Source organism: Homo sapiens, chromosome 8, assembly GCF_000001405.40.
Source record: "Homo sapiens chromosome 8, GRCh38.p14 Primary Assembly".
In the NCBI taxonomy this organism is placed as follows: Eukaryota; Metazoa; Chordata; class Mammalia; order Primates; family Hominidae; genus Homo; species Homo sapiens.
Window position 1 is genome coordinate 49,839,837 of NC_000008.11, and position 1,153,433 is coordinate 50,993,269.

Sequence of the window (1,153,433 nt, forward strand, 5' to 3'; positions counted from 1 at the left end):
CCCTCAGGTCCTGTGTTATCTTGGGAACTGCATCGCTTCTTGAGCTCTCTTTTCTGAGATCACAAATGTCGATTTTCGAAGCAGCTATTTTAATGCTTCACAAATTTACATCTTATACAAAAATGTGTGTGTACAGTAGTGTTGCGGTAAGGAAGACATGAATTACATGGAAACATATCTCCCCAGGCTAATAAAACAACAGTGTCACTAGCTCACGTTTCTGAACATCTTCAAATTTTTTCTCAAGCAAATGATGCAATCATTATTTTTAAATATTTGCATTGAATATTGACGTCGTTTCTCTAGTCTTATCTGTTCTTGAGGCTCGGGATCTGTGCTCTGCTTTTTGCTGAGCTGGTTCTAGGTTTGTATTGATTTATTCATTCCCTTCAGAGTTTCCTTGGAATTTTGTCTTTCACCCTTGGACTCCTATTAACTCTCTTTTCCCAATTATCATGAATGATGTTCCTGTCTACCTATGATCCTTCAGGGATCTGAATTCAAGGGAAACTGGTATAACTTAATGTTGTCCATTAGTTTCTTTGAATTTCTTCATCTTCTCTCATCTTTCTTCAGAAGAATTCAGACTAATATGTATTTTTAATTTATTCTAATGAAATATCTCTTATAGAATTTACTTAGCATTAACCATGATTCAAGCACTGCAATAAATTCTTTGGTAGATATAATTATTCTCCCTTTTGTATGAAGAAACCAAGACTTAGAAATTGAATAATATTTCAAAGTTCATGTAGGTATTAAGGGTTGGAAATAATATGTAAACCTAGGCGTGTGTAATTTTACAACTCAGCTCAAACCACTTATTATATGGCTTCTCATTTTTAGAGATTCTTAATGTTGGAATCGAGAATACTCTAAAAGTGTGATATGTAGCTCTTCCCTGGGAAAATATATTATTTTTTATCATATAAACCATAGTAATTTAATAATACAAACCACAGTAACTTTTATCAAATGAGTAAAAAGAGAATTATACTTTTCTATAATTAAATATTTAGTTAAATATGTATATACTAGTAGGGATATAGCTTCTACATACTGCTTGTCTCCTATCCTCTGGTTTTTGTTTTTCTTTTTAACTTAGGGAGGAGCTGGGCTTATGGTGGATATTGGATATTTGATACAGATACAATCATACTTTTAAAAAATTTTCTTATTGCTTTGTTAGATATTTTAATATAACTATTTTCTATTTTTTACATAAGCATTTTAAAGTTATTCATAATAGCTGTATAACATTCAACCATGTGGATAAACCAAATTCAATTAAAAATTGTTCATATCCTATGTTTAATACGATTCTAATTTTTATATGTTAAAAGATTCCTGTGTTTTTCCTTATAAGTAATGAATTCATTAAGTATCCTTTTTAGAAACTTTTAATTTTATAAGATTTTTTAATAGAAAAGTTGAGAAGGTTCGATATATATCTAGTATATCTAGTATCTCTATCTAGTATATAGAGATATACCTAGTATATCTATACTAGATATACAGAAAGTTTCTGTATGTCTAACATTCAAATCAATTTTGATACATTGTTATTAAGTAAAGTCCATAATCTATTAAGATTTCCTTAGTTTGTACTCAGTGTCTTTTCTTGTTCTAGGGCCCCATCCAGGATTCTGCATTTGATTTAGTTACCGTGACTTCCAGGTTCCTCTTGGTGGCACCACTTTCTCACATATCCCTTATTTTTAATGACCTTGACAGTTTTGAGGAATACTGATCAAGAAATTTGTAAAGTGTTCCTCTGTTAGGATTTATCTGTTTTTCCATTTCAGACTGGGGTTATGGGTTATGGGTTTTTGAATAGGTGAAGCTTGATTTTCATCCATCCTACGAAGGGTATACACCATCAACATGACTGATCTCTGTTGATACTGACCTTGACCACCTGGCTGAGGTAATGTTTGCTAAGATTCTGTGCTGCAAAGTTACTCTTTCCTCTCCTTTTCTATATTGTATTCTTTGACAGAGGTCACTATGTGCAGCCTACACTTCAGGAGTGGGAAGTCATGCTATACCTATGATAGCAACAGGAGACAGAGAAATTCTAGGTAGACAGTGGCAGGTCCCTGGCAAAGCCCCACCTTCAAGCTGAAAAGCCTCACACCATGGCCCAAAGTGAGAACTGACATCCCTGTTTTCCTGCTTGAATGTTGCCTTTTCCAAAACCACTCATGGCCCTGTCTCACCACTCCCATCCTGTGCCTATAAAAACCCCATATTCAACTGGCAGGGAGGAGAAACAGCTGGCAGTAAGAGAGAAGCAGCTTGATTTCAGAGGGACAGCTTGACGGTGTAACTTCAAGGAAGAATGTGGCTGGAGACGACCAGACTTCAGGAGAAGATTACCTTCCCGTCCTGTCCCCTTTTCAGCTCTCCTTGCTGCTGAGAGCCACTTTTATTGGCAATAAAATCACTGCATTTACCATTTTTCAATTCATTCATGTGAACTCGTTTCTCCTGGATGCCAGACAAGAGCTTGGGAGCCACGAGTACAGATGCAAAAGGCTGTCACACTTGCCTTTTGCCCTTGCTGGCAGAAGGCAACCGCTCGCTGCACATGAAAAGGTAGAAGGCCCACTGAGTTGTTAATATTTAAGCCATCTTCAGATGGCCGAGCTAAAAGAGTACTTTAACATGCCCTATGGCACTTCAGGGATCATGGGCACCCCCCAAGTTGCTGCCGCAAGGCCCACACGGAGTTTGCTCCTACCAGCACCCAGAAGTTCTCGCCCTGGCTCCTGCACCTGTTCATGTGTGTGCTCCCCCTTACAAGGGGTGGAATGCAGCGGGTCTGAGTGAGTGGAGTTTGCCCCTGCCTCACCAAAGCAATCAGCTGGTTCCAGCATGCATGCACTCTAGTTCCCACCTCATTTGCTTACATGCTCCCTCCCAAGAGGAGTTGAAAGCTGTGGGCTGGGTAAACGAGGCACCCCTGTTGTGAGTCCTGTGAAGAGGTCAGGGAAATATCCTGCTTCACCTATTTGAGGGCAGAATATATACATAAATTGTTTTGAATCCTCTGCACTGGAGATGTGCCTCTTCTCCCCCACTTCTGTATTTATTCAATCATTATTTATATCACTATGTACTCACAGCCTTTTATGTTATAGTTTTAGTTATGATCTAAACGTATTTTATTTATGTTGTTTGATCAGATTGTCCCAGGTTTGTCCATTGGGAGCTCTTCCAGTTGATTCCTGCGTCTCTTTGGCATAGTTCCATCGTGTGTGTGTGTGTGTGTGTGTGTGTGTGTGTGTGTATTTTGTGTGTGCACATGCAGGCATGTGTTTGAGCATTTTCTTTTCTTTCTGTCACTGTGGGATGCTTCAAGCTTATCTTGTATATTCCCTGAAACAGAAAGTAATGTCATAAAGAAGAGATTGTAAAGAGCCCCTGCAGCTCAGGGCAGACTTTTCTGAAAATTGAAATTATCCCAGATAGCCACAGCTTTAGAAACTCTTCTAAAATGTTGCCTCTACTCTGTCCTCTGATAGGTCTGATGAACATAGGAGATTTTCACCTCCACTCTTACATTCTCACATTATACAGATTCTGGACTCTGCTGACAATGCCTTGAAAGTCAAAGACTTGTGGCAATAGAAGTATATTGAGGTGTGTTCTAATTTTAGGTGAATCAATACCCATTCTCTATTAATATGCCGCAGCAACCATTTGCTGAGTGATTCTCACATAATTCATAGACTGCTGGGCTTCTAAGCTCCTTCTAGAAACAGGGTTTATGGCATCCCTATAGGCTGAGCAAGCACTTTGCTTCCTGTGTCTTTTACAGACCAAACCACTGGCTGTTGGGCATTTAAGTGCAGGAAATTTACACCAAGTACAGAGCAAAGTGGGTAATGAATGCTGTCTTTTAGCTCCCTTTGCCCACACCTTAACAGAAAAGGACAGTGAGAATTTTGCAAAATAAGAAGCTAGGCATGTCTCCAAGCAGGGGGCTGATGACCTGTGTTGTGTCTTCAGGCCAAGTGGCTATGGGCAGTCCCTCTTTGGGTTTCTCCTACTCATGAAAGGGTTTGAAAAATGAACTGATGGATGTCAATTAATGAGTACTCAAAAGAAAGTAACATAATTCTTGAAGATAAAAGAACCATAATTTTGCCATTTCTTATATTGAAGGCATAAGGCAGGAAATTTATTTTCTTCTATTTTCTCCTCTCTACATTCCTTCTGATATCCTGGGAAAGAATAGATTTTGGAAAAGAAAAGAAGCTCTTTCACAAATGCTTTGGCTTCATTGCAATTCACATGTTTTGTCTTTGGGAAAAAGTTTTGAACCGAATGACTATTAATATCACTTCAAACTCTAAGATTGGCAGTGCCCTCAAACATTTTTAAGAACGTAAGATATGTACAGTAAAATATATTAATAACTTAAACTTCAAATAGGAAACATGTAAAATAATCCATCAGTTGAAGCGTTAAAATTGCATTGCCTCTCCAACTTTAATAATTCTTCTCTCTCCTTCCCATTCTGCTTCTCTCCAGAGAGAGAGCTGTCATGCGGAGAATGAAAGAGAGCACCATGGGGTACAGCCAGACCTGTTGCATGCAGAACTAAGCCAGCTGAGGACAAGGAAAGGGGCACAGAGGCGCATCTTCCTGAAACAATTGGTGTCCTCTTCTCTGCTGGATCTCTAACTGGAGAGGAGACAGGCAGAAAAGCCCTGTTTCTGGCTCCTGCTGAGACACTGACTGCCAGAGTAAGTCTGCTGTCTTCAGGAGCAAGGTAGCACCACACACTGTGTCTACTTATTTCCTCAAATGCGTGAGTATTAGCACTATTCCCAATTGATACAGAAACTCAATTCTTAAGTTATTTACACATGAAAGTGAAAACTACCTGTTACATAAAATAATGAATCACAAATAAATTCTATTTATTGTAAATTATCTAACTTAAAGACTACCTATAACATTTTAGTTTTAAGCTTGGTCATGAAGAATGCAGGCCTCATAAACCATTTAATGGGGGAATATTAATGGTTAAATCAAATTATTAGATATTTGAAGATTGCATTTTTTCTAATGAATAGACAAAAGTTTCATTTTTTATTTTATGTTAGTCAATGAAATATTTGACGTGCTTTTATGGCAGTGTCTTGGCAATCACTAAAGCCACTTAGCACAAGCCATCACCCCAATGCTCAGACTTCGAATTCTCTGGTGTGTTTCATTGACATTATACATATTCTGTATCAATCAGGACAACTGAACCATGCTGAGTACCTGGGCAAGTTGTTTGTGCCTTTGCTGACAAGATTGATTACCCGTGCAAAGCTTGAAATATTTAATTATCCATGATTAAATATAGCTCCCTTCTTTGGAATTTGCATGTTTATACCTTTTCAGAATTAAAAGAATGTGTACGTGTATATATAGCAACATCACAGAGTAGCATACTAACACAAGGAAACCCTATGGAATCCATATGAGTTATACATTTGACAGCAAACATTGAGTCCTCTATTTAGAAAAATTAATGTACAAATTATTCTATATTAAAAATGACACCTCTGTTTCAAAATATGGCTACTCCAATGACTGTATTTTTAGATGTTAATGTGGAAATACCAAATTAAATCTATTATCTACTATTATCTATCTATTCTTCTAAAGTGGAAATACCAACTTCAATTTATTATCTATTATCATGCTAACCACAACTTAGAATGTGGTTAGATAGCTATCATTTCATGATAGTTCCGTCAGTTTTATCAATAACAGAATGTTTTCTGCAAAAATTCAGCCACTTTAGTAATTCTAAAATTCTGGAAAGGTGCTAGAAACAAAATTTAAAATTATTATCAACTGGTAATATCATATGCTAATAATGGCATGAAAGACAAAAAAGTGCTCAGAGAAATGCAGGATAAAATGTCGACTCTCCCTTAAAGTAGAACTTTAAATCAAACAAATTGACTTGTGTCTAATGCAATTCAGGGAACAACTCTGTTTAGAAATGTATAGTATGTAGACAGAAGGCAGACTACCAAAGAGAAACAAATATTTGCTGTGTGTAGTGTGTGTGTGGGAGTGTGTGTGTGTGTGTGTGTGTGTGTGTATACACACACTGCCTAACTTTGGCTTCTGCTTTCAAAATGTGTGCTTTGTAGCACTTCTCATAACATAGCAGGAAGGCACCATGAGGCAAAGGACAGAGCTGACCAACAGAGATTATTGCTCCAGCTCTGACTTTCCCTAGGTCTCAGACTTTCTGTCACTCAGATAATATCATTGCACCTCGTCTTACCCACGTATCTAAGGGGAGTGTGTCATGGCCGACTTATGCTCAGCTCATAGGATGTGGTGAAGATCAAAGTGCATTTAACTTCTTTTTACTCATACATGTTTACTGTGCTCAGAGGTTATAAAAAATTGGGTTGCAGGAGAGGGTTCACACTCCTATATATAATCTGAACCTGTACTTAGGAGTGTAATCATCAAATTAGAAGAAATACTGTGTTTGCCAGGACTGGTGGAGGGGATCATTATTACTAGTTAGGTAAAGAGGGAAGGTGAGTTTTCTCAGTGATGGGCGTGGAATGAGAATACACACCTGGAGATAAAGCTGTGCTGTATTATACCCAAACCTGGGTCTTCAAGCATCAGTCAGATTTGTTTTTAGTGGGATAAACTATTTATCACACTACAGATGTTATAATGATCATTAAGTTAGGTTCTTAATGCGGGGTCATCTGTGAACTTGGATAAGAAAAAAATATGTATGCCTTCAGCTTTAGTAACTTCTAATTGAAATTTAGTACTTTTTTCAAATATGAATATAATTTTAAAACACAGTAGCTTTGGACATACCAAGAAAACTCATAAAATTTTAAATACTTTAACATTTATATACAGTTATTATGGATACATCAAATTTTTGTTTTGCTTATCACTATAATTATGGTATCTTAAAAAGTAAGTAGTCCTTATTAAATCATGGTACTTATTAATCCTTCATTGTTAGATCTCAATGTGGTTAATAAAAGAAGCACTTTTGAAATTGAATTTCAATATAATTTGTTTCCTTTGTGATTATATATATTTTAATCGTTCTTCTGAGACAGGGATCATAGGTACACACTGCCAAAGGAACATTGGCAAAGTTTAAGAGCCTTTGTCCGTCCAGCATTTTCAGTGGCAGAGCAGAAAGTAGAGGCTGCCTTCCTATTTCAGCTTCTTGAAACTATGAGACTCCTGAGGAGATTATCCTAAAGTAGAGATGGTAACAGGATGGGAAAAGAAACGGCTGTACACAGCAGGGAGAAGACCTTGCTAACCGACTCTCCAGGTGGTGGGAAGGGCCTCTGGGGGCTCTGGCTCATGAGGTGCATGGAGAAGGGAGTCACCTGGGCAGTGGGGCTCTCAGGATCAGTAAGGCTGATGAATACAGCTTGACATGCCACAAAGTAGCCTGCAACTTCAAAGAACTGTGTGGACTTGGCCGTAAACAATGCCAGTGGTGACCATAATGGATTAGAACCCATACCCTTGTGTTCTGAGCTCCTGCAAAACCCCCTAACTCCCCACTCAGATAAACTGTGCAACATTTACGAGGGACAGGTTGTTTAAAAATGATTGCATCTGAAATTACAGAAATCTGTTGGCATGAAATCTGATTTATTTTGATGTAGAGAAAATGAAGTCATTTCTCCTACATTCAAGTTTCTGAAGAATACATCATGTTGGTTACCTTACTTATTATTTTATTAGAACATTAACATTTTTATTATAATCACTTTATGAAACGTAGTGAATATTATTTCAAATCCTGAATATTGGGAGGAATGTTGAAGCTTAATTTTTTAATAGCTTTTGTAAACTATACTCTGATTTGGAAGACATATTTTGGACTATTTCATACCAGATGCAGACATTTTTAAATGAATAATAATAACCTTTAAATATGATTATATGAAAATCAACTTTAATCTTTCATTAACGAATATTTATAATGTGTGTACTATGGAATGTACTGGACATTGTTAGAGGCATCAAAATTACAGCCATGGACAAGAGGCACAGGTACTAATTATAATTTGAAGAAGATAGGCAGATGAATGATCACAATAATTTTAGTTGAAGATGATGAATGTTATGAAGGGAGATGATGAGTACCATATAATAGAGAGTGGTGAGTGGCTGGTGGGCTATTTTTGCTGAGCAGTGAGGAAAGTCTCTCTGAAGAACTGGCATTTCTTCTAAGACATCAATGTTGAGTAGAAGCTAGTCACACAGAAGCCAGAGACTCTGGGATGCAGAGGCTCCTGGGAATTAGTGAAAATTAACTGGGGCAGAAAGAATGCATGGGTTCCTGAACCTATGGCTAAGAACAAACTGAGTGGAGATGCAGCCTTAGCCAAAAGCTTAGCCTTCCCATGTGGAATAGAATGCTTTAAGGGAAGTGGTTCCATTTTATAAAGACCATTTTAGATGCTACTTTCCAGAATGGGTGACGGAAACAAGATTGGATGCAGAGAGAATGGTAGGTGGAAGTGCTTCAAGTTCAAGACAACAAAGGCTTGAGCCATGGTAGTGACAAATGGAGAAGGAAGACTGGATTATTTAGATCTATATTTTGTAGTTTGCTCTTATAGGGTTTGATGAAAACAATGACTTAGGAGACAGAAAGAGCCATCATATAATTTAGTTCCAAACCACAATCCTTTTAAAGTAAAATGAGGTAATTATTACTGAGCCAGGACTAGAAGTATAAATCAGGGGATGTATTTAGAATAGATTTAAGGAAAGAGAAGAACCAAGACTGAGGTAGAGGTTTTGGCTTCATTAACTACGCAGATGTTGGTGTGTTCCTGGGGAGAACCACAAAAGGCCACAGTAGGACAAGTTTGGGAGAAGAAATCAACTGCTCCCTAGTAGATGTTAGATCTGAGAAACCTATAGATTTGTAGTTGTTGTTTTGTTGTTTTTAAATCGCTGGGACCTAAGTAAGGAGTTACAGTTTAAATGCATTTAAGAGAAAAACATGTATTGCCAAATTTTTCAATAATTTTGCTGATTGATTTTCTAGAATAATTTGGTAGTATTTTATAATTTTGCATTCCAAATTTGCTGAAAAATCAGTGAACCAATTTATTTTATAAGAAGTTTTGTTAAGAAGCTGAAGTTCTCATTAAATATGTCAAAACATATTGCCTTTACACTATTGTATATTACACAGAATTACTGTATAATTTTGCTTACATAGACTTGGCTCACCATTTGAAAATTACAATAACGGAAAGGTTTCAATTCAACAAGAAGACTTAACTATCCTAAATATATATGTACCCAACATCAGAGCATGCACACTCATAAAACATGTACTTCAAGACCTACAAAAAGACTTAGACAGTCATATAATAATAGTAGGGTACTTGAACACCCCTCTGACAGTATTAGACAGATAGGGGAAAAAAAAAAAAAAACAACTAACTATGATATTCTGGACTTAAATTTGACACTTGACCAGTTAGATCTAATGGGCATACTCTACCCATCAACTACAGAATATATATTCTTCTCATCTACACATGAAACATCTAAGATTGACTCATGCTTAGCCATAAAGCAAGTCTCAAAAATTCAAAATATCAAAATCATACCAACGTACACCCAAGTAAAATAAAAATATAAATCAATACCAAGAATATCTCTCAAAACCACGTAATTATAGGAAAATTAAACAACTGGCTTCTGAATGACTTTAGGATAAACAAGTAAATTAAGGTAGAAATAAAAAATTATTTGAAATAAATGAAAACAGATACAGAGCATACCAAAATATGTGGGATACAGCAAAAACAGTGTTAAGAGGAAAATTTATTTCATGAAATGCCTACATGAAGTAGGTAGAAAGATCTCAAATCAACAACCTACCATCATACCTAAAAAACACAGAAAAACAAGAACAAACTAACTTCAAAGCTATCAGAAGAAAAAAATAGCCAACATCAAAGCAGAACTGAATGAGACTGAGACCCAGGAATCCATACAAAAGATCAGTGTACCAAAAGTTAGTTTTTGGAATGGTAAACAAGATCAACAGACCACTAGCTAGATTAACAAATAAAAAATGAAAGATGATCAAAATAAGCACAATCAGAAATGACAATGGTGACATTACAATTGATCCCACAGAAATATTAAAGATCCTCAGAGACTAGTATGAACATCTGTATGCACACAAAGTAGAAAATCTAGAGGAAATAAATAAATTTTTGCAAAGACAGAACCTCCCAAGATTGAATCGGGAAGAAACAAATATCAAATACCATAATTGAATCTGTAAAAAAACGCCAACAAAAAAGGCCCTGGAACAGATGAATTCACAGACAAATTCCACCAAATGTACAAAGAACTGATACCAATTCTACTGAAACTCTTCAAAAAACTGAGAAGGAAGGACTCCTCCCTAACTCATTTTATTAAGCCAACATCACCCTGATACCCAAATCTGGCAAGAACACAACAGAAAAAGAAAACTACAGGCTAATATCCCTACTGAACATAGACACAAAAATCCTCAACCATTATTAGCTAACTGAATTCAGTAGCTAATTAGTTAACTAATTAACTAATTAATTTAAAAGTTAATTAAAAAATTAATTCACTACGATAAAGTAAACTTTATTTCTGGATGCAAGGTTGGTTCAATATATGCAAATTAATAAATATGATTCACCACAACAGAATTCAAAAGAAAAACCATATGATCATCTCAATAAATGAAGAAAAGTTATTTAATAAAATACAGTATTTCTTTGTGATAAAAACTCTCAACAAACCAGACGTCGAAGGCACATACCTCAAAATAATAAGAGTCATCTATGGCAGACACACAGTCAACATCATACTGAATAGGCAAAATTTGAAATGATTCTTCTTGAAAACTGAAACAAGATAAGGATGCCCACTTTCTCTGCTACTATTCAACATGGTACTTGAAATTCTAGCCAGAGAAATTAGGCAAAAGAAAGAAATAAAAGGCATCCAGATAGGAAAATAGGAAGTCAAAGTAACTCTCTTTGTAGACAATAAGATTCCATACCTCGAAAATCCTAAAAACTACACCAAAACCTCCCAGAAATGATAAATGATTTCAGTCATGTTTCAGAATACAAAATCACTGTACAAAAATACCAATATAGAAATGCACCAACAACATGCAATCTGAGAGCCAAATCAAGAATAAAATCTCATTTACAATAGCCTCATACACACAAAAATAAAATACGTAGGAATACCGTTAATCAAGGATGTAAAAAATCTCTACAAGAAGAATTAAAAAACACTGTGGAAAAAATCAGAGATAACACAAACAAATGGAAAAAATATTCCATGCTTTTGGATTGGAAGAATTAATATTATTAAAATGGCTATACTGCCAAAAGGCATCTATAGACTCAACACTATTCCAGTCAAACTGCCAACTACATTTTTCATAGAATTAGAAAGTTATTGTAAAATTAATATAGAACCAAAAAAGAGCCCAAATAGCCAAAGAAATCCTAAGCAAAAGAACAAAGCTACAGATTCAACAATATTCCTATCAAACTATGAATATCATTTATCATAGAATTAGTAAAAAGTATTCTGGCTGGGTGCGGTGGCTCATGCCTGTAATCCCAGCACTTCAGGAGGCTGAGGCGGCCAGATCATCTGAGGTCAGGAATTTGAGACCAGCCTGGCCAACATGGTGAAACCCCATCTCTAATAAAAATACAAAAATTAGCTGGGCATGGTGGCATGTGCCCGTAGTTCCCGCTGCTCAGGAAGCTGAGGCAGGAGAATCACTTGAACTCGGGAGGTGGAGGTTGCAGTGAGTCGAGATGGTGCCGTTGCACTGCGGCCTGGGCGACAGAGCAAGACTCCATCTCAAAAAAAAAGGTATTCTAAAATTAATATAAAAAAGAAAAAAGAGCCTGAATAGCCAAAGAAATCCTAATCAAAAAGAACAAAGCTGGAGGCATCACGTTACCTGACTTCAAACTATACCCCAAGGCTATGGTAGACAAAGCAGCATGGTATTGGTACAAAAACAGACACATAGATTAATGGAACAGAATAGAGAACCCAGAAATAAAGCCAAACACCTGAAACCATCTGATCTTCAACAAAGTTAATAAAAAAAAAAGCAATGGAGAAAGGACTCCCTATTCAATAAATGATGCCAGGATAACAAGCTAGCCATACATAGAAGAATGAAAATGGGCCCCTACCTATCACCATATACAAAAATTAACTCAATATGGATTAAAGATTTAAATGTAAAACCTCAAACTATAAAAATGCTAGAAGAAATCTAGCAAATATTCTCAGTATTGGCCTTGGCAAAGGATAGATGGCTAACTCCTCAAAAACAATTGCAATAAAAACAAAAATTAGCACAGAAAAAGAAACCATAAAAAGAGTAAATAGACAAACAATAGAATGGAGAAAATGTTTGCAAAATATGCATCTGGCAAAGGTCTAATAGCTAGAATCAATAAGGAATGTAAACAATTTAATGAATAATAATAATCCTTATAAAAAATGGGCAAGGTACATGAACAGACACTTCTCAAAAGAAGACATACAAGTGGCTAACAAACATATGAAAAATGCTAACATCACTAATAATTAGAGAAATGCAAATCAAAACCACAATGAGATACCATTTCATATCAATCAGCAGTCAGAATGGCTGTTACTAAAAAGTCGAAAGACAACAAATGCTGGTAAAACTGTGGAGAAAAGGGAATGCGTATACACTGTTGGTGAGAGCGTTTATTAGTGCAGCCATGTGGGAAGCAGTTTGGAGATTTCTCAAAAAACTTAGAACTATCATCAACCCAGTAATTCCATTACTGGATATATACACAAAGGAAAACAAATCACTCTCCCATAAAGATATGTATACTTGTATGTTCATCATAACACTATGCACAATAGCAAAGACTTAGAGTCAACCTAGGTGCCTATCAAGGAAGCACTGGACAAAGACAATGTGGTACATATACACAAGGGAATAAAAAAGAACAAAGTCATGTCCTTTGCAGCAACATGAATGCAGCTGTAGCCCATTATCCAAGAAAATTAACACAGGAACAGAAAACCAAATACTGTATGTTCTCACTTATAAGTGATAGCTAAATATTGGATATGCATGGACATAAAGATGGGAACAATAAACACTGGGGAGTACTAGAGAAGGAGGAGAGAGACAGAGAGAGAGAGGGGTGGGCAAGAGTTGAAAACCTACGGACTGGGTCCTACACTCACCACCTGGGTGAAGGGAGCATTCAGACCCTACACTTCAGTATTAAGTAATATACTTATGCAGCAAACTTGCACATGTACCCATGAATCTAAAATAAAAGTTGAAATTATAAAAACAAAACACAACATTACAAGAATTAGAGCATAGTTTGATGATTCTTACCATTGAATTTTCTTTTTTTCTGAGACTGTTGTGATCATTGTAAACCTTGTCAACAGGAATGCTTTAATTATCTTTTGAAGATAATTAGGCACATTTACTCTTCAAGACACAGGCAGAGAATTGAAAAAAATTATGTGCTATCAAAATAACAAATTATTATTTGCTCAGTACACTGTACTATACATTGAGTGCACAAATTCTATATAAATACCTCATCATATCCTATGGTAATAGTTTCCACATTAGGGATGCACCCCTCAAATATACACAAAATGATTCATTCTATATACACAAAATGATTCATTCTATATAATCCTTTAAAATTGTATTTCTGTGGATATTTCAATATTAACATAATATACAGTTGTATTACTATTAACATAACATACAGTTGAGTGTATATATATATATACACTCTCCTATAGTGCTAATGATGATAGAGCATATTTTCAACTTCTTTGATTTTTTTTACTTCATGGAATGAGCTTTAAGCCTGGCAAGACGGTAACCTAATATTTGGCTCCATGCTCATCCTGGAAAGCTCTAGGCTTCCTATTTATTTAAGGAAAAGTCACAAACCCTTGTCACAAGGCCTTCAGCAAATCACTTCATCTTTTAAAATCTCAATCTCCTTATGTACACAATCGGAAAATTTGAATAAATGGCTGGTTCGGTAAAATTATAAATGAGTAAATAATGACTGGAGGAATGAAAGGTCTTATTGGGATACTCTGGCATTCTTAGATACTCATTTCATTCTCAGATATTCTTTTTTAGTTTCTAAACTAGAAGGAAGAAATATTAATTCCATGTTTAAGATATCACAATGTAAGATTGAACTTTTCATGCCTTTTTTGAAATATGTATATACATATGTGTATACATTTTAACAGTAAATTGTAAGCACCGCCACTAAACATAGAGTAATATGTAAACATGGGAAAAAGTAAGTCATCATAGGTCACAATGTGGTAAAATTATCTTCTTTTTACAGTATTTATGGAAGATGAGTGGCAAAGAAAAATTTAGATAATTTATTAGATGTTCAGTTTTACAGAGAGGATAATATTTTTTAAAACACTGGAAAATTTTACTCAATGGATTTACAGTTTAATGTTGGAGAAATGTCAGAAACTAGTTATCTGCATACCTGCTGGTATTCCCCCTAAATTAAAAGATTTTGAAAAATAATTAGAAATGTAATATATGCAACCTTATCTTGTCTTATAGCAATAGCATCCAAACTAATATATCAAGTAGATGAGTAAAGCTCTGGAACCACAGATTTTAATAGAGTAGAATAATTCTTCACAAAAACAATAAGGTCTACTAAAAATGTATGTATTATATAAGGCATGGTTTCAACTATATTTCCATAATATAATTTATGAAATCATAATGAAGTACATACTTCATAACAAGGTTATAAAACTAACTTGGGAAACATTATTCTGTTTTATGGAAAATAAAGTCATTTAGGTGAACTTCAATTTTCATTTCAAATGTCATAACTCTATATGTAATTTATTAAAAATGCCATCTTCCTGTCTCTGTAAGTTATTGAAAATGCCATCTTCCTGTCTCTAGTAAATCTGCATACCTATAATTCATTGCCAAGTATCATCATTTGAAAAAATTATCTAAGGACCATTTTCTATTGAAAAATCTCCGCATATTTACTATATAGTATTTGCAACATGTAACTATTACTTGGTAAGAATCATCACGTTTCCACATGGCATCCATAGAACAACTAATCTTGTTAAAATGTGTACATTGCTTTCTATTGCTCAATGCCATCATCATCATCATCATCATCATCATTATCACCATCTATTGGGCAAATACTATGGATGTTTCTCTGTATACCTATGTACTTGAAATATTTATATGCTGGAAGACATATCCTCTTCACCTAGATCTTTGATTGACTTTGTTCTGTCAGGTCATTCAGAACCCTACCAGTAGACAAAAGTTTTCTAGAATACCAGAAGAGAGAACTCTGGACACTCTACAATAACATTGCTAGAATGTGATGGGCTGGAAAAATTGGTTACAGGGAATGACTATTTGTTAGGCCATGGTTAGCTTGGGAGGAAATGTTGAGAAAACTTAAAACAAATTCTTCTTGATAGTGTTTTTCACGTTTTAGTCAGGCAAGGAATCATTTCATATGGAAAGCAAGTTAAGAAGTTCATTAGTAAGTACACTGTGCAGAGAAGCAAGCAGACATCACAAGTTCTGCTCAGACTTCATAAACCGTGCACTGCCAGTTAGTATTAGGGTGCATAAAGCCCTCCAAATCCTTCCTCATTGCTGCAGTTACTGCTGGTAGAAGAGCAGAGATCTAAGGCTATGATGAAGTATAAGAAATTGGCATCTCTTGGAAGCAAGCTCAAGTCTTTGCATTTCTAGAAAATGTTTCTTATTTTTGCCAAGTGCCTACAGGCCGGTAGAATCAATTGGATGACTTCCACAGTGTGGTCCTAACAGAACAGCTCCTAGATTTGATTTTCAGGCCCTTTTGAAAATTGTGTGAGCTATCTAATATCCTTTAATAAGTACCCTTTTCTGCTTAGATCAGTTAGTTTTATTGATTTGTAGAATAACTGTGACTGACAAGAGGCCTATGCCAACAGAGATGTGGAGAAGCTGAAAGCTTTCCTCAAGACAACTGAAACCAAGTCACCAAACGTCTTTGCTGGGACGCAGCAGAATGAGAGAATGAAGCCCTTACAAGCCCCTTATATTATTATCACTGTGGGAAAGTGAGGTATAGAAAATGAAGTTCAAGCCCCTACTGTGGAAGAAGCAGAGAGAAGCACAGGGGCACGAGGACGCTGCTGAGATGCAGCTGCCAGCTGGTTAGGGCCCAGGCAGCACTGGGGTCCCCAGTGGTTAATCTGTCCCCTCTCCATGGCAAAGCCAGCCTCACCTATCTTGGAGCTATTATTGACCGACAGGGACAGTCTGTAGCTCACTTCCATTTACACTGGATGTGCTAGATGCTGTGGTCACATGGTGCCAACAGTGTAGGAAGATAGTTCTGTCCATGTCATCACCTCCAATATCTGCATCACACTTCCTGAGGGGAGGAATGAGAGCCATGCTCAGGCTATGAACCTAAGCTGCAGAGAATGGGAAGGCATTCAAAAGGGAAACTGCATTTAGCAGGATTAAAACCATCCCTTGACAACTGTTGAATTTGTGGGACACATGGTTCTAAATAGAAAGGTCATCACAGATAAAAAAAATAGTTCTACCCTTTATTGCAATGCTCTCTTAAAACTGTAAAGACATAGAGGGATAAAGAGCAGTTGAAAGCAATCCAGAGTTCAGTTATTCACCATAAACAGATGCCATGACTCACTGGCCTGCATAGGACCCTATCCACAGGAGAGTTCCTGGGATGGCCCAGGTCCTGAAAGAGACTAGAAACCTCTGGCTGCTGTATTCACTTGGGGTGAGGTGGAGCCAGGCAAGGAGTGGTCATTCTCAATGCAGGAGATTGACTAGTCAGTGCTGTGATGCAGAAATTTGCTGAGTCCAACGTTGCTTTCACTGTGTAAACTGGTGCCAGTTTAGAACTGCAGGTATTATGTAGTTAGTTTTTCTGACCATAGAGTTCTTTTTTTTTAAAGTTATATTCATAAAATGAGGTATTAGTGCTGAAGCAAGCTAGCAGGGACAGTATTCAGTTCGTATTTTGAGTACATTTTCAAATGAAGAGTAAAGCCCGCAGCTTATTAAGCAAGGATTTCATTCTCCATGTGCACCAGACTGGACCCTGAGAGGCACAGACTTGGTGTTGCGCCCTCATCTCAGAAAACTGACACCAAGTCTAGCAGAGAGCATGGCCATCTGGGACAGAAAGGAGGATGGGTTCCAAATGTGGTTGAACCTGTGACAGAGTTAACAGCCAGGAGCTTCCCCAGGAGAGAGTGCCCCTGTGGATCTCCTCTAATCTGGGCTCATCTCTCCCACCTGGAAAGGGGGGTGGTGTGAGGATCCACAGGGAAACTCTAACCTGGGAAGAGTGGAGGCAGGAAGAGGAAGGACGCATTGATAGATACACCAGCCCCTGCCCAAGAAGTAAGAGGAGTAATTGTCACACATGAGTTATAGAAACAGTTGATTTTGCCACATTATTATTTCATTTTGTGCATGAAGGGAAAACACACACTACAGCTAATTCATGATTACAAATCTGTTCCCCCTCTGGCTCTAATCTTACACTTAAAACAGTACTTCTTCCTCAATTATTTATATATTATTTAACTAACCTCACCACTTTTAGAGAATCTTTATAATGTTCATTCATGGTCATGTAGTATTCATGTATATTTCGTTATCAAGGTTATGAATAATAAATAATAATATAAAAGAATGAAATGAAATCATGTCTGTTACCCTTTACCTTTGGTGAGCAAGTCAACACAGAGTTATCTGTGATTCAAAAACACCAGGTGGAATGGACATTTTGTATGAATTGGTTTGCCATTTGACAATGGTATTGACAGTCTTCACTGTACCACTCTTTGGAGAATGGATAGCTGTATAAATCATGATTTGGGCATAGGTTTCATAATACCCCAACAATTATTAGATTTTAAAACATGTAGGATTTGAATAATTGGAAAATAAAAAGGAAATCTTGTCTACTGACCGGGACCTGTAGAAGAACCATCTCTCATATTTTAGTGTCTCAAAATTCTCAGCAGTTAATTTTTGCTGAGGAAAATTCTGAATCACATCACTCTTTATCTTTGCTTCTTCTCATTGACTACTACAAGACCAAAATATTGGTCAATTGTAGTATTTTCAGAAATACCTGGCTTTTTTGGGGTATTATTTTTATCCCTGTGTCCTAATTTTGTCTACCTTTGTTTTCCCTTTAAGGTCATGTCTTTAAATTTTTTCAGTGTTATATAACATGAATTTTAAAATTCTCCCAATTTTTTGGAAGAAATTGAGGGAATAAGTTGAGAATGAACAAAAAAACCAAAAGAATAAAAAAATTCAGTTTAAAAAGCAAATCTAATTTATTTCAAAGGATTTTCTTTCTTGTGCTTTTAAACCATTATGGTTTGCCAATTGCTTATTCAAAATAGCTCTGAGCATCCCTGAGATCCTGAATGCATCTCAGAGCAATATAGCCTCCCAGACTTAGTTCTGCAGCCTCACACTGGTCCACTGTGGTGTCTTCATTTTTGGAAGCATTCAGTGAAATTGCTCCTGTAGTTCTTGACTTAGCTACTCTTCAGTTTGATGACCTGGCTACCTTTCAGTTCAGTTCTCTGGTCTTGGCTATAGAGCTTTTCTGATTCACTACAGTAGGTCTAAACACCACCTCTGCCTTTTACGTGGCCCCTTCAATGAAAATAAGATTTGCAGAGAGCCAAGCACAGCACAGTTATCATACTGCAAGGTAAAGCAGACTCAAAGAACTATTTCACACCAGTGTCTTGTTTTCATTCTTTCTTTCCATAAAGCTGTTCTATAAAGCTATTCCCTTTCCCTTAGGCACTGTGTGGATACCTCATATAGCAAAAGAATGATTCTGTTTTTTAAATAAATACATATTTATTTAAAGCTCTCATAGTTTAATTTGTGAGATTATTAAATAAACTTAAGTGATACAATTAGTATCAGCAACTTTTATACATATTTATATTATCCCTTGCTGAATATTAACATATCTACTTTGATAACATCATAACAAACATATTATAGGAGATTTCCACAAACCAGAATGCTCATTGATAATCCTCTAGAGGAGTAGTCAGTTTTATTTTGAAGTAATTGTTGGCAAGCTGTCAACTTAGAAGATGTGTACCAATAGAGAATCCTCACTCCACAAGGGGCAGAACTATTTTTTAAGATAAGAAGTTGGGGGGATAAAACAATATTTCCAAGTACTTTTCTTTTTTTTTTTGTGAGACAGATATCATGTCAGGACGAACACTTTAGTCCATAAACCAAATATCTAAGGTCCCTGTAGTTTCCGCTGCCCATGCCCAGACTTCAAATTTTCCTCTGGGAATAAGGTACAAAATGTAAGATTTGTATGACAATAAGATATTAGGAACAAGAAACAAGAAGCAAGAAAACACGATTTGCTATAATAGCTATTTACTGTCTAGGCCAGACTCCTGTAGGACCACTCCTAGGCCAGAAAAGCAAGAGGATTTGATCAAGCAGGCTGATTCAAGCCAGATAAGTAATGCGCTTTTTGAACAGGTGTTTGGAGAGCTAACAAATCTGTGCACCGCCAGGAAAGGCCTTTACAGTGCAGAAATAAAGAGAACTTCAGATTTGTCCCAAATTACAGGGCTTCTAGGTGTCCTTGTTTGAATTTCAGACTGATATGCACTTTCTAGCCTCAATCAAATACCAGCCTCTTAAGTGAGGGACCTGCTTCTCCTCCAATGAACAAGAGATTCTTGGAGACAGCATGGAACCTCAAAAGCACTGCTATTTATGTAGCTAACGTTGAGGGAAACTCACAGTCTCTGAGGATGACCTGGAGACTGGCATGAGGTGTCTGTGAGTCTCAATGACCTATGATGATTGTCTCAAATGAGATTCCCATTCGGTTCTTTATATACTGAACCAAATTTTAAGGCCAGATGAAGAAATTGGTGGGAGTAGATGCTATTTATGTCCTGAAGAATATTCTGGAACGACACCCTCTTGGGTGGAGAAGGAGCTACCCACAGGGAAGGGCATGGAAGATGTTTGGAGACAGTCATCATTTTATAAGTACTTGCTACAGTCTTTCTAAGATTAGTGGGGACGAATGAAGTATGTAAAGGTAGATTGTAAGGATCTGAAGGAATATTATAAGGTTATTTCTTGTAAAACACAAAAATGGATAGTTAAATAGAAAAGCAACCAAAAGACAGAGGAATTCAGGAGATCACCTGCATTCTTAACCTAAGGCTTTCACCCTAAAATAGGAAAGGAGAAGGAGTTACCAGAAGATGGCAAGCAGTTTGGGGTGACTCATCATGGTAGATATTCCACCCAATATGTGGCACCAACTGCCACTTGGAATGCATATGGAATATTTCCATGGGAACCTGAAATGAAAGTTGATTAGTGGATAATGCCACAGAGAGGTGTAGGAAGGATGAGGAAAGCCCTGCCCTGTGGACAAGCTGCATAGAGAGAACTTCAGTTATGTCTCCTTTTACCCATTGGACAAGGGAAAAACTGCAGGAGAATCCTCAGAAGAGTCCTCAAAAATAGAGAAAAAAAAAATCATGATGGTTCAACTCCAGAAAGTCATTCTGCTCAGTAAGCATAGAATCCCTGGCACTGTCCTTCCCCAGCACAAAACCCTGCAGCACAAATGCCAGCATGCCAAATTGTTTGAGGCATTGAAAAATTTTGTTTTTGCTGTGTTCTGCTCTATAAAATAGTACGACAAGGGTATAACTAGAAAATCTGTAATGAAAGATTCTGGAAGTTCTCCAAATGGTGATTATCTGGTGGTGTAGAAAAGGCCTAGGAGAGAGAGATCGTGAAGACTTTCAATCCAAATAGCACAATAAGCTCTTGCTTCAAGGGGGAAGAAAAAAACAACAAAAAACAAGATTTACAAACAGCCCCATTCAGCAGAAGTTAAATCAAAATGCCAAATACTGAATGCAGATGAAGCTGAAAGATGCTGGGCTAGGGAGCTGGATGTGGGTAGTGAGGGAATCCAGGAAAGAAAAAGGCACTCCATACAAAAAGCTGGATGGAATCCATCCATGTATATTGAAGCCAGTTATTTGCAGAGCTTCCCAGCTCCTGAGCTGAGAACATAACCGCAGCGCAGCCAGAGACTAACACCTACTATGAGCTCAGAAGGCTGGATGCCCAAGACTCATCCCTGCCTACAGGGGCTGAACCAAGTGCAGTGATTGGATGGCTACTTTCTTGAAGCTTCAAGCCACACTGAAGTGATTAAGATGAGCTTTTGGAAAAGAAAGTCTGTGTTAAAATCCTGACTCCAGAACTTACCATCTTTTGACATTTGGGAGATTACTTATACTTTTCTCTTTTCTTTTCTTTTCTTTTCCTTCTTTTCTTTTCTTTTTTCTTTTCTTTTCTCTTTTCCTTCTCTTCTCTTTCTTTTTTGCTTTTCTCTTCTTTTTTTCTCTTCTTTTCTTTTCTTTTCAGACAGGGTCTCACTCTGTGACCCAGACTGGAGTACAGTGGTATAATCATAGGTCACTGTAACTCTGGGGCCCAGTGATCCTCCTCCTGCCTCAGCCTTCCAAGTAGCTGGGACTACAGATGCATGCCATCATGCCCATTTCATTTTTAAATTTTTTTTGTACAGGTGGGGTCTCACTATGTTGCCTAGGCTGGTTTCAAACTCCTGGCCTTAAGCAATCCTTCTGCCTTGGCCTTCCAAAGTGCTGGGATTAAAGTGCACTTTTCGTTTCTTATCTGTAAAATGGAAATAAAATTCCTGCCTATCTCAGAGAGTTACATGTAAGACTGGAATGTGTTAATACAGATAAATCACTTACAAGGTAACCTGGCCCTCTGAAGCACTCAATTACTGTTAGTTATTGTTTTTATTTCCATGGAAACCCAGCATATCATTCTAAGAATTGATTCTAGACTAGGAACAGTGAAACAGGAAGCTGCTAAAGAGGTATGCATAAACACAGAGGGTAATTGAGCAAAAGAAAAAATGTCCACCCAATTGCCAGCAGTCTGAAAACACTGGCCTCAGAACACAGGCAAATAAAAATTACTACCAAAACAAGTAGTTGACAAAATCAGCATCAGGTACATGACAACATTCCAGATGAAACAATTTAATGGAATAGTTTGAGAAAGACTTATAAAATAAGCATATCTAAGACATCAAAAAGATTAATTCAAGAATAATATCAAGAAAACCTCAAGAGATTGTGACCCTAAAAAAGGCAGAAATAAAACAACCAAAAATGTCTTCATAAGAAATAATTAGAAATCTTTGAACTAAAAAAACATAGTTCTGAGAACTAAAAAAAATTACTACATAAGCCAAATATCTGTACTTGTCATAGTTAAGGTAATAAATTGAAATACTGCAACAGATACATGAGACATTCCCAGAATGCAACAAAGAAATGCAAACGTAAACACATTACAGGGCAGTTCAAGACATAGAAGGTAAGTTGAGACACTTCAGTTTGTATCTATTTAGAGTTCCATGTTAAAAAAAATGAGAGAGACATAGCTGAGATTTTCCTGGAAATAAAGATGTCTTTCAACAAAGAACAACTAACCGAACGACTTCTGATTTCCAAGAAATATAGGTAAGTAATAATTCAAATTTAGCAACACTGTAGTGAAAATGCAGAATATAGAAAATGAAGAGAAAAATTAAAAGCTAGCAGAGGGAACATTTAGAGTATAAAAGGCTGAAAGCAGGTTACTCACCAGTTATGCAGATGCCAGAAGACAAAGGATTATCTATCTTCCAAGGGTGCCCAGAGAAACAATAAATCTGGACATTTATCACAAACAAACCACAGCACAAGACTAAGGGGAAAATAGCGATAGTTATAAACAAACAATGGCAGAGATATTTCACCACCCTCAAGCACTAAATAATTCAGTAGTATACCCAAGCAAGAAAGAAGGTAATCCATAGGAAAGCTATGAGAGAAAAGAAACCCTGAAAAACTCAATACTGATAAAATGTCAATGCACATTTACCACAGACTCTGAAAAAGTTACACTAATTAATATTAAAAAAATTAAGTCCAAGGCCCGGTGCTGTGGCTCATGCTTGTAATCCCAGCATTTGGGAGACCGAGGCGGGCGGATCAGGAGGTCAGGAGATCGAGACCATCGTGGCTAACACGCTGAAACCCCATCTCTACTAAAAATACAAAAAAAATTAGCCGGGCATAGTGGCAAGGCGCCTGTAGTCCCAGCTACTCAGGAGGCTGAGGCAGGAGAATGGCGTGAACCTGGGAGGCGGGGCTTGCAGTGAGCCAAGATTGCGCCACTGCACTCCAGCCTGGGCGACAGAGCCAGCCTCCGACAAAAAAAAAAAAAAAAATTAAGTCCAGATAAAGTTGCCAGAAATATTAAGATGGAGGGAGTTAGTACTTGATGAATACCTTAAGTAGGTTGTTAAATCACTCTATTTTTATTTATTTTATTATTTTTTAATTTAATTTAATTTAATTTTTAATTTGTATGCATTTAGGGGGTACAAGCGCAGGTTTGTTACATGGATATATTGCATAGCGCTGAAGTCTAGGCATCTAGTGTAACCATCACTCATATTGTGTACATTGTACTCATTGCATAATTTCTCTTTCCTCACCCTCTTCTACCATCCCACCCTTCTGAGTCCCCTGTGTCTATTAATCCACACTCTGTGTCCATGTGTACACATTATTTAGCTCCCACTTATGAGTGAGAACACACAGTATTTGACTTAAGTACCATATGTTCTGCAGAAACATAGAATACTTCATACCTGCAACTCGTTTGGAAAAAACATATAAGGTATATGTAAAATTCAGATGTAACTATTAGAGGACAGAAATATATCCCATAGCTTAGTAGCATTGTGCCACAAAGATCTAGGCATAGCATTAACCCCTAGTGTCTGAATAATGCTTCTTTCATGTGCAATATGAAAATAAATCCCAGGACCTTCAAATCACTAAACCAAGGGAAAGGTCAAGCTGAGAATTATGTCAGGCAAACCTGCCTCCCGTTTATTCCTAAATAAGATAGCTATGAAGATAAAAAAACTATATATCTCCCTAACAATTTTCCCACAGGAAAATTCCTTGTGGACAAAGGAGAGAAAGAACTCAAAGTCATCGCTCTACTCGTAGGAGACAAACACATATCTGATGGCTTCCCCTGCCCTATTGTTTCACTAAGCCACACTAAGGCATAAGTGATGATTCCTCTACCCTTCTCTCACATGTAAATTGTGTATTCAGTGAAAGGCTCATCACAAACTCAGAAGAATGCAACTGCTTGTCTCCTATCTACCTATAACCTGAAAGCCCCCTCTCCAGCCTCGAGTTGTCCTGCCTTTCAGAATTGAACCAATGGACATCTTACACATTTTAACTGATGCCTGTCTGCCTGAAATGCATAACACCAAACTGCGCCCTGAAAACCTTGGGCACATGTCGTCAGGACTTCCTGAGGCTGTGTCATCGGCCTGTCATTAACCATGGCAAAACAAACTTTCTGAATAGATTGAGAATTGTATCACATGTTTTGGGTTCACACATGTGCTAGTTTGATGAAAAAGGGGAAGTTTCTGGAGCTTTCTGTGCCTCAGTTACCTCATCTTTAAAATGAGGATTATATTAGTACTCTCCTCATATAGTTAATATGAGGATGAATTAATGCCTGTGAAGCTTTCCTTGTCATGCTGTGCACTGAAGAATTTCCCTTTGTGTTTCTTCCAGTTCCGTTATTTTCTCTTCAGGTGTGTCTGCCCTTCTGTAATAGACTACAGTGGCTAGGACCCACCCATTGGGTCTTATATATTAATGTCTGTGGTTTTCATTTTAGAAAGTTAGAGTTTGTTTTTGGAGTCTGCTTTGCATTCTAATATTGAGTCTTTCTCTTTCTTTAAGGATTGTTTAACTTCATCTTTGTAACCACATTAAACACTTATTTACATCTGTGTTTACATTGTTGTTTAAGCAGCTTAGGTCAAGTGTATTATTTCCCCCAAGAGTCTGTAATGCTTCAGGGCAAACTCATCTTAAATATGTGTGTGGTGGAGGGAACATTTTTTCTATGAGGATCCCCCGAGGCATCACTGACATGAGACCATATTTTATGTTAACTTCTTAAACTGAAGTTTCTCACACAATGTAGAATTTGCATTCCAACAAAAATTAAGCCCAAGTTTTAGATTTTTATGTAATAATTCTCCACACATAGTGTCCAGCAGAAACAAGCCACTTTGTTGTCTTCCTGGGCCAGTGGCTGATGATTTTTAGTCCTTAGAGTTGCAGCTTAATGCAAAAGTTTGAATTCCAATCCTCCACTTTTCTCAAGCCATGGACCTTAACTCCTAAGTTTCTCTGCAGGCACTAAAGCCAAATTCCTTGAAACTACAGGTCAGGCAGCAGCCCCATCCCAGCCTGTAATAGCGTTGGCACACGTGCTCACTGCTGTAGCCCTCAGCTCCTTCCTGGCTCCTGGCTGTGGCCATTGCCTAGCTCTCTTGTGTCCTCCATCATACATCTCAAGCATCTCTCCATGTTTGGAAGAGAAGCTTTCCTGCTCATTGCTAGAATCATGACTTCGTCACCTACATTTTATTAAGCAAAATAATATAAATATTTACATTAATTTTAATATAATTTTTGTAATGTATTTTTGTTAACTTCCTGAGTGAGACTGCCAATGTTGTCCGCTTATACACCTTTCTCTAACAACACTTAATATGAAATCGATTGCTGCATATCATGAGGGCTTCTTGCTAACTGAAGTTAAAGTTTTGTCAGAACAACTTCAGTATCATCAATACCTCTGTTGCTGATATAGTTGGAACTTTTTAATTGCCTTAAGAAGCAAAAAGAAAAAGATCAGTTTCTTGAAATAACTCTGGCTGTTTGGATCTGTACTTCTACAGTTAGAATTTCAGAGGAAAAACGTTCTGGTTCTGTTTACTTATGCTCTAATTGGAAACAATGGCAAGTGCATGATCAAGTGGAAAAGAGGAAAAGAGACAAAGGGAAGGGAGGATACAGAATTATGACATTATTAATATAGAAATATTCCGTTTTTAAAATGTGTCAGCTCTCCAAAAAATTAATATGGGTCACAATACAGGATTAATGACCATACACATTAAATATGGAAACATCTGAAATTCTCTATCTTTAATTTGGTCATGTCATTTGGTGTGCAGTGATATGGTTTCAATGTGTCTGTCAATGTAGAGCTTGAGTGATTTTTTTCATGAGATTTAATATCCTTAAAGTATATGCTATATTTTCATAGTATTTTTATATAGAGTTATTAGAATAATTTTTATCCAACTTCAAGTAGTCTCTACAAAAACAAGCAAATATTCTAAATGTAATTCAAAAAATCATTCAAATTTAGCAACTTTTGGTAGGTGACCATGTGTTGCTTGAACTGCGTTTCTATTATACAGACAGCATCAATTTTCAAATGAGTCCATATATTTTGGATGGAGAATATGTGACAGATTGAATTATTGGCCTGGTTCTTTACCACACTGAATACATATCCTTTACATCTAACTTTGAAGTTCTTCTCACTAGAGGTGGAAAATTCTTCCAACTTCACAAGGCTTGCTTTGGCCAAATGGATGTTGACAGAAGTAGCACAAGCAGAAACTGAAATGTGTCTGAAATGTTCTGCCATTGCCATAAGAATAATTTTCCCACTAACTTACTGTTCCTACAGGTCCATGGAGGATGAAGACACAGAGAGCTTTCTAGACAATCCCTGTAGCTCAAAGTTGGCCATAGACAGACTCATCTCCAGACATATGGTTCAGAGTAAATAATTATCATTTTAAGACAAAGTTATGGATTGGTTCCTTAATCCAAATAATTGCATCAATAGTTAAAATGCATTCTTTTAAAATGCCTAAATAATTATTTTGACAGTTAATCAAATATATGTACCTAACATATTATTATTGATTTTTCAACAACAAAGAAGTTGACATTTTTGAGATTCTTTTTACTATTCAATTAATATGAGATAGGGCACTAAACCTAACATACCCTGAAATTAGAGAGACCACATAATATTTAATTTAAAAAGATTTCAATATAAAACTTGAAGCAGTTGAGTAGAAATTTATTCTGGCAATGGTAGCTGAAATAATTCAGATCTATCCTCTCGTTAAACACGATGAAAAATGCTGCATAAAATCACAGATAAAACCTTATACAAGAAAAAAATCTCATTAAAACCTGGGCAAAGGCCATGAAGAGACACTTTTCAAAAGAAGACATACATGCAACCAACAATCATATGAAAAAAAGCTCAACATCACTGATCATTAGAGAAATGCAAATCAAAACCACAATGAGATAATATCTAACACCAAGTAGAATGGCTATTATTAAAAAGTCAAAAAATAGCAGATGTTGGCAAGGTTGTGGAGGAAAAGGAACATTTATACAATGTTGGTGAGAGTATAAATTAGTTCAGCCACTGTGGAAGACAGTGTGGCAACTCCTCAAAGATCTAAAGACAGAAATATCATTTGACCCAGCAATCCCATTACTGGGTATTTAACCAAAGGAATAGAAATCATTCTGTTATAAATACACATGCACACTTATGTTTATTGCAGCACTATTTACAATAGCAAAGACATGGAATCAGCCTAAATCCCAATCAATGATGGATTGGATAAAGAAAGTCTGGTACATATATACCATGGAATACTATGCAGCCATAAAAAAGAATGAAATCATATCCTTGGCAGGGACATGGATGGAACTGGAGGCCATTATGCTTAGCAAACTAACACAGGGACAAATACCTCATGTTCTCACTTATAAGTGGAAGCTAAATGATGAGAACACATGGACACATAGAGGGGAATAACACACACTGGGGCCTTTTAAAAGGTAGATGGTATAGGGTGACAGAAGGGAGAGGATCAAGAAAAACAACGAATGGGTACTAGGCTTAATACTTGTCCGATGAAATAATCTGTACAATACACCTCCATGGCACAAGTATACCTAAACCAGCACAAGTAACAAACCTGCACTTGTAGCCAGAACTTAAAATAAAAATTAAAAATAAATAAATAACTTAAAAAAACGCTTATTAAATGTTTCTTAAAACTTCTAAAAAGCTACCAAGCTAATGAGAAATTATGAGACCAAAATCTGTAGAAAGACAGGTCCCTGAGTTTTAAGACCAGGTTCAAAAGTGCTGTGATCCAAAGCCATTTGCTAATCCAAAAGAAACAGATGAAATATATCAATAAATGGGTGTCCACATGGAGAAAAAAGAAAATCCATACCTTATATTGTATGCATAAATCACTTGCATATAGATTAAAAACCTAAAAAACACAGTCCAAAAGTTAAAATTAATGTAGAAGCATATCTTTATATATTGAGGGGTAGATAAGTGACCGAGAGACTCGAGGAATTGCTTAACCAAAGAGGGAAGCCAAATGGTAACTAAAAGTAGTGAAAAGTGTATCATCTCATTACTATTCAGAGAAATAAATGCACATTAGGCCACACTGAGACATGATTACATGGTCACTAGATGGTCTAAAATTTAGTCTGGCAATACTAACGCTCAGTAATGATGATGGTATGGAGTAAAGGATTATCATATATACCTACTGAAAACCCAATTTTTCATTACCTAACAAGCTTAAGATACACAAACCTATGGTCCCTAAATTTCAATCTTGGGAATATGTTAGAGAGAAACAAATGTAGTTGTAGTTATGTATTGCTGCATAAAATGTATCTCCTAAGCTAGAAGCTTAAAAGAACACACAGTGATTATCTCACACAGTTTCTTATGGTGAAAGACTCTGGGAAAAATTTAGTTGCATTGTTCTGGCTCCAGATTTTCCATGAGTTACAGTCCAGCTTTCAGGCCAGGACTGCACTCATGTCAAGGGGTGAATGAAAAAATCTGCTTCCAAGCCTATTAGTGTATTTATTGGGTTGAGTTGGGAGGGGCTTGGCTCCTCAGTAGCTGTTGCCCAGAGGCCTCTGTTCTCTGCCACATGGGTCTCTCCATAGGTTTGCTTACAACACGGCAGCTGCTTTCCGCAGAATAAGATATTTGACAGGAAAAGAAAGAAAGAAGGAGGAGAGAGAAAAATAAAGGCAGAGAAACAGACAGAGACAGACAGAGAGGCAGAGCAGGTGAGCTGGTGAGTGAGGAAGCAAATGCCCAAAACGGAACTGCAGACTTTTATACCTAATCTTTGAAGTGCCGTCCCATCACTTGTATCACCTGCTCATGCAGACCAACTTTGATATGATACATGGTGAGAGAGAACTACAGACTACACAAAGATGTGAAGACTGAGAGGCTGGGGTCTTTGGAGACTAAGCAATGAGCCCCAGGCAATATATACATGGATCTTCCAAAAACACGTTGTTTACAATAGCCCCAAACAGAAAAAAGCCCAGATGTTCATCAACGCTAGGAAGAAAAAATAACCTTTGGTGTATTCATAAACTGGAATATTATATTGCTATAAGGAAAAATAAGTGATAGCCACAACATAGGGGTAACTCTTGCATATATAATGTAAAGTGAAAAGAATAAGACAGTAAAGAATAATTATACTGCCATACTTTGGAAATATTGTGGGTTCAGTCCCAGGCCACTTCAATAAAGCAAATATTGCAACAAAATTAGTCCACATTTTTAAATTTCCCAGTGCAGATAAAAGTTATGTTTACGCTATACTGTTAAGTGTAAAATAATATCATATTTGATACATGCACATACCATGATTAAATACTTTGTTGCTAAAAATGCTAATGATCCCCTGAGCCTTCAGCAAGTTGTAATCTTTTCGCTGGTGGAGAGTCTTCCTTCAATGTTGATGGCCACTGATTGATCAGGATGGTGACTGCTGAAGCTTGGGGTGGCTGTGGCAAATTCTCAGAATAAGATAATAATGAAGTTTGTTGTATCAATTAACTCTTCCTTTTATGAAAGATTACTCCATAGGATGAAATGATATTTGATAGCATTTTAACCACAGTAGAACTTATTTCAAAGTTGGAATCAGTCCTCTCAAACACTGCTGCTGCATTATCAACTAAGTTTATGTCATAGCCTAAATCCTTTGTTGTCATTTTAACAATATTCACAGTATCTTCCCCAGGAGTAGATTTCCTCTCAAAAACCACTTCCTTTGCTGATTCATAAGAAGCAACTTCTCATCTGTTCAAGTTTATTATGAGATTGCAGCAATTCAGCAATGTCTTCAGGTTCCATTTCTAATTCTAGTTTTCTTGTTATTTCTACCACTTGTGCAAGTACTTCCTCCACTGAAGTCTTGAACCTCTCAAAGTCATTCATAAATGTTGAAGTCAACTTCTTCCAAACTCCTGTTAATGTTGATATTTTTACCTCATTTGATGAATCATAAATGTTCTTAATCACATTGAGAATAGTGAATCATCTCTAGAAGATTTTCAACTTACTTTGCTCAGATCCATCAGAGGAATCACTATGTCTGGCAGTTATTGCCTTATAAAATGTGTTTCTGAAATAATAAGACTTAAAATTACCCCTTGATCTCTGAACTGCAGAAAGGTTGTTGTGTTAGCAAACATGAAAACATTAACCTCCTTGTACATCTCCATCAGAGGTCTTGGGTGACCAGGAGCATTGTTAATGAGCAGTTATCTTTTGAAAAGAATATTTTTTTTCTAAGGAGTGGGTCTCAACGGTGAACTGAAAATACTCATTAAGCCATCCAGTAAACAGATGTGCTGTCATCAGGCTTTGTTATTCCATTTCTAGAGCACAGGCATAGTAGATTTAGCATAATACTTTAAGGCGCTGGGATTTTCAGAATGGTAAATGAGCACTGATTTCAATGTAAAGTCAGCAACTGCATTAGTCCCTAACAAGAAAGTCATCATCTCCTTCCAAGTTTTAAAGTCAGGCATTGACTTCTCCTTCTTAGCCATGGATGTTCTATTTGGCATCTTCTTTCAACAGAAGGCCGTTTTGTTTACACCGAAAATCTGTTGTTGAGTGTAGCTACCTTCATCGATGATCTTAGCTAGATTCTCCGGGTAACTTGCTGCTGCTTCCACATCAGCACTTGCGATTTCACATCACACTTTCGTTTTATGGAGATGGCTTCTTTCCTTAATCCTCATAATCAACCTCTGCTAGGTTCGAACATTTCTTCTACAGCTTCCTCACTTCTCTCCGCCTTCATAGAACTGAAAAGAGTGAGGGCCTTGCTCTGGATTAGGCTTTGATTTACTGGAATGTTGTGGCTGATTTGATCTTTGATCTAGACCACTAAAACTTTCTCCATATCAGCAATAAGCCTGCTTTACTTTCTTATCATTCATGTGTTCAATGGAGTAGCACTTTTAATTTCCTTCAAGAACTCTCCTTTGTGAAGTTTCCTTGACTACTTTGTTAACTGACACAAGTCAGCCTATCTCAGCTTTCGACATGCCTTCCTCACTAGGCATACACATTTCTAGCTTTTGATTTAAAGTGAGAAACATTCAGCTCTTCCTTTCACTTGAACACTTGGAGGCCACGGGCGGGTTATTATAAGTTGGCCTAATTTCATTATTTTTCTTCAGGGATTGTCTCAGGGCATAGGAAGATCTGAGGAGAAGGAGAGATGGGGGAATAGCTGGTAGGTAGAGCAGTCAGAACACACACAATATATATAATTTTGTCATAATTAACACCATTATATATGCATTGGAGAGAAAATAAGTAAAGCTAGAAGTTAATTATAACAAAATTCAAGGTATAAGTTATATCTAGTGGGGTGGAGGAGAATGTGTTTGAACAAGAAACTGGAGGTTTCTGGAGTACTGGAAATGTCTTTTCTTAACCTGGGTGAGTCCTCCATTGAATGTTTCCTGTGTAACTACTCACTATACTCTGTATTTATATTTTTGCATTTTTCTTTATGTATTTATAATCATGTCGAAACATTTAAAGGTTATAAAAAGTTTAACTAGCTTAAGTGAAAATCCATCCTATATGCATTACCATATTCTTAAATCTGACTTAATAATTGCTTAGAAATAAGCTCCTTAAATATTATAACATAAATGTAAAAATTCCCAGTGAAACCAAAATGTCTCATTGTCAAAGTTGATGACCACTGCCCCTGTTCTATGCCAATGTTCTTTAAGTTCAAAGGCATTGTCAAATATTTCTTAAATGTTGCACAATGGTCTCAGGGCTTCCATACACGATATGGATATTCAGAAAGTATTAGAACAGAAAATGGGAGCAGGAAAAGAAAGAAGAGAGTGGAAGATGAAAGAGAGGGATCCGAGATCAAGGCTTTTTCTATGTCGACAAATAGACTTAAGTATCATCTTGCTAGTTTAACCAGTGTTAGTTATCCAGAAATATAATCGAGTGCTTCCAAAAATACATGGGAAAATGCTTGGCAAGTTATGTTTCCATACAAATATTATAGTCATTGGTCCAATATTTTTAGTAATGTATTTTGAATGAACAAATACCAAGTCATTTGAAAGAATTTTTATAATAATTTCTAAAAAAAATAAGACTATCATTTATACGTTACATTTTCCAATACATTCCACATTTTCCAGTACTATGTAATTTTATAGATAATGTTAATGTATGAACATTTGAAAAAGTGGAAATCAACATTTTCATCAACTAATGCTGAATTCAAAGGACATTGTTGTATTTCATCAGACTCAAAAGTCTAGGTCAGTGATTCATCAGATCCACTCTCCTGAATTGCTCTCCCCAGTTGACATCCCCAACACTGAAGGTCATTGTGCAGGCCGAAATCTGAGCATTAACACAGCACCAAGTCTGGGCCACCGGGCTTCCAGAAAAAAGCAGCATGTTCACCTGAAACCTTCGAATGGCTTTGTTTTGAAATAATACAATACAGTTTCAATAGTGTTTGGAACAACTTCATGCATACAGATCTGAAATAAACACCTAGCCATTAAGATTTTGAAAGTTATGATCTGAAATGTCATGGAGGGCATTACCATCACATCATCTGGGGGCTCCTGATCACTGCACCCTCCTCCCTTCTAACACCATCTCTGGAAGGGATGAACTTCTTTACAGTCTTCATTATTTGTAGGTAAATACACAAATTTTTTGTACAGCATGTTAAATGCAGTCAATTATATGTAGCACAAAATGCAACTCATACAAGCACTCCTTCTGAGGCAATGTATATTATTACATGCATTGAATATAAACTTTAAGTAATAGTTCTAAGAAGGCAATAGCTAAAACAAAGTAAGTCACTTTCACTAACCCTCTCTGTGGCCCTCTGACCTGTTTCCCATGCAAATTCTTTGTGAACTCTCCTTTGTGAAGTTACCTTGACTACTTGGTTAACTGACACAAGTCAGCCTATCTCAGCTCTCGACATGCCTTCCTCACTAAAGGAACATTCTGTAACACCAATGCTTGCATTGGTTTTGGCAATTTATATGCAGCCATGCCTGTCCTCTGCTGCTTTTGAAGTTTGTTTTTGCATCATTTTTTTTTTCCTTCAGTTCTAAATTGAGCATGAATGAAAAACATATCTAGTGTAAATGCAACAGAAAATATACTGCTCTTCACACCCTCCTGAGTCCTAAGTTTCCAGCTTGCTGAAAAATATCAATATATACCTCATTTGCAGCTCTCTCTGCCCTGGCTCCACAAGCCTTACTGTGCATCCCTCTCTATTCCAAGTAGCTACTCTAAAACCCCAATGTGCATCACCAGCCTGATAATGGAAAAACATAGACACATATTTTGAAAGAGATTTTTATTTCATTGTTCACTTTCCACACTGTGCACAGTTTTCGCTTGTAATTTCTACTTCCTGCTTAAAAAGGACTTTCTCTGAGGTAGGGTAATGGTTGTTATCCAGCTCCACATAGGCAGATCCATGGGGAGATTCTTGGCAAATTATTCTTTTTCAGGGTATGAATGATCCACTTCAGAGCGTTAGAGGAATAACACTTGCGTAATTGCAACCTCACTTCTTAAAATCTAGATCTTGCTGCAAGTGAGCATATCAAAGAACTGTGTTCCCTATGAAAATTTTGATCTATATAAAAATCATGCCATCGTTAAAATTGAGATGGAGCAGTGTTATCATTCATCTCTTGAGATTTAAATATAACAAAAGTCACCTTTACCTTTTTTGGAATTACGACCTATAGGGACACATCACATAGTTATTGCATTGTTTCTGTCTAACTCAATATTAACTGTGAATTTTGTGGAAATTAAAATTAGAACAGGGTGAACTAGTTGAAGTCCTAAAAGACTATATTGACAGTTTGGCTTCCATAGAATGTGCACATTTACCTTCCAGAAAACAGCAGGATGCTCCTCTACTACATTTCCTCTTCTTTACTTTGCTCAGCTTTCCAGGAAGTTGAAGGTTCAAAGTGGATCTAAAGGTAGACAAAGATGTATGTGAAAGTAGCAAATAGAGTGAGACAGTTGAGTGAGATGGAGCAGACGTCAGCAGCCAGACACACATTTGAGGATGAGCCTAGAGCTCTTCCACCACCCCTTTCCCAAAACAAGATACTGAAAACAGAAACACTTTGCAGCTGTGCTCATCATGGTCAGACAGACTCTCCAGGAATATCATGAATATGGTGGCAGCGCTGGTGGGAGGATCCCACAGTAGGGGCCTCACATAGACAAACAACATGACTTGAAATTGGGATCTGCAGGTCACAGGCACCCCATAGCCACCCTCACAGTATCTTAGCTTCTTGGACAAAACCTCAATCAGTCATTGAATTTTCCTGAAGTAAGAGGCTCCTCTGATGTATATTCCAGAGCCTGCAGAGGTCAGTCAGGCAGGCAGGAGGTTGAGGGCGTTTTAGAGCAGGGCAGGGTGGAGCACACACTCATAAGACCAGACAATATGTCAGAGAGAAGCAGAACCAGATGCCAGCTAAAGGCGGTAAGGCAGGTTTCATTCAGTGTGGCTGCATCAGGGGAAAGAAACCAGTGTGACATAAGCATTACTCACAAAACAAAAACCGCAGGCCATGTGACCCAGCAGTGTGCCAAAAGAAAAAACAGAAGGACATTAAGGGGTGAGGCTGGGCCAGCTGTGTCAGTTAGCTGGCCTTAGGGAAGTCAGGCCCCCACCACCCTCAGACACAGGGAGACCCCGGCCCTAGCCTTCCCACAAGAAAGACATTCCTGGCTTGCGGAAGACACACGGATGTCTCAAAATGACAGAGAAAAACCCCACAACAGGCCCCTGTGTGTGATGTTCCCCTTCCTGCGTTCATGTGTTCTCATTGTTCAATTCCCACCTATGAGTGAGAACATGACGTGTTTGGTTTTTTGTCCTTGCAATAGTTTGCTGAGAATGATGGTTTCCAGATTCATCCATGTACCTACAAAGGACATGAACTCATCATTTTTTATGGCTGCATAGTATTCCATGGTGCATATGTGCTACATTTTCTTAATCCAGTCTATCATTGGTGGACATTTGGCTTGTTCCAAGTCTTTGCTATTGTGAATAGTGCCCCAATAAACATAGGTGTGCATGTGTCTTTATAGCAGCATGATTTATAATCCTTTGGGTATATACCCAGTAATGGGATGGCTGGGTCAAATGGTATTTCTAGTTCTAGATCCCTGAGGAATCACCACACCAACTTCCACGATGGTTGAATTAGTTTACAGTCCCACCAACAGTGTAAAAGTGTCCCTATTTCTCCACATCCTCTCCAGCACCTGTTGTTTCCTGACTTTTTAATGATCACTATTCTAACTGGTGTGAGATGGTATCTCATTGTGGTTTTGATTTGCATTTCTCTGATGGCCAGTGATGGTGAGCATTTTTTCATGTGATTTTTGGCTGCATAAATGTCTTCTTTTGAGAAGTGTCTGCTCATATCCTTTGCCCACTTTTTGATGGGGTTGTTTGTTTTTTTCTTGTAAATTTGTTTGAGTTCATTGTAGATTCCGGATATTAGCCCTTTGTCAGATGAGGAGGTTGAAAAAATTTTCTCCCATTCTGTAGGTTGCCTGTTCATTCTGATGGTGGTTTCTTTTGCTGTGCAGAAGCTCTTTAGTTTGATTAGATCCCATTTGTCAATTTTGGCTTTTGTTGCCATTGCTTTTTGTGTTTTAGACATGAAGTCCTTGCCCATGCCTATGTCCTGAATGGTATTGCCTAGGTTTTCTTCTAGGGTTTTTATGGTTTTAGGTCTAACATTTAAGTCTTTAATCCATCTTGAATTAACCTTTGTATAAGGTGTAAGGAAGGGATCCAGTTTCAGCTTTCTACATATGGCTAGCCAGTTTTCCCAGCACCGTTTATTAGATAGGGAATCCTTTCCCCATTTCTTGTTTTTGTCAGGTTTGTCAAAGATCAGATAGTTGTAGATATGTGGTGTTATTTCTGAGGGCTCTGTTCTGTTCCATTGATCTATATCTCTGTTTTGGTACAAGTACCATGCTGTTTTGGTTACTGTAGCTTTGTAGTATAGTTTGAAGTCAGGTAGTGTGATGCCTCCGGCTTTGTTCTTTTGGCTTAGGATTGACTTGGCAATGTGGGCTCCTTTTTGGTTTCATATGAACTTCAAAGTAGTTTTTTCCAATTCTGTGAAGAAAGTCATTGGTAGCTTGATGGGGATGGCATTGAATCTATAAATTACCTTGAGCAGTATGGCCATTTTCACGATGTTCATTCTTCCTACCCATGAGCATGGAATGTTCTTCCATTTCTTTGTATCCTCTTTTATTTCCTTGAGCAGTGGTTTGTAGTTCTTCTTGAAGAGGTCCTTCACGTCCCTTGTAAGTTGGATTCCTAGGTATTTTATTCTCTTTGAAGCAATTGTGAATGGGAGTTCACTTATGATTTGGCTCTCTGTTTGTCTGTTATTGGTGTATAAGAATGCTTGTAATTTTTGCACATTGATTTTGTATCCTGAGTCTTTGCTGAAGTTGCTTATCAGCTTAAGGAGATTTTGGGCTGAGATGATGGGGTTTTCAAGATATAGAATCATGTCATCTGCAAACAGGGACAATTTGACTTCCTCTTTTCCTAATTGAATGCCCTTTATTTCCTTCTCCTGCCTAATTTTCCTGGCCAGAACTTCCAACACTATGTTGAATAAGAGTGGTGAGAGAGGGCATCCCTGTCTTGTGCCAGTTTTCAAAGGGAATGCTTCCAGTTTTTGCCCATTCAGTATGATATTGGCTGTGGGTTTGTCATAGATACCTCTTATTATTTTGAGATATGTTCCATCAATACCTAATTTATTGAGAGTTTTTAGCATGAAGGGTTGTTTAATTTTGTCAAAGGCCTTTTCTGCGTCTATTGAGATGATCATGTGGTTTTTGTCTTTGGTTCTGTTTATATGCTGGATTATGTTTATTGATTTTCATATGCTGAACCAGCCTTGCATCCCAGGGATGAAGCCCACTTGATCATGGTGGTTAAGCTTTTTGATGTGTTACTGGATTCGTTTTGCCAGTATTTTATTGAGGATTTTTGCATCAATGTTCATCAAGGATATTGGTCTAAAATTCTCTTTTTTTGTTTTGTCTCTGCCAGGCTTTGGTATCAGGATGATGCTGGCCTCATAAAATGAGTTAGGGAGGATTCCCTCTTTTTCTATTGATTGGAATAGTTTCAGAAGGAATGGTACCAGCTCCTCCTTATACCTCTGGTAGAATTTGGCTGTGAATCCATCCAGTCCTGGACTTTTTTTTGGTTGGCAAGCTATTAATTATTTCCTCAATTTCAGAGCCTGTTATTGGTCTATTCAGAGATTCAACTTCTTCCTGGTTTAGTCTTGCGTGAGTGTATGTGCCGAGGAATTTATCCATTTCTTCTAGATGTTCTAGTTTATTTGCGTAGAGGTGTTTATAGTATTCTCTGATGGTAGTTTATATTTCTGTGGGATCGGTGATGATATCCCCTTTGTCATTTTTTATTGCGTCTATTTGATTCTTCTCTCTTTTCTTCTTTGTTAGTCTGGCTAGTGGTCTATCAATTTTGTTGATCTTTTCAAAAAACCACCTCCTGGATTCATTGATTTTTTTGAAGGTCTTTTTGTGTCTCTATTTCCTTCAGTTCTGCTCTGATCTTAGTTATTTCTTGCCTTCTGCTAGCTTTTGAATGTATTTGCTCTTGCTTCTCTAGTTCTTTTAATTGTGATGTTAGGGTGTCAATTTTAGATCTTTCCTGCTTTCTCTTGTGGGCATGTAGTGCTATAAATTTCCCTCTACACACTGCTTTGAATGTGTCCCAGAGATTCTGATATGTTGTGTCTTTGTTCTCATTGGTTTCAAAGAACATCTTTATTTCTGCCTTCATTTAGTTATGTACCCAGTAGTCATTCAGGAGCAGGTTGTTCAGTTTCCATGTAGTTGAGTGGTTTTGAGTGATTTTCTTAATCCTGAGTTCTAGTTTGATTGCTCTGTCATCTGAGAGAGAGCTTGTTGTAATTTCTATTCTTTTACTTTTGCTGAGGAGTGTTTTACTTCCAACTGTGTGATCAATTTTGGAATAGGGGTGTTGTGATGCTGAAAAGAATGTATATTCTGTTGATTTGGGGTGGAGAGTTCTGTAGATGTCTATTAGGTCCACTTGGTGCAGAGCTGAGTTCAATTCCTGGATATCCTTGTTAGCTTTCTGTCTCGTTGATCTGTCTAATGTTGACAGTGGGGTGTTAAAGTCTCCCATTATTATTGTGTGGGAGTCTAAGTCTCTTTGTAGGTCACTAAGGACTTGCTTTATGAGTCTGTGTGCTCCTGTATTGGGTGCATATATATTTAGGATAGTTAGTTCTTCTTGTTGGATTGATCCCTTTACCATTATGTAATGGCCTTCTTTGTCTCTTTTGATCTTTGTTGGTTTAAAGTCCATTTTATCCGAGACTAAGATTGCAACCCCTACCTTTTTTTTGTTTTCCTTTTGCTTGGTAGATGTTCCTCCATCCCTTTATTTTGAGCCTATTTGTGTCTCTGCATGTGAGATGGGTTTCCTGAATACAGCACACTGATGGGTCTTGGGTGTTTATCCAATTTGCCAGTCTGTGCCTTTTAATTGGAGCATTTAGCCCATTTACATTTAAGGTTAATATTTATATGTGTGTATTTGATCCTGTCATTATGATGTTAGCTGGTTATTTTGGTCGTTAGTTGATGCAGTTTCTTCCTAGCCTTGATGGTCTTTACAATTTGCCATGATTTTGCAGTGGCTTGTACCAGTTGTTCCTTTCCATGTTTAGTGCTTCCTTCAGGAGCTCTTTTAGGGCAGGCATGGTGGTGACAAAATCTCTCAGCATTTGCTTGTCTGTAAAGTATTTTATTTCTCCTTCACTTATGAAGCTTAGTTTGGCTGGATATGAAATTCTGGGTTGAAAATTCTTTTCTTTAAGAATGTCGAATATTGGCCCCCACTCTCTTCTGGCTTGTAGAGTTTCTGCCGAGAGATCAGCTGTTAGTCTGATTGGCTTCCCTTTGTGGGTAACCCGACCTTTCTCTCTGGCTGCCCTTAAAATTTTTTCCTTCATTTCAACTTTGGTGAATCTGACAATTATGTGTCTTGGAGTTGCTCTTCTCGAGGAGTATCTTTGTGGCATTCTCTGTTTTTCCTGAATTTGAATGTTGGCCTGCCTTGCTAGATTGGGGAAGTTCTCCTGGATAATATCCTGCAGAGTGTTTTCCAACTTGTCTCCATTTTCCCCGTCACTTTCAGGTAAACCAAGTAGATGTAGATTTGATCTTTTCATGTAGTCCCATATTTCTTGGAGGCTTTGTTTGTTTTTATTCTTTTTTCTCTAATCTTCTCTTCTCACTTCATTTCTTTCATTTCGTCTTCCATTGCTGATACGCTTTCTTCCAGTTGATCGCATTGATTACTGAGGCTTGTGCATGCATCCTGTAGTTGTCGTGCCTTGGTTTTCAGCTCCATCAGTTCCTTTAAGGGCTTCTCTGCGTTGGTTATTCTAGTTATCCATTCATCTAATTTGTTTTCAAAATTTTTAACTTCTTTGCCATTGGTTCGAACTTCCTCCTTTAGCTCACAGTAGTTTGATCTTCTGAAGCCTTCCTCTCTCAACTCGTCAAAGCCATTTTCCGTCCAACTTTGTTCCATTGCTGGTGAGGAGATGCATTCCTTTGGAGGAGGAGAGGCACTCTGATTTTTAGAGTTTCCGGTTTTTCTGCTTTGTTTTTTCCCCATCTTTGTGGTTTTATCTACCTCTGTTCTTTGATGATGGTGACGTACAGATGGGTTTTTGGTGTGGATGTCCTTTCTGTTTTTTAGTTTTCCTTCTAACAGTCTGAACCCTTAGCTGCAGGTCTGTTGGAGTTTACTGAAGGTCCACTCCAGACCCTGTTTGCCTGGGTAACAGCAGCGGTGGCTGCAGAACAGTGGATATTGGTGAATGGCAAATACTGCTGCCTGATCATTCCTCTGGAAGTTTTGTCTCAGAGGAGTACCTGGCCCTGTGAGGTGTCAGTCCATCCCTACTTGGGGGTGCCTCCCAGTTAGGCTACTCGGGGGTCAGGGACCCACTTGAGGAGGCAGTCTGCCCGTTCTCAGATCTCAAATTGTGTGCTGGGAGAACCACTACTCTCTTCAAAACTGTCAGACAGGGACATTTAAGACTGCAGAGGTTATTGCGGTCTTTTGTTTGTCTGTGCCCTGGCCCCAGAGGTGGAGCCTACAGAGGCAGGCAGGCCTCTTTGAGCTGTAGTGGGCTTCACCCAGTTCGAGCTTCCCGGCCACTTTGTTTACCTATTCAAGCCTCAGCAATGGTGGGCGTCCCTCCCCCAGCCTCGCTGAAGCCTTGCAGTTTGATCTCAGACTGCTGTGCTAGCAATGAGCGAGGCTCTGTGGGCATAGGACCCTCTGAGCCAGGTGTGGGATATAGTCTCCTAGTGTGCGGTTTGTTAAGCCCGTTGGAATAGCATAGTATTAGGGTGGGAGTGACCCAATTTTCCAGGTGCTGACTGTCACCCCTTTCTTTGACTAGGAAAGATAATTCCCCGACCCCTTGCACTTCCCGGGTGAGGTGATGCCTCATCCTGCTTTGGCTCATGCATGGTGCACTGCACCCACTGTCCTGCACCCACTGTCCGGCACTCGCCTATGAGATGAAACTGGTACCTCAGTTAGAAATGCAGAAATGACCCATCTTTTGCGTCACTGATGCTGGGAGCTGTAGACTGGAGCTGTTCCTATTCGGCCATCTTGGCTCCATCCCTGGTGTGGGTTTTAATGATGAATCAATGCTGAGTTTTTAAATACTTTTTCTGTGACTATTGAGATCATCATTTTATCTTTATTTTTTATTCTGTCAATATGGTAGGTTACATTAAATGATCTTTGGATATTATATCAGTTTTGCATTTCTTTAATAAATCTCACTTGATTTATAGTGACGTAGTTTTCCATTGTTGTGACATCTATGTGTGGTTTTACTATCAGGATAATATTGGCCTCATGGAATGAGCTGAGAAACGTTCTTTCTCTATTTTCTGGAAGAATTTGCTGAATACCAGTATTAATTTCTTCTTAACATTTTTTATTGAATTTACAGTGAGCCCATCTGAACCTGGGCTTCCCTTTCTGAGAAGATTTTAAAAAACCTTTTTTTAAACTGCAATAATGTCTTATTCTGTCACTTAGGCTAGAGAGCAGTGGCTCATAGTAATGTAGAAGTCCTGGGCTCAAGAGATTCCCTGCCTCAGCCTCCTGAGTAGCTGGAACCATAGATGCACAGCACCAAGCCTACTTCTGAGAAGATTTTCAATTACTAATTCAATTTCTTGTTATAGGTCTATTCAGATTTTCTATTTATTTTTTATTCAGTTTCAGTAAATTAATTTTCTCTTCCAATGAATATCTCCAGTTCTTAAGTTTAAGTTGCCTAATTTTTTTTGGCAAAAGATTTCATGATTCTCTGCTACTCTTTTTAGTTTCTCTAAAGTGGAAATTTATGATTTGTTATCTTTCTATATTTCAGTAGTTTGTGTCTCCTCCATTTTTTCTTTGTCAGTATTGCTAATGATTTATGAATTTTTTTGATAGTTAAAAAAACAGCTTTTGTTTTGATGTTTCTGTTTCAATTTCATCACTTTACACTGTGATCATTTTATTTGCTTCCTTCTGCTTGCCTTGGGTTTAATTTATTCTTTTAATTTTAGTTTCTTAGCAAGGAAGTTGTTTCATATTTTTTAGATGAAAAACTTTTGCTTTCATAATATAAGTGAATAAATTCATGAAATTTTCTCTAATGACCACTTTCAATGAAGTCCAAAAATTTATATGTTGTGTTTATTGTGTATGTTAAGTAATATGGTCTAATTTTGCAACATTTGAATATTTGCTAAATATATTTGTTATTACTTCTTAATTTAATCTCCTTTTTTAGAGAATAGACTGTTATTTTTTCTTTTAGCACTTTGAATGTCATTCTACTGTGTTCTTTTTCTGATAAGCAGTTGAATGTTAATTACATTGCTGTTCTTCTATACACAATAAGGTGTTTTTCTTTCCCTGCTTTTAAGATTCTGTTTTTATTTCACTTCAAATCATTTGATTATGACGTATCTAAGGGTAAATTTCTTAATGTTACCCACTTGGAATTTGTTAAGACACACTCATTTGGATTTATAATGTCATTTTTTTTCATAAAATTTGGAAATTTTTTATCCATTTTTTTTTTTACATATTTTTTATTCCCCTCTTTGTCTTTTCCTCCTGGAACACTCATTACATAGACATTTATATGCTTATTAATTCCCACAGGACTTTTTGATTTTTTTCATTTTTCTTTATTCTCTTTTCTGTTCTTCATATTATGTAATATTTATTGACATGATTTCAAACTCACTGTTTCTTTATTATTTCAAATCTTGTCTTTATCATGTTTAGTAAGTTTTTCCATCTGGTTCTATTTGCAGTTTATATTTCTTTGTTGAAATCCTTTTTTTGAGGTGTTTTAATCATATTTTACTCTACAATTTTCATCATGTTGTGCTTATATAGTTGTATGAGATATACATCACATACCACAAAGTTTCCCTTTTAAAATGTAAAATTCAGCAGCTTTTGGTATACTTATGGTATATGGCGACCAATACTGCCATATAATTTTAAAAGATTTTCATCACGCCAATATAAAATTTATACTGACTAGCAGAAATCAAACCATTGATCTACTTTCTTTAGCTTTGTATTTGCCCATCACATTTCATATAATAAATCGAACCATATGATACTTGTACTTTTGTACCTGCTTTCTTTCACATAGCATGACCTTGTCAAGATTCATGCATGGTGTGATATGTCACAGTGCTTTATTCTTTTCTTACGGTTGGATAATATTGTATTATATGGATAAGTCACCATTTGTTTATTTATTCACCAGTTGATGAATATTAGTTTTATTTATTTTTTTGGTTATTTGGAATAATGTTGCTATGAACATTCACTATGAACATTCATGTACCAGATTATGTGTAAAAATATTTTTTCAAATCTCTTGGGTTTATACTTAAAATGGACTTGCTAAGTCTTATATAAATTCTGTACTTGACATTTTGCGGAACTGTTAAACTGTTTTCCAAAGTGACTGTATCTTTCTGCATTCCCAGGAGCAATATATGATGGTACCAATTTCTTCACAACCTGGCCAACACTTGTAAATGTCTAGTCATCCTAGTTGGTATGAAGTAGTATCTGATTGCTGTTTTGATTTACATCTACCTAACAATCAATGATGTTGAGCGTATTTATATTGTATTGACCATTTATATATCTTCTTTAGGGAAATGTTTATTCGAATAATTTATCTATTTTCAAGTTGGGTTGTCATTTTATTGTTGATTTGCAAGATGTTTTTAAATACCTATTCTTGATTATAGAGCCTCATCCGATATATAACTTGCAAATTTTTTCTCCCATTCTATGGGTTTGCCTTTTCACTCACTTTGATGTGTCCTTTGATGTACAAAAATATTCATTTTGATGAAATGTGATTTATCCATATTTTGTTATATTTTTGTACTTTGGGTTTTATACCTAAAAACCCATTGCCTAATCCATGTTCATGAAGAACCACATGTATGTTTTCTTCTACAAGTTTCAGTGATTCAGCTCTTATATTTAGGTTTTTGATTCATTTTGAGTTAATTTTTCTATTTCCTGTAACACATAATGAAAAAGTCATTCTATTGTATTTGAATATTAAGTTGTCACAGCACCATTTGTTGAAGAGACTTTTATTTCTTTATTAAATGACATTTGCACACAAGTTGAAACTCAATTGACCATAGATATATTGGTTTATTGCTAGAATTTAAATTCCATTTTATTGATTTATATGTGTCTTTTCATACAGTGTAGCTTACTATTAAATTTTTAAATTGAAAAGTATGAATTCTCAAACTTTGTTCTTTTAAAGATTTTTTTTTTTTTTTTGGCTGTTCTGAGTTGCTTGTATTTCTGTATAAATTTTAGGATCAGCTTGCCAATTTTTGTAAAAATGCAGCCACAAATTTGAAAGAGAGTTTATTGAATCTATAGAAAAATTTGGAGAGTATTGCCATTCTTTTTTTTTTTCTTTTTTATTCTCTTTCTTTCTTTTGTTTTTTTTTTTTTTTGAGTTGGAGTCTTACTCTGTTGCCCAGACTGGAGTGCAGTGTCACTATCTCAGTTCACCACAACCCCCGCCTCCTGGATTCAAGCTATTCTCCTGCCTCAGCCTCCGGAGTAGCTTGGATTACAGGCACCTGCCACCATGCCCAGATAATTTTTGTGTTTTTAGTAGAGACGAGGTTTCACCATGTTGGCCAGGCTGGTCTCAAACTCCTGATCTCAAGTGATCCACCGGCCTCAGTCTCCCAAAGTGCTGGGATTACAGGCGTGAGTGACCATGCCCAGCCAAGTATTGCTATTGTAATATTATGTTTTCCAACCAAAATGTCTTTCCATTTACTTATATCCTCTTAATTTACTTAATGAGATCAGTGTAAAAGGCTGATCTCATTGGTGGAATTGTTTTCTTTTGGATTATGCATTGCGAGTGTTGAGAAAAAAACTGATTTGGTATATATTGTTCTTGTACCTTATAATTTAATTAGCTCTAATAAAATTTTTTGTTGTTGATTCCTTAGGAGTTTTTAAAAATATATAATTGTCTACATAAAGAAATAGTGTTAGTTCTTACTTTTTAATCTGAATAGCTTTTATTTCATTGTTTTGCTTTTTTTCCCTGAATACAACCTTTAGCATAACGTGAATACAGAATGTGAGAGTGGGTCATCTTGTCTTCTAGATTTTGGGAGGAAAGCTTAAAGTTATTAATCATTAAAGTTATTAAACCTTAAAGTATAATGTTTCCTGTGGGGTTTTCATAGATGTCCTTTATCAGATGAGGAAGTTCCTTTTCATGAGTGTATTTATTATGAAGAAGTGATAGATTTTGTCAAATAGTTTTTGTGTTTATTGATCACATGCTTTATTGTTCTTTATTCCACTGATATGGTGCATTGCATTGATTGACTTTTGTATGTTGAACCTACATTGTGTTGCTGGGAAGAATCCTGCTCTGTCATGGTATACAACTTCTTGTGTGTTGTTAAACTAGCTATTCTGCTTGAGGATATTGACATCTATATTCATAAAAGATATTGGTCTGTATTTTACTTTTCATGTAATTTCTTTGTCTGGCTTTGCTATTTAGACAATATTGACCTAAAAAAAAAATAAGCTGTGAAGTGTTTCCTTCTCGTCTCTACTTTGGAAGATTTTGTGAAATATTGTTGTCAATTAATTAAACATTTGATGAAATTAAATTAAACATGCTGGACATGGTGACATGTGCCTGTAGTCCTAGCTACTTGGCAGACTGATGTAGGACCATCCCTTGAGCCCAGGGTTTTGATGCCAGCCTGAGCAACATAGTGAGACCCCCATCTCTAAAATAATTAATTAACTAATTAAACAGTGAAAACATCTGTTCATGTGCTTTCTGTTTAATTTTTTTTTGCTTATTAATTATTTTTAGTTGTTTTGGGTCTGTTGGATTTTATATTCTTCTCTAATTAGTTTCCGATATGGTTTGGCTCTGTTTCCCCACTCAAATCTCATGTTGAGTTTTAATCCCCAGTGTTGGAGGAGGTGCCCAGTGGGAGGTCACTGAATCATGGGAGTGGAATTCCTCCTTGCTGTTTTTGTGATAGTGAGTGAGTTATCATGAGATCTGGTTGATTAAAAGTGTGTAGCACTTCCCCCTTCACTCTCTCTCTCTCCTCCTCCACCACATGAAGACGTGCCTGCTTCCCCTTTGCCTTCCACCATAATTGTAAGTTTCCTGAGGCCTCTCCAGCCATGCTTCCTGTACAGCCTGAAGAACTGTTAGTCAATTAAACCTCTTTTCTTTATAAATTACCCAGTCTTAGGTAGTTCATTTAAGCAATGAAAATGGACTAATATTGTTTCTACTTTTCTAGGATATATTTTTATGTCATCTAGGCTCTCTGATATGTTGGCATACAATTATTCACTGTATTTGTTATAGCACCACAAGTTTATATGCCCACTGTGTGGTAACAGATCAGTATACTGAGACAGTGGAATGTGCAGCAGAGAAAGGGTTTAAGGATGTCTGGGTGGTTGAGTGAAGGGATGGGAAGAGACCCTCAAATCCATCTCCCTGAGCAGTTCTGGGCTGGGATTCTTGAGGAGATTGTGGAGGACAAAATGCTAGAAAATTTGGGTCTTTGATAGGTTGAAGTAAGGGGGATAAAATCATCAGGATGTGGAAACTGCATTCTTTAGTGAGTCTGTTTCTCAGGGAGTCCTTCAGACCATCTGACTTTGAAACATCCCACTGATATGCAGGACCTGAATAAATATCTCAAATGGAAAACATAATGTTTCCTAATGTTTACATCATTATCTGTAAAGAAGTTAAGGGGGTGAGAGGGGCAGTAGGCAGTGAACAACCATGAGGAAGCAGATCTGAGAGCAGGCTAATTAATGATTAATGTGGAATGTGCTGCAAGCTTGGTTTAATTTTATTTATCACTCTTCTTCCTTGTTTAATTGTATAAAGTATATAGGGATGGTTCTATAGTCTCCTGTAATCTGTTTTTATTTTTGTAAGGTCAGTGTTGATGTGCTTGTTTCATTCCTCATATTAGTATTGAATATTCTCTATTTTACTTAGTTGGTATAGTTAGTTGTTTGCTCTGTCAAAGAAAGTTCTCTGATTTAAATGACATTCTCTTTACTGTTTATTTTAATTTATTTACAACGTAACATTCATCCTTTCTTTTCTTCTGTTTGCTTTAGGTCTAGTTTGCTGTTTTTATAGCTTTAAGCTGGAAGTTTATGTTACCAATGTAAGATGTTTCTAGTTTTCAGTACATATGTTTACAGCAATAAACTGCTTTCTAAATACTGTTTTAGCTGAATTTCATAAGTTTTAATATGACATTTTTCTTTAAATTTATCTCAAATTGTTTTCTAATTTCCCTTGCGATTTCCTCTTCTTTTTTTTTTTTTTTTTTTTGGTTATTTAGGGGTGTGTTAATTATGACATATTTGTAAATTTTTTCTACTTTTATTTCATTGTGGTTAGAGAAGATAGTTTGTATCATTTTAGTTTTTTTACATGTAGTGATACTTGTTTTACGGCTGAACATATAGTTCTTATTGGAAAATATTCTATGTACACTTGAGAAGAATGTGACTTCTGCTGTTGTTAAGTGCTTGGTGGATTCATTTAAATACATTGGTTAAATTTACTTCATATGTTATGTTTCAGGTCTTTTAGTTCTTTCTTGATCTGCTGCATCATTTTCTATCATTATTGAAAGAAATATTGAAGTCACCAAATGTTATTGCTTAATTTCATATTTCTCTCTTTAATTATGTCAGTTTTTACTTTCTGTATTTGGGGTTGTGTTGGTAGTTGCATGTAAGTTTGCATCAGTTATATCTTGATTGATTGACATTATAATCACAATAAAATTATCCTCATCTCTAGTAACAATTTATATTGTAAAGTATATTTTTCTTAAATTAGTACAGCCCTTCCAGCTCTCTTCTGTTTACTGTTTGCATGTTATGTATTTTCTCTCAACTTATTTACAATCTACTTGTGATTTTGAACATGAATATGACTCTTTTAAACACCTAATATTTGGGTGAGGCTTTTTATTCATTCCTCCAATTTCTATCTTTTTAATTGGAGTGTTTAAGTTATTTATTGATAATGAAATAGTGATAAAATAAGATTCATGTCTGTCATTTTATTACTTGTTTTCTGGTCTTAGGACATTTTTTATTATTACATTCTTCTATTACTGCCTCATTTTGTATGCCAGCGAAATTTTATCAGAAGTGACACCAACAAAATGCTAGAGCAGATAGCTCCAAGATTCTGTTCTTCCACAAAGGGGCTTTGAAAAACTTGCAGCTACTTTTAGAGCTAACTTTGTCAGAATCTGGAACACAGTCAGATGTTTAGAGCAACCAAACAAATGTTGCATCAAGAAAATGACATTTCAGAAATTTAGGTAAAACTTTGTGGCATTTTTACTTGCCCTTCTTCTACATCCTTTCCAGCTCAGTGGCATTGCTGAAGATTCCAACCTATCCTCTCAGTGTGAAAATCCTTGTCCCTGATTAAGGAGAAAGCAAAGTCCAACTTATTTACAAGGTATTATATATATATAATATATATAAATATATATATAATAAATATATATATAATATTTATATATATAAATAAATATATATATAATATATTTATATATATAAATAAATATATATATATATATATTTTCTAACTTGCATAGGAGCTACCAGAAGGACTGATGTAAAGTGAACATGTCCATTTTGCCTAAGTCATGGATCACACAGTTCAGCAACATGTTAGACATTGCTTAAAAATATTGTAAGGTGAACAAATACCCCCAAAATGCATGACACAAATGATTATAGTTGAGGAAGGATACAGTTTCTAAGGCCCAGGGAGAAAAGCTGGACAGAGTTTATTTGGGAAATTAGGGAATACATAAACACTTAGAAAATTATATACATGCCAAGGTTATGATGTGTAATCATAAAAGACCAAAGAAGACCCTATGCTTTCAACTCCAGTTAATGATTAAGTTCAGTGCAAGCTTGGCTAAGTCAGCACAGAATCGATCTTCAAAGAGTGTGAGAAGTGGCTTACTTTGTTTTGCTTTGCTTTTTATTTGTTTAAACTCTTTCAGCTCTTGGCATTCAAGGATAACTGTCAAAACATCAGCTGAACACTAAATAAGCAACCTTACTGACCAGAAACAACAAGAAACACAGTCTCTGCAAAAGTAGTTATGAAAAGCCACTATACAAGTGGACTACTACAGCCTCCAACAACCAAAACTCTGCAAAGCCTGGGGAAGGAGCAGATTCTGACTTTAACAGTAATCCCAATACATTATTCAAATGTCTCATTTTCAACAACAACAACAAAAATGACAAGCACATAATGAAATGAGAAAGTACAAAATGCTATAAAAGACAGCTCCAAGATTCTATTCTTCCAAAAATGGGCTTTGAAAAACTAGCAGCTACTTTTAGGGCCACTCAGAACCACTAAGTAAATTGGCAGAAACCATTACTAAAGAAATATAGATGTTGGACTTGCTAGAAAAAGGACTTATGATAATTGTCTTAAATATGCACAAAGAGCTGAAGAAAAACATAGGCAAAGAATGGAAGGAAATTAGGTAAACAATGTATGAACAAAATGACAGTATCACTAAGGAGATGGAAATTATAAATAGGGAACAAACAAAATTCTGTAGCAGAAAAGTATAATTGAAATGATATGTTCATTAGAGAGGTGTATCAACAGATGTGAGCAGGCAGGAGACAGAATCAGCAAAATTGAAGATAGGAGAATTGAAGATGTACATTTGGGGGAACAGAAAGAGAAAAAAATGAACAGAATGGGAGACACCAGGGAATTACTATCAGGCAGGCCAAAATACACATTATGGTAATCTCAAAATATTTGAAAAAAAAAAAAAAGGCTGGAAGCAGCATAAAGTTGATGAAAGACATTGATATACACATCCAAACAACTAAACCTAAATTTAAAAAAAACTCAAAAAATAAATCACACTTCATCACATTATAATCACAGTTGAAAGGCAAAGACAGGCTGGGCATGGAGCCTCATACCTATAACCCCAGCCCTTTGGGAGGCCGAGGTGGGTGTATAACTTGAGGTCAGGAGTTTGAGATCGGCCTGGCCAACATAGTTAAACCCCATTTCTACTAAAAATACAAAAGTTAGCCAAGTGTGGTAGCAGGCACCTGTAATCCCAGACTACTTGGGAGGGTGAGGCAGGAGAATTGCTTGAACCTGGGAGGCAGAGGTTGCAGTGAACCAAGATCATACTACTGCACTCCATCCCTCCAGCCTAGGTGACAAAGTGAGACTCTGTCTCAAAAAAAAAAAAAAAAGAAAAGAAAAGAAAAGACAAAAAGAATCTTGAAAGTATCACAAAGAAGCAATTCATCACATATGTGGCATCCTCAATGAGATTAATAACTGATTTTTTATCAGAAACCAAGGAATGACATATTTAAAGTGTTTGAAGAATAAAAAAGGCCTGTCAATCAATAATTCTATATCTAACAAAACTGGCTTTCATAATGAAAAAGAGTTTGGGTTTCTGGCCACCATGTAAGGATTCAGGAAATCATCACTTTCATTAACATATCAGGCAAAATATTGAATAAATGGAAAATCAAAAACTCCCCATGGATTAATTTGATAATTCTCAGGGCAAAGTGATGCTCCCCAGATTGGAGGGACAGAAGACAGGAAGACAGGGAGAATCACTTGGTGGAGGAGATACCCACTTTGTGGGATGCAGCACTAGGGCAGGAAAACCTAAACTGTAATTGATAAATTTCTGAAGGTTCAGGGCGAAAAAGTTGGGGAGTTAAAAACTCCAGAAAAATCCAATCTTAGGACAACTCTTAAATTTTGGGAGTTTTAGCTCAAGGACCCCTACATGATTCTCAAACAGAATATAACAAAAACAGAAGCTCTTATGCTTCCAGAAGGGGGAAGGCGGGGGGATTAACCATTTAAAATACGCTCTGAGTATTCTCTTATTTTTAACCAAGTCTTCCCTCAAGGCAAATTGTTTGACCAGAGCCTTAGGATAACCCTTAAAGAGCTTAATCCACTGTAGTTCTAACACAGATTGACAGACCTGGATGAAGAGAAATACTCAAGTCCAGCTGCTGCTAGCTTTCCATGTGGGGAATGGCCCAGATCCAAATCTCTTTAGCCTTCCCATCTTGCCTAAGACAGTGGGGGAAACCCAAGGAGTACTTGTGATGATCATAGCCTAAAAGGAGAGGCTCACTAAAAGACTAAAACATAATCATAGGACCATGGAGTGCTTCCCCTCCCCTCCAATGTTACCTGGAGACTCTTGTATAATGACAGGGAATTAGAACTAAAAGAACTGCATATCTCAGACCTTATTAATAAGTATCTAGCAAACCCCCCAAATCAGAGGAGAGACAAATCAAAGGATATCAAACAAAGAACACCATTAGCTATAGGATACAGTAAAGAAGCTTAATTGCTAGAACTGTAAATGACAATACAGGTCATTTACCTTAGTTCCTTTATCTAGTGCATTATGTCTGGCTTTCAAAAAAATCAAACACAATAAAAGACACAGACAGACAGACAAACACACAGAAACACACACAGAGTTTGATGAGACCATATAAACATCAGAACCAAACTGGAATATGGAAGAGATGATGGAAATATTAGATTAGAACTTTAAAATATCTATAATCATCATGCTAAGAATTTTAATGGAAAAAGTGGACAAAATGTAAAAAAAGATGTGTAGTATAAGCAAAGAGACAGAGCATCTAAGAAAAAAATCAAATATAATGTATGTTAGAAATTAGAAACATTGTAACATAAATGTATTTGATGGACTCATTGCTTGATGAGATAGCAATACAAACTTCCAAAATTAAAATGAAAACAGAAAAAGCAATGAAAGAGACAGTACAGGTATCTGAAAACTATGGGACCATTAACATATGTGTAATGGGAATATCAGAAGGACAAAAATTGTTTGAAGCTATAATAACTGAGAATTATCAAAATTAATGATAGACACCTAACCCCAGAACTAGGAAGCTCAGAGAACACCATCAGGCTCAATACTAAAAAATATACACCTGTGAATACCGTATTAAATCTAAGAAAAATAGAAAGGAGAAATAAAAGAGCTTGAAAGACATCTGAGGGGTAACAAAAAACTTTGCCTGTAGAGGAGCAAGAATAAAAATCGCATGAAACTTCTCCTCAAAAATATGCAAGCAAAAATAGAGTGAAAAGAATAGGCTCACTAAAAGACTAAAGTATTTAAAGTGTTGAAGAAAAACTCATCAAGCTACAATTCTGTGTCCAGGGAAATTATCTTTCAAAAACTCTTATTTCAAAGAAATAAAAACCAAAAAAAAAAAATGAGAGAGGAAAGACTCAAGTAACTAAAATAAAAAATGAATGTGGGATGTTATGATAGAGCTTACAGAAATACAAATGATTAGAACAGAATACTATGAACAGTAGTGCCACAACAAACATAACACCCTAAACAAAAAAGACTTATCTCTACAAGCACAAATTTTCTAAACAAATTCAATAAGAAATAGAAATTTTTAACAGAACTATAACAAATAAAGAGTTCCAATGGTTAGAGAAGTCCAGAACCAAATGACTTCATTCATGAGTTCTAACAAGCATTTAAAAAAAGAATTAACACCAATCCTTCTCACATCCTTCCATAAAATAGGAAAGAAACATATACATCCTCATTAATTATATGGTATTAGCATTACATTGATTCTAAAGCCAGTTTAAAAAATAACAGAAATTACAGACCAATATCATTTATGGTATAAATTCCAATCATATGAATATGAATTATGAATATAAATGCCCATGTCCTTGACAATGTATTAGCAAATCAAGTTCAACAGCATATAATTGAATTATGCATCATGGCCAAGTGGGATTTATACCATCAATAGAAGAGTGGTTTAACATAAGAAAATCCATGTAATATACCTCATTGATAGAATTTAGGAATAAAAACACACAGGGTTATCTCAATTGAATTAGGAAAGGTGTTTGGTGAAATACAACCACTTCTCATGATAAAAATCCTCAGAAAACTGGAATAGAAGGAAACTTCCTCACGCAAAAGAAGATACTTTCTGAAAAACACAGAGGCAACATAATGCTCACTGAGGAAAGACTGCAATCTTTCCCTTTAAGGTTAGGAAAAAACAAGGATGTATACCTCCCCTACTACTAATAAACCTTGTACTGGAGGTTCTGACCAAGGCAATTAATCAAAAAAAAAGAAATAAAGATTACTGAAAATGGAAAGAAAAATTTACAGTTAACATGACCCTGTATGTGTTAAAACTCCCAAAATCTGTAGGAAATCTATTAGAGCTAATATTAATACATGCAGAAAAGTCATAGGGTACGTTATCAACACAGGAAAATATACTGTGCCTCTATCTACCAGTAAATAAAAATATAAAGAACAAATGAAGAAAAAATTATATTTACAACAGCACCCAGAAGAATAAAATATCTTGGAATAAATTTAACCATCGAGGTAAGACTTGTGCACTGAATGCTACAAAGCATTGATGAGAGAGTTGAAATGAGACATGAATAAATGTAAGCCCACTTGTGTTCATGGGTAGCAATGGTAGACACCAAGGATATTATTAAGATGTCAATACTACCCATGGTGAGCCACAGATTTACTACAATCCTAGTCAAAATTCCAACAGCCTTTTATGCAGAAATGGAAAAGTCCATCTTCAAATTCATGTGTAATTGCAGGAGGCCTTGAATACCCAAAATAATCTTATTTAAACTTTCCAATTTCAAAACTTACTACAAAACTACAATAACCAAAACAGTGTGGTAATGGTATAAAGATAGACAAACAGATGAATGGAATGAAATTAAGAGTTGAGAAATAAACCCATACATCTATGACCAATTGATTTTTTTTGTTGTTTCCATAAGTTATTAGGAAACAGGTGGTGTTTGGTTACATAAGTAAGTTTTTTAGTGGTGATTTGTGAGATTTTCATGCATCCACTGACCAAGCAGTATACGCTGCACCGTATTTGTAGACTTTTATCCCTCATCCCCTTCCCACCCTTTCCCCCTGAGTTCCAAAAGTCCATTGTGTCATTCTTATGCCTTTGCATCCTCATAGCTCCCACTTATGAATGAGAACATACAATGTTTGTTTTCCATTCCTGAGCTTCACTTAGAATAATAGTCTCCAATCTCATCCAGATTGCTATGAATGCCATTAATTCATTCCTTTTTATGGCTGAATTGTATTGCATTACCACAGTTTCTTTATCCTTTCATTAATTGATAGACATTTAGGTTGGTTCCACATTTTTGCAATTGCAAGTTGTGCTGCTATAAACATGCATGTCCAAGTATCTTTTTCGTATAATGAGTTCTTTTCATCTGGGTAGATAGCCAGTAGTGGGATTGCTAGGTCAAATGGTAGTTCTACTCTTAGTTATTTAAGGAATCTCCACACTGTTTTCCATAGTGATTATACCAGTTTACATTCCCACTAGCAGTGTAGAAGTGTTCCGTGTTCACTGCATCCGTGCCAACATCTACTATTTTTTTTATTATGGCCACTCTTGCAGGGGTGGTATCACATTGTAGTTTTGATTTGCATTTCCCTGATCATTAGTGATGTTGAGCATTTTTTCATATGTCTGTTGGCCATTTGCATATCTTCTTTTGAGAATTGTCTATTCATATCCTTAGCCCACTTTTTGATGGGATTGTTTGTTCTTTATTGTGTTGATTTGTTTGAGTTCATTGTATATTCTGGATATTAATCCTTTGTCAGATGTATAGATTGCGAAGATTTTCTCCCACTCTGTGGGTTGTCTTTAATCTGCTGACTGTTCCAAGTAGCTGACTGTGACCAAGTAGCTAGAAAGTGAGAGTGTTTTAATTCAGGACGACTTATAACGATTTAGCCATTTCCAGGCAAGGATTCTCGTGCATCCCAAAAATAGACTGCTTCTCTTTAAGCTAAATGAATTCAGGTATGCCAATCCAATAAAAGTACTGAGCATAACGCTAAAGACAATAAACACATATCTGAAAAGCAATAAACGTTTTCAATTCAGTGACTTTAAATGTTAGTTAAATTACTACACAGTGTACCTTTCACAGAGGCATGCTGCCTATAAGATAATTAAGTCTTTTCAAATGGATGAAGTAGTTTCTCCTTCCCTGAGTAATTTACGCTGTACTAACTTGCGTATCAGCAAATAGCATAAACATGGTATACTCTTATCCTCTGAAGTCTGAAGATCCCATAGTAGATTGTCTTTAGTCTCCCCTTCCCTTTTCCCTCCCTCTCTGCTCTCTGTATTTCTCTCTTTCTCCCTTTCATGGGAATGTGTTCTCTGGCAGCATTATGCTTATGCTGAAGAGAGGGCAGCAGCTTACTATCAGGCCACCAGTTCCATGTGGAACCTCGGGGCTCCAGGGGATCACCAGCTCTGCTCTGACGGCTGTTACCTGAGCTGTGGGAAGTGCTTCTTAGGAGCAATGCCAAGGCTGCTCTGCCTTTTAAGCGCTCTTCCATTATTCTCAGAACTGCCCCTCTTAATGGATGTGCTGTTTCAGAAGATGGAAACAAAGGGAAAGACAAAAATCTATTCCTCAAAAGCTATTTAGCAAAGATGTTCAGTGTGTTGGGGAGGAGATCATAACAGCTCTTTTCTCCCCACAGAAGTTCTTGGTCTAAAAATGACACTACCACCACCACAAAGAAATGACGTGTTCTCATAAAATTCCTATCTTCCACACATGAACACTTGTCTATTTCCCATGTTCTAAATAAATTACTGGACATATTCGACAGCTATTCTTCAGAACACAGGCTTCCTTTTCTCCCAAGCTGAATAACATATTTTGTTACCTTGTGTGGCATGGGTACTTTAGAAACTCATAAGAATTGTGAACACTTTCACGGAGAATGATGCATGCATTTTATCCAGCAATTCAACATGCAATTCATGTGGTTCGTAGGACTTCCTGAAGTCCAAACATTTGAAAAACATAGGTGGCATATGTGTTTGTGTGCAGCAGATAAATATGCTCATATTTAATTGTAATGAAAGCTGAGCAAATTAGAAAAAATATTGCAGGGCAATCTGAACATCAAAGCCAATTGCCAAATAGAAAAAAAAGAGGCAGGTTAAAGTGTAACTTTAAGTTAATAAATAGCCCTCGATCACTTGTTTCACTTGATGTCCAAATTAGATAATTTCTGGTGACCACTATGCTTGTTGATAAGCAAGATACACATATTCTGAACTTTTACAAAGATAACAGTTGCACACAACCTCTTAATAGCTAAATGTAGTCTCCTTGAAAATGTCAGGCAATTACAAGTCTGTATCTTTCTTTTCCATCTCTATTCTCCATGTTATGCCTTTTACATTGTTTTTCCGTGAAAATATTGCAGCTAAAAAAGTTGAAATTTTAGCCAAGGTTGTTGGTGTGGTATAATAAGAAAAAGGAAGCAAGAATGTTTTTGTAAATACACTGATATGAGTATACATTTTAGAAATAAAAGATAAATTGGGCTGGGACTTACAAAATGAAACACTGTAAATGATTAAAAATAGTTTTTCTTTCTCTCCCAAGTTTATTCAGAGACACAATAGTACCTTATAGTGTTAAGGGAGCTAGAAAATGTAGAAGCTTATGAGAACTGTGCAGCATTTTACAGAAGGAGACCAACTTGGGGAAAAATGAATTTGTTTAAGAAATTCAATGTCCTTTTTTCATTGTGGTAAAATACATATAATATAGAATTTACCATTTTAACCATCTTTAAATGTACAGGAAAGTGACATTAACTACAGTTACCTTGTGCAATTATCACTACCATGCATATCCGGAAGGTTTTCATCATCTCAAACTAAAATTCTGCCTCCATTAGGCAATAAGTCTCATTCTCCCCTCCTCCAATCCCTGGCAGCCACTATTATATTTTCTATCAGTCTGACTATTCCAGGTATCCCATATAATAAATAAAATTGTATTATACCCTTTTACAAAGACTTCTTCCTGGATAATATGGCTTTAGAATTGATAACAGGATTCCCTATTTGCCTCAGGACCATATTGAACAGACAGACAATGGACCTTTTACATGAAAAAGGAAATAATTAATGTAAGCTATCTAAATTTTATGGCAGTAGAAAATAAAATAAAACAACTAAATAATTACAGCAAAATTGTTCTTGTGCTGTTGTAGACAAGGCAGGATTCCTCAGTGTCCTGTAGAGTATTTTCAAAGTCTGAAGTTTCACAGAAGCCAGATATATTCTTCTCAGAATTCTTCATTTAATTTTAATAGCATCTCGGTTTCGCCATTGCTAGGATCCCTTAATGGAAATTTTCTACTTCCCTCTATACTTTCCACTGTCTCTTAAAAGAGATATTAAATGGCAATCAAGGAAAAGGACTGAGAGAGCCATAAGCGGCCACAGAGGGGCCATTTCTCATCACACAGGCAAGATCTCTCTCTTGGGGCCTTTCCGGGGGGATCTCTCAGAGACAGGGAGAGTAACCTATTTGGATGAAATACTAAATAAGATGTAAATCCAGGAGAATCTTATGAATGTGCTGCCTTGCAGAGGATGGAGACAAATGAAACCTTCAAAGAAGCTATGAAATATGAATGCAATAAGCAAAAGATTGAATGTGATGAGATTCCCTTTCCTCTTCATTATTTTATTGTACTTGAGCAATAATGAAGAACTAGCAATGTAAGGTATTTTCATTAGTTACTGGATACTTAGGTTGAGGAGCTGGAATATCTTCCTAAGCACACATTTATAATTAATGTTAGATTACATTGCTGGATACAGTTACAATGAGGCTCAATTTACTATCATGCTTCTCCACATACAATCATACATTTTCTATTCATCATTTTCACAAGTAGAATGTTCAGTCTGGCTTACATAATTCCATATTTTGAGAGAGAACGTTCAGGTTTATAATGTAAAATTCATTCATTTTTTTCAAAAAGTTTATTTAAATAACTAGAAGACAAGGTCAGGAGGTGAATAAATACATTATCAAAATTGTTTTGCTATGAAATGTATAAACATTTTTGTAAAAGGAAGAATGCTAAGATGGCTAGGTAAATATTTTTATTCCCCTTTCAGCAAAGACAGAATAAATTTGTCTTAGCTATAAATGCCAATATTATAACCCAAAATCTGTTAATCTAGTCAATTCACGGAAGTTGTGTTGTTTCAGTCCCCCGTAGCGTCCTCATATTTAAAGACTATGCTGCCACATTTAAGAATCATTTAGTACTGATTATTTAGCCAAATTTTCAAGGTTTTGCAAGTAAGAACACATTGGCAAAGATCAGATCCTTGAAAAGTAACTTAGCATCAATTGCTATCACCAATTGACTTGCCTCTGGATTTGTCTTCATGATTTGAGTAACATCATACATAAAATTTAAAAACATTCTAATTTATTTCTAGCATGGGTTGTGAAGCATGTTAGATATGTTTTCATTTCTCTCCCTCACTGAGGTTAAAATAAACTGGCAGCTGAAGATCTGGCTTCACAGACCTGCCTGTTTTAGCACCATCATTTGGGTAAATTCACATTCTCTCCAGTCACACTATGGGTTTTTTCTGTCCTCTAGGGTCAAGAACTGTGAAGGGGCTGAGATTTTGCCCTACTACAAGCTGACAAGTTAGCTTGCCACAGTTAAAACAGGAATCCAGGATCAGAGATAAAAGACTTTATTACTTGTGATGCAGCAAGCAGAATGAGCTTCATGTTCACCCTGGGGATGATGCAGAGATGAACCTAGATGGATACTGTATTCACAGTGAGGTTGTGTCACAGTTGAGCAACACCAAGCTTAGGAAACCCTCAATTTTATAAGGGGGCTGCAAGTAGACCTGTTCAATCTTTATCCCAAAGGGAAGGATTATCTTTATTATCCTCGTCAGAAGAAGTCTTCCCTCTGCCCTGGAGGAAGACACTACACTACCTCTATCTTCCAAGGCTGGTTGCTACACAAACATCCTTGAAAAGATAGTATAGAAGAAAGGCTGCTACAAGACGTATAGAAACTCTGTAAAGAATCCCGCACTCCAACATCTGTCTCCTCCCATTATTCACTAGAATGAAACATACTTTCCTTTTGACATTATCTTAAAACAATGATGGGGGAGGATGGGGAAGAGTTAAAGTAAGACTTCTAAAACTGAAAGTCGTGGTCTATCTTATAATCTTCAAACACAAAAATTCATACTTGTAAATATTTCTACATCACTTCTGATCCAAAAGGTTTAGCATTCTAAAGTTGTTGAATTTAATATAAGGTCCTGAAGCAAATTAAATGTTTATGTCCTGTCTTTTCTATTTTATACCATTACTTATTCAATGCATAAAAAATAAAAAATAAAGAATATGCATTTATTTGTCTCAAAAATTGAGAGAGTACCAACCATATTTTAAATGTAAAATAACAAACATAATTGTGGATATGGAATGTGTTGTTCTGTACTCTCTGTGGATGAATTTTAAAGTTTTCCACTGAATTCTTTGATTGCATTTGTTGAAACGTTAAAGACATTAAAAATATCTATGAAAAATTTTCTCTAAATAGAATTTATGCAGACAAAGCAATAAGTATTTACTACACTAAACAAAATTTTCTTTAACCTACATAAACTGCTAAAGGATTTCACATAAAAAATTGATATATCAAACTCAAAATTCTCAGTTCTTCCACAGCATTCTTTTAAAATGCTTCTGACATTAAGAATTGTTTGTTCACTGTTAACATTACATTAGCTGAACCATATCATGATCATTAGAAATAAAATTTTTAATGTCCAAAAATAGATTATTTATAATACTGCACAGTTGTCCCAAATGTTCTCTGTAATTTGACACCTGTACAATTAGAGACAGTAAACCTTCAAAGTTTCAGCAACTGTATTGCAATCAAGACTTCAAGAGCCTGAGCTGGAGGAGAATAGCCCGATGCTATGTTATATTGGCAGCACTCTTCCTGTACCCTTTGGTGTTCTGGTGTGGGGCAGTGTGTAATCTGCTATCCCCAAGTCCTTCCTGCAGTTGCAATGGAGACTCCTCATGATGATCTTCTTTGCCAACCCATAAGACTTAGATGTTTTCATAAAAATGAGAGCCCTAGGGACCTGCAATGAATTGTGATCTAAAACTAAGCCATTATTACCATAACTTCAGAGGACATCAGAAGACATCAAACAGTTTTGCTGCATGTGTATACATCTCCAATGGTTATGAAATGTTTGTGTCACGTCTATATTTTCTGTATACAGGATAAGATAGAAAGGAGGAAAAAGAGTAATAAGAGAAAGAGTAAGTGAGGAAACAGGAGAAGCAAAAAGCATCAACAGAGCATGAGAAAAAAGAGGAGAAAAAAGCAGAAGCAGAAATGAAAGAAGAAAGTAAAAATAAGAATAAGGTTAAAGAGTAAAGCTTTGGATACTACAAATGGTAAGCAAACATGGTCAGAGATTTAAACCAGCATTCTTAGCACAATTTTAAACATTCAGGACTATGGAAATATGAAACTTCCTTAAAGGCAGACATAATTGCTTTGCATGAAAGTATTTCTCTATGACACCATATACAAATATTATATATGTACATATATAGTTTATATAAAGAAACAGTAATATGTAAATTATACTCACAGAATAAAATAAATTTTATTCCAAGATTAAAACATATGTCTGGCCTTTATTTGTGAGGTTCTGCAATGTGTGTAAGAAACTACTTGTGAAGGGAACCATTCAGTTTCCTTCTAGGATGAGGGGCTTATTTGCATGTCAGAGTATGTGTGTTGTTTTCATACTTCCTAACTCAGAAACAAGGAAGGTTTGAAAAGAGATGAAAACACGATTAGCTAGGAGCAGCATGTGGTCTCTCGGGCTAAAGATCAGACATATTTGCAATGTAGTTGAGGGAGAAGAAAGTTACTGGGTATAAGAATTTTCCACAGACCTGTGCATGCATTCCAGAGACCTTCACTGAGCCACTGTTAGAAACCAGTTCATGTGTTCACTACTTGAAGTACAAAGATCATAAGATTCTAGCCCCTTTCATTGCTTATTTCCTAGAGAGACAAGTGGATAAACAATACATTTTTCCCAACGGATTTGTTGGAGGATAGGAATCTGGAGCTATGTCTGTACTACAGGTTCAAGATCTAGGATCCAAAGGTCAATCTACTTTTCTAGGATTTGATTTATAAAAGTCAGTACATTTCCCCATTTTGCCTTGAAATCTCTAAAACGATAGCTAAAGGAATTGTAACTCAGTGTGAATGTGCTATAGAATTAAGTATTGATTGATGTTTGGTTTTTTATTTCTTACTTCATTTGCTTTCACTACAGGAAAAAAAAAAAAAACACTTATCAAGTGCTGTATGAGCAGAGGCTGGGCGAGGGGGCTCACTCCTGTAATCCTAGCACTTGTTTGGGAGGCCAAGGTGGGAGGAGCACTTAAACCAAGTTGAAGATCAGCCTGGGAAACATAGTGAGATCTCTTCTTTACACACACACACAAATAGGTATATAAAGAGAGAGGAGACTGTGACTAATTAACTTGGTTGTTTGGAAAAGGAATCATGGAAATGCGATATTTGAATTCTGCATAAGATATTGTGTTAGTTAGTTATTGCAATGAAACAAATTACCCCAAAACTTAGTGTCATGAATGTTGGTCATCTACTCTCAGACAGGCTTGCACATATATCCTTGTAAGCTGGAGGGATTGCTGAGGAATGGCTGGGCTAGGATAGAGTCAGCTGAGAAGACTCAGCTGTTCTCTGTATCATTTCTCATCCTCTAGCAGTCATGACCTTTTCATCGTGATGGGGAAAAAGGCCCACATGATAGCTAAAGCGTTCAAGAGTTCTCAAGGCCCAGACTTGGGACTAACATCACATCACTCCTGCCACATCCTATTACTAAATGCAACTCTTCAGGCTACTCTGACTCAAGGGGTGAGAAAATAGATTCCAACTCTTTATGAAAACTGCCTAGACTCATCGCACTGTGTGGCTTGACAGAGGTAATTAATTAAATGTGTTATTTCAATCAATCCATTTGATAAGTAGGTAAATATTTAAGTAGGTAGATAGGAGCACAGACAGGCAGACTGGTAGATATGTGTCTGAACAACAGACTGTTACATAATCTATTGCATGGATAGATTATAACATAATATATATTTACATTTCTTCCGAAGGTTGGGTTTTCCCCCTAAGGAATATTACAAGGCTATAAATCAGTATAAAAAGAAAGCAATGATCATGTTATGTAAAATCTATAGTTATTGGAGTGTATCACCACTTTTTATTTTTATACATTGCCTTTGGTATTGTTTGGTTGTGATGTTTTCAAAAAATAAACAAATGTAAGTTTAAAAAAGAAAAGGGATGAAAAGTTTTGTTTACTTGTCTTTTATTATAACTTGTCCCTTATCAAAATCTGTATGAGCTTGTTTTTTGGATGATCTTTTTTGAAGTATTTATGCTATCTGAAATCTACCCAGGAGGACCCCAGAGAGAACTTCAAAGAGGTGAAATGGTTCTCACTTCCAAAAAGTTGACTGAGAATGTTTTCACCACACTTGAGTGGCATTTTTATTTAGTCTGACAAAAGTGCAAGTTTTATGGTATTTACAAAAGTGCAAAAATTTGCTCTTGGGGAGCTGGGGAGTATGCCTCTAAAAAGCAGATAGTCACCCTCCTGAGAGGCTGAAAATTTAATATTACAAGAGGTTTGTGATGCTGACACACACATATTAAGATACTGTGGATAGAGGAAATGAATAGTGGTTGTAAATATAAGCCCATAGGGAGAGTCACCAGTAAAAGTTGCACGTATGGATTTGAAATCAGGCTATCTCTCACTTAGGAAACTCTATGTAATGGATCACGGAGAGAATAACAGTATAATAGCATTCACCCATCACAATAAGTGGTTAATAGTTAATGATTCTTCCTAGCAGAGTAGGCTAGCAAAATTCCTCTTTGACTACAGGCCATCTTATTCTCTCTCTCTCTCTCTCTCTCTGTGTTTCTCTCTCTCTCTCTCTCTCTCTTTCATACACCTCTCTCCATACACAAAGGCCATATATTTAGAAGCATAAAAGTAAGCGGTACTTTAGGCTGATATTTGCATTGATTTGACTCTTCTTCCACCAAAAATAATTCAAATGATGGAAAAAGTATATCCATGAAGCTAGTCATATAACATAAAAATTAAAAATACACTAAATGTCATAAAATAAAGATATGACAAATTATGTTACCTCCACATGATGGAGTTATATGCAGCTTTTACAAGTGATTATAAAGACTATATAACACATAGAAAATCTTACAGATTGTGTTAAATTGCAAAGGCTTGGTAAAAATTGTAAGTATACTGTGTTAATCAGTGGGGAGATGGCACATTGTAAAAAGTTAAGAGAAAATACAATAAAATTATAATGTAATTGGTAAGAATGTGTCAGATTGTTTTCTTCATTCCATTCCATTTTTCTTCATAGTTATCTTATTGGTTTTTATGATAAAATGCATTTATAAATAAAAATAATCACATACTATTCTTTCTGCAAAAGAAAGTGAAGATGATGAAAAGTGAAGATAGTAAAAATAATGAAGTGAAGGTAATGAAAGCATAAGAAATGCAGATCAGAGTGCATGGGGGAATGTTTACAATGAAATCTGGTTCTATGCCTTTACTTTTGTTTTTGCCAGACTATGAATAGTTTTAGTAATTTTACACATTAATAGCTATCCCATTAATTACACTAAAAAGTTAGAATTGTGAAGGCATACAAGGTGCACCTCTGTAAAAATAAATTCTTTATTGCAACATTGAAAACGTGGAAATATATATTTTTTAAAAGCCACTCTTAAGGGAAATAACTACAATATTAAGGCTCTCATGCCTATAAATAACAAATATTTCTGAAATCTGAAGAGCAAAGACACTATTTGGTTTAGTTTTGTATGTGCAGCAATTATCATACAGCTTTATTCTTTGGTTGTTCAATTCTGAACTATTTACTAAGCATCTACAATCTTCTGGTGCATTGTTCTAGTACAGGAGACACTCAAGGCACAGAAGGTCTTTGGTTTCATGCAGCTTGTATTATACAGGGAGATGATTTTATTGAATGCTTTTTCTGTGTCTATTGAGATGATCATATGATTTTTGTTTTTAATTTTGTTTATGTAGTGACTCACATGTATTGATTTGTGTATGCTGATCCAACCTTGCACCCCAGGAATGAAACCCACTAAATTGTGATGAATTATCTTTTTGAGGTGCTGCTAGATTCAGTTTGCTAGTGTTTTGTTGAGGATTTTTGTGTCTGTATTCATCAGGGATATTGGCCTATAGTTTCTTTTTATTGTTATGTCCTTGCCAGCTTTTGGTATCAGGATGCTATAGTGGTTTTGTAGACTGAGTTAGGATTGAATTGCTCCTCCTCAGTTTTTTTGAAGTTTCAGTAAGATTTGTACCAGCTCTTCTTTGTACATCTGGTAGAATTTGGCTGTGAATTCAACCAGTCCTGGGGTTTTTCTAGTTGGTAGATTTTTTTTTATTACTGATTTCCAAGCTGTTCCACAAACTACTATGTTTTCTAAGATTTGTACACTGTGTAGAGTGGACTAGAGGGGAATTTTATCCTAATTTTTTTAAAGAGGGATTGAATGAGCCAGTTTAGGATTCACAGTAATGATGCTAGGTTACTATATTTTCTTGTGCACGTAACCCTTCATATATTGTTTTGATTATTTATGTTCACATTTTACTGTGTTTACATTTTTAAAATCATGGCAATTTAAATTAAGAATTTAAAAAATACATTTAATTTTGTAACTTCTTATTGGTCTGCTCAGGTTTTCAATTTCTTCCTGGTTCAGTCTTGGGAGGTTGTTTTTCCAGGCATTTATCCATTTCCTCTGGGTTTTCTAGTTTGTGCACATAGAGGTGTTCATAGTCATCTCTGAGGATCTTTTATATTTCTGTGGTATCAGTTGTAGTGTCACTTTTGTCATTTTTTATTGTGTTTAGTTTAATTTTCTTTCCTTTTGCCTTAGCTAATCTAGCTAAGAGTCTATCAATTTTGTTTACACTTTCAAATAACCAATTTTTAGTTTTGTTGAATCTTTGAATGGTTTTGGGGTCTAGTTTTATTTAGTTCTGCTCTGATCTTTGTTATTTCTTTTTTCCTATTAGTTTTATTCTTGTTTTTCTAGTTCCTTTGGATGTGACATTAGGTTGTTGAGAAATAACAAAAAAATCATACACCAATAATTTCTGATTGTGATGATGCTTTCTTTAAAGATATTAAAACAAATTGGTGGACAGATAGAGACTGCAGACCCATTAAATTAGCTAGTCAGAAGAACCCTCTTTGAAAATGAGATGTTTGACCTGAGATCACAAGGGAAAACGAGGGGGTAGCCATGTAAAGATCTAGGAATAATATTTCAGATTATGGGAATGGGAATGGCACAGGCAGAGTCCAGTGTGAAAACCCAGAATGCCAGTGATCAAGAAGGAAAGAGTAATAAAATAAGAATCAGACAGGCAAAGCTAGACATGGCCCCAAGTGCATTAGAAAACCTTGGAGGGTTAGGCTATAGCATGATAGGGCATGGTTCATGTTGTCATAAATTCATTCCTACAGCTGTGCAGGGAAAGGATTCCACAGGGAAAACATGCCACAATGAAATAAATTAGTAAACTGCATTAGTACTGACAAGAAACTCTAGCAGCCTGAACTAAAATGAAAAAGTTATATTGGAAGAAGTCCATGGATTTGGAACCTACGTTAGTAACAGGAGCAACAGTCTTTGTTGACTCTGTGGAGATGGTGGGTAATGAGAGAATATAAATATTGAGATAACTAGTTGGTTGTGATCTTTAAGCAGGTGTGTAATGATGCAATATTTGATACAGACATGGTCAAAGAAAGTTTTTCTGTGATGGTGATCAAGAATGTTGTTTTGGATATGTTAAGTTTGAGATCTCTAGTAAGTATTCAGGTAGAGATGTCAAATATATAACTTGTGTCCCTTTCTCTCCATATGAGTATCTTTAGCTCAATGGATAGGTAAGGACTCCCTACAGATTTGGATGTCAATGTCATATAAATGATATTTAAAGCAACGGGAATGAATGAAATTATATAAGCATATAATACAGATAAGTTCTGCGGAAATAATTTCTGTGGAATTCCAATAATGAGAAGTAGGAGCAAATAAGCTGTTATCAAGAAAGGCTGAAGAAAAATGGCCATTTGTGTGAATGAGTCACAGTGGCCAAAAGAAGAGTGTTTCAAAAAATAGAAAGTCATTGAATGCGTCAAAGGCAGCCTGCAAGTCAGGTAAGATGAGTTAAATATAGTGAGGGCCAAATTATGACTGATGATGGTTTTGGAGATAGAGAACGCATTGGTATCTTAATAGAGAAGCTAATTAGATGTCTCTAAAGAAAAAATGGTATACTAGAAGGTGAAAAAAACAGCTCTCTGAAGACCACTTTAGATAATTTTTCCAAGAATTTTCTTCTGCTAATATTGAACACCAACTGGAAGTATCAAAGTAATATTTATTTCTTTTTAGAAATACATACACACACATTTATAGGCACACATGCACAGACACACATACTTGCGCACACACACATACACAGACACACACACGTATATTTTAAGAAGGAGGCTACTGAAATATATATGTATACTTATTAGAAAGGGGTATAGCTACTAGGCAATTAAAAACTATTTTATACCCTAGGCCAAATTGGCAGCATATCCTATGAGGATTTTTTTTCCCAGTGGTTAGCAACTTGCTTCTATGAATGATTTGTTGAGCTGTGAAGGGATTTCCATAGCAGTGAAATCTTGTGTGTGGAATTTCCACATATATGTATACAAATTTTATCTACACCACACTTCAAATACAGCCATATTTACTGCTTGATGTTAATGAACAATAAAAATTCTCTGCAGCACTGTTCCTGTCAGAGAGGCATGGAGAGATCTTCTAGAGAGTGTGCCATCTGTCACATATGGACAAAACCTTGATCCAGGTGCTATTTATTAACTCTACTAAATAAGTTGCATTATTTTCATTTTAAAGTGAATAGACTCAAAAAGATTAAGTAATTTATCCAAGTGGCAGAAAGTAGCACTCTTTGTCAAGTAAGTCGGTATTCAACTTCAGAATTTTTGTGAATAGAAAAAACAGAAATACAGAAGAAAATGCTTAGGGAACTACTCTCTAAAATGAAATGTCTCTCCTAGGCAGTTGCAGTTAACAGTATCCAATTTTCTAAGCTTCTCTGGCAGCCACTTGTTACCTCCCGCAAAAGAAAAATTAAACTAATCTGAGGGACAGATTTTTGTACCTCAGTCATTTGAGTACAAATTTCCATCTACTTTTGCCTGCTACTGAGGTTAACTAAGTTCAACTTATACAAGTGCAAACACCCATGAAGTCCTCAAGATTTATCTGACCACAATTCAGCAAAATAGAACTCCTTAGCTGAGTAGAGGTATGATTGAGTAAGGGATCTTATATTCAAAGGGGGCAAAAGAAAATACAACTCAGTAACATTTCATCTGAAAACCCATAGAAGGAGATTTTAAAATAGGATCACTGTTCCAATTCAGAAATAATTGGTAATAGATATGTAATATTTATTTGTACTTGGACACAATTTAAAAAAGCAGCTCAAAATTATACTGAAGATGTTAAAACTGTTAATTGAAAAGGGTTCAGATATGGGTATAGGCCTATTACAGCTCTATATCTATTAGGAAACATGAAGTAAACACAGAAATAATTAGAAATATATATTAACAAAAAATAGAACCTTTAAATGGAACCACCAGTTTTTCAATTGAGGTCTAAAAATTGTGAGCAAATGATACTCCACAGATGATAGGTGCTACTACCTATTTTTGTAGAAATATACAAGATATACAAAGTTTTTACATATGTTGATTTTTGCATATGACAGTTTATGAGGCTGGCAAAAATTATGATTATTATCACCATTTTACATATAGTAATGAGATGTGAAAATAGGAGGCTTCCGGAAGTGACACAGCCAACGTTTCACATAGTGTATAATGACGATTCATTTAGATCATATTGTATGGCGGTTTCAACTTACATTTCAAACTTCCTGACCCAAAGGACTTCCAATTGTTTACAAAATGTTCCACAAACTATTATGTTTTCTAAGATTTTTGCACTGTGTAGAGTGGACTAGAGGGGAATTATATCCTAGTTTTATAGAGAGGGATTGAATGAGCCAGTTTAGAATTCACAGTAATGATGCTAGGTTACTACATTTTCTTGTGCATATAATGCTTCATGTATTGTTTTGATTATTTATATTCACATTTTACTATATTTACATTTTTAAAATCATGGCAACTTAAATTAAGAATTTTTTTAAAAAATCATTTAAAATAGACTTTGGAAAATCTGCTCCCGGGGTGAAATTTCTTAACATAATTCTTTAATTCACCTCAGCTTATTTGTCCCTTGGTTTTTTTATGTTGTACTTCATTTATATTCATTTGTAGCATCAGATGTTAGGCGGTATTTAATTTTCATCATCTTGATTTCCATAACTGGTTATACAACTTGATGAGAAAAAATATAAAGTGGATTTTGCTTCTTGAAGAAAAGACATCAAACTATCATAATCATACTGGGACTGTCAGTTCACATTAATCAACTGTTTCTGTTTTCTTTTACTGGCAGGACAGAGGGAGGGGGATAGAAAGATTGAGAGAGACCGCATAAAACTCAATCAGTGCTCAGGAAGAAAAGAATCTGTTCTTCTAGGTCTGAATAATCAAGTGCATATGTTTTTAATTAGCAACATCTTTGTACTCTGTGCTTCATTTAAATGCTCTTATTTGGTGTGTTGATTTTCTGTGGTTATTCATGTTTCCGTATGTCCTGATAAAATAATTTAAACAATCAATTAAATCAACCTTAGTAAGCATAGAATTAAATACAGCAGAGAAAAGCTTCTTTGCTGACAAGGACGGATAGCCCCTGATTAGCATAACCCTCACACGGGGGGTTTGTTTTAATCATCTAACAAAAAGGGGGCATTTTCTGAAACACACACGACAGGTATTGTTTCTGCAGAAAAAAGAAGCACGTGTTTCACCACATTTGTCTAAGGAAAAGGGAAACTTCATTTACCATAACCTTAAGCAACGTTTTCACATGGACTGAAAAGCAAAAGACCCCCTTAAAAATTAGCCTCAAGCAGCAGATACTCTCTTTTTAGGTTTGTGTGTCTCCGTGAGGTCAGATGGATTCCCCAAACACGGTTTTAGAGAGAATCACAACCTTTAATAGATCCTCTGTTAAAAAAGACTGTTAGAGAAAGTTGACCAAGGGCTTCGTTCCACGGCGACCGTTTCCTGCGTGTGCAGCTCCACACAGCGACCGCGGCCTGCAATGTGCGGAGCACAGCGCGGCCCCTTCCAGCCGGAGCTCGCGAGCCGCGGTGGCGGCTGGTGGCCACCCCAGGGAAATAAAGCCGTTGCTGCTGCAGCAAAATGGCTCAAAGTCCAACCAAAGTCTGGCCTTTTCCTGTGAGTAAATACGCGGCCTGTTTGGTTTTCCGTCCCGAGTGATTCCCGGCTCAGTAACGTTTCTCCTCCAGGGAGCCCACTGGAACTCCACTGGCTGTGCCGCCTCCTCGCCCGTCCCCCGCGCGCGCCGCAGGCCGGTGCTTGGAGAGCGCAATGTCCCCGGGAGGGAAGATCCCCTACCTGGAATGGATGGTTCCAGACCAGCGGGAACGCGCTCTAATCCTTGATGGAAGCAAGCGTGGGAGGAAAGCACAACGTCTAGGACTTCCCTGTAGTGTCAGAACAGGAAGAAGAACCTGAGAAGTCGCCGGGGAAGGGAGGCCAGGAGCAGGCGTCCGGCCCCTTCCCACAGCCCGGGAGAAATTAGTGTTGCGCCCCGCCCCTCCCGGACCCCCGTCCCCACCACACACACCAGCGCCCCTCACCAGTCTTTCTCGAATTTCCTCTCATGTCTATCAATAACCTCCTTGTGCAGAAATCTACACTGCACAAGTTAGGAGTCTGCAAGGGCGGGCGGTGTTACAGTCTCGCTCTTTCCATTTTCCCCTTTTACTCCACATAGTTTCAAAGGTCCACATGGCCCTGGTTTTGACCAGTTTTCCAACAGTTTCAACGTTATGTATTTCAACTTCCCGTCTCAGTTCACTGGCGTCTGCACCCGTTGCCGAGTGTGGGTGGCTGAGCCCTGGGTGACAGCACTCGGGACCACGCACCCATACCCTTCTTTATGCTCGTTGTCAGCCAGTTGCCAAGAGCGGGAGTGAAGAGCCTGCAAGGCCCGGGAGAGCGCGGATTCCGGAGTAGGGAGGCGAGGGGGCAGCGTGGGAGACCAGAGGGAAAATGGGCTGAAAAGCCAACAAAAAAAACAACGTAAATTGGGCTTTGCTCTGGCTTTACAAAGGCAGAGATTGTCGAGCCCTCTGACTGTCTTTGTGCCTTCTTTATCCCGTCCTTTGTGAAATAAGCCGTTTTCTGCCCCCACTGCAGGAGCCTAGGCTGTGGGCGACTCGCTAGCACTGCCCTGGGCCTCCAAGCTGCCTGCTCGCTGAGCTCAGCGCTGACACTCACAGGAGCTGCGTTCGCCGGATCCTCTGAGAGGCTCTGCAACGATCCCGATCCAATTCAGCAGCGTTTTAAAAGGTAGCCGAGTGCAGATGCTTTTTCCTGTCTTTTTCATTCTTTCATTCTCTGTCTTTTAAAATTTTAACAATAACCTATCGTTTCCGCGTGGAGGGTCTAAGAATCTTCACTGGGTTTAATTTAGGAATTTCAAATTGGGTTTCTCAAAATTTGAATGTGGTCCCCTTAATTGGTAATCAAGATTGCGGAGTTTTCCAAAATATTCCTTTTCATCTTATGTAATTAAAGATCCACGAGCTTTCCAAAGAAGCTCTGGATTTTCCACGGTACAAATCTATATATTTTTTCTCTCTCTTCCTCTCTCTCTCTCTCTGCCTCTCTCGTGCGTGTATGTGCGCGCCCCTGTGCGTGCGTTTTCTTTCATTTCTGGCATTAGGAAACTCGTGCAGGGCCACTGAAAAGTCAGGGGAGGCTCAGATGTTATTTCCCAGGGATTCCTGTTTTTCCAGAAACGTTGTCACCAAATAAGTATGAGACTGTTAATTTGGAGAAACAATTAGCCCCTACAAAAAAAAAAAAGAAAGAAAAAAGAAAAAAAAAAGAACCGGAGGGGAGAAGGCTAGGGCGGAAGACAAGGAAGCTGCTGCTTGGATTCGCTGGTGGAGGAAAGTGCGACCTGGACCTGCGCTTAGGGGCTCCCGTCCCCTTACTTCAGCACCAGAGGGGATGGACAGCGTCTCCGGACTGAGCTGCAGCCACAGGGACGGAACTACGCTGCCGCCGCCGCTGTCCTTGCCGCCACTGTCGTCGCCACGGGCAGCTGGGCTACTTGCTCCTCGCAGCTAAAAGGCGGTGCCTCCTATTACCCCCTCGCCTCCCGGCCCCCTTCCTTAATGGATGAAAAGTACCCCTCCCTCTACACCTGCTGTACCTAAGGACAGGACTCTGAGGAGTACTCTTGCTCCACAGATTAAACTCTCAGCAGCAACTTCAAGAATCATTTTTCTATAGGGGTCTGGGAGGAATTCTGGAGGAGAGTAAAGTCGAAGTTCTTAGAAGCTCTGAGAAATCATGGGCCGTGCGGTAGGGGTTGAAATGCTCAAAGGTCCACACTTCTTGAAATAAACAGAATGGTCTTGAGTGGATTGCAACTGTTTTGGAAATAGCTTTGTGAAAAGAGGGTGGAGAGCTACTCAAAATTCTACGTTAGAGAGACTGAAAAGACATCTAATTTCATTGCTCGGCAGGTAAGTGATAGCGCTATTATTTTTGTTTTTTAAAATTCTAATGACTTGTCTTATGGTTTAACAGAAAGATCATAAGCAGTGTAATTTTTTCTGGGGTTAACGAGGAGACAAGCAATTTTGTTTTAAAATAATTGTTTCTGGATCATTGTGTGACAAGAAGAATCAAAATAACATACATGTTGCCTTACATAATTACAGTAAACTTTTAGCTGGCCATTTTTCTTATTGCTTATCTAATATCTTTTTGGATCTGGCATATCTTGTTTATTTTTTCCCAAAACTAATGCAATCGTTTGGCAAGATAATTTTGTTGTCTTATGTATGCCATAAAAAGTGATCCTGTCTGTGTTACATAGTATGCAAGACTAAAAAAGTTAAAATAGAGAGGGTTTAACCATGCCCTCTAACATATTTTATATTGTTATAATATACTAAACTATGCATGGGAACAAATACATGTATACATATACACCAGATTTCTCACTCCATGCCAACCTCCAAGTATACCTACACCTGTAGGATCTTACGTAAGGAGACACTCATATTTTTACTTAGCACCCTCTTTCCAGCCTTTGAAAGCTCAAGATTGCTTTCTCAAACCTGATCTGCCAGAAAGCAGAAAATGAGAAGCTTTAGTGTGCCTCTTTAGGAGAGCTGGATTTCAAAATCATTCTAACTTATTAGTTCTGCAAAATACATTTGTCAGTGAAATCCAGAAAGTGATAGGGACCAGTAGGTTCCCGAAAAACCATAAACTTTAAAATGCTAATTAAATCTGTTTTCTGTTGATTCTTATTTCTAGTTTTCCCCTGGAGCTTTAAAATTACAATCTTTCACAGTGACCTTGATAAGCATTCTGCTTTAATAAAAAGGGTTCACTGGGCAAAAGCAGTTACACAAATTTGTAACCCGTGCCTGACATTTCACTAAGAATCCGATCAATTCCAATGAGTACATTCAGTTCAGTGAAGAGTTTTGACTTGCAAGGATGGAATTTTACAGTCATGTAAATACATGTGATGAGATATTCATAATCAACTCTGTGAAAAGAGTCTACCCCTTTGAAAAATTACAGGAGATCTTTAGGTTTTACTTTTAATTTCACTGGTTGTGTGTAACGATAGTAAAATGGCTCTAATGCATATCTATACGTACCTTCCTTCTCAATTTTAACACAAAAATCATTGGAGGCCGTTACAGTGGCATTCATTGGTGGGGTGATGTCCTCTTGTTTTATGTTGGCTGAGTGTAGCAATTACTCTGAGGAAAAATCATTCTTAACTGTCACCACTTACCATGAACCTGCTTGCTTAGCAGAAAAGGAGCAGAGGCATCTATGTCACTGAGCTCCTTGGGGGCTCCGTTGCCCTATATAGGTCAAGAATGATTATCTGAGGAGGAGAAACATGTATTATTGATTTGGATTCCTTCCCAGAAAACCTACAATGTGCTCTTAACACAATCCTTTTTTTCCTCAGTGGGAGAGGTATGGAAGTGAAATTATCACATGGAAGACTTAATCATATTTTAAGAGAGTTACAGCATGTCTTTAGACAATTATTTTGGCTGTCAATTAATTAACACAGAGGGACTCCCCTAGTCAGTAGGGCATAAAATGTAAGCAGAGAATGTGTTTCAAGAAGCACTCCTCTGTGTATATGGCCGCAGTTCCCTCCTCAGGGGCAGAGGGGGCAGGCTTTCTCTATGTGTAACTGAAATCTCACAAAGTGAAAGTTACCTTTGCCTAATCCCTTAGGAGATTTAGTCACAGAAATATGTAACTCTAATTCACCCCAAACTCATGAAACTGCATGGAAACCCTTGTCAATCCTTATCTGTAGGGAAATGTCCTTACATTGAGATAGAGTTTGGGAAAGCAACTTAATGCCTACCAATGCTAATCTCTAATTGTAAAGTAGATAGTCAAACAAACAAACAAAAAGGGGGTAGTGGAAACCAATCTTCATTATTGCACAGAATCACTTGTCTTTAAAGAAAAATCAACATTTTATTAAGGGATATCTGTACCCCACTAAGGGCATCTATTTGCTTTGATAGTTATTTTGTTTTGCTAAAGAAAAAGGATGCATGAGGTCTTGGGAGTACCAAACACACTATCTTTTCCCCATTAAAAAAAAAAAAAAAGTTTTATTGGATAAGACTAAGTGTTGTTGGCTGTTGCTTACATTTGAGACTCAAAAGAGAAAGGTGAGATGGGATTACATAATCTAGAAAATGTAAAGTATATATAGGACCAGAGGATAATTTAAAATGAGCCCTGGAATCCATTCAATTGCCTTCTTCCAAAATGTTATAAAAACACTTCTTGATTAATTTTTGCATAGACTATATAAATATTACTTGTATATTCTAATGTAATTATTCATACCATGAAATCGTATTGGATTTTAATGCTCACAGTTTGCCTTTGGAGTTATTTACTTGGGTTTCAATCAAGTTCAAACATTTATCAAAAAATATAAAAGTAAAAAATGACTATTGCTAATATTTAGTAATTGGCTGTTTTTGACCACTTAAAGATTTATAAATTCCAAGCAGCTAGCCTGCTTACTCACCTAGTTCTGTTAAGCAACACAAAAGCCACTAGGAAAGAAAAAAGCATATTGTAAGCTAGAAATTATTTCCATAGTAATCTCACCTTCCCAGAAATCTGTACAGTGTGTTATAGAATAGAATTCAAATGGAGAGAGATCTCTTATTTGGTGTTTTCTTCCTATTTAGCTTAGCAGAGTGAGCACATAGCATGTGTTGGAAGAGACAACATCCTGTGGTAAGAAACATGTTACACATCATGTTGTAGGGAAACAAGTACTACTTGACAGTCAAAAGATCAGAATTTTTTAACTGCTGGCCATAAGATCTTCTACAAGTCACTCAATCCACTGCAGCTGAATTTTTCTTCCTTAAATTTGGGGATTCTTTACTTTTCAATGAAGACACAATAATTTACATACAGCTGATACCTGAACACTCATGAGATAAGTGAATGATGCCTACTTTGTGGGATACTGGAAAGTCGAAATTCAATGATTTTGAGAGTGTTTTGGAAACAAGTGTTATATCTGTGAGTTATTATAAATAATTTCCAATAGCATTCATTCATTCGTCAAAAAAAATCCCACTAATTACTAAATAACAGGCACATCCCTTATACTTAACAACTCTCAGCATAGGGAATATAATACTTCCCTGATACTTCAGCAGTCATTTCCTTTACATCTCTTAATGGTATAAATATAAGTGATATTCAATGAAGGTGGACTTGGTTTCAAAAATATTTTATTACTCAGAACTGACACCACATTCTATATCAATTGGACAAACTTAGTTGACCTGAGTCTATTTCAACAACTTTCATTTTGACCTTCAAAGAATCTATCATGTCGTGTCATAATTTTCTAGTTTATAAAGGAGGATTAATGTTTGTCATTAGTGATATTGATAAGGAAACTCATACGATGAAATACACTTCAAAACTCCATATCCTAAAACATACAGAAAGCATTGTGATTTGACTGCTGGCTTGTGAGCATGGAGTGAAATGTGGACAACATGCGGGCTGATCTAAGGGGCTAGCCTGGAAATGCTGTTAAGATGTTGTTTTGATTTAGTCGAAAGCCTAGATTTTATTCATAGGCCTCTTTAGGACATCTCTTTAGAAAATCGAATAAGCAGTATTTCATTGCTTATTTGCTTTTCTTAGTCGGGTTTTAAACGTCACTATGATTTTTTCAATGTAATTTATCAACATTTGGTCTGTATAGATTTCTAGACTATCACTAAAAATATACTGACAGTATTCTTAGGAAATATAAGTCAATGTTTGGTGTTACAGTTATTTCCAGCATTGTTTTGTGGTTAAATTATATAATTGCACCAGCGATAAAAAATTATATCATCACTTACTTAGTAATATAATTCAGATTTTTTTTTGTCAAATACACACACACACACACAAAAACCCAGAAACAGTCAAAAACATAAAATGAAAAAGAACTGAGAGTAAGAGGTCATTAAAATAATGTCTTGAGGCCAGAGAATTTATCTTTGAATTATCCTTAAATTTTCACCGTGAAGTTTCTTCAGCACATTCTACACACTGAAAGAGTCAGAAAATCATTTTGGGTCTCCTGAATTTGGTCTTCAATTTGTCAGCAAAGATAAAGTGATCATGTTATATTTTTTTTCAAAAAGAGTGTCATTAAATCAATTCATTTGAATACTTGCTTATTATCACTTCATCATATGTAATGTACATACTTGAAGATATTTTTAAAATTAAAAATTGTGAAGTAATTATATGCTCTATGTTTAACAAATTTACTCACAATTTCGGTCTAAGATTTAGTTTTTTAAAAGAATAAGTGCTTGCCTGGTAAATTCACTAAATAAGCTAATAGAAAATAGAAATCTTTTAGAAATGGTGCCAAAATTTGAACAATAATGTGTTACTTATATAAAACTATGAAAAGGCCAAGTACAGTGGCTCATGCCTATAATCCCAACACTTTGGGATACCGAGGCAAGAGGATCACTTGAAGCCAGGAGTTCAAGACCAGCCTGGGCACCACAGTGAGACCTCGTTTCTTCAATAGAAAAAAAAAACATAAAAAATAAAAAAATAATATCTGGGTGTGGTGAATGTGCCTGTAGTCTCAGCTACTCAGGAGGCTGAGGTAGGAGGATCACTTGAGCCCAGCAGTTTGAGGCTGCAGTGAGATATAATCACATCACTGCACTCCAGCCTGAATGAGATTCTATCTCAAAAAAATATATATATTAAAAATAATAAATTTTATTTGAATCTTTTCAAGGGGTGAGAAATAAGTATGTGAGATTAAGAAATTTAGATCATAGATGAGAAAAGAGTATTTTATGGTTAAAAATGCATCCAGTACACACAAAATCTGAGGTTCAACATGGTTTGTCATCAATTGGTTGTGTGGACTTGGGTAAATCACTTTATCTTAATTTAACTGCTCAGCTATATCCTTGGTCCTATTGGTAAATCATTATTATGTCCATGAGAAAATAAACAATGTCTATGTTTAGTTGAACTCATAAACTTTCCTTCCACATCTGTCATGCCATTCTTCTTGAAAATGTTTCCGTGCTCTCATGGTGGAACATACATGGGATTTAGAATCAGACTTAAGTTCGAATCCTGTTATAGAAATGGCATTAATGACAAAAACTTGGGCAAGGAATGTGAAGTCTCTAAGTCTGATGTCCACTGCAGTGTGTTGCTGGGAACAGTTAATGAGCAAATTGTATACAATGGCTAGTACATTGACCGGGATTTGTTGAAGCTGGTGAGTGTTATGACTTAGCCTGTTAGACTAGTCTATGCACATGGCTCTGATCAACTACCGCTCTCTCATTTCTCCAGATAAATCCCCCATGCTTTATATTCTCTTCCAAACATACTATCCTCATCACCACATAGTTCTTTTGTTAATGCTTTGTTCTAGACTTTCCCTTTTCTGTTTTCTTATTCAAACCTATATCTCTTTGCATAGATTGTAAATTCAAATGCCCTCAGGGTGCAGGCAGTTCATGTAAGGAGGGAGGCTAGCCAGTGAGATCTGCATCACACTGCAGAAAGTGAGCCCGTCAAGAGTCCTCGACTCAGCTCTGCTCAGTTAGAACAAAACGTGAGAACTGAAAATAGAGAATTTTGTGTGAAATCTACTTTTTGCTTTACCTAATTTCATTGTTAAAATTTTGCATGTAGCGAAACAGACTACATGCTAGATTCCACACATAGCTGCCGAACCTTTTCGTTTCCCATTTCAATGACATTTAATAGAAACCCTAAACTGAGATATTCAGTCAGATTTTTTCCAGACCTTTTTGTTTTTATCTAGAAATGAGACAATGAACCACGACTTGATGAAAAGGTTCATCTTAATATGTTTTTACAATTTTAAAATAAATAAACCTAAAAAATAATGAGTGGCTGAGATAAAATAGATACTTCATGTTTTTGAATGGGCAAAAGTTTTGTGGGGAAAAATTAACTCATAGAACAAATAGGAATGAAGATAGGTCAATAATATTACATAATATGTTTTATTCCAGCATCTTTTCCAGCTACTGTTTTTGCCCCTCATACACATGCAACAGCTACAATAACCCAGATAATAACCTTGATTAACAGTGAGACTAAGAAAAGATTATTAGTTATTGACTAATATCTGCAAATATCCCTTCTTCCCAGAATACAAATTTTCTACTTTTGTGCCTACTCATATGTGTAAAAACAGATAATTTCTTTAGAAAGTTATTTTTTACATTTCATCAGCAAATTATAACACACTCTATAGAATATTCTGTTGGATTTCACAAATTGGAGGCAGATGTCTTATTGTATGTTCGGTGATGTAAGTCCACACACCCACACAACCGCACAAACACAGGGATGGATAAGATTATGCTTTGGTTTGATATATGGCAATTTTTTTTTGTAATTTCTTCTTTTCTAATCCTTGTTAATAGTGACTGTGCCAAAGGGAAAAACAATTCTGCAGTTATTGATGGAAAAAAAGGAGCTTATTTTGCCTAATTGGTATTTGTATATTTTAATTTCTTTTTTTGCTAGAAGTGACAAAATCCCAGCTTAAAGTGGCTTAATCCAAATAAGCAACTAAATAAAAAATATATTTGCAAAAGAGAATTACTGGCTTATGCAGTAGCAGATTATAGCAGGTATGGCTTGATTAAAGTGTTCAAATACTATCCGCATTCTTCAGTGTTGTCTTCATTCCAAAGTACGGTTTGCCTACGTGATAACATTTGCCTCTTTCTCTGTTCTCACTGTCTTTCTCCCTCACTCCTGTCTATGTTTCTGTTTCTGTCTGTCTCTTTTCTCCCCCTCTCTTCTTCATCTCTTTCTCTGTCTTACTCACCTCCTTACCAGTTATAGTTCTACAGTGTTTCCTTCCCAAATCCAGTTCACTTCCTCAATAGTTCCAGTAGATGTACTGGGATTGACCAAGGGAATATTACATATTGGGCTGGATCTTGAAGTAGGATGGGCTTTACAAAACCACACTGATTGAGGGGTATTAGTTATTGACTAATATCTGCAAATATTCCCTCTTCCCAGAACACAAATGACTAGCATAGTGCAGTTTTCAGTGAAAGGGGAGACTACATTAAAGGATAGAAAAGAACAACACTTGTCCTCTACAATGCTAGTGAAGAATCTACCCAAGATTTCTAAGTCACTGAATTTATCTACTGCTGAGGGAATACTCAGCAAAAGTGGGCTCATTGGCTTGTTGTTTCTCTAAAAGCTTTTTTTTCCTAAGGAAAGAATGTCTTAAGATGAAATGTTTGACTTTAAATGTAATTAACATATCAAAGTTTTGTGGGTGTCCTTTTACTATATTATTAACAAATGAATAATATGAAAAGGACACACAAGTGGATTAAAAAATCATTGGGGATAAAAAAATAGTTATTCCAGAACAGTTATTTTTTCTATATTTGGTGACTTTTTTCAGTAGTTTTAAATGATATTTCCTTATTTAACACATGGTGGAGCCTGTTCCAGCTTAGCTAGACTATTTCCCTTTTGTTTTCCTGGTCTGGTTTTAATCTTGAAGAAGTAAAACTCCCGAAAGTAGATTAATCTACTTGTGTACATTTTACACCATTATTATAGATGAGCCAATCAAGAGTAATACAATAGCGCACACTTAGAGTCAAAGTAAGTCAGATTGTGGTAGTTTGTCCAATTCATTAACTTCATAAATTAACTTTATTTTTCTCTTCAAACACATCTTTTTCTCAACTTAAGAATCCTTTTAAGCGATTAGAGAAAACTAAAATATGTCCATTATCTACCTAAGTCATTTGCTTTTATTTTCCATATTGTGTTCTTTTCCAAGAAATCTCCTTGAAGTTGGAACTAGAAGTTTCAGTATAAAGTCTTCATAGGGCATAATAAATGCATTTGGGAAAATGTAACCCTACACTTTAGTTTCCGTTCGTAATACTATTTTCTCACATTCTATGTGTTATACATGATTGTTAGAGTCCTGTTTTAGGGAATCTCATGTGATTCTCACAGCAGGACTAGGAAGCTGACTTTTTCATTCCTGTTTTGCAAATGGGACAATCAAGCTCCAGGAAAGTTAAATGCTTCTCTATAGATTAAGTCAAAATTGAGATTTAGGATCAATATTTAATGCTTTTCTATTCATAAGTGGTTTAGGAAGAAAAACTGCCTCTCTTCTTATAACACCTATTATAGGCTTGACTTGCTTTAGATTGCAGTAAATAAATAAAAAAACAAATAAACAACAACAACAACAACAAACAGAACAGCTGAATTTCATTGACTTTAGTTTTACTAACTAAGTAACTGGAGGCGTTTAGATTCTCAAGAATCTTGAAGGGTTCATGTGTTATCTTGATCTTAATCTTATACAAACAGAGAGGTTTTTGGACAGCATAATCACATGTTGAAAGTCATATTTTACAAGCTTCAGGGAACCATGGTGGACCAGAGTTGATTCTATTGCAGAATTCAGACTTGAGATGATGAGAGCTGGACCTAATTGGGTGAAGGTTAGAAATTAGCCTATTAAAACTAAATGACTAGATGTTAGTGATGCCGCTATCAAATAAAACAAGAATCAGGAGGAGGCCAAATGAGATAGTGTTTTTGTGTACTAGGTAAATGCTCACATATGTAAGTGTGAAATACGCTTCTTTGGAAGGAAAGATGTGATATCTGACATGGGACATGTCAAATGGATAATGAGAGGACATAACAACCAAATGCAGGTGAAGAACCCATTAATTTTAGAAAGAGGGTAAAACCTGACCTATCTAACTCAGAGCTACCGAAGTGGAGATTACTGCTAAAGCTATGAAAATTTATTAGCTATTTGAGAGAATAAAAGAAAAACAATTGTTTACAGACATAAATATCTTTCAAAAGTAAGAAAAAAATAAGAGAAAAGAAGGTCATAAAAGAGTCGTAGAAAGTGTAGGGGAAAGGTATAAAGGAAAATGCATGGAGTTCTAACAAACATACCATGGTTAACAGTGTTGATACTGCACAGAAGTGAAAGGAATGGATGTTTGAGGTTCCTTTGGGTTTGCTCAAAAGCAGATCACAGGGCATCCTGGAGAGAACGATTTCTGAAAAACGATTAACATAATGTTTGGACTGTCAGATCCTCAAGATCAAATCAAGGATAGACAGTAGAAAGATCACGTTCATTCTAGGAAGATAGTAGGGATCAGAAGGGATTTTGTGACAAGGAAAAAGCACTGCAGAATTATTGCTGACAATGTGTGTTATCTCCCTTATTGCTTCCGGTTTACAGCCTGCTTTAGAATTAGGTGATGCTGCATTTCTGGGAATATGAGTGCTTTGTTGCATTTGATCAGATCAGGTCTGTCTGTGGTGATTAAGGTCTAGTGATTGGAATTATAAATGAGAGTATAGTCAACCAAAAAGATACACATACTACCTGGGAAGACATCTGTTTAAAGTTTTCTTTTCTCCACCTCATTATATATTCAATTTTAAGTGATCATGTAAAATATGCATAAAATATACACATAAAATAGTCAATAGTTGCTCATTTGTTTTAGCCACTGAGAATTGACTGAGTTCTCCACTTGGAACATGTAAGGTAGTGTTGACTTTACTTGAAAGGCTGACATCCATTTCAGATAACGGTGTCTCTTTTTATTTTATCATCCTATTATATTCTCTTCTACGTGATTTGCCTTCTCTGCTTTTCATGTTGTGTAAAATTTTCATATTTTTCTAAAAGAAATTTTGGAGCATGAAGAATGCATACAAGGGGTCTGCAGACCCATCTAAACTTTGTTAGTAGACTTTATATCTCACTGCGGCTCAATGACCTGGAAGATAAACTGGCCCTGTCTGTTCCATCAGAACAACAGGAATTTCCCGAGTTCAGGCAAACAGAAGTTTGCTTTTGTCTGATACTCAAATTTCTCTCTCAATCACTCAGATTCTCCAGATAATTGCCTGGCTTTTTTCTTGGTACTAGAGGAGTGAATTATCTACTTTCTGGAGGCCAATTAAGTTTTCTAAACCACTAGTGGGCATTTCAGCAAATTACCTTTTCAGTGCACTAAAAAGCTCCTCAGTAACCCAAAAGAATTAATGTACCACCAAACAGTGGGCAATTTATTCCCTCACCACTGATGAGGGCAGACAGTTTAGAGCATTAATGGGAGCATTTACATTGAGTCACAGTGAAGTATGGAGTCACTGAGCCTTTGTGAAGCTAACCCATGGAGGGTGAGGAGGTGTTTATCACTGTGGAGAAGGGAGGAGGGACAAAGGAGATGATCCCTACCCTTAAAAGCTGTAGATAATGCTGTCAGCCATTATCTGGATGGAATTCCTATATCATCATCTGTATATTTGGCAATAATAGGCAAGTTAACAACCCATGGTCATGAATAATTATCTGGTTTTAGAGTTGTATAAAAGTATTCTTTGTGAAATAATCAAATCTTTTATTTTTTCATGTACTGACCATTGCTATTTTTATCCTGGTCCTGTTTGTGAAATGGGATAATTTATTTCTGTCAACTAAAAAAATCAATGACTTGGATGTAAATGAACCTACTACATGTAACTGGTTTTGGTTTTAACTCTTCTCCTGTTTTTCTCCATAAATGTACTGATAAATGTAATGATTCGTGTCTACTTTATTAATTACTGCTATTTCCTGCTGTGGTAGATATTCCACCTGAAATATCTGGAAATTCAACTGAAAGAATTGTTTAAGGCCCTTTTTCTTAGGTCTCATGAATCATATTTCAAGCAATATATGCATATTACTACATACCATTCTACCGAATAACTCAAAGATATCCCACCTTGTTTTTAGGAGATATTGTCAAAAACACTGACAAATACCAAAGATTTCCTAGTCATGCTTACGAATGGATAAAATTGTTTGGAGAACTAAACAATTCTACTATGTATAATTCAATGTTGGGATTTTGTTAAAAAATAAAATTCCTTCAAATCTTACCCAATCTTTATTTCTGTGAAACATTTTTGGGAGGGGAAAATATGGATAAAATAGGCCTAATAGTAGAATAATCAATTAAATGAAGCCTAGAAATTATTTACATTATTTTTATAAGCATATAAAGTCTTCAATAGCCTATTTTCTTCTGAGGAGAATTAACAAAATTCCAAATGAAATACAGTCTCTTCCTTCAATGTGTACTTCCAGAACATTTGCATAAGATCTTCACTGTAATGAAGCCAAATTACTCAGCCTTTTCACGTTTATAAAGGATACATGTTAAGACATTGAGTCCTAGGAGGAAGATGGCACTTAAATACATGAAAGTTTTGAGCATCAATCTCAGACTATATTATAACTGCTCCTAATGAACATGGAATTTAAACAACTGGAACAAATCCAATAAGGAGAAAAAAAAAAGGCTTGGCATCTGATGAGTTACTTAGCATATCTTTTTGTAAAGAATAAAAGCTCTCTGGCTTCCAACAAAGAGTTTGTGAGCTGTATGGCAGTGTTTTGAACAAGGAGATCATTTATAAATGCTGTCTTTATTTGGGAAATAATTATGGGATGCAGCTGCAAGTTTTAATGACTTTTAATAAAGTATGTTATAAAGTGAATTAGCAATAAATATCTAACAGATGATACTGAATCAAGACATTAAAGAACATCATTAGACCTATATCTTGGATTGCTAAAGCAATAAATGTGTTTTTGTTAATACCAGTGGTTTTTTAATTTTCTAGGACATTCTGAAGGAAATTTTAAGGCAGGTTAATTTTTAATGAATAGGGTTAGTCTATCAACTAGCTCTGCTAGCCCAGTACAATTTTAGATATGTAACTAATAGGGTATCAAAGCTGAAAACTCTTAAATTTCAACAATATATAGAATTATAAAATAAGTTTCACCGGTAGTATCTGAAAATACAGTATTTCAGCCACTTAAATTATTATGACTTTCATAAAGAAAGGTATATGTACTTTATAGAGGAAAAAAAGTTTGTTAGAAAATCTGTGTTCAACACTTGCTTTGCTGGCATTACCACAACTAAATTTCAATGTCAGGTGGTCAGAATACCAATGATCAGGGGCAAATACAGATAATAACCCACACTTCCTGTTTGTACAAGTATTACTATGCCACCTCAGTATGCAGAATAATGCAGTAAAAATTTGTTTTAAAAACCAAGTTTAGTTACCAACCTCCAGAAGTGAGCAGAGCCGGGCTAACATAGCATTGTGATATCACTATAAGCTGGCTTTGGAAATGTACTCACAGATGATCAGGTTAGGAAGCTGACCCTCAGAATGTCTGCAATTTGTTTCAAGTTTCAAATTTAGTTTATGAGGGAGTTTAGACATTAATTATGTTTTATTTCATGATGATACTCCAAAAAGGCTAAAGAAAAGTTGAATAATGTTTAATGGGTACCTCTGTATGTAACCATAGTTCAGGGCAAATGAGCAATCTAGGATGCTGAGAAACAAGAGAAGAGGCAAGTTGTAAGTCTTGCTTGACTTCTCAAATGATATTCAATCATGGTTGAATTCCCTTCGTAGATGCAGCTATTGGCCAGGTGTAGTGGCTAATACCTGTAATCCCAACTCTCAGAAAGTCTGAGGCAGGAGGATCGCTTGAGGCCAGGAGTTCGAGATCAGCCTGGACAACAAAGTGAGACCCCCCCATCACTACAAAAAGTAAAGTAATTATCCGGATGTGGTGGTGTGTGCTGGCAGTTACAGCTACTCAGGAGGCAGAGGCAGGAGAATTGCTTGAGCCCAGGAGTTCAAGGCTGCAGTGAGCCATAATCATACCACTGCATTCCAGTCTAAGCAACAGAACCAGTACCTGTCTCTAAAAAAGTAAATAAATAAAATAAACAAATTACAGATGCAGCTATGCACAGTTATGTTATATTTAAATAATTACTTGTCTTTTAACTTTTTACTTTAATTATAAACTGAAAGAAGGTTGCAGACATAAATTTCTCATGAAAACTTCTCCAACTTCCTTCATGATAACATCTTACATAATTGTAATACAATACCCAAACCAGGAATTGATATTATACAGTATTGACAAATACACTATAGCCTTATTTAGATTTCACCAGTTTTTACCTGAACTAATTTGCCTGTGTGTGTGTATCTGTCTGTCTGTCTGTCTGTCTGTCTGTCGCTGTGTGTGTGGAGTTCTGTGTGGTTTATCCCATACATAGATTTGTATAACCACTCTCACAATCAAGATATACAACTGTTTTAGCACCACAAATAAACTTCCTTGGTTTATCTGGTACAGTGTGATTCACACCCAGCTACCCTGGAAACCACTGTTCTGCTCTCTATCTCTACAATTTTGTCATTTTGAGAATGTTACATAAATGGAATCATATGGTATGTAGCATTTGAGATCCATTTTTTGCACTCAGAGTAAACTATCCAAGTTGTTGCCTGTGCCAGTAGTTTATTCATTTTAATTGCTAAATAGTATTTTGTGGTATTCCAGCTTTTCCAATCTGTTTGCTCATTTAGTGATTGAAGGACATTTAGGTTGCTTTCAGTTTGGGGCTACTGTGAATAAAGGTGCTATGAATATTCATGTACAAGTAATTGTTATTCAGTAATAGAGAACTGGAATATCTCCCTATGAGCACACTTGATCACTTAATAGGACGTAATAACAATATATTTTGAGAAGGTAGGTAGACCAGGTACTAGAGAATGACTTGAATCGGTCATCCTAAGTTTTAAACTCTGGTTTTCATGGGTGGGTGATGGTTTTTTACTGGTTGCCTTTTCTCTATTAGTTTCAGATATATAATACTGTAAAACAATAATAAGGTTCTAGAAATTAATGTAAAATTTAAACAAATCAATAAACTTCCCACACAAGTATCGATTTTCTAAGAAGAGGTTCTAGGTAATGTCATATTTACTTGATTTTATAATTACCCATATGTTCTATTACGAAAAAATAAATAGGTTTGTGAAAGGTAACAAAAAATCTACACACAATTTGTACAAGTATAATTTTTTTACAATTTATATTTTTTAGAAGTTCACAAATATATTTATAAAAACTGGAGCATATATTGTGCCATAAAGAAAACTATGCTGAACTTCAAATGATTAAATTTCAAACACCATGATGTTATATCAATACAATTTAATTAAACATAAATTAATTAAAAATAACTAGAGTTTTTCAACAAATAAATATGAAACAACTGAACATTCACATGCAAAGAAAATGAGTCTAGACATAGACCTTAACAGTATTGACAAAAATTAACTTAAAGTGAATCATTCATCCAAATGTAAAATTCAAAACCACTAAACTCCTTGAAGATATCATAAGAGAAAATATAGATGACCTTTGGTATGGCAATGACTTTTTGGATGTAACATCAAAGGCATAATCTTTCAAAGAAATAATTGATAAGCTAAATTCATTAAAATTAAAAATATCTCCTCTGTGAAAGGCAATGTCAAGAGAATAAGAAGACAAGCTATGGAAAAGGAGAAAATACTTGCAAAGGATATATTTAATAAAAGACTGTTATTTAAAATATACAAAGAGCACTTCAAGCCCAACAATAGGAAAATAAACCAACCAATTAAAAAATCGGTAAAGGACCTTAACAAACATCTCACCAAAGAAGACATGCAGGTGGCAAATAAGCATATGAAAAGATGCTCAACACCTTATGTCATTAATAAATTGCAAATTAAAACAACATTGAGATGCCACTGCACAACAAAAAAATTAGAAAATTAGAATGGCCAAAATCTAAAACACTGACAATACAAAATGTTGACAAGAATGTGGGGAAACAGAAACTTATCCATTGCTGGTAGAAATGCAAAATGGTAGAGCCACGTGGAATACAGTTGGGGACTTTTTTACAAGACTAAACATACTCTTAGCATACAATCTAGCAATCACACTTGTTGTTATTTACTCAAATTATTTGAAAACTTACGTCCAGCAAAACTGGCTCAGGAATATTTATAGCAACTTTATTCATAATACCAAGCTTGGAAGTAATCAAAATATTCTGCAGTAAATGAATGAATACATAAACTCTGGTACTTCCAGGTAAGGGAATACTAAAATAAATGAGTTAAAATAAATGAGTTATTAAGCCATGTAAAGACATGGACTATATGTGAAATATATGTTAATATTAACTTACTTAAGAAGTTGAGAATATATTTTAAATATTAAGTTACTTAAATATTATGGTACTAAGTGAAAGAAGCTAACCTAGAAAGGCTACATATTATATTATTCCAACTATATGACATTCTGGAAAAGGCAGAATTATGGAGACAGTAAAAAATATAAAAATCATAATAAATTATTGATTGCCAGAAATTAGGGGGAGGGAGGGATAAGTAGGCAGAGCATAGATTTTTATCACAGTAAAACTAAACTGTATGACACTATAATAGTGGACAAAAGTCATTATATGTTTGTCCAGACCCACAGAATGTACAGTACCTAGAGAGAACCATAATGTAAATGATGGACTTTGGGGCTGGGAGTGGTGGCTCAAGCCTGTAATCCCAGCACTTTGGGAGGCTGAGGGGTCAGATCACAAGGTCAGGAGTTCAAGATCAGCCTAGCCAACATAGTAAAACCCCTTGACTACTAAAAATATAAAATAATAGTAACAAAAATTAGCTGGGCATGGTGGCGTGCACCTGTAGTCCCAGCTACTCGGGGGGCTGAGGCAGGAGAATCGCTTGAATCCGGGAGGCGGAGGTTGTAGTGAGCCGAGATCACACCACTGCACTCCAGCCTGGGCAACAGAGTGAGACTCTGTGAAACTCTGTCTCAAAAAATAATAAATAAATAAATAAATAAATAAATAAATAAATAAAAATAAAAAAGATGGACTTTGGGTGAAGATGTGTCCATGCAGTTTTTTTGTTTCTTTTTTTTTGAGACAGAGTCTAGCTCTGTCCCCCAGACTGGAGTGCAGTGGTGTGATATCAGCCGCTCATTGCAACCTCTGCCTCCTGGGTTCAAGCGATTCTCCAGCCTCAGCCTCCCAGGTAGCTGGAACTACAGGCACTCACCACCGTGCCCAGCCAATTTTTTTATTTTTAGTAGAGACAGGGTTTTGCCATATTGGCCAGGCTGCTCTCGAACTCCTAACCTCAGGTGATCCTCCCACCTGGGCCTCCCAAAGTGCTGGGATTATAAGTGTGAGCCACCGCGACCGGCCAGAGATTCTTAGACTGTAATAAATACACTACTCTGCTGGTGTGCAACAAATGTTGATAGTAGGCTAGGTTGTGGGTGTGGCAGCGCAGGAGCTATACAGGAACTCTCTGCACATTTTGCCCAATTTTGCTGTCAATGTAAAACTGCTTTAAAAAATAGTATATTTAATTTTTTAAAAATTAGAAAATTTTCTTGTTTGTAAAATTAAGAAATACTTTTCCCCAGTGCAAGAAAAAAAATAATATTTTTTAAATCAGAAAATATTTTAAACAAAAAAGTAATAAAATGTTATACATATGATTGTTTAGGACATGCATAATTTATAAGTAATTCTCTAGCCTTAAATATATTTTTGGAAAGAAACAAAGAATAAAGATGACTAAGCATCCATGTCAAAAATTTTAAATAAATCTAAAAATAATCACAGTGGAATTGGACAAGAGGCTATAATTAATATAAGAATGTAATTAATGAAAACAAACACAAACGTAGTATAGGAAAACAAAGAAAAAGCTGGCTTTTCAATAGATTTATATGTGAACAAATTATGGTAGGACATCAAGAAAAAGGGAGGACTTAAATAACTAATAAAGAAAATAAAATCAAGATAACATTTATTTAAAAGTTAGTAGTATATTGACAACCACTTCCCATCAATATTTTAGAAATTTTATTTTCAACTTATAAATTCCTAGAAAAATATAATTCATTGGAGAGGAAAGGATGAAAGCAGGGGGCATGGGATTCATTCCTCTCCTGAGGACATGATAAAGGCCAGTGACTCATCTGAATCTCTTCCTAAATATGCAGCCACTGGCCTCTTACTCAATGGTACTTGCTAGGCGGAGAAGGCAAGCCCGCATCTATGTAGAGCTTGTGCAGGCCATCCCTGATTTAGGATTGATTATGGGTTCCCCGAAGAATGTCATAGCAACGATGCAACTTTCTGGGCTGTGAAATGGAGGTCTTTTGTGAGGTAATCTGTGCATCCCACTCAGGGACATCCTCTGACCCAGTGAGTGAGGCCGGAAGGACGCACCTGGGGGGCTGCCCCCCTCCCATCCCAGCCTGTGCTGCTGGGTGACAGGTGTCAGTAGCTTTATCAGGGAGGCCTGACACTGGATGAGATCCCTGAATCACGGATTTATGGTTGAGCAACTCAGCCCTTTGTTTTAGCTTATTTTTTTTTAATTTTTTTTATTATACTTTAAGTTTTAGGGTACATGTGCACATTGTGCAGGTTAGTTACATATGTATACATGTGCCATGCTGGTGCGCTGCACCCACTAACTCGTCATCTAGCATTAGGTATATCTCCCAATGCTATCCCTCCCCCCTCCCCCCACCCCACCACAGTCCCCAGAGGGTGATATTCCCCTTCCTGTGTCCATGTGATCTCATTGTTCAATTCCCACCTATGAGTGAGTGTTTCCTCAAGAGGCAGAAAACCAAAATAACAAAACAAGTAAACAACTAAAACAAAACAAAACCAAAAAAGCCTTATAGGCATTGAAGTAATAATTTAATTGTTAGAAAAACATAAATAAACTACAAGTCCAGACTGCTTCGAAAACAATTTATACTAAATAGCCAAGAAAAAAATATCTTGGAGATGAGGACAAAAAGAAGTCTCCCATGAACTTTATAAGGTTATCAAATTTTGAATTTAAAACATAACAAGAGATAGTATGAGAAAGACAATACATAAAATAGAAAACCACATCCAGGAATAGTAAAAAAAATCATTCTTGGTGCCTTTTTTACATTTATATCAGTGAGGCAAGGTTATTCTATTCAAAAAGTAATAAAGCAATTAGCACTATTAATAGATTGTGAGAATCATACTATAACCTCAATATATAGATTTTTATTAACTAATTAAAAATTATTCAAATTCCTGATAACATCTAATAATCTAGCAATCTAGAAATAAAAGAGGACTTTCTTAATCTGATGAAGGAGATATATAATATATATGTGTGTATATATATATGTGTGTGTAGCATATGTACATATTATACATATGTGTGTGTATATATATATATATGTTACAGAAACCATCATTCTTTATTTATATATGTTGGAAATTTTCTATTTGAAACCAGGAACACAGTAAGAACACCAGTAAAACCACTTCCTTTCCATATTGCATTGAAAGTCTTTTCCACCACAGTAAGCACATTAACGACAATAACTGACAAACATTTTAATTGTTAGAAAGGAATACAAAGACACCTGCCATACTTTCCAATATTTGCACACAGCGATGCTCCCAAAATTTATAAATAAGATATTAGTAAGAACACTTGAAAAAATGCTGCATGAAATATGAAAATTAAAAAATAAACTTTGTTTAGATACCAGCAATATATACATTAACACATCTATAGCAAATGATACATATAAAATAGACACCTTTTAATGTCACACAACAATTAAGAATGATCAAAAAGTAAGCCTACCTAAAGCAATAAGAAAAAGATACATTTCAAAGGCAAAAACTATTAAAAGACTTTGCAATTCCCCAAAGAGGAAACCCAAATGTTGCATAAAGAAAAGGTGTTCAACCTTACTGATTCTCATGGAAATGCAAATTAAAGCCATAAAAACAGATAGACCAAACAAAATTACTAAATGTAACAAGCTCTGATATACATGCAGAGCAACAGGAACTCTCATATTGCAGGTGGCAGAGTAACATTTACAATGTGGCCGACCAACAGTTTGGCCTTATTTATTAAATTGGAATATCCACATATCCTATAAACCAGGGACTGTACCCTGAAGAAACCCTTGCACATATACACCTAAATACATGTGAGATTCATAGCAGCATATTTCATAAACAAGGGAATCATAGACACTGTAGACTACTAGAGGGAAGAGAGAAGTGGGGGCACAGGTGGAAAAACTACCTATTGGGTACAATGCTCACTATCTGGGTGATGGGATCCGTAACCCAAACCTCAGCATCGCACAATATACCCATGCAGCAAACCTGCACATGTAACCCTAAATCTAAAATAAAAGTTGAAATATTTTTAAAGTGTGAAAATAACCTAGAAGTCTATGAAAAAACTAACCAAAAAAGCAAAAATAACCTAGAAGTTTATAAACAAACTAACAAACAAAATCAATATCGGTATGTATTCACACACTAGAATTCCATCAGCAATGGAAATGAGAGGATGATGGCTACTTGCTCAATATGAATGAATGTCGCAATCACAATACTGAGTGAATACAACAAGATACAAAAGGAAAAGAACACATTATGATTCCATTCAAATGAAGTTTCAAAACTGGCAAGAAATATTGTTTTTAGATGTATAGATATTAAGTAGCACCATGGTTGGAATAAGATGGCTTCTGGCTGAATGAGGGAGGTTATGAGATTCTGGCGATATTCACTATCTTCATTTGGACAGTCATTAGTAGTTACTAGCTTTAAACACATAAAAGTATACATATATATTTTATGCATTGTGTGTGCTTAATTTTTTATAATTAAAGGAAAAAAGTTATACAATTGAAGCATTAAAACAGGACAGTAAGTCCTCTGCTCACCCTTCCCCATTTCATGAAGCTTCAAATCCCTTTTGTGGAAGAGACACAGATCACTAAAACAGGTCAGTTTTACTTCAACCACTGGTGCTTACTCAGTTTTCTGTTTTAGTTCCTATTACAGCTTCTAAAACATAGTAAGTGCTCAAACACATTTGTTGAGTGAGTGAAGGTCTAACATTTTAAAGAAAATTAATAACTTTTGCTCTGTTGTTTAATCCTAATGCAATTCTATTTACTTTTCTTCTAACTTTTTATTTGAAAAATGTCAATCTTAGAAAAAAATTGAAAGAACCCACAAAGTGAACACATATAATATCTTCACTGAGATTTATTAATATTAAATAATATTGAACATTATTATTGAATAATATATAACTTTCATTATTAATGTCCAGTGTCGTATTATTACACATGGTTTCTATCCATCTCAAACTAGTCATTATGTCTTTAAAAAAAAAATAGTCAGAACGTATTTAATGACAATTTATTTGATCCCTGTTGTTTTTTTAAAATACATTGAGATATAATTCCCATAACATAATACTTACCCTCTTAAAGTGTATAATTTAGTGGCTTTTAGTCTATTTACAAGGTTGTGCAACCATCACCACTATTTAATTTCAGAATGTTTCCATCATCTCCAAAACAAACTCTGAAACATTAGCTGTCACTCCTCATTCTCCTTTCCTCCCAGACCTTGGCAACCACTAATATATTTTCCATCCCTATGGACTTTCCTATTCTGGACATTTAATATAAATGAAGTCATAAAATCTGTGGTCTTATGTGATTGACTTCTTTCACTTGGCATACTGTTGCCAAGGTTCATCCATATTGCAGCATACCTGAGTGCTTCATGCTTTTTCATAGATGTATAATATTCCATTGTATGATTTTTTTACCACGTTGTATTTATCCATTTATTACTTGGTGAACATTTTGATGTTCCCACTTTTTTATTATTATGACTAAAGCTGCTGTTAACATTCATGTGCAAGTTTTTATGTGAACGTATGTTTTCAATTTTTTTGGATATATATCTAGCGGTGCAGTTGCTGGGTCATATGGACTAACATCATGAGGAACCACAAAACTGTTTTCCAAAGTAGCTGTACATTCCCACCAACAATTCATGAAGTTTCCGATTTTTCCTCATCCTCGCCAATGCTTGTTAGTGTCTGTCTTTTTTATTATAGCCATCCGAGTGGATGTGAAGGGGTAACTGACTCTAGTTTTAATTTGCATATAATTAGCGACTTTTTGATGCTTATGATTTTGGTGTCACATCTAAGAAACTATTGCCTAACTTAAGAGCTCAAGATTCATTCCTAAATTTTCTTCTGAGAATTTAACAGTTTAGCTTTTCCATTTTTGTCTTTGGTCCGTTTTGAGCAAACTTTTTTATATGCCATGTTGTAGAGGCCAACTGTATTTATTTACTTATTTATTTAGTTAGTTATTTTTGCTTGTGGATTTCCAGTTGTTCCAGCACCATTTGTTTAAGAAGCTGTTCTTTTCTCATTGGATGATCTTAGCACATTATTGGAAATCAATTTGCTATAAATGTAAGTTTTTGTTTTTTGAACTCTCAATTTTATTCCATTGATGTTGATGTCCAGTCTCATCCAAATATTACACAATTTTATTATTGTACCTTTGTACTAAATTTTGAAAGAGATGGGTGTGAGCCCATTCACTTTTATTCAACCTGTTTGATGCTTATTAATTCATGTGATGCATATTTATTGGTAACCTCCTGGACTTGGTTGTGGAGGTTTGGCAGGGATATCGCTACATATTTATGGTCTCTGCTTAGGTTAGGAATAACGTGGGAAAGGGAAAAGGCATAAATGTGAAAAGATAAGTAAACCTATAATTTATATCCAAGATGTTTCTTTCTTTCTGTCTCTCAACAAATTCATAACAGAAATTAAATACTCTGAGAAGGAAAAGTGAATAAATAGTACAATCTGTGAGATGAGTGTGTGGACGTAAGTCTCTTATCTAGTTAGGATGTCTGGGCTGCTATTCAAAACATAAACCTAAATTTGACTGGGTTATTCTCTAGTCTTTATAAGGTATACCTTACTTAAATTGATACCTTCCCTGATTACACATACCTTTCCTTGCAGCAAGCATCTTTCCTGGCCATGATCACCTCTCCTGGTCATATATACTATATAGATCTATCTATCTATCTATCTATCTATCTATCTATCTATCTATCTATCTATCTATCTACTCAACCCACCTATCTACCTATCTATTTATCATATCATTTTTGTAATATTATCATGTAGACTTTCTTTGAGAGAAAATATAATAGAATGGTATTTTCAAATTAGGCAATTCACAAAGATTTCAGCCAATTTTCAATTCAATATAAAATAACTGATGCAAGGTGAAAATGCTATGATAAAGACTAATGCGAAAGTGGAAGAGACCTCAGAGAGAAGGTGGGACTAAATTACTCACTGGAAATTATACCCCTGAAGAGTATGTGTTTAATGATAGAGTTTGCTCTGGAATGTGAAATAATTGCAAAATAAAGGTAATAATTGCCATTGTCATGATTATGTCGACAAGTCCTATGACATTTCATCAAAAATACAGATGCAAATATAAGAGCAACATGTTTGTGTATGCATGTGAAAACAGTACCATGTGTGAACAAGTAAATAAGTTGGTTTAAAATCTAATCTCCATAAGAAAATATGGGTTTCTTCATGAAACTTCCATCAGCAAAATAGCTCAAATGGGATAGGATTAGATGAGCAACCTGGAGAAAAAAAAATGCTGAAACAAAGGAATTGTTTCTCTTTGAATTTGTGAGGGAAAAATGTTAAACATATTTTCAAAAGAAACTATTATTTATCTTCATGAGAAAGCATAATAAATCAATGCCAATGCTGATTTAGCACCAGTAAGTTTAAGCCATCCCGTACCATAAAGGTTGAAGAAGGCAGAAAAGGTGTTGTCTAGATCATTGGTTAATAAAACTGACCAAACAGTTGTAGGAAGCATTTGAAAGTATGAATTTAAGAACTTATTCCAGACTTGCTAAATTTTAATCTTATCTGTGGAATGAGACAGCAGCCAAGCAGAAGTGTGTGTGTGTGTGTGTGTGTGTGTGTGTGTGTGTGTTTGTGTGTGTTAAAGCGCTTCTGAATGTTCCGATGACATCTTCTTAGAAGAAATGTTTGGAGAGCAACCTACTCCGATGAGGACTTTGATGCATGTCTTAGGGGATTCCCATACTATTTCACTCACAAAGGGCCCCCAAAGCCATTAATTCCTTTTTTTTTTTTTTTTGGTGTCAAGCACAGGCCTTCAATGACTGCAGAGATGCTTAGGAAGAATTTTACAAATGGGAAATGCTGGGTCACTGGAAAAAAAGTGGCTTCATGTGAGGAAGGAGATGTAAACCAAAAAAAAAAAAAAAAGAAAAAGAAAAAAAAATCATGCAGCCCAGGTGACTCTATCCAAATGCACACCGGCTCCCATTTTCCCAGCCCTGGTTAAGACAGACAGGAGAAATCAAACAAAGGTTTGTAGAACCCAACTGATGTATGCTCAGCCAGGACATCTCTCCTGTGCTCTTGGCACAATCCTTTGTCACCAGCCTGCAGCTCTGGCCCAGTGTTGGAAGCCAGATTTCCCCAAACCTTGGCAACTGCAAAACCCAACACTGCAATTCACCTGATAGCCTGGCAGATGTACTCACTTACAGTCTTTCAAATTTGTATCCTAACTTCATTCTCCCTTCATCTTCCCTATTGGACTATGAGGTATAACTGTGCCTTTTCTATTTTTTAAATGCTCGGCTGCAATATCTGCGATCTTCCCTCTGACATGGATAGCAGTGAACTCTGGCATTTACATTTTAAAGGGACGAATTGATTATGTGAAAGTGAATCCAATTAAAACTAATTAAAGTTGAAACTAAAAATGTTTATGAACACTGAAAAAAATCCTAATTGGAATGGTTCACAGAGAGACTTATTCAGCAATTGTTGAGTTTCCAATATGCAAAGAACTAGGGGTCATTGCAAACTAGTGGATATAATTTAAAGGGCTTAGTGCAGGCATAAGGACCCTTAACAGAGTTAACCAAAATGTTGTCAGCTGACTTAACGCCTTTTAAAAAATAAATTTTATAATTGATTTAGATACAAAGAACATTTTCCTTTTTTTTAATGTGGCTCCTCTATCTGCTTTGAAAATTCAGTGTGCTGAAAGTGTCGAGGTCCCTTTTGCTACAGTTTCCCTGTTTATTAATATGAGTTCATTTTATAGGGAATCTGAATATAAACAACTCGAAATTTTAGAGAATTATGGTGGAAGTATCACTCACGTTTGGTAACTAAAATACAAATTGTCAAATTGGTTCAAATAAAGTAATAAATATATCAAGTACTTTTGAGAATGAAAAATATAAAAAATGATTTCCTCCAGAAAATTCACTTTGGCACTATTTATGCTTTTTTACAATATGCTCTGTTTTCTGCAATTTGAAAAATGTGTCACTATTATGTAAAATTCTTCCTGCCACTTACTCATTCCACTTCCTGACTTTTCTTTTTGTACCCAAATGTTCATAGCACCCTTATCTAGTCAAAATTAGAAATAACCCAACAGTCCATCAACAAGTGAAGAGCAAACATGGTACATCCACACAAGGGAACTTTTTCAAGCAAAAAACAGCAATTATGTATTGAAATACTTATTGATACATGCATCAACCTAGATGAACTTCAAAACAGTTATCCTGGCTGGGTATGGTGGCTCATGTCTGTAATCCCAGCACTTTGGGAGGCCGAGGTGGGCAGATCATCTGAGGTCAGGAGTTCCAGACCAGCCTGGTCAACATGGTAAAACCCCGTCTGTAGTAAAAATACAAAAATTCGCCGGACGTGGTGGCACTCGCCTGTAATTCCAGCTACTCAGGAGGCTGAGGCAGGAGAACCGCTTGAACCCGGGAGGCGGAGGTTGCAGTGAGCCAAGATAGCGCCACTGCACTCCAGCCTGGGGGACAGAGCTAGACTCCGTCTCAAAACAAACAAACAAACAAATAAACAAACCCAGTTAGGCTGATAAAAGAAGTCAGACCAAACAAAGGGAAAAAAGAGTACACATTATATGATTCCAATTACATAAAATTCTAGAAAATACAAGCTAAACTATAGTGGAGTGGATCAGGAGCTGCCTGGGACAGGAAGAAGCAGGAACGTCAGGAGAAAGGGATGACATAGAGGCCTGCGGGGACTTTTAGGGGTGGGGTTCAGCGTGCTGATAATGGCAATGGTTTCGAACTATACACTTTAAATATGTGCAGTTTGTTATATGTGAATTATCTCCATAAAGCTGTTACAAAATTAATTCTGGCTTTTTATTTGTACTGTTTCAAGGTGAACTAGAACATTTAAAATTCTCTATGTAGCTCACATTACATTTCTATTGGAGAGTACTGATGGAGATCTAACTATGGTTTTTCAGGAAATATGAAGGACAATGAAACATGCTAACCACACCACTGGGATCTAGTCAGCTACACTCAAAATGTGGAAACCATAGTGAACAAATGATTAGGCTTTTTTCAACAACTAATGACAAGGGAAACCAGAGGTAAAAAGGGTCATGTGAAAAATACCAACCAAATGCAATGTGTAGCTTTTCAGACTGTGATTTTACATTTCCTTTTAGAGTTATTCAGCTGTCTTGGAGGCAGACAGTTTTCTTTTCTTTCTCCTTTCCTCTCTTCTTTCCTGCCTTCCTCCCTCCTCCTTCTGAGTTCCTTTTTGAAACATTATTCCTGTCAGATCCACAAGCTAATATTTTTGGCATAGTCATTGACTTGTCCCTCCCTTCTTTTCTTTATCCTATCAGTGATCAGTCTTAAATTCGGCCTTGTCCTTATCTTTGAACCTGCCTCTCCCTTCCCTGGCTACAAAAGTAGCCTCATTATTGGTTCCCTGACTCCTTTCAAATCCATGCCATGCCACTCTGTCTTATTTTCTGAAACCCAAATTCTAATCATTCCATGACCTTGACTATTAACCTCCATTGGCTACCCACAACTGACCATGTAATTCCTTGGTGTAATTTGTAAAGCTATTCTCAAGCTGAGCCCAATTGTCTCTCGAATCTCATATATGATCATTGCCCATGATGTGTTCCCAAATAACAGGATCAGCTCAGTGTGTGCCAAGCATTTTGCATGCCTTAGCTAATTTAATCCACATAATAATCCTAGAAGGTAGATAATAATTATAATCCCCACTATTTTGTAGACAAAGGAGCATGTGCATGTTTATTAAATTGGATACTCAGGATGAAAATCATCACTACATAGACAGGATTCAAATTAATTGCAGGGCTATACTATTCTTCCAGTGCCAAAAGGTGCATTTGTGGAATTTCTCTTTGTCCCTCCCTATCTTACCATGCCTTCTTTTCTTTTGTTTTCTTTTCTTTTCTTTTCTTTTCTTTTCTTTTCTTTTCTTTTCTTTTCTTTCTTTCTTTCTTTCTTTCTTTCTTTCTTTCTTTCCTTCCTCTCTCTCTCTCTTCCTTCCTTCCTTCCTTCCCTCCTTCTTTCTTTTTCTTCCTTTCTCCCATTGTTTCTTGGACTTCATAACAAGAGTTTATTTTTTTCCTATGAAAATATAAATTTAAACTAGATAACATATTTTGACTGTGTAATAAATTTGTACAAATTGTATTAAATTTCAAATCTTGTTCTAGATGTTGCTCTTTTCCTTCAGCATTATGTTTGTTGGAAATCTCACCATGTTGTTTCTGAAGCTTTAGTTCAGTATGTGTAAGTGTTTCATAGTATTCCACAGTGGTGCCCTATCACGTTTTACCAGTCTGTCTCCTAGAGATGGATTCTTAGGTTATTTTCAATTATCAGATACTATGCATAGTAGTGAAATAAGACTTTAGGATATTTCACTGATTAACTTATGAGTGTGCCGATTCAAAATGTTTTCACATTTTAAATTTTATTTAGTACTGCAGACTGTTTTTAGAATGGCCATTTCAATTTATACTTACTCTTTCCACTAGCGTGTTAAAATTTCTGTTCTCTAACATTCTGTATAAACTTTGGCATTAGCCACCCTTTAACTTTACCGTTCTAATGGGTATAAATTCATATGTTGGCAACTAAATTTGTATCTGTATTACTACTAGTGAATGTGAGAATCTCTTTAATTTTCTTTCAACCATTAGGCCCTCATCTATAGCTTGTCTATTTATAGTCAGTTGCCAATAAATAGTTTAATTGAATAAGACCCTTGTCATTGACCACTTAGTATACACACCACAAATGCTCACTTAATAAAAAGCAATGTACTACACTTTGTTTGTTGTTGTTGTTGGTTTTTTCTGAAACAGACTCCCACTATGTAAACCATGCTGGTCTTGAACTCCTGGGCTCAAACAATCTTTTCCACTTTAGCCTCCCGAGTAACTACAATTACAGGTTTAGGCCACCGTGCCTGGCCTGCTTATTTTGTATGTCAAATTCCTGCTATGTCTTTTGAGTTGGCTCAGTTAACCATGGGTAACAAGGCATAAAATGACCTTTTCAAACTATTAGTCATTAAGCCTTTTAAAATAACCAAAATGAACAACTTGTTCTCTGTGGTATATTCTATGTTTAGCAAAGGCCCACCCTCAATTTCTCTATTCTGCTAGAAAGCATTGGGTTTCAGAAGTTCTAACCATGGGCTTCTTGGAAAGTCAGCAGCTCCTGAGAGGTCTAGGGTCTAGCAGGCCGAGAGCATCTCTTTTCTGCCTTTTACTTAAAAACGAAAAATGAGGAACAATAAAATATGTGGAGTAAAATATAAGCAAAACTGAAAAAGTCTTATGATACACAGTAATAAGATAATACATGAGAGGATATTTGAATTCGACATAGCATGAGATGATTTCTTGGCTTCTGGGAGTTGACTCCATCAGGCTTTGGTCTGTATAATCTGGAGTCTGTGAAATTTGAGGTGCTTGGGTTGAACAAAACCAATACAGAGAAATTGCACACTGAGTCCTTGAGGTGGCAGGATGGCACAAACCAAATGCCCTGAAAGACCTGGGAAACTGCACCAAAAGGTAGTCAGCTAGGTAACATGCACCAAATACATTGAGCAGGGATGTGCAAAATGCCTCGAAAGACAGAGGATCCCAGCACCCAGGCGGTATTGTAATCACATATCTGAGGAATGGCTGTGCCCACTCTTGGGGTGGGTGGTGGTTGGTTAGCTTAGCGAAAAAGTAGATTTTCCTGGGAAATACTGTCTCAGTGAAAAGGGGAATGGCTAATTCAGTCACAGTGGCAGGTGTATCTTTATTTCTACCTGCTTTATCTCTTAACTTGATTATATACAATATGAAATTCATGTAAAAAAATCCTTTATTTTGACTCTGTTTTTTATGAAGCAAACTTTCATAACATTTGGCTTCCTCTCAGGTTTGCTCAAGGAGAGACAATGTGTTCAACAGATGACATTTCTGTACAGTCTCTTTCACCAAATGACGTTTTGTAAATACTTATTGAGGACCTAACATGTGCCCAATATTGTACTAACAACAGAGAACTCAAAACAGTTATGACCCTGTCCTCACAGAACTTGTAGTCAGATGGTAGAGAGAGATACCAAATATTAAACACAGAAATATTGAATATTTTAAGTATGTAATCATACATGTGAAAATAGAACACATGTTGCAAAAACATCATGAGACAGGATACTGCTTATGTGAATACTTTAGTCTCAGGGGTCAGGAATGACTGCTCTGAGGAAATGATCTCTTAGCTGATATTCTAAGTTTAAAAAACTTTAACTGATAAAATCAACATATGTTTGATGGAGCAACGTTTAAGGCACTGTTGGAACAGCCCTTGCCATTTAGAGATGGGAACGTGGACTGGACTGAATTCATCAATAAAATGCCCCTTTGTGGGATGCATCTGAGTGGGGCACCCCCTCTTCTCAGGACAAACTCTTCAGTCCTGTAGCACTCTGCATTCAAGCTCTGACAACGCAAGAGTGGGTGGTTTCACAAAGGGGGGTTTCCCTTTGACCCTTTCCCTGCTTTCTGTCCAAAAAATATGAATATAACAACTCCAGCCTCCGTGCAGTTCCTTTTGAGGAGACTTAACATTGCTGAAGAGGTTGAACAGCTCCCTTCTAGAAGAGCCACCCTCTTCCCAGAAGAAGTTGTCTTTATGGAACTCCTACACCTTTAAGGCTCACCAGAATGGTCACCTCACTTATAACTGATATTCAGAATCTGATATCACTTTCTTCTGACTTTTCCTCTGAAATTCATTAAACAAATGTTTATATATTATATATTATATTAATATATATTTACATTAATTTATATACATTATATATTTATATTTATATATTATATATTTACATTAACTTTTATATATATATATATATGCATATTTGAAATGGCTCTGAAGCTGGTCATGGAGGCCTTTGCACCTGCTTCAGGTTCATGGGCAGCCTGGCCTGCGGCCTGAGTGAGCCCCTCTGGGCTCTGGCTGCCTGCCTGCCTTGAAGTCTGGCTGATGTTCCAGCTGGAAGCCTGTGTCACATTCCACTAGCAGATGTCCTGAACTCTGGGATAAGTCTCTAATTGAAGGGTAGGAAGCTTTCTGGATAGAGGTTGGATTTGTCATTCTAATATATGTTAATCTGTCTAGAAGGATATAAATGACCTTTTCTCTCTCGCTTTTACCATTTTGTGTTTATTTACTTGTTTTTAGATTAATAGATTTTATTAGTATGCAAGACCTACTGTGAACATTGCACTGGAGTAAAAATTTCGAGAAGTGTTCAGACATATGTTGGTCATATGTTTGACATGAAAAGGTATACAATCTAGTGGCATATATGAGAATGTACACAAATAATTAGAGATAAATATAGCTCAAAAAGACAAAAGGGAGGAAGGGTACGCTAAATATAGACTAGGACAGACCTGCCTTTTCAATCTGAACATTAGTAGAGAGGAGTAAAGGTAATATTGTAAACCTTGCCCACAAAATCTGATAAGAAGTTTTCTGAATTGATGCCCTATTTGTCTTGACTGAGACCTACCCAGGACTGAAGACAAGGAAAAATTTACTAACAAGTAACACAACTTTCATTTGCATATCACTTTCCAGCTTACAAAGCTCTTTATAGACAACATATTTCTTTTTCAAAATAAATTTTATTTTTTGAGTAGTTTTTAATATACAGAAAATTTGCAAATGTGGCACACAGAGTTCTCAAACACCCCATATGAAGTTTCTTTTATTATTAACATCTTACACTAGTATGGTATATTTTCTAAAATTAATAAACCAATATCAATGCCATTTTTTTTACTACAGTTCCTACTTAATTTAAGTTTTCTTAGTTTTTATCTGCTGTTCTTTTTTCTGCTTCAAGATCCCACCCAGGACACCACAGGACATTTTGTCCTCATGTCTCCTCAGCCTCCTCTTAGTTATGATCATTTCCCAGACTTCTTTTATTTTCGGTGACCTTGAGAGTTTTGAGGCATAATTGTCAGATATTCTATGGGATGTCCCTATATTGGGGTTTCTTTGATGTTTCAAGTATGACTAGATTGAGTTTATGTGATTTGAGGTGGAAGACCACAGAGGTAAATTGCCATTTCATTGCATCCTGTCAACACAACGTATCACCGTTGATGTGGACTTCAGTCACTTGGCTGGGGTAATGTTTGTCCGGTTTCTCCTCTGTAAAGTTACTTTCCCTTGCACTCCACCCACCTCCATACTGTGCTCTTTGGAAAATAGTCACTATGAGGATTTAGGCTTCATCTCTTGAGGGTTTATTATCTACAAAAAATATTTGCAATTTCTCTTCATAAGAGATTTGCCTCCTCTCCACCATTTGATGTTCAAATCTAATCATTCATTGTATCAGTATGAACTCATGGATGTTTATTTTGTAATTTCAGTCATAATGCAATACTCCTTTATTTTGTTGCTCAATATGTTTCTTTAAAAAGTATTTAAATCCACCCTGTTCAAAAAGAAGTTGGGAGTGAAAGAACGTTTCAGAAAGGTGAGGTGATTTGCCAAAGGACACACACCCAGGGATTACATCCAAATTATGGTACTCAAAGGCTGTATTCCTTGCTTACAAAAAGGGATCCTTCGATCTAGTGGAGAAACTGGCCAATTAAAGAAAGAATTGCAAAGTGGGTGCTTGCAGTATAAAGATGAAATGTATGTTCTAGTAACTATTGGTAAATACTAAGCACTAAGTACAAGTGCTAATATTTTAGGATAATGTTAATGGCTTCACATCTCTGAAACTGCTATTGTTCTTCCTGAAACAGAACAAAGAGGAACAGAATACTTGTTCAGGCTAGGAGAATGGATTTAGGATACAAGGTATGAGTGTGGAAGGATCTTTTTGTCTGAAGGCTTGAGAAAACATCCTGTATTTCCAAATGACTTCTCTTTTGTCCAATTTGCAGAATTTTAATCCTTGCCCTTCTGGCCCTATAATCCATGCATTTAAAATTTCACTGTGAGCCCCACATTAATATAAAACTTATTTGGATGAAAATATTTCTGTACTTCTAGTACTTTCAGATTACATTGCATTTCCTCTTCTTTTAAAATGAGTCTTTCTTGGAAAAGCAAACTTTTATATCACAATGTATTGTATTTGCATTTTATTTCCATTTTAATTTTGGTTCAATAAATATATTTTAGTACCCACTTAAGTTTAAATGATTAGTTTTTGTTATCCCATTAATTTGAGTAATGCATTTATTTTTTTAAAAGCTTTTAAATATTAAAGCAGGAAAATTTAATCTCATTATAGTTCAAAAGCAAATAAAGTGGTTACAATATGAATGTAGAATTAAGGAATTTTATCTCACTATATTATCACTGAAGTATTTGTTGTATAATAATTTTAAAAAATATGTTTAAATGTCCCCTTCCAAATTATTTCAGCAGTTACTATATCCTTATGTTGTGTACCTCTTGATTCTGGTGTGATAGGATCCAAGTACCAAGTCTTTGAAAGGTCCCAATTCTAACACCCATTTCACAACTCTCACTGAGAAAAGGGCAGCTCCTAGGAGAGTTAAACAGTATATCAGGTTTGACTTTGACTTTATAGAGCTCTGTAGGCTGTAGGGTGTGAGTCTAGAATTCTATTTCAGGGATTAATGGAATTTGCTACATCCTTCATTCTACAGATCAGTAGATGCTGTGCTAAGAAGAAATATTTGGAAAAAAAGATATTTGCATAATTTCATAACATACATTCTTTCTTTCTTTCTTTCTTTTTTAAGATGGAAATCATCATTCTCAGTAAACTATCGCAAGGACAAAAAAACCAAACACTGCATGTTCTCACTCATAGGTGGGAATTGAACAATGAGAACACATGGACACAGGAAGGGGAACATCACCCTCTGGGGACTGTTGTGGGGTGGGGGGAGGGGGGAGGGATAGCATTAGGAGATATACCTAATGCTAAATGACGAGTTAATGGGTGCAGCACACTAGCATGGCACATGTATACATGTGTAACTAACCTGCACATTGTGCACATGTACCCTAAAACAAAGTATAATAATAAAAAAAATCCATGTAACGTCTACTTCACCTTTAGTTAATAAATGAATTCATCACCTGCAAGAAAAAAAAAAAAAAAAGATGGAGTTTCCCTCTGTTGCCCAGGCTGGAGTGCAGTGGCGCAATCTCGGCTCACTGAAACCTTCATCTCCCGGGCTCAAGCGATTCTCTTGCCTCAGCCTCCTGAGTAGCTGGGACTACATGCGCCCACCACAATGCCTGGCTAATTTTTTTGTATTTTTAGTAGAGACCAGGTTTCACCAGTTGGGCAGGCTATATATTCTTACTTCTTTAATCTGAGTACTAACTACTGATTTTTTAATGTATTTGGTATTGTTTTCCATTAAAATATTAAGCGCCATGTAATTTTCTCCTGTGGTGTGATGAGTATTCTGAATAGGTATCTAATAATCATAGATTTAGTACCCTACTTAAGATACCTGGTCATTTATTTCATCTTTAGTCTTTGGATTTACATTGTTCAAAACAGTGTTGGAAGTCTGGTAGGTTAACTTCAATACTTGAATACACAAACTCACAGACTGTTAGAATCTATGGCTACAGGATTGCCCTCCTTGCAATGTGGAACTTTTGGGAGCAGCATCCCAGCAGGCCTTGTATCCTCTGCTAAAGCTTACAGGATACAAATGCTTTATTTTTAAAGGTAGTGTGGTCCATCGTAGGGCAGCTCCAAATAATTAGAAAGCTGAGGTCTGCATTCATTTAACCTTTCGTCATGGGTCTTATGTTAAGCAGCAGTTGCCCCAGTAATGCTGCCTTATAAACAAAATGACTTACAATAAGCTTGAAACAAGCCTTTGTTTTCACATTCACCAGCCAGCAGATGACCCGTGTTCAGCTGATCTATGCAGGACTCAGTCTTCCTGCAGATTCGCTGGGTTCATGCACTTTGCCTGCCAGGGCCCAGGCTAAAGGGGCAGCAGTTGTGAGTGTCCTTTTCCCTGTGTGGATGACTAGAGCATGACAGGCAAGCCTCAGCACACAGGCACTGAAGGCCTCTGCCTGTGTCAGTTAACTCAAGGTCTACCTGTCAAAGCACATGGCCAATCACATGGCCAAGCAGGAAAGGAGCAGGCCCGGACCCTTTGTGCACAGTGGGACCAAGAACAAGGGGATATTTGCTGGACAATAATTCACAATATCCTTCTCCTTAAACGTCATCGCTGTATGAAAGCAGGTCATTATAAGCATCTTCTGTTTGCAAATAAAGTAACTGACAATCAGAAAGATTAAATACCTTGCTCTCTAGGTTTTACTAACTAGGAAAACCAGGAAGCAAACTTGGATCTAAGTGACTCAAAAGCCCCTATTTTTTGCCAATGACCTCTCTAGTCCAGCATCTCTATCTATCATCTATGTATCTATATCATCTATCTATTATGTATTTATAAATGTAGGAAGTACTTTCCTAAAGGTTTATCTTTTCCAGCTGTACCGTTTTTGAGTTACTGTCAGCATTCTTTTTCTGTTGTTGTTCATGTAAATCTGACTCCTGGCTACTTTTGTCAAAATTATTTCATACTCTTAAGCATATAAAAGTCCGTTACTATAACTGGATAAAATATTGTAAATAACTTTGTAGACATAATAGTTCAATATACATTCTCTCTAATTTAGGCTACAATGAGACCGTGAATAAAATCTTGAAAACTCTGGGAGATACGTGTATGGTGGTGGGATATATACACATACCAAGGATTTCAATCCTCCCTAAATTTTACCTGGGCTTTTGAACATTTTAAATATTTGAAAGGCACTGGTTTTAACATGGCTTGCAGTAGCTTTTATATTATAGAATCAAAAAGGAAGTGATTTCAGAATATTCTTTTCTTTACTCCAGAAATAAAAAGCTGATTTTTTTTTCTGTTCTTTGGAAAAGCAGGGAAGTGTATTAATATTGAATTAAGTCTCACAATATTTTTTTGTAGTCAAAGTGGGCCGTCTGATGTAATCTGAATCTGGTTAATTTTATGAAAATCAACCATTACACGATATTCTTGTTCCTTTTACCTAGACAAAATCTAAATCATGAAAAGATGAATGTTGTATCTCCATGAAATAATTAATAGGACATGTAACTTCTAGTTGGATTCAAATTCCACTTCAATTACATTGCATGTTCTTTCTTCTTAAAATTAATGTCCCCAAATATTCATATTTTCAATGATTATATTAGCATATTCAACATATACGTTTAACACATTCACAACAAATTTAGCAATTCGTAATAGCTACGAGAGGTATAAACAAGAGTAAAAAGAGCAATTTTGGCCAAGTGTGGTGGCTCATGCCTGTAATCCCAGCACTTTGGGAGGCTGAGGTGGGCAGATCACTTGAGGCCAAGAGTTTGAGACCAGCCTGGCCCACATGGTGAAACCCTGTCTCTACTAAAAATACAAAAAATTAGACAGGCATGGCGGCACATGCTTGTAATCCCAGCTACTTGGGAGGCTAAGGCAGGAGAATTCTCAAACCTGGGAGGCAGAGGTTGCAGTGAGTCAAGATCCCACCATTGCACTCCAGTCTGGATGATAAGAGCAAAACTCCGTCTCAAAAAAAAAGAGTAATTTCTGTCCTCAATCCGTTTACAACTTTTTCCCAGTGATAAGATAAACATGACCAATGTTTAACCATTTTATGTTTCAAGGCCATAAAGAGCTGTCCTGGTGAATACATTCTTTTTGTTGTCACCACTATCTTTATGAGGGTCCAAAGCAACCAGAGGGCTTTTACCCCATTTCCACTGATACACACGTACACAGTATAAATGGCATCTTCCAGGAAGGATACTTCTTCTTAAACTTAAATGTATTCTAATATCACAAAGATGTTGTCTATGTAGATGAACATATTTGTGTTTCCCAACAAGGAGTGACAATTGGTAACAAGTTGTACATTGCTAGAAGACTTTTTAATCTCCTTGAGAGTTGCCTGAGGAGTGACTTTGTGTAATTGTAATGACCAGTTTCTAACTTTTCTGGAGATCAAATCACAGGAGCTTAACATTTTATAGGAAAATGCTCAAAGATACTTAAACATCATCCAAAAAATATGTTTTGACTCTATTAAGGCTCTGTGTTGATATTAAAAGTTGATATCAGGCCTGGCGCGGTGGCTCATGCCTATAATCTCATCACTTTGGGAGGCCGAGGTTGGCAGATCACATGAGGTAAGGAGTTCGAGAACAGCCTGGCCAACATGGTGAAACCCCCTCTCTACTAAAAATACAAAAATTAGCTGGTTATGGTGTCAGGAGCCTATAATCCCAGTTACTCAGGAAACTGAGGCAGGAGACTTGCTTGAGCCTGGGAAGCAGAGGTTGCAGTGAGCTGAGATCTTGCCACTGCACTCAAGCCTGGGTGACAGAGCATGACTCTGTCTCAAACAAACAAATGAAAAAAATAAGAAAAAACACAGAACCTCTTAATTATTCTCTCCCTTTTAATCTCATAAAACCTCTGTAAATTAAACTCCACAGAGACTGATATTTTAATTATTTTAAAAATCTAACATTAACTCAATTCATGTTCTAAGCTGGGCCTCCAAAAACTGTTTTATGTATATCATCTTATTATTCATTAATTATCATGGGTTATTTTACTGTGGTGAGGAAGTTGAACCTTAAAATTGTTTCGATTTTCTCTACCAGACATGAAGATTGTAGATCTATTGTTGTGAGGAACACAATGTCTTCCCCAAATCTGCTGATTTTTCTCTCATGACCCTTGTTTGGTGCATTTTTTACTATGTAATTTAAGATATTTCTTCAATTTGAATGTTGTAGTCACTGAACAATTACTATCCTCTTCTTAAATCATCTACTGAATAGTTTAGTTTGAAAATTATGTTCCTGGACTTTTGAATGTTGTACTCGAATCTTCTTAAGTACTCTTGTTATTTTCTTTGGTGCAAAATATCCTCTGTCTCCTCTAGAGGCTGTATTTTGGTACAGTGTTCTTGGCTCATTCATGATTGATGCCTAAAGCTCAGTTTCGGCAAAATTAGTGAGAAGGATGCAGTGTCTCTGCTCCTCGGGCTGGAAGGCTGTCAGTCTTTTGCTGAGGCACTGGAAAGAAGCGGTTCTCCCCTGAGCTGCCTTACCTACAAATTCCTAAGAGCCCCCGGGCTCACGGCATGGAGAGGCCCAGTCCACCTTTTGGTCTTTCCTGCTACTTCTTCCCTGATCTTTGCCACCCTTCTCTTTAAGTGCTGCAGAGCTTCTGAGATCACGCCTTCCACAGGAGAGGTGCACCGATCCTCACCCACTGGATTTCAATTCTGGACCCAAAGCTCCCTCAGGTTAAGTAGGAAAGTTCTTTCCTTGTTCTCACACTACACACCTTTAGTGTTTGAAGTCATATTCGTTCTGTCCAGGCCTGATGGTTCTAAAAGTTGCTCTTCTTAGGAAAGGCACTGGTCATTGGTTTGTGGTTGGTGAAGAGACCAGTGGGGATGTTGTCTAACAAATACTTACCAATGAATCATTTGAAATGGCACCACACATTTACATGAACACAAGAATCGATGTCATCATGTGAAAAATGGTGCTAGCAAACTATTCTATTTTATTTTAAAAAAATAATTTACAGCTTAATTGAAAATCAAGATGAATACTGAATCCTTAGGTGTTGGACTACATGTATCTCAGTCCTTATGTTTTATCTATAATTCACTGATCTTCTTGAGACCACTCTCTTTTTTTTCTTATAGACATGAAGCTCACTTCCTGGTATTATAGTTGCTATTTTGAATTGCATAAATCCATGTGAAATTATTTGGAGTGAACTTTATTAATTCCTGGCCTTCATGTAGCTCATTGTAAGAAACAGCATTACTTCATAGATGGACTCAGTAATGTCTACGATTTTTATATTTTTCCGTTAAATATGGAATATTTAGATCTTTCTTGTGATAAAAGAGACATCTAAATTCCATGTGCTCATAGGTAGGTTGTTTGCCTAAGATTGCCATACTTCCAGAAGCACAAGGGAATACCTGTTAACCCACGTTTGGCTTCATTGAGCTATCCTTCTCTAGTTATGTTTTTGTGGTCAATTGTTAGTGGTTGAAATTCTTAAGTATATTTCAGTTACTATTAAAGTATTCCTTGGCCAGGCGCAGTGGCCCAGGCCTACGATCCCAGCACTTTGGGAGGATTGCTTGAGCCTGGGAGTTCGAGACCAGCCTGGGCAACATGGTGAAACCTCATCTCTAATAAAGATACAAAAATTAGCCAGGTGTAGTGGTGCACACCTATAATCCCAGCTACTTGGGATGCTGAAGCAGGAGAATTGTTTGAACCTGTGAGGCAGAGGTTTCAGTGAGCTGAGATCATGCCACCACACTCCAGTCTGAGATACAGAGTGAGATGCTGCCTCAAAAATCAATCAATAAAAAAAAATAATTATTTAAAAACGCATTCCTTAAAGGAAAGTTCAAAGGACAACTTATGTCATTATATCTTTACAGACTCTTCTCTGAGTAAATTTTAAATGTTGCTTGCTTAATTTCTATTAAAATGAATGTTAAACATGTTATCATCTCAAAGTCCCATGGCACATGATAAATGCAATGAAATTGTATTAATATAATTTATTTCCCAGTTAATTACAATTGGAATGATTTTGAAAAACTGCTCAACATTTTATATGCTATTCCTCTAGTAGTTCTTATTTGTACTAATATTTATGCTATTTTTAAAATTTTTAAATGGAATTGGAAATCCAGGGGAGATTTTTTTGCCAATTAAGTAAAATACACCTTATTAATATGCCAGTATTTTGTCATACTAATGTAACTAATTTTCATACCATTATACTATACTAATTACTGTGCTAATTCATCTTTTTATTAGGCTATGGCAAATACTTAAAGTTGAAGGCAGAGATATTTCATCTGTGAAAAGGGAAATAATCAGTGGACTAAGAAATAAAAGTAATATGTTGTGTATTTTGCTTAAGAAAAAGGGTATGTTTGATCATGTATAAAACGTCTAGGCAGCTGGCTTTGATTTGGCATGCAAAAAGGCTGTGGACTCCTACCTTCACATCTGCTAAATGTGGCTATACCAAATGCTCCCCAGCTCTCCTCTACTTCTCACAGCTCTGAGACATGTGAAGTTCTCCTGAAATTCCAGAAAATATTGTCACTATTGTGATGCTGTGCAATTCTTTACTTGCAAAGAGCTCACTTTATTTTTTAAAAATAATTTTTAAATGTTATAAATCTGCTGTCCGAACAATACCTAAAACGTCTTTTGTTCATTGGTTATTCATAAAACCCTTACAATCTTAGGGTTGGCAGAGAATTTTGAATTAATCTATTCTAACACTTGCATTTGGGGGGATAGTAAAATTGAGACTAAGAAAGATTATATCTTTACTCTGACTTTATGCAGATAGTGGTCAAAGTAAAGCTAGAAATTAGGTTTGCTGACATCTAATTCATCATACTCTTATGCTACGGAAAATACTTAAAGGTGAAGACAGCAATATTTTATCTGTGAAAAGGGAAATAATCAGTGGACTGAAAAATAAAAGTAAAAATAATCAGTGTTATTAAGACAATGCCTAGTGGCATTTGGTTACAATATCTAAATAAATCCTCACAAATCTTGAGAGACAAATGAAATTAGTCCATTTTACTGCTGAAACCACTGAGACACAGAGAATGTAGACACTGAGACGCTGGCCCCATCAGATAACCAGGAAATGGCAGTGCTGTTAATGGGAAACCTGATTCCTTAGAAGTATCGCAAGAACAAAAAACCAAACACCGCATATTCTCACTCATAGGTGGGAATTGAACAATGAGATCACATGGACACATGAAGGGGAATATCACACTCTGGGGACTGTGGTGGGGTGGGGGGAGCGGGGAGGGATAGCATTGGGAGATATACCTAAGGCTAGATGACGAGTTAGTGGGTGCAGCGCACCAGCATGGCACATGTATACATATGTAACTAACCTGCACAATGTGCACATGTACCCTAAAACTTAAAGTATAATAATAAAAAAAAAGCTTAACAACCTTAAAAGAATTAAAAATTATATGATGTATAGTCTCTGACCATCAAGGACTTAAACTAGAAATCGACAACAGAAGGAAATCTGGAAAATTCACAAAAAAAAAAAAAAAAAAAAAAAAAAAAAAAGAAGTATCCATTGAACTCCTTGAGGCAATTTCTGAGTGAAGGGAGTAGTAAGGGTAGGTACTGGGAAATATATCACCCAGAACTACTCTTTTGTTTGTTGTTATGAGCATAGTTGGAACTGGATTGATCTCAAGAAGATTTTGGAGCCTGGGGAAAGCTTTCTGCAAGAAATGTTATTTTAGATCTAAATGTTTTTATCATCAACAGACTGTTCTTATAGTGCTTTTATTGTTTACTGCTTTTACTGTTTGTCTTCATTCACATAACTTCCATGTGCTATATACTGTATCATGCCATGAAAAATAAAACAATAAAGCAAGCCCCTGTCCTCAGAGAGCATCTGAGGAAAGACAGTAGACAGATTATGAGAAGTGTTGTAAAGACTTTTTTGTGCTGTTGTGTTAAACAACGCAAAATCCTGATGAGAATATGGGGAGAGAAGACCTCCCTCTAAGGGTGAGAACCGAAGAGAGGCATAAACCATGGTGAGAGGCATAAAACCATGGTGAGAGGCATTCCACAGAAGAGAAACAACTCACAAACGAGCATGGAAATGGGAAAGATCTTGGCCTGTCTGACAAATTAGAGGCTGCTGTGGCTGGAGCTCAGGAATGAAGAAGATGCTAGCATAGAATAGGTTAGAGAAATAGGCAGTAGGCTGAGGGTTTAAGGAGGTACGTGGTAATCCACCCATTATTGCTACTGTTATTGTTGTTCTTATCAACAGCCACCAAAAAGTATCTGACTTGGGATGAGGCAGTGATAGGATTGTGCAGAGGCTGATGCCACACCAGTGGACTAGGCCACACATGACAGTAATGTAGATGTACAGATAGATGCTGGCAGATTTGGAATGTGTTACCAGAGTTAAATATATAGGACTTTTTAATAGCTTTGACTTAATAGGTAATCATAAGAAGAAACCAAGGTGGACCTTCTAGATGTTTGACTTGGCTAACTAGTTGAGTAGGATACAAATTACTGAAATGGAAATAACTTGAGATAGAACAAGTATTGACTGGTGGCATAGGCAGAAATCAATTGTTCAGTATCATGTACGTTCATGTAGATAAATTTGTTGCCTTCCATGCAGAGATGCAAATCAATAGGTAGATACATGAGTATAGGGCTCTGAGGAGTCTGAAATTGACATATAAATTTAGAAATTATTAGCTTATAGGTGAGATTTATATTTATAAGAATTAATGAGATCATCAAGAGTGACAAGAAGATTAAAGTCCAGGAATGACTTTGAAGAACTCCAACATTTAGAAGAACAAAGTAAGGAGAAACCAGCAGAATAGACTGTGACAGACAGGGCTCTAACAGGAAACAATGAAGTCAAAGCCCCTCCTCCTCTTGTCCATAGATAGAGTAGACCAACTCACAGAACTTCAGTCTTCTCTCCAGGGATCCAGCCAGTCTGAGAGGACCCTTGGGGGGAAACAGAGGATAAATTTCCTGTCCTCATTGTCCTCTGTCCTTCCTTGGTTCTCTGTTGATGCTGCCCATTGGCCATATTTCCCTGGGAACTAGAGATTACAAGTGCCCTTACCATACAGGTCAGGGTCCCAGGTGCTAAAGAGGGTAGACAAGCTGGGGAGTCATCTGAAGATGCCCACAGAAGGTGCCTGGCACAGAGAGTAAAATATTTTAATTTAAGATTATGAAGATTATATGCTCTTTTCTTAATTTTGATGATATGTAAATGCAAAGGAAATGTAGAAGATATCTATTTGTTATCTCATCAGGGTATGTTCAGAATTAAGTTACCTGAGACACTGGAAATTTGCTGGAAAAGTTCATAACCCTATTCAGGCATTGGTATTGTTATTGCTGATGTCGGGTCGCCCATTGAGTAAAGGAAGACACATCCTGTCAGAAAAATAAAACCAGTTTTGTGCAGATTCCGTTTGCTTATTGGAAAATCCTGTCTGTGAAAAAGGTACTATTTCAGCTCTGCAGAGGCAACTTGAAATTATTTTATGTAGTAATTGCATAACTACAACTTGCTGCTTTTTCCTTCATGCACTTCTATTATATTCATAGCAAAAATGTTCTAGATTGAAAACCAAAAGATGGAAATTCCTTTATTTCTTTAGTGAAAAAAGTTAAGGATTGAGATCATTTAATAATATTTTCTGTTACAATCAAATTGTAGAAGACAAGATTAGCACCGTTATGAGAATGATTTGTATAAAAAGATTTGTAGTCACTTAGCATCTATTTTAATTCCATCTTTATCTTTCTGATAATTGTAAACTAACTGGGTAATTTTTAAAGGAAATACTACCAGAGAGAGAATCACATATGGTTAGAAAGTAAAACTTAAATGAATGTTATTGTCTTAAAGTGTAGTAATTAAATTAGTAGGCCACATTCAGAGAGATGTCAAGTAGCTAAATGGTTCAAGCACTTGATTAGTAACTATGTATCAAACATAAAAGTCACCAACAGCTCTCCTTTATAAAAATTATGTTAGGCTGTAAGATCTAATAAGTACTGCAAGTGAAAGTGAATTTGTAAATGCTGCTATTTAGAGGAGAAAGGTGATTTGTTTATAAGTCTTATTCTGTGGCAATTTTTCACCAAGAAATACGTACTCAAAAGCAATACTTGAAAGAACCAGAAACTGTATTTTCTCTGCAGTTTCTTTCAGTCTTTAATTTTTTATTCTAATACAATTTGTATTTCTAAATTGTCATGCTAAATTGAAATTTTACATGACAGAAGCCCTTAGTTAAATCTTCCCCTCTCATAAAATACTGAGCCAGAGACTGATGACAAAGCTTATTTTCATTATTATAAGTCCAGAGTTTTTCTTTTCCAATGTTAATGTTTCCTATTTCTTTTTTAAAGCATATCGACTTACTTATTGTTCTGCAATATTACTGTAAGTAATATGTCTTATTGTATTACTCCAAAGAAGAAACTTTGTATTCTAGAAATATTGTAGAAAACTACAACAATTTTTAATTATTTGAGATCAATATATGCTAAATGTTTATTTTCCAGTATTCCAGTAAGCAGAATGTTTAACTGGCATCTATTTAATTGGTCTGTTATCAATGACTCAAAAAATGTGATCAAATCTGAAGTGTTTCCATGAACATCCAAAGAAAGATTATGCTTGGCACAATTTTAATATTAGGTATCTTTAGTGTTATGTTTATAAAAGGTTCATAATTTATACATGTTATAAGTGAGAACACTCTTAGTCAGAATATTTGGCACACTTCATTTCCTTTCAAGACCAAAGACCAAAGACTTTGTGTAATCTATTTCAATATACATTCAGTTATCTCCTAAATCTGTTGTGTGTACTGACTGGACAATTCACTCTTTGTTTTTTGCTAGCTAAAATAATTTTAAACCTAAAATGATCTCATTAGATTGCATTCATGCGGTAAAGTGATGTTGTCTTCCAATAGAGTTCCAGTCCCTGCTGGCTCGATGGCAGGCTGTCTTCATAAGGAGCTCAGCACGCACATTGCCCTGGCACCTCAGGTGAGGCAGAGCCTTGCACTATGGCAGGGTCCAGTGAATGCTTCAAGCCTCTTTAGCCCATTCACATGCACAGGCAAGAGGTAAAGCTCTTACAGTTACAAATCCACTGGGAGTACCTTTTCATCACTTACTTGTCTTTAATGGGAAATGAATTAACATGATTGGCTCTTACCAGGAACTTAGTAGTATTCTTTTGATTTTAATTGACTTGCTGCTTACAAATGTTGTTAACTCACCAGAAAGGGAGGAGTTCCCAATATTCGCATTGGCAGTACTCTCCTCAGTAAAAGACAAAGGCTAAATCTTTGTCCAACATTACTAGAGATGCTGCCAAACCACTGTGGTGGCCCACGCTGCAAAACTGCATTGTCACACATGAAAAGGGCTCTGTATTCCCTCGCTGTGTCATCATGGAGATTAATATCATTTATAAGCTTTTCTCAGGCTTGTCGATTTATGGGCAGTAAGCTCTGAGAAGCCCTTGACATTGACTTCTGAGCCCTTGGCAAAATAATTCTAGGACCCAAGTATGTCATCTCATTTTCTATGCCATGTTTCTTCTGCTTTCTTTTCATTGCCATATATTGTTTTCTCTGCCAGAATACGTTTCTCTCCAGCTAGACAGATTTGCTGATCAAAGAAGTCTCCTGAAGTGTTACATACATCAATTGCTATTTATTTAACAGGTTTCACCGATACTAAGATCATAGGGATTTAAAATTCTGATCTGGGTTACTTTCATTTTGCAGAAAGATGTTTAACTTATTTTTGCAAATATAGTAATTTTAGGTTCTGCAAAGACATAATTTAAGCATTTGAGCAAAACACATTGTACAACTTGTTTGAGAACCTTACAAAGCCAATATAGTACAACTGAGGCAAAACCTAAAACAAACAACCCAAACAGTGTCCTTTGACTGAAGTATCCAAATTGACAAAATCTAATCTTTTCAGATAACTGGCAATCTTCAACTTTATTTTGCTATTTTATACAGTGGTTCTAGCATATCTCCTCAGTGTGTGTTAAAACTAATGTGGGTGGTAAGTAAGTTTGGTTCAGCTGTGAAATTGGATGGGTCATGTACAGCCAGGCAGTTCATAGCGTAGGGTAGCTCTGACCAGACACAGGTTTGTCTCCAGATCCACATTTAAAAATTGTACTTTTGTTGATTAGTGTTTCCCAATTTCATTTATTTTACTGAGGGTTGCAAAATAGCAGTTTTCTACCTGGATTATATTCTCTGCATGTATTTGTTTTCATTTCTCTTTTTTTTTAATTTTATTTTGCTAAACAGCTATATGAAAGGATCAGACAGACATATCCTGGACCCACTGATCATCCTTCATATAAATAAAAGTAGGAAAACAAAGAAAAAAAATGGGACTTTAAGAACCATGGTAAATAATATATTAACTTAGATAAGCATGGGTAATTCAGTCTCTCTCTTTTTTAAAGATTTTCTTTCCCCTCCTCCAGCTTTATTTCAGCCAGATATAGAAAGACAAATACTGCATGTTATTGTTTATATGTGGAATGTAAGAACTCATAGAAACAGAGAGCAGAAAGGTGTTTTGCCAGGGGATAGGAGGGTGAGGGAAATGGAGGGACTTTGGTTAAAGGGTATGAAATTTTAGTTACAAGATGAGTAAGTTAATTCAGTCTTTTAAGACAGCATGCTAAAAAGCTCTAACAAAAGTAGCATAGTCAGTAACCTAACCCAGTTCTAGAAGCACATCATTAAGATGGTGCTTCTGCACCCCTAACTGGTGTTCATGTGGGGATCCTGAAGAACTGTATGGGTCTTGTCTCATTCTCACAGTTTCCAGCAGACAGCCATGTTTTGTAAAAAAGATTGGGAAGAGCAACATCAGCAAAATGCCATTCCCCTGAGCTAATTTTAGCTATGACAGTCCTACATAGAGTATATTTCTTCTCATTCCAATGAAATGAATTCATTTTCTAAATGTATTATTAACTACAGTTGTTGTTTATCTTTATGTTCCTTTACTTCATTATTGCTGTACTTTGTGTGAAGTAGTTTAAGCACTTGAAGTTGGTCTAGCCTCATGTAGGGGGGTAAGTGTGTCATGATTAGTGTGTCTCCACACACCAGATGAGTGACAAGCAGGCAGAATGTTTGGGAAGGATAGTCCAGCAGGAAAGAAACATGTTCCAGAATGCAGAGAACCCTCGATTACTTGATTTTACAGTTATGCAGATAAATGTAAAAACTGGAATGTCATTCAGTCTGAGCCAGGTTACTTACTCAGATGCTTACCTTCCCCTTTGCCCTTTGGTTGGGTTTTGGAGAGTTGACCGAAAGGGGTGATGGCTTTAAAACTACACAGATGAAGCAGACTGCACAACATGGGGAGACCCTATCTCCACACAAATTTTTTTTTTAAAAGCCAGGCATGGTGGTGTGTGCCTGTAGTCCCAGCTACTCAGGAGGCTGAGACTAGAGGATGGTTTGAACCGGGAGTTGAAGTCCAGCCTGGGCAACAGAGTGAGATTGCATCTTAAAAAATAAACAAATAAATAAACATTATTCAAATGACATAGGACTTGTGGATCATGAGATTAGAGTCTAGCTCTTAAAAAAAAAATTCTGCTGTCCAAGTTTAATGCTTGAACTTCCACAGTTAAAGATTTAACTCTTCAGTGTTGGTAAGAGGTTGGGGATTCAAATAAATGTGGAGACCACGAAATGAAGGTAGGTGAGAGAGAAGCCATTTACTAGGGCTCCAAGGAAGATGCAGAGGCCCACAAAAGGACAAAGGCCCAGCCTATGGGGATCACAGATCAGCACTTTAGGTTCACTGTAGGGCTGAACACAAGGCACACATCCAGCAGGGAGGCACATACCTGCGGACAGAATGGTGGAAAAATGATGTCCATTTTGACAAAATAGGGAGTGAAAGGACATCCATTATGGAGAGATGAACAGCTAACAGGGGGCAGTGTCCTACAATTCCAGGAGTGAGTGGCTTGTCAACATTTTCTTTGTTTTCTTTCTTTTTTTTTTTTTGGAGACAGTCTCGCTCTGTAGCCCAGGCCGGAACCCAGTGGTGTGATCTCGGCTCACTGCAACCTCCACCTCCAGGGTTCAAGCAGTTCTCTGCCTCAGCCTCCCAAGTAGCTGGGACTACAGGCGCCTGCCACCACGCCTGGCTAATTTTGGTAATTTTAGTAGAGACAAGGTTTCACCATGTTGGCCAGGCTGGTCTTGAACTGCTGACCTCGTGATCCACCCGCCTTGGCCTCCCAAAGTGCTGGGATTACAGGCGTGAGCCACTACGCCCAGCCAACATTTTCCTTCTAATCCAAGAATTTACTACTATGAAATGTAGTTAGGATCACTCTTAGGCAAAAACAGTATAGCACATAATTACAGATAAATCATTACTGGTCATAGAGTAGAAAGATAATTCTTATTATCAGAGAAATTTCTCCATTTGGGTCCCCAAAGCAAAGATTATGGCCTTCATAACAGTGTAAATGTAGCTTCAAACAAAGCCTAAAGTATCTTGTGTTTGAAAGTGTGCTTTTAAGCATAAAATTACATGCTTTTTGATCTGTTAGTTAATGTGCAAAATATGATTCTCCTTGCAATATACACGTTAAATTCATCTAATTAGCTCTTTTGAATTTTTTTGTTTGCTTCATTATTTCTCAACTACTCAAAATAAGTAGCTGATATGAAATTCTCGATATTTTCATTAGTAATTGTTAAATCATATTGCAAGCATTTTCTGATTTATGGAAATTAGGCTCAGAGGAAAATGTACGGGTGCCAAGGGCTTTCTCCTCCCTCCTTGCTGTCCCTGGGAAAGAGCATGCTGGTGAAAAGCAAGAAGGCAGGACAAAAGGGGGAGACAAGTCTTTTCTGTTATTCTTGATTAAATGTCATTGATAAATAGGACTCCACTGACTTGGAGCCCTCAGTTTATGGGATTCCAAATGCTCTGGCATCACACTCATTGGCCCTTGACTTGTTTTCCACAGAGGTGTTGTTAGCACGCTAGCAGTCACTCCCCACTGCCCCATCTCAGCTCTACACAGACACTAATCTGCTTTCTGTCTGTATAGATTTGCCTATTTTGGACATTTCATATAAATGGAATCATACAATATATGTGTTTTTTGCAACTGACATTTTTACTTGGGACAATGTTTTCAAGGTCCATCCATGTTGTGTAGCACGTGTCAATACTTCATTTAATTTTATGGCTAAATAACATTCCATTATATGGAAATGCCACATTTTGTTCATCCGTTTAGCAGTTGATGAATATTTCACCTGTTTCTACTTTTGGGCTATTATGAATAATGCTTTTGTGAACAGCTGTATCCAAGTTTTTGTGTAGAGAAGTATGCTATAATTTACAGTTAGTTTTTAGAATACAAATGGTAACCTTTCCCTATCTGCATGGCACACTTGCTTATCCATGAATGTTACTGAAGTCCATTTGAATCCTTTAAGGTAAAATGGATGAGGATTTCTAGTTTAACCCTTATGCTTTTGAGATTTAAAAAACTGGATCCCATGAAATTAATAAATTACCCAAGGTGTTACAGCTAATTAGCGTCAACAGTATAACTCAAAATTTGCTTGAGATTCAGTTCAGCATTCTTTTACCGTGCATTGTAAACCCACACAGGGTGCAACTGAACTAAGCTGAGATCATATGAGCTGACCTGAGAAGCTTCCTTTTGTAACTGTTTTTCTTTGGAGAATAGATTTGGTTTCCAAACAGACCTATATCTAATTACCATATTTGATGCTTCATAAGAATGTGTGTGTATGCAGTGATTTGTTTTCTTGACTCTCAATTTGTATCGATTTAATGTAACAACAAATATCTATTGAGCATAAATAATGCTGTTAACATTGAATATTTTGGAATGCAAAGGCAATTACAACTGTATTAATAAATCAAGAGTCAAGATAATACAACAGTTAATAATAAAGTAGGTAATGAAGGGTTAAATTGTATGTTTTTGGGCCACTTACAGCATAATATACAGAATTGATTGCTAAAAGATGGATTTTGATCCCACCTTTAGTAATAATTAGAAATCTGATTTTGAAAAAAGAAATCTATTTCTTTGAGTGAAAGTTACATTACCTTTGAAAGGACGATATGTTGATATCTAGGGTGCCTTATAGCCATAAGATGCTACAGTTCAAATGGCACCATGTGTTAGAGTAATACACACATATATGCAGAGACATATAATGGGCAGATGCTCACATATATCACATGTAAGTGAGTCAGAAAACAAGGTCATCATGAGGAAAGAGCTCTAAAAAGATCTGGGTCTTGTTCCAACTCTGTGGTGCCACTCAAAGCCCATGTGACTCTCTGAGTCTGTATTTACCTCAGATAGAGACAATAGATGCATCCTGCCCTCCTCCTCCTCTCTTTGGGATGCAATGAGATAATGGCCCCTCTATTCTTGGGTAGAGTATTGAATATCTTACGTGGATTAAGGAAATGTGGAGGACTCCCTAGGGCCCTACACAGGAAGAGCATTATCAGGAGCGGAAAGTTACCTGTATAGGAAAATGTGCTTTTATTGAAATACTATCTTGAAAACTTTCTATTTGATAGGACTGTCATCTTCCAGAATCCTAGATGCTGGCTTGGGCAAGAATAAAACATATGGACAGTTGTCAGTGGATCTACAGGTTTAGCTAAGCTTGGTTATGCAGGGTCACCCTGTTCTCTGTGGAGTCTACTTCATAAACATAGCTGGACTATTTTTATCCCCCCTCAGAGCTGTTTCCACTTTAAAATAAATTTCTATTCATTGTTGTTTGCCAGGCAAAAATCATATGCAGCAATGCTACTAACATTGATATTTTATTTAAACATGTTGATAAGAATGTGGCACCTAATAAGAAATCCATATCCCACCATCAGCCATAGGCCCAGAATCCACTGTGGATGAGAAACTTTTGATTATAGGAAAAAGAATAATTGGTGCTTTCTAACCTGTAGAAACTTGGATGCCTGTTGGAGCCACTTGCTATTCCTTAAACATAATCATTCTTGCATCCTGACCCACATTCTTCCTGAAACAAAATTTTCAATATTGTCTTTTTTGTTGCTGTTGAAGGTCTGTGTTTGCAATGATTACCTTGCTAAATAAAAACTTCTGAGTATTTCTACATCACTGCTAAGAATAATATTTTAGTGGAATTCCTTAGAATAAGACTTTCTACTATACATTATTGCACGAGAATATGCCTGATATACTTAAAAGAGAACAATGGTAGCTAACATTGATTGAAAGCATCTGCGGAGGCAGCTATTTGTTGAAATGCCCTCTCTACATCAGATCACATGGCTCACATTTACCTCGTAAATTTGGAACTCCTGTCACCCTTTTCTAATGGAGAAGGACACAGACTTGGGAGAATTCAATGACTTGTTGAAACCACACAATTAAGTACTATCAAGTCACCTCTTGAGTGTCCATCCAAGTATAGAAAAAATAGCGTCTTTTCTACTGGCTTTACAAAAGGGATTTGTAATTGACTTTCAGGGAGTTTGAGAATGGCAAGAAAAGCCATGTCAATGGCAGCCGGACAAACATTCTCCAGCTTCCCCTCTGCTCCCAGGGCCTCCCTGGGGCTCAGATTAGTAGGTTGCCCTTGAGCGGACATTGAGAAACAAATGCAAAGCCCTGTGGAAGGCAGCTAAGGTCAGAGGTGGAGAGGAAGAGGTGTAGGGTGGGGAGAGCACAGGTGACTGTCTGACCATAAGATGAGCTTCATAATCAGATGAGGCGGCTAGTTGGAATGTGAGGTCAGCAAGGATGAGAAGCAGATGAGACTAGCCCTGGGGCATGCAGGAAGCTGAGAGACTTGAGAGAGTGGTTCTTTTTTGGGGGGCGGGTGATATCTAGGGTGCCTTATAGCCATAAGATGCTGCAGTTCAAATGGCACAATGTGTTATTTTGAGTAACACACACATACATGCAGACACATGTAATGGGCAGATGCTCACATATATCACATATAAATGAGTCAGGAAACAAGGTCATCATGAGGAAAGAGCTCTAAAAAGAGCCGGGTCTTGTTCCAACTCTGTGCTGCCACTCAAGGCCCATGTGAGTCTCTGAGTCTGTATTTACCTCAGATAGAGACAGTAGATGCATCCTGCCCTTCTTCTCCTCTCGTTGGGATGCAATGAGATAATGGCCTTGCTCTGTCACCCAGGCTGGGGTGCAGTGATGTGACCTCAACTCACTGCAACCTCTTCCTCCCAGTTCAAGAGATGCTTCTGCCTCAGCCTCCTGAGTAGCTGGGATTACAGGTGCATGCCCCACGCCCAGCTAATTTTGTATTTTTAGTAGAAATGGAATTTCACCATGCTGGCCAGGCTGGTCTTGAACTCTTGACCTCAAGTTGTTCCACCTGCCTTGGCATCCCAAGTTCTGGGATTATAGGCATGAGCCACTGCGCCCAACAAAGAGTGGTTCTAACCACAGATTCCCGGGCTGTTTGTAGCAGGGAGGCAGGCAGTATCTGGCAGGAGCAGGGGTACAGCCAGGGATCCACGACTCCTGAGTAGGTGCTTCTCAAGCCAGAGGCGGGAAGCGCAATCCAAGAAGTGACCGTCTCCTTGCAGTTTCATGACAGCACCTCCTGTAGTTGTAGCAGATGAAAGCTAAACAGATTAGTTAAAGGAATACATGAGTGGATGCATGAATAAAGTATAAGGGAATGAATCCAACCCTAAGTTAGAAAACCCTCTTCATCCTTAATCATACCACCTCCATAGTTTTCCCTTCCTCAGGAAGCAAAGCGCCAAGACATCTACCCACAGCATGTGCTGTATGAACGGTTTGCTGCAAACACTCTGCCAGGATTCAAATAAACAGGAGATCAGAAACTAGTGTTGGAAAATGTCTTTTGGCACATTGCCCAACTGTGATCTTGGCACGGCTGATTTTGTTTTGGTTTATGTCTTGGGCTTTCAATGTTCATTTTCATACTGCTGTTTCACAATTTTATTTTCTTTTTTGAGTCATAGTTTGTAAGAACTTGGTTTATATTACTATTCCAATGCAATAGTGTTTTTCTTTTGGTATGTAGTATGCTCTCCAATAAATTAGAAGTCACTAGTCTTGCCTCTTTACCATGCAGAAAACTTTCCTGATCAAGCAAGCATTGCCCCTATATCTTGCTCCTCTCCATTCTGTCAGCTGGGTGGAATTCAGTCCAGTGCTAACAGGTTGAGGTTTCCTTTACTACAAGCTACTGGTCTTTGCACTGTACCTTCTGATGATTGTTTAATCTCAAATGCATGTAGCAATGCTATGAATAGCTCCCACTTTATTTCAGTGAGTTTTAAAACTTCATGAAAATAGAACTTCACAGAGACTTCATTTTCTTCTCTGTTTTCCATAGCCAATATGATAAAACGTGTTTGTAAATCTTTTCAATTTAGAAAGACTTTTTCTTCAGCTTCTCATCAATGTCTGATATTTAAGAACTTATACATAAAGCTCAAAATGAGAAAAATAGCTTGCATCAAATCCATTAAATTCCCAGAAGTTATTTTCAACTCCACCCAAGTTAAATTAAATAACATGTATGCCTCACAAAAGTCACAGCACCTTGTTTATAGTAGGCACTCAGTGTGATTGATGTGTCAACTTGTCTAGGCCACAGTACCTAGATATTTGGTTAAACATTATTCTAGATGTTCCTGTAAAGGTATTTTTTAGATGAGGTTAATATTTGAATCAGTAGACTTGGAGCAAAGTAGATTACTCTTCAAGTGGATGACCACATCTAATCAGTTGAAGACCTTGGAAGGATAAGACTGGCTCCCCACAAGGAGGAGGGAGTCTTGCCACATACTGCCTTCAGGCTTGAGCTGCAGTGTCATCTCTGCCCTGGGTCTGCAACTAGCAGCTGACCCTGCAGATTTTAGACTTGTCATTCTCCACAGTTGCATGATCACATGAGCCAATACCTTCAAATCAATCCCAATGTTTCTCTAGTTCTCTCTCTCTCTACATAGATAGCTAGGTAGATTGATAGACAGGTAGATGATAACTAGGCAGATAGGTAGAGATTATATACATAGGTGAATAATAGGTAAACAGGCACAGGCATATACTCTATCTGTTCTGTTTCTTTAGAGGACTCTGGCAAATACTTACTGACAGTTGGATTAGTCCTTCTTTCTTCCCATGTGGGAAACCTCTGGAACAGGTGCGTTCTACTCACTTTCACCTTGTTTAGGCATATTTGTTGAAACAAAGTTTCCCCTTTTCTCATTTCTACATTTTTATTCTATTTTCCATTTTTAGCCAACATTTTGATATTTATCCAGTTCCATGATAGTAGGTATTCATTAGTGATCTCTTCCAAAAATTGTCTTTGTTACCTCCAAGATAGATGGAATTATTCTCAGTATAATTTTGAAGTTTAGTGTATTTCATTTTTTCTATAATTGATAGCCATGTATGGCACATTAAGTATTATCAAACCACATTAGAAATAGAATTTAATATAAATTAGAGTTTATTTATACAGTAGTTATTAAGGCAAGTTAAAATTAATGGCATACCGAACAGGATAGAGCATGGGATCTCTGACCTTTATTTTCAGTTAAAATAGAAAACATTGAAATGATACCACTGTTTCATGAAATGTCTAGTATGACGCTCTGGCACTGACCACACTCGTCTATTAAATTGGCATGATTTAGCTATCACTGATATTTGCCATTAATTCTGCTTATACCTATGAGGGTGATAAAAGTCAACTGTGACAATCTACACATCAATTTAGCAGTAAGGATACAGTTCTCCTGTGGATTCTAACAAATCTAGTACAGAAGGAGGCACTCAGTAGGTGATGACGATGATGTTAATGGAATGTAATACTCCTTTTTATATGAGTTTCTTTATGAACTTCTGGATATGTATACAGTGACTGAGGCCTGGATATATTTGCTAATGCAACAACTCACTGTCTAATCAGTCTGTTCTCCTCTCAAGGACATTTCACTTTGATTCTCATGCTTACTCACCTTAACAAACAGAAAATGAATTCAGAAATGAATAATTGGGCTTATGAGTGGAAGCTCAAGAGAATCCTGCTCTGGACACCAGGACAATAGTCTCTAGGGAAATGTGAAATCTCCATAAGCAGACACTGGGTTGCTTTTAGCTGCTTAATGTGGTTGTTGTCATGCGCCTTGATTGCTCCAACCTCTCTAGCCCCATCAGAAATGTTCCATTTTTAGATAACCGAATGTTTTTCATGAAAATAACACAAATAGGGCCCACTCTGGCTTTTGCAATTTCAAAGATATTTAAAACCAAATGGCATATTACAAATTTTAGTTATCATCCTCCTCTTTTATCTATTTTTTCCCAAATGTCATTTCTACTAATTCAGTGTTTTTCTAACTTCCTCCTGTGATCTTTCATCTCCTTTCATTTTACCTTTTCTTTCAGTCTATATGGAAATTAAAGGGAGTCCATTTTTGAGTTCCTGCTGTTTCAGTGTTTTATGCTGGACTTTCTTATGCCTCCCCTTCATCTACCCAACTAAGCTCTGTGCATCTTCCTTGTTATGACTTTTTGCTGCAAGTATACTCAGCATGTAATGTTCATCTCTAGAATATATCTGGTTTCTATTTCTGATTCAATTTCTACTTGCTCAAGTCTCTCTTGGACTATTTTTCTTGTCTCTATTGGGAAAATCTGAGAAAAAAATAGAGTTTGGAGCCTGTCTAATTAGGTTTGAAGCTTTGGTAAAGTTGCTTCTTTCAAGCCTCAGTTTCTGTCTTTGTAAAAAGGTATATTTATAGTTATTAGTCCATAAAATCATTGTAAATTTGTTGATTTGTACGGGAAATACAGTCAGTACTTTAAGTGTTTAGTTACCATTTTTGTTTTTCCTGTTTAAAAAAAGTCTATAGCTTATTCCAGTCTTTTTTTAAATTAATTAATTAATTTTTTTTTTTTTGACAGAGTCTCGGTCTGTTCCTCAGGCTTGAGTGCAGTGGTGCAATCTCTGCTCACTGCAACCTCAGCCTCCCAACTTCAAGCTATTCTCTTGCCTTAGCCTCCCTAGTAGCTGGGACTACAGGCACCCGCTACCACATCTGGCTAATTTTTGTATTTTTAGTAGAGGCGGGGTTTCACCATGTTGGCCAGGCTGGTCTCAAACTCCTGACCTCAAATGATCCATCCACCTTGGCCTCCCAAAGTGCTGAGATTACAGGTGTCAGCCACCACGCCCAGCCTATTCCAGTCTTTTTGACTAAAACACATATTTAACCTATGGAAATAATTTATTTTTATTTTACTTTTATTCCATTGGTAGTGAATTTGTAACCAAGAATGGGTATGATGACGTGTGAAATTATTTCCTTTACTATATAGGCATATTTTTATGTGCTACTTTGTGTATATCTAGCATATATTAAATAATAAATAATTGTTCGATGGTTATATTGCAATGCAAATAGATGTTTATGTAAATTTAGTGCCATATCACAAATTTGCTAGCAAGATTTTTTTCAATAATCTATAAACAATGTCAAGAAAATATTTTTGTGCTTTCTTTACTATTTGGAGAGCACTCTATTAGAAAAAATGCCAGGAATAATAACAATAGCTTATACTCACTATTGGCCAGGCATTGTCCCAAGGGCGTAAGTATTTTATCATCCTCATAACAGTCCTTCGAAGCTGGGCCAGTTGTGATTTTTATTTCACAAATGAAAAAACAGATGTACAGTATAGGTTATTTCTTCCCCAAAGTCACATGTTTAATGGCAAGAAAAAGGGGCTTGAAGAATGCCTGTCTGGCTTTGGAGTCTGTCCTCTTAGCATGCAGAAAGCCTGTTCTCAGGGAGCTTACAGTCTGTTCTCAGGATGGTGTTTTGTCACATGTGACACAGCCATTTGTTTCATCTTGTTTTATCTATTATAAAATCTACTTCTGTAGACATGAGACTGTGAACTTTTCTGTATTGTTTACTTTCTGCTTTGGTAGATACATTTGCTCATTGCACATACGTGGTGATGCAAGTTTTTCATCTGATAAAATCTTCACTTTTCATTGATTTTTGTTCTCAATTTTTATTAATTTATTATAATATATAAACTTTGTTTTAATTCGAATTGGTTAATTTGGACAGGAAAAAAAGTTCAGTAAATATAATTTTTAGCCTTTTCTCAACCTGCCTTCACCATAAGAGTGCCAGGTGTCTGAGTTCAACCCTTTCTCTGAAATAGCTTTTTCATTTGTAGTGAGAATTGATAAGTGTTAATTATCACTGAAAGTGAGATTAAAGCAGTGAAAAGTTCCATTAAGAAGAATTAATTACTAGGCTGGCATTTAATGGAAAGGTCTTAAGCAAATAATAAGATGCCATCAGCATCTTATTACATCTCGCTACTGACATTTGTAGTTTAAGATCATGATTATCAAATTAATCTGGCTTTACAGCAGCTTCCTCCCTGTCCCCAGGACTGTGCACTTTTCTACACAGATACAAGAGCGAGGGTATTCTCCTCAGTCTTGGTCCTATCCTTCAGTGTCTTGCAGTACTTCAGAGAATCACCCTATTCATCTTCCAAGTCCAGTTATGCTTACTCTATACCTGGTGAACAGTCTTTGTTTTTTTTTCTGCAAGTAAATACAATGGTCTTTTCACCATATGTCAATATATACCATTGGAAGGAAAGATTTTGGGCAGAGCAGAAGGAAAAATGTATTTTGTTCTTCCAATTTCTTTGTGTCCAAAGCCATTGCCCACATCCTTCATTGAATCTGATGATTTAAAATGTGCCCCCAAAGTCTCCAGTACTTACCAAAACACAATATATTTGCTTATGAAATTTCAGCACCTTCTCTTCCCCCCCAATTATGGTGTATTTTGTCTCATGTAAAGATCATTAAACTTTTTTGACTTTTGATTCTTGTGACTTGAGAATTACCAATAAAGAACACAAGCAAAAATATTTTACCCATTAGGTTGGCACAATGTCTTGACATTGCATTAATTTTTCAGTTCCAAAATTTTCATAAGATCTAAAGTGGAAAGATCCAGATCACTAGATGCAATACTGAAAGGATAAGGGCAAGAACTTGTAATAAAGTTTAAAGTTTCCAGGTTTCTACATGCAAAAGACATCTCCTTATTCAGAGGAAATAATATCAATTTGGGAGGATCAGATGTAGCTTCAGGATGCAGGTTATACCAAAGAGATAGACCCTTATTCTTCCAGATAGACCAAAGCTATAGCTGGAAGAATAATGAAGACTTCTCCATGAAAGAGAGGACCTCCCAGGCAAGCAAGAAGCCATTTATCTCCTGCAATCCAATCATAATTATTTACAGGCGCTGTGTTCCAGAGTTCCAGAAAACCAAAAGGCAGACACATTCCGGATAGAACTGGGGATGACAGATCTTTCCCTTGGACTGATGAGCACTACAGGCAAAGGGCGATACTGAGGCAGAATAATATATTTCAGGCTGCATTTAAAACTCCAGAGACTTGAGTGCCAAGTAAAGGAGTCTGGATAAAGTCTGGAGGAAGGGGACAGAGAGAGAATATTTTTGAGCTTTGGAAATATTAACTGGGAATTAGTGTGTAAAATGAATTGGAGGCAGAATGATAGACAGATTAGGTGACAGCAAAGTAACTAATGGATTGGTGGCTTGTATGTGTGCTGCTTAACTCAAAATCTTCTGCATTGATTATTTTTCTTTTTAATAACGTGGTGAATAATTTTTTAAGAGGCTTGGTTTACTTTTTAAATTTTTTTCTTTTAATTATTTATGAGTCTTTAATAATTCAGAGAGAGGCATTAATGCGAGGAAACCTTGGATTTGCTTCACCACAGGATGCCATAAACTACTTTATGGGAAGTTGTAGAATTTACAAAAATTCTCAAAAGCAAATACACATTTTAATTCATTTAATCTTTTTTTTTTTTTTTTTTTTTTTTTTTGAAATGGACTCTCTCTCTGTCGCCCAGGCAGGAGTGCAATGGTGCAATCTCGGCTCACTGCAACCTCTGCCTCCCATGTTCAAGCAATTCTCCTGCCTCAGCCTCCCAAGTAACTGGGATTACAGGTGCCCACCACCATGCCCAGCTAATTTTGGTATTTTTAGTAGAGACGGGGTTTCACCATGTTGGTCAGGCTGGTGTCAACCTCCTGACCTCAGGTGATCCACCGGCCTCGTTCTCCCAAAGTGCTCAGATTACAGGAGTGAGTCACCATGCCTCGCCATTCACTTAGTTTTTCAAGTTACATCCATTACATATGATCATGTAGGGTGGGGTCAGGTTAAAGAAGAGAGATACCCTCACTGTCAAAACAACAATGACATCATGGTGTATGTTCCAAGTTACAGAATTTGAAAAGTTGCTATTTCTTCTTCACTCTTCCTCAGCCACACTCAAAATGCTGTTATAGATTCATGCTGCTTTTTGATGGTGGAATAAAAAACCTGTGTGTGTGTGTGTGTGTGTGTGTGTGTTTTCAGGCTGGTGTGCTATTGAATCCTTATAAAACAAGACTGTCTCATGTTTTTATTTCTTATTTTACTCAAATTGCCAATACAAATACTTATTAAGGAAACAGTTAGACCAATCTCAGGGTGACTTGAGAATAGGATTGGCGTAAAGAATGCAACTTTTACTCTGGTTGGCCTCTTACTGCTAAAGGGTTTCAGTGATTTGACAACTCCAGTAATATCTCTGTATCTCACCATCTGGCAAAATTTCACAGTGCCTATTTGATGAGTAAGAGGTGCTACGAGATCATCACGAGGAAATTTCAGCACCAACAAACAGCTTCAAGAATTGTTTATGCCCACTGGGTAGTGCTGCAAACAGACACATACACTGAAATATGTTGCTTTGTTTTAGAAACACATGTACTTCCTGTTGTAGTTTTTAATTTTTTCAGTAATGCATGTGTGTTTAGCCGCACTCTTTTTAATTCATTCAACATCTAGCATTTAGTGACCCTGTCTGATGTGAACAGTGCTTCTCTTCCAGGGACTAATGCAGTTGTTTTAGATTATTGTTTCTTCCCTGCAGCTTCCAAAATAATTAATAGCAAATCACTCATTTCATTTAAGAAATAGGTATTTCCTCCCTTGGAATCCAAATTATATTTAGATGTTTTTATTTGTCCTCTATTCCATAAGATCACTGACCACGTAGAGGGTCAGAGAAGGTTATAACTTACGTAGCTCTAATTCGCATGTCTCTAGAGAAGAACATTCTGTCGTCCTAAATTCTGCAGCTAGTGAGACTGGCAAACCACTTATTTTTAATGCTAGAGACTCCTTTCTCCCACCTTGAAGAGTTGGCAGCTCTGGTTAGGGAATGATGCCAGATCTAAGCAAAGCTGACTTAAAGTATGGGTAATCTGGGACACCAGTGGTGCTATGAATGCACACAGGACTCAACTCCCAGCTGGGTTCAGATGAAAAGAGTCTGGCTGATGAATTCTACCACAGGTACAAGGAGGAGCTGGTACCATTCATTCTGAAACTATTCCAATCAATAGAAAAAGAGGGAATCCTCCCTAACTCATTTTATGAGGCCAGCATCATCCTGATACCAAAGCCTGGCAGAGACACAACCAAAAAAGAGAATTTTAGACCAATATCCCTGATGAACATCGATGCAAAAATCCTCAATAAAATACTGGCAAACTGAATCCAGCAGCACATCAAAAAGCTTATTCACCATGATCAAGAGGGCTTCATCCCTGGTTTGCAAGGCTGGTTCAACATATGCCAATCAATAAACAATCCAGCATATAAACAGAACCAAGACAAAAACCACATGATTATCTCAGTAGATGCAGAAAAGGCCTTTGAAAAATTTCAACAACCCTTCATGCTGAAAACTCTCAATAAATTAGGTATTGACGGGACGTATCTCAAAATAATAAGAGCTATCTATGACAAACCCACAGCCAATATCATACTGAATGGGCAAAAACTGGGAGCACTCCCTTTCAAAACTGGCACAAGACAGATGCCCTCCCTCACCACTCCTATTCAACATAGTGTTGGAAGTTCTGGCCAGGGCAAATAGGCAGAAGAAGGAAATAAAGGGTATTCAATTAGGAAAAGAGGAAGTCAAATTGTCCCTGTTTGCGGATGAAATGATTGTATATCTGGAAAACCCCATTGTCTCAGTCCAAAATCTCCTTAAGCTGACAGGCAACTTCAGCAAAGTCTCAGGATACAAAATCAATGTGCAAAAATCACAAGCATTCTTATACACCAATAACAGACAAACAGAGAGCCAAATCATGAGTGAACTCCCATTCACAATTGCTTCAAAGAGAATAAAATACCTAGGAATCCAGCTTACAAGGGAAGTGAAGGACCTCTTCAAGGAGAACTACAAACCACTGCTCAAGGAAATAAAAGAGGATACAAAGAAATGGAAGAACATTCCATGCTCATGGGTAGGAAGAATCAATATCATGAAAATGGCCATTCTGCCCAGGGTAATTTATAGATTCAATGCCATCCCCATCAAGCTACCAATGACTTTCTTCACAGAATTGGAAAAAACTACTTTCAAGTTCATGTGGAACCAAAAAGGAGCCTGCATTGCTAAGTCAATCCTAAGCCAAAAGAACAAAGCTGGAGGCATCATGCTACCTGACTTCAAACTATACTACAAGGCCACAGTAACCAAAACAGCATGGTACTGGTACCAAAACAGAGGTATTGACCAATGTAACAGAACAGAGCCCTCAGAAATAATGCCGCATATCTACAACCACCTGATCTTTGACAAACCTGACAAAAACAAGAAATGAGGAAAGGATTCTCTATTTAATAAATGGTGCTGGGAAAACTGGCTAGCCATATGTAGAAAGCTGAAACTGGATCCCTTCCTTACATCTTATACAAAAATTAATTCAAGATGGATTAAAGACTTCAATGTTAGACCTAAAACCATAAAAACCCTAGAAGAAAACCTAGGCAATACCATTCAGGATATAGGCATGGGCGAGGACTTCATGTCTAAAACATCAAAAGCAATGGCAACAAAAGCCAAAATTGACAAATGGGATCTAATTAAACTAAAGAGCTTCTGCACAGCAAAAGAAACTACCATCAGAGTGAACAGGCAACCTACAGAGTGGAAGAAAATTTTTGCAACCTACTCATCTGACAAAGGGCTAATATCCAGAATCTACAATGAACTCTAACAAATTTACAAGAAAAAAAAACAACCCCATCAACAAGTGGGTGAAGGGTATGAACAGACACTTCTCAAAAGAAGACATCTATGCAGCCAAAATACAGTGAAAAAATGCTCATCATCACTGGCCATCAGAGAAACGCAAATCAGAACCACAATGAGATATCATCTCAGACCAGTTAGAATGGTGATCATTAAAAAGTCAGGAAACAACAGGTGCTGGAGAGGATGTGGAGAAATAGGGACGCTTTTACACTGTTGGTGGGACTGTAAACTAATTCAACCATTGTGGAAGTTGGTGTGGCGATTCCTCAGGGATCTAGAACTAGAAATGCCATTTGACCCAGCCATCCCATTACTGGGTATATACCCAAAGGATTATAAATCATACTGCTATAAAGACACAAGCACACGTATGTTTATTGCGGCACTATTCACAATAGCAAAGACTTGGAACCAAGCCAAATGTCCAACAATGATAGACTGGATTAAGAAAATGTGGCACATATACACCATGGAATACTATGCAGCCATAAAAAAGATGAGTTCATGTCCTTTGTAGGGACATGGATGAAGCTGGAAACCGTCATTCTCAGCAAACTATCACAAGGACAAAAAACCAAACACCGCATGTTCTCACTCATAGGTGGGAATTGAACAATGAGAACACATGGAGACAGGAAGGGGAACATCACACACCAGGGCCTGTTGTGGGGTGGGGGGAAGGGGGAGGGGTAGCATTAGAAGATATACCTAATGTTAAATGACGAGTTAATGGGTGCAGCACACCAACATGGCACATGTATACATATGTAACTAACCTGCACGTTGTGCACATGTACCCTAAAAGTTAAAGCATAATAATAAAAAAAAAAAAAGAAAAGAGTCTGGCTGAGGTCCAGATGAGATGAAATTTACTGCTTCACTTTGGTGAGTCTTGGCTTTCATTAATATGCATCAGTGTATCTTATAGAATTAGAAATATTTGAAGCAAGGAATAAAAATGAAAACACAGTATATACTGAAGAAAAGAGTATTCCTGTTCATTTGGCATAGATCAAATCAGTTGAACTTAAAACTGTAGAATAAAATTACAGATACAGAGGTCAAGAAAGGAATATTTGGAGAAAATAAAAATGAAAACAACAATGATAAATTTGGATACCATTTGATAACATATAGAATTTCATTTCAACAAAACATACTTCTACAATGCTATAGTAACGACATTAAGTTCTGTGTTTTCATTCAAATTAAGTAATAGAAGATTCTTGATGCTAAGAATTCTACCTTCTTAGTGGAAATCATATAAATATTTTACCATAAGCCCCAATTTTTTATGTCGTTAGAATGTTAGGCTGTTTCCTCTTTGAATTCATTAAGAGTATTCATCATTTCAAGTTTTCACTTTTTTATACTAGGAAGTATGCTGTTTTCCAAAGAGAATGAATGTAAGTTACAAAATTTCAAATCATCCAGCTTCCTTATTTTCCTATCTGGAAGCACATGCCACAACTCCATTAGCAAAACATAGTAACGATAGCCCGATAAAATTAATTCCCAAAAATTACCTTAGAGTTTTAATCTTTTCCAAATGGAGGCCAATAAAATACCACAGCCACAATAATATTCCATTGATGAGCGCCAATACCTTCCTAGCCCTCCATGTTGTAGCGGGTGCCTTCATATATTTTATTTGCTTCTTTGGACTTCTCAAATATTCCATGAGATAAAGAGTTAAAGCATGAATAAAACATCTGTTTTCCAGAAAAGGAATCTATATGCCCAAGGGCACATAGTTAACATATGATGAAATCATCTTCAGGTCTTTCACTTCAAGTTCCTTGCTCTTTCAACTATTTCTCAAGATGAATGCAAAAGGGATTATTTTTCTTTTGGTGTCATAAGAGAGCCCTGGCCTGGCCTAGGAATTGGAAGAACATAGTCCTCACGTGCCAGATCAGTGATTTGTATAGGCTGTGTGACTTTGTGGTTCCCTACATCAACTGTAAAATGAAGGCCCTGAACTAGATCATTTTAAGTACTTACAGCTATAAAATCCAACGACTCTATTTAAAATAATGTAAGAAGCTTAAGAAAAATTGCATCTATAATAAGTTTTATTGCTGAAAGTTTCCCAGAATGTATCCTGCAAACTACAGTGCCACATATGTTAATATATATATTATGGCATAAAAGAATCTTGTGGGTAATTGGTTTTGGGAAATGTAGAGTAAAACAAAATTAGGCATAATCCCTTTATGGCAGAACTTCTCTGTGACTAACATTCCAATTGCGGAGTGAAACTAGAGAAAGAACATGGAGAGTGCACAGGTCCAGGCAGGGTCCATGGACACGTCCATGGAAATGATAGTCCAGGAAAGGTTCTCTGAGAAAAGCTGTCATGTCCAAACTGTCAGTGATGGTTCTCAATGGGCGAATCATGGCTCTCTTCCAAATGGACCTAGAGGTGGCTATGGGCTGTGTACTTAAAGACATATTTGGCGGAATAAAATTAAAAGAAATTTCTTAATAAATATAACTGCAAACTAAACTTTTAGACTGCCTTAATTCATAATCACCTCAACTGCCGAGATTATTTAGCAATATTCAAGAGATTTTTTCATTCTTCTTTACCTATAGTAGTGCTGGATAAAAGGATTTCTGGAATTTCTTAGAATTTCATATTAAGAATACCCGATTATCTTTGCCTTAGTATGCTTGTTGATGTTGGTGATATGATACAAAGCTATTCAAGGAAGCTTCCTAAGGTTCATGTTTCGATTAATCGCCACAACATGCACAGCAGCGCTTGCCTTCAAGATCATTGGAGCTGTGCAGGGTTGTCAAATTGACATGCAGTCTCCACAATCTGATAATTTTTTTTTCTTATTACTGTTTTCAGGATGAGAATATGAAGCTGATCTGAATGCTTTTGACATCCATAGGACTTGCAAGATAGCTCTCCAATAACTATAACAGACAGGTTCTCTATACACATAAATCATAGGTAGTCCACAAGAAGGGGACTCTTATTTTCAGTCCGAGGAAAGATTTCTCCTGTTTTAAAACAATATGACTGTGTGCCTGCAAGACTCACAAAACATATATATATATATGTGTGTGTGTGTGTGTGTGTGTAAAGGCTCCATTCTTGATATATAATTTTAACAGTTTTTGTCTTAGAGATAAATTAATGGGATTGAGAATTTGTTAAATTGACTTTTCTTCAACATTTTTTCCTACTTATTTGTTTATTTTCATGTTGGTGGTGAATTACATGAAATTGTCTTTCATTTATTTTTTCAGTGAACAGCTAGTTTTACAAACTACATTTGCTCCCTGAGTTAGTTATTCTTATTTTTATTTCAAAAACTGTGATAGAGAAAGAATTGGAAAGAAGACCTACTGTCATTCTTGGCAACTATTACTAATTTTGAGATGCATGTCTCAATTTACCCCAGAAGCAATATTCATCCAGAGGTACCTTGCAATCAGTGATACATTTAATTAGATCCTATATCTTCTTTGAGAAAAGCAAGGCCTGATGTGAAGGCTCAGTGTGTGTATATTTGTGTGGAAAATGGAAAGAAATAGGAAAATAAGTTTTTTTTGTTTCATAAAGTGATATTTATATGAAATTATATTAGTTAAGTGCCTCAGACACAAACAGAAAGGATTGGATGGCAAGTCATCCACTTATTCTCTGTGTTTTTGCATTTTTGTATTTCTTCTAAAAATGTACATATTGCCTGATTTCTGCCAGGTTGTGGGGCTGAATAAGCAGATAGTTCCCTAGTTTCATGAAACTTTCATTGGAGTGTTTGTGTTTGGGAGGATAGGAGGAACAGGAAATAAGAAACAGAAATAGCCTGTGGAGTGTTCCTGAGTGTTTGGCACAGAATATTTAAATGTCATGCCAAAAGAAAAGTGTCTTAAATTTGTCCAGGGAAGCCTACTCTGAGGAGTGAATTTTAAACTGAGATGTAATTGACAGAGCAAAACCAACCATACCAGGATTAGAAGAGTTAACAGCAGAGCGGAGGCGCCCAGGTAGGAGTGAGCCCACAGGTTAGAGGAAGCAAGAGAAGGGAGCTCTGAGTCCTGATCATGCAGGATACTGTAAAGCCAAGGAGAGAAATTTTGCTTAAATTCTGGGTACAATGGGAAGCCACCACCATATTTTAAGCAAGACTAAATGGCATGCTTTCTTTGATTTTGAAGAGATCATTCTGGCTACTATGTGCAGAAACGAATCATAGAGGAAAGCAGCTCAGAGACTGGAGGTGGGCTTGTCTCAGTGACCATGGGCAGAGGCTGACAATTTGCAGCAGGAAGTGCTTGTGAGAAAAAAATGGATATATTTTAGACTTTGATTCCATGTTTTAATAATGAGGTGTGGGAAGGCACAGTCATTGCAACTCAATTCAAAGAGAAGAGCAACCAGTCTGAGAGGGAAGGTGGGTGGGAAGTGGAGAGCTTAGAGAAGTGTCTGCAAGATGAAGTAAGGATGAATGACAAGTCCTCTCAGCAAGCCAAAGCAGACTCAATAGATAAAAATGGGCATATGACTGCAAAGCATGTTTAACTTCTTGTGCTAGACCCATAAATAATTTAGACTGTTTTTTTTTCAGAAATTAAAAAAACAACAGACAAAGCAATTCAGAAAATGTAGGGACTGTGCTTTTTTTCATTCCCATTTTGAACGCAGTGCTTTGTTTGAAACTAGGAAGGATATGAAAGGTTGTTTTGAGAGTGCTCCATCCCAGAGACCTGTGCAAGGTCACCTCCATCTCTGAAACCCAGCCCAGTGCTCTTACTAGTTAGATCTCATCTTTATATACTGAATTCATTATTTTTATCTTCCAAGATCAGAACATTTTCAAAAGAAAAGTTAAGTAGGAAAACAGAGCAGCAAACAGAAACATCCGAGGGTAAGAGGCTAGGCATGTGGCCTGGGCAAGGATCCCTGAGGGGAAAGATGCTGATGAAGATCCTATTTGTGTTCACTTATCTTTACTCAAAGGAGACAATAAATAAATAAATAAATAAAGACCAGATGCCCTTTTCACCCTATCTTACATTCATTCCTCTTTTCCATTGTCAATCCTGTCATAGGCAGAAGATGGAAAGGCGAAGGCTTCATAGCAAGAGCTGATCAAAGATAAAGTTAGAAGGTCAGAAGACATGCAGACTCTGTAGTGGAGATGTGGCACCACAAACACTGCTTGGGCGTTAGACGGTCTTCAGTTGGCTTCCCAAGAAAGCTGTTTACTAGATTTGTGACCAGGGGGATATCCTTGGAGCCTCAGTTTTCATATCTTCATAAGGGGAAATAATAATAATACAGATGCCTGGAGGATCATTTGTGAATACCTGCAAAATATTTCCCACGGGGCCTGTTGCCAACCCAGCTCACAACGGTCCACTCAACCTAATGGACGTTGGGATGTTGAAATGTAGGTCACTCTTTTCTTCAAAGCCCTTTCTGCCTTTCTACAGTAAAGAGATGCTGGGATATGAAAGAGATTTGAAACAACTAATTCCCCAACTTAGACTAGAATGCACTGAAATAGAGAGAGCGGGGGAGAGAGGGAGAGAGAGAGAGAGAGACAGAAGGAGACAGAAGAAAGGGGGAAGAGGAGAGGAGAGGGAAGAAGAGAACAGGGCTAGAATGGAATGAGTTAGTCAGGAGCTAATTAATGACCAAAGATGAAGAAAAGAAAGCAATGCAAAAAAATGAAAATGCAGCCAAGGCAGAGCACATTGGATAGGACTATACTTAACAGAGAAATGTCTTGCTGTTGTGCAGGCTTCCTCAATCTAAAATAGCATGGGTGGCCTTCATTCATGGCCACGATCACTGAAGTGGCTCTGAAGTGTCTTTGTACCTGTAAAAATGGGCTTGTTTTGATTTTTTGAACATACAATTAAAATTGTTGTCTTTATTGTAAAGGCCCATGTTTCATTTAATAGTCTACCAGAAGTATGAGGACATCACTTAAAAACACTTAAATTAGAATGAAATAGTAATACAAATAAAAATAAGAAAAACAGCCATTTTATTGAGAGTTTAGCTGAGTTGGGCAGTTACTTGTTTCCCTCATTATCTAATGTTGAATTCCAGGTAGCAGGTTCTATATTTCTGTTCATTTTAGAAATGAGGAAATGGATGTTTAAGAAGTTGAGTAACATCCGAAATATCCTCCAATTATTAGCTGACTTCGGGATTCAGTCCTGGGTCTGCCTGACCCTAGACGTCAGTGTCACTAACCACTATGTTAGGAAGAAAATATAGGAGATATGGATGAATAAAGGTAATCTTCTTCCACACTTGGGTAAAATCACAAGCTTGGGAGAATTGACACCATAATGTAGGAATTCTTCCTTGGACAAGCTGAAAATCATTCTATTTCGGTACATTAAAAGCCTTCACGCTGTTAAGATTTTGGAGAAGAATGAGCGAATTTGGTAGTGTAACTAGCAGGCGGGGAAGGACTGTCCCTTATGGCTTAGCAATGAGCAGCAGGGCAGTTCACAATGGCGAGACGCAGACGCCTTTGGGGCGGTGCAGCCAGAGCGGAGTGCGCCTGGGACTGAGTGTCCTCCTCGGGGACTGCATGGGCCCCGCACCGCCGCCTGCCCCGCGCCACGACAGCCCAGAGCACGGATGGGCCCAGACTGTCCTACAGCCGTTTCAGCAGGCGAGGGTCTGTCCAGCAGCACCTAAACAGCTTTTGTATGTCCTGTCTCCAAAGTGTGTGGCTTTAAGTCAGGTTCTGTGCTTTTGATGACAATATTTTCTTTGGGTCGGGATCATTTTCATCTGTTGCCCCTTCTGCCCAACCTTTGCACTTCCCCCCGATCCTCCTCACCCCTTCCCTTCCTCTGCCTGTCTGCACACCAACGTCCTTGGGCTCCCTCATTCTCCAGTTCTTGGCTTGGTCTGACTGGGGACTTCTCACACCTAGCTTGTCGTCGCGCTCTAGGGCCATTGCATCTTGGTTAAAAGGCCTGTCTCTGCAGACTGAAGGCTCTCTGCGGGCAGGACCAGGCCAGTTTGGCTTCTCCCTGCCCGCCCTCGGAGCCTGCTCCAGGTATACTGGCTGAATGTTCTGAGAGACCCGCAGCCCAGGATTGCTGAGTCGCTTGTGTGTCCGCTGTTTACAGCTGTGCGTGCGTGTGTGTGCAGGGAAACAGCCAGGCAGATGCACATGGTTATTTATATCTTCAGATTATTTCTGTGAGGAAAATTCTATCCTGGTGAAAGAGCTTGCTGTTGAAAAACAGTAACTGTACCCATATAGACACCACAGTATTCGCTCAATGTATTTGACAGACACACTCATATTGTCAGGGTAAAAGGAGGCAGCAGCTTCTTTGAAATGCAGGGACAGAGCAAGTGACAAGGAAAAAACCACACAGCAGGTATGTCCACATTGTTGTGCAACCAATCTCCAGAGCTCTTTGATCTTGCAAAACTGAGACAGCGTACCTATTACACATCAAACTCCTCGTTCCCAGTTCTCCTCCAGCGCCTGGCAGCCACTATTCTACTTTCTTTCTCTATGAATTACATTACTCTGGATATCTCTTCCAATTTTTATTATAGCCTGCTTGACGTTGTAAAGAAATCAAATGTTTGGCCCAGTAGCCATTCTCCTCTCTGCTTGCTCCATCACGCTGAAAATCAACTGGTAGCTTCAGCTGTAGCAGACGGAGCCCTGAGCTCTCCTGACTTGTACATGCGCTTGTAAGTACACAAAATGCCCTGCTCCCTAGTTTCTGCCTGCACGAGTTCCTCCATATCCCTGCCCCAGGGCTTCCTGCTTTACTTTCTCCTCACATCCCTTCCTGTAGACTCCTTCGCAAAAAAAAAAAAAAAAAAAAAAAAAAAAAATTATGTTTGCCTCATGAGCTCCCAGGGCACAGCTTTGCTGCCTCTCAGCTGCCCAGCCGACTCCACTCGCAAGAACAGTGTGTTCCTGAATTTTTTTAATAAAATAAAATAAATTGTACTTTTATATTATACATTATAATTGAGTGTGGTAGAAATAAAATTTAATTTCAGGTACTTTTGATAATGTGGCTCTGGGGTTTTTACTGAAAAAGTAAAAATTCAATAAAAAGTATTCTTTAGGGAAATGTGTTTTTAAGCCTTTTAGACACTTAAAGCTAACTTTTATTAGGGGTTCATTCACAGACTGTACACTTTTATGATTTCTATTCATATTTTTCTCACTTTTGCTTAAAAAAATCTTTTCTTAGAGAAGAACTGTTTTTCCAATAAAAATGGAATGAATTCCCATACATTAGTCTCTTCTCTGTAAGTGCCCTTCTGAGCCCCATGCACACAGAAGAGAGTGAAGACCAGTGAAGCTCTTTAGGGAGCTAAATAATAGATGCAGATGAGTGTCTAACATCTATACAGACTAGGTTCCTGATAAACATTGAATTGAATCTCCTGGCAGGCCAGGGTATTAATCTGGGGAGAAGGAAAGCCATGTGAGTTAAAAGGGGAAGTATCACAGAACAGAAGCAAACAATAGTACCTGAAGTAACCTTAGCAATAATAGCCTAATAGCAAATGAAGAAAAGGAGAGACGGGAAAAAATAAACTGGCACCAGAGACCCCTGGGAAAGACTCATAATCAGAGGTACCAATAAAGGCAAATGTAAATACAGAGCCTCAGTCTTCTAAGGCCTCAGGCTCAGAAATTTTACCCATGGTTGCTAGACCATGGAAGTCACTGTTTCCTTTATCTTGGAGGCAGGCTAGACTGAAATGATAAAGAAAGAATCTGGACTCTGACATTTAGATTTACAGTAGTGCACTATTGTTTGTAAGGGCATTATTGATTAGAGTAGGGCAAAAAGATGGGCCAACATAATTTGTTTTAGTCTATCCTGTATTATGGTTACTTGTTTGTCTGCCACCAACTATGAAATGTGACTTTAGGAAAGCAAATATGGCTATCATTACATCTTGTTATAATAAATGAATAAAAGTGAATCATTTTATCATTTTCAGGTGGTCAATAATTGTTGAAATACTATAATCTTTTATGCATTTTTTAATTTTTATGAAATATTTTCCTGTTCCTCCCCAAAGGCATATAAAATATTTTGCTTTCAATTAAAAAATTAAAAATATTACAAACAAAACAATCCTTGCCCTCTTTGGGCTTTCAGAGTATGTAGACTTTCTAAAAAGTCTTTGTAGTGAAATAAAAAATATTTTAAAAGTTAAATGATGTCTTTAGAATATCTTAATTTTATTTTTTGTTGTTGTGGGTGTGAATATTATTAATTTTTTACCGCAGGTCCTTCTTAAAAAAATAACTAATAGATAATAAAATCTATGGAGAAAACAATAGCTTTAAAAATAAAAGTCTTTGAAAAAAATGAGCATGGTTTTCAAATTGACTTGATCCAATCAAACTCTTATGTCTCCTTTAAGTTAAAGATGCTTTCCTAGTTCCACATGAAATCACTTATAAAAAGAAAAAGTACATCTATGCCCTGGAGAATTACTCAGTGAGTATGTCAGATCCTTCAGTTATAATATGTATGGGCACATAAAAATTTATAAGTCTCAGTGGTATGCAACTGCTCAGGTAGTTGGCATCTGAATCCTTCATTTTGAGAGCTCAAAATATTTTGTGAGTTCAGGTGACTTTGACTTCTTCAGTAAATGTTTTTGGCATTTTGGGCCCATCTGCTCCTTGGTAGACACAGTTCTAAACTCTGGAAATACAAAAGAATTCTGATAGCTAATTTTGAATCTTTTCTAATTTTGAATCCATAACTATATATATTCATTATATATAGTGCAAAATATCACATATATGTATACATGTATACATACATAATGTGTGTGAGTTTATAAATATGAAATTCATCAGGTGCTGTGGCTCGTGTTTGTAATCCCAGCTACTCAGGAGGCTGAAGCAAAAAAAAAAAAAAAAGTTTGAGCCCAAAACAGTGTGTGTGTGTGTGTGTGTGTGTAATTATATTTACTTGACCAAGGACCAAGGATGCTACCTTAACTTGCATTTATCTTTACAAAAAAATAGATGGCTTAACCTAGTATAGTTTAGATCATTCCTAGTTTTATTTTTAGAAAACTAATCAAGTGGATATTTGTCTATTAACACTTATGTCCATGTTTCCTACAATACTCATAGAAGATGTCAGAATACTTCAGAATTAGTATTAAATTGTGAGAGATGGGAACTACAGTAAAATTGATGTAATCCAATTCAATTGAGTTGTAAAGTTATTGATTTTTAAAAAGCATTAAACATTATGCACTGTGTATACTTTTAATACAGTTTTTCAAAGGCTACAGTGCTTGTCTAAAGTTATACCAATGAACCTTTATAAATGCAGTTTCCTCTCATCCCTACCCAAAGGATGCTTCAGGAAGAGGGGGATTTATACCACAGTCATTTCATGGACCGTAAAACCTCAAGTGTTATGCCATAGTTATGCAATCATTTTGATGCTTGACAACTTGTCTTTGTTACATAATTATATTATTTGAAACTCAGCTATAACTGAAAAAGGAAAAACATTAACATAGGAACTTTCTGATTAATCATTGTAAACAGCGAGTTGTCTATTCATCAAGTAAAAGTTTAGAGAATTTGAAGCAAAAATAAAATATTTGCACATTTTTCAAAATTCAGGTAACATCTTTATAAAATTGTGCATTTAATGTGCTTTATGTGTATATATCATTTATACTGCATTCAATAAGAATATCAAATTCAGTCTTTAAACATAAATAATGTGAATTTTATATATTTAAATAATCCTTTTGTTTTTTGGATTTCTAAATACAAATAATCTCGTTTGCTTTTTATTATTGAGAAATTTATGAGATCACAGCTTACATAACCAAATGAGATAATATGTATAAGAGCACTGAGTGTGGTGCCTAAACACCCAATAATTCACTGCTCTTGCCCTGGATAGCCCTGACTTACCAGCTGAAGGCCAACATGGGTCCTTGTCAGTCACAGCAACCAACAGAGGCCCCCAGAGAGGGCTGGGATGGTGCTGTCTACTTCACTGCCCTGATGCTTTTAAAAGGTTTGCAGAACAGTGGTATAGAATAATCACAGTTATTGAATTCTTGTCTTGCCCCCGTTTAAAGTAAGAAGATAATGTTGCTCTACTGAAAATTTGAAACTACGTTTCATTTTATTCATGAGAAAATTCATTCCCAGTGAGATGAATGGGGGGTACTGTTATCCTGTGGCCTTGGTAGGATTTAACTTTCATGGATGTGCCAGTTCAGTTTATTACTCTGAGGCACAATTCTGCCTTGTTCTCTTCTATAGCCACTGTATTTCTTACTATCCATTATACTAGTTTTCTTTTGTGACATTTTATCTTTCAAATATTAGATTAAAAATCCTGTTTGGAATGAAGCTCAAACATTTGGCATTATAGTTCATGTTGTGAGAATTTCTTGTTTTTACTATTTCTAAACAATATATTTCTCTTGGATTGGATAGGGTCAAATATAATTTTTTTATTTTTATTTATTTATTTTTTTTTGGTGAGACAGAGATTTACTCTTGTTGCCCAGGCTGGAGTGCAATGACATGATCTCGGCTCACTGCATCTTCCGCCTCCCAGATTCAAGCGATTCTCCTGCCTCAGTCTCCCGAGTAGCTGGGATTACAGGCATGTGTTACCACTCCCGGATAATTTTGTATTTTTAGTAGAGACGGGGTTTCACCATGTTGCCCAGGCTGATCTCAAACTCCTGACCTCAGGTAATCCGCCCACCTCGGCCTCCCAAAGTGCTGGGATTATAGGCGTGAGCCACTGCGCCCAGCCTAGATAGGGTCAAATATAAATTATTTCCAGTATCAAATGAATGACTTGAGATATAAAATTTTCCTTAATGTTTTACACCTAAATGTATAACTTATATGGTTCAATTACTTGTATTGTTTGTTGTAAAATCTTATTTAAAAAATAAATGTTGTTTTTAAATTTTATTTAAAAAATAAGATCACTACATTTCATGCAAAGTAAGTTGAAGAATCGATACTTTATAGTAGGAAGAGAATCAGCATGCTAAGTACAGCATGCTAAGTATAGTTTAAGGAATTCTTACATGGCTGATTTCATTAAAAGGTTGCCCATTCCCCAATAATAGCATTAAAAATGTTTGGCTGGAGGTGTGTCATGGAAAGTAAGTTGTCTCGGTAATCTTAAAATTGTAAGCATCTGTATCATAAAGCAATCTGTTCTTCTGTTGGAGTATGTTTTTTTTACCTCTGCCTTACCAATTTCCAGAAGGAAAATTGTCTGAAAGTTGTTTTTGGTTGAATTCTAATTAATCAGCTTTCCCTCTGGTGGCCAGGATTAGATTCCTAAGGTACTAAAATGTCATAATAATGAATTGAGAATGAAAGTTTCAGAGGCACAAAGTGATGGTTGAAATATACTGAACATGTTTTAAAAGTGGAAGCAGCCACAATGTTTTTTTGTTTGTTTGTTTAATTTTTATTGTTTTGAGACAGGGTCTCACTCTGTCGCCCAGGCTGGAGTGTAGTGGCACGATCTCCACTCACTGCCACCTCTGCCTCCTGAGTAGCTGGGACTACAGGTGCGCATCGCCATGCCTGGCTATTTTTAAGAGAGATGGAGTTTCACCGTGTTGGCTAGGCTGGTCCCAAACTCCTGACCTAAAATGATCTGCCCGTCTCGGCTTCCTAAGTGCTGGGATTACAGGCATGAGCCACCGCACCGAGCCTACAATGTTTTAAATCTATTAAAATCAATATTGAAATCACATTTCTTATTATCTCTGGAGAGGATATTAACAATATTAAGTTGTGATACCATTTTGTTAATATAGATTAGGCTTTTAGTTATAGATGACAATAGAAATTTTTTTATCATTACAATATGAGGGGTTAATGACTAAAAATAGTTCATATAAATTATATTACATAAAATAAATACAGTTAAATAAGGCGCATAAACAATGGCAATGCAAGTTTTGATAATCAAATTCACTACTGCAAATAACTCAGCAGAAGGGATGGTTTTCTTCAGTTATTTGGTGGCATATTCTCTCATGATAGGTAATACCAAATTCATGTGATTGTTTTTTAAACTTTGATTATATTTATAGACACCTGTTTGGCATTCATTCCATGATGATAATGATAATGATCTCTATTTGACTTAGTAAATCTGATATGACCTTTATATTTTATAAGTACATATTTTTCATGTATCAAAGGTTTCATAGAAGTCTACTTATTAAAAATCCAAATAATTTCTTTTTATAACAAAGACCTAGTGAGATAGGCTTTATAGAAAAGTGTTAGAGTTCTACAAATAAAAGAATTAGGTTCATTTGAATTTATTGAAGTGAACAATATTTTAGTATTAGTTCTATTATAAAACATCCTAAAAACTTTCAAAGCAAAAGTTGTGCTGATCAGACCTATCGAGGTAAGTTTCTGGCATTAGGGTAATGTATAAAATAAAAAAGGGGAAAAATATGCCCAGATCAACAGAAAAACTGCAATAATCTGAATTTCTTGTGCCAAGCAGAACTGTATATATTTTACTTCCACTTTCCTGATAAAGGATCTAATTGGGTCACTGTTCTTCAGATAATGAAGAGTGTTCTACAGTGTGGGTGGAGCACTCATTATGACCCCCTCTCATATGACTGGCCTGAATTGGAGTAAGATTCTAATTATCGATTAAGTCAATTGTGGTTAAGCTGGAGGTATCACACCAGGCAAATCATTGGGATTGTGCAATATTAATGACTTTTCCAATTTCTTGTGTTGCCAATTTTATCAGAATATGTGTACATGATACTCAGTATAGCCCAGATTAAATAATAAACATCTGAGTGGCCATGCCTGTAATCCCAGCACTTTTGGAGTGGTTCATGCCTGTAATGTGGTTCATGCCTGTAATCCCAGCACTTTTGGAGGCCAAGGAGGGCAGATTGCTTGAGCTCAGGAGTTGGAGACCAGCCTGGGAAACACCATAAGACCTCATCTCTACAAAAAGTACAAAAAAAAAAAAAATAGCCAGGTGTTGTGGTGCATGCCTGTAGTCCCAGCTGCTCGGGAGGCAGAGGTGGGAGGGTCACATGAACCCAGGAAGTCAAGGCCATGATCGTGCCACTGCACTCCACTTGGGCGTCAGAGTGAGCCACGGTCTCAAAATAGATAAACAAATAAATAAATAAATATGTAAATATAAATAAATATCTGGGTATGGAGAAGAAAAGTCTTCTGTAATAGATGCTGAGATTAAAATGCAAGAGTATCCCAAAATTCCTAGCTAGAATGAGCAATTCCATTTGCCCTTAGCTTATGTTGGGAAATGAAAAGTAGGTTATGTTTGGAAAAGTATGACAAATTACATTTTGGAAATTCTGAGTTTGAATAACATGTTGGTTTCCATGAGGAGATACTTCCAATTAAGTTGAAGTGTCATACTGGACCCCAGGAGGGGGGAGTCATATCTAAGCAGATGGTGAATATGTAGTGAAAACAATATATATAAGAGTGTCAAATACAAAATCATAGGATGCCTGAAAAATTAAGAGTATAAATAAAACATACAAGAATAAGAATGAGTTAGAAGAATAATTTCCAGAATGGCAATGTGAAACAACCATAAAAATTAAAATTATAAAACAAAAGTAAATAAACAATTATTTAAAGTCTCTGGAAATTATCTCAAAGGCATACTGCAGGATAAGATACACCTAAAAAGAGTCTTCTTGGGGTCACAACAACCTCAAAATCTGTTTCCAAAATCTATTCTTGAAATAGGGCCCAAATTTAATTGGATCAGACAGTGGAACAATTTATGCCCAGAGCATTTTTGAATATAGTTGTGAAATTATCCTGAAATTAGTGGACGCTAACAGCCTGCTATAATATTAGGTCGGTGCAAAAGTAATTGTGGATTTTTTCCTTTAATTAAATTAACCTTTTTTTTTTTTTTTTTGAAACGGAGTCTGGCACTGCCACCCAGGCTGGAGTGTGGTGGCGTGATCTCGGCTTACTGCAACCTCTGCCTCCCGGGTTCAAGCCATTCTCCTGCCCCAGCCTCCTGGGTAGCTGGGACTACAGGCGCCCGCCACCATGCCCAGCTAATTTTTTGTAATTTCGGTAGAGCCGGGGTTTCACCGTGTTAGCCAGGATGGTCAAAATCTCCTGACCTCGCGATCTGCCCACCTCAGCCTCCCAAAGTTAAATTAACCTTTTATTAAAGGTTATGCCACTACCTTTAATGGCAAAAACTGCAATTACCTTTGCACGAACCTAATATTAGCAATGAAGGAAAGAAAGAGTCAAAAGAGTTCTATTAAAACCATTGATAACCCAGGGTGACTGTACACAGGCTCAAGGCTGTGACTTGTGAGGAGTGACACCAGAGACTGTACATGGCAGGAAAAGAGACTCCAGAGAAATAATCTAACCAAGTAGCTAGAGAAACAGACACAAAACAACAAAATGCCTTGGGATAAAGGGGATAAAAATGGGCGTGCAGAGTTGTTACAATATATTATCTAAAATGTTCAATTTTCAACAAAAAAATTAGGACACAAAAACAAACAGAAACTGTGTCCCATACATATGAAATAAACCAAGTTACAGTAACTTCTAGATGCCAGATTTAGCAGAAGACTTCAAAGCAGCTATTATCAATATGTTAGAAGAATTAGTGCAAATGATACACAGAGTAAAGAAGTGTAGGATGACAATGTCTCATCAGGTAGGCAATATAGGTAAATAGAGAAAATTATTTTGAAAAGAATCAAATGAAAATTTTGGAGTTAAAAAGCACAATCAATAATTGAAATGAAAAATACACTACATGAATTCATCAGTAGGTTTGAGCTGGCAGAATAAATAATCAGAAAATTTGAATGTATGTTGCTAGAGATTATGCAATCTGAAGAACAGAGAAAAAGAAACAAAGAAAATTTAATAGAACTTTAGAGAATAACCAATGTATGAATAATGAGAATGCTTTGCACAAAATACTTTGATATAAGTGAAAATGAAGTCACAACACACAAAAGCTTATTAATGCATAGAACTTAAGCACTACATAGAGATAAATTTATAGATTATATGCCTATATTTAAAGAACATTTCAAATGAGTAACCTAGTCTTTTTCATTAAAAAATGAAAAAGCAGCAAAATAAACAGAAAAAAGGAATAAAAAAGATGAGAGAAAAAATATAGTAACAGTAATTTACTGTATATTTAAATACAACTGAAAGAGTTATTGGAATGTTTCTAACACAAAAATGTCATAAATTCTTGAGGTGATGCATACAATTACCCTAATTTGATCATTATAGAGAGCATGCCTATGTGAAAACATCACCTGTACCCTATAAATATATATAACTATTATGTATCCAGAGTCACTAAAAATAAATTTTAAAAAATGTAAAGTAGAAGATATAGAAAATTGGGGAAACCAAAAGTTGGTTCTCTGAAATCATTTTCTAAAATCGACAAACTTTTAGCTGGAATGACCATTTAAAAGAGTGAAGATTCAAATTACTAAAATCAAGAATGAAAGAAAGATCTTAATAATGACCTTACAAAATTAAAGAGAATGATAAATTAGTACCCTGGAAAACTGTATACAAATAAATTCAATAACTTAAATGCAACGAATTAACTCTTAAAAATGATATAAACTATAGAAATTGACTCAAAAAACAGAAAATCTGAATAGATATATAAGCAGTTAACAGATTGAATTATTATTTTGAAAACTTCCAACAAATTAAAGTCCAGGTTTTACTATACCTTTCCCTTCTGGTGAATTTTACCAAACATGCAATAAATAGTCAATATAATTTTTAGCAAAATCTTTCTAAAAACATGGTAAGATGAAACACTTCCCAACTTACATTATGAGGCGAGTGTTACCCTAATGCCAAAAACCAGGCAAAAACATTAAAAGAAAACTACATCCCCCTGTCTCTAGAAATATAGACACAAAACTCCTTGGTTAAATACTAATGAATCTAAATCAGCAACCTATTAAAAGGAATATGCATCATGAACATGTTTGATTTATCTCATGAATACAAGGTAGTTTTAACATCTAAAAACCAAACAATGTAATATATTGATACAGTAATAAAGAAAATCTGTGTAATTATAGTAATATGGAAGTAATATAAAAGAAAAGCATATCACAAAAGTCAATATCCTTTCATGGTAGAAACACTAAATAAATTAAAAACAAAAGTAAACTTTCTCAATTTGATAAAAAGTATCCATGAAAAACCTATAGCTAACATAACTTATTGTGTAAAACAGAGTATCTTTCCTGTAAGATCAAGAACAAAACAAGGATCTGTGCTCTTGCCACTTCTATGCAACATTATTAGAAGTTCTAGCAAGGGTAATTAAGGGGAAGAAAAAAGAAATGAAAGAAAGAAATACAACTGTCTCTATTTAGAAATCATATGATCTTGTACATAGAAAATCATAAATTCACCAACATTTATTAAAACTTATAAATGAATTCAGTAAATTATATTTCTATATACTATAATGAACAATCTGAAAATGGAACTAAGAAAAACAATTACAACACCAACAAAAGGAATGTAAGACTGAAACTGTAAATAATTGGATGGCAACACGTCCCATATTGATCAAAAGATTTTATACAATCTTTATTAGATTCTAGCTTGGTTACTTATACAATTTTGCAGAAATTGACAATGTGATTTGAACATTCATATGAAATGCAATGGATCCAGAATAACCAAAAAAATCCCCTAAAAGAACAATGTTAGAGGCCTCACAATTTCTTACTTCTTGTATATATGTATTACAAAACTACATAAAATACATAATGTATTACAAAACTACAAAAATCAAAATGGTGTAATATTGGCGTAATGATAGACATAGAGGTTAATGGAATAGACTTGAGATTCCATAAATAAACACCTATATTTATGGTAAATCTATTTTCAATTTGTGCACAGGCATTTTAATGGAGAAAGAAGTGTCTTGTAAATAAGCAGTGCCAAGACACATGTAACATGATTAAGTTTGACTCCTTCCCCACATAACAAACATAACTCAAAATGGATCATAAGCATAAATAAGGCCTAAAACTACAAATATTATTCTTAGAAGAAAACATAGAAGGAAGTCTTCATGATGGTGTGTTATGGGAAGACTTCTTAGATATGGCCAATAAGCTTGAGTAGCAATAGAAAAAATGGACAAATTGAACTTATCAAAATAAAAATCTTGTATTCTTCAAAAGACACCATTAAGAGAATCAAAGGGCAGCCTAGAAAACTGGAAAAAGTGTTGGCAAATTATGTATCTGATGATAGACTTGTATACAGAATACATGAAGAGCTTTTACAACTCAATAATAAAAAGACAATAATTTAACTTAAAATGGACAAAGAGTCTGAACAGGCTCTCCTCCACAGGAGGTATGCAAATCAACAATAAACACATGAAAAAGATGATCAACATCTTTTTACCTGCCAGTTGCAAATCAAAACCACACAATTAAATGGCATTTCATATACACTAGGATGCCTGTGATCAAAAAGAAAGGTAATAGAAAGTGTTGATGGGGATATGAAAAAATTGGAGCCCCGATGCAAGGCTGGTGGGATTGTAAAATGGTGCAGCCATCTGTGAAAACACTCTGGCCGTTCATTAAAGTGTTAAACTGTGACCACACAACCTAGGAATTCTACTCCTAGGGTTATACCCAAGAGAAATGATAACATAACATTTATCCACACAAAAACGTGTACAATATTATTCATAATAGCCAGAGGGTGAAAATAACCTAAATATCCATCAACTGATAAAGAGATAAACAAAATATGGTACATCTCTATAATGGAAGAATATTTGAGAATAAGAATAAGAAATAAGAATAAGAAAAAGAAAGAAGAAAGTAATGATACATGCTGTATAACTGAGATGAGCTTTGAAAACATTACGCTATTGAAATAATCCAGTTACAAAAGAGCACATATGTTGTGATTCCATTTATATATAATGTCCAGAATAGGCAAATCCATAGAGACAGAAAATAGGTTCGTGGTTGCCAGCATATGGGGTAGAGAAGAATGGGGTGTGAATGCTTGTGAGTACTTCTCTTTGGTATGGTGGCATGTTCTAAAATTAGATAGCTGTGATGTTTGCACAACTGTATAAATACTACAAACCAATGAATTATGGCATTTAAATTGGTGAATATTAGGGTGTATAAATTCTATCCCATTAAAGCTGTTAAAAAATAATGTCTGAAAGGAGAATTCTTAATGATTTCTCCTCCTGAGCTATCATTATACTGTACTGTTTCCACGCCTCCCTTACAACATGTCTTCCTTTGCGGGAACAGAACTGGAACACACTGGAAACTTATACATATCTGACCCATATTTTTGGAGCTATGTAACATAGATTTGTAAATAGAAAGAGACTTTCCAAATTACATTATTGTATTGTAATAGTTTTCAGAATAAGAATGTAAGAAGATAAAAAATATTCAGAAATGGTACCACGTTGTATAATAGGTCAAGGTGTGTGGGAGAAAAAAGTAAGAGAGTTGTGAATAAGCAAGTTCTACAGGGACTAACTGTACCTCCATTTGTAGCAGGTCCACCACCGGGCACTAACTTGGCAATTTTGCATATTAAGAGTCCATTTTACATATTAGGATTTGATATATTTCTTAAATTTGGGGAAAATTTTTTATTTCAAATGTACAGAAATTTGCACACTTGATTTGAAGCAAGTTAACTTTTCTATTATTAGAGACACTTCATAGTTAACTAAACCTTGGTGGGTATAAGCCTTAAGTGCATACAGGGAGCCTCAGCAACCTTGTTACCTGGAAACAAACTCCCACACATCTGCATTGACAAATGGGTGGTGTTGGAAGAAACTTAAATTGCCTTTCATGATAGTGCCTACCATCAGCAGAAAGGGGGAATTCTAAGCAGCATGCTTGTCCTGATTAAATGCTTTGCCATCGCTGTATGGGTGGAAGTGGGTTTTATTTAGTAATGGACCTCTTGAGAACAATTATGTTTTATGTATTGCTTTAAGTATTAATTTATAAAAATAGTTCAAAATATAATGCTGAAAGCTTATTCTTAGTAAAGTGCTCACACATACTAAAATCACCTTTATTAGAATAACACTAGTGATAATTATATTTTGATTTTGCATTTGTTCACTTTCTTGGCTAGAGATTAAATACATATAGATAGAGGAAGTTGAAAGCAAAGTATTATTTCTGCAGAAATGTGTAATTAATAAATACCATTTACATGTTTTAAATCTTTTTTTTGTGGAAAAAACACTAGTCATTGCATGCATGCTTATATGTATACTTAAAATTATCATATCTTTAAGAAGTTCAAGGAGAATGATACATAAGGGTTTTATTCACCCAAAAGGTGGGAATAAGACTTTTCTCTGGGCTTATTTTTCCCACCACATGCATGGGAGTACTGGCAGGTGCAAAGCCCAGAGTGAGGTCAGGGCCAAAGCGGGAGGGGGGCACTTTACAAGGTTCTCTAAGTATGATTCTTTGACACTCACTCTATTTATTTCTTTATTTTCAGTAATAGCTTTTATTTAAAAATTTTTCTTCCTCTGTTGTAAATTTTTCTGAGGTTTTTTTTTTGTCGTCGTTGTTGTTTTATTTTCATTTTACTCTAAGTTCTGGGATACATGTGCAGAAAGTGCAGGTTTGTTACGTAGGTATACATGTGCCATGGTGGTTTGCTGCACCTATCAACCCATCATCTAGGTTTTAAACCTCACACACATTAGGTATTTGTACTAATGCTCTCCTCTCCTTCCCTCCCACACCCCGAAAGGCCAAGTGTGTGTGATATTCCCCTCCCTGTGTCCATGTGTTCTCATTTTTCAACTCCCACTTATGAGTGAGAACATATAGTGTTTGGTTTTCTGTTCCTGTGTTAGTATGCCAAGAATGATGGCTTCCAGCTTCATCCATGTCCTTGCAAAAGACATGAACTCATTCTTTTTTATGGCTGCATAATATTCCATGTGTATATGTGCCACATTTTCTTTATGCAGTCTATCATTGATGGGATTTTGGGTTGGTCCCAAGTCTTTGTTATTGTGTTCTCTGGGATTTATGTTGAAGAGTGGTGTTGATTATTGAACGAATGAAACATTAGAACCATTATATTCCTGTTGAAAATACCTTTGAATTCTTAAGCATGTAAACATATGGGGAAAGTTCTCTTCCTCTCAAATCCTTTCTACCCTCTACCTTTAACCTTCTAGTCCCTCAGGATATCCATTATATAGTCTGTAGTTTATTGAATTTTACTACAAGCCTTTTCAGTGTTTTTAAATTGTGATGGGTGTATATGTGTACATACAAGTATATGGATATACCTATAAAACTTATTTCCTGTAGTATAATATGCTTCGTCTTAGTATAATTGAGACATGAAAAAATAAATTCTTCTTTCCTATTATCCACATGATATTGGGTATAATATTCAAGATTATTATTTTTATTCTTCTTTTTTTTTTTTTTTTTGAGATGGAGTCTCACTCTGTCACCCAGGCTAGAGTGCAATGGCCCAATCTCGGCTCACTGCAACCTCTGCCTCTTGGATTCAAGTGATTCTCCAGTCTCAGCTTCCATAGTAGCTGGGGTTACAGGCACCCGCCACCATGCCCGGCTATTTTTTTTTTTTTTTGTATTTTTAGTAGAGACGGGGTTTCACCATGTTGGCCAGGCTGGTCTCAAACTCTTGACCTCAGGTGATCCACCTGCCTTGGCCTCCCAAAGTGTTGGGATTACAGGAGTGAGCCACCGTGCCTGGCCAAGATCATTATTCTTATAATGGAACTTTATAAAGAGCTATGTGCTGAATTGTAGTAACCCAAGAAATACGGATTCATGGCTAAAAAAAACTGTTAAATATTATGTAATATAATCTCCTCACTTTGACTATAGCTACTCATTTTTTTTTTCTCTGAACCTAAGAAACATCCTCATATAATGAGATGAAAGATGACAATGTTTTATGGAGGAAAAGTCAGGAACTTAGTAAGACACTGAATGGGCTAAAGGGTACCTCAAAGGTAGAGAATTAAAGATAATGGCTACTTTTTCATTTCATTTAGAATCATCCCAGATCTTAAAATGTAGTAAAGGACACTTTATTATTTCAATGCCCTCATGGGTCTTATAATTAACAGAATGTAAGTGCTAGGAAAAAGGTGTAGTAATTGCATAGCCAAATCACCTCATAATTTAAATAAGAATGTTGAGTCCAATGGTAAGATGATGTGAACTTGGCCTTTTCTTTTAACATGTGAGAATCGAGAGATTGTGAAAGACTAATGGAAATGAAGATAATAATGAAATAAGAGAAGAAGAAATAATCAGTGAACAGAGGTTTCAAAAATTCTGGAGTGAATAAAATCCTGAACTCTGGTGAAGAGTTCAACATTAAGATTGGCAAGGCCACTCAATGGAGTGTGAAACAGAAAATGAAAAAAAGAAAGGACAGTTGCAGCTATATGAATATTTGTGGGAGTTTAGATTAATGTTGATGTTATTTTTAGGTGGCTTTTTAAAAGAAAAATACAAAATAAGGCTATTTGCTGAAAATAAATCAGGTGGCCAGAAGGTTATGTTTGAGAATAGAGAAATTGTTCTGAATTCTTGTCTACTGAGAACTGGAGAGAGTATTGACATAGAAGGATTAGTGGGAAGAGCTAAGAACCCAGTGGAGTCTGGCATCCACAAGACAATGGTAGCACTGATGTGTGCATTTGTTTAATTTTTCTCCAATAGCATTCAGCAGTTCAGGGTTTTTGCAGAGCTGGCAGAGAATTCGGATTTATTCAGGTGAGGTCCCCTCACACACAAAGTAGCAGGTCAGTGTAAAAGAATACTGCAGTGAAAATGTTCAGGATATTGACAGAGTAGGCATTGGAATCTCTGCTCATTAGAGAGAGAATGAGAAGTCAGCTCTAGAGGAGCACACCCTCTGCGGTGTCTGTGTGGGTCACCCTCCATGCCTTATGCTCAGGCAGGGCTCATTGCCTTGTCAATAAATCCTCATTTTACTCTGTCACTTACATACCATTTATTCAGCTTTGTATTAGCTGATCGCAAGATACTCTTATGCCCTAAAGTTTTTTCTCATTTGATGCCTATGCATCCATATCTTTAAGCATAAAAACTGGGTATGTTTTAATGAATCTATAACTTCATGCTGATAGCCAGGGAGTAGAACTAGAAGGAAAAACTGCAAGTAGAACTCTCAATTTTACAGAAAAAGATGAAACCTTAGAAATTAGTTACTGTAAACTAGAAAATATATGATATTTACTTTTATTATTAAAATTGAATTTTTTGGTTTGTCTTTTTTATTGCCATTTTAGAAAACTTTCTTCATCCTTCCATTTTCTCAGATTTATATATAAAGCTAAATAAGATAGAAGGTTTAACTAATAATACTGCTTGTTTTCTTCTGAGATGATATGATTTTTGTAAGAGAGGAGAAAAGGCCAAATCACCAAATAACTTGCATTACAATTCTTGGAAATAAGGATTGTACCACTCCTTATTATTCAATAAGTGTATCAAGGTAAAAAATTAAAGAAGAAACAGTAAGAAGCTTTTTTTTTTTACCTCCACAATGTTTGTTGAAACATTCTTTAAAGAAAGAGCACTTCATTCTCCATGTCCTTGCCTTCTCCTTTTCCTTCAGTTCTAATTTTATCCAAAAGCCTCATACTGCATCTTGGAGAGAAATATTTTGTCACCATAAAGCTTGGAATAAGGACAAGCTTAAAATACAGAATATACTTTCTAATAGGACTTCTTAAAATACTACACATTAAAATAAATTTTATTTGAATAAATGACCAATTGCCAGTCCAAATGTTTATTTACATTATCTAGATTGTCTGGCAATTATCTAGATAGATATGCCAACACTTTTCACTACTTTGTCCCATCAAAAGGGTTATTGTTCTAATATCTATCATTTCACAGACCTTGAATTTTTAACATCCCGGACCTTCATATTAACAAGGAACTAAGAAAGTTTCTTGCTTTCTGATATAAATTCCAAGATAGAAGCTCATAATTACATAGTTTTTAGATTGTGGCAATCCTGGAATAATTATAATTGCATAGCCAAATCACTTCATAACTTAAAGAAGAATCTTGAGGTCCAATAGTAAGACGATTTGAACTTGTTTTATGCTATTTAATAGACTTATTTTATCCAATGTCTGTGTAATGAGTGGCACACCTAGAATATAATTAGCTTTTTAAAAGGGAGCCTTCTGTGAGCTACTTACTTACTTTGTCCTTTGAGAATATAAAATTTAAGCTGTATTTACCTAAACTAGGCAACTCTGTGACTCCACGAAGCTGTTCTCTGTCTAAATGAACACTGAGGAATCAGAATTGTACACATTTTATTGTGATAATTATATGCATACAATTGTCTTGGGTCTATCCAAAGCTGCACCATCCACTTTTGTATCTCACCCCATTCCCTCTGGCCTATTCAAGAGCATCGCTTTCCATAAATTCTTTCCTTTTTCTATTATATCTTTAGTCCCCATGCCTTCATAGATTATTCCCATAAGTATATAAATATATTGTTATTTTTTCAATCAAAAAAGCTAAAAATTAATTTTCTGTAATTACCACCTTATTTCTCTGCTCCCTTAACTCAGAGGAGTCATGTACTTCCTGTATCTAAATCCTTCCCTCCTTTATTTCACTATGAATTCCTTCAAGTCCTATTTCTCCCACCTGGATCACTGAAAATTTTTAAGGTTACCACCAAGCCTTATGTTGCTAAAACAATAAACACTCATCTTAGTGAGACCTAGTGGATTAGCAATGAGTATATTTGTCACAACTGATCATTCCCATACCCTAGAAATATTTTATCACTTGACTTCCAGAAAAAACTTGTGTCCTGGTTTTCCTACAATCTCACAAGTTACTCCTTCTTAGACTTTTTTTCTGTTATTGTTGTTTTTTTAGCATCTTGATCTTGAGATCTTGTAGTGTCTCAGTCATTAGAAATCTATTGTTTCATCTGGTTTCATGTCTTTAGAGATTATGCTAAGAATACAATTTCCTAGTCAACCAAGACTTCTCACCTGAAGTCTAGACGCATATACAGTCATCACTTTTCACTAAATAATGGGAATACTTTCTGAGAAATGTGTTGTTAGGCAATTTTGTCATGTGAACATAATAGAGGATACTTATACAAATTGAGATGGTAGAGCCTACTGTACACCTGGTCTATATGGTATAGCCTATTGCTCTTAGGCTACAAACCCATACAGCATGTTTCTGTCCTTGGCAATTGTAACAGCATGGTAAGCATTTGTGTATCTACACATACATAAACATACACATACATAACATAGGTAAAGTACAGCAAAAATACAGTATATAAGATCAATAACGGTATGCTTATATTGGGAACTTACCACAAATGGAACTTGCAGGACTTGCCGTGGCTCTGGATAAGTGAGTGAGTGAGTGGTGACTGAATGTGAAGGCCTATGACTTTACTTACTATACATTGTTGTAGACTTTATAAACACTGGACAGCCAGGCTAGACTAAGTTTATAAAACATATTTTTCTTTCTTCAATAATAAACCTTAGCCTGCTGTAACTTTTTTACTTTATAAACTTAATTTTTTTAACTTTTTGACTCTGTAAGAACAAAGCTTAACACACAGACACATTATAAAACTGTACAAAATATTTTTTAATATCTTTACTATACTATATGTTTTATTTTATTTTTAATTTTTTTCTTTACTACTTAAGCATTTTGTTAAAAATTAAGACACACACACACACACACACACACACACACACACACACAGTATCCTAGGCCTACATAGGTTCAGGATCATCAATGTCACTGTCTTCTGCCTCCACATCTTGTCCCCCTGGAAGGTCTTCAGGGACAATAACAGGCATGGAGCTGTCATCTCCTGTGATAATGATGCCTTCATCTGGATACTTCCTGAAGGACCTAACTGGGGCCATTTTTTAGTTAACTATTTTTTGTATATGTAGAAGTAATAATGATAGATAATGATAAAAATTGTAGTATAGTAAATATATAAACCAGTAGCATAGTCATTTATTATCATTATCCAGTATTATGTACTGGATAACTGTGTGTGCAGACTTCTATAGACTGGCAACACAGTCTATAAAATGGATTTGTTGACATTCACTTGTGTAATGCATTGCTTGACACTGTGATGGCTACCATGTCACCAGGCGAATGGAAGTGTTCAACTCCTTTATAATCTTACAGAACTGCTTTCATATATGGTGTTTCTTTAACCGAACCATCATTGTGGGATGCATGACTGTACATGTAGTTCAACGTAGATCCTCAGAGGTCTAAAAAGAATATGAAGTTAAGATATCCAAACCTAATACTTGATTTTTCCTCTCAAACTTTTCTACTTTTCTTTAACGGTGCCCAGTTTCACAGTTGCTGAAGTCAAAATTTTTCTTCTCTTTTTCTCCCTCTACATTTACATCATTAAGAGTGTAGCAGCTCATTGTCTCACTGCCTCTCTGCTGCAATCTCCTCTGAGCAGCCTGGGTGAGTACGGTCTTCTGCCTGGAAGCAGAGTGTTTCCTCATCTGTCATTATTCACTCTCCTCCAGTCTATTCTTGACACAACAGCCACAGTGATCTTGTTATAATAAAGTCAATTCAAGTCTGATTAGTATCTCTCAGTGACTTACATCTCACTCTCCATGGCCTATGATGAGTCTGACCATTCGTCCCTATTCTTTTTGAACATTCTCTAGGCCTACATGGGCCTCTTTATACAGTGCTTTGCACCTGCGATTCCATGTGCCAGAACACTCTTCCCCCAATGTCTGCATGGCTCTCCCCATTTCTTCCTGGGGCTTAGCTCTGATGTCACCTTCACTGCCAGGGCTTTTTGCCCGTTTCCTGAATCCAGGGCTCGGCTCTCCCACCGAGCCAGTGCTTCCTGTTTCCACCTTCTGCTTTATTTTCCTCTGTGGTACTTGATATTGGCTGGTATAATAATTACACTGAATATTTCACCTAACTTCATTTGCCTCTGTCCACTAGAATGGAACCTCTTTTTAGGAACTTGAATGATTTTTTGTCCCCTCTATTTTGTTTCCTGTTGTATTCCCAGGGCCTCGATCAGTTCCTGGCTTAATACATATTGTTGAATTGAATAATTGTATCTGGTATTGACTTGCAATCCTTCTTCACTACAAGAGAAATAAATCATTAGTTTGGTAAGGCCAAGAGAAAGTCTGTTCATTCATTTAACTTTTGTTTTTCATTTAGTGCTGACCATGATGACTGGCACCGTGCCACACTGGTCCAGATGTCATCTTTTCATACTGCAAGTTCCTGCCATATGATCTGCTTCTGTTTTTCCTGCTTGTCATTGTGTTGAAATGATTGATTGCTTACTTCCGGGCTTTTAATATCCATAGCAAAGACATTTCCATCTCTTTCTGACTGACATTATTCCAGTTCAGATTTTAAGCAGAAGTATCATCTAGTATATTTCTAAAAATCTATCAAGCTCTATTCCTCCGAGTTTTAAAATCACAGAATGCTAGAAGTGCCTGTGTGTATTTTGCAAACTGCTGCTCCTCCGAGTTGTTCTGGAATGGGTCTTATTTTTTTATGTTGTGCTTTAGTTATGTTTTTCTCCTTCTCTACTCCCCTTTCAGATTCTTTGTACAATGTAAAGGGTGTTTAAAGACTTACATTTTTGTGAAAAGAATTAAACTTCAGTGCATAACCTGACTTAAGAAAAGCTTGCCTGTAGTGCAAATATCACAGACTCTGTGCTACTTCTCATAAGCAATATAAAATAGTCTCCTTGGCTGCAATAATTGAAGCTTTTACGCTCTCGTGCCCCTAAATGTCACATAAATGTATAAGAAATGTATCTGTGCTTTACAAATGTAGTCAAAAATAACTGCTCCCTGCTAGTTACTTAATGTACTTCCTTTTATTCTTGCTAGAGTCCTATAGATCTGGACAAGAGGTTATCCTTCCTGTCAGTAGCAGACAAATTTGTTTATTTTAGGAGAACAAGTGAAACTGTTTCACCATATCTGAACTCTTGGCCCTCTGAAAACATCAGAGCACATTTGCCAAGAGATAGAGTTGTCAAAGCCTTTCTTTTGCCTTCAATTTTCTTTCCAGAAACTTATGTTAAAGATAAACAAAGCAGGACAATAGTTGACATGGTAAGGACAGATTTTAATCAGTCATACGCCACTGCATTAGGGAAAAGAGTCCAGGGTGAGCTGAGCTCAACTGTGACTTGTGCAGAAATGACTGTGTGTTACACAAGAAGAACAAGTGAGTGGGGAGTGGGTGTGCAGGGGCTTAGTATTCAGAGAAATGGAAAATTACAGAAAGTAGAAATGAGGGTTCGGTCTGTGTGAAACCTATCTGGGTTTTTTAATTGGTGCTTATTGAAGTTGGATTCCCACCCTCCCACAGAGACTGAGAGATGAGGATCCTGTCTTCAGGTGTCGGCTGAAACAAACAGTAAACTCTTTGGGCAGCCTTGAGTTTTCTCAGGACAGCACTTTTAGGGGGCTTATGGTGAGCCTAGGAAGGTGGCCTTGAACTGCTAGAAACTATATTAGTGTTTACTGAAGTCTTTATAGGACAAGAGTGAGGCCTTGTCAAAAGAGGGCCCAGAGGAGCCTGGCTAGAGTTCAGTCAAGGAGAGAACACTCATCATCTATTGTCTTACATACCTCTGGCTCATTGGAACTGTGGAGGCACCAACAACTTTCAGAGTTTCGTGGATTTTCAACTCCTCTGTATACATCAGACTGTATATTGTTGTGAAATTAAAGCATTAAGTTATCTTGCAGTTCTAAACTTCTGTGAATTGGTTACTGCTTGGTGAAGTGCACCAATAACTTCCCTCTGAGAATCAGGAAGTAGCACTCTGCTAAAGTGTGCCATGTCATACCCAGAGACCTCATAGCTTGTTCAAGGTTAAACAGCGAGTTTGCAGCAAAACTTATGGTTTGTAGAGTAATTCCACAAATATCAGTGTATTTGATTTATACAACCTTCTTAGGAAGAAGACAGGGAACTGAGCTATGTTTTGTAGATAAGAACAATAAGCTTAGAGAAAGAAAGTGCTTGTGGAAGGTGACCCAGACAGTAAAGCTGACGAATCAGGCTGGGAAGGAGGTTTTGGGGCTTGTAGACTACCGCTGTTTCTGAGCGGCACTTCACCTAATCAGGTTTGTCATGCACTTAGCACCACCAACACTAGACATATTTCATAATATTTAAAAGTCTTATTACTGAATCTCTAGAAACTATGAAGAAACAAAGGTAAATTGAAATGATGAGAATAAGATGTTGCAGGAAGGTAATATATCACAAAGTGGGTATTTTTTTAAAAGGCCCAACTCCAAATGTTTTCCTCCTTCTTCAGATACAGGACCTCGTGCTTTTGTTTAGCCATCGGCATAGTCCACTGTATTTTTTTCTTTCTGATTTTCCTTAATCCATGTTGTCTTCCCAAGTACCTTGTGATCTTCTAGAAGATAAGAGTGGTATCTCTTATTCATATGTATGTAGAAAAAAAGATTTCAAAAACTCAATATTGCCTGTTTTTCTGTGAGTTGGTTTATATATTTTCAGTAATAAAAGTGCAATATTTTATAATATGAACAGTCATTTAAGGTCAACAATAAAAACAATAAGCACAATTTTAATATTTTATTACTTTTTTCTTTATTTTAGAAAGAAATATAAAACTATATTGGGTGGATTACTTGATTTTTCTGTTTGTTTCCAGTGAGTTTTGCTCAGGTTTCAATTCTTAAATTTATTTAAGAGATTACACATAACACCTCCTCCAAATCAGGTTGATATGAATGTTGCATAATAACAGAATAAAAGTTACCCTATGATGATATGACCCAGCAATTTTGTTACAAATATATACCCAAGAAAAATAAAAACATATGCCCATACAAAAACGTGGAAAAATGTGAATAGCAACAGAATTTGTAATAGCCAAAAAACAGAACAAACAAATGTCCATCCACAGATACAGGGATAAACAAACAGTGGTATTTCCATACAGTGGAATATTATACAGCTGTGAGAAGGGAAAGGTACTGATACATGCTACAACATAGAAATGAACTCTGACAACATTATGCTAAGTGAAAGAAGCAAGTCACAAAGTCCCACATATTATATGATTCCACTTATATGAAGTGTGAAGAATAGGCAAATCTATAGAGACAGAATGTAGATTAGTGGTTGTGAGGAGCTTAAGAGATAATAGGCAGTCATATCTACTGGGCACAAGCATTTCTTTTGGGGTGATAAAAATGTTCTGGAATTAGATTGTGGCAATCATTGTACAACTTATGACTGTATTAAAAACCACTGAGTTGTACACTTAAAAGGTGAAGCTGATGATATAAAAATTGTCTCACTATAACTGTTATAAAAATATAATGGCATTTTATATTTGTTCAAAGTAAAGGGCAAGGAAGATATTTATTCTTATCACTTAAAATAAAAATGAAATTTGTAACTGTCAGTGCTTTTTTTGCCAAACAATTACAGTGGTCTTATGTGAAAAACAGATGCTTTAGAAAAATCTTCACGGAAACTGGCAACAATGATCACTTTTAATTAAATTCTTGAACTGAAAACATTCTACTTTATTTAATTTAAAAGATAAATTTAAATTTAAGAATAGAAGGCAATGCATTTTAAATGTTGATGTAATTATGGAATTTTTTGTCTTACTTTAATTAAAAAGCAAGATTACAGTGCGAAATTTACTTTTTCCCTGAAGAACCTTTTAGAAGGAAACTCTATTTAGAAGATAGACATTTTTTCTGTTGTAATTACTTGGTATTTACTTTTTGTTCTCTCAAGAGGATCTGCTCTCGTATATATTAAAATAATGTGTTAATGCCTCTAGGGGGAATAAAAATGATTTGGTCATTTTCTTTCTGGAAAACACCCAAATGAAAACTGTTTGCTCACTTGGCATGATCAGTTAGAATTAAGTAACTTCCAGGTGTCTCTCTCCTGTTTTCTGGAGTCTGTTACTGGCCCAAAACAATCTGGGGGAAGTGAATTTCATTGTAGCTGACCTAGGTTTATTATTCTAGTTAAAAGAATTTGCCAATGATCCAAAGTTTTGTTAGGGCTTTTACTCCTGTTTTGATCGTCAGGACTTGCAAAGGGTGCAGAGTATGGCAGTATGAGTAGCATGTATATACGGGGATCAGGAAAAGCTAATACCCTGAGGCCATCATCTAGTGTCCTTGTGCCTGAGTTATATGAACCTACCATTAATGATTTTTGTAAGGAGTCAGTATGAAAACGTACACAAACCTTTAGCATAACTACCTCACATAGTTGTAATAATGAAAATAAAACTACTTAAATTCCATCCTCTCTTCCGGCCCAGGGATGTTTAACATACATTATTCCAACTCACTTCACATAAATTGAGGATCACTGAGTTTTAAAATATGTTTATTCCTAGTTAATTTGGAAAACATGATCACTTTAAGCTTTTATAACAAAAGCTGGTGGTTTCCCAAATCTAAGTAGGAGAGAGAGGACAATGGTAAGTCCTAGTTGCTGGGAATTAAATATTTTCCAGAATCTAGAGGATCCTCACTTACTGCAACTCTGCACCCAGCGTTGTGCTTGCTCACTCCAAACCTCATTCTCCTCTTAGTAACTCCCCAACACGTCCTTTGCCATTTTACTTTTGGTAAGGCTGACTCCATCTTCTCATCTTTTTCTCCATAGAAAAAGAAAAATTGCTTCAGTAGCACTCCACCCACTGACAATATTTGCTATTGTAGTGATTGGCACGTGAACCAATGTGGTCCAACAATTTCTATGCGGAGATTTCTGGAGCCTTTAGAGAAAGAAGTAAACTTCCTTTGTCTCCTGAAATAACTTCCAGAAGAAATCTTCTACCCTTTGAGAGAGAAGAAGCACCAGGTAGCCCTATGGCTACTTAGAACTAAAAGGGCAACCAGCATTAGAATGAACCCGACACACAAACCAAACCAAAAGCACACAAACCAAAGCAGAGAAAATGAACAAAGTTGGTGTTTGTAAGATTATTGCACTGCTGAATTAAACTGCGCATGAAACCTCCCTGACTGTTGATTTCCATTAGTTAAACCAATAAATGGCCTTTTCCGCGAGCCAGATACATTTTATTTTTGTTGTTTCTATAAATATAATAAAATACCAGAAAAAGTCATGTATGTTTTTGTATTATTTCTGTTACTAATATTTATAAAAAGATACAGACTAATAAAGATCTAAAATCTATTTCTTGATACTGTAAATGATAATTTACATAAATTTACATAAAAGCATACCTAAAGAAGAAAAATATACATTCTAAACTAGAAAACAAGGAAAACAGAGCATAACAGACATATCATCAAGAGTGTTATACAAATAAAAACTATTATTTTATTTTTCAAAATGCAGGAATTTTTTAAGGTAATAAATATAAATTATCTTTACAGAAAGATTATTTACCTTTAATTGAACATATACATCTTAAATAAACCCAAAAATTTCCTTTTATGTTTCTCATATTGTAAAAAGGAACAGTGGAGATTATTTCAATACAATGACATAGTCTACAGGTATTACTGCAAAAAAAAAATAATTGATCATTTAGTTGCGTATTTCAATATGGTATATATTTGTTAAATAGAATTTAAATAGAATTTTATTGAAAATAAACTAAAAATATGCAATAAGGGTTACTATATACATACAAATACATAATTACATTTACCTTATTGCATTATTTTGAAGTACAATGAAAATGTTGATTTACATATACAGATCCTTAGTTCAGGTAGTGTAGGATGAATAGTTGAAATTCAGATATAAAACCCTCCATGTGATAAAATTAGATTTGCTGATGTGAATATTGCCTATTTTGTGACTGTAAAAGGTCCCCTAGGCTATACTATTTTTTTTCAGTATTTTTCTCTCTACTGTTTCCAATGGGTCAGTTCTGTGGACCTGTCATCTAGCTCACCGTCTCTGTCATCTCAGCTCCAAAACTGAGCCCATGTAGCTTGCTGTATTTATTTCTGTTACTTTACTTTTCATTTCCATTACTTGCACTTTTTTTTTTTTTTTTTTTTTTTTTTTTGAGATGGAGTCTCGCTCTGTTGCCAAGCTGGAGTGCAGTGGCCATCTGGGCTCACTGCAACCTCCGACTCCTGGGTTCAAGCGATTCTCCTGCCTCAGCCTCCAAAGTAGCTGGGATTACAGGTGCATGCCACCATGCCCAGCTAATTTTTGTATTTTCAGTAATGACGGGGTTTCATCGTGTTGGCCAGGATGGTCTCAATCTCCTGACCTTGTGATCCACCGGCCTCAGCCTCCCAAAGTGCTGGGATTACAGGCGTGAGCCACCGTGCCCGGCCTAGTAGCACTTTTTGATAACTTCTATTCCTTTGTTAAAATTTTCTATATTTTCATTTGTTTCCAGAGAATTTGAAATTGCTGTTGAAACTTTTTTTTATGATGACTGCTTTAAAATTCTTGTCAGATAATTGTAATTTGTGATTTGTTTAATTATTGGTGTTCTGTGATTGTCTTTTATCTTTCAAGTTGTGATCTTCCTAGTTCTCAGTATAACACATACTTTTTAATTGTGTTCTGCCTTTTGGCTTATTATGTTTCAAGGCTGGGTACTATTTAAGATTTTTTTTAAAAGAGGGCATTTACCTTGTTTGGATTTAGCACATAGGTCCTGGCCTAGTTTTAGAGACTGATTGTCTGGCTCTATTAGCTGTCTCACTTTTGAGCCTGTGAGGTGCTATTTATTCTGAATGGTTTATCTTGTGCCAATGGGGCTTCCTCTGGTCCCTACTGATGCTGCTTTGGGTGAGCAGACGAAACTATGCAGGCCAGGTTGCTGGTGCCACTAATTAGGAAAGGGATCCTTTCTCACAAGGTGACTAAGAACATTTCCAGCCTCGTGCTTGTCAAGCTACGTCTGCCAGTTGAAAAAGTGGAATGATGAGGAGAACCTCTCAGGCTGCTCATGGGCTCAAGGTCACCTTTGCAGGTGTTTCCCACAGTGTGATATCCCTGCCTAGGGTAGGGGAGTCTTAGGCCCTAGGGGACTAAGTGGCTTCCCAGGTTGAGCATTTTGTTTGTAGCAGTTGCCCCTGCTGCTGTCTCTGGTAAATGGAATCACTCAGTGGGAGGAGGAGTCCCAGGACAGGGAAGGAGAGCACCACTTATTGCCACAGGGCTTCTGATCAGTCCCCTCTACTGGTTTGCCTCAACTTGCTTGGTATGGTGGGACTCTATTTCCACACACATGTGGTATGAGACTAGCTGATCTTCCCTCTTTGAGGCTGCGGGTCAGGAAATGTTAGGCTTGGATGTCCTTCCACTGTTGCATGGGATAATATGACATCCTACTTCTGGGCTGCTCCTCCAGTTCTGGCCCCTACCTGGCCTGCTTTCTCTTTGAACATTTCAGAACTCTCCTTGGGTCGTCTTTCATTTTTCTCCAACATGTCTATAGTTGAGCTTGTGGGGAGGAGGAGGGAGAGATAGTTTTCACCATATTGTCTGGACTGGAAATCTCTTTCATTTTAAAACGTAGGCATTTTTCTTACCCTTCAGTGATATTTCATTAACTGGAGGGGAAAATAAAGATTAGCAAGATTTAGGGATTCAATGTGCTGAGAGTTGATTAGACAAATTTTAAAGGTCAGAAAGGTAAAAACCATATAATGTAGTTGTATGCGTTGGTTTCAGATATGCTACATGGCAGGTCATGAGTGATTCCTGAATGATAAGAGATTCCATAGGATTTCAGAGAAGAGTCACAGTGAGCTAAGAGGGTGGGGAGATTTCTTTGAAGAGAGTTGCAGCTTTCTTGGGAATGAATTTAGAGGAAAGAGAATGTGTTAGTCAATTTTCACACCGCTATAAAGAACTACTTGAGATTGGGTAATTTATTTAAAAAAAAGGTTTAATTGACTCACAATTCCTCATGGCTAGAGAGACCTCAGGAAACTTACAATCATGGTGGGAGGCAAAGGAGAAGTAAGCACCTACTTCACAAGGTGGCAGGAGAGAGAGATAGCAAAGGGGGAACTGCAACACACTTTTAAAACCATCAGATTTTGAACTCACTATCATGAGAGCGGCATGGGGGATACTGCCCCCATGATCCAATCACCCCCTCACCGGGTCCCTCCCTCAACACATGGTAATTACAATTCAAGATGAGATTTGAGTGGGGACACAGAGCCAAATCATATCAGAGAATTTAAAAGAATTTATGGAAAAAAACCCACATGTTTCTATGTAGGAAGCAATACTTAGTTATTAAGAGCTCTAGAGTGACAAATTTTGGACAGGAATATTCACTCTTTCCGGTAGCTGACATCACAAACATTATCAGACCCTCTGTACTGCACTTTTCTTGTATGAAAATGAGCCAGTATTAGTACCTGCCTCAAAGGGCTGTTTCCAGGACTAAATGAGCTAATATGTACACATTTCTTAGTGCAGTGTCTGGATAAGCACCTGATTATTGTTGTTCTATTATTAAACACATCCTGTGGAAATTATTGCTCTTCTTAGAAATTGGGTCTAGTCTTCCTTATTATGTAAAGTTTATTACGGAGATTTTTTTAATCATTAGGAATGTGATATGTGGGCACATGGATGGATAGATGGATGGATGGATCAATGGACAAGTGGATGAATGAATGAACGGATGATAGATGTATGATGGATAGACAAATGGATGGATAGGAAACTGGGTGGATAAGAAACAAAGAAAAATTCCATCAACCTGATAGTGGATAATACCAGATAATGTTATGCTGATTTAATCCTTCCTACAGCTTGTCTCAGTTAATCAAATTATATGTCAGCCACCTGTTTTGTCATATTGCTGATTTATTAGAACAAGTAAATTAGATTCCTCATAAGATTTTTAAATGATTATATTAAGATTTGTATAGATGCATTACTTAAATGCATGCTATATCTAGCTTGTTCATAGTTGCAAAATCAAATCAATATATTAAAGAGGCATCTTGACATTTTTGCCCAACATGTAAGTAGCTATCTTGAGTAATTTTCAAGTAATTTTAGTTTTCATTCTTCAATCCCACAGTTTGCCTCTTATAGGGAATCAATATCCCAGTCAGTGCTTTATTTATTTATTTATGAGAAGTTAATTTATTTTTTATTGAATTTTGGATTCCCATGCTTATTTGTAAGGATAATATCTATAACTATTTCAGACTTTGCTAAAGTACCAGATTGTCATTTCTGGAGTCCTCTGCATCCTTATTCTATATGGCCTGCATGCTATTTGACTGGGGACTGATTTTTATATAGCATGTTGATCTCACTTAGATTGTATAATTTAATTTTAGTTGTCATGCTTTTGTCAACTTTAATTTAAATTTTGGATATTTGTGGAGTTTAATGTTCTTATTGTGCATGATATAGGGATTGTTATATAAGTACTACTCTTACGGGAATTATTTGGGTAGACTGGACTACCTTTTCTCTGGGTCTAAAGGGCATGGAAATGTAATTTGGTCTATGTTTTTCACCTTTCGTGTAAATGTATCCTAAAGGAAGTTTGTCTATCATCTAAGCATTAGGCTAAGCATTTTTGCATGGGGGTTTTGTGGTGCCGTTTAGTTTCATACATTCTAGGGTCTGAGAACAAGTTCTTGTCATAGCCATTGTTTCTATATTTGTCTGTAGCAAATTATCTGAAACCTTTTTCATTGTTGCCAATCTTCCAAAATCAAGAGGTTCTTTTGCGGTATTATAAAGAAAAATGTTGCAAAGTGTCAAGTATTATTTAGTCAAATAATAGTATGTACAAGGCTGCCTGTGGTGGCTCACGCCTATAATCCAAGCACTGTGGAAGGCCGAGGTGGGTGGATCATCTGAGATCAGGAGTTTGAGACCAGCCTGGGAAACATGGCAAAACCCCATCTCTACTAAAAATACAGAAAATTCTCTGGGCACGGTGATGCATGCCTGTAGCCCCAGCTACTCAGGAGGCTGACGCAGAATTCCTTGAAACCAGGAGGTGGAGGTTTTAGTAAGCCGAGATCGTGCCATTGCACTCTAGCTTGGGTGACAGAGTGAGACTCTGTCTAAAAAAACCCAATTATTTATTTCTTGATTCTCCTTTTTGTTTTTCCTTTTTATCAAGTCTCAAGTCTTCTTAATTAACTTTACTTTCTTAATGATTTTCTTGTAATCAGTTTGTTTTAAAAGAAAGCCACTAACATGTATACAATTAAGGATTTTGCTCTTAGTAGTCTCCTCTAATACTAGTTTGGGATTGTGTCCACTCAATATCAACATCTAATAATAATTGTGTTCAATTATACCAGGCAGTATTCAAGGTGTATTACTCAGAGTAACTCACTTAATCCTCACAAACTCCAATGAGACCTTTCCTTGTCTCATTTTACAGATTTGGAAACTGAAGCACAGAGAGCTTCAGGAACTTGCCTATAATTACACAGTTAGGAAGGAGTGCTCTTTGACAATTTAATAATTTTAACAATGAGATGCAATTAATTCTTGTCATAGCCATTTTTCATTCACTAATGTTTAGAATGAATTAATCAAATGTCTGACTTCATAAAACAAAATCTGAATGTATGATAGGATTACTAACACATATGGATGAAAAAAAATCATATACCCTAAAGAATCACCAGTATAGTCATTTTCTAAAGAATGACAAATTCACTAGGTGCACCTGACAAATACCAATGCAGTTATCTTAAATTTTGATAAACTCTCTTAAATGGTAGATTAAAAAAAAATTCTTACTAAAAACATCCCCGTAGGTATACTCAGAATATTTAAGAGGAATTCTGATGTTTCTGAACTGGGTGACTATTTACCTGACATATCCAAGGACACAGGCCTCTCTTTTTTTTTTTTTTTTTTTTTTTGGTGAGGTGGAGGGGGAAGAGGAGGAAGTTAGTTACTGTTGTTTCAGATTCCTTTGTTTACTTCAACAAATAGAGTTGTGTTATTTTCTCTATATTTTACGTCTTCATATCATCACACCATTGCTCATTCATTTTAATGGTAGTGAAATAATTTCCCTAAATTGAAAATATATATACCACTTGACTTACTGTGAATGAATAAAATGAGACTGATTTAAATGATTTATTTCATATATCTGGGTTTTCCATTAAATGCAAGACTACATATATGCTTGTGACTTCACATGGCCCTGCTTTGAAATGACACAAGCTCTGTAATAAATATTGAGGATGACAGAATCCATCTCCTCATCTCATTGAGAAATCTTTTAAAGAACTAGAACATGACAAACATTATTCTGAATTTCAGCTCTGACTCTTACTAGCTTCTAACCTTAAAGAAGTTAGGAAATGTACCTGAAATCTCTATTAGCAAATAAAATTTTAAAATACCCCGTTAAAGATTCTTGAAGGATGAAAATAATGTTTGTAAGAGCTAGACACTTAGTGCATGATACTTATTGTTAGCCCAATGCAGGGAGGTGCCATGAACTCTTCCATATTTTTAAGCACAAATATTTTTAACTTTTATCAAGATGTGTGACAACTCAGAATTTGAGGGAGTTTGATGAAGTTATTTATCATTACATGGTGTTTTTAACCTCTTAAGTATTTCTTTATTACTAGCTAAATATTAAATTGATGGGTTGCAATCCAGTGCTGCCAAATTCTAATAATTTTTATACGTGATTCCAGGTCACTATCCCAAGGTGAAATTAAAAAAAAAAAAAGATCTTTTGAGCCTTCCTGGTTCCTTCTGTTTCCTTTGGGGATTATGGAATTATTTCAATTTTATTCAAAGATTATCACTGTTTTAATGTCAATGGGGAGGAATATATTTTGTTAAACCATCCTTTATTTCTCATAGTGAACACTGGACACGTTGGTGGGAGTTGTTCTGTGCTGAGAGCATAGCAATGAATACAGAGACAGCAGACCTGCCTTCACAGGTTGTATGTTCTGATGCAAGTGGCAACAACTTGAATGTCAATGAACTTTAGTGCTTTCTTTGATGGGCAAAGGGCAGAGCTATAAATGCTATCACCTTTTTTTCCTTTATATTTGGAAACATCCCATGGCCCACAAAACATTCCTCAAGTTTGTCTTTGGGTAGAGTGAATTCAGCTTTTTGCACATTTAGAAGCCACATTAAATATGTCTGTGGCAAAAAGTTTGGTGAAGTTGGCAAGAGATGAGTAATTATTTTCACACACATGTTAATTTCAATTTTAAAAAGTGTTTTATTTCTTTAAATTTAAAAAAAATGAGCACTTACACCACATGAGCACATTGGCTTTTTTTGTGGACGTTGCCTGCATCTTCTTTCCTGTTTTTCTATCTTCATGAAGTCAAGTGCAACTGAGGTGGTTTATTTTACTACTTGCATGTCAATGGAATGTGGATATCGGGGCTGTTGTATGTTCTGGATGGAAATGTGGTCCTGCTGCAATACAATAAATCTCATCATTACCCTATGTGACCACAAAAAGGGTGAACCAGAAAAATGCTAGGAAGTATGGAGTCTTCATAATACTAATCACTTACATTTGTACAAACTTAAAAATTTCAGAGGTTAGATATTGGCTGTAATTTCCAAAGGCTCTGAGGTTAGGAATTCAGGTTTTTAAATTCACTGGAGAGTTAGGCCTTGTTTTAAAATGTAGTTTTATTATTCAGATGTAGTGAGGCTGACAGATCAGGAGATTACTGCCATTGAAAAGACAGTTTGTTACTCACAGTTCCCTAGAAGAGGTGCCTGCTATGCCATGGGGGTCACATGGGGGAGCACTTGGGTGAGTCTGGAGACAGAGACAAAAGGGGAGCTGTGGGCAAGAGTCTTTATTGTGGTTTGTCTGTGAAGGAATGGGTGAGGCAAAGTAAATGGGTTTAGGATGGACTAGATTGAGTAATTTCATTGGGTTTTGAGACAGCAGCTGCAGCTGTCCCTACTTGTCTGGTACCTCATCCTGGGGTAACTAGGGAAAGTAAATGGTGTCCCAGAGCATAAAAGCCCAGTAAGGAATATGGTTGGAATGTGGGCTCTGGATTTGTTGGTTTGCAAATGGAAGGCTGCACACTCACAGCTGAATCCTACTTCTAAGAGTTGGTGAAAACTAGAAAGAGAAGGGAAGTCCCTACTGTGTTAGCAAAGCCCTGGATATGAAAGCATTAGAATAAAAGGACACATTTAACACAGGCCCAGGCACTTTATTCAATAAATATTTGTTAAATGAATCAATAAATAACGGATTTGCAAATCTTTATACTGTAGTCTTGCTAGTGTTTAATCTTCATAGAAACAGTACTATTCTTTGAGTGACAGAGTGATAAAAAGTTTATTAAATGTGTAGAAGACTGCAAAGATTAAGAAGGATATCTTAAAAAATAGCAACTGGCAAAATAGCACCTCGTCATAGACTTTTATTTGCATTTGAATTTCTGAAATTCAATTCTCTGTGAAAGATTTGCTTGACAACTTTCTTTAATTATTGATTCCTCCTTTATTTTGTAAAACTTTCTTTTCATTAAATCTATAACCTCCAGAATGGGGATAGAGAGATAGATAGATAGATAGATAGATAGATAGATAGATAGATAGAGATATATATGTATGTGCACATATATACATATATATATACATATATATGGCTCTCTGTGACAGTAACTATCTGGAAAAGTAGGAAAAAGTACTGTGTTTAAAATTTTTTAAACTAACACATAATAATTTTACATATCTGTGGGATACATAGTGATGTGGTGATGCATATAATTACGGTAATGAGATCAGAATAATTAGCATGTTGTGCTTTTTTAAAATGGCAATTTTATATAATTGTATAAAACTTCACATATATTTAACATTTTTCCTGGGGGAAATAATAAAGGAATATATAAGCATAATCATGGGCTCAGGGATTTTATAAATACCCATGTTAAGGGAGGACTTGGAACCTGAAAAGTTTACATTGGAGAAAACATTGCAGAATGGCAGAGTGAAGATCTTGGTTAACTCAGTTTTCCTCTAACTCAATGTTAATGTGAAACATCAAAAATACAACAAGACAACTAAATAACCCATTTTTGATCTCAGAAAAATAACCAAAGCCACAGAATGTACTGAGGAGAACCTATTCAAAAGAAAGTACTAAACTACAGTATGACAGCAGGCCCGGTGATGTTTTAAGTTGGTGCTATCCCCATCCTTTCCACCACACACAGCAGCTCAGTGGCACAGTAGCCAAAGGCTAAGAGCATTGCAGACAGCAGACAGATGTGACCATTTTTGGAGCTTCACTAAAAATACTATCCCCAGAGCACAGTCAATATTTTGTCCAAATCTGTAGCTCCCTGTGAAATCTCTGAGTGTGTTAGCTATTTGATTTGACCCACAGCTCAACTCAGGCAGGACAAATACAAAATGTGCACCCCACATTATTACAGAAACAATAGAAAACTGCTGATAACATTTTAGTCACCTAGGGCTGTGATTTTAGTTGGGAAAACGGAGCCTGGCTGAGAATTTAAAAGGAAATTCTAAGATCTACACAATGATAAGGACTACCAAAAAGCTCTGAAATACTCTTGGGTATCTAAACTGATGCAAAGCCATGTGCATGACTAAGAAAGATCTTAGAAGAAGCCACCAGCTACTCACTGACCTTACGGTCCTCCCTAAGCAGGAAGTGAAGGCTAGTCTGTCTTGTAATACGCTGCCTGAAGTTGGAAGACATGGACTCACATACAGATCCCCACGGCAAAGGATAGAGGATCTATAGGCAAGCAATGTAGGGAAAACTTCTAAACAATAGTTATACACTAAATTATAATGTTTAAGGTGTGACTCCTAGGAAAGCAGACTTTAAAATAGTAAAAAGAACTTTAAAAAAATGTCAGAAGAGATCTCAGTGGCCACACACAGCAGGAAATACGTAATCTATAGAATTATTCCAGTAAAGCTTCTAAACAAATAAGGAATATAAAAGAAAAAACAGCTACAAGACACGTTAAGGGGAAAGGTATGGAAGAAATTATATTATCTAAATTGTCCAGTTTTCAACAAAAACTCATGAGCATGCAAAGAAGTAGAAAAGTATACCACATGCACAGAAAAAAAAAAAGCCAACAAAAAATGTCCTACAGAAGCCCAGATTTTGAATTTAGTAGGGGAACAATTTAAGTCAGTGAACCTACATGCATACAAAACTGAGGGAAACCATGTTGAAATAATTAAAGCAAAATATAAAAACAATGTCTCACACAACAGAGAATATCAAGAAAGAGATCAAAATAATAATTTTGGAAAGATCACAGAAATTTTGGTGATGTAAAGCAAAATATTTGGAATAAGAAATCCACCAGAGGATTTAAACAACAGATTTGAATAGGAGGAAGAGAGAATCAGGTAACTTGATGATAGGTCAATAGAGATTATGTAGTTTCAGAAAGAGAGTGGAAAAACAATGAAGAAACATGAACAAAGCCTCAGAGAAAAGTGAGACACTATCAAGCATAATAGGTGTATACAGACATTCACAGAAGGAGAAGAGAAAGAGAAACAGACAAATTATTTGAGGAAATAATGGCTAACAATTTTCCAAATTTGTGTAAAAAAATGTTAATGTACACATTCAAGATACTCAACAATCTCCAAGTAGAATAAGCTCAAAGAGATCCAGCCCTAGACACATCAAAAGTGACTTACGCACAAGGGAGCCTTAATATCAGTTTAGTGCAAAAGTAATTGTGGTTTCAGATGGTGAATTTTAAATTACTATAACTAGGCTCAAACACATCTTTATTAATCAAAATAGGAACCATTACAATCAACACATTGTTGCCAATGACAAGTCAGTTTGTTTATTCCTGTAGCATAAAAATCTGTGCTTTGGAATTTGATGAACTCTTGGAAAACATTCTCTGCAAAAAAATGGTTGGGCTGCTTGAAGAAGTTGTAGTCGGTTGGCAAGAGGTCAGGTGAATATGGCAGATGAAGCAAAACTTCATAGCCTAATTCATTCAACTTTTGAAGCATTGGTTGTGCGACATGCAGTTGGGTGTTGTTGTGGAGAAGAATTGGGCCCTTTCTGTTGATGAATGTCAGCTGCAGGCCTTGCAGTTTTCAGTGCATCACATTGATTTGCTGGGCATACTACTCAGATGTAATGGTTTCACAGGGATTCAGAAAGCTGTAGTGGATCAGACCGTCAGCAGACTACCAAACAGTGACCATGATCTTCTTTTCGTGCAAGTTTGGCCTTGGGGAGTGCTTTGAAGCTTCTTCTCAATGCAACCACTGAGCTGGTAGTCACCAGTTTTCATATAAAATCCACTTTTCATCACATGTCACAATCTGATAGAGAAATGGTTTGTTGTTGTTGCATAGAATAAGACAAGATGCCATTTCAAAATGATATTTTTTAAAATTTTTCACTCAGCTCATGAGGCACCCACTTATCAAGCTTTTTCACCTTTCCAATTTGCTTCAAATGCCAAAGGACCATAGAGTGGTCAACGTTGAGTTCCTTGGCAACTTCTTGTATAGTTGTAAGGGGACAACTTAGATGATTGCTCTCATTTAGTCATTGTCAACTTCTGATGGCCAGCCACTATGTTCATCACCTTCAAGGCTCTTGTCTCCTTTGCAAAGCTTCTTGAACCACCACTGCACTGTATGTTCATTAGCAGTTTCTCAGCCAAATGCATTGTTGATGATGCAAGTTGTCTCTCCTGATTTATAACCCATTTTGAACTTGAATAAGAAAATTGCTTGAATTTGCTTTTTGTCTAACATAATTTCTGTAGTCTAAAATAAACATAAAATAAACAGAAAGTAATAAGTCATTAGCAAAATAACATAAAGTGAGAAATGTCCATTAAAATGATGTATAACAAACCACATTTATTTAAGAATGTATTCCAATATCAAACAGCAAATTCCACCAATACAAAAAAAATGCAATGAGTTTGCACCAACTAATAAGACTAACAACTGACTTCACGTCAGAAACCAAGGAAGCTGGAAAGCAGTGAGATGACATAGTTAAAGTTGTGGCAGAAAAGGGCTGTCAACTGAGAACTCCATCTACCTCAACTCATATTCAACAACAAAAAGAAAATTAAACATTCCAGAAAACAAAAACTGAGAGACTAATACAATTAATATTAAAGTGAATCTTTCAAACTGAAATGCAAGGACAGTATATGGTTTCTCAAATACAAACTAAGAAATAAAGAACACCAGGAAATGTTACTACATTGTCCTTAGGTCAATATCTTTCTGTTTGTTACTCATTTCTTGTTCTATCTCTTTTAAATACAATTGTATAAGCAATAATTATAAAATTATTTGATAGCTTAACAAAAAATATAGAAAGAGAAAAAGGGAATTTTAAAACTATGTTAGAAAATAATCTATTTAACAATCACAAAAGACAGGAATGGATGAATAAAGAAATTTTTAAAAATAAGGCACATAGAAAACAAATAGCAAATAACAGATGCAAATCCTACTTCATCTGTAAATAAACTAAATTGAATAATTAAACATCCCAAATTGAAGGTGGATATTGAAAGAATGGATAAAAAATAAATATGATCCAATAATATGCTGTTTACAAGGACACATTTTTCATGGAAAGACACAAATAAGTTGAAAATAAACAAATGGAAAAGATATACAAGGCAAGATTGAATCAAGATGGAGATGGAATAGCAATATCAGGCAACATAGACTTTAAGATAAAATGTTATAAGAGTCAAAAAAAGCATACGTTATAATGATGAGTCAAAAAATGGAAGATATATGATTATAAACATATATGCACCTACAAATAAGGCCTCAAATTTAATGAAGCAAAAACTGACAGAATTAAAGACAGAGAGAAAGACAGAGAGAACTAAACAATTTATTTGACGATTCAATACCCACTTTCAATAATGGATAAAACATCTACGCAGAAGATAAAAAAGAAAACAGAAGACTTGAACAACACTATGAAAAAAGGTCTAGCAGATATCTAAATAACTCAGCACTTAATCACAGCAGAATGTAGCATTTTCTCAAGTGCACATGGAACAATAAAAAATACAAAAATTTGAAAGAAATTAAATGATTTCTAAATAAATAGACAGAAAATCCATGTCCATCAATCATAAGACTTAACATTACTAAGCTGGCAATATACCTTGCATTAATCTACAGATCCTACATAATCCCTGTAAAAATCCTAGCAAGTGTTTTGCATAAATTTTTATGATGCTTATAAAATTTGTATGGAAAGATAATGATTCAGAATAGTAAAAACAAGCTTGAGGAAGAATATTTATGGAGGTCTCACCTTTCCCAATGTCAAAACCTATTTTAAGCTTCAGTAATAAAGACACTGAGGTATTGGCATATGGATAGAAGTATAGATCACTTCAGAAGTAAGACTTTACATTTACACTCAACTAATTTATGACAACAGTGCCAAGATCATTCAATGGAGAGGGAAAATTCTTGTTAACAAATGTTCCTGGGACAACTGGATATGCAAAGAATGAGTTTTGACCTCTACCTCACACCTTACTCAAAAATCCACACAAAATGGACTGTAGACATGAATGTAAGATCTAAAGTAATAAAACTAGAAAAAGACATAAGAGTAAACGTTCTTGACTATGTGTTAGGCAATGTTTTTGCTGTTGTTGTTTCGCTTTTTACTTATGATATCAAAAGCAAAAAAGATAGATAAAATGGACATTATCAAATTAAAAACTTGTGTATCAAAGAGCACCAAGAAAGTGAGAAAACAATGCATAGAACATAAGAATATGTTAATACATCATATATATGGATCTAGATAAATTAGATAAATGCAAATTAAAGCCACAGTTTTGCTTCACACTCACTAAGATGGTTATAAACAAAGAAACAAAAAATAACAAGTGTTGGCCAAGATGTGGAGACATTGGATCCTTTGTACATTGCTGCTGAAAACTGGTGCAAGCCACTGTGAAAACAATTTGGCAGTTCCTCAAAAAATTAAACATAGAATTGTTATATGATCCAGCAAATCTACTCCTAGGTATATACCCAAGGGAAATAAAATAATATCCTAGCAAAAATAGAGATAGAAAGTAGACTAGAAGTTGACAAAGCTGGGTCTGGGGAAGGGTCAAGGAAAAGAAGAGAAGATGAATGATTGCTAATACGTGTGGGAATTATTTTGTAATTGATGAGAAAGGTCCCAAAATTCTATTACAATAAAGGCTGAACAACACTGTAAATATACTAAGATGGAAGTGAATATTTTAAATGGATGGATTTTATAGTATGTGAAATGTGTCTCAGTAAAGCTGCAGAAAAATTTTCATTGTCTTTCTGATAGATTTGAAGAAAATGATGTAAGTTCTTTTACTTGGTAAGACGTTCAGTCTTGAGAGTGGTTTTCAGGGACAGACTTATAAACAGAAAATACAAACGAGTGTGCATAGGTTCCTGCAATGTATTAAATTACCTTAAGATGGATAAAGAACAGTGTATTAGTTGAGTGAAATCCAAAGAAGCTCTTTTTACACTTCCCCCTTGTTCTTAATAAAGTCTCTTAGTTTATCTTGCTTTCTGTATCTATCTATGAAAAATTTATCTGAACTATTAATGCATCTGTTCATCATACACTCATGTGCCCATTCATTCATGTATCCATGCATGGGTTCTTTCAATTCACTTTAAGAACCTCTTAATTCAAAGAAAGAGACCTGATAAAACTGATTCATACATTCTGTGAAAACATAAACAAAATCAAATAACCCCCCAAAGACACAAGGAAATGTTAAGAGTAGAGAGTAATATGATAATGAGGAAATGACTGTAGGCATATGAGATTGAAATACAATTGTACAAACTAGTGTTTGCATAGCTGTTGTCTATGCTGAGGTCCTGCTGGGTGTGAAACATCATAAGCAGTGCTATCATGCATGTCAAGAGACATAAGAGTGTCCTCTAAACAGAGGTGTTATTTTATCCCACTTGTCAAACTGAGAGGCTGTGAAAATATTGTAATCTTTCCAAAGTTATTAAGACACTAAAACAGATGGCAATTTGACAGCAGAATCCATGACCACTTCTATTGTTAACCTTTAGAAAAAAAATCAGGAACTAATTGAGCCTTTTGTGCCACTATACTCTATCTTCAGCATGGGATTCCCCATTTACATTGTGTATTAAACAGCACCTGGAATGGTTATTTCTTACTGAGCATTGACAAATCTGGAATCCTAAAGGAAAATGTTTTGCTTTGATGTAAAGCTCTTCCCCTCCTCCTCTTTTATCTTGTATTACTTGTTTTTTCATTTAATTAGAGAAGATAACGCTTCCCTCAGTACAGAGTGAATAATAAGCCTTTACTTTCTTGGGATTGGTTTTGACATATTTACACAAGGTCTTAGATGGGAGACACAGACAAGGCTTCCTACACAGCTGCCAGGCTGCTATTCATCTCTCTTTAAAATCATTGGTTTTAATGCAAGCACAGCCAAGCCAAGTTTATTAATTACCTTTGTGAATAGTAAACTTTATATGTACAATGCAATCATTTAGGAGATAATAAAGTTTCAATTGCATTCTCTTTGAAATATATTTTATCTGTAAAATATTTTCTTCTTATAATAATGATTGTCTAATTCATTTAGGCACATCATTAATCTGCATGGATTTTATTGTTGTTTGATTGGTTTTGATACACACACATCTTTTTACAAAGGGGCTATTTATTGGAGAGCAGATGGTGAAAATGCATAGACTACACCCCTGCATAGATTGATGATTTGTAATCTGAGAAGCTATGATAGGGAGGAGAGTGAAAATGCTTTTATTCTCAGGTTATAAATGGACGATCCAATGCACCTTGGATTTTTTACTTTATGTAGGACAAAAAGGCATTATTTACTTATGTAGTTGATATGCCCATGGATTCTAAGAAATCTGATGGGAAAATGAAAAACTCCATTATAAATGGATTCTTCATCCTAATCTAACATTTTAGATATGGGCAATCTAGAGTTTCTCAAATTGCAATCTACAGGCCTGCTACCTCAGAATCCTTTTAGCCATTGATATGACTAGGGGCTACTCTTAATCTACTGTGATGAATATCTTTGGTTGGGCAGAGGAGGTGGCATTTGAACCACAGTTCCAGGTATTGCTTTTGCCCACAAAAGCCTGAGTACTCCTAAGGTTTTTCTGTGGGTGTTCACCAGAGCTAATCCCACTCAATAAAACTGGCTCTGGCAAATTTCCATGATTCCAGAGTTGATTTTCAAATGAAAGAGCTATAAGTTATATCTATAATCTTCCAACATGACTTCCTCAATTGTATCTACATTGTCATTGTTTCTCACCACCTTTATTTGAATCCTGTCAATTTTACTCTTGTTTGTTTTGCTGTCTGTTGTCACAGCTGGTACAGATTCTAGTTTATCCTTTCCAGATTTGAAACTTCTCTTACTTTCTCCCACTAATACCATATATATGGTCAATGGCTCATTTCCTCAAATCCTTGTTAGATTATAATATTTAATTTGATGAATTCATTTCTCCCATGAGTTAATTAAGCTAATGAAATTTTCTGTATGTATTAACTAACATGAGAACTCTGGGAACTCTAGTGGGTCTGGAGGGTCAATCCTGTATCATGGTGCTGATCAGTTATGTGGTTTCATGATCACAAATAACCCTTATCAAGCATCTTCTGCTGGACACTGTATGTGGGGCATGGTGCCCCAAGCCCAAAATCCCAGCATGTTGGGAGCCCAAAGTGGGAGGATCACTTGATCCCCAAGAGTTTGAGACCAGCCTGGGCAACACAGGGAATCCCCATCTCTACAGAAAATATCTTATAAAAATTAGCCAGGCATGGTGGCTTGTGCTTGTAGCCCCAGCTAATTGCAATACTGAGGCAGGAGGCTTGCTTGAGCCTGGGAGATTGAGGCTGCTGTGAGCCAGGATCACACCACTGCACTCCAGCCTGGGTGACACAGTGAGACCCTCTCAAAAAAAAAATAAAAATAAAAATAAAAATAAAAAGAAGAAGAAGAAGAAAAAGAAGGAAAAATGCATAGTTATTTCTTTAAAGACATTTCATTCTAAATAGCAACACAGTAATTCAAAAATTCAGCATACACCTAAGAATACATCATAATGTAAAGAACACATTGGTATAGCAAGTATATGAGACCAAGCTCCATCACTTTCTTGTTGTGTCATTTTTAACAAGACATAGAATGAATGGGATTCAGAAATGGGGGAAATAACATCCCTGTGATGGAGACAATAACAATGTCTCGAGACTGCTCTGTAGATAAATGAGATAATAATGCCTATAAATGCTGTAATAGATATTTGTGCAAAATGCTTTGTGTTATGGGGGTAAAATGATCACTGATGCCTTGAGATGGAGTGGAGAAGGATCCAGCAAGGCTTGAGAAGGCAGCTAGACTGGAGTCCGATGCTGCCAGTGAAGTAATGTCAACACACTAGTAGGACAGATGATGGAAAGCAAGTGCTATCTAATCCTGGGATTCCAGGGAAAGTAGAAGAGGCAGATTATTAAACCAATGAGAGCTTCAGATCCTCCCTAGCACTGATAAATTTCCTTGAAGGAGACCTGAACCTTGGTCAATGTCTTAAATTTGTAATAAATTAAATTGGATGAAAGTGGATTTAATTAAGTGGAATACAGTGGTAGCCTAGCAGTTTGTTTGTTTTGTTCTTTCGTTCATCTGCCTGCTCAGGACTGCTTACTGTCTGTGTTTTCAGGAGGCACTGAGCTGCCAGAGCATACATGGATTAGGAAATAGTGTCCATGTTGCCTCTGTTCCCACTGGGCTCAAACCCAAAATGCACAGTTCTTGGTTAAGTGAAGGGTTGAGGGTGTGGACCTTGACTTTTTATTTAATCTCATACAGTACACATGTTGGTTTGGGGCAAAGAAGTTTCTGGTTCTCCATGTTAGGAGAGTGTTTCAAAATTATCCTAATAGGAGTTAAATAGACAATTAGAGTTATTTCAGTGGCAAACAAACAAAAACAAAAACAAAAAATGTACAAACAACTAAGTTAGTTAATGTTTTCTGTGAATATACGATAGGAAAACTATGTCAACACCAGTCTGAGAAATCCGGTCCCCAAGGGGAGATCAACAAGGTTGGCAGTGGATGGATGGTGAAGTGGAAGTCCTTTCAGGCTCTGGAAGAACAGAGTTTGTTTGATATCCATCGACAGGGAGCCTGTGGAGAGGGACAGATGGAAGAGACGGGAAGGAAGCAGTGCATGTTTTGAGTTAAAGCGGTGATATTAACAATCAGAATTGGAGTAAGCTAGTATTCCATTACCTCATCATTTTCTCCAGAAGAGCACATTGGTTACATGGCCCAAGTTTGGGGAGACTCATAGCTATGGATTTGAATAAAGAGGCATGCAGAGAAGAGATATTTTAATCCTCATCAAGAAGGGCAGATTTATAAATTTAAAAGAAGTCAACTGGCACTTAAAATGGCATTATTTTATTGATAACTTTCCAATCACAGTAGAACTTATTCTCCTTAAGGCGATCAGTATGAGGTTCAGAGGGTAAAAGCTAAAGCCTGTTGTCCTTAAAAAGTTTATTCATGTATGCAAATATGAGTTTCTGAAAATTTCATGCCATTCCTGAAATTTTAGTAGGCTGCTAAGGATGATTTTCTTAGCTTTTTGACAGTAAAACACTTGGGAACCTCTTTCCTGGTCTTTTACAACAACCACCACATCTTTCAAAGACTCCTGCTGCCCCAGTATGAAGCAAATGCAGTTTCCCTTTTTTCCAATATATTTAGTAAGTCAATCTTCACTAAAAGAAAGGAATGAATGGCAATTATAATAACAAAAATGTCTCAGGTTTCATGAAATGTAAATAATGATTGACATGAAACAGGAGCCTCCATCAAGGGTCTTTGTGCCTGAGGCCTTCTGACCATCAACCATGAGCATTGTTGTGAGTCCATAGGGTTTTGGCCTCATAACCATGGGATTTCAGGCTCTGGGCCCAGAATCACATGGAGAGTTCACTAAAATAAACCATTGCTAGGCTTTACTGTCAGAGTTTCTGATTCAGTAGCTCCAGGATGGGAACCAAATTTGATTTTCTAGTAAGTTCCCAGGTGATGGCAATGCAGTTGGTTGAGGGATCATACACAGAGAACAGGTGGGATAAAAAATGAGAATGCCCTTCTTTTTGCCAATGTCTACTCTATATCCCAACTATTAAGAGAAACCTTATCATGGAATCAGTTTGGAATTTAAGTACATTCTCTCACCATACACATTGACCTGTCCATGACTTAACTCTCCAGGTGATTCTGATGCACAATCAAGTTTGAGAACCAGAGTTTTAGGCAAACAGAATCCAGAACTACAAAAAGGAATAATTATATAACTTCAGAGCAAGACGGCATTAGTCACTTACTAAAGGAAACCTGCAAAATCATGCAGACTGGATTTCTTTTAGGAAACTTATTTTTAAACAAATGAAAATAACTTATTTCATGTCAGTTGTGTTTCATTACTCTCAATACATTTTCTGTCCAAAAGCCAGTCAAGCAGTTCCCTTTATCAAAGGGAAACACGTTCCAGGACTTCCAGTGGGTGCCTGAAACCTTGGACACTGCCAAATGCTCTACATGCCATATTTTTCCCTTCTACATGTATATCTGTGATAAAGTTTAATTCATAAATTAGGCACAGTCAGAGATTAACAATAACAAAATGAAATGATTAAAACAGTATACTATAATAAAAGTTAGTGAACGTTGTCTCTCTCTCGAGATATTTTATTGTACCGTACTCACCCTCCTCCTACTTGCGATGATGGAAGAGTATGAAAAAGATGGCTACTAAGGGATTAGTGGGTGGGCAAGTAGTGTAGACAGCACAGATATGCTGGACAAATGAATGATTCATGTCCCGTGGCAAGACGGACTGGATGGCATGAGATCTCATCACGTTACTCAGTATGCATGCAATTTAAAATTCTACAAGTCGTTTATTTCTGAAATTTCCTATTTAATATTATTTTACCTCAGGTAACTAAAACCTTAGCAAGTGAAACTGTGGATAAGGGCAGGCAAGGGGCTGAAGGCTACCAGTTGTATTTACTGAAATGTAGTCTTTTACACCTTATTCTTGCTAATATTTCTTCACAGCAAACACCCTGAAAGATATACAAAACCAAGAAAATACTTCTAAAATAAACATTTTTAAATATTATAAAAACGTTAACTCTGGAACTTCTCTGGCACAAAATACCATATAATTTCACATTTGAAAAGTATATATTCATTAATTTTAGATATCTATAATAACCCACTTTCTCATTAATCTTAATCTTAATTCATCCACCATTCTAATTATTAGGTGTATTTTCCTCTACCAATTTTAACATGCATTCAATTGTGTCTGCCAAATTATTAATTAACTTAGAATGTTAAATTCACCCTTCCAAAAATTAATGGAAGCTAAGAAGTCTAGTACTATGAGATGATGTGATAGCCACCAGGCAAAAAGTATATTTTCTTTTTATAATTATACTCAGAGACATATAATAAATCAAAGAGAAGAGCTAATAAATGAGAACATTTGAAGAAGATAGATAGGGAAAGAAATGGCCATGGTAACTCCTGTAGTTGGAAAACCTATGTCGGTATTTTTAAGCCTTTCGATGGCAATTCAAGATTTCAAATGTTGAGGAAAATCTCATATTTTTATAAACATTTCTGTCTCAGAAAAAAGTGTGGATATCTCAGTAAGGTAAAAACAGTAGAACCACTCTGAAACTATTATTTTACTTTGTTATTGCTTTAGAAAATAACTTTCCTAATTGATACATTGTAACTCTTTTCTTCTCTCATGGTTATGTGTTGGTATGCAGAATGCATCCTACTGATTGTAGTGAAGAAAATACTTCTGTTTCTCACATTGATAAAATGCTAGACTATGGTTACATAAATGAGCTTGCATGCAGCCAGCAATCCTCCCTGGAGCTCTGTATTTAGGTCTGTGGCCCAGATTTTCTTAAACTTTTAGGCTGCTATATATTTAGAGTAGAATACAAATGAGTTTCAGAGGAACATAAATTATCTAAAATTGTTCCATACTGCAAAACGTTCAAATGTTTGTCTATAAAGATTTTCTTTGATCACTTGTATGCCATTTTCAATCAACACGCATTCTGTTTATGTATAAAAGCTATATTGTTACCAAGCTCAGTTTCTAGATTGAGTCCATGTATACCTTGCCAATAATGATTTTACTGTATTTGTATGGTTTTTAAAAATGTCTTTAGAAATGTGCAGAGGGTAGTGGTTGACTATTTAGTTCAGGGTTCTTGTTCTGAAAAATCTTTGCTTTTTGAATTCTATGTTGTTTTGAACTAGTTAAGTGAATGTGCACAAGAGCCTAATGTATTTTTCCTGTTCTAATTGTAATACATGTCCAGCGAGTTGGCTCATTTGGCTAAAGGGAGTTGATAATGAGATAAGGGTTGAAGGTTCAAACTCCCTGTTGACCAATTAAATTCATAAGAGTTTTCCATACTCCTGTCCCTAAGACTACCACATCACAAATACAAAATGTTGCACGAGAGACATTTATGAGTTTAAGGATGGTTCAACAGAAACCCAAAACCAACCATACATTTAAAAATAGACCATATTTAGAACTCTCAAACAGAAGGGTATTAATATCTTCATTCAAAAGTTATATTTATGGCATTTGTGTGTACGTGTGTGTGTGTGTGTGTATCCTAAAAATTATCTTGCCCCCTTGAAAGGAACAAATTTTAAATAAAAACATCAGGAAGAGATGGGTTGTAGATTTTTAAATTTATAGATTTTGCATTGTTTAAAACCTATATTTTTTCACTATTAAGAAAATGTGTTTTAAGTGTTGATGGTAAAAGAACAATTAAACATGTAGATAAGTCAAGGTCAAATGCACAAGCCCCAAATGTGCTTGCTTGACAGTGCTGCTTGTTCCTGCCTCTGGTTTCCATTCCCTCTGGGCAAAGCCCATGTCACTCATTTGCAGGATTGCTATGTCCTTCCTTCTAGCTGGCCACCCACTTCTAGCCTCCTTTCTTTTGAGTACATCCTACACACCATTAGGGATTGACCATTCGACACATTATTTCTAACCATGTTATTTCTGTGTTTAAAACAAGCAAAAGTGGGGGTGAAAGCGGGTGCTTTGATGGTCAAAGGGGGAATTAAGTTCATTTTTAGAGCAAAATGTAGCATTACCTCTCAAGGCTGCTTGCTCTCTATGCCTCACTGTTTGCCCAAGGTTTTGTTATATTTCTCTGGCCTTGGCTTCTCTGATCTCTCATCAGCTGGTAACCAGGTGTTGTTGACACCAGCCTTATCCAGACACGTCCTATGCCATTTTGGTGTCCATCTGTACTGCGTTGAACAATGTCTTCCAAAAATCTCTGTCTACCCAGAACATCAGAATGTAAGGATATTTGGGTAAAGGGTCTTTGTAGACATAGTTAAGATGAGATTATATGGATTAGGGTGGCTCCTATGGACCTGTGGAGACAGACATACAGAGGAAGGGTGCCATATGACGACAGAGGCAGAAACAGGAGTGATGCTGCTGCCAGCCAGGGGCTGCTGACCACAGGAAGCTAGAAAAGGCAAGGGGGCATTCTTCGTTAGGAGAGCATAGGCCTGCTGATGCCTTGATTCTAGACTTTTAGCCTTCCTTACTGTGGAAGAATAACTTTCTGTCATTTTAATCTACTCAGTTTGTGGAACTTTGTACCAACACCCAAGGACACTAATGCTTCATCCAACACAATTCATTGTAAATAGCACCTGTTCAGACTATATAAGAAGTACATTGATTTTTGTTCACCTTCTCTACTCTCTCAATTCATCCCATCCCTTAAATGATTAATCATTTTTAATCTTTTCATTTTGGACTAACTCACAGAAAGCTGCAGAAATAGTACAGAATATCCAGCATACCCTTCACCCAATTTTTCCCAGTGGTTACATTTTAGAGTACAAAAAGTAGGAAACTGACATTGTTACATTGTGTGTGTGTAGTTCTATGTCACATTACCACATGTTCTTGAAACCACCACTGGCATCAATATATGGGACTATTCCATTACTAACAAAGAGTGTATATACACAGTCACACCCACCCACATACCCTAGCAACCACTAATGTGTTCTCCATCTCTATAATTCTGTCATTCCAAGAATGTTGTATGAATGGAATCATACAGAATGTGACTTTTGAGGTTGACTTTCCATATTCAGCTTAATGACCTTGAGATGGTAAAAACTATTGTGCATATCAATATTCAGTTTGTTTTTATTTTTGAGTAATATTTCATGGTATGGATGGTTAAACAGTCTGTTTAACCACTGTTTTTTTCCCAAATATATTAGTTTACAGGTTTTGGTTATTGAAAATAAAGCTATTATGAATAATTGTGTATAGATATTTGTGTGGACATGTTTCCATTTCCATGAAATAAATGGCCAGCTGTGCCATTGCTAGGTGATATGGCCGTTGCAGGTGTATCTTTAAAAAAAAACTGCCAATGTATTTTCAGACTGAATGCACCGTTTTACTCCTCTACCAACAACGTTTAAGAGATACAGTTTTGGGAGGGGGGAGGGATAGCATTGGGAGATATACCTAATGCTAGATGACGAGTTAGTGGGTGCAGCGCACCAGCATGGCACATGTATACATATGTAATTAACCTGCATATTGTGCACATGTACCCTAAAACTTAAAGTATAAAAAAAAAGAGATATAGTTTTTCTAACTTATTGCCAGAATTTAACATTTTCAATATATTTTTAATTGTTTAGCTCTTCCAATACATTGCGTCATAAGATTCCATTATTGTCTTAATTTGTATTTCCCTAATGGCTAGAGATGTCAAGCAACATTTTTGTGTGCTTATTTTCCATCTGTATATTCTCTTCATAAAATGTCAGATCATGTCTTTTGTCCATTTTCAAATTGGATATTTTGGTTTTTAATGTTGAGTTTTAATAATTCTTTATGTGTTGTAGGTACAAACACTGTGGCAGATATAAGATTTGAATTTTTTTCCAAATCTTTTGTTTGTATTTTCATCTTATTAACAAGATTTATTGAAAAAAAAAGATGGAGTCCATTTTTCAATGTTTTTCTTGTGTTGTGCATGTGGTTTCATATCTAAGAAGTCTTTTTACATTTGTTTTATATTTTTAATTATTATAGGCTCATAATAGGTGTATAAATTTACAGGGTTACATGTGATGTTTTGATACAGGCATACAATGTGTAATAATCTCAATGGGTAATAATCACAGTGGAGTATCCATCACTTCAAACATTTATCATTTCTTTGTGTTAGAATCATTTCAATTCCATCCTCTTTGTTATTTTAAAATATGCAACTAATTATTATCAACTAAAGTCACTCTGCTGTGCTATTAGATACTAGATCTTACTCATTCTATCTAACTGTATTTTTGCATACATTAACCATCCCCACATTATCCTCCACCTCCCCACTTCTCTTCCTGCCCTCTGGTAACCATCATTCTATTCTTTATGTTCATGAGTTCAACTGTTTTAATTTTCAGCTCCCACATATGAGTGAGAACATGTGAAACTTGTCTTTCTGTGCCTTGCTCATTTCACCTAACATAACATCTAGTTCCCTACATGTTGCAAATGACATGATTCCATTCTTTTATTATGGCTGAATATGACTCCATTGTGTATATGTACCACATTTCCTTTATTCATTAGTCTGTTGATGGAAACTTAGGTTGATTCCAGATCTTGACTATTGTCAATAGTGCTGCAATAAACACAGGAGCGTAGATATCTCTATGATATGCTGATTTTTTTCTTTTGTGTATATACCCAGCAGTGGGATTGCTGGCTCATATGGTAGTTCTATGTTCCATTTTCTGAGGAATCTCCAAACTATTCTCCATAGTGGCTGTACTAATCTACATTCCCATCAACAGTGTATGAGGGTTCCCCATTCTTGACATCCTCACCAGCATTTTTTATTGCTTACCGTTTAGATAAAAGCCATTTTTACTGGTGTGAGATGATATCTCACTGTAGTTTTCTTTTGCATTTCTCTAATAACCAATGATGTTGAACAATTTTTCATATATCTGCTGGCCAGTTGTATGTCTTCTTTTGAGAAATGTCTATTCACATCTTTTGCCCAATTTTTAACTGGATTATTTGATTTTTTTGTCTGATAGAGTTTTTTGAGCTCCGTATATATTCTACTAGTCTCTTGTTAGATGCATAGTTTGCAAATATTTTGTCCCATTCTGTAGGTTGTCTCTTCACTTTATTGTTTCCTTTGTTGGCAGAAGCTTTTTAGCTTTATGTGATCCTATTTGTCCATTTTTGCCTTGGTCGCTGTGCTTTTGAGGTATTACTCTCTAAGAACTCTATACCTAGCTATAGGTCCCAAAGATTTCCTGTGTTTTATTCCAAAATAATGTATAGTTGAAAATTTTACATTTTAATTTATAATCCATTTTGAGTGGTTTTTTAATATATGGTATAAGGTTTAATTATAAATTTATATTTTTGTCTATGGATAGCCAATTGTTCTAACACCATTTATGGAACAGACTATCATTTCTCCACTTATTATTGTTTTTCCTCTCTTGCTAGGCATTAGATGTCAGTACTTATGTGTGTCTATTTCAAGATTCCCCATTTTGTTTCATTGATCTATTGTCAATGCCTCCACCAACACCACAAAATCCTGATTAGTGCATAATATTTTTTTAATTGAATGAAATGTTTTCTTCCACCTTATTCTTCTTTTCAAAATTGCTTTAGCTATTCTTAAATCATTGCCTGTCCATATATATTTTAGAATAATTCTGATTATATCTACTAAAAATGTGGTAGGATTTTGGTAAGAATTATGTTAAACCTGTATACACATTTGTAGAGAATTGACATATTTACTATGTTGAGTATTCTAATCCATGGATGTGGCATTTTTTAATTTAGTTCTTATTTGATTTTGGTGTCAGCAGTCCTTTATGATTTCAACATGAAACTCTTATAGAATTTTATTAGATGTATACTTAAATATTATTTTACTCATTGTAATATTATACTTTAAATTTCTACTTCCATGTGCTTCTTACTAATACATATAAATACAATTGAGTTTTTTTCTTACAGATTTTTTAATTATACAGTTGATTTTTGTGTGTTGATCTTGTTGGATTCTGTGATCATTTTAGGTCCTTAAGCATACAATTCTCAGGGTTATTTCTATAGATCACCATGTCATCTACAAATAAGTTCTATTTTATTTTTTCTTTCCAGATTTGTATGTCTTTTATTTCCATTACTTGCCTTACTGGACTGTCTATAACTTGCAGTATTATGTTGAAAAGTAGTTGTAAGAGTGGATATCCTTGCCTTGGTCTAAAGCTTAAGGGGAAAACATTTAGTCTTTTACCATATGAACTGTATGTTTTCGTAGATTCTCTTTATCACATTGAGAAAGTTTTCTCTCAATTCCTAGTTTACCAAAGTTTTTATTATGAATGGTGCTGAATTTTGGCAAATACTTTTTTCCACATAAATGTATATGATTATTTGATATTCCTTCTTTAGGTTGTGAAGTTGTATATCATATAGATTTGTTTTCAAATGTTAAACTAGACTTGCGACACTAGAATAAACTACCCTTGGATGTAGTGTATAATTCCCTTTATGTATTGGTAAATCCTTTACATTAATATTTTGTTAACAATTTTTTATCTATATTTATGAATAATATTGTCCGAAGTTTGTATGTACTTTCTTCGGTTTTGGTACAAGAGTAATACTGGCTGTATACAATGAATAGGGAAGTGTTGCTGCCTCCATTTTCTAGAAAAGAATGTGTAGAATTTACGTCTTATACAATTCCCCAATAAACCACTAAGCTTATAGATTTCATTTTTGAGAAGGTTTTAATTATAAATTTAATTTCCTTAACAGTTGTGAGGTTAAAGTTATCTTTTTCATTTCAGTTGAATTTTGTTAGTGTACTTTTCCAAGAATGTATCCATTTTGTCTAGTTTATAAAATTTGTGTGTAGAGTTGTTTATAGTAATTCTTTTTATCCTTTTGATGGCTATGGTGACTGTAGTGATGTTCCTTCCTTCATTTCTATTTTTTAGTAAATTGTATCTTCTCAATTCGTTTTTTCTTTTTCAGTCTTGCTACAGATGTGTCCATTCTATTGATATTTCTGGAAGAATCAACTTTTGTTTTATTGCTTTTTTCTTTTCTTTCTATTCTTCAATTCATTATTTTATGCTTATTATTGTTTATTTCTTTTTTCTTTACTTGGGAGTTAATTTTGCTCTTTTATTCTAATTTTTTGAGATGGCAGATTAGATTTTTAGTTTGAAATTTTTCTTTTTCTTTTAATATAAACATTTAGAGTGCTATAGTTTAGAAAACAGCACTCATGGTCTAAAGTTTTCTGTCTTGCTAGGCTGCTTTTTTTGTGGTTCTTTGGCTAGAAAGTGCAAATTTCTCTAGGGACCATTGTTGCTTTTGTTTTTGTTTGTCTGCACCCGTAGGCATTTCCAAGTCACTGACTTCTCCAGTAACCAATGTTCCAGTCGTGCCCAGGCCCATAGCTGCTCTGCTGTCTTCTTTCCAGTTTGCTGTGTCTTCTTAGTTTGTTTCGTAGATACAATGTCGACACTTTTCAGTTGTACTTTGAAGACAATAGAGAAGTAACTCTCCTTCACTTCCAGGAAGCAGAAGTCAAAATTTGGCTAATCTTTTAACACTATACATATATTTTTTTTCATGTTGCTCACCTGCTAAAAGTCCCAGGAACCATCAAATTAGCCAATTAGCTAAAGGATATAATCAAATTTTTTATCCTGGTTTCTAAACTCACAATAATCTGGTCCCATCCCCAATAATCATGCATCAGATTTGTCCATTCTTCTTTAGATAACTACTCAAAATTTCCTACATAGACATTTTATTGGACCTCATTTTCCTCTTTCAGTTTTTTTTTTAAATCTTGGGTTTGTTTTAGAAAACAAAATAAGATGTTATAGATAATACTGCTTTGAAAACTGCCTTGCACAGTGCTAAGGAACTATGCAATAAAAAGTGTTTTTTTTTTTTTGAGACGGAGTTTCGCTCTTGTTGCCCGGGTTGGAGTGCAATGGTGCAATGGCACTATGTCAGCTCACCACAACCTCTGCCTCCTGAGTTCAAGCGATTCTCCTGCCTCAGCCTCCTGAGTAGCTGGGATTACAGGCATGCGCCACCACACCTGGCTAAATTTTGTACTTTTACTAGAGACGGGGTTTCTCCATGTTGGTCAGGCTGGTCTCGAACTCGCAACCTCAGGTGATCTGCCTGCCTTGGCCTCCGAAAGTTCTGGGATTACAGGGGTGAGCCACTGCGCCCAGCCAATTTATTATTCTTAATAATAATAATTGATATATACCTAATGTCTTTGTATTAGTTTGCTAGGGCTGCCATAACAAACACCACGGACTGAGCAGATTAAACAATGGAAATTTATTTTCTCTCACTTCTGGAGGCTACAAATCCAAGACTAAGGTAGCAGGATGGATTTCCTCTGAAGCCTTTCTTCTTGGATTGTAGATGGCTGCTTTCTCCCTGTATTCTCATGTGATTTTTTTTCTCTGTGAATGTAGCTCCCTGGTATCTCTGTGTGTCCTAGTGTCATCTTATTATTGTAAGAACGCCAGTCAGATTGAATTAGGACCACAACAACGACCTCATTTTAACTCCATCACCTTTTTAATGGCCCCATCTTCAATACAGCCACATTCTGAGGTATTGGGGGTTAGGGATTTAACATATAAATTGCAGGGTAAGACTTATTTCATAAATGTTCCTATTATTTGGAATAAGAAGGTGTTCTGTAATCTCTTGAACTGATTTGTTAAAAGTCACAGATGGGAAAAGATAAGCAGTAAGAGAAGAGATTGTACTTTTAGCAGTCACTCTTCTGATTGTGATACAAAGATTATTTAATTAATTGCTTTTTTGATGGCAGAAGGTCACAACTCAATGAAAAAGAAGGTAGCAGAAATGAAATATTTTCTTCTAACTGTTAAGTAGCTAACATAAAAGTCTGGAACAATCAGGCACATTTCTCTCAGGATCTGGACTTTGGAAAAAATGAGGGTGCTCTTCCTTCTCAATCCAAATAAATTCAGCAATTGGATCATCAAATTTTTTGCCAGAATGGTTACAAAGCATTAGAAGAAAGCTTTAAAACATGCAAGAAGGATAATACAAATCACACTCCTATATTCATTTTATTGAAAGAAATAAGAGATGATGCAACATTGGTGAAACTTTTCTTAGACTTGTTAACTGGTGTAGTTAGAAAACAAGCAAGGTTGTCTGAGCTCCTAGAAATGCTAATTGTTTTCACTGTTTAAGAAGTTTATATACAAGGCTAATGCCAGCATTTAAAAATCAAAGCTAATTCCTTTGTTTGAAATTCCTACAGCAGTGAGAGCAGAGGTTGCTCACCAGGGTGGGATTGGGGTGGGGGAGTCTCAGCTTTCACTTGGTGTGAGCCCCTGCCCCAAACCTGGGATTTCATGTCAACCTGGAGAGTCTAGTGCAAGGGTGTCCAATATTTTGGCTTCCCTGGGCCACACTGGAGAAAGAATTGTCTTGGGCCACACATAAAATACACTAACACTAATGACAGCTGATGAGCTAAAGAAAAAAATCACAAAATTATCTCATAATTTTTAAATAAAGTTTACAAATTTGTGTTGGGCTACATTGAAAGCTGTCCTGGGCCACATGCAGCCTGTGGGCCACAGGTTTGAGAAGCTTCGTCTAGTGTTTTAGCAATTCACCTCATTTTCTGAAAGCAGTATTTGTTAGTCCTGGATTGTCATGATGCAGATTGAGACCAATTACCCACCAGTGCCTAGCACTCCTCAACCCAATTTCCAGCAGCGGGATGAACAGAGGTTCCTTGCACAGAACAATCTGCACTCCAAGTTGTCTTTCTGGCTGGGTGATGCCCCACATAGTTCCCACTAGATGTCACTTTGTTCTTTCCTACTTAGCTAATGTGGGATTTCCTTCTGGTTGGTTCTTTTCTTAGCATGCAGTGCACCAAACTTCTTCCTGAAATCACCCTCATTGGAAGCCTCACTCACTCTTCTAAGGAGGCTGAGCTTTTTGCAGTGTTTCCTCCTGGGTGTCTCTCTTAGAGTTGATGGTATTTCTTGAATAAAAGAATCCAAGTGCCCCCACTCCATGTCTGCACTTATCTGCGAACAATCTTTTACTCACACATCTCACCTCTGTGGGGGCTCCCTCTGTTCTTTTCCAACTTCTCATGCCATGTCCTCTCCAAGTCAAAGCTACTTACCTCTCCCCTCATCTGGCTTGTGAACACTCCCTGTGTTTCAGGAAGTAAGGTTTGAGCCCACATATCCTTATTTTCTGGGTGTACATTTTTTCCCAGAGATGGCACATGAGCAAAAATGTGAAGATTTTAGAAACATAGAAGTCAAATATTTTGTGCGTTGTTAAACTTCTCACCTTAGTGTGAAAATGAGGACTGTGCCTTCAGGAAATGTTTCAGTGTGTCCTCTGTGGTCAGTTCAATCCAACTTTCAATCCCATTTATCAGTTGAGATTCCAAATTCAGGCAAAGAAAAGACTCCCCAAAACTCCCAGCATCACAGTTCTTCGCTGAGGACTAACACAGACCATCACGAAGGACCCAGACAAGACTGTTTAAGGAACAGAGAGACTTGAAGAGAGCATCTGGGACTGGACCGGAACACACAAATCCGACAGCATGGAGGGCCAGATGGTGTTCCTCTGAACAAGATCTGGGTTAAGCTCTCGGACAGATGTCCAAGCACAGACTGCACCTGCCATCACCAGACTGAAGGACAGCTTGGTGAAGGCCAGGTTTGGGTTCATTTCTCAGATCATGTGAGAAAAAAAGCAAGGGAAAATATAGGCCATAAGGAATCAATCCTGCAAAATTAAAAAAAAATTGGTCTCTTTATGCATCACTTTCTCTTCACAACTCCATTTGGGATGGTTTAGGATGGTCGAAATTGGTGTAAAATGTGCAACTATAAGAATATAAATTAATTAGACTTGTTTCATGTGAATGCACAAGAATATGCATTGAATGTGTTTCATTTCACAGATAGGCTTTGACATACATTATCTCTCTTAAACACACACAAAAAAAGCTACAAAACAGTTCAACACCATTTTATTGATAAGAAAATGACAACTATGACGTCTCTATGCAGCTCCTGCATAGTCTTTCTGTTCTTTAATGTACTGTGCCCAGTGTCAACCACAATTCTGGGTATGCTCTCTTTTCTCTGCTTAAAACATATTATCTTTCCCACCCAACTTTCACTCAGTTCCTGCTTGGTTATTCACTAAGCTTCAGCATAGATAGCCTTCTTCCAGGAAGCCACCACAGTCTGGAATAAGTTATCCTCAGAAATAGTTTTTCTATCATCATGCTTACTGCACTCTATCATCCCAGCTGTTTTCTTGTTCATCTCCTCACTAGACGAGACCTCCTGATGGACAGGCAGAAAGTCTCATTGTTAAGGCATTCCCAGCTCTTAGAACGGTGTCTAGTCCATGTAAACAGACAATAATACGTGTCAAATGAATGGGTGGCATAGCTGAAGATTTATTATGTATAAATGTATATTTATTTCTTATGCATAAACAGGCTAAAAACCAAACTCCTCTTCTTCGGCTGAAGTAAGCATTCTCTGTAAGTTTAGAACTATGATTTCATTTTCTAAGAAATATTATACCATCTTTTATTTTCCCTTAAATTGTATTCTAACAGTAGGCATTGTTCACTAGCTGACACTCTTTTGGGATTACACACTTAAGAAATATACAAGACCTTATGTAAGAATTAAAAAGTTAAGGTTATATAATCTGCAATCTCTGGAAGTGAATGTCTCTGTAAATTTCAATAATATGAGTTCATCATATTTAATGCTTCTTCATTTACACCATAGATACATAACTTTCCAAGCTCTTGCTTTTCAGCACTGGGTGGTCCTTCCTCCCTTCCTAATTAAGTTTGTGTGACAACTGGCTTGCACAGTCAGTGAATTTATTCTCTAAGTTTAGAAAATCATAAACATTGTATGTATTTTCACAATTTAATTAGTTGGCAGTTTTGTTAAAGTGCAGATCATTAAAAAATATTATTTTAATGTAGGTTATCTTAAAGGTTTTTTGCTGAGTCTATAGTAAACCAGTGCTTCTCAACCTTTATCAGGAATGATCTGAAGATTTTCTTAAAATGGTGATTCAGGTCCAGCAGGTCTAACGTGGGGCCTGAGATTCTGCATTCTAACCAGCTCTGTGAGATGGCCAATGATGCCAGCCTGTGAACCAGGACCTCAAAATAAGAGTTGTCATCTGGTTCACTCGTGCTCCCTAATGCTGAAAATGAAATTTATAGTAAGGTTGCTAATAAAATGCAATAGATAATAGATAAATAGTTAGAAGGTAAATGCTTCAGATTATTTTGTTAATGTGAATTTAAAATTATCCTGCTTCTCCTAATATATGTTGTGTATTTTAAAAGAAGCAATGATGTAACATAAGTTTTAAAGCCAGATTTGACTTCTGGATTGTCCCTTTAGTAGCCAGTTGTCCTTGGACAAATTCATTAATTATCTTGTCAAGTTACAAACATTGGGCTAGTTATCAAATCTCAGGTCTCTTGGTTTGAATAAAATGGGTAAATTTATATAATAGCAATAAGCCAGGGATATGGTAAATACGTAATAAATCATAATTAAAGTAATAATAACAATCTCCCTTTAGAAACTGATGAGAGAGTGTGGAAGAATTACTCAATGTTAGCCATGAAAGGGACTTTGTGGGTGCTCTAACCCAAACCTTCCTCTGACACTGAAATCCCTTCTGGCATGCCATCTTGCCTGAAAAGCTGAGCCTCCTTGCCCTCGCTTTTAATTAAATCATCAGAAACTCCTTCCACACTCCAACTACGATACGCTTTCCTAAGACTTCCACCTCAGCCTTGTTCTTTCTTATGAATTCATACAGGAATGGCTCCATCATTTTGTCCTGTTCTGGTCCTCCTGTGCTTGACAATTGCCCATAGGTGGTCTCCTTGCCTTCTGTACACGTGGAAAACAATCACTCTTTTCCACCCTTCCCTCTGGCTGATCTATGTACCCCTGAAAATAGAGCATCCAGACAAAAGGCAAGAATCGGGTGGACTAATCGTAGATGTGTACTGCAGAATGGGCTCCTCCAAGTTTCTGGTTCTGGGAACTGTAGTTCTCTTAGTGCAATCCAAGATCACATTGGCACTGTGGTCACATCACAGTAAGGACCCAGTGGAAATTATGACTGAGTGTCGTCACAAGCAACTCTATCACTCCTCTCTCCAACCCTCCTGTGCAGTGGGTTTAAGGGATGCACAGACCTTATCACTATTCCTGTCAAAGGTATTACTATATTGCATTCCTTTTATATTACTCTCATGGCAGGCCACATTGATTTAGATCATTTTTCTTTCCATCAATGAATTTGCTGTTCCTCCCCATTTGATGTGAAGGGTAAAAGAAAAAAAATTCATCACTCTGATTTCAAAGTTCTTGTCTAAGTCATGAATAAAAATCCTAAAAAGGATAATTCTAGACACAAAAATCCTAATGACCAAAAGAAGTGTCTCCCACCTGTGAGTCAGATCTACTGACACAGATATAAAGACAGTGCTGATCGCACATTTGATGCTCTCTTATAATAGTGAATGACATACCAGGACTCTATGGACTCTTGGTTTGGCTCACACTGAGTAAGCAGAGTGTCTTCCGTACATTTCACTTTGGTTAATCAGGTGTTGGTGTGTGTTTCACATCAGCTGATCATGCCCCATCAGGTTGCATATAAGACTTCATCCGTGGTGGTGTACCCTGCAGGAGCCCTTTGGGGAACTCCGATGACACATAAGGATGCCTTGTGCTTCTCATAGCTTCCCATTATCCCTGGTTTCAGAAATTAAAATGGGGTCGTTTGCTTAAGATGGCCATAGTAGGTCCTTGCATTTATCTTAGTCTCCACCTGGGTGTGATGATTGTATCTGATAAGTAACTTGTGGAATAAGAGTTCAAATTAGGCTGGGCGTGGTGGCTCATGCCTGTAATCCCAGCACTTTAGGAGGCCGAGGAGGGCAGATCACAAGGTCAGGAGATCGAGACCATCCTGGCTAACACGGTGAAATACTGTGTCTACTAAAAATGCAAAAAAGTAGCGGGGCATGGTGGCGGGCGCCTGTAGTCCCAGCTACTCAGGAGGCTGAGGCAGGAGAATGGCATGAACCTGGGAGGCGGAGCTTGCAGTGAGCCGAGATCGCGCCACGGCACTCCAGCCTGGGTGACAGAGCAAGACTCCGTCTCAAAAAAAAAAAAAAAAAAAAAAAAAAAAACTCAAGTTAATTCCTAGGCCATGTCTTTATCTAAAATGGGTATCAGCACAGGCGAGGCCTCTCATTGGGATGCATCAACTGATCCATTTTATTTTAATCAGAATCACCATATTATCTTCCTTTAATCTTTCCCTATACATTTCTCTAATTAATGATTTACATTTTTTTTGCCTATAGAGTATATTCCCTATTTCCCATATCAAATCTTGCCATTATTAGATTCCTCTGAGTGCTTTAATGGATGTGAATTTTACTAGTTTGTATGCTTTCGTTTTATTTCTAATTGGTCAAATCGGTGTTATATTTTTTCTAGTAATTTGGGAGGCAGAAACTTAAACCTCAGACCCGTAAGTCATGATTCAGAAGACACTGAACTTGCTAATGATTGACTGCCCGGGGTGTGGAGGGTGAAGGAGGCCTTTGCCTGCTACGGAAGCTGCACGGACCACAGCCCTAGTGCACATGATGTCGAGCTCTCTGTGTGCCTTCGAGGAAGGTGTCCAAGGGGCAGTGCACACACTGACTCTTGGACGCCACAGAGTTGATGAAATGAGAACTAAGATGAGTCATGTTGAATCCAAGACTTGTGCAATTTATAAAACAGAGAAGTGGACAGGCAAGCTAAGAGCAGGAGTTTAGAACACCACTGACTAAGCACCTGAAGCCCACCTGTGCTGCTCTGGCGGTCGCTGGTTGTTGGCACTGATGTCTCTGCCTTGCCTGATGATTAAGAAAACACCTCACTTTTTGCTTCAGGTAGAAATATTTGCACCACACACTAAAACCTACTGCATTTAACTCCATATCTTTTTATAAAAATTATATATGTAAAAAAAATTTAGAAATAAATGAGACACAGACTTTTTGTTATAAAACTTATAGCGTGCTTATTTTTTCTATCTCATTTTGAGGCATTTGTTATCTTTCTTTTTAAGCATTTCTAGTCATTGTAAGTTACTTAAACTGTATATCTTAATTTGTTAGTGGCCACTTGGAATGTGTGCAAACTACACCATTAAAAACTTATTGGAGAAGAGTGACATGATTAAGCCAATGCAGGGATTATTAAGTATTGCAGGTAAATTCACAAGTAAGATATTCTGTAGGACAAGCAATCCTATTTCTTCAACTAATAAATGGCAAGAAAGACAAAGGGAAGGAGATGCTTATAAATGTAAGACATTTAAAACCAAAGCAAAGAAAGACGTTATGTGAACCTCATTTAGACCTGGGTTTAAAAAATACATTGATGAGAAATCTATGAGAATTTTAGGAGAAATTTAAAAATGACTTGGGTATTAGATGGTATTAAATAATAGTTATTAATTTCATTAGGGATTTTCATGACATTTTTGTTGTTTAAAAGTGCCCTTATCTGCTAGAGAAGCACAAAGGGGCATTTTTTAAATTAATTATTATTATTATTTTTTGAGACGGAGTTTTGCTCTTGTTACCCAGGCTGGAGTGTAATGGCATGATCTTGGCTTACTGCAACCCCCGCCTCCCAGGTTCAAGTGATTCTCCTGCCTCAGCCTCCCAAGTAACTGGGATTACAGGCATGTTCCACCATGCCCGGCTAATTTTGTATTTTTAGTAGAGACAGGGTTTCTCCATGTTGCCCAGTCTGGTCTCGAGCTCCCGACCTCAGATGATCCATCTGCCTCGGCCTCCCAAAGTGCTGGGATTACAGGCGTGAGCCACCACACCTGGCCAAGGAGCATTTGTAGTTAAAATAAAATAGTATTATTGAGTCGCTTTGAAATTCAACAAACAAAAGCAGAAGACATGTTCAAATGTCAATTGCTGTTGGAGATGAATGGTGGGTACAGGCAGAGTCACTACACCATTCTCTCCCAGTTGATGAGTTTTTGAAATTTTTCATAATAAAACATATTTAATAAATTAACTAAAATAACACTAATAAAGACTCTAAACATTTAATGTTGCAACATTAATGACAGTGTAAATCACTGTGAAGCTGGAGAGATTATTGACAACACTAAGCATTGTATTCAATGTAAAAATAAGTCTTGGGATTAAACGGAATTGAGCTCAGTAGAACTTACGATTGTAAATATTTTTTTTCTTCTAAATCATCCTCTTTTATCCAGTTTGTACAACTTTCACAATTTATACCTTCTTTTATTCAGGCATCACAGCTGCAGGAAATCTGTTAAGGGACTGTGGAACCATATTTGTGTCCCAGTTGAAAAGCGACAACATCCCCTTTTGATTCATGCCTCTCTGTTGTGGAACTAGTTTCTAGATGTGGTATTTCATAATCATTCTAATCTAGACTCTATGAATTGATCTTTCCTCTTAATGAGTTTGTTCAAGAGCAAAGGAAAAATATTGGTTACTGTTCTTTCCTGTAGACATGGCCTTTGCTCCTAGCAGAGGTGGCTACAAAATTCACAGCTGCACCTGGATCCCATCCTTTCATACTCCACACTTTTGAATATCTCTATCTTGTCTTATATAGATGTTCCTCAACTTACAATGGGGTTACATCCTTATAAAACCATCATAATTTGAAAATGCATTCAACACCCTGATAAACCAATTATAAAGCTAAAAAACTGTGAGTGAAACCGTGGTATATTGGGGACTGTTTGTATTTCTAACCTTTTCTTCTCATTTTTTTGGTCATCAGCCTTTATACATGAGACAATTTACTCAATCTTTGATTTTCTTTGCTTTCAATAAGCAACAATTAAATATAATTTTACCACCATCTCTCTCTGGGATCTGTTCCCATCTCTTCATTCCTACAGCAATCTATCTAGTCCCCTCCACCAATTCCCATCCCCACAGCCCACCCCCAGGGTGCTGCTGATGTGTTGTAGGTCCTACCCCTAATCCATTCTTCACAGAGGAGGTTGAAGAAACTTTTAAAAATGCAAATCTTAAAATAATTCTCATGAACTGAAAACTTCCGCGGGCTGGGAGCTCCTGTAGTCTCAGCTACAGTTGAGACTGAGGTAGGAGGAAAGCTTTGGCCTAGGAATTTGAGGTTGCAGTGAACCATGATAGCATCATTGCTTTCCAGCCAGGGTGACAGACAGAGACGGTCTTTAAAAAAGAAAAAGATAAAGAAAAAAACCTGGTGGAACCCATTGATGAAGTGCAGTGGTGTGATCATAGCTCTTTGCAGCCTCAAACTCCTGGGCTCAAGTGATCCTCCTAGCCCAGCCTCTCAAGTAGCTGGGACTACAGGCACATGCTGACATGCCTGGCTAATTGACTTTTTTTTTTTTTTGGTAGAGGTAAGGTCTTGCATTGTTCCCCAGACTAGTCTAAATTCTTGGATTCCAGTGTTGCCCAGGCTAATCTAAATTATTGGATTCTAGTGATCCTCCCACCTTAGCCTCTCAAAGCAGTGGGATTATAGCCATGAGCTATGGCTCGTTGCCAATTTTACCAATAATTGTCTATTTAGCAATTAAAGCAATGTAAAGATTTTGGCTTGTGTCCACACAGGCATGAGCCATTGAGTAATAAAAAACTAAAAGTTATGATTTTTTAAAATTATGTGTATTTAAATTTATGATTACTAGTTTTATTTATTTCCCTTCCTTTCTTCCCTTCCCTCTGTTATTTTCCTTCTACTCTGAAAGAATGAAGATAACACAATTTTATGCACTTTCTCAAACTTTAAGATGCAAAATAATCATTTAGGGAGAACATGTAAAAATACAAATTTTCTTTATCAGTAGAGAATCTATATTAGCGAGTCTATATTAGCAAGTCTAAATTGAAGCCAGGAATATGACTTTTTATAAGTAAAGCAAATGATTTTGATAGATGATGTCCACATACAGAGAACCCAAATGCTTCTGGAATTATTTCTTGCATAGCAGGAAATTAAATTAGGATTTTTTGACTAAGGCACAAATGTATGCTATATATGGCATACCAGCAGGAACAAGATGAAAATTTTAAAAAGAAGTAACTGGAAACCATTTACATGACCTTTCATTCCTTATTCACATTGAATTTATGAAAGCAGTCTGCTTTATAAAATAATTTGTGAAGGGGATGTCTTTGCACAGAGTTGCAGGAGTAAACTGTGAGTTCCTTCACACTCCTGGCCTCACACTCTTGAAGCTGACTATGCGTTCCTGCAATTAAGGGACCCAGTGGACAGATGTTTGACTCGCACCCAGGCCATCCAGAAGTTGAGAGAGTGGGTGGCTCCAGCTTTAACAGTAAAATTAAAGATGCTTTGGTATTCAACAGTATTCCTAATTTGTCAGAAAGTGTTGCTTGTGGAACAGTGAGATTACAACATAGGGAGATAAGCACTCTTGTGCGTGCACACACATACACACACACACCAAAAACAGCAATGTAGGCTGAGGTGGGAAACTGCCACCTGAGGAAAATGCATTACGCATGTCATAGCAGCCTAGGGAGATGTCCTTAGTGAGGACATTTAAGAACCAACAGAAAATCAAGAAGCTTTAAACATCTCTCTGGTTTAGGGAAAAATAAATCATCTATGATAACACTAATCACATAAAACTTTATTATCATTCTGACATCTCTCTGAATAGTCACCTTTATGTAATACTAAAAAAAATTTCTGAAAAACTACAAGTTGCAAAGAAGAGAAGGGCCATATCCCCCTCTTTTTCGCCAGGGGTTAAACTCACAGAAGTCCCTAGTTATGGAAGAAAGAAGATACAATTTTAAGCAAGTTAAATGCTTTGAATGTAACATAAGTCAGACATATTTTACCAGTAAGTTAAGAATGTGTTTCTAAGTTGCCATCACATTTTTTAACCAAGAATTATCAGATAAGTAAGGGGACGACCAACCTTTTTACCTAAGAGCAGGAGAGAAATTTACATTTTAGAGGGAATCACAAGACCTGCTTGTAAGAATCCTGAGTGTCTTTTAAATTTCTTTCTTTTGGGCCAAAATTAAACCGGATTTCAAAAGCACATTAAAATAACATAGTTGTGATATTAATGTCTTCTAATGGTGAAATTAGCTTAAAAATGGCTTTTCATTTGATCATTCTCTACTGGGGCATATGAGGGTCACCATTACTTTGAACATGATATTTTGTGTCCTTACTTCAGGAGGTGTGGCATGGAGCCTAGAACCTGGACTTCTTAATCGCTCTGTAAAATAATCTGGAATAAACTCTGCAAGAGAACTATAGGTTCATATAAAGGTCTAAAGCTATAGCCTTGGAATTTCTTCTTGTTTTCTCATAAAATAACATCTATAAACTGCTGTATATAAAATTTGTAACAGAATTACCACATTGTTTCATCATATTTGCCATTGAAAACTTTTGATCTCACAAGGACAGAAAAATGTATTGATTCTTCAAGAACTTCCAGATATAAGGACTTAAGAGATGATTTTATGGTTATAAGGAAATTTTCAATTTGTTCAGTGAATTAAAATAGATGATATTTGCGAACCATTTAAAATAGTGTCTAAAATATAGGAAGGACTCTGTTGGTTTAGATAGATAGATGATAGCTAGATAGATAAAGAGATTGAGACAGACTGAGAGAGCAAGTCTACATGATGTAGAGCCTTTTCCTATGGCAGTGGTGAGAAACAGCTCCCAGTGTTAGGAGACAGTAGGGTGCAGGGCCAGAGCACATGTGCTGGAAGTCAGAAAACGTGGGTTGACATCCGAGCCCAGTCCCTTAACTCGCTTGGTGTATTAGGCTGTTCTTTGCCTTACTATAAAGAAATACTTGTGGCTGGGTAATATATATAAAGAAAGGAGGTTTAATTGGCTCATTTTTTCTGCAGGTTGTACAAGCATGGCTCCAGCATCTGCTTCTAGTGAGAGCCTCAGGAAACTTACAATCATGGCAGAAAGTAGAGCATGAGCAGGCACATCACGTGCTCAGAGTAGCAGCAAGAGCCAGAAGGAAAGATGCAACACATTTTTAAACAACCAATCTCATGAAGACTTAGACATTATTGTGAGGACAGCTAAGCCATTAATGACAATTTCACCCCCATGATCCAATCACCTCCCACCAGACCGCATCTCCAACATTGGAGATTACAATTCAACATAAGATTTAGGGGGGACAACATCTAAACTTTATTACTTAGGATTTACTTCTTTTGGGGAGGGGGTCCTCAGTTTCTTCATTTCTAAATCAGAGATAATAAAAACTATCAAAAATATGTGTTGTTGTAATCAAAATAGTAAACCAACATACCCCACAAAAATGATTACATATAGTAAGACAAATAGTGGGTAATTTTCTAACTTTCAAACTCTTCTAGCACCAGATCCTATGGATATGTGATTCTGTTAGGATAAAAGAGACACAAAGATGTAGTGTATTCAGCCCATCTGGGTTCTGATTTTAGTTCTGTTGAGAACAATTTGTAAGACATTGTTCAGTTGTACTGGCCACCAAAGCTCTAAGAACTTCCTAGCTGTGTGAAGAAGCTCAACGAGATCAGGGGTTAGCAAATTTTTCTTTAAATGGCCAAAGAGTAGAGTTCAGGCTTTGAAGAGCCACAGGGTGTGTGTAGCAAATACTCAACTCCATGATTTTAGTGAGGAAGCAGTCTTAGACAATACATAAACAAATTATCTTGTGCTTGTGATCTAATAAAATTGTATTTATGGGCACTGAAATTTGAGTTTCACATTTCAACTTGTCATTAAATAATATCCTTCTTTCGACATTTTTCAACCTTTAAATATGTAAAGGTCATTCTTAGCTACAGGCCATAAGTAATAGGTGACAGACTAGATTTGGTGCCAGGACTGGAGTTTTCTGATCTCCAAACTAGATTGTTTCCAAGAGCTAGCATACTCTCAAAACCTTGATTCTGTTGTTGTAATTGGTGCTCTTTGATCTATTTTCTCATTCTCATCCCCACACTCCCATTTCTGCATATCTACTTGGTATTCTTTCTGAAAATTACCTCATGGTTGCAAGCTCATAATTTGTAAAGGGCTGTTATCAAGAAAGATAACATATTATTTTAAATATTTAAATGTTTAACTCACTATCATTCATCAAATGGTAAGTTAATTCTACTCTTTTTTAAATATTCTGAAATCAAGAATCATAACCACCCCATTCTAGCGTGAATTTATATTACCAAGACTTGGGCCAAGAGTAATCATTCATTAACCTGAATTCAATTAAATGAACCTAAAACAAAGGAGTTCATAGAAAAAACAAAGAGAATCCCAGCATTTCTCTGTTATTTGTATGTGTTTGTTTATTTAAACAAAAGAAGTGATTTTCCTCTGCCACAAATGCTGACTGTTCAATTTTTGCATCTTGTCAAATTTTCCCAGGTATCTGATTTTTTGATATGTTATGTCTTAGCCTCCTTTACTTTTACCTACTAGAAGTTGATGTTTCTTCATAACCAAATTATTAGCCTTTATACAAATAAGTTTTTGCATTATTTACAAATATTAGTTTTGTTCCAGTTACACTTTACTGTTCCAAAGATATTTAAAATGTCATTTATGTTATTAAGTTAGTTTCTTTGAGTTTTCTACATTCCAAAATTCTTACTCTCCTTTTCATTTTTAGGAGTATTAAATTTTCTTAGAATATACGGTGAAGGTCTAAAAGAAATTTATTTTTAAATTCCAGCACTTTGGGAGGCTGAGTAGGGCAGATCACTTGAGCTCAGGAGACCAACCTGGACAACATGGTAAAACCCCATGTCTACAAAAAACACAAATGTTAGCCAGGTATGGTGGTGCATGCCTGTGGTCTCAGCTGCTTGGGAGGCTGAGGTGAAAGGAATGCTTGAGCCCAGGCAGTCAATGCTGCAGTGAGCCATGATGGTGCCACCATGCTCTAGCCTTGGTGACACAGAGATGCTGCCAAAAAAAAAAATTTTTAGTTCAACATACAATCAATCATTAATATTATCATTTACCTATATGCAGACCTACTTAACATTTATAAACTTATATTTTTTCATATAAAAGAAGGCTCTATGTAAAATGTGAGAGATAAAAGTTAGATCCAAGGAAGGACTCAAAATTAAGAGATACTAGGTAATCATAAAAAGCTATTTTAATTACATGAACAGAATACATTCATGACCAGAATGTTTCATGGAACAAATTGATGGGGGAAATAGTTGCCATTTTAGAAAACTTTCTAGTTGTAAGACTTAAACAAAATAACTGTCATTAAGTAAGTATATGTAATAGGATAAACATAAAATGTCCTCCCAGTCACCTTCTGCAAAGTAAGGTGAAGGGAAAGCTTATCCTGTGTTTCTCAAACTTGACTGTCATAACAACCTGGGGGTGTCACATGCTAAGTTAAATATTCTCCATGCCTTAGAGATTCTAGATGAAGATGCGCCAAAGAATCTGTATTTTACCAAGTTGCTAAGATGATTTTTGAAAATTATGCAAATTTGGTGAATCCTGAGTTAGTGGTTAAGACTTAAGGATCAAAATTTTAAGTTTTTTCTGCTTTAAAATTCGATAATCATACTAATTTCAAGGTATTTTTCAGAGTATTAAATGAGAGGGCATATGGAATGGACTTATTTGAGAACCTGGCACAAATAAAACAATTAATAAATCATCCTTGCAGGTGTAATACATTGTAAATACATTTTTTGTGTTGGCATCCATGAAAAAAAATAAAGTAATTTAAATTTATTTATCAGATTAAATAACTTCCTTTAAACAATCAGGCAAATTTATTAAATCTTCTGAATTTTAGTTTATCCTCCTCAAAAATAAGGGGTTAAAGTGGGTTTTAAAAATATTGGGATTGAGGGAAATTTGAATTCTTGAAGATAAACCAAGAGAAAAAAAGAGAAAGAAAAAAATAAAGTCATGCCCAGCATTCACAGTAAAATAGTTGTATATATGAAATAAGAAATCTGACAACTTGTCTTTACATTTACTGCTGCTAGCCCTGAAAAATGGCAGAGTGTGGGGTGAATGCATGATCCTCATGTGCAGCATTACCTGCACCTCCAAATGTGCTCCTTCACTTTAGTATTATCTCTTTGTTTTCTTTCCATCTTTTACAATAGTCATTAACTTAAATACTTTGATTTTTAATTACATTCTTTCATTTTCAGCACTATATTTATCAAAACATAGAAAAGGTGTCAGCTCCTAATGAACAAAACAAATATTAAATGAAGGTGAGAAAACTCTAGTTTTTTCACTTAATTTATTAGTTCTGTTTTGTAGAATGTCGCTCATATTTTTTAATACTAATTAGTAAATTATGGCAATATCATAAACCTATTTTTTATGTGTTTGACCTTATCATTAATATTTTGGCTGATTTCTTAATATTTTACCTCTGACCTGAAATTAGTTTAGCATTGATGTGAATAATGGCAGTTGCCAAGTAAGTTTTGCCTAATAGGACTGGGGTTTGGTTTTTAATTTTGTAATTCTTTACATTGAAATTTGCTACCTAATTTTAACAGTATGTCATTTACGATTGATGCAGGCAAGAACTCTGTTATATTAATAAATAGTGCATCAATATTCTAAACCACTCAAAAAAGTTAAAAAAACTATAATTGGTTGCTGAGAGAATTAAAAATAAAATTATATAAAATGCTCAATTAAAGCTAAAGAAGGCAGGATAGAGTGAAAACAAAAAAAAAGAAAAATGGAAAAGAGCCATGAATTGTAAAGATTAGCAAATACGCTATACATTAAGTCAACTATGTCAATAATCACTTTAATTTAAAATGTTCTAAATACGTCATTTAAAAGACAGGCTAACAGAATGCGCAAGGAAACAAGATCCAACTGCATTATCTACAAGAAACTTACCTTAAATATAAAGAAACAGATAGACAACTTGTAAATATATAGAGAAATATATGCCATGTTAACACTAACCAAAAGAAAGCTAAAGTAGCTAAATTATATCAAATAGGTCATTATATATAAAGGAGGTCATTATTATATTTATGCATGGATTGATTCATCAGAAGTCATAATAGTCATTAACATGTTTGCACTTAAAAACAGACGATCTTTATTTGTGAGAGGAAAAGCTGACAGAATTGTTAGGATAACTGGATGAATTAACCATTATATTTGAGCACTCATCTCCCCTCCATCAGAAACAGATAGATCCAGCAGGTAGAAAATGAGTGCATAGTGGAACTAAGCAGCACCTCAATCAACTAAATCTAGTTGGCACATATAGAATACTTTATCCAACAATGGCAGAATCCACAATAGACTACATTCGGGGCCATAAAGTACATCTTAACAAATTTAAAATAATAGAAACATACAAAGTATAATTTTAGACCATAGTGGGATTAAAATAGAAATCAATAATAGAAAGATAGCTGGAAAACTCTAAAATGCTTACAGGTTAATCAACTTTTCAATAACACATGGATCAAAGGAGAAGTCTCAGGAGAAATTTAAAAATATTTTGAATGAAATGAAAATGAGAATACTATAATACATGTCAAAATTCGTGGAATTCAGCAAAAGCAATGTTTAGAGGAAAATTTATAGCACAGAATGTATATATTATAAAATAAATATTGAAATCAACAATCTAATCTTTCACCTTAGGAAACGAGAAAAATAAGAGTAAAGAAAATCCCAAATAAACAGAAGAAAAAATAATAAAGTTAAAGCAGAAATCAATAAAATTAAATACAGGAAATCAACAGAATCAGTGAAAGCAAAGGCTGGCTCTTTGAAAAAAAATCAATAAAATCAAAACACCCTTAGCGAGTTAATTATGTAAAAAAGAGAGAAGACACAAATTATTAATATCAGAAATGAAAGAGAGGCCATCATTATTGATCTCATGGACATTCATAGAGTAGTAAGGGAATATTATGAACAAGCCTGTGCTTACAAATTTGATAACCTAGACAAAATGGACCATCTTCTTGAAAGACATGATCTGCCAAAACTCATACAAGCAGAAACAGAGAACCTGAATAGGTTCTATATCTATTAATGAAATTTAATCAATAATTAATAACCTTCCAAAACAAAAAGCACCAGGCTAGATGTGTTTACTTGTGTATTCTTCCCCAAATTCAAGGAGTAAACAGATTGAATTATAAGTAAAAACTTCCCAAATAAAATCCTAAGTACAGATGCTTAATTGATAAATACAACCAACAGCTTATTGAAGAAATAATACAAATTCTTCACAAAATCTTTGAAAATACAAGAGGAGGGAGCACATAAAAACTCATTCTATGAGGACAATATTACCTTGCTATAAAAACCAGGCAAATATATCACATGAAAAGAAAACTACAGGTCAACATCCCATATCAATGTAAACACACAAATCTTCAAAGTAATACAAGGAATCCAGAAACTTATTTATCCCAGTATTGTAAATTGTATTTATCCAGGAGTGTAATATTGGAAAATAAATTAATTTAATTTTCCATATTAATAGAAAAAATAAACCTTAATATAAGCATAAATTATAGCTGATGAAATCCAACCCCTTTCATGATAAAAATACCCAACAAACTAAAAGTAGAAGAGAAATTCTTCAACTTGATAAAAGGCATCTATGAAAAATCCACATCTAATTCATCCTTATTGGTGAAAGATTGAATACTTTCCCCCTAAGACTGGGAACAAGACAAGGATATGTGCTCTTGCCACTTATATTAAACATTGTAATAGAAGGTCTAGCCAGGTTAGTACGGCAAGAAAAAGAAATAAAACATACTTATTTTGGAAAGTAAAAAATAAAATTACACCAGAGGACATTATCTTTAGATAGAAAATCTTGACACACACACACACACACACACACACACACAAACAAACAAGAAGAAAACATTTAAATTAAAAACGTAGCAAGATAACAGCATATAAGATCGAAGTTTAAATATAAATTGTATTTTGTACACTAGCAATATGCAATCCAAATAAAATTGAGAACTGTTCCATTGACAGCAGCATAAAAATAATAAAATGCTTATGAATAAATTTAATGAAAAAGTGCAAACATGTATGCATTGTTTCCTAGGGCTGCCATATTAAAGTGCCACAAATGAGGTGGCTTAAAATAACCAAAATTTATTGTCTCACAGTTGTGTAAGTTTGAAGTCTGAAATGAAGTTGTCAAGAGAGCCATGCTCTGAAACACATACAAAGATCCTTCCTTACCTCTTCCTAGCTGTCAGTGGTTTCCCAGCAATCTTCAGCATTCCTCGGCTTATAGCTACGTAACTCCATCCTCTGCCGTTCTGCCACCCAGTATTCTTGTGTGCCTCTGTCTTCACATGGCTGTCTTCCTATAGAAACACCAGTCATATTGGACTAGGAAGTGACCCTACCTTTAAATATGTTCACATTCAGAAGTACTAGAGATTAGGACTTCAACCTACTTTTTTGGGGGCAGACATAATCCAAACCATAACAATTTGTATTCTGGGAACCACAAGATACTTTTGAACAAAATTAAAGATGATCTAAATTTTTAAAAATATTTCATGGTGATGGATTTTAATATTGTTAAGATGTTTATACCTCCAAAACTGACCTAAAGAAACAATGCTTTCCTTATCAAAATTTCAGCTTTTTTGCAGAAATTGAGAATCAGATGATAAAATTCATATGCAAGAGACCTAGAATAATTGAAACAATTCCAAAAAGATAGAACAAAGTTGGAGGATTCATACTATATTTCCTGATTTCAAAACTGACTAAAAGGATAGAGTAATCAGATAATATAATATAATCTGATTACTGTAATGTAATATAAAGATACACATGTAAATTAATAGAGTAAACTTGGGAGTTTAGAAATACAGTTTTACACTAAAATTCATTGTTACAACATTTTATCAATGTGGCCAAGACAATTCATTAAGTAATAGTATTTTTATCCAACGGCACAAGGACTTCTGGATATCCACATGCAAAAAGAATTAAGTTGGATGCCTAATTTACACCATATAATAATTAACTTAAAATGCATTATGCACTTAAATGGAAGAGCTAAAATTACAACACTCTTATAGGAAAATGTAAGAATAAATTCTTGTGCCCTAAAGTTAGGCAATTGTTTCTTGGCTATGCCAACAAAATCACAAGGAAAAAATTTAAAAGTAGATAAGTTGGATTTCATTAAAATTAAAAAAGAGTTTTTACCCCAGTGGACACTATTAATAGATCAATTTACAAAATTAGATAAACTATTTGTCAATTACATTTCTAATAAGGGCCTAGTATCCGGAAAACATAAACATTTCTTTTAACTGACAGTAAAAAGACAACCCAAATTTAAATATTTAAGGAATTAAAGAGATATTTCTCCAAAAGAAGAAACACATATGCACCATATGCAAATGAAAGTATGCTTAATATCATTAATCATCATTGAAATTAAAATCAAAACCACATTGAGCTATCACTTTATGTCCACTAGGATGGCCATTGCCAGAAAACAGACAGTAATAAATGCTGGCCCAGATGCAGAGGAATTGGAACACTCTTATATTGCTGGGGCATCTGAAATGGCACAGCTGCCTTACAAAACCTTTGCTAATACCTTAAAATATTTAGCCTAGAGTTCTCATGTGACCCAGTAACTCCACTGCCATGATAAATGAAACCACGTCCCATATTCACCCAAGATAAATGAACACACATTAACAGAAATGCTTTTACAAAAAGGGTCATAGTGGAATTACGCACCATAGTTACAAAGTGGAAATGATCCAAATGACCATTAACTGATGAATGGATGAACAAAATGTGGAATGCTTTTACAAGGGAATAGTCTTTGTCAATAAAAAGAAGGAAATGCAGATACATGCTATAACATGGTGAAACCTCATTGAAAACATGAAAACATTAAGCTAAGTGAAATAAGTAAAAAAGATCACATATTGTATGATTTCATTTATATGTAATGTCCAGAATAAGCTAACCCATAGAAATATAAATAGACTGGTGGTTTCCAGGGATTAGGGAGAGGAATGATTAGGGAATGATATTTTTCTTTGTGTAAGTAAAATATTTTAAAAGTAGACAGTAGTGATGATTTTGCTATCCTGGAATATAATAAACGTCACTGAATTATAGACTTCAAAAGTGAACTTCATGGTTTACAATGAATGAATTATATTTTGATTATAAATATGCATATATATAAATATATATAATTGTGTGTGTGTGTGTGTGTGTGTGTGTGTGTGTGTATAATCCAGGATAGTATCCTGGATAGAATCCTGGATTGTTTAAGCTGCCAAAACTTCCAAATTAGTAACACATGAACTTGTTCAATGACTCCTCTGTCACCTCTTGAAATTAATTCCAGCCATTTATTTATCTACAACACAAACCCCACCACAACACATACACATTGTGAGCTAAACTTCATTTTTCTGATGACTTCTCTCATATTCTAAATCCATATTTCCTTTTTCAAGCAATTTTTGAAACACCAAAACTATTGATTGAGCTCCCATCAGGTGGAGAACAAGATACTTCTCATTACTAGCAGGGACTGTGTCAGGCATCTCAAGCAATCCAGAAAAATTTATGCATCATATTCCTGCCTGTAAGAAGTGGCATTTAAATTCTGGCTTTGATCCTCTTACTTACTATAATATTGATTCTCAATAAAGAAGACAAAGTTACTATCACCCTTATGTGAATATTCCCAAATCTCCAATTTCAGCATTGGGTCTCTGATGAGTTGATGATTATTATTTAATGGACTCCAACTGTGACAACACGACTCATCTTTCCCAAATGGGCTCCCTTCTGGGCAGCTCCCTTCTCAGCAAATGATGTCATCATTTACCCACTTGCCCTTGCCAGAAACCTGGGCATTGTTTGTAAATGTTTCTTCTCACTTACTTATATTCTATATTCAACCAATCACCAAGTTCTATGTACTTTACCTTCTAAAGAGATTTTACTTCTCTCCAATTATCTCCTTACCCACTACTTATTTCCTTAACCATTACTTATCTCCTTATCTGTTACTGCTATCCTTGGCCAAGGTATCATCTTTTCATACTTATATTACTGAACAAACCATAAACTCTTTCCATCTTTGTTCCATATCATTTTTCATACTGTTGCCAAAATGTTCCTTCTCATGAGAGCATTTCTCAGTGGCTTCCATTGTTCAAGGTAAGGTATACAATTTTTAACCTGGTGATCGAATAACCTGCTCCTTGCCTACTGTTCCAGCCTCAGTTCTTATTATTTATTTATTTTTGAGTTGGGGTTTTACTCCGTTCCCCAAGCTAGAGTGCAGTGGTGCAATCATGGCTCACCGCAACCTTGAACTCTTGGGTCCAAGCCATTTTCTGACCTCAGCCTCTAGAGAAACTAAGAATCCAGGTGTGCACCACCATGCCCAGCTAATTTCTTATTGTTATTTATTGTAGAAATGGGGTCTTGCTATGTTGCTCAGGCTAGTCTCAAACTGCTGGGCTCAAGTGTTCCTCTGACCTCGGCCTCTCAAGGTACATCCCACCTTGGCCTCTCAAGGCATAAGCCAGTGAACTAGGCCTTCAATTTTTTTTAAACTTCTCTCACTCATATGGCTGAACCACCCTGCCCTTTCTTAAATTCTTCAAATGGACTGCAATTGTCTCATCATTCCGACTTGCCTGTAATTCAGACTCACTCTTTCCCACACTAACCTCAACTGCTTCAATGGCTCCACCTAGCTAACATCTGCTGAATGTTCGGAACTCACTAAGCTGATACTGCTTCTAGGACTTTTTCCCTGATCACCCCCAAGTTGGTGAGAGAATACTTGGTATTAACCTCCCTTAAGACTTTATAGTATTTATATGTTCCATTTTCTCTACTCCTGTATACATTGCTACCTCTGGGAAAGCAAGAAGCACTCCCATTTTATTATATCTTGCTTTGAAAAAAATCCGGTGATCAGTAAATATTTTTGAATGAAGAAATATGATTTGAAAGGTGTTTACCAGGTTTTCAATGAACTTTAAAAAACATGTTAATGCTCCTGTTTCTTTAAATTGAAGAAGTCCCTCTCATGAGGCTCCATGGTGCTGGAATGCGTGGGGCAGGGAGGAAAACAGATGTCTTCTTATTCCTGTGTGGGCGAGTTTATTAACATCCCTGAATCTCAATTTCCTCATTTGTAAAAGGCATTAGAACACATGAGGACTGTTTGTGGGTAAAAAGAAATGTTGTCTGTAAAGCATGCCAATTGAGGAAGCAGCGCTTGTCTTTCCCATCTTTTCTCAGTACCTCTCCCCTCGCCAGTCAGTCCTGAGAAAAGGTACCTCGAAGTTGGTCCTAACTCATAACCCATTCTTTTTTTCTCTCATTAGAAAACAAGTCATTTGCATTACTTCTAAGCAAGAGTTGGAAAAACAAACACATTAATGTATTTTATAATTTTAAAAAATTGTTTGATAGACTTAATAGGCCCTGTTTTTCTTAAGAAAATATATGTTGCTGTCTTTTTATTGGAAACAATGGATAATGTACCAGGCCAGGTAATTCTATTTGACCCCATTTTTCTATCCTTTCTGTTTTGAAGGGCTTGGAAGCAGTTCCAAACGGAGGGAAAAATGAATCATCACCTTTCCGTACATGCATTTTGGATTGTCAGATTGGATTTGAAAATAGCCTCATATTGTTTCACTCCACAATAGATAAAACATGAATTTCTATCAGCCTCATGACCTTCTTGTTTCCCCGGTACTCCTGCTTTAATCTAAGGATTCTCTGTTCTTGAGCTTGCATAGTTGAGTTAGAGCAAATTAATGAAAGACAATATGTCCTACTATGTTCCACAGATAAAATACCAGGATCATCCATAAAGGTCAAAACTGAGTGAGCCCAGAGGAGATTTTGGACCTAGGATTGGCCTTAGGCACTTTGTCTGAAAGAGAAGAGCCTGAACCTTACTCAAGGCTACAATATCTTCCTCCTCCGATTGCTATGGAAACATTTCTTTTATTTTTTAAAGCAAACATCCATGCCAGACATATGACACAGCAGAAAAGCTGTGGAGAAGGATGAAGTCAGGAGTTTGGAATCATCTTTCAAGATATATAGCCCAGTGGTTAAATTTTCAGGCCCTGGAGTGTGTCCAACTTCTTGGGTTCCAATCTGTTCACAAACCACACAAAGCAGGTTTCTTAATCACTTCATGCAAGCAGTCACATCATTAGTAAAGTAAGAAAGATGACGACATTTCCTTCCTGTGGTGCCGTGTGGTTTACTGTATGTAAAGTCTTTTAGAACATTGTCTGGTGCAAAGCACCATCAGTGTTAGCTGTAATTATCAAGTTTCAGCTTCCAACAATGTCAAGCAAGATAGATGAGTGAATAGGCCCCATGGAGGCAATTGGGGATTGCTGGAACAGCAGGACACTGGGCTGCATTTGTTAGGATCAAGGGCAGGCATGTTTTATTTCAAAATAAACAAGCAAGCCAGCAAATCCTCACTGAGCCTCCAGGTTTAGGTTTATAGAGTGTAACCATGTCATCTACCCTGTGTTTTGAGATTTAACTTATAATTTATTATATCAAACCTAAGTATATTGTTGCAAGAGATAAGACAATGAGTCATATTTCATCATGCACTTCTTTAGTGATTCAGCAAAACACAATTTCGAGGAAATATTTAAAATTGTTATAGTTACTAAGAAATAAATTACGTGGACAGCCTCTCTCTATCATTTCTTTCATTTTTAAGGGAAGAATTGTTTTACTCAGAACGTGGTGTTCTCCTAGCCAGAGAAACAGTCAGTTTGTCATATGCGTTCATCTTTTGTCATATTTGTTAAAGGGCTATGCTGAGTGGAAATGCAGCTGCACAGGTAACTTAAGCTCACAGGTGGAAGCCAGATGCATGAAGACACAATGGGTTAGGGTGATTATACCTTATCGGGAGCAATGCCTTGGCTGAGCCTGTACATTCTTTTTTTTCTTCTTTAGAAGCTTTACACTTTTTTGTTTTTGTTTTTCATCTTTCTAACTTTATTTGAAATGCCACAGTGGAGCAGAAAGTGTGTAGGCTGTAAAATGAAAGAGAACAAGGTCAAAGTCAAATCCAAGATCTGGTACTAACCTGGGAAAATTACATAATCTCCCCAAGCACTGGTGTCAAAATCTGTAAAATGGAGGTGATATGTCATGGTTAAGGACTGCTTTAAGGATTAAATTCATAAGATATATAGTAAGGCCTATAGCACTATGTACACAGAATGAAGTGTCATCGGAAGCTTCTTCCTCCTCTGTCTTTAGAGTCTACAAGACCTGCAACCTGGGACTGTGTCCATCCCTGTTTGAGTTGCTCAACAGGACTTGGTTAGGCCCTTTCATGTCAGCACTTGGATGTCGTTATAGGAATGAACCTATTTTAGGGTTGTTAATGATCCCAGGACCCATGATCATTTCAGTTTAGGGAATAATATGCACACAGTTTTTGAATGATATGTTTTTCAGACAGTGATAGTCTATGTGCACTTTTTAATTTATTGAATATTATTTGCATGTAATTTGATAAAGCATTTACACATGTTGGAAAATATGACTCATACACAGTCAGTGGTTGATGGTAAGTCAAAAACTTTTGTAAATTTCTATGGGTGAAAAATCTAAAGCTCCACCTCAAAATCCCAAGTCTGAAAGAGATCTTTGAGATTTCTAAAGCCACTTTTTAAAATTTGCACACTATCAACTGCAGACTCTGAGAGGTTGGGGGGTTACCACCAGAGGCACTTGTACCACACAGGCTGCAAGCATGATCTATGGAATAGATAAATAATATTTTCAAAACAAATACTATGCTTTTTCAAATGTATATAGATGTTTATATGATTAATAAGAGCAGAAACAGACAGATGAGATTGTTTTTAATGTAGAAATCCCGATCAGTGGTTTCTAAATACACTCATATAGTAAATATTTTCTTCAGGCTAGAAACCACACACCTTATCTAAGTCTCTATTTCCTATAAGGAAGCTGAAACTTAGAAAGGCCAAGTGATTTTTGGAGTGGCACAGCTGAAAGTGGTAGAGCAGAATTTAGAAAACATACCTTCAAACAATGTCCAACTTTCCACAACTATCTTGAATCTTTTAATTAAAGTTTTAACTTTGAGGATTGACATGCAGTTGTGAAGTTATATGCGATGATCCTGAGTACACTTTAAACAATTTCCCTCAATAGTTTACATTTTCAAATGATGGCACAATAAAGCAACGAGGATACTGACATTGATAAAATAAACTGATGTTTTTCAGATCCACAATTTTACTTACATTTGTGTGTGTGTGTGTGTGTGTGTGTGTGTATGTGTGTTTAGTGCCATGCAATTTTATCACAGGTAAAATGTCTTAAGTACATCACCTGCATCAAGATACAAGCAGTCATCGCCACAAGAATTCCTGCTGTTGTGCTTTAATAACAATAACCTCTCTCTCTTACCCTCTCCACCTGACTTCCTTAACCCCTAGTAAGCAATAAATTGTTCTCCATTTTCCAAACTTTGTCATTTCAAGAATGTTGTATAAATTCAATCATACAGTGTGCAGGCATTTGGGATTGCCTTTTTTCACTCAGTAATATTCCTTCAAGATTCATCCAAGTTGTTGCTCATATCAACAGTTCATTCATTTTTTATTTCTGAGTAGTATTCCATAGTACCCATGTGCCAGTTTATTTAGCCATTCTTCCATTGAAGGACATTTGGGTTGTTTCTACTTTTTGGCTTTTATGAATAAAGCTGATATAAACATGCATTTCAATTTTTTATATAAAATAAGTTTTCATTTCACTGAGATAAATGTTCATCATTAAGATTGCCAGATTGCATAGCAGTTGCATGTTTAACTTAGGTCAATTTTGTTGTTGTTTTAACAGATTTATTGAGCTATAATTCACACAGCTTATAACTCACTCGTTTGAAGCATACAATTTAATGGCTTTTAGTATATCTACAGAGGTGTACACCCATCAACATAATCAATATTAGAATATTTTCATTACCCTTAAAAGAAACACTATACCTCTAAACATTACCCTCCCATTTATCCAATTCCTCAAGCCTTGGTATACCACTAACCTACTTTCTGTTCCTATAGATGTGCCTATTGTAAACAATTCATATAAATGGAATCATGCAATATGCGACTTTTGTGATTCACTTCTTTCACTTAGCATAATGTTTCCCAGGTTCATCCATTTCGTAGTGTGTATCACCTAGATTTTCAAATTGTTGAATAGGATTTCACTATATGACTATATCATATTTTACTTATACATTTATCAGTGAATGGACAATTGGATTAACTATACCTTTTGGGTATCATGAATAATGCTTTTCTTAATATTTGTGTATAATTTTTTGTGTGGACATAGTGTTGTCATTTCTCTTAAGTATATACCTAGAAGTAAAATTGCTGGACCATATGGTAACTCTATCTTTAACTACTTGAAGAACTACCAGCCCGTTTTTCAAAGCAGGTGCATTATTTCATTTTACATTCCTACCTGCAGTAGATGAGTGTTCCAGTTTCTCACCATGTTTGCCAACACTTGCTATTTTCTGTCTTGATACAGATATCATAGTGGGTGTGAAGTGGTAACTTACAGTAAAGGTGGTTTTGATTGGCATTTTCCTGATGGCTAATGATGGGAAGCATCTTTGTATGTGCTTTTTTGGTCATTTGTATAGATTCTTTGGAGACATATCTATTCAGATCATTTGACCATTTTAAAAAATTGGGTCGTTTGTCTGCTTATCACCAAGTAGTAATTAACTATTCTTTATATATTCTAGATACAAGTGCCTTATCAGATAAAGCACCATATCAGATTTGCATTTTTTTCTCATTCTATGGCTTGTCTTTCACTCCCTTGATGGTGTGTTTTGAAGAGCAAAAGTTTTTAACTTTTGATGAAGTCCAGCTTTTTTGTCATTTGTTGCTTATGCTTCTTGAGTCACATCTAAGCTTTATTCCAAATCACAAACACTTGTACCTATGTTTTCTTCTAGTATTTTTATTACATTACCTCTTACATTTAGGTCTTAACTAATTCTGAGGTTTTTTAGATGGTGTGATTTATGGGGATTTCTTCCCTTTTTTTTTCTTATCCAGAGGCTTAACTTGGAACTTCTTGCACTATGTTGAATCAAAGCGGTGACAGCAGACATCTCTCCCTGCCTCTGATCTTAGGGTTTCTCACTATTAGGCCTTTCACTTGTTAAAACACCTACAGCTTTTTAAAATGCTATTTCTCTAGTTGAGGTATTTTTCCATTATTTTCGGCTTGCCTGGAGTCTACCCTACCCCTATGGATATGTTTTGAGATTTGTTTAATGCTTTTTTTATGTCAGTTTATCTGATCATATTTTTCTTCTGTAGCCTGTTGATATGGTATATTACATTGATCGATTTTTGCATGTCAAACCAGCAATCCCTGGAATAAATCCCACTTAGTCAGTGTAAATATCTCTTTATATACTGTTGGATTCAGTTGGCTAATATTTTGTTGAGACTTTTAATGTTTAAGCTCAAGAGGAAGATTTGAATATAGTTTATTTGTTTTTGTTCTGTCTTTGGTGTTGCTACCTGGGTACTGGCCTTAAAAATGAGTTGGAAAATGATCTCTTCTTTAATTTTATGAAAGGGGCTGTGTAAAATTATTGTTAAAAGCCTTATTCAAATGTTGTGTAGAATTCAAAAGCAAAACCATTTAAGCCTAAAGACTTTACTGGGGGAAAGATTTTAAATTATGACTTCAATCTATTTAATGATTATAGAATAATTTAGATTAATTATCCTTTTTGATTGAGTTTTTACAGTTTGTAGTTTTCTGTCGAACTTCTGAACATAAAGTTGTTTATAGTGTTCCACAATTACCTTTTTAATGGTTTCAGGATTTGTATTAATACAGCCTCTTTTATTCCTAATATTGGTCATTCGTGTCTTCTAATTTTTTTGTCATTTGTGCTAACAGTTTAATTTTATTGATTCTTTTAGAAAACCAGTTTCTTTCATTTTTAATTGTTTTCCTGCTTTTACTTTTACTTATTTCTTCTCCTCTTCTGTTTTATTTCTTCTACTTGATTTGGTTTCCCTCCCCACTACTTTTTAGGTAGGAATTTAGATTATTGATTTGAGATTGTTCTGTTTCTAATGTAAACATTTAGTGTTATACATTTCTGTCTTATTACTGTTTAGCTGCATCCCACATGTTTAATATTCTATATCTTCATATTAATTGAGTTTTATATATTTTTAGATTTCCTTTATCATCTTGCATTATTTTGCAGTATATGGCTTAATTTTTAAGGTTTCAGTTATTTTCTTATTGTCTTGTTATTGATATCTAGCTTGATGCACTTATTGTCAGAGAATTTCAATTCTTTCAAATTTGTTGAGATTTATTTCACGGCTGTGGATGTGGTCATTCTTGGTGAATGCTTCTTGTCTATTTTTTTAAAATATGTATTCTGCTACTAATGGGTAAAATATGGTTGGTTGATTGTGTTCTTCACATCTTCCATATCCTTGCTGATTTTCTCTTTATCAATTATATCAGATATTGAAAGTAAGATGATGGAATTTTTGTGTTTTTTTGTTTTTGAGACAGGGTCTCGTTCTGTTACCCAGACTGGAGTACAGTGGTGCTATCTCGCCTCATTGCAACCTGCACTTCCTGGGTTCAAGCGATTCTCCTGCCTCAGCCTCCTGAGTAGCTGGGAGTATAGGTGCATGTCACCACTCCTGGCTAATTTTTGTATTTTTTTAAATAGAGACAAGGTTTCGCCATGTTGGCCAGGCTGATCTCTAACTCCTGACCTCAGGTGATATGCCTGCCTCGGCCTCCCAAAGTGCTGGGATTACAAGCATGAGCCATGGCGCCAGACCAGATGTTGGAATTTCTAACTCCAATTATGGATTTGTCTATTTTTTTTTCAACTCTTATCAGTTTTTGCTTCTTTAGGGTTCTGTTGTTTGGTGAATACACATTTAAGATTGTTATGTCTTTCTGCTAAATTGATGCTTTCATCATTACACACTGTTGCTTTCTGTTTCTAGCAATTTTCTTTGTTTTGAAACTATTTTTTCTATCACTAATGCTGCCAATTCTGCCATATTTTATTAATGTTCACAAGCTAAATATTTTTTATTTTTTTTACTCACAACCTACTTGTGTCTTTGAATAGAAATAAGTTTCTTACAGTCAGCAAAATCTGATTTATCTCAGTAGAATTTACTTTTTCTTGGTCAGCATTGAATTTTGAGAACTTTGAAAGATAATTTGCCCACAAACAATGGTTTAATGTATACATTTACATATTGTAAGACTGAGTGAATTTTCCAAATATTTTAAGCATTTCATATATTTTGTATTTTATTTCCATACATAATATGTGCATATTTACCCAAAATTTTATATCCTTGCATTGTGAATCTAGTCAAATTAAGGAAAGTGATGATTAAATACATACAGAGACTTGATTGACCACAGACATATTAAAGAGCTAATGACTGCAGACTTAGATTTAATCCTCCTATCAAACTAGTTAAATTTACAAGATGTTTAAGATATATTCAGACCCATAATGACACAAGTGCATATTTTTGTTTCTTTAGGGAAAGGATTGTCACATTGCCTTGCAAGAGGCATTAAGGTGAAACACCACTAATACTGTGAATTTATTCAAGTCTGGAGTTCTTGCATCAGATACGTAATCTCAGATATCCAATTTTATTAGCAAAATAAAAGTGGATACACTTTTTAGAAGTTGGAACACAATAACAAAACTTCAGAGATGAATTCATAGAAACAGGAATTGAAAAGACTGAGAATTTCCAGAGTATCAAGAATTCTCACGTTTGCATCACCATGCATTTGTATATGTCACAATGGCAATTTACTGTCATGTATCTTCTATCAAAAGACACATGCTTATGAGGACAATTATGAAGAGAATAAAACACAAAGAAATGAGATGACTCAAGTGTTAAATGTCATCAGGCCATGAAATGAGAACAGCATTGCCAGTAGGATCAGGATACTTTGGCTATCTTGTCACTGACCACTGAAATCAAAGCATTGGCTTATCCCCCTGAGGAAGCACTGACAGTTCATTGTCATCTCTTCTTTTGTCCCTACATTTATGACCAAACCACTTCTGATCAATGCATTCTTTGTAAATAGAAATAGTTTCCATCAGGTCATACTATTGTTGTATCACCCTTTTCTCCTGGAAACCATTGCTTTTTTTTTTTAAATATAAAATGACTTAATAGCTTTTTTTTAAAAATATAAAATGACTTAATAGCTTAACACTAACTAAAGCAATTTAACTTTCACAAAGTAAAGGTAAACTTAACTGTAGATTCAAAATGCTGAAAATATATGCCAAAGTTGTTATAGATGTCAGTGATGCCCACATTTACATATCTCAAGCTCTAATCTCCTGCAGAACGTGTGTTATAGGATGAGGATTCACAACACAAACTCTAGCCAGACTACTTGAGTTCATTTTCCATCTATAGCAACTTACTAATTGCATAACTCTGGGAAATTTAGTAACCTTGTCATGACTCTGTCTTCTCATATGTAAAATGGTGACAATCGTGGTACCAGCTAACTCTGGGGCTATTATAAGATTAAATATGGAAATACACATAAAGTAACCTACACAGTGCTTGGCACCAATTAAGAACTCAATACATGTTAGCTATTTGTAGAAATTGTCAGCATCATCACGTGTAAGATGACTAAAACAGAAGCTTTGATTCCCATATTCATACTTAAAGATAGTTTTGCCTCATCTTTGGAAATGGCATCAGCTCAGTTTCTCAGGACCATGAATTTGACATTGATGTATCTTTCTATACTTCACTCCTCCTTTCCAGCAGAAAGCTCTTCATTCTCTCTCTCCAGATCATAACTAAACCCATCTCCTTCTGCTTACCTTGATGGCTCCCACCATCACTCCTACATAGATTTGTACATTCATCTCCTAATGAACTTTCCCGTTTGCACTTTTTACCTTTGCACTTCCACCACACCACAATCCTTCATCTGAAAGTTAGAAAAAGTCATCTTTTTAGACCCAAATATTTGCTGTCACCCTCAATGCTGATCACTGAAAACTTCCACTGTGGCCTGTGTGGTCATCCACAATCTGGCCCTGCCTACACCTCCAACCTCATTTCTCCTGAATATGGGTTCCTGTGGCTCTTGAACACATCCAGCTCTTTCCTATCTCAGGGCCACTGCTTGCTCTGTTTTTTCTGCCTACGGGCTCTGACCGGACGTTTACCTCCTGGCTCCTTCTTATAATTCTGGTTGCAGCTCCCCTGCTAGCTTCTCAAGGAGCTGACTCTTTACAACCATGTCTGAAATACCCTGCAACCCTTGATGCTCTTGTCCACATCACCATGTTTTATTGTCTTCAGAGCAGTTGTAAATTTCATACAGTATCTTACATTTATTATTTACTTCCCTCTCACTGGCATGTTAAAATATGGATTCCCTTGTAATGTTAAGTGCTTAGGACCGTGATTGGCATACAGTGATTCCTCAGTAAATGTAGAAGAAAAAATTTAAGAAATATAAAGCCATAAAGTGAGTAATTAAATATGATTGAGAGAATTCCATAAGATTTAGGTTTTACATCACCAGCTTAAAATAGTTATTCAAATATCATGAGTCAATAAAATAATCAATTTACTTATTGGCAGGTGATTTTCAAATGAATGAATTGGATTATGTTGCATAGTTAATAAAATGTGATACATTGAATTTACTGTAATTAGGAAATGTCTTTCACTAATGCCTGGAAAAAGATAACGTAAAGCATCATGTTTTTTATCTTATTTTTGTTTAGCTGTTTGCAGAATAAAAACAATTTTAATTTTACATAACAAATATCCTGAGGCAAGCAAATGAACAAATAAAAAGATGCATAAATAAATAGAATAAATAAAATCGCATTTTAATTTCAAATCCAATTTAGTGATACTGAGTTGCTAGGCATTTCTTTGGTTATAACCTATCAAAAACATTAAATTCTAATTACATACTACCCTTAAGAAAAATATTTGACTCTATTATATTTTGCTTTTATTGCATCTTATAGAATACTATAAAATTCTTATTAAACAACTTGTTTCAGGAAATATTATAGACGTTTTCAGGATCATTTCAGAACATTTAACCACTGATCCAACAGAATGTTATGCATTTTGTTATAAGTACTCTGGTAGTTTAATAAAAATATAGGAGCTTAAGTTCTTAAATATGCTGTTTAACCAATATGGAGGGTATTTGCCAAGGAGGGAGTACATTTGATGAAGTATATACATACAACATAAATCCACTACCTTCCTAATTTACTCAAGGTGTAGATATCTTCCTAGGATGTTTTGTCTAGAAGACTAAGTCTATGGCACCTCCTTTCCCGTGATAGTTTCTCAGCTTAAAATAAACCCCACATCAGCTGGGCACTGTGGCTCACGCCTGTAATCCCACCACTTTGGGAGGCCGAGGCAGGCGGATCACAAGGTCAGGAGTTCGAGACCAGCCTGGCCAACATGGTGAAACCCCGTCTCTACTAAAAATACAAAAATTAGCTGGCCATGGTGGCACACGCCTTTAATCCCAGCTACTCAGGAGGCTGAGGCAGGAGAATCGCTTGAACCTGGGAGGCGGAGGTTGCGGTGAGCTCAGATTGTGCCATTGTACTCCAGCCTGGGTAACAAAAGCAAAAGCTCCATCTCAAAAAAAAAAAATTAAGTAAACCCCACATCATAATAGCTTTTTCATTTTCTTGGCTCTTCCTCCCAACTTTACTGCGGTATACTTGACAAATAAAAATTATATACATTTAAGATGTACTGTGTGGTATTTTGATATATATATATATAAACAATTACCATAGTCAAGCTAATTAACATACTCATCATCTCACATAGTTTTTAAAATTTGCTTTATTTTTGTAGTGAGAACTGGAGTAGCAACTTTCTGGAAATACTGTCAATAGTAATACTTAGGATAACAACACGATGTCAAGTTTAAAAATAATTAATTAAATTCCTTTCCTTTTCTCCCCCCTCCATTTTTGTGCGTTTGTATATCTATGCTATAGCAATGAAAATGTTTCCAGGCAGAAATGAACGCAGACATTGAAGTAAAAACATGTGAGCTCATAATTCCTTTTCCATGTTCCATGTTGTAAATCTGCAGTGAAGAATAAATAGAAACTATTTTCACTTCAGTGTTTAAAATAATACAGGATTTAATGGGAATATTCTAATTGCATGATCTTCATTTATCTTCACAGACAATTCCCTCTGCACGTTGACTTTGTACCGTTATATCTGTCGAACTAGCTAGTCACCAGTGGTTTCTAACACCTACTAAATGATTTATTGAAAAATCCTCAAATGGAAATAAAAAACAGTAAAGAAAATATTGTAGTCTTATGTGGAAAACTCCACTGGAAAAAAGAAGGACGATGAATTTGATTATAGCAATAAATGCACACCATGAATATCATTAACCATCACTTATTCTTTCGTCAGTTCTTTTCTTTTCTTTTTTTTTGAAAGACATATAAAGCCATTCTGCTGTCACCAACAGTCATCTTACATTTGTCTTAAATGTGCCTTCTCTTATGAAAGACATCAAAGGTCTATGTGATTTTGCATTTAGTATTGCTGCTGTCTCTCTTTCATTTGTTTGTTACTTTTCTGTGCAAGCAATTCCAATGAACTTTTACAAACTTGAAAACATTCTTATTTCCTACATATGTGGCTTTTTTTTTACCAGTTTATTTCAAAATCCAAACTAATACCATTACTTTAAAAATTGAACTATTAATTTACACACCATTTAACTTTCAATTGCATTCTGAACCTAATTTAACTTTAGATTTACCTTTAAGCCATTAAGAAGATAAGATTAGTCGAAATACAATTGTAGGCCATATGGTTGTTTCAGGTCTCTCCATTTCTGATGTGGGATTTTATTTTGAATGGGCTTGTTTACTTAGCTCAGTGTGAAATTAATCGGTTTCTCAAACTACCCTTCTAGCTCTTACATTTTGTTAAACCTTTTTTAGTCTTCCCTTTGACAATCTGTAAGTTGCTTTCTTTTGAATTCTTTTCAAAATATAGTTAGGTAGTTATGACTCATGTATTATTTTTGTTAGGTACAAACCCACAGTTGACCAACTTTCTCTTTTTGTTGGAGTTTGAGGATCCACACCCTGATTTTGGTTGCCTTGGCTGATGTCTTCAGCATGAGCTCTTGTAGATGCTGCTTCCAGATTCATGGATTGCTTAGGGTCACCCACAGATGACCTGGAATGATGCAGTGCACACAGACCCCTGTGTCTGCAGTACTCGGGCACACAGCCTGCTGGGGCCTGTTGCAGGGTCTCCATCAACCGTTGCTGCATGAATGATTGCAGATATCTTTCATGCAAATTCAGATTTTTTTCTTCCCTAAAGATTCCTCTACGTGTATTTCATCATCTTTTCACGTCCAGGCACACCCAAACATTCCAGTAACAACAAAAATCAGACAAAATACCTAGGAAAGCTTTCAAAATAAATCTGAGGGTCTCCTATGAAGAAAAGTACAAATCTTTGTTGAAGGACATAATAGATGTAAAGGAACAGAACGCAATCAGTTTTGGTCCTTGATCAATGATCTACATGAGAATATTTCCATCTTCTCACATTGCAGGTTTGATGCAATCCTAATTACAACCTCTGTGGGATTAGCGGGCCGGACTGAGAGAGGCTCTGGGAATGTTACTGTCACATTCATCAGGCATTATCCTCAGGCAGATTACCCGTGCGTGGTATCCTTGTTAATTGTAGCTTTTCTTGCCACCGGACTTGTACTTTCTTCTCTTCCTCAGTGAGGAGTCAAACCACAGTAGTCACTTTCCTGAGTGAAAAATCATTTCCAAGGTGTTTGACACAAAGAGATCCTGAGGACATTTGCTGTCGTCTTTGTTTGAGTACTCCAGACTCAGGGAGCTGGGCTTGCGCTGCGGGAGGTAAAGCTGGGGCCACACCCCCACCCCTGCCAGCCAGGACAGTTCCTAGACCCTTCCCCTGAGCTAGGTTTTCCAGTCGCATGGAGCACTTTCTCACATATTCCACGCTACTGATTTATCTCGCTTATTTTCTACCTCTTCTACACAAATGGATGCCCAATTGTGGTAGGATTCTTTTTCTTTCTTTCTTTCTTTTTTTTCTGTTGATTCACTACAGTATCTGTAGTGCCTGAAACAATCCATGATATACTCTGTGGCTGCTGTTGAATGTTGAGTAGATGGCTTTGATTTTGCTTTTGCTCAGCTGATGTTAACAGTCCTTTTCCCCTGCTGCTGCTGTCTTGTCAGTCAGCTCCCTGTGCGTCTTCCTAATCTATTCACAGTTACAATTACTTAAAACATTATTTTTAAATTGCAGGTTTTATAAAGCTATCATGTCTGATCTCTTCATTGCAGTACATTGTTCTTGACAAAATTGAAAACAAGCAAAAAATCATATCTTATTTATGATTTACAATTTATCTGTTTTCTCCAGACAGTTGATAATTGTCACTACCACTTATAAACTTGTATCCAGTACCTTCCTTTCAAAGCTAGATGCTAGGGTGACAGAAAAGGTTTATAAAGGAAAATGTATATAAATTAAGTATCCAAGAACAGAAAAAGGGAAATGAAGTTTGGGCTACTTATAGGAGTGAAAATAAACTCTGTGATGTGCCAGCACCAGCACAGGCTCTTGTAGTTTCCTCCCAACTTTGGGCTCAGTGGTATCATGTTGGTGGCCAGTTTAGGAGTATTTATATCACAAAATCCACAAGTGCTGCAAATCAAGGCTTTTCTATTCTAGAATGCTGGTTGATAAATAATAGCCTCAACATTTACCAGAACACTATAAAACAATTCAGTGATCATAAAGTTATTATCCACAGAATATTTACTGGCATGGAAAAATGTTCACAATAAAAATTGGTGTTTAAAATTGTTTATTGCAAAAAATTGTGTAATGAAATCATCTTGAAAATACTTGCATTACTAAGATATAAATGGTTCTCTCTGGGCAGTGAGATTGGGAGGAATTTTTTTTTTTTTTTTTTTTTTTTTTTTTTTTTTTTTTTGCTTTCTCTCCAGCAGCTTGACAATACAGCTTCACAAGAAGATACCTTTTCCTTTTAAAACCCCCACTGTGTTCTCCTTCCTCCTGACTTCTCCCCAGAGTACCCATGTTGAATCCCTGGTGTGGATCCCATGCTTCATTCCTGCCCTGCTACTTGCTCTGCTCTCAGCTTGCTGCACAATCCCCCACCCTTCCTGCTGGGTTCACTAAGGGCTCTCTAGGCAAAGCTTGCCCAAGCTGCTCTCCTCCTGCAGGTCTGTGCTAAGGCCATCGGACTCCCCTGGGGCTGGTTCTGCATCTGCAGCCTGTGGGTGCTTCTGTGAGCGCAAGTCAGGCTGTGCAGCAGGTGGTCTGTTCTTGTCAGTTTCTTGTCTTCTGACCGTTTGTGGGGCTGTATTGGCAGTAAAACACCCACGACACAGAGAACATTCAATGTATGTTTGGTAAAGTAGTAAAGAATGGATGCATGTGATACTAAAAATATAATCATTACAATAGTTAATAAGGTATTTTAATGCAAATCAATCTTTTTATAATATTTTGAGAAGAAGAACATGTTCACTGGGGAATATTAAAAACAGATCTTAGCTCAGACGTGTTATTCAAATATTGAGGAAAAAATAAACATTATGTGAGTTCTTTCCGTCTTTTTGAAAATCGAGATTAAAAAAATTGTTCATTATTGTGGCTCCCATAATTTAAAAAAATAGCTTTTCTTTTGTTATTTTAACTTTTAAAAAACGTTTTGGAAAATGTAGTGAAAACGTATCATCCACTAAAAACTAAAAGCATTTTGTTTATTCTTGTGAACAGATGCAATCATAAATTCAATCTGATTTTTTTTCCTCTTAGAAATAAAACCATTAAATCAGATGACATAAATACCCATGCACCTGTGAATTACTGGTCAGGCCAAATGACTAGTTTCAGCATCCAAATTCCATAAAAGCAAGCTGAATAGGGCTTCTGTGTTAGAGATTTGAAATTGAAATGAAAAATCAAAGCAAAAACAAAAACAAAAAGAAATGATTTCAATTCCATTCTGCAAAGCAAAATTGAGTTTCCTGGTCAGGTTCTCTATTGCTGCATAACACAGTACCCACGAAAGTGAGTGGTTTAAAACAGCCATCATTTTATTTTATCCAATCAATGTGTGGGTTAAGAACTCAGGCAAGGCATTCTCAGTCAGGTTTCTACCCCATGGGTTGCCATTCTTGGTCAAAATGTGTCCAGTTAGTATTCTCACTTGCAAGGTGCCCTGTTGGGGACGGCTGGAGGCTGAGCCCTTCTCGTCTCCTTCTTCATGGAGGGTCGGACTTGCCACAGTCATTTAGCTGCATGGTTGTTATTCTTACCTGGAAAGTTAGGGCTCCAAAGGAGAGTGTTCCAGGAGGCAGAAAGTGGAAACTATCCGTGTTCTAAGGCCTGGACCCATAAGCAGGTACAATCTATTTACTCTGCACTCTGTTGGCCAAGGTGGTCACAGAGATTGGTCAGATTCAAGTGGAGATCCCAACTCCTAAGGGAAGAATACAAAAGAATCTGTGGACCTCATTAGTCCATCACATATACATGAACTTATTTTTCCTGTTTTTGAGACAGAGTCTTGCTCTGTCACCCAGGTCGGAGTTCAGTGGCATGATCATAGCTCACTGCTGCCTTGAAAGCCTAGGCTCAAGCTATTCTCTTGCTTCAACCTCCTAAAGTAGCTAAGACTAAGTCTTTTTAATTTTGTTCAGAGATGGGGTCTTGTTATTTTTCCCAGACTCACAAACTTGTTCTAAGATATAACAAGATTAAATATATATATGCATATATATGTGTGTGTGTGTATTATATACGTATACATATACATATACATATTTATTTATTTTTGAGTGGAATTTTGCTTTTTTTGCCCAGGCTGGAGTGCAATGGCGCAATCTTGGCTCACTGAAACCTCCACTTCCCAGGTTCAAGAGATTCTCCTGCCTCGGCCTCACGAGTAGCTGGGATTATAGGCTCACACCACCATGCCCAGCTAATTTTGTATTTTTAGTAGAGACAGGGTTTCACCATGTTGGCCAGGCTGATCTCAAATTCCTGACCTCAGATGATCCGCCTGCCTCGGCCTCCCAAAGTGCTGGGGTTACAGGCATGAGCCACCACTCCCAGCTTAAAATATGTATATTTTGATAGAGAACATACTAGTACTAAAAAAAAAAAAACCTAAGATTAATTATGCAACAATAAAAAGTTTCAGTTGATACATTTTTGCCATCCAATAGAGATAAGCATCAGGAATAAAATATAAAAATGTTAAGAGCTGATTCATATTTTGTTCTTTTCCATTAAAGAATACTATTTTCTTGCTATTATATTGTTCCTAGAAATTTAAATTATCAAAATACAGCAAAATGAACCCCCCAGTGTGATTGGTACCAACTCATTCTTGAATGCATTTTTGAAAGTCAAATATCAGAAAATTAAATAGCAGATTACAATTTAGTATTATGGCTAAGACCTTGAGCTTTTAATTCAGACAGACATGGATCTATTTGCCTTGGACAAGTAATATGTTTCTTGGACAAGTAATATATGAAGTATGATGGTTCACTGTGATAGCTAGAGGAAAAATAGTAACTGCTATAGAGAGTTGTTTATTATTAAATGAGAATACATATGAATGACTTAACATAGTGCTGAGACATATAGGTATCCAATAAGTAATATTATTTTTATGAGTGATACAGAGTGGTTCTATTCCATTTTACACGTTATAAAATTGAATATGAGTTATTCTTTAGGAGGAAGACACTAAATAAACATTAAAAAATTCTAAATTATGGCTTATACAGTTAATACTTGCCTGAGCTCAGGCGTTTTAACCAGAAACATAATAATAGAAATCCAAGCATCTTCCCTTTCATGAGTTAACTGCCTACATTAGTTTTGTAGAGCTGCTGTAACAAAGTAAATATAATACTTTATTGTTAATAAAGTTAATTCAGTGAGAAACATCATACTTTTATCTTGAAGTACTTGAAGATGATGTACACTCTTAGAAGAGTTATGTGGGAGGAAATCTGATCATCTCTAAAACTAAAATAGCAAAGCTAACATTAATACAGGCATACCTCAGGGATATCATGGGTTCAGTTCTAGACCACAGCAATAAGGTGAATATTGTAATAAAGTGAATCACACAAATATTTTAGTTTCCTAGTGCATATTCCGGTTTAACTGCAGTGTACTAAGTGTACAATAAAATTATGTCTAAAAACAATGTACATAATTTAAAATTATTTATAACTAAAAAATGCTCACAGTCATTTGAGCCTTCAGTGAGTTATAACATTTATACCAGTGGAGGGTCAGGCCTCCATATTGATGGCTGCTGACTAGTCAGGATGGTGGTTCCTAAAGGCTGGGGTGGGTGGGGCAATTTTCTAAAATGAGACAACACTGAAGCTTGCTGCATCAGTTGATTGTTCCTTTCATGAAAGATTACTCTGTAGCATGCAATTCTGTTTGATGGCACTTTACCATCAGCAGAACTTTTAAAGTTGGAAACACCCTCTCAAACCCTGTCACTAATTATCAAACAAGTTGATACAATATTCTAAACCACTTGTTGTCATTTTAACCATGTTCTATTCACCAGGAATAGATTCCATCTTGAGAAACCACACTTTTTTGCTCATCCATAAGAAGCAACTCCTCATACATTCAAGTTTTATCATGAGCTCAATAATTCAGCAATTCATACATCTTCATGCTCTACTTCTAATTCTAGTTCTCTTGTTATTTCCATCACATTTACACTTACTTCCTCCATTGAAGTCTTTAACCCCTCAAAGTCATCATGAGGCTTGGAATCTACTTCTTCCAAACTCCTGACATTGTTGAAATTTTGACCTCCTCTCATGAGTTCTGAATGTTATTAATGACATTTGGAATGATGCATTTTTCCAGGTTTTCAATTTACTTTGCCAAAATCCAGCAGAAGAATCACTATAGCCTTAGAAATTGTATTTTGGAAATTATAATACCAGCAACTCAAAATTACTCTTTGATCCATGAGCTGAGAAATGGATGTTGTGTTAACAGGTATGGAAAAAACATTAATCTCCTTGTATGTCTGCCTCACAGCTCTTGGGTATTCACGTGCATTATCAATAGCAGTCTGCTTTTGAAAGAAATTTTTTGAAAGAGATTTTTTAATTTTAATTTTTTTCTGAGAAGCAGGTCTTAACAGTGGGCTTAAAATATTTAGTGGACCATACTGTCAACTGATATGGTGTTGTCCGGCTTTGTTGTTCCATTTCTAGAGCACAAGCATACTAGATTTCGCATCCTTCTTAAGGGCCCTAGGATTTTCAGAATGGTAAGTGAACGTTAGCTTCAACTTAAAGTCATTAGCTGAATGAGCCCCTAACAATAGAGTCAGTTAGAGACTACTCATCTCTAGTTATGAAAGTCCTAGATGACTTCTTCTTCCAATATAAGGCTGTTTTGTCTACATCAAAAATCTGTTGTTTAGTGTAACCACCTTCATCACTTACCTTAGCTAGATCTTCTAGATAACTTGTTACTTTTTCTCCATCAGTACTTTTATGTTATGATGATGACTTCTTTTCTTAAACCTCATGAATCAGCACCTGCTAGCTTCAAATTTTCTTCTGTAGCTTCCTCACCTCACTCAGCCTTCATAGAATTGAGAGTTATGGCCTTGCTGTGGATTAGGCATTGGTTTAAGAAGAGTTGTGGCTGGTTTGATCTTCTAACTATCTAGATCACTAAAACTTTCTTCATATCAGCAACTGTAGAGTTACTAACTTACCTAATTTCAATATTGTTGTGGCTTTGGATCAGGGAGGTCCGAGTAGAGTGAGAGAGATAGAGAAACAGCTAGTTGTTGGAACAGTCAAAACATACACATTTATCAATTAAGTTTGAAGTTGTATATGGTCGTGATTTGTGCCACCCCAAAATAATTATTATAGTAACATTAAAGATAACTGGTAACAGATCACCACAACATAATAATAATGAAAAAGTTAATATTGCTAGAATTACCAAAATACTGAGAGGTGACCGTGCTGGCAGCCCTTGCTCACTCTCAGTGCCTCCTTGGCCTAGGTGCCCACTCTGGCCGCACTTGAGGAGCCCTTCAGCCCACTGCTGCACTGTGGGAGCCACTCTCTGGGCTGGCCAAAGCCAGAGCCAACTCCCTCTGCTTGCGAGGGAGTGGGGAAGGACAGGTACCTGAGGGAACCGGGGCTGTGCCCCGGCCGCACTCGCGGCGCACGCGAGTTCGGGGTGGGCATCCTCTCCACAGACCCCACACTTGGAGCGGCCTGCCGGCGCCACTGGCCCCAGGCAGTGAGGGGCTTAGCACCTAGGCCAGCAGCTGCAGAGGGTACACTGGGTCCCCCAGCACTGCCGGCCGCCCACACTGCCCCCATATTTTCACCAGGCCTCAGCCGCCTCCCTGAAAAGTAGGACTCAGGGCCTGCAGCCTGCCATGCCCGAGCCTCTCCGCCTCCCCCCTGTGGGCTCCTGGGCAGCCGGAGCCTCCCCAATGGGAGCTGTCCCCTGCTCTGTGGTGCCCAGTCCCATCGACCGCCCAGGGGCTGAGCAGTGCAGGCCTGCCCGTGGGACTGACTGACTGGCGGCCCCTGGGTGGGATCCACTAGGCAAAGCCAGCAAGGCTCCTGAGTCGGGAGGAGACTTGGAGAACTTTTATGTCTGGCTGGAGGATTGTATATGCACCAATCAGCACTCTGTGTCTAGCTCTGGGTTCATGTATGCACCAATCAGCACTCTGTGTCTAGCTAATCTGGTGGAGACTTGGAGAACTTTTGTGTCTAACTCAGGGATTGTAAACGCATTAATCAGCACCCCGTCAAAACGGACCAATCAGCTTTCTGTAAAATGGACCAATCAGCAGGATGTGGGTGGGGCCAGATAAGGGAATAAAAGCAGGCTGCCAGAGCCAGCAGTGGCAACACGTTGGGGCCTGCTTCCTACGCTGTGGAGCTTTGTTCTTTCAGTAAATCTTGCTGCTGCTCACTCTTTGGGTCCGTACTGCCTTTATGAGCTGTAACACTCACTGGGAAGGTCTGCAGCTTTTCTCCTGAGGCCAGCAAGACCACGAACCCCCTGGGAGGAATGAACAACTCCAGACGCGCCGCCTTAAGAGCTATAACACTCAACACGAAGGTCTGCAACTTCATTCTTGAAGCCAGCGAGACCAGGAACCCACCAGAAGGAAGAAACTCCGAACACGTCAGAACATCAGAAGGAACAAACTCCGGACATGCCACCTTTAAGAACTGTAACACTCACCACAAGGGTCTGCAGCTTCATTCTTGAAGTCAGTGAGACCAAGAAACCACCCCTTCCAGACACAACATAACAGATCATACAAGGTGCAAATTGACCACAAATCTTCAATTTGTAAAAAATCCAATATCTGTAAAGTGCAATCAAGCGAAGTGTAGTAAAATGAGGTAAACCTGTGGAAGCTTGATGGATAGAGCCTTAGAAATTTTCCATTAAGCCAAAAGGTTGGCATTGATGTGAGCTTGAGCCAGCAAATTCCACATGCTAATTTAGTTGAGGTCAAGCCCTTTTTCTCAGTCATACATCTGGCAAGGATTGTTCTTTAGGTAACATACTGAAAGAAACAAAAACAAAAAAAAACCTGAATTCTTTTGTGAGTTGGTTTATGAGTATTAATAGTATGTTAGTATACTATTAATGTTTAAGGTTGGACAATGTAGGTTCTATAAAAATGTATGAATTCCAATGCAATGAATTGGTCCAGAATAAAATTGTTTCTTTCCAAGAAGAACCATTTTGAGTGGACTATAAAATATGACCACAAAATTATATTACCTTGATTACTATTAAAATGAAAAACTGCTTAGGATAAATACAAATCAAGAGATAGAAGCTAATATATATTTAGGCCTAAATATTCCGTCGTAAAAATATGAAAATTCTCAGGTGTCTAAATAGGTATTTCAGATCTTTCTCTTGGTTTTTATCTTATATATGTAGGCACCTTATTTTTCTATGTAAATTATAGTAATTAAGCTTTCATATACTCCTAAGGTACAAAATGTTGAGTTCCTTGGAAAAAAATAACTTTGCAATAATCATTATAAATTATACCACTGCATTATTTATAATGTATACCGTATTTAGAAGTTTAAATGAGTGGTAACTCAGGAGATATCCAGAACTTTATTTTAGTGTGTTTTTAAAAAACATTTAAGTAGATTTAAGTTAAAATTATGACTAGCCAAAGCCAATCTAAATGGGTAAAATACAAAACAGGAAGTATAGTTGTCAGTGACACAAACTTTTCAATTTCAGTACAATGGATACTATTTTTCAAAGTGCAAAGAAACATCAAAATTAGGTGACTGTCTTTTCTGCCTCTGGCTTAACGTTCTATATTTACTCCTGGATGTTTGGTTTGGTGGCTTTTGTAGATTGACAGACTGCAAATGCACAACACAACATCCAACTGCATATTTTGGCTACAAAGTAGTTAGATACAGAAATGATGAATTCGATATTCAATTTGGCAGTTTTGTGTAGAATTATTCTTACATTTTTTCTTTATTCCTTCCAAATCTGGTTGGCAGATATTTTGACTATCATGAAGGGCAGGATAACTAAAGAAACATTTTCTGGCACATATCTGGCATGTAGATCATTTTACCCCTTCATAATTTTCTAGTATTATTATACAGGATATTACTAAGAGCTAAATACTTTATCTTCTTCAGAGCAATAATTTTTTCTGTTTTTCTCTTTGAGGATAACACTGAATTCAAATCAGTTTAGTTTTCTGACACATAATCACTCATATTATGGTTATTAAGCATTATTTAATAGAACATTCTGAGATATATATAGTCAATATTTGTCTAATTTGTGCATTTTAAAAGCTTTAAGCTATAATTTGTGTAAGATAAAATTCACCCATTGCAACAGATAAGTTGTAATTTTTTAGCAATTTATACTATTGTCCAACCATCATCAACCATCATTAGAACTAAATTTTAGATCACTTCCATCATCCTAAAGTGCTTGCTTGTACCCCTTTGGAGACAATTACTGCTTCCAACACCAGTTATTTTGGTGTGTGTCCAAGAATCTTTGCCTAAATGAATATCATAAAGACTTTCTTGTGTGTGTAAGCACATGTATGCATGTGTGTCTGTGTGTGTATGCATATGTTTTAAAGTTTTATAGTTCCAACTCTTACCTTTAGGTCTTTGATTAAATTGAGTTGGTATTTTTATGGTGTGAAATAATGGCCTAAATGTGTGATGTGTGTATTTATGTATGTGTGTGTGTGCATTTGTAATTACATCTATATGTACATATATGGATATAGATATAGTATCCAATTAAGGGACTTTCCCAATTTAATTGTCATGTCATGTTTGTTGAAAATCACCTAAAAATAAATGTGAAACCTTACTGCTGAACTACCAGTTCAGTTCCATTGGTTTATATGTTGTCTTTAGAGAATACAACACTATCTTGATTTCTGTAAGATAATAAGTTTCAACACTGTATAAGGTACATCTTCCACCTTTTCTTTTCATTTCAAAATTATTTTGGCAATTCTAGTTCCTTTGCATTTACACTTTATGTTCAGTTTGTCAATTTCTATGATAAATGACAGTTAGGCTTTTATAGAGATTCCATTGAATCTATATATACATTTGCAGAGAATTGCCTTCTTCCCGGCATTCCATGACCATGGAATATTTCTGTATTTCTTTTGATCTTCTGTACTCCTTCTTAGCAATGTTTGGTACATTTCAGTATATAAGTTTGCATCCATTTTGTTAATTTTATTCTTAGATACATTATAATTTTGTTTGCTGTTGTGAATGAGATTTTTTTCTTTTTTTACATTTATTTTTATTTTACTTTAAGTTCTGGGATACACCTGCTGAGCATGCAGGTTTATTACATAGGTAAACATGTGCCATGGTGGTTTGCTGCACTTATCAATCTGTCATCTTGGTTTTAAGCCCTGCGTGCATTAGGTATTTGTCCTAATGCTCTCCTTTCTCTAGCCCCCCAACCCTCGACAGGCCCCAGCGTGTGATATTCCCTTCCCTGTGTCCATGTGTTCTCATTGCTCAACTCCCACTTGGGAGTGAGAAAATGCAGTTTTTGGTTTTCTGTTCCTGTGTTAGTTTGCTAAGGATGATGGTTTCCAGCTTCTTCCATGTCCCTGCAAAGGACATGAACTCATTTTTTATGGCTGCATAGTATTCCATGGTGTATATGTGCCACATTTCTTTATCCCATCTATCATTGATGAGCATTTGGGTTGGTTCCAAGTCTTTGCTATTGTAAATAGTGCTGCAATAAACATACATGTGCATGTGTCTTTATAGTAGATTGATTTATAATCCTTTGGGTATACACCCAGTAATGGGATTGGTGGGTCTAATAGTATTTCTGGTTTTAGAACCTTGAGGAATCGCCACACTATGTTCCACAATGGTTGAACTAATTTACACTCCCACCAACAATGTAAAAGCATTCCTGTTCCTGCACAGCCTCACCAGCATCTGTTGTTTCCAGACTTTTTAACGATCGCCATTCTAACTGGTGTGAGACAGTATCTCATTGCGGTCTTGATTTGCATTTCTCTAATGACCAGTGATAATCAGCTTTTTTTCAAATGTTTGTTGGCCACATAAATATCTTCTTTTGGGAAATGTCTGTTCATATCCTTTGCCCACTTTTTGATGGGGTTGTTTGTTTTTTTTTTTCTTGTAAATTTGTTTAAGTTCCTTGTAGATTCTGGATATTAGACCTTTGTCAGATGGGTAGATTGCAAACATTTTCTCTCCTTCTGTAGGTTGCCTGTTCACTCTGATGCTAGTTTCTTTTGCTGAGCAGAAGCTCTTTAGTTTAATTAGATCCCATTTGTCAATTTTGGCTTTTGTTCCAATTGCTTTTGAGATTTTAGTCCTGAAGTCTTTGCTCATGCCTATGTCCTAAGTGGTATTGCCTAGGTTTTCTTCTACAGTTTTTATGGTTTTAGGTTTTGCATTTCAGTCTTTAATCAATCTTGGGTTAATTTTTGTATAAGTATAAGAAAGGGGTCCAGTTTCTGTTTTCTCCATATGGCTAGCCAGTTTTCCCAGCATGATTTATTAAATAGGGAATCCTTTTCCCATTGCTTGTTGAAGATCAGATGGTTGTAGATGTGTGGTGTTATTTCTGAGGCTTCTGTTCTATTCCATTGGTCTATATATCTGTTTTGGTATTAGTACTATGCTGTTTTGGTTACTGTAGCCTTGTAGTATAGTTTGAAGTCAGGTAGTGTGATACCTCCAACTTTGTTCTTTTTGCTTAGGATTGTCTTGGCCACATGGGCTTGTTTTTCTAATTTCATTTTCTAATGGCCTTTGCTGTAATATAAAAACACAATGTATATTTATGGTGATCTTTAACTTGTGACTTTACAAAACTTGTTTATGAATTATAAAAGTTTTATTGTGGTTCCATACTATTTTCTATGTTTTTATGATATACAGACACATTTATCATTATGAGATGTCCTTCTCATCGCTGTACTATTTCTTGTCTTAAAATCTATTTTGTCTGTTATTGATAAAACTAGGCAAATTCTCTGATGGATACAGTTTTAGAGTATACCATATGCTATCCTTTTAATTTCAATCTTTTTATGTCCTTGAGTATAAGATGTGTTTTTTGTTGATGATATAAAATTGTATCTTACATTTTTATCAAGACTGATGATATATGCCCCATTAATAGAAGGTTTAGCACATTCACATTTAAACTTGTTATTATTATGTGTTGTCTGTCATTTGCTACTTTTTAAACAGTTGTGTCTTTTCAGTTCCTGTTTCTCCTTTACTGGCTCCTTTTGTACCAAATAAGTATTTTCAGTGTGCCATTTTAATTTCTGTTTATTTTTGCTGTATTATTTTGAGTTATTTTATTAGTGTTGGTTTATGTTAGGGGTTGGCAAACATTTTTGTAAAGATAGCAAATATTTTAAACTTTTTGGGTTACATGATCTTTGCTGCAACTGATCAATTTGTTATTGTAGTATGAAAGCTGACACAGCCAATATGCAAATGAGGAACTAAGTCTGTTTTTCAATAAAAATGTACCTGCAATCAGTTAGCAGCCCAGTTTTATCTATGAGTGATAGCTTATCCACTCAAGTTCTGGGCATTACATTGGGTATATTAACTTGTTCAATTTACTTCAGAATTATAATTGCTTATTCTAATAAAATATATCAATTTTGCTCCAACTTATTTTCTTTTCTTCCTACCTCTTTTGTGCTAATATTGTCATATATATCTATATGTTATAAACTCCAATTACAGTGTCATGATTATCTATGTATAATATCTATATTTAATAAGTTAATAAAAGATAGAGAAAACATTTATAGAATCTTTCATGTATGCCCACATATTTACCATTTGTGACACTTTTAATTTTTTCTGTCAACTTGAATTCAGGGCTGCTAGCAACAGTTTTTTTCCAAAAATATTTATATTTTGCCTTCATTTTTAAGTTTTGCTGGTTATAAAATTCTTTGTTGACAAATATTTTCTGCCATAATTTTTTTGTCTGTTATTTCTAATAAGTCAAGCAATAATCATGTTGTATATGATTGGTCATTTATCTCTAGCCTTTACCAAGTTTACTCACTTTTTGGCTTTCAGTAGTTAGACTACTATGTGTAGATGTGTTATCTCTTTGTCTTTATTCCGTTTGGCATTTATCAGGTCTCTTAAATCTATAGGTTAAAATTTTCCATAAAATTGAGACATTTTCAATTATTATTTTTTCCTGTACTATTTTTCTGTCCCTTTCACTTTCTCCTCTTCTTCCTGTGGTGTCATTTCATGTATGTTGCTATGCATCATATATGGTGTCTTCCCACAGGTGTCTGAAGGCCTGTTCACTTCGTTTTTTTTGTTTTTGTTTTTGTTTTTGTTTGGTATTTTTTAGATGGAGTCTCTCTCTGTCACCCAGGCTGGAGTGCAGTGGTGCTATCTTGGCTCACTGCAACCTCTGCCTCCCGAGTTCAAGTGATTCTTCTGCCTCAGCCTTCTGAATAGCTGGGACTACAGGCTCATGCCACCACATCCGACTAATTTTGTATTTTTAGTAGAGAGGAGGTTTCACCATGTTGGCCAGGATGGTCTCAATCTCTTGACCTCGAGATCCACTCACCTCAGCCTGCCAAAGTGCTAGGATTACAGGCGTGAGCCATTGCACCCAGCCTATTCACTTTGATTTAATCTTCTTTCTCCCTGTGCATTAGACTGGAAAATTAATTTTGTTATATCATCAAGTTCATTGATTCTTTCTTCTCCTATCTCAAATCTTATGCTAAACTCCTCTAAATAATTCATTTTTGTTATTGTCCATTTTAACTCCAGAATTTAAATTTGATTTATTTTTTCTTAATAATGCCTATGAATATTGAGTTCCTCTATGTGGTGAGAAATTTTCATTGTACTTTCCATTAATTATTTAGCTATGATTTTCTTTAGTTATTTGAATATATTTATAATAGCTGCCTTGAAGTCTTTGCTGAATTCCACATTTGTTGACAGAGACAAAAATCTATAGACTTTAAAAATTTTTGCTAAATATTGGTTACACTCTTGTTTCTTTTTACTTTTATGCACAATAATGAGCATTTTGATAATGTATGTTGTAATTCTAGATTCTGACTTTTCCACAGTATGTTTTTGTTGTCTTGTTTGGTTGTTTATATAACTTGCCTGGACAAAGTTTGTGAAGTCTTTCTTCCTGAAATATGTGCCTGTTTATTTATCTGCTCCTATTTTTTCTTCTTGTTTTTATTTTTAAGTCTGGCTTCCTACGTAACTGGTCATCTTAAGAGTGGGTTCATCTTAAGAGCGGTAAAAGAATGTGCTCAAAGACTTTGAGCCAGTAAACTTCCTATTCCCTGATGATGAATTTATGAATGTCCTGGAGAAAGTTTTTAAATCTCAGGCCATTTTAAAGCTTCCCTGGCTTTTACCTCCAATAGGCCCTTTCATGCCTCCTCCACACATGCATTTAGGCTTCTTTTGCCAAGAATGTTTGGATGCCTTAGCACCCCTCTACTCTCTGCTGGACACACACAGTGACTCCCATCAATCAGGGATATGTGGCTAGCTTAAGTCTTCCTTTGACTATCTGACTTCTACAGCTCCCTATTACATCCCGTGCTACTCCTACAGTTCATTGTTTGCCCCAACTACGACCTCAATCTCAGGCTAATGGAGCCACTGACCTCTTTTTTCAATTGCCACTGAGATTTCCAGTTTAATGTATAATACTCCCAATGAAGTGAGTCCTTTCTGACAATAGGTGTAAAGCTGCTGGTTTTCATATCCTTCCAATTTGGGTTAAACTACTATGCCAACAGAACTGAGGGAGTCCTGGGACTAGTGTGGATGAAGCAATCACAGACTGTTAGGCAAGATTTTTAACTATTCTTAGCTGAAATTCAGTAGTCTCAATAAATTAATGTTTCTTAGTTGGTTTTATGACTTTTGTTAAATCCCAGAGCTCTAAAACTGCTGATTTGACCGTTTGTTCAATTTTGCAGTTGATTTTTGAGGGGAAGATTTGTCAAGCTCCTCAAGCCAAGAGTCAGAACAACATTTTTATATAAATGCTTATATAAAAAGCTAAAGAGACTTAGATAATTCTTTACAAATACATTGCTCAATAATTGAAGTCAATTTTGCACCCATAAATTATCTTGTGATGGATACATTTAATCAAATGCAGAAAATATAAGCAAAGCCTTTTAATTAAAGAAAGGGCTTCTAGTAAAACAGAAAGCAACTGGAAATCTGTGAACTTCATTATTTACATGCACATTCAGTTTTTAAGCTTGTGAATTTTATATAAAGCAAAATATTTTTTCACTAACAGAATTCTGTTAATCAGAAATAGTGTATGATACATATAAGCTATAAGATAATGCAAGCAACTACTTCAAGCATTCATTTTTTTGGAATGTTAATATCCCTTGTGGTGGTGTGCTAACACAGATATGTATCTGTGTTGTGATATAGTCCTGTTTCCTGAGAAAATATTAACTGCTAAAGTGGTGGGATTATGTTTGCTTATACTTTTCATTTGTTCATTTCATCATGCCTTCTGACTATCCAGTCAGTAATTTTGCAACATTTGAGTATTATTCAAAATTATGAATCTTCAGTTATACAAATAATATCAAATGGTTTTCTTATTCTGCAATTTCTAGGAAAACCAGAAAAGCCTTAATTTGTTGATGTAACTTTAATTTAGAACCTCTTTCAATTCTGAGTTCTTCATTCTTTTAGCATTAAACACACAAATTATTTTATTGCTATAGCCATTCTAAATGTAATAGATACTCCAAAAGCCATCTCTAAAAGACACCTCTCACACTAAGTGGTTCATGTCGGGGGAAATGTTGTGCTAAATAGTGTATGCTAGAAAATATTTAAGTAAACTGTAAAACTGGCCAGGCGCAGTGGCTCACGCCTGTAATCCCAGCTCCTTGGGAAGCCGAGGCAGGAAGATCACGAGGTCAAGAGATCAAGGCCTTCCTGGCCAACATGGTGAAACCCCATCTCTAAAAAAAAACACAAAGATTAGCCTGGCATGGTAGTGGGCACCTGTAGTCCCAGCTACTGGGGAAGCTGAGGCAGAGAATTGCTTGAATCCTGAAGGCGGAGGTTGCAGTGAGCCTAGGTCACACCACTGCACTCCAGCCTGGTGACAGAGTGAGACTCCATCTCAAAAAAAATAAAATAAAAAAAAGTAGACTGTAAAACTAATTTTTTGACTAAAATTTAGATGACCAAAATCTATATGACCTCAGATAAGTCATTTGCAGGTCCTTGGTTTATTTCATGACTTAGATGAGAGTAAACTATTGTGCTATAACATCTAAAATCACAAACTGTAAACATCTCTCTCATTGCAATATGTTACATGTGCTATGGCTTAAATGTCTCTGAAAAAACTCATGTTGAAATTTAATTGCCATTGTAACACCATAAAGAGGTGGGGTCTTTAAGATGTGATTAGGTCACAAGGGCTCTGCCCACATGAATGGATTAATGCTGTTATTGTGGGAGTGTGTTAGTTATTGCAGGAGTTCAGCCTCTTTTTTCTATCTCTAGGGCTTGCTTGCCCTTCTGACATTTTATGACACAGCAAGAAGGCCTTCACCAGATGTGGCCACTTGATCTTGGGCTTTCCAGACTTCAGAACTTCTGTTTTTCATAAATTATCCAGTCTATGGTATTCTGTTATAGCAGCAGACAAGAAACAAAAACAACATGTTTGTAACTACAATTAATGATGAACATGTTTGTAGTTTAAGTGCACTCTTAAGTTAGATGATGCAAGAGCAGGAAGCTGGTATGCTTTGTCTTCTCCAGGTAATCCTATCTGTCCATGTTAGAAAGTAATTATGGAAGAATTTAGATAAAGCCTCTTTTATTTACTTTTATTTTAAATTCTAGGATATTAAGAATATAGAGAAAATGTGTGCAAGTCAGAACAAACAATTTAGAGCACCAAGTCTTTATAGAAAAATTCATCAGTAACTGACAACTCCATAGCAGCATCTACACTCTCCTTTTTAAATGTCACAATTCACAAAACTGACTTCCTTCTTTCTTCTCTTCCTTCTATACTATATAGTTAGTACCAGAATGCCTTTATAGGCATGGGTAGGCAGTCCTGGATAATGCAAACAAAATATTTTTCTCATGTACTTTACATTCTTCTGAGCAAGTCAAGAGCTTAAGGATTTGAAGATCAAAGATAAGGCTCTATGCACAGTGTAACCAGCATCCTCATAGTATCATCAAGCCCTCAGGTTCTTTCTGTCTCTACTCCTCTAGTGTTAATTTCATTCTTAGGCTGGTCTCCTCATTGTCACATTTAGTAGACAATCTGTGCTGCAGTCTGCACTGCATGCCTGTTCATATTCAGCAGGATATAAAGTAATCCTGACCTGGAGCCTAGAATGTAAATCATTATTTTTCATCTGATTAGCTCATTAATTCATCCACCAAACCCTGGAACAGTAAACATCTTTGGGAACTCCACATGCTCTCACAATTTCTCTCATCCATGGCTGTACTTTAGGGTTTGGAAAACTCTTATAACACACACTGATGCCCAAGCCTTGTGTTGGACCACTGAAATCGGAATCTCTGACACTGGGGCCTTGTCAATGGTATCTTTTATAGGTTCCACATTTTCTGCCGGCCTGAGGACTGCTGGCGTAGCACAATGAGGATTTACTTTTTTGTCTTATGATGAGTTCATACCCAGATTAAACTGGAATTCTCTGAGAGAAAGAAAAAAAAAAGGATCGATTTGGGGTAGCAACCAACTATGTCCATACAAGCTTTCATGATTTTCTTGAGGGTTAAAACAAATGTGGAACACTGTGCAGCAGAAGAAAAATTCAGAGAGACAATTGGGCCACATAGGGGACTACAGAGAGCTGCATCTGATGTTTGAGTTATATCTTAAGGAATTAACAGGAATTCCCTACATGACTGTTAGGCATCATCACAATTTTAGTGTTGTTTTTTCTCTCTGATGGAAGTGTGGAGACAACCATGGGTACAGAGGAAGAAGTTGGAGGCAGGGAGACCATTTGGAAGCTATAATTGAGTAAACTTCATTAGGAAGGATTATGGACTGAATTAATTTAGAAAAATGGAATCTAGGCACAAGGCCACAGAAGGGATATGTAGAAAAAGGGTCAATATGATGTAATAATCAATTAGTGTTGCCCTGCATGATGAGGGAGATAATTTTTTAGGCTGATGGCCAGTTTTCTGCTTGAAAGGTCAGATGAATGTCTGTATCATTTATAGAGATAGGAAATACCAGGGGAAGGACAGGCTTGGGAGATAATGTCATGGGTTATGTTTGAAGGGCCTGAGGCATGGGAGGCTGTGCCTAAGATACAAGAGAATGGCAATTTTGGGAATCAACTGAATGTTCATAACTAGAGACATGGATTTCTGTGTTGTTTGCAAGAGGTGGTTGAAAATATGGTCTTAGTGACCATCAGTGGAAGGAAACAAACCAAAAACTCACCTTATTTTAAAAAGATTATAAGCCTATTATATATTGTGTAAAGTACTGAAGGGTTAGAATATCTGCTTAAAAAGCACCAATAGCAAACTTGTAGGCAGCTGCAGCAGTGAAATAAAGGTTTTTTAAACATTGGAAACGGACATTGTTTTCAGAACATTCTTTTTGAAGATCAGCATGTATTGTGGTATTCACACTTCTAAGGCAAGGTCATTGTTCTTTTATTTGTTTCACACAGAAGTCAGCTTCAAGGTCTTGTCAGGATTAAGAGTACCTTCAGCTTGAGGTATTACACCATTATGTTCCAGATAGTTTTTGTGAAATAAGTGAGAGATTATCATGTCTATTTTTTAACAGCCCTCTGTGATTGATCTTTTCTGAATAAGACATGGTTTAGAAAGACTCAAGAATCTCTGGTTTGTTTTCAGCTTCTTCTTTTAGAGATATAATAAGGTCTCTCAGTTGTAATGTCGTCGGGATTTGAACTTCCCCTGAAAGGGTCAAGTTTGTCTTCGATTGTAACAAGACTAGTGCTCAATTACCCCTCGGCTTTGGTATCTCAAATAGAGAGCTTCCACAGTTCCAGAGCAGCTGAAACTCTTAGTCATGTGGTTTACTATTTTATGATGCCATGTATAAATATTTGTTTCAATAATGTCAAGCCTCTTTACACAGTGTCAAAATCATGCTAAAATGTTCCACCTTTTCTTGCATACCTCTTCCTACATTTCTCTTTTGTTTCTAAAATATTTTAGGTGCTTTCATGGGAAAAATATCCTTACATAGCCAAACCATATAATAGTCTATAAATATATTCTACTTAGTTCTGTGTGTATGCTTAATCAAAGCATAAACTTAATAACTTTCCTTATTTCAAAGTATATGAGGATAATAGTGTTATTAACCTTTAAATGTAAACAATTAGACAGACAACTATGGGCAGTCCTGTTATACTTTTAAAAGTATTTAGAATTTATTTTATTTATTTTTTATTTATTTATTTTTTATTATACTTTAAGTTTTAGGGTACATGTGCACATTGTGCAGGTTAGTTACATATGTATACATGTGCCATGCTGGTGCGCTGCACCCACTAACTCGTCATCTAGCATTAGGTATATCTCCCAATGTTATCCCTCCCCCCTCCCCCCACCCCACCACAGTCCCCAGAGTGTGATATTCCCCTTCCTGTGTCCATGTGATCTCATTGTTCAATTCCCACCTATGAGTGAGAATATGCGGTGTTTGGTTTTTTGTTCTTGTGATAGTTTACTGAGAATGATGATTTCCAATTTCATCCATGTCCCTACAAAGGACACGAACTCATCATTTTTTATGGCTGCATAGTATTCCATGGCGTATATGTGCCACATTTTCTTAATCCAGTGTATCATTGTTGGACATTTGGGTTGGTTCCAAGTCTTTGCTAAAAACTCTCAATAAATTAGGTATTGATGGGACGTATTTCAAAATAATAAGAGCTATCTATGACAAACCCACAGCCAATATCATACTGAATGGGCAAAAACTGGAAGCATTCCCTTTGAAAACTGGCACAAGACAGGGATGCCCTCTCTCACCACTCCTATTCAACATAGTGTTGGAAGTTCTGGCCAGGGCAATTAGGCAGGAGAAGGAAATAAAGGGTATTCAATTAGGAAAAGAGGAAGTCAAATTGTCCCTGTTTGCAGACGACATGATTGTATATCTAGAAAACCCCATTGTCTCAGCCCAAAATCTCCTTAAGCTGATAAGCAACTTCAGCAAAGTCTCAGGATACAAAATCAATGCACAAAAATCACAAGCATTCTTATACACCAACAACAGAGAAACAGAGAGCCAAATCATGAGTGAACTCCCATTCACAATTGCTTCAAAGAGAATAAAATACCTAGGAATCCAACTTACAAGGGATGTGAAGGACCTCTTCAAGGAGAACTACAAACCACTGCTCAAGGAAATAACAGAGGATACAAACAAATGGAAGAACATTCCATGCTCATGGGTAGGAAGAATCAATATCGTGAAAATGGCCATACTGCCCAAGGTAATTTACAGATTCAATGCTATCCCCATCAGGCTACCAATGACTTTCTTCACAGAATTGGAAAAAACTACTTTAAAGTTCATATGGAACCAAAAAAGAGCCCGCATGGCCAAGTCAATCCTAAGCCAAAAGAACAAAGCTGGAGGCATCACACTACCTGACTTCAAACTATACTACAAGGCTACAGTAACCAAAACAGCATGGTACTGGTACCAAAACAGAGATGTAGATCAATGGAACAGAACAGAGCCCTCAGAAATAACGCCGCATATCTACAACTATCTGATCTTTGACAAACCTGACAAAAACAAGCAATGGGGAAAGGATTCCCTATTTAATAAATGGGGCTGGGAAAACTGGCTAGCCATATGTAGAAAGCTGAAACTGGATCCCTTCCTTACACCTTATACAAGAATTAATTCAAGATGGATTAAAGATTTAAACGTTAGACCTAAAACCATAAAAACCCTAGAAGAAAACCTAGGCATTACCATTCAGGACATAGGCATGGGCAAGGACTTCATGTCTAAAACACCAAAAGCAATGGCAACAAAAGCCAAAATTGACAAATGGGATCTAATTAAACTAAAGAGCTTCTGCATAGCAAAAGAAACTACCATCAGAGTGAACAGGCAACCTACAAAATGGGAGAAAATTTTTGCAACCTACTCACCTGACAAAGGGCTAATATCCAGAATCTACAATGAACTCAAACAAATTTACAAGAAAAAAACAAACAACCCCATCAAAAAGTGGGCGAAAGACATGAACAGACACTTCTCAAAAGAAGACATTTATGCAGCCAAAAAACACATGAAAAGATGCTCATCATCACTGGCCATCAGAGAAATACAAATCAAAACCACAATGAGATACCATCTCACACCAGTTAGAATGGCAATCATTAAAAAGTCAGGAAACAACAGGTGCTGGAGAGGATGTGGAGAAATAGGAACACTTTTACACTGTCGGTGGGACTGTAAACTAGTTCAACCATTGTGGAAGTCAGTGTGGCGATTCCTCAGGGATCTAGAACTAGAAATACCATTTGACCCAGCCATCCCATTACTGGGTATATACCCAAATGACTATAAATCATGCTGCTATAAAGACACATGCACACGAATGTTTATTGCGGCATTATTCACAATATAATTTATTTTAGAAGAGAAAATTTCTATAGGATCACTCCCAGGGCTAGGGCCGTAAGAGTGTCGTCTTCAAGTAACACATAGAAATTAAACACAGCATTTCAGAGCCAAATAAATTAAGTAAACATCAATTAATTGTATACCAGTCCTCTGCTTTTTCTTCTTAAATATTATAAAATCTTTGAGCAAAGTTTCAAATTTCATTAGTTTTCTATATTACTCAGGCTGTTTCACTTGCAAGTGACAAAATCCAGTTGTAAATTGGCTTAAATAAAAGGGGAATTGGTTGGCTCACGACTTGTAACCGAAGAGGTAAGGATAGAGCTGGGTCTATGCCCATCTTAAGTGGGGGACTCAGAAGACATCCCTGGATGCAGTTTCTCTCACTTTGTTTCTCTTCTCTTTCTCTGGATTGGTTTTCATGCAAGACAGGCTTTCCCTTCATGGTGGTAAGATAGCTTCAGTCCTGTGTTCTCACAAAATCAAAGAGCAGCAGATTTAGAAAGATTCATCTGCAGAAGGTTCTCTAGAAGTCTTGATACTCATTCTGGAATCACCAGCTCAGGTCAAGGTCTATATAACTCTTTAAGTTATTAGCTTGGCCGGGTGAAGACAATGAGCTAATTGGGTCCTGTACACTAACTTTGGAACCCAGTGCTCCCCTTCTCTCAGATTATACTGAATGGGAATCAAAAACGAGTGTGTGATCCAAAAATATCAAGGGCTGCTGACAAAAGCAGGGAAGATGGGTACTTGGGCAGACAATACAATCAGGAAGAGCCATTATATCTCTGCACATGTTGTACTAGTTAGAACCTGAGACACAAAGAAACAGACAGCATATGAATAAAATGCATTGAAGGTAGGAAAAGAAATAGAAGAATGAAAAGATAGCTTTTCTGAAATTAAGGCCACAATGGGGCCCTTGTTAAAATTATGCTTTTGGAAAATTTATATAGAAAGGACTAGTTTACTACTTTTAAAAATGCTGGAAGATGGTAAAGAGATGAGGAGTGCTCACAAGAATCTTAATGGACCAAAAATATGTTTTCAAGATGAATTCTTACTTTCCCATGAATAGGAATAAACATAGTGGCATAGATAATTAAAATATTTGGTAATAAAAATATATTTTTTCTTAATTTGGAGCAAGAGAAAATGAGATTATCTATTTTTCTTTTTTCTTATTTATATTTAAGGTGTAAAGCATGATGTTTTGATATACTTACACGTGGTAAAATGATTACTACAGTCAAGGAAATTTACATAACGGTCTCGAATTTCTCTTCCTTTTTTTTTCTTTTTAATGTTTGTGCGTGTGGTAAGAGCACCTGAAATCTACTCTTTTAGCAAACTTCCAGTATATAATACAGTATTACTAATCATAGTCACCATTCTGTACATTAAGTCTCTAGATTATTCACCCTACATAACTTCATTGAGAAACATCTTCTCATGATCTGCAACTCCCAATCCCTGGTTATCATCATTCCACTACTCTGTTTTTATGTCATTAACTTTTTTAGTTCCATGCATAAGTGAGATCATGCAGCATTGTCTTTCTGTGCCTGGTTTATTTCAGTAAATAATGTCCTCCAGGTTCATCTGTGTTGTCTAAAATGGTAAGATTTTCTTATTTTTAAAATTTGAATAATATTTCACTGTGTGTGTGTGTATGTATCATGATTCTATATTTCATAAGTATATTTCACCTAAGGTGTTGTTTATGTTTTTCTTGAGAATAACCTGCCTGATGATATCCCTGAAGAATGGTCAATGAGAAGTTTTGTGTAATCCATAAGCAGGATAATAAACAGATAAAAAACTTTTTAAATTTAATTTTTTTTTCTCCTATTTGATGGTCTGTAGAAGTCCCACATAATTTTAATTAAAATGTCAGATTTAATCTGAGTAAACTACAGTATGTTAGGACTTCTGCTGAGTGAGATAGCAATGACAAAATATAAAATCTGTCACCTGGGAACGCCCAGTCTAAAAAAAACAAAAACCAAAAACTCAAACCAATAAAACCCTTCTTTTCCCACTTCGTATTCTAAGGAAAATATAATGCCTTTATTTATTGTATGCCACTGAATGAGATTATAATTAATAATTGACTTGCATCAGGTTTGCTGTTTTGTGTCCTTTAGTTTTCTGATGGCAGAAGCCTGGCCCATCTGGTTAAGCTCCCCGTTCCTGGAAGGAGGACATAGCAGGGACTTCATACGTGGGGATGAATCAATGTCAAATGAGGAAAAATACAAAGACCTTAATTAGATGGTCATTGCTATCAGTGGACATGTTGTGAAAAACCTAAATACATCAGATTTGGGAGGTTTTTGAGAGCCACTGAGGCAGCTATCAAAATGCTCTTCCAGTCTCTTCCTTTAGGAAGGCCGTGTTTCCGTACTCTGAAGTCTACAGATGTGTTTGCTCAAAAACCACATTTCCCATGGGCCACACCCAACCTGACTGACCGGCAGGAATGATAACAGGCAGATCCATTTCTGGAAAACTTGGGTGGGATTTGGCGCACACCTGATTTTGGCTTCAGGACTCCCTGATATCCTTGCTGAACTTTCTTCAGCTTAAATAGCTACTTAGGACACTTCCACCCCATTTTCCCTCTCTTCTTCACTCAGAGTCAGCCTTGCATCATGGATTTTCTAGACTTCTTAGGCTTCTTCTTCATTTTCTTTCACAGGTATTTCCCTAATATAATTCTTGCACATTGAATCACATCTTAGCATTTGCTTCTCAGGAGACTATGACTATCACAACCATGTTACACTGACAAACAGTTTTAATATTATTCGACAGTCTCTGTGGAGTACAATGTTGCTGTGCTAGATTCTAGTAATGCAAAGATAAGAAAGACAACACTCCCAATAAAACATACTGTATTGGGAGAGAGTGTAATTCAATACAGTAAAAGTATTATAATTTACATTCTATGGATTTATCCCAAAAGGAAAGCACTGTGGCTGGTGGTAAGACACCAGTGGATCTCGTTGAAGGAGAATTCTCAAGAGCAAATAATATTAACACCCATCTGTGTAGAGCTAGCCATGAGAAGCATTGATTCTAGTTGTGGAGCACATATACCCAATGATGAGATTCATATGTGGGTGGACAGTCATTGTTAATGATTCCACCTAAGGAAGGGTTTGCCAAACCCTACCATACTCTAAAGTAATTCTCAAACATTAATATACATATCCAAATGACCTGGAGGTCTCATTAAAACTCAGTAAGTTTAATATAAGGCCTGGGACCATATATTTTCTTTCAATTACAATCTTACTGAGATATAATTGATATACTGTAACAATCATCCATTAAAGTGTACAATTCAGTGGTTTTTAGCATGTTCACAATCACATAGACATCATCATTACCTAATATTATAATATATTTATCACACAGACCACATTTTTTATATCAAGGTGCAAAAGGGCTGGCATACTCACCAGTAATTAGCACCAAATAACACTAGCCACTCCTGAGTGGTTTCTGTGAAGCCAAGTGAAATAGCAACCAAAATTCCATGTGGATTTCATTTTAGGGCTGGACTAGAACTTCATTCCTGCCTGAAGTTCTTTCCTACAGAGTCCCTGGAGAAAACATCAGGCACAAAGATGTTATGCCATGAAAGAATATGGTCCCTTGTAAGACCTACGAGATGCTAAGTATTATAAAATTTAGTTATAAAGTATAGGGGCAGTTGGCTAAGGTAAAGAAGTAGACTGTTAAAAAATTGTGAAAAGTCCACATCCATGGAGGAGTTTGGGATTTTATCTGAAGGTAGTGAAAAGCCATCAAGCAAGATTAAACCATAAAGAGACATGGGATAGGAAGATGAATACAGTGTTGTGAGGTTTCAGAAGAAAGATGTGAAAGAAATAGCAGATTCAAATAAAACTGAAGATTCTAGTGTGGTTAACTTGAGAAGATAATGAGGACATTACTTGAGATAGACAGAACAAAGAAAAAGGAAAAGCCATCTGTCTATGTGTTTGGTTTTCATTTATGTATATATTTTAGGATGCAGTTGGAGTATGAGGCAGTATGCGGCTTGAAGATACTGATGTCTGAGTCTTGTGGAGGTGTTTGCTGAAATTATATGTGTGTTTGGGAGTGTGCAGGGAGGGTAGGAAGAAGTAGATAAGTAGCACTGAGGACACATCAACACTTCAAGAGTGAACAGAGGTAGAAAAGTGTGTAAAGAAATGAGAGATTATTGTGCTAAGGGAAAGAAGATGGAACTGAACTGTCAAACCAATTCAGGGAAAAAAGTTAACAGGAAGGCTTACTTATTTACAAATAAGCAAATTTACTGTTTATAAATTTAGTAATGTATGCAAAGGGCTTCTGTGCAGCAAAAGAAACTATCAAGAGAGGAAACACACAGTCTTCAAAATGGAGGAAAATACTTGCAAGTTATATGTCTGACAAAGGTCTAATATCCAAAATCTATAAGGAACCTAAAGAAATCAACAAGCAAAAAACAAACAACCCTATTAAAAAATGAGCAATGGATATGAACAGATACTTCTCAAAAGAAGACATACATGTGGCCAATAAGCATATGAAAAAAAATGCTCCACATCACTAATCATAGAGAAATGCAAATCAAATCAACAGTGAGATGCCTTCACACCAAATCAGAATGGCTATGAAAGAGTCAAAAAAATAACAGATACATGTTGCAGAGACAAGGGAACACTTATAATGTTGGTAGGAGTAGTGGAAAGCAGTTTGGAGATTTCTCAAAGGATTTAAAACAGAACTGCTATTGGACCCAGCAATCTCATTACTGGGTATATACGCAGAGGAATATAAATCTTTCTACCAAAAAGGACACATGCACTCCTATGTTCATTGCAGCACTATTCATGATAGCAAAGACATGGAATCAGCCTATCTGCCCATCAATGGTAAACTGGATAAAGAAAATGTGGCACATATACACCATAGACTATTACATAGCCATAGAAAAGAAGAAAATCTTGTCCTTTGCAACATGGTTGCAGCTGGAGGACATTATCCTAAGCAAGCTAATGCAGAAACAGAAAACCAAATACCGCATATTCTCACTTACAAATGACAGTTAAACGTTGAATACACATAGACAAAAAGACGGGAGCAATAAACGTCAGGGTCTACTTCAGGGTGGAAAGTGGGAGGACAGTGAGGGTTGAAAAACTGCTTGTTGGGTACTATGCTCACTACCTGGGTGATGTGATCATTTGCACACCAAACCCCAGCAATGCATAATTTACCCACATAACAAACCTGCACACATACCCCCAAACCTACAATAAAAGTTGAGAAAGAAGAAAAAAGAAATCTAGTAGTTTAAGGACTGAAACCTTTCTGTGGATGTGATCTCTGCAAGCATTTAGATATGTGAATGACAGAAACAGTCTCAGCGTTGCTCAAAATGAAGAAAGTCATTCTGGACAGTACTGAGGTCAGGTGGCCTATTGAGGAAAAGGTAAAAGTCTGCCAGTTATACAGTGGATTTTATATACAATAGATTTTTATACAAGCACATTTCATAATGAAATCCACATAAGATATGATCCTGTTTTTTTTTCTGTGTGCAAAACCAGAAGGCAGAAAGTTGTAGCTATGCAGGTTACTACTGTGTACAATTGTGACATGCCCTTAATATTCAGAAAAGAATGTACAGAAATGTTGTACTAGAATATGTTTGTTTGCTTTGTTTATTTCTTTTAAAGTGCCTTTAAATACAGGTAAAAAAATGTGGAAAAAAACTGAAGAAAGATGTGGATTTTGTTTGTTTTTTTAGAATCTCTCCTTTGTGGTCAGTTTTTCTTTACTGGTGCTTTTTTTCAAATTCTCCAAAGTGAGCACAAGCCTATTTCTAACATTTTTGTTGATAAACAAAATACCTAAAATATGAAATTATTTTGAAATGTGAAAATTATCAGAACATTTTAAATTATTATCTTAATTATTATTACCTGAATCTAAAAAAAAAATTCCATGAATGACAAACATTTTTAAGGTCAATAGAGCCCCAATCTAGTAAATGCTAAAACCTGGAAATTGCACTGTAATATATTTTACCATTTTAAATCTTTATAATGATGTGCAATTTGGTTTTGTTTCCTCTCCAAGGTCAGATGGCTAAAAACTGGCAAATCCCAAGACTAGGATTCAATTTCCATCAATGTCAATATCCATTCCACACAACCACCCTTCTTGACAGTATTGAATTTGAGGATTAGGTGAAAGGGGATAGATAAACAATAACGTAATACAATTGTGGAAGAGTTCAGCACTTTTTAAATTACAATAGTTCAAATTTGTTTCATTGATTTTTTTGGCTAAGGTGTAACTCTGGAAATCTTGGAGCTTCTGCAAAACATAAAGAAACTTATTGGATAGAAGTGGCGAGTATAATTGTGAAGGAGGCGATGGGGAATTTGTCAGTGTAAACGATGACATCCAAATGAATCTACCCTTGAAGTAAATAAAGGCTTTCCTTGAGTTCACAATACAATTATTGTAATCTTGCTGAAAACTGAATTGTGGAGTAATATGTTTTCAAGTGAAGGGGCAGTTTATATATTTCTCTGTTCATAATATTACCTACTGTCAATGGGAATCATAAAATGTGCACCAAAAGGTGGCAAGATATAACATATTTCTGAACTAAAATAGGAGATACATATTGCAAAGTAGGGACTTTTTCCAGAAAGAATAGCTTCATGTAAGTTTGTCTTTGTTTTTAGAACAGCTCACAAAAATTTGGTAAGATTATCCACAAAAGTTATGAATGAGCTATCTTAATGTTTTTATGCCAAAGTAGTCATTCAGGATATAAGTGAATTAATACATTCTGCAAGTATTTGGATCTGAGTATGAAAAAAATAGTAGTAGTGTTACTCAAAAAGTAGCATAATCACTGCAGGAAAATACAAAACACTGAATTCTTACTAAAACTTTTTATTATTATTATTATTATTTTTTGAGATGGAGTCTAAATCTGTGGCCCAGGCTGGGGTGCAGTGGCGTGATCTCTGCTTACTGTAAGCTCCACCTCCTGGGTTCACACCATTCTCCTGCCTCAGCCTCCCAAGTAGCTGGGACTACAGGTGCCCACCACCACACCCGGCTAATTTTTTTGTGTTTTTAGTAGAGACGCAGTTTCGTCGTGTTGGCCAGGATGGTCTCAATCTCCTGACCTCGTGATCCGCTTGCCTTGGCCTCCCAAAGACTAAAACTTTTTAAAATTGCTGACATAATATTCAATTAATAATTATGTGTAGATGCTTAGTTGTGAATTTGATATAGTCCATGTTGAAGAATTTGTTTTTGCTAGGAACTAATAGTTTTAAACAAATGTAGCTTTAAAAAAAATTAAAATGAAATTATTTCTTTCTTGTAGTTTTTAGAGTAGTGTCAACCACACTCACAATCACAAAATTCCTTATATGTCAGAGAAATATTCTTTTCTAACTTAGTCAATTTTGAAACTAAGGAGAGAGGCCGGGCGCAGTGGCGGGCGCCTGTAGTCCCAGCTACTCGGGAGGCTGAGGCAGGAGAATGGTGTGAACCCGGAAGGCGGAGCTTGCAGTGAGCGGAGATCGCGCCACAGCACTCCAGCCTGGGCGACAAAATGAGACTCCGTCTCAAAAAAAAAAACAAAAAACGAAACTAAGGAGAGTTACAAGTATAGTGTATACTTTATGTACTTTAAGATTATGAAGAAAATACAGTTTTGTTGACTCTGATTGAGAGTGAAAAAACTTAAGAGAACTTCATCATGAAATTCACCCATCATGAGTCTTGGCAGTACCAGATACAAAAGAACTTTTTATGTAAGAGAGGTGTTGCTTGTTAAGTATGCTGTATTTCATTCAAATTTGTTTATGCAACAGCTTTTGTTTCAATGGTTATACTTGGCATGCTTAGTTTACATATGTCTTTTTAAAATATTAATATGTCTAAAGTTGTAAATATTTAGTTTTGGTGTGTGAAAAGCAATTGAATTTTTTCTACTTCCTACTTCTCCAAAATCTTATAATTGTCATTATTATTTTTCTTACAGGGAGTAGAAATTTCAGATTAATTAAAACATAGCTCAACTCCAGGAAAAACAGAGACATAAAAATATTTATCTTCATTCTCTCCTGACATTGTTTTTAATTATTTTCATGGTTTCAAATCTTTCCAGGATATTGCTACTGATTTCATCTTGCTGGTCAAGAAAAGACCATATGCCAACTAATTTATCCCAATTTCATGAATAAAATATTCTTCCAGTCAGTATTTCATTTCAAGATAGGGTAATATACAGTGGGCCCTTTGTATCGCTAGGTTACTCATTTGTAGATTGAAAATATTGAAAAACTAAATTGCATCTATACTGAAGATATACTGACTTTTTCCTTGTCATTATTCCCTAAATAATACCATCTAACAACTATTTACATAGGATTTTCATTGCATTTGGTATACGTAATCTAGAGATAAGTATGCAGGAGGATGTGCATAGGTTAAACACAAATAGTAGGCCATTTTAGATCAATGGCTTGAACATCCGTGGATTTTGTTTTCTGTGGAGATCCTGGAGCCAGTTCCCCATGGATATTGAGGGATCACTGTAATGATTCTTAATATAGTGGAGAAAGCATGGGTTTAGAATTTAGACAAGCTCATTTCATAATGAGATCCATATAAGATGTGATCTTGAACAAGTTATGTGTTTGAATATCAGTCCTTATTTATAAGCCATATAATTTTGCAAGTGATTTAACATGAATATATACAGTCATTTATTCCTTAGGCAGGCAATGTTCTAGGTTTTGAAGATTTTGTGGAACATAAGTGCACTTTCATTGGAGTTCATAACCTAGCAAAGAAGACAGGTACTCATTACAGCTTTACACAAAATAGTGAACAAATCACACTATTGTTCTTCTGTAGGAGGTAAACAATGTTACATGTACACATAGAACAACGGGCCACAATCCATCTAGAGGTTACAGAAGGCATTTTGAAATTTTTGAGGTTTTATACTGAAATTTAAAACTATTTAAAAGCACCTCACAAAAAATAAGTGAGTCAACCATTAGGGATATGTGTCTAATGGTAAAATTTCAGACTCTGTGTTACTTGAACTGGAGAGCTATTTGGGAACAGGTAGAATTCCACTCTGAGTCCACTGATGATGATATTCTCTACATAACAAGTAGATTTTCTGCTGCTGGTCTTTGAGAATTTAGATAGTATTTTAATTGTTTTTAAACAGAACCCAGATATTCTTTATATTTTACATAGTGTCTGTGGCTAAAATGCATACAGCCACACATGGATACACAAACAAGACAGAAACCAAATTTGTGATTATTCAAGAACATTGATTAGAAAGGAGGATCTTCAAAATTGACATATTCCCATTATCTTAGCAATTTTCAATAGTGCTGCAGTAAACGTGGGGATGCAAGTGTCTCTTTGATAAAATTTCCTTTCTTTTGGATAGATATCCAGAGGTAGGATTCCTGTGCCAAATGGTAGATCTATATGCAGCTTCTTGAGGAAACTTCATGCTGCTCTCCACAGTAACTGTACTAGTTTGAATTCCCTTCAACAGTGTATGAGTTCCCATTCTCCACATTCTCACTAGCATTTGCTATCTTTTATCTTTGTGATAATAGGCATTCTAATCGGGATGAGATGATATCCTGTGGTTTTGATTGCATTTCCCTGATGAATAGTGATGTTGAACATTTTCTCATAAATCTGTTGGTTATTTGTAGCTTTTTTGAGAAATGGCTAATCAGAGCATTTGCACATTTTTAATTGAATTATTTGCAGTTTTTTTGCTATTGTATTGAGTTCCTTGTATATTTTGGATATTAATTCCTTGTTGGATGAAAGATTTGCAAATATTTTCTCCCATTTTGTAGGTGGTCTTTTCACTGTGTTGTTGATTCCTTGGCTTTTTTTAGTTTGACAGAATCCCATTTGTCTGTTTTTGCTTTTGGTGCCTAAGTGTTCATCAATAGATGACGGACAATGCAAATGTGGTGTACATACACATTGGAATACTATTCAGCCACAGAAAAAAATGAAATCCTGTCATTCGAGACAACATGGATGAGCTGGGAAGACATTAAAGTAAGTGAAATAAGCCAGGAAAAGAAAAGTTAATACCACATGTTCTCACTCATATGCAGAAGCTAAAAAAAGTTGATTTCATAGAAGTAGAGTAAAATAGAGTAGAATAGTGGTTACTAGAGGTTGTGAAGGACAGAGGGAGGGAAGGAAAAGGACAGTTTTATTAAAGGATGCAAAATTACAACTAAATAGAAAGAACAAGTTCTAGTGTTCTATATTACTATAGGATGACTATAGTTAACAATAATTTATTATATACTTTCAAACTGCTAAAGGAGAGGGTTTTGAATATTCGCAACACAAAGAAACTGTAAGTGAGGTGATGGACATGCTGATTACCCTGATTTGATCACTATGCACTGTATGTATCAAAACATCACTATGTATCTGATAAATTTGTACAGTTTATTACCTGTCAATTAAAAAAGGACATATTCCTTCAAATATATTAACACAATATTATAATTGAATATTTACTTGACAAACTTTTGAGGTAAGGCTAAGTTACTTTCTTTGAAGAGAAGCTTGTTAATTAGAGTTTTATCTAGATTTTTCTTCATAAACAGTACTTGGTATGCATTTTCTATGTCATATTTCCATTTTCAGGTTTTTAAAAGTACAATAATACTTAACATTCCTTTTTTTAAAAAATTATTTTAGGTTCAGGGATCCATGTGCAGGTTTGTTTTATAGGTAAATTGTATGTCATTGGGGTTTGGTGTATAGATTATTTCATCACCCAAGTGAGACGCATAGTACCCAATAGTCAGTTTTTTCATCCTCACCCTCCTCCCACTGTCCACCTTCAAATATTCCCTGGTGTCTGTTATTTTCTTTGTGTCCACGTGTATTCAATGTTTATCTCCAACTTATAAACAAGAACATATGGTATTTGGTTTTCTGTTCCTACGTTACTTTGCTTAGGATAATGGCCTCCAGTTCCATCTATGTTGCTGTGAAAAACATGATCTCACTCTTTTTTATGGCTGCATAGTATTCCATGGTATATATGTACCACATTTTCCTTACGCAATCCATCATTGGTGGGCATCTAGGTTTATGCTATGTCTTTGCTAATGATAATAGGGCTGCAATGAACATACACATGCGTCTGTTTTTATGGTAGAAAATTAATATTCCTTTGAGTATATAGTCAGTAATAGGATTGTTGGGTGAAATGGTAGTCCTGTTTTAAGTTATTTGAGAAATCTCCAAACTACTTTCCACAGAGGCTGAACTAATTTGCATTCCCACCAGCAGTGTATAAGCATTCCCTTTTCTTCACAACTTCTTCAGCATCGTTATTCTTTGAGTTTTTAATAATAACCATCTGGCTGATGTGAGAGAATATCTCATGGTGGTTTTGATATGCATTTCCTAATGATTAGTGATGGGGAGTATATTTTCTTATTTTATTTTATTTTATTATTATTATACTTTAAGTTTTAGGGTACATGTGCACAATGTGCAGGTTAGTTACATATGTATACATGTGCCATGCTGGTGTGCTGCACACATTAACTCGTCATTTAGCATTAGGTATATCTCCTAATGCTATCCCTCCCCCCTCCTCCCACCCCACAACAGTCCCCAGAGTGTAATGTTCCCCTTCCTGTGTCCATGTGTTCTCATTGTTCAATTCCCACCTATGAGTGAGAACATGCGGTGTTTGGTTTTTTGTCCTTGCGATAGTTTACTGAGAATGAAGATTTCCAATTTCATCCATGTCCCTACAAAGGACACGAACTCATCATTTTTTATGGCTGCATAGTATTCCATGGTGTATATGTGCCACATTTTCTTAATCCAGTCTATCATTGTTGGATATTTGGGTTGGTTCCAAGTCTTTGCTATTGTGAATAGTGCCGCAATAAACATACGTGTGCATGTGTCTTTATAGCAGCATGATTTATAATCCTTTGGGTATATAACCAGTAATGGAATGGCTGGGTCAAATGGTATTTCTAGTTCTAGATCCCTGAGGAATCGCCACACTGACTTCCACAATGGTTGAACTAGTTTACAGTCCCACCAACAGTGTAAAAGTGTTCCTATTTCTCCACATCCTCTCCAGCACCTGTTGTTTCCTGACTTTTTAATGATTGCCATTCTAACTGGTGTGAGATGATATCTCATTGTGGTTTTGATTTGCATTTCTCTGATGGCCAGTGATGATGAGCATTTTTTCATGTGTTTTTTGGCTGCACAAATGTCTTCTTTTGAGAAGTGTCTGTTCATGTCCTTCACCCACTTTTTGATGGGGTTGTTTGTTTTTTTCTTGTAAATTTGTTTGAGTTCATTGTAGATTCTGGATATTAGCCCTTTGTCAGATGAGTAGGTTGCAAAAATTTTCTCCCATTTTGTAGGTTGCCTGTTCACTCTGATGGTAGTTTCTTTTGCTGTGCAGAAGCTCTTTAGTTTAATTAGATCCCATTTGTCAATTTTGGCTTTTGTTGCCATTGCTTTTGGTGTTTTAGACATGAAGTCCTTGCCCATGCCTATGTCCTGAATGGTAATGCCTAGGTTTTTTTCTAGGGTTTTTATGGTTTTAGGTCTAACGTTTAAATCTTTAATCCATCTTGAATTAATTTTTGTATAAGGTGTAAGGAAGGGATCCAGTTTCAGCTTTCTACATATGGCTAGCCAGTTTTCCCAGCCCCATTTATTAAATAGGGAATCCTTTCCCCATTGCTTGTTTTTGTCAGGTTTGTCAAAGATCAGATAGTTGTAGATATGCGGCGTTATTTCTGAGGGCTCTGTTCTGTTCCATTGATCTATATCTTTGTTTTGGTACCAGTACCATGCTGTTTTGGTTACTGTAGCCTTGTAGTATAGTTTGAAGTCAGGTAGTGTGATGCCTCCAGCTTTGTTCTTTTGGCTTAGGATTGACTTGGCGATGCGGGCTCTTTTTTGGTTCCATATGAACTTGAAAGTAGTTTTTTCCAATTCTGTGAAGAAAGTCATTGGTAGCTTGATGGGGATGGCATTGAATCTATAAATTACCTTGGGCCGTATGGCCATTTTCACGATATTGATTCTTCCTACCCATGAGCATGGAATGTTCTTCCATTTCTTTGTATCCTCTTTTATTTCATTGAGCAGTGGTTTGTAGTTCTTCTTGAAGAGGTCCTTCACGTCCTTAGTAAGTTGGATTCTTAGGTATTTTATTCTCTTTGAAGCAATTGTGAATAGGAGTTCACTCATGATTTGGCTCTCTGTTTGTCTGTTGTTGGTGTATAAGAATGCTTGTGATTTTTGTACATTGATTTTGTATCCTGAGATTTTGCTGAAGTTGCTTATCAGCTTAAGGAGATTTTGGGCTGAGATGATGGGGTTTTCTAGATATACAATCATGTCATCTGCAAACAGGGACAATTTGACTTCCTCTTTTCGTAATCGAATACCCTTTATTTCCTTCTCCTGCCTAATTGCCCTGGCCAGAACTTCCAACACTATGTTGAATAGGAGTGGTGAGAGAGGGCATCCCTGTCTTGTGCCAGTTTTCAAAGGGAATGCTTCCAGTTTTTCCCCATTCAGAATGATATTGGCTGTGGGTTTGTCATAGATAGCTCTTATTATTTTGAGATACGTCCCATCAATACCTAATTTATTGAGAGTTTTTAGCATGAAGAGTTGTTGAATTTTGTCAAAGGCTTTTCCTGCATCTATTGAGATAGTCATGTGGTTTTTGTCTTTGGTTCTGTTTATATGCTGGATTACATTTATTGATTTGCAAATATTGAACCAGCCTTGCATCCCAGGGATGAAGCCCACTTGATCATGCTGGATAAGCTTTTTGATGTGCTGCTGGATTTGGTTTGCCAGTATTTTATTGAGGATTTTTGCATCAATGTTCATCAGGGATATCAGTCTAAAATTCTCTTTTTTGGTTGTGTCTCTGCCCAGCTTTGGCATCAGGATGATGCTGGCCTCATAAAATGAGTTAGGGAGGAGTCCCCCTTTTTCTATTGATTGGAATAGTTTCAGAAGGAATGGTACCAGTTCCTCCTTGTACCTCTGGTAGAATTCAGCTGTGAATCCATCTGGTCTTGGACTCTTTTTGGTTGGTAAGCTGTTGATTATTGCCACAATTTCAGAGCCTGTTATTAGTCTATTCAGAGATTCAACTTCTTCCTGGTTTAGTCTTGGGAGGGTGTATGTGTCGAGGAGTTTATCCATTTCTTCTAGATTTTCTAGTTTATTTGCATAGAGGTGTTTGAAGTATTCTCTGATGGTAGTTTGTATTTCTGTGGGATCGGTGCTGATATCCCCTTTATCATTTTTTATTGCGTCTATTTTATTCTTCTCTCTTTTCTTCTTTATTAGTCTTGCTAGCGGTCTATCAATTTTGTTGATCCTTTCAAAAAACCAGCTCCTGGATTCATTAATTTTTTGAAGCGTTTTTTTGTGTCTCTATTTCCTTCAGTTCTGCTCTGATTTTAGTTATTTTTCGCCGTCTGCTAGCTTTTGAATGTGTTTGCTCTTGCTTTTCTAATTCTTTTCATTGTGATGTTACGGTGTCAATTTTGGATCTTTCCTGCTTTCTGTTGTGGGCATTTAGTGCTATAAATTTCCCTCTACACACTGCTTTGAATGTGTCCCACAGATTCTGGTATGTTGTGTCTTTGTTCTTGTTGGTTTCAAAGAACATCTTTATTTCTGCCTTCATTTTGCTTCTGGCCATGTGTATGTCTTGTTTTGAGAAGTGTCTGTTCATGCCCTCTGTCCACTTTTCAATGGGGTTGTTTGTTTTTCACTTGTTGTTGTGATTAGTTTCCTTATAGATTATGCATATTAGACTGTTGTAGGATGCAGAATTTGCAAATATTTTCTTCCATTCTGTAGGTTGTCTATTTACTCTGTTGATGGTTTCTTTTGCTCTGCAGAAGCCTTTTAATTTAATTAGGTCATATTTGTCAATTTTTGTTTTTGTTGTAGTTACTTTTGGCATCTGCATCTTGAAATCTTTGCCATATCCTACATCCATTCCTAGGTTACTTTCCAGGGCTTTTATAGTTTTAAGTTTTACATTGAAGTCTTTAGTCCCTCTTGAGTTGATTTATGTATATGGCGTAAGGAAGGAGTCCAGCTCCTATCTTCTGCATATGGGCAGCCAGTTATTTCAGCATCATTTATTGAATAGGAAGTTCTTTTCCCATTGCTTGTTTTCTTGACTTTGTTGAAATCAGATGGTTGTAGGTGTGTAGTTTTATTTCTGCACTCTCCATTCTATTCCATTGGTTTGTGTTTCTATTTTGTACCAGTACCATGCTCTTTTGGTTATTGTAGCCTTGAAGTATAGTTTGAATTTGAGTAACATGATGTCTTCAGCTTTTTTGTTTTGTTTTGTTTTGTTTTTTTTGCTTATTATTGTTTTGGCTCTTTGGGCTCTTTTTTGTCTTCAAATAATTTTTTTCTAATTCTGTGAAGAAAGTTATTGGAATTTTAGTAGGAATAGTATTTAATCTGTAAATTGCTTTGTGCAGTATGGCCATTTTGACAGCATCAATTCTTCCTATTCATGAGCATGGGATATTTTTCTAGTTGTGATGTCTCTGATTTCTTTCAGCAGTGTTTTGTAAATCTCATTGTAGAGAAATTTCGCTTTCCTGGTTAGCTGTATTCCTAGGTATTTTATTATTTTTGTGACTATTGTGAGTGAGATCGCATTCTGAATTTGGCTTTCAGCTTGGACATTACTGGCATATAGAAATCCTACTGATTTTTATACATTGATTTTGTATCCTGAAACTTTGACAAAGTTGTTTATCAGATCTGGAAGCTTTTGGGTAATTACTGTGGGGTTTTCTAGGTATAGAATCATATCATCTGCAAACAAAAATAGTTTGACTTACTCTCTTCCTATTTGGATGCCTTTTATTTCTTTCTCTTGCCTGATTGCTTTAGCTAGGACTTCCAGTATGTATTAGTCTATTCGTACACTGCTATAAATAACTACCTGGGACTGGTTAATCTATGAAGAAAAGAATTTAATTGACTAACAGTTCTGCAGGCTTAACAGGAAGCATGAATGGGAGGCCTAAGGAAACTTACAATCATGGTGGAAGGAGAAGGGGAAGTAAGAATCTTCTTCACATAGAGGGAGGAGAGCAAGGAGAGGAATTGTCACACAGTTTTAAATAATCAGATCTCATGAGAACTCACTCACTATCATGAGAATAACATGGGGGGAATCCACCTCCATGATCCAATCACTTCCCACCAAGTCCCTCTCCCAAAATTGGGAATTATAATTCAACATGAGATTTGGGTGGGGACACAGAACTAACCATTTCACAGTACTATGTTGAATAGGAATAGTGAGGGTTGGCCATCCTCATCTTGTTCCAGTTCTCAAGAGCAGTGACTCCAGCTTTTGCTCATTCAATGATGTTGACTGCAGATTTGTCAGAGATGGCTCTTCTCATTTTGAGGTACTTTCCTTCAATGCCTAGTTTGTTGAGGATTTTTAACATGAAGGATGTTGAATTCTATCAAAAGTATTTTCTGCATCTCTTGAGATGATCGTGTGTTTCTGTTTTTAGTTTTCTTTATGTGATATGAATGCAGAATCCTTCTTGCATTCTCATGAGTTTTGCAAACTTTTCTGATTGACTTACTTTAACTTTGATAACATTGTGTTTGACAACTCACCTTTATTATGTCCACCCAAATATTCACAGATTGTATAGACTCAATTCTATATTTTAGCAAGGAATTTCAATAATATGTATATCTGAAAATCATTATATAATCACAATAGCAATTCATACTGCCATAAACAGGTTTGGAGACAAACAGAGCTGATTAACTCTTGTTCCTAAATTAAAGTTTTATGATTGGCAAGAGCAGAACACATAGGAAATATGTTGCCTGCTGGTAATGAGCAACTGAAGCTCCAGGGTGCCCAGCAAGACAATTAAGAGACTTTCCAGTCTAAATTAAAAGAATTACAGAATGTAAAATTTTATTCTCAAGGAAGGGAATGCAGTTAATGTCCACTAAAGTAAGTTTTCTTGAATGCCCTTTTATATTTTCATCTTCTAAATATCTTTACCTTTTATAAATTCTCAAGACTATCCTAAGTTGCCAAAACAAAGTGTAACTTGGGCAACATGAAAGAATAAGGTATGGACCTTTTCCCCATCCTTTATTAGCATTCTGGAAGGAATATTGGCAACATAGACAGATAGATATGTAGATAGATAGATAAAAGAAAATAGATTGAAAGATTCTCACACATGTATGATATTTAAAGGTCAATTTTATAAAGTAAGGTGTCTTTAAATACTTCTTTAATTATGTTATATTTAATAACTAGAATTAATTGCTTTCACTTTTTTTAAAAGTTTAGGAGTAACTTATCTCAAACATTATTTTAAAGGTTAAAATAACATAAATGCGGAATCAAGGTTTTTTGTTTTTTTGTTTTTTTTGTTTTGTTTTGTTGGCTGGGCTGGAGTGGAGTGGCATGATCTTGGCTCACTGAAACCTCTGCTTCCTAGGTTCAAGCAATTCTCCTGCCTTAGCCTCCTAAGTAGCTGGGATTACAGGCACCTGCAAACATGCCCAGCTAATTTTCATATTTTTAGTAGAGACGGGGTTTTACCATGTTGGCCAGGTTGGTCTCGAACTCCTGACCTCAAGTGATCTGCCCACCTAAGCCGCCCAAAGTGCTGGGATTACAGGCATGAACCACCATGCCTGGCTAGAAATCAAGATTTTTAACAAGAGCGAATCACTAAGTGTTGTAAGAATGAAATGAGAAAATGTGTAAAATATTTTGTGTTAACATCACATAATTTTTTGGTAAGCGTTAGTTTCCTTGCCTTTGCCGTGAGCATTTCCCCAAGCTATATTTTGAATGATGAGTCAGTGTCCATTTCATTGATCACATTCTACCTGTGTAGGTCTTTTGCTGGCAACAAGAGATATTCCAAGTTTTGATGAGGTAGCCACCAACGTGGGTCACACAAATTCTACCTTGCATAGTTTTCTCTCTTTAAATAATTAGGCCAGCATCATTTACTAACTAAATAGAACTCTGTTCAAGAGGCATTGAAGAAAGATAGAGCAATTATTTTATTTTGAAAATAACAGCAACAAATGAACAGAATACTGTTATTTATTAGACTTGACATGCTGAGTAAAATCAAGTTGCTGTTAGGGGAATGAAGAGATATTACAAAGTACAAGACAGTTTATGTTCTGGTATTTCAGAAGGCAGGTCAAAGGTTGATGTTGTAAGAATAATTTATATTTGCCATTCTTTGCAATAATTTCACATGGAACTGGGATTGAATTTGATGTTGTGTAAAAAACAATATTGAGAGTGAAGAAGGTGGTAAACGTATTTTCAATGCTATAAAGATGATACTGTACAAAAAGCAAGATTTATTTTGTAACAAAACATTCATGAAGGGAAAAACCCCCACAAAACTTTCGGTAAAATTTACAACTGAATAAAACAATAACAACAAAAATGATTTAGTATCTTCTTTCTTTGTGATTTTCTTGAACCTAAAATATTTTATATGCTTTTGTTCCATTTATAGAAGCTTTGTTAAAATCCTACTATGTCCAGCTCCTTTGCTGAGTTATTTGTGGGGGGATTTTAGTCATACAGTGGCCTGAACAAATTTGCTTGATTTTGAGTATATCCAATACATTGCTCAAGGAACCTTACACTAAAACAACTGTGGTTTACTTTTGGAGTCTGAAGGAAACTTTGAAGAGGCCAGAGACCCAGGAATTTGCAGATGTGAGATGACCCTGTCTGGAGCAATCTTAGCATCACTTCTGTGTATGTATATAGTCTAGGTGGAAAAGGCGGGTAGGCAGGGAGTAGGAAGCATAATTGACTTAAGGAAATTCCATTATTGAATATAAAGGGACTCTACTCTGATTTCTGGGTCCAGCCCTGTGGGGCACCACCATTTCCATTGACAACAGAGACACTTTCCACTCCTGGGTATGGAGCATCCCACATTCCTTTTCTGGAAGTTCATAGGAAGCCAATTCATGGCATACCACAGGAATCAAAAGAAAGATCTCTCCCTTGAACTTTGACTATCTTTCTTACCAAAAGACAGGACAGCCTGACTCTCTTGTCCACTGACATAAATAGGCAAATATTTAAATGTACAAGGATACAATTAATACCTAATTCATGAGAATTTTTTAGCAGATGCAATTCATATTCACTTTCAAGTTTCTTCAATCTTAAGTTCTGTCATCCTGCAGAAAATCACATTACCAAAAACATGCCAGGAGTCTAAGTCCAGCACCTCAATGGAGAGTATAAAACATGGAGGAATCATAGTGGGGAAAATTGGTAAAACTGCACCAATTTTCTAGTTAGATCAAGAGTTCTCAAATTATGTTCTGCAGCATTTAGCAAATGTTCATATGATATTAGTTAGAATTGTTCTCAAACTTAATGAATAGAATACCCTACTATAATTCCTTAAATAACTGAGCCATTGAGTGGTCTCATTCAACAGGAAGTCCAGGTGTTATCAGGAAGGGGGAGATCCTCGGTTCTTGGTCTTACTTGGGAGACAGATTTCTACTAAGTGACAATTCAAAGATATCAGTGAGCCCTATTGAAGGGAAATTGAGAACAGAGAGTTTACATAGAGAGACAGGATACTCTGAAAGGTGAGGCAGAGTGGGCTACTGAAAGCCAGTGTGCCGGCAACAGCCCTGAGAGTCTGCATGGGCTTTTTATAATGTTGGATTGTTCTGGAAGTTCCCACCTTTGTCTTAAGTCACCACCTTTTTCTTTCTCTAGTTTTCCCACTTCTGTCTTAAGTACCCACCTTTCCCCATCTAGTTTCTGCCCAGGCTTGTGGAATTCTCTCTTACTCTCTGTTGATACGCATGTGCAAACCAGGAATTGGATATGAATTCTATCTAATGGCTGTGTTTTTCACTCCAGGAAGGTTGTGTAGTGGTTAAACCTGTACTTACTGCTCCTGCGTATCTCTTAGGGATTTCTCCTCTGCCCTCTTCCCTTATCATCATGCATCTAGTGACATTCTGGCAGGTTAACTGCAGAGTGAGGGATTACTGCAAGTCATAAGGGACATTGCTTTCCATCTAGGTGTTTTCCCTCCTCTCTCCTCATATCTAGCATGGATGCTTTGAGTGGTCTCTGGGGTGTGAGATTTTCCAGCCCTCCCTTTTCTCAGGGGCTTCCCCTTCTGCTCATGTCTGGCTATCAGCCTACTCTAACACAGGTGCAGGCAGGACTCTCATCAGTGACCATCATCAGCCTTCCTGGAAGGCTCAGGCATCCTTGGTGAGCAACACTTGTGATTTCATTTGCAACTGTAGTAGTTAGTCTTTCTGAGCTCAGACAAGCCATTTGTCTTTCAGCTTTTGGTCTCTATAACCCTGAACCCTCTTAGCACTCCTGCAGATGCACAAAGCCTGGAAGAGCAAGGGGCTAAAGCTTTAGGAACCAACACCAACTGCTCGAGATGAAGCTTTTTGTCCTTTAAATCCAGGTAAACATATTTAGTATATTTTTTGGTAAATATATTTAGTACACATTGTAACATTTTCTGGTCACACTGTCTTGCAGTTACTACTCATTAATACTACTGTAGTGCAAAAACAGCCATAGACAATACAAAAGTGAATGAATGTGGTCATGTTCCAATTAAAATTTTATGTACAAAAATTGGCCCCTGGCTAAATTGGGCCAATGGGGAGGGTTGCCATATTTAGCATATAAAAATATAGGATGCTTACATTGGAATTTCAAATAACAATTAACTTCTTTAATCTAGGTATGTCCTAAACAATTATTTGTTATTTCTATGAAATTCAAACTTAACCAGGTATCATTTATTTAACTTTCAACTCTACCTGCAAGTTGTAATGTGATGACTTCTGGTTTAGACAGATTTTCTGAGGAGGAATTCATTATGATTATCCAGATCCCAGGAAGATTTACAACTCTACTCATTGCAACATCAATGCCTATGAGTGTTAGTGTATTTTTGTTGTCATCGCCTTACTCTCCTAGCTCCCTCACACTTGCTTCCTGAGGTCACCTACTGTACTTTCCTGCTATGGACTAAATTGTCTCTCCCCAAAACTCATATGTTGAAGCTCTACCCCCCCAATATAATGGTATTTGGAGATGGAGGACTCTAAGGAGGTAGTTTACGTTGAAGGACGTCATAAGGTGGGGGTCTTAATTGAATATGAATAGTGTCCTTATACGAAGAGGCACCAGAAAGTATATCCTCTCTCTGTCTCTTTCTCTCTCTCTCTCTTTCCCTCTTCTTCTCATTCTTCTTGCACCTACAGAAGAAAACCATGTGAGGTCACAGTGAGAAGGGAGGAAGAGAGCCCTCACCAGAAATCCAACTGCTAGAAACGAGGTTAGGCTTCCAGCCTCCAGAAATATGAGAAAATAAGTTTCTGTTGTTTAAGCCACCAAGTCTATGATATTTTATTATGGCAGCGCAAGAAGAGCAATATACCCCTCCATTAAAACTCTTATTAAAGAGAGAAAATGATTACTACAAGTGGAACTGCATCAGTATTTACCAAGGCCCAGTGGAGGGCATATATCTCAGCTCCAAGCAAAATCCTAGGAAACTGAAATTATGAGTGACAAATGGGACATGGAGAATAACTCTGTGGCCAAATAACAGGAGTTGAAATGGAAAGTAAGGAAAAGAAAGTATCAGAAGAAAAAAGGGACTATGGAAAAAAGAAAGTTTCCACTTTCAGAGTTAAAAAACTCACAAAGGAAGATATAACAAAAATAATACTTTAGGCCAAAAAAATAGCCACAATATAAGTAACTTTATGGCATAAATCTGAAAAGGTGAATGAATTATTTTAAGAAAATTATATTTTATCAAACTTGAAAATTTAGTAGTACTGGAAAAATGGTCTGATAGAAAAGACAAGTGTTAATCTTCAGAAAACACATGATTTTTTTCATCATCCAAAGAATTTGAGATGACAGAAAAGATAGTTGGCATATATTTTATTTCAGAATATTATTAAGATATGACTAAAACTAAATTTGCATTAAGAACATAGATGTAATCACCCTAATTATAATTTTAGTTAATTAAATCTAAAGTCATACCAAAAGAATAATGTAGGAAACCAGGTAGGTATGATTTCAGGCATACGTGGATGACTTTACACTAAACATATTAAAATAGAGAAAAAAGAATAAAGATAACCTTCTGATTTGAAGGTTCATATGGTAGCATAAACTGAAGCAATACAGCAATTGGATCTAAGAATGCAGGTGTAAAAACCTTAATTAAAAAACTAGTTAATAAAATCAAGAGGTATATCAAAACAGTTATGCAGCATACACAAGTATTTAGTTCTTTCTTTTTTTTTTTTTTTTTTTTTTTTTGAGACAGATTCTTGCTCTGTCACCCAGGCTGGAGTGCAGTGGCACAATCTCAGCTCACTGCAACCTCTATCTCCCAGGTTCAAGAGAGTCTTCTGCCTCAGGCTTCCGAGTAGCTGGGATTACAGGCCCCTGCCACCACACTTGGCTAATTTTTGTATTTTTAGTAGAGATGGGGTTTCGCCATGTTGGCCAGGCTGGTCTCAAGTGATCCACCTGCTTCGGCCTCCTAAAGTGCTGGGATTACAGGCATGAGCCACTGCATCTGGCCCAAATATTTAATTCTAAATATGCATGGATGTTAAATAGGGAATCCTTTCCCCATTTCTTGTTTTTGTCAGGTTTGTCAAAAATCAGATAGTTGTAAATGTGGGGTATTATTTCTGAGGGCTCTATTCTGTTCCATTGGTCTATATCTCTGTTTCGGTACCAGTACCATGCTGTTTTGGTTACTGTAGCCCTGTAGTATAGTTTGAAGTCAGGTAGCATGATGCCTCCAGCTTTGTTCTTTTGGCTTAGGATTGATTTTGACTTGGCAATGTGGGCTCTTTTTTGGTTCCATATGAATTTTAAAGTAGTTTTTTTCCAATTCTGTGAAGAAAGTCATTGCTAGCTTGATGGGGATGGCATTGAATCTATAAATTACCTTGGGCAGTATGGCCATTTTCAGGATATTGATTCTTCCTATCCATGAGCATGGAAAATTCTTCCATTTGTTTGTGTCTGCTTTTATTTTGTTGAGCAGTGGTCTGTAGTTCTCCTTGAAGAGGTCCTTCACATCCCTTGTAAGTTGGATTCCTAGGTATTTTATTCTCTTTGAAGCAATTGTGAATGGGAGTTCACTCATGTCTTTTATTGGTTTATAAGAATGCTTGTGATTTTTGCACATTGATTTTGTATCCTGAGACTTTGCTGAAGTTGCTTATCAGCTTAAGGAGATTTTGGGCTGAGACGATGGGGTTTTCTAGATATACAATCATGTCATCTGCAAACAGGGACAATTTGACTTCCTTTTTTCCTAATTGAATACCCTTTATTTCTTTCTCCTGCCTGATTGCCCTGGCCAGAACTTCCAACACTATGTTGAATAGGAGTGGTGAGAGAGGGCATCCCTGTCTTGTGCCAGTTTTCAAAGGGAATGCTTCCAGTTTTTGCCCATTCAGTATGCAATTGGCTGTGGGTTTGTCATAAATAGCTTTTATTATTTTGAGATATGTTCCATCAATACCTAATTTATTTAGAGTTTTTAGCCTGAAGGACTGTTGAATTTTAAATGATTAGTTAATGGGTGCAGCACACCAACATGGCACATGTATATACATATGTAACAAACCTGCACGTTGTGCACATGTACCCTAGAACTTAAAGTATAATAAAAATATACAAATAAATAAATAAATAAATAAATAAATAAATATGCATGGATGTCTCAACTTCACATAAATTATCATAGAAAAAATCTAATCACAAAACGACGTTTGACAAGATTATGTGATCTTTACTGCTTTTAAAGACTAATAATCTAGGAATAGATTGAGAATATTCGACATAATAACTAACAATTCACCCACAAATAATGTGAATAATACTATATCACATAAGAGACACTCATTTACTTTGATTTATATTATTGCATGCCTAGAAAATCAAAGGTGCAACTAAAAAGCAGTTGGAATTATTTTAGACAATTTGATATGGTAATTATCTAAAAAATAAATACTTAAAACCAGTAGATTTTCTTTATATTAGTAATAAGCAGTAAAAGAATGTATCTCATTGCTAATAGTGACAAACATGCAATAACTTCTTAAAAAGAAGGAAATCCTGCTATCTGTGACAATATGGATGAACCTGGAGGACATTGTGCTAAATGAAATAAACCTGATTGAGAAAAACAAATGCTGTACAATATCACTTATTTGAGAAATTTTAAAAAGTCAAACCCATAGAAGCAGCATGTCAGAAGGTAGTTGGCCTGAGACTGAGGGAAAGGAAACTGGGGAAATGTTGGCCAAAGGGTATAAAGTTTCAGTTTTAAGATGAACAAAGCCGGGCGCAGTGGCTCACACCTGTAATCCTAGCACTTTGGGAGGCCCAGGCAGGTGGATCACGAGGTCAAGAGACTGAGACCATCCTGGCCAGCATGGTGAAACCCCGTCTCTACTAAAAATATAAAAATTAGCTGGGCGTAGATGTGCACGCCTGTAGTCCCAGCTACTCTGGAGGCTGAGGCAGGAGAATCACTTGAACCCAGGAGGCAGAGGTTGCAATGAGCCGAGATCGTGCCAATGCACTACAGCCTGGTGACAGAGTGAGACTCCATCTCTAAAAAAGAAAAAAAATATATGAACAAGTTCTGGGGGATATAATGTACAGCAGGAGTGGTGTAGCAATTAGTTTGATTGTGATTATTATAACACAATGTTTGCATATATCAAATCATCATGTTGGACACCTTGAATATATATGACATGTACTTGTCAATTAAATATGTTAAAATTCAAGAATAGATTTGCCATGAAAAATGAAAACATGAAAAAATAAATACTTTAGAAAGTGAATTTAATTGGAAATATATTGGGTTTATAATGAAAGTCCATGTCTGAGGTCATGGATTTAAAGTGCAACCAGTCAGCTTACTTTCTGATATTGTCTTGCAAAATTCAGGTGTTAAGACTGGAGAGAATGGTGATTAAATTCTACTAAGGATGTGGTTTTACAGTGTGAGTGAGAGGGTTAAGATGCTTGGCCGGGTGCCATGGCTCATGCCTGTAATCCCAGCACTTTGGGAGGCCGAGGTGGGTGGATCACCTGAGGTCAGGAGTTCAAGATCAGCCTGGCTAACATGGTGAAACCCCGTCTCTACAAAAATACAAAAATTAGCCGAGCATCATGTCTGGTGCCTGTAATCTCAGCTACTGGGGTGGCTAGGTGGGAGAATTGCTGGAGGAACCCTGGAGGCAGAGTTTGCAATGAGCCAAGATCTTGCCATTGCACTCCAGCCTGGGTGACAGAGCGAGACTCTGTCTCAAAAAAAAAAAAAAAAAAAACGAGATGGTTGAAGGCCTTTGTAGGAAAGTTGCTATGATACTCTGCAGTTAAGGAGACAAGTGATGACAAATGAGTGCTGAGAGGTGGAAGGAAATTGTCGTGCTCTGTGTGTGTGTCTAGAACTTTATTGTTTACATTGCATTTTATTGTTTACATTACATTAAGTCAATGACCCATTTAGAGATCATTTTTTTGCAAGGTATGACGTTTAGCTTAAGACTTATTTTATTTTGCTTATAAATGTCCAACTACTCCTTCATCATTCATTGAAAAGTACCACCCACCGCCCCCCAACCCCCAGTGGAGAGAATTTTGTTTTAAAGTAAATAAAATGTCAGTCATACACTACAGCAGTCCCAAGGTCATGTCAGGTTTGCCACTGTGCAGCTGAAGCAGCCCTCCCCAGCATCATACACACAGTCACAGCACCATGAGCGTAACTTGAGTGTTTGTTATGCTCAAGGCACTTTTTGAAGATCTTTCATATGTCTTTCTTTTTATTTAATTCTTTATAAAATGTGCACCATTTTTATTTCCAGGTTACATAAAAGAAAATACGCTATAGGCAGACATCAGTGACTTCCAACAGTTAAATTGTTATTAAGTGGTCAAATTTAGGGTGTCGGATTCCAGACCCCATGCCCTGAAACATAACTAACACCATCTAACATTAAACACTTTCCAAATGCCTTTTTTTCTACTTAATGTAATACTTACAATGATTCTGTGAAGTAGGATTTTACTCCAAAATCAATTTCAGCATAAAATTTGTCTTTCTTGATTTTTCTCAGCACTGGCTTTTCCCCAACTCCACTCTTAGGTCTTTTATTTCTATGATTTTTACCCACCCTTTGATTTACGTTGCTTATAATTTTTAGGAATCCTTGACTCTGTGTTGGAATGGACTTTAAAACCACATAAGATAAAATTCTCACCCACTTCTCCATCCTCAGTCATTGCGTACCTAATTCGTATTCGTTCATTTATAAGAATTTTGAATATACACCTTCTTCATATGCACAAAGCATGCCCATTGGATGCAGGCCTACGTGAAGTTTTATAATTTTAAAACCTGGCCTATTTCTTTCTCTTGTTAGTCAGGTTAGGTTGTTGGTGTGCCAGAAATGTCTATTTTAGACTCATTTTCCATGAGCATTTTGCTTGAGGAGTGCAGGGGCTGCTGCTCCTATTTGCCTGTTGATGCAGAAGCCATATTCCAATAACTTCTGAGCTCTATGCTATTCACTCTGCAAATTTACTTATGACTCTACCTGACCATGGCATCAGCAGAATGACCTTCAGAACTGCAAAGGAGTCAAAAAACATCCTGGCATTTTAAGTTAAGTGGAAAACTTTATATTTAACTTACAGAATACCAAAGCTTCTGAGTACTTAGATTTTTTAATGCTAGGACTCATTTTCTCAGTGGAGAATGAGGCATGAAACAACATGACGAAGATTATATTTGATAATTTTAACATCACGGTTTACATTTTAAGACAATTTTAATAATACTGGAACTAACATATTCCGTTCTTTCTGCTTGAAAAAGTTCTAATCACTCAGCTGAATGTGAATCATCATTTGTCTTTGTTTTACATATGCCTGAAAATATTCAAATGCCTTTTAGACATCTTTTCCAGAGTGTGTGCACACAATTTGGACTTGTCATGCTGTAAAAAAGCACTTAAGAACAGATGTAATTTACTATAATTTTAGAGTCCAGCATATCAAAAAATAAACAGGCTATGCTTGTTTATCCGGTATGATCAAAATGCGTGTGATTCTTCACATTCTGGAAAAATAAACAAGAAAGAATTGTCCTTATCTAAGATTGATTCCTGACATCAGTATACAATATGTTTTTCTTTTTCTTATAAAGAACATAAAATGTTTAGGGTCTAATTCACACACAGGGAAATGCCAATATTTCAGATAAAGCTGATCAATAATCATGGAGGAGGAAGGTAGGGCATGGCACCAGTCCTCATGCCTCTCAGCAAAATTGTTTTCGCTCCATTGCTGTCTGAGTCTTACAATTTAGTTATTTTTAAGTGATTTTTTAATCACAGAATTAGCTCTCACTATATTTCAGTGAGTAGCGAAGTCTCTCTCCTGGTCACTGAGTTTACTTATTCTCTCTGTTACCACTAGACTGTAGATAAGCATGTACTAGCAACTGAAAAGTCCCAGGAACTAGGAGGAAGCCAACATTTCCTCTATTCATTTATATTTTCTTCTTTAATATTAATATTAGGTCTGAAGTTAGGTTATGTTTGGTTTTGCTTCACAATCTAATTAGTGTGGTGAGATTTGTGACTAGCAGAGCTGAAGTGTGCTGAGTTCCCTGTAACCTGGTAAAAGCTATGTGAAGTTGGCCCTGGGGAAGGGAAAGATGCTGACCACTGCAGAAGACTGAGCACCCTCCTGTTCTTAGGTTGCATTTTACAGAAAGCACCTACTTGCTTCTCTATTTTCCAAATGTATGATTTATGAACAATCTATTTGATAATAAAAAATAAGGCTGCATACCAGCCACTTGGGAATATGATTTGTTTATTAACCTTAAATTTCCTAGTTGTTAAGGCATTGGAAGTGTTTGACCCACTAAGAGTCCATTCTCAACAGGCTTCAACCCAAAGAGTAGAAACCATGCTTCATGACTGGAGAAGACACTACAACTCCAAGAAGCAACAGTTCATTTTTCCCCTTCAGGTTTTAAAAAAAAATTACATGTACCATGATTTTCAATATTTTATTTCAAATAAATATGTTGGAAATGATAAGAAAATGAACTAAGATTTATTAACTGCTAAGTGTTGTTCTCAGTGCTTTACACATTTTACATATGTAGATTACTCACACAATCTTTGAGTGTCCCTATGAGGTAGATAATATCATCAGCTCTACTTTACATATAAGGAAATAGAAGCAAAGAGGATGTTAGTTATTGACTCTGGACACATAGCTAACACGTGGCCAAGCCAATCATGTGAGGAGTTCACCGAAAGGCTCAGCTCTTCTCTCCATTCCCTGTGGACCCCAAAGAATCCTGAGAATTTTGAAAGAAAAATCAAGAGCCTATGAGTTGAAAACAAAGTATTATTTTCTTTTATTTTTCCTTTATAGTTTATAAAATTAAAGTGTATTCTTAAATTCCACATTGTTTTTCAAATAACAAAATTACCAGCTTTTTATCATTCTAAAGAATTATATATAGATTAATATTAAAACCATGCTCAGTCAGAATCCAAAAATTAATTTCTTTAAATTAAAAGACTTGGAGGTAGAGTAATGGGATCTAGAACTTCTTTGTATTAGACTTAGCAGAGACAGATGCCTGTTTTCTGCTTGAGTGATGAAATTCTACTTCTAACTACCTCAAGAAAATACGGCAGGATGCACTGGCTCACAGAAACTAATGAAGCTTTGGCCCTCCAAACTGCTGTGGTGGAGGCACACAGCTGGTGCTCAGAAACTACATGGAAGCAAAACAAACAAACAAACAAACAAAACACCTCTGGAAGTAATTTTATGTTAACTATTTCTGATTTTCTTTTTTCAGTGTGCCCTCTTCTTTCTCTCACTGCCTTTCTCTATATGGTAAAAAATTATATAGCCAGCGAAGTGCCCACTTTTATATTTTATCACTGATCACTGCCACCACAGAGAGAAGGCTAATTCTCTTTTCAGTGGCCATTTAAACAATTTCAGGAACACACTCTGGTTGACATGGCCGGGAAATGGCCTCCTTGGATTAATCAAGTACCTTCAGAGGCAACTTGTGCTCAGAGGAGTCCTATGGCTGAGGCTTGTTCCCAGGATTCCTATAGGGGAGTGAGGCTGGCATGCAGCTGAACACACTTGACCCAAGAAAAGTTATGTTGCAATTCACCAAGAAACAAAATGATGTGATGGCAAGGACATGGAATTTAAGTGTTAAAGAAATAGTAATTCAACAAATCCTGGTTCAACTAATTACAACTAATTAATTAATTTATATAAATTGTGATAATTTTTACATTATTATGAAAATTAGATGAGATAATAGGTAAACAGATAATAGCTAGCATTGAGCTAGCTAGCTATTATTTTTTATCAAAACCCTTGTATTGATTCAGTTTGTAATTTTACAATGTAAGGACAATTACTATACCCCTATCAGATGAGAAACTGAGGCATAGGGAAATTAAAGAAGTTGTTCAAAAACTCATATCTAGTAAATTTAGGAGCCAGAATTAATACGCTAGAATAATACAAGCATGCTTGCTGTTACAGGAAAGTGCAATACTCAGGATATGCATTACATACTTCTTTGAATTGGATTCAGAATTGCTAAGATTATAAAAATATCCCTCATTCTTTATTAACAATTACTTATCATCAGTTTTGTTCATGATAATTTAGTTTCTTGCCTTGAGAAGCACAGTAGAAGATGAAGATGAAACCAGTCTTCCTGAGTTAAAAATGTAGCTTTGCCATTTACCTTGGACACATTGCATAACATCTGTCTTGTTATTTTTGTTTTCTCCCCCTCTAGCAAAAATGTTAATAGTAGTAGTAACTACCTTTTTGGGTTATTGTAAGGAAACAATTAATGAATTAATACTTGTAAGCACTCTGAATAATGCCTGACCCTTAGAAAACACTTAAGAAAAAGTTAGATCTTAGTATACTAGCTATTACTAGCTATTACTGTCACTACTATCATCACTACCACCACCACTACTGAAACTACCAGTGTTACTACGATCACGACTACTGCCACTAATACTACCAATATTACTACCATCACCACCACCACCACTACCATAACTACTACTATCCCTACTAGTACTACTACTACCACCACCACCCTACTGAAACTATTAACTATTACTACCATTACTACTGCCACTAACACTATCCAACATTACTGCAATCACCAATACTGCCATCACCAATACTGCTACCATGATAACTACTACTACTACCACTACTAGTACCACTACTACCACCACAAACTACTACTCATTATTACTGCCATCTTTATACTACCATCACCTCTGTCACTACCAACCTCACCACCACTATTACCGCTGTTATCACCACCAACGCTACTAATAGTATTGCAATGAGGTTTCTTCTCCTGAACCCACAATTTTTAGGTGATCACATTTTAATGTCCACATTCTGTTTTTATTTTTGGGCCTCATATTTCACTTAATCAAAAATTATGTACCAAGTTCTTAATTTGTAAGAAACTGGTAGAGAAATTATATGGTAGATATTAAATGAACAAGTCATGTAGCCGTGGAATGAGTGCAGTTTTGCAGGACAACTGATCCTCTCTACATGTCTGGTTGCCATAACTTCGCATAAACGTATCGTAGGACAATCTGACTTATAGGAAACACTGAGCTGCTTTTGCTCCCCATATTTCATTATCATATCAAGACACTGAAAGGAAAATATTTATTTATTAGATTTATTTTTATTTAAGAATATTAAAATGTCTTCATTAGTATTGAAAATAAATGCACACTTGCCATACACAAAAAACTAGTCTCTCAAGACCATTATTTTTTATACGTAAGTGCCTCTGAATATAACAACAGCATTGTCAGAGTTAAAATTTATTGAACTGGATGCTTGAAGACTAATTTTGGCCTCTGACTTGGCTATTTCTGTGAACTTAGACAAGTTAAAATTTCTGAGTTTTGGTTTCCATATCTGTAAAACAAAGCACTTTTAACTAGATGGGCTCAAAGGCCTCTTGGAGTTCTGGTGTTCCTACCTAGTTCTATGTGCACTGCTCAGAAACCCTGTACATTCTGGAATGTTTAACCTCAGATATTTATCAGTGCATACAAAATTTTATGTACAAAAATAAAAATAATGTTACAGGTACCTGCTAGAAAAAAAATGTTGATGTGCTTTGGAAGATTATAGAGTCTGTTAGGTGAGAAGTAACATGATTCACTCAAATAAGTATTAATACAAACTAACTTTAGTGGTATTGTGCCAGTATTTTAGAATAATTAGAAACTGAAACTAGTGACAGAGAAGGAGAATTTGTTGAGGATTTAAACCAATGTGTTACAACTGTACCAAAAAAATAGAATGAATTTTAAATCATGAAAATAAGCCAAACTTGGTGGCTCACACCTGCAGTCCCAGTTACTCGGGAGGCTAAGGTTGGAGGATTGTTGGAGCCCAGGACTTCAAGGCCTCATTGAGTTATGATAGCACCACTGCACTCCAGCCTGGGTGAAATAACGCAATGTTTAAGCTTGAAACTAAATTGGAGAAGAGAATAAATGCAATAAGGCAATAATATACACTTTAAATACAAATCTTAAGTTTTCTGGATAGGAAAATTTTTAGTAATAGTGCATTTTGGTGGTAAAAATTCTGGGACTGGGAAAAAACCCAAGTGAAATTGTTTTTAGGCTGGCTTGCCTGTGCTGGCCTCTCACCTGCTCCTCAGCACCATGTCCAACCCTCGATGCCCCCTGCCTTGGTTTAGGGACCCCCAGTGTCCTCTGCCATACAGATACACACACACCTTGTAAGTTGTGCCCATGGTTGTGTGGGATAGTGTTTCTCAGCCTCTGTAGGCCACGCTGCCTTTGAATAAATGTAAAAATATTCAAGGCATCCTTGGTAACTTGTGCCTTACCTCGTTTTGCAAAGCAAATAGTAAAATGGGTAAATAACTACTCCCTTATTCCCAGCAGAAGACTTCACTTTTCTTATGCACTTGGAGAGGGGATGCAGCTGGGAGAAGTAGTGAAAGTGAGGGAGTGAGGTCCCTTTCAGGAGTTACAGTAGATTTGCGAGGCCTGGAATGCAGGAAGAGGGCAGGCTGAGCACTGCACAAGAAGTAGGTCAAAAAAAAGCTGTGACTGCACTCAGCCCTTTGGACCTCATCTTCAAGGCTATTAGAGCCTGAAGAATGTTGAGGAGGAGGATGACATTGAGGCTCGTAGCTCATATTTTAGAAAGAGCATTTGGGCTGCAATGTCAATAACTAATTAAAGGAGGTGAGGCGGTAGCTCAGGAGCAGTGGGAAGATGGTTGGCAGCATAAGGAGGCACTGTGACTTCAATAGAGGCAGGAGGATAGTAATGGGGACAAGAGGATGCATTTAAAATAACTGATGATGAGTTGAAGGAGGATAGGAGTAGCACAGAGAAGAAATTCAAGAGATATACCAGCTAAAATACCCTAACAGTAGTTCTCCTCATAGAAAACCAAATTGTATGAGCTCTCACAGGAAGAATGCACCAAACCAATAGAGAGAAAAACCTGATTGCTTTGCATATAAAATGGGAATGGAAATACATTTATTTAACAAATATTTACATAGAGGCTTTTATGTGCTAAACACAAACACTCTGTGGATTCAGGGGGCTCATAACTTCTAGCATACTGTGACAGATTCAGAAACTAAGCGGAAGCCCGTGGCAGACCAGGTCATCAATACTGCAGGTGAGAGTAGGTCACCAGAGTACAAAATCTTAGATGCATTTGAGACATCTAAGATTTCATACTCCACATGCCTTTGCAAAGTCCTAAGACTCACTTCAAACCTGATTTGTCAGTTTTTATTGAAGCATTGCAGAATGTACATAAATACAGACTAGTGGCTGATGGTAATTATTGTACCGCTCAGTGCTCCAACACACAATTACATCGGTGCATAAAAGCATAGATATTTAAACTGCCAGACAGTTAATTTGAGAAAATGAATGCTTTTGCTGGTTTCAGTGTTCCTGAAAGGAGAATGGAGAATACTGCACAGGTCTTATGTGAATTCCTAATGATCGGTAGATAAACCAGTTGCACAAGAGCAAGCAAATGATTCAGTTACACTCAGCTAAAATTATAGTTTTATTCACTGCTGCCAAAAATATAAAGAGATCAGGCATTTAGAACATCTTTACATTAAGAAAGCAAGAGTATGGTTTTTTTCTTATATGCATTATAAAAGATGAAATATCAATTTGCTAAGAGATGCCTATTATATGTCATTAATTCTCATAATTTCCAAACAAAAACCCTCTTTCAGAATAAAATCTGGTCTTCATGTATATGCAAAGCACAGATTCTTTTATTTTGTTTTTCCTACTGGGAAAGGGTGACATTGTAGAGGCCAAAAGAAGGGACATCTTCAAGCAAACCAGTCCTGTGTGACAAATAGCTGTGTAACCTACAGGTAGCAGCTAAAAATGCACACAAGCCAACACATCTTTGCTTTCTTAAGTGATGTGCCCAAGTCCATACAGGTAGTAAGTAGCAGGGCTTGGAGTCAAACGTAGACATCCCATTTCCCAAGGTGACTTTGCTTTTAACAAAATTGAATATAAATAATATAGGGTTTTCAGTGTCTTTTTCTTATTATTAGAACAACAACTAAAACAACAAAATCCTTCAGTCAGGATCTGAACTGTGTCTCCCTCAGATTAATATGTTAAATTCTTAACTTCCGGTACCTCAGAATCTGTACTTGGAGATGGTGTCTTGGAAGAGCTAACTAAATTAAAACGAGGCCATTAGGATGGTCCCTAATCCAATATGCCTTGTGTCCTTATTAAAAGAGGAGGTTAGGACAGAGACAGATTCACAGAGAAGACCATGTGAAGACACAGGGAGAAAATGGCCATTTGCAAGCCCGTGAGAAAGGCTTTGGGAGAAACCAACCCGCTGACACATCAGCCTCAGAGTTCCAGCCTCTAGAATGTCGAGAAAACAAATTTCAGTTGTTTAAGTCACCCAGTATCTGCTACTGTTTTATGGCAGGCCTAGCAAACTAAAACACCTTCTTAGCATGTGAATAGTATTGCTGCTAAAGGATAGATGTAATGAATCATTGTTCAGAAATTTTTTAATAGACTGTGTAAAATAGTATTTGTCTGATACTTCTAAATTATAAATGTTATCTTTCAAAAGATTAACGTTGCATATTAATAAAGCTGACCTCTAAATATAAGATGCTGAATAGCAATACGGTCCTAATTGCATGATTGAAATGGACTTTGAAGCTTTACTTTTAATCCTCTGCTTATAAATTATTGATATAGCTTCAAATTATTGGTGAATAAGACAGAAAATGATCCTGTTCCCATGCCAAATTACCTCCAAGGGCTTTCCCTGCTTCTGCTTGTGCTAGGCAGTGAGGAAGAAAATTGTTGCCAAATTCCTAAAGAAATTGGCCCTAGTAATTGAAGCTTGTTGCTAAAATTCGAGTGTTAAGCAAAAGACAGTATGAGAGTGGGATTAAATACTCCATAGAATTTTTGAAATATTTGTTGTGTTAAAGGGTTTGTAACTGGATTACAAATTCTTGTGGGCAGGCAGTTACTTGCACTGAACATATGTTATCTTATTTTCATGGCATACCCTCTCATAAATGTTACTATAAGATAGTTACTTATCTATGGATAAAGCCATACCTGAAAGCACTGAGATTTCTGCCATCACTATACAAGAGTCCAGCTGCTGATTATTGAAAGGCACATTTGGCTTTAGTCCAGAGTTCTGTAAAAAGATTATGTGAATACAAAGCAATTACAGAGGTTGGTTTGGGTAGCAGGTGGACTAGGAAAGTGAGCATATGCATTTTTAACATCAGGAACTCAGTAATCAATGGCTCCTCTAAATGTGAAATTAAATCCCAGCTAAGAATATAAGCCATTATTTAAAGCAATTACAGGTGAAATTCTAAATATAACTATAATCAACACTTGTTTTTCTTTCCTATAAACAGTATCAAGATAATGTAGTAGTTATTATTTTTAAAATGCATTAGCTAAATTGAAGAAGATGGTTAATTTTGTCCAATACCATTTTTGTTTGTTTCTTTAAATAGACATTAGGTTTTCTTTATTTATGAGTGTGTCACATGGAAATCTCTCAAATATATGTTTAAGTAATGCCTAGTAAGTTTAAATATGTAGTATTAGAACATGATTTTTTTAATAAGCACATAAAATGTAATTTTTATATACTAAGGCAACCATTGTAATAAATACTCTACTACTGAATTCACACTATGTCCTAAGAACGGTGCGAGCTCTGTGGATAGAAGGAAAAGATGCACACTTGCTTTCCTGGGGCTCAGGTCTGCTGTGATACAAAGGTGTCATTGTACAGTGACTTGTTTCCTAAGTGCTTAGTATATGGTGTGTTACGTTGCTGTATTAAGATGTGCTGGGTGGCAATCATATGCTGTGCTAAAGAAAATGCTGATCGTATGGCATGCTATGTGCCCATCATACAGTGTGCTCAGTGCTCCTCAGAGGGCATGCTAAGTGCCTGCATATGGAATGCTATGTGTAGAGTCTGTGCAAGGTCAGAGGCATATTACTGTTGGTGGAATTCTGGAATATTTCATAGAGAAAGCAACATAAGAAGAGCTGTCTCTGGTTGTGTAGGTGAACTTTTCCTGCCATGCTTTGAACTTTATGCATGAGTACACAATGGCTGGTTCTGCGGCACCCTTCTTGGGTCATCACACCTGAGGACAAGTGGCCGCACACTGAGAAAGGTGAAGTGAAAAAGAGTCATAGAGGCCAGGGAAATTCAGGGACTCCATTTATCTGCATGACTCAGTAATGAAAACAGTGATGTTAAGTTTTGAAAGGGCCACGTGACTAAATTTCTAAGAATCTCAAACCAGGCCTTTGGACTCAGACTGGCTATTTTTAATTGGTTGTGCCAGGCTGTGTAGGTTGTGCCAGGCTGTATAGTTTTATGAGACTATTCACATCCATAACTGATACAGGAGAAGAAATAGGTTTGAATGCAAGGAAAAGAAGCTTTTTCAGAATGTTTTATTGTAATGTACATAAAATTGATTAAAATAACTTAGTAAATAATGGAACAATTGTAAGAAATTAGTGTGCATTTTTTTCAAAAGTTTAGTATTGATGAAAAAAAGATATGCATAAACTTGAGAAGATAGAGATTTACAATCACCAACATTGGGACATGTGTTTTATATATAAAGCATATATACATTTACATATGTGTTTTAAATATAAATTCATATATGTTTATATGTTTCATATATTATATATTATATATAACACAGATCCCAATGTTGGTGATTTGTCAAGATCATATTGTAGAGGAAGGTGTGTGAGTCAGCATTACCAGTGGAGAAACTTCTGGAACAGGTGACAATAGTATCCAGGTTAGACAGAAAGGCAGACAAAACAAAAGAAAGCCCATGAGCTATATGGGCCAGTAAAGGTCCAAGTCTGTATTGAAGGTGAGTACCAGGCTCCACAAAGTGGTAGTGAAGGTGAGTACCAGGTTCCACAAAGTGGAGAGGTACGAGCTTTTTCCTCAGGAGCATACAATCTTGGAGGCAGCATGCTTTTACATACATCACAGTTATATCTGGGGTCATGGAAGTTAAAATGGTTAAGAACCTCCCCAGTCAGGGATAAAAATATAAAGTCTCCTGGTAAATAAGGACAATGGAACGGTGAAGACAGAAAAATGTTAGGTATAATATCAGAAATTGTGATGTGTCCTACTGATTCTTTAAAACAGAAAGTAAAGGATTCCTGAGTGAAGGGGGAGGAGAAATTTGCTGACGCAGAGCTAGGAGCTGAGGCTGAGGTCCACTCTTCAGACCGACACATGAGGCCTATATGATAGAGGCACTTTGGAAGCCATTTACTGTGACTTTTAGTAGTAATTAAGTGGTACCAACATTGCATTAAAATACATCTTAGGAATACTAGAGGGAATATGAGGTCATAATGAAGGTATGGACTTACTTAGCAATAGTAAAAACAGTGCATCAGATTTAATCATCTTGAATGACTTAAGCATTGGGTTCAGTTACAACAGGTGCTCTTTTTCGGTCCTTTTCATCAAAATGGTTATTCTGGCCCACCGCCCAGTGGGTAGAGGGACTGGAACAGAAGTCTCAAGGGCTTTCTTGGAGCTGGAATCCTTTTAGAGCCAACTGCCTCAAGGCCTGGCAATTTTCCTGTAATAACTGCAGGGAAGCCTCCTGGTCTAGACCGGGTTTGCACAGATAGAAACATTCAAGACATTTAGTCAGTTTTCTGCCACTCTTGTTGCTAGAATAATTTTTAATAATGCTTCATTTCAGAATTTCCAAACAGGATATATTTCCAAAGTTATCTCAACCTACAAACTCTCTGACCAAAAGTAAACAATTAGGACATATTTCCTTCAGTAAAATAAATGTTATCTTCATTTATTTTCATTGGTTTACAATTCAGTCTGCTTTGCAAGTCCAATTGTTTTGTTTTTCTGACTGTGTCTGCCTCTGAGCAGCCACACACCACTGCATTAAACATGCCTTTTAATATCACTTCTGTATTCAATAGGTGGCTTTTAAATGTATGTATATCGTTATCATGCAAAACTGGTTATTAGATTGGGGAGAGAGTCTAAAAAATGTCTTTTACTGCAAACAAATGGGAAGAATCAAACTTTAAATCACTGAAACTTAGTAGCACTGCATATTAAGTTTCTAATGTAGCACTCTAATTACTCTCCACTGAGGAATCACAATTCACAAATATATTGGAAAAAGAAAGATTCTGTACAGAGAAACTACTTGCTTATCCCAAGATCGGTACTTATGTTTTAATTCTATCTCCCTCCATTACTGATGGTGAACAGGAATGAAAATAGAGACATAGTCCAAGCATAAACTAAATAAAATGATGGTTGTGATTAAGAGATAAGCAGAGAAATATTTTGCTCTTTTTGAGTGTCTCACTTGTAACAATGGTTCTTGTCTTTAGCTAGACAGAGCGTATAGAAAGAGCCTGTAGAAATTTAAAAGCAATATTACTTTATACGGTAAAAGCAATTTAAAAAGCATTCATGCCCATAGCAAAGATGCTAAAATTTGTAGGTTCTAAAAGCAGTAATAAGTACTTACATTCTTTCAAAAATTCCTACACACATGTCCAGATAAATAAACCATATATTGTTCCCAATACTTCATCCTAGGTTCAAATTCCAATACCGTGACTTAAAAGTGGGATGACTTTGAACAAGTTGAGCTTTTTGTTGGTTATTGTTTCTCCCACTTTAGAATAAAAAAAAATAATTGAACCAGCTTCATGGAGTGTTGAAAAGTAAGTTAACTTAAGTTCTTACCCCAATTCTCAGCTTGCAGTTAGTTTCATAAATGTTAGTTCTAATTATAATTACAAAAATGTTTGAATAGAAAATTATCTATATGCTCACCCCATTATTTAAATAACACACAATTTGAACTTTATATCAATATATACTCATAATTTGGACATACAAATTGCATTTAAGTGTCATTTTAGTGATTTTGGGCTATACATTCATGGCTATGTCAGTCAGAAATGAAATTTCAGATCATGAAATTACTTTGAAATCCAGCATGACTTAGAATTGACATGACCAGTAGCGAGAGTCAGAACATCATTTGATGAAGATAAAATTGATGACAGACAACTGTATTCTCTAAAATTGCATATATCTTAACTGATAGCATTAAACTGATTTATTTAGGCAACAAATATTTACTGAGTGCCTACTATGTGCCAAGCACTACACTAGATACTAAAGACATAAGAATGAATAAATTATATTAAAGGTCTTTTGTATTATTGTTTATACTTTAAAAGTTAGTTTAGCACACACGCTGCCCGATCATTCAGAGCATCGCATATGGCATAGAAGAGAAAAGAGTGGTTGAGGGTTTTGTTTCAAGGCTTCATAGCATCCAGAAGGAAACCTTAGTGTCTACTGTCCAGGTGGAATGCAGAAGGAGAGGCCCTCAATAAATGGGAACTGAAACTTTTTGGTTTAAAGCCAGCACCCTCAGAGGACCCCAAATATAATTCATAAAAAACATCAGTCTTCCTACAAAAGTTGAAAACTTGATTCTCACTGTCTTGGCCTGAGTTGTCAGCAAAGCACAAGCTACTATGGGTAACAATTTTACCTACAGAGTTGCCCTCACAGGATCTGTGGGTTTGGATTCATACCGTCTTGGTGGAGAAATGGCTCAGACTTGAAACTTCTCCCAATTGTGTTATGGAGAAACCATCCTCATATCACACATTATAGGTTCCTCAAGATTAAGAACAACCAAACATGACTTCAATCTCATAGTCAACAATTGCAAATACAGCAGGAAAAAGCCTTCTGTTTTCAAAGCTCATAATAAAACTAAATACAGAGTAATTTCATTTTATTATTTTGTTGTTGTTGTTGTTGAGGATCTTGCTGTGCTTCCCAGACTAGTCTCCAACCCCTGATCTCAAGCAATCCTCTTGCCTCCACCTCCCAAAGTACTGGATCCACAGGCGTGAGCCACTGCACCTTGAGCAAAGTAATTTTAGGTGACCAGAAATTCATATAAAGAGTTAATATACTTAAGGACATAAAATTCAAGTGGAAATTCTGTACAATATCACTATGGAAAAAATGTTCATGTGAATGTGAAAAAGAAACAAGTGGAATGCTTTGTAAATAGCCTCTAAGTTAAAACTATAAGTTTAAAACTCTGAGGAGAATTATTAGATTGTCATAGCCCAAAAAAGACATATCTTTAGTTACAGCTATAAAATATAACAAAATAAGTTATCCTGAATGTAGAACTGAAAAGACAGAAATTGAAACCAAGATAAGTTAAGGGTCAAAGAAAGCAAAATGGGAGGTTCTCACACAAAGCTAATTGGAGTTTCAGAAAGAGAATAGTGAGAGTGAGAGACAACTATTTTACAGATTTTTCATAAGTGAGGAAACACAAAAATCTTCAAATCTAGGAGGCACAAATATCAAGAAAGAGAAATACGAAGAAATGTAATATATAGCTGATTTTGTAGTGGATTCCAAAATGCCAAAGGGAAATTGAAAAGTGTTTAAGTAGTCAGAGAGAAAAGGTTATATATTTTACTATCATGATAATGGAAACCAGGAGCAAAATATAACACTTTCACAATGCTAAAAGAATGCAAATACCAGCTTGCCTTTCCTGCGTTCACACTTTTACTTATAAAAATTAGAAAGAATTTTTGTTTTACAAAACCTTTGAAATTTGCGTTAAAAGATGCTCAATAAATGCATTTCTGAAAGAGGTACTTGAGGAAGAAGATAAAGGATCTTGCAAGGGAAGTCTGAGAATCAAAAATTAATACTGAGCAAAAAATTATTAAACATTTGGGTAAACATAAATAAACACTGACTACATAAAACAGAAGCAAATTTGAAGAGTAAAAAAGTATGGGAGCTCCACATTATTGGACAACAGTATCATTTAGGATGGGAAATAATGGTTTCAAGTAACATTTGAGCTCTTTGTTCTGTTTAGAAAGATTACAAAGATATTCATTGACTGTAAACTTGAAATTTTAGAATGTCTTCTTAATTTAACAACAGCAAGGTATAAAAATAATATAGACCATAGGAAGGAGCAAATTAGAATAAAAACAGCATGTTTAATTTCAAAAAGAGAGCATGAAAAACACAGAGAAAAAGCAGAACATATAAAATAAGCTTCCAGTGGATATAGACAGTGAAAGTTTCAAATAATGTAAAATATGTGTATTATAAATCAACACATTTATGACAGTGTTTGCTTTCAGTGTGAAGGCTAGCAAATGCAATCAGGAAAGCATTCACAAAGAACTGTTTCAGTAAGCATTATATTTTGACCTGGAATAATCAAAGTGGGCACTCGATTATTTCTTGAATTTTTTTGCAGCTTTTTTGGAGGTATAATTGAAAAATAAAAATTGTATATATTCAAGGTGTACAACATTAAGTTTTGTTATATGTATGCATTCCACACATATGTGAAATCATGCAGTATTTTTTTTCTGTGTCTGGTTTATTTCACTCAGCAGAATGTCCTTCAGGTTCATGGATGTTGCTGCAAGTGACAGGATTTACTTGTGTATTAAGGCTGAATAATATTCCATTGTACATATGTGTACACACACACACAGACATTTTCTTTGTCTATTTATTTGTTGTTAGATGTCTAGGTTGTTTTCATATCTTGGCTATTGTGAATAATGCCTCAATGAACATGGGAGTATGATTATCTCCTCAAAATAGTGATTTCATTTTATTTTGTGGATATATACTCAGAAGTGGGATTGCTGGATCATATGGTAGTTCCATATTTAATTTTTTGAGGAACCTCCATTCTGTTTAATTTAAATGATTGTACCAATTTACGTTTCCCACCAACAAGGATGTCCCTCTCTTCACATCCTTCCCAACACTTGTTACCTTTATATATATACAATATATATAAAATAGCCATTCAAACATATGAGATGATATCTTACTGTGGTTTTGATTTGCATTTCTCTGATAATTAGTGATGTTGAGCACCTTGTTATATACCTGTTGGAGATTAGTTGACCACATATGCATGTGCTTATTTCTGGGTTTTCTATTTCATTCCATCAGTCTATTTTTCTGTTTCTATGCTGGTACTATACTGTTTTGATTACTGCAGCTTTGTAATATAATTTGAAATCAAAATGTGATGCCTCTAGCTTTGTTATTCTTGCTCAAAATTGCTTTTGCTATTTATGGGTCTATTGTCATTCCATGAAAGTCTTAGAATTACTTTCTCTATTTCTGTGAAAAAGTCATATAATTTTTTAATCATCATTAAAATATATTCACCATATCCCAACATCCCTCAAGTAACCATTGCAGCATCAACTCTAAGTCTGAAATCTTATCTATATATCATCAAATTGAAACATCCTAAATTTTATCATTTAAATTATTTATGGGTGAGATTCAGGGTACAGTAGATCCTGTGACAAAACCTCTCCACCTGTGGACCTGTGAAAACACCAAACAAGTTATCTGCTTCCAAGTTACAATAATTAGACTGAGACAGGCAGAATATAGACATTCTCATTCCAAAGGGAGAAACTGGAAGAAAAAAAGAATTACAGGTCCCAGGCAAGTCTGAAATCCAACAGGGAAAATTCTATTAGGTTTCAAGGACTACTAATAATTCTTTGTATCTTGAAAATCTGTCCTCTGGGCCTTCTGTGGCAAAAGTCCTCACTCTCTTGGCCCAAGTAGGTCCCATTGGACAGTGACTCTGCACCCATTTTTATACCCTAGAATTTTTCCTTTATTTTGTCCCATCTCTGTCTCTTTCAGTCTAAACTGACAGTGTCTCTGCTGGTATAAAATTCTCAAAAGCCTTATCAGTTTCCTGTATAATTCACAGGGATCCAAGCCATAAGACAAGAATTGTCCCCCACAGATCATTCCTGGATAACTGTGTCTCTATCCCTGGCTTCTGCTGAGAGGTTTGTGGACTGGATCCATGAGTTACACATAAAATCTCATTAAAAACACCTGTCCAGTTTCATCCTTGACACCGTCTCCAGGACATAGTATCTTAGTACCCTAGAGATTTTCCATATCAACAAGTACTGATTCCTTTTTGCTTCACTGTTAATTCCTCACTTTATCTCTTTTTCTCACATTTTACTATAAGAAGCAAGGACGAGCCAGTCTGCACCTTCTGTGCTTTGCTTGGAAATAACCTCAGCTAAATGTTCACATTTATGACTTACAAGTTCTACTTTTCACTCAATTCTAGAACACGATTCACCCACATTCTCTGACACTTTATACCAAGTATTGCCTTTCCTTCCTTTCCTCCACTGACCAATAATATGCTTGTCATTTCTCCATAAGGCCTCAACAGGAGCACTGTTAATGTCCATATTTCTAACATCAGTCTTGTCAAGACAATCTAGGTTTTTCTATTAAGCATCTAAAAATTCTCTCAGCTTCTGTCTCTTACCCAATTCCAAAGCCACTTCCACATTTTTAGCTATCTGTATGTCAGCTCCCTTCCTTTGGTACTAACATCTGTATTGGCTCCCTAGGGCTGCCATAAACTGAGTGGCTTAAGAGACATTTATTTTCTCAAAGTTCTTAAGGCTAGAAATCTAACATCAGGGAGTCAACATAGCCATGCCCCCTCTGACATTCTGGGTAGAAGCTGCCTCCTGGCCCCTTCCCAGCTTCCTCTGGTGGCCATCCATCTTTGACAGGTCTAAGCTTACAGCTGTGTCACCCCAGTCTCTGCCTCCACTGGCACATGGCATCCTCATTGTGTGTCTCTTCTCTTCTTTAAAGAATATAAGTCATGTTGGATTCAGGGCCCACCCTACTCCAGTATGACTTTATTTTAACCATTTATACCTGCAATGGCTCCCTTTTCCAAATGAGTTTACATTCTGTGGTACTATGGGTTAAAACTTCAATATGTCTTTTTGAAAGACACAGTCTAATTCATAATAAGAAACTTCAATGTAATTAACAAAAGAAGTCATGGAAGCAGAGAAAAGGACAGCTAGTCCAGCCTGGGATGCTTAGCAAGACAGCCCTTAGGAGGCTGTGCTTAAATTTTCTATATTGTTGAGTATATTAGTTAAGGCCAATACATAAAAAGGGCTATTGGGGCAGGGGCTGCCAAGATTCAGTACATAATATGCCATTCATGGAACTCAATCTATGGTGGTGGGTTAGTATCAGTGTTGGTGGTGGTGGGTTAATATCAGTGTTGCTGTCAGAAAGGAAGAGATCCTTGAATTGATGAGAACATGTGAGGCAATTCCAGCCATTATCATGGCATAGGTTATAGCAAGAGCACTGAAAGTGAAAAAGTCACCCAGGTGAACAAATCTGCGTGGTTAATAAGTGTAAAGGAGAATGAAAGCTGGAGATCGCCAATGCCTATGAAAAGAGCACAGGGAGAGGAGCTTTCCAAATGAGGCTTACAATCAATGTAAGATAAAATAAAAAGAGAGGGAATGTAATTGCTGAACCAAGTTGTCACAGAGCTGTTAGGCAAGGGAAGCACTGACATAAGTACACTGGATTTGGCAAGCAGGCTTTTCCTGGCTTATGGGAAAGCTTTTTTTTAAATAGAATATGGTAGAAATGTAATCAGCAAGTATAAACAACAATTTTAAGAATCTTTTCTGTGATGACAGGGAAAGATAGAATAGTAATTAGAGGGAATGTATGGTTAGTAGGGTACATTCCTTTTTCTTAACTTTTAAAAATGAGAGACGCTGAGGTGTGAGTATGTACTTTAGGAGAAAAAATAGTTGAGCGGTTATAGATAGAAGAAGGGGCATACTTGAATCACTCATGGAATGTGATCTCAGGAAGAATTGAGATTCAGAGCACAGATGGAAGTGTTCACTTTGAACAGGAGACTAGAATGATCCCAACTTACTATCAAAAACGATCCAGCTTTGATGATATTCTTCCAGTGGTTATAAAGTAATTTTCAGTCCTCTTTTATGTATTTACAATGAAAAAAAGGGTCAAATAAATAGAAACTGTAGCATAGAACTGATCCTGGATTGGGTTGTTTTCTGTGATCCCAGTAGGAAATAGCTCCACAGGTTCAATTATGTCAACCCGGTAGTTGGCCTGGAAATGAACATCTCTGTGAGACTCAGATTCCCTTTTCTGCACAGCTGCGTGCTGCAGTCTGAGGAGAGCCAAGCTCTTTCAAAGCCCTACCCCCTGTCAACAAGAAAAGGCATGAAAAGTCAATTGATCTTCACGGCTATTCATCCCCTTACCAATACTGTTCTCAAAGCTTTCTGAATGAAGTTCGGCTTTGTTTTATCCTATGTGAATACTTGAATCGGACTCTAAATCAAAATCCTGAACATTCTTAACATTCCATCATGTGGTAATAAATACAAAGACAAATCAAAAAGTAAAATATTACATAAGGAATGAAACTGAAGAATTGTAGTCTTCTTTCATACTTAGGTTTATTCTGGTAAGCATTTGTCATTATTTGAATTGTTATTATTTCTATTTGTGTGTTTAGCAGCAGATAATATTGTTGATAGCTACCATTAATATGTAGTGGATATTAAAGTGATCAGTAGGAAGCAAGAACTATTTAATTCTTGTTTATATCAGCTTGTGGATACATGATAATTTCTCCTTAACCTTTACAAGGTCTTTCATGATTTTGGGGGACTTTCGTTTTTAAAAAAAAAATTCAATGAATTTTATTTCTCTGCTTTTAAAAACTTTATTTTTCAGTAGTAGTGGAATATTTATGCTGCATCTCTTCTGTCCTTGTTATCTCTCAGTTTATCTGAAATTTTTGTTTGTATGTTTAATTTTTTAAATTTAGTTTTTAGTTTAGTTTACTACATTTAGGTAAACTGCATGTTGCAGGGGTTTGGTGTGCCGATTGTTTTGTCTCCCAGGTAACGAACATAGTAGCTGATAGATAGTTTTTTGATCCTCACCCTCCTTCCAACCTCCTCCCTCAAGTAGGTCCCACTGTCTGTTGTTCTCTTCTTTGTGTCCATGTGTACTCAATGTTTAGCTCCCAGTTATAAGTGAAAACATGTTGTATTTGGTTTCCTGCCCCTGTGTTAGTTTGATTAGGATAATGGCCTCCAGCTTCACCCATGTTGCTGCAAAGGACATGATCTTGTTCCTTTTTTATGGCTGCATTGTATTTCATGGTCTATATGTACCACATTTTCTTTAACAAGACCAACTATTCATGGATATTTAGGTTGATTTCATGGCTTTTCTATTGTAAATAGTACTGCGATGAACTTATGTGTGCATGTGTCTCTATGGTAGAGTAATTTATATTTTGGGGGGGAATATGCCCAGTATTGGAATGCTGGGCCAAATGGTAGTTCTGCTTTGAGTTCTTCGAGAAATTGCCAAACTGCTTTCCATGGTGGATGAATTAGTTTCCCACAACAATGAAAGCATATAAGCTTTCTCTTTTGTCTTCAGCCACACCAGCATCTGTTATGTTTTGACCTTTCAGTAATAGCCATTCTGACTGGTGTGAGATGGTATCCCTTTGTGGTTTTGATTTGTATTTCTCTAGTGATCAGTGATGTTGAGCATTTAGTGGTCTTGCTTTTGTGTGAATTCAGCTAAAGGGCACAGACTCCTTTTGTCCTGAGAAACACCTGAATAGCAGGGCACGTGACCCCACCCACACCTGCTACTGATAGCCAGGTGGGCAATGCCTGCTATAACTTCCAGCCCAGCCTTCCTGAAGCATCAATTTAATACCTGGTGAATGTTATTTTATGCCTGAGCTGCAGGGGGCACAGAGATGACTATGACTTACCTTGTGTAAAAGGACATCATGTGAAACAGACCTACAGGCCTATTAGCCCCATGGCAACTCACAGGGACTCTGACAGAGTACATACAGGGGTCAGGGTTGGGACCCATGGTAACTTGTGGTCCATGCTACCAAAATGAGGAAGAGGTCAGGAGACTCTTTAAAACCAACACATTTTAACTCTCTGTTGAAAAACAGTAGGTTTTCATCAAGCAGAAGAGAGCCTAAAGCATTTGTGGCCCTGTGGTACTCTCTGGAAAAGATATACAGAGAGCATCCCAAAACACCACAACACATTTAGGGGAAAAATACCTGCTTCAGAATGACTTCATTTTCAGCAGAGTAGTTGCCACAAAGACACTCTAAGAAATACAAACATTATCTCATGTCCGGTGTTAACATACTGTATTTAAACATCCTCCCATGCAGTGTGAAAGATGGAGTGTATTTGGTGAGATTTGAAAGTGAGAAGATGAGCTAGAAGGCTCCTGAATTAGTATAGTGAGAAATTTAAAAGGGTGCATAACACAGAACAGTGCTTTTAATCTGCCCATTCATCTTCATCGTCCTGCTGATGGGACGCTCTGAGTCCCCCATCTCATTGGACCAATCTCATCTCCTGACCACAGCTCTCACTGCCTGTAGTCAACTTTCCATCTTTCATTTAGCAATGGTTTATATGGTGCTTGCTGTGTTTCAGTAGGTGTGGGAACCTGGCAGCAAACAAAACCAAGACTTTGCTTGAAGAGTTTATCTTTCAGTGGAGGAGGACAGTCACTCATTAAGTAAATGCGTACGTAGATAGTATGTTAGAAGGCAATAAGTATTCCCGAGAATAAATAAGCAAAGCAGCAAGAAGGCGACAGAATGACAGTGTGCTATTTCACCTAGAGTGGATGGGGAGGCTTCCATTCTAAGGTCAGACCTGGCAAGGGCATGAGGAAGTGACATGGAGTAAACCACCAGATCTGTGGGGAAGATTCCAGGAGACGTCCAGGCAGGAGGCAGCTTCCTGTTCTGAGGCAGCATCAACACAGAGATTGCACTGGACACTGAGGATGGACGAGCTGAGCTTGGAGGCGACTGTCCAGAGATGCAGCAGCTGGGGCCACAGTGAGTGACCAATGGTGACTCCTCTTGGAGTGACTCCTCAAGACAGGATTCCCATGTTAGCATGTCAGCCATGCCTCATCTCCTGGGCTAGTCTCTGTGTCCTGAGTCCAATTCTTCAGCCTTTCCATTAATTATGGGATCAAGCCAATATCTTTCTTATCAATAAATTTTCTGCTTGAATTCCATTCTGTTGTCTAAAGCTAAGAAACCTATCTAGTGGAGGAATAAGTTTTTTTTACAGATGCTGGTAATTGTGACTTCATAATAACCTTAAAAATGACATTAGTGTGAGGACTTTAACAGTCTGGAATAACGACGTCACGGCAAGACACTGCCTCCCAACCCCTGAAATTCACACATATGTTTTCCACGGATGACGAAAGCACTGAAAATGTCTGTTCAGAAAAAAAAACAGCAATTGAAATAATTCAGCATGATGCCACTGGAAATATACCAACCTTAATAATAAGAGTTCTGGCTGGACGTGGTGGCTCACACCTATAATCCCAGCACTTTTGGGAGGCCGAGGTGGGTGGGTCAACCGAGGTCAGGAGTTCAATACCAGCCTGGCCAATATGGTGAAACTCCATCTCTACTAATAAAAAAAAAATAAAAAATTAGCCAGGCATGGTGGCACACCCCTGTAATCCCAGCTACTCAGGAGGCTGAGGCAGGAGAATTGCTTGAACCTGGGAGGTGGAGGTTGCACTGAGCTGAGATGGTTCCATTGCACTCCAGCCTGGGCAACAAGAGTGAAACTCTGTCTCAACAATAATAATAATAATAATAATAATAATAATAATAATAATAATTCCTTGAAAGACTCATGCACCTTCAAAGCACTGAAGGACATGCAGTTCATACTGGCTGGTGAGTGCCATTTGCAGGCAGTTGTGTTTTTTCCCAATAAAATAGTTATCTATTTTAAACAGAAAAATCCTTGGGTAAGATATTGAAATTCATAAAAGTGGGTAGGATTATTGCATATTTTCCTAAGCAAATAAAAACTATAAGTTATGTTTATATGATATACAGTGTATCATACTGACTTTATAAAATTTAAATTTTATGTTTATTTGACAATAAAATTACTGAACTAAAGTCTAAAAGTTTAGAAATAACAGAAAAACAGTGGGAAATAAAAGCCACCTGTGATCCTGCTACACACAAATGCTGTTACCATTTTGATGTATGAATCCATTTGTAATGTGTATATTTGCTTACATTTGTGTAGATTTTTGTGTACATATATTTGCATATATTTATGTACATTTGTGTATATCTGTGGGTATTTATGTTCCTATAGTTCAGATTACAATGAATTCTGACTTTTGGCATATAGCAGGGGAAATTATGTTATCAACATTTTAAAAAACATTTTTAATTGCAGCAAAATATTGTACTGAATGTACACATCACAATTTATGTAACCAATCATTTATATTTGAACATGCAATTTTTTACTCTAAAATTGCTGTGGATATTTGTATGCATAATTTCTAAATATGACTTATTTGCCTAGGTAAACCCTAAATATGGATGTAGTCTAAGAGTGTAAGCTTTTAGGCTTTAACCCATGTTGACTAGCACTCCCAGAAGAGCTGCAATATGTAAGACGGTGTCATTAACCTAGAAAACAGAATGCCTGTGTCATGTCTGCCAACATTCAACTTAGTTAAAATCCCCAAATATATGCTAAAATAACTCCAACTATTTTATTAAAAGTCCATCAGTGAAAACTTAAAAGACTAGAAAGACACATCATTTGATGTGTTATAGTATGCCCTACTCTGGGAGATTGAGCAAGGAAAAGAAGAAAGAGCCCTCTACATTTATGGGACTCTAGAATTATCTTAATGCACTCCACGGTTGGGCCATTTGAAGAAACAGCTAATTATCTTTCATGTGCCCACTGTGCACATTCCCCAGATACCTGGCAAGATTGCAAAGCACCAGAGCCAAGAGTGAGTCACTGGAATTTAAAGGAGATGAGAACATTTGCAGAAAGATTCACAGTGACTCTTAGTGATGAGTAAACTCAGATAGCTCAGTAATGTAGTTCAGTTTAGAATAGTCTTGCCAAATTCAGTTGATGTCTGAAGCTTTTCACATGTCACTAGCGAGCTTTGTGTTTCTGTTTTATATTGCAAAGAAAACAATGCAAAAATTAAAATAAGTGCTGGAGTAAATGGCCGCGAAACTTGCAATGTCATGAAGATAATATATTGTTCTGTAAGGTCCCAGTTTATTTGATAAAAAATAATCAATCAACCAATAAGCACTGATGAGGCAAATCTTTGTTCTGTGTGATGCTGGAAATCAAGAAGTGTGAGACAGAAATCTAACATTTAAAGAGGGGTCAACTGATTCCACTATTGTTATTGTAGTTGAGAAGGGTTTCTGGAAGGATCCCACATTGTCACACATGGCATTGCATCTTTCCAGTTGTATCCATGTTCAGTCTTCTTCTGAGCCTAATGAACTGCTAAAGGTGATGCTTCCTTTCTCAGCCAGATTTCCCATTCTGGTTCATCTTGAACATGTGTGTGTCTGAAAGAGAGTGTGTATGTACGGTGTGTATATGCCTTATGTATGTGTATGTGGGTGTAAGAGTGTGTGTGTTTGCGAGAATGTGTGTGTATTTTATGTGGTGTGGTCAGTGTGGGTATGAGTGTTAGAAACTGTGTATGAGAATGTTCATGTTAGTGTGTATGTGTGAATGTTTATAGTATGTGGATGTAAGTCTGAATGTGGATGGGTGGGTGTGAGTGTGTTTTTGAGTGTGTGTGCACATACATAATACAAACTCCCCCTTGGCCTGCAGAGACCAAGTGCCAACCTCACTTGTCTTTCATTTTAAATGCTTAAAGCATTAAGTTCATATTTTGACATATCTATCTTCATTCCTTCTTTATGGGAGGATCTTTCTGGATCATCTTTAAAACATGGTCATTTTGGAAACAGGGAGATTGTTTTCATCTCACCTCACACATCATTGTACAAATACTTGTATACATTGGTTCCATTATAAAGAAGTAGGTTGAGGGAGCAACCATCTAAGCTCTTTACTAATTATATTCTAAATCAGTGTGCTCATTGTCTGGTTTCCAAAGCAACGGCTTTAACATCCCCTGGAAACTTGATAGAAATTCAAATTATTTGGCCCACACCAGACCCACTGGAACAGAAACTCTGTAAGAATGCATGAAAATGTGTTTCTTCAGTGATCACTTGAAAGATACATGGAGTCTCCAGGTTTCGCTGATTATGAATTAGCCTGCTGTTCACGTTTTAGGCAGGTCTTCCTATGAATGTCTCTTTTCAACTTTCTTACTTAAATATATGGGAATAGGATTGCCAGATCAGATAGTAAGTGCAGGATTGCTACATCAGATGGTAAGTGCATGTTGAACTTCATAAGATACCTCTGAATGCCCACCAGCAACCTGTAAGAGCTTCAGCTCTTCATCCTTGCCAACCCTTAGTCTGCATTTTTTCATTTGTTTCACTTTTGTTTTTAATTTCCAGAATTCTAGTAGGTGTGCAATTGTTCCACATCTTGGGTTTAATTAGCATTTTCCTAATGATTAATAAACAAAAATTGTGACTACTAATGGTTCAAACCTACCTAAACGCTTGCAATGAGAGATATGAATATGTGCAAAAATGGACATGTGCTAGGAAGGTTAGCTAATTAAGCTTCCATATAATTATTTATCCATTTAAAATGGAACATTTTGAGTATCTGAAACACATTAGTTACTATGTGATCATTAAGATACACAGCAATGACAACAACAAAATGACATGAAATCCACCTTAGAGAATTCTTAATTTAGTGGAGGGTGAAAATGTAAGTTTAATGCCTTACAACATGTTGTATAAATGTTCTACTAGATAGATCTACAGAGAAAGAATTAGAGGACCACAAGGAACCAATAACATATCTCATGATAAAGATTCAGTTAAGGTTTCATAATGCATAATTATGTATATTTATAATTTAATAATATTGAAAATAAAAGAAAATAAAAGCTGGGCATATATATGTGTGTTTCATTATTTGTCATCCTTTACAATGGCATATAACTATTACACACACACTCACACATAGATACAAATTATTTATATTGACACCTATTATTGCAAAATCAGCTCACACTCTATTTTTCTATAACTTACTTTTTATCTTTAAATGTTATGACATTTCTTTCTGGGTCACTATAATTGTGTATGTTTGTAGGTTTACCTAATTGTTTCTTATGGCTTCATGATATTTTATAGTATAGCTGTAATATTGTTATCTAAACATTTTTAAAGTTATTTAGCCAGAAAACATACATTTCTTAAACACTTCCCACGACAGGCATTTTACAAGATCTGGGAACACAAGAATGAATTCCTCTGTGTGTTTTCTACAGAAACCCAGACTACAGTTAAGATGAAGGATATAATATGATTTATAATACAAGGACATAAAGTTTATAACAGAGGAGCTATAAACAAAGAAAAGTGAGGAAGAGAGTAGGAGCTTGAAGAAGAATTCACAAGGAATTTCATAGCAAACATAAAAATTTTGCTTTTTACTTTTTAACACAAACCTGCAATTAAAAAGATTATATATATATATATATATATTTGGGTTGAATGAATCAAGCAGTTGGTTAAGTGAGAGAATTTATTTATTTTTTAAGAAAAGGTAACCAGAAGTAAAATGAATGTTGATAACATTGTAGTTAGGTTTATTCAGGAAGAGATAAGGTTTTGTTAAAGAAGCTGATGGTAAATGAAGTAAAATTTTCTAATGGCTTGCATTTTTACTTTATACAAGTGTTACAAGCATATGAATACAGGTTGATGGATGTATTTCATCATGTTAAAACCTCTCACTGAAATTTTGCAAAAGCAAGACAAATTAAAAATAAAGTCCATGACCAGTGTGGTGGCTTACACCTGTAATCCCAACACTTTGGGAGGCCAAGGCGGGTGGATCACCTGAGGTCAGGAGTTTGAAACCAGCCTGGCCAACATAGTGAAACCCCATCTTTACTAAAAATACAAAAAAATTAGCTGGGTCTGGTGGCGGGCACCTGTAGACCCAGCTACTCGGGAGGCTGAGACATGAGAATCGCCTGAACCCAGGAGATGGATGTTGCAATAAGTCGAGATCACTCCACTGCACTCCAGCCTGGGGGCCAGAGCAAGACTCCATCTCAAAATAAATAAATAAATAAATAAATAAAAATAAAAAATAAATAAAGTCCATAGTGTCTCCCATTACCCAGAACAATTACATTATATGGCCATGCTGTGTCGACCTGACAGAATGTTCCATGTGGGAAATGTTCTAGTGGGACATTTGTTTACATGTTTCTGATTTCCAATACTCACAATAATATCACTTTCTGTCTGAGGTGAAATTTCCTGTCTAGTTTTCAAGTTTTGCCTTGCTATATTTTGTACTACTAAATTTTTATTGAGAAAAACGTTGTGTTTGTTCCTTATCCTCCCTTGGCATTAAAATACTGAATGGAAATGGGGAATACAATTATATTTTAGCAGTGGAAGGGATGACTCTAGAAAATATTTCCTAACTAGGGTGACAAATAGTAACTGGTGTAGCAGAAATTGCTTCTGTGTATTAAAGACTTATTCATATTAGAAACATCACTTTTCAAGTGTCTATGGATACTCTTTTCCACCAAACTGTGCCAGATAGTCTCGTACTTTTAAACATACATATGCATAACATTTGCTCAGATGCAAGTTTGATAAGAATCACTTAGCAAGCAGTCTGTAAAAGCAATTTAGAAAGAACCAATATGTTACTGTTTGGGCGCATAACTCTGTTGGTCTGGTTTAATTTTAGAGTGTATTTTAGTATAATGGATATGTCACATATTCCTGAGTACAACCTCCATTGAAAATGCCTTGTATTTAGTTGATAATGGGGAGTAACATATTAAGACTGACTTCCTAGGTCAAAACTTGGAATACAGCTACACTCTGCTGCTTATTAAAAGTTACATCATATACCTTAATCAGTATTAAAAATTAGAATTCCTTTTAACATGAGGTAGCTGAGAAGCATAACAAGAACATGTCACCAGAAGCCTTCCATCAACCTCGGTATGGATTTGAGTCCATGAATCCTGGAGAGCAGGACCAGAGTGATGACACATTTCATCAGAAGCACTGACACACAGATGCAGTCACACACATTCACTTCCAACATCCTGGCTAGAATCTTTAGCCTAGAAAATTTCATCCGATTGAATGAAATGCCTACTTAAAAAAATAACTTTGAAAAACACTACTTCAAGATATGCTATACGAAACCATCTTAATGATTAAATGACCTACTTTTTAGACAAATTACTTAGAATGCATTGTATGTTCGGGCCACAGATGGAAGGCAGATGGAGAAATCAATCAGGAAGGAAACATAAAAATGGAGACAATAGTTCCAGATAGTGTTGATTTTGATAGGACAGAATAACCTAAGGGTGAAATGATAGTGGTGAGTATGAGGTCCAGCATACCTAGGTGAGGTCATCAAGGATGGGCTCCTCTGAGCAGGAGATATTACAATGAGGAGGAGCCAGCTGCATACAGATTTTCAGGAAGAATTTCCATGGGTTATACAGGGACCTAGTCCTTTAAGGTGCTGTAAGTGAAGGGTGAGAATTTTATATGTTTCATGCCTTTAGCACTGTAGGGTGAATTGGAGGGCTCAAAAATAGGACTGGGGATCATTTAGGAAGCTTCTTCAGGAATGGGGATGGAGTGAATCATATGCTTCCATTTGCACTGCAGGGACCAGCAGGTAAGAATGAGTGGCAGGCGACTGAGTGGGCAGGAGGAGCGGCTGTAGATTGGGAGTTGAGCAGTGGGTGGATAAACGTTCTACTCACATATATAGGTACACAGAGCATTTTTTATATAAAGGAAAGGGATCAATAGTTGTAAAAGAAAGGGATCAATAGTTGTATTTTTATTCTGGGTTTGAGACACTTATGAAAACTTCTAGTAGCATTGTCAGGTCAGCAGTCTTGGTAATCTTGAATAAAGATCAGGAAAGAGAGCAGGACTTGAGCTGCCTGCAGTGCTCTGGGCTTTGGGGGTCAGGATGACAGAAAACAATGACAAAAGGAGATGAGAAGGAACACCAAATGAGGTAGGAACACCAGTCACATGTGGTGCCCTCCACGCCGAGAGGACTCAGTGCTTCAGGAATGATGGCAATGCCAACCATAGGGAGGATGCCAGGAGTGACAGTGGCAGAGCCCTGGCCACCTGGAGGACAGCAGTGTTAGGAGAAAAGGGGGAGCCTCATTGGAATGGATTGAGGGATTGAGGAGACTCTTCATCGAGTGCTAGTGGAGACAATGACTATAGACACATTTTAAAATAAGTCTTGAAACAGATAAATATGAAAAATCTATATACAAATATATATAGCTAGATGGAATTATAGACTCAGTTTTATTTGCTTGCTTCTTTGCAGAGGAAATAGCTCTGTATTTTTGATATTTTAATATTTACTTTTAGACTAATTCATACATAACTATTTATTATTCAAAAAAAATTGATGTGAAACTAATGAAGTAACTCCTGGTTGCAGATCATAGTCAAAGAAGAAGCCTACTAATGTGAATTTTGGGCCCTTTTGTAGACTTACTCAAGATGAAACTCTAGGGATGAAGCCTGACTGCATTTACTGTCTTACAGAAAAAGTCATGGCAGTTGGGGCGGTGTTGAGAAACTCATGCTGACATACTCTGCTTCAGGGATTAATAACACAAACTGAAATATTTTTCTCACCCGACAAAGTTTAGGGAAAGCAGAACTGATTGTTCCAAAATAACAAATTTCCTTATTGTCAAAAGCACTTTTTATTTTTATGTTCATCTATTTTAGAAAGTAGCAGTTTACATATTTAAATAATTTAAAATTAGATATATATTTTTGAATAATTAGATATCTATGAATAATAAAATTCAAATACATTTAAAGGGGAAATAATATAGCATATTCAAATTCTAATAAAAATATATAGATGACTTGAACTATCTTTGTATCATGTACCCTAGAACTTAAAGTATAATAATAATAAAAAAAAAAAGAATGTTAGGTGGAAACTTGTAGAAATATAGCTAAATATAGATAAATGATTTTGTTAAACTTATTAAGGCACTTTGGAAAGAAAATTAGAAAAATAAAATGCCTATACTTAATGTTATTTTGTATGAGGATAAGGAAATATTTCAACTAAAGAGTATCCAATTTGTGTGTGTGTGTGTGTTTTGTGTGTGTTTGTATGTGTGTGAACATGCTTTCAAGTTACTTGGATAAATGCTTAAAAGTGGGAATGCTTGGCCAGGTGTGGTGGCTCATGCCTGTAATCCCAGCACTTTGGGAGGCCGAGGCGGGTGGATCACCTGAGGTCAGGAGTTCGCGACCAGCCTGACTAACATGGTGAAACCCCGTCTGTACTAAATACAAAAAAATTAGCCAGGCGTGGTGGCGCATGCCTTTAATCCAAGCTACTTGGGAGGCTGAGACAGGAGAATCGCTGGTACCTGGGAGGGGGAGGTTGCAGTGAGCCAAGATCACGCCATTGCACTCCAGCCTGGGCAACAAAAGTGAAACTCAGTCTAAAAACAAAAACAAAAACACAAAAACAAACAAACAAACAAACAAAACAAAGTGGGAATTCTAGGTTGAAAGGTAAGGCAGGCTTACTTATCTAAAAAACTGCCAAACTGTCATCCAGAGTGGCTATGTCGTATTGCAACCAATTGTCAATGTGTGAGGATTCCTGTGCCTGCCGATCCTCACCAGCCATTGATATTGTAAGAGTTTTGTTTAATTTTAGATATTCTAAAAATTATGTAGTGGCCTTTCAATGTAGTTTAAATTTAGATTTATTTATATTATTATTTGCCATTAATATGTCTTCTATGGTTAAGTGTCTGTTAAAAGTCTTGTGATGATTTTTTGTTCTTTTTTTTTCTTGTTGAGTTTTAAGATTTTTTTATACATTCTGGATATAAATTCTTTATCACATATATGATTTGCAAATATTTTCTCTCACTATATGGCTGTCTTCTTATTCTCTTAACAATGTGTTTCACAGAGCAAAAGTTTACATTTTAATTAAGTCCAATTTTTAATTTTTTTTTTACCATATATCCTGTTGATGTTGTATTTAAAACCAAAGGCAGGAGTGTTTGAATGTGACAAGGATACAGGGAACTTTGAAAGTGATAAAATTCTTCTGCATGATACTTGGGTGGTAGATACATGACTCTACGCATTTGTCAAGAGTCATCTAGTAAATTTGAAAACAGGTCATTTAAGAAAAATCAACCAGGACATCAGGGAATGTCAGAATGGAACGCAGACTGTGAAAAATGAATCAAACTATATTATAAATGTATAACAAACTTCACTGAAGGTGGTAAGGGAAAAATTGGAGCTGACTTGAGAAACATCAGAAAAATAACTGTTTTGACTGGTAACTGTAAAGTAAGCTAAAGACAAAAGAATTATAGAATTAAAGAATTAATCACTGTACCTTATTTGGAAAACTTGTTTTTTACAGAAATGGAGGTTAGAAATTTTGAAACCACTTTACAAATACACTAGGGTTTGACAAATAAGTAATAAAATATAAGTAATGGGTTACTCTAAAGAGTGACTTTGGAGTAGATAAACCTTGCAGATGCCACCTTGACCAAATTGATTCAGCATTTTTTCTGTCAGAGGAATAAGCCAGGAGGGATGGTGGGGATTGACTTTGAAGCTCATAGTTCTGGATTACATCTGGAGGTATTATGAATTTATTTAATTCAATAACAGATACAGACAGATACATAAATTATATGAGATGCAGGTTAGGATACATGCATGTATTGCCTAGCTGTGCACATGCATGGGATCTAGAAGCACTGTAATTCCAGTAACCATAAACACACTGCATGTGCCATGCCTCAGTTTCTAAATATTACTCTCTAATGAAATGAACCAGGATTTCCTGGAAAAATGGCTGATTCTCTACTTGAGACAGGGAAAATAGAGGATAAGCATAATGCATATTATAATGCTAGAAAGTAGAATACTGGCAAAAATAGAAGTTAAATAAAGATCAGGTTATATCAGAAGGACATGGGACCCAATCTGAAAGAACTCACAACAGCCAAAGTTTGTACAATTTGAGCAAAAATATGCGTAACATAGCGTGTGTGTGTATACATAGATATATATCCTATATAAGGTATATGTATATATCTATAGACACTATATTAAATATAAAATAAACATACATGAATATGAATTCATACTGGTATAAAAATGATTATGAATATAAATATATGGCACAGGGGGATCTTCCTTGCAGAGGAATTCAGAATAATATATGTTGATATACCTCCTTTCAAGAAGTGGAGCTTAATATCACTACTTTTGAGTGTAGGTTGGACTTAGAGACTCACTTTCAAAGAATAAAGTACATAAAGTGAGAAATAGTAACTTTATTTTTTATTTGTTTATTAATTTTTTTATTACTTTAACTTCTAGGGTACATGTGCACAACGTGCAGGTTTGTTACATATGTATACATATGCCATGTTGGTGTGCTGCACCCATTAACTCATCATTTACATTACATATATCTCCTAATGATTTCCCTCCCCCCAACCCAGAACAGGCCCCAGTGTGTGATGTTCCCCTTCCTGTGTCCAAGTGTTCTCATTGTTCAATTCCCACCTATGAGTGAGAACATGCGGTGTTTGGTTTTTTGTTCTTGTGATAGTTGGCTGAGAATGATGGTTTGCAGCTTCATCCATGTCCATACAAAGGACATGAACTCATCATTTTTATGGATGCATAGTATTCCATGGTCTATATGTGCCACATTTTCTTAATCCAGTCTATCATTGATGCACATTTGGGTTGGTTCCAATCTTTGCTATTGTGAATAGTGCTGCAATAAACATACGTGTGCATGTGCCTTGATAGCAGCATGATTTATAATCCTTTGGGTATATACCCAGTAATGGGATGGCTGGGTGAAATGGTATTTCTAGTTCTAGATCCCTGAGGAATCGCCACACCAACTTCCACAATGGTTGAATTAGTTTACAGTCCCACCAACAGTGTAAAAGCGTCCCTATTTCTCCACATCCTCTCCAGCACCTGTAGTTTCCTGACTCTTTATGATCACCATTCTAACTGGTGTGAGATGGTATCTCATTGGAGATTTGATTTCTCTGATGCCAGTGATGATGAGCATTTTTTCATGTGTCTGTTGGCTGCATAAATGTCTTCTTTTGAGAAGTGTCTGTTCATATCCTTCACCCACTTTTTGATGGGGTTGTTTGTTTTTTTCTCGTAAATTTGTTTGAGTTCTTTGTAGATTCTGGATATTAGCACTTTGCAAGATGAGTAGATTGCAAAAATTTTCTCCCATTCTGTAGGTTGCCTGTTCACCCTGATGGCAGTTTCTTTTGCTGTGCAGAAGCTCTTTAGTTTGATTAGATCCCATTTGTCAATTTTGGCTTTTGTTGCCATTGCTTTTGTTGTTTTAGACATGAAGTCCTTGCCCATGCCTATGTCCTGAATAGTATTGGCTAGGTTTTCTTCTAGGGTTTTTATGGTTTCAGGTCTAACATTTAAGTCTTCAATCCATCTTGAATTAATTTTTGTATAAGGTGTAAGGAAGGGATCCAGTTTCAGCTTTCTTCATATGGCTAGCCAGTTTTCCCAGCACCATTTGTTAAATAGGGAATCCTTTCCCCATTTCTTGTTTTTGTCAGGGTTGTCAAAGATCAGATGGTTGTAGATGTGTGGCATTATTTCTGAGGGCTCTGTTCTGTTCCATTGGTCTATATCTCTGTTTTGGTACCAGTACCATTGCTGTTTTGGTCACTGTAGCCTTGCAGTATAGTTTGAAGTCAGGTATCGTGATGCTTCCAGCTTTGTTCTTTTGGCTTAGGATTGTCTTGGCAATGCGGGTTCTTTTTTGGTTCCATATGAACTTTAAAGTAGTTTTTTTCCAATTCTGTGAAGAAAGTCATTGGTAGCTTGATGGGGATGGCATTGAATCTATAAATTACCTTGGGCAGTATGGCCATTTTCACGATATTGATTTTTCCTATCCATGACCATGGAATGTTCTTCCGTTTGTTTGTATCCTCTTTTTTTCATTAAGCAGTGGTTTGTAGTTCTCCTTGAAGAGGTCCTTCACATCCCTTGTAAGTTGGATTCCTAGGTATTTTATTCTCTTTGAAGCAATTGTGAAGGGGTGTTCACTCAGGATTTGGTTCTCTGTTTGTCTGTTATTGGTGTATAAGAATGCTTGTTATTTTTGCACATTGATTTTGTATCCTGAGACTTTGCTGAATTTGCTTATCAGCTTAAGGAGATTTTGGGCTGAGACGGTGGGGTTTTCTAAATATACAATCATGTCATCTGCAAACAGGGACAATTTGACTACCTCTTTTCCTAATTGAATACCCTTTATTTCTTTCTCCTTCCTGATTGCCCTGGCCAGAACTTCCAACACTATGTTGAATAGGAGTGGTGAGAGAGGGCATCCCTGTCTTGTGCCAGTTTTCAAAGGGAATGCTTCCAGTTTTTGCCCTTTCAGTATGATATTGGCTGTGGGTTTGTCATAAATAGCTCTTATTATTTTGAGATACGTCCCATTAATACCTAATTTATTGAGAGTTTTTAGCATGAAGGGTTGTTGAATTTTGTCAAAGGCCTTTTCTGCATCTGTTAAGATAATCATGTGGTTTTTGTCTTTGGTTCTGTTTATATGATGGATTACATTTATTGATTTGTGTATGTTGAACCAGCCTGTATGTTGAACCAGACTTGCATCCCAGGGATGAAGCCCACTTGATCATGGTGGATAACCTTTTTGATGTGCTGCTGGATTCGGTTTGTCAGTATTTTATTGAGGATTTTTGCATCGATGTTCATCAGGGATGTTGGTCTAAAATTCTCTTTTTTGTTGTGTCTCTGCCAGGCTTTGGTATCAGGATGATGCTGGCCTCATAAAATGAGTTAGGGAGGATTCCCTCTTTTTCTATTGATTGGGATAGTTTCAGAAGGAATGGTACCAGCTCCTCCTTGTTATCTCTGGTAGAATTCGGCTGTGAATCTGCCTGGTCCTGGACTTTTTATGGTTGGTAGACTATTAATTATTTCCTCAATTTCAGAGCCTGTTATTGGTCTATTCAGGGATTCAACTTCTTCCTGGCTTAGTCTTGGGATGGTGTATGTGTCCAGGAATTTATCCATTTCTTCTAGATTTTCTAGTTTATTTGTGTAGAGGTGTTTATAGTGTTCTCTGATGGTAGTTTGTATTTCTGTGGAATTGGTGGTGATATCCCCTTTATCATTTTTTATTGGGTTTATTTTATTCTTCTTTCATTTATTCTTTATTAGTCTTGCTAGTGGTCTATCAATTTTGTTGATCTTTTCAAAAAACCAGCTCCCGGTTTCACTGATTTTTTTAAAGGCTTTTTTGTGTCTCTATCTTCTTCAGTTCTCTGATCTTAGTCATTCCTTGCCTTCTGCTAGCTTTTGAATGTGTTTCCTCTTGCTTCTCTAGTTCTTTTAATTGTGATGTTAGGGTGTCAATTTTAGATCTTTCCTGCTTTCTCCTGTGGGCATTTAGTGCTGTAAATTTCCCTCTACATACTGGTTTAAATGTGTCCCAGAGATTCTGGTATGTTTTGTCTTTGTTCTCATTGGTTTCAAAGAACATCTTTATTTCTGCCTTCATTTCATTGTGTACCCAGTAGTCATTCATGAGCAGGTTGTTCAGTTTCCATGTAGTTGATTGGTTTTGAGTGAGTTTCTTAATCCTGAGTTCTAGTTTGATTGCACTGTGGTCTGAGGGAGAGCTTGTTGTAATTTCTGTTCTTTTACATTTGCTAAGGAGTGCTTTACTTCCAACTATGTTGTCAATTTTGGAATAAGTGCGATGCAGTGCTGAGAAGAATGTATATTCTGTTGATTTGGGGTGGAGAGTTCCATAGATATCTATTAGGTCAGCTTGGTGCCGAGCTGAGTTCAATTCCTGGATATCCTTGTTAACTTTCTGTCTCATTGATCTGTCTAATGTTGACAGTGGGGTGTTAAAGTCTCCCATTATTATTGTGTGGGAGTCTAAGTCTCTTTGTAGGTCTCTAAGGACTTGCTTTATGAAACTGGGTGCTCCTGTATTGGGTGCATATATATTTAAGATAACTCTTCTTGTCGAATTTCTCCCTTTACCATTATGTAATGGCCTTCTTTGTCTCTTTTGATCTTTGTTGGTTTAAAGTCTGTTTTATCAGAGACTGGGATTGCAAACCCCTGCCATTTTTTGTTTTCCATTTGCTTGGTAGATCTTCCTCCATCTCTTTATTTTGAGCCTATGTGTGTCTCTGCACATGAGATGGGTCTCCTGAATACAGCACACTGATGGGTCTTGACTCTTTATCCAATTTGCCAGTCTGTGTCTTTTAATTGTAGCATTTAGCCCATTTACATTTAAGGTTAATATTGTTATGTGTGAATTTGATCCTGTCATTATATGTTATCTGGTTATTTTGCTTGTTAATTGATGCAGTTTCTTCCTAGCATCAATGGTCTTTACAATTTGGAATGGTTTTGCAGTGGCTGGTACCGGTTGTTCCTTTCTATGTTTAGTGCTTCCTTCAGGAGCTCTTTTAGGGCAGGCCTGGTGGTGAGAAAATCTCTCAGCATTTGCTTGTCTGTAAAGGATTTTATTTCTCCTTCACTTATGAAACTTAATTTGACTGGATATGAAATTCTGGGTTGAAAATTATTTTCTTTAAGAATGTTGAATATTGGCCCCCACTCTCTTCTGGCTTGTAGTTTCTGCCGAGAGATCAGCTGTTAGTCTGATGGGTTTCCCTTTGTGAGTAACCAGACTTTTCTCTCTGGCTGCCCTTAACATTTTTTCCTCCATTTCAACTTTGGTGAATCTGCCAATTATGTGTCTTGGAGTTGCTCTTCTCGAGGAGTATCTTTGTGGTGTTCTCTGTATTTCCTGAATTTGAATGTTGGCCTGCCTTGCTAGGTTGGGGAAGTTCTCCTGGATAATATCATGAGGAGTGTTTTCCAACTTGGTTCTATTCTCCCCGTCACTTTCAGGTACACCAATCAGACGTAGATTTGGTCTTTTCACATAGTACCATATTTCTTGGAGGCCTTGTTCGTTTCTTTTTACTCTTTTTTCTCTAAACTTCTCTTCTCACTTCATTTTATTCATTCGATCTTCAATCACTGATACCCTTTCTTCCACTTGATCGAATTGGCTACTGAAGCTTGTGCATGCATCAAATAGTTCTTGTGCCACGGTTTTCAGCTCCATCAGGTCATTTAAGGACTTCTCTACACTGGTTATTCTAGTTAGCCATTTGTCTATTCTTTTTTCAAGGTTTTTAGCTTCTTTGCATTGGGTTCAAACTTCCTCCGTTAGCTCAGAGAAGTTTGATTGTCTGAAGTATTCTCTCAACTCGTCAGCATCATTCTCTCTCCAGTTTTGTTCCACTGCTGGCGAGGAGCTGTGTTCCTTTGGAGGGGGAGAGGTACTCTGATTTTTAGAATTTTCAGCTTTTCTGCTCTGTTTTTTCCCCATCTTTGTGGTTTTATTTACCTTTGGTCTTTGATGATGGTGATGTACAGATGGGGGTTTTGGTGCGGATGTCCTTTCTGTTTGTTAGTTTTCCTTCTACCAGTCAGGACCCTCAGCTGCAGGTCTGCTGGAGTTTGCTGGAGGTCCACTCCAGACCCTGTTTGCCTGGGTATCAGCAGCGGAGGCTGCAGAACAGCGAATATTGCTGAACAGCAAATGTTGCTGCCAGATCGTTCCTCTGGAAGCTTCGTCTCAGATGGGTACCCAGCTGTATGAGGTGTCAGTCTGCCCCCTACTGGGGGGTGCCTCCCAGTTAGGCTACTCGGGAGTCAGGGACCCACTTGAGGAGGCAGTCTGTCTGTTCTCAGATATCGAACTCCTGCTGGGAGAACCACTACTCTCTTTGAAGCTGTCAGACATGAACATTTAAGTCTGCAGAGGTTTTTGCTGCCTTTTGTTAGGCTATGCCCTGCCTCCAGAGGTGGAGTCTACAGAGGCATGCAGGCCTCCTTGAGCTGAGGTGGGCTCCACCCAGTTTGAGCTTCCAGGCTGCTTTATTTACCTACTCAAGCCTCAGCAATGGTGGGCACCCCTCCCCCAGCCTCGCTGCTGCCTTGCACTTTGATGTCAGACTGCTGTGCTACCAGTAGGGGCAGACTGACACCTCATACAGCCCGGTACCCCTCTGTGGGTGTGGGACCCCCCAAGCCAGGCATGGGATATAATCTCCTGGTGTGCCGTTTGCTAAGACCCTTGGAAAAGTGCAGTATTAGGGTGGGAGTGACCCAATTTTCCAGGTACTGTCTGTCACCGCTTCCCTTGGCTAGGAAAGGGAATTCCCTGACCCCTTGCACTTCCTGGGTAAGGCGATGCCTCACCCTGCTTCGGCTCACACTCGGTGGGCTACATCCACTGTCCTACCCCCACTGTCCAACGTGCCCCAGTGAGATGAACCGGGTACCTCAGTTGGAAGTGCAGAAATCACCTGTCTTAGTAACTTTAGAATAGAGAAACCCAGCAGACGCCACTGTAACCAAGAGGGCAAGGTATATGTTACCAGAAATAAGTCCTGTCGTTCCTCAAATAATGAAATAAGAAAGATGCTCATCTCTGTGATATTCTTCACAAAAATCTTTAAACCTAGTCTAACCATGGGGAAGCATTGAACTAACCAAAATTGCAACCATCTATAAATCACCTGGCCTATACTGATCACAACTATCAAGGTCATAGAAAACAAAACACCTGAACAAAATGCCATCGATTGGAAGTGACCAAGAAAACATGATGACTAAATGAAATGTGGCGTGTTGGATGAAATCTTGCAGTGAAAGAAGACATTAGTGGAAAAAAGGTAAAGTCTGAATATAAAGCCTATAGTTCAGTTCATGGCAATGTGGCAATGTTAACCTGTTAATGGTTATGTAATTTGTTACACTTAGAATAAAATGGGTGTAGGTTATAGAGTAATTCTGTGTACTATACTTACAACTTTTTTCTATGAAATTATTTCAAAGTAAAAATTCAATTGAAATAATTTTAAAATAGCTTGTGAAAGAATTAGATTTTTCTTTTACTTGAGATCAATTAATAGAGACCAAATTTGCCACCATGCTTGAAACAAAGTTGTAGTGCTGCTGCATTTGAAAGCTCAAAATAAAACTACCTTGATTACAGGCAGTATGGTCCTGTTGTAAAAATACACAGAGAGATCATAAGAAAAGGATAGAGAGTACAAAATTAGACCCAGGTTCACATGATCAGTTGGTTTTCATCTAAGTTGCAAAGGCAATTCATTAAGAAAAGGATTATCTAAAAACAACTGGTAGTAGAACAATTTGATATCCACAGTAAACAAAAATAATCTCAATCAACAATTCAAAAATTAGCTAAAAGTGTATTAGAGAACTAATGTAAAAGTTAAAACCACAACAGTTATAGAAAAAAAAATGGAAGAAAATATTTGTGACCTTTGGCTAGGCAAAAAATTTTAAGTTATGACACTACAGAATTAAATAAGAGATAAAATATTCTATAATGTTTAGAAATTCCCAAATATTTGTAAATTAAGCTATGCACAGGAAACCACAAAATAAATGAGAAATTATAGATAATTTAAAGATAATAAACATTTGTAAGATGAAGCTTAGAGGGAAATGTATAGCCTTAATTTTTTATATTAGAAAGAATAAAAGGTTTATGATAAAAACATCACCTTTCACTCTATAGGGCCATCTGAAGAAAGATTTAATGTAATTCAAGGTAAGTTGAAGAAAACAAATAATAAAGGTAACAGAAAACAAACATAAGATAGAAATAATAAAGACAAAAGTTGTTTGAAATGATGAATAAAACAAATACATCTCTAGTTAGAATTGTAAAAGAAAATAAACAGAAAAATCACAATTTGTCAGAGCAACACCATGAATACTACATATATAGAAGTGTAAAAAGGAAAAAAAATAAACACTATTCAGTAAAGAAAAAAAGGGCAAATGAAATGAAATGAAAACTTTTATTGAAAAATAGAATCTGCTAAGACTAATACAAAAAGAGGAAATCTGAATAGCCTTATTTTGTTTAAATAAATGAAATTGAGACTTAAGACTTCATCCTTTGCCCCTATACACAAAACACCCCCAGGTACAGTTGGCTTCATTAGTCAACTCTACTAAAACTCAGGAAACAATTATACAAAACTTACACAAACTCTTTCAAAAAATACAAGGAGAGGAAACATTCCCAATTTGTTGTACGAAATCAGTATGGCCCTGAATCCAGTATTGTCAAGTGCTATAGCAGAATGAAAATGTATTAAAATTACGGATCTATAACGCTTATGATCACGGATGCTAAAATCTTTTATGAAATATTGTCAGATCTCATTGAGCAATACATAAAAGGATAACACATGTTGGCCACATAGATTTAGTCTAGAAATCTAAGATTACTTCAAAATACAAAAATCAATATATGCACTGATCAATATATGGCTGATATATATAATGTGAATCTGTATGTATATATAGTTATATATGTATTACTGTATACAGTTTAATATATAACCTAAAATATAGGTTGGGATATGTGCATGTATTTCCTAGTTGTGCCCATGGACAAAATGTATCAAGAATAATAAAAATCATTGCTAAAAAGACAAATCAGCCCATTAAAAATGGGCAAGTGTTCTGATCAAGGACCCAGGCATGCCACTAAAGAAGATGTACAAATTGTGAATAAGTACATGAAAAGGCGCTGACATCATTATTAATCAAGTAAGTGGAAATTAAACCATCTTGGGCTACCACGTCACACCCACTAGAATAACTAAAAGGAGAAAGACTGGCAATACCAAGTGTTGTTAAGGATGTTGAGCAACTGAACTCACAAGCACTGTGTGAAATGTAAAATGGTACAGTGCTTCCATTTCCAAGAGGAATAAAATCAAGTGTTCATAGCAGTTTTTCATATCTAAATTGAAACTGCACAAAATTCTCATGATCAAATGAATAGATAAGCAAATGGTTTTATATTTATGCAATGATTGCTACTCAGCAATACAAAGAATGGAATACTGATAGATGCAAAAACAGAGCTGAATCTCAAACAAGGAAGACTAGACAAAAATAGATATCAATATCTATAGATGTATGGACACTTCCATATGTCTGAATATAGATATTTAGATGCATAGCTGTGGTAGTATTTCATTTGTTTGCTTTCTAGGTAAATTAATCTATGATGATGAAAATCAGAAGAGTGACTGTGCCTGAGTGCTATAGAAATGTTCTGTATCTTGATCAGAGGAGTAGTTACAAAGCTATATAGGTTTGCTAAAACTCATCAAACTGTGTCTTTCATATATGAGTATTTTATTTTGTTTAAATTGTCCCCCCAATAAACACTTATATTTAATGATTACTTGATAATTCTTTAAGGTAAATCTGATTATAAAAATACATATTAGTATACACAAAATACATATTATTCAACACACAATTAAAAACTTATTCTTCGCATAATTATTATTGTCTTATCAAAAAAGGAAGGTTAAATAGAGCAGCAAAAGCCTTTAAGAAAATTTTAAATTATGGAATTTCCCCGAGCTTGCAGATAAGGTATTATTGGATGACAAAATAAAATGTGATATTTAGGACTTTTCATTATAAATCATTAAAACGGAGGTAAAATTCAAGAATTCAGCCAAGGAAACAAAACAATGTGCAGCTTCTTGAGATTGCTACTGGTGCTTTGTTTACAGCACTGAGACCTTTCCTGTCTTGCACATTCATAGAAATGAAAATAAAGAAATCCATAGAATCGAGAATGTTATAAAAGTAGTTACCAAACCTAGATGGAAGTTAACTTTTTCAAAAATTTCTAAAGAAATGTTCATTGACAGATAAAAGCAATAAGTGGTTGTTAGTTTTGGATAAGTTAAATGTATATTTTCTTTTCCCAGGGCATTCCTGGCTTATGTCAACTGTCCTGGCAAATTGTAAATACCTCTTCCTATCACTCTCCCAAGTGACATTGTTTGGGTGGCAAATTCCATGATCATCTTAGTTTGGGAGACCTGGTCCATTTAGACATCAAGATAGGCACTTTTGGTTCATTTCTTCTACTAAGCAGTAAAGGGTTCTCTTCCCATTATCAGGTTCAGATTATGGTAGATCCATGATATCCAAAGCTTTCTTGATATTTTAATGTCACATGGCTGGAATTTTAGAAAATTCTTGAATTTATATGAAATCTATTCATCTTTCACATATGTAGTCTTATTTTTAGCCTGTCTCTTAGGAAATAAAAAACAATTGTACCCATGTGCAAAGTAGCTTCTTGGGTGGGTTCTCAAAACTTTTTAAGTATAGGAAGATGACCATCAGAGAGCACTGGGCAGAGTCCCCAGGGATTGACAATACTCAGTGAATGCTATGCCTATGATCATGGAGCACACACAGGACTTCTATTTAGAATAACAGGGTAATAGTATTAGCTTCAATTTAATAAAAACAATTTTAAATGCAAAATAGGAAGTCAAAGTTTGTTAATTTTCAACTATGCAATTATTGAATACCTACAGACATTTTCCTATTTTTCCACGTTGATTTATGTAGCTGGAGTTCATTGTTTTTTTCTGTTGTAATCAACCTTCCATTGCAGTAATACTGCATAATTTGTTTCTCTATTCCTTATTACATTAACATAACTTTTAATTGATTCAATTTTTTGCTATGATAAAGATGCTTTGGTGAACAGACATTCTGGTAGGCCTTGATGCACATGTGTAAGAGGATTTTTGTTTTTTAAGGGTATATATCTGGTGATAGAATCGCTGAGACCTTGGATATGGACACCTTTAACTTTAATAAATAATACTAGACTATTTTCCACAATTATTTTACAAATTTATGTTCTTACTAGAGTTTACAAACCAGTTGCTCCTCTTAGTCTCAAGCATTTATTGTCTGTGTTTGCTTCTAATTTGATGGTTGAATAACGTGTTGTGAACGGAATGTGCCTTTGCCTGATAACTAGTGGGCGTTGAGTGCTTTTTGATGACCGGCCGTTTGGGTTTTTTCTCTTCTAAAATGCTTGTTCCTGTCTTGGCTCCATGTTTATATTGGATTATTTGACTTTTTTCTTTATTGACTTTTAGAAGATTTTTGACTATTTTAAATATTCCTTTTTTTTCACTTGCAATTTGTTGCAGTTATGTTCTATGAGTTTGTTACTAAACTCTTTAGGTATGCTATAAACCAGTCTTATTTTCTGTCCACTTGAGGCAATACTTTCAAACATCTAGATTTTACGTTTCCTGGTTATACCAAATTTCTGCAGTATAAATTATCTTATTCCTATTATTTGCCTACTGTTGGCTTAGGACAGGTTTAGGCATTAGGCTTCTAAGCAAGTTACTCATCATCCATCTGGTTTTAAACTTCCAAAACATTGTTGTGTCCTCCGCTGTTCTTTGTAATTATTAATTTGTGTTTTTCTAGTCTCTTTACTATAATCTCAATGAGATTTTGGTCAAAGGAAAAAGCAAAATGTGAGTCTTTACTATTTTATCATGTTTATATAGAGAATATTTTCACTATTTGACATGTATATCAAAAAAGGAAATAAAATAGTAGTCATTGTTTTGCAGCTTCAATGAAACTAAAAGCCATACGTGTGTACTTGAGTATTTGACTCTCTCAGCAATTTTATTCAGTACCTGAGCCTAGTGTTTCTATGGAGTGTTCACAGGCATCCTCTCATTCTACCCTTATTCATTTGGTCCCATTGGTCTTACAGGTTCCATTATATATGACAAGGAATCACAGTTCAAAAACCTTAATTATCTTGTTCTGGAGTACCACCAGCAGCAGTTGAAGAAATTAAACCAAGTTCTTCAGAATCCACCTGCAGCTCCCTCTCCTACTGAAAAATATACCCAATTACCTAAGTTGGGCCCTTACCTGGTAGACTTAAACTGGGAGAAATTTTAATTCAGAACAATAAAACAGTAGCAAACTCTGCATGTTTGATATTTATGCAGGACAACATATTGAGTAATGTGTTTGTTGGTTTTTCTAATAAAAGGAGGACATGCTCTTGGGCATTGCACTTAATTTTCTATGCAGTTTGTGTCTCATCTTCTGAGAAAAATTTACTAATCTTTAGGGTTGGAAGAACTATTTCTAGATAATACTCACCTGGAGCCTTATGGAATTGAATTCAATTTCTGACACATAAACGTTGTTACAGCAAATTGACTTTCAATAATATCTGAAATTTTTGTGTTAAAGGGATGATATAAACAATATCTCTTCTAATGGTAACTGGTAACCTTTTGTTGACTTTTGAGATGAATTTGAAAGGGAAAATGCTATTGCTTTGAAACAGTTACCTCTTTCCAAGAAGAAAACCTCTCAGTTTTCTTAAAGGGTCATATGGATTGCTTAAGATTAGTCCTCATCACTTAGAAGCATGGACATTCTTTTGCTTTTCTGTGCTTTCATTTTATATCACAACTAGGATAGTTTCTAGGATTTACATTTCATTGTGAATGAAATGTAAATAAAATAACATAGTGTATTAGTAAATATCCCTGAATAACAAGGCATGTGATTTGTGATCTGAGTCATAATATATTTCTGAAATCTCCCTTAGAAATACTATGCATAGCTAATTATTGCCTTATAATGTATCCTATGGATTTTGAACCTGAAGTCATACTCATACTTGTATCAGCTTATTTGATACTCATAGGGATCTTGCAGAAGCACGGAATAGCTGTAGTACTTTTTTGGGAGCACAGAACTTGGGCATAGAACATAGACTGTAGAGAATATTTTTTGAAGGAGTTTTGAAAACAACTGGACACAAGCCTGGAAGAAGGATAGGAGTCTGAGAAGTGTGGGGAAAGGGGAGTTCAGGCAGACACAGCCACCAATGAGAGGGACCACTGCTGCAAAGAGAGGATTTCATATTTAGAGAATGGCAATGACTTTGGAATAGTAAAATAGAGAAGATGATATTTTAATGTCAAGACTTATAGATAGATCATTAAGGACAGTGAATATTATTCTAAATGATACTGATTGTGTCCTGAAGATGATGATGATCCATGAAAGAACTTATTGTTGAAGAATCACATGATCACATAAGTTGAAATTTTATGTTTCAAAAAGATGACTTCAGCAGCAGCGCATAGAACAAATCAGGGATTTTATATGGAACACTATATGATCAGTTTTTCATGATTATGGAAATCTAAGCAAGGAAAAGTAACAGGATAAGCTAAATGAGGTAGAAAGACTTAAGGAAAGTACACAGTTGGGAAATTATCTGGAGATTTTAGTAGAACTTGACCCATTGATTGTATAGGGCCAAAGTGAAGGAAGAAATCAAATACGAAGTTCAGTTTCATGGCTTGGGGCATAAGAGTTGTGATGACACTATTAATAGATTACATGGAAAGACAGGCATGTTTTCGTAGGGAAAGGCTAACTTTCAGTGTCCATGTGCTGATTCTAGGGACTTTCCAAGAGGACCTGATAGTGTGTGGTGCATGTGTTGTGTGTGGTGTATCTGTTGTGTGTTCTGTATGTGTATCTGGAGTTCAGAGAAATCTCTGGCCTAGAGATAGAATCAGTGATTGGCCCTTGAGTGCATGAGGTAAGTATAGATTTGAAAGCCCTTGTCTAGTGAGGGAAGCATTCCCACAAAAAAGGTATGGAAGAAACAGAAAAGAAAAAGAAAAAGAAAAAAAAAGTCACCCAATCAAAACATCCTGGATAGCAGCAATATTTAAGGGGCAAAAGGAAAGACCACAAATTAGGTTAAGAGATAATTGTCTTTAAAAAAACACAATTCATTCCCTATTTTGCATTAATAAAGCATATAATCTTAGACAAGCATTCAAAATCCTTCACAACCTGGCCGAAACTGCTTTTAGAAGAATGAAAGAGAGGGGAATGATATTTAGGGAAGGAGAAAGAGAAGAGGAAGGAGGAAGAGCAAGAGGGAGAAGAAATGCTGTGTGATTTGTGGTTGAATTGAATTGTACAGCGTCAGGGAAGGTGGAGAGCTTGACTTGACTGCCACTTGCTTGGCAGGACAAAATAAGGAATTGAGATAGAATTAGTCACCCTGGTTCTTGTCAGAGCAGCTCTGTGAATAACCTGAGAGCAGGAAAATAGTGTCACAAAGCCAATGGGAAGTGAGGCTGCCCAGAGTGAACCCTGCGGCCTGCTGGCTATAAGAAAGCACCGGCCGTGCGCGGTGGCTCATGCCTGTAATCCCAGCACTTTGGGAGGTCGAGGCGGGCGTATCACGAGGTCAGGAGATGGAGACCACCCTGGCTAACACGGTGAAACCCCGTCTCTACTAAAAATACAAAAAATTAGCCGGACGTGGAGGCGGGTGCCTGTAGTCCCGGCTACTTGGGAGGCTGAGGCAGGAGAACGGCATGAACCCGGGAGGTGGAGCTTGCAGTGAGCCGAGTTCACGCCACTGCACTCCAGCCTGGGCGACAGCAAGACTCTGTCTCAAAAAAAAAAAAAAAAAAGAAAAAAAAAGAAAGAAAACACCAGTCCCTAGCAGAACTTCATCCTCCATCATGCTTCCCTTCGTTAGCCCGCTGGATCTCCAGTTGAGGTGCTATCTAATCTAGGACATCAGGATAGGAAGGGGTATTTACGTCACATGTGTGAAGCTGAGTCCTCTGTCCTGATTGACATCAGCCTGGCCATTCCTCATGATTATGCAGTGACGTGTTCTGCTCCTGCCATCTGCTCCCACTGCTGTTCCTGGAGGTAAACATGCCCCGGCTATCCCAGCTTCAGAGCATGATCCTCTTACTGCCTCATGGGAGCCTGGACCCAGAAACTTTCTCGCATATTCTATAGCAAGGCACAGCCGAGATCACCATGAAATCCTTAGGAAGCCTTTCTAATGGCTCAGGGCAAACAGAAGGGGATGGCATCTGGTGCCATGTGGCTGCTTCCAGGATTCATGGTTCCAGTCTTTTCCCATAGAGTTGCTAACTACCTGCTTCCATAAGCAACTGGCTAGGTCCCAGTTCACTCTTCAGAAGAGAGGCCTCTCCCTTCACCCTCCAGGGAGGCCCTTTCTGGTCTCTCTGTAGATTCTATCAACTGGGAAGAAAGCAACTCTCCTCAACTCAGCCAGTTATTCCACCGCCCTTTAGTGAGACAGACTCGTTTCACCCACAGAAACTAAATCCCATATTCTCTAGTTTTAAATTTTGAAAACTGTCTTCTCAACCATAACCTATATAACCTATTGATTAGAAGACGACTTTTCTGTGTCGCTTTTACTGTTGCTTCCGAGTATTCCAAAATATAATTTTTCCAAAATTTATGTCTTCCAGTTATAATTCCAAGTTTTTTTTTTTTTAATAAACAAACTAAGTATTACAAATTTCTCTTCAGGAATTTTCTTCTTTTTTCTTTTTTTTTTTTTTTAGACGGAGTCTTGCTCTGGCGCCAGGTGGGAGTGCAGTGGCGAGATCTCGGGTCACTGCAACCTCCACCTCCTGGGTTCAAGTGATTCTCCTGCCACAGCCTCCCAAGTAGCTGGGACTATGGGACTACAGGCGCCCGCCACCACGCCCGGCCAATTTGTGTATTTTAATACACAACAGGATTTCGCCATGTTGGCCAGGATTGTCTCGATCTCCTGACCTCAGGGTCTGCCGCCTCCACCTCCCAAAGTGCTGGGATTACAGGCGTGAGCCACCACACTCGGCCCATGAATTTTTTTAGTAAAATTGATTTGCTTTTATAATAGAAGATTATTTAGACTGTAGTTTAAGATTCTAAATGGAACATGACAAGTTTAAGAATTCAAAAATCTTCATCAATATCACTTGTTGGATCCTACCTTTTCAAGATAATGACTACATCTTTACAATTGCTGCCTTTAGCACTGCAAATTATTGAACTGACAGACTGAAATCTATGGGTTTGATCTACCTCTTGTATTTGCTTTTTCCTCTTATCTCTCTTCCATTTTAATGTTCCCATTGATCTCAGAGACTTTGATAGAAAGACACAATTTCTTTTTTTTTTTTTTTTTTTTTTTTTGCTATCTATCATCATGGGCTTGCTGAATATGCTTAAACTATGGTCAGAAGTAAAAATGAACAGAAAGCTAATTTTTCACAATGCTTGTCTGAATTGGTCAAGGAGAATAGAACATTACTCTGCTGCTATTCAGATGCTTTGCCATGGCTGGTACAGCGTGATGCACAGTTACAAAGAACTTTGCGTATGAACATGTTCTGTTCCAGTATCAAATTCTGAAAGGGGACTGCTTTTTTCCAGAGAACTGGCAATTCTCCATTGACAAGCATGAACAGTGGATAACAAAGCAAACCTTGTTTACTGGTACTTATTCATTTAAAGCTCTATCAGGCAATCTGACTGAAATGATAGTTTTGTTCTGCAAAATCAAAAGATATTTAAAATTAGATAGGTTGTTAAGTAGATAATTTTTAGTGAACACATTTTAAATTACTAGGGGATATTTGGTTGCAACTCTTTTTGTGCATACAACATATTACATGTCATAATATAAATTTCACTTATTTATTTGTCCCTTGTTTTCTTTCCCTGCTACATTCACAGACCCTAGAAGAGCGCAAGGTCCCTAATATGCACTCAAATATGTAGTGAATGTGTAAATAGAAGTAACTCTTCAAAATATGCAACTCTTATGTTAACAGTTGGGAAACTCTTTGGAAAAAATATTATCTCCAACTATGAATTCTACTGTTAAATACTTATTATGCTCCTTGGCTTTATTAAATGGTATGGCTATACAACATCAGAAGATAAAGTTCATTCTTCTGAATATTACTCTAACATTTTGGTCAAAGAATGAGTCATCCCTTATTTATAGGTTTTTAAATTTGCTTTCAGCTTATTTTATGTATGTCATAAATTAAGACAATAGTGACTCTAACTCATAGAAACTATGCTTCCCCCTCCCCAGCAGGAAAAATAATCTTTCATCTCCCACACACACACACAAAAAATGTTGAATTAGGTGTCAGGTGTTTATACTATTTTGGATAGAACAGTGTTGAGTTCTGCTTTGATGAGCTTCACAGGCATAGCTTTGCTTACTGAAAAGAGAGCAATTAGCTTCATATTGCTCGATTTAATTAAGTGAGGTCAATTTAACTTAACATTTAGTCTCCATCCCCAGCCAGAGATTCCCATTCACCTTGCTCCAGCAAGTTGTCAGAGTGAGAAAAGATTAATTTTCTATATCACAGTGCAGTCAGTGACAGAGATGAGGCTTTAGCAAACTGATGTTTGGATGTACAGAAATCATTTTTGCAGGTAGTGATTTATTCAAGCAAGAATCAGGAAAATGTCAAAACGTATCCAAAAATTATTTTGTGTCCTGTATACTGATGTTTGCTGTAGAGTTTGTTCATCCTTGTACTCATCTCCAGATAGAGCTTTTGTATCTGGAAAGAGTACAATTGACTTAATATTGCTTAATTTAAGTGAAGCAATTAAATTTACGTCATCTTCAGCCACGGACACTCATCGACCATGTTCTGCATATTATCTGCTTGAAAATTGCTGCCACTATGGCCATGCCATTTTTATTTTCCTTCTTCAGTGATTTGCAACTATAATTTTCAGATAGTAACAGAAACCCTGGATTGGAAAACCTTAGTGGTTCCTAAAAAGATCGAGATATATGTTGATACATACATTTGTCATATAACCAATGGGCATTACTAGTTGAACCTAAAGTCGCATTGTAACTTAAATGTCATCCAATTATGCTGGAGGCATCACACTACCTGACTTCAAACTATACTACAAGGCTACAGTAACCAAAACAGCATGGTACTGGTACCAAAACAGAGATATAGATCAATGGAACAGACCAGAGCCCTCAGAAATAATGCCGCATATCTACAACTATCTGATCTTTGACAAACCTGAGAAAAACAAGCAATGGGGAAAGGATTCCCTATTTAATAAATGGTGCTGGGAAAACTGGCTAGCCATATGTAGAAAGCTGAAACTGGATCCCTTCCTTACACCTTATACAAAAATCAATTCAAGATGGATTAAAGATTTAAACGTTAGACCTAAAACCATAAAAACCCTAGAAGAAAACCTAGGCATTACCATTCAGGACATAGGCGTGGGCAAGGACTTCATGTCCAAAACACCAAAAGCAATGGCAACAAAAGCCAAAATTGACAAATGGGATCTAATTAAACTAAAGAGCTTCTGCACAGCAAAAGAAACTACCATCAGAGTGAACAGGCAACCTACAACATGGGAGAAAATTTTCGCAACCTACTCATCTGACAAAGGGCTAATATCCAGAATCTACAATGAACTCAAACAAATTTACAAGAAAAAAACAAACAACCCCATCAAAAAGTGGGCGAAGGACATGAACAGACACTTCTCAAAAGAAGACATTTATGCAGCCAAAAAACACATGAAAAAATGCTCATCATCACTGGCCATCAGAGAAATGCAAATCAAAACCACTATGAGATATCATCTCACACCAGTTAGAATGGCAATCATTAAAAAGTCAGGAAACAACAGGTGCTGGAGAGGATGTGGAGAAATAGGAACACTTTTACACTGTTGGTGGGACTGTAAACTAGTTCAACCATTGTGGAAGTCAGTGTGGCGATTCCTCAGGGATCTAGAACTAGAAATACCATTTGACCCAGCCATCCCATTACTGGGTATATACCCAAAGGACTATAAATCATGCTGCTATAAAGACACATGCACACGTATGTTTATTGCGGCATTATTCACAATAGCAGCGACTTGGAACCAACCCAAATGTCCAACATTGATAGACTGGATTAAGAAAATGTGGCAAATATACACCATGGAATACTATGCAGCCATAAAAAATGATGAGTTCATGTCCTTTGTAGGGACATGGATAAAATTGGAAACCATCATTCTCAGTAAACTATCGCAAGAACAAAAAACCAAACACTGCATATTCTCACTCATAGGTGGGAATTGAACAATGCGATCACATGGACACAGGAAGGGGAATATCACACTCTGGGGACTGTGGTGGGGTCGGGGGAGGGGGGAGGGATAGCATTGGGAGATATACCTAATGCTAGATGACACGTTAGTGGGTGCAGCACACCAGCATGGCACATGTATACATATGTAACTAACCTGCACAATGTGCACATGTACCCTAAAACTTAAAGTATAATAATAATAATAAAAAAAGAAAAAAAAAAGATTAAAAATAAAAAAAATAAAATAAAATAAAATAAAAAAAAAAATCTTTGAAATTAGGAAAGCAAAAGAGTCTGTTTCTAAACCAACTTTTCCTATATGTCACTCAGGTATTGAATCTTGTGTATGTAAAACCTTTCATATCACATTCCTTCAAATCACATTGACCTCTCTGGACCGTGATTATATGTAATGGTCCTGATAAGAAAATATATTTGGCCAAGTGCGGTAGCTCATGCCTATAATCCCAGCACTTTGTGAGGCCTTGGCAGGCAGATTGCTTGAGCCCACGAGTTTGAGGCCAGCCTGAGCAACAGAACAAAACCTCATCGCTACGAAAAAAAAAAAAAATACAAAATACAAAAATTGGCCAGACATGGTGGCATGCGCCTGTAGTCCCAGCTATTCAGGAAGCTGAGATGGGAGGATCCTGTCAGCCTGGCAATTCGAGGTTGCAGTGAGTCATGATCACACCAGTGGACCCCAGGCTGGGCAAGTTTGCAAGATTCTATCTCAAAAAAAAAAAAAAAAGGTAAAGAAAAAAAGAAAGAATAAAGTAAATTTGTTTCACTCAAGTATTATTTTGAGAGAGATTTAGAAAGCCATTAATTAGTTTGCATATCATTATGATTTTTTCTAATAATTTAAAAATTACCTTAGATAAGTATTATTTTAAAATACATGATTACTTAATGAAGGAATCTAAATTTTAACTTATAATTTGATGTTATGTGGCTACTTCTTGTGCTTTATTTCTCTTATTGAAATGTAAAAATATAATTTAATTACAATTCCTTTAATTTGTATGATAACACTTAAGCAAGTTAAATCATTAATAATCTTTTTCTAAAATGTTTAATATTTCCCAACTTCCTGAAAAAAATCTACACATCTTTAGGAAGGACCATATTTGTGAAAAATTATAATTCCTGACTATTAATTTTATTGCTACATACTTCATACAAACACAAACCAGTTTACATTGTTAACATAAAGACAATCAAATGTAAATAAGGCCACAAATTGTAGATTTACTATTAAGACCAAGTCATTCCATTCCTTATATTACTGCCATTAAGTAACAATTTGTTTTTTTCTCTAATAGTAAAGGAAAGAAAATATGTACCTCTCATCTGAAGATATGCACACACAAACACATAAACAGAGTATACATTATAAGATGCATTTTTCTTGTTTTACTTTAGTGTGATAGTTGACAAAGACAAAACCTTAACACATCCGTGTGTGTATACATGTATATGCATGTGTATATATATATGTATATATGTATGTTATAAAGCATATTAATACCAAAAGAATCTGTGAATCTATTACCCAATATAAGAAGTGGAGCATGACAACTGTAGTACACATGGTTTTTACTATATTTGTATTTTATTCTATTTTCCTTTAAGAGATAATACGAGTTGGAGTTATATTCAATATTTCCTTTACTTTTTAAGAAACTTTTAAGATTTTAATTAGTCATAATTTCTAGGAAGTTGCAAAGAAATCTACAGAGAGATCCAGTGTACACTTCACCCAACTTCTCCCAAATTTAACATCTTGCATAACTGCAGTACCTGATTATGAAAAGCAGGAAACTGACCTTGGTACAACCCACAGAGTTATTCGGTTACACGTGCACTCGTTTTTATGTATAAGTCATTTTATCATATGTATATTTCTGTGAAACTTCCATCACAACTAAGATATTTAACTTATTAAATAATACGCCAGGCAGAGTGATTGTTTCACATTTTTATATAGATGAGGAGTATTTTAAAACACTTATTTTCTTTCTGTAACTTTTCCATCTTTGTCATTTGTGGTTGATTTCTTTTCCTCAGTGATATTTGTGTTTCAGGGTTTTCAATGAACAATAATTTCAATGAATAATTTCAGTGAATAATAATTTATTTCACAAAAAGACATCATAGGGCACACAGATGGTATGGTTGTATCTATATTAAAAGACTTTGAATAACTGACATCAATAGTGTATTTTTAAAACTCACATGTATACTCATATTTCACACTTAAATTTTCCAGTTAAATTCCTAAGTCAAAAATGAAGTTCGACTTCTGCTTCTGAGAAAACTGGAGTAGGAGCAATTCTGCTTCTTCCTCCCACTTAAATGCAACTTAATATCTTGGACATCACATAGAGAAAAATGTATAAAGACCTAGAAAGGGAGGGAGAAGACAGCCCACTCTTAGGGAGCTCAGAACTGGGAAGGACATGGTGGCAAGAGCCCTGGTATTTCTTATTTGCCTCACATATTCCAGTTGGATAGAAACTTAAAATCCCTCCGTTATTCTAGTTCCTTGTTAAGTAATACATTGATTAACCTACCATTTTTAGATTTTTATTTACTTCATTAGCTGTAGTGAACTCTTCTTTGGACTGTCTGTGTTTTGGTTTGTAGTTTTTATTTGATTTCTTCATTTCCCTCACAGTGTTAAGTTAAAGCCTTTGCAGAGGTCCCAACTAGGAGCTGAGTGTAGTGGCTTGCACTTGTAATCCCAGCTACTTGGGTGGTTAAGGCAGGAGGATCACTGGAGCCGAGGAGTTAGAGGCTGCAGTGAGTTATGCACTGAGTGTTCACCCACTGCACTCTAGTCTTGATGACAGAGTGGGACCCCATGTGTAAAATAATAATAATGAAGTAAAAATAAATAGGTAATCGTGGAAATGAGGGTGGTAAATATGTAAACAGAAGACTCATCTAGCCATTGAACTTCCTTTCCCTTTTTGCTCTTCATATTTGCACCTGGGGCTGTGAGAGTGGTACTTTGGACATTGTGTTCTAGTTCTAATGTCTGCTCACCTCTGTGGCTATAGAGACCAGGAGCGGACCAGCCTCAGTGACGACAGCATGTTGTTCTTTAAGTAATGTTCCTACTTTCACACCTCAACATTGGTCCTTTGGAACAAGGTTACATTTTTTTTAATTCAAGAGGCTTAATGTATATTTATTATTTCATAAATAAAACCCACAAATACATCTATATAAAATAAATAAATGGAGAAAATCAGATTAGTCTAAAATTATTTCACATAAAATAACTAAGGAAACAACCTATGAAAAAACTTAAAAGATATGATAATGATTCTAGTGCAATTAACATTATTTTGACACAACATCTAATTCTGAACTCCTTATCATGTAAATTAAAAAAAAATCTGGAATCACATGTATGACATATGTGGGGATACAGTAATAATAGAGTGAGGCATAAGATTTATCTCGTGTATTGGTTATCTATTGCTGCATAAAAACATGTAGCAAACTTAGTCATTTAAAATAGTACTCTTTTGTTTCCTCATAGTTTCCATAGCCAGAAGTGCAGGCATGACATATCCAGATTGATTCTATGCAGTCTCACAATGCTACAATTGTAGTGTCATCCAGGCTGTGTTTGCATCTGGAACTTGGGGGTTCTACCAAGCTTGTGTAGGTTTGTGGCAAAATCCAGTTCTTTGCATTTCTAGGACTGAGGTCCCCACATTCTTGCCGCTTGCTGGCCAAGGGCTGCTCTGGGTTCCTAATGGGCACCTCCTGGAGGACTTGGGCATGCAACCATCTCCACAGGGCAGCCTCCCTCTTCCAAAGGCACAGGAGGATCTGTCCCAGCTTGATCCTCTGACCCTTTGTAGGAGCTCCCACCTGATCGATCAAGTATGGCCACCCAGTTAATCTCCTTCAAACTGATTAATTCAAAATTGACTGATTTGGGAGATGACAGCTACAAAATCCTTCCACCTTTGTCATCTGATGGAATCTTAGAACAGGAGTGAAATCCACAACTGCCACAAGTCCAGTCCACAGCCAAGAGGCATTTCAGGGGCAAGAATCTGGGGGCCATCTGTATTAGTCAGGGTTCTCTAGAGGGACAGGACTAATAGGAAATATACATACATATATATATATTTCCTTTTACATATATATAATGGGAGTTTATTAAGTATTATTAACTCACACAATCACAGTGTCCCACAATAGGCTGCCTGTCAACTGAGGAGCAAAGAAACCAGTTTGAGTCCCAAAGCTGAAGAACTTGGAGTCTGATGTTCAAGCGCAGGAAGCATCCAGCACAGGAGAAATATGTAGGCTGGGCCGCTAAGCCAGTCTAGTCTTTTCATGGTTTTCTGCCTGCTTTATATCCTGGCAAAGCTGGCAGCTGATTAGATTGTGCCCATCCAGATTAAGGGTGGGTCTGCCTTCCCCAGCCCACTGACTCAAATGTTAATCTACTTTGGCAACACTCTCACAGACACACCCAGGTTCAATACTTTGCATCCTTCAATCCAATTAAGTTGACACTGAGTGTTAACCATCACACCATCCAAGAATTATTCCTAGCACATCTCACAAGCTTTATTCTGGTTAAGGGTTCTCGACTTAGCTGTGCTTCAGATTTTGAGGGAGCTTCTTAAAAATGCATATTTATAGGCCTCTATATGAATCTGATTCAGATTCAGAATTGAACTCTATCTCCTCAGTTATAAATATTATTTTCAATAAGCTACAGAAGCAATGCTTATGGAGCCAGCTTCATCCCCTTGAGACTTCTGATAACCACTGCTCTATTAAATATAGGCATCTCACCTGCCTATCATTGATTAAAGTATGGTATTTTCAAAACTACAGTTGAGTTCATGAGGGGCCAAGTAACATAAACGGGATCTTTAAAAACTAAATGACAAAGGCAGAAGCACCACTCTAGCCTCTAAAATTAGCAATCTGTTGCTCAAGTCTTCAATTACAGTATGTTTTAAGAGGTCAGCCTGCCCCCCACCACCATAAAACTGAGTTAACAGCTAAGTCTCATAAAAAAGTAATCACTTCTTGGCATTAAATCAATAGACCATTCCTCACAATGAATGCTTTTAAATATTATCACTAATTTAAACTTGGAGTCTGATTCTAAATTTAGATCCAAGTGCTACCTACTGGCAAATGAAATATCCTCTGGTACTCCTTTTGAAGTCAATTTCCCCAAAGTGTGTTCTACAGAACTTAATCTTGTGGCATTAGTCATTTGGAAAATATTACCTCATTTGGTCTCTAGATAATTTACAGGGATTTGAGCTATTCCTAGAAATTGACAAGAAAGTGTGGAAAATTGTGTATGATTTGAGTGTAAATAGCAGTCTTGTCTTCCTCATGGGTAAAGTAGATACATTTCGGTGTGTAGATTTCATCACTTCTATTTTTGAATGCTCATAGGACTTATTTTTTTTTATTTCTGCATCTAGACTGCTCTCCAGAATGTTGAGATTGCCCGAGAAGTGACCCCAGCAAAAGAAAAATATTGCTGTACCTAAATTCAAGTAAGACCATTACTTTGCAATAACGTATCATGTGTAAATTAGTGGAAAAAATCAACTGTATTAGTCTACACTTCTAAGAGACAATTGTTTTCTTTGATATTAATCTTTTTGAAGCTTCTTTCTCTGTTCTTGAAAAATGACAAAAAAAAAAAACAAAACCTCTTGTTATGGAAGCAGTAGAAATATTCAGAACGTATCTCCATGTTTAGTTGTAGTTACACAGCATTTTGATGTGTCTTTCCACAATGTTTATTTAAACAGCTATGTTGAATTTGTGTTGTTTCTTTAATAAGCACTATTTATAGGAATGAGAAAAATCATTTAGTTTTTCAAAAACACCCTTTATTAGGTGAGGGATCTGTGTCTCTTCATGAAGATGGTAACTGGAGTTACACATTTCAGTGAGCTGCGATTTTCTGAGAAGGGCAGACACTCAACAATGGGGAGTGGGTTGCGATGCTTGGCAGGGTGACTATAAACTGTCACGTTCTCTTTTGTTTGTTCAGAGGAAGGAGTGAATGAGGTGAAATTAGTACAATGAATCAAATTCCTTCAGGAAGGGAGTGTGAGTCAGCATGGGTGATGCAGGTGGATCAATGACCTTGTAGTAGAATAAGTGTTACTTTAGGAAGGAATCATACACTATTTGTTGGAAGGAGGTGAACGTGGCTAGAAAAGGTTAGGATTGAAGTCACTAAATCTATTTTTATAATAAGCTGTCACAGTATTTTTGATAGCTTATGTCCTTACAGTCCAAGGACTTGTAGTATGGCTTTAGTAAGATTCATCAAACTCACTGATATATGTTGGGTTTCAATGAGTGCCAGTACTGAAAAGTATACTGTGTGCATATTTATGTACTCAATTATACTTAAATGTAGTGTAGAAGTGGCAAGAATCTTTGAGTGTATCATGTGTTATAAAAACCATGAAACTTTATAACTTTATGTAGCCATGCAGATTGCCTATTAAAGAGATTTCTAGGCTGGGTTTTCAAGGACTATGGCAAGTTCTGAGGCACTGAGGATTAAGCAATTAGGCCTCAAAGTTGTCCTGTTTGCTACCTATTCTGTTAGACATGGAAGCCACATTGTGCTGTTTCTTGTCATGGATGGGTTGCTAATAGATTGATTTCCCTCACCCAATCTGATCCTTAAATTATTCAGGTAGATTTTTTAAACAATTATCTTTTTAAAAAATTTTACTTTAAGTTCTGGGATACATGTGCAGAACATGCAGGTTTGTTACATAGGTATACATGTGCCATGGTGGTTTGTTGCACCTATCAACCCATCATCTAGGTTTTAAGCCCTGCATGCAGTAGGTATTTGTCCTAATGCTCTCCGTCCCCTTGGCCCCAACTCCCAAAAGGCCCTGGTGTGTGATGTTCCCCTCCCTGTGTCCATGTGTTCTTGTTATTGAGCTCCCACTTACACATGAGAACATGCGGTGTTTGGTTTTCTGTTCTTGTGTTAGAGTGTTGCGAATGATGGCTTCCAGCTTCATCCACGTCCCTGCAAAGGACATGAACTCATTCTTTTTTATGCCTGCATAGTATTCCATGATGTACATGTACCACATTTTCTTTATGCAGTCTACCACTGATGGATATTTGGGTTGGTTCCAAGTCTTTGCTATTGTGAATAGTGCTGCAGTAGACATACGTGGGCATGTGTCTTTATAGCAGAATGATTCCTAATCCTTTGGGTATATACCCAGTAATGGGATTGCTGGGTCAAATGGTATTTCTGGTTCTAGATCCTTGAGGAATCACCACACTGTTTTCCACAATGGTTGAACTAATTTACACTTCCACCAACAGTGTAAAAGCGTTAAACAGTTACCTTTAAATTAAACAGTGTATTTTCATCATTCATGTAAACTCAGAAATTTCCAAAGCACATTTTCCCCAAAGCAAAAATAACCCTTTCTAACGCATTATAAATGCCATTATATACCCAATGTTTTCAAGTTATTTTTCATTGCTAGACCTTTTTTCATAGTTAAATATGTACTTCAAATAAAATCTCATAGGGGAGTCCAACAGATAAAAGAGGAAAAAAGAAGCATTTTTTAAATTTTTTTATTTTTATACTTTAAGTTTTAGGGTACATGTGCACAACGTGCAGGTTTGTTACATATGTATACATGTGCCATGTTGGTGTGCTGCACCCATTAACTCATCATTTAGCATTAGGTATATCTCGTAATGCTATCCCTCCCCCCTCCCCCCACCCCACAACAGTCCCCGGTGTGTGATGTTCCCCTTCCTGTGTCCATGTGTTCTCATTGTTCAGTTTCCACCTATGAGTGAGAACATGCGGTGTTTGGTTTTTTTGTCCTTGCGATAGTTTGCTGAGAATGATGGTTTCCATCTTCATCCATGTCCCTACAAAGGACATGAACTCATCATTTTTTATGGCTGCATAGTATTCCATGGTGTATATTTGCCACATTTTCTTAATCCAGTCTATCATTGTTGGACATTTGGGTTGGTTCCAAGTCGTTGCTATCGTGAATAGTGCCGCAATAAACATACGTGTGCATGTGTCTTTATAGCAGCATGATTTATAGTCCTTTGGGTATATACCCAGTAATGGGATGGCTGGGTCAAATGGTATTTCTAGTTCTAGATCCCTGAGGAATCGCCACACCGAAGCAGCAGCGAGTGATCTAGAACTTGGCTGCTCTGTCACTGCCTTCATTTCTTCTAAATCCATTCCCATTCCCCAAACCTCCAGACTAAATGGATATTCATATTTCTCCTGTGATTCCTTGGTTTCTCAATCCTTAATTTGGAAGCACTTGTGGAAGAATCAATTGAAGGGGACAGAGAGCAAAGGATGGAAGCTGAAACTTCCAGAATTATTCTGGGCTAGCCATCAGTGGCCAAGCTGTTGCTGTGTAAGAGGGGGTCATTTATTCCCTTCTTAGAATTTCCCAGTGTCAGGGGCTGCTCTGCATGCTTTCACACTACCATTGTGCAAAGGTTTCAAAGTATCATGCACAGTAAATCCTGACTAAAGCCCAATAAGAGTACAGGTTATACATGAAGAAATGGAGAAAGGCAGTTGTAAGGAAAATAATGGAAATTCACTTGAGGGCGGCTATTCTCATCCTCAAGCCACCTTCTTCTGACAATCCTGAAAAGTAGTTAATATTTTGTTATTTTTTAAAAAATATGGCTGGATGCATTTCAAGCCGTCCTCTTTCTTAAATATATCTCTTTGCCTCTTCATGTTTAATTCATGCTCATATTTGCCCACATTTAAAGCTAGGCTGGCTTCACATTGGAATTGAAAATAGCCCTAGGAGCATGAGGAACCCTGAGAGCCTGGGTGTCCTCAGCTGTCACAACTGGGTACCTGCCCCTTTGTGTTTGCTGCCCTCTCTGCCTGGCTAGAGGCGGCCCCAGGCTTCCTGGGCATTTTTAAATTACTGAAACAAGAGTATTATAATAAAACACTTAACATTTTAATACATAGTTTTTTTTTGCTATTGTTGCTTTTGTGTGTTTTGGGGATGTCTGAGGCCTCTGCCCTTGACTGCAATTGGTCCTTCTGCTGTGGCCTGCCCCTCTCTGTGTCACAAGTTGCAGCTGCTGACAGGACGCAACTTCTATTGCCCCATGTGCCACCAGAATCATTGTTCAAGCTCCCAGTACTCTCAGACAGATTTGTGATTGAAGAATCATTGACTTCACTTGGAAATCATCTCTATTTCTAGTGTTGTCTGTCACAGATAAAATGACAAATTGATCAAATGCAAGCAAGCTTAGCATTCAGCCCAGTACTGACTTCATATCCTGGGCAACTTTCTGAATTCATTCTGACTGGGACCCACTGCCTATTTCTCTTGTTTCCTGGATCTGACTGCAAAAGCTTCATGTAGGGAAGGCAGGTAAAGTCCTCAGCTAGGGCACTAATAGCAGTGAGGTTCCCCTAGACTGGAAAAAAAAGAGTGACTTGCATTTGTTTGCTTGTTTTATGTTTCCAGGAAAGTTATATGACAGGGAAGAAACGGTAGTTTCTCCTTGTGATCTCAGGATTAACTGGTGTACCACAATGTATAAGGTCCAAATGAACATTTCAGAAAAATTGATCAACTGAAGGGAACATTTCTGTAGCTCCATTTTGTTCATTTCAAAGACTCTCTTAGTTGAGAAAAGTCTAGCTACACTTAAAAATAGTCCCTTTTATTGTTCGTATTGTCTACCCTAGTAGGTATGAAGGGACTTCTGGAAGTTCTCAAGTTCTTGGTATTGCTTTCCCTCATGGGCAGATTAATCTAGGCTGCTTCAGTCTTGGTGATTCCATCTCCCCCTGTTCAGTCAAGAGAAGGTGGGACTGTGCCGTGCAGGTAAAGGCCATTGGCAGCCTCTCAGGACTAAAAGTGTGGGCCTGTATTTGTGTTTGTCTGTGAAGTAGAGTCACAAGAAAATCTTTAGGTCACCATCAGACAACTTTGGTAATACAGGGAAAAGCAAAAAAGTCTCAAAAATTATTCTCATAAATCTTGTTGTGTTAAATGCTGCTTATAGTATCAAAGCTGCAGAACAGAATTACAGAAACTCTGGAGCATGGCAGCTGAAATGGTGGAGAGAGGTAGTGTCTCCCTGAGAGTGTGGGGCCCTCTTGTTCATATGACTTTCCACATCTGCTCAGTCCTGCCTTCTTTCCAAATTTCAGGTGTCTTCCTTGCCTTCAGGCTGGATTACTCCTAGTGATGGCTCTCACTACCCCATGGTTATCTTGTGTCAGCTGCAGTCAGTGCCTCATTCCCGAACATCCCTGCTTGCCTCCCTCTGTCCTGGATGCAAAAGCCAATCTTCACTTCAACCTCAACTATTCCCACGGAGGAGGAGTTACAGCTGTACAGTGTCTGCTCCAACCCGTGGGACACACAGAGACCCTGGTTTGCTCAGAGAGGCTGGTTACAGCCAGCAAAAAGCACAGAGGCAAATGTTAAGAGGCAAACGTTGACAAGTGAAACAGGAGTGGGCTGGCTTCATGGAAACAAAGACTTACTTAGCCTTATAAGGCCCCTGCATACACAGCCCCACACTTAATTGAACGCTTTGACCTCTTTAACACTTGTTTAATTTGCCTACATTCAAATGAGTGCTTTGTGTTGCAGTGTTCTATGGGTCTGACAAATGCATATCATGGAACCATCATTACAGTGTCATGCAGAGGAGTTTCACCACCCAAAAATATCCCCTACGCTTCTCTTATTTAACTCTCCTCATTCCTGAACCCCTGGAAACCAATGATCTTTTCACTGTCTCTACCGTTTTGCATTTTCTCAATTGTCACATAATTGGAATCCTACAGTAGATAGCCTTTCAGAATGGCTTCCTTCACTTAACAAAATGCATTTTAGATTCATCTATGTCTCTTGGAGGTTTGATAGCTGATTTTTTTCCTAAAAATATGGCATTCTGTGGTATACTCCGATTTATTTATTCATTCGTCTTCTGAAGGCAGTTACAAATACAGCTGCAATAAAAATATTCAGACCTTACATAAGCTTTCAAATCCATTGGTAATGCTTAGTAGCATAACTGCTGCATCAAGTGGTAAGCTCTGTAGGGAATTGCAAAGCTGTTTTCCAATGTGGCAAAACCATTTGGCATTCTCTTTTTTGCCACTGCTGTCTTCTCCTTCCTCTACCTCTCCCTCTTTCCATTCCTCTTTTTCTTCTTCTGGTCTCTTCCTCCTCTCTTTTTTTTTTTTCTGTCACTTTCTGTCTCTCTCTTCACACACGTGCGCGCGCACACACACACACACACAGGGATAGTTTAGGAAATTGTTGGAGGTTATCTAACATGTTAGTTTTGAAATTAACAAGTTGGGAAAGGCCATTATAGACAATACTAATTAATACAAATGAATTATAAAGAGAAGATACAATATGAAGCCTCTTCCTCAGGTCCCAGTATTAGTCAATATCTTCCTCTATTTATCTGCAAAATCAAACCTATAGTTGTCCATTTCTTTCTTCTTGAACTTCCAGGTGTCCATGAATTCTATAACCATCAGCTCTATCAGCCTTCTTATGCATGTTCTGTTCATTATTTTTGTTCTTTATCATATCGAGATATATATTTGCCTCATCCTATAATCTCACCTTTCTCCCTGATGTTATCTCTGTGTGACACTCTGCCAAAAAGACACACTTTCCCTTACTAAAACGTTTCCTATTTTGATGTAGTCATGCTTGCTTATTTTTACTTTTGCTGCCTGAGCTTTCAATGTCATATTCAAAATAATTATTGCTAAGACCAATATCAAGAAGGTTTTCCCCATGTTTTCTTCTACAAATTTTACTGCTTCAGATCTCATATTGAAATCATCAATTTATTTTGAGTTGATTTTTGTGTGTTGTATAAGAGTCCAGTTTCACTCTTTTGAGTACTGATTCCCAGTTATCCTAATGTCATTGTGTCTTCTTTGTGGCCTTCCCAAAATTAGTTGACCATGTATGCTTGGGTTGATTTTTGGGCTCTCTACTCTGTTCCATTGGTCTATGTATCTGTTTTTATGCCAGTACCATATTGTTCTTACTACTGTAGCTTTGTCATGTAATTTGAAGTCAGGAAATATGATACCCCAAACTCTGTTTTCAGCTTTCAAGATCTCATTGGTTATTTGAGTCTTTCAGGGTCCCATATAACTTTAGAATGTTTTTCTGTTCCTGTGAAAATGCCATTGAAATTTTGACTGAGATTGCATTCAATCTGTATATGGCTTTAGGCAGTATTTGACATTTTAAAAATATTAAAACTTTCAAGCCATAAACATTAGTTATTAAACTAAAAAACATTTGCATGGAAAAGGAAATAATCAACACAATAAAAAGGTAATCTATGGACTGGGAGAGAATATTTGCAAGCTATACATCTGATAAGAAATTAATACTCAAAATACATAAGCAGTTCCCACAACTTGAAAGGAAAAAAGTAATCTAATTAAAAAAGGGCAAAATATATGAATAGACGTTTTTCGAAGAAAGACATACAAATAGCCAAACATATGCAAAGGCATTCAACATCACTAATTATCAGGAAAATGCAAATCAAAATCACAGTAAGATATCACTTTACATCTGTTAAGATGGCTATAATAAAAATGACAAGAGATAAGAGGTGTCAGCAAGGGTGTGGAGGGAAGGAAACCCTTGTGCACTGCTGCTGAGAATGTAAATTGGAACAGCTATTGTGAAAAACTGCATGGAGTTTTCTCAAAAAATTAAAAACAGAACTACTGTATGATCCAGCTATCCTACTGCTGGTTATATACCCAAAGAAGGTGAAATCAGCATCTGGTAGAAATATCTGCATTTGTCTTTTCTTTGTAGCATTATTCACAATAGCCAAGATATTAAAACAACCCTAACTGTTCATAGATGGATGAATGGATAAATAAATTATGGTATATGTACATAATATAATACTATTCAGTCTTAAAAAAGGACATGCTGACATTTGCAACAACATTGTTGAGCCTGGAGGATATTACACTAAGTGAAATAAGCCATAAACAGTAAGACAGATACTGTATTATTTCACTTATATGTGGAATCTTAAGTCAAATACACACAAACACAGAGTGCAATGGTAGTTACTTGGGAGGAGAGGGTGTGGAAATAAAGAGATGGGAATCAAAGAGTACAAACTTGAAGTTATATAGGATGAATTAGTCTAGAGATCTATGGTACAGCATGAGGACTCTAGTTCATAATACTGTTCTGTATACTGGAAATTTCTGAAGAGAGTAGACTTTAGGTGTGCTTACCATACATACAAAAAAGAAAGTAATAAAACGTCTTGAAACTAGATAGAAGTAATATTTGCACAATGTTGTGAATTTACTAAATGCCACTGAGCTATATACTTTAATCAATTTTATTCTATGTGAATTTTACCTCAATGAAAAGAAATGCAAGAGAAAATGGGAGAAAACAGACTTCCTATTATACAAAACCCAAACATAAATCCCACCACCTTCAACACATTTTTTTTAGGTGGCCCATCCTAATTATTCCTTTTCTATCTTTCTATATAATAGCATTTTAGATTAATTTTGCTTGCGTTTCCCACCAGATTGTGAAGCCTTTTTTTTTTTTTTTTTTTTTTTTTTTTTAACAAAGTTTTGCTCTTGTTGCCCAAGCTGGAGTGCAATGGCACAAGCTCGGCTCACTGCAACCTCCACCTCCCAGGTTCAAGCGACTCTCCGGCCTCAGCCTCCCGAGTAGCTGGGCTAACAGATGCACGCCACCATGCCTGGCTAAATTTTTTTGTATTTTTAGTAGAGATGGGGTTTCACCATGTTGGCCAGTCTGGTCTCGAACTCCTGGCCTCAGGTGATCTGCCTGTTTCAGCCTCCCTAAGTGCTAGGATTACAGGCGTGAGCCACTGCACCCGGCCTGTGAACTCTTGAAGAGAAGTCTTGCATTACTCCATTGCCAAGAGTACTTCTCCCTCCTAGTCACTTCACACAGCCCTGTCTGAACTGTGCTCTCCAGGCCAGCATTGTTGGTGGTGATTGCTCTGGACCTCACTTTTAGTTAACTTAATCTGACTCATGTCCTATGCTTTTACACATGCCCCATCCTTAAAACTCATTTCTTTGTACCTTGTGTGTCTCAGATCCTGCATCTGGATATTTGGACTTGATCTTTGTTTTTATTTTCCTAATGGAGTTTATCATAAACTTGACTGTAGTTTTATTAATTGCTTTAATATAATTTCAGCCTTCTTGCCTTTCCAAAAACTTATTCTCCAAAAACAACCATTTGGTTAGCACGTGCATCAGTCCTACCTCCATGAATAGGTGGGGAAGGGCAGTCAGCAGAGTTTTTCAGGTGCTATTTCTGGGCTATACATTCTCATTTTATAAATTTAATTGGGTTTAACTGGTACTTACAATATTTATGTTTTCAACAAGTTATTTTGAGTATTTAAGGAAGAAAATAACACTAGTATAATGTATACTGTGATAATATTTAAGGGATTTCATTTTTATTTTTAACTGTGTAATTGCTAGTATGCATAGAAAAATGATGAGAAAATGAAGCAAAATTTAATCTGTTAACATTTCTCAGTGATGGATAGTAACATGTACAAAGTTATATGCTTTTGAAATGTGATATTATCTTTTATTCTTTAAAAAGTTCAATTTGGGCTTTGCTGCATATTATTTCTTAATATGTAGAAAAAATAAGAAGGAAAGCTATTGATTTTCCTCCAGTATGAAAGAAAATCAATAGTGCAAGAAGGGCCAATTGACCAAGCAAAGAAACAGTTCCCTTGAAATAAATGTTGTGACAGAATACAATAATTATTCTGCTATTTAAAAACCAAGCCAGATTTTCAAAATTATTCTACACTTCTTTGTTACAGTATATAATGTATGAACTCAATGGAGCAAGTGGTGATATCATATTAAGAATATAATATTATTTTCTAAAGCAAGATCAATACGAAGATCTATTTTAGAAGAGTGTCATTTGCAGCATGAGCACCCCAGTCTAAATGCCTAAGGGTTGAAGAGGCAAAGAATAACACATATATAATAATAACACCAGTCAAGTTTATGCCTTTTTAAAAATGAGAATGCACCATTCAGCTTTGATATAGATATGGTGGGTTCTTTTATTGCCGATTGCCCTTCTCCAAAGTTAGGTGGTGAGATAATGGCAGATCAACAACTGTCTCTTCAGGTTTTTGTCAACTAATCCAAATATTTTTATGACATGACATTAAACCATTTTTATATTGCAGGGTATAAACACTATAAGAAATAAATCTTTAGTTGAGTAACATGTAATTAGTAAGCTGAAAGAGATAAATAGGTACAAGATGCATGTTACTAAATAAAATATATTTTATGTTTATGAGTACAGATATCCTAATATATTAGTTATAAAAGTAGCCCTATTTGCAACAGGAAGCATTTTTTCAAGAAAAAAATGTGATTTGGCACGTGCGTGTCTGTGTGTGTGCGTGTGTGTGTACACCAGACATCTCTTAAAAGCTACTTCAGATTCTCTTAATTTCATCTTTTTTGGTCACTTCTTCCAGCTTCAGCCACTACTGCAGTGGTCAAGTTTCTGGAGTTTGAAAAAAATTTATGCAAGCACAAGTGACCAGCTCTTCATCTTAAACCTGCATCCCATATCACTCCTCTTTTTTCTTCTGCCTGGAAATTTTCTATTGAGATGAGGCACAAACAAATGCTATGGAATTAATTGTCCATGAGGCAAATCTCTGACAACCTGGAGACTAGAGCCAATAAATATATTATTCTCCCCTTTATCCTCAGAGACACCATCCCAAGATGATGTCACTGATGCCGCATACCAAGTGGTGGCCAACTTTACATTACATCCTCTCACGGTTTGCCCCAACTGACTGTAACGCCTAATCTGACCCATTCTGTTACCTTGCTCCTCCTTGCTTTTCCTGATCTCCACTCTCTTATAAACCACTACTCCTTTGCTAGGCATTTCATCAGAATGCATTGCTTATTTTCATACTGATGACATCAACCTGGTCACTCCTGCTCATTTACTCAAGGTTTTAGTGTTTGACTAACAGTGTTTCTCTGCGCTATTTCTGTAAGTCTTACGCTTCCGCATTCACACAGAAGATTAATTCCACACCCTGGCTTTCAGTGCTATGCTGCTTCCCTCTCAGCTATTTGTGCATTTGTCTGCAGGTGCCCATTCCCTAAACTGTATGATTGCCTGTGACTGTACCGTCTCCAGAGTCTCCGTTTTATAACTCTATATCCCATTTTTTCAGCCCACTTACCTTAGTTATCCTATTCCAGACTAAGCTGAAGACTTCCAGTCCTCAACCCTTTACCTTCAAGTGCCCATAGCACGTTATGGCTTCATTCCATCCTTATACAACTTATATTCCATAATACATCAGTATAATCACCATTTACATACCTTCCCAGCGTTTTTGCCTTTCTCTCCTTCCCACAGCACATCTGGAAAAATCTTAACCATAATTAAACTAAATTTCTATCTGCTTCCCCAAGTAGCAAAATATGACTCAAAGAAAACATACAACTATGCTGATGAGTTCGCCTTCAACTTGTGACCCCCAAACCTCAGCCCAGTCATGACTCTTACTTATGAGTCATCATTTGTCTGAATTTGCTATTTATATCTATTTTCTCTCCAAACTTTCAGCAAATGTCTTTTATCGCTGTATTTAATAACCTTGCCTTAACTTTACTACTATAGCAGCATTAATAAAAAAATTACTTATCTATTAAGAAAATCTACCAAACTAGCTGCATTTATTCCCGTATCCCTTCTTACTATGAAGGAAATGTATATGCTCCCATCTTAGCCAAAAATCCTTCACTTTTACATTGGATTCCATTTTTTTTCCACCCGCTTAAGGACTCTGCTTCTGAAATTGTATCTTACTTATTCAAGTATCAACAGTTTGTCTCTCTCTGCTTCATTTGTCTATTTCCATTAGAATACAAATATGGTTACATCTTTTTTATTATTATTATTATTTTTTGAGATGGAGTCTTGCTCTGTCGCCCAGGCTGGACTTCAGTGGTGTGATCTCGGCTCACTGCAACCTCCGCTGCCCAGATTCAAGCAATTCTCCTGCCTCAGCCTCCTGAATAGCTGGGATTACAGGTGCCCACCACCACACCTGGCTAGTTTTTGTATTTTTAGTAGAGACAGGGTTTCACCATGTTGGTCAGGCTGGTCTCCAACTCCTGACCTCATGATCTGCCTCCCTTGGCCTCCCAAAGTGCTGGGATTACAGGTGTGAGCCACCGTGCCCGGCCTACATCTTAAAATTAAAAATAAAATTCCTCCTTTAACTCCACTTATTTTGGTAGCTTCAGCCTGAAATGTCTGTTTCCTGCAATCTCAATCTCTTTTAAATGGTTGTAATTATGGTATGTTTTCAAATCTTCACATTTTAGTCACCTTTGAAACTATTACAAATAGGTCTTAACTCAGCATTCCACTGAAACCATTCTTATCAAACGAGCCAAGGGAAATTTAATATGTGTCCCAGTGAGTTTACCCCTGACTTGAAATATCTCCGTCATTCAGATTCCTTTTTAATGGTTAAACAATAGATATTAGTGCCCCAAATGTAAAAACATAAGGATTGGTATATTTTTGAGGAAAAAAAATTAAAATGTTCCTAGTTCAGTATTAAATATCCTTTTTGTGGTATTTAAGTATTATTGACTTTGTAAATGACAGTTATTTATTACTGTGAAGATTCTCAATATTTTTATAATATAAAATTATGATTGTTCTTTTTTAACAAAACAAAGAAAAATTTGAGATTCTTCTTATTCAAGGTTATACTTTCTGACATTGATTCCTCTGAAGATGACAAATGTCTTCACAAGGTAACAGTGTTTTATAATATGCTTAGAAAATAGAATCAGGTTCATATGGTTTGCATCTATGTCCCCACCCAAATCTCACATTGAATTGTAGTAATCCCCACATGTCAAGGGCAGGACCAGGTGAAGATAATTGAATCAAAGGGGCAGTTTCCCCATTCTGCTCTCATGATAATGACTGAGTCTCTTGAGATCTGATGGTTTTATAAGCATATCACATAACCCCTGCTGGCACTCATTCTCTTTCCTGTTGCCCTGTGAAGAGGTGCCTTCTGCCATGACTGTAAGTTTCCTGAGGCTTCCGCAGCCATATGGAACTGTGAGTCGATTAAACCTTTTTCTTTATAAGGTATCCAGTCTCAGGCAGTTATTTACAGCAGTGAGTGTGATAATGGACTAATATACATGTTGTGTTAAAAGTTGTCCAAAGAAATACTGCTTAGGTCAAAACCTGATGCTGCCATTTACTAGTTGTGACTCATTTGACAGTTTCTTAAACTCTCTGAGTAAGTTCCCACATAGACCATACTGCTATGATAAATATAAATGTATATGTGAAAACTGCTTAAGGTCATATTTATCAGACAATATAAGCAAATAATATATGTTAATTGGTTAAGAGAAATCACACCTTTTTTTACTTTAAAGTTCACTAATAATTGTGGAAAATATTCTTTTTTCTTTTTCCTCATCAAACTTTTATCTATTAATGTACATTTCTATGAATTCATTTTTTTCTATATTATACAATGGAAGATAATATAACACTATTGTTTTTTATTTTATTTATTTTTTTTTAATTTTACTTTAACTTCCAAGATACATGTGCAGAAAGTGCAGGTTTGTTACATAGGTATACATGTGCCATGGTGGTTTGTTTGCTGCACCTATCAACACGTCATCTAGGTTTTAAGCCCTGCATTCATTAAGTATTTGCCCTAATGCTCTCCATACCCTAGACTCCCACCCCCGACAGGTCTGTGTGTGTTGTTCCTCTCCCTGTGTGCATGTGTTCTCATTGTTGAACTCCCACTTAGGAGTGAGAACATGCAGTGTTTGGTTTTCTGTTCCTGTGTTAGTTTGCTGAGGATGATGGCTGCCAGCTTCTTGAACCATGTCCCTGCAAAGGACATGATCTCATTCTTTTTTATGGCTGCATAGTATTCCATGGTGTATATGTGCCACATTTTCTTTATTCAATATATCATTGATGTGCATTTAGGTAGGCTCCATGTCTTTGCTATTGTAAATAGTGCTGCAGTAAATATATGTGTGCATGTATCTTTATAGTAGAATGATTTATATTCCTTTGGGTATATACTCAATAATGGGATTTCCTATGGTCAAAGGGTATTTCTTATTCTAGAAATCACCTTAATTCAAATCAATCAAAGTCCTTGAGGAACACTGTCTTCCACAATGTTTGAACTAATTTACATTCACACCAACAGTGTAAAAACATTCCTATTTCTCCACAGCCTCGACAGCAAATATTGTTTCTTGACTTTTTAATAATTGTTATTCTGACTGGTGTGAGATGGTATCTCATTATGGTTTTGATTTACATGTCTCTAATGATCAGTGATAATGAGCTTTTTTTCATATGTTTGTTGGCGGCATAAATGTCTTTTTTTTTGAGAAGTGTCTGTTCATATCCTTTTAACACTTTTTGATGGGGTTGTTTTGTTTTTGTTTTGTTTTGCTTTGTTTGTAAATTTAAGTTCCTTGTAGATTGTGGATATTAGACCTTTGTCAGATGGGTAGATTGCAAAGATTTTCTCCCATTCTGTAGGTTGCCTGTTCACTCTGATGCTGGTTTCTTTTGCTGTGCAGAAGCTCTTTAATTATATCCCATTTGTCAATTTTGGCTTTTGTTGCAATTACTTTTGGCATTTTTGTCATGAAGTCTTTGCCCACGCCTATTTCCTGAATGGTATTGCCTGCATTTTCTTCCAGGTTTTTTATGGTTTGGGGTTTTACATTTAAGTCTTTAATCCATCTTGAGTTAATTTTTGTATAAGGTGTAAGGAAGGGGTCCAGTTTCAGCCCAAAGTAATTTATAGGTTCAATGCTATTTCCGTCAAACTGCCACTGACTTTCTTCACAGAATTAGAAAAAAACTATTTTAAATTTCATATGGAACCAAAAAAGAGATCATATAGCCAAGACAATCCCATGTCAAAAGAACAAAGCTGGAGGCACCCTGCTACCTGACTTCAAAGTCTGCTACAAGGCTACAGCAATGAAAACAGCAAGGTACTGGTACCAAAACAGACATATAGACCAATGGAACAGAACAGAGACCTCAGAAATAACACCACACATCTACAACGATCTGGTCTTTGACAAACCTGACAAAAACGAGCTATGGGGAAAGGATTCCCTATTTAAGAAATGGTTCTGGGTAAACTGACTAGCCATACGCAGAAAGCTGAAACAAGAAAATGTTATACTTACATTTTTGTTTAACTTTTACAGTATCTTTGTTAAATAGATTATGTGCTTGGGCCCATTTTATAGCTTATAGAATTAAAAAAATAAGCAATATCAAACTGCACAAACCCATACATATATAAACTCAGGATGCTATTGTTTTAGAGTTTTCATGAGCATAAACCAATGGTCACATTTCTTTTGCTCTGAGATGAGGTCCATGGTCAGAAACAATACTACGTACAATGCCATGATATTTGAAAGGGCATTTTATTAGTTCATGGATGGTAATTTTGCAAAAGCACTGTAATCAGGGAAAGCAAATCAATACCTGTAGTAAGTATTCCACTATGAACAAAGCTCTGCCCTTCCATGATGGAAGTGGCCCAGTGAAAACAACCAGGCAGCTGGCTGATCACCCAGGAAGTGGTTCCATGTTAGCAGGGACTATATCCAAATCAGCCCAGGTGAGTGGAAGACAGTGTTTTTCAGCACATACATATTATCCATCACTGCCACCTTAGCCACTTTGTCACCAGCCAATACTTGGATATGATAGTAATGGCTGGTGAAAGAGCCTGGCTGACATCAACAGAACAGGCCATTCTATTTTCATTATTAAAATATTGGTCTACTGAATCCACTTATTGACAATCATTCTCAAAGAACACGAATATCTTTATGGTGTTCCATTCAGTGACCATTCAGTGAGGTCTACCCACATGCTCCTTCCCTAGACTTCCTTGCCACCAATATTCCAATCACGTTTCTTCAAATAGTGAACCATACAGGCAAGCCATTGGCTTCAGCTCATGAATCATTGTAGTCCCCCATCTTTAGCCCTCTCTGCTTCCAGGCAAAATGAACAACCAGGTGCACTCATCCACGTTCTGCCCACTGGGAGGATTTTCCTTTGCGATTGTCTTCAGGAAGACCCTGTAGGTGTGGGGCTGCAGTATTGCAGCTGCCCATCTCAGACAGTACGTGCACATCATTCAGATCCATTTGTAAACTACACAAGAGTTTTTTCACCCTCAGATAGTCATAGGGTACTCTCATGTGGGTTCAGGTACAAGCTGAGAGAGAAAAAGCAGTGTAGCAAGAGTAAGAGCCATGCACATTTGGGACACCTCTTCATGTAACTTTCCTATTCCTTCAAGGTGTGCCTGAGTCCACTCTGGTAAACACCACTTCCATTTGATAATGGAGTACTGCAGTGCACACCCAACTGTGACTTTTGGGGGCAAACAATACACAGTTCACAATGGACTATCTATTAAGTCCCTGTAGCAGACCAAAATCTGTTTCTCAAAAGCAGAGTAGACGTTCACTGAGGATAGTAAGGCCTTGATCCCAAATCCTAAAGGCCTGCACTGTGACTCACCTGTAGCAACCCTCTCTGCCACTGACATTTCAAGTTCCCTGAGGTGTACTCTATCATGAAACCCAAGAGGCAGAGCAGATTGCATAGCAGCCTGGATCTGTTCAGAGCCCTTTTGTGTTCTGGGCCTCACCCAGCATTAGCAACTTTTGAGTCACTATGTAAATGGGCCAGAGAAGCATATCTTAATGAGGTACACACTTCCTCCATAATCCATGGAGGTCTCACAGGAATAGCACAAAGGTGGAAAAACAACAACTTATCCTTTACCTAGACAAGGATATTTTGACAATCTCCAGGCCACTGGGCCGTGGAAACTTTGAAAGACACATAATTAAGCCATCAGAGGTATTATGAATTTAAGGATGAAATTAATGGGATAGAAATATAGTACTTTTTATTGTTATCCTATGTCATTGTTTATTTTTTTTTCAGTAGTCTTTGACATCATAAAGCAGTGGTTCTCAAAAGTGAGCATACAATGGAATCACCTGGATATCTTGTTAAAACTCTGGTTGCTAGGCCCTAACCCCAGAGTTTCTGATTCGGTAGATGTGGGAAGGAGCCTAGGAATTTGCAATTCTAAGTTCCCAGGTGCTGCTGATGCAGGGACCACACTGTGCAAACCACTAGATGGAGAAAGAAGTGGATGATTTATGGTAGAAAGCAAGTTATAAGTTGACTGTAATATGATTTGTCCCTGATAACTCTCTGTTTTGTTTCTGAATTTGTTCTGTGGGTAAAGGATACTCTGTGTAAAAGGAAAGTTAACAACATTCAAACTCCAGGTACCAAGTCTGCTGTAAGACCACACAGACCTCTGTGTCAAGCCTCCTTGTGTCTAGGTGCTGCATGGCATTTACACAGCAGAACAGAACATTTAATACATTTCAGAAGAGATAAACATTTTAGTATAAATATTTAGTATTTTAGGCATAAAATATAGTGTTTTTCAAAAAACTATAAAAATAGAGATAGGATTTTAACTTGATTTCAGTAGCACATCTAATAATTGAACTTTTTTGAATCCCAATTCTAAATTCTAATCTAAGTTAAATTCTGATCTAAGTTAATTCTTCTCTAGAACACGTTTGAGTGAAGATTATTTTGTGAACAATGGGAAGACAATTGCTTGTGTTATAGATATTCCCTATTTTCTGTTTGAATGTTGATTACTCATAAGTCATTTGGTAGCTTTCATTCATTTATTAATCCATTAAACAAGCATGTACTGAATACCTGCTATATACTAGGTTATCTACTAGGCACTGGAATTCAAAGATGGATACGGTATAATTCAGCCTTTAAGGAGCTCACAGTCTACTGTAACTGAGTCTTCTCAGAGAAAGGCCAGCATTCTGCTTCTGATTCTTTCTAGAACAATATTATATTTCATAGAATATGATATTTCATGCAAAATACAGCTGTTAACCATATTTTTATAGTTATTACCTCCCTGGATTGAGGAGAACAGTCAGAACAAAAGGTGGTAATATTTATATTTCATATTTTCTGCTTTTAAGATTATATTTCAGATTTATTTTCACTCAATGTGCCCAATTTAAGTCTATTGTTGATAACATTGATAACATCAGTAAGGTTATGACTTTGCAATCAGTTTGAAATGCATAGCTCCAGTTGATTTAAATGATTTCTCTTTGAGAAAAAAAGGTAATGAATTGGCCGTAACTAATTAGCATGCCATAAATCATCACACTGGTGTTCTTTTCTACTTGAATACCTGAGAAAGGTATACTAACAGAAAATACTCTCTTTCTCTTTTTTTAAGTGTTTGCTAGTGCCTTTTAGAGGTAAATTGTTTCAATAAAGCTTCTTGCACACACTTGCAGAACCTTTGAAAGCCATTTTACTACCTCCTGTTGACAAACAGCAAGATCCTCCGCACATCACAGAGGTGACATGCTTGGTCATTTGGGGGTGGATAGTGGAACTGGTTCCCTGTGAGGAAGCAGCCACCTGTTCACTCTTTCAGTAGGTGAAGCAAAACAGCTAGAGCATATGAAGAAACAAGGTGGAATGACACGACAATAAGAATAAATTGGGCTTAGATAGAATGGTGCAATTATGCTACAAACAGCTTGCCTTTCATTGCCATAAATTATGCCGGGTTATAGTATTATTTTCTGGATAAGCACTTCGCTATTTTTTCTTTCACTGGTCTTCTTTTTACATTTTACCATTCAGAATTCTCTATTTTCATCAGTCTTGCCATATATCATACTTACGTAGCCTTCTGAAAGCTCCAAAGTTTATGAGACTTTTATGTCAAATATGTTAGGCTGGGTTTTGTTTATTTGTTATTTATATTATGCTGTGGTGTTTCTGGGATAAAATCCTCTCTGTCCTCACTATAAGCATTACATACAGCCATTTGGTAATGGTAAGAAAACTAAGATTTTATTGTAACAGATATTTTATCCTTTTTTTGGTTCATCAGAAGCAGTATTGAAGGGCAAAAGGAGAAAAATGCTTGGCAAATCGTTGCTAATTTTGAAATATTGGGTTATCAGCATAGGATGCTCTAATATGCCAGGTGAATCAGTAAGTAGTGTTCCATTGATTCACAAGAGCACTACTGGAAATAGTTCGGCAAATCATTTGCCTCACTATCTTTGGTTAATCAGCTGTAATTTATGTTGAGAAACAATCCTCTAATACAGAATTATGAGGGGAAACTGTTCTTGTTTTTTAAAAAAATAAACTTTAAATTCTGGGATACATATGCAGAACATACAGGTTTGTTACATAGGTATACACGTGCCATGCTGGTTTGCTGAACCTGTCAACCCATCACCTAGGTTTTAAGCCCTGCATGCAGTAGGTATTTGTGCTAATGCTCTACCTCCCCTTTCTCCTCACCCCACAACAGGCCCCGGTGTGTGCTGTTCCCCTCCCTGTATCCATGCAAGGAACGTGTTCTTGAGATGAGACTGGTGATACCAATCACCATTGAATATTTGTCCTCTCAGTATATTGTCTCAGTTAGCCTATGTATGATGGGACAATAAAAGGGAGAATTTCATGGTCAATAACTCAAAAGCAAATGTAATAAAAACAAAGAAAAATAGCTGGGGCCTAATTAAACTAAAGAGCTTTTGCACAGCAAAAGAGGATTTCCAAATATCACCATATTGTTTTTACCTTTCCGTGTTTACTGGACTTCATGGAGTCAGAGAAGCCACAGAGAAGGCTTCCGTGTGGCCTGATTTATTGAGAGCCCTGGTGTGCCCAGTGGGCATCCCACCCTGAGTGCAGCACAAGAAAGCCAAATCTCCAAAAAGCTTTTGTTGTTGTTTTGTTGTTTGTTTTGTTTGTCATATCTTTTTAAAAAGAACAAAACCAGAAGCAGCTTGGTATTATCAGATTCCACTGGCCTGGGATGTTGGAGTCTCTGGCTCAACAACTCATCTGCTTTTTAGGTTTGAGAAATTTACTTGCTTTCTTTGGTCCTTAGTTTTTTCATCTGTGAAATAAGGAAGTTAGGCCCATTTTGTTGTTACACCATCATGTAACATTTCCCTGATCATTATTGATGTTGAGCATTTTTTTCATATGTTTGTTGGCCATCTGTATATCTTCTTTTAAGAATTGTCTATTCATATCCTTAGCCCACATTTTGATGGGATTGTTTGTTTTACTGATTTGTTTGAGTTTGTTGTAGATTGTGGATATTAGTCCTTTGTCAGATGTATAGGTTGTGATGATTTTCTCCCACTCTGTGGGTTGTCTGTTTATTCTGCTGACATTCCTTTTGCTGCATAAAAGCTCTTCAGTTTAAATAGGTCCCAGCTATTTTTTTTTTTTAATTGCATTTGCTTTTGGGTTCTTGGTCATGAAATCCTTGCCTAAGCCAATGTCTAGAAGGGTTTTTCCAATGTTAATTTCTACAATTTTTATAGTTTTAGGTCTTAGGTTTAAGTCCTTAATCCATCTTGAGTTGATTTTTGTATAAGGTGAGAGATGAGGATCCAGTTTCCTTCTCCTACATGTGGCCAGCCAATTATCCCAGCACTATTTGTTGAAAAGGATGTCCTTTCCCTGTTTTATGTTTTTGTTTGCTTTGTCGAAGATCAGTTGACTGTAAGTATTTGGGTTTATTTCTGGATTCTCTATTCTGTTTCATTGGTCTGTGTGCCTTTTTTTATACCAGTACCATGCTGTTTGGGTGACTATGGCCTTATAGTATAGTTTGAAATCAGGTAGTGTGATGCCTCCAGATTTGTTCTTTTTGCTTAGTCTGCTTTGGCTGTGTGGGCTTGTTTTTGGATCCATATGAATTTTATAATTATTTTTTCTAATTCTGTGTAGAATGATGGTGGTATTTTGATGGGGATTGCATTCAATTTGTAAATTACTTTTGGCAGTATGGTCATTTTCACAACATTGTTTCTACCTATCCATGAGCATGGGATGTGTTTCCATTTGTTTGTGTCATCTACAATTTATTTCAGCAGTGTTTTGTAGTTTTCCTCATAGAAGTCTTTAGGCTCCTTAGGTATATTCCCAAGTTGTTTTTTTGTTTTCTTATTTGTTTGTTTGTTTGTTTTTGCAGCTATAGTAAAAAGGGTTGAGTTCTTGATTTGATTCTCCACTTGGTCGCTGTTGGTATATAGAAGAGCTACTGATTTGTATACATTAATCTTGTATCTGGAAACTTTGCTGAATCCTTTTATCAATTCTAGGAGCTTTCTGGAGGAGTCCTTAGGGTTTTCAAGGTAAAGGATCATATCATCAGCAAACAGTGACAGTTTGACTTCCTCTTTGCCAATGTGGATGCCCTTTATTTCTTCCTTTTGTATGATTGCTCTGACTAGGACTTCTAGTACTTTGTTGAAGAAGAGTAGTGAGAGAGTGCATCCTTGTTTTGTTCCAGTTCTCAGAGGGAATGCTTTCAACATTTCCCCATTCAGTATTATGTTGGCTGTGGGTTTGTCCTAGATGACCTTCATTACCTTAAGGTATGTCCCTTGTATGCTGATTTTGCTGAGAGTTTTAATCATAAAGAGATGCTGGATTTTGTCAAATGCTTTTTCTGCATCTATTGAGATGATCATGTGATTTTTGTTTTTAATTCTGTTTTTGTGGCGTACCACATTTATTGACTTGTGTATATTAAACCATCCCTGCATCTCTGGTATGAAAACCACTTGATCATGGTGGATCATCTTTTTGATATGTTGTTGGATTCTGTAGCTAGTATTTTGTTTAGGATACTAGCAAATACATTCATCAAGGATATCAATCTATAGTTTTCTTTTCAGTTATGTCCTTTCCTGGTTTAGGTATTAGGGTGATGCTGGCTCCATAAATTGAATTAGGGAGGTTTCCTTCTTCCTCTATCTTGTGGAATAGTGTTCAATAAGATTGGTACCAATTCTTATTTGAATGTCTGGTAGAATTCTGCTGTGAATCCATCTGGTCCTGGACATGTTTTGTTGGCAATTTTCAAATTAGCATTTCCATCTCCCTGCTTGATATTGTTCTGTTCAGGGTATCTAATTCTTCTTGATTTAAGCCAGGAAGTTGTATTTTTCCAGGAATTACTCATCTCTTCTAGATTTTCTAGTTTATGTGTGTATAGGTGTTCATAGTAGCCTTGAATGATCTTTTGCATTCCAGTGGTGTCAGTTGTAATATCTCCTGTTTCATTTCTCAGTGAGGTTATTTGGATTTTCTCTCTTCTTTTCTTGGTTAATCTTGCTAATGGTCTATTAATTTTATTTATCTTTTCAAAGAACCAGCTTTTTGTTTCATTTATTTTTTGTACTTCTTTTGGTTTCAATTTCATTTAGTTCTGCTCTGATCTTGGTAATTTCCTTTCTTCTGCTGGGTTTGGGTTTGGATTATTCTTGTTTTTCTATTTCCTTGAGATGTGACCTTAGAATGTCAGTTTGTGCTCTTTCATTTTTTTTGATGTAGGCACTTAGGGCTATGAACTTTCCTCTTGGCACCGCCTTTGCATTAGCCCAGAGATTTTGATAGATTGTGTCATTATTGTCATTCAGTTCGAAGAATTTTTTTACTTCAATCTTGATTTTGTTTTTGACCCAGAAGATGACTCTTTCTAGAAAGCATCAGCTGTAGTAGTGTACAGAGAGACAGGCGGTGGGCAGGGCCCTAGAACTCACAAGATTATATGCCCCTTGTCTTCTGCTACCAGGATGGATAGGGAAGGACCATCTGGTGGGGACAGGGCTAGGCATCACTGACCTCAGTCTCTACTTGGGCAGTTCTTGCTGTGGCTGCTGTGGAGAATGCAAGTGAGGTTCCCATGTCACTGGAGTTGTGTACCTGGAGGACTATGGCTGCCTCTGCTGAGTCATGCAGGTCATCAGGGAAGTGGGGGAAAGCCAGCAGTCACAGGCCTCACACAGCTCCCATGCAAACCTAAGGGCTGGTCTCACTCCCACCGTGACCCCCACAAGAACCCTGAGTCTGTTTCCAAGGAGAGGGCATGATGGGCTTGAAAACTTGCCCCGGGATACCTGCCTTCCAGCTGTGAAAGAAAAGGGCTTGGTTCTTCCCCCATCTGTAAAGTCTGCACACCAGATTTCCATCCTCCCTGGATTTCTGGCCAGGAGGTTTCTCGCCCCGTTCAAATTGTTACAAAATTCAGCTAGAGATTTCCTTCTCCCTGTGGAGTTATACCTCCTGCTCCTCTGGTCACCCTCCCAATGGATCCCTGTTATGCCAGGCAAGAATGGCCTGCTAGGGGATGCGGCAAGCTCCCAGGGCCTTTCTGCTTCTTCCTCTACCCCTGTATTTCACTTAGCTCTCTAAATTGACTCAGCTCCAGGTAAAGTCAGAAAGGTCTCCCGCAAACAGACCTTCAGCTTTTCCACTGGGGGTGTGTGTTCTGGAGAGAAGGGTCTCCCTTTCCCACTTCTGCAGTTGTATTTGGGGTGTCTTCTGGGTCCTACAGGAGCAGTTCACTTCCTTCAGAGGGTCTGTGGGTCCTCTCAGGGCTGTTGGTTTGTTCTTGCAGTCGGCCTGGAGCTAAAATTCACAATGAGAGTTTGCGCAAGCTGCTCTGTCTGGAATTGCAACTAGTCCTGCCTCCGGTCCTCCATGATGATGATTCTTGAGATGAGATTTTAATATCAATAATTTTCATGGGGATCTTTATCCATCCAAACATATGAAAGTGGCTTAACTGGAGTAAATTTCAGGAATTATTTGGGCTTAATATAAAAACTATCCTTTTATGTAATGTCCTTAGTCTGTTTCACACTGCTGAAGTTGATGGAATTGTCCCAGGAAATCACTGTTGTATAAAGTCTAATGATTCTCTATCTGAGTTGACCAGTATCCATTAGAGTTTTTGACCTAGTGTCAAGGCAAAAGCACTTAAATAATTGTCAGAAGGCCTGGACAGAAGACCCTGATTTGCCATTTTATGGCTAGCAACTGGTATCTCGTAATCCATGCAACTGTCTCAGAATTAACAAGTACATGAGATTCTTATGAAAGCCTAATGAAATGATTTGTGAAAACTGCAATGCACAATGAATAATCATGATTATTAAAGATAAATTTAGAATATTTGTAGAAGCTGCCTTTAAACTCTCTTTTTCTCTTCTTTAAGCCGTGTCTACTTTTACAGCAAGTGTGGATGGTTGAAGGATCTCTCTCTCTCATTTGTTTTGGATTATTTGGATCAAAGCATTGTCTGCTTTCTTTTTTAATTTCATTCTATGTAGAAAAGTACTCTTCATAGAAGAGCAAGGAGAAAAGTTGTTTGGGGCCAGACTTGGCAAGTAGATGTGAACATTCTTGATGTTTTAAAAGTAGCATATAGGCTGGGAGTGGTGGCTCATGCTTGTAATCCCAGGACTTCGAGAAGCTGAGGCCGGTGGATCACTTGAGGTCAGGTGTTTGAGATTAGCCTGGCCAACAAGCTGAAACTCCATCTCTACTAAAAATACAAAAAAAAAAAAACAAAAAAAACCCAAAACCTAGTCAGGCATAGTGATGTGCACCTGTAATCCCAGCTACTCAGGAGGCTGAGGCAGGAAAATCACTTGAACCTGGTAGGTGGAAGTTGCAGTGAGCTGAGATCATGCCACGGCACTCCAGCCTGAGTGACAGAGCCAGATTCTGTCTCAAAATAAAGAAAGAAAGAAAAATTGAAAGTAGCATACAGAGAGAGAAAGAAAACAGGAATTTTTAAAATAAAAGATACCACTTTGCTACTACTTGGTTTATTTTCTTGAAAAGTAGGAACTGGAAGAGTACCGAAATTTAGCAAAAATGATTGTTATTTATTTCCATATTTATTTTTCTTTGTGGTCTTCACTTGCAAATAGTTGAATTAATCATATTATTTGGTCTATGGAAAACATCACCACTGGCCTATGCAAGGCCCGCCTGATTATACATTTATGTGTATGTGTGAATATGTAATATGTACATAAAGATATATACATTCAAATACATTCCTGTAAGCAGTATTTCTGTTGTCTGTTTACATACATTTTAGGATTGCATAGTTTATTGTGCTCTAATGCTTTCTCATTCTATTGTACTTTTGCTCAGCATTTTTTTAAAAACTTGTCTCTGTTAATAGGTGCACCTTTTCTCTATCTTTTAGTTTCTCAGTATTGTTCTCCAGAGATTGACTTTGAGATTGCATCCAGGGCCTTGTCATCACAGGATAACACCAGAATGAATATCCTTGCATACTTTCCCTTGTGTGAGAATATCTTTGGAATATTTATCTGTGATCTGACTTTCTAAGATTTTCACATGCTTAAATTTTGTATTGCCAGATTACTGTCCAGAGTGGCAAGCTACATATCACTAAAAATAAGGATATTCTACTTTATCATTTTACCTTCCACATTGAGGTTTCTGATGCATCTCGTTTCAAACTTGGAACATGGTGTTATGCAGGTACACAGTTTTATCATTTTTCCCTAGTAGTAAACATGTCCTAGTACCGTCTTCTAAACCATCTATTTTTCCCGTTGGTTTTACTGGCATATTTATTATATTTTCTTTTTTTATTTTAAAAATTATCAGTCTTTATTCTCATATGCAGTTCAAACAATACAATTTAACAATTCTAAGACATTATTTTCAATTGTCACTTATAAATTGACCATTCTTAAATCTCTCTCTTGTGTTCTGTTGGTGTCCACTTCCCTACCAATGTCATTATATTTATTTCCGTACTTTGCAGTTTATCTGCACATTTGTCTTCTTTTCAGAATGAGCCCCATATCAGATAGCAGCCTGTGCCCAGAGCGCAGGTGAAGTCTCCCATTTGCCGCCCCTCAGCAGGTGCATCCTAGGCCAGTGACTTGACTTTAGACTCAGAAAAAAACAGCATCTGATTGGGAGGGATCCAGCTGGGAGAAAGCAGTCTCCCGGGTTGAATCCGCCGGCTCTGAAGGTGGCAGTGGGGAGAAGGGAAATAAATGCCCTTTGGCGACTTGTCCTGCTAATAGCGTTTTTCCTTTCCTGGTTTTATCATGCCACACCATCAGTTTGAGTTGCTGATTATTTCTCTGGAAATAGGATAGGCAATCATTTTACAAGGCAATATGGGGCAAGTAAATCCTGAAGCAGAAGATTTTTCTCCAGCCTTGACACAGTCCTCAGGCAGCTACAGAGCCCAAATCTGTTCCTCAAATCTACAGGGCTCTGCAAGCCCTGATGATTTACCTTTGTGACAGGTGACAGACACTCAGGAAGTTCATAATAGGGAAGGAGGCAGAGTGATTAACATCAGCAGCAAAGTACAGTAAAGCATCCATTTCTTTTTTAAAATGTCATACTTTCTTTTAATTAACAACTTGATGCCTTGTAGAATTTTTAGGTTCAGAAGCTAGCAAGTACAGCTATGAATGCTACAATTCAAGGAATCACAGTGTGTTTCCACAATCATTTTTCCATACCAGCCAATACACTATGATCTTGGACTTTTTTGGCATCACAATCATTAGGAGGTTCAAGTCTTTTCGTAGAGTATCAACAGTATGAAAGAAAGGGACCTCAAAGCTAAAATCCCTGAATTAAAGTCCTACTTCCAGTGCTTGTTAAATGTGATCCTGGTCACACTGTTTTTATTTTTGGTGGAAGTTGTAAATGAAATGCTTACACAGGGAATTAGTACTGAATATGGTTAGCATTATCTCACCTGGGAAGTCAGGAGCAAAAGTAATGTCATCAGGCTCAGATTTGGAATGCATTCTCTGGGATGAAGACGGTGGAAGATAGTTTCTTCTATTCTGTAAAAGTTTTTATTTTTCTTTGCAGTGTTTTTTTTTAAAATCACAGTTTCTTGTGATTAGACAAAACTGTTGAATGTTGAAACACAACGATTAGGACTTAATTTCCTTTTTTTTTTTTTTTTGAGACCAAGTTTCACTCTTGTTGCCCAGGCTACAGTGCAATGGTTCAATCTCGGCTCACTGCAACCTCTGTCTCCCCAGTTCAAGTGATTCTCCTGCCTCAGCCCCCCAAGTAGCTGGCATTACAGGTGCCCACCACTACACCTGGCTAATTTTTGTATTTTTATTAAAGACAGTGTTTCACCATGTTGGCCAGGCTGGTCTCGAACTCTTGACCTCAGGTGATCCACCTCCTCAGCCTCCCAAAGTGCTGGGATTATAAGTGTGAGCCACTGCGCCTGGCAGGACTTAACTTCTGATGTGCTCATAGTAAAGCAAATCAACCAACGTGGAGTTGAGCCCAAAATTGTGTTGAAGCAATTCTGAGAAATATGTGGCAGGACAAGCAGACCCTCCTTGTGAGTACAGATTCTAGGAAATTATGACGACGCTGAGTGCAGGTCGTCAGCTGCCCTGTTTTGGTGCATGACTGCCTTATCTACAGGATAGTATGGAACCTGGTGGATGTAGGGTGCGAGTCAGCCAACAGCTGTTCCAATCTTCCAGTGGGCCTTATCTTAGCAGAGAGTGCAAAATACTTCTTGCACGTGGTTTCAGTTTCATCAGTGATTTGATCTGTAGGGAATATTGATTCTGAAGTGAATGACATGGATAAAGAAACAAAATTAGGGAACCTGTATTGTGGGTGTGGATTTTAGCAAGCATTTGGGCGCTAATAGGATGATAGGCAAGGAGTGCAATTAGCTATTTGTATCATTCCCCCAACAAATTGGTTTTTCTTTTGAGAGTCTGAATAATATAAATGCTTACCTTCATGTGCCTACCTGGTTGTTTTAGAAAGGTGTATGTGACATAATAACAGCAAATATTTTCTTAGCCCCTGCTTCCTGCCAGACATTGTACTAAGCACTTTGCATATAATGACTCACTGAGTCCTCAAACAACTCTGTGAATTAATTCCCGTTAGTATCTCCACTTTACACTGAAAAAACAAGGCATCAAAATGAAAATAATTTTCCAAGGGTCGCATTGAGCAAGTGCTGGAAGTGGAAGTGGGACTTTATCTCAGGCAGTTTAGCTCTGAAGTCTCCTCACTTAAGCTCCTGAAGACTATGACATCAGAAAATCCAAGGTCACAATGACTTGAGCTGTGGAGAAAGTAAATGATCATAGAAACAGACGTTGATTCCTTGGGTTGTAGCATTAATACTCGAAACTCAATCCCCAGACTTGGGCTAAAATGAAAAGTGTAGCAAGCAGAAATCTTCTCTGTGTGGAAAGATGTGTACTTGTAATTCTCTGCTCTCTCTTAAAATCTGGCCTGTTCCATCCAGGCGCTTACTGAACAAAATGCCATCTACACCAGGGATGCCCTTCCTCAACTCTAGTCAATTTAGTCACCAGAAGCACAAGAGGAGCAAGGATTGGAAGCATTTGAGCAAGGATACCTCAACTGATGACAGACACTAGAAAGGCAATTTCAGAATGAATCACGATAAATGAAAACCAAATAGGCCTCTGTGAAGGGAAGGGGAATGATCCATGCAATATTTATACATGTGTCAGTGATATTTACAGCAAACTAGGGCTAAAAAAAGTAAAACAAACCAAAAAAAACCTCTAAGTATAAAAAGAATAAATTTGATGTAAATAAATTGTTGACTTTGTTCTTCACAGTGGCTACCACTATGAATCCAGTGTACAAATCTTAATTTATTCCCCTAAATCAGAGAAGGGGCTTATGTTATAAATCAAAGGAGGGGCTCATTCATTGTCTTTTGATTTTTTATTTTAAGCATTAAAACTTTCTCTAACATCATGGCTTGCTTTGAGGTATACTGATGGAATACTTCATGAAAAAAACAATATGTTATCAAGTCCTTCTCAAGATTAAAAACTAGAAGTTTAAAGGAGGTAACATACATCTTATAGCCATGTGCCCAGGATCAGACAATTAATAATGAAGTTTAGAGTTTTCTCATTTATCTGTAATTCCCAGAAATTTAAGTGATATTTTGCTATAATAATGTGGCTGAAATCTCTCTTTTTCCTAAGAAAACTGAATTCCTTTCACTGTGATTTTTAAACATAATTTAATATTTAAAACTGTTTTAGATTTAAAGAAAAATTGAAAAGATAACACAAAGAGTTTCCACACATTCCACACAAAGTTTTCTGTATTATTAACACCTTCTACTAGTACTGGGTATTTGTTACAACTAATGAACCAATATTAGTATGTCATTATTAACTAAAGTCCATGGCACATTTTTAAAATTTATTTTACTTTTATGGAGCACTTTCTTCCTTTCTAGCGCTGCGTGACACTCCATGATCATCTTGTTTACTTTCTGAGTTCTAGAATTAGCCATTTCTCTAAGGAGCCTTGGTTTATTTTACTGAACACTGATACTAGAAATCAGGAACTGGGTGTTATGTGTCCTTGTAGCTCTTGATGTGCTTTTCTTTTAGACAATCTCAGCAAACATAAGTGTGTATATTCATTGGCTTTTAAACAGATATTTATAAATATTTTTGTATATATCCATTTGTATCTATATTCAGCTAAACATGAATTGATACCAATGACCTCAACTCTCTAATCTATCACCACCTGAATCATTTAGCTTCTTCTTGTCTATAAATTTTCACTTCAATAGTTAGAAACATGGCTCCCACCATCAAACAGCCATTTACTGATGTATTCAATTCTAGAATACAAGTATAGCAATATGAGGATTTTTAACCCACGTCTCCATGGGCAACACCTTTATCAAATACAGCACCGTTCTTATGTGCCGTTCTTTTTGCATTTAGCCTTATAGACAATCCTTCTTTCCAGAGTTACTTAGGTCAGCACCTTTTCTTCCCAACCCCATCAATGAGGTTGTTTCATATATTTGTAATACAGTTAGATTTTCTTATCATGGTCTGAATTCCTTCCTGGGATACCCAATCCTCCTTTTTTTAAATTTGCATGTATTAATTTTCACTTTATGTTCTGTAAGTTCTATGGTTTTTGACAAATGGGTAGGGCCATGTATCCACAATTACATATCATACAGCACAGTGTTAATGTTCTAAATAATCTCCTGTGCTTCCTTCCTCTACTCTCCTGTCCTCCCCTCCTTCCCCTGATCTCTCTTGGAATTACTGCTCTTTGTATCATCTTTATATCTTTGCTTTTCCAGGGTGTGATATAATTGAAAGCATACAGTATGTAGTCTTTTTCCACCGATTCTTTCACTTAGCAATGTACAGTGTTTCCTCAGTGCCCTTTTACGGCTTGATAGTGCATTTCTTTTTACTACTGAATACTGTTCTATTGCACAGATGACCCACAGTTTTTTTATCCATTTGCTTATTAAAGGACATTTTGATACTTTCCAATTTTTGGCAGCAGAGAATAAGTTGATATAAAGTTATGTGCAGTATTATCTATGGAAATAAGTTTTCATTTAATTTGTAAGGAGAGTTAAAGTAAATTTACCCTTTTTCTTCTAAAGGTAAGCATTCCCTCACCTCCCATTCATGGCTTCTTTCAAGACTTTCTCTTTGTTTTGTTTTTTTTTTTTTACAGTTTGAAAATGTTATGTGTAGGTGAATGTATTTATTTATTATTTTACTATTTATACTGCTCTGTGTTCTCTGTGTATTCTGTTTTTTTGTTTTGAGTAGCATTAATTTTGGAAAGATCTCAATGACTATTACTTCAAATATTTCTTGGTTTTGTCTCCTTTTTCTTTTGATATTGTCATTACACATATATGACAGCTTTGAAACTGTCCCAAAGTTCTTGGGTACTTCTTCTTTCTCCTCCTTATCCTCTTATTTTTCTCCTTCTTCCTCTTCATTATATATTTTTTGCTTTTTCCATTTCAGTTGGGAAGTTCCTGTTAACATGCCTTCAAGCTCACTCATTCTTTTCTTTGCCACGTCTAGGATTCTGATGAATCCATCAAAGGCATGTTTCTGTTTCAGAGTTTTTCAGTTCTAGCATTTTCCTTGAATTTTTCTGAGAGTTTTTATTTACATTACCCATCTGTTCTTCCATGCTGACCACTTTTTCCAGAAGTGTTAACTTTAGGGCTCCAGCAGCCCATCCTCCAGGTAAGACAATCTCAGCTGTTTCTCTGTGTTCACCTGTCTCTGCAGATTTCAGGTGACAGTTTGGCATGAGACTTCAGTTCTTTAATGGGCCCAAGAAAAGCCATTAACTTTCAGTGCATTCATATTTTTTCTTGTTGTAAGGAGTGGAGTAGCTATTTCTAAGATTTTTTATACATCAGACGTGAAAGAAACATATTGTATTTTTTTTAATAGCAGCATTTCGGCTCCTTACTTAGTGGTTGTTCTTTGTGTGCAGAAAACCAAGCGAAAAAAATGTGAAACATATACCTTTTATTTGGGCATTTGTAATGGTTCTGAGGAGCTGAAATTGAAGCTTAGTTTCGTATTAATACAAAATTTCATCCATTGTACTATTATTGTCATTGCTATGTGGCAGAATTAAATATGTGTGTGTGTGTTTCTGTGTGTGTGTGTTTCTGTGTGTGTGTGTGTGTTCGTAATAAAATCTTGTTATATTTGTACTGAAGAATAATGTAAGACTTTTAGTATAAAAATAACAATGTAGGATGACTAGAAATAACTGCAACGTCAATGCATTTTTTGTAGCAAATCTATATTTTTTCAACCTAAAAGTTATGTTGTTATTGATGAGCTCTGTAAAGGGCAACTCTGCTTTTGTGACCTGTCAGTTTTATAAGGTGATGAAAAATGCATAATGATACCCCCTGGAAAAATTTAGTAGATACATTTTGTATACAGACATAGAATTTAGTGTAAATTAAACAATTTACTAATGGACTGAAAAAGGGAATGGGAATGTTTGATTTCCTCAAGTTTTGGTGGCTAAGAGACTAGCCATCTACCTTACAGCCCTCCGAAGATATGTGCCAAGTAAGATTTATTTTCTTCAAGTGAAGAACTTTTCATTATTTTTCTATTTCATAATATCTCCACTCTACCTAGGTCTGTACTAGATGTATAGTACATATCTTTTTTTTGTCCAGTAAATATGGCACTGAAATGAATTGTAGTCAACACTCAGTATCTGGGCATGAATTATGTTCCAAGTAGATTATCTTGATCATGATTTTCTGTCTTTTCCTTGCCAATGTGTCTGTACCTTGCCAGACAATATTTGTCTGGACTAGATATCTTCCAAATAAACTGCAAGTTCATTTTGTATAGCATATTAATCTAGGAATTGCATAAATGTAAATTTGTTGAAAATACATCTTTGAAAATAAATTTATTTAATCTTAAAATAAGATATAAATTTTTTATTATACTTCAAGTTCTAGGGTACATGTGCACAACATGCAGGTTTGTTACATATGTATACATGTGCCATATTGGTGTGCTGCACCTGTTAACTCGTCATTTACATTAGTTATATCTCCTAATGCTATCCCTCCCCACTCCCCCAACCCCATGACAGGCCCCGGTGTGTGATGTTCCCCACTCTGTGTCCAGGTGTTCTCATTGTTCAATTCCCACCTATGAGTGACAACATGCGGTGTTTGGTTTTCTGTCCTTGTGAGAGTTTGCTGAGAATGATGGTTCCCAGCTTCATCCATGTCCCTACAAAGGACGTGAACTCATCCTTTTTTATGGCTGCATAGTATTCCATGGTATATATGTGCCACATTTTCTTAATCCAGTCTATCATTGATGGACATTTGGGTTGGTTCCAAGTCTTTGCTATTGTGAATAGTGCCGCAATAAACATACGTGTGCATGTGTCTTTATAACAGCATGATTTATAATCTTTTGGGTATACACCCAGTAATGAGATGGCTGGGTCAAATGGTATTTCTAGTTCTAGATCCTTGAGGAATCACCACACTGTCTTCCACAATGGTTGAACAAGTTTACAGTCCCAACAGCAGTGTAAAACTGTTCCTATTTCTCCACATCCTCTCCAGCACCTGTTGTTTCCTGACTTTTTAATGATCACCATTCTAACTGGTGTGTGATGGTATCTCATTGTGGTTTTGATCTGCATTTCTCTGATGGCCAATGATGATGAACATTTTTTCATGTGTCTGTTGGCTGCACAAAATGTCTTCTTTTGAGAAGTGTCTGTTCATATCCTTTGCCCACTTTTTGATGGGGTTGTTTGATTTTTTTCTTGTAAATCTGTTTAAGTTCTTTGTAGATTCCAGATATTAGACCTTTGTCAGATGGGTAGATTGCAAAAATTTTCTCCCATTCTGTAGGGTGCCTGTTCACGCTGATGGTAGTTTCTTTTGCTGTGCAGAAGCTCTTTAATTAGATCCCATTTGTCCATTTTGGCTTTTGTTGCAATTGCTTTTGGTGTTTTAGTCATGAAGTCCTTGCCCATGCCTATGTCCTGAATGGTATTCCCTAGGTTTTCTTCTAGGGTTTTTATGGTTTTAGGTCTAACATGTAAGTCTTTAATCCATCTTGAATTAATTTTTGTGTAAGATGTAAGGAAGGGATCCACTTACAGCTTTCTACATATGGCTAGCCAGTTTTCCCAGCACCATTTGTTAAGTAGGGAATCCTTTCCCCATTTCTTGTTTTTGTCAGGTTTGTCAAAGATCAGAGAGTTGTAGATGTGTGGTATTATTCCTGAGGGCTCTGTTCTGTTCCATTGGTCTATATATCTGTTTTGGTACCAGTACCATGCTGTTTTGGTTACTGTAGACTTGTAGTATAGTTTGAAGTCAGGTAGTGTGATGCCTCCAGCTTTGTTCTTTTGGCTTAGGGTTGACTTGGCAATGAGGGCTCTTTTTTGGTTCCATATGAACTTTAAAGTAGTTTTTTCCGATTCTGTGAAGAAAGTCATTGGTAGCTTGATTGGGATGGCATTGAATCTATAAATTACCTTGGGCAGTATGGCCATTTTCATGATATTGATTCTTCCTATCCATGACCATGGAATGTTCTTCCGTTTGTTTGTGTCCTCTTTTATTTTGTTGAGCAGTGTTTTGTAGTTCTCCTTGAAGAGGTCCTTCACATCCCTTGTCAGTTGGATTCCTAGGTATTTTATTCTCTTTGAAGCAATTGTGAATGGGAGTTCACTCTTTATTTGGCTCTCTGTTTGTCTGTTATTGGTGTGTAAGAATGCTTGTGATTTTTGAACATTGATTTTGTATCCTGAGACTGCTGAAGTTTCTTATCAGCTTAAGGAGATTTTAGGCTGAGACGATGGGGTTTTCTAAATACACAATCATGTCATCTGCAAACAGGGACAGTTTGACTTCCTCTTTTCCTAACTGAATACCCTTTATTTCTTTCTCCTTCCTGATTGCCCTGGCCAGAACTTCCAACACTATTTTGACTAGGAGTGGTGAGAGAGGGCATCCCTGTCTTGTGCCAGTTTTCAAAGGGGATGCTTCCAGTTTTTGCCCATTCAGTATGATATTGGCTGTGGGTTTGTCATAAATAGCTCTTATATTTTGAAATATGTCCCATCAATACCTAGTTTATTGAGAGTTTTTAGCATGAAGGGTTGTTGAATTTTGTCAAAGGCCTTTTCTGCATCTATTGAGACAATCATGTGGTTTTTGTCTTTGGTTCTGTTTATATGATGGATTACGTTTATTGATTTTCATATGTTGAACCAGACTTTCATCCTAGGGATGAAGCCAACTTGATTGTGATGGATAACCTTTTTGACGTGCTGCTGGTTTTGGTTTGCCAGTATTTTATTGAGGATTTTTGCATTAATGTTCATCAGGGATATTGGTCTAAAATTGTCTTTTTTTGTTGTGTCTCTGCCAGCCTTTGTTATCAGGATGATGCTGGCCTCATAAAATGAGTTAGGGAGGATTCCCTCTTTTTCTATTGATTGGATTAGTTTCAGAAGGAATGGTACCAGCTCCTCTTTGTACCTCTGGTAGAATTCGACTGTGAATCCCTCTGGTCCTGGACTTTTTTTGGTTGGTAAGCTATTAATTATTGCCTCAATTTCAGAGCCTGTTATTGGTCTATTCATGGATTCAACTTCTTCCTGGTTTAGTCTTGGGAGGGTGTATATGTCCAGGAATTTATCCATTTCTTCTAGATTTTGTAGTTTATTTGCATAGAGGTGTTTATAGTATACTCTGATGTAGATTGTATTTCTATGGGATTGGAGGGGATATCCCCTTTATCATTTTTTATTGTGTCTATTTGATTCTTCTCTCTTTTCTTCTTTATTAGTCTTGCTAGTGGTTTATCGATGTTCTTGATCTCTTCAAAAAACTAGCTCCTAGATTCATTGATTTTTTGAAGGGTTTTTTTGTGTCTCTATCTCCTTCAATTCTGCTCTGATCTTAGTTATTTCTTGCCTTCTGGAACTTTTGAATGTGTTTGCTCTTGCTTCTCTAGTTCTTTTAGTTGTGATATTATGGTGTCAATTTTACATCTTTCCTGCTTTCTCTTGTGGGCATTTAGTGCTATACATTTCCCTCTACACACTGCTTTAAATGTGTCCCAGAGATTCTGGTATGTTGTGTCTTTGTTCTCATTGGTTTCAAAGAACATCTTTATTTCTGCCTTCCTTTCTTTATGTACCCAGTAGTCATTCAAGAGCAGGTTATTCAGTTTCCATGTAGTTGAGAAATTTTGAGTGAGTTTCTTAATCCTGAGTTCTAGTTTGATTGCACTGTGATCTCAGAGACAGTTTGTTATAATTTCTGTTCTTTTACATTTGATGAGGAGTGCTTTACTTCCAACTATGTGGTCAATTTTGAAATAAGTGAAATATGGTGTTGAGAAGAATGTATATTCTATTGGTTTGGGGTGGAGAGTTCTCTAGATGTCTATTAAGTCCACTTGGTGCAGAGCTGAGTTCAATTCCTGGATATCCTTCTTAACTTTCTGTCTCGTCGATCTGTGTAATGTGGACAGTGGGATGTTAAAGTCTCCCATTATTATTGAGTGGGAGTCTAAGTCTCTTTGTAGGTCTCTAAGAGCTTGCTTTATGAATCTGTGTGCTCCTATATTGGGTGCATATATATTTAGGATAGTTAGCTCTTCTTGTTGAATTGATCCCATTCTGTAATGGCCTTCTTTGTCTCTTTTGATCTTTGTTGGTTTAAAGTCTGTTTTATCAGAGACTGGGATTGTAACCCTTGCTTTTTTTTGTTTTCCATTTGCTGGGTAGATCTTCTTCCATCCCTTTATTTTGAGCTTTTATGTGTCTCTCCACGTGAGATGGTTCTTCTGAATACAGCACACTGACGGGTCTTGACTGTTTATCCAATTTACCATTCTGTGTCTTTTAATTGGAGCAACTATCCCATTTACATTTAAGGTTAATATTTGTTATCTGTGAATTTGATCCTGTCATTATGATGTTAGCTGGTTATGTTGCTTGTTAGTTGATACAGTTTCTTCCTAGCCTTGATGGTCTTTACAATTTGTCATGTTTTTGCAGTGGCTGGTACCAGTCTTTCCTTTCCATGTTTAGCGCTTCCTTCAGGAGCTTTTGTAAGGCAGGCCTGGTGGTGACAAAATCTCTCAGCATTTCCAAGATGGCCAGATAGGAACAGCTCCAGTCTGCAGTTCCCAGCGTGAGCGAAGCAGAAGATGGGTGATTTCTGCATTTCCAAGTGAGGTACCAGGTTCATCTCACTGGGGCTTGTCGGACAGTGGGTTCAGCCCACGGAGCAGGGCAGGGCATCGCCTCACCTGGGAAGTGCAAGGGGTCTGGGAATTCCCTTTCCTAGCCAAGGGAAGCTGTGACAGATGGTGCCTGGAAAATCGGTACATTCCCACCACTTTTCCAACAGTCTTAGAAAATGGCACATCAGGAGATTATATCCTGCACATGGCTTGGAGGGTCCCACACCCATGGAGCCTCACTCACTGCTAGCACAGCAGTATGAGATCGAACTGCAAGGTGGCAGTGAGGCTGGGGGAGGGGTGCCCGCCATTGCTGAGGCTTGAGTAGATAAACAAAGTGGCCAGGAAGTTCGAACTGGATGGAGCCCACTGCAGCTCAAGAATGCCTGCCTGCCTCTGTAGACTCCACCTCTGGGGGCAGGGCATAGCTGAACAAAAGGCAACAGAAACTTCTGCAGATGAAACGTCTCTGTCTGACAGCTTTAAAGAAAGTAGTGGTTCTCCGAGCATGGAGTTTGAGATCTGAGAATGGACAGACTGCCTCCTCAAGTGGGTCCCTGACCTCTGAGTAGCCTAACTGGGAGACACCTCCCAGTAGGGGCCGACTGACACCTCATACAGCCAGGTGCCCCCCTGAGATGAAGCCTCCAGGGGAAGAATCAGGCAGCAACATTTGCCGTTCTGCAAGATTTGCTGCTCTGCAGCCTCCGCTGGTGATACCCAGGCAAACAGAGTCTGGAGTGGACCTCCAGCAAACTCCAACAGACCTGCAGCTGAGGGTCCTGACTGTTAGAAGGAAAAATAAGAAACAGAAAGGACATCCACACCAAAACCCCATCTGTACGTCACCATCATCAAAGACCAAAGGTAAATAAAACCACAAAGATGGGGAGAAACCAGAGCAGAGAAGCTGAAATTCTAAAAATCAGAATGCCTCTTCTCCTCCAAAGGAACGTAGCTCCTCACCAGCAACGGAACAAAGCTGGATGGAGAATGACTTTGTTGAGTTGAGAGAAGAAGACTTTAGATGACTGGTAATAAGAAACTTCTCTGAACTAAAGGAGGATGTACGAATCCATTGCAAAGAAGCTAAAAACCTTGAAAAAATATTAGACGAATGGCTAACTAGAATAAACAGTGTAGAGAAGACCTTAAATGAACTCATGGAGCTGAAAACCATGGCACGAGAACTACGTGAAGCATGCACAAGCTTTAGTAGCTGATTTGATCAAGTGGAAGAAGGAGTATCAGTGATTGAAGATCAAATGAATGAAATGAAGTGAGAAGAGAAGTTTAGAGAAAAAAGAGTAAAAAGAAACAAACAAAGCCTCCAAGAAATATGGGACTATGTGAAAAGACCAAATCTATGTCTGATTGATGTACCTGAAAGTAACGGGGAGAATGGAACCAAGTTGGAAAACACTCTTCAGGATATTATCCAGGAGAACTTCCCCAACCTAGCAAGGCAGGCCAACATTCAAATACAGGAAGTACAGAGAACTCCACAAAGATATTCCTCGAGAAGAGCAACTCCAAGACACATAATTGTCAGATTCACCAAAGTTGAAATGACGGAAAAAATGTTAAGGGCAGCCAGAGAGAAAGGTAGGGTTACCCACAAAGGGAAGGCCAGCAGACTAACAGTGGATCTCTCAGCAGAAACTGTACAAGCCAGAAGAGAGTGGGAGCCAATATTCAACATTCTTAAAGACAAGAATTTTCAACCCAGAATTTCATATCCAGCCAAACTAAGCTTCATAAGTGAAGGAGAAGTAAATTCCTTTACAGACAAAATATAAATATTTTAATGACAATCCCCTCCTCATTGGTACATAGTTAGATAATGATTAAAACTTAAAGGATTTTCACTGTTGAGTTTGTACCACTCAAGGATTTTGCAGTAGACCAGTAAATTTAAAAACAAAAACAAAAACAAAAAACATAATTCATGTTATGATACTTTAGTTCTTAGAAATGACAGGTTAAAAAATGTACCATATTAGAAGCTAGACCTAATTGTACATAGTCACTAATTAGCTTTTCTCTTAGCTAAGTCATGTATCTTTCTAGATATTATTTGTAGTGCAAAATACCCCTGCAATGAGTGTAATTTATGCATTGGTAATGTATGATTGCTTCTTTCAAGTCTAATATTTTAGAATCCATGTTGTTAAACAATATTAAGTTGGAATATGGGTGTTACAAATTCAGATCAGAAATATGTAATGTAGTATAATCATCCCAAAATATGTTGACTCTAGAGGCTGTGCACAATGGATTTTTTAAAATTACAAATGGTAATATTGAGGTAAAGTACATAACTTAGTGTAAAGAAACATGGAAATTTATTGTTTAGTACTATCAAGAGTATATTAAAAGGTCTGCTTAACTTAATGAAAATTATTTTTAATATCTTAAATGCACCCTTAGAAACAATAGCTATTATCTGGCTTTTGAAGTGATTTGGTAAGATCTTTGTTATCAGAGAAATATTACATTTCATTTTCTCCATATAATTATATTCATTTAATAATAATTGACTAACATTGTTTATGTACTTGGTGCCATGCATTGTGCTAGTTCTTTAATGCATTATCTTTCTTAATCCTGAGAGCAACACTGTAAAGTCAATAATTTTATACTCAGTTGCACCAATGAGATTGCAAGACTATTAGGATCAGTATAAGAATTCTAAGCCAACATGGATTTGATTCAGAACTGCTATGTATTGCTACTTCTCAATTAAAACAATTCTAAGAGAAATGAAACAATTATCAATGAACTGAGCCATAAGATTCCACGTCTTATTTTTTTAAAAGAGAGATATCAAACATTTTTAAAAAATGTTTTATTTTCATAAGAAACATTGCAATTACAAATACAAAATCATTTTGCTTCAGTGAGATCAAAGAAGGTTTACATTTGACAGTATCTGACACTCAAGTTTCAAAAGTTATTTTCCTGTTATTCTGTGTTTTCTGAATCTCTAGTATCTGAGTAGACAGTTGTGAGAGAGATCAATAGAATTTTTCTCTCAAGGTGTTATTATTTTCTAAAGGAGAAATAGAAAATAAATAAAATAAAAAGACAGGCTGTTATATGTGTTCTGCAGTAATTCTTGAATTTATTCAGAAATTTCCATAATAATTTTAATGAATTAAATAAATATACTATCACGCATTTTGGCAACATTGAGAATAGCCCCCAAATTTTACATCTTTCTCTCAAAACTGGTTTTTTTTTCTCTCATTTTCTTCATCAGCGGACTTAATACAAACTCAGCAATTTCTTGTACAGTATCTGTTTTAACTTTCACTGTGATAATGAGGGAAGTCATTCAAACAAATCAGCTCTGTTGCCTGGGCAACACGTTTCTTTCCTGTGTTCATCCAGTTCCAGATAGGGGTCCATTTTAACCATAAGTAAAGCTATGTAGATTATATCCCCTAATGAATGATAGAGATTTTATCAAATGTGAGTAATGAAAATTGCCTCTAGGAGAAATTGCTCTTTATAGAGCAATTGAGTTTAGGGTTGAGATGCAGGATTACATGAACATAATCTCTCCATACCTATTGAACATTCATTAGGAAACATTCTCTGAGCACATAAGTAATGTGTGATGTATACAGAAAGATACAGATCCATGCTCTCCAAGAATTCATGGTAAGAGGGGGAGATGAGCAAGAAAATAAAAAGGGGAAAGCTGATAATACTTTCTCATAAGAAAATGATAAGTATTCTGTTTTCCTATTACAACGGGCCACAGTGGTATGAGACAGTTAATTCTCATCTCTAGCATGTGGTCTACTCACCAAAGCCATGTCTATATATACTCTGTGGCAGAAAAATTCAAATTCTGAAAGTGCTGTTGAATGGAACAGATCAGACACAGTTTTGTCCATGAGGCAGCAAAATTGGCTGAAATTCAAAAGTGCCATTCAGTTTCTTCCAGCAGCTGTGTTGTAAGATCAGACTGACCAATTTGAATAGAAGTTTTGGCTGGAAGTTCTCAGAACTATTCTGTGAGAGAACGTGTGGAAGCAACCCCAGAGCAATTGAGACCTGCCTATGCGATGGCAAACAGCATTTTAATGATGCCTCTCCCAATAAACTCCATTTGGAAATAACATTTCTTCTGCCTCTAAACTACTCATATTTTATTGCCTGCTATGCATTCCCTTGAGTCTTTGCAGTGTTCACATATATCATCTTCCCTATGAAAGAGTAGACACACATCATCACTTATCGAAAATTCTCAGACAGGCTTGCTTGTGCATAGGCGGTGTGCCAATAGATATTTCTAGAAGGAAATAAATCATCATATATGTGTGGAGGTGGCAAAATCTTAACATCTGAACAGGAATTTCTCAGTGAAGTATTCTGTATAGGAATTTCTTTCATATGGCTCCAGCAAACCAAATTATATTCTTGTGAATAATTACTGAGTGATAAAAGCAAACCCAAAAGGAATGAAAGTAGTACTGATAAAATTGACTTAAAAAGTATGTAGGCTATGTCATACCACATACCAATTGCTGTGAGGGGGATGTTTTCTGGCATATGAATAAATTCATGTGAGTTGATTTGAAAATAAACTATTTTGTCATCAAAATTTTGGGAAAAATAAATATGTACTTTATTTTCAATCACAGCATTAGAAAAAAATCAAAATTTTCTGTTCCTATTTCTCCACATCCTCTCCAGCACCTGTTGTTTCCTGACTTTTTAATGATTGCCATTCTAACTGGTGTGAGATGGTATCTCATTGTGGTTTTGATTTGCATTTCTCTGATGGCCAGTGATGGTGAGCATTTTTTCATGTGTTTTTTGGCTGCATAAATGTCTTCTTTTGAGAAGTGTCTGTTCATGTCCTTCGCCCACCTTTTGACGGGGTTGTCTGTTTTTTTCTTGTAAATTTGTTTGAGTTCATTGTAGATTCTGGATATTAGCCCTTTGTCAGATGAGTAGGTTGTGAAAATTTTCTCCCATTTTGTAGGTTGCCTGTTCACTCTGATGGTAGTTTCTTTTGCTGTGCAGAAGCTCTTTAGTTTAATTAGATCCCATTTGTCAATTTTGGCTTTTGTTGCCATTGCCTTTGGTGTTTTAGCCATGAAGTCCTTCCCCATGCCTATGTCCTGAATGGTAATGCCTAGGTTTTCTTCTAGGGTTTTTATGGTTTAAGGTCTAATTTGCAGCCATAAAAAATGATGAGTTCATGTCCTTTGTAGGGACATGGATGAAATTGGAAATCATCATTCTCAGTAAACTATCACAAGAACAAAAAACCAAACACCGCATATTCTCACTCATAGGTGGGAATTGAACAATGAGAACACATGGACACAGGAAGGGGAACATCACACTCTGGGGACTGTTGTGGGGTGGGGGGAGGGGGGAGGGATAACATTAGGAGATATACCTAATGCTAAATGACGAGTTAATGGGTGCAGCACACCAGCATGGCACATGTATACATATGTAACTAACCTGCACATTATGCACATGTACCCTAAAACCTAAAGTATAATAATAATAAAATAAAAATAAAAATAAAAAATGAAAAAAATCAAAATTTTATATTCTCTTTATGTTTATGTGGACCAGTAAAATAGTCAGAAAACCACTTTGGACTGGATGATACAACAGTTTTCACCTACAGGGACACAAGTGTTTGAATTTTCTATGTACTTGGAAAATTGGGGTCAAGAAAATACATTTCGTGCACTCATCTACTGTGTTTTATTTTCTGCTCCTGGTAATTTCCTTGGTGTTCTTTGTGTAATGTAATTGGCTTGACTTGATTCAATACTAAGCCTATATCTCTAATAACAGTGTTATTTGGGATCTGGCAAGGCCTTTTCAATTGTCCACCCTAGGGTTGGACACTTAAAATAAAAATAAAAGGGACCTGGCAAATAGAGAATAGCCAAGTCAAAAAATTGCAAGTGAGATGGGCTTAACTCCAGTACCCTGACAAAGCTGAGGATACTATAGAATAGTAACATGCTAGAAGCAAGGGGAAACTGTCTCGCAACTCAGCTACCTGGATGTCTCAAAGAGACCTCATTTGACTTCATTTAGTGGCACGTCCAGTGGCGTTGAAGGCAAAGGCAAAGAAATCTGTTTTCCTCTTCCAATTCTGAGAATCAAAATGCTGTAGACTGAGTTTGCTTTGCAGGGTGGGTTCTCATCTTGGGCTGACCACCAGATGGCCACATGTGCACCAGTCCCGGAAGATCATTCTCCTGGGGCCCTGTCTCCTAGGGCAGGAACCACTCCTTTAATTACAATCGAGTGGAAGTCACAAGACAAAAACAGAACAATCAGCTGAGACTTTTAGAAGATTACATTCTTCAGGAGATTTTGATGTTTTTATTTTTTTATAATAAAAGTTAAAATATCCATCTGGGAAAAGTTGTATGAGGAAGAACAAGACATTTTAATATTGGATACCTCAGTTTGAAGTGTGAACAAGGGGCATAGAGAAATGTGTATATAAATATATATATGTGTATATATACTATATATATATACTATATATATTTTATATATATAGTCTATATATATGTAGTCTCTCTATATAATATATATATATAGACTATATATATATAGACTATAGGCATAGATGAAAGGTTGAGATTAGTTTAAGATATCCTGACATTTTATTATAATTGTTATTTCAAGTGACAATAATAAGGATCAATTAGGTTTATAACAAAGGTGATAAATTATAGCTTAATTTAAAAAATAATTTTAAAAGTATTATCAATCCAGAGAAACTGTTGAACTCTAGGTACTCATCGAATCCAAGCTCTCTCCTTTCAAAAAGATTATAGGCAGAGACATATCTTCTGAGACTAAAATCCAATCACTTTCAAACTTTCTAGAAAGTTTTCAGAAGGAGATTATGAATTTAATTAAATTTAATCTCAGCTAACTCTTCACATGGCATCTGCCACATGGATAACAAGGATCAATGCAAAAAACTTCTTATGAGTAATATGCAGTTTAATTGCAAAACTGAATTAGTGATAACTTTCACTAGAATAGGCTTATTTATGGTAAAATGTATTAACAAATCTATCAAGATTTATTGTAAAATCAAGGAATTTTTTTACAGAAAGCCAGAGAGTGTCTATCTCACTCAGGAGCATGGCTCAGGTGGGTCTTCCCTCCTGAAAAATGTCTGATTCTTTGGTACTGACAGATGGCTTGGACACCTGTCATTCCAAGGACTGTTTTCAATGGGTCAGCTGATTTGGCTGGCTAGATTGATTTGCTCCTTCTGTATCTTTCCATGTAAGCATCTTTAAAAGCCACAAAAGGATAGGAACATTTGTAAATGACCTTTTTACATATTGCTGATCTCTTTTCATGTTTTAGTTTTACCTTCCCTCTCATTAATCACTTCTAGTTCCATGTGTTTTTATCTCTTTGTTTCACATGTTGTCTTTTACTCAACTTCTTTTGAAATGTAGAACTATCTTTTCAGTAAGATAATACATTGCTGAAGGAAAGAAGTGTCCCACTTATTTTTTCAATAATCACATATTAGGTTGTTATAAGAGTCTGGCATGAGGGAAATAAGTAGACTCCATAAATTTATACTGTTAAGAGTAGCAACAGACTTAGGGGATGAAAGCAGGTTGCTTCGAATCTATCACATCCTTTTGTTATAAATTACTTAGACAAATTTGCTTTAGATTTTATCTGAAGGGGTGTATACTAGACAGTATAATTAAAGGAACATTTTTTCTGGGTCTAGAATATGGTAATTACAACTTTGTTGGCAATTAAGAAAAATAACCATGGATCGTGCTATTTGAATGTTGAATTAGAAATTAAAATTCTTAATGTCTGAGAATTATTTTCATAAGAAGAGGAAAGTTGCTAAAATTTTATGTCAACAATTGCCCAAAAAGTGTAACTTAGTGAATGATTTTAGAGATTACTGGATGCATTTATTCCAGAATGCATGCCAGAATAGCATTTGGAGAACCATCACTAAGAGGTTTGTTACATCAGAGACTAGTCAACATACCAGATAGTATCCTGTTAATATTTAACAGAAGTAGAAAACTTATTTATTGAGTTTGGGAGAAAAGCAATTCAAGGGTAAATTTATAAAATATATATATATTTATAAGTTTATTAGTATTGAAAATTAATGAAACAAATGGGCTGACAAACAAATGAAACAAATGGGCTGACACCAAAAGAAGTTGATTTTTAAGCCGATGATTCAACTTAGTGTAGACATATTAATTAATAAAAGTAAAACTTCATCATGATATGACTACATATTTAAATATTACTCATTTATGAATGGTTAATATACTGGTACACACCATAATTTGTTTCATATTGATGATGTAAAATCTCATGTAGGAAAAGTGTAATAAAACCACCTTGGCCTATGATGAAAGAAGTATTAATGAAGGGGAGTCATTTTTTTCAATCACTGGGAAGACAGCCCAAAGGGATAAAGCACTATATATATATTATATGTCAGAATCAATCTTAAAAACTCTATTTCCTGACCTTTGCAATAAAACCCAGTCACCTATTTGTACTCTTACTTAGCACCTTCATAATATGTGCTGTCATGTAATGTTCTTACCTTAAGTCTGTATACTGAAAATAGGCCAATAGCAGATTTAATAGAAAAAAGTCGAGTGGGTGCACACAAGGCCAAATCTATTTACAATTTAATTACAGGATCTAGAATCAACTTATGATATTAAAAACCTATTATATTAAAGGTTCCATGGTTCCATTACATTCTACAAACCACTGTTTTCTCATTTAGCAGAATATACTCTTCATAACAACTCTTCAAATTATGAGGCTAAGAAAGCCTACCATATTTTCTAGTAGGCCAGAGAGTGATGGAGAAGTTATTCAAAATCTGTTGTTCTGATCTCCAGCTCTGTGCTGTTTCCACACCACTGAGCAAAAGCAGAGTCTGTGGATGTGAGGATGAGGAGGAAAGACTGTAGACTGCATTCATTCTGAGCCATGTAAAAGAAGAAGGCATATCAGCTCAGTTCAAAGACTTTCATTCCTGGTTCTTAATGTTGTTAAGTTCTGCTCTGTGAATAAAATCAAATATAACAAAAATACCAAGTCACCTCAGACCTTGAAATGAAATTTCATGGCTTCAAAAATACTAAGCCATTATTTCAGCACGAGCTAATTCCTTGCCATGACATTAGGGCATAAGGCTTTTTCATAATAGTTAAAATTTTCACTCTCAATGTAAATGTTATTTTTGAAAATGAGACTAATGTTTTATGTTGCCTAACACTGGCAATATACTTACCAACTATCTCTGAGGAATGCACTGAGCATAGGGATGGTTGTAGAAAATTACACAATTGAGGCCTGAATGCACGTTTAGCACTGTGGGTTACGCTTTGCTTCCAACAACTCCTCAATCATTGTAAAAATTTAAGAAAAAAAATTTAAATGCTCACAAAGAAAAGAATTCATTCACATATCCACTATATCAGAGTTCAGCATTTATACTCATTGTGTGGTTGTTATATATTTAAGTTTATTTAGTATTCATAAATGCCTGCATTATATGTTCTTAGAGAAATAAAAATAACTATTTTTCTTAAAGGCATACAAACTTATAAAGTGCTTAATAATCAGTATTACATTTTTTCTATGTTTTTTTTTCAGTATAGTGAATGGTTTTATTTAAAAAATAATGTTATGTTTAAAGTAATACTTTCTCATGATAATATGTTATGGTTATTGAAATTTTTAAAATACAGGACCACAGATACTAATATAAAGTATTAGTAATATAAAGTGCAGCTATAATCAGACATCTAATTCCAGCAATGTAGAAGACTACTTGCCCAAATAGCCTTTGTAATACATTACAAATTAAAGAATAAAAAACTGGATACAAATATCCTCTTTATGTAGAGTTGAGTTGACAACAAAGTAAGAGGAATCCAGAGAGGCAGAAACAATGAATTGGACAGGCACTGAAGCCACAGAGCCAAGGGCTCACAGCCTCCTTGATCCTCCATAGCCCAAGTATCTGCATTTAAATGGGCTTCACGAGGAAAAGAAGAGAAAGTCTAGGTCCTGAGAAGGTGGGAAATCAGTATGGGAATCTCCCACAGAAACAATTTCCAAAAGGTGATTTTCTCTAGGAAAGAACTAACTATGAAGAGAAGAAAGTAACCAAAGAATGAGACAGTGGGGAAACTTTGATGTTTTGGCTTATATGGAAGGAGGAAAACAGCTTTAATAAAGCATTTCCAATGACAGGCTGGTTACAAGGCATCTTTTAGACTAGAATCCACTCTACTTCTAATGCCAAAAGACCTAAGCCCAGCATTAACTTTAAGAAGCTCCCACTGGTGACCCTTCCTAGTTATCTGACAGAAAGAAGGCCTAAATCAAAACCTCAAAAATCCCACAGATCAAATTTTATTGATTGTGATATCACAATTTTCAAAGTCACATGAAATAAGAAGATATAAGCCATTGTGAGCAAATTTTAGAAGAAACAATAAACACCAGTGTTTTTGTCTGTTCTCATATCGCTACAGAGAACTACCTGAGACTGGGTAACTTATAATGAAAAGAGGTTTAATTGGCTCATGGTTCCACAGGTTGTACAGGAAGCATGGCTGGGGAGGCCTCAGGAAACTTACAATCATATGGGAAGTCAAAGGGGAATCAGACATGTGCTATATAGCTGGAGCAGGAGGAAGAGAGAGAAACGGGATGTGCTACACAGTTTTAAACAACAAAATCTCATGAGAACTCACTCACTATCATGAGAACAGCAAGCAGAAAATCTGTCGCCATGATCCAATTACCTCCCACCACTCATCCTCCAACATTGGGGGTTGCAATTTGGCATGAGATTTGGGTGGGGACACAAATCCAAACCACATCAACCAATAACAAAGTAGCAAAGATTCCAGATGGAATAACAGATTTTAAAAGGCAAATGATAGAAAAGTAGTGAACTTTTATTAGTCTAAGACGAAACAGACTTTAAGACCAAAAGCTTTTCTTGAGATCAAACATGAAAGTTTAATTCACCAGGAGGGGAGAACAATCCTAAACTTACCTAAACATAGTAACATAACTTTAAAATATATAAAGTCAAAAATGAAAGAACTACAAGGAGAAATTGACATATCTGGAATTAACTTTAAGAAGGTCCCATTGGTGACCCTTCTCAGGTGTATGACAAAAAGAAGGGCCAAATCAAAGCCTCAAAAAATCCCACAGATAAAATTTTATTGATCATGATACCACAATCCTCAACATCACATGAAATATGAAGATAGAAGCCATCTTTGGGGTAATTTCAATGCAGCTGTCTTTAATGTCGATAGGAAGTGTGTGAAAGATTTGAACCACACAAACTGCAAGGTGAAACTGCAGGTTATATAGATATATCTGCACTGAAGCACTGTCTACTTCCTGAAAAATATATTGTTCTGAAAAATATATTCAAAAGATAACAGGGATTATGAGAACAAAGAGTTGTGGAAGACAGTACAAAACTATGCAGCTTTGTAACAAGAGGACCAAACAGAAAGGAATACATGAGACTGGAGGGGATAATCTGTCTGCCCATCCAGATATATTCATGTGAGCACATGCTGCCACAGTGGTTGCTAAAAATGCTCCAGAACAATAGAGTGGAAATGTATTGAAGTTTTGTTGGAGCAGAGCTGGTGGGTACAAACTGGCAGTTGGGAGGAGCATGAGCCAGCGTGCTCCTTTAGGGTGTCTGTGGAGGCAGGGCAATGGAGCAAGAGTGCAGCACAGTAGGAAGAGGGTTGTGGCCCTGAGAAGGACCCTGGCACTTGTTTCTAGTTTTCTTAAGATACATGCAGTAGTGCTTTTCCTGCCAGCATGGCAGCAACATTGAAGACTTCTATTTCCCAATAAAGATATGATCCTACCATCATTCTCTCCCCTCTTGTCTAAAATATTTGTGGATGAACCAACACAGTGTTTACTCCATTCTAAACTAACTCCCTTATTAACAAATCACCCATGAGTGAATTCACCTTACAGAAACTCACACTGTGGCTGCAGATAGAACACTGCACTAAGCAGGTGGAGAAAATGTCTTCCTTTCAAATCCAGTCCATAAAACCAGTACTGGTATTACATATATTATATTATCTGATGACAGCACAATTGAGTTAATAATTGGTAACAAAAGAAATCATTAAAACTCCTATATATTTGGAAATTAAAGGAAATCTTCTAAGTAACTCATGGTTTAAAGAGGAAATCATAATGGGAAGACATATAAATGTACACAATATGGTAATATAGAAAATATTAAATATAAAAATTTGTATGACAGAGAGAAATGTATAGCCTTTAATGTAATGTGGGAAATGCAAGACTTAAAATTAGTTTGAATGTTAAGGAATGTGCAGTAGAGGGAAAAAATAGTTACAATGGGGAATTAAAATGGAAAACAAAGGCACAAGGGAGGGTTCAACAAAGCTGAAGTGTTAAAAAATATAAGATCAACGTGGCAAAATATTAATAAAAAATAGAATATTAATAAAAAATAGAGATGATAATGCAAGGACTTTTACATCTGCTACCCCTCCCAACACACACATACACACACACACACACACACACACACACACACACACACAAGACTGACAGATAATAAAACCAAATACTTAAAGGCAATGAGAGAGTTAGTAATATAGGATGGATCTGGTAGAAGATTGCAGTATATCCGTGTATGCTGTATGTGTGACCCATTTAAAAAATATATTTTTTATTGGACACATAATAGTTGCATTTATTTATGGAGTACATAGTCATGTTTTGATATGTACAATGTATAGTGGGCATATCAGGGAAATTAGCATATCCATTTAACAATGCAACAGGTTCCTTTTGCCAGCTGCCCAGATAGAGCCAATTTATCAAGACAGGGGAATTGCAATAGAGACAGTGTTTAATACATGTATAGCCAGCTAAATGGGAGACCAGAGTTTTATTATTACACAAATCAGCCTTCCCAGAAATTCAGAAGCTAGGGTTTTTCAAAGATAGTTTGGTAGGTAGGGTGCTAGGATATGGATGTTTCTAATTGGTAGGAGATGCAATCTTAGGGGTGCAGAAAATGGCCTTCATGCACTGAGGCCACTTCTGGGTGAGGGTCACAGGAGTGGTTGAGTGGAGAGTTGCAGGCAAAAGCCTGCAAAAGCCAGAAAAGACATATCAAAAGGCCAGTCTTGGGTTCTAGACTAGTAAATTGGAGAAGTTGCAAACCTTGTGACCTCTGGAATAATGGCTGGTAATCATTTAACTACACCTACAACTTATAGAAACTCATCCTCCTAACCTGGTGGTCTTTCATTAGATTTATAAAGGCAGTATAGCCTGAGGGAGGGGCTACTATCATTTAAACTATAAACTAAATTTCTCCTAGTTAGATTGGCCCAAGTCCAGGAATGACCAAGGGTAGTTTGGAGGTTAAAGGCACATCTCTTTCACTGTCATAATTTTCTGACTATTATAATTTTTTACAAAGATGGTTTCCCCATCATGTCAAACATATCATTTTTTGGTGTGTTGGGAATCATTGAATTCTTCTTTTCTAACTCTCTGAAAATATATGATAAAGTGTTTTCAACTAGAGTCATCCTCCAGTGCTACAGAATACTAGAACATATACCTCCTTTTTCCTTAATTGTCCAGTTTGGGAGGATTTTGACCACTGACTTCAAGGCATTGTGGGGACATTAGTTTGCCGCTAGGGATTGCCAAGGTAGTGACCAGCCACTGGCTAAGAGTAAGGATTCACTTGATGCAGACAGACCCTCAGCGGGGATTGCTTCTCAGCCTCACAGCATCTCCAGCACCAAAATTAATTTAGAATGGCCCGGGGAACTAGTGACCACAGTTGCAGACAGAAGCAAATGTAGATGCTCTCTAGAGACATATAACACCATCTGAGGCTTTAATTTATTTCTGTAAAAACTCTTTTCAAATGCACTCTTCAACCCACAATAAAAATAAATCACTCATAGGAGAAGGGGCAAGAAAACATGCCTGAAAATCAGAGAAAGAATAGTCAATAGAAATAGACCAACAGAGGCTTCAGGAATTGGAGTTATTAGAAAGACCCTGAAAACCTTGGTACCAATAAATTTGAAAATTTATATAAATTTAAAATTTTCCAGGACCAACTCAAAATAAAACAAGCAATCTAAGTATTAAAGAATTCAAAGATATATCAAGGGGAGGGTGATGAGGAATGACTGCTAATGGGTATAGGTTTATTTCTGGGGTAACAGAACTGTTCTGGAATTAGATATCGAGGAAAAGTACACAACCTTGTAAATACATTAAAAACAATGAATTCTACACTAAAAGAACAAAAATACTGGACTTTTCTCCACAAGCAGAATAGCTTAGTATGCTCATTTTATATGGCTAGTACAACTGATCTCCTAATAGAAAAGGAATATAAAAATATGCAATTTTAATCAAATACACAGATGCAAAGTAATTAAATTAAAAATTAGCAACAGGAATCAATGATATATAAAAATATCATAGGAAATAACTAGTATTGGAAATAACTATTTATCCTTATTGAGTTTATTATGCAAAAGGAAGGTATTTTCAACATTAGAAAAATATGTCCTTAAGAAATTTAAGGAGAAATACGACCATCTCATTAAATGCAAAAGATAATAATTTGATGAAATGCATCACTTAGGAAACAAAAAGAAAAGAGCAATAAAATACAGAAAATATATTTTTTCAAAAGGCTGTCTCTACATCAATGGGAACTCTTCAAATCAATAAAGTGCATTTTCAAAAGAGCTACAGCAAATTTATTGAATAGAGAAGAATAATTTTTTTAAATCCCTGTAAATTCAGGAACATGACAAAAATGTTTAATTTCTTTTCAGTGTAGAACAGATGCATTAGCTACACAAAAATAGTGATAACCCTAAAGTATAAGGAATATAAGAAAGGAATAAAATACTGTCACTCTTTAAATGAGACATTCATCTATGTAGAAAATCCAGAAGAATCCCAAACTGATAGATTTAATAAAAAAATAGTAAAATTGCCAGATACAAATCTATTCAATTTAGTGAGTGACACTTTTATACAGCAGCATTATCAAAAAAACAAAAAATATTTAAAATGCCTAAATATTATATAATATGCATAATAATGAATAATGTAAGACATATAAGACCTACATATAAAAACATATAAAGTGAATAATGTACATTACAGAAAACTTAAATAAGTTGGGAGACATATCACATTAGTGGAAATATTACTATGCTAAAGATATAAATTCTGCTTACATTGTTTTAAATATTTAAAACAAGGGAAAAGTGACATAGATTACACACACAGATTTTTCAAGCACTATCATACTTAGACCTAATCAGGGGACATCCCTCCATGGGTCCCAGGCTTTGTAGATCCCACAGATCACAAACAAACAGACATGCTTTTACTAAAGAGCATATGGCTAATCTGTCATGCAGGATCCAGAACTCAGTTTTCAAAGGAAGACTCAGGACCCTAGGCCTCAAGGATGTGACTAACACCATTCACACCTAAGTAAACCTTTCTTCATATCTATTCTCCTCTATCCGTAAAACAAGATATGTTTTTCCTGAATGCAGTTGTAAACCAAAAGTAAAATTCTAAGCACCCCCCAACCAACTGACTGGACTCCTCTCAGCTAAGGGCATTTTAAGGTAAAGCTGAAGTTCTAGTTCAGGCCAAGATGGGAATGGATGGTTGAACATGCCTTGTTATACTTTCCTCCCTTTGGAATCCAGGCATAGCTGACCAGCATTAACATTGAAACAGAGACCTTAAGACTAACAAAGCAGACTCTGTAGCAATAAAATGCCAACATGACAGATAGCAGGCCCAAAATATATTGCCCTGATGTATTTTAAAATGTTCCTGCAAGGCTGTCTCTTCTGGGGAAAATCTACATTCTAGAGAGAATCCCCTTCTCTTTTCAGGCTTTTTCCTGATAAAGGAAAGAATTAACTAAAGAGTCTGGTGTATTTTTTTATTTTTATTTTTTTTTGAGATGGAGTCTCACTCTGTTGCCCAGGCTGGAGTGCAGTGGCGTGATCTCCACTCACTGCAAGCTCTGCCTCCTGGGTTCACGCCATTCCCCTGCCTCAGCCTCCTGAGTAGCTGGGACTACAGGCGCCCACCACCACGTCCAGCTAATTTTTTGTATTTTTTTAGTAGAGACGGGGTTTCACCATGTTAGACAGGATGGTCTTGATCTCCTGACCTCGTGATCCACCCACCTCAGCCTCCCAAAGTGCGTATTTTTAAGTCTGATAAGAAACATTTTAAATCTGTTCTCTCTGAAGCAGGCTACCTGGAGGCATCATCTGCATAATAAGAACCTTGGTCTCCACAACCCCTTATCTTAACCCAGACACTTATTTCGGTTGGTTCCAGGTCTTTAGATAAACTATAAATGCTTTCAACCATTGTCAGTCAGAAAATGTTTGAATTCACCTATGACCTGGAAGTGCCACACACCCCACCACCTTGAGTTGTCCCCTGCCTTTTCAGACAGAACCAATGCTCATCTTACATGTATTGATTGGTGTTTTTTGTCTCCCTAAAATGTATAGAACCAAGCTATTGCCCAATCACCTTGGGCACATGTTCACAGGATCTCCTAACTCATATTTGGCTCAGAATAAATCTCTTCAAATATTTTACAGAGCTTGAGTCTTTTGCCAACGCCATTAATATTTCTTCTTTTAACTATATTAAAAATAGGGAGGATTTTGAATATTTAAGTGCTTGAGTAAGAGAAAAGACAAATTAAGTAACACATTAGACACTTGCCAATTCATGAATGGAATACGTTTTTAGATAACAAAGTATTCTTAATCAGTAGAGCCAAATATCCATTTTGTTTACTTTATGTTGTAGCTTGTGGTTCAAGAAGTATTGACAATTGGCATAGTATTTGCAACAGTTATCACTGGCAGCTGAAAATATTTTGCAGTATTAAAAATTTACACTATTGTTAATTATGTACACATATAGGACTAGATATGCATACATACAACATGATACCGATTCTTTATATTGACAACAAAATGAACACAATAGAATTGCAAATAGTGTTATTTTTATTAAAAATACTATAAAAGTTTATTTTCAAAAAGTTAAATTCTGGTTTTTATTTTTATTGAAGTAATTTTATGCAAATGTTATATATATTGAGGACTAAGCTCTGATTTTTTTATCTTACCCAAATTCCTATCTAAGGGGTCTGGGGAGTCATCCCCTACAAACCATAAATTCTCATCAGATGGGTTTTATTTAACCCTATATATCATGACTCACTTTCCAATCTGACTCTGGCATAACACTATGAGACAAGGAAGAAAATCAAAATATTTGATTTTTGCATTTCCCTGATGTCCTTTGTGGGGGAAACTCTGTATCTGTAAAGAATCTCTATTAAGATAGCTAGTTTTTTTTCTTCCAGGCCCTCCCAGTCCTAAAGAGATTAACTAAAAGTCTAGAAACTTTTAAAGATCTGAATAGGAAACATTTGCCATCTGTTGTCTCTAAGGGCAGCCACTATAAGACTTCAAAAGATCCGTGGTCTCCACAATCTTTTATCTTAACCTGAACATTTCCTTTCTATCAATCCCAGGTCTTTAGACAAACTCAACCAATTGTCAACCAGAAAACGTTTAAATTTACCTATAATCTGGAAGCCCCCCCACCCACTTTGGGTTGTCACCTTTCTGAACCAAATCAATGTGTTTCTTAAGTGTATTTGGTTGATGTCTCATGCCTCTCTGAAATATATGAAACCAAGTTGTAACCCGACCACCCTGGGCACATTGTAGTCAGGCCCTCCTGAGTGTTGTGTCATGGACCATGGTCACTCTTATTTGGCTCAAAATAAATATTTTCAAATATTTTACAGAGTTTGACTCTTTTCATCAACAGTATATTCACTATAACACTTCATTTAATTTGAATAGATGGTTCTGAATATTTACCAAAAAAATTTTAAAAACAGATTTGAGGGGAAAGTTTGATTTCAGCACTAATGGGTAAAGAATTTGGATGTTGTTACTCTAGTTTTTACAACAAAATACATCTGGACACACTGAAAATCAATGATTTTTTTTGTACTTACCAATAACCGAAGCTGCCAGTTTTATCATCAATATAAAACTCTGGGGAGACAGGCCAATTTGGAGATCGACAGTCAAGATTGCTTCTGTGGAGAAGAAGGCCCTGAACTACAGACCTATAGAAAAAATGAATTGTTGATGTTCTCAAATTGGTGAAGGCAAAGTGTAGAATAGCATAAGAATGAGAAACTCATGGTGCTGCAGTTTTAGAGGGGGTTTCACTTCCAGGAACTGACCAGATTCTGATGGTAAAATCCAAGAAAGAGAAGAGGGAGGGGAAGAGTAATCATTGTGAAACAGGTCTTGAGAAATCTTCATTAGAAAACCTACTCTACAAGGCAAAAGACCACTACAGTTTTGTATCAAATGCAGAATGGTATTTCTCTCACTCTAGTTCCCTTTAGCTTTCCTGCATCACCTAAGAGAATATCTCTGGAGAAAAACTTGTGAAGGTCCCAGACCACACACAGAGGCCCATTTGGAAGAAAAAAATTTCATCATCAGGTTGTAGAATGATTCTCCTCTCTGACCCTTCCCACTGCATCAACGCAGCTCCAGTAAAATATCAGTAGCTAGAGTTGAAAGAGCTATAAGACACAGATTTTCCCTGAAGACAAGTCATCGGAGAAGCCAAAAGTCAAGGGAACAAGGATAAGAAAAAAAAAAGGAAACTATGAGAGCCTTTGACAACCATAACTGAGAAAGTATTTATAAAGCCCAATTCCTAGCCAAATTAACATATATCCCAAAAGGTAAGGTCTATTTCATCTTTAGTTTATACTCAATGCAATACGTCCAGCCTCCAAAAAAAATGACATAAACAACAACCAAAAAAAAAAAAAAGAAACACCAACACCATTATAAGCAAAACACAGTCTGAAGAGACAAATCAAAAATTAAAATAAGAATCAGATTATGACACAGATTTTGATATTATCAAATGGAGAATTTAAAAATAGTTATGTTTAATATGGAACATAACAGAAAAATATAGACAGAAGGTTAATGAAAGAAGAGTGATAGAAACTCTAAAAATGAATTAAAAGAAAATGTAAGAATCAAGAACATTGTAAGAGAAATGAAGAATATCTTTGCTGTTCTAATAAGTAGACTTGACATAGCCAAGGAAAAAAATATTACGAAACTAAAATATAAAAAGCAAAAGGAATAAAAGAAACAAAACATCTAAGAAATGTGAGACCATTTCAAAACTATTACATACAGGTATGTGGACTACCTTACAAAGAAAAAAAGATGATCAGAAGGAATATTTGAAATTATGATAGCTAAGAACTTTCCCAAATTAGTGACAGATACCAAACCACAGATCCAAAATGAACAATCAATGCCAAACAAAATACTAAAATTACCTATCTATTCCTAGGAATATTTAAATTGTTGAAAACAATGGTGAAGAGAAAATCTTGAAATAAACCAGAGGAAAAAACTTCTTAAATATGGAAGAACAAGAATAAAAATTACAAGAGACTTCTCATCAAAAACCAACCCAGCCAGAAAAGAGTGGAGTGAAATGTTTAAAATATTAAAGGAAAAAAATTACACTGACTTACCGTTCTCTATGTTCTGCAAAACTATCCTTTGAACATGTAGAATAAATAAAGACCTTCTTAGACAAAAACTGAGGGAATTCATCACTAGAAAATATGACTTGTGAGAAATGTTAAAAGTTCTTCAGGGAGAAGGAAAAGAATATAACTCACAAATGCATACCTGTAGAAAGAAAGGGAGAGCACAGGAGGGGGAATACATTAAGATATATTTAATGTGTTATTTGTTTAATTCTTGGCTGAAAATATAGCTGTTTAAAATAATAATAGTAACAATTATAAAGTGATTATATCATATAGATAAGTTAAATGAATGATTTCAATGTCATAAGAGGTGAGAGAGTAATTGGGAGTACTCTGTTGCAAGGTCCCTATACAAGTAAAGTGGTTTATTGTTATTTGATTGTGGATTTAGATCAGCTAAAATGATATATTATGAACTCTAGGGCAATTACTATTTCTAAAAATGTATGGTGGATATGCTTGGAAAGGAGATAAAATGCTCAATTAAAACCCACTAAGACAGAAAAAGAGGGGAAAATAAACAAAAGCAAATGCAACACATTGAAAATGCTTAAGTATGGTAAATATTAATTCAATAATTATTTCAAGTGGACATAATCTTAAACATACCAATTAAAAGACAGTGAGCTTCAGAGTATACCCAAGTGTATGCTGATACACTATCAGAAATCCACTTTAAATATAAAGAATTAAATAGTTTAACTAAAAGGATAGAGAAAGATATACTTTACTAACACAAATTAAAAAAATAAAAATAAAAAGACTGGGTTAGCTATATAAATTTCAAGGAAAAAAACCCAGACTTCCAAACAAGGAAGATTATCAGGAATAATGATCCGTTTTACAAAGCAATTTAACAATCCTTAACATGTACACAATTAAAAAGAGAGTCAAAATTTGTGAGGCAAAACTTGATAGTTGTTAAAGATAAAAATATGCAAATGTAAGAGTGTAGTTTGAGACTTTATCACCCTTTTTTTTAAGTAACATTGATTAAGCAGGCAAAAATTTCATTTAGTTGACTGAATAGCACTGTAAATCAGTTAGTTCTAATGGCTTTTTATAGAATTATCCATCCAGTGGCAAGAGAATTCAAATTCTCCTCCAGCTTATGTCGAACATTCATGAAGAAAAATTACGTTTTGGGCAACAAATACACATTAACATATTTAAAATAACAGAAATCATGCAAAGTCTATTCTCAGACTTCAATAGAGTTATGCCAAAACTCAATAACACAGTGAGATGTGGGACATCCTCCAATATTTGACGATTAAACAACACACTTCTAAATAACACATAAGCCAAAGTAGATGACTCAAGACTAACTTAAAAATATTTTGACTTAAATGAAAATGACAATGCAACTTATCAAAATGTGAGATGTGGCAAATGCAATGTCTAGAGGGTGATTTACAGCATTAACAACAAAATTAGAGAAGAAGATCTGAAACAATAATGTCAGCTTCCAACTTAAAAACTAGAGAAAAAGCAATTTTAGCCTAAAGCAACAGAAGAAAAGTAAAGCAGAAATCAATGAAACTGAAAACAGAAAATAATAGAGGAAATCAATGAAACAAAAATCTGTTTCTTGGAAAAGATTAATGAAACTGACAAATCTCTAAAAAGATTGAGAAAGAAAACAGAGAAGACATAAATTACCAATATTACTATGAAAGAAGGGACGTCACTACAGACCCTGGAAAAACCAAAAGTACATTAAGGGAGTAATACTATATGTATAGCTTTACACATAAATGAACAAGTTAGATAATATGGATCAATTACATTAAAAGGACAAACTACCTCAACTTGTCCAATATCAAATACATAATTTCGGAGCTTTATTACTATTAAGGAAATAGAAAGTATAACATAAAAACTTCTCAAAAAAGCAATCTATAGGACAAGATCGTTTCATTTGCAAATTCTACCCAACATTTAAGAGCAAAAATACAATGGGAAAATGACAGTCTCTTTAATAAACGTTGTAGAGAAAACAGGATATCCACATGCAAAAAATCAGCCTGGACCCTTATCTCAGACCATGTATACAATCCAACTCAAAAGTATTAGAGACTCAAACATAAGACTGGACACTGTAAAACTACTAGAAGAAAATAGGGGGAAAACTATCTAACATTGGTTTGGGTAACTTTTTTTTTTTTAATTTGACTCAAAAACCACAGTCAACAAAAGCAAAAATAGATAAGTAATGTTACATCACAGTAAAAAGCTTCTGCACATCAAAGGAAACAAGAGTGAACAGTCAACCTTCAGACTGAGAGAAAATATTTGCAAGCCATACATCTGATAAGGGATTAATATCCAAAATACATAAGGAACTCAACTAACTCTAAAGAAATAAAACAAATAATCTGATTAAGAAATGGGCAAGGAAACTGAATTTCTCCAAAGATACAAATAGCTAACAGATACATCAAAAAAATTCAACATCACTAACCACTGGGGAGATGCAAACTAAAACCACTATGAGATATGGCCTTATTTGTATTAGAATGGTTGTTATTAAAGAAAAGACAAAAGACAAGCATTGGCACAGATATGAGAAAAGGGAACCCTCATACACTAATGGTGGGAATGTAAATTAGTACAACTATTATGGAAACCAATATGGTGGTTCCTCAAAAAACTAAAAAGAGAGTTACCATATGATCCAGCAATCCCACTTCTGGGTATTTATCAAAAAGATTTGAAATCAATATGTCAAATAGATGTCTGAACTCATATGTTCATTCCAGCACTGTTCAAAATAACCAAGTGATTGAATAAACCTAAGTGTCTATGAAGGGATGAATGAATAAAGAAAATGTAATATATATGGAAAATGCAACACTATTTAGCCTTAAAAATGAAGTTCTGTTGTTTGTGACAATATAGATGGAGAATATTATGCTAAATTAAATAAGCCAGAAACAAGAAAGACTGATTCCAAATGTTCTCACTTATATATGAAATCTAAAAAGAAACGTTTAGAATAGAATAGAAAGGTGGTTACAAAGGCTGGGGACTGGGGAGAATGGGAAGATGATAATCAAAGGGTACAAAGCCTCAGTTAGAAGGAATACATTTGCTTTATTTTTTAAATCAGTAGCACAATATGCTGAATATTGTTAATAACTGAGTACTGTACATTTCAGTTTTGCTGAGAGTAAATTTCTCATGGTCTCACCATCAAAATAGTTGCATATTTGAAGTGATAAATATGTTATTTAGCTTAATTTAGTCATTTTACATTATATTGAACTGTCATGCCACTTTGTACTCCATAAATATATTCAACTATAATTTATCAAAATATTAAAAAATGAAATGAACACCAATTCTATGCAACGTCTTCCTGAAAATGAAAGAAGATAAAACACTTACCAATTCATTTTAATGAAGCTAGCACTACTGTTCCCAAATTAGCAAAGGCAGAATCAAAACAAGAAAAGGCAAAAATAAATAAACTACAGAGCAATATGTCTTAAAAATATAGATGTAAAACTGTTTTTAAAAATTTTGTAAAGTAGAATTAAGCAACATATATAGGAAATATACACTGTGACCAAGGGGTCTTATTCCAGGCAAGCAGGCTGTTTCAACATTTTAAAAGCAATTAGTAAAATCCATTATTTTATCAGGCTAAAAGGAAAAATCACCTGAATAATAATTTGACAATTCAGCACACATTTATGATTAATAAATACTCTCAGAAAATTAATAGTAGGAAAGAACATTCTGAACTTAATAAAGAGGATCTATAAAGAAAAATAGAAAAACTACAGCTAACTTCATACATAATGGTGAAAGAGTGAATCTTTACCCTTGAGTTTAGACACAAGGCAAGATGTTTACTCTTTTCAATTTTTGTGAACATAGTCCTGACATTTTTAAACAGTGCGAGATGACTTGGAAACATATGCAAAAGAGTCTGAAGGAAGAAATAATATTGTCCCTATTTGTAGATCACATGATCACCTACATAGAAAATCTTAAGGAATATAAAAACTAACTTCCTAGAACTAATAAGTAAGTTCAGCAAAAACCACAAAAATACAGATCAACATTCAAAAATTGCTTTGTATTTCTATATACTAGCAATACATTGAAACTAAAAATAAAATTCCAATATTACTTACAATTGCTCAAAAAATGATAAAATGCTGTGATATAAACTTAAAACACCTACAGGACTTTAACCCGAAAACTCAATGATTCTGGTGAAATAAATAAAAATGTAAATAAAGTCATACTGTGTTCATGGATTATAACACTCAAAATAGTGAAGATGTCATTGTCAAATTGATACATAAGTTTAATGAAATTCCTGCCAAAATTTCAACTTGATATGTTGTGGATATAGACGTTATTGTTGTAAAATTTATAGAATCAAGCCAAAAAAATGTAATAGCAAAAACAATTTTGAAAAGAAAGAATAAAGCAGGATGGATCATTATACCTGATTTTCAAGATAACAGTACACAGTTATCAAACTGTGTGGTATCAGCAGAGGGATAGATACATAGATCAATGGACCGGAAGAGATGGCCCTAAAATAGTCACATACAAAAATGACCAAGTGATTTTTGGCAAATATTCAAAAGCAATTAAATGGAGGAAGGATAGTCTTTTCAAAAAATGGTGCTGGTAACAATTGGATATCAACAGGTAAAAGTAAACCTTGATTTAAACTTCACTCCTCATGTAAAAGAAAAAAATAAAGAAAACTTCAAAATGGAACATAAATTTAATTTCAGCCTTTAACTCTATAAAACTTTGAGAATAAAATATAGGAGAAAATACTAGGACCTAGAGTTTGGTTAAGACTTCTTAGACATGAACACCAGAAGCATGGTCCATCCAAAAACATCAATCAAAAATCAATTAAACACTAGCTTTGAAAATTCTGTTAAGAAGATGAAAGACAAGCCACAAGCTGGCAAAAAATAGCTTCAAACCACAAACCTGATAAAGAGCCCATATCTAGAATTTATAAAGAATTCTCAAAACTTCACTTTAAAAAAACCCACTAATTAGAAAATGGAAAAAAAAATGAAGACACATTTCACTAAAGAGGCTATATGGATGGCAAATAAGCACCTGATAGAATGTTAAACATCATTAAACTTTAAGGAAATGAAAATCATCCTAGCAATGTAATGTCCTACAATGTTAGGAGAGCTAAAGTAAAAGTTACTGATAACTCCAAATGCTGGTAAAGAGAAAGAGAAAACGGATCGCTCATATATTTTTGTAAGGAATATAAAGTCATAAAGCCACTCTGAAAAAAATGCTTTGGCATTTTTTAAAAATCAAACCAAACAGAAATTGACCATGTTAACCAGTGGTTGTATTCCTGGGCATTTATTCTAGAGACATAAAAATTCATGCTTACACAAGATCCATACACAATTATTCATACCAAATTCATTTGTAATAGCCAAAGACTGGAAATAATCAAATGTTTCTAAATAGTTGAATGATTAAGCAAACTTTTGTACCTCCATATCATGATATACTTTCATCAGTAAAAAGGAATGAACTAATGATATATACCAAAGCTTGAACTGATATGAAGAACATTACACTGAAGGAAAAAGGCTGTGTCAAAAATTGCATACTGAGTGATGCCACTGAATGACAAAAGGATTAAAATGGCAAGCAGATTAGTGGATTGCGTGGGTTAGGGGTGTGTGTGTAACTATAAAGGAGTAGTACGAGGGAGTTGTGGTCATGGAATAGTTTTTCAAAATAGTTCTGTACCTTCATTTGGTGTTGGTAACCAGAATCTAAACATGCAATAAAATGGCATCACACTATACACACACTTTGTACCAATGTCAATTTTCTGCAATGATATTTTACCATACTTACATCAAGTGTAACCAATGGAAAAAACTGGGTGAAGGGTACAAGCAGCCTCTCTAGGCTGTCTTTAAAACTCCCTGTGAATGTATAAAAAGTCAAAATAACAAATTAAAATGTGTTACATCTATAAAACCATATCCTAAATATTGCTACTATTAGTATTTCTAAATATTATAAAAACCCAACAAGATAAATTTATATCACAAAGTGACTAAAAATGGCATCAAGCAATCACTTCAACTTTTAAAAATGGTCCTTTGGATCTCTTTTTCTGATAGATCATATCAGAATCTTTTTGCTAGAATAAGAAAAGGAGGACAACAGCTAACAGATAGAAGCTGTTGTTAGTAGATGTGGAAAAATTGATAAGATTGGCAGAAATAGTCATAGGATATTAGACAAAATCAGTGTGAGGAAAGATGCAGGTGCATTTGGAAATTTCAGTGAAAAGTTAAAACTGAAAGAATCAAGGTTAGCTTGGTTAGTTGACAAAAATTTAAGAAATGCTGACAAAATGTATACTGTTCTCTACTGGACATATATCAAAAGGAGTTGAAATCAGCATGCTGAACAGATATCAGCACTCTCATGTTCATTGCAGCTGTATCATAATAGCCAAGACATGGAAGTAACATACGTGACCACCAACAAATGAATGGATAAAGAAAATGTGGAATATGTGTATAGTGGAATACTACTCTGTCATAAAAGGAAGGGAATTCTGGCACTTGTGACAACAGGGATGAATGTGGAGGGCATTATGTTAAGTGAAATGAGCCAGGCACAGAAAGACAAACATAGCAAGATTTCACTCTTGTGGGACCCCAAAACCTTGTTCTCATAAATAGAATTAATCATTCTGTATATATCCTGCAAAACATCATGTTGTACATGACAAATACATACAATTTTATCTGTCAATTTAAAATAAAAACAAAAATTATGACATAAAAACAACAGGTTTTCTAAGAAAAAAATGTACAGTGATCTGTGAGTGAGTGGAAATCAATCAACACATTTTTGTTGGAAAAAATAAATATCAAGGTCAACTATGCTTATTATTGGAATAAACTTGCTGGTTTATGGGGAATGTGTTGGCTAGTGGATTACGTGTGAAGGAAAAAGCTCATTAGATAAGAAGTAAGTCAAAGATTTGAAAAACAATTATGATTCTCTTCTTTTTACTTTGTAGGTGTTCTTTCCCTAAATGCATGGGAAGACAATGGTATAAAAGTATTCAAAATAAATGTACTTCGGTTTTCTTATTTTCCTCCAAGTAAAATATGTTAGCAGTTTCTCACAAAAACTTCAGCCAAAAAAAAAGAAAAAAGAAAAAAATGTTTCTAGCATTATTTAAATTTAAAGTAGATAATATTCTACCCATAAAGAAATTCCCATAGTTAAATAATCTCTTCTTAGTGAGTTTATAAACCAACCTAAGATACTAAAGCCCAGTCATCTAAAAGAGCCGTGTAGTTGTCTCTGTCCCACAGTGTGAGAGATTTTTGAATGGCATTGGGAGTATGGAGGAGAGGTTGTGCCACTTTAAGATGGTACAATTTTATCTGGATGGTTTTTCCACATTACACAAATTTCCTTTTCCTAGTCTAACAAAGAGTGCCACTATAGATTATTATAATATGCTATATCTTGCTCAGGTGTACTGAATACAAAAGTAACACATTAAGAAGATAAAATTTTTTGAATAGAAAATAGACTATAACTGAACGTAGACAGACATTCCATAATATTTATTTCTAATTAGTGTCTTAGTGACTAAGTTCTTAAACCTTCTCCTTCCAAGGTATGATTCCGGTGCATCATTTTTATACATTTAAATTTTACAGGTGATAAAAAGCTCTGAATGTTTACAGAAACTTTTTAATTGTAAATTTTTTTTTTTTTTTTTTGAGACGCAGTCTCGCTCTTTAGGCCAGGCTGGAGTGCAGTGGCGCTATCCCGGCTCACTGCAAGCTCCACCTCCTGGGTTCACACCATTCTCCTGCCTCAGCCTCCCGAGTAGCTGGGACTACAGGCGCCCGCCACTGCGCCCGGCTAATTTTTTGTGTTTTTAGTAGAGACGGGGTTTCACCGTGTTAGCCAGGATGGTCTCGATCTCCTGACCTTGTGATCCGCCCGCCTTGGCCTCCAAAAGTGCTGGGATTACAGGTGTGAGCCACCGCGCCCGGCCAAAAATTTTTAAAACATATATTTATATATACAGATATAAAATAACCTAATGAACTGAAATGTAGACATTACACAGCTTCAAGAAATGTCAACATGTTGTCAGTTTTGTTTCTTCCTCCTGTACTTTCTCTGGGTTATTTGGAAGCAAATCCTAGATATCATAAAAACTTCCTTTAAGTAGTTCAGTGTGTGTATCTAAAAAATAACTTTTTGATTTACAGCAATACCACTATCACAAATATTGCTTGAATACAAACAAGTACTTAGTATTTGAATTTCCCCAATTGTTACAGAATATCTTGTAATAATTTATTAAAATCAGAAATCTAGTAAAGATTATAAATTAAGAATCACACATTAAATCTTTTTTTCCTCACTCTATTTTTTTACCTTTTTTTTTCTTGCAGTTCATTTCTTGAAAGAACCAGAAACTTTGTCTGATAGTGTTTCTCACAGTCAGGATTTGTTTGCAATTGCTTTTCTATGGAGTAGGTTAACATGATGCTCTACTCTCTACTGTCTATATATTTCCTGCTTATTTGTAATTGGAGCTCTAAGGTTGATAAAATTCGGGTTCCATTATTTTTGGCAAGAATACTTTATTGGTGATGTCATGTACATCTATCAGATGCCGTGTGTTAACTTTCTCTCTTTTCATGAATTTGGCCATCATTGCTGATCATTCATTAGATTTCTTATTTCATTGGCATTTTGAGATGACATTCACTTATTCCCTAGAATATATTTAATGGAAAACATCATCTTATCAACTATTCATGTAACTTGAAAAACAGACCTTATAGAAAAGACAGGAAAAATGCTCAATTATTTATCTCTACTTTCAATATAATGATTTTTTTCCTGAACTCTCCTTCAAAGAAGGCAAAAGGGGATTTTATTTTAGTATCCATTTAAATTCATAGTTTTAAACATATTTAATCCATCACTGTTAAGATTCTCACTGATGCTAAAATAATCTCAAATTTGGCCAATAAGAACTTCTTCATATTGTCTCCTGAGTCTATATAATATATCCTAATAGTGTAAGGTAGTGTTTTGTCTTCTTTTATAAGAGATTTTAAGGGTTATACATTACTTGTCCTGAAATTACCTATTTCTATAAAAAAAGATATTTAGATATGAAACTCTGGGCACTCTGGCTACTCATTACTACTCAAACAGTCTTCGTTTCTTTGCCTATTACTAGAATGATACAACTTTTTGTTTTTAAGATAAGACACATCATGAGATCATATCCTGATTAAAATTGTTGAGCCATATGCATAGGAGGAATCAATATTATTAAAATGGCCCTACTGCCCAAAGCAGTTTCTAGATTCAATGCTATTCCTATCACACTACCAATGACATTTTTCACAGAATTAGAAAAATTTCTAAAATTCATATGAAACTCAAAATGAACCCAAATAACCAAAGCAACCCTAAGCAAAAGGAACAAAACTGGAGGGATCACACTACTTGACTTATAACTATACTACAAGGCTATTGTAAGCAAAATAACATGGTACTGATACAAAAGTAGATACATAGGCTAACGGAACAGATTAAAGAACCCAGAGATTAAGTCACACAGCAACAGCCATCTCATCTTTGTCAAAGCTGACAATAAAAAGAAATGGGAAAATAATTCACTATTCAATAAACGATGTTGGGATGACTTGCTAGTCATATGCATGAGATTAAAACTGGACCCCTTCCTTACACCATATACAAAAATCAACTTAAGATGGATTAAAGACTTAAATGTAAAACCTAATACTATAAAAATCCTAGAGGAAGACCTAGGATATATCATTCTGGACATTATTTCTGGCAAAGATATCATGACAAAGACTCAAAAAGCAACCGCAACATAAACAAACATTGACAAGTGGGACCTAATTAAGCTAAAGAGCTTTGCACAGCTAATGAAACTGTCAACAGAGTAAACAGACAACCTACAGAACGGAAAAAACATATTTGCAAAGTATGCTTCTGACAAAAGTCTGATATCCAAAATGTACAAGGAACTCAAACAAATTTGCAAGAAGAAAACAAACAACCCCATTAAAAGATGAGCAATGTTCATAGACAGACACTTCCCAAAAGAAGAAATACACATGAACAACAAGCATATAAAAAATGCTCAACATTATTAATCATTAGAAAAATGCAAATCAAAACCACAATGAGATACCATCTCACACCAGTGAGAATGGCGATTATTAAAAAGTCAAAAAATAACAGATGCTGGAGAAGTTGTGAGAAAGGGGAACGCTATACACAGCTTGTAGGAATGTAAATTAGTTCAGTCACACGAAAACCAGCTTGGAGATTTCTCAAGGAGCTTAAAACAAAACTGCCATTCAACCCTGCAATCACATTACTGAGTACATAAGCAAAGGAATGTAAATTGTTCTACCATAAAAACATTTGCACATCTATGTTCATCACAGCACTATTCAGAATAGCAAAGACAGGGAATCAACCTAGATGCCCATCAGTGGAAGACTGGATGATTTAGTTCATTCGCACACTGCTATAAAGATAGTACCCAAGACTGGGTAATTTATAAACAAAGGAGTTTTAATTGTCTCACAGTTCTGCATGGCTGGAGAAGTCTCAGGAAACTTACAATCATGGTGGAAGGGGAAGCAGGCACCTTGTTCACAAAGTGGCAGGAGAGAAAGTGAGTGCAAACGCTGGAAAAACTACCATTTATAAAACCATCAACTCTTGTGAGAATTCATTTACTGTCCATGAGAACAGCATGGGGAAACTGCCCCCATAATCCAATTACTCAGTTGTAAATGAGGACCAGTTGGCAATGGAATTTCTCCTAATATCAAGGGTATCAGAATAATATCTGATTTCCCTGCTCCACTTTCTCCTGGAATCACTGCTGACTTCACCAGGGATTGTTGCAGTGTGTGGTTCAGGCTTCCAAATCTTTTAGGTTTGTGAGGATACTTCGTCAATATTGTTACAGATGTTCTTCATAGTTTTGTTTGTTCCTTTAATTATTCACTAGGTTTACACTGCTTATGCTATTGTTTCATTTATTTCAGGGATCAGGGGAGAGTTAAAGATTTTGGGGTGGGTAAATCTACTATTATCTTTCCAGACCTCGGTCTCAATTTGATAGTATGCTCAACAGTTAGAACAGCATCAATTTAAAAATCCCAATTCTCCTTTCTGATATAAGAACAACCTTTGACTTCCATCACTTCTGAAAATTCACTAAGTAACTATAATCTTTTGACTGCTGCAATGGGCAGGAAGTTGTAGGTATATTTGTAAAAACAGTTAATGCTAAAGATATTGGGGTTAATGGAAAGACAAACTAAAGACTCTCTTGGTATTTGCAGAGAGAGCTCATTAATATGCCTGTTAGACTTTTGCAATGAGACATGCCTAGATATTTCCATTTGAAGAAAGTAAATTAACAGAAAAGGAAATAAGCCATTTTTGCTCCTGAAATGCAGGCAAGGCTTTGCGTATTGTTTGCTTTCACAAGGATTCCAAGCACTTTTCTTTTATGAAGTTGGTTTTGTATTTTTAATTTCAGCAGAAGGTGACAACAGGCTGAATTGCTTTTCTCAATACCAGAATTCATAATTTCTCCTTAATAATGATTGTGGAATAAATGACATTTACTTAGCTAAAAAATTTAAAATTCCAGTAAGTCTCTTTAGTTACATTTGAAATAATTTAAATTTTACGAACCATCATGAATCCTGAACTCTACTTTTGCTTTGTGACTTCTTAGAACAAACTAAACCTATCACAAGATTTTATATATTATGTAAAAAACAATTTTGTACCAAGAGAGCTCTCCTCTACGATTAGCAGGAGAGGCGGGAAACAAGCGGCACAGAGGATCCTGGAGCTCAGTCAAGCTCCATCCTCCCCGACATTGTCTCAGCCCATAGTTAAGCAACACTTCGGTTCTTCATGTTGGCCTCTGACTCATTCCCTCACCCATAAGTACTTTATAGCATAATGCTTAAACAAAGAAAATAAGTTTATATAAACTAATGCTTAAACAAAGAAAACAAATTTATGCTTAAATAATTTTGATTTACCAGTTTCTAAAATAGAGGTATTTCCCGTGAAAGATTCATATTCCAATTTCATATTTTTTAATCTCAAGGTGATGATTTATATTTTTCTGGATTTTTTTTCCCTAACAACGAAGGGTGATAAATAGAAGAAAGGTAGCCTTAATGTAATTAAACCTTGATAAATTCAAACAATGTCCACTATAAAAAGTCTTTAGGGAGTTTATGAGGTCATAGGATAGTCTTCTCTTTCCTTAGGAAGTTAGAGTAAGTAGAAAGACAATTTCCTCTCAGTCTGGGTTAAGGCTAGTGGTAGAGTAAAAAGTTCTGATACACTTATACTTCCAGAGTTAATGTATACATTTGTTTTGTGTTTTTAATTTTACAAAGTGTTTTGAAATATTGTGGTTCTTTAAAAATGTTTTTACTCTCTAGCTACTGATTTATGTGAACCTACATTATATTTAAAGTCAAATATATAGAAAGAAGAGCAGAGAGTGTGAATGGCAATGGCTTGCCATCAGAGAGATACTTTGAGAAAGACAAGTTCAGACTGAATGTTACTAGATGAGGTGACAGAATGGTTCCAGGTAAATGGAAGAAAAACAATATTTTTTAATGTGTGGCAATATTCTGTTGAATTTTAGTCTCTAGGCTGCCACAGTGACAAAGATGAAGCTATGCAATATTTCTATGAATCTGTTTAGGGGCTGGAGTAAAGAGCAGTTATTTAGGTGGGTGGTGTCTGATGTCCCAGTGGGCAGACATTCTGCATCTATGAAGCTTCTTCAAGGCCTTAAGTACTGCTTTTAGGTTTACGTGAACAGACTTTACTTTTGGCGAAGAGAAGAGTAAGGTGATGTCTCAATGTGAAGAGGAAGTTGCAAAAACAGTTTTCATAGTGTGCCAACATGAACTAAGGTAGAACTATATTGATGAGCAGGGTTAATGATTCATGCCAGATGGGATGATAATGAACTTTACAATTATGCAGTAATTCCTCTTCTCAGCTCGGAAGTGCCTCAGAGTACGCAGGTAGAACTTGGGAAGCAATAGGGATCCCACTGCCCAGCACTAACATATCAGTCTCAGGTCATCTGCCCATGGTCTTGAGGTTCTCACTGCAAACACTAAACCTCACTTCTGGAGTGATGGGGGATTTAGGCTGATACTTGCTTCAAAATGCTCCCTCTTAACTGGAGCCCTCCTTCCTCTCGATGGATCACTAGATAGATACATAGATAGATAGACACACAGATACACACACACATATCTACGTATATATACGTATACATATCTACATATATATGTATACATATATACATACATATACATATGTGTATATATGTATATTAATATTTATATTTGGTTTATCATAAAGAAAATGTCTTCTATAAGTCTTTGAATAAAGCTGATGCTCTAAGAAGATGTATCCTAGGCCAGGTGTGGTGGCTTACACCTGTAATCCCAGGACTTTGGGAGGCAGAGGTGAGTGAATCGCTTGAAGTCAGGAGTTCAAGATCAGCCTGGTCAACATGGCGAAACCCCATCTCTACTAACATAGAAAAATTAGCTGGGCATGGTGGTGTGTGCCTGTAATCCCAGCTACTTAGGAGGCTGAAGCAGGAGAATCACTTGAACCTGGCAGGTGGAGGTTGCAGTGAGCCAAAATCATGCCACTGCTCTCCAGCCTGGGTGAAAGAGTGAGAATCCATCTCAAAAAAAAAAAAAAAAAACACACCAGGAAATGTATTGTATTTATTCTGTAGGTTTTTATGGAAGCTTGTATATTGATGTGAAGCCCCCAAATATGTACACATTCCAACTTGTGAGGTGTGGGAGTGGTTAGTCATTATCTACTCTGTATCTTTCCATTAATTTGTTTGTATAGCCATATCCATATCACGTATGTATTATGATATTATTACTATAATAATTACTATATAATTATCTATTATCATATATTATCTATTTATATTACCATATTATCTATTTAAAGAAAATATAAGCATGTAAATAAACATAGAAAATATAAGCACATATACTACCTTTTATTTATTTATGTGCTTATAGAAAATAAATAATGTATGTTTTTAGAATAGCATTGCATAGAAATCATGAAATTTTCTTTGATTCATGCAGGACTTACAGAGCATGTCTGTTGAGATCTATGAGTTTGTCTGTTATTTCTACTAAGGTTTTGAAATAGTTTTTTGAATATTGACACAAAATAAATAAATTTGACTTCTGAGAGTTAATTACATGTGAGAATTAGTAAACTGTTGAACAAAAAACATGTATCTATGAAATATTTAAGAATAAATTGACCGCTAATGGTATATGTTCAGATAAATGAGTCCTGAATTATCTTATATATTTGAAAGACCTCTGTGAAAATTAATTATATTGTAACATTTTAACAGTCTGACCCAAAACTATGTGACAGTATTATCTGACATTTCAGGTTCATAAAAGAATTGCAATTATATATGCTTAGTTAGGGTTTGATGCAAGTGTAGGTTTTCTGAATTTATAGATATTTTTGAATAATTCAATTATGGAGTAACTTTTCCCTATTTTACTAAAATTTATCTAGATCAATTTGATTTTTAAAGATCCTCTCATCTTTCTTTCCATCTCTACTGTATCCATCTTAGAAATAAAAACTCTCCGGATTTGAAGGGATTTTAAAATGCAAATGTCTGTTTGCTGCATCAAGCAATTCTACTCTATTCCTGGATACCACTGATTAACCATTTTTAAACATCTTCAGGGACACAGAACTCACTAGTTTTAACACAACACTTTTTGGGCCTACTGTAAGAGCAAATGTGATGCATTTTAAGGCGTTTGGGCCAGGTCTCAGGGTAATTAATTAATTTTTTTTTTACTGTTCCATGGACATACACACAGATTACATGTTCTAGAATGTTAGATTAGAGTTTAAAACTCTAATAAGTTTCCTCTTTTCATTTTATGAAAAAAACAAATACATGATTCAAGAATGAACATATGATTGAGGATAGGAATAACTGATATATTCCCTAATATCTCCTTTTTCTTCATTGAGATAACCTTAGAAGACTGAGGAATCGACCTTTCTGTCATTGAGCTGGGGTTTTGGGGGAAGGAGAATATATTAGACCATTCTTGCATTGCTGTAAAGAAATACCTGAGACTGGGTGATTTATAAAGAAAAGAGGTTTAATTGGCTCCTGGTTCTTCAGGCTATATGAGCATGTTGCTGGCATCTGCTTGGCTTCTGGGGAGGACTCAGGGAGCTTTTACTCATAGCAGAAAGTGAAGTGGGAGCAGACATGCAGGAGCAAGAGACAAGAGAGTAGTGGGAAGGGGAGTACCATAATTTACAACACGCAGATCTTGGGAGTACCCACTCGCTATCATGAGGACAGCACCAAGCCATGAGAAATCCACTCCCGTGACCCAAATACCTCCCACCAGGTCCCACTGCCAACAATGGGGATTACAATTCAACATGAGATTTAAGAGGTGACAAATATCCAAATCATGTCTGAGAAGGCTTTTAGTAAGTGGGGAGATTCTTTTTTTCACTGTGTCAACAGGCTCAAAGTATCAAGGGAGGCCTACAAAATCCAACCTTAGATCCTCTTGTTATTCATATTTGTGTTTCATGACACTCTAAAATACAAGTCATGAGCTTCAAAACCATATCCATCTGATTCCAAAAGTCTGTGAATGTCCTACCTCAAGCATATATATTTTTAAATTCTAGGTTGAGCATGTTTAATTTTCTGTTTCCCTCAGGAGGACTCTGGTTACTTTAAATTTCAATATAAAATTTAGCTGTTCTGAACATAGGGAGCTCTATTAGCACAGCAGACATTCTCATGGGCTCCAACCTGAATATCTACCGCATCCACAAATATATGAATATTTACCAACTCTTTGCCAATGTAAGACCACATAATGGTTAGTCAAGTGTCAAGATATTCAGGTTAAGAAAAACTTGCAGTCTCAAATATGCTTGGCGATCACAGAATAGATGCTAGATACTTATTTCAAGTGTATTATCCTATAAACCTAATTCAAAGAGAGAAAAGGATAGATAGACATTCTACAAAGCTAGGATTAATTTTCATTTGAAAAATTTTATTGTACAGTTTAAAGTATGATTCATGTTAATATAAGTAAATGCCATTTTTACATTTTTTTTCCATTATCATTCTTGCAACAAAAGTTTTATTATGTTTTCTTGGTTGGATCAGAGCAATTACAACTCTCAAAGTGTCTAGGAATCATCTCAGTGCATGTGTACGCAGCAATAAACATGCTTCATTCTCTGGGTCAGTCAGATTGTTCTCTCTCTTCCAAATGGCCTAAGAAGTTAACAGACTAAATGAAGGTGACTTGAAAATCATGCTTGGGGCTTCTCTCACACTCCTGAAAGCACACTGATCTGGAGTTTTCAGTGTCTCACAATTCCTTGATTTGAGACAGATCACCAGACTATAGATTCTTTGGTTTCTTCTGCTTTTTTAAGTTTGATAGTTAAATAAGTAGCAGCATGGTATGGAGGGAGGAGCAGAAACTGTAAAGTGAATGTAAAATAGCCTGAGTGTGGTGGCTCACACCTGTAATCTCAGCACTTTGGAAGGCTGAGGCGTGCGGATCACCTGAGATCAAAAGATCGAGACCATCCTGGCCGACATGATGAAACCCCATCTCTACTAAAAATACAAAAATTAGCTGGGCATGGTGGTGCATGCCTGTAATCTCAGCTACTTGGGAGGCTGAGGCAGGAGAATCCCTTGAACCCAGGAGGCGGAGGTTGCCATGAGCCGAGATTGCACCACTGCACTTCAGCCTAAGTGGCAGAGTAAGAGTCCATCTCAAACAAACAAACAGACAAAAGAAAACAAAACAAAAAAAGGATGTAAAATAGATGTAAAGTCCTCTTCTCATTGTGACCTGGGGCTTGTCAGCCATCCCTGTGAGCTCAACTTTCTTATATGTCAGTCGTAACACTATAGTGATGAGAATATTCTTGTCTTGTGGTAGTCATTATGCGTGATAGAACGTGTAAGTACAACTTTGCAAACTATGAAAACTTTGTCGATTATTAAGAATTACATCAATGCCTATCCCTTTTGTCCTCAAATTAGGGTAACCGCTAAACAATTATAATTTCAAAAGCCATGGTCAATATAATAGCCAGATGAAGGCTTTATCTATTTTGTAATTAAAGAAAAACAGTGGAAAACATTAAATAATCCTTATTAAAATGTATTAAAATCTCTCATGCACAGAAGTAATACAGACCTGATACTAGATGCATAAAATGTGAAACTATTAATAATGGGTAAGTAGATATTGTCTGATCATTTAAAACTGGAGTAGAAATATAACATCCTTAATCTGCTTATTCTTTGGTAAGTTCCTAGGGCTATGGTAACAATGATCCACAAACTAGATAGCTTAAGGAGCAGATACAAGGGGACATCAAAAAGTGTGTGGAAAAATGGAATTAAAAGACAACAATAAAAATATCAATCAGCTCTACTTCTCAACATAAGTTCCATCAAGTTTAACACACTTTTGTAAATGATGATACCAGCCATTTAGTTTATCCATAAAGACCTGAGGATCCTGGGAATAGAACCAAGTCAATCCACTCTTCTTAACATTACTAAGTGAAGAAACATTAGTGTCTTTCTTTTTTTTTTTTTTTGCTTAATTAGAAAAGAAAGAAAGTCAGAAGGAGCCAAATCAGGGTCGTAAGGTGGATGCCTAATGATTTCCCTCGAAATTGCTCACAAAATTGCCCTTGTTTGATGAGAGGAATGAATAGGAGCATTATCGTGGTGAAGAAGGGCTCTTTGGTGAAGCTTTCTTGGGTATTTTTCTTCTAAAGCTTTGGGTAACTTTCTCAAATCACTCTCATGGTAGGAAGATATCATGATTTGACCCTCCAGAGAGTCAACAAATAAAATGCCTTGAGCACCCCAAAAGACCAATGTCATCCTCTTGACTGGTCCACTTTGGCATTGACTAAACTACTTCAACCTCTTTTTAGCCATTGCTTCAATTGTGCTTTGTCTTCTGGATTGAAACACTGAAGCCACTGTTACAATTCTTTAAGCAAATGCTTCAGGATCTTGAACTCACTTGTTAAAGATTTCCATTGAAAGTTCGGCTCTTGTCTGTAGCTGATCTGGACACAAAGGGCTTGTCACCCACTGAATGGAAAGTTTGCTTACCTTTAATTTTTCCATCAGGATTTAGTAAGCTGAACCTATTAAGGTGTTGGCTATTGTTTCTGATCTTAGTCATTGGTCCTTTTCCATTAGGGAACGAACAAGATGAATATTTTCTGCACGATTTGTGTATGGTCTATTACTGCAGGCTTCATCATGAACATTGTCTCATCCCTTCTTATAATGAGTTATCCACTCACAAACTGCTTATTTCTTTGGGGCATTGTCCCCATAAACTGTTCATAAAGCATCAGTGATGTTACCATTCTTCCACCCAAGTTTCACCATAAATTTGGTGTTTGTTCTTGCTTCAGATTTAGCAGAATTCATATTGCTTTGATAGGGGCCATTTTCAAGCTGAAGAAAGCATCATCCTTCTTAGTGCCTCAAACTAGATTTTGTTCTGTCATGTTATCTTAAGTTAGTGCAACTTACTTTGGTGCAAAAAAATTGAAATCTATGAATAGATTAAAAAAATTTTAGAGACAAATACTCTGTCACCCAGGCTGCAGTATAGTGGCATGATCATAGTTTAATGTAACCTCAAACTCCTGGGTTCTGGTAGTCCTCCTGCCTCAGCCTCCTGAGTAGCCAGGACTAACGGTGCATTCCACCAGTCCCAGCTAAAGTTTTTAGTTTTTTTTTTTAATTTTTATTTTGTAGAGACTGGGTCTTGTCACGTTGCCCAGACTGGTCTTGAAGTCCTGGGCTTAAGTGATCCTCCCACCTCAGCTTCCCAAAGTGTTGGAATTACAGCCGTGAGCCACTGTGCTTGGTCCCATGGGTTTTTCATAATACTAATTTTCCATGAGCTTTTTGAAGACCCTTTGTATTTATTGTCTCATAATTTTGTAGGCAAGAAGTCTGAGATCAAGTTGTTGGCAGGGTTGGTTTCTTCTGAGAGCTATGAAGGAAAGATCAGTTCTGGGACTCTTTCCTTGGCTTATATATGGTTATGGTCGTCTTCTCCCTGTGTCTCTTCACATCTTCTTCCCTCCATTTGTGTCTTTCTCTGTACCCAAATTTCCCCTATTTATAAAGACATCTGTCATATTGAATTAGGGTCCACACATATGGCTTCATTTTAAGTTGATTAGTTCTGCAAACACCTTATCTCCATATAAGCTCAGATTCTAAGGAACGAGGAGTTAGGACTTCAACATTTGCATAATGGTGGGGGAGGGAAATTGTCAACCCATAAAATAGTCTATGTTTAAAAGCATAGCCCCCAAATCAAACCTCCTTATTTGATAACTATAAAGCCTTCTTGACTTGTCAAATAAAAGTGACAAGTCTCTCCATATTTGACTTTCAATTTCTCTTCAGCCATATTATTTTAAACTCAATTCCCCCAAGGACAAACATGTTCTTATACATCTTTGCATTTCCAAAAGTTGATTTACTTGTCCCAAAGATTTTTTCTTTGCTTGACATCTTCATAAATCTCTCTGCATACCACTTTCCTCAGTCAGACTATTAATTCTCCAGTGAAGCCTTTTTCTAACACCTACTTCAGCCTTAATGATAAATTCTCCAGATTACAAGGCCTCTCTGGTCTTTGTAACAAGTTTATGCTCTTTGAAATGAGTAACTCTATCTCTATCTAGATATATCCAGAGACCACCACAAAAATAAGGTACAGAATACACGGCAATCACTAAATATATGTTAAAAGAACAAATAAAAAGAGAACAAAGTAATTAGAGAGATAGAAATAAAGATGGTGGTGCTGCTGATTATGATATTAGCAATAATTCATATTTCTTGAGTACTTACCATATGCCAGGTATGTGCTAATTGGTTTATAAATTCTATTCTCACTTTACAAATAAAATGTTATAATTTGGCTAAATATCCTGCCTCAGCTTACAAAGTGACTAGAAAGAGATGCCAAAAGAGAATGACATCAGCATGGTGGCCATCAAGGTAACATCAAAATTCCTGTGGAGCATGGGAGCCCAGTATAACACCATATAGAGTGGAGCATGGTACCCTGTATCTGTCACACTGTATCTCCTACTAGATCAGATCACAGACAGGAGAAACCTCTTCCTACAAGGAAAATACAAGCTGGAGACACTCATTGGTCTTCATCACTGCCAGATACGAATGGTAACTGATAGAGGAGGATCTTCTAGTCCTTACAGGCCCTGAGTTCAGTGTGAAAATTGCTGGAAATCTGCACAGTTGCAACCCATCCCCAGGGCAGGAGTCCTCATGGCATTTGCAACCCGTATGACCTAAGAAGCTATGGCACAGTCTTGGACATTGGAGCAGAGTTCTGCATAGCAGCAAAACTGCATGCACCTGTCCCCACCAACAGCCAGGCCAGAGGCAGTCCTGCCCCATAAGCTGGCCTCACCTCAGCAGAGAGGTTTGGGGGCAGCCCCTGGACTCACATGTACCTGCCCCTAGCTTGACAGCTTCCTAGAGGTAAACCCATTTCTCTAGAGGAACTCTTGCTCAGTTGCTTAACACATGCACACCCACCCCTGCCCCTTACAGACCAGGCAGTGACCCTGACAATTCAGAAGAGCCTACCACAAAATTTGACTTCCATGCCTGCATGTGTCCTACCAATGACTAGTCCACCACCCTTGCCACTACAACACCACAGTCACAAACTGCTGTAGCCTAGGCCTATAATAATCTCACACATCACAATCAAGGGTTGTAACTGAAGCATCTGCACAGAGAACATGCTACTGAGTTCACCCAGAACCAAAGCCAATGCTACATTCTCAACCAACATCCTAGGATCCATTTACAGGAAAAAGCTTTTTCCTATGAAAGTTATTCCATAAATTGGAAAAAGAAATTGTTCTACTAGATACACAGATATCAAGGTAGGGACACAAGAAACAAAAAAGCAAAAAATATAACAACCACAAAATAACAGGGTTCTTTGTCTCTAGCAACAGATCATAAATGAAAGGGTATTTATAAAATGCTTGAAAAAGAATTACTAATAATGATTTCAAGAAAACTCAGGGAGATATAAGAGGATCTAGAAAAAAAAATTCAATGAAATCAGGAAAACAATTATGATATGAACGAAAAATGTAATAAAGAGATAGATACTATAAAAAACAGAATTGTTGGAGCTGAAGAATTTAACAAATGAAATAAAAATACAATAGAGAGTTTTGACAACACTAGATCAAGCAGAAGAAAGAATCTCTGAGCTTAAAAGTAGGCATTTTGAAATAACCCTATCAGAAAAAAATTTAAAAAAAGGAAAGAAGAATGAAAAAGAATAAAGAAAGCCTATGTGATATATGGGACTTCATTAAGCAAACAAGTATTCACATTATACAAGTGCCACAGAAAAAGAAAATAACCAAGTATAGTAAACATACTTATAGCTGAAAAGTTCCCAAGTCTTAGGGGAGATATGGACATCCATGTCTAAGAAGCTCAAAAGTTTTCAATGATTTTTAACCCAAAAATATTCTTTCCAAAGCACATTATAATCAAAATGTCAAAGGTTAAAGACAAAGAATTCTAAAAGCTGCAAGAGATAAATGTCAAGTTACATATAGGGGAATTTCCATTAGACTATCAGCATATCTCTCAGCAGAATCTCTGCATGCCAGGAAAAAAATTGATGACATACTACAAACACTGAAAGATAATAAACAAACAAAAAGAAAGCAAACAAACAAAAATAAAAAATTTCTCACAGCCAAGAATATTATATCCAGCAAAGCTATTCTTCAGAAACAGCAAAATAAAGACCTTCGCAGACAAGCAAAAACTGAGGCAATCCATCACAATTAAAATGACCTTATTAGAAATGCTAAAAAAGGAAACAAAAGGATAATAATTAATATTATGAAAATACAAAACTCAGCAGTATAGGTAAATGCATAACCATACCCAGAATTCCCTGGTGCTGTAATAGTGCTATGAAATTCTTCAATATTACAGTATGTAGGTTTAAAGTCAAAAAGGTAAAAACACCAACAGCTGCAATTAATGACTAAGGAACACATAGAAGATAAATATACAAATTACAGTAACCAAAATGCAAATGAAAAGGGAGAGGGAAAAAAAGTCTATAGTATTTTTATGTGACCAAAGTTAAGTTGTTATCAGCTTAAAATAGGCCACTATACCTATAAGACTTTTCATGTTAACCTTATGGTAACCAAACACACACACAGACAAAATTATAGTAAATGTGCAAATGAGAAAGAGAAAAGAAACAAAATTTAGCATTACAGAAAACCACCAAACCAGAGAGGTAAACAACGAGAGAAGGAAAAAGAAACAAAATATCTACAAAACAACCAAGAAATCGTTAACAAACTTGCAGGAGTAATTATTTGCCTATAAATAATAACATGAATGTAAGTGGATTAAATTTTCCAATTTAGGTTTAGAGTAGTTAAAAGGATAAAAAACAAAATCCCACTATATGTTGCCTATAACAGATGCACTTCACTGTTAAACACAGACAGACTGAAAGTAAAAGGATGGAAAAATATATTTCATACAAATGGAAACCAAAACCAAGCAGAGATACGCATACTTATATCAGATAAAATACATATTAAGTGAAAAACTCAGAAAAGACAAAGGATATTATTATATAATAATTACATAACTAACTCAACAAGAATTTACAACAATTATGAATATGTATGCACCCAAAACAGGTCTAGCAAGTATTACTAGACCTAAAAGGAGAGTTAGATAGAAATATAATAATGGTAAGAGACTTCAGCTTCACATTTTCAGCAATAAACAGATACTTTTAGACAGAACATTAATAAAGAAACAACAGACTCAAACTATACGATAGATCAAATGTACCTAACACATATTTACAGAACATTCCATCTACAGCTGCAGAATTCCAAGTTTTCTTAACTGCATATGGAACATTCTCGAGGGTAGATTACATATTAGGCCACAAAACAAGTCTAAACAGATTTAAGAAGATGGAGATAATATCAAGTATCTTTTATGACCACAGAAGTATAAAACTAGAAATTAACAAGGAAGACTTCAAAAACCTTACAAATACATGAAAATTAAACAGCATCCTCCACATTAACCAATAGATCACTGAGAAAATTAAAGGAGAAATTTAAAAATTTCTTGAAACAAATGATAATAAAAACACATCATACTGAACTGTATAGAAAATAACAAAAGCAGTTCTATAAGAAAAGTTTATAGCAATAAACATCTACATCAAAACAAGAAAAATATTTATAATCAACAACCTAATTGTATAACTCAAGGAACTAGAAAAACAAGAATAAGTTAAGCCCAACATTAGTAGTGGAAGGGAACTAATAAAGCTCAGACCTAAATAAACAAAATAGAGACTAAAATAATTCATAAGATCAACTAAACAAAGAGTTGGGTTTTGGAAAAAATAAACAAAATTAACAAACTCTTGGTTAGATTAACTGAGAAAAAAAGAGAAAAAACCCAAATAAATAAAATCAGAGATAAAATTGAAACATGATTATTAAGATCACAGATACAAAGGTTGCACACAAAGCAGAATGCCAGCATCTGCTTCTGGTGAGGGCCTCAGGATGCTTCCATGGTGGAAGTTGAAGGAAGAGACCACAAATCACATGGCAAGGCTGAGAACAAGAGAGAGGGAGTGGGGAAATGCCACGTTCTTTTAAACAAACGGATCTTGAGTGAAGTCATTACCACTCATTACTGTGGGGAAGACACAAAGGCAGTCACAAGGGATTCACCCCCATGACTCAAACACCTCCCACCAGGCCCTACGTCCAACATTGACAGTCACATTTCAACATGAGATTTGAAGGGGACAAAACATTGAACCATATCAGACAGTAAAAGACATTTCTCAATAGAAGAAATACACATGGCTAACAAGTACATTAAAAAGTGCTCATCAGTAATAATGAGGGAAATGAAAATGAAAACCACAATAAGATACACCCTCAATCCAAGTAGAATGTCTATTATATAAAACCCAAAAGAAAACAAGTGGTGGTGATGATGTAGAGACAGGGGAACATTTACACACCGTTGGTGGGACTGTAAATCCGTACAGCCACTGTGAAAAGCAGCACGGAGATTACTTTAAGAATTAAAAATAGAGGCCATGCTCAATGGCTCACTGTTATTCCAGCACTTTGGGAGGCTGAGGTGGGTGGATCACCTGAGGCCAGGAGTTCAAGACCATCCTGACCAACATGGAGAAACCCTGTGTCTACTAACAATACAAAATTAGCCAGGCGTGGTGGCGGGCACCTGTAATCCCAGCTACTCAGGAGGCTGAGACAGGGGAATCATTTGAACCTGGGAGGCAGAGGTGACTGTGAGTGGAGATCACACGATTGCATTTCAGCCTGTGCAACAAGAGTAAAACTCCGTCTTAAATAAATAAATAAATAAATAAAAATAAAGGTAGAGCTACCATATGAGCCATTGGGTATAAATCCAAGGGAAATGAAATTGGTATGTCAAAGAGATTTCTGCTCTCCCATGTTAATTGTAGCACTATTTCCAAAAGCCAATTTATGGAATTAACCCATGTATACAACCATGGATGAATGGAGAAAGAAAATGTGGTGTGTGTGTGTGTGTTCCATATATACACACATATATATGTATACACACATATATGTATACACACACACATATATAAATACACATATATGTATATATGGAATGGAATACTATTCAGCTGTAGAAAAGAATGAAATCTTACCATTTGCAACAACATGGATGGACCTGAAGAACATTATGTTAAGTGAAATAAGCCAGACACAGAAAGGTCACAAGATCTCATTCCATGTAGAATCTAAAAAAAAAAAAAGTTCATCTCATAGAAGCAGGGAGTAAAGCGAGGGGAGTAGGGAGGGAAAGATGGAGAGAGGTTGGTGAATGAATAACCATTGATAATTACAAGGAATAGGTTGTGGTATTTTACTGCACAATGTGATGAAAATAGTTAACAGTAAGGTATTATATATTGGAAAACAGAAACGAGAGGATTTTGAATATTCTCACCTCAATGAAATGATCAATGCATGAGGTGATGGATACACTCGATACCTTGATTTCATCATTATACAATGTATATATGTATTAAAATATTACATTGTATGCCATAAATATGTATAATTACAAGATTTCAACAATAAATTTAAAATAAATGCACAAGTATGATGTCAGAATTGGAACCATGAAGATGAAACTCAAAGACTATATTCTCGATCAATACAAATTTTTAACTACTAAAGAATAAAACCCATGTAAGATGTTTTGGTTAGATGGTACAGTTTATTTTGCAGAACTCACCTTCATCCGTGTACCTTTTTTGAAAACTCAAAGATTACTAAAAGAGCTTTGAAATATCATCCTTATGGTTTGTTTTATAGCCTGAGTTTTACAATTCACATTTAAACTCCTTGGTAATTTTTTAAGGATTTTTCTTCTACTTGAGTCTCAAATTTCTTATGAACTATGACAAGACTAAAAGATACTGAGTGAGAATAGAAAATAGAAACAAACAGGGCCAGGTGTGGTGACTCACACGTGAATCCCAGCACTTTGGAGACTGAGGCCAGTGAATTACTTGAGGTCAGGAGCTTGAGGCCAGGCTGGCCAACATGGGGAAACCCTGTCTCTACTAAAAATACAAAAATTAGCCGGGCGTGGTGATGCGTGCCTGTAGTCCCAGCTACTCAGGAGGCTGAGGCAGGAGAATCACTTGAACCTGGGAGGTGGAGGTTGCAGTGATCTGAGATTGAGCCACGAGCCACTGCACTCCAGCCTGGGCGACAGAGCGAGACTCCTCAAAGAAAAAAAAAAAAAAGAAAGAAAGAAAGGACAAGCTGCTGAGTCTCTTGCGCAAGACTTCTGCTGCTGGAGGCTTGATAATCTCTTTTATTGCCACTTTTTTTTTTTTTTTTTTTTTTTTGCTCCAGACATTTTTATCACCTTCTGGTAATTTTTCTTCACTTCACTTCAATCTGAATTGTAGCCTTTCTGAAAGTATTTATCACTGTGATTTTGTTTGCTGTAGCTTATTAAATGCCCTTTTGGTCCTTTTTAATTGACCTTTTTAAATATGAGCTCATCTTAGAGAACTATCTTTATATCTAAAATTAGTCCTTAGAAGTTCCTAGTTGTATTTCTTATCAGGGTCACTTGTAATTATAATGTCAGACTTTTAGAATGAAACATAAGCATTTGTCACATTTAGCCATGATTGGTATTCTTAGCACTGAACTGGTTTCCTTAACTCTAGTAAGTTCCTTTCTAATTTATAAATTATGTCAAGTTTCTAATGTTTTGGATTAAATTCTAAAGGATATTATCACACTTTCCAACCATGTCTGTCATCATGCACATTAGTTTACTAGGGCTACCATAACAAAGTGGCACTCAGTAGGTGGCTTAAGGACACAGAAATTTATGTCCTCATAGTTCTAGAGACTAGAGGTCCAAAATCAAGTTGCTGGCCATGTTGTTTCCTTCTGAGACTTGTGAGCAAGAATCTGCTCTGTGCCCCTCTCATAGCTTCCGGTGGTTTGCTGGCAGTTCTTAGTGTTCTGACTAGTAAAAGCATCACTCTGATCTCTGTATTCATCTTTACATCAAGCTCTCCTTGTCTGCATGTTTATGTCTAAATGTCTCCTTTTTATCAGAACATCATTTGCATTGAATTAGTGGCCCACCTTACTCCAGTATGACTTCATCTTCACTAATGACACTGCACTGATCCTATTTCCCCCCAAAATGTCACATTCTGAAGCACTGAGGGCTAGAAGTTCAACATAAGAATTTGGGGGGTGGGGAGACACCATGCAGTCTGTAACATCATGTCACTTGACACAGCAAAACCACTAATGTTTTCCATTACCCCGTAGGACAGGCAAACCCTACCTTGCCTATAAGACCTATCACAAGGTGTCTGTAAACAGTGTTATGATAGACCACCTCTTCCATTAGCCCTTATCCTCAAATACTTGTCTATTCACCAAAAACAAAGCATGTTGTCTGCTTTCTGACACTGCCTTGTTGCTCTATACTTTGCCTGCTTGTATGTATGTCATTAGGATTTCTCTTCACCGACATAGCAGTTAAGTATGTTCCATGTGTCTTTTTGTTTATACATTCCCATTTTGCTATATATTGTGAGTATAAAAAAAACAGCAGCCAAGCCTTTCATGTCTTTGTAACACCCACAGGGCCCATAAAAGTGTATACCACATAGCAGGTACTATATATTGTTTTCTTTAAGAGATGAAAAATAAAGAATAAAAAGTGAAAGACTAGTCATTATACTAAACTAATCTACAATAAAATGTTTAAAATTTTAACATTTTGATTTAAAAATAATATTAAAATATATTAAATATTTAAGCCTAAACACCTTATTAATCATAACACCATTTATTAATGTATTTTTAACTAATATGTTCTAAAACTACATGAATGTGAGTATGGATAAAACATGTCTTCAAAAATTTGCAGACTGGTAGGGGAGATGGACAATATATAAGGAAATAGCAGAATTGAGGGAAATCCATTCCAAAAGCATTGTTTTGGAAAAAAAATTATATTTAACATGTTTAATAAATATTTTGTAAGAAAATTTTAAAAAGAAAGTTATTGTAACTTAGAAAATTAAGGGATCTTCACTCCCAGAACTGCATTTTTAAGAAATCAATGGACAGACCCACTCCACAACCATTTAACTGCTTAACTGGAAAAAAGGGTGTGTGTGCGTGTGTGTGTGTGTGTGTCTGTGTGTGTGTAGTTTCTAAAAATTGTCCTAAGAGCATACGTCAAATGGAGAATCATTTATTCAAGGAAAGCTACTAAATCTTAATCAGAATAACAATAATCTGTGACATTTGAGCCAGCTGCCTGCTACCACCTCTGTGTTCAGTTCCATGTGATGGAAGAGCTATTCTGAATAAGTATGGCCAAGAAGGCATGGCTTTGTAGCCCCCCTGCTCCCCTCTTAGGAGTTCAGTTTAAACCCCAGAAGAGGCACACCCACCAGCATGAAGCACCCCCACCAGCAGAAGCACACCCACCAGCAGAAGAGGCACACCCAAAACCCTTCGGCTTGTGCAGCAGGAGCTCTTTCTGAGGCAGGCATGGTTAAAATTGAGGCTCCCTTCTCCCACTGAACATACACTCGTTAAGAAAAGCTTTATCCAAGGAATTGCAGATGAAAAATACTGGACCCTATTGTCCAAACCTAGCCCACTTATAGGGTGTAGTTTTCTTGCCAGGAGGAGAAAACTAAAAAGGACAAATGCTGCCATTTACATCTAGCACCCTCCTCGTAGAGTAGGGGTGCCCCTCCGTGAAAAGCAGAAAATTTTCCCTGTCCCCATGTGTGGTGCAGAGTTTCTGCCAAGAGTGAGGCATGCCATAAGGACAAAGAGCCTCACAGCTCTCCCTAAGTGAAGTAGTGTTCTTTGAACTAATTTCGAAGGGTGTTTCAGAAAACAATGTAGATTTGGTTGGTGAGCAGTTAAGAGGGGGTAAAATGGTAGACCAGCTACAAGTTTAACACATTTGTGCCTGAGATTCAATCTTTTTGAATTTTTGCAATCAGTCCTTGGCGATGGCCTTGAGCAGTATGATATAAATAACTCTCACATGCTTAGTGTTTCAATAATGGAACACTAGACATAAGTGGGAAGAGAGATAACCAGGAAAGAGGACAGCTAAGGAGCCCTCTTCAGTTAAGAGCAAGCTCAAAGAAGGACAAAATAACCCTACTGCCGCAAATGGAGCTCCAAACTTAATTGAATCAGACTGTAGAACAATTATGCCCCTGGGTCTTGTCAAAAATAATAAAGCAATCAGCTAGCAATTAATGGAAGCCGACAGCTAGGTGTGAAACCAATAGAGGCAGAGCAGCCAGAAAGTTAACATGAAATCAAGGAAAGAAACAGTCAAAGGAAATCTGGAAAAGCCACATCCATTACTTTGTCCAAGGAATCTGTGCACATGAGCAGTAATATGTCCTCTGAGTCTGCACATGCAAGAAAACAGACTTCGCTGAACAAATCTAGCCTAGCTAGTAACAAATGAAACAACAGCAGCAGCAAGCTTGGAGTGCAGAATCAATATGCAGAGTTGCTACAATATATTATTTAAAATGCTGAGTTTTCACTGCTAGATGATCCGAAAGCAGTTTCACTGATGAGGATGCTAATACTGTATATTTTGAGTGTTTAAATAACACTATGAAATGTGAGAGTAGGAAATATTATATTACTAATTTTTCTGAAATATGCTATTTTAATGTGTATACAAATAAAATATATTTTTGATGAAACATAAAATGTTCACTTTTCAGAAAAGCACTGTAAAACATGCAAAGAGACAAGAAGGTGTCATCCATACACAAAAGAAAATCAAGTGATAGAATTTGTTTTTGAGGGGTCATAGATGTAGACTTCAAAGCAATTATTGTAAAAATATTCAAACATTTAAAAAATTACATAATTAAAAGATGGTATGATGATAATATCTAATTAACTAGAGAATATCAACAAAAATAAATTTTATAAAAGAACTAAGTGAAAATTCTAGAGTTGAAAGTAGAATAATTAAAACGAACTATTCACTCATGGGGCTCAATAGTATATCAAAACTTGAAGAATAAACAATCTATGAACTTGAAGAGACAAGGATAGAGATTATATCATCTGAATAACACAGGAAAAAAAGAAGAAAGAAAATGAGCAGAGTCTAAGAGAAATGTATGATGCCATTAAATACATAAACTTACACATAATGAGATTACCGCCTGATGAGATTACCAGAAGAGAGGACAAAGAAAAAGGAGCAAAAAATTATTTTAAAACATAGTAGTTGAAAATGCTCTAAATCTGATTAAAAACATTAATTTACACACCAAAAAGTTCAACAAGGTCTAAACAGGAAAAATGAAAAGAGACCTAAATCTATACATATCACAGTAAAAATGTTGAAAGGCAAAGAAGAAAATCGTAAAAAGATTAAGATACAAAGGGATCACCATAGGATTAATAGATGACTTCTCATTATTTACAAGGACATTGCCATGGAATACTGAAGTCAGCGTAATGACATATTCAAAATTCTGAAAGAATTATGAACCAAGAATCTTATATCAGGCAAAACTAGCTTTTTTCAAACATTAAAGGAGAAAATCAGTCACAGTGGCTCACACCTGTAATCCCAGCAGTTTGAGAGGCTGAGGCATGTGGATCACCTGAGGTCAGGAGTTTGAGACCAGCCCGGCCAACATGGCAAAATTCTGTCTTTCCTAAAAATACAAAAATTAGCCAGGCATGTTGGTGTGCACCTGTAATCCTAGCTACCCAGGAGGCTGAGGCAGGAGAATCACTTGAACCTGGGAGGTGGAGGTGGCAGGGAGCCAATGTCACACCACGGCATTCCAGCCTGGGCGACAGAGAGAGACGCTGTCTCAAAAAAAAAAAAAGAAAGAAAGAAAGAAAGAAAGAAAGAAAGAAAGAAAGAAAGAAAGAAAGAAAGAAAGAAAGAGAAAATAAAGAAGAAAAGCACATTTCCAAATAAACAAAAACTGAATTTGTTCCTAGACAATCCATCTTAAAAGAACGACTAAAGATGTATGGTTTTCCATATGATATATATGGATCTTGGAAGTTGTCAATTTCATTCACACTATAAGAAAAAGCTGAACAAACTGAAAATCAAAAACTCTTAGATCCTTCAGAAAACTGAGACAATAGGAGAAATTGCTGCCACATAAATTGAAGAAGCAGGAAGGTAAATGCAGATGAATCACAATTTTTTTGGAATATAAACCTAGGAGAAGAAATTTTCATGAGACACAGTCTGGGGTTGGGAAACCGAAGCTGTAATTGATAAACTGGTGGATGAGTATTAATAGTTCCAAGGAGTACCTGTCTTAGAAGGGTTTCCCACACTTTTATGTAAGTTTTGCCACTGAGAGCCCTACCAGGTTTTCACCAAAAAGATTGGAGAAAAAATCCCTTATGCTTCTGGCAGAGGGAGAAAAAAGCAACTGTTTTGAAATACACCTGGGACATTCTGTTCTTAACAAGAATTACCCTCAAAACCAAATAGTTTACTAGAGTCTAACAAATGGTTTTTACCAGAGTTTAAGCAACTGAGAGGAAGGAAAATATCCAACTTCAGCCTCTCTCTAGATTTCAATGTGGCAGGGGGAAGAACAATACTCAACTGCAACCCACTCCAAACTTCCACATTGTATTAAGGACATACCTAGCTCTAGTCCCTTGTAGCATTTCTGTCTCACCAAAGCAGAGGAGACTGAAAAGGATTTGTTAAGTCACAACACAGAGGCACAAGCTCACTAAAAAACAGAACTAAGCACGGGACTATAGTACACTTCTCCACACACAACTTACAAATGCATCACTAAAGTACTGTTGAATGCAGGTTTTTTCACCCAGTACATCACATCCAGCTTTTAACACACACACACACACAGACACACACACACACTACACAGTATTCTAAAAAGCAAAAGAGAGTTTGAAACAACAAGAAAAAATAAGCATAAGAACCAGAATCAAATATGGGAGGAATGGTGAAATTATCAGACCAGAAATGTAAAATAAATATGACTATCGTGTTAAGAGCTAATGGAAAAAAAACCAGACAATATTCAAGAGTAGATAGGTAATGTAAGTAGAGAAATAGCAATTCTAAAAAAAAAAAAACAATTAAAAAGAAAAGCAAGAAATTAAAAGTATTGCAAAAGAATGAAGAATACTTTTGATGGGCTTATTAGGAGAATGAACATGATTGAAGAAAGGAGATCATGGAACATGAAAGTTTTTCTGTAGAAACTTCCATACTGTGGGATAAATACAATAGCTATAACACATGCATAATGGGAATACTAGAAAGAGAGAGAAAAAAAGGAGCAAAATATTTAAAGCAACAGTTACTGATAGTGACAACTCTTTTACAAGATTAATTTCACAGAGCAGACTACATACCCAGGAAGTTCAGAAAACACCAAGCACAATACATTGCAAAAGAACTACATCTAAGCATATTATATTCAAACTGCAGAAATTCAAACACAGATCAAAAAAACATGAAAAAGTGAGGTAGGGGTGACAACCTTATCTGCAGATGAGCAAGGATAATAATTGTATCACTCTTGTCATCAGAAACTATGCAAGCAAGAAGAAAATCAAGTAAAATATTTAAAGTTTTGAAAAATGAATTCTCATCGATTTAGAATTCCATTCAAGTGAAATTATTCTTCAAAAGTAAAGGAGAAATAAAACTTTTCCAGATAAATAAAAATTGTGGATATTGTTGTTAGTAGCCCTATCTTACAATGAATGTTAGTTCTTCGAAAAATAGGAAAATGGTATAGGTTAGAAACCTTAATATAGTTTTCAAAATGAAAAGCACTAGAGAAAAAATAAGTAAAGGTAAAAATTTTTTTTATTCTTAGTTGATCAAATAGACAACAGATTACTACTAATCTGTTAGTTGCTACTAATTATTAGCAACAATGTACCCAGTGGATATAATTTATGGATAAGTGAAATGAAAGTAATGACAGAAGAAATGGTAAGGCAAAATTGGGAATATTTTCTATTAAGGTACTTGCACTCTCTGAAAAGCAGTACATTATAATTTGAGAGTAGACTTGCATTAGACGTAAATGTAAATTGCAAATTCTAGAACAGCCAATAAAAAAGTGAAAAAAATTATAACTGACATGCTAAGGAAGGAAAGAAAACAGAATCACATAAAACATTCAATTAAAACCATAGAAGGCTGAAAAAGAGTGGAGGATAAAAAGACAAACAAGGAACAGAGGAGAATAGATTATAAATATATCATATATGAATGTAAATTTATTAATAATCACTTTAAATGTCAATGGTCTCTATGCACCTATTAAAATATAGAGAATTTGGCAGGGGTCCCTAACCCCAGTGTATGTGCTCAGATCACAGTAAAATTAAACTGGAAATCAATAACATAAAGGTAGCTGGAAAAATCACCAAATACTAGAAGATTAAATAACATATTTCTAAATAACACATGGGTCAAAGAAGAAATCTCAAGAGATGTGGAAGATATTTTGAACTAAATGAAAAATAGCATACTAAGATTTGTAGAATGCCATGAAAGCAGTGATTAAATGTAAATGTATAACATTGAGTGACCATATTGAAAAGAAGAAAGATCAAATCAATAATCTAAGTTTCCAGCAGAGGAAACTATAGAAATAAGAGCAAATTAAATCCAAAGTAAGCAATAATAATTAAAATTAGAACAAAAATCAATACAATTATAAACAGTAAATCAAGAGAAAATCAGCAAACCAACATCTGTTTTTTTGTTTTTGTGTTTGTTTTGAGACGGAGTGTCGCTCTGTCACCCAGGCTGGAGTGAAGTGGTGCGATCTCTGCTCACTGCAGGCTCCGCCTCCTGGGTTCACGCCATTCTCCTGCTCAGCCTCAGAGTAGCTGGGACTACAGGCACCCACCACCACGCCCAGCTAATTTTTTTATATTTTTAGTAGAGACGGGGTTTCACCATGTTAGCCAGGATGGTCTCGATCTCCTGACTTTGTGATCCACTCGCCTCGGCCTCCCAAAGTGCTGGGATTACAGACGTGAGCCACCGCGCCCGGCCCGAAATCTTTTTTTTTAAAAGATCAATGAAATCAATAAGCCCAGGCTATCTAAAAAGAAAGAAACTATCAAGCTGTGAAAAGACATGGTAAAACTTTAAATCCAAATTACTAAGTGAAAGAAGAAAACTGGAAAAACAACATACAATGCTACTCCAAATATATGGCATTCTGGAGAAGACAGAACTGTAGAGAGAATTTAAATCACTTGTTTTCAGGGATTAGAGGAAAGAGAGAGATGCATTATCACAGAAGGGAGAATTTTTAGTGCAGTTAAAATACTCTGTTTAATATTAAAATACTCCGTTTAGCAGTCTATTTTATAATGGTGGATACATGTCATTATACTCTTGTCCAAATGTATGTACACAAGAGTGAAACCTAATGTAACTATGAACTTTTCGTGATAATGATGTGTCAGTGTGGGTTATCAATTTTAAGAAATGTACCACCGTGGTGGGAGATATTGATAAGGGGATAGGCTATGCGTGTGTGGATATGGTACATTTCTGTAACTTCTTTTTAATTTTGCTGTGAACCTAAAATTACTTGAAAAATAAAGTCTTTAAAGAAGATATATATTTGAGGTAAAGACATGGAGTACAAAAGGAAGAAGACAAGATGATAAGACATATAGAAAGAAAAGCAAAATGACAAACGTAAATCTAACCATATTAGTAATGTTATTAAATATAAATGGATTAAATAAGGTAATAAAAAAGCAGATATTATGAAAATTAATTGAAATGGAAAGTGTCTCTAGGAGACACAACTTAGATTCAAAGACACACGTAAATTGAAACTAAAATGACAGAAAAAGACATATAATGCAAATGATGATCTTAAGATAGCTGGTGTGGCTATACTAATAGCATAAAATAGATTTAAAGGTTAAAAAATTTACTACTAAAAAAGTAACTTCATTTTTAATGAATTTAAAATTCATGGGGAGGAAATAACAATTATAAAAATTATAGGCATCTTACAGAGGAAACACATAAAGTGAAAACACAAGTTTGAATGAAGAACTAGACAATTTCACAATAGTAGCTGGAGACTTCAATACAGGTAGAGCAAGCAGAAAAAGCACAATAATGCAGAAGACTTGAACAGCTCTATGAATCCTTGCTAACCCCAACAGACATGTGTAGAACACTTCACTCAGTGATTGCGGCATACACATTCAAGAACACATGAAACATCTGTAGGACAAATCATATGCTAAGCCATAAAACAAGCTTCAATACATGTAAGAAAATTAAAACCATCAATTGTTTTCTCTGAATGCAATGGATGAAAAGCAGAAATTAATAACAAAGAAGATGTGGATAACCCACACATATATGAAAATTAAACATTAAGCATTCTCGAATAAACAAGATATCAAAATGAGAATTACAACGGAAATTAGAAAATACTTGAAGATGAGTTAAATTAAAACACTGCATACCAAAACTTACGGGATCCAGATAATGTAGCGTTTACAAAAACACTACATTATAGCTGTAGTCTATTATATTAAAAAGCAGAAGAATCTCAAATTAATAACCATAATTTTATCTTAAGAAACCAGAAAATGCACTGGGTGCAGTGGCTGATGTCTGTAATCTCAGTACTTTGGGAGGCTGAGGCGGGAAGATCGTTTGAGGTCAGGAGTTCGAGACCAGCCTGACCAACATGGTGAAACCCCGTCTCTAATAAAAATACAAAAAAATTAATTGCATGTGGTGGTGCATGCCTGTACTCCCAGCTACTCAGGGGGTGGAGGTAGGAGAATCACTTGAATCCAGGAGGCAGAAGTTGCAGTGAGCAGAGATCGCACCACTGCACTCCAGCCTGAGCAACAGAGCAAGCCTCCGTCTCAAAATAAAAAAAAAAAGAAGAAAGAAACCAGAAAAATGAAAGTAAACTAAACCCAAAACAAGCAGAATAAGGAAATAATAAAATGGAAACACATAAAAATATAGAAGAGAAAAATAATTAAAAAAAATTAATGGTACCAAAAGTTGATACTTTGAAAACACCTGCGAAATTATAAAACATTTAAATAGAGAGAAGACTTGAATTATTCGAATCAGGAATGAAAAGGAGAACATCATTACTGAGCTTGCAGAATTAATGAAGAAGGTAAGAGAATACTATAAAAAACTCTATGTCAACAAATTAGATAATTTAGATAAAGTGGACACATTACCAGAAAGAAAAATATACCAAAGTAACTCATTAAGAAATACAAAACTAGAATAGACCTATAAATAATAAAGAGTTGAACCAATAATTTTAAAAACTTCTTCCAAGGTTAAAAGCTCAGGTCAAATAATGTTACTGGTAAATCCTTCCAAATATTTAAAGAAAAATTTACATAAATGTTTTACATATGATTCTAAATATTTAAAAAAGAGTGAACACTCCTAACTCATTCTGTGAGGTTATTAATACCACAATATCATAACCATAAAAAGACAACACAAAGAAATAAAATTACCACCAAATAATTTTTATGAATATATAGCAAATATTTGCAAAACAGCACCAGAAAATCAATCCCAGCAACACATAGCATTATATTCCACAACCCGGTATCACATATTACTAGAATAAAAAGTTGGTTTAACATTTTAAAATCAATAATCTAATACATCATATTATTGGAATAACTGGAAACCACCGGATTTTCTTAATAGATGTAGAAACATTATTTGTCAAAATATAACACCATTTTATAGTGCATACACTCAGGAGACTGGACATAGAAAACAATCTGATCAACCTTATAAAGGGCATCTATAAAAAACCTATAGCTGGCAATATTCTTAATAATGAAAAACCAAAGCATTTCTTGGTAAGTTCTGGAGCAAGAAAAGAGTATTTGCTTTTGTCACTTCTATTCGAATTTGACAGGAAGTTCTAGTAAGGCAATTCACCAAGAATATGGAATAATAGGCATCCATATTGGAAATAAGTAATAAAGCTATTTTTATTTTCAGATGGCATGATATTATAGGTAGAAAATCCTAGGATCTACAAAAATTTAGAGTTAATTAAAAGTTCAGAGAGACATTAAATCAATTGTATTTTTATAAAGTAGTGATGAAAAACCTTTAAATGAAATAAAAAAACAATTACATTTACAATGATATCAAAAAAATGAAATACTTTGGAATAAATTTCATGAAAGTGGTATAAAACATATACAGTGAAAACTAGAAAAAAATTAAAAGAAATTTTTTAAGAAACCTAAATGAATAGAAAGACATACCATATTCATAGATAGTAAGAACACTGTTAAAAAAGCTATACTTTACACATTGATCTACAGATTAAACACAATTTATATCAAAATCCTAGCTTTTTTTTTTTGCAGGAATTGATGAGCTAATGCTAATATTCATGTGGAAATGCAAAGGACCTAGAATACCCAAAACAATCTTGAGTTAACAGAACAAAGTTGGAGGACTCACATTTCTAGATTTTAATACTCACTTCAAAGCCACAGTGAGCAAGAAGTATAAGACTGGTATAAGGAAAGACATATATAAATCAATAGAATAGAATTAAAATTCCGAAAAATAAGTCTCACATTTATGCCAAATTGATTTTCAACAAAGATGGTGAGAGAATTCAGTAGAAAAATATTCTTTTCAGCAACTTATCCTGAAACAACTAGTTATACGTAAGCAAATGAATGAAGTTGGATCATGTCCTCAAATCATAAACAAAAGTTAACTTAAAATAGATTATAGGTTTCAATGTAAGACCTAATACTATAAAAATCTTACAGAGAAAATAGAAGTAAATTTTCCTGAAATTTGATTATGCAATGACTTCTTATGACATGAAAACAAAAATACATGTGATGAATAAATATAAATAAATTAATAAAATTAATAATTTTGGTGGGGCATATGGTACCACAACAGAAGTGAAAGACACAGAATTATGTGTGTGTGTGTGTGTGTGTGTGTGTGTGTGTGTGTGTATATATATATATATGAATGATACAAATGTTAATAAGAAATTAAATAAAGCAGTAAACTTTCTCCTTAAGCTAACCAAAAAAAGCGAAAGAGAAGTAGAAATCATTGTGTGATTCTTGCCCCCCGGTTTTGAGCCACAGTGCTACTCTTCACTTTGGAAACTCCACTTTAAGCATCAGTGACTGGAAAAATCCCCTGAAGCCACTCCCCTTGGGTATTTTCCACTTGCTCAGACATCTCTGTGTAGGAACGTTAACAAGATCACCACGCCCCAGAGAAGCTGTCTGTAAAGAACATTTATATTTAAGACACCCTTTTTTTTTCATAGTTACTAAAGATTTTCATTCTGCTATCCTTAGGACATACTTTAAATTCTTAAAAATGATAACCATTTCTCATTTGTCACCATATCTAAGCAAATAGTATACAGTGTAATGAAGTTCTAAATTTTCTTTCAGATGTTTACAGGTTTTTCTTTTATGCCTTTACTGTGTTATTAAAGTTTAAATGTATGAAGGTTTTTTTAGGGTTAACCTAAATAATTTTATATAGCAGAAAAAGTATTTTTAAATCATATGTCTGATAAGGGATTTGTAGCCAGAATATATAAAAACTTCTGCATCTCAGTAATAAGATGAAAAATGACCTAGTTAATAAGTGGGTGAAGCATTTGAATAGATATTTCTCCAACAATAGTGTACAACTGGCAAATATACACATGAGAAGATATTCAACATCGCCAGTAATCAGAGAAATTCAAGTCAATCTATGAGCTATACTTTACATACACAAAGCCGGCTATAATAATAAAGTGATAGGCAATACCTACAGTTGGTGAGGTTGAGAAAAAATTAGAATGCTCATCTATTACAGATGAGAAGGTAAAGTGCTGCAGCCATATGAAAAATAACTTAGCAGTTCCTCAAAATATCAAGTTCCCACATGAAGACAGCAAGGCTTATTCAAAATTCAAAAGTCAATCTATGTAATCCACCATATTAATGGGCTAAAGAAAAAATATATAGTAGTATCATTTGATGCAGAAAGCACATTTGACAAAAAAATTCAACACTTGTTCATGATAAACATCTCATCAATTTAAGAATTAATGAGAACTAACTCAATAGAGAGAATCTACAGGAAAAATAGATACTGCTAATGTATTCAGTGATATTGTGAGTTCTTTCCCTAGAAATCATGAACAAAGCAAGGGTATACATGCTCACCACTTTTATTCAATACAGTACTAGAAGGTAAAGTCACACACATTGGAAAGGAATAAATAAAACTATTCCTGTTTACCAATGACGTTTTTGACTATATAGAATATTTCAGTGCATCTGCAGGAAACTTCCAGAAACACTATATGAGTTTAGCAAGGTTACATGACGCAAGACCCACATAAATTGATTTGCATTTCCATGTACTAATAATAAACATGAGGAAACAAAAATTGAAAATACAATACCATTTAAAATGTATCCACAGGAAAATTATTTGGTAAAAATTTAACAAAACATGTATAAGATCTGTATGCTAGAAGTCACAAAATGTTGCTAAAATGAAATCAACCTATATTTAAATAAATGGAGAGACATATTATGTTCATGGATCCAGAAGTAATGGAAGATTCAGCACAGTAAAGGTGCCAATTCATTCTCAAATTAATCTATAGATTTAATATCCATCAACATCTAGCAAGTTTTTAAAATAGACATAAGAAAGACATATTTTTTAAATAGACATAAAATAAACATATATGGAAATGCTCTGGTCCTAGAGTAGCCAAGACAATCATGAACAAAAAAAGAGAATAAAGTGAGAAGAATCACTCTAACCAGTACTGACCTTTAATAAATAGCTACAGCAAACAAGACAGCATGGCACTGGAGGAGGGAGAGATACACAGATCAATGGAACACAATTCAGTAGAGAACCTAAGAATACGTATACATACTCATACATATTCAATTTTTTTTTTTTTTAATTTTTAGGCAGAGGCTCCCTCTGTTGCCCAGGCTAGAATGCCGTGGCAGGATCTTGGTTCACTACGACCTCCGCCTCCTGAGTTCAAGCAATTCTCATGCCTCAGCCTCCCGAGTAGCTGGAATTACAGGCACACACCACCACACCCAGCTAATTTTTTTGTATTTATAGTAGAGAAGAGGTTTTGCTATGTCACCCTGGCTGGCCTCAAACTCCTGGCCTCAAGTGATATGTCTGCCTCGGCCTCCTAAAGTGCTGAGGTTACAGGTGTGAGCCATCGCACCCAGCCTCAACCAGTTTTTGAAAGGTACAAAAGCATTTTATGGAAGGTAGGGTGGCCTTTTCACCAAATGATATTTGAGCAGTTAGATTTAGTGGGCCAAGTAAAAGGGGCTAAACCTTACATCTTATACAAAATTTAACTCAAAATGAATTACTGGTTTAAACATGAAATGTAAAACTATTCAACTTAAAGAAAATATCTTTGATATCTAAAACTGGGCTAAGAATTCTTAGTCCTAACATTGAAAGTATGATTCATAAAAGGAAGAATTCATAAATTGGGCTTTATAAAAATTAAAAATATTCACCATATAAAATACCTGTTTAGGAAAAGACAAACTACAGGTTGAAAGTAAATATTTGCAAACAAATAATATAATATCTAGAATACATAAAGAACACTTAAATTTAACATGGATAACTGAGAAAATTTGAGCAAAATTTGTTGATTTTATTACTGTCATAATTATGGTCATGATAGTGTATAAGTTTGCCCAGGTGTTACCACTCGGGGAAATGCTATAAAGTGTAAACTACGTCTCTCTATATTCATTCTTACAACTGCTTGCCAATCTAAAATTAATGCAAAATAAAAAGTTAAGGAAAAAAAATTATGTGCCAGCAAAATTGCGTTTTAACATCCTCCACAGCAACCTCAAAGTATGGTACTCACATTGGTACATACAACCCAGCAGTCCAAATATGTATATTTATGTGTAAACTTTTAGTACTGACCACGTACAACAGCTTGCATTTGGCAAAAAGATAATTTGAAATAGAAAATAAAGAGAAAAAAAACAGAGTTTTTTCCTTCAAGGATTCTGTAAGGTAGTCAGAAAATAAGACACATACAAATGACTGTGGTACAGGCAGTATGTGGGGAGTTACATAAAAGACGTATACACATTTACTCTATGAGCTTAGGAGGAAGATAGCAATGCTTTTTGGAAAAGTTCATGGAACACAGGACTTCTGCAGTAAACTTTAAGGACAAAAAGATTTTTTCTTCTTTCTCCATGTGTTTTTAATTCTTGTTTAATCCTTTCTTTATCATTCCTTATGATTGAAAATAATTTTTAAAAAGATTTTTCCAAGTATAAGTTAGTAATGGGGTAACTTCAGGGTAAATCCAGCATGAACAAGAATATCAAAGCAGAAAACATGAGCTAGCAGAATACAATCAGCCTATTTCTTCCAAAGCAAGAGCTATAATATATGATGACAGCAGAAAAAGATGCAGGCCAGATTTTAGGTTTTGAATGCCAGGTTAAGAATTTTATTTTTGTCCTATAGAGTGACAGACGCTATTAAAAGTGTTTCAGTGGGGCCACACAGAGATGAAACAGGCTATCCAATGAAAATGTGTATGTGAAAACTTTCAGTCCTATCATAGATATAGAAAGAAAAAGAAACAAGAACTATAAAAAGAGAAAGCTGTACTGTGGATAGTTCTCTAACAAAATTTAACCAATAACTCTCTTATCATCTTGCTGGATCTTCAAAAAAGTTTATGAATTCAACACGAAAAATCTGTTATGATTGGAGATCAGAGAGGTATCTCATAATTTTGCTGTCATAATCTTCCAAGTCAGAGGAATTGAGATCTGCATGGCCTTTGAAGGAACTAGGTTGATAAGCTAGATTTGAGAACTTTTCCTCCCTGTGAAGTCAATGAGGGAAGGAAACTCACTCCTATTCAGGTCTCTGTTGTCATTGCTTTGCATAGTACTTGGAACATAATAACAGATCAACATGTATTTTGAGTGCATTATGAATGAAGACAAACATGAGATAAAATCAAAAGGCTTAGCACATATTGATTCTGAGTGTAAAAGAGAAAGAAAGACCTAAAAACAAAGAGCTGTTCAAGCCCTGTTTCTGGTAAGAATAGAGTTTCAATAAAGAATCAGGAAAGTCACAGCCACACCGTGTGAATTATGAGCCAATCACTGCTCAGCTGTTTGCGATGCCTTTGGGTATAGTTGGAAGACGATAAAAGTTACTCTAAATATGTGCTTGCTGCCTCTGTTTTTGCCATTTACAAATACTCAGAGACAGAAAAATAGATGAATCTGATTATTTTTTCTAAAGGAGAACATGAGATACTCTGTACCAAATTCAAATAAAAAATGAGTGCTTTGAGATTGCATGATTAAATAGAATAACAACATCCCTGGCAAACGTGATTAAGGGAGAAGATTATAGAAGCATGTGAGAAATGGAAAGTGTTATTAAAAATATGTCAGCTTTTGGTATATCATCCCTAACCCTTTCAGAAGATCCATTATTATGCCAACAAATTTCGTGTAAGAATAATGATAGTGACATTTACTGAAGAACTACAAACAATATAACTTTCCATTTTAATGTTTCATATTTCTCATGTTTATCTAAGACTCAGAAAGGTTTTAGGTTTGTATTCAAATTCAAGGTGTTTTTATTCACTTCTTTTTAAAATTAGTAAATATTTTATTTTGGCATCTGCATAAAGTCTGAAATTTTATGAAATGTTCTGAAAATGAATAGGCAGTAAGTTTTAATGGGCTGTAGCTTTTTAAGCTGTTTTTGTGGCTGATTAAATTTATAAGGTTTTATTTCATATCTATATAGATTTCTTATAACTATTGGCTTTCCAAAAACTAAATTATCAGGCAAAAAATTAAGGTATAATTCAGTTTTCTTTCATCGGGATGGTTCAACTGAGCTTTTTAGAGAGGTAGAGAGTACATTCGTATGACAGTTGACCTCCTAAATATTTCATCCTGAAAATTCCATTACTAAGATTCTCTGGGAATCTCTGGGAATTCTCTGGGAATGCTTTTGTTTAAGACATAAAATATACATACCTGGTGTTATGATATGAATGCCTGTGTTCCCATGAAATGAATACATTGAAATCCTAGCTCCAATGAAGGATTAGGAGGTGGAGCCTTTTGAAAGGTGATTAGGCAATGAAGGCAAAACCCTCATGGGTGAGATTAATCCCCTCATAAAAGAGACCCCAGGGAGCTCTTTTGTTTTTTTGACCAGGTGAGAGTACAGCTAGAAGGTATCATCTATGAGCCAGAAAGCAGCCCTCACCAGATATCGAATCTGCCTGTATTTTTTATTGGACTTCCCAGCCTTCAGTACTGTGAGAAATAAATTTCAATTGTTTATCAGCCACACAGTCTAAGGTGTTTTGCTATAGCAGCCAAAAGGAACTGAAACATTTAGTTATATATATCATCAATTTGGTAATTATTTGCAAACTGTTGAGGTTTTCTCAAATGTTTATTTGGCTAGTCTGCATTGTATTTCCAAGAATTACCCTTTCTGTGTGTTTCTGGTTACAGTGGGCCACAGGAGATATTCTTCTGGGACAGTTCAAGTGTCAAAGTGAAGCAGCAGCTTTTTTGTAGCTCACATATACATTTGCTTTCATGCCTGCAACTTTCTGTCTTTCCCTGGATCCTCTGTCAGCTTCTTTGATTCCTGGGCCAGGTGTGCACAGAACTTTGTGCCATAACAAAGAGACCTGGTGCTGTAAGGCACCAGGACATGAAGATTGTTCACAGCAAAAATTGGCACTGGCTTCAGCCTTCCCTGAGGACTTCAGCTCTTGCTTGACGGGTATAGATGGTTCTTGTTCTCTTTGGCTTTCTATGCATAGTTCCCTCCCAATGGCCACAGGATACCCGTGGACTTTAAGCACTAGTATCAGACTAGAAGAAAAGAGCCATGAACCTTGATTTGTATCATGTACATGTGTACGATGTATCATTTATATCATACAACTTGTAATTCTACACTTTCTTTTTTTATAGACAGAGTCTTTCTCTGTTGCCCAGGCTGGAGAACAGTGGCACAATCATAGCTCATGGTAACCTCAAACTCCTGGGATTAAGCAATCCTCCTGCCTCAGCCTCCTAAGTAGCTGTGACTGCAGGTGTGTGCCACCATGCCTGGATACTTAAAAAAAAAAAAAAAAATTCTAGAGACAGAGTCTCGCTATATTACCCAGGCTGGTCTAGAACTCCTGGCCTCAAGCAGTCCTCCCATGTCAGCCACCCAAAGTGCTGGGATTACAAGCACGAGCATATTTTTAAATATTAGTGTTTATTCAAATTTTTTATAATTACAAATAAGAAATAGTTATCTGAAATTGTCTTGGGAGAATGATGAAATTTGAATCAACATGGTAAATGGTTAGGATGCTGATGTTTAGAACAGTTTTAAGATATTTTTAACAAATCTTAGGATGTTATATTATAAGGGCTTTGAGGGAAATAAAAGCAGCCTTCAGAATACAATTGTGAAGTTTCATACTAAGAGCCTCATACAAACACTTAATCCAAAATGGTTCAAAATGTTTTGAAAAACACAAGTTCTGACAGAAGTCTGCACAAAATCCACATACTTTGTCATTCCTTCATTTGACACATTGATGTGGCATCTATAACCTGTGCCAGGCACTGTTCTAGGTCTCGGGTTATATAAATAACCAAAAGAGAAAAATAATTCTGCCCTCTTGAGCTTATACTCAGGAAAGAAATAAAACATATGATAACTGCAATAGTAAGATGCTGTGTGTAGGTTAAGTCATTTTAAGCATTATGAATAAAATTGAAAGTTGTTCGGTGTCATGGGTATTGGAAGGATTGGAAGCACTAAATAGGAGCAGATGCATGATGCAGTTTCAAACAGAATGATCAGTGTAGGCCTCCTGGGGCTGGCATTTAAACAACAATTTAAAGAAAGAGATAAGAGGGTTAACAATGGTGGTGACGAATATCTTAAATTCTGGGAATAATCATGCCAAGGTCCTAAAATGAGTTTTGGACTGGTATGTTTGGTAAGGAAGGAAGCATGTTTGACTGAAGCCAAAGAGGGAGAAGAGTGATGAGAGAAAAGTCAGATATTTAATGGAGGATGTCCTGGAATGGCAGTATGAAAAGACTTAGGAATCATCTTATTTATTTAGACCCTTTTTGATTCATTTCATCAAAACTTTACAGTTTTTTACATATAGATTGTGCACCTACTTAATTAAATATTTATCTAATTATTTCCTTTTTTGGTTCTATTTCAAATTTCAATTGTTAAATGCTGGTATATAAGAGCACAACTGAATTTTGTGTGTCAGTTTTTGTTGTTGTTGTTGTTGTTGCTTTTGAGATGGAGTCTCGCTCTGTTACCCAGGCTGGAGTGCAATGGCGAGATCTTGGCTCACTGCACCCTCGCCTCCCAGGTTCAAGCGATTCTCCCACCTCAGCCCCCCTAGTAGCTGGGATTACAGATGCAGGCCACCATGCCAGGCTAATTTTTGTGTTTTTAGTAGAGACAGGGTTTCACCATGTTGGCCAGGCTGGTCTCAAACTCCTGACCTCAAGTGATCCACTCACCTACGCTTCCCAAAGTGCTGGGATTGCAGGTGTGAGCCACAGCACCCGGCAATATATAAATCATGTACCCTGCAACCCTCTTATAATTACTTATAAGAGTATTTTTTGTCTATTATTGGGATTTTTTACATATATAATTATACTATCTGTGGAAAAATAAAAAAAAAGTTTTTACATTTCTTTTCAATTTGTATATTTTAAAATTTCCTTTTCTTGACTTATTGCATTAGATGAGACTTCCAGTACAATGGCTAATAGCAGTGGGGAGAGAGGACATTCTTCCCTTCTTCCCCATCTTAGGATAAAGACACCTCATCTCTCTGACTCGTGAAGTATGATGTTAGTTGTAGGTACTTTTGGAGATGCTCTTTATTAAATTGAAGAAATCTCTCTATATTCCTAATTTGCTGAAAGGTTTTAATCATTGATGGGTGTTATTTTCTCAACCAAATTTCTGCATGTATTGATATGATCATACGATTTTATCTTTAGCTTGCTGATGTGATTGATTGATTACATAATTGATTTTCTAGTGTTGAACTAGCGTCAAATATGTGGGATAAATTCCACTCGGTAGTACTATGTAATTCTTTTGATTATTTCGATTACAATTCTATAATCCTGTTGAATTTGATTTGCCAATATTTTTGAAGACTTCTCACCTATATTTATAAATTATGCTGCAGTTTTCCTTTTTTTTATAATTCTTTATCTGGTTTTGGCATTACGGTAATGCTGGCCTTCTAGAGTGAATTAGACTTCTATATTTTGGAAGGGATTTTAAAGAATTGGTGACTTTTCTTCCTTGACTATATAGTAGATTTTACTAGTGAAATCATCCAGGTCTGGTATTTTAAAAAATTATTAGTTATTGATTTATTTTCTTAAATGAATCAACACTCTAATAGTGTTTGTCTTTTAATTGATATTTAGACAACTGATATTTAAAGTGATTACTTATATAGTTAGATTACCTACAATATGTGTAATTGTTTTTATTTGTTATATTTGTTCTTTGTTATTTTTTAAATCTTTGTCTTTTTTCTGCCTTCTCTGATGTTAGTGAATATCTTATTACATGATATTTCTTTTCCTCTTCTAGCATATTAGTTTATATCTTTAAAAAATATTTTTGTGTTTCTTCTAGAGTTTGCAATACGCATTTACAGTAATCTAAGTCCGGCTTCAAATAACATTATAACACTTCACAAGTAGTGCAGGTAACTTAAACCCCTGTGTAAAACATGAGGTGATTTTTCTCTATTCTTCACCATTAGAAATTGCGGTGCTGGAGGTAGAACCCATGAATTTGTGGAGCTCCTACCCCACCTAAGTCCGGGCCCCCAGGCACCTTTACCTTCAAGCTTCACCACATTCAGCCCCCAGCAATTCATTAGTTACTGTGGAAATTTTCCTGCAAGATATGGACTCCAGCGACTACTGCTCTAAGTTGATCTTGACTGTAAGATTCCCTGCATTTGCTTGTCTTTTCAGATTTTAGGGTGGCATTTTGCCCCATGACCACCATTCTTACTTGGATCTAAGAAAAGATAACTTGTTTCTCTTTGCTCTGGTTTCTCTTGAGGAGGATGGAGTGATGCTTTCAGATCCCCAGTGCTGAAATCAGAAGTCCTCCAACTAACAAATATTTAATGTGTTTATTTGGTAACCAATGTCTATTTTATTTTTTAACTTATTTTACTTCTGCTAAATTTTGAATCTCTACATATTTTATTTCAATATATAACAATACCTACGTACCAGAGACATCTAGAAGCATAACTCATTTAAAGAGCAAGAACTAGGGAGACAGCTGTGATTTGCCACAGTACAGGCCCACGGCATTCTGCTTGTTTGTTAATTGGTAGATGATGGAACAGTTCAGTGAGTCATTGCCACACTACAGACCTACAAGCTCTCAACACTCACAACTGTGATACAGCTAGAAAATGTTCTTAGCAGTATGCTGTGACTTATTCTAAATTCGTCATCAGCATTCAACTTAGGTTTTAGCACACATATATGTGCAAGTAAATTTTATATATATATATATATATATATATATATATATATAAATCATATATTAACTAACTAAACAAAAAAATACAGGTTCTTGTACTTTAATCTTCCTTTTGTAATATACCTAGAAGGCAATGATTTTAACATTCTGGAAGGAAACTGTCATTGCTTTTTTCCTCTTCATTTTTTGTAAATTAAAAGCACCAGGACTCATTTGGGCAAGACACTGATTAAACCCTAAGCCTAAATCTATGTTGAGTTTTTAATCATTTCATGCTATGGAATAAATGTAACAAGCACTGGTGTATTCATCTGCCTCTCTACCTGAAGTATTAAATATCAAAAATAACATTTTTATACATAAAGCTCTAGAATATACAAATTATTCTAAATTAAAATAAGTTTGTCTTAGCCAGGAAACACAGTGAGACCTCACCTGTATAAAAAAGTAAAAAATTAGTTGAGCATGGTGGTGCATTCTTTTTTTCTTTTCTTTTTTTTGAGATGGAGTCTTGCTCCGTTGCCCAGGCTGGAGTGTAGTGGCATGATCTTGGCTCACTGCAAGCTCCGCCTCCCACCATTCTCCTGCCTCAGCCTCCCAAGTAGCTGAGACTACAGGCACCCACCACCACGCCTGGCTAATTTTTTGATTTGTAGTAGAGATAGGGTTTCACTGAATTAGCCAGGATGGTCTCGATCTCCTGACCTTATGATCCACCTGCCTCGGCCTCCCAGAGTGCTGGGATTACAGGCGTGAGCCACAGCACCTGGCCAAAGTGGTGCATTTTTGTAGTTCCAGCTACTCGGGAGCCTGAGATGGAAGACTCTCTTGAACTTAGGAAATCAAGGATACAGTGAGCTATGATTGCACCTTTGCACTCCCGCTTAGGCAACTGAGCAAGACCCTGCCAAAAAAAAAAAAAAAAAAAATGAGTTTGTCTTTCACAGAACATCTAAACTGGAAACACATTATAATAATATAATGAATAAATCTAATTATGGTTTAATATTCTTTTATACTCAATTAACTACTGTGGCTTTATTAGATTACAGAAACTTTTTCAGACACAGACAAATTATATGTATTTTTGAAATATTTGGTAAATCATTAAATGAAATAATTTCTTATCGAAAGTAAGGGAGACCTATGTGATTTCAATCTATTTTGAACAGAGTTGAAAATAATACTATTTGGCTGATAGTTGTTATAAAATGGAATCCAAAGCAACATTAAACAATTGTGTGATATGATCTTACATTGGTATAAATAGATATTCATTCTTTGTGCAGAGGTGTAGGTATTCTACAAACTTTTCCCAAGCTCCATTTCCAAGTTGTATACTTAATGCATCAAAAAATCATAACCTTTTCTGAGATATTATTCTCTTCTGTCTTATTAGGAAGACACCTAATCAGGATTTGTATAAATTAAGTTTTTATTAATTTTATTTACATGTACTCATTATTTTAATTAATTATACCGTATTAATTTTATCGATGGTTATGAAAGGTACCTAATCAGGATTTACATTAACTAGGAAGAGCACGCTGGCTCACACCTGTAATCCCAGCACTTTGGGAAGCCTAGGCAAGTGGATCACTTGAGGTCAGGAGTTTCAGGCCAGCCTGGACAACATGGTGAAACCCAGCTGTACTAAAAATACAAAAATTAGCCATGCTTGGTGGCGTATGCCTGTAATCTCAGCTGCTAAGGAGGCTGAGGTGGGAGAATCACTTGAACCCAGGAGGCAGAGGTTGCAATGAGCCAAGATCGCACCATTGCACTCTAGTCTGGCCACAGAGTGAGACTCCATCTCAAAAAGAAAAAGAAAAAAAAGGACTTATATTAATTAATAAAAATTAATTCCATGAATTTTTCTTTCTCTATAATTTTAAGGAAAGGTGTAATTTTCTCTCATTGTTGAATATAATATTTTTCAAAGACAAAGAGTTGCTTAGTTATTTATAGGTCTTTAATCCTTGTAACTGCAGAGATTGTTTTCAACTGGCTTTGTACTTTATGTCTGTCTGTTGGCTTTGGCCTTGTTCTTTCTGCCTCAGTAAAAGTATAATAATGATGCCTGCCTAATTGAAATGGAAATCTCTTCAGAAATCCCTGTGATTGAATTTATTGTGAATCATAAACAAGGACTCTTTATGACATACAAAACTTTGCATATGGATTCATAGTTAAATGTTTAGGCTGTTATAGGTGGCTTATTTATCAAATTTAGTGACCCCTTTTAGTATTCTCTCAATCATATGTTTAGGGGAAATATAAATGGACCCTAAATCAGTAATCTCAAACATGAACTAAAGGAGTCTATATGAAAAAATGCTAAAAAAAAATTTGGAAAAATGTAGAATTTTTTTAAACCTTAAATTGAATCAAGTACAGTTACATATCTAAAGAAACAAACATCAGACATCTTTCAATTAGCCACAGTGTTTCAGATAAGGCCAATATTTATACCTTTAACTTAACTTAAAAAATTCATGTCTAAGAGAGCAGTTTACAGTTATTAGACTGGCATTTACTGCTATATAAATTTCAGAAATGTTTATAACATTATCGAAGTCCTTTGAGGGATCATTTTGATATTGTCATTGTTACAAAGTTATAGAAATAAAGGCTAACACAGTTCACATCATAATTTAGAAGAAGATGAGTACAAGATACGAGAGTATGCTTTCAAATATTTTCTCACATCTATTCTTTATGCAATCAATTAATGAATATTTATCAAAAGCTTAAATGATGCATAAAAAATGCAGAAAACCATGGTCGACACCTAAATAATTTACAATCTAATTGAGAAAAATAAGTTGATTTCACTTATGAAGCATGGGTATTTGACAAAAGCAATAAGAGTATTGGTAAATCCAAAAAAATGCTCATAAGAAATCAATAAACATGTGGAAAATGGCCTTGAGAAAACTCTTTTAAAGATGTTTTTGATTTTTGGTTCTTGCTTCTTGGTACTAAATGAAAAACAAAATCTGAGTAAAGCATTATGAAAATTTGAATTAATATATTTGAATATCATCTTGATTAACTTTACCAGTGTGTTTGTATAGTTATTAATTGTATAACAGACTGAATAAGTAGAACAAAGTTTTTTCAACTAAGGCTATCTTGTCATTATAATCATTTTATGAAATACATTTATCATATATGTGTTTATGTGCATTTTTAAAGTATATCATGTAAATTTAAAAAAATATTTGTTTCTCTGCCCTTTTTGAGTTACTAGTTGGGACAGATGCTTGTATCAAAAAATAGATTAACAAGAGAAAATCAAACAAGTTTATTAAAATGTGTATATCATGCATACAAGAGAGATGACCCAGATAAATTACTATATTGCCAGAGTAGATCTCAAAGAGGTCACTTTGACTTTGGGATTAAGTACCATCCCTTGCTGAAACAAAGAAAGAAGGGTATGAGGAAAGGGTAATTATTGGGAAATAGCCAGGAAAAGTACAGTGAAAAAGAACAAAGTCTGTTATGTGGACTTCAATCAATGCCTTCCCCACTGATAACACATTTTAGAGATGTAGTCATCCTTCTCTTCCTGGAGCAGAGAGGGAGACACCCTTACAAATGGATATTTCCTTATAGATGTAAACTTCTCTTACAAAAGGGTAACTTCTACTCTGTTTTCAAAGCTTCTCCCTTGTCTGATGTTTCTCAAAATAGTTTGTTCCAAATTATTTATATATACTAAAGAGACATATTTGGGGTAGCATATTCTGGCCTCCTACAGTCATATTTTGGCTGGTGAGTGATAGGCGTGAGCCCTCTCATTTTTCCATTTGAAAATTCTGCCAGAAGTTTCACAGTCCAGGACATGAGTTGGTGGATTATCTCATAATTTGTTGAAGAGGCATTTCTATGGAAATAAAAGAAAAACAAATGTTAATAGTTAGAGCAAAGTAAAAACCAATTTCTGCATTTGGAGGACAGTCAGTTGAAAAAATTTCTAGATGTGGGTTGGGCTTAAAACATCTTTTGCAATTTAAATGTCTCAATGTTCCAGTGAACTTTCTGAATGACCTACATAGCTGTAAACAAAAACAGAATTAAACTCTGTAAAATATTTAAAGAGGTTTATTCTGAGCCAAGTAAGTGACCATGGCCCAAGGCATAGTCTCAAGAAGTTATAAATTGGTTTTGTATGTTTTAGGGAGACAGAAGACATCAATCAATATATATGAGGTACACAAGCGTTCAGTCTGAAAAGGTGGGACAACTTGAAGAGGGGGTGCTTATAAGTCATAGGTGGATACAAGGATTTTCTGACTGGCAATTGGTTGAAAGAGTTAAGTTATTATCTAAAGACCTGAAATCAGTAGAAAGGAGTGTCTCAGTTAATATAAGGGGTTGTGGAGATAAATTGTAGATGAAGTCTCATAGGTGGCCACCTTTAGAGATAACAGATGGCAAATTTTTCCTGTCTGACCTTTAACAGGTGCTAGACTCTTGCTAATCCATTCAGGATAAGAAAAGGACTTAAGGCCCAGCAAGGTGGCTCACGCCTGTAATCCCAGCACTCTGGGAGGCCGAGGCGGGTGGATCATGAGGTCAGGAGATCGAGACCATCCTGGCTAACATGGTGAAACCCAGTCTCAAAAAAAAAAAAAAAAAAAAAGAAAGAAAGAAAGAAAAATAAAAGGACCTAGAAAAGGGACGAGGATTCTCTACAGAATTTTAATTTCCCCATTAGAAGACAGAACTGCAAGACTATTTCAAAATATGTCAAAGAAATATGTTTTGGGGTAAAACCTCCTACATGTTATGTGGTGCTACACTAGAGTCAGGTTGGAATTTGGTATCCTACTGCAACAAAGAGTCTGTTTTGTCAGTCTTAAGATCTCTGTTTTAATGTTAATGCTGGTCAGTTGTGCCTGAACACCAAAGGGAGGAGAGTACAGTGAGGCCTGTCTAACCCTCACTTCCCATCATGGCCTGAGCTAACGTTTCAGGTTTCTTTGGAATCCCCTTGGTTCATAGGGGGGTTCATTCAGTTAGTAGGAGGACTTAGAATTATATTTTTGGTTTACATAACAATACATTCAAGTCTATCCACACATGAGCTGTTGTAGCGATTTCTCTGAAGTTTTTATCAATCTCTTCACCTTCAGCTTGCAGGGCTTCAGGAAAAAGACAGTTTTGTTTTTAGTGATTTGAAGTCAGAAGAGTGAGAGCAAATGAGAAATGCTAGTTTGGAAAGTCATAGTGAGATATTGGAGAAAAACTGGAAGAATTCCGAATCCAGTTTACTTTATGGATAGGTAACAGTAGTTCAAGGACAATGAAAAGGACTAGAATCTAATAGGTATACTATAATTTTTCTCTCTACATTCACCTCCATTTTTACCAAAAATAATCATAGTAACATTGGTTTCTTTGCAAATTAAAAGTAGTCTCACTAAACTTCGAGTATTTATATAAGTGAGCAAGAGTAGCAATTGAACGTATAGGATCTGTTAAAGTCCACTTTGCTGGAACTTATGAGATATAGCAAATACAAGTTTTAAACCCTCTTAAGTTTAGAAAGCCAAGCCAAGGAATTGACATTGGACTTCATCTACAATACTTATTGACAGAGCAGGAGCATCGCCATCTTGGACAAGCACTGCCATTTTAAAGTTCACCTTGATCAAAAACTGCCCAAATCCAAAGGGCATCAGCCTAATGGCTAAGGTCAGCCTGACCATAAACGACAAATAACATCTCTGACCAGAAACAGTCTAACCATAAGATAAACCCCTTCCCCAACCAGAGACATACCAGCTCCCCTCTGGCCAGAGAAATGTCAGCCCCAAGATAACCTCCCCTCCAACCGGAGACATTCCAACCCCACAGTAAACTTCTCCCTCACACAGAAAATTTCTGAGCCTGTAATAAGCTCTCTCACCCTAAAACCAATAAATACTGTCAGTTTGTAAGAGAGAGTGCTCATGACAAAAATCGGCCAGAAGCCCCTCTCACGTTTATTCTCCAAAATAAACATGTCTTTCACTGTTGAGCCATTTTTCATGTTTCTTTCTTCTTTCTTTAACTCTTACACCTATAGATATGGGTAAATTCCTTACCTGAAAGTTACTCAACAAATTTACTCAATTTATAAGGCCAGGAAAACTTTTTAGCCAGGTGCTAGACCATGTTTTTCCCCCAAGGGTCTCTGTTAGCTATATAAAGTCAACCTTATTTCCTTAAAACTGTCTGCCCCGTCCCTACTGAAAATACAAAAAAAAATTAGTCAGGCATGGTGGCACACGCTTGTAGTCCCAGCTACTCTGGAGGCTGAGGCAGGAGAATCACTTGAACCCAGGAGGCGGAGGTTGCAGTGAGCTGAGATCGTGCCACTGCACTCCAGCCTGGGTGACAGAAGAGACTCTGTCCATCTCAAAAAAAAAGGAAAAATAAATAAATAAATAAAAGCTGTCTGACAATATCTGTTTCTATGTACATTCCTAGTATGACATTCCATCCAATCCTTGGTAATGCAACCAATGTTACCAATTGTGTCCTGTTACAAAGAGAACAGATTATTATTGAACTCATGCAAATAACCATATTGCCATGAAAATAAAAGTATTCACTAAGAGTTTCTAAATTCTGGATGAATTGGGTAGTAAACAAATGGTAAATGCTTCAACAATCGTTTTTACAAATGTGTATTTTACCGTATTGCTCCAAGCTGTAGTTTAAGGAAAAAGAAAGGGAAAAATGTTTCCTTGAAGCCAAAAAATAAAACATTAAGTAATCAACAGTGTTTGAAACAAAAAAGCGACAAAAATTACAATCATCCTCATCAGTTATTTCAGTCTCATATAATTAATTTCTGTTGTGCTTAATCTTGGGTTAGCAATTTTATGAATCCTGCTTTTCCATGAGAGTTCAGGAAATTCTTACCTAGTTCAACGGGATGGTTTTAAAGTTATCAGAAACATGTAATTGTTAGTCTTTTCCAAGAATTTCCTTAAAGACAAAGCACATTTGTATTATAGTTGCTCACAAAATATTTCAGGAAAGAATCAGAGAAAAATGATTGTCTGCAGATGGCAAAAGATTTTACATGGCCATTGTTGAAGGTCTGATGAATGTACATTATAATGCAATTGACACTCATCAGTATAGGAAATATAGGAATATGGAACAAAACTGATTTTTGTGTAAATTCACATTTTATTTTATATCCGTCAATTCCAGCATCCTTTAGTATTAGTTCTCCATTTATATATTTTCAGTGCTCACCCTATTTACTTTTAAAAGTTTCTCATTCCTGAGAAGTTCATCTTGAATCAACTCTTAACTGAGTACATTACCTGGCCAAATCATTTCTTCAAAAGGGCACATAGTTCTGTATTTCCCAAGCTGTTCTGGTTGAGAAAGTTGTGGTTTTCTTGATGTAGGCATAATATGATACTCTGGGATCACACATTATTTTGTTTTTAATCAACTTTATATTTTATAAGATTTTCAGATTTGTGGAAAAACTTAAAATATATTATGGAGAATTTCTAAATGCCCCTGCACACAGTATCGTTTATGATTAACATAGTATATGAATATGGTGCACTTGTTAAAATTACTATAAATTGTTGGTACATTAGTATAAAGTAGAGTGCATACTTATTCAGATTTCAGATTTTAACTTAATGTTCTTGTCCCAGTCCACGATGCCTTCCAGGATAACACATAGTATTTATTCATCTTGTCTGTAACGGTGTCACAGACATTCTTTGGTTTTGATGACCTTAACATTTGAGGAATACTGACCAGGAATTTTGCTTTTATTGTTTTATTAGAATTTGTTAGATGTTTTTCTTATGAATAGATAAACATATTCTTATGAAATGATAAACATTTTCTATTCTTATGAATAGAAAAACATAAGATGTTTTTCTTATGAATAGATTGAGATTATAGATTTTTCTTATGAATAGATTGAGATTATAAATTTCAGAGAGCAAGATCACAGAGGTAAATTACCATTTTCATCCCATCATCTCAAGCAGACATACCCTGAACATGCCCCATCATTGTTGAGGCTCATGATGCATCTCTACTGTCTTATTTCATTGTTCAAATGTTCTGACTTTGGCCATTGGTTGTCCTTTCAGATGGGTCCTTTAACATCCACCTGTCAATGTGTGCTTTGGTTTTGCTGTTGTTGTTACTGTTTTTAAGCACTTCCTTACTTCCTGGAACCACAAAATGCTCCAATTTCATCTTGCATATTTCCTGTCCTCTGAAATCAGCCATTTCTCCAAGGAGTCATTGTTCTTTTTACAGGAAAATGGGTATAAGCTTCTTGATCATTTGCTACTTGGTGTTATTTCATTGTGGCTCACTGACAGAGTAAAGAACATAAATGTATTTATTACCACTGAACTGTACACTAAAAGATGGTAAAGATGTTAATTACATATATACTTATTTATATCTATCTAGATATATTATCTCAATAAAAATAAACTCTCCTATATCCTTAAAAAAGGAAATATATGTGTATATATTCACATTTTTGCAAAAAGCAACTTATCAATGTTTATTTTTTTTACTTTTAAAAGTATTTGTTTGCTTGGAAATGTTATTTTGAGCCTCAGTGTATTCCTTCAGATGGGCAAGTTCTCCTTTCATTTCATTCTGTTTTTTATTATTTCATTTGTGTGCTTTTATTACATTGAATTAAGAAGTAGATGAGAAGGTATCTAGAAGATAAAGAACAGCAAATGTTTCTCTCCAGGCACCCTTGGTCTATGCAATCTTACTTATTTCATGACACTTCCTAGTCCAGTTTCAGGCCAGCCGCCCTACCTCTCAGAACATTTGTCATTTTTCTCACTATCACCATTGCTAAGCTCAACAGCAGCCAATCCTGTATCTGCCCATATCCACACACTGCCAATGGTTTCCTACTACACTATTTTCTCCTCACTAATTAAGAATTAAATACATTATTTGCTAGGACCAATCAGCAAGTATATGGTGTTTTGTTTTGTGTGCTCTAGGTATGATGTTAGAGCCATGATCATGCAACTGCACTCCAGCCTGTGAGACAGAGTGAGACACGGTCTTAAGAAATAAAAAGGAAAAATTATTGTGGTAACAAAAAAGAGCAACTCCTTTGTAGGAAATACAAACAAAAGAGGGTATCTTCTTTCTTAGGAAATACACACTTAAAATTTGAAAGTAAGCTGCATATATCATGCACCAACCTCTCTCATCTCATTATTTCTGTCATTCATGTCTGTTTATCCATCCATCCATTCATTTTTATATATGCACAGATAAATGACTAAATTGAGTTCATCAATAAAAATGGCGACTTCTGGACAGAAATAACAGGTAATTTAAAACTTTTTCTCCAATGGAATTTACAAAAACCATAAGGGCGTCATTCTTTTTTAAAATGTATTATATCCAACAATAAAACAATATATTTCCAAAAAAAAAAAAACAAAGGTGCTTATTAACGTGACAATGAACAATATAATTATAGCAAGTATAAAACATTTTCCTCAGTAACTTGAGTTATGTTGTTTTCTAAGTAAATTTGTTTCATCAATAACATGCTACTTTATTTCTTTTTCTATTTCAATATTATGTTTTCACAATTGCCATTTTGTTTTTACCTCACACTTGAACCCTTCTATTCTACCATTTATTTTATTCTAACATTATATACACATGTTTTGGCGTTTTTTCTCACTATATGTATAACTTCTCTTTTTCCTATATGACCATTCTGTTCTGTTTTCTGTTCTATCCATTTTTATGTGTGCCTTATGATTGAGGTGAGGGCAGTAGTGTTCAGAGAATGGGAAAATCTGAGCAGAGGAGACCAACAAAAAGCATACCCTCTTTGCTAGAATGGCAGATCTTTACTTGCCTTCTCATGATGTATTCTCTAACTGCTTTCTACTGCTGTTTGTTTCAACCTATGTGGGGGCTGTATCTGTCCCAATGTGACAAACACCTGGGTTTTGAATGTGTTTTCTTTGCCTGAAGTCAGTGTATGCTACAAGTGTGCTCTAGTCTGCAGTCACTTGTGCCATTTATGATCCCTGATTCACTCATTTCTCCCCACCAGTCACTTCGTTTCTACTTCTATCCAAATGGGGAAACATAATGATAGTAACCACATTTTTCTCTTGATATTTGTATTAGGAGGAATTCCACAAATTGTTACCACATACCTGTGTGGCTTCACCATTGTGAAGGAAGAATGAAGACCTAAGCTGAGCCGGGTTGTCGGCTTCAACCCAACATTATTGTCGTTGTTGTTGTTTCCTCTTCCTTAATAGTTTTAAATGTTAATTGCACTATGTTAAAATTCTGTTGTCTGGGTTAAGGTTGGGGAATTTGTTGCTGTGTTTTATAAATTTTTGTTAAGTTCATAATTGGTGAAGAAATACTGCGATGCAGGTTTAACCTGTTATTTCAATACAGAAGGCACCAGAATATTTTTCAAGCCATACATTGAGGCTTCTGCCCCATGACTCAGCTGAAGCAGCTCTGATTGAGGTCATCAGTGCCTTCATTACCAGTCCTGTTGCTTGTTTTAGACCTAATTTTACCATATTGCACTCCAGTACCTAGCATCATTAATTTCTTTTTCTGTCTAAAAATTATTTTTTCCTTTCTTATCAATGGCCTTGTTCTCTCCTTGCCATGTGCTGACCAACCTGACTGTTACTCCAGTCCTATTTGCTTGTCTTTTTTCCTTTGACTCCTAATAAAATACTGGGTTCCCCTAGAGAACCATCCTTATCCTGGCTTTCTTTCTCTCCCTGAGCTATTACGTCCATCTGTATGTTTTCAACATCTAACTTTTTACTTACTGCCCCAACCATAAATCAGGTTAAGCTCTATCTCTCAAAATCTAGGCCTACTGAATACTTACTAGTGAAACTTACCAAAAGCTGTAGTTGTCATATTTTTCTTCCAATGTTGTTCTTCTCCTAGTTCCCTTGTCTTTATGAATAAAAACACTCAGATGAGCAGTCTGAAAGTTAACGTCGTTGCCATCTGGCCCTTGATTCCTGAGCTTTCATGCAAAGTTATGCAAGTCACTGACTGCAAAACAGCACCAGGCCAGGGGACTGTCTGAGGCTCAGGTTTCCCAACAAGCACAAAGGTGCCCTGGGGTCAAGCAGCAGACCATCCCCACTTACAAAATGATGCCCAAATCCTTTAGCAGTAGCCTGAATTGCAGTTCTGTGGTCGGTTATCTCCTTTCTGCTTCAGTCATAGTTTAGGAGCTCTTCCTCTTATACCCAACCTGTCTTCCTGCTTCCACAATTACCACCACTGGATCCATCTTCCACATTGTCTGAGCAATGATTTTAATCCATACTCCTGAGTAGGCTCTCTACCAGTTCACTTGCTCCCCAAGAACCCTCATAACTCATCTATCTCCTCATGGTAGACTCTGGTGACAACATTCCATACCATGTTTTAAAAAAATACTTTATACAACTTTACTTATGCTCACGGCATTCCCAGTATTTACTGTGTCCTTTCCACCCCTCTGTGTCCATCCAGCTCATCATATTGTGTTTTCCAGGCTCATTGCAAACGTCATCTCTATGAAGCAATTCTGACTTTCTGCTATTCCTCTGTTTCTCCCTTGCTCCCCTCCAAATATGGCATTTATATTATAGACCTTTGGGGACTGTAAGTTATTTACAAAAATACCAGGATGCACTCACTTATTCATATTTGTATTTCTAGTATTGAGAAAAATGCCTGCTCCATACATTAGTACAGGGGAGAATGGCATTGATTGAGGAAGCAATTGTTATTAGTTCTGAATAAGCACGCTTAAAAAAATAATTTGGTCTTCTCAAAAGGATTAAGATTGCACACATCTACAACTCTCATATTTTTTAAATACAAAGATTTCCCTCCATATTTTTAATTGTTTTACAAAAAGAGAAATACAACTAACCTACTCAAGTAACAAAAAAAAATTAAATATTTCTAAATGGCAGGACGTTGATTTACTGGTCTAATTGGTTTATTTGTTCTAGAGAATGTGTAATGTAATGTAAATTATTTCCCTGTAGGTAAAGACATCTACTATATTGAGAAATTCCACCTATTTTATACTGCCTGTGAGAGCAGAAATAGCCTTTGCTTGTCATTTTTTAAATTTACTGACAAACCCAGCACTCTACTCTTGCCGACATTAGATGAACAATGAATTAAACAGCTTACTTTTGACAACTCAACTCTCTGAGGACATGCAGACTCAGAAACATCAAAGATTTCATGGGATCAGTTTTGTGTGTAGAGCTATGAAATGTGTTGATTAAGGTCATCTGGAAAAAAAAAGGATAGGATAAACAGAATGATTTTTAGTTATATGATTAAAGGATGTTGACATGTGAGGCTATTTTTGTCATTTCAGAGGTTAATGTACTTAAAGCTTTATTCTTACTCCACCTAGGAATTGCATGTTATAGGTTGCTAGCATTAATTTTCAGTGTCTCTTCTCCTTAAAATAAACACTACAATTTTATCCTTTTCTTGGTGAAGGCACAGAGCTGTGTCCTAAGGTTAAATGTGTTTACTAGGAAAAATATTAATTCCAAAAATATTATTTCCAAATATTAGTTCCATTTAGTTCCAACATGTGACCAGTTTAACCAAGAGGAATTTGATTCTGTTGCAACATGTTTTACATTTTGCTTTGCAAAGTTCCTCTAAGAGGAGCAAAATGGTAATGTTCAACCTTTAGACTTAAGATAAATAGTATATAATAAGCCTGGGTAGAAGACTACTATATAAATATTTCAATCCTTGGTTGTATGCGGTATGGAAAACACAGTAACATAAAATTCACTAATCTGCTATGTAATGTTTATGTGGATCCAGATGAAGCTGTGTCTTCACTAGATAATTTATCAAGTTTACTGATCTTACAGTATCATTTACTAAGTTATCACCGAATAGAATGCACAGACTTAGGACAAATCTCCAGGGTGCAACTGCATCAGTGCCCATGATTCTTTTGTAGCACAATCATGCATAACAGCCTCAGAAAGTGGAAGCGTGGGGTCAGTGACTGAAGTTGTACTTCCTCTTGCTTATACCTTAGTTATAGTGAGACAGTGCTGTGCACCATTAAAGAGTTTGCACACATCATTGTATCACTAACACCATTGAAGTTCTTGCATTTTTAATTATTCATACTTAAAGAAATATTACAGAATCCTGAGCCGTTTCCACAAATGTAGAAGCTAGAATGTAAATGACACTGGACTGGAAATTTTGTCTGTTTTGCGCTTTGCTGTATTCCCAGTGCCTACAATAAGGACTGATATCATAAATGAACAAATAATAAATGTATTATTATTTATGCTCAGCAAACAGTTTTGAAATGAATATTGAAAGAGAGGAGAAGTCAGATGTGTTTGCTGGTGGTTACAGTCAGGATTGGTACCAGGAAAAACTGCAGAGTTGCTTAAGGTCCTCCACCTTCCTTTGGGATGTCTGTTTTTCCCCTTTTATAGCAAGGGAATGCACGGAATGTACACATAGTAGGCTTTGGATTCCGCAGAATGTCATCACAGAATTTGATTGGGCATCTGTTGAAGAACATGAGGAATGGGTTCCTACTGAGTATTGCAGGGGATAGGGGTACAATTACGTTATTTTCAACTTGAAGGATTCTTCAGTTCCTTCAGTGCCAGCAGGATTCCTGGATGACTGCTATCCAGTTTTATCTTCCAGGAACCATAGCTCTCTATCCCACACAGGGCTGGGGTCTCTTTCAGAAACATTCCTTCAGCCTCATGTTTCTCAGACCCTCTTCTGTACCTAGGTTCCTCCAAATCCTGCCTATTTTAGGTATCTGGAGTTAATGTAAAAAACAAGCCACTTGATGTGCTTCGTGAGTCATTACATTATTTCTCCCTAAGATACTCAATACAACTCTATAAAAAATGGCTTAGCTACAATTTCAGAATGCCATTTGCAATGCCTAAAGGTCCTTGAAAGAGGATTCTTTCTTCTTTTTAATCTCAAGAATCGTAGGGTGAATAATGCCATTTTTCACTGCTGTGTTCTCTACAGAATGTGAGGCCTTTGCCGGGAAACATCACTGTTTAGGTTCCTGGGGTTTAAGGAAAGTCCAGTCTTTGGCAAATACCTAATACTTTTAGTTTGCAGTTTCCGAAGAGTTTTAGGTTTTTCCAGTTGTAATATCCTTGATTCCTAAATATAGTCATTAGTATAGCACATATATTACTTTATTGTCCTTATTTATTTACATTTGCTTATTCCTATTCATTCTTCTTGAGGACAAAATCTAGTCAGTTATCATATTAATAATAACTGTACTCATTTAAACATTTTTAAATTTTTTGGGATTTATTTATTTTGTTTTGTTTTGCTTTTTTTGAGACAGGGTCTCTGTTTGTCCCCCAGGCTGGAGTGCAATGGCGTGATCTCAGGGCTCACTGCAGCCTTGACTTCCCAGGTTCAAGCAATTCTGCTTCAGCCCCCCAAGTAGCTGGGACTACAAGTGCACACTAACACACCTGGCTAATTTTGGTATTCTTTATAAAGATGAGGTTTTGCCATGTTACCCAGGCTGGTCTCGATCTCCTGAACTCAAGCGATGCCTATCTCGGCCTCCCAAAGTGCTGGGACTGCAGACATTGACCACCCTATACATTTATGTATTTATTCATTCTTGCATATGTGGATTTCATTAAAGTAATAATCAGTGAGCATTTGCAGTGCAATCTTGTCGGCCTTGAAGTTTCAGCAGAGAACAAAAGACATAAGGTCTCTCCTCAAACATCTTGCCTATTCGAAAGAGACAGACTTATGTGTTTATATATAAGAGAGAGAGACAGACATATGTGTGTGTGTGTGTGTGTGTGTGTGTAGAATGCAATGTCAGATAATGAAAAGGACTGTGAAGAAAAACAAAACAGGGTAGAAGGAAAGAGTGTGAGGTACTATTTTTTTAAAGAGTGATAGGGAAAACTTCTCCAAGGAGGGTTATTTGAGCAAAGACCTGAATCAAGTGGGGTAACTATTCTGGGAAAAACTTTTTCAGGTGGAGGAAAAAGCTTGTGCACGTGCCATGTAATGGAAACCTTCATAGTGTGTTTGAAGGCCAGTGACATAATAAATGAGACAGCCAGGTAAGAAATGACCTCAGGAAAGTTGCAGGGCTAGATCGAGGAAGACTTTCTAGGATGTACTAGGGATTTGGAATTTTATTGTTTGTATGATAGAGAATCAATGCAGGCTTTGAAAAGGAGTAATATGATAAAATGACTGTCTTTAAAAAATTACTCTGGCAACTGAGTGAAGAATAGGCTACAAGAAAGAAAATGAGATCGTAGAGACCAATTGGAGGGGTGACATAGCAATCTGACTGTTGCTTGTGTCCTAGACCAAGGTGTCATGAATAAAGCTAAGTAGAAGGCATAGTTAGGATACAATTTTAAGACAGAAAAGACCGGACATGTTGATGGATCTGATCTATGTGAGAGAAAGGGAGACATCAAGATGCTCTCCGTTGTTTTGGAGTGTCCAATGGTAGAGGCATTTATTGAAATGGAGGGAAGTTCATGGTAGGAAGCAGAATGAGGAAAGGTGTGTGTGTGTGTGTGTGCTCTAATGTTTGGTTTGAAATGTCTATGACACATACATGTATAATGAAGTAGTCAGTGGGTTTGAATCTGGAATTCAGGGAATAGGTTAATCCTACAGCTGAAAATACGGTATCCATCAGTATATAGAGACAGCATTTAAAACCATGGGGCTGGATGACATGTCAGAGAGTCATGTGGACAGAAGTGCAGAGGGAGGAAACAAGCCAGATGAGTAAGGAAGACAGGGTGTTCCAGGTTGGTGCAACATTTAACTGTAGTTGAGAGCATAATCTACTTGAATCCAGGACAGGTCAGTTTGGGTAAGATATGGAAAGAATGAAGGGTGTAATGTGGTATGAGCCAAAAGGAGAAACCAGGCAATATGTTAGAAAATGGATGGTCAATGATGCTGCGGTCCTGAGGAACAACTGAAGGATTTTCAACTGGGAAATTACTGACATATTCAGTTATTTTTTTTAAATCTCTCTGATTGAAGTGTGAAGACTGGTTCAGAAAGGAAAAGAGGAGAGGCAGATAGACTGTTCAGAATACTTATAGAAATACCTGTGAGGGATGACTGTGTCTGGCGCCCAGATGGTCACTATGGAAAGAGACAAGCAAAGGCATGTGAAAGACAATGAGAAGATGTGGGTTAGGTTTCTAGGTTGAGTGCTTGGAAGAGGTATTACTGTCAGTTGAGATGAAGATGACCAGGGCATGGGAGAGGCTCCGTGAGTTTAATGTGCTCCTTGTGAAAGGAATGTTTTGATATTTGGCAACAGAACTGGGATGTATATTTTAATATTTAGTTATCCATAACCTACAGGTGGCATTTAAAACTAAAATAATGAATGAGCTCTCTCTGTAAGTTTATAACATAAGAAGAGGGAGCAAGGGGCACCTGAGGAAAAGCAGTATGCAACAGCATTGAAGGAGACCCTAGCAGAGGAGGTGGAGAAGGAGGATCCAAGGACCTGAGGGAAGACACAGTGGGTTCTGGCCTTGGAAGTCAACTAAAAAGTGAGAGCTTCATCACAGGACCCCTCAGGAGGGTCCAGAATTGTGTTCATACAAAGTGTTTCCTTGGAACAACCTGCGTGTAGCCTTTGGAATTCATTATAGAATTGGGACATCCAGGTTGTCTTGTCACGTGATTGTCTGCTAGGGTTATCATAGCCGAGTACTAAACACTGATTGGTTTAAACAACAGAAATTTGTGTCCCTGTGATTCTGAAGGCTAGAAGTCCAAGACCAAAGTGTTGGCAGGGTTGGTTCCTCCTGAGGCCTCTCTCCTTGCTTGAAGATTGTCATCTCCTACCTATGTCTTCACATGGTTTTCCTTCTACGTGTCTGTGTCCTAATCTCTTCTTATATAGAACCAGTCATATTGGATTAGGGCCCACCTTAGTAGGCTTCTTTTTTTTTTTTTCTTTTTTTTTTTAGACTGAGTCTTGCTCTGCCACCCAGGCTGGAGTGCAGTGGCATGATCTCAGCTCACTGCAACCTCTGCCTCCTGGGTTCAAGAGATTCTCATGCCTCAGCCTCCCGAGTGGCTGGGATTACAGGCATGCACCAAAACGCCCAGCTAATTTTTGTAATTTTAGTAGAGATGGGGTTTCACCATTTTGGTCAGTTTGGTCTTGAACTCCTGACCTGAAGCGATCCACCTGCCTCGGCCTCCCAAAGTGCTGGGATTACAGGCGTGAGCCACTGTGCCCTGCAGTAAGCTCCTTTTAACTTAATTACCTCTTTAAAGACCTTATCTCCAAACACAGTCATATCTGTAGTACAGGGGTTAAGATTTCAGTATATAAAACTGTGTAGTATACAATTCAGCCCATAGCACTTAGACCACACAAATCCTACATTTATGGGAGCTGTGACTTGAAAAAAAATAAAAATATCTTCAGAAATAATTCAATATTTGACATCATATAACTTTTGCTATCTCTAGAGAAAAACAATTTATGCTGTGACATTACTGGAAAGAACGTCTTATCAAGAAAAAATTATGACCTAAACAATGATGATAAATTAATTTACGATCTGTTATTAGGAAATGTGGAAGATTGAATCAAGTTGTGCAAATAGGTACACATGTCTACTTTCTCTTCTATCAAAACTGTAGAAAATAATAAAATAAAAATAATCAAATAAATACACAGAATAAAAAAGTTAAGATAACCTAATATTATTACACTTAAGATTAAGTAATTCCTAAAACTGCGACAAGTAAAAATGTCAAATAGACCAGTAAGAACCTCTATATCAATTTAATTCTGAATGTGTAGTTCTAATCCACATTAAATAGCTACAAGAAGCAAAAAAGGCTCAGGAGTCATCCAACAGCTTCAAAGTATTCTTAAGCTTTCTATGCCTTTTAAAGAGAAACAGAACTATAGGACATGTGTATATATTAAGAGAGATCTATTTTAAGGAATTGGTTCATATAATTATGGATACTGGCAAGCCCCAAAATTTGCAGTTGAAGTTCAAAGACCATCAGGCTAGAGACCTGGGAAACAGCTGATGTTGCACTTCAAGTTCAAAGGTTGCATGCTGGCAGAATTCCTATTTATGAGGCAGGAGGAAAAGAAGGAGTCAGTCTTTAGTTCTTTAGTTCTAGTGAGGCCTTCAACAGATTGAGTGAGGCCCACCCATGTTATGGCAAATCTGCTTTCCCCAGAGTCCACAGATTTAAAAGTTAGTCTCATCAAAAACACTTGCATAAAAATATTCAAAATTACATTCCACCAAGTATCTGAGAGCCATGGCTCAGCCAAATTGACAATAAAATTAAGCATCATAATACTCTACTTCTCCTCTACATTTTCTTATCAGTGCCAGCAGGAAAAATTAGTAAGGAGGTCAGTGGAGCAGATGTGCAGGTGAGTGGTTCAGATGGCCACTGTCCTGCCAATGGCTCACCAGAGCCGGACAACGAGCACTAAAAAAACTCCATCCAACACCACATCACATCTCTCTCTCAGTCAACAGATACAGGCTGAAGTCACCAGATCAGTTAGGTAAGTAGAATATTCAACAGACAAACCACTTTGTACATAGTATATACCTATGGAGGTACTGTAGTCTGAGAAGGAAACAATTTAAGACAATACCTACCTCCAAGACATTTTGCAAATTTAGGGAAGAAACAAAGAAATTAAAATCAAACCTAAGGACAAAGTACATTCTTAAGGATACGTTTTAAACAAGAAATAATAATCATGTTTTCTAATAATGATAATCCAGGTCACTGTAAACAGATAGAACTACAAATAATGGCAACGTTGATAGGAGGTTGAACATAGAAAATGCTTTTGGTTGCCAAACTCCATCATCTCAAACATTCATAATACTTCTATATCTCTACTTATTCCAGAAAAATCCATATATGTCTTTAATCATTTTGAAGTTTACCTTAAAGGATATTTTTCTCCTTTAAAAAGATAGGTAAATTATTTCTTTGAAATACGATTTTTTATCCAAACAGAGCAGTGTTTCATTGAACATATTGCAGCTGCTTTGATTTAGTAGTGAGTTTCCAGTTGCCATCACAGATATGTTGACTGGAGTCACCTGCATTGTCAAGTCATAGTTTCTTCTTTGTGCCATAAGTTAAAAAGAGATAGACATGACTGCCAAAGGTTGTTTGCATGTAAACAAACAACCTTCCAGAAATTTAACTATTCTCATTGTTTTAGTTGTTCTTTAACTGCCAGAGTCAGCATTTGCTTGGCTATTCAAATGACAATTTAAGGACAATTTGGAATCTGCCAAGAGTTTGCCAAGATACATATGATGTGTACTGAACATATCATGCATAGAAAATAAAGTGCTAAAGACAAGGATATCTTTGGACAAAATGTTCCTCATTTGAGCCTAATTTCATTCTAGAGGCTTCAACACCTAATGATTGATAACAAAACTCTTAATGTAAAAAAGTGCACCTAAAGCATTTAAATCCTATGATGGCATTTGAGTGTGTGCATAGCTCATTAATGTGATGCTAGGCTGGGACTCTATGTTAAAGTGTTTAGGAAGATTTTTAGATTTTAAAATATTTAATATTCAATTTGTCTTTCAGTAGACCACTCACAGCTCCCCAGGAGAGATGGAGAACACCATGTTCTGCATTTTAATGAGAAACACTAGGTAATGGAAAGACTGTGTTGCAGGCTACAATTGAAAAAACAAAACAGTGAAAGACAGTGTGGTGATTCCTCAAGGATATAGAACCAGAAATACTATTTGACCCAGCAATCCCATTACTGGGAATATACCCAAAGGAATATAAATTATTCTACTATAAAGACACATGCACATATACTTTTATTGCAGCACAATTTACAATTGCAAAGACTTGGAACCAACCCAAATGCCCATTAATGATAGACTGTATAAAGAAAATGTGGCACATATACACCATGGAATACTATGCAGCCATAAGAAAGAATGAGTTCATGTCCTTTGCAATGACATGGATGAAGCTGGAGACCATCATTCTCAGCAAGCTAACACAGAAACTGAAAACTAAACACCTCATGTTCTCACCCATAAGTGGGAGTTGAAAATGAAAACACAGGGACACAGGGAGGGAACAACACACACTGGGGCCTGTCAGGAGGATGGAGGGCAAGGGGAGGGAAAGCATTAGGACAAATACCTAATGTATGCAGGGCTTAAAACCTAGATGACAAGTTGATAAGTGCAGCGAACCACCATGGCACATGTAAACCTATGTAACAAACCTGAATGTTCTGCACATGTATCCCAGAATTTAAGTAAAATAAAAAATAAAAAGACAGAGAAAGAGAAAGAAAAAGCAAAACGAAAACAAAAAACAGTTTATTCCATGGGCATTACATCACATTTGAGGAAATTAGTTATCCTGCTTATTAAGTAGTAAGCGCAAGAAGTACTCCCTAAATATTTGTCCCACATAGCTCATAAATCCATCTGGAGATTTGTTGTTCATCAGTTCAACTCTAGATTTCTTAAAAATGGGGTCCACCTTATCCATCCCTAAATTTGTAGTTTTTGGCACAGATTAGAATACATGGCAGTGCCCGGTATATTTTCATGGTCTTTAATTTCATGGACGTAAATATTTTGTGGAATTAATTATTTTTCGAATGGGAAACATTTGACCAATGAGTCATGATTGCACATGACAGTATGGTTGTCCTCCTTATCTGCAGAAGATACGTTTTACAAACCCTAGTGGATGCCAGAAAGCATAGATAGTATCAAATCCCAAATATGTTATGATTTTTCTTATACATGCATGCCTGTGATACAAGTTAAATTAGGCAGAATAAGAGATTACCAACAATCATAATAAAGTAGGACAATTATAACAACATACTATTTACAATTTCACAGATAGATGGCTCATTCCTACCATAGATCTTAGCAACCCCAGCACACAATTTTTTTTCTTTTCCTTATTGAGTCAAGAAGTCACAACTTTTCACTTGGAAGCACTTTATGGGTTGTCTTTGGCATATCTGGCCTCTCTACTTTTGCACTTTGGGGCATTACACAGTAAAATAAGGGTGACTTGGACACAAGCAATGTGATACTTCAACAGTCCAGATGGCCCCTAAGTGCCTCAGAGGTGGGGAGGCTACACAGTGTGGAGACGCTGGAGAAAAGGAGTGTTCACATCCTGGGCAGAACAGTTGGAGATTTTGTTATGCTACTCAGAATGGCATGCAACCTAAAACCTATTCACTGTTATTTCTGGAGTTTTCCATTGAATATTTTCAGATTGTAGTTACTGCAGGTATCTGAAACCAGGAAAAGCAAAACCAGAGAGAAGAGGGGATTATTGTGGTGTGGTAGCAAGAGAACTGAGTTGCAGGAGGAAGATTTGGTTGAAATATGTGGCTTTTTTTTTTTTTTACAACAATTTGGTTCGTTTATGAGGACACTATTACATAGAGAAAAATAGAAGTAAAATATTGTTTTTGTTGTCAAAAACAGGGTAATGGGGGAAGGAAGAAGACAGAAACACATTATGTCACAATCCTGTTGAAAAGCTAAAAAAAAAAATCCATATTAAGGGCCGAATCATCTTGTCACTGGCCAGCTTTACACCTGCTCATCCCTCTCCGCAAGATAAAGGCCTGATCCAACGGCAATGAAACTTTTCTTATCTCCCAGAGATGGACAAATGATCACATCTCAGATTAGATCCTAGGTTTTGTCTCCAAATATCAGGAAGAGTAGAGTAGTTATCTGCCTAAGTATTTATATTTCAAGAAGTAATAATACCTGGAAATTTGGAAACATCTCTAGGTTGGAAAGATTCAGATACATGAGACTATTTGGCTTCTGGAGAGTATATTTATATTCCAATGGGGTGGAGTTAGGGCTCAGATTCATGATGTTTCCAAAGATGCACTCTCAAGAAGAGTGAGGGAAGCTGCCTTATTCCCTTTGTAAGCAGAGAAAACTCATTTTCTTCACCCCCTGCCCATGCAATGTACAGCTAGTTATGTTGGAAAAATTTCCCTCAGCTCTCATGGCATAAGATAAGGATGAAGGCAAGGGGCTGATGCACTTATTATTTACTTTGAAGTAATAAGTGGTCTGTCTCTGATCCAGAACACTTCATGTGTGCAATCAAGATACATTTAATAAAGATGAATATTAAAAACCTAACAAGCTTCAATTCAATTTTATTACCCTTTGGATCAGAGAAACAGAACAAATGGCCATAGATCTACTCCTTATTGTATGTGAAGAGTGAAATGTTTCTAGAGGAAGTGACGGCAAACATTTCCTATTTTTGTGCTGTATACACTTCTGTGTTTCAGGCTAGGGTTTCTAGCATGAGCTCTGAGAAATACAAGCAAGTTTACTTCATGGACACTTTATTCTTTGGTTGGTATTTCATATTCCTTCAAAATTGATCTTGTAGCAACAAAATCAACCATAAGAAATAATAGGAAGGTTTAATTTTTTATAAAGTATTGAAGTTCACGTTGTTTTTAAATGCCTTTGTTTGAAAGTGAAATACATATATTGAACTTGAACACTCAAAATTCCCATGGAAACAAATCAAATAAAGTAATTACAAAGTAATTGCTAATGTTAAGTATGATCAAATTTAAGTTGTCTCTTCTAGGACCAGTTTACACCTTGATAGTTTTAGCATGGCAGGTGTAGATTTAAGGGTACCATGAGAAAGAGAAATACCAAAAGTTTTCCGAAGAGACAGGGTTTTGTTGGTCAACCAGGCTGGAATGCAGTGATGTGATCATAGCTCACTGCAGCCTTGAACTCTTGGACTCAAAATACCCTCCTGTCTCCTCTTTCTCCTTCTTCAACTTCACCTTCTCTTCCTCCTCATTATTGTTATTGTTGCCATTGTTTTAGTGAAAAAGAAAGAAGGGGGAAAAAGACATCATATATTGAACATGTATCATAAGAGGGGCATTCAAGTAAACTCTTTGGAATCTTACAAAGTTTTCAAATAGTCTTTTGGGGAACAAAGAGACATCATAGGGTAATGGAATCCTAAGTTAGTGCCAAATTGAAATATTTGAGTCACATGTGCAACTTTAAGTTTTCTAGGAATCACATTAAAAAAGTAAAAGAAATTGATCAAATTAATTATAATAGTGTTTTAATTTAACTAAATTGATCCAAAATATTGAAATTTCAGCTTATAATCAATATGAACATTATTAGAGAGGGATTTTACATTTTTGTACTAAACCTTGTCTGTACCATATTTATTTTTATTGGGATCTCCGTTAGAACTAGCCCTATTTCAAGGGCTCAGTAGATACGTGTCACTAGGAGTTGCCATATAGGACAGAATAGGCCTATGGAGTAAGATCTTACGTCTACAACCAACTTGCCTGTTCTTTAACCCATTTACTAAACTTTGGTGATATTACCTAAATGCTTTCAACTTTATCTTTCATAGCAGTATCTGATATAGGGTAGTTGTAAAGACTAAATTAATTCATATAGAACAGTTAGACCAAAGCCTGTCACATATTTTCAATTATTATAGCACTTATAATTGCTGAATAAATTTATTTTTAAAACACTTTTTTTGAGATTAGTTTTAGTATCTCATTCACAAAAGAGGAACTAAATGCAGAGAAGTCCAATAATCTGCCCAAGTTTGCTCAGTTAGTAGCTAACTTTTGTCAAATTTATTGTAATTTTCCCTAATGCACTTATCTTTTCGACCAAAAGAGTATTACGAAACAGTTGTAGTATGCAAGCACCAGTTTGTATACTTATTTGTTTGCATCCTTCATGAAGACTTTTGTTAGTTGTTAATTAAACACATGCACATACATATCTACATAGTATACATTTTTGTGTGTGTGAATACACAAATTCGTTTGATTCATGTTGGACTGTCCCAGAGTCCTGGAAGAGGGTTTCCTGAAAAACATATCTTAAATCTGTGCCCAGCCAATAAGTTTTCAAGATTATTCTTGGTTTTTCTTTGCAGCATCAAAATATAAGAATGGGAAAAAAAGTATTTCAAAGTACTTAAGTTAAAATTGGTATTCTTCTAATAAATTTCAATAGTTTGAAATTTCTTCTTTTAGTGATAGATTAAGTAAAGCAAATAAATTTTTCCCATGGAAGAAAAAATTAAAAAACAGGAGACTGATTAAAAAAATTCTGATATAATTTTTATCAGTATTCATTGTTTCTCTGTGTGGATTCAAGTTACCATCTGGTACCATTTCCTTTTAGCCTGAAGTAATTATTTTAGCATTGGTTGTAAAGCAGGTGCTAGCAACAAATTTTATCTTTCTTTATCTTGGAATGTATTTAATTTGCCTGTATTCTGAAAGATAGTTTTGTTAGATATAGACTTTTCAGTTGACGTTTTTATTTTCTTTTAACACTTTAAAAACATCCTTCTGCTGCCTTCTGACTTCATTTTAGTAATGAGTAGTAAGAGAGCTATATTGTGGTCCCCTTGACTAGAAGGAGTAATTTTTGCCTTGCTGCTTATAGGATGTTTCCTTTGTCTTTTTCAATAGTTTGAAAAGCCTGTGTAGAATTATCTAGGTGTGTGTTTTTGTATGTGCTTATCCTATTTGGAGTTTATGGAGCTACCTAGATGTACAGGATAATATTTTTCATCAACTGTGGAAAGTTTTTATTCATTATTTTTCCATTTTCTTCCTTCATCACTCTCTCCTGCCTCTGCATCTCAGACTCACATTACACTCATGTCATTATGCTTGATGGTGTTCTAATGGACTATGGGGCGCTTTATTTTTCTTTTTACATTGTGTGCTTTCAACTGAGTGATCTTTACTGATTTAACTTTAGGTTCACTGATTCTCTATTCTAGCAGCTCATATATACTATAACCCTATAGCAAAAAATGTTATTTCAATATCATATTTTTGAATTCCAGAATTTCAACTTCTTTTTTATATGATGTCTATCTCTTTATTGACATTCTATATTTCATAATTTATCATCATCATACTGTCATTTAATTCTTTAAAAATGGTTTATTTTAGTTCTTCAAATATACTTACAATAATTGATTTGGAGTCTTTGTCTAGTAAGTTCAACAGCTGTAAATTCTCAGGAACATTGATTACTGACACCTTTCTATTTTTAAGCTTATCTTATTTTTTTCTGGAAACTGGATATTTTATATACTGTTTTATATAATATATTGTTGCAATTTTAGATTCTCACATCCCCTGGGATTGCCATTTTTGTTGTTTTTCTGTTCATTTATTTTGGTCATTCATTTTTACATAATTTGTCTATACTAGTTCTCTAGAGCTGGTCTGCCCTGAAACATGTATTTATTGAAGTTTCTGCTCTGTTTTGTTTTTGTTTTTGTTTTCTGTTTTTGTTTTTTGTTTTTTTTTTTTGAGACAGAGTCTCGCTCTGTTGCCCAGGCTGGAGTGCAGTGGCTCAATCTCAGTTCACTGCAACCTCCGCCTCCTGGCTTCAAGCCATTCTCCTGCCTCAGCCTCCTAAATAGCTGGGATTACAAATGCCTGCCACCACGCCCAGCTACTTTTTGTACTTTTGGTAGAGACAGAGTTTCACCATGTTGGTCAGGCTGGTCTGCTTTTTTTATTATTCTTATTTTTTAAGCATGCTTTCCAGGGATTACCTGCTTAAACATATATTGAGTGACACTTTGCTGACAGACCGGTGTGTGGATTGGGGAACACATTTAATGTGGAAGCAGTTTATAGGTCTATCCAGCTTTTAATTTCTGCATGTGTAAGGCATCCTGCCCCACTAAGGGTTCAGTTAGCTGGGCCCTTTCCTGTTGCCTATTAGGTGTGCAGACTTCCAGACAACCAACAGCGTTGTTTCATCAATGTTGTGACATCAGCTGTGATGTGTTTCCCCGATTATTTGCCACTGGGATCACTATAATTTTGACAATGCTCTGGTTAAAGGTTTTTTTTTCATACTTCACTCAGAATCAAGACTGCCACCTTCTGTAGTGAGTCTGCCAGTATCCATGATCATCCCTCCCTGGTTAAACTACCAAGCAAAACACCATAAACTCCAAATGTTCTTACTGAGATTTAGTGAATTTTCTTGAATAAATGACTTTTAGTTTATTAATGGATTTAATTTAAAAAGGAATGAATTACTGTCATTTTAATGGGAGTATGTTACATATCTTGGGTGTGAACTCCTGAGAAGCGATTAAGTTTTGCCTCCATTTTCTCTCTGTCTTTCATACTCTCATAAATGATGCCTTTCAGCATGTTATAACATAACACGGGGGCCCTCACCAAATGCTGAGCAGATACAAGCACTCTGCCCTTGGATTTCCAGTCTCCACAGCTGTGAGCCAAAGAAACTTCTTTTCTTTATAAATCACCCTATATGCTTTTGGTCAATTTCTAGTGTTCTGAAATAATTGCTTTTGACGATTGTGTCCAGTTTTATCATTGCTGCTGTAGAAAAGCTTTGCTGAGATGCTTACTTAGCATTTCCAGAATAATGAATACAAGTTTGATGGATAAAATAACTAATGAATGTATTCATATCAAACCATATGCCAAAATGTCTTAAAATTTCTCATTTTAAAAAACATTTAAATTAATTATATAGTAAGCACATAAACACATATTTATGTTACTACTTTGAAAATCTGTAAATACGTTAGTAGCATTTCTATGGTCTCTAAGACGAGGACTTTTTTCACAATGGACTCCCTGATTATTTATTAAGTTAGTTAATTAGATATTAACCTCCTTGATTCAAATAGTTCTTGTTTATAAAAGTGACTGACTTTTAATCACAACATTAAATTAGTTTCTGAGAGTAAGGGTGTTTTTAAATTATGATTTTAGAATGTCCTCAGTACATATAGCAAAATTAATATGCTAAAATTTCTCAATTTATTATTTGAATGTTAGATAGTAAATAAAGGTAATAAATATATTTTATGACATATTCATAGATACTTAATATACAATGGAATATGCTTAAAAATAATATAAAACTTATGATTAGGCCTCAAATTATTTTGCATTGGAATACATAAAAATAAAACTACCTAACCTATATAATATGTATAATTTCATAGAACATATTACATCTTCTAGAAATAAGAAATATGTATTTGTAGCATTTTCAAATAGTAGGTGAATTTACAATGCATATGCTTTGGTCTTCTGCAAAAGTCTTTTTGGTCTTTTGTTTTTATTATTAAATATATAATTTTTAAAAAACGATTTGTATGTCTTAATGTTTTAGCTTGTGAGATTCATTTTATGCCTGATTGTAGACCCTAGAACATCCTCTTCTGTGAGCTGGACATGGCAAATGTAGTCATTTCAGAGTCAAGAATTACAATTTCAATATTAACAACTCCATTTGATGTTTTTATTTTATTTTTTAACTTTAAAAAAGAATCATATTGAATTGCCAAGCTGCTTTCTTCTATTTCTGCTACGTACAGTAGAATGCTGCAAATCACACAATAGTTATGCCAAAACAGATATGTTTGCACTTTGCTTTAAAATCCCACACTGGCTCTGTGCTATTGTTTCAATGTCCACTCCAAAACTCATGTTGAAATTTAATTACCATATGATGGAATTAAGAGGTGGGGCCTTTAAGAGGCGATTAGACCCTGAGGGTTGTGCCCTCATGAATGGATTGATGTCATTATCATGGGAGTGTGTTGCATATCTTGGGTGTGAGTTCCGGAGAAGAGAATAGGTTTTGCCTCTATTTTCTGTCTGTCTCTCCCACTTTCATCATGTGATGCCTTGGCCCTCACCAAATGCTGAGCATATGACAGCACTCTGACCTTGGACTTCCCAGCCTCCAGAGCTGTGAGCCAAACAAACTTCTTTTCTTTATAAATCACCCTGTTTGTAGCATTCTGTTATAGAAGTAGAAAATGGACAAAGACATCTAATCTCCACCATGACATTACAGCTTCTTTTGAATTAATAATTTTTTGGATTAACTATAATACTGCACATTGTATCAACTGATTTTTTTCTGTAGTTAAATAGACTGACACATTAAAACAAAGATAGAAAAGTTAAAACTAAAGTGGAGGCAAAGATATGACAGGCAATACCAAATAGAAAGAAAGCAGGGGTCACAAACATGATATTTGACAAAATACATTACAGAACAAAAAAAAGTATTTAAAAAAAACTAAAAAGTTTATTTTATCCTGCTCCCACCCACTTCTAGTTCTTGACTTATATCTTTATTGTCTGAGCAGATAGCTTTTTCATACTATACTCTGTCTAATATAGCCATCATTTCATGATGATCCACCATCGGATAGAATTTGTGTGACCACTATTTCTTATGTCGCAATCTCTCTTGTCATTTTGGTTATTTGAACCTTATTCTCTGTTAGATTCCTCGAGTTGCTCACAGGAACTTTTATTTTTATTTTTTATTTCTTTTGTTTTTGAGATGGAGACTCACTCTCTTTTTGCCCATGCTGGAGTGCAATGGCATGATCTCGGCTCACTGCAACCTCCACCTCCCAGGTTCAAGCGATTCTCCTACCTCAGCCTCCCAGGTAGCTGGGATTACAGGTGCGGACCACTACAGCTGGCTAATTTTTGTATTTTTTGGAGATGGGGTTTCACCATGTTGGCCAGGCTGGTCTCAAACTCCTGACCTCAGGTGCTCACAGGAACATTTTATTGAGCTCTTGTATGTTGAAAGGAGTTGGTCATAGTCTTTATATTTCTCACATTGTCTTTTTATTAGTATCTTAAGTATATTACTGCATTTTCTCTTGGCATAAACTATAGCAATGAAAAAAATCTAAGGACAGTCTAATTTTCTTTCTCTTATGGTGTACCTGCTCAATTTTTGCTCGGGTGATAAAACAGTTTTTTTAATGTTTGTTTTTAAAGTCTGGTATTTTTTACTAGAATGTGTCTTCTTGGTGTTGGTCATTTGGATTTGGTTTTTCCAGGTTTGATGTATTATTCAAATACAAATTTTAAGTTTTGTTTACATTTTAATTTGTGGAAAGTTCTGTGGATGTTTGGTTTGTTTGTGCTTATGTGTGTGTGTGTGTGTGTGTGTGTGTGTGTCTGTATGTCTTCCATTCCATTATTTTCCCATTATTTTGGTTTTTACTTTGTTTTTGTATTTTTTCCAATGTGGAATTTCACTATATATGTGTTAGATCACTTTGTCTGTTACTTTTTTTAATAATACCTTTTTATTTAGTTTATCTAAAAAATTGATGTAAGTAAAACATATAAACCAAAAATTACTCATAATAAAGTTTAAGGTTCAATGAATTGGATGTTGAATAAGTAATATCTGGATTAAGAAATCTAAATTTCAGAGTCTCAGTAACCCAGTAGCTCCAATTTACATTTATCCAATCACCAACATTGCCAAAAGTTATACAGCATCCTGTGTTATATTTATTTAAAAAAAAAAAAACTGTTTCAATAGCTTTGGGGGTACAAAGGGTTTTCGGTTACATGGATAAATTTTGTAATGAATTCTGTGATTTTAGTGTACCCATAGTATACATTTTATCCAATATATAATTTTTTATCCCTACCCCCCTCCCACCCTCCCCCTTCTGAGTCTCTAAAGTCCATTGTATCACTTTGTATGCCTTTGTGTACCCATAGGTTAGCTCTCACTTATAAGTAAGAATATACAGTATTTGATTTTCCATTTTTGAATACTTTCCTTAGAATAATGGCCTCCAGCTTCATCCAAGTTGCTGCAAAGGACGTTATTTCATTCCATTTTATTACTGAGTAGTATTCTGTGGTATATATATACCACATTTTCTTTATTCATTCATTGATTGATGGACACTGGGGTTGGTTCTATATCTTTGAAATTGTAAACTGGGCTGCAATAAACATATGTGTGCATGTGTCTTTTTCATATAATAACTCCTTTTTCTTTGGGTAGATAGCCAAGTAGCAAGATTACTGGATTAAATGGTAGATCTACTTTTAGTTATTTAAATAATTTCCATACTATTTTCCATAGAGGTTGTACTAATTTACACTCTCAAAAGCAGTGTATAAGTGTTCCTTTTTTACCACATCCACACCAACATCTATTGCTTTTTGACTTTTTCATATTAGCCATTCTGGTACGAGTAAGGTGGTATCTCATTGTGGTTTTAATTTGCATTTCCCTGATGATTAGTGATGTTGGCCATTTTTTCTTGTTTGTTAGCCATTTTTATATCTTTTTTGAGAAATGTCTATTTATGTCATTTGCCTACTTTTTGATGGATTTTTTTTTCTGATTTCTTTGAGTTCCATGTAGATTTCAGATACTAGTCCTTTGTTGGATGCATAGTTTGCAAATATTATCTCCCATTCTGTGGGTTATCTCTTTATTCTTATGATTATTTCTTTTGCCATGCGGAAGCTTTCTAATGTAATGAAATCACATTTACTTTTTTTTTGTATTTACTTTTGAGGTTTTAAAATTATATCTGTTTTTAAATTTTACATAAGGGATATTTACAGTATGTGCTCTTTTGTGTCTGGTCTCATTCTCTCAACATCATGTATATGAGCTCATCAATATTCCTGTATATAGTTATTCATTACTTTTCATTTATATATGGTGTTTCTTTGACTGAATATACCATGATTTAATTCTTTGTTGTTCCGCTAATTAAAATTTGAACTTTTTAAAGCTCTTGGCTATTATGAATAGTTCTGACGACCAAGGTGTCAATCTCTTGATTAACCTATATATGCATTCTCTTGTACATAAATGTATGCAGGAGACTAATGGGTCTTAGGATATGAATATGTCCAATTTTAGCTACTGCCATTTTTCCAAAGTGATTGTACCTAGGGTTATATGAGATATTTAAGCACTGTTCAACACAATTAGAATTGTATATATTTCATTATTATTATTATTTAGCTGATTGGACTATATGTAGTGGTATTGCATTATAATTTTAATTCATATTTTCTCCATTTATTTTTTATTTCAAAAAAATTTCCTCTCTTCCATCTTTCTGTTTCAAGGAATTTTCTATTTTTTTATTTTCCTCTTAGCCTTTATGTCTGAAAAAAGTATTTTATTTATGAAATAAAAAATATTCCTGTGTTTTATTACTTGATTTTTGTTTTTAATCCTAATTTATATCTTCATTTTACTTTTCATCATCTTCTTAGCTCATTTTGAAACATTAGGTCATAATTTTCATCAATTTATGGGCATGTCCTATGCTAATGTTGCCTCTAAGTACATTATTCTGTCTTCGATGTTTTTCTTGTATCAGCTTTATATGTAATTCAATTATAACTTCTTTCTGTTCTTCATTTTTGTAGACATCATTTATTTATAGCTGAACTTTTAGGAAAGAGGTTACAAAAGGCTTGTTTTTCTAGCTTCATGGCATTAGAGATCTTTCTGTTGCCCTGTGAATTGTTTTAAAAGGCACTGTCCCACATTCTGAGATGTCCTGGATCTGTTCTAACATTTCAGCTTTCCCTTTGCCCATATTTTTCTTACTCCTTCAATGAAAATATATGTTGCTAGAGGTTTCTCTCAGCTCAGGGCTTTGTTCTGAAGAAAGCTTTGACTGGACAGTAAGTTCACTCACTCCAGTGATGCTGCAATTGCTTCCATTGTCTGTTTTGTTTTATCGTTGTCCTGCAAGGAATCTTTGGAAGCGCTCACAGGACTCAGATGGTCCCAGCACCTTCAGACTTTATCAGAGACCCCTTTCACTCTGGTATTAATTTGAAACAAAAACACTTCAAGTTTCATCTTTTGTTCTCAAATCAGTCCATTGTACACTCCAGAGAGTTCCTATTAGTGGGATTAGTTTTTCTTTATTTAGTTCTTCCATAGTCGTGAGAGGCTTCTCTGCTTCTCTCTGCTTCCTCCACTCAGACGCTAATGCCATGCAAGGCCTATAGAGTTCACTTGTATTTTCTTCTTGACCAAGCAAGCACATTGGGGTGTGTATAGCTATCTTACCTCCTTTTGTGTGGTCATTGTTGTAGATGTTGCCCATATTTTAATATTTTATGTATAAACCACTCTTCTCATTTTCAGAGGGATTTAAGAATGTTAAAAAATCTACATTGTCACCACCTCCATCTTCCTTCTGTTTTCTTTTAAGATTTGTAATATTCCAAGTTATATTAAATATATAGTCAGCTGGGTAGAGCACACTACCATTAATTTAATGTCATTGTTTCTAATGGATTATATGTCATACCTACTCATTTATGTGTTATTAAATGCTTAATAAAATAAAAGTTGCTATCATTTCCCAATTGTCCATAGATATTGGTGTCTTCTAACAACTGGCTCTTAAAGTCAGAAACGCTATTTAGACATTTTTGTTCTTGCTAACTTTCTGCCCTCGTTTTCCTGGCAAATGATTTCCAGAGCTAGATAGTTATACAAATGATGTTTTGTTTTTTTTTAAATGTTTCTATTCATAAACTAGATTTTTGTGTGTTATAACTAGGAAGCAATAGTTTTGATCTACACATCAAAGATGACTTTGAAAGGCTTTCCTGATAGAACACAAATGTGTCTTCCCAAATTCTAGGCATTTATAGTCATCTGGAAAGAGCTAATACTTAGAAGAAATAAAAAAAAAATTTTCTAAAGCTATTTTACAACATTCATAGCCCTTTACTGAATTTAATCAAGCTTAAAGTTCAGAAGATGAAGAAAGCCACAAGCTTTTGGTTATTGTTATATATTTGAAAGGGCACCTAGGTTTAAGTTTCTTTCGAAATCTGTGTATCATTTTCTAAAGCAAAAATGACAGGATTTCATGATAAGAGGGAAGCCGCGTATTTACTCTTTTCTCTCAGGTTTTTGAGTTCCTAAATATTAAATAGACTTTGCCTCTTTCTTTTTTAAGACAAAAAAAAAAAAATCACTGTTCTGTAAAAATGTACTGATTATTTCAAGAAGAGAAAGTCAGATGGTTTTGATTCCTTCGGCCCACATAGTTAAATGCAAAGCTAATGCTGGGAAAACAAATGAATTTCGTATCAGATGTTATTTTACTGTGCTCATACTTCAACGAGATGAGTGGGGGATTTTGACATGCAAGCTGCATTCATTAATTTAGGGCAAATTGATTGTATCTTTCTTGGTAATAAAACTTCAAAAAGCTACAGAAGAGGCAGGTAACATTGAGGGCTGGAACAAATATACCATATCTTAGTAGCGGTTTAGGTATGCAGCTATTTTAAAGAAGAGTGACATTGGCTTCTGAGAGACGAAGTGGAGATTAAAGGAAAATGTGTATCTAATTTAGCTTTAACCAGTTATCTTCCAAAAGTTTTTAAGACCTTAGAAGCTAAGAATTTTAATACTTAGTATCAAAAAAAACCTTTTTATTGCAACAACAAATTAATTCGCTGTCCGCAAACTCCATTGGTCAGTGTCCAAAAAATATTGGACTGAGACAATTAACTGGAAAACATTGTGTTTTAACTTCTGTGGTATTAATATCAAAAGTAAAAAAATTCAGTGTCTATGTGCGTAAAAATAGTCAAACAGCCCATTTTATTTAATCAATATTAATTGAAACTCAATCTGTGTTTGAGCACATCCACTTGCATATGCATCTATCTAGAAGATCCTCGTACATCTAAGCTTACAGTTTAAAATGACCATTGTCCTTCAAGTTGGTCGCCTGGGGAAGGAGTTTACCTACTCGAACCATGTGGCATTGTTTGAAATATCTGCTTTGTTTTATCTCAAACTTGTTACCTGGATTATTCTCTAGTTTTATTAAATAAAATAATTATTGATTCCTTGGAGTGTTATAAAATTTCAATTTCAAAGAATAAAGATTTTAATTGCTAACAAAAATTGCAGAAATGCATCCTGAATGCAGTTCTAAGAGTAGAATTTCAAGAAGCTTAAACAGTCGCAATTTTATTTAATATAAGTATCCTGGCTGGGCTTGGTGGCTCACGCATGTAATCCCAGCACTTTGGGAGGTCAAGGTGGATGGGTCACCTGAGGTCAGAAGTTCAAGACCAGTCTGACCAACATGGAGAAACCCTGTCTCTACTAAAAATACAAAATTAGCCAGGTGTGGTGGCGCATGCCTGTAATCCCAGCCACTCGGGAGGCTGAGGCAGGAGAATCGCTTGAACCTGGGAGGCAGAGGTTGCAATGAGCCGAGACCATGCCATTGCACTCCAACCTGGACAACAAGAGTGAAACTCCATCCCAAAATGAGTAAGTAAACAAATAAATAAATAAATAAATGTAAGTATCCTTTGAAAGTGAGTCTGTGAAGCTATTAAAGTGTTTTTACATAAGATTTGATATATTGGTTAAACAATTAGTATTGTGAGATAAGATATACATACCAGTATAAAATACACATTTCCCATATATAAAGAATGTATGTGTATAATTGAATCATGAAATGTCATAGCTAAATGGGGTCTTACAGTTAATCTATTTCAGCGTTCAATTGCCACCTCCTGCCTTTAGACAAATGAGGACAAAAGTCCAGAAAATTTTATTTCAAGATCACACAGCTACTTAAGGCCTGAGCCAAAATTAGGTCCTGACTTCTGATTCATTGCTTATTTCACTGAGGCATGATTCTTTCTAAAAATATTATGAGCCTTCCTATCAACTTAAAATTACTGTTTTTAAGTTCTGTTTTTGAAAATGTATTTCTTTCATTTTATACTTGGCTATCTAAGGTTTGTGTTCCCTCTGTGTGTTCTCCATCATCCCATTCATCTCACATAGTTAAGGGACTGTGGCTGCAGCCAAGCCTGAATAATTGGATACCTCTGTCAGCATTCATTATCAGGGCCTGCAGAACCCACACAGTGTGCCACTTTAGGAAAGGTTATGTTCCGTTGTAGACAGCAATATGTGTGCTGATCAACCACCAACTTCACATTTTAAATGCAGAGCCTAAGTGCTTTTATAATCATGTTTTGATGAGGTGTGTGTTTATGTATGGCTTTTGACAGAAAGCCTTTTCTTAACAGGATCCCTTGAGTGGATACATTGAGTAGGTTGTGTGCCTAGGGTTACGAATCATCTTTTACATACAAACGTCTTATTCTTAAAATATGTATTTTTGATATGCATAATGTGACTGAAAATATAAATGCTTTGGGCCTATGTACCTTGAAATTCTGAAAATATATTTCAAAATCTTAAATTGTTATCCACTACAACTTGTTCAATTCTCTTTATATGTATATTTCTTATGAACTCAACAAAGAAAACACTTAAGAATGTAGGTAAGCGTTGGAAAACTCTATATCTTGAGATTATTCTCAAAAATATTCTGTAGAAAATACATGGAAATACACTTTGTATAGTTTTTGACTGACCCAAGAGTAATGTGAAATATTCAATTAAGTTGCCAGGGTAACCAAGTACTAGTCTTTGCATTTAATTTCTCTAGTTCAGTTATTTGATATTTGTGCATTGTCTGTTCTCCTGGGATCACTGCAGACTCTTAATTATCCCCATTAATGGAGAGGACTGGAAGAATAGATTCTCCTTAATAACAGTAAAGAAAGGTAGTATGCATATGATTTTGGAATGTATTTTGTGAAGAATATGTTTTTGTATGTTTTTAAAATAGAAAAAAATCCAGCTGTATGACAATGGACAAGTTACATAGTCTGCTCTGGGTTTCACTGTGGGTTCAGTGTTCCTATTTTGAAAATATAAAAATTTAATAGTAAATCCAAAGCTATTAGAGTGAATATTATCTGGGATTTCAGTGATATTGTAAAATATTAAACCAACAAATGCTTTTAGTTCCCCCCATCTATCTTTTCTGGTCAATTCCCCGCTAGTCTTATTTCCAAGGAGAGGGATGCTTAGTGATTGTCTCAAAATAACACAGATAGATGGCCCCAACGAAAGATAGCTTATTTCTCCAATAATCTTGATATGAAATTTTGGTATAATTTTTTAAAATTCTAGATAAAACATAATATTTTTATGCATAATGAATTCAGAAATATGTAAGGTGAGTAACAGAGTAAAATTGAAAATCCAAGCAGTAGCTGTAAGCTGGCACTTCAGCTGCCTCAAGGAGGAAAGAGATTGTGGAAAAAGTCAGTCTTTCACTCAGTAGCCAAGGGTTTGGGTTAAAAAGTTCTACGATTATGAAAAATTTCAAGCCTATACAAAAACAATGAAAATAGCATAATAGGCCACCTCATACCCATTACTAAACTTCCACATGGCAAAATATGTTCATCTCTACGTTTTCTCAATTCCTAACATGCCTTCCAGGATTATTGTGAAACAAAAACCAGGGAACAATACAATTTCAACTATAAGGTTCTTCACTGGGCGTATGTTAACTATGAGGGCTTTAAAACATAAATATAATAAAATATAACTATCTTACCCAAAATTACTAACATCCAGTTAGGTTTCAGATTTGAGGAATTTAAAGTTTAACAATCATGTGCAGTCAGATGCCCTATGTTTGTGGATTGGGAGAATTAATATTGTTAAAATGTCCATACTACCCAAAGCAATCTACAGATTCAATACAATCCCCATCAAAATTCCATGGTAATCTTTCACAAAAATAGAGCACACATGGGGAAAGGACAGTCTCTGCAATAGATGCTGTTAGGAAAACCAGCTATTCACTGCAAAAGAATGGCACTGGACCCTTATCTCACCCCATATACAAGAATCGACTAAAAATGGAGTATAGTCTGAAATGTAAGATCTGAAACTATAAAATAATTCAAAGAAAAACTTAGAGGAAAAGCTGCATGATATTGGCTGAACAATGATTTTTTTGAATATGACACCAAAAAGCACAGGAAACCAAAGCAAAAATACACAAATGGGGTTTCATCAAACTAGAAAGCTTCCGCACTGCAAAGGAAACAATTTAACAGGGCAGAAAGACAACCATAGATAGAGAAAAATATTTGCAAATTGTATGCTGATAAGGGGTTAATATTCAAAATATGGCAGGAATTCAACTCCATAGCAGGAAAACAATCCTGTGAAAAAATGGGCAAATGATCTGAGTAGACATATCTAAAAAGAAGACATACAAATGGCCAAAAATAAAAGAAAAAATGTGCAACATCGTTAATCATCAGAGAAATGCAAATAGAAACCAAAATGAGCTATACCTCACACAAGTTAAAATGGCTATTATATTTTCAGTTTATTTTATAATGCCAAAATTATATTAAACGTATTTTTAAAAACTGGTTTTTGAAATATTTATCTTTTATATACTTGCAGCTACTGTAAATTATTTTATTCTGGAGAACCTAAACAGACATAAAAAACAATGTAAAGAATTGACAGTGATCAATATCTTCTTTTACCTCCCTTTATCATAATTTGTTTTCCAGAAATATTTAAAAGTAAGTTTTGACATCCTCTTACTTCTGCCTCAAATACTTCAGTGTGCATATCTGAAATACAAGGATTGTTTTTCTACATAACTAGCTTGGCATTATCATGCTTTAAAAAATTATTGATAAAAGATTTATCAGTATTTAATACCCAATCTTATATATATCTTTTAATTTTCCCCATGCTATCTTTTCAATCTTAGTTTCTCCATTTAAAACACAAACAAGCCCTTACATTGTTAGGTACACCCACAGCCATGAGCTCATCCAGTCATCCCCTCTAGGCCCCTTCAGTGGACAGTTACTTATTAAAACTGAGGTGAGCATTCTGATTCGAATCTGGTTTCAGTGTTTTTATTTAATTTTCTTGAGTTGATTCTTTCATCTTTACTCCCTCATACTATATGTCTTGTTTTTTTTTAATTCCCTGGCTCATTTAAAGTTTTCCTTTTTATCTCTTGTTTTGATCAACTTGATTGGGACATGCTTCAGTGTAGCTATTTTCATTTTTCTTGTGCTTAAGCTTTATTGAGATTCTTGGATCTATGAATTTAAAGGTTTCACCAAATCAAACATTTCTTAGCCTTTAAAAAAAGTCCCTGTTCCCTCTTTTACTCTAGGCATTCCAATTAAGTGCATAGTGACTGGAGTGCCTGACGGAGATGATTTTCAGTGAAAGACTTTGAGAGCCTTATTAGGCACACCAACCAGTCATCCATTTGAATAAAGTATATTGGGAGGTATAGATGGAGATCTGAATCTCATGAAAGAGTTTCACACTTTTTGCTATTTCCTGAAAGTGTCTTATCATTTCTAAAATCATGCTCTTCTTTATGTTATTTCATGAATCTGAAATGATCTATATCACCCCTTCCTTTACCCCATGTCGAAATGTAAATGATAATTATAGGACAATTTCAAATTTTATTTCTTTTAAAAGATTTGTGTAATCTCCCCAGTTAAATGTGACCTCTTCCAACTCTGCATTTGGCTTATGCCTCTTTTGAGCACTTTTACTTTACCTAGTGTTGTAAGCACTGGTGAACTTTTCTGTCTACTAGGTGATCATTACCTTGAGAGCAAGACAATGTGTTACAGTTTTTACGCCCCTTATGGTACTGGTTCTAACTATAGTGTTTTGATAGATTGACAGCATTAAACTCATTGATTATAATTTATTTATTAAATAATTCATCAAAAAATTAATTACTAAATATTGCGAATGGATTGCCTTATTTTAAAAAATGAATTTAAAAAGTCATTTAACTCTGTTATAATATTCTTGTATATATATTATTTATAATTTCTGAAATGCAAGATAAGGGATAGAGCTGCAGTGGTCACTGAGGAATGTTAATTTATCTTCAGTTTGTTATGTCTATGGTGCAGCGTTCAATGCAATTCAATTTTATTTCCCATATGTTGGCTACGGAAAAGGAACAATATCATTGCTTTACTGGAGCTAATGGGAGATAATTTATATGTTGATATGAGTAACTACTTTTAAATTTACTTCATAAATACCTTAGTAGCATTCAAATTTTGTATGAACTTTATTGGCATTCCCCACAAATTATATAGTGTATAGTAAAAGAAATAAAAAATAACTGTATTGATCATATTATGCAACATTGTTGAGAACTATTTAAGAGTAGATAAAAAATAAAATGTTAGATATAATGAACTAATACTATAGGTAGTGAAAATGATAGTGGAGAATCATATTGAAATGTTGAGTGGAATGACAAAATGCAGATTGCTTCAATAAAGCAGAAAACCTGCAGTGTAGAACTAAAATGAAGCATACTTCAAGTATGTAGTGATTCTAAGAATGTTTTCTTTCTCTTGGACACTTATAGTGAATATGCCTTCCTAACAATCTTTCATTCAAAACCATTGAAAAGAAAAACATACTAATACTAAGGATGCAAACCATCAAAGCTCTGCTATTGTTATTCCCACCATGAACACCTGCACTGCAATCAAGCACAATTCACAGATGTGAGCTGAAAGTGTGCTGATAAGCACATGTCTACCTTTCAGATTTTCATTGAATAAATACTACCTGGAAGTTCAGAAAAGTGGAAATTGAATGTGAGAAGACTTCACTCAAAAAAGAAAAATCTCTCAAATGTTTTTCCCCATTTTTTGATTCATATCACATTTCAGTTGCTTTTCAAGAAACCAACTTTTAAAATTCTACTTTTTTCTACAGACATCATGTGACATGGTAATTTAATTAACATCATTATTCTTTCATTTATATTTAATCTTATCTCTCAGTCTTGTCACTGCAAGTGATCAATTCAAAACATTTAAAAACAATGAGGTAAAATACAATAAACTTGTACAGATTTTCCTAGCTTACAGAATTTGGTAAACACGGTAGAATCCATGATGATGCCAGAGCACATTTGTTAGAAAAAAAAGTTTCAGTTTGATCATGAAAGTTGGGTGCATATTCTCCATCTCCTATGATGTCATACCGTGTGACCACAATCATGTCTACTTAATTCATTTTGGATGTTTTGATGTACTTGAATTTAGAACACGTCTGTCGGAAAGAGGAATTAGTGCCTTTACTAATGTTACCATTTTAAAATATGACAAAACCTAATTAAGAGTACTGCAAGTTATTGAAACATTCTTTATGTGGCTTTTTGTTTGGTCACTCTATTATATAGCAAATCTGTCCAAAGAATGGAACTTATAAAGAAATTTTAAAATAATTTCATTTTCTGCTGATGGCAACCTTTTTATGACCTAGGCCATATGACAAAGAATACACTTAATAATTCAGCAAATGATGAGAAACTAATATGTTCCAAGCAGTCCAGTTAGTACTAAGGATGTAATTCTAATCTAGATAAGTATACAGTTGATTGCAGAGAGATATGTACATAGATAATACAATGAGAACTTGTAAACACAATAAGAGTATGCAATCAACAAATACATATTGAACAACCACTATGTCCCAAGCACTGTGCTGAAATTTACATACGCCAAAATTCCAGTAATAGTGGAACAATATTTCTACTGGAAAATGTTTAAAAAAATTTATAGAGATAGTACTTAATCTGCATTTTGAAGATAAATATGTTTTTAAATGAAGATGAGTTCAAGATTTCACTGCTAAAGAAGCAATGATTATAAAGGTCTAAGCTGAATCTAGATTTAAAAAGTAGTGAGTGATTGTCACTGAAGCCCAAGATAAATGGGGAGGAGAAGGAAAAGCTATTGGAGGTGCTTTTGATAAATATCTGGTAGATTCCTTAGGGGGATTATTTCCTTTAAGAGAAATTTGGTAATCTCATTAGCCTTTTCTGTTCTGGGAGGGTAAGCTTCAACCCAGCCCATAGAGGTCTCTACTAGTATTAGCAAAAACTTGTATCCTTTGCAAGCTGGCATGTAGGTGAAGTCTAATTGCCAGGTGACATAGTTTGTCCAGAACAATACTGATTATATGACTATTTCTGAAATCATGATTAACAGTGTCCCTTTTCACTCCCAAAAGTTTCTTTGGTCTGAAGATAAAGTGCAAGGTTATTTTCTATAGAAAAGTTAACTTACAGAGTTCTACACATCAGCCCTTTAGCAACAGTAAACAGCAGAAGACTCTAAGTGGAAAAGTAATGCACATGCCTATCCTTAAAGATAATCCTGGCAGCAATGTGAAGAATAGTCAGGAATGAGACTGAAACAGGATGATGGTGTATGAAACGTGTTAGCACAAACAGAAACAAAGGAGTTTGAATTAGAGCAATGCAAGTGGGAAGGAGAGGAATCCTACCATAGGAAGAATTTGGTCTTTTTCATGTCTTCTCTGGAAAAGAGCTAGAACACATTCTTACTTTCCTTTTCTTCTCTGTGTCCTTATGACATCGTTTGCCTATTCATGACATCTTGAACTCATCTTCATTTAACAACATATTTACCTTTCAAAATGCAGATTAAGTACTATCTCTATGACATCACTTATTGTCTGAGTTGTTTTTTTGTTTGTTTGTTTTGAGACAGAGTCTCGCTCTGTCGCCCAGGCTTGAGTGCAGTGGCGCAATCTCTGCTCACTGCAAGCTCCGCCTCCCGGGTTCACGCCATTCTCCTGCCTCAGCATCCCCAGTAGCTGGGACTACAGGCGCTCGCCACCACGCCCGGCTAATTTTTTGTATTTTTAGTAGACACGGGGTTTCACCATGTTAGCCAGGAAGGTCTCGATCTCCTGACCTCGTGATCCGCCCGCCTTGACCTCCCAAAGTGCTGGGATTACAGGCGTGAGCCACCGAGCCCAGCCACTTATTGTCTGAGTTGTAATTACTACAGGCTTGTCTTGCTCCCTGGACTTGAGAGTAGGAACTGTCTCATGTCACTTTTGCTAGTCTGTTCTTGCAGCTGTTCTCAACATGTGCACGGCAATCTACAAGTATGTGTAAAAGAATGTTTGAAGGTAATTATACAATTGTGCCATTGTGGAAAGCATTGGATACAATGCCTAACTGCATAAAAAGCATCGGTATTTCTTTAACTTGAGAACACATACTGACATGCTCCTCGTGGCCTGAATCTTGTTTACCTCCCTAAAGCTCCATCTGTTGAATTTTCCAACTCATTTTCTCCAGGGAAAGAAAGATAATGCCTGATTCATTGCCCTCCATCACTTCACAGCAGAGAACTAATCTCTCAATTACTCACAATACAAATGGCGCTGTGTGACTCCCACGGTAAGACTCTGCCCTATTTTTCTCCAAAGGATCTTAATGGGGGACAAAGATCTGTGCTTCCAATACCACTGGGAAAATTTCCTTAAGTAGATTTGAGAAACTGAAGCTTTTCTGTCAATTCCTGAATTGTGTTATCTGTGGAAATTTAGACTATAGAGCCATGTATATCAGTTCTAAAGTGTTGAAATACACATTCTATATATGTATATGCAACAATGTGTTTACATAAAAAATAATACATGCACATCCATCCTATCATCAACCTTCTATTTTAATATACCTCTCTTTTTGAGGACTTTTCAAGGTGGTATTACATATATTTTCTATTTCAATTCTATAATTCTTACGTTTTATCAATAGAATACATATATGTGTTCTACCTGTGTATATATCTACGTATGTATATTTATATATATATGTATGTATATGTATATGTGTGTATATACACACAGAACACATATACACATATATGTGAGTATATATATCTATGTATACAGATATATATACATATAATGTATTTCTTCTATTTGTTTACCTAGTGTTATAGCTCCTATAGGAAAGCCAAGACAAAGGCTCGATTCTATTTATTTAACGATTTTTGGAAATGATTTCATATTTATAGTAGAAATACATACTTACAAAAGTACAAAAATTAGCTGGACATGGTGGTGCATGTCTGTAATCCCAGCTACTCAGGAGGCTGAGGCAGGAGAATCGCTTGAACCTGGGAGGTGGAGATTTCAGTGAGCTGAGATCATGCTACTGCACTCCAGCCTGGGGGACAAAGCAAGACTCCTTCTCAAAAATAAATAAATAAATAAACAAAAAGGAATGCTACTGATTTTTGTATGTTGATGTTTTATACTACAACTTTACTGAATTTATCAGTTCTAATAGTTTTTTAGGGAAGTCTTTAGGTTGTTCCAAATATAAGATTACATCCTCTGCAAACAAGGATAATTAGACATCTTCCTTTTCAATTTGTATGGCCTTTATATCTTTATCTTGTCTGATTAATCTAGCTAATACTTCCAGTACTACGTTGAATAATAGCGGTGAAAGTGGGCATCCTTGTCATGTTCCAAATCTAAGAGAAAAGACTTTTTTCAGTTTTTCCCCATTCAGTATGATACCATCTCTGGGCCTGTCATATATTACCTTTATTATGTTGAAGTATGTTGAATTTTATCAAATGCTTTTTCACCATCAGTTGAAATGATTATATGGTTTTTGTCCTTCATTCTGTTGATACAATGCTTCATATTAATTGATTTGCATATGTGGAACCATTCTTGAATCCCACATGGTTATGATGAATGATCTCTTTAAGATATTGTTGAATTTGGTTTGCTAGTATTTTGTTGAGGATATTTGCATCAATATTCATCAGCAATATTGGCCTGAAGTTTTCTGTTTTTGATGTGTCTTTGTCTGTTTTGGTGTCAGGGTAATACTGACCTGTAGAATAAGTTTGGAAGTATTTGCTCTTCCTCTGTGTTTCAGAACAGTTTGAGTAGGATTGGTGTTAGTCGTTCTTTCAATGTTTGATAGGGTTTAGCAGTGAAGACATTGGGTTCTGGACTTTTCTTTACTGGGAGACTTTTTATTAAGGCTTCAATCTCATTCTTCGTTATTGGTCTGTTCAGGGATTGTATTTCTTCATGTTTCAATCACGATAGGTTGTATGTGTCTAGGAATCTGTTCATTTCTTTTAGATTTCCCAATTTATTGGCACAAAGTTGCTTATAGAAGCCACAAATGATCTTTTGAATTTCTGCCATATCAATTGTAATGTTTCATTTTTCATCTGTGATTTTATTTATTTGGATTTTTTTCTCTTTTTTTCATAGTTAGTCTGACTACAGATTTGACAATTTTGTTTATCTTTCAAAAAACCAACTTTTTGTTGAATTGATCTTTTGTATTGTTTTCTTCATTTCAATTTCATTTAATTCTTCTCTGATCTTTATTATTGTTTTTTTTTACTACTTTTGTGTTTGGTGTTCTGTTGACATTTCTAGTTCTTTAGGATGCATCACTGGGCTGTTTATTTAAAGCTCTTCTTCTTTTTTAATGTAGGCACTTGTAGCTATAAATTTTTATCTTTGAACTGTATTTGCTGTATCCCACAGGTTTTGGTATGTTGTGTTTCCAATACCATTTGTTTCGAGAAATTTTCCAATTTTCTTCTCAATTTCTTCATTGACCCACTCATCATTCAGGATCATATCGTTTCATTTTCGTGTGTTTGTATAGTTTCCAAAATTCTACTTGTTACTTATTTCTAATTTTATTCCACTGTGCTCAGAGAACATACATGACATTATTTCATTTTGTTAAATGTTTTAAGACCTGTTTTGTGGCTTAATATGTGATCTATCTTTAAGAATGATCCACATGCTGAGGAAAAAAATATGTATTTTGTGGCTGTTGGGTGAAACGTTCTGTAACATTACACGAAATATACCTGATATACATATAGGTCCTTTTGATTTATAGCACAGATTAAGTCTGAAGTTTCTTTGCTGACTTTCTGTCTGAATAATCAGTCCAATGTTGAAAGTGAGGTGTTGAAGTATCCAGCTATTATTGTGTCCAGGTCTATCTCTCTCCTTAGCTCTAATAATATTTGCTATATATATCTGGGTGCTCCAATGTTGGGTGCATATATATGAACAATTGTGGTATCCTCTTGCTGAATTGACTCCTTTATCATTATATTACCTTATTTGTCTCTTTCTATAGTTTTATCTTGAAATCTATTTTGTCTGATATAAGTGTAGCAACTCCTCCTCTTTTTTTGGTTTTAATTTGCATGGAACATATTTTTCCATCCCTTTATTATCAGTCTATGTGTGTCTTTATATGTGAAGTGTGTTTCTTGTAGGCAACAGATTATTGGGTCTTCCCTTTTTATTCATTTAGCCACTCTATGTCTTTTGACTGGAGAGTTTAGTCCATTTAAATTCAATGTTATTATTGATAAGTAAGGACTTACTTCTGCCATTTGTTGTTTTCTTGTTTTGTGGTCTTCCTTCCTTCTTTCTTTCCTGTCTTCTTTTACTGAAGCTGACTTTCTCTGGTAGCTTGATTTAATTTCTTGCTTTTCAATATTTGTATACTTGTTGTGTGCTTGTAGATTTGAGGTTAAAATGAGGCTTGCAAATAATATCTTATAACTTATTATTTTAAACTAATGCCAGCTTAACAGTGATTGTGTAAACATATAAGCAAAAAGAAAACTAATATAAACTGTACACTTTAACTTTGTTCCCCCAATTTTTAAGTTTTTGTTGTTTCTATTTACATCTTATTTTACTTTTTACTGTCTATGTCTTAAAAATGTGTTGTAGTTATTATTTTTGATCAGTTCATCTTTTAGTCTTTCTACTTAAGAGTAGTTTATACATCAAAATTACAGTGTTATAATATTCTTTATTTTCTGTGTACTTACTTTTACCAGTGAGTTTTGTGCTTTCAGATTCAGATGATTTTTTATTGCTTATTAACATCTTTTTTTTCAGATTGGAGAATTGCCTTTAGCATTTCTTCTTTTTTTTATTATTATACTTTAAGTTTTAGGGTACATGTGCCTTTAGCATTTCTTATAGGTCAGGTCTGGTGTTGATAAAATCCCTCAGGTTTGTTTGTCTGGGAAGGTCTTTATTTCTCTTTCATGCTTGAAAGATATTTTCACTGGATATACTATTCTAGGAAAAAAGGTGTTTTTTTCTTTGTTTGTTTTGGTTTGCTTTGTTTTGTTCTTCTTCAGCACTTTAAGTATACCATGTCAGTCTCTCCTGATCTAAAAGGCTTCCACTGGGAAGTCTGCTGCCAGCTATATTGGAGCTCCATTGTATGCTATTTGTTTCTTTTCTCTTGCTGCTTTTAGGATCTTCTCTGTGTCCTTGATCTTTGAGAGTTTGATTGTTAAATGTCTTAAGGCAGTCTTTTTTGGGTTAAACCTGCTGGTGTTCTATAATCTTCTTGTATTTGAATATTGATATATTTCTCTAGGTTTGGAAAGTTCTCTGCTCTTATTCCTTTGAATAATTGTTCTATTCCTATCTCTCTTTCTACTCCCTCCTTAATGGCAGTAACTCTTAGACTTGCCCTTTTGGGGTTATTTTCTAGATCTTGTAGGCATGCTTCATTGTTTTTTATTCTTATTTCTTTTGTCTCTTCTAACTATATATTTTCAAATAGCCTGTCTTCAAGCTCACTAATTCTTTCTTCTGCTTGATCAATTCTGCTATTAAGATACTTTGCTGTGACCAGGCAAAGTGACTCATGCCTGTAATCCCAGCATTTTGGGAGGCCAAGGAAGCAGATTGCCTGAGGTCAGGAGTTTGAGACCAGCCTGGCTAACATGGTAAAATCCCATCTCTACTTAAAATACAAAAATAAGCCAGGGGTGGTGGCACATGCCTGCACTTCCAGCCACTCGGGGGGCTGAGGCAGGAGAATTGCTTGAACCTGGGAAACGGAGGTTGCAAGATTGCACCACTGCACTCCAGCCTGGGCAACAGAGCAAGACTTGTCTGGAAAAAAAAAAAAAAAAGATACTCTGATACATTCTTCAATATGTCATTTGCATTTTTCAACTCCAAAATTTCCACTAGATTCTTTCACTTATTTCAATCTCTTTGTTAAATATATATAATGGGATTCTGAATTCCTTCTCTGTGTTTTGTTGAATTTCCTCAGGTTCCCTCAAAACAGCTATTTTGAATTCTCTGTCTGAAAGGTCGTATATCTCTGTTTCTCCAGGATTGCTCCCTGGTGACTTATTTACTTCATTTGGTGAAGTCTTGTTTTCTTGGATGCTGTGGATGATTGTAAATGTTCTTTGGTGTCTGGGCATTAAAGAATTAGGTATTTATTATAGTCTTCTCAGATTGGGCTTGTTTGTGCCTGTCCTTCTTGGGAAGACTTACTTGTACCCTAAGCCAAATAATGCTGTTGATTTTACAGACTCATAGAGGTACTATGTTGGAGGTCTTGGAAAAGATCCAGAAAAATTCTCTCAATTACCAGCCAGTGTCTTGGTGTTTTCCTTTATTTTCTCAGAAACAAGCAGAGTCTCTTTCTCCCTGTGTTGAGCCACCAGGAACTAGGGATGTGGTGATGCAAGCACCTCTGTGGCCACCACCACTGGGACTGTGCTGGGTCAGACCTGAAGCCAGCACAGTACTTAGCCTTACCCAAAGCCCTTATCTTCAGGGTGGCAAGATCCCCAGTCCCTGAACATGTCCAGAGATGCTATCTGGGAGCCAGGGATTGGACTCAAAACTCAAAAACTTTAACAATTTACCAGGTGTTCTATTCTACTACAGCTAAGCTGGTGCTTAAATCGAATACTGGGGTTTGAAGAGGAAAGGCACAAGTCTTCCCTTAGCTATTCCAGCTAGTGTCTCCTTAGGTAACATGTCACCCTAACCCACCTGCTCTAAGCCCAGCCTAGCACTAGGATTTGCCTAGCAATTGCAGTCTTTGTATCCTATACTGCCTTTCAAGTTTACCTAGGACCCCAGAGCCCTTCAGCCTATGATGGCAAGGCTTGCAGAGAAACTTCCAACTGCTGGGATGGGCCATTCCTCTCCAGCTAGGGCTGGTAAATATTTTCCCTCCTTGTGCCGGCCCTGGCTAATCCCAATATGGTTTTATTCTCTGCTGTAGCAGGGCAGCACTGAGTTTGATGTAAAGTCCCTCAGTTGCTGTGCTCTTCCTCCCCAAGATGCACAGATTCTGTCTCCACAGTGCATGGCATTGGCAATTTATGCCACAGTTGTTGGCATTGGCAATTTATGACTGTCTCTTCGGCCCTCCTCAATACTCTTTCCATAATATAAAGTTTAAACCAGGTACTGTGATTGTTCACATGATTTTCGGTTCTTGTAATGGTGCTTTTCTGCATGTGGTTGGTTGTTAAAATTTGGTATTCCAGCATGTGGTCGGGGTAGGAGGGATGAACAGTACTGTGAGCTTCTATTCTGCCCTCTTGCTCTGCCCCCAAATCTCCTTGTTTTGGCTTGCATTTCCCTCTTTAGTTCCTGGTATATTTTGAACAACATTCCCTTGTAGGATATGCCTTTTGAAAATATTTTTTGGCAATATTTTTCCCCAATATATGGCTTCTCTTCTCATTTCCTTGAGAGTGTCAATTGTAGAGCAGATATGTTTAATTTTGCTGAACTCTAGCTTATCAATAATTTCTTTCATGAACTATGCCTCTGGTTATATATCTAAAAAGTCATCACCAAATGTAAGGTCATTTAGATTGTCTTCTGTTATTCCTAGAATTTTTGTAAACTTGTGATTTACATTTAGGTGTATGATCCCTTTTGCATTAATTGTGTGTGTGTGCATTTTATACATATATATATATATATATATATATATATATATAGACAGAGAGAGAGAGAATACTGTGTGTGTAATACACACACACACACAGACACAGATAGATCAATAGAACAGAATAAATAACCCAGAAATAGACCCACCAAATATATGCATATATACATATATAAATATATATATGTATATCTTGATTACTGTAGTTATATGGCAAGTCATAAAGTTAGGCAGTGTCAGTCAATCCTTCAACTTTGTTCTACAATATTGTATTGCCCATTGTGTATCTTCTGTTTTCCAATCTTAACTTTAGAATCAGTGTGGTAATATTCAAAATATAACTCTCTAAGGCTTCTACTGGAATTGTAATAAATCTATAAATAAAATAGCAAAGAATTGACATCTTGACAATTGAGTCTATCCATAAATAGAAAACAATACTTTATTAATTTAGTTGTTTTTAAATTAATTTCATTCAAGTTTCATAGTTTTTCTAATATAGATCTTGAACATTTTTAAAAAGATTTATGCTGAAATATTTCATCTTTGGGGTGCTAATGTAAATGATATTGCATCTTTAATTTCAAACTGCACTAGGTCATTCATGGTATATAGAAAAGTGATTAAAATTTATATATTAACTTCATATCCTGCAAGCTTGCTATATTACTTATTAGTTCTAGGAGTTATTTTGTCAATTATAGTATTTTCTATGTACACTATCAAGCTTGCAAACAAAGAAAACTTGTTAAAACTTGCTTAAAAAGCTTGCAAACAAAACATTCTTCAAATCAGTACACCTTTTATTTCCTTTTCACATAGTATTACATTAGCTAGGACTTCCTGTATGATTTTTAAAAGGAATGGTGATAGGAAACATCTTTGCCTTGTTCCTGATCTCAGTGGAAAAGCTTTTGGTTTTCTACCATTATGTGTGATGTCAGTTATTCTGTAAATGTTCTTTTTCAAGTTCAGGAGGTTTTCCTCTATTTCTAGCTTGCTGAGAGTTTTCTTCATGAACAGATGTTAAATTTTATCATACTTTTTTTTGTGTACACATAGATAAGATCATGTGATTTTTTATTAGCTTGTGAATATGATAAATTACAATAATTAATTTTAAAATGATGAAACAGCTTTGGAGCCTGAAATGAATTCCAAGTGGCTGTAGTGTATAGTTGTATACACTGTTGGATTTTATTTGCTGTCATTTTGTTCACTGTCTTTGCCTGTAATTTTCTATTCTTGTAATGTCTTTATATTGTTTTTATATTAGTGTAATACCTGCCTCAAATGAGTTGGAAAATATTTTCTCCAATTCTGCCTTCTGGAAATGCTTGTAGAAAATTGGTATAATTTCTTCCTAAAATGTTTGGTAGAATTCATTTGGTAGAAGCGTTTTGCTTCCTGCTTGGAAAGGTTATTAATTATTGCTTCAATTTCTTTTATAGATATAGGACTATTCAGAATGACTGTTTCTTCTTGTGTGAGTTCTGGCAAATTGTATCTTTCAAGAAATCAGCCCGTTTCACCAACATTGTCAAATTTGTGGGCAGAGAGTTGTTATTTTATAGTATTTTTTGTTATTCCTTTAATTTCCATGTGATCTATACTTATGTCTCCTCTTTCATGTCTGATATTAGTAATTTGTGTCTTGTCTCTTTTTTTTTATTCCTAGTTAGCCTAGCTACTGTTTTACTAATTTTATTGATCTTTTCCAAGAATCAGCTCTTTAAAAAAATTTTCTCTATTGATTTTTTTTTTCATTTTCACAGGCTTTTGCTCTAAGTTTATTATTTTCTTCCAGTTACATTGAATTTCATTTACTCTTATTTTTCTAATTTTCTAAAGTGGATACTAATATTATTGATTTTGAGCTCACTTTTGTTCTGCAAATGCAGTATATGTCCTAAATTTCCTTCTAAGCACTGCTATCTCTACATCCCACACACTTTGAAAAGTGGCGTTTTTATTTTTATTTACTTTGTTTGAAATATTTTTAATATCTTTTGATCTTTCTTTTTTGAGCCATGTTTTCTTTAGAAGAGTGTTGTTTAATCCTCAAGTGTTTTGTGATTTTCTAGATATCTTTCTGTTATTGATTTCTAGTTTAGTTCCATTGTAGTGTGAGAGCATATATTGTATGATTTCTGTTCTTTTAAATATTTTAAGTTGTGTTTTATGGCCCAGAATCTGGTCTAACTTTGTTAATGTCCCATGTGAGCTTGAGAAGAATGTTGTGAATACCAATTAGATCCACTTGATTGATGGTTAATATTGAGTTCAACTATAAGCTTACTGCCTTTATGTTTCCTGGGTCTGTCCATCTCTGGTAGAGGGGTGTTTAAGTTGCAAAGATAATAGCGAATTCACCCTTTTCTCCTTGCAGGTCTATCCATTTTGCCTTACATATTTTGATACTTTGCTGTTAGACACATACACACTAAAGACTATTAAATCTTTTTAGAGAGCTAATCCCTTTACTATGGTTCAGTACTTTACTCCTGTTACTTTTTCTTGCTTTTTAGTCTGCTGTCTCTGAAATAAGTCTTTCTACCCCAGCTTTCTTTTGATTTGTATAAACATTGTATGTCTTTCTGTATCCTCTTACTTTGAATTGTGTGTATCTTCATATTTAAGTGGGTCTATTATAAAAAACATATAGTTGATTTTTATATTTTTATCCACTCTGACAACCTGTGTTTTAATTGGTATGTTTAGACCATTGACATTATACTGGTTATTGATACCATTAGATAAATGTCTATAATATTTATTGTTATTTCTATTCATTGCCCTTCTTCTTTGTTTCATTTTTGTCTTCCATTCTGTTTCTGCATTTTTTATTTCAATTGCACATTTTATATGCTTCCATTTACTCTCCATTCTTAACATGTCAGCTCCTTATTTTTTCACTTATTTTTAAAGTGGTTTTAGAGTTTGCAATATACATTTACACTGAATCTAAAGCAACTTCAAATAACTACTTCTCTTCACAGATAGTTCAAATACCTTCTAATAACAAAATATTCCTAATTCCTCTATCTCATTTCTTTTATCTTTGTTGTCATTCATTTCACTTATATATAACCTATTATTATGAAACACATTGTTGCTATTATTATTTTAACAAACGTTTTGCTGTTAGATTGATTAATAATAATAAAAATAAAAGTTTTATTCTACCTTCACTTATACCTTTTGTAATTATTTTTCTTTATGCAGATCCGAGTTTCTGATCTATATCATTTTACTTCACTCTTAAGAACTTCTTTTAGCATATTTTGCAAGACAGGGCTATTGGCAACAAATTCTCTGAACTTTTGTTAGACTGAGAAAATTTTAGCTTTCACTTTTGAAGGATAATTTTGCAAGATTCAGAGTACTAACTTCATGCTTTTGTCTGTCAACTTTAAATATTTCACTCCACTCTTCTTGCTTACATGGTGTATTAGTTTTTTTTGATGCTGCTGTAAAGTAATACCCGAGACTGGGTAAAGGATAAAGGTTTAATTGACCTACAGTTCTGCATGGCTGGGAGGCCTCAGGAAACTTACAATGGTGGAAGGGGAAAGAGAAGCAAACACTTTCTTCACAAGGCAGCAGGACAGAGAGAGCATGTGTGAAGGAGGTACTGTCAAACACTTATAAAACCATCAGATCTCATGAGAATTCACTCACTATCATGAGAACAGCATAGGAGAAACCACCTCATGATCCATTCACCTCCCTCCCTCAGCATGTGGGGATTACAGGTCCTTCCCTAGATGTGTGGATTTTATAATGTGAGGTGAGATTTGGGTTGGGACACAGAACCAAACGATATCATTCTGCCCATGGCCCCTCCCAAATCTCATGTATTTTCACATTTCAAAACACAATCATACCTTCCCAACAGTCCCAAAAAGTCTTAACTTATTTCATCATTAATTCAGAAATCCAAGTTCAAATTATCATCTCAGACAAGGCAAGTCCCTTCTACCTGTGAACCTGTAAAGTCAAAAACAAGTTAGGTACTTCCAAGACACAATGTGGGTGTAAGCATTGGATAAATACTTCCATTCCAAATGGGAGAAATTGGCCAAAACAAAAGAGCTATAAGTCCCATGTGAGTCTGAAATCCAGCAGAGCAGTCATTAAGTCTTAAAGCTCCAAAATAATCTTTTACTCCATGTCTCACATCCAGGTCACACTGATGTAAAAGTTGGGCTCCCACCCTGTGGCACTGCAGGGTTCAACCTCCCCGATACCCTCCCCTGGCTGCTTTCACAGCTGGCATTGTCTGTCTATGGCTTTTCCAGGTACACAGTGCAAGCTGTCATTCTGGGGTATGGAGGACAGTGGCCCCCTTCTTACAGCTCCATTAGGCAGGATTTCAGTGGAAACTATGTGTGGGGGCTCCAACTCCACATTTTTCTTCTGTATTGCCCTAGTAGAGGCTTTCCATGAGGGCTCCACCCCTGCAGCAGACTTCTGCCTGGACATCCGCGCATTCCCAAACATCCTCTGAAATCTAGGTGGAGGTTCCCAAACCTCAATTCTTGACTTCTGTGTACCTGCAGGCAAAACACCACGTAGAAGCTTCCAAGATTTGGCCCTTGCACCCTCTAAAGCAACAGCCCAAGTTGTACCCTGACCCCTTTTAGCCACACTAGAGCTGTAGTGGCTCAAATGCAGGGCACGAGATCCCAAGGCTACACACAGCAGCCAGGTCCTGGGCCTGGTCCACAAAATCATTTTTCCTCCTAGACTTCCATGCCTGCAATGTGAGAGGCTGCCACCAAGATCTCTGACAAGCCCTCGAGACATTTTTCCCATTGTCTTAGTGATTAGCATATGGCTCCTCCTTACTTATGCAAATTTCTGCAGCTGGCTTGAATTTCTCCCTAGAAATTTTTTTTTTCTATTGCATCGTCAGGTTGCAAATTTTCCAAACTTTTATGCTCTGCTTCCTTTTTAAACATAAGTTCCAATTTCAGATCATCTCTTTCCAGTAAAATTTCCACAGATCTCTAAGGCAGGGGCAATTTGCCACCAGTCTGTTTGCTACAGCACAGCAAGAGTGACATTTGCTCCAGTTCCCAAGAAGTTCCGCGTATCCATTTGAGACCACCTCAGCCTGGACTTCATTGTCCACATCTAATATGGTTTGGCTGTGTCCCCACACAAATTTCATCCCATAATCCCCAAATGTGGTGGGACTCAGTTGGAAGTAATTGAATCATGGGGGTGGTTACCCTCATGCTGTTCCTGTGATAGTGAGTGAGTTCACATGAGATCTGATGTTTTTATAAGGGGGTTTTTCCCCTTTTGCTTGGCACTTCTCCTTCCTGCTGCCACATGAGAAAGGATCTGTTTGTTTCCCCTTCCACTGTGATTATACATTTTCTGAGGCCTCCCCAGCCTTGCTGAACTGTGAGTCAATTAAAGCTCTTTTCTTTATAAATTAACCAGTGTCAGGTTTGTCTTTATTTGCAGCATGAGAACAGACTAATACAACATCATCATCCGCATTTTGGTCAACACCATTCAAAAAATCTCTAGAAAGTTTCAAACTTTCTCACATCTTCCTACCTTCTTCTCACCCTCCAAACTGTTTCAACCTCTTCCTGTTACCCAGTTCCAAAGTTGCTTCTACAATTTCAGGTTATCTTTACAGCAGTACCCCACTATCCCAGTACCAATTTACTATATTAATCTGTTTTCACAGTGCTATAAAGAAATACCTGAGACTGGGTAATTGATAAAGGAAAGAGGTTTCATTGACTCACAGTTCCACATGGCTGGGGAGGCCTCAGGAAACTTACAATCATGGAAGAAGGGGAAGGGGGCACAGTAAACTTCTTCACGAGGTGGCAGGACAGACAGCATGTGGGGAGGAGGAACTGACAAACACTTATAAAACCATTCGATCTTGTAAGAACTCACTCACTATCACAAGAACAGAATAGGAAAAACTGCCTCCATGATCCAACCACCTCCCTCCCTTGACATGTGAGGATTAACAATTCGAGATAAGATTTGGGTGGGGACATAGAGCTAAACCATATCATGTGATTTCTGAGGAGAAACAGGATATAATTCTTTTTTTTGCTTCTCTACAGGTAATATTTTTCTAGCTATTTTCCAAAATGTGTTTCTATATTTTTTATTTTCTAAAATATAAATATGGTGCACTAGGTATTTATCATGTGTGTGTGTATGTGCACATTTGTACGTACATGCTATATAACTGTCAGGGAAATCATCGGCTAGTAGAAATTGAAATAGCACACAGACAGGTGGGCAGACACATGTGGTACGCTTGTTGTATTTTTTACTAAGTGTGTCTTTACAGCAGCACACCTTGTGGGGCTGGTGTACCCTCTAAAGTAAAGTGAAGTGTGTCTAGGACATCTGATTTTGACTGAGGGAATCAGAAGAAAAATCTCTGATACAGTTTGCATGAACTTGAGACCAAAACGATCTTTAATTAGTGTTCCAAGCTAGAGAAACAGCCCTGAGTGAGGAAAAGGCATGGTATTTTTGGAAATTTAAGGAGAGCTAGCAAGTCTGGAAGAATCAAACAAGAGAAGAAATCCTGCAGCTGAGAATCAGATGATACAGTGTCCATGGTCAGAATTTTTCCATTTCAGTCTAAATTTACCGAGAAGCCATTGGCAATATTCAAGCATAGTCTTGGCAGGTGAGTGCTTCATCTGGGTACTTATGGACAATAGACTGAATGATGTGGTTAAGAGAAGTATCTGCATGAGAGATAGCAGTAGCTTGAATCACATGGTGCTTGCTGGTATAGAGAAGGATACTGAATCAAGGTATAGTTTGAAGGTACAATGGACAGATTTGCCAGGAGATTCTGTGAGTGAGAGGGAAGATTTCTCAATTTCTTTACGTCAGAACTTATAATGAGAACAACTGGGTAGCTGAAGATGCTATAATCTAAAGTGGAGAAGACAGCAGAAAAAAGTGTTCATTTAAAATATTTTAATTTTCAGAATTTTTCAGAAGTCAGTCATGCCTGAGCTAAGGAAAAAGATGCAGATGGCAAATTTTTGTTTTTTAAAATTATAGTATCAGCAAATGGAATCACAAAGGTGAATGTAGAATTCTGAGGCCATGCTGTTAAGTAGTTGCAGATCCATAATTTAATTCTAAGCTTCTCTGACTCTCAAATGCATGTTCTTGACTATTGAGCTGTGGAGCTAGACAACCCCAAAATTTTTATGAAATATGAAAAATGTTCTGATCTTTCCATCTATTCAAATGAGCTACCATGTTGTAAGCACCACATAGTCTGTTTATGACATACATATTATTCCTATTCTTTTCCCCAATCCTGCATGTGATTGTCATTATTATTCATTTTTTCCAGAAGAAAAAATTGAGTTTTGGAGAGTTAAAAACTTATTGGGTCCTCATTTCTTGAATGGCTTTCCTCTACAGTGTGCCCTCGTGTACATCCATGGCCCCCACCAGGCAAGAAAACAGAGTCCCCACTTAGGAGAAAATTATTACTTAAGCCTTGTTTTTTTTTTTAAAATGTGTTTTATAATTAATACTAAAATAAATTTCACTGAGGTGTGAATCAAGTTTGTTTGGGAAATAAAATATTAAAATACATGGAATCGTGTATAATGTTTGACAACATCTGCATGCTTACTTAATCACATGATCTCCCTGATGGAATCAGCTCTTAAGTTGAGATCTGACACCATCTTATATAGATAATGTATGTCATAGGCATACATGGCTCAGCTACTGAGGCAATCTTCTCTCTGTAAAATTAAAATAAAAGTTTTGCCAGCAATTAATCTCCTTAGCCGTTAGAATAGATTATACACCAGTCCTTGGAGTGCAAGGAAGTGAGCATGTGAGAGTGTTTGAAGACCTGGCACTAAATGATTACAATGTCACCAGGAGAGAGCTCAGTTACAAAATAGTACAGTTGGAGCAGCTTATTTCTTCTCAAGTACAATTACTTTGTTCTCAGAACCAATGTAATCATTGGAGCACGTTTATTTCTTCTTTGTTCTCACATTGTGAGTATGTGTTAGCATGTAGCCTAATGCAAATATGGTAAAATATATTATATTTGAAGCTAGCTAGCAATAGTTTGATATATTTTCAGATATGAAGATATAAAAAACAAATAAAAAACTTTTAAAAAGTCATTGCTAACTTTGTAAAAACGTAATATATACTCAAGACTCAGCCTGCTGGGCTCAGGTTCTGGCCCTGGCCCCATCACAGAACAGCTGTGTGACTTCGATACAATAACTTAACCTCTCTGAGACTATGTATCATAATTTATAAAATGGGAAGAGTGAAAGTGTCTACCTCACAGGTTTGCCATAGAGATTAAATGAATTAACCATTATTGATAAATGTTAATAATGGTGTCTAATACATATTGAATGTTTAAGTGTTTGTTTGCAAGTATTTTCCTGACATTTTTGAAATATATGTGTTTTATATGTTCCCTAAACTTTTGTATATCTTCTTACCTCATTTATTAGCCACAATTTGATCATCTGAATTCCTAGCTGAATAACTGGTACCATGTTTATAATACTTCAGCTTCTCCTAGTGTTTCAAAGCTACCTCCTGCCATATTTTGCTATGAATGTACTTTCTTATTTCTTATTATGCTGGAAACAGCATTACCTAGCAGTAGCAAAACATTTCTTATGGAAGAGGAACAAATATATTTCTTGTTGAGATTGTAGCTGCAAAACTTCTCTCGCTTGAGTTCCCATCATGAGAATGGCGTTATCAGAGAAATACAGAACCAAAATCTTTATGAGGCCAACGTTGTTTCCAAACATTTCTTAACGTTCCCTTGATTGACCAAAATAAACTAACTAATAATAAGGAATCAAATCCTCCAGAAAAAAATAAAAATCAAATTAAAGAAGGAATTAAGACTACTAAGGTAATTCTTAGGACAAATGAAATCAAATTGAGCTCTCATTATCTCCATTAAAGTGCCACATGGATGCATACAATCTTACATGGATAATGTACATAATTTAGATTCTTGTCAAAAAAGACACTGCAGCCTCTGCCTCCCGGGTTCAAGCGATTCTCCTGCTTCAGCCTCCCAAGTAGCTGGGATTACAGGCACCCATCATCACGCCTGGCTAATTTTTGTATTTTTAGTAGAGATGGGGTTTTGCCATGTTGGCCAGGCTGGTCTAGAACTCCTGACCTCAGGTATTCTGCCCTCCTCGGCCTCCCAAAGTGCCGGGATTACAGGCCTGAGCCACCGCGCCTGGCCAGGAGCACATTTTTCTAAATCAAGCATGAAGACAAAAGTGCACATGGCAGCCCCCTTGAATTCAGCCTCTTGCCATGAGCCAAGAATCTATGTATACCATGCTGGACTCTTGAGTTACAGAACTGAAAGCAAATAAAGCAAAGTTGTTTTAAGCCAGTAACTTTGTGGTGATTTGTTATGGCAGCAAAAAACTAACAAAAACCATAACAAAAGCAAGCTGCCTTCAGCTTTCTCTGATGAGTTTCTCCCCTGTAATTGTCCTGTTCTGCATTGTTTGCCTGGGATTTTGTCCTCATTTATATCTCTGCTAAAAAAAAAAAAAAGGAAATAGCAGCCCTCATTGCTCAAACCAGTGTATGGTTTTCACTACTCATTTTACCTTATTTCTGTAGCAATTGAAGACTAACCTGGGAGAACATGCTGAAAGGTAGGAAATAAAAACAGCAACATAGTGTCAAAGTCCAGAAATGCCCATTGCTGTGCTATCTGGGCAAATTACTCAACCTCTTTCAATCAAATTTCTTTATAAAATAATAAAGAAAAATGAGCTTTCCTTATAAGATTGTGTGGATTAAATGGGATAATAGACTGAACAATATTTCTCCAAGCAGCTTAAAAGCCATTTTTCAAGGGTGTTTTTCTAACCTCTAAATCTTCGAGGCTATGCTCACTCAATGCACCTCTTCTCCTGCACTTATTGTAACTTGAAAATATAGTTAATTGTGGGAATGTGTTCATGCCCAACTCTTCTGCTAGATTATACTTACAAAGGAGACTATTTTTGTTCACTGTAATATTCCTGTGTGTGGTGCAGGACCTAAAAAATATTAGGTAGTCAATATATATCCGTTAAATAATTGAACATTAAGAATGTGTCTAGGATATATTAAGTGTTCAAACAATGTTGATTTCCTTCCTTACTTGACCTTGTCTTGTTTATCAGCATTTAGGGCTGCATTTTGTGTTGTTTCTTCTCCTTGTTCTATTCCTTCTGGTTTCATGTGCTTTCTCTTTTTATTAGTTTCATATTGCAGTCATAACAGATAACCACAAACTTGGTGGTTTAGAACACCCACATATCATCTCACCACTCTGGTGGTCAGAAGTCTGAGCATACAACATGGCTCAACAGCATCCACTGCTTTGCTTATCGGAAAACTGAAATCACACGTCAGCAGAGCACTGTTTCCTGTTCAAGGCTCCGGAGAAATATCTGCTTCCTAGTTCAATCAACATTTTGGCAGTTGTTTGTGGTAGGAATACACATTGGTTATAGGAATGAAGTTCCCATGTTCTTGGTGGCTATCGCCAGGGCACTGATCATTGTACTTAGAAGTCTCTTTCTGTCTGTGTTCATGGCCCCTATATCTCAAAACCAGTATGGTTGAATCAAATCCTTCTCACACTTGGAAACCATCAGACTGCTCTCTCTCATATCCTTAACTCCAATGGGAGGGAGTTCCTACTTTTAAGGGCTCCTGTGATTAGACTGTGTCCACTTGGATACTCCAGGGTAACACCAAGAACACTCTTACACCACCGCATGGCAAGGCCTCTAGCTTTCTGACCTCTAATGCCAGCTAAGTCATAGCCACTGCCAATTCTATGCTTTTATGTTTTATTATTTTATTTTATTTTATTTTATTTTATTTTATTTTATTTTATTTATGTTACCCTTATGGGATCACATCACTTGGGGGAAACAATTTCTACATTAGTCAAGGTAAGTCATGTTATATAGGTATATAACAATCACAAAATTCCAGTGCCTTAAAACACAAAGGTCTTTCAGATGTTCTATTCTTCCTGTGTCTTCCGAATCCACCATCTTTGATGTACACCTGTACTTTAACTTCAGGAAGGGTGAGATGAATTAAGTATTATGTGTTGGGTATAGAATTGGGAATATGAATTTTATCCACATTCCATTGGCTAAAACTCAGGCCATGGTCCCTGCAAACTGCAAAGAGGACTGGGAAATGTAATTTCTCTTAATGTTCCAGGGGAAATAAAAAAGAATTTGGAGACCATAGAGCATTCTCTTCATCCTGTAGACTCTTTCCAATTGAAAAGATTTCTAAACATATTCCCTTCTATACTCTGAATCTGTATTCATAGATTTTCTCTCAACATCTAGTCAATTCCCCATGTTTCTGTGCACTGCCTGCTGTTTCTTCTTTCCATAATGCTCTATCCCTGTTTATGTGAATTGAGAGGTATTATTCAATTATCAGTGCCAATTGTTTTGAGGCACTGGTAGAAGATTTATGAGGTTCTTCTAGATTGTCTAAACCAGAGGTGGTCTTTTTTTTCCTTATATTTTTAACAAAAACCTATTTATTTACATGCTGCATATCAAATGAAACATAGTTATAGTTTGTCTTTTCAAAATGTAGTTTTCTTAGGGCAGAAATTATGTCTGTGAATGCCCAGCATTAGCGAAGTTCCTTACATATGGTAAACCCACACTATGTTTGTTTGTTTGAAGGCTTAATATGTAAATGAATGTCCTAATAAATAACAGATTTATTGAATGTATTTGTCTTAGTAATAATAACTCATGCTTATCTTGACCTTGCTGTGTGCTAGGCATGAGTTTTCCAAAATGTAGAAACTAAGGCACTGAACAGTGAAATAACTCCATAAAATCATGGCCTAAGGAGTAGTAGAGATGACTTTGAACCCATAGATTGTGGCCATTGAGTTTGTGTTCTTTACTACTATATGTCTGTTAATTTCAGCATTATTAAAGAAAATAACTTTTTATTTCTATATATTATGTGTCAGACATTATAATCATTGCTGTTGCTCTTTTTATCTTCAAAAGTTCCGTACAGAAAATGTATTGATAGTCCCCCTGGCTTTTTTCCCTGCATTGCATCAGATTAGAAAAATGAGGAATCAGGCTGCTTGTTTCTGCTCTTACATGTAAATGACTTGGCAGTTGTCACTGTCTTCTCTGCATCAAGAACAAGTGAACAAACTGTATAGTGACAACTCTTCTTCTAATCACAGAGAAAACCACCACGCCTAAAACTGGAGAAACAAGTGAATACAGGGAACCACAGCTTACTAGGAGCAGAAACCATCATTGGTGCCAATAAATTACAGAGAAACTTAAACTATAACTGATGAATTGGTGGTTGCTCAATGTGGACTAGTTGGAAGTTAAATCTCCTAGAGGTCAAGCCTCAAGGGGAACACTGCTCTTTCATGAGTTTTACCTCCAGGAGACTCACCAGGTTATCACTGTAACAATCTGAGAAAAATTTCTACCCGTTTCCTGCAAGGAAAGGAGAAAAGCAACCATGTTTAAATATACCCAGAGCATTCTGTTCTGTTTAACAAAGGTCTCCCCTCAAGAAAAACCTAGTTTATTAGAACCCACCTAACATGGAAGAAGGGAAATAACCCCTTGAAGACCCCTCAAACTTTCCTGTCTCACCTATGGGAGATGAAAGAAAAGCTGAGATGTATTTGTTAGGGTCGCAACCCATGGGCACAGGTTCACTGAAAGACTGAGACCTAGTCAGAAGGTTATGGAATACTTCCTCCTTTCTCACATTTTATCCCACATCAACAAGGCTGTAGCATAATAATAGTGAAATATAGTTGAAAAATTTATGAGGATATAACTTTATTTAAGAAGTGTCTTTTAGGCCGGGCGCAGTGGCTCACGCCTGTAATCCCAGCACTTTGGGAGGCCAAGGCGGGCGGATCATGAGGTCAGGAGATCGAGACCATCCTAGCTAACACGGTGAAACCCCGTCTCTACTAAAAATGCAAAAAGTTAGCCGGGCTTGGTGGCGGGCGCCTGTAGTCCCAGCTACTCAGGAGGCTGAGGCAGGAGAATGGCGTGAACCTGGGAGGCGGAGCTTGCAGTGAGCCGAGATTGCGCCTGCACTCCAGACTGGGCGACAGAGCAAGACTCTGTCTCAAAAAAAATAAATAAATAAAAATAAATAAATAAAAATAAGTATTTTTTGAGTTTGCATACAAACTCAAATGCAAAAAGGGAGACAAAAACAAGGACACTGGAGGAAATGGAAACTTCCGGCATCTACAGCTGCAGCAAGCAGTAAACACAGCCTAACTCCTGGCAAGACAAATGCAATAGCTCACACTAATGATCTACTCACATCAGTTTCTTTTACCAGGGCATCATGTCTGGCTTTCAATAAAAACCCAGAAGGCACGGTAAAAGGCACATAATACAGTGTGAAGAGAAAAAACTAGCAACAGAACCAGAATCAGATATGGCAGAGATTTTTGAATTAATGAATTGGTAGTTTAAACTAACTATATTATGCTAAGAAGTATAATGGAATAAAGTTGACAGCATGCAAGAAAAGATAGGTGATGTAAGCAGACAGCTGAAAACTTTAAGAAGATAACCAAAAGAAAATGCTAAAAATCAAAACCATTGTAATAGAAATGAAAAAGTTACAGTCTTTCATGAAATTATTAAACTGGATACAGCTAAGGAAAAAAATAGTGAGCTTGAAGATACGTCTATGGAAGCTATCTAAACTAAAAATTAAAAATAAAGACTGAAAAAGGAAACAGAACCGTATACCCAAGAAATGTGGAACAATTTAAAAAGGGGTAACTTATGTGTAATGGGAATACCAGAAGAAGAAGAAAGAAAACATGTAGGAACAGAATAAATATTTAAAATGATAATGGCTGAGAATTTTCCAAAACTAATGACAGGTACCAAACTTCAGATACTGGAATTTCAGAGAAATCAAACAGAATATACAGAAACTAAAAGCAAAACAACACAAAATACTATGCCTAAGAAATATTTTATAGAAGCTGCAGAAAATCAAAGAAGAAAATAAGCCAGAGAAAAAAAATCACCTTACTTAGAGAGGTATAAGTATAGGAATTACATTGGACTTCTCTTAGAAACCATGCAAAGAAGAAACAAGTGGAGTGAAATAATTAAAATGTTGAAAATTTCATTAAAAAACACACCCAACTGGAATTCTGTATCAAGTTAAATTATCCTTCAAATGTAAAGAAGGAATGAAACTCCTCAGTCAAACAAAAATTGGGGAACATATTTTCAGTTCATCCTCCTTGCTAGAGCTATAAAAGAAATTCTTCAGAGAGAAGAAAAATGATATGGGTCAGTAACTTATGTATACATTAAAAAAGAGAATTAAAAAATAAATAAAAACAAGATCTTGTTTATATTTAATTTAGCTAACAGCTCTTCTGTGAAATAATAATAACAATGGTCTATATGCTGATTATGCCTTATGGATAAGTAAAATGAATTACAGCCATGTTATAAGAGATAAGGAAGGTGAGGTTTTGAATATTCTACTATAAACCACATGCATTATCCATGAAGTGTTTTAGTATAGTAGTCTTATATTAGTTTTAAATGTATATTTCTAATATTAGGGAAATCACTAAAGTAAATTGAAAATATAAATAAAATTGATATACTAAGAGGGAAGTAAAAATGGAGTCATAAAAAGCTCAATTACAACCTGAGAAGGCAGAAAAAGAGGGGAAAATAATAAAGAAACAAATAAAAAGGGCAACAAACGAAAAGCAAGTACATATGTAGTAGTTATTCATCCTACTATGTCAACAATGACTTCAAATATGACTGCTCTAAATATACTCATTAAAATGCTCTAAATATATCCATTAAAAGACAGACTTTCTGTGTAGATAAAAATAAACAAGAGTAAACTATGTATTGTGTACAAGAAATCCACTTTAAATATAAGGACACAGATAGGTTAAAAGTAACAAAAGAAACACAGAAAAAGAGAAGTATTTAGATACAAATCCATAAAAATACATAAAGGATCTACACTGTGAAATCCACAAAGCTCTGAAGAAAGACATTAAAGAAGATATAAATAAATTGAGAGATATTCCATATTTATGGGTGGGAAGAAATATTGTTAAGATGTTGATTTTTCCTAAATTTATATATAGTTTCAACACAATCTCAGTCAAAATTCCAGCAAGGTATTTTGTAGATACTAATAAACTGATTCTAAATTCCACATGGAAAGCAAAAGCCCAGAATGGCTAACACAATAGTGAAGAAGAGCAAAACAGAAGAGCTGAAGAACTGACACTATCTTATCTTAAGAGTTTCTATAAAGCTACATTAACCAAAACAGTGTGGTGTTAGCAAAAGAATAGACAAATTGATCAAGATAACAGAATAGAGAAGTCAGAAATAGCCCTGCACAAATGTAGTCAATTGATCTTGACAAAGGAGCAAAGACCACAAAGAAAGGATAATCTTTTCAGCAAGTAGTGCTGTTAACAACTGGACATCCACATGAAAGAAATGAATATAAATACATTTCTTACAATCCTCACAAAAATAAATTCAAACTGAATCACAGAACTAAAAGCAAAACACAGAATGATCAGTTTTGATAAATTCCTAAGACAACATGGCAGAATATCTAGATGAACTTAAGTTTGGCAATGAGTTTATGGATACAATACCAAAGCATGATCTATGAAAGAAAGAAGAAAACTGAAAAATTGGACTTCCTTAAAATTAAAAACTTAATTTTCCCTCACTAATCTATTGATTAAAAGTAGATTAAAAATGATGCACTCTGTAAGTCTAGGACTTTGTTTTTGTCTGTACATTATCTCTAAAATGTAAAAAATACTTCTTGGTGCAAAATAGGTACTAAAATTGTTTAATGACAATTTGCAGAGTTCAAAGTAAAGCACAAATTGCTTCACTTGTTCACACACAAAAAAATTTTACTTTTCAATTGAGACTTAATTCATCTAATCCAAACCTCCAAATGTGAGATAGTTACAAATGAAAACAAAGAGGTTAAGATTGTTTGAGTTTTACTTAATTCAGCTGCTTTTGTTGTTGTTTGGTTGTATTTTTCTGGCTACATAGTAGTTTGGCCAACTGTAGGCAATGCAGCCTTAAATAGAGAGGTTTAGTACCAAGCCTCCTTAAAGGGATTTATCTCTTTCCATATATATTTTTTCCTATAGAAATATTTAACCCAGTACTCCTTTTGGAACATTGATACATAGTCAGTACTATTAAAATAGGCAATTAATATTGTGGAGTTCAAACATGGGACAAATAAGAGTTGGAGGAATGGTGACTAACATATTTTTTCTCTGCTTGTTCCACAAATGGTACTTTTTCCCCCATCTGCATAATCAGATTTCAAATTTAATGAATATTTGCTACAGTCATTTCTATGTATAATAGTGAGCTAATATGATAATATTTATTAATTTATTCAACAAATATTTATGAAAGTGTCCTACTGTTTGCTACTCCTTTGAATACCTAATGATGATAGATGAAGGAAATGAAATTAGGGGAAGATTGACATGAGTCATAAGACGTGTGGCTGAAAATAAATTTTAATAGGAGGAAAGAAAAAATTACCCAACTGGGGAGAAAACATTGTAGTAAAAAATGTAATCATTTAATTCTGTTTCCCAAATGAAATGGACTTTAATTCACTACAGGGCAACTAATATTAGTAGGGTTAAGGGGAACCATTAGTGGTGCCAGTTTGTAGGTGACAGTAGTCACCTTTGCCTTGTAAACTTAACTGATATTGAGAGTCTTAATAGCCATAGGAACATGACAAGATAATTATCACTGAAGAATAATAACAAGCTAAATGCAGATAAAGTTAACTTTTTATTCATTTTGAACTATGCCAGAAAATAGTTAAATAGATGACCATTTTCCAAAACCAAATTTTGTATGATTGCCTATTTCCATATTTTCAGATTAAATTTCTATTCCAAATATTGTGCTTTTCATCATCATTTCATCCAAGCCACTCTTATAGTCTGGATGGCTGTAAAAATGGCATAATCACTATGTGTACAGTAGCAATTTTGTCATTACTTGCAGAATGACAATAAATATGTAACTTGTTTTTGCTTCAAAGAAAAAATAGACCTGTATAAAAGGCAATTTTTTTCCTTCTGCTCATTTTAGTTCGGCATGAAGTAGTTTAAAAGTTTCCAGGATAATATCATGCACCCTTTTAACATTACAGATGCCACCTTCTGGAAGTTACAATAAATACTTAAGCACAGTTGTGAAAACATGCCCTCTTTAGCTTATAAAATACTTATAGGTAGATATAGGCAAATTCACCTGACATCATCATTGTGTTTTGCATGAACAATAATTGACTCCTTACTTCTATACTACGTTTTAAAGACAAGAAATGTTCGTGGTGAACCACAGACTAATTATACTCTTTGCATTGCAAAAATAGTTCTTTAAACATAAATCAATAGATTAAAAAAATGTTTTGCTAAGTAAGGCAAGCAAGAAATATATTTAGAAAGAAGTATTTTGGCTTCAAGTATTTAAAACACATCTATTGTGTTAACCTGCCAATGACTCAATCATGTTACATTCTAGGTTTTTAAAAATCTGTCATTCACATTCCCCCCAGCAAAACTGAAGCCATGTAGGTAAGAACAGAAAACTAAGAAGCTTGTTAATAGAGAGGACTACTCTTCAAATAAGTTAAAAATAACTTTGCAAGAAAAAAAGGATCACCATAGTAGTATTTATATAAATTTATTTAATGCTTTTGTTTTGCCTGTGAGTCTGGGCATTTAGAAGTCCTAACATGTTAAAGTGGAAAGGGAGAGCAGTCTCATCTGGTCTAATTCCTTCTTTCCAAACCTGAAGCAAAGGAGTTCTAGAGATATGGGGCCATCTGCCTGGAGCTCACTGACAAATCCACCAGTATCATAATTCTGTTTCAAGTCAAAATCCTCTTTTAAAGAAACCACCTGGGATTTTACTCCCAGGAAACAAAATTGGGATCAAAACCAGAAAACAAACAGAGATACACAAATCAAAACAAAATTTTGTCACTGAAATTTTTCCTGCTTCACTGTTTAATCCCCAGTACTTCGTGATGGATTTATGTCGCTCATAGGAATTGCACCCGGTCAGACCTGAACAAGCTTAACCTCCCAGTGAGTATACAGCTTTCAAACCCACACTAAAAAGTGGGGAAAATAGGTAAGAACGACCATCAGCATTGATTCAATAGATTACATGGCATTAATTACAAAGTAGTTTATAAACCAAACACTAAATGGAAGACGTTTATATCCTTACCATTAGTGATTTCTGTGTCAGAGGACTCACTTGAGTTTATAAAACTGTATTTTAAGGCTGGAATCCTAAAGTAAGATATTTCTGTAAGAACAATCAGTTAGTGTCATAGATATTAGTGTGGTTGAAAGCAATTAGCAATTGATTTATTTTAATTATAAAAAAATTAAAAGATCACAAATACAAACAAAACAAAGCCAAGCAAATCAATCTTAACATAAATATTAATGATGTATTGGATTTTTAATAAAGAAATGTAAATAGTGAACAAATAGCAAGCTATTAGATTTGGAAAGATAAGATTTGGGAAATGATTTATTGTAGTGTATTTTATTTGTAGTTGCATCAGAAATTACATTAATCATTGATTAAATTACATTTATGATTCTTACGTGATCACCATATCCATTTAAGAGTGAGCCTATTAGATAAAAGCCAAAGCAATTATCTTACTGATTTTTTGAAATAAAAAAATAGTAATAACTCAGAAAAAATGAGATGCACATGTTCTTCCAGCATATTTTCCAGGCTTAATAGAGTTAAAATACAGGCCTTAATATTATCACAATAGTGATGAATGTGCCTGCTTCCCAGGCTAGACAATTTAGGAATAAGATGGCTGGTGTTAGTCATCTGATCAGGTAGTTAACTCCATCCTCAGCTGGCTTTTCTCTTTACTGACAGACTGTCACAATGTCCATTAACAATTTCCCAAAAGCAGCATGGAAATTGATACCAAGAACACTGCACCTTCAGCCTAAGAAGGTTTAGATTTGAGGGTATTGTTTTATTAGTAATCCATTATTCAACTGAGTTATAGTCAATTCATTTTTTTCTCTGAATCCTGATATATACCATTTTTATATATACCTTATATATACACCATTTTTGAAAGAAAGCAAAGCAACTTACTATCCCAGTTAAAATGGCTTTGTTAAAAATTACACAAAAAAATAGCGGCTTAAAACAACGAGAAGATTTATTTAGCTCAGAGATCTCCAGCTGGAGCAAGGCTCATAGAAGATAGCTTGTTTCTGCTCCATGGTTGGTAGCTGGGGCTGGTGCAAGGCTGCCCTGGGAGGCAGGCAGCCTCACATCTGCCTCACTGTTTTTCAGGGATTCCACACACTCCATCCAGTTTCAAGAGGAATAGAAATAAACTCCATGTCTTGATGGGGAATGGAAAGGCACTGGAAGAGCACATGGAAACAGAAATATTACTGTGGTCATTTCTGGATGATATAATTTACCACATCTGCCCTCTGGCCACTACAACTTAATGGCAGTCTTCCCACTTGCAACACTCACTCATCTGCTCTTCAAAATTTCATCTCATTATTGCTCAAGGCGAAGATCCAGCACAGATGCAGGTGTGGCCAAGGCTTCTCAAAAGGCTTCTCACATTGGAATTCTTGAGTACTGCCCCTCTGGTGCTGAAAGAAGCTATGAGCTGAATTGCATTTCACCAAAATTCATACATCACAGCCCTAACCCCTAGTACCTCAGACTGTGACTGTATTACAAGATACGGCCTTTCAAGGTGTGATTAAGATTAAATGAGGTTCTTAAAGTGGGCCCTAATCCAATCAGAGTGGTGTCTGACCTGAGGAAATTTGGACATACAAAAGAATAGCAGGGGTGCACAAACCCAGGGACAGGCCATGTGAGGACACAGGGAGAAGCAAGCCAAGGGGAGGCCTTGATAGAAACCAGACCTGCTGATACCTTAATCTTGGACTTCTAGCCTCCAGAACTCTGAGACAATCAATTTCTGTTGGTTGAGCCACCCAGCCTGTGTTACTTTTCTAATGACAGCCCAGAAAAAGAATACAGATTTGAATCAAAGAGATAAGTTATCCCCTTCTCTTCTGTACCTTTTATACAATGGTGGAACAGGCACAGAATAGACATGACAGGCCCTCCTGTTCAGTAACAGGGAATGCTGGAGACTCACAGCAATTACTAGCCCATAGATATTCTGAAAGCTGGCAAGGTGCATGTCTATTCCTTGCCTGAGGCTCTGTTTTAGTGCCTGCGAGTGGTCCACCTGCTTCCTGGCTCTGCCCTCTAGGATCCTGGCTCTGCCTTCTAGAACCCTACTCTGCCCTCTTGAATCTTTACTCTGTCTTCTGCATTTATGGCCCTGCCCCATAAGGTCTTGGCTCTGCACTCTGAATCATATTTCCACTGTGCCTTACCTGGGAAGATAAAACATGTAAAACATATGTTCCTGGTTCATAGGGAGGTGGGTGTATTATGCATATGTTAAATCAACTGCCATAATTGCATTAATCTCCACTTTATGCTCATGATTTTCTAATTGATTTATCAAGATCAAACAAAAAATAAGCAATGACTATAGACGTTTATCAATTTTTCAGTATATTTTATACCAGTTTTCTTTTTAAAATTTCAGTGTTACATTGTGATATTCTTTTATCTATAAAAGTCTAAAATTCAAATTCTGAAATAATGCTTTTCCTCCAAGTATTCTTTTTGGTTAATATTCTCAACCTCTCTTTCATTTTGACTGCATTTATCTGATATCATTTTCAATGCAGTTAATTTTAACCATCCTTGCTTTAGTTTGACAGTATTATTTTACCAAATCTAATAGTGTTTAATTTCATTAACTGGGTTTAGTTATCTCTATCGGTATTATGTGAATATTTGATCTTCTTTCATTCATGTCTTAATTTATTAACATATTATCTGGCAGGATGACGGGCCATAATGAAGCAAAATGGTATTCCAACTGCCCAAATACCTATGACTTACAGGCATACGTCATTTTATTGTGTTTCACTTTATTGCATTTCAAAGATGTTTCCTTATTTATAAATCAAAGGTTTGTGACAACAGTGCATCAAGCAAGTTAATCAACACCATTTTCCCAACAGCATGTGCTCATTTCCTGTCTTTGTAATTGTCATGATATTTCAAACTATTTCGTTATTATTATATCTGTTATGGGGATCTGGAATCCGTGATCTTTGATGTTACTGGTGGGATTTTTTCAAGTGCCACAAACTGTGCCCGTATCAGATGGCAAACTTAATTGATTCATGTAGTGTGTCTGCTCCACCAACCAGCCATTCCTCTGTCTTGCTTTCTCTCCTGGGGCCTCCGTATTCCCTGAGACCCAACAATATTAAAATTAAGCCAATTAATAACTCCACAATGGCCTCCTAGTGTTCACGTTAAAGGAAGCCACGTTTCTCCCTTTAAATCAAAAGCTAGAAATAATTAAGCTTAATGAGAAAGGCATGTGAAAAGCTGAAATAAGCTGAAAGCTAGGCCTCTTGTGCCAAACAACAAAGTTGTGAATGCAAAGAGAAAGATTTTGAAGGAAATTAAAAATACTTCTCCAGTGAACACACAAGAATCTTAAGAAAATGGAAGAACCTTATTGTGGATATGGAGAAAGCATTAGTGATCTGTGTAGAAGATCAAAACAGCTACAACATTCCCTTAAGCCAAAACCTAATTCACAGCAAGGCCCTAACTCTCTTCAGTAAAGAGAAGGTATGGCTGAAGGCCGAGAGAGGTATGGAAGCTGCAGAAGAGAAGGTTGAAGTGAGCAGAAGCTGGTCATGAGGTTTAAGGAAAGAAGTCATCTTCACAACATAAAAGTGCAGGGTAAAGCAGCAAATGCTGATGTAGAAGCTGCAGCAAGTTATCCAGAAGATCTAAATAAGATCATTGATGAAGGTGGGTACAATAAATAACAGATTTTCAATGTAGGCAAAACAGCCTTAAATTAGAAGATGCCATTTAGGACTTTCTCAAATAGAGAGGAGAAGCTAATATCTGGCTTCAAAGCTTCAAAAGACACAGGCTGACTCTCTTGTTAGGAGCTAATGCAGCTTGTGACTTCAGTTAAAACCAATGCTTGTTTACCATTTTTTAAATCCTAGGGCTCTTAAGAATCATGCTAAGTCAACTCTGCCTGTGCTCAAGAAATGAAAAAACAAATCCTGAGTAGCAGCACATTTGTTTGTAGCATTATTTACTGAATATCGGAAGCCCACTATTTAGACCCATTGCTCAAAAATAAAACAAAACAAAACATTACTTTCAAAATATTACTGCTCATTGACAATGAACTTGATCACCCAAAAGCTCTGATGGAAACCTGCAACAGGATTAGCATTGTTTTCATGCCTGCTAACACAGTATCTATTCCGCAGTCCATTAGACCAATGAGTAGTTTTATCTTTCAAGTCCAATTATTTATGAAATACATTTATTAATGCTACAGCTGCCAAGATAATGATTCCTCCAATGGATCTGGGAAAAGTAAGTTGAAAACCTTCTGAAAAGGATTCACCATTCTAGATGCCATTAAGAACATTTATCTTTTTATCTCCTGAGCTATTCTAGTGGTTGATCCATAGTAGGTGTTCAACTAATATTTACTCCTCATTCATTCATTGCAAGAAAGTATGACGTTATGAGTCTTTCAAGGAACTTTCAATTCAATTGCATGGGTAAGACATACGTACTTAAATATTCACATATATACTTTAAATAGAGTTGTGGGGAAATAACAAATTTCCGGGTTTCCCAGTGGGCCTGTTAAGAGCCCAGCCCTCATGAGTCATGAAAATATATATGATATAATGTTACAGGATGTTTGCTTTCACTTCCCCAAGAAACATTTTTACATACTGTAAGGTTGAGATCTATAGCCAATGTTTCTTTAATGATGCAGTTAATTGCTCTGATTGAAAAGGATGATAAAACTTCCTTCATCTCCCCAAAAGCCAACTGAGTACATCCTGGGATAGGTACCTAGGTTAGTTACCAAGGAGGCAGTGAGACTGGAGTCTTATCTCTCTAAGTATTTGCATTTCCAAAAGAAATAGCAACTCAGAGAACCCAGAGACATCTCCATGCCTTACAGGTCAGAAATGGGAATGAGGGGTGGTTGAGTGGTTATCTGGCCCTTGGAAGGCATATTTTCATTCCAGAATGTGAAGGTAGGATCCCAGGATGCTCCTCATCCCATCTCAACAGTGCAACTGGATTCTGTCCCTGCACCCACCCCCACTACCCGCTCCTTTCTGGAGTTGGAGGGAAATGACTAATGTATGTTATATGTCTCTCTCTTACATGTGAATAGAGAAAATCCATTTTCTCCATGACTTGTGTATAGCTTTCCAGCTACTCATATAAGTCATTTGACCTGGCTTTAATTTGGTCACCGCAAGGAGTAAGGTCTGAGGAAAGCAGGACCAATGCACTTAATATTTAATGTAGGATGATAAATCAGAAATCCCTTCCTTGATTCAGAATACTTTCTATGTTCATTCAGAATAAAACTAATAAAGATGACTATTTAAAACCTTGCAAGCATATGACCCATAATGAATGTGACAAGTAAAGTATAATAACACTGTATAGACTTAAGACAAGCTGTTCTTACACTGATTTTTCCCCTTCTAGGGAAGGAATGTAAACAGAAAAGGCAAATGCTTTGTATTTCCATCATCATGTCTATTTTATGGACACAAGGTCTAGTTTAAGTTTTGCCTTTCAATAACCCTGCTGGGCTGGGACTTTGTAAGAAGACATTTCAGTATATACTCATACATGCATATGATTACAACAGCCTACCCTGTAGATTTTATTCTAATTTAAATCTCATAATAAGGATTGCTTAACTGTTATAAGTATGACGTGAAAGAAGACATTTTGTATCTTCAAGAATATGAAGAATCCCCAACATTAAGAGGTTTACTGGCCACTAAGTCAATGGACGTACTATTTGTCTTAACCAGCCAAATATCTTACTATATGATGAATACATTGTCCCTAGGTTTCATATGTGAAAAGTTCACTTTTGTTAGAAGAATAAGAAAATATTTTATGTATTCAACACTTAACAAATTGTCTGTGGGGACCTATCATGTTTTGGGAATTGTGCTAGGTGCTAAGTGATGGGAGTCTACACAGGGGTAAGACATAATTCTGCTTCAAAGATTCCATAGTCTAGTAGGACAAATTTGCAAGGAAAGTTAGTTTTTTAATCTATATATTTTCTTTTTTTAATTATACTTTAAGTTCTAGGGTACATGTGCACAATGTGCAGGTTTGTTACAGAGGTATACATGATCTATATATTTTCTATGTTTTTTTAATCTCTCCTTATTTTTTCAGTGAAATTAATTTTGTTGAAACCAGACCTGTTTGGCAGAGTTTCTCAGTTTGGATTTTGCTAGCTGCACCTCTATGTTATTCTTTTTTTTACATATTTACATTGTCTTTGTATGTTGTGTAAATGAGTATTCAGTTCTAGAGGTCCAGTGAGATTCAGGTCTAGTGTATGCTTGAGTTTTGGAAAGGCACTTTGCTGTGATGCTATGGGATTCTTTCATAAGGCATGCCATGTTCCCTTGTCCCCTTGAGAAGTGACAGTGTGCTGGCAGCCCTCGCAGCCCTCACTTGCTCTCAGCACCTCCTCTGCCTGGGCTCCCACTTTGGCGGCACTTGAGGAGCCCTTCAGCCAACTGCTGCACTGTGGGAGCCCCTTTCTGGGCTGGCCAAGGTAGGAGCCGGCTCCCTCAGTTTGCAGGGAGGTGTGGAGTGAGAGGCGCGAGCCGGAACCAGGGCTGCACCGCGTGCTTATGGGCCAGCTGGAGTTCTGGGTGGGCGTGGGCTTGGCGGCCCCACACTCAGAGCGGCCAGCCAGGCCTGCCGGCCGGGCAATGAGGGGCTTAGCACCCTGGCCAGCGGCTGCAGAGGGTGCATTGGGTCCCCCAGCAGCGCCGGCTCACGGGCGCTGTGCTCGATTTCTCGCTGGTCCTTAGCTGCCTCCTCAGGGTCAGGGCTCTGGACCTGCAGCCCGCCATGCCTGAGCCTCCCTGCCCCCACCCCGTGGGCTCCTGTGCAGCCCGAGCCTCCCTGACGAGTGCCGCCCCCTGCTCCACCGGAGCCCAGTCCCACCGACCACCCAAGGGCTGAGGAGTGTGGGCGCACTGCAGGGGACTGGCAGGCAGCTCCACCTGTGGCCCTGGTGCGGGATCCACTGGGTGAAGCCAGCTGGGCTCCTGAGTCTGGTGGGGACTTCAAGAACCTTTATGTCTAGCTAAGGGATTGTAAATACACCAATGGGCACTCTGTATCTAGTTCAAAGTTTGCAAACACACCAATCAGCACCCTGTGTCTAGCTCAGGGTTTGTGAATGCACCAATCCACACTCTATATCTAGCTACTCTGGTGGGGACTTGGAGAACCTTTATGTCTAGCTAAGGGATTGTAAATACACCAATCGGCACTCTGTATCTAGCTCAAGGTTTGTAAACACACCAATCAGCACCCTGTGTCTAGCTCAGGGTTTGTGAATGCACCAATCCACACTCTGTATCTAGCTACTCTGGTGGGGACTTGGAGAACCTTTATGTCAACACTCTGTATCTAGCTAATCTAGCAGGGATGTGAAGAACTTTTGTGTCTAGCTCAGGGATTGTAAACGCACCAATCAGCACCCTGTCAAAACGGACCAATCAGCTCTCTGTAAAATGGACCAATCAGCAGGATGTGGGTGGGGCCAGATAAGAGAATGAAAGCAGGCCGCCCAAACCAGCAGTGGCAACCCGTAGGTCCCCTTGGAGGCTGTGGAAGCTTTGTTCTTTCGCTCTTTGCAATAAATCTTGTTGGTGCTCACTCTTTGGGTCCACACTGCCTTTAAGAACTGTAACACTCACTGCGAGGGTCTGCAGCTTCATTCTTGAAGTCAGTGAGACCAAGAACCCACCAATTCCGGACACACCCTTACATGGTGTTGGCAGGTATTGGTGATGACTACCTAGACCCATTTCTTATTAAGGATGCCTGTGTTGCTCTTCTGATTTTGTCAGTTGTTCTCGTGTATTCAGTAGAATTAGGGTGTTGGAGTTTCTTCTCAAGTTGTGGGAGTTTCAGTGCAAAACTGGCAAAGTCCCGAAAAACCAGGACAAGTTGGGTACTTTGATGGAACACTTCTACACACAGAACGTCCCTTCACTCACCATTTGGCTACACAGGTGTACAGTTTATACAGGAAAGGCGCTCAAGTAGTTTTGACAGAAATGATGAATGCTACCCTTGGAGCTTTCTAGATAATTTGCCTTTAGAAACATTGTGTTTATCTCATTTGATTAATGTACTTTCTTTTTATTTTTACATTTTTGCTTTTGATCATGTATAATTTCCTAATGGACTTTAGTCAAGCATTCATTGAGATGTTCTTGAAATAAATAGGCTACTACATGGAAATATCACAGTAAAACACACATGCTGGAGTAAAAAACTGAAGAGAAAATAGTAAAAATAAGAAAAATATCAACAATTCTAAAACTGCATTACAATTTTAAAACTGAGGAGTTACAAAGAGCAGAGAACAGCTGAAAGTTTCCTTTTCAATATCAGGATATGCCTGGTCTGAAAACTCTGGAAAATAAATTCTGGAGTAATTGGCTGATTAAGGAGATTCTTAAAAAGTTGTGGCTAAAGTTTGGGAAGTTACTTGATGATCTTTGGTAACTGGGAAATAAAACTGAATTTCTGCTGAATTGGGAAAAAATATTGGTTCATATGAATTAAAAATAAATATTGAGAACCTACAAGTTAAAAGTACTGTGGTCCTTGAGGGAGGAGAGGAAAAGGAGGAACATATCCTGCCATAGAGATTTTACTGCTTGTAATTCAGTTGAATATTAAAAAGATGGCACATGAAGCATAACCATGCTTTTCTTTGCAAGTGAGAGTCATGTACTCGGAGAACTTTGATCTGAAACAGACTTCAGTGATCTTATTTCTAGAGATCTCATTTTAGGTATTGTGAATCCTATACCCAGAAAGGTAGACCTACCGAAATTAACTGTTAAGGGTAAGTAAAATTAGATAATTAGCTTAAGACTGGAAAGCAATTTTCAGAACAGAGTTGAACTAATGTGTCCCTGTTTTAATTGATTCTTGAGGAAGGGAACTTTAAGTGCTTTCTTTGAACTCCTGGGATCCCCCAGGAAGCACAGTTATTCAAAACATCTGACATCCTCCTTATGGTTTTTGGTTCGTTCTTTCTCTTTTTTTTTTTGGACGTAGTTTCACTCTTGTTGCCCAGGCTGGAGTGCAATGAAGCAGTCTCGGCTCACTGCAACCTCCACCTCCCAGGTACAAGAGATTCTCCTGTCTTAGCCTCCCAAGTAGATCAGATTACAGGCATGCGCCACCACACCTGGCTAATTTTTTTATATTTAGTAGAGGCGGGTTTTCACCATGTTAGTCAGGCTGGTCATGAACTCCTGACCTCAGGTGATCCACCCGCCTCAGCTTTCCAAAGTGCCAGGATTACAGGTGTATACCAGGCTTTTGGTCCTTTCTGTTCTGGTAATTATTCAGTATAGAAGTTAAGACAGCTATTAAACATTTTCAGAAGCAGTTGAAATTCTCTTGCCTTGTCCTACAATATTTAGGCTTCTCAGAATGCCTTTATTAAAAGAACATTTTTCAACCATTTTGGAAGACAGTGTGTCAATTCCTTAGGGATCTAGAACTAGAAATACCATTTGACCCAGCCATCCCATTACTGGGTATATACCCAAAGGATTATAAATCATGCTGCTATAGAGACACACACACACGTATGTTTATTGCAGCACTATTCACAATAGCAAAGACTTGGAACCAACCCTAATGTCCCTCAATGATAGACTGGATTAAGAAAATGTGGCACATATACACCATGGAATACTATGCAGCCATAAAAAGTGATGAGTTCATGTCCTTTGTAGGGACATGGATAAAGCTGGAAACCATCATTCTGAGCAAACTATCGCAAGGACAAAAAACCAAACGCCAGATGTTCTCACTCATGGGTGGGAATTGATCAATGAGAACACATGGACACAGGAAGGGGAACATCACACACTGGGGCCTGTCATGAGGTGGGGGGAGGGGGGAGGGATAGCATTAGGAGATATACCTATTGTAAATGACGAGTTAATGGGTGCAGCACACCAACATGGCGCATGTATACATGTGTAACAAACCTGAACGTAGTGCACATGTACCCTAGAACTTAAAGTATAATAATAAAAAAAAGAACACTTTTAGCATTATCCTACTCACTAAAATTAGCATTGCAAATGTGCAGGAATATTTTAGTCTTTTTTTTCACAAATGCAGAACTCACCAATATCATGAAAAATAAGCATGCCACCTTGATGATACCTTGATTCAAGTCAATATTCCACTTTTATGAGATATGACAAGTGAGTTTGGGCTTTGCTCCATACAATTCATAAGTCACATACGTAATGAGCATTTATTTGAGCTACGTTGAGCCTGTCCTGTGTGTGGTGTGCTTTTATGTTGTTTCCCCACAATGGGCCAAGGCCAGAAACCATTTCTTTTCATTCATACAAGGTCAAGTTCAACCACAAAACCCACACTCATTATGGTAGCAGGAATGGTGCTTTAAATAAAAATGTGAAAGAGTGAAGAATTGATCAACGAAGACTGCAGGCCATCCAGGAAGGCAAGGGTGAAGGATTTATTCTTCAGCAACAAATCACATGCTTCTAAGTGTTCAGTATTTTAACTGGTCTCAAAAGAATCTCATGGTGTTTCAAAAGGACTAATTGATAGTTTGTACCTGGCTCTCAGGTGAGGAAGAGACATGAGCCCTCAGCAGGGAGTTTCCCTATCTAGAAAGGGCAGACCAGTGAACTATTCACTTGATTATCTCCAAAGCAGGACTTTCCATTTCAGAGAGCTCTGTGCCTTCTTGTCCATATCCAGAAAGCTCAGCCAGCCTGTTCTTTCTGCATTCCTGCTGATGGAAACCCCAGTTGTTCTTTATTAGCTGTTACTAAAAGTCTTGACTTTCCCTTCATCACAAAGGTGTAAAAGTTACAAACAATTCTTTATGTCTGGAGCAAATAGTCACAGATCTACCTTTTTATTAAAAGGTGCTATTGACTCTGTGCAAACTAAAGCATGGTCAATCTTTCTTTAAATTAGAGTCTATCAAAAATCTTTGCAACATCATCACATAGAGTTGGAAATACTCTATGTAAAGTATTTTTTTCCATTTTTTGTACTAGATTTTAGGCCTTTTTTGGTATGGGATAACATTTTCTATATATTGTATTATCATTGAATCTTGCGTGTAGTAGTTAAAATTAATTAGCTACAATTATGTATTGTTTCATGTTGCCCTAAAAGCAGGAAAATCTTACATCCTGAGAGCTGACATTATTGTCTCTTCTGTTATATTAGTTTTTTTTATTGTCTTATAACAAATTACCACAAATGTAATGGCTTAAAACAGCATGTGTTATTCTCTCTCAGTTTCCACGTGTAAGGAGTCCAAGCACAGCTCAGGTGGGTCTGCAGGTCAGGATCTCACACGGCTGCAGTCAAGATGTCAGCCAGGCTGTGCTTCTTTCTGGAGCCTGGGTCTTCTTCCAGGCTCACGTAGCTAAGGCAGAACTCAGCTGCTTGCAGTGGCTGGACTGAATTCCCCATTTTCTTTCTAACTAAAAGTAATAAAATTAAAGGTGAAATAGGCATACAGAACTGTGTCATCTGACTGTCTTAAATTAGAGCACAAATTTGATACTACTAAATTTCCTGAAAGCTGAAGGATATAGGGAAATGTAGTTAGATTTGAGATGCACGTGTCTTTTAAGAAAAGAAAACTCACCATCCTTGAGAAGCGTGCATTGTTTCAGTCAAGGAAGCCTGAGTTCGGGGAGGTGTGGAAGGCTATTTTAAATGCAAGTCTGTTTACTTTTCACTCCTACACTATTTCCTTAAAACATTCTGCCTGTCAGAGAATTGTAGTTCAAATATTTTATTTTACAAATAAAGCAACTGAGAAAAAATTAAGCCAAGCAGCTATGTAGTGAAACACTTGGAAATTAAATAATTAATTAATTAAATAAATTAAATAGTCATTCACTGATTTTTTCATTAATTAAATTGCCACCTCCAATCGAAATGACAGGCATATATTTCTAATTTATGATATACTATGACCAGATGTTATTTACTGAAAAATAGAAAATTGAGATTTGTAAGATCTCCTAATGTTCTCCTACCACCCCTGCCTAAATTTGATAATTATGTTAGTATTTTTGGGTGAAATGGCACTTTTAAGTTGTGAACTTCTTTATATATTCAACATGCTTTACTATAGAAAGGATACATGAAAGGCGAAATTGATGAACCTTTTCAGGTTCAAAAAATATTTTTGTTCTGCCTTAACATTTGAATGATTGGTTGAAAATGTTTTGCTCCAGAACTTTGAAGATGTTGTCTCAGTATCTTCTGTCATCAGTTGCTGCTGCTGAGAAATGTGATGCTCAAAATTTTAAAATTTATGCAAGAATCAGCTGTGGGATTTGACCTAAGTCTGTGAGATTCCTATGGTATAAGAGGAAAGAGGATTTCATTTTAAGACAATAAAACCCTCATTTTTAGCTTCAACTATCCCAACAGTACATTTAATCTGTTCATTGAGAAAGCTTCTGATTCTTTGCTGTGAGCTTACCGTGGCTTTTAGACTGAGCTGATTCCAGTCTCTGTGTGTGACTGATTGTTCTGAGCACCAGATCCTTCTGAGTGGCAGGGAGTTCGTTCACAACACCCCATGTAATATTGTCACAGCTCATAGTAGGCTCTGGCTTTTTCTGCTGCCCAAATCCTGTACTTCCTTTTTTTGTTTGTTTTTGTTTTTTGTCTGTCTTTCAGCATTTTGGGGATGGCCCTTGCAATTCTGATTTTCCATCCATGTGCAGTTTTAACTCGGTGGGTTTGTTTTTTTCAATACATTTATGTCAGTGGGGTCTATAGAGGGATAGAAGTCAAATATGTACTGAGTTCACCATCTTGACAGGAGCCATTCAAGTCATTTTTGCCAAACGACTTGATTCAGCTTCCCAGGGAAGGGGTTCAAGCCTCTCTTAACCTGGGTTTCCCATCTCCCTTCAGGATTCCTAATAGAGAAGTATGAGTCAGGGTGCCTCACAGTACTGTTGTGGACAGAACCAGGGATTTAGGGCCCAAAGGCAAGGTTCAATGTTGCCATAGAAATAAATGGCAGTGTTCTATTGAGCAAATGCTCTATACTCTTTGTCTTAGTCCATTTGTGCTGCTATAACAAAATATCTGAAACTAGGTAAATTGTAAAGGACAGAAATTTATTTCATACAGTTCTGGAGTCTGGGAAGCCCAAGATCAAGATGCCGGCATCCGCTGTCTGGTAAGGAAGGGCCTTCTTGCTCTGTCCTCCCATGGCAGAAAGTGGAAAGGCAAAAAGGGACAATCTCTCTTTTTCAAGTCCTTTTTTTAAGGGCCTCTAATCCCATTCATGAAGGAGGAAGGAGGAACCCTCATGACCTAATTACCTCTTAAAGGCCCCACCTCCCATTATATGGGCCATTCAGTTTCAACACCTGAATTTCAGAGGGTACCCATTCAAACCATAGCATTTTTTAGTCTGATTCTTTATCTTCATAATGTAGAAATAACTCATTGGGATTCATGGAGACAGATTGTACAGTGCTGGACTCACTGCTGCTTCTCAAAAATCCAACAACCTCAGCGTGACTTTTGGGCCTCAATGAGCTGGACATGGGTTCTGTTTTTCCAGTCTTAGGGAATGCGTAACTGGAAGGGCTTCACACTTGTGTTATATCCAAAATTGCCTTTGGGCCTTAGCACATGAACTTTTTTTCTCTCCCTGGTTGGCCTTCCCTCCGTGGTTTGCCTGAGAAACTGCCCTTCCTTCAGGAGCTGGCTTCACCTCCCTCCTGCTCATTTCCCACGTCAGCCATACTCCTTGGTGTGGAGTTGCTCCTTCCCCTCAGTCACCAGGGCTCTGCAAATGAGGTTGTGCTTCTCCCTGGGGTCTCCCCCTCCACGACTCTCAGAGGGCAGCAGTCCAGTCTTCTACATCCCTGTATTCCCACAGTGGGGACTATCCTGCCATGTAGAAGTTAATCAACAATTGCCAAGTCCAACTGGATGGAAACAAAAGAACAGGTTTACACATTGTTTCTGCGACGTGCTTTACAGTATGGTTTTATTATGCCACTGAGGTGATATGAATTATAAAAGCAGCAGACACAGTTCCAAATTAAGTTCAAAATCACATTCTAAAATCAATACAAGTGTCCTTGGCATGTGGGAATTATTATCACTACTCTTCCTGTTACCAAGATGAATAGATTTTATATTATATTAACATCATTCTCTGTGCAGTAAGACTGGACTTCAAAGGAAATGGACCAGCCTTGATACTGAAGCAGGTTTAATGTTGTCAGCTTTTGATTATCCTTGTCAGCACATTCATGTTTATCTGTTTTCCAGAATGACTTTCTCATGTCACCTAGAATATTTCTCAGTAGACTGATAACTGCTTAGTGGTGTGCCTTTAAAGAATATAAAGTAATTTTATCTTGTGTTACTTTACAAATGATGAAATAAGCTTCATAAGAAAAAAATACTCATGGGAGGAAATCTAATGTCACCTGTAAATAACTGCTAGATGATCCTGGCCAGCATTTCTTGTCAATAATCCAGATGACAGATATTTGATTGTGTCTCCGTTGAGTGCATATGTAATTAGAAGTTTTATTTGTTTTCCCTTTTTGTGTTTTTTTTTACTATTTCCTTCTTATTTTTTAAAAATCCAAGTCCCAGCTTATCCATAAAGTCCCTTTCCAGCCACTCTGACATAATGTGAATCTCTTCCAAATATTGATTGTGTCCCACCATGTGGCAGGCTCTGTGCTGGGTGCTAGGAATACTGTGCTGAACAGCTGGGAGCAAGGTTTCTCTCGGGAACCCATAGGCTCTTTTCAGAAGCACCTTGAACTTTATCGGAGTGAAAGGTAAAGAAACATCAAATAGTTTTGCCATACAAATGTACTCCTGGATAGTTTTCAGTTTGTTTGCAAGAACGCTCACACTCCTACATCTGCTCAGTATTCATTAGAGTAAGTTTTTGTTTTTAACTTCATTAACTAATGGAGGATACAAGCAAAGGTCAGGACCAATGAGTTCCATGTGTCCTCAGGAAACCCTGAAGGACAGCATATGGGAACCAGTTTGATATTTGGCCTTGACACACTAAAGGAGAAAATCACATAAAGTGGGATGGATGGCCTTGGACACAATTAGTCCAGGACCGCAGTTATATTTCAATATTTCAGATAAGTTTGCAATGGTTTAGACCTTGAACAATTTTGACTCAATAACACTATGCACAACTTTCATAACAATTTCATTTCAAGAAGTGTCTAATGATTATCTGGATAATTTTCATAACTATAAATTACCAAATGACTGATGAAAGTATTAAAAAAATTTACTTTTAACAGTACAGGGATTAATGCTGTAATTTTTTTACAGATTTCAAATGTAGCCAATAAATTAGAATCTTGTACTAAGAAAAATTACCACTTTCAATGCAGATATGGTAATGTTTTAAGGCTTGATGAACTATTCAAGTTCAGACCATCATCAAGTGTGACAATAAAACACTTTCATACTTGAAATTGTCATTTCTTATTGTTCCATGTAAGTTAACGCACGGTTTGATACTCCTTTGTTTCTCAATGTTATGGGAGACATGCATACTGGTATTCTGTGCCTGAAAATATGGCCTTGCTGGCACCTAGTTGCTGATCATCTAAAGACAAATCATACTGTGTGGCAATGACAGGCGACAGCAAATGTTTCTGCCTTCCAGAACCAGAATATTCTCTGTCTCCTTGTGCCTTTGCTGTCATAACTGAAGCTGTCAACCAGTTCTTTCCTTAGGTAGATGCACATAAAAATTTCCCAAAATAGGCATGCCATTTATTCTGCTTTGTGCTCAGTCTTCCTCTGAGTTCAGCTCCTTAGTCCACAAAACCACTCCCCATGTGACAGGGTCTCCACATTTACCACATTTATGCCTTATAGACTTCTCAGCCCACAGGCTTCACTCTGTACCCTGCTGTATTCACCAGCATGTATTTGACATCTGAACCAAGGCTGGAATTTATCTTGCTCTATACAGTCTACTTTCTGGGACTGCCCATTGTAAACCGCTGGCATTTAAGTGTCCTGAATTTGCTGGCCTTGCACTATAAAACAATATAACCCTGGCTTAGCTCCAATTTTTGCATCTCTGTTTTCCTTGTTGTTCCCAATGTGATAATATTTTTCAATAAAATTTGCTTTGAGCAAGTTTTGTATCAGTGATAGCAGTAACAGTTTGAATCTTAAGGAGATTTTGGAAATCTGTCTAAAATATGCCACTGACTTGACAGTGAAAATAAATGAAAGATACTTTAAATGCGTGAAAGAAATTCTAGTTGTCTATCAGCTTCTCTCAATCTCAACTCTTTAAAAATCATCTTTCAGCACAATGTGGATAAATTTTAAGGTAGAAAACTTTAAGGATAAAGATTAATACTATTTCAAAGTATTTTTCTGGTTCTGCTTTCTGTTTGCATCTTTCAATACTTATTTCACATTTAAGCTTCTAGTTTTCCATTCTCTTTTTATTTTTTCACTGTGATGCCTTTCTTTCTTTTTTCCACATGAGTGTGTTACAGATTTTTCTAACCACATTAGTGCACAACTAACTTACTAAAATCTTCATGTTAAAAAGAAAAGAACAAGTTTCTTAGAAATGCAGGCCTTTCTGTAGAAGAGTGAGGATAAATTAATGAGTGACTCAATTCTAATTTTCAGTGAATGGGATAATCAACACCTCTTATTAACTGGTCTAACAGTTCATGCAGACCCACACGAGATCAGATAGATCATCATCACTACAAATCATTGTGTTCCTATGATCAAACTAAATAGTGCTTCCTAGGATCAAACTAAATTAGGCAACAAACTTCGCAGTGAATTACATGTACAAATGGGAGTGACAATGAAACCCACCCCCATTTCCAAAATATTTTCTTGATGACTAGTAGTCATGTGGATTGCTCAGCATGTATTGATAATCCAGTTCTCTATCAACATCTGGCAGATCATGTGTTTTAAAAATGTTTTTCTTTTTGGGTTTTCTTTTGTCTTGGGGAACTGTAGTTATAAGTCTTGCCATTGTGACCTCCTAGAAAGTGTGGGTGGGTTATCACTAATATCTTCTAACACATTTAAATACAACCATGCATCACTTAAGGACAGGGATACATTCTGAGAAATGTGTCATTAGGGGATCTTGCTGTTGTGCCAATATCAGTGTATTTACCACATACTTGGGAGTTATAAACTATGACACACCTACACTACATGGGATAGCCTATTGGTCTTAGGCTACATGCCTCCACAGCACATTACTATATTAAAACTTGCAGGCAATTGTAACAGCACAGTATTTATATCTCCAAACATATCTAAACATGGAAAAGGTACAGTAAAAGTATGGCATAAAAGATAAAAAATGGTACACCTATATAGAGCACTTATGATGAATGGAGCTTGCAGGACTATAATTTCAGTATAGAAGTTGCTGTGCACGAGTCAGTGAGTGAGTGGTAAGTGAATATGAAGGCCTAGGACATTACTATACACTACTGTAGACTTTTAAATGCTGGACACAGGCTACACAAATTTATTTTTAAAATTTCTTTAATAAAAACCTTATCTTACTGTAATTTTTCACTTAAACTTTTAATGATTTGCTGTTTTTTAACTCTTTTGTAATAGCTTTTAGCTTAAAACACAAACATTTACAACTGTACAAAAATATTTTCTTTCATATATCCTTGTTCTATAAGCTTTTTTCTATTTTATTTTTTGAATTTTAACTTTTTTGCTTTTTAAAATAGTTTGTTGGAAACTAATACCCAAAGACACATGCTAGCCTAGGCCTGCACAGGGTCAGAATCATCAATATCACTGTCTTCCACCTCCTCTTGTCCCACTGGAAAGTCTTCAGGGGCATTAACAGCCATGGAACTCTCATCTCCCATGGTAATGATGCCTTCTTCTGAATACCTCTGGAAGGATGTGCCTGAAGCTCTTCTTGAGGAGGAGTCACATTTTTAGAAATATGTCCATGATGGTTTGCTTCTTTTTTTCATTATAGACTTGTTTATAAACAGGTAAAGCATCATAAGCATTCCTCTGTATTAATGAAAACCTTTAGATGTTGGGATCTATGGTTTCAAACCTTTTGTTTGCTTGTTTGTTTAGAGATAGGATCTCTCTAGGCTGCCCAGACGGGACTCAAAGTCGCTGGGATTACAGGTGCATGCCACAACACCCAGCTCAAACATTCTAAGGAGCATCTTGAGGTCTGCAGAATCTTCTGCTAAACCCTTCATTGTGAATTTTTTTTGGGGGAGGTCACTGGGCAATAGAAATTTTTCAGTTCCTTTATAATCTTACGGGACCACTTAACATGAACCTAGGAGTTATAAGCTATTACACATCTAGGCTACATGAGATAGTCTATTGTTCTTAGGCTACACACCTGTACAGCACATTACTATACTAAAACTTGAAGGTAATTGCAACACTATAGTAAGTATTTGTATCTCCAAACATATTTCAGCATAGAAAAATACAGTAAAAGTGTAGTAAAAATATGATACAAAAGATTAAAAATGGCACACCTATATAGAGCACTCATGCTGAGCAGAGTTTGCAGGACTAGAAGTGGCAATGGATGAGTCAGTGAGTGAACATCTCTATGTAGCACCTGTCTGTGATACTTTCTTGTTTTCTTATTTACCCCCAAATGTGCTTCCTGCCCTATGTTTCCAGTGTCTTTCCAATTATATTTGTATAGAAAATCACCTCAGGACTATGGATTTTGTAAGCCAGGGAAGGGCTTGCTACATTTTATTGTCCCCTCATTGAGTTCACTTCTCATTCTGACCAATGCTGGATGTCACAGTCTTGACTAATTAGACCCTTGACTGAGAATGAAGATAACCAGTATATCTTCCAGTGCGGTACCAAAGAAGGGGACAGTAGCAGTAAACATATACACAAAACAAAACAGTGAAATTATGTTCAATAAACTAACGCTGTAGCTTTGACCTGGAAAATGAATTTTTTGAGGAGTAAGTCTTCTAATGAGGGAAGGGAGAAGTATTGGACACTTCAAAGAATACTTCTTTAATATCTAAAGTTGATTTTCCTCTCATCCACTTGTAACATGCTTCATTATAAAGATAGTCTTTTTTTTTTACTAAAAATATATAGGAATGATTTAGCACTCTAATTTTCTTCAGATGAGCAAACTAAATCCCTTTAAAATTATTCCACCAAGATCACATAGATATTAAGTAGTCACTGTAAGGCTAGAATTTAGTATTCTCTTTCCCTGGTTATTTTTACTATATGGAAGCTACTTATGTTTATTAGGATTTTAGGTTAGAGTCTTATGTATAGCAGGTGATAATTTATATCAGGTGCTATGCTTTGTTATATATGGTGAGTTTTATGGGAAGTATACTTTACTCTGGGTGTTAAATAAGGCTTCACAAAGACACATAAGATTGATATAAATTTAAAATGTGAAAGCAAAACATGAATGGGCCATATAACTATCACTGAAATCTACTGAAGATCTCATCTTCCTTAGTAAACACAGACAACTGAATTGCCAATAGATGATTGCCCTGTGGGAAGAGAAAGGATGGAAAATGAAACTCATGGCCTCTTCCTTTCTTTAGCCCTATCAGGACATAGCAGAACTTAAAAAAAAGAAAGAAATTCTTATTTTGTTTGTTTTATATTTATTTTTAAGGCTAAATAATGGTCTTTTTTTCAACCCCAGTGGTAAAGCCTAGAGAAACTTCTAACCAGATTTAGCGACTAAATCATCGACACTTTAGTCAATCTTTTACCTAGTCACTCAACCAATATTTATGAAGAAACTATCAAGTGCCAAGCATTTTTCCAGGAGCGGAAAATAAACAAGTATGATCCCTGCCTTACCTGAATTTACATCCCCTCTCCATAACTCTTTTTTTGATAGTGCAAAGGTGGTGAATCTGGGAGGTAACAGTTGTGGCCTATGTGCAGGTAGTGGCAGTGGTGGCCGAAGGTGCAGAGCGGGGTTAGAGCCTGCAAGCTGATCTAGGGAACTGCTGGTCATTGCAATCAGGCTTTTGCCTTTACAATTGGACTTTGTCCCTGAAGCTTGTGTTGGGGAAAATCACTTCAGGGTGTGTGTATGTGTGTGTGTGTGTAATAACTTTTAGATCCTCAGTTGTGAAGTGACTAGTGAGGAAACGAGAAATTCACAGAATTGTAAGACATATTGGATTTTGATTATGCATAAATATTAAGCATGTGACATCTTTTTTTATTAGATTGAATACAAACACTTTTTTTTCTGTAAGAGGACTTGCAAGTTATATGCTATTATATGTTTAAGAAGATGCAGCCATTTTAAGAGTTTTTGTAGGTCTAAATAAACTCAACTGTCTCTGGATACAATTCCTTTGGTAAGAGAGATTTGGAGAATCTCTCATAGGCATTTGAATACTGGTCTACCCAAGGATAGCCTTCTCTCTAAAGGTTCACAGGACTCAGAAAAACAGTTTACCTATTAGATTACTGGCTTAACATAAAAGGGTGCAACTCAGAAAAGCCAGATGGCAGAGATACACGCCTCAGGCATGGAGGAAGGGGTTTGGAGCTTCATGCCCTGCCCATATGCACCAATCCCTGAGGCCCTCCCTATGACACCAACCTGGAAGCTCTCAGAATCCCTTTGATTAGGGATTTTTAGGGAAGTTCCATTACATAGACAATAGATCATATCATCGGCCATTGGTGATTAATTCAGTCTCCAGTCCCTCTTGCCTTCCTAGAGGTTGGGGAATTGGGGTTGAAAGTTCCAGTCCCTTAATCCATAGTTCCCCTGGCAAGCCACACCCGCTGCTTAGAGGTTTTCTGAAAGCCACTGCAATAACATAAACTCAGGTGTGGTTGAAAGGCACTTGTCATGAATGATGAAAGACACTCCTTTCACCTTTATCACTCTTATCACTTAGCAAATTACAAGGGTTTTAGGCAGTCTACCCAGGAACCTGGGACTAAGACCAAATACGGATTTCTATGACATCGTAATTTCACACACTTACTGTCATGGGCTCTTTTTCTTTCTTTTTCTTTCATGACGGTTTATGTATATTCTGGGAATAAATAGAGAAATGGGTGAGAACAACTTTAGTTTATGTGTTTTTCTTTAGGATTCTATATCGTATATCTTAAAATGCTTATATCATAGCATTTTCTCTGAGACATAACACCATTGCATTAATTACAGCACCTCTCATTATTATATTGGCTGTAAAAAGGGTTAATATGAATAATTCATTCATATTCAAGATCAATACCTCCATCTGCTTTCCTATAGGCCTTGAATTTTCATAAAAAATATTTAAAAATACATTATATTCAATTATATTTTACTCAGCATTTTTAGGTCAGCAAACTATTTCTTGTTCTTTTTTATTGCAGTAATCATTTAAATCAGTTTTTGACTTCTTACAAATCACAAAAATTAATAGTAATTATGTGTTTTGGAAAAAGCTGAGTTTAAAATAATATAATTTTATTTTTTCAAACAGAAAAAATCATTTAAGGCTTTTTGCAAAACCATAACAAATGTTCTTTTTACTACTGCTACTATTACAAATGCTTCCACTATCCATTCTCATAATTTCTATTTATTAAGCAGTTATTTTGTCCTTGTGCTGAGTACCTTACATATACTACAAATCTACTTGATTTCTCAAATTTTAGAGTTCATGTGAGAGTCAATTAATTTCCATAAGTTTAATTGCTTCTATATGAGTAGTCAGAGAAAAATTCGAGTGGAAAAACAAGAGATCAAAAAGACATCTAAAACTAGATTTCTAGAAGTTGTATTCATTGATTTTTCTCTTCAATGTCTTTAATTTTTGATGGTGTCATTGTAGCTTGTGTACAAAGAGACATGGTGAGATAATTACTGAAATAGACCTCTAAGGCAAAAGCAAACCAAATGCAGAGTGAAAACATGGTTAGATGAATTTACTTTTATGTTTGTCATTTATTAATATAGCTTTTAACTCCACGTAATATACAAATATGTTTATTTGAATTTGAATATATATACATTGACTATATGTATTTATAAACTTTCCCTTTGAAATTTGCTAGTCAAATAATAAGAAAATTTCTGATATATCTGATCTAAAGTATTTAGGAAAGAATTGTATAAAATCAAAGATTTTTTTTAAATCTTGCAGAAATAAATGTATAAATGTTTTTGTTTTAATTATATCTAGACTATGAGCTTAGGAGAATGGATACAGCAAATTGAAATTCAGTTCTTTGGCCAATTTCCTTTAAAATTTATTGTGTTCTTATTACAATAGACTGATTATTTTATGGTATCTTCTTAATTATAAGTGTTGATTAAGAACTCTTATAACCACAAATTACGAGTGGTAAAGACAATTGTTCTTGCTTATTCATTTTAAAATGCATAAAATATTTTAAAAGCTTATTAGTCTGTAATTGCTAACATAAATTATTTTGAAAGCTTTATTTTGCAAAATGTTGCAAAACTGCATCTAGATTGGATTCTGGGCAGCTGACATAAAAGCAATTTTCTAACCATTTCCTACTTTTCTAAAATAACCAGTTGACTGTATTTTAAACACCCAAATTAATTGGCATGCCTATTATTTTCTAACAAACAATTTATCACCTGAGTATTTGAGGAATATAGAACTTTTATCATGCTATATTGAAAATATCCAGTGAACAAGAGAATGAGAACTAGAGTCCATCCAAAGCATGAAACATTGGGATCTGTGTAATAAAGTCAACGCACAACTATAACATTGCCAAGACATGCTTGTAGGACCTCTGCATGTTAGAGCCAGAAAGGAACATAGCTCAATGCTTGCAGATGACTAAATCAATCAGTATCAGGAACTACTACATGGTTGCGCCCAAGATCACAGAGTGAGTCAGCACAGAACTGCATCTTTACCCAATAGCCTTTTTACTACGCTGTGCAGTTACGTTTAAATTGGTATTTTTCAAAGTGTAGTCCTTGACTATCTTTATCAGAAATCATAACCATGTCCATGACCATCTTAATCAGAAATTCATAACAAGCCCCTTTCAACCATAACCATGTTCATGAAAAATTCATAATCCTGAGTTTTTCCCTAAATTTACTGAATCAGATTGAGGTTTGGGAATGTATAATAGGGATCTACATTGAAAATAAGCACTATGTAATTGATTCTTCCGTACTGGTTTTTAAATAATAATATATGTCTATATGATTTTATATATATATTATTTTGTAATAATATAGGCCTATATTATTTTATATATATTTTATATAATATATAATATACTTACTATTTGCATATATATGTGAATACATATATTTTATATATAATATAGTATTATTTAAGAACCAATATGGAAGATATAATACTATAATAAAATATATTATATATAATATATATACCATTATATAGTATAGGCCTATATTATATATATTATAGTATTTTATCTTCCATATTGGTTCTTAAATAATACTATATAATATAGTATAGGTCTATACTATATAATATATAATATAGTATACTATAAGGACGCAAATAGTAAGGAGTAGTAAAATACAGATTTAAGGAATCATCTGTTTTGTCTGCATCATTGGTAAGACTAACACCATCAAAGAGATCTCAACAGCAATAGCATGGAGTCCTAGAACCCACCCCAGAGTTGATGATAATTGTTCTGATGTGAGCATAGGTGATTCTAAGAGAATATTTGGAAAACATTCATTTATATAATAGAGTGTTGTTTCCTTTACCAAGTAGATCAGCTTGGTATTTAAAATTCATAGTTCATTTCTTACATGTATTCTTTAAATGTTAGAAATTTGAAACTTTGATTTTAGTCTCTTGACCACCAAGAAGTCTACCAAAGTCTATGACATTTCCTAGTTCACAATATTAGAAAGAAAATAGTCATATAATTCATTAAATTCCCACAGTAAAATTAGCTAACACCAGATTAATTTTATTTAATTCTATGTTAGAATGCTGAATTGCAGCCACTAACAAAATATATACATTAGATTTTAACCCTGCATATAAAATTTATTATTTTTTATTTTTTATGTTAGTGAGAGAAATATGTGTTTACTTACATAGTCTTTCAGAATATTACTATTTTTGATAATGACTCAGTTGAAAATACAGCAAAATGTACTTACTTTAACAACTGATTATACTAATGTAGAATCATTTCCAATTCTTATTTGTTACATTTTGCTAAAGTATAAACTCATTCAATCATGAAACTGTATCAGGATATAATATCTAGTAATTACCTGTGATTGTTAATTTTTTGTGTCCACTTGAATGTGCCACTGGGTGCTCAAATATACTTGGTCAACCATTGTATTGTATACACACACACACACACGCACACATGCACCCTACTGGTTTTGCTTCTCTGGAAACTCCTGAGCAACACTGCACTGATTTTGGTACCAGGAAGTGGACTGCTGCTATAACTAATACCTAAAAATGTGGACCTGGCTTGGCCTTGGCTTGGGAACTGGGCAATAGGGTAGAGGTTGGCTGAGTTTTGAGGTACAGACTAGAAAAAGCCCGAATTTCTACGAAGGGACTATTGGTAGAAACGTGGACATTAAAGGCAATTCTGGTAAGGGATCGGGAGGAAAAGAGGAGAGCTGTAGAGAGGGCTTCACTCTTCTTAGAAAATAAATAATCATGAATAATCAAAATAGAATGTTTGTGGAAATATAGACGTTAAATATTCTGAGAAGGTCTCAGATGGAAATGAGAACAGGCCACTGTAAGCTGGAGGAAAAATGGTTCTTGTTATATAGTGGCAAATATCTTGGTTGCATTTTGTTCCAATGTTTTGAGAAAAATAGCACTTATAAGTGATACACTTGGCTATTTACCAGATACAATTTTTAAGCAAAGTGTTGAAAGTATGGCTTGGGTCCTCCTTAAGGCAATACAATAGGAAAAATATGGATTAAAGAAGGATTTGTTAAGCAAAAAGACCCAGGACAAGGAGATTTAGAAATTTCTCAGCTTATCTATAATGCAAAAACTGGAGAAGTCTGTTCTGGAGACAACACTAAGAGTGCAACTGAATCACCCTTTGCTAAAGAGATAATGGGGGTGACCCATCAGCTTAATCAGCCATATCAGCAGAAGCCAGGAACAGCAAATGGATTACACCATCAAAGATCCGGCCCGTTTGAACTGAAGAGGATAGGGGGAGCAGGACAGATTAAGGAAAAGCTGTCAGACTTCTTGGATTCTATAGGACCGTCTGGTCCTATAGAATCCATAGAGCTGTTAACCAAATGGTTGGGGTTGTCCTACACCCTCCTTAACAGGATATGGAAACAAAGAGGTTCTTCTTCAGACTTCAGATTTAATGAAATTGCCCTTGCTAGGTTTTCTGCTTTCATGGGAATCATCACTTCCTTTTTTAATTTAGATTTTTCCATTTTGAAAAGAAAATATCTATCCTATGCCTCTCCCATTATTGTATTTTGGAGACACATAACTTGTCCGTTTCACAGGCTCAGCGCTGGAGGGGAATTTTGGCTCATGATGAATTGTACCTCAAGTCTCATTCATATCTTAGTTAGATGATTTTAGTATGAGACTTTGGCCTTTAACCTTTAGAGTTAATGCTGGAATAAGTTAAGAATTTGGGGGCTACTGGAATGGGATGAATGTATTTTGCATGTGATAAGAACATGGATTTGGGGGAACCAAGGGAAGAATTCTATGAGCTGAACTGTGATGTCCTTCCAAAATGCATATATTGAAGCCCTAACCCCTAATGTGACTGTATTTCATGGTAGGGACTTTGGGAGGTATCAAAGTGAAATGATGCCATAAGAATAGCATCTTCATTTCATAATATTGGTGTCCTTTAAGAAAAGAAAAAGAGGCTGGGCACGGTGGCTAACGCCTGTAATCCCAGCAACTTGGGAGGCCAAGGCAGGTGGATCACATGAGGTTGAGAGTTCGAGACGAGCCTGACCAACATGGGGAAACCCCATCTCTACTGAAAATACAAAATTAGCCAGGGGTGGTAGTGCATGCCTGTAATCCCAGCTACTTGGGAGGCTGAGGCAGGAAAATCGCTTGAACCCAGGAGGCAGAGGTTGCAGTGAGCTAAGATTGCATCATTGCACCCCAGCCTGGGCAACAAGAGCAAAACTCCGTCCCAAAAAGAAAAAAAAAAAAGAAAAGAAACAGAAACCAGAGCTAGCTCATTATCTACCAAGTGAGGACACAGCCAGAAGGTTGCTGTCTGCAAGCCAGGAAGAGAGACCACACCAGAAACCAAAGCCCACTGGAACTTGATCTTGGACTTCCAGCCTCCAGAACTGTGAGTGATACATTTTTGTTGTTTTCTTCACCCAGTTTATGGTATTTATTATGGCAGCCCAAACTGACTCGATGCCAAGTGTCATTCTAGGGAAAGAGACTTTTAAGAATGAATTTTCTGAGTTGGTTCTGAAGTATCTGGAATTGGCTCTTTAATCTGATTGGGTTTAAAGATGCCAATGACTCTATTTCTAATATTCCATGGTGTCTATATTCCATGGTGTGATCTGGCCATAGAGATATGCAGAATATCACCATTGGACACTCCTAATCAACCATTTATAAGAAGCAAGGATCTGAGTACTATGTATATACATTTGAGCATTTTTGGCAAACTAATGAATATAATGAGATTGGCTGGCAGCTCCTAACTCACTGCACAAAGTGAGAAAATAAAAGGATGAGTTCAGGAATTCAAATTCCAAGCTCAAGGGCTACATAAATGACATGAAAGATTCTGGGCGTGCTATGAAGGAGCTCTTTTTTCCTGTAGCCATAAGGCTGAGATTGTTAAAAATCAGGTGCAGAATACCACTCTGCGACTGGCTGAATCAAAATGCAACTTGAACTCCCAGCCTGTTGAACTATCTGCTACAGTGAGGGCATTGATTGGTAAGGAATGGGATCTTGAAAGTCAGAATGGGAACGACCCTGTGGGAAGACCCTGATGAGTATGGGCACAATGAGCCAGTAAATTGGAATGACTCATTTTTGCCAGTAGAGGAGGCTTCTCCATTTTCAGTGGAGAGTAGGAGCAGCGCTCCATTTTCAGGGCTTCAGTGGGAGCAGCCTCCCCACCTGCAATGATAGTAGTCTCCTCGCCCTTTCACCCCTGTCTGAAGGACTTAACCTTACATTGCCTGAAAAACCTATAATGGCCTCCCCAAAGGCAGTTACTAGGCAAGGTAATGCCATTTCTCTCCAGAGCCATCCCCACCTCCGCTCCTTTCTTCCAGACCTATAACTAGACCCAAGTCCCAGAAGTCCCCTGAAGGTGAAGTACAAAGTATGACCCATGAGGAGGTGCACTACACTCCACAAGCACTTGAATTTTCTAATTTATACAAGCAGAATTCCGAGGAATATATATGTGAATGGATACTAAGAGTATGGATTAAGAATGAAAGGAAAATAAAAGTTGGATCAGGCCGAATTTATTGCTATGATCTCCCTAAGCTGAGATTCTATTAGGGAGGATTTTAATAATTTGTTTAATAGGATAATAATTTTTTGATAGGATAATTGAAACATGAACTTAAATGTGGCCTAATGTGACCAAGTTAGAAATGCTAGACTGGCCTTTGGAGGCTTCTATAGGTGAACCACAGCATGGGTCTTTATGATTTTGGAGAAAAGCCCAGCCATTCACTCAAGATAACTATTTTCTTTTGAGAATCAGCTATTGGCCTACTACTGGATCTCAGAAAAGACTGAATGCTTAACCATTGGTCACCACGTTATTATGTGGCGTGAGCTGCCCATCATTAACTGGATGTTATCTGACTCACTAAGCCATAAAGTCGGGTGTGCACAGCAGTACTCCATCATCCAATAAATAAGTCATCAGGCCTCAGCAAGCCCTGAAGGCAAAAATAAGTCACATGAACTAGTGGCCCAAATTCCCATGGACCCCATTCCAGCTACCATGGCTTCTCCCTCCCAGCATATTCATATGGCTCCTGCCAAGTTCACTGTGATCAGTTGGCAGGGAAAGAGAAGTCTCTAACCTGGTGTGCAGATGATTCTGATGTTGTTGGGTGAAGTGTTCAGTATATGTTTATTAAGTCACATTGGTGTAGAGTGTTGTTCAGCCCCTTTGTTTTCTTATTGATTCTCTGTCTCACTGACCTACCACTACTAAAAAGGCAATTTTTTAGGTCTTTTACTATTATTGTGTTAATATCTATTTCTAACATAAATTCTGTCAAGGTTTTATTCATATATTTGAGTGCTCTAATGTTAGCTGCCTATATATTTATAATTATTACATCACATCTTCCTGGTGAATTGACCCTTTTATCGTTACATCATGTCCTACTTCGTGTCTTCTGACCATTTTTAACTTAAAATCAATTTTGTGTAAGTATAGCTACCCCTGCTCCCTTTGGCTACCATTTGTCTAGAGTATCTTTTCCTATTTTTTTACTGTCAGGCTTATATCAAAAAATAAATCTCCTGTAGACGGCATGTAGTTGGATCTTGTTTTTTAATCCATTCAGCCACTCTGTCTTTTGATTAGGGAGTTTAATCCACTTACATTTACAGTAATTACTAATAGGAAAGAACTTACCATTGCCATTTCGTTATTGTTTTTGTGTGTCTTATAGTTATTTCATTACTTTTTATTTCTCAACTCTTTTCATTTTTCATCCTTTTTTATTTTTCATTTATAGTTATCTTATCCCATGTCAACTTTTCCTCTCTAGCTGCTTTCATTTGTGTTTCATTGATCTTTCTCTGTGTGTGTGTGTGTGTGGTGGCATGCTTTGATTCCTTTGCCATTTTATTTTATGCATCTTCTATAGTTATTTTTTTTCGGGTTACCATGGATCTAACATAAAATATCTTATATAATATATTTTAAATTGATAACAACTTAACTTCAATTACTTACAAAACCTACTCCTTTACATCTCTTCCTGTTTCTTGTCCCCATGTACATACCATATATTGTTACGCTAGTGTCTCTGTGGTAGAAGAAGTTCTGGTATTTCCTATTCTGCCATCTTCCTGATACTTTGCATCTTTCTTTATTTAAAATGGGCAAATATGCATTTTAATTATTACTTCCTATTATGTATAAGTCACATACTCAAGAGATGGTCATAATTTAACTTTATATAATTTTATTAAATGTCTGCTGTGTGTCAAGCTCATTGAGAAGCTCTGGGGATTCCAAGAAATGAAAGATACAGCTCTGACATTATGTAACAGGATGGGATGACAAATAGGAAGAAAAAATCATTAAAATCCAGTGTAAGGATTTCAATAATGAAACTCAGTACGCAGTGCAGTCTGAATAGTTGTTTGTCTCTGTGGAGTCAGATAGTATATCCCAAGAAACTGCATGCCGGGTTGAATTTTAGGAAGTAGACTGGATTTCGTATACAAAAAATAACCTCACCATTTTGAACTGAAGAGTTTCCAAGAGACAGTTGGTAAACAAAACACCTGCTTTAGAAGTTATCTGTGTTATACTGAAAAATATTTTCTGTGTCTCTCCATCTGTCCAAGCAGTATAACTATATTTAAACATTTAGCTATTCTGCATGTATATAACTGCATTTTACCCACTGACTAAAGAAATTATCTACAGAGAACAGAGGGAGGCAAAAATCACCAATGTAAGTAAAAATTTTTCCATGTGTTAATTACAAATCATTCCAATGTAGCACTTGGTAAATTCTGTTTTGTAAAGTTTTAATTTTTGTTTATTTGCTTCATAAAGATAAACAAATTGTAATTCTTTTTGGTTAGTGATTATTAAACTCCCAGATCCTCTTATTTAAGGAATGCAAATATGTTTTCACGAAATACAGAAGTTAATTTAATGTTATGAGCTCAAATATGGTAGGTCACTGTTTAAATTGTTGAGTAAATCTCACTTGTTAAGTCTAGTGATCAGGATTTTTTCAAACAGCTCTCCATATTAATTTTTCAAGTGTGACAAGAGAATTCTAAATTAATTCTTGGTGATGTGTAAGATTGTATAATGTTACCATGTGATTAAATGGATATACATACCTTTGTAAAAGTTTATTAAGTAGTAAAAAATGTACAATATGTGCCTCAGTTTCCTCAACCTCACAATAGATAACTATTTTTCAGGATTGTTCTGATGACAGGGAAACAGTAGATGGGAAACTCATTTAAGAAGTGCAGAGTTTAATCTCACATGACAGCTTATACTTTTCATTATGGTTAAATGTATATTGGAAGATATATTTGAAGATATCAATATACTTGCAGCTAAATATTATTTTTTCTCTAAAGTGAGATGTTCTTAATTCCATATCTGTTCATGGTGACAATAACTGTGAAGTCACCTGGGCTATGTTAAGGCTGACTCCACACCTGTTCGCATGCCTTAGCATTGTTTGATCACCAGGCCCTTTTGTCCAAGGCTCCCACCAACACCTTTACTCCACTGTGAATCCTCGTTCCTGGGCCATTACAGGAATCATCTCACTCCTCTTACAGATTCTAGTCCTGGGATCTCTGATGTAGCCTACACAATTTTTTTTTATGGATTTAAATTTATCTTCCCCAAAATTCATATGTTGAAGCTATGTATTAGTGTTGAAATGCTTAGCTTGTTAGAAGACCTATTTTGATGGTGAAGGACCCTGAACAAAACACATAGCCAATGGCATTCTGCCACAATTTTCACTGTCTTTTAGGTGTTTGTGACCTCTCTGTTTGCTGTTAAAATCTTAAATTCCCTTTAGGCAAATCTTCCTGGTGAATTGACCCTTTTAGCCTTGCTAATAGTGTGATCAATTGTAGTTTCCTTAATATGTAAACATCCAATTAGTTAAAATATCAAGGTTGCTATTTTTGGAGTCCTGGAAGAAAGAGCATAATAACTAAGTAAATTCTGTTTAATAAAACTATATAGGCACTTTCGAATTTAGTCAATATCATTCCTGTTACTATTTTGTGAGGTCCAGAGACTAATCTCCCTTGCAGGTTGTAATGCATGGTACATTTTTATATGGGCAGCTCAACTGTTGTAAGGCGCACAAAAGATCTTCATTTTCTGTCCTTTCTGTTTTCAGCCTCTTCCCAGACCAGGTACCCAGTTCATAGGGACAATTGGGACTGTAGTAATTAGTTAGCTTGGTGGTCTTTAAACTTTGCTCCGCAGAGCTCCAGGCTTCAAGAAGAGTGGCCTAATTTTCACTGGAAAATAAAGTGAACTTAAGAAACCTCAGCCTTTTTTCATGCCCAAATCAATGTGAACTGCTCAGCATTTATGTGTTTTTCATATTTGGCTTCTACACAGCATTTAGATGAAACAAGGCATCTCATAGCTAAATAAATAAATAAAATTCCCTAGGCAATTTGATCCTTTTTTTTAGATCAAATTGGAAGTTGGAAAACTGTTTTAAGTTGGAAACTTGTTTTCACATAAATAAAAATGTTTTCATCGTGAAGAAAGAAAGTCACAAACTCACTACCTCAGGCACTGGGAAGTAAAATTAAAAAGTGAAGGTGTAATGTGTCCTGGATAAGGAAGAACTTGCTATCCATTAATTGCAGAGTGAATGTCTGCCAGAGTAACATTTAAACAACATGTGTCTGCAGGCTAGATTTGGTCCTTGGTTTGCTGTTGGGGATCTCTCCTGTAGAAGATTCTTGAACATGCAGGGCAAAATAGTGTGTTTTTAAACAACATCATTTCTGAAACTCTATGCATGCTCCTTATAAAATGAGATGTTTGCATTACTGACTTTTGTGGACATAGAGCCTTGAATCTATACTCTAATGTCATCAGATGGCCTTCAGGCACATGGTTGGGCACATTAGATTCTGGTGGATCTGGCTGGTGTGCTGGGGCAATGGGACATGCACAGGAGGACCTGGGGGACAAGCTCCAGAACTCTACAGAGAGCCAAGAGTTTGTACATGGAACAGATACGACTTACAGAGGAGCCAAGCAGAAGAGACAGTGATTCAGAAGGGCTAAGGTAAAGAATCAAGGGCATGGCAGCTGTGGGAGGGGTGCTGAGCAATTGTGAGCATGAGTGTGAATGAGGTGAGAGTAGATACTCCAGGCAGAGGGAAATGTTTAGGCTGAATCACTTAAAAAACATGTAGTGTCAACTTTACAATCCTAGCCTGTGCTTGTTTGGGGATATTATTCCCATGTAAAAGGAGTCAGGATAAGATAAGTCACAAAATCCTCTGATAATACGATGAACATTTGGAATTTTATATTACTATGTGGGGAAAAATAGTAACCCTATAGGTCCTTGGTTGGAATTGACCCCCATAACAAAAGACAGATTAACAAGAGAAAAACAAACAGAAGTTTATTACATGTATGTTTTATATATGCATGGGAGGCACCCAGGGAAGGAGTAGCTCTGCAAGGGGAGACTTTGAGCTCCAGGTTATATAGCAACTTTACGAAGAACAGTACATTTTTAGAGAAGTGACAAGAAAAAGGAAAAGGACTTTGAATCTCTATAGATGGCAATTCAGGGGAAAGGCAAATAAATGGTGAAGGCCGGTTAGTAAAGGTGTTATCTCCAGGCTGAAAGTCTAAAGATATTTCCAGTGGGTAAACTTTGTTCTCACTGGTAGAAGGAGAAGGCAGGGTATCTTTTGTCTTTGTAAATTTACATCCTACTTTTAGGCAAATAGAGGGAGAAAAAAGAGCTTTCCTGCGTCTGCTGCACCATAATTGTCTTCAGCTCAACAAACCTTCCTATTTGGGGGCAACATATTCTGATTTCCAACAACTGTAACTATACAGATTATACACATCCTCCACTTCATATTTATAACAAAATTGGCAATTACTAAAACTTGAACCAGACTCTTGCTATTCAGATTTGAGGTTTACATGTCCCAGAATGGGTAAAATATTTTCATATCATCTTACTGAGGTTTTCTTTGCAGCAGTAGTATTTTTCACTTGCATAATGATAATAATTTTGTGAAAAAAAATATTACATCTGCCTATTACCTCATCCTTGAGGAAAAGTCAGTGATGTATCATTGGATAGGAAAAGGGTATTGAGACTCAGATCGTTTAAGCAAATGATTCAGCAAGTAAGTAACCCAGCCAATGGTGAAGCCTCCTGACTTGCAGCCTGACACTTACCATACTGTGTCGTCCACTTTCAGAGTCTTCATCAAATTGTATATATTTTTTGCCTGCTTCCATGAATCCCAGGACTTCATTTTAATCTATTTCAGAAGTAGATTAAATATATAATATTATATATTTAATATTAATAAATTATATATATATATATATATATATATATAGAGAGAGAGAGAGAGAGAGAGAGAGAGAATAGTGCTTCCCCAAGGGTTTGAAAACAATATTACCTTGCCCTGAAGCTCTCCTCATCTTCACCTTCTTTTGTCAGTTACACACTTTGATCAGTTGTCTTGTGCTCTTTACATGCTGCATTTAGAACTTCTTTTATCCTCAAGCCTGAAAGCTAAAACTTCTGGAAGGTCAAAAGGAAGCAGTGAAGGATTCAACCTGGCCTGAGTGTTCCCAGACTCCGGCTCCTGCCTGGGCATCATGAGCCCAGGCTCACAATGGGTCGGCTTTCTGAGTCAGCTTCATAAAATAATAAGCACATAGAAAGGAGGCTGCTCTTGGGGAATTCGGGAGGTGTGTATTTGAGGAGGGTGAGAAGGACAATTGAGGTGAAATTTTGATGTAAGTGAGTTTGGCTGAATTTTTGAAATGGTAAAATCTAGGCACTCAAAAGCCTGCACCTTCATAAATTAAACTTTAGGAAAGGAAGAAAAAAAATGGAATGTGTAGGGACATGAATATTTATACCCATTTATATATCCTTTGTTGGCTTATTTCTGTGCACATGGGAAAGTTTAACAACTTCGTACATAATTTCAAGTTCTTTATTCATTTTTTAGATTTGAAGGAGGAGAACAATTTTGCAAAATAGGGTATTCTTCAGTTTTTTGGAAAACGTTTTATGTTTCTTAAAACATCTCATTTGTTTTTTTTCTAATTCACTCTTCACTGTGTTTGCAGTACTTTTCTGGAAATGTATTCATGAATTTTCAGAATTTTTTCTCCTCTAAGTGAAGAATCAATGGTTGAAAAGACTTTTTTTATAGCATATTATCAAATTTGCATAATTAAAAATAAATATACACACAAAAATGTCAAAAATCTAGCTAAATTGATTGGTTAAAAGCAATTTTATCATATAAAGCAAAATCACCTAAAGAATTGACATAATTGCCTAATATTAATTTAAGAATTATAAAATCAACTTAGACATTTGAAGCCCACATAAAATATCAAAATGTCCATGAGACTGCAGTTATTTTGATTTTTAAAAAAATTGATTTTGGAATGTTCCTCAGGGGTGAACAGAAAATTTCAAAACTTCATGACAACTTTGTGAAAAAGCAGAGTAGGTATAACTGGTCAAAACTGAGTTAATATCAATAATAATGCTATGGGATGCTTGAGGTGTCGCTTTTCCGGATGGAAACCTCTGTGGCTGGTGGCACCTTTGCCCGAGTTTTGCTCAGGTCCACTGGGCTCGTTCCGCCCACTCGGCCTGGCAGGCTGTGCTTGGCTCATGCTACCAGCCTGGATCTCATGCCTGCCAGGGCAAGTCATGCATGAAGTGGCAAGGGGTGTGTGAGTGAGCACGGGGTTCGGCCACTGCACGATCAGACACACCAACTGCTGCAGTGGGGAGGGTGGCTCCAGGTGCTGGCATGAGCAACAGCTCTCTGTGAGGCTGTGTCTTGTCCAGGTGCACTTCAAGCAGCTCCCACAGGTGGCATTGCAGAACACAGTGGCACCCAGAAGTTTGGAGATGCCAGGAACCACAGGGCCCCAAAGATGGTGTCACAGCCCTGGCTCAGGGAGTTCACAGATCTGGGAATACTGAAGGGCCACAGCTCTTCCCTCCTTCTCTTCGCCTGCAACATGATGAGCAAGGGGCATGTTTCAGCCCTGCTGGTGTTACAGCTGTTTTAGCCCTGCCAGTTGATAGATCCTGAGTTCTTGTGCTGTGACCAGGAAAAATGAGGTGTGCAGACAAGTGGAGGGTGAGCAAGACAAAGAGGAGCTTTATTGATAGATAGGACAGCTCAGAGGAAAGCCACAGCAGGTAGCTCCTTTCTTCAGGCAGGATATCCCAATGAGTGTTCAGCTCTTAGCAGAGAAGGTAGCTCCTCTCTGCTAGGCAAATCATCCTGATGAGTGCTCAGCTCTCAGCAGAGAGGGTAGCTCCTCTCTGCAGACAGGTTGTCCCAAGAAGTGTTCAGTTCTCAGCAGAGAGGGTAGCTCCTCTCTGCAGCTGGTCATCCTGGCACCTGCTCAGCTTTGGCTGATCCTAGGGCTTTTACGGGCCTCAGAGGGGAGAAAGGGCATGTGATTAGTCCATGGGAGCCATAGGTAGGCCCAGAAAAGGCACCACAAGCTCCCACTCTGGTCAGCAGGACTGACAGCCTGTCCCCCAGCCTTCAGGCCCTCCCTGCCCTGAAGGTGGAGCCTTACCAGGGTCTTGCCCCCTTTCACCCAGGAACCTGTCTGCATTCTGCAGCTGTTCATGGAGCCCAGGCTGTAGGTACCAAGGGGCACCTGCAGGCTAGTGAAGAACTGCCCTCAACCCCACCTCAGCTTCCCTTCTGTGCTAGTTGGTGCCCCAAGTCTGGAGGCAGCTGAAGTGGCAAAGGGCTGGTGTGGCAGCATTGCCTTGAGCATGTGAACAGCTGGGTGGGCTTCGACGGCATCTGGGCTTGGCCCCGACTTTGCTCCGAGATCAGAGTAAGTGCTCACAGCAGGGAGTAGCCAGGCAGCAGGAGTAGGCACTTCCTAGCCTATGAAAGCAGGGGGGGCCTTCATGGGCCCCCAGAGATGCCTTGGTTTACAGCCACAGCCATGGCTTCACAGCTGCAGTTGGGCAGCTGCAGTTGTGCCGATGGGGGGTCAGGGGCAGGGCTCCCTCCTGCTCCAGGGCCCAGGAGCACAGGGATGTCTGGATCCACAGCTATGCATTGGGTGACTGCAGCAGCATGTGGGGAGCTCCCACCCCAACTTTGAAGGGGCAGAGCTCCCACTTTTTCCTGGCTCCCACCACTCCATGGAGCATGCAGCCATGGCTGCACCTCTCTTCTGCAGCTGACCTGATGGCAACTGCCGCTCCAGACAGCCTGCTGCTGCCAACAGTAATAATAATAAATGTTAAAAGTGCATAAAACATCTCAGTAATCCCAAGGACTACAGAAACTCTCTTAAAAGGACTCTTTCACACAGGTGAAAGTTACAAGGTGCAAGAGCAACTTCGGAAAATGCCTGGCGGCCATCCCTGTTCTCCAGCATGTGTTAGCTGGTCACAGGGCTGCCCCCTTAAACACCACATTTCCCAGTCCCAGCATGGCTAGATGTGATCTTGTAATGAGAGAATGGAATGTGAATGGGCTTGATGTGTCCAGCTCCCATTTTCTGCCTGGCAGGAGCTTGGACATGAGGGCAGCAATGAACTCTTGTCAGAGCACACATGCTGAGGATGGCAGAGAAATTGGAGGGATGGAGAGTGGGTCCCACAGATTTTGAAATCACCTCGGGACGTTTACGTTTGGACTCTTACAAGAGAAGCAAACTGCTCTCTGAGTTATGCCACTATTATATTGATTTTTTAAAAGAAACCAGTATCCTAACTAACATAAAAAGGTTAAAGATGCTTAAATAGTTGACTCCAAGGTACATATTGTTAAATGAACAAAAAATTCACACAAAATGAAACTCAAGTGACTGTAACCATTGTTTTAAATCCTATTGTTGTAACTGAGTTTGGAGAGAGGACCAATTAATATTTTTCCAACAGTCAAGGCATAACCTGAAGATGTGAATGTGTGTGGAGAGGGTACACACTGGGTTTCAGTTTGGGACACACAAAGAGATAGGAGATAAATTTTGCATATTTCATTATTTTGCCTAGAGCAAACTCTATAAATAGATAACATTTTTCTCTTCAGTAAACTGAACTGTCAGAGTAAGCAGAACATTATAGAGACTTTTTAACACTCATCAAGTAAAGCATTATGGAAATTATCAAAATCATTTAAATCCAAAATATTTTTGCACCAATACTTCCTATTCTGTTTTACATAACTACTTAGCTCTCCATGGGTGCAGCTGGAGAGGTGCATATCTTTATCAGTCTCCTGGGCAATGGAGCATTTGAAGGGAAGCAGTCTTATGTTTTATATTCAGCATGCATAAATTTGGCTGTGTTTGTCTCATTTTATTTTCCAGGTTTTGGTTGCAAAGATGAAGTTTAATCAACAGCTATTGTTGCTGTTCTTATCATAATTGATGATAATAATTCTTTTTAATTTCTGAGTGTTAGATTTAATCATAATAGGCAAGATCTCTAGACAGAGGCCACATCTGATGATGTGACAGTCAGGAAATGTTCAGCTTCACTTTCACTTTTCTTGGTCAGGAACCAGGCTGTTACCATTGTTTGTTAGGTCAGTGACGTAATAATAGTCTAGACAGGCTTCCTTAGGCTAGAGCTTTCCATGCTTTGTGGCTTATCACTGAGCTGTCCATGGAGATTCTACATGGATCAAAGATGAGGTAGGGGACATTCATATATTGTCATTTTTTAAACATTAAAGATGATTTCATCACATTATATGCATTGCAGTTCTCATCTCCATATTTTAGGTAATAAAGTTTACTGATGAAATTTTAAAAATTATTTTCATAGGGGCTTTTTTTTTGCCCCTAGAAAAACTTATGCTAGATAATGATTAACCAATAAACTTATTTTTCTTTTATCCATGGATACAGAAAAGAAGACATTTATAAACTATGTAATTGTTCCTGCATCATATTTTAGTACAAATCAATTACTTTTAAAAAATCATATACAGAAAGCATTAAAAATTTCATATCTGAATAAGAAAAAAAGTAATATGGGAAGATGAATGTGTCTCCAGAGAAAAATAAGTTTTGTTGTTGGAAAAAAAATCTAAAGTTTACATTTTAAATAACAGAATTAGTTAACCTATTGTATTAGTCAGGGTTCTCTAGAGGGACAGAACTAATAGGATATGTGTGTGTGTGTGTGTGTGTGTGTGTGTGTGTGTATATATATATATATCTCCTATTAGTTATATATATATATCCTATTAGTTATATATATATATATATATCCTATTAGTTATATATATATAGGATATATATATCCTATTAGTTATATATATATATAGGATATATATATCCTATTAGTTATATATATATAGGATATATATATCCTATTAGTTATATATATAGGATATATATATATATCCTATTAGTTCTGTAGCTATATATATAACATATATATATATTATATATATATATATATGAAGGGGAGTTTATTAAGTATTAACTCACACAATCATAACGTCCCACAATAGGCTGTCTGCAAACTGAGGATTAAAGAAACCAGTCTGAGTCCCAAAAACTGAAGAACCTGGAGTCTGATGTCTGAGGGCAGGAAGCATCCAGCACAGGAGAAAGATGTAAGCTGGGAGGCTAGGCCGGCCTCGTCTTTTCACATTTCTCTGCCTCCTTTTTATATTCTAGCCATGCTGGCAGCTGATCAGATGGTGCCCACCCAGATTAAGGGTGGTTCTGACTTTCCCAGCCCAGTGATTCAAATGTTAATCTTGGCAAAATCCTCACAGATGCACCCAGGATCAATACTTTGTATCCCTCAATCCAATAAAGTTGATACTGAGTATTAACCATCATATCTATGTTACTAATAAACCAGCTACAAATGAAGTGTTTTCCTTATAGTTTTTATAGTATAACATAGAAATATCTAGTATATATTATATTCTGGAACTTATCATGTTATTAAATGGCTGGCACTTGTTAGTTGTGTTTAAAGGATTTTCAGGAATATCTAGAAATATGCGCTACTAGAGTTATTTGGATACAAGAGACGAAATCCAAATATGACTAGCTCAAACTATAAAATAATTTTTTGGAAAAATATGGACTGTTTCACCAAAGTGAAGAAGCAACTGACCAACTAGGCTTTGGAAAGAGCAGGAAGTAGGGTAGCTCACGGAATCCAGATAATGGGACTGATTGACAGTATTTTTTTCTAGATAATATCATCAAAATAAACTACTTTCAATATTTCAATTTTTTTAAAAAAGAAATATGCTCTTTTAGTCAATTATTATCACAAAATATTACACAATAAAACAATAAAATCTCAGTGGCATACACAACTGTATCAGTCAGGATTCTCCGGACCAGCTGAAGCAGTAGAATATCTATGTATGTGTACACATATTTTAAGAGACCCATTTAAAGAAATTGGCTCATGCAATTGTGTGGGCTGGCAAGTCCAAATTCTGTAGGGTAGGCTGGCAGAATGGAAACTCTTGGGCAGGAGTTGGTGCTGCCTACTCGAAACAGAATTTCTTTATCAGAGAAACCTCAATGTTTGCTTTTAGGGCCTTTCAGTGATTGCATGAGGACCACCCACATTATTGGGAATAATCTCCTGTACTTAAAGCCAACTGATTTCAGATGTTAACCACATTAAAATACCTCCACAGCAACACTTAGATTAATGCGCAATTAAATAATTGGGCACCATAACCTATTCAAGTTGACACATAAAAGTAACCATCACAGCTCACCCTTTGTCAACGTAACATTCATATATATCCCCTTAAACCTACTTTAGCTCCAAATAAAAACCATCACAAAGTCATCCTTCTAACGAATATGATACAACAGTCCTTTGTATAATCAAAAACACACTAATTATTTCCCTAGAAGGGGATACAAAGGCCTTGAGTAATCTCCTTGATATGCTGTAATTTAAATGCTGTGATGTAAAATTAACTATTATTAATAAATCTTATGTTAGATGATAAGGGAATAAAGAAGGGAAGAAAACAAAGATAATTGACATATATTATACATATGTGTATACACACATATATATGTTTGTAAGTGTACATGCACATACAGTCAAGTTTATAACAAAATGAGAAAGAAATAACAATTACAGTCCTCATTTTTGCAGCTGATCATGTGGTGGTAGTTGGTAGTAATAACCGCCTTTTTCCACTACCCATTCCTTATTCCTTGTGTCCTCAGCAAACACCTCAGCTGGTCATAGTTCTTCACCTGGTAAGGTAACCCAAATCTTCATTCCTGAAGTGTCTGGGCCATTAATAGTCCCTGCCTGAACGGGGTTATTGCAGTTTTCCATTGGCATGAATCACAAGCATGGTAAGACACACCTAAGGAACCTCCTGTGCATACTCTTCCTGACCTCCAAGCTGGAGCAGCCCAATTTCCCTCTGGAAGTCAGTATCAATCACCCCAGTCAGAGGAGTAACTCATTTCTTTGCATGTTGATTCAGAGGCAATGGAGTCCAAAGTGGCTGGGAGTATCTCAACTTCCAATTCAATGAAATCATTGTTGGATCTCCTAATAGAAACATTCTTCACTGTGGAATGAAGACCTCTAAACCAGAAGAGAATAAGGTCGCAGGTACAGGAAACAAAAGTTTTGCTAGTAAGTAGAGAGTAATACTGAGAGGCACTACCCTCATTTCCTAAACTCATGAATTCTGGTAATGGGAGAGACAGCACCATATATTGAACATATACAGCTTCCTGGAGAACTTTGACTCAGCCCTGCAAGAAAATGCCACCTGGCTGATGCCATAACTGTTTTCAAAAGGCCATTGCACTGCTCTATCAAGCCAACTTCAAGATGGTGGGAAAATGGTAAGACCAGCCCAGTGAAATTTATGAGCATGGACTCACTGCTTCACTTCATTTTCTGTGAGGTGAGTGCCTTGATCAGAAGAAATGGTGTATGGAATATGATGACAGTTAATAAGGCATTCTGTAAATCCACAAATGGCAATTTTAGCAAGAACGCTGTGTATAGGAAAGGCAAATTCATATCCAAAATAAATGTCTATTTCAATAAGCACAACATGCTGACCTTTCCATGATGTAAGTGTGGCCCAATACAATAAACCTGCCATCAGGTACCTGGCTTATCACTCTGGGGAATTATGCCATACTGGGCTCAGTGTTGGTCTATGCTGCTGACAAATTGGGCACTCAGCAGTGGCTGTAACCATGTTGGCCTTGGTGAGTGGAAGTCCATGTTGCACCTGCATATTGTGCAGAACCATCTCTAACCCAAGTCAACTTTTCTCTTCCTCCAGTGAATTGTGGTTAGGAAACTCCCCATGAGACCATAGGTGTGGGCTAAGAGAAAGAAGGTAATGGAGCAAGAGTGGAAACCATAGATAATTGAAGTTCTTTCTCTTGTAAACTATTTGTGCCTTAGGGTCTGCTTGAGCCCGATCACTTCCATTTGATGATGTGTACCCCTAATTTTATGGCTTGGTCTATTGGATGATACCCAGTTCATGATGAACATCTCAGGTGACTTGGTGTCCCATGGTTAATCATTCTGTATCTACTAATAGCCAATAGCAGAAAAAGAGCTGTCTCTTAAAAGGGAGTTGTTATCCAGAGAAGAAAGCAGGGATTAGCTCCCAAATTCTGAGGACTTGTCCTGTGATTCACCTACAGGGACATGCCAAAGGCTCTAAACAGCATCCCTGTCTGCCACTGCCACTTCACATGACAGATATTCTGCGTCATATGTTCCAAGTGGTAGAGCGGCTTGCACAGTAGCCTGGACCTGACGCAGAATCTTCTCCTGTTCTGGACCCCACTTGAAATCAGCAGCTTTTTGAGTCACTTCTCTAAAGAGGCCATAGTAGTCCACCCAAATGAGGAATATGTTGCCTCCAAAACTCAAATAGGCCTCCTAGGCATTGTCCCTCTTTTCTGGTCATAAGCAAGGCCAACTGCAACAACCTATTCTTTACCTTAGAAGGGTATCTCAACTGACATCACACCACTGGACCCCCAGAAACTTTGCTGAGGTAGAAGGTCCTTGAATTTTTGTCAGATTTATTTCCCACTTTCTGACACACAAATGTCTTGTTAATAAGCCTAGAATAGTTCCTAATTCTCACTTACTAGGTCCAATTAACTTAATGCCATCACTGTAATGAGCCACTGTGGAATCTTGTGGAAAGGGGAAGTGATTCAAAATCCTTGTGAGCTATTGACATAGGGCTGAAGATTGATACATCTCTGAGGTAGGACAGTGAGGGTATATTGCTGTCCTGGCCAGCTGAAAGCAAACTGCTTCTGATGGGCCTTATGGACAGGAATGGAGAAAAAGGGATTTGGCAGGTCAATAGCTGCATGCCAGGTACCAAGGGATATGTTCATTTGCTCAAGCAATAAAACCACATCTGCTACAGAGCTTCAATTAGAGTCACCACCTGGCTAAGCTTGTGGTAATCCATTGTCAGTCTCCAAAATCCATCTGTCTTCTGCATAGGCCAAGTAGGTCAGTTGAATTGGGATATAGTGGGAATCACTTCTCCTGAAACTTTTGAGTCCTCGATGATAGTAATAAAGTCTACAATATCTCGAGGAAAGTGGTATTGTTCTTGGTTTGCTATTTTACTTGCAAAGGTAAGTTAAAGGTAGTTCTAATGGCATCCATTTGGCCTTTCCCATAGCAACAGCTCTCACTCCACATGTCAGAAAACCAATGTGGTGATTCTGCTAGTTACTGAGCAAGTCAATTCTAATTACACACTCAGAACCAGGGGAAAAACATACAATGTGTTCACAGACTACCTTGGCCTTACCCTGAGATGGACTTGAGCTAAAACTCCGCTGGTTACTTCCACAGCCCCTCTTCTGATTGGTGGACCACAGTGGTGTTTTGTGTCTCCAGGAATTAGTGTCATTTCAGAACCAGTGTCTGGTAGTTGCTGAAAGATATGGTTTTTTCCCTTCTTTAATTCATATTTAGTTCACATTTATTTGCCCTGGTAAAAGATTCTGCAATTCTTTGGGGGAGGCTGGGAGCAAGATTAACAACATACACCTGTGGTAGGGTATCAGCGTCCTTCTTTATGTGGCCCGACTTCCTTTCTTTATTAGTTCATTTGTATTGCTATAAAGGAATACCTCAAGCAGGCTAATTTATAAAGAAAAGGGGCTTACTTTGACTCATGGTTCTGCAGGCTGTGCAAGAAGCATGACACCAGAGTCTACATATGCTGAGGTCCCAGGAAGCTTTTAGTCACAGCAGATGGAAGGGGAGCCAGCATGTCATGTGGTAAGAGAGGAAGCAAGAGAGAAAGAAGGGAGGTTCCAGACTCTTTTAAACAGCCAGGTCTGGCATGAACTTATTACTACAGGGAGGACACCAAGGCATTCATGAGTGATCTGCCTCCATAACACAAACACTCTCCACCGGGCCCACCTTCCACACTAGGGATCCCATTTCAACATGAGATTTGGAGTGGACGAACATTCAAACCTTCATGCAAGGGGCTCTGGTTCTACAAACCATTTCAATTCTGGGAACTGAGTGAGAGTCTATGACTCTATTCTGGTGATTCATACTAGAATTTTCACTCAACCTAGAATTCATTTGCTTGTACTGATCAAATAAAAATTTAGTAGGCTTCCTGTCTATTTTGCTTCTAGGGACACATGATCAACTTGCCAACACCATAGGCCTCTCCGAGTTAAGCTACTCTGATTACTGCCTTGGCCCTGATTTCCATTCTCATAACCATGGCCTCTTTGTCTTTGCCACTTGGGCCCTGTCATCCCAGGATCCAATTACTGCCATTGCATGTAAGGATTCCAGTTCAGTGGCAATAGTTCCTATGGTAATTTCTGCCCTACAGAGAAGAGTGCCCGAAGAGCTCTTTAACAGAGCCACCACACAAATTTCTTCCTCAGAGTCAAGTCGAAAGGTGCATTCTCTGGGCCCTCCCAGGGTCAGTGAGGGGCTCTTGTATGATAAATCCACTCTAACATTCCAGTACTCTTAAGTCATCTGTTAACTTCCTCTGCAGTGTACCAAGGCGATCCTGGCATTTTAATGTAATTTATTATAAGTCATTTTTTTTTGGTCCATGTTTAAACCCAAGTCAACTAAACAAACTGTCAGAATCCTTTCTAACACCCCAAATTTACATCCAGAATTTATGCTTAGTGGGGCAATATCAATCAATTTGACCTAGTCCAAATTTATGTGCCTTCCAACATTATCCAAAATCATGAGTATCCATTCCACACGTATTTCCCAGAAGTCTGTCTGTATAAATTGAAAAAATATGCAATGATTTTGAAGTGGAACACACGTTTAATGGGTTAAACTTTGTATCTCACCTTTTTTCACCTGTTGCCACTTGAGTGTACTTATACCTATAAAAGAAAAGAGGGTTGGTGGGGTTGGATCCTCAGGAGAATCAGCATTGTTTTTAGGACAACCACCTCAGTGAAGGCTATCACTCTACCACCAAAGAAGACTCAGCAGAACTTAGGGGTTCACTGAGCTCAGCTTCATCACAGACTTCATATATGTCTTCCTTCCAATATTCAGGGTCCTGTTTTTCCCAATCAACGTCTGTGTTTAACAGAAGAAACTTTGCTAAGCTGGGGTTTAATTTGTAATGTAATTCAGTGACTAGCAGGATGAGACTCTGGGTTTAGTGTTCAGAAATCTCAGGCTCATGGCTATAGGAGATAAGGGTATAATCTAAGACAGGCATATGCATTTTCAGGTCATATATGCAGGGCATAGGCTAGTAATTTGAAATCCTAGGCTCACCCTTTTTCTCTCTACTTTCTATACCATGGTTAAGAGCAAACAACCAATCTTATTGCACTCATTATTTGACAGAACTGTTCTAAGTTATCAAATACTTGGTCACTGAGAACCTTGCCTTATCAATACTTGAGTAGTAGTATTCAGTGGTGATATTGTGTGTATCTCTATTGCCTCTTTGTGCCATGGACTACCAGTGTTCTTGTTAATACTGGAAATAGAGTCTTTACTGCCTTTAAATCTAATTAGATTACAGAATCAATTCCTGAAACCCCAAAACCAAGTCAAAAAACTCATTCTTAGAATTCTGTGCCTTTAAAACCACTGTTGGTACCCAAATCTATATCAGTCATGGTTCTACAGAGGAATGGAATCACTGTGTATATGACTAACATGAATGGGATTCAGCAAGTCTAAAATCTACATCAGCCCAGCAGGCTGGAAACTCTCATGCAGAAGCTGATGATGCAGTCTGGAGGCAGAATTTCTTCTACAGAGGAAACTCATGCTTGCTTCTGAGGCTGTTCAACTTATTTGATGAGACCCACCCACATTATTGAAAATAGTCTCCATTATTTAAAGTGAGTTGATTATATATATCATCTGCAAAGAAACTTCACAGCACCACCTAGATTAGTGTTTGATTAAATGGCTGGGCTCTGTAGCAGCTAAAGCTCACCACCACAAATATCAAGCACTTATTTGACGCAGGAGTCTTCAATGTGATTGTGGCAGCTCTGTCCTGGGCAGGGATGTAAGGGTGGTTGGGATGAATCTTGCATTCTGTGGGTCATATAAGAAGTTTGGCTCTGTGTGTGTCACTTTAAGGCCAGGCCAACAGGGCAGCAGCTTCTTGGGGAAACTGTTCTCGTGCAATTGCAGAAGTGCTAGAGGGCACGGGAAGCATGTGAGGCCTGTAGAGAAACTAGCATATGGTCATTTCTCCCCACCCATAGCTGGAGTAGACATAAGTAATTTTGATAATAAGTGCAGTCTATATGAATGAACGTAAAATAAACTATGCTGTAGTGGATACAGTTGTTTCCCACAGGCCTGTGGGTTAGCATTTCTTATGGCTATACATGTATACTGGGATTGCACAACTGAGCACATGAATGATTGGTTATTGGAAACTATGTTTCTCACTGTCAGAGACTTATCCAGTGGAAATACTTAATCGATTGTATGACATGTTCAGTTTCTACTAAAAATGAACAATCTATTTCCTTTCACAGCCAACAGGCCCTGGTGTGTGACGTTCCCCTTCCTGTGTCCAAGTGTTCTCATTGTTGGCTTGGTTCGAAGTCTTTGCTATTGTAAATAATGCCACAATAAACATACGTGTGCATGTGTCTTTATAGCAGCATGATTTATAATCCTTTGGGTATATACCCAGTAATGGGATGGCTGGGTCAAATGGTATTTCTAGTTCTAGATCCCTGAGGAATTGACACACTGTCTTCCACAATGGTTGAACTAGTTTACAGTCCCACCAACACTGTAAAAGTGTTCCTATTTCTCCACATCCTCTCCAGCACCTGTTGTTTCCTGACTTTTTAATGATCGCCATTCTAACTGGTTCAAGATGATATCTCATTGTGGTTTTGATTTTCATTTCTCTGATGGCCAGTGATGATGAGCATTTTTTCATGTGCCTTTTGGCTGCATAAATGTCTTCTTTTGAGAAGCATCTGTTCATATCCTTCGCCCACTTGTTGATGGGGTTGTTTGTATTTTCTTGTAAATTTGTTTGAGTTCTTTGTAGGTTCTGGATATTAGCCCTTTGTCAGATGAGTAGATTGCAAAAATTTTCTCCCATTCTCTAGGTTGTCTGTTCACTCTGATGGTAGTTTCTTTTGCTGTGCAGAAGCTCTTTACTTTAATTAGATCCCATTTGTCAATTTTGGCTTTTGTTGCCATTGCTTTTGGTGTTTTAGATATGAAGTCCTTGTCCATGCCTATGTCCTGAATGGTATTGCCTAGGTTTTCTTCTAGGGTTTTTATAGTTTTAGGTCTAACATTTAAGTCTTTAATCCATCTTGAATTAATTTTTGTATAAGGTATAAGGAAGGGATCCATTTTCAGCTTTCTACATATAGCTAGCCAGTTTTCCCAACACCATTTATTAAATAGGGAATCGTTTCCCCATTTTTTGTCAAAGATCAGATAGTTGTAGATGTGTGGTATTATTTCTGAGGGCTCTGTTCTGATCCATTGGTCTATATCTCTGTTTTGGTACCAGTACCATGCTGTTTTAGTTACTGTAACTTTGTAGTATAGTTTGAAGTCAGGTAGCTTGATGCCTCCAGCTTTGTTCTTTTGGCTTAGGATTGACTTGGCAATGCTGGCTCTTGTTTGCTTCCATATGAACTTCAAAGTAGTTTTTCCCAAATTCTGTGAAGAAATTCATTGGTAGCTTGATAGGGATGGCATTGAATCTATAAATTACCTTGGGCAGAATGGCCATTTTCATGATATTGATTCTTCCTACCCATGAACATGGAATGTTTTTCCATTTGTTTGTGTCCTCTTTTATTTCATTGAGCAGTGGTTTGTAGTTCTCCTTGAAAAGGTCCTCCACATCCCTTGTAAGTTGGATTCCTAGGTATTTTATTCTCTTTGAAGCAATTGTGAATGGGAATTCACTCTTTATTTGGCTCTCTGTTTGTCTGTTATTGGTGTATAAGAATGCTTGTGATTTTTGCACATTGATTTTGTATCCTGAAACTTTGCTAAAGTTGCTTATCAGCTTCAGGAGATTTTGGGCCAAGATGATGGGGTTTTCTAAATATACAATCATGTCATCTGCAAACAGGGACAATTTGACTTCCTCTTTTCCAAATTGAGTACCCTTTATTTCTTTCTTCTGTCTGATTGCCCTGGCCAGAACTTCCAACACTGTGTTGAATAGGAGTGGTGAGAGAGGACATCCCTGTCTTGTGCCAGTTTTCAAAGGGAATGCTTCCAGTTTTTGCCCATTCAGTATGATATTGGCTGTGGTTTTGTCATACATAACTCTTATTATTTTGAGATATGTCCCATCGATACCTAATGTATTGAGAGTCTTTAGCGTGAAGGACTGTTGAATTTTGTCGAAGGTCTTTGCTGCATTTATTGAGATAATCACGTGGCTTTTGTCTTTGGTTCTGTTTATATGCTGGATTACGTTTATTGATTTGTGTATGTTGAACCAGCCTTGCCTACCAGGGATGAAGCCCACTTGATCATGGTGGATAAGCTTTTCGATGTGCTGCTGGATTCAATTTGCCAGCATTTTATTGAGGATTTTTGCATCAATGTTCATCAGGAGTATTGGTCTAAAATTCTCTTTTTTTGTTGTGTCTCTGCCAGACTTTGTTATCAGGATGATGCTGGCCTCATAAAATGAGTTAGGGAGGATTCCCTCTTTTTCTATTGATTGGAATAGTTTCAGAAGGAATGGTACCAGCTCCTCTTTGTACCTCTGGTAGAATTCGGCTGTGAATCCATCTGCTCCTGGATTTTTTTGGTTGGTAGACTATTAATTATTGCCTCAATTTCAGAGCCTGTTATTGGTCTATTCAGAGACTCAACTTCTTTCTGGTTTAGTCTTGGGAGTGTGTATGTGTTGAGTAAAATGGCATTTTACTTCTGAGATCGTCCCCCTCCAAAACCCCATAACCACACTATAATAGTTAAAAAGAACATCAGAATAATCCCAATGGAAGAATATCTTACAAATTCCTTACCAGCATGCTTCAACACTGCTAAGGTCTTTAAAAATAAGCAAAGTCTGAGAAACAGTCACAGCCAAAAGAAGCCCAAGGGAAAAAGGGGACTACATGTAATGACGTGCCTTGGAAGCAATCCTAGAACTGAAAACAGACAGTAAGGAAAACTAGGAAAACACAGATGAAGTTTAAACTTTAGATAGTACTAATGTATCAGCAATGGTTCATTAACTGTAATCAATGTGACATAATCATATAAGATGCTAACAGTAGAGAATAATGGAAGTGGAGAACTGTCAGAAGAAAAAATTACAACAATTGTAGCAAAATGATTGGATTGGCTTTGATTGTGATTTATGAATCATGGCAGCATCTCCTTTAAACATTTAGACAAGGTGTTCTGATGAGCTGAGCCCTGGAGGTGGGATTTATATGCAGAAAGGACTGAAGAAAGAATAAAAGCCAAAACATCGATTATTCATTACAAAGTTACTTTCCTTTTAGGGTTAAAGCAGAGGGGACTTATTTAATGCCAGCTAAAATTGGCCTCTTTGGCTCTTTGGCTATTATTCCCTCTCCCAATGTTTTAGAAAAGTCAAATAATCATCTTGCTTTCAGTTTGGTGATGTGAAGCTTTAGCAAGAGTAACTTCATTTTGATATGGTCTAGTAGAACCTGAGGAACTCAATCCAAATAAGTTATCTCCTATATATTTTATCTAACTGTATGTAGAAATTCTTTGTGCTTATATATGAATTACTTTTCTGAACAAACAACTGATATTATCACCTAATGTTTTGATGAAAAAGAATAGAAGATTAGAATTGAAAAAAGGAAGATGTGCTAAAAATGGTAGAAAGTATAGATATAGCACCTGCTCAAATGTGCCATGTTATGAAATAATTAAAATTTTAAGATGTATGCATTAAAATTAAATACAGCATATGAAACAAATATGAGGTTATATTTAGATGGTTCAGTATCCTCATGTCTATTTCTCTGGTTGCTTTTTAGTAGCAAGAAATTGATTCCAGACATCTCTTGTTTTTATATAATCAATACATATCAAAATTTTCCTTCTTTTGTAGTAAAAGAATAACTTTACATCACAGTTAGAGACAAGAAGATATTTACAGGTTCTTCAAATAAAATGTTTAAGAGCAATTTTGAAAAATAATTAAGTTAGTAATAAAAATTTCATTAATATTAATGAGGCTCACAATCCACAAGATTTATCTAGGGGAAATATTTAATAGATTATATGATGCATTTGGTTACTACTGATGATGGCTAATCTCTTTCTTTCAAAGTCAATAGTAATAATCTATCAGTTCAGTGACAGCATGGTGATACCTCCTACTCTGTTTTGCCACACTTACCTGATAAAGCATTAATTAATCTTGTATAATTAAAAAGAAATGCCAAAGAAAGATATAATAGTTTACTCTTCCAAAGGCTGAGATGAGTAATTTTGAGGAGTACAAAGTCTTCTATTTTGGAATTAATCATTCATCTTACTTTGACGTCTCATTTACTTATCCATTATATTTTGGCTCTGCATTGCTTTGTTTTATAGTGTCTGGGTGTCAACTTTCCGTGACATATCTTAGTTTGGTTAGGTGTATCACGTAATGAAAACAAAACACTCCAGAATAATTTTACAAAAACATCTATATGTATTTAAATCTACATTCATCATTTAGGTATTATAGTGACCATAGATGAATCTATTTTAGATATTTTATACATTGATTTTTCTTAATATTATTCACTCTGACAAATAGCTTGCTTCCTTACATCATATTGTGAATAAAATTTTAAGTTCCAGAGAGAATTATTCATGCATGTAGCTTTTTAATTAAAAAGAGAGAGATTAGTCAATCTTTTTTCATGAGGTAACCATATGAAAGGCAACTTTTAATTGCTCTTTTTGAAGTTTCTTTCTCAATTGCAAACTCAGGTTTCACAATGCATGTTGGGAATGAGCGAGAAGAGGTTGATCTGATGATACATGGAGTCTGAATGCCTGCTGGCGGGGTGGAAAGGTGCCTGGAAATGCACACTCAATCACACTGAATGATGGCAGGATATTTATACTTCCTAAAAGCTGGGGATTAAGACTTTTTTCATCTGTTCATTTTCCTCTCTTCAGTATACCCTGGAGCTCTTGTTCCTTACAAGTGGTTGTAAACACAGTTTTCCCACAAGTTCTGCTTCACGATTTCCTCCACTATATTAGTGTTCTCTCTTACATGCCATGCTGTGCCTAATGGCTTACCATTTCTGTGTCTTTTCAGACGACATCCTTTGTGGTGCCACAGCACATGGATTTCAGAACCGCCTGTGAGGAGGTGAGTACAGAGCTTTCTGCTTTTCAAACAGGGAAAACAGAATATAAGCGGGAAACACTTGGCTCCAATTTATATAGGGAAATTCTGCTTTTGGCAGAAAATGGAGAGAGGAGGATGGGCTCTTTTTCCTTCCAGATTACGTTCTCCTTCTGCAAAGATAGAAAACCTAACTGTGCATGGAAAGCCTTGGACTTTAACTCTTTCTTTAGGAAGACTGGAGCATATTGAATATAATTGAGTTGCTCCTCTTCACCAACTCTGCACATTTCAGGTAGTGGAAGTGTTGGAAAGAATTCTTTTCACATAAATGGTAATAAATTAGAAGACATCTAAGGTTCCTTTCAGCCCTAAAATTCTATGATTTTATGATTCTGATAGTATTTAAGTAATTCAATATTATTTAAGTATTAATACACAAGAATTTAGATTCTCTGTAGAGCTGTCATCACATTTCAGCACGAGTTAAAGTGGCACATTAGTATTTCAAGGATGATAAACAGTGTTCAAGTTTACAGTTCAATAGTGCATGGATGTGGGCCCCCAGGGAATACAACCATTCCATCTTAGGAAGAAAAACTAACTTTTTTTTTTTTTTTTACTAAATATGTAACATTCAAAGTATTGTGTTTTCATTCTTCAGGCAAAATACAAATACTTGCAGCTTAAAAATGTTTTATATTTGTTTAAAAGGTTTAAAGCATTTTTTTATTGTATATAAACAACTCAACAAAAACCAACCATAACTGCTTACCTCTGGTAGTGTTAAAATCAAACTAGGGAAAGACTTCAGTTCTTAACCTTGTGAAGACTGTTACTTTAGTGAAATGTCATGTGTTTACAGTTCTTGCATGAATTTGTGGAAAGTAACTCCTTATTTTCTTCTAAAGCAATTGAAAAAATATATATTTAAAAATACTTGTCACTGTTGGTAAGAAGTTCAGAATATAAATATAAGGTTTTTCAGAAAACTAATAAATTGCTTTTATATTTCTATTCTTATGTTTCTACTTTTAATGCTTTAAGCATAACATTTTAAACATATCTCTATGCTAATACTCATCAAATTACAAGGCAGTTTTTTTGTTTACAAACCTTTCTCATGTGCTACACTGAATACTATAAGGTCAGAGTGTGTACATTATTCATCTTTTTAACTTAGCACTTATTGGTTCATATATTTTTAAAAACTGAATTAATGTTCTAGAAGCTTTGTATTTTAAATTTTAATTGTCTAATTTCTGTTTTTTTTTTTTTTTTTAATGGAGTCTCACTCTGTCGCCCAGGCTGGAGTGCAGTGGCGCGATCTCGGCTCACTGCAAGCTCTGCCTCCTGGGTTCATGCCATTCTCCAGCCTCAGCCTCCGAAGTAGCTGGGACTACAGGTGCCTGCCACCACGCCAGGCTAATTTTTTTATTTTGTATTTTTGTATTAGAGACGAGGTTTCACCGTGTTAGCCAGGAAGATCTCGATCTCCTGACCTCGTGATCCACCCGACTCGGCCTCCCAAAGTGCTGGGATTACAGGCGTGAGCCACTGTGCCCGGCCCATTTCTGGTTTTAATTGCATACTTAATTTTAAAAGTAGCAAGTCTTCTATTTCCATTAATGTGCAACCTTATGTCTTGAGTAGTAAGGCATTCATTGAAACCCAGTGGATATTTGTGTGAATGAGATACTTATGGGACACATGACATTCATATGGTACAGATTGGACAGTGGTCAAATACTATTTAACAAATGGTTTATTTTGGATTTCAGAGGCTGGAAAGATTTACAAGAGCTTTTTGTAAACAAAATTGTTTTGATGTACTAATTTGGGATATTTCTCAAATTCTATTAAGATACAGAAGATTTATTTAATTGGTAATACTGTTATTACCATACTAGCTCTTGTAAATTAGTAATCCTTAGTACTGAAAAGAGTGACAACCTGTTACTGAGATAACAATATAGAAGAGGAAATTAAATCACTCATGTGAGATATAGCTAAATATTGCTGAAGTCACTATATGTGATGCCAAAAGACAATAGTGATCAATTTTGGGGTAAATATTTACTTAATGGAATCCAAGTGTTCAGGAAAGTGAGGACTCATCTTTGAATAGAATGATTTCAGAAGGCTTCAAAGAGAAGGGAGTCTGGTGCCAGGACTCGAATAATGGCTAGAATTTAGTTAAGGAAAAGGCCATGATCAAAAGTAATCCAGGAATGGGAACGTAAATGATAAGATGCAGTTTGAAGCACTTTGCATAAAAGAACATTTAGTACACTACTGCTACAATGCAGTACAGTATAAGACAAAACAAATTAAATCGTATTTGGCACTTGAAACATGGAAATACTGTGGATACTTGCAAGAAAATTTGCAGTCCATTTTATTATCTCTGCCTACTTTTTGTAGTTTGTCATTTCTTATATCTGATATTGTGAGTATATTTCAAAATTAATAGACCTTAAATTTTAAAGTTTCATGAAAATACATTTTGTACATTTTGAAAGACTAGAATATAAATTAAAAAGGCCTTAACTTTTAAGTAGAAAATGGATGATATTCTACTTTTATAAAGATCCAACCTAGGTCCTATGTTTAAGAAACTACAAATTCTTAATAAGTTTAAATGTGAGAGAAGTTAAATGTGAGATTTGTTTAAAGAGTAAACCCATGCAAATTCATAAACATTTTCTTGATTTGCAGAAAGCATAGCTAATTAATAATTTAAATATGTTGCCTTTTAGGCAATTAGGAAGTATTGCTTTTCAATAATTCCTTTAAGCAAATAGTCTCCAATGTGGATTTTGTAAAAAGTTCCATCTAGAATCGTCCATCAGTCAGAGAAGAAGAATATTTTACTTATATCATTTTTAAATGAATCATCCCTTTAAAATTATGTTTGGTGTATATTTTATAAAGTACAAAATACATTCATACAGTATCTATATCACATGCATTCCTTTATTTATGTGCAATGGTATGCAAAGTCAACGAAGTTTGGAGACAAATGATGTTACATTAATAAAAAGAAAGAAGAAGATTCATGTCTTTAGTTTATATTAAAATTTGAGACCAATAATTATGTAGGTGATTTTCGATATCTAAACAATTTGGGTCCACAGATCTGTAAAGACTTTGCAGGTGGGGCTGTTTTAGGTTTGCAGCACCAACCTGCAGCTGCTCCCATGATTCGGTCTCTCATTTTTAGCTCTTAAAGCACTTCAGGAAGGAGTGGAGATCAAACTTCTTCCTCTATCAGACAGTCTCCTAGTAGCGTGGCTTTGGGGAAGATCATCCTGTAAGTTCCAGAGTAGTCTCTTACTCGTTTTTTCTCTCTAGTGGTCATTGCTTCAATACAAGAAGAATAGCTGCTTCAAGATTATGTTGTTCTTTTCAAAATTATCCACACCCCATTAGGAGATTATTGATAACCATAATGCTCTCCAGTGAAAGATGCCAATAGCCATGTCATTGTATACAGGACAACTGGGGGTGGCATTCTTAAATAATCTGTGTATGCGGGATAGCAGAGTGTGTGGTGAAGAGCCTAGCTGCCTGTGTTGAATTCTAGCCTTTTCTTCCTCTAGGTCCCTCTGCACTTGTCTAATCTGTAAAGGCAGATGGTTGCGTTAATTTTTGTTAAGGGAGAAAAATAAATTAATACTTCTTGTCACACAGTGAGCACTATATAAATAATTATTATTAAACAACAAATAAATGAAATATATGACCACATTTCATGAGTGAGGATCTCAGTCCAGCAATGCTGATTCTAATCAAGACAGTGCCCTGAAATGGAGTTTATCCTTCTTCTTGCATCTCTCAGAGGAGCTCTGAATCTAATGCACCTGTTTATTAGTTCCCAACTTCCCTGCTCAGTGCCTGTTTCTGTCAACAATAAGTGTATTTTAACTTTCCCATTTATTCTCCATCTTCTACTCTGCTACAAGAAATACATTTAGAACACATAACAGTGAACATATTATCTCCTTGCTCACATTTATGTATGGCGTCTCCCTTACCGTCCACCATCTGCCCATCATACAGGGCGTTAGCACGCCTGGTCCTCTCCAGACATCTCTCCTGCAGCGGCCCCTGCTGGACCACACAGGCTCAGCGGCGAGCGCACCTTCATTTTCTTGCATCATCACGTGGCATGCATTTTCACACTTCCATATCTTTACTCATGTGTTCCCTCTTGATTAAAATGACATTTGTTCCTCTAATGATTGTTTCCTCAATTAATTTTTTTCAAGACAAACCACACATATTTCCTATCCTCCATAAACTCCCTTCCCTCATGAATATTAAATTCCCTTCCCCATGTTGCTCCCATATCAGATGTCATATTGTGTTTTATTACATATGTACTTTCGAAGTAAATACGAGGCCGAGCGCGGTGGCTCACGCCTGTAATCCCAGCACTTTGGGAGGCCGAGGCGGGTGGATCACCTGAGGTCAGGCGTTCGAGACCAGCCTGGCCACCATGGTGGTGAAACCCCGTCTCTACTAAAAATACAAAAAATTAGCTGGGTGTCATGGCAGGCACCTGTAATCCCAGCTACTTGGGAGGTGAGGCAGGAGAATCGCTCGAACCCAGGAGGCAGAGATTGTAGTGAGCCAAGATCGCTCCACTGCACTCCAGCCTGGGGCAACAAGAGCGAAACTCTGTCTCAAGAAAAAAATAAAATAACATAAGGTAAAATAGTTACGAATACTATGAGGCCAGGGAATGTTATCTAATTAATGTCTGATTCTCTGTTAATGCTGCACAGTATTTGCAAAATTAATAAATGTGTGGGATTTTAAATGTATTTCCATGTGCACCAGCTGAATTTTCATGGTAGAACATGTGTAATATCTGTAACCTCTGGAAATGTATTTTAACTGATCTGTTTTAGCACTTCGTGTACTGTTTTCTCCAGCAGCTATTTATTGGAATGTGTGTTTGTGAGTGTGTGTGTGTGTGTGTGCTTCTGTGATTTATTCTAAAAAAAATCCTTCTCATTCTTTATTTTCTGCAACTCTTGTCCTTTCAGAACCCAAAAGCGAGCTCAAAGACTGTATTCTGTTTTCCAGACAACTATCTAATAATTTGTGAACATTTTACATAGTATTTAAGTGAATGATAGCTTTGGCCATATAGAAATTAAATGAGAACACCCTGATAGCTTTGTTTTAGCTCCTCAAACTTTCCCTGGATGATCTTTAGTATCTCTTTGATGTGCACCAAAAGTATATCTCTGGGCTTTCAGGGAAAACCCTTCTAACATCCTGAAGTTCAAACAGAGCATTATTTGTGATTATCAGCTATTCCATTACACTTCTGGGTGAAAAAATGTCCTGGAATATACTGTACTGAAAAATCAGGAAATGTGCTCATTTATGATCACTTGGCTTTGATGTATCATTTCATATTTCCACTCCTCAGAGTGGCTTCCCCCCTCAAAAAGGATGCATGTCGGCCCCTCTCCAATATCCTATTGTAAGCATGAGTGACTTTGTGTAAAAACATAGAAAAAATATGTTCTATATTAGGGAAAGTACAATCTGCTTGTGCTGAAAGATTTTTGTCCTCTAGATATATTCACTTAAAGTATTCTCTAGATTAGTCAGCCTGGTTTCATGAGCACTTGTGTGCTAATGCCATGGATGAAGAAAACTTGCTTTCCTTCCTCATGAAAAAGCTTCTGTTTTTCCTAAAAAAGACATCATACCTTTTACAAAATAATTCTAGAATAATATAAGAGTGTATATGATAGAGGGCAAAAGAGTGTGCATCAGCACACGAGAACAAAAGCAGTTTAGAGAAAGAGTTATCTTTGGAGGCTGCAGTATATAAATATATTCCCATCAATATTACAGCGGATTCTTTTAAAGTAGCAGACTCCCAGCAATAGCCATGGAAATGTATATTCCAAGAGAAAGTCTGGTATTATTTGCCTGGGATAGCATGCTCCTTAAATCTAAGGATAGATTTCACATGTAAGTGATATAATATGATATTTGTCTTTCTATGCCTGGCAATTTTTACTTTGCAAAGTATCCTCCATCCTTATCTATGTTGTTGCAAGTTAAATAATTTTATTCCTTTTTTATGGCTGAATAGTGTTCCACTGTGTATAAGTACCATATTTTCCTTATCCATTCATGTGTTGATGGGCATTTAGGTTGATTTCATATCTTGGCTGTTGTGAATAGTGCTACAATAAACATGGGAGTGCAGATGTCCCTTTGACATACTCATTTCATTTCCTTTGGATATATACCTAGTAATGGAATTGCTGGATCAGTTTTTAATTTTTTAAGGAATCTTCATACTGTTTTCTTTAAGGGATATACTAATTTACATTTCCACTAACAGTGTGTAAGGGTTCACTTTTCTCCACATCTTCACCAGCATTTGTTATTTTTTGTCTTTTTGTTAGTCACCATTCTAACTTGGGTGAGGTGGTATTACATTGTGGTTTTGAATTGCATTTTCCTTATAGTAAGTGATGTTGGAGTTGAGAGTAGAATAGTGGTTACCACACACTGGGGTGCATGGAAGGGTCAGAATCGGGAGATGTTGGAGAACAGGTACAATGTTACAGTCAGATGGGAGGAATAAGCTCTGTTACTCTAGTGCACGCTAGGATGATCACAGCTAACAGTAATGCATTATATGTCACAAATAGCTGGAAGAGAGGGTTTTGAATGTTCTCACAACACATATATTATTAGTGTTTAAAGTGATGTATATGCTAATTATCATGATTTGATAATTACACAATATATACATACATCAAAACCTCACATTGTTTGCCATGAATACTTACTATGTGCTAAATTTTTAATTTGAAATTAATTAATTAATTAACTCTGAGGATAAATGTATATCCCCATATATATATTCCACTATCTTAAGAATGACTCAATAATTATTACAAGAAAATGTCATTTCCAAAGTGGTCATTATTCCTATGGACTTTTTGGTGCCGAATAAGAGCTAAAGATTATATTCTATCTCAAAGGAATTACCTTTTGTGTCTGTGACAAGTGGGAATGTTAAGTGCACTTTCTAGGGAGAATATTTATATTAATCCAGGTTAATATATGTATTCTGGATAAATGACAAGACTCATGGACTTCTTTGGTGATTACTAAGATAATAGCACAAGTTCAGAAATCTTTACAGTCTGTTTTCACAATTACCCAAAGTATATAAAGCAAACACATTGGATTAGGCATCAAAAATCTTGGGTCTTAAACTAGGCTCCAATTTTAATTAACTGTGTTAATCTGGGTAGTTTATTTCACCTTGTTACCCTTATTTCCTTCTAGGTATAAACTGTGTGTGTGTGTGTGTATGTGAGTGCGTGTTCATGCAAGTCTGTGCATGTGTGTATGCATGCATGCATGTGTTTGTTGGTGACTAGGAATGCTGACATAGTGGAGTTTAGAGTAGGCTGGGGCAGTGGGAGGGGAAATGGAGAAATAGGAGTGTGTTCCTTCTTTTTGAAGTAATGGAAATGTTCTAAAATTGATTACAGTGATGGTTGCACACCATTGAGTATATTAAAAATACATGAATTGTACATTTTAAAGGGTTGAATTGTATGGAATTTGAATTATATCTCAATAAAGCAATTATTTTTTATTTTTAGATTATAAGTATTACAAAAATCCTCATTATTTTAAAAATGTAGTACATGTACCATAATCCTTACTCCCCACTTCTTTGTGTGAATTTTGTGACATTGTTTTCATTATCCGAGTGTTCACTCTACTTGAGATCATTCTCCTTTTTTTCCCTTGCACCCACGTTAAGTATTCAATTTCAGGCTCATCAGAGTGTGTTTTCACCACCTCTTAAATGTTATTCACCATGTTTTGCTGTAAACTGGCCACAAAATTACAACCTATAAACTAAGTATAATTTTTCCTCTGTTTGTTTTTTTTTTTAATCTGAAGACAAAGACAGGAATTTGTTTGCTGCAGGATGGTAACCAGGAGCCTTTCAAAGTGCGGCTGCACCTAGCCAAAGACATTTTGATGATCCAGGAACAGGATGTGATATGTGTGTCTGGTGAGCCTTTCTATTCTGGTGTAAGTAGCTTTTTCTTCTGTTGAAATTTTTTGTGTTTGTTTTTTGTTAATAAAAATGTTTATTCACAGGGCATTTTAAATATGTTTTTCTTTCAGTGTCTAGTCAATGGTTCTGCATGGAATTTTTGCTTACATCATTAAGTAATCAGCGGCCCTGTACGAGAACCTTGCCTGGGGTCCATGAACACATATTTCGGGCCCATCTCCAGCCTGTTGTCTATGACTCCTAGCTGTCATCATATGATGGGAGTGACACTGTATTTTCTGATTATTCTACCATTTTACATAGAGAATTAATTGAGAACTGTGCATGGTGATGGCTTTTGCTCTGGTCTTATCTTTCATGACCTGGGACTACTGAGAGTGGTGCCAGGGTGGGGCCCAACCTTCAGCATCACTGAATCAGGAGACGTTAGGCAGCGGTCACTGAACTCAGCGTGAGTGGTGTTCCCCTAGGATAGTGTCTAAATGATTCTGTGGGCCTCCCTAATAGAATTATGCCCAAGTGCTGTAGCAAATTCTTTTCTCCAATGCTCCAACCCATTGACACATTACACTGCTCCTAATCTAACTTCAGAAAGAGCCATAAATTACAGTGCAAAACTGATTGCTGTACCTACTCATGTCGAGGCAGCATAGCTATGGAAGACATCCTTAGATGAGATTAGATTTTATTCTGCTAAAAGACATTATCATAAGACGAGTTCTGGAGTTTATCATTCATTGTATAATAATGCTATTAAAGGCTTCTTTTTAGCAATGTTGCCGTATGTGATCTCAGAAGAAAATTACAGACAGTAGCATGTAGTCTGCTCCCTGCTTTCCCCAAACATCTGCAACTATTTAGCATGGAGATTTAATTTGTACCTTATTAACAGACTTACCTTGGAGTGTTTAGTTGGTGGTGAATAATGCTGAACTTGAGCTCTCACATCACTTCTTACTAACACCCTATGGGAGTCACACAAGGCCCTAAATCAATAGGCCTTTGCCAACTAAAGATAATGGACATTTTGCAGACTGTTAACTATTCTTTTGTCACAGACCATTTAAATCATTCTGAATCATGGGCCTGGATGTCAAGGCTGATTAAACTGTTCCCATGGGGTTGTCCTTTCTTCCCTTTGGTTAATAATAGAGAAGTGACATGAGTCATATAACCCTCTAGAATAAATATATCACACTGGTCCCAGATCAAAAAATAAAATCAGTAAAATTTACTACTTTGATACTGAAATAATATTATTGATTTTAAACTTCACAGTCAATAATAGCTGATACACATAGACCTATTCTCTTCTTAAAAGATAATTGTGCATATAAATAAAGCTCAGAGTGCTAGGAATAATGAAGAGAATTAAGGAGAAATATCCTATGGCATTTTCAACAAATTCAAAAAAGCATTTGACAAAATTCAACACCCATTTTTACAAAACACTTTAGCAAGATATGAATAGACAAGAATTTTCTTAATCTGACAACTGTCATCTAATTAAAGCCTCTCCCTAATATGTTAGTTAACATTGAACATTTTCTCTGAGATTGAAAGCAAGTCAAGGATAATACCTTGCTTAATAATCAATGTTGTTCACCATGCTCCTACAGCAAGTCACAAACGATATATAAAGAACAAAAATTATACAGGAAGAGGCAAAATGGCTTTACTTGTAGATTTCATGATGATATGCATAGAAAACCTTAAGAATTCTACAAAAGATAGAATAACACTAAAATTAAGCAAGGTTGCTGAGAATAAGGACAATAGCCCAAGTTAATTGTGTTTCTAAAACTACCTACAAGCAACTAGAAATGAAATGAAAATGCAATCCACAATAAGTCAGAAAGACAATACACTCAGGAACATATTTAACAAAAGATGTATATGATCTCTACCCTGAAAACTACAAAAACTATGTTGAAGGAAATTAAAAGATATAAACAAATAAATGGAGAAATACAACATGATCATAAATTAAAAGCTAAGTATTGATAAACTGTCACATCTTTCTAAATATTCCAAACCAGTCAAAACCCCAAAATATTTGTGTGGATATGTACAAGTTGATTCCAAAATTTACATGGAAATATAAAGGACTTACAATAACCAGAATAATCTTGAATAAAAAGAACAAAGTTGGAGTGTTTATTCTACCTGATTTCAGCGCTTACTATAAGATTCTAATAATAAATACAATGTAATGCTGTAATAAATTCAGGCATAGCAATCAGTGGAACATTCTAAAGAGTCCAAAAATAGACCCACTCTTATATGGTCAGTTAAGTTTTTTTTTTTAACTGTGGTAAAATATACATAATATAAAATGTACCATCTTAACTATTTTTAAGTATAAAGTTCAGTAGCATTTCGTGCATTCATTTTGTTGTGTAACTATCACCACTATTCATTGCCAGAATTTTCATCATGCCATACTGAAACTCTGTACGCATTAAACAGTAACTCTCCATGCTCTCCTCCTCTTAACCCCTGGTAACCACTGTTCTACTTTCTGCCTCTACATTTGACTATTCTGGGTAGATCTTGTAGGTGGAATCATACAATATCTGACCATTTGTGGATGACTTATTTCAATTATCATAATGACTTTAAGGATCATCCATGTTGAAGCATATATCAGAATTTCATTCCCTTCAAAGGCTGAATAATATTCCATTGTGTATTTATACCACCTTTTGTTTATCTTCTCACTCGGTAGTAAACATTGAGGTTGTTTCCACCTTGGCTTTTTGAAAAATGCCTCTAGGAACATGGGTGTACAAATATGTTTGAGTCACCACTTTCAATTATTTGGTGTATATACCCAGAAGTGAAATTGCTGGATAAAATAGTAATACTTTGTTCAACTTTTTAAGAAACTGCCGTACTCTTTTCCACAGTAGTTGTACCATTTTCCATTTCAACAAGCAAAATACAAGGGTTCCAAGTTCTCCACATTCATGCCAAGCCTGTTGTTTTCTGTGTTTTTGATAATAGCTATCCAAATAAGTGTGAGGTTGAATCTCACCGTGGTTTTCATTTGCATTCTCCTGTCAATTAATAATGTAGAGCATCATTTTATGTGCTTATTGTCTACTTGTGCGTCCTCTTTGGGTAAGTGTCTATTCATATCCTTTGTCTATTTTTGAATTGGATTGTTTGTTTTTTGGAGCTTAGTTGCAGGAATTCTTAATGTATTTTAGATACTAGTCCCTTATCAGATATGTGATTTGCAATATTTTCTCCCAAATTGTGGATTGCCTTTTTACTCTATTAGTATTTTTGATGCACAAAAGTTTTTAATTTTAATAAAATCCATGTCAATTTTTTCTTCTATTGGTCGTACCTTTTATACCATCTCCAATAAATAATTGCCAAATTCAGTGTCATGAATCTTTTCCACTATATTTTCTTCTAAGAGTTTACAATTTTTGCTCTTACTTGTGCGTTTGGTTATATTTTAAGTTAACTTCTGTACATAGCATTAGGTAAAGATCCAACTTCATTCTTTAGCATTTGGATATCCAGTTCAAAATCATGTGCCGTATATATAAGGGGGTATTTGTGGCCTCTCTATTCTAGTTTATTAGTCTATATATTTGTCTTTATGCCAGTAACGCACAGTTATGCCTTTTGTTTGTTTGTTTTTACTGTAGCTTTATAGCAAATTTTGAAATCAGCTAATTTGGGTTCCTTAAGATCTCAAATAAATTTTGGAATGAATTTTTCTATTTCTTGAAAAAATATCATTGCAGTTTTTATAAGGATCATGTTGAATCTGTAGATCACTTTTAGTAGTATGGACATCTTAATAATAGTAAGTTTTCTGATAGATGAACATAACATCTTTCCATTTATTTATGGGTACTTTGAGTTCTTTTAGCAATGTTTTGTTGTTTTCATGTACAAGTCTTTCAACCCCTTGCTTAAGTTAAAACCTTAGTACTTGATAATTTTTGATAGTATTGTTAAAAATTATTTTCTTAGTTTACTTTTGGATTATTTATTGTTAGTGCACGGAAATGTAATGGATTTTTACATTTTGATTTTGTATTCTGCTACTTTGCTGAATTTATTAGTTCTAATAGTTTATTGCGGAATGTTTATGGTTTTCTACATATAAGATTATGTCATCTGTGATTCAAGATAAGTTTACTTATTCCTTTCAAATTTGGATGACTATTATTTCTTTCTCCTGCCTTATTACTCTCGTTAAGATTTCCAATACTATGCTGAATAAAAGTGGTAAAAGCAGGCATTTTTTTTCTTATTCCAGATCTTAAAGGAAAAGCTTCATTTTTGAGTATGATATTTGCTGTGGGTTTTTCATATACTGCCTTTGTTATGATGAGGTAGTTGTCTACTATTCCTAGGTGGCTGAGTATTGAGGCAGTTTTGAATGTTATCATCGAAAGGTATTGAAGTTTGTCAAATGCTTTTTCTGAATCAATTGAGATGATCATGTGTGCTTTTTAATTTTTTTTCTTCTGCTCTATAACTCGCTTTTCTTACCTGAAAGTACTTCCTGGGACCCCTGTCCCGGGAAGGAATTCTATCTTCTAGGTCTGCATCTGAGGAAAGCCAATCTACAACAGAGAAAGTAGCACACTGTACTTTCAGATAACCAGATATTCTTTGAGAAAAACTCCCTTTGTCTGTTTTTTAAAACCTCCCACTGGTAAAGGCCCGCAGACGCCTCTGTATTAAAAGATACCCTCTTTAAACTTGACCTTTCACAGTGCACTGTTTGTGTTGTATTGCCACAATACATAGTCCATGTGCTCGCTGGACAGGGATCACCTCTCTTATCAGCTAATTATGAGATGAATTTGAGACAGTAGGGCAGAGATAAACATCCAACTTTGGAGAGCAGAAAGTCTCATCTGAGTATTACAACAAATAGAGTGTTAACTCTCAGTCTGCTTAAGTGAGTGGAAAGGTTAGGAGAATGTTCTAAGGAAAGGCAGATGTTAGTCTGAAGAACCATAGGCAAGGATGCTATTTTGTTATCTAGAAGCAATGCTCTGAAGTCCTGGGTGGAAAATAGAACAGTCAGGGGCAGGGGACTGAAAACAAGATTGCTATCAGGCAGTTTACTCATGAGGGAGAAAAATGAAGCTCCACTCTGCTGAAAAATCCTGAGGATTATAGAATGTTGTAGTTTTTTCTCCAACCCCACAATAGGGAGGAAGTTGTTTATATTTTCAGGTCTATCACATTAGCTGAAAGCTGCTTCTAGGATTGTCTTTGCCTGACACTTTTGACCTGCCTTGCTCAGGCTGAAAGAAAGTGTTACAGTTCAGTCAAGCTCCTCTTGCCCACTTCACAGAAAAAGCCAATACAATGAGACAGCCAGTATTGCATTAGATGAAGAGTTTAATACTTGCAAGGCAGTGAAGCAAAGAGGACAGGAGATATTTCTCAAATCTCTCTGCCTGGAAATTTGAAGACTAGCGTTTTAAGGATAGTTTGGTGGGCAGGCAGCTATGGAGTGGGTTGTACTGACTGGTTGGATCAGGGCCTAAATCACAGTGCTGCCAAAACTGTCCTCAGGCATTTAGTTAGCTCCTGGGTGGAGTCACTGGTCTGGGTGGCATTAGCTGGTCTACTAGAATGCAAAGTCTGAAAAATATCTCAAAGACCAGGCTGAGGTTTCACAATAGCAGTGTTACCTAGAGGGGCAACTGGGGAAGTTACAAATCTTCAGACCACTGGCTATGTGAATCCTGAGCAGCAAGCAATTATAAAAAGCAAGCTAGGAAACAATGCCTAGGTGCTGTTTATGCCTATGTCTTAGCAGAAATCAGGTCCCTAGCATAATTATAATCTTATGGCCTTTCATTAGTTTTACAAAGGCAGTTTCAGTCCCCAGTATGGAAAAGCTTAACTTTGGGAAGCGACTATTATCATCCTTGCTTTAAAGTTCCTTGCTTTAAAGTTAAACTATAAACTACATTTTTCCATTAAATTGTAAAGTAAATCCCTCCCATAGTTATTTTGGCTTTTGCACAGAAATAAGCAAAGGTAGTTAGCTTGTGAGGTTAGACGCACTAGGGAGTCAGTTATGCCAGATTTCTCTCATTGTTATAATTGTGCAAAAGTGGTTCCAAAAGCCCTTGTGGACTGGGACTCAGGGATGGCAGTGGGACAAGGTCTGGGATAGGGAGTTAGTGGTAGGCCTGACAATTTCTCTGTATCTGCACCAAGGCAGGAGAGGGTGCCATCAGCCCCAACATTAACCCACTGACCATGAAGGATAAACAGTGAGATGTGAGCCCAGGTAAAAGGCTCACTCTGAGGGAGAGGGCACAGAACTGAGCATTTGGAGAAGCTCCAGTCAGGCAAAATGTTGGTATCTGAAAATCAAGGATTGGCAGATGGGTCAAAACCCAGGCGTCATGCCAAGTAACCCTCTTAGCTCCTTGCTCTGAATTCCTGGACATATTGTAGGGCATAGCTCAGTTGCAGAAACAAGAATTGAGAATTCGTGGTAAGTATGTAAGGGCAGCCTCTGTGAGAGGGCAGGATATAGGATTTGGATAGCAAAGGGACCCCTGGGAAAAGGCTTTGCTTCACAAAATCTCTAGAATTAAGAGAGGAAACAGGTAATACAGGGTCAGCGCCAGAAAACCACAGGCTGATGAACCTGTAGCTGAGCTCCAGGGCTTTATCAGGGTGAGCTTCTAAAGAAGGTGACTTAACAATAACCCCTATCAAATGGGGCTTAAACCTGCTCATCACTCCCTGATTAGTGGGTCTGGGAGTTTATAGTAGAAGTCAAGTAGCTCCTCAGAGGCTTCAGGAGGTGACGCAGAGAAAAAACACTCTTGACATATTTAGCACATCTGACTCTAATTTTAGTTATGCAGAAAGTCCTATAAAATATTGATCATTTAGAAACTTGTGTCAACATTTTCACCTACAAGAGACAGCTAGAGAGTTAAAACTGAAATATCCAACGCATTTACTGTGACTTCTATCAGCAAAATACTGCTTTCCCCCAGTGCCTTTTATTAACTACTTTTGAGGAACATTCTGTGATTTCTTCAGAGATTACACAGTTGAAGTTTTAGCATTGAGTTCATATCAGATAAAACCTGTTTCATCTGTGATCATTTAAAAATAGTATCAAAACGTAGGCAGCAATTATTCAGGATCTTTAGATGCAGATAGTAAAGTGACTGTTGATCAGAATGATGCATGGCCGTTGTCAGATAGATGTGTTAAAGCTTCAGTTAACATACAAGAAAGCAATCATCTTCCCCTGGTGCTCCAGGGGAGCTGAAATCCAACATTCAGTTCCTGTCATCCTTCTGAATGGTTTACCACTCTAAGTCAGAGATATCTGTGGCTGTTCTCATGGTAGTATACCCTTCAATGGGCCCTGAAGGAAAATTAAATTTAGCCTGTGCTAGTTTTAAATATTGACGAAATATTTTTAAAAGGTAAATGAGGGTAAAATCAATACAAGATGGCTATCTATTTCCCCATAGAGACACCAGTTTCAAAGGTGTTGCTAGTAAAAAGATACGAAAACCATGAAGAATCATGGAGCTTAAATTCCAAACATGACAGAACTGTCAGATAAATAGCATCAATACAATCAGTACCTCAGTGTAATGGGCACCATTAGACTTTAAAATCAACAGAACAACTTCTTCCAGTTTCCTTGTGGAATAAAACACACAATTAGCAATCCCACGAGTGAAACCACAATTTCCTGAAGATGACTTTAAGAGAACTAATATCTACTATTAACCTTGGAATTTGTACTGGCTTTCACATGGGTGTGACATGATGTAGGATGTGGCTTTTTGAGGTTCATTATCTGTGAAAATGTGATCCAGAGAGAGAATGTATCTAGACTAGTGCACCTATTATGGATAGATTCTTAATAGGTCATCTGGGAGGCATGGTGTGTGCAGGCCTAGATAGGAACATTGTTTTTTCTTTTTCCCACATCACAGAGCTACTCACTGAAATCTGTCAACATGGAGATTGGAGTCTGTGTACACACACATGCACAAAATACACGTTGTCTATATTTTTTAAACTTTTAAAAAAAACTCTTGTATGCCAATGTTATCATTTATTTGCTGATTTTAATGAGATTGCATTCTTCTTTTATTTAAAAATATTGAATTTACAAAGAATATATATATTCAAGGTGTATAATATGATGACTTGATAGATATATATACATACACATTGTGTAATGATTTTTACAGTAATGTAACACATCTATCACCTCCCCTGCTATATATTAGACCCTGAGATCTTGTTCATTTTATAACTGAAAGTTTGTACCTTTTTATCAGCACCTTCTATTCTTCCATTCCTCAGCCCCTGGAAGCCACCATTCTACTTTCTGTTTCTGTGGATTGGACTTTTTTTTAGATTATGCATGTGCGAGGTCATACAACATTTGTCTTTCTGTGCCTGACTTATTTCACTAAGCATAATGTCCTCTGTTCATTTATGTTATCACAAACGGAAGGGTTCCCTTCTTTCCTCTGGCTGCATTATAGTCAACTGTGTATATATATGCTTTATCCATTCATCTGTTGATAGACACTTAGGTTGTATTCTATAAAATTTGACCCATTCTAAGTAAATACAACTGATTTTTCAAAATGTTTTAGAGGTAAAAGTGGTCACTGATTACTAACATTGATAAAGAAGCTATCAGTTTAATCCCGTTTTTACATTTGATTGTATGTTTATAAACTTTTCAATCAGAAGTATTTTATGTTTGCGCTTCTCCTTGTTTGGCCTTTTTGGGTAGACTGACATTCCAAATGTGTGCAAATAAGACTAAGAAAAGGAAGGCCGGGTGCGGTGGCTCACATCTGTAATCCCAGCACTTTGGGAGGCCGAGATGGCCAAATCACGAGGTCAGGAGATCGAGGCTATCCTGGCTAACACGGTGAAACCCCTTCTCTACTAAAAATACAAAAAATTAGCCAGGCATGGTGGCGGGCGCCTGTAGTGCCCGCTACTCAGGAGGCTGAGGCAGGAGAATGGCATGAACCTGGGAGGCAGAGCTTGCAGTGAGCCGAGATCTCTCCACTGCACTCCAGCCTGGGTGACAGAGCAAGACTCCATCTCAAAAAAAAAAAATAAAAAGACTCCATCTCAAAAAAAAAATAAAATAAAAACAGAAGGAGGAAGGGAAACATTTTTCAGGAGTAGAAAAATACTTGCAGATGGGCAAGTACTGTTTAGAGAGTTGTGATTTTATAACAGAAAGATAATACAAAGGCCTACTCTTGAAACCTAGAGTGTCCCTGTCTTTTATTATTAGAGATTGTTAAATTGAAAAGACAGTGCTGGAAACCCCTTCTCTCTATTTCTTATGTGATGTTTCTTTTTTGCCAGTCAGTAGTCACCACTAGGGACATTTACGTTCCTAATTTCCCAGGGCTTATGCGGTTCCAGATATGGCAGCCCTGGAAGAAAAGATTATGGCTCCAGTGAAAACATTGTCACCGGATCCCCTGGTGGTGGCCGCAGTGGGATTAGCCCGAGTTGGTCACAGTTGTAGTCAGCCTGTGGCAACACCATCTCAGGTTCCATAGTCTGGGCAGCAGTCCCCAGGGACTACTGCCTGTGTCTCCTTTGATTAGGATAGACAGAACAGATGCAGTTGGAGGTGTTGGTGTTGTTATTTGAAGGCTCCTCCAAACGTAGAAGCAAATGAATGATAATATTTACCACAAGAACAATGGCACCCACAGAAGGATACCTTATTAACAGAGTTAATTTTTTTGTGAAATACATTGCTAGGTATAAGATTCATATTAAGGATATTTATCTTAACGTGTTTTGTTAAACCTAGCATTGTTAAATCCACTTGTTATTGTGCATCTTGTTTTATTTTACCTTTAAAATAATTTTAATATGAGATTTTCTTTATACATATAAAGCAAATTTATTGACAACTCTTTAATACTTAGTTTTTTCTTACATTTTGTACCTATTTGTCTTTCTGTGGGGCACTAAAGGTGACTCCTTCTTTCTTCTTTTCAGTTCATAACTCTTTCTTTGACAGATTGAGTCCATTATTTAAACTATTGAATTTCTGATTCTTATTATTATGTTTTTCACTTCTAAATGAATATAATACTATCTGTCTTATCGGGTAATTGTGAAGATGAAACAAGTGAATGCAAGTAAAAGAGAATATGGTCTCTGGCACATAGTAGGAGCTCAACAAATAATATCTTTATTAACATGACACATGATACAATGTGGGTGTGTATAGACATGGTGATACACAGAGTACAGAGGTCTAGGTCAGGAACTGCTTTCCAGAGGATGTGATTAAGGTCCCACCTCTTAAATAGCAGGTAGAATTTTGCGGGATATATGTAATTTTGCAAGACATATGTAAGTAGCATTTAAAGCAGACAAAAAGTGTATGCAAAATTACCAATTACCAAACTGTTAAAAAGCATGCCATAATCAAGGATGGTTTAGTCATGGGACATGTTTCCTGCAGGATACAGTTGGGAAGGATGTAAGGTGGGGTGCAAAGTGTATTGGTGGGTTGTGGTGCCATCAATAAAGGGAGCAATTTAAGTAGGAAAATCAGGTTTTAGAGCGGTGTACAATGGAAGTTGAATTGAGACCAAAAAAGCTTAGACCATTTAGAACCAATGCAATTTTGTCATAGACTGATATCAAGATGGAAACTAAAATCAGTTAATTAAAGCAATGGTGCCTGGTTCCACTGGCTTATCAGTTACATTGCTCACGTTTGTGATTTTACAGATTTGTCATACTTACAAAAAGATATGTCATTATTTACACAAATGAATTTTTATAACATTAAATGTGAGTGTAAAGTTCAAGAGGGTTATGATCAATCATGTGCCCATCAGCAGCTTAATGATAGATAGAGATGGATGATAGATGCATAGAGGCATAGATGGATGACAGATATAGACAGATGATTGATTCATAGGTATCAATAGATTAATTTAACACTGTTCATTTGTTTTTTTCTTCTTCCTTAAAATGGTTGACAGTTTGATGTATTTTGTAATATTTTCATCCCTTAGCTCTCATACTGAGTTTTGGAGTTTGAGAAAGTCTGCCATCTATCTATTTTTTCTTTGTAGGAAAACTGTCTCTTCTTTCTGAGTGTTGAAGATTTCAGAATCCATGCCCATCCACGCCCCATGGTAATCTGCTGTGTCACTCTGACATATCTATCTGAAGATGTATTTTCTTTGCTTGAGAGTCACAAGACCGGAATATGAAAATTTATGTATTTCTTCAATTCTGAAGAATTTTTAGCCATTATCTTTGAAGAGCCTCCTCTCTATTATCTGTGTTCTTTCCTTCAGTAACATTTGGATGGATGTTAGATCAGCTCCCTGGATTCTCCATTTTCTTACGTTTTTTCATATTTTGAACTTGTCTGCCCTCTGTGGACTCTAAAGGCAACTCCTCCCATCTTCCTTTCAGTTCACTATCTCTCTCTTTGGTTACATTGAGTCTATCATTTAAACTATTTATTGAATTTCTGATTCTGGCTATTATGATTTTCACTTCTGGAAGTTCTATTCTATCCTATTTTATATTTGCCTCATAGTATTTTACATCACGATTATACATTTGATATCTCCTTTCTATCAATATTAATCTTGTTAGACAATCCTATTTATATGCCGTATCTGTAATTGCAAGATCTGCAGTCTGTATAGATCTGACTCTGTTATCTGTTCTTTGTTCTGCTGCTGATGCACTCACTAAATTCCATTTCCTCCTGGGATTTCTCACTGTGGGCTCATGGTCTTGGCACTCTATAAGTATCCCTCAGTTTGGCTCTATAATGTGTTATGAAGATAGAATTTACAATTAGTTCTTTCAGGTGAAGGGGCTATTAGCAACCCAGATATTCTTTAAACTAAATTCTCAGTTGGGGATATGAGGCCACACAGGTAGAGACAATTCATCACACACCCACCTGTGGGCCAATTCACAAAATCTCAGAAATGGTTTTTAATTCCTTCATCCAGATCTGAGGTCAAGATTGGCAAGTTTCTTTACTATAATCCTTTGGGTGATAGGAATGGTTTTTCATACTGACACACTAAGAGAGTTTTCTATGCAGGTGACGGTGCCTCTCCTGTCCTGCTTGGGTCCTTCCAGTGATGGCCCTGAATGTTTGCCTTTGGGTCTCTGCTCGTACAGACTTCTTACCTGTGAATCTTTATACTTCGTCATCATTCCTGACAACCGAGACATTTTTCTTCTTTCCTTATTACTCTGACTGCACGTTTGACATTATTTTTATTTATTTTATTCATCATTTTATTGTGTGTTGTCTTGGAAAGGGATTTTAAGTATATCTGACTCAAAGGAGTGTTAGACTCAAGATTAGTTGTGTGTGTGTGCATGTGTGTGCGTGTGTGGGTGTGTTTGTGGAAAAGCTATCAGATCTGAAGTGTACAGGCCTGGCTTCTAATATCAGTCTCCCCATTTGCCAACTTTGTGAACCTGTGTGACTTCTTGCTTTCTCTGAATCGTTGTTCGTATGAGGGAAAAACAGAGACCACCTACTATACATAGTTCACTGTGGCAAAATTAAATGAGATTGCATTGCCTAGGTGACCACTAGAGGTGAACAATAAAGATGGCTGTCTTCTTCCTTTCATCTGGATAATTGTTTCTTTCTCTAATTCACTTTGTCTAAAACTTTAAATTATTATCCTGGATGAGTAATTTGAGCTGCATAAATAATCTTTCTGTGTAAAATTAGAAAACAAAACTTCTCACCTTAAAAGAAATTTTTCGTGAGTGAACAAATGTTGTTTAAATGCAAAGGAGTTTCATTATTATTGCTTTAAACCAAGGAGTTCTGAAAATGGCAGTAATGTAAAGCAGCCTAGAGGTATTCCAAAGACTACAGTCTTATGAAGTTTATATTGTTTCTGCAGAAAAGCATTTACATTAAGAAGGTAATATTTAAATGAGATTGAATATAAACTAATAGGCTGAAATCTATATTGTTCTGGAAATCAGTAATCAGGACACACTAGAAAGTGAAATGGAATAGGTAATAACGTAAATATAAGGTTAATGTAATTGATGTAAATGTTTACTTATACCTATACATGTTAACATAATATATCAAGGAGTAAGATTTTTGGTTAAAATTTCTCATTTTTGTCAACAATATATTTGAAATATACTCTTCCCATGAAACAGTTCCTCAGTTGTTTTAGTAGCACAAGTAGTTTTAGTTTAAAAAAATATATTTTTCTCCTCTCCAAGCCAGTAAAAGTTCCTCTTTCAGTATATTATATAAAACTTAAATTATTTTTGTATTTAATCCACATAATTTTGCATGATGCTTGCTATCATACATATTGTTAATTTTTACTACATATGTGGAAACGGTAAGATAGCCACCTTTTTAAAAAAATTAATAATAAATTTATAAGTGGAATGTGGGTAACCAAAGCCCAGAGTTTAAATAAGCCTTTTAATTTTCAGAGCATTAAGAAGGTAGTGATTGAAATTTATATTTGATAAATGGATTGCTGTTAATGTATCTAGGCATTGAAGAGACTTAATACATGATAACGATGGGTGATTATGATGAGAGAGTAAAATGGAGAATGTTCTGAGTGTTCAAATATTGAGCCACATAGGCCATCCACTTTTCTTTGTAGCTTAATATTTTTATTTTTACAATGTCAATGCTTTTATCTTCATGTTAATTATTTTAGATTGTATCTTTTCTCTCTTCATCTGTGACAGCAGTCTGTGCAATCTTAAACAAAATGTCCCAAGTACAATTAAACTTGTATAATCATCAGTATGGATATTGGTTTTTGCACTGGGCATTCACTCAGTGATAATCTGTGGTTTGTGGGATCATTTGCTCGCACACTAAATATTCCTGGATTGCCATGGAGGTTATAAGCATAGTCACACATGTGCACATGCATGGAATGGTTCTATAGTTCCTCCTGCTTCATTCCATTCTAAAACACTAAGTCTGTTACTTTCCTATACAGTGGGCTTGGATCCACATAGCCAATATGTCAAATGTGTAGTACAAAAAGTGAGAATCTGAGTGAGAATTTAAGGCCTTCTTACTTAAGAGCATAAATTTTGAAATATGTATTAAACAATAGTGGTGATTTATTTTTCTTCTTTATGGTTTTCAAGACTATTATTAATATATGAGTTTGCAGATTAGCTAAATATTGGAAATTTGAGGTGTTACTGTGGCTTGTATTTTATTATACTTAGTTCTTGGTAATTTACAGAATATTTTAGATAGATTACTTAAAATGTTTGAAGTGTATTTGAGACATTTTGTTTATGACTACTTATATTCATATCACATCATTATTTTGCTAATTTGTCTGTATCATTGCCTTTTTCCATAAATGAAGACTTTGACATCCATGTGATTTAATGCTAAGATCTGTCCATAATAGAGTGATAGCCGTGCTGAACTCTATGTCATGGATCCCATTACCCTGCATTAGAGCAATGGAGTCAAGCAGATAGATACTTGTTCTGTTCTATCCATAGCTTAACACCTGAGTGACTGTGACGATGATTCACTGTCTTTGCTTCAAATGTCACATAAAGTAATACATTCAAGTGCACTTTGGACACTATAAATTGCTATAGTATAGGAGGACTTATTTTTACTTGTACTTGAAAAAGTGTTTTAAAGAAGAAATTCTAGGTGGTTTTAAACCCACTGGAAAATTTGGTAAAACAATTGTAACTTATAAAAAATTTATCTTCAAAGATATGTATAACTTCAGTTTGAACCGCCATGATATACACTTTTCTAAGTGACATCAATAAAATCAAAGCAATTGCTTATATACACAAGTTGGAACATCTCTGCGATAAGGAGCATATGCAGAATTTTGACACTCCTTGAATTTTCTACTAGTTATGAAGCACGTGCCACATTATCTTACTCTGTAGACTGTATATTCTGAGACTTAGCGATTTATAGGAGAGAACTGACTTCTATTTCAGAGTCTATCAAAAGGCACCTATGTGATCCTCACACTTTACTTTCTCTAGACGCAATATTTGCTTTCTTAGCATGTAGAATTATACTTATGAAATGTCGCCCAGTTATAATATTCCATGGCTTGCTTCTCTTTTTTCTTCTAAATCTCCTCTAACAGTGGAGATGTTATATAATTGCCTGCAAGTGGCTCACGTAAGATATAAATAAGAGTGTGCTTTTCTCACCTTTCATGAACTACTACATCACACTTCATTTTCTTGTCCATTCAGTCCCTTGCTCCCTTAGATGACAATGTCGTATCAACTTCTCTCTCCAAGTGTATCCAATAACATCTCTCCCATTCTCACTCCAAGGTGATGCCCTTGCTTCCTCCTTCACTGAGAAAATGAAGCCGAGAAAACAATGCCCCACTGCCATTTATATCTACCTTCCTGGACTTGTGACCTTATGTGTTTTCTCCCTTTCCATTACCACAGATGATCTGTCTTTCCTCCTATCTAAGGTCACCATCTAGTCATACACTAAATTCCACCCTTGCATGCATCTTCAAAGACATCGTTCCAGCAATTTCCCACTGCATTTGATGATTCCCACTGTATTTGATTGCATCATCAAATGCTCATTTTCCACTAGATCATTCTGACCAGTGATCATTCTGATCATTCCAACCAAGCAACTATAATTTCCCCTTCTTCAAAAGCAAAATAAAACCAAACTCTCTCTTGGCCCGAAATTCTCCTCCAGCATCCACTGCATTTCTCTGCTTCCTCTTCCAGAGCAAAGCCATTGAAGTGATTGTTTCTTTGCCATCATCCCCCAAATTCAGTAATTCATCCCCACTACTCCACTGACATTTCTCTCTTCAACTTCACTAGTTATTTCAACATTGCTCAATTTAATGGATATTTCTCATTCCTAATTTTACTTGTGTTTTCAACACCACTGACACTCCTTTCTCCTACAAATATTTTCTTACGGGCTTCTTGGGTACCCTGCATTCCTCTTTTCCTCCAATCTCTAAGCAACTTAGAGATCTCTAAGTCTCAGTCTTCACTGCTGAGTCTTTTCTTCATTTCCATCTATAGGCACTTTAATGGTGCAAAGCTTAGTTCTTTACGTTATTCTTTTTCTTTTACTTTTTGCACTTGCTCTTTCAGATGTCATCCATTCTCATGGCTTTAAAAGTGACTAAGCTCCAGCTTATATCTTACCCTGTCCTGTTCCCTGCACTCCAGATTGAGATAGTGCAACAATTTGTACAATATCTGCAGTTGGAGGTCCAGTAGGCATTTTCAACTTAAACATGAAGTTTTAGTTAAACTTCATGTTTAACTAAAACATAAGCTTAAACATGTTAGGCAAACTAAACTCTTGATTATTCCCCAAATTAATTCCCTTCACAACGTTTCCTATCCCAATAGAGTAAATGGATATGTCATCTTTCCAGCTGCATTAGGCAGAATCCCTGGAATCTCTCATTACTCTACTCTTTCATTGAAGCCACATCCAATCAGTTTAAAAAATCATGTTAGCTTTCTGTCAAAAATATATCCAGGATATATCCAGTCTTTCTTCTGGAAAGTAGGGATAGAACTGTTTTTCTCTATTATTTGTACTAGGTAAAAATTAAAAACTATGACTATTATCTTTTAAAAAAAATACCATAAGGCTCTGAAAGGAACAGGGAGAAAGACAGGTTGGCTTGGGATTTTAGGATTTGAGGAAGTCATAGAACCATGTTCTCTGATGGATTTTTGGCCTCAAATATCCCAGATTGGTTACAGGAGAAGCCAGTAACCTGGAAATGACAATAAGCCCAACCAAAACCTTTCTTTCTAGAAAAAAAAATGGGCAGCTTAACAAGAAAATAAATTCTTCCAAAATAAATGCTCTACTCTACCAAAATACCACACACACACACAAAAGTGCCCTCTTTCTATCTCCAATGGCAATGGCCAAGTGGAAAACTTAGACTTATACCCTCACCAGGCTGCACTGATGTTCTCCAGCTCTGTCTGCCAAGGTGGTATTAGGGAAATCATAAATGGGAACAAGGACTTTCATCTTTATGGAGCAAGGCCAACAACAATCCCCCACAAACTCCACCTCACTGTGGTATCAGAGAAGATTATCTGGTTGTCTGAAATTCAAATCTGTGCAGCCCAGTGATAAAGAAGCCATCGCAAACAATGGAGTCGGTTGAGACCTCTCAGAGAGCAGTAATAAGGCTCTCCTCCTCCCCTCAACAAGGGTTGTATCAGTGGAGGCTTAGTAGGGAGCTAAAATTCCCACCTATCACCAGCAGAAACAAGAAAATTCTCACCTTGAATGAGAAGCAATAATTAACAGATATCAAATCTGAAATGATACAGATATTAGAATTATATAATATGAATGTTAAAATAGCAGTCATAAAATTGCTATATATTAGTTACAAACACCATTGAAACAAATGAGAAAATAGAATATCTCAGCCAAAAAAAATTCAAAATTATTGAACTAAACAATACAATAATTGAAATAAAAACTCAATGGTTGGGCACAACAGCACAATGGACGGGACAGAGAAAATAAACAGTTAACTTGAGACAGAGAGAACAATAAAAATTACTCATTCTGAAAAAAAAACAGGGAAATTGGACTGAAAAAAATAAGAAGTGTCTCAGGGACCCATGAAAATGTGACAGAAGTTCTAACATGTATTTGAGCAGAGTCCCCTGAGAAGAAAAAGAGTTCAGACTCAGAGTATTTAAAAAACATAAAGGCTGAAATTTTTCAAAATTGTGCAAAAAGTATGAATTTATGTATTCTGGAAATGGAGCAAACCTCAAAAAGCATAAAGTCAAACAAATTCATGTCAATCACTTCACAAGCAAATTCTGAGGACTAAAGACAAAGAAGAATACTTCAAAAGCAACAAAAAAGGAATAACAGCAATAGGAAGAAAACAATCCAAATGACAGTGTAGTTTTCACCAGAAACAATGAAGGCCAGAAGGAAGTGAAACAATAGTTTTAATTGCTGAAAGGAAAAAAATTGTCAATCCAAAATTCTATATCTGTGAAACACATCCTCCAGGAATCAAGAGAAAATCAAGACATCATAAGATATAAGAAATATAAGAAAAGTATTTCATTAAAGGAATGGCTACAAAGATCTCTCTCAACAGAGAGGAAATGGTTAAAGAAGGAATCCTGAAACATCACAAAGGAAGAAAACTAATAAAAATAATTAAAATATATGTAAATATAATACATTTTCCTTTTCCCCTTAAGTTTTTTAAAGTAAGGGTGATGGTTCAAGCCAAAATTTTAACATTGCCTAATGTGCTTCTCAATGTATATAGAGAAAATATTTGTAACAACTAAAAATAGGGGAAGATAGGCCAGGTGCAGTAGTTCATGCCTGTAATCCCAGCACTTTGGGAGGCTGAGGCGGGTGGATCATGAGGCCAAGAGATCAAGACCATCTTGGCCAACATGGTGAAACCTCATCTCTACTAAAAATACAAAAATTAGCTTTGTGTGGTGGCACGTGCCTGTGGTCCCAGCTACTTGGGAGGCTGAGGCAGGAGAATTGTTTGAACCAAGGAGGTGGAGGTTATGGTGACCCAAGACTATACCACTGCACTCCAGCCTGGCAACAGAGTGAGACTCCACTTAAAAAAAAAAAAAAGGCGGTGGGCGGGGGAGGGGGGGGCGAAGATAAAGGGACATTTAAATGAAAGTAAGGTTTCTATTACTTCCCTTGAACTGGTAAAATGCTAACACTGTTACCAGAAAAGGGTACCAATCCATACCCCAAGAGAGGGCTCTTAGATCTCCACAAGAAAGAATTCAGTGTGAATCCACAGAGTAAAATGAAAGCAAGTTTATTAAGATAGTAAAGGAATAAAAGAATGGTTACTTCATAGGCAGAGAAGCGTTCGGGGCTGCTAGTGGCCCATATTTATGGTTATTTCTTGATTGTATGCTAAACAAGAGGCAAATTATTCATGCTTCCCCTTTTAAACAATACAGCATAACTTCCTCACATTGCCATGACATTTGTAAACTTTCATGGTGCTGGTGGGAGTGTAGCAGTGAGGAACACCAGAGGCCACTCGTCACCATTTTGTTTTTGGTGAGATTTAGCTGGCTTTTTTTATTGCAACCTATTCCATCAGCAAGACCTTTATGACCTGTATCTTGTGCCAACCTCTTATCTCATCCTGTGACTAAGAATGCCTTAACCTCCTAGTAGTGCAGCCCAATAGGTTTCAGCTTTATTTTACCCAACCCTTTTTCAAGATTGAGTTGCTCTGTTTCAAACTCCTCTGACAACACCAATAGTCAGTGTGAGGACCATAGGCTCTTGGCCCCCTAAAGGTCTGCTGAAAGATCACTGACATGAGACATATTCATTAATAGGAAAAAAGGCATACAGACTTACTTAATTAATGTGTATACCTGGGAGCCTTCAGAATGAAGACTCAACTTTTCAGTAAGTAATAAAAGCTTATACACCATCTTGAAATTACAGACATAATGCAGATCCAGAGTATCTCCAAAAACAGGTTTTAATGGCAAGAGAGGTTATGGGAGGGAGAAAGGAGGAAGATTGACTCTCAAAGTGGCCTTGTTGTGCAGACCAAGCCTCTATAGAGTAAATGTTTCTTTTCAGACTTTTAAAAATGTCACACACTCAATCTCTCCTAGACCTGGAAACGGCATGGAAAGGAGAGGCCTGATTGCATTAATGGAGATTCTCTACAGATGCAAATTTTCTTCACAAAAGACAGGCTAATAAGACCACTTCTGTTTGCTGGCCAGAAGGCAGCCATTTCAAATATGTCAACATATATATTTTGGGGTAAAATATTTGAATTTCCTTCAACAGCGATCTATCTATCTATCTATCTATCTATCTACTATCTATCTATCTATGTAGATAGGTAGATCACATAAAATTGATTGACCAAGTAGACAAAAAGATATATAGAAGGACTCAGAAACATTATCAACCAACCAGATCTAATGAGCAAATGTATAGAACGTACAGCAGATTACACATTATTTTAAAATACCAAAGAACATTTACTGTAACTGTATGAGGGGTACTTTCTGCCTGCTGCACAAGTAAAGACCACAGTATTGCAGTAAATAAAGAAAGAGTTTAATTGACATGAGTCCAGCCACTCCATGCAGGAGACAGAATTATTGCTCAAATCAATCTCTCCAAAAGCTCATAGGTTAGGAGTTTTTCAAAGGTAGGTTGGGGGGAAGGGGTGAGGTTGATCAGGTAATGTGTGAGAGATTAAATCCTGGGTGGAACCACAGGAGTGGGGTTGGTGGGGCCAGATGGAGCCAGGTGTTAGACATGCAGAAACCTGAAAAGATATCTCAAAAGACCAATCTTAGGTTTGACAATAGTGATGTTATTTGCAGGAATGGCTAGCAGTTGTGTATGTCTACACTTTACTAGAATGCAGGCTCCTCTACTCTTCCCTAGTCAGGTGATCTCTCATTAGCTTTAAAAGGTGGCTGAGTTTTGGCAAAGGGCTATTACCATTTAAACTATAACCTAAATAGCTTCCAAAATTAGCTCTGGCCTAAGCCCAGATGTAATTCAGGCATGTTGAAAGTTAAAGGCAGGAGGTGGGTTTGGGGGGGTTAGCTCAGATCTTTTTAGCTGTCAAACTTTTCTCACTGATACAGTTTTTGCAAAGCTGGCTTTATTATGATGATATAACATATTTTTGACCAAAAATGAGTAAATATCAATATTTTAAAAGAATGGAAATCCATACAGTGTGTGTTCTCTGACTATAGTGGAATCAAAGTAGAAACCAATAACAGGGAGATACAAGGAAAATCTTCAAACACTTCACTAGAGTGTGAGCACCTAACAGAAATTTTTAAATCAGTTTGTTCTCTGTTATGTTTATAGCATGTAAAACAGTGCTTAGTATATAGTAGCCACACAACAATTATTTGAAATATTCAATATTGCAAAAAACAATCATAAAAATCCTCTCATTTCTCCTGGTTCTGAATTCTGCATTTAAGTTTCATTGACTTTTTATAATTTAATTATCCCTTTCCAAAAGTTCATTTATTCACTTATGTTTTTGCACTCAACATGACTATAAAACCTTTAATTTTTAACTCAAGTTAACTTCTTTATCTTTTCTCCTATGTTCTTGCCAAAGGATGACCAAAACTATTCATTCAAAGGCCATAGCAGAATGCTATCTGACAGAGAGATATTGTGGATATATTCACAAAGGCAGTATTTTCAAGCCAACTATGAAGAAGGGTAGCTTTCAAATAAATCAGTAAATTAAAGCTCAGTACATGAAATGACTCTCAGCTTGAGAAAATCTACAAAGAAAATGGAAAAGAAGCATAAAGCAAATGAGAGATGTAAAAAATATAATAAAACCTATGGAAATTGGCCAAAAAATGTGATGAGATGAGACTTAACTGACTAGTAGTTAGAGAAAGGTAAAGTCTGAGTGCCTGACATCGCGTTAGGGAGCCGACATAAAGTGGTCAAGTCCTTAACTTCAAATGATGAAAGGCTCAAGTATTGGAGACCCAAAGTTCTTCTAAAGTCTTGGATATGGGGATGATCTAAAGATGGAGAGACTGATGGAACCTGTGTTTAAGGTTTTAGACAAGAACATCTCTTGTCATAGACCAAAGACCCTTCTTCCCCAGTATCTAGCCCTAACAACAAATAAACATGATGTTTGCTTTTGGAATGGGTGAATCAAAGGTTCCGGGAATGTGCTCCAGGTGAAACTGTGATGAGGCATTGCACTGCAAATGAAGGGATTAAACATGGAGAGATAGCGATATGTGCCAGGTACCCTCCCTCAGCATCACTCCTCTCCCAGAATACAGAACCTAGGTCTGTAAGTCCTTGGCAAGTAAATGGAAGATTCTTTTCAGACAAAACAAACAAACAAACAAAAACAAAAAAAGGTAATCTCAAGAGAAAGCCTCAACAACAGATGTTGACATTTGGAAGCTCCTCAGCATCTGTAAGGTGTACCAATCAAAAATCTAGCCACATATATACAGTTTCCACTATCATTTTTATACCATGCATGGATGAGTGACGAAAGTCACTAGTAAACACACTGAAGAAGTCAATTTTAAAAAGGAAGACATGGAGTTAGGAAACAGATCCTACATAGAAATATGATACAAGTTTCCAGGAATGGGATGAATAGAGGACTCAGGGCAACAGCTGTGTAGCACACAACAAACTTAATTAGCTGACATGGGAACAGGAGGATGTATGAGTCCAGGAGAGAGATAGATTTTTAAAAAATTAAAAATCACACTATCTTATGATTGAAAACATTAAAATATGTGACTTTGTTAAGAGGAGTTTTACTGTTCTTTAAATTTGGGAATCAATTTCATGACAGACAAGTATATAGAAAACTAGGAAAATTTCAAAAGCCATTTAGGAGCTTCAGGAAATGCTAAGAATTGCACAAGATGGAAACATAATTATGCTCTGCTCATTGTATTCAGTGGGAATAATATTTCAAAGTAATTACATAAACATTGACTACTGACTCACTAGAAAATTATAATTATATTTACAGGTGAAACTGGAATATAAAAAGTGTATGTGTGTAGCATTGTTTATGAGAAATCAATAGTTTTTTTCCATAGTAGAGATAGCATTTTTTAAAATGGAAGACAATAAATCACAAGTATATTATTTAGAAATATGGAATGAGTCATAAGAAGAAATGGCACAAGATTTGCGTCCGGGCAGGTGAAAGCTAAGTGGAGATAAGGGCAAAAAGGGATTTTTTTTGTGGTTAATACAATTCATGTAGAATATTAGACTTTTAACACAGGGGTCCCAACTGGTACCAGTCAGCAGGAGGTGACTGCTGCTGGTCACACAGCAGGAGGTGAGCGGCAGGTGATCATGCTTTACGGTCTGAGCTCTGCCTCCCATCAGATCATCAGCAGCATCACATTCTCATAGAAGCACATACCCTATTATGAATTGCACACGCCAGGGATCTAGGTTGTGCACTCCTTATGAGAATCTAATACCTGATGATCTGTCACTGTCTCTCATCACCCCCAGATGGGACCACCTAGTTGCAGGAAAACAAGCTGAGGGCTCTCACTGATTCTACATTATGGTGAGTTGTATAATTATCTCATTATATATTACAGTATAATAATAATAATAGAAATAAAGTGCACCATAAATGTAATGAGCTTGAATCATTCCTAGTCCAATCCCCACCACTTGGTCTGTGGAAAAATCGTTTTCCATGAAACCAGTCCCTCATGCCAAAAAGGTTAGGGACTGCTATTTTAACATACATACCTTACTTTGATACAGATAAAAATTAAGCATTAAACTGAATTATATGAAAGAAAGGTCAATCTGATATTATTGGTAAAAAATATTGGAGGGTGACGTTTGAATCAAGGAAAACACTTAGGAGATGCAATGAGGTGCTGAAATAAGCTTGCAGTGAAGAAGCAAACTGGACGAATTCCTAAATCCCAGTTGTTTTATATTCTTCTGTAAATCAAGTGCAAAGTAGAGTGTCTGGCATTCTGGAAGTCTTCATTAAATTTAATTTCCTCCATTAAAAATGTGCTTTATTATTTAGGACAGTTTTAGATTGACAGAAAAAATTGCAAAAATAATATAGAGATATACCACACACCGAGGCTCCCCTATTAACATCTTACATAGTATGGTAAGTTGGTTACAGTGAATGAATACATTTTGATAGGTAAATTGTAACACAAGTCCATAGTGTATTTAGATTTTCTTAGTTTTCATCGATAGTCCAGGATCGCATCCAGGACACCTCTGTATGTAGTCCTCAGATCTCCTCAGGCACCTCTTGTCTGTGACACTGTATAAGAATTCATTTGTTATTGCTTTCAGCAATAATGATATTTGGTCAATGAAGGGCCACATATATTACAGCGTATCATAAGATTATAATAGAGCTGAAAAATTTCTAGTTACATCTTAATGATCCTGACCCTGTGTAGGCCTAGGCTAATATGTGTGTATATGTCTTAGTTTTTAACAAAAACATTTTAAAAATAAAATAATAATAATAAATAAAAAGGCTTATAGAGTAAGAATATAAAGAAAATATTTTCACACAGCTATACAATGTGTTTGTGTTTTAAGCTAAGTGTTATTAAAAGTCAAAAAAATAAAAAGTTTTATAAACTTTTTACTTTATAAGTAAAAAATGTTACAATAGGCTAAAGTTAATTTATTACTGAAGAAAGAAAAGTATTTTAAAATAAATTTAGTATAACCTAAGCATCGAGTGTTTACAAATTCTACAGTATTATAAAGTAGTGTGCTATCATTCACAATCACTCACCACTTACTCACTGCCTCACCTAGAGCAACTTCCATTCTTGTAAAATGAAAAATATTTGGGAAAAAAATACAACAATAAGAAGTAACACAAATTTAAAAAGCAATAACGTATAATAACTATTTACTATATAGGCTATAATACAGCAATATGGTATAACAGCTTTTTAATAACTATTTATATAGAACTTACATTGTATTAGGTATTTTAAGTAAAGATGAGTTAAAGTATACCTGGAGATGTATGTAGATCACATGTAAATACTATGCCATCTTATATGAGGGACTTGAGCATCTGAAGATTTTGGTATTCCAAGGAGATCATGGAGTCAATCCCCCACAGATACTGAGGAATGGTTATGTATACTTCTACCTATATAGATATAAAATTTCTTACTCACAGTAAAGGTTTCATGAAAAGCAAAAATCAATGTTATTTCTTAGTTTTGTGGTAATTCACCCCTAAATTACCATTATGATAAAAGTTACAGTCAAAAATATTATTTAACAACAATCTAAAATTACAAGCCAATTTTACTAAGTAAGCTTTGCAGAAATGTAAACATAATGATTATTATTAATATCAATATTTACAAATGGTATGAATCTGTTTAAAAACTGTATTGAAGACACTGTTAAAGAAAACAGACACTAATGCAAATATTCAAATATGTATATATACACTTTTTTTATTTTTAATTTTTTGAGTCGGGGTCTCCCTCTGTTACCAAGCTTGGGTGCAGTGGCATGATCATAGCTCACCACAGCCTCAAACTATTTGGTTCAAGCTGTCCTGCCTCAGCCTCCCAAGTAGCTTGGCCTACAGGTGCATACCACCATGCTTAGCTAAGCTTTTTTATCTTTTGTAGAGACAGGGTCTCACAATGTTGCTTAGCCTGTTCTCAAAGGCTCAACCTCATGCAACCCTCCCACTCTGGCCTCCCAAAGCACTGGGATTAAAGGCATGAGTCACTGCACCCAGCCTCAAATACATTTTTACTAATAATTTAAAAATATTCTCAGAACAAATTTACTCAATTGTTCTTTCTATATTATGCCAAGAGGCACTGTTGGGACTATATGTTCAAATACAATTCATTAGATGATTTGAATTAGTGAATCTTTGTCTCACACAGCCTTTTAAATATATATTTGTCTAACTCAATTAGAAGTCCCATGCCAGAGTTTTCAGTTAGAGAAACAGTAGATTAGACAAAAGGAAATAATGATGTTTAATACAGGGCTCCTCAGAGACATTACCATCTAAATAAGTGTTAAGAAATAGGAGACAGGAAGAGGTGCAGTGGCTTGCACCTGTAAACCCAGTGCTTTGGGAGGCAAAGGTGAGATCACTTGAGGCCAGGAGTTGGAGACCAGCCTAGACAACATAAACTACATTTCTACAAAAAATTAAAAAATTAGTTGAGCATGGTGGCATATGCCTGTAGTCCTAGATACTGGAGAGGCTGATGCAGAAGGATCTCTTTAGCCCAAGAATTCAAGGTTACAATGAGTTATAATGAAGCCACTGCATTCCAGCCTCGGCAACAGAGTAAGACTGTGTCTCTTAAAAGAAAAGAAAAACAATAAAAGAATAGAACAGGGGATGAATATATGGGCAGTGGCTCCTAGTTCCTGCATTTCAATCCAGAGAATTCACCACTAACTGACCTTGGTAAAGTTACTTAACATCACTGTGGTTCTGTTTATATTACAGATGCATATTTGCAGAAACAAAAGTGGAATTGTGCAATTTTCAATTCTTTGCAAAGCTAACAAGGAATATTTAAATTTTAAATAGTCTGCATTATCTAATGACCTTAAGTCACATATGAAGGACCTGCTACAAACTACAATTTTCAGTGGGCTTTAGGGAATGTTAATCTCCTTTTTCACCACTACACCTGTAGCAAGAGAGAAAAACCCAAAACCCTGAGAGCTTGCCTGGGGAATGAATCAAAGGGAATGAAGCAAGAAACCTCAGAAGTGCTGTAAATGTGATCTGTAAAAGAATTTATAGGAAAGGGCCTTTTTTTGTAATTTATTCTCTTTAATTAGATTTTTGTAAAATTATCTAGGGAGGTAAGTTCTGTGCCTAAGTCTTCTAAGATGGAATGCTATTACTTCCTTGGGACCAAGGACCCCATTGTTCATTTAAAGTAGCATCAAAAATACTTAGGAATAAATTTAACAAAATTATAAAATACCTATTCTGAAAACTAAAAATCATGAGTAAAAGAAATTAAACAGAGCCTAAATAAATGAAAAGACATACCATTTTCATGTATTAGAAAACTCAATATTATTGTTTATATTATCATAATAATCCCAAAATTGATCTACATTATAAATCCCTATAAAAAAATCCCAGCTAATTTCCTTGCAGGAATAGACAAGCTGATCCTAAAATTCATAAGGAGATGAAAGAGATTTCAAATAGCTAAAACAATCTTGAAAAAAACAAAAGAGTTTGAGGGTTCATATTTCCTGATTTCAAAGCTTACTATGAATAGACAGTAATCTAAGGTGGTACTGGCATAACGATAGACATAATAGATCAGTGGAATAGAATTGAGAGTTCAGAAATAAACAAATTCATAGTCGACTTATTTTTAGTAAGAGTACCCAAACCAATGAAGAAAGAACTGTCTTTTCAACAAATGGTTCTGGGACAACTGAATATTTACACATATAATAATGAATTTTGAACCCTACCTCACACCACATACAAAAGTTAATTCAAACTGCATGAAAAATCTAAATTTAAGAACTAAAACTATTAAAACTCAGAAGGAAACATACATGTAAATAATTTTGACATTGGTTCAGGCAATGGTTTTGTAAATTTGCCATCAAGGTGCAAATTACACAAAACACAGAAAAAACAGATAAATGGCACATCATAAAAATTTAAAACTTTTGTGCTTCAAATAACACTATCAATACAGTGAAAAGACAATACACAAAATGGGAGAACATTTTTGTAAATCACAAATCTAGTGTGGTATTTATATCCAGAAAGTGTAAAAAGTTCTCGCAACTCAATTAAACGGGCAATCAAAAAATGGGCAAATAATTTGACTAGATGTTTCACTAAAGAAGGTATATAAATGGTAAGCAAATGAACAAAGTGCCATCAGGGAAATTTACATCAAAACCATTATATACAACTTTATATCAATTAGGGTGGCTATAATCACAAAGATAGATAATAAGGTTTATTGAGAATATGGAGAAATTGAAATTCTCATACATTGTTGATGAGAATATAAAGTGACATGGCCACATTGAAAAACAGTCTGACAATTCCCATTTTCAATACTTGGTATATATGCAAGAGAAATTTTTACAAATGTGCCATAAAATGCTTGCACATGAATGTTACAGCAGCTTTATTCACAGTAGCCAAATAAATTAATTGTGGTGAATGCACAACTGTGACTATGCTAAAAGTCATTGAATTGCACGCTTTAAATGGGTTAATTTCATGGCATATGAATTATATCTCAAAAAATATATTCTTAGAAAGATAAAAACTGTGTATATTCACATATCTATAAATATTTTTATGCATAAACATCAGTATCAATATTAAGCTAAACATGAGTTTATACTGATGTCCCCAACTAGTTTCCACAACCTCGTGAAATTTTTAGCCTCCTCATCTTGCTTATCTGTTAGTTCTTCTCTAACACAGAGAAACCTGGATTCCCTTCATCCACCACCCGTTTACTTGTTAAATTTCAATATACATGTATAATAGTATTAGGATTGTTAACCTGTATGTACTGTGAAAGGGCCATTTATGCAAAGTAGCCCCCACATGCTGAAGAAGCCAAGGAACCAAAGAATGAGACAGACAAATCGACTTTGTTCTAAGGGGTGTTTTATTGGCAGAACTTGCAGACAGAAATGTGGTCTTGGTTGGCTGCAAGGCAAGTAGATCTCTGCACTGTTACTCCTCAGATCCAGGGCTTGTATACCATAAGGAAGGGTGTATATGCTCCAGCAAGACATTTAAATGCAACCATCCAGAAAAGGCAAGAATGACATGTTCTTACAACAGAGATGGTAAATCAGGATGGTAAAGCAGAAATCAAAATACATTCATGGGACTGGGATAGTTAGGAATCGACATGGAATTCCGAGATGGAATCACTCTTGTCTTCACACCATACCCTGATGTGAAACAACTTTATCAACCAGAATACAGTTCCATGTGCAGTTCCTTTAGCCTTTCATCTTTAGCCTTTGTCTTACAGATGCTTGTGCCTTACTTCATTTCCACAGTGACTTAGGTCACATCATCCCCCTGCCCCATCGCTGAGGTTGTAACATACATTCGTAATGTAGTTCAAGTGTCACAGACTGCATTCCTTCTTTAGTCCTGAATAATTTTTAGACATTTGCATACATTAAGGTTACTCTTGGTGCTCTAAAGTTCTATGGGCTTTGACAATGTATAATGGTATGCAATTTCTATTGTAATATCATATAGAATAGTTTCCTTAACATGGAGATTCTGTGTCAATGTGGGTTTGTCAGTTGTAACAAATGTTCCCCTCTGATAGGAGATATTGATAACATGGGAGGCTATGCATGCAGAATCTCCATGTCTTTTTGCAGCTTGATTGCTCATTTTTAAAATTATTCAATACTTCACTGTATAGATGTACCACAGTTTGTTTATTCATTCACTTATTGAAGGACATCTTATTTGGCTATTTATACTTATTGGTGATAATGGATACAGGTAGTATAAATATCTGCATGCAGATTTTTGTATAAACATAAACTTTCAAATTATTTGGGTAAAGACCTAGGAGTATCATTCCCAGATCATATGTTAAGACTAGGGTTAGCTTTGTAAGAAACTGCAAAAATCTCTTTTGCATTCACACCAATAAGAAATGAAAATTAACCATGAACAGTATTCTTGAAAGCATTTGGTATTGTCAGTGTTTTGGATTTTAGCCGTTTTAATAAGTGTATAATATTATCTCATTGTTATTTTAATTTGCAATTCCCCCTGACAAATGATGTTGAACATGTCTTCATAGGCTTGCTTGCTATTTGCATATCTTTTTTGATTAAGTGTTTGCTCAAATACTTCAGCCACTTTTTAATTGGGTTGTTTGTGTTCTTACTGAGTGTTATGAGTTATTTGTATATTTTGGATACAAGTCTTCTATCAGATATGTGATTTACAAATATTTTCCTCTAGTCCATAGCTTGTCTTTTTATTCTCTTAGCAGTATCTTTCACAAAGCAAAGTTATTAATTTTAATGTATTCTCATTTATCAACATTTTTATAAATCATACTTTTGGTGTTGTATCTAAAAACTCATCACTAAACCAAAAATCACATGGGTTTTCTCCTGTATTCTCTTCTAGTACTACTGTGTTTTTAATATTTAAGCCTATCTATGATACACTGTGTTAATTTTTGTGAAGAGCATAGTATACATGCCTTTTCTTCTTATGGATGTCCAATTCCTCCAGCACTGTTTGTTGGAAAAAAATATCTTTGCTTTTCTCTATTGAATTGTTTTTATTCTTTTGTCAAATATTAGTTGATTCTACTTTTTTGTTTCCTTTTTTTTTTGGCCACCTGTTCTGTACCAGTGGTCTAAATGCTTTTTCTGTCAAAAATGCCATGTTGTGTTGTGTACTAAAACTTTATAGTAAGTCCTAGGTCAAGCATCCTGAGTCCTCCAACTTTATTCTTCTTCAGTATTGTACTGGTTATTATAGGTCTTTTGGCTGTCCATCTAAACCTAAAAATTAGTTTGCTAGTATCCACAAATAGCTTGCTGGGATTTTTATTGGAATTGCATAGATTTTAAAAATCAAGTTGGAAAGGAATGACATCTTAAAAATATTGAGTCTTTCAATTCATGAATACGGTTATCTCTTCATATGTTTTGAACATATTTGTTTTTTCTCTAGATTTTTTAGTTTCATATATAAATCCTATTAGTATTATGTTAGATTTATACCAAAATATTTTTCTTTTATTTTTTATTTACATTTTATTTTTTATTTTATTTATTTATTCATTTTTTTGAGACTCTGTCTCACTCTATTGCCCAGGCTGGAGTGCAGTGGCACAGTCTCGGCTACTGCAACCTCCACCTCCCTGGTTCAAACGATTCTCCTGTCTCAGCTTCCCAAGTAGCTGGGATTACAGCGCACATCTCCATGCTCGGCTAATTTTTTCTATTTAGTAGAGATGGGGGTTTCACCATGTCGGCCAGGCTGGTCTCGAACTCCTGACCTCCAGTGATCCACCTGCCTCGGCCTCCCAAAGTGCTGGGATTACAGGCATGAGCCACTGCGCCAGGCCACAAAATATTTCCCTTTTAGTATGTGTTATTTTAAATGGCATTATGCTTTTAATTTTCAATTCCAATTTCTCATTGCTGATATGTAAGAAAGCAATTTAATTTTTATAATAATTCCATATTCTATGAACTTGCTATAATTACTTACCACTTCTAGAAGAATTTTTTTTCAATTCTTTGGGATTTTATACGTTGACAAAAAACAAAGATAGTCCTCTATTTTTGTTCATTTCATAAGCCTTTATTTCATAGTATTTCATCACTGCGCTAGCTAGAACATCAAGATATTGAATGGCAATGGTGAACAGGGATATCCTGGCCTTATTCCCAATCTTGCAGGGAAAATATTACATTTCTCCCCCTTTTTACTACATTGCACCATGAGTTTTCTGTTTTTTTTTTTTTTCATTCTAATTCTTCATTTTATCTCAGGCCTGTTGGGATAGAAAGAACAGCAGAGATCAGAGAAAACTTGGTTTCAATCACAACTTGGATCTTGGTCAAGTTAATTTCACTCTTTTACATTTTGATTTTCTCATCTGTTAATTAGAAAAACAATTTCCTACACCAGTGGGTTGCTGTGATAATTACTTAGAATAATGTTTGAATGAATATTTATTCATTTAACATTTTAATACCTAACTTTGTTTCATGACCTGTGCTAAGTGCTTGTGAGATAACTTTGTGTAAGACATAGGTCCAGCTCTCAGAAAACTTGGAGGAAAAAAGTCGAGGGCATAGTTCTCTTCAATAAACAATTCTAAGTGCTATGAGAGCTATAAGTACACATAGTAGATTTTTATTTATTTTTTATTATTATACGTTAAGTTCTAGGGTACATGTGCACAACGTGCAGGTTTGTTACATATGTATACATGTGCCATGCTGGTGTGCTGCACTGATTAACTCATCATTTACATTAGGTATATCTCCTAATGCTATCCCTCCCCCCTCCCCCTACCCCATGACAGTCCCCAGTGTGTGATGTTCCCCTTCCTGTGTCCAAGTGTTCTCATTGTTCAATTCCCACCTATGAGTGAGAACATGCGGTGTTTGGTTCTTTGTCCTTGCCATAGTTTGCTCAGAATGATGGTTTCCAGCTTTATCCATTTCCCTACAAAGGACATGAACTCATCCTTTTTTATGGCTGCATAGTATTCCATGGTATATGTGTGCCACATTTTCTTAATCCAGTCTATCATTGATGGACATTTGGGTTAGTTCCAAGTCTTTGCTATTGTGAATAGTGCCACAATAAATATACGTGTGCATGTGTCTTTATAGCAGCATGATTTATAATCCTTTGGGTAGATACTCAGTAATAGGATGGCTGAGTCAAATGGTATTTCTAGTTCTAGATCCTTGAGGAATCGCCACACTGTCTTCCACAATGTTTGAACAGTTTACAGTCCCACCAACAGTGTAAAAGTGGTCCTATTTCTCCACATCCTCTCCAGCACCTGTTGTTTCCTGACTTTTGAATGATCGCCATTCTAACTGGTGTGAGATGGTATATCATTGTGGTTTTGATTTTCATCTCTCTGATGGCCAGTGATGATGAGCATTTATTCATGTGTCTGTTGGCTGCATAAATGTCATCTTTTGAGAAATGTCTGTTCATATGTACACATAGTAGATTTTTAATAATTAGAGGCCATCATCCTCATTATTCCTTTTCCAACTTCAGCTACTCTTCCTCAGTTGTCAAAAAGAACTATTAACATTCTCTATTTTCTTTCCATTATTGTTCTACAAACAATAATGTATTGGTTTCTGTAACACAAAATTAATACAAACAATTTTCCAATGATAATCTCTTTAGTTTCTGCATGATTTCCACTTCTTCCTAACTTTTTTCCATACAAATCTCAAAATTTCAATACCTGAGATATGTGATGCCAACTTTTTTTTGGTGTCATGTATATTTTTCTTCCAATATAGTTCATACAATCTTTCTCTATATGCAACTTATAATATAATATTCCAAAAAGCAGGGATGATAGTTATATTTTTCTACAAAGCATACTAAGTATTTAATACAAGGCTTTTTTTGTAACATTGATGTTGATTATTTAAGTGTGCAGCAAGTCTTTATACAGTCCGATATTAATCTTGGGCTCAATCCTTTGCATTTTTGTAACGAAAAAGAAGATTAAATAAAGGCATTATATATATATGAAACTGTATAGGAGCATCAGCCTGGATTTTGTGTTTTACAAAATAAAATCACTGACAATACTTTGGTCTCCCAAAGGACGGTGCTTTGTTACCTGGCAACAGTCTTTACGACACTCATGATGTGTTAACTAAATATACTTTCAGATCAGCTTCCAGATATTGTCTGATTTATGAGCTGAGTATTTGAAATGGTTCATTTCTTCTTTTTATTACGTCTATTTTGGGAGGAGGAAAGAAGCAGAGGTGTAAGGGGATAAAGTGGCAGAGCTACCGCAAACACAAACAACTGGGAATATATTAGCAGAGGCCACACCAAGAACAGTTATTTCCCTTTTCATGCTTCCTGCTGCCTGCAGTGACCAATGTGCAATCTTGGTTTTAAAACACTAAGTAACTTGTTTTGCCTTGTCTCTCCTAACTTTCTTAAAAGTAAGCTAATGAAGAAGCAGCATCTGGAGACACTGGCTATAATTTGCATGTTGTGTGTGTGCCCAGGTGTTTAATAAAACATTAAGATAAGTGCTGTTTTTGAGATTCTTTTGGTGGTTTCTGCTGACTCTTTAGTCTCTCCAAAATCTTTTCTGCATCAGCAGTTTTGTATTTGATTTGGAACATGTTCTAAATATTCTCCACCAGAGATTAGAGAGTGGGCTTGTAGAGCATGAGTAAAGAAGTTCAAAGAAACGGTTTTTGAGGACCCTGCGATGCTTGTTGTTTCTGTCAAAGGAAAGCAGCACTTCAGTATGCATTTAGCTATTGAGCAGCAATTACTGACCGAGTTTTCCTCATGGCCAATTATTGCTAGGCAAAACGCTCTACAAAATTTAGGGGATGGCATTTGCTGCTTAAAATGCATTTGCTCTGACTGAAATTTGTATTTTAAGACAACTGATATGGGTTGTCTGGATGACTGCACCACTGATTTTGATACTGTTTTAAGGAATCACATATTTACTTTTTACAGAAAAGGAAAAAAGAAATAGTTCCTGTCATACAAGAATTTTAGTTTAGTTGGGTTGTCAGTTTTATAAAAGCAGTTTACCTATCTATTTTGTAGGAAAAATAGTCACGATTTAATTCACCTATTCCTGAATCTTAGTCTTCCAGTATTTGAGTTATTCTATGATGTAAATATATTAAAATGACTATTACATAAGAATCCCTATATAGGATATCAGATTGTGTGTGTGTGCGTGCATGTGTGTGTGTAAATACTAAATTTCTACTCTATGCCAGGGTCTTTTACAAATGTTAATTCTCAAGACAAAGCTTTTAATTGCTATGTATTATTTATAAGCATTTTCCAAATTTGAAAACAGAGGCTTATAAGTAATTTGCTGAATGGATGAAGTTGTATGAAGCTGTAGCTATTAGCATCATTGGCACATTGTCTAACTTCAATTCCAGTATTGTTTGCAATATTCAACTTCTCTTTAATGAACCATTTAATGAGAAATAACAAATATTAATTAATTATTCGACAGATTGCATTTCTCCTTTTCAATAAAAAGACATTTCTAATACATAGTTTATTTTAAATTATTAATAGATTTTGTGTACTTATAATGCACATGTTTAACCTTCCTTTTTGCTTTTGTATATGCAGCCCTGTTTATATGTGTAGGTTTTGCGATATAAATTCTAAAATATATCTTCCCGTATTTGTGGTTGCATTCCTGGGGTAATGCAACAAACAGTATGCTGAAAAATAAAAACAGACTTTGTGGTAGTATTTAATACAAATAGTTCATCTTATATTTCAAGTTGCTTTGCATAAATTGTTATACACATAGAAACTTATTTGTACAATTATAATTTTAATGTTGGTTTGAAAGTATGATTGGATGACAGATTATAAGAGTAACATAAGTATTTTTGAAATAGATGAAATTACTCAGCACATTGTCAAAATAAAGAAAATTTATTTTATCGAATGCTACTCATTTGCATTCAATAGTAATAATAATAATTTCTAAGTAAATATGCACCATCTTCATCAAAAAGTCTTATTTTCAAAATTCAAAATAAATCAATAATAGTATACCTCAAATTCTGGTATGGCAATCTTGTTCTTTAAGTATTATTTTGTTCTATTTATAGAAACCAAACTTTTGGCTAAACAAGGAAGTTTTTAACCTTGCCAAAATGAAGAGTCTTATGCTATCTTAAAATATTTAGCAAGAGCCACCAGAAGCACACATTTTTCCAATTTTCACTAGTTCTTTTAAAATAATATTATCTGTTCCACACAGTTTCCGCAGAACAAGAGAATGAGGGAAGCAATTCATCTGTAAGAAAGAGGGCAGTATTTACATTTGGAAATGGATAATGTGGGCAAAAGGTATTTGTAGAGATATAGGGACCAGATAACAAATATCTACCCCAGATGCAGGGGAAAAGGGTCAGTGTCTCAAATGATTCTGCATAGGGGAATGTTCAAAAAGATTGATGTAATGGAGCAAGCTATAAGTTAAAGCGTTCAGCCCTATAGCATGCCTCCGCAGTAAGCACTATGTAAAGATGACTGCCCAAAATCAGAGCAGTATCGATTTTTCAAATTGAAAATTACAGGATTTGTCTAAATGTAGCTCTTTGTTCTCATGCCATCATCTTTGTGATTTTGAAGTTTTATAGGCCAGTGATTGAATTACTTCTATTGTGGAGAGAAAAAGAAACTGATTGTTAAAGTTGATAATTCAATTATCATTATTACTTAGATGTGTAATTTATTCATTTTATGAACAAGCAATTAGTTTATTTTGGACTTGGTTTATTCACTTTCAATCTAAAACACACACATGTAGCATTTCTGTGCTGGCCACGGCAGCCTCCCAGCTTAGCTCCCGAATTCCAGGCAGGGATGGAGACAGGGCCATGGTTTACCAGGATCATATTTACCATTGCCTCTGAGTTACTTTTATATAACCTAAAACTTATCATTTCTTAGAAAATAAGAATACGTAATGTGGAAATAAGAAGAGGTATAAAAGTTAAGATTCCAAAATATGTCCAAAATAATCATTGAGAAGAACTTATTTTTAAGAGTTTAGGAGTTTATAACGCTTCAGTCCCTGTTATTTTAACAAGTAACCCTTTGATTTAAAAGTCAAAGACTATTTATTACAAGATGTGGAGGCACTATCCCAGCACAGAAGAGTTCTCTTTTGTTTTAAAGAGCAAAAGCAAAACCCAGAAGAAAACCAAAAAAACAACAAAAAATGGTGTGTAAGTATAGTATTAGGAAACACTAACCATTCTTAAAAATCCTGTCTTTCAGGAAAGAACGGTGACCATCAGAAGACAAACAGTAGGAGGATTTGGATTAAGCATAAAGGTAGCCTGCCTTTCTAGTCTATCCTTACAAAGGCCATGCCATAAGAGCTGAACTTTGGTGCATTTCAATGTTTGCTGATTAATAATTAGACAAGGATGGCTATAGCAAACTCCTTAATATTTGGACGGGGATGTAAATTAGGTAGGTTCTCACAGAATTCCTGCAAACTCTTACCATTTGATTTAGAAAGTTTAGCAAAGAATATGGGAATTTACCTTATGATTGAATTTAACTCATTAACTTTCTTTGTCTGGTTTTTCTGAAATGTTAAATATGATGTCGTGTGCATATCTTTCTTTAACCAACTGGAGTAGGAAATGATGATCTGCAGTAAATAGAACAATAACAAGTTTCACACTAATAAAGCCCAATAGTAAGTGAGATATTGTATTCTGTTCATCTTGTTTATTTTTCATTTTTAAAAAAGAAATCAGTAAATTTAATTGTATAGTGCTAATCATATAGGATAGACTTAAAGTCTTTGCATATGCTTTATTTTAAAAGTGAACATATGTGTTCATTTAAATTTATTATCAAATTTTAAAGGCCTTTATTTTGTATATTATTGACTATTAGAGATGTACCATATCTGCAATTTATTATCATTGAAATAAAGGATAAATTTTTAAAGCATAGGAAATTATGTAAATATTGAAGAGTTAATCTCATGACTGCAATGCCTTTGTCAAACCTACATCTCTTCATAGATAAATGAAGTTTAACTTTATAATTATTGGGTTAGTTATTTGACTTATATAGGGTGAAAATAATTTATATATTTCAAGTACACATTGCTTGAAATTTCAACACAACTCATGTCATATATTTATGGAAAGCAGAACTCTAAATTTTGTGAACATCAGCTCTAGTTGACTTTGTGAAAATGACTCAGAGTAGAAATCAGTATGCAATAGCGTTGTATTGTCAGTGATAAGAAAAGAATATTGCTATAAAGAGCACTAGCTTCAAAACATATTTTGTACATTCAGTTTATCAAAGTGAAACTTTATCTTATCACCAACTAAGACCAGGGAGGCATGCAGAACAGATTATAGGATGTGCAATGTATTCTATGAGAATTTAATCACTCAATAAATGAGATTTTTTTTTGTTTTGCTTTTTTTTTTTTTTTTTTGGCCAGGCTGTTTATTGAGATTGCTGTAAAGAATTTAAAAGTACCACTAAAGATACTAGAAAATCCATGAATAAAATCCAATAGTGAGAGCTGATTTCATCTGAAATCATCATTTTTACTGAACCAGGCACTAACTCTATTTCTGGTAGTAGAGCTTCCATTAATTTTGTGTCACCTAGAAATGTTCTTTTCCTTTTTTTGTTGTTTTTCGTATTTTAAATTTAAACCCAATAATGCAATGCTATCTATTTTTACTAAAATGCCACATTTTAACCTAGTTTTTAAAGCATCAATAATTTTTCTAAATAAAGCTTTTCATTTTAATATTTTCATTATTTCAATCCAATCAAAACTATTGTATATATAATAAATAGAATATTTTTTGAATTAAATAAGTATGAATTTTCCATTCAATTATTGACCAAAAAGTGGTATTTGAGCTATGATCAATATCTTATATTAGAGTTAACAAAAAAGAACTTTTTGCAAAATTCTTATGACACACTCTGACAAGAAATACAAACATCAAGACTTTTATTTAGAATATTACTCATTCATCCTAAAGAAATTCCTTTTATGGTTTTTTATTTTTACTTTCTCATACTTACCTCTGAACTTCATTTTTCTATTTTTTAAACTATCTTTTATTGTGATTATTTAGATCAAAATATGATTCTTTCTTTTAACTAGCAGTGTTATTACAAAAATCTCTTTCCCTGTCATATATGAGTTGAATAAACTACTGTGTTTATTTGTTAGCACTATTTTCCTTAGATCTGAGAATTTAAAAAAATGTATAAACTTTTTTAAAAATATCATTCTAGGCTAGAAGCAGAATTAGTATTTTAATGTTGAACTATTTATTTACAGTTTTCAGGAGCAATTTGAGCCACTAATAAAAGTATGCATATAAATACATAAACGCATATCTTACCACTATTTGCTTCAGTTAAGTAATCCTCAGCGGCACACACCGGAAAGACTCGTGGTGAGAATTATTAATTAAAACCTTTATGGTCTTGACTTAAGATGACAGAAGGAAGATGGTATGTTAGACAACTGAAAAGCCATTTACCAATGTAGTTAAGACTCCTACAGGTGCTTGTGAATTCCGCTGGACTCAGAACACATGGTATTTTAGTTTTATGTTAAAAACACATTCTTTAAAAAAGAAAAAAACTTGGTTAAAGGGTAATGAATGTCCTTTTTAGACAGAATTCAGTCAAATGCTCTAACATGTGCTGCTAGAAGTCAAAGCCAGCTGGCCATGCCCTACACTCTTGACAGATCTTGGCTTGGGGACTTTCCTGTCACAGTCACCACTGTGCAGCATGGTAATTCCTCACATCTCCCCACAAACTGGACAAGGACAGTGTGGTGGGGCTTCTTATGTAGGTCTGAGTCCATTGTTTTGTTGATTAATATGTCTCAGCGGCTGTGGGCTGTGGGCAACATGAAGTCTCTGTAGCTACCAGTGTCCACAAATCCTTGATGTCTGCTGCTCATGTGCAATATTGCTGTCTCTCTCAAGCCCTGTCTCCAGCCAGGGTACCTTGTAGGGTACAAGTTGGTGGGAAAATAAAAGTTAGCCTTTACCTTCATTTTTCTTCTTTACCTTATATAAGACATTGTACAAACTTCTGGGACAAAACGTGCAGGTGGCTTGGAGGTTGAGGCAGTTCAGTGTCCCTACGGCTTAATTCTAGGACTTTAACTCTTCCCTTGATGTACTAATGCTAGATATGATGCAGACCACATTGAGGAGGGTTCCTATGTCAAAAATTCCTGAAATCCCAAAGAATAAGAGAAAAATATATATTTAGTAGAAATGAAAGGAATATTGAAACAGCTTTACATTTTAAAAATATGACTTAAGTAAGTCCGAATCCTTTTTCTTTTCAAATTTTGTCTAGTTTTCTTTCCATTATTCCTTAATTTTTCTCTTTAAATTTTTTGAAGCACATTCTTTGGAGTTTCTTACCAAATCTGAGCCTGTCCTTGGAAAGTCATACTTACCATTTCTTCAAATCATCTCCAAAAATGCTAGACACTCAGTTTGAAACAAAGCCACCCAAAAAGAGTTCTGACATCAATTACATTGAGATTTAGGGTAGGAATTACTGATTTATCTTCATGGACTTATTTGTCCTTTAGATTCCTAAACTCCTATTGTTTTATAACAGGAATGTTTTACCATTAAAAGGTAAAGACCAAAATTGCCTGTTTCTCCATGTTAATTCTAAATAATAAGAAAAAAAAAGCAAAAGTAAAGCCCGAAATGACGTATGAGCACAATGTCCAGCTTTAGCGCATGCTGCACATGGAAAAGCAGATGCCTTGACCAGGGAGGTGCCACACACAGGCTGACACTCTCGCATCCCCATCTCCCAGTTTTGATGAACTATTTGCACTCAGCTCCTAAAGTGAAAAGAAATCCTTTTTAACCTCTGGGGAGAATGTCCCTTCCTGGTTGTGCTACTTTCTCTGCTTTCTTGTCTCATTCTACAGTTATTCTTTCATTGCTGTTTAGCAACTGTAGAAGGATCAAATGAGTAACTGAGCCATAATATAATGAGATGAAATTTGGAGTCATGACACACATTTGCACCGGTCCCTCCACTGTCTTTAAGTGAAGCAAATCCCTACTTTAGAGCCTGGAAGGAGACAGCCATGCCTCCTTCCTCTCTTATTAGAACCCTTCTAGGGCTTTATGCACCTGGCTCACTCCTGCTCCCAGCCCTCCAGGCATCCTTGCTTATCCAAGATATTCTTTCTCTCAGGTTGCCTTTCAGAGGCATCCTCACTCCTGCTGTAACTTTTGGGATTTTTTGACAGTGATTTAGATTTCTTCCTGCCTGTTATTATTTAATTTTCCTTTGTTAAAACATCTCTCAGAAATCACATACTTGTGTGCCTTTTTTTCTTTGTATTAATTTGTCTATCAGTAAAAAAAAAAAAAAAAAAAAAAAAAAATCAAGCTCTTCAGTTTACTTTTCACAAAAATTTCAACAAAAAGCCCTATCTGGGCTTCCCCCAAAGCTGGACAAAAGAACCACTAAACTTTCAACTCATAATCACATAGTCTGCTGCCTGTTCTCAGGCAGAAACTGCTCCTTTGAAGCGGGCAGATTCAGCAGGCTAGTGGCATCCTGCACATGGCCTCGGGCCTGGCTGCTTTTCCCTGCTTGCAGCACCATTTCTACTGGCATTTCCTGGTTCTTCTCCCAGCCCCACCAACTCTTGTCTCCTTCCCCTCTCAAGTGCCCATCCTCTGGGCTGGACCATGCAGAGACTTGGCATTTATATAAATAACTTTAATAGTTTCCTCAACTACATCTGCAGAAATCACCAAATTTCTGCATCGTAGGATCCAATATTATTGTATTTTGCCTTATTCTTCCTATCGGGATTACCATAGGGATAGTCATGTTAAAGCAAGCCATCGTCTTGCCCTTGTGAGGCTTTATTTATCTCTCATATCTTTTAAAATTCAATACTATCTAGCTGCACATTATTAAATTATACTTCTGTTCATTGTCATTTAAAAATTTACCTTTGAGGGAAAGGATGTTTTAAATGTTATTACTATAAATATATTTTATGCAGTATTTTCCAACAGACACAATTTTCTTATGAAAATAATAAATTATCTATGTCCATTAAATAAATGTATGCAATCAAAGGTGATTTCTATTTGGAAGATTTAACACTACAGCAGTAAAAAATAGAATTATAATCATTATTACTCTTAATCATCTTCTCATTTCTAAATAATTGCTAATATTTATGCCCCACTTATTAAGTGCCAGTTTCTGAGCTAAATACTTCATATTTAGTTCAATTTGCCTTTATTATCCAGTGGAGTAGATAACTATTGTTATACCTTCCACAGACAATGAGATTAAGTGTCAAGAGGTTAAGTAATTCATCAATTGTTATAAGCAGTAGAGTTGGACCTCAGTCCCCCTAGAAGCCGATGACAAAGTCCTTACTCTTAATAACTATGCTTAGAACTATAAAACCTGAAATAAATTACCTCAAAACTCTCTACTCAGGGACATAGATCATGTTTCCTCTCTATGCTGTTTACTTTCTGGTTTATTTAAAACTGAAATAAGACCAGGCACGGTGGCTCATGCCTGTAATCCCAGGACTTTAGGAGGCCAAGGCAGGCGGATCATTTGAGGTCAGGAGCTTGAGACCAGCTTGACCAACATGGTGAAACTCTGTCTCTACTAAAAATAAAAAAAAAAATTATCTGGGCATGGTGGCACATGCCTGTAGTCTCAGCTACTTGGGAGGCTGAGACAGGAGAATCACTTGAACCGGGGAGGCAGAGGTCGCAGTGAGCTGAGATCACGCCTCTGCATTCCAGCCTGGGTGACACAGTGAGTCTCTGTTTCAAAAAAAATTACAATAAAATAAAATAAAACAAAACTGAAATAAATGTGTAGCTCAAGTAAGCAATTTTGTAAGATAAAGGGTTGAGTACTAGTCGTTTCAAATTTTCCAAATAAAATATATATATTAGTTGTAATAAATGTATGCCTTTTAACTTATTAGTGGTATCTGGGCAAAAATATTTAAATAACAACCATTGCTATAAGTGCATGGACGTGCTTGCATACATTTTTCTGCATTCTGCTTCCCCTGCCATTTTTACTCAAGTCTGATTCACTTGTTTTCACTCTAGACAAAATGAATATGTCCATTTCCATCATAAAAGTAGATAACAGGGACAGGCACAGGGCTCACACTTGTAATCCCAACATTTTGGGAAGCCAAGGCGGGTGGATCACAAGGTCAAGAGATTAAGACCATCCTGGCCAACATGGTGAAACTCCAACTCTACTAAAAATACAAAAATTATCCAGGCGTGGTGGCACACACCTGTAGTCCCAGCTATTCTGGAGGCTGAGGCAGGAAAATCGCTTGAACCTGGGAGGCAGAGGTTGCAGTGAGCCAAGATTGTGCCACTGCACTCCAGCCTGGGCGACAGAGCAAGACTCCATCTCAGAAAAAAAAAAAAAAAAGAAAGAGATAACAAGCATACAGTAAAGCTTAAATTGAGGGTTATGGATTAGTCCCAAAAATGAGTTGAAACCACTGGTCAATTATCATTTCAAAGACCATTACATTTTTTTTCATTACATAGCTTTATTGAGGTATAATTCCAATACCATACAATTTACCCATTTAAAGTGTACAATTAAATTGTTTTTAGTATATCCGCAGATCTTTGCAAGTATCACGGCAGTCAATTTTAGAACATTCTATCACTTCCAGAAGAAATCTCATATTTATTCATCACCCTTTTATCCCCTATCTCCCCTCTTTCAAACCTGAGCAATGACCATTTCCCTATTTTAGACTTTCATATGAAGGTAATCATATAGCATGTGAGAAAGACAATTATTTTTTGCCAAAATCAAACGAAGTATGTTGGCAGGTAACGATAGCATCCAGAAGGATGATGGCACATGCCCGTATTCCTCCAGGTGATATTCCTTTACTTGCCTCTTCTGTAGTTGTCCATTGCAGCTCTTAACTCTAATTACTGTTATTCTGTTTACAAGTAGTTTCCTTTCTCTAAAAGGAAAAATAGTGGTTAGCTCTATGCATCTTCCCTGCACCCCCATGCCCATAATATGATTGATTGATTAATTGATTGGAGTAATAATAATATTGAACTGAAAAGATTACTTGGCAAGACTCCTGATGCTCTAAAAGCATTCCAGGTTTTATTTGGTGGTATTTCACAGTAATGCTAGTAAAACCGTTGTGTAGAGTCATTCTCAAAATGCTTTAGATGGAATTATACATCCTTCTTCCTACAGAGCTAGCTATAAAATCCACTATGCTTTGTAAAAAGATTATCACAAAGCTGAACGATGTATGTGCGAACATTACCTGGGCTGTGCTTTAGAACACTGCCTTCCTTTTCCTAATCTTGTATTTCTCCATAAACTACAATAACAATGCTCAGTTAATTCAAGCATTCTCTAAACCACAGTCATGAGCCACAGTCCCGCCCAGGAGTGCCTTGGGGAGAAGATGGTGATGAAAGCCTTGCCTGGACCTCAGGCCATTTATACTTCAGTAGGAAAGTAGACTTTGATCAAATTGTTACCAGAATAAATGTAAATCACAGGCATGATCCAGTGCTACATAAGTGTATTATTTCAAGTAAGGAGACACTAAAGGAGGGGGCTTTAAGCCAAAATTTCAAAAATGAACAGTTTCCAGGTTAGGAGGGAAGGAGGAGCATAACTGGCCAGACAACAGTGCATGCTGACATCCTTCAGGTTCAGGGCGATGGAGGTCCAGGAGCTACACTGGAAGAGAGGCAGTTTAAAGGTTCTCATTATTATTCAACTGTCATGGAAGCCTATCACCTGTTTTAAACAAGCCACATGATTTGATTATTGACTGGAAAACCTTACATTTCCCCATTTAGGCCCTGCACTAAATCTAATTAACTGTAGCAGCTGAGCTGCTCACATTTTCTCCAGTAATGAAGGCAGCGTGATTTTGAGTTCCAATTTTATCTTCTGAGTTTTGTCTTAAAATTCAGTAATTACTGAAGTCATTTTCAGAAATTAGTTTAAAAAGTACATCAGAGCTCCAAATGTCTAATTTAAAAGCAAAAAAAAAAAACAGGCCAGGTGCAGTGGCTCGTGCCTGTAATCCCAGCATTTTGGGAGGTCAAGGTGGGCGGATCACCTGAGGTCAGGGAGGGGTTCAAGACCAGCCTGGCCAACGTGTTGAAATCCCATCTCTACAAAAATACCAAAATTAGCTGGGCATGATGGTGAGTGGCTGTAATCCCAGCTACTTAGGAGGCTGAGACAGGAGAATCACCTGAACTGGGAAGTGGAGGTTGCAATGAGTCAAGATCATGCCATTGCACTCCAGCCTGTGAACAGAGCGAGACTCCCTCTCAAAAAAATAAAATAAAAACAGAAAACCAAAAACCATGTTTGGATTCAAACCATTCAAATTTCAGGATAAATTTTACATATAAGAGAAAAACTGTGGTAAAATAAGTGTTACATTTTGCATTTCAAAGATGGTTACAATAGTCTCCACTTAACCTTGGGAGATGCATTCCAAGACCCCAGTAGTTGCCCGAAACTGCAGACAGTATTGAATCTTACACTGCATATAACATATTTGCTTACATATGCAAATTCATGATAAAGTTTAATTTATAAATTAGCATAGTAAAATATTAACAATAACTAATAATAAAATGGAATTATAATAATACACTGTAATAAAAGTTATGTGAATGTGCTTCCTTTCTCTCACAAAATGTTGTATTGTACTGTACCCTGGATAACTGAAACCACAGAAAGTGAAACACAAATAAGCAGGGGATTGCTGTACAAGTCTGGGTGTTGAGGAAAGAATGGGATTATTGAGTCAACCCTCAGAAAAACTCTATCTCAAAAGCCTTTTCTCTGGACACCAAGAATAGGTTTCCCAATGTCTTGCCATGGTAATTTGCATTAATAGTCTATGCATTTAAAAAAAATGGGTTCAGTAGCAGAATAAGAGAAAAGGGTGAAATGCAAAAACAGCTGAAGGAAAATACTCTGATAACAGCCTCACTGAGGAGACCAGCAAAATCATTGTTGTTCCCTGTCCCAAAATATCTGAATCACAATATCTGGATGATTGTTTCATGGTTTAATTCTACCTAAAAGTTCATCAGTTAATGATTCATTTGAGTTAACCAGCTTTTTCCTTCTAAGAAACATAGATGCATCCTTAACATCCTTTCTAATTTCCAAGTGTCTCTAGAGGCTATCAGTGACCTTACGCTGGGCCTGGAAAAGCCGTAGACTTCATTCATTCATTCATTCATTCAACTCAACAAACATGTCAAAGATAGACCAGACATTATTCCAGGCACTGGGTTTACATCGATGCACAAAACAAACTACCAAAAAATGTCTGCACCCTGAAGAAATGTGCATTTTAGTTAGGAATGGGAAGAAGAAAGAAAACAATAAGTGTGAGAAATGAAAAAATAACATGTTAGACACTGATAACTGTAATGGGACAAAATAGAACAGATAAAAGGGGATTGGGAATTTGGAGTTCTAACTCATAAATATTAAGGGTCTTAGAAGGGATTAGTCCTAATCTTATTTACCACTTTAATGCTATGTGAGTTTCCTCATAAATCTTAATACATGGGCTGTGTTAGCATAATAGCCTTCCTTTATTCAGTGTTTACTGTGTGCTAAATAAGCACTTGATTTCCACCACACTGTCAGCCACAAATCACTATCTCTGTTCAGGTCAGAGGCAGGGTCATCTTAGACACAGTCTGTGTTTGTTAGGGACACACAGACCAAAAAGCAGAACAAGTGGGAGCCATTGTAACCTACGCCAGTAACTTCCCCCACAGAGCTGAGGGGTGCGGTGCATGAATATTAGGTTGCTGTGAAATAGTGAGGAAAAGGGAACTGAGCAGTGGGTTTGAAATTCAGTGAGTAGGACAGTTTTCATTACCTTAATTATCATATTTCTTCTTAATATTCTGGAATTAGAAAGGACTCTACTTGCCAAAAAAAAAAATTCAATATTCCTGCTTTTCTAAAAAACTATTGACTATTTTATATTTAAGTATACTGGCAATTCAGTGTTAAAAATGGGCATGCAAGGGAAAAAAGAATATCTCTTCCAAAATAATTTTTTATACTTGAAACAAAAGCTTAGGTGGTTTACATATTCTGAAGATAGAACAACCTCAATGGAATTCAGATTGTCTTTTCAACTAGGCTGTGTTACAAGTTCTATGCTTCTTTTTATATATGACATTTTATTCTTTTATGTACTGATTTCATTTCTCTACTACTGCTTTTAACCTTCTCAACTCTGTAATACAGAAATGGGATTCTTTTTCCGTTTTTAAGGATTTATTTTATTTTCTTTCACATAAGTTTAGCTTACTTGTCTTTCTTTTTTCATATCTCATTTAGTCAACTAATAAATAGTACTACTGCAGGCCGGGTGCGGTGACTCACCCCTGTAATCCCAGCACTTTGGGATGCCGAGGCAGTTGGATCACGAGGTCAGGAGATGGAAACTATCCTGGCTAACATGGTGAAACCCCGTCTCTACTAAAAATACAAAAATTAGCTGGGCATGGCGCACCTGTAGTCCCAGCTACTCGGGAGGCTGAGGCAGGAGGATGGCGTGAACCCGGCAGGTGGAGGTTGCAGTGAGCCAAGATCGCGCCATGGCACTCCAGCCTGGGCAACAGAGCGAGTCTCCTCCGTCTCAAAAAATAAAATAAATAAATACATAAATAAATAAATAATAAAAATAGTACTACTTCAATATTCTTGGCAGTATGTTTTACTCTGCAAATTGTTTAGTATGTGCTTTCACACAAGGAGGAATTCAATACTAAGGAAGGAAATGCAGATGAATCCCTCATTTTTCATGCATATGTGCATTCTGATTTTGTTTATCCATTTGTTCTGGTAAAGGTCTCTCTACTTCCTTGGTATCCCAACGGGTCACTGCACCACCAAAAGCCCTTAGCTGCCAGCACAGAATAACTTAGCAGGATAACAGTAATATATAATTATCTGGTGTTTGGAATCCTAAATAAGAATTTCTATTGGATAGCATTGCTACACATTGAGGAGAATGCCTATCTAAATACATAATCAATATTTGTTGATAAATGAAAACTTTCAAAGCCAATTGTTATTATTGGATGTCTCAGCAAAATTCTAAACAGGTAGATAATTTTCATGGGAGCACTATCTACTTAGAGGAGAAATTCCACAAGTTTATTTAAATTCTGCCTAATATCCACTTAACATTCCCTTCAGAGCCTGTATGGTTTCTTAGCTAAAAGCAGCATTTTTTTTAGATTAAAAAGTACAATATATGATTTTCTCTTTTCAGGGAGGAGCAGAACATAACATTCCAGTTGTCGTTTCAAAAATCTCCAAGGAACAAAGAGGTAATATGTTTAGAGAATTGTGTACCAGCCATTTCTTTAAGGCATTGTTTTTGAAGTGTGAGATGATATTCAAGAATCCTAAATTACAATGTGATTGACTGGCTCCAGCTTCCCCACCTTCAGGCATTAGTGGCTGAGTCTGCTTCCTGGGTCCTTGCCCTTTATCCTCCTGTGGGAGAGGACTTCTCTCACAGAAGGGGAACAAGGCTGAAAGATAGGAACCCTTGAAAGCAGGTATGAGTTAGGGACTACACAGCTTTTCAGTTGTTTCATTAAACCAACAAAGATACAAAACTAATGATAACAAGTCCCATCAAGTAAAGACAATTTCAAGTGTCTGTTTTTCAGTTCTCATTTGCAATTTTACTCAGCTAACCATTCATAAGAAACTGTAGGAAAAATAATGGAGATATAAAGCAGATGTTGCAAGAACTGAAATTAGTAAAACAATGTAATGTTTAAAAATGAACTTGGAGCCAATTCCATAGCTGACGGATTGAATGTCTATGTCTTAAACATTTTCACAGAGACCTAATAATCTTAAGTGCGTGAGAAAATGTGGTCTTTTACCCTTAGAAGAGTGGCTCATTTTTAGCAACTGTTAGGTCTGCAATAGTAAAAGTAAATGGAAATATGTCTGCATGTGCTTCAGTAATTAGACTGAGTCATATTGTTTCGAATTTCCATTTTTTGTGGATCTTTTAAGATGCTAACCATATAAGACACTTAATTTTTATATTTGTAAATTTTACCTTTATTTAATTAAAAGTCCTTTCATCTGCATAACAAAAACAGTCAATGCATTATCAATTGTGCTTTTTCATTCACAGCGGAACTTTCAGGACTACTTTTTATTGGAGATGCAATTCTACAGGTATACATTTTATCACTATATGTGTGGTCAAAACATTAACTCAATTTACAATATGCCATGGGAAACTATGCTTTTCTTTTCATTGCAGATAAATGGCATTAATGTGAGAAAATGTAGACATGAAGAAGTGGTGAGTTTACTTTTTCCTAATGTCATAGTTTTCCCCATGTGCAAATAAGAATTTAGTGCATTGCTAAAGACTGTCACTTCATTCATTAGGCAGATATGACATTTATCCAGTTTGATATCAAATTTTCAAATGTTCTCTTAATTTTTTTTTAAATTAGAAATAGATTAACGAGTCCTATCAAGGATGAAATGTGTTCTGAAGAATTCTTACTTAAAGATGGTCATTTTCTATGTTTTTCCAGTTTTTCTATCTACCCCTACCAGTCAATGTCCATTAAATACACCACTGGGCGAAATACATCTCTAAATCTCTGTAAATGTTTAAAAGCTTATAAACCATACATTTATGCCTGTAGAATCTCACACAGTACAGTCATCCCTCCCTATTCATGGGATTTCACATCGGCAGATTCAACCAACCATCTGTAGAAAATATGTGGGGAAGAACAATAAGAAATAACAATCAATAATAAAAATAATACAAAAAATAATGACTATTACATAGTATTTGCATTATATTAGATATTGCAAGTATCTAAAGATTATTTTAGGCATACAGGAGGATGTGCATAGTTTATATGCAAATACTACAACTTGTTATATAAGGGACTTGAGCATCCACGGGTGTTGGTATCCTCTGGGGTCCTTCCTGGAACCAGTCCCCCACAGACAGATTACCTAGGAACAAATGGAAGGGCATATAAAGACTGCGTGTGTGTGTAGTCTGTGTGTGTGAGTTTGTGTGTTTCTGTGTGTGGGGTGGTGGGGAGAAAGAGAGAGACAGAGAGAGAGAACCTTAACCTCAAGGCAGACAGGTTTAGCAATAGACAGAGTAGTCATCCAGTTTTTCGGCAGTATTTTCTTAGATTTGTGAATGTACAGATTCCCAAGCCCTGGAATTAGATATTCTAATTCAGCCAGTTTGGGAGGGCCCAGGGATGTGGATTTTAGCAACCGGCCTAAGTGTTTCCATCATAAGTGGCCTCTAAATTAAACTTTTAGAGAAGCTGAAAGGTTAAGGAACTTCTGTTGGGGGTGGTGAAATGACATTAAAAAAATACAGAAAGGAACAGGACTGTGGTAGGCATTCTAGGACATGTCTGTCGTGGTTGAATAAATATCATTCAAAAACCTCACTGATTTCTGTATCAGCTCCTATGGGAAAGAGTAGAGGATAAATCGTATTTAAAAGTTTATACTCAAAGGTGAAAGAAAATAAGAAATACTGTAGTCCTTTTGCTTGTCACAGCTCTAGTTTATTTGGTTTTTGAATAGATTGCTCCTCTGTTAAAAGCTATTTAGAGAAAACTATGTTGATACATTTCACATCTAAGAGAGGCAACCTCAAGTGTCTGTGAAAAGCCACGGCTGCACAAGAACCGAGACGAAGGAGGGTTTTTAATTAGGAACACTTGGCATAACTAATCAAGGTTTTTTAGTATTTGTCACTTGTCTTTGTCTTCTTAAAATCTTATTGGAGTCATGCTCTTGCCACTCTGTGCTCAAGTTCATGTAAAATATACATATTTCAATTCCCAAGTTTCCTACAAATATGTGCAAAAAAACTAATATTTTAGAACAAGTTTGTAAACAAGTGAGAAACCAGCACAGCACAGAGCCTTCTATCTTGCAGATTCCTATGTAAATTTTAAATATAGTCACATAAGCAAAGCTGCTTGTAACTTGACTCTTTTTTCAAAAGTACAAAGTGATTTTAAACTCATTACCCAGGGAGTAAAACCAAGTGCATTCTCTTTTAAAACCACATGCTGTTAGACGGAATGCAATTTGCCCTTCAGAGGCAGGCAGCATGCTTAGACAAACTGAGATGGAGCTTTGATTAAACAGATTAGTGCAGCATGAAAGATTAGAACGCACCAATAATTCCACTTCTGAATGGTTCTCATTCTGTTATAAAGGAAAGAAATTTGGGATTGTATTGCAAATTATATGTGGTCCTTCACAATAAGCTTTTATTTTTTTCTGAGAAGCTTAACTCTACCAGCTTTGAAATATGAGTACTAATATTTTTATTTATTTCTAATATTTCACTTTCCAACAGCTATTAGATGCTTTGTCCTCACTGCTTATTAGCTAAGCCAGTAGACTTACACCTCAGTAGAACAGAGATATTAATTAAATGTTTAATAATCAACCTACAAGGGCAGAAAAAGGTATAACAAGCTGAGAGAATGTAGGTGGTTTTGAGCTAGCATGCTGATGTACCACATTTCTTATTCCAAATAGCATGCTGATATGCCACATTCCTTGTAAAACACCAAATTCAGAAACAAATTGGGCAGGTATGGAAGCATGTTGTTTGTGCATGTAACTTTTATTTTATATACCTACTCTATTCCTTGATGTTAGAAATTCTGCATTCAGTCTATGATCAGCTTTACTGTCAAACAGTCTTCAAAAGTGTAAATGTTACTTTTGTGTTGGAGTTATCAGGTTTGATTTATATAGAAGGGGGATTTTACATTGTTCAGGTAGTGGACAGTACCTGGTGCTGTGAGCAGTAGGTGCTCAGTAGATTTGTGGATGGGATTCTGTAACCAAATGCCTAGAATTAGATCATGGAAGCATTTACATCTACTGTATATATTTCTCATGGGACCAGTACGGGAGTGTAAGTGAAGTCCTGGCTTCACCACATCACCCACTGTATTCTTGCTGGAAGATTGTTAAGGAAGAGAAGCTCACAGTTTCCTCATGAAAGGAAACTAGAACCAGTGCCCAGCACCGCTTGGCATGCAGCATGGTGCACACATAGGGCTTCAATGCTCAGAAACAACTCTGCAAATCATAGCTCAACCACTTACAAACATTGTAATTTAAGGTGAACGGAATGAACTAAACTTTTCTATCACTCTATTATGTATTCATAAAAATGAACCATTAATAAATGTTATGGGAATGAATGAGAGTACCATATGTGAAACTCCAAGCATATACCTGGCAATTAATTGGTAATACATTATTTTGATGGCACCAAATGCCACCGCTCACATGCTGCTGCTCTTCTCCCTATTCCCCCTCCGTGGGCACTGCTGTGTCAAGGTGGGACAGGGTCTGCTTAGGAGCCATGATGGGCCCTGGGGGGTCACACACAGACAGAGCCAATGCTGCTGCTCAGCATCCCATGCTTCCTCCAACAATTCCAGTGAGGAGTTGACATGGTCAAGAGTGGCACAGCAAGAGTGGCAAGACTGTGTGAAAAATGGGGATTCCTTGTTCATTCTAGCAGTGTGTGTTTTTATTTTCCATGTGAACACGTTTTGGAGCTTATGAGTTGTACCTCCAAGAGACCAAAGCCCATCAAGGAAAATGATCTATTGCCACTACTGATGTTAATTAACACTGATGCTATTCTCCTTACCACTGAACCCTAGACATATTAAGCTGATGGCCATCTCTATATCTTGTCATCTGTATTTTTCTTTTGCTTAACAAGTAAACTGATCACATATCAAGAATTATCTGGGCCAGGTGCGGTGGCTCATGCCTGTAATCCCAGCACTTTGGGAGGCCGAGGTGGGCAGATCACGAGGTCAGGAGTTCAAGACCAGCCTGACCAACATGGTGAAATCCCATCTCTACTAAAAATACAAAAACATTAGCTGGGTGTGGTGGCATGCACCTGTAACCCCAGCTAATCAAGAGGCTGAGGCAGGAGAATTGCTTGAACCCGGGAGGCGGAGATTGCAGTGAGCTGAGATCACACCACTGCACTCCAGCCTGGGTGACAGAGCAAGACTCAGTCTGAAAATAAACAAACAAACAAAACAAAACAAAACAACAACAACAAAATTGTCTGAGTGGCTGGGTGGCAGGGCGTGGTGGCTCACGCCTGTAATCCCAGCACTTTGGGAGGCCCAGGAGGGCAGATCACTTGAGGCCAAGGGTTCCAGACCAGCCTGGCCAACATGGTGAAACCCTATCTCTACTAAAAATACAAAAATTAGTCAGGCGTGGTGGCGCACGCCTGTAATCCCAGCTACTCAGGAGGTTGACGCAGCAGAATTGTTTGAACCCAGGAGGCAAAGGTTGCAGTGAACTGAGATCGTGCCACTGCACTCCAGCCTGTCAGACAGAGCTAAAAAAAAAAAAAAAAAAAAAAGAATTATCTGAGTGCCATCTATGTGAAAAGCACTGAGACTGAGTACTTTCTGAGGCTGAGTACTTTGTGTGATAAGAAAGAATATATAAATAACTGTATATCGCTGTAACCTTATTGGTATGTAGACATCATTTCTTTAGATTTTAATAATTGAGTATACAAAAATTTTAAGAAAACTATTAGAAAGGGGCAATATGAAAACAATGTTTATTTACAATGGTCTTTAACATATAACAATGGTGATCTTCCTCTCTTCACTAGAAATAATAGTAAATAAGATTTAACTATAGCAGAAAAGTATTTGTTGAGTAAAAAGCATCCTGGTTCTAATAGGATAATCTATTCGTATAACTGAAATTTCCATCTAATGAGACTTTTGAAAGAGATCATCATTAGGCAAAGCAAGATGGATGCATAGCTGATTCCAGAGGTTTCCTTTTAAAGTAGCATTTCTGCTTTCAGACTTGAGATTTATGGGTTTCAAAAAAAATATGTTCATCTGCTTTTTGTTTCTATGATTCTCATGAATAGAATTTATTAGGTAATTTGAATTGCAAAAATTAACACCTAATTCTGAAGTCATGATTTTGAACTAAACTCTAAAAACATTCATAATTCTACATAATTCTAAAAGAACAGACTGAGTAACTAAAAGTATGTAATTTAAAATGACACCTTCATACAGTGAAAACAAATGCTGATAAAACCTAATGCAAAAATCCTGGCTAATAGCATTTTGCTTGTTATGATATATGCCTAAGTCAATTTAAAATTTCCACTGGAGTAGGAACATATTCTTTTTTACTTTAGATTAATCAGACAGAAACAATACAAGAGTTATAACAAATTATCTGGAAAAAGGCATAAATTTATATATTGGAACAGTCTAGGAGGTTTTATATGTCACCAAGGAACATATTTAGCATGTGAGTTGAGCACAAAGATCATTTTAGATTAAAATATCATGAGGCACAAATCATGTTTTACCTAACTGCTAACGATTACATTGTTTACAATCTGGAAATAGGTTTTGAGCTCTAAGTGATTAATACTGCCTTAAGAATTCTAACCATACTGGATAGTTTTTCTTTGAATTAACTTCCACCAAGGAAAGCTATATACAATGTAATTTAACTTTGAATATTTCTCAGTGCTCTGGGAAATGTTTAGCGCAAAGACAAAAGGCCAGAAATGCTGTCTACACTATGTCTGCTTTTGAAAAGAAATAAAATATCCTTGCCTTATTTTCATACTTAGCTTTGCATTAATACTTTTAGGGATGCCTTTTTTGCTAGACCCACATGTCCGTCCCCTGTATAAGCTATACATCCAGACAGCACAGGTGACATTTTAATGACTGCATGCTTGTACTCCTGACTGCTGATTCTTATCAAATCTTTATTTGTCCTCTTATTTTTTGAGTGAAGTTGAACAACTTAGAGAACTGAAAGACCCAATTTTGCAAAGCTCCATCTAGTCCATCCCCTCAGCTGTAACAAAATACTTGTAACTGGGTACCTTATAACTAATAGAGGCTTTTTTTTTTCCCTCACAGTCATGGAGACTGGGAAGTCCAAGATTAAGGCACCAACAGGCTTGGAGTGCACTGAGGGCTGCTCTCTGCTTTAAAGATAGTGTCTTTTTGCAGCCTCCTCTGGAAGGGATGAAAGCTGGGTGGGTGCTCACATGGCAGAAAAAATTTGAAGGGCCAAGTAGCTCTCTGAAGATCTTTTATGAGAGCATTAATTCTGTTCATGAGAGTGAAACACTCCTGATTTAATAACTTCCCAAAAGACACCACCACTTGCTACCACCACAATGGGGGTCAAGTTTCAATATAAAATTTAGAGGGACACAAACATTCAAACCTTAGCACCTTCTAATAATGAGACAAAACCAGGCCTGAAAAACCAATTACTTAGGAGGGCCCCAGCCGATTTCCTTGGAGAGGAGTCTAAAAACAGGATACATCTCAGAAGGCACACCTAAACCAGGTCAAATTGGGAGGAGAAAGCTGGCAGGGCAGGCATGGGTGAGCCTGCAATCCCTTCACACATTCTGCAAGGATCTTCTCAGACACTCTCCTGTCTGGGGGGTTGGAATGAGGAATGCGTGTTATACAAATTCCAAAATTTTCACATAGCTGACATTTTATTTTCACAATAACCAGCTGATCAAACTGAAAGCCAAGGAGAAGAAACCGTATGACAACGGAGATTTTAACTCAAGGTAAAAGTTTTGTCACACTTTCCACTGTTTGATGTTGATAAAGGGCCTCATTCTGTCTTGCCCTCGTTTTTCTCATCTGAAGGATTAAGAGGTCGCAGTAGATTATTGCTTAGGTCTTTTTCAGGTAAAATCTTCAGTTCTTTCATTGTCAAAGAACACAAACATTTGTTAAAGCCCACAGAGCTGCAGCACACAAAGAGGAACCTCTAATGGGGCTAACTATGGGCCTCAGTGGATGACAACGCATCCACACTGGCTCAGCGATGGTCACAAATGCACCATGCTGATGCAAGATCTTAATAAGAGGGGAACTCTTTGTATTCCTGACTCTTTCCGAATTCTCTATCAAAAGACAATTTTAAGGCCTTCCCAAGGAGCAAATGTACAATTTTAAGCAAATGAATACAGAGATGTGAGATTAGGCAAAATGTTTTTACTTCTCTCCCCTTTTGAAACACTTTTTATATGACAATGAATAACTCTTTAAAGGTAAAAATCATACAGATAAAAGAGGAGGAGAAGAGAAGACAGGGGGCAAGGGTTGTTGGTAACTTTATTTAAGAATAGAGAGCAGATAGACAAGACGGGGGGAATCCTGAAGGGCCAAGGGGCTGTAGCCAAAGCCGCCATCCAGCAAACATCCCCACTGCAGGCCTCAGACAGCAATCGCGAATGGGAGTGTTGAAAGGAAGGGTTGAAGAGGTGTAGCCAAGAACAGGCAATCGAATTAGAGTTCAAGAGGCTCTGAGTATTCAGCCCCAGGCACTGCCATAAGTACAGCGAAAGGTACATTCTGGGCAGTAAGTGGTCTGCGTTTGTCCTTCTTTCAGCTCTCAGAACACTGGCAGCCGGTTTCACCACTCAGAGAAGAGGTGAGAGGATTCTTTTTTAGTGAAATTGATCTAACAGAAATAATCCACAAATAGTACATTTGGACTCTCCTGTTGCAAACAGGGTTCACCCTAAACCACACAGTGGAGCCCAGTGGATAAACCATGAATCCTGTACCCAACGCTGTCAATTTGCTTTTCAGTGTCTCACTCTCAAATATTTTGTAATACCAAAGGATCATTAAGATTTGAAGAAAATCAACCACATCAAAGGCAGAAGCTAAAACAGGAAAAAAAAAACTGAGGAAACAGACAAAGCAAGGTTTATTGAACAAAAGGATTTTATATTGTAATATTTTCAGATAGATGGTGAAAATTAATTTGTAAATGAATTAATGCTACCATTATATATAAAAGGAACATGCAGAAAAAGAAGAGCTCTTGGATATTAACACTTTGATATCTATCTTCAAAAATTAGATTACAAAAATGTTGGGAAACATCTCAAAATGGAATAAAGTAGCAAACAAGAAGGTGATATGACAGACAAAGAATATGAGAGATACTACATTCAATAATTTTTACACTGAACCAATGGAATTCAGAAATAAAATATTACATGAAATAAAAGGAGCATCCATTATCAAAAGAATAATACAAGAAAAATATCCAGACTTCTTGTATATATTTTCCAATAGAAACACACTACCAATTAAAAAAAAATAAAAGCATTTTACATGTCTACACTTGCCATGAAGTAGCATCACATTTTGATATTACTTTGCATTTTCCTAATGACTAAAAGTATTGAACATTTTTTCTTGTGTTTGTTATATATGCCATATCACTTTTATTAATTGGGTTCACTTCTTACTGATTTCTAAGAGTTTGTTTACATAATCTGGCCACAAGTCAGATATACAATTCGCAAATATTTTTTCCTAGTCTGTGGCTTAGTCTCTTCAATTACTTAATGGTATTTTTTGAAGCTTAAAGGTTTTGACTGTTAATAAGTCTACTTTATCAATATTTTAATTTTGTCAGTTGTGCTTTTGGTGTCTTAGTTAATAAATCTTTTCCTAATCTAAGGCCATACAGACTTACTGCCATGTCTTATTCTAACGGTTTTATAGTTTTAACTCTTGTATTTATGTCTAGGTTCAATTTTGAGTTAACTTTCGTATACAGTAAGGTAAGGTGTCCCATTTATTGAGAAGACTATTCTTTCCTATTCTATTGCCTTGACACTTCTGTTGAAAATGAGTTGCCCTAAATGTTAGAGTTTATTTCCAAATTCTTAATGCTGTTCCATTAATTTATTCACATATACCAGTATTACATTCTTGATTCTTGTAACTTTGTACTATGTTTTGAAATTAAACGTTGGTAAGCCATCAAACTTTGTTCTGTTTATATCTGATTGTTAAGCAAACTATTTGTATTAGAATGGTTTTAGTTTTTATTTTTATTTTTTATTTGAGCATTTTATTTGAATCATCATAAGAGAGGAGGTAATTAAAATAAAATATTCGAATATATATTTATTTTGAATTTTCATGTATTTTTCTCCAAATGAAATATACCCTTTTTATGCAAAATGATATACATTTTTTCTTTTTCAACTTTTATTTTAGATTGTGGAGGTACATGTGCAGGTTTTTTACCTGGGTATACTGCATGTTGCTGAGGTTTTGGGTATGAAAGACCCGTCGCTCAGGTAGTGAGCATATTACTCAACAATAAGTTGTTCAGACCTTGTACCCCTCCTTCCCTCCTGCCTCAGTGTCTATTGCTGCCATCTTTGTGTCCATGAGTACCCGATGTTTAGCTCCCACTTACAAAAGAACATGTAGTATTTGGTTTTCTGTTCCTGTATTATTTCACTTAGGATAATAGCCTCCAACTCTATCCATGTTGCTACAACAGACACGATTTTTTTCTTTTTTACTGCCATATAACATTTCATGGTATACATGCACCACATTTTCTTTAATCTTCCCTTGGTGGGGACTTAGGTTGATTCTGTGACCTTGCTACTGTGAGTGGTGCTGCAATGAACAAGTGAATGCGTGTGTCTTTTCTGTAAAATGATTTGTTTTATTTTGGATATATACCCAGTCATGGGAATGCTGAGCCAAATGGTAGTTCTATTTTAAATTTTTTGGGAAACCTATAAACTGCTTTCCACAGTGGCTGAACTAGTTTACATTCCCACCAACAGTGTATAAGCATTCCCTTTTCTCTGCAGCCTTTATTAACAGACATTCTGAATGGTGCGAGATGGTATCTCCTGTGATTTTAATTTACATTTCTTTGATGATTAGTGATGATGGACATTTTTAAATATGTTTGTTTGCTGCTTCTATGTCTTCTTTTGAGAAGTGTCTGTTCATGTCTTTTGACCATTTTTTAACAGGGTCATTTGTTTTTTGCTTGTTCTATTGTTCCAGTTCTTTAAGGACTCTGGATATTAGTCCTTTGTTGGATGCATAGTTTGTGAATATTTTCTCCCATTCCGTAGGTTGTATGTATACTCTTTTGATGGTTTCTTTTGCTGTGCAGAAGCTGTTTAGTTTAATTAGGTCTCACTTGTCAATTTTTGTTTTCATTGCAATTGTTTTTGAGGACTTAGTTATAAATTCTTTCCCAAAGCCGATGTCCAAAATGGTATTTTCTAGGTTTTCTTCTAGGATACTTACAGTTCGATGTCATGCATTTAACTCTTTGATACATCTTGAGTTAATTTTTGTATATAGTGAAAGGTAGGGGTCCAGTTTCTTTCTTCCGCATATGACTAGCTAGCTATTCTAGCACCATTTATTGAATAGGGAGTCCTTTCTTGATTGTTTATTTTTGTCGACTTTGTCAAAGGTTAAATGGCTGTGGGCATATGGTTTTATATCTAGGTTCTGTATTCTGGTTTTAGATTGACAGAAAATTGCAAAGATACTACCAAGAATTCTAATATACCCCTCACACATATTTCCCTAATATTAATATCTTTTGATATTATGAAATTATTACTAATATATTACTAGTAAGAAAAGTTTGCACTTTATTCAGATTTCATTAGTTTTTACCTAATGGCTTTTTTTTTCCTCTTACAGGATCCCATCAGAATACACATTGCATTTAGTAGTCATGTCTCTTCAGGGTCCTTGCTTTTAATTTTTTGATGACTTTGAAAGTTTTAAGTAGTACTGGCCAGGTTGTTTTGTAGAATGTCCTTCAGCTGAGATTTTTCTGGTGTGTGTGTGTGTGTGTGTGTGTGTGTGTGTGTGTGTGTGTGTGTGTGACTGTACTGGGTTTATGTGGTTTTCCAGAGGAAGACCACGGAGTGAAATTGCCATTCTTATCACATCATATTAAGAGAAAACTACCAGCATGACTTATTACCATTGATAATAACCTTGATTACCTGTCTGAGATAGAGTTTTTCAGAATTCTTCATTGTAAATGTATTTTTTTCTGTCCAGACTATGTTTTCAAGAAGTATGTCACTATACCCAATGCCAATTATGCAGTTGAAAACTGTGCTTTACTGTGTGAGGGCAGGCTATCTACATAATTATTTAGAATTCTGTTAACATAGATTTATCTATTTTCTCAATTTATTATTTATCTGATCATTTTGATAAATCACTCTGGATGCATATATATTTATTTTATACTTTGGGATGTAATCCAATACTATCTTATATATTTTACTGGTCAACTGGTTCCAGTTTTGGGTATTGGGAACTCTTTCTGTGGACTTCAGTGTCACTTTTAAATACTCTAATATAGTAGGATTTGCTGTTGTTGTTGTTATTGTTTGTTTGTTTGTTTTGTTTTGTTTTCAGCACCTCAGCTTCTGGCACTAACATACTTTTCAGGCTGATCTTGCATATATTTCCTGCCAGTCTAAGAATCAGACATTTCCCCTAGAAGTTCTGCTTGCCTTTATTAGAGAATGGTACTAGAAATCAAAATCTGGATTCTAGATGTGCAAAGTAGTGGTGCTTTCTAGGCCTTCTCAGCTAGGAAGGAAACATGTGTATACATGCCTGTTCATATACACATAGAGGCATACCTTGGTGATACTGTGGGGTTGGTTCTAGACACTGCAGTAAAAGACCACATATTCGGTACAGTGTACTCTGCTCCAATGACAGGTGCACCAAAATCTCAGAAATCATCACTAAAGAACTTACCCATGTAACCAAAAGCCAGCTGTACCCCTAAAACTATTGAAGTCAAAATAAAAAATAAAAAGATAAAAAAGAGAATATCACACTAAAGTGAGTCTTGTAAATTTTGGTTTATGAAAATATCTATATGGAAGTACATATACAAGTTATATTTAAAATATACTATAGTCTATTATGCATGCAATAGGATTATTTCTTAAAAATGTACATAACTTAATTAAAAATATTTAATTGCTAAAGACACTAACAATTATCTTAGCTCTCAGTGAGTCATAATCTTTTTGCTGGGATAGAGTTTGCCTCAATGTTGATGACTACTGACTGATTAGAGTAGTGGTTACTGAAGGTTGGGGTGGCTGGGGCAATTTCTTAAAATAGAACAATGAAATTTGCCACATCTATTGGCTCTTCCTTTCATGAAAAATTTTCCGTAATGTGATGCTGTTTAATAGCATTTTGAACTTCTTTCAATATTGGAGTCAACTTTCTCAAATCCTGCTACTGCTTTATCAACTAAGTTTACATAATATTCTAAATTCTTTGTTGTCATTTCAAGAACGTTCACAGCATCTTCACCAGGAAGAGTTTCCTTTGCAATAAACCACTTTCTTTGCTCTTCCATACAAATCAGCTCCTCATGTATTCATGTGTTTTCATGACGTGGCAGCAACTCAGTCGCATCTTCAGGTTCTACTCTTTTTTTTTTTTTTTTTTTTTTTTTTTTTTTTTTTTTTTGAGACGAAGTCTCATTGTGTTGCCAGGCTGGAGTGCAATGACACGATCTTGGCTCACTGTAACTGCCGCCTCCCAGGTTCAAGTGATTCTCCTGCCTCAGCCTCCCAAGTAGCTCGGACTACAGGTGTGCACCACCACACCCAGCTAATTTTTGTATTTTTAGTAGAGATGGGGTTTCTCCATGTTGGCCAGGCTGGTCTTGAACTCCTGACCTTGTGATCCACCTGCCTTGGCTTCCCAAAGTGCTGGGATTATAGGCGTAAGCCACCACGTCCAGCCCAGATTCTACTTCTAATTCCAGTTCTCTTGCTATTTCCACTGTTTGTTGTTGTTTCCTACACTGAAAACTTGAAGCCCTCAAAGTCCTCCATGGGGGTTAGAATCAACTTTTTCCAAACTCCTGTTAATGTTGATATTTTGGCCTCACCCATAAAACAGAAATGTTTTTTTAATGGCATCTAGAGTGGTGAATCCTGTCCAGAAGGTTTTAAATCAACTTGGCCCAGATCCCTCGTAGGAATCACTATTTTTGGAGCTATCACCTTACGAAATGTATTTCCTAATAACAAAACTTGAAAGTTGAAATTACTCCTTGATCCATGGGCTTCAGAATGGATGCTGTGTTAGGAAGCATGAAAACAAAATTAATCTTATTTTACATCTCCATTAGGGCTCTTGGGCGAGCAGGTGAATTGTCAGTGAGCAGTAACCTTTTGAAAGGAATCTTATTTTCTAAGCAGTACGTCTCAACAGTGAGCTTAAAATATTTAGTAAACTATGCTGTAAACAGATGTCCTGTCATCTAGGCTTTGTTATTCTATTCCTAGAGTACAGGTAGAGTAGAATTAGTTTAATTCTTAAAGTCGCTAGCATTTTCAAAATGGTACACAGACATTGGCTTCAACTTAAAGCCACCAGCAGCATTGGCCCCTAATAATAGAGCCAGCCAGTTCTTTGAAGCATTGAAAACAGACATTGACTTCTCCTCTCTAGCTATGAAAGTCCTAGAAGGCATCCAGCAGAAGGCTATTTTGTCTACAGTGAAAAATTGCTCTTTGGTGTAGTCACCTTCATCATTTATCTTCACTAGATTTCTTAATAACTTCCTGCAACTTCTCTATCAGCACTTACTGCTTCACCTCGCATTTTTATGTCATGGAGATGGCTTCTTTCCTTAAACCTCATGAACCAACTTCTGCTAGCTTCCAACTTTTCTTCTTCAGTGTCCTCATTTCTCTCACATTTCATAGCATTGAAGAGGGTTAGGGCCTTGCTCTGGATTAGGCTTTGGATTAAGTGGATGTTGTGGCTGGTTAGATCTATTCAGACAACTAAAACTTTCTCCGTATCAGCAATAAGCTTGTCTCACTTTCTCACCATTTGCATCTTCACTTGAGTAGCACTTATAATTTCCTTCAATAACTTTTCTTTTAAATTTACAACCTGGCTAACTGCTTGTGCAAGAAGCCTACAATTTGCCCTATTTTGCCTTCCAATACCCCTTCCTCACTAAGTTTAATAAGTTCTAAGTTTTGATTTAAAGTGAGAGGTGTGGGAATTTTCCTTTCACTTGAACACTTACAGGCCATGACAGCATAATTACTTGGCCTAATTTCAATAATGTTGTGTCTCAGGGAGTAGGAAGGCCTGCAGAGAGGGAGAGAAATGGGGAAATGAACAGTCAGTAGAACAGTCAGAACACACACATTTATCAATTAAGTTTGCTGCCTTATACAGGTGTGATTTGTGGCACCCTATAAATAATTATAATAGCAACAACTAAGATCACCGATCATCAAGAGGCTGATGCAGGAGGATCACTTGGACTGGGAGGTGGAGATTAAAGTGGGCTGAGATCACACCACTGCACTCTAGCCTGGGTGACAGAGTGGAACTCTGTCTCAAAAAACAAACAAACAAACAAAAACCAAAAAACAAAAAACACTGATCACAGGTCACCATAACAGATACAATAATATCTGTTAACATAGTATCTGTTAAATAATATCTGAAAAAAGTATCCATTTTTCAAGCAGTTTGACTAACTGAAAAAGTCAAAATATTGTGAAAATTACCAAACTGCAACCCAAAGACACAAAATGAGTACATGCTGTTGGAAAAAAAAAAAAAATGCTCTGATAGACTTTCTCCACACAGGCTTGTTACAAACCTTCAATATATGAAATATGTAATATCTGCAGAGGTCAGTTAAGTCAAGCACAAGGAAACAAGGTGTGCTTGTATCTATTCATACACATTTCTATATGTAACTAATATTAGCTACTCCTGAGTTTATACTGCTGTCTCTAACTCAACCCTTTATCACATGAAACACCACAGCCTCCTCCCCTTGCTCATCTCATTCTAACAAATGGTTATATTATCTGTCATTCATTTATTTAATTGTTCAAATCTAGTATATATGTACAGCAGTATCAGAATAAGCCACTCCACAATGGGAAACAATTTTATCAGGTAGAGTAGAAGAATTATGCTCAGTCCCTTTCCCCTTTGTCTTACAGACCTTAAGTGAAGTTGCTTCAAACATTTGTAACACAATAAGATTCTCTTGTCACATTCTGCATTTTGTCATATCTCACAACCTCCTAAGTTGTTTTTATTCTAAGATTTTCACACACTGAAGTTAACTCTTTGATTGTAAATTCAATGGGTTTTGACACCTGCACAGTATCATGTATGTAGCCACTGTTACAATGTCATACAGAATAGTTTCACTGCCCTAAAAAATCCTCTAGGATCCATTTGTTCCTACTATCCTGGCCATGGCCTTCAGGAAGCCATGGATCATTTCACTGTTTCTGTAGTTTTTCCTTTAACAGAATGCCAAGTAATTAAAATTGTGAAAATCTAGCCTTTTTAGATTGGCTTTTTTCACTTAGCAAGGTGCATTTAAGATTTATGACTTTTTTCCTGGCTTGAAAGCTCTTTTTGTTACTGAAGAATATCCCATCATATGGATGCAGTATAATTTGTTTATCCATTCACCTGTTGAAGGGCATCACACTTGCTTCTACTATTTGTCAATTATTATATGAAGTGCTATAACATTTCCATGCAGGTTTATGTGTGGACATATTTTTAGAAATCAATTGGCTCAGAAGGCAGTTTCTGAATTATATTGAGAGACTATCTTTAGCTTTGTAAGAAACTGCCAAACTGTTTTCCAAAGTGGCTATACCATTTTGTGTATATGCCTGTAGTAAATGAAAGTTCCTGTTGCCCTACATGCATGCCAACATTGTCATTCATTGACATAAAAACTAAGTGTCAAGCTCAAGGTTATTTTATACTCCACTTTCTTTTAGAATTTTATAGTATTGCATTTTAAATTTAGGTCTATTATTAATTTTGAGTTCATTTTTGTGAAAGGGGTAACACTTATATTTAATTTAATTTTTATTTTTTGCATATGACTTTCTAATAGTTTCAGCACATTTGTCAAAATCTTACCAATTTCCCATTGAATTGCCATTGCTTCTTTGTTGACCAGTTGTTTATATTTATGTGGAGCTATTTCTGGTCTTTTTGTTCTCTTCCATTGATCATGTGTATTCTTTTGCCAACACCATGCTGCCTTAATTATTGTAGCTTAATTGTAAGTCTTCAAATTGGGAAACATGAGCCCTTTAACTTTTTCTTTCCCAATATTCTGTTGCAATTTAAAGTCTTTTGCTGTTTCATATACATTTTAAAATCACTTTAAAATATCTACAAAATAGCTTTTTGGATTTTGATGGGAATTTCATTAAATTCATTGATCAGTTTGAGAAAATCAGCATCTAAGCAATGTTGAGTCCTCGAATCCATGAACATGGAACGTCTATTAATTTAGATTGCCTTTGCTCTATCAGCAGAGCTTTGTAGTTTTCCACATATAATTCTGTACATATATTGCTAAATTTTGACCCAGGTACATCAATTATTTGGTGTTATTGTAAACAGTATTGTTTTTCTAACTTCAAATTTAAATTGTTTATTGTTGGTAAGTAGAAAGCAATTAACACTTGCATATTAAATGTCTATCCTTCTACCTTGCTATACTTCTTCATTAGTTCTAAGAGGTGTCGTGTTTTGTTTTGGTTTTGCTTCTGGTAGATTTTTTGATATGGTGGGTTTGTCTGGATTGCAAACTTTGATTCATACATGCTTAACTGGAATAAATCTCATTTGGTGTGATGTATAACTCTTTTTATACATTATTCAGTTTGATTTGCTAATATTTTATTCACAATCATTGTAGCTATATTCATGAGAAATATTGCTCTTAATTTTTTTGTAACGCTTTTAAAAACTTTTGTGGGTGTTAGGTTAATTATGTTATCACAGAATGAGTTACAAACTGTTGCCTCTCCTTCTGTGTTCTAGACAAAATAGTGGAGGATTAGTATTATTTCTTCATTAAATATGTGATATAATTTACTAACGAAACTCTAGATTTCGTGCTTTCTTTTTGTAATGTTATTATTTATTCGTTAAATATCTTTAATAAACATAGGCCATTTTGTATTATCTATTTCTTCTTGCGGAAATTTACCCAGATCATGTAAGTTATCAAATCTGCGGGCATAGAGTTGTTCACAGTGTTCCTCTATTAGCCTTTTGGTATCCATGGGATCAATAAGTATGATCCCTCTTTCATTTCTGACACTGGTAATTTGTATCTTTCTCTCTTTATTTCTTGGTGAGTTTCCTAGCAATTTCTCATTTTCTTTATCTTTTCAAAAAACAAGCATTATGTTTCATTATTTTTTCCCTGTTGTTTTTTGTGTTTGCTTTCCATTTCATTGATTTCCTCTGTAGTTTTTGTTATTTGCTTTCTTTTTACTTTAGGCTTTGATTGCTGCTTTTTCTAATTCTGTATTGTGAGAGCTTAGATCATTGATTTTAACCTTCTTTACTAATACATGCATTCAATGGTTTAAATTTATCTCTAAGCACTGCTTTGCCTGCATGTCACAAATATTGATAAGATGTATTTTCACTTTTATTGAGTTCAAAATATTTTTAAATTCTCTTCAGACTTCTTAATGACTCACATGCTATATAGAAGAGTACTGATTAACCTCCAAATAGCTGGGGATTTTTGAGGTCTCTTTATTTTACTGATTTTTATTTTAAATTCTTCATTGTCTGGGAACGTATTTGTATAATAAATATTTTTTTTTCAAAAAATAGTTAAAATTTGTTTTCTGGCATAGAATATAGTCTGCTTTTATAAATTTTCCATATAAGCTTGAAAAAAGTATATGTTTTGCTACCTGTAAATGGTATATTCTATAAAAGTCTATTATAACAATAGTACTGTTCAGTCCAACTGTATTTTTAAAAAACTGCTACCTGCTTGAACTATCAGTTTTTGAAAAAATGCCATTATAGGCTAAAATTATAATAAACATATATTTCTCCTTTCAGTTCTATCAGTGTTTTTGCCACACATATAATAACATGCTGTTGTTAGATTGTCTAATATTGCTATGTCTTCTTTGAGATTCTACTGGTTTATCTTACTTAATTCCTCACTTAATCATTATTTCATTCCCCCCCTTAGCTTTAGTAATTCTCCTTGCTCTAAGTCCTCTTTGTCTGTAATTAATATATCTCCTCCAGCTACCTTCATTAATGTTAGCAAAGTATATTTTTCTCCATCTCTTTACCTTAAACCTATAGGAGTCTTCAATTAAAATGGGTTTCTTGTAGAAGTTAGAGTTGGGTCTTTTATATTCCCTAGATAATCTGTCTTTTGGTTGCAATATTTATACCATTCAAATATAAAGTTATTGATGTAACTGAATTAATATCCACCATGTTTGTAATGTTTCTCTATTTATTGCTTTGGTTCTTTGTTCCCCTCCCCCACTCTTTTTTAACTTCCTTGGTTTACCTTAAGCATTTGAGTAAGCCCACTACATCCTTCTCTTATTGTATCAATTATGCTTTTGAAAACAATTAGTGTTTGTTTTAGTTTCCATTATGCGTTTTTAAAAATCTGTATGCATTTTCAGATAGCACTGTGCTGCTTCTTCATGTGTAGTGCAGGTACCTTTTAACAGAATGTTCCCAATTCCTCCCTCCCATCTCTTATGACATTACTATAATTTATTTTACTTATCCATAATCTTTAATCACCCCACATATTGTTAGTACTATTATTTTATACAAAGAGTTAAGTTGACAAGAATGAGAAAAGCAAGATAGTTTATTTACTTGCGTTTATTCTTTCATTGGCATTCTCCTTTGCTTGTGTGTATCTGAGCTTCAGACTTGTGTCATTTTTCTAATCCCTGTAGGAATTCCTACATTTCTTGCAGTGGAGAGTTCCTGGCAAGGCATTTTCTACTATTGTTTGCCGGATTAAGTGTTTATTCCTCTACTTTAGAAGGACAGTTTTATGGGACACAGGCTTCTGTTGGTGTCGTTTTTGTTTTCAGCAATTGACATGATTCACTTTTTTCTCCTCTTGTTTTCTTGGGTTCTAAGGAGACCCAGTAGTCTCAGGACTGCACTCCCTATTCCCCTGCTGCGTGTCCACCCCCACCACGGTCAGGGTTCCATACTGCAGTCAGGTTCTGCCAGCATCCTGAAAACCTTCCAGAGGCTTCCCAGCATAGAAAAAATGAGTGCAAAGTCATTATCTGGGCTTCAGCAACTCCAGTATTCAAAATTCATCTAATTCCTTCACCCTCTAACCCAGCATGTGCCAGCCCCCACTCCCCCACTTTTGTTGGGGCTCACACTCACCTTAAGGCCTTTGTCCTTGTCTTCTTTTCCTGCATTTTTCTCCCCTGATCTCTTCATGGTTTAGATTCTTGTCATTCAGACCTTAGATTAAAAGCCTCCTTATTGCAGGCATGGTGGCTCACGCCTGTAATCCCAGCACTTTAGGAGGCCAAGATGGTCAGATCTCTTCAGGCCAGGAGTTTAAAATCAGCCTGGCCAACAGGGTGAAACCCCGTCTCTACTAAAAATACAAAAATTAGCCAGGCGTGGTGGCGTATGTCTATAATCCCAGCTACTCGGGAGGCTGAGGCAGGAAAATTGCTTGAACTGGGAGGCAGAGGTTGCAATGAGCCAAGATGGTGCCACTGCACTCCAGCCTGGGCAAGAGAGAGGCTGTCTCAATAAATAAATAAACAAACAGTTCTCCTTATCACAGAAACCTTCTCTGGTAAGTCACACAATAGAAGCCGTTTGCCATTTTGGGCTGCCCAGCGCCACACAAACATTCTTATATGAGGGAACATTCCAAGACAATTGGGAAATAGGTCCTTGTCTAGAACAACAAAAATGAATTGAAGGAATATAAATTCCCCCATTAAGTTCTCTACAAAATAGAATGTTAACAAAGCAACAAAGTTTAGCCGAACCTAATACTCCCAGTAATGAACTTTAATCCTAAGAAATAAGAGTGAAATGTCAATATGAGATTATGTTCTGTGCCAAAATGGCCAAGACATTGTGTCCAGAATTGGTTCCTTCCGGTGGGTTCTTGGTCTCGCTGACTTCAAGAATGAAGCTGCAGACCCTCACGGTGAGTGTTACAGTTCTTAAAGATGGTGTGTCTGGAGTTTGTTCCTTCAGATGTTCAGATGTGTCTGGAGTTTCTTCCTTCTGGTGGGTTCATGGTCTTCCCGACTTCAGGAGTGAAGCCGCAGACCTTCGTAGTGAGTGTTACAGCTCTTAAAGGTGGCGCGTCCAGAGTTGTTTGTTCCTCCCGGTGGGTTTGTGGTCTTGCTGGCTTCAGGAGTGAAGGTGCAGAGCTTCGCAGTGAGTGTTACAGCTCTTAAATGTGGTGCGTCCGGAGTTGTTCATTCATCCTGGTGGGTTCGTGGTGTTGCTGGCTTCAGGAGTGAAGCTGTAGACCTTCGCTGTGAGTGTTACAGCTCATAAAGGTAGTGCGGACCCAAAGAGTGAGCAGCAGCAAGATTTATGACAAAGAGCAAAAGAACAAAGCTTCCACAGAATAGAAGGGGACCCCAGGGGTTGCTGCAGGGGGCTCTGGTGGCCGGCGTTTATTCCCTTATTTGGCCCCACCCACATCCTGCTCATTGGTCCATTTTACAGAGAGCTAATTTGTCCATTTTACAGAGTGCTGATTGGTTCATATTTACAGAGTGCTGATTGGTGCATTTACAAACCTTTAGCTAGACACAGAATGCTGATTGGTGTGTTTTTACAGAGTGCTGATTGATGCATTTACAAACTTTAGCTAGACACAGAGTGCTGATTGGTGCATTTACAATCCTTTAGCTAGACAGAAAAGTTCCCCAAGTCCCAACCCACCCCAGAAGCCCAGCCGGCTTAACCTCTCAACATCAGTGCCACAGCATAAATGTCCAGGTGTCAGCCGTGGTAGAAACATCCCAAGCAAGGTGTTTAAAAATCATATAATTTTTTTTTTTTTGGAGACACCCTTGCTCCTATCAGAGTGTGTTTCAATAGACATTGCTTCAATTTTATGAGCTAATACCTTTGCGATATACTTATAGTCTATGTAAATTAAAAATTGTCATCTATGTATAATACTACATAGGAAATAATACTAAATAGAAAACAGCAAGATATTACTACAACCTTATTAGAATGGCTACAATTCAAAAAATCAAGCATATCAAATGCTGGCAAAGATGCAAAGCAGCAGAAACTCATTCACTGCAGCTAGAAATGCAAAATGGCACAGCCACTGTGGAAGGCAGTTTGACAATTTGCTACCAAGTTACATATTATCTTAGCATACAATGCCACATGCCCACTCCTAAGTATTTATCCAAGATAAATACAAACATGTCCACACCAAAACATATACAGGAATGTTTGTAGCAGGTTTATTCATAACCAACAGAAACTGAAACCAAGAAAGATGTCATTCAACATATGAATGAAAAAGCAAACTGTGGTAAAATGAAATACTATTTTGGAATAAAAAGAACACAGACTACATGACCCTATATGTAGAAATCCCTAAAGAGTCCATAAAGCAAAGTTAGAACTAATAAATTTAGCAAAGTTGGCAGATTGAAAATTGACACATAAAAATCAGTTGGATTTCTATACACTAACAATAAACTACCTAAAAACATTAAAGGAAATTTTATTTAAAATAGCATAAAAATAAAATATTTAGGATTAAACTTAATGAAGGAGGCAAAATATTTTTACATAGAAAACTCAAAAATATTTCTGAAATTAAAGAAAGTACAAGTAAATGGGAAGACATCCTATATTCATGGACTGGGAGAGAATTTTTATTAATACATCAGAACTACCCATTGTAATTTACAGAGTTGGTGTGATCTCTCAAAATTGTGATGGTGTTTTTCTGAGAAATAGAAAACTCCATTCTAAAATTCATATGGAATTGCAAGAGACACCAAAGAGCAAAAGTTATATTGAAAACCAGGAACAAAATCAGAGGCATTACACTTCCTGATTCCAAAACTTATTACAAATCTACAGCCAAAACAATGTGGTAGTGATATAAAGACAGGCGCCACATTGTAGATGTGATGAAGAGAATAGTTAGCTCAGTAAACGATTTTAAATAACATTTTAAAGACCATTCAATTAGGAAACATAGTCTTTTCAACAAATGGTGTTGGGAAAACTGGATATCTATATGTGAAAAAATTAAACTGGACCATTGCATCATACCATATAAAAATTAACTCAAAATGGATGATTAAAGATCTAATAAGACCTAAAAAAATACTAAACTCATACAAGAAAACAGAGAAAAGCTTTATACCATCAGATTAGGCAAGGAATTTTTGGATGGAACACCAAATCACAGGCAACAACTGAACAGATAGATAAATTGTACTAAATCAAAATGAAAAACTTCTGTGCATCAAAGGACACAGTCAAGAGAGTGAAAAAGGCAACCTATGGAATGGCATAAAATATTTGTAAATCATATATCTGATAAGAAGTTAATATTCGGAATATATAAAGAACTACATTTAACAACAACAACAACAACAACAAAAAACCTTACCCAATTAAAAACTGTCTAAAAGACTTGAATGGACATTTCTCCAAAAAATATACACAAATGGCCAAAAAAACATATGAAAAAATGCTCAACACACTAATCGTTAGGGAAATTCAAATCAAAACCACAAAGTGATATTCTCAAACCAGTTAGGAATGCCACTATTAAAAACAAAATCAAAACAGAAAACAAGCGTTGGCAAGTGATATGGTTAGGCTTTGTGTCCCCAACCTAATCTCATCTTGAATTGCAATCCCCACGTTCCCCAAGTGTCAAGGGAGAAACCAGGTGGAGGTAACTGAATTATGGGGGTGGTTTTCCCCATGCTCTGCTCATGATAGTGAGTGAGTTCTCAGGAGATCTAATGATTTTATAAAGGGCTCTTTCCATTTCATTTGGCACTTCTCCTTCCTGCTACCTTATGAAGAAGATGCCTTGCTTCCCCTTCACCTTCTGCTATAACTGTAAAATTCCTGAGGGCTCCCTAGCCATGCTGCACTGTGAGTCAATTAAACCTCTTTCCCTTAAAAATCACCCAGTCTCAGATATATCTTTATAGCAGTGTGAAAATTGACAGATACAACAAAGATGTGGAGGAATTAGGACTCCTGTGCACTATTGGTGGAAATGTAAAATGGTATAGCCATTATGAAGAACAGTATGATGGTTCCTCAAAAAGTTAAAAACATAGCTACCATATGATCCAGAGTGTCTCCTCTGGGTTTATATTCAAAAGAATTGACGGCAGTTGTGAAGAGATGCTTGCAATCCCATGTTCATGGAAGCATTTTTCACAATAACCAAGAAGTGGTGGCAATCCAAATGTTCATTAACAGATGAATGGATAAACAAAATGTGATATATACTTGCAATGGAATATTATTCTCCCCCAAATGGAAGGAAATCCTTTTACATGATACAACATGGATAAACCTTGATGACATTATGTTGAGTTAAATAAGCCAGTCACAAAACAATACATCCTGTATGAAACCACTTATATGGGGTACCTAGAGTAATAAAACTCATAGAAGCAGAAAATAGAATAGTGTTTTCCAGAGCCTGGGGGAAGAAGGGAACAGAGGGTTATTGTTTTAGGGGTATAGAATTTTAGTTTTTAAGTTTTTTTTTTTCTTTTCCCCACTGGCTCCACCACAGAGGTGCAACGGCTCCATGGAGTCTAGAGTTTCAGGTTTTAGAGTTGAAAACATTGTGAATGTTTGTTGCACAACAGTTTGAATATACTTAAAACTGCTGCACACTTAAAAATGATTAAGATGGAAGAAAACCTAGGCAATACCATTCAGGACATAGGCATGGGCAAGGACTTCACGTCTAAAACACCAAAAGCAATGGCAACACAACCCAAAATTGACAAATGGGATCTAATTAAACTAAACAGCTTCTGCACAGCAAAAGAAACCACCATCAGAGTGAACAGGCAACCTACAAAATGGGAGAAAATTTTCTCAACCTACTCATCTGACAAAGGGCTAATATCCAGAATCTACAATGAACTCAAACAAATTTACAAGAAAAAAAAAAAACAACCCCATCAAAAAGTGGGCGAAGGATATGAATAGACACTTCTAAAAAGAAGACATTTATGCAGCCAAAAGACACATGAAAAAATGCTCATCATCACTGGCCATCAGAGAAATGCAAATCAAAACCGCAATGAGATACCACCTCACACCAGTTAGAATGGCGATCATTAAAAAATCAGGAAACAACAGGTGCTGGAGAGGATGTGGAGAAATAGGAACACTTTTACACTGTTGGTGGGACTGTAAACTAGTTCAAATGTTGTGGAAGTCGGTGTGGCAATTCCTCAGGGATCTAGAACTAGAAATACCATTTGACCCAGCAATCCCATTACTGGGTATCTACCCAAAAGATTATAAATCATGCTGCTATAAAGACACATGCACACGTATGTTTATTGTGGCATTATTCACAATAGCAAAGACTTGGAACCAAGCCAAATGTCCATCAATGATAGACTGGATTAAGAAAATGTGGCATATATACACCATGGAATACTATGCAGCCATAAAAAATGATGAGTCCATGTCCTTTGTAGGGATATGGATAAAGCTGGAAACCATCATTCTGAGCAAACTATCGCAAGGACAAAGAACCAAACACCGCGTGTTCTCACTCATAGGTGGGAATTGAACAATGAGAACACATGGACACAGGAAGGGGAACATCACACACTGGGGACTGTTGTGGGGTGGGGGGAGGGGGGAGGGATAGCATTAGCAGATATACTGAATGCTAAATGATGAGTTAATGGGTGCAGCACACCGACGTGGCACATGTATGCATATGTAACAAACCTGCACGTTGTGCATATGTACCCTAAAACTTAAAGTATAATAATAATAATAATAATAATAAAAAAGAGCATGCAGTGGCAAAAAAAGAAAAAAAATGGTTAAGATGGAACATTTTATATGTAGTTTCTCACAATTAAAATTTTTTTAAAATCATGACAAATCACATAAAAATTCAGATATGTGGCTCTTCATTTAAAAATCAGAAGCTCTGGAAACTTTGGGCCTCCACTGTTTCTCAGGTATTTCACAGATTCCAGTTATCCTCCTCCTTGTGCATTTGCCTACCTGACTTCTGTAGATTCCTGAATGGCAATGCTGAAATGGCCAAATGCCAGAGTCAGATGCCATTTCCGTGTGTTCCTTCGCATGCTATAGTAGATCCCAGTAAAATTCAACCACATCATAAGCATCTCTTTACCGGCCTCCCAGTAAAACCAAGAGGCAATGGTGACAATAATGCTGTCTTTCACACCATGGTTTGTGCTCCTAGAGTAATGCCTGGTAAAAGCAAGATAACTAAAAAGTTTGCTGAATAGAAAGATTTCCAAAAAAAATCATTTTAGAAGTTTGGAAAATCCCAGAGTGGAAAGAAAATGTGACAACATAATATAAATGCATTACAAAGAAAGTGCTGACTTTGGAAATGAGGAAAAATTGTAGATTAAAGGCAAATAAACTGCATAAATACTATACAGCAGTCCCCTCCTTACCCATGGTCAACGATGGTACAAAAACGTGAAGTGGAAAACTTCAGAAATAAACAAGTCATACGTTTTACATTGTGCACTGCTCTGAGTAGCATGACTGGAGCACTGCTCCAGTCCCCCATGGACTTGAATTATCCCTCTGTCCAGCATATCCAGATTGTATACACTACCCACCCGTTAGACACTTAGTAGCCATCTTCATTATCAAATTGACTGTCATAGTATCTCAGTGCTGTTTTCAAGTCGCCCTAATTTTACTTAATTATGGTTCCAAAGTGCAGGAGTAATGATGCTGGCATATTATTATAATTGTTCCATTTTTGTTATTAGTTGCTGTTAATATCTTACTGTGCCTAGTATATCAATTAAACTTATTCATAGTTACATATGTACAGGAAAAACATGGTATATATAGGGTTTTGTACTATCTGGTGATTTCAGGAATTACCTGAGTGTCTTGGAACATATGCCCTTTGAATAACGGAGGACTACTCTACTCAGCTGATAAAGTTGTTTTTCATGGATTATGGGTTAAAAATTTCTGAAACTGCTACACATGTACACTGTATTTGAACTATTAAAACATACTGGATGGCAGAGCTAAGTTTCTCACTGTTGGAGTGGGAGGTTACAAATAAGCAAGGGGAAAAGATTAGAATGGTCTGTGTGGTAATGGATAGGATACAGTTGGGGATGTCCTTATGAGCTCCTGTTTTGCCTAAATTAGATATAAGTCATTGCACATAGAAACATTTATACACTTATGTAAATAAACAGGTTTATAAACCTACTAGATTTTTCTTGCTGTCCCAGCTGGAGGGCTTAGAAGGTACTGTCACTTCAGTGGAAATGAGCACACCTAGTACCTAGATCTTGGTATCTAATACTTTTCTCCAGTAAAGAGAAATGGATGATTCAAGGACTGGGGCAGGACATACACAAAATGAGCCTGTGACACACACAGACACACACACACACACACACACACACACAGAGGGATAAACATACACACACAGTATTAATAGGGCATGTCAAAGGAGCAAAGGAGCCAACTGAAAGAGGCCCCAATGGCCAAAGCTGAAACCATCTGAACAAGAAAATAAATCAGGTAATATTGGATTTTAATTCATTATATGAAATACATATCTATGAGTCCTCGGTGACATAGATGATTGAATCATTAAACTGGGGAAGAAAAGAAAAATCAGTGCAGAACAATTTCAAATAATTCATGCAGATAAGCTGTACTCATGGAGGTGAAGTATGACTTGCCACTTCTTAAGTATGGGCTGTCCATTCTGACTTCCTTATGAAGAATGAAGTATGAAAAGGAGGGGTGGGGAGAGGAAATTTAGCGTGTAGAAATGTGACATCACGGCCTCAGCAAGTTTATCAAGGATAATATCCACAATGAGAGTCCTATCAATAGCATGTACACTTGATGTGATATGAGGAAAATGACCCTTTATTTCTGTGGTCCCCTTCCCCAGATCACATATACCTAGTCTAATTATGAGAAAAAAAATCAGAAAAAAATACAATTCAGGAATATACTACAAAATACCTGACCAATACATCTCAAACAGTTAAGGCCTTCAAAAAAAAGAAAATCTGGAGAAATTGTCAAATCCAAAAGGAGCCTAAATAGACAGAACAACTAAATGTAATGTAATATCCTGGATGAGATCCTGGAACTAGAATAAAGACATTAGGGGAAAAACTAAGGAAATCTGAATGAGCTATGGACTTTGGTTAGTAAGAATGCATGGATACTGACTCATTAACTGTGGCAAGTGTACCATAGTAATGAAGGATGTTCATATAGGAAACCGGATGTGGGGTACATGGGAACTCTCTGTGCTGTCTTTTCAAGTTTCTGTATATCTAAAACTGTTTTAACACAACCATTCTATTTTTACAAACAATTCATTTGTATTTACAATGATCTCATATTTTTCCTTTTTTGTTTACTTTTATTTATTTTTCTCTCTCTCCTCTCTGGAATGTCAGCTCTTCGAGAGTGAAAGTTATTTATCTTTTATTCAAAGTGTTGTGTATTGATATAATGCTAATGGGCAATACATATATGGGTACAATGAATGAAATACTGAAATACCCTCTCTGCTGTAATCTAGATGACCCATTACTTTCAGAAAGAGCTCTCCTCCTCTCCTATAGATTTTGCTTCATTCTTCTTTTCTGTTTTCAAATAATCCTCTCTACTTTCATATTCATCTGGCATATCAGCTCTTCTACCAGCTTCAGGAAGGAACCTCCAGACAGCAGCCCTTGGTTTACCTATGTTTGTATACAGAAAACCATGAGATTAAAGGTGGATCAACACAATTTGGATTTCAACCTATTTTGAAAATATTCCTTTAAAAATTATTTGGACTTTAAGTCATCCCTAATATATTTCTATACTTGATGCTTTAGGATTAATCTTGTATTATTTTTAATGACAGGTTTTTGGATTCCAACATATCTATTCATGCATATTACCAATTGTAGATTTCTGAATAAGCAATACAATTTGATAAGCTAAAAGTTCCTTCTTGTTCCCAAAATTCCCAGTTTATTATCAATCGTTTCACTCTGCTAACCACTGAAGCCACTTCCTAATCACTAGTTTTTGTTTTTCAATTCTAGCATTTCTGGGATAACTCCTCTTTTGCTATAAGTTGTAAACTGTATCCATTGGACATATATTTTCAAATTTTCTTTCCTTCTCTTTCTGTGAGTAAAGTAGTGCATGTGTGTGGCTGAAACTATCTTTGTTTTTCTTAGGGATTCATCTTATTCCAGACAGCTCTGTTATTTAAATGTTGGGTATGTTCTGGAGTTTGTATTGTGGTCCTTGAAATGAGAAAGCAAATGGGTACATATGGTCAGATACTTTTAAGTCTATTTCACTGGAGTTCCATATATTTATTGAATAATTTTGTTGAATAAAATATTTCTCTTATAGGAATACATAGACATCCCATAATAAAACATTTTATATGAAATTCCTCTTATTTTAATTAATCTAATACTTTTTCCTGTAACAAAAGGTAATATTTATTAAGTAAATACAAACTTCCAAGCTCCTCTCTAAGTAGTAAAACACATAATCTTCATAAAACTGCTAGATAGATATGATTATTACTATTATTTCATAGATGAGAAAGATGCAATGCGGAGAGATTAAATCAATTGCCCAGGGATATACAGCTGTCAAACTATGGAAATAGAATTAAAACTAATAGAATCTAGCTCCCAAGCCCAAATTTTAACAAGTACATGCCATTTGAAGAAAGTAGTTTGGGGATGATTTTGTGATAATAATCTTTCTTCTGAGAATATAATTGGAATTAAAACACTTGGCTTTTTTTTTTCTTCAAGAATTTAATAGAACTTGGGCATTGAGGGACTCTTGTAATTATCCAGCTTTCTGCCAAGAATTTGAATCTCATCTGATGCCACGTTTCTGACTGTTTTTAAGCGTTCCAAATCTGTGGTGTGTAGTGTGTTAACAGAAAAATGCTTTCTTTCCTACAGAATTTGAAATTAATTTTCTTAGTGCCTGTCTTCTGCTTACTTCCCCAATGGGGAATATTCTCGGTTTCTTTCTTTTCCCATTGACACTTTCCTCCACATTCTTAATGCCTTTGATGCCTCATTTAGCTCCTCACCTACACAGAATTTGATTTCACAGGGCCTGAGACTTGTCCATCCCAGCTTTATTCCAACTCTGCCTGAGAGCCCTTCCTCTGCACTCACTGTGGAGTCTAGCCTTTGGTCTAGCACAGGGTGGACTCTGGGCCCCTGTGCCTTCCTCCTCTTCAGCTGTCCCCCATATTGGTGGTGGTGGGTTTCTACCGTTTCATGTTGCCTCACACTCCCCTGTTGAAGTTTTCCAAGACATCTCATGTTAAATTACCATTTGAAAAACCTGAATTGTTTTCTATTGACTAGATCCTGACAATTACAAAGGTTTGTCAATATTTCAAGTTTTCCTGGGCTCTTAATGAATGCTGCTGTATTTCTCCTTGAAGAGGTTCAGTAAATGTTAGTTGATTAGGATAATAAATTGGATAAGAAAAGATACAAAAATAGACACAATATCAACTGTGGAGACTTTAAAATAGTGAGACCTTGTCTAACTGAGGATAGAGCACCTCTGGCTAGAATTACATGTCAAACATCTTGAAATATAATACTTACAATTTTAAAATAAAAATGTTAAATCATCAGTTTTAACATCTCAAGGGTTTTGCTGTAACAATCTTTAGTAAGTCACTCTCCTCCCACCTTCTTGCATTTACCCCACCTGAATTTTAATTCGCTCTGATTGTGGAGCTTAAAATTAGTGATGGGTATGGTCATCGTCTTTTTCTTTTTTGAGATTTTTTCCAACATGAACAAATTTAATGTGAGGACCAGCCTGTAATCAGGTGTGTGTAGTCTCTTTCGGAATGAATGGGGCATTGTCATTCGATGACTTGAGATATCTCAAAAGTATACAAGGAGAAATATGTGTAAGGCCACTGTAATGGCTGGAGTTATAATGCTTGGTTTATTTAAATTTATTTTCTGTTTAGCTGGAGAGCTGCTCAGGCTAATTAACAAGCTCCCGACATGTAGCATCACACAATCCAAGGAAGTAAATGGAAACAAATTGCTAACTAGTGCTGAAATAATTAGAGTAGTATTGTCTTTTGGCGTGAAAATGTTAACAACATAAAAAAGTCCACCACACATTAGTAATCTTTAAAGTGTTTCTTTCACAGTGACCCAATGTTGAAGGTTTGGTCAAATAGGGTTTTGTATTCTTTACAAAATTATATTTGGATGATCAGATATAAACTATATTGCATGATTTAATAATAAATTGGGAAAATATTTTGACTTTCACAACAGAAATCAGCCTATATTTAACAATATTAAATATTTCATTGAAAGAATTACAGGTTGTGAAAATGAAAGAATGAACAGTTGTTTTTATTGGGATGTAGCTCAAATAGAAGACTCAAAACTATAATTACCACACTATTTTTATTAAAAACAAGCATTGAATATTCAGTGTACACATAGTATCCTCTTGTATATAAAAAGTATTACTAAAAGTTGTTTCTTGCCATAAATAACTTTATCATTTAAGGTGGCAGCACCCACAAAACAAGGCAGTAATAGTTTGAAGGCAAAGCTGATAAACATACAGCACAGGCTGGGCGCGGTGGCTCACGCCTGTAATCCCAGCACTTTGGGAAGCCGAGGCGGGTGGATCATGAGGTCAGGAGATTGAGACCATCCTGGCCAACATGGTGAAATCCCGTCTCTATTAAAAATACAAAAATTAGCCGGGTATGGTGGTGGGCACCTATAATCCCAGCTACTCGGGAGGCTGAGGCGGGAGAATTGCTTGAACCCGGGAGACGGAGGTTGCAGTGAGCGGAGATCACGCCATTGCACTCCAGCATGGGCGACAGAGTGAGACTCCATCTCAAAAACAACAACAACAACAACAAAACATACAGTGTAAAGTATTATTAGGTTCTACAGTGGACAATGTGTAACATTTGCTTTATTTGGGGATTTTTATACTATCTCCCTATAATTGTGCTCTGTATATTCAAGGAATGTGAAGATTTTATGTTTAGTGAGTAGCAAATAATTATGACCACAGCAAGTGAAATTTAAAAACTTAACTGTTCTATGTTAAGAAAAGCACTGAGATTGCATTTTAAGGACAAGAGGACTGCACTTTGGATTTCTATTACTCTAGATGTCATGAAATAAATCATATTGATTTTAGATACTTTTCCTCATCAATAATTGGAATAAAGTTATGTACTTCTACTTATATCAAGGAATGTTTTGATGATTGGTGTGAAAAATATCTATGAAATCCTTTTACGTCTCTTTCACTAATCAATATCAAAAAGAACAATGCTTCATTGCTCTTAATGGCTTCCCTTAATGTGTAATGTTTTTTGTTACTAATCAGTTTTGTGATTTCTGCAGAGTCATGGAAGTGAGACAGTCAGTCCCAGCAGTGAATGGAAACAGTTCTGGTCCTGGATTTTCAGCCCTGCATGCAACATGTTATGGACATATTTATTCAGTCCCCGGTTTATGAAGTGAACATAGGAACAGAATCAGCAGAGCTGTAGCCATTTCCCAGTCCAGTGATCTGACAAATTGCTGCCCTAATCAATCTGTCAAGATGTGTCTGTCATGCCTCCTCTTTCCTCCCACTAAGTTGTAGCTGTGGACTAGCTCTGTCTGGAGGCTCTGCTGCCCCAGGTTGCTATGGAGACCACAGTGATAGTAGATATGAAAGTAAAAGCTGCTCTTTTTCCTCCTCTTCTTACTAACAAACGTGAACTGCTATCCTACCCTAGAGTCCAAATATAACTGAGGCAGGTAGGGTGAGAATGACGGGACTTCAAAGGCATGTGGGGCTTCCTTTCTAATCCTCCATATGGGCAGGAAGCCCAGCTTCCCCGTCCCCGCCTACTTACCACCTGCTTTGCAAAGGAAATGTTTGTGAGAATTACCCTCAGTAGTTTTTGTAACACTGTCTCATTTGAAAGTATTACATGTGAGTTCTCACACTCTCATTGTGAGTTTGCAAACTCCCAATGAGCACTCATTCCTCTAAAATCTCTAACAGAACATAACCCATTTCAATCTTAGGTCTGAAGTAAATAGCCTACAGATTATAAAAATCAGCAATCATTTACTTCAATTCATTTAGAGAGTAGAGAGACAGAGCTTGAATTCCCCGTTTCTACACCATTGCCGAGGACACATAGATGCAAGGATTCTAGGCAAGTGGCCTCTGAAAAATGCAATTATGAAACATGAGGGGGCTAATACTTTGGCTCCAAACTATGCCTAATATATGGCCATTGATATGTGTACTCCTTACCTGGAGGTTTCTTTGCATTGAGATAATGATGTATTTAGTTTGGAGGAGAGTTGGTATGATGCTGACATCTGAGCCTGAAGCTCAGAGCATGAACACATGAAATTCCCCAAAGATGTTTTATTTATTGATTTTTCTTATTATTCAGATACCAGGTGATGGGAATGCCCTTTGGGACTCTCTTGGAAAAGAAGCAAGGCTTGAAGTAGAATAGTAGACTAGAAAGAGGTCTGAGATAAAATAGAAAGGTGACAATATTATAATTTTAAGGGTTATTTTTAGATATTTGCACTAATTTTCATATAAGTAAAATGGGGGCATAAATTACTTCCAACTATGTATTAAATATTGAACAGTCTCATAATGTACATGCATCTTGCACAATTTGATAAATATCTTAGTGATTTTTATAGTTATCCTATGTCTGACATTTTTGTGCATAGCAGACCTCTCTGAAGGCTGAAATTTAAAGTGACTATGAAGTGATAGAATGGATCTATGTATTTTTTTTCATGTATTAAGCAACATATAAGGCAGACAATTTTCTCCCTACCCATTTTTTAATACATTATATTTGGGATATACACATCCGTTTTTAAGTGTTTAAAATTACTGGACTCTCAAAGAAACCACTGTTTTCTCTTGGTGGTACAGCTGTGTTTCTCCCTATGCAGGCTTCAGTCATCATGAAAGTGCTAGCACAGCTCACTCCATGGTGGCCCCAACAATGCTGCTAATGGTATCAGGGTATTTATATTGTACTCAGTGTATATCAAAGGGGATGGCATTTAAAATTCAGAATAGCATGTTCAAATGACTCATGCAGTGGACGGAAATGACAGTATATGGCAGGGAACAGTGTAAGCAATTCTACAATATTTACTTCTTAGTTACATGTTGTGCAAACATTTTGTGATAATACGCATAAACAAATATTTAGCAACTGTATTCTGCAGCTGCAAATCTAATGTGGGTGTGATAGGGGTTAGCTTTGTTTTTCAGATCTTGATAATTCTTTATGCTTGAAATAACCTATACAAAATTCTATTAAAATAAGGATAAGTGCTATGTATTATTTCTTTTTCTTCACAAATTCTACTTAAATGTGGTACATAGTTTTCAAGCTAAACATTTATATAGCTATGGTTTTACTATTATGAATTTAGAGTGAATATGTGTATAAGTTATTTCCATCTAATGTGGTTATATCAAATATGTATATATGTATGAGGCTTTAAGTAAACATTCTGGATTTTCTTTCTTTCTTTTCTCTTTTTCTTTCTCTCTTTCTTTCTCTCTTTCTTTCTTTCTTTCTTTCTTTCTTTCTTTCCTTCTTTCTTTCTTTCCTTCCTTCCTTCCTTCCTTCCTTCCTTCCTTCCTTCCTTCCTTCCTTCCTTCCTTCCTTCCTTCTTTCTTTCTTTTTTTTTTATGGAGTTTCCACTCTTGTTGCCCAGGCTGGAGAGCAATGGCACAGTCTCAGCTCACTGTAACCTCCACCTCCCAGGTTCAAGCAAGTCTCCTGCCTCAGCCTCCTAAGTAGCTGGGATTACAGTCATGCGCCACCATTCCTGGCTAATTTTTTGTATTTAGTAGAGATGGGGTTTCACCATGTTGGTCAGGCTGGTCTCAAACTCATGACCTCAGATGATCTACCTGTCTCGGCCTCCCAAAGCGCTGTGATTACAGGCGTGAGCCTCCATGCCCAACCTGGATTTTCTTGATATAGACATGTTCTCTACTTCAGTATCCTGCCTGTATAAGAAATATGCAGGGCCTGGCGCAGTGGCTCATGCCTGTAATCCTAGCACTTTGGGAGGCCGAGGCAGGTGGATCATGTGAGGTTGGGAGTTCGAGACCAGCCTGTCCAACAGGAAGAAACCCTAGCTCTACTAAAAATACAAAATTAGCCACACGTGATGGTGCATGCCTGCAACCCCAGCTACTTGGGAGGCTGAGACAGGGGAATCGCTTGAACTCAGGAAGGGGAGATTTCAGTGAGCCGAGATCACGCTGTCACACTCCAACCTGGGCAACAAGAGAGAGACTCCATCTCAAAAAAAAAAAGAAAAAAGAAAAGAAAAAGAAAGAAATATGCTATAACCTTTCAGTCTGTAAAATATGTCTTGTCTGCCCATCTGCAAGATTTGAACTGAGTACACTTCATTTCATGCGCAATGATTGCATTTTATAAATATACTCTCTGCCATTGAAGGAAGGTGGAGGGACATTCAACATGGGTCTGAATTAAGTATTTTGGGGCCTCAGTAAACATGTGATTACATTTGATCTGATAATGGAAACTTTGCTCATTTGAGGAAGTCATTGGTGGTCTCTGAGATATGACCAAGAGGGCACTGTAGAACCTTGTGGAAAAACGGCTGGGACCATCAGGTTGTGTGGGCAGGGTTGCCCAGGTTTTGTTGGTTTCCTTGTTTGTTGTATCACACTAAGCAACGAGACAACTGTACCACATTTCAGTGATGTCAGTATTATTAGCACAGAGGCCAAAAAAACACTTTGAATCCTTTTATGCAGACTAGATTTGGGCCAGGGTTTTTTACATAATGCTATTTACTTTTAAAAACTTCTCTTATACTTTTTTTTCCTTTTAACTGGTTGTAAATATTTGTCTTCCCACCAGCTTAGAAGTCTCTAGAACTTCTTTTGAGAAGTGTCTGTTCATGTCCTTCACCCACTTTTTGATGGGGTTGTTTGTTTTTTTCTTGTAAATTTGTTTGAGTTCATTGTAGATTCTGGATATTAGCCCTTTGTCAGATGAGTAGGTTGCAAAAATTTTCTCCCATTTTGTAGGTTGCCTGTTCACTCTGATGGTAGTTTCTTTTGCTGTGCAGAAGCTCTTTAGTTTAATTAGATCCCATTTGTCAATTTTGGCTTTTGTTGCCATTGCTTTTGGTGTTTTAGACATGAAGTCCTTGCCCATACCTATGTCCTGAATGGTAATGCCTAGGTTTTCTTCTAGGGTTTTTATGGTTTTAGGTCTAACGTTTAAGTCTTTAATCCATCTTGAATTGATTTTTGTATAAGGTGTAAGGAAGGGATCCAGTTTCAGCTTTCTACATATGGCTAGCCAGTTTTCCCAGCACCATTTATTAAATAGGGAATCCTGTCCCCATTGCTTGTTTTTCTCAGGTTTGTCAAAGATCAGATAGTTGTAGATATGCGGCGTTATTTCTGAGGGCTCTGTTCTGTTCCATTGATCTATATCTCTGTTTTGGTTACTGTAGCCTTGTAGTATAGTTTGAAGTCAGGTAGTGTGATGCCTCCAGCTTTGTTCTTTTGGCTTAGGATTGACTTGGCGATGCAGGCTCTTTTTTGCTTCCACATGAACTTTAAAGTAGTTTTTTCCAATTCTGTGAAGAAAGTCATTGGTAGCTTGATGGGGATGGCATTGAATCTGTAAATTACCTTGGGCAGTATGGCCATTTTCACGATATTGATTCTTCCTACCCATGAGCATGGAATGTTCTTCCATTTGTTTGTATCCTCTTTTATTTCCTTGAGCAGTGGTTTGTAGTTCTCCTTGAAGAGGTCCTTCACATCCCTTCTAAGTTGGATTCCTAGGTATTTTATTCTCTTTGAAGCAATTGTGAATGGGAGTTCACTCATGATTTGGCTCTCTGTTTCTCTGTTGTTGGTGTATAAGAATGCTTGTGATTTTTTGTACATTGATTTTGTATCCTGAGACTTTGCTGAAGTTGCTTATCAGCTTCAGGAGATTTTGGGCTGAGACAATGGGGTTTTCTAGATATACAATCATGTCGTCTGCAAACAGGGACAATTTGACTTCCTCTTTTCCTAATTGAATACCCTTTATTTCCTTCTCCTGCCTAATTGCCCTGGCCAGAACTTCCAACACTATGTTGAATAGGAGTGGTGAGAGAGGGCATCCCTATCTTGTGCCAGTTTTCAAAGGGAATGCTTCCAGTTTTTGCCCATTCAGTATGATATTGGCTGTGGGTTTGTCATAGATAGCTCTTATTATTTTGAAATATGTCCCATCAATACCTAATTTATTGAGAGTTTTTAGCATGAAGCGTTGTTGAATTTTGTCAAAGGCCTTTTCTGCATCTATTGAGATAATCATGTGGTTTTTGTCTTTGCCTGTGTTTATATGCTGGATTACATTTATTGATTTGCATATATTGAACCAGCCTTGCATCACAGGGATGAAGCCCACTTGATCATGGTGGATAAGCTTTTTGATGTGCTGCTGGATTCGGTTTGCCAGACATTTATGCAGCCAAAAAACACATGAAAAAATGCTCATCATCACTGGCCATCAGAGAAATGCAAATCAAAACCACAGTGAGATACCATCTCACACCAGTTAGAATGGCAATCATTAAAAAGTCAGGAAACAACAGGTGCTGGAGAGGATGTGGAGAAATAGGAACACTTTTACACTGTTGGTGGGACTGTAAACTAGTTCAACCATTGTGGAAGTCAGTGTGGCGATTCCTTAGAGATCTAGAATTAGAAATACCATTTGACCCAGCCATCCCATTACTGGGTATATACCCAAAGTACTATAAATCATGCTGCTATAAAGACACATGCACACGTTTATTTATTGTGGCATTATTCACAATAGCAAAGACTTGGAACCAACCCAAATGTCCAACAATGATAGACTGGATTAAGAAAATGTGGCACATTTACACCATGGAATACTATGCAGCCATAAAAAATGATGAGTTCATGTCTTTGGAGGGACATGGATGAAATTGGAAATCATCATTCTCAGTAAACTATCGCAAGATCAAAAAACCAAACACTGCATATTCTCACTCGTAGGTGGGAATTGAACAATGAGAACACATGGACACAGGAAGGGGAATATCACACTCTGGGGACTGTTGTGGGGTCGGAGGGGGGGGAGGGATAGCACTGGGAGATATACCTAATGCTTGATGACGAGTTAGTGGGTGCAGTGCACCAGCATGGCACATGTATACATATGTAACTAACCTGCACAATGTGCACATGTACCCTAAAACTTAAAGTATAAAAAAAAAGTCCAGTAAAAAAAAAAAGAAGTCTCTAGAACTAAAGGGCTTTATCAACTTTATTTCTTCATTGCTTATTCTGTGTTACCTCATATGGTGTTTTGAATGTGATAGATATTTGATATATGTTTGCTGAGTTAATTTAAACTATGCTTCTGGATCTCAAAAGAAAATATACACAAGTAAGTAACTTAAACAAATGGAGTCTTATTAATGTGGAAAGAAGCTACTTAGTCCATTCTATCTTGTTTTCTGTATCTAGGTAGAGTCTTCCTTCTCAGAACTAGGGCTGCGAAGTGGTGCTGTGCAGCTGGGCTCTATAGATAAAGACGCATGAAGAAGTTGATAGATGATGATCATCCTGAAATTGCTATGAGAGTAAAATAGGTTTTTTTTAAGAAATTCTGCAAGATTTGCCACTGACTATTTTAAGAAAATGGCACAGTGGAAAAAATGGAGAACTCACGTTTACATGTAGTTTTATTTGTCAGTCTGCCACATATTAGGTGCTATGTTTGAGCAAGTCACTCAGTTTTTCAATGTTTCCATAGAGTCTAGCATGCCCTTTACCTAAGTATCTGTATGGCAAATATGCTTACCTCCTTCTATCCCTTGGTCGGAAATCCTATCAATGGGTCCTACCTTCACTGATCTATTTAAAATAACTCTCCACACAGCTCTGCTCTTGCTTGTCTGCTCTGCCTGCCATTTTCCTTGCCTATGAGCACCTCTCAACGTCTCCCTTTCTGGGCTTGCATATTGTTTACTTCATGCTCACCTAATGTCTATCCTCCATCATCTGTTCCTGCCCCTTGAAAATGAGCACTAGGCAATGACCATGATGACAGCAAGCCATGTTATTGACAGACGGGTTCCAAGAGCCCAGCATGACACTTGGCCCATAAAAAGTATTCACTAAATAGTCATTAATAAATAAATGTAATGTAGTCTTTTTTTATTACACTTTAAGTTCTGGGATAAATGTGCAGAACGCGCAGGTTTGTTACATAAGTATAAACGTGCCATGGTGGTTTGCTGCACCCATCAACCCATCATCTACATTAGGTATTTCTTCTAATGCTATCCCTCCCATAGCCCCCCACCCCACAACAGGCCCCAATGTGTGATATTCCCCTCCCTGTGTCCCTGTGTTCTCATTGTTCAACTCTCATTTATGAGTGAGAACATGTGGTGTTTGGTTTTCTGTTCCTGTGTTAGCTTGCTGAAAATGATGGATTCCAGCTTCATCCATGTCCCCACAAGGGATATGAACTCATCCTTTTTTATGACTGCATAGTATTCCATGGTGTATATGTGCCACATTTTCTTTATTCAGTCTATCATTGATGGACATTTGGGTTGGCTCTGTCTTTGCTAGTGTGAACAGTGCTGCAATAAACATACGTGTGCATGTGTCTTTATAATAGAATGATTTCTAATCCTTTGGTTATATACCCAGTAATGGGATTGCTGGGTCAGATGATATTTCTTGTTCTAGATCCTTGAGGAATCACCACACTGTCTTCCACAATGGTTGAAGTAATTTACACTCCCACCAACAGTGTAAAAGTGTTCCTATTTCTCCACATCCTCTCCAGCATCTTCTGTTTCCTGACCTTTTAATGATCGCCATTCTAACTGGTGTGAGATGATATCTCATTGTGGTTTTGATTTGCATTTCTCTAATGACCAGTGATGATGAGCTTTTCTCATATGTTTGTTGGCTGCATAAATGTCTTCTTTTGAGAAGTGTCTGTTCATATCCTTTGCCCACTTTTTGATGGAGTTGTTTGTTTTTTCTTGTAAATTTGTTTAAGCTCTTTGTAGATTCAGGATATTAGCCCTTTGCCATATGGATAGATTGCAAAAATTTTCTCCCATTCTGTAGGTTGCCTGTTCATACCGATGATAGTTTCTTTGGCTGTGGAGAAGCTCTTTAGTTTAACCCAATTTGTCAGTTTTGGCTTTTGTTGCCATTGCTTTTGGTGTTTTAGTCATGAAGTCTTTGCCCATGCCTATGTCCTGACTGGTATTGCCTAGGTTTTCTTCTAGGATTTTCATGGTTTTAGGTCTTATGTTTAAGACTTTAATCCATCTTGAGTTAATTTATGTGTTAGGTGTAAGCAAGGGGTCCAGTTTCAGTGTCCTGCATGTGGCTAGCCAGTTTTCCCAACACCATTTATTAAATAGGGAATCCTTTCCTCATTTGATTGTTTTTGTCAAGTTTGTCAAATATCAGATGGTTGTAGATGTGTAGCATTATTTCTGAGGTCTCTGTTCTGTTCCATTTGTCTAATTTTCTGTTTTGGTACTACTACTATGCTGTTTTGGTTACTGTAGCCTTGTACTATAGTTCGAAATCAAGTAACATGATGCCTCCAGCTTTGTTCTTTTTGCTCAGGATCGCTTTGGCTATATGAGCTCTTTTTTGGTTCCATATGAAATTGAACGTAGTTTTTTCTAATTCTGTGAAGAAAGTCAATGGTAGCTTGATGGGAATAGCATTGAATCTATAAATTACTTTGGGCAGTAAGGCCATTTTCACGATATTGATTCTTCCTATCCATGTGCATGGAATGTTTTTCCATTTGTGTCCTCTCTTATTTCCTCAAGCAGTGGTTTGTAGTTCTTCTTGAAGAGGTCCTTCACCTCCCTTGTAAGTTGTATTCCTAGGTATTTTATTCTCCTTGTGCAATTGTGAATGGGAATTCACTCATGATTTGGCTCCCTGTTTGTCTATTATTGGTGTACAGGAATGCTTGTGAAGTCAATATTTGAAAGCAACAAAAATTGTCCTGAAGGTTAAAACCGTAAATCCACATTGGAGGAACTGCAGGGGCAGGGGCCCCGGGCAGCCCAGCCCCAGGGGTAGGCAGGCAATGGCTCCTTTAGCTGACCTGAGGTGCCTGCAGCGGGACTTCCTCAGCCTCTATCCACTTGACCTCGACCTTGCTTGTGGACCTGGCAACTCCAGCCTGGGCCTGGGTCCCACGTCCTGAGACTGCCTTAGCTCAGATGCTCCTGCTCCGCCAGGTCCTCCTCAAGGCGGCTACTGCTTCTGGCACTGCAGATAGAGTGGTAGCATATAATGTATAATCAACGAATTTCAAGACAATTTTGGAGCTGGAACCCAAGCCTATCAATCATGTCTACATTGCTCAGACAAGCTCTGCATCAGGAGACTGGAAAAGCCATGCTTGGAAACCTTGGACACAGAGAGCGACCTCACAGATGGAACAGCAAGGACGTGACACAGATGTCCTTGGCCCAGGGCCCTTCCTGCCCCGCTGGGGATGCAGCCACCACGGGTTCTGCCGGGAACCTCTGATCCCAAGCTCCCCAGAGTTTACACGTGACCTGGAGACACACCTCGGACAGCCAACAATTCAGTATTTTGAATCAGTCGGGACAAAACAACGTGACAGTATCAGAATGACGTACCTTAGAAAGAATGACATATTCCTAGGCCTCTGGGAGTTTGCGACAAGTACTTAAGTTGTACACTTTATTATTGGAAAGCTTCATGTACGGGAAAGAAAACAGCCAAGACAAACACAAATGCGTTTTTGATGGATATGGATAAAGGGGAAACCACCGTTCCAATGTTCAAGCAGTGATTCCATCCGAAGACTACACAAGACGACAGAAAGCCCCAGCGAGTGAGCCAGCCGCCGGACAACAGCAATGTCCTTCCTGACTATCGCGGAGCTGGCGGTCAGCAGCCCCTTAGCTCCCATGCCCATCGGAGTACGTGCGCAGCAGGCAAGGGCGACCCCGTGGAAGGACGCGGGCTGAGCTTAGAGGGGCACCCAGCGCTGCTGGAGCCGCCCATGCTGCAAATGCTGTGCTGTGATCCAGAACTTATTTATTTATTTATTTATTTATTTATTTATTTATTTATTTTACTTTAAGTTCTGGGGTACATGTGTGGAAAGTGCAGGTTTGTTACATAGGTATACTTGTGTACTTGTGCCATGGTGGTTTGCTGCACCCATCAACCCATCATCTACATTAGGTATTTCTCCTAATGCTATTCCTCCCCTAGCTCCCCCGCCCCCCTACCACCCGCAGGCCCCAGTGTGTGATGTTCCCCTTCCTATGTCCACGTGTCCTCACTGTTCAACTCCCACTTATGGGTAAGAACATGCAGTGTTTCATTTTCTCTTCCTCTGTTACTTTGCTGAGAATGATGGTGTCCAGCTTCATCCATGCCCCTGCAAAGGACATGAACTCATCCTTTTTTATGACTGCATAGTATTCTATGGTGTATATGTGCCACATTTTCTTTATCCAGTCTATCATTGATGGGCATTTGGATTGGTTCCAAGTCTTAGTTGTTGTAAACAGTGCCTCAATAAACATATGTGTGCATGTGTCTTTATGGTAGAATAATTTATAGTCCTTTGGGTATATACCCAGTAATAGGATTGGTGGGTTAAATGGTATTTCTAGTTCTAGATCCTTGAGGAATTGCCACACTGTCTTCCACAATGGTTGAACTAATTTACCTTCCCACCAACAGTGTAAAAGCAAGCGTTCCTACTTCTCCACATCCTCTCCGGCATCTGTTGTTTCCTGAATTTTTTAGTGATTGCTATTCTAACCGGTGTGAGATGGTATCTCAGTGTGATTTTAATTTGCATTTCTCTAATGACCAGTGATGATGAGCTTTTCTTCATATGTTTGTTGGCCACATAAATGCCTCCTTTTGAGAAGTGTCTGTTCCTGTTCTTTGCCCACTTTTTGATGGAGTTGTTCTTTCCTTGTAAATTTGTTTAAGTTCTTTGTAGATTCTGGATATTAGTCCTTTGTCAGATGGATTGCAAAAATTTTCTCCCATTCTGTAGGTTGCCTGTTCATGCTGATGATAGTTTCTTTGGCTGTGCAGAAGCTCTTTAGTTTAATGAGACGTATTTGTCAATTTTGGCTTTTGTTGCCATTGCTTTTGGTGTTTTAGTCATGAAGTCTTTGCCCATGCCTATGTCCTGAATGGTACTGTCTAGGTTTCCTTCTAGAGTTTTTATGGTTTTATGTATTACGTTTAAGTCTTTAATCCATCTTCAGTTAATTTTTGTATAAGGCATAAGGAAGGGATCCAGTTTCAGTTTTCTGCATACTGGTACCAAAACAGATATATAGACCAATGGAACAGAACGGAGGCCTCAGAAATAACACCACACATCTACAGGCATCTGATCTTTGACAAACCTGACAAAAACAAGCAATGGGGAAAGGATTCCCTATTTAATAAATGGTGTTGGGAAAATTGGCTAGCCATATGCAGAAAACAGAACTCTTAAGATAGTAGAATATACGGAAATACAAACGGGGATTTTGGAGCATGATGGTACAACCAATTCCAACTTTGTTGTAATTTTTAAAATTCTGGCACCTTCTATGCATATGATCCTTTAGATGATATATTCTGTACAGAGGAAGAACCAGATCATCCAACCAAAAACAAATGAATGGATGCCTTACATATTCCTGAATGAACTTTTGAAGAGCTTTTGAGAGGCTGACTTCAAACCGTTTAGGAAACTACATGGAAATTGTGCAGACTTTTCTGGGACTTTTCTAATGTTTGTAATACTGTATTTAGGTTCTTTTCCTATTTTCTTTTAAGGAGTACATTTGGAAATTTAAAACAATTGGCAAACCTTCAATTAGTGTATTAAATGCAGGAGACTTCTGTATTTTGGGCACCTTCCTAATACGCTTTATCATTTAGCACTTTGACTTGAGTGGTGTTGATTAAACATTTGACCAGTAACTATGTTTTTATAAATCTACTGTACAAATTATACAGAGTTTAAGATTTAAGATACAGCTTCTAAGGTCAACGCTGTATATAAGTGTATAATTTTTAAAAAAGATTTTGTACATGGAAATTTTCTATTTATATATATAATATTTTTTACTTCTATATATTGAGAGTATTTAGTATACTTTTATATAAATAAAGACAACTGGTAATTGCTGAAAAAAAACAAAAATAATAAAACCATGTCAAATACAGTCAGGTACCAAATAAAGATAACCATTATCTCCATTATTTTTCAACAAATTTGATGAGTTCCAGCAAATACAGGTAAATAAAAAATTGAAATTTCTTTTAGAAATATTAAAGAGAGCCCTAAGTTGGAGGGTTGCGGGGGATATGCCAGGGAATTTTTTTTTCTATTCCTACTTTTCTTAGAGTTTTCATTAGGAATTGCTGCTCAATTTGACCAAACATCCTTTCAGAATCTTTAATTGAAGGGAGAAACATGTATATATGTATATATACACACACACACACACACACATATATATATACACATATATATATGTACACACACACATACAACTTGTTGAGGAAATTAATTATATTCATAATAATTCATGGATATTTATTCAGGATTTCTCTTTTGAAATAAAGACCACTTGCTCATAGCAAAATTTCATTTCTCACTTGCTGAATTCCATATGCTAATACTGTATTCAAAATACAGTATTGGCATATGTATTTATATTAATAATTGTCTCGTTTATTTTATTTATACTACCACATCTGCCTTTATTTTTAATTTTCATTTAAATTTACTTTAATAAAATGGTTTGAAGATACATGATTTTCTACTGGAATCATCTCTTCTTTAAGAATTAGGTAAAACTCAGTTTTATCACTCTGTTCCTGATGCTTTTTCAAAGTAGAACTTTTATCAATTGTAAAATTTAAATTAACTTTATTAATGGATCTTGAGCTACTCATTTGGCCACATAACAATCAAAAGAAAAAAGAAAATGTTGCTTGAATCATTGAGGAAATCATCTTGGAATTACAACAAATGCTGAAATAGTGTTTCCATAGCCACGTGAACTACCTAATAATGTATTTTACTTCAATTAGTTTAACTCAGAATGATATGTCTCTTTATACACTTTTATTACATAAAATCTTGTTTTAATTGAGTCTTTGAAAACAATGAATTATTTTCAGTCATAGCCTTAAATATTGTCATTACCTTAAATAAGTACAATTTTATCAAATGTTTCAATATTCTTTTCTAACTAAAATAGGTGGCTCTTTTCTATATTGAAATTCAGTGATTTATTATTATTGTATTATGATTAGTTTCACTAAGATTTGTTATTTTTATTAGAGCTGAGAGCTGAAACTGCATTCTTAATTGTAATAAATAATTATCAAAATCAAACATTATTGCATAATTATACATTATTTTAGGCTGAAATTTTAGGAATTGTGAAATTTTAGGAATTGTGAAATTTTAAACTATTCATAGTTCTTTCTTTCATCATATAACCAGATGGACCTTCTTGTTGGGACTTTTCATTTTAAACGACATAAAATTTAGACTAGAAATGCCTATTGAAAGATTCCTATGTCATTTCTACATATTTATGAAGTATTTTTAAAAATTAAAATGCAGAAAAAAATAATAAAGTGAATGAATACATACAATGCCTCCCCAGGAACATCACATTACCTTCCTTGAACTATTATGTTGACGATAATCTGACTCCCCATCCCTAATGTGATGTATTTCTAGCTTTTCCAGCTCTGTCCTGTATCCTGTGGTTGCAGCAACCAAGATGAGAGCTGATGTGACTCAATCATGTCAAATTCTTTTTTTTTTTTTTTTGAGTTATTTCCTCCACGTTCCCAATTATATTTGACTTCACATAGTTGATTAACCCACTACTTCCAAAAGTTATGTGATAAGGTTTTCTTAGATGCAGCTCTATACCCTACTTTCCAGCTGGGTAATTTCTGCTGCTACACTTGATTTACTTTCCAATCCAACAGTAACAGCTCTTGTGAATATTACAGACTCATTTCTTGCTCAAATGCTTCTCTCTTAAGAAGGCCTTATCTCCTGCCCATGGCTAGCAACTGCCATGACCCTGTGAGCAATCTGCAGTTGTGAATGTATATACCTGCAGGAAACCACAGAAGGGTAGTATGCTCCCTCACCCTGCCACCAGAAGACTCCTCTGGAAACATGAATGTGCTGGTAGACACACAAATGGCAGGAGGACTCCCTAACACTGGCATGAAAGCCTTTACATTACCGTTTCAACCAAAGCTGTCACCCAGTAGTTCCTGTAAAAAGCCAAGTTCTTATTTTTCCTTCAGTTCGTAAATGACTGCATAAAAAAAGATACATTTATTTGGTTTCCACGTATAGTCAGTATTTTAGAGTGAACAGTAAAGTGTGTTATAGTTTCTAGATTAGCCTAGTTATTTTATCTGTAAAGTGACCTGTTTCAAAATCAACCCTCAAAGTCATGTTTAAGATCCTTTTCAGATAGGATCCAGAATAAGAAAATAATTTACTATGTCAAGTGGGATGAGTCCAATATCTAAGTGACCGTTTTCCATCATTGTTACTGGCGGGCAGAAATACGTCAATCTGACTCTCTTAAGATCAAAATCTTACTTGATTCCCTGACATCATATGAGGCCAGTTAACTATGATCCTCACAAGCTAATCTTCCTGCCCTTGCTGTCTGTGAAGGGAGGTGTGTGCGTGTTTCCTGATGTGTGCTTAAAATATGCCTAGACAAAGCAGCAGTGCCCTCTTTTTATCAATTAAAAGCAAGCTCAGCTATGGGTATCCTTGGCTTTATATTGCAGAGCAGTGGCAGGTAGCTAAATTCCTCCTTAGAATCTCATAGACGTTAGAATGGCCTCCAAGAGGAAACCAGAAAGGGCAAAGAACCAAAAAATGTTGTATGAACTTTTCTTCTTAATAGATGAATGGAACTTAAGAGCTTTCAGTTCATGAACTGAGTCATTAGATTTGTAGTGGTTTTAATATTAAACACATAAATATCTATTTGAATTTAATTTCTCTTTTCTATTCTTATTGATTGTCACCATTTATCAACCCTCTTGCTTGGGTACTCATCTATAGCAGTTTGAGAGAATAACTGTGCTAATACTTTATCTGATTAAAATTCACAACATTTTATTTGAATTATGAAATGTGAGTGAAAGTAAAAAGGACAACTGGATTTATTGGTTATTTCTTATTTGGCAGGAATAATTCGTTCATTATTATTCAAGATATAGAACCTGTATTTTCCAACCTGACAGTATCAGTCTGATATAATATGCATTTAAAGCATAGAAGAAAAATTGAAAAAAAAAACACTATCTCAATCCTATTCCCTGAAAAGATTAATAAGCCTGCATTAATTAAGAAATGTGTATTTGTCAAAGACTTAAAATTATGATTACACAGATACTCATAAGTGACCTTATATTTTAAAAACTCATTATCTCTTTAGGGTGAGATTTTATTATTGTTTAACGTTCTTATATTTTTCACTTATACTTGAAAAAAACTTTAAGATTGAAGCACAAATATAAAGCTTTAAAAGTAAAGCAACTGCCCAGTGCCTATTTCATAGGCAACCATATTTAACCAATACATGTCATATTTTTCCCATATCTATACCCATATTTACATATTCCCATATTTATATACTTATTCAAAATTGATTTTCATACCATTATTTCTTTTTGTTTAATCCTAGATATTATCTATTGTACACTTAATATAGAATATGAGTACTTAGCTATTTTTTCCACTGCCCCATATATTTTAATTTATCAGAAATTCCCAATAGAGTCACATAATATTGATTATATCAATATATAGAGGTTATAATATAATGTCAATACAAATACATAAGCCAAGTTCATAAATTCATTCTAAGCCAAAAAAAGCAAAAGAAAAAACACTGGAAATTTCAATGAGATTGTCCTAAATCTATAGAAAAATAGGGCAGAATTGTTATCTTCACAGTACTGTGTCCAGCAATCCATGACATAGAATACCCACCAACACAATCAAGGTAATAAAATACTCATTTACCCTAAAAGTTTAATCTTGCCACTGTATAATCTGTCCTTCTGCCTCTTCTCTTCTCCCCATTCCCTGAACAATCACTAATCTGCTTTGTGGCGCTATACATTTGTTTACATTTTCTACAATTTTATGTAAATGTAATCATATAATAGTATGTTTTCTGGCTTCTTTCACTAAATATAATTATTTTATATTTATTCACCTGGTATCATGTACCCATCACTCATTGCTTTTTTTCTTGTTATGTGGAGTCACATTCCATTATAAGGATATATCTCAGTTTGTCTACCCATTTACTTTTTGATGGACATTTGAGTTTTCTAAATTTTCTGATTAAAAATACAGCTGCTATGAATATTCATGAAAAGTATTTGTAAGTACATTTACTCTGATTTCTCTTGGATAAATTTCTAAAAATTAATTTACTAGATCATGTAGTATGGCTTGTTTCAATTTTATGAAATTGCTAAATTATTTTCCAAAATCATTGTGACATTTTCAGTTTTAATTCTTAGTCTCTAAGCATTCCAGTTCCTCCAAAACCTTACACACACTTAGTATGTGAGACATACATAATTTAGACATTTCAGAAGATTTATAGTGGTATCTCATTATAGTTTTAATTTACATTTCACTAATTGCTATTATGTTAAGCATATTTTAATGCACTAATTTGCCTTGAACATAAGTTCAAGGATATACCTGCCTAAGATTTTTCCTCATGTTTTATTAGGCGTTTGTATTATTATTGAGTTTTGAGTGTTCTGAAACATATTCCAAGTATATATTATTTATCAGAAAAAGATTTACAAATATTTTCTCAAAGTTTGTGACTTTCTTAAAAGTATGTTGCATAGAAAAGAATGGTTCAATTTTGATTACTCCCAACTTAACAATTTGTGTTTTTATTGGATGTACTTTTGGATTAATAACTACAAAAATAAATCCTGCCTTAATGCCACAACGGTTTTCTCCAAAGTTTACTTTTAGAAGTTTTATAAGCTTAGACTTTACATTCAGGTAATTGATTCACTCTGAGTTAGTATTAGTATGTCGTGTAAGGTATAGCTCAAAGCTCCTTTTCTTTTCTAATGAGGATTTGAAATAGTTCCAGCACAATTTGTTAAAAAGATTTTACTTTCTCTACTCCATTGCAACATTGTTGAAAAATTGTTGTTTATTTTTGTTTGCATTTATTTCTGGACATATATTATATTAATTATATTACATTATATCATGTTACATTATTATTTTATTTTGCTTTATCTATCTTTTTGATAACACAATGTCTTGATGATTATAGTTTCTTTATATCTCTTAAAATCAAACGATGTTGGTTTAATAGCTTTGCTTTGATTTTCCAAAGGTGGTTTGGTTATCCTGGATTTTTTAAATTTCCACATGAATTTTAATAACAGTTTGTCAATTTTTATAAAAAAGTCTGCTGGGATTTCCATATGGGTTTGATAAATATTGAGTCTTGTGACACATATATTTAAATGTTTAAAAATTACTCATAGCAATGTTTTGTATACAGGGCTTTTACTACTTTTGTTAGATTGATACATAAATATTTCATGGTTTTGGTGATTTTATAGTTTTTTTAAACTAGAAATTCTGATTGTTTATAAAGAAATGTGATTATTTTATATTTATCTTATTTCCTGAAACTCTGCTAGAAAGATTAGTTATGATTAGTTCCAGGAGCTTTTTTTTTTTTTGGTAGATTCTAGTGCACTTTTTGTAAGCCATCATGTCATCTGCAGATAGAGGCTTTTATTCCTTCTTTCCAAATATAGATACCTAAATTTTTTCTCTATATTGTCCTGCCTAGTACCTTTATGGAAATGTTGACTAAAAGTAGACAGTGTGGACACTCTTTTATTTTTTCTAAACTTAGGTCGTTAAGGCCTTTAGTCTTTTACTATTTAGTAATGATATTACCTGTAGGTTTTTTTTTTATAGCTTCCCTATGCCAGTTTGAGGAAGTTCCGTTCTACCATTACTTTGCTTAAAGTGTTCAACAGATATGAATTTTGAATATTGACAAATATTTTTTGATATTTCAACTTAGGTTTTTATGTGGTTAATTACACCAGTTGATCTTCTAATGTTAAACCAACCTTGTATTCCTGGATTAAACTCCATTTGATCATTTTGTATTATCTGATTTGCATTGATCATGTTGTATTGTTTGATTTGTTAAAATATTTAATAATGTTTACATAAGTCCTTTATCTGGCTCCTTTTAAAAGTTTTAAAAGTTTGTTCCTTTTTATCTTTAGTTTGCAATATTTTTATTATGATGTGTCTTAGCGTAGATTTATTTGGCAGGATTCTTTTGAGGTTTGTTAAGCTTCTTAAATCTGTGGGCTCATGTCTGTCATCCAATTGGAGAAATTTTCAGACATTATATGTTTAAATATTCTTTCAGTCCCTCTTCTTTCTCCTCTCCTCTATGACTCATATGATATGCATTTTATACATTTTGTTACTATCCTTCAGGTTACTTTTTCTTTTTTTTTTTTGGTCTATATACTCTATTGTTCAGATAGGGTGAATTCTATTATTCTGTCCTCATCTTTGTTAATTCTACTCTCTCTCATTCCTACTTTGTTATTGAACTATTCCCAAGTGATTTTAAAATTTATGAAAAAATATTTGTATAATATCTATTTGGATATTATAACATAACTTTTTTGGCTGAAATTTTATAATTTTTCACTTGAATCAAAAAGCTTGTAATTTCTTATGGCAACATTTTTGTTGATTGCTTCAAAATCCTTGTCAGAGAGTTCCAATATGTGATTTATCTCATTGGCATTAGTAGATTATTTCTTCCCTTTAAAATTGTGATTTTTCTGATTCTCAATATGACATATACTTTTTACTATATCCTGGTCATTTTGTTTATTATATTAGGTGACTCTGCCTCTTACTTGAGATTTCTTTTTTTAAGCAGAAATTTACCGTTTAGCTCACGGGTTTGTGGTCCATGGTTCCATTTACAATATATGTTTTAGAGCTGTTTGGTGCTGCTTTGTTCTGACTGATTTATCTCGTGTCACTGGGCACCCACTGTTCCCTGCTGGGATTGTTTGAAGGGATGGAAAAAGCTTTCCCAGGTCAGTGCTGGTTATGGAGGGTTCCTCCCTGCTGTAGAGGAGGTAGGATAATGGGGACCTTGGAGCAGGTCTATCTTTGCTGGTACTCTCCACTAGGATGGTGTCTCTAGGCAGAGGAGGATAGTCTCAGGACCTTGACAAAGTGGCCTCCCTCACTGGGCACGTATGAGGAGGTACCCCTGCCAATGATCCTAGTTACACAGTGCCTCTGAGTGGGGCAGAGTGTTCTGAGGCCCAGGGGGAAGGCTAGCACTTCTGCTGGCTTCCCGTTGTCACCGCTCACTGATGTTTGCTGCCTTGCCTGGTATTAGTGCGGCTCCTTTACAATCCAGAGGTGGTATGAGCCTATATAGCGTGCTTTCTGTTTTAATGATGGGGCTGAGAAAGTGCCCGGCCTGTTTGGTGTTCCTCTGGTGGAGCAGGTAAGGTATCCGGCCTCTGTGCTGTCCAGTGCTGGCCTGAGACCCCAATCAGATTTTCCTTCTCCTTCTGTCTTTCAGAGTTCTTATTTGGTTGTCTTTTGTATTTTCTTCAGTGTTTACAGTTGTACTTCTTGGGGAGGAGCAGAGAGAGATGAGCCTGTGCGTTTTTTTTTTTTTTTTTTTTTTTTTTTTTCACGGAGTTTTGCTCTTGCTGCCCAGGCTGGAGTGCAGAGGTGCGGTCTCAGCTCGCTGCAACCTCCGCCTCCCAGGTTCAAACGATTCTCCTGCCTTAGCCTCCCGAGTAGCTAGGATTACAGACGCCTGCCACGAAGACCGGTTATTTTTTTTTATTTTTTTTTTTTTTTTTTGTATTTTTAGCAGAGACGGGGTTTCACCATTTTGGCTAGGCTGGTCTCGAACTCCAGACCTCAGATGATCCACCTGCCTCGGTCTCCCAAAGTGCTGGGATTGCAGGCATGAGCCACCATGCCCAGCCATCTGTGCCATCTTGTCAGGGCCAGAAGTCATTCTAAATTGGTTTCAAGTAGCCAATTCTTTAATTGCGGTTGAACAAGTTTTCTATGTATTTAACAAGATATATTTCCATGTTTATTAACTGCTTTTTCACTGATTATTCTTGTCTCATTTTACATGATAGTTTAAAATTATAAACATATTAATATCTTTTTCAGGTGTGTTTGCTATAAGTAACTCTTCAACTTCTTGTTCTTTTAATTTTTTTTAAATTTTAAAATTTGCACATGGCTTATATTTTTGGATATGATTCTTGGAGAAATTGAAATTATTTTAACTGGAAGAACTAGACTTACTAATTCTGTATTTTAAAAAATGTTGAGAGTTATTGATAATAACAGACTTCAACATTATATTACAACTGATGCTATTGATAATAACAGGTTTGCAGGGGAAAGAAAAGAAAATATTAAGTAGAATATGTAATGCCTATTTATTTTTTGCAAGAGGATTAGAGTGAATTGGGTCAATTTGCTTTAATCTGAATTAGTACTCTGGTCAATATTGGCAGAATCAGATTTTTATGCTTTTCGAATCATTTTCTCTTACATCTTAGCTTATTTTATGTTACATAACATATGCTCCAAAGCTTATCCAATTTATTGGTGCAAAATAGGTGCTCAACAATTATTAATAATTTACCAATAAATACAGTGACCTGAACATTCTATCTGCCTTTCTGTGGACTTCTTGATTCCTCATATTGCCTAATATAGAGCATAAACTCAGGAAGACCTCAACAAGTATGAATGGAAGATTCACGTTGTGTATAAACAGGTGATCACAGAATGTGACAAGAGGATGAACATTGATGGCTCTTACTGCAATGATAAATAATTAGCTCCCTCTATCTTTTATAAAATGTTTCTGAATACTAGGGAAAAATGGAAGGTGGAAGAAACAACCAATAATTTCAAGGCTTTGCCATCATATAACATGATAAATGTAATGATGATTGTATTCTTTTTATTCTTTTTTTCAGGTTCAGGTTCTTCGGAATGCTGGAGAAGAAGTGACTCTAACAGTGTCATTTTTAAAAAGAGCACCTGCTTTCCTCAAACTCCCATTGAATGAAGATTGTGCATGTAAGCATTTATAAAGAATAGATAAAAGTGCTCACATCATTATAGTTACATAATTATTATTTTGACAATAATTGGTGATTTCTTCTTAAAGTTGAGATTTTTGCCTGACTGTAAACATTTTTATATTACAAAGTGTTCTACTAACCTTTATGAAAAGGGAACAGATGTTATTTTTCTTGAAGAATAGATTCACCACATTACAGTTTTTTCTAACCTACAATTGGAGAAGTATTATTTGTTTTAAAAATAGGCATATCAAATATCATGTATGCATTATGCATGTCTATTAAATTTCATCAGAATATTTGGTGAATGTATTTTCTCTAACTAAAAATTAATACTAAACAAGAATATGTGCTTAAGTTATTCTGATGAGAGAAGATGAAAAAAAGCGTTTGCCTTTGAGGGAATGTACTAATTTACATAGAACTACTTAAAAAGTTATTTGTCAATTTTATTTTCATGTTCCATTTTCTAAAATGAAATGTATATTATCTAATGCTTTTGCTGAAAAATTGAAGAATAATATATGTTTCACTGAGACATAATTTGTATGCAATAAAATACAAAGATCTTGCACAGTCGGATCAGTTCTGAAAAGGCACACATTTGCTTAATCCACTTCTTACAATCATAAAACTGTTCCCAGTAAATAACAGCCCAGAAATGACTACTCACTTACACTCTCTTCTTCATACATTATTTTGCCTCTTCTAGAACTTTACAGAATGGAATTATACTTAATTTTTTATTCTGGCGTCTTTCATTATGAATAATTTCCTTCAGATTCACTTATTTCTTAGATTCACATATTTCTTAGTTTGTTCATTTATATTGCTGTTTATTTTGCTGTTTATTATTCCATTGTATGAATGTACTACATTTATTAATGCATCTTTCTGTTGAAGATACCAGCACTGTTCCCAGTATTTTGCTATAATAAATAAAGCTGCTGGAAACGTTCTTTTATTTAACTTTTATTTTAAGTTCAGGGGTACAAATGCAGGGTTGTAACATAGGTAAACTTTTGTCATGGGGGTTCGTTGTACACAAACCAGTTATTGAAATTAGTACCCATTAGTTATTTATCCTGATCCTGTCCCTCCTCCCACCCTACATCCCACTGAAAGGCCACAGTGTGTGTGGTTCTCCTCTATTTGTCTATGTGTTCTCATCAAATAGCTCTCACTTGTAAGTGAGAATGTGAAGTATTTGGTTTTCTGTTCCTGTGTTAGTTTGCTAGGGATAATGGCCTCCAGCTCCATCCATCCATGTCCCTGCAGTGGACATGATCTCGTTCTTTTTTATGGTGACATAGTATTCCATGGTGTATATGTACAACATTTTTGTTATCCAGTCTAACACTAATAGGCATTTAGGTTGATTCTATGTCTTTACTATTGTGAATAGTGCTGCAATGAACATACACATGCATGCGTCTTTATAATAGAATGATTTATATGTATTGGGTATATACCATTTGACCCAGCAATCCCATCACTGGAAGCTTCTTGTATAAGGCTTTTGGCAGTTTTGTAATTTTATTTTATTACAATAAGTACTTAAGAATTGAATTGCTGAGTGACTAGAAAGATGTATAATTAACTTGTTAATAAATTGCCGAATTTAGGTGGGGTGCAGTGGCCCATGCGTGTAATCCCAGCATTTTGAGAGGCTGAGGCCGGCAGATCACCTAAGCTCAGGAGTTCAAGACCAACTTGAACAACATGGCAAAATGCCATCTCTACCAAAAATACAAAAAAACCCCAAAATAGCCAGGCATGGTAGCATGTGCCTGTGGTTCCAGCTACTTGGGAGTCTGAGGTGAGAGGATGGCTTGAGCCTGGTAGGCTGAGGATGCAGTGAGCTGAGTAAGACCCCATCTCAAAAATAAATAAATAATTAATTAAAATAAATAAATTGTGAAATTTATTTCCAAAGTGAGCATGTTATTTATTGTGGTAAATAACACATAACATAAAATTTACCATCTTTACCATTTTAAGTGTTCAGAAGAGTAGCCTTAAGTCTATGTACATTATTGCGTAACATATCACCAGAAACTTTTGATATTGCAAAATGGAAATTCTATACCCCTTAAACAATTCCCTATTTTCCCCAGACCCACCCACTGGCAAACACCATTGTATTTTGTTTATAAGAATTTGACTACTTTAGACACCTTATGCACTTGGAATAATCCAGTATTTTCTTTTGGTGATTAGCTTATTTCATTTAGCATAATGTCCTTAAGACTCATCTATGTTGTAGAATAGGACAAAATTTCATTCCTATTTAAGAATGAATAACATTCTTTCATATGCATATACCACATATTCTTTATTCAGCCCTCAAACAGTGAGCATTTAGATTGGTTCCACATCTTTGTTATTGTGAATAATGCTACAATGAACATGAGTGTACAAATATCATTCACAACTCTGCTTTCGGTTATTTTGGATACATACTCAGAAGTGGGATTCCTGGATCATATGTTAATTCTATTTTTAATTTTTTGAAGAATGACCATACTGTTTTCCATAGTAGCTGCATCATTTTACACTCTTAAGTAACAGGCAAAGCTTCCAATTTCTACATATCCTCACCAGCACTTCTTATTTTCTGTTTTTTTGCTTTGTTTTGTTTTGGTTTTGATAGTGGCCATTCTAATTGTTGTCAGATGATAATTCACTGTGGTTTTGATTTGAATTTCCCTGATAATCAGTAATCTTAAGCGTCTTTTCACATATTTATTGGCCATTTGCATATTTTCTTTGAAGACATGTCTATTCAAGTCTACTATCCAGTTTTAAATCTGGTTATTTGTTTTGCTGTTGTTGAGTTGTAAGAATTCTTCAGATACTCTGGCTATTAACGTATTACCAGACATATGGTTTGAAAATATTTTCTCCCATTTCAAAGGTTGCTGTTTCACTCTGTTGATCATTTTATTTATTTTACAAAATTTTTAATTCTTCTGTAGTCAAGTCTATTTTTGCTTCTAATGCCTGTGTTTTTGGTGTCATATTCAGAAAATAATTGCCAAATCCAATGTCATAAAGATTTTTCTCTAATTTTTCTGCTAGGATTTTTTACAGCTCAAATCTAATGTTTAGGTATTTGATTTGTGTTGAGTCAATTTTTATACATAGTATAAGGTAAGTGCCCAACATTCTTTTGCATGAGGATATCCAGTTTTCCCAATATAATTAATTGAAGAGAAGACTATTCTTTCCCTATTGTATAACCTTAACATGTTTGTTTAAAATAATTTCATCACATATTGAGGGTTAATTTTGGGATTATTCCGTTCCATTGTTCTATGTGTCTGCATTAATGCCAGTACCACATTGTTTTTATTATTGCAGCTTTGTAATGTATCTTGAGTTCAGAAAGTGTAAAGCCCCAGCTCTGTTTTTCTTTCTCAAGAATTTTTGACTATTCAGAATTCGTTGAGGTTTTGTATGAAGTTTAGGATAGTTTTTCTATTTCTGCAAAATAATACCATAGAGATTTTGATAGGGATTGCATTGAACCTGTAGATTGCATTGCTTAGCATGAACATTTTAACAATATTAATTCTTCCAGTGTATCAGCATGGGATGTCTTTCTATTTATTTGTTTCATCTTTAATTTCTCAATGATATTTTGTGGTTTTCAGTGTAAAGTCTTTAAAATTTTGGGTGAGATTATTCCTAATTATTCTTTTTGATGCTATTATCAATAAAATTGTTTTTTTATTGTTAATGGATAGAAACAACTGAATTTTTATGTTGTCTATTCTGCAACTTCCTTAAACTTGTTTATTAGATCTAACATTTTTGTGTGTGTGTTTAAACTTTAGAGTTTTCTACATATAAGCTCATATCTGCAAACAAAGATAATTTTACTTCTTCATTTGAATTTGGGTGACTTTTATTTCTTAGTCTTGCCTAATTGCTTCTGGCTAGAACTTTTGGTTGTATGTTGAATAGAAGACTTGAGAGTGGGCATCCTTGCCTTATTCTTAATCTTAGAGGGAAAGCTTTCAGTTTTCCATTATTCAGTATAATGTTAGCTATGGGCTTTTTATATATGAATGACCTTTATTATGTAGAGGTAATTTCCTTCTATTCCTAGTTTGTAAAATGTATTATGTTTTAAATTGTGAAAATATTGAATTTGGCAAATGCTTTTTTCTTCATCAACTGAGGTGTCTATGTGGGATTTTTTTTTCTGCCATTCTGTTATTGTGATGTGTTAATTACATAGATAGATTTTTTTTCATGTTGAACCATCCTTGCATTTCAGGAATAAGTCACACTTGATCATGGTGTATAATCTTTTAAATTTGTAGTTGAATTCAGTTTTTTAGTATCTTTTTGAGGACCTTTGCATTAATATTCATCAGGAATATTGGTTTGTAGTTTTATTTTTTGTAGTATCTTTGCTTGGTTTCAGTATCTGGGTAATGTTCACTTCAAGCTGGAAACTGCTTTCCCCTCATCAAATTTTTTTGAAAGAGTATGAGAAAGATCAGTGCTAATTCCTCTTTAAATGCTTGGTAAAGTTCTACAGTAAAACCATCTGGTCATGGGCCCTTCGTATTTTGTGAGGAATTTATTAATGATTCAATTTCCTTACTAGTTCTATGTCTGTCTGTATTTTTTGTTTCTTCATAATTGATTGTTGGTATGTCACATATTTCTAGAAGGTTATCTATTTTTTCTAGATTATTCAGTTTGTTGGCACATAATTGTCCATATTACTCTTTAACAATCATTTTGGTTTTTGTGGCATCAGTTGTAATGTCTACTATTTCATTTCTTTTTTTTTAATTATACTTTAAGTTTTAGGGTACATGTGCACAACGTGCAGGTTAGCTACATAAGTATACATGTGCCATGTTGGTGTGCTGCACCCATTAACTCATCATTTAACATTAGGTGTATCTCCTAATGTTATCCCTTCCCCCTCCCCACACCCCCAAACAAGCCCTGGTGTGTGATGTTCCCCTTCCTGTGTCCATGTGTTCTCATTGTTCAATTCCCACCTTCATTTCTTTTTTTTTATTATACTTTAAGTTTTAGGGTACATGTACACAACGTGCAGGTTAGTTACATATGTATACATGTGCCATGTTGGTATGCTGCCCCCATTAACTCATCATTTAACGTTAGATATATCTCCTAATGCTATCCCTCCCCACTCCCCACTCCCCTCAACAGGCTACGGTATGTGATGTTCCCCTTCCTGTGTTCATGTGTTCTCACTGTTCAGTTCCTACCTATGAGTGAGAACAAGCAGTGTTTGGTTTTTTGTCCTTGCGATAATTTGCTGAGAATTTTATGGTTTCCAGTTTCATCCATGTCCTTACAAAAGACATGAACTCATCATTTTTTATGGCTGCATAGTATTCCATGGTGTATATGTGCCACATTTTCTTAATCCAGTCTATCATTGTTGGATATTTGGCTTGGTTCCAAGTCTTTGCTATTGTGAATAGTGCCACAATAAACATACGTGTGCATGTGTCTTTATAGCAGCATGACTTATAATCCTTTGGGTATATACCCAGTAATGGGATTGCTGGGTCAAATGGTATTTCTAGTTCTAGATCCCTGAGGAATCGCCACACTGACTTCCACAATGGTTGAACTAGTTTACAGTCCCACCAACGATGTAAAGTTTTCCTATTTCTCCACATCCTCTCCAGCACCTGTTGTTTCCTGACTTTTTAATGATCGCCATTCTAACTGGTGTGAGATGGTATCTCATTGTGGTTTTGATTTGCATTTCTCTGATGGCCAGTGATGATGAGCATTTTTTCATTTGTCTGTTGGTGGCATAAATGTCTTCTTTCAAGAAGTATCTGTCCATATCTTTCACCCACATTTTGATGGGATTGTTTGTTTTTTTCTTGTAAATTTGTTTGAGTTCATTGTAGATTCTGGATATTAGCCCTTTTTCAGATAAGTAGATTGCAAAAATTTTCTCCCCTTCTGTAGGCTGCCTGTTCACTCTGATGGTGGTTTCTTTTGCTGTGCAGAAGCTCTTTAGTTTAATTAGATCCCATTTGTCAATATTGGCTTTTGTTGCCATTGCTTTTGGTGTTTTAGACATGAAGTCCTTGCCCATGCCTATGTCCTGAATGGTATTGCTTAGGTTTTCTTCTAGGGTTTTTATGGTTTTAGGTCTAACATTTAAGTCTTTAATCTACCTTGAATTAATTTTTGTATAAGGTTTATGGAAGGGATCCAGTTTCAGCTTTCTACATATGGCTAGCCAGTTCTCCCAGCACCATTTATTAAATAGGGAATCCTTTCCCCATTGCTTGTTTTTGTCAGGTTTGTCAAAGATCAGATAGTTGTAGATATGCAGCATTATTTCTGAGGGCTCTGTTCTGTTCCATTGGTCTCTATCTCTGTTTTGGTACCAGTACCATGCTGTTTTGGTTACTGTAGCCTTGTAGTTTGAAGTCAGGTAGCGTGATGCCTCCAGCTTTGTTCTTTTGGCTTAGGATTGACTTGGCGATGCGGACTCTTTTTTGGTTCCACATGAACTTTAAAGTAGTTTTTTCCAATTCTGTGAAGAAACTCATCGGTAGCTTGATGGGGATGGCATTGAATCTATAAATTACCTTGGGCAGTATGGCCATTTTCACGATATTGATTCTTCCTACCCATGAGCATGGAATGTTCTTCCATTTGTTTGTATCCTCTTGTATTTCATTGAGCAGTGGTGTGTAGTTCTCCTTGAAGAGGTCCTTCACATCCTTTCTAAGTTGGATTCCTAGGTATTTTATTCTCTTTGAAGCAATTGTGAATGGGAGTTCACTTATGATTTGGCTCTCTGTTTGTCTGTTATTGGTGTGTAAGAAGGCTTGTGAGTTTTGCACATTGATTTTGTATCCTGAGACTTTGCTGAAGTTACCTATCAGCTTAAGGAGATTTTGGGCTGAGATGATGGGGTTTTCTAAATATACAATCATGTCATCTGCAAGCAGGGACAATTTGACTTCCTCTTTTCCTAATTGAATACCCTTTATTTCCTTCTCCTGCCTGATTGTCCTGTGCAGAGCTTCCAACACTATGTTGAATAGGAGTGGTGAGAGAGCATCCCTGTCTTGTGCCAGTATTCAAAGGGAATGCTTCCAGTTTTTGCTCATTCAGTAGACTATTGGCTGTGGGTTTGTCATAGATAGCTCTTATTTCTTTGAGATACATCCCATCAATAACTAATTTATTGAGAGTTTTTAGCATGAAGGGTTGTTGAATTTTGTCAAAGGCCTTTTTTGCATCTATTGACATAATCATATGGTTTTTGTTGTTGGTTCTGTTTATATGCTGGATTACATTCATTGATTTGCATATGTTGAGCCAGCCTTGCATCCCAGGGATGAAGCCCACTTGATCATGTTGGATAAGCTTTTTGATGTGCTGCTGGATTTGGTTTGCCAGTATTTTATTGAGGATTTTTGCATCGATGTTCATGAGGGATATTGGTCTTAAATTGTCTTTTTTTGTCGTGTCTCTGCCAGCCTTTGTTATCAGGATGATGCTGGCCTCATAAAATGAGTTAGGGAGGATTCCCTCTTTTTCTATTGATTGGAATAGTTTCAGAAGGAATGGTACCAGCTCCTCTTTGTACCTCTGGTAGAATTCAACTGTGAATCCATCTGGTCCTGGACTTTTTTTGGTTGGTAAGCTATTAATTATTGCCACAATTTCAGAGCCTGTTTTTGGTCTATTAAGAGATTCAACTTCTTCCTGGTTTAGTCTTGGGAGGGTGTATATGTCGAGGAATTTATCCATTTCTTCTAGGTTTTCTAGTTTTTTTGCGTAGAGGTGTTTATAATATTCTCTGATGGTAGTTTGTATTTCTGTGGGATCGGTGGTGATATCCCCTTTATCATTTTGTATTGCATCTATTTGATTCTTCTCTCTTTTCTTCTTTATTAGTCTTGCTAGCGGTCTATCAATTTTGTTGATATTTTCAAAAAACCAGCTCCTGGATTCATTGATTTTTTGAACAGTTTTTTGTGTCTCTATTTCCTTCATTTCTGCTCTGATCTTAGTTATTTCTTGCTTTCTGCTAACTATTGAATGTGTTTTCTCTGGCTTCTCTATTTCTTTTAACTGTGATGTTAGGGTGTCAATTTTAGAACTTTCCTGCTTTCTCTTGTGGGCATTTAGTGCTATAAATTTCCCTCTACACACAGCTTTGAATGTGTCCCAAAGATTCTGGCATGTTGTGTCTTTCTTCTCATTGGTTTTAAAGAACATCTTTATTTCTGCCTTCATTTAGTTATATACCCAGTAGTCATTCAGGAGCAGGTTGTTCAGTTTCCATGTAGTTGAGCGGTTTTGACTGAGTTTCTTAATCCTGAGTTCTAGTTTGATTGCACTGTGGTCTGAGAGAGAGTTTGTTATAATTTCTGTTCTTTTACATTTGCTGAGGAGTGCTTTACTTCCAACTATGTGGTCAATTTTGGAATAGGTGTGGTGTAGTGTTGAAAAGAATGTATATTCTGTTGTTTGGGGTGGAGAGTTCTGTAGATGTCTATTAGGTCTGCTTGGTGCAGAGCTGAGTTCAATTCCTGGATATCCTTGTTAACTTTCTGTCTCATTGACCTGTCTCATGTTGACAGCGTAGTGTTAAAGTCTCCCATTATTATTGTGTGGGAGTCTAAGTCTCTTTGTAGGTCTCTAAGGACTTGCTTTATGAATCTGGGTGCTCCTGTATTCAGTCCATGCATATTTAGGATAGTTAGATCTTCTTGTTGAATTGATCCCTTTACCATTATGTAATGGCCTTCTTTGTCTCTTTTCATCTTTGTTGGTTTAAAGTCTGTTTTATCAGAGACTAGGATTGCAACCTCTGCCTTTTTTTGTTTTCCATTTGCTTGGTAGATCTTCCTCGATCCCTTTATTTTGAGCCTATGTGTGTCTCTGCACGTGAGGTGGGTTTCCTGAATACAGCACACTGATGGGTCTTGACTCTTTATCCAATTTGCCAGTCTGTGTCTTTTAATTGGAGCATTTAGCCCATTTACATTTAAGGTTAATATTGTTGTGTGTGGATTTCATCCTGTCATTATGATGTTAGCTGGTTATTTTGCTCGTTAGTTGATGCAGTTTCTTCCTAGCCTCGATGGTCTTTACAATTTGGCATGTTTTTGCAGTGGCTGGTACTGGTTTTTCCTTTCCATGTTTAGTGCTTCCTTCAGGAGCTCTTTTAGTGCAGGCCTGGTGGTGACAAAATCTCTCAGCATTTGCTTGTCTGTAAAGTATTTTATTTCTCCTTCACTTATGAAGCTTAGTTTGGCTGGATATGAAATTCTGAGTTGAAAATTCTTTTCTTTAAGAATGTTTAATATTGGCCCCCAGTCTCTTCTGGCTTGCAGAGTTTCCACCGAGAGATCAGCTGTTAGTCTAATGGACTTCCCTTTGTGGGTAACCCGACCTTTCTCTCTGGCTGCCCTTAACATTTTTTCCTTCATTTCAACTTTGGTGAATCTGACAATTATGTGTCTTGGAGTTGCTCTTCTCGAGGAGTATCTTTGTGGTGTTCTCTGTATTTCCTGAATTTGAATGTTGGCCTGCCTTGCTAGATTAGGGAAGTTCTCCTGGATAATATCCTGCAGAGTGTTTTCCAACTTGATTCCATTCTCCCCATTACTTTCAGGTATATCAATCAGACATAGATTTGGTCTTTTCACATAGTCCTATATTTCTTGGAGGCTTTGCTCGTTTCTTTTTATTCTTTTTTCTCTAAACTTCTCTTCTAGCTTCATTTCATTCATTTGATCTTCCATCCTTGATACCCTTTCTTCCAGTTGATCGAATTGGCTACTGAGGCTTGTGCATTCATCATGTAGTTCTCGTACCTTGGTTTTCAGATCCATCAGGTCCTTTAAGGACTGCTCTGCATTGGTTATTTTAGTTAGCCATTCATCTAATTTTTTTTCAAGGTTTTTAACTTCTTTGCCATGGGTTCGAACTTCCTCCTTTAGCTTGGAGTAGTTTGATCATCTGAAGCCTTCTTCTCTCAACTCATCAAAGTCATTCTCAATCCAGCTTTGTTCTGTTGCTTGTAAGGAGCTGTATTCCTTTGGAAGAAGAGAGTCACTCTGATTTTTAGAGTTTCCAGTTTTTCTGCTCTGTTTTTTCCCCATCTTTATGATTTTATCTACCTTTGGTCTTTGATGATGGTGATGTACAGATGGGGTTTTGGTGTGGATGTCCTTTTTGTTTGTTAATTTTCCTTCTAACAGTCAGAACCCTCAGCTGCTGGTCTGTTGGAGTTTGCTGGAGGTCCACTCCAGACCCTGTTTGCCTGGGTATCAGCAGTGGAGGCTGCAGAACAGCGGATATTGGTGAGCAGCAAATATTGCTGCCTGATCGTTCCTCTGGAAGTTTTGTCTCAGAGGAGTACCTGGCCGTGTGAGGTGTCAGTCTGCCCCTACTGGGGGGTGCCTCTCAGTTAGGCTACTCGGAGGACAGGGACCCACTTGAGGAGACAGTCTGTCCATTCTCAGATCTCCAGCTGTGTGCTTGGAGAACCACTGCTCTCTTCAAAGCTGTCAGACAGGGATATTTAAGTCTGCAGAGGATTCTGCTGCCTTTTGTTTGGCTATGCCCTGCCCCCAGTGGCGGAGCCTACAAAGGCAGGCAGGCCTCTTTGAGCTGCGGTGGGCTCCACCCAGTTTGAGCTTCCTGGGTGCTTTGTCTACCTACTCAAGCCTTGGCAATGGCGGATGCCCCTCCCCAGCCTCACTGCTGCCTTGCGGTTTGATCTCAGACAGCTGTGCTAACAATGAGTGAGGCTCCGTGGGCATAAGACCCTCCAAGCCATGCGCAGGATATAATCTCCTGGTGTGCCGTTTGCTAAGACCGTTGGAAAAGTGCAGTATTAGGGTGGGAGTGACCCAATTTTCCAGATGCTATCTGTCACCCCTTTCTTTGACTAGGAAAGGGAATTCCCTGACCCCTTGCACTTCCTAGGTGAGGCAATGCCTCGCCCTGCTTCAGCTCACGCTCAGTGCACTGCACCCACTCTCCTGCACCCACTTTTTGACATTCCCCAATGAGATGAACCCAGTATCTCAGTTGGAAATGCAGGAATCACCCGTCTTCTGCATCGCTCATGCTGGGAGCTGTAGACTGGAGCTGTTCCTATTTGGCCATCTTGGCTCCCCCTGCAATATTTCACTTTTAATTTTTATTTGCATATTTTACTTTTTTTTATTAGCCTAGTCAAGGTTTCGTCAATATTGTTGATCTTTTCAATAAACCAACTATTTGCTTAGTTGATTTTCTATACTGTATTTCTTTTTTCCACTTTATTTATTTCTGCTCTAATCTTTATAATGGCTCTCCTTCTGCTACCTTGGGTTTAGTTTGTTTCTTTTTCTAGTTTTTGAATGGTAAAATTTGGTTGCTGATTTGAGGTTTTTAAATTATTTTGCAACATAATGCTTTAAAATACATATGTTTACTGATAAAATTTTCTCTCTTTGTAATGCTTTTGCTGCATCCCATGAATTTTTGTATGTTGTGTTTCATTTTAATTTGTTGGATATTGTTTAAAATATTTTTAAGTCCCTTGTGATTTCTTTTTGACTTATTGGTTTTTCAAAACTTCATTGTTTAATTTCCACTCATTTGTGTATTTTTCAGTTCTCTCTCTGCTATTGATTTCCATTTTAATTCCATTGTATCAGAAAAGATATTTGATATGATTTCAATCTTCTTAAATTTAATAAGATTTGTTTTGTGACCACATATGTAAACTATTAGGGAGAATATTTTGTGTACACATAAGAAGAATGTATATTTTATTATTGTTGAGTGAAGTGTTCTGTATATGTGTTAAGCCAAATTAGTGCTTAGTGTCACACATGTCCTCCATTTTGTTATTCTTTCTGTGTAGTGGTTCTATAAATTAGTAGCAGTTGAGGACTTAAATGTCATACTATTATTGTGTTGCTGTCTATCCCTTTAATTCTGTCAAAGTTTGCTTCATATATTTGGATATTTGGCTGTTAGGTGCCTATATATATTTATAATTGTTATATCTTCATGGTGAATTGACAGTTTTACTATTATAAAATATCTTTCTTTGTGAAGGTTTTTATAGTTAAAGTCTATTTTTGTCTGGAATAAATATGGTCACTCTGCTCCCTTTTATATCATTTGAATGAAATATTTTTCTCTATCATTTCATTTTCAGCCTGTGCTCATCATTAAATATAAAGAGAGTCTGTAGTTGACAGCATACATAAGCATATCTTGGAGATATTGCCGGTTTAGATCCAGATCAGCAAAATAAAGGGAATATAGCAATAAAACAAGACACACAAATTATTTGGCTTCTTGTTGCATATAAAAGTTATGCTTATTCTTATATTATAGTCTATCAAATGTTCCATAACGGCATTATGTGTAAAAATACACATACCTTAATTTAAAATATTTTATGCTAACTGGGCAGCCATTTGGGCAGACAACAAGCTAGCTGCAGGAGTTTTTTTTTTTTTTTTTTTTTTTTTTTTGTTACTCCAGTGGATCCTGGAATGCCAATGAGACAGAACCATTCACTCCCCTGGAAAGGGGGCTGAAGCCAAGGAGCCAAATGGTGTAGCTCAGCAGATCCCACCCCCACGGACCCTAGCAAGCTAAGATCCACTGGCTTGAAATTCTCGCTGCCAGAACAGCAGTCTGAAGTTGATCTGGGACACTCAAGCTTGATGGGGGGAAGGGCGTCTACCATTACTGAGCCTTTAGTAGGCGGCTTTCTCCTCACAGTGTAAACAAAGTTGCTGGGAACTTCTAACAGGGTAGAGTGCACCACAACTCTGCAAAGCCACTGTAGCCAGACTGCCTCTCTAGATTCCTCCTCTTTGAGCAGGGCATCTCTGAAAGAAAGGCAGCAGCCCCAGTCAGGGGCTTATAGATAAAACTCCCGTCTCCCTGGGACAGAGCACCTGGGGGAAGGGGCGGCTGTGGGCACGGCTTCAGCAGACTTAAACGTTCCTGCCTGCCGGCTCTGAATGGATCTCCCAGCACAGAGTGCAAGCTCTGCTAAGGAACAGATTCCCTCCTCAAGTGGGTCCCTAACCCCCATGCCTCCTGACTGGGAGATGCCTCCCAGCAGAGGTCGACAGAAACCTCATACAGGAGAGCTCTGGCTGGCATCTGGCAGGTACACCTCTGGGAAGAAGCTTCCAGAGAAAGGAACAGGCAACAATTTTTGCTGTTCTGCAGACTCCGCTGGTGATACCCAGCAAACAGGGTCTGGAGTGGACCTCCAGCAAAATCCAGCAGACTTGCAACATAGGGGCTTGATTGTTGGGAGAAAAACTAACAAACAGAAAGAAATAGCATCACCATCAACAAAAAGGACATCCACAAAAAATCCCATCCAAAGGCCCCATCATCAAACACCAAAAATAGATAAGTCCACAAAGATGAGGAAAAACCAGCACACAAAGTCTGAAAATTCCAAAAACCAGAACACCACTTCTTCTCCAAATTATCACAACTCCTCACCAGCAAGGGAACAAAACTGGATGGAGAATGAGTTTGATGAATTGACAGTAGTAGTCTTCAGAAGGTGGGTAATAACAAACTCCTCTGAGCTAAGGGATCATGTCCTATCCCAATGCAAGGAAGATAAAAACCTTTAAAAAAAGGTTAGAGGAATTGCTAACTAGAATAAGTTTAGAGAAGAATATAAATGACCTGATGGAGCTGAAAAACACAGCATGAGAACTTTGTGAAGCATGCACAAGTATCAATAGCCAAATTGATCAAATAGAAGAAAGGATATCAGAGATTGAAGATTAACTTAATGAAATAAAGTATAAAGACAAGATTAGAGAAAAAAGAATGAAAAGGAATGAACAAAGTCTTCAAGAAATATGGGACTATGTGAAAAGACCAAACCTACATTTGATTGGTGTGCCTAAAAGTGAAAGGGAGAATGAAACCAAGTTGGAAATCACTCTTCAAGATATTATCCAGGAGAACTTCCCCTACATAGCAAGGCAGGCCAACATTCAAATTCAGGAAATACAGAGAACACCACAAAGACAGTTATCAAGAAGAGCAATCCCAAGACACATAGTCATCAGATTCAACACGGTTGAAATGAAGGAAAAAATGTTAAGAGCAGCCAGAGAGAAAGGTCGTGTTACCAACAAAGGGAAGCCCATCAGACTAACAGCAGATGTCTCCGCAGAAACTCAACAAGCCAGAAGAGAGTGGGGGCTAATATTCAACATTCTTAAAGAAAAGAATTTTCAACCCAGAATTACATATCCAGCCAAACTAAGCTCCATAAGCGAAGGAAAACTAAAATTCTTTACAGAAAAGCAATTGCTGAGAAATTTTGTCATCACTAAATCTGCCTTACAAGAGTTCCTGAAAAAAGTGCTAAATATGGAAAGGAAAAACCGATACCAGCCACTGCAAAAGTATACCAAATTGTAAAGACCATCAATGCCATTAACAAGCTGTCAAATAACAGGCAAAATAACTGGGTAGCATCATGACAGGATCAAATACACACATACCAATATTAACCTTAAATGTAAATGGGCTAAATGCCCCAATTAAAAGATACAGACTAGCAAATTGGATAAAGAGTCAAGAACCACTGGTGTGCTGTATTCAGGAGACCTATCTCATGTGCAAAGACACACATAGGCTCAAATAAAGAAATTGAGGAATATTTACCAAGCAAATGGAAAGCAAAAAAAAAAAAAAAAAAAAAATAGCAGGGGTTGAAATCCTAGTCTCTGATAAAACAGACTTTAAACCAACAAAGATCAACAAAGACAAAGAAGGGCATTATATAATGATAAAAGGATCAATGCAACAAGAAGAGCTAACTATCCTAAATATATATGCACCCAATATAGGAGCATGCTGATTCATAAGGCAAATTCTTGGAGACCTACAAAGAGACTTAGACTCCCAGACAATAATAGTGGGAGACTTTAACACCCCACTGTCAATATTAGACAGATCAAGAGGACAGAAAATTAACAAGGATATTCAGGACTTGAACTCAGCTCTGGAGCAAGTGGACTTAATAGACATCTACAGAGCTCTCCACCCCAAATCAACAGAATATACATTCTTCTTAGCACCACATCACACTTATTCTAAAATTGACCACACAATTGGAAGTAAAACACTCCTCTGCAAATACAAGAGAATGAGAATCATAACAAACAGACTCTAAGATCATACGGCAATCAAATAAGAACTCAGGATTAAGAAACTCACTCAAAACCACACAACTACATGGAAAATGAACAAGCTGCTCCAGAGTGACTACTGGGTAAATAACAAAATTAAGGCAGAAATAAATAAGTTCTTTGAAACCAATGAGAACAAAGACACAATGTACCAGAATGTCTGGGACACAGCTAAAGTAGTGTTTAGAGGGAAATTTATAGCACTAATTGCCCACAAGAGAAAGCAGGAAATTTCTAAAATTGACACCCTAACATCACAATTAAAAGAGCTAGAGAAGCAAGACCAAACAAATTTAAAAGCTAGCAGAAGACAAGAAATAACTAAGATGAGAGCAGAACTTAAGGAGATAGAGACTCAAAAAAACCTTCAAAAAATCAATGAATCCAGGGGCTGTTTCTTTTGAAAAGATTAACATAATAGACCACTATCCAGACCAAGAAAGAAGAAAAGAGAGAAGAATCAAATAGACACAGTAAAATATGATAAAGGAGATATCACCACTGATCCCACAGAAATATATTACTACTATCAGAGAATACTATAAACACCTCTATGCAAATAAACTAGAAAATCTAGAAGAAATGGGTAAATTCCTGAACACATACACCCTCCCAAGACTAAATCAGGAGGATGTCGAATCCTTGAATAGGCCAATAACAAGTTCTGAAATTGAGGCAGTAATTAATAGCCTACCAACCAAAAAAGCCCAAGACCAGTTGGGTTCACAGCCAAATTCTACCAGAGGTACCAACAGGAGCTGGCACCATTCCTTCTGAAACTATTCCAAACCATTGAAAAAGAGGGACTCCTCCCTAACTCATTTTATGAGGCCATTATCATCCTAATACTAAAACCTGGCAGAGCCACAACAAAAAAAGAAAATTGCAGGCCAATATCACTGATAAACATTGATGGGAAAATCCTCCAAAAGCAACTCTCAAAATGAATCCAGCAGCACATCAAAAAGCTTATCCACCACGATCAAGCCGGCTTCATCCCTGGGATGCAAGCCTGGTTAAACATACACAAATCAATAAATGTAATCCATCACATAAACAGAACCAATGACAAAAACCACATAATTATCTCAATAGATGCAGAAAAGGCCTTCAATAAAACTCAACACCCTTTTATGCAAAAACTCTCAATAAACTAGGTATTGATGGAATGTATCTCAAAATAACCAGAGCTATTTATGACAAACCCACAGCCAATATCATACTGAATGGGCAAAAGCTGGAAGCATTCCCTTTGAAAACCAGCACAAGACAAGGATGCCCTCTCTCACCACTCCTATTCAACATAGTATTGGAAGTTCTGGCCAGGGCAATCAGGCAAGAGAAAAAAAATAAAGATATTCAAATAGGAAAAGAGGAAGTCAAATTGTCTCTGTTTGCAGATGACATGATTGTATATTTAGAAAACCCTATTATCTCAGCCCTAAATCTCTTTAAGCTGATAAGCTACTTCGGCAGAGTTTCAGGATACAAAATCAATGGGCAAAAATCACAATCATTCCTATACACCATTAATAGACAAACAGAGAGCCAAATCCTAAGTGAACTCTCATTCACAATTGCTACAAAAGAATAAAATATCTAGGAATACAACTTACAGGGGAAGTGAAGGACCTCTTCAAGGAGAACTGCAAAGCACTGCTCAAGGAAATAAGAGAGGACACAATCAATTTGAAAAACATTCCATGTTCATAGACAGGGAGAATCAATAGAGTGAAAATGGCCATACTACCCAAAGAAATTTATAGATTCAAGCTACCATTGACTTTCTTCACAGAATTTGAAAAAAAACTACTTTAAATTTCATATGGAACCAAAAAAGAGCCTGAATAGCCAAGACAATCCTAAGCAAAAAGAACAAAACTGGAGGCATCATGCTACCTGACTTCAAACAATACTACAAGGCTGCAGTAACCAAAATGGCATGGTACTGGTAACAAAACAGACATACAGACCAGTGGAACAGAACTGAGGCCTTAGAAATAATGCCATACATCTACAACCATCTGGTCTTTGACAAACCTGACAAAAACAAGCAATGGGGAAAGGATTCCCTATTTAATAAATGCTGCTGGGAAAACTGGCTAGCCATATGCAGAAAACTGAAAATGGACCTCTTCCTAACACCTTATACAAAAAATAACTCAAGATGGATTGAAGACTTAAACGTAAGATCTAAAACCATAAAAACCCTTGAAGAAAACCTAGGCAATACCATTCAGGGCATAGGCATGGGCAAAGACTTCATGACTAAAACACTAAAAGCAATGGCAACAAAAGCCAAAATTGACAAAAGGGCTCAAATTAAACTAAAGAGCTTCTGCACAGCAAAAGAAACTATAATCAGAGTGAACAGGCAACCTACAGAATGGGAGAAAAAAGGCAAAGGCTGATATCCAGAATCTATGAGGAATGTAAACAAATTTACAACAAAAAGCAAATAATCCCATCAAAAAGTGGGCAAAGGATATGAACAGACACTTCTCAAAAGAAGACATCTATGCAGCCAACAGACACATGAAAAAATACTCATCATCACTGGTCATTAGAGAAATGCAAAACAAAATCACAACGAGATACCATCTCACGCCAGTTAGAATGGTGATCATTAAGAAGTCAGGAAACAACAGATGCTGGAGAGGATTTGGAGAAATAGGAACGCTTTTACACTGTTGGTGGGAGTGTAAATTAGTTCAACCATTGTGAAAGATAGGGTGGCAATTCCTCAAGGATCTAGAACGAGAAATACAATTTGACCCAGCAATCCTATTACTGGGTATATACCCAAAGGAATATAAATCTTTCTACTATAAGGACATATGCACACATATGTTTATTGCAGCAGTATTTACAATAGCAAAGACATGCAACCAACCCAACTGCCCATCAGTGATAGACTGGATAAAGAAAATGTGGCACATATACACCATGGAATACTATGCAGCTATAAAAAATGAGTTCATGTTCTTTGCAGTGACATGGATGAAACTGGAAACCATCATTCTCAGTAGACTAACACAGGAACAGAAAACCAAACACCAGGTTCTCACTCATAAGTGGGAGTTGAACATTTGAGAACACATGGACATAGGGAGGGGAACATCACACACCAAGGCCTGATGGGGGCTGGGGGTCTAGGGGAGGGATAGCATTAGGAGAAATGCCTAATGTAGGTGATGGGTTGATGGGTGCAGCAAACCACCATGGCATGTGCATAGCTATGTAACAAACCTGCGTTTCCTGCACATGTACCCCAGAACTTAAAGTACAATAAAAAATAATTTTTGCTAAAACATGCTAAGAATCATCTGAACCTTCACTGATTTGCAGCTTTTTTGTTAGTCTCTCTATTGATGGATGCTGACTGATCAGAGTGGTGGTTGCTGAAGTTTGGAATGGCTATGACAATTCCTTGAAATAGACAACAATGAAGTTTGTCACATTCATTAACTCTTCCTTTCATGAAAGATTTCTCTGTAACATGTAATCTTCTTGGGGGATTTTACCCATATTAGAACTTCCTTCAAAATTAGTCAATCTTCTTAAACTCTGCAACCATTTTATCAACTAAGTTTATGTAATATTCTAAATACTTTATTGTCATTTCAACAATGTTCATAGCATCTTCACCAAGAATAGAGTCCATCTCAAGAAAACACTCATGAGATTGGAACAATTCAGTCACATCTTCAAGCTCTACTTCTGATTGTAATTCTCCAGCTATTTCCATCACATCTACTCTTACTGCCTCTACTTGAGAAGTCTTGAACTCCTCAAAGTCACCCATGAGTTGGCATCAACTTCTTCCAAATGCCTCTTAATATTGATATTTTTACCTACTCCTGTCAATATTAATCATGAGTATTCTTAATAGTATCAACAATGGAGAATCATTTCCAGAAGGTTTTCAATTGATTTTGCCCAGGTCCATCAGAGTAATCCCCATCTATGGCAGCTGTCCCTGTATTAAATATATTTCTTAAATAATATGACATGAAACTTTGAAATTCCTTTTTCATCCATGGGCTGCAGAATGGATTTTGTGTTAGCAGGCATGAAAACTACATTAATCTTTTTCATCTTCATCAGTAGTCTTGGGTGTCCAGGAACATTGTCAGTAAGCAGTGATTATTGGAAAGGAATGTGTTTTGATGTGTGTTTCAGGGTGTGTGTGTGTGTTTCTGAGCAGTAGGTCTCAACAGTGGGCTTAAATATTCAGTAAACCTTGCTGTAAACAGATATGCTGCCATCTAGGCCTTGTTGTTCCATTTCTAGAGCACAGGCAGAGTAGATTCACCATAATTGTTAAGGGACCTATCCTTGCCCTAGGATTTCAGAATGGTAAATAAAAATGGAATTCAACTGATAGCAGCTGCATTAGCCCCTAACAAGAGTTCGCTGAAGCTTGGAAGGCAGACATTGACTTCCTTCCTTTTTTTTTTTTTTTTTTTGAGACAGAGTCTCGTTCTGTCACCCAGGCTGGAGTGCAGAGGTGTGATCTACACTAATTGCAGCCTTTGCCACTGAGGTTCAAGCAATTCTCCTGCCACAACCTCCCAAGTAGCTGGGAATACAGGCATGCACCGCCATGCCCGGCTTATTTCTGTATTTTTAGTAGAGATGGGGTTTCACCATGTTGGCCAGGATGGCCTTGATCTCCTGACCTTGTGATCTGCCTGCCTCAGCCTCCCAAAGTGCTGGGATTATAGGCATGAGCCACTGTACCTGGCTTGACTTCCTTTTACCTATGAAAGTCTTAGATGTCATCTTCTTCTAATATGAGGCTATTTAATGGATACATCAAAAATCTGTTTTTTAATGAAGCCGTATTCATCATTAATCCTAGCCCTAGTTATAGCTTCTAAAGCTCCTGCAACAGCACTTGTTTCTTCATCTTGTAATTTTATATATGGTGACAGTATCTTTTCTTGAGTCTCATAAAGCAACATTTGCTATCTTCAAACTTTTTTTTCTGTACCTTCCTCACCTCTCAGCCTTTATAGAATTGAAGAGAGTTAGTATCTTGCCCTGGATTAAGATTTGGCTTAAGGGAATGCTGTGGATGGATTGATCTATCCAGGCCACTAAAACTTTCTCCTTATCAGTAAGAAGATTGTTTTGCTTCAAAATGCATGTGTTCACTGGTGTAGCACTGTTAACTTCCTTCAAACACTTTTCCTTTGCATTCACAACTTGGCTAACTGGCAGAAGAGGCTAAGCTTTTGGCTTATCTTGGCTTTCAATATGACTTCTTCACTAGGCTTTTTCTTTTCTAGCTTGTGATTTTAAGTGAGAGACTTGCAATTCTTTCTTTTATTTGAACACTTAGAGGCCATTGTAGGGTTATTCTTTGTTCTAATTTCAATATTATTGTGTCTTAGGGAATATGGAAGCCCAAGGAGAGGGAGAGAGATGGGGAACAGCTAGTCAGTTGAGCTGTCAGAACACATACAACATTTATTCATTAAGTTCCTTGCCTTATGTGGCGTGGTTTGTGAAGCTCCAAAAGAATTACAATAGTAGCATCAATGATGACTGATGACAGATCACCATACCACGTATAATAATAATGAAAAAGTTGAAATACTGTGGGAATTACCAAAATGTGATGCAGAGACACAAAGTGACCACAAGCTATTATAAAAACAGCATATAGATCTGCTGGATGCATGGTTGACATAAACCTTCAATTTGTAAAAAATCTGTGAAGCAAAATCGAGCAAAATGTAATAAAATGAGATATGTCTGTACTTGGATATTGGGTTTTAAAATCCACTTAACCACTTTATCTCTGTGGTTTTGGAAGTTTATTCCACTTAACATTTAAATAATTGCTGATAGGGAAACACTTACTGCTGTCATTTTGTTGTTTTCTGTATGTCTTATAGTTACAGTGCCCCTCTTTTCCTCTTTAGCTACTTTCATTTGTTTCCTTGTTTTTTGTAGTTCCATGCTTTGATCCTTTTATCAATTTCTTTTGTGTACCCCTTATAGGTATTTCTGTGACTCTAATAGGTATTGCATAGAACATACTATAACAATCTATTTTAAATGGATAATAACTTAATCACAGTACACAGATCTTACTTCTTTACATCCCCTCCCCACCTTCTATACCATATATTGGTTTCAAGTTAGTGTCTCTGTTGGGGAATGAAATATAGAGATTTCTATCCCACAATCTTGCTGTTATTAATTCCCTTTTACCTATTTTTAATGGACAAATATACTTGTTAAATTATTATTTTCTATTAAAAATAAGTCACCTAGGCAAGAAATAATCATGTTAATATACTTTATTAAATACTATTAACCGTTTTTAAGTAAGTGAATTTAAACTGATAACTCCATGTCAATCACATACACTGCCTTATAAATACAACTTGTTATATTTTATATCCCTTAAACCACTTGTATAGGTGTAGTTGTGATACAAATTCCACATCTGTGAATTTAGCCTGCCGCAAATCAAAATTGTTAATTAAAATATTACACAACAATAAAAATAATACAAATAAACAGTACAGTATAACAACTACATACATATTTACATTGTATTTGGTATTATATGCAATCTGGAGATGATTTAAAATATACTGAAGGATGTGCATAGGCTATATGCAAATACTACACCATTTTATGTAAGGGACTACAGCAGATGTGAATTTTGGTATGTGAAGGGTGTCCTGGAATCAATCTCCCATGGAGGAATGACTGTATAGTTATTTTTCACAGTTTTATCATTTAAATTCTGTACCACAATAAAAATTACTATGAATACACCTTCATTATTCTGTATTTGTCTACATCTACCTTTACCAGAGGACATTATTTTTTATATGCATTTCTCTTTCTATCTAGTGTTCTTTTACTTCAATTTGAAGAATTGTCTTTAGCAATTTTGTAAAACAGTTCTAGTGGTGATGAAGTCCCATGGTTTTTGTTTATTTAAGAAGATCTGTATTTCTCCCTCAAATTTATTGAACAGGTTTGCTGGGTATGGTATTCTAGATTGGCTGATTTTATTTTTCTTTCAGCACTTTGAATATATCATCCCACTCCTTTCTCCCTATAATGTTTCTGCTGAGAAATGTGTTGATCTATGAGATCTTCCCTTTACCTGCAAAATTGCATTTTTTTCTTGCAGCTTTCAAGATTATCTGTTTATCTGTGACTTTTGACAGTTTGATAATAATGAGTTTCAGTGTGAGCCTTTCTAGGTTCATCCTAGTTGGAGATCTTCAAGTTTCTTCTATTGTATGTTCATTTTCTTCCCCAGATTTGGGACATTTTTGAAAATTATTTCTTTGAATAAGCTCTCTGCCCATCTCCTTCTTTTTTCGGACTTCTATAAAGTGTCTATTGGTCTGCTTGATGGTGTCATATAAATCTCTTAGCATTTCTTCACTTTTCCTAATTCTAATTTCCTTTTAGTCCTCAAATGTCATGCCTTTGAATTCACTTTTTCTTCTGCTTGATAAAATCTGCTATTGATTATCTCTAGTGAATATTTCACTTCATTATTGTATTCTTCATCTTCAGAATTTCTGTGTGGGTTTCTTGTCTTTTCTATATTTTTGACATTTTCAGTTCATGCATAATTTTTCTAATTTTATTTAGCTATCTGTGTTTTTGTTTTAGCACACTGAGCTTCTTTGAGATGATTATTTTGTGTTTTTAAAGATAATTTACAGACCTGGTTTCCACTTGGTTTTCGGTGGTTTATTTTGTTTCTCTGTTGCTTCATATGTCTGTGCTATTATTTTTTTTCTGGGATTTGTGAATTTGAAAAAATCAGCCATGTCTCTTAGACTTTTTCTAACTGATTACACACCGGAAAAGAACTTCACCAATCAGCCTGGGTAAAGTGTCTCCCAAACATTTTCAGGGGATTCATCTTCTCTGGGCATGTAATATCCCAAAAGAGAGGTTTGTTGGTTTCTTTTTCCTGACCTTATAATTACTATTTCCTCTGCTGGTCTGGCTGCAGAACTGCAGGTTCTCTAGTGCTGCAATGAGCCCCTGAACTCTTCTGTGTTCTCTGAGCCTCAGGCATCCAGAGTATGCTATGTCTATCAGTGCACCCAGTCAGTGACACAGAAACCAGACCCTTGTGCACTCCCCCAAAAGCCAGAATATTGGATGAGTGTTTTTTGCTTTTCTTCCACTCTAGAGAGTGGCTGCAAGTTTGACACTTACTTCTGATCACACCAAGTTATTCCAGCTTAGTGGAAGGGCTGTCATGGGTGAAATGAAATGGTCTTTTTACCCATTTTTAATGTGGCTGCTCTTGGCTTTGAGCTTACCTGGGTTACTGTGACTTATTAACTAGTTTCTGGAGCACTCTTCAAAGCTTTCTTAACTATATATTGTTGCAAAGTTGGTGTGTCTATGGGAAGCAAGGTCTGAGGTTTCTATTCCACCATCTTTCTGAACTTCATCAAAGTCAGCATATATATGTGTGTGTGTGTGTGTGTATACACAAACACATATATACACGCATATATATATATATATTTTTTTGAGATGGAGTCTCCCCCTGTTGCCAGGCTCATTGCAACCTCTGCCTCCTGAGTTCAAGCAGTTCTCCTGCTCAGCCACCCAAGTAGCTGGGACTACAGGCGCTTGCCACCACACCAGGCTAATTTTTGTATTTTTAGTGGAGACTGGGTTTCACCATGTTGGCCAGGATGGTCTCGATCTCCTGTCCTTGTGATCATCCCGCCTCATCCACCAAAAGTGCTAGGATTACAGGCATGAGGCACCGCGCCCGGCCCGAAGTCAGCATGTTATTAAACAACTCCCACTGTGTTCCCCAGAAAGGTATGCAAGCACTGGTTGCCCTACATTCTTTCCAATATTTGATGCTCAAATATTTCTTCCAGCCATTCTATTGAGTGTGCAGTGAAATCTTATTGTAGTTTTAATTTGCATTTTCCTGATGACTAATAATAATTATCTCCATATTGTGTGATTATTGGCCATGTGCATATCTTCTTTTGGAAAGCTTCTGTTCAAGACTTTTCCCCATTTTTCTGTTGGTATGTTCTTTTTACTATTATAGTGCATGAATTTTTAAAAATATTATCTATATAAGCCTTTTGCCAGTGATATAAATTACGAAGATTTTCTCTTAGTCTTTGTATATCTACATTTTTCACTTGAGGTTGTCTTTGTTAGCAGAAGCTTTATTTCCTTTTATTGTTTTTGTATCCTCTCTAAGACATACTTGCCTACCCCAAGGTTGCAAAGATATTTTTTCTTATTTTCCTCTAGAGGCCTGTTGCTTTAGCTTTTATGTTTACATTTATAATACATCTTATATTTTTGTGCATCTTACATAAGAATCAATTATGTGTGTGTGTATTTGATATATGTATATATATGATTATTATTTGATCATACATGTTTGGATTTATTTTGAGATACTTTGTTATTTCCACTAATTTACATGTCTATTTTTTTAAATGAAAATCATATTATTTATTATTGTAACATATCCTAAAGTGACCTAGAAGAGGTTCTTCAACTTTGAAATCTGTAAAGATCATTTGGCTATTCTACATCTATTGTATTGCTGCATATATTTCAGAAATCGCATGCCAATTTGCATAAAAAATGTATTGGAATTTTGAATGGAACTAAATTAAATTTATAAACAATTTGGAGATTACCTTTTCATTTATGTTTTCTTCTCAGCAATATATTAGTCTTTTTAATTTGGAATTATTGCATATCTTTCATTAAATTTATTTATATGCATTTTATGTTTTAATTTTATTGTAAATAATATTTTAAAACTTCATTGTCCAGTTGTTTATTGCCAACACATAAAATATAATTTAATTTTATATATTAACATATTGCAACATAGCATAATTCTAGAAAGACTTTTCTGCATTCTTAACGTTTTTCTATATACACGATTGTGTTATCTGCAAATAAGGTTTTGCTTCTTCCTTTCCAATCTACATTTCTTTAATTATTTTGACTTTCCCGTTGCAGTGGCTAAGACTTCCATTTTTATTTTTAACAACGTGTTAAGGGTAGACATCCCTTTCTTTCTCTTGATACTAGTGGGGAATAATCTAGGTTTATTTTGTCATTAGTTAGGGTATCGGATATAGGTTTTTAAAGATGTTCTTTATCAGATAGAGGAGCACATCTATTCCTAGAACGCTAAAGTTTTTAATTTGCTTTTTGTAAAAAACAAAAATTGATGGTGAATTTTCTCAAATATTTTTCTACATACATCAAAATATTACATATATGCTTTCGTTCTTTAGCCTTTTGATATGGTAAATGTTTAAAATGGATTTTGAATGTAAAACCAAGCTTGCATTTCTAGAATAAATACCACTTACTTGGTCATGATGTGATATATTTTTCATATATTACTAGGCTTGGTTTGCTAATATATTGTTTACATTTTTCTTTTTTGCATATGTCCATAAGAGTTGATAGTCTCTTTCTTCTTTTGTAAATTTTGGTTAGATTTTTTTTAATGTATTTGTTCACTTCAACTAAGTTGTCAATTTCTTTCATGAAGTTATTTATCATGACCGCTCATCATTCCTTTTAACATCCGTTAGCTCTCAGTAATGACCCCTCCTTCATTCCTGATGTTGATAACTTGTATTTTCTGTCTCTTTTTTCTAAATTTTTTTTTTGCTATGGGTTTATCTAATTTATTAGTTTCCCCAAATATCTGATATTTGCCTTAATTAATTTTCTTTATTATTTTCTCTTTTCTATTTAATTTTTCCCAGTTTTATTTTTATTTTTCATTTATTTTGTTTGTTTTGCTTTGGTTCAATTTGCTCCTCCATTCTTAAGTTCTTAAGATCATTAAGTTTATACCTACCTTCTTTTGGTGTATGTATTTAAACATTTAAATTTCACTCAAATGACTACTTAAGATTCAGTCACAGAGTTTGATATGTTGTATTTTTATTTTTGTTCAGTTCAAAATGTATATGCTTTAAAATAATAAGTATATACATTTGCTTTAAAGTAATACATATATACATTAAAATGTAGAAGATATAAATGCAAATAAACTTCACAGGAAAAATAACTAAAACATAGTGTGATATTCTTACAGTTTAAAGATTAGAAAAATTATATCCAGATCAGTATAGCGAGAAAGCCTATATTTCCCATCTTAGTTCCAGGAAAATTACAGAATGTGAGAGTAATAAAAGAGAAGAACAATATCTGTTTTTTAGCACATGGACTATTATGTAAGTAGTGTTCCCTATGACCTATGATGTTTGAAATCAAGTATAATATTTCAAATATTAATTGAGCGTCAATTATATTTGTGGGTAATATTTATAAACATTAGTAACTTTAAAAAATATCTTTAGAAAAATCAAATAATCAGAAGTCAGGAACTATTGTGACTCTAACACTTACTAAACTGGGAAATCTTAGAAAATGACAAATCTTTAAGGCATTACTCATCTTTAAAAAATAGATATTAGTAGGCATCTCATTAAAATCTAATATGAAGTTTTTTCATTGCAATTATACAAAATGTGATAATTTTAATGGATACTTGGATACTAACAAAGAGTACCTACAAAAACAGAACATGCAAACATTTTTGCATCATGGAAAATTATAGTTTCTAAGGGTAGGATTTACCACTTGGTTGAAATATGACATTAAATAGAACTCTGTAGACAACCAAAATCTTGTATTATTTTAAGTATGGTTTCTAAGAGCAGGCCACTTTAGATAATTAAACAAAATAATACTTTTTATAAGGCTGTACATTTTCCTTTATAAAGTCTTAATGTTTCTGAAATCAAAGACAAATTTTTGTGAGTCTCTTTTAGTGCCCAGATACCTGTAGTCACTTGGCTTACTTGCAAAACTCTGGCTTTAGTATAACTGAGATAAAATTGTATTGTAATATCTGATTTACTTGATATTACTGAGTATCCTTGAAAGTGTAATGGAATGCATCAGTTTAGAAGGTTATGGCATTCTCACCAGTGGAATGTTATGATTTTGTCTCCTGCAGGTGCTCCAAGTGACCAGAGCAGTGGCACCTCCTCTCCTCTCTGTGACAGTGGCTTACATCTCAACTACCATCCCAACAATACAGTAAGATGACCCAGGCATAGCTCAGATTAATAAGGAGATAACACATAGCTTATAAAAACTGCTAGTGAATCTGATTTATCTGACAGATAGGAAATCCCTGGTTGCATAATCATTTAAGAATTATGATAAACAAGAAATGCAAAATAAATAGATCAGGTTTCTTATGCCATTTTTTTCCCCTCTCAAGTCTGTATGGATTAAGTTCTTTTGAAGCAATAGATACTATTAACTTGGGGATGTCACTGGAGATGTATAATATACAATCATTTTAGAACATTGCACATTATATGTGATTTCAGGTTCAAAATGCTTTGACATTAGTTTTCTCACTTTTTTCTTTTGAAATTACTTAACTAAAAGTAACTATTTAATTTGCTATTTGTTAGGATTTTTTTAGCCAACTTTATTCACAGTAAGCAATTACTGCAAAGTGAGAAAATCCAATTCACACATTATTTTGACATGTAAAGAACGTTTAACTATACATGTATTTAGTAGAAGTTAAAATTAAACTTTGTTTTATAGATATTTAATACAATTTTAATCTTTGTTCTCTACTTGCATTTTGAGTAAATCGATTTTAATATCTTATAAATGTTTTTGAAGTTCCTTGCATTTCATCCTTCAAAACACTCACACATTCTTAAAGAAATAATTTTCTCTGGTTATAAGCAGATCTAACAATCATCTTTCATGCTTACAAACATAAAGAGAAGCAGAGGTGACGTTAAGCAGAATTTTATTGTTCTATTCCACATATCATGGTACATACGTCATATAGCTTCTTCAACCGACTGGTATGATTCATCCTGCAATTTGAAATTTTTGTCAAAATAGTGGCATTTTACTTCAAAGCAATCTTTTTGAACATCTTCAGTCCTGAATGGCTTTCACGGTACCTGATTTCCCTAGTATTACTCCTCAGCTGAGTACCTTAGGCCCTCAAGTTGTCAACTTTTTTCCTTCGTAAAAAGAAATTTGCCAACACCAAAGGTTATCTGTACAAATCTAGGGATATTTTCTAAAACCATCTTCAGCTGGATATATTTCATGTGGCCATCTTTGAAACTTTTTTTTTTTTTGCCAAAGAAATAATTGCCACACAATAAGTGGCATTTAAAACCACAATACAGCATGATTGGAGTGACTTAAAGTTTATGAGGAAATATACAGGTTTCCTAATGAAAAACTTAGATATACAACCAAATTTTTTACCTCTTTATTTTGTAATTGCTTTGCTCACCTTCTTCCCTCCCGATCCAGATGCCTTCGATAATTTCGATCCACTTCTGTTTTCCTTCACCGCGCTGGTGCACCTGCCCTCAGTAGCTGGAGGTGTTGGCTGTGCCCATTCACAGCTTATCCCTCTTGTCTGGATCCCCTTTGCCTGGGAGTCAGAGCTCACAGGGGTGTTTGGCACCACATGCCCTGCTTCCATCAGTCCTCAGAGGTTGTTCCTGAGAGTGCCCCCTCCACGTGTCCCTCACACAAGAATCTCCATCTCACCTCTGCTCCTAAGACAGAAACAAGAGCAACTTACTTCAGAATGGGAGAAAGCTCTTTGGAGCTGTTTTGTTCTAGGTCTTGCCTCATACCCTTGAACTCCTGTATAATAAGCAGAGCAGAGGAGTCAGAGTGGCAGGTCTAAGGGTAGAAATCATTCTGGTTTGTTTTTAATCCATTCCATTGACATATAGAAAAACATATATAGAATAATGTCCTTCCTTATAAAACTGTAATTACAGCAAGAAAATCACTCCAATTCTATAACATCCCAAATAAATTCAGTTTTATAAAATTAAAAATAAAGCAACTGTTATAAATTCTTCTTACTGGAGCTATGTCTCCCCATTTCCAGAGGCACATTTTATTTTCCTTTTAGCACTAGGATTGAACATTCTTTTGACATTGCTGAAGATATTTCAGTGTAAGGAAATTGAAAGTATCATGATGCTATAGAGAATAATAATAAAACCGTATGAAAACAAAATAAAGTATATTCAAAATAAAGACAAAAATCTCAATGCATATCAATTAAATGCATTTTTGTTGAGAACTTACTCTGTGGAAATACCCCTCTAGCTATTTTACTTTGGGGAGCTGTTAATTATGATTTTAACACAAAAAAATTAAGATCCAGATCTATAGACAAAAGCATACAATTAACTATAACATAAGCAGAAAAAGAGAAGAATGAGTAGCAGCATTCTAGTAACAGAGATAAAGAGTTGTAGAGACTTTGACCATCTGACTAAAAATTCAACGTAAGTTGAGAGACTACAAACCAAGTGTGTGCTTTGTTGCTCGCACGGGAGCATTAACCTGCAATGGTAATCAGACCGTGCAGGCTTGCACAGCCAGGGCTAGCACGTGCTGTTCCTTCTGTATCTTGAATAAGCTTTGATGGAGGAATGGCAAGTGGAGAACATCTCTACTCAGAGATGTACAAAATTAGGAGAGGTCAAAGACATGAAATAACAACAGACAGTGGGCACTCAGAAGAAAGAGTGCATTGTGAGGCAAATTTTCTTTCCACAGAATATGTGTATATTATAGACAGTCTATTTAAAAGAAACATTTGATTTTCTGATGTGTGTTAATTCTCAGTTCTATCCTAGGCTCACAAACTGCCTTTTCAATGTCTATACCTTGATCTGAAGCCAATTTTGAGTAGGTATTATTCTGGTTTTCTAACATGTCCTTACTGTATTTTAAGGCAGCATTTTAATTCTAAGGGGAAATAAAGGCTTATAGTATATTAGCATCATTCCACTATCCTACATAAAAATATAATCTATTCCTTCTAAAGATGCGCGACATCACTAATTTGAAGGTACATGAAAGTCACTTGTTTTGCCAACCAAGACCTTGGCTCTTAAGCCCCAGCCCAGATTCACTGAATTTCTTCTCTCTAGAGATGGAGTAGAAGAATTTGTTCTGTGCTTACCAGAAGACTCTGATTCAGATAATCAGCCAACCAGACTGAGAAACATTCTTCTTAACTGTACACCTTTAATTAATACATCCTATGCCACCAAATCCTTAATAAAATCTCAGTTAGCAGTTTGCCCTTTGTGCAGTTCTGTTCTGGTAAGATAGTTGTTCTTGAGGATATTGTGTGGCATGTGTAAAATTTTGGGAAACAAGCAAGGAGACATAATTGCTGCTTTTTCCAGTCACATTATTAATATTGTAGGAAACAACATTCTTGACATTGTAGAGTAGAGCTATTGAAAAATAGTCATGGTTCTCAAAAGCACAAAAGTGATTGTGTTTTTAGACTATCTTTTATGCAAAAATAAATAAACTACTATTCCAAAAAAATGATTAGAAAGTAAATTTATATTCTATTTACATAAATAAAATAAGTAAGGAGAAAAATTCTTTAAAGGATAGCTTGTGTTCCACTGTAAATAACAGGTCTATAATATGAAATACATCAACTCTGTTGAGTCAAATAACTGAAGTGGGACTTATTACATATTTCTTATAAAGAAGAAATATAAGAAAGTGACATACTTATACCTTTGGTACATACAGGCATCAAATCAAGATGCCACAAGAAAGAATGTCAAAGGCCACATATATTTCCATACTTGCCAATCTATGAAGTGTATTGATAAGATTTGTAAAACCTACCGTACTCATGTATTGGTGATTAGTCAGTCCTCAACATCTCATTACCCATATCTTTAACAATCTTTGACATTTTCTATCCCATTTATTGAAGAAACACAAAATTTGAAAGAAATTATTATTGTATTTTATGAAAGATGAGAAAGCATCTTTAAATAATATACCTGAAGTTATATAACCAAAATGTGAAATAATCAAGTAAAAAAATCCAAATTATTTTTCCATTGTTTCACTCCTGATTATCCAGGTTGAATGTTAAATGTTCCACAGTAGATCTGTTGGCTCTGCTATCAAAAAGGTGTTAGTCTGAGTGAATCCTGGGGGTGCCCTTTGCTGGCTGGGTGACTTGGGTAAATTGTTTACTATAGAACTTAGGAATGCGTGTGTGTGCACTGGGGTTCTGGGAAGGAGTTTCAGTCATTGCCAACGAGGACCTTGCTTTGTGCAGCTGGGTGGGTCCTGGGCCACTTGCAATCCCTGTGGACATCTCTGGCCTGGTCACAGAAACCTTGTTTGTTTACCCAAGCCTGCCACACAGTATTATTGCTTCTTCATGTTCCCTCATGAAGAAAAGTTGGGAAGTAATAATAAAATACTTCTTTAAAAAAACTTTCTTGTCTCACGCCTGCAATCCCAGCACTTTGGGAGGCCAAGGCAGGTGGATCACCTGAGGTCAAGAGTTCAAGACCAGCCTGGCCAACATGGTGAAACCCCTTCTCTACTAAAAATACAAAAATTAGTCAGGCCTGGTGGTGGGCACCTGTAGTCTCAGCTACTTGGGAGGCTGAGGCAGGAGGACCACTTGACCCCAGGGGCGGAGGTTTCAGTGAGCTAAGATCACACCATGCACTTCTAAGTGATAGAGTGAGACCCTGTCTCAAAAACTAAAAATAAAAAAACCTTCTGTTTTTCCTTTCAAATATGAACATAGTAATAGCTTTGTTTTTCAAAGATGTTGCAAGTGGTGTAAGTCAAGCACTTAGTACAAGTAGGTATTATTAAAACTACTATTAAATAGTAACAGTAATATTCCTAAGAATGCCCTCCCTAAAAGTTCCATGTTTAGAAATAATTTTGCCCCTTATTTCAGCTTATTATTATTTCTCGAGAATATAATATTTGATACATTTTACTTACAGCTACCAAGCCAGGCATCTAAGTAGTTTGTTTTACTAAATGTTAAATTACCATTAGCCTTTTAGATATATTGAAAATAGTATGGAGCCATTTAGCTGGGCTAGATTATAAGAAATTTTTTATTTGTTGCTATAATCTTACCAGTTGTTACCATTATTATCCCCACTTTGAAGATAAACATAGTAAGATAGAGACTACAAAACTTGCCCCCAGGTAATGGACTACTCAGTTGGGAAACTGGTATTCAAATCTAAGTGTTCTGATTCTGACTTGCAGCTTAAGACCTCGCCACCTTGTACTATCTCCCAGCTGATCCCATGTCATATGCTGACCACCTGTACAGCTGACATGAAGATCTGACCTCACATCACATGCCGATCATCCATAACATCTGACATGAGGCCAGGAGAAAGAGTAATATGAAACCTAGGTTTGTGCCTTTGCAGTCACCAGAGAGGCATTAAAAGCAACTGACTAGCATTGAAGGACAGGTGACTTGGAAGCTGAGGTGCTCATTGAGTCACCAGTAGGGACCCCTCACTAAGTGATCTTAGCCAGTCCACACTTCCAGGTATTCTAAACTGCTCCACTGACTTAGTACATTTTTATTTGCTCAATCTGCCACAATTAACATAAAATGCCAGGCAACATACAACCTTAAGTAAAAGTAATATTGTTTTTCACTGGAAGCATTGTTAAAAAGTTTAATGCCTGAGAGTAATGCTTAATAATATTTAGACTTCACAGAGTTTCAATATCTAGACTAAAATAGAATCTTCTTCCAACACTATCACTCAAAAATTAGTGAATAAAGGGAAGTCAATGTTACCAGTTTACTGGTCAAATTGAGCTTACAACCCATGCCAATTTAAATATTAATATTATTTGATGTGTTGGTGTGATGAAGAAATTTTAACATTAAAACTGAAATAATGAAGGAAACATGAATCAAGTGAAAAAGCCCAAATTTTATCAAATATTAGTCTCCTCTATATATAAAGGAAGAAAAAAGCTCTAACAAAACTTAATGTATGTGTAATTTTAAGCCAGCAGTAGTTGCCTTGATATGCAATTAAAACAACATAAGAAAGTATAAACTTTTTATGAACATGAAGTTAGAAAAAGGAGCACAGATTTCCTTGAGCAGTGTTTTGAAAGTTGTTTTATAGGAAAGCTTATTCTATTCAAAAATATTTGCAAAAATCTGATAAATTAAAAACACTTATGATTGTGCTTGGCACTCATAAAATACTCTCTATTTGAATGAACTACAGCTGATTTTTATTTCTTCACTTAATTGGTTAATTATAGTTACAGTTTTTTCCCACTTTTTCCATTCTTGAATAAATTATGTTCTGTCACATTCTTATCCTTTCCTTCCAGCTCCCCTCATTTTAAAATACGTTTTCACTAGCACTCTTAGTCTCAATGATTCCTTTCTTAACTTCTTATAGCATTCTGTTAATAAATAAGTTAACCAATACAACTTTAGTGTCCATAATTTGGACTTCTTCTCATGGTATTCCATTAAAGTCTTTTGATCATTTAGGGGAAAAATAATATCCCCCAGATAAAAGGGGTTTGAGATACAGAAACTCAAAGCACAGAAGAAAAAAATTACGTTGAATATTTATCTTCCTTTCAGGACACATTATCATGCTCGTCGTGGCCGACGTCTCCAGGCTTGAGGTGGGAGAAGCGATGGTGCGACCTCAGACTGATCCCTCTACTTCATTCGCGCTTCTCTCAGTATGTGCCCGGCACAGATTTGAGTCGGTGAGTCCGTGTTTAGGAGTTATGACTGTTTTGTTTATGAAAAAAGAGACCTTTTAGAAAACCTTTTGACATATCACAATACGCCTTATGATTTTAGTATGTTTTTGATAGTAGAAAGAAGAGCTTCAAAATAATAATCTAACAAAGTTAAACACTTATTATTCTGATGACAAAACCACAAGTTAAAGCCCTGACTCTGCTATTAACTTATTGTAATGGATTCAATAGACTCAATAGATAGTTTTATTAAGTTTTCATATTTCATATTTGTTAATTGTTTACTTCTCAAGAATATTGCATAGTTTATCTATTTGTTTGTTTGTTCACTTATTTTGAGGCAAGGTCTAGCTCTGTTGCCCTAGCTGGAGTGCAGAGGGGTGATCTTAGCTCACTGCAACCTCCACCTCCTGAGTTCAGGTGATCCTCCCACTTCAGCCTCCCGAGTAGCTGGGACTGCAGGCACATGCCACCATGCCCAGCTAATTTTTTGTTTTGTTTTGTTTTGTTTTCGTAGACATGGGAGATCTGCCTGCCTCAGCCTCCCAAAGTGCTGGGATTATAGGCATAAACCACATGCCCAGCAGCATAGTTGGTCTAAATTATAAGATTTATTTTCTGCTTTTAATATTCTTATATTATTATCTATTTTAGTAAGTGTAAGATAAGTAGTGCCCTCCTTTTCATTCTTGAAACTTTTTTTCTCTTTTTATCTTGATCAGTTTTGCTAAGGAGTTGTACATTTTGTTGATTTTTTAAAAATGATTAATTTGGGACTTTCTTGAATCTCTTAACTTGTATGTATACTTTATGAGTCTCTGCTTTTTCCCTGATTGTTTCCATTTCTTAAGTTTTTCAGCTTGAATTTTTGTTCTTATAGCTTTCTGAGAGATATAACCTCCAGGGGTTGGGAAACTTTCCTGTAAAGAGCTGTATAGTAAATATTTTATGCTTTGCAGGCCTTAATGTCTCCATCACAAAGTACTCAACTCTGCTCTTCTGGCACAAAAATAGCCATATACAATATATAAATAAATGAGCACACCTTTGTTCCAATAAAACTTTTTCACAAAAACAGGTGGCAGGCTAGATTTGTCCCATAGGCTGTAGTTTGCCAGTCCATTTTGATAATTAATTTTAAGATGTTTATCTCTTAATATATGTAGTCAGATCTTCACATTTCCAGCAAATACTGTTTTAGTTACTCCTGCAAGTTTAGCATTACCTCTTGATTTATTTATAGTATTTTTGAGTATATCACTTTGCATAGTTTTCTGACTGGTTGCTTGAGGTATTATAATATGTGTAGGTAATATATCACAGTCTACTGGTAACGTTTTACCACTTTGAATGAAGAATAGAAATGTTGCTTCCATTAAGATTCCTTTATCTTTCCTGTTTGTAAAGATATTACCTTAACTTCCTATATATACATCAAACACTATATCGGGTGGTATTATGAGTTTTGCTTCAACCATCAAATAAGATTTTAAAAACTCGTGGAAAGGATAATCCATTATACTTAACCCAAAGTATACCCATCAATGATCTTTCTGAATTTCAAAGCTTCTTTTACCGCTTCCTTTCTGCTTAATTTTTTTAGACATTCTTTAAAGGTAGATTTGCTAGCATCTAATTCCCTTAGTTTTCATTTATCTGAGAGGATACAGACTTTGGAGTTGACAGTTCTTTTCTTTCAGTACCTAAAATATGTTAGGCATTAATGTCTACTGTCATTCAAATCAGTGTCCCCTGTAAGTAATATGTTCTTTCCCTCTGTCTGCTTTCAAGACTTTTTTTTCTTTTCTTTTCTTTTTTAGTTTCAGAAGACTAATTATGACGTATGTTGGCACATATTTCTTTAAATTTCTCCTAAATGGGCTTTATTCTGCTTCTTAAGTCTGTATGATTATGACTTTCACCAAATTAGGAAAGTTTTTGACCTTTATTCCTTCAAACACTTGATTAGTCCCGCTTTCCATTCTCTCCCTCTACATCTCTGTTGATGCAAATATTAACCCTTTTATTATTGTCCTGCATTTCACTGAGAAACTTTTTAAAAAATCTGTTTTCTTTCTGTTAAACAGATTGGGAAAAGTTTATTGATCTGTATTTATGCTTTCAAATTTTATTTCCTGTCATTTAACTCTGCTCTTCAGCCAATTCAGCATTTTATTTTTTGTCGATTTATTTTTTTCAGTTCTAGTTTATCCTTTTAAAAATAACTTCTTTTTTGAAGTTTTTAAAAATATTTTTATTTGTTTCAAGAAAACTTGTAATTGCCTGTTGAAGCATTTTTAGGATGGTTACTGTAAAATCCTTGTGAGATATTTTCAATATCTCATTCATTTCATTGTTAGTATCATTAATTCTTTTCTCATTCAACTTGTGATTTTCCTGGATATTGATATGACAAGTGATTTAACAAAATCATCCTAGACTTTTTGGATATTAAATGTTGAGATTCAGATTACTATTTAATCTGGGTTTTGTTGTTGTTGTTGTTGTTCTTGTTCTTGTTGTTTTTAGCAGGCAATCTCTTTGTTGTGAGGACTGGGTGGGTGTATATGTTAAGTTTCCTACTGCACCATGCTGACACCTGGAAAGGTAGATGGAGAGGGCTATTCATATTTCTTGGTTACTAAAGGTTGGAGGTAGAAGCTCAGCTCCTCAGGGAATTCTACTGACATAAGGAAGGAGGTGGACGGATAGGTGAGGGCAACTAGCTCCACCTCCCACCACCTCATTCCACTGCGGTGATGATGGTGGGAGAGACTCAGCTCCTTGCTGGGCCACACCTGTCAGCATGGAAGGGGAGGCACAGTACTTGTCCCATCTCCCACAAGCCCATTTATTCTAATTGCTGCAGGTGAGTATGAAGGTTCAGCTGTCCATGACACCCCACTGACACTACCCTGGCAGGGAAATTGGAGCCTGCTTCTTTAAGGTGTAGGATGGAAGAACAGCTTCTTGCTAAGCCCTGCTGAAAACCTTGTGAACAGGGAGACAATGGTTCCATTGGTATTTGACTGGATTTGGGCAGGTATTGCCAAAAGTTTTTGTTTTGTTTTTATTGTACCCATTCTCTAGTCCTTCAAAAAGGAGTTACAGATTTTTATTGGAGGCTTTACGTTTTTAAAAGTCTTGCTGTTAGCCATTCAGATTGGAGGTTTCAGAGGGTCGTGTCTAGGACATGCAGGAGGAAAACCCAGGGGATTCAGCACTTTTTTTATCCCTGAATTTGAAGTCCCTAGCCATTCATGCTTAGCTGTTCACCTCACAGGGGCTTCCCATACTTTTGTCATCTTATGTGTGAAGTTCTTTAGTTGCATCAGAAAGCAGCTGATAAGAATGAGGCCACTCTGTCTTGGCCAGAATAAGAAATCCACAAGTATTGATATTCATGTATTTTAAAAAATTCATTTGATAATGTTTTATTTTTTGTTATAATTACTTCTATGACCTATGGACTATTTAAAAGTGTATCACAAAATTTCAAAATATTTTGGGATTTTCTAATTATCTTTTTTTGCTATTTCTATTTAGTATAATTTCATGCTAGATGATTTCAATACTTTGATATTTGTTGAGGCTTGATTTTACTCAGCATATACGTTATTTTGGGAAATGTTTTATATGTATTTATAAAGGATGAGTATTGTCATTTTTTTAGTGCTGTGTTGTACGTATTTCAATTAGGTCATATGTGTTCGTTAGAGGCTCTGATCCTCTGCATCATTCATGATTTTTTTCTGTTTATTGTATTAGGTTTTACATAAACATGGTAAAGTGTCCCACTATGATGGTAGATCTGTGTGTTTCTCTACATTGTTGAGTCAGTGTTTGCTGTATATATTTAATTATGTTGTCAGATGCAAGTAGATTTAGAATTTTTATAAATTCCTGTTATATGATGCTTGATAATTATGGCATGTCCAGTACCTTTGGAAATGTTTCTTGCCTTTAAGTCTATCTGTATTAGGATAAATAAAAAACAGATTTCTATTTGTTAATATCTACTTGTATATTCTTCTATCCTATTCTTTAAACTTTTATTAGTCTTACTGTATAAAATATGCCCCTTCTGCATTAAATATATATGTATATATACACATCTATATATTATACATATATTTGCAATATTCTTTGTTGTTTTTAATCCAAAGTAACAAACTTGGTCATTAATTCAAATTAGTCTAGTTACCTTTAATGTAACTACATATATATTTTGATTATACATCTTATTTTTTTCTATTGAAAATCCTAGCTTTTTATAATTAAACCTTTTATTTTGAAAAAATTGAATATTCACGTGCACTTGTGGGAAATAGTATTTTCATTTACTCTTATTATCCCAGATTGTATCACATTGCAAAACTGTAATACAATATCCCAACCAGGGAATGGACTTGACAAAATTCACCACTAAGATTTTACCTGTGTGTGTGTGTGTGTGTGTGTGTGTGTGTGTGCATGTTTATTTCTGTGAAATTTTATCACATATGCATGTTCCTGCATCCACTAACGCAGTCAAGTTTTGTATGAACAGTTCCATCATTGCAGGCATTCTCCTGTAGTCCTTCCATAACTACACCAGCATCCCTCTTGCCCTCCTCCCTCACCACATTTCTAATCTCTGACAACTAATAATCTGTTCTTCACCTCTGTTATTTGATCATATTAAGAACATTATATATGATACTATATAACCTTATTTAATTCAATTTTTGATGCATAATAGATGCATAGTTTTAGAATACATGTGATCATTTAATACATCCATAGAATTTGTAAAAATCAAGTTAGTATACTTACAATATCCATCATCTTAGTATTTGTCTTTTCTTTATGTGAGAACTATTCAAATCCTTCTTTTCCAGCTATTTTTTAAAAATATACAATAGATTATTATAAACTACAGTCACCTTACTAAGCTATTTAATACTAGGTCCTATGTCTTATACTATACTATATATTTGTGTTCATCAATCAACTTCTCTTCATTCTCTCTCTCTTCTAACTTTCCTGGTCTCGGGTAATGAACAATTTACTAGCTGTCTCAATGAGATCAACTTTTTTAGCTCCCACTTAAATATGAGTGAGAACATGGAATACTTGTCTTTTTGTGCCTGGATTATTTCACTCAATATAATGACCTCAAATTCCATCCATGTTGCTGCAAATGACAGAATTTCATTTTGTTTTTCATGGATGAATAATATTTTATTGCATATGTATATATACATATATATATGAATGTAGTATATGTATATATACATATATATGAATGTAGTATATGTATATATACATATATATATATGAATGTAGTATATGTATACTACACTTTCTTTCTGTTTTTTTTTTTTTTGAGACGGAGTTTCACTCTTGTTCCCCAAGCTGGAGTGCAATGGTGTGTTCATGGCTCACTGCAACCTCCACCCCCGGGTTCAAGCAATTCTTCTGCTTCAGTCTCCCGAGTAGCTGGGATTACAGGCGCACCCCACCATGCCCTGCTAATTTTTTGTATCTTTAGTAGAGATGGGGTTTCATCATGTTGGCTAGCCTGGTCTGGAACTCCTGACCTCAAGTGATCCACCCGCCTCGGCCTCCTAAAGTGTTAGGATTAAAGGCATGAGCCACCGCACCTGGCCAAATGTATACTACACTTTCTTTAGCCATTTATGCACTGATAGACACTTAGGTTGATTTCACATTTTGGCTATTATGAATATTGTTGCAATAAACATAGGAGCACAGATGTCTTTTCAATATATTGATTTCCTTTCTTTAAAATGTATACCCACTAATGAAATTGCTGGATCGTGTGGTAGTCTTATTTTCAGTTTTTTGAGAACCCTCCAAACTGTTCTGAAGTAGTGGTTGTACTAATTTACATTTTCACCAACAGTGCATAAGGATTCCTCTTTCTCCACATCCTCAACAGCATTTGTTATTGCCTGTCTTTCATATATAAGCCATTTTAACTGGGGTGAGATATCTCATTGTAGTTTTGATTTGCATTTCTGTGATGATTAGTGATATTGAGCAATTTTTCATATACCTGTTGACCATACGTATGTCTTCTTTTGAGAAATGTCTGTTCAAATCTTCTGCCCATTTTTAAGTCAGATTTTTTATTGTTATTGAGTTGTTTGAGTGTCCTGTATATTCTGTTCAGTAATTCTTTGTCAGATGGGTCATTTGAAAATATTTTTTCCCATTCTGTAGATTGTCTCTCACTTTATTTTTTCTCTTGTGGTGCAGAAGCTTTTTAGTTTGATGTAATAACATTTGTCTATTTTTGCTTTGGCTGTGCTTTTGACGTCTTACAGAAAACATCTTAGCCCAGACTAATGTCCCAGAGCATTTCCCCAGTGTCTTCTTCCAGCAGTTTCATAGTTTCAGGCTTTCGATTTAAGTGTTTAATCCATTTTGATTTTATTTTTGTGTATGGTGAGGGATAGGGCTCTAGTTTCATTCTTCTGCATATGGATCTTCAGTTTTCCCAGCAACATTTATTGAAGAGACTGCCCTTTCTCCAAAGTTGCCACCTTTGTTGAATGTGAGTTGGCTGTTAATGAGAGAATTGATTTCTGGGTTCTCTATTCTGCTCCATTGGTCTATGTGTCTGTTTTGTTGTTGTTGTTGTTGTTGTTGCTGTTGTTTCCTCCCACAGGATAATTTCCTGGAGATTCTTCCAAGTAGTTTTATTTTTTCAGTTGTTCATTCCTTTTCATTTCTGAGTGATATCCTATGGTATAGATGTAGCACATTTAAAAAATTCAACCTTTGAAAACATCTAGGTTGCTTCCGGTTTTTGATTATTCTAAGTAAAGATGTATGAATATTTGTATATAGATTTTTTGGAAGCATACATTTCCATTTATTTGGATAAATGCTAAAAAGTGCAATGAATGGATTATATTTTAATAGTATTTTAGTCTTTTAAGAAGCAACCAAATTGCTCTCTAGAGTGATTGTCCAATTTTACACTTGCACCAACAATGTAGGAATGACTGTTTCTCCACATCTCTGCCAGCATTTAGTTTTGTTGCTTTATTGAACCACTTTAATGGGTATGTAGTGACATGTCCCTGTGGCCTTGATTTGCATATTATAATGACATTGAGCCTCTTTTTATGTACTTATTTGCCATCAGTGTATCTTCTTCGGTGAAGTGTCTGTTTATGTCTTTTGCCCATTTTGAAATTGATTTGTTAGATTTTATACTGTTGAGATATACATATATCTCAAATTCCTTTTTCTCAACACACGAGTTTTTGTGCTGTTTTATTTCCTTACCTCTTGTAATAATTAAAAATGTTTATTATTTAATATTCTCTCTATTCAATTTTCATATATTCGTGTTTTTGTTATCATTTAAGTTATCGCCTAAGCATTATCATAGAGCCATACATGTATAACTATTACAGTTTAACACAATTTATATCAATTTCAGAAAATGTTAGAACTTTAAGACCCCTTAATTCCTTTGTTTTTTCTTATCTTTGGGCATATTTTTGATATACTTAAAATCGTATGTTAGATATTTCAAAATTTATTATTGCTTTCATATAACTATTCAAACATATTCTATTTTTAATCTTTCTTCTCATTTCTTTCTTTTGGTTCTATTTTCCTTCTACCTTAAGAGCTCTGTTAATATTTCTATTAAGAGAATGTATATTTTTTAAAAGCGTACATTTATTTACTTTTTGATTTAAAAAAATGCAGTTACATTATTTGAAGACATTTAGCTAGAGAAATTTCTGACAAGAAAGGAATTGTCTGAATGGGTCCAGATGACTCCTTACATTTTCATTTTTATGGCATTCAGCACATCAACAGCTTCATCAGCTGAATTAATTACACTCAATACACATGACAGCAATAAGCATTTACAAACATAGCACTATTCAGAATGGATTTCATAGAGATTCACATTCAAGAGCTAATTTATTGTTTACTCATTCACTCAACCAATATTGACTTAATATCTGTAAGTGGGAGACATTATGTTTGATTCTTTCTCTGTAAAAGCTCACAGACTAGTAGTAGTAGATTCAGTGAGGGAGTGGGGGGCAAGAAAAGATAAATAAGTGATTTATAATAGATTCATGGATGAATAATACACTATTGCATATATATATGTATATATGAATGTAATATATGTATACTACACTTTCTTTAGCCATTTATCCACTGATGGACAGTTAGGTTGATTTCATATTTTGACTATTATGTATAGTGCTGCCCATGATTACAAATAAAGAAAATTATTTAGCTTGGCTCAAATGTAGGATATTATTTCTTGGTTGCTTTTTTTCCATAGCCCATAATTTTAACTTCAGTGATATAATACCTGTCATATATAATTGCAACCAAGTTGTGTTACAGTCATGTACTATTGTGCATATATAAATTAAAACATCATGATATTTTTATCAGTAATAATACAGTTTATATTTATCATAATGTAATGACCCTGATTCAGATATAAATATCTGCTTTAAATTTTGAAGTATGTTATAATATTGCAGTGTCAAGGGCATTAGAATAAGAGATAAAGATTGTTAAAATTGGCTGGTCTTTTAATCTCTTCAAGCTTTATTTTTCTTATATGCAAAATGAGCATATAAATATATGCACCTGTCACTTTATATAATATTATATACATGTTATATAAATATATATATATATATTTGAATTTGAGAAGTATAATTTTGAGGAGTACTCTCAGTGTTTAGCATACTTTATGGCTGAAAGTACTCAATAAATATTTATAAAATGAATTTTAATAAAAAAATTCATGTCTTAGTTTTTTCTTTAGGTAGAATTATCATCTACTGCATGCTTTTTAAACACTATGAAAATCGATAATATTGAAAGTAGGCTTTTGGACTTTAAAAATTCTCAAATGACAGTAGAATTTCTAGTTTTCTCCCAGAGTGCACACACTTGTTTACCTTGAGATGAAGACGTTTCAGATGGTGACAGGTTTGGCACTGGTGGATGAAATTTAGTATCTAAACAGTAGGCAAGTTTAGTGGTTATGAGAATTGTGCTTTTAACAACACAACAATCTTAGCAAATGGGTCTCTAACAATAAAGCGAAATATGAATCTGACTTATAGTAAATACTTAATTCATGGTTGTTCATTGAAGGAGGGAAACCTACAGGAATGTATATTTTGGGGGATCTGAGGAGGAAGCACAATCAGCGAATGTGTGAAGCAGAAAAAAGTAGGTAGGAAGAAAAAGAAAAAATACTATCACGTAAGGATGTCATAGAAGTTATTTCAATCAGGGTTTTAAGGAGAAGAAAGAGTAGATTGTATCAACTACAGAAAATAAATACTGAAAGAACTGAGGAGCAGTGATTAATTTGGGGATGACTTTGGATAGAATAATTGTAGAAGCAAATTGATAAAAAAAAGTTTGTAAGAAGAAACATATTGACAGTAGAGAAAGGAGCACAATATGTAAGAGTATATTCATAAAATGTGATGAGGGGGAAAGGGGAATATAAAATTTAAGCATATCATGATGTTGGTTACTAATTGAGAAGGAAGACTTTTTTATTATTATTATTATACTTTAAGTTTTAGGGTACACGTGCACAACGTGCAGGTTTGTTACACATGTATACATGTGCCGTGTTGGTGTGCTGCACCCATCAACTCGTCATTTAGCATTAGGTATATCTCCTAATGCTCTCCCTCCCCCCTCCCCCTACCCCACGACAGTCCCCAGTGTGTGATGTTCCCTTTCCTGTGTAAATGTGTTCTCATTGTTCAGTTCCCATGTATGAGTGAGAACATGCGGTGTTTGGATTTTTGTCCTTGTGGTAGTTTGCTGAGAATGATGGTTTCCATCTTCATCCATGTCCCTACAAAGGACATGAACTCATCATTTTTTATGGCTGCATAGTATTCCATGATGTATATGTGCTACATTTTCTTAATCCAGTCTATCATTGTTGGACATTTGGGTTGGTTCCAAATCTCACTCTGCCACCCAGGCTGGAGTGCAGTGGTGCAATCTCGGCTCACTGCAACCTCTGCCTCCTGAGTTCAAACAATTTTCCTGTCTCAGCCTCCAGAGTAGCTGAGATTACAGGTGCCCACAACCATGCCTGGCTAATTTTTGTGTTTTTTAGTAGAGATGGGGTTTTGCCATGTTGGCCAGGCTGGTCTCGAACTCATGATCTCAAGTGATCCACCTGCTTAGGTATCCCAAAGTTCTGGGATTACAGGCATGAGCCACCATGCCCGGCAGAGAAGGAAGACTCAATGGCAAAAGTGCTCATAAACAGAAACAGCACCCACGTCTGATGCGGCAGCTGCCCCTGCAGTTTCATCATCCTGATGTTACATGTGGTTCTCAAAAGTGGATACAGAGGTTGAATTGATTGCATTCCACTTCACAGATTGGTCAGGAGGTCCACAAGGACTGGTCTCTGTGTAACTCAGGAGCAATAAATAATTTTTAGAAAACATCAACTAAATACCATTAAGACCCTCTCCATAAGGCATGCAAGTATTCCTTCGTCTGGCATAAACCTCTTCACTTGTTCTTACACAATTATGTAGGGGATTAAAAAAGAAACTGCCACAATCCCCTTAAAATATATGAATCTCTTTGGAAAAGTCCACTCTTCCTTTGAACAATTCTAGATGAATTTTGTATAGTTCTTTCAATCTAGGGCAAATTATCTTGCCAAAGAGTCGCTCTTTGTTTCATTTCTCCAGTTTATTATAACACACTTATTTAATGATATGAATTTATTAATTAATATTAATTTTAATTTTGCCATAGCCAGAGGAGGACAGTATTCCAGGGTGCTTGAATATCTCTGGAAAACTGAACAATAAAAATAAAAAGAAATAACCCTTGAAGAAGTATATGTATTCTGGTAGGCTTCAGTCACAGAATAAAAAATTACATTTGATCAAATGATCGAATATATATTTTCAAAGACCATAAATTTTAACCAAATATAGGTTAAAGGTGTATAATGTAGTGCTTCTACTGATGTCATGAGATATTCAAAATTTGCATGACAATGCTTTCTGCTTCAAATGCCTTCGAGATGGCAGGATTCAGGAATAAAAGGACAGAGAAATTATGGAAGAGCTGTTATGTGACTAGGATTAGCCAGGAAGAGATAAATAAAATGATGTCCAGGTAAGCATCTGCATATGTAATACCTGCTCCTGTGAGGGTAGAAAGGTAACAAAGTAGACAAGAGCAACTAAGGACCTTGGGGTCCCAGAGATCAATTGTACTGGTGCTTCTTTGCACAATTTATTACTTTTGCCAGGGAATCCTGCTATGCCAGGAAGAAAAGGGTATTCATTTAGTTAAACTGGATTTATTGAGGGCTGGGAAGTAGTAAGATTGGAGTGACTGGAGGTCACAGTGACAGGAAATTCTAAAATGAAAAATAACCACGTAATTTGTGTGGATGAACAGGAAGCTCAGTCTAGGCAATGCAGCTAGATCCTGGATAGATATATGAACTAGGGTAATTGGAAGGGCTAAGAAAGATCAGAAAAATAATAAGGTAATTTGGTGGTGATGGAAAGGAAGAGGGTGTAGTTAAAGAACAGAAATGTGAGAATTCAAGTCTGACAGTGGAGCTGTCTTGGATAACATCAGATCTCAAGTTAGCAAAAGCAGGAGATTGCTAAAGTAAAGTGGAGATGGACTTGTTTGTTTTTGTTTCTTACTTACAGATTAAAGATTCCGAGCACTGTGCTAATGCTATGAGAGGTATAAAATAGCATATATGGCTTTTCCTTCAAGGAGCTAGCAGCTTGGTAAGATCGAACAGTATTTAGCGCTACACAAACATGTTTAATACCACAGAGAACAAGTGTTGCAATAAAGGAATCAGGAAGTCGAGGGGCACTAAAGTGGAAGAGATTCATTCCAAATACATGGGTTAAAGAAAATCTCATGGAATAGATGGCACCTGAGTTAACTTCTTAACATTTGAAATGGATTTTGACAGGTAGAAATAATACAACTGGTATTTTTAACGGATTCTTCAGTTGTTAAGAAGTCCAGTCGATAGTCTTCAAAATACAGCCTGAGGTGTGCAGAATATGTGTTGCCTTCTTCATTTCACGACCAGAGGAACTGCGGGTCAGAGAGTTTCACGGTGTTAACTGACTTGCAAGGACCTCAGAGATATTGAAGGAGCATAGATGGGCATCTCAGACAAAGGAGTACTGGGGAGAAAGACGCTGTTGCAAAAAGTGCAGGACTTCTTTAGGGAATGACAAGTTATGTGGTTTCAATTCATGAAACAACTGGTGAATTTAAGATCTGGAAAATAAGTCACAAAAAATAACTTGAAAAAGCTCCTGATGTATCTAAACAGCTTAGGTTTTGTGCCTGAAAAATTAAAAGAGATGACATGGCAGTGAACCAAGGTAGTGCACACAGGGAAGAAACAGCTCAGGCCTGCTATGTGTGGATTACACTCAACAAGACAGAGTAAAATGCAACAGTCACAAACCCAAGGGGCCTCTTCTTATTTCTTTCTTTCCTTCAATAACATCCCCCTACCAATTAAGTGATAATGAAATCAAGTAAATGAGTCAATGTTCTGTCCTCACACACAGGGCCACTCTGTGAGACTGATTTTTCTCATTGTTCATTTTGTGTACTTTATTCTCTCTTTTTTCCATATCCTTCACCCCACAGAGAGATATTTCTAAAATATAAACATGATCCTTTTCCTCCAATGCTTCAATGTCTCCACTGGCTCCCCTGACTCTCAGGATCAGAGAGAAAAATTGCAGCAAGATATGTGAGTTATCACTGATTACACCTTGTCCGATCACCAACTTCATGGATTGCCTCTTCTTCAGATCCACACACAATGTGCCAGACAACCCACATTTCTTTGGATATACTATGTTTTTCATGCCTTGGACATTTGCTTTTGGATTAATTATCTCCTCTCTAAAAATTTTGCTTTCCCTTACCTGCCCCAACCAAGCCGTTCCACTGTTTAGCCCAATAGGGTGGAGTAGCTTTGATTCTACTCACTTCTTCTTAATTCATTTTAAAAAGCAGTTATTGAATCACATCGTTTCTAATGACTTTAAGGGGGAAATTATACATAGAACTTCAGCCATATGTGAAAGTACCGGGATCCACCAATTACTCATCAAATCCTTATTAAATCTGTAAATTGTTCTCATTTTTAGGGGAAATTGAGGCACAACTAAGTGAACTAAGTTGCTTCATCTTCACTCTCACTAATATAAGTTTATTTCAGTTTCATATCATCTCAAGTTTTACCAGTGACAGTCTTTTCCTCACTGGTCTAATAGGACCACCCAAGCCACACAAATCTAGCCACTCTGGCCCTCTATATGGAGGTGAGCAGTGGTTCCTTGCAGACTTTAAGCCCACCTCATTCTGAGCCTGCCTGTTTTTCCATGGGGAGCTTCCAGAACTCATGCTCATTCCAGTCACTCCAAACTTTTACATTTTAGTCTCTGCAGCTCTTGCTCCTTGTGCATGAAAGTACATGCCCTCATGTGGGGTAAAATCAACAATGAATCAAAACAGGAATCACTAACTATATTAATTAGAAATGATATATATTTATTTGATTGCTTATGTTAGGTTGAAAATTATTCATGAATTTGTATAGTGAGCAGTATATTTTTCATTCAAGGAAGACTAAATTTGTATTTTAAATGAATAAACCTACTTTGAGATTGAGCAACATTTAAAAATACTTTTTACTGCCAGAGCAGTTACCAAGAATCTTTAGAAAGCTGTATAAGTGCAGAGTGGAAAAACAAGCCTGAACAAAAAACTTCAGACTAACTCTTCAGTGATGTAATTTTTTTTAGTGTGTGTGTATATATATATATATGACACATAATTTTGTCTGAGTATCCATAAGGTTACCGTTAATGCTGTAAAAGTTTAATGTCTCACAATGCTAAATTAATGGGTAATGGAGTCTATTGATTTCATAATAAATATTAACTATTTTTGTTTATCTTGAGTTAAAAAATTACATTTTCTAAAAGCTACAAATAAAAACAAAAGCACTTCAGTTTTTCCCTAGTGCTTGATGAGACAATAATTCTATGTGGGGACATTTTCTTTTAACACTGAAATATTACAATCAAGAGCATATTGATGGATTATTCAAGGGAATATTATACATAGAACTTCATCCAGGTATTAAAGTATTTAGATCCACCAATTATTCAGAAAATACTTGTTAAATCTGTATGGTAAATTGTTCTCACTTTAGATGAAATTGAGGCCCAACTAAGTGAGCTAATTTACTAATAACCTTCTTTACTTAGTAATGGAGGCCCCAGATAACTGTAATTTTTATGATCAACTTATACTATAAGAGGTCATATGTAATAAAAAAACTGTTCAAGTATTTCACTTATGTTCATAAAAGAGTTTCCATATTTGAAAAGTTGAAACAGAATGTAAAAAGTGATATGTATTAACTTATAAGCCTAGTTTCATAAAAGATCAGCCCCTCAGAATTATTCTATGTAGGCACTATGTAACATCTATAATTACATAGATTGAAGATTTGATCTAAGTGTATTGACTTTTATTAGCTAAAAAATCTAGCTGCTATTTAAAGCAGAGAAGACAAATATGATCAAGATATGCTTTAATTTATGGTACATGAAGCAATGGTTATAACCAGAGAGCAGAAAGAAATATGTATTACTAAACTCCAATTATTTCTCATTTTCTATGGATGGTTAAACTTCTGTCTGAATACTTTAAACATCATACTTGCCATTATACATCAGAATTAAAGCTAAAAATATCATGTGAAATTATAACATTCTTTTCATTCAATGTGTATGCTGTCACAAATTCAAACTAACTTTCTTTCAAAAAGATGGACAATAGTTATACTTCTGAAATTCTTTTAGTATATTTTCAAAAGAAAACAAAAGAGCATATCTAAGCACATCCCTTTTTTCATTATAAAATGCTGTGTCCAAGATATGAGAACCAGTTTCTCTAAAAATATTAATAATTTGAACCCTCAGAGTCGTGGATGCCCAAGGCCTTACCATGTGCCCAGTTCTGAGACAGGAAGGCAGAGTGGCGTAGACCTACCAGTAGACCTGAGCCAGACATGCTCTATGGGGTTTTCTTTGTTTGGGGAATAAACTCTGTTTTATATCCAAAAATGTCTAGTAGAAGAGCCAGGAAAGGTGTTTGGAGAAAACATATAAATTTACACATTTTACATAGCATTTTGAATACTGAATTGCAAAAGTTTTCTGTTACTGTCAAAATTGACTGGAATTGAAATATAGTTTGTGTATTGTGTTGCACAATGAAGTAATTCTTAAGCCTGAGACTTTGGCTAGTTTCCATCCATTTTGGGATTTTATCTATTCCTGTCCATTAAGTTTATATCTAAACATTGCAATATCTGGAAGTAAGGAAGTCATTGAAGCTATATGAAACACTTTTAAATTCAATAGCACTTTTGTGAACAATTTTAAAAGGCATCATTTAATTGTCTATGACAACAAAAACAAAAGTCAATAAAATACTGTCAGAATGCTTAGACTGATCATAGCATTTTAAGAAAAAGTTTAATGTTAATGAAATTGGCAACATCCATGCAAATGGAGAGCATGATCATTTACACCTGGAAAGAAGGTATGAACCTCTTGTTCCAAATCATCTTTGGGAAGATGAACAGACTGAGAATGAGGGTGGAGAACAATGGACAAAGTGCTGCCACTCATGTTATCATCTAGTGACTTTTTAATATCACGCTTAATATTTTATTGCCTGTTTTTACGATCTTTCTAAGTCAGAAAATGCATTGACAAATGTTAAGAGGAGACAATGGTAGCCAAAATAATAAGTAAACTACGCATAATGTTATAGCAAACTGGGAAAAGAATGCATCTAAAATTTCTTAGATTCTCTTTTATCTACATGTTGTATGTTTTAGAAGTCAAAGTTTCTCCATAGTTACCTGAATCTAAAGATGCTTCCTACGAAATTGAAATTGTATGTCATTTGGGTCTATCTTCAGTGTTTCATTTAAAACAGAGATGCTTATAAAGTCAGGTAACCAAATATGAATTTGGAGGCTGATATTTATATTGTATGAAAGATAAGCTTTTCAACAGATACTATTACGAGCTGCAAATAGATCAATGACATGAGGTTTTGATCTGATTTGTTCTGAACATCTGCAGGCAGAATGCCTTTCAAGTCATTGCTGTGGATGGGGTCTGCACTGGGATTATTCAGTGCCTCTCTGCTGAAGACTGCGTTGACTGGCTACAAGCAATAGCAACTAACATTTCAAATCTCACAAAGCACAATGTAAGTAATGATTCAAGGAATACCTAGCCAGGGTTTCTCAGGCTTTATAAAATCCTTCAGTATATATGTAACTTCACATCAACTGTTTGGTGTTCTTCTCAGAATGAGACATTCATGAAAGCTATTCTGGAATACTTATTGTAAGAAAACTGAGAGTTCTGGCCCAATTTATGAGTTCAATAATACACATAGATTTCCATTAACAAGCATTATAAACCCCTACATTACTTAAGCAAATGAAAATAACTAGTTAGCATATAATCCCTAAATATATTTAAGTAAAAGCATTCGGGAATAATATAGTACTGGGTTTCAAGACAGCATTATTGATTTACCTTTAGTGATCTTAGAATTGCAGCTAGGAAGGTTTGAGGAGTAGTAGGCTAGGAGGAAAGGAGTTAGCATAGAGACTGAAGGGAACAGTCAGAAGATTGCCATTGTCTCACATTAGATAGAGCCTGGTCTGTATTATTAGAAATGGCTTCTCTGCATTTTCTCTCTTTCCACTACAACCGTTGCTTCCTTCCACATTCCTGTGTCTCTTTATTGTAGCTATCTTCTCATTATTTTAACTCTTTAATAACCTAAATAATTCTTTCCCCCGTTATTAATAATTCTATGAGAAATATAGTCTAACAAAATATACAAAACCACAAACCTCACCTTACTGAGTATCAATCTAGGTATCATTAATGATAATTATTTTAGAAAAAGTACTTGTCATCATCCATGCCTTTGTGTTAATTCTCTCCTCAGTCCGCAATTGTTCCATGCGATGTTGAGGCATTTCAGAAGTCCTAAGGGAGATCAGGAGTCTAATATACAAATGATCAAGCAGAAATATATAACTCTGTCACCAGCACGTGAACACACAAAATTGTTCTTATGTAAATGACCCTTCAGATCCAAGTATCCTTGCACAGAGTAGACTTTGCTTTGAAACCTAAGAAAGGATTGTGGCCACTATACCTTTCTAAAACGACAGGAGGACCACTAGCCAATAAAGGCAACTGTCTAGTTTCCAGTCTATGGCTATTTCAAACAACGCCATCATAATAGCCATGCATATGGTGATGGGATCCTCTGGGAATGGGGTTGACAGTCATGGGATATGTGCATGGTCAATTTTACCAGGCAATGCTAAGTGTTTTCCAATTGGCTGTGCAATTTACCCCTCACTCTTGGTGGATGATATGTTTCTTTCTATAATCTTCAAAACTCTGTGTCACGCTGCCTTTTGAATTTTTGGTTGATACATGTGGAAATGTGCTTCCAGTGTGAATAAAAACAGATTTTCCTTTTTTTTTTTTTTCTGGTGGTTCCAGGATAGGTGTAAATACACCAAGCCTTACCCAGGCTCATCCCTCAACAAGGAGGCTAAACATGGGTATGTCTAGTTTGGGCAAGAGTGAGCTCTCACTCCCAACCCACCCTTGCTAATCTGGTGTTGTCACCATATTAGAGTTGAGGTTGCACAAGAGGGCATAGGTTTCAGAATGACTGAAAAACAAAGAAAAAAATAGAAAAGAAATGCAATGTTTCTCTAGGGATTGTTTCCTCTCCTTCGACTGACTTATATGGATGCTTCTAGAGTTAAACACAGAAAAATACCTGAGAGTAGGGAATTTGTTACAGAAATGATTAGAGTTTCTTAAAAACAAGATATGAACTTATATTTGTGAGACAAATATAATTGTGTTCTTTTGAAAGAACAGAATGTTAAACTTTGAATCCAAAGTTTTTTTTCCTTATCTAGATCCAAATTTGCATTGACCTAAAATCCTAGGAATATTGTCATGCCATATTTCTTCAAACGTCTATTCAGTTAGAATGCTGTGCTTCAGCTGACAAGCATTTGAAAAGTCAATGCTTTAGTTAAAAGCAACAGCAACAACAAAACAGTGAAGATGCAAATGTCTCTACCCTCTGTAAGCCTAAGGAGGGACAAGCCGCATTTTACTGCTTGTTTTTCATCCTTGTAATAAGTGCTCACCGTCATATGATTCCCCTATACTACTGTTTTAACTGTTTGGAGATCCATATGTCTGTTGCATATTAAAAGTTATGTATTTCTTCTTTCACCTCCTGTTTCTATATTCTAATTACATGTTCTTTTGTTCTTGCAATCAGTTTCCATTCAAAAGTATTAGGTTCCAATGTATTCTGATATGGAAAGTACTACATAAATGTTGAAAAGTTATTAGGCATAGCAATAAAAAATGTGAAAGTCACATTGATTTCAGAGAAGGCAGAATGCATTGATGAAACAATTAATATGGTTAATTAGCATAAAGAAAGAAATTAGGCAGAAAGAGTAGCTAGGAAAGTTTTGCTTAGGTTAGTTAGATATCAGTTCTACTTCTCTTATTTTTTAATTCTAAAGATATACTGGAAATAACACCTTATGGAAAGATGTAGACCTTTTTCTTTATTTGCCAATATTCTGAGAGTATAGGCTTGTATAAGTCTGACTTGAATAGCTTGTTAATAATAGGTGCAGAAATAAAAACATTGTGATAAATATTTAAAGAAATTCCACTCAAGAGATTATCAGGCATAAAATAAAACTGAAAAAAGGATTAAAATGCATATAAAATAATAAGTTTGACAGTTTAAAAATTATGCTATTGAAATAAGACATACATATGTATATAAACTTTTTAATGATGAATCACATTTTATTGTAAAGCTAGTTGGAGAACAGACAGGGGAAGGATAAAAGCAAAAACAAAAAACGAAAAACAACCTGTGTTAGAATAATTAGATCAATGTGTTGATCATTTTCTTTTCTCTTTGCTCACTAGTTTCTAAAAGTAACTTTGTGAGACAGGGATTTTCATACCCAGTTTTTAAAAATTCTATATAATTATAGTTGCTATAATTTTTCTTCCAGAAATAATTGATCATAATGGCTAAAAATACCTAGGCAAACACTGACAATGTAAAATTGTATTTTATCATTATTCAGAGTGGCTCCAAAATATTTACAATAGTTGTTAATATTTAATACTTAGTAAATGATGTCTACTAGAATGAGGGTGAAGGCTTTAGGGACTTGTCTTAAGCTGTATTGGCACAGCTTTCAACTCATTTTATTTAAATTCTATGCTTTCACATTGGAAAGCAAAGCATGGCAGAGGCTATGCTGTTGTGGGGTGGGTGGGGTTCAGCTCATTTCTTAACCAACTCTCACATAATGAGCATTTGCTATATTTTAGGTGAGCATTCACTCCCAGTGAACTATTATTTTAGGTAAAGTGGACTTGAGTAGATTCTAAAAGGTAGAATTTATAAATTGTAAAAAACAGTAATTGCTTCCAATTAATAATTTACCAATTTTTTATTCATTATTTCACCAGCTATATGAACAAGTATTAGTAGAAAGTTATCAATTTTTATTTCCATGATCATTTCTTATTAAATAATTGAAGACTTTAAAATATGCAATGTTGTAATAGGGTGAAGTTTTTGGGAACCTTGGAAATAAGTAAATATATTTGGCATAATATATAAGGGATATGAATCATCAGACTTTGATGGGTAGGTTAGTAAGATGCACCTCCGTGATGTTCACTTCCTGGCATTTACACCCTTATGGGATCACCTTCCATGTGCGTTGGCTCCATAGTGAGCTCTGAAGCAGACACTTCTCTTACAAGACTTCAGATGAGATAGCAGATGACCCTTGAGAGCATTTTTAGAAATCCAGTACATTCTAACCCACACTAATCACATGCTGAGGACTCAGCACATGTCAGTCACATGCTGAGGGCTGGCTCAACACACAAAGATGTCCCAACCAGAGGCCCATGCCAGCTCTCCCCTACCCTGCACCCCATCTCACACCACTCAGACAGGCACAGGCTGTACAGACAAGTTATTTACTTCTTATTATAACCTTGGGCCCTTTCTGCCCTGGAAAGTGGGGGTGGGCAAGGAGGCTGGGCCCAGCATGCACCCCCACTTCTTTAGGGGCTGATCCCTCCTACAGTATCAGGCGGGTGGTGGCAGGGGTAGAGGTTGGAGAGTAGGGGAGAAAACCAAAAAAAAAAAAAAAAACAGGATGAAGACCCAGCTATGCCACATGTGGACTCCTGACATACAGAGATTATAGGATAATAAATATTTAGTTAAAGTCACAAAGTTTTGGGGTATTCTGTTACACAGCAATAGGGAACTGTATTAGTTTCCTAAAATTCCAAAATTTCCTAAAACAATTTCAAAGCAAATTACACAAACTTGGTGCCTTCAAACAACAGAAATTCATTTTCTCACAATTCTGTGGCCCATTTGTCTGAAATCAGATGCCAGCAGGATACATCCCTCTGGACTCTGTAATGCAGAAGCCTTGTCTCTTCCAGCCTCTGGTGGCTGCCAGCATTCCCTGGCTCACAGCCACATCACACTGACCTCCGCTTCTGTGGTTACATTGCTTCTTTCTGTGTGTGTCACTTATCAGAACACTTGTCATTGGTCCCAGGGCCCACTCAGGTATTCCAGTCTGACCTCAAGATCTTTAACTGAAGTAGATCTGCAAGGACCCTTTATCTGGTTCCAGGTTTTCCATGTGGATATTTTGGGAGGAGCATTTTTGGCCTACCACAAGAACTATCTGGCAGGTGAACAACATGATTAGATTTAGACAGTTCTGTCTGATTTTTGTGCAATGTCTCCTATAGCAGTTCAGTTTCAAAGCCTTTGCTTTGTCATTTGGGTGTTCCACACGTGCATTGCTTGGGGTGGGCCCAGAGCTTCTTGCAGTTCACACATAAAATCGGGATATCGCCTCCTTCCCTTCACTCCTAAGTGGGAGTTCCCCACTCTTACTGGATCGCAGCATCACTCTCTTTGGTCTTCTCTCCAGAAATCCAAGGCTCTTCTCAGAGTTTAGTTTCCTGTACTGATGCACATTTCCTCATGACTGGAGAAAACAGCATGAGAAAAGGAGAGAAGAGTGGGGATCCCTCATGCCACAAAAACTAATTTTTCCAGAACCTTTAGATAGAGGGTGGATTTTCTCTCTGAGTTTCCAGCTGGCCCGGCTGCCCCAGGCTCCATGGCAGCAGCTGCATGGCCAGGGGGGCCTTGGAGTCAGCTCAGGAACCAAAACAAAGGAACAGTAACAGAGATGTCTTCCACAGCTGTTGGCTCGCAGAGGCCTCTTCCCAGGTCTCTGATCAGCAAGACATGCTCTCTCAGAGTTTTTGTTTGTTGTCCATGACTTAATTTGTCTTGACCTCAAGTCCATGCTGGGAGATAAAGGAAGCAAGAAAAAGAAAGGAAAACAAAATAAAAACAGGTAAACTCCTGTTTGCCATATTAATCATTATTCAATTTTTACTTCTTTCAAAAAAGTTCTTGCTATTATTTATTGTACAATGTTCTCAGATAGTTAGTTGCCTTTTGCATTTTATCTAGTGCATTGAGGTATAACCGGTGGGAAAGATGGCTGCAGTGTTTTTTTTTTCCTTCTTGGCTCTAACTGGAAGCAATAGATACTTTTAATAGAAAACAAAATATAAGAAACAAAACAACTACATGATATTTGTAGAGTATCAGAAAAAAATAACTGCTATTATACCTTGGAAATATTTTTTAAAAGTCCTGATAAAATAAATTTATTTTCAGACAAATAGAAAAATAAAGAAAATTCAACAAAATAAAGATTTACTAAAAGAAATATTCAGGGTACTTTTAAATTTTTTGTATTTTTTATTTATTCAACAAATATTTATTGAATACTTGCCTATGATGTGTCAGATACTGTGTTCTATTTTTTTGTTTGTTTTGTTTTCAACTTTTATTTTAGAAACAGGAAGTACATGTGTAGGTTTGTTACAAAGGTGTATTTTGTGATGCTGAGGTTTAGAGTATAATTGAAACCATCAACCAGGTGGTGAGCAAAGTAAGGGGTGCTATTTCAGGCAAAGAAAAATCATGCCAGATAGAGGCTTGGAGATGTCAGAAGGAGTAAATAGTACAGGAGAAAATGAATACATAGATGAATCTAGATGAACATTGTTTGTATTAAAATGGGAATAATTTCTTGTAGTGTTTAGATAAATAAACAAAATTAAAATATATTGCAAAAGCAATAACAAAAATATCCAAAGGAAGCAAATGTAATTAGTATTAAATTTTGTTATGTCAAAATGGATTGTTTGTTTCCTAGAGAAAGCCTTAACTAAGTAGCCAGAATGTGTATCTTCTAAATTAACAAAGGAATAAGTGAAAAAATAATGCTAATACCTACTAAAAGAAGTTCATAAAAAAATAAAAAAAGAAAGCAAACTAGAGCAGGTTGAACAAATAGTAAGCATACAGTAAGATGATGATTTATATCCAAGTATAAGATACACTTTTTACAAGAGGAATTCTAAAGATATTGGAAGATTGAAAGTCAAAATTTAGAAAAATACCTTGCACCTGAAAAAATAAGAACTTGGAAAGGATTCCCTATTTAATAAATGGTTCTGGGAGAACTGGCTAACCATTTCTGGAAATTGAAACTGGACCACTTCCTTACCCTTTATACAAAAATTAACTCAAGATGGATTAAAGACCTAAACGTAAAACCCAAACTAAAAAACCCTAAAAGAAAATCTAGGCAATACCTTTCAGTACATAGCCATGGACAAAGATTTCATGACAAAAACGCAAGAAGCAATTGCAACAAAAGCAAAAATTGACAAATGCAATCTAATTAAACTAAAGAGTTTCTGCACAGCAAAAGAAATTATCCTCAGAGTGAACAGACAACCTACAGAATGGGAGAAATTTTTTGCCATCTATCCATCTGACAAAGGCCTAATATCTGGCGTCTACAAGTAACTTAAACACATTTACAAGAACAAAAATACGTTAAAAAGTGGGCAAAGGACATGAACAGACACTTCACAAAATAAGACACTCATGCAGCCAAAAAACATATTAAAAAAACCCTCAACATCACTGGTCATTAGAGAAATGCAAATCAAAACCACAGTGAGGTACCATCTCAGGCCAGTCAGAATGGTGATTATTAAAAAGTCAAGAAGCAACAAATGCTGGCAAGGTTGCACAGAAAAAGGAATGCATCTATACTGTTGTGGGAATATAAATTAGTTCAACCATTGTGGAAGAGAGTGTGGTGATTCCTTAAACATCTAGAAACAGAAATACCATTTGACCCAGCAATCCCATTACTGGGTATGAACCCAAAGGAATATAAATCATTCTATTATAAAGACACATGCACGTGTATGCTCATTGCAGCACTATTCACGATAGCAAGGACATTGAATCAACCCAAATGTCCATAAATAGTAGATTGAATAAAGAAAACTTGGTACATATACACCATGGAATGCTATACAGTCATAGAAAGGAACAAGATCATGTCCTTTGCAGGGACATGGATGGAGCTGGAAGCTGTTATCCTCTGCAAACTAACACAGGAACAGAAAATCAGACGCCACGTCTTCTTACTTATAAGCAGGAACTGAATGACAAGAACACGTGGACACATCGGGGGAACAACACACACTGTGGCTGGTTGTTGTTGGAGGGGAGGGAGAGCATCAAGAAGAACAGCTAATGGGTGTGGGGCTCAATACCTGTATGAGGGGTTTATCTGGGCAGCAAACCACCATGGCACATGTTTATCTGTGTAACAAACCTGCACATCCTACACATGTTCCCCAGAACTTAAAATAAAATTTGATAAAATAAAGAAGGAAAACAAATAAATAAATAAATTGACATAATTAGAATATTTCTCTAAGTGTTTAATAACTAAATGGATTTGAAGCTTTTAGACTGACATTATGACATTTTAAGTAATGCTTCCATGTAACTGAATGATTTGGTTTGTTCTGTGTCCGCATCCAAATCTCATCACAAATTGTAATCCCCATGTGTCAGAGGAGGGACCTGGTGTGAGGTGATTGGATCATGGGAGTGGTTTCCCCCATGCTGTTCTCATGATAGTGAGTGAGTTCTCATGAAAGCTGATGGTTTTAAAAGTGTGTGGCAGTTCCCCCTTTGCTGTCTCTCTCCTGCTGCCTTGTGAAGAAGGTGCTTGCTTCTCCTTTGCTTCCACCATGATTGTAAGTTTCCTGAGGCCTCCCCAGCCATGAGGAACTATGAGTCAATTAAACCTCTTTCCTTCATAAATTACTGAGTGTCAGGTATTTCTTTATAGCAGTGTGAAAACAGACTAAAACAGTTAATTTACAAATTAAATAAATATGTATTTTAAAAACCAGAAAAAAGGAAAAAATACAGTGCAAACCATAAAAGAAAGGTTTGTAGCTTTGTTAATACTAGGCAAAGCAAACTTCACAGCAAATATATTACTAAATATAGATATGGTCACTTCATAATAATAAAAAAGTTTAATGCACTAGGAAACAAATGCAAACATCATGTCACATGGGCTTAAATATATCTAGATGGAATTGAAAATATAGACTGATGAGAAAGTAAAAATCATGAAATCTCAGAACTAGAGACACAAAATGGTTAAGGCCTGGCTATGAGGAAACTGAAAGTAAAATAATAGATTACGGAATCAGAAGAAGAAAATAAAATTCATGCTCAGCCTTTATTTTAACCTATAGGGCTAGTCATTATCACATTATTCCATCATACACAAGCGACATTTCCCATTGAACTATTCATTCAGTACTAGGTGTCTAGAATGTCTCCCCAGCCTGAGCTGGACATTAGAACTCACTTTAATTATCTGTCTTCTATAACCTTTCAGCTTTCCTCACTGTCATTCCTTAGGGTCAAAATAGTCCTGTGAAGATTCTCGCCATCCAAAATCCATCTTATATATGTCCTTACCCAAAAAAGATAACTGTTCATACATTTTAAAGACTCCTAAAATTTTCTGATTTATAAGTTACAATGTGTAACTGGAAAGCAATTTGAAAAATGTTATTTTGTCAATAATTCAAAACTGACATTTTATCTTGGTTTCATCTTATAAGATTTAACTCTACCCATCTGTGGTAGGAAGAATAATGCCCACGCAAAGATGTCTATGTCCTAACTCCCAGAACCTGTGACAATTCCATGTCATATGGCAATAGAGAATTAAGGTTACAGATACCATTAACATTGCTAATCAGCTGGCCTTAAAATGGGGAAATTAGCCTAGATTATCCAAGTGGGTCTAATGTGATTCTCTACAAGTGTAAGAAGTCAAAGTGAGAGAACAAGAGACAGCAGTGAAAGAGGAACTGAACCCAGTATTTCTGGCTCTGAAGATGGAGAAGGGAATGCAATTCAAAGAAAGCAGTAGTCCAATAGCAGTGAAAGGCTGCACTTCTACTCTAGAGCCTCCAGAAAGCAGCACAGCCCTGCCAACACCTCAATTTCTCCCCTGTTTGATTCATTTAGGACTTATGACCTACAGAACAGTATGATAATATATAAATGTGTGGGTTTTTCTTAAACCACCTTAGTTTGTAGGAATTTGATATGACAACAATAGAAACTAATACAACATATCTTTATCCAGTTGCATGTTTTCACTTAATGTAAAGTTCACAGTTTAATTTGAAAATCATGCCTTTAACTCATGTCATATGTAGCTTTTTCAGAATAACCATAAAATGTACTTGCATATGTTAGAAAACAACCTAACATTTACGTTATTAATTAGTCCCAGTGCAAATCAGCCTATAGTAATACCACTAGAGTTCCTAAATACTTAATTTATAACCAACTGACATCATCAGAGAAACAATGATCAGAATCGTTGCATTCACGCAGTCTGAGCAAGGACTGTCTTTGGAACTGGGAAGCAGTGTTGGCTCTCAGTGCCTGGATAAACATGGCTAGAAGCTTTCAAATATCACAGGAAACCAGGAGGGAGAAGCCACACAAGACGAGAATAAGGAACTGCTGTCCCTGAAGAGCAGACAAGACTGTTGAATTGTCAGGCAGTCACAACTGAGAAAGACGGCAACTGATCCCTGAGAGTGTCTGTGAAGATGGGGCCTAGTGCTGGCTGGCTCAGATCACACAGCAACTACTGCCTGTATCCTTGTATTTCCAGTACTTAACACAGCCCATATGGAGCAAATAAGAAGTGAATGAATGAGTCCCTTATCAATCAACAGTTGTTTGAAGGAAACATTGCTGAGAATGTAAAGAAAAATGAAGACAGAAGAGAGAAAAACACATTTAGCTACAGTAAGCACTGCAATAAGAGATTCACATGTACTACTCCTTAAATTCTTACATGTTCCGTGGGGCCACTGTGCTTTAGAGTAGGGAAAAGTTGCTGTGGTCATGAGGAAACAGAGGTGCTGTCCATGGTAGATGTTCCCTGTGTTTCTGGGTGTAGTTCCTTTTGTCCATCATAAATCTCTGTCTCTCATAATGAAATGTCTGATAGACAAATTTTTTTTAAATAAATTTTGTTTCTATAACTCACTGAGTCACTTTCTAAGTGGCAAGTACAGAAAAATACAGTGTAGCAGAGCAATTGGAAATAAGTGGACTTTAAAGCACATATCTAGTTGCAAATCAAGACAAATAGTTTTGAACAGGTACCATGTACAACAACTTGGAGTCTCCTAAGAATACATTGACTTGTGGTTTCCTAAAACCTTCTTACTGGAAGGTATCAGGAGATTATCTAGCCCCATTTCCTGCCCAATTAGAAATCTCTCCTGAAAAGATTCTTTCAGACAGCTCTCTCCTGGAAATCTTTCAATGACATAGAAAGCCATTGCTTCACAATATAGCAATTAAATTTTTTGACAACTTAATATTAGGAAATACTTTTACTGAATAAAAATCTCTCTCATTACATTCATCCATTTGTACTAGTTCTGATTTGAGAAAGACACACAATAATCCAACTTTCTTTTTCAAAGACACACAATAATTCAACTTTCTCTTCCTCCAGCATACAAATACAAGTGTCACATGTTGCAGTCCGTTTTTTTTTTTTAAAATAGAAATATCACTGACTCCTTTCTGTTTCTCTCTGACATGTCATCCAAGACTTTCCTTGTCCTGGTCGCTGTCTCTGGATGTAGAAGCCCTTTAGAATAAGTAGAGTGATAATATAATTAACTTTGTATTATTGTAATTGTCATGAGCTCAAATATTTTTGAGATTCATTATAGTTTGATGTATATTTACTGATTTTGTACAATAATATATAAACATATATAGAAAACAACAACCTTACATTTTATTATAATGATCAATGAAGGATCATATTTTCACATTACCTGATATTGCACCTCATGGTGGCAATAGTAAATAAAATTCAAAGTTTGAATAGTTATTTTGCATTTAAACTCATGTATGGGCCAGAAAGCCCAATTCTTGTGCTGGCTGCACGAATTACTAAATACTCAAAGGGATGAAAGCCCCTCCCTCCCATACTCAAGTATTTACATGAAAATCTAGCTTCTCAGTTTTTTACTTTTCAAAGACTGAGATTTTAGTGTTGTTGCCTTCTTTCTTAGCTTACAATGATATTTAAGATGTTTAACAGAAGTGTTAAATATCATAGTCTATAAGTTTTTTTAAAGATTAATAATTCATTAAACACTAACAGAAGGCTAGTTTTTGCCTTATATCTTTGAAAATAATGCCATACAATGAGGACTTCAAATGCAATATTGTGGATGTTACAATCTCCAATAAAAATATGCTATTATTAAAAATGTCCTTTCTTTCTTAATTTTGTTTATTAATGTGTATAGCAATCTTCTTCCAGCGTTAAGAAGGGAAAGTGGAAAATATACAACTTTGGAGTGGACAAACCTAACAAACGCTACTGCAGCTGGGTGGTTAACGTCAACTGTGATGTCAAATTAATAATATGTACCCTTGATATGATGTAACAAAAATGGCCCTTTGCCTCTGTGATTTTCGTCCCCAAATCCATAATCCTAGTCTCATCATGGAAAGATAGTGGACAATCCCAACTGATGAACATTCTACAAAATACCTGACCAGCACTCCTCAAGACTGACAATGTCTTCAAAAATAAGGAAAAATTAAACTGTTATAACCTAGAGATGCCTAAGGGGACCTGTTGAATAAATGTGCATCAGTCCAGTTGGGATCCAGGAACAGCAAAAAAAAAATGTTTGGTAAAACCTGTGGAAATCTGAAAAGAGTATGGACTTTCGTTAATATTAGTGTATTCATATCATTGTATTATTAATCATAATAAATGTGTCATTGTTATGAAATGTAAAATGCCAATAATAGGGGAGACTAGCTGTGTGGTATATGGCAACTCTGTTCTATAACTGTATGTTTTTTGTAAATCCAAAACTGTCCTAATATTAAAAAGTTTACTTAAATATATTCATATATATGTATAATTAAGTTAACCCCAGGTATTAACAAACTTGTGAGATGCTTATCAGCTTCCTGATGTATTCATCCATGTATTAATTCAGCAAACATTTTGTGAGAGCTTACTGTGTCAAGTTGTTAGGGAGCAGGACTGTAATATTGAGCAAAAAATGGTTAGTCTCTGCCTTCGTGGAGCCAAGAGTCTAGTTGGGAAGGGAGACACTAATCAAATTAGCACATAAGCAAATGTGAAATTACAACATTCATAGATAATATGAATAAGTGCTATGAGAGGTTGATTCTGTAGCTATCCAGGAGTATGAGGACAATTTCCTAAAGTTTATATATAAACAATGAGTAAGAATAAAATAAGAGAATTGGTGGGAAAATATATTTTACGCAGAGGTAATAAAAGGTACCTATTCAGGAAAAAAAGTAAAGAGATACAATCATAGCAATGGATATTATTTTTTTACGGAAATTTTCACTTGTCTAGGGTAAAATGAAAATGTTTAATATAAGTGAATTTTTCATAAGACTCAATTTATTTTTTAAGGATAGGTCTTTAATTTTATATATTGTCTTCTTACATTTATGGAGTTAAATGTCCATCCTCTTATCAAATGATGGTAATCATAGAAAAATTTTGTTTTGTCTGGTATCCTTGCTTAATAAAAGAAAAGGCTATTTAATCAATGTCATTACTGTTGAAAGGTTTAATACTCCAACAAATACACTCCTCAAAATCATTGACCCAGAATCTTTACAGATAGGGCAAATCTGCATATAGTCCCAAAACAACCGGAAACTTTGAGATTAAAACCAGGTCACTGAATCCTGAGGCTGGAAGAAAATGATGATGTTATCAGCAGAATACTAACCATGACAAATGGGTCAAATTTTGGAAAATCACAGAAACCATTTCCACAAGTCTCTAGAAGTCTGGTCTTTTATAAGTCTACAACGTTTGTGATATTAATTGACCAAGTAATAAAACTATCACACACACACACACTTGAAATATAGTAGGAAAAACAAATATTTATCAAAATTTAGGCAGCATAAAAGACAGAGGTCTGTATGACTGAGTTGGGAAGCATTACAAGCAACCAGTATTAAAAGGTATTTGGATATGCTGGATCTGAAAAGAGGAGGAAGTATAACCTCAAAACTCTCCATTGTTTAATCAATCAAGGGAGCAAAGTCTACTGTTTTGTTTTGTTTTGTTTTTCAGAAGTCTTTTTGTGTTGTGGAAAATGCATGAGTTTGATGTTATCAAACTTGGGAACTTGGGTACAAAATCCTAGCTTCTCTAGTTACTAGTTATGTGTACTTGACTTCAATTTGCTCCTTAGAAACAGAAACTAGGTAACTTTAAGTTACTGTGAGCATTCAATCTAAAAAGTGCTTTAAACATTCTGTCCCTTATATGATGCTGAAACATTTGCAATTTTTCTTCTTTCCAGTTGAATTCTAAATTAAATGATGTAATCCATAAACCATCAATAAATGGCAGCCTCTATTTGTTTATTGTATAAGAGTTTACACATCTTTGTTGATGGAATAATAGTCTTTGGGATTCTCAAGAATCATTATTTGGGTAATAGAATGTTGATGAAACTGGACAAAATTAGTTGAAATAAAATTGTGGCATCTTAAGCAGCTATGATCTTTGCCAAGTGATACATCTGTACTGCAGTTTCCTCCTCTGTAAAAGAGACAGAGAGGAGGCAGGTAAAATGCTAACCTCCCTTTCAGCTAGCACTTCATGAATCAATCCTTCCCAATTATGCTTTCCTACTGGAATACTGAAATTAATACCAATCTGTAAATAGAGATAATTTTACATGACATTTCTATTAAGGTTACTTACAGATGTAAAGGAATCTCCTCTTTGATTCTGATTCTTCCCTATATACCCTATATGTGTTGTTTATTTAGATATATTTTGTTACTTTGAAACATATGTGTATGTGTATAAATGTATATGTATCTATATAGAAATATACATATACATACACATATGTATATGAGATATTATTCTAGCCTTAAAACAAGAGAAACTCTATGTATCGGTGGAGTAAACTGTTGTTTTTCCCCACCTGACAAGAATTCTAGATGGTAGCATTTGCTAACTATATTTCAGTGTGATGGTCAAATTAATAATATGTACAAGAACCAATTTCCTTTATTTTTTAAATTAATGTTTTAAATGGATAATGAACTCATTACAATTGTACATTTTAATGGGGTACATTGTGATGTGCCAATTCATGTAAAGATTGTATAATGATCAAATCTAGGCATTTTTTACAGTCATTACATTAAACATTTGTCATTTCTTTGTTTTAATAACATTCAAAATCTTCTATTTTAGCTACATTGAGATACACTTTACATTGTTATTTGCTCTAGTCACCCTACTATATAATAGAGCACCATATCATTCTTCCTTCCTGTATCTCTGTATTCATTGGTCAACCTCTCCCAATTCTCCCCTTCTCTTTCCCTTCCCCAGGTTCTGGTAACCAATAACCAATATTCTACTCTCTACTTCTGTGAAAACAACTGTTTTAGATTCTACATATGAATGAGCTCATGCAATGTCTGTCTTTCTATGCCTGGCTTATTTCACTTAATACATTGTCCTTCAGGTTCATCCATGTTGCAGCAAATGTCAGGATTTCATTATTTTTAATGGCTGAATAGTATTCCATTGTCCATGTTTGTGTGTGTGTGTGTGTGTGTGTGTGCTATCTATTTATCCATCTATCTATCTACCATTGTGAATAGTGCTGCAATAAACATGGGAGTACAGATATCTCTTGGATAAACTGATTGTCCTTTGGATATATACTCAGTAATGGAATTGTTGAGTCATATGGTAGTTCTGTTTTTACTTTTTGAGGAACCTCCCTACAGTTTTTCACAGTGGCTGTACACTCCCACCACTGGTGTGTGAGGGTTCTCCTTTCTCCACATCCTCGCCAGCCTCTGTTATTGCTTGTCTTTTTGATAAAAGCTGTTTTAACTGGGGTGAGATTATATCTCATTGTGGTTTTATTTTATATTTCTCTGATGATTAGTAATGGTGACAATTTCTTCATATACCTCTTGGCCATTCATATTTCTTCTCTTAAGAAATATCTATTTAGGTCTTTTGCCCATTTTTTAATCTGATTTTTTTAGTTGAGTTATGTTCCTTGAATATTCTGGGTATTAACTCCTTGACAGATGCATAGTTTGCAAATACATCTGTAGGTTGTTTCTTTACTTTGTTAATTGTTTTCTTTGCTGTGAGGAAGCCTTTTAGTTCAAAGCAATTCCATTCATCGCTCCATCTTCTATCTATCCACATCATTTATTTCCTATCATCTGTAGAGTATTGGCTTTTATCTTATGGCCTTCAAGTCCTGGTCATGGAGGGCGACAACAGCTACAAACATCACTTCAGTTTCAGGAAGGAAAGAAAAGGAAGAGGGATGAGTAGAATCAGCCACACCTGTCCCCTTGTATCAGGTAAGAGAAAATTTCCCAGAAACCCTTTTGGTAGTTCTTCTCATTCTGTTTAACAAAATCCATGACAATTCTTTATGGGGTCGGGTAAGACAAGTTTGGCCAGTACTTAACTTTCCTATCCTCTGTAGTGCCATATGACACAGAAGTGGTGGCTGTGAATAGCTTCTGGATCAGTCAGTCAGTAGTATTTACCACATTGCTTAATACGGAAGATGTATTAATTCTAAAGAAAAAGCACGGATAGCCAGTCCCTCTGTGGGATGAACACAGCCCTTCAGGATTCACAGACACACACACAAATAATTTAATCAGTTATTAGAGTGTATTCTACAGGCATTTCACCCATCTTTCTATATTTTACACACTTACGTGCAGAAGTGAAAAAAAAAAACTGTTTGGAAGCTATATATTTAATCCATAGAGATCTGCTGTACTACCACTTGCAAGTTAAAAAATCATTTTTTTTCCATAAAAGCGTTGGTTTTGAAAAGCAAAAAAAAAATCAAAAAACAAAAAACAAACAAAAAACAAAAAAAAAACCTTCTATTCTGTCTGCCACATTGAAAAGGCTCAACAAAGCTTGTAGGTGAATTGAAAATCATGATGGAATAAAGACTAACAGAAGGAAGATTTACCAAAAATGAACTAAAGACTGTGATTAGAGGTTGTGGAGTGTGGTGCTGACAGGCATGGGTGTCACTGAAGCTGACATTTTCTTCCTTTTTTATAGCCGCTGACATTTCTGAGTCCTAAAGTCTACTTTTTAGCATTAGTATGTTGCTGTCTGCTTGTCTGCATTGTTATTCTTTATCCACCAAAATGTGAATGTCAGACAAAGAGGTGCCAACCAAAAATGGGTTAGTGTGAGTGAAATAAATAATTGCAGAGAGAGTCATTTAAGTCAGAATAAAAGCAAGGGCAAGTTTGGGCACTGCACTGCATTCAGATTCTTAACAATCATATTTTTACATTTTACATAATTAGAGTTTATGTCAAGAAGTATGTCAGGAAAGTAAAATATTTCAGTAAAATAGCCTGCTTTGTAGCTTGGAACAGTACTCACCGGAACTTAATTTTTTTAACAAGTTTTAATATTGGAAATTATCAGCTGATTTTTATTTACCACAACCCAAAACATCTGCGTTGATTTCCTCTCCTTCGGATATATACTCACTAATGAGATTGCTGGTTCATATGGTGGTTCTATTTTTATTTTATTTTATTTTATTTTATTTTATTTTATTTTATTTTATTTTATAGATGGAGTCTCGCTCTGTCACCCAGGCTGGATTACAGTGGTGCGATCTCGGTTCAATGCAACCTCCGCCTCCAGGGTTCAAGCGATTCTCCTGTCTCAGCCTGCGGAGTAGCTGGGACTACAGGCGCACACCACCACACCCAGCTAATTTTTCTATTTTTGGCAGAGACGGGGTTTCACCATATTGGTTAGGCTGGTCTTGAACTCCTAACCTCAGGTGATCCACCCACCTTGGCCTCCCAGCGTGCTGGGATTACAGGGTGAGCCACCACGTCCAGCCTTATTTTTTATTATTATTATTATTATTATTGTTGTTATTATTATTATTATTATTATTATTATTATTTAGGTGGAGTCTCGCTCTGTCACCAGACTGGAGTGCTGTGGCATGATCTCGGATCACTGCAGCCTCTCCCTCCCAGGTTCAAGCGATTCTTCTGCCTCAGGCTCCCAAATAGCTGGGACTGTGGGCATGCACCACCGTGCCTGTAGAATTTTTGTATTTTTTAGTAGAGACAGGGTTTCACCACGTTGGTCAGGATGGTCTCAATCTATTGACCTTGTGATCTGCCTGCCTCAGCCTCCCAAAGTGCTGGGATTACAGGTGTGAGCCACCACACCTCTGGCTCTTATTTTTAATTTTTGAAGAACCTCCACACAGTTTTCCATAGTAGTTGCACGAATTTACACTCCCACCACCAGCGTACAAGCGTTCCCCTTTCTCTACCCCTTCGCCAGCATCTGTCATAATAAAATGGAGCAGTTTTCCTGAACATAGTTTCCTTCCCTCTGCCTCCACCACCCTTTTGTCCAATGAGCCCTGCCTGCCTGCCCCCATGCCCCTCTTTGCTTTGCTTGTCTTTCTGGCCAGGGCAGCTCCAGCTATTAGCGTTTCAGCAGCCGTGGAACTATGACCCTGCACAGGGGCCACCCCATAGCATACCAACGCTGCTATCTCCTTCAGTGCCTAGGGCTGGAGTTAGCATGGCCTTCATCACACCCAAAGAGACCGAAGCTAACTCCCTGGGACCTGCCTCCTGTCCCGGGCTCAAGAGAACACAGCAGGAATGTGGGGTAATTGATCCCCAGGTGACATACTTTGTCCAGTGAAAGACCAGGGCAAAGAAACAGCCTGCTGATAAATTTGCTCACTCTTGCTCAATAGACGAGCTGTTTGGATTTGGGAGTGCAGTGATGGCACAGGCCCCAGAGCCAAAGCACACTTAATGAAGCAGTGCTTCACTGAGAAGCTGAGGCCAGTTCAGGGATCTGAGAACTCCCACTTCATATTTGTTTTCTGCTGGCCTGCCTTGCTGGCCTTCACCTATGACCCTAAGTTCCTTAGGCTCAAATATCTTCCCTAATCAATTGTTAACATGTGAGACTTTGCCTCACACTCTATTTCTACAGAAGCAGGACTAAGGAAACAACTTTCACCTCTAAATGTTCATTGCAGAGTACTGAATATTCCCTAGGTGATTCGCTCTCACCTCCTACCAGGCATAGGAGTAAAGAGGTGTAAGTGAATTGTGTTAAGCAGTAGATGAAAGGCCATTAGAAAATTACAAAAGAAATCACTTTGAGTGGGCAGTTGCTCCACTGAACATGTTTTAGAAACCCCTCATTCTAAAATGGAGCTTCAAAGCCAAGGACCCCTGATGAGGGAGCAGAGGTGGTCACACACGTCACTTGAGGGTGCTTTGAGCTTCTTATGTATGAACACTGTGCATTTCATTTATAGAATACTGGCTAATAATATACCAATGGTAAAACTATTTTCTTCACCTGTGACTAAAAGTAATACTGATAAACAAAAAACAATTTTTATTATTTCCTGAAGCCCACGGTGACTGTGCTAGGTAGGTACACCTGCCCCTATGAGAAGATTCCCCTCCTTCTCATACTCCTATAGCATCTTGTTATAATACTCGTCTCAGAGACTTAGGATTATTTATTGTATGTTTGTTTCTATCACCTATTTTATATATATATATATATAGAGAGAGAGAGAGAGAGAGTCATTTCTGATGTTTGGTGAATTCATGCAAAAATGAATGATTCGACACTGAACATATACCCATAGATATTTGTAAGTGATTGCGACCTACTTTCAGGCTTCTGATTCACAGTTGTATGTGTGTGCATATGCTAATCTTAAAATGATGACTGAGACAGATAAAATTGGATAATTCTTGTTATAGGAAAATAAAGTTTAAGAAAGCTCACTCAGATATAATATCTAATCATCCTAAGGCATTGATTTACTGTTAATGGATATGTTTTGAAAAGCAACATGGCCTGATTTTAATTTTTATACATAGTCATGAGAAATAACCAAAGTAAAAGGGCATAAAAGGAAAAATATGAGCTGAAATGTGAGCTCTAGAAGCAAAAGTCATGTTTAAATTCTTCTCTTCTCATGGTAAAAGTAGAGTTTTCTCAACAGTTAGAGGTGATATATGGTCATCTTGTATCCTTACACTAATGTCGTTATTTGTCAAGTGAATTTATTTCTATAGAATAATGATCTCTCTAGGTTCTAACACATTTGTTAAATAGCATTGGCCACACATCTCTAAAAAATTGGAGGAATGTTTCTAGCTTTTTGGTTAAATCTTCAAAATGGTTCTAGCTTTTTGGTTAAATCTTCAAAATTGATTTTCACCAGAAAATATACCCTGTTAAACAGCATCCTGCATTGTCCATCTGGAGAGCACAACTCCCCAGTCATCAAGGTGTCTTGTATATGAAAGCTGGAAATTAAAAAATTGGTATCGTTAAGATACAATTTAAACATATAAGATCTTTGATTAAACTGGCAATGTAATTTTAAAAAATTCTATCCTTAAAGGCATTTAAATTCAGAAAAGAGGAATATTTTTAAAGGAAGATTTGAATTTGATTGAATTTCCCTGCTGGTCTAAAGAGGTCATCAAAGAGAATATTATTACTACTAAAAGTACATTACAAATTACTGCTAAATCAATGCTGCTAAAAGTTAATAAACAAAATTCAGGGATTTAAGAAACAGGACAATATTTAAAACAAATGTGCACTTCTGTTTCTTAAATTTTTTAAGTAAATTAATTCCAAGCAGATCTTTATTAAAATCAGTTGTAAAACTGGCTCTATTTAATGGATCTATAATAATTGAACTTACTTTAACCACTTTAAGAGGTTACCATTATTAACATTCAGTGGAATGAGTTTCTAAGAAAAAAATGTGCATATATTTGTCATTTTCCCAAGGATTTCCTGAAAGTGAATATTATTCCTTTGAATGTTGTCCGTAATATCTAAGCAGATATTTAATTTTGACAACAATATAGTTTATAAATTTTAGTAATTTGATAAACAGGATAATTCTCATTATCATTTCAGTTCTTGAGTATGAAGCATATTGTTTGATTTGTAATATATGCATTCCATAACTTTATATTTGTCCCCATGTTTTAGAAACAGAATACTCAAATTTTAAAATCATAGTTCCAGTAAAAAATGTCTAATGAAAAAGTTTCTATTTAATTTAACTGAAAATTTAATAACTTATAAGTATACTTCTTATATATAATAGTCTTATTTCTTTAATAACTGTTTTTAAATGTAAGGTTTCATTAATGCTAGTGATTCCTGTAGGAAAAAAAATAACGTGATAGAATCAAATAACAAGAATAACTGGTGAAAGTTCTTAATAAAATAGGATGATCTTAATTCTAACATTTTTTAATGTCTGGAAAAATATATATGATATTCAGCAAATACTATTTTCAGTAATTACCTGTAACATCTCAACCCATTTATGCCTAGGGTTCCATTATTGGAACGCTAAGCATGTGGGAGTTATTTATATTCTACTGCTCAAGGTCATTACCAAGGTCTGATTGCAAAAACTAAAAAAGACTGCAGCCTCAGGCATAAATAGGTTAAAATACTATTTTTTACCATTCCATTTCAAACAGAATATGAAGATTATTTTCATCTTGGGTATTTAGTATATTCTTTCACTTAAAAATACTATTCAAACTCCAGTTTCTGAAAGAGTACATCTATATTTACCTGATATTTTTATCTTTTGGAAATAAAACATGGAATTCCGTTTGCTTATGGTTGGTAAAAGATATTTTTTAAACGTGTGCCTTAATTATATTTTTACTTTAGAAATACAGTAAAGTGCAGAAAAACATTAAAGTGAAACATGTAGCAACAATAATGGCTCATGAGTGTAATATTAATGTTTTATGAGTATATATTACATATACTTGAAAATGTGTATTTTTCTTTACACATATAAAACAAAATTGCCAGCTTCCTATGTTTATGGTATTATCTTTTGTTCATATGTGATCATAAACACTTCCTCAGAACAGTAATCATATTCTGAGATTACCCACTTTTAATGGATTAATAGATGTTTGGTTTTTTTGTGTATATTATATAATAACTTACGAATGGTTTAATATTTGACATGTAAGTCATTTAAAATATTTTATTAATCCAATGAAAGCCTATGGATTTTTTTGGTGTACCAGTCAATGAAAACATTGCTGACTATTTATTTGCATAAGAACATGAATTTTTTTATTCTCATGAACCTAGCTTGACTTTATGTAATGTGACAACAATGTGTGAAAGTATATTAACATGCTGTTCAATATTTGGCCCTTATTGGTTAAGATCACATTAATGGTTTTAATCTATTGATGTTTGATCATATGCAAAAGTGGCATTTCACATTTTCACATTTTTATGAATTTTCTCTTACATAGATGTCCTTTTCTGTTTGGTCATGTTTGTTTGGCACTCTGTGCACTAGGTACTGAGTGTGGTGGTGCAATTATGTCAGACCTAGTCTGTTCAGTCCTACAGCTATGAAGGAGAGCATATGTATTTTTAAGAAGAGTTTATTATATAGTGGAGCTACTAATCATTTTGTAATGTTTTCTTGTTTTCAAGTTCGTTTATGGGGGCTTTATGAATAGCCCACTTTTTGAATATTTATTTTTATGTAGTGTTCACATTAACTTTTCTACTGAAATGACCTTCTTTGAATTTGATTAGTCCATTGCAAGGCCAAACACACCTACTTCTAAAATATGCCTCCTGATGAAGGTAATAACAGTGTGAGAATAACAATTGACAGAGCTATCATTTTCCTCTACATTTGTGGGGTGGCATCTTGAGTGACTGCATAGCATGCCCAAACACACCTCAGCTCCTTTTCTGTTTTCCAGACTCCACCATACCAAAGTAGCAAGCCCAAGGCCCTTACTTCTCTGATCTGCATGTTGGGTGCCAAATTTCTTGCTGTTTGGGGTTTAAGGTTTGGATGACTCTCCGTGAGGGCACTGCTGCTACCTCTGTATCGTTGATTGCTTGTGTGTCCTCTGTAGGGCTAGTGTGCAGGGTCGGCAGTGGAACAGTGTGAGCCACAAGGAGACAAACCAAATGTGAGTCTGTATTTCCTTTTCCATATTCTTCAAACATGTACTGGTCTTTCAAATGTGAATCTCATAGACTATTTCTGGAAATTTCTAAAAAATATTTCTAAATGAAGAGATCACAGAAATGTTCATTCATATCTTCTTCCAGGAAACTTCTTTCAGCCTCATTTTGTTTCCTTGAAATAGTTCCTCTTTCCCTCTGTCTGTATTCAATTGTTTTTTCTTTCCTTATTTTTCAGCAGTTTTACTATGGTGGGCTCAAAATTAGTAGATTTTCTTAAATTTGTAGATTAATGGCTTTATCCATTTGGAAAATTTTCAGCTCTTCCACACTATTCCATTCTCTCTCTGCTTTTCTTCCAGGATGCCAATTGCATGCATCCCAAAAATGTTTTACAGCTTTATGTCTTATGCTCAGGTCTTTGGGTTAATTTTTGAATATAATGTAATGGAAGGTCCAGCTTCATGATTTTGCATATGAATTTCCAGTTTTCTTAGAATCATTAGTTAATACGACTGTCTTTTTTCCATTGAGTGGTTTTGGCATCTGTGTTAAAAATTATTTGAACATATATGAGGGCTTATTTCTGGACTCTATTCTATTCTATGTATCTATGTGCCCGTTTTTAGACCTATAGCACATAGTTTACTGTAGTAGGAAGTTTTGAAATCAAGAAATACGTGTTCTCTGGTATTGTTCTTTGTTAAGATTGTTTTGGCAATTCGGGAGGGCCCTTGAGATTCCACGCAAATTTTTGGATAGATTTTTTATTTCTGTAAAACACCTCATTGAAATTTTGATAAGGTTTGAGGGAATCTGTGAGTTCCCTTGAGTAGTGTTGCTGTCTTAATAATATTAAATCTTCACATCTATGAAGATGGAATTTTTTCCATTTATTTGTCTTGTTTAATTTTTTAAGAAATGTTTTGTAGATTACATTTTATAAGCGTTTCACCTCTTACTTAATTCCTAAGTATTTTATTCTCTTTGATACTTTTGATACTATTATAAATAAAAATTTTAAGTTTTCTTTTCAGATTGTTCATTGTTATTACATAGAAATGCAATTTATTTTGCATGTTGAATCTGTAATCAGATAGTTTTCTAATTTATTAATTATAACAATTACTTTTGGATAAAGCTTTAGAATTTTCCACATATGAGATCATATCATCTATGAACAATGATAACATTATTTTTTCCTTTTCAATTCTTTCTTATATTTCTTTTTTCTTGCTTAATTACAGCTGCTAGGACTTGAAGTACTGTGTCAAATAATATGGTGAAAAGCAGGCATCTTTGTCTTGTTCCTGATCACATAGGAACATATTATCCTTTTCATAGGAAAAGGTTTCAGTCTTCTACCATTGAGTATGATATTCCCTGGCGGTTTTTATGTATGGCTTATGTTCCGTTAAGGTAGTTTCCTTCTATTTCTAGTATGTGGAGTGTGTTTATCATAAAAGAGTGTAGAATTTTGTCAATTGCTTTTTCTGCATCAGTTGAGATGATTATCTGCTTTTTGCTTTCATTTTGTTAATGTGGTGAACTACTTCGATTGATTTTCATGTGTTGAACCAATCTTCCATTCCAGGAATAAAACCCACTTGATAATTGTATATAATCTTTTTAATGTGCTGTTGCACTGTTGAATGTGCTGTTGAATTCACTTTCTTAGTATTTTGTTGAGGATATTTTCATTAGGTTCATAAATAATATTGGTCCATAGTTTTTTTTTTTTGTTTTTTTTTTTCTTCTGGTGTCTTTGTGTGGCTTTGGTATCAGAGTGATAATGGCCTCGTAAAATGAGTTAGGAAATGCTCCTTCTTTATTTTTTGGAAAAGTTGAAGAAGGATTGGTGTAGTACTTCTTTAAATGTTTATACATTGAGATTTGACATAAAATACATTTTTAGAAAACATAATAAATATGGAACACTGTGTTATATGTTGGCAAAGCAAGAATGTGTCAAATCTTAGTGTTAACTTCCCTCATTAGTCAGGAAAATATACTAACTTGATGATTTCCATTATTGTTGCACTGCTGTTCTTTTACTTATGTTAAAATCATTGACAAAGTAGAAAATGAGGTTTCTTTAACAAACTACAAGATGTTGAGATTATACAAAGAAAGAGGTTAAATCAGCTTCTAGTAAAAGAAGAATTAAGAAGCCTGACCAGTTATAGATTTTCAAAGTCCAGTCCTCAGTGATAAGATGCAAAGCACCAAGAGCACAGAAAGAGAAAATGGCATTATGTTTATTCAGAGCTAGAATCCTCAAAGCATTTGAAAAGATAGAAGTGGCATACAGTTTACCTCAAAAGATAGCTAATTTTTTCTGATAACACTTGTTAGGGTCATATGGACATTCTGCTAGACTGAGGGAAGTTAAAATGAATAAGACACATGTCTCTTCTTAAGGATTACACTGCATTTAGTAAACACATGCAGCAAGAGGAATAGCAGATGGAAATGTAGACCCAAAGAGAAAGTCACCAGACATTCTTTCTGAGTCCTCAGAAAAGCTTTCATGGCAGATATGGTTTTGATTATGTGGTACATGGGCATAGCCTTTGTGTCAGACTGAATTAGCTGGTGCCAATTTCAGGGTGAATTAAAGGATATTTAATCTCTGTGTACCTCAGCTAAACATGAAAATAAAATAGATTCTTGCTAGGTGAAAAAGTGAGAGGATGAGAGAGAAAGAGAGAGAGAGAGACAGCAAGAGCAAGGGAGGGTGGGAGGAACAAAAGAGGGAGAGAAAAATAAAACAGGGATGAACTGAGCTTTGGTGGGTGATATGATTTGGCCGTGTGCCCACCCATATCTCATCTTGAATTATAGTTCCTATAATGCCCACATGTTGTGGGAGGGACCTGATTGTGGAGGTAATCGAATAATGGGGGTAGTTACCCTCATGCTGTTCTCATTATAGCGAGTGAGTTCTCACAAGATCTGATGACTTTATAAGGGGCTTTTCCCCATTTGCTTGGCATTTCTCCTTGCTGCCGCCACGTAAAGAAGGATGTGTTTGCTTCCCCTTTTGCCATAATTGTGTTTCCTGAGGGCCTCCCTAGCCGTGCTGAACTGTGAGTCAATTAAATCTGTCTTCTTTATAAATTACCCAGACTTGGGTATGTCTTAATTAGCAGTGTGAAGATGGACTAATATAGTAAATTGGTTCAGGAGTGGGGTGTGGCTATAAGGATACCTGAAAATGTGGAAGTGACTTGGGAGCTGGGTACCAGTTAGAGCTTGGAACAGTTTAAAGGACTCAGAAGAAAACAGGAGAATGTAGGAAAGTTTGGAACTTCCTAGAGACTTAGAGGGCTCAGAAGACAGAAAGTTGTGGGGAAGTTAGGAACTTCCTTGACACTTGTTGAATGGCTTTGACCAAAATGCTGATAGTGATATGGACAATGAAGTCCAGGCTGAGATGGTCTCAGATGGAGATGAGGAACTTGTTGGGAACTGGAGTAAAGGTCACTCTTGCTATTCAATGAGACTGGTGGCATTTTGCCCCTCCCCAGAGATCTGTGGAACTTTGAACTTGAGAGAGATGATTTAGGGTATCTGATGGAAGAAATTTCTAGGCAGCAAAGAGGAATCAGAGCATAAATGTTTGGAAATTTTCCAGTCTGACAATGCAATGGAAAAGAGAACCCCGTTTTCTAGGGTGACATTCAAGTAGGCTGCAGACATCAGCATAAGTAGTGAAGAGCTGAAAGTTAATTACCAAGACAATGGGGAAAATGTCTTCAGGGCGTGTCAGAGACCTTCATGGCAGCCCCTCCCATCACAGCCACAGAGGAAGGAAAAATGGTTTTCTGGGCCTGGTCCAGGCCCCCCTGCTATGTGCATCCCTGGGGCATGGTGCCCTGCATCGCAGCTGCTCTGGCTATGGCTAAAAAGGCCAATGCATAAAGTATAATAATAAAAAAAAGGGGGCCAATGCGCAGTTCAGGCCGTTGCTTCAGATGATGCAAGTCCCAAGCTTTGGCAGCTTCCATGTGGTGTTTGCCCTTTGAGTGCGCAGAAAACAAAAATTGAGGTTTGGGAACTTCTGCCTAGATTTCAGAAGATGTATGGACATGTCTGGGTGTCCAGGCAGAAGTTTGCTGCAGCAGTGGAGCCCTCATGGAGAATCTCTGCTAGGGCAGTGAAGAAGAGAAATGTGGGGTAGGCACTGCCCAGTGGAGCTGTGAGAAGGCCACCATTCTCCACACCCCATAATGGTAGAACTACTGACGGCTTGCACCGTGTGCTGGGAAAAGGAACAGACACTCAATGTCAGCCTGTGATAGCAGCCAGGAGGGGAGCTATACCCTGCAAAGCCACAGGGGTGGACCTGCCCAAGGCCATGGGAGCCCACCTCTTGCATCAGCATGACTTGGATGTGAGACATTGAGTCAAAGGAGATCATTTTCGAACCTTAAAGTTTAACAACTGCCCTATTGGATTTTGGACTTGCATGGGGCCTTTAGCCCCTTTGTTTTGACAAATTTGTCCCATTTAGAACAGGTATATTTACTCAATTCCTGTACCCCTATTGTATCTAGGAAGTAACTGACTTGCTTTTGATTTCACAGGGTTATAGATGGAAGAGACTTGCCTTGTCTCAGATGAAGCTTTGGACTTGGACTTTTGAGTTAATGCTGGAATGAGTTAAGGCTTTGGGGGACTGTTGGAAGGGCATGATGGTGTTTTGAAATGGGAAGACATGATTTTGGGAGGGGCCAGGGGCAGAATGATATGGTTGGGTTGTGTCCCCACCCAAATCTCATCTTGAACTATAGTTCCCATTAGCCCAATGTGTCATGGGAGGAACCCAGTGGGAGGTAACTGAATCATGGGGATGGTTACCCTCATGCTGTTCTCATTATAGTGAGTTCTCAGGAGATCTGATGGTTTTATAAGGGGATTTTCCCTCTTTTGCTTGGCACTTCTCCTTGCTGCCACAATATGATGAAGGACGTCTTTGCTTCCCCTTCCATCATGACTGTGTTTCTTGAGGCCTCCCCAGGCATGCTTAACTGTGAGTCAATGAAACCACTTTTCATTATAAATTACCCAGTCTTGGGTATGTCTTTATCAATAGAGTGAGAATGGACTAATAGAGTGGGCCTGGGGAGAGTGAACATGAGCAAAGACACTGTGCTGTGGCAGGACAGGGCCTACATCCTAGAGTTCATACATACAAGGACCTGATACAGAAGTGACTCCTGAGAGACACATGGGCCAGGATGTGGAAGGATTTGAATTATATGTGATTTTGTTCTTTTGTTTCTGAAGTAATGGACAGTGTGTAATTACTTAAGTAAAAAATGGCCATTTCAAATTTACATTTTTAAAATGCTCCTGTAGAAACAATAGGTGCATATATAATAGAAGGTCAAACCTAAAATATTATTCTTAATCATCCATCTTATCAAGAGCACATAAAATTATAAGAATGTGCACTTGCATTTATGATGTTCTTTTGTGTTAAATGATAAATGGGATGACTAAATTCCAAAATCTGCTCTGCAACAAAGGAGGTAGATCACTTGCAGAAGTCACCAGTGATAAGGAGTGACAAGATGCTAGGAAATCCTACTGAGAAGGTTATATTTAAGAATCAATAAATTCTATGGTCATGTTTCATAAGACTACATCTCTCTTTTTTGAACAGAAATCAATTTAAATTTCATCATATTTACTCTATATTTTCTACTGATACTTCAGATGCCTCTCTCTCTCCATGTTTCATTTCAGCCCAGAAACAATTATTATTGTAATATAAGAACTTCCTTTTAAATTATAAGTATTCCTTTCAAATCTTGTATGCATGGTATGAATTCTACATTTTGAAGCCATCAGAATTACTATTGTCAATCTAAAAAAAATTAGAGATTAGTATCTCCAAATATGTTGCATTTACTCAGGAATGAAATATGAGGATTAATATTTGGGATGCCACAGTGTATCAAGTGAGGGAAGGGGAAATGGAAGCTTTTATTGGCACAATGGGAAGGGATTACATAAGTTGCTTAGAAACAAAGTTCTTTGGTTTCACAGACTCAAGCTCAGTTCGTTGTTGGAGATGTCCTTACTCGGCAAGTGTTCTTGGCAGAGCATCCTATTGAAAATATTGCAGTCCTAAAGAATGTCTAGTGATAGACCTTGTCATACAAACATAAGTATATGTGCAAAATTTGCAAGCCATGCAAAGGATAAGATGCTTGAAGGAGGTTAAGAAATTTCTTGTGGAGTTTTAGAGAGTCCTTGGAAACAGTTCTTTTCTTAGACATGTAATCATGAGTTCCCTCTCCTTCATGTCTTCCCAGCCCTATTTTGTCTGGATCTGACAAAAACAATCATCCAGTATCTGCAGGTTTCACACTATAGACATTAAGACTCAAGAACTTAGAGGGTTTTTGGTTGTTTGATTTTGTTTGTTTGATTGCTTGTTTGTTTTGCTTTTTAAGTGATTAGCTTTCAAGGCAAAGTTAAACTTCAAATTCATGAGTTTAACTTTGTTGTAACTGAGCTATTCTCTGTCTTCATTCATTCAACAAATATTAATTGAGCACCTACTAAGACCTAGGCCTTCTCTAGGTGCAAGTCGGTGCAGTATAGACTGAGACAGACAGAAGTCTGTGACCTAGAACTTACATTCTAGTGAGGGGAGCAAATAAATTACAAAAGAAAAGTATTAAAATAAGCAGTTATTAGATACTGATAAGTATCTCTATACTGATAAGTATCCTCTATACTGATAGTATAGAGGAAATAAAGATATAATTAAGCACAATGTCACATTTTTAGTGTGTATGGGTGTGTGGGTGTGTGTGTGTGTACATGTACTATGCATCTGAAAGTATCATCCTGTCTGATTTATTTGAGGTACTGCAATTTTTCTTTTAGCAGAAAATATTCCAATACAATTCTAGAAAAAAACAGGAATTCAAGCATAACATATTTTTTTTATTGAATAAGTCTGGAGGTTCCCATTTAAGCAAATACGATGACCTAGGCTTGGTTTTGAATAGCATATTTTAATGAATGTCCTTTTAAGAAAATACTACACAAAAGTGTCATTTTTAACTTTCTGTTCTATGTTTTGGGTCATTCATAGAACTAAAATCACATATTTTGGGAATTAAAAGATAGAAAAATACAGAATTCCCAAGCTCAAAGAGCCTATAGTTTTCTAGAAATCAAAGATAATTATAAGAATGACCCAATGAGTTTCCTTATCACAACTGCAGCATAAAATGAAATAAACTGATATTTAAAAAAATTGAATTTTATATTTTATGTTCTTAAAAAAATAAGAACTTAACACTACTTAGATTTTGTTTCCTTTGTGTAGGTCACACCATCCTGAATCTAGGTATGCTCTTTGAGAATACACATGAGAGCAGGCATGGTGGCTCATGCCTGTAATCTTAAGTACTTTGGGAAGCCGAGGCGAGTGGATCACCTGAGGCCAGGAGTTCGAGACCAACCTGGCCAACATGGTGAAACCCTGTCTCTACTAAGAATACAAAAATTATCAGGGCATGGTGGCGGCGCCTATAATCCTAGTGACTTGGGAGGCTGAGGTGGGAGAATTGCTTAAACCTGGGAGGCGGAGGCTGGAGTGAACTGAGATCACACTACTGCCTCCAGCCTGGGCGACAGAGTGAGACTCAAAAAAAAAAAAAAAAAAAAGAAAGAAAATACATGAGCCATTAAACCAATTTATATGATAGAAAATAACTAGCATCAAAAATTCTTGGAGCTGCAAAGCCCTCTGTCATAGACATATCACTCAGCCTCAGTTCCTTTTTGCGATAGTCATCCTGAGGAAGGATATTCACAATACATTTTACTACCCAATGGAAGGAAATAGGTCAAATCAAATGTTTCTTATGCAGTAATACGAATTTTCTTTTTTGCTGGAAGTCTCTATAAAGTTTCAAAGTGTCTATAAATCCCCTGGAACTGTAAGTAAATAGCAAAATGCTGAGCTTTTTTTTTTTTTTCTGCTAGAGGTCAGGTAAGTTTCTTCAGATTTGTTTTTTCTTTTCTTTTTTTTTTTAATTATGCTTTAAGTTCTAGGGTACATGTGCACAACATGCAGGTCTGTTACATATGTATACATGGGCCATGTTGGTGTGCTGGACCCATTAATTCCTCATTTACATTAGGTATATCTCCTAATGCTATCCCTCCCCGCTCCCTCCACCCCACGACAGGCCCCAGAGTGTGATGTTCCCCTTCCTGCGTCCAGGTGTTCTCATTGTTCAATTCCCACCTATGAGTGAGAACATGCGGTGTTTGGTTTTCTGTCCTTGCAATAGTTTGCTCAGAATGATGGTTTCCAGCTTCATCCATGTCCCTACAAAGGACATGAACTCATCCTTCTTTATGGCTACATAGTATTCCATGGTGTATATATGCCATATTTTCTTAATCCAGTCTATCATTGATGGACATTAGGGTTGGTTCCAAGTCTTTGCTCTTGTAAATAGGGCCGCAATAAATGTATGTGTGCATGTGTCTTTATAGCAGCATGATCCTTTGGGTATATACCCAGTAATGGGATGGCTGGGTCAAATGGTATTTCTAGTTCTAGATCCTTGAGGAATCACCACACTGTCTTCCACAATGGTTGAACTAGTTTACCGTCCCACCAACAGCGTAAAAGTGTTCCTATGTCTCCACATCCTCTCCAGCACCTACTGTTTCCTGACTTTTTGATGATTGCCATTCTAACTGGTGTGAGATGGTATCTCATTGTGGTTTTGATTTACATTTCTCTGATTCTTTTTTTTTTTTTTTTTTGACACGGTGTTTCGCACTGTCTCCTGGGCTGGAGTGCAGTGGTGCGTTCTCGATGACACTGAGAGAGTCCACACTAGCTCCTGAAAGAGACAACAATGCTGCTGTCACAAGCATATCCCAGCATAGCACCTGAACAGTGGTAGCCCTCTAGGTTTTAGTTTAGACAGTATCTGGAAAGAAACTTGATTGCTAAGATTTACTTTAGTGGTGGAAGGATGATGCATTAGTGTGCCTGTAACAGAAGAATACCAGTCTTCTTACTGTGATCTGGCACCGACCACAACTGTGCAAGTCAAACATGATGAAGTCCCCGCAGATGGAGCTGCCCTTCTGCTGTGTTGTGCTGAACAGCCACTGACCTGGGTGGGCACTGGGTCCATGCGTTGTTTGTTTCTCTCTGCCTGGAAAGCCCAAAGTGCTTGGAAAGGAAAGTGCTCTCAGTCAAGGAAGCCTGAGGCCAGTATTTGGGAAGAAGGGGCAGGCATTGGCTCTGGGTCATTCATACAGAATTTTCATAGATAGAACTTACTTGTCTGCTACCTGAAACAAGAACACAAGAAAACAAGACCGTATGCTTTGGCAGCTGTCTGAAAAATGAGTTTCCAAGAAATCAAGCAGAGATGAATATAATTTATGAATTTATCTTCTGTTTTTCATTTTTAAAAGGCTTAACGTGGCCTTCATTTATCTGAATCCATTTTACTTTGTGGTCATTTATAGCTCTTGCTGGTTTTGTAGAGTGATGTGTTGGGCAACCCTGGTCTAAGCCATTCTGCTCCTTTTACAGCCAGAGGATTAATAGCTTAAATAACTGTGATCCAAAAGCAGCCGGTTTTGTGATACGGACAGAAATTATGTCCTTTGATCTCTAAAAGCCTTCAAGTTCAAACACAGCCTTTATTTTAGTCAAAATTATACTCCCTTTTTAGCTACGTATAACACAAATTGTTCTGATAACATAAAATTAGCATTGGTTTCTAAGAAGTGTAACATGGAAAATGCCTTTTTGAAAAACACTGATTTGTCTTATTTGAAGATCAGTCTTAAAATGATGCAGAGAATTTAGAATTTTCATTATTTGGAAATAGTATTACTACCAAGAGTAGAAAATTTTTAAAACTTTGCTCTCTGAATGCATTTTATTACTAAAAATATTTATTTTTTAATATTTGACTGTATATAATATAGCAGACACTATATTAATCATATGAATAATACCATGTTTTAAAAATAAATTTAAATTGTAATTAATGTATCTTTTTGGGTTTTCTAATTAAATTTTAATTTGCTTTATTGATATTAATGTTATAATTAAAAAGTAAGTATTTTTCAAAGCAAATTATTGCCAGTATCTTTATATTGAGAGTTCACTTATAATTTAGGTTTCCTAGAGAATGGTTGTAAACAGAAATGAAGGTATACTATGTCCAATTGATAAACACTAGGATATTCCACCAGTGCCACTTATGAGAAAGCATCAATGGATTCATTTTCCCTCTATCTGTTCATTCCCCACCCAGCCTGATTCACACATGATTGTCACCCATTTGGCACCTGAGTGTGCAAATCCTAGTCTAGAGTTGACAAGAAAATAGAAGGGAGTATGAAAACTACAGTGTAAGAAAGACATCTTTGCTCAGCATTCTTTAAAATGCACTTCTTATCTTCAAAGGGAATTCAAGCTTACTTTATATTAATTATAATCACTACTTATTAAGCTCTATATTCCTGTCAATTTTTCCAACAAATATATGCAGTTAATGTCATTATTGATGTTTTACAAATGAAGGGATCTAGATATTTGATAATTAATGATCTGTCTGAGGATATTTAGTAATAATTACAACTGGAATTCAACACCAGATCTGTCTGACTGCACAGCCTGACAAAGTCTTATGCAACTACATTTTAGCTCCTGTGTTGAACTTATCCTCATTCCCCTCTGCAGCCTCCTTGGATTGTTTGGATTCTGTAAAGGGGGCATCCTTATGCCATTGTCTCTGCATGGGATCTTTCATTTCCATGTTCTAGCACTTATCACCATGAGTCACACTTGGTAGAAGGTCATTAAAAGATTTTAGAAGTAAATAATGACATTCTCTCCTGTCTTCATTTCATTAATACACACACACACACACACACACACACATTACTGAGGACTGAGGATCCTTATAAGCCTTTAAAATGTTGTGAAAGATTTAAAAGTTTAGCTAGAGAGAGGAAAAATAAAACAGGTGTTTTTGAAAAATGTGTATTCTGGGGGTTGTTTTGATGACATTTTAGATTTTCGAAGTTTTAAACAATGGAGAGCTTCGTTAAAAAAAAAGTAAAGATTAAACTAATTTTATTTTCTAATGATAAAAGTTATATTTCAAAATAATAATAATTATAAAATACAAAGCAGCAAAGGAAGCATTCATGTAATAACCCCTAAATAAAAAACAAAACTGTTTGAATTTTGTATTTATAACTGTCAGTATCATTGTCATACACATATGTCTACTTATGTATGCACATTAAACATAAAATCAATTTCGGTTCACGCTTACAGACATTAATCTAAATTTGTAAGACTGGATGTATGCCCAAATTATCAATCTTTGTGCATGTGTATATATATGCATATATAAATTTATATATGTTTAATATACATACACATATATGCATACATACATATATGTATATACATATATGTAGGTATATATGTATGTATGCATATATATGTGTATATGTAATTTTTAAAATACTGCATAAAACTGCCTTGAAATTAGAACATTTTGTAAGCATCGTATCTTATCAATCTTATCAATCTTATCAATCGGTAAATATCACCATAAGCATTTGTAATGAATGCACAGTGTTATAAAGTTTTGGATATATTGATTATTGTTTAGCATAATAAATACTTCAGTGTATGCTACATATGTTTTAATTGCTGTGATTTTTCCACTTACTTTATACTCTCTGTGTGTGTATATTTAAAAATGTTAGACTGTTAAAAATTAGTGGCTTGGCCGGGCGCAGTGGCTCACGCCTGAAATCCCACCATTTTGGGTGGCCGAGGCGGGCGGATCACCTGAAGTCAGGAGTTCGAGACCAGACTGGCTAACATGGCGAAACCCTGTCTCTACTAAAAATACAAAAATTAGCTGGGTGTGGTGGTGCACGCCTGTAGTCCTGGCTACGCGCGAGGGTGAGGCAGGAGAATCGCTTGAACCCGGGAGGCGGAGATTGCCAGCCTGGGGGACGAGAGTGAGACTTCGTCTCAAAAAAAAAAAGAAAAGAAAAAGAAAAAAAAATTTAGCGGCTCATGGCTCATGCCTGTAATCCCAGTATTTTGGGAGGCCGAGGCGGGCGGATCACGAGGTAGGGAGATCGAGACCATTCTGGCCAACATGGTGAAACCCTATCTCTACTAAAAATTAAAAAATAAAAAAAAATTAGCCAGGTGTGGTGGTGGGCACCTATAGTCCCAGCTACTCAACAGGCTGAGGCAGGAGAATCGCTTGAACCCAGGAAACGGAGGCTGCAGTGAGCTGAGATTGCACTGCTGCACTACAGCCTGGGTGACAGAATGAGACTCCGACTCAAAAAAAAAAAAAATTGAAGATATGAAATGTTCTAATTAGACCTACTTTAAGTTATTGTTTTATTTTAAAATGTTAGTATAAGTACTAACAATATAACATTTTATATTGTTATATTCCACTTGGTACAGGAAAGATGGAAATTATCTTTAAAATGGATGTGGGTGTGTGTACAGATTTTAAATCTTAACAAGGAATTATTTTGTATCTACAACACCAGGAAAAATTTCTGAATACAATGGAAGCACATTTCTTGCTGCCACAGTGAGGGTAACAGGCGGACGGAGTTTTCTGTGCTGGACATCCCACTCCCCATTTTGGTTACCCGCCTTCCATTCCTGTGCAGTCAGTAGTTTGGTTAGTTAAGTGTATATTTCCACTGAAACATGAATAAACATGAATAGATTATATTACCCTAATACACAATTAAAAAGCTACAAATTTCAGTAGAAATCAGCTTACACAATTTATTTTCTTGCCAAATAAATCTATTAATACTACACACAGCAGTATTCAAGCATTGACTCATTCTTTTTGAATATTTTTACATAATCCTGGGATAACATAAATTGTTCAAGTATAAAGTATTATGAAGTTACAGAGAAGAAGTATTTGAAAAGTTATGATGATATCATTTGACTAAGAGGCGCACAATTTATTAGTATTTCCACTTTAAAGAATATTACTTCTTCAATAATTGACTTAATGTCTTGTTCTACTTTATTATTTTATTATTGTATTCGCCACATTACAAAGACAATCTACACATAATTTCTAAAGGCCATTTTCATATTTTGCAAACATAGTTTTTACATATTATTATTATTATTTACATTTTATTCTAGTTGTTGGCATATCACACTGTCTTGTCATTCTCTCTAGTCATTAATATACTACCTCTTTTCTGTATTCTAATTTCTGATACAGATATTCTAATGTAAAATATAATATATTCTATATTCTAAATTGCTCCCACTTTCTTGCCTTATTTTTGAGCCGTGGTAGGAAATACACCATACATTTTATTATTTTAATAGTAGTAATGTTATGTAATAAACCATTCAAAGGATAGAGATGGTAACATTCACATATCAGTTAATAAGTTGATCTTTTCCAAGGTAAGTCAGGTATGTACTAAGGGAAACTAACAAAAACAAAAAATTATAATATAACAATTCCTCACAGGTAAATAATTCTGATGGTCTAGTAAACACTCTAGTGGGACAGAAAGTAGATCTCTGTGGGAGAAAACATCTCAATTCTGCAAACGCTCCCAAGGGTGGGTTAGCAGGACAAGACGTCTGTGCTTGGCTCAGAAGTTTGGCTCAATCACTACTTTCTATCCCGTGTTTTGCTCAACCACTACTTTCTATCCCGTGTTTTGCTCAACCACTACTTTCTATCATGAAGTGTTTACTTTCATAGCTGATCTTCAAGTTTCCTAGAAAGATGGTTCAGACTATTTTTCAGATTAAAAAAAAAAAAAACATTGCAGTTTACGAAGCTACATAGTACATTATTGAAGACAAGGGCCCACATAAAATATTAGTTGAATTTTAGAATTCTTTATAACAATTCATATGAATTAGCAAAAAGTAGATTTCCACAAAGTACTCAGTATAGATTTTTTAATTGATTAATAAAAATGTTTAGAGATCAGTTTTTTCCATCTGTATTTCCAGGCTATGCTGATTTTAGCTGAAGGCATATATGAGTAGGTTCAGAGATTCCTTAGCAGAGCCAGAAGGTATTTTGAAATGATTATAATAATGTAAGAAGTACATGGTTTCTGTACCTAACCTTGCTCAGATCACACATATGTTCTCAAATTTTCTTTTCTTTTTACATTTTAAGTGAGAAATATCTTGCTAGTAAATCTGTTCTTGTAGATGTGACTTTTGTTGATTTTCCAACTTTGTGTACTTTTTCTGTTTAAATGAACTGTTATTTCACACTAGTCAGTAGGATAAAAGGGAACCAAAAAAGGACAAAATAAAATAAGTCAGTGGCATGATTTATAAATGAAAATAGTCTGCATTACTTCTGCTGTAAGTGTATACCATAGAGAGTTAGCATGCTTAAGTTTCTCTACAAAGCTATTGGAAGGTAATTATTTTATTCAGCAAAAGCACTATTGAAGAAAGACTTTGTGTAATGTCCTTTATCCAAGCCTAATGTTCATTTTTATTAGGTTTTTAAAGTTTGTTTCCATGGCATATGACAGAGGAAATGCTTTCTCTGGAGACCTACTTTAAATTCTTATAAAATGTCATTGATTAAATTTTCTTAAAGTAAATGTTAGACTCTATCTGGAGTCTTGACTGAAAATGTTCAACACACATACTTTATCCTTTAGCGTTTGGATATTGCGCTTCCCTGTTCTCTTGAGTGCTAAAACAAATTGGATATAATATAATTTCAAAGTGCAAAAAATAAACCACAGAAAGTTACACTCTGCATTCTTGATAGATAATCATTTAGTATTGTTTGAACACAGGCTTTTGGTTTCTCTGAGTTAAAAAAATTTTAAAGGGAAATCTTTTCCAAACTGTTTACATAAGAAGTGTGGGATAATTTTGATAGCCAATTTTAAAAAGAAAAAATCTGTTTATATATGTTGTTTTATATGTGATGATTTCAGCATATCAAAATAGGATATTAGTATATATTAGCTCACTAAAAATAATCTGCATAAAATTCTGGGGACCTTGTGTTACCATCTATTGTTCTTCTCACTTTTATTATTTATTTATCATTGCAGATTAAAAAAATCAACAGAAACTTTCCTGTAAACCAGCAGGTAAGATCAAAGCATACTTGGAAAGCTAAATAATATATTTCTTTAATTTTATTGATTATAGAAGATAACGTTACCTGATTTCTAGACAGAAATAATTGGTACTGTCATTTACTATCTTCAGTGAGAAACATACATTTCAGATATCTCCTTCATATTATGTAATATATTGGTTCCTCTACTTATATTAAAAAGTACTTTAAAAATGTTTATCTAAGTCAAAAATTATTGTTTCTACAAAATAATTTATTTGAATACATTGTTGAAGAACTTAGAGTTTTATTTACATATGTTAGTTTTAGTATATCTTAACTTCTGGGAGACCTACTTTTAATTTATCTCAAAATTCAAATGAATTTTTCACAATTTGCTGACAGTATTTCAAACGAGTCTAAGTTAATGCATAGAACAAAAATAATTTTGATTATTCAGTTCTATAAACCTCTTACTCTTGATATCAACTTTGATTTGAAACCACTGACAAATCTAAATATCTATGATAGCTATTTATAAATGATACATAAATTACAAATTAATTTTAATGATAAAAATGTTTAAATGCTCTTCAACTTATAAAATGTAAGATATTTTTCTTATCTAAACCTCAGTTCCCCTATGTGCAACATTTGTGTAAGGGCGACTATCCTGTAAGTTTATTTTGAGGATTAAATAATAGCACATGTAAAGTTCTCAATCTATGCTATCATTATCATCAAAGTTTCTAAATGTTTACACTTGTTCTTTGGAATACAGAATTTATGTTTTGTAGAAATTGTATCATTAATGATGCTGCTAGCCCAAATCAGCCTCCAAAGCCATGTGTAACTAGAACACTGTAGAGAACAGCTTTGGAGAGTTAATTGTGTCTACAATGCTCTGATTAGTTCTTTTCAGCTCCAGAGGTCCCCTCCCTCCTACCTTAAGTCCCTCTGCCCTGAGCCAAGTTGATATCTTGGATAAATGCAGAGGTTGGAGAGATGTACGTGTCTTGCCACATGCTGCAGCAGCCTGTAGTTGTTTTTAAGGCCCTTACTTACAGTGTGGAAACCAGAGCTGTCACCAGCAGCTTCTGCTTACTTGCTCTGTAACAACACCTGGGATGTTCCCTTTGTTGCTCCCATGCTGTCCCAGGTGATTCTGGTATGGGTGTCATCTTGAGAACTGCAGATAAGTGTAGTTCAAGATAGGTGTCATCCTGAGAGCTACAGTTTAATGCTTTTACAGGGTTCCAGTAGAGGGAAAATGTCATTAATAAGAAATTACTCAAATAGAAGAAAGTATCAGCTATGAGGGAAGATTATAATGTCCATCAGTAGACAAGGCTGTTTTATAGTCAGATCTTTAAAAATGGAAATCTACTGTTTTGTAAGTTCCTCTCCAAAATAAAAAATGGTGAATTATTTTTTAATTTAAGAATGACTCTAGAGCTGTGTCGTCACCCTCTCATGCCCTTTCTAAACTCAACATGGGAGATATTAATATTGGTGTAATATATTACTACAGAGGTCATTCCGCTGATAGCCCCAAAGCTATTCTGTAATCAATGACAACTACAGCTAACACTTCTCATGTAGTCAGCTTGCTGACTGGGAGCACTTCTTGCCACCTTTGCTTATACCCAGGTTTAGAATAGTATTAAGTAAAATAAGTGAGAATTTGAATAAATCACACATAGAACAAGTAATAAAAACTTTAATATTCTAACACTATAATATTCTGACACATACTCATATGTAAGCATAGATGTTCATTAGTATTCATCATTTTTATTTGCTAGCCTGTTAATATTATTCATTATATAATAATTTCAAATCCAAAATTATATAATTCAAAACTATTTCAGATTTTATTTCAATTATCTTGGCAGCTCACAGTTTTGAAAATTGTAACAAATTCATCCTGATATTTAAGAAACCTGAAAAGAAGGGTTAATAGACTTTTTTCCTTACTACTTCCCATTGTGTACATGAAGAATTTTAAGAAATAGGATTAATTTATAGTTAAACATTTATATTATTGCATAATTAGGAAAACTCACTGCACAGTATGATAACAACGCATTAATTGACTAGAGTACATTTCCTATTTAGTAAAATCTGAGCCAGTTTTAAAAACACATATAATCCCATTTCTGATGATATCTACATTAAATAACTCCCTCATATTCCTGATGTTCTAGGTATCAAAACAGAAATTAAAAGTCACCCAAGCTACAATGAATCCGAAGTTCTCTGCTCCCTGAGATTTGATTTTCAATTTGTGCTACCCAGATGGTACCACTACCCTAACCAGAGAAATTAAAATGAAAGCAAAACATAGGGAGAAAGCCACTGCGGTCCAGCTGAGACAACCGCTAAGATTAGCTCCACATGAACTCTGCCACACTCCAGAATGCATAAGGCTTTCAGACACTGTGTCTGAAGAAGAGAGTTGGGCCCAAAATTATAAACCATATGAGGAAATAAACCATTATAAAGAAATGCATAATCTAGACACTAAAGAACTATCCAAAATATTTTTAATCATGATTTTTTAAATAAAGAAATCAAAATCATAAGACAAGAAGAGGACATGGTGCTAAAATTTGTAGTTGTAAAAAAAACCAAACAGGAGTTCAAAAATGAAAAAAAAACCTACATTTAAAATTAGTTAACCAACTAAATAATCTTAGTTATTGCCTCCACTTGAAATCATATTAGTGTATCTCCTACTTCACTTTTCATGAGGAGTAAGTTTTCCATTTTTTCTATGCATCTGGAACACATTCATGTGCTTTTGTTCTATTAAGATTCTGATTTGGTTCTTTTTTTTTTTTTTTTGAGAGACAGAGTCTCATTCTGTCACCCAGGCTGGAGTGCAGTGGCACAATCTTGGCTCACTGCAACCTCCGCCTCCCTGGTTCGAGCGATTCTCCTGCCTCAGCCTCCCAAGCAGCTGGGATTACAGGCATGCACCACCACGCCTGGATAATTTTTGTATTTTTAGTAGAAACAGGGATTCACCGTGTTGGCCAGCCTGGTCTCAAACTCCCGACCTTAAGTGATCTGCCTGCCTTGGCCTCCCGAAGTGCTGGGATTACAGGCATGAGCCACAACACCCAACCTGATTTGGTTCATTTTTACAGTGAACACACTGAAATTAAACTTGCCCTGGTAACTTTCTGTTGAAAAGATGAAAGGCGGGACAGTTGTCTTGCTGATGAACAAAACAGGGATAACTGAATGGAAGTCAAGTGATGTTGTGATAATTCTCTCAATGTATTAGAGGTAAAGGCATATAGGCCCAGACAACCAGGCCTACATCACACTACTATATGTACCTAGACCATTAGGTTATAATTTATTATGTGTGTCATTTTTACTCATTTTTAACTGAAATTTCTTCATCCTGAAATATATCTCATTCCTCCCACAAAAATATCATTTTTCAATAAGTTTCTTCTATAATTACCTGGGAGTAACATTATAAAGTATTAATTTGTCATTAAAATATTAATATAGTGAGCTTTATATTAGGCAGTATACAAAATAATATAATCAAATTATTTATATTAGTTTAAATTAATAAGGTTATACTTATTTAAAATAACATATTAGCTCTGGTAGCTATTCCTATAGAAATATTGACATTTGACGAACCATAATAATTTGGACACATTATTATAGATGTGTACATACCATACATAGAATGTTGGCAGCTGGAATTAAAAGTGACTAGAGTCACTAGTCATGCTGGGGAGAATTAGGGAATTACAGGACACTTTAAAAATCTATTTCTGTAGTGGTATCAGAAAAGAAAGAAAAGTAGGATAAATTTTGTCAGTTTTGCTTCTCTATAAAAGCAACAGAAAAATGGCAAAAATAGAATCAACTTTTAACAAATATGGAAATTCACAAAGGCTCACTGAACCCAGGGAGCATTTATTCAAGAAAAACAGCTGAGTCTTGGTAAGAACAGTAAGCTTTGTGGCATTATAACTGGACCTGGTCCCAACCCCTCTCTTTTCTCTGGCAATATGTTGGCTTACATAATAATGATGCATACCCTAAAATTTATAATCTAATCAGTTGTATATTTAATTCATGAAATTTTAGCTTTATTGAAGATGTGTGTGTGTGTGTGTGTGTGTGTGTGTGTGTGTGTATTTAGACAAAATATTCTATTAATGAAACTGACAATTGGTCTTTATTTTTGGGGAATGTCAAAAATCTATTTTTTTCAATTTGAGAAAGAAACTCTCCTAGTTCTTTATACATTCAATTTATTAATGTTAAAAACACATTATAGAGTCACACAATCTGAAGATAATGAGCCTGTTTTTGTTCTGGTCTATTTCATAACACTTGGTGATAAAATATGCTGGCACTTTATGATCTAAAGGAGAATCCACCTCAAAAAAAGTAATGTGTCTGTATAAATTAACTCTTGGAAAATCAACCAGCTCATAAATCATTTGATAACAAACATGATGGATATTTCCCAGGAAAAAGAGGTGTAAATGTTATTTTAAGTTAAACTAAAGGAGCCCACACCTAATTATGTAAAAATTTATGTATTACAGTTAAAATAAAATATACACTTCAGAAGACTTGGAAAAGTGTTATTCAAATAATAGAAAGTTGTATATGTGTGTGTGTTGAATTTATACACATAAGTACCTGGGTTTCATTATTGAAAGAACTGTCTTAATTCTCATTGGCTTTCTTTTCTAAATATATAGATTTTCAAAATCCTGAGGGAGCGGGGAACAAATGTAGCAAAATTGTCTTGTTTTACATTTTCCAGATTGTTATATAAATGGGATCATACTGTATGTATGAATTTTTGTGGCTTCTTTCATACAGCATAATTCTTTTTAATATTGCTCATTTAGCAGCGTGCATCAATCCATCATTCTTTCTAATGCTGGGTAGTATTTTATCGGTGGCTCTACTACCATTTGTGTATTGTGTATTATCCCATTAATGCACATTTGCTTCATTTTAAGTTTTAGTGTATTACAGATAAAGCTGATATAAATATTTATGAAAAGTCTTTGTCTTGACATATGTTTTTATTATATTTGGGTAAAATCCTAGTAGTGTAATAACTCAATATTATGGTTGTGTATTTTGAACATTTTAAGAAACTGCAGAACTGTTTTCCGAAGGGTTTTACATTTCACATTGACACTAGCAGGGTAAAGATAATCTCGTAGATATCCCTATGGTCAGGCTTTTAATTTTTGGACATTCTAATAGATGTGTCATGATCTGTTAAATTTTAATTTACATTTCTCTATAGAATAATGATGTTGAGCATCTTTTCATGTGCTTATTTGACATCTGTATATATTCTTTTGTGAATTATCTCTTCAAATGTTGCCCAAGGACAGAATTTTTTAAATTTGATGAATTCCAATTCACTGTATTTTAATGAGTCATGCTTTTGAAATTGTATTTAGTAAATATCTGCCTAACACAGGAAATAAATTTTCAACTATTTTTTATCCTAGGTTTTTTACAGTATTCTTTTTATTTTTAATCTATGATTTATTTTTATTTAACACTTGTTTCAAAAGTGAGGTATAGATTAAAGCTATTTTTAAGGGGAGGTACAATAGTTCCAGCATATGTGTTGAAAGTATTATTCTTTCTTCACTGTATTATTATTCCTCTACCAAAATACAAATTGATCACATACATGTGGGCCTATTTCTGGACTCCAAATGCTGTTGCCTTGGTCTATTTGTATCTCATGACACAAATACAAAACCGTCTTGAATACTGTAGTACTACGATGTCTAACATGAGTAGTGTAAGTCCCCTAGCTTTGTAATTATTTGCTGTTGTTGATAAAACTTCTAATATTTTTTATTAATGTTTTTATATAATTGAAACATAATAATTGTACACATGTTTGGGGGACAGTGTAATATTTCAAATCATATATACACTGTATAATGAGTCAATCAGAGTAATTGCCAAATCCATCACTTTAAACATTTATCATTTATTTTGGTAGTAACATTCAAAATCTCCTCTAGCTATGCTGAAGTTTACACTACATGGTTATTTGCTGTAGTTACCCTACTGTGTAATAGAACATCAGAACTTACTCTTCCTGTGTAACTGTAACTTTGTACCCACAGGCGAACCTCTCCCAATCTCCCCTCACTCTTCCCCTCCCTAGCCTCTGGTAACCACTATTGTACTCTCTACTTGTATGAGATCAACTTTTTTTTCGATAACACTGATGATTGAGATCATGTGATGTTTGTCTTTCTATGCATGGGTCATTTTACTTAACATAATGTCTTCCAAGTTCATTCATGTTGCTGTGAATGACAAGATTTCATTCCCTTGTATAGCTGCAGAGAATATATACATATATATATACACACACATATATATACATATATACACGTATATATACACATATATATACATATATACACGTATATATACACATATACATGTATATATACACATATATACATATATACATATATACATATATACATATATACATATATATATGCCACATGTTCTTTATTCATTCATCTGTATATGAACATTTAAGTTGATACCATATCTCAGCTATTTTGAATAGTGTTGCTTATTGGGAGTGCAGCTATCTCTTTGACATACTGATTTCATGGTCTTTTGAGTGTATACTCAGTAATGGATTGCTGGATCATGTGGTAATTCAATTTTGATTTTTTGAGGAACCACCATACTGTTTTCCATAATGGGTGTACCAATTTACATTCCCAACAACAGTACAAAAGAGTTGCCCTTTCTTCACATCCTTTCCAACATTTGTTATTTTTTTTGTCTTGTTTTTTGATAATAGTCATTTGAACTGGTGTGAGGTGATACCTCATTTTGGTTTTGATTTGTATTTCACTAATGATTAGTGATTTTGAGCATTTTTAAATGTAAATGTTGGCCATTTGTATGTATTCTTTTGAGAAATGTCTATTCAGATCTTTTGCCCATTTTAAAATCCAATTACATGGTTTCTTGCTATTGAGTTTTTTGAGCTTCTTATATATTACGGTTATTAATATCTTGTCTGTGAGTTGTCTCTTCACTTTGTTGGTTATTTCCTTTGATGAGCAGAAGTTTTTTGTTTGTTCGTTTGTTTGTTTTTGTTTTTTGTTTTTTTTTAGTTTGATGCAATCCCATTTGTCTATTTTTGCTATTGTCACCTGTGCTTTTGAAGTCTTATTTTAAAAACTCCTTGCCCAGCCCAATTTCATGAAGCAATTTCCCTATGCTTTCTTCAAGTGCTTCCATAGTTTCAGGTCTTACTTAAAGTTCAAGTCTTACTTAAATTTAAGTCTTTAAGACATTTTGATTTGATTTTTGTGTGTGGTGAGAGATAGGGGTCTAGTTTCATTTTTCTGAGTATAGACATGCAGTTTTCCCAACATTGTTATTGAAAAAACTGTTCTTTCCCTAATATGTGTTCTTGACACTTTTGTTGGCTATAAGTGTATTGATTTATTCTTAGGTTTTCTTTTCTGTTCCATTGGTTTATGTATCTGTTTTTATGCCAGAACCATACATTTTATTTACTATATCTTTGTAGTATACTTTTAAAGTCATGTCGTGTGATGCCTTAACTTTGTTCTTTGTGTTCAAGATGGCTTTGACTACTGGGAGTCTTTTACATTTCCATATGAATTTGAACATTGCTTTAAAAAATCTGTGAAAATGGCATTGTCATTTGATAAGGATTTCATTAAATATGTAGATGGCTTTGGTTAATATTGACATTTTAATAATATTAATTATCCCAATCCATGAACACAGACTACCTTTCTATTTGTTTGGATTCCCTCCAATTTCTTTCATCAATGCTTTATAGTTTTTATTATAGAGATCTTTCATTTTTCTGGCTAAGTTTATTCTTAAGTATTTCTCTGTGGCCATTGTAAATGAAATTGCTTCCTAATTTTTTTATGATAGGTTGCTATTGGTGTAGGGAAATACTACTAATTCTATGTTGATTGCATATTCTGCAAATTTACTAAAGTCATTCATTAGTTATAACAACTTTTTGGAGTCTTTAAGGTTTTCTACATCTATGGTAGGTGTGTATATTTATTGGGTGCAAGAGGTACTTTAATATAGGCATGCAATGCATAATAATCACATCATGGAAAATGGAGTGTTTATCCTCCATCCAGTTTTCCCAGCACCATTGATTGAAGAGACTGTCATTTCCGCCAATGTATATTCTTGGTACACTTGTTGGAAATGAATTCACTGTAGGTGTATAAACTTGTTTCTGGGTTCTCTATTCTGTTCCAATGATCTGTGTGTCTGTTTTTAACAGTACCATGCCATTTTTCTTACTATATCTCTATAGTATAATTAGAAATGAAGTAATGTGATTCCTCTAGTTTTCTTCTTTTTGCTCAGGATAGCTTTGTTTATTCTGGATATTTTGTGGTTCCAAATAAATTTTAGGATTGTTTTTCTATTTATGTAAAGAATGTCATTGGCATTTTGTTAGGAATTGCATTGAGTCTGTAGATTGCTTTGGGTAGTATGGACATTTTAATAATATTGATTCTTCAAATCCATGAATATAAAATGTCTTTCTTTTTTTGCATCCTTTTTAATTTCTTTCACCAATGTTTTATAGTTTTCTTTGAGGTGATCTTTCATTTCTTTGTTATTTGTGACTATTACAAATGGGGTTACAGTTTTGATTTCATTTTCAGATTGTTCACTGTTGGCATTTAGAAATCCCACTGATTTTTGTATGTTGATTTTAAATCCTACAGCCTTAATGAATTTGTTTATCAGTTCTAATAGTTTTTTGGTGTCTTTGGATTTTTCCAAACAAGGATAATTTGACTTCTTCTTTTCCAATTTCGATGCTGTTTATTTCTTTCTCTTCTTTGATTGCTCTAGCTAGGACTTCCAGTACTATTTTGAGTAACAGTTGGGAAAGTGGGCTTGTCATGATCCAGACAAAGATGCTTTCAAGAAAGGCTTTCAGTTTTTCTCTATTCATTATAATACTACCTTGGGTCTGTAATACATGGATTTTATCATGTTGAGATATGTTCCTTGTATTCCCGGTATTTTTTAATCATGAAGGGATATTGAATTTTATCAAATGTTTTTACAGCATCAATTGAAATGATCATATGGTTGTTGTTCCTCATTCTGTTGACATGATGTGTCACATTGATTGATTTGTGTATGTTAAACCATTGTTGAATCTCTGTGATAAATCCCACTTGGTCATGATGAATGATCTTTTTAGTGTGTTGAATTTGCGTTGACAGTATTTTGTTGAGGATTTTTGCATCAGTTTTCATCAGAAATATTGGCCTGTAATTTTTTTTTTCAGATATGCCTTTGTCTGATTTTGGTATGAGGGAAAACTGTCCTTATAGAATAAGTTTGGAAGTATTCACTTCTCCATTTTTTGGAAGAGTTTAAGTAGGATTGGTATTAGTTCTTTAAATGTTTGATAGAATTTAGCAGTGAAGCCATTGGGTCCTCAGATTTTCTTTACTGGGAGACTCATTAGAGCTCCAATCTCCTTCTTTGTGATTGGTATGGTTTGGTATTGGATTCTTCCTGATTCAATCTTGGTAAGTTGTATATGTCTACGAATTTACCTATTTCCTTTGGATTTTCCAATTTATTGCCATATATTTTTGCTCATAATAGCAAATATATAAATTTCTATTGAATTTATGTGGTATCAGTTGTAATTAGAAATTCATCTCTAATTTTATTTATTTGGTTCTTCTTTCTTTTTTTCTTAGTTTTGGTAAAGGTTTGTCAATATTATTTATCTGTTTAAAAAACAACTTTTCACTTTGTTATCTTTTGTATTGTTTTATTTGTTTATTTGTATATAATTTATTTCTGCTCTGATCTTTATTCTATTTTTTTTTCCTTCTACTAATATTGGGTTTGGTTTGCTGTTGCTTGTCTAGTTCTTTAAGGCATATTAGGCTAGCTGGGCACGGTGGCTCACTCCTGTAATCCTAGGACTTTGGGAGGCCAAGGTGGGCAGATTATGAGGTCAAGAGATTGAGACCATCCTGGCCAACATGGTGAAACCCCATCTCTACTGAAAATACAAGAAACATTAGTTGGGCATGGTGGCATGCACCTGTAGTCCCAGCTGCTTGGGAGAATCGCTTGAACCTGGGAGGTGGAGGTTTCAGTGAGCCGAGATCGCGTCACTTCACTCCAGCCTGGTGACAGAGCCAGCGAGACAAAAAAAAAAAAAAAAAAAAAAAAAAAAAAAAGACATGTTAGGCTATTAAGCTATTTCTTTGAAGGCTTTTTGTTTGTTTGGCTTTGTTTTTTATGTAGGCACTTATAGCTATAAATTTTCCTCTTAGCTCTGCTTTTGCTGCATCCCATAGGTTTTATTATGTTGTGTTTCCATTACCATTTGTTTCAAGAGGTTTTTCAATTTCCCTCTTAATTTCTTCATTGACCAACTGGTCATTCAGGAGCATGTGCTTAATTTCCATGTGTTTGTATGGCTTCTAAAATTCCTCTTGTTATTTATTTCTAATTTCATTCCATTGCAGTCAGAGAAAATGCTTGAGATGATTTTAATTTTTTCAGTATTTTCAGACATGTTTTGTTAGCTGACATATGGTATCTCCTTTAGAATAATCTATGTGCTGAGGAGAAGAATGTTTATTCTGAAGCTGTTGGATGAAATATTCTGTAAATATTTATTAGGTTCATTTGTTCTAAAGTGCAAGATTAAATATGATTTTCTTTGTTGATTTTCTTTCTGGAAGATTTGTCCAGTGCTGAAAGTTGGGTGTTGAAGTGTGTAGCTATTCTTGTATTGAGATCTGTCTCTCTTTTTTACTTTAATAATATTTACTTTCTATATCTGGGTGCTTTGGTACTGGGTGCATATGTAATTGCTATATCCTCTTGATGAATTTAACTTTTTATCATTATATAGTAACTTTCTTTGTCTCCTCTTGTAGTTTTTGTCTTGAAATATATTTTGTCTGGTATAAGTATAGCTACTTCTGCTATTTTTTGTTTCAATTAGCATGGAATATCTTTCATTATTCCTTTATTTTCAGTCTTTGTGTATCTTCAGAGGTGAAGTGTGTTTACATTAAGCAACAGATAATTGAGTCTTCTTTTTTTAATCCATTCTGCCACTCTATGTCTTTTGATTGAGAGGTTAGTCTATTTACATTCAATGTTATTATTGATAAGTAAGGACTTACTCTTATTTTGCTATTTGTTTTCTTGTTGTTTTGTGGTCTTCTCATTCTTATTTCCTTTCATCTAGTCTTCCTTTTAGTTAACATGATTTTATCTGGTGGTATGATTTAAATTCTTTTTTATATTATTTGTGTATCCATTGTATGGTTTTCAATTTGAGGTTGCCATGAGGATTGATAGAGTATCTTAAAACTCGTAATTTTAAACTAATGACAACTTAAAAATTGTTGCATAAACCAAAACTAATATAAACTCTACACTTTAACTTCTTCCTCCAACTTTTTAACTTGTTGTTTCTCTTTATGTCTTATAGTACTGTTTGTCTTGAAAAGTTGTAGTTATTATTTTTGATTGGTTTATCATTTAGTCTTTCTACTTAAGATGAATAGTTTACACACCACAATTACAGTGTTATAATAGTTTGTGTTTTTCTGTTTGCTTACTATTACTAGTGAGTTTTGTACTTTCAGGTGATTTTTTCTTGTTCATTAACATCATTTTCTTTCATGTCGACAAACTGCTTATAGCATTTCTTGTAGGACAGGTCTGGTGTTGATGAAATCCCTAAGCTTTTGTTTGTCTGGGAAGGTCTTTATTTCTTCCTCATGCTTAATGCATATTTTCACTGGATATACTATTCTAATGTAATAGTTATTTTCCTTCATCGCTTTAAACATGCTGTGCTAGCCTCTACTGGCCTGTCAGGTTTCCACTGAAAAGTCAGCTGCCAGATGTATTGGAGCTCCACTGTAAGGTATTTTTTTTTTTTTTTTTCAGTTCTCTTGCTGGTTTTAGAGTTCTTTCATTTTCTCTGGCCTTTGGAAGTTTGATTGTTAAATGCCTTGAGATTGTCTTCTTTAGATGAAGTCCACTTGGTGCTTTATAACCTTCTTGTACTTGAATGTTATCTTTCTCTATGTTTTGGAAGTTCTCTATTATTATTTCTTTGAATAAACTTTCCACTCTTATCTCTTTCTCTACCTTCTCTTTCAGACCAATAACTTTTAGATTTGCCTTTTCAAGGCTATTTTCTTGATCTTGTGAATGTGCTTGATTAATTTGTTTTTCCATTGTCTCTTCTGTGATTTTCAAATAACCTGTCATCAAGGTCACTAATTCTCTTTTCTGCTCCACAGTTCTGCTATTAAGACACTCTGATGCATTCTTCAGTAGGTCAGTTGCATTTTTCAACTCTAGAATTTCTGCTTGATTCTTTTAAACCATTTCAATCACTTTGTGAAATTTATTTGATAGAATTCTAAATTCCTTCTCTGTGTTGTCTTAAATCGCTTTGAGTTTCTTCAAACCAGCTACTTTGAATTTTCTTTGTGAAAGGTCATACATCTGTATTTCTCCAGGACTTGTCCTTAGTGTCTTATTTATTTTTTTTGGAGAAGTTATGTTTTCCTGGATAGTCTTGATGCTTATGGAGGTTTGTCAGCATCTGGGCATTGAAAATTTGGATATTTATTGTAGTCCTCACAGTCTAGGCTTGTTAGTACCTTTCTTTCTTGGGGAGGCTTTCCAGCTATTCGATGCAACTTGGACCCCAAGACCAATAACAGTGATTCTTGCAGACTCATAGGTGTGCTGACTTGGTGGCCTTGGATAAGATCAGAAGAATTATCTGGTTTTCAGAAAGACATTTTTGTTCTCTTCTCTTACTTTTTTCCCAAAAAGAAGACTCCCTCTCTGTGCTGATCAGCTTAGAACTGGAGGATGGGTGATGCAAGACCCCTGTGGCCACCATCATTAGGACTGCACTGGGTCAAACCCGAAGCCAGCAGAGCACTGAGTCTAGCTCAAGGCCAGCTGTGATCACTACCTGGCTACCACCTAGGTTCACTCAAAGCCCTAGGGCTCTACAGTCAGCAAGTGAGGAAGCCAGCAAGGGTAATGTCTTGTACTTCAGGGCAGTGAGTACCTCCATGACCCAGAAGGGTTCAGACATGTTTTCTAGGGGCCAGGGACTAGAGTCAAAAACCTTAGAAATCTACTGGGTACAGAGGCTCATGCCTGTAATCCTAGCACTTTGGGAGGCTGAGGCAGGCAGATCACTTTAGCTCAGGAGTTTGAGATCATCCTGGGCACTTGATGAAACTCATCTGTACTTAAAAATACAAAAATTAGCTGGGCATGATGGCACATGCCTGTAGTCCCAGCTACAGGGGGCTGAGGTGGGAGGATCACTTGAGCCCAGCAGGTGGAGGTTGCAGTGAGCCAAGATCACACCACTGCACTTCAGCCTAGATGACAGAGGAAGACCCTCTTTCAAAAAAGAAAGAAAAAAAAAAAGAAAACCTTAGAAATATACCTGGTGTTCTATTCTGCATGGCTAAGATGGACCTCAAACTACAAGGCAATGCCCTTTCCACTTTTCCCTCCCCTTTTTACAGGCAGGGGAGTTCTGCCAGGCTACCACCAATATTCACTTAAAGTCCAAGGGCTCTTCAGTGTGCTTGTGGTGAATGCTGCCAGGCCTTGGAGTCATTCTTCAGGGCAGTGGGCTCCCTTCTACTACAGGACAGGTTCAGAAATGTCCAAGAGTCTAGGCCTGGATTTAGCCACCACAATAGCCTGCTTGGTGCTCTACCCCATTGTGGCTGAGCTGGTTTCTAGGGTGTGAGACAAAGTCCCCTTCATTTTTTCCTCGCTTTTCTCAAGCAAAAGGATTCTTTCACCCTAGTCACAACAGCTGGAAATGTACTAGGTCTCACCTGAAGCCAGCATGTCTTAGGGTGTCACCAAAGGCCATGGCATACGAACAAGGTATCCCTGCAGGTTATTCAGGGCCCAAAGGTTCTTTAGTCAGCAGGTGATGAATTGTCCCCAGACTGGGTCCCTCCCTTCAAGGCAGTGGGTTTCCTTCTGGCCCAAGGTGTATCTAGAAATGTCTAGGAGCTAGAGCCTGGAATGTGGCCTCACAACTCTGCCCTGTGCCCTGTCCTATTATGACTGAGCTGATATGCAAGATTTAAGACAAAGTCCTGTTTACTCTTCCTGCTCCTGTCTTGAAGCAGAATGAAGGAGTCACTTTCATTTCTGTGAGCTGCACAGCCTGAGGTTAGGGGAGGGGTGGTGCAAGCCCTCCCTTAGCTGCCTTGGCTGGTATCTCCCTAGGTCAGGTGTTTCCCTGTTCCACTGGCTCTAAGCCCAGCCTAGCACTAGGAATTCCATAGGAATGTCAGTCCTTGTGGCTTAGACTGCCTTTCAACTTTACTTAGGATGCTGGAGCATTTTAGACTGCAGTGGTGAGGCTTGCCAAAACTCAAGTTCTGATATCTGGGATGGGTAATTCCTTTCTGGCTGCTCCGAATGCTCCTTCCATGGGCAGGAACCAGCTGAGCAACAGTCTTTGGTCTTTATTGTGACAGTGCAGCAAAACAGTTCAATGGCAAGCCCGCCAGTCGCTGTGCTAGTCTTCCCCCAAGTGCACAGATTCTCTCTTCACACCATGAAGCCACTGCTAGAGGATGGGGGAGGGGTGGTCTCAGTGATTCAAAATTTTCTTTTCTATCCTCTTCAGTACTTTCTCAACAATATGAAGTTAAAGCCAGGTACTGTTATTGTTCACCTGATTTTTGGTTCTTTCAATCGTGCTATTTGATGTGTGGTTGTTGGTTAAAATTTGGTGCTTCTGTTGGGGAGAGGGGATTATCCACGGAGGCTTTTATTCAGCCATCTTGCTCTGACCTAACTGAAAAAAATAAAATAACACAAAAATAAAATAAAAACATCTGTCATATTTTTGTCCTTGATTCTATTTATGTGATATATTATGTCTGTTGATTGGTATATGTTGAACCATGTTTGCATCCCTTTGGTGAATCCCACTTGATCATGGTGAGTGATCTTTTTGATGTGTATTTGAATTTCCTTTGCTAGTATTTTGTTGAGAGTTTTTGCATTGGTGTTCATCATAGCTATTAGCCTGTAGTTTTCTTTTCTTTGTTGTTGTTGTGTCCTTGTTTTTATTCGAAGTAATTTTGTCTACTCTGGAATCTTGCTCTTTCTAAACAGAAAGTTAGAAACACGTGAACAACTTGTAGACTTATTCAAGAGTAGTTGGGTATTTTTGAAATTGCATTGAATCTTTATATTTAGGAAAGTTGACATATTATGAATATTGAGTCTTGAGATCCATGAAGATAGGTTAGCTCTCTACCTTTCTTAGAACTTTAAAAATTTCTCTTAGAAACCATTCTAGTTTCCAGTGTATACATATCATGCATACTTTATCAGATTTATTCCTAAGTACCTCATATTTTTAATGTTAATATAAATGACAAATTTTTGATTTTTATATTGATTTAGTTTCCTGCATTATTTCTAAAATGACTTCTAAGATGTAGGAACAATAGACAATTATGTTATCTACATAAATATAAATATTTTGAATTCTTTATTTCATTTTGGATACATTTTATTTCTTTTTAATAATTCATGGCACTGTGAGATTCTCCAGTATAATGCAGAATGTAACTGATAAACACATACCTTGTATCTGATCATAGGGGAAATCATTAAATATTTCAACATTAAATATGTTAATAGCTAGATGTTTTTCATAAATGTTCTTTAGCATGTTGATGAAATACCTTTCTGTTACTAGTTTGTTAAAAATTTTAATCAGAATAAATGTTCAACTGTGTTAAATGCCTTTTCTGTGACTATTAATAAATATACTGTGCCTTATGCCTTTTTTTTATTTCTATCAATATGCTATGTTCTATTAATGTATTGTTAGATATGAAACCAAGTTTGAATTTTGCGAATATATCCCAGTTAATCATAATGTTTTTATCCTTTTTATTTATTGTTGGACTCAATTTTCTAAAATAAGAAAATTTAAGAAATTTTTCAACTGTGTTTCTGAGAGACATTGATATGCAGATTTCTCTGCTTTTAACGTCTCTCAAAAAAATCAAATTCGATATGTTACATTTTATTTACATTGCCCTTCAAGATCGTTTCTAACTTATTTTTTACTTTTTATTTTACATGTGAATATTTGGAAGTATTATTTAATTTTCATATATTTGGGAATGTATATGATCTGGTATCAGAGTAATGGTAGCTTTGTAGATTGAATGAGAAAGCATTTACGCTTCCTAAATTTTCTGGAGAAGTTTGTGTAGGATGGGTTTTATTTATTCATTATCTGGCAAAAATCTCCCAGTTAAGCTATCTAGTCCTGGAATTTGATTTATATGTAGGGTTTTAACTATTTTTTTTTTGTTCTTTTAAAAGTACAGAGCTATTCAAGTTATCAAATTTATTTTTGAGTAAGCTTTGGTATTTTGTGTCTTTCTAGGAATTCATGCATTTCATTTTACTTATTTAAGTCATTGGTATATATTTATTTGTAATATTCTCTTATAATACTTTAACGTTTCTTCTTGCTTTTCAATTTTGGTAATCTGTGACTTTTTATTCTTTCCCTCTCTCTTTTTTGTAATTTATCAGTCAACATAAAGCCTTATCAATTTTGTTGATTTTTCCAAAGAACCACATTTGATTTCTGTGACTTCTTCGTTGTCTTTCTTTCTTTATTTTTTACTGTTTTTCATTCCAATATTTATTTATGGATATTTATTATTTTCTTCCTTCTTTTGGCTTTCTGTTTAATTTACTCTTCTTTTTTAGCTTATTGAAATGTAACATAAGTTTTACATCTTTCAGCCTAACATATGTTTTAAAGGTATGAATTTTTTCTGAAATAATGCTTTACTGCATCTCATTGAATTTGATGTTATACTTTCCCTTATAAACTCATTCATGGTAGTTTCTTAATTTGCCTGTAATTTATTTCTTCTACACTTGTCTATTTAGAAGAGTGGTGTTGTTTAATTTTCACGTTTTTGGAGCTCCCCTATTTTATTTATTTTTTAAGTATTTCTAATTTAATTATGTTTTTAGTCAGAGAACATATTTCACGTGATTACAAATCTTTCAATTTTACTGGCATCCATGTTACTTTTCCTGGATCATGTTGCAGGGATTTTTATAAAACATGGATATGTACTCTGCTATTTTGGAATCAATAGTATTTTTCAAATGTCAAGTATGTCAAACTGACTGATAGTTTTGTTCAGGTTTTCTATATTTCTATTGACTATTCAGTTAGTTTTTCTATCAATTATTATGAGAGTAATACGTAAATCTCCAACTCTCATTTAAAAATTTTTTTTCTTTGAATTTTGTCTTATTTTGTTTCATTATATATTGTGTTTCTGTTGTTAGGTACTTATATATTTATAACTGTTATGTATTCAAAATATATTGACATTTGTGTCATCATGAAATGTCGTTCTTTTTCTGTATAATATTTCTTGGCTTAAAATCTATTTTCTATGATGTCAATATTGCTTTTCCATCTCTCTTATGGTTGCTATTTTCTTGGCATATTATTTTCTAATCTTTTAGCTTCAATCTGTTTTCCAATGGTAAATCAAATGCACATTTGTTCCAGTCAGAATAAACTTGGGTTATGTGTGTTTTTTTAAATTCAGACTGACAATATCTACCATTTGATTAAGGTGTTTCAGTCAATCACATTTGAAATAATTATGGATATGCTTAGATGTATGCCTGCAATTCTGCTATTTTTTCTAGATGTTTTATGTCTTTTTAATTTTCTATTTCTTTTTACTGCCTAAGTTATATTAAAGAGATAGCTTCAATGTAGTGCTTTAATTTGTCTGTTGATTTTTTAACTATATATTTTGATTTTTGAAAAAGATTGCTCTTGGGAATCACATATGCATCTTTAAGTGATCATAATCCACTTCAATTTTATACTGATTTAATTTTGGAATTATATAAATATTTTGCTGCATTGCAGTATAGATCTATTTCAAACTATTGTTTTTCATATTACATGCATGTATAAACTCAACAGTCCAGGATTATTCATGTTTTAAGCAATCTCATTCTTTAAGTTATTAAAACAGAAAAGTTCCTTTTTTAATAAAAATAAGTAACAGCTTAATTATCCTTTTCTTTCCTGTGAATACAAGTTACTGCCTGGCATTAGTTTTCGTTTCTCACACTGTCGGACTTCGTTAAGTATTTCATGTGGGGAATATTTTGTAGCTGTGAATTCTCTCACTTCTTGTTTATCTGGTAAAGTATTTTGTTGTTGCTTCTGAAGGATAGTTTTATTAGAAATTGAAATCTTTGTTGACCTTTTTTGTTTGTATCATTCAACACTTTAAATGTCACTCCAGTCTTCTGGCATTCATTTTCTGATATAAAGTTAGCTGTTACACATATTGATACTTTCCTATATTTGATAAATGTTTTTTTGCTTTCAGTATTTTCTTTTATCTTTGTCTTCCAGAAGTTTAATATTCCTAGCTGTACATCTCTTTGTGTTTATTCCACTTGAGACTTCTTGAATTTCTTGAATCTCCAGATTAATGTTGTTCCTTGAGTTTTTAAAGTTGTCAATTATTTCTTTGAATAATAATGTTATTCTCCCTCTTCTCTCTCCTTTCTGCCTTAGACTATCAATACACATGTTGATATGCTTAACACTTTTCCAAAGGTCTCTAAACCTGTCCATTTCTTCAATCCATTATTCATTCTGCCTTTCAGATTGGATAATTTCTATTAATCTATCTTTTAGTTTACTAATTATTTTTCCTGGCTGTTTTCTATTCTTTTCTACTCTAAAAGTTTCATTTGTTTCTTATTTTTAAATTTCTGTTTCTCTATTGAAGTTGTCTATTTGTTGAGTCATTGCTATAATAAATTATTTGAACATATTTAGAAAACTTCTGTAAGTTTTTGTTTGCTAAACAAAACTTGTTTTTTCATCCAGAGTCAGTTTCTATCAACTGCTTCTTTTTTCCCCCAGAAATGAATCTCACTTTCTTCTTCGTTTTCTTGTTTGATACTCTTTCGTTGAAAATTGGACATTTTAGATAATAAACGTTACCAATTCTGGATTTTTGTCTGAAAATTTTTAATTGTGTCTTATTGTAATATGCCTGAGCAGTAGCTGTAGGATCTGTCTCCCTTGTGGTGTGCAGCCACTGATGTCTATGTATTTTAATTCTTATTTTTATTTTTTGCTTGACTTCCTTGGGCCCAGTTCTCTATTTTAATGGCTAGCCAATGATTTGGAAGGAGGTTCTGTGAAGACATCTTACACCCATAGGATTCCACTATCTACTGATCAATCTGTTCAGGTTGAGGTGTGTATTCAAAGTGCAGCCAGTTCTCAAGTTCTACTTGGCTTCCTCCCCACTGTGATTTGGGGGCTCTTTTCTCTGCATGTGCATAGCTTCCTACTCAGCCAGGTGTATGTGGAAAACTCATTTAGGCCTTATTTGACTTTCTCATTTCTAGGGTCAACCTGTTAAATTTGTCAGTGTCTGACAATTTCCCCAGTAAGCATCACAACTGCACTGTACCAAACTGTGAATTGTGGCCATTTGTAAACTACCAAATTTGTTATTTCAGTTGTCAAAGCCACAAGTTTATGCTACTCACTCCTATTTGATTCCATGCCATCAGATATCAAAGTTGTTGGGTTTCGTGTCATGTTCATGTGAACAAAGTAAGTAATTTCATCGACCGCTGAGAGTAGGGGTGGAAAATGGGAATAAAATGAGGTAGTAAGACCATAAACTCCTACTGTTCTTACCCAAAGTTATAGCAGTTTTTGAAAGACAACACTTCTCAATTTATAGTCTGCATTAGGTTGACTATGAAGTTCCCAAATCATTGTTCGTGACTGTTTATTTTTCAGCTTTATATTTGTTTTATGTGATTAGGATTTCTTTTTCGTATCATTCACTTCATGACACTGGTAGATAAGAAATAGCAAAAAAAAATTAAACTTTTAACTTAAGGATATTAAAATTAAGGAACTGTTTAAAAATGCATGGAACTTTTTTTGAGAAACTAAAAAGATTATATATAGTCACGAGGGAGGCACTAACTCGGCCTGAAGAGGAAAGGAAAGGGAACTGTTATATTAATTATTAAACAGTGGTTATATGTACAAGAATGCCTGAGAGGAGATGTATCCTTTGGCAAAGGGTCCTGTTCCAACCTTAGCAGTCTCTGCAGGGACAGAGTTAGAAAATATACAGCATCATCTCACTCTCCTTCTTCCCTTTGCCTCTGAGTAGTTTCTCTGATAGAAGGACTTCAACAGGAAGCTACAGGGCAAGGACATTTCTTCGTGAGCTGCATAAAAGTGAGAATCCCAGACAGAGAACAGAGGGTAGGAGGATTAAAATTATAGTTAGTGTGGGGAGGGGTAGGGAACTGTAGATACACAGCATACTTCGTAAGTACCATCATATTTGATTGTTTTCACTGCTGGATTATAATCGATTTGCTGGAAATTTTTATTCAGAAAAAAGGCATAAAATAAGTGACTATGATATTTATTCTATTATACACCATAGTAAATTTATATTTAAAAGCATTGAAGAATGTATTTTGCTTTTACTACTGTGATACCCTTAATATGTTGAATAAGCCAAGTGTGGTGGTACATGCTTATAGTCCCAGCCACTTAAGGAGGCTGAGGTAGTAGAATTGCTGGAGTCCAAGAGTTTCAGTTTAGTCTGGGCAACACGGAGAGACTCCGTTTTTTAAATTTACTTTAATTTAATTTTTTTTGAGTCAGGGTCTCACTCTGTCACCCAGTCTGGAGTGCAGTGGAATGATCTTGGCTCACCACACCCTTGACCTCCTGGGTTCAAACAATCCTCCTACCTCAGCCTCCTCCATAGCTGGGACTACAGGCATTTGCCACCATGTACAGCTATTTTTTGTGGAGACTGGGTCTCCCCATGTTGTCCAGGCTGATCTCGAACTCCTGGGTTCAAACGGTTCATCTGCCTCGGCCTCCCAAAGTGCTGGGATTGCAGGTGTGAGCCACCACACCCGGACAAGACCCTGTCTTTAAAACAAACAAACAAAAAAATCTGAAGCACATGTGAGAGCATAATGTTCATTGTAGTAACTTTACAGCAAATAAAATTAATGCCTAATATTGTATTTTGTAATCACCTTGTCAACCTTTGTGCTTTCTAAGAGTTTTTGAAAACCTTTATCTCCATAGTAACAGCTGGAAGATTTTTCTAATGTAGTGAAATATACAGGATCTTTTACACATTCTTCATGCACAGAAAAAAAGTATTTCATTTAAAAATGTCTTTAGATCTAGTAGAATCCTTGACTACTATATGAATGCTCTAAAATGTACTCACTTGTGTTACTAAACATATAATTTTATTAAAATGCTTTCTCTAAATTTCTCTTCATAATACATTACATTTCAAGTAAAAGGAGAGAGAATTCAGCTATTCTCCTTTGTCACTTTTCATTAATTCTGTAATATGTTAGACTATATATTAGAAAAGAATGTTCCACCTTCAGTTTTCTATGTGAAATCAGTGTGATATTAGGAAGTAGACAGTAGGCTAGCAGTTGGAAAATTAGAGTCATAGTTATGTTCCCTACTATGCCTATGACGTTAAAAAGTTCTGGTGTATGTGCTTTACTATGTATATCTGACTTATTTTCTATATTAACTTGAATACAAAGCCAAGATTTCTAACTGATTAAATAGAAGTCCAAGTAGGTGAATTTTTCAGGACGTAAGAGCAATAGAGTCGTGGGCAGTTTCAGGTAGCCATTTAGAGTCTGGACTCTATAGGTGTAGCATTTACCTTACTAGCAGTTGCACATGGAGACATGAATATCTTGCAGCAGATGTGATTCAGAAATGCAAGCAATAATTTAGTTGCAGAGTTCAATTCTTCGGTGGTTAAAGAAATCGGTAATAAGATGAAAGCCAAGTGTACAGGAAAAAAAACACTAGCCAGGATTACTGAGGTTACCAAGGCTGCTTCTTAGACATATAAGACAAAAAGTGCCCCACTTACTAATTGAAGAAGAAGGAGAAGAGCATCTGTTAAAATCCAAGAGCAATATTAGAATTCAATAATAGAAACATTGCAAAGTTTATGGTGAGTCTCCCTTTCCTGCTAGAGTGCAATTCAAATCAATGTTTTCTGCATATAGAATGCATATGAAAGACTTGGGTGAAGTTCGTTTTAAGCCTGTTGTGGTGAGACTAGAAACGTAGGGTATTGATGGCTCAAAATTTCCTGAGTTTAGGGTACCTTTATTTTGAAATTTGGAACAAGTAAAATATGTGTCTTCCAACAAAACATAGAATGTGTGCCTTGAACTGATGTATTTATCACCAGGAATGCCCTTAGAGGGCAATGATAAATTGCAATAACACTTTTGAAAATTCAAAAGAAATAATATGAATTTAATAATTTAAGTTTTAATTATGATCAGGTGAAGTACAGAGACAGAATGCAGGAAGATACATTTTAGCTATACTCTTTCATATTCTAATGAATTGATGAATACAGATATTTTGGGAAGCACAGATATCATCATTTACATTTAATTAATCTGCTTATGTTTATAAAAACATATGTTATTCAAAATACACATACATGGCTGGTGAGTGTGAATTGTTATATAACTTTTGGAGGGTAGTTTTGTGCTGAGTATCAGATTTTAAATTGCACACACCATTTTTTCCAACTCTTCTTTTTAGAAGAAGTTTTTTAACAAAATATTACATGTAATAGAAAAATGAAGACAACATAATTGTCTTCATTATAGGAACGATAACATAAATTTGTACAATCACTCCATAGATTATACCAAAATCCTTGAGTAGGTCTATATGTGTAAAAATAAAAGTTGTAAAATAAAACACTCACACATTCACAAAATAATTCCATCTGTTTATGTCTTGTTATGCCTATGAACACAAGTTTTGATTCAACTTTTAGAATGATGTCTATGAGATTGTACACCCTGAGTGGTCCTAAAACAGACACTGGAGCTGGAGGAGAGAAAGAACTAAGCTTCCATATTTTATTTTGTGTATTTTTATATGTTTGACTTATTTTTAATCAACATTTATTTAGATATTATTTAATGACTTAAGAAACAATTGAAAATAATAACATATTACATACAATTTATTACAAAGGAATAAGAAAAATTAGATGGGATATATATTTTTTGTGGCATTGTGATTCTTACAGTTTCAAGTAAATTGTAACTCAATTATATTTTGAGAAAATGTGAACATATTTCTGAAACATAGAAAAGCATTCAATATTAAGCTTGAAATAGTTTCTTTCTAGATAAGAAGGCCTACAATTCCTACAGAAGGAGAATTATACCATTTACAGTAGCAAGGAATCAAGAGATCATTTTATTTTACCATCTAAGGAAAATTTCTGGGTTGCTAATTTTACTTTATCTAAAAAAAAGAAATTGGATATCTAATGGTAGATTTAATTGGAGTATGTTGTGACAAATTGACGTATAGTAGAATGCTATGATAACATTTGTAGTTATTTTTAACTACTCAATGAGCAATGACCTATGTTGAAATTTGCATTTTAATTATACAATCATACCCACAGAAGCATGAGTAAATTTTAATTATAGTTTGAACAATATGCACATTTAGAAGAATGGCTAAAATGGATGTGCTTTATATGTATTTGTGTCAATTATTGAAAATGAAATTTCAAAAAATAAAATTTATTTGGATTTCTTACATTCCATAAAATAATTCATTTTGTTCCATTAGCAAAACCATGAATGCATTATACATACCAATGCATATGTTAAATATATCAAAATATTAATTATTACTTAATACAATTATTTTAAACATTTCTGATTATGTAATGTTTTAAGATAATCAGGGGTTTCAAGAAGTAGTTTTTTCTTTTTTTTTTTTTTTTGAGACGGAGTCTCACTCTGTCGCCCAGGCTGGAGTACAGTGGTGCGACCTCGGCTCACTCCAAGCTCTGCCTCCTGGGTTCAAGCCATTCTCCTGCCTCAGCCTCCCGAGTAGCTAGGACTACCCGCGCCTGACACCATGCCCAGCTAATTTTTTGTTTGTTTGTTTGTTTTTGTATTTTTAGTAGAGACGGGGTTTCACCAGTTTAGCCAGGATGGTCTCGATCTCTTGACCTCATGATCTGCCTGCCTCGGCCTCCCAAAGTGCTGGGATTACAGGCATGAGCCACCGTGCTTCCTTAGAAAATTAGAAGTTAATGAATATTGAATAGTTGCTGATATTTCTTAGAAGAAAAAAAGTATAGCAGCTGAATGGAACTGTGGCTGGAATAAGAAACATGGAAGCAAATACTTATCAGCTTATTTTGACATTTAGTTTAATTAAAGCATCTTAGGATTTCCATGGGGAGAAAACTATTCTGCTGTACTTTCTATAAAGACCTTGAAAAAGCAGGATGAGGAGGAAGCATAACCGAATACAGAGACAGTCGACAACATGTTTCTACTAGGTGACCAGGGACTTGTTGGAAGTAGAGGGATAAGAAATCATCATGCCATAGGAACTCTACAAAAGCTTCCAGTCACTCTTAGAATAATGTTCAAAGCCTTTACAAGAAAGCATCAGAGTGCATCAAGAGACAGAAATCACACCAGTTATTTAACTAGAGAGAACTTAATGTAAAGAATTTTACCTAGATATATAACATGTTAAATACGTAACTGAAAAGGTGAAAAGACACAGCTGACTTGTGTGCCACAAAAATAGCAGCTGTAGGAAACAGACACCACATCTGGGGCTGCAAAGATACAGGAAAGAGGCAACGCATTTGTCAGTGTTCTCCAGAGAAACAGAACCATGGCACATACTGATCAATCAATCACTTGATCCAGACAAATTTTAAGAAATTGGCTTATGTGAGTATTGAGCAAGTGTGAAACCTGTAAAACAGGCCAGCAGACAGAAAGTGGAGGCAGAATTCCTGTATTAAGGCTTGAGACACAATTTCTTCTTCTCCAGGAGTTCTCAGTTTTTGCTCTTACAACCTTTATGTGGTTTGAAGAGCCCTGCCACATTATTAAGAGTAACTTGCTTTACTTAGTCAACTGATTGTAAATGTTAATCACATATACAAAATAGTTTCACAGCAACATCTGCTCTACGGTTTGACCAAACAGCTAGCCCAGATGACATATAAAATTAACTGTTACAGTAAGAATAATTAAAAGAATAATTAAAACATAAAACCTTAGATAAAGTGTTTTAAGGAAATGAGATTCGGGCTTCTAAGAAAGAGAAGTCGGTACTTAGCTAGTGCTGGTGTCCCTGAGCTCAGAGAAGGGACTTTATGGGTCAGGGTCATAGACTTGTGTAAAGGGCCACTGACACTATCCCTGAGATGAGCATACAATGAACTGGGTTCTGAAAATGTGGAAAAAAGCAAGAACAGGATTCAGCTGCTGCTACAGAAAGGAATTGCCACTGACAAGGTGAAAAAGCCTTGCTGGAGTGATGCTCACAGGAAGCACGAGCAGGCAGGAAGCCACAGGCAGGCAATAGGACATGGATGAGAACAACCAAGTCCTTTTTCACTCTTTCAGTCTCTCTCTTGAGCCCTCCCCCTCAGCTTCTCAGAGTGCACACAGCCAAAGCCAATCAACAAGATGTCACCAGTGTAGTGGACCTGTGTTTCATGTGCAGAATGATTAGATAATTGTGCCTTTCTGTGGAACATATTACAGAAAATGCAGGAGCATTAACAGACCAGAGGCAGGATTGTGGCAGATTTACTCCGTAAGGCTTTAAATACCCTGCCTTCTGCATATCACTCAGCATTAGTGCTTAACTATTCTCTTCCTCCGTCACGCAAGCCCCAGCTGTAGTGATCTACTTGCTACCCATCTACACAACAGCTGCATTCCCAACTCAGGGATGTGGCATTTGCTTTTGCCTCAGCTCATAAAGCTTTTCTATCAGACAGGAACTTGATTCAGTCACTTGCTTCATTTGTTTCTCAGCAAATGTCACCCCTAAGCTACATTTTTCCAGATACTGTATCTGAGATATCATCTCTATTGTCCTGTGATTGTTTATCTCACTCATCCTGTTTTACTACTCCGCATAACACTTATCACTGCCTGAAACCACAGTATACATCCATTTACTCCTTTATTGTTTACTTGACCTGCAAGAATACAAGCTTGGAAGGGAAGGAACCTGCTAATTTATGTTCACTGAACTTTGACCTATAACTGTGCTTTGCATTTTTTCAATCCTCAGTTAATTTGTTCAATGAGCAAATGAATCTTGGCATGCATAAAAGGTTAATATGACCACACCAATTAAGATCAAGTAAGCATTTCACACACACACACACACACACACACACACACACACATAAATAACGAAAAACAAGAAAAATAATAAAAATGTGCTCCACTGGGAAAGCTAAGCTGAGCTAAGAAAATATAAGGCCTGTGGAAACAGAAATCTTGTTGCCCTTTCTTCATTGTACTCTTGAAGCAGAATGAGCCACAGACAAAACTCCTCAGACACCAAGTTAAAGAAGGAAGGGGTGTATTCGGCCTGGGGCATCGGCAAGACTCCTGTCTCAAGAGCCGAGCTCCCCGAGTGAGCAATCCCTGTCCCTTTTAAGGGCTCACAACTCTAAGGGGTTCCCGTGAGAGGGTCGTGATCGATTGAGCAAGAAGTGGGTACATGACTGGGGGCTGCATGCACCAGTAATTAGATCGGAACAAAACAGGATAGGGATTTTCACAGTGCTTTTCTATACAATGTCTGTAATTTATAGATACCATAACCGATTAGGTCAGGGGTTGATCTTTAACTACCAGGCCCAGGGTGTGGCACCGGGCTGTCTGCTTGTGGATTTCATTTCTGCCTTTTAGTTTTTACTTTTTCTTTCTTTGGAGGCAGAAATTGGGCATAAGACAATATGAGGGGTGGTCTCCTCCCTTACTCTCAGTATATGGAAGAAAGTCTGGCAGACAGCAACTTCTCAATTATGAATTAATTTAATTTATAAAAATGAAAGTGAAAGACATTACTTATCTTCGCCTAAGTTGTTATGATGTTTGCATTAAACTACTTATAATTTTGTGATTTCCACAAAGCTGCAAATTACAAGTAACTGGAATATAGTCAAAAGAGAAACAACCAGTACCACTACCACAGCAATGACAAAAACTTAGAAATACCTAAATATACCTGTAACTGTTCCTTTGTTCTCCCCTAATATTTTTTCTGTGTATTTCATTTTCACCAAGCAATTTTACTTTCTACGTTTTTATTTCATACTGAAAGTATTTTCTTACTGTTGCATGCATAATCACTATTTTGGTATCTACATACTATTCACATTATAATTCTACCATATACTACATTTATCTCTATGGTAAAATGTTTACTTCAAGAAAAAATATTTGACTAGAAGCCTGATTAGTTTTCTCTCACTGCTATAATAAATTACCACAAACCAAGAGGCTTAAAACAGCACACATTACATAAGCTCACAGTTCTCAAGGCCAAGATTCCTGAAAAACTAAGCTTGTTTCACAAGGCTGCAATCAAGTTGTTTGTCAGACTGTATTCTCATCTGGAGGCTCCGCTGTGGAAGAATTTGCATCCTTGCCCATTAGGTCGTTGGCAAAATTCAGTTTCTTGTAGCTGTATGACTGATGGCCCAGCTTCTTACTGGTTGTCAGTTGGAGACCTCTAAATTTTACAGACCACCCTCAATTCTCTGTCATGGGGCCCTGTATATATAGAGTTCACAATATGGCTGTTTGCTTTTCAAGGCCAGCAGGAAATGCATTTTAGAGTGTGCTAGCAAGATGGAATTATATATGTGTATATGTGTGTGTGTGTGTGTGTATATATATATATGTCTATGTGTGTGTGTGTAATTAAATGATCAAGTGACATTGATCACTGCCCAAGGACAATCACTATAAACATGCATTTTCCCTAGTCTGTCTTGTGCATATGGCTGTTTATTTTTCTGTTTCCTGCTATCATTTTTATAAAACAATGTTTTGTTCTCTATAATTTAAGCTTTATATTATGTGCAAATTTTGATTTTCTATGATAGAGCATCAAAGTGGTTCTGCTATTATTAGAGCACTATGCTGAATATCATGGCAGATGAAAATGTTCTACTTCTCAGATAAGAATTTAAGATTCACTCTAGGAATAGATTTTATTTTAAGTATGATGAATATTTTAATTTTTATGATAGTAATAGCAAAATTAGATTCAGAAAGGGTGCTTACACCCATCTGGAGTACCTATATATGCTTAAGTACCTATTTATCTGCTTTCTGTTCAGTGTTGGGTGCTCTTATTTTAATTTTTAAATATTTTCCCAAAGTTTTTATCATCTCTGGGCCATTATAAGCTACATGGCTCACAGGGGCCGGGCAAGGTGGCTCACGCCTGTAATCCCAGCTCTTTGGGAGGCCGAGGCGGGCAGATCACGAGGTCAGGAGACCGAGACCATCCCGGCTAACACGGTGAAACTCTGTATCTACTAAAAGTATAAAAAATTAGCTGGGCGTGGTGGCGGGCGCCTGTAGTCCCAGCTACTGAGGAGGCTGAAGCAGGAGAATGGCATGAACCCGGGAGGCGGAGGTTGCAGTGAGCCGAGATCGTGCCACTGCACTGCAGCCTGGGCGACAGAGCGAGACTCCGTCTCGAAAAAAAAAAAAAAAAAAAGAAAGATACATGGTTCCCAGGAATCAGAGTCAGTTGCCTTTTACCCATGCTACTAAGACTCCTATTATCTTTTTCCTTTCATAGACTCCTGATTTAACCCCTTTCTATTTGAAATATATTGGCTTCTACTCTTCAGCCTCTCTTCCAGGCATGTCTGCAGAAAAAAAAAAAAAAAGCAAGCATGATTCTATTAGTTTTGCATTGCAGCCATATCAAATTGACACAAATTCAGCAGCTTAAACAGCACAGATTTCTCACCTTGTGTTCCTGTAGGTCTGAAGATGCACATGAGTCTCATTGGGCTAATCCAGGTGTGGGCAGGCTGTGCTCCTTTCCAGGGGATCTAAGGGAGACTTGTTTCCTAGCTTCCTATGACTGGCATCCTGCTGTTCTTGTGGTTGACGATCTGAGGTCCCGATTTCCTTTCTGGCTGTCATCTGGGGGCCATTCCAAGACTCTCCAGGTTCACTGCATCCCTTGTCTCTCTCCATCTTTAAAACTAGTGACGTGGGGTGAGTCCGTCTCATATTTTTAATCTCTGCTCATTTTTCTGTCACGTCTCTGATGGATTCTTCTGCTTTCCTCTCCCGCTGTGAAGGGTCTATGTGATTGGATGGATCCTACCTGAAATTCAGGGTCATGTCAGCAGCACAAACTCCTTCATCTTAATCACACTTGAAAAGTCCCTTTGGCACCTGTAGGAACACAGTCCCATGTTCTGGGGTTTGGGAGACAGGCATGTGTCAGGCGTACTATTCTATTGCTGTGATGTAGGAGTGAAGAGCACATACAGAATTCAGAGCTAGACATAGCTCCAGATATTTGCTGGGGTGCCTCAGAGAGAGTAGCTAATTTTTCTGCACTTCCACGTTATCATCTATAGAATGGGCATAATAGTTCCAGTTAAGAGAGGTAAACAATGAACAAATACATATTTACAGGAGAAGTAACAGGTTGTTCCATGTGGAGGAGACTGGGTAGCAACTTTTGCTTGTATATTAAATAAAAGTCTCACTCAAGGAGTTATCTTTTAAACTGACTTCTAGATAGAAGTCACCAGCTTGGGAAAGAAGTATAAGAAGGGTGGAGCAACCCTGTTCAGAGGTGAATGATCTTGGCCTTTATCTAGAAATAAATAAAGTGATTGTGGCTAGAGAGGCATGGATGATAGAAAGCAGGATCTCTGGTGAGCTTGGAGACATAGGCTATTGCCAGGCCATGCAGAATTTGCCATCAGAGCAAGGGGGTTGGAGGCAATTAACTGAAACAGAAACACATATAGTTATGCAGGGCTGTAACCATAAAGAGATAACTTTTTTTTTTTTTTTTGAGATGTGGTTAGAGTTTTACATTCTATACCATTTTCTTTTGGTGGAGTATAGTCATAATTTTATATGTTTTTTACTCTATTTTTCTCAGATCTTTCAAGTAAATATAGCATTTTTTGAGATGCCACACTGGTCCTAAAACTGAACACAGGCTGTGACTCAGACCATGCCTCCAGGGAGATAGTTCACACTTTCATAGGCAAGATAAACAGATTATTCCCACATGGCTGGGCTGTCACTACCCCAAGATACGGCCTTACAAGCACAAAGTAGGTGATTCATGAAGTAACATCACAAGTCCTCCAACAACAGGAAGAGGTGTAGAAGCAGGGGAAGAAAGTTCTTGTTATTTCCTTTTAATATTTTGTTCAGACAAATTTAAACAGACTTTGCTAATGTTTGATAGCCATTATTAGCTTAGAGTTAATAAAAAGCAAAGATATCAATTGCTTTCTAGTTATTTTTAGAGTAGAGCCTCGATAATACAAACAATGAAATAAGTAAGCACTAATACAAACTTAGGTGTTTGTCCAAAAGAAACTATTGATTTGTAATTCCTCAGCCTGAGACAGCCAACAGACAACTGCCAAGCCTCATTAATGCATTATCCTGACAAGTCTATATGAGCCACTGATTTGTAGGTAATTCAGTACACATAGATAGCTTTTATTGATTTAGAAATCAACTTGGAAATGAAATTTAGCATCATGATAACCTATAAATATTTGATTTTATTTTAGTTGTATAAAACTCTTAGAAATAATTAGTCAATAAAATAACTTTTAGAAATAATTAATGACTTGCACTAAATGAAGAGTCATATATCTCTGATTTCATACCCAGATGCTTTCTGTCTTCTTTCCTCTGCTCCAGCCTTGCTCCTATATGGGCTAGGTGTCAAATGCACTGAGGGTTCTCATTCTCTGAGACTTTGTGCTCACCCTCTATGCCAGCAGTGCTCTTCCACCTGATATATTCATGCTAATTCTCCAACTTGCCTCAAGATTTTCCTCATAGGTATTGCATCTGCCCCAATCTCTCTGCTTACCCTATTAGCAACTACCACATCCCATATGCTGATCTACTCTTCTCTCCTGTAGAACATTAAAAACTGCCAGTGGAAGAAAGTTTGTCAATGTGGTTCACCAGGGTATCCTACGTAGTTAAAATAGTGCTTGGAAAATAATAAGTGTTTAGTAAACACTTGCTGAATGTAAGAATAAATAGTGTTCCATAAATGATGCTAATACCATTTATATTACTTCCAAACACCTCAACTTGTATAGAAACAGTTAATGTTTAATAACATACTTTGATAATAATCTGTAGGTTTTTTTCCTTAAGTTTAATTGTTATAGAAAACTTAATTTAGGGAAAATAGTGTTTGAATGTATGATATGTATTTTGTCCTTGGGAAGCTCACCATTAAAGTTTATGTCTTAAGGTAGTCGTTTAGTTAGGGTAAACTATAAGTTCTCTTTATTTGTAAATTAACCATAATCAATTTACATTTAAAATTATATTTTACCAATGACATTTCCATATTTCTGTTGAAATTGTGAATCTGACCATTGGTAATAAAGAATATATATGTAAATATTAAATTACCGATAATCATACAGATAGTTAATAGTGTATTACAGATGAGATTATAATAAAAAAGGTCGGTGGTAACATTGTTGCTTTCTTGTAATTTCAAAGACATTAGCAGATGAAATTTCTAAGAACATAATAAAATAGAAATCTTTAAATAGTTAGGAGTTTTGAAGATTTCAGTTACATCTTCTCAAAGGTAAATATGTCTCCTTATAATGAATTCTTTCAAGATGAATTACCGATGTTTTCGGTGAAAATGTTTTCTGAAATTCCATTTATAAGTGTTTTTAAAAATTTATTTTTAATGCACAGAAATGCGACTGACTTTTATGTATTGATTTTGTATCCTGAAACTTCACTGAATTTGTTAGTCTAACAATTTTTGGTTTTGTTTTTTGTGTGTGGAATCTTTAGGATTTTGTACATGTAAGATCATCTTTTCTATGAAGAGATAATTTTAGTCTCTCCTTTACAACTTAGACACATTTATTCTTTGTGATCAATTGTTCTGACAAGGATTTCCAGTATTATTTTTAAAAGAAGTGGCAAAAGTGGGCCACCTTGTCTTGTTTTTGATCTGAGAGGAAAAAATTTCAGTTTTCACCACTAAGTGTGATGGTAGCTGTGGGGTTGTTATACATGGCCTTTGCTTTGTTGAAAAAATTTCCTCTTTGGCTTCTATGTCCAGTTTTTTGATTGTCTTTGTCATAAAAGGGTGTTGAATTTTTCAAATGTAATTTTTCTTCAATTTATTTTCTTGTAGAATATAGTTGATTTATATAAAAACATCTGAGTATCTTGTAGCAATGAAGTTCTAGAATAGGAAGAACCTATTTAATTCAATGATCAAGAAATTCAATTTCCAGATTCCATGTCCCTGTATGTGCCCATTTCTACCCCACAAAAACATTTTCAGAATGTTCACAAACTATTATTCTTCACATCAATTTTAACATAAAATATATCATGACTTTTTGAAAATTTCTTTCTCTATATCATGAAGTATTTGAAAATATTTGTTTTTATATATTGATTTTAAAATCAATGTTTTTATTATGAAAAGTTGAAAAATACATACAAATAAAATAAAGTGTTGGTCTCATAATATCAACATACAGAACTAGTAATCTTTTAAAAATCATGGATTTGTTTTGTTTATATCATATGTAATTTTTGTTGAGATCATACTTTTGTTTTTATTATCTCTTTTTTTAAACTCTTAAAATTATACTCAATTACTTTATTGTGAGATTTTTCCCATATTCTTTTGAAATATGATTTTCAGTGGTTATGTTAAGCTATCTGGAAGTAATCCTCTATTAATGTAAATTCATTTTTTCTATATTCTCCCTCTTACAAATACTAATTCAATAAACAGGCTTTTGTGTTTGGTGGTATGGATTTCTAATAATTTCCTTAGAAATTCTCTAACAGTGGAATTCTTGAGCCAGAGATGATTTTCTCATGGCTATGGTTATACACATAGTCATATATCACAAAGCTCCTAAAGAAATATAAAAAATGTTTCTTTATAGCTATGTTAGAGTAACCACTACTGACATTTAATTCTAATGCCTCTCACTAGAATTCATGCATTTACTCTCCTTTGGTGAGATAATTTAGCTTTTGACCTCTGAAAGAAAAACAAAAAAAAAAATTATATTTTTTTTCAACAATAGCAAGTAGCTTTTTATAATTTTGTTTGGCAGCTCTAAAGGAGAGTTTTATCTGCTCATATGTCAAGAATTTCTGGTTGTTATTGGGTCACTAAAATGACCAAAATGGCCCTGGATGTCATTTTAAGTCAGAAGAGGCATAAATGGAATTTGGTACTTGAAATTCTCGAGAGAATGAAGCCAATTCCAGCTAAGAAAGTTACCTTGGTAGTACTGCTACTAGAAATATAATGGTTTTGATTTAAAGTAGTCTGAGGCAGTATTGACATCTCTTTATTGAGCTATAGCACTCTAGCCTTGAAAAAGTCATACACGTTTTGTGAACTAACCTCCATTCCTTAACATCACCGTCTTTCAAGTTTACAGTACTTAGTTCATGCATTGCACTTTCACAACTAACTCCATTATTTGTAGGTTAGTTTTTTCTATTTCTGAAAAATCTATACTTTGAAAGCTTTCTTGAAATGACAAGAAGTCAAGTTCCAACGGCATTGAGGTTCATACTGCAAGACACAAGGAAAGTGACTCTGTCTTCCACACGGAGACGTTCATAGAGTCAAAGAAATGTCCCTTCCTCTACACCTTCTCTTCTGTGGTCCAAAGTACTCAATTTATTTTCCTGTTTTCCTTGGCACTTGCTTTCCAAAAGCTTCAGCATTTCTTTTGCTCTTCCCTAATCATACATTAACTGGTCAATTTCTCTATTATAATATCACTACAGATTAATGATAATAACCAAGGGCCTTGTCTAAGCTCTTCACATATATTATCTCATTTAATCCCATCACATGTATACACTAAGTTCAATGACCTCAACTTACAGGTAAGACCCTACAGCACATGAAGGTGAAGAAACTGAGCAGAACTACATGGGTAGTTGTTGACATGATTAGCTGCTGGGCTTTATCAATACATCCTTTCCTAAATTTTTCTGCAGGCATTGCCCCAGATGTGGCAGATCAATGCAGATACAAGAGGTTTCCCACTTCCCTTTTTGTAAGCACTGTATTTAATGAACGTTGTGAAGGATGCTGTCAGCAGTTCTGATGACTATGTCAAGATGAAGTCATGGGTATACTGATCAACTTGGTTTAACCATCCCATAACACATGCATATAGCAAAACACCCTGTAGAACACCATAAATATATACAATTTTTGTCAACTAAAAATCAATAAATAAGGACCAAAAAAGAACAAATCATTTGCTTGTTTTGATCATTGTCAGTTACTTTTGTTTCTGAATCATAGATTATCATAGATAATCCCACTCACACTTGTGAAGTCAACTTGCTAAAAGTAAATGAATACTTTAAATACTCTTAAATCCCATCACTTTGTTTCAGTATGACAAAAAGTATTCAATTCTTGCTTTTAAACTCCAATTCATTAGCGAATATTCCCAACTTTGTAGCAAGGCAGTTTTGATAGAATATTTTCTGTTTTCATCTAAATTTGTCATAAAATTCTTAAAAATGACAAGAGTTTTCTGATATATGTAGATATGATACAGGCAGTTGGAATAGAGATAAGAGTACATATTTATTGAATTATTTTTAAAACTCCTTTTGGAAGATGGACACCCCATGTGTGCTTTCCTTCCCAGTGAGACTATGGTGGTGGATTTTTTTACACAGCCAAAAGATACACACATGGCTTCAAACCGATTATATAAGTTGTTCAAAGTTTTTTCTGATATGAGAATTCAAACCCAGGTTTGCCTGGTCTGCCAGCATATGCTTTTTTGTAATATTCTTCTAGATCCGTGGGCTTCCTACATACATTCTTGGGCATTACTATGTTTATGAGAATATATGTGCTGAACTTCCTTTATATAACACTCGTTTTACTATGAATTTCTTCTTGGAATCTATCAAAATATTTCAAAAGGATGATGAGAATATTTGTTGCAGGCAGTTACTGACCACTCATTGAAGTAGACAACAAAGGCAGAAGTGCAAGTGGAGATTCCATAGTTCAATTTGAGAAACTAGATACAATGTGTTATTGGACTGTCCCAAGACCAGCTCGGTTGAGGAGACCCTAACCCAGTAGCACTAGATGAAATAAAGACACACACAGAAATATAGCATGTGGAGTGGGAAATCAGGGGACTCACAGCCTTCAGAGCTGAGATCCCCAAACAGAGTTTGACTCACATATTTATTGACAGCAAGCCAGTGATAAGCATTATTTCTGTAGATTATAGATTAACTAAAAGCACTCCTTACAGGAAACAAAGGAATGGGCCAAACAAAGGGATTGCCTCTGGCTAGTTACCTGCAGCAGGAACATGTCCTTAAGGCACAGATGGCTCATGCTATTGTTTGTGGCTTAGGAATGCCTTTAAGCGGTTTTCTGCCTTGGGTGGGCCAGGTGTTCCTTGCCCTCATTCTGATAAACCCACAACCTTCAGCGTGGGTGTCATGGCCATCAGGAACATGTCAGTGCAGCAGAGATTTTGTTTATGGCCAGTTTTGGGGCCAGTTTTTGGCCAGATTTGGGAGCCTGTTCCAAACAGGACTGGAAAGGGCAAATTCTTTTAGGTTATTATTTATGTTTTATCTTTTTGAGTCATTGTGGAAAAAATATATATATATTAAGGTCTCATCTTATATGTCATTACAATCCCTATTTATTTTTCACTATTGATGTTGATGTTTTTATTTGTGTATTGATTTTGTCGACTGCACAGCTTATTATTTTAAAGTGGCTTTCTTAGCATCATTTAATCCTTTTTGTCTGACTTCTACTTTTTCTGATTTAAACACCTCTCTTCATTTTGTTCCATTTCCAGGCATGACTGCCATTGCTCATCTTTGTATTTTAAACTTTCCTGAGTCACTTTGTTTTCTGTGATTTTTTGTAGGTATTACAAAGTTGAGTTTTGTTTAATGACTAAAACTCAAGTTTATATTTTAACAGATAAATTTACTTTTATTCTGAATCATAGATTATCATAGATAATAAAAAACCATCATGAATGGATTAAAGCTGCTATAAACAAGGCTTGCAGGAGTGGGTCCTCTCTTGCTCATCTGTCATGTGAGGACAGAGTGTTCCTTTTCTATGGAGGACCCAGCTTTCACAACAGCATTTTGGAAGCAGACAAAGTGGGCCCAGCTTTCCAGAGCCTTGATGATAAACTTTCCAGCCTTTAGAACTGTGAGGGATAAATTTTTGTTCTTTATAAATTCCCCAGTGTTAGGCATTCTGTTATGGCAACACAAAACAGACACAACATCAATTGTACTTCTAGTCAACTGGCTATAAACCAGGGTTCCCATGACCCCACCTTCAGGTTTGATTAATTTGCTAGAGCAGCTCCCAGAATGCAGGAAACATTTTACTTCTAATTATCAGTTTATTATAAAGAATGTTACAAAGTCCGCAGATGAATAGCAGATGGAAGAAATACATGGAGCAAGGCATGAGAGAAGAATGGAGCTTCCATGTCTCCTTCAGGAACATGGGGTGCTACCCTCCAGGAACACGTTCAGCTATCTGGAAGCCTTTATGAAGCCTGTTCTTTTGAGTTCTTATGGAGACTGCATTACATAGGCATGATTGATTACATTATTGGCCATTAATGATCAACCCAACCTTCAGCCCCTCTCTCCTCCCCAGGATTAAAGCATGGGCTGAAAGTCCTAACCTTCTAATCAAGCCTTGTTCTTTCTGGTAACCAGCCCCATCCTGAAGCTGCCTAGGGGCTACCAGCCACCAGTCATCTCATGGAAACAAAGATCAAATATGTATTTCACAGTATCACTGTATTAAAAAAGTTCATATTTTCTTTCTTCCAGAACATTACTATCTTATCATGTTACATTTTGCTCTTTGGATTAATGAAGCTACTTTTTTTTTTCTTTTATGAGATTTTTGTATTGACCTGGCTGACTAAAAGAGTCTGTCCTTTTTTGAAATTTAATAACTTGATTGATTTAAGCCTCGGAATTGATTTTTCCAATTTCACTATTCTTGAAACAAGATGTGTTCATTTAATTGGTAGATGCAAATCATCTTATAGTTTGTGCATTTTTTTCTGTAATTGTTTGTTTATATTTGTTTCCTGTTAATTGTTCTGATCTTATTTAGGGTCACTAATGATGTACATGGAGGGTCTCCTTTGCTTCTCTTCCAGAACTGTCATGTTCTAGTCAATCTTTTTACATTTATCTTTTACTTCCATTTTTTTTCTCATTTTCTCAGTCCTGTTGTTCGTTCTTTGAGTGTTCATCAGAATCTATTCTTGTTGTACCTTTCAATTTCACCTTCCTTTATGTGAATTTATAAACTTTTGTTTCTGCTTCTCTTCTAAAACTGAATAAGCTATATTTCTTTTCCTTTTTGCTTTACTCTCTTACTTGTGGTCTTTAATAATAACAAGTAAATCAAAATATATGTTTATTTTTGCTTGTTTACTTTATTTTGAAGTAAAACTTAGAATGACATGAACAAATATTGAGGTATCTTTGTTGTGTTTTCACAAATTCAGGTGCTTGTGTAACACAGTTACCTATCAACATGTAGAATATTACCAGAATATTCCTGCATACCCTCTTTCTAGTGAATTCGTCTCTTGCTCCCAGTGGTAATCCATGGTCTGATTTTTTTCCCCACAGAAAGACAAGTACTACATGATCTCATTTATATGTGGAAGCTAAAAACCTTGAAATCATAGAAGCAGAGAGTAGAATAGTAGTTGCCAGAGCCTGAGGGGAAGGCAGAAATGGTGAGATGTTGATCAAAGGGTATAAGCTTTCAGTTGTAAGATAATTTCTGGGGATCTAATGCACAGCATGAGGACTATACTTAACAATACCGTGTTGCTCACTTGTGGTATATCTTCTTTGTTTCATTATTCTACAGCAGAGATTTTTTTCAAATTTCTTTAATGTATACAATTTTTTATCACTATTAGATTTTTTATTGCAATATTTTCTGTTGAATATTTTTTTGTTTTGAAATAATATTTTCTGTTCGTCATCTCCTTTATGTTGTAGTAAGTTTACATAGAGACTATGCTTGTTCCTTCAAATGAGATGATTTTTTTCCACTCAAATCTATAGAGAAAGAGATAACTCAATTTAGATATTAGGATAATTCTCTGAAACAGTATATCACACTATGTAATCTAACAAATCCTTACTGTCCATACTCAGTTAATTGATACAGAATTCTGTTAAGATACATGGTGTTTGCTAATCTTGTATGCTTCTCATGTCTGGAGGTTATTTAAGTGTGTCCTCAATGATATTGACTAATTTTAGAACCTGAGTGGTCAAATCCTTAAAATTAAAACTGGAGCTTCTGTTCATAAAAGATTCTTTTGCTCTCCTCTTGTTACACCTCTGTAAGATTTACATATAGCATTTATTTTAGTGACTTCAGAGTCATATTGGTTGTGTCATTACCTCTGTTCATGTAAACTATAAATTCCTTATTTTCTCTACTTTTTAAAATGCTGTATGGTAGTTGATACATCTTATAACCCAAAACTATAGGGACGACCAATTGTCTGATGAATTTAGCTACTGTGTCAAAAGAAATGCATAACAGTGCTGCTTCGATATTATAAATACATGTGGCATTAGTACCTAGGCCAGGGCCTATGCAATGATAGCCATTTGATGTTTTTGTTCAATAGGTAAATCAGTGGATTATTTTTAACATCTGGATAGTTTTTCAATTACTTTCAAGATTAAATTTCTATTTTGCATGTTGTTGGTAAAAAATTACAGGTGATAAAAGGTAAGTAGGAATTTATGGAAAACCTAAATTATTTATATAATCTTCATATTTACCCAAGATCATAAAATGAGGCTTGAAATATTAATTTGTGTCTATATCTGTATTTTTCTATTATTGAGTGATAAAGAAAGAATATCATGCATTTACTCTGCTTTCAAAGAGAGAAAGAGAAAGAAAGAGAGAAAAAGGTAGGCTTACCTTAGTTTAAGGTTTTTAAGAAAATAGAATGCAGCAATCATATGCCTTGAGCTCTTAAATCCTAATAAATGCCATGTGTGATAAAGGCAGCCTAATAATTAATGCCAAGGGTTTTGGGGTTATGCCAACCAAATCTTTTCTCCACAGTTCTTCAGTTCTTACTGGCCAAATGTCCTCAGTAGTTGAGCTATACTTTGTCTTTTAATTGCTTCATCTATAAGATGAGTTGTTTTAAAACATAATGTGACTTAACAGGTGTGAATAGCACAGAATTTATTTTATATATAAATACTACAGAAACACAAAGCACCTCCTCTTTATTTATACAACCATATCTACAGCCAAAGTAATCTCAATGTCAGTCACCTGCACCTAGACCTGCAGGTAATGTGATGAGAACTGATGGAATTTTTTTACTTGAGAGTTATACCCCAAGAAGACAGATGAAGAACAGTGAATTTTCTTTATTTATGTGCAAGTGAAGGACAACTGTCAAACAGCACTCTACTCCTGAAAGGAGAGAGATAACTTGTCCTTTGGAGACTGGATGGAAAGGATCCTAGGCTCTCTGCCTAACCTTTTGGAATGCCAAAGACTCTCCAAAAGTCAGATACATCCGAAACGTCTCTGGGTTTTATGAACTAGAGATACCTCCAAGATTTCTCCTTTGTGAGATGTACATATCCAGGGAGAAAGCTTCCTAGTTTTCCAGGAGACCTCAGGGATAAACCTAGGAATTTAGTCTGGGCTGTAACCTCTTGGCCCTCTTACGGGGATAGGAGAAGTGTTGTTATCTTTTCTGCTCAGATGAGAGCAATTCACTAGAAAAATATCTCCAGATGTAATTCTTATGGTATGTAAAAAGAAAAAGCAATGTTTCCAGTAGAAGTGAAGGCAAATATTCTTGTCTTTTTCTGTATACATTTCCTGTCTCAGGAAGCTGGGGCTTTGTATAAGCACACACAGAAATCTAGAGAAGTTTCATTTCCTCACAGCACCATAAATGGGAACAAATATTTATAATGTAAATGCAACAATTTTTGGAACACCATTTCTTCATAGGCACCAATTGTTATCCTGATTATATTACATTATATTATAGAGACATGAATCTAGTTTAACCAGAACCCATTTTGTGTGCTTGCCTGAGCAACATTCTTTTTATTTTTTTGGAATAGTTTTTAACACTTGATTGACCTCATCAAATTAACAGTGAATGACTCTGAATCGCAAAACCAAAGGACTTATTCAAGGGGGTGATCACATGTTATATAGGCAAATTCGAGAAGGATAAGTAAAGAGAAGCCCCATGGGTGAGAACTTTTATATTTTTAAATAATCCATTGATAGGACAACTGTTGTATTCTGCTTCCTTTATTACTTCTTTAAGTGTGATTTAATTGACCATATTGTGTAATTCATCCTCCTTGATACATAAAGAGAAATGTGATTTGTTCTACAGAAAAGCACAGTGTGAATCTATGGTTTAAGAGACCTATTCATCCCATTTGCAGTTTAATGGACTGACTCTACGCTCTGTAGTGCAGACACTGCAGAAACTTTCTATACTGCTGGAATACCCTTCTTACCCATTTTTGATGATTAGACACTAAATCAATGCTCACGTCTGCTATATTTTACTAGTCTAGTTTTTAGAGTTATTTGAAGCATTAAAGTAACTCAGAGTATATGACTATGTTAAGCGATTTGTCATTAGGAAATACTTCAAAATGAGGTCACTTGAAATAACTACTGTGCTGTTTAGGAAACACATTTTTAAGCACTAGTTAACTTTCACAAACATAGGATATGGCAGTCACTAAAGGGCAAAACAGGTCAAAATACAGAAGTGTCAAGTACATTATATTTATATTTATAGTTACATTCTAGCCTTAAAGGATGGGTAAAAGCTTAGGAATTGGGGTAATATATGATAAAATGATAAATATCATGGCATGTATTTTATTTTAATAGTCTTTTTAATTTTATTTATTTATTTATTTATTTATTTATTTATTTATTTATTTGAGAGAGGGTCTCACTCTGTTGTCCAGGTTGGAGTGCAGTGTTGCAATCTCGGCTCACTGCAACCTCTGCCTCCTGGGTTTAAATGAACCGTATGTCTCAGAATCCTGAGTAGTTGGGACCACAGGCATGCACCACCACACCCAGCTAATTTTTGTATTTTAGTGGAGACAGGGTTTTGCCATGTTGGCCAGGCTGGCCTGGAACTCCTGGCCTCAAGTGATCCACCCACCTTGGCCTCCCAAAGTGCTGAGATTACAGGCATGAGCCACCACACCCAGCCCTATTTTTATAATCTCTTATTAGGTTAAGAAAAATATATTTTATATGCTATTACTATTATGAAATAATAAATAAGTAAAACAAGTAAATCATGTATAGCTGTAAATCAAATATTTTAAAACTAGTAAGATGCATGCCTTTCCCAAACCAAAATTCTGAAGACTGTTATATTCAAAAAGAAAATGTGATTATGTGGCAGGGGAAGGTTTAGGCTATCAGTGTCTATTTGCAGGCCCAAGATGTCAGCTGTGCCATAATTAATAAAGGTCCTTTGTCTCTGATTCAAGAATACCGTGTCTTCTACCAGTACCTATAAACCTGTGTTAAGCTAACATATTCACTTGCAAAACCTCAGACCTTTCATGGCCTATAACAATTTGTCAGTGCGGCTGAAATGCTGATGGAGACATAGCTTTGCAGTAGAAATAAAGATGAGGGCCTCATTAATCATTAATTGGATTTGAGAGCATTCATGGGCATTAGTAATAAATATATTGATCAAATTGTTCCTTCAACCAGGCTATAAAGCTGTCTTCCATTTCATTGCCTATTAATGTGGAGTAATTTGAGAAAAGGGTATAGGAAGAGAATTGAAAAGTAAGTTCAAAAACAGCTTTCTGAACAATGTCTTCTGTGTTTCTAATGGTTCTTCACGTGGGGCCATCTTGCTCCCCAGTCTTGCAGTCAGTCTCAGGCCTGGTACTCTGAAATTGCTATTAAGAGATTTATCTCTTTTCAGACAACAGGTACATTTATGTTTCTGCCCTGGGCATTAAAGCAGGAAAATTCATAGCCACTCTGGGTAAAAACCAGTGGAATAGTTAGAACTTTACCTGGCTCACCAGAGAGATGAGAGAACAGGTGCATAAAGCTTCCTAAAGATGGATAACAAGGGCTGTGCTCAGAAAGGAAAAGAAATATGCTCTGCTTACTAGCATGAAGTGTCTTTCAACTTCTGGGCCCTCATCCCTCCCTGCCTTACTACCTTGACCCCAGCTTCCTTAAGGAGGAATATGAATGTTGAGGTGGGCTGTGCACTAAAGTCTCTGTCTTTAAGAGGAACTGATACATAACCATCCAAACGAGCTGGGGAACTTTGTGTAGGAAATGAACCCCAAATTCTATGGCGCTGAAACAGGTACCCATGTTATCATCTTCCTATTCCTATGGGGTGAGGAGTGCCAGTATTTAATCAATGGGATTTGGGAAGTGTTCACAGTGTAGGAGAGGCTAATGGGACATTGCTGTTTAGGCCTATTGGGATTCCATGGAAGGTTGTTTTTTATTCCTATATCTGTGTATGCAGTAGAAATTGTTGCATTATATGCCTATGATTCTCTCTTCCATAAGTGCCAAAGGGGAGTCTCTTAATTGAGAATAGCTGCATATATTCACAAAGTTCCCCATATGCTGGGCTTGGGCTACCAGTGGTTCAGCTAAGCTGAAGCCTAGCAGTGTCCACTGGGCTGCCGCAGCTGTCCAGCCTCAGCACCCACCATGCGGAGTCAAACACTGACATGGTAGTCTCCACAGTGGACAAACACAAGGCTGTTCTCATGGATGTTGTCAATATACCCCTAAATAAACCTCATTATATTTTTACTGACATTTAATCTGTTGCCAATAGCTTAGCTGTTTGGTCTGCCACTTGGAAAGCTACAACTGGCAGATTAAAGCCTCCTTTTCTGTGGGGCGGCTAACTGTGGCACAAATCACCTTTGCTGGTCAAATTGTCTGGGTCATGCATCCGGATGCCCTCTGCTGAGACTTGGGTCCTGTCTTGTGCAGTTAAATCTTTGAACTCATTTCATCTTTGAGCTTTTCAAACGTGATTTTTCAACCACCTTGCTTTATCTTATTAAGTCAGTTTTTTAACTGAAATTTTATTGAAATAATTGTACATTTACATGCAGTTCTAAGAAATAATGAAGAGAAAACCTGTGTACCCTTTACCTAGTTTCTCCCAGTGGCATCATTTTTCAAAACTATAGTATAATATGATACAATATCACAACAAAGATATTGAAATTGATAAAAACCTCTTCATATTGTTTAGCTTTTTTGTCTATTTTAATTTTTGCTTGTGCACATTGGTGGTATGAGTATGTGTAATTAGTTTTGTACAATTATAGAACATGTTTAGGCTCATATATCCACCACAAGTCAAAGTAGTGAACATTTGCAGCCCCACCCTAATACCTTCTGTTGCCTTGTATAAACATCCTCATCTCTGTCCCCACACTCTTTTGTAACCAAAAATATGTTTTCCATTTCTACAATTTGGTCATTTCAAAAATGTTATATAAACACAATTACATATTATGTAACTTTTTGGTATTGACAGCCGCAGTCTGTACCTTTGGGATTGGTCTACCACAGTAGACCTGTGGTATCCTGGGCCCTAGTGGTTCATGCTCCTCCCAAATGTAAAATACATTCAACCTTTCAAAGCTTTCCAAGAGTCTCACCCCATTTTAACGTCAGCTCAAACTCCCAAGTTTAATCTAAATCTTATCATCTCAAAGTCCAAAATGTCATCATCAAAAGCATATAAATCATGTGCAGATGAGATTTCTTGGCATAATACACTAAGCACTGCCCCTGGGACTCAATACCTGTCCCTCTATGGATCTGTAAAACTAAAGTGACAACTTTAGTTTGGCCAACAAAAGCCACTTTCTCGCTACTTCCTACATTCGCTCAAGGCCCTAGCACTCTACAATCAGTAGGTGGTGAGGTCAGCCAGCCTTGTGTCTTTCCCTTAGGGGCAGTGAGTTTTTTCAGGCCCTAGGCTGGTTTAGAGATGATTTCCAGGAGCCAGGGCCTGGAGTCAGAAACCTTAGAAATTTACCTGGTGCTCTACTCTACGGCAGCTGAGCCAGCAGCCAAAATGCAAGACAAAGTCCTTTCACTCTTCCTTCCCTTTTACACAGGCAGAAGAGTCTCTCCCCATGGTCACCATCACCAGAGGCCCACAGGGAGTGCTTCCAGGCAATTGCCGATGTTCACTTAAGGCCAGGCCACTGACGAGTCCACTCAGCTTGTTGAGAATGCTGCCAGGCCTGGGACTCACCCTTCAGGGAAGTGGGCTCCCCTCTGGCCTGGGGTCAGAAATGCCATCCAAGGGCCAAGGCCTATAATCAGAGATCCCATGAGCCCACTTGATGCTCTAACCCCTGTGGTTGAGCTGGTACAAAAGCTGTAAGACAAAGTCCCCTTTACTTTTATCTCTGCTCTTCTAAAGCAAAAAGCATCAAAACTACCACAGCTAGGAATGTGCTTGGTATCACCTGAAGCCAGCAAGGCTCTGAGTCTTAGCCAAGGCCCACAGTGAGCTCTGCCTGGGTATTGCTGCTGATTGTTTAGGGTCCAAGGGCTCTTTAATGAGCAGGTGATGAATCCTGCCAGAATTTGCTATTTCTCTTTAATGCAGCAGGTTCTCTTTTGGCCCAGAGTGTGTCTAGAAATGTCCTGGAGCTAGGGCCTAGAATGGGTTCCTCATGACTCTGCCTGAGGTGACTACTATGACTGAGCTGGTATCCAAGTTGCAAGACAAAGTCCTCTTTACTCTCCCCTCTCCTCTCCTCAAGCAGAAGAAAGGACTCTTTTTCAGAGCTGTGAGCTGTGCTGCCTGGGGTTCGAGGACAGATGGTGCAGGCACTTCCTTAGCCACCCTGGCTGGTGACTCACTAGGTCATATGCCCTCAAATCCACTGGCTTTGAGCCCAGCAGAGCACCAGGACTTGCCTAGAGTTACAGCTCTTGTGGTCTAGACCACCTTTCAACTTTATTTAAGACCCCAGAGCACTTTGGCACACGGTAGTAAAGCTTGCCAAAACTCAATTTTGTCTGCTGGGATGTGCAATTCCCCTGTGGCTATGGCTTATCTAAATGCTTCCTCCGTGGGCATCAGCTGAGTTCTACTAATGTTGGCAGGACTGACTTCCAATGAAAATTCCCAAAGTCACTATGCTCTCCTTCCCCAAAGAGCACAGATTCTCTCCTCTTGCCAAGCTGTCACTGACAGAGTATGGAGGAGAGGTGGCACTTAGTGAAACAATTCAAGATTTTCTTTCTACCCTCTTTAGTGCCTCTTTCAGCAGCGTGATGTTAAAATCAGGTACTGTGTTTGCTCACCTGATTTTTGGTTCTTATGAAGGTCCTTTTTTAATGTAGTTATTAAATTTGGTGTTCCTGTGGGAGGGCAATCAATGGAAGCTGCTATTCAGCCATCTTGCTCCATTCCAAGTCCCCAAATGTATAATGTCTTAAACACTATGTAAGTGTTTATAACTTTTTCTCACCAAACAGACTAAAACAGGTGTTCTTGATTGGCAGTCAACTTCCCTCCATAGCATAATTCAGAAATTTGTCTTGTAGCTTTACCATCTTCCAGGGTCTTTTTGTCAAAAGACAATAAATTAAAAGAATAAAATAGGGAAGCCTTGCCTGAAAGTGCATGCATCATTTCAGCTCACATCCCATTGGTGAAATCTAATCACATGGTCATATCTACCTGCAAAGAAGCATGAGACATGTAGTACCTTTGTTTACCTAACTGTATTTGTCATTTTAATTTACTAAAATTATCTCTAAATCTTAGTATTTTGTCCTTGCTTGCTTGGGGCTCAGGTGTTTTACGATGATTAAAATTTTCTTGTTATACAATCATGTCCTTTAAACTCATGAACTCTTTATATAGAGTAGGCTCTCTCAATTCATGAGTTTACTTTTCTTATTTGCAGAAAAAATGTCCCACGAAGTTAATTCAATTAGGTAACCTTTCTTGCTATTATTTCTGTATGATAAAATTTGAAGGTTCTAGTATGCCCAAAGTGAATAAATCATTATTACTTTTAAGGAGCTTAAAATATAGTCTTGGTTAAATGGCTTACCCAAGGTCATAAGGCACATGAATTTTGGAAACAGGCTTAGGTTTCAGGTATCCTAAATCTTCTTCCACTACAGTATTTAGTACAATTTTTAGTATAGTACTCTAGTAGATCACTCACTCCTATTTTACCTTTGATCCAAGCAATGCGCAGGATTGGATGCATTATCTTATTGATGAAGGAAAGATAGGTTACATAAAATCCCAGAAATAATTTGAATTGTTTACGAATATATTTAAATTAGTCATATCAATATTTTATTTATTTTTAAAATAATGTATCTAAAATACATATCTTTATCTGTATAAATATTATTTTATTGTTCAATTAAATTACTGTAAGGTACAAGAGTTAATTAAACATCAAATAGTGTAATTCTCTGTGAGATAAGTATCTTAAACCACACCAAATATTAAGGTTAAGTTTTGCAAGAACATTTCCTCAACATACTTATTCTTATAACTTTGCTTTCAAAACATGACTTATCTATGTGATAGGTAGAAGAATTACCCCCAAAGATGTATCCACGTCCATACCCCAGGTACTTCTGAATATGTTACCTTATGTGGAAAAAGGAAGTTGGGTAGAGATGTTACACTGGTGGCTTTCCAGATGGAAGAAGAAGAGACCATGCTATAAGGAGTGCATGCAGTCTCTAGAAACTAGAAAACAAAAAGAGATGGACTCATCTCTAGAGCTTCTTGAATGGAATGAAGCCTACTGATATCTTGACTTTAGCTCAGTAGGACCTGTTTCATATTTCATGTAGAACTGTAAGATAATACATTTGTGCTGTTATAAACCACCAAGGTTTTGTGGCAATTTTTACAACCACAATAGGAAATGAATTCAGACTTAAGTGTCTGAAAGTGAGGTGCCACTATAATGTACTAAGCCTGTAATTATTTATAAATTATATATTCAAAGCTATCATATAATAAAATTGATTTTCCTGGATTGCTTTCTGCTATGGTTGAGTGAAAAATCAAGAAGTAGAGTTACAAAAATTTTTTCTATAGCACTGGGTGCTCCAGTGAAGAAGGCTGAGCAGGAGAAAATTGTGCCTCTATGTCTTAACAGAAAATACCTTACAAAATAGTGATATATTCCGATGAAGAATCAAAGCAGTTACTTTTGAGGTTTTAAGGTATTCTTGAGAGTCTTCTTGAGATTCTGTGAATACATCCCTCCACCCTAGAGGAGGCGGTGTGTCTCAGTAGACATTCTTTCCAACAGAAGAAAACCCTCTCAAGTTTGCCCCATAAGTCACTATTTTACCTCACTGAGGATTTCTCCAAAAATCAAATCATGGAGTTTAGCATAGAGTATAACAGTAGCAGTTTTTCTGCACCAACAAAATATCAGATGTCTATAAAGACTTAAATATCACTATATGAGCAGATTACATCCAACTAGACCCAAAGCTATCACTGTTTTACTTTACAATGGTTAGCAAATAAGATCATTTTATGCTAAAAGCTGAAAAATGCTTGTTGCTATTGTTTTTTAAACTTTCAAATTATTCAATTATTGAGGTTTATATAATATCATTTTAATTGTATAATAACTTGTTCTAACTACAACCTGATATTAAGAAGGAGACATTATTTACACAAAAGTAAAAACTAAGAATAAAATGGAAATACAAGTTTAAAGTTCTGTAAGAGCAGTTCATTATTGTGTTATAAAATAATGATAGTGACAGAAATGCTTTTCAGTTAAAAAAAAAAAAGCTATTTCTGTATTTCAGTGGCTTCTTTATTTTTACAGTGGTTCTTTACTCATTGGCTTTTACCAGAATAGGAAATTGTGACTAATGCCTCACTATGTTTTTAATAATTTGCATCCCTTCATATGCTTCTTATTCTTTAATACACATTTCTGAAATATTTATGGGTGTAAATTATTGCCTTTTTGTTTTTCTATGAACTTGTTTAGGAGAAAAAATGTAATGCCATTTTAGCAGTATAAATTAAAAAGAACTATAAGAAATATTATTTGACTTTATTGCTTCCATATTATTTTCAAATATATATTTGCCTAAAGTACTAACACATATGTTATTGATATCAACAGAATTGTGTGCAATCATGCTTATAATGTCCTACCTGCAGATTAATACAGATTACTGACAGAAAAAAATATTAAATTACACCTCTGCTACAATAATGTACATTTTAAAAATACTTATATTTAAATAATATATCAAGTAAACTCTCAGCCTCAGTATTATAAACTGAAATGTGTAACAATTAACAAGCCTTACCTTTTAGTATATTATGATTTTGTAATGTTCTTGGTATTTTCAACAAATTATTCTAATGGGTTTATTTTCTCCATAAGTAATTATCAACAAAAATGTCCCCATCTGTAATCAGTATTTATTAAAATAGGTGACATGATAGGTTTTACTTTTTTCAGGACCAGTTATCATATATATCCTCATCCTTCAGCCACTTCTAGTTCTTATTTGGTCATAAAATTTCTTAAGTACTATCATTGTGGATTTAAACACATTCTAATTTTACCACCAAAAAAGAATTTGACAAATTGCTTGAGAAGTTGATTTAGCATTGCAAAAGAAAACTTAATTAGATACTATGGATCAATTAATTTGCTTAATGAAAACTTTAGCTGTCTGAGGAATATGGTTACACAGAAAGACGGAAGTATGACTTCCTTTATTGTGTATGGTGCATCTGCCTATGAAAAGAAATGGCTTTTCTTGATTTCCTCTATTTATACCCCAGGCTGTTTTCTTCCCTCCCCACTGTCCTATTCTGAACATAGTACAGGTTGAAAGACTTATAATAACAAGGTCAGTCATCTACAAAGCCTCTCTTTCCTCTAGCTTGTTAATCTACATTCTTTTCACCTTACTCTGCTAATTGAAAGCTGGCTTTCCTGCGGAGAATTGTTTGATCCTGCAGTTCTCTCAAGTGGTATCTGATTTCATTTCCTGTTTATAATCTTACTAAACTTGGAGATGGATAGGTATTCTTCTTGCTCCTCAGTCTTTTCTTCATGCCTTCATCACACACATATGTACACATTCAATCCAATTCCACCATCCACGATCTCAGACATGGACACCTATCTACCCATCCTGGTAATGATTCTAATCTCTGGATCATTATCAAATCTCTAACGTTTTTCTTTCAGTACTTTCCATATGACAAAACTGTACATGAATGTTTCCTGGCCTTTCTGCTCTTGATCTGCTCTTCTTTGATGACCTTAGTCTTCATGTCTCCTTAACACATTCTCATGTTCAAACCCCACACCTTGTCATTACCAGTAATTACAATGTGAACATAATTTAAATTTCAAACAATCTTCCCTAGAGTGATACCTTCAAACCTTCCACTGTAGCCCCTCTTGTGCCCCAAGCTCATAATATCCCAACTTCAATTTCCTAATCCATCATCTTTCATTTTAGCGCATTCATCTTATGTCACTTATCCAGCTTAAATTCCATAATCAAGTATTATCATTCCCCAGCATACATGCTCAGTTCAATTGCTTCTTTACTCTTCCTTATTCTCCCTGAATTCAGACTAACTCCAACTTTCCTTCTGCTATATGCCTGAACTCATTTAACTAAACATGGCTGAAGAAAAACAAATAGCCATAGTGACTCATCCCACATTAAATTCATGATCACTGACCTGAAGTACACGCCTAAAGCAACCTGCAATTATTCTTTCTTCCCCCAGTCTATTCTCTCCATTTCTTTTAAATACATTTCTGCTGTCACCTTAAGCCTCCAATACCACTGTCCTCATCCCCATTCTCAAAAGATAATTCTGCTTCCTGCTTCATTGAGAAAATTGAAGCAATCGGAGGAGAACTGAACACATCTGCCCACTTCCCTGCATCTGTGTTCTGCTGTGGCTGGAAAGGACCTGCACGTGCTCCCAGCTGTTGCTGTTGCTCACTCAAGCACATTGCTCAGCAGGTCTCTCCTCTGTCCTTGCATTTCTCTCCCTAATCCTTTTAATGACCAACACTTTCTGTGCTTTCATTTAGAGAGAGCCTATTTAAAAGACAGGCTATATCTACTGTCTCCAATTAGCCTCCTTCCCTTCTCTCTTGAATCAAATCCAATAACGATTTGCCCCCACTACTCCTGGGCAAACTTCTTTTATCAACCCCACAAATGAACACTGTTTCACTAAATCAAATAGTCAATTATCGGTCCTCGTGATAATTGAGTCATCCATGCATTTGACACAGCTAGTCGCTTTCTTTTCATTTGTCTTTCATGACGTAAAAATTGCTTGAGTTTTTTCTTACACCTTTGTGGTTCTCTCCTCTTCTCTATTACCACACAATGTCTGCTGTCCCAGGACCTTGCCATTCACTGAGTCTCCTATCTTTGTACACATTCACAGTTTCAAGACTTTAAATATCAGTCTTAAACTGATGAGACAGTCTTAAACTGAATAGTCTATCTGACAAGACTAGACCATGCCTTAGAACTCCAGAATGGTTTATCAAATTTATTTCTTCGTATTTTCTATTTCTTTCTAAAATAACCACAGTCTTGAAATGTCTAAAACTGAGCTCCTGGTTTTATCTCCAAAGCAGATTTTCTCAAAATCCTATCTTTTAATGGCCTCCTCCATTCTTCTGATTGCAAAGATCGAAAACTTTCTATCACTCTTAACTTCCATTTTTATTTCACACCAGAAGTAAAATTCTACTTTCAAAATAGATCGAGTTAAACTACTCTCTAAAGCCTTCCCTGCTGCCAATGTTTCAAGTCTCTATCATCTCTCACCTGCTTTGCTACAACAGCATTCTAAACAGGCCTTCTTGCTTCTTTTCTTTCTTTCTCTTCAGGCAAGCAATCCAGTCAAAACGCACATTAAATTCTGTCTCTCCTCTGTTCAAACCCTCCAATGGCTTGCAGGGTGACTCAGACTAAAGCCAAAGATCTGTCAGGGACCTACAAGGATGTGTGCAACTGAAGGCACATTCCATTTTATCTCATTATCAACTACTCTCTTCAAACAATTTTTCAGTAACCATAACCATAATGGACTCATCATCCCCAAGATCGTCCTGGCAAGCCCTTGTATTTCAGCCCTATCCTTGCTGTCCCCTCAGCCTTGATGCTTTTCCTTCAGATATCCATACAGGTAACTCACTTCCTTTAAGCCTATACTCAAATGTCCCATTGGTGTGATGTTAGGGCAATCGCAGCTACAATTTCAGCCCTTCCCAGTATTTTCTGTCTTCTTTTCCTTGATTTATTTATTTATTTATGGTTCCCCCTTAGGATTCTTACTATTTAACATAACATGTATTTTACTTTTATTTTTATATTCTCATGCTTCCAAAGTAGAATCTAAGTTACATTTTCACAGGTATTTCCATCTATTTGGTTTCCTGCTGTGTCCAGTGTTTATGACAGAGGCTTGAATGAATTACTGTATTTTGGAGAGAATGGGAGATGGAGAAGAAAAAATGTTCAGGTTACCAATCATCTGAAAATGTCACCCTTATATGTGGACACTGTAGATGCCATTATATTTGATATTCCTCTTGGCAAAAAAACAAACAACCTTGGGTTTTACTCCTTCTCATGAATCAAGATGGCCTGGAATTATTTGAATTGTCAGGGAAAAGTCAAACTCAGATAAAGAATGCATTTTAGATAACACTGAAACATGTCGACAGAAAATAGCCATCGTATTTCCTTTTAGCACACTGCTCCAAGTCTACCTGCTTTCTTATGCTGACACTGGTGTCTCTTTTTTCTTTCCTGATTGCCACTCTCCAAAAGGCCCTGGCATAGTCCCAAACTGCTTAATTTCAATGTCTTGAAAGAAGCTTTTATAGCCAGCCCTCTGTGGTGACAAATCAGGGTAATTGCCGTGGTCTCCCCATTTGAGGGGCTTTGTGCTGCTGCAGTAATTGCTGGCTCAGCAGTGGTTTTCAGGGAAGCAGCTGGCAAGAGGGGAAGGAGATGGTTTCTACAGCTGATATAAAATGACAATAGGCTCATTTGTAAACTCGCAACCAACTATGTGCCCTTCCCGAAAGTGAAGATTACTTCTTTCTGAGTGTAACAGAGAACTCGTGGTATGTTTAGTTCATTTTATAACTTCTTTTCCACTTGAAGCACTTTTTGAAATTTATTTGATTAAGATTCCTCTTACAGAAATATTAACACAGGAAAAGGCTTGCAGAAACCGGACAAAAATAAAATTATCTGATAAAATGTATATCAGTGAGTGACTCACAGTAACAGCAGGGCTGGGGAGGGGAGCATTTCCTGGAAGGGATGGAGGGAGGGTTTGCTTGCTGCCCTGGAGAGCCAAGAGGAGGCTGAGCCCTGGTTTCCGAGAGGGTGAACATGGGTGTCGCAGAGTATCAATAGCTTTGATGAGACCTGGTCTGACTTGTTATTTGAATGGCTTTAAGCACTAGGAATGGTGCTCCTGAATGGGGAACCATGGAAGGAGAGTAAAGGATGCCTCCATCTTTGAAAGTAAATGAGTCCATCACAGCTCAACTGCAGGGCTCCACAGAGGGAATCCAACTGTGAGACAGGTGCCCTGGATGCCGAGGGAAGATAGCAGTGGAGTAAACAGTGGTTGCAGTGGCCACGCAATGTCATCACTATGGGTGCATTTTTGTCAGAAATCTCCTGGAAACATCAAAAGCAGATGTCTGGATTTGTTAGGTGCTGTGGACCTCACTGTCTGGAAGAATAAGAGGCCAGGTGAAACATGAAAATGATTGTACAGTTGACCCTTGAACACTTGAACAACACAGGTTTGGACATCGAGGGTCCACTGATAATGTGGATTTTCTTCCACCTCTGCCACCCCTGAGACAGCAAGACAAATACCTCCTCTTCCTCTTCCTCCTTCTTCCCAGCCTACTCAACATGAAGACAATGAAGATGAAGAGCTTTATGATGATCCACTCCGACTTAATTAATAGTAAATATATTTTCTCTTCATGATTTTCTTAATCACATTTTCTCTAGCTTACTTTATTGTAAGAATACAGTATATATTACATATAACTAATAAAATGTGTGTGAATCTCCTGCTTATATTTTCAGTTAGGCTTCCAGTCGACAGTAGGCTATTAATAGTAAAATGTGGGGGAGAGTCAAAAGTTATACATTAAATTTTAACTGTGGTGTGGTAGTGGTAGGGGATTTCTGTCCCAAACTCCTGTGTTGTTGAAGGGTCAACTGTAATTTCTGAGATACATGTACCCTCCCTTGATTTAGAGACTTGACATTAATTCTTGAGTTCTGCAGGGTTAGGAGTGTTGTGGGGTGACAGTGCTAACAAACCAGGCCTCCTTGGCAAATAATTTTAACATTACTCTCTTGCCTTTTGTAGGCATTTTGGACTGTTGTGGCCTAAAGAAACACTTGCTATGCCCAGGTGCTTTTTTTTTTTTTTTTTCCTACAGATGAGGTCCGCTATGTTGCCGAGGCTGGTCTTAAACGCGTAGGCTCAAGCGATCTGCCCACCTTGGCCGCCCACAGTGCTATAATTAAAGGCCTGAGCCACCCTGCCATCCCTCAGCTGCTTTCAGTTGTAACATTTAAACTTCTGCTAGCACACACACATCAAAGATCAGAAAAATGTTCTTTTTAATATAGAAACATGTTTATTTTATAGAAGGTTCTATAATGAACCTTGAAACATATAGAAAATATGTTTATTTTATATATGTTAACAGTTAAATTCACTTAATTCTTTGCTCCTCTCTTCAATTGTGTATAAACTTCTGGTAAACTCATATATTGGGTTTATCGTTTTAGTTTTTCTATTTTTTATTTGTAGGTATCCATTTTATTATTTTGTAATTTTTTTTATATAATTTCCTAACTAGCCACCTAATGTTTGAACATATTAAGCATGATAGTTTTAAAGTCTGTCTGGTCCCTCCAAAATTTAAATATCTTATTTGTGTGTGGATTTTTTTCTCTTGTCCATTTTATCCTCTGTTTTTTTAAGTTGTATTCTTATCTCCTTGTGTGGCTTATAAATTTTGGTTCAAGAAAAGACATTGCATATAAATATATAGACATAATTTGGGGTTCATAGGGATATTATCTTCCTCCAGAGAGAATTTACTTTTATTCCTGGCAAAATAAAATAACAGGTACAATTTATCTCACTGTAATGAGAGGACTAAGGACTGTGTGCTTATGAAGGGCTCGTGGAACACTTAGGCTGCAACCTTTATGAGGTGTTGGTTATTACTCATTTATTTTTCCTCCTGTGTTATATTTTGCCTCATGTTTTTCTCTAGGAGGGCTCAGAAATCAAATATATAGTACTTAGTCCTTTGATACTGCTGGGATTCTCTGTTTTAGCCTCTCGGCAATGATTTTACAATGAGGAAATGCTGAGGGGGAAAGTGTCTCGGAGGGGATGCACATCTCTGAGCTTTTCTTTTCCCAGGCAGCTTGGCTGGTCAAGTCTGTGTTGCCTTGGTAACATTGCAGCACTTTGTAAAATGTTTTTGTACTCGTTAAAAAAAGAATATTTCCTGTTTTAATCATCATCCCTGAAGTAGAATTGATTTGTAATAAAGTGGTCCAATATGTCGTATTTGGAAATACCATGTTTATCAAGAGCCCATCATTTCTTTTTCTCTTTCAAGTGCTAGGACATTTTCATTAATGGTTTCCTCTGTCTTAAGTAATAAACACGGTTCTCATTAATACACAGCCTTACCGGCTGTTGGAATTATAACATAATTAGATGGCCTTCTCCACTAAGCTTGAGGCAGCATCTCTGTCCTTTGGAAGGTTCATTAAAATATTGAGAGGTAGGTTCCACCCCTAAAGTTTCTTTTGAATTCAGTAGGTCTGGGTTAAGACCTGAGAATTTGCATTTCCAATAGGTTCTCAAATGATGCTGATGTTGCTGGACTGGAAACCATGGTAATATTAGATTAGCATGCTGTCCTTCTTCACTTTAGCTGAAAAAATTTACAGATAAATTTGTGGGTTTGTTTTAATAAAAGTAAAGGAAGTAGTGTGCTATCAAAATTAGACTGTGAGAATTTGCCATTTTTTCAGTTTTATTATTTATTATGAACATGTTGCAGGTTATGTTGATTCCTTCTTATAAAACACCTGAAATGCTCCCTCCTTCCTATTGTCTTCCAAAAACTAGGGACAAATGTAGAAATGTAATTATTATGATGTAGATATATATTAAAAACTCTTTCTAAAGTTTATATGGAGGAGCAAAAGACCCAGAAAAACCAACACCATACTGAAGTAGAAGAGCAAAGTCAGGAGGCTCGTATTATCCAACCTCAAATCTTACTATAAAGTGACAGTAATCAAGGTAGTGTTGTATTCAGTGAGAAGACAGACAATATCTCAATGAAACAGAATGGAAAGCCAAGAAATAAAGTCAAACAAGTATAGTTAATCTTTAAAAAAGGAAAAAGAATACAACAAAAAAGGTGATGTTTTCCACAGATGGTACTGGAAAAACTGGACATCCACATGAGGAATAAAAAAATAATAATCTAGACACAAACCTTACACCTTCTACAAACATTAACTCAAAATGGATCATAGACTTAAATTTGAAAGGCAAATAAAACACCTAGAGGATGACATAGGAGAAAATGTAGATGACCTTGGGTATGGTGATGACTTCTCAGATACAACACAAAAACCATAATCCATGAAAGAAATAATTAATTTATTGGACCCCATTAAAGGTAAAATCATCTGCTCTATGAATAATAGGGTCATGAACATGAGAATACAGGCTACAGACTGGAAGAAAATATATGCAAAAGGCATCTGATGAGGAACTGTTCCCTGAACTACACAGAGAACTCTTAAAACTCAACAATTAGAAAGGAAACATCCAATTAGAAACAGGCAAAATACCTGAACAAGCACCTCATGAAAAAAATACACACACACACATATATATATACATATATATGTATACACACACACACATACACACACAAATGGCAAATCAGTTTCATTCTGTTGGGGTATTTTGCTAGTGGGGCAGCTGTGCAAGTTAGGGCAAGAGGTAGATGGGAGCTCTGTGCTTTCTACTCAGTTTTGCTGTGAACCCAAAACCACTTTAAAAAAGAAATTCTATTGAAGAAAAAATAACAAACTAAAATACATTTTAAAATAATAACAAATAAATTATTGCTGTGTAATACAAGCTTCACATATGGGGCATGTTTTGTGATAATGATACATTTAATTTAAAGTGAACAAGCTTCCAAATTATTTATCTTAAAATGATAGATGTTTGGAAGTCCTCTTGTCATTTAATGTATTTAGGGAAATTCTCCTTTTAATTCTACTTTTTTCTAAAACATCCTATTTCTATTATGCCTGTAATTCCCATTTTTACATTTTTTTTTTAGAAATTAAGAGATACACTGTTTCTTTAGAATTATTATTTTCTGTGATACTCATAGGAAGAATGTACTGAAACTGCTTTATGTCTCTTCAACTGCGTAATTATTATACCCAAGTCCTGGCAATGATGGAAAAGGAAAGGTACTTTTTGGCATCTGAGACCAATTGAAAAGAACTCCCTTTTCCTGTTTGGCATAGTAAACGGGAAGGTGAATGTTTGACTGAGAGAGCAAACATGTAGATATATCCCTCACAGATCTGATAATCCCATTTTTATTAGGTATATTCTCAGCTCATTTCCAAAGCTAAACTCAGTTCAAAATCATAAAACTGCATACAGTGATGATATTTCTGGAAGAATAATAGTACACCACCCTTAATATTTCAGCCTGCAGCAAAGTATAGAGGTTGGAAGAGACAACAAACTCAAATGTCATAGTCTTAAGAGTCTCGAACATATTCTTTTTTGTGATTATGTACACCACCGCATTCTTTTTTTTCTTTCTTGCCAAAACAGAGGAGTCATTAATAGAGAAACTGTAAGTTTTATCAGACTGAATTAAAACTAGAAACCCTGACTTAATTGAGAAATAATGCTTATGGGGATATAATTTACAATAACTAAAATTTCATCTTATTACAATGACCCCAGAATGACAATCTAACAATATTTGTTAGAATACTTTTTTCCTATACAACTTACAAAACTCTACATTATTTGAATAAGATAGTGGTAGAAAACTGTTATTAATACACATTGTATGACATTTTAAAAACAGGATTTAATAAAATATATTGTATATATAGAAAGTTCCTAAAACTTAGGCATACAGTTTAATTATTTAAAAAAAATCAAACCTCCATAAACAAGCTACATGTCAAAGAGAGTCTATTGTTAGCCATTGTGCTGCCTGCTCCCTACTTAGTGCACAACTGACTTTCTCTCCTCTCACTTAACTGTTATCCTGAAAGGCTTGATAATAATGGTCTTGCTTTGCTATACTACTTTTTTCTTTCCAACCATGAATGCATTCCAAATACTATAGTTTATTTGAATCAAATCATATATATGTATGACTCTATATTGGTTTCTTTCAGTTAACATGATGTTCCTTGAGATTCATTCATGTTGTTCCATGTAACTATAATTTAATAATTGTACTTACTCTATACTCGTACTATAACACAGCATGTTACTGTATTCATCTACATAAAATATATTGGTGGCACAGTTTATTGATATTTTCCACATCGGCACATAGTTGGGACTACTAAAGAGAATGCTGCTGTGAACACTGGTACACATACTTCTCTAGTGCACTTGCATGCACTGATGTTCAGTTCACATGAGAAGTGAGGAGTCCGAGGTGGGTGAATAACTTGAGGTCAGGAGTGCAAGACCAGCCTGGCCAACATGGTGAAACCCCCTCTCTACTAAAAATACAAAAAATTAGCCGGACGTTATGGTGCGTGCCTGTAATCCCAGCTACTCGGGAGGCTGAAGCAGGAGAGTCACTTGAACTCAGGAGCCGGAGGTTGCAGTGAGCTGAGATTGTGCCACTGGACTCCAGCCTGGGTGACAGAGGGAGACTCCTTCTCAAAAAAAGAAGTGAGGAGTCAGTCTCACCAGCTGTGTTGGAGCTTTTCCATTACTACAGTTACTCACCAAAATTTATCTCTTTCTGTCCTTTTAATTGTAGCCTCTTTGGAAGATAAACACAGGATATACAACAGTGGTTTTAAATTGCATTTCTTTGATGAGCACTTTGGTTGAATACTTTCTCTAAGTTGAATAAGCCAAAATCTCTTTTCTGAAAGCCTCATTAATGCTCTTGCCCACTTTTCTACTGGCTCGTCTTTTTTAGTTTTAGTCTATTATTATCTTATTTTTAAATTTCTATTTTTTACTATTAATTTAGGTTACTCAGTAATATAATTTATTTTGGATAAAATTTTATATTTGGCAACATTGAGAAATTTACAAAATAATTTTGTTTATTTAAAAGTTTTGTGTTTTCTATATATAAATTCATATTATCAATGAAAATCATGGACTTGTTTATCTTCTAAACCTAACATTTAATTTCTTTTTTTTTTCTCAGCACATTGAGTAAAAGTAGAAAATCATTGATTGTTAGTGGTGGTAGTGTATATTCCTGTATTGTTACTGATCTCCAAAGAATAATTTAAATAATTCACCATTAAATACATTTTTAAAAAATACAAATACCCATATTTGGATTATAAATTTAAAAAATTCTATTTTAAAGACAATTTCTATTTATAATTTAAAGATTCTATCATGAATACATGTTGAATTTCATCATTTTTTCTTCGTTTTTTGAGTATGTGATTTTAATCCTTCATTTGGTTCAGATTGTGAATTATATTGATGCTTTTAAATCTCAAGTTATTTATTTAATTAATAAATTTAGACCTCATATAAAGAATGATTTAAATGTAAATTTCCCTTTTTATAAATATTCTTGTCAGGTGCTGTTCCTTTAGATTCATTCACATTGTTCACTCATTCATGTAAAGTTATGGCTGGTCCATAAATTAAGTTGGGACTGATCACCCTTTTATTCTATTCTCTGGAGGACCTTACAAGAATTTAGATCATTTTTAAAAAACAATTAGTAGAAATTAAAAAGATTCACTAGTTCCTCAAGTTTTTTGTTGGAATGTTTTAAATTACAGATTACATTACTTTAATAATTATAGGATTCTATATTTAAAACAAATTTCTTTCTGCATCTATTCTGACATTTGTCTAAGAATTAATATATTTCATTTCATTTATTTATTTATTTATTTTTTGAGACAGAGTCTCACTCTGTTGCCCAGCTGGATTGCAGTGGTGCCATCTCAGCTCTCTGCAACCTCCACCTTCTGGGTTCAAGTGATTCTCCTGCCTCAGTCTCCCGAGCAGCTGGGATTACAAGCATCTGCCACCATGCCTGGTTAATTTTTGTATTTTTAGAAGACACAGGGTTTCACCATGTGGGCCAGGCTGGTCTCGAACTCTTGACCTCAAGTGATCTACCCATCTTGGCTTTCCAAAGTTCTGGGATTACAGGCATGAGCCACTGCGCCTGGCCTCTCATTTAAATTTTAAAAGTAACTTGCAAAATATCATTTATAAGATTTTTAAACATAATTATAATATCTGTAGGATCTGATATCATGGATATTAGTAATTTATGCTGATGCTTGCCATGAGTATTTACATTATTATTCTCTCTTAACAATTATTTTTTGTTTTGTTGAATACCTATTTGTATTTTTTTTCTATTTCATTAGTGCCTGCATCCAATACTTCCTTTTTTTTTGTTTTATTTTGGCTTTTGGGTCTCTCCTTATCTCTCATACTTTCTCTCTTTCTTCCTAAACTTTTTCTAAATTCTTGATCTAGATTCCTGGATTACAGATGTTGAGACTTAAAAAAATGCATATATATAAGATATAAAAGCCCAAGGTTAGCCTTTGTTGAATCCCTCAAGTTTGATATTTCATATTTCATTGTATTTTAGTTCAAACTATTTTTTAACTTCATTTTGTTTTCTTTTGGGGGGTGGATGGATTTTCGCTCTTGTTGCCCAGACTGGAGTGCAATGGCATGATCTTGGCTCACTGCAACCTCCACCGCCCAGGTTCAAGCGATTCTCCTGCCTCAGCCTCCCGAGTAGCTGGGATTACAGGCATGTACCACCAAGCCCAACTAATTTTGTATTTTTAGTAGAGACGGGATTTCTCCATGTAGGTCAGGCTAGTCTCAAACTCCTGACCTCAGGTGATCCACCCACCTCGGCCTCCCAAAGTGCTGAGATTACAGGTATAAACCACCTCACCTGGGCTTATTTATTTATTTATTTTCATTAAATTATTTATTTTTTTGAGACAGAGTTTCGCTCTTGTTGCCCAGGCTGGAGTGCAATGGCATGATCTCAGCTCACTGCAACCTCCACCTCCCAGGTTCAAGTGATTCTCTGTCTCGGCCTCCCGAGTAGCTGGGATTACAGGCATTTTTAGTAGAGATGGGGTTTCTCCATGTTGGTCAGGGTGGTCTCGAACCCCCGACCTCAGGTGATCCTCCCACCTTGGCCTCCCAAAGTGCTGGGATTACAGGCGTGAGCCACCACAACCGGCCTTAACTTCATTTTTGATTTCTCCTTTGATCTGTGAACTATGTTGCTTAATTTTCAAATCTTTTGGAGGGGGATATTCTAATTTTTTGTGAATATTGCTCTCTCATTTCATTCTATTTAGGACACCACATGTCATTTGAATGGCAAAACGCATTTAATACGTGCTTTATCACCTAAATATAATGATATAATTATTATAAAGGTGTAATCACTTCTTGTCATTTCCAGTGCACTTGAAAATAATTTATACTCAATTTTTGTTGAGTCAAGTGTCTTAAACATAATAAATTAAGCAGATTGTATTAATTGAATTGTTCAAAACCTCTATGGCTTGATGGATTTTTAACTCTTATTTTATAGTTATTCAATGAATTGTGCTAAACTTGTTCTACAATTATCAGTTTGTTCATTTCTTTTGTTGTAGTTCCATCCGTTTTTCATTTTATATATTGTAAAGGTATGTTATCAGGCCGGTGCAGTGGCTCAAACCTGTAATCTTACCACTTTGGGAAGCAAAGGAGGATGGATCATTTGAGGTCAGGCGTTTCAGACCAGCCTGGCCAACATGGTGAAAACCCGCCTCTAGTAAAAATATAAAAATTAGCCGGGGTTGGTGGTGGGCACCTTTAGTCCCGGTTACTCGGGAGGCTGAGGCAGGAGAATCACTTGAACCCAGGAGGTGGAGGTTGCAGTGAGCTGAGATCACACCACTGTACTCCAGCCTGGATGACAGAGTGTGACTGTCTCAAAAACAATAATAAGTAAATAAATAAATAAATAATAAATAAATAAAAGGTATGTTATCAGATATAAAAAAATCTAAACATTATTATGTCTTTTTGATAGGTTTGACACTATCATTATTAAAAGTCCTTTTTATTTCTAGAAATAATGTTTGCCTTAGATCTACGTTTTCTAATACCAGTATTGCTAAATCAATTGATTTTTGGTCTCTGTTTGGTATAATTTTTTTATTCTTTTCTTTACAAATTTTCTGTACTTTTATGTCTTAGATAAACCTTACAGAGACAGAATATAGGGTTTTTCTTTTGCTTTTGTTTTTATTTTATTTATTTATTTATTTATTTAGTGTAGTGTAAAAAACTTCATAAGAAGCGAGGCATGATGGGTCATTCTTGCAATCCCAGCACTTTAAAAGTCCTAGACGATCAGCTCGCTTGAGGCCAGGAGTTCAAGACCAGCCTGGGCAACATAGCAAAACTCCGTCTCTACAAAAATTAGCCAGAAGTGGTGGTGTGTGTGCCTGTAGTCTTATCAGGAGGCTGGGGCAAGAGGATCACTTGAGCTGGGGAGGTCACGTTAGAGCTGCAGTGAACTGTGACCCCCACACTTCAGCCTGGTTGATAGTGAGATACTGTCTAAAAAAATATATTAGTAAAAACTTTATAAGGTTGCGTTTATTCTATTTACCTGCTATATAACTAATACCTTGTTTTGATTACATTCTACCACCTTACCTTGTGCCTTACATTTTTCCGCCACATTTGTTTCTTTTTAATCTCCTTTGCTTTTGCATTGTTTATGAAACAAACTGTTTATTTTTTTCTATATGTTTATTTTGAAGTTTTATACATTTCACTAACGTAGTTACTTTTCTTTTATACTTCTAATAAGTGATTACCTGAAAGATCACGACATTTGCTAAAGTTTTTACTTTACAACAGTGGCCCAGAGTATTTTGTACGCCCTTGAATGTTCTTTGGATACTTTTCAAGGATCTAGAAGGTCAAAACTATTTTCATAATAAAATGTAGATGGTATTTGCCTCTTTCACTCTCATTCATTCATAGGTATAAAGTTAAAGTTTTCCAGAAGCTAAACGATGTGTGGTATTACAGGAGAGTAAATGTGGAAACATATATTATAAATCGTCTGCCTTCTATTAAACCAATCATTAATGTACACGTTTTTTTTTCCTGTCTTCTTGCCAGTTTTACTATGCTCTTTGCTGTCTTTGGTTCTCTGAAGACACATGCCAAAGTGCCTTGGTGTGCTTATATTTATCTAGCTTTTGTTTTGTTTGTCTTCTGAATCTGTGTATTGACTTCTTTTTATCTATTTGTGAAAATTCTTAGCCATCATCTCTTTCAATATATCTTCTGTTCATTCCCTTTCTTAGCTGTGCTTGGGTTGGGACTCAAGTTTGAAGTTTTGTATTTCTCAGTGTAACACCTTTTTCTCTTATTCTCATATATGTTTTTTCCAAACTTTTGTCTCTCCAATCATCATTCTAGACCTTTTTTACTGAGCCATCTTTCTATTCACTAATTCTTTCTTTAGCTGCTTTTTAATGTGTTGTTAAACCCAACTTTACGTTTCATAAATATTTATTTGTCTAATTTCTAAATGGAACATTTTATAATCTATTATCTCAGATATACCCTGATGAAAGTTTCAATTTTGTATCTTATATTCATATACATAGCAAACTTAATTAATGTCTGTATTAGAAAATTCCAATATCTGAAATGCCTAAATATTCAGTTCTGCTGTCTATTGTTTTTATTCTTCATGTTATTCTCCTGATGTACTTCATGAAGTTTTATTTCCTTATATTCTTGGTTATTTTTATTCTCTTCCAAGAAACAAGTCTTATGAAAATATATTGACATAAGTAATGTTATTGTCATCCAGAAAGAATTTCCATTTTCTTTAGTCAGGAGCCTGACAGAATTCCAGGATCATCATAAACCATTTAAAGCTTGGCATTTTCTGGATCATCTCAATGGCTTAAATCTGAGCTCCAGTCCTGGCAAGGGCTTGATGACTTCTGCCTTAACTTTGTAATTAGGATGCAGACATTTCTGATCCTAAGTAAAAGCAGAGCATGTTTACTAAGGCCTCCACATGTGGAAGATTCTGGACTTTAACATTTTGATCCAAACCTGTGAGACTGGCCAATGTAGCTGATTCTCTCATGTGACATTTCCGTGTAGAAAGCACACCTATGGCAAAAGTTGACCCGCATTTGTATTAATGATTAACCTCTCTCAATTTTCATATTCCTATAAATTTTTCCTGGTTGTCTTTTAATAGCTTGTAAAACATCTAGTGCTTTAAGCATATTCTTTTCCAGTTTCCTAAGGTAACATTAGATGGTGGGTTGTCTACATTCTCTAATATGCAACTACTGGAAGTGTAAGCTATAATATCCTTTTCATTTTAACTCCTGTAATTATTCTGACACAGTAAATATATATTAAACTAAGTCATAGTTTTCTTTATGGGATGGTTATCTATTAAGCTTCATTTACCTTTTCAAAACTGTGTTGTTATCTGATCAACTATACCTGGCCATATAAGCAATACAAAATAATCAGTTATTATAGCTGGTTCTTATTATGTTATTATTAACCAGTGAAGTCTCTATGTAATGCATATGTTAGTAACCTAAAAGATTACAGAATACATTATATAATTAAAAGAGCAAGGCATCTTGGTTCAAATTCCAATTCTAACTTATATCAAGTTTGATTCATTTGTTAAGCTAATTTATTTAAATCACAATCCCTTAATTTGTTAATTCAGGGACTTTATAGCTCATAGGCTTATTGTAAGACAAACTGAGATAATGAGATGGTGAATAATCCAATTATTTTAGAGAGTAAACATAATTAATGGAAAGAAGATGAGATCTATGAGTAGACGACAGTAATATTTCAAATCTTGCATTTCAAATTCTTGCATTGTTATTAGTCAACTGTCACCACATTAATGCTGCAAAACAAACCATCCCCTTACTAGCTGGAATACAACAATAAGTATTTCTTTCTTTCTGAAAGTAAACTGATTGTCATTAGCCACCAGTTTGGAGCTAGCTGGGCTTGGTCCAGGTGTTAAGCTGAGCTCTGGTCTGCTGGCATGTGTTCCTATCCTGGGTATGAGTTTTTCATGATAATGGCAAAAGCACAAGATACTAAGCTAACTCTACTTGCGACACATTCATTAATATCCTATTGATGATAGAAGGTCTCATGAGCCAAAAAAAGAAAAAAATATCTAGGAGGAGGACTTAACTCTGCCAACCATAAAGCCAACGTAAATTATATGAAGTGGGAGGTATATCCTCCCGCACAGAGTTGTGATGAGAAAGAAATTGAATGCCACATGAATATGTTGTTAGAAATGTCATACTTATTTGTTAAGTGTTTGTGTATATGTTTGACTCTCAAGAAAATCAGATCATAAAAAGAGGAGTGGCTCATCTCACAAAATCTTTGTTTGGAAATCGATCTGCCTTTATTAAGCACTAGAGGCTAAAGAGTTGATTTCAATGCCATTTGATATATGAATACACTAGCATAAATTGTATTCATCTAAGATCAATGATTAAAAGGAGGGCATTTATCATTCTCCCCTATCAGGCACAGAGGAGAAGTGGTGTGCCGCCCTAGTGGTATTGCCATAAGATGTCTATCTGATTTGCTTTCTTTACTCACTTCAACATTCTGTATTAAAGCACATTCCCAATTAATAAAATGTCAGTAATTGGTAAACAAGTGCGATGCATCAATGAATTCTATTATAAATAAGTATTTTTTTCTGTAAGAATTGATAGAGTGGGAAATATAATCCATGGCAGGTTGGATGGCATAAACACTTGATAAATGCTGGTAGAAACGTATAAGAAATTCTTATGAGAGGTTTACATTCATTTACTGAAGCCAAATCTGGTTTAATGTACTTTTTTGCATCAATCAATTTGATAATTTTATGTGAGTTTTTAATACTACATGAAAAATACCTAAAATATTTTTAATATTTGCATCTAAATATTTTTAGATATAAGATATCTAAAATAAGAAGTTTTGACAGTTGATTGTATTCCATTTTCTTGCAGATTGTCTACATGGGCTGGTGTGAAGCCCGGGAGCAAGACCCCCTCCAGGACAGAGTGTACTCCCCGACCTTCCTGGCCCTGAGGGGCTCATGTCTCTACAAGTTTCTGGCACCTCCAGTACGTGTTTTATTGAAATGTATTGGTCGTTTCCATATTATCACAAGAGATTGACACCAACTTAACAGCACCAAATAGTATACCATCAATATTTTTAAAAAATAATATAGAGAAAAAGTAGAAATCAGTTTATCTGATTTAACTTACTAAAATATATATTCTGACATTAAACATTTGCTTTAACACCCTTGAAAAGTCTGGAACTTACTTCTTTATAAATAGTGAACCTATAAAATAATGGATCAAATTATAATGCCATTACAAATCTCATGACGACATGGGAAAGGAGATTTTAAGAAACATTTTCAAGCATATGTCAGTGTATTTTGTTTATGGAATAAAAATTAAAGAAATGAATATATCAAAAGTGAAATAAAAAAGAATAAACTGTTTTAGGGCTATACATGAATGAACATGTTTACTAAACTCTTATTTTCCAAGGATCTTTTGAAAGTTCTTTTAAATTTATTCAGCACTTTTAATTACTAGTAATTTATTATTAGCAAAGAATAATAAGGAAATTTCAAAATGATAGCATCTTATCTAGCTACTATTAAGTCTATCTCACCCTATGGTAATCCCATAGGATGATGTTAACTCTCATGGTGTTCAACATTTAAATTAGAGGATTCTATCCTTGGCAAACAACACAAATACATTCTGGTAAGCTATCATTTATGACAAGTCGAACTTGCTTATTTATGTTGTACAGGTCTCTCTATATAAAATCAATAACATTTTCATCTTCTATTATATTCTATATCCTAGTTATTGAGATTTGTACTAGATATGTATAGATACCTATTGCACCTCAAGTCTTGCTTTTGGAAACATGTACCTTGCAGCTCAGAAGACACTTAATAAATATTTATTGAATATAAATACCAAATGCCAGACCAGTCACTTGCAGGTCTAATAATACATAAGATTTAGAAATCATCAGGTCTAACTTGCTGCTGTTTTAAATGTCTGTCTCTACACAAAGTTTAAAGCACTAGGAAGACAGAGGAAAAATTGATATTTATATATTTTACTCTATTCCTACTCTGAATAATTTATTTGACAAGACAGTTAAATATAGTTTCCAACCTAAGTAAGTGAAATAACTGCATTATGCTTTGGGTATGTTTGCAATGTCACAGTCATCTTGGAATTTCTTAATATAAATGATGTATATTTAAAAAATATAGCTGTGTTGAGGTCTGGTATTCTCTGTATTTAACTAGTGGTAAATTAAAAAAAAAATATGAGTGTGGAATGTAAATACTTAGTATTTATAGGTAGAGAATGCGTATATTATTTAAGATATATAAGGACACTGGGCAAATGAGAACTGTTGCACATAATATAAATCATTTGCTGAAAGCATAAGACAAATGGTAACAAAGCTTGGAAAAGAGGAAACAAAAGCATTATGTAGGGTCCTTTATGAGCATGGCTTCACAGATGAGAGACTAGATACATCTGTGAAAGTTTTTTCTTATTTTTCACTATATTATGCAAATCAAATACAGTGGTAAATAACTTTCTAAAACAAATTAAACATTATTTTCTTATCTTTTAAAGGTGACCACCTGGGACTGGACGAGAGCAGAGAAAACATTCTCAGTTTATGAGATTATGTGCAAGATCCTCAAGGTATGATCAATATGTAGTCAGTATTTGAATGGCTTTTCCTCAGCAAATAGTGCCTCTGGGCTCATAAGCAGCTCATGAAAACAAATCATTCATGGAATGAAAGAAGAGACACGATAAAGACAAATGAAAGAGAAAGAAAATAAACTGGACAAAAAAGAGAAAATATAGAATGCACAGAAGTGCACTGGCACTCAGCTATCTGCTTAAATAACTTGCAAGCAGACTCTGCAGTCCCACCGTGGGTGAGGGAACAGGGAGAAGCTCCTCAGGAGTTCACTGGGGAAGAAGAAAATTCAGTTGAAAGTAGTCTGAATTTAAACGTTGGTTGTTACCATGTTTTTTTTTTTAATTCTTTTTTTCTGAATAAAATGCAAAAGAGAAAGATTTGGGTGAGACCTGGAATTAGAAAATATAGAAAATATCAGGAAAAATGCAAAGAAAAGTTTTGCTGTTTTGTTCTTAATCTCATGGCTTGACCATCTTTTTGCATATGTAAAAGAACATTCGATTGTCATATATCAGTTGAATTTCATGCCATATGCAGGATTATTACAATATCAAGCCATCACAAATTCTATAAAATGTCACATGGTTTCTATAGCGTTTTTTAAAGAATTAAAATTGGAATAACCTATAAAACATGAAGACTAATATATATTCACTTTCTACTTTAGGGTTTGTAGGCTTGGACTCACCACAGATTGATAATTAAATTCCTGCATAAGGTTGACCTTGTTTCTGTATCCAAGGGGAGCTAATTTCCCTTTGCTTTATGTTAGCTATTTCTCTTCCCGTTAAAGACTTAGCAGAGTAGAAAAATGCTGAAACATTTAAAATATAATAAAATGCATCAAAAGTGTCTGAAGGCAGAGAGACAAAAATTATAATTACCTCAAAATTGTTTATAGTTTCTGTTCCTTATAGAGAACTTTGGATTAAAGCTGAAGTTCTCTGAAGTGCAAAATCCAGCCAAAAGTATAGTTCATTGATTGCTCATCACTGTGCATGCTTTGAGTTCTTCTGTAGGCGTAATGGTGGAAGGACAACCTGAAATACTTGAGTGTATTGTTAGTAAAGAAGGGTCTGACAATTTCTTAAACAGAGGCTAGTATCTGAGGAAAAGGAGATCATACACGACTCCAGTTTTCTGAAATAATTGCCAAAATGGCTAATGAGATAGCTTTCTTTTTTTTGGAGATGGAGTCTTGCTCTGTTGCTTAGGCTGGAGTGCAGTGGTGTGATCTCGGCTCACTGCAACCTCCACCTCCCAGGTTCAAGCAACTCTCCTGCCTCAGCCTCCTGAGTAGCTGGGACTACAGGCACATGCCACCATGCCCAGCTAACTTTTTGCATTTTAGTAGAGACAGGGTTTCCCCATGTTGCCCAAGCTGGTCTTGAACTCCTGAGCTCAGGCAATCTGCCTACCTCCGCCTCCCAAAGTGTTAGGATTACAGGCATGAGCCACCGCGCCAGGGCGAACTGTGTATTTTTAGGAAAGCTACTCATGTAATTAGGGGAAGAAAAGAAAGAAAGAAAAGAAAAGAAGGAAAAGAAAAGAAGAAAAGAAAAGGAAAGAAGGAAGGAAAGAAGGAGGGAAGGAGAGAGAGAGAGAAAGAAGGAAAGAAGAAAGAAAGAGAAAGAAAGAGAGACAGTAAGAAGGAAAGAAGAAAGAAAGAAAGAGAAAGAAAGAAAGAAAGAGAGAGAGAGAAAGAAGGAAGGAAGGAAGGAAGAAAAAGAGAAAGAAAGAAAAGAAAGAAAGAAAGAAGAAAGAAAGAAAGAGAAAAAAGAAAGGGAGGAAGGGCAGGGAGTGCACAGAGGGGAGAAAGGAAAGAAGGAAGGAGAAGGAAGGGAGGGAGGGAGGGAGAAGGAAGGAAGGAAAGAAAACTGCCTCAACAAATCAACTTTGTCTATTCTCTATCTGTACACTAATACAACTTTTATCATAGTAATAACGCAACACATATTTATATATTCTTACTTAGACTTAAATTATTTTCTAACCACTCTCCAAGTAGCTGCATGATCTTTTAAATCCTCTCTTTTAAAAAAAGCTATTTAAACATTAGAACATAATGCAGTTTACTATAGTAGTTAAAAAGGATAATTTTAAAGGAAATAATAAACATTATGTTTAGCTCTATCAAGATATACAAACAATATGTTCTATCTCTTTGTTACAATTTTTGACAAAGATTATGCAATTCATGATCTGCTATTTTGTGTAAAAATATGTCTTGAGATTTTTTTCTATGACAGTTAATGTTCCTTAAAAACACTGATAACTTTTTGATAGATTTCATCTATCCCATCATTTGCTTGTATTCATTGAGTCCACTTTAAAATTTTACATTTAGTTTTTTCCCCCACTTGTTATTGCTATCAGGCATATCACAACAATCATTATTTGAATGGTTTAATAGAAAATTAAATGTTTGCTATATACCAGGTAACCTCAGCACTTGTTATGTGGCTGAGAAAAATGCAGAAAAAGCCACTGCTTTCATTGAGCTTGCATTTTATTAGGTGATATGATGTTAAGTAAATCAATAAAGAAGACAAAAATAGTAAGTAAATAAATGAGACAAAATAATAATATGTAGGAAGGACTGATATTTGCTCAGACTTTTATGCAAATTCTTATTTCCTTTAGTCTAAATTCTGAGCTTTGGAAACCCCATGTGGAAAAATATTTTAATGTATTCAAGATATTAAATCCATGTGTACAAATTGCCTCCTACAAGTCATCTTAACTTATGCGGCCATCAGAAGTGTCTATGAGAGTGCCTGTATATTTACATTCTGACCAAATTAAAATCAAAGACTACTTCTCATTTTAACTTTCTATATACAATTTTCTATAAGCCTTAGTTTACTTGAATTTTTTTAATACTTCAAGTTCTGGGATACATGTGCAGAACGTACAGTTTTGTTACGTAGGTATACATGTACCATGGTGGTTTGCTGCACCTATCCACCCATCATCTAGGTTTTAGGCCCTGCATGTATTAGGTATTTGTCCTAATGATGTCTCTCCCCTTGCCCCCAACCTCCCAACAGGCCCTGGTGTGTGATGTTCTACTTGGGAAAATGTTTACATAGGTTAGTGAGGCCTGGCGATAAGTATTCTCATACATCAAATACAATGTAAATCTACCTTCAATTGTTGTATGTAATCAAGGAAGTCCCCCTCCCCTTAGTAAGTACAATGCTGGTGCTTTATGCTTTGTGGCTTGACATTAGACATATAAAGCCATCCTTCAAGCATTCCTTTTCCCAAAGGAAAATTTCATGTAGCATGAGAACAGAGGAGTGGCTTCTAGATTCGATGCTAATGGATTATTTTCCTGCATGCAGATTACCTTCTGGCCTTCTCCTGTGTCAGGATCACTGGTTGATAAGGAAGCCAGTCAGATAGGTGGGGCAGGTGAGCAAATAAGAAGGGGCATCTTCTACAGCCTAAATCAGAGGGGGAGTCTTCTACAGCCCAGCCCTCTCCTGCCATGAGGTATCACTTCTGATGCAAGCTGTGCAAGTTGTAGACTTCTGCCTCCAGAAAATGGATCCCTCAGGTGAGGCTAATTAAAAGTCAGATTTGAATGTCTGGATCACAGAAGAACTTGCCTGTGACCATTAATCAGGAAAATCCTGTCCCTTCTGATGTGTTCATAATGAAGCTACACCAGTAATAACAAAAATGAAGCAATAAGGTTTATCTGGTACATATAGTTTATATGTATGTGCCAGGTGTTGTCCTAAGTGCTTAGTATATGAATTCAGTTTGTATTTACAGCACCACTATCTGTCAGTTATTGTTATTCCCATTTTAGAGATTTGGAAACTGAGGCAAAAAGCAGTTTAAGTAAATAGCCTAAGGTCACACAGCTAGTAAATATCAGAGCTAAAGATATGAATCTTGCAATGTGTCAAAATTCTGTGCTCTTGCACATGATACTACACTGTCTCTGTCTCTCAGCGTAAATATTGATAATTTGGGAAAAAAGATGGGAACCAGAGAGCCAGCCTGGTACTGATGAGAGAGCAAAGGTTTCAGAAAAAGGAATTTGGCAACAAATGCCACTTCTGTTACTAAAACATTACCCTTTATGAGTGTATTGGGCACTATGAACTTCAGTTCTTCATCTGTGAAATGCAGCTATGGATGCAGAGGGTGCTGTGAAGATTAGGAATTGGTTAACTGATTTGTGAATGCATTTTTGTCTGTTAATTCATATCAGTTACTTCGAGTACCTTCTATGTGCCAAGCACTCCACTAGGTATTAAGGATAAATACAACAGTATAAGAGAGTTGAACTCACAAAAATTCCAGCTGATGAAGGAGTTTAGGAAGGGCATTTTGGAGGAGGCTTTTAATGAACTGAAACCTAAGTGACTGTGAAAGGGCTCCACAGAGGAAGATGTGTCATGGCAGGGGTTGGAGTCCAGCCAGTAGGAGGGGAGGAGCAACCTGGTCCAAGGAATAATGTATAAACTTGCCCAGAGCTACAAAGAAGTATGTGTCCCTTCAACAAGGCAAACAAGTTTGTTACAGCTGTAGTCATCTTGGGTATGAGGTTGGTGTTGGTGTTTGGATGGAACAGATCATAGGAAAAGGCCTTAATAAAGCACATGAACTTTATCTGAGGAACAAAGGACAGCCACTAAAGCATGTCAAGCATAGGGAGGGACTGAGGTTGCCCATTTAAAAATCCTCTTCGAATGCAACGTGAGATGGAGATGAAGGGGCCAGAGGGGAGTGCTCCTGGGACATCTTCTGGTCAACCAGGGCATGGACAGCGGGCTAGGAGGAGAGAGGCAGAGGAGTCGGGCCTGAATAGATAGTGCCCTCACAGTAGCTACTCACCTGCATAGACCAGCCTTCTTGCACCGCTCTGGTTTGACTCGTTTTGCTCTGATTCTAGCCTGAGCTGTAACTCCCTAACACGGCACTGTAGTGGTGCATGGCTGGAAAAAAGACAACCTGCATTTTCAATTACAGACTAAAATCTCAAGAAAGCCTCTAATTCTTCCTATTGTTATGTCATATTTTCTTAGCCTATTCTCTTGTCTAATCTACTGGAACTTATATTAAACCTTTTTCATTCTTTTTTGAAATTAATATACACTTCCCATTCTCACTTTTAGGAGATGATCCTACTTCCTACATGCAAACTCTCTCAGCATTGCAAATGCCTCCTGGCAGCCCTATCCTGACAGATAACTATCCTTGCTCTTATCTAATACTAAGCCTCCCATTGGGTAACAGATCTCAACCACACTTACATAAACAGCAATTCTATCCTGATGACTCCAAATGCATATGTTCTGCCCAGATCTTGTCCCCGAACTCTAAGTATTCAACAGTTTATATTTCTGCCTACTGACATACCTAGTAGAAATGTCCATGTTACACGTCTCAAAATTTAGGATCAACAATTGGAGAGAATGTAAAGCAACATGGAAGTTAGAGAAAAGAGAAAAACAAAAGCAAAAACTAGAGTTTGGCTATTTTTTTAGAAACTCATGGCAATTAGCTGAGATGATACTAAGTTATAGCACGGAGTACATTTTAGCATTACAGACCTCTGGTGCCTGCCAACAGGGGTGTGTTGAGCTGTTAGGGAAACTGTCATTTATTCAACTTTGGGACTTTAATAATTAAGAAAATGCAAAACTAGGAATATAAAATTAGGCATGAAAGTGAATATATATCAAGAATGAGAAAAAGCTCATGATGCAGAATAAAGTTGGCAAATGCCACAAACATTGAAAATCTATGAAAAATACCCTATATTTGTAATTAATTCACTAAGACACTTATTGAGTACTTTTTCTCCTATATTTTTGGGGGGCTGTGTATTCTTTGATCACCTCTTTGAATAAAAAGGATTTTGTAAACCAGTGTCTATGGGAAAAAGAAGTAGACCCCCTGCATCTTGCCCTCATCTCTCTGGGCACCATGATCACCTGCCTCCCAGAGGATACCCAAGGCCTTTAGCCCAGGGACAGCTACCAATGGAACTTAGATCTCATCCTACAGCTGAATTCAGGAGTACAGTTGCAATGATCAGGTTCTTCCTAGTGAGAGGAAGATCGGACGTAACTGCATGACTTGAAGCCCAAGTGTAGTAGTTGTTATGCTAACAGAGCATACATGGGGAACATAGAGGAGTAGTGAAAGGAATGTCTGTCTTCATTCATAATAGATGAGCAGTGTATCATTTGTATAAAAATGTACTCCCTATCATTTGGCCAGGAAACCCTTAAAAACTAGAGGATCATTTTGTTTGTAGATATTCAACAACTGCCTGTTTCAGAGCTAGCAATAGATTTAGCAAGAACAAGTCTTTGGATGACAGAGATTATTTTTTTAAACAGTATTTTTCATGATACTGTTTTTCAGCCTGGTATTACAAATAAGTTTACATTTTTGATAAAATATACATAGTGAGCAATACAGTCACACTGATATTCATCTAAAATCATTTTTAGAAAAAAGGAGAAAACATGCTTGGCAGGGTTGAATGAGGAGGGTATTCAGAGTGAATGCAGGTGGGAGATGGGGAAGGAGAAAGAGGGATTGATCAACTAAGTAGATATGTTATGCGGAAGGTGAAATAGGAGCCTTATTTCTCACTGTTAGAGATGAAAGTCATAAATACAGAAAGAAAGAAGCCAAGAATAAATTCTGTTGTATTGGATTACAATTAGAAATATTGGTATGCAGCCTCAGTTTGTAGTGTGTGTTTGTGTGTGTGTGTGTGTGTGCATGCATGTATATGTATGCAGCTGTACCTTACTCTGTCCCCAAAATATCTGGGGTCAGAGAGTTCTCAATAGCAAGGAGCACACTCAGCAAAGCTCTCCATTTCTCAATATTATTCTCCACTGCAAAAAGCCAGAACTCTGTAGAGAAATGTTTGATGGCTGGGTTGTGGCGTAGAAAGTCAAAGATGAGGCTAAGTCATATTACTGTGCTAGGAAATAAGGAGGTGTTCAGAGAATGATGGAGATAGATGAAAAGACATAAAAGCAACTTTCAAGAGCATCTATTGGGCAAATTCGGGACAAATTGAGCAATTCTGGGATAAAATAAATGTTAGCAATGGATTATAACTCAGCAAATAAAATAGGAAACCATTAAGTCTATCTTCATAAAAATAAAGAAGTGAAAAATGTGACAAGGGACAAAGAACTTACTTAGTTTCAAAGTACCTCCTCAGAAATAACTTACTGTAATTATAAAAGAATAAAGGAGAACTTTACAGAGCACAAAAGTGACAGCATTGCCTTAACAAATTGATCAAAGTGAACACTTCATTAAAGCAACACATCAAAAATTATGCATGTCTGATAGGGAGACAGACTATAATAATTAGCAAAATAGCAGGTTCATGACATTCCCACTAAAGCTGGGTACAAATGAAATCTAACTAGGAGGAAACATCTATCTAATGTAATGTAAAGGAGAAAACCAATGTAATCTAACCAAATCTAATGTGATTTAACCTATTCTAGTCCTGAGAAAATCTCCAACAAACCCAAGTGAGACACATTTCATATAAAATGAATGTCCTATTTTCTTCAATAGTGTCAAAGTCATTAAAGTTAGGAAAAGATCAAGGCATTTTTCTCACTGAAGGCAAGTAGCATCACAGAACAACCACATGCAGCAGAGGATTCTGAACTGGTGAGTCATGAATGAAGCCCAAGGACTAGACCACATCAGAGTCCTTGCTTTGATGATTGCATTGTGTTTATGTAGGTGAATGCCCTAATGTTCTTGTTTGTAGAAGGTACACACACACTGAAGTATGAGGGTGGGAGGTAATGAAGTATCACATTGGTAGTTAACAAACAGTTCAGAAAATAAGTATTTGTAATTCACTTGCAAATGTTCTTTAAATCTGATTGTATTAAAAATTATTCCATGTCAGGAGTTTCTATATAAATAGAAATGCAAAACAAGCAAACAAGAAAAAGTGAACCTGCCTCATATAGAGACAACACAGTAAATTATTATAGAAATCCCTAAAGGCTACCAGGCTTGTACAACATTCTAAGACAGTGCTAAAACTGTGCTCAAATTAAGAATAGCTAAGAAGAAATACTAACAAAAATAAGTAGAATAAACAAAGGCATAAATAGAAAAAATAACTTTTTAAAATTAAAATAATGGAATAATTACATCTTCAATAAATAATGTGTCAATTTATTTATAACCCTTATATTTTGATATCAAATATATATTTTCCCATACCCCATATTTACTTAAATGTGATTGAAAAGCTAAATCTAATATTATTATTTCTTTTATCGCAACTGCTTGCATTTTAATAGAAAAGAGATGCTCCAAATTAGAGTATGTTTCTTATAATATGGTTTAAAATAAAAGCAAAATAAATCAATATACAAAATATAGAAATATATAATATACACATAAATTAAGGTATAACGGAAGATAATACATGATATAAGAGTATATCGATATCATTATTAGGCAAATGCTAAAGGTTTGGGAGAGACCAAAATATTTCCAGCAGACTGTAATTTATGTGAAGAATCATTTTACGATAGAATTTTATATCAATGGCAGGTATTAGTAGAAACTATTGTAAGAACGCCAAAGTAACCACTTTTTTAAAAAGTTACATTTTAGGGAGGCCATTTGTCTTTATCTGTTTTCTGTTGCTATAACTGAATACCACAGTCTGAGTAGTTAATAAGGAACAGAGGTTTAACTATTAGCTCATGGGTCTGGAGACTGTGAAGTCCAAGAGCATGATGCTAGCATGTCGTGAAGGTCTACCAGTTGTGTCATAACACAGAGGGAAGCATCACAAGGAGAGATAGCAAGCATAGTAACTCAGGTCTTTTTCTTCTCTTTATAAAGCTAATAAACCCATCACGGGGCCCCATCCTGATGACCTTATCTAATTCTAATTGGCTCCCCAAGTCCCTACCTCTTATCAACATATAAATTTGGTTATTAAGTTTGCAACACATACAATTTTGGAGACATATTCAAACCATAGTACCATCTTAGTAAAAAGAGGTGTCTCTGCATTTTCTGACTATAATTATATCCATTTTCATTTTTAAAGTAATTTTTCTTAAAAAGGTTGATTGCTTTACATTTTATTAAGTAATTTAAAATTAATATGGTTATTTTTTTACTGTAACACTTTATAATTAAATTAGTATAAAAGTTTAGTCTCTTCCTAAGCTACAAGCTTCTGAAAATATGTTTTTAGTTTTTCCTCTGATAATAGAACTTTAATTCCCTGGTGATTTTTAAAAAACGTTACAGGCCGTGCACTTAGGTTTTAGTGTTGCTGCTCTGGGTGAGAACTAAGGTTCAGCCATTCCTCGTTCTGTCTATGAACATGCCAGAGAGAACACATCAGAAGGAAGTCACTGCCATCCACAAAGCTAATCCCAGCAACTTCAAATCCAGCTTCCTGTCTTAAAAATATAATAATCGTCATTGATTAAAAACATAATTTTATTTTTTATTTTTGTTATCTAATAACATTTTCTTGGTTTATTAATATTTTATCACATATCCTTTTGTGAAAGTGACTCCCATAAATTCCCCATCTGTTATATAAAGTACTTATTTCCCTTTTACCAAGACATCTTTCAAGTGCCAAGTATTAATTAATTAATTCTCATGTTTCAAAATTTGTTTCATTGACCTATATTTGCTCTTAAAAGTTCAAAGACATCATTGTTTCATACTCTTTTCTTGTTTTGTTTTTTTTTCCAAGGAGAGGTTTCTGATTCTTTTAGCTAGATCTTGTCTAGAGATACCTATGTTCTTCATCTTTCGCACATTATTATTATTATTATTATTATTATTATTATTATTATTATTTTGCTTTAAGTTCTGGGATACATGTGCAAAATGTGCAGGTTTCTTACCTAGGTATACGTGTACCATGGTGATTTCCTGCACCTATCGACCTGTCCTCTAAGGTACCTCCCCTGACCCTTAAACCCTCAACAGGCCCTGATGTGTGTTGTTTCCCACCCTGTGTCCATGTGTTCTCATAGTTCAACTTCCATTTGTGAGTGAGAACATGTCAGTGATAGTTTGCTGAGGATGATGACTTCCAGTTCATCCATGTCCCTGCAAAGGACATGATCTCATTTCTTTTTATGGCTATGTAGTATTCCATGGTGTATATGTACCACATTTTCTTTATTCAGTCTGTCATTGGTGGGCATTTGGGTTGGTTCCACGACTTTGCAATTGTAAATAGTGCTGCAGTAAACATACGTGTGCATGTGTCTTTATAGCTGAATGATTTATAATCCTTTGGGCATATACCCAGTAATAAGATTTAAAAGAATCTCTGGGACACATTCAAAGCAGAGTGTAGAGGAAAATTTATAGCAATAAATGCCCACAAGAGAAAGCAGGAAAGATCCAAAATTGACACCCTAACATCACAATTAAAAGAACTAGAAAAGCGAGAGCAAACACATTCAAAAGCTAGCAGAAGGCAAGAAATAACTAAAATCAGAGCAGAACTGAAGGAAATAGAGATTTAAAAAAAAAACCCTTCAAAGAATTAGTGAATCCAGGAGATGGTTTTTTCAAAGGATCAACAAAATTGATAGACCACTAGCTAGACTAATAAAGAAAAAAGAGAGAAGAATCAAATAGACGCAATAAAAAATGATAAAGGGGATATCACCACTGATCCCACAGAAATACAAACTACCATCAGAGAATACTACAAACAACTCTATGCAAATAAACTAGAAAATCTAGAAGAAATGGATAAATTCCTCGACACATACACCATCCCAAGACTAAACCAGGAAGAAGTTGAATCTCTGAATAGACCAATAACAGGATCTGAAATTGTGGCAATAATCAATAGCTTACCAACGAAAAAGAGTCCAGGACCAGATGGACTCACAGCCGAATTCTACCAGAGATACAAGGAGGAACTGGTACCATTCCTTCTGAAACTATTCCAATCAATAGAAAAAGAGGGAATCCTCCCTAACTCATTTTATGAGGCCAGCATCATCCTGATACAAAAGCCTGGCAGAGACACAACCAAAAAAGAGAATTTTAGACTAATATCCTTGATGAACATTGATGCAAAAATCCTCAATAAAATACTGGCAAACCAAATCCAGCAGCACATCAAAAAGCTTATCCACCATGATCAAGTGGGCTTCATCCCTGGGATGCAAGGCTGGTTCAATATAGGCAAATCAATAAATGTAATCCAGCATAGAAACAGAACCAAAGACAAAAACCACATGATTATCTCAATAGATGCAGAAAAGGCCTTTGACAAAATTCAACAACGTTTCATGCTAAAAACTCTCAATAAATTAGGTATTGATGGGATGTATCTCAAAATAATAAGAGCTGTCTATGACAAACCCACAGCCAATATCATACTGAATGGGCAAAAACTGGAAGCATTCCCTTTGAAAACTGGCACAAGACAGGGATGCCCTCTCTCACCACTCCTATTCAACATAGTGTTGGAAGTTCTGGCCAGGGCGATTAAGCAGGAGAAGGAAATAAAGGGTATTCAATTAGGAAAAGAAGAAGTCAAATTGTCCCTGTTTGCAGATGACATGATTGTATATCTAGAAAACCCCATTGTCTCAGCCCAAAATCTCCTGAAGCTGATAAGCAACTTCAGCAAAGTCTCAGGATACAAAATCAATATACAAAAATCACAAGCATTCTTATACACCAATAATAGACAAACAGAGAGCCAAATCTTGAGGGAACTCCCATTCACAATTGCTTCAAAGAGAATAAAATACCTAGGAATCCAACTTACAAGGGATGTGAAGGACCTCTTCAAGGAGAACTACAAACCACTTCTCAAGGAAATGAAAGAGGATACAAACAAATGGAAGAACATTCCATGCTCATGGGTAGGAAGAATCAATATCATGAAAATGGCCATACTGCCCAAGGTAATTTATAGATTCAATGCCATCCCAATCAAGCTACCAATGACTTTCTTCAAAGAATTGGAAAAAACTACTTTAAAGTTCATATGGAACCAAAAAAGAGCCCGCATCACCAAGTCAATCCTAAGCCAAAAGAACAAAGCTGGAGGCATCACGCTACCTGACTTCAAACTATACTACAAGGCTACAGTAACCAAAACAGCATGGTACTGGTACCAAAACAGAGATATAGATCAATGGAACAGAACAGAGCCCTCAGAAATGACGCCACATATCTAGAACTATCTGATCTTTGACAAACCTGAGAAAAACAAGCAATGGGGAAAGGATTCCCTATTTAATAAATGGTGCTGGGAAAACTGGCTAGCCATATGTAGAAAGCTGAAACTGGATCCCTTCCTTACACCTTATACAAAAATTAATTCCAGATGGATTAAAGACTTAAATGTTAGACCTAAAACCATAAAAACCCTAGAAGAAAACCTAGGCATTACCATTCAGGACATAGACATGGGCAAGGACTTCATGTCTAAAAAACCAAAAGCAATGGCAACAAAAGCCAAAATTGACAAATGGGATCTAATTAAACTAAAGAGCTTCTGCACAGCAAAAGAAACTACCATCTGAGTGAACAGGCAACCTACAAAATGGGAGAAAATTTTTGCAACCTACTCATCTGACAAAGGGCTAATATCCAGAATCTACAATGAACTCAAACAAATTTACAAGAAAAAAACAAACAACCCCATCAAAAAGTGGGCGAAGGACATGAACAGACACTTCTCAAAAGAAGATATTTATGCAGCCAAAAGACACATAAAAAAATGCTCATCATCACTGGCCATCAGAGAAATGCAAATCAAAACCACAGTAAGATACCATCTCACACCAGTTAGAATGGCGATCATTAAAAAGTCAGGAAACAACAGGTGCTGGAGAGGATGTGGAGAAATAGGAACACTTTTACACTGGTGATGGGACTGTAAACTAGTTCAACCATTGTGGAAGTTAGTGTGGTGATTCCTCAGAGATCTAGAACTAGAAATGCCATTTGACCCAGCAATCCCATTCCTAGGTATATACCCAAAGGACTATAAATCATGCTGCTATAAAGACACATGCACACGTATGTTTATTGCGGCACTATTCACAATAGCAAAGACTTGGAACCAAGCCAAATGTGCAACAATCATAGACTGGATTAAGAAAATGTGGCACATATACACCATGGAATATTATGCAGCCATAAAAAATGATGAGTTCATGTCCTTTGTAGGGACATGGATGAAATTGGAAATCATCATTCTCAGTAAACTATCGCAAGGACAAAAAACTAAACACCACATGTTCTCACTCACAGATGGGAATTGAACAATGAGAACACATGGACACAGGAAGGGGAACATCACACTCTGGGGACTGTTGTGGGGTGGGGGGAGGGGGGAGGGATAGCATTAGGAGATATATCTAATGCTAAATGACAAGTTAATGGGTGCAGCACAGCAGCATGGCACATGTATACATATGTAACTAACCTGCACATTGTGCACATGTACCCTAAAACTTAAAGTATAATAATAATAAAAAAAAATGTCTGGATCAAATGGTATTTCTGATGCTAGATCCTTGAGGAATTGCCACATTGTGTTCCAAAATGGTTGAACTAATTTACATTCTCACCAACAGTGTAAAAGTATTCCTATTTCTCCACAGTCTCTCCACCATCTATTGTTTCTTAACTTTTTAATAATCACCATTCTAACTAGCATGAGATGGTATCTCATTGTGGTTAGATTTGCATTTCTGTAATGATCAGTGATCTTGAGTATTTTTTTTCACATGTTTTTGGCCACATAAAAGTCTTCTCTTGAGAAGTGCCTGTTCATATCCTCTGCACACTTTTTGATGGGGTTGTTTGTTTTTTTTCTTGTAAATTTGTTTAAGTTCCTTGTAAATTCTAGATATTAGACCTTTGTCAGATGGGTAGGTTGCAAAAGTTTTCTCCAATTCTGTAGGTGGCCTGTTCACTCTGATGATAGTTTATTTTGCTGTGCAGAAGCTCTTTAGTTTAATTAGATCTCATTTATCAATCTTGGCTTTTGTTGCAATTGCTTTTTGCATTTTTGACATGAATTCTTGGCTTATCCCTATGTCCTGAATGATATTGCCTAGGTTTTCTTCTAGGGTTTTTATGATTTTGGGTTTTACATTTAAGTGTTTAATCTATATTGAGTTAATTTTTGTTTAAGGTGTAAGGAAGTAGTCCAGTTTCACTTTTCTGCAAATGGCTCACCAGTTTTCCCAGCATCATTTATTAAATAGGGAATCCTTTTCCCATGCTTGTTTTTGTCAGGTTTGTCGAAGATCAGACAGTTATAGATGTGTAGTATTATTTCTGAAGTCTCTGTTCTGTTCCATTGCCTGTTTTGATACCAGTACCATGCTGTTTTGGTTACTGTAGCCTTGTAGTATAGTTTGAAGTCAGGCAGCCTGATGCCTCCAACTTCATTCTTTTTCCTTAGGATTGTCTTGGCTATAGAGGGTCTCCTTTGATTTCACATGAAATTTGAAGTAGTTTTTCCTAATTTTGTGAAGAATGTCAATGATAGTTGGATGGGAATAGCATTGAATCTATAAATTAATTTGGGCATTGTGGCCATTTTCATGATATTGATTCTTCTTATCCATGAGGATGGAATATTTTTCCATTTGTTTGTGTCCTCTCTTATTTCCTTGAGCAGTGGTTTGTAGTTCTCCTTGATGAGGTCCTTCACATCCCTGTTAGCTGTATTTCTAGGTATTTTATTCTCTTTGTAGCCATTGTGAATGGGAGTTCATTCATGATTTGGCTCTCTGCTTGTCTATTGTTGGTGTAAAGGAATGCCTGTGATTTTTGCAAATGGATTTTGTATGTTGAGACTTTGCTGAAGTTGCTTATGAGTTTAAGGAATTTTTTGGCTGGGATGATTGGGTTTTCTAAATATAGAAATATGTCATCTGCAAAAAGAGACAATTTGACTGCCTCTCTTCCTATCTGAATACGCTTTATTTCTTTCTCTTGCCTGATTGCCCTGGCCAGAATTTCCAATACTATGTTGAATAGGAGTGGTGAGAGAGGGCATCCTTGTCTCATACCGGTATTCAAAGGGAATGCTTCCAGCTTTTGCCCATTCAATATTATATCTGTTGTGGGTTTGTCACAAATAGCTCTGATTATTTTGAGATATGTTCCATCAATACCTAGTTTATTGAGAGTTTTTAACATGAAGTGATGTTGAATTTTATCAAAGGCCTTCTCTGCATCTATTGAGATTATCACGTGTTTTCTGTCATTGGTTCTGTCAATGTGATGAACACATTTATTGATTTAGGTATGTTGAACCAGCTTTGCATCCCAGGGATGAAGCTGACTTGATCATGGTGGGTAAGTTTTTTGATGTGCTGCTGGATTCGGTTTGCCAGTATTTTATTGAAGATTTCACATCAATATTCATCAGGGATATTAGCCTGAAGTTTTGTTTTTTTATTGTGTCTCTTTCCAGTTTTGGTATTAGGATTACACTGGCTTCATAAAATGAGTTAAGGAGGAGTCCCTCCTTTTGGATTGTTTGGAATAGTTTCAGAAGGAATGGTACCAGCTCCTTTTTGTACCTCTGGTAGAATTCAGCTGTGAATTTCCCTGGTCCTGGGCTTTTTTTGGTTGGTAGGCTATTAATTACTGCCTCAATTTCAGAACTTGTTATTGGTCTATTCAGGGATTAGACTTTTCCTGATTTAGTCTTGGGAGGGTGTATGTGTCCAGGAATTTATTTATTTTTCTAGATTTTCTAGTTTATTTGTGTAGAGGTATTTATAGTATTCTCTGATGGTAGTTTGTATTTCTCTGGGGTCAGTAGTGATATCCCCTTTAACCTTTTTTTGTTGTGTTTATTTGATTCTACTCTCTTTTCTTCTTAGTTTAGCTAGCAGTCTATCTATTTTGTTTTTTCAAAAAACCAGCACCTGGATTTATTGATTTTTGGAGGGATTTTGTGTCTCTATCTCCTTCAATTCTGCTCTGACCTGAGTTATTTCTTGTCTTCTGCTAACTATTGAATTAGTTTGCTCTTGCCTCTCTAGCTCTTTTAATTGTGATGTTAGGGTGTAGATTTGAGATCTTTCTAGCTTTCTGATGTGGGCATTTAGTGCTATAAGTTTCCCTCTAAACACTGGTTTAGCTATGTCCCAGAGATTCTTGTACATTGCACCTTTGTTCTCATTTGTTTTGAAGAACTTCTTGATTTCTGCTTTAATTTCATTATTTAACCAGGAGTCATTAAGTAGCAGTTTGTTCAGTTTCCATGTAATTGTGTGTGTTTGAGTGAGTTTCTTAATCCTGAGTTCTAATTTTATTGCAGTATGGTCTAAGAGACTGTTTGTTATGATTTCAGTTCTTTTGCATTTTCTCATGAGTGTCTTACTTCCACTTATGTGGTTGATTTTATAATAAATGCCAAGTGGCATTCAGAATAATGTATTTTCTGCTGATTTGGGGTGGAGAGTTCTGTAGATGTCTATTAGGTCCACTTGATCTAGAGCTGAGTTCAAGTCCTGAATATCCTTGTTAATTTTCTCTCATTCATCTTTCTAATATTGACAACTGGGTGTTAAAGTCTCCTATTATTATGTGGCAGTCTAAGTTTCTTTGTAGGTCTCTAAGAACTTGATTTATGAATCTGGATGCTCCTCTATTGGGTGCATATATATTTAGGATAGTTAGCTCTTCTTGTTGCATTGATCCCTTTATCATTATGTAATGCTCTTCTTTGTCTTTTTAAATCTTTGTTGGTTTAAAGTCTGTTTTTTCAGAGACTAGGATTGCAACCCCTACTTTTTTTTTTCCATCTCCTTGGTAAATTTTCTTCCATCCCTTTATTCTGAGCCTATGTGTGTCTTTGCACATGAGATGGTTCTCCTGAATACAGCACACTGATGGGTCTTGACTCTTTATCCAATTTGCCAATCTGTGTCTTTTAATTGGGGCATTTTGCCCAGTTACATTTAAGGTTGGTATTATTATATGTGAATTTGATCCTGTCATCATGATGTTATCTGATTATTTTGGCCATTAGTTGATGCAGTTTCTTCATAGTGTCATTGGTCTTTATATTTTGGTGTGTTTTTGCAGTGGCTGGTACCCGTTTTTCCTTTCCATATTTTGTGCTTCTTTTGGGAGCTCTTGTGAGGCAGGCCTGGTGGTAACGAAATCTCTCAGCATTTGCTTGTCTAGAAAGGATTTTATTTCTCCTTTGTTTATGAAGCTTAGTTTGACTGGATATGTAACAATGTTGAATATTGGTTCCCAATCTCTTATGGCTTGTAGAATTTCTGCTGAGAGATCCACTGTTAGTCTGATGGGCTTCCTTTTGTAAGTGACCTGGCCTTTCTCTCTGGCTGCCCTTAGCAGTTTTTCCTTCATTTCAACCTTGGAAAATCTAATGATTATGTGTCTTGGGGTATATCTTCTCATAGAGTATCTTAGTGTTGTTCTCTGCATTTCCTGAATTTGCATGGTGGCCTTTCTTGCTAGATTGGGGAAGTTCTCCTGGATATTATCTTGAAGTGTGTTTTTCAGCTTGTTTCCATTCTCCCTGTCTCCTTCAGGTACTCCAGGTTTGGACTTTTTATGAAGTCCCATATTTCTCAGAGGCTTTGTTCATTCCTTTTCATTCATTTTTCTCTGGTTTTTTCTGTATGGCTTATTTCAGCAAGGTGGTCTCCAAACAATGATATCCTTTCTTCCATTTGGTTGACTTGGCTATTGATGCTTGTGTATGCTTCACAAAGTTCTCGTGCTGTGTTACGCAGCACCATCAGTTCATTTGTGTGTATGTTCTTCTCTAAACTGGTTACTCTAGTTAACAGTTCCTCTAACCTTTTATCAAGGTTTTTAGCTTCTTTGCATTGTGTTAAAACATGCTCCTTTAGCTCAACATACCGTTTCTGATTCTTTTAGTTTTTTCTTATCTAGTGACACCTATTTATTATCTTTCTCACACTATTGTTTTTAAATAATGTCATTTGCACTCCATTTTTTTTGACAGGTGTGAGTAAAGCATAGTTTTCTCAAAATATTTTTAAATAATTTCATATTATTCTGTAATTTATCTTATAATTCTCAAAATGTTTGTTTATTCTTTTGTTTAAAAAGTTATATTCTCACTATTTTTTAAAGATATTTCTAAAACAATGCAAGATTATTATTTAGGTCAAATAAGTATTTATCAGCAATGTGATTTGGTAATAGAAAGATTCAGTCACTTTATCTCATTAAGAATTTAATATGTACACAAAAGCTATCTAATTCTGTTTTCCAATATTTGGAGTGAAAAAAATTCACACATATACAAAATAAACCAACATCTTATATTTATCTCTCTCAAAATATATTTTTGGGGTATTATTTCCTCATTAAAGTGAGTCTAAAAGCAATATATTTATGAATGATTATGGATTTCCATGTTGCAGAAATTTGTTCCCCTTTAAGCTGAGTCAGAAGATAATCCAAATATACTGAAAATAAGCACTGGAAAAGCATAGCTGTTTTAAATCCTAACATTTTAATTTACTGTAGTAATTTTAATAAAAATGTGAGAGTACATCTATATTAGGAAAATCTACCTATCATATGCAAATAAATCTTTATGAATTGTGAATAAATCGAATGCTTAAAAATATTATGTTTAATAATGACATCTTCCATAATAATATCTGGTTAGTAAAATTTTATATGGACACCCATAACATAACATATCCTTAATGTAAGAAAAAAGCTAGAAAATGGGTTTTGTTGCACAAATAATTTGGTGCCAATCTCAAGGATTCATCCCTTAGAATGAGAATTACTTTTAATGCTCTATTTAGCTTAAATTCCTTCAGGTCTATTTCAGGTTTTTCCATAACCTTTCTAGACTTAATTTGTTTAGATTTCTGTTTACAGAAATGTTCTGCCTTGCAAATTTACATAGTATATGATTGTAAAACTGTTTGACCTTCCAAAACCTTATATTACTGTTTTAAAAGTAAAAATATAATTTTAATGTCAGAAGAAGCCCAGATGTCATCTCCTTCTGAAGCCTTCATCCACTAAGAAATATTATGGAAAAGTTTTCCAGTGGCCTTCAAATTGATTTAGAATATATTTTTAATGATACAGTGGCATAGATAGTTTGCAGTGCCAGTTTTCAATACATCATTTCACTACTAATGAAATTAACAATATTTTAACTGTCATGCATTATTTTATTAACAATAATAATATTGTTCTTAATGAGAACACATGAACAAAGGGAGGGGAACAACATACACCAGGGCGTGTGGGGAGAGGAGGGCAAGGGGAGGGAATTTAGTGGACTGATCAATAGGTGCAGCAAACCACCATGTCACATGTATACCTATGTAACAAACCTGCACTTTCTGCACATGTATCCCGGAACTTAAAGTAAAATTTAGAAAAAAAGAAAGAAAAGAAAAGAATAATAATAATAGTGTTCTTGCTATTTGTGCTATTTTTTTTTTAGAATAATATCAAAATCTATTATTAACATTGTTTCTTATGGAAACTCAGCAGCATATATCAAACATTCTCTACCTCCTGTTACTTAACCTTTGCATATTTTAAATAATTGAATTGATATGTTCTATTGCTCAACATTCATTTTTAGTAAAAGTAGAGAAAGTGAAGATTACAGATATGCTCAGCAGTAACTGCTGAAATCCATAAGCACCCAACTTTTCTGGACCAAGTTGCTCTGTGTTCTTACTATATCCAGACAAGTCCTATTTCTGGAAAATGTGGTTGGACAGGGCTGTAATGTTTACAAGTGTGTCAACATATTTATATTGTTTGAAATGGATTTGGAGCAAGTCAAGTTTTTGAATATTTAAGGAACATATCTACTTGATTTACTAACCGTAAGTTATACAATTTCATTTTTATTTGTTTTTGCCCTTCCAGCTTGGGGACTTTAAAATTTTGTCCATACATGATTGAAGGAATGTTCAGCCAAACTTTATCTGAAATATTTCCTATTAACTCATATTTATGTAAATAATAAAATTAGAAGCATGCAAAATTTACCTTTGGGATTATATCCCATAACTGGCTCTTGTCAAAATTGACGTTGTTCATAATTTTTTGTAAAACTATTGAGAAAATTTTTTATAGTGTTCCAATTCATTGTGATGAAGAGTAGTTGAGAGAGAAATAATGCACTCCTGTGGTATGTTTTCTTTTCCAAGGATATATCTAAAGATATAGATAAATAAACACATACATACACAACTATATGTGTATATGTGTGTTTTATCATTGTGTCTTGGAGGTATTGGTTAAAATGGTTTTTAAATAATAGCTACATTTTTGATAGTTTTTAAATCAAAACATGGAATAATATTCAATTTTGCTGTAGTATTATTACAATATAATCTATTAACTGTTTGCACTGGATAACAGCCTGTGGGCTTCATAGAAACTAAGACAAGTTTTCTGACTTTATTCATGGCTACCATTTATTTCTGGAAATAATCTTATTTTTGTTTCTGTAAATGCATTTATACTTCAGTTATTCATTATGTACTAAGTATTACTTAGTTGTTGTATGTCTAATTAACATGGATTACTGAATTAGTTGGTCAAGAGAAAGAGTAGTGATGTGTTAATAGAATGAACTAGCCTGATGTTACCTGAACTTGAATTCTGGCCCAATTAATATCAACAATATCTCAATGGTATATTATCTTAAGTATCTTCAGAATCCTTACCTTTAAATCAGGAATTATAATTATAGCCACATTATGGGGTTACTATTATCAATAAGTCTGTTTAAACTAGTCACTTTGTAAGCATTCAATACATGTTAGTGATTTCTGACTCTAAATTGCTTGTGGAATAAATGCTACCCTTGAAGTGATATCAGTCATGCTAACAATGGCAATTCCCTTATTTTTTATCCAGTGTCATTCTCACTTTTTCTGAATAATATAACTTTCTGGCAATTCTGAAGACTTAGATTTATTTTACCTTAGTCCAAATAGGCATTAGAATAAGTTGTCCTCCCAGGCTTGGAATCAGGGAACTGTCTTCTGAGCAAGTGCTTGCTTGACACTAAGAGGATGGATTTATTTCTCTGGTGGTGAGATGACATTTGATCATATTTGTAACTTTTGAAGATTGCTTTTCTCTGGGCATGGTATGAACTCAATTACAACTACATACAGTATGTAAAGGAAATTGAGAGAGGGTCAAGATCAGAAATAAGGCTACTACTCAGTGGTAGGTAATATGCAGAAACCTGTATTTGGGCAAGGGGACCTTACCTGGCCTCCCTTGGGCCTTCTGTTGCATGGAATCAAGAGCAGAAATGGACATATAGCCTTGGCCTGTTAACCCTTAGAGTTCTCCTCTTTCTCCACTGCCCTCAGTCACCAGAAGTCTTCTGAGGATACTAATTGACTCCATCATGTACAATTCCTAAAACTTGCTGAATCATCTGCTTATGTTGTATGTCAGTGGGAGAAAGAGGCCAGTCATGCAGTGCAGATAGCTTCTTCAAAAAGGATAGTGTATGTGACAGGCAATTTTATTGTAAAAACTTGCTTAATAAAACAATTCAAACAGAATGAATAAGATAGTATTATATAGTATTATCCTTTGTCCACATTCTCACACTGAATTTGCAAATCCTGTCAGGACTGTTTGTTCAGTACACTCTTTATGGGCTTCAGCCTCTTGACTTAGGGGCATATAGCTGATGAAGCTGTAGTTGGTCGATACCAATTATGTGAATGGGATCAAAACACCAAGAATGCAATTTTCAATTTTTCTCATTGGACTTTAAGTGTTGTTCTTAGTAGGCATCATTTTCAGATTCTTTTTCTGCTTGGAGAGGTTTTAAGCTTGCACACATTGAAATGTATGAGAGCAAAGTGCTACAAACTAGAGCACAGTTACAAAATGGTAGTGGCTCTGTCTACCATTTCTACCAACACCCTTCGGAGGCAGTCTATCTCTATTGTTTTCCATTGTTTACCAGCCCCTAATCTGACCAATGGTCCTCAAGCGCAACATCCTAGGGCTCTGGTGACGTGGAAGCATTGGGCTGCGGCCCTGGAATGAGAATAAAGGTGAGACCAGATCCAGGTATGTGCTCGCAGCTCCAACCAGCTTAAAGACTTGCAGACAGTAAATGACCCGCAGGTAAGCAGCCTTCCCATCTGCATTGGGAATCCATCCCAATGACTCTGAGAACAGGTGTTTATTCGCTACAGTAATGTGAAAACACAATGTAAATAAAACTAAACAAATACTTAAATTTCGTTTGGTTTATCTTCTCCCTTATACTTTTGTTTTAGGAGAAATGCTTTCAAGTAAAAAAAAGTCATACTCATCTCAACAAAAGATTAAATGCCATAGAAAATATTTACTAATTGATCTGATAATTTTTGAACTAATATAATAAATTATAGACATTAAAATTTTATCAAATTTGAGTGCAGAAATAATAACCTATTTTGGCCAGAATACCAATTTGCTTTGTATTTACATAAGATTGGAATTATGCAGGTTACATGCTTATGTTTTTTTGATGTTGAAATATTAACTAATACATTGAACATTATAGAGGATATAGTTTTTTTTTAAATGTCATTTATGGAAGAGAATTACATACAAAAGGAGAGAGGGATGTGTTTTATTACATATATAAATAATGGCTCTGAGATACACCATGCTCAATCATTTTCATAATCCATTTTTCCAGTAATGTTAAGTAAATAAAAACATATTTCATTAGGGTATATGTACACATCGCATAATTTTATATAGTTTAAAACTATTCATTGTTATTTGTAGTTCTTATACATAATACATAACCTGTTTACTATTTAACTGAAATGTGTAAAACTGACAACAATGCTATTTTTGGATTGTGAGAAGAAATTTATTTTTGAAGTATTTTTTGAGTGTTGTACTATTTTGTAAAACAACGAGAGAGGAGGACCGAAAGCCTCAGAATGAGCCAGCAATGCTAAGAATTCTTTGTCAAAACTCACTTTTTAGGAATTCCCAACCTATTTCCAACTGCCTTGCATTAAATGCCATTTATATGCCAATGATTCTAAATTTATTCAGAGCTCTCCCTTGCATTTCAAACAAATACTTTTAGTGCCTTCTGGATGATTCCATGTGGATGCCTAATGAATACCTCAAATACAACCAACACAACATGTCCTCTGACTCTGCAGACACACACCTCAGTCAAGAGATGTTCTGACTTTTCAGTTGCTCTTGCCCAAGACCTTGGAGTCACTCCTGAAATGTTTTATCATGACCCATATCTGACACATCAGCAAAACATATCTGGAACCACTGTTGTGACACTGGTGTTAGAAACAAATGCTTGTTCCTTGGTACCAAAAAGAAGAAATAGCACTTGAACATAAATTTAATTTTCTCGGCAAGACAATCTTTACTTCTATAGAAGGGTGTGACTTGCAGATGGAGTAAAGGTGAGGGCACACATGGACAGGGAGGGTAAGGGGTTCTTATTCCTGATGTAGGTAGTCCCTACTGCTGTGTCATTCCCCTATTGGCTAGGGTTGGACCCCACAGTGTAAGCTAATTCTTATTGGCTATTTTAAAGAGAGCAGGGATACAAGCTGGAGTGGCGGGGTGGGTAGTTTGGTGGGAAGGGCAGTTACAGAACAGGTGACTCAGGATGATTCAGGTCAGAGCAGGTGACCAGAGGTGACTCAGGTCAAAGCAGGTGACCAGGGGAACAGATGTGAACTACTGATTAGAGCTGGTGGGAAAGTTGTGAAACTAGAAGCAAGGGGTCAAAGAGGACAAGGAAGTTAAACTTTAAAATAGAGAATCAAAGAATAAGAGAGCTGAACATACTGACACACTGATTCCTTGAAGAGAAACTTGGAGTTCACTATATCTAACACTGGTTATCCTCAGCCCTCAACTGTGTCAGTCTCACATTTCCCACCTGGTTCCCACTTTGACCTTTGCCTCCTATCAGTTTCCAGTTTGACTCCAAGTAAAATACAAAGTTCTCAGGGCCCTCTGTAAGATCTGTCCCCCAACACCCTCAGGCATGCCCTATCTGCTCTAGTCTTTTGCTACCCACCCAATAACTCAGACCAATTCCACTGTTCTGTTTAGGCATACACAAGCCTGAGGTCCTTTGAATTTGTTGCCTTCCTCTCCAAATAGCTTAAATAGTTTACTCTTTTACTTCACGCCTATTTTCAAATGTCACCTCCTGAAGATCATTTTTCCTATTATGCTTTATAAATGGCAATGCCCCAAAGGATAGTACTCCCTACTGCATTTAACCAGTTTTATCATTGCCTGACATATTATGATTAAGCATTTTCTTATTTGCTTTATGGTTTGTCTTGGTCCCACTCAAACCAAAGCTCCACGAGGGAGAGATGTCATCTGTTTTGCTTAGTGCTATGTCCCCACACTGGAACAGCGCCTGGCACACAGCAGGCTTGCAATCCATTTTTTGGTTGAATGCCTACTATGGATATTTCTGTAGCCCCCAAATAAAACACTTTCTGAAATAGTAGTGAGTAGTGAGAACTTTGCTTGAAAATATTTCCCCGTTGAAAGTTATTTGTATTTGCTTAAAAGAAAGAAATAACTATAGGCATGTATGGGGTGGGGGTAAGGGGAAGACAGTATCTAATGGGACTGGGATGGAATGAACATTCTTTAGTCCTGAGTCATTCTTTAGAAGAGGACTCAGAAGCCAGGCCAAAGATGATATCATCCATATTAATGAGCACTAATTGAACAGTTTGGCCAAAAACTTCCCCTTTATCTGACAAAATGTGCAGGACTAATTGAACACATTTTATGAGAGGTTTTGCTGCCAGATACCATTTCCCACAAAGATCTGCAATTTTTACATCTCCCTAGGCAAGATACTAATACAGTATACTAGGGTATATAAATAGGAGAGCAATTTCAAGTGACACAAGTATTCCCTTTATATCCCATGGTGGCCAGATCCATATGAGTCCATTCTGCTACTTTATGGCTTTTACTACTTGAGGGATTTAGGAAAAGTGGAATAAGTTGCAGTGGAGGGACACTAAGATAATTAAATAGCTAAAACGTAGCACCTGTGAGGAAGGTCCAGTCATTTGCTTCATTTGATTTTATAAAGAGAAAGCTGAAAGGTGATTTCATAATTGTCCTCAAGGATATAAAAGGTTACTTTTCAAAAAGTGGTGACCACCTGTTTTTAATCACAATTGAAGAAAGATTAGGAAAAAAATTGGTATAAGCTGCTATGTGAGGATAAAGTTTTCAAAAAGGAAGACTGGAACATTGAAGAACAGATTCTACATACAAATTATTAAAGATTAAGAACTGTAATTTCATTCTTAGTAGACATTTAAGTGTGGGTTTGTTTGAATTATTTTTTGGAGGCAGGGCCAAATGACCAACCATAATTCCTACTGTTTGTGACCCTCTGATATCCCCACTTACATAAACAAGTAGTATTTCCCCCTCACTGGATAGCTATTTCTCTGGAAAACCACATGCTCTCTGCCTGTGTGTTTTCTAAACATGAATTTGAGAACGTTTTTTATTATGATACAATTAGTCTCAGAGATAGAATATTAGAGTTCAAATCTGGAAGATGAATCTTAGAACTATTAATCCTGGTTTGGATTAATCTCACTAAGCAATTTTGAAAGTAATCTATTCAACAATATTACAAGAAATTAATTTTGTTTTGTGTGTCTCTTGTTTGTTTGCTTTTCTGGTTCTAGGAATGCTAATTTATGGTAGTAAAGCTTCTTTCTGTTTCAATAATAATGTCTTAGGGAAAATTCTGTCTGATGTCAATCAAAAAAATAATGAAAACTGATTTAAGTATATTAAATTAAAAATTCAAGAATGCAAATAAAATACAATGATAAAAAGGGTTTTAATGATAATTACATTCTACATATGATCTATCCATATTTTAAGAAATTATCATATAAAAAAGTATTTTCCCTTTGAAGTTGCACAACATTTTTCTTTTTTTTTGTTTTTGTTTTTGTTTTTTTTTTCTTTTTTTTTATTATACTTTATCTTTTAGGGTACATGTGCTCATTGTACAGGTTAGTTACATATGTATATATGTGCCATGCTGGTGCGCTGCACCCACTAACTCGTCATCTACCATTAGGCGTATCTCCCAATGCTATCCCTCCCCCCTCCCCCCACCCCACCACAGTCCCCAGAGTGTGATATTCCCCTTCCTGTGTCCATGTGATCTCATTGTTCAATTTTCCATATGTGCTACTTACCTTTACTCAAATTCACCTTTTTCTTACTTAAAAAAAAAATAGAGCTTCACTTCTCCAAGCCCAGTGGAAAGCTAAATCTAAGACTTATTAAGTTAGTGAAGGAAATTAAGCCATGACGTGTAGATAGATTTAACAAATAAATCAGTAAGGATGCTATAAACAAAGGGGCATGTTAGAAGAACAAGAGCATGGTTGTGGTCAATGTATTCTCTGCTTATGACAAACATAGGAAAATAACCTTGCTTTTCCTCCAAGAGATTGGTTAATGTATTTGTTTCTGAATGAGGTAAATGCTAGTGACATGAGAGACGCTGCTAGAAAGAACTATGCCATTTAAACTACCAGTCCTCCAGGGTAATAATGGTGTCCAGGAGTTTATCCATTATCTACCTTATATAAGCCCCTTTGCCTCCATAGATTTCCAAGCCTAAAATTGCTAATCTTTGAATATGTTTTCTAACTCTGATAATACAAAAAACTGTGGATGGTGGTTATATTTTTTAAAAAACATATTTTACCTGTAAATTTCAGAATCTCTGAGTTTTCAATATTTGAACTTGTTTGTCATTTGGTCTTTTCAAACCTTAATTTTTTCAAAGGCAGAGTGGAAAATGAAATAATTTCCATAAAAACATTTCATAATATAAATCATATTCTTCAAATAGAAAATATTATTATTAACAGGAACAATAAATACATATCTATAGAGATCAGTATTTGTATTTATACAGCTATTTTAAGCTGTCACTGAATTCAGACACTTTTGTGGGCACACACACACACATACAGCACATGATCTCTAGAGAATGGAGGAAGAGTCAGATTTATCTATGTAGTACACAATTCTGGTGAGCATGTTTTCATTTCAGTGTTAATACTGTTAGCTAATTGTGTTAAAGATGAAGTCTTCTTTTCTCTGCCTTATATATATTGTATTCTACCATGCAATATCACACTGTGTTATAGAGACATGTGTGTGTGTGTGTTCTTGGGTGCACGGGTACCAAACATGTACGGGATTCAGTGTTAGTTAGATATGCTCTAGTTTTGTAGTAGTAGTCTATTTCAATTATGGTAAATGTTACAATTATTAGTCACATTATGAGATATTAGAAATATTATGGACTACTTAATATGTTCAAGTCACTTTTTCTAAGTGATATACATCAATCAATTCTTTTAATATTCACAGGAACTTAAGGCAGGTACTATCAGGCAGTATCATCTCCTGTTGAAAATGCCTACACTAATTCTTAACGAGATAAAAGGAGTGGTCAAAATTGCCTTCAAACTTAAGCTGAATGTCTCCAAAACTAATGTTTATAATTTTTAGGCCAAGTATTAATAGCTTCTAAAGCGGGAAACTTATCAATGTGTTTGAGACCTATTTCCCTCATTAGATAAATTAAATTATAGCCAACTTTGGTGGATTACTATAAAGATTAAACTAGAGACAGTATTTGAAGAATATGTCAATTTATATTAGGGATTCTTTCCTAAGAAGAAGGAGGAAATTTAAACTTGTATTCTCCTTTCTTTTTCTCAGGTAAAGCAACTAAAACTCAGAAATAAAGAATTAATTTGTATATATGAATATTTATTTGGTTTTAAAAATAATTTTTAAAATATCCCAAATGTAATGTTTTATTTACAATTATTTAAAAATTTATTTAAAATTAATAATTGTAAAAATAAGTTACTTTTTTTCAGTGGTTGAAAATGTTTTCAGGTATAAAGTAGTTTTATGCAATCAAAGTTGTCAGCTTGAAACAGACAATTATAAGTAATAGAAATAGACTATGAAATAGACTATTGTAAGCTTTCTGGTAACCAAATAGCAAAAATTGCATGACCTGCACAAAATAAACATGAAGGGCCGGGCGCGGTGGCTCACGCCTGTAATCCCAGCACTTTGGGAGGCCGAGGCGGGTGGATCATGAGGTCAGGAGATCGAGACCATCCTGGCTAACAAGGTGAAACCCCGTCTCTACTAAAAATACAAAAAATTAGCCGGGCGCAGTGGCGGGCGCCTGTAGTCCCAGCTGCTCGGGAGGCTGAGGCAGGAGAATGGCGTGAACCCGGGAAGCGGAGCTTGCAGTGAGCCGAGATTGCGCCACTGCAGTCCGCAGTCCGGCCTGGGCGACAGAGCGAGACTCCGTCTCAAAAAAAAAAAATAAAATAAACATGAAAACAATTCAAAACATATGACTATAGAAAACCATGAAACCACAAAGAAAGACAGCGAGAGATGAAAAATGAAAAAAAAATGAAATAAACAAACAAAAAATCGCAGAAAACAACTAAGTAGCAGTAGTAAATCCTTAACTATCAATACTAATCTTGAGTAGAAATGAATTAAATTCTCCAATAAATGAATGAATGGATAAAAACAAAACCTGACTATATGCTGATTAAAATACATGTACCTCCCTTTTAAGGACACACATGGAAGAAATCGAAAAAGACATTTCATGCAAATAGAAATTAAACAGAATCAGAGGTAGCAATACTTGTATTAAACAAAGCAGATGCTGAATCAAAAACTATAAAAGGAGACAAGGAGCAACATTATGTAGTGATAAAGGGATACGTTCTTTTTTTATTATTATAATTTAAGTTTTAGGGTACATGTGCACAACGTGCACGTTTGTTACATATGTATACATGTGCCATGTTGGTGTGCTGCACCCGTTAACTCGTCATTAAGCATTAGGTATATCTTGTAATGCTATCCCTCCCCCCTCGCCCCACCCCACAACAGTCCATGGTGTGTGATGTTCCTCTTCCTGTGTCCATGTGTTCTCATTGTTCAATTCCCACCCGGGAGTGAGAACATACAGTGTTTGGTTTTTTGTCCTTGCGATATTTTGCTGATATTTTACAGTCCCACCAATGGTGTAAAAGTGTTCCTATTTCTCCACATCCTCTCCAGCACCTGTTGTTTCCTGACTTTTTAATGATCGCCATTCTCACTGGTGTTAGATGGTATCTCATTGTGGTTTTAATTTGCATTTCTCTGATGGCCAATGATGATGAGCATTTTTTCATGCGTTTTTTGGCTGCATAAATGTCTTCTTTTGGGAAGTGTCTGTCCATATCCTTCACCCACTTTTTGATGGGGTTGTTTGTTTTTTTCTTGTAAATTTGTTTGAGTTCATTGAAGATTCTGTATATTAGCCCTTTGTCAGATGAGTAGATTGCAAAAATTTTCTCCCATTCTCTAGGTTGCCTGTTCACTCTGATGGTAGTTTCTTTTGCTGTGCAGAAGCTCTTTAGTTTAATTAGATCCCATTTGTCAATTTTGGCTTTTGTTGCCATTGCTTTTGGTATTTTAGACATGAAGTCCTCGCCCATGCCTATGTCCTGAATGGTATTGCCTAGGTTTTCTTCTAGGGTTTTTATGGTTTTAGGTCTAACATTTAAGTCTTTAATCCATCTTGAATTAATTCTTGTATAAGGTGTAAGGAAGGGATCCAGATTCAGCTTTCCACATATGGCTAGCCAGTTTTCCCAGCACCATTTATTAAATAGGGAATCCTTTCCCCATTGCTTGTTTTTGTCAGGTTTGTCAAAGATCAGATAATTGTAGATATGCGGCATTATTTCTGAGGGCTCTGTTCTGTTCCATTGGTCTCTATCTCTGTTTTGGTACCAGTACCATGCTGTTTTGGTTACTGTAGCCTTGTAGTATAGTATGAAGTCAGGTAGCGTGATGCCTCCAGCTTTGTTCTTTTGGCTTAGGATTGACTTGGCAATGCGGGCTATTTTTTGGTTCCATATGAACTTTAAAGTAGTTTTTTCCAATTCTGTGAAGAAAGTCATTGGTAGCTTGATGGGGATGGCATTGAATCTATAAATTACCTTGGACAGTATGGCCATTTTCACGATATTGATTCTTCCTACCCATGAGCATGGAATGTTCTCCCATTTGTTTGTATCCTCTTGTATTTCATTGAGCAGTGGTTTGTAGTTCTCCTTGACTAGGTCCTTCACATCCCTTGTAAATTGGATTCCTAGGTATTTTATTCTCTTTGAAGCAATTGTGAATGGGAATTCACTTATGATTTGGCTCTCTGTTTGTCTGTTATTGGTGTATAAGAATGTTTGTGAACATTGATTTTGTATCCTGAGACTTTGCTGAAGTTGCTTATCAGCTTAAGGAGATTTTGGGCTGAGACAATGGGGTTTTCTAGATATACAATCCTGTAGTCTGCAAACAGGGACAACTTGACTTCCTCTTTTCCTAATTGAATAGCCTTTATTTTCTTCTCCTGCCTGATTGCCCTGGCCAGAACTTCCAACACTATGTTGAATAGGAGTGGTGAGAGAGTGCATCCCTCTCTTGTCCCCATTTTCAAAGGGAATGCTTGAAGTTTTTGCCCATTCAGTATATTGGCTGTGGGTTTGTCATAGATAGCTCTTATTTTTTTGAGATACATCCCATCAATACCTAGTTTATTGAGAGTTTTTAGCATGAAGCGTTGTTGAATTTTGTCAAAGGCCTTTTCTGCATCTATTGAGATAATCATGTGGTTTTTGTCTTTGGTTCTGTTTATATGCTGGATTAAATTTATTGATTTGCATATGTTGAACCAGCCTTGCATCCCGGGGATGAAGCCCACTTGATCATGGTAGATAAGCTGTTTGATGTGCTGCTGGATTCGTTTTGCCAGTATTTTACTGAGGATTTTTGCATTGATGTTCATCAAGGATATTGGTCTAAAATTCTCTTTTTTCGTTGTGTCTCTGCCAGGCTTTGGTATCAGGATGATGCTGGCCTCATAAAATGAGTTAGGGAGGATTCCCTCTTTTTCTATTGATTCGGATAGTTTCAGAAGGAATGGTACCAGCTCCTCTTTGTACCTCTGGTAGAATACGGCTGTGAATCCATTTGGTCCTGGACATTTTTTGGTTGGTAAGCTATTGATTATTGCGTCAATTTCAGAGCCTGTTATTGGTCTATTCAGAGATTCAACTTCTTCCTGGTTTAGTCTTGGGAGGATGTATGTGTCGAGGAATTTATCCATTTCTTCTAGATTTTCTGATTTATTTGCATAGAGATGTTTGTAGTATTCTCTGATGGTAGTTTGTATTTCTGTGGGATCGGTGGTGATATCCCCTTTATCATTTTTTATTGCGTCTATTTGATTCTTCTCTTTTTTCTTCTTTATTAGTCTTGCTAGCAGTCTATCAATTTTGTTGATCTTTTCAAAAAACCGGCTCCTGGATTCATTAATTTTTGAAGGTTTTTTTGTGTCTCTATTTCCTTCAGTTCTGCTCTGATCTTAGTTATTTATTGCCTTCTGCTAGCTTTTGAATGTGTTTGCTCTTGCTTCTCTAGTTCTTTTAATTGTGATGTTAGGGTGTCAATTTTGGATCTTTCCTGCTTTCTCTTGTGGGCATTTAGTGCTATAAAATTCCCTCTACACACTGGTTTGAATGTGTCCCAGAGTTTCTGGTATGTTGTGTCTTTGTTCTCGTTGCTTTCAAAGAACATCTTTATTTCTCCCTTCCTTTCATTATTTACCCAGTAGTCATTCAGGAGCAGGTTGTTCATTTTCCATGTAGTTGTGTGGTTTTGAGTGAGTTTCTTAATCCTGAGTTCTAGTTTGATTGCACTGTGGTCTGAGAGACAGTTTGTTATCATTTCTGGTCTTTTGCATTTGCTAAGGAGTGTTTTACTTCCAACTATGTGGTCAATTTTGGAGTAGGTGTGGTGTGGTGCTGAAAAGAATGTATATTCTGTTGATTTGGTGTGGCAAGTTCTGCAGATGTCTATTAGGTCTGCTTGGTGCAGATCTGAGTTCAATTCCTGGGTATCCTTGTTAACTTTCTGTCTCGTTGATCTGCCTAATGTTGACAGTGGGGTGTTAAAGTCTCCCGTTATTATTGTGTGGGAGTCTAAGTCTCTTTGTAGGTCACTCAGGACTTGCTTTATGAATCTGGGTGCTCCTGTATTGGGTGCATATATATTTAGGATAGTTAGCTCTTCTTGTTGAATTGAACCTTTTACCATTATGTAACGGCCTTCTTTGTCTCTTTTGATCTTTGTTGGTTTAAAGTTTGTTTTATCAGAGACTAGGATTGCAACCCCTGCCTTTTTTTGTTTTCCATTTGCTTGGTAGATCTCCCTCCATCCCTTTATTTTGAGCCTATGTGTGTCTCTGCACGTGAGATGGGTTTCCTGAATACAGCACATTGGTGGGTCTTGACTCTTTATCCAATTTGCCAGTCTGTGTCTTTCAATTGGAGCATTTAGCCCATTTACATTTAAGGTTAATATTGTTATGTGTGTATTTGATCCTGTCATTATGATGTTAGCTGGTTATTTTGCTCGTTAGTTGATGCAGTTTCTTCCTAGCCTTGATGGTCTTTACAATTTGGCATATTTTTGCAGTGGCTGGTACCGGTTGTTCCTTTCCTTGTTTAGTGCTTCCTTCAAGAGCTCTTTTAGTGCAGGCCTGGTGGTGACAAAGTCTCTCAGCATTTGTTTGTCTGTAAAGTATTTTATTTATCCTTCAGTTATGAAGCTTAGTTTGGCTGGATATGAAATTCTGGGTTGAAAATTCTTTTCTTTAAGAATGTTGAATATTGGTCCCCACTCTCTTCTGGCTTGTAGAGTTTCTGCCGAGAGATCAGCTGTTAGTCTGATGGGCTTCCCTTTGTGGGTAACCCAACCTTTCTCTCTGGCTGCCCTTAACATTTTTTCCTTCATTTCAACTTTGGTGAATCTGAAAATTGTGTGTCTTGGAGTTGCTCTTCTTAAGGAGTATCTTTGTTACATTCTCTGTATTTCCTGAATTTGAATGTTGGCCTGCCTTGCTAGATTGGGGAAGTTCTCCTGGATAATATCCTGGAGAGTGTTTTCCAACTTGGTTCCATTCTCCCTGTCACTTTCAGGAACACCAATCAGATGTAGATTTGGTCTTTTCACATAGTCCCATGTTTCTTGGAGGCTTTGTTCATTTCTTTTTATTCTTTTTTCTCTAAACTTCTCTTCTCACTTCATTTCATTCATTTCATCTTCCATCACTGATACCCTTTCTTCCAGTTGATCTCATCAGCTACTGAGGCTTCTGCATTTGTCACGTAGCTCTCATGCCTTGGTTTTCAGCTCCATCAGGTTCTTTAAGGACTTCTCTGCATTGGTTCTTCTAGTTATCCATTTGTCTAATTTTTTTTCAAAGCTTTTAACTTCTTTGCCTTTGTTTTGAATTTCCTCCTGTAGCTCGGAGTAGTTTGATCATTTGAAGCCTTCTTCTCTCAACTCGTCAAAGTCATTCTCCATCCAACTTTGTTCCACTGCTGGTGAGGAGCTGCATTCCTTTGGAGGAGGAGAGGCGCTCTGATTTTTAGGGTTTCCAGTTTTTCTGCTCTATTTTTTTTCCCATCTTTGTGGTTTTATCTACCTTTGGTCTTTGATGATGGTGACATACAGATGGGTTTTTGGTGTGGATGTCCTTTCTATTTGTTAGTTTTCCTTCCAGCAGACAGGACCCTTAGCTGCAGGTCTGTTGGAGTTTGCTGGAGGTCCACTCCAGACCCTGTTTGCCTGGGTTTCAGCAGCGGTGGCTGCAGAACAGCGGACATTAGTGAACCGCAAATGCTGCTGCCTGATCGTTCCTCTGGAAGTTTTGTCTCAGAGGAGTACCTGGCCATGTGAGGTATCGGTCCAACCCTACTGGGGGGTGCCTCCCAGTTAGGCTACTTGGGGGTCAGGGACCCACTTGAGGAGGCAGTCTGCCCGTTCTCAGATCTCAAGCTGCATTCTGGGAGAACAACTACTCTCTTCAAAGCTGTCAGAGAGGGACATTTAAGTCTGCAGAGGTTACTGCTGTCTTTTTGTTTGTTTGTGCCCTGCCCCCAGAGGCGGAGCCTACAGAGGCAGGCAGGCCTCCTTGAGCTGTGGTAGGCTCCACCCAGTTCCAGCTTCCTGGCCACTTCATTTACCTAATCAAACTAACCCGGCAATGGTGGTGCCCCTCCCCAAGCCTTGCTGCCACCTTGCAGATTGATCTCGGACTGCTGTGTTAGCAATGAGCAAGACTCCGTGGGCATAGGACCCTCTGAGCCAGGTGCAGGATATAATCTCCTGATGTGCCCTTTTTTTAAGCCCATTGGAAAAGCGCAGTATTAGGGTGGGAGTGACCCAATTTTCCAGGTGCCGTCTGTCACCCCTTTCTTTGACTAGGAAAGGGAATTCCCTGACCCCTTGCACTTCCCGGGTGAGGTGATGCCTCGCCCTGCTTCGGCTTGTGCACAGTGCAGGGCACCCACTGTCCTGCACCTACTATCTGGCACTCCCCAGTGAGATGAACCTGGTACCTCAGTTGGAAATGCAGAAATCACCCGTCTTCTGCATCACTCACTCTGGGAGCTGTAGACCGGAGCTGTTCCTATTCGGCAATCTTGGCTCCTCCCCCGGGATAAGTTCTTTAAGAGTGTGTAACAATTGTAAATATATAAATGCACCCAACAGTAGGACACCTAAATATATAAAGCCAATATTAAAGGACCTGAAAAGAGAAATGAATTGCAATATAACAATTATAGAGGCTTCAATATTGGACAGATCACCCAGACAGAAAATTAATAAGGAAATACTGGATTTGAACAATGCGTTAGACCAAATGAACCTCATAACATTTGTAGAACCTTCCACTTAACAGCAACAGAATACACATTCTGCTCAAGCACATATGGGACATTCTCTAGGATAAATCATTTAAGCCACAAGACAAGTCTCAGCAAATTTATGAAGATTAAAATCACATCAAGTACTTTTTCAACCTCAATAATATGAAACTAGAAATCAATAACAGTAAGGATTTTATAAATTCACAAATATATGAATATTAAACAACATGCTCCTGAACAACCAATGGGTCAATGATAAAATTGAAAGATACATTTAAAAATTTCTTAAGACAAATGAAAATGAAAACATAACATACCAAAACCTATGGGATACAGAAAAGCAAATCTTATAGGGAAGTTTATATCAACAACCACCTACATTAGAAAAGGAGAAAGATTTCATATAAGCAACCTAATGTTACACCTCAAGAAATTAGAAAAGCAAGAGGAAACAGTCCAAAATTATTAGAAGGAAGAAAATAATAAAGAACATAAATAAACAAATTAGAGACTAGAAAAGAAAGACCAAGGAAATGAAGTTTTTTTTTTTGAAAAAATGTATCATATTCACAACCTTTAGCTAAACTAAGAAAAAAGATAAGAGACTCAAATAAATAAAACCAGGGATTAAAAATGAAATATTACATCTGATACCACAGAAATACAAAGGATCATAAACAAATTTATGAAAAAGTATATGCCAAAAAATTGGATAACCTAGAAGAAATGAATACATTCTGGGACACATACAACCTACTAAGAGTAAATGCTGAAAAAATAAAAATGTGAAGAGAACAATAATGAGTGAGGAGACTGAATTAGTAATAAGAAGTCTCCCATCAGAGAAAATCCCAAGGCCTGATGGCCTCACTGTTGAATTCTATCAAACATTTTAAAAAGAACTGATGCCAATTTTCTACCAATTACTCCAAATAATTCATGAGGGAACACTTCCAAACTCTTTTTATGAGGATAACATTACCCTGATACCAAAGGCAAAGACATCATAAGAAAAGAAAATTATAGGCCAACACACTTTATAAACATAACTGTGAAAATCCTCAACATAATACTAGCCAACCAAATTCAACAACACATTAAAATAATCATTTACCATGATCAAGTGGGATTTATCCCTGGAATGCAAAGATGGTTCAACATTTGCAAATTAATAAATGGGATACGCCACATTAATGAAATGAAGGACAAATATCATATAATTATTTTATAAAACACAAAGCATTTGACAAAATTCAACATTCTTTTATAATTAAAAAAAAAAAACTCCCAACAGATTAGTTATAAAAGAAATGTACTTCAACACAATAAAGGCCATATATGACAAGCCAAAAGTCAACATTATTCTCAACAAGGAAAAGTTAAAAGCATTTCCTGTAAGACCTGAAACAAGACAAGAATGCCCACTATCACCACTCGTATTCATTATAGTGTTGAAGGTCCAAGCCAGAGAAATTAGGCAAGAGGAAGAAATAAATGGCATAAAGACTGAAAAAGAAAATGCTAAATTGTCCCTGTTTGCAGGTGATATGATCTTATATGTAAAAAAAAACCCAAGATCCCCCCACTCACACACACACACAAAAAAAACCGTTAAAAATAGAAACAAATTTAGGAAAGTTACAGGATACAATATCAACACAAAAATTAGTAGTGTTTCTTTACATTAACAACCAATGTTTTAAAAAAATCAAACAATACCGTTTATAATAGATACACAAAATGCTTAGCAATAGACTGTTTCTGACAGTCAAGTATAGTTTATTTACTGAGTAGATAAGCCAAAATATTAATAATTATTCCTAAATGAAGGAATTATGAGTGACTTTTAATTTTTGTCTGTTTTTTATTTCTTATTTATTTATTTATTTATACTTAGGAAGTACCAGTGTATATTTCTTACATGCATATATTGTGTAGTGGTGAAGTGTGAGCTTCTAGTGCGCCTATTACCCAAATAGGTAAATTTTTAATCTTTACCCATATTCCACCCTCTTACTCTTTGAAGTCTTCAATGTCTATTATTCCATTCTATATGTCCAGGCTTACCCATTGTTTACTTCCCATTATAAGTAAGGATCTACAGTATTTGACTTTCTATTTCTGAGTTATTTCATTTAGGATAACGGCCTCCAGTTCCATCAATATTGCTGCAAAAGACATAATTGTATTCTTTTTAATGGATGAGTAGTATTGAATTATATATACATATATGTATATATATAATTTTTATTATTCATCACATAGGTTGATTCCATATGTTTGCTATTTTGAATAGTGCTGTGATAAACATATGAGTGCAGGTCATGTTTTGATAAAATGATTTCTTTTCCTTTGGATATATACCCAGTAGTGGAATTGCTAGATTGAATAGTAGTTCTATTTTTATTTCTTTGAGGAATCTCCATATTGTTTTCCATAAAGTTTGTACCAATTTACATTTCCACCAACAGTGTATAAGCATTTCCTTTTCTCTATATCTTCACCAAATCTGTTATTTTATGACATTTTAGTAATAGCCATTCTGACTGGGATAAGATGGTATCTCACTGTGGCTTAAATTTGAATTTATCTTATGATTGGTGATGTTGAGCATTTTTTCAAATGTCTGATGGTCACTTGTATGTTTTCTTTTGACAAAATGTCTGTTCATGTCCTTTGCCCACTTTTTAATGGGGTTATTTGTTTTCTTCTTGTTGAGTTGTCTGAGTTCCTCATAGATTCTGGATATTAGCCCTCTCTTAGTTGCATGGCTTGAAAATATTTTTTTCTCATTCTTAGGTTGTATATTTACTTTGTCAGTTATTTCTTTTGCTTTGCAGAAGTTTTTAATTTAATTAAGTCCTATGTTTGCTTTGAGGACTTGGTCATAAAATCTTTGCCTAGGCCAATGTCCAGAAGACATCCCTAGGTTTTCTTCTAGGATATTAATAGTTTCGAATCTTATGGTCTTTAATTCATCTTGAGTTAATTTTTTATATGGTGATTGATAGGAGTCTGGTTTCATTTTCTGCATATGGCCATCCAATTTTCCTAGCACCATTTATGAAATAAGATGTCCTTTACCCAGTGTATATTCTTGTTGACTTTGACAAAGTTCACTTGGCTGTGGCATCACTTGACTGATGGCTTTATTTCTGGGATCTCTCTTCTGTTCCATTGATCTATTTGTCTGTTTTTATGCCAGTACCATGCTATTTTGCTTACTATAGACATCTAGTATTATTTGAAGTCAGGTAATGTGATGCCTCCAGCTTTGTTATTTTTGTTTATGATTGCTTTGGCTAATTTGGGGTCTTTTGGGGTTCCATATCAATTTTAGAATTTATTTTCTAATCTGTGAAATATGACATTGGTACTTTGATAGACATTGCATTGAAATTGTAAATTGTTTTGGGAAATATGGCCATTTTAACAATATTAATTCTATTGATCCATAAGTATGAGCTGTTTTGTCATATGTTTGTGTCAACTATAATTTCTTTTATCAGTGTTTTGCAGTTTTTCTGGTAGAGCTCTTTTACCTCCTTGCTTAAATGTATTTCCGGGTTTTTTTGGAAGTTATTATAAATAAGATTGCCCTCCTTTCAACTGCATTATTGTTGCTGTGTAGAAAAGCTACTGATTTTTGTATGTTAATTTTGTATTGTGAAACTTTATTGAATTTATTCATCGAAAATAAAAGTTTTTTGGTGTAGTCTTCAGATTTTTTGAGATACATGATTATATCATCAGCAAACAAGGACAATTGACTTTCTGTTTTCCAATGTGGATGACTTTGGTTTATTTCTCTTGCCTAATTGTTCTGGCTAGTACTTTATTACTATGTTAAATAGGAGTGGTAAGAGTGGACAACCTTCTCAAAGTCCAGTTCTTATGGGGAATACTTTCAACTTTTCCATTTTCAGTATGATGTTGACTGTGGGTTTGTCATATATGACCTTTATTATTTTGAGGTATGTTCCTTCTATGCTTCATTTGTTGAGGGTTTTGAGCTTGTGCTCTTATGAAGCGATGTTGAATTTTAAAAAATTCTTTTTCTGTGTCTATTGAGATGATCATATGATTTTTGGCCTTAATTCTGTTTAGGTAATGTATGACATTTATTTGTGTGCATATGTTGAATCATTCTTGCATCTCTGGTGTAAAATCAAGTTGGTCATGATGTAATATCTTTTTGATGTGTTGGATTTAGTTTGTTGAGAATTTATTGATAATTTTTATATCTGTGTTAATTAGGGATATAGGTCTGTAGTTTTATTTTTTGTTATTGTGTTTCTGGCTGACTTTGGTGTCAGGGTGATACAGGATTTGTATAATAAGTTAGGGAGAAATTCCTTTTCAGTTTTTTGAAAAGTTTCAGGAGTATTGGCACCAGTTCTTCCTTGTACATTTGCTAGAATTTGGTTGTGGATCCATCTGTTCCTGGGATTTTCTTTGTTGGGAGACTTTTCGTAGTTGGGAGATTTTTTTATTGGATTTTAAATCCAATGTTGTTATTTCTCTATTCATGGTTTTTATTTCTTCCTGATTCAATCTTAGGAAGTAGTAAGTTTTCAGGAATTTGTCCATTTCCTCTAGGTTTTCTAGTTTGTGAGCATATAAGCATAAGGGTGTGGACTCAGTACTGCTACCTTGGCCAAGAGGAGTGAGATGTGATTCTCTCTCATGCCCCCATTTTTGGTGGGGCTCACCACCTTCTCAACTTTGTCAGTAGGTTTGGCTGTTCACTTAGTTAGTGCAGTTTACTTCTAGTTGTCAACACAAGCTGCCCCAGGCCTTAGGAGTCACTGCACAGCCCAACACTATGCCTCCCAAACAAATCCCCTCCTGTACTGGTGGGGGAAGGGGGTGAAGTGAAAGATGGGGTGAGCCTGGTTCCAGCATGCCAATGGCTGGAGCCCATGCCATACTTGATTCTCGGTTCTGGCTGTGGGAACCTCTTCCCTGCTTGAGCACCAGATCCCCAGGATACTGTTAGAGCCTCTTTAATGACAAAGGCTGCCACTGCTGCTAGTTTTCAGGACTGTGCACAGCTTGCAAAGAGCTAGGATCAAGAATGGTGTTCTGTTGTAGGTTCCAAGGTCTCGGGAAGTGCATGGGACACTTCCCAGAGCAGGTACTTCTTACAGTCTCCCAGCCACATCCCAAGGTAGATCTAGGGCTTAGAAAAGTCATGGTGCTCTACCGTGGCCTGAATTATATGATTCTATAGTGGGAAATTGGACCACAGAAAGATACTCACTCACCCTCTCCCATATTGGGAATTTACTCTCTTCTCATTTTCAGCCAGTCCCACAGCCACACAGGCTGACTGTTCTTCTTTTTCTGGTCAGATTTTGGAGTTTCTTCGTGTGTTACTGTTGAACTCCTGTGTTCTCTCTTGGATAATATGTTTGTAAACAAAAAAGTTACTGAGGTGGATCTTAATCAATTAGAGATTTATTTTGCCAAGGTTGAGAACATGCCTGGGAAAAAGAAACACAAATCACAAGGAGATCTGTACCCTGTGCTTTTTTTTAAAAAGGGTTCTGGGAACTTCAATATTTAACAGGGAAAAAGCAAGCAGGAAGAGGAAGAAAGAAAAAAAGTCTGGGTAGGCAATGAGATAAGTGGTCACATTCTTGTGAGGATCTTACTAATGAGCAGAAAAGCTACATTTTACATAAAGTAAACATGAAATTACAGCTTTTTGGGAATGAAAGGAAGGCAGTTTTTTCATGACTAACTACCTAAACTTAGCCCTTTGGTATAGTGAGTTTGGGGTCCCAATATTTGATTTTGCTTTCATATGTGCAAAGTGTGATTGTCTACACACCATTGTCATTCTTCTAAGTGGATGAAGTACCCTGGAAAAGCATCTAGTCAGCCATCTTGAAAAAAAAACCTGTTGTTTCTTTGTAATATTGCTTTATAAATCTGAGAGAACTTGGAACAAATCTAACAAAATAGAAGATACTTCTGGAGAAGTGAGAAAATTGAGAAAAATGCAACTGATGAGTTCTTGATATGTTTAGCTATTATTATTATCATTACTATTATTAAATGATACTTTCCAGTTGGCAAAAAAGTATTCTGGAGGCTATTCTTTCTACTGGGGCATAAGTCAAACTATGACAAAAGAGAAATGCATGCAGAGAGCAAGCCATAGAAGGCAAGTTAGGAAATGATACGAATATTTATCTGTATTTATTTTATTGAATCAATACTGACAACAAAAATTTCCAACATTAAGTACTTCCAAGTATTAGATACTAAGCAAAGAATTAAATATAGTATCTTATTTAATCATCAGATCAATTAATTATTTCCACTTTAGTGATGAGTGAAGGAAGCTATATATATGGTAATCAACTTGACAAGGATTACCTATTAATAAATAAAAGAGAGGAGATTCAAATCAAGACAGAATTCTGAAGCTAGAACTTTTGTTCTTATCACCTTATAACAGCTCCTGCATGTGTGTTAGAGAGAGAATGAGGGTGAGAAAGAGGAATATATACATTCTTATTTAAACCTATGTGGATAATCGTGTAAATACTCCTTATTATACTAATACTTCTAGTCAATGCCAGTCTCTAAGAGTATCTTATTTAGTTTTTCAGTTAGTTATATATATATTATTACTTGCATATAACTTGATAATGACTGCAACCGTAAAGGAACACAATCTTTTGAAATGTTATAGGCAGCAAAGGTAGAAACTCTAGTAAAAGAAATCTAGTGTCAATGATTTTAGATGATTATGTTGAAAGTAGATCTTTAAAATGATTGAGCTATAGTCACTTTTCACTAAATTTCTGATAAAGGAACCCCTGCTTTTTCCAAAGTTTCTCCTCCTCCCACCCATCCACTCTTAGCCATCTAAAGCTTAGAGTCTATGCTGCCCCCTTCTCACTTAACTCTCCAATATCTTTTCCTGGCAGGTGCATTCTATGAATTTCTTAGCAGGATCACCTGGTCTTTTTCAGGCTTGCACCAGGTTGCTCTTGCATTTGTCTTTAAGTCCTTGATGGTACTACAGTCTCTCCCTACAATACAACTTTCCCCCTCCTACTTTCCCTCAAGATGATTTATCGTTCCTTATTCTGCTTCCTTAGCATGTTACCTCTATAGCACTGTCATATGCTCGTTATTTTAACATATTTCTCTCCCTCACTAAAATGAGACCTGGGTGCTCAGATGCCATTTGCAGTGTGAGTCAGTTCATGAGAAGTATATTATAAATAACAACAGGAAATGGCAAGAAGTTTTCAGAGATGCTGAAACTATATTTGCAGAGTTGATTAGAGGATGCTTTGTCTGAGAGAGAGTCACGACTTGGGTAATATAACAGAAGATCTTAAATTGAGTTTTAAAAGAGCAAAGGAGTAAAGTTTTGCTAAGAGAATAGAAAATCTTACATGAAGTCCATTTTAAGATCCTATTGCTACATGTGATTTATGAAAAGGAAAAAATAACAAAATTTTCTGACTAATAATGACATTAGATAATATTTTTTATTATAAGGAAAATGAAGGGCAATTTAATAAACCATAAAATTGGCAAGGTTTCTGGAAACTGCAACGTTTAGTTATAGATTTTTGCCAATTTATCAATTTAAAAAGCTAAGGTAGATGTTGAAATATCTGCAGTATAAAGAGAGGGCATACTAAAATTTTTGCTATAGTAGCTTGTCATTATACTGTGTTCAAGTCCAAAATTTATAACCAGATCAATCATCCCATGTCCTTCCCTAGCTTCAGCTCTCAATGTTTCTGCCTCCTTTTCTTTGAATTTCTGAAATGCCTGACTTGGCCCCAGCCAGTCCCATCCACTCTCTGGAAAGAACACCCTTTTTCTATACTTTATCTTTGATATTCTACTCGTTTTCAGCCACTGTTTAAAATTTACTTCCTAGAGAACATTTCTCTAGCTTTTCAATCTATTGTGATATAATACCTTTTTCTTCCTCTTCTTCTTCTTCTTCTTCTTCTTCTTCTTCGTGTTCCTCTTCCTCTTCTTCTTCCTCCTCTTTTTCTTCCTCTTCTTCTTCTTCCTTCTTCTTCTTCTTCTTTGCCTTCCTCTTCCTCTTCATCTTCCTCTTTTTCTTCTTCTTTTTCTTTTTCTTCTCCTTCTTCTCCTTCTTCTTCTTCTTCTTTCTCTTCCTCTTCCTCCTCCTCCTCCTCTTCTTCTTCTTCTTCTTCTCCTCCTCCTCCTCCTCCTCCTTCTCCCTCTTCTTCTTCCTCTTTTTGAGATGGAGTTTCCCTCTGGTTGCCCACGCTGGAATGCAGTGGCACAGTCTTGGCTCACTGCAACCTCCTCATCCTAGGTTCAAGTGATTCTCCTGCCTCAGACTCCCACGTAGCTGGAATTACAGGGATGCACCACCATGTCCGGCTAATTTTTGTATTTTTATTAGAAATGGGGTTTCACCATGTGGGACAGTCTGGTCTGGAACTCCCCAACCTCAAGTGATCTGCCCACCTCGGCCTCCCAAATTGCTGGGATTACTGACATGAGCCACTGCGCCCAGCCTCTTATTTTTTTTATAATGGCATTTACAATAATTTGTACTAATATATTTACTTGTGTAGTTATTATCTCTCATTGTTCCCTCCATAGATATTATAACCCCAAAACTACTAAAAAGTATTTATAATTTATCATTAGATTGTACTCTCAAACATATTATGTTTTCATTTTTTTCTCCCTTCAGACAGAGTAGGAAAATCAATAAGCACAGCATTTATCATCCTTTTAGCTTTCTGAGCATCTACTGGCAGCAAGGGTCAGAGCTAAATTCTACAACCCTGGAAGTAAATGCCTTCCATTAGCTCTCTTCCAGCAATTATAAGAATGCAAGCAGGAAACAATGAAAATAGTTATTATTTTTTAAACATTTGCCAAAGCAGAGAATTCCATCTAACATTTTGGGTGTTTAATAATGATACACTTACATCCCTCCTTATGAGAAATGATTACAGATACCAGTGATTAACCCTTTGACAATTTTCAGTACACTGCATAGATATAGCATATATACAGTCATTTAATAACTGAGATATATTTCAGGAAATGCCTCTCAGTTAGATGGTTCCACTGTTGTACAAACACCACAGAATTTGCTTGCACAACCTGAGACAGCATAACGTACTGCACAGCGAGGTTATACAGTACAGCCTATTTCTCCTAGGTTACACACCTGTATAGCATATGACTGTATTGAATACTGTAGGCAAAAGTAACATAATGGTAAGTAGTTGTTTAAACACATCTACACATAGAAAAAGTAAAGTAAAAGTACAGTCTAAAAGATTTAAAAAAAAAATGATACACAGATACAGGGCACTTACCATGAATGGAGTTTGCAGAATGGTAGTTGCTCTGGGTGAGTCAATGAATGAGTGATGAGTAAATGTGAAGGCCTAGGATGTTACTATACAGCACTATAGACTTTATAAATACTGAGCACTTAGACTACACTACATTTATAAGAAGTATTTTTTTCTGCAATAATAAACTAAGCTTAGCTTACTGTAACATTTTTTACTTTACAAAGTTAATTTTTTCAACTTTGGCCTTTTTTGTAGAAGTGCTTAGCTTAAAACACAAACACATTATGTAGCTGTACAAAATTATTCTATATCCTTATTCTCTACATTTTTTTTCTACTTTTAAATTTACAAATTACTTTTTTATTTTTGGCTTTTTAAAATTTTTATAAAAAATAAGACAGAAACACACACATTAACCTTGGCCTGCATATAGTCAGGATGAGTTCCATCATCACATCTTGTCCCACTGGAAGGTCTTCAGGGGCAATAACACGCATGGAGCTGTCATCTCTTATGATAATGATGCCGTCTTCTGGATACCTTCTGAAGGAACTGCTTGAGCCTGTTTTATAGTTAACTATATTTTTAATAAATAGAAGGAGTACACTAAAAAAATAGGAGTACAGTAAATACAGTAATATTTACTGTATTACTATAATACAGTAAATACATAAACCAGTAACATATTCTTTCTTATCATCATTATTATTATGTAGCATACATCATAATCGTATGTGCTAGACTTACACAGCTGTCAGCACAGCAGGTTTGTTTACACCAGCATGACCACAAACACAAGAGTAATGCATTGCTCTATGACATTACAACGGCTATGACATTGCTAGGGGATAGGAATTTTTCAGCTCCCTTATAACCTTATAGGATCACCGTCGCATATGCAGTTCATCATTAACCCAAACATCCTTATGCGGCACATGACTGTATTTAAAATGCTATATCTGACATGTTGCATTGGGTTACTCTGTTTCATAAATTATTTGCTTCACTTTTTTTTCTCATGTTAATGTCTCTTAAATTGGAATATATGTAAATTTGTGAACACTTCAGTTGAAAACTTCTGGTAAGACCAAGAAATTGCCAGCATCAAAGTCGTTTTTTTGATACAATGAAATACAGTTACACAAGTAAGGTAAATAATGCGTTTTTTTTTAAGCAATATTATTGCTGTAGACAAATTAGACTCATTTTCTTTTTCATTTCTCATGGAGAAGAATATTTTGGTTTGCTTATAAAGTTCCTTAAAATTTACAAACATGTTCACAAGCATTATTTAATTTCAACATCATAACAGTTATGTAAGGAAGGGAAGAGATAGTGTGTCACCCCTTTGTAGAGTAATAAACCAAGTCTTGTATGTTAAATGCTTTGGTGGTTATATTGTTAGTAAGAGATGAAGCCAGAAACCCTAACTTCTATTTTATGGACATGCTTCAGTGTAAAGACAGAGAAGTCATGTGTTGGGGCTTTGAAGCCCGGAGTTCTGGTATAATGTCTAATGAAGACTTGGTGAATTCGCAGAGTGTTGTCTTTTTACCTGTGGCTTCTGCACCTTGGTCCAGTCAGGAATGGCCAGGTTAGCAATGTGAAGTGATGTGTGCCAGCCTGTGTAACTCCAGGTTTTCACCAGGACAGTGACCTGCTGGACCGACGGAAACAGTGCTTCACCGTGCAGTCTGAGTCTGGGGAGGACCTGTACTTCTCAGTGGAGCTGGAAAGTGACCTCGCCCAGTGGGAAAGAGCCTTCCAGACAGCAACCTTTCTAGAAGTAGAACGGATACAGGTGAGAGTCTGTGGGACTGCAGGATGTGTGGCTCCCTCAGATGCATGACCACTTCCCTAGAGTTCTAATATCATTCCAAAGTAGTGTAAAAATACAGTTCTGGGAATCTTGACCTCATATACATTCTATAATTAGCCATTTTTGTTTAGTGACTAGTAATACAGCTCTGAATAAAATTTTAATTTTTCCACGACTTGATCTTTCCAGGCTATTTCCTACTACTAATTAAAAATATATTTCTAATTTTAATTAGACATTACTCTGACTTAAATCTAATATAGAAAATACTCTGATTTAATGAATTGTTGACAAGGTCACTTCCTGTTCTCCAAATATGACCTCCTAATTTCCAGCCTGTTGGCGTCATTTACTCACAATGCTCTTTCCCTTTGCCTCCATCCTTCAAAGCCACACAGAGTTTTTGAGACTTTTTATCAAAGGTCATATCATCCAGGAACATGTCCCTGATTTCCAGTCCACCCTGCCTAATGCTTGCCAATACTCCTTCTACAACTATCCTGTTCAAACAACTCTTCTTCTCACTTTTGAACACAATATAATGTACTTTTCTGGTTTTTTTACAGATAAGAAAACACAAACTAATCAATTGTATTCATACTACTCATGAAAAGCAATTACATTTTTACATGAAGTCATTAACACATACAACAATAAAAATCATAAAAGTAATACATCTGATTAGAAATACAATATAGGAAATAGATTTTAAAATAGTGTAGTTTAGTGATAAAATTTATACTGTGTTTTCTACTTATTTATAGCAGCATCTATAAGATTCTTCTATTTATTTGTCTTTTTTTTTTAAGGATTGCACACACTCAGTCTGTTTTGTATTGCAGTGACATGTGCTTGTTATTCCCTGCACTAAATTATAGGTTGTTTGGAATTATCTTATCATGTGCCAACCAAAGTCCAGTGCATTTTGCACATCATGAGTATTCAACAGATATTTATTGAACTTTGTTTCTTAAGTGTGAAGTTATACACTAGATCAAACTTTATAGAGCCCTCAGCTTCTGTCTTCACAAGACCATTGAACAAAACAGCCTCCCAAAGTTGGTCCTGTGGCTGACCTCAAACAGACCTGTGGACAAATTAAAAGGTTTTCATGCGCTTGCCACATGCAAATAGATCCATAGAGCAAGGACCTAAATACACACATGGACACTTAATTTTGAAAACAAATGTGGTGAATAATCTAGCATTGACTATACTGGAATGTTTGCGTAAAACAGGATTGTTGGATACATATATTTTGAACATGTTGAACTGATTTCTATTTTCTGACTACAAACCTCTGTAATCAACACATCAAGTTGTACCAGTATGACATTACAATCAGGGGAAGAGGACAGAAAGAAAACTCCAATTATAGTTTTTTTAATTGTTCAGTTGACTCTTTTCAATAACTCTGCTTTTATCTTCATGCACCTAAAAAGTCTTAAATAGCCAAAAAATAGTTTCCACAATTAGAACCTCAATTCAAAAAAATAGATATTATATCAAAAATGGAAACAAAACTATATTAAATATGATTTTATTCTGAGTCAAGATCCAAGACCATTTAAAGCATTAAAATATAATTTAATGGAATGTAAGTTGACAGTTTTGTTATTGAAATTTATATTTTTAGGTTTCTAAAATTATTATTTCTCTACAATAGTCCACTTCGCTTGGAAACAGCTACATGGTAATTTTAACATTTTGGTTCCAATTTAGTATTTTATTTTAAGTCTCCTGATATTTATAAATTAGATAGAGATAAAATCTTTGAATCTGGGCTTTGTATTCTGTAAACTGATATTCAGTGAAATACATTGGCCTATTTCCTTACCCATTCACAATGCCAGTGTAAGATAAACATCAGAAGTGAAAGGTAAAACATTTAATGTCTTTTTAGCTTTTAGTTGTTCTACAGATTTTATAACTCTTATTTATTTACCACATAAGAAATCAATGAACACCTTTGTAGTATTACTTTCAAATTTAAAGTATGTGAATATATTTACATGAAGAACCTTAACACGTTTTTCTTCTATATTCTTAATTTATCACTTCCAGTAAAGTTGATAGGGAATTAAATAAAGAAGGAATATAAGTTCTATCGTAAAACAAGCAGAAAGAAAAAAATTAATGAATTGACTTTCAAAGTGTTCCTCATTTAAACTTCCTTAAAAAGGATAATTTATGTATTGATTTTTCTCTGTATAATTTGTTTTTAAGGAAACAAATTAAACAACAAATTAAATATTTCAATATTAAACATATTAACTATACGCATGATATGCTATTAATATTATAAATGATAGAACTTGAGTCTGTATATAAATTGAGACTTCAATGAGTCTCAATTTATAGCACATCTATTTGTTTCAATTTCATGATTATTGAGAAAATCTAATTTAATTTGTAATGCTGAACATAATAAAAAAATTTTAATACACTGCACCGAATTTATTTTCACCTGACATTTTCTTGTTTAAATGACAGTGCTTGAAATAAGCAAACCATTATGTCTAAATTAGGAGAAAATTTTATGGCCTTAAACATTCCTTAATGTTGATAATAGTTTTAATAAAGTGCTAATAGGTGGATGTAAGCATGCACAATGCTTATGTATTAAACAAATATAATTACTCCTGAAAATGGACTTTTGAGGCCCATTAAGTATGTTCTTTAGTCTGCTTTTTTTAAAAAAATGTAACTCTAAAAGAATAATTTTGCATTATTATAATTTTTCTATGCTAATAAGGCTTAAACACATGAATGTAATTTTTGGTGAAGGCAACTCGATGTATTTAGTCATGATTACATTCAGAATGGGATTCAATTAATGTAGTTTTATACACAGTACTATAAAAACAAATACAATGCAAGGATAGGTGTTAAAAATTTGCTTCAGATAAACTTCTCTTCCTTTTTTTCTTCTCTCTCTTTGTCTCTATTTCTCTCTCATCTTGTACATGGATCACAAATATTTTTCATGATTGGAATATCCCACTACGATTTAAAATTAAATGCAAATAAAACTGGCTTATAGATGTAACAATACATCATGTCGTATATAAACCTTAAGTTTTTATTTCATATTTGATTTATATCCTGTTTTCTTTATATTTCAGTATCCGTATTTACTATGAAAAATTAGGCTGGGCACAGTGGCTCACGCCTGTAATCCCAGCACTTTGGGAGGCCGAGGCGGGTGGATCACGAGGTCAGGCGTTCGAGACCAGCCCAGCCAAGATGGTGAAACCCCGTCTCTACTAAAAATACAAAAATTAGCCAGGCACGGTGGCGGGCGACTGTAATGCCAGTTACTCAGGAGACCGAGGGAAGAGCATTTATTGAACCCAACAGACAGAGGTTGCAGTGAGCCGACACCGCACCACTACGCTCTAGCCTGGGCAACAGAGCAAGACTCTGTTTCAAAAAAAAAAACCCCAAACAAGAAAAATTATAATATTATCTGATCTCATTGTGAAAAGTAATTACTTGTTGATTTTTAAAGAATTATCTGTAGTTATAAACAAATAAATTGGAAAGTGGTAAATATCTGTAGGAATATCTCGTGCAATATCGAAGAACAGAGTAAGACTGTTAAGATCAAGATCTATTCTTTTGGCTTGGTTACTGAATCTGTATTTGTGTGCATGAGAATGTGGTTTAATAATATCCATGAAATTGATATCCTGAGAATTCAAGACAGTGCTATTTAACAATAGTTCTCTTTTAGTTTAATGAAAATGGTTGGCTACAGTAAATAACAACTTAACATAAACTTGCCTACACCTAAAACTTTTTATATTATATACCACCTTTATTGTCAACACAGCAAAGACAGACAGTGTAGCACAATGTACAGACAAAACTAGAGGGAGCAGGATTGGAAACTCGGCGGGGCATACACCTTGGCAAGTTAAATAAAACCCAACACTCTCAGCTTCTGTTTCATTAACATTAAAATGTTGATAATACTCCCTTCTTTATACAATTATTGTTAATATTAAATTAGATATTGTATGAAGTACTTATTGCAGAAGCTGTAACATAGTTCATAATATTGATATTGCATCAATAACATGAAAAGTAACAATACTTTCTGTTCTACCTAGTGCAAGACCTATGCATGTGTGCTAGAAAGTCATCTAATGGGACTCACAATTGATTTCAGCACAGGATTTATCTGCTTTGATGCTGCAACAAAGGTAATGTGTTCAGGTCAGCTCTGAGAAATATGCTGCAAACATTCTAATTGAAGAATGATTTAAATGCCTCATAACTCCTTTCAGCATTTTAATTGTAATCGTGTCAAATTTAAGATCTTCGTTTTTGTTAATGGAAGATAAATTATGCTTCGATCTGAAAAAAAGTTTGAATTTTTAATAAAACATATGTAGTACCACAAAACTATAACTATGTGAAAGTATTTATTTATAAGTCTATCTATGTATGTATCTATCTATCAATCATTTCCCTGTTTTTTAAAGATATGACTTTATAATTGAAGGGACATTTTCTTCCCCAAAAAGCAGTTTTTAAAAAACATGTTTCTTTATACTTTACCTGCATCAACTTCTGCAATACAAAAAGAAAGAAAACATGTTGTTTTTTTAAAAAAAATTATAGCTGACATGTTAGAATTATTGAATGGTGAAAATTTAAAGTTTAGTTTCTAGCCAGGGAGTAGGACTTTTATAAACACTTGACTTAATAAGGATTATGCACTATGAGGTGCTCTTTTCCCAAAGTGTACATCTCTGGGAGTGATGCACATTGAATGACAGAGGGTGCCTACTCAGCCAGTCATACCTAAAAAAATCCAATTTTGATTATTATGGAATGACAAATGACAAAGCCAAAGCATTGCACATTATTATCATTATTTTTAATTGGAAGCGATCTTAAAGCTCAACTGATCCCCATTCAACTGCTAATCTCCTTCTAGTCACTGCTACAGTTTGTGACTTGGAACTGTTGTCCCCATGGAAGACATCCTCTTCCCTCTCATTGAGGATCTCAGTTCCTTAGATCCATTCCATTTCCTCCTTCATCAAAGTATGGCTTGGGTATAAATTGATTTGTTCCTTCTCACTAATTTTAAGGATTCATGAGTAATCCTTTACCAGAACACACATATTTTATCTAGAAATTAAGTTTTGTGTAGGATTTTCTAAAGCAAATGGCAACAAAATAAAACAGTGATACGAATGTGTAAGAAAGATGGAGTGTAGGAGGCAGTGGGGGTTCTTGAGTTGGGAAAGATGAATGTCTAATGGTGGGATCCAGGTAGGATGCCGCCCTGTGTTCATTCACCTTGTGAATCTTCATGACTCAGCAGTTGGCATTGTCCTGCAAAATCTCACATTACTTAAACATATAGTTATTTTTATTTTAACATGGTAAAATTAGACAGCACACATTTGCTGGTCAGATTTGGCCATCTAATGTGTTGCCTTCACATCATGACAAAGGAATACTTTGTGAATAAGGAATTTTAAATGCCAATGACTCTTGAAAACTTTCAAATGAGGCTGCCATAAACTATTCCTATTACTAAAGTTTTTTTTATTAAAATGTTCATCAAATCAAGATAGGCTCCTGAGTATTAAATTAATTTGATAAATTAATTGAATTATTAAATTATCGATTAAATGAGTAATAAGTTAATTTTATAAATAAATTTAGAAACAAATTTCACTAACTAGAAAAGTCAAAGTCTGATTTTAAAAAGAAAACGCTATTGCCAGAATTGTCACCAAACTCTAGTACACGAATGTATAAGAATCTTACATTAGCGAATGAGAAAAATAAAATTCACATGAATATATTTCTGAGTATGCGAATCTATTCTGAGTTTATTTTAAAGCTAGCATAATACAGACCTATGTCAGTGTCCTGTTGGCTCTGTATAATAAGGGAGAAAATCATGACACCAATGTCCTATCTGACATTCCTGTCTACTTCTGCTGGGTGTTCTGGGAACGAGTGCGTAGTCAGGAGTGTCTAAGTGAATGATTATGATGCCATCCAGAGAAAACAGTTTAGTAGGAAATGAGAATTTAATCAGTCCAAGCTTGATACTCAAGGAAAGCACCAGAGGCCTTCAGGAATAGTAGTCACTGTTCTATTTTCTGATTCTTTCATTGGAAGCATCTAACTTCAAGGTAATCTCAGAATTGGGAAAGGCTAAAAGGAATCTACACATTAATCAAGAAGGTTATATTATCCATCACTGATTATACTTGGAGAATGAAAGTAGGAGCTATTAATAGTTATGTCAGACATAAGGAGGAGGACAAGCATAAATGGAGATTCCTGGGCAACCCACTGAGCTGGGCTGACTGCAAGAAACTTGCACCCCTTCATCAGATGAGGCTGGAAGTTATTTTTAAATATGATAAAAAGGTAATTGTTACATACAAATCAAAACATGCTTTGTCTAATGTTTTATTAAAATAAATAATATCTAGTTATTTTCTATCTATTTTTTCTAAGTAATATGAATGTGAAAAATATCTTTAAGACTATATGTCCAAGAGTTTTTGAATGTTTGGATTCAGGAGAGTTTACCCTTTAGCTGAACATGCTTTGTCCTTCTGCACTTCATCTTGATCAAGTCCTCCAACTTTGAAGTTACTACAGAAGCAAACCAAAGGTCTTGAAATAAAGAAGAGATTCCAGGAAAGGGGTGGACTCTATTCTGGGTCATTATTTGAGCTCCATATAAAGCAAATAGTGTATTCTTAATACATCAGTGAAGGAAAGAATTGCTGCATCTCTCTTATTGCAGGGAATGAGAGTCGGCATGATTTTAGATTACACTGGTATGCTAAACGTTTGGATATAGAGGGATGTCTGGGAATGTCGAGCTAATTCTCATTACTTACCACCTGTGCTTGGAAGTTCCCAGAGTAAACGATTACCCTTGACTTGCCAGAGCATAAGACGTATTAAATAGCATTCTGTTCCCTATACTTACATTTACATTAGTAGCATATCAAGAGGTGATACATTCTTCAGTTCCCTTACTGTTGCTGAGTGATTCCCTCCCTAATTCATTACTGTACAGCTCAGCTTGTTCTTTGTAATTCTCTTCCTTATTAAAATGTAGCATTTTCACTGTTAGAGAAGGGTATTATTATTATTATGTCAAAGTATAATGTTAACCATACTTAAATAATTTACATAGCTAAAAGCATAATCTTGTTGCCATTATATTCTTTTAAAAATGTATATGTGCATTAATTAATTTTATATAGTGATAGAGTTCCTAGTTAAACAGAAACCTCATCAGTGGCATCTACAAAACACTCATTTAATTTGTGAATAAATCTTCACTGAATGCCTGCTGTCTCTTGAGAGACATGGGAGGGCATACACATCAGTCTTCACAGACGTTTCCTTGAAGTGGAGACAAGGAGGATGAAACTATCCAGACAGATATCTGTAAGTGAGGATGGACATGGAATTTGAGGGAAGAGGAGATGAGAAATCATGTCTGTGGGTATCTAAGAGCCAGATTTGAAAAAAGGTCCAGTTAAGAAATTGGAAGTGATTCTAAGAACAGAGGAATACCTTTAGGGTTTGAGACAAAGGAAAGAAATGATCAGATGTGTGTTTGAGAATCGAAAACTAGTGGAATAATGTACGACTGAAATTAAGACAATCTGGGCAAAACCCAGATTCCAAATGTGTTTTTAGATTCTTTTTCTTATTTTTTATTTTTTATTACACTTTAAGTTCTTGGATACATGTGCAAAACATGCATGTTTGTTACATAGGTATATATGTGCCATGGTGGTTTGCTGTATCCATCAACCCGTCATCTAGGTTTTAACCCCCACCTGCATTAGGTATTTGACCTAATGTTATCCCTCCCCATATCCCCACCCCTCAACAGGCCCCAGTGTGTGATGTTTCCCTCCTTGTGTCTACCTGTTCTCATTGTTCAACTCCCACTTATGAGCAAGAACATGTGTTGTTTGGTTTTCTGTTCCTGTCTTAGTTTGCTGGGAATGATGGTTTTCAGCTTCATCCATGTCCCCGCAAAGGACATGAACTCATCCTTTTTTATGGCTGCATATACTCCATGGTGTATATGTGCCACATTTTCTTGATCCAGTCTATCATTGATGGGCGTCTAGTTTGGTTCCAAGTCTTTGCTATTGTAAATAGTGCTGCAATAAACATACGTGTGCATGTGTCTTTATAGGAGAATTTATAATCCTTTGGGTATATACCCAGTAATGGGATTGCTGGGTCAGATGGTATTTCTGGTTCTAGGTCCTTGAGGAATCACCACACTGTCTTCCACAATGGTTGAACTAATTTACACTCCCCACCAACAGTATAAAAGTATTCCTATTTCTCCACATCCTCGCCAGCATCTGTTGTTTCCTGACTTTTCAATGATCCCCATTCTAACTGGTGTGACATGGTATCACGTTGTGGTTTTGATTTGTATTTCTCTGATGACCAGTGATGATGAGCTTTTTTTCATATGTTTGTTGCCTACATAAATGTCTTCTTTTGAGAAGTGTCTGTTCATATCCTTCATCCACTTTTTGATGGGGTTGTTTGTTTTTTTCTCTCAAATTTGTTTAAGTTCCTTGTAGATTCTGGATATTAGATCTTTCTCAGATGGATAGATTACAAAAATTTTCTCCCATTCTATAGGTTGCCTGTTCACTCTGATGATAGTTTCTTTTGCTGTGCAGAAGCTCTTTAGTTTAATGAGATCCCATTTGTCAAGCTTGGCTTTTGTTGTAATTGCTTTTGGTGTTTTAGTCATGAAGTCTTTGCCCATGTCTGCGTCCTGGATGGAATTGCCTAGGTTTTCTTCTAGAGTTTTTATGGTTTTCAGTCTTATATTTAAGTCTTACGTTTAAGTCTTTAATCCATCTTGAGTTAATTTTTATATAAGGTATAAGGAAGGGGTCCAGTTTCAGTTTCATGCATATGGCTAGCCAGTTTTCCCAGCACCATATATTAAATAGGGAATCCTGGCTGGGTGTGGTGGCTCACATCTGTAATTCCAGCACTTTGGAAGGCCAGGGCGGGCGGAACATGAGGTCAAGAGTTTAAGACCAGCATGACCAACATAATGAAACCTTGCCTCTACTAAAAATACAAAAAATTAGCTGGATGTGGTGGCAGGCACCTGTAATCCCAGCTACTCAGGAGGCTGAGGCAGGAGAATTGCTTGAACCCAGGAGACAGAGGTTGCCATGAGTGGACATCGCACCACTGCACTCCAGCCTGGGTGACAGTGTGAGACTCCATTTCAAAAAAAAAAAAAAAAAAAGGTGGGGGGAGGGAATCCTTTTCTTATTGCTTGTTTTTGTCAGATTTGTCAAAGATCAAATGACTGTAGATGTGTGGTGTTATTTCTGATCCCTCTGTTCTCTTCCATTGGTCTATAAATCTGTTTTGGTACCAGTAACCATGCTGACTTGGTTACTGTAGCCTAGTAGTATAGTTTGAAGTCAGGTAGCACGATGCCTCCAGCTTTGTTCTTTTTGGTTAGGATTGTCTTGGCTATATGGGCTCTTTTTTGGTTCCCTATGAAATTTGACCTCTTCAAGGAGAACTACAAACTGCTGCTCAAGGAAATAAGAGAGGACACAAACAAATGAAAAAAAAAAATTCCATGTTCATGGATAGGAAGAATCAATATCATGAAAATGGCCATAAGGTCCAAAGTGATTTATAGATTCATTGCTATTCCCATCAAGCTACCCTTGACTTTCTTCACAGAATCAGATTTCAGATTTTTGAAATCTGTCCTCCACTGGGCATTTGCCACTCTATCACATTCCTGAGAAAAAAATACATGCATGGATGACAAAGTCAAAGAATAACACTATGAATTGAGGGAGGAAAATGATCAGAGTGTAACCTGAGAACAAAGAGACATCAGTACAATTGAAAGTTAACGTTCCAGGAGGTGGGTGTGGAGAGGAAAGCTGGAGAAACAGATTGGGCCACATGATCAAGGTCCAGCACAGGCTCAACCACAATCTAATTTACACAGTGGAAAGACCATTCTAGCTGAGGTACAGCTTGCATCAAGCAGGTGGGGGCAATACTTAATGGGTGCTTATGTTTTCCCTCAATGACTCATTATAGAATAATTTTGAACTTTGGTTTTGTAAAAACCAAAACCAAAAACAACAACAAAAACAAAAACCGTAAAAGGTAGATACTTGTTATGGGCACCTCCATTTTATGTTTTTGTTTTCGCTTTACAAAATTCCATGATTCTAAAAAAGTTTGAAAGTTATTCTTTATATAATAAGTATGGGCGTCCAACAAATAACACCTGAGTGTTAGTAGTTAAAATAAGAATGAAGGCATTGGAATCCCACACCTGAGACCTAGCATTTACTCCTCCTGCTGCAACTCGGGAGTCACAGGGCTGCACGGGATGTCACTGTAGCACAAAGAATATTCATACTATGTAAATATCCATTGTGATTATTAGAACATCATAAATTTGACTCTTAAACATGGGTAAGAGTAAAAGACAGCATTACTCATATCATTGCTGGTCTCTAGAATACTAGGTCCCCCAAATTGTTATAGTCTGATTGCTTTTATTATTATTTAATGTTTTAATAGTTGAAATTGAGAATGGCTATGATAGAATACTTATAAAGGCTTCTTTACTTCAATTTATTTAAGAGCCAGTACTGACACATAGCTTGTTAAAAACATTTTTTGGAAATCAAGATTGGTTAACAGATCTATGAAGATAATAAATATGAAGTAAAAGGAAACAGTCGTAAGAATGAGCTCTATCACAGGTTATAAGCTACTGTATACTATTATATAATGATTTTATGGTTTATTTTCTCTTTATCTCCTTTATTAGCCTTAATTGAATATACATTAAAAGCATTGTTATGGAGGATGTTTGTTAAAACCCACTCACATGTATATTGACCTTCATTTTGCAAACTTACATTCTGAGAATTAAGAGGCAATCAACGTAATCTTAGCTGAAATCACTTCATTCTGGTTTTTCATATTTTTTCTACAAAATTAGAGGACTTAATTATTTTCCAAAATAATTATGATTTACAATTAAATTCACTGTTAACACATTAACATTTTAAGTTCATGAAATACCTTAATCTTTCTAATCCACTTAATCCTTTAAATCGACACTGATTTCTAGAATCTTTCAAGGTAAAATTTGAATTGAAGTTAATATGGCCCTTTTAATTTTTAAAAATCTTTGATATGGCTTTGATAAACTGAAGGAGCTCTGAGCTACTGTTTCTCCCAAAGGTGTATGACCCTCATGTACACACATGTGCACACATACACACACTTTATTACACATCTTTAGGCTTTTTATATAAAGCATTTATATGATCATAATATGAATTCCATAGCTTAAACTTCTCAACATAGAATTAACCTTTTATTTCTTAAATTTTATGTTATTATTCCATAATCTTTCAATTATTTCACATCAAAGACAGTTACTAAAAATATTAAAAAAATTGAAACATCAAAATGAATTCTTTCTTGAAATGTCTCCTGTGTAAGTAGAAATCTTCACTATACAAGTTATAATATAGTTCTGACAATATTCACATAAATCTTAGCATTTTAAAATTATATATATATTTTTTCTTTCCAATTGTGTTACAGCTCAACAATACAAAGAGCTGTTTGATGTAATTTTTATGTTCTTCTTCAGATAAATTATTTCTTCTTTGCTTTTAGGGAAATGAAGAACATTGTATTTATTGCAAAACGAACTCAGACATTTAGGGAAACTCTCAGGTACTTGTTTCCTAATCTTCAAGTATTTCAAAGATAGCCCTAAAGTAAATATTCAAAAAAATTTAAACAAAAAAGTATTTTGAATGACATTCAAAAAAACCCAACTTTTCATGCAATATGTTATTGTGTAATATGAAAAATAAAATTCCCTGCCTTTCTTATTCTTTTTTTTTTTCTTTTTGAAACGGAGTCTCACACTGTCGCCCAGGCTGGAGTGCAGTGGCGCGATCTCAGCTCACTGCAAGCTCCACCTCCCGGGTTCACGCCATTCTCCTGCCTCAGCCTCCTGAGTAACTGGGACTACAGGGGCCCGCCACCATGCCCGGCTAATTTTTTTTTTGCATTTTTAGTGGAGACTAAGTTTCACCGTGTTAGCTAGGATGGACTCGATCTCCTGACCTCGTGATCCGCCTGCCTCAGCCTCCCAAAATGCTGGGATTACAGGCGTGAGCCACCGCGCCCAGCTCTTACTCATTTCTTGATATACAAGGACATTATAGAGCATTGTGAAAATTAACACATAATTCACTGCTATGTTTATAATTCAAATATAGAAAAAACAAAATCAAGAAAGATTCAAAAGGTCTTTGGCTAATATATACTTTTCATACCCTTAAATTTTATGTCTTGTTTTCCTTCTCCTTAAATCTTTACTTTTTTATTCTTTCTTTCTGTGGCTTCTGATATATTTTATTTTTTTCTGGATTAATGTTTTTATGATTAAGAATAACTGACTTCAAACTTTTCTCATCGTATTTTAGTTTACCTTTGCTTAAATTATCATTTTTGATTTCCATAAAAGTTTTGTAACTCAAAGTATTATCCTTCAAACCTGCATGAATTGAATGGGAATGATATAACTTTGCTTTTCCTTACAGCGTTATTCTAAAATTAAATGAGATAGCATGTTAAAAATAATAAACTGTAAAACATAAGGTAGAGATTCTGAAACATCTGAGCATTATTTCCAGCTAGCCCATATTTCAATAGATCTTGTCTCAACCACAACATATCCTTTCATCTATAACTAGAATTTTATCATGCTTTTTCTTTCTGTTTCAAATTCCTCAGAACACATCAGGGAGTTGCTTCTGCAAATCATACAGACACAGTGAGCCTCATTTTCTTCATCTCTAAAATGGATATCTTAATAACACTTTTCTCCCAGGCTTATGGTAAAGTGTAAGCAAGAAAATGTGTGTGAAGTGTTTTGCACAGTGAGACTTGCATGATGAACCCTTAGAAAGAGATGAACATTTCTGCCCCTCACACACTGTGGGATAGTCCCACCCACTGCAGTACATGAGTACCAGCGACCCTTTGCTACTGTGCTACCATCCTCAAGATGTCGAAGGGGCACTGTGTTTTCTGTAAGTCTTGATCAACCAGTCAGCAGAGTTAATGTCTGTTACATTTCAGTCCTTAGGGTTTGTGCTTTTGGAGGTCTCTGTCCTTTTAGCCCAATGAAGATTGATGTTGAACAAGTAGTCGTGAGTTTAAATGGTTCTTAGCAAAGAGAGTTCAGGATAACCTGGAAGCTGCAAACTAGATTAATGGGCCATTAGCAATAGTTGGAAAAAAATACATTTCACTTGAGAATTTGTAGGTCCTGGGTGTCTAAGTAGGCACACGGTGAAGGAAGATTGAAAGGCAAGTGTGAAATCCCTGAGACTTGACAGAACACTGACAGAGGAGGAGGAAAATTAGGGGTTGGGAAGGGCACACAAAAGTAAAATAGTCAGGCACCAAATCTGAGGAACTTTGGACTTCATGTTGAAGAGTTGGCACTTACATCAGCAGTGGCCCAAGTTTGCCATGTAACGCATAATGACTATGCATCACTGCCTTACGAAAGTAAACATTTGTTTCTCGTGCTTCTGTGGGATTCAGAAGATTGATCTGGACAGGCTAATTTATACGGCTGCAGTTCGGATGGTTCTCTCGAACATCCTCTGATTGTTCCTTATTCTTCTCTAAGAATGAGGAGGTTAGCCCAGGCATGTCCTTTTCTTGTAAAGGGCAAAGGGAGAAGAGAGAAAGCCCTAATGCGCAATTCTATTTTAGTCTCTGTATTGGGAACAACTGCAAAATCCCACTGTCAGTCAAAGCATGTCATGTGGTTGAGGCCACTATCAAGTGGGAGGGCAGATCAGCCCGGTCCATAGAATTTGCATCAATAAAGTTCATAATTAAATTCCAGAAGTCATATTAGTAAATGTGAAGAATAGTGTGGCCTCAAAAATAAAACTATACAGATATTTATTAATTTGTCAGTTATTTTATTTTATAAAGTGCTTAATCTCTGTCAGTGGGCCAGCCTGCAGACAACCTTGAGGAGAACAGAGACAGTGGTTGTTTCTTAGATTGCAGAATGCATTTACTTAGATGTACATCTCTGAGGATACTCATTTGTTTTTCTCTTTAGAATGTTTACTATCCATTGAACTGGCAACTGTGTGTTCATATGTTAAAAAGAAATAAATAGAAGAGTTTATTCCTACAGAAAATTGATAATACAAATTATTAGTGTGATTGAATTTTATCATGTTTGCAGAAAAAAGCAACAATAACAAGTTAAACAAAAACAAAAATAACCTTTGCCATGATTTGAATGAATGTGTTCCTTCAAAATTCATACATTAGAACCTAATACCTCATGTGATAGCATTAGGAGGAGAGCCTTTCGGGAGGTGATTAAGTCATGTGGCTCTGTCCTCATGAGTGGAATTAGTGCCCTTATAAAAGAAGTTGAAGTGGTGCCCTAGTCCTTTTTGCCCTTCCTCCTTCTGCCACGGGAGAAGGCAGCAACAAGGCACTATTTTCGAAGCAGAGAATGACCTTTCACCAGACACCAAATCTGCCAGCACCTTGATCTTGGACTTCCAGTCTCCAGAACTGTAAGAAATACATTTCTATTGTTTCTATGTTATTCAGTCCTGGATATTTTGTTATAGCAGGAGGAACAGCCTAACATGCTCTTAGAATCCAAGAAATCTGTACCAACAAAACAAAGTTTTTTGCTATTTTCATCACACAGATGGCATGTAAACTTTCTGAAAATAAAATCTGTAGGTTAAGAATAACAAACAGCATACCATGACCAGTAGTATGTGGAAATGTGCTGGTGCTTTCTTTACCACATGAATTTGGGGCATTCTTTTGAAAAATTTTACATGGCTATGATTAAAATAAATATTGTAATACATCAACTTACCAGATTGATATCATTAAGGTATTATAAAATTAATCTATAATGTTTGAGTTTTAGAAAAATTTTAATAGAAAAAGATTAACTTTTCTCCTTAATAGATTTCAAATAAATTCTCAAAGTGAAGACCTGTATACTCCTCTGAATTTTTTAATATAGTTGATGAAATATATTTTTTTTATGTGAAGTTAATTTGAAGGGAATAAATTTAGATGAAATACATTTGAGGGAGAAGTTCTGAGCTTGATTAGACAATTTAGTTCAATCTTTAATTTAGGCAACTGGCCCAATGATAATGCATTCCTGTTCTATTATGTCCAGTTCAAACATGCATGATCTCTAAGACTCCATAATAACGACATTTCAAAAGTGTGTTCAACATTGAGCTTGCTGTCCATTTTAGTCTCACACCTTTGTATTCCCATCTCAACTATCTAAATAAATCCAGATTTAATTCTATCCTCTTGCCTTATCCTTACCCTTGCCATTTAGCCTTTTAATAACTTTCTCTAAACAAATCTAAAAGGTGTTCCCTCTTTTCCATTTTCAATATTACTAACTTAGCTAACCTCTTCTCATTTGTATTACCACAATATCTTCCAAATAGGACTTGTCAATTTATTTATTGAAGACATTCTTATTATGCATCAATTATGCTACATGACTATTGCTACATACTAGGAGTATAACAACAGATGCAGTCCCTCCCCTCAAGAAGTCTACAGTCTAATGAAAAGGACAGATCTAGAATTGGGTAGGTACTTTCATGCAGTATGGAGAAAAGTCTAAGCATTATGAGGGCCTAGTTACAGACTCAAGAGGGATAATGCCAAATAGAAATAGGATTTGGTGGGACAGTTTGATCAATTGCTTAAACAGAAGATTCATCAAGACAATTTGCAAAGGATAAAAGGTATGTTTACGGTTATTGCTGGACACTCATGAGTCAAATATCAAATACCAGGTGATTTGTGATGTGAGAAGAGTATAAATAGATACTGCCTTCAAAGCATTATTGTTGTAATTTTTAACATGTTCTATAGAATAAGTTATAAGCTACATAAATCGTTCTTTCAAATGTTGTTGTTTTTGTTTTTTACCTATGTGGTAAAAAGCTACTTTTATTGCACATAAAATAGTTAACATAGGGTTTAGTTTACCTTTATATGTGAAAGTTGCTTCAGTTTCTTTAAACAGAAATTTTTCTCTAGGTCATGAATAATTGGACCTGAAAACAGTGAGCTGGTAAGGAAATGAATAAAGAATGTGCTGGGGGATTTTTAACCTTTTTTGTTCAACATGTAAGCCTTTCATTAGCATTAATACAACTTCACCTTCCATTTGTACATTATTAATGCATTACAGTTTTGAATGGTCTGCATCCAAGGAACACTTGATGTCATTTGAAAGTGAATTTATTCATTAACCTGTGTCCCTTAGTTGCAGCCAGCTTTGTATCCCTGTTTTCTGATGGAGCTAGCAGCCAGCTTTGTACCTGTATTGTAAGTGTCAAAAATAAAAAGTTAGGGCAAGCTTTGTTTCCTCTTCCCTTCCCACTGACATTCTCTAGGTTACTGGCATTTTCAAGCTTTGAGCCAATTTTACAATGGGCCTTACTCAAATGAATAGCTTATGGGAAACTTTTCACATATGGTGGAGACAAATTCTTAAAATAGCAGCATTATTATAAGAAGAAGTGATGACTCAGAGCATGCTATGAATAAATTGCTTTCCTGGGTTTAGTGTCTTATTCTAAATGGGACTCTAAGTCTTTCCTCTATTTTAAGAAAGAAGTCAGGCATTAGCAATAAGAGTTTATTTATAATCATGTTCAATAAATGAGTCTGATGTTTGGTTAGGGAAATCACTAAAAAGGTAGGTCAGAATAAAAGAAGAAATATATGTGGAAAATGACAGACTTAGTTGTGATTTCTACTTCTTAGCTATGAAATGTGGTGAACGTGTATGGTGCTTCCTTTATTGTATACTGGGAAATTGCAATAACTCTAGCTATTGCATAGCTCTTGCAGGGATCAGAGATAACATAGGAAAGGGCCCAGCACAGTGAATGCCCATTTTAATAAATAACAAAGATGTTGCTTCACTGAAAGAACAGCAGACTCTCAGAATGCATCACACACACTAAATGAAGTATTTTCAAATTACTTATAATCTGTGCTTGTGTTCAGCCATCAAATGATTCAGTGTCAGGAACAAATGATGGATTACATATTATATGCCTCATTCTCTTAATATGAAAAATTCTGCTTGATAAAATTTCAACATTTCATCTTCAATTGCACATGGATTAATCATTACTTATGATCACATTGTATGTATGTATATATATACATATATATGTATACATATGTGTATATATATATACGTATATGTGTGTGTGTACATATATATATTGAGGTGCAGTCTTGCTCTGTCACCCAGGCTGGAGTGCAGTGGTGCGATCTCAGCTCACTGCAACATCCACCTCCCAGGTTCAAGCAATTCTCCTGCCTCAGCCTCCCGAGTAGCTGGGACTACAGGTGTGTGCCACCACTCCCAGCTAATTTTTGTATTTTTAATAGAGACGGGGTTTTTACCATGTTGGCCAGGCTGATTCTGAACTCCTGACCTCAACTGATCCTCCCACCTCAGCCTCCCAGTGTGCTGGGATTACAGGCGTGAACCACCACACCTGGCCCACATTGTATAATTCAATGTGATTGCATTGAATCCAAGGTTCTGTAATGCTTACCTGTTTGCATGCATTCCTTCAAATAAGATTTATCTCTTATAGATAGTAGCTCATAGGCAAATTATTCTTCTGCAGAACGTATTTTTCTTTTATATTCTTTAATTAATTATTTAATCAGCCCTTAGATTGAAACAGTTTTACCACATACATGGCTTTTGCCATTGACAGTCTTCAATGATTCTGTTATAGTGAACTCCAGTAGTAAAAGTGCTGGGATTTGTTGTGTTGTTCTTTCTTCATCTTTACTTTCAGGTTTTGCGTATGGGAAATATTTAATTGTATTTTAAAATTCAAGAAAAATTATATGCTTATCATTTCATATAAATGTCCAAGGAATATTTTTAATGAAACACTGTTTTTGACTGTCAAAAACAAACAAGTTTTAATAAATCAATAGGTATCTTAAATCCATTAACACTATATGTAAATGTATTACATATTCTATTCTATAGTGCATATTTTATCACTTCTCAACTTGCATTTCATGGGAAAAAGAAAGTGCTTGCATAAACAATGTTAAATGATTTTCTTTTATGAAAATATCCTCAGACTATCGTGCTAATGAAGCTCACCAAACGTACGTGACCACATTTGACTTCCTTGTTCTGGAGGAGCAAGCAGGAGCTTCACAGGTCCATGGAAAGACATGGGAAAGTAAAAATCTGGTCTGTAATTACTTAATATAAAGGTTTTGGGTCAAATTCCAGGCTTTAAAATATTCAAAAATTTCATCATACATTGCTATTAGTTTTGTTCATTTATTTATTTCTTTTGCTCTCTCCTTTCGACTTGATCTCTACCAAGTTCAGCAAATTAAGACTATTACTAATGGCAGGAATTATTCAATCCAAATTCAAGGTCCTTTGACCAAAGTTCTCGAGAGAAGACAGAGACCATTGGGCTTGCACAGTCCAGAAAATATTACTGGCTGTTTTCACCATGCCTTCTCTAAAGTTGGGCATTTCATAGGCTTTTATAAGCTCTCGTTTTAGTATATGTTTCCCCCACTTCCCGATTACAGGCCTCCAATAACATGACAACCACATAACTACAGGGAAATGAAGTGATTTTTCTTCATTAAAATTGATTCTGTTTTAATATGTTTATTTTACAAAAGTTGGAATTATTGCACGTCCCCTGCATGCCAGTAACTCCATTAGGACCCAGGGCTTCAACAGTGGGTCAGTTAGACTGACTGGAAGCTCTCATTACAAGGAGAGGTGCACAGCAGGAGGGATTCATGGCAATGAGGCCTATGGAAAAAAAAAAGGAGAAAGGTATTGACAGAGAGGGGTTTCAGAAGGTCTTTTAGTAGTTTTGCAGGAAAAGACTCCCTAAGGCAGTAATATTTGTAGTGAGACCATAGCAAGAATGGAATAGCTATGAAATGAGTAGGAGTAAAAAGGTTTCAAAGAGAGGAAATGAGAAGTGTTAAATCAGAGGCATGAAAGGGCTTTGCTATTTGCTTTTTTCCAAGAACATAAGGAGGGCAGGGTGAGGAAGAGGGAGCGAGAGAATAAAAAAGATAATTCTGATTGTAGTGTAGAAAATAAATTCATGTTTACTTTATCAAAAGCTTTTATTCCATGGTGTTATTTGTATTTAACATTTGCTTTGTATTTTAAACAATCTTAGTTACATTTTTTATATTTGATATCAGAAACAGGAAGGGTCACTGGCTGTGGAAGATATCACAGATATAATATAGATAATCACAAACAAAGCAACAGAGGTGCCAAATGATTTTAAGTAAGGAATCTCTGTTTGGGAAAGGGGTGGGTGTCGGAGACATATTTAAATGTTTTCCTCTTATCTGAGTTCCGTATAGTTTTAGTTGAATATGTGGTCTCCTCGGGCTAATAATAAGTAATGTGGCCATGCAATTTGCTGCCCAAGATGTGATAATAAATAATTATTAGCTAACAAATTGGTTTCCTGGTATTGGTTCACCTGTAAGATTATTTTGTCAAGCATTATTTTTAAAAGACTGTTATCTCTAAAATATAAACATATACTAGGCACACTAAAGAGAAACTGAGAGATATTTCATTCTATTAATTATCTAATCATTAATAAGTAGACTAATCATTTTTGGTAGATTATTTTTGGTAGAGGATCACAGTTTGTTGAGATGCAATTATGAATGGCATGTTCACCAAAATCAATTCAGGTGCACTTCAGGTACATATGTTTTTTAATTTAGAAGAATTTGATCTTGCTACAACTCTGTGCTCTATTAATTGCATATATTCATATTATCAGTGTATAGTAAATAACATAACCAATGTTAAAGGTTTAGATGAATTTATGGTAGCATTCAAAATAATAGAGATAGTTTAATTTGATAGAAATAAATTTCTAAAACTTTTATTCTACAAATGGGATGGAAAAAACAGTTATTAGAGTTAACAGATTTTTTTAAATTTGAAGCATTAATAGAAAGAAGACATCATTTAATTATCTGTGGATTTATTCTACTAATGGAGACAAATAAATATCATTCGGCTCACTTTGATAAGAAAACTTCATATTCAAAATGAGTATATTTCATTTATATGGAGAATCGTTGGATCAAAATAAAAAGTTATGCATAAAGAATGATTTGTAAATATACCTTCTCCATCTAAATATATTAGATCAACTTATTTGGGCGACGTTTTGTTTTTAAAATAACTACTAATCCTGTATTTCAAGCATATGCTAATTTGTTCCATTTGGCTTTTATGCAATCAGTTATTCCCATGGTGAATGGGTGAACATTAAACAACATTTTGTGCAATTGCATACTTCTTATCAACTTTATGATATATTAGAATTCACTAGTCAATTTTTCATTTAATGCTCACCTTACTTTTTTAACTTAACTAAAGTTGAGTCTAAAACATCAAACTGTAAGATAAGTATATATAGTTCTATATTATAATCCAAAATAATATAAAAGTAATAAATATAGTCTTAATAATATAATAAACAACAAAACGTCTTTTACAAGCATTCAGGTTACTGCTTACAAACTCTACAGAATGGCCATTTATCCTCTTTCCTGTCCATATTTTAAGTACGTGACACCTCTAATTTCCTCTGTTTTTCACCGCCCCGTTGAAAGATTGCCTGATGCCAGAGGACAGGTTGCAGCAAGCAGGCTGTTACACCAACTGGCTCATGAGCAGAGGTGTTGAATACTTCCCCTGCAATAGACCTGAAGAAACAAGCTGCCTTTAGCACCTCATATCCAGATGCACTTAGTTTTATCAGCAAGTACCATGTCTATTGCATTTTTGCTAACCAGGAGAATATTCTGGTTTGATATAAATTTTGACCACCAAAAACAAAGCCTTGTGCCGATGCTGCTGAATTACAGAGGTGCATCTTCTCTACCCACGCTTCCTGAGTGTGACTGTAGGATTGGCAAGGCTCTTTAGTATTCCACACTTGAAAAAGAAATGAACTTCTACCTACTCTGTCTTCCCTCTCAGGTTATAACACAATAATACACATCTTCACATTTTATCCTTCTTCAGTGCCTAGTTGTGTACAGGTATGTGACATGTGGTATGTGTGTGTACAAATATAATTTCCATTTGGAGAGCTAACTTCCTAAACCCACATTAACATGTTATTAACCAGGAACTCCTCATTGCATTAAAATAGTGCACTGAAAGAGCTCATAACAAAGTCATTCATAATCTTCTCATCAATATCACTAATTTCTAAAAATTAATAAATAAAATATTTTATTACTGTTTATTACACAAGGTGCTATGGAGCAGTTAGTAAGGACACATATTTCAGCCAGTAGTGTGTTTTTGAAAAAGCTTCCCTAAGGAGTTATGATTTTCCTGGAGACTGAAACATAAAACGAGACATGAACTGGCCGAAGTTGGGGGAGCGCTCAAGTGGGGCCCCTCAGGCAGAGTGGGCAACAGGCAAGGTGGAAGGAATGAGCAAAAGCATCATGATTTGTGAATAATCAAGAGTTGCTTGGCTGGAACAGAGTACAGTTGAAAGTCAGTGGCAAAAATGAGATTAGAAATTTGAGGCTGGGCGCACTGGCTCACGCCTGTAATCCCAGCTCTTTGGGAGGCCGAGGCAGGTGGATCACAAGGTCAGGAGATCGAGACCAGCCTGGCTAACACAGTGAAACCCCGTCTCTACTAAAAATACAAAAAATTAGCAGGGTGTGGTGGCGGACGCCTGTAGTCCCAGCTACTGAGGAGGCTGAAGCGGGAGAAAGGCGTGAAACCAGGAGGTGGAGCTTGCAGTGAGCTAAGATTGCAACACTGCACTACAGCCCAGGCGACAGAGTGAGACTCTGTCTCAAAAAACAATAAAATAAAGTAAAATAAAATAAATAAATAAATAAAATTGAGCAAGGCTAAATCTTGAAGGATTTTGTGTGTCTTAACAAGGATTTAAATCTGATCATGATACTACCATTGAAAGATGTTATGTAGCAGAAATATGATTTAAGTTGAAAAAAGGGAAGGGAGTGGGCTTACATTATACAATGTGGAATGTCAAGAGTAGAGAAAATAAATTAATTTTGAATTTACTGTGAATACGCAAGAGAGAAAAGGTATCTAAACTATATTAGTGGTGTATAATGATAATGATGACATAGAGATTCATGAGGTGTGTGGGAATTAGAATTAACAGAATTAGAGGCAGGGAGTCTGATGGTAAAGTTGATTTTATTTTCAAATGTAATGCTTAGAAGATGGAGTAAAAGTGCTGACAATCCCTAAAATAAATTAAAGAAGAGAGTGGTTGAGGGGAAGATGAAAATTCACTTCAAATATATCAATTTTAATCTCTATACAAGCTGTCTTAGATTGGGTTCCGTTAAGAGTTTTCTTTGAGAGAGCTTTCAACAGATGATATTTCTAGATGCTGGGAGTCCAGCAGCCCTCCCAACAGATGTGAGCAGAGAACCACAATATCCACTGCAGTGCACATCTCCCATTCCACAGCCCCACTGGCTTTTTATGCTAAAGTGGGCCCATCCAGGTGCATTTTGGATTCTCACTGGCCCTGGATTCTCACTGGTCCTTCTGTAGAAAACAAGAGAAGGGTTAGTGAGATGATAAATAGCCCCTGCTGCTATGGCTGTTGTCAAGGCCATAACTGACAAGCATCATCCCCTCCTCCACTCCTCATTCTTGATTGGCCCTGTCATTACCATAACATCTGCTGCTCTGGGAAGTTTGCCTCCTGGGCTAACTCACACTGTCATCCCAAGAGCTGATCCTGTGGCTATGGATGCTGATTTATTCCCACTGACCATTAAAAGTGACAATGGCAGCATAAACATTTAGCAGAGTTATTGCATGCCAAATAAGTTCTTCTTCACCTTCCTCCTACCTCCTGATTGTGTTAAGGGACAATTATCCCTGCAGAAGGTGACTCCTTAAACTGTTTACTGATCTCTTGGTACAAAGTGTTTAGAAGCACCAGAAAGCACCGTGGCTTATGGCCTCCACTTGCACAGTACAGAGTTGTCAGCACAAGATGCTCACATTCCCCATTTGAGCAGCTGGGAAAGGTGATAGCTGCAACCTGTCCTAAATCCACCTCTTCGTTCTCTGACCCATGTAGTCTACCTACCTGCCAGGGACACAGAACTGTGTATTGGTCAGTGATTCCAGGTCTATTCCACCACACCTTGGGGGTGGTGTCCCCTTCTCATAGTATATCTCCTAGATGAAACACTAACTATATACGAAGAGGCCATTGAACTGTCTGTCCTCTTTTGCCCAAACTCTGAGGGTGATGCAGCGCCGAGGGCACCACTAGGTGTCTTGATGATGCTCCAGCACCTCTTTTGTTGTACAATGGTTCTGTAGGGATGAGGAGTTACAAAGACTCCTGCAAAAATTCTGCAAGTCCTAAAATGTTGAGGCCTGGTGAACAGGAAAGGCAAACTCATACCAGAGTGTGTGTCTATTCATGTCTAAATAAATTAATGCCTCTTTGGGGTGAAAAGAGCCCAATATTATCAATCTGCCACCAAATAGTTGATTGATTTAGCCACATTGGTGGCACCTTGAGCACTCATTTTTGGCTTCTATTGGTGACAGATTGAACATTCAGCTGTGGTAGAAGCTGGATCCTCCTGTGTGCATGAGGAGTCAGGTTGGGCTCATGTGTGGCCCGCATTTGTTAATGCATTCTTTATGCCAATGACAGAGCCAGGCTGTTGTAAAATCTCTGAAGTATTAGGAGTGCTCATTGTTTGGGGCTTTTTCCTCGGACCCCTTTTTCCCTAATGTGATATTTTAGTAATCCTAGATCCCTGACTGGGTCAAATCTTTCACCTCTGTCCATGAATCACCCATATTCTTATCTCATTCCACTTGTATTTGCAGAAAATGGATACCCAGATGCACTGTCCAGAGTTCTGTGCAGTGGGGAGCATTTTCTCCTCACTTATGTTTTAAGAACAACTAACTGAGGGGCTGTTGAAGAGGAAACCTCAATATTTAGCTTGCATGCTGAGCCTGTCTATCTGTGAGCAAATCTTCGCCTTTTGTTCTATCTTAGGTCACCATAGGGATTGTCCCTTAGGTGGCATATTTGCTAGTTGTTGAGTGGTGCAGGTCCTAGGCTGGTGATGAGATGGACACCTGGGCTGCCAGCTTGGATAGCTTGCTGGTGCCCTGTGGCTTGGCTCATCCCTGATTCCAGGTGAATACATTACATACTACAACTTTTTACATTGCCCTGCTGTACCTTATAGCTTATTAGGCAGACAGAGTCCAAATATAATGTGTAGCCCTGGATACATGGGATACATGTAAGCATTTCTCTCTACAAGGGCCTCTGACTAAGAAATGGTAAGCAGATTTGCTGGAGATGGAATCACTTTTCTCCAGAGACCAAAGAGGTCTATATTGTGATTCTCCTATGAGGGCTTCACATAAATTTCACACAGGTTCTTTCTTTGGAATAGACACTTCTAATGTCATAGAGTTTGGCAAATTAAGTTAAGCCCATGTCTACCTCCCCTCCAGTGATGGGGGTCTCTTTTGTCAGCCAGCTAGCAGGCAATCCATGTCCAATATTTCATTTTTGCCTTTGTATTGAGAACTACACCTAGCATGAGCTATGCTAGTTTGAATTTCATAGAGTAGTATTCACGGCAGAGAAATAGGTTTGTGAGTTGGTACACTCAGGACACACCTGTATGTAAAGAGGAAGGGAGGATAGGCAAGAAGGATAAGCTGACCCACAGGTAATTGTACCTAAGGGCTAGTCATACTTAAGGGGAATTCTGAAGCTTTGATTGTCCTACAGAGTTATCCTAACAGAAACAACAGGGTCAGACATTTATATTTCTATATCACCTAGGACTTCAACTGTGACCAAGGAATTCATTATGATGGGTAAAAAGGCAAATCGGCAGCAGCAGGTACCCCGAGCAGCTGGGAGATGGGAGTGCTAACCCTGACCTGGAGGGAGCACCCCGTATTCACTACACGGACTGCGATGCTAAAAAGTAGTTGGATAAGAAAAAATGAGAGCGATTGGGAAGAGAAGATAGATCAGTTTCAGAGGAGACTGGAAGAAAAAAATTTCAATCCAGAATATTGTACAAATATACTTTGGAAATGATAAGGTTTAATTAATTTTGAATGAAAGAAAGTGATTTGAATATATGAAAGTAAAACTATATTTGGAAAAACAAAGAGAACCGTGGAAAGACATGCTTAGTTTTCTCTGCTAAGTGGAGGGGGCTATGCCACATATTGAGTGAGGCCGAGGGGATGAAGGCATTAATTAGTGTGAAAAAGAACACTGCTATTTAAAAGGCTTTGAAATAATCAAATTAGTGAAAGCACATATCTCTTCAAAGGATTTAAGCATTCACAGTAAAAAATTATTTCTGCTTTTATTATTTCACACTATTTTGGCACTACTCAGCACTCTGTTTGCTCTGACATTAGGGGCATTACATGACAAAAGCTTTATGCATTAACGAAGATGAACAAAAAGATTATAGGAGCAAATGGAACAAGAGGATGTGTTTTGCAGACGTGATATAACCTAGAACTAGCAGTCAGCATATGTACCATTAATGGCATTGAAAAATCATTATAGACATTCATAAGGATATGTTGTCTCAAAATGCTATGAATTTTATGACATGTTTAAGATGAAATAAAAAGAATTTTTAATGAATACAGAAAGATCCATCATAAAATATGAAGGAGGCAATATTCATCTTCAGAAAGTTCTTACTTCTGCTTCCATATCCTCCCAGAAGCATCACCATTAGTACTTGTATTCAGGTGACTTCTGACATTCAAGTTTGCCATCAGCTTACTGTTCTATTGGAAGAACGCTACTAAACTAGTTTGAAATAATAGAGGAAAAAACTTTGCAATCTACAAAGCGATTTTATGAGCATTATTATTTCACCCCTTTTTACACTCACCTTTAAAGTAGAATAGTCAGACATTATTACTTCTAATTTACAGTAAAATATGATCAGGCTCTAATAAATTAAGAATCTTGCCCAAAGTCATGTGGCTTATAAGTAGAATATAAAATTCAGATTACATTTTAGGGTTTGTGGCTCTGAGCTCAGTATTCATCTTTATTTCAGTACACTGCCAACAACAAAATACATGATCATTCCTGGGATATATGCATTGTAATAGGGGAAAGCATCTTAATTTCCTGATGATGGAGTTCAGGCCAGTGCCTGGAGAAGAGGGCACAAAAGGAGATAAACAGGAGAGAGTGGTTTCTGGTCTTTAGAATCCCCTTGATCTCATTCGATGTAGGCAACTACTGATTATCCTAGAGTGCATGAACTTTACCAGTATGAGAAAAAGGGAGACAAATTGGCATATTTTTTTGAGAGTTTTAGTATCATTATGCAAATTAGTAAATTCTACACATATTTTATACAGATCTCATTACTATATCTTGATTTACTTTCTACCTGATTGAAAAGCTTTTGACGCCAAAAATTCTTGCTCCTGTGTTTCTTACTAGCACCTGGTTTCTAACCAAATCAAAGTGAATTAAATAAGCCATCCCACTCTACACGTACTTCTAACAGCTTACTCAACACTCTCCTGTCTGGGTCTACCTCAGAGCCAGCTATAAGGCATTTACAATGGCACTCACAATTTGCATTACAGAGCAATGTAAACTACATGCTATCAAAAATGGTGATGTCTGCTCATCCTTTTCATCATTAATATTCTTAACACAATTGCCATAGTGTTTATCAGAATCTTAGGAACAAAATATTGGTAAAAGAAATAAGACTGCCAATAAGTCCTTGAGTTTAGCCATTTTTCAGAACTTTATAACTTTCATTGACAATAATTTTGACTTAGGTTATTCCAAATTGGCCTTAGTAAATTTCTTTGAGTTTTACAAGTTTACACAATTTGCCTACGTTCTTGTCTCTTTTCCTAGTTTACTGCATTATCTTTTAGCTGACAAGTCCTTCAGTTAAGTATATTCATTAACTTCTTTATATCCATCTTTGGGGTATCCTACTGATAGCCAAGGATTCATGCTTCATATTCAAAAATGTATCAAACCTCTTTCATATGACTCTAATACACATTCTTATAGCCAGAGGAACTTTATTATGAGTTTTTAAAGTCTGTTCACTCTTAAAAGTACATCTAGTTGAAATAGCAAATACCTGTTTAATAGTGTAATTACTATATATAAAATATCATTTCAAATTTATAATTATAATTTGAGAATTTCAAAACCTTGCATTTATAGTTAAGCCAAGCTAAAAATAAAGTATCTTGTCCAACACTACACAGTAGGTTAATGTCAAGGCGTGCTACAAACAGTGAGGTACTTTGGCAGACATTTTTTCTCTATTTGTTACAGGTGTCTTTGTTTGTTTTAACATAAAATAAATTTCACGTCCTTATGTTTCCCCTAACATTATATTACTTGCATTTTTCCGTATATCTACATAATACTCATCAGCATTATTTTAACACAAAATGTTTAGAATTTTCATTTTTTGATATTCATTAATAATAAGGTGTTTAACATATTCCTTTACATTTTATATATTGTATTTCCATACAATTAATTTTTATAAATGGAATTTCTGGATCAAATAATATTAACATTTTAAGGGCTTAAAATATATATTTAAAATTGCTGTACTAAAATTTTACAACGTCATCAACAATGTTATGTAAATATTTTTTCCACATAACCTTACTAGCTTTAGTTAATATAATTTTCAGTGATCTTTACTAATATAATGATGAAAAAAACAGTCTCTGTAATATTAATGCAGTCTTCTTGATTTCTAATGAGGTTGAACAGGTTCTCCTATGGTTGTTAACAAAAATAATTGTTTTTCCTTTTTTAAAAAATAACATCTTTCTGCAATATTTTTTGTATTTTGTGTATTTTTTTCAACTTTTATTTTAGATACAGGAGGCAAATGTGCAGGTTTGTTACATGGGAATTTTCATGATGCTGAGATTCAAGGTATGGATCCTGCCACTCAGACTGTGAGCATAGTACCTGATAGACAGTTTTTCAACAGACAACCCCCTCCCTACCCCTCTAGTGTTCTTCAGTGTTTATTGTTCTCATATTTATGTTATTTTATGCTCAATGTTTAGCTCTCCTTACAAATGAGAACATGTGGAATTTGGTTTTCTGTTTTGCATTTAATTTGCTTAGGATTATGGCCTCCATCTCTATCCATGCTGTTGCAAAGGGAAAGATTTTATTCTTTTTTATGACCATGTAGTATTCCATGATGTATAGGTACCACATTTTTTTTTCCAATCTACCATTGATAGGGACTTGGGTTGATTCCATGTCTTTGCAATTGTGAATAGTGCAGCAATGAACACATGAATGAATGTATCTTTTTGATAGAATGATTTATAGTCCTTTGGATATATACCCAGTAATGGGATATCTGGGCTAAATGGTATCTCTGTTTTAACTTCTTTGATTAATCATGAGACTGCTTTCCACAGTGGTGGTGCAAATTTACATTCCCACCAACAGTGTATAACACTCTCTTTTCTCTTCAGCCTTACCAGGATCTGTTGTTTTTGACATTTTAATAATAGCCATTTTGACAAGTGTGAAATGGTATCTCATTGTGGTTTTGATTTGCATTTCTCTGATGATTAGTGATGCTGAGCATTTTTTCATGTGTTTGTTGGCTGCTTGTATGTCTTCTTTTAAGAAATGTGTGTTCGTGTCCTTCGTCTATTTTTTAATGGAGTTTTTTCTTTTCTTTATCAGGTGCTTAGAGTTTTTCTTACATTTTATCGTATTTTATACTATATAGCATTATGACTATTATTTTTCTTTTAATATTGGTTAATATGCATTAATTTTACTAAATGAATTTGTAATTTCTTATTACTGTCATGTCTAGGACTTCATATATTTCCAAAATTACTAAAAATTCACTTATATAATTCTATGTAATTTTTCTATAACTTAGATTGCTTAAATTACTTTACTTTTTGAAATATGAGAGATTTGCTTTAAAGGAAGTTATGTGATGAAAAACTTAACTTTAAAATATTTTTTCCAAAGACTTAATTGCCCCAAATAGTTTTATTGTGAAAGGGATACTATATAAAATATATATAAAGGAAACATTGAAGATGAATTGAAATGACTGGATATTGCTTTTCAATAACTTGCATAGGTTAATGTAGTAAGAAACAAACTATAGACATTTATTTATACAGAGACTATTGCTTCTCGGCCTTTTGGCTAAGATCAAGTGTAGTATTTATATAGAGACTGACATCTTCAGGATAGTGACAGTATCTTTTTCATTCTAATTATCTAGCAAAATACTCAGTATATACTAGCCACTTCATAAATATCTGTTGAATAAATAAATTTTTTAAATGAAATTCTATATTAATTTATTCTGCCTCAATATCATTACATATTACTTGAAAATTCTCCCATCATTATTGACATATCTATGATTTTAATGTTTCACTATGTATTTTTAAAATATAAAAATTTTAATTAGTATTTGCTTTGAATGGATTTTGAACTATGTTGTTTCCAGAATCTTTTCTTTCTAAATGGTGGCACTTTCTCTCTCTCTTTCGCTCTCTCATCTCTTTCTCTGTCTCTCTCTCTCTGGAGATATATATAGATATGTATATATGGACATATATATATCTCTCTATATATGGACATTATATATCTATATATATGGACATGTATATAGATATCTATATATATGGACATATATATAGATATCTATATATATGGACATATATATAGATATCTATATATATGGACATATATATATCTATATATATGGACATATATATATCTATATATATGGACATATATATATCTATATATATGGACATATATATATCTATATATATGTCCATATACATATATAGATATATATGGACATATATATCTATATATCCATATATATCTATCCATATATATGTCCATATATATATATCTCAACCATGCAACTTGTAATGTTAAACAATTTTACAATTCAGTGGCTTTAATTAATTTACACCACTGTATAATCATTACTACTATCTGTTCATCATCCGAAACAGAAACTCTGTAACTATTAAGCAATAATTACTCATTCTTCCTGCCCGACATATTGGATTTAAAAAATGATCTAACTGTATGCTGTACACAAGAGGCTAACATTGGATCTAAAGACACAGGTGGTTTAAAAGAGAATTGTTGAGAAAATATATTCCATGCAAATGATAGCCAAAGAAAAGCTAATTTTCTAAACTAATATTAGACAAAAACTCCTCCAATCTAAAGGAGCATGTTCTAAACCAATGAAAGGAAGCTAAGAAACTTGAAAACAGGTTAGAGGAATTGCAAACTAGAATAGCCAGTTTAGGGAAGAACACAAATGACCTGATGGAGCTGAGAAACATAGCACAAGAACTTCGTGAAGCATACACAAGTATCAATAGTCAAATCGATCAATCAGAAGAAAGGGTATCAGAGATTGAAGATCAACTTAATGAAATAAAGTGTGAAGACAAGATTAGAGAAAAAAGAATGAAAAGGAATGATCGAAGCCTCCAAGAAATATGGAACTGTGTGAAAAGACCAAACCTATGATTGATTGGTGTACCAGAAAGTGATGGAGAGAATGGAATCAAGTTGGAAACACTCTTTAGGATAATATCCAGGAGAACTTCCCCAACCTAGCAAGATAGGCCAACATTCAAATTCAGGAAATACAGAGAACACCACAAAGATACTCCTCAAGAAGAGCACCACAAGACACATAATCATCAGATTAACCAAGGTTGAAATGAAGGAAAAAATGTTAAGGGCAGCCAGAGAGAAAGGTCGGGTTACCCACAAAGGGAAACCCATCAGACTAACAGTGGATCTCTCTGCAGAAACCCTACAAGCTAGAAGAGATTGGGGGCCAATATTTAACATTCTTAAAGAAAAGGATTTTCAACCCAGAATTTCATATCCAGCCAAACTAAGCTTCATACCCAAAGGAGAAATAAAATCTTTTACAAACAAGCAAATGCTGAGAGATTTTGTCACCACCAGGCCTGCCTTACCAGAGCTCCTGAAGGAAGTACTAAATATGGAAAGGAAAAAACAGTACCAGCCACTGCAAGAACATACCAAATTGTAAAGGCCATCGAGACTATGAAGAAACTGCATCAACTAATGGGCAAAATAACCAGCTAGCATCATAATGACAGGCTCAAATTCACACCTAACAATATAAACCTTAATTGCAAATGGGCTAAATGCCCCAATTAAAAGATCAAAAAACACAAAGAAGGGCATTACATAACGGTAAAGGGATCAATGCAACAAGAAGAGCTAACTATCCTAAATATATGCACCCAATACAGGAGCACTCAGATTCATAAAGCAAGTTCTTAGAGATGTACAAAGAAACTTAGACTCCCACACAGTAAGAGTGGAATATTTTCACACCCCACTGTCAATATAAGACCGATCAACAAGAGAGAAAATTAACAAGGATATTCAGAACTTGGATCAGCTCTGGACCAAGTGGACCTAATAGACATCAACAGAACTCTCCACCCCAAATCAACAGAAGATACATTCTTTTCAGCACCACATCGCACTTATTCTAAAATTGACCACAAGATTGGAAGAAAAAACACTCCCCAGCAAATGCAAAAGAATGGAAATCATAACAGTCTCTCAGACCACAGTGCAATCAAATTCGAACTCAGGACTAAGAAACTCAGTCAAAACTGTACAACTACATGGAAACTGAACAACCTGCTCCTGAATGACTACTGGGTAAATAAATGAAATAAATAAGTTATTTGAATCCACTGAGAATAAAGACACAACGTACCGGAATCTCTGGGAGGCAGCTAAAGCAGTGTTTAGAGGGAAATTTATAGCACTAAATTCCCACTGGAGAAAGTGGGAAAGATCTAAAATCAATACCCTATCAGCACAATTAAAAGAACTAGAGAAGTAAAAGCAAACAAATTCAAAAGCTAGCAGAACACAAGAAAAAACTCAAATCAGAGCAGAAATGAAGGAAATAGAGACATGAAAAACCCTTCAAAAAATCAATGAATCCAGGAGCTGGTTTTTTGAAAAGAGTAACAAAATAGACCACTAGCCGGACTAATAAAGAAGAAAAGAGAAAAGAGTGAAATAGAAACAATAAAAAACAATAAAGGGCATATTACCACTGATCCCACAGAAATACAAACTACCACCAGAGAATACTATAAACAGCTCTATTCAAATAAACCAGAAAATGTAGAATAAATGGATAAATTCCTGGACACATACACCCTCCTAAGACTAAACCAGGAAGAAGTCAAATCCCTGAATAGACCAATAACAAGTTCTGAAATTGAGGTAGTAATTAATAACCTACCAACCAAAAAAAGCACAGGACTAGATGGATTCACAGCAGAATTCAACCAGAGTTACAAAGAGGATCTGGTACCACTCCTTCTGAAAGTATTCCAAAAAATAGCAAGAGAGGGACTCCTCCCTAACTCATTTTATGAGGCCAGCATCATCCTGATAGCAAAACCTAGTAGAGACACAACAAAAAAAGAAAATTTCAGGCCAATATTTCTGATGAATATCAGTGAGAAAATCCTCAATAAAATATGGGCAAACGAAATCCAGCAGCACATCAAAAAGCTTGTCCACCATGATCACGTCGGCTTCATCCCTGGGACATAAGGCTGTTTCAACGTATGCAAATCAATAAACGTAATCCATCATATAAACAGAACCAATTACAAAAATCACATGATTATCTCAGTAGATGCAGAAAAGGCCTTCAATAAAATTCAACACCCTTCATGCTAAAACCCCTCAATAAAATAAGTATTGATGGAAAGTATCTCAAAATAATAAGAGCTATTTATGACAAACCCACAGCCAATATCATACTGAATGGGCAAAAGTGGGAAGCATTCCCTTTGAAAACCAGCACAAGACTAGGATGCCATCTCTCACCACTCCAATTCAAGATAGTATTGGAAGTTCTGGCCAGGGCAATCAGGCAAGAGAAAGAAAGAAAGGATATTCACATAAGAAAAGAGGAAGTCAAATTGTCTCTCTTTGCAGATGACATGATTATATGTTTAGAAAACCCCATCGTCTCAGACCAATATCTCCTTAAGCTGAGAAGCAACTTCAGCAAAGCCTCAAGATACAAAATCAATGTACAAATATCACAAGCTTTCCTATACACCAATAACAGACAAACAGAGAGCCAAATCATGAGTGAAATTTTATTCACAATTGCTACAAACAGAATAAAATACCTAGGGATACAACTTACTAAGAATGTGAAGGACCTCTTCAAAGAGAACTAGAAACCACTGCTTGAAGAAGTAAGAGAGGACACAAACAAATGGAAAAACATCCATGCTCATGAATAGGAAGAATCAATATTGTGAAAATGGCCATACTGCCCAAAGTAATTTATAGATTCAATGCTATCCTCATCCAGCTACCATTGACTTTCTTCACAGAATTAGAAAAAACTACTTCAAATTTCATATGAAACTGAAAAAGAGCCCACACAGCCAGGACAATCCTAAACAAAAAGAACAAAGCTGGAGGCATCATGATACCTGACTTCAAACTATACTACAAAGCTACAGTAACCAAAACAGCATGGTACTTGTACCAAAACAGAGATATAGACCAATGGAACAGAATAGAGGCCTCAGAAATAACACCACACATCTATGACCATCTGATCTTCCACAAACCTGACAAAAAAAAAAAAGCAATGGGGAAAGGATTCCCTATTTAATAAATGGTGCTAGGAAAACTGGCTAGCCATACGCAGAAAACTGAAACTGGACCCCCTTTTTACACCTTATACAAAAATTAACTCAAGATGGATTAAAGACTTAAACATAAGACGTAAAACCATAAAAACCCTAGAAGAAAACCTAGGCAATACCATTCAGGACATAGGCATGAGCAAAGACTTCATGACTAAGACACAAAAAGCAATGGCAACAAAAGCCAAAATTGACAAATGGGATCTTGTTAAACTAAAGAGCTTCTGCACAGCGAAAGAGACTATCATCAGGATGAACAGGCCATCTACACAATGGGAGAAAAGTTTTACAATCTATCAATCTCAAAAAGGGCTAATATCCAGAATCTACAAGGAACTTAAACAAATTTACAAGAAAAAAACAAACAACCCCATCAAAAAGTGGGCCAAGTATATGAACAGACACTCTCAAAAAAAGACATTTATATAGCCAACAAGCATATGAAAAAAAGCTCATCATCACTGGTCTTTAGAAAAATGCAGATCAAAACCACAATGAGACACCATCTCACACCAATTAGAATGGTGATCATTAAAAAGTCTGGAAATAATAGATGCTGAAGAGGATGTGGAGAAATAGGAACACTTTTACACTGTTGGTGGGAGTGTAAATTAGTTCAGCCATTGTGGAAGACACTATGGCAATTCCTCAAAGATCTAGAACCAGAAATACCATTTGACCCAGCAATCCATTACTGGGTATATACTGGATGTGGGGCTGGGGGAGGGATAGCATTACGAGAAAACAACATAGATAATGGATTGTTGGGTGCAGCAAACCACCATGGCATGTGTATCCCAGAACTTAAAGTATAATAAAAAAATAAAATAAATACAACGTGGCGGCATCACTCCATTTGATTTTAAACAGGGCTATAGTAACCAAAACAGCATGGCACTAGTTCAAAACCAGACACATATACCAGTGGAACAGAATGGGGAACCCAGAAATAAGACCATACACCTACAACTATTTCATCTTTGACAAACCTGACAAAAACAATCAGTGGGGTAAGGATTCCCTATTCAATTAATGATGCTGAGATAACTGGCTGGCCAGTTGCAGAAGAAATTGGACCCCTTTTTTTGCACCATATACCAAAATTAACACAAGATATATTAAAGACTTAAATATAAAACCCAAACTATAAAAACTCTGGAATACAGCCTAGGCAATACCATTCTAGACATAGGACTGGGCAAAGATTTCATGATGAAGATGCCAAAAGCAATTACAACAAAAGCAAAGATTGGAAAATGGGATCTAATTAAACTAAAAAGCTCTGCGCAGCAAAAGAAACTATCAACAGAGTGAACAGACAACCAACAGAATGGGAGAAAATTTTTGCAAACTGTGCATCTGACAAAGGTCTAATATCCAGCATCTACAAGGAACTTAAACAAATTTACAAGAAAAAAAAAACAGCCTTATTAAAAAGTGGGCAAAGGATATGAACCACACTTTTCAAAAGAAGACATACATGTGGCCAAAAAACATATGAAAAAAAAAAAAACCTCAACATCACTGATTATTAGAGAAATGCAAATCAAAACCACAGTGAGATACCATCTCACACCTGCCAGAATGGCTACCATTAGAAACAAAACAAAACAAAACAAAACAAAAACAATGCTGACAAGGTTGTAGAGAAAAAGGAAAGCTTTTACCTGGTTGGTGGGAGTATAAATTAGTTTAACCATTGTGGAAGACAGTATGGTAATTCCTCAAAGACCTAAAAATAGAAATATTATTTAACCCATCAATCCCATTACTGAGTATATACTCAAAGGAATATAGATTGTTCTATCATAAAGAGAGATGCACAAGTATGTTCACTGCAGCACTGTTCACAATAACAAAGACATGGAGTCAATCTAAATGCCCATCAGTGGTAAACTAGATAAAGAAATAGTGGTGTATATACACCATGGAATACTAAGCAGCCATAAAAAAGAATGAGATCATTTACATTGCAGGCACATGGATGGAGCTGGAGGCCATTATCTTTAGCAAACCAATACAAGAACAGAAAACCAAACACCACATGTTCTCACTTATAAAAAGGAGCTAAATGATGAGAACACATGGTCACATAGAGAAGAACAACATACACTGAGGCCTATCAGAGGACGGAGGTTTGGAGAAGGGAGAAGAGCAGGAAAAATAACTACTGGGTACTAGGCTTAATACCTGGGTGACAAAATAATCTGTACAAAACTCCTCCATGATGTAAGTTTACCCACATAACAAACCTTCACAAGAACTTTTCTTTTTTTTCTGAGGCAGAGTCTTGCTCTGTCACCTAAGCTGGAGTACAGTGGTGCAATCTCAGTTCATCGCAACACTCACCTCCTGGGTTCAAGCAATTCTTCTTCCTCAGCCTCCTGAGGCTGGCATTACAGGTGTGTGCCACCAGTCCTGGCTAGTTTTTGTATTTTTAGTAGAGATGGGGTTTCGCCATGTTGGCCAGGCTGGTCTTAAATTCCTGACCTCAGGTGATCTTCCCGCATCCACTTCCCAAGTGTTGGGATTACAGGCACGAGCCACTGCACCTGACCAAGTACCCCTGAACTTAAAATAAAAGTTAAATGTAAGAAAAAGATAATTTAACAGTTTCTCACATAACAAAACATACTGTTACCATCCAAATCTTATTCCATGGTATTTACTCAAAGTATCTAAAAAGCTATGTCCTCACAAAAGTCTGCACATGGATATTTAGAGCAGTTTTATTCATAATTGCCCAAACATGGAAACAACCAGCATTCACTTTAGTATGTGAATGGATAACTAAACTATGGTATACCTGGAAAATGGAATATTATTGAGCATCAGAAAAGAAAAGCCATGAAATGGCATGATGGAAACAAATGCACATTACTAAGTGAAAGAAGTCAATTGGAAAGGATTATATACTGTATGATTCCAACTATATGAGATTCTGGAAAAGGCAAAACTGTGAAGATGGTAAAAGACCAGTGGTTACCAGTGATTGTGGGAAAGAGAGGGATGAGTAGGTGGACCACAGAGGATTTCCAGGGCAATGAAACTACTCTGCAAGACACTGTAATGGTAGATAAATGTTATTACACATTTGTTAAAATCCATAGTATTTATAACACCAAAAGTGAACCCAAATGTAAACTTAGGACTTTGAAGGATAATAATATCAATGTAGGTTCGTAGATTATAACAAATGCACCACTCTGTTTCTTTTGCTTATTATTTCTGTGAACATGAAACTGCTCTCAAAAATAAAATCTATTATTAATTTTAAAAAAATCATACACACACAAAATTAACCAACTGGATCTAACAGACATATGCATGCCATATATTCAACCACAGTTGAATACACATTTTTCTGAAGGGCACATGGGACATTCTTCAGATTAGACCATGTGTTAAGACACAAAATACGTCATGATAGATTTTAAATGATTGAAATTATACAAAATATCTTTTCTGCTCACAATGGAATGAAACTAAAAATCAATAACAGAAGAAACACTGGACAATCCAGAAAGAAATGGAAATCAACACACTCCTAACTGTCAACTGGATAAAGAAGAAAACAAATATTTAGAGGAAAATGAAAGTGAAACACAAACATACCAAAATATATGAGACAAAGCGAAAGCAGTACTAAAAGGGAAACTTGTAGGAGTATAAGTATATATATATTAAAAAAGAGGATGAAAACAAAAACTCATCTAAAAATAAGAAACATCACAAATCAGTGACCTGACATTACATCTTAAAGAAGTAGAAAAAGACGAGTAGACTGAAAGCTAGCTAGAAAGGTGAAAACAATAAAGATTATAGTTGAAAAAAATAAAATAGATACTAGAAAGTAATGAAGAAAAATCAACAAAATTAAAGGTTGGTTCCTTGAAAAAATAACAAAATTTATAAGTCTTTAGCCTGATTGTCTCAACAAGAAGACCCAAATTACTAAAATCAGAAAAAAAGAGAAGAGACATTTTGATAATATTGTAAAAATAAATGGATTAAGAGACAATTTTATGAGCAATTGCATTTCAGAAATTTGATAACCTAGATGAAATAGATAAATTCCTGGAAATATACACACTGCCAAAAGTGAATGAATCTGTAGCTATTAAGGGGATTGAATCCATAATCATAAATCTGTCAACAGAGAAGAGGCCTGGACCACATAGCTTTATTGGTGAATTTTACCAAACATTAAAAAAATCAAAGTTATTCTCAAATTCTTACCAAAAAAAAAAAAAATTGAAGGAGTGGGAATGCTTTGTAAGTCATTCTGTGAGGCCAACATTACCTTGACACCAAAGCCAGAAGAAGATGCTACAAGAAAAGAAAATAGTAGCTCAATATTCCTAATGAATATTAATTTAAAAAACTCTCAAAAAATACTAGCAAACAGAACTCAGCAACATATTAAAAGGATTATACACCATGGCCAAGTAGTATTTATTAATGAAATTCAAGGAAGATTCAATATATGTAAATCAATCAATGTAATACAACACCTTAATAGAATGAAGTTTAAATAAAAATACAAGAATCTTCTCAATTAATACAGAAAAATACACTTGTCAGAACGCATCAACCTTTAACAAAAAAACTTAATAAACTAGGAATAGAAAGATATTTGAAATATGAAAAACGACCCACAGATAATATTATATCCAATGCTGAAAGACTGAAAGTTTTCTCCTAAATCAGGAACAAGAATACTTGCTTTGACTTCTTCTGTTTGACATGGTATTATTGACAGTTTTAGCCAGAGCTATTAGGCAAGAAAAAAAAAAAGCCAAAGAAAATTGAAAATTAGTAAAATTATCTCTGCTCACAGATGACATAATCTTGTATGTAGACAACTACACACACAAACACACACACATCAGATGTATTAGGCCATTCTTGGATCAGTATAAAGAAATACCTGAGACTGGGTAATTCATAAAGGAAAGAGGTTTAGTTGGCTTACTGTTCTTCAGCCTATACAGGAAGCACGGTGCTGGCATCTGATGGCTTCTGGGGAAGTCTCAGGGAGTTTTTAGTCATGGTGGAAGATGAAGTGGAAGCAAGCTTGTCACATGGCAAAAATAGGAGCAGAGAGAGAGAGAGAGGAGGTGACACACATTTTTCAGACAGGATTTCCTATGAACCCAGACTGAGAGCTCACTTATTGCCAAGGGGATGGCCCAAGCCATTCGTGGGTGCAGATCTTTCAGATATCTGCCCCCGTGATCCACACACCTCCTATAAGGCCCCTTTCCAAACACTGGGGATTAGATTTCAACATGAGATTTAAGCGGGGACAAATATCCAAACTAAATAACCACACAAAACCTGTTTTGGCTAATACATAATAATAGCAAAGTCACAGTATACAAAATCAACACACATACAAAAAGAGTTGTGTATCTATACACTAACAATGAATAATCTGGAAAAGCATTTGAGAAGACAATTTTATTTACAATAACATAAAGAGAATAAAATAATTGGGGATATACTTAACCAAGTAGGTGAAAGTCTTGTATACTAAAATCTACAGAAAATTGATGAAAGCAATATAAAAGAAACAACATCCTGTGTTTATGAATTGAAAGACATATTATTATTAAGATGACAATATGATACAACGCAGTCCTCATCAAAATGTCACTGATATTTTTTGAAGAAATAGAAAAGTCCGTCTTATAACTAACATAAAATTTTAAGGATCCCCAAATACCCAAAACAATCTTGAAAAAGAACAAAAGTTGTAGGTCTTTGACTTCTGATTACAAAACTTATTACAAAGCTATAGTAATTAAAATAGTGTTGTCCTGTCATAGAGACAGACATAAAAACATGGAATAGAATAGAGATCACAGAATGAACCTCATATGTATGGTAAAATGATTTTCAACAAGGGTGCCAAGACCATCCAATGAGGAAAGAGCAGTGTTTTCAACTAATGGTGTTTGTTAGTAAAACAAAATACTCACCTGCAAAAGGATAAAGTTAGACCCTGGCCTTATACCATACTCAAAAATTAACTCAAAATGAGTCAAAGACCTAACTGTAAGAGTTAAAATGATAAAACTTGTAGAAGAAAGCATAGGGGAAAAGCTTCATTACTTTAAATTTGGCAATAATTTCTTTGCTATGACGCCGAAAGCTCAGGCAACAAAATAAAAGATAGATAAATTGGACAACATTAAAGCGAATGACTTTTGTACATCAAAGGGTACTACAACAGAGTGCAAAGGTCACCCACAGAATGGAAGAATGTATTTGCAAATCATATATGTGATAATGGGTTAATATCCAAAATGTATAAAATGCTTATACAACTCAGTAACAACAAAACAAGCAACTCAATTCAAAATAGAACATGAGTAGATATTGCAACAAAGAATATATACAAATGGCCAGCAAGCACACAAAAAGATGACCAACATCACTAGCCATTAGTGAAATGCAAGTCAGAACCACAGGAGTTACCACTTTACATTCATTGGGATGGCAAAAATCAGAAAGAAAACAAACAAAGTTGTTGATGAGGATGTGGAGAACCTCATAAATGGAAGAGTAACCCTTTCTTTCACATTGCTGGTATAATTATAAAATGATGTAGCCTCTGAAAAACATTTGGTGGTTCCACAAAAAGTTGAACATAAGTTACCATATGATTTAACAGTGCAGCTTCTCAGTATATACACCAAAGAATTGAAAGCAGGGACTTAAACAGATACTTGTACACCAATGTTCATAGAAGTATGACTCACAGTTGACAAATGGTGAATGCAACTCAAGTGTCGGTCGATAAATGAATGGATAAACAAAATTGGGATTTTCAGACAATGGAATATTATTTAGCCATGGATGGGCCTCGAAAACCTTACGTTAAGTGAAATAAGCCACACACAAAAGGAGAGATGTTTTATGATTCCCCTTAAATGAAATACCTAGAATAGGCAAATTCTTAGAGACAGGAAGTAGAATAAAGGGTGCCTGGGGCAGTGGGGAAAGATAAGTGAAGACATATGATTAATGGGTACAGAGTTCCTGTTTAGGATGAAAAAAATATTCTGTAAATGGCTAGTGGTAATGATTACACAACATTGTGAATGTATTTAACATTCTTCAATCATACATGTAAAAATCATTACGATGCTAAATTTTATATTATGTATATTTTACCACACCAAAAGAAAATGTGAATGTTCTTTTTATTTTTATAATTGTTAATGTTAAATAATAATTTGAAATTAGAAAATAAGGAATTATAGATAATGTAAAAATACATGAGTATATTCTACTTAATTTTGACTGTTCTTATACAAATGTTTTAGTAATAAAGTAATCAAGATATGGAGTTTTAGTACTCTAAAAGTCATGCTTTTCTTCACATAGATCTATGTTGAAATAAACTATAAAACTGTGTTAAGACCAGCTACCCCAGCTGAACGAACACACACAACACATCACACTCAAATCACATGCCTTAAATGAAAGCCTCTCAGGGATATCCACTGGCATCATTAACAAAAAACTGTGAGTCCTTTTTGATTCAAAGAAAATCTTTGGCCTATCTATTCATGAGAAAAACATCGAAAACATTACAATAGGTGCTAGTCTACAAAATACCTGACAGGACTCCTCAAAGTTTTCAAGTACAGTCTGATGAGGAACTGAGAACCTGTCACAGCCAAGTGGAGCCTAAGAAGTCACAATGAATAAATGTAACATGACACCATAACAGAAAAAGACATTAGGTTAAAACTAAAGATATCTAAATAAATGATAGACCTTACTTAATAATCTGCTGATATTAGTTTATTAACTGTGACAAGACACCATACTAATGTGAGATATCATTAATTGGGCAAACTGGGTGTGGAGTGGATATGAACTTTCTGATTGTCTTAACATTTTTGTAAGTCATATATATGTATAATATATATTTGCATATACATATTGTAAATATATATAATATATAATATATTATATTGTAAATATATATAATATATATTATATATATACACATATGCTTTTTATTTTCCCTGCAAAACATCTTTAGACTTGTAGGATGGGTTCAATGTCATTATGTAGTCAAACAATAAATGCAAGTTTACTTTTTTTTAGTGCTTTTGCTCTTCTGCAGATTGTATGCTATCTAAATATGCTATTGTGATATTGGATGATGAGGTATAGTCAAAAAACCTTATAGACTTCTGGAAGGAATTCTGATCTAGTAAGAAATGAATTTCATTATAAAACTATTAGCTCCAGATTAACACCCCCTCAGGTATTCTTGGAGCTACAAATCTGGAAAAGTAGTATAATGCACTGTAGGCCTATATAAATTGAAAAATTGTCTCCTGAAAGGGGGTAGCAGAAAATATTGACTTCAATCATGAAGGGTTATGCTTCAGTAATTCCTTGTTGCATCTTTCTGAAATGATGCACTGAACTAGTAGAATTGTTCAGACCATGGACTTAAACTTTTTCTTGAGCGTGCTACTCATATTCCTCCACATTTGTCAAACTAAGGGTGCCTCAGAAATCTAGCTTAAGTACTACAAGTTTTTTTGTGCATGTGTGTTTTACTCTTAAAAAATTGGCGTATAAAAATTAATATTTAAGAACACATATAAAGTAAACTGGGTACTAGGATTCTACCTTATCATATGCTTACCTTATGTATTAGTTATACAATTAAGGTAACATTCTATTATTTTATATAATCTCCATGTCGAATTTTCCTTTTACCTCTGTTACTTTAATTCTTAAATTTTGATCTTGTTTTAGTATTAATCTGTTGAAGAAAAATGCCAAAATTTTAATTTCAAAAACAAAAATTTTCACACTTCGTTCCTTCCTTCTTTCTTTCCTTCCTCTCTTTTTCTCTTTCTCTCTTTCTGACAGGGCTCACTCTGTAGTGCAGTGGCACGATCACGGCTCACTGTAGCGTCAACCACTGGGCTCAGGTGATTCTCCCATCTCAATCTCCCAGGTAGCTAGGCCTACAGGCTCATGCCATCAAGTCCAGCTAACTTTTTGTCTTTTTTGTAGACAGGGTTTCATCATGTTGCCCAAGCTGTGTAAGACACAATTTTTTTTTAAATGTAAGGTACATTTTTTCCCCATGTACCAAGATAGGAAAAAAGCAAAAACACACACTTTATTGAGTTGAAGGTGAAAGTTGCAGTTTTTTTGTCTGGCATTGTTACCACTCACCATTAAAATACATATGTACAAATGGAGACCATGGGTAATGTCTCCTAATTATAAACCTGTAATATCTAAGCTGAAAATATTACCACGAGGAAAAGTTATGCATATGAATATTTACTGTGGAATTGCTGGTTGGAGATAAACATTTTCTCACTCCATTTACCCTTAAATGTATTTATTGGAACCTTTACCAATCTCATTTTCTCAGTGTCAGTGTGAGATAATCTTGGAGAACAGGCATTTTACCAGGAATTATTTTACATTTTGCTAGGTGAAGGGGTACTACTTTCTCATTAGAAACTCTGCTTAAAGAGGCTAAGACCTTAAGAAATCTGGGTTTTAAGGATCACTGGTGATATGTTAAAATTGGTATTCAGGATATGTTTAACTATAACTTGCTCTTCATATGACAGTGTGAATGTATTGACATAAGTGCTAATTTACAGGCATACCTCATTTTATCATACTTTGCTTTATTGTCCTTCACATATACTGTGTCTTTTACAAATTGCAGGTTTGTGGCAACCCTGCATTGAGCCACTCTATCAGCTGTTTTTCCAACAGCGTGCGCTTACTTTGTATCTCTGTGTCACATTTTGGTAATGCTTAAAATGTTTCAAAGCTTTTTAAATTACATTTGTTATGGTGGCCTGCAATTAGTAATATTTCATGTTATTATTGTAATTATTTTGGAGCACCATGAACTGTGCCCATATAAGATGGTGAATAATTTTAACCAAAAAGATGTGTGTTCTGACTGCTCCACTGACCGTTTCCCACCTCTCTCCCTGTACTTAGGCCTCCCTATTCCCACAGACACAATAATTTGAAAATCAAGCTAATTAATAATCCTGCAATGGACTTTCTAAGCATTCAAATGAAAGACTCACATGCCTCTCACTTTAAATCAAAATCTAGAAATGATTACGCTTGGTGAGAAAGGCGTGTTGAAAACAGAGATAGGCTAAAAGCTGGGCCTCCTGTGACAAACAGTTAAGCAAGTTGTGAATGCAAAGGAAGAGTTTTTGAAGAAATGTAATACTGCTACTCCAGGGAACACATACATGATAAGAAAGTGAAACAGGCTTTTTGCTGATATGGAGAAAGTGTTCATGGTATGGATAGATCAAACCAGCCACAACATTCCCTTAAGCCAAAGCCTAATCCAGGGGAAGGCTCTCTTTTCAGATCTATGAAAGCTGATAAAGATGAAGAAGCTGAAGAAGAAAAGGTTGAAGCTAGCATAAGTTTGTTCATGAGGTTTAAGGAGAGAAGCCATCTCTACACCATAAAAGTACAACGTGAAGCAGCAAGTGCTGATGGAGAAGCTACAGCAAGTTATCCGAAGATCTAGCTAAGATCATTGATAAAGGTGGCTACACTAAACAACAGATTTTTAGTGTAGATAAAACAGCCTTATATTGGAAGAAGATGCCATCTGAAACTTTCATAGGTAGAGAGGAGAAGTCAATGTCTGGCTTCAAAACTTCAAAGGATAGGCTGCCTCTCTTGTTGGGACCAATGCAGCTCGTGACTAAAGTATAGCCAATTCTCATTTACCATTCTAAACATCCTAGGACCCTTAAGAATTGTGCTAAATCTACCCTACCTGTACTCTAAATGGAATATTAAATCCTGAGGAACATCTGTTTACAGCATGGTTTACTGAATATGTTAAGTCCACTATTGACACCCACTGCTTCGAAAAAACAATTCCTTTCAAAATAATACGGCTCACTAAAAATGTACCAAATTATCCAAGAACTCTGAGGGAGATGTGCAAGGAGGCTAATGTCTTCTTGTCTGCTAACACAATATCCATTCTGCAGTCCATGAATCAAGGAGTATTTTCGACTTTCAAGTCTTATTATTTAAGAAATGCACTTTGTAAGGCTATAGATAACATAGATAAAGTGATTCCTCTGATGGATCTTGGCAGTCAATTAAAAACTTTCTAGAAAGGATTCATAATTTTAGATGCCATTACATTATATATGATTCATGGGAGGAGGTCAAAATATCAATATAAATAGGGATTTGGAAGAAGTTGAATCAATTCTAAACCCTCTTCGGAGACTTGGAGAGGTTCAGGACTTCAGTGAAGGAAGTAAATGCAAATGCCATGGAAATAACAAGAAAACTAAAATTATAACTGGAGCCTTGAAGATGCAACTGAATTATTGCAATCTCATGATAAAACTTTGGTGAGTGAGGAGTTTCTTCTTATGGAGGAGCAAAGAAAGTGGTTTCTTCAGATGGAACCTACTTCTTATGAAAATGCTGTGAATATTGTTGAAATGATAACAAAATATTTAGAATATTACATTAATTTAGTTGATAAACAGCAGCAGGATTTGAGTGAATTGACTGCAGTTCAGAAATTCTGTGGGTAAAATGCTATTCGGCTATATTGCAGGCTACAGAAAAATCTTTCATGAAACAGTCAATCAATGCAGCAGACTTCATTGCTGTCTTATTTTAAGAAATTGTCACAGCCACCCCAACCACCAGCAATCACCATCCTGATGAGCCAGCAGCTGTCAGCATCAAGGCAGCACCCTCCACCAGCAAAAGGACTACGGCTCACTGAAGACTTGAATGACCCCTGGCATTTTTTAGTAATAAATTATATTTTAATTAAGGTATATACATTTTTTTAGGCTTAATGTCATTGTACACTTAATAGACTACAGTATAGAAACAAACATCACTTTTATATGCATTGGGGAACCAAACAATTTCTGTGACTCACTTCATTGCAATACTTGCTGTTTCGTGGTGGTCTGGAACAAAATCCACAAAAGCCCTGAGGTATGCCTGTATATACCCCGAGGTATGCCCGTATATGCTTTTATCTATCACATTTTATTCTGAAAAAGATGTGAGACATATACTCTGTTCTTTCTTTACTATTTTATCAGCAACAATAGCTTAAATAGGACTGCACTCAGAAAATATTTGACTATATCAGCTATGTTTTGTTGATCTATTTAGAAACCATAAGAAATCATTTAAAAAATATTTGAAACAATAATTTGTTAAAAGTATTTTCTATCACATATTTAATGAGATAAAGGTATGCTAAGATAAGGTAAAACAAACTACATGGTGTGTGATCATGTTTGAACACACATACACAATTTTCTTCTTTAATGATTTATATCTTTGGTGTTTTACTTTGGACATGCATGTTTTTAGTTTCAGGACATACCAAAGAGTGAACTGCTGCACCTGCTCCCAGGAAATATGATTTATGATACAGGATAGACAAAAACTTGTTATAGACAATTCCCACTTATTGCCAATTTCACCTTTTATATCTCCATTTTTGTTATTTGGAAAGGCAACAGATTTCTGTTACTTTCTGCTTCAGAGAATTACATTTGTAGAATATGTTTCTGAAAGAGGCTCTACTTTCCAAGATATTACAGACTGATGCAGATGATGGCTCTATAAAATGCTTATTCTGCATCTCATGAAAGCACCATGTCAGTTTTTGTCATAAGGGTTTATTCAAGCTAATATGTCATCTTAATAAAGCGAAGGTTATTAGTTGAGCTTCAAGATGAAGTTCCAGAATGATCAATTCAAAATCACTTTGTCACTTCTATTGAAAAGGACTCAATGAAACATACAGTGCTTATTGACTGTGCACATAAGACAAGATACTAAGAGCAATTTATTTTTATGCATTTTTGCAATAATTATTTCATGGATAAAATATTTCTGAAAATTAAATGATAATATTGAATCACAAATGTTAACATTTGATAAATATTTTTAAATTTCATTTTAAAATATTGGGACATAGTACTAACTTTGTATGATTAACTTTTACCATTTAAAAAAGAACTATTTCTTGATTTGAAAGCAGATATTAATTCCACCGACTTACATTGTTTTTTTTCCCCCCTTTAGGCTGTCCTTTGGAGGTATAAATTCTCTCAGCTTAAAGGTTCTTCAGATGATGGCAAGAGCAAAATCAAATTTTTGTTTCAGAATCCAGATACTAAACAGATTGAAGCAAAGGTAAACCCAAGAAATTCATCACATAACACCTCTAACTACATTAATGCCATTAAGGAACAAAGAGGGGAAACTTTCGGGGAATCACAAGACCAAAAACACACATTCTCTGCTCATCTTGAAATATCCGTCATGGCCAGAAGAATAAACTTACTTTAAGATTTTATTGGCAACTTTTCACTTAAAGGCAGCACTTAAAATAAATTACACAAAACTAATTGCATTTCTTAGTTTTAATTCCTTATGAACTGCATTTTTGTCACACTAAAATAACATCCTGGGAACTAAAGCAGTCCTTTGGTAGTTTCATTCTAAATAATAATTTAAAATACTTTGTAAAAATCTGACTATATTTACATAAATTTATATATTTACATTTTATTTACATATATTTTTTCACATATTCAAAATCTGCATTATTTTCATTACTATAATATAAAATTGACAATAACAATATTTGCATTAGAATAAATTATAAATGCATTATCCCAGTATAGAGAAAAGGGTAAATAACAAAGTGAAAAAATTGTATCTATGGACATGAAAGCTCAATATAATTTTTCAACTATGAATTAACATTACCATATTTCTATTATACCCCTTTACTTATTAAATTCAGGGCTAAGAAGCCTTAGCCTGACATTCAGAACCTTCCCAGGAATGTCCCTTGATGATATTTTTGGCAAAGTATCCTGTAACACTGCTCTATGTTTAGATTAGACACTCTCCTTCTTTTAACAAGGTGACTCCTTGTAGCCTGATGTATCTTCTGCTTTTCTCTCAACTGTTTTCCTTAGCTTTTTGTCTGAGTATCTCTCGAGATGTCCCATTCTTGTCTCTTACTTGTCTTTGGACTCATCTTTTCTGCCTCTTCCTAGTTCACAGGTTGTGTAATGTGGGAACTGTGTCGTTCCTACAGCGGGCTCCTTTGCCACTGCATGTGTTTCCAGGGGGTTGCCTCACTTTGTCTCCCATCAGTTTAGACAAATGCCTTGCTAACTTCTTCCACTCCCTTTATTTTACATGCCTCACAAGTTTTTAGCTTACATTTCTAACACAGCCTCTTCCCTAAATATAGACCCATCTCTGCACCGGCCCTTTCTCTACCTCTCGCTACTGCTCCTCTTCTCCCACCTCAGCTACCACTGATCAATCATTTACTTTGTGCCAACCACTTATTTTGATAATATCAAAGAATGCATTACTCTTGTCAAATTTTTTTTACCTTTAGCTCTTGGTATATTTCTTAATCTTTCAAAGCACAGCACAAATTTTAATACTGGTGAAAGATGTTAATATTGTCAGTTCTGTATTATTCTGGCATTTATTCTGATGGGGAACCTCAACCACCAGTTGCTGACAGCGGTACAGTATTCAGTTGCTTACCCCAACACTTTTTAATGAGCTAACAAACCCTTTGCAAAGGAACAAGAGTGATAAATGCAATCTAATGGCTACTAACTATGGTATTTAGATATTAATTTAGTGTAGCGTGTATTATACATGCAATTAATTATACTGACAAGTATACTAGAAATTACCTGTCAGCTACTAAGCATTATTCATTCTTGTAATTTTTGTGTTTTTAAGCTTTCTCTCATATGTAATTCATTAAGAGATAGTGTAAGAATAGATATTTGGTTGAGTGTAATTCTCGAATTGATAGGAAGTAATTATGGAATAGAAAAAAAAAGTAGTCTTAAAAATAATGAGACTGTGACATTTGGTGAGTTGTTGAAATTCTTTAAAGTCAGCATCTCCCTTTATAAAATAAAAGAAAATAATACCTCCATAGGTAATACTGAAAATACCCAATAAAATATGATGACTATTTAAACAACAATAATGCTAGACAATCAGAATGTTGGCCAGCCCTACAGAATTGTTTAACCATACTTGTGTGTATCACCTGAACATTACCTCTGCTGACATAAAAATTGTGTAAGAACTGGAAGCAGGACATTTGCTAACTATTGTATAACCTCTATAACCATGACTTGTGAGCAGTAAGCTAACATACCATCACAGGAGCAAAACAATCGTAGTGTAGATGTTCTTGTGTGGACATAAGCTTTTATTTATCTGGGATAAATGCCTAGAAGTGCAAATTGCACCATAGAATAGAAAATGTTTGTTTAGTTTTAAATAAAATGCCAAATTATATTCTATAGTGGCTACAGAATATAGATAACATTTTATATCCTACCAATAATGTATAAAAGATCCAGTTTCTCTACATCCCTGCAAGGTTTGGGTATTGTCACTTAAAATTTTGGTTCTGCTCATCATAGTCTTCATTTACATATCCCTCAAGTCTGATAATGATGAACAACTTGTTATATGTATGTTATATCCTCTTTGTTATATGCCATGTATGTTATATCCTCTTTGTTGAGAAGATTTCTCTTCCTGTTTCTTGCCCATGTTCTGACAATATTGTTAGATTATAATTTTTTGGTGCCTTGTCTCTGTTTTTCTGTTAATTGTGCTAGAGGTTTTTCAAAGAACTACATTAATTTTTACTGATTTTTATATTGTGGTCTGTAATCCATTCAATGAATTCTGCCCTTTTAATATTTGCCTATTTTTTAGTTGCTTTGGCTTTTATTTTGCTCTCATTTTTAATTTTTTTGAGATAATATTTTAGATTTCTGATTTGAAGTGTCCTTTCTAATATAGGATTTAGTTCTATAATTTCCTTGTTAGCACTGCATTTGCTGCATCCCCAAAATTCTGACATCTTGTGTTTCTATTTTCATCGGTTCAATATGTTTTTATTTCCCTTAAGTCTTTCTCTTTGACAAATGGATTTTTTTCCTTTCCTTTTTTAAATAGACTTTAGTTTTTCAGAGCAGTTTTCAGTTCACAGCAAAGTTGAGTGTAAGGTACAAAAATTTCCTGTATACCACCTGTCCCTACACAAGCACAGCCCCCTCTGTAGTCAACATCCCCCACCAGAGGGGGGGATGAAGTTATAGCTGATGAACTTACAGTGACACATCATTACCATCCAGAGTCCATAGTTCACATTACAGTTGACTCTTGGTGTTGCATATGTTATGGGTTTTGATATATATAGTGGCAGTTATCTGCCATTATAGTATCATAGTCGTTTCACTACCCTAAACATCTTTTGAGCTCTTCCTATTCACCCCTATCTTCCCCCCACCCCAAGAAACCACTCATTTTTAAAACTTGTCTCCGTACTTTTTCCTTTTTCAAAATGTCATATAGTTGGATCATACAATAGTTACCCTTTTCATATTGGCTTATTTTACTTAGTGGTATGACTTTAAGTTTCTTCCATGTCTTTTCATGACTTAATAACTCATTTCTTTTTAGTACTGAATAATATCCAATTTTCTGAATGTACAACAGTTTATTTATCCATTCACCTACAGACAGACTTCTTTGTTACTTCCATGTTTTAGAAATTATAAACAAAACTGTTCTAAACATCCATATTCAGGTTTTGAGTGGACATAAGTTTTCAACTTCTTTGGGTAATATCATGGAGTGTGATTGCTAGATCATATGGTAAAACAGTGTTTAGTTTTTTTAAAATTGCCAAACTGTCTTCCAAAGTAATTGTAGAACTTTCCATCTCCATCACCAATAAATGAAAGTTGCTTTTGCTCCACAATCTCACCAGTAACTGTTGTTGTCCATGTTCTGGATTTGGACCATTCTAATAGGTGTGTAGTGGTATATTATTGTTGTTTTAATTTGTATTTATCTGATGATATACAACGTGGTGCATATTTTCATATGCTAATTTTCATCTGTATATATTCTTTGGTAAGGTATCTGTTAAGGTTTCTGGCCCATTTTTAATATTTTCATACGCTAATTTTCATCTGTATATATTCTTTGGTAAGATATCTGTTAAGGTTTCTGGCCCATTTTTAATATTTTCATACGCTAATTTTCATCTGTATATATTCTTTGGTAAGGTATCTGTTAATGTTTCTGGCCCATTCTTAATTGGAATTTTTGTTTTGATATCATTGAGTTTTAACAGTTCTTTGCATATTTTCCTTAGCATCTTTTATCTGCTATGTTGTCTGCAAATATTTTTGTCCAATCTGCAGTGTGTCTTTTTGCTCTCTTGAGAATGTCTTTCATAGAGCAGAAAATTTTAATTTTAATGAGGTCCAGTTTATCAGTCGTTTCTTTTGTGCATCATGCCTTTGGCATAGAATCTAAAAAGTCATCGCAAAAGTGAAGGTCATCTAGACTTTGTACTATGTTATCTTCTAGGAGTTTTTAAATTATTGTCTTTTATAATTGGAGCTGTGTTCCATTTGGAATTAATTTTTGTGAAGGGTGTAATATTTCTGTCTAAGTTCTTTCTTTTTTATTTTTCTGCATTGCCTGTGGATGTCCATTTTTTCCAGGATCATTTGTTGAACAGGCTATATTTACTCCATTGTATTTTTTTGCTCCTTAGTCAAAGATTAGTTGACTGTATTTATGTCGGCCTATTTCTAGGCTTTCTCTTCTGTTCCATTGATCTATTTGTCTGTTTCTTTCCTAACATCATGCTGTCTTGATGACTGTAGCTTTAGAGTATGTCTTGAAGTTTTATAGTGTTAATCCTTCAACTTTGATCTTGTTTTTCAATAGTGTGATGGCTATTCTGTGTCTTTTGCCTCTCTCTATATATTTTAGAATCAATTTGTCAATATCCAAAATTACTTGCTGGAATTTTGATTGGAATTTTATTAAATCTGTAGTTCAAGTTTGGAAGAACTGACATCCAGACAATATTGAGTCTCCCCGTCCATGAATATAAAATATATTCCATTTATTTAGTACTTCTTTGATTTATCAGAGTTTGATAGTTTTCCTCTTATAGAATTTTTATGTATTTAATTAGCTTTATATTAACTTACCTGACATGTGACCGAGAATATCTTTCCCTTTTTTATAATTTTAGTAGAAAATCTTTGGATTTCCCACCGTTAAGTATGGTATCAGCTCTTGGTTTGGTAGGTAATTTTTATCAAGTTGAGGATGTCCCCCATCTATTCCTAGTTTACTGAGAGTTTTTATCACGCATGAGTGTCGGATGAGTTTTCTGGATCTATTGATACAGACATGTGATTTTTCTTCTTTAGCCTGTTGATTTGATGTAATACATTAATTGAATTTCAAATTTTGAATAAGCTTTGTATATCAACTATGATAGTGGATTCTTCCATTTCTTCTTGAAGTTCTGTCAGTTTAGCCTTACATATTTGTATGCTCTATTATCAGGTGTATACATGCTAAGGATTGTTACGTCTTTTTTGGATAATTTATTTACCGTTGCTTAATGTCCCTCTTTTTCCCTAAACCTTTCCTTGTTGAAGTCTGTGCCACCTGGAATCAATAAAAACTATTGCTTTCTTCAGGTTAGTGTTAGCATGGCACATCTTTCTCCATTCACTGACTTTTAATCCATATATGCCTTTAACATTGAAAGTGGATTTCTTGCAGATAACATATCATTTGGTCTTATTTCTTCATCCATTTTGACAATCTTTATTTTTTAATAAGCACATTTAAGACCACTGATGTTAAAAATAATTTTTGATACAGTTGGATGAATATCCACAATATTTCTTATCCTTGTGAATTTATTGCCCTTGTTCTTTATTCTTATTTTAGTCTTCCATGTTTTACAGCTTTTGTAGTTTTAACACTTAACATAATTCTATTCTCTCTCCTTATTAGCACAACAGTTATATATTGTTTTACTTTTATTAGTGGTAGCACTAAACCTTGTAAAATATGTTTACAACTAAACCAAGTCCGCCTTCAAAACAACACTACACTGATTCACAGGTGGTGTATCTTATAATAACAAAATCCTCCTAATTCCTGCCTCTCCTTCCTTCTATTATTGTTGTCACTCATTTTGCTTATACACAATCCTATACAATCTAATACATTGTTATTATTTTGAATAAACTGTTATATGTTAGATAAATAACATTTCATTTGTTTCTCTTTTTTAGAATTTGCATTTTCTGCATACATTGCTTATTTGTTCTTGCATGTGGTCTATTTTATCTATTAAAGCTTGTGGTATATTAATCATAGTTGTTTCAAATGCTTGTTCTAATAAATCCAGTGTCCCTGCCATATCTGCACCTGGTCATGCTTGCCCTATCTCTGTAAACTGTGATGTCTTTTTTCCGTGTATTATGATTTGCAATATTTTCTTTTTTAATTGTTTTTATTATAATTTAAGTTCAGAGATAAATGTGCAGAATGTGCAGGTTTGTTATATAGGTATACACGTGCCATGGTGGTTTGCTGCATCCATCAACCTGTCATCTAAGTTAGGTATTCCTGCTAATGCTATCCCTTCCCTGCCCCACCCCACCTCTTGACAAGCTCCAGTGTGTGTTGTCTCCTTCCCTGTGTCCATGCGTTCTCATTGTTCAGCTCCCACTTACGAGTGAGAACATGTGGTGTTTGGTTTTCTGTTCTTGTGTTACTTTGCTGAGAATGATGGTTTCCAGCTTCATCCATGTCCCTGCAAAGGACATGAACTCATCCGTTTTTATGGCTGCATAGTATTCCATGATGTATATGTGCCACATTTTCTTTATCCAGTCTATCATTGATGGGCATATGGGTTGGTTCCAAGTCTTTGCTATTGTGAACAGTGCAGCAATAAACATATGTGGGCATGTGTCTTTATAGCAGAATGGTTTATAACCCTTTGGGTATATACTCAATAATGGGATTGCTGGGTCAAATGTATTTCTGGTTCTAGAGCCTTGAGGAATCGCCACTCTGTCTTCCAAAATGTTTGAACTAATTTACACTCCCATCAACATTGAAAAGCGTTCTCCACATTCTCTCCAGCATGTGCTATTTCCTGACTTTAATGATCACCATTCTAACTGACGTGAGATGGTATCTCATTGTGGTTTTGATTTGCATTTCTCTAATGACCAGTGAAGATGAGCATTTTTTCATGTCTGTTGGCTGCATAAATGTCTTTTTTTGAAAATTGTCTGTTCATATAGTTTGCCAATTTTTGATGGGGTTGTTTGTTTTTTTCTCATAAATTTGTTTAAGTTCTTTGTAGATTCTGGATATTAGTCCCTTGTCGGATGGATAGATTGCAAAAATTTTCCCCCATTCTGTAGGTGGCCTGTTCACTCTGATGATAGTCTCTTTTGCTGTGCAGAAGCTCTTTAGTTTAACGAGATCTCGTTTGTCAATTTTGGCTTTTGTTGCCATTGCTTTTTTTGTCTTAGTCATGAAGTCTTTACTCCTGCCTATGTCCTGAATGGTATTGCCTAGGTTTTCTTCTAGGGGTTTTATGGTTTTAGGTCTTTGTTTAAATCTTTAATCCATCTTGAGTTAATTTTTGTATAAAGTGTAAAGAAGGGGTCCAGTTTCAGTTTTCTGCATATGGCTAGCCAGTTTTCCCAGCACCATTTATTAAATAGGGAATCCCTTCCCCATTGCTTGTTTTTGTCAGGTTTGTGAAAGATCAGATGGTTGTAGATGTGTGGTATTATTTCTGAGGACTCATTCTGTTCCATTGATATATATATATATTGGTACCATTGGTATATATATGTATATATATGTCTGTTTTGGTACCAGTACCATGCTGTTTTGGTTACTGTAGCCTTGTAGTATAGTTTGAAGTAAGGTAGCATGATGCCTCCAGCTTTGTTCTTTTTGCTTAGGATTGTCCTGGCTATGTGGGCTCTTTTTTGGTTCCTTATGAAGTTTAAAGTAGTTTTTTCCAATTCTGTGAAGAAAGTCAGTGGTAGCTGGACAGGGATAGCATGGAATCTATAAATTACTTTGGGCATGTGGCCATTTTCATGATATTGATTTTTTCTATCCATGAGCATGGAATGTTTTCCCATTTGTTTGTGTCCTCTCTTATTCCCTCGAGCAGTGGTTTGTAGTTCTCCTTGAAGAGGTCCTTCATATCCCTTGTAAGTTGTATGCCTAGTTGTTTTATTTTCTTTGTAGCAATTATGAATGGGAGTTCACTCATGATTTGGCTCTCCATTTGTCTGTCATTGCTTATAGGAATGCTTGTAATATTTTCACATTTATTTTGTATCCTGAGACTTTGCTGAAGTTGCTTCTCAGCTTAAGGAGATTTTGGGCTGAGACAATGGGGTTTTCTAAATATACAATCATGTCATCTGCAAACAGAAATATTTTGACTTATTCTATTCCTATTTGAATACCCTTTATTTCTTTTGACTGATTGCCTGGTCAGAACTTCCAATACTGTGTTGAATAAGAGTGGTGAGAGAGGGCATCCTTGTCTTGTGCCAGGTTTTAAAGGAAATGCTTCTAGGTTTTTGCCCATTTAGTATGATATTGGTTGTGGGTTTGTCATAAATAGCTCTTATTATTTTGAGATATGTTCCATCAATAACTAGTTTATTGAGAGCTTTTAGCATGAAGGGTGTTGAATTTTGTTCAAAGGCCTTTTCTGCATTTATTGAGATAATCATGATCAACAAAATGGATAGACCTCTAGTCAGACTAATAAAGAAGTAAAGAGAGAAGAATCAAATAGACACAAAAAAAATGATAAAAAGAATATCACCACTGATCACACAGAAATACAAGCTACCCTCAGAGAATACTATAAACACCTCTATGCAAATAAAATAGAAAATCGAGAAGAGATGGATGAATTCCTGGACACGTACACCTTCCCAAGTCTAAACGAGGAAGAAGTCAAATCCTTGAATAGACCAATAACAAGTTCTGAAATTGAGGCAGCAATTAATAGCCTACCAACCAAAAAAAGTCCAGGACCAGACGGATTCACAGCCGAATGCTACCAGAGGTACAAAGAAGAGCTGGTACCATGCCTTCTGAAACTATTCCAAACAATAGAAAAAGAGGGAATCCTCCCTAACTCATTTTATGAGGCCAGCATCATCCTGATACCAAAACCTGGCAGAAACACAACAAAAAAGAAAATTTCAGGCCAATATCCCTCATGAACATTGATGCGAAAATCCTCAGTAAGATACCGGCAAACCGAATCCAGCAGCCCATCAAAAAGCTTATCCACCACGATCAAGTTGGCTTTATCCCTGGGATCAAGGCTGTTTCAACATACACAAATCAATAAACGTTAATTCTTCACATAAACAGAACCAATGCAACGTTTTCCTGATTCAGTCAGGCATGACGTACTGAATAAAAGGTGCTGTTACAAACTTGCCTTCAGTAATGTTGTGTTAAGGTGGGGGAGGGGAGTGTTCTACAGCTTGTGAGTAGGACTCAGTCTTTTAGCTGGCCTGTGCCTCTGAACTGTGGCTTCACATATGCTGCTCAGTCACCCCCGCTTAGGTTGGACAGGATGGCTGGAAGGGGTTGGAGTAGGGTATTTCCCTTCTCCAAGGTGAGTTAGGCTCTGATAAAACACCAGCAAGTTAGGCTCAGGTTACCTAGTTTCTCTTGAGGGCAGGCCTTGCTAAGAAGAACATAGTGCCTGAGCTATTTTTTTTTTTCATGATCTGTGGTTTTCTTTTTAATTATCTTGTCTTATGATCACACATAATTTTAAAACTTGTGTATATCTCCTCTACTTTAATCCTTTTAAGTTGGCAAAAGCACCATTCCAATCACAAATACACAGCAGTTCTACAGTTTTATGTTTCTGAATGGCTGTTTAAAGACAATCCTAAATTATAACTTAGTTTGACTTAGATTGTGAAGAATTCAAGAATGAAGTTTAACTTACTACTATTTTAAAAGCATGTGACCTTACAGATCAATAAAATGTAAGAAGTGTTAAATAATCTTTGATATTACACATAAATCACACTAAAATGCCTTTCAATAAGTAAAAGGAACCATTTTAAATATAGGGAATTCTAATTACACTGGCATAGTTAAGGCCAAAAATATAAAGTAGACATTGCTACCTTATTTATCTTCAACCCTTGCCTTTAAGAGGCAAATTAACACAAAACACAAGTGAATCTTGCTTGGTTCTGAGACAGTGAAGAAATTTCCCCCGTATTTAAATATACTCACATAACCAGTTATATAAATCTAAATATAAAACCAATCTCCAGTAAGTTTTAAGATGGTACTCAGCGTCTTTGTGAAAAGTTGAACATTACTAATGAAGTCTAACATATCTTTAGAAGGGGTGAATAGCGATAGCATTTACTGAATTGGAATTACTATTAAAATTCAAAAACTGAACATATTCATTTAACCACAAGCCAGTCTTTGTTTTAAATCAGGACTGCCCAACAAAATATTCTGTCAGTCATTCATGATCTGAATTCTGGTGTATGAGATCTCTTAAAGTATGGTGGACATAAAAAACTCACGGGACATTCTGTTTTGTAATAAATAAGGCAGTGGCCAACTCATTAGTAGCTTTTTTGAGATAAGCTATCAAGTCTGCCCTTTCTACCTTCTTAATGCAGGCAAAGATCATTTTTGTTCCAAGGATGTGCTTCTTGGGAGTCTCCAAATACACCATCAGTGTATCCTCTCCCCAGGTGATGCCTTTGTTCTTATTAGCATCTGTGTAAGAGAATCCAACAGCCTGACCTGTCTTCTACCCGAAGAGACCATGGAGATTAGGCCCAGTCTTGTGCTTGCCTCCCTTTTCCATGATGTGGCACTGGACACACTTCTGAACAAAGATCTTCTTGCCTTTCTCAACATCACCCATATTTAATTCTCTTTTAAGTCTCTTGAGCAATGAAGGTTCCTGCTCCGAAGCCAGACGTCACACTCTATTGCCTTAGCTATTTTTAAATGTTTTCCCCTCCTACCAGCAGCATTGGGGATTTTTCTCCAAAATCCACTATGAGAATCTGGTCAAGATCCTGGAAGTAAAAATTACAGAAGTGTGGAGACACTGATAACTATGCTCCCCTAGAGTTCTTATCTCTCAGACTTGTCCACACTGAGCCTCCAGCAAGTCATCAATGATACTTCAGGCTTCCCCACCTCAGCACCGGTTTCTGCAGAGGTTTTTACTCAGTGATTTCTGTTCCAACAATCCGTGATTCTTGGAATATGACTGTCTGTCCTTCCAATTTTGGGGACAGTGGTTTTCCCCAATGGAGATAAGGAGAGTTGTCGATTTTTCAGTTCGTTTGGCTTTTTCCTTGTTGCCAGGATGGGGTAGAAACTTCTAGGTTCTTACACATTGAACTGGAAACCTGAAGCCCCTGATACTCAGAATTTTAGAAAGGGGGTGTTTAGTTTCTAAGTATTTGGGGATTTATCTTTCTAGAGTTGATTTTTAGTCTGATTCCAGAGAACATACTCTATATGATTTCATTTTTTTCATCCTCTGCATCATATATCATATAATTTTGATTGAGGAAGACACAAATATATGGAAAGAACTCAGAATGGCATAGATTCTCTTCTGGCCTCTCTTTTATTTTATTGGTTGATGTGTCTGTTTTTATTAGTATTATACTGTTTTAATTCCTAGCTTTGAAATACAGTTTGAAGCCAGGTAGTGTGGTGTCTCCAGCTACACTCTTTTGGCTCAAGATTGCCTTTATTGTGTGTGTGTGTGTGTGTGTGTGTGTGTGTGTGTGTGTGTGTGGTTTTAAGAGAAAAGCATGAAAGATAATTCTGTGTTCAGGGATTGGAAAAATTAATGTTGTTAAAACGTCTATATTACCCCCAAAAGATTAATAGATTCATTAAATTTTTTACCAAAATTTCAATTTTACTTTTTTAGAGATAAGCTCTAAAATTAATACAGAAACACACACACACACACACACACACACACACACACACACACACACACACACAAAAATAACCAAGGCAATTCCTATACATAGGTATAGGAATTAAAACAGCAGAATACTGATAAAAAAAAATAGACACACTGACCAATGAAACAAAATAGAGAGGCCAGAAAAGAACCTGTGTGATTATGATCAATTGATTTTTACAATGGCCCCAATAATACAAAATGGGAAAAGAACAGTCTCCAATAACAGGGTGACAAGAAAATGGAATTTTCATGTTCAGGAGAATGAAATTGGGTTCTTATCTAACACCATATATAAAAACAACTCTAAACATTATATGACTTTGGTCTGGGCAATGACTTTTTGGATTTGCCTCCATAAGCTCAGGCAACAATAGCAACAACAACAAAAAATAAACAAACAGGATTATATCAAACTCTAAAGCTTCCTCACAGCAAAGAAAATGAACAGAGTGATGAGGCGACCTATATCATGGGAGAAATATTTATAAGCTGTACATGTGATAAGGTGTTAGTAATCAAAATATATAAGGAACTAAAACAACTTCAAAGTACAAAACAAATAACCCATTAAAATTGGGCAAAGGACTCATTTTGAGACATTTCTCAAAAGAAGACATAATAATGGCCAACATTTATGTACATGTGAACCTATGAAGCAATGCTTAACATCACTAATCATTAGGAAAATTAGAAACTCAATGGGCTATCACCTCATATCTATCAAATGGCTATTATCAAAAAGGTGAAAGATAAGTGTTGGCAAAAATGTAGAAAAAAGGGAACCCCTGTATGCTGTTGGTGGCAATGTAAATTTATACAAGCCACGTTGTAAACTGTGAAGAGCTTTCTCTAAAAACTGAAATAGAACCACCACTCTGTGTAGAGCCAGCAATCCCATTTCTGAGTATATATGCAAATGATTTGAAATAAGTATATTGAAGAGACATCTGCAATTTCATGTTAATTGCTACTCCACTCACAATAGCCAACACACAGAATCAACCTAAATGTCCATCAACTGATAAATGGATAAATAAAATATGGTATATGTATACATAATGGAATAGTATTCAACCTTAAAAAAGAAGGACATTATATCATAGAAGAATCTGGGGGACATTATGCTAAGTAAAGTCAGCCAGACACAGAAAGACAAATGTTCCCACTTATATGTAGAATCAAAACCATGGAACTCTCAGAAGAGAAGTAGTATTTACAGAGACTGGAGAATAGGGGGAATGGAGAGATTTTGGTCAAAAGGTACAATGTTTTGTTAGACTAGAGTAAGAGATGATAAGTATCTGAGGGGAAAAATGCCCAAGCTTATTACTGGGCCTTTGCAGGCATGAGTGGGTATGGGGCCATGGCTTTTCTGTAGCATTTGGCTAAAGAATATCAATTATTGTATAACAGTTTCTGTCTTGCTAGACTGCCCCTCTCAGGTCACGTGGCTAGAAGGAGTAGGCTTCTCTTAGGTTTACTGGTCTGCATCCATTGGTATTTCTGGGCTGCCAGCCTCTCCACTATCTTGTTTGGGGGATATGACACAGAGAGGCAAACCCAGAGAACTTGTCACGTGTTGTGAGGGTCCTGGGGTCTCTGGGTTCTTAGTCTGCCTGCCTCTTCTCTCTCTTTCAGGGTGTCCTTACATTCATTTTATGTATGTTGTCCAGGGTTTGTGATGATACTTAGGAAGAGGAATAAGGAAAAGTACATCTATTCTATCTCCAACATAGTACTATGTTTATTTTTAAACTGTTAATGCCATTTTTTAAAAGAAAAATTATTTGACTTATTTTGATTACTCTGATTGTTAGTTTCTCACTCTTGATAACCCCAATGAATAGTGACAAAAAATATTTTTAAAGTTGACAGTGGAAGTAAAATTATCATGTGGCTCTTGTTGTAACTGCTGAGTAGTCTGGAGAGAGAACTTTTAACATGTAGAGACATTGTTATGTAGGCTTATTTTGTAAAATAATGTTTTCTATAATGCAATGCCTAGATTTCACCTTATTTTTACACATATATGACTCAAATAAGAGTAGATTTTATATGAGTAAACAATACTGAGGAATTTACGTGGCTTAAGATAATTTAACCCAATTTAATTTTTACACAGTTATTTTAAACCTCAAATGTTAAATATAAAATACCTGTAAACTGCTGCTAAATTATGAGTTGCAGTGGATTCTATTGAAGGAGAGACTGGAAACCCAGGACAGTTTGTTCTGGTGGAGGCCACTGTCTGCATAACAAGAAGCTGGTTGTCTCCATACCTCCCTTACCCCATTAGTTACCATTCAATAGAACATTTTTCATCCCGAAAATATTGAACAACATTCATTCATCAAAGTCAAATTTTCTATTTCTTGCTCTGATCTCTCTTTACCAGACTTTAGATAGGTAAGCTAATAGGTAACTGTGAGTGATGTCTAAAAGTACTGTTACTAAGATGGTTTCTTACAGTATTTCAAAATTGTATGTGGCTTGTGATGCAAATTATTTTTTGCCTTGCTTACTGCTGATTTGGGAATAATAATTGAAGGCTATCATTTTCACTTAATTTTATATAGCTTAATAGCTATTTGCGTGTAAAGCTTTCATCAGAACGTATTATAAATGAAATGTTTGAGTATTTAAGATTTCATTATGAGACCAGGCTTGTTTTAGAGGGATTTAAGATTATACTTTACACATATTTCTACAGAAAACAAAACATTATTTTGGGGGTAGAAGCAAATAATATTTACCACTTTGTTCTCCTGTGTCCCCATCTCAAATATATTGAAGGCAAGAGAATATACCTATTTATTAACAATTAATGCCAAAAATTGTTGAACTTGTTTACAGAAACTTATTGGAAGATTTTACTTATCTGCTGCCCATATGTCCTCCCATGCATCCAAGAATTCCAACAGTATGATAAGTAATTTGCAAATCTTTGAAAAATTCTAAGATATAATATATTTAATAAAGTGCTACATTTTAAAATCACCATCTTGATATGATATATTTTTGAAGTTATGATTGTCAATAAAAGATCATCACCCAAAAGAAATAAATTATTAATAAGTGAAGAGATTTTATTTCATCAAAGTTAAAAAGAAAAGGTGAGCCAGGGTGTGAAATATGGGTCTGAAAATGTGGTTAAATGTGGAGGCTGTTACAACGTTTCTTTCCTTTTCTAAGGAAAATAATCTAAGCAGTGGTGAAAATGGTTCAGAATAGACTTAGAACTTACCATATGTGATAATAGGGAAATACTTTCAACAAAACATGCATTAGTTTAACAATTCATATACATATTCCCAGGGCAAATACATCATAACCAGAGCTTATTTAACAAGAAATATGGTTTCTTTGGGGAATATTATTGCATGAGCCACCATATGTATTACAACATTAAACATTCCAAATAGTGCTTAATTCATTGGTTGTGAGAAAGCGTCAGAAATACTGAAGAAAATCGTGTGGGTTTACATAGGAATTGGGAGAACTTTGTTTTATCTTTTTGCTGTTGTTGTTGTTGATCTATATAAGACTAATGTCATAATACAAAAAACCTTTTATACTTTCTTCCTCTGATAGCAAAAATTCATAAATTCTTACTTCATTACTCAGAAAGCTTAATAAATTTCCCATCTGTTTTCCAAAGCCTAATTAAACTTCTCAGAACTTCCCTAGTGGAACAGGGGAGTGGTTCCCAATTGAAGCCTTGAGCGGTATTATAGTTTTTTTTGACAAGTTACAAAAGCTTATTTTATTGCCACTGATAACTTAAAAGTTGTTTCTATATATAATATTCATTTAGACACTAATACAGCTAGGCTTACTGATATATTCTCATAGTCATTTATAACTAAACATTCTGAGTCACAATACTTTTCTTTACTGCCTCTAATATTATATGTTTATGTATATGTATTTTTTCTTAAATTATAATTGGACTTAACATGGAGAGAAAATCCCCTGATTTCAAAACGTGCTGTATTCTACACACATTGGTGTAGCTTTATTCATTGAATTTCATGATAATTCCCCTTATGGAAATAATGTTAAAATATTTCCTAAACTAGTGTACACAGCATATTCGTCTAAACTACTGAGTTTGAGATCTGAAAGTCATGCTAGTGCATTTTGTACAGTACATAAGAGAAGGGAAAGAAATTTGCTTCTCTATTTAGTGGAACAGTGCAGAACTTGGGAAGATTTTTAAATGGAGCTGATCATCGGAGGCTCCTTTTCCCCAAACATCTCCTTGCCCCAAGTCCCCACCATCTCAGGTACTACAGCATCATAAGAGAAATTTTCAAATATATTAAGTATTAGTGAAATTCAAGTCAGAAATTGAGGATTGACTCCCATTAATACTACTTTCTGGCTAGTCTCTATAAATCTTCATTTTCTCATTGTAAATTGTGCCTTAAAGCACCTACCTTAAAGGGTCGCTCTAGAGAAAAAAAAATGTTTCTGATTTGAACATAAGGATTGAATACATAACAAAATTAATGGAACACTTTGGATGCTCAGTTTTTCAAAGCTCCTGACTGAAGAATTCATGATGTGTTGATGTTTGGATTTCAGAAGAAGATGGCTGGTAATCTAAATGAATCCCTGTTTGGCACTTGAGTCTTATAAATAAGGTCTTTTAATATTCACAAGGCTGGGTAGGTATTTGGGATCAAGGCTCTCTTTCTGTCTTGTAAATAAAGGATCAGCTTTCAGTCTATCTGGCTTTTCACAATTTGTGACTCTATCTGGTATCTGAAACCAAAGGTTTTCTAAAATTCCAAGATCCCTTTCCCTCTCATTTCCAGCTGTACAAAGCACTGGCTGTTTAGACTACAGAGAAGACAAAATGAGGATGAGGCAGAGCATCTGCTTAATAGCACAGGTCCTGCATAAATTCATGTTTGGAGTGCTTCGTTCTGTAAAATAGACTTAAGTAGATAGAAATAAGTTAGGACAAAAATTGAACTCACATTTGTGCAGGTGTGTGTTTGTGTATAACTTCCATAATAGCTTATTTTATGTGAAATTTTATTTCAAACTAATGATTGAATTGAGAACAGGAATGTGTGGTGAAGAAGATATCTGGACAAGATAGTGCCTCTCTCTCCCTTAGAAGAGATTTTAAACTCCTGGGAATCACTGAGGATTCTGAATTATTTTTATTTTTCATTGATATATTTTTTCTCCTTGCATATAATTTATTTTCAAATCTCCTATTCTCCATCAGAATAGTGAATTTCTCTACCCGTTTGTGTTAAGAGTACTCTGTACTCTTAACACTCTGTACATTTTCTCTCTCGGTAGACTATAAAATTTGCATTAACATCTTATAGATAAAACAAATATATTAACTGCCTCCAAAATAGTAGCTGTCAAAGGGAACATGCCTATAGTATGCAGCATTTTGTTTTATCCTTTTTGACAAAAGTAATCATCTACGAAGAGAAGAATTGTAAATAAATTTTTAGTAAGTGACCCAAGTAAGAACATTTTGAAAATCAGAATTTTAAAGTTGAAGACCTTCTGGAAGCAATTTCCCAGGAAGTAAAGTAACAAAACACAGAGTGTAGTAACCAAGTACTGTATTATGTTCTCATAGTAAGGTAATTGTAACAAAAAAACACCATCATCATCAAAGCATTTAAGGGTAGAAATAATAAACTGCATTTCAACTGGAAAAACAGAATTATCCTGAAGCTATACATATGTCTATTTATAATTATTTGCACAATAAAGTAAGACTAACTGTATAAATTTAGGTCTCCTCATGCCCCAAGTAAGTTTCTTAACTGCATTCATCATGCCACCTTAACATTTATGGCCATAGGTATCAAGATATTGGCTGACATATTAATATTCACCAAATAATTTAATATGAGAAGAACAGTGTAAACCTGATATTGAGATACAAATCTCTTATTTTATTTACATTAATTTAAAAGAGATAAAGCAAAATTTTATTAAACATTGTTCTATTACATCAAAATCCTAAAAGAACCTAAAAGATTTTGAAGCAAGCAGTTTAGCAGAGATAGGCAATGTAATAAGTTTCTATTTTTATTTGCCAAACTCAGTAATGAGGATCAGGAGATTAAGATACATAATAAACCAATAATCCAAATCACAAAGAGTACAGGTTATAGTCCTTAGAAACCCATAAAATAGATGAAGAGAGTAAAGGATCAAAACAATAGGTTGGATTCTGATCTATGCCTATAAACGCTGGAATGCAAATTAATTGATACTTATGGACCATAAACATTTTGCAAATTACTGTGCCTTAGGCATTTTAAGAAATCAAAAGTGAATGTGGGCTGGATTTTCAGAATGGCATAGTAATGACTTTTGAAATTCCACTCTTCTGGAAAGGCAATGAGAAAATATTCATAATTATCAGAATCAATGTTATTCAGAATTGTGGAAATAAATTAAATGTTTGGAATAACCATACAGCATTTATTAAAAACAAAACAAGCTTCAAGTTTTGGTAAGAATGGAGAGCTTTGCAACATTGTAGCTTATTATATTCCTACTACCCTGTCCAGACCACCACTGTGACCTCGAAAATATGCATCCTAGAAAACATGGTAGCTAGCTATAAGACCCAGCACCTCAGAACCCACTGAAGGGTGTGGGCTGGGCTTGCAGATTCTAAAAAAGCATAATCTCAAGAAGATCATAATCATCTGACCTATCTGGAAGCTTCCTAGAGAAGTCAATTTGCAGGCTGCTATGGTTTTAATATGGCTTCTCCCCTCTGAAACTCATGTTAAAATTTGATTCTCAATGTGACAGTGTGATGAGGTGGGGCCTATTGGGAGGTGTCTGGGTCATAGTGGTGAATAATGCCCTCTTGTGGGAGTGGGTGAGTTCTCATTCTAGGAGGAAAAAATGGATTAATTTCCATGAGAATTGGTTGTTAAAACAAGTCTGGCTTCACAGGTTTGTCTCTCTTACTTCCTCTCTCACCATGTGGTCTCTTTGCATATTCCCACTTCACTTCCACTTTCTGCCATGAGGTCAAGCAACCTAAGGCAGTCACCAGATGTGGCTGCCCAACCTTGAACTTTCCAGCCACCATAATCAGAGCCAAATAAACTGCTTTTTTAAAAGATAAATTATCCAGTCTCAAGTATGCTGTTATAGCAACACAAATGGACTAAGAAAATTGGCATGCAGAGTGGGGTGTTGCTCTACAGATATCTGAAAATGGGGAAGTGGCACTGGAAGTGGGTAATGACTGGTGGCTGGAAAAATTTGGAGGAGACTAGAAAAAGCCTGTATTGCTATGAATGGGATCCTTAGGGTGATTCTGGTGAGGACTCAGAAGAAGACAAAAAGATGAGGGAAAGTTTGGAACTTCTTAGAGATTCATTATGTGGTCAGGACCAAAATGCCATTAGAAATAAAAACAGTGGAAGATATGCCTATTACACCCTTGCAAAGAACCTGACTGCATTATGTCGATGCCCTAGTATTTTGTGGAAGGTCAAACTTAAGAGTGATTAATATTTGACAGAAGAAAACTTCAGGTAGTAAAGCATTCAGGCAACTGCATGGTTGCATTTAACTGCATGCAGTAAGATTTAAGAGCAAAGACATGACCTAAAAGCACAATTTATAATTAAGAGGAAAGCAGAACGTAAAGATTTTAAAAATTTGCAGACCAATTATATAAAAAGAAAAGGCATGTTTGGAAAGGGTGCTGAGGGTTGGGTCCAGTGAGTAGTTGCTAAAGAGATTAGCATGGCTGAAAGGAAACCCAGTGCTAATAATCAAAATAATGGGGAAAATCCCTAAAGGCATTTCAAAGATCTTTGAGGCCAGTCTCATCACAGGCTGAGAGGCCTAGGAGTACAGAATGGTTTTGGGGGACAGGCCTAGGCTGTTGAAGTCCTGTGCTGCCTCAGGATGCTGCTCTCCACATCAAGAGCAGCCATGGCTCAAGTGGCCCCAAGTAAGGCTCAAGACTCTGCTTTGAAAGGCACAAGCAGTAAGCCTTGGCATCCACATGGTGTTGATTCTGCAGGCCTGCAAAATGTGAGAGCTATGGAAACAAGCCTTTATTGACTGAGATTTCAAAGGGTATATAGAAAAACCTGCAGGCCCAGGCAGAGACTTGTCACAGGACAAAGCCACCACAGAGAACCTCTCATAGGGCAATGCTGAGTGGAAATGTGGAGTTAGAGCTCTACCAAGTCCTCACCAGCACAATGCCTAGGTGAGCTACTGGGGCCACCATTGAGACCTCTGAATTATAGAGCCACCAACACCATGTAATGCCCACCTAGGAAAACTACAGGAACCAAACTTCAATCTATGAGGGCAGACACATGTGTGACACTCAACAAAGCCACGGGAGTTGAACTGCCCAAGACCTTAGAACACACCCTTCACAACAATGTACACAGGGTGTGAGATATGAAGTAAAATAAAATTATCCTGGAGCCTTAAGATTTACTGTCTGCCCTGCTGTGTTTTGGACTTATGTAGGGCCTGTCATTTATTTCTTTTTGTCTAGTTTTCCCTTTTAGAATAGGAACATTGAATAAATGTCTGTTATACTATTTTATCTTGGAAATAAATAACTTGCTCTTGATTTCACAGATTCATAACTACAAGGAACTTGCCCTGAGTCTCAAAAGAGAATTTGGACTTTGGGCTTTCAAGGTGATGCTGGAAAAGTTAAGACCTTTGGGACCAAATGGAGGGAATGATTGTATTTAGCATTGTAAGAAGAACATGAGTTTTATGGGGGCAGAGGTGAAATGCTTCACTTTGAATATGGTTTGTTCCTCTGAAACTCATGTCAAAATTTGATTCCCAATATGGCAGTGTTGGAATGTGAGGCCTAGAGGGAACTGTTCAGGTCATGGGGGTAGATTCCCCCATAAATAAATTAATTCCCTGCTGCAAAGGTGGGTGAGATCTTACTCTTGTGGAAATGCATTATTTCCCACAGGAGTGGTTTGTTAAAAAGAGTCTGGCTTCCTCAGTTTCTCTGTCTTGCTTCCTTTCTCACCATGTGATCTCTTTGGACATGCCCACTCCACTTTCCCTTTCTGCCATGAGGTGAAACAGCCTGAAACCTTCACCAGATGCAGCTTTCCCACCTTGGACCTTTCAGTCACCAGAGTAATGAACCAAATAAACCTCTTTTTTCTGTAAGTTACCCAGCCTCAGATATTCTATTATAGCAACACAAACGGACTAAGACACAGGCCTTGTCATTACTTGACCTCACTCAGACCTTTCTCATTGGAAAAATTGCTAACCTAAGTATTTAACAATCAACAGTTTAAGATCACACCTACTTGAATTGGCAATACCAGTTGTGGCAAGAAAGATGCTGGTGAAAAACTTAAGATCTGAGGAATGAGGTTCCAATGAGGGTCTTTTAGAAGCTCCAATACATTCCTGAGAACCTAGAAGGGCACATGAATGTGCCGAGCTATGCACATGATGAGAAAAGATGCCCTAAACTCTCAGTTCTGGCTAGCCTTAAAGATCTGTGCAAGAAGAAAGTAAAGACTTAGAAAGAGTTGTAAATTTCCAGAGGATTAAAGAAGTGCCACAAAACACACACAGAGCCCCATGGAAAAGTTGTAAGACTTTGCTTCTAGTAATTTACAGAAATATTGGTCAAAACAATAGATGACCAAGAAGCTAAATAGACAGAAATAGTCTGTTTCCTATCAGTGAAACAGATAGGAAAACATCAACAACAAACTGCAACAGCATCAGACTCTTGGGAAGAATGAGAATCTGATGTCCAAGAATATTCTTTGAAATGCCAGTTTTAAACAAAAATTATGGGACATTGAAAACATTCTCAAAATTGTGGCCTTTCTGTAAGAAAATAGACTCAATAGAAGCTTTCTTTGAGGAAAACCAGCTGGTGCACTTACTAGTAAAATAATTTCAATTGTGTATTACAAATATATTAACTGGTCTAAATGAAGCTATGCCCAAAGAATTAACCTGTTTGACCAAATAGAGAATGTTAATGAAAGGATAGAAGTAATGAAAAGAATCAAATAAAATTTTCAGTTGAAAAGTACAATTACTGAAATTTTAAAAATTCTGAGATGAACTGAACAAAACATTTGAGTTTATGAAGAAAGATTAAGAGAATATGAAGAGTTCACAATATCTCAATGTCAATAGGGCAACTGAGATTATCCAGTCTAAGGAATAACAAAAATATAAATGAAGAAAAATAGCAGAGTCTCAGAAGTCTCTATAACAGCATAAGTTATACTGTCATATATATAAAGGGAATACCAAGAAAACAAGAAGGGACATGGATAGAAACAATATTTTAAGAAATAACAGCTGAAAACTTCTCAAATTTAATATTAATATACATATTTGAAGAGCTCAGTGAACTCCATGTAGAATAAAAACAAAAGACATAAAATTATCATGATTCACCAGCAAAAGGCCAGAGAATCTTGAAAACAGCAAAATAAAAATGACTCACAACATGCAAAGAGTCGTTAATAAGAATAACAGCTCATTTTTTATAGTAAACTGTGGAAGTTAGAAGGTAATAGAACGGCACATTTAAGTGATGAAACAAAAAGGCTGTCATATAAGAGGTTCTTATTTAGTGAAACTCTCCTTCCAAAGTGGAGGAGAATTAAGTCATTATTACATATAAAAAAAAGAACATTTGCCACTAGTAAATATACACTACAGAAAATAATTTTTAGATAATAACTTGAATACACACTTAGAAATAATAAAAACACCATTAAAGGTAAATACATAATTCAATATAAGTGACAGTATAAATGCATTTTTATTGGTGTTTTACTTCTAATTGATTTAAAAGAAAAATTGATAAAATGATAATTATATCACTGTGTCTTTGGGCTTGTAATATATAAAGATGTAAAGTGTATGACAATAATAACCCAAAGAAGTGGGGGGAACAGAGTTATATAGAAACAAATTTTTGAGCACTATTGACGTTGTCATTGTTCTGAACTAGAATGTTTTAAAATATTATTATATCCCTCCAAATAACTAATAAAATAACTAATGATAAAAATGGGAGAATTAAAATTATATGAATGTAGTATATACTTATATATAATTTATATAAAAGTGTATACATATATATACATGTACATATATAGTGTTATAACCCCCAAAATAAAAACAGTAATGGAAAAATAAAGGAACAAAGATAAAAACTTATGATATAAAGTGAACATAAATTTTACCTTATGTATAATTGCATTAAAAGCAAATATATTAAATATTTCGACCAAAGGCAGAGATTAACATAATGCATTTCCTTAAATGATTTAGCTATATGATGTTCTCATGAGAACTTGTTTAAATTTTTAAATTGAAAGGTACTCTAGTGTATATATGACTACAATCAAGAGATTGACAGTGAAACAGTCAAAGCAGAACACCTGCATCCTGATCCTGTTCTATTTTTATTGTTATTCAGTTCAATGTATTTTTTTATTTCTTTTGAGACTCTCTTGTATATAAAGGATTATTTATAATTCTGTGCCTTCATTTTCAAGTGTCAGAAATTATTTTTGTTTTCTTTCTGTTTCTTTCTTCTCTGGTCAGAAAACACACCTTCTATGACTTTAATTATTTTAAATTTATTGAGATTTGTTTTATGCCCCCAGTATGGTCAAGTTTCTACAGAAACTTGCAAATAATGTATATTCTATTTGTATTGTCCAAAAGTTCTAAAAATGTTAGTTTGATCTTGTCAGTTGATGGTGTTTTCTAATTCTTCTACATTCCTGTTGATGTTCTGTTTAACTCTTTTACCAATTGTTAAGAGAGATGTTGAAGTCTTCAATGTAATTGTGTATTTATCCATTTCACCTTTCAATTCTATCAGTTTCTGCATTACATACTTTGCATCTAAGTTATTTGATGCATACATATTTAGAGTTGATATGTTTTTCTTGTAGATTTATGCTTGTATTATTAATTAATCTGTCTCATTTCATCCAATAATTTTCTTTACTTTGAAGTTTAGCTCATCTAATGCTAATATAGCCACTAGTCACTTTTCTTCATCCAAAAAAATCATTCTTTTACTTTAAATATAACTATATCATTATATTTAAAGTGAGCTTGTAGATAGCATATATTTGGGTCATGTTTTTTAATCTATTCTGCCAATCTCTGTGTATTGATTGGTGTATTTAGACAACTTACTTTTATTTTAATTATTGATGTGTTGACATATTTATAATTATATATTTGAATTTTGTTCTCTCTCTTTTCCATTTTTCTGTTTTAATTTTTCTGCCTTCTTGTAACTTTTTTGAATATATGCTTTTAGAAATCAATTTTATCCATAGCATTTTTGAGCATACTTCAACATATACTGTTCTTAGTGTCTACTCTCAGCATTAAATTTTGTATATATCTTCACATTCTAGTGAAATCAACATCTTATCAGTTAGGTGTAGAAACCTTAACATATTTTAAGTCTCTTTACCTATTTTATTATATTTTACATTTTATAATATATAATATATTATAGCTTATAATATTTATATGTTATATTTAAGCATATATTAACATATACTTATGTACTATAAATATTGTTTATATTTATAATATATAGATATATTATGTCTTATATTTCATATTTTATACTATTCTTTATATAATATTTTAAAATATTTCATTTACATATAGTAAGAACCAAACCAGACAATATTACAATTTTTGTTTCAATACCCAAGTATAAGTTAGAAAACTCAAAAGCAGAAATAAAATATTTAAGGATCACTTTTCTTACCATATTCTTTCTTTCTTCCTAAGTTCCAAGATAGCTTCTATAATTATTTTCTCTTTTTGTCCTTTTTAAGCCATGCTTTTAGGATAGGTCTTCTTATTATAACTTTACTTTGTTTTTCTTTAGCTGAGAATGTCTTGATTTTCCCTTAATTTCTGAAGCACTATTTTGCTGGATATAGGATTCAGGATTGACAGTTCTTTTCTTTCAGCAGTTGAAAAATCTTGTGCCACTTCCTTCTGGCTGTATGATTTCTGATGAGAAATTCTCTGTCATTTGACTTGTGTTCTCCTATAGGTAAGGTTTTATTTCTCTCTTGCTGCTCTCAAGACTTTTTGCTGTCAAGTTTTCAGAAGCTGACTATGATGTGTCTTGGCAAGGATTTCTTTGAGTTTATCCTCTTTGTATTTCACTTAGTCTCTTAAATCTATAGGATGTATTCTTTCACCAATTTCAATGAATTTTCGCTATTACGTCTTTCAATATTTTTCAGTTCCCTAATTTTTGTCCTCATTTTTTGGACTCTGAAGACATGAATAGCATATATATATATATATAATAATATAATATATATAATATATATATTTGTTTTAGTCTCACAGTTCACTGAATAGTCTTTCCTTTTTTCAATCTTTCTTACAACTTTTATTCTAACTGGTTAATTCTCACAATTCTTTTATCCAGTTCACTGACTCTTCTGTTCTCTTCTTTCTGCTGTTGAGCCATCTATTCAGTTTTTTATTTCTGTTATTATATTTATCAGTTCTAAAATTATTATTGTATTCTTTTTTATGTCTTTTATTTCTTCCTAGGGTTTCTGTTTCTTTTCTGAGACTTTCTACACTTTCATTTGTTCTAAGCATGGTGATAATTGCTTATTGGAACAATTTTGTTGTGACTACTTTAAAATATTTGTCAACTGATTCTAAAATCTATGTCATCTCACTGTTGGCATCTTTTGAATTTTTTTTCCATTCAGTGTGAGTTTTCTTTTTTTCTCTCTCTCTCTTTTTTTTAATTTTTTAAATTTTATTATTATTATACTTTAAGTTGTAGGGTACATGTGCACAATGTGCAGGTTAGTTACATATGTATACATGTGCCATGCTGCTGTGCTGCACCCATTAACTCATCATTTAGCATTAGGTATATCTCCTAAAGCTATCCCTCCCCTGTCCCCCCACCCGACAACAGTCCCCAGAGTGTGATGTTCCCCTTCCTGTGTCCATGTGATCTCATTGTTCAATTCCCACCTATGAGTGAGAATATGCGGTGTTTGGTTTTTTGTTCTTGCGATAGTTTACTGAGAATGATGATTTCCAATTTCATCCATGTCCCTACAAAGGACATGAACTCATCATTTTTTATGGCCGCATAGTATTCCATGGTGTATATGTGCCACATTTTCTTAATCGAGTCTATCATTGATGGACATTTGGGTTGCTTCCAAGTGTTTGCTATTGTGAATAGTGCCGCAATAAACATACGTGTGCATGTATTTTTATAGCAGCATGATTTATAGTCCTTTGGGTATATACCCAGTAACAGGATGGCTGGGTCAAATGGTATTTCCAGTTCTAGATCCCTGAGGAATCGCCACACTGACTTCCACAATGGTTGAACTAGTTTACAGTCCCACTGACAGTGTAAAAGTGTTCCTATTCCTCCACATCCTCTCCAGGACCTGTTGTTTCCTGACTTTTTAATGATTGCCATTCTAACTGGTGTGAGATGGTATCTCATTGTGGTTTTGATTTGCATTTCTCTGATGGCCAGTGATGGTGAGCATTTTTTCATGTGTTTTTTGGCTGCATAAATGTCTTCTTTTGAGAAGTGTCTGTTCATGTCCTTCACCCACTTTTTGATGGGGTTGTTTGTTTCTTTCTTGTAAATTTGTTTGAGTTCATAGTAGATTCTGGATATTAGCCCTCTGTCAGATGAGTAGGTTGCGAAAATTTTCTCCCATTTTGTAGGTTGCCTGTTCACTCTGATGGTAGTTTCTTTTGCTGTGCAGAAGCTCTTTAGTTTAATTAGATCCCATTTGTCAATTTTGGCTTTTGTTGCCATTGCTTTTGGTGTTTTAGACATGAAGTCCTTGCCCATGCCTATGTCCTGAATGGTAATGCCTAGGTTTTCTTCTAGGGTTTTTATGGTTTCAGGTCTAACATTTAAGTCTTTAATCCATCTTGAATTAATTTTTGTATAAGGTGTAAGGAAGGGATCCAGTTTCAGCTTTCCACATATCGCTAGCCAGTTTTCCCAGTACCATTTATTAAATGGGGAATCTTTCCCCATTGCCTGTTTTTCTCAGGTTTGTCAAAGATCAGATAGTTGTAGATATGCGGCGTTATTTCTGAGGGCTCTGTTGTGTTCCATTGATCTGTATCTCTGTTTTGGTACCAGTACCATGCTGTTTTGGTTACTGTAGCCTTGTAGTATAGTTTGAAGTCAGGTAGTGTGATGCCTCCAGCTCTGTTCTTTTGGCTTAGGATGGACTTCGCAATGCGAGCTCTTTTTTGGTTCCATATGAACTTTAAAGTAGTTTTTTCCAATTCTGTGAAGAAAGTCATTGGTAGCTTGATGGGGATGGCATTGAATCTATAAATTATTTTGGGCAGTATGGTCATTTTCACGATATTGATTCTTCCTACCCATGAGGGTGGAATGTTCTTCCATTTCTTTGTATCCTCTTTTATTTCATCGAGCAGTGGTTTGTAGTTCTCCTTGAAGAGGTCCTTCAAGTCCCTTATAAGGTGGATTCCTAGGTATTTTATTCTCTTTGAAGCAATTGTGAATGGGAGTTCACTCATTATTTGGCTCTCTGTTTGTCTTTTATTGGTGTATAAGAATGCTTGTGATTTTTGTACATTGATTTTGTATCCTGAGACTTTGCCGAAGTTGCTTATCAGCTTAAGGAGATTTTGGGCTGAGACAATGGGGTTTTCTAGATATACAATCATGTCATCTGCAAACAGGGGCAATTTGACTTCCTCTTTTCCTAATCGAATACCCTTTATTTCCTTCTCCTGCCTAATTGCCCTGGCCAGAACTTCCAACACTATGTTGAATAGGAGTGGTGAGAGAGGGCATCCTGTCTTGTGCCAGTTTTCAAAGGGAATGCTTCCAGTTTTTGCCAATTCAGTATAATATTGGCTGTGGGTTTGTCACAGATAGCTCTTATTATTTTGAGATATGTCCCATCAATACCTAATTTATTGAGAGTTTTTAGCATGAAGGGTTGTTGAATTTTGTCAAAGGCCTTTTCTGCATCTATTGAGATAATCATGTGGTTTTTGTCTTTGGTTCTGTTTATATGCTGGATTACATTTATTGATTTGTGTATACTGAAGCAGCCTTGCATCCTAGGGATGAAGCCCACTTGATCATGGTGGATAAGCTTTTTGATGTGCTGCTGGATTTGGTTTGCCAGTATTTTATTGAGGATTTTTGCATCAATGTTCATCAAGGATATTGGTCTAAAATTCTCTTTTTTGGTTATGTCTCTGCCTGGCTTTGGTATCAGGATGATGCTGGCCTCTTAAAATGAGTTAGGGAGGATTCCCTCTTTTTCTATTGGTTGGAATAGTTTCAGAAGGAATGGTACCAGTTCCTCCTTGTACCTCTTGTAGAATTCGGCTGTGAATCCCTCTGGTCCTGGACTCTTTTTGGTTGGTAAGCTATTGATTATTGCCACAATTTCAGAGCCTATTACTGGTCTATTCAGAGAGTCAACTTCTTCCTGGTTTAGTCTTGGTAGCGTGTATGTGTCAAGGAATTTATCCATTTCTTCTAGATTTTCTAGTTTATTTGCATAGAGGTGTTTGTAGTATTCTCTGATGGTAGTTTGTATTTCTGTGGGATTGGTGGTGATATCCCCTTTATCATTTTTTATTGCATCTATTTGATTCTTCTCTCTTTTCTTCTTTATTAGCCTTGCTAGTGGTCTATCAACTTTGTTGATCTTTTCAAAAAACCAGCTCCTGGATTCTTTAATTTTTTGAAGGCTTTTTTGTGTCTCTATTTCCTTCAGTTCTGCTCTGATTTTAGTTATTTCTTGCCTTCTGCTATCTTTTGAATGTGTTTGCTCTTGTTTTTCTAGTTCTTTTAATTGTGATGTTAGGGTGTCAATTTTGGATCTTTCCTGCTTTCTCTTGTGGGCATTTAATGCTATAAATTTCCCTCTACACACTGCTTTGAATGTGGCCCAGAGATTCTGGTATATTGTGTCTTTGTTCTCGTTGCTTTCAAAGAACATCTTTATTTCTGCCTTTATTTCATTACGTACCGAGTAGTCATTCAGGAGCAGGTTGTTCAGTCTCCATGTAGTTGAGCGGTTTTGAGTGAGTTTCTTAATCCTGAGTTCTAGTTTGATTGCACTGTGGTCTGAGAGACAGTTTGTTATCATTTCTGATCTTTTACATTTGCTGAGGAGAGCTTTACTTCCAACTATGTGGTCAATTTAGGAATAGGTGTTGTATGTTGCTGAAAAAAATGTATATTCTGTTGATTTGGGGTGGAGAGTTCTGTAGATGTCTATTAAGTCCACTTGGTGCAGAGCTGAGTTCAATTCCTGGGTATCCTTGTTAACTTTCTGTCTCATTGATCTGTCTAATGTTGACAGTGGGGTGTTAAAGTCTCCCATTATTATTGTGTGGGAGTCTAAGTCTCTTTGTAGGTCACTCAGGACTTGCTTTATGAATCTGGGTGCTCCTGTATTGGGTGCATATATATTTAGGAGAGTTAGCTCTTCTTGTTGAATTGATCCGTTTACCATTATGTAATGGCCTTCTTTGTCTCTTTTGATCTTTGTTGGTTTAAAGTCTGTTTCATCAGAGACTAGGATTGCAACTGCTGCCTTTTTTTGTTTTCCATTTTCTTGGTAGGTCTTCCTCCATCCTTTTATTTTGAATCTATGTGTGTCTCTGCATGTGAGATGGGTTTCCTGAATACAGCACATTGGTGGGTCTTGACTGTTTATCCAATTTGCCAGTCTGTGTCTTTTAATTGGAGCATTTAGCCCATTTACATCTAAAGTTAATATTGTTCTGTGTGAATTTGATCCTGTCATTATGATGTTAGCTGGTTATTGTGCGCGTTCGTTGATGCAGTTTCTTCCTAGCCTTGATGGTCTTTACAATTTGGCATGATTTTGCAGTGGCTGGTACCGTTTTTTCCTTTCCATGTTTAGTGCTTCCTTCAGGAACTCTTTTAGGGTAGGCCTGGTGGTGACAAAATCTCTCAGCATTTGCTTGTCTGTAAAGGATTTTATTTCACTTTCACTTATGAAGCTTAGTTTGGCTGGATATGAAATTCTGGGTTGAACATTCTTTTCTTTAAGAATGTTGAATATTGGCCCCCACTGTCTTCTGGCTTTTACAGTTTCTGCCGAGATATCCACTGTTAGTCGGATGGGCTTCCCTTTGTGGCTAACCCGACCTTTCTCTCTGGCTGCCCATAACATTTTTTCCTTCATTTCAACTTTGGTGAATCTGACAATTATGTGTCTTGGAGTTGCTCTTCTCGAGAAGTATCTTTGTGGTGTTCTCTGTATTTCCTGAATCTCAATGTTGGCCTGCCTTGCTAGATTGGGGAAGTTCTCCTGGATAATATCCTGCAGAGTGTTTTCCAACTTGGTTCCATTCTCCCCGTCACTTTCAGGTACACCAGTCAGACATAGATTTGGTCTTTTCACATAGTCCCACACTTCTTGGAAGCTTTGTTAGTTTCTTTTTATTCTTTTTTCTCTAAACTTTCCTTCTCACTTCATTTCATTCATTTCATCTTCCATCACTGATACTCTTTCTTCCAGTTGATCGCATTGGCTCCTGAGGCTTCTGCATTCTTCACATAGTTCTTGAGCCTTGGCTTTCAGCTCCATCATCTCCTTTAAGCACTTCTCTGTATTGGTTATTCTAGTTATACATTCGTCTAAATTTTTTTCAAAGGTTTCAACTTCTTTGCCTTTGGTTTGAATTTCCTCCTTTAGCTCAGAGTAGTTTGATCATCTGAAGCCTTCTTCTCTCAACTTGTCAAAGTCATTCTCCATCCAGCTTTGTTCCGTTGCTGGTGAGGAGCTGCGTTCCTTTGGAGGAAGAGAGGTGCTCCGGTTTTTAGAGTTTCTAGTTTTTCTCCTCTGTTTTTCCCCATCTTTGTGGTTTTGTCTACTTTTGGTCTTTGATGATGGTGATGTAAGATGGGTTTTTGGGGTGGATGTCCTTTCTGTTTGTTAGTTTTCCTTCTAACAGACAGGATCCTCTGCTGCATGTCTGTTGGAGTTTGCCAGAGGTCCACCCCAGACCCTGTTTGCCTGGGTACCAGCAGCGGTGGCTGCAGAAGAGCCGATTTTCATGAACCGCAAATGCTGCTGTCTGATCGTTCCTCTGATAGTTTTGTCTCAGAGGAGTACCCGGCCGTGTGAGGTGTCAGTCTGGGGGGTGCCTCCCAGTTAGGCTGCTCGGGGGTCAGGGGTCAGGGACCCACTTGAGGAGGCAGTCTGCCCATTCTCAGATCTCCAGCTGCCTGCTTGGAGAACCACTGCTCTCTTCAAAGCTGTCAGACAGGGACATTTAAGACTGCAGAGGTTACTGCTGTCTTTTTGTTTGTCTGTGCCCTGCCCCCAGAGGTGGAGCCTATAGAGGCAGGCAGGCCTCCTTGAGCTATTGTGGGCTCCACCCAGTTTGAGCTTCCTGGCTGCTTTGTTTACCTAAGAAAGCCTGGGCAATGGCAGGCGCCCCTCCCCCAGCCTCACTGCTGCCTTGCAGTTTGATCTCAGACTGCTGTGCTAGCAATCAGGGAGACTCCATGGGCATGGGACCCTCCGAGCCATGTGCAGGATATAATCTCCTGGTGTGCCATTTTTTAAGCCCGTGGGAAAAGCACAGTATTCGGGTGGGAGTGACCCGATTTTCCAGGTGCCATCTGTCACCCCTTTCTTTGACTAGGAAAGGGAACTCCCTGACCCCTTGCACTTCCCGAGTGAGGCAATGCCTTGCCCTGCTTCGGCTTGTGCACGGTGCGCTGCACCCAGTGTCCTGCGCCCACTGTCTGGCACTCCCTAGTGAGATGAACCTGGTACCTCACATGGAAATGCAGAAATCACTGGTCTTCTGCGTCGCTCACGCTGGGAGCTGTAGACTGGAGCTGTTCCTATTTGGCCATCTTGGCTCCAGAACTTCAGTTTGAGTTTTCACTGGTTCTTGGTATGATGAGTGATCTTCTATTGGAATTACACATTTTTGTTATTTAGTTATGATATTCCAAATCTTACATAAACATTATGTTTTATCTAATTGCCATTGATATAGCTTTATCAAAGTAAGGGAGAATGCCATGTTGTTCTTGCCAGATAGGGGTAGAATTTCAGGTTTACTACTTTACCTCCACTGGAAGTTAAACAGTGGGCTCTTCATAACTACTGTAAAAGAGTAGGAGATCCAGTTCGCCAGTAGGCTTTCACTGATCCCGCCCTGAGTAGGGTGGGTGGAGTTATCTCATTAACATTTACCTTTAAAATTTCCTTACGTTTGTTTTACATATAATATGCAAATAATTCAGTCCTACTTAGTGGGAGTAAAAGGGACAGATATGTCTACTCCATCTTCCTAGAGAAGTAGAATTATCCAAGCTTTATAGCTAAACACACATGTAGGTTGCAAATAAAAGGATACAAATATATATATCTTGTATATAATAATGAAAAAAGAACCCGAATAACTATAGTAATTTTACAAAAAAGGCTTTAAGTCAAAAATTGTTTCAAGATACTAAAAAGGGCATTTTATAATGAAAAATGAATCAATTTTTCAAGGAGATATAACAATTATAAGCATATTTGATGATAACAGAGCTCCAAAAGGTATGGAACAAATGAGGCGAAATCGAAGAGAAAATGGAAGGTACCACCAATTAGTTGTAGACATCAGTACCCCACTGTAACTAATGGGTAGAGCAATTAAGCAGAAGAGTAACAATGATATTGACTTGGTCAGCATGATAGGCAACCAGACATGTTGACCTGTTTAGACTCTCCACCCAATTACAGAAGAACATACATTTTTAACTAAAATATGCTAATATCTAAGATCTAACTACAATACACTAATATCTAAGATCACTTGTATGTCAGGTTATAAATCAAGCCTCACTACATTTAAAATAGTTAAAATAATACAAATTATGTTCTATGAACACAATGGAATAAAATTAGAAATGAATAACAAAAGAACAATTGAAACATATGCAAATATGAGGATATTAAAAGCAAATTACTAAATAACCAATGGGTCAAAAAAAATCACGGTGAAATTATAAATTATTGGGAGATAAATAACAATGAAATCTCATCATGCTAAAACATATGCTACGCAGCTATAGTTTGTTTAGAGAAAAATTTTAACTTCAAATACTATATTAAGTAATAAAAAAATCTTAAATACCTAATCTTTCTCAATAAGAAATTAGAGAAAGAGCAAAATAAACACAAAGTAAGCAGGAACAAGGACAATTATAAATTTAGACCAGAAATATATAAAAAAAGAATACATAAACAATTGAGAAAATTAGAAAATCTCAAATTTAGTTTTTTAAAAAGGTTAACAAGAGTGACAAAACTTTAACTAGATAACCAAACAGCGAGAGAGAGAATATTCAAATTTTTTAAAATCAGAAATAAAAGAAGGTATATTTTAGAGATTAAAAAGAAAAACGTAACTATAAATAATTGCTAAACATTTACATAATTTAATGAAGTGTGTAAACTCTGAGAACAACACCAACTAATGAAACTGACTCAAAGATAAATCAATAATTGGAATATACCTAAAAGAAGGAAAGATATTGAAATGGTATTTTTAAAACACTTCCCACAAGAAAAAGCCCCAAATCAAGAGGTTTGTCTGATGAACTCCATTAAACAATGAAAAAACAATTATTACCAATCTTTCACAATCTTTTCAAAATATAGAAAAAGGGGAAACACTCCTCTACTTATTTGAGATTCGAATTAGCTTCATAGCAAAACCAAAACCATCAGATGAAAAGAAAGCCATAGACCAGTATCCCTAATGGGGGTAGATGAAACAATCTTTAACAGAAAGCTTGCAAACCAAATCCAGCAACATGCAAAAATTGTTATACACCATTATCACTTGGTATATATCCCTGGAATGTATGGTAGATATATATCTTAAAATCAATCAGAGCAATACACCGTATTAATTGAATAAGGACAAAAATACATAATCATTGTCATAGATTCAAAAATAAGAAAAAAATAAATACCATTTCATAATAAGTATACTGAAGAAAACTAAGTATTGAAGGAATGTATGTGTTCCCCCTACAATTAAGAATAAGAAAAGGATGTATGCCCTCCCCACTTTCATCAACCTTGTGTTGGAATTTCTAGCCAAGGATAGATGATACAAACTTAAATATAGAAAATGTTCATGAATTCACTAAGAAAACTATTGGTACTAACTAGTAAATGACTTCTGCAAGGTTGCAGCATACAATCCCAATGCACAAAAATCAGCTGTATTTTTATATGTTAGCAATGGATTAGAGTAGGTAAAATTAAGAAAAAATTTCATTTATAACAGTATCAAAAAATTCTAAGGAATACATTTAACAAAAGAAGTGCAAATATTGTGTACTGAAAACTACAAAACATGGAAAGAAATTCAAGAAGATTTAAATAAGGGGAGCTACATCCCATGTGCATAAATTAGAAAACTTAATACTTTTAATATGACAATACTCCAAAATTAATATGCAGATTTAAGAAATCTCCATCAAAATGCCAACTGCCTTTTTTTCAGAAATGGACAAGTTGATCCTGAATGTATATGAAATCCAGTATAGCCAAAATAATCTTGGCAAATAAGTTGGAGAGAACCCCCAGTTCCATATTTCAAAACACTACAAAGCTATGGTCACCATGGCTTTGTGGTATTGTCATAAGAATGGACATATAGAACACTGGAATACAATTGAGAGTCTAGAAATGAACCTTATTTATTGTTAACTGTCTTTTACCGTGCTTTTCAACACAGCAGAATGTGGAAAGGAACAGGTTTTTCAACAAATAGTGCTGGGAAAACCGGTTATTGAATCCAAAAAATTAAGTTGAGTCCTTTCCTCATACCATAAAAAATTACTTAAAAATGAATCATCAAATATATCTAAGAGCTAAAACTGTAAACCTATTTGAAGAAAACATGGGATTAAATTTTTGTAACCTTGGGTTTGACAATTGTGCTTAGACTCCACACCAAAAGCACAAGAATCAAAGGGGAAAAAAATAGACAAATTGGACTTTTTCAAAATTTAAAGCACTTGTGCTGAGTAATACTATAAAAAAGGTGAAATACAACTTGCAGATTGGCAGAAACATTTTCAAATCATTTATCTGTTAAGGAGACTGTATGCAAATATATAAAGGGTTTTCAGAGAAAAAAAAAGAAAAGAAACATAAATACCCCAAATAAAAATTGACAAAGGATTCAAATTGACATTTCTCCAGAGAAGATATTCAAATTGTCAATAAGCACAAGAAATGATGCTCAAATCATTAGTCATCAAAATGCAAATCAAAACCACAGTAAAATACAGCTTCCCACTCTATAGGATGGTTATAATATTTTTTTAAAAAAAGAAACTAGACAATAATAATGATTAGTGAGGATGTAGAGAAATTGGAGCACTCAGATTTTGCTAGTGAGAATGTAAAATGTGGTAACTCATTTAAACAAAAGTTCAACATTTTCTGAAAAAGTGCAAGCTGAAGTTGTCATATGACCCAGCAATTCCACTTCTAGATATATTCAAGAGCAATTAGAAGATATTCCCAAACACACAAAAAAGAAACTCTACACAGATGTTCACTGCAGCATTATTCACAAAAAATCAAAAGTAGGAACAACCCAAATGTTCAACAGGTGATGAATGGGGAGGAAGAGATATGTCCATATCAGGAAATATTCATCAATAAAGAGAAAAGAAGTACTATCTATGCCACAACATAGGTGCACCTTGAAAATAGTGTATTAAGTGAACGTAGATAATCACAAAATATCTTATGTGTATGATACTATTTATATGAAATGTCCACAAAAAGCAAACCCATAGAAAGACAAAAAAATAATGCTTATCAGGCTCTGAAGAGAGAGGAAATGAGGAGTGACTTGTACTGGGTATAGGATATATTTTTGGAGTGATAAAAATGTTCTAAAATTTGATGATGATAGTTGTACATCTGTGAATATTCTAAAATCCGTTTACTTGCATGCTTTAAACAGGTGAGTATTATAGTATGTGAACTATATCTCCCTAAGGCTGCTGCAGAAAAAAGGTGAATGACACATAAAGGGGATGTCAAGCCAGGGAACATATTCATTTACACAATAATGACATAAGTAAATCTGACCATAATGGCATTAACAAGAAATAAACCTATGAATAATGATGGAGCTATTTGTTTTTCTCTAATGACTGCAAGGCCATTAAGAATATTAGAGTTAAATCTGGCCTGGAAGAAGAGATGACAATCACAGTAGAAATGAAAGAGAAGCCTATCTTGAAATCAAGAGCCATAATGGAAACATAATAATGCTATTAAGCAAGTGATTTACAGAATGTAATTTTCTCCAGCAGTTTCAATATTTTTTTGTCCTCACATTCTAAGAGACTCACTTGAGTTATGGTTTAATGATCTATTGAATGTTGCATGGCCATGTTACTGTGGGAAACAGGTATGCAAATGTAGATGATGACTTAGTTGGCTCTCAATTTTGTTCAGAGGACTCAAGAGTTATTGACCCACTTATGCCATTATTGGAACGCTAAGCGTGTGGGAGTTGTTTATATTCTACTTCTCAAGGTCATCAGCAAGGTCTGATTGCAAAAATTCAAAAAATTGCGGTCTCAGGCATAAATGGGTTGAAAGCTTTTAAGGAGCAAGCAGAATGAGGAAGATAAATTCCAGATTTTATGCCTAAAATGATATCTATAAGTTAGTAGTTTGTCCAAATTCTCAACACTTCCTGCTTTATCCTATCAGGCTATGACTTTGCTTTGTATCCCACTTAAAACACAGAATGAAGCAAAGCTACACACTACCAAATCTACCCACCTTCCTTGAGTTGTACCCATATACTGTGCCTCATCTCCTGCGGCCTCAGATCAATTGTCCAGGTTTCCATCCATGTCCAGCCTCTCCATTTTTGCACCAGATCTCACCCTGCTCAAGAATACAGTTTCTACAATTGTCCTCAGATTTGATATCTCAACCATTTCATGCCAGCAATTCTACAAATATATACTAATTTCATAAACCTTGGAAAAACATTCTTGATTTCCTATTGATATATTCCTATGCCCCCTTTAAAAAGGAAAAGAAGGATTTCTTTTCCAAAGAGAAGCTGCTTGTAGTAGACTTGCCTGTAGTAACTCTAATACCTTCACATGCAGGCTCTCATGAAGCCATTCTTATGAAGTTTTTGTTTCCACTTCTCCATAAAACGACTCTTGTAAAGGATTAAAATGGCCTCTGTGTTGCTAAATTCAATGGTCAATTTCCAGCTGTCATTTTACAAGACTCCCGGGTTTTGCACTCACTTTCTTGGCAACTACAGCTATTTCTTCTTTGCTGGTTCTACCCCATCTTTCTTACATTTTTATACTGTGGAGTCTCAGGGATGAGTGCCCAGTCATTTTCTCTACCTATCCTGCACACCTTGATCTTCTCATCCAGACCACAGTGCTTTACCTACCATCTATGTGCTGACAGAAGCTGAACTTCTATTCTGAACTCTAATTTTTCCCTTAAATCCACACTAATATATGCAGTTCTCCACTTATCACCTATATGTCTAATATGCGTTCAGATGTAACATGCCCAAAACCAAAATCTTGATCTTTACTTCCAAACCTGCTTTTCCCATAATTTCTCCATTTGCAGAGCAACACGTTTTTTCCAGTTATTGAAATCTACTTTCAAATTCAACCCCTTTCCATATAGAAAACTTTGTAACTTCTCCTTCTTTCAATCCAATTCTCATAAAGCTCATTCTCAATAGTCTAACCAGAATCATCATTTTCTGACTTTTGTCAATGCCTGTCACTCCTCTGCTCAAAAATTTCCCATGGTTTCCCATGTCGCTCATAGTAAAACTCATAAAGGCTCATGCAGCATGCAAAGTGTTTTCTTTGATCTCATTGTCTGCCAAGTACTTCTTAATTCATTCCATTCCACACAAAATAACCCTTGCTTTTCTTCTGACTCTCCTGGAATGTCCCTATCTCTGGGCCTTTAAAATTATAATTCTTGTGTCTGGAATATTTCCCCACAAACATGGAAATGGCTCACTCCATCTTCCCTTTCAAGTTCCATATACAAGGCAACATGAATTTTCCTTCCCACGGCCCTTTGAGTAGTCTTTGCTGTCTCCTCCGCTTTATTTCTTGATGGTAACTGTCATATTCTGACATATTGTCCTTAATTTATTTCTGCCCTTAGTCACATTTTGCCTCCTGTCACTGGAAAGTAACTCCCATCAGGACTGTTTTGTTCCTTTGTTTGTTTTTGTCTGTTTTATTCACTGCTATCTTTTAACAACAACAAAAAAGAGTAGATGCATAGGAAGCATTTGGTATTTTATTGAATGGCTGACTCTTTACATTTTTGAAGATAGCTTATATTTAGTGATATCTGAGGGATCATGATGATCATAAGACTTTTTTTACAAGGGAAACTTGTAAGTCTGTGACTTGGTGGAAGCTGTCGGTGGATGGATAGATAGATGTTCATCATCAGTGGATGTTTGATAGGTGGTAAGAATGCAGGTCTAGTACTCACATAAGAAATTAGTAAATGAGCAGTGTGAGTTTACATAAAAGGAATCGTTGACACCCTAGGAGTGGAAATGGTTGCCAAGGCTGATCACTGAGGCAGAGGAAAGATGTGTGGGCATTGTAATGAAGAGTCAAACTTGGATCCATCTTGGTCTCCTGCTTTCTCTTCTAATCACCTGCTATTATTTCCCGTCTACCATTACTTCAAAATGGGTATAAAAAGTTTAAAGTGTCAATCTATATCAAATTATTGATAAATAATTGACAAGGTGGGAGTAATTGAAAATTTTTATTTTTCTAAAGATGCCTGGATACTTAGATATTTAAGGGTTGTTTATTTTTGGTAACCAAAATATAACCTCTATTTTAATAAAGAGATGGCAGAATTACCTTTGAGAAAAAGTTATTTGCCATACTATTTTCACCCAATTGTAACACTCAACTATATTCTCCTCCTTACCAAGAATGAATTGCTTATTTTTGTTGTTGTTGTTTTATTTTTTAATAACATGCAAGAACATTTTACATTTTCCCAAAATTTCCAAACCTTTCACATTAGGTGGATTTAATTTGGGAAGATAGAGAAAGTATTTAAAATGTGTTTGGGAAATAAACTGGCTACACCAAGCATTATGGGGTGAATGGAGGATTTCCAGGGTGAGTTAAGGCAAAGAGAAACTTGCTTATTTACAAATAACATGACTAGTGCCACTGAAGCAGATTATTATAAATAAAGCTTCTAAGATCATTATGATGGAGTTACTAAAAACTTTTTTGGTGGAAATATCTAAGGGAATTAGAATAGTTAAATGAATAACCTCTTCTATTCTCTAGGACAAGTTGCTATTTCACAAAGGAAACTATCAAATATTGAAGGTTTCAAGGGAGCTACTGAGAAAGCATAGCTATGTCTTCTATATTATAGGGACACCTGAATATATATTATGGGGTATCGTACTCCTGTTGCATGACCTGAGAAAATACTCCTCGGATGAATTATTTTATTTAAATAGCTGTCTGGTACACGACAGATATTACAATGTGTCATAAAGTATTGAATATTTTGTAATATTTTCCACTGCCACATGTAAGTTGTAAACACAGTCATGTACATATCAATTATAATTCTAAATTCTTTATTACATATATGTAGTGAAATATATAATAAAATAGCAATGAGTTTGTCAGAAATTTCATATGCTTTATTACCCTCTAGTTACCCTCCTTGTGATAAGTTCATCGTATTGATTTCATTAAGCACACAAATGTATTAGTCTTTCAATCATCTTGAAATTAAGACATGTTTATGTGATTATTGATGGTCTTTAATAATAATACTAGCAACATCATCTTTCTAAATGTATTCTGAGCATAGCTTTAAGATTTTATAGTTATTTTGACAAAATTATGGTTTGAAATAACTTTTTCTGTTTTCACTGCAATATATATAGTTTGGTTGCCACTGGTAATAAATGGGTTACAAATTTCCTTTGGTATTTAAATGAGAAACCTATTTCTAAAAATCCAAAATGAATTAGTGAGCTCTAGTTTATTTTTTTTTTTTTTAGTAAATATGCCACATAAACCATTAAACAGCCAGCCACAATTAAAATTAATGCAGGAATTATTTTTTGAAAGTGAACCATTTGGCTCCTCTGGTTATAAGAGTTCATATCCCCTTACTTCTAGCATTTCTTATTCAGTTTCTTATGGCAAATATTAACTCATTCTAGAGAATACTCAAGAATAGTTTTAAATTGCCCTAATCCATATTTATCATCTGATGTGTGCACAAAGAGATAAAAATACTTTTAAAAGTACTTCCAAGTTTATCTTTAATTGTACATTATCAAGAGTAAAATTTTGGCAAAATATATTTATCAATCAGTGCTAAAAGAACATTCATAGATGGTAAGAGTGATTAGTCCTCCTACCTCTTATCCACCATGTATTGAAATAAATTTTCACTACTTACGATGTTTACACGTTGACCAAAAATGTCTACATTTGAAATTAGTTTCCACATGTTACATATCATAGATTCTAGATAAGTGTATTGAAATTGAAAAAAAATCTAGCTATTATAAATTTTTAAAGACATTAATTTTTATGTTATCTGACCTGTTTCTCTTTCCCTTTCAGGAGTTGGAATTTTCTAATTTATTTGCTGTTCTTCACTGCATTCATTCCTTCTTTGCTGCCAAGGTAGCTTGTTTGGACCCTCTATTTTTAGGCAATCAAGCTACTGCTTCTACTGCTGCCAGCTCTGCTACCACGAGCAAAGCAAAGTATACAACTTGACATACTGAACTCTTCATTGACACACCCCATGACTGTATAAGCAGGACACATTTACTCATCATTTTAGACCCTAGAGAAACCATAACATCACCAAGTCGACAGTGGAGGCAAATCAAAATTTCGGCAGAAAAAGAAGGTCATGTGGAACCTCAAAAACACTTCTATTCTGGATGACATCTGTGAAATATACTACATGAACAGAACAGCTTGTTCTCACTCAGTTGCTTTGTACCAGTAAGTGTATTGCTTTCACCAAAAGTGGAGACAAAAGAATAAATTATTTGAAGAAGTATGTAAATAACATAAAAATAGTAAGCTACCTATGAATAAAAATACTTATTAAATGATTACTTCTGTATTTTAGATTATTTTGTATGACTAGTACATGTTGGGCAGAGTCATAGGAAAACAAATGCCCTATCTTGTATTATGAGGGACATAAAAGAGTTAAAAACCATAAATCAGCAAGGAGCATGCAAAAAAATCTCATCAAAGAAGGATGCACTTTAATTTGCTGATGTAAATTTGCCCTTGTGTTCTCATCCCATGATTTGACACTGGCATTCCAATTGTTTTTATCTTATTGTAAATATTCCGAAGAACTTCCAAAGGATAATTACATTGACCCATGATAGATACAATGTGAAATGGACTATTCTCCCTTGGATCACTGTTATTGAAATGTCTTATTAGCTGCCAAAGTCAATCAAATATGCCAACAGTGTATTAATTTAATTATGAGTGATGGAAAATTTCATGAACCTCTCATTTCTTCCTTGGTTTGAAAGAGATTTGTATTTTACCTAATAAGATTTATTATCAAATTAAAGTTTCATAAATTTTCAGTGAACCCAAAACCTTTTGTAGAGAAAATAATATAAACAAATATGGTGTGAGAAACAATTCTTTGTAATCCGAAGTCTACTAGTTAATCATGAACTAAAATGTCCCCCGAAAACAGTCCCAAAGCTATTATAGATGTTAATTAAATGACATTTTTTCATTTTAGTACTATTTTATGAGAAACAAAGGTGATATTTAAAGATAAAAGTTAAAATTCTTTAACCTCCCTTGTCATGGAAAGTGATTAAGTAATGCCAACTATGCAGGTTGTTTTAGGTATTTTGTCCTAAGAATGTAAATGTGAAAGGCTGGGAAATTTGAAAGCCTTAGAGGTGTGCAATTTACTCAGATTCCAGGTATTATTCAACTAGTTGTATAACATGGAACACAGTCTCTGTCCTTCAGTACAGCTTTTTTGAGATATTTTAAAAAGTCAGCTGTGTATGTAAAAAAAAAAAAAAATTTTTATTGATACACATGCTCCCAGGTAAACCAAGTATTATGTGTGTCCTTGTGGAGATAACCAAGTATCTAATAAATTGATTCAATTTTTTTTTTCAAATATGTTTTTAAAAATCACTCAAGAAGGAAACAAAGTGATTTCTATAAAGGACAGATTTACTAATTTAAAAAATTAATATCAAGTTGTTTTTATACTCATGATTCATTAATTTATTTTGCATCAGATTAATTTGTAAATACATCAAATTGAAAAGAAAAAGTGAGGGTTTATAATTGTCCCTGGGAAAATGTTAAACTGAATCTAACATACCTTACCCAAAGAACTGTGGCAAATTACAATAAACAGTTTCAGTGTAATGTATTTTGACCGTAAAACTAAGTACACATTTGTAATTAGGATAGAACTTTAGAATTATTGCACACTATATTGATCAAATACAACAGTCATTGTAAAATTGAAACCCACCAAAAGCAGCCTTCAGTAGTAGGCCACTTCTGAACTTATGGAGAAAAAGCAGTGGGATACATCGAACTTAGAATTTTCAGCTGTGGCAAGTGGTTCATTATGGAACTTCTGCTTCCAACCAGAGCTGAATCTCAGTGTGCCCCATATTGGGGTTACATGAATGTGTCCACAATCTGGAAGGCAATATGACATGGGCTAATTATCCATAAGCAAAAGAAAAACGTTTCAACAGTTTACCTACCTGTAATAGAATGATTTAAAAATTGTGAAATTTTGTAAACGTTCCATTTTAGAATTTAAAAAACCTATTAACCATTAGCTATCTTTTTAGTGTTATTATGAAAATTTAGCCTATGCTCATGTGTGTTACGAAGGAAAAGGTGCACAATGAGATATGTATAAATATATATCTCCTCAGAGAATACACACACACCTACATATGTATTTATATGCATACATGGGTGTATATATATATAAATATAATGAAATGCTGACCATTAATTATATTAGAAGAATGTTTTGTGTACATACATTTAATATACTTTAAATTACGTTGTAAAATGTAGCTTGATTAAAAACTTATGACAATACCATTATGAATATTTTTGATACTATTGATAAAAAACATAAGCCGTGATTTTTATTTAACATGATTAGTACAACAGCCAAAAAGTAACAAAATACTATTCTCGTTTTCATCAGTTTAACAATTAGTATTTAATGTTTTCTTTACAATGTGGTGATTAGTCATTGGCATTTGTTATAACTTGGACTACTTGAATGAGAAAGCTTTGAAATGAACAAAAACACTTAAAAATTTCTATCTCTCATATAATTTAGGTTTACATGTAAGAGATTTATTCATAAAATCCTAGTTTGTACATTAAGCACATTTTAACAGCAAAATGCTAATGTGTTAACCCCTCCAGTGCCTTGGTATGTGTGAGCGTGTATGTGTGTTTGGGTGTGTGTCTGTGTATGTGTGTGAGTGTGTAAGTGTTATCATTAAAGGGTTCATTACAGTGTACATAACACAAGCTTAATGGAGAATATTGTAGGTATTTAGGTCAGAGAATGAAGTTCAAAGTCATTTGAAAACTGCTAACTACTATAATAATGTCTTTTGCCTGATAAAGAATAACAATTCATCTAAGTCGAAGTATATTACAGAAAGGGCATTTATAATTTGTTAAAATGCAACAAGTATTTATTTAAAAAATAGTTTAATAGATAGTGTAAGTGTAATGTATATCTGAACACTTATCCAGCTTTTTTAAAATGGGAGGATAATCAGGTAATTATTTCTTGCCCATATTTCAGGCATGTACCAACTTATAATTTTGAAATCTTCGCTCATAAAGCTGTCATTCAGCAAGAAAAAGAAAGCAATTACTTGAAAATAAATGTCAAGTCCATATTAGCCATGCAAAGAGAGAAATTTTCCTTTGGGTGCATTAGTTTATAGATCAACATTTCCCTCATTTACAGTGCTGAAGCTTGATCATGAACTTTGTCTATGTTGAATGCTGGATTTAAGAAAAGCTTGATTTATTACTGAGAAAAATTAATAATCCTAACGATAATTTAGAATTACTGCTAGAAATCAGCAGTGTGGAGAAGCTTTAAAAGCACAAGGATGATCTTGTGCTTAACTTTTTAAGGTAAGTGTAGATGTTCGGATACTAATAACAAAGATTTTGCTACTATTAATATTGCTGTGCTCATAATTTCTCCTTATGAAATTGCTTTATTCATACTTCTAAAATTGTTCTTTATTGTTTATTCTTACTACCGAATACTTTAAAATCATAATGCCACTTATTTGCACATTTGAATTTGCTTTTGAAAATAAAATATTATAAATGTTATATATTTTATACATGTTAAAATGCAGTGAAAAGACAAGAAATATAAAATGTAAATATATTTATTTCATTTTTAATTGTTTTGGTGGATGTTTGTAAAATGTAAATTAATATCTGTGACAAAAATTTGTCACTTCATTCTTTCAGTTCATTAATGTACTACTAATGAAACCATACTTTTTTAAATGAAGCATACTGGAAAATAAAAACAAATACTTTTTACTAGATTTGGGTTTTCATTTCTTTGGGTTTGATTTGTAAGGATTTTACATATGTTTAAAACAAGATCCTGAGAGATTTAACTTCAATGAAAAGGTTTAAGATATGAACTGTGTATATATAAGTGCAGACTATGTGGTACATAATCTGTTCTGGTTGACAAATATTTGTGAAGAATAGACATCTAACTCCCAAATGTTCCCAAAGTTTGAAGAAAGATAGGATTTGTCAAATTACTTACCCAACTGAGTTACAACTTCTGAAAAATATGACGTTTGATATCACTGTAATTTATCAATTCTAGTGCCCTTTCTGTAGATTAAGATTTTCTGTGTTGACATCCATGCCATCTACAAGAGAGTCTGTTTTATTTCTTCCTTTTTATTAAGTAAGTTTTAATTTTGGCTTCCTACCATATTACACTGGTTGAAACTTCCAATTTAACACTAAATTGTTGTTTAACACTAACTGTTGAAAGTAGACATCCTTCCATTGTAAATGATTTTAGGGGGAAAGTATTCAATCTATCACCGTTAAATACTTTGTTGGCATGGGTTTTCAGTAAATGCCTTTATCAGACTAAGCAAGTTTCTCTTTCTTCGTAGTTTGCTGAGAACTTAAAAGTTCATAATAAAGTATGAATAAATACTAAATGTTGTCATAGGCTTTTCCAGCATCATCGAAAGGGTTATATGATTTTCATACTGAGTAACACTGATTCATTTTCAAATGTTGAACTATCGTTGCATTGCTGGGATCGATTCACTTGGTCATAACATAGTATCCTCTTTATAAACTGTTGGATTTAATATGAATTATTCTCTCTCTCTTTTTTTGTGATCACTTCTCCCCAGAAAGTCTTCTTGGTTGTATTCTCTTTCAAGAAAACACTGATCCTGATCTCTTTTATTGTTTCCACAAATATTCTATAACCATCTTGGCCCTGAGTCTACTGGAGCCCACCAGTCTTCTTTGGCAGCTCCAACCAGCTTTAGAGTTTCCTAGACACGAGTCAGATACTACTATTCCTTAAGTCTCACACACTCTAGGGACCACAGATGAAGCATTTTTGTTGATTTTTTGCAGATATTTCCCACCCCTTTTGTAGGTGCAAGAAGCACCCAATTGCCATGTTAGGCAGGAAAACAGAAATGTCATAAAAGTGTTACAACTCAAAAGTTTCCACTAGATTAGGAATTTAACACAGGCAAGTAAGGAGAGAAGGAAGGGAACATACACCTGAAATGACAACTCCATTTAAGAAAAATCCCACAATAATATATATTTTTTAGCCTGGTGAGGCTGGTCTCGAACTTTTGGGCTCACGCATTTCACCTGCCTCAGCCTTTCAAAGTGCTGGGATTACAGGCATGAGCCACTGCACCCAGCCCACAATATTTTTTTTTTGCATTGAAGGAAATGCACCAGTCCACTTTTGTGTGGATAGAGTTATTAAATCATTTGGATAAATATCAGTGAATTCAATTGTCAGATCATTGGGTAGGAATATATTTAGTTTTGTAAGAAACTGCCAAATTGCCTCCCAAAGTGGCTGTGCCATTTTGTATTCTCACAAGCAATAAATGAAAGTTTCTATTGTTCTTTGTCCTTGCCATAAATTTATGTTGCCAGAGTTCTTAATTTTAGCCACTCTAATAGGTGTATAGTGACTTCTCGTTGTTTTAATTTACAATTCCCTAACTCTCTTGTTTTTAAGAATTTCTGATAACTACTTATGCTAAAGATAAGGCAAAGATGGAAATATGTAATGTGATGAGTGTTTGCAAATAATTGTAGGAGGACAATAGAGACAGCTGGCAACTCTTCATAATGACATTGGACAGAAATTTACAGTACAGTAAATATGTAGCTTAAAGATACGTAAGGACACAAAAGAATGTAACTGTGCCTTGGATTGTTGTGATAAAGGCCAAAGCTGAAAGAGAACATTAGGTATACCTGTGAAAATAATTTATGCTATGATAAGGAATTTGAGGTTTAGTTTATTGACAATTGGAAGATTTTAGAATATTTTAACCAAGAAAATTACATCAATAGCTTTTTAAACAATTATATTTATTGGCAATATGAAGAATAAAATTAGAAGCGAGAAAAGAGAGATTGTAAGTTTGAGAATAGCCAGAAATAAGTAAATCCTTTCTAGTTGATTAAATTCTCAGGATGATTAAAATCTCTGATAAGCTAGAGAAATAGAAATAATAAAAAGGTATAATAGTGTGTAGTCCAAGTATAAACAGATTTCAAATGAGAATATGGAAAATTGTAAATATTTTCTTAAATGTGCTTATCTTTGTGAAAATCTAAATTAACAAACTTGGAATCTAAACTATCAGCCGGTTACTATAATACTCCCAAGAGAGTGTGTGTGATCACAATTTGCATGCTTGATATTCATGTTGAATATTATAGAATAAGCTCTGCATAGGAGTATCTTGTAAATTTCCAAGAGGTTAATAAGAAACAACAGGGACAAACCTGGAAGAAATGAAAGACTTCTTGAGTGAGAGACAGCTGTTGTGTTAGGCTAATTGTATATAAAATAATAAGAAACTGTATGGGAAACATAGCAAAACTATTCTCAGTAAAGAAAACCATTCCACCAAGAACATGTAGATTATTTAACAGTGTTTAAGAACAAAATTGGTATTGACAGAACTTAACTTGAACCAGACTGTTATAAAGATGCATCCCTAAGTTAATTATAACATGCCGCAGGATAGGGCTCTCTCTTTAAAGTACATCTTGTTTGCAAGCTGTGACTTACTAACAAATAGATTGCATGGGAAGATGAGTGTTATCACAGCAGAAAATTATCTCCAATGGTTCATATCATGGTAGAGAAGGATGAAAATATTGCTGAAAAATGAAAATTCTTTTTCACTATTTGTACCATACTTCTTACGTTTTCAGATTTGCATTGCATTGATTCTTTATATTAGCATAATCAAATTAATCTCTTGAGATTTCAAGATCCATCCAAGTAATTAACATCCTGGAAATACTAAGACAGATAGATGTCTTAATAAGAAAAAATAAATATTCATTTCCATTGTTAAATAAAATTTTTATATATAAGTAGTTATTAAAAATATTACAAATTAATTAATATTGGGGGAATCCTGTCTTTCCTTCTATCATTTAATAGTTGATTTCTCAGGTGGCTTTGTAATGGGTCAATCTGTCATACTGAACTACATTTTCCAGAAATTCATTTACTGTAGACTTTCTTTGAGGGTAGCCACAGGAGACATTTTGCACGATATTTGAACAGCAGTGGTCAAGCAACGTACTGTTTTATGCTTGGTAGGTACCACTGCAACTCACTTAGGTTGTGGCTGAGTCCAGGCACTGCTGCAATTCACGCAGGTTTTTGCTCAGCTACTGTTTCACCTCACTGGTATAGAGCAGCAGCCAGGCTGTAACCAGGCCAGTTCTCCAGTGAACCTTCCTTCAGTTTCTACCGCACGTCGGCAGGTGCATGTTTAAGTCCTCTCTCCTGAAAGACAATCGCATCTTTAAACAGGAAAGTGGGAGATGATGTAGGTTTCAGTCCATCTGCATGCCCTGAAGCTCATTAGTTCATGATTACGTGTTCTAGTTTAGTTTACTCCCGCTCTTCCCCACTTGACATCCAACTTCGCTTACCCATTGCCTGCACAGGTGCAAAGACAATAGACTTGCAGAGACTGTTTAACCAGCTCTCAAAGCTGGGGAAGGTCAAGTCCCTGAAATAAATTTATATATTTACATACATATAAATATACCAGATAAGATCAATATCTCTATCTCCTGGTTGTGTTGCATCGTATTTGAATCTTTTATGATACTTTTGCAAAATGTTTATGAAAATATGAATTATCAAAGAGAATTAATAAATATTTTCAAATTCAGATGGCAAATTTTAGTTTAAAAGAAGTTCAACTCGTTTAGTTTGATGTTTTTCACACCTATGGAAGTCATTCAATTAATGTTATTGATTACAGAATTTTCAGAGTACTCATTTGTTGATAGTTGAAAAGAAATATCTGTTGGTTCAAGAGGTATCAGAATCTCAGTCAGAGGAAAATCACTTAGAATTTAGAGTCAATCAGAAGCAATGGTGTGAAGAGATTTAAGGATCATTCCATTCTTATTTGTCAAAAAAGAAAATGGAAACAAAAAGTCATTGTTATCATACAAACTCACACAATTGGTAGACATAATCTTGAATATGATAACAAAATTACAGTGCTAAAAAAAAGGCCCGATGGAGTACCTGAAAGCAAGTCTGCACATAGGATATGGAGTAAGATCCAGAGACCTCGACACTCAAGTTACTTCATCATCACCACCACCAACAACAAATGATATATAGTGGCTTACGCGCATGAAAAGAATTTGAGGCATTTTAGTAACTTTAACCATGTTACTGTCCACTCTATACAACCTACCTTTTTAAAAAATAATTTATTCAATAGTTAACAAGACTATTTTTATAAAATCAGCTTTCAATTTTGAATTTTTAGGGCAAACTTTGTGAATGAAACATTCACAATAGCTAGATCATCTATAATCCTTTCAAATCAATTATTTGGAAAGAAATGGATTTAATTACACATAAGCACTTACAAATATATAGGCAAAACATTTGAATACATTCTCCTTCTAGATTGTCCAAACCAAATCAAATTTTAGAATGCTATCAAATTATACAAAGAAAACAAGTGTTAGGATATACATTAGAATCTGTCTTCTAACCCACAGATTATTTTTAAATCATTGTATTATAGTTACATATCTAATTTTCACTCATTTTCTTTTCCTTCTGATTTATAAAACTAATTGTTCTATTAATAGTTATTACTCTTGCAAAGTATTGATTTTTAAGCATAGGGCTTCAAAAATATGTAAGTAGAGTATTGAAAATTAAACAAAAATAAATTCTGAAATACTTGATGTGTAAGGATTTGCAAACAATAATGCAAAGAATATCCATGTACACTTATACCAATTTATCCAAATAATAATATCTTGCATAAGTATAATGTATTATCAAGACCAGGAAATTGGTATTATTATAGTATAAGTAACTAAACCACAAACCTTATTCAGATTTCATCTGTTTGTACATGCACTCATATTTAGGTGAAATGTTGTGACATGTAGAGACTTCATGTGGCCACCACCAGCAGGATGCAGAAAAGTTTTATCACCAGAGAGTAACTCCCTTGTTCCACCCCTTTATAGTTTCTTACTGGCCTAATTGTAGCCCCTGGCAACCACTGACTTATTCTCTGCCACTAAAATTTTTTATTTAGAGAATATCATATGCATGGAACCATACAACAAGTTACATTTTTAAATGACCCTTTTCACTCAATAGAATACTCTTGAGATATTTTCAAGTTCTTGCACTCATCAATTCTTTGTCACTTTTTACTGCAAATTCATTTCCTATTATATGGTTATCATGATACTGGAAAAAGGTGTCCTGATCCAGACACTAAGAGAGGGTTCTTGGATCTCATGCAAGAAAAAATTCAAGGTGAGTCACAGAGTGCAGTGAAAGAAAGAAAGTTTATTGAAAGCTACTCCATTACAGAGTAGGACATCCTCAGAAAGCCTGAGAGGGAACTCACCATCTTCGGTTTTAGTTTTTCTTATATAGGGGTCTAGTTTATGTAAAAACTATCCTTGACATTTTAGTTTGTGAGTTTATCAAAGTAGAACTATAATTATATTAAAAGCATATATTGTTATAAATATTGGGACACCTGGAATTTCCACTTTTGTAGGAGTGTGTCCTTGTAGATGTCTTTAGGCTATTTCCTCAACTATAAACATCTTAGAACCATGGATTGTGATTGGCAAGGAATGTTCTTTGCTGGTTTTAAGATGGGGTTGACTTTAAAATGTTGTCAGCCTGGCTTTCCTAGGTTCTTGCTTTCATAAAAAAATACCACAGTTTACTCATCATCCATTAAAGACATTTGAGTTGTTTCCAGTTTCTACATATTAGAAATAAAGGTGAAACAAACATTTATGTGCCCATGTTTGGTGAACATGAGTTTTCATTTATCTGGGATGAATGACTAGCAGTCAAACAGCCTCAAAGAATCATTGAGACAACAGCTGCTAGGTTTTCTTGTCACACTTCATAGATATATGTGGTAAGGAGATAAGGAGCCCGAGTGTATTTTTACAGTTCATTTTTCATGGCATACCAGGCAGTGTAAGCTTCATATTGTCCTTTGTCCCCCAAGATCCATGGAGGCAAAGCAGGCTTGGACCCAGGTAGTTACAGGTCCTTCAGTGGGTCTGCGTCTGGCTGAAGAGCTTAAAAATCCCCCATCTGTATAAAAGAATTGCTCCCAAGCCTACCTATTTGTCTTCTCTGGAGAGATAGACATCTTTATTACTGTGGTGTGTAAGCAGATCTTCACTGGGAAGGGGAGAAAATGGTCGTTACTGTTATACAGTATCTCTGGGAAGGGAGAAGTTTTCTATCTCCACCACCTTGGTGATAAGATAAATCTATCTGTAGCTTCAAAGGATGTTGCTGTGTGAGAATGCTTGCACGTGGGTGTGTAAAAATATTTGAAAAGATAACTCATGCTGCAAGATGTGCAGAAATATTATTGAGATGTGGTTCTCAAAAACCAATAGACAAATGTCCAAATGTTCTGTTATCTAATGTGTTTAACTTCACAAGAAACTTTTAAGTATTGTCCAGAGAGCTGTGATATTTTACATCCCCACTAGCAATGCCTGAGGTATCCAGTTGCTCTTCACCCTCCTCAGCTCTCAGTATTATTGGTATTTGTTTCAATCATTCTAGTAGGTAGGTAGTGTATTTTTCATCTTGGCATTAATTTGCGTGTTCTGAATGGATAATGATGTTGAACAAATTTACAAGTGCTTATTGGCTATGAATATATCTTTTTTTGCAAAAGCAGCTCTTCAATTCTTTCAGTGATTTTCTAATTGAGTTTTTAATATCTGTTGAATTTAGAAACTTACATATTCTTGATTTTGTCAGATGTGTGATTTCTGTACATTTTCTTCCAGTATAAGGCTTGAGTTTTTATTCTCTTAACAGGATCTCACACTTACCTTATACTTTTAAATTTGAAGTCCAATTCACAGATTTTTAAAAGGAATTTTACTTTTTGTGCTTTATTTATATTTATGTTCTTCTGTATATATGTATCTATGTATTTTAAAGTTTTTTATTTTGAAATATAAATTCACAGGAAATTACAAAAATAGTGCAATATGGTTGTCTTAATTTCTTCTTTTTTCCCTTATTAGAGTGACTACAACTTCCAAGATAATGTTAAGTAGCATTGATGAGAACATACATCCTTGTATGCTGCATCATGGGTAAAAGCGTTCAGTTTTTAACCACTAACTATAATCTTAGCTGTAGGTTTATTTCAGATGAGTAAGTTGAGAAACTTCGCCTCCATTTCCCTTTTACTAAGAGTCTATATTATATGTGGATGTTGAAATTTTCAAGCTTTTTCTGAATAAGCTTGAGGCAGCCAGGTGGAAATAGCTCCCTAGCAAAACTCCAACTGGTCTCTGAACTGGGAGGAATGTGCACCGGAGTGGAACCATAGAATTTCATGCCATGTGCAGCAGGGAAGAGCTTGGCTCCTCCTCTTCCTGGGTGGAAACTAGAATTCAAACTACAAGGTGGGAAGCACACCATCATGGACTCTGGCTTTGTGGATGGTCCCTATTTCCCTTTTATTTCCCTTTTCAAGCCAATAAAACCCTGCCTTACTCACCTTTCAAATCATCTGCAAGCCTAAATTTTTATGGCTGTGTGACAAGGACCTTGCCTTTAGCTGAACTAAGGAAAAGTCCTGCAACATTTTTGGCACCCAACATGGGGCCTCAAGAAGCAGTGAATCAGATGCAAAACAAGAAATCTTTTGCCTTTCCTTTCAAAGATATTTCATCCTCGGACTTCTGAGGGTAGGGATAACTGTGCCCCCACCCTCATCACTCTCAGGCCTTGAGGACTTTTTCATGGCCTTTTCCTTACTTTTTCATGGCCTTTTCCTTACTTTTTCAGGCCAGATGGGCGAGCAGCAGCTCCTTGCTCCCCCTCCGCTCCATGCCCAGGCTGGAACACGTGGCCCAAGGTTCCTGCATAGCTGGGTGGCTGACTCTCAGCCATGTGCTGCCCAATCCTTCCCCTTCCACAGCCAAGAGGTTCAGCTCCATCAGACAGTAATTAGGCTTTTCTCCTGGTGGAGGAACAAGTTGTGTAAAAATAAAATAAGAGACTCTTCCCCACGCATTTTAAAACTATTTCCTTTCTTATTTTTCTCCACCCCATCAGCAGTTAACTTTTAAACAAGGTTTTTACTTTTGGAAGATGTTTTACTAGGTCAGGAATGATAAGAACCACTGTTTATATTCTCTGTAAAGTTTTAATTGTGAGAAAGGATTTGTGAGGCTGATATTAAGCTGTAGCCAATCTGGTGTGCTTTGCATGTCTGTACGGTTCATAGTAAACTTCCCTGCAAGCCTCCATCTTGTTTTACATCCTAGGGGCATGGCTTGTAACTCCAGTGGCAGGGCTTTCTTTAGCAATCCTGCCTTAGCCAATAAGTTCCTTTCTGGTTTGATATCTACATCTTTTTCCAGCCCTGTCTCTTAAAGAACTCCACCTGGGGACTGGGTTTTCTCCTGCCTATCTGTGTAGTTATATGTGTATGTGTGTGATGTCTGTAAAAGGAGCTCTAATTAATTTGGCCTAAAGAAAGACAGGTGATTAGATCAAATATCTTTTAAAGGGAAGATAAAAGCTGTGGTACCTTTCATTTCACATGGCTTTAACCTTTGAGATATAAAAACAGTCTTATAGATTATTGGTAAAATGCAGGTGTCATTAAAATTTAAATAGGTGAAATAAGTTATGCAGGTCAGATGCAAGGTTTGCTAAATGTTTCAAGGTTATAAACTGCTTTTTGGGTTTTGAGAACTATCTGTTTTGCCTGCTTCACAATTGGTAAGGCCTGGGGACATATGGAACAAACCATGTCCTTAATTATGCTGGGAGACAAACTTTGGTGGAACTTAGCCCACAGTTAAAGCAACTTACAGGTGTTTCATTAAAGGTAAAAGTTGCTAGGAGTTACCATTATAACAAGTAATTGAAACTACTGAAAATAGATTTACATGTGAGGTGTAAAAACACTAAAATGTGCTTTATGGAAAGGTTCTTAAAAGGCATGGAAATGTAAACTTTTTGCCTAGGGTTAAATAATTGTTTTAAATTAGATAAGAAACAGCTGAAGGTTTAAACATGTCGTAGAAAGATTGTGGAAATTAATCTAGCAGAAGAGATTCTCTGAGTGAACTTTTGACTTAATTCAAAAAGTATATTTTATGGTTTTTAATGTAAATTGAGCATTAAAATAAAAGAACAAGGTATTCTTAAGGCACTAATCTGCTCCTTAGGAAAATTTGTAAAGAGTTACAACAGGTTTTCGCTTCTTTAAAATTTCTGAGTCATCATTTTGGCAAAATAAATAGCTTGTGGTAATCTAGAATTCTATTTCAGAATATCAAGTGTTTTAAACTTCAAACATATTTAACAGCCCTCTCAAAATCCTTCAGTTTCAAATTTGACTTTCCTAATGCCTGTCTGTTTGGATGGTTCAGATGTCCTTGAAACATCCAGAAAATAGGTAAACAGAATTATTTAACATGTCTAGGTGCGTGGGATTGCCAAAATGGTATTCAATCTTCTTTAGGTTATATTTTGGTGAATGTTAACATATGTTTCCAAATTGTATGGGATTTCTAAAATTCTAATATCTGAGTATGTGCTACCAATCATAATTAAGGTTTTATGTTAAGTTATTGTAATCCATGGAGATAAACAAGCTTCTTTGTCAATTGTGTTTCCAACTGTATCTATCCTGGACATTTTGCTATTTACAAACAATTGTTGTCTTGTCTTAATCCTTTTCAAAAGATGGTTTATAATAAGCTATAAGACTCTGATAGGTGCTCTCAAATAGTTATCAAAGTTTCTGATAACCTTGGAGAGTGTGACAATGGAATAAAGGCAAATTACAAGACTCATGAAGAGCTAAAATGTTCATGGATATTAAGAAAGTCAAGAGTTAACTGAATGGATTGAACTCAGAAAGCTGAAGCAACCTTTTTACCTTTGCTTGAAATATTGCTGATCCTTGTTTTGTTTTAGAGAGTCAAAGAAACTTATTTTTAACTATTTAGGCCTTTAATAATTAAGCAAGGTATATTCTTGTGATCAAATTTTGGAGCATGTTTGTTTCTCTCTGCCTGGTTCCTCCAGAATTTGGAAACTCTCTCTGAGTATTCTTAACTTATGGCAATATAGTTGTTTGCATCAGTGCAATTAGAATCCATCTTTCTTTTGCCACAGGACTCAATTGGTAAAACTGGTTATTTCATCAAGGCTTTGACTGGAAAGGTATGCTTCTCTTTAAGGAGTTGACCTCAAATTGCAGAGTCAATAAAGGCCCTGTGGGAGAAAGTGGCCTCATGCCCTTGCCTACACAGTCCATTTACAGGGTTCCTGACCTGTAGTCAGTGAAGAATGTCACTTTCTAACAGCTCCAGGCACTCCAAGTTTATCTTGTGACTTTAAGAGGAGAGGATCACCCAACTCACAGGAATTTGAGGATACAAACTCATGGCTGTGCTTGGCTTTAAAAGGTCTTATCTGAGATTCCTTAGGGAACAGAGTTCCATCAAATCTAATCCAAAAGGCCTATGTAGAAATAATTATTCTTGCTGCATTTTAGGCAAACAATCAGGCCAAGTATAAGATTAAATTCTATTTTGCAAACCACTCAGTTCTATGTTTATTTGGTTTTTTTTTTAACAAAAATGAGGACTGGGGAGAAATAAATTATGTTTCAAATTTTAGCATACATTTGTCATTAAATTCTAAACTCATTAGTTGTTTTTAAATTTTCACATACATTTTTAAACTAATCCTGCTTGTTCCTGTGAACCAATCAGCAATCTCTGGCTGCAGCTCAAAAAGAACAAGATGAATGGCTAATGTAAAAAACTGGGTCAATAATCTAGTTCTAAGCAATTATTCTGCAAATCTTGCCAGGTGATGGGAATAAATAGAATGCCCATCACTTGGAGGTTTCCTTTGAGAAAGTAAGACCAAGGGAGGTAACCAAAGCCAAGCACCAGGCACCCAAATCCTAGCACGCATAACTATAGCAACACATTTTGTGGGTGTGTAACAAGACATCCTTTTCTCTCCCTTGTTGGAGGAGGACTCAGTTCCACAGTTTCACTTCAACATTCAGCTTATGATAAGGAGTCCATGCTACCCCTCTGAGGCACATTTTTGTCCTAAACTCAATTTCAGTCTTCAAGTCAAAGCCCTTGGAAGGAATACTGGATCGGAGGGATCAAGACAAAGACAATAATGGAAGTTAAAAGGCACAGGGCAGGTGAGTGTGGCTGATTCCTACCAATTAAGCCAAGCCTCCCATTTCATGGATAAAGGCCATGTTAGTATCCACAACACAAATGAGGTCTAGGGAATTCAAGGCTACTGACAGGAGATGGGAAAGAGACATAGGTGACAGTGGATAATTCCTATTCTCTAGGACCTCCCTGCTTCATGGGTGCAAGCTGCTTTGGCACTCATGACAGCACCTGCCAAGGTTGCCAGGACTCAGGAATACAGGCACGGAAGAAGGAAAGAGGATGCTCTTCCTTCTGTTCCTCATGTACCCTGGGTATCTGCTAGGAACAGAAGGGAGCCAGGGATGCCTGCGTCTTTCTAGATGGGTAACCATTCATCTTCAGCCTGTATCCCTTTCAAATGCATACTGAACCCCTGGGACTCCATTGAAAAAAAAAAAACACCTTCCTTTTCCCCCCTCTCCTTCTCTGTCTTCTCTTCACAGATAAGTAATTGTGTCTCTGTACTATGGAACACTCTCCTCAGATGCATCCTCCAAACTGAGAAAAGTTAATTTTCCAAATCTTAAACTGGTTGGCTTAGTATTGGGCTTAGGGGAAGGGAACCCAGAAATAAGACATTCCAGCAAAGGGATGAAGTTTTTTTACCAGTTGAGCTTTTGGCCTCCCTCTCCCTGTGCAAACTGGCAAAACGCCTTGGGATTTTTGAGCTCCCCTTACTCCTCCCCTTGTTTCATTTTGATATATATCTTCTAATAACCAGGTTTGTCTCTTCTTGCCTGCAGGCCATCAAACTCAAAATCGTCTTGCAACCAGAGCCTTGGAGGATGGCCCCTTTTTTCTGAGAACTCTTAGATAGCCCTCTGAGGGAGCTCTGACTGCCATTTTCCCCCAAACAGCGCCCCCTGTCAGCAGGAAGCAGTAAAAATTTGTCTTCATCCTTATCCTTATTCTAACAGCAGTACATGTACTTTTTAGAAGGGAGAATGAGACAACCTGGAGGGAAGGGGTCCCAAGAGAAACTCAGGCTGGCCTGGGCACACAGGGAGGAGTGTGCACTGGGATAGATCCACAGAAGTTCTCACTGTTTGCAGAGGGGAGGAGCCTGGCCCCTCTTCTTCCTGGGTGGAACCTGGAATTCAAACTTCGAGGTGGCAAGCACACTAGCAGGGACTCTGGCTTTGAGGAGGGTCCTTGTTTCCCTTTTTTTCCCCCTTTTCAGCCAACAAAACCTTGCCTTACTCACCCTTCAAAACGTCTATGAGCCTAAATTTTTATGGCCATGTGACAAGGTCCTCATATTTAGTTGAACTAAGGAAAAGTCCTGCAACAAATTGATATAGTCATATAATTTTTCTTCTTTAGTCAACTTATATGGTGGATTGCATTGATCAATTTCAAATATTAAACCAGTCTTCTATATCTGGAATAAAGCCCAGTTAATCATGGTATATAGTTATTTTTATATATTGTTGAATTCTGTTTGATAATATTTTGTTGAATAATTTCGTGTCTCTACTCATGAGAGATTTGCCTATTGCTTTCCTTTTCTGTACTATCATTTTGGCAGAGTGGGTTTATATTAGAAGATAACTAAGCTTACATAATAATTTGGTCAACGCTTCCCTCTTTTATGCTAGTAAGAGATTGTGTAAAATTTTTGTTAATTCTTTTTTAAAAAATTTGTTTTTATTCTTTAATGAAATCATCTGAACCTGAAAATTTCTTTTCAAAGAGTTTATGATTTTTTTCTTAATATAGAGCTATCCAAATGATCCATTTAATATTAGACATATTGAAGTAATTTGTTACTTTTCAGGAAATTTAGTTTATCTAAATTATCAAATATGTGTGTTTAGTTTATGTATTTACAGTTGTTTATATCATATTTTCCTTTTCCAACCTTTTTTAGAATAAGGGGGTACATGTGCAGGTTTGTTATAAAGGCATATTGTGTGATACTAAGGTTTGGAATATGATTGAAACCATCACCTAGGTAGTGAGCATCGTATCAATACATCATTTTTCAGACCTTCCCCCTTCCCTCTCCCTCTTTCTATTAGTCACCAATGTCTATTGTTCCTATCTTTATGTCCTTGGGTATCCTGATCTTCCACAAACTTGACAAAAAATACAATTGGGAAAGACTCCTTATTCATATTCATATTATCCTTTCGATATCTGTGGGGTCTGTAGTGGTGCCCACGCTGGAGTGCAATGGTGCAATCAAAGTTCACTATAGCCTCAACCTTCCAAGCTCAAGGATTGTCTCACCTCAGCCTTTCAAGTAGTTGGCACTACAGGCACACAACACAATTCCCAGCAATTTTTTTTTGTTTATTTTAGAAGTTTATTTTTGTACAGATGAGGTCTCACTATGTTGCCCAGGCTGGTCTCAAACTCCTAGCAATCGATTCTCCCACCTCAGCCTCCCAAAATATTGGGATTACAGGTGTGAGACCCAATGCCCGGCCTTTATCAATTTTTTCTGATACCCTTGAGACATCACCTTTTCCTCATGGATTATGTAGAAGTGTGTTGTTTTGTTTCAAACTGTTTAGAAATTTTCCTGGCATCTTTTTTCATTGCTGATGTCTAGTTTGATTCCACTGTGGTCAGAGAACACATTCTGTATGATTCAATTTATTGAAGTTTTTTACGGCCCAGAATATGATATATTTTGATATGTATTCTATTAGTTCCATACATTTGATATGTATTCCATTTGTCCATGCAAATTACAGTGCTATCATGTATTGCTTTACAAATAGTTCAGCTTTATTTATTTGTTTGTTTATTTATTTATTTTGGTGTCTAAACATTTATCATGGATATATCTTTTTGGTGGGTTGATGTTCTTATGATTATATGATACTTATGTCTATCCTTAATAAATTCTTAACCTGAATCCTACTTTATTTGATATTATTATATTCAATCCTACTTTCTTTTACTTAATATTTCTGTGGCATATTTTTCCCATAGTTTTACTTTCAATTTGTCTATATTAATTTATTTGGAATGAGTTTCTTCCAGATGGTTGAGGGTTGAGTCACCTTTTCTATAAATTCTAATATATCAATATCTGTTTTTTAATTGGTGTGTTTAGATGATTTATTTACAATGTAGCTTGTCATATGTTGGAGCTTAAGTCTGTCAATCTTTTGTTGCTTTTTGTTTCCTCTTTGTCACTTCTTTGTGTTTTTTTCTATTTTTTTTTTTATCTTTCTTACGTTCCTGTAAGTAACGTTATCATTTATTTTAGAATTCCATTTGGATTTACCAATAATGTTTTTGGGTGTAAATATTTGCATTACTTTTTTTTTGTTGAGTTCAAGTAAAATGTAGACATTTTATTTTCCTTTATATTTCTCTACCCACCTCCCTTTCTAGTATAATTGTGTTGAGAACATCATCAGAGAGTGTTGTAATTTTTGCTTCTACCACATACATAATCTATGAAACTCAGACAAGAAGCTTAAGGCTACTGGGTGTGATCATTCCTTTCCTCTTCTGTTGTTCTTTCTTAAATCCTAATGTTCTAAGATTACTCAACTAGGATTTTTTTCCTGTGTAAAAAACTGCCTTTAGCAATTTTTTTCCAGGTAAGTATGCTGCCCATAAATTTTCTCAGATTTCCATCATTTGAGAATGTGTTGATTTCTGTATTATACTTGAATGATATTTTCATTGGATGTAGTTTTGTGAGTGGACAGTTCTTTTCTTTCTTGAAAAATGTGCTGCTTCCTTCTGGTGACTATAGTTTATAAAGTGAAATGTGTCATTGTTTTTTTCTCACTCTGTGTAAATGTCTCTTTCTAAATGTCCTTTCTTTCTCACTGCATTCAAGCTTTCTTTGTCTTTTATTTGACAATAAAAGTGTTTTGGTTTTGACAGTATGGCTGTGATATGTTTCTTCATGGATTTCACTGGCTTCACCCTGTTTGGAGTTCACTCAGACTGTTTAAATCTCTTGGCAGATATGTTCTACAAATCTGGAGAGTTTTCAGCCATTACTTTTCGAAATACCTTTAAAAGTCCACCCAAGTTTTCCTTTCCTTCTGGGATGCCCACAACACAAATGTTGTATTTTTTTCTTGTACACCCACAGCTCCCTGAAGCTATTGTTTCCAGTCTATTTTCCCTCTCTTGTTTAATCTTGCTAATTGCTATAGTCCTTTTTTTCACATTCATCAGTTCCTTTTATAGTGTTTAAATGTTTTCTATCTTGCTTGTTTGTTAATTTACTTGTCACACAACTAAATGAACATGGTGTTTTTGAGATCTTTGTTTGGGGCTGAGTGCGGTGTCTCATGCCTGTAATCATAGCACTTTGGGAGGCCAAGGCGGGTGAATTGCTTGAGCCCAGGAGTTCAAGAGCAGCCTGGACAACATGGTAAAATCTTGCCTCTACAAAAAATACAGAGGTTAGCCAGACAGGGTGGCATGGGTTTGTGGTCCCAGTTACTTGAAAGGCTGAAATGCGAGGATCTCTTGAGTCCAGGATGTTGAGGCTGCAGTGAGCCGACATCATGCCACTGCACTCCAACCTGGGTGACAGAGAGATCTTTGTTTGGTTTGCTTGTGTTCATTGATGTTCTGATTTCCTGATTTCTTTAGACAGTACCTCGTCTGAGGTGTGTGTGAAGCAACAGGAAAACCCAGGGAACTTGCTACTCTCCTCTTTCTCAGGCCCTAGGTTTCCCTGCTGGTCTGTTTTGTTCTCTCCCTGCTTCATGTAGCCAAGAAACTTGCATTCACACCTGAACTATTTCACTTATTCTTTGGTCAACCTTGTGGAAATAGATAGGCCATCCTCGTTTTTCTTACATAGATTGGCTAGGGTGTAGTTATCTGGATCAAATAATGAGATGTAATTCACAGGTCATGGTGAGGGTGTTAAGAAGGAGAGGCATAAGGGAAAGTTCCTTGAAACCATGACATGTGAAAGAAAACCTGAAGAGTGAGCAGGGGGTATCCATGCAGGTTGGTCAGTGTGTTTCCAGGTAGAGGCCAACCCCATTCCAAAGGTTCTAAGCAGGCAGGAGCATGAGGCAGCCGAGAGCTAAAAGTGTGGAGAGGTTGGAACCAAATGGACAAAGGAGCACTGCACAGAGGAACCTGGAGGGCTCAAATGAGCCATAGAAACTAAGGTCCATGCCAGCAGAGATGCCTGGGATGCTGGTGCTTCCCTGTGGCTGAACTTTTCTGAGTCATTATTAAACATATTTGCAGCAGGAGCCTCTGGGTATTATGTTCCAACTTATAAAGAGCATCTGCCCCCCAAAAGATAACCTTGCTTCCCACTGACATTGACATAGTTGTCACTGTGAGTGCCTGCGTATTAATCCATGAATCTGAGACATCAGCCATGACAAGCCATGGTGTGAAGAAAGCTAACAGGAGAATCCACAAGGCCACACTCAGCAATATGACACCACAGCCCCTTGGACTCGAATGCAGAGGAGCGGCATTATTACCTGCCTTTTGTGTATTATCAGTTGTACTTGGATAACACTCAGCCATAAAAAGGAATGAAGCACTGATCCACACTACAACATGCGTTACCCTGAGAACATTTTCCTAAGTGAAAGAAGCTAGGCACAAAGTTTCATTCTGCTTAAATAAAATCTTTGAAACATTAGGTTCGTGCAAAGTAATTGTGGCTTTTGCCATTACTTTCACCAATTACTTTTGCACCAACCTATAGATAAATCCACAGAAAGAACAGACACTGATGTTTGTCAGGAGCTAGCAGAGGAGGAGGAATAGGGAAATTCTGACTAATGGGTGAGAGGTTTTACACTGGAATGATGAAAATTTTTTGGGACTAGATAGAGGGGGTAATTGCACAAGACTGTGGGCATACTAAATGCTACTGAGTTGTTCACTTTACAATAGCAAGTTTTATGTTGTGTGAATTTCATCTCAATAAATCATTTTTAAATGAAGTAATTGATTATCATTTAAACTTTCTGTACACAATTATATAATAGTAAGTTCTAAATAATTAGCATACAGTAGAGTTTTAGAACAGGACTCAACCATGAAGATGCTATAATTAAGACTAATATTTACCCAGGGGAATACAAGACGGCAAAGATGTCTGGAGATGATGCAAAAAGTGAGCATGGCTGGGACTATTCATTGCGGAAGTTACCAACTGTCCAAAGATACAGGTCAGCTGAGCGCATCTGGGGATGCACACAATGGGCTCCAGTGGTACTCCATGAGCCCTGTGCAGAGGAAAGAAGAAACACATAGAATAGTAGGTATAAAAATACATCATGATATACATATTATAAGATTAAAGAGGCCGGATACGGTTGCTCACGCCTGTAATCCCAGCACTTTGGGAAGCCGAGGCAGATGGATCGCCCCGAGCTCAGGAGTTTGAGACCATCCTGACCAACATGGTGAAACCCTGTCTCTACTAAAAATAGAACAATTAGCCGGGCATGATGGTGCGTGCCTGTAATCCCAGCTACTCAGGAGGCTGAGACGGGAGAATCACTTGAACCCAGGAGACGGAGGTTGCAGTGAGCCAAGATCATGCCATTGCACTACAGCCTGGGCCTTGTGCAGTGAGACTCTGTCTCAAAAAACAAAAAAACAAACAACAACAGCAAAAAAGATTAAAGAAATAATTCTGTGTTATGATACTTGAAAGCTTAGAGAAAGTAGATAGTCTATTAAAATATAGACATGGTAAAAGTGACCTCAAGCATAACTGGAAAATATTTAACCTTTAAAGAACAGATAATTTTAAAATGACAAATCATTCCAGGCCATTTTAAAAAATAGATACTTTTAATATAATTAGGGAGGCCATCATAATTAAATACCACGACCATATTACATAAAGGTGCTGAAACTAACAAATCACATAGGAAAGGTTATTGTATTAAGCAGGCTTCTCGAGAAAAACAGAAATGCAAAGAAATCTATCTATCCACCTCTCTCTCTCTATGTCTCAAAAATTTTATTGTAATGGTTTGGTTTATGCTATTATGGAGGCTGAGAAGTTTTAAGATCAGCCATCTGCAAGCTGGAGACACAGGAAAGCTGGTGGTATAAATTCCAGTGTGAGTTTGAAGGCCTGAGAACCAGGAACACCAATGGTGTTAGTCCTAGTCCAAGGGCAGAATAAGACTGATGTCTCAGCTGAAGGAGATAGAAAGAATTCAACCTTCCTCCACGTTTTCATTCTTTTAGGGTCTTCCGTGGGTTGAATGATGCCCACCTACACTGGGAAGGGCAATTGCTTCACTCAGCCCACCAATTCAAATGCCAATCTCTTCCACAAATTCATCACAGACACAGAAACAATATTTAACCATATATCTGGGCATCCCAGGGCTGAAGTTTACACATAAAATTAACCATCACAGGCACAAATAAAAAAGATGATGGCAGTTAAAATACAGAAATAATGGAAAAATTAAGGTTGTTAATATCATAAAATATTATTAAGTATTAAAAAATGAGTTAGATTTGCACCAGCTGATTGAAGGGCTTTCTAAAGAGTGTTTTTTAACAAGTGCAATATGTAGCAACATTTACATAATAGGATCCCATTTTTATCAAATAATTTTATGTGGTATGTGTGTCAGGACATGCATGCAAACACACATATGTTTTCTCCTGTTTATTTGAGAGTGCAGAAAGCTATGCAAGATAATATGGTTTATGTGGGATTCAATTAATAAGGGTCAGGAAAATGTCTGTAGCGTGAGTACCTATGTTTTTAACACACATTTATCTCCTATGATTATTGCTGGGTTTATAGATGTTTTAGATTAGAAAGAGCAAAGGATTATGAGTTTGGCAGCTCTGAGTTCAAATATAAATTCCTCCATATATTAAAACTTTGACTTTGTGTATCTTATCTGGCTCTAGCTCCTCCAAAATTTGTTGCCATTGTTTATGTGTCAGGAATAATATTTTCCTGTTGGTATTGTTTGGAGATTAAGAAAATTAATTAAATCAAACTCTGTGATGCAAATTATTTATTTAGTATCAGGTCTTTTCCCAATCTCTGGGACCAAAGTTTTATACATAAAATTAAGAGAGAAAAGCAAGCAAACATATGTGTCACGTATTATAAAAGATTCAGTGTAATTGTGGTAAATGACAAATTTAATTCTTGTTTGAATAAGAATGTATCTACTGTGTGTAAATATGATTTGTGTTTCAAAAGAAGAGCATAGTTACATCTTTAGGTCATAGAAGTAAATGTCTTTATAAAAGTAAATGTCTTTACAAATGACAAGAGGAAATGGAGTTGAATGCACATTCATCATTCAAGTCAGCAATTAATGCGACCGGGTAGCAGGACATGGCATTGAGTCAGTCCAGCTTGCCACTACAGCTGTAAGGGAAACACAGCTTCTATTTTTGGCAAAAAGATAAGACTCTTACACAAAATTAAAATGTTTGTATGCCTGCGTGACATGTCTACAAATGTCCATAGACATCTTAAAAAAAAAGCCTAATTAGCAGTTTTCTGTTTTATTTTCATTACATTCTTCTACGTAATTATAAGCTGTAATTACAATAATCCTAACCTCAAAACCCAATGTATGTTGGGTCTATTTCATAATAAAATGTGTCACATAAGAATAATATATTAATGTTATGTATATTATATTATTTTTATTATATGTTACAATAAATGCAGACAAGCCTCAGAAAAAACCAACCCTGTTGACACCCTGGTCTCATAGTTGTAGCCTCCATAATTGTAAGAAAGTATATTTCTGTTGTTTAAACCACCCAGCATGTGGTACTTTGTTATTGGAGCCCTACCAAATGAATATACCAAGCCACATAACAATGGTCAAACTGGCTGGGCACGGTGGTTCACACCTGTAATCCCAGCACTTTGGGAGGCAGAGGTGGGTGGATCGCCTGAGGTCAGGAGTTCAAGACTAGCCTGACCAATATGGTGAAACCCTGTCTCTACTAGAAACACAAAAATTAACTGGGTGTGGTGGTGCATGCCTGTGATCTCAGCTGCTTGGGAGGCTGAGACAGGAGAATTGCTGGAACCCAAGAGGTAGAGGTTGCAGCAATCTGAGACCGCACCACTGCACTCCAGCCTGGGCAACAGAGCAAAATTTTGCCTCAAAAAAAAAAAAAAAAGATGGTCAATCTCATATAGACATAATTTGCCTACGTATTTCAATTAGGAAAGGGTGGATTTTTTTAAACCATTGGTGCTAGAAGAACTAGACATGCATTTAGAAAAAAATGAAGCTTAATAAGCAAGTCGTGACATACATAAACATTGTCTAAATTGATAATGAACTTAAATGTAAACACTAAAACAATAAAAATTATAGAATAAAACACAGGAGAAACATTTCACAGCCTTTCTGTAAGCAATAATTTATTAGTACACAAAATCTTGAACCATAAAAAATCCATTAATAACTTATTTGCATTTCTTTTTTCTATCATTGTATGCAAATCCTGATTATATGAGGCAGTGAAACTGTTTTGTGGCTCATTTTTATAAGGCCCAGGAGTAAGAATGGTTTCTACATGTTTAAATGTTTATAAGAAAAACATAAAGAGGATATACAATAGAAACCATATGTGGCCCTCAGAAGCTAAAGTATTTTGTCTCTTTACAGTAACAAAATAGCTAAACTATGCCTTAGCGAAGAAAATTAAAATACTACTTTAACATAAAACTTTACTGCTAAAAGTTTCCTTTTTAGTACTACTTTACAGCACCTCACCAGTTTTGATATGTAAGGTTTTTATTTTCAATTCAATTAAAAGAAAAGAGATCCTATATGATTCCTGCTTCCACCTATGGGTAACAGAGAGGTATGTTGTTTAATTTCTTAATATTGGTGAATTTTCTACCTATCTTTCCTTTATCGATTTCCAGTGTGATTCTGTTGTGGCCATACATATGTATCACATAATCTTGAATATAACAAATGTGTTCAGAGTTAAATTATGGCCTACCACAGGAAAACGGTTGAGTAAATGTTTTCTGTTTTACCAAGAAGACCTAAATATTTTAGAATTTGAGGGCCAGGCATAGCTTCTACATAACAATCTTTTCTGTTTGTTGTTGTGTTGGTTCATTCGTTTTTATAACCATTTTAGCATGTGATAAAAGCATATTGTTTTAGCTCTCAGTTTGTAGAATAGGCAGTGTGCAAAATCTGGTCATGGTTTTTCAATCAATCTTGAAAAGGTGTATATTCTGCTACTGTTGAGTGGAAAGCTCTTTTATCTGTAAATTAGGCAAGGCTGGTAAATAGTGTTATTCATGTCTTCTTTATACATATTGATTTTCTGTGTACTTGTTCCATCACTTACTAAGAAAATTATTCAAGTCTCCAACTATAGTCACAAGTTTGTCCAATTTTCTTTTCTGTTTTTTAGTCTTTGATTTACATACTTTGTAGTTCTAATAGTTCATATGCATTTAGGATTTTTCAGACTTTTGATAAATTGATGTCTGTAATTACGAAAGCTGCTCTTTACCTCTGGTACAATTTCTTTTTTAATAAACTCTTTTTTTCACTGAAGATGTAAATTACTTAAAATTGACTTAGTCATTTTTTTCTTCATATTATTGGTACTTTTTTCATTCTTGGGGCATTTTTTTGGCTTTTTTGAGGTATAATTGAAAAATCAAACTATATTAATATAAAGTATACAAGATGATTTGATATATGTATATATTGTGAAATGACTACCACAATCAGGTTAATTAACACATCTATCACCTCACATAGGTACCTTTTTTACTTTTACATTTAGGTTTTTGATAAGAATGCTTAATACTAACTGATTTTACTGTCATTTTAGCTATCTTTTGATTCATAACTTCATGGCACTTATTTTTCTTTCTTTTTTTTTTAACCAATATCTTCTAATTAATTTTTTTTTCTTTTTTGAGATGGAGTCTCACTCTGTAGTCCAGGATGGAGTGCAGTTGTGTAATCTCAGCTTACTGCAAACTTCACCTCCCAGGTTCAAGCGATTCTCCTGCCTCAGCCTCCTGAGTAGCTGGGATCACAGGCATACGCCACCACCTGTGGCTAATTTTTGTATTTTTAGTAGAGACAGGGTTTCACCATGTTGGCCAGGCTGGTCTTGAACTCCTAACTTAGGCTGGTCTTGAACTCCTGACCTCAAATGATCTGCCTGCCTCGGCCTCCCAGAGTGCTAGGATTACAGGGGTGAGCCACTGTGCAGGTGCTAATTTAAATTTTTTGGGTTGACTGAATGTACTTAGTTCTGAGATATATACCCAAGTAAATAATTTTTGCTTTTTAAATGGCTGTTAGACTACTTATATTTCAGAAAATAATTAATTATATTAACATACATCCTATTGGCTGTGTTTCCTGAAAATCCTCAATATATTATCACATATTAATATCTCCAGATATATTATAAATCCCTCAATAAGCGTTACTACTGTCACTGTAGGTAAATTATATTTTAAAGCATTTAAAAATAAAAATATATGTTTTATATTTATCATCTTTTTGCCATTTTTAGCTTCCTTTATTTTTGTAGTACACAACTCCTGACAATGAGTTCTTTTAACCTTTGCTTATTTGAATATTTTAAATTTCACCTTAATATTTGAAAAATACATTTACTAGGAAAAGAATTCTAAGTTAACACATTTATTTTTTCATTTAATACTTTTTATAGTACTTTTAATACTCATCATTCTATTGATGAGAAGATTAAGGTAGTTCTTAAGTTTGTTCTTTGGTACATTTCAGTTGTCTTCAAGTTTTTATTTTTTATTTTTGTTTCTGAAGTTTGACTAGAATGTGCCTGGGTGTGTGTGTGCATGCGTGTGTGTGTGTGTGTGTGTGTGTGTGTGTGTCCTTAGAATTTCTTCTGTATTAGATCCTGTCATCTAATCTGTAAACAGAGATTATTTTATATCTTCCCTTCTTACATGGATGCTTTTATTTCTCTGTATGGACTAATTCTGGACTAGAGTCTTATGTGCAACATTGAATAGACATGGTAAGAGTGAGCAACCCCGTCTTATTTCTGATCTTAGGTAGGAAGTATTCACTATTTCCCCCATTCAGTACAATAATATTTGTGCATTTTTCAAAGATACTTTTTATCAAGTTGAGAAAGTTCCCTTTTATTCCCATTTTGCTGAGCATGATTATTACAAAAGGGGGTGGATTTTGTCAGATACTTCTGTATCTATTGTGATGATGTAAATTTTGTCCTTTATTTATTAATTTGCTATATTACCTAGATCTTAATACATTAAATAATTCTTGCATCAGCGGGATAAATCCAGCTTAGTCATAGTTAATAATCCTTCTAATCTGCTGCTAATTGAATTTGCTAGTATTTTGTTGAGGTTTTTACATAAATATTTATAAGGGAAGGGGAGTTTGTCTGAGGTTTTCTTTTCTTTTTATGTCTTCATGATTTGGTATCAAGTTATAATGGCTTCATACAAGATGTGAAAAATCTTCCTTGTATTGTTTATATATTTAAATTTTTTGTATATTTTGCCGTTTTGACCTTAATAAATAAAATTTCTCTGGCTGAGGAGAGACTGCCTCACCCAGAGCTGGCAAATTCTTAGAAATAGCAAAAGGTTCAGCTGGGAGCATACCTCTGACAGGCAAACTAACAATAAACTTTCTCTGTTTGGCCCCTGTATTCCAAAAGACAGTAGAGTCATGCATCATTTAATGATAGGGATACTTTCTGAGCAATGCATTGTCAGGCAATTTTGTAATTGTGTAACATCATAAAGTGTACTTACACAAATGTAGATGGCATAGCCTACTGCACACCTAGACTATATGCTACAGCCCATTGCCCCTAGGCTACAAACCTATACAGCATGGTGCTACACTGAATACTATAGGCAATTGTAACACAATGGTAAGTATGTGGTATCTACACATAGCTAAGCACAGGAAAGGCACAGTAAAAATACTGTATAAAACATAAAATAGGCCAAGCATGGTGGCTCCTGCCTGTAATCCCAGCATTTTGGGAGGCCGAGGTGGGTGGATCATTTGAGGTCAGGAGTTTGAGACAAGCCTAGCCAACATGGTGAAACCCTGCCTCTACTAAAAATACAAAAATTAGCCAGGTGTGGTGGTGGGCGCCTGTAGTCCCAGCTCCTCGGGAGGCTGAGGCAAGAGAATTTCTTGAACCCGACAAGTGGAGGTTGCAGTGAGCAGAGATGTTTCCACTACACTACAGCCTGGGCAAAAGAGCAAGACTGCATCTCAAAAAAAAAAAAAAGATAAAATATAGTACACCTGTATAGGGTACTTAAAATAAATGTAACTTGCAAGACTGGAAGTTGCTCTGGGTGTTAGTGAATGACTGGTAAGTGAATGTGAAGGCCCAGGACTTTACTGTACACTACTGTAGAATTTATAAACACTTGGGCTACACTAAATTTGTATTAAAAAAACTTCAATAATAATTTAATCTTAGCATACTATAAATTTTTTACTTTATAAACTTATTTTTTTTCACTTTTTGACCCTTTTGTAATAACACTTAGCTTATAATACAAACATTTTATAGCTGTATATAAATATTTTATTTCCTTATATTCTTATTTTATTTTTACATTTTAAATGTTTTTGTTAAATACTAAAACACAAACACATACATTAGCCTGGGCCTACATAGGGCCAGGATTATCAATACCATTGTCTTCCACCTCCATATCTTGTCCCAGTGGAAGATTTTCAGGGACAATAACATGCATGGAGTTGTCATCCCTCTGGTAAAAAATGCCTTCTTCTGGAATACTTCCCTAAGAACCTGCCTGAGGCTGTTTAATCACTAACTTATCTTTTAGGAGTATACTCCAAAACAATGATAAAATGTATAGTATAATAAAGAAGCAGTAACAGTCATTTATTGTAATCATCAAGTATTAGGTAGTGTACACAATTGTATATGCTAGACTTTCATAAAACTGTCAGCACAGAAGTTTTGTTAACACCTGCATCACCACACTTGGGCATGCTTTGCACTACAACTTTAGAATGGCTACAACATCACGAGGCAACAGGAATGGTTTCAGGGCCATTATAATCTTATAAAACCACCATGATATGTGCAGTCCATTGTTGATCTAAATGTCATTATGCGCCTCATGACTATATTCCTCTGTATTAACCATTTTAGGGGCAATGTAACTATTTTCAAATGATAGTTTATCCCCTTTTAATATTAAATTTATTGTAAGACTTTTAGTTGTAGCTTCTTTGTGTTATAAAATTTGCATAAATTTGGGCAATAAGAAATAGCAAATTCCATTAATAATAGATATGCTATCAAAATATCACCCAAGTGCAGTTTGACTCTGAATATAAAAACTGCAAAAAAGAATTGTCAGCAGCATTTTAAAAAATATGTCAAGTTTGATGAAGCCTACTGCAGGCAATTCATCAGCTCTTATCAAAGAAAACAAATATTTAATGAGACAGTAGCACCTCAAGCAAATGTGAACATTCTTTGAGATTGCTTGATTGAATGAATCATTCAAATTATATTTCACACTCATGTCCTCAAATTCATAAACCCCATCTCTTTGTAGCAGAGCTAAAAGTAACTGACATTAACAATCTATGCTAAATGTTTCATATTTACCTGAGCTTTCAAAATGAAATGGAACATTTTAAAAGTCTACTTAAAGCAACAAGTTTGCTCTGCACTATTAATTTTACAGATGTTCACCTGCTTCCATGGAGAATAATATTCTGATAATGTGTATATATATATGTATATTTCTGAGACAGAGTCTTGTCCTGTTGCCCAGGCTGGAGTGCAATGGTGCAATATCAGCTCACTGCAACCCCCGCCTCTCGGGTTCAAACAATTCTCCTGCCTCCGCCTCCTGAGTAGCTGGGATTACAGGTGCGCACCACCACGCCCAGCTAATTTTGGTATTCTTAGTATAGACAGGGTTTCACCATGTTGGCCAGGCTGGTCTCTATCTTCTGACCTTATGATCCACCCACTTCAGCCTCCCAAAGTGCTGGGATTACAGGCATGAGCCACCATGCCTGGTCCTGATAAGGTATATCTTTATGCAGCTTCTAAGTGGAGTACTGCGGATTGCTTTAAAAATTGGCAGAGAAAAAAATTATTGGGTGATATCTGCAATGTATGTATGTAGATTCAAGCAATTTTCCAGTCATCTCTTTATCTGAGGAAAGGGGCATCCACTATAGAGAATATTTATATAAATTAAGCAGTCTTGTTTTTATTATAAAAATTTATTCTAAAATTCTTAGGGAAACATTTATGTGAAAGGATATGAGAATGATCATTTAATATTGTAGATGTGAGTTATTTTGTGTACATGTAAAACTATTATCTCTTTAGCATCATTTCCATGATTTAGATGTATCTCATATTTATTCTAGTGAAGATAATCAATCTGTTCTAATTGTCTATGAATCTAAACTATTAATAAATACATAAGATGCCCATATTCTAAAATTCACTTCTTCCACCTGACCTAGTCAAACCTATTTTGATTACTAAATTCCTGCCCAATTCAAAGTAGAAAATCATTTTTGCCCATCAATGATAGACTGGATAAAGAAAATGTGCCACATATACACCATGGAATACTATGCAGCCATAAAAAAGAATGAGTTTGTGTCCTTTGCAGGGACATGGATGAAGCTGGAAATCATCATTCTCAGCAGACTAACACAGGAACAGAAAACCAAACACCATATGTTCTCACTTATAAGTGGGAGTTGAACAATGAGAACACATGGAAACAGGGAGGGAAACATCACACAGTGGGGCCTGCCAGGGGGCAGTGGGCAAGGGGAGGGATAATATCAGGAGAAAGACTTAATGTAGATGATGGGTTGATGGGTGCAGCAAACCACCATGGCACATATATACCTGTGTAACAAACCTGCACATTCTGCACATGTATCCCAGAACTTAAAAGTATAATTTAAATATATATTTATATATTGATGGCACGAAGTCTTCTCCTTAGGCAATTGGTATAGCTACTCAAATTGAGATGGTGTTTCTAATGTCAATTATGAGAATATGTGTATCAATCATATGTAAAGAAAAAGGTTAATTTTCTGTTGCCTCTCCCTCAGCAATAAATTTTTAATATTTTTTCTAGAAATTGTGTTTCTTTGTTCTATTCATATTTCTATTATTGGATTAAGCATTTGGAATCACACACATACTCAGCTTTGTTACATTACTAAGAAAAAATGACCACTAAAGTTATTTTGCTTTATTTTTATGTAAGTGTATGTTTTTGTATTGCCATTCCACCAATTTGGCCATGAGCTTTGTAGTCACTAATGTGAAGAGCCATAATTGATGGGTAGTGTCCACAAGATTATTTTTAATTGCTTGGAAAATTTTCTATTGTTTTTAGTAATTAGGTCAGAGAAAAATATCCCATGATGCTCGTCCTAGAAAAGACACTGGTGAACAATTAAAAATAATTGTTTATTTTCACACTGGTGAAAAAATAAAATTGCTAGAAACAATTCTGCCATTAAATACAGAGGTGAATTCTTTCAGAGTGGATAACTCAGTGGAGAGGAGGCTGAGGGGAGTAGGAGGGAGGCAGCAATTTAATACCAGGTGTCTGTAGATCTTTGTAGAGGTCTGGCTTAATTCCATGGTACATTGTAGAGTATCATTATTTTGACTGTACATTTAGGCATGCAAAACTTTTGATAAGCCAAAAGTGGCACTGCCTGTAAGATTTTATTTTGCTGTCTAGTGACTGGACAGCACATGTGGCATGATGCTCAACACGTGTAGAGCACAGAAATATTCATCTGAGTCAGGCACATGGCTGATTGCTCCTTCCAAAAGTTTTTTTTTTTTTAAGTATAGCCTACAAAGTCCTAGTCTTGCATACAGAGCACCAACTCTGTCCTTCAGTAGATAAGAAAAAAGCCATGCATAAAACAAATTATTGTCAAGGAATAATTTCAAGTAATCTTCAATATTCGGATAGATGGGTAATAGTATCTATCAATCTCAACATTAATTATCTATAATTATTATAAATTATTTCAGAGTAAAAGGCATAGTAATGAAAAGTTATACTAGACGCTTACATACTCATTATTCTGATAAAATATAAATAATTCCCAAAACAGTTAAAGCCCAGTGCCCTGTCCAATAGCAAGCATTTCCCCTTATGAAAGACAACTACCAACCTGAGTTTGGTGTTTATTATTATAATGCCTTTACTTATCTTTTTCCGACAAATAGTACACCCTTAATCAAAATATTTTATAGGTGTGCATGCTTTAAATCCTTATGTAAGTGGCGTCATACTGGATATAGAATTTTGAAACTTACATTTATTTAATTTATTTATTTATTCATTTATTTTTTTTTTGAGACAGTCTTGCTCTGTTACCCAGGCTACATATTTGAGATTTTTGAAGTTGATTCTTATAGGTCTAGTTTATTTATATTCAAAGATGAATAAGTGAAAATTTACATGTATATGAATATATACACACATAATCAAATGACTCAATGCAAATTACCTATAATTTGGAACACTTCACAGGTTTTAATTCATTTAATTTCCACAACACTTCTAAGATAGTAACATAAGAGTACCCATATTATGTCTAATTTATAATTGAAGAAAAGTTGTCAGGAAGTTTATAGTATTTTAATCCACTTTACCTATTTTCCACAAATCATTGTTTTATCTCTACTGGGGAACATTTTTCTAACTATTTGCTATTTTTAAAATGCTGCTAGTGACATTTCTGCACACCTATTTTTGTGCATTTCTGTGAGGGGTGGAGCATGCAAAGAAGCTGTAAAAGCTACCCAAGCAGATAGACGGTGGTGGTGATAATTTTGGTTTTAATTGGAATTTTCCTGATTTAATTTGCATAGATGCTACTGACTATTTAATTTTCCTCTTCTTTAAAACAACTTTTCATACCTTCATGTCTTTTGCAAATTTGTTTTTGCAGCAATCTGTATTTTCATTGAAGTGCTTTTTATTTTTCAAACACTTATATCTTGTTGGAAATATGTGAGGCAAATGCTTTTTCTGTTGGTGGCTTATTTGTAAACTTATTTTTGTTTGTTTAATTGACAATATTTTTAATCTCTTATATAGCAATATTTAATAACAATCACTTTTATGGTTCACAGTTTTTAGTTTTAAGAAATTCTACTTTATAAGATAGAAGATATAAAGATATCATTGCATACTTTCCTCTAAAATGTTATATATTTTTGGGTTTTATTTAAGGTCTTGGAACTAATTTTTATGAAATGCATTATATTGATATGATTTGTTTTCCTATGGAAACATAGCCAGTTGCCACTCTATCATTTTTGAGCAGGCTATCCTTTCCCTAGGGATTATTTTTGCCATCTCTATTATATTAACTTCCATATCAATGTGAATTTTTGTGTAGCTCTATTGTTTTACTGGTCTATTATTCTACCACTTTGAAAGGAGTCTAATTAATATAGTTTTAAAATAGGTCTTGCTATCTCGTAGGTTGAGTTGCCCATTTAATTTGCATTATTTAAGAGTATCCATACATCCTTCTTTACTATTTTACATACATATATTTTTGGATTAGTTTATTACTCACAGTGATAATAACAGCTGTAATGACTCTTCTATTGGTTCCTTAGGCCCCATTTCCCACAGGTGAGGTGATGAAGGTGAGCAGCTGCCTGCACACACTGTGTGTGTATTTCTGTGTGTGTGTGTGTGCGTGCACACACATAGGGTGTGTTACAAAAGGGATATCTCAAGACCAGGAGACCCTGATCTTATATAAGAGCAGCTGTCAAGCCTGCCCATTCTCTCCTCCAGAGAGAAAGACATTGTCTGTGTATCTCTGAAACGTAAGAAACTGATCTAGGGAGAGGAAGAAAGAATCTCTCTATTTCTGTTCTTTGAATTTTTCTGTGGCCCAAATGTGAACATAAGGTTTGAAACAAAGCAAACCTAGGCTCTAATTACTACTACCTCACAGCTGTTTGACGTAGGCAACTAATATTGTAAATATTAGAAGAGAGGATGAGTAAACAATATAAGCTGTGTTCAAAATATGGTTCTGCTGCACATAGGGCATAGGGTAACGTCTAGGTTAATGTCTTCGGCCTCAGCTTCTTCACCTATAAAATTAGAATGGTAAGATCTACCTGATGAAAGAGTTCTGATGATTAAATGGTAGAATGTAGGACAATGCCTGAAACATAGTGTTTAGTCTGTTCTCAAGCTGCTGATAAAGACATAATCAAGACTGGGTAATTTATAAAGAAAAAAGGTTTAATGGACTCACAGTTCCACGTGTTTGGGGAGGCCTCACAATCATGGCAGAAGGTGAAAGGCATGTCTTACATGGTGAGAGACGAAAGAAAATGAGAGCCAAGCAAAAGGGGAAGCTTCTTATGAAACCATCGGATCTTGTGAAACTTATTCACTACCACGAGAACACTATGGGGGAAACCATCCCCATGATTCAATTATCTCCCACCAGGTCCCTCCCACAACATGTGGGAATTATGGGAGCTACAATTCAAGATGAGATTTAGGTGGGGACACAGCAAAACCATATCACATAGTAAGCACTGTAATAAATGATTTTTTTAAGTAACAGGTAACACACCCAGAAGTCATTAAATTATTAATTTGTTTATTTCATCAATAAATATTTATTGAATACACCTGGTGTCATACTACTGCTAAGGACAAAAGACAGTCACAGACTCTGTGCTCATAGAACTTACACTGCAGATTAAAATCCCAATTTAATAATTTTCCTGCCCAGATACTGAATCAAGTCCAGCCAAGATAAAGTAAATATATTAAAGGTGGCAAACGATGGTCATTAGAAGTCAGAAGTCAGTGATGTGAACTACGTATCTTCCACCAAAAGAAGCTCTCTCATATAAAGCAAAATTATGAAGAGCCCTAAGATATACCTAAAACTTCAGTCTTAATAGTCATTTTAAAAGATGTATAAAATAAAATTTAAAAAGGTTCCCATATAACTTACCTTTACAATGTAAATGAAATATAGTGTTTAAATCTGTCTTAAAAAATAAAACTAAAAAATAATCTGTCTTAAAAAATAGAACACTAAGAAAATGTCTCCATAAAATATTCTACAATAAATGTAAATAAGAACCTATTTTGGTATTATCACTTATAGTTCTAAAATAATATTAGATCTGGACAAAATTTTAATATACATTTTCAAAATTATATCTTCAATTTCAAACAAAAATCTAATTTGGAAGTAATCACTTCTATTGCCATAGACTTTAAGCATAGATGTGCATTTATTTCATGTGTGAAGGTGACTGAATCCAGCATACACTTGTCACCCAATAGAGAAACAACAGTGTATTGAACTAATTTTATGAGCTTTGCAATAAACTTAACAGTTACATTCAGTGGTATTACTTACTTTTATTTTGTTATAAATTGAACACAGCATTTTCATAAATTTTTTATTGTTTTTGTTTATTATTATATATATGGCAGGCCCAACTCCTAGCTTGCTCATATAAATGCTGGTGTGCAAACTTTCTAGTGACAAGTAATAAACAGTATTGCCAATAAAAAGTTATAACATTTTGAGAATTATCTAACTTTATATTAGTTAAATGATTGTTAGTTAAATTTTGTACACTTACATGTTTGTATATATCATTAAGATTTTTTTCACAACAAACTTATTGAGGTATAATCTAAATAATATATAATTTACCTCTGTAAAATGTAAACAACAGTGAATTTTAGTATAGTTACGAAGTTGTGCAACCATCACCACCATCAAAATCCAGAATATTTCATCATCACAGAAAGAAACCCCAGACCCATTAGCAGACACTCCTAATTTACCCATTTCCCTAATCCCTGACAAACACTAACCTACTCTTTGTTTCTGTGAATTTGACTATCTGGACATTTTATATAAATGGACAATTTGACTATCTGGACATTTTATATACATGGAACCATACAAGCTATGCTCTTCAGTGACTCACTTCTTTCAATTAGAATAATGTTTCCAAGGTTCATCCATGTTGTGTCACACATCAATACTTCATTCTTTGTTTGGTTAAGTAATATCCCATTATACAGATATAAGATATTTCATTTATCCATTCATCAATTGACAGATATTTGGGTTGTATCCATCTTTTGGCTATTTGGAAAAACTTATCCAATGAACATTGATTTACAAATGTTTGCATGGACATATATTTCTAATTTTCTTGAGTGAATAGCTAGGAGAGATATTGCTGGGTCACTAACTCTACATTTAGTTTTTGAGAAACTACAAGGTTGCTTTGCACAGTGTCTCAGTCATTTTATGTTTCCAACAACAGTATGTGGGACTTCCAATGTCTCCACCTCCTTGCCCATAATTTTATTATGTCTTTTCAGTTTGTCTAGTTGGTATCATTTGTCATCTGTGATTTTGATGTTGCATCTCTTACAATAAGATAAATTATATATTTGGAATTAATTTTAAGGTATAATCTGAGAAAAGCCTCCAAACATTATTTTGCTACAGACATCCATTTGTCCTAGCACTATATTTTGAAAAACTTATTCTTTTTCCTTGAATTGTCTTCACATGTCTATCAAAAATCAGTATGCTGTAAATGTTAAGGCATGTTTCTGGACTGTCAGCACTTTTCCATTAATCTATATATTGGACCTCAAGCTAATACCACACTGTTTTAGTGTATATGTGTAGGAAGTTTTGAAATTGGAAAGTTTGAGTTCTCTGACATTGTTCTTCTTTTCAAGAAAGTTTTGATGGTTCTGAGTTCCTTGCACACACATATGAATTGCTTGTTAATCTCTGAGAGAAAAAAAGCCAGCTGACATTTTGTTAGTGTTTGCCTTGAATCTGTAGATCAGCTGTGAATCATTGCGATTTTAACAATATTAAAACTTATGATTCAAAAACATGGGGTTTTTCATATTTAGGTATTATATAATTTCTTACAACAATCTTTTGGGGTTTTGTGCATACAAATCTTACAAATTTTTGTTAAAATTTTTCCTAAATATTTTATTACTCTGGTGATGCATTATAAATGGAATTGTTATTTTTATTTCATTTTTAAGTATTTTCTTGATAACAGATACAAATAAAATGAATGTTTATATTGACCATGTATCCTACAACTTCCTTTACTTGTTTATTAACTCTAACCTTTTTTTGTTAAAATAGGTTCCTTGGAAATTTTTATATATGCATTCATGATATTTGTGAGTAAGAATAGCTTTGCTACTTTCTTCTGAATATGGATGACTTTTTTTCCCCTTGCCTGTTAAACCTGACTAAAACCTCCACTGAAATGTTAAGTAGGAGTAGAAAGAGCAGATATTTCTGTCTTGTTTCTGATTTTAGAATTTAGTCTTTCAGCACCTTTATTTTAGGGATAGAAACTTCCTTCTATTCCTAGTTTGTTCAGTGTATTTTATCATGAAAAAATTTTATTTAGTCAAGGGCTTTTTTACATCTATTGAGATGATCATGTTTTTTTTTGTTGTTTTTTATTCTACTGATATAGTGTATGACATCAATTGATTTTCCTATGCTAAACCAACCTTTACTTCCAGAGATAAATTCCAGTTGATCATATCATGTGTTGCTATTTTATATATTGCTGGAATCTACTTGCTTGTATTTTATTTAGGATTTTTGTATCTAAACTTATGAAAAAAGTTAGTTTATAGTTTCATTTTGTTATGATATATTTATCTGAATTACTAATTCATTTCGATCTCCTTACTTTTATAGCTGTAATCAGATTTTCATTTCTTATTGTCTGTTTTGATAGCTTATAACTTTCTATAAATTTGTACAATTCATCTAGGTTATCTATTTTGTTATCAGCATACCACTGTTTATACTATTCCCTTAAATCCTTAGTTTCTGTTCATTTTACTTTAGTTTTTTTTTTTTCTTTCTGTTTTTCACACTGGAAAATCACAATTGTCCTGTTTGCAACTTTGCCGTTCTTCCTTTTATGTATTGTCCATATTTTCCTAATTTTTTGCCTATTTTAGTTTTTTCTTGATAAATCCATATTTTAAATATTATAATGCGATAACTCTGGAAATCAGATATTCCCTCTCTCCCCAGCATGTGTTTTTCTTCTGTTTGTTGTTGTTATTGTTGTTGTTGCCATTTGTTTGTTTAGTGAATTCTCCGCACAATATGATAAAGTCTCCATTCTTTGTTGTGAGCAGCCACTGAGGTCTGAGCTTGTTTAGCATAATGGACAGGTAACGATTGGGCAGCTATTTCCTTAAGGCACTATTTTGAAGTTTTCAAAGCCACTTACGGATATCTCATTCCCTAGATTTTCCTCTTACGTTTTTGGGTCAGCCTTTGGTTAGGCCCATTTGGGACCAACATCATCGCAGACAGCTGCAACTTTGTAAAGTGTTGTTGATTGTATTTGGCAAATATCAGAAGGACAGGGCTATTACAAAACAGCTCTGACCAGATGAAGAAAAGGAATACCTGAGAATGGAGCCTATGGTAGCTGTTAGGAAGGTCAAATGGTTACAGTTCTCCAGGGATTGGATTGCTTATTGTTGGAGCTCTAAGCCCACTTGGTTTTCAGAGCTACCTTAGTTAAACAGCTGCTGGTTTTCATGAGTATACGGTGAATTCAAATACCACAAATCTTATTGTCTTTATTATGATGCATCCATTTTTCTTGATAAACACTTTTGGATGATTGAAAGCTTTGGTTAATTTCCATTTATTTTGACAATATTTTACAGTGCTCTCTTTGTTTTTATGGGGAACTGGATAATCAGATGTTATTACCCTGATATTCCAGAAGTTTTTTCTTCTATCATTAAGTTTCATTGTTCTAGAGAAAGGAAAGATCGGAGGAATGAGTGGTAGGCATGGAATTTTGGAAGAGAAAATGTCACTACAAGAGCAAGAAAAAAAGAATCTCTTTCTTCCACTTCAATTTCATGGTTGACATGGTAAAATGACCCCTTGACTATACTCCAGGCTGTGAGAAGAGATTTAAACATACAAAATTAGAAATAGCAATTCACATAAAGCTGTTTAAAGGCATTATTTTCAAAACAATAAATGCATCTCTTTTCTTTTCAAAAACTAAAACAAAAACAAGAAATTTGTTTATTTTTTCCTGAGTTTGTTTTTTTTAATGATACTTTGTATGATTTTATTGATTCCATATTATGACCATACTTGCAATCTTAGCCTGAGTTACATTGATTTGTTTTTGGTAAATATGATTGTCGCCTCCTGAATTAAAGGAGGAGTTATAGTTAGCCTCAATGTTCCCCCGTTCTCTTCTCTAATTTGTTGATGTGTCCTCTCTTCTCTTCCACATAAGCTCTAGCTGCCTCCTCTCTGCATAACATCTAGATTTTCCTTCTCCAGTGCTTTACACTTTGACTCTTTTTGTATATTTTTTTCTACATAGGTAAATGTACTTACCCTAAATGTTGTTTCAGAAAGTGAACTAATCCCCTTTTACATAATTTTCAGATTATCCATTGTTTTAGTTGGTGAACCTATTAAGATCACTTATTATGTGCTTGCTAGGCACTAGAGAATTTCCACAATAGATTTTTACCATGGCACAACTAGGTATGGAGAACAGCAGACACGCCTCCACCCTGAGTGGCCACTGACACCATGTGAACATACACAGAGAACACACACAGTCCTGCACCCACCAGCAGCCCTCCCCCAGGCTAACATCACCCCTGGTACAAATGCCTTCACAGACACCAGCGGGGGCAGCAGACACCTGTCTGCCACCCTCCTGTGCTGTGCTGCCACCACTGCTGCTGCAAATGCCCACACGGAGTTGGGCACCTCACTGCAGCCATAAAGCCTGCAGCCCACTGTGTTGCTGTTGTCCCTGCTGCAAGCACACATGAATGAGGATGGATCCTGCTGCCAGCACCCTATGAGGAACTTTGGCTGGCACCACCCATCCGAGTGTTGTGACCAGCAGTTTGGGAGCACCTCAGCCCCTCCAGCACAGCAGGTTTCTAAAGTCAAGGAGCCAGAGAATAAAGCTGGGGCCTGATAACAGTCCCTGAGTCCAGAAGCCCTGAGCTGAGTCTTGGCCCCCTGAAGTCTTCCAGAAATGAAGCCAGTTGGCAAAACACACCTTATACTACAATCAAACACCTAAGGTCATCAAATAGGATAAAAGAAATAAAAAACATTCAAAGGACAGTAACCTCAAAGGTTGAAGGACCATCAGGCCACAAAGATGAGAAAAAAACCAGTGCAAGAACTCTGACACCTCAAAAAGCCAGAGTGCCTTCTTTACTCCAAACAACAGCACTATTTCTTCAGCAAAGGTTCTTAACCAGGCTGGCATGGCTGAAATGACAGAAGTATCATTCAAAATATAGACAGAAATTAATGACGATCATTGAGATTCAAGAGAACACTGAAACCCAACCCAAGGAAGCTGAGAATCACAATGAGCAGATACAGGAGCCGATAGAAAAAGAGAGTCAGGATAGAAAAGAGCATAACTGACCCCACAGAGCTGAAAAACACACTACAAGAATTTAATAATACATTCACAAGTATTATTAGCAGAATAGACGAAGATGAGGAAAGAATCTCATAGCTTAGACATTGGCTTTCTGAAATAAGACAGGGAGACAAGAATAGAGAGAAAAAATGAGAAGGAACAAAGGTTAGTTTGATAAATTTCCCTTTGTAGGTGACAAAGTTTCTCCTTTGTGGGTGAAAAATGTTCTCCTTGGTCAAAATTAAAGAAAAAAATGTTAAAGACAGCTAGAGAGAAAGGACATATCAGCCACAAAGGGAAGCCCATCAGATTAACAGTGAACCTCTCAGCAGAAACTCTACAAGCCAAAAGAGATTGCGAGCTAATATTCAATATTCTTAAAGAAAAGAAATTCCAACCAAGAATTTCATATCTGGCCAAACTAAACTTCATAAGTGAAGGAGAAATGACATCACTTTTGGACAAGCAAATGCTGAGGGAATTTGTTACCATCACACTTGCCTTACAAGAGCTCCTGAAAGAAGCACTAAATATGGAAAAGAAAGACCATCACCAGCCATTACAAAAACATGCAAGTACACAGAACAGTGACACTATAAAGCAACCACAGAAAGAAGTCTGCATAAAAATCAGCTAAGAACATGATGGCAGGATTAAATTCACACATATCAATACTAACCTTGAATATAAGCATTAATTCAAGCCAATTAAAAGTCACAAAGTGACAAGCTGGATAAAGAAGCAAGACTCAATGGCATGTTGTCTTTGAGAAACTTATCTTACATGCAATAACACATATAGGCTCAAAATAAAAGGATGGAGAAAAATCTACCAAGCAAATGGGAAACAGAAAAAAGCTGGGGCTGCAATTCTAATTTCAGGAGAAAAACAGACTAAGCCAGAAAAGATAAAAAAAGACAAAGAAGGGCATTGCATAATGGTAAAGGGTTCAATTCAACAAAAACTGACTATCCTAAATATATATTCACCCAGATATAAAAAGCAATTTCTTAGAGACCTTCAAAGAGACTTAGACTCCCATACAATCTAAGTGGGAAATTTCAACATGCACACTGACAGTATTAGACAGATCATCAAGGCAGAAAACTAACAAAGATATTCAGGACCTGAACTCAACACTAGACCAAATCGGTCTGATAGACATCTACAGAACTCTCTACCCAAAAACAGAATATACATTCTTCTCATCACCACATGTCACATAATCTACAATCAACCACACAATTGGACATGAAACAATTCTCAGCAAATTTAAAAGAACAGAAATCATACCAACCACTCTCTTGGACCACAGTCCAAGAAAAATAGAAATCAAGACTAAGAAAATTACTCAAAACCATACAATTACATGGAAATTAAACAACTTGTTCCTGGAAGACTTCTGAATAAATAATAAAACTAAGGCAGAAATCAAGAAGTTCTTTGAAACTAATAAGAACAAAGATACAACATACCAAAATCTCTAGGACACAACCAAGACAGTATTAAGATGGAAAATTATGACACTAAATGCTGCTATCAAAAAGTTAGAAAGATCTCAAATTAGCAACCTAACACCACAACAAAAAGAAGTGGAGAAGCAAGGGCAAACCAACTCTAGAGCTAGCAGAAGACAAGAAATAACAAAAATCAGAACTGAACTGAAGGAGATTGAGATATGAAAACCACTCAGAAGATAAATAAATCCACAAGTTGGCATTTTGAAATAATTAATAAGATACATATAATGCTAGCTAGACTAATAAAGAGGAAAAGAGAGAAGATCCAAATAAACACAATTAGAAATGACAAAGGAGATGTTACCAGTGACCCCACAGAAATACAAATAACCATGAGAGACTACTATGAATGCCTCTATGCACACAAACGAAAAAGTCTAGAAGAAATTGATACATTCCTGAACACATACATACTTCCAAGACTGAACAAGGAAGAAATTGAATCCCTGAACAGACCAATAATGAGCTCCAAAATTGAATAAGTAATAAATAGCCTACCAACAAAAAAAGCTTGGGGCCAGACAGATTCACAGCTGAATTCTACCAGATGCACAAAGAAGAGCTGGTACTGTTTCTACTGAAACTATTTCAAAAACTTAAAGAGGAGGTACTCCTCTCCAGCTCATTCTATGAGGCCAGCATCATCCTGATACCCAAACCTGGCAGATACAAAACAAAAAAGAAAACATCAGACCAATATCTTTGATGAACACTGATGCAAAAATCCTCCACAAAATAGTAGCAAACCAAATCCAGCAGCAAATCAAAAAGCTAATTCCCCACAATCGGGTAGCTTTTATCACTGGGATGCAAGGTTGGTTCAACATATGCAAATTAATAAATGTGAATCATCACATATACAGAACTAAAGACAAAAACCACATTATCATCTCAATAGATGCATAAAACGCTTTTTATAAAATTTAACATACCTTCATGTTAAAAACTCTCAACAAAGTAGGTACTGAAGAAGCATACCCCAAAATAATAAGGGCCATCCGTGACAAATCCACAGCCAACATTATACTGAATTGGAAAGAGCTGAAAGCATTTGCCTTGAAAACTGGCACAAGACAAGGATGCTCTCTGTCACCACTCCTATTAAACATAGTATTGGAAGTCCTGGCCAGAAAACTCAGGCAAGATAAATAAATAAAGGGCAACCAAATACAAAAAGAAGACATGAAACGATCCCTGTTTGCAGATGACATGATTTTATATCTAGAAAACCCCACAGTATCTGCCCAAAAGCTCCTTCAGCTGATAAACAACTTCAGCAAAGTTTCAGGATAAAAAAATAACTATGTATAAAAATCACTAGCACTCCTATACACCAACAACAGCCAACCCAAGAGTCAAACCAGGAATGCTGCAATCACATTCACCCAGATAGCACAGTCCCCAACAGCTAGTTGTTCAACCACTGCCTGCTTCTTCCCTCCTCTAGTATTTCCCAGTATCCATTATTGCCATCTTTGTGTCCATGAGTACCTAATGTTTAGCTCCCACTTAGAAGTGAAAACATGCAGTATTCAATTTTCTCTTCCTGCATTATTTTGCTTAACTATCCAGGCTTAGTACCAAGGTAACAAAATAGGTACTAACAAACCTAACAAAACTAACTAACAAACATAACAAAACAAACCCCCATAACCCTACTTTATCTATGTAATAAACCTGCACATATACCCCTAAACCTAAAATAAAAATTTAAATAAAAATGCTAGAATTTTAATAGAAATCACATTAATCCTACAGATAAATTCAGGGAGAATTGACATCTTTCTTATATTGAGTCTATGAGTGTGAACTGTCTCTCTATTTATTTATGTTCTTAGCATTTTGTAATTTTTAGCAGGCATGTCTTGTGCATTTTTGTTCAGTTACAAATAAACATTTCATTTTATAGACAGTTTTAAAAGGTAATTTATTTTTAATTTCAGTTCTTGTGCATTTATTGGTTATATATATATATGTATAATTACTATTTGTAAGTTGATCTGTCCTCTCACTTTGTTTAACTCACTTAAATTTCTAGGATTTTTTTGTAGATTCTTTGGAATTATCTACATAGGCTATCATGTCATCTGAAAACAAGGACAGTTTTCTTTATTTACTTCTCATTTTTATGTATTTATTTTTTTCTTGCCTTCTTGTGATGGTTGAAACCCTCAGTACTACATTCAATCATTTTGATGCTGTTTGATTTCTGGAGCTAGGTCAGGTTGTGTAATGTAGCTATCAACTTATAGGCCATGATACTCATGCTGGAAGCCTTCCATGGCCTTATGAGTCTTGATACTGCCATTCTGTGAGGAAGCTACACTAGTGCATCTGAGATCATGTAGAGAACCCTGAAATGGGGTGTAAAGGAGATGGCCCATAGCTGCTGGCTGCTCCAGTGACCCATTGTCTCAGCACCGCCACTGTCTGACTGAAACTGTATGAAGATCTCTGATGAAAGCAGCTCAGCTGAGCCCTTCCTGAGTTCCTAACCCAGAGAAACTGCGAGATATAATAAAATCATTGATTTTTATTGGAGGTACTAAATTTTGCAGAGTTTGAAACAAAAATAGCTACAACGCTATCTTTCAAGTAACTTTATGGGTGTTACATGTAGTTTTACAACAGATTTTACACAGAGGTATATATTACTTGTGATTTATTTCTGAACAAATGATAAATGTGCTAATGTGCACATACTTGCTGGTTGAACTCTACTTATTCATTGAGTGTGCCATGCATGACACAATTATTGTAAACAGAATTTTTTCCCCAATAATTTATAATTAAAGTCATAAACATATATATATATATAGAGAGAGAGAGAGAGAGAGAGAGGGAAGCTCACAGAAAAAAAAATATTTTTGAGTGTTTTAGATAGAAAAGTCTCCAAGAATGTTGAATTGTAAGGAAATTTAGAGCATACATAAGTGGACAGAAAGTAAAAGGACGTTCTATTCTAGAGGAAATCGAAGCATGAGCCACAAGATTTCATATATACTGATATGGTTTGGCTCTGTGTCCCCAGCAAAATCTCATCTTGAATTGTAATTCCCAGGTATTGAGGGAGAGACCTAATGGGAGGATATTGGATCATGGGGGTGGTTTCCCCCATGCTGTTCTCATGCTAGTGAGTGAGTTCTCACAAGATCTTATGGTTTTATAAGTGTTTGACATTTCCTCCTACATACGCTCTCTCTTGCCATCTCTTCTGAGAAGCAGTACCACTTCCTTTTCAGTCATGGTTGTAAGTTTCCTGAGCTCTCCCCATTCATGAGAAACTATGAATCAACTAAAACTATTGTCTTCATAAATTACCCAGTCTTACGTATTTTTTTTGTAGCAGTGTGACAACAGAGTAATAGAAACTTTGTAGAATGATGATGATTCCACTGCAGCATTATTAATTAGAATATCACCAGGTGGTAAAGTCAATAAGTGATTAGGGTCACAATTTCTAAGCAAATTATTATGGTCATATTATGTAAGAAATAGGATTACTTAAAGGTTCATAAAGAGATGACTGAGGGTGACAGAGTGGTTCTTGAGAAAACCTGAAGTTAATCCTTGTGATGGAATGAAGACCAAATCTCAAAAGAATGATGCTTGTATGAGTGCTGATATCCTAAATTTAGGCAGTAGAAACAGGAAGGGAAAAAAAAAAAAGAACAGAAGAAAATACATTTAAAATATGTTCCCCATTACCAAAATAAAGTGTATTTATTGTACAAAGAAGAAGGGGAGGAAGAAAAACAAAGAGAAAAATCCCATGATCATAGTAATTGAGGTACAGAAATCATTTGACATTAATTATAATGTCATTCATCAATAACAAAACTACAAGAAAAGTGGTAAGAATAGACAGAAAGTTCTTCAACTTGATAAAGAGCATTTACACAAAATGTCATTATAGTGAGAGACTGAATGCTTTCCCCCTAGGATCAGGAACAAGGCACAGATGACAGCTACCCCTGCTGTTATTCAAAATAGTACTGGAAGTTCTAGCCAGCACAATAAAGCCAGAAAAAGAAGTAAGAGGTAAATAGTTCTGAATAGAAGGAATATTACTTCCTCTCATTTATTGAATACATGATTCTCTACACAGGCAATAAAAATCAGCAAAAATAACCCTCGTTAGATTAACAATTTAATTCAGCAATGTCACATAATACAATGAAGGAATAATAGTTTTTTCAACAAATGTTGCTGGAGTTATTGAATATGAATGAGCAAAAAAAAAACCCCTACTTAAACCACATACCATATCCAAAAAAACTTTAAATGTATCATAGATTTCAATGTAAAATATAAATCTATAAAACTTTTGAAGGAAACACTGGTGAAAAATCTCTACAACTTAGGGCTCGGTGAAGAGTTTTTAAACATAACCCCAAAAACTCGATCGACAAAATAAATATCCAGAAATGCAATTTCTTCAAAACAACCACAAAAATATTTTGCACCTTGAAAGACACTGTTACAAGGATAAAGACCAGTTATAGACTGTGAGAAAATATTTGCAAACCACATATCTGACAAATGATGTGTATGGAGAATATATACAGAACTTAAAACTCAATATTTTTAATAAAGAAAACACTTCAATGAGAAAAACGGGCAAAGGATATTTCAGCAGAAAAAATACACACATGACAAAAAGCACGTGAAAACTTGTTCAATATCACTAGCTAATAGAAAATGCAAATTAAGTTCACAATGAGATTTAATATATTAAATCCATATATTAGCTATTGTGAATAGCAATGTAATAAATATGGGAGTGCAGCCATCTCTTCGAAATACTGATTTCATGCCCTTTGGATGTATACCCACCTAGTAACAGAATTGTTGGATCATATGATATTTCTAACTTAATTTGATTTATAAAATTTTCACAAATTTTCTTAACTTTAGGCAAAAAAAATTTTTCACTGAATATAATGAAAACTTCAACCAATATTTTTGTTTAGAGATTTTTTTTATTCCAATAGAAGGAACACCATTGATTATTAGGAATTTTGCTGCTTTTTTCCTTTAAGAAACTTCCAAGATGAGGAATTCTAGTTATATCCAAAGTTCCAAGTAGCACTGTAATTCTCAATTATTTCTGGTGAAATTGTACCATTTTGTAAGATAGGAAAAGAATTTGGACGGTAATGAAAATACATAAAAGTCGAGGAACTTCCATGCCACTTTTCATAATGACCGTAATAATTTACATTCCCGCCAACAGTGCATAAGGATTTCCCTTTCTGCACATCCTCACCTCATTTGTTATTTTTTTGTCTTTTTGATAATAGCCACTGTAAGTGGGGCAAAGTGATACTCATTGTGGTTTTAATTTGCATTACCCTGATCATTAGTTATGTTGAGCATTGTCTCATATGTCTTTTGGCCATTTGTATGTCTTCTTTTGAAAATGTCTATTGAGGTCTTTTACCAATTTCTAAATATTTTTTTTTTTTTTTTTGCTATTGGGTTGTTTGTGTTCCTTATAAATTTTAGAAATCAACCCCTTTTCAGATGCATAATTTGCAAATACTTTCTCCCATTCTGTAGGTTGTCTCTTTATTGATTGTTTTCTTGCTGTGCAGAAGCTTTTTAATTTGATATAATTCCATTTATCTACTTTTGATTTTGTTGCCTGTGCTTTGGAGGCCTCTACTCAAAGAACCTTTGCCCAGTCAAATTTCGTGAACCATTTCTTCCATGTTTTCAATTACAGGGGTGTGCCACCACGCCCAGCTCATTTTATGTTTTTAGTAGAGACGGGGTTTCACCATGATGGCCAGGCTTGTTTCAAACTCCTGACCTCACACAGTGCACCCGCCTCTGCCTCCCAAAGTGCTGGGATTACAGGCATGAGCCGCTGCTCCCAGCCAAAAAAATACCAGTTTTCTAGTGACATTATGGTTGTCATAACATTGTTACCTTCATAGCATCATAGTACAATGCATTAACATATTACTTACTATTGTGTTACAGTTGCATACAGTATTCAGTACATCACATGCAGTATAGGCTTGTAACCTGAGAGCACTGGACTAAACCATGTAGCCTAGGTGTGGAGTAGTCTTTAACCTTAACGTTTAGGGTTATGTGAGTACACGCTATGATGCTCGTTTAATGATGAAATCACCTAAGCATACATTTCTCAGAACATATCCCTATTGTTAAGTGACACATGACTTTATTTTGAGGTGAGATAGTGTGATGCTTTGTTTTGTTTTGTTTTTGCTCAAGATTGCTTTGGCTATTGGGGATCTTTTTCATTTCCATATGAATTTTAAGATTGGTTTCTCTATTGTTGTGAAGAATGTCATTAGTATTTTGATAGGTGTTACATTGAATATGTAGATGACCCTGGGTAATGAGGACATTTCAGCAACAGTAATGTTTCTAATCCATAAACGTGGGCTATTTTTCCATTTACTTGAGTCCTCATTTATTTCTTTTATCAACGTTTTATATTTTTTATTAGTTGTGTATCTTGATTTTGGTGTGGTTACACACATCTACATCTGTGATATACATAAAAAACGCTGATTTTGACATTATGCTCTGATTATGTGAGCTGTAACTGTCAGGCCTCTGACCCCAAGCTAAGCCATCATATCCCCTGTGACCTGCACATATACATCCAGACGGCCTGAAGTAACTGAAGAATCACAAAAGAAGTAAAAATGGCCTGTTCCTGCCTTAATTGATGACATTGCCTTGTGAAATTCCTTCTCCTGGCTCAAAAGCTCCCCACTGAGCACCTTGTGACCCCCGCCCCTGCCTGCCACAGAACAACCCCTTTGACTAATTTTCCTTTACCTACCCAAATCCTATGAAACAGCCCCACCCCTATCTCCCTTCGCTGACTCTCTTTTCAGACTCAGCCCGCCTGCACCCAGATGAAATAAACAGCCTTGTTGCTCACACAAAGCCTGTTTGGTGGTCTCTTCTCAGGGACACGAGTGAAAGTAACTATTGAAGCAAACTGAATGAGGATACACAAATTTCTTTGTGCTATCTCTGTGACTTCCTATGGTCCTATATATCAAATTTTAAAAGTTATATACTAAAAAATTGGCAAATCAAAAAATTTGGAAATCAAAATCACACATAGTATCAGAATAAACCTGTATTTAACTTTATAATTTTCTTCAATGCACATGTATGTATATACATGTAGCAGCCTGTTTTAAGAGAAATTCAAAATGTACTGCTTTTTAACCTATTTTATTACTTGAAAATATGATGCAGATACTTTTCCTTCTCATTAACTATTTCCTGAATCAAACTTGCGTAATGGCTGAGGTTTTTTTTTATGTGTATTTGCCCATTAATTTAACAATTATATTGTTACACATTTGTATTGATACCAATATTGACCTCTTTAAATACAGATGTTATGGAAACACGTATACATGAATTTTATGTAAAAGAGCTGTACAAAATTCCTGAAAGTAGAATTATAAGGTTGAAGATATAAATAACTTAAAGTTATTAATAAACATTTAAAGAATTCCCTATGAAAATATTATATCAATTTACATGACTTTTAGCAGTATGTGAAATAATGCTATGTATCAGTTCCAGTGGCTAAGAACTGATACATAGCATTATTGACTTATTTGTTTAATAAGTAATAACGTTGACATTTCTTTTCAAGTACTTACTAATCATTTGCAAAAATTATTCAGGTATGCTTCTAACTTTTTTTTCCAATTTGTTCATTGGTTTGTTGCATATTGTCTTTTATGTTTTCTACATGTTAATGTGTACTATTTGCATTTCATCATATATGATAAATGTTTTTCAATTTAATATTTACCTGTTATTTGACTTGCCATTTGCCTATTGTTTGTTATGCAGATGTCTCAAATTACCTAATGAAATGTACAAAATTTTCTGGATGACTTCCTTTCCTTTTAGATATGAAATACTTTCTCCATGTTCAGGTTTTTTATAGAGAAAATTTTCTGTAAGTCTCTCATGATACTGTACATCCTGCCAATAAGTCACTCACTGTTCTTTCTTCTAGACTGTACTAATGTCTTAGTCTATTCAGCCTGCTATAGCAATATACCACAAACTGGGTAGCTTATAAACAACACAATTGATTTCTCACAATTCTGGAGACTGGGAAGTTTGAGATCAAGATTCCGTACTATTCAATGTCTGGTGAAGGCCCATTTTCTCTTTCATAGATGGTGTCTTTGCACAGTATCCTTATATGTTAGTGTTGAGGGGGGGCAGGAGAACTCTCTTTAGCCTCTTACACAAGGGCATCAATTTCATTCATGGTGCCTCTGCCATGATAACCTAATCACCCCCCATAGGCCCCACTTTCTAATACCAATACATTGGAAATTAGGATTTCAACTTTCAACTTTTGGGAAGACACGAACATTCAGAAAATAGCAGTGAACAAGGATGTTTTTTATAGCTAAGTACCTTTCTTGGAAGACAGAGCTAGTGTCTCCTTTCATAAAATATAGCATGCTTGCTTACAGCTTTAGAAAAAAGAGATAATGTCTTCTATGAATCAAAGGGCAGGAATGTTTATTGCTCAGAGTAATAAAGATAATATCATCCTCTGAAGCCCTGTTTAAGCATAATTACTTTCTGTTATAAAGCTCTGGGTTTCTCTATCATAATAGACCCATTCCTTCTGTCACCTGGCTCTCTTTTTATTGCCCTACCAGAATTGAGTGTCAGGGAACCAGCACAAAAATAATGAAGCTCTAGCTATTGCAATTGCTGTGACTAATGAACGAAACTTAATCACTTACTTAGGAGTCTCATGTCTTCTATAACATCCTGAAATTGGTAGCTTGCTGCATGGCAGCTTTCAAATTGGGAAATCTCAGAGCCTTCAAAATTCTTAACAATCATATATGATACTTATAATATTCCTCTATTTCATTTAGGTTTTTAATAATTTTTATTTAACACTTAAGCAGTTTAGGCATTTCTGGGTTGCATATCAGAGGCAACAAAATAAAAGCAAAGTAGAGTTAGACTACCTAGTTTCAAATTCCCTCTTCCTCTTCAGTGGTCAATGAGCTGGAGTGTGTTACCTAGTCTTTATTGGCTTCAGTGTAATCTTCACAAAATAGCAAGAAAGATACTTCTTCATATAAGTTTCATGAGGATTGAATGAGCCTAAAGTACTTGGAACAATGCCTAGCACATATTAAACACTATATAAATTTCATTAAGTTTAGGAATGTAATTTCATTTTACTTAAAGTGTTAGCCTATTTGTCAATAATTTTACTGTGCATCAGGAAAGACCATGCTTCTTTTTTAAAATTAAAAAAGATGACTAACCTATATAATGCACATACTGAATCTATTCCTACACCTTAGAACCTTTGTAGACTGTCTTTTATTCATTTTAAACTCTTAAGCTTAATATTTTAAATTAATGTTATAAATCATTTTAAGAGCTTCATAGAAGAAAATAGATAACAACTTTGTGACCTTGGTTTTGGCAGAGTTTTTAAGTAGGACATAACATCAGTAAACATTGTGGGAAATTTTGATTAATTGGACTATGTTTAAATTAAGACTTTATGTTCATCAAAATTCACCTTGAGAAGAGGTATAGGTAAGTCAATGACAAGGAGCAGATAGGCAAAATCCATTTATTGGATAAATAACTTTCATTTAAAAATATGCACACATAAATATATATGTGCATACATTCATACATATATGCACATATACACATAATTCACAGGTTAGAGTTGACCACAATTACCCATGGATTCCATACTTGCAAATTTGCATACTTCCCAAAATGTGTTTCTAACCCCTAAATCAATAATCAATGCATTTTGTAGTCTTTTGTGGGTATATTTAATTTTTGTGGGGTGAAAAATTAAAAAAAAAATTGAATAACCTCAGCTGAGGTCAAACAGGGTGACTTTCTGCCTGCTTGCTTCAGCTTTTATATGTAAACAAGTGTCTTTTTTATGATCTATTTAGTTCTAAGTTTCTCTCATTTTTGTGCTTTTTGTTGGGATTTGGTCTTTAAAACGTTCCCCAAGTGCTGTTTATTGTTTTTAAGCGCAAGAAGGCTGTTACTTGCCTTATGGAGAAAATGCACAAGTTAAATAAGCTTCATTCAGTCATGAATTACAGTGCTATTGGCCATGAGTTCAATGTAAATGAATCAACAATATACACATATTAAGTAGGGAGTTTTTAAATAGAAACACATATAAAATAGGTTTTGTATTGATCGGTTGACAAAAATGTTATGACGAGAGGCTTACAGGAACTTATACTTGTATTTCCCCCAGGAGCATCTGTACAGTATTCACTAAGTCAGTGTTTGTGATGACTTTATAAAACATAATTACCATGAATAATGATATTTGGCTGTGTGTGTGTATTTGTATTCTATAAGTCAATTATAAAAACTTAGCCAATTTTTAATTGGGAAAATTACTTCCGAAGTGAGAAAATACAATAGCTCATTAATGTTTTTAGGAAGCTAAATTTAAGAATGACTTCTGACTTCATCCTACCTTTCAGTCAAGCCAGTGCCTTCTGTCAGTTGACCCTAATGGAAAGACAGTTGATAAGGGAGTTTTCAGGCTTCCTTCCCTGACAACAAGAGGGATAGCTATAAGAACCTGAGGAATATGTGTACTATCCTGCACACATATTAAATGGAAAACACTGGCCTGGGGGTGAGCTTCTCCTCAATAAATGACAGTTGCCAGTCTGTAATTCCCAAGCTTCTTTTATTATCTCAAAAATATATAAGTGATCTCAAATACTAAGAGTGACTGAAATTTCTGCAATTTTTGTGTCAGGACTAAGATTAATTGTTTTAGCAAAAAATCAAGGTTTTTGCCTCTGAAGACTGTTTTGCCATATTCAAGAGGTGGTTGGAGAACTATTGCTCTCATTTTGCTGCAGAATAAATTATATAGTGTGGAAATTGTCCATTTCTAGATTTGAAAATATTTGTATTCATCCATTCACATTTGCTTGGGGTAATTTAAAAATCTATTACTTTGTAATGATTTCAAATGTATTAGGAAAGTGTTGTAAATTTATAATTAATTATATGCATTGCCTAAATTTCCTTCCTTTTACCTAGTTAGCATATTTACATCTTCTCTTTTTTATAGTAGCTTAAGGTACTAATTTACTTTTACAGGCTAAGCATTTAGAGGTATCAGGTATATTTTTATCTGTTCTTATTTTGTCTGTTTTTCACTTTATGCCCTCTTCTGCATTAATTTTATTTTTATATTTCTATTTTTTGAATTATTTTAAATATATTTTTATATACTTAATAACCAAAACAGTTAATCCTGTAACTGTTCCTAAGAATAACATTTTGCATTCTTTAAAATTCTAACTAAGAATATTTTCAGATACTCTAAGTTTAATAATTTTTCTAGTTGATGCAATCAATGTTTAGAACACTATTTTAATTATTTCAAAATTAGTTTTTTAAATTTTGATTTTTTATTATTTTAAAATTTGTGATAGTTTATTATTTATCTCCAATTTATTGTTATGATGTTTGAAAATGTGGCCAGCTTAATTTCTGCTTGTTATTTTATTTAAATTGTCCCATAGCCTCAATAATATGTGAATGTATTTGAAAATATATAGAAATGTGGCATTTTTAAGTAGGCGCTTTTTAAAATGCCAATTCCCTTTTCCGAATCATGTTCAGAAAAAACACTATTATGTTAAAATTTGTTACTACATATTTCACTATCTATAACAAAAAGAATATAGTGAAATATTACTATAATTTTAGGCTTTATAAATAGACTCAGTAAATTGATTTTCTTTGATTTTTAAGAAAGTTTTATTTATATATTAAACTGCTTGATTAATTGGTCTATATACTTGTGTGGCCTATTTTCTATTTAAATATAATTTTTGCTCTGCTCAAACATTTTTCCTAAAGTGTATTACCCAATATAAATTCTTTCTTTGATTCTAAAATGCAATTTAAAAAATTTTCTCTCATTTTTATAATGTCAAGTTATAAGGATTTATCTTATGAAAGGTATTTAAATAAACATGGCAGCCAACACACAGTAAAAATGTGCATTTCTTGGGTAGTTTATCATCCAGTTTTGAAAATACAGTTGTGATAAAAGATTGAATTATTTGAACTGATAGTGTAAGTGATTTACATGAGGGACACACAGGTGAGAGACACAGACAAGGTATCCTTTCTCTTTCGGTGCACAGTCCTCTGAGGCTGAGGGGGACGGGCAGAAAATACTAAATATGCTAATGGAGCAAGAATTATGAGCACAGGACATACAAGCTAGTATGCTACCATTATGCCATGCTTAATTACAGATGGCCCAAAGAATATGATCAACATCAAATCTCAAACGATATTGTCTTTCTAAAATAGAAACTAGTATGCATTTAAGTTTTACTAGTAACATAAATATAGTTTAATGTAATCTATTTTATTCTAAGAAGAAATGTTATTTTTTAATTGTAACATCCCAAAATCAGATGAATCTTATTACTACATCGAGAAACATGTAGTGCTATGATCCCTCCTGTTTGCTTTGTCTGATAAATCTTTGTGGGTATACTTATATATTCATTTCATATAAATGTATATTAGCATCGAGGTATCTGAGGTTTGTCTCATAAAAAGAATTTTAGGCTTTTTAAAAATCCATTGTGAGTATTTTTCTTTTACTGGGTATACAGTATTCAGCTAATTTTGGTGGTCTAAATTTCAGGTCTTTTTTTTAATTTCATACTTCTTTTCATTTTTCTAACTTCTTTTAATGTTTTGTTTGATTATAGTGTTTTTGCTGAGTCATACCTTTTCTGATCTTTCTTACATGTTATTATATTGTCCTCTTGCCTGACAAAATGGCTTGAGAGCAGAATCTCCCAATGTTGCCTCTTTAATTTTACCTCCCTTGTCCTTGAGTGATTGATTTTATGGAGACAGTTGAGAACGATAGGACTTTTCTTTGTTTGAACAAAATTATTCCCAACAAATATATAGATTTTACCTTTATTCACTATTGTTCTCTGCAAGGAAAATGTACATTTGCTTAGCCTCATTTTCTGAACCATCTATCTTCTGTGTTTTGAATTGTTTTCCTGTACATGTACATCATACTGTATCCAATCTTTATTTCTTTCTTCTGTATTTTGAAGTTTTACTGAAACACTCATGTTTAGTATCAAAGCATTTCATATACTACAGGGACATTTTTTCAATATACAGTTTACAGTGAATTTTAAATTTTTTCATCTTCACACTTTTGACTAATTTCATCTACTCAAAAGAATTAACTCAAGTTGTTGTCTAATTTCTTACTTTTCATCTTACTTCTCAGTGTCCATATTCTCAGAAATGTTGAGAGTTTAAAGCAGACACTATTCAAATTTCCCCTTTGTATCCTAAAGGAAATATTTTGTAAAATTTAACCTTTATCATTGAAGGCTGTAATTATTCTTCCTTTATATCTTAGATATCTTTTTCCTCATGGAATTCATATTTTGCTTGCTTACTTAGTTGCTGTTATTTGGTCCATCAGTGATTAATATTTTAGCTGTCTTTGCATTTAAGTAATTTTTTTGTTTATTTCTCCCTTTGGATGCTATAAGAGTCTGCTCTTGGTCGGGCACAGTGGCTCATGCTTGTAATCCTAGCACTTTGGGAGGCCGAGGCGGGCAGATCATCTGAGGTCGGGAGTTCGAGACCAGCCTGGCTATCATGGTAAAACCCCATTTTAATTAAAAATACAAAAAATTAGCTGGGCGTGGTGGTGCGTGGTGGTGTAATCCCAGCTAATCCGGAAGCTGAGGCCGGAGAATCACTTGAATTGGGGAGGCGGAGGTTGCAGTGCGCCGCCGAGATGGCGCCATTGTACTCCAGCTTGGGCAGCAAGAGTGAAACTCGTCTACTAAAAAAAAAAAAAAAAAAGAATCTGCTTTCAGAACTTCAGCTAATAATGTAGCATTTAGTAACATGTGAAGAGATTGGAAAAGTCTTAAAAGATGGGAGTTGATGGAGAATGAAGTTGCATGTACAAGTCCGATCTGTGTGCCCCCGGCACTACTGCTCCTCAGTCTTTAAAGAAGCCTTGCCTTGTCTTTGAGTATAAGCTGCCCTGGCTTAGCCAGGTTATCCCGTCCACCTGGGCCCTTCAGGCAAGTCTGGTTTTAAGCCCTAGACCTGAAGTGCTGTAGGGCTCTTCCGCTGTGGTGTCCCACAGCCTGCCCTTGCCTCCAGCTCTCTCCCACCTATGGGAGCATTCACGTGGCCCCAGAGTGAAACCTCCTCACTCTCTGGATGACACACTGCTTTCCCAGGGCAATGAATTGTAATTCAGCCAGAAAGGTTATTTTATTAACTGCCTTCCATCAGTGTGCATTGAAGTGTCTGACATGGTGATTACTGATTTCCTAATTTTACTATTGCTGCTGTCATTATTTCTTTCTTTTTTTTTTTTTTTTTTTTTTTTTTTTTTTTTTTTTTGAGACAGAGTCTTGCTCTGTCGCCCAGGCTAGAGTGCAGTGGTGTGATCTCGGCTTACTGCAACCTCTGCCTCCCGGGTTCAAGGGATTCTCCCTCCTCAGCCTCCCGATTAGCTGGGATTACAGGTGCGCGCTACCACACCCGGCTTATTTTTTTTATTTTTAGTTGAAGTGAGGTTTCACCATGTTGGTCAGGCTGGTCTGAAACTCCTGACCTCAGGTGATCCTCCCGCCCCAGCCTCCCAAAGTGCTGGGATTACAGGCATGAGACACCGCGGCTGACCTATTTTCTTTTTTAAAAAAATCACCTTAATTAATGCGGTTAGAATTTTGAGTTACCCCCAAATTTTTCCTTTCTAAAAAAAAATACAATGACCATATTCACTTTGCTACCCCAGATCATCAACTATTTTATTGTATTATGACCTCAGGTGACCCCGGAAACTATTGAGGTATCTAAATTCTTTTGTTAAAACCTTGGTGGATCCAGGTGCTACTGTTGACAGCTTTTTACACTGCCTTCTGTCAGTTCTTTGTTTTGGTCTTGAGACAGAATTCCTCTCTGTGGCTCAGGCTGGAGTGCCGAACTCCTAGGTCCAAGTGATCCCCCTGCCACAGGCTCCTGAGTAGCTAGGACTGTAGATGCACATCATCTTCTGTCGTTTCTAATAAATACTCCACCTTCTTTTTAATATTAATTTTTAATTGGTATGTCATAGTTTAACACATGTTTGGAGTACATGAGATGTTTGGATACATGTATACAAGGCACTATGATAAAATCAGGGACACTGGGATCTCCATCACCTCAAACATCCATGTTTTCTTGGTGTTGAGAATATTGCAATTGTTCTTTTCTAGCTATTCGTGACTTAATAGGTATTAAGGTACAAACAAAAATAAACAGATTAAAAAACAGATGATAAAACTTATTATGAATTTTAAGTAGAATAATTATAAATTTTATTAGAGGCCTAATAGTATTTTCTACAAATAAGCTTCCCAACTCATTCATTGCTTTTGTGACTTCTGCTTTGAATATTGAAGGAATTTCTACTTCTTTCTTAGTTCTTGACAATACTGAAGACAGTTGAGCTGTCAGGTAATTTCTGGAGAGCAGAAGTTTTCCACGAATTTACCTATGTTTAAATACAATGGTATCAGATATTAAAACTATGGAGAGTTGCCCCTTATGTTAGTTGATGAGCAATTTTTAGACATTGTATAAAATGTACATTTATATTAGCACAATAGTCTCTCAAATATCTCATCTCCAATAAGTGACAAAAAATAATAATGTGATGATTCAATGCATGAGTGCTTGAAAAGAAGTGCTTCGTGCATTTGGTCTCTCTTATTCAAACCAGCCCATTTTAACCGATCAAAGAATATCGAGCATCTCAGCTTCAATAGCCCATTGAAGACCTGATATATTTAATATATTTTTTCCTTAAAGAAAGCCTATAATCTCTCAGAAGGTAAACGCCTAAATTAAAAAACAAAACAAAACAGTCCATCTTTTTTAGAGAAAATGTATGTTTTTCCCCTTTAAAAATATGTGTTTTAAGATGCAAACACCTTATGCAGCAGCCACGTGCTTCTTCTGCCTTGCTAATCATATTCATTATATTCTGTGGTTCTACAGATGTTTTCTGGAGTGACACAAAGGAATAGATAATCATTAAAGAGAACTGAGAAATGGCTTTTTCTTTAAAGTCATCATAACATAAAAAAGGATGCCCTGAAGATCTGTCCCTAAGAAGCACTAAAATCTGGCTTCATGTATTATAGATTTGTTATGTAATGACCGATTTTTAGTTTAATAAATAAGTAAAATAGAAATGAAAACTTCAAAGCAGGAATCTCATACTTCAAACTCTGGCAGTAAATAACTAAAAATGATATTATGAACTACTTACTTACAGCTGGGCAGCTTTTATTTTTCTCCCCAAATTGTAAAAACAAGACAAGTATAGAAAGGAAAAACAAATGATTTTATATATACTCAGCACTTAAAAACAAACAAGATAATTTACTCATAAATCATTGATCACATCATAAGCATGTCAGAAATGTTCCTCAGTCTACCTGTATATGTGCCAGGATTCTCTTTTTAACTCTTAGAAGCACCTTTGTGATCTCATCTTGCTTGTTCTACTTGCCCATAGTGAACCTATCACACCCCAGTGTGTCACACCTGATAGTTATTTGATTTCTTGGCCACTGCTAACCACACTGATATTGGTATATGGGTAATCATGTTTGCCTTTATTGGTTTTGAGATTTCACTGTTGAGGGCCTCTGCCTTATTAAATGTCTAAATGACACAAAATTTCCCATAGAATCATTGTGCCATATTATTTTTGTAAGAATAAAATCTAATATATACCATATATATGTGTATATATATATATTCCTTTATATGATAAAACTCATTTCATCATATGATGAAATATGTTTACATGTTAAAACTCATTTCATCCTCATGAAACCTATGAGATAGGTGCTGGTATTATCAATCCCCATTTTTGCATTTATGAAAACTGATCTGTAGAGTAATTTGCCTGTGGCCATTCAGCCAGCAAGTGATAGAGCTGGGCAGTGTGGCTCTGGCAGGCTACAGCATCTGCTTCTCAGTCACCCAGGAGATTGTGAGAAGTTGAGATGTAAAGGGGAAAAGGAGTTTTTCCAGTGTTGGTTTGCATATATAGTAATGACTATCACAAATTTATATAGAAACAAAAATGTAATTTTTAAAACTATGTATTTCACTCATTTCACTTTGACACAAACTAAAACTGAAAGTGGCCACCATAGCATCTGACTATAGAATGAATGCAGACTCTTAATATTCTCATTCTGCCATGGTAGAATAAACCATCTTGGAGTAGATTTGTTGTTATCCATGATCATTCTTAACACTCTTCATCATAACACCTGGTCAGTGTGCCTACCCTGTAGAAAGCACTATTTGGGGGGCTAGAGTCTCTATAGTGCACCAGGCAGGCACACACTGGGCGAACTAATGGTTCAGCACTCTCCAAGTAGCTTCAGCTGTTGACTCACCCTGCTCAGCCCCAACACTGGGTATTGTGTCTTTTATTTTTGTTGAGATGTTTGTTATCATTTGCTAGAACCTCCCTGCTCATTAGGGTGGCAGGCACAATCGTGTGCTACTTATGGTTTTCTGGTTTCCTCTGCTTTTGAGGACCTCAGGTTTCAGGACAACTGTGCAGATCTGAGGCAACTATATCCCTCTTACAGTCCAACAAGATTAGCCACATTAGCCACATCCTCATTTTCTGTCCGTTCCATCAGTGACAGTGGCTGGAAGGCACCCGTCCTTAGGTTAGTCACTTGGTGATCATTTTATTCCATCACAATAACAATTTGGATGAATCTTATAGTACTTATGCTGAATGAAAAATTCAGTTTCAAAGGTTACATATTGCATAATTCCTTTAATACAACATTCTTGAATCAGCTGAATTTTAAATAGAGAATAGATTAGTGGTTGCTAGTGAGAGAGAAGTAAGAGTGGTTCTCAAGTGAAGTCTTGTAATGACTAAATAGCACTTTTCTGAGTGATGGTTACATAAAAATATACATGATAAAATTGCCCAGAACTGTGTGAGTACACATGTACACACACACATTAGCACCTTTGAGTAACTATAAAACTGCTGAAATCTGAATAAACCCTTTGATTGTACCAATGTCAATTTCTAGTTTGTTGTTATGCTATTCTTATGCAAGATGTTACAATATGGGGAAACTCGTAAAAAGCTCATGTGACTTAGCTGGATATTTTCATGTTCTGGTGAATCTATAATTGTTCTAAAAAAAGATAAAAAAGCAAAGAATGGGACTTATTTTTTATCATGCAACATTAATAATAAGAAAACAAGAATGGATACATGAGAAGCTAACAAAGAAGACTGACAAGAAAGGGATCACCAGTGATAGATAATTATTCCGTAATGTAAAAGAGCCAATTTATCAAAGAGACATACAATCTCAGTTGTAAATATGCAACTAACAACAAAATATTGACCTTCAGGAGCAAAACCATAGGAAAGGAAAGCAGATATAGAGAAGTTTAGGAGTATTGCTGTGGATTTTAATACTCTTCTCCCAAAAATTAAAACAATAAATAAAACAAATGGAAAAGGTTAGTAAAAGTAAATAATATTTGGACAATATTGTCATCTAAATAGACTTAATATTTGTAAGAAACTACGACATTGTACTCAAATAAAGAATTCATATACTTTTCAAACATACAACTTATTAACAAAGATATACCATATAGTGAGCTATAAAACACATTTATTTCAATAAAGTAAACAAAATTATAAAGAATATGTTTCTTATCCACCATAGAATTAAATTATAAAGAAAAGGGAACTATCTAGAAAAATATAAAACATGTAGAAAACATTCCATGTATTTTTATATAACTCATGAGTTAAGGAAGAACTTACTTTAAAAATAATAAAAATATTCAAACTGAGTAATAGTGAAAAAAACTTCAAAAATTATGGAATGAAACAATAGATCAGTGGAACATAATAAAGAGCCAGAAACAGAAACACACACCAAAAAAAAAGGAGCAAAAAAATTCAATAGAAAATTTTTTTCAGCAAATCATGCTATAACAAATGCTCATTCATTTGCAAAACAAGTAAGTCTAGACAAATACTTTACATCTTTCACAAAAATTAACTCAAAAAGGATCATAGGCATAAATGCAAAGTGTCAAATTATGAAACTCTTAGAACATAACATAGAAGAAATCTAGGTGACCTTAAGTTTGATGATAATTTTTTAGACACAAAAACAAAAGCATGATACATGAAAGAAAAAATTGTTAATTTGGTCCTCATCTGAATTTTTTAAACTCAGTTCATGAAAGACACTATGGCAAGAATGAAAAGACAAGTCATATACTGGGAGAAAATATCTGGAAAAAAAACTATACCTGGTAAAGTACCAGTTTTGAAAATTAAAAAAACCACTTAAAATGTAAGGATACGAAAACAAAAAACCCAATTGAAAATTGGGTGAAATACCTAAACAAACACCTCATTAAGGAAGATGTACAGATGGCAAATAACCATATGAAAAGATGTTCACCATCAGATGTCATTAGGGAAATGCAAATTAAAACAATGATGAGACACCGGTACTCACCTATTAGAATGTCTAAAACCCAAGACACTGACAACAACATATGATAGCAAGGATGTGAAGCAATAGGAACTGTAATTTATTGCTGGTGGGAATGCAAATTGGTGCTGTCACTTCGGAAGACAGTTTGGCTGTTTCTTACAAAAAATAAACATACTTTCTTTGTTTGTTTGTTTTAGAAGGAGTTTCACTCCTGTTGCCCAGGCTGGAGTGCAATGACGCCACCGCAACCTCCAACTCCCGGGTTCAAGAAATTCTCCTGCCTCAGCCTCCTGAGTAGCTGGGATTACAGGCATTTTTAGTACTTTTAGTAGAGACGGGGCTTCTCCATGTTGGTCAGGCTGGTCTCGAACTACTGACTTCAGGTGATCCGCCCACCTCGGCCTCCCAATGTATTGAGATTACAGAGGTGAGCCACCCCGCCCAGACATAAACATACTTTTATTATACGATCCAGCAAGAGTTTCTTGCTCTCTTTCCAAAGTTGCTGAAAGCATGTCCACAGCAAAACCTGCACACAAGAGTTTACAGCAGGCTTATTCATAATTGCTAAAACACAGAAGCAGCCAAAATGCTCTTCACTAGGTAAATGAGTAAACCAACTGTGGCACATGCAGAAAATGAAATACTATTCAGTGATAAAATGAAATGATTTATGAAGCCACAAAGGGACATACCAGAAACTTAAATGTATATTACTAAGTGAAAGACGCCGATTTGAAAAGACTACATACTGTATGATTTCAACTACATGACACACCTGGAAGAGGCAAAACCAGGGAAACAGTAAAAACATCAGTGATTGCCAGGGGTTTAGGGAGACGGAAAAAATTAGGTGGGACAAAGAGGATGTTAAGGGCAGTTAAATTGCTTTGTGTGATATGGTAATGATGGATCCATGCCATTTTACATTTCAAAACTCAGAGAATATGCAACACAGAGTGAAACCTAATACAGACTGTAGACTTGTCAATAATATTGTATCAATATTGGTTCATCAATTGTAGCAAGAATACCACACTCAATCGAGATGTAAATAATGGTGGAAGCCAAGTATATGTGGTTGAAGAGGGGGTATGTAGGAACTCTTTGTACTGTCTGATCAATTTTTCTGTAAACCTAAAATTTCTCTAAATATTAAAGTATATTAATTCAAAAACAATTATGAAATGCAAGTGAAGCAATATTAAAGAGAAACAAGAATTTCACTGTTTTTGTAAGTAAAAAGAAGAAAGATATTAAATCAGGTAACTATGTTAACATCAAGCTAGTTTAAAAGAAAATGCAAATTAAACCTAAAGTAAGTGGAAGAAAGTAAATAATAATGATAATAGCAAAAGTTGGTGAAATTCTTAAAAAGTCAAACAATAAAAGAATATTAAAGAACTAAAAGTGGATTTTTCAAAAGATTTATTAATTTTAAAAGCTCATAAATAAGACAATCAATGAAAGAAGAAACAGATATGCAATATCAGAAATGAAAAAAGAACTTCATTAAAGGTCACAGACATTAAAAGTATTATAATGAAATTAGATGAAAACTTGATGTCAATATATTCAACAATGTTAATGAAATAGACACATTCCTTGAAAGACAAAAATTACTAAAAGTGACAGATTGTAACATTTAAAAAATTCATAAAATGAACTAAATTTAATGAATGTAAATAAATATAATAAATATTAATGGCAAATGTCTTCATTGGTAAATGTTACCAAGCATTTAAATAAAGAAATAGTATAAAATTTACACAAGCTCTGAAAATAGAAGAAAATAATTTGTATGTTATTTTATAAGTCCAGTGAAAAACTTTCTCAATAATAAATATATACACGCAAAACATGGCAAGTCAATAATAAATAACCTAATAAAACATGGGCAGTAGATTGAACATGTCTTCACAAAAGAAGATAGGATAATAACCAATAAGTACATGAAATTAAGCTCAGTATCATTAGTCATATGAATAATATCAATTAAATCCACAAAGAGATATCATGTCACACACATTAGAATGCCTGAAATTAAAAAAGACCTACAAAACTAAACATTAGAAAAGGCATGGAATGGACACACTTATGCATTACTCATAGCATTGTAAAATGTTACAACTGCTTTGGGAAATTATTTGGCAGATTGTGATAGATCTGAATAGACATGTACATATGACCCACAGTTCTGCTATTCATTAGAGAACTTAAAAAAAAAACTGCTCAAGAATATTTATAGTAGCTTTATTCACAATAGTCAAAGATTAAAAACCTCTCAAAAGTTTATGGACAGGTGACTAGATAAACATATTTTGGCATATTCATCCAATATGTTACTTAAAATAAAACTAATTAGCTATTGATACGTGCTACAACATGGATCAATATTAGATGTGATAGAAAGCAAAATAATACAAAGAAAGAGTCAATACTGTGTAATTCTATTCATATTAAATTAAAAACTGGGCAAGATTTTACTAAAGTAATTGAAATCAGAACACCTGTTTCTTAGAGAAGATGACATCATTTGGGAAGGGACAAATGGAGATAAAGAAATGTTCTATATTTTTATTGGCATGTGGGAACTTGTATATTCATTTGCTAAATTTCATTGTAGAGTACAGTTAAAATCTGTGAATTTTACTGTATATATGTTTGTATGTGTATATATGTGTATGTGTATGTATGTATATATGTATAATATATACATTGTATTTGTGTATATATGTATAATATATATAAATCATTAATGATATGTATTTGAGTCCTTTTCTAGAATCTCTGTTGTAATTTCATGTATTTATCTGTCTGTCCTTTCATCAATACCAAGCTGCCTTAATTATTGTTGCCTTAAGATAAGTCTTGAAATCCAGTAACGTTTGTCCTCTGTTCTGTGCGGGAAATGAGCGAGGGGAAAAGAAAAGACACACACACAATACTTTTAATGGTAAACAACGTTTTTCCCATGTAAATGGCAGTGCAGTTATAATAAGCAAATGATATAATAAGCAAATTGCAATGAGAAGGGGAGAAGGGAAAAGATACATGTATATTTATACTCACCCGACTCTGGAGGATTCATCACAAGACCCGAGAAGCAACAGCCTGGGCTCCAGAGTCAGCTGCCCATCCGTGCACAGAGAAAGAGAGGTCTCACGAAGCTTCAGCGCGGTCTGGGACCCTACCTCTTTTTGTAAGGACCCTAGCTCTTTTTGTAACGAGTTGTTTGGCATGAGGCCCAGTCACGAGGGCCCTTCGCGACTGGGCTCAAGGAACACAAAAAGGTCAACTTGTTTTTGCAATTGTCTGTTGTTTTTCAATAATTAACGTATACGAATAGATTGAAATAGAGATTTCTCCTAAACAGTGTTGGATGAATGCCTCAAGGGGCTCACACTACCTATTCCTGGATTTGGTGACTACTGTTTGTGTCCACGTTCAGTTGGGTTCAAATTTAATATTTAACTTTTCCTCCACATCCTCCAGCTTTATTCTTTCTCAAAATTGTTTTGACTATTCTAATTCCTTCTGCTTTTCTATGTAAATTTTATCATTTGCTGCACAGAAGCCTGTTGTAATTTTTATTAGGATTGCAATGAATCTACATGTTAATTTGAGGATAATTGGCAACCAAAAATTATTTGCTTTTCTAATTCATAAACAAATACAACTCTCCATTTATCGAAGTTGTCATTGGTTTGCTTTTAAGAGTGATGTATAGCTTTAAACAATAGACATCCTATTTGTATCTTATAATATGTATAAGTAAGTATTTTTGGTGCTGTTGTAAATACTTTAAAAAGTAGATTTTGAATTCATTGTTTTTGCAATGATTTTATATATTTACCTTATATCCTGCAATCTTGTTAAACTCATAAGTTCTAGAAGTTTTTTCTGGTAGATTACATGGGAGATTCTATGTAATCATTAATAGAGACAGTTGTATTTCTGCTGTTTAAATCTGTTTGCCTTTTATTTCTTTTTTTGCCTTATAATACTGGCTTGAAATTCAGATATGATGTGGAAAGAAGCATTGAGAATAGAAATTCTTATTCCTGATCTTAGGAGACAACTATTCAGCATTTCACAATTAAGCATTTTTTTAACTATTTTTTTAAAAATAGATTGCCTATTCAGTTTAAGGAAGCTTTCTTCTATCCTTAGTGCACTAAGAGATTTAATTTAAATGGATGTTAATTTTTCTTTTTTTCTGTAGCTGTTGAGACAAGCATGTAATTTTCCTTGTTTGGTCTGTTAATATGTGCCACAATACATGGCTTGATTGTCAAATATCAAACCAGCTTTGCATTCCTTGGCTAATCTCCACTTAATTGTAACACACACTTTTAAGACCATCACTTTCTTCTCAGTGCAATTTTAGTTGAATCTCCAAAGGTTTTCTTTTTTTTTTTTTTTTCTAGATAAAGACTAATGAAGGTTCTGGGTGGTGACACAGAAGTACTGAGAGAGTGGAGCATCCAAAGAGGACATGGAAGCTCAGCCTCACCCCAGCCCCATACTTTGCCCTATACATGTCTTCTTCTTGGCTGTTACTGAGTTGTAGTTGTGTCCTTTATAATGAAATCAGAAAACCTAAAACTAGTAAATCTGTCTGCAGCTCAGATACTGAGAGTGGCTTTCATTAAGGCCAATAAAGGAAACCCTGGTCTCACACAATACATTGTTTTGGCAACTTTAGAGAAAAAAAATATAAACATTAAGATCACAGGATTTCTTCTTATGGCAGCTGTTAATGTATAATAGTAGATAATTGAATGACTAGAGCCAGAATTCCAGGATGTAAATGAAAGTCACAAGCACTTACACAAATTCTCAGTAAGTTTCCAGTGAGCTCAATGACAGAGTGAGGATTCTGTAGACAATTAAGGATATAAAGAGTGAAATAAAAGAGCTCGATATAGTGAATAATGTCTTCAAGAAATATCAATACCAGAACTACGGGGCACTTGAACACCAAAAGAAAGTATTTTTAAAGTATTCTAAAAGTTTCAATGGTATTCTGAAAACTTATTTCAAAGATGACAAAGCAACAAATGTTCTCAAGTGTTTATTGATTAACTCATCAAACAAACTTGATTATTCAGACACTAAAAATTGTGGCCTGAAAGTTCTATGTTGGATGTGCTTCCAGCAGTGTGTCAAAATGCCTTTATCTGTAAATTTTCATGTTTGACTGTATCAATTATGTCTTCCTTAAAGAGTTATAATGAAGGATTTTAAATGAGATTGTTGCTTTTTTTACCATGTTTTTGTAAAATGTAGCATAATCATAGTTTCACACCAAAGATTTTGCGTCACTTTTGCTCTGATCGTTTTTTAAGAACTGTAGATCAAAAAAGTATGCCTTAATGTGTCATTATATTCCATTTTGAAAAAGAATTATAAATATTGTTGTTTGTTTCTGACATTTTAAGATCAAAGCAATATGCTGCAAGAGAATGTATTTAACAATATTTGGTGGAAAATAGTTTATGTTTAAAAAGATAATCATAATTGGAAAATAATAATAACATCTATTTATTATTCTATTTGTTTAACAATTGTCTTCTTAAATTTTATAATAAGAAGTACATAAGAAGTACACTAACATGAAGTATATAAGAGTTCACCAATCACACCAGGATTACAGGAGTCAGCAAAGAATTCCTGAAGAAGTTATTCATAACCTGAAACCTGAAAGATAAGTAAGACAATCTGTTGAAATAGGTCTAAAATTAGACAGGAAGAATATTTCTACTAATGAAGAGGTTTATTGGCAAGCTCATAGTCTACGTTGCTAAGATAAAGAGATCCCACCAATCTCTAAAGGAATTATTGTTTATTTTTCTCTCTAATGTGAGTTTGGAGATAGGATATGTCATGGAGCAGACAAACTACTTCAATGCATGGGATTATGAATGATTGAACCCTTTTCATCTTTTCCTTCGTCATTTTTTGAGTGTTTTCCTCACTGAAGGATTCAAGTTAGCTCAAGTTTATATTCACATTTTACCCCTGGAGAATGGCAGAAAAGAGAGGAAATGTTCAGGATAACTGGCTCACGTTTAAGTTGTAGATAACTTAGAAGCTGTATACAATACTTCTGTTCATACTTCATATGTTATTTATTTAAGATAAATTATATGGGAAAAACTTTGAAAGCATGGAACTTAAAAAAAGAAAAACTGGAATGATTTCTCAATGCAGTCTATAAGATGAGCGTCCCTGTTTTGTTCATCGTTTTTATTTTTTTGCTGTTGTTTGTTGTGATTGTTGTTTTGTGACCATTTCTCCCCCAGAGAAGGTTAAAAAGTTAGAAATCCACCAAAGCAATGCTTGCCCTTCTTTGATGTCCTCCTTTTCTTCTAGTCATAGTTTCTGATAAATACATGTTTAGTGTGAATAACTGTGTATAAACAAAGAGGATGTATTGCTATGCAAGACTTTGTCATTTAATTTCTATTTTTAGACTTAGAGTGAAAAAGAAGTTTGCTCAAATTTAGGTCCCAGAAGCAATTAAAAGAAAAAAAAATGTGTATACAAAAGTGTAATATTGCTTAGATGTGCTAGTAGAGTCATAAATTAAATCTCAGCATATGCATTATAAATTTATACAGAACTTGATTTTGTTGGTATTTAAATAAGTATAAAGAGCATTTAGTGCAAGGTGCCTTATCAAGCAGTATTCAATTTTAATAATTATGAGCAAAACCATAGGTATTTTGTAGAATTATCAACCTTTTAATTAATTATTTATGTTTGCTAATAAACTTTGAATTTATCTTTGTGAATTTAACCCTTGGAAGTAATCTGTGACTTGGATAACATGGAAGGATATCTTGCTTATTTAGTTCTGTGAAGTGAAGCACAGCTTCCCTCCCCAGCACTCCCGCACCACTGTGCTCATGTATCATAGCTTTCCTTTCCCATTAGAGCCTTCACTCAAACTCTTCTAATCATTTTTCATTGTATTTGTTCAGTTCCTCTAATAAGCTCCTTGGAGGCCATAATATTGTTCTATTAATTTCTGTCTCCCACAGCCACAAATTAAGCAATCAAATTTTTTCGAAAGGCATTGTGAGGTTTGCTTATTTTTCTTAATTTTCCCATTCCAGAGTGCCCTTGTCTTTACCATAATCCATGCTACTGAAAACAAATTTTTCTTGAATCGCCTGGTGTTAGCAATTGAAATGAAAATTGTATGGTATAGAATGAACTAAATGGCCACTTCATTATTTGTCCATTCTAAACATCTTAATAGTTGTGGACTGCCCCATCCATACTCAGCTATTTTCCTTCCTAGTTTTGTCAGTCCTAGAAACAAGTCAGATGATGTTCAGGCAAGGGCATTAATGAATGTAGTGAAATGACAGAGACAATGACCTTGTCTATTTGCATTCTCTAACTATCCTTGTTCAACTAAGAGCATATAATAACTTCAAAAGTGAAGAATTTGATATCAGAAAATAAATATTCATGGAAAGTGAATTGTTTAATTTGAATGTTTTAATATTTATTAAATTCCTATTACTACAGTCTACTTATTAAATTATCTCTTCTGTACCAATATAAGAGAACACCGGCAATATAACCACTCTAACATGTTATTATTCTAAATGCATACTTTGCTGACATTTGTTTGCCCTCAGAGCAGGTCTATTAATTTTTTTTTAATTTATAGTGTAACAATATTTTCCTACTTCAGGATAGGTCATCTTGCAAAGTAGGCACTTACGAAATTATAGATAAAATAGGAACAAATGAAAGATTACTAGTGAAAAGAAGCAGTTGTTCTCTTAGTCTTTTCTCCCACAACAGTTAGACTTTGTTTTCCAATATACTAAAATTTAAATTTCAGAAGGCTATTTCAACTGCTATTAAATAAGCTTTAAAGCATGCTTATCCCAGAATAAAGTTTTTACACACTTAGACGTTTTAGTAAAACCATATAAGATCAACTAAGTACTTACAATTGTTTTCTAAAAAATATTCTTGGGCTCGAGAGAAATTTTAAGGCAAACCTAGGTAGCTTTAAGCAGCTAATTAATATCCAGAGAGCTCGGCATATTAGACTATAATCAAATGCTGTTGATTTTGGTTTCCTGCCATATAAAATGCATAGGCCCTGACTTATTCAAGGGAATAATGGAGCACATTTTGGAGAATATGAGATTGTGATTAATGCATCAAAGTACCACAGCAGAATGAGAAGGCCAGTCCCAGCTTTAATTACTTCACAGAAGCAGCTGTTCACCCATTATAGGGCATGAGTGTCATTGGCATCCTCTCTGTCCTCACCCCACAGATGCGGATGTAATGTCTCCAGGTGAGGGAGCACAGCTGCTCAGTGGCTGCGCATCCCTAACAGAGCCAGTGGCTGCCTGCTGCTGTGGAACCGCAGTGTCTGTCAGGCTGCCCTCCAGCACCGTCACAGAAGTACAGTCAGATTCATTTTATGGCAAGGATATGTGCATATCTCTCTCAGGAGTCCTGCCACTGAAAAAAGACTTTCAGAAGTCACTTCCTCCTGGGCTCCGGTTTTCCAGTAGGCAGTGTGAGGAACATCTGGGTGGTCAGTTCCTAAAGGATTCTACTTTCTGCAGCCAGGAAATCTTTGTCTTCCCAGAGATTATCAATGATAAAGCATAGCCCAAAATAACTGCTTCAAAACAATACAATTATTAGAAAAAAATGCTCTTTAATGCTATTTGAATAGGCATGATTTTTCCTAGGAACTGTGTGTAACCATAAAGGAAAAGTGAGACAGATACAGTGGATAGAAATTATAAATGCTTGCAAAACAGGAGTTACCATAAATAAAGTTGAAAACAGAAATAAGAGAAAATGTTTGCTGGGTAAATAATAGATGAAGAATTTAGCTTTGCTTATATACAAAGACTGACTGTTAATAAGAATGTGACAAACAATCTAATTGATATGTGGACAAACAGCATGTGATAGATTGTACACACGGCCACGGAATTTTACAAGTCATGTCATATAAGTGGAGAGCATTTTCCTAACTTTCACATCTTTTCTGGCTTTGCGATTTGCTTTGACCAATAGAATATCGTCAGGGTCATACATTGCTAATTCTTCTTCTTTTTAATTTAAACTTTTAGATACAGGGGGGATATTTGCAAATTTGTTATATGGGTATATTGCATGATGCTGAGGTTTGAGGTATGGATCCCATCACCCAGGTAGTGAGCATAGTACAGGATAGGTAGTTTTTCAACCCAGGTTCACCTCCCTCCCTCCCCTTTTAGCCTTGGCAAAGAAGGTTTGGCTGAGTCCCTAAAAGCAATTGCAGCAAAAACAAAAATTGACAAGTGGGACTTAATTAAAGAGCTTCTGCCCAGCAAAAGAAACTATCCACAGAGTAAACAGAAAACCCACAGAACAAGAGAAAATATTTGCAAACTGTACATTCAAAGATGATCTAATATCCAGAGTCTATAACAAACTTAAACAAACCAACAGGCAGAAAACCACCCCATTTAAAAGTGGGCAAAGGACATGAACAGACACTTCTCAAAAAAAGACATAGAGGCAATGCAAATTCTAGGCAAAAGCCTCAAGAATCCTTGCAGTGGCTTTTAGACTTCTCTGGTGAGTTCTTCTGCTTTTGGAACAGAGACAATTTATTTCAAAAGTGCCAGGAAAATCTGCTTGAAAATGAAAGCTATTTGGACTGAGCCACTGTTATCATTCCCCGCTGACATCATGCCAACTTTTGGACATGTGCTATAAGGGCATAGTAGACCACCTAATTCCCAGTAAGCCTCCGGAGAACCACACACTCAGAAAGATGATAAACATTGCTTTGCACAAAAGCTAACTGATAGGGAATATGACCATGTGATTTACGAAGAAATGTAAATCAACAGTAAACCAGGATATTATGCTAAGGTTTACTAACTACTAAGGAAATCCAAACACACACATTATAAGATTCATTATACAATTCTTTTTTATTTAATTGGGAACAAAATTATTGAAGGCTGGAAAATATCTACAGCCAGCAAGTATGAGTAAAATAGGTACACATGCAATTTATCTGGAATATAAATCAGTGCAAACTTTGTTGAAAGTAATTTAGTAGTTCCACTTCTATCATTCTCTCTCATAGAAAGAATGGCACAAATGTGCAGAGATCTTTGTAAAGATACTCATTGCAATATGGTAGTGAAATAAAAAGAATCAACACATTTCAAAAATTGGATTTGACTGTAATTGATAAAACAAGGATGTAATGGGAGCTTAAATGGCATATTGTTTTTCTCTATCACATACAAAAGGCTGATAGGCAGCAGCAAGATCATGAAAGGAGCTTGGTCCTACCATCTTGTCATCACACAGTTTTCAATGTGAGACTTCAGTGGTTTAAAGTATACAACATGTTCATATATTAAAATAGTATTTTCTATGAATAATATTATTAATCAATATAGCTGATCCACCTACACAGACAGTCCTGGAAAGACATTCAAGAGATATTTTTCGATAATAAAAGCAAATTGGCAGAACACTGTGTACATATAGATATGGGTAGATGTGAATCGATCTTTAGAAACTTCATAACATTTTAACAATATAAAGCCATATAAAGTGTAAGTTATTTTAATATTAATTTACTTGCATTTTTATTTTGATAAATATACATATCATAAAATTTACTATTTTATTTATCTCACAATTCAGTGGCATTTAGTACAATCACATGTTGTGTGACCATCACCATTATCTATTTCCAAAATATTTTCATCATCTCAAAAACAAATCCTACACTCATTAAGTAGTCACACTCCATTCTCTACTCTCACATCTGGAAACCACTAATCTGTTTTTTTTTTTCTCCATAAATGAACCTATTTTGGATATTTCACATAAATGGAGCCATATAATATGTTGCTTATTGTGTCTGGCTTCTTTCACACAGCATAATGTTTTCAAGGTTTATTTATGTCATAGTATGCATCAGAACGTCGCATCTTTCCGTGTCTGAATAATATTCCATTATACGGATATTTTGTTTACCCATTAGTCAGTTTTGTGAACATTTGAGTTGTTTCTGCCTTTGGGTATTATGAATAAAGTGCTATGGAGATTTTTGTACAAATTTTGTTTGAACACCTGCTTTGAATTCCTTGTAGTATGTAACTAAGTTTGAAACTGCTGGGCTATATATAAATTCTATGTATAACGTAATTAGGAACTACCAAACTGCTTTTCACTTTGCATTCCAGCAACCTATGAGGGTTCAAATTTCTGCACATCCTTGCCAACACTTGATATTAAAAATAATAGTAATCATAGCCACCTAGTGAAGTGGTATATCATTGTGGTTTTGATTGACATTTCACAAATTACTAATGATGTTGAACATCTTTTCATGTGCTTGTTAATTATTTGCATGTCTTCTCTGGAGAAGTATATACTCAAGTCCTTTCTTAATCTTTTATAATTTTTGATTTTTTTGTTTGTCTTTCTGTTGTTGACCTGTAAGATTTTATATATATAAACTCATATATATGTGTGTATATATATTATATGTGTGTATATGTATATATATTATATACCTATGTATTCTGGATGCTATATCTTTATAAGAAAATTTACAGATGTTTTTCACATTCTGAGGGTCATCTTTTTACATTCTTGATAATGTTATTTGATGCATATAGATTTTTAATTTTGATAAAGTCCAAGTTATCTATTTTTTTAATTGTTGCTTTTGCTTTTCATGTGATATTAAAAATACATTGTCAATCTAATTTCATAAAGATTTAAACCATGTATTCATCAAGAGTTTTATAGTTTTCGTTTTTGTGCTGTGTCTTTGATATACTTTCTATATAGTGTGAGATAAGAGCACAATTTAATTCTTTCACATGTGACTATTTAGTTGTTCCAGAACCATTAGTTGATGAGACTATATTTTTTCTATTGAATGGCCTTGGCACCCTATCAAAATCAATCAATCTCAGACATACAGGTTTATTTCTGCACTCTAATATTCTATTGCATTGATCTGCACTCCTATGCTTGTGACATTAACACACTGTTTTGAGTATTGTAGCTTTGTAGAAAGGTGTAAACCAGGAAGTGTGTTTCCTCCTGATATGGTTTGGCTCTGTTTCTCCACTCAAGTATCATTTTGAATTGTAGCTCCCATAATTCCCACGTGTTGTGGAAGGGACCCAGTGGGAGGTAATTGAATCATGGGGGCTTGTCTTTCCTGTGCTGTTCTCATGATAGTAAATAAGTATCACAATATCTGATGGTTTTACAAAGGTGAGTTCCCCTGCACACGCTCTCTTGCCTGCCACCATGTAAGACGTGACTTTGCTCCTTTTTTGCCTTCCACCATGATCGTGAGGCCTCCCCAGCCATGTGGAACTGTGAGTCCATTAAACTTCTTTCCTTTATAAATTACCCAGTCTTGGGTATATCTTTATTAGCAGCATGAGAGCAGACAATACACCTCCAAAGTTGTTCTTGTTCAAGTTATTTTTGGCTATCCAGAGTTCCTTGAAATTTCATATAAATTGTAGGAACAATGTTTCCATTTCTGCAAAGATGGATGTTAAGCATTTGGTAGGGATTATATTGAATCTGTAAATAGCTTTGGCTAATATTGCCATCTTCATAATATTAAATCTTAGAAACCATGACCACAAGATGTCTTCCATTTATTCAGCTTTTTCTTAATTTTTTTCACTAATATCATGGAGTTTTCTGTGTGCAAGTCTTGTTCCATCTTGGATGAATTTATTCCTCAGTATTTTACTCTTGAGATGTGATTATACACTGTATTATTTTCTAATTTTCCTTTTGCATCTTTCACAAATAGAAAACTTTTAAACATAGTTAAAAATCGGATGTGTTAATGAAAGGAAGCTCAGAAGTGGCAACAGCTTTACTTTGTTTTTACATAAGAAAATAATGTGATTTTTTAAACTATGCTTTCTGTGATTTTCTGCATTTTTCATACAAAAATTTAAGAAGCAAAACATTGCACACATATAAACTCCACTGACATAAAAATGCCTCAAGGTGACTGTCAAGGATTCCTGTATCCTTTTGCCATAATTAAGCCCTGGGACTATTTTTAAGCCCACATCTGCTTTGCTGCTTCTTTTTTCTTTTCAGCAAACCCCAGAAACCCAGCCAGCTCTCCTTTTCCCTTGGTAGTTCCAACCACAGACTCAATATATTGGTGTCCATCTTCTCTCTTATACTCTCCACCAAATTAGCCTTTGAGTGTAATGCCTCAGAGAGGCAGTTAGAGTTTCTTAAGCTCTTATTACCTGAGAGACAAGTTTATTTTCAGATCATTCTAATAGCTTGGATGGGAGCAGGGGGTAGTTAGAGTCAGGACCTGATTACTAGAACAGACAACCTTAAAATAAATAAAAGGACTCTTAATGAGAAAACAGTGAATTGAAAGCCTTTGACCTTATATTGCTACTTATAACTAAATGAAATCAAATCAGGAAATACACATAAAACTGTATTTCATGGTGTTGCTTTTCCTCCTCTCCCCTTTTCACAAATTTTCTTTGTTCTTTTGGTGATTTGTGATTTTTCAGGATTAATCCTTTTGAGAAGTCTTTCATCACCTAAGAGAAACTAAATCTTATCTTAGGTAAGGTTCTGTTTAGGAAGCTCCTTTGTTTTAACCTGATTGTATTTTCTTCTATCTTAGCCTCTCTTCCTTTCAAAAAGTCACCTTTATCTTTTGAAATTCATCCACCTTTAAGCTTAATATTACAAAAATATGTATCTATATAAACATATATATTTAATCATTTAAAGGCTTTTTTCTCTTTTCCTTTTAAAAACTCGTTTGAAGTTTCCCCTGCTGTCTGCTATGTAGAGGGAAAATAGCCAGCGATAATTGAATAGATTTGTACATGGGAATGAGAGAGAGTCTGAAGGTAGGGATAAATGACAGGTAGCTATTCCAGTAGTGAGGTAAGGAATGCAAAACTTCTCTAGCTAACCAGGGCAATCATTATTCTCTTAGAGCAAAAAATCCTTTTATTTGCTAAATTCAGTAACTTTTTAATTACTATGGTTAGTAGTATATGTGTGTGTGCATGTATAGAATGAGTAAAAGAGTAAATCTGGCTTTCAAAAATATAAAATATATCATTAGTAATCAACTTAAAATGTGCAATTTAAGTATACTTTGTATAAAGTACTGCATTCTCAATGAATTTTCTAAAGAAATAACTTATTATAAGCTCTGGTATCTGCCCACCTCTCTGGAAATGGTCTAACTTGAATCATCTGTTCACTTCCTCTCCATTTCATGTCTTAGAAGTTTCTTTCTAGTTTTATTTTGATTCAGAGATTTTTAAATTATTCTTTTTTGTGTGTAGTTGAGGTTGATTTAAATACAGGATTTCTGAAGTATGGAAAAAGATTGGCCTGTGATAGAAAGTTCAAAGGAAATTTTGTTCCATTATGAATACCAAGTACAAAACAGGCAAATTGTTCCTTAGAATTTTGTGGGTTGGTAAGCGACACACAGAATGAAACCTGAAGTATTCCTTAAGAAGTGCAGGAGAACCTAATCATGTTGTCAGATTCACCTCTGCCCCTTTCCATGATATTTGATGTATTCAGCAAATTGGAGAAACATTCAATTTTTCCTTTCTTATTCATTAAATGCTGACTTGCTGGCTCCCGTCAATCTGCAGCTCTCAAATCATGCTACTGTCACCAGAAAATAGAAAATGGCACGGCAACAAATTCAAAACTGACTCTGAGCTTCAAATGACTATATTTTATTTTTAAAAACTAATCAAAGAAATATCAGTTGAAATGTATTAGCTGAGTGTCTTCACAGTTTCAGTTGTATTAGCTGAGTGTCCTCACAGTTTCAGTTCATTTGCTCCCTCTTAACTAGTAGGTCTTGCCTATTCTCTGCTGCTGTTGCTTTCTGGGTGTTTTTTGTTTGTTTGTTTGTTTGTTTACACAGTCTGACTCTGTCACCCAGGCTGTAGTGCAGTGGTGTGATCTTGGCTCACTGCAACCTCCGCCTCCCTGGTTCAAGCGATTCTCCTGCCTCAGTCTCACGAGTAGCTGGGACTAGATGCACCTGCCACCATGCCTGGCTAATTTTTGTATTTTTAGTAGAGACGGGGTTTCACCATATTGACCAGGCTAGTCTCGATCTCCTGACCTTGTTATGCACCTGCCTTGGACTTCTAAAGTGCTTGGACTACAGGTGTGAGCCACCACGCCCAGGCGCTTTCTGGGTCTTTTCTAAGAACATCAAGGTAATCAACCAGGGAAGAAAATGAAAGATATAAAAAGAGAAATGTAGCCAAAAATATAAATTTTTCCTAGTAAGAGGGTCTTCAGTGCAGCAAAATTCATGTATTCTCTGTTAGGGATATTGCAATGGGGAATTTTGGAAAAAGAGGGAAGAAAGTTTTTGGAACTACTTTTGGGTGAATGAAATAAAAAGCAAGTCAAACAAAGGAAATATTAAGATTTGCATGACCTCTCCTGGCCTTCTAGCCATCTCTAGAGAGACATTGTCAGAATGTATGAACTTTAAACAAAATTTTCCAGAAAATTCTGATTTTCATTTCTTGTCTTCCACACCCTCAACCTTGGCCAACTGTTCTACCAGATAAGGGAATAAATGGAGACAATATTTGAATGGCCCATCTCGAATGGTAATTTAGTTTAATGCTTTTTCCTCCACAATGTTTCATTTATCTTATGATAAAAGGGTAATACATAGCGAGAAGGAGATACATGAAAAATTTTCATCTACAACCTTGGCTGTCTTATGCTGTGTATCTCAACAAAATTATGTCTTTTGATAAATTTGAGACAACAGGTGCTAACAAATCATTGCTAACAATGAAATTAGAACAAAAACACTAACAACCAAAAATTGTTAAAATTATAGGGGAAAAAACCCAGCACTGCATAAGTACTTCTAAAGGAAATGAATGTTTTCATCCCACTTTATTTTTCACAGTAGAGGTTGAAAGAAAAAAGGAAAAAAAAATAGTAATATAATAACCTTTGTTGTATTAGGAAGTCCCAGTGGCTCTTCTCTTCATGAGAGCTTTGTTTCTGTTTCTTTCATTAATAAAAGCTGTCAGCAGATAAAATGAAACAAACAAACAAAAAATCCAAAGAGCAGTTTTTGAATAATTTCTAGGTAATGAGGTTTACTGTGAGAAAACACACGATGTAGTCATTTTATGACCCGTTATGTTATTAGACAGTGGAACCATTCTACTGTGTTAGACTCCCTTATTGCATTTCTAATAAAACCACAGGCAACAGTTCTAAATGGCATGTGTTGTTTACTTCAAGGCTTTTGTTAGTGACAAAAATAAATTATAGTAGCATATAATAATACATGGTTTTGGTCATTTCGCTTGCTTTGAACATATTTTGGGATTTGTGCGAAGTTTTAACCAATAAGCTAAAGAAAACCTTAATAGAAACAGTTATGGGATACAGCATCATATTTTATGTCTTTGTAAGTGTACTAAGTGATAGAATCAAACATTTTTATAATTTTGTATAGGTTAGAAAAGTCATGTGACATTATCAATCAAACAAATGCTTGTAATTCTCTACTGCAATTTTACATATTATAGAACAGACCCAGACAGGTAAACAGCTTGTTTACTTGTTTAAAATAGTATACCTTTCCTCTGCTATACCAGAAAATAAATGGAATTTTTTTGAGTCTCACTTTAGTAACTCTCAAATAATCTCTTATTTCTAATAGGATTATCCTTGGATTTGAATTCTTACCAGTTTTGCCAATTCTAGTGATCAGCTGGTTCTCTTGAGTGAACTGAACTGTGTGTGTGTTTGGCTCCCTTACGATCTTTTAGAATAAATCCGTTCTTAATCAAGACCTTAAGTCAAATCCTTGACCTACATGCAAAATTTAGTATTTTTAAATTAACCCATACAAATATTTATCTGTAAAATTAGAGGGTTGGACAAAATCATTTTTAAAATCCTTTATAGCTCCAAATACCTATTAATTTTTGAGATCCATTTATTCAGAAAGAGGTTATTTTTTTCTCTTTCCTAATTTGGTAATCAGATTTTGTAACTCAAGTGAAATGATTCAAAACTAGCAGTATTGAACCCGTTATACACATAGAATGCAATACTATTTTTGAAGCAAGGAAATCATTGAGCTATATTTTAAGATTACAGTAAACATACATATTTATATGCTGATGTAAATCATATTTATTCTTTTATTTATTCCTCCAACAATTATTAATTACTGAGCTCCTACATGCCATTGACTTTTTTGGTGTTGAGATTCCCAAATGAACATGAATTTTGACCTTGAGCTGGAACTAAAAGACTCCACTCAACATTATAAATTATTTAATGAAATATTTATAGTAGTAACTTAAAAATGATTATAGTATGTGTTCATATAAAAAGTAAAATCTTCAGTAAAACTTAGTGCTTACCCAGTAAAAGAAACTATCATCAGAGTTAATAGACAACCTACAGAATGGGAGAAAATTTTTGCAATCTGTTTATCTGACAAAGGTCTAATATCCAGAGTCTACAAGGAAATTAAACAAATTTACAAGAGAAAAACAACAAAAAAGCATTAAAAAGTGTGCAAAATACATGAACAGACACTTCTCAAAAGAAGACACTCATGTGGCCAATAAACATATGAAAAACAGCTCAACAGCACTAATTCTCATTAGAGAAATGCAAATCCAAAGCACAATGAGATACCATCTCATGCCAGTCAGAATGGTGATTATTAAAAAGTCAAGAAACAACAGATGCTGGTGAGGCAGTGTAGAAAAAGGAATGCTTTTACACTATTAGTGGGAGTGTTAATTAGTTCAACCATTGTGGAAAACAGTGCGGTGATTCCTCAAAGATCTAGAAGCAGAAATGCCATTTGACCCATCAATACCATTACTGAGTATATACCCAGTGGAATATAAATCATGCTATTATAAAGATACATGCACAAGTATATTCACTGCAGCACTATTCACAATAGCAAAGACATGAAATCAGGTTGAAAAGTCACGTGGTAGAAACCTTCACAGCTGCATCTTTCTGGGCCTCAGTGATAACACTTATCTCTAAAATTCCATATTTTTTTGGCTTACACTTTAATTAGGTAGGAGCCCTTTCATGGCATGCTCTTACATTTACTATCAAAATCGCCCTTGTTCCACATGTCCGGGATCCAGTGTGTGTTTCTGCTACTTGCTGAATATATTGTTTCAACCACGTAATTGAGAACTTGGAAAGAAACTATGGAATGTGTTGAAGTATATTATACCCACTTTGAGATCAATTGGGGACAAAAATTCCATTAATCACCTGATCTCTATGGGTCACTATGCTGACTACTGTACTACGGTATTGTTTTGGATCTCAAGGAATTAACGATAATTTAGCATCTTTCTCGATTAATATTCAAAAGTTTGGTTATTTCCTCTTCCTCAGTGTATAGTTGCCATGGTGAGGCTTCAAGTTCCTCTGGTGCAGGCCAAATTTGGCTTAGTAACTTTTCTTTTTATTAATTAAGAAAGTTTTAGGGCCAAGATGGCCAACTAGAAGAAGTGGTGATCAGAGGCTCCCATAAAAAGAATCATAACAGCATTTGAAACCTGAACCAGCAACTGATGTGTCCAGGTTCTGTCATCAGAACTGACTATGCGGCTGGCGTGATCCACAGAGAGGAAGGAAGAGCAGTGTGGTGCTAGAGGCCACCTGAGAGTTTCAGGCCCCCTAAGGTTTCAGACCCATAGAGATCAGAGTTCTGTCCCTGAGCCTCTGGCTGAAGTTGTCAGAGTTCCTGTAGGGAGGCCCCACCCAGTGAGGAGGGATGGGTCAAGGTCAGGCCTGAAGAGGCATTCTGTCTATAGTCTGACACAACCAGTGTGTTGGGCTGTGGGGGATACCTCTTGGGGACCAAGCCATGCAGCCTGAGAGCCACACGGGGCAGAGGAACTCCCACCCCCAAACCAAGTGAGATGGTTAGTGAGTGTGCTACCCAGCCTGGGAAACGTGCATGGAACTGTGCAACCCATGGATTGGAAGATCCCACTCATGAGCCCATGCCTCCAGGGCCTAAGGTCCCAACCACAGAGCCAAGCGGATTCTCAACAGCCACTAAGCTAGAATCTGCTTAAGCCTGCTGAACATCTTGGGGGAAGGGTGACCAGCACCACAGCTGTGGCTGTCTGTTGTCTAAGCCATTTGAGCTCCTTGAGGGAGGGGCAGCAGCCCCATTGGGACGGATAGTCACCTAACACAGTGAACTCCCAGGGCAAGGGAAGGCTGGCAGCCATCTCTATAGCTCCAGGCCACATTTTTCCACTGCTGGAGCTGGGAAGGCTGCATGGCTTGGTCCCAAGGAGGTATCCCACACAGACCAACATACTGGCTATATCAGACTCTAGACAGAATGCCTCTTCAGGCCTGACCTTGATCCATCCCTCCTCACTGGGTGGGGCCTCCCTACAGGAACTCTGACAACTTCAGCCAGAGGCTCAGGGACAGAACTCTGATCTCTATGGGCCTGAAACCCGAGGGGGAGGAGTGGCCACAGTCTCCATGAGCCGGCAGACTTAGTCTTTCCTCCTGCTAGTTCTGAAGAATCCGGAAAACGAGTGGGTTTCCCCCCAGCGAAACACACCCCCTCCACCAAGGGACAGTCAAAGTGCTTTGTTAAACATGTCCTGCTCCCCCATGCCACGAAACTAGGTGAGATCCTCCAACAGGGGTTATCAGACACTCTATACGGGAGCATTCCTACCGGCATCAGGTCAATGCCCCTCAAGGTCAGAGATCCCAGAGGAAGAAGCAGGCACCCATCTTTGCTGTTCTCCAGTCTTCTTGAGTGATATCTCTGGATGTGGGAGTGAACCAAATGAATAGCGCCTGAAGCGAACCCCTAGCAAACCACAGCAGCCCTACAGAGGAGGGACCTGACCATTGCAAGAAAAAGAAACAAACAGAAAGCAACAACAACAGCATCAACAAAAAAAGTTCCCACAAAAACCCCATCCAAGGGTCAAAGGTGGGTAGTAACAAAATTTGCTGAGCTAAAGGAGTATGTTAGTAGCCTCAAAGATTGAAACTAGACAAACTCGTGAAGAAGAGAAGGAATCAACAAAAATATGCTGAAAACCCAAAAGGCCAGAGTGCTGCTTCTCCTCCGAATGTTAGCAATGCCTCTCCATCAAGGGATCAGAACTGGACAGAGGATGAGATGGACAAATGGACAGAAGTAGGCTTCAGAAGGTGGTTCTTTAGCTCTTTGCTGAGCTAAAGGAGTATGTTATAACCCAATGCAAAGAGGCTAAGAATTTTGATAAAAGGTTACAGGAGTGGCTAACTAGAATAACCAGTTTAGAGAGGCACATAAACGACCTAATCAAGCTAAAACACAACATAAAAACTTTGTGAAGGATACAAAAGTATCAATAGCCAACTCAATGAAGCAGAAGAAAGGATATCAGAGTTTAAAGACTATCTTGCTGAAAAGTGGCATGCAGATAAGATTAGAGAAAAAAGAATGAAAAGGAATGAACAAAGCTTCTGAAAAATACAGGACTATTTTAAAAGACTGAAACTACAATTGATGGGAGTACCTGAAAGAGATGGGGAGAATGGAACCAAATTGGAAAACACGCTTCAGGATATTATCCGGGAGAACTTCCCCAACCTAGCAAGACAGGCCAACATGCAAATTCAGGAAATAGAGAGAACACCAGTAAGATACTCCACAAGAAGATCAACCCCAAGACTCATAATCATCAGATCCTCCTAGGTCGAAATGAGAAACAAACAAACAAACAGAACAAAACATGTTAAGGGCAGCCAGAAAGAAAGACCAGGTCACCTACAAAGGAAAGCCCATCAGAATAACAGCAGACATATCAACAGATACCCAACAAACCAGAAGGGAGTGAGAGCCAATATTCAACATTCTTAAAGAAAAGAATTTTCAACCCTGAATTTCATATCCAGCCAAACTAAGTTTCATAAACAAGGAGAAATAAAATCCTTTCTAGACAAGTAAATGCTGAGGGATTTCATCACCACCAGGCCTGCCTTGCAAAAGCTCCTGAAGGAAGCACTAAATATGGAAAGGAAAAACCAATATGATTCTACATTTAGAAAACCCCATTATCTCAGCCCCAAAATATCTTAAGCTGATAAGCAACTTAGGCAAAGCCTCAGGATACAAAATCAATGTGCAAAAACCCCAAGCATTTCTATACCCTAATAATAAACAAGCAGAAAGCCAAATCATGAATGAACTCCCATTCACAATTGCTACAAAGAGAATAAAATACCTAGGAATACAAATTACAAGGAATATGAAGGACCTCTTCAAGGAGAACTACAAACCACTGCTCAATGAAATAAGAGAGGACACAAACAAATGGAAAAAAAAATCCATGCTCATGGATAGGAAGAATCAATACCCTGAAAATGGTCATACTGCCCAAAGTTCTATTCCCATCAAACTACCATTGACATTTTTCAAAGAATTAGGAAAAACTACTTTAAATTTCATATGAAACGAAAACAGGGCTCATATAGGCAAACAATCCTAAGCCAAAAGAACAAAGCTGGAGTCATTACACTACCTGACTTCAAACTATACTACAAGGCTACAGTAACCAAAACAGCATGATACTGATACCAAAACAGACATATAGACCAATGAAACAGAATAGAGACCTCAGAAATAACACCACATATCTATAACCATCTGATCCTCGACAAACCGGACAAAAACTAGCAACAGGGAAAGGATTTTCTATTTAATAAATGGTGCCAGGAAAACTGGCTAACCATATGCAGAAAACTGAAACTGAAGTCCTTCCTTACACCTTATGCAAAAATTACCTCAAGATGGATTAAAGACTTAAATGTGAAACCCCAAAACCTACAAACCCTGGAATAAAACCTAGGCTATATCATTCAGGACATAGGCATGGGCAAAGACTTCATGATGAAAATGCCAAAAGCAATGGCAACAAAAGCCAAAATGGACAAATGGGATTTCATTAAACTAAGGAGCTTCTGCACAGCAAAAGAAACTATTATCAGAGTGTACAGGCAACCTACAGAGTGGGAGAAGATCTTTCCAAGATTGTAGATTCTATTATCCAGAATCTACAAGGAACTTAAACAAATTTACAAGGAAAAAACAAAAAAAACATCAAAAAGCAGTCAAAGGACATGAACAGACACTTTTCAAAACAATACATTTATGCAGCCAACAAACATGAAAAAAAGCTCAACATCACTGGTCGTTAGATAAATGCAAATCAAAACCGCAATGAGATACCATCTCATGCCAGTCAGAATGGTGATTATTAAAATGTCAAGAAACTAAATGCTGGTGAGGATGTGGAGAAATAGGAACACTTTTACACTTTTGGTGGGAATATAATTTAGTTCAACAATTGTAGAAGACAGTGTGGCAATTCCTCTAGGATCTAGAACTAGAAATACCATTTGACCCAGCAATCCCATTACTGGGTATATACCCAAAGGAATATAAATCATTCTACTAAAAAGACACATGCACACTTATATTTATTGCAGCACTGTTTACAATAGCAAAGACATGGAACCAACCCAAATGCCCATCAATGATAGACTGGATAAAGAAAATGTAGTACATATACACCATGGAATACTATGCAGCCATAAAAAGGAACAAGATCATGTCCTTTGCAGGGACATGAATGGAGCTGGAAGCTGTCATTCTCCACAAACTAATGCAGGAATAAAAGGCCAAACACCGCATGTTCTCACTTTTAAGTGGGAGCTGAATGATGAGAGCACATGGACACATCAGGTGGAACAACACACACTGGGCCCTGGAGTCGCGGAGGGGGAGCATCAGGAAGAATAGGTAATGGATGTCCAGCTTAATACCAAGGTGATGGGTTGATCTGTGCAGCAAACCTCCATGGCACACGTTTACCTATGTAACAAACTTATGAATCCTGCACATGTACCCTAGGACTTAAAATAAAAGTCAAAAGGAAAAAAAGAAGACGTAGTGCTTACCTTGCTTAGGAAGCAAAATAAATTACCTAAAATATTTTCTTTTGTTTTAGTTGGATGTTTAATGATATATGTAGAGATTAGATAGATAGATAGATAACCAGATATACAAATAGAGATTTATTTTAAGGAATTCACTCACGTGATTGTGGAGACTGACAAATGTGAAATTTACAGGGCAGGCCAGCAGGTTGGAGGCCCAGGGAAAAGCTGATGTTGGGTGCTGAGTCTGAAGGTAGTCTGGAAGCAGAATTCCTTGCTTCTCAGAAGACCTCAGGGGACTTCAGTATTTTTGTGTTAAGTCTTTCACTGATTGCATGGGGGTACACCCACATTGTGGAGGGTAATCTGCTTTAATCAAGGTCTACTGACTTTAGTTTTAATCAGATATTAAAAATACCTTCACAGCAGCATCCAGTATGGTGTTTTATCAAACATCTGCACACCATAGCCTAGCCACATTAACACATATAATTAATCATCACTTAAGAAGATGTTTACAATGACTTCATGAGTGACGATTCCTCAGGTTCAAAAAAATGAGATTGTTTCAAAGGCAACTTCTGAAGGCATGGCTTCAAATATATTGTATATGAGATTCTACTGCTTATAGTTTTGGAGTATTTTGGCTTCTATGTTCACGAGAGATTTATTTTCTACCTAGTAACTTTAAAAAATAGTTTTGGTATTAGGCCAACAATGGCCTCAGAATTTCAGAAAATGTTCTCTCTGCTTTTGTAACAGTGAATGTGTTTGTTGTCCCTGTAGTTCTATCAATTTTGCTGTGTGTACTTTGATGCTCTATTTATTGTTAGGTCCATACACACATAGTACTATATCATCTTGGAGAACTGATCCCTTTTTCACTAGAAGGCTCATAGGCAGAAGGGACTTGCCTTGTCTTGAATGAGACTTTGGACTATGGACTTTTGAGTTAAGAAATGAGTTAAGATTCTGGGGGACTGTTGGGAAGGCATGATTGGTTCTGAAATGTGAGGACATGAGATTTAGGAGGGGCCAGGGCGGAATGATATGGTTTGGCTGTGCCCCCACCCAAATCTCATCTTGAATTCCTACATGTTGTGGGAGGGACCCAGTGGGAGGTAATTGAATCATGGGGGCAAGTCTTTCCTGTGCTGTTCTTGTGATAGTGAATAAGTCTCACAAGATATGATGGTTCTAAAAATGGGAGTTTCCCTTCACAACCTCTCTTGTCTTGTCTGCTGCCATGCGATATATGCATTTCACCTTCTGCCATGATTGTGAGTCCTCCCCAGCCACAGGGAACTCTAAGTCCAATAAACCTCTTTCTTTTGTAAATTGCCCAGTTTCAGCTAGGTCTTTATCAGCAGCATGAAAACAGACTAATACAGACCTATTATAAATAAGAAAAATAAAATATTTTATCTTTATTCCTTCTCCAAAACTCTTCCTTTTGTTATGTAAATTGAAGTTTCCGACACATATTCTTTTTTCTAGAGAACTTTATTTTAGCTTTTTTTTTGCAGGGCACATCTGTTGGCAAAGAAATCTCTCAGATTTTGTTTGCCTGACAAAGTTTTATTTCTCTTTCCCATTTAAACCATAATTTTTCTGGATATCAAATTATAGATTGATGGGATTTTTTTTCTTCACTCCACTATTTAATAATTTCTGACGAGCCCACTATAATTCTTATCCTTGCTCCTATTGAGTAAGGTGCTTTCTTACTACTTTCTAGCTACTTTCAAGAGTTTCTCCTTTTACTGTTTTTTTTTTTAGTTTGAATATGATGTGCTTAGTTGTAGATTTATAAAAATTAATCTAGTTGGTGTTCTCTAAGCTTCTCGAATCTACAGTTTGGTGTTTGTCATTAATTTTATAATGCTTTTGGCCATTATAATGTTAAATATTTCTTTTGCTCAGTTCTTTATCTTCATTCAGCTGTTCCAATTACGTGTGTGTAACACTTTATAGTAGTCCCAAAGTTCATGGGCGTTCTATTCTGAACTTTCAAATTACTTTTTTTTTTTTTTTGCATTTCAGTTTGGGAAGTCAATTGAACTACCATCTAATTTCACTGTGTCTCTCCTTGACTGTGTCCATCCTACTGATGAGCTCATCAAAATCATATCTTATTTCTGTTCCAGTTTCTTTTTCATTTCTAGCATTTTCTTTTGATTCTTTCTTAGAGTTTCTACTTCTCTGCATACATTACTCCTCTGTTCCTGCATGTCATCTTAGTTTTTCCCTACTAACATATTAACTTACACAATAATTAAATTTTATAATGTAATGTATAATTAATACAAATTAATATGTTAAATATGAATTCCTGGTGTAATCATTGAAAACCGGTATTATCCCTGAGTCTAGTTCTGATGTTTGCCTTTTCTCTTCAAACTATGATTTTTCTTGACTTTTAGTATGCCTTGTATTTTTTGTTTAAACCAGAGAATGAATTTTTGGCAAAAGTAGCTGAGGTAAATTGGCCTTTAGTGAGAGGACTTACGTAAATCTGTCTAGGAGTTGGGCTGTATTTAATATTGCTGTACCTGTAGGTGCCAGAGGCTTCAAGTCTCCTGTGTCCTTAGTTTTCTCTCCCTTGTTGTCTATGGGCTTCTCTATGAAATCCTTAAACAGAGTCTGTATCAGGTATAATGGGTATAATGTAGCTTTTTCAGTGGTAATTTCAGCTGTAGTATCAGCTGTATTGTGGTGGTAAGGAATGGAGGGCATCCTATAATTTTACTATTAAATCTGTGTTTTCACAGTGTGTGTCCCTGCTCTGTGGCATTCTCAAGTTCTTCTTGCCTTATCTGACTCTTAAATGAGACAGGAAGCCTAGTGGGATCGCTCGGGAAAATTCCCTCCCCCACATGGGATATGGCTCTGGTAAAAGCTTTGTCCTGGAGATGAAGTTTTTGGTGTGGAGAATACTCTGGACATATAGCATAAAGTTTATTCTTCCCACTTCCTGCCAGAGCCATGGGAGGATCTTTCTTGGAACTTCACCATGAGAAACTAGTGGGTTTCCAAAAGGCAAAATGCTCAACTGTGGGAGAACATTAAGACTACTGCCCACAGCTGGGCGTGGTAGCTCATGCCTGTAATCTCAGCATTTTGGGAGGCCGAGGCGGGTGGATCACCACGTCAGGATTTTGACGTGGTGAAAGCCTGGCCAACAAGGTGAAACCCCACCTCTACTTAAAATTACAAAAATTAGCCGAGCGTGGCAGCATGTGCCTGTAATCCCAGCTACTTGGGAGGCTGAGGCAGGAGAATTGCTTGAACCCGGGAGGTGGATGTTGCAGTGAGCCGAGATCGTGCCATTGCACTGCAGCCTGGGTGAAAGAGTGAGACTTTTGCTCAAAAATAAATAATTAAATAAATTAAATTAAATAAAGACTACTGCCCCTAATGTTCCCTCCCTCTCCAGCTAGTTCACACCCAGCATCCAGCAACTCATTAAAATTACAGTTTAAGTGATCGCACCAGCTTATGGCTGTAGTGACTTGCCCTCCAGATAAGGTCTTGCCCCTGAGCCTCTGGATTTACCTGTTTCACTAGTTTTCAAGGGGGTGTTTACCTTTGGGCCTCAATACTCTGGCTCTAAAGAAGTCATTGATTATCAACTTCATTTAATGTTTTGCTCTTTTAGTCTGGTAGTAATGACTTTAAAGTCTTCAGAGTTGAAGCTGAAACTGGAAGCCCCACGATAGTATATATTATGGATACCACACTTAAAGAACTCTCCAAGTTACAGATTACAAGTAATGAATAATTGATCATTACTATCGGTCTGTTGGCTTAATTTTTTTTCCTTAACCCAATTTTATTTTACATTGGCTTTCTCAAAGTAAAAAATATGTATTGTAATAATGATTTTTGAAATCAATTATATTATAAATAAAATAGGTCTGCACTAAATTAAATTAGAGAAACTGTACATGTTCCAGCAGGTAAGGCAGGAAAATAAACAAGATCAGACTAATCAGGCAAAGGTTTCGAGGGGATGAGGAGAAGAATTAAACTACAATAACGATATGGGTGAAATTTAGTAAAAAGAATATATGTTTTGGCAAGTAAAGAGAATAAGAAAGTTAAAAAAACTATAATGTAGAAATCATACGACATTTTCATGAGATGGAAGGTGGCTGTCCTGACCAATGTTTTGCCTGTGAATGTACTGGGTTAGATCAAAGACCAAGGGAAATGCTATCTTAAGGTAATTAAAATTATGGTGTCATTTTGGTTTGTGTTTTGATTAGAGAATTAGCAATTTAAACACTATGCTGAGGGCAACAAGCATAAAATAATAGCAAGTAAGTCCAGGAAGCATTTAAAAATTAGCCTTAGGTCAGTTTTTCCAGGTCAAAGTCTATTGAGAAATTGATACTTCAAAAAAGTATGGATTAGACTATACACAAACTAGACTATAATCACATAGCCTAATGTGATTATCTAGCAAGAATACAATGAAATATTATATATGAGAAAAATGTGAGTGAAAAAATCTAAATTAGTTGATTGGTCTAATGGGAGAAAAGTATATAAAAATTTACAATTATTTGGAAAGCAGTGGGCAAAATATGCTGCTTTGAAGGTAAAGATCTGTTAATGAAAGCATTTAGCAATGAAATGTAAATATGAGATGTTTGTCCCACAGATTCTGATCTTGGATTTGTTAAGAGTGTAAATAGAAATATTTACCCTAATAATCAAGAATATGGCCAAAGTATATATGTATATAAATACATATTATACATATTATGTATATATATATGTGTGTGTGCATATACATAATGTGTAGTCAACTGTTAATGTCCACAATAGCAAAGGCTAATTAAAGTAATTATTAAATTTCTATTATTATTGTGATGTCACAAGTAATTATTTAAAATCCAAATTTGTAATTATTGCTCTTGGTAGATGAAGCTGGAAGAAAGTCTAGTATGTCTTAGTGATTAGGTTTTCCAGTTTAGACAGCAAAGTCCATCACAATGTCTCTTATTTGTCATCTCCCCTAGAGGAACAACCTGGGCATCTAGGTCACAGGGACTTGTTTTTGGTTCCTAAAATCCCATCTCATCTTTTGTGAGCCAGCCTAGTTAGTTTCAACATCCCCTTCTTCAGCAGCTTAATATGGCTAGACAAACCAACCTCTTAATGCCTAAAATTTTTCAGCATAAATGGAAAAAATATGAGGTATATTGACAGTAATCCAATATATACTTCATTTTGTCTGTTTTGTTCTTCTTGTATGATAGTCAGGGATACAAAAAAAATCAGCTCATAATCTAGTAATAAAATTCTTTTTTTCTCCATTTAAATTACAACTGTTCTGAAGCCCTTACTTAAAATACTATCTATGTTCAGGTTGTCTTAAACATTTTAAAAGTGAAATGTTAACTCTTAAACCATTTTTAAAAATTATTCTTTAACATACAATGATCTAGGCCTTAGCTAAATTATAAGCAATGGGTAAGAAAAATATGTTAAAATAAATAAATTTATTTACAAAATTTAGAGGTTTTTTCCCAAGTTCTGAGTTCTCACTTAAAAGCATGAGATTCAATACAGTTGCTGTAATTTTTTAAACATACATATAATCCTAATTACTAATAATCTTAAAGCAAATAATCTAACTTCAAACAAATTACTAATCCTGATTCCAAAAAGAAAGTCAAATACAATTTACTAAAATGTTTCACTGCTATGAACATTATTTATTATTCATTCCTGGTATATATGCAATCCACTCTAGATTTTATGGTAATGAATGATGAGAAATACACTGACATATTGAAATTCCCCTAATCATCTTTGCTATCTGACTTTGGCTCACTAGAAATATTATAAAGCTTCTTCCAATCTCCAACAACTGGTTTTCACACCCAAGATAACATTTTCCCTCTTGCTTTCAATCATATCCCAGTAGGAGTCCCTGGATGTTTTGCTTTGACTGGTTGCTCTAGCACAATGAGTAAATATATTCAGGCTTTTGGGAAAAAAAATTATAATGTTTATTATATTCAATTACAGATTAAAGTTAGCAACCTTTTTCATGTTTATATTTATAGTTCCAGATAAAGTGTAGGATCTTACTGAAAACTTTTTACATTAGCTATATATAATGACTTATTTCTTAACTGTATATATATATATATGAAAGTTTAAATGAAAGAGTCTTCTTACATGAATGAATATACATATGAGAAGTAATATAATACTAGGAATAATAACCTACATAAATAATTATTTTTGTTTATCCAAAATTTTACATCTTTCATATTCTTTAGGCTTCACAACATACTTGAAAGTTAAGAAAAATAGAAATGTGAATTTTACATTTACCCCCCCATATGCAATTCTTCTTTCTTCCATTTTGGCTGCCTCCTTTTAAGTTCCCTATTGATAAAAACTTAGTACCTTCTACAAGAAATGTATCCACACAAGCTTAATTACTTTTTTTTTTTTTTTTTTTTGAGACAGAGTCTCACCCTGTTCCTTAGGCTGGAGTACAGTGCCACGATCTCCACTCGCTGCAGCCTCTACCTCCCCAGTTCAAGCAATTATCCTGCCTCAGCCTCCCAAGTAGCTGGGATTGCAGGCGTGCACCACCACACTCGGCTAATTTTTTTGTATTTTTAGTAGATAGTCTGTTGGCCAGACTGGTCTCAAACTCCTGACTCAAATGATCCACCTGCCTGGCCTCCCAAAGTGCTGGGATTACAGGCCTGAGCCACCGCTCCCTGCCAAGCTTAACATTTTATTTCGTGAGTATAAAAGGGTTGGGGTTATGAGCAATTATTACCCTTGCAAAGTTCATGGATGTTTTATTTTAAAAATCTATGATTTCTACTCCTTTCTTTGGGTCTGAGGAAGTATTGCCAACCTCAGTTGTGTCACCCCTTATTTTTGCCACTCAGAGGCAAAAGTCGACTAAGGAAAAAAGACAACAACACTCTTGAGTCTCATTTCTTTCCTATTGAATTCAGACATGTACCCACAAATCAATTGCTCCCTGAAGAAAAATTCTTCACGGGTCCATATATTCTATGCCCAAACTTTTTATATTCCCAGATACTATGATATTCAGTATGCAAAAGCTCTCTTTCTTAGACGATAACGGCATTTAATGGGACAAGAAAAACCACCTAAGCCGTATGTCATATAACATTAAAGAAGCAGGCATGACTTCAGTTATGTCCTGCAGGTTTGTGCAGAAAGCTACTTCCAGAATTGGGATTAGCAAGTAAGATGTTCACTGCAATGACAGTATGTGGTGTCATGCTGAGGTAAAATATCAGAAGGATATTAGGCAAGTGTGATTCCTCCATTTTCAATCATTTCCTCCAATTCTATTTTTTAAAGATGTAACAATGTAGCCAATAAAACTGCTTAAGAATGATAGTCAGAATTGGAAAGGATAGGCTGAAAGATGGACGAATCTGGGGCATCAAAACTTAAGCCTTGTTGAATAATCTCCCTGCCATCAAGTTCTTCCTTAGTCTGGTGTCCAATTATTCTTTTTCAAATGCATGAGAGGGAGGGATGCATGTCAGAAAACATTCAAAGTGGGAAGATAAATAAAGGTCATACTCATTAAACTGCACAACGATCTTAAACTCATTCAGTTACAGTAAATAAAGTGAAATTATTATAGAAATGTATACACTCTAAATTTTCCACTTATATTTTTTACCAAGGAAAAGTGTAATTGCATAACCTTTACAGCTGCATCTAGCAGAAACATTCAGCTATATTGTTTCCAGGTTATAATAGCTTTCATTATAGCACTTAGCTTAAAACACAAACACATTGTACAGTTGTATAAAAATAGTTTCTTTTTTAATTTCTTATTCTGTAAGCTTAATTTTACTTTTATTTTTTATATATGTTTTTACTTTTTCAACTTTTTGTTAAAAACTAACACACAAACACACATTAGCCTAGGCCTGCACAGGGGCAGGATCATTAATGTCACTGTCTTCCACCTCTACATTTTAACCCAATGAAAGGTCTGCAGGGGCAATAACAAGCATGGAGCTGTTATCTCCTATGCCAGTAATGCCTTCTAGAATACTTCCTGAAGGACCTTCCTGAGGCTGATTAACACTTAACGTTTTTGTTGTTGTTGTTGTTACGTAGAAGGAGTATACTCCAAAATAATGATAAAACTATAGTGTAGTATTTTTAAATACAGCAACCACTAACATAGTCGTTTAGTATCCTTATCAAGTACCATGGACTGTACTTTGTGCTTTGACTTTTACACGACTGGCAGCACAGTAGGTTTGCTTCCACCAGCAGAACCACAAACAAGCTAAGTCACGCCTCACTGCTGTGTATGAGGTTTGCTGTTGAAAGAAATGTCTTTATGTGGTATGTGACAGTAATAACACATTCATAAACAATATGTATCTTAAAAATCACTTTCATAACGTCATTCCCAATTTCATCACAAAGCCTTTGCAAATCAGAAAGCTGCATAGCTCATGGTGGCAGACAGCTTTCTAAAAGTTTACTCTCACTAGATGCTGAATTTGGCAACACAAACAAAGCTGTCAGTGACTTTCCTTGAAGGAACAAGCTCACTTTTTCCAATTTTTGTGAAAATGTCTGCCAATTAACCAAACTCATGTAATGCTAGTTTGCCGCTCAGTCGTTCTTTCCAGGGAAAAATGCTGTTTCATGAAAAAAGCGATTAATTCAACTCACAACTCAAACCATCCCCAGATGGCTTTTTCTGGCAATGGTCCATCATTCTGCAAGTTGCAGCAGAAGTGCTTATGTGAACTTCCTGTCTCGTCTCACTGAAAATGTGTGCATGCAAAGTTGCAATTTAATAAAAACAACCATTTTTACTGAATCATCAAGAGTATTTTAAAGTGGATCTGGCTTTATTTTTCATTCTACCATCATATGGCCATGAGGGGTGGCTTTGAGTACAGTGCAATTCCCGTAACTCATGCCCTTGAGCAAGCAGCCTCAGCACCGTGGCTTATGTTCCATCAGAGCACATGTGCACACAAGGAAAAGGCACATAACACTCGATTACCATGAAGTAGGCTTTTCATTTAAAGGTCCTCTGGAAGTGTCTCGAAGACCCTGGGGGGCTATAAACTACACTTTGATAGCCATTTCCTTAAAGGAATGAAATGAAGAGAATTTGGAAATGCAGAGGAAAATAAGCTGGAGAGGAGAAGATAAATGGCCAGTTTCCAAACATATCAGAAGGAGCAATTTATTAACAAGGCTCTCAAAGCCAGCATGGAAGATGCAGAAAGGGATTGGTCTTCCTGGTCTATATTTGCTGGACTCTGACTGTTCGTGTGCCAAGCACACACCATGCCATACAAGAGCTGAGAATATCACTCAATGATTAAGTCATAATTATTCGTTTTCAAATATGTTGAAAATCTAAAAAAAAGATTTTAAAATATTTTGAAAAAGAATAAATTATTGCATTTATATATTATAAAGCCTTTTTATAGAATTATTATGCATTCCTAGAATTTTTGAGCAAGAGTGGACTTTAGACATCAGATACCTTGTACTTCAGCACAACTCACTTTATAACTGGCAAAATTAAAGTTCAATAAATTTCTCACTTCAGCATCTTATAACTTGTCAAAGGCAGAACCAGGTCGAATACTCCAATTTTTGGATTTCACACTTCTTTCTATGTTTGCTGGAGTGAAAATTGTTGCTTTCCCACCATATCATTTAGTTATACTTTCACCTGATAGTAATAGAAAACCCCATCACACTGACTTAAACAGAGTTTTATTTTTCTCACATAATAAAGAATCCAAAGGTATGCATCTATAGAAGTTGTTTCAGGGGCTCAATGATACCAGTTTGACTTGATCTTGTTGACTTTCACTCTTGGTCAGAGGATGACTGTTATAAGAAAACCCTCAAGGAAAATTTTTAGATAGGATAAATGAGGACAACAGGCATCAAAGCACCAAAGACTTTTGCTTATAGTTCATCAAATAAGTTTGCCTGGGAGGAGGCATATTGTAAATTCTAGCCCCTATGGTAGAACCAGGCAAAGAAAGTGAGCTGGGTTTGATGTGGTGTAGATCTCCCTACAGTTTCCGTCTCTCCTACTCAGCAGCTAGTTTTATTTTCTAAGTTTTCCTCTATAACCCTATGGTCTCAAGAGAAGTTGACCACTTTCTTAAATCTATAGGTGTCCCTGATGGTCTGACAGTATTTTGTTCTCTTGTCTGCAGCAGGTTTAGTGACTCTAGCCTAAGCAAATCATCACATGACAATCCACTTTCACAAAGATTAAAATTCACATCAGCATTAAATTATTTTTTTTAATTTTTAGTTCAGGGGTACATGTGCAGGAAATGCAGGTTTGTTACATAGGTAAATGTGTGCCATAGTGGTTTACTGCACCTATCAACCCATCACCTAGGTATTAAGCCCAGCATGCATTAACCAGACTTTCTCATACTCTCCCTCCCACCACCCTACCCTGCAACAGGCCCCAGTATGTGTTGTTCCCCTCCCTATGTCCATGTGATCCCATCGTTCAGCTCCCACATGTAAGTGAGAAAATGTGATGTTTGGTTTTCTGTTCCTGCATTAGTTTGTTGAGGTTAAAGGCTTCCAGTTTCATCCATGTCCCTGCAAAGGACATGATCTCATTCCTTTTTATGCCTGCATAATATTCCATGGTATATATGTACCACATTTTCTTTAACCAGTCTATCATTGATGGGCATTTGGGTTGATTCCATCCCCTTGCTCTTGTGAATAGTGCTGCAATGAACATAAGTGTTCATATATCTTTGTAATATAATAAATATATATTCTTTTGGTATATACCCAGTAATGAGATTGCTGGGTCAAATGGTATTTCTGGTTCTAGCTCTTTGAGGAATCACCACATCGTCTTCCAAAATGTTTGAACTAATTTACATTCCCACCAACAGTGTAAAAGCATTCCTATTTCCCCACTACCTCGCCACGATCTGTTGTTTCTTGACTTTTTAATAAAGGCCATTCTGACTGGCATGAGATGGAGTCTCATTGTGGTTTTGATTTGCATTTCTCTAATGATCAGCGATGTTGAGCTTTTTTTCATGTTTGTCAACTGCATGAAAGTCTTCTTTTGAAAAGTGTCTGTTCATGTTCTTTGCCCACTTTTTAATGGGAATGTTTCTTCTTTTTTCTTGCAAATTTTTTTGAGTTCCTTGCAGATACTGGGTATTAGACCTTTGTTGGATGGATAGATTGTGAAGATTATATCCCACTCTGTAGGTTGCCTTTTCACTCTGTTGATCATTTATTTTGCTGTGCAGAAGCTCTTCAGTTTAATTAGATCCCATTTGTCAATTTTTGCTTTTGTTGAAATTGCTTTTGGCAATTTCATCATGAGCATTTTACCCATCTTCCTCCAACACCTATCAAGGTATTTTTCTGGATCTTCATGAAAATGAACTCCCTCTGCTTTGAGCCTACCATAAGAGTCAGTCATTATTTCTCTGCATGGATTCAGGCTAATGGGTCAATATCTTTTTTTGCCACTATCTGAGACTAAAATTGTATTTGGAGAAGGGTAGAACCAGGACAACTGTGTGATAAATCAGCAAAACATTATAAATCCCTGCCTTCTCATGTCCTACATTGAGACATTATGGTTATATAAGCTAAGATATCTCCTTTATTTTAAGCTAACTTGAATTTTCTATTACTTGTAGTTAAACACACCTATCTGACACATTAAGAGGCACAATTAGAAACAATAATGGATACAAATAATTGAAGTTTCTGTTCAAAATAAAAATGCTGAGAACCCAGTATGTAAAGCAATGTCTAGATGCCAGAGGGGATCACAACAAGATGCCAACATTTTTGGGGGGATCTTATTTTAGTATGTAGATAAGAGTATAAATTATTAAAGAAGATAAAAATACATACTATAAGGTAACCAAGATTGTTTTAAGGTCAATAAAATGAAGGAACAATGAAAATTGTGAGGACTATTTATAATGAGGCAGAGTTTGCATATAAATTTAATGTCTGAGTAGACTATTGTCAGATATAGCTGGATTGAGGAAGAAAGCACATTCTAGCAGAAAAAAAAAATAGGCAGCAAAGGCATGAGGACTACTGATATGGGAGCTTATTTGTGGAGTAGCCACTATTCAATTTTTCAGAAGTTTAGTGCACATAAGGAAAAGTAAGAATTTATAGCTAAAAATTAAAGAATTCAATAAATTGTAGGGCAGGCTTGGAAACTTTTGAATAAGGGAGCTTTGATTTGAAAATACTGCTCTGACAGTAATATTTGGGATTATCTGGAGAGGAGGAGTGCAGGAGACTATTGCCATATTGCAGGTGAAAGTTAACGTGATTATAGGAAAACAGGTTGATTTCTGGTCCAGTGTGCTTTCCACTTATTCACACAGCCACAAAAATCAGTATGCAAAGCAAAGGACTTCCAAGAGGTTGAGGCTCTGCTGTCTATAAAGTTGTATGCTAGGATTTTTGTGGGTGTGTGTGTGTTTTAGCTGCAAGTAATAAAATGGACTCTTCTTACTGCAAGGTGAGTTGACTGGATGGGCATTTGAGTATGTCAGAGAATCAAATGGATAGTTGCAAAATTACACATCACCAATGACAGGGACGTGGACTACTCTGGAATGTTGACCAACGTCCATATCCCTCTGATGTTCAGCCATCAGAGGAAACATCACCTATATCTTGTTCTAATCATTCTCTTCTCAAGATTCAGATTTTTCATAGAGTATATCTGTCCTGCCTCACTGGATTCCGTACCCCTGTGAGAGCATTGGCAGCAGGTTAATGTTATCAAAACAAGGTGGCACAGACAGAAACAAGGTAGTCAGATGAAAACAGTATTTATGGTACATTCCTTTCCTAAGAAAGTAAGCCATTTGGGAAGAGATATATTTACCCTTTATTCCAGATACTGCCAAACCTTATTGGAACGTTAGCACAAAGTAATGCACAGGACAACAGACAATATTAAAATATTCCTGAGCTACAAAGCAGACAAAACAAAGAAATGATTTAACATTGCTTTTTCAAGGACAAAGACATAATTTTTCAAAATCACATTTAATTCTTTTTTTTAACTTCTCTTCTCATGTTTAAAATATTGTGCTTTAAATATAAAGTTATGTACTAACATAAATCACCATGCCACTCCCCATTTTTCAAAAATAACACTACATAGCGGGAAGTTTAGAAAAATGTAGTTATAGTCATTTCTGAAATAACCAGAGACCAAAGGAGAATTTTATATATATATGTGTACATCCACCAAATTTTAAAGATGTAGGATTGGAAGACACTTGCGTTTCAATTTTATTTCTATAAAAATATATTCAGCTGGGCGCGGTGGCTCATGCTTTTAATCCCAGCACTTTGAGAGGCCGAGGCAGGCGGATCACGAGGTCAGGAGATGGAGACCATCTTGGCTAACACGATGAAACCCTGTCTCTACAAAAATAGAAAAAATTAGCCGGGCATGGTGGCAGGCACCTGTAGTTCCAGCTACTCGGGAGGCTGAGGCAGGAGAATAGCTTGAACCCAGGAGGCCGAGATTGCAGTGAGCCGAGATCGCACCCCTGCACTCCAGCCTGGGCGACAGAGGGAGACTATGTCTCAAAAAAATAAAATAAAATAAAATAAAAATATATATATATATATTCACATAGCACTTTGATATTGAATCAACATGTATTCTAAGGGAATATTAAAAAATTAAAGGAGTTCCTGACCTCAGTGTATACTAGGGAGTTCCATTACAACCTTTACATGTAATGCAGATTTGCTTATGCATTTTGGGATCTATAGCAGAAAATAATATTTATGACTGTTAATAATAGAAATAATGACTTTCAATTAAAACAATTAATGGTGTTAAAGAGGTAATCAAATAAAAAGGGGTCATCAGTGTCAGCCTTAATCCAATATGACTAATGTCCTTATAAAAAGGGAAAATTTAGACACAGAAACAGACATACACAGAGAGAAGATGATGTGAAGACATAGAGGGAGAATGCTCTGTGAAAACAGGATTGCAGTAATGCATCTGCTAGCCGAAGAACGCCAAAGGCCGCCAGCAAATGCCCAGAAGCTGCAAAGAGGCAAAGTATATCCCAGGCAGGTTTCAAAGGAAACATGGCCCTCACCAAACGTTGACTGTAGACTTTCAGCCTCCAGACAGTGGAAAAATACACTTCTGTTGTTTTAAGCCTTCCAGTCTGTTGATACTTTGTTCCAGCCTTAGGAAACCAGTGGGTAGCATATTTGGAAAGCCAGTATTCCTATATGCTGGCCATGTTAGTATAATGAAGAACAAACCTAATTGATTCTACATGTCTTTTAATTGTATCTTGTTAATTGATGATAATTTTCTACGTTGCTAACCTTGACCATCTCGTTATTCATCGTTTGCTGAAACAAAAAGCAAGCCCAGAATACCAGGAACACATTTATTTCTCTATCGCAGTCCTGCTGGTTAGAATCAGCTGATCTTTGCTGGGCTCAACTCAGCTCAATTGCCTCTGTTTCAGACTTGCTCTCCATTTTTCTCATTCCAAAACACAAACTAAAATATGTAGATGCTCCCTTGAGACACGCTTTTTTTTAATAGTACATGCAAAAGATATGGATAGAAACGTCTTCTACCTTTTAGAAATTCTGATCTGAAATGCAAGTTTTACCCACAATAAATTGCATGGGAAAATCTCAAAACCCGTGGGATGGAGATAAATATCTCCACAGCTTACTCAGAGGCATCACAAGTGCTGGGGGTATAATTCTATTATGTAGAGAGATAAGAATTATTGGAAACAATATTCCAATTCACCTAATTGGTCAGGAATATATACTTTCCTCAGATACACAAAATATTCTCAACTCCTTACCAAAATAACCCAAGGCACTTTGGACATCAGACACATAGTCAAAACTGCGTGGTCTACATCCTGTTCAAATCTGGCTCCCATTGTTCCAAATGACTAGAGTATGTTATCTGCTTGCCACAACCCAGTATAATGGAAGACAATCAACATGCCCATTCCAAATGGGGGAGAACTGAAGGCAAAAAGCTGTCCCTGATACATAGCTGTTCAGAAATATCACTGGGAAAATGTTATGAGGGCCTGGTGCTTTGTGAATAAAGAATATATACTGATCAAACACCGGTTTTATGCCAGGGACCTCATGAATCCTAATCTCGTGTACTCCCAAATATTACTCTCTTTCTGCGAGGTTCCATTTTTTTCCATTTCCTTCTTTTCTACATCTAAATGAGTGACCGAGAAAACATATGTTGTAAGATGAGAAAGTGGGAAATCTTCTCAGCTATTTTTTTAGCCTGTAAAAAGTTGGAACCACTGCCAGGCACAGTGGCTCACGCCTGCATTCCAGCACTTTCGGAGGCCAGATCACTTGAGGCCAGGAGTTCCAGACCAGCCTGGCCATAACAGCAAAACCCCATCTCTGCTGAAAATACAAAACTTAGCTGAGTATGGTGGTACATGCCTGTACTCCCAGTTACTAGGGAGGCTGAGGCAAGAGAATCTCTTGAACCCGGGAGGCGGAGGTTGCAGTGAGCCGTGATCACACCATGCACTCCATCCTGGCAACAGAGCAAGACTTCGCTTCAAAAAAAAAAAAAATTGAAGCCGAAGGTGATTTTAAATATCAATCACCAACAGCTATCATCTCTTCTAGTCCAGGCTGCGGTTGTGTGTGTGTGTGTGTGTGTGTGTGTGTGTGTGTATTTGATTATAGTAAGTTTTGAAATTGGGACATATGAGTTTTCCTTATTAAAAATAAATTTGGAGCATTGATCTTAATTCAGAAATCTTGCTATTTTTTATTTCAAATAATATAATCAATAGATGTATTTTTTAACATATACAGTGAAACAATCTGAAAATGTTAATTAGGTGTGTTTATGTTTTTGTTTTCACTTATTTGCTGATCTTTCAGTGCATGTCCTTTTCAGATTAAAGGCTAATTTCATTCCTAATTTGCTAAGCTGTTAAATTTTATAGTATATAAATAATGAATATTATCAAGTGGTTTTACCATATCTATTGACATTATAATAAAATTTTTGCCCTTTACTCTTTTAATATGGGAATTATACTGACTAATTTTTAAATGCTAACATAAACATACTTCATTGCACAAACACACCTTGGTTGTGACATACAAGACTGCTTCTATATTGGAAGCTCACCATCTGATAATATTTTGTTCAGAATTGTGGCATCTCTGTTTATGAGTTTATCCCTTGCCTTTCTTGTAACGTTCTCGTCATGTTTTGGTATAGAAAATACTAGCCTCATTCAAGCAGTTGGAATGTTCCTCTTTTTCTTAATATGTGGCAAAATTTTGCAAAATATAAATCTTACTTCCTATATTAGTAGATACAAATGGATGAGCAGCCACTTTTAAGGGATGAAATTTTCTACATTTTAAAAGTTTAATTTATGCTTTTAATGATTAATCCTTTGAAATCCAGATAACAAATATTTTTTCTCAAGTTTCATGTTAAGGAAGTAAGAAATCATAAGACGATACTATTGACCTGTTTATGAACTGAAACTGACTGAGATAGCAATTACTCAGGATCATCTGAATAAATTGTTTCTAACAGTTTTCATAACAAGTAATTGCCAGGTGGCAGATGTACAGCAGCATGTTTGACTTCTATTTTATTTAGAAAGTAACATACAATGGGCTGGTCTTAAACTCTGGGAAGAGGGTATATATCTTCAAGTGGAGAGCTTTGATTGAGCTGGGCCTCTCTGTATTGACACAGTTATATTTTAAACAACATTAAGTGATTCTAAATAGCCATTCATCATCGGCATATACTGATCTTAAGCAGTTCTAACTTGCTTGGCATAAATCTGCATGGGATATTATTATCACAGCAAGGCTTATCTGGATGGAATAAATGATTGCCATAGCAACATCATCCACATATGATAGTTGCAATGAAAGGGATGGTAGGAAGAATGAGAAAGACTGCCAAACATTTTTCTTAGCATTAAAAAAATATATATAACCATCGAATGGCCTGATGTTTTCACAAAATCCAATTACTTTTTCTTATTTAAAAGGCTTCATTGTCACTGTAGGCATCTATAACTCAAGCATATAGGAATATTTGTGTCTTGTCTGTTATTTAGAGAGCATAAATTAGGAGACACGAGAACACACGTACACACACATGCACACACACACAAACATACACACATTTGTTTCTAAGAACTTTCCAAACCCTATATTTTATGCTTAAGAACAAAAGAAACTAACATATTGGTGGAAGTTTCTATAAATTACAGGGAAAAACATTTGTAAACTGGATCAATCTGGAAACATCATAAAGACAAATATATGCTTTAAAAACATTAAGGGACATTAATGTATTTAATTAGTAAACATGCTGGTAAATGGGAAGTACAACCTGAACCATGGTCACCTTCTGTGCTAAAATTGGTAAGGCATCACTCTACCACATTTCCCAAAGACTTCAAGATGGTTTCAGATTGAAAAGAAGCACTCCAGAATTTGTAGACAGTAGGCTTATAAAACCGTTTAATACTATGTTAGAAATGAGAAGGAAAGTTTTGATACCATTATATTTTATAAGTAATTTATTTTTTCGTGTTTCAACAATTGCTGGATGTAATAGTTTATTATCTATTTAGTTTCTAATTTTACATTCATTCAACACATCTGAATTTTGCACTTACTTTGTATTCAGTACCTTTTCTTCTGTTTTAAAAAGAACATACACACATATATACAAAACAACAACAAAAATCTTTATTTAGTATTCCTTTATTGAATAATTATATGGAATACAAAATTGGAGCTAACATGACTACTAAAGGTACCACAGTTGTAAGATATTGCATATACCTTTTGTAGGATCTGATGTGTTAATACAATTAAAATAATCTATATCTATTTTTACCAAATTATTTATCCTCCAGAAAACATGAAACTTCAAGAGAACATACCCAATTTTAGATGCAAAAAAATTTCCTTTCAATAAACCCTCTAAATATATCATGAAGAAACACATTCTGAAATAAAAGAATTTATGAATAATTATTAGTAATTTACTTGAGTATTTTAGAAGCTAATATATTAATTTATTTAAATTAACATTGAAAAGTGGCAATAAATGAATTTAATTATTCAAGTAAAAGAAAATTGTACTTAGTAGAAAAAGTAGTTTTAATTATGCAATATACTAAAGATAACAGGAAGTATATCTCTAGATCCAGACAAAAACATTCTGTTTAGATATTTTTCTTCTAAAGAATATTATTAAATAAATGGGCCTTTGTCATTTTAAGATAAAATTAAAATTCATAAAGTTTTTAAGAGGACATTTATAGTCAAAAATTTTAAACTCCCTCTCTTCTAGAAATAGAACTATATTAATCACTATGCATATTAAGGTAAAAAATAACTACTTTTATGTAGCGAGTATGGCAACTGATTTGAGAGATTGCCACCAATATACTCCTACTGAGACTAATACATTTTAGTTATTTTCTATAGAACAACATTAAAAAAGATTGAAATCTGTTGTAGCCTAGCAACAACAGAATAGAATATTGCAGTTAATCAGACAGAAGAAAATAATACTTTCTTTCTATGTAATTCTCTAGTAATGACAGAGGTAGGGCAGAGGAAATTATTATGTGTCACGTAATGCTCTTTTGAATAAATGTTAAAACAGGTAAAATTTACTTTACTATAAAATGTGAATTATGAGACTACATATTGAATAGAGTTGTTTTAATTAAATCTGATTATTCTTAACTTTTCTCATCTCTCAATTCCCAATTATTAAAAATGCACATAGCAACAGGGCATAATGTAATAATTTTAATCCAACAGACTAAGTTACCCTTAATTAAGTTATGCAAAATTTGGCTTAGAAATCATTCACCTATTTGCTTTTGTACAGTCCTGAATAAATATAACTATGGCCAGAGTGGTATAAATTTATTGCAGAATAAATTACATTTGGAGGATAATAATAATTAAAATATTGAAATATCATGACATGGTATTTTTATTTATTACACATAGAAAATATAAGAATTTTAGAGCAGAATAAAGACTGCTTCACCAAATATCCTTGGCTCATACATCAGAAAGTTCAACTATATAGATAGTAAATTAGTTGTTCAGTGAACAAGTTAAAACATCCTACATTGAATAAAAGTTTCTCTGAATTCAAGTCTAGTGGTTTATTATACGTAGTGCATTTTGTCTTTTTCACCTCTTTTTAATTACCTTAGATAGAACATTCAGCAGTACCATGAAGGCGGAAATAGTATATGAGATACACAGTTCAGCAACTCTCACCTTAGCTTATGATCACAAACTCCTTCATAGAGAACATTGAATCACAATTGATTCACATAGCAAACGTGAGCATTGAATCACATAGCAAAAGCTATGCTCAGAAATAGATGTATCAAATGTGATTAACATAAGAATGTCACTCTGTTTAATGTAATAATTTACTATGATTTAATGAGAGTTTTCAAGTGAATCAAATTATGTAATAATCATAACTATCTACAATAATAGAAAATAAAGCTAAGAATTTGCAAGCAAAGTTAAAACAAAATTAATTCAACTTCAACTTTTCATCTATGAGAGTAATTGATTGGTACTAGACTTACCATATTTCCTTAAATAGCTATAAAACTGAGGGAAAAAAAAGGTGAGGCAACATTTTTCAGATACTAGGTAAATAGCTGTAAGAGGGTCGTTATCCTTGAGAGAAAGGAAATACACAAAAAACACCCAATATACGCAGGCTCTCTGCCCAAGAATAATGTTCCTATTGCAGACAGAGACGAGGCCTAGATCCACATGTGGAGAGCCAGGGCTGCTGGAACCAGCGGGTGGGAGAGAGGACCAGCTCCATGGCCCATAAGCTGTGCAGTCATGCAAGCCCCACACTCAGAAGGGCTCACATTTAGTCTAGTCCTCTACTGCTACAGTCTTGAAATTCTCAGCACCTTCATCTTTGAACTTGTGTTTCACAATTGAGACCCAATGGGACCATAGTGCATGTATGTGAGGCGAGGTGAGACTCGCACACGCATGTCTGCTGTTCCTTGCTGCGCCACTCACAGTGTTTGTGGTGGAACACAGAATTCCAGTCGGCTCAGAAGGCGTGGTGTTTGTTCAATGGAATCCCAGGGAGTGCACCATCAGCCTGTCACATCCGCGACTGAGTAGGTGGCAGCTGCGGGAGTTCATGTTTTCTTTTCCAACTAGGGCCTGCTTCAAACGCAAAAAGAAGGCAATGACATTGTAAGGACCCCTGTCATATCCCTTCTTATTCATGTTACCTCCACGTTTAAACAAACACTTATGCTGAAAATGATAACATGAAAAGAAAGGGAAAGGCTGGTCATTTTGTAATCTTCTCCTTTTGATCATTTCTAACTAATCAGTAAGCCTAAGGTCAAGAGTGCTGACAGAAATGCAGATATCAGTAAATGAAATGTTCTAAAAAGCTGAGTTTGTTTTTTGCAACGTTTCCATAGTTGGTAAGAATGAAACACGTATGTGTGTATGAGCTATAGAATGCAAATTGTGTGATTTTGATGAGTTTACATTATGAGTTAAATGCCTTTATGTCTGCTTTTTAAAAAGTGACATTTCACAATATAAAGGTGAATAATGAAATAAATGATAATAGTTACATTTTGAGATAATGTTAGATAGCAAATTAAAACTCTATGACAAATCCAGAGACTAGAAATCATTGAAGAAAGTAAAAAGCTCATGTTTTAGTATCTTCAATGAAATTTTCTTCCTGTTTTTAAATAAGGGATCCTGCATATCATTTTGCACTAAACCCCACAATTATTTAGTTGGCCAGACTGGTAGGAGAGGAAAAGCAAAGAGGAGATTAGAAGGAGAGACTGCCAGAAGGGCTAAATCTGGGCTGCAAATACACAGAATGTGGTGTTATGAGGCTTAGCAGAGAGTAATTTTCTGTGGCTTAGAAAGGAACATGAAGCAAAATACTAAGAAACATTAGGTTCTGGCATAGTAAGGAAATACTAAGAACAAAGACATCTTGTTAACATTGCTGGCGTTTGTGAGACACATGAAAAGCCAGCCTGCAGGATTTACTCTGTGGGAACAAATGCTATTCATTTATATAATAAAATCAAAGGAGAAGGTAAGAGTTCCAAACTTATTTTATCAGATCATCACGTAGCCCAGATACCAAAACATGAAAAATAAAAATTACACACTCATAATGTCTTTTATGAGCATAAATACACAAGTGCTCAACAAAGAATTAACAAATATGGCAAAATCAAAACAATAGTAATAATATATCACAATCCAGTAAAATTTCTCCCAAGAATATAACTAGCTTATCATTAAAATATCAATAAATTAATGTTTATCAAATTAAAGAGAATAAAGAAGAAAAATCATATGATCATCTGGATACACAAAGAGCAAGCATTTGATAAAATTCAACATCCATTCATGAAAAAATATTCTCAGAATATTAGATGTCAAAGGGAAGTTATTCTACCTGATAAAAAAAATCCTAAAATATACTTCTAACAAACATTATGATAAATTAAATAATCTATTTGATGTTTTCCTTCTAATTACAATAAAAGCAAGGATATCTGCTCTCACCACTTCCATTCAACATTGTTTTGATAATCTCAAACATTGTTTGAGAACTTAACAAAAGTCATAAGTTATAGAAAGTGAAGATTAAACTGTTTGTATTCATATATGACATGACTTTCTATTAAATCCTAAAGAATATTAAAAACCTTACTGGAATTAACAATAACTTGAGCAAGTTTAAAAGGTAGAAAATGATACATAAAAATTAACTGTATTTCTGTACACAGCTGACCCTTGAATAAGGCAAGGGTTATGGATGCTGACCTCCACATAGTCAAAAATTTACCTATAACTTTTGACTCCCCCAGAACTTAACTACCAATAGCTGGCTGTTGGCCAGAAACATTACCGATAATATAAACAGTCGATTAACATATATTTTGCATATTATACATACTATATTCTTTCAATAAAGTAAGCCAGAGGAAATAAAATGTTATTAAGAAAGTCCTCAGGAAGAGAAAATATATTTACTGTTCATTAAGTGAAAGTGAACCATCATAAATGTTCTTCATCCTCATCAACTTCACATTAAGTAGGCTAAGGAGGAGGAGGAAGAGAGGGGTTGGTTTTATTGCCTCAAGGGTGGCAGAGTCAGAAGAAAATTCATGTACAAGTGGAGTTGCATGGTTCAAACCCATGTTGTTCAAGGGTCAACTGTACTAGCCACACTAAAATAGAAAATAAAATCTGCTGATAAGCTGATGATCTACTTAAATGTAACCAAAATCATTAAAAATTTATATAAGAAACCAAAATAACTAGAATACTTTGAAATTCTGAAAAGAAAACAATTTGGAAAAAAAAATTCTCTATCCAATTTGAAGATGTAACATGTAGCTTTATTTACTTTATTTACATAGTAAATAATACTATGAACTATAGGTGGTGGGATTGGCAGGTTAGTCAATGGAAAAGAATAGAGCATGTGGAAATAGCCCCACACAAGTATGACTAACATTTAACTAAGACGCAAAAGCACTACAGTAGATGAAGGATACTCTTTCTTTTTCTTTTTTTTTTTCTTTTTTTTTTTGAGACGGAGTCTCGCTCTGTCGCCCAGGCTTCAGTGTAGTGGAGCGATCTCAGCTCTGCTCACTGCAAGCTCCGCCTCCCGGGTTCACGCCATTCTCCTGCCTCAGCCACCGGAGTAGCTGGGACTGCAGGCACCCGCCACCGTGCCCGGCTAATTTTTTTGTATTTTTTAGTAGAGACGGGGTTCACCGTGGTCTCGATCTCCTGACCTCGTGATCCGCCCCCCTCGGCCTCCTAAAGTGCTGGGATTACAGGCGTAAGCCACCGTGCCCGGCCGATACTCTTTCAATAAACGATGCGATAATCAGGCAGAAATAGAACCTGGGCTTAAACTACATAACATCCTTAAATATTAACTCAAGACAGACAGTGGACTTAAATTAAAAAGATAAAACTCTAAAAGTGTTTTTAAGAGAAGAAAACTAGGTAAGGACTTAGGACTTGGTAAAGAGTACTTATTTTGGCAAAAAATAATCAATAAACTGGACATAATTAATACTAAAAATTTTGTTCTACAAAGGACCCTGTTAAAAAGCTAAAAAGACAATCAACAGACTGGGAGTAAATATTTTCAAACCACATATCTGAGAAAGGACTTATATCTATAATACATAAAGAGCTCTTGAAACTCAACAGCCAAAAGACAACTGAAAATGAATTAACTAGAAATGAACAGAACATTTCACTAAGGAGAATATATAGATGGGAAATAAGCACATGAAAAAATGTTCACCATTACTATGCATTAGGGGATTGAAAATATGGACCATTGCATGGTATCATTAGACACCCATTAGAACAGATACAATAAAAAATGAGTGGCAATACCAAGGGCTGGCAAGGTGATGTGAAAAAGAATGATTCGCTGATACACTGCTGATAGGTATGTAAAACAGTGTGGCCACTTTGAAAAATTGTTTGGTCTGCTTTGTTTGCTTGTTTGTTTTATGAATATTGACCATACACTTATCATACAACCCAGAAATATCATACCTGGGAATTTATTCTATGAAAATGAAGACATATGTGCACACAAAACTTTATGCAATTGTTCCTAGTAGTTTTATTTTTAATAGTAAAAAGCTAGAAACAAGTAAAATGTCTCTATTACATGAATAGTTAAATTGGATGGCTTTCAAGGGCATTATGCTGAGTAAACAACAAAACTCAAAGTGTGCATACCACTGAGATAACTGTATGATACCACTGAAACAACATTCTCGAAATGACAAAATTAGAGATGCTTCACATCATCTCAGCCCAAAAGCTTCTTAAGCTGTTAAGCAACTTCAGCAAAGTCTCAGCATACAAAATAAATGTGAAAAAATCACAAGCATTCCTATACACCAACGATGGGCAACCAGAGAGCCAAATCGTGAATGAACTCCCATTCACAATGACTACAAAGAGAATAAATACCTAGGAATTCAACTAACAAGGGAAGGGGAGGATCTTCTCAAGGAGAACTACAAGCCACTGCTCAAGGAAATAAGAGAAGACACAAACAAACGGAAAAAAAATCCATGCTCATGGATAGGAAGAGTCAATTTCAGGACAGGAAATCAGAATCAATATCAGGATAGGATAACATGGATAAAGAGAATCAATATCATGAAAATGGCCATACTGCACCTGTATCCCCAGAACTTAAAATACAATTAAATTAAAAGAAAAGAAAAATACAATAACCAAAATAAGAAGCTCGGGAGATGGGTTCAGAAACATAATGAATGAAACAGAGGAAAGAATCAGTGAACTGAAAGATGGAGCAATAGATATTACCCAATCTGAACAGCAGAGAGAACACACACTTCAAAATAAATAAACAAATGTAAAGACAGAGCAACAGGCACTTACAGAACTGTAACCGAAGATGTAACCTTTGTGTGTTTGGAGTAACAGAAGGAGAGGAGAAAGATGGCAGGAATGAAAAATGACAATGAAATGATGGCTGAAAACTCCACAAATTCGGCAAGTGACATAAACATGAAGATTCACGTGGCTGCATGAATCCCAGAGGAAAATCCCAAAGAAACCTACACAGTAAGATATATTGAAGTCAAATTTCTGGAAAGTGAAAAAAAAAAAAAAAAAAATCTTGGAAGCAGCCAGAGAGAAATGGCACATTACATATAGGAGAAAAACAATTCAAATGACAGTGGATCTTTTATCAAGAAATTAGACAGCTAGAAGAAACTTATGGAATAATTTTCAAGTGCTGAAAAGAAAGAAGCCAGAATCCTATACCCAGTGGAAGAAATATTCTTCAGAATTAAAAAAAGAATCAAGATATTGACGGATGAAGGAAATCTAAAACTAGCATTGTTAGTAAACCTTCTCTAAAACAAAGGCTGAAAGGGAGTGTATTTTTTTGTTTTTTTGGTTTTGTTTTTTGATTTTTTTTTTTTTTTTTGAGACAGAGTCTCCCTCTGTCGCCCAGGCTGGAGTGCAGTGGCGTGATCTCGGCTCACTGCAAGCTCCGCTTCCTGTTTCATGCTATTCTCCTGCTTCAGCCTCCCGAGTAGCTGGGACTACAGGCATCCGCCACCACATCCGGCTAATTTTTTTGTATTTTTAGTAGAGACGGGGTTTCACCATGTTAGCCAGGATGGTCTAGGTCCTGACCTCGTGATCCATCCGCCTCGGCTTCCCAAAGTGCTGGGATTACAGGCGTGAGCCACCATGCCTGGCCTGAAACAGTGTTTTCTAAACAGAAAAGTAACAATGAAAGAAAAAAATTAAAACAAAAGAACAGAAAGAAAAACTATATACATATGACTAAGTAAAATAGGCTTTCCTTCTCCTCTTCCTTTACTATGGTATGTTTAATTGAAGCAAAAATTAAAATAATAACCGAGATATAGATAGTATATGTACATGTGAATACATATATATATAAGCACACAAACACATAAATATACATATGCACATATATACTTGCAGTTCATTTTCTAATTCATTAAAATAAAATAAATCTGGACATATCCAGTCAAATAAATTAAGGAGAATTTATTTAAGATGAGACAATGGAGTTAGTTACGTAGACCATGTGGTTACTACCTTTGTAACCACGAGGTTACAAAGGTAACCTTCGTTACCTTTGTAACACAAGGGTAGTACACAATCCCAGGGCTCGGTCTTGGTGAAGTCATTACCGATTAGAGGGCCTGAATAGATCAACGAGGTATGAGACACCAGAGCCTTAAGGGAAAGACGCATAGAGATACATCTGCGTTGAGAAGAGAAATAATCTGTGGGTACAACAACCAGGACAATTTCAGTCATTACTGCATGGAGGAAGGCAGGGGAATGGATATCCTAATATCAGTCCTCTCTCTTTCCCTAGTTCCCTGGGCTTCCCATTGCCCAAGCCTTACAAGAAACCAAAGATTATAGAAATTTACTGATGGAGCACACAAAAGTTCAGCTCCTAGTGCATTGAAGAAAGTAAGGAAGGGTGAAAAGCCAATTGGAAAGGGCAAGCAGAATATGTGCAACACATCATGCTCATCAAAAGGCACACATGTGATAGTAAGAAGGGAAGCCACAGACTGAAAGAAGATACTTACCACCTGTAAACTGATAAAATGCAAATATCCAAAATACATAAAGAATGAATTAAAATCAATTCAGAATAGAACATTATTATGTGAAATACTTGGAGAGGCAGTTCAAAAACAAGAATAACTAAATTGCTTGTAAATATATAAAAAAGTCCTCATCTTCACTGCATCACAGAGGGGTGAATTAAAACAGAATGTAACACCATTATGTATACAACCAGAGTGGAAAATAAATATAAAGATGGATTATACAATGTGTTAGCAAGGATGCTTATGAATTTAAATCCTCATACACAGCTGGCATGTCTGTAATTTTGTGCTAACACTTTATAAAACTGATTGCCAATATCAAATGATGTAACAACCTCATCACTAGACACAAATTCAGCAGAAATAAGTGTGTTTATGAGCCAATACATGCAAAGTATTGATTGTTCTTAGTAGTCCATTCACCACAGGATACCTAAGTAATAGTAAAATTTCCAAACAACAAAATGTTGTAAACAATGGGAGTAAATTAATCACAGCAATACAAAGTACAGAAAGGACTTTCATGTAAACATTGATTACAAGAGTTCAGACACACTATGATCTGGACTGGAGACAAATATTTTTGGGCCATGCAAATGTGGAAACAGTGAGTATAAAGAAGAGCCAAGTAAAACTAGGAAAAACCCCAGAGGAACTTAGATGTCAAATGATCAAGAAAAGAATGAGAATCCAATAAAGGAAATTTTAAAATCCAGTCATGGATATAGGAAGAAACCTGGAGTGTTTGATATTTGGTACATTAAGAAAGAGAATATATTAGTGTCCCATTGCCGTTATAACATGTTATCCCATATATGGTGACTTAACACACAAGAGATTTATTATCTTATAATTCTAGAGGTCAGAAATCCAAAAGGGTCTCACTGGATTAAAGAGGTGTCAGCAGGGCTGTATTCCATCTGGAGTTTCTGGTGGAGAAACTGTTTCCTTCACAGTTTCCACAGGCTGCCTACATTCGTTGGCTCATGTCCTGTTCCTCCACCTTCGAGGCCAGCAATGCCAGTCAATTCTTTCTTATGCTGCTTCTTGCTGACTCTGCCTTCATTTTCCACATTTACAGACCCTTGTGATCACATTAGACCCACCCAGGTAGTCCAAAATAATCCACCCATATCAAAATCAGATGATCATCAGCCTTAATATCATTCATATCATCAATTCCCTTTACCCACAGATGACAGGGATGAGAAATTTGACATCTTTGGTGGGTCATCATTCTGCCTAACACAGAGGGTGTTTCAAGAAAAATTGCTGAAAAAAGATCAAATCAAATGAAAAGTAATTCTTAATTTAGTCATATGGATATTATCGTTGGAGAAAGTTTTGATGGATTTCATCTTGAAATGCATTGAAGAATCAATGGGTTAGGAAGATAACATCTCTTGGCTATGCAACATTCTGGACAGAGTTCTCCTGTTTCTACATGGAACTTTAAATCTTCATTTTGTTGGAATAGGATTGTCATTGCTGGTATCTCTTAAGCACCACTTTTAAATCAGGAGAACTAAAAAATAAATTGAGCATCTCTGGTCAGAAAATACAAAATCTTAAAGACTCCAAAATCCAAAATTTTTTGAGTGCAGACATAATGCCACAAGTGGAAAATTCCACACCTGACCTCATGTGCTACATCACAGTCAAATTTTGCTTCATGTATTAAATGACCTTCAGGCTATGTTTAGAAAGCATATATAAAACATATATGAATTTCGTGTTTAGACTTGAATCTCATCCCCAAGATATCTCGTTATGTACACGCAAATTTTCTAAAATCAGAAAAAATCTGACATCCAAAACACTTCTGGTCCCAAGCATTTAAGATAAGGGACATGTAACCTGAAAGAAAATCTAATGAAGACACATAGACTGTGACAAATTGAGATAGATTTAAAAAGGGAAATGGAAAAAATAGATGATAGAGATAAATCTCTAAATAAATAGTCCTCAGGAAAATAATACAATTATAATGTGAATTTGCAAAACCCTCTCTTGATTTTTAAGGTATATCATATTTTAATAATTGCCGTAACATCATTTTTTAGAAATTCAACGCATGGTTACATTGGGATACTGAGAAAGTATATATTCTATATGCAAATAGCTACAATTTAATCTTGGTCCAAAAATCAGAAAAACATTCACATAAGAAATAAACTGTTTTTTCAGTCTTAAAATGTAGCAATTTAGATAACTTTTATTTATTTATTTATTTATTTACTTAATTTATTTATTTATTTTGAGACAGAATCTTGTTCTGTCACCAAGGTTGGAGTGCAACGGCGTGATCTTGGCTCACTGTAACCTCTGCCTCCTCGGTTCAAGCAATTCTCCTGCCTCAGCCTCCCAAGTAGCTGGAATTACAGGCACATGCCACCATGTCAAGCTAATTTGTGTATTTTTAATAGAGACGGGGTTTCACTATGTTGGCCAGGCTGGTCTCGAACTCCTGACCTCAGGTAATCCTCCCACCTCTGCCTCCCAAAGTGCTTGGGATTAGAGGCATGAGCCACCAAGCCTGGTCAAAGAACTTTTAAATAGAAAATGAAAGTGTAGGTCAGAGAGGTTTTTGCATTTTTTGAATGTTTTCTACCATTAAATATGAATTTAATACTTTATACCTAAAGTCTAAAAATGGAAACAATAAAAGTACAGTAAAGTGTTTATGATTTGATTTTTTGTTACTAAAGCCATATTTTAAAGAAACTGCCAGTGCCATAACTTAAAATAACCGTGTAAGAAATCAACTGGAAGTAAATGTTTTCCTCTAATGTGAATAATCATGACTATAGCTCTTATGTACATATGTGTATGTATTTCTTGCATACCAAAAGAATCAACATTAAAGAGAAAATAGTGGTAAAAGAAAAATACTGTATTAAATGACCTTCAGGCTATTCAGGCCGTACTTATAGTTTTATGTATACTATTATTTTCCAAGCATTATATATATAAGAAATTATTTTTGTTTAATTAATATTAAAAGAAAATATTTTAGAGCTTTGTATATGTTTAGAAATATTAAGACAAGCTTATTCTCACTTAACCTGAAACAGTAATATCAAATATCTGTTTGAATGGCTTAAACTGTTATCTAGTTCTTGATATTTTGATGTTTATAAAATATGTGACTTCATGCACTAAGGTATGCTACTTTAAAAGCCCATGTAATAAAAGTCCATACAAAGATGAACTAGAGTCAAGTTTTCAATTGTGTCAAGATCTGGTGCAGTCACTATTTGCTAGTATGACTTTTAGCAAATGAGTCTATTTCTGACCATTAGTCCTATCTGATATAAATGGTGATTTTACATGTGCTTTGACTATAAGAAAGGAAATTATTATTGCAGGATTCTAAAATGTATAAAAAACCATATTAAGAAAAGGAAATAGTATTGGGCCACAAACATGATGTATATTGTGTTTGGAAGATTAATTTGACATTGGCAATAGGAAGGATTTGAGATTAAGAAATAAAGTCTAAACTATACATATATTCTAACAATGTTACGGAGTTAACTTTTACACTTAAAATGGTGGTAGTAGGGAGAAAAGATAGATATAAGTGATGTTGTGGAGAAATAATTAACATAAGATGACTGGCTTAAAAATAATAATACAGCAAAGATAATTTTTTTAAGTTGCATATTTGCCAGCAATGTAGAAGACAAAAATGGCAGTATTCAAGATGGAATTCTGGATACTAATCAAAGAAAGAGTACTGTTCCTAAAACTTACCTTAAAAAAGTTGTACTTCTAATTAAAGCTTAAATGTTAATATTAATATAAAAAAATGGCAGTGTTCTTAAAAAGAATAGAGATATTGTAAGGGTGTTGGATTTCTTTTCTTTTCTTTTTCTTTTTTCTTTTTTTTTTTTTTTTTGGAAAAGATACCTTTAATTTTAGACATTGAAATTAGATCACCACAGGTGAAAATGCCTGATAGGCAATTGGTTAGATAGCAATGAAGATTGGGTTTGTGGAAACACTAGGGTACAATATGCTCAGAGATAATGATTAAAGTCATGGGAGGGAACACAGTTTCCTAATAATTGACACTACAGAGAATTGCCTGAAGACTAAAGCTTGGGGAGTCCTTAATGTTAGGCTCAGGAAGCAAATTGGAATCAGGGGAGGAAAAAGTCAGCCTGTCCAAAAAAATCAGCATTCCAGGTGTGCTGAATATCAAAAGCTACAAGGCAATCAGGCAAAATGACAAACAGGAGTCTTTAATAATTAAAATTAAGGAGTCATTGATCAATCTTCAGAGCTTGATTTCAGCAATATAGATGAAGAATCGATTTTAAGAATGTAAGCTCTTGTTTTGAGAAATTTCACCTCCCTTTAAAATCTCATAGCAACAATTAATAATATTTTGTAGAGTAGCTTAAAGAAAACATAACCAGGTACAGCACAGAAATAGAACACCGAAAGCAGCAATAATGGCAATGCCTGTTAACTTTCAAGTCCACAAGGAGGTAGAGGCAGCTGCAGCATCCAACATCTGGGGGAAGAAAAGATGAAACTTTCCACACAATAAATTGAGGAGTAGGAAGAAGGACAGCATCAGCTGAAAACCCTGAGAATCTTGCCAAGTTATGCATGATAAATGCAAAATATTTAGTGATGGTATGCCTACTATTTCTATTTATTCCACCGGTCAGGAGCTTGAAACTACAAAAGTAGATTTTTAACTATGGCCATTCTAAATGTTTTATCATCCACAGACAGTTAATTGTTTTATTCTGAGACCTTTCTGAAAGCATTTGCAAGCAACTATAATCCTAAAATGTTTCCCTTTGAGAAGATTCATGGAAATAACTCTGGCAAGTACAAGTTCCCCGTAACTTTAAGATTATACCATTGGACCAGGTAAGAATTTTTACAACTTTAATGAAGAAACTGATTCATAAAACTGCTAAACCAATATCAAGCAGAACAATAATTAACTGAATACCAAGGAAATGCCTTAGCATATTTTCATGCTGTAAGCTAGTACTGAAACAGTTGAGATAAACAATTTCAATGAACATCATAAGATTGATCCACATCAAACAATCTTTGATAACCTATTTAGTAAATAGTATGTTGCACCTGAATTGGAGAAATAAAACTAATATTTAAAATGATGTAAATATAACATTAAGCTTGTACTCGCATAGGGCCCAGCTGGCTGCCTATTTCTTCCTGAGTACTTAAAGCTTCCATTGTTGAAAGCTCTGTACTCCTTAACTCATCCTGAAATAGATACAATAAGACAAACTGTGAAAACATATTGGTGGGATGACTGTTCTAAAATTGGTAAAATGATCTATAACTGATATTTTGTTTATCAAACCCATAATCCAGGTAAGACAATGAAAACCTCAGATGATACATTTCTGCCACTTGCTGGACCATTTGAACATTTTCAAAGAGATTTCATTCAATGCTACCCTCTATGGAATATCAATATGTTCTTGTAATTCTATGTTCTCTGGGTGGACAAAAGCTTTCCCAGGCAAGGAGGCTGATGCTATAATGGTAGTTAATTTGTTTATTAGAAAACATATTTTCTTTATAACGCATTGGGAGGAATCTCCAGTGTTAGGGGTGGTCCTTTCAACAAGTTTTAAAGCAGTTAAATAAGGAATTACAAATACAACAGCATTATCATTATCTTTACCTTCCTCAAACTTCCGATAAGTTTGAAAGGACAAATGGTATTTTAAGACTGAAATTGGTAAAGCTAGTCAAATCAACTGGATTGCCTTGACCAATGGCATTCTTTGGCCTTGAAGGCAATCAGATTCACCTCCACTGCAAAATACAAATTTGCTCCTTATTAAACTGTTACTGGAACTTATTAAACAGTTCCTGGAAGGACTCTAATGCTTTCTAAATAATAGAAAGTCATGTATTTCCTGTTCTTATAAACTCTGATGTGACTCAATACTGCAAAGCTTTAAAGCACTATGTCAAAGTATATTTTTGCCAGGTAAAAGAAGCCTTTCATAAACTGTCAACTGAGGACAGCCAGGCATTTCATGATCTACAACCCAAATATTGGATATTTTAGAGGCTACATCAGAGGAAGATTGTCCTTGAACTCCTTTTGGAAGGGACCATACCAAGTTCTTCTCACTACCCACACTGCAGCAAAACTTCAGGGCCTTAAGACTTGGGTCTGTATTTCTCAACTCAAGAGGTCCCCTCTAGGCTCTTCAGATTGTACAGTCATTTAAGACCTCATGGTAAAATTGACCATGGAGGTTTGTTCCCAGAAGCATTTCACAGCCTAGACATGAACAGCTTTCCCAAGATCATAGATCAAGATTTCTCTCCTCTGTTTTTGTAAAACTTGTGTCTCTTTTTCTACTTTCCTTGTGTTACTTTTCTGTTTATGCATAGCAAAATTATATGATAATTGATCATTTGAAATTGATAGCTTCTACAGTAAACATAACTGAATATCACATATGTTATGCTAAACTAAAATCTCCATATGATCTTAAAGTTTTTCCACTTTACCCTATAACAAATTTCACTGATATTTTCTGTGTGACTACTTGTTCGAATTGCACCTCTGGTCCTTGCTGTAGGTTAGGCTTTAAGATCCACATGTTTACATTCCTTGTTTCAGTCTAACAGTAAGTAAAACCTATGGGGAGGATTTATGGTTAAATTATGCCAGAAACTGAATAAGAAAACCAAAAACAAAATAATTTGAAATTTTACAGACAAATTAATAACCTTAATCTCCTAATTGTCGTTAGCCTTCAGTCATGCAAAGATTCAGTAGTGGAGACTTGGATAAATACTAGTAGTGCTTCCCTACAGGTGACTCCTAAATCACAAGGCACCCCACAGAGAACTGTCTATTGTGCCTCTCCAGAATTCGTTTTGATCTGTAGAAAATATAATGGTCAACTATACTCACAGGAAACTCCATATCTCAATAAGTGGAAAATAAGAAGGCATTATGGATTAGGGATTCTAATGTTACCACTTTATAACAAACTAAAAATTGAATATTGGTCTACACCTCTTAATTTGCACTATAGAATAAAGAAAAATTTACCAGTAGGTATAAATCTCTCTAAATGGGCATCTCTTGGTAGAATGCATTTTTCCTAACTTGGCAAAAATATAAATGAGGTAATAATTAGAGAACTGTCTCAAACAGTTGCTACTATAGCTGACTCTTCTGCAAAGGTCACAGTTACGCAGCAAACTTTTCTAAACTTTCTTGATAAAGGTTTTGTTTTTGTTTTTAGATAACAGGATTGCTTTGGACTATCTGTTGGCTCAACAATGAGAAGTGTGTGTGACAGCTAACACCCCCTGCTAGACTTGGATAAGTATATTTGGTATTGTAGAAACTCAGTTACAAAATATCAACAAATGACTACTTGGTTTAAACAGATTCCTCTTCTGGCTGTTCTTTGATTTATTTGATTTTAATTAGTTTGGTCTGCAGAGTCTTTGATTAAAGGGCATATTTCAGCCTCTTGGTATTATCCTCCTGATAGTCATCACTTTGTTCTCTCTCATGCACTGTATCCCCTCAAGAGTCTTAAATGCTTGTATGCAGCCACCCACTGTGCATAAAATGGCCTCACTACCTGTAGAATGACAAAAAAACATGAAGCATCTTTTAGTGAGTCTGATATTATGACTTATCAATTCCTTAATGAAACCAAATAAGTCCATTATAATGATGACAGAGAGTGGCATTAATGCTCCCAATTTTTGTCAATCTATCAAGATTGAGAAGCTTAAACAAAAGGAGCATTGTCAAGGCAAATAAGGAAGCCATTAGTCTGAAGTTATCTCTGTAACTGGGGTATTAAATAAGTAGGCCAAACAGAACTTAATTTGGAAGCATTTATTGTAACTGACTTAAATAAATAAATAACGAACTTTAGCCAATGACAGCCTCCAGAAAATTTCTTGTACAACTAGGATCCCGCCATGGGACCACATCCAAACAAGGCAGAAACCTCACCGTACCTCACCTTTGAGGCAAATGTCTGGCTATAGCCAATCAATCAGGTGCTTACTTTACTTTTGTTTTCATGTTGGGTCCCCACAGATCATTTTCAGCCTATAAGTGCTGACTGTTCATGCTGTTGGAGAAGAGCCATTGTTTTGCTCAAATAAACTGTTAAATTTAGTTCATCTAAGTTTTTTTTTTAATTAAAGTTCATCTCAGAGATCAACCCCCACCTGTTTCTCTGAGCAGGAGATGAGGGTAACCTGCCCATTCAGCCCACCAACACCATCTGGTACAGATGTTTCTGTGAGGCAGGACCAGAAGTTGATCTGTCTTCATGGCCTTGCAATGGAACTGGGTGCTGTCTGTGCTTCTATAGTGTAGTGAAGTGGGGGCTGAAACCCCAGTGGGGTCCATTTTATGTTAGGGTTGACTGGAGTAGTATGGGTACTGCCAAAGGTTTTCTGTTGTTAGGTCACCTTTTTTTCATGGACTTATGACTGGGGGTAACAAGGATTTTCTTGCAACATTTTTGTCTGTGTCTTTTTAGTTCTGGATTGGAAGCTTCCCAGCACTCTGTCCAAGATACTTGGGAAATAATAAGAGAACCTAAGGAACATCTTCAAGTCCCAATGTTACAAGGCAGCCATTCTTCTTCATTCCACCTTTCAGAGTTTTCTAACACTCGTATTTTTCTGTAATGTCCAGAGTGTTTTAGAGGTAACTGGGAGTACTTGGGAGGAATGGAGCTAATACATCTTAGTAGAACTAGCATAGCTTCACTTTTAATTTTGAAGAGCTCTCTAATGGCTATTGATGGCCAGAAATGACAGAGGAAATTCCGCTCTTTCATTGGGGCTCTTAAATTGAATGAGTAGGCTATGTCTTGTTTGAAAGGCAGTGGCCAAGTAGTGCCACCTAACCACCAGACACAAGGTAAATGTGACTATTCTACTGGGCATCAAAGTAGAAATCATAACAAAACAGAATAAACCACAAAAATATTTGGCATTTGCTAATGATAATGGTTTTTGTGCAATTGAAATAGATGGGCAGTCTACCGAAGCCTAACTTGATGTGATAATAGAAAAGTTCTAGATCTGAAGAAGGGGGCCCTCACTTAAATCATTACAAAAGGGTCCTGATCCCTCAGCCAACTCTCAGACTTGATCCAATTCACAACACCAGAGCTCCTTTAAAAAGAGGTAAGGATATTGAGGGAAGACTTTGTACATTGCCAAAAATTTATACCATAAGTCAAATGTCACCAAACTTTGTCTGTATAGGAAAAGATAGTAAATATTTGAGGCATTGTGGGCAAGTACTCAATCCAGCCATTATAGCATTACAGCACCTGTAGACTCTGAGAATGACTATGTTCAACTAAAACGTTCTCAATTAAAAAAGAAAGTTACTGAGCCAAATTTGGCCCGCACACGAGGAACTTGAAGCCACACCATGGCAACTATACACTGAGGAAGAGGAAATAGCCAGACTTTTAAATATTAATGGACCATATGCAAAATTAGCATTAATTCCTTGAAATCCAAAATAACACCATAGTACAGTAGTCATCATAGTAACTCAGAGAGGCCAGGTGATTAATGGAATTTTTTCCCCGACTGATCTCAAAGTGGGTATAATATATTTCAACACATTCCATAGTTCCTTCCTAAGTTCTGAAATACATAGTTGAAATAATATATTCAGCAGCTAGCAGAAACACACATTGGACCCCAGACATGTGGAACAATATTTTAATAGCAAATGTAAGTGCATGCCATGAAAAGAGTTCCTACCTAATTAAACTGTAAGCCAAAAGTAATATGGAATTTCAGAGGAAAGTGTTACCACTGAGGCCCAGAAAGATAAAGCTGGGAGACTTCTACCACATCACCATTCAACTTGTCTGTTAGGCTTGGGCAGAAGACAGGAGTACCTCAGGAAAGGAAAATGGATTCACATAAACTGAAACAAGGGGTCTCCAAACATAGCTGCTATTACAGATGTGATTTTGTGGTGACAGCAAATCAATATATGTCCTGGTACCTGTATGCCCCAATGAACTGATAAATTTACCCTGTACTTCAGAGCAGTGGCCATCAGAAGCAGTTAGGTTCAAGGCAACATATGAAGCATTGCACCTTTGCTGTTCTGTCTCAGTTGTACTAAAACCTTTTCTAGCCCTGTCCTATCATCAGTGCTCAGGAACTGTGATTTTACTCTGTTCTACTGGACATCACACTAATCCACTACATGGATGTTTTCATACTGATGAAAGTAGTAAAATATCCTATACGTTTTTGTAAGTCACACGTGTGCCAGAAGTTAGGAAACAAACCTCGCCCAAATTCAGAGACAAACATACACCACCTTGGTAAAAATCTTAGGGCATAGTGATCAGGATATATGAAGAAATGTCCCACAAGGAGGACAGTTGCTGTACCTGCTCCCTCCTTCATGAAAAGGTGTCATCCTTAATGGGCCACTTTGGATTTTGGAAACAACATACATCTCATTTGGGAATGCCATTCCAGTTTATTTAATCCAAAAGGCTGTATGTTTGGGGAAGAGAGGCTCTGTAAAGGCCCCGACTGCTGTTCATGTTCCTGTGTAACCCTGGGGTGTTTGTAGTATCTACAGGTACATAAGGATGCACTATGGAATATTTTATAAGCCTTAGGGGTGAATCACAGTGCAGATCTTTTTGACTTTGGAGCAAAGCTGTGCCATAAACTGTAGGTCATTATTTTTCTTTAAAGGAGAAGATATTTTACTATATCCAGGGCCTAGAACATAGCCTGAAACTGTTGGTACACAACACAAATTGGCTGAAAGAAGGCATGAACTGGAGTGAAAATGAGTTTTGTGTCTATAATTTAATAGGACTAGTAAATAGTACAGATATAAATTTAATAGAAAAAATTTTAAGCTAAAGAATGTATAGATTTTATGTTGCTATTATCTTCACTTAGTGCTTTTTATAGACTTTAGAAACCCAAGGGAGTGCCAGCACAGTCCTCAAGAACATCTTGCTCGTAATGCGCTGTTCATGTAAATAGGCATTGAGCAGTGCCTAATTCCACTTCTTTCCAATAATACCCATTAATTATTCTAGCAGAGAATTAAGCAAATATGTTAATGCAGGAAAAACAACATCGTTCATTGAAATCAACTTTAAATTGATATTTATCTCATAACAGACACGACCAAAAGGCTTAATTCTCAAAAATGTCATGATTAATTTTCATTTTTTTATTATAATGCCTTCTTTTTATTTCACCACTATTTTCAGTAACCTTTTACTTATTACAGTGTCTTTAAATAATTAGTCACAAGTATAAAATACTATCTCTCTAGTATTGATTATGGATCATATGAAAGTCCTTTTTAACTCTTTTGATTAAACATCCTCATGGAAAACACTGTATATCATTAGCCTTTTGATATTTCTTTGTGTCATTGAAAAGCTTCTGGCATGGAATTGTGAGGGGCAACTGAATAAGAGTAAGCTGATGTTATTGCTCACTCTCTGGATTTATTATTTTTTCTTTCCAGCTGCCAGTATCTTTTTTTTTATTATTATATTTTAAGTTTTAGGGTACATGTGCACAACATGCAGGTTTGTTACATATGGATACATGTGCCATGTTGGTGTGCTGCACCGATTAACTCATCATTTAACATTAGGTATATCTCCTAATGCTATCCCTCCCCCCGCCCCCCACCCCACAACAGGCCCCAGTGTGTGATGTTCCCCTTCCTGTGTCCATGTGTTCTCATTGTTCAATTCCCACCTATGAGTGACAACATGCGGTGTTTGTTTTTCTTGTCCTTGCGACAGGGCTGAGAACGATGGTTTCCAGCTTCATCCATGTCCCTAAAAAGGACATGAACTCATCATTTTTTATGGCCGCATAGTATTCCATGGTGTATATGTGCCATATTTTCTTAATCCAGTCTATCATTGTTGGACATTTGGGTTGGTTCCAAGTCTTTGCTATTGCGAATAGTGCCGCAATAAACATACATGTGCATGTGTCTTTATAGCAGCATGTTTTATAATGCTTTGGATATATACCCTGTAATGGGATGGCTGGGTCAAATGGTAATTCTAGTTCTAGATCCCTGAGGAATCGCCACACTGACTTCTACAATGGTTGAACTAGTTTACAGTCCCACCAACAGTATAAAAGTGTTCCTATTTCTCCACATCCTCTCCAACACCTGTTGTTTCCTGACTTTTTAATGATCGCCATTCTAACTGGTGTGAGATGGTATCTCATTGTGGTTTGATTTGCATTTCTCTGATGGCCAGTGATGATGAGCATTTTTTCATGTGTCTTTTGGCTGCATAAATGTCTTCTTTTGAGAAGTGTCTGTTGATATCCTTTGCCCACTTCTTGATGGGGTTGTTTGTTTTTTTCTTGTAAATTTGAGTTCATTGTAGATGCTGGATATTAGCCCTTTGTCAGATGAGTAGATTGCAAAAAATTTCTCCCATTCTCTAGGTTGCCTGTTCACTCTGATGGTAGTTTCTATTGCTGTGCAGAAGCTCTCTAGTTTAATTAGATCCCATTTGTCAATTTTGGCTTTTGTTGCCATTGCTTTTGGTGTTTTAGACATGAAGTCCTTGCCCATGCCTATGTCCTGAATAGTATTGCCTAGGTTTTCTTCTAGGGTTTTTATGGTTTTAGGTCTAACATTTAAGTCTTTAACCCATCTTGAATTAATTTTTGTATAAGGTATAAGGAAGGGATCCAGTTTCAGCTTTCTACATATGGCTAGCCAGTTTTCCCAGCACCATTTATTAAATAGGGAATCCTTTCCCCATTTCTAGTTTTTGTCAGGTTTGTCAAAGATCAGATAGCTGTAGATATATGGCATTATTTCTGAGGGCTCTGTTCTGTTCCATTGGTCTATATCTCTGTTTTGGTACCAGTACCATGCTGTTTTGGTTACTGTAGCCTTGTGGTATAGTTTGAAGTCAGGTAGCGTGATGCCCCCAGCTTTGTTCTTTTGGCTTAGGATTGACTTGACAATGTGGGCTCTTTTTTGGTTCCACATGAACTTTAAAGTAGTTTTTTTCCAATTCTGTGAAGAAAGTCATTGGTAGCTTGATGGGGATGACATTGAATCTATAAATTACCTTGGGCAGTATGGTCATTTTCATGGTATTGATTCTTCCTACCCATGAGCATGGAATGTTCTTCCATTTGTTTGTATCCTCTTTTATTTCATTGAGCAGTGGTTTGTAGTTCTCCTCGAGGAGATTCTTCATGTCCCTTATAAGTTGGATTCCTAGGTATTTTATTCTCTTTGAAGCAATTGTGAATGGGAGTTCACTCATGATTTGGCTCTCTGTTTGTCTGTTATTGGTGTATAAGAATGCTTGTGATTTTTGCACACTGATTTTGTATCCTGAGACTTTGCTGAAGTTGCCTATCAGCTTAAGGAGATTTTGGGCTGAGATGATGGGATTTTCTAGATATTTTATAGAATATTTCTAGATAATTTCTAGAATCATGTCATCTGCAAACACAGACAATTTGACTTCCTCTTTTACTAATTGAATACCCTTTATTTCTTTCCCCTACCTGATTGCCCTGGCCAGAACTTTGAACACTATGTTGAATAGGAGTGGTGAGAGAGGGCATCCCTGTCTTGTGCCAGAAAAACTGGAAACTCTAAAAATCAGAGTGCCTCTCCCCCTCCAAAGGAACGCAGCTCCTCACCAGCAATGGAACAAAGCTGGACAGAGAATGACTTTGACAAGTTGAGAGAAGAAGGCTTCAGATGATCCAACTACTCTGAGCTAAAGGAGGAAGTTCGAACCCATGGCAAAGAAGTTAAAAACCTTGAGAAAAAATTAGACGAATGGCTAGCTAGAATAACCAGTGAAGAGAGGTCCTTAAAGGACCTGATGGAGCTGAAAACCATGGCAAGAGAACTACGAGACGAACGCACAAGCCTCAGTAGCCGATTTGATCAACTGGAAGAAAGGGTATCAGTGATGGAAGATCAAATGAATGCAATGAAGTGAAAAGAGAAGTTTAGAGAAAAAATAATAAAAAGAAATTAGCAAAGCCTCCAAGAAACATGGGACTATGTGAAAAGACCAAATCTACATCTGATTGGTGTACCTGAAAGTGACAGGGAGAATGGAACCAAGTTGGAAAACACTCTGCAGGATATTATCCAGGAAAACTTCCCCAATCTGGCAAGGCAGGCCAACATTCAAATTCAGGAAATACAGAGAATACTATAAAGATACTCCTCGAGAAGAGCAACTCCAAGACACACAATTGTCAGATTCACCAAAGTTGAAATGAAGGATAAAATGTTAAGGGCAGCCAGAGAGAAAGGTCAGGTTATCCACAAAGGGAAGCCAATCAGACTAACAGCGGATCTCTCAGCAGAAACTCTATAAGCCAGAAGAGAGTGGGGGCCAATATTCAACATTCTTAAAGAAAAGAATTTTCAACCCAGAATTTCATATCCAGCCAAACTAAGCTTCATAAGTGAAGGAGAAATAAAAACCTTTACAGACAAGCAAATGCTGAGAGATTTTGTCACCACCAGGCCTGCACTAAAAGAGCTCCTGAAGGAAGCACTAAACATGGAAAGGAAAAACCGGTACCAGCCACTACAAAAACATGCCAAATTGTAAAGACCATCAAGGCTAGGAAGAAACTGCATCAACTAACGAGCAAAATAACCAGCTAACATCATAATGACAGGATCAAATTTACACACAACAATATTAACCTTAAATGTAAATGGGCTAAATGCTCCAATTAAAAGACACAGACTGGCAAATTTTTAAAGAGTCAAGATCCATCAGTGTGCTGTATTCAGGCAACCCATCTCATGTGCAGAGACACACATAGGCTCAAAATAAAGGGATGGAGGAAGATCTACCAAGCAAATGGAAAACAAAAAAGGCAGGGGTTGCAATCCTAGTCTCTGATAAAACAGACTTTAAACCAACAAAGATCAAAAGAGACAAAGAAGGGCATTACATAATGGTAAAGGGATCAATTCAACAAGAAGAGCTAACTATCCTAAATATATATGCACCCAATACAGGAGCACTCAGATTCATAAAGCAAGTCCTTAGAGGCCTACAAAGAGACTTAGACTCCCACACAATAATAGTGAGAGATTTTAACACCCCACTGTCAACATTAGAGAGATCAATGAGACAGAAATTTAATAAGGATATCCAGGAATTGAACTCAGCTCTGCACCAAGTGGACCTAATAGACATCTACAGAACTCTCCACCCCAAATCAACAGAATATACATTCTTCTCAGCACCACATTGCACTTATTCCAAAATTGACCACATAGTTGGAAGTAAAGCACTCCTCAGCAAATGTAAAAGAACAGAAATTATAACAAACTGTCTCTCAGATCACACCACAATCAAATTAGGACTCAGGATTAAGAAACTCACTCAAAACCACTCAACTACATGGAAACTGAACAACCTGCTCCTGAATGACTGCTGGGTACATAACAAAAAGAAGGCAGAAATAAAGCTGTTCTTTGAACCAATGAGAACAAAGACACAACATACCACAATCTCTGGGACACATTTAAAGCAGTGTGTAGAGGGAAATTTATAGCACTAAATGCCCACAAGAGAAGGCAGGAAAGATCTAAAATTGATACCTTAACATCACAATTAAAAGAACTAGAGAAGCAAGAGCAAACATATTCAAAAGCAAGCAGAAGGCAAGAAATAACTAAGATCAGAAAAGAACTGAAGGAGATAGAGACACAAAAAAACCCTTCAAAAAATTAATGAATACAGGAGCTGGGTTTTTGAAAAGATCAACACAATTGATAGACCACTAGCAATACTAATAAAGAAGAAAACAGAGAAGAATGAAATAGACGCAATTAGAAATGTTAAAGGGGAAATCACCACTGATTCCACAGAAATACAAACTACCATCAGAGAATACTATAAACACCTCTATGCAAATAAACTAGAAAATCTAGAAGAAATGGATAAATTCCTCAACACATACACCCTCCCAAGACTAAACCAGGAAGAAGGTGAATCTCTGAATAGACCAATAACAGGCTCTGAAATTGAGGCAATAATTAATAGCTTACCAACCAGAAAACGTCCAGGACCAGATGGATTCACAGCCGAATTCTACCAGATATAAAAGGAGGAGCTGGTACCATTCCTTCTGAAACTATTCTAATCAATATTAAAAAAAGGGAATCCTCCCTAACTCATTTTATGAGGCCAGCATCATTCTGATACCAAAGCCTGGCAGACACAACAAAAAAAGAGAATTTTAGACCAATATCCTTGATGAACCTCGATGCAAAAATCCTCAATAAAATACTGGCAAACCGAATCCAGCAGCACATCAAAAAGGTTATCCACCATGATCAAGTGGGCTTCATCCCTGGGATGCAAGGCTGGTTCAACATATGCAAATCAATAAACATAATCCAGCCTATAAACACAACCAACGACAAAAACCACATGATTATCTCAATAGATGCAGAAAAGGCCTTTGACAAAATTCAACAACCCTTCTTGCTAAAAACTCTCAATAAATTAGGTATTGATGGGATGTATCTCAAAATAATAAGAGCTGTCTATGACAAACCCACAGCCAATATCATACTGAATGGGCAAAACTGGAAGCATTCCCTTTGAAAATCTAGAGGCCAGTATCTTATGTACACTTCAACAACCGTATTAAGAACCATTTCTTTATATTTTACATGGTGATTTAACTCATTTAAGATGTTTTCCTTTTTATAACTTTTTAAAAATATTATCTTAAGCTAAAAACATAATAGGACAGTGTGAGGCATAGTGGAGGGCACAAGAGTTAGAATCAGACAAACTGATTTTCCTGCTTGCTGTCCCCATGACTGCACAGAGTTTTCTCATTACAGTGTCATACAACCTTGACATTTATAGTACTCTTTTATCATTGATTACTATAAATATGAGGCAAGCTCACTTTTAAAAGGCACTGTGTATTCTTTGTGCTATATACATTTTGTGTTCCTAACACACAGCTGAATTCTGTGGGTCCTAGTTACTAAATAAACTCCCATTTGTTGATTTTATTTTAAGCTCTTTTGAGCAAACAGAAATAATAGTATCCTGTGGTCAGAGTGAAATAAGGAAAGGAATCTTCACAGCTTGTTCAAATGAGGACCAAAAAAATCACTGTAACAGAATTTATAATACAATTATGTCTTGTTATACCATACCTCTTTATGTTGTGGATTCAGAAATTTTGATCTCCCAGAACTGTAAAGTTTAAATAACGTTCTATCCTAGGCTCTGAATGTAGCCTCCTAATATCTGCACTCTGCTGGGGCTTTCTGGCATTAGGCATAGTGTCCTGGTGGATGCATTAAAGTGCAAATTTTCATCAGAGTGGCTGTTAAGAAAGAGATAAAGAAAAGATGAAAGAACCTTTGAAATAGGAAGTTTCCACTGCTCTTCCAAATAAGAGATTCTGCCACAATCCACCAATAAATTGAGTGCCTGCTATAGAAAGGAGTGAATCTTCAAGGAGCAGTATTGGCTAACCATTTGAAAACAGTTAATACAAAGACACAGCTTTTTCTCATAGGCTTAATGGTTATCAAAACCAAAGCAGTTAAATAATTTTTTCCATACCTATATTTAGTGACATTTATAATGCAAGCTCTGTAGACAAAAATAGGACTGATTTCTGCTTTCATTAAGTTCTCAGTAGAGTGAGGAGCACAGAAAGGAATAAAAAATAATAGAGACTGCATAGGGGCATAAATAAGGCATTTATAAGGTATGGTGGCAAGAGAAGTGGCCCAACTTGCTTGAGGATAGAGTAGAATAGAAACCATTTAAAATACCATATCAAAGGACAAACATAATATAATAGTACTTCGTACCAGATCTTGAAATTACATTCATGTGGTAATCTCTAGCTCTACTATGAATGGCTCTCACCATATGCTTTTTTCCTGAAATAAAAATAATTTTCAAATAATTAAAATATTGTCATTTATGATTATTTTTATTATTAATAGACATATAATATGCTTATAAATAAAATATTCTGCTCTTGCAAAATCAATATTAATGATTCAAAACAAATAAAGATACTCCACTGATGCCAAAATCCTTTTAGGCTAAAGGATAAAATTTAGGCTAAAGAAGAAAGTAACTCACTATTCTAGATTGGAGACAAGTCAGTAAAATAGTATATCCTACTAAACTCACAGGGGATTTCTCCAGAAGTTTTCAAAAGAGCTATTCTTGATCTTTCCCTCTGATCCAGTTTGTACTTTAGAATGCAATTTTGGACTTCAATCTAAAGACATCTCTTAAATCGCTGCTCTTCCCTGACCAGTAACAATCCTTGGTAGACAAGCTTTGTTTATTTTCCTTCAGCAGCTTAAATATGTCATCTTGCTGCCTTCTGGCCTCCACGGTTTTTGAAATTTGCTATTAACCTAACTAAGGGTCCCTCATCTGTGATGAGTGACTTCTCATTGTTTCTTTCAAAGTTCTCTTTGTATTTTCATATTTTTGCTACAATGTGTCTTGCTGTAGTTCTTGACTTTTTGCAACTTGGAGTTATTCAGTATCTTCAGATTATTACTTTTCGTATTTGGACATTTCCAAGTATCAATAATTCAAATATACTTTGTTCTCTTTGTCTCTTCTCTCCTCCCAGTACTATGACTATTTGTGTATTAGTATACTTGCTGGTGTTCAACAGGTTCCCAAAGCACTGTTTTCTTTATCTTAATTCTTTTTTTCTTTCCGTTTCTCATACTTTTCCCATACTGATTTATCTTCAGGTACCCTGATTCTTATTCTTTCACTTCCAATCTGCCTTTGATCCACTTAGCAGTTAACTTTAAAAGTTCCAGTAATTGTAGTTTTCAATTCCAGAGCTTCTAATTGGTTCTTTTATATTATTTTGATATCTTTATGAATATTCTCTGTTTGGTGATACATCATAGTCATTCTTTTCTTTATTTCTTTACACATGGTTTTATTTAGTTCTTTGAATTTATTTATAATAACCGATTTAAATGTTTTATATAGTAAGTCCAATATTTGAACCTCCTCAGGGACAATTTATATTGGCTGCTTTTTTTCTTGTTTATTTACTATATTTCACTGTTTCCTTATGTGTCTCATAATTTTTGTTGTTGTTGTTGAAAACTGAAGAATTCAGATAACATAATGAGGCAACTCTAGAAATCAGATTCCCTCTTACTCCCGGGGTCTGTTGTATGAGTTCCTTTGTTTTGTCTCATTGTTGTGGTTTTTGTTAATGTCTGTTTATTAAATGACTCCTGGACTAACTCTATTCTTTTATTGTTGGAATCTCTGCAACCACTATTCAGTTTGTTCAATGGTCAGCTATTAGTTGGCCAGAAATTAACTTAAAATTCTTTGAACTGTAATACTTCTTCTTGATAAGGGGTCTCATGTCAGTGTTGGGACACTCCTTCCACTCTTAGGCAGTTGAAAATTCTCTCTTAACCATTACTTATGGTTTGCTCAGGGCCTCAAGGTCAGTCAGAGCTGACAGACAGGATCCTGTCAAGTTGTTCCTGTGCATACACACGGCCTTGTCCTTTCCCTGGCCTATAATAGCTAGGAAGATGTCAAAACTTTTCAAAGCCCCCTGTGGGTATCTCACTCCCTGGATCTATTCACCTTTTCCATTATCTTTAGTTCTTTCACATGCTGTTTAAGCAATCTTTGCCTCCTGTAATATTATTAAAATATCCTTTCCAGAACTTAAAGCATAATTTAAAAAATCTAAAAACTTTATCAGTTTTTCTTTCATATTCACGTTCATAATCAACCTGTGACTGATTTTATGAATGAGGAAATGATGGTTATTTTTGTGCCAATAAGTAGCTGGCAGACACAGAACTAATTTTAAAAATTATCCTGTCCTCACTGTTCTGCAGGGCTACTTTTGCCAAATATATATGTGTGTGCATATACATATGTATGTGTGTACACATACATAAATATACACATACATACATATGTGTGTACACACACACATATATGTATACACACAAATACATATATAGATACACACACAAATGTATGGTGATTTCTTCAGATGAATGGACTTGAATTTGATGGTGATTTAATTTAATTTTTAAACTATTTTATAGAATATAAACACATTGATAATATAGACATGTTCAAACTATGAACTGGGAAAATTATTTATTTAGATTTCTTTAATCTACATCAATAACATTTTGCAATTTGATATGTAGAGATTTTGAACATTGCTATGGGCTGAATTTTGTTCCCCAAAGATAATATGTTGAAGTACTACCCGCCCCCCGCAGTTGACTGAATTTGAGATAAGTTTTCTAAGGAGGTGTTTAAGGTTGAAAGAAGTCATAAGAGTGGAATCCTTATCCAATAGAACTGGTATCCTTATAAAAGAGGAAGGAACACTGGATGTCTCTCTTTCATGAGGACACAGTGAGAAGGTGGATGTCTGCAAGCCAGGACAAAAGCCCCCACCAGAAACCAAACTGATTGGCATCTTGATATGAAAATCCTAACCTCCAGAATTGTGAAATTTCTCAGTTTTAGGTCACCCAGTCTACAAAGTTTTCTTATGGCAGCCTGAACTGAGACCAAAAAAACTAATTGGTGTACCTGGCTAGTGCATCAACTCACTTTAAAGGTTTATCTCAAGTTTCTATGGGATTAATCACATACATGACTACGTTATCTGCAAATAATTTCTTGCTTTCTAATGTTTAGACCATATATTTTTCTTTCTACTTTGTTTTGTTGGCTAGATCTCATAGTTTAGTGTATGACAGAAGCAGTGATAATGTGGATTTCTGTCACATGGGGGAAATTTAAAAATATTTAATCTTTAAATATAATATTTGCTGCAGATTTTTATGTTTCCTTTATGGGAAAAAAATAAATGTTTACAAATATTTATGTAATAAGCCGAGTTTGAATTTTACGAAGTATTTTCAGTCTGTTGACGTGATGCTATGATTGTTCCTTGTCTCAAATGGGAACCCAACATAACATTATTGGAAGAGTCTAACATAGCTTTGATTTGTTATGTGTACATGATAGGTAAATAGATAGGTAGATAGATAGATACAGAGATATAAAGATTCAGATACAGATAGAAATTGGTGTATTGTATGAAATAAATATTCATTTTTTTTTTTTTTTGAGACAGAGTCTCATTCTGTCGCCCAGGCTGGAGTGCAGTGGCAGAATCTCGGCTCACTGTAATCTCCACAACCCAGGTTCAAGCAATGCTCCTGCCTCACCCTCCTGAGTAGCTGGAATTACAGGCACCTGCCACCATGCCCGGCTAATTTTTGTTTTTTTTTTTTTTTTTTTTTTTTTTTTTTTGGTAGAGACGGGGTCTTGACATGTTGGCCAGGCTGGTCTCGCACTCCTGACCTCAGGTGATCCACTGTCCTCGGCCTCCCAATGTGCTGGGATTACAGGCATGAGCCATCACACCCAGCCAAAATATTCGTTCCTTATGTTAATTTTCTTAACATTTTCTTTAAGATTTTTATATGTATTATCCTGAGACATATTGACCTATATTTTCTGTCACTTGTAATGTCCTTGCCAATATCAAGATTAAGCTGATCGTAAAAATATATGGAATGAAAAGTTTCACCTTTTTCCATTATCTGGAAGATTTATTATAAGATTGCTTGTTTTTTCTTTTTAAATATTTAAATGATTTACCAATAAAGTCATCTGGGCATGACATTTTTGTTGTTTTGCTGTTGGAATGATTTAACGATGCTGAATTAGTTTAATAGATTTTGGACGTTGCATCTTTTAAAATTGATTATTACACCCTCTTTTATTAGTGATATTTGTTACAAATTTGTACGTTTAATCCAAATTTTAAAACTTATTAGCCTAAATTGTTCACAATGTTATCTTCTTATTGTACAAATTTTATATTTTATGTACTGATGTTATTTTATTATAGACAGTGGTTTTATGAAACTCTTTTATCTTGACTACTTTGGTTAAGAAAAAATTTTATCATTTTATTATCATACTTACTAAAATAATCCAAACTAATTTATGGGGTACATCTTGATTTTTTTATTCATTGTCCATATAAGCCTTATTTTGAATTATAACTTTCATACTTTGTTTGGGGAAAAAAACAAAAAAATTGAATAAAATACTGCAAGCGATGTTACATTTTGAATGTTCTAATGATGATGAAAGCATTATAAAACCAAAGACAGAAGCCATTGTACATCATCGTTTTTGAATTTGAGATACCTTTTTTTGTCAATATAAAGTTCAATTAAAAAAATAGATTAGACTGCTCTTGAAAATATCTGTAGACTATGTTAAAATAACAGAAGCAAAAGAACAAAAATGATGTATTGCAACTGAAGGATGAAGTAAAGGAGACTCTTCAGAAGCATTTGACAGTCCTGTAGTTCTGGGTACTGACTCGATTCCTGCTACAAAAACAAATAGTAAAAAGAATAAAATTAAAATATCATAAAGAAATTTCTAGGAACATAAATTTAACCCTGAAAGAATGAAATACAATCTATGAGACATAACCACCAAATATTATAATGATAAATACAATGGATGCTACATGTGCACAAATTTACATGTTATAAATTAAAGGAAAAGCCCATTATGTTATATAAACCTAACTTACACTAAAATCTCCAAATTTATTAATGATTCCACCAACATTTGCCAATATTAACATTGATTTTCTCATGTTTATCTGTAATTTGCAGTGCTGCTCAATAACATATCAGTATAATATTATGTCAATATTTAGCAAACATGGTATGTAATAAGTAATGATCTAACATATCTCAGAAAGAGGAAGGCGAAATACAGAAGGAATAAAGATGATTCTGAGAAAATGATGGTTGCCTCTTTAAACTTGCCAGTAGTTTCTATGTACAGTAAATATTTCTCAAATAGGCCAAAGCAATCTTTCCAAGCTTTTGGATATTTATAAATATAATTAATATGGGGAAAATCTTATTAAGAAATATATGTGCTTCACTTACAGAAATCTGAGTAGAAATACAGAAGAACATTCAAGAAAAAAATATGTGAAAAAACAGAAACTTAAATTTGAGAGTTATTGACTGTTGCAATTTTAATCTCCTCTTCATACTTAATCATTATATTTGTAATATCTCTATGGCCAATAATCTTGATCACCTCCAACTCTAATAAAGCTTACAAGCTAGCCTTGAAAAGATCAAGCTAACCTCAAAAAAGTTTAACTCCTTGGTAATAAAAACCCAAAACTTTTTAAAGGAAGGAACTAATTACAAAATCACAACACAAAATACAAAAATCATGAAAACAATGATTCAAATATTTGACACCAGTCTAAAACTTTTTCTGAAATATATATTAATGTAACCCAAAGTTCTTATCTTGATTTCAAAATTCTTAAATTACCAATTCATGAGTGTCATTCATACCACTCTCCCCTGTCCCACGACACTGTAGAATACCTCGTTTCCTAGAACTTCCACCACATCAAGTTTATTTCTGTTTTTAAATCTTTGACATTATGATTCCTTTGCCTAGAATATCCTCTATAAAATTCTTTATTCATCTATAAATTAAATGTTTCTGAATCATTTCTATATCCCAGGAGCTATTCTAGAAGCTGGGGAGGCAACAGTGATTAAAAGAGGAAAGGGGACCCACCCTCAAGGAACCTATGTCGTAGTTGATAGGAATGACAGTAAACAGGTTAAAATGTATATTAGAAGGTGAGAAATGCTTAAAAAAATAAGATAAGCAAAACAGGCAGTGTCCATTAGGTAGTCTGGGCTGTTATAAATGATAAATAAACAGGTTAGTTATGGCTATGATAAAGTGAGAAAGACTTGAAAAAAGTGATGGTGTTATACATGAGAATATCTTGGGAAAACAGACTTTTAGGTAACAGTAGATAGAAGGAAATGAGACAAGAATGTGTTTGATTTATTTAAAGAGCAGCAGTAAATTGAGTGTCTGAAGTAGGGAGAACAATGAAAAAGGAAAGATAATGAGATACAATTAGAAGTGTATTTATTACTTAAAACTAAATGGGAGCCTTTGGAGTTGGAGAAGTTATGTGTAAAAAATTGCTATGGACTGAATTGTTCCCCCCAAGCCCCCAACAACCCCCTAGCTCTTATGTCAAATCTCTAACTCCCAATATGATGCAATTAGGAGATGGGGCCTTTGGGAGGTAATCAGAATTAGATGAGATCACAAGAGTGAGTTTTTCTTTTTTCTTTTCTTTCTTTCTTTCTTTTTTTTTTTTTAAGATGGAGTCTCACTCTGTCCCCAGGCTGAAGTGAGGTGGCACGATCTCGGCTCACTGCCACCTCCGCCTCCCGGGTTCAAGCAATTCTTCTGCTTCAGCCTCCCGAGTAGCTGGGACTACAGGCGCACACCACCATGCCCAGCTAATTTTTGTGTTTTTCATAGAGACGGGGTTTCACCATGTTGGTCAGGATGGGCTCGATCTCTTGATCTCATGATCCACCTGCCTCAGCCTCCCAAAGTGCAGGGATTACAGGTGTGAGCCACCGCGCCTGGCCAAGGCTGGGGTTCTTACAGTAGAATTAGTATCTTCATGAGAAAAGAAAGAGAGAAACATATCACTCCTTCTCTGCCATGTGGGGACACAGCATGAAAGTGGCTGTCTGCAAGCTGAGAGCCCTCATTGGGAACAAAATCTGCTGCCACCTTGATCATGGACTTCTCACCCTCTAGAATTATTTTTTAAAATGTTTATTTTTTGAGCTTCCCAGTTTATAACATTCTGTTATAGCATCCCCAGCATGATAATGCAGAAGTGTTATGAATATAATTTCTGACTTAAAAGGAATATTCTGGCTGCTGAGTAGAGAAAACAGTCTATGAGAGGTAGACTAGAGGCTTTTCCAATAATACAACCAGGAATGTTTGTGATTTGTACTGCATTAGTAGTGATGAAGATGATTAAATATGTTTGGATGTTATTTCCTCTGAAATGCCTGAGATGTATAGAACAAAATAATATGAGGATGATTAAGAATGACAAAAGAGACAAAAATTTAAAAATTCTCAGAGTTCTCACAAGGTGGGAAGAGGTTCAAGCTATAAAAAGCTAGGATGGAGAGTGCTGATTAATCACCCAAGGTATTCAGTGGAAAACCCAAATGTGTCATATATAAATGGCAGGGCCAACTATCACTACAATATACACTAACTCATACCAACTCTAACAAAGCTTAAAACAGCCTTGAATGGATCAAGTTGACTTGAAAGTAATTTGACACCTCAGTACTAAAAACCCAACACTTTTTAAAGGATGAAACCAAAATTTGCACAATTATGTAACAAGGATGATTTCTAGCATTTAATCAAAACTGCTAGACATTCAAAAGGAGAAAATGTGACTCAAAACTCTGACCAAAAAAAATGGTCATAGGAACAAATAAATTACGAAAAGGGTCGACTTAGCAGAGGACTTTCACGAATCTGTTACTAATGTGCCCAGTGCTCAAAGATTCAGAAAAAAAAAATAGAAATATCAAGAAGAGAAAATGGATGATATAATAAAGCAAAGAGGTACTTCTAGAGATTAAAAATAGTATCTGAGTTTAAGTTAATTAGGTGAGTCTTAGCAATGCAATAGACGGGGCAAAAATAAAAATTCAGTGAATGACAAGAGGTAACAATAAAAACAAGTTGACCTAAATCACAGTGAAGAAAAAAAATCACTGAAAAAAAAAAAGAATGAACAGAGCCCCAGTGGATTGTGGAAATGTACAAAGGCTAACATATGTGTAACTGGATTTTCAGGAAGTATAATAGAGTTCAGGTGAGGAAACATCCATAACAAATGTTTGAAAAGAGAATGGCTGAAAATATTCCAAATCTATGAAAACCAGAGGCTCAGAGAGCCAGAATTATTAACCAACCTGTACAAACTTAAACAAATAAAACCACAGAAAGCCACAGTATAATCAAATTGTTCAAAATAGCTATAGAGATAAAAAACCTTAAAGGTAGCTAGAAAAAGAAAATCATTTCAAAAAGCTATAATCAAGAATTTATAAAAATCTAAATGCATTTGCTTGCATCTTCAAAATGCATGAAGAAAAAAAAATTGAATGAGTCAGACGCATTCACAAACATAGTTGGAGATTTTAACATTCCTTTCTCATTAATTGGTAGAACAACTACACAGGAAAATCATAAGAAACTTGTCCTAATTAAGTTTTCTATTTAACACTCAATCAAGCAACAATATACACATGTCTATCCACACAGTGCATTTACCAAGATAGACTATACACTGAGCCATAAAACATTTTTAAATAGAAACAAATAACTGAAATTGTACTTGGTACATTCTCTTAAAACAAAGGTAATAAATTACAAAGCATTAACCAACAGATATTTGGAAAACCACCAAATATTTAAAAATTTAATAATATGTTTTTGTTGTTATATAATACATGGATAAAAGAAGAAATCACAAACAAAATTTGAAAATATTTTGAACTAAACAGAAATAAAAATTACAAGATATCAAATTATATGATGTAGTAAAACAATGACTATAGGGAAATTTAAATGTTTATATCCAAAAAGAGTAAAGGTCAAAAACCAACGATCCTAAGTTTCCACCTCAAAGTCTATATTTTTTAAAGAAATATAATTAAAGCAAGTATTAAAAAAACAGCAAAAATCGGTAAAAAAATTACAAAAATATAAAAGAATCCCACAATTATACCAAACGCTGTATGTATTTGCATGTGTGTATTTTTAAGAAATAAAATGTATGTGCTTCTAGGTAGACTGCACAAATAATTACTAATATAAGGAATTAAGCAAAAAATAAAGAGATCCTATAAAAACTTAAAGATTAAGAAAAGAATATAATTTTAAATAATAAAAACAACAGATTATTCCTCCAATTCAAAATATTCCGTATGAATATAAAATAAAAATCCTTAACCGAATTTTAACGACTTGAATCCAGTGATATATTAAAAGGGTAAAACACTATGACCCTTTGGGGTTCACTTTGCAAATGGAAGTCGGGTTTAATGTTCAAGATTTCTGAATGTAATTTACTATGTTAACAAATTTTTTTAAGTGAATAATAATTACAGGAAATGCATGCAAGTCATTTGGCAAAACTTCAACACCAATTCATGGTCAAACTCTGCCAACAAAAAATAGAAGAGAACTTTCTCAATCTGATAGAGAACATCTAAGGAAAATCTACAATAAACATGATACTTAATGGTAAAACAGTGCTAAATTGGGTGATATGATTTGGATCTGTGTCCTGAACCAAATCTCATGTGGAATTCTAATCCCCATGGTTGGAGGTGGGGCCTGGTGGGAGGTGATTGATCATGGAGGCGATTGATCATAAGGTATATTTCTCATGAAGGGTTTAGCAACATCCCCTTTGTACTTTTCTCATGATTATGAGTGAGTTCTTGGGCTACCTGGTTGTTTAAGTGTGCAGCACCTGCCACCCATTTTCTTGCTCCTGCTCCAGCCATGTGAAGTGTCTGTTCTTCCTTAGCCTTCCACCATGCTTATAAGTTTCCTGAGGCCTCCCCAGAAGCTAGCAGATGCCAGCATCATGCTTCTTGCTTCCTGTAAAGCCTGCAGAGCTGTGAGCCAATTAAACCTCTTGTGTTTATAAATTACCCAGTCTCAGTTTTTTTTGCTCATAGGAATGTGAGAATGGACTAATACAATGGGTATCAAGACAAAGGACATTATTCTTTTTATTTAGCAATTGTGCTGGATGGCATAGCCAATGCAATGAGACATTAAAAGAAATAAAAGTCATTCCCCCCCCAAAAAAACCTAAATAGATCTTTATTTATAGATAGTATTATGTATCTAGGATATACTAGAAATTACACAAAAAATGGTTCTAGAACTAATAAATGAGAAAAGTCCTAACATATGAGGTTATTATGCAGAAAATAATTATATTTCTATAAAATAGCAACAAAAATTAGAAACTGAAATTTTAAAAGTATCATTTGTAATAGAAGTCTAAAATATGAAAACTTGAATTTAATGAAGTAAGTAGAAAAATGTTCAATTTAAATCTTAAAAAGCACTTCTGAAAGAAACTTAAAATTACCTATATAAATGGGTAGATATTACATATTGAGATTGGAAATTCACTATTGTCAACGTATAAGTTTTCCCTAAATTGGTCTATAGATTCCATGTAATTCCAGTAAGAATTCCAGAAAGTACTTTTTGTAGAAATTAACATTCTGAGTGTAAATTTATATAAATATGCAAGACATAGAGAATTTGAATAATTTTGAAAGAGCACAGAAATTTTGGAGGACATACACTATTTTATTTCAAGACTTACTATAAAGCTACAACTGTCAAGACAGTTTGGTGTGGGAGTAAGTACACTGTTCAATGGGACCAAACAGAAAATCCAGCAATAATAATTGCGGATGTGGTTAAACACCTTTTTGATAAAAGTGCCAGGGGAATTATGAAAAGAATTTGTTTTCACAGATTGTCCTGGAACAACTGAATATCTATTTAGTAAGAAAAAGATCTGTAACATTTACCTGGCACCATATCCAAAAGCCAAGCTTTAAAAATATACTATACTTAACTTTAAATAAAAGTTATAGAATTTTTAGAAAGAAAAGGTACAGAGAAAAATGCTTGAAAACTTGTATAAGGCAAGCATTTTTTGGATAGCATGAATAATACTTAAAATATTAAAAGAACAGATACTTCACACAAACACATACATATTTATATATCATTTTATATATTATATAAATGTGTATCATTTTATATATTAGACAAATTTTATTCTTTGGTGCTTACTGAGAAATAATAATTACAAAAAGTATGTCCATACAAAATTCGTACATGTATTTTATTTTGTCTATTTTTATAAAGCAAAATGTTAAAAACAACTCACATATCTATCAAGGGGATAATAAATGACCAAATGTAATAAATCTGCAGACTGTAACACTACTCAGAAATAAAAAGAAATAAACTATGATAACCACAGTACATTGATTAAATCTCAAAAACATTATATAAGAAAAAATAACCAACATAAAAATAATACACTTTACTATTGTGTTTATACAAAACTTTAGTAAAGACAAGTTTGTAATTGCAGATAGGTGATCAGTGACTTCCAGGAACTTTTCACATGAAGGGAGAATATAGTCAAAAGAAGCATAATTAAACTGTATATGGGATAGAAATGGTTTAATATTTATGGTGGAATGCTTAGGTCTATATATTTATTAAACTTACTGACCTATACACTAAAACTGGAGGTACTGTATCTTAAAGTATACTTAAAGTATAATTCAAAAAAGTTGATTTTTAAAACAAAAACAGAATCAAATAAACCTTTTTAGTCTAAATTTTTAAACATCATTTTCCAAACTTAAGTGAATATGAATTTTAAATCTTAAATATTTTTATGATTAATTTTTTTATTTAGGACATATACCAATATCTTGAGAGAAAGTACTATGAAATTATGAGATTATAAAATGTTTAAGTAATGTACTTACAAAGTCCAGAAATATATTATCCATAAGGGTGGCAGGGTAGACTAGCGCTCTGAAAAACAGAAAAGTACATGAAGATATGTTATTTAGTGTTGCCAAACTTACCAGTTTTTTAAAAAGAAAAGCTATAGACCACATTTTAAGTGAATATTTCTAATTCTTCAGTGATTGACAAGTAAGTGCATTTTTGTAATATTTCTTTTGTTGTTATCTTAGTCTTTACCTGAGATGCTGTGAGCATTGATATCCTTTGCAGTGTAACCACGGTTCTTCAATTGCTGCTCTCCTATTTGTTGCAAGTCTCTGTTTATTTCATCGCCTATTCTCCAAATAAGCCAAGCTCATTCTGACTGTAAAAGTTTTCACTTGCTTTTTCTTTTTCCTGAACATTCTGATCCTACATCTTCATATGACCGGTTTGTTCATGTTCTTCAGGCATCTGTTCAGATGCCTCTTCCTCAAACTGCCAAATAGTATTAGTTTACAATTAACATCTTTGTTTTATCTCCATTATAAAGCACAGGCAAACAAAGAAGATTACAGCATATTAGAACAGAAGTCCAAGTGCAGAAACCTCTCTGTAAGCATGTTAAAGTAGAAAATCTTAAACTATATTAGACAAATTGCTAGAGGTTCACTGTAGTCAAGTTTGAAAGATAAAAGCTCTAAGAGGCCTAGTTTGTTATGAGTTTTACCTCAGCGAGCCCCAGCAGTTTCTCAATTGAAGCTCAGAGAAAAATCTCCTCCTGCTTCTGGCAGCAAGAGGGGAAAAGCAGCCAACTGGAAATAAGGCTAATACCTTTTGTTCTTTTCAACGAGTAAGGTCCTCTCTCAAGGGAAGTTACCTTTCAAGAGCCTCAGTGACATAGAGAAAAGAAATGCCCCACCCTAGTTGATTTTAGTTTTCCAGGTGGCGAGAAGGAAAATACCCAATTTCATTCCATCTAATCTTCCTGTTTAACCAAAAAGGCAATTGGGAAAGTCACATCCTAAGGGCACAGGCTCACTAAAATTCTGAGAACTATTGTAGATCTATAGAACAGTATTCCACCTACCACCCCTGACATTTCTTATCACTATATCAATAGGATTTTGGTATAATAACAAGGAAATACAACTGAAAGAACAATACACTTCAGACGTTATTTAAGAAGAAGGCTCTAAGAAAACCCAAGGACGACAGAAGAGAGCAAAACAAGAAAACCAGAATGAATTTTAACCTCTGATACCTACAGCTGCAGAAAATATTAAACACAGCTTAATTTTTAGCCATATAGACATAAAATTTTATATTAAAGACCTGTTAGTCCCAATTCCTCAGAACATTATCTTTCAAGAGATACTAAAGAGCAAAGAAACCCTACAAGTTGAAGAGACAGAGCAAGCCTCAGAACCAGAATCAAATATGGCAGAGAAGCTGGAATTATAAAAGTGCAGATTTAAAACTACTATGATCTCAATGATTAGGGCCTAATGAAAAAAAAGTAGATAACTTGCAAGTACAGATGGGTAATGTAAGCAGCAAGATAGCAATTTCAATATGAATTAAAGATGCTAGAAATAAAGAAAACCTGTCTTTATGAAACGAAGAATTCCTTTGATGTTCATCAATACACTAAACATAGCTGAAAAAAGGAATTGGTGAGATTGAGATTGAAGCAGAAAACTAACAAATAAATCTTGGACTTAAACTCAACAATTGGCCAATTGTACCTAACAGACATCTACAGAGTACTTTACTGAACAACCACATAATATATATTCTTCTCATCTGCACATGGAACATATTCTAATATAGACCACAGAGTTGGCCAAAAAGCAAGTCTCAATAAACTTAAAAGAAAAAGAAAATCATACCAAGCCCACTCTCAGACCACAGTGCAATAAAAATAGTAATCCATAGAAAGATCTCTCAAAACTGCACAAAAACATGAAAATCAACCAACTTGTTTCTAAATAACTCTTGAGTGAACAAGGAAATTATGGCAAAAATCAAAAAATTCTTTGAAATTATTAAAAAATAGAGACACAACTTACCAAAACCTATGGGATACAGCCAAGAAGTTTTAAGAGGAAAACTTATAGTGCTAAACACATTCATCAAGAGGTTAGAAAGATCTCCAATTAACAAGCTAACATCGCAACTAGAGAAAATAGAACAAAAGAATAATCTAACCGAAAAACTAGTAGAAAAAAGGAAATAACTGAAATCAGAGAAGAACTGAATGAAATTGAGACTCAAAGTCCATACAAAAGATAATGAAACTGAGAGATGGTTCTTTGAATGAATAAACAAGATATAGGACATAAGCTAGATTAATGACAAAAAAATGAGAAGATCCAAGTAAGAACAATCAGAAATGACAAAAGCGACTTTACAACTGCTCCCACAGAAATACAAAAAATCCTCAGAGACTATTATGAACACCTCTATGCACACAAATTAGAAAATCTAGAGTAAATGGATAAATTCCTGGAAACACACAACCTCTCAAGATTGAATAAGTAAGAAAGTGAAAACCTGAGCAAATCAATAACAAGTTTGGAAATTGAATCAGTAATGAAAAACTTACCAATCAAATAAATCCATGGAGCAAATGCATTCACAGTCTAATTCTATCAGATGTAAAAGAAGAACTGATAGCAATTCTACTGAGACTTTTCCAAAAACTCCAGGAGGAGAGGCTTCTCCCTATTCATTCTACAAAGGCAGTATCATTCTGATACCAAAATCTGGCAGAGACACAATAAAAATTGAGAACCTTAGACACTATTCCAATGAACATAGATGCAAAAATTCTCAAGAAAATGCTACCAAATTGAATCCTATAGCACATAAAATTTAATTCACCACAATCAAGTAGGCTTTATTTCTGGGATGCTGGAGCATCACATTGTGTAACTTCAAACTATAAGGCTACAGTAACCAAAACAGCATAGCACTGGTACAAAAAGAGACACATAGGCCAGTGGAACAAAATGGAGAACCCAGAAATAAACCTGCACACTTACAACCATCTCATTTTTTACAAAAGTTGACAAATGGCACCTTATAAACTAAACAGCTTCTGCAAAATAAACTACTAACTGCATAAACAGAAGGACTACAGAATGGGAAAATATTTATAAACTATGCATCTGACAAAGGTCTAATATCCAAAATACACAAAGAACTTAAACAAATCAATGAACAAAATACAAATGTCCAATTTAAAAAAAAAATGGGCAATGGACATGAACTGACAATTCTCAATGGAAGATACACAAGCAGCCAACAAAAATATGAAAAAATGCTCATTATCACTATTCATCAGAGAAATGCAAATCAAAACCACAAGGAGATACCGTCTCACACCAGTCAGAATGACAATTATTAAAAACTTGAAAAACAACAGATTCTGGTAAGGCTGCGTAGAAAAGGGAATGCTTATATACTGTTGGTGGGAATGCAAATTAGTTCAGCCACTGTGGAAAGCAGTTTGAAGATTTCTCAAATAACTTAAAATAGAAGAACCATTTACCCCAGCAATCTCACTACTGGATATATACCCAAAGGAAAATAATTCATTCAATCAAAAAGACACATGCACCCATATGTTCATTATGGTACTATTCACAATACGAAAGACATGGAATCAACTTAGGTGGACTGAAGGAAAATGTGGTACATATACACCATGAAATACTACACAGCCATAAAAAGAACAAAATCATGTCCTTAGCGGCAATATGAATGGAGTTGAATTAATGGCCATTGTTCTCTGCAAGCTAATGCAAGAACAGAAAACCAGATGCTACACATTCTCACTTATAAGTGGGAGTTAAACACTGAACACACATAAAGTTGTTTACAATAGACAGTGGGGACCACTACACAGGGAAGATAGGAAGGGAGCACGAACTGAAAATCCAACTATTGGGTACCGTGTTTACTGCCTGGATGATGGGATCATGGGAACCCCAAGCCTGATCATCACACAATATACCCAGGTAACAAACCTGCATGTGTACAATTTAATCTATAATAATAGTTGGAATTATTTTTTAAAAACTTTGTGTTGACCATATTTTAAAATCTTATTCTCATCCTTAATTGATATAGTGAGCCAATAAATTAGAAAGTTTATTGCATTCATTAAAAGATGCTCCATTATTGCTGAAAAAATAAACTTTAATAGAAATTCCCAAGAATGAAATAGCAATCCCCAAGAATGAATGAAACTTTGATAGCAATCCCCAAGGATGAATGAAACTTTGATAGCAATCCCCAAGAATGAATAGCGTTTCCTAAGAATGAGAGAATTCTCATTCTCCATAAAATGGAGAAAAAAATAAAAAAACAGAATAGTAAATCTAATAACTATGGGAAAATTAATTAATGTACAACAAATGCATAATGGGACTACCATAGGAAAAGAAAGTTATGAAATATTTGAGGCAATAATAACTGAGAATTTAACTAAATTAATGAGACACTGATATGGTTTGGCTCTGTGTCCCCACCCAAATCTTATCTTGCTGTTCCCATAATCCCCATGTATTGTGGGAGGGACCCTGTGGGAGATAATTGAATCATGGCAGCAGGTCTTTCCCATGCTGTTCTCATGATAGTGAATAAGTATAATGAGAACTGATGGTTTTGAAAATGGGAGTTTCCCTCCACAAGCTCTCTTCTCTTGCCTTCTGCCATGTGAGATGTGACTTTCACCTTCCGCCATGATTGTGAGGCCTCCCCAGCCGTGGAAACGGTAAGTTCAATAAACCTCTTTCTTTTGTAAATTGCCCAGTCTCAAGTACGTCTTTATCAGCAACATGAAAACAGACTAATACAGACACCAAACAATAATAGATTCTGCATCTCAGAGAATACCAAGTATGCTAAGTAATTTGTTTTGTTTTGTTTTGTTTTTGAGACTGAGTCTCGCTCTGTCACCCAGGCTAGAGTGCAGTGGCTCTATCTCAGCTCGCTTGTGCAAGCTCCACCTCCTGGTTTCACGCCATTCTCCTGCCTCAGCCTCCCGAGTAGCTGGGACTACAGGCACCCGCCACCACGCCTGGCTAATTTTTTGTATTTTTAGTAGAGATGGGGTTTCACCGTCTTAGCCAGGATGGTCTTGATCTCCTGACCTCGTGATCCACCTGCCTCGGCCTCCCAAAGTGCTGGGATTACAGGCGTGAGCCACCGCACCCAGCCAGTAGTTTTTTAAATCTACATCTAGGCATATCATATTCAAATCCCATAAAATTCAAAGAAGAGAAAAAGATTAGAAAAAAGTCATAGAAAATAAAAACATTATCTATAGAGGGAAAGTATAAAAAGTGCATCAGACTTCCCTTCAGAAACCATGCAAGAAAGAAGAGAGTGGAATGAAATATTTAAAGTGTTGACAGAAGGAAAAAAAAAACTAGTAACCTATTAATTGAAAGATAAACAACTTTTTTAAACAAATAAAGCTTGAAGAATTTTCTTTTACTGGTATGTGTGTTTCAAGAAATATCAAAAGAAATTCTTCAGAAAGGAAGAAAATGATATAGTCTGACACTCGGGTCTACATTAAAAAGATAGAGCCGTAGAAAGGAAACAAATGAAGGTATAATAAAATTGTAATTTTTGTTCTTAGTTGATATAAAATATTCTTCAATATAATAATAGCAAAATATAGAAACAAAGCCATATACATGGTTATATAGAGATTGAGGAGAATAAGTGAATAAATATAAATATAAGTGGATAAAGAAAATAAGTGACAGCAATGTTATAAGTAATGAGAAGGAGAAATTGAGAATAATCTGTTATAAGTTACAGTACTCATAAAGTAGAATAGAGATATCTGTAAACTCAAGGGAAACCACTAAAACACTAAAAATAGCCTAATTAATGTGCTAAAATAATAGACAAAAATAGAATCCTATAAAGTACTCACTTATACCAGAGAAGATAAGAAAAAAAGTGGAAGACAAAAAAAAACAGCAGAGAAAATGGCCACACAAATAGAAAATAATTTCAAATATGGTAAATATTAATGTAACAACTTAATTATTTTAAATTTTAATATGCTAAATACACCAATTAAAAGACAGAGTCTATAAGAGTAGGTTAAAAAAACTGACTGCACATTGTCTAGACCTTCTATCAGTAAAAAGATATACATTAAAATTTGAGGAGCCAAAGGAAGCAATGTTAGGGTAAGCCAAAGGCTAATATTTGCTGTTAGTTTTCCACGTTTTATCTTCTTTGAAAAGAACTTCTCATATTTTGGAAAGGAAGAGGCTATTCAAACAAACTAGTGACACTTAAGGCACAATTTGTAAAGAAAAACAATTTTATATAAAATGTTTTGAACATTTAGTTCATTTAGCTAATGGAATGTGTTGTCTATTTCAAGTGATAATTTTTATTTAAAGAGTATAATAAAACAAGTTAAATGTATCTTTGAACCATGCATCATTATATTCATAATCTTAGCCTATTTTTCTGATTTACTTTTATTCTTTGAGGTTGCATTATGTTTAACACATATTTGTAAAGTAAGCATGGTATCTCATGGTAAGATGAGCCCAGTGCCTAAGATAAAAAATGAGTTAGTAAACTAGGTGTAGTGGCTGAACTTAAAATAATTTAAATAAAGAAACATGGGAATGTTAACAAATTTTAATACCTGGAGGCTTTCATTAATTTTAAAGCTGGATTTAACTAAAACTGTTGATTCATTTTAAATGACTTTGCAACTTAAGCCACCAATTATTTGTACAGCACACTCATATTTGGAAGAACTAAAATAGCCCATTGAGGTGAGTAGAGAGATACCACCTTGAAACACTAGTTTCAAGTAATCTCTATACTGTCCCTGTTAATAAAAAAATTTATTGTCATAGTTTTTCAACAAAACTTTTAGTGATTTAGCCTTTACTTAAACAAAAATTAGAAATCAATTTACCCTACAGTTTAAGACTTTAAAATAGAATATATATATTTTTAAAATTTTTGGTTTGTAGCCTGTTTCTTTTGTTTCCATATGCAGGTAACAAAAAATCTGATCTTGTTGGCATAACTTTATGTTTACATTTTAGGATTACAATCAAAGTATGGTTAAAAAAAAACCTTATCAGCTTCCAATTGTGCAGAATGCCCTGGCTTTGTTTTCTAAAAAGTAAACTATCTTTGTTCTCTAAAAAGTAAACTTTCTTTGTTCTAAAGAATTAAGACAACAAAATATAGCCATGCCAGCCATGCCTATGTTTATAGCAGACACAAGGTAAGGCTGTTGTTTTGGTTTTTCCCTGGAGACTTCTTAAATGAGGTCTGAGATGTGTAGTTCTTTCTTCTTTCCTTCTTATTATGCAATAGTTCGTTCCATTGGTGTAGTGACAAGGTGTGGGGAAGGGGAGGCATTCTACAGTCCTGTGAGGAGGTCTCAGTCTTTTAGGGTGCCTGTGCTCCTACGCTGTGACCTTCGCAGGTTTATTTCTCCTTAAGTGAAGCAGAAAGCTTAGCTGGAGCTAACGTTTTGTATTTTTCTTACTCCAACTGGCAGTTTAGGGAGCTGGAATTGGGTACTTCTTTCCTTCTCCTGGATTGGTCAGGCTCAGGTATAACAACTTCTCTTGAGAGCAGATCTTGTTAAAAACAGGATTTCTGGCCTTACACCAAAATAAATTTTGATTTATTTCCCTGCCAGAAGCACGAAGGGATTTTCTACCAATCTTCACTGTGAGAACTTGGTGGGACTTCTGGATATAAAGCTCACAAAATTGTGGCCCCTTTTTATGACTGCCACCTTGGAGTTTTTCACTCTCAAACTTGCCCATGCTGAGCCTCCTGCAATTCCTCAATTACACTTAGGTTTTTCTGCTTTAGTCAGTTCTCACAGAGGTTTCTGGTTAGGTAACTTTTAATTTTCTGTGTCCATCTGTTTTTCTGTTCAATGTTAGGCCAGTGGTTTGCTCTGTTACCTCAGCTTTCATATGTATCTGAAATGAGTTGTTTATATTCAGTTTGTTCAGCTTTTTTCTTGTTGAGAGGATGGGATTGAGGACTTTCAAGCTTCTTACCTGTCAGACTGGAAACCAGACATCTCTCTCTTCCATTTTCAAATTTCCCTCATTTTCTTTGCACAAATGCCCCTCCATTATTTCTAACCTATGTAATTTGGATCAGGTAACTGCTTAGGGCTCAGATGTACCCCCAGTTTGTATAACCCCCATCACAGCAGGGTAATTCAGTGAGCCTCTTTTTTTCTCATCTTTCTCTCTCTTTCCGCAAGGTTGTTAACAACAAACCAGACTCCTTGGTTGATATATCCAACATATTTATCTTTTCCTTGGGTTTTACTTAAGAAATTTTCATCTTTTTCCTTAATTCTTCCCTTTTAGTGTTTTTTACCTTTCATTTTCAAGAGTGCTTTTGCTAATTACTGATTATTTGTTTTTCAGGTGATAGTGTTTCTTTTTTTTTTTAACACAATATCATCTCAAAAATTATTTTTGGAGGATATAAACTATTTTTTCTCTTTTTTATTCTGATGTCTTTCTATTCTTATCTGGGTTTTGTGCTCTCAAAATACCAAATTTACTCTAATTCATGGTGACATTTTGTTATTTATTAATCTGGAAGATGACATAACAGAAATGCTCTGTAAATGTGGGTGGGGCTTGTCCATGAGCAAACTTTACTTAGAGTAAAGGAGTGAAGAGTTGCTGCTCGGCCCTAAAAGTGTCCCAGTTTTCTCTAGTATGACAATTTTCTTGCTAGCTTTTCTAGTTCTTACGGATAATCCAATTAGTTGTTTTTTGAGAACTTTTCTTTTTTTTTTCTTACTCAATAGTACACCACTGGTTGTTTCACATTGAATATGGGTTTGAGGGGTGTCTTGGATAATTGGGTATTCTGAGGATAGAGTTTTAATAAATTCCTCTATTTTCCATCTCATTTCTCCTCTCTGACCTTATCAAACCTGTCTTCAGATCTCACACCTGTCTAGAATTCTGCACTGGAAAACTGACTGTCCCCCTGCAATGGTACAGTTCCCCTCCACATTACTTCAGTAGAAAATACATGTTTTTGTTTTTGATTTTCATTTGCCTGAAATTTATTCTCTGAATTTTCTTTAATCCTGCAGCTTCCTTCTGTGGATATGGAATTACAACTTTGTTATTCCCTTACCAAAATTTTTAGATGAGGTTTTGGTTACCTACTACCTGCCTTTTATTTGGATTTAAGTAAAATAACACAGTAATAGTAATGCAAAAGTAATATTTACCATAAGCATACAAATAACTACTGTGTACTGAATTCTTCCAATGGCAGGTCCTTTGCTAGGTAATTTGCAAAATCCATCTTCCTTAGACTCGTAACCACCCTGTGAAGTTATCACCTCCATTTACAGATGAAGGCACCCACTTCACTTAGAAATGGTTAGTTTAATTGTGTTAGAGTCTCCAGAGATGGCCGCCATCAATTCTTCACCTCTTCCCTATTTACAGACGTCTCAAGAATTGAGTCTAATCTCTCTGATTCTAGTCTGGCCTTGATACTTGCTTTGACTCAGAGACTGGGGCAGAAGTGATGCTGTGCCAGGTTTGGTCTTAGATTTTAAGGGTTCTGACACTGTTTACCTTTGTGCTTTTTGGGGAAGACATCTGCCATTCTCCAAACAAGCTCAGGCTGGAGAAGTGAATGGTGAGACACCCTGTGGAGAGAGAGAGAGAGTGTTGCAGATGACCACTGAGGCATCTGCCATGTAAGCAGACTCGACTTTCCAGGCCTGCACAATCACCACCAGAATGCAGCCACCTAAAAGACCACATCCAGTGACTCACGGGCACAAGAACTGCCCATCTGAGACCTGCCTGAATTCCTGACCTACAAAATTTTAAGAAAAATAAATGGTCTTTTTATGCCATTAATGTCAAATGGGTCATTATGTTACCAGGGAGTCCTTACTCCCAGAGCTCCCAAGAGGGTGGCGGGCCGCTTCCGAGATGGTGGCGAGCCGCTTCCAAGATGGGGGCAAGCCTCTTGTTCTCTGACCTGGAGTTCTTGGCTTCACGGATTCCAAGGAATGGAATCTTGAGCCATGCGGTGAGTGTTATAGATCTATTAGAAGTCATGGGTCATGGAAGAGAACCGTGGAACCCAGCGACTAGTGTTCAGCTCAATTAGGACGAACCCGGGCACTTAGCCGTGCAGGAACAATGGCAAGCCTTTAGACTGATGGAGAGCGGCAATGGGTGCCTCCCTGGATCAGGAGCACAGCAGACACCCTGCTGGATCCGGAGGGGTGGAAGTCAGCAGCGGGTCTGTGACAGCGCCCAAAAGCAGTGGTGGACGGCGAGCGAAAGCTCAGCTCAAGCCATAACAAACACGGACCAGAAGAGTGTGCACTTGCAAGATTTAATAGAGTGAAAACAGAGCTCCCATACAAAGGGAGGGGACCCAAAGAGGGTAGCCATTGCCAGCTTGAATGCCTGGGTTTATATCCTGATTATTGTCCCTCCCACTGTGCTCTCAGGCGATAGTTGAATGGCTAATTCTTTACCTCCTGTTTTTGCCTAATTAGCATTTTAGTGAGCTCTCTTTACTACCTGATTGGTCGGGTGTGAGCTAAGTTGCAAGCCCCGTGTTTAAAGGTGGATGCGGTCACCTTCCCAGCTAGGCTTAGGGATTCTTAGTCGGCCTAGGAAATCCAGCTAGTCCAGTCTCTCAATTACACAGATACAGATAACTGAAAGATGAACCTAAGCACAAATATCTAGCACATGCAGAACTGAAATTCATACCCAAGTCTATATGAATCAGGAGCTTGCACTTTTAACCAGCACTCTTGATTTCCATATATGGCAACAACCTGAGTGCACAGCAGATGGATTGAAAACTTTATTAAATTCACTTTACTTTATAATAAAACATAAACAGTACAAGAGAGAAAACATTTACTACCCAGTAAAATAACTCACAACTAGCTAAAACCTACACAAATATACAAAAGATATACAGATTACCAGTGTTAGCAAAAGAACAAATGAATAAGGAAGAGAAATACAGGAAGATGAATGTGGTTAAAGGCAAAAACTTAATTTTTTTTTCTTTTTTTTTTTTTTTTTGAGACAAGGTCTCACTTTGTTGTCCAGGCTGGAGTGCAATGTTGCAATCTCGGCTCACTGCAACATCTGCCTCCCTGGTTCAAGCGATTCTTCTTCTTCAGCCTCCCGAGTAGCTGGGACGACAGGTGCCCGCCACCGCGCCAGGCTAATTTTTGTATTTTTAGTAGAGATGGGGTTTCATCATGTTGGCCAGGCTGACCTCAAACTCCTGACTTCAGGTGATCTGCCCACCTCAACCTCCCAAAAGTGCTGGGATTACTGGCGTGAGCCACCGTGACTGGTCCAAAAAACCTTGATTCTTATATTGCCATCCTCTCTTGCTGTCCTAAGGATCTTTCTTAAGTAGCAGAATCAATATTTCACCCTTAGGTTATCTGCTCATTATCTATCTCAAGGAATCTGCAAATGTCTTCCAACCCTGTCAGTGGTGCTAGGGGGAAGGATTTGGCACACTTTCCCTTTATCAGATCATCTTCTGAACATTCCTATTAGGCTTTTCTCTCATCCTTAGGCCCAAGTTTCTAATGTGACTTCATCTTGCCTGTACATAAAAAAGGTGTTCAACTTGGTCCCATTACTGAAACACTTGAAGAAACTGGATAATAAAATCATCCCATTAATTTTAATTACATGTATATGGATTAATTATTTTGAAGAAATTTTGCATGCATGATATCATGAGCAACAAAACCTCTTCTTTAGAATAAGACAATGTTGAAATAAATGAATGGCATCAAGTTCCTAAAAGCAACTCAGTATGCAGAGCTATTAAGTACTGTCCTCATTTTGTAGAAAAGTACATGGAAACACAGAAAATCTGCTCTTACCAGCCAGTAAGCTGGTCACTCAGAGCTGCAGCAGCTTCCAGGAACCCTGGCTCCTGTTCTCTTCCTCGTCTCTGACACCTGATGCTATGTGAAAAGTAGGCTATGAGTTCCTCAGCACCTCACCGTCGGTCTTTACTGCCATCGTTTTGATGATATAGTAGAATAATTGTGTGAAAAACACTTGACTCTGATAATCAGTTCCCTATTAAACACCAAGTAAATACACGCATAATTATTTCATGAACATTTATTGTCCTATAATTAAAGGAATGATAAATGTAGTCTTTCATCTTAATGAGCTTTCTGTCTAGTGGGTGAAAAAACAGACATGTAAGTCAGTGTGGTGACATGCCTAAACCTATATGCAAAGTAACGTGAGAGCACTGAAGAGGGATTAATTTTACTGAATCTTAAATTGTGGCTGATTATTTACATTTTAAAATATTTGAATGCATGGATATGTTTATTCAGCTAAACAGGACCTCCAAAGCTGATTCTAGAGTACAGAATATATTTTCCTGGGATTTTGTTGATTTATATTGTGTTTTACTATTAGTGACAACTTGAAAACAGAACTTCTATTGCTCACAAACGATTGTAGTGCAATTTGGATTTGGATATCTGTTCTAATATGAAAACTCTACATGACCATTTTCCTTCTTGTCTGCAAGGAATTATTGTGATCTCTGGTGTATTGCAAATGAGACCATAGCCCATACCCGAGGGTTGCCACAGTAGATAGTTTTCAGTAAATATTGTAAAATACTAGATTGCCCAAGATTGTTCTTGAGATTGAGAGAGGATGCTGTGATAGACTGCATATGCGTGTTCCTCTTGATTCAGAAATACAGACAGATGGATATCTATCTACCACACAAATATAGACGCAATGATTTTCTTTGCAAAACCATTAAAGTCACATGTGAAACAGTATACACTTAACACATTATTTTTAGATCATCACCAAACACAAGAATATCAGCTTATTAATAAGATTTGAGCAATTACAACAAAACAGAACCAAAGAAAATTCCAAAAATTGATAAAGAATGGGCATTGAAATAGAATTTTCTAACACACTAAAATCTTAACCATGTATGACACACGGTTAGTGAACATTCATGGTGTTGTGTTGACTGGAGAGCTGTCTGTATATATAGTACAGGCTGTTTGAGCATGAAATAGAAAGGCATGAGCTTTATTTTACACCCTGAGAAAAACTTGCTTTGAGACTTTAGTCAAGTCAGTTTTTCTAGGATTCAGTGTATGCCTATGCTTAATTGGGCAGTAGACTTCATGATTTCTAAACACCAATCTACTAAATGAAAAGGTACCTGAGGTAGGGTAGAGTTACACATGTGGTATAAAAAGCCTGCACCAGCTGATATACTAGGTCACCATAGGTGAGTAATTTCAAATATGTAAGCTTCAGTTTCTCAAACATTCACTTGGGAAGAGTGATACCTAGATTGATATGTTGCTTAACTCAAAGACTGCACATATTGTTTAAAGATCCTTTAAAGATTTGTTAGGTGGCCAATAAAATTTCATTCGTTGTTCATCAATTCATTTATTATGTGATGTCAACAATGATTCCTATTGCACTATTGTCTCTACCAAATGGATCAGCTTTGACTTCCTCATATTTCTTAGTAACATGACTCTCAAAGTGTGATAATTGGGATGCCTTAATCAATTGCCAAGGCCCATTCCTATCTCAATAAAATAGGCATATTTAAAGAGCAAGACCAAGATTTTGCCTCTAGTCAGAAAAAGTATCATCATGAAGAATATCATAGTTATTTAAGGACTAAATAAAAACTGCATGAGTAAAAAATTATTTCTGTAAAGTTTAGACCAGATGGAACACAAAAATCGGAATTCAAAACTAATTAAATGGCCATAAATATTAGAATATAATTATAGGATTTCCCTTTCAAATTCCCTTAAAAACTATAACATAATTTTATTTGATTATGGGTATAGTGTTATATGAGGACTAAAAACTAGATTACTTCCTAAATCTTTTGTTAATGTTAAGGAATAAGAAGAAAAACAGTTTTCAGTGTTGTAATAATAGGCACACAAGTAGTACAGTAAAATAAACTATAAATAATAATAGAATAAACTATAAATATTACTCACCTTTATCATACATTCATATGGTTTTGCGTTTTACAATGTCACCCCACTGTGTGGATTCCACATAAAGCCCTTGAAGTAAATGTAAACAAAGAGCACTATTAACCATCCTAGACCAGCAGAAACTCAGAAACAGAAGGAAATGCCAGGCTGATGCTACAAACTGAGTTTGTTCTTATTCTAATTGATGGTTGCAGATCCATTACCAAGTTTATAGTAGTCTCACTTTTATTACTAGAAAGGTAATTAAGTTTCTCACAAAAATATGCTCTATTAAATGAAAATGAAAATGTATAATGAGAATTGCACTTATCTTAGGAGAAAAAAATCATAAAGAAGAAATCTTTATTTGGGGCTCAGAAAAATAAAATATTTGTAAACCGTGTAATATTGATATTTCTTTGCACTAAGTTTATTTACCCTCAAAATACATATAAGCCCCTGTAATGAAAGTTCCTGTGTAAACCATGTCAATATTTTAGCAATTTTGACTGAGAGAAATTCTAGCTAACCTGAAATTCCCTATGTTTTAAGCTGTCAGAACTATAATTTATGATATTGCTTTAGGAGGAAAACTGTAGTGGTAGCATTTGTTAAAACATAAAACAAAAACTTGTGTTTACATATGGTAGCAGAAGAGAAGACTGAGAGAAGCCCAGTTTGGTTTTAGGAAAATGTTTCTATCACCTTTGTTAGATCAGATGACTGAAAGAAGAAGCCAGCTACATGGCTGTGCCCAGAGTTGTAGACAGCCTGGGTGAGGTGTGCTCAACCTAGCCTGTTGGTAACAGTCCTGGAATAGCCATAAGGGGACAAAGGATGAGGACAGTTAACAGTTCCATGATCAAGAACAGAGACGAAGACAATGCTGATTTGGGACTAAGGTGAAAGTTAGTTTTTTATGTATTTAAAATGATAATTTGTTCAACATGGAGTTTTTGTGTAAAAATTTTATTTACAAATGCAGTAACATACTATTTTCCTTGATTACTGAGTCTTCAGTATTTGCTTAAATCATGCGCCCAGAGCAAGTGACAAAGCCTTATAACTGAGTGTAAATCCCAGCTTAGGCTCTGTGGGATGTTCAGGGTCTGATGTGGGAAAAACATTTATTGCAGAAAGCAGGGACCACGCTTGGGGTTAGGTTTCAAGGGTGCTTTGGTCACGTGGGCTTAAAGACTGGATAAACAAGAATTCATTGACTTAGGGAACTTATTTGGGACATGAGATTTAACACCCTGGCAAGGACTCACTGCCAGAGTGGATTTTAGAAGCCTGGAAAAGTGATCAGCTTTTGGTGAAGTAGAAATTCTACGTGACTCCAGCAGATAGGAGAAGAATAGATTATCGGAAAGAAGACACTTAGGGATAGCCAGAGCCCACCAGATACCTATGTTGCATAAGGAGCCCAGAGGATGTCTGTGATGTCCTGGTGAGAGGAAGTTGGCTAGTGACTCTCCTCTGCAGGTTACAGTGATGGTGGGAAAGGCATGCACAGAGACGTCCTTTTTTTATAGCCGAGGACATTGAGGCCAGTGGGCAGCTCTGAACCACCACCAGCAGCCACAAGGTCACCATGACTAACATAGCAAGTTCACAGGGAAGCTAAAGGGTTGACTTCAGTGAGTGGAGGAAATGGTTAACAGAGCACAGGGACCCTGGGGGCAAACTAGGAAGCCCACATGGGTGCTGCTTAATATCTACTACAACAAAATATAAAATAAAATAAAATAAAAAACTGTGTTGGAGGAGGGTAAGGGTGATTGCCCCACTAAAAATCCCTTGTCTGTCCTTCTCAGATGTGGCAGGTCCCTTGAAGAAAAGATCTTGCAACAGCAAAGCAGGTACATAGCAGGATGATTCCCCCAATCTTTCCCCAGAGGGTTCTAAGGCCATTCACTCAAATGGCTGTACCCTGGGGAAAGGGAAACAACCAGGCCTTTTGCATTTATTAGGCATAGAATCTCAGTAGATGTTATCCCCAAAAACCCAAGGGGCCAGAATGGTTAGAGTGGGCCGTGGTATATTCAGATAATCAATGAAGTATGAGTACAGAACAGCCAGAAGTACTCTGGAGCAACCCGCTGGTATTTTCAAGGCCCTGGAGAGTATAATGGCAACCAGTATACTTGGCCCTACACATTGGGTCTTGCCAGATGATGTAAGGGATAATGAGGAGGGCCACATGGAAGGAAACCTCTAAAATTGCCTCCTGCCTCATTAATATAGTAAATAAAAAAGAGTGTCATACCCCAGACAATGGCTGATACTAGTGCCACCCTTAAAAACCTAAAGGCTGCAGGGTGGCGCTTTCCATCACAAATCCATTTACTCACCAGCCTCACCTGATCCTGCAGATTCAACCAGGAGACAGCCGTGATCACAGCTGCTGTCCCAGAAGTGGTACTGTAGTCAGCACACACTGCGAGGCCTCAGATGTGGGGTGTGCAGCCATTAATTTGGTGACTTTTGTAAAAAAAAATTCTAATTAGAGAAGGGCATCAGAAACAGCCCACATTTGTATGGGAGGATTACAATTTCATTTATGGTTTTGCTACAGGACTCTGTTACCTCTCTTTCCTTCTGTCATTATTAGTCCAAAAGCACTAAGACTGCCTGGACATGCCAGGGTGTGGTGCATCGCCCTGGTCTAGGACATTCCAGCACTGTATGGTTGGAGAGGAGGGGCGGGAGATGGCTAGTGTGCTGAAGGACCTGAGAGGACATGCGTGCCCCACAGGGTGGGAGGTCAACTTTAGGTAAAGTTTTTAGGGGTCTAATTATGAGGAAAATTCTACAGTAATTTACTCTCAAGTGTTAAAAGAAAAAAAAAACTTCAGATCAATTTAATAGCATTTACTAGACAAAAAACAATTAGCAAATGGATTGGCCCTCAAAGCCAGAAGCAGTTGTGAGAGCTTCCCTCTGTAACCTGGGCGCCGTGTACTTACAGACAGAAAACAGAAGGAGGCAGGGAAACAGCTCCATTTGTCACAGCTCTGCACTTGCCTTACTTGGACACAGTCTGATTTACTGGCAGCCTCTGATTGGCTGAAGCTCGACTGCTGTAATGGGCTGAGAATCACCTATTTGTTACAAAAAAATGTACTCCTAAGTTAGTCTTTTTTTTTTTTTAATTAAACTTTAAGTTCTGGGATACATGTGCAGAAAGAGCTGGTTTGTTACATAGATAAATGTGTTCCATGGTGGTTTTCTGCACCCATCCACCCATCATCTAGGTTTTAAGCCCCACGTGCCTTAGGTATTTTTCCTAATGCTCTCCCTCCCTTTGCCCGCCAACCCCCAACAGGCCTCAGTGTGTGATGTTCTCTTCCTTGTGTCTGTGTTCTCATTGTTCAACTCCTACTTATGAGTGAGAACATGCAGTGTTTGGTTTTCTGTTCCTGTGTTAGTTTGCTGAGAATGATAGTTTCCAGCTTCATTCATGTCCCTGCAAAGGACACAAATTCATTCTTTTTTATGGCTGCATAGTATTCCATGGTGTATATGTGCCACATTTTCTTAATCCAGTCTATCATTGATGGACATTTGGGTTGGTTCCAAGTCTTTGCTGTTGTGAATAGCACTGCAGTAAACATACCTGTGCATGTGTCTTTATGGTAGAATGATTTATAATCCTTTGGGTATATATGCAGTAATGGGATTGCTGGGCCAAATGGTATTTCTGGTTCTAGATCTTTGAGGAATCGCCACAGTCTTCCACAATGATTGGATTAATTTACACTCCCACCAACAGTGTAAAAGCATTCTTATTTCTCCACATCCTCTCCAGCATCTGTTGTTTCCTGACCTTTTAATGATCGCCATTCTAACTGGTGTGAGATGGTATCTCATTGTGGTTTTGATTTGCATTTATCTAATGATCTGTGATGATGGGCTTTTATTCATGTGTCTGTTGGCTGCATAAATGTCTTCTTTCAAGAAGTGTCTGTTCATATCCTTTGCCCACTTTTTGGTGGGGTTGTGTTTTTCTGGTAAATTTGTTTAAGTTTCTTGTAGATTCCGGATATTAGACCTTTGTCAGATGGATAGATTGCCAAAATTTTCTCCCATTCTGTAGGTTGCCTGTTCACTCTGATGACAGTTTCTTTTGCTGTGCAGAAGCTCTTTAGTTTAATGAGATCCCATTTGTCAATTTTGGCTTTGTTGCCATTGCTTTGGTGTTTCAGTCATGAAGTCTTTGCCTATGCCTGTCCTGAATGGTATTGCCTAGGTTTTCTTCTAGAGTTTTCATGGTTTTTGGTTTTACATTTTAGTCTTTAATCCATCTTGAGTTAATTTTTGTATAAGGTGTAAGGAAGAAGTCCAGTTTCAGTTTTCTGCATATGGCTAGCCAGTTTTCCCAGCACCATTTATTAAATAGGAAATCCTTTAACCATTGCTTGTTTTTGTCAGGTTTGTTGAAGATCAGATGGCCGTAGATGTGTGGTGTTGTTTCTGCGGCCTCTGTACAGTACCGTTGGTCTATGTATCTGTTTTGGTACTATTACTGTACTGTTTTGGTTACTGTAGCCTTGTAGTATAGTTTGAAGACAGGTAGCATGATGCCTCTAGCTTTGTTCTTTTTGCTTAAGATTGTCCTGACTATACGGGCTCTTTTTTGTTCCACATGAAATTTAAAGTAGTTTTTTTCTAGTTCTGTGGAGAAAGTCAATTGTAGCTTGATGGTAACAGCATTGAATCTATAAATTACTTTGGGCAGTATGGCCATTTTCCAGGATATTGAATCTTCCTATTCATGAGCATGAAAAGTTTTTCCATTTATTTGTGTCCTATCTTATTTCCTTGAGCAGTGGTTTGTAGTTTTCCTTGAAGAGGCCCTTCACGTCCCTTGTAAGTTGTATTCCTAGGTATTTTATTCTCTTTGTAGCAAATGTGAATGAGAGTTCACTCATGATTTGGCTCTCTGTTTGCCTATTACTGGTGTATAGTAATGCATGTGATTTTTGCACATTGATTCTGTATCCTGAGACTGCTGAAGTTGCTTATCAGCTTAAGGAGTTTTGGGTCTGAGACGACAGGTTTTCTAAATATAAAATCATGTCTTCTGCAAACAGAGACAAGTAGACTTCTTCTCTTCCTATTTGAATACCCTTTACTTCTTTCTCTTGCCTGATTGCCCTGGCCAGAACTTCCAATACTATGTTGAATTGGAGTGGTGAGAAAGGGCATCCTTGTCTTGTGCCGGTTTTCAAAGGAATGCTTCCAGCTTTTGCCCATTCAGTATGATATTGGCTATGGGTTTGTCATAAATAGCTCTTACTATTTTAAGATACATTCCATCAATACCTAGTTTATTGAGTGTTTTTAGCCTGAAGGGGTGTTGAATTTTATCAAAAGCCTTTTCGGCATCTATTGAGATACTCATGTGGTTTTTGTCATTGGTTCTGTTTATGTGATGGATTACATTTATTGATTTGAGTATGTTGAACCAGCCTTGTATCCCAGGGATGAAGCCAACTTGATTGTGCTGGATAAGCTTTTTGATGTGCTGCTGGATTCAGTTTGCCTGTTTTTTATTCAGGATTTTCATATCAATTTTCTCAGGGATATTGGCCTGAATTTTCTTTTTTTGTCGTGTCTCTGACAGGTTTTGGTATCAGGATGATGCTGGCCTCATAAAATGAGTTAGGGAGGATTCCCTCTTTTTCTATTGTTTGGAATAGTTTCAGAAAGAAGGGTACCAGCTCCTGTTTGTACATCTGGTAAAATTTGGCTATGAATCCATCTGGTCCTGAGCTTTTTTGGTTGGTAGGCTATTAATTACTGCCTCAATTTCAGAACTTGTTATTGGTCTATTCAGAGATTCAACTTCTTCCTGGTTTAGTCCTCGGAGAGTATGTGTGTCCACGAATTTATGCATTTCTTCTAGATTTTCTACTTTATTTGTGTAGAGGTGTTTATAATGTTCTTTGATGATAGTTTGTATTTCTGCAGGATCAGTGGTGATGTCCTCTTTATCATTTTTATTGTGTCTATTTGATTCTTCTCTCTTTTCTTCTATATTAGTCTGGATAGCCGTCTATCTATTTTATTACTCTTTTCCAAAAAACACTTCCGGATTATTGAATTTTTGAAGGGTTTTTCATGTCTCTCCTTCATTTCTGCTCTGATCTTAGTTATTTCCTGTCTTCTGCTAGCTTTTGAATTTGTTTGCTCTTGCTTCTCTAGTTCTTTTAATTGTGATGTTCAGGTGTCAATTTTAGATCTTTCCTGCTTTCTGATGTGGGCATTTAGTGCTATAAATTTTCCTCTAAACACTGTTTTAGCTGTGTCCCAGAGATTCTGGTACATTGTGTCTTTGTTCTCCTTGTTTTCAAAGAACTTATTTATTTCTGCCTCAATTTCATTATTTACCCAGTAGTCATTCAGGAGCAGGTTGTTCAGCTTCCATGTAGTTTTGTGGTTTTGAGTGAGTTTCTTAATCCTAAGTTCTAATTTGATTGCACTGTGGTCTGAGACACTGTTTGTTAAGATTTTCATTCTTTTGAATTTGTTGAGGAGTGTTTTACTTCTAATTATGTGGTAGATTTTAGAATAAGTGCTGTGTGGTACTGGGCCTTATTGTTAGAAGGAAAACAAAAAAGAAAGTAATAACATTAACATCAGCAAATGTATGCTCACAGAAAAACCCCATCCAAAGGCCATCAGCATCAAAATCAAAGATTGATAAACCCATGAAAATGAGGAAAAACCGGCACAAAAATACTGTAATTTCCAAAAACCAGAATGCCTCTTCTCCTCCAAATGACTGCAACTTTTCTCCCGCAAGGGTACAAAACTGGATGGAGAATGAGTTGGACGAATAGACAAAAGTAGGCTTCAGAAGGTGGGTAATAACAAACTTCTCTGAGCTAAAGAGCATGTTCTAACCCAATGTAAGGATGCTAAGAAACTTGATAAAGGTTACAGGAACTGCTAACTAGAATAGCCAATTTAGAGAAGAACATAACTGACCTGATGGAGCTGAAAAACACAGCACGAGAATTTCGTGAAGCATACAAAAGTATCAAGAGCTGAATTGATCAAGCGAAAGAAAGGATATCAGAGATTAAATATCAACTTAATGAAATAAAGCATGAAGAGAAGATTAGAGAAAAAAGAATGAAAAGGAACAAACAAAGCCTCCAAAAAATATGGGACTATGTGAAAAGACCAAACTACAATTGATTGGTGTACCTGAAAGTGATAGGGAGAATGGAACCAAGTTGAAAAACACACTTCAGGATATTATCCAGGAGAACTTCCCCAACCTAGCAAGACAGGCCAACATTCAAATTCAGGAAATACAGAGAACACTACTAAGATATACCTCGAGAAGAGCAACCCCAAGACACATAATCATCAGATTCTCCAAGGTTGAAATGAAGGAAAAAATGTTAAGGGCAGCCAGAGAGAAAGGTCAGGTTACCTACAAAGGGAAGCCCATAAGACTAACAGGGGATCTCTCTGCAAAAACCCCTCAAGCCAGAAGAGAGTGGGGCCAATATTCAACATTCTAAATGAAAATAATTTTCAACCCAGAATTTCATATCCGGCCAAACTAAGGTTCATAACTGAAGGAGAAATAAAATCCTTTGCAGACAAGCAAATGCTGAGAGATTTTGTGACCACCAGGCCTGCACTAAAAGAGCTCCTGAAGGAAACACTTAAATATGGAAAGGAAAAACTGGTACCAGTCACTGCAAAAACATACCAAAATATAAAGACCAATGATACTATGAAGAAACTGCATCAACTAATGTACAAAACAACCAGCTAGCATCATGATGACAGGAACAAATTCACACATAACAATGTTAACCTTAAATGTAAGTGGGCTAAATGCCCCAATTAAAAGACACAGATTGACAAATTGTATAGTCAAGACCCATCGGTGTGCTATATCCAGGAGACCCAATTCACGTGCAAAGACACACATAGGCTCAAAATAAAGGGATGGAGGAGTATTTACCAAGCAAATGGAAAGCAAAAAAAAAAAAGCAGGGTTTGCTTTTTTTACAGTCTGATAAAACAGACTATAAACCAACAAAGATCAAAAAGAACAAAGAAGGGCATCACATAATGGTAAAGGGATCAATGAAACAAGAATAGCTAACTATGGTAAATATATATGCACCCAATACAGGAGCACCCAGATTCATAAATCAAGTCCTTAGAGACCTACAAAGAGACTTAGACTCCCACACAATAGTAGTGGGAGACTTTAACACCCCACTGTCAATATTAGAGAGATCAATGAGAGAGAAAATTAGCAAGTATATTCAAGACATGAACTCAACTCTGGACCAAGCAGACCTTAGAAACATCTACAGAATTCTCCACCCCAAATCAACAGAATAAGTTAGTCTTTCAGTTGGTTTACATACTAAGTTAGTTGGAGTTGGTCACTTAGTGACTCAACGTATGCAGTCATCCGTAGGCAAAATTTAGTTTAACACAAGTAAAAAACACACTTCTGCATTTTTTATTTTTTCTTTAGAGAAAGGGTCTCACTCTGTCACCTGAGCTGGAGTGCAGTGGGGTGATCATAGCTTGCTGCAGCCCCCACTTCCTGGTTCAAGTGATCCTCCCTCTGCCGTGGACCCCAAAGCTGGAGTTACAGCTTGCAGCCACTGCATCCAGCACAAACTGGGGCATTTAAAACCTCTTCTCACAAAGTAGGAAGCATGGCACCTCAAGCCTTTTTGGGTTCTGGGGGCAACAGATCCCACACCTGGAAATTCTGCTCTGGTCCGTGTTCTGGATAACATGGGAGGTCACGTATACTCTTCTGTTGTCCATTATAACTATGGGCAGATACATGCAGCAACCCCATACTGAGAAAGGTGTCATCCCTGGGAGTGAAGATTTGAGTCACAACACCAATGAAGCTACCAAGGCTGGCTGAGCTACGGCAAAGGAAATTCATAGCAGCCATGGAGGAGGGAGAGGATGAGTAAAGGTGCTCCAAGATCAATTGACAGGAGCAAGGTCTGTTGTGGAGAATGTGAAGACATTGTCTCCAACATGGGGAGAGAAAGGAGTTTGTACAGCATGTGAGTGGACTGTGGCGGCATTGAGAATGCCATTGACTCCAGGGACAGTAATAGCCAAGGCTCCAGTGGCTAAGTTTGAATTCCAGTGCAGTCATGCTTTCCCAGGAGGCACACTAAGGTACATGCTCCCTGGGAGACAGGGACTCTATGACAACCTTTCCAGGCTAAGCCATGCGGATATGGAGCATAAAGGAAATAACTGAACTACAGCTATGGTTTCTATAATAGCGTTAGGACTGCACAAGTTCCATATTTCTTCTTGAACATATTGGTAGTTTGTGACTTCAAAGAAATTTTTAATTCCATTGAAGTTGTCAAACTTAATGCATGAAGATTTTCATAATATTCCCATTTTTAGCATCTGTAGAATACATAGCAATGTCATCTCTCTTATTTCTGATATTAGTAATTTGTGTTATCTTTCCTTTTACCTGATCCAGTTTTTTCAAGAGGCCTCAAAAAAAGTCTCAAAGAATCAGCTTTTGGTTTTACAATTTTTGTAATGCTTGTCTATTTTCTATGTCATTGATGAGTAGTTTGATTTTTATTATTTCCTTTCTGGAGCTTAGCTTGGATTTTATCTGCTTTTCTTTTTGTAGTGACTTAAAATGTCTATTAAATTGCTGATTTTAGAGCTTTCTCCTTTTTACTATAGAAGTTTAATGCTATGAAAGTCCCCCTAAATACTATTTTCAGAATCTCACAGATTTTGATATGTTGTTTTTTTTTATTTCATTAAATTGAAAATCAATTATTTCTTTTCTTGACTTCTTGTTATGGCCCATGGGATTTATAAAACTGTGTTATTCAGTTTGTGTATACTTAGAATATTTTAAGATGTTATTTTATTATTGAATTCTAATTTAATTCTATTTTGACCGGATAATATACTTTGTATGAGGTAATTTATTCTTAAATTTATTGAGACTTGTTTCATGGTTCATAATATGTTTTACATAGATAAAGGTTTTGTGTGTATCTTTAAAAAAATAAAGTTTTGCCTGTTTTCAATTTGTCCCATCTTCTTTGTTCCATTTTTCTTCTCTTTTTGTCTTAAGACTAATTACATTTTATGATTCTATTTCATTTTCTCTCTGGACTATAACTTGTGGTAATGTGCTTTAAGGTTTAAAAGTTTGTATCTTTAATTTATCACTGTCTATCTTTAAGTGATATACAAATTTAAAACAAAATAGTATAATTTATTTCACCCTTTTTAACCTTTGGTTATTGCTATCATAACATTTATTTTAAATATGTTTTAAAAACCAATATTTGTATAAACACTTAAATGTTAATGATATTTAAATAATAAAATAGTGATACAGAATAACTTATATTTACCCATATATTTATAATTTCTGGTGCTTCTGCTTTTGAGTAGTTCCGTATTTCCATCTGTTATCATCTTCCTTCTGCGCGAAGGACTTCTTTTCACATATCTTTCCATTGAAACACTCTTGGTGATGAATTCTTTCAGTTTTTGTATATTTGAAAAGTCTTCATTTCACTGTTATTCTTGAAATATATTTTCCTTGCAAAAATAATTCTAAATTGAAAGTTTATCTCTCTCAGTAATATTGAGGTGTTACTCCAGTCTTTTAATGTACAATGTTTTAGATGATAAATTTGTTGCCATTCTTATCATTAATCTACTGTATGTAATTTGTCTTTATTCCTTGGCTGTTTATAAAAATTTCTAAATACCACTGGTTCTGAGCAATTTGATTATAGTATGACTTAATGTAGTTTGTTCATATTTATTGTGCTTTGGCTGCACTGAGCTTCTTACTTCTGCAGTGTTAATAATTTTCATAGAATTAGAAAATTTTAGGACATTATGCTTTAAAATATATTTTTCTTTCTCTCTTTCAGAGTCTCCAATTATACAACTATTAGGTTCTTGAAAACTGTGCCTCAGGTTAATGATGCTCTGTTAATTATTTCTATTCTTTTTACATCACTGTACGTTTCAATGTAATTTTTTTATCACTTTGTCTTTAAATTCACTAATTCCACATTTTACATATATAATCTGCTATTATTCAATCCCGGGCATTTTGTTTCACAGAATATAGTTTCAACATTTTAAGTTTGACTTGTATCTTTAAAATAACTTCCATGTTACTATTTAAATTTTTGAAAGTAAGCAATAAAGTTATAATAACAAGCTTAATGTCTTTGCTAATTTTAACATCCTGTCAATTCTGGGTAGTTTGTGATTTTTTTAAATTTTCCTTATTGAACATATTTTGCTTATTTGCCTCCTTAATAATAATAATAATTATTATTATTATTAGTTTGAAACGGAGTCACACTCTGTCACCCAGGGTGGAGTGCAGTGGTGTGATCTTGGCTCACTGCAACCTCCGCCTCTGGGGTTCAAGAGATTCTCCTGCCTTAGCCACCCAGGTAGCTGGGACTATAGGCACGCACCACCACATCCGGCTAATTTTTGTATTTTTAGTAGAGACGGGGTTTCGCCACGTTGGCCAGGCTGGTCTCCACACCTACCCTCAGGTGATCCACCCATCTCGGCCTCCCAAAGTGCTGGGATTACAGGCATGAGCCACCACGCTCAGCCCTCCCTGGTAATTATTAATGGAATTCCAGATATTGTGACTTTTAGCTTTTGGGATGCTAGATATTTTATTATTCCTATCAATATTTTTGAGTTTTATTCTAGGATACGATTAAATCACTTGAAATTAGTATGATCTTTTCATATACCGATTTTAAGATTAGGTGAGACTAGAACTGTGCTTAGCTTAGGACTAAGTTTTTCCTACTACTAAGACAACATTCTTCTGAGTACTCTGATCAATGCCCCAAGAAACCTATTACTATGTCCCCTAAACTAACTAGCATTCCTTTGGTTTACTTGGAATCTTAGCTCCATTTCCTCAACTCAGGAAGTTTCCTCAGCTCTACGTGCATCCCCTTTCCCTGAGTCACGGTGGGGAAACTTACCCAAGGGAGTATGCTTCCACCACAGTAGCACTAAGAGCTCAATGATGCTCAGTGCCTTGAAAGAGTGTTTTATGTATTTATTCTTTTTTAAAGTTGTTTTAAGGCGTGAGAGTAAATCCAGTCTTTGTGTATTCCAGTATCTTCTGGCTTTCATGGTTTCACATGAACGCTCAGCTGTTATTCTTCCTGTTAAATGTAGCATGCCTTTATTCTCTACCTGCTCTTAGGTATTTATGTCATTTTGGGGGTTTGCTTCTATTAGCTTCTTTTTTTTTTTTTTGAGACAGAGTGTTGCTCTGTCTCCCAGGCTGGAGTGCAGTGGCACAATCTCGGCTCACTGCAAGCTCCACCTCCCGGGTTCATGCCATTCTCCTGCCTCAGCCTCCCCAGCAGCTGGGACTACAGGAACATGCCACCACACCTGGCTAATTTTTTGTACTTTTAGTAGAGACAGGGTTTCACCGTGCTAGCCGGGATGGTCTCGATCTCCTGACCTCGTGATCTGCCCACATCGGCCTACCAAAGTGCTGAGATTACAGGCATGAGCCACCACACCTGGCCTCTATTAGCTTCTTAATTTCTTCTCAGACTTAATTATTTTTAACTGTATGCTAGTTATCAGGTATTATAATAATGTTACATATCAAAATCAGCTAGGGGGAGGGATAACCACTTCAATCAAATTGATTTGGAATGGAGCTAGGTTGCTTTTAGACCTGAAAGACCTATCCTATGTCAATCACAGGGTTCTCCTCTGTGCTAGAAGTTTGGACTTCAGCACTGAAGGAAGGTGGGCTTTCTCTCCCTATCTTTTCACTTAAGACACCCATTTCTTGCAGGTCCCATTACTTAGTCCAAGTCTTTTAGAATAATTTGGTTGGTAACAACCAGCTGAATGTGTGGCACTTATCAAAATCCCAATATGTCATAATCACTTGCATGTTTTTCTGTCTGTATAGTCTCTCTGTCTTTCACAAGCCCAATGTTTTTTCTCCCTGTTCTTGTACTCAGCAGATGCCTCATCAAGGGAAATAGCTTCTAATTTCTACTCAGCTGAAAAGAGCACTTCACTCTCTGAAATTTAGTTTCTTTACACTCATGTGAGTCTCCAGATTTCTGAACTCTTCAAAAACACATATGCACATAATTTTTAAAATTTACTTGATTTTTCTAGTTGTCATTTTGGGGTATATTTGGGCTGTGGCCTTCTGCATTCTAATCAGAAGCAGAATTCCAAGTCTTGCTATTTCATGTTAATGAATGCACTAGTTTGTTGAAGCTTAATGTTTTTCTATTTAATTTAAGCATGTCATCTATTTAGTCTTGATTATTTAGGTGTTAAAATAGTTTGCCAGTATTTTGTAATTTTTTTGTTATTTTGTGAATATTTAGCAATTCATATTTGTCAAATCATCTTTAAGTTTGAAAGTTCCTGCTCATATGTTTTATGAAAACAATTATTCAAAATACATAACAAGGAATCATCAGTACATGTTGTGATTTTTATGGCTGTTAGGCTCTCTTTTCCTTGTGGGTGCTTGCAAGCTATCTGAAACCAAGACTCTCTCTTTCAATACTTTATATTCTGAATAAACACACTTTTTTTTTTTTTTTTTTTTTTTTGGGAGACAGAGTTTCACTTTTGTTGCCCAGGCTGGAATGAAATGGCACAATCTCAGCTCACGGCAACCTCTGCCTCCCAGGTTCAAGCAATTTGCCAGTCTCAGCTTCCCAAGTAGCTGGGATTACAGGTGCCCACCACCATGCCTGGCCAATTTTTGTATTTCTAGTGGAGACAGGGTTTCACCATGTTGGCCAGGCTGGTCTCGAACTTCTGATCTCAGGCAATCCGCCTGCCTCAGCCTCTCAAAGTGCTGGGATTACAGGCATGAGCCACTGCACCTGACCGTCTATTGTAACCTGTATAGTAGCCATATAGTAAAGGAAAGAAAGGCAGCAAAAAAAAAAAAAGATGTATTTACCCAGTTCAACATCCTGAAACTACACAGGCCCTCGTCATTTAACTCATATCTACTTATTCTGAAGTTGGCACCTCCCATAACTCCTAGAACTGCTTTGAGCTCTGTAGTACATCTTTGACTATATGATCTTTGCATATGATTTTCTTAGTGCAATACTTTTTATTAAATAAATATTTTTAAAATATATTTTCCTCTTGGTAGCACTTTCTTTTTTAATCAATACTATTACTATTATAAATTCATTTCTTTCAAAAACACACACACATAATTTTTTAAGGATTTGAGGGAGAAGAGAAGATGTATATACATGCCATGTCTGTTAACTATATCTGAGAATGCATTGATATATATTAAAAACTCATTACTAATATTTCTATGTTTGTTTGTTTTTTGGGGGGCGTGAGCTCGGCTCACTGCAAGCTCCGCTTCCCGGGTTCACGTCATTCTCCTGCCTCAGCCTCCCGAGTAGCTGGGACTACAGGCGCCCGCAACCAGGCCGGGCTAATTTTTTGTATTTTTAGTAGAGATGGGGTTTCACCGTGTTAGCCAGGATGGTCTCGATCTCCTGATCTGGTGATCCGCCCGTCTCGGCCTCCCAAAGTGCCGGGATTACAAGCGTGAGCCACCACGCCCAACCTAATATTTCTATGTTTATGTGTGTATTAGTATCTACATGTAGGTACAAACGTCTAAATATATTTATATGTAACATCATATAAACCATATCTGTAACTATCTAAAAGATAGACTCTCTCTATAGCATACTGTTACACAGGTAAATATTATACAGGCACACATACGTGAAAAAAATCTACTTAGGTCATATTTCTACTGTGGCCTGCATGATTCTTAAAAGAGAAAAAGTTACTTAATTAAATCCTTGTCTCTGAAACCAAAAACCAAATCGATTTATTTGCCTTCTGAATAATATTTTGATTAAATTAGCAACTGTCTTGTTACCATGTAATATAATGAAGACAATTTTTCTTTACTTTAAAAAAACAACATTTCATTGGATGCCTCTTTAACTCCAGTTGATTTTAGCTTATTTGTTAATATTAAATATGTAGTATAAATATTTAATAAAATTATATAAAGAAAAATGTTTTCATCACCCAAGTTTTTTCAGTCCTCTTGTAATGCATATTGTAAGTTTAAATGTGTTACTTTTATACAACTTATGAACGCTTTTGACACATAGTCGTTTTCCTCCTGCTTACACATGACTATGCCGTTTCATTCTCTTTTGAGGCCCGTTATACAGTTAGCATTTTTCATGTGTCATAGTGTTCTACTGAGTATACATATCACCAATTATGAATGGGACACATTTTAATATTTTGTAATCATTAAAAAAAGGAAGTGACCTGCATTTGAGTCCTTCGTTTTGCCCATCTTCCCCATTTGTACTGTGTACCAAGTCTGTAATAAGTACAAGGGTTATATGGCAAAAGGACAGATGCTATTAGTCCCTTCATGGAATTTAGCTTATGTATAGAAGGAAATAACAATAAAATGGTATTAGAAGTGTTGCAGAATGAAAAAGTGTTAGTTAGATTAAAAGGAAAAGCAATATGGAGAGAGAAAAGGAAGAGCTAAAAATAAATCAGCTATGAAGTCAGGAACTTGAGGCAGGATGGTGCTCATATGAACCAAAAATAGGTGCAGTGGAGCTGTAGCTGTGTGAGGGGCTGAAAACTGAAAGACAGCTAAGGATGGACAGACGGACAAGGTCAAAGTCATCTTAAGAAAAGTTGAGATAATTCCCTTAGGATAATTTATTTTACAACTGAGTTATTTCCAAAAATAATGAGCATTCTTTTTTTCTCTCCCAACTATATGTATGATAATTCAATGTACTCATTTTAAAATGCAAATTTCATCTAAATATCCATCTATTTAACACTCATTTACTTCTCAATGACAAATGATGCTCCTGGTGTTATATATAATAAAAAGTAATGAATTTGGAATTCATTTACTCTGTTCAATTTTGTCTAATTTATGTCTGTGACATACCACACTGATTCCCTTCATTTAACAAACTAATATTCACATGACTGTCACCATAGTAGCATTTTCTTAGGACAATTATGTTTCATCACATAAATGCTAATTATTCAATCATTTTCCATGGTAAATATATTTTTATCTCCTACAATATGGCAGGCATTATGTTTGGTTCTCACAGTGAACCAAGGGTGTTCTGTCTCCTTCCCTCGTGGGGCCTGCAGTTGGTAGAAGAGACAGATAGCAATAAAATTGTCACTCAGATAAAAAAATATAGTTACACTCTTAAGAAGTACCAGCAAGGAGGAATGCAAAGTGGCACATATTTATATTATACTGGGAAAATCCATGCGAAAATTGTACAGGGTTCATCTGTGAGGACATAGCAATGAGTTCACATAGGAAGGATGAGTAATAATATAATATATATTATATATAAATATAATATAATATATTATATATTTATATATAAATATAATATAATATATCATATTATATTTATATATAATATATATTATATATAAAATATAGGATCAGTAATACCACAGAGTAATTGCAAAATTACTGATATATACACATATACATATGAGATCCCATCCCAGTCTATCCATAGTGTGTCATCTGTAACTGTTTTCAAGCTAGAATGACAAGTGATGGGACTGTGTAGTTGACAAAGCCAGTTACTATCTGGCCCTTTACAGCAAAGTTATTATTTTTTTATATATTGTTATTATTATTATATATATATCATATATAATATAGGTATTATATATAGATAATAATTATATATTATTATCTATATATATTATATATAGATAATAATAATATAGATAATAATTATATATATATATAACCATATGTGTGTGTGTATATATATATAAGGAGATATATATATATATATATATAAGGTTAAGAGGAAAAGGAATATGGAGAGAGAAAGGGAACAGCCAAAAATGCAGCCATGAAGTCAGGAACTTGAGGCAGGATGGTGCTCATGTGAACCAAAAATAATAAATGCAGTGCAGTTGTCGCTGTGTGAGGGGCTGAAAACTGAAGGACTACTAAGGATGGCCAGATGGACAAGGTATTTATATATATACATATATGTAGAGAGAGAGAGAGAATAGATATAGACAGTAGATAGAAAGAGATATATGAAGAGAGATTTATCTTTATCACATCTTTCTGGTCATTTTGATGGTCTGTCATTTGATTTTTTCTGTGATTTTGTTATGCTACCTTTCATTTTATCAGCATTTTATATTTTTATGTGATAAATATAATGTCTAAAGTACTTGAGGATCTAAAGTTATTGGGATGATATTTACATATATTTTTCATTTCTGCTGTCTCTAATCCATTGTGAGGTTTTTTTTTGTGTGCTTGATCTTTGTTTATGTGTTTCCATTTGTTCAATCCTAGTTTGTGCATGTTCTGAGGGCCTAAATTGACCATGTTTTCTTCCAAAGAGAATGTATTTTCCTCTTTGGAGAAGAAGAGGTCATTAACAAAATTTGATCAAATTTTGTATCCCTCAATGTTCTTAGGCTTAATATTCTCGGATTCATTTACATTTCTCATTATGGATCTTAAATTAATAAAAGATCCATTTTTCTCAGGTGGGATCGCAGTGCTCCTGTTGGTACTTACCTCCACACAAGCCTTGCTATCCTGCTGGGGATGTCAATTAACAACACTTCGAGAAGGTGATAGGATGTCCAGTTTTCGTTTACCCAAATTCAATACCTTCCTTTTATGGTGGTATTAAAAAACCCTCATTACAGCCTCAGCTTCCACTGAACAGATTTTAGTTTGTGAGGGTTTTTTCTAAGCAGTTACAGGGATTTGTAAGATTGATTTATCATTATTTTATTCTTACTTAGACATTATTCAAAAATAACACAACTAATTTCCAGTAGAAAATATGCATTCTATTTTGCAATTACTCTGTGGTATTACTGATCCCTTTTATAAATTTCAGGTACATCGTGAGATTTTAGTTACCTCACTTTTCTATATCTTATATGCTGCTTTACTACATTTTCTATTTTGCATTTTAATCATATTTGGTATTCATTACTACATATAAACTATTCCCACTTAGGGTGAACTATACCAAAATAATAAGGAAACAAAAGAATTATAAAATTCCCTAAATAGGGATTGACAAACTGTGGCTGTGGACTGAATCCAACCAGATCCTGTTTTTATAAATAAAGACATATGAGATCCCATCCCTGTCTATCCATAATATGTCACCTGTAACTCTTTTCATGCTAGAATGGTAAGTGACGGGACTGTATAGTTGACAAAGCCAGTTACTATCTGGCCCTTTACAGCAAAGTTTGACTATCTCTGGCTTAAAATTATGATGAAAAAGTACAATAAACTGTCACTATTGCATTCCCATTTTCTTTTTATTGCATTTGCAAGAGTTTTACCTTTTCAAAAGTATATAAAACAAGACTAGAGACACCATCTTTGTAGGCTGCTTTTAATTTTTATTGAACACAGTTGAAAATAAAATTTTTATTCTCTACTAAATAATGGCAAAGAAAAAGATAATTGGCAGAGAAAGACATACCGAAATTATTAGAAAAATGATAGGATAAAAGCAACAAACAGCAACATTTGAGACTATAAAGATGATGGTGAATGTGACCTTATAAGTGAAATATTAGGTAAACTTTTAGGTGATAGTATCTTTAATGAATTTTCTCAAACTTAAGAATTTGTGATTGGAGAATGTATACATAAGTAAAAATGGAAAATAATGATGTTCTTATCAATGTAGTCATTCAACAGGCAGAATTTCATAATGCAATATTTTGTGACAAAATCTTGGCCAATCCCATTTTGTTAAAAAGACACATCTAAGTAATTTTATTCTTGTTAGGTTTATGTGCCAAAATTTACTTGATACTCTTCAGAAGCAAAAGTATAATGAAAGCAGATGTATAAAAAAAGGTAACTAGAAGAAAATAAATGATAAAGATATTTTAAATCACTGGGTAGGTTATTCTAAATGCTGTCTATAAATTAAAAAGTAGAAGACAAAATTATATAGAAAAGAAGTTGGTCTTCTCTTTAAGATACTTATGAGCCAGCAAAGGTTTCAAAAATTATTCAAATATTGTATTTTGATGATGCAAGTGTAAGAAAAATCACTCAAAATGATACACTAGAACTTGTTGGAAACACATTTGGAATCTAGCATTATTAGTATTTACAAGAATGATAAATTGCAGATCCATGTATGACAATTAATGAACAGCTACTTGCATGCAGAAGACAATTGCACTGTCCATTTTTCATACATATAAATTGAACACCAGTGGAATAAAGAATATATTTTGTGTTCATTATGGTTAAATTCTTATTATAATTTTTAGTAAACTGCTTTCATAATTTCTTTATTCTTACTTCTAGAAATTAATGAAATAATTTAAAGTATAAAAATTAAACAGATCCGTTGGACCCACACGATAAATAATAATGCCTATTTTCCCAAGTACAATAAAGGTTAGCACCTAGTTACTAGGTTTATTTGTGAGATTTTCATGTGACATAGTTCATTTGCCCTACATTTTTAATGTGATTACCAAAAGAAGAATATTCTTTCAATAAATTTGTTAGAAGACAAATCCAAACAGAAAGTTCTTACAGCATACAATTTGAAATGATTTTCCTCTTCCAACCAGTGATGTTCACACAGCTAGGTGAATGCAAGTAAAAGGTGGGAACATCATCTTTACTTTCTCCACTCTCCCCTCGTGGCAAGCTAAACTTCTTCCATTTTATCTTCTCCCTTTACCTTCTGTCCCATGTCTCTAATTCACAATCCAGAGCTGTTGAGTCATTAATAACAATAGGAGTGGGATATATTCCCCACGCCTAATGGAATGTAAATCACTGGACTGATGGGTTGTAAATCCCTGTTTTCAGTTAACCACATTCTCATTAAATTCAGTGAGCCTAATGAATAACTTTGGAAGGCACAAGATTTTTATAAATTATCCTTCGAGTTCACAAATTAAAGTTATATCCAACAGAACTACTTCAATGTTAATGGCCTTTACAGAATGCTTGGTGACACTTAAATGTCTTTAATAAAAATAAATCCATTTATATCTATTATAAAGAGATTCATGTTATTTGAATCTAAGATGCAAAAGGGTTAGAGCCCCCTGGCTGGGGAGCATATTAGACTTTTAATGTCTGCTCTCTGCTATGAATTCATGCAGAGATGCAATAATGATGCATTTTTCCCTGGGTTACTGATATTTCAAATTCATTCTTTTATCTGTGATCTGGAATTATTCTACAATTTTGTCTCAAAATTTTAATTTTTAACTTCTGTGACTTTCTTTGGTTCCAGAAAATAATTTATTTAAAGTAATTTGTTAAATATAATTTATAAAATAATGTATTTTGTTACATGAGGGAATATATGTAAAATATTTCACAGAATTTCACCCTTCCTGGGATGGCAAATTTTTTGATGGCATCAAATTACATATCTATATTTGTTGGCCACCAATGGATGATAAAAAAGAGAAATGAAAATGGACTTTGATATTATAAACTTAATGATGCCTAAACAGCAATCTAGGTATAATTCAACAAAGAAATACTGTTGTGAAAATAAGCCATAATTCAACACAGACTAGTGAACATTTGAAAAATATGAACAAAAGTGTAAGAAACTAGAGAAGGCAATAAGAATGTATGACATATATGATTTGATCCTTAAGTATTGAATTAAGGCAATGTAGCAGATAAATAGTCAATATGATGGATGCTTAGAAATTTCCAGATTTGGTAGAACATGCATTCTGAGCCACACAAATAAAAATTAGTCATTTCATTGACATAGTATTGTCAAATTACATTCAGAACAACAACAACAAAAGAAAACCAGAATATTAAGAGCAACTAGGAATAAAAAGACCATTTACCTTAAAAGCAGAAGAATTATCAACGGCAATAATAGAAGCTAAAAATATATATTAGAATTTTATCTCTAAAGTGTTTCTGGAAACCATAACTGTTTCTTTAGTAAGCCATAACCAGTTAATTATTATTCAGGAAAGAAAGCAATAGAGCAGTGAAGGATAAATATTTGTAATAAAGAGTGTGGCTCCATTTTTGGTGTTCAACTACTGAATGCATCTGCAGACTTGGCCTCTCTTTCGTCTTTGGCCCCACATCTGTGCAGCCTGGTAAGAGAACCCATGCACATGCACCTCCTCCTTTGGCATCAGCAGGAAAATTAAACCTCCTGCACAGGAACATTTCCCCCAGCCTCCCCTTGAGCCACAGCAGAGGCCGAACCTCCTCCCTTTGCTTTGCCCAAACAAGTCTGGAGTAGCTAGTGCGTGCCCAGCTCTCTCTGGAAGCCCCTTGTGTGAAAGATGCTGGCAAAACAAAATTTTTTAAATGCAATTCAGATTTGAGGTTACCCGAGTGAAAGCATTTAAAGTACATCATCATTCTTAAAGTGGATAGAGATATCAATCAGTTTGAAACCTTTCTAAGTATGCATGGTAGACATTGAAGAGTAACCAGAAGAACAGAAACAGGGCCTTGAACCCCACATTTGCAGAGAAAAAGGGCAATGAAGGAAAGGCAGTCAATCTAATAGAAGTCAGAAGAGCAGAAAATAACAGCAACAAGGGAGGGTTATGGTATATAGAAAACATAAAATATAAAGAGGGACGATATCCAAGTATAGCCTGTAAGTGGTTACTGCTATGTGTCTACCCAATATCCTCAACAAAAGAATCTGTAATTCTTTCCCGGGGGGAATATTCTTTTGTCTACTGGTGGTGATAGGTTCGGTGCTGAAAAGTTATGTGAGAAATAGAGCTCTGAATAAGTTCATGTTTTACATAAAAGAGTATAGCCTTCACTGGTGTGTAATTTTATCTGCCCACCCCTCCCCACCACTCCCACACCCACCACAACTTTCAGGTAACCTAATGCAGGAGTGGTACCTGTGGATAAAGCTGCTGTTTTGCATTTGTGAGGTTGAGAGCCACAGAATGAGAAGGGGGAAGGGGGAAGCTCCAAGGGTCCTTCCTTCATGACTTGCTCAAGCAGCCATACCAGCTCTGATATTCCCATGATATAGGAAAAAAACATTCCTCATTCCTCATTTGATGAAGCCACACTAAACCGTTTTTTGCTGTATGCTGCCCAATACAACCCAAACTGATAACATCATTCCCATATATTGATGAAACGTATTACATAGACTTTTTTAAAAAATCAGAAATAATGGAATTACATTAAAACCAAGCCAACCAACACAACAACAGTAACAAAAAACCATTTTAACATTGGTTTTAAAAAAAAGACATCTAAAATTTAAGGATAAAAAGTATTGAAGGTAAATGTGTGAAAAATCATTCATACTAAGTCTTCTAGGCACTTTCAACTCATTCTTTTAGATCTGTTCTCTCCACTTTCCATTCTCTTCTGTGCCCTAAAGGCTGACCTTCTGACCTCTGTGGACTTCATTACCAGGTTCTACTTCTCTCAGGCTTTCTGTTGGGCTTGTCCACTGGGACATTTTAGGAGACAGGCAGTAGAGAGTGGACAAAGGTGATGTCAAATATCTATTATCCAGGGTCCCTCACTGCTCAATTGCTGCATTTTGACTGTGTCTTTTTCAATGGGAGGCTGTGATTCCTCTCAGGTAGCTCCCTCATATATGTGATTTACAATATGCTCTCATTTCCCATAACCAAACAGTTTCCTTGTCTCTTCAGGTCTAAGGTGTGAGACTTGTCCTAAGAAATCTAAAAAGTACAAATAAACTACAGGAGCAGATGACTCAGATGCCTCACAGTAACTCCTTCTAATTCCTTACCTACGTTCCCTCACTTGGAGCTAGTGAAGGGGAGTTCTGCTCAACATGGGAGGAAAATTCAGGGGCCTGATTGAGGTGTGAATTCATAGCATGTTCTGGCACTGGCTGCAAATGAAGAACACTGAATCCTATCCCTACTCACTGGTGTCCCCGAAACCCATGGAGAAAGGAAATACACCATGGACAGGAACAGGATTTGCCTGCTTTATTAGGAAAGAGAGATGGCTCTAGATTTTGATACATATTGATTCTCGGTAGTGCATAACAGGTGGCTCTGCTAGCTAGGCACTTGGGAAGGACAAAATTGGAATATTGTTGACAAGAAGAACTAAGAGATAGCTATCTGGATGGACCTTCTTGGACTAGCACAGAGCATGAGGCTATTTACATTTCATGTAATCACCCAGCAGAAGCATCCACACTAGAGGAAGCTCTCAAAACTCAAATGGGAAAGATTACTCAGACATTTCCGTACTTGCTCAAAGGCCCATGTTATGAAATGACCACCCTTTGTGCTACTTTTGTACAAAAGGTACACATCTTGTACCATTGCTAATGTGTATCCCTCCAAGAGATGCTGTGTCCTCGCAAGATTTCACTGAGGGAGATTCAGGTCTATGCTCATTATGCAGTGGATGACTGGATTCTCTTCCACATGGTTAGTTGTCTGGAGGCTTCCCTCATTCCCTGGACTTGCTGGCCTGTTTATAGAATGGTTTCCAACATGAAAGAAGCTAGTTTCCATCAGGGAGAGCACACAAGAGGGCAAAATGGAGGGAGCAACACTGAAGTCATGGTCATTTTGCAGACCTAATCCTGGATGTAACATCTCATCATTCTATCACATTCTATTTATTAAAAATAAGTCCTGGGGTCTAGCCCACTTCGCAGGCTGAGGGAACACAAAGGATGTGAATGCCAGCAGGTGAGACTCACCGAGATCTGACTTGAGATTGCACATCTTAGTAATATACAACCAATTATTTGTATAATAGTAATATACAACAAATTTTTTTGCTTTATTTTGGGAAAAGAGAGATAATCCCAACTTTATTTTTCAGATCTGAGACCACACATTCTGAAAATTCACTTCATTTTTACCACATAGCTTCCACCAATAATCCTTTCCACACTCAGCTTTGATGGGACCAAAAGTTTTATAAAGAATGATTGGCCAATTGTCAAAGATACACTCATTTCCAAAATGTATCTTTTACATTTAACAAATTAATCTACAGAGAAAAACTTGTACTCTACAGAAATCACTTTCTAAATGATAAAGCAATATTTTAAAATATGACAATATATGCCTCAAATTTTATCTGGAAATTTTACCTAGAGATTATAGAATGTAGTAATAAAACAAAATATTTGGAAGTTTCTGGGTAGTTAGTGGATTAAAGAAAAGTTAACAGTCAATATTGGCCAAGTGTGAACCATTTACAAGCCAGTGCTTTAAATGTTCCAGTTGTATTAACTCTCTTAATCCTTACACCAACCACAGGGCTCGGTGCTATTTGCATTCGAATTTTAGAGCAAGGAAATTAAAGCTAAGAATGAATAAATTAGGTTCTATGATTTAGGAAAAGAGGAAAGCTGGGATTTGAATCCTGATATTTCAGAACAGAAGCTTTACCCTGAGCACGTCAATCATCCAGCGTGGCAGTCACTGAACTACACAGTGCAGACGACCTTCCCTCTCTCCCACGCCCACTCAATGAAAAGTTTCATTGTCCTTCTTCATTACTTGTTTATAATCCAGTCACAGGCCTTTGTTTTATCTCTCACAAAGCCCACTCTGCTAGATTAAACCAATTGGTCCATCTTTCAGGAGCTAATCAACGGAGAGTCATTCATTCAATGTACAATTGTGGCCCCTTCCCGCTAGGAGGTGAAATTGCGTGCACACCTGGCATAGCTCACAAGCTTCCCTAACACACGTTTTCTATGACACTAACTGTACTAGTTTGCAAGGGCTACCATTACAAACTATCACAGACTGGGTGGCTTAAACGCAGAAATTTATTTTCTCACAATTTTGGAGGCTGGAAGTGTGAGATTAAGGTGCTGGCAAGGCTGGTTTCTTTTGGAGGCCCCTCTCCATGGCCTTTTCCTCCCTGGTTGGCCATTTTCTCCCTGTGTGTTTACAGGGCTTTCTCTCTGTAGACATCTGTATCCCAATATATTTTATACAAACACCAGTCATACTGGGTTACTACCCACCTGAATGCCCTCATTTTAATTTAATTATCTCTTTAAAGACCCCTATCTTCAAATACAGTCACATTCTGAGTTCACAGGGAATAGGACTTCAACACACGAAATTGAGGGAGAATGCAATTCAGGCCATTGCACTGACTAAATAGAAGGAAACATTAGCAGAAAATGTAAACAGGATGGAAGTGTAACTTTAAAGCTCTTCGGAGCTGGGAGAGGTGGCTCGTGCCTGTAATTCCAGCACTTTGGGAGGCAGAGGCAGACACATCACCTGAGGTCAGGCGTTCGAGACCAGCTTGACCAATATGGTGAAGCCCTGTCTCTACTAAAAATATAAAACCTAGCTGGGTGTGGTGGTACACTCCTGTAATCCCAGCTACTCAGAGACAGGAGAATCGCTTGAACCTGGGAGGCGGAGATTGCAGTGAGCCAAGATCACGCTACTGTACTCCAGCCTGGGCGACAGAGACTCTGTCTCAAAAGAATAAAATAAAATAAAATAAAATAAAATAAAATAAAATAAAATAAAATAAAATAAAGCTCTGGGGGAATTTCTTAAGGTTGATAAACTTAACATTATTATAACCAAGGGTTTTGCAAATAGTTCTACAAAATAATACAATATGGCTTTAATTAGGCACTGTAACATTCTAAATTCTAAGTCATTACATAATTTGTTATATAAAACAATAAAGCATATTAGAAACTATAGAAAACAGTGCACATTGATTTTTTTTAGATTATTACTTCTGGATTGACGGAGCATTGATAAGGTTTTGGCATCATGTTGTAAATTAAAAACACTGTGAAGCAGGAAAAATACATTTCTATTGCTGTGGAATCAGCATGCAAAAAGTCATTCAAATAACCTTAACATCAGGTATAATACTACCATAACAAATATTAATAGTATTATTTTTCTCAGGTTATTTCTAAATATGAGTTTCTTTCAATGGTTAACACAAAAAATCTTCAAGATATTATCTAGACTATATTGTTGAGTAAAAAAGTGTGGAACTGCCAGCATTCCAAAAATTGGTTAGGTGTTTTAGTTTACTTAGATAATCTATTAATGTTTATTAGTTATTGTTGACTCAAAAATTTTTTTTCATTTTTCTCACATTTTCCTGCATATGCCTTTTACATATTTCCTAATTCGTACTGAGTAAAAATGGGCCTATTTTGTAATAAAGAGTTAAGTGGTGGAAAAGATTAAATTCTATTAGGATGATAGAGTTGCAGCCTCAGAAATAATTTCTGAATGTCTTTCATAGATCTTACATTCTTATTGAAATCCTCATTAACTACTAAAATTAATTTAACATACTTGAAAGGTTGTTATGAATGGTCAATGTTGGAATAGTATTTACCCAAAGGCAAAGACACAGATATACATACATTATCACAGAAATTTAAGTTTAAAGAAATATATTATGTAATTGACTTTATTTTTTTAATTTTGAGAAAACTGTAGATTCACACGTGGTGATAAGCAATAATAGAGAGATCCCAAACATTCTTCCCCAGGTTTCCCCCAATGTTAACATCTTGCATAACTATAATAGCATATGACCACAACCAGGAAATTGACATTGATGCAATCTACCAATATGGCTTACATTTCACCAGTTTTGCAGCACCCATGTGTGTATGTGAGTGTGTATATTTAGAGGTAGGAAATTTTATCATATTTGTACTGAGACCACCATGCAAAGGTACTGAGCCTTTGCAAAGGTACCGATTCCTTGTGCTACCCATTGATAGCCAGAGCCACTTCCCTTCCTCCCCAATTTCCTACTCATGGAAATTACTAACCTGTTTTTCATCTCTATAATTTTGTCATCAAAACGAAGTTATGAGAATGAAATTTTACATTATGTAAACTTTTGAAATTGACCTTTTGTATCAGTAATATCCACTTGAGACACATGCAGGTGGTTATATGTAACAGTAATTTTTGTTTTTCTTTCTTTTTTTTTGCTGCATAATATCTCATCGTATTGCTATATCACATTTTTTTAATCATTCACTTGCTGAGGGATATCAGGATTGCTTCCTGTTTCTGATTATTAAAATAAAGCTTCTATGAATATTCGTGTATAGGTTTTCATTTATCCTGGATAAGTACCCAAATATTCAATGTACGGATACTTCACAGTAAATTATTTCTTCCTTGGGTGACAGGTATTTGTGTTACTTACATTTTTTTTACTACTGCAGATATTTTTTATGAACATGTGAAATAATTTTTATAGTAAACCATCTCATAAACTTTACTGTTGTTTATATATCATCAATAATTGGGGAATATGTGATAAAATCACTCTCTATTATTGTGAATTTGTCAGTACCTCCTTAGAGTTCTGTTAGTGAGCAAATTATGTATTTTAAGGTGGTAGCATTCATTGGCTACAAGTTGTGTATTATTGCATCTTCTCGATTAACTGATTCTTTGCTCATTATGTAGTGGCCACCTCTATCTTTGTTTATGTTTTTTAAAATTTGTTTTATTTTTTCTGATATTTATGTGGCTATAGAAACTTATTTAGTTACTACCGGCCTGATTTATTGTATTCTATATTTTATTACTAATTTCTCTGTGTTTTTATGTTTTGCACTAGGCTATGACAGATTTATAAAAAGCTAATTTTATGATGTATAGTTTTCACTGGATAGTTCATTACTGCTTTCACAATAGTTAGAAATATATTTGAATTTATTTTACCTTCTTATTTAGGGAACTTTTATCTAGGCTTCTCTCTCTCTCTCTCTCTCTTCTCTCTCTCTCTGTCTCTGACATTTTAAAAAAAAACTTATGTCCCAATCTAAAGTTTCAGTTACTCAAAGGCTTTGCAGCTATGATTCTGAGGTTTATTCTTCCTTCTGACTTTCATAGTATTTTATTTCTTTTCATTTATTTCTCCTTACTTAGAACTCCTATATATTTTTTTGAATATTTGAAATTATTGAGCCCTGGACTGAAGGTCTATTCTTTGGGAGAAAATGAGCTTTTGTTTCTGCCAGACACCTAGTAACAACACAGACTAGGGTCTACTTTAACATAAATTCCGCTGAGGTTGTCTGAAATGCAGATAGTTTGAATTCAGGCTCCAAACTCATGTGACACGTGCATTTTGATTGCATATTCTCAGGGGAATATTTTTCTATTCTTTCTATCAGGACCAAGTGAGAATTATGAAAGTTCCCTTACAATCACCTTGCTACAAAGCAAATATTTTTAAATTTATGGATTTATCCAACAAATACTTATTGAGCATCTATTCTCAGTCTCTTAGAACCTATCAAATACTATTGTAGGTACACAAAACAGAGAGCCTGTCCTGTCTCTGTGAAAGTTTACACTCTATATGAGAGACAGAAAATAAAGTAATAAATAAATAACTAAAATACATAGTATGATAGAAAGTAGAGGCATCACGCTACCTGACTTCAAACCATACTGCAAGGTTACAGTAACCAAAACAGCATGGTACTGGTACCAAAACAGAGATAGAGACCAATGGAACAGAACAGAGCCCTCAGAAATAATGCTGCGTATCTACAACCATCTGATATTTGACAAACCTGACAAAAACAAGAAATGAGGAAAGGATTCCCTATTTAATAAATGGTGCTGGGAAAACTGGCTAGCCATATGTAGAAAGCTGAAACTGGATCCCTTCCTTACACCTTATACAAAAATTAAATCAAGATGGATTAAAGACTTAAATGTTAGACCCAAAACCATAAAAACCCTAGAAGAAAACCTAGGCAATATCATTCAGGACATAGGCATGGGCAAGGACTTCATGTCTAAAACACCAAAAGCAATGGCAACAGAAGCCAAAATTGACAAATGGGATCTAGTTAAACTAAAGAGCTTCTGCACAGCAAAAGAAACTACCACCAGAGTGAACAGGCAACCTACAGAATGGGAGAAAATTTTTGCAATCTACTCATCTGACAAAGGGCTAATATCCAGGATCTACAATGAACTCAAACAAATTTACAAGAAAAAAACAAACAGCCCCATCAAAAAGTGGGCAAAGGATATGAACAGACATTTCTCCAAAGAAGACATTTATGCATCCAAAAGACACATGAAAAAATGCTTGTCATCACTGGCCATCAGAGAAATGAAAATCAAAACCACAATGAGATACCATCACACACCAGTTAGAGTGGTGATCATTAAAAAGTCAGGAAACAACAGGTGCTGGAGAGGATGTGGAGAAATAGGAACAGTTTTACACTGTCGGTGGGACTGTAAACTAGTTCAACCATTGTGGAAGTCAGTGTGGCAATTCCTTAGGGAACTAGAACTAGAAATACCATTTGACCCAGCAATCCCATTACTGGGTATATACCCAAAGGATTATAAATCATGCTGCTATAAAGACACATGCACATGTATGTTTATTGCGGCATTATTCACAATAGCAAAGACTTCGAATCAAGCCAACTGTCCAACAGTGATAGACTGGATTAAGAAAATGTGGCACATATACACCATGGAATACTATGCATCCATAAAAAAGGATGAGTTCATGTCCTTTTTAGGGACATGGATGAAGCTGGAAACCATCATTTTCAGCAAACTATCACAAGGACAAAAAACCAAACACCACGTATTCTCACTCATAGGTGGGAATTGAACAATGAGAACACTTGGACACAGGAAGGGGAACATCACACACCGGGTCCTGTTGTGGGGGTGTGGGGAGGGGGGAGGGATAGCATTAGGAGATATACCTAATATTAAATGATGAGTTAATGGGTGCAGTACACCAACATGGCACATGTATACATATGTAACTAACCTGCACATTGTGCACATGTACCCTAAAACTTAAAGTATAATAAAAAAAGAAAAGAAAAGAAAAGAAAGTAGCAAATGCTTTTGAAGAAAAGAAAAATTAGAGCAAGGTAAGAGAGGGATATAGATGCAGTGTTTGCCTTTATCTTTATCTTCCTGTGTATATTTCCCCCCAGATAATACTAAATAGATTCTTCCTTTTTGCTTTAATTTGCATCACATTGTTTTACAACAAGATGTAATGTCTATTGAATGCTCATTTTCTGCAAGCATTATTTCTTTTAATCTTCAAAACAATCTAAGAAGTCATTACTATTATTGATAATAAAGCAACTATTTAAAATTTTTTATTGATACATATTAATGGTACATATTCATGGGCTACATGAAATACTTTGACATAAGCATATAATGTGTAATGATCAAATCAAGGTATTTAGGACATCCATCACCTCAGATATTTATCTATCTATTACATTAAACATTTATTTATCACTTCTTTGTGTTGGGAATATCTCAAATATTCCCTTCTAGCTATTTTTAAATGTACAATAGATTATTGGTAAATATAGTTGCCCTACTGAGCTATTTAACAATGTAACTTATTCCGTCTATCTATGTGTTTGTATTCATTAGCCAGCCGATCTTCATCTCCTCCCCAGACCCTTTCCAGCTTCTGGCAAATACCAATCTTGTTATTCAAAGTCTGATACTTGAACTAGCAGCATTGGCATCACTCGGGAGCTCTTTAGCAATGCAGAAGCTCAGATGGATTGAATCAGTGATTCATATGCATTTCATCTTCAAGTTGAGACAATGTTGAGACACAATTTCTGCAGCAGATTGATGAGATTCTTTATCCAAACTCAAACATTTACAAAATGAGGCAAACTAAGGCCAATTCCTTAAACTCCCTCTCATTTTTTTTTACTTATCTTTTTAAGGAGGTGATTCGAAAACATTTTATTACTAAAACATAAAATATATGCAGTAAACATCATAGTGCATGACACATTTAAGTATTCAATAAAAGATGGCATTAATTTTTATGTAAGCTTCAAATTTAACCGAGTCCCTTTCCTAGCAGGACATTCACATGAAAAATCATGACAGAAAAGACATGTGAGTGGGCATGCTTTTTAGATTTTTAGGTTTTTTTATTTTTAGTGACTAGTTCAGATGCTAATTATCACAATTTTATTTATATAAAAACCCAATAGATGTATAAAGTTGCATAACAATGTTTATGAGATACTATTTTCTATAAATACTTAAAACTGATAATCAGGCATTTATAAATTAAAAATATAAATGTTATACTTACCACACTATTATTATAAACACAATAAATAACTATCAAACATGAAATTCATTTTTATTTGATATACTTAAAAAATAAGAGATATATGGCACATAGTATTGTTTTAATTAAAAAATAATCTAGCTTAATGTTTCTTCAACAGTGTCACAAAGAATTAATATCACTACAATATACTAAAAGATATCATTATTGATAAAAGTGGGAGAGGTAGACATGGGAAGTTTCTATAATCATGGATGCTTCAGCAATGCTACAAAATAATGTCCCACTTAATGTTTCATTATGATCATTAACACATTAAGGACTTTAAGCAGGTATATGGTAAAGAAGCCATGTGAGTGTTTATGACTTCTCCAAATTCCAACCCCACCCTGTAATAGGTGCACTTCAGAGTGATAGACACTCTGATAAATGCAAACACATTTTCAGCTCTCACAGAGTCCATATTTTAATTTAGGGGTGGGGAGATGTGACAGACAAGAAGAGGTAATGTCGGCTACTGACAATGACTTGAAAATAACCCGTGGTAGCAGAATAGTGAGGACTTGGGGAGGGACATGGATATGACTATATATGAGTTGGTTGTCTGACTTTTGAGGCTTGAAAGATGGGAAAGTTTTGGGCAAGTGAAAACATGGAGAGAAAATCCTCAGACAGAGAGAATAGCACATGCAAGTGCTGTAAATTAGAAACATGTTTAATAAACAAAATGTGTTACAGGATAGGTGCAGTTGCTCTTGCCTGTAATCTCGGCACTTTAGGAGGCCCAGGTAGAAAGATTGCTTGAGGCCCGGAATTCAAGTCCATTCTGAGCAACATAGTGAAACCCCATCTCTACAAAAATTTTTTAAATTCCCAGGTGGGTTGGTGCACATCTTTAGTGTCAGCTACTTGGAAGGCTGAGGTAGGATGACTGCTTGAGACCAGGAGGTAGAGGCTGTGGTGAGCTATGATCTCCCCACTGTACTGCAGCCTGGGTGATAGAGCAAGACCCTCTCTTAAAAAAGAAAAAAAGTGTTACAGCTAGAGGTTAGTGAGAAAGGTAGATGAAGGCAGAAGAGGGAGAGAGGCAAATCATGTAGGCCAAGTTAAAGGGACTGGACTGTAAGTGCACGTGGATAAACATTCAGTAACGCAGCAGTACAGAAATGCTTAAAAGGATCTCTTGGAAAATTTCTGTTGCAAAGAAATATAATCTTCTAATGTGGGCTAGAAATGTAGATTCTGGATAAATCCTTAATCTTTAAACCCAAAATATCTCATTTATCTTTGTGTATGTAAGATTATAGAAACATATATTTGAATTTAGCTGCATTCTCTTAATTTTTCTTAATTAATTGTAAATGGCAGATGTTATTTGGAAACAATATTTTTAGAAGGAATATACTGTTCAAAAAATATCAAACATTTCTTCTTATAATAATTAGAAAATGTCTATCACCAAATCTCTTAAAATAAAATTCATATCAATAACGGAATCAACTATCCCTAGAAAACATTTCTTTCTTCAGTCTTTGTAGCTAGCAGAGCATCTCATACTACACAGTAAACTTGGCTAAAAAGCAAATTGATGAAATTTTAAATAGCTGAATATATATAATCAATAAGTTATTATTAGTTGGTTATTAATGAATATTTTATATATTCCTTAAAGAACTGAAAGCAATAAATAAAAAAATAAACAGACAATTCATATAAAAATAGGCAAAAGATGTTAACTAACACATAGAAAAGATGGACTCCAAATCTGCAAATAATTATATGAAAAGTTTCAGTTGCATAGAAGGAATAAGTTCAAGAGATGTTAGGTACAACATGGTGTTTGCAGTTAACAAAAATGTTCTGTATTTCTGATTACTGCGAGGAGAATGGTTTTTAAGTGTTCTCACCAAAAATCACGTTTTAAAGATTATATGTATGTATTATATGTATGTATATAAAAACATATAATACATACATATAACTGGCTTGATTTAGTCATCCCACAATGTAGTCATGTATTACAAATTTCTCTTTCAAAAAGAAACTGTGCTAACCCTTCTTAGTCATTAGAGAAGTGTAGTTGAAATTGCAACGGTTAACACTTCAAACAAAACAATTGCTAAAATTAGGAAAACAGAAAACACTAAATATTGAAGAGGAGATGGAACAAAGGGATTTGTTATGCACTGATGGTGAGGGTGTCAATTAGTGTAATCATTTTGGTAAACATTTTTTTGAGCATATTTCTACTGTATGACACTGTATTCCAGATAGATAGCAATCAGATAAACTGATAGGTAAGTATGCACACTAACAGAAATAAATGTGTAAGTTCATAAAAAATAAATGAATAACAAGTTCGTAATTGTACTCTTCATATTAGTGAAAAAGTAAAACAATAGTACATAGTAAATCAGAGGTAGAATAAATAAATTAGTTCAAAAATAAAATGTTGTATCTTCAGAAAATGGAATATTGTAAGGCAAGGAAAAGAATTAACTATTGCTGTTTACAATGAAATGTATAGATATCACAAATACAATGTTGACAAAATAAGTTAAGCACATAAAAGTAGAACATACTATAAAATTCCATTTATGTAAAGCTCAAAAACAGACAAAATCATATATGGATTTAGAAGTCCCAACAGTGACTATTTTTCCTTGTTAGGAGCTAGAACTTCTGGGATGATCATTAAGTTCTGTTTTTTAATCAAAGTGCTGGTTTCACTGGTATGTATACTTTGTAAAAATTCATCAAGCTGTATATTTAGGATTTGCATTTTTTTCTGTATGTACATCATGCTTTGTTTAAAAGTTTATGTAAAAGAACTAATAAAACAAGCTATTCTTTTACTATAAAAACACCATCAAAATTAATGTTATCCCTTGCTCATACAATGTCAGTAGAAATGGCTTGGTCAATGCACTTCATCTAGATTTGAATTATAAAATGAAGATTAAAATTTTTATTGTGTCCAATAGTTTCATAATCCTTCTGAAGGATAGTTGATAAACTATTTTTTGCCTCCAAAAATAAATGCCTCTTTTCCCTGTCAAACACCTGTGGAGAAAATTGTGAAACCAATGGTGAGGCAAAAGCAAGATTCTTAGATTCTGTTATAAAAAGCCATGAGACCCAGCGTTGCTGGGAGCCTTCCTTAGCACCACCCTTAGAAATGGAAGCTGCCCTTGCAGTGAGCCAAGATCGCGCCACTGCACTCCAGCCTGAGCAACAGAGCGAGATTCCGTCTCAAAAAAAAAAAAAAAGAAAAGAAAAAGAAATGGAAGCTGCCTCCTGCTTAAGGAGAACCTCCCCTTAGCCAGGTTTCTTGCTAAAGTCTAGGAATACCATGGTGACCAACATAGACACGGTATAGACGGTAGTTCATTGACAAGTGAGTGATAAAGACAAGTAAACTTAAGTAAACTATTACATAGAAAAAACAACAACACAACTATAAAGTTGCAAAAATTATTCTGCAAACATAGTGGAGCAGAGCTGAACAAGAAGCAAGCTGAATGGAAGTCCCAGATAGATAAGTGGGGGACCACTGCAGTAGCTTTGTGGTTGGTAGCAGAAACTAAGATTGCTGATTGTTACAGCAACTCACTGAGCTGTCATGCCTACTGTCCTGTGGTTACCTTGTATATGGATTTTTCCTTCTATTTGTCCCCACTCACCAACCTCACCCTCCCCACATTCATCATGGCAACAATTGGAATAGTCACTGTAACTTACCTTGGTCATCAGAGCAGAATTCTAACACAAATCAAACCAGAACAAACAGTAACAAAACTAGAACACTCTTGTTCATAGTTTTTCTTCCTGGTACTTCCTTTGCTTGAGTTATATGCATTGCCCTGGTACAAGGTAGAGATCACTAACCTCTAAAACTTCTCAAATTCACTCAAAATTCAAAAGCGCATCTCAGCCATCAAAAGCAACCACTAAAGGCCTCTAGATGTAGTGAGCCCTTCTGGATGTCCAATATCTTCGAAGTTGAAACACAGTATCAGATGTCAGTGGAATGCCTTCTTGTGTGGTGGGGCTGGGTGATAGGGTTACAGGAATGAAAATGCAAATAATGCATCAACCTCGTGGCTTTCCGTGGCCAGATTCTACCACCATAATGGTTTACGTTGTGTATCATTGCAGCCTTTCTTCCTGGCCTATTAGAACCCTTTGCACTAGGAAGTAATCATCTACTGCAAGCCAGAACATAATGTTCGGTGCTGTGATAAACTCCAGCTGGCACCTGGGCAGGTAGACATGATGGACTGGGAGAATAATGGCCCAGAGAGCAGAATACATTATCTCTAGAAACCTAGGGCTTAGACTTTCTTATTAGATTTACCTCCTTTGCCCTGCATGACGGACCTTTATACCCATCCAGCTGAATCACTTATAATTCTACTTGATTCTTTATATGACTTGCACAGTCTCTCTGTATATTGATAAAACACTTCATCTCAGCACTTATCATATGTGGCAATCACTTTTTCTTTTCCCTGGATACATGATTGCGTTTTGAAATTTATAAAACTATTGTGATAGTTTGCCGAGAATGATGGTTTCCAGCTTCATCCATGTCCCTGCAAAGGGCATGAACTCATTAATTTTTATGGCTGCATAGTATTCCATGGTGTGTATGTGCCACATTCCACTATGGCACGTGTATATGTATGCAACAAAACTGCACGTTCTGCATATGTAACCCAGAACGTAAAGTATAATAATAAAAAAATTTAATACTCAGCTCCCTGAAATATAACTCTTGAGGTTTGCCCCAGTTGACACTTTAAGCCCTCCAGGCATTGAATCTCACTGCCATCCTCATCACCCGTTTCTTGGACTCAGCTGTCTCGGACCCAATGTCTGATACTCAATAGGAGCTGTGAACAGCCTTGGATTTCATCTTTGGCCATCTTTGTGTTTCAGGGAGCAAAGTGAGTTTTATCATAGGTTTCCCAGCCAATATTAACTTGTCAGTATTATTTCTTAATGAAAGCTTCTTCCCTTCATTATCTCTCCCATTCAGTATGCTTCTCTCATTAGGATTTAACAGTTTTCTCCCTGTTCACAGGTTATCAACACTGAAACAATAAATAAAAGGAGTAGTGATTGACACAAAAGACAGAATCTAAATCATACTGAAGGGCAGGGAATCAAAGCAAATAACTTTTGGAATACAATTTGGAAGAAAAGGTAACAATTAAGAAAAGATGAACCAAATTTGCTTACCTGGTAAGCAAAGAAAAGGAATACTTGAGTAGTAGTAGAATTTTATTAGTGATGAAGGAATTGCAAAATCGAAGACAAATGGAGATGAGGAGAGGAGACATTTTCATCATCAGTGCAGAAATATGGGCACTTTAGCTATCGTATCATTTCAATATCATGAGTTTTTTCTAGCTATTTAGACATTGTCTATTTTTCTTGTTCCTCTTTACTTGTAGGTGTGGTATGTTCATTTGTTTTTGAATTGCCACTTTTTGTATATTCTTCACTTTAGATGCACTGATTACAATGCCTATGCACATAATCCCCACATCCCTATGTACAGGTATAATCTCTCTCCTATTTGCATTCTACCGTATCTAATAACACTTTAATTTTAAAACAGGGGAATCGTTTTATGTTATAAAACAATAGTACCTCTACTTTTTCTTTTCTTATAATGATGAAAAACATGATAAAGAATTAAGAGCATACCACCCAGACCAGTGAAATAGAATTTGGAGTATTCTATTATACCTACTTTTGTGAAAAAAATTCAACAACAATGTTCAACTGTAGACTCAATTTGAGTTATTGTTTAAGCACCTAATTTTAAGCACCTTAAAGTATTATGTCTTCTTAGATGATTTAACTATAGTTTTAAAAATAAAAAAATTATAAATTTATCCTGTCTATAATATTTATTATCTCTAGCATGATGTTGAGATAACCTTCTCAACAGGAAGACGATGAAGAAGACCTGTAGGATGAACCTCTTCCATGTAATGAATAGTAAATATATTTTATCTTCCTTATGATTTTCTTAGTAACATTTTCTTTGTTCTAGCTTACTTTATTGTAAGAATACAGTATATAATACATACAACATGTAAAATATGGTTTAATTGAACATTTATGTTATCAGGAACACTTCCAGCCAACAGTAAGCTATTAGTTAAGTTTTGAGTAAGTCAGAAATTATATGAGCGTTCTTGACTATGCAAGGGGTCAGCACCCTTAACCTCATGTCAACTGTATTCGTAAGAGTGAAATTACAGAATCATGTAATTCTATGTTTAAACTTTTAAAAAATAACCAAACTATTCTCCATGTAGGGTGAAACATCTTACATTTCCTCCAACCATTTGTGAGGATTCTAGTCTTGCCTTAATTTCCTGTTTAGATAGATAGATAAAGCCATCATAGTGGGTATGATGTGGTATCTCTGTGGTTTTCATTTCTCTAAAGTATAATGATTTTGTTTATGTTTCATGTATATACTGGCCATTTGTAAAAATCTTAAAGAAGTGTCTACTCATATCTTTTGTACATTTTCCTAATTTAGGGTTTTGCTTTATAATTAGTTTTAAAAATTATATATTCTTAATGCTAGTTCTTTCATGTATATGAGTTACAAATATTTTCTCTCATTCTGTCACTTTTCATTTTTGGTAATATCCTCTGACACAACATTTTTTAACTTTGATAAAGATCAGTTTGCCTACTTTTTATTTTGTTGCAGATGTTTTTGGAGTCATATCTAAGAATTCATTGGCACATCTAAAGTCATAAAGATTTACCCCTATGTTTTTTTCTGAGAGTGCTATGATTTTAGCTCTTGTTTTTAAGTTTTGTTATCCATTTTAAATAAACCTTTGAAATGATTTTAGGTAAACCGTGTTTTAGCTCTTATATTTAAGATTTTGATCCATTTTAAATAAGTGTTTAGTAAGTGTGAATTAGGTGCCTGATGTCATTCTTTTGCATGTAAATATCCAATTGCCACTGCAACATTCATTGGTAAGGCTATTTTTTCTACAATAAATGAAAGTGCCACTTTTATCATAAACTGATTGACTATAAATATATGGGTTTATGTATGAAATTGTGATTCCATTCTGTTGGTATATGTGTGTATTCTTATGCCAATAGCATAATGTTTTTATTATTATAGCTTTATTATAATTTTTTAAATTATACTTTAAGTACTAGGGTACAGGTTCACAACGTGCAAGTTTGTTAAATATGTATACATGTGCCATGTTGGTGTGCTGCACCCATTAACTCATCATTTACATTGGGTATATCTCCTAATGCTATCCCTACCCCCTTCCCCCACCCCACGACAGGCCCCGGTGTGTGATGTTCCCCTTCCTGTGTCCAAGTGTACTCATTGTTCAATTCCCACCTATGAGTGAGAATATGCGGTGTTTGGTTTTTTGTCCTTGCGATAGTTTGCTGAGAATGATGGTTTCCAGCTTCATCCATGTCCCTAAAAAGGACATGAACTCATCCTTTTTTATGGCTGCATAGTATTCCATGTGTATACATGCCACATTTTCTTAATCCAGTCTATCATTGTTGGACATTTGGGTTGGTTCCAGGTCTTTGCTATTGTGAATAGTGCCGCAATAAACGTATGTGTGCATGTGTCTTTATAGCAGCATGATTTATAATCCTTTGGGTATATACCCAGTAATGGGATGGCTGGGTCAAATGGTATTTCTAGTTCTAGATCCTTGAGGAATCGCCACACTGACTTCCACAATGGTTGAACTAGATTACAGTCCCACTGACAGTGTAAAAGTGTTCCTATTTCTCCACATCCTCTCCAGCACCTGTTGTTTCCTGACTTTTTAATGATCGCCATTCTAACTGGTTTGAGGTGGTATCTCATTGTGGTTTTGATTTGCATTTCTCTGATGGCCAATGATGATGAGCATTTTTTTCATGTGTCTTTTGGCTGCATAAATGTCTTCTTTTGAGAAGTGTCAGTTCATATCCTTTGCCCACTTTTTGAGGGGGTTGTTTGATTCTTTTCTCATAAATTTGTTTGAGTTCATTGTAGATTCTGGATATTAGCCCTTTGTCAGATGGGTAGATTGTTAAAATTTTCTCCCATTCTGTAGGTTGCCTGTTCACTCTGATGGTGGTTTGTTTTGCTGTGCAGAAGCTCTTTAACTTAATTAGATGCCATTTGTCTATTTTGGCTTTTGTTGCCATTGCTTTTGGTGTTTTAGTCATGAAGACCTTGCCCATGCCTATGTCCTGAATGGTATAGTCTAGGTTTTCTTCTAGGGTTTTTATGGTTTTAGGTCTAACATTTAAGTCTTTAATCCATCTTGAATTAATTTTTGTATAAGGTGTAAGGAAGGGATCCAGTTTCAGCTTTCCACATATGGCTAGCTGGTTTTCCCAGTACCATTTATTAAATAGGGAATCCTTTCTCCATTTCTTGTTTTTGTCAGGTTTGTCAAAGATCAGATGGTTGTAGATGTGTGGTATTATTTCTGAGGGCTCTGTTCTGTTCCATTGGTCTATATCTCTGTTTTGGTACCAATACTATGCTGCTTTGGTCACTGTAGCCTTGTAGTATAGTTTGAAGTCAGGTAGCATGATGCCTCCAGCTTTGTTCTTTTGGCTTAGGATTGTCTTGGCAATGTGGGCTCTTTTTTGGTTCCATATGAACTTTAAAATATTTTTTTCCAATTCTGTGAAGAAAGTCATTGGTAGCTTGATGGGGATGTCATTGAATCTATAAATTACCTTGGGCAGTATGGCCATTTACATAATATTGATTCTTCCTATCCATGAGCATGGAATGTTCTTCCATTTGTTTGTATCCTCTTTTATTTCATTGAGCAGTGTTTTGTAGTTCTCCTCGAAGATGTCCTTCATATCCCTTGTAAGTTGGATTCCTAGGTATTGTATTCTCTTTGAAGCAATTGTGAATGGGAGTTCACTCATGATTTGGCTCTCTGTTTGTCTGTTATTGGTGTATAGGAATGCTTGTGATTTTTGCACTTTGATTTTGTATCCTGAGACTTTGCTGAAGTTGCTTATCAGCTTAAGGAGATTTTGGGCTGAGACAATGGAGTTTTCTAAATATACAATCATGTCATCTGCAAACAGGGATAATTTGACTTCCTCTTTTCGTAATTGAATACCCTTGATTTCTTTCTCCTGCCTGATTGCCTTGGCCAGAACTTCCAACACTATGTTGAATAGGAGTGGTGAGAGAGGGCATCCCTGTCTTGTGCCGGTTTTCAAAAGGATTGCTTCCAGTTTTTGCCCATTCAGTATGATATTGGCTGTGGGTTTGTCATAAATAGCTCTTATTATTTTGAGCTACGTCCCATCAATACCTAGTTTATTGAGAGTTTTTAGCATGAAGGGCTGTTGAATTTTGTCAAAGGTCTTTTCTGCCTCTATTGAGATAATCATGTGGTTTTTGTCTTTGGTTCTGTTTATATGATGAATTATGTTAATTGATTTGTGTATGTTGAACCAGCCTTGCATCCCAGGGATGAAGCCAGCTTGATCGTGGTGGATATGCTTTTTGATGTGCTGCTGGATTCAGTTTGCCGTATTTTATTGAGGATTTTTGCATCAATGTTCATCAGGGATATTGGCCTAAAATTATCTTTTTTTTGTTGCGTCTCTGCCAGGATTTGGTACCAGGATGATGGTGGCCTCATAAAATGAGTTAGGGAGGATTCCCTCTTTTTCTATTGATTGGAATAGTTTCAGAAGGAATGGTACCAGCTCCTCCTTGTACCTCTGGTACAACTTGGCTGTGAATCCATCTGGTCCTGGACTTTTTTTGGTTGGTAGGCTGTTAATTATTACCTCAATTTCCGAGTGTGTTTTTGGTCTATGCACGGATTCAACTTCCTCTTGGTTTAGTCTTGGGAAGGTGTATGTGTCCAGGAATTTATCCATTTCTTCTAGATTTTCTAGTTTGTTTGCATAGAGGTGTTTATAGTATTCTCTGATGGTAGTTTGTATTTCTGTGGGATCGGTGGTGATATCCCCTTTATCATTTCTAATTGTGTCTATTTCTTCTTCTCTGTTTTCTCCTTTATTAGTCTTGCTAGTGGTCTATCAATTTTGTTTATCTTTTCAAAAACTAGATCCTGTTTTCATTGATTTTGGAAGGGATTCTGTGTCTCTATCTCCTTCAGTTCTTCTTTGATCTTAGTTATTTCTTGCCTTCTGCTTGTTTTGAATATATTTGCTCTTGCTTCTCTAGTTCTTTTAATTGTGATGTTAGGGTATCAATTTTAGATCTTTCCTGCCTTCTCTTGTGGGCATTTAGTGCTATAAATTTCCCTCTACACACTGCTTTAAATGTGTCCCAGAGATTCTGGTTTGTTGTGTCTTTGTTCTCATTGGTTTCAAAGAACACCTTTATTTCTGCCTTCATTTTATTATGTACCCAGCAGTCATTCAGGAGCATGTTGTTCAGTTTCCATGTAGTTGAGTGGTTTTGAGTGAGTTTCTTAATCCTGAGTCCTAATTTGATTGTGGTGTGATCTGAGAGACAGTTTGTTATAATTTCTGTTCTCTTACATTTGCTGAGGAGTGCTTTACTTCCAACTATGTGGTCAATTTTGGAATAAGTGCAATGTGGTGCTGAGAAGAATGTATATTCTGTTGATTTGGGGTGGAGAGTTCTGTAGATGTCTATTAGGTCCACTTGGTGCAGAGCTGAGTTCAAGTCCTGCATATCCTTGTTAACTTTCTGTCTTGTTGATCTGTCTAATGTTGACAGTGGGGTGTTAAAGTTTCCCATTATTATTGTGTGGGAGTCTAAGTCTCTTTGTAGGTCTCTAAGGACTTGCTTTATGAATCTGGGTGCTCCTGCATTGGGTGCATATATATTTAGGATAGTTAGCTCTTCTTGTTGAATTGATCCCTTCACCATTATGTAATGGCCTTCTTTGTCTCTTTTGATCTTTGTTGGTTTAAAGTCTGTTTTATCAGAGACTAGGATTGCAAACTCTGTTTTTTTATTTTGTTTTGTTTTCCGTTTCCTTCGTTGAGCTTCCTTCATCCCTTTATTTGGTGCCTATGTGTGTCTCTGCACATAAGGTGGGTCTCCTGAATACAGCACATTGATGGGTCTTGACTCTTTATCCAATTTGCCAGTCTGTGTCTTTTAATTGGATCATTTAGTCCATTTAAGGTTGGTATTGTTATGTGTGAATTTGATCCTGTCATTCTGATGTTAGCTGGTTATTTTGCTCATTAGTTGATGCAGTTTTCTCCTAGCATTGATGGTCTTTACAATTTGGCATGTTTTTGCAGTGGCTGGTACCAGTTGTTCCTTTCCATGTTTCATGCTTCCTTCAGGAACTCTTTTAGGGCAGGCCTGGTGTTGACAAAATCCCTTAGCATTTGCTTGTCTGTAAAGGATTTTATTTCTCCGTCACTTATGAAGCTTAATTTGGCTGTATATGAAATTCTGGGTTGAAAATTCTTTTCTTTAAGAATGTTGAATATTGGCCCCCACTCTCTTCTGGCTTGTAGAGTTTCTGCTAAGAGATCTGCTGTTAGTCTGATTGGCTTCCCTTTTTGGGTAACCCGACCTTTCTCTCTGGCTGCCCTTAACATTTTTTCCTTCATTTCAACTTTGGTGAATCTGAGAATTATGTGTCTTCGAGTTGCTCTTCTCGAGGAGTATCATCGTGGAATTCTCTGTATTTCCTGAATTTGAATGTTGGCCTGCCTTGCTAGGTTGGTGAAGTTCTCCTGGATAATATCCTGAAGAGTGTTTTCCAACTTGGTTCCATTCTCCCTGTCACTTTCAGGTACACCAATCAGATGTAGATTTGGTCTTTTCACATAGTCCCATATTTATTGGAGGCTTTGTTCATTTCTTTTTATTCTTGTTTCTCTAAACTTCTCTTAGCGCTTCATTTCATTCATTTGATCTTCAATCTCTGATACCCTTTCTTCCACTTGATTGAATCGGCTACTGAAGCTTGCACATTCATCACGTAGTTCTCGTGCCTTGGTTTTCAGCTCCATCAGGTCCTTTAAGGACTTCTCTGCATTGGTTATTCTACTTAGCCATTAGTCTAATTTTTTTTCAAGGTTTTTACCTTTTTGCCATTGGTTCAAACTTCCTCCTTTAGCTCGGAGTAGTTTCATCGTCTGAAGCCTTCTTCTTTCAACTCGTCAAAGTCATTCTCCATCCTGCTTTGCTCCATTGCTGGTGAGGAGCTGCGTTCCTTTGGAGGGGTAGAGGCACTCTGAGTTTTAGAATTTTCAGCTTTTCTGCTCTGTTTTTTCCCCATCTTTGTGGTTGTATCTACCTTTGGTCTTTGATGATGGTGACATACCAGATGGGGTTTTGGTGTCGATGTCCTTTCTGTTTGTTAGTTTTCCTTCTAATGGGAGGACCATCAGCTGCAGGTCTGTTGGAGTTTGCCGGAGGTCCACTCCAGACCCTGTTTGCCTGGATATCACTAGTGGAGGCTGCAGAACAGCAAATATTGCAGAATGGCAAATGTTGCTGCCTGATCCTTCCTCTGGAATCTTCGTCTCAGAGGCACACCCAGGTGTATGAGGTGTCAGTCAGCCCCTACTGGGTGATGTCTCCCAGTTAGGCTCCTTGGGGGTCAGGGACCCACTTGAGGAGGCAGTCTGTCCACTCTCAGATCTCAAACTCCATGCTAGGAGAATGACTATCCTCTTCAAAGCTGTCAGACAGGGACATTTAAGTCTGCAGAAGTTTCTGCTGCCTTTTGTTCAGCTATGCCCTGCCCCCAGAAGTGGAGTCTACAGAGGCAGGCAGGCCTCCTTGAGCTGTGATGGGCTCCACCCAGTTCGAGCTTCCCAGCCACTTTGTTTATCTATTCAAGCCTCAGCAATGGCAGAAGCCCCTCCCCCAGCCTCACTGCCTCCTTGCAGTTCGATCTCAGACTGCTGTGCTAGTAGTGAGTGAGGCTCTGTGGGCATGAGACACTCCAAGCCATGCGCAGGATATAATCTCCTGGTGTGCCATTTGCTAAGACTGTTGGAAAAGCACAGTATTAGGTTGGGAGTGTCCCTATATTCCAGGTACTGTCAGTCACGGCTTCCCTTGGCTAGGAAAGGGAATTCCCCAATCCCTTGCACTTCCCGGGTGATGCTATGCCCCACCCTGCTTCGGCTCACACACCTGGGCTGCACCCTCTGTCCAACAAGCCCCAGTGAGATGAACTTTGTACCTTAGTTGGAAATGCAGAAATCACCCATCTTCTGCATCGCTCACGCTGGGAGCTGTAGACTGGAGCTGTTCCTATTCAGCTATCTTGGAACTCACCCTATTATAATTTTTAAGTCAGGAAGTGAGAATCATATATTTTGCACTCTATAGTTTGGTGCATATATATTTCTGTTTCTGAATCTAATCTGAATTTTGTATTCTTGGAGAGCTTAATACATTCATTTTAAAGTAATTACTGATAAAGAAGGACTTACATTGGTCATTTTGGTGTTCGTTCTCAACAACCTAAAATTTGGGGGGGATAAGTTTCTCATTTCCATTATTAAACCTTAATTAGTGTTTAGATAATATTTTTGTGCTAAAGTCACTTTGATTCCCTCTCATTTTATTTTGTAAATATATATTAGTTATTTTCTTACCATGGGAGTTATAATTAACCTCATAAATTTATACTATCTAGTTTGAATATATATCAACTTGATTTCAATATCATACAGAAACTGTTCGATTGCACCTCTGCTCCAACCTGCATATTTAAGGTTTTTTGTTACATATTACATCTTTATGCATTATGTGGAAAATAGCACAAATTTATAATTCTTTTTATGCATTTGTATTTGAAATCTTGTAGGAAATTAAACATTGCATTTTAGAAACAAAAAGTCAATAACATTGGTTTTATATTTATCTATGTAGTTACTTTTACTGGAGATCTTTAGTTTTTCATAGAACTTCATGTTAGTGTATAGTGT

General features: G+C 35.8%; 1 protein-coding gene, 4 long non-coding RNA genes and 4 pseudogenes across 26 annotated transcripts, besides 8 other annotated features; 4 read left to right on the forward strand and 5 right to left on the reverse strand.

Annotated features, from left to right (window-relative positions):
• Positions 2,158–2,707: an enhancer, noted in NCBI's record as "H3K4me1 hESC enhancer chr8:50754554-50755103 (GRCh37/hg19 assembly coordinates)". NCBI's record gives its function as "activates a minimal SCP1, AML or CMV promoter by ChIP-STARR-seq in naive H9 embryonic stem cells {active_cell/tissue: H9 hESC(naive)}" and the evidence as "EXISTENCE:reporter gene assay evidence [ECO:0000049][PMID:30033119]".
• Positions 2,708–3,256: an enhancer, noted in NCBI's record as "H3K4me1 hESC enhancer chr8:50755104-50755652 (GRCh37/hg19 assembly coordinates)". NCBI's record gives its function as "activates a minimal SCP1, AML or CMV promoter by ChIP-STARR-seq in naive H9 embryonic stem cells {active_cell/tissue: H9 hESC(naive)}" and the evidence as "EXISTENCE:reporter gene assay evidence [ECO:0000049][PMID:30033119]".
• SNTG1 (syntrophin gamma 1) lies at positions 69,960–956,856 on the forward strand. Of its 21 annotated transcripts, XM_017013579.2 has the most exons (22): positions 71,100–71,208; positions 71,585–72,395; positions 75,138–75,186; positions 137,934–140,568; positions 332,725–332,799; positions 554,376–554,429; positions 562,374–562,508; positions 598,707–598,763; positions 609,832–609,889; positions 610,720–610,763; positions 610,852–610,893; positions 662,942–663,044; positions 690,341–690,423; positions 696,842–696,972; positions 713,214–713,343; positions 751,043–751,081; positions 817,073–817,189; positions 818,756–818,827; positions 864,764–864,916; positions 869,050–869,142; positions 912,165–912,275; positions 952,835–956,856. In XM_017013579.2, exons 6-22 carry the CDS (start codon positions 554,403–554,405, stop codon positions 952,991–952,993), a joined length of 1,554 nt encoding a protein of 517 aa, XP_016869068.1. In that variant the 5' UTR covers positions 71,100–71,208; positions 71,585–72,395; positions 75,138–75,186; positions 137,934–140,568; positions 332,725–332,799; positions 554,376–554,402; the 3' UTR covers positions 952,994–956,856. The 21 variants fall into 21 exon arrangements, 16 of the variants coding, with proteins under 16 accessions (NP_001274742.1, NP_001308704.1, XP_047277852.1 ...); NR_135797.2 differs by lacking the exons at positions 71,100–71,208; positions 75,138–75,186; positions 137,934–140,568 and adding exons at positions 729,046–729,183; positions 735,832–735,888 and having other exon boundaries at positions 71,571–72,395; positions 562,374–562,488; positions 864,769–864,916; NM_001287813.3 differs by lacking the exons at positions 71,585–72,395; positions 75,138–75,186; positions 137,934–140,568 and adding an exon at positions 69,960–70,068 and having other exon boundaries at positions 71,056–71,208.
• Positions 70,476–71,420: an enhancer, noted in NCBI's record as "H3K4me1 hESC enhancer chr8:50822872-50823816 (GRCh37/hg19 assembly coordinates)". NCBI's record gives its function as "activates a minimal SCP1, AML or CMV promoter by ChIP-STARR-seq in primed H9 embryonic stem cells {active_cell/tissue: H9 hESC(primed)}" and the evidence as "EXISTENCE:reporter gene assay evidence [ECO:0000049][PMID:30033119]".
• Positions 216,704–217,228: an enhancer, noted in NCBI's record as "NANOG hESC enhancer chr8:50969100-50969624 (GRCh37/hg19 assembly coordinates)". NCBI's record gives its function as "activates a minimal SCP1, AML or CMV promoter by ChIP-STARR-seq in naive H9 embryonic stem cells {active_cell/tissue: H9 hESC(naive)}" and the evidence as "EXISTENCE:reporter gene assay evidence [ECO:0000049][PMID:30033119]".
• Positions 313,901–314,408: an enhancer, noted in NCBI's record as "OCT4-NANOG hESC enhancer chr8:51066297-51066804 (GRCh37/hg19 assembly coordinates)". NCBI's record gives its function as "activates a minimal SCP1, AML or CMV promoter by ChIP-STARR-seq in primed H9 embryonic stem cells {active_cell/tissue: H9 hESC(primed)}" and the evidence as "EXISTENCE:reporter gene assay evidence [ECO:0000049][PMID:30033119]".
• Positions 378,055–388,913, reverse strand: LOC124900619 (uncharacterized). The gene is made up of 3 exons (XR_928863.3): positions 388,828–388,913; positions 387,259–387,372; positions 378,055–378,136 (listed from the first exon to the last, which is right to left on the reverse strand). It is a non-coding gene; the product is annotated as an uncharacterized LOC124900619 (long non-coding RNA).
• On the reverse strand, positions 388,902–397,390 carry LOC105375829 (uncharacterized). Its single transcript, XR_001745896.2, has 3 exons — positions 397,303–397,390; positions 394,729–394,799; positions 388,902–388,987 (listed from the first exon to the last, which is right to left on the reverse strand). It is a non-coding gene; the product is annotated as an uncharacterized LOC105375829 (long non-coding RNA).
• LOC105375828 (uncharacterized) lies at positions 524,610–537,141 on the reverse strand. Its single transcript, XR_928862.3, has 3 exons — positions 536,985–537,141; positions 536,755–536,840; positions 524,610–524,648 (listed from the first exon to the last, which is right to left on the reverse strand). It is a non-coding gene; the product is annotated as an uncharacterized LOC105375828 (long non-coding RNA).
• LOC100422267 (coagulation factor III, tissue factor pseudogene) lies at positions 650,959–651,536 on the forward strand (annotated as a pseudogene).
• Positions 696,836–697,051: a silencer, noted in NCBI's record as "fragment chr8:51449232-51449447 (GRCh37/hg19 assembly coordinates)". NCBI's record gives its function as "represses an EF-1alpha promoter that drives an FKBP-Casp9 reporter gene in an ReSE screen in phorbol 12-myristate 13-acetate-treated (for megakaryocytic differentiation) K562 erythroleukemia cells {active_cell/tissue: K562(+PMA)}" and the evidence as "EXISTENCE:reporter gene assay evidence [ECO:0000049][PMID:32094911]".
• Positions 765,273–765,567: a silencer, noted in NCBI's record as "tiled region #15467; HepG2 Repressive non-DNase unmatched - State 24:Quies, and K562 Repressive non-DNase unmatched - State 24:Quies". NCBI's record gives its function as "represses a minimal TATA promoter and a strong SV40 promoter by Sharpr-MPRA in HepG2 and K562 cells {active_cell/tissue: HepG2 | K562}" and the evidence as "EXISTENCE:reporter gene assay evidence [ECO:0000049][PMID:27701403]".
• Positions 823,153–823,447: a silencer, noted in NCBI's record as "tiled region #14710; K562 Repressive non-DNase unmatched - State 24:Quies". NCBI's record gives its function as "represses a minimal TATA promoter and a strong SV40 promoter by Sharpr-MPRA in K562 cells {active_cell/tissue: K562}" and the evidence as "EXISTENCE:reporter gene assay evidence [ECO:0000049][PMID:27701403]".
• Positions 894,422–894,530, forward strand: LOC124902098 (uncharacterized; annotated as a pseudogene).
• Positions 922,350–923,028, reverse strand: CYCSP22 (CYCS pseudogene 22; annotated as a pseudogene).
• On the forward strand, positions 1,019,694–1,020,418 carry LOC100128686 (programmed cell death 10 pseudogene; annotated as a pseudogene).
• A 66,237-nt stretch (positions 1,020,419–1,086,655) lies between these two features.
• On the reverse strand, positions 1,086,656–1,094,944 carry LOC105375830 (uncharacterized). 2 transcript variants are annotated; one of them, XR_928865.2, is made up of 4 exons: positions 1,094,858–1,094,944; positions 1,094,386–1,094,625; positions 1,094,166–1,094,214; positions 1,086,656–1,087,040 (listed from the first exon to the last, which is right to left on the reverse strand). It is a non-coding gene; the product is annotated as an uncharacterized LOC105375830 (long non-coding RNA). The 2 variants fall into 2 exon arrangements; XR_928864.2 differs by having other exon boundaries at positions 1,086,656–1,087,043.
• Between the last annotated feature and the right edge of the window lie 58,489 nt (positions 1,094,945–1,153,433).

Excerpts from the sequence above, each read along its gene's own strand:
- SNTG1 (NM_001287813.3), top strand. The coding sequence starts at position 554,403 with ATGGATTTCAGAACCGCCTGTGAGGAG. Across the intron at positions 554,430-562,373 it reads TCAGAACCGCCTGTGAGGAG|ACAAAGACAGGAATTTGTTT; the intron begins GTGAGTACAGAG and ends TTTAATCTGAAG. Across the intron at positions 598,764-609,831 it reads GATTTGGATTAAGCATAAAG|GGAGGAGCAGAACATAACAT; the intron begins GTAGCCTGCCTT and ends TTCTCTTTTCAG.